The sequence below is a fragment of the Ranitomeya variabilis genome, chromosome 1, assembly GCF_051348905.1.
Source record: "Ranitomeya variabilis isolate aRanVar5 chromosome 1, aRanVar5.hap1, whole genome shotgun sequence".
NCBI lineage: Eukaryota > Metazoa > Chordata > Amphibia > Anura > Dendrobatidae > Ranitomeya > Ranitomeya variabilis.
The window spans coordinates 786,257,101-787,153,774 of NC_135232.1; the positions used below are offsets into that span (position 1 = coordinate 786,257,101).

Consider the following 896,674-nt stretch of genomic DNA (forward strand, 5'->3'; position numbering starts at 1 on the left):
GCAGATATTAATTATGCAAAAAAGTAAAACAAAGATAGAAAAGCAATGCATTAATTATTTTAGTGGGATTATTAGCTCATTATTCATTTCATTTGATACTGAATTTGATTTTGTCTTTAAAATCGTTAAGCTTTTTTTTCCTAACAAAATAATTGAACATTTCATTTTAAATATACAGATGAGTGGTCTCTCCTACCTCAAGTAGTTGGAAACTGGGTCTTCATATGTATCGATTTCTTCTATAGTGAAAACCACACGTGAGCCAGTTTCTGGGTCTGATTTACCAGGGTCTCCAGTCTGACGATGTGTAAGAGGAGGGAGCTGTGGCGTTCCAGAAAATCTTCTTTTGATTGCACTCATTGAAGGTGAAACAGAGTATGAACTGAGATCAAACACTTCCCGTGACCTCTGTAAAAAGAAGAGAATATTTTCAAACTTTATTTGTAAAGATTAGAGCTGTATTTATCTGGGCTGTCATTATGTCTCATACAGAAGCAACCTGTCTTTTCTCGACTACTCCTGTGTGCAGGCTCGGACTGGCCCTCCGGAGAACCGGAGGATTCTCTGGTGGGCCCAGGCACTGACACCTGCTGGCATACTGGCCAGCAGCTGCCTAGGGCCCCCACTGCTCCAGGGGCCCCCAGCCAGTGGCTATGGGGCCCCTGAGTCAAGGGGGCCCACCGTGTGCCAGCGTAGCAGCAGCTGGAGACAGGATCCTGTCCCGCTGCTAAAGCAAAATGAATATTCACGCTTCCCCACGCCCCTGTGGGCATGGAGAGGCGTGAATACCATTTCTCTTTAATAGCGGGAGGTGTTAGCCGCAGGCTGCAGCTAACACTGCCCGCACGTAAAGCCGCACCATCACACACATGCACACACACAGCACCGCACACAGACGCACACATGCAGGCACACAGACTCACACAGAGCAGCTCACCTCCCGGCGTCCTGCTTCCTGTCTGAGACAGCCCAGCTGGATGACGTCATCATCCAGCGTACTGCTGTCTCAGTCAGAAAGCTTCCAGCGAGGAAGAGGCTGCTGGTATGATCTGCTGCTGCGGGGAGGTGAGCTGTGCTGTGTGCCTGCATGTGTGTGTATGTGAGAGTGTGTCTGTGCATGCGTGTGTGTGTGTGCCTGCGCGTGTGAGAGTGTGTCTGTGCGTCTGTGTCTGTGCCTGCGTGTGTGTGTGTGTTGAGCTGCAGTGAGGTGTGTGTGTGTGGTGGTGAAGGACAATGATATTGGTGGGGGGAGATGATGGAGGTGATGGGCAGTGATGTTGGGGAGACAATGATGGAGGTGATGGGCAATGATGGTGGTGGGGGAGGCAATGATGGAGGTGATGGGCAATGATAGAGGTGATAGGCAATGATGGTGGGGAGGCAATGATGGAGGTGATGGGCAATGGTGGTGGTCTTGTATCTATTTCTATGTAGCTACATAGTGGGCCCCAAGAATGATTTTCTCTGATGGGCCCAACGTGCTCCAGTCCGACGCTGCCTGTGTGAGATAAAAAAACTGCCTGTTCTGATATCACTTCCAAGAGATTTGAGCCCAACAGTGTAATACTGACACTTTTGAGCTTTCATCTGGGCAGAAAGTGTGGGGAAAGGGCAGAACAGCAGAAGTTACAGTGATATGAAAAGAGAAGAGCTGATAAAAGGGTTTACACTATGACACAGCTAAACTCAGCTGCATTGACCCTCCCCCACACTGTCTCATGCAGGAGTTATGACCAGGAGATCAGTGCTGTACCAGTACCTCTCACATACTGAGAAACCTGCTCTGAGTTATGGTGGGGCGTGTTCTTCTTTCTCCTAAATGTTGCTGCCAGGTTATGATTGGTCAGCATCATACAGGGGAAGAACATTCCCCCAGTGAAAACTGTCTGATAATACCCACTTAGACTTAACAAAAATTAAGTCATTAAGGGCCAAATACTTTGACTGCTAATATCTTCCGGCAAGCCTCCAACCTGTAGTAATCACCGATCGACCAAACCACTGCACGACCAGCTCTATCCTTACCGACTGTATCCTCACCCATCCCTTGTAGATTGTGAGCCCTCGCGGGCAGGGTCCTCTCTCCTCCTGTACCAGGTGTGACTTGTATTGTTCAAGATTATTGTACCTGTTTTTATTATGTATACCCCTCCTCACATGTAAAGCTCCATGGAATAAATGGCGCTATAATAATAAATAATAATATCTCTGCAATGGTGAGGCCAAAAAAATAAGGTTTTATTCTGCTCTGTAGCTACTATTATATGTTGTCTCCAGTTCAACATGAAAAATTTGGTGAAAGTTCCTTTTTAACAACAATTAAGCGCATAGATGATTAAAGGCTGGGGGTAAAAAGAAATAGTAACAAGGCAATCATGTTTAAAAGTTTATTGTTTTACTACTATTTTCGGATTATACAAGGCATTTTTAGGAAAGACATCCTTTGAATATTAATACTTTAACAACGTTTCAATTTCAATCAACATAGAAAGTTGAGCAACTTTGCAAGTAACCCAACCTTACTGCCTTTTCAGACTTTATTACACTTTTTTCTCACATATTTTTCTGCAGACCATGGACAACTGAAACCCTTGTGAAATAACAACTTGTGGGCATCAATCGTTCACACTATAGTAACTGCAATTTGCATCTTCTCATACTTAAAATAAATAACAAAGTCTTTATTTTCCCTGCAGAGATGGGTAAAACTACTAATTAGGGTAGTGAAAGAGTTAGTGTACCACCACTTATTCAGAAAAACGATTACAGTGCATGAGCTATTAGTTTTTCAAGGATTATGGAGCAACTCCATCGACCCCTATGTCTCCATCCTACTTTACATTCTACTGTGTTGTAGACAGAAATCTAGGTACGTAAAAATTAATTGTAGTCCATGCTACTTTTTAGAGCAAAATTAAAAGTGATTTACGTGTAGTTAACAGTATAGTACAGGCTCCTACACAATAATTTTTTTTTCTTTCTGTATAACTCAAGGTACACTTATTGTTAACATCACTGGTTGATTAGGGCGGTTATAACTTGACTTTCCGCAAAGAGTTTAATGGATTATTCACAAAATCAAAACATGGCCTAAATTTTCTGTACACACAGAATTAATTATGTGTGCCAATACAACCTATTTTCAAATATGTATCAATTTGCAGCTAACATTCCCCTAATGATGATCCCTCCAAAATTGACTTCCTGTTACTACATAGAGCTTGGAAGGATTCAGCTAGTCAGCTTTTAATCACGTGATGTCATAGACCTAATTGAAAAAAGAAGAATTAGCTGGGTAGAAGGGCAAAATGAGCAAATGCAAGTACACAGTGCTATATAATATGATGATTGAAATAAATAAATAAACCACATTTTTACCACATATTTTGGAGTGCTACCTTCATATGCTACCGCTTATCTGGACTGTTTGTTACTCGCCAGGGAGGCTTTGCACCTTCAGTGGCATGTAAAAGTTTGGACACCTCTGGTCAAAATTACTGTTATTGTGAACAGCTAAGCAATTTGAAGTTGAAATGATCTCTAAAAGGGCTAAAGTTAAACACGAAACATTACCATTGTATTTTAGGCAAGAAAAAATAAAAATCATTTTTTACATTTTAAAAATTACAAAAGGGAAAATGGGCACCCTGCATGGTTAGTACCTAGTAGCACCCCCTTTTGCAAGTATTACAACATGTAAACGCTATTTGTAGCCAGTAAAGAGGCTTTCAATTCATGTTTGAGGGCTTTTTATCCATTCTTCCTTTGATGTTCAGATCAGGGGACTGTGAGGACCATTGTAAAACCTTCAGCTTGAGCCTTTTGACATAGTCTAATGTGGATTTTGACTTGTGCTTAGGATCACTATACATTTGTAGAAGACATCCACTTTTCAACTTCAGCTTTTTAACATATGACATTATGTTTGCATCAATAATTTCTTGAAATTTCATTTCAATCCATTTTTCCCTAGTGAAATGTTTCCCGTGCTATTGACTGCAACAGCTTGATTGATCCAACCCTTGCTTAACCCCTTCATGACTCAGCCTATTTTGACCTTAATGACCTGGCTGTCTTTTGCAATTCTGACCAGTGTCCCTTTATGAGGAATGCTCAGGAATGCTTCAACGGATCCTAGCAGTACTGAGAGTGTTCTTTTGTGACATATTGGGCTTCATGTTAGTGGTAAATTTAGGTCGATAATTTTTGCGTTTATTTGTGAAAAAAAAGGGAAATTTGGCTAAAATTTTGAAAATTTCGCAATTTTCAAATTTTGAATTTTTATTCTGTTAAACCAGAGAGTTATGTGACACAAAATAGTTAATAAATAAAATTTCCCACATGTCTACTTTACATCAGCACAATTTTGGAAACAAAATTTTTTTTTGCTAGGAAGTTATAAGGGTTAAAATTTGACCAGCGATTTCTCATTTTCACAACAAAATTTACAAAACCATTTTTTTTAGGGACCACCTCACATTTGAAGTCAGTTTGAGGGGTCTATATGGCTGAAAATACCCAAAAGTTACACCATTCTAAAAACTGCACCCCTCAAGGTGCTCAAAACCACATTCAAGAAGTTTATTAACCCTTCAGGTGCTTCACAGCAGCAGAAGCAACATGGAAGAAAAAAATGAACATTTAACTTTTTATTCACAAAAATGATATTTTAGCAACAATTTTTTTTATTTTCCCAAGGGTAAAAAGAGAAACTGGACCCCAATTGTTATTGCACAATTTGTCATGAGTACGCCGATACCCCATATTGACTTTTTCAATGAAAAATTGGCTCTAATCTTTAGCGGACACCATGTCGCATTTGGAGAGCCCCTGTGTGCCTAAACATTGGAGCTCCCCCACAAGTGACCCCATTTTGGAAACTAGACCCCCCAAGGAGAATATCTAGATGCATAGTGAGCACTTTGAGGCCCCATGTGCTTCACAAATTGATCCATTAAAATGAAAAAGTACTTTTTCACAAAAAAGTTCTTTTAGCCTCAATTTTTTCATTTTCACATGGGCAACAGGATAAAATGGATCCTAAAATGTGTTTGGCAATTTCTCCTGAGTACACCGATACCTCATATGTGGTCACAAACCACTGTTTGTGCACACGGCAAGGCTCGGAAGGGAAGGAGCACCATTTGACTTTTTCAATGAAAAATTGGCTCCAATCTTTAGCGAACACCATGTCACATTTGGAAACTAGACCCCCCAAGGAACTTATCTAGATGCATAGTGAGCACTTTGAACTCCCAGGTGCTTCACAAATTGATCCGTAAAAATGAAAAAGTACTTTTTTTCACAAAAAATTTATTTTAGCCTCAATTAGTTCATTTCCACATGGGCAACAGCATAAAATGGATCCTAACATTTATTGGGCAATTTCTCCTGAGTACACTGATACCTCACATGTGGGGGTAAACCACTGTTTGGGCACACGGCAGGGCTTGGAAGGGAAGGAGCGCCATTTGACTTTTTGAATGAAAAATTAGCTCCAATCGTTAGCGGACACCATTTTGCGTTTGGAGAGCCCCTGTGTGCCTAAACATTGGAGCTCCCCCACATGTGACCCCATTTTGGAAACTAGACCTCTGATGGAACTAATCTAAATGTGTGGTGACCACTTTAAACCCCAAAGTGCTTCACAGAAGTTTATACCGCAGAGCCGTGAAAATAAAAAATGATTTTTATTTCCTCAAAAATTGTTTTATAGCCCGCAATTTTTATATTTTCACAAGAGTAACCGGGAGAAATTGGACCCCAAAAGTTGTTGTCCAGTTTGTCGTGAGAACGCTGATACCCCATATTTGGGGGTAAACCACTGTTTGGGCACACGTCGGGGCTCGGAAGGGAAGTAGTCTGCGGGCATCATGTTACGTTTGCAGAGCCCCTGATGTGCCTAAACAGTAGAAAATCCTGACAAGTGACTCCATTTTGGAAACTAGACCCCCCAAGGAACTTTTCTAGATGTGTATTGAGCACTTTGAACCCCCAAGTGCTTCACAGAAGTTTATAACGCAGAGCTGTGAAAATAAAAAATCATTTTTCTTTCCTCAAAAATTATGTTTTAGCAAGCAATTTTTTTTCACAAGGGTAACAGGAGAAATTGAACCCCAATATTTGTTGCCCAGTTTGTCCTGAGTAAGCTGATACCCCATATGTGGGGGTTAACCACTGTTTGGGCACACGTCGGGGCTTGGAATGGAAGTAGTGATGTTTTGAAATGCAGACTTTGATGGAATGGTCTGCGAGCGTCACGTTGCGTTTGCAGAGCCCCTGATGTGCCTAAACAGTAGAAACCCCCCACAATAGACCCCATTTTGGAAACTAGACCCCCCAAGGAACTTATCTAGATGTGTGGTGAGCACTTTGAACCCCCAAGTGCTTCACAGAAGTTTATAACGCAGAGCCGTGAAAATAAAAAATAATTTTTCTTTCCTCAAAAATTGTTTTAGCAAGCAATTTTTTATTTTCACAAGAGTAACAGGAGAAATTGGACCCCAATAGTTGTTGCCCAGTTTGTCCTGAGTATGCTGGTAACCCATATGTGGGGGTAAACCACTGTTTGGGCACACGTCGGGGCTCGGGAGGGAGCACCATTTGACTTTTTGAACGCAAGATTAGCTGGAATCAATGGTGGCGCCATGTTGCGTTTGAAAACCCCCGATGTGCCTAAACAGTGGAAATTCCTCAATTCTAACTACAACACTAACCCCAACACACCCCTAACCTTAATCCCAACTCTATCAATAACCCTAATCACAACCCTAACCCCAACACACCCCTAACCACAACCCTAACCCCAACACACTCCTAACCCTAACCTTAACCACAAGCCTAATCTTAACCCTATTTCCAACCCTTGCCCTAATTCCAACCCTAACTCTATGTGCCCACGTTGCGGATTCATGTGAGATTTTTCCGCACCATTTTTTCAAAATCCACAAGTAAAGGGCACTGCATTTTACCTGCGGATTTATCGTGGATTTCCAGTGTTTTTTGTGCAGATTTCACCTTTGGATTCCTATTGAGGAACAGGTTTAAAACGCTGTGGAATCCGCACAAAGAATTGACATGCTGCGGAAAATACAACACAGCGTTTCCACATGATATTTTCCGCACCATGGGCACAGCGGATTTGGTTTTCCATAGGTTTACATGGCATTGTAAACCTGATGGAAAACTGCTACGAATCCGCAGCGGCCAATCCGCTGCAGATCCGCAGCCAAATCCGCACCGTGTGCACATAGCTTGATTCTAACCCTAACCCTAGTTCTAACCCTAATTCTAACCCTAACCCTAGCCCTAACCCTAACCCTAGTTTTAATCCTAACCCTAGTGGAAAAATAAAAGTAAATATATTTTATTTATTTTATTATTGTCCCACTCCCTACCTATGGGGGTGATAAAGGGGGGTTCATTTACTATTTTTTTTATTTTGATCACTGTGATAGGTTTTATCACAGTGACCAAATTATATCTGGAATGAATCTGCCAGCCGGCAGTTTCGGCGGGTGCACTGCGCATGCGCCCGCCATTTTGGAAGATGGCGGCGCCCATGGAGAAGACGGACGGACACCGGGAGGCTCAGTAAGTATGAGGGGGGAGATCGGAGCATGGGGGAGATCGGAGCATGGGGGGCATCGGAGCACGGGGGGTGGGATCAGAGCATGGGGGCAGTGGACAGAAGGACGGGGGTAGCAGACAGGAGGACGGAGGGGAGTGGACAGGAGGATGGAGGGGAGCAGACAGGAGGACGGAGGACTGGGGAGGAGATCAATGGCGGTGGCGGGGGCAGGGTTTCCAGCCTTGGCTGATGATATTGCAGCATTGGCCATGGCTGGATTGTAATATTTCACCACTTTTCAAAGGTGAAATATTACAAATCGCTCTGATTGGCTGTTTCACTTTCAACAGCCAATCAGAGTGATCGTAGCCATGGGGGGGTGAAGCCACCCCCGCTGGGCTGAAGTACCACTCCCCCAGTCCCTGCAGATCAGGTGAAATTGGAGTTAACCCTTTCACCCAATCTGCAGGGACGCGATCTCTCCATGACGCCACATAGGCGTCACAGGTCGGATAGGCACCAACTTTCATGATGCCTACGTGGCGTCACAGGTCAGGAAGGGGTTAATGGTTGATGAGATGTTCTTTTCCTGAAATGCTGTGCCCCTTTTTCATCATACATACCTTTGATCATTGTGGACAAAGAATTCCATTTTAACCTCATGGGTCCACAGGACCTGTTTCCCCAAGTCCATCGGGCTTGCTTAGATGTTCTTTGGCATACTTCTGATGCTGACTTTTATGGTGAGGATGCAGGAGAGGCTTTTTTCTGATGACTCTTACATGAAGGCCATATTTGTGCAGGTGTCCCTGAACATTAGAAGAATGTACCACAACTCCAGAGTCTGCTAAATCTTTCCGAAGGTATTTTGCAATCAAGCGGGGATTCTCTATCAATCCTATGAGCAGCGCTCACTAAAATTTTGCTTGTACTTCCAGACCTTATCTTGCCCTCCACTGTTCCTGTTAACTGTCATTTCTTAATTAATTAATTAGGCTAGAGGCAGGGTTTTTATAAAGTTGGGAAATTTGTATCACCTGGCCTTTCCCAGCGATGATAGTGAACAAGCCATAACCCTAACAGGCTAATTAAGGTCTGAAATCTTGGTCAAAGTTATCTGAGCACACAAATGTCCAAGGGTGTCCAAACTTTTGCATCGATCCATTTTCCTTTTTGCAATTTTTCAAATGTAAAAAATGACTATATATATATATTTTGCCTACAATAAAAATAAAAGATGTCATCTTCAACATCAGGCACTTTAGAGATCATTTCATCTTCAATTTCTCAATAGCAGTAGTTTTGACCAGCGGTGCCCAAACTTTTTCTCTGCCTCCAGAGCTTATTTTACATGAAGGGGAAGTTACCAGTGTGATGTGTAATGACCGCTCTCTGTTCTCCTGATCTCACTGCAGAGCTGTGTGTGATCATACCTGACACATCTGCATGTTCTCCTCAGCTTCAGCTTTCAGCTCTCAGGCAGACAGGGCTGCAATATTGTTACAATACAGCAGAGCTCAGAGAGCTGCAAAAAATGTGTTTGCAAGAAGACAAATTTAATTTCTCCTGTTCTGTGTTAGTGACCTGTCTCACACTGGTACCTTCCCCTTTATGTAAAATAAGCTCTGGAGGCAGAGTTATCTCCATCCTCCCCAGAGCCTGGACGAGGTCTGTTAGGGTTGGCGGAACACACCGAGTATATATATATATATTGAGTAGTAGGTGCGTTCACAACCCAGGGTCCACCGTGCAGGAGAGAAACCTGCTGCTAGTAAAAGACAGTACTATATGGCGAACTCTGTTACATCACAGATTCGCTTGAGAAAGAGAATGCTGTGCCCTGTTAACCTCACAGGGGAACAGCTACCTAATAGAACTGACAGTGGTCATGCAGTCAGCATAGCACACACAAAACTCCTCACCGGAGGTGCCGGTATTCTAGGGGCTTATTTCAGCTGAACCCTGACCACATGCAAGCATGACCACACTGGCGCTGAGCTCATAACTTAGGTTAATACTACCGTGCGGCCATGCGAAGCTTTTATAGCTGCAGCAACTTCAGGACCTTCCTAGAGGACCAATGGGAGCTGCTGCAGTACCTGAGCATGTGACCCTCGACCTCCAATGAGAGGTCTTACCTGGGCATGCTCAGAAGGGAAAAAGCAGGACTTAGTCCCAGAGACGTCTGCTCACCTCTGACCAGTACTGGCTACAATGGCTGAGACTGGAAAGGCTGCAGTAATCATCCGCACCATATCAGGCTGAGCCAGACGCTGGGACCGACGTCTCCGCTGAGCCGGCTCCAGTGCCGCTTGAGAAGAATGGGAGACTGCAGCGGAGATGGTTTGAGATTCCATCTGTGCAGAGGCGGGAACTCGACCCCTAACATTACCCCCCCTCCTAGGGCCCCCTCCTTGGACCTCGCTACGCTCGAAGGCCGCAATGAGCTGCGGAGCTCGAATGTGCTCAGCAGGTTCCCAAGACCTGTCCTCTGGGCCATAACCCTTCCAGTCCACCAAATAAAATTTCTTGCCACGTACCACCTTGCACCCCAAAATAGCATGCACCTCGTAATCGTCAGTAGACGAACCCGATGTCCCGACAGATGACTCGGAAAACCGGGACATGTATATGGGCTTCAAGAGGTACACATGAAAGGTGTCGGTGATACCTAGGCATCGAGGAAGGGCCAGACGATAGACCACAGGGTTAACCTGTTCAAGGACCTTGAAGGGACTCAAGTAGCGAGGTGCAAACTTAGTAGACTCAACACGCAGCCTGATGTTACAGGCGGAGAGCCACACTAAGTCACCAGGTGCAAAGGTTGGAGCGGGGCACCGATGAGCATCGGCGGAGAACCTTTTTCTCTCCTTGGAGGCCCGAATGGCATCCTGAGTGGTGTCCCAAATGTCCCGTGCCTCCACAGCCCAGTCTGCCACCCTGGAGTAAGCAGAAGACATGGGAATGGGCACAGTAACACGCGGATGCTGGCCGTAATTAAGGAGGAATGGAGTCTGACCGGTGGAGTCGGCTACGGCGTTATTAAGCACAAACTCCACCCACGGTAGCAAGGATGCCCAGTCATCTTGCCTGGCAGAAACAAAATGATGTAGATATGTGACCAGAGTCTGGTTGGCCCTCTCTACCAACCCATTCATCTCGGGATGATATGCCGAGGAGAGATTCAACTCAATGCTGAGTAGACGACAAAGCTCTCTCCAGAATCAAGACACAAACTGGGGACCCAGGTCACTGACAATTTTGTCCAGCATACCGTGTAGGCGAAAGATATGTTTGATAAACAATGCTGTCAGTGCCCGTGCAGAAGGTAGCCGTGGAAGGGGCACCAAGTGCACCATTTTGGAAAAATGGTCGGTGATCACCCAAATAATGGAGCAGCTACGAGACTTGGGTAAGCCCACCACAAAATCCATCCCAACTATTTCCCAGGGTCTGTCCGCCACCGGCAGGGGGTAAAGCAACCCAGCTGGCCATTGACAAGGAGACTTGTTCTTGGCGCAGGAGAAACACACCCGAACATAGTCTGCGACGTCTCGGGCCATATGCGGCCACCAGTATGTCCTCGCCAGTAGCTCAGATGTCCTTTTTGATCTGAAATGTCCACCCACCCTGGACGAGTGAGCCCAAGAGAGAACCTCCAGACGCAGACTGGATGGTACAAAAGTCTTGCCTGGAGGCACAGACTCTAGCGAAACTGTAGCCACAGTTCTCAGACTCTCGGTAGGGACAATAAGCCGAGGCTCCTCTTCCTCCTCATCAGATGACACAACGGAGCGAGAGAGAGCGTCGGCACGAGTGTTCTCCTCCTTCGGAAAGGAAATGGAGGGTGAAATGGAACAGGGAGAAGAACAAGGACCATTTGGCCTGGCGAGAATTTAACCGCTGGGCTGTCTGTAGGTAAACCAAATCTTGTGGTCTGTGAATACTTGGAAAGGAAAGCGAGCCCCCTCCAAAAGATGTCTCCACTCAGAGAAGGCAAACTTCATTGCTAGCAACTCCCTGTCCCCGATGGAATAATTCCTCTCTGCTGGTGTGAAGGTCTTGGAAAAGAGGAAGCAAGGATGCTTCCGACCTTGAGCATCCTTTTGAAAGAGGACTGCTCCAGCACCAACGGAAGAGGCATCCACCTCCATTACAAACAGCTTATCTACATCGGGGCGATGTAGGATGGGAGCGCTAGCAAAATGGGACTTAATGGAAGTGAAGGCCTTGGAGACCTCCTCAGACCACAATTTGGGATTTGCTCCCTTCTTGGTGAGGGCTACCAAGGGAGCTACCAAAGTGGAAAAAAGGAATGAACTGGCGATAATAGTTAATGAACCCCATAAAGCGCTGCACCGCTTTAAGAGAATGGGGTTCTTGCCATTCCATCACAGCCTGTAGTTTGGCAGGATCCATAGCCAATCCCTGGGCGGAGATGATGTAGCCCAGAAAAGGTACAGATTCCTGCTCAAACACACATTTCTCCAACTTGGCGTAGAATGAATTAGCTCGTAAGAGGTCGAAGACTTTGCAAACATCTCTCCAGTGGGAGTCAATATCTGGAGAGTAGATGAGAATATCATCCAGATAGACTACGACCGAGGTGGAGAGCATATCCCGGAAAATATCGTTTACAAAGTCTTGGAAAACGGCTGGGGCATTACAGAGCCCAAAGGGCGTCTTCCATTTGTCCCCCTCACGGATGCGAATCAGGTTGTAAGCACCCCGCAGATCTAATTTAGTAAATACCCATGCTCCCCGAAGCCTATCAAAGAGCTCAGATATCAGGGGCAGGGGATATTTATTCTTAATGGTGATGGTGTTAAGACCCCTGTAGTCTATACATGGACGTAGTTCCCCATTCTTCTTCTGCACAAAGAAGAACCCGGCCCCTGCAGGTGACACTGACTTTCTAATGAAACCCCTTGCCAGATTTTCCTGGATGTACTGTGACATTGCCTCCGTCTCCGGGAGAGATAACGGATAGACTCGACCCTGGGGAGGCTCAGCACCAGGCAAGAGGTCTATAGGACAGTAATAGGGGCGGTGAGGCGGAAGGGTCTCTCCAGCCCTTTTGGAGAACCTGTCCGAATAGGGCTAATATTGCTTGGGGAGAGAGGATAGATCTGCGGGTACCTCGGTAGTAGCAACCTGAACACATTCCCTCTGACATCTACCCCCACAAGATTCACCCCATCCCAAAATTCTGCCTGTGGACCACTCAATATGAGGAGAGTGGTATGGTAGCCAAGGTATCCCTAACAGGACCTCATCAATTCCCTCAGGAATGACGAGCAGAGATATAATCTCCTGATGAGATGGCGACATGGACAGAGTGAAAGGGATGGTCTGGTGTGTTATCTGAGAGGGTAGTGTTGACCCATTCACCACTGGTACGGTAACTGGTTGAGCTAGCATTACCAGGGGAATTGCGTGATGTTGGGCGAAGGCTGAAGACATAAAATTGCCCTCTGCCCAAGAATCCACGCAGAGCTCTACCGAGTAAGAGAATAAGCCTATAGTAATTGTCCCCTTAAAGGACAGTTTGGAGGCAAACAACGCCATGTCTAGTGTACCCCCACCTACTACCACTAGATGCTGACGTTTCCTCGACCGCTGGGGACATCTGGTGGCAAGATGTCCTGACTGCTGGCAAACATGACAGACTTTGAGTGTACGAGTGTTCCGGGACTTAGATCTCACTCGTGACACCTCCATGGCCTCATGTGACTCAGAGACCAGGACCGGAGATTCCAAAGGTTTGGCGAAGGTGGGAGCCAGCTGAAACCTCTGCCTACACTGGGCTCGCTCTAACCTCCACTCATAAAAATGGAGGTCAATACGAGTGGACACAGCTATTAACTCCTCCAGTGTGATGGGATTCTCCCTACTGGCCAGAGCATCCTTCACGTGGTGAGCCAGCCCACTCCAAAATATTGGGTTAAGGACTTTATCCGACCACTCCAACTCAGATGCTAGGGTACGGAAGTGGACGGCAAAATGGCTGACCAAGGACGAGCCCTGAGTCAATGCCAACAGTTGGAGCGCCGTATCATGGGTGACTCGAGGTCCTAAAAAGACCTGTTTTAGAGCGCTCAGGAACAGCGGAGCACTCTGCACCACATGATCGCCACGCTCCCACAGCGGCATAGCCCACTCCAACGCCCTGTCCGACAAGAGAGACACAATAAATCCCACCTTTGCCTGCTCTGTGGGGAAACGTGTGGCCAGAAGCTCGAGGTGTATAGAGCACTGGCTCACAAAACCCCTACAAGATTCACTATCATCAGAAAAATTTTCTTGCAGGGGGAGGCGAGATAGAGTCGGAACAGGGGTGGAGGTGGAGAAGGTTTCTGCAGCCACGCTAGCAGCCTGAACAGCAACTGCGGTAACATCCACAGCTGAGGTTGTGCACTCGAGACCCGCCAACCTACCCTCCAGCTGCTGGATGTAGCGCAAGGATTGCTGTTTTTCTGCCATTTACTAGCCAGACCCTGTCGCTAGTATTCTGTTAGGGTTGGTGGAACGCACCGAGTAAATACACTCACCGGCCACTTTATTAGGTACACCTGTCCAACTTCTTGTTAACACTTAATTTCTAATCAGCCAATCACATGGCGGCAACTCAGTGCATTTAGGCATGTAGACATGGTCAAGACAATCTCCTGCAGTTCAAACCGAGCATCAGTATGGGGAAGAAAGGTGATTTGAGTGCCTTTGAACGTGGCATGGTTGTTGGTGCCAGAAGGGCTGGTCTGAGTATTTCAGAAACTGCTGATCTACTGGGATTTTCACGCACAACCATCTCTAGAGTTTACAGAGAATGGTCCGAAAAAGAAAAAAAATCCAGTGAGCGGCAGTTCTGTGGGCGGAAATGCCTTGTTGATGCCAGAGGTCAGAGGAGAATGGGCAGACTGGTTGGAGCTGATAGAAAGGCAACAGTGACTCAAATCGCCACCCGTTACAACCAAGGTAGGCCTAAGAGCATCTCTGAACGCACAGTGCGTCGAACTTTGAGGCAGATGGGCTACAGCAGCAGAAGACCACACCGGGTACCACTCCTTTCAGCTAAGAACAGGAAACTGAGGCTACAATTTGTACAAGCTCATCGAAATTGGACAGTAGAAGATTGGAAAAACGTTGCTTGGTCTGATGAGTCTCGATTTCTGCTGCGACATTCGGATGGTAGGGTCAGAATTTGGCGTAAACAACATGAAAGCATGGATCCATCCTGCCTTGTATGGAGCATCTTTGGGATGTGCAGCCGACAAATCTGCGGCAACTGTGTGATGCCATCATGTCAATATGGACCAAAATCTCTGAGGAATGCTTCCAGCACCTTGTTGAATCTATGCCACGAAGAATTGAGGCAGTTCTGAAGGCAAAAGGGGGTCCAACCCGTTACTAGCATGGTGTACCTAATAAAGTGGCCGGTGAGTGTATATATATTGAGTAGTAGGTGCGTTCGCAACCCGGGGTCCACCGTGCAGGAAAGAAAACTGCTGCTAGTAAAAGACAGTACTATATGGTGGTATAAGCGAACTGTTACTTCACAGATTCGATTGAGAAAGAGAACGCTGTGCCCTGTTAACCTCACATGGGAACAGCTACCTAATAGAGCCGACAGTGGTCATGCAGTCAGAATAGCACACGCAAAACTCCTCACCGGAGGTGCCGGTATTCTAGGGGCTTTTTACAGCCAAACCCTGAATCCACATACACAAACTCCTCACTGGAGTTGCCGGTATTCTAGGGGCTTATTTCGGCCGAACCCTGACCCCATGCAAGCATGGCCACACTGGCGCTGAGCTCATAACTTAGATTAACCCCTTCATGACCCAGCCTATTTTGGCCTTAATGACCTGGCCGTTTTTTGCAATTCTGACCAGTGTCCCTTTATGAGGTAATAACTCCGGAACGCTTCAACGTATCCTAGCGGTTCTGAGATTGTTTTTTCGTGACATATTGGGCTTCATGTTAGTGGTAAATTTAGGTCGATAATTTCTGCATTTATTTGTGAAAAAAATGGAAATTTGGCGAAAATTTTGAAAATTTTGCAATTTTCACATTTTTAATTTTTATTCTGTTAAACCAGAGAGTTATGTGACACAAAATAGTTAATAAATAACATTTCCCACATGTCTACTTTACATCAGCACAATTTGGGAAACACATTTTTTTTTTGCTAGTTATAAGGGTTAAAATTTGACCAGTGATTTCTCATTTTTACAACAAAATTTACAAAACCATTTTTTTTAGGGACCACCTCACATTTGAAGTCTTTTTGAGGGTTCTATATGGCTGAAAATACCCCAAAGTGACACCATTCTAAAAACTGCACCCCTCAAGGTGCTCAAAACCACATTCAAGAAGTTTATTAACCCTTCAGGTGTTTCACAGCAGCAGAAGCAACATGGAAGTAAAAAATGAACATTTAACTTTTTAGTCACAAAAATGATCTTTTAGCAACAATTTTTTTATTTTCCCAAGGGTAAAAGGAGAAACTGGACCATGAAAGATGTTGTCCAATTTGTCCTGAGTACGCTGATACCTCATATGTGGGGGTAAACCACTGTTTGGGCGCACGGCAGGGCTCGGAAGGGAAGGAGTGCCATTTGACTTTTTGAATGAAAAATTGGCTCCAATCTTTAGCAGACACCATGTCGCGTTTGGAGAGCCCCCGTGTGCCTAAACATTGGAGCTCCCCCACAAGTGACCCCATTTTGGAAACTAGACCACCCAAGGAACTTATCTAGAAGCATAGTGAGCACTTTAAACCCCAAGGTGCTTCACAAATTGATCCGTAAAAATGAAAAAGTACTTTTTTTTCACAAAAAAATTATTTTAGCCTCAATTTTTTCATTTTCACATGGGCAACAGGATAAAATGGATCCTAAAATTTGTTGGGCAATTTCTCCTGAGTACGCCGACATTTAATATGTGGGGGTAAACCACTGTTTGGGTGCACGGCAAGGCTCGGAAGGGGAGGCGCGCCATTTGACTTTTTGAATGGAAAATTAGCTCCAATCGTTAACGGACACCATGTCGCGTTTGGAGAGCCCCTGTGTGCCTAAACATTGGAGCTCCCCTACAATTGACCCCATTTTGGAAACTAGACCCCCCAAGGAACTTATCTAGATGAATAGTGAGCACTTAAAACCCCCAGGTGCTTCACAGAAGTTTATAACGCAGAGCCATGAAAATCAAAAATAATTTTTCTTTCCTCAGAAATGATTTTTTAGCCCGGAATTTTTTATTTTTCCAAGGGTAATAGGAGAAATTGGACCCCAAATTTTGTTGTCCAGTTTGTCCTGAGTACGATGATACCCCATATGTGGGGGTAAACCACTGTTTGAGCGCACGGCAGGGCTTGGAAGGGAAGGCATGTCATTTGGCTTTTTGAATGGAAAATTAGCTCCAATCATTAGCGGACACCATGTCGCGTTTGGAGAGCCCCTGTGTGCCTAAACATTGGAGCTCCCCCACAAGTGACCCCATTTTGGAAACTAGACCTCCCACGGAACTAATCTAGATGTGTGGTGAGCACTTTGAACCCCAAGTGCTTCACAGAAGTTTATAACGCAGAGCCATGAAAATAAAAAATAATTTTTCTTTTCTCAAAAATGATTTTTTAGCCCACAATTTTTTATTTTCCCAAGGGCAACAGGAGAAATTGGACCCCAAAAGTTGTTGTCCTGTTTCTCCTGAGTACATGGATACCTCATATGTGGGGGTAAACCACTGTTTTGGCACACGTCGGGGTTCGGAAGGGAAGTAGTGACGTTTTGAAATGCAGACTTTGATGGAATGCTCTGCGGGCGTCAGGTTGCGTTTGCAGAGCCCCTGATGTGCCTAAACAGTAGGAACTCCCCACAAGTGACCCCATTTTGGAAACTAGATCCCCAAGGAACTTATCTAGATGTGTGATGAGCACTTTGAACCCCCAAGTGCTTCACAGAAGTTTATAACGCAGAGCCGTGAAAATAATAAATGTGTTTCCTTTCCTCAAAAATATTTTTTTAGCCCAGAATTTTTTAATTTTCCCAAGGGTAACAGGAGAATTTTGACCCCAAAAGTTGTTGTCCAGTTTCTCCTGAGTACGCTGATACCCCATATGTAGGGGTAAACCACTGTTTGGGCACATGCCGGGGCTTGGAAGGGAAGTAGTGACGTTTTGGAATGCAGACTTTGATGGAATGGTCTGCGGGTATCATGTTATGTTTGCAGAGCCCCTGATGTGCCTAAACAGTAGAAACCCCCCCACAAGTGACCCCATTTTGGAGACTAGACCCCCCAAGGAACTAATCTAGATGTGTGGTGAGCACGTTCAACCCCCAAGTGCTTCACAGAAGTTTACAACACAGAGCCGTGAAAATAAAAAATAATTTTTCTTTCCTCAAAAAAGATGTTTTAGCAAGCAATTTTTTATTTTCACAAGGGTAACAGGAGAAATTGGACCCCAATATTTGCTGCCCAGTTTGTTGTAAATACACTGATACCCCATATGTGGGGGTAAACCACTGTTTGGGCGCACGTCAGGGCTCGGAAGGGAAGTAGTGACATTTGAAATGCAGACTTTGATGGAATGGTCTGCGGGCGTCACGTTGCATTTGCAGAGCCCCTGATGTACCTAAACAGTAGAAACACCCCACAAGTGACCCCATTTTGGAAACTAGACCCCCCAAGGAACTTATCTAGATGTGTGGTGAGCACTTTCAACCCCCAAGTGCTTCACAGAAGTTTATAACGCAGAGCCGTGAAAATAAAAAATAATTGTTCCTTCCTCAAAAATTATGTTTTAGCAAGTAATTTTTTATTTTTGCAAGGGTAACAGGAGAAATTGGACCCCAACAGTTGTTGCCCAGTTTGTCCTGAGTACGCTGGTACCCCATATGTGGGGGTAAACCACTGTTTGGGTGCACGTCGGGGCTTGGAAGGGAGGGAGCATCATTTGACTTTTTGAACGCCAGATTGGCTGGAATCAATGGTGGCGCCATGTTGCGTTTGGAGACCCCTGATGTGCCTAAACAGTGGAAACCCCTCAATTTTAACTTCAACAATAACCCCAACACACCCCTAACCCTAATCCCAACTGTAGCCATAACCCTAATCACAACCCTAACCCTAACACACCCCTAACCACAACCCTAACCCCAACACACCCGTAACCCTAATCCCAACCCTAACCCTAATCCTAACCCTAATCCCAACCCTAACCCTAATCCCAACCCTAACCACAACTGTAACCCCAACACACCCCTAACCCTATCCGTAACCCTAACCACAAGCCTAATCTTAACCCTATTTCCAACCCTAGCCCTAATTCCAACCCTAACCATAAGGCTATGTGCCCACGTTGCGGATTTGTGTGAGATTTTTCAGCACCATTTCTGAAAAATACGCAGGTAAAAGGCACTGCATTTTACCTGCGGATTTGCAGCGGATTTCCAGTGTTTTTTGTGTGGATTTCATCTGTGGATTCCTATTGAGGAACAGGTGTAAAACACTGCGGAATCCGCACAAAAAATTGACATGCTGCGGAAAATACAACACAGCGTTTCCGCGCGGTATTTTCCGCACCATGGGTACAGATAATTTGGTTTTCCATAGGTTTACATGGTACTGTAAACCTGATGGAACACTGCTATGAATTTGCAGCGGCCAATCCGCTGTGGATCCGCAGCCAAATCCACTGCAGATCCGCAGCCAAATCCGCTGCGGATCCGCAGCCAAATCCGCTGCGGATCCGCAGCCAAATCCGCTGCGGATCCGCAGCCAAATCCGCTGCAGATCCGCAGCCAAATCCGCACCGTGTGCACATAGCCTAATTCTAACCCTAACCCTAGTTCTAACCCTAATTCTAGCCGAAACCCTAACCCTAAGGCCAGGTTCACACTGCGCTAGCAGCAGCCCGTTCAGCACATACGTTAACGGGCTGCTGCTAGCGCAAGTGGCGACGTTTGCATCGCGCTAGCGCAGATAGAGCATCTGCTAGCTCTATCTGCGCTAGCAGTGACGGACCCGGAAACGCTGCAGTCCGCCTCTCTGGGTCCGTCACTCAATGACGGCACATCCCTAGAGCACAGCCATTGTGGGCGTGCGCTTGTGATGCGTCCGACATTGCTGTCAATGGTGGCTGTAACGGACTACGTTATACCGTGTTTATGCTGCGGTGTAACGTAGTCTGTCAAACGGACTGCTTAGACGCAGTGTGAACTAACCCTAACCCAACCCTAACCCTAACCCTAACCCTAGTGGGGCAAAGAAAAAAAAATTATTTATTTTATTATTGTCCCTTCCTATGGGGGTGATAAAGGGGGGGGGGGGGGTTATTTATTTATTTTTTATTTTGATCGCTGTGATAGAACCTATTACAGCGATCAAAATGTATCTGTAACGAATCTGCCGGCTGGCATTTTGGAAGATGGCAGCGCCCATCGAACAGACGGACCGACACCGGGAGGGACACAGGTCGGTAAGAATGAAGGAAGGGGGTGATCGGAAAGCGGGGGGGGGGGGGGAGCGGACAGCGTGGGGAGCGCACAGGAGGACGGAGGGGAGCGGGGGGCGCTATATGACAGGACGGAGGACCGGAGGGGAGGAGATCGGTGGCGGTGGGGGGGCTGATCACGATCTCCAGCCATGGCTGATGCTATTGCAGCATCGGCCATGGCTGGATTGTAATATTTCACCAATTTTCATTGGTGAAATATTACTATCGCTCTGATTGAAAGTGAAAGTGAAACATCACTTTCAACAGCCAATCAGAGCGATCGTAGCCACGGGGGGGCAAAGCCACCCTCCCTGGGCTAAAGTACCACTCCCCCTGTCCCTGCAGGCCGGGTGAAATTACAGTTAACCCTTTCACCCGGCCTGCAGGAGCGCGATTCGGCCATGACGCATATGCTGCTTCACAGGTCGGATTGGCACAGGTTTTCATGACGCATACGCTGCGTCAAAGGTCGGGAAGGGGTTAATACTAGTGCATGGCTGTGCGGCCATGCAAACCTCTTATAGCTGCAGCAATTTCAGGACCTTCCTAGAGGACCAATGGGAGCTGCTACAGTACCTGAGCAACTTCAGGACCTTCCTAGAAGACCAATGGGAGCTGCTGCAGTACCTGAGCATGTGACCCTCGACCTCCAATGAGAGGTCTTACCCTGGGCATGCTCAGAAGGGGAAAAGCAGGACTTAGTCCCAGAGACATCTGCTCACCTCTGACCAGTACTGGCTACAATGGCTGAGCCTGGAAAGGCAGCAGTAATCATCCGCACCGTATCAGGCTGAGCCAGACGCTGGGACCGACGTCTCCGCTGAGCAGGCTCCACTGCGGCTGGTGAAGAATGGGAGACTGCAGCGGAGATGGTTCGAGATTCACCCTGTGCAGAGGCGGGAACTCAACCCCTAACAGAGGTCATTTACATAAAGTGATAAAAGATGATTTATCAATAACAAGGCATCTGATATGAGGTATCAGTATTTTCAGCTGTCCATAACCTGTATGCCCATATTAATAGTTAAGGTAGGTCAAATGTGGTGACAGATTCCCTTTAATGAATAAGGCCCTCAGTCTTTCATGAAAGTCAAAGGTCATTCACCAACCCGGCTTCACAAGGGGAGAAGCTAAAAAGATAAATCCTGGTAATCCTGTATATAGTTTTCCAACTGATTACAATAGCATCCTTTCCTTGAATTGCATACTTTCATCTCTCAACCGCATTTAGCAGTATTTAGCAAAAATTATGAAGATCATACAGATTAGTTTTTTAAAAAGTCAAAGCAATACCAACTTCTTTTGCACAGTACTAGCATCACGTGGCATGGAGCATAAAACTATGATGATACTGGCTCCTTATTCATAAGAAGAAATGGTTCTCCATTACTAAAAAACTGTCCTGTGATATACAGGTGCTTCTTATAAAATTAGAATATCATCAAAAAGTTAATTTATTTCAGTTCTTTAATACATATAAAAATATATATGTCTGCATATTGTGGCACAATCTCATGCTATGATTAGTGGCTGTTTTCAGACTCTATGCTATAATTTTAATACAGGAAATGAATAGTAAAGCTATTATTTTGGTGGAAGTGTGATAATAAGGGACATTACATGTTTATGGACAATTCTATCTGTTTTTATACTTTGTGGAAATGTATTTTATGAATACCGTGTATGATGTGCGATACTGCTATTTTAATTTGATTTATGATCAACCTTCCCAAGCTGTCTATACGGGCATGTAGGTCATATGAAGCTGAATAAAATGACATCTGTGATCTGATGTCTTATTACAGAAAAATCCATGTTTTTCTTATATGTAAATGAGCTGGTAAGATCTCTGGGACAAACAATGATCTGTATGAGAGTCTGTCTCCAGATATTATTTTAAATTAAAGGGGGTGTTACCCGTATGAGACTTGTAATGACTGACAGTCTGCTCTCCCGATTTACATGATACACTAGTAAAGCCCCCTTTAATTACATGATCAGTGTGGTTCTTCTAGAAGGATTTTTTTTATTGAGTTTTTTTTTACTTCTATGTAATGTGAGTATATTAAATACAGGAAGATGTTTTTAACCTTAAGCTTTATGTTTCTTTTATACTGATATGTGAAAAAGGTGCACAACTGACCATTCACTACGAAATTTGGAAAGGAAGCATCTGTAATCAGTTGGAGAAGTGCGTACAGGTTTTCTAGGATTTATCTTTGGTGAGTGACCATTGGCTTCCATAAAAGACTGAGTTTTTTTCAACAGATTTTGAGACTTTCTGTTTTATCAGTGCTGTTGGGTCTTACCCATTTCATTTATATAGGCTGCAGAGATGTGGGGATTGATGCCATTCATTCATTTTTTTAACAGAATCCAGCTAGTGTCCCCAATGATAATTGTGCAAAGCAGGTTGTGCCCCACCAGGAGGCGCGACACGGGATAGCAATACAGATATCCGTGATCTAATTTACATTTCACTATATACCTAGTCATCTTTGCATTATTTGTAAGCATATATACAGTTTAAATAAATTAGTTTCACATAACCTGTATAACCATTGTTTCTGTTCAGGGGTCAAAGGAATCGTAACGTCAATGAACAGATGTCTTCCCATAGAGAAGGAGCAGCTGCATGCTACAATACCAGTGTGCACACTCTCTAGTAACCTGCTTATTTCTTCAGTAAACAATTTAAAGTTGCCCAAGGGATCTTTTTTTATTGGATTATGAGGTGTTTAAACACATTTCAATGTAATCAAGTTTCAATCAACCAAGAACGTGAGTTACTTTACCCACATAAATTATATATAAAGGTATAAATTAAATATGTTGTTGCAACCAAAATCACATATCTTAACTTGTAACCAATGGAAAACATATATAGACGTTTTAGCCTACTGATACTTGTAGCGAAGATAATAATCATATTCATGGGTTATATCTTGTTTTCTCTAATTATAGTGCCCGTACCCTATAGTGCATAATATCCTATTTTCAAATGCCACACCATGATAAAATAATTTAAATATATTTAGAAAAGGTAAAAAAAAAAATCCATGAAAAAATACTAATACACTGGAAAATTTAAGAGAAAATAAAATTTTTACCAATATGGATATATTAAGAAATGATTGTGTGTAAATAACAAAGTGACCTATTGGCTAATTGACACCCCCAATAGCCAGACCAAAACATTTTGTTTTATAGTTTTAAGGTTAGCAAAAGACACAAGTGCATCGAAGTTAATTTATTTTACTCACGAACTCGAAATTATACATTGGGCAAACATAGTTACATGGGCTTTAAGGTTAATGATAGATTTAAGTCCATCAAGTTCAATCTATAGCCTAGCCTATTAATCCAGAGGAAGGCAAAAACCCCATGGGGCAGACACTAAAGCTCCATATTAGAGGAAAAATAACTTCCCAACTCCACATACAGCAATCAGACTAGTTCACTGAATCAATGTTCCATTACAGAATCTAGTGTCCATAACGTGTAATATTTTATTTTTCCTCAAAGGCATCCAGGATCTTTTGAAACTTTGTAGTGAGCCAGCCATTACAATATCATGTGGCAGTTCCATATTCTTACTGTTCTTACAATAAAGAATCTGTGTCTGTGATTATGATTAACCTTCTTTTCTCTAGATTTAGAGGACCTCCCCTTGTCCCTGTCCCAGGCTTAGATGTGAAAATATCATGAGAAAGATGTCTGTACTGCCCCTCATTTATTTGTACATTGTAATAGGTTTGTTTTTTCAATTGGAATAACCCCAAGTTGGATAACCTGTCTTGGTGTCATGTTTCTGGATTCGAAACCCTTGATTCTGAGTTCTGTGATCAGTGTCTCTTTCCACTGAGCCACAACAGATACACCTTTTCTTTGGGTGTTTTAGTTCTGTTATATTTGTTTCCGTCGGTTTTGGGTAATATTTACTCTGTTTTTTGTGTCACCTTTTGGCTGCAGCTTTAAAGGCCTTCCCCTACTGGTTGTTTCCTGCTGGTGATAGATTTAGTTGGATTAATTCACTGTGCTGTAGTTTGTGTTGGTTGTAGTACTTATGTGATTGGTTTCTTTATTCCTTAAGGAACTGCCAATCTAGTGATCCTAGCAGCTGCTAAGGACATTCAGAGTAAGGCCCCTTTCACACATTAGTTTTTTGCCGTCAGTCACAATCCGTTGGCTCGACGGATCGATGATCTGTCGCAGATTGTGAAAAACTGATGCGACGGATTCGTTTTTTCGATGGATCCGACTAGTGGATTTGGCTAATTGGATCCTAAATAAATTGGAGCTTGCTCAGTTAAAAAAAAAATGGAATCTTTTGCCAAATTCCGTCATTTGACGGATCTGGCGCCCATAGGCTTCCATTTGAGCAAATGATGGATGGCGACGGATCCGTCACTGTCCGATTTTTCGATGTACACAAAAAAAGTTACTTTGTCCGTTGTTTCTTGTGTTTCTTGCAGCCGTACAAACAATTTTCGACGGATCCGGCGAACAATGGATGAAACGTGAGGCCATCCGTCACAATCTGTCGCTAATACACGTCTATGAGAAAAAAATGATCCGGTGGCATCAGTTGCCGGATTCTTTTTTTTCAAAATTCGACGTATTGCGACTGATAGCAAAAAACTGATGTGTGAAAGGGGACTTAGCAGCCATCGAGTTGCAAGGAGAGACCAAGTTCAAAGACGGGTCTTTCCTAGTCTGAACAGAAACCTGTCATATTCAGGTATTTGTCTTTCCTGTCTGTACATTACCTGCGTGAATGTGCTTTGGCAGTTATAAGATTTATATGACATGTGAGTGCATAGACCCACCTTCTCATGAGGGTAATTTAATCCTGAGTTCTTTGGAAGCCCATTTCTCATCCAGAACCTCAGGAAATAACATTTATATTAGGAAAAAAAATGATTATGCGTGTTAAAATGCTGGACAAACACAAGTTAGGGTTAGGGTAGGAGTAGGGTTAGGGTTGGGCTAGGGTTGGGCTAAAGTTAGGGGTGGGCTAAAGTTAGGGTTGGGCTAAAGATAGAGTTAGGGTTGGGCAAGGGTTAGGGTTGGGTTTAAGTTAGGGTTGGGCTAAAGTTAGTGCAGCTCCCCAGGGTCCTGGTCGTCGCAGTGATATTGCTTTCCTCTCGGGGAGAGTGAATCTACGTTTGGAGGCAAAGAAGGATAACTGCATCCTGGTATTACAAACATGCAACACATTTCACACTCCAGGCCACCAGGGGGAGCTCCTGTCCCTATTTATTAGGTCACTCCCCATATATATATAACTGGTAGTCTGTAGGGAAGGTTAGTCAGTTCCAGACAGGAGTCAGTTCCTGGCAGAGCTCCAGATAGGAGTTCTGTTAGTTCCAGACCAGAGTCTGAGGAGGATGGAAGGTTAAAGGAGCTGTGCATGCCCTCAGAGCCAACTGCAGCTCCCAGAAAGAGACATTGAAAGGCAGAACTGTATTGCAGTGAGCGTGAAGGAAGTCGAAGCAAAGGAGAGGATACCAGAAGAAGCTGTCCCCCTCTGAAGGCGCAAAATCCCGGTAGCCGGACACCGAGGGAGTAAGGACTTTTACGCCTTATTTCAGAGACCGGCAGGACAGTTAATTGCAGGTTACCTGTCCGCTTACACCCAGGAGGCACGGTGACATCTACAGAGCCGGGTTATCTAAGAGACCCTATAAACAGGCTCAGGTCACCAGTCATACGGGTTTTGTCCTATCCTATATGGGGGACAGAGAGAGCGAAACATCACATCTGTGAGGCCCTTATGTGAAGCCATAGGCAGTAAGGGACTACACCACTGCAGCGCAAAGGAAGGCTATTGATTTCCACCTGGACAAGGGAACTCTGGACTTGCCTCCAAACCGGCTGGACTCTGCCTACCCTGGTGCTCTGGACTGTGAATGCTGAAGTCTTCAGTAAAGGTAAAGAGACTGCAACCTTGTGTCCTCATTCTTCACTGCACCTCTCACCATTCTACCATCTACATACTTGGAAGCCCTGGGGATATACTTCACCTGTGGGAAGGTATACCATCTAGCTGCCATAACATCACCCCAGCGGACCCCTTAAAGCAGCGTCGGTCACCCTGACTGAATACCACATGTGGTGTCACGAACATAAACTCTATCACTTTAAAGACCTTTCCCTTTTATATGGACGTCCCATGGCCATGGACCGGGTCAGCCATCGTGACATCCCCCCTGTGAACTGCAGGACCCGATACCGAGAACCCCCTTGCCCTGACGGGGCGCTCCATTAGGATTGGGCTAAAGTTAGGGTTAGGCTACGTTTAGGGTTGTGGTTATGGTTGAGATTACGGATAGGGTTGGGATTAGGGTTAGGGATGTGTTAGGGTTATGTTTGTGGTTAGGGTTGGTTTAAGGGTTAGGAGTGTGCTGGGGTTAGGGTTATGGCTAGGGTCGGGATTATGGATAGGGGTGTGTTGGGGTTAGGGTTGGAGTTATAATTGGAGGGTTCCACTATTAAGGTACATCAGGGGGTCTCCAAACGCGATATGGCACCTCCATTGATTCCAGCCAATTTTGCGTTCAAAAAGTCAACCGGTGCTCCCTCTCTTCTGAGCCCTGCCATGCACCCAATTAGTGGCTTTACCCCACATATAGGGTATTGGCGTACCCAGGAGAAATTGCACAACAAATTTTGTGGTCCATTTTCTCCTGATACCCTTGTGAAAATAAAAAAAATTGGTTCCAAAGTAATTTTTTTGTGAAAAAAGTAAAATGTTCATTTTTTCCTTCCACGTTGCTTTAATTCTCGTGAAGCACCTGAAGGATTAATAAACTTCTTAAATGTGGTTTTGCGCACCTTGAGAGGTGCAGTTTTTAGAATCGTGTCATTTTTGGGTATTTTCTGTTATATTGATCCCCCAAACTCACTTCAAATGTGAGCTCCCTAAAAAAAATGGTTTTGTAAATTTTGTTGGAAAAATAAGAAATCGCTGGTCAACTTTTAACCCTTATGACGTCCTAACAAAAAAAATTGTTTCCAAAATTGTGCTGATGTAAAGTAGACATGTGGGAAATGATATATATTAACTATTTTGTGTGACACCACTCTGATTTAACCCCTTCACCCCCAAGGGTGGTTTGCACGTTAATGACCGGGCCAATTTTTACAATTCTGACCACTGTCCCTTTATGAGGCTATAACTCTGGAACGCTTTGACGGATCTTGGCGATTCTGACATTGTTTTCTCGTGACATATTGTACTTCATGTTAGTGGTAAAATTTATTCGATATAACTTGCGTTTATTTGTGAAAAAAATGGAAATTTGGCGAAAATTATGAAAATTTTGCAATTTTCCAACTTTGAATTTTTATGCCCTTAAATCACAGACATATGTCACGCAAAATACTTAATAAGTAACATTTCCCACATGTCTACTTTACATCAGTACAATTTTGGAACCAATGAACATTTAACTTTTTTTCACACAAAATTTATTTCAGCTCCAATTTGTTTTATTTTACCAAGGGTAACAGGAGAAAATGGACCCCCAAAGTTGTTGTATAATTTGTCTTGAGTACGCTGATACCCCATATGTGGGGGTAAACCATTGTTTGGGCGCATGGCAGAGCTTGGAAGGGAAGGAGCGCCATTTGACTTTTCAATGCAAAATTGACTGGAATTGAGATGGGACGCCATGTTGCGTTTGGAGAGCCCCTGATGTGCCTAAACATTGAAACTCCCTACAAGTGACACCATTTTGGAAAGTAGACCCCCTAAGGAACTTATCTAGATGTGTGGTGAGCACTTTGACCCACCAAGTGCTTCACAGAAGTTTATAATGCAGAGCCGTAAAAATAAAAAATCATATTTTTTCACAAAAATGATCTTTTCGCCCCCAATTTTTTATTTTCCCAAGGGTAAGAGAAGAAATTGGACCCCAAAAAATGTTGTGCAATTTGTCCTGAGTACGCTGATACCCCATATGTGGGGGTAAACCATTGTTTGGGCGCATGGCAGAGCTTGGAAGGGAAGGAGCGCCATTTGACTTTTCAATGCAAAATTGACTGGAATTGAGATGGGACGCCATGTTGCGTTTGGAGAGCCCCTGATGTGCCTAAACATTGAAACTCCCTACAAGTGACACCATTTTGGAAAGTAGACCCCCTAAGGAACTTATCTAGATGTGTTTTGAGAGCTTTGAACCCCCAAGTGTTTCACTACAGATTATAACGCAGAGCCGTGAAAATAATTTTTTTTTTTTTTCTCAAAAATGATTTTTTAGCCCCCAGCTTTGTATTTTTACAAGGGTAACAGAATAAATTGGACCCCAAAATTTGTTTTCCAATTTGTCCTGAGTACGCTGATACCCCATATGTGGGGGGGAACCACTGTTTGGGCGCATGACAGAGCTCGGAAGGGAAGGAGCGCCATTTGGAATGCAGACTTAAATGGATTGGTCAGCAGCCGTCACGTTGCATTTGCAGAGCCCCTGATGTACCCAAACAGTACAAACCCCCCACAAGTGACCCCATATTGGAAACTAGACCTCCCAAGGAACTTATCTAGATGTGTTTTGAGAACTTTGAACCCCCAAGTGTTTCACTAAAGTTTATAGCGCAAATCCGTGAAAATAAAAATTCTTTTTTTTTTCACAAAAATGATTTTTTAGCCCCCAGTTTTGTATTTTCACAAGGGTAACAGGATAAATTGGACCCCAAAAGTTGTTGTACAATTTGTCCTGAGTACGCTGATACCCCATATGTGGGGGGGAACCACTGTTTGGGTGCATGACAGAGCTCGGAAGGGAAGGAGCACCATTTGGAATGCAGCCTTAAATGGATTGGTCTGCAGGCGTCACGTTGCATTTGCAGAGCCCCTGATGTACCCAAACAGTACAAACCCCCCACAAGTGACCCCATATTGGAAACTAGACCTCCCAAGGAACTTATCTAGATGTGTTTTGAGAACTTTGAACCCCCAAGTGTTTCACTAAAGTTTATAGCGCAAATCCGTGAAAATAAAAATTCTTTTTTTTTTTCACAAAAATGATTTTTTAGCCCCCAGTTTTGTATTTTCACAAGGGTAACAGGATAAATTGGACCCCAAAAGTTGTTGTCCAATTTGTCCTGAGTACGCTGATACCCCATATGTGGGGGGGAACCACTGTTTGGGTGCATGACAGAGCTCAGAAGGGAAGGAGCACCATTTGGAATGCAGCCTTAAATGGATTGGTCTGCAGGCGTCACGTTGCATTTGCAGAGCCCCTGATGTACCCAAACAGTACAAACCCCCCACAAGTGACCCCATATTGGAAACTAGACCTCCCAAGGAACTTATCTAGATGTGTTGTGAGAACTTTGAACCCCCAAGTGTTTCACTACAGTTTATAACGCAGAGCCGTGAAAATAAAACATCTTTTTTTCCCCACAAAAATGATTTTTAGCCCCCCAAATTTTTATTTTCCTAAGGATAACAAGAGAGCTTGGACCCCAGAAGTTGTTGTTCAATTTGTCCCGAGTACGCTGATAACACATATGTTGGGGTAAACCCCTTTTTGGGCGCACGGGAGAGCTCGGAAGGGAAGGAGCACTGTTTTACTTTTTCAACGCAGAATTGGCTGGAATTGAGATTGGACGCCATGTCGCGCTTGGAGAGCCCCTGATGTGCCTGGACAGTGGAAACTCCCCAATTCTACCTGAAACCCTAATCCAAACACACCCCTAACCCTAATCCCAACGGTAACCCTAACCACACCCCTAGCCCTGACACACCCATAATTCTAATCCCAACCCTAATCCAAACGTAAATGTAATCCAAACCCTAACCCTAACTTTAGCCCCAACCTTAACTTTAGCCCCAACCCTAACTTTAGCCCCAACCCTAACTTTAGCCCCAACCCTAACTTTACCTCCAACCCTAGCCCTAACCCTAACCCTACCCCTACCCCTAACCCTTAACGTGACCGAAATACGTGGCACTGAAATACGTGGCACTGAAATACGTGGCACTGAAATACGTGGCACTGAAATACGTGGCACTGAAATACGTGGCACTGAAATACGTGGCACTTAAATACGTGGCACTGAAATATGTGATACGTGGCACTTAAATACGTGGCACTGAAACACGTGGCACTGAAACACGTGGCACTGAAATACGTGATACGTGGCACTGAAATACGTGGCACTGAAATACGTGGCACTGAAATACGTGGCACTGAAATATGTGATACGTGGCACTTAAATACGTGGCACTGAAATACGTGGCACTGAAATACGTGGCACTGAAATACGTGGCACTGAAATACGTGGCACTGAAATATGTGATACGTGGCACTTAAATACGTGGCACTGAAACACGTGGCACTGAAATACGTGATACATGGCACTGAAATACGTGGCACTGAAATACGTGGCACTGAAATACGTGGCACTGAAATACGTGGCACTGAAACACGTGCAACTGAAATACGTGGTACTAAAATATGTGGCACTGAAATACGTGATACGTGGCACTGAAATACGTGGCACTGAAATACGTGGCACTGAAACACGTGGCACTGAAATATGTGATACGTTGCCCTGAAATACATGGCACTGAAATACATGGCACTGAAATACGTGGCACTGAAATACGTGGCACTGAAATACGTGGCACTGAAATACGTGGCACTGAAATACGTGGCACTGAAATACGTGGCACTATGACCGTCAGAAAATGTTCATTAAACGGTTAGGGGTGAGGTTAGGGGTAGAGTTAGGGTTAGGGTTTGGATCCCTTTATCACAATGATGGTGGTGGGTGGCTTTTCAGTGTGTTTTCTGTTTTTTTTTCGATAAAAATGCATGCGTTTTTAACGCAAACAAACGCATGTGCTTAAAAACGCAAGAAAATACTGCAGGTTGTATTTCTGAAAATTAACGCATGCAGAAAAAAACCGCATGCGTTTGAAAACGCGACCAAACGTGTACAAAAAAAACGCATGCGTTTTCAATGTTAAATATAGGGAAAAAACGCATGCGTTTTTTTGTGCAAAAAACGCTGCAGACAAAAACGCAAGTGTGAAACCAGCGACGCTTTTTATAGCAAAAAAGTTTTTGCGTCTCCACATTTTGAGAGCTATAATTTTTCCACATTTTGCTCCACAGAGTCATGTGAGGTCTTGTTTTTTGCGGGACGAGTTGACGTTTTTATTGGTAACATTTTCGGACACGTGACCATTTTTGATCGCTTTTTATTCCGATTTTTGTGAGGCAGAATGACCAAAAACCAGCAATTCCTGAATTTCTTTTGGGGGAGGCGTTTATACCGTTCCGCGTTTGGTAAAATTGATAAAGCAGTTTTATTCTTTGGGTCAGTACGATTACAGCGATATCTCATTTATATCATTTTTTTATGTTTTGGCGCTTTTATACGATAAAAACTATTTTATAGAAAAAATAATTATTTTGGTATCGCTTTATTCTCAGGACTATAACTTTTTTATTTTTTTGCTGATGATGCTGTGTGGCGGCTTGTTTTTTGCAGGACAAGATGACGTTTTCAGTGGTACCATGGTTATTTATATATGTCTTTTTGATCGCGTGTTATTCCACTTTTTGTTCGGCAGTATGGTAATAAAGCGTTGTTTTTTGCCTCGTTTTTTTTTTTTTTTTTCTTACGGTGTTTACTGAAGGGGTTAACTAGTGGGGCAGTTTTATAGGTGGGGTCGTTACAGACGCGGCGATACTAAACATGTGTACTTTTATTGTTTTTTTTTTTTATTTAGATAAAGAAATGTATTTATGGGAATAATATTTTTTTTTTTTTTTTCATTATTTTGGAATATTTTTTTTTATTTTTTTTTACACATTTGGAAAATTTTTTTTTTACTTTTTTACTTTGCCCCAGGGGGGGACAATACAGATCGGTGATCTGTCAGTTTGCATAGCACTCTGACAGATCACCGATCTGCGAGAGGTGCAGGCTGCTTCACAGTGCCTGCTCTGAGCAGGCTTCTGTGAAGCCACCTCCCTCCCTGCAGGACCCGGATCCGCGGCCATCTTGGATCCGGGTCTGGAGCAGGCAGGGAGGGAGGTAAGACCCTCGCAGCAACGCGATCACATCGCGTTGCTGCGGGGGGCTCAGGGAAGCCCGCAGGGAGCCCCCTCCCTGCGCGATGCTTCCCTGCACCGCCGGCACATCGCGATCATGTTTGATCGCGGTGTGCCGGGGGTTAATGTGCCGGGAGCGGTCCGTGACCGCTCCTGGCACATAGTGCCGGATGTCAGCTGCGATATGCAGCCGACACCCGGCCGCGATCGGCCGCGCTCCCCCCGTGAGCGCGGCCGATCGGCTATGACGTACTATCCCGTCGGCGGTCATGGGGGCCCACCCCACCTCGACGGGATAGTACGTCGGATGTCAGGAAGGGGTTAAGTGTACAAAAATTAAAAGTTTGAAAATTTTCTAAATTTTTGCCAAATATCCGTTTTTTTCTCATAAATAAACGCAAGTTATATCGAATAAATTTTACCACTAACATAAAGTACAATATGTCATGAAAAAACAGTCTCAGAATCAGTTCCAGAGCTGTAATGTCATAAAATGACAGTGGTCAGAATTGTAAAAATTGGCTTGGTCATGAAGTACCAAATTGGCTCTATCACTAAGAGGCTAAAGAGCAATGCAGTTTATTAAATGAATAAGTGATAGATTTTTTTTTAAAAGCTATTCAAAAATTATTGCTATAATTAGGGAGACCAAACAGATGCTTGCTTTACTGTTTTGAATGTGAAGCAGTAAGGAATTCTCAATTGAAAATGAAAAAACAATTGGGGGGGGGGGGGTCCACAACTGGTTTGCTAATCACAAAATGATTAGACAACTGAAAAGGCTTTTTATCAAGCTACTGAAAAATTATCCCTATTTTTTAAGACAAAACAGGAGTACTGTTTTGAATGGGAATAAGTTATAGCTTGATGTCACCAACATCTTTAAAAAATGTAGCCCTCTTTGAAGAGCTGTTTCCTGAGGATACAAAAACATGAGAGTATGTTTGTCCAGTATAGGTGGTACTGTCTGGCAATTTTAAACAAATGGGCAAACAGGAGATGGTTAACTGGAGTGGCTATGCAGATACTGAGGCAGGAGTAGCATGGAAGAGAGTTATGATGGGGGTAGGCAAGGAGGTGCCTGGCAGTTTAGAACCAGCAATGGCATCCTCGGCCCCAGCAGCAGTGGTATAGTCTAGCGCTATGAAACAAAGTTGGCAGGCAGGAGATGTGTGGTTTGCATGGCTGCCCAGTGGCTGTGGCAGGAGTAGAATGGTAGAGAGTTAGACTGGGACCAGCAAGAAGATGCTTTGCTGTTCAGAGCTAGCGACAGCTGCTCCAGCAGCAGCAGTATTGCAATATAGATGGCAATATAGATGGCAAGATGGACAGGGAGCAAATTCTCTGCAGAGTCTTGTTCATTGACAATGGCGACAGCAAACTGGTGTAAGGACAACCTAGTCATTGGCATCAGCCATTGACGCCCGAAAATCTACACTGATCCATGCCTGATTCATTTTGACAATTTTTAAGTTTTCAAAGATTTTGGCAGATAAGCTGGTCAGCTTTTTTGAGACAAATCCACCGCCTGCACTGAATGCCCTCTGGAGGCTAGACACAGCAGTACTCCCATTTAAATTTGGACTAGTTCTTGCCACTGATCCAATTTGTTGACCCAGAAATCTATGGGATTGGGGCTAAGGGTATCTGCCAGAGGAAGGACAAAGTCTAGATACAACTGAACTTACCTTTTCAGTCTGTACATCTGTGTTTGCTGAAGTGCGTCAGCTTGTCGTAATGGCAGAACAAAAAGTCTAGTCCACCAATTCACTAACGGCATTTGACTCGATCTTGACCATGGTGACTTGATGGATGATTTATCTGTAGGAAGATCGATCTTGTGCAAGCCTAGATAGTTCCACCAGGGTCTTCTCCACCGTGTTTTTGATTGCATAAAGCCACTACTGATTTTCCTCTTTGCATTGTACCTCCTATTCTTGCGACCATGAAATCCTTCTCCAGTGATTGCTCTGTTCGTATGATGTGTCCAAAGTAGGCAAGACATAGCTTTGTGATCCTTGCTTCCTGTGACATTTTTGGCTTGATTTGTTCCAAGATTGATTTATTCTTCTTGCCACTCATGGTATTGATAACGTCCTTCTCCAACTTCAACATTTTGAAGTTGTCAAATCTTCATCTGTCTTGTTTCTATACTGTCCAGGTTTCGCATCCATATGTTACTACAGAAAAGACCAGACTATGTACGATCTGGTCCACTATGCCAAATATGCTATAGGTGATGCTGCTGCTTTGGCTACTTCTTAATGGCACAGATGGGGGAATTTTGTGTTTGTGTGGATCACAAAATGGTCTGCTGTTAAGTCACATGGGCAGCAGGTGTTTGCTCGGTGAAAGCTTCACTGAGCAGATAACAGTGCCTACCATGCCAGTTTGGACCCTCTTTTGGAAGCTGTCAAAAATTCACACTTGTTGCTTTTATAGCAAGGGTTTAAAAGCGTGGCTATCCAATATTCATCAATTTGATTCATGTTATCAATACTCCGGTCCTCCCTCAAAAATTGCAGCATACAGCTTGCCATGCCCACCAGCACAATCATAGCATCGTTGTTTCATTGTAGTCCCCTGCCTGCACCAAGTCTGTGTTCTCTTCCACTTCCACTGTTGAGGCTCCTCCCCAAATACTGAAGCATGTGACATGCACCTTGAGGGTCCTCAACAGACAAAAGGCTTCAGTAAGCATCATTTAAACTCTCTGGTAGGGGCTTTTTGTAAAAAATGCCTAAAGGATGTGCCTTGCCACATAAGACCTATTGAAATGGTGAGAGAAATCGTAGCAAGTCTCCACCATCTAGTTCAGAGACATCTGAATATTACAGATACTGACTGGGGAAAGCTATTATGTAGGATACAGGTCATATTATCCTTGGTAAAAAATAAAGAAAATTAACTATTTTATTTAGCACTAGCTGAAGAGCCCAGCATTGCCCGGGCATAGTAACTAACTGTGATTAGTTATAACAAATTATAATGATTATATTTCACATAAAAACATTTTACATCATGTATTCAACACTACAGATTTGCAACACAAATTAACTAAATGATTACCCAAGTATTGATTGTATTTTATTTTCAACTCATTCAAGAGCCTTTTGATAAACAAGATGAACAGATTTTTGGCAGTTCCAGCTCTTGAACAGGCCACTTAAAGTTGACCATAAGAAAAGCATGGTCTCAATCTGCACATGCGTAGCCCACTGTGTTCTGAGGACCAGTGTGGGAATGCGCACAAGAAAAAAAATTGTTGCTGTTGAACATAGCAACGCTCCCTCACTGGTACAAGGAACACAACCGGTGACATTTTGTTGAAGCAAAAGTTTTTTTTTAACACAATATTAACACCTTAATGACTGCTGATATGACTTTTAACGGCAGCAGTTAAGGGGCCTTATTCCTCCTGCACCTCATGCTCCTTCTTTTTACATAGTCTCTTCTTGCACCTAACGCTCCTTCTTTATAAACAGCATTTTTCTGCAGCTGTCATGGTTTAGGGTAAACACAACGCACCAGCCCATTACCTTTATGCCAAGGATGAGCAACACTCCAAAATTAATATTAATCCCTTCATGACCCAGCCTATTTTGGCCTCAATGACCTGGCCGTTTTTTGCAATTCTGACCAGTGTCCCTTTATGAGGTAATAACTCAGGAACGCTTCAACGGATCCTAGCAATTCTGAGTTTGTTTTTTCGTGACATATTGGGCTTCATGTTAGAGGTAAATTTAGGTCGATAATTTCTGAGTTTATTTGTGAAAAAAATTGAAATTTGGCGAAAATTTTGAAAATTTCGCAATTTTCACATTTTGAATTTTTATTCTGTTAAACCAGAGAGTTATGTGACACAAAATAGTTAATAAATAACATTTCCCACATGTCTACTTTACATCAGCACAATTTTGGAAACAAATTTTTTTTTTCGCTAGGAAGTTATAAGGGTTAAAATTTGACCAGTGATTTCTCATTTTTACAACAAAATTTACAAAACCATTTTTTTTAGGGACCACCTCACATTTGAAGTCATTTTGAGGGTTCTATATGGCTGAAAATACCAAAAAGTGACACCATTCTAAAAACTGCACCCCTCAAGGTGCTCAAAACCACATTCAAGAAGTTTATTAACCCTTCAGGTGTTTCACAGCAGCAGAAGCAACATGGAAGTAAAAAATGAACATTTAACTTTTTAGTCACAAAAATGATCTTTTAGCAACAATTTTTTTATTTTCCCAAGGGTAAAAGGAGAAACTGGACCACGAACGTTGTTGTCCAATTTGTCCTGAGTACGCTGATACCTCATATGTGGAGGTAAACCACTGTTTGGTTGCACGGCAGGGCTCGGAAGGGAAGGAGAGCCATTTGACTTTTTGAATGAAAAATTGGCTCCAATCTTTAGCGGACACCATGTCGCGTTTGGAGAGCCCCCGTGTGCCTAAACATTGGAGCTCCCCCACAAGTGACCCCATTTTGGAAACTAGACCCCCCAAGGAACTTATCTAGATGCATAGTGTGCACTTTAAACCCCCAGGTGCTTCACAAATTATCCGTAAATATGAAAAAGTACTTTTTTTTCCCCAAAAAATTATGTTAGCCTCAATTTTTTCATTTTCACATGGGCAACAGGATAAAATGGATCCTAAAATTTGTTGGGCAATTTCTCCTGAGTACGCCGATACCTAATATGTGGGGGTAAACCACTGTTTGGGTGCACGGCAAGGCTCGGAAGGGGAGGCGCGCCATTTGACTTTTTGAATGGAAAATTAGCTCCAATCGTTAGCGGACACCATGTCGCGTTTGGAGAGCCCCTGTGTGCCTAAACATTGGAGCTCCCCTACAAGTGACCCCATTTTGGAAACTAGACCCCCCAATGAACTTAACTAGATGCATAGTGAGCACTTAAAACCCCCAGGTGCTTCACAGAAGTTTACAACGCCGAGCCGTGAAAATAAAAAATAATTTTTCTTTCCTCAAAAATGATTTTTGGCCCGGAATTTTTTTATTTTCCCAAGGGTAATAGGAGAAATTGGACCCCAAATTTTGTTGTCCAGTTTGTCCTGAGTACGATGATACCCCATATGTGGGGGTAAACCACTGTTTGGGCGCACGGCAGGGGTCGGAAGGGAAGGCACGCCATTTGACTTTTTGAATGGAAAATTAGCTCCAATCATTAGCGGACACCATGTCGCGTTTGGAGAGCCCCTGTGTGCCTAAACATTGGAGCTCCCCCACAAGTGACCCCATTTTGGAAACTAGACCTCCCAAGGAACTAATCTAGATGTGTGGTGAGCACTTTGAACCCCCAAGTGCTTCACAGAAGTTTAGAACGCAGAGCCATGAAAATTAAAAATAATTTTTCTTTTCTCAAAAAAGATTTTTTAGCCCACAATTTTTTATTTTTCCAAGGGTAACAGGAGAAATTGTACCCCAAAAGTTGTTGTCCAGTTTCTCCTGAGTACACGGATACCTCATATGTGGGGGTAAACCACTGTTTTGGCACACGTCGGGGGTTCGGAAGGGAAGTAGTGACGTTTTGAAATGCAGACTTTGATGGAATGCTCTGCGGGTGTCAGGTTGCATTTGCAGAGCCCCTGATGTGCGTAAACAGTAGGAACTCCCCACAAGTGACCCCATTTTGGAAACTAGACCCCCAAGGGAACTTATCTAGTTGTGTGGTGAGCACTTTGAACCCCCAAGTGCTTCACAGAAGTTTATAACGCAGAGCCGTGAAAATAATAAATGTGTTTCCTTTCCTCAAAAATATTTTTTTAGCCCAGAATTTTTTAATTTTCCCAAGGGTAACAGGAGAAATTTGACCCCAAAAGTTGTTGACCAGTTTCTCCTGAGTATGCTGATACCCCATTTGTGGGGGTAAAACACTGTTTGGGCAGATGCCGGGGCTCAGAAGGGAAGTAGTGACGTTTTGGAATGCAGACTTTGATGGATTGGTCTGCAGGCATCATGTTACGTTTGCAGAGCCCCTGATGTGCCTAAACAGTAGAAACCCCCCACAATTGACCCCATTTTGGAAACTAGACCCCCCAAGGAACTTATCTAGATGTGTGGTGAGCACGTTCAACCCCCAAGTGCTTCACAGAAGTTTACAACGCAGAGCCGTGAAAATAAAAAATAATTTTTCTTTCCTCAAAAAAGATGTTTTAGCAAGCAATTTTTTTTATTTTCACAAGGGTAACAGGAGAAATTGGACCCCAATATTTGTTGCCCAGTTTGTTGTGAGTACGCTGATACCCCATACGTGGGGGTAAACCACTGTTTGGGCGCACGTCAGGGCTCGGAAGGGAAGTAGTGACATTTGAAATGCAGACTTTGATGGAATGGTCTGCGGGCGTCACGTTGCATTTGCAGAGCCCCTGATGTGCCTAAACAGTAGAAACACCCCACAAGTGACCGCATTTTGGAAACTAGATGCCCCAAGGAACTTATCTAGATGTGTGGTGAGCATGTTCAACCCCCAAGTGCTTCACAGAAGTTTACAATGCAGAGCCGTGAAAATAAAAAATCATTTTTCTTTCCTCAAAAAAGATGTTTTAGCAAGCAATTTTTTATTTTCACAAGAATAACAGGAGAAATTGGACCCCAATATTTGTTGCCCAGTTTGTTGTGAGTATGCTGGTACCTCATATGTGGGGGTAAACCACTGTTTGGGTGCACGTCAGGGCTCAGAAGGGAAGTAGTGACATTTGAAATGCAGACTTTGATGGAATGGTCTGCGGGCATCACGTTGCATTTGCAGAGCCCCTGATGTGCCTAAACAGTAGAAACACCCCACAAGTGACCCCATTTTGGAAACTAGACCCCCGATGGAACTTATCTAGATGTGTGGTGAGCACTTTCAACCCCCAAGTGCTTCACAGAAGTTTATAACGCAGAGCCGTGAAAATAATAAATAATTGTTCTTTCCTCAAAAATTATGTTTTAGCAAGTAATTTTTTATTTTTGCAAGGGTAACAGGGGAAATTGGACCCCAACAGTTGTTGCCCAGTTAGTCCTGAGTATGCTGGTACCCCATATGTGGGGGTAAACCACTGTTTGGGCGCACGATGGGGCTTGAAAGGGAGGGAGCACCATTTGACTTTTTGAACGCAAGATTGGCTGGAATCAATGGTGGTGCCATGTTGCGTTTGGAGACCCCTGATGTGCCCAAACAGTGGAAACCCCTCAATTCTAACTTCAACACTAACCCCAACACACCCCTAACCCTAATCCCAACTGTAGCCCTAACCCTAATCACAACCCTAACCCCAACACACCCCTAACCACAACCCTAACCCCAACACACCCGTAACCCTAATCCCAACCCTAACCCTAATCCTAACCCTAATCCCAACCCTAACCCTAATCCCAACCCTAACCACAACTGTAACCCCAACACACTCCTAACCCTATCCGTAACCCTAACCACAAGCCTAATCTTAACCCTATTTCCAACCCTAGCCCTAATTCCAACCCTAACTCTATGTGCCCACGTTGCGGATTCGTGTGAGATTTTTCCGCACGATTTTTGAAAAATCTGCAGGTAAAAGGCACTGCGTTTTACCTGCAGATTTACAGTGGATTTCCAGTGTTTTTTTGTGCGGATTTCACCTGCGGATTCCTATTGAGGAACAGGTGTAAAACGCTGCGGAATCCGCAGAAAGAATTGACATGCTGCGGAAAATACAACACAGTATTTCTGCACAGAATCCGCTGCGGATCCGTGGCCAATCCGCTGCGGATCTGCGGCCAATCCGCTGCGGATCCGTGGCCAATCCGCTGCGGATCCACAGCCAAATCCCGACTGTGTGCACATGCCCTAACCCTAACCCTACCCCTAACCCTACCCGTACCCCTAGTTCTAACCCTAGTTATAACCCTAACCCTAGTGGAAAAAGAAAAAAAAATATTTTCTTTTTTATATTATTGTCCCTACCTATGGGGGTGATAAAGGGGGGGGTCATTTACTATTTTTTTTATTTTGATCACTGTGATAGGTTTTATCACAGTGACCAAATTATATCTGGAACGAATCTGCCGGCCGGCAGATTCGGCGGGCGCACTGCGCATGCGTCCGCCATTTTGGAAGATGGCGGCGCCCATGGAGAAGACGGATGGACACCGGGAGCCTCGGTAAGTATAAGGGGGTGGAGATCGGGGCACGGGGGGGGCGTCGGAGCACGGGGGGTGGCATAGGAGCACGGGGGGAGCGGACAGGAGGACGGGGGAGCGGAGCACAAGACGGAGGGGAGCAGACCACAGATCGGTGGTTTGGGGGGGCGATCGGTGGGGTGGGGTGGGGTGGGGTCACATCAGTGTTTCCAGCCATGGCCGATGATATTGCAGCATAGGCCATGGCTGGATTGTAATATTTCACCAGTTTTTTAGGTGAAATATTACAAATCGCTGATTGGCAGTTTCACTTTCAACAGCCAATCAGAGCGATCGTAGCCACGGGGGGGTGAAGCCACCCCCCCTGGGCTGAAGTACCACTCCCCCTGTCCCTGCAGATCGGGTGAAATTGGAGTTAACCCTTTCACCCGATCTGCAGGGACGCGATCATTCCATGACGCCACATAGGCGTCATGGGTCGGATTGGCACGGGTTTTCATGACGCCTACATGGCATCAAAGGTCGGGAAGGGGTTAACATACAATCCATCCACCTATTGCACCTCCCGTTCGGCCATATCGCAAGTCACAATGGAGAGTGACAAAATCCTATATGCAGTCTTGTGTAATACATATTACCTGGATATGCCTGCCGGTTCACCCGCCTCGTGGCATGCTAGACCTCAACTACCCCGACGCGCGTTTCGCATCTGCTTCCTCCTGGGGCATATCCAGGTAATATGTATTACACAAGACTGCATATAGGATTTTGTCACTCTCCATTGTGACTTGCGATATGGCCGAACAGGAGGTGCAATAGGTGGATGGATTGTACTGTAGTTTTGGCTGATTTCTCATGTGTTTGGGTGGATTCGCCCATATATATAGCGGAGGAATATACTCTCCTCGGGACCTGGTTCCTGGTATAGGGAATAAACATTATGCATTGGCACCTTTGTATGCCTTTGTCTTAAGGCCAGTAGTCTGCATTGTCACTTTAAAAATAGGATATCGGCTGTAGTATTGAGGGGGAAGATATGGAATGAGAATAATTGTGTCTGGAAAGTAAGTATTATGCATTGGCACCTTCATGTGATGTGGCCTTTAGGCTATTAGTCTGCACTGTCACTTTACAAATAAGGTTTTTACTGCAGTACAGAGGGTGACAGGTAAAGGATTGCCTTGGATTATTGTACTATACAAACCATTTTGGGTTTAGATTGATGTATATGCAATGAAATAAGACTTATTTTGTCTGGATGTGCGCCTCCCTTCTTTCGCTGACCTCTGGCATGTTATTACTATTTCTGATTTTGAGGCACTAATTTTAACTGTGTGTTCTGTTTGTGTGTTAATAAAGGCATTTTTCGGATTTAAAAAGCTTCATGACTATGTGGAGTTTAATAACTCTAGTGTCAGTATGTTAATAGCTGTCATGGTTTGCCTAGCTTGTGGGAAAAGGTAGGTTTAGGGCTAATCTGGATGGCCTCATTCTGGGATTCTGGGAGGCTTCTTATAGCCTCATTGTGGGTCCGTTCCTTGTCGCTTATACTCTGACCCTTGGCTGAGTGTGTCTGACCCTGTTGCACCTTTGCCAGTGCCTGTGTTACGCTTCGTCTGTCTGGTTCTGATTTGGCTGTGTCCCTGTTACGAGTTTTGCCTGCCTCTTTTGTACTGCGCTGACCTCTCTGTGTATGACCTCTTGGATACGTCCTGACTACCCTCTGCCTGCTTCTCTTGTACTGTGCTGCCCTCTCTGTGTGTGATTCCTTGGCTACGTTCTGACTATCCGTTCTGTTTTTGCCCCTTGATAACTTTGTCCCGTAGTTATCCATCTAGGAGTTTTCCTTCTTCTAGCTCTCCAGAGTTAGGCCACACCCCAGAAGTCACGTGCTTCAGGTCCTGTTTGTCTGAATCACACATCTTCATCGCTGCTGCCCTGCCCCACAGGTATCTTTGGGCACAGTTTCTTTACTCAGAACACGCACATTGGCTCAGTTAGCAAGTGCAGTGCGGTGTTCCTGACAGCAGCACAGCTTTTATCCTTTATAGTCGCCTCATCTGGCAGCACCTCACACTCCTCCTCCATATACAATCGGAAACAATTGATCCCGAGAGACATTGCACTAATTGCAATAAAGCATATCGTATACACAGCCTACTTTTTCCGCAACACCACACTTTTCTCCTTTAGACCTCGTTCACACATTATTTGGTCAGTATTTTTACCTCAGTATTTGTAAGCTAAAACTTTAAATACTGAGGTAAAATACTGACCAAATACTGAACGTGTGAATGTGGCCTTATACACAGCCTCCACCTGCAGTGCCTCACTCTTCTCTATACACAGCCTCATACTGCAGCACCTCACTTCCCTTATTTTCCCATCACCCCTCTCATTTTCCCCCTCTCATCTCTCATTTTCCCCTTACTCCTCTCATTTTCCCCCTCACGCCTCTTTTTCCCCCCTCACATCCGTCATTTTGACCTCACACCTGTCATTTTCCGATTACTTCACTATTTTCCCCTCACTCCTCTCATTTTCCACTCACACCTCTTCATTTTCACCTCACACCTCTCATTTTCCCCTCAATTAACTATTTTCCCTACACTCCACTATTTCCCCTCACTCCTCTCATTTTCACCTCACTCTTCTCTTCCCCTCACACGTGCACAGCAACTTCCTGTTATGAGCACAGCGGTGTAATCCATGAGGCTCCTCCCTTTCCCTTGATGTCATGCCTCACAGGAGCAACTCCATTCTAGACACAGCGGAGCTAGATGTGGCCTGTGCCTGTCGCGCACTGATACACTGATAAAGGTGGTGGCCCTGATTTTAGCTCACAGTGGCTGGTGTTGTGAACTCTATTTTTGGGCTCCCTCTAGTGGTCACAAGCGGTACTGTGTAGTGTTGTCTTTCTGCAGGTTGGCAGCATCAGCTGGTTCGTTATCCTTGGTTGGTTTCCTATTTAGCTCACCTGGATACTCAGTTCCTTGCCTGCTCTCAATGTATTCAGTGCTCTTCAGATTCCTTGTGACTACCTTGCTCCCAGTCTCTCCAAGACAAGCTAAGTTTTTGTTTGTTTATTTTTTGATTATCAGCATTCATCATGTTTCTTGTCCAGCTTGCTAAAATGTGATTTCCTCGCTTGCTGGTTGCTCTAGGGGACTGAGTTTCTCCCCCCACACCGTTAGTTGGTGCGGGGGTTCTTGAAATCTCAGTGTGGATATTTTGTAAGGGTTTTTTACTGACCGCACAGACCCCTTTTCTATTTTCTGCTATCTAGTATTAGTGGGCCTCATTTGCTGAATCTGCTTTCACCCCTGTGTATGTGCCTTCCTCTTACCTCACCGTTATTATTTGTTGGGGGCTTCTATATCTTTGGGGATTATTTCTCTGGAGGCAAGTGAGGTCTTTCTTTCTCTCTAGGGGTAGTTAGTTCCTCAGGCTGGCTCGAGACGTCTAGGATTTTAGACACGTTCACCGGCTACCTTTAGTGTGTTGGATAGGTTCAGATTTGCAGTCAGTCCAGTGTGCCAACTCTCTAGAGCTTGTCCTATGTTTTGTTACTTAGCTGGAGTATTTTGTGATCCTCAACCACTAAGGATCATAACAGTAGAGCAGGCCAAAAAGTGTTTAATGCATCGCAGAAGTGGGATAAAAAGAAGACCTGAGTACATTTTTTTTTTTTCCTCCCGCTTTTCCTTTGCTGCAGTCTGTTTAGCTTCTTTCATCCCCTTGAACTCTGGGTGGTTTTGAGCTCAGCTGCAGACATGAATGTTCAGACTCTGGCTTCTAGTGTGGATCATCTTGCTGCACGGGTGCAAAGTATTCAGGATTTTGTTATTCATAGCCCTATGTCTGAACCAAAAATACCCATCCCTGAGTTGTTTTCTGGAGATAGATCTAGGTTTCTACATTTTAAGAATAATTGTAAGTTATTTCTATCTCTGAGACCTCGTTCCTCTGGTGATTCCCCTCAGCAAGTTAAAATTGTTATCTCCTTGTTACGTGGTGACCCTCAAGATTGGGCTTTCTCTCTGGCGCCAGGAGTGTTATGATCCCTAGTGGCTGAGGATCACAAATAGATCAGCAAGTGATTAAACTAAGGACGAGCTCTAGGGAGATGGTAACTGGACTGATCGCAAATCTGAACCTATCCAAAACAACTAGAGGTAGCCGGTGAACGTGCCTAAATAATTCCTAGACGTCTCGAGCCAGCCTGAGGAACTAGCTACCCCTAAAGAGAAAGAAAGACCTCGCTTGCCTCCAGAGAAATAATCCCCAAAGATATAGAAGCCCCCAACAAATATTAACGGTGAAGTAAGAAGAAGGCACATACATAGGGATGAAATCAGATTCAGCAAAAGAGGCCCACTAGTACTAGAAAGCAGAAAATAGAGCAGGGGTCTATGCGATCAATAAAAAACCCTTACAAAATATCCATCCTGAGATTTCAAGAACCCACATACCAACTAACGGTGTGTGGGGAGAAACTCAGCCCACTAGAGCAACCAGCAAGCGAGGGAATTACATTTTAGCAAGCTGGAACAGAAAACATGATAAACACTGCTGATCAAAAAATGAGCAAACAAAACTTAGCTTATCCTGGATGGACTGGGAGCAAGGTAGTCAGAAGGAATCTGAGTAGCACTGATTACATCGACAGCCGGCAACAAGTGGAAGTAAAACAGAGCTATATAGGAACCTCCCAGAGGATAACGAACCAGCTGATAGCCAGAGACCAGCAGGATAACAGGCAAAGCCACCAGGGGGAGCCCAAAGCAAAAGTCACACCATACCACCAGTGACCACAAGAGGGAGCCTGAACACAGAGTTCACAACACAGGAGATCCTGCATTGCTTAATGTAGATGCATTTTTTCTGGCTCTTGGACTGCTTTATGAGGAGCCTAATCTTGAGAATTAGGCAGAAAAAGCGTTGCTGGCTATCTCTCAAGGTCAGGATGAAGCAGAGGTGTATTGTCAAAAATTTCGGAAATGGTCGGTGCTTACTCAATGGAATGAGTGTGCCCTGGCTGCAAATTTCAGAGAAGGTCTTTCTGAGGCCGTTAAGAATGTTATGGTGGGGTTTCCCACCCCTACAAGTCTGAGTGATTCTATGGCTTTAGCCATTCAGGTTGATCGGCGTTTGCGGGAGCGCAAATCTGCTCATCCTTTGGCGGTATTTTCTGAACAGAGACCTGAGTCTATGCAATGCGACCGAACTATGACCAGAATTGAGCGACAAAGTCATAGACGTTAAAATGGGTTGTGCTTTTACTGTGGTGATTCTACTCATGTTATCTCAGCATGCTCTAAACGCTTAAAAAAAATCGCTAAACCTGTCACCATTGGTACTATGCAGCCTAAATTTATTTTGTCTGTTACTTTGATTTGTTCTTTGTCGTCCTACCCGGTTATGGCTTTTGTGGATTCGGGTGCTGCCCTGAATCTGATGGATTTGTCGTTTGCCAGGCGCTGTGGTTTTGTCCTGGAGCCTTTAGAATTTCCCATTCCTCTGAGGGGAATTGATGCTATGCCATTGGCTGAGAATAAGCCTCAGTATTGGACGCAAATGACCATGTGCATGACTCCCGTACATCAGGAGGTGATTCGCTTTCTTGTTCTGCATAATTTGCATGATGTTGTCGTTTTGGGTCTGCCATGGCTGCAGGCTCATAATCCAGTTTTAGATTGGAAAGCAGCTATGTCTGTGTCAAGTTGGGGTTGTCAGGGAATTCATGGCGATGCTCCGTTGGTGTCTATTGCTTCTTCCACTCCTTCTGAGGTCCCTGAGTTTTTGTCTGACTACCAGGATGTATTTGATGAGCCCAGGTCCAGTGCCCTGCCCCCTCATAGGGATTGTGACTGTGCTATAAATTTAATTCCTGGTAGTAAATTCTCTAAGGGACGACTTTTTAATCTGTCTATACCAGAGCATGCCGCGATGCGGAGTTATATAAAGGAGTCTTTGGAGAAGGGACATATTCGCCCATCCTCTTCCCCTCTTGGTGCAGGATTTTTTTTTGTGGCCAAGAAGGACGGTTCTTTGAGACCTTGTATAGATTATCGTTTTCTGAATAAAATCACAGTCAAATTTCAGTATCCTTTACCACTATTGTCTGATTTGTTTGCTCGGATTAAGGGTGCCTGTTGGTTCACCAAGATAGATCTCCGTGGTGCGTATAATCTTGTGCGTATTAAGCAGGGAGATGAATGGAAAACAGCATTTAATATGCCTGAATGCCATTTTGAGTACTTGGTGATGCCTTTTGGACTCTCTAATGCTCCTTCTGTGTTTCAGTCCTTCATGCATGACATCTTCCGAGAATATCTGGATAAATTTATGATTGTTTATCTGGATGACATTTTGGTCTTTTCTGATGATTGGGAGTCCCATGTGAAGCAGGTCAGGATGGTGTTTCAGGTCCTGCGTGCTAATGCTTTATTTGTGAAGGGCTCAAAATGCCTCTTCGGAGTACAGAAGGTCTCCTTTTTGGGTTTTATTTTTTCTCCTTCTACTGTGGAGATGGACCCAGTCAAGGTCCAGGCTATTCATGACTGGACTCAGCCCACGTCTGTTAAGAGTCTTCAGAAGTTCTTGGGTTTTGCTAATTTTTACCGTCGTTTCATCGCTAATTTTTCTAGCGTGGTTAAACCTTTGACGGATTTGACCAAGAAGGGTCCTGATGTTACTAATTGGTCTCCTGCGGCCGTGGAGGCCTTTCGGGAGCTGAAGCACCGGTTTTCTTCAGCTCCAGTCTTATGTCAGCCAGATGTCTCTCTCCCCTTCCAGGTCAAGGTTGATGCGTCTGAGATTGGAGCAGGGGCTGTTTTGTCGCAGAGAAGCTCTGATGGCTCTGTGATGAAGCCATGTGCTTTCTTTTCAAGAAAGTTTTCGCCTGCCGAGCGGAATTATGATGTTGGTAATCGGGAGTTGTTGGCTATGAAGTGGGCATTTGAGGAGTGGCGACATTGGCTCGAAGGTGCTAAACATCGCGTGGTGGTCTTGACTGATCACAAAAATCTGATTTACCTTGAATCTGCCAAGCGCCTGAATCCTAGACAGGCTCGTTGGTCGTTGTTTTTCTCCCGTTTCAACTTTGTGGTCTCATACCTGCCTGGTTCGAAGAACGTGAAAGCTGATGCACTTTCTAGGAGTTTTGTGCCTGACTCTCCGGGAGTTTCTGAGCTGGCTGGTATTCTCAGAGAGGGAGTGATTTTGTCTGCCATTTCCCCATATTTGCGACGAGTGCTGCAGAAATTTCAGGCGGATAGACCTGACCGTTGTCCACCAGAGAGACTGTTTGTCCCGGAGAGATGGACCAGCAGAGTTATTTCCGAGGTTCATTCTTCGGTGTTGGCGGGTCATCCTGGGATTTTTGGTACCAGAGATTTGGTTCCTCTATTTTTTCAGAATGTGGTTCGCTTGCACGGCATTCCTGAAAATATTGTGTCTGATAGAGGATCCCAGTTTGTGTCCAGGTTTTGGCGGACTTTTTGTGCTAAGATGGGCATTGATTTGTCTTTTTCATCAGCCTTCCATCCTCAGACTAATGGCCAAACCGAGCGAACTAATCAGACGTTGGAAACTTATTTGAGATGTTTTGTTTCTGCTGATCAGGATGATTGGGTGACTTTTTTGCCATTGGCCGAGTTTGCCCTTAATAATCGGGCTAGTTCTGCTACTTTGGTTTCGCCTTTTTTCTGCAATTCTGGTTTCCATCCTCATTTTTCCTCGGGTCAGGTTGAGCCTTCTGACTGTCCTGGGGTGGATTCTGTGGTGGATAGGTTGCAGCAGATTTGGAACCATGTGGTGGACAATTTGAGGTTGTCACAGGAGAAGGCTCAGCGCTTTGCCAACCGCCGCCGCGGTGTGGGTCCCCGACTTCGTGTTGGGGATTTGGTGTGGCTGTCTTCTCGGTATGTTCCTATGAAGGTCTCCTCTCCTAAATTCAAGCCTCGCTTCATCGGTCCTTATAAGATCTTGGAAATCCTTAACCTGGTGTCTTTTCATTTGGATCTCCCAGCATCGTTTGCCATTCATAATGTGTTCCATAGGTCTTTGTTGCGGAGGTATGTGGTACCTGTGGTTCCTTCTGTTGAGCCTCCTGCTCCGGTGCTGGTCGAGGTTGAATTGGAGTACGTGGTGGAGAAGATTTTGGATTCTCGTATCTCTAGACGGAGGCTTCAGTATTTGGTTAAGTGGAAGGGCTATGGTCAGGAGGATAATTCCTGGGTTGTCGCCTCTGATGTTCATGCGGCCGATTTGGTTCATGCCTTCCACGCGGCTCATCCTGATCGCCCTGGGGGTCTTGATGAGGGTTCGGTGACCCCTCCTCAAGGGGGGGGTACTGTTGTGAACTCTATTTTTGGGCTCCCTCTAGTGGTCACAAGCGGTACTGTGTAGTGTTGTCTTTCTGCAGGTTGGCAGCATCAGCTGGTTCGTTATCCTTGGTTGGTTTCCTATTTAGCTCACCTGGATACTCAGTTCCTTGCCTGCTCTCAATGTATTCAGTGCTCTTCAGATTCCTTGTGACTACCTTGCTCCCAGTCTCTCCAAGACAAGCTAAGTTTTTGTTTGTTTATTTTTTGATTATCAGCATTCATCATGTTTCTTGTCCAGCTTGCTAAAATGTGATTTCCTCGCTTGCTGGTTGCTCTAGGGGGACTGAGTTTCTCCCCCCACACCGTTAGTTGGTGCGGGGGTTCTTGAAATCTCAGTGTGGATATTTTGTAAGGGTTTTTTACTGACCGCACAGACCCCTTTTCTATTTTCTGCTATCTAGTATTAGTGGGCTGTCATGATTCTCAATGGCGAGAGAACATAGCCCAGCATATATGAGAACTAGCTCTTGGAAGATGGAAACTATACTGACCATGAACTAAACCTGCCGCACAACTAGAAGTGGCCGGGTAGCATGCCTACGTTTTTTTATCCCTAGATGCCCAGCGCCAGCCGGAGAACTACCTAATCCTAGCAGAGGAAAAGACAGTCCTGGCTCACCTCTAGAGAAATTTTCCCAAAAGGCAGACAGAGGCCCCCACATATATTGGCGGTGATTTAAGATGAAATGACAAACGTAGTATGAAAATAGGTTTAGCAAAATCGAGGTCCGCTTACTAGATAGCATGAAGACAGAAAGGGCACTTTCATGGTCAGCAGAAAACCCTATCAAAACACCATCCAGAAATTACTTTAAGACTCTAGCATTAACTCATAACACCAGAGTGGCAATTTCCGCTCACAAGAGCTTTCCAGACACAGTAACGAAACAGCAGCTGTGAACAGGAACAAAATGCAAAAACACACAAGGACAAAAGTACAACTTAGCTGGGAGTTGTCTAGTAGCAGGAACATGCACAGAAAGGCTACTGATTACATTGTTGACCGGCATGAAACTGACAGAGGAGCAAGGTTATATAGCGACTCCCACATCCTGATAGGAGCAGGTGAACAGAGGGGATGATGCACACAAGTTAAATTCCACAAGTGGCCACAGGGGGAGCCCAGAATCCAATTTCACAACAGTACCCCCCCCTCAAGGAGGGGGCACCGAACCCTCACCAGAACCACCAGGGCGATCAGGATGAGCCCTATGAAAGGCACGGACAAGATCGGAGGCATGAACATCAGAGGCAGTGACCCAAGAATTATCCTCCTGACCGTATCCCTTCCATTTGACCAGATACTGGAGTTTCCGTCTGGAAACACGAGAGTCCAAGATCTTTTCCACAACGTACTCCAACTCACCCTCAACCAACACCGGAGCAGGAGGCTCAACGGAAGGCACAGCTGGTACCTCATACCTGCGCAACAATGACCGATGAAAAACATTATGAATCGAAAAGGATGCAGGGAGGTCCAAACGGAAGGACACAGGGTTAAGAATCTCCAATATCTTGTACGGGCCGATGAACCGAGGCTTAAACTTAGGAGAAGAAACCCTCATAGGGACAAAATGAGAAGACAACCACACCAACTCCCCAACACAAAGCCGAGGACCAACACGACGACAGCGGTTGGCAAAAAGCTGAGTCTTCTCCTGGGACAACTTCAAATTGTCCACCACCTGCCCCCAAATCTGATGCAACCTCTCCACCACAGCATCCACTCCAGGACAATCCGAAGATTCCACTTGACCGGAGGAAAATCGAGGATGAAACCCCGAATTACAGAAAAACGGGGACACCAAGGTGGCAGAGCTGGCCCGATTATTGAGGGCGAACTCCACCAAAGGCAAAAAAGCAACCCAATCATCCTGATCCGCAGACACAAAACACCTCAAATATGTCTCCAAGGTCTGATTAGTCCGCTCGGTCTGGCCATTAGTCTGAGGATGGAAAGCAGATGAAAAAGACAAATCTATGCCCATCCTAGCACACAATGCCCGCCAAAATCTAGACACGAATTGGGTCCCTCTGTCAGAAACGATATTCTCCGGAATACCATGCAAACGAACAACATTTTGAAAAAACAGAGGAACCAACTCGGAAGAAGAAGGCAACTTAGGCAAGGGAACCAGATGGACCATCTTAGAGAAACGGTCACACACCACCCAGATGACAGACATCTTCTGAGAAACAGGCAGATCCGAAATAAAATCCATCGAGATGTGCGTCCAAGGCCTCTTCGGGATAGGCAAGGGTAACAACAATCCACTAGCCCGAGAACAACAAGGCTTGGCCCGAGCACAAACGTCACAAGACTGCACAAAGCCTCGCACATCTCGTGACAGGGAAGGCCACCAGAAGGACCTTGCCACCAAATCCCTGGTACCAAAGATTCCAGGATGACCTGCCAACGCAGAAGAATGAACCTCAGAGATGACTCTACTGGTCCAATCATCAGGAACAAACAGTCTACCAGGTGGGCAACGATCAGGTCTATCCGCCTGAAACTCCTGCAAGGCCCGCCGCAGGTCTGGAGAAACGGCAGACAATATCACTCCATCTTTAAGGATACCTGTGGGCTCAGAATTACCAGGGGAGTCAGGCTCAAAACTCCTAGAAAGGGCATCCGCCTTAACATTCTTAGAACCCGGTAGGTAAGACACCACAAAATTAAACCGAGAGAAAAACAACGACCAGCGCGCTTGTCTAGGATTCAGGCGCCTGGCAGACTCAAGGTAAATTAAATTTTTGTGGTCAGTCAATACCACCACCTGATGTCTGGCCCCCTCAAGCCAGTGACGCCACTCCTCAAAAGCCCACTTCATGGCCAAAAGCTCCCGATTCCCAATATCATAATTCCGCTCGGCGGGCGAAAATTTACGGGAAAAAAAAGCACAAGGTCTCATCACGGAGCAGTCGGAACTTCTCTGCGACAACACCGCCCCAGCTCCGATTTCAGAAGCGTCGACCTCAACCTGAAAAGGAAGAGCAACATCAGGCTGACGCAACACTGGGGCGGAAGAAAAGCGGCGCTTGAGCTCCCGAAAGGCCTCCACAGCATCAGGGGACCAATCAGCAACATCAGCACCCTTCTTAGTCAAATCAGTCAATGGTTTTACAACATCAGAAAAACCAGCAATAAATCGACGATAAAAGTTAGCAAAGCCCAAAAATTTCTGAAGACTCTTAAGAGAAGAGGGTTGCGTCCAATCACCAATAGCCTGAACCTTGACAGGATCCATCTCGATGGAAGAGGGGGAAAAAATGTATCCCAAGAAGGAAATCTTCTGAACCCCAAAAACACACTTAAAACCCTTCACACACAAGGAATTAGACCGCAAAACCTGAAAAACCCTCCTGACCTGCTGGACATGAGAGTCCCAGTCATCCGAAAAAATCAGAATATCATCCAGATACACAATCATAAATTTATCCAAATAATCGCGGAAAATGTCATGCATAAAGGACTGGAAGACTGAAGGGGCATTTGAAAGACCAAAAGGCATCACCAAATACTCAAAATGGCCCTCGGGCGTATTAAATGCGGTTTTCCACTCATCCCCCTGCTTGATTCGCACCAAATTATACGCCCCACGGAGATCAATCTTAGAGAACCACTTGGCCCCCTTTATACGAGCAAACAAATCAGTAAGCAGTGGTAACGGATATTGATATTTAACAGTGATTTTATTCAAAAGTCGATAATCAATACACGGCCTCAAAGAGCCATCTTTCTTAGACACAAAGAAAAAACCGGCTCCTAAGGGAGATGACGAAGGACGAATATGTCCCTTTTCCAAGGACTCCTTTATATATTCTCGCATAGCAGCGTGTTCAGGCACAGACAGATTAAATAAACGACCCTTAGGGTATTTACTACCCGGGATCAAGTCTATGGCACAATCACACTCCCGGTGCGGAGGTAGTGAACCAACCTTGGGTTCTTCAAAAACGTCACGAAAGTCAGACAAGAATTCAGGAATCTCAGAGGGAATAGATGATGAAATGGAAACCAAAGGTACGCCCCCATGAGTTCCTTTACATCCCCAGCTTAACACAGACATAGCTCTCCAGTCGAGGACTGGGTTATGAGATTGCAGCCATGGCAATCCCAGCACCAAAACATCATGTAGATTATACAGCACCAGAAAGCGAATAACCTCCTGGTGATCCGGATTAACACGCATAGTCACTTGTGTCCAGTATTGTGGTTTATTACTAGCCAATGGGGTGGAGTCAATCCCTTTCAGAGGTATCGGAGCCTCCAATGGCTCCAAATCATACCCACAGCGTTTGGCAAAGGACCAATCCATAAGACTCAAAGCAGCGCCAGAGTCGACATAGGCGTCCGCGGTAATAGATGACAAAGAACAAATCAGGGTCACAGATAGAATAAACTTAGACTGTAAAGTGCTAATTGAAACAGACTTGTCAGGCTTCTTAGTACGCTTAAAGCATGCTGATATAACATGAGTTGAATCACCACAATAGAAGCACAACCCATTTTTTCGTCTAAAATTCTGCCGCTCGCTTCTGGACAGAATTCTATCACATTGCATATTTTCTGGCGTTTTCTCAGTAGACACCGCCAAATGGTGCACAGGTTTGCGCTCCCGCAGACGCCTATCGATCTGAATAGCCATCGTCATGGACTCATTCAGACTCGCAGGCACAGGGAACCCCACCATAACATCCTTAATGGCATCAGAGAGACCTTCTCTGAAAATCGCCGCCAGGGCGCACTCATTCCACTGAGTAAGCACAGACCATTTGCGGAATTTTTGGCAGTATATTTCAGCTTCATCTTGCCCCTGAGACAAGGACATCAAGGCCTTTTCCGCCTGAAGCTCTAAATGAGGTTCCTCATAAAGCAACCCCAAGGCCAGAAAAAACGCATCCACATTGAGCAACGCAGGATCCCCTGGTGCCAATGCAAAAGCCCAGTCTTGAGGGTCGCCCCGGAGCAAGGAAATTACAATCCTGACCTGCTGTGCAGGGTCTCCGGCAGAGCGAGACTTCAGGGACAAAAACAATTTGCAATTATTTTTAAAATTTTGAAAGTGAGATCTATTCCCCGAGAAGAATTCAGGCAAAGGAATTCTAGGCTCAGACATAGGTGCATGAACAACAAAATCTTGCAAATTTTGTACCTTTGTGGCGAGATTATTCAAACCTGTAGCTACACTCTGAAGATCCATTTGAAACAGGTGAACACAGAGCCATTCAAGGATTAGAAGGAGAGGAAGAGAGGAAGGCTGCAGTATAGGCAGACTAGCAAGTGATTCAATTAAGAGCACACTCAGAACTAGAGGGGAAAAAAAAATAAAAAAATTGTAGCAGACTTCTCTTTTCTCTCCTTTCTCAGCCAGTAATTTAACCCTTTTTTGGGCCGGTCAAACTGTCATGATTCTCAATGGCGAGAGAACATAGCCCAGCATATATGAGAACTAGCTCTTGGAAGATGGAAACTATACTGACCATGAACTAAACCTGCCGCACAACTAGAAGTGGCCGGGTAGCATGCCTACGTTTTTTTATCCCTAGATGCCCAGCGCCAGCCGGAGAACTACCTAATCCTAGCAGAGGAAAAGACAGTCCTGGCTCACCTCTAGAGAAATTTTCCCAAAAGGCAGACAGAGGCCCCCACATATATTGGCGGTGATTTAAGATGAAATGACAAACGTAGTATGAAAATAGGTTTAGCAAAATCGAGGTCCGCTTACTAGATAGCATGAAGACAGAAAGGGCACTTTCATGGTCAGCAGAAAACCCTATCAAAACACCATCCAGAAATTACTTTAAGACTCTAGCATTAACTCATAACACCAGAGTGGCAATTTCCGCTCACAAGAGCTTTCCAGACACAGTAACGAAACAGCAGCTGTGAACAGGAACAAAATGCAAAAACACACAAGGACAAAAGTACAACTTAGCTGGGAGTTGTCTAGTAGCAGGAACATGCACAGAAAGGCTACTGATTACATTGTTGACCGGCATGAAACTGACAGAGGAGCAAGGTTATATAGCGACTCCCACATCCTGATAGGAGCAGGTGAACAGAGGGGATGATGCACACAAGTTAAATTCCACAAGTGGCCACAGGGGGAGCCCAGAATCCAATTTCACAACAGTGGGCCTCATTTGCTGAATCTGCTTTCACCCCTGTGTATGTGCCTTCCTCTTACCTCACCGTTATTATTTGTTGGGGGCTTCTATATCTTTGGGGATTATTTCTCTGGAGGCAAGTGAGGTCTTTCTTTCTCTCTAGGGGTAGTTAGTTCCTCAGGCTGGCTCGAGACGTCTAGGATTTTAGACTCGTTCACCGGCTACCTTTAGTGTGTTGGATAGGTTCAGATTTGCGGTCAGTCCAGTTTGCCACCTCTCTAGAGCTTGTCCTATGTTTTGTTACTTAGCTGGAGTATTTTGTGATCCTCAACCACTAAGGATCATAACAGGCTGGCATGTCGCAGCCGGTGAGTTTTGCAGGGTGGCTTTCGAGGTGAATGTGTCTCTGCCCATGTGCGCTAACAATGTGGGCCGTGTGGACGGGGCTTTGCATGTGGAGTGAATGTGGCTATGAGGAGTGTGTGGGGCTATGTGGAGAGGCTTGATATATACACAAACACACACATACATACACTCAGATTTATATATATATAGATGGGATTATAGATAATTTTTTTCAACTCACTCCCTTGACTAAAAGGGGGTAGGTTGGATTCAAGACTGGAGGACAGAGAGCAAGGGTGGCATGCAGAGAGCACAAAGCAGATGAGCAATGCTCCAGTCTCCCCACTTATCTGCGGTGTGGGTGCTGATTGGTATGGTAGCAGATTTTCTCTAATCTGCTGCTTCAATAATCTGAACTGCAGCCTGCACACTGATGCAATGCGCTGAGGAAGGTTTGTACAAGGATGATTGATAGTATGCATTTTATCTAAATAATATATTATCTATATAGTTAAAATATTGACATGGACATCAATTATAAATATAATGTTTCAGAAATTTTGTTACTAATCCTGTGATGTAATGAGGTATTTTTTAACAGATTTTCAGAGTTGTCTTATGTGATTCTAGAGCAAAATATGCTACTTTTGCTATTTTATACAAATCTTTGCCACTGACAGAAGCCTTCTTTACTATGGGTATTTAGCTTTTTAATTTAATAAGCATGTTTTCATTCATTGTTTGTAAGCAGAAAAATGCTGAGGGATTTAAATAAAAGTGAAAAAATAATGTAGAAAATTGCTAATTTGTTACATTGTACTTACTCTTTAATTACAGTAAGAGCACACTGGGTGTATACATAGTAGATTTTTTTGCACCGATTTACATTTTGGAAACCTACACATATTGCAACAGAAATGTTGTATAATACAAAATCGCTAAGACAGAAACCATAATATAAGGCACAGTCCCAAGCCCATATATAAAAGGACCGCTATAGGCAATAGCCAAGGATTACTCCCAACAGAGCATACATACTAGAATGGAGTAGATAGATCCAAAGTAAAGTGAAAACAGATAGCTTATTTAGAATTGAGAGGCTTACAAGCCAACTTCATGGCGAATGCTCGTATAAAGTGATTCGATATCAGCTACAACGAGGAGCATATCTGACTAGAGAGACAGGTTGTCCAACCGCCGCAGGATGTCCATAGTGTCCCTGACATAGGAAGGCAGAGTTTCCACCTATGGTCTTAAATAGTGTTCAATAAATTTATATGTGGTGTGGTGTCACGTATCCCTCCAATGCCAGAGACAATGGGACGCTCTGGGGGGGGGGGGGGTACAGGTGGGATCTTTGTGGACCTTGGGCAAAAGATAGAACGTGGGGATAACAGGAAACTTCACTACCAAACCATCAAGTACTTTTTTAGAGATAATCCCTCTCTCAAATGCAATTTCCAAAATATACATTACTGTAGTTTGTCCTTAAAGGACATAAGGGGACTACACGTCAATTGGACATATGTCTCCCTATTTTTCAGGTGTTTTAACAGCTTCCCGCTCATACTTCTCCACCGGCCAGATCACCACGTTCCCCACTTATCTGTTGGTTTAATAACAACATCATCAAGACGTTTTAATTCCTACAATGCTACACATTGTTGGGGGGTACAATTATTCCTTTTCCTGCTGTTCCTAATCAATTTGAAGTCATACGCCATCAACTTTGTAAAGATATCCACCTGTGGGCATATAGATAAGGGGGAAACGTGGTAGATTTGGAAAAAATGAGGGCCGGAGAAGTACCTGTAGATCCAAAGGTGGATTCATTCTCCAAATCCTCCAGTGCATCAATAGTCTTTTATTTTGTCATTTCCCCCACCATATTATAATACAAGCTACTGAATCCGTTCTACGCCCAGGTGGTAAGGATTTATATTGGTATATGGTCTCCATCCTGGCATGTGCTGCTTCCATGCTGCGCACTAATCTTGTCATGTGCTGCTACCATCTTGTGCCCCCTTTGTGTCCTGTGCAGCCCCCATCCTGCGCCCCCTTCCTGTCATGTGCAGCCCCCATCCTACGCCCTCATCCTGTTTTGTGCACCTCCATTTTGCCATGTGCTACTCTCTTCCTGTGCCCTCATCATGTCATCCTATCATGTGCTCCAATCCTGTGCCCCAATTCTGGTATGTGCTGCCCCCTTCATGGTATGTGCTATTCCAATTCTGCGCCTCCATCCTGTCATATGGTGCTCTCATCCTGCGTCCCCATTCTCTCATGTGTTGCTCTCATCCTGCTTCCCCATCCTGTCATGTGGTGCTCTCATCCTTCGTCCCCATCCTGTCATGCTGCTCCCATCCTGCGCCTGCATTCAGTCATGTGCTGCTCCCATCCTGCACCCCCATTCTGTAATGTGCTGCTCCCATCCAGCGCCCCCATTCTGTCATGTGCTGCTCCCATCCTGTGCTCCCATTCTGTTATGTGCTGCACTTATTCTGCGACCCCATTCTGTCATGTGCTGCTCCCATCCTGCGCCCCCATTCTGTCATGTGCAGTAAAAAGTCACTGGCTTGGTGCGCTGATGTATTTTCTATATATATTCAGTAAAAAGTGGCTGGATTGCTTTGCTGAAGTATTTTATACATAGATTCAGTATAAAAATGGCGCCGGAAAGCGCAGACTGCACAGGCGCCACAACCCTCCTGGGCCACAATCCTCATCCCCGGATGAGCAACTTACAAAATTGCGCCTCAAGTGCGCTATACTCATGCGTCATTTCCGACGGAAGATTCAAGTCCAGGCCTCTGGCCCAAAAGAGACCCCGCGGCATTACCGGATAGGTAAGTTGTTGTGCCGGAGATCGAGGTATGCGTTTAGTGCTTACGCATACCGCGATCTCCAGGGCCACAATCCTCATCCCCGGATGCCAGAGGCGTAGCTAGGGTTTTGGTTCAGGGGGGGGCGAAGCTTCTGAGTGGGCCCCTAACCAGGTAACCTTGATTACAACTGGGTGATGCACCCTAATAGTGGAGGAGGTCATCAGCTGATGACAGCGATTTTACTGAAAATAATCTCTATATAAAGACCAATATTGATACTACCGCCATATGGTCAGTGGTAGATACCAGTCCTACAGAACATATAAGTGATCACAGCACAGTTACAGATAATGTCTTACTGCTCACGTTCTTTCAGATGGAGTCGTTCACTTTTCACGTATTTTCCATCTGGCCCAGACCGACACGACAACTTCTTCCAGACACGACTCGGCTGCAGAGAAAACAACAAAGACACATTTTGTGCCTCATATTTTCAGCCATCACCACCACACTGTAGGATGGCCCCCTAGATAGCCTCCATATAGTATAATGCACCAGATAGTCCTCAATATAGTATAATGCACCCCCCATAGGACTCCATATAGTATAATGCACTCCCCATAGGTCTACTCTATATTGTATAATGCACCCCCATAGGCAGACTCTATAGCATAAGGCAGCCCCCATAGGCAGACTCTGTAGTATAAGGCAGCCCCCATAGGCAGACTCTATAGTATAAGGCAGCACCCCATAGGCAGACCTTGTAGTATAAGGCAGCACCCCATAGGCAGACTCTGTAGTATAAGACAGCACCCCATAGGCAGACTCTGTAGTATAAGGCAGCACCCCATAGGCAGACTCTGTAGTATAAGGCAGCACAACATAGGCAAACTCTGTAGTATAATGCAGCACCCCCCACAGGCAGACTCTGTAGTATAAGGCAACACCCCCCTCACAGGCAGCCTCTGTAGTATAAGGCAGCACCCCCCACAGGCAGACCCTGTAGTATAAGGCAGCACCCCCCACAGTCAGACTCTGTATTATAAGGCAGCAACCTGTTGTGAACTCTGTGTTCAGGCTCCCTCTTGTGGTCACTGGTGGTATGGTGTGACTTTTGCTTTGGGCTCCCCCTGGTGGCTTTGCCTGTTATCCTGCTGGTCTCTGGCTATCAGCTGGTTCGTTATCCTCTGGGAGGTTCCTATATAGCTCTGTTTTACTTCCACTTGTTGCCGGCTGTCGATGTAATCAGTGCTACTCAGATTCCTTCTGACTACCTTGCTCCCAGTCCATCCAGGATAAGCTAAGTTTTGTTTGCTCATTTTTTGATCAGCAGTGTTTATCATGTTTTCTGTTCCAGCTTGCTAAAATGTAATTCCCTCGCTTGCTGGTTGCTCTAGTGGGCTGAGTTTCTCCCCACACACCGTTAGTTGGTGTGTGGGTTCTTGAAATCTCAGGATGGATATTTTGTAAGGGTTTTTTATTGATCGCATAGACCCCTGCTCTATTTTCTGCTTTCTAGTACTAGTGGGCCTCTTTTGCTGAATCTGATTTCATCCCTATGTATGTGCCTTCTTCTTACTTCACCGTTAATATTTGTTGGGGGCTTCTATATCTTTGGGGATTATTTCTCTGGAGGCAAGCGAGGTCTTTCTTTCTCTTTAGGGGTAGCTAGTTCCTCAGGCTGGCTCGAGACGTCTAGGAATTTTTTAGGCACGTTCACCGGCTACCTCTAGTTGTTTTGGATAGGTTCAGATTTGCGATCAGTCCAGTTACCATCTCCCTAGAGCTCGTCCTTAGTTTAATCACTTGCTGATCTATTTGTGATCCTCAGCCACTAGGGATCATAACTAGTGTTGAGCATTCCGATACTGCAAGTATCGGGTATCGGCCGATACTTGCTGTATCGGAATTTCCGATACCGAGATCCGATACTTTTGTGGTATCGGGTATCGGGTATCGCAACAACATTAATGTAATAATGTGTAAAAAAGAGAATTAAAATAAAAAATATCGCTATACTCACCTGTCCGACGCAGCCGGGACCTCAGCGAGGGAACCGGCAGCGTTGTTTGTTTAAATTTCGCGCTTTTACTTGGTTACGTGAAGTCCCGGCTTGTGATTGGTCAGGGCGGCCATGTTGCCGGGACGCGGACCAATCACAGCAAGCCGTGACGAAATTACGTCACGGCTTGCTGTGATTGGTCCGCGTCCCGGCAACATGGCCGCCATTAACCAATCACAAGCCGTGACGTCACGGGAGGCTGGACATGCGCGTATTTTGAAAAGCGCGCGTGTCCAGCCTCCAGTGACGTCCCGGCAACATGGCCACCATTAACCAATCACAAGCCGGGACGTCACTGGAGGCTGGACACGCGCGCTTTTCAAAATACGCGCATGTCCAGCCTCCCGTGACGTCACGGCTTGTGATTGGTTAATGGCGGCCATGTTGCCGGGACGCGGACCAATCACAGCAAGCCGTGACGTAATTTCGTCACGGCTTGCTGTGATTGGTCCGCGTCCCGGCAACATGGCCGCCCTGACCAATCACAAGCCGGGACCTCACGTAACCAAGTAAAAGCGCGAATTTTAAACAAACAACGCTGCCGGTTCCCTCGCTGAGGTCCCGGCTGCGTCGGACAGGTGAGTATAGCGATATTTTTTATTTTAATTCTTTCTTTTACACATTAATATGGTTCCCAGGGTCTGAAGGAGAGTTTCCTCTCCTTCAGACCCTGGGAACCATCAGGAATACCGTCCGATACCTGAGTCCCATTGACTTGTATTGGTATCGGGTATCGGTATCGGATTGGATCCGATACTTTGCCGGTATCGGCCGATACTTTCCGATACCGATACTTTCAAGTATCGGACGGTATCGCTCAACACTAATCATAACAGTACAGCCGGCCCGCAAAGTGTTAATTGCATGGCAGAAGCAGGAGAAAAGAAGCCTTGAGAATTTTTTTTTTTTTCTTGTTGTTGCCGTGTGTCTAGCTGCTGTGCTAGCTTCTCTCCTCCTCTTAATCTTGGTGTGGCTCTGAGTTCAGCTGCTGACATGGATGTCCAGAGCTTGGCTTCCAGTCTGGATCATCTTGCTGCTAGAGTTCAGAGTATTCAGGATTTTGTTGTTCACAGTCCTATGTCTGAGCCTAGGATACCTATTCCGGAGTTGTTTTCTGGAGATAGATCTAGGTTCCTAAATTTTAAGAACAATTGTAAGTTGTTTCTTTTTTTGAAACCTCGTTCCTCTGGTGATGCCGTTCAGCAAGTTAGGATTATTATTTCCTTTTTGCGTGGTGACCCTCAAGATTGGGCCTTCGCATTGGCGCCAGGGGATCCTGCATTGCTCAGTGTGGATGCGTTTTTTCTGGCCCTTGGATTGCTCTATGAGGAACCTAATCTTGAGAACCAGGCTGAAAAAGCGTTATTGGCCCTCTCGCAGGGGCAAGATGAAGCAGAGGTGTACTGCCAGAAATTTCGGAAATGGTCGGTGCTTACTCAGTGGAATGAGTGTGCCCTGGCTGCAAATTTCAGAGAAGGTCTTTCTGAAGCCATTAAGAATGTCATGGTGGGGTTCCCTACGCCTGCAGGTCTGAATGAGTCAATGACTCTGGCCATTCAGATTGATCGGCGGTTGCGGGAGCGCAAACCTGTGCACCATTTGGCGGTGTCTTCTGAACAGACACCTGAATCTATGCAATGTGACAGAATTCTGACCAGAAGTGAACGGCAAAATTATAGACGGCAAAATGGGTTGTGCTTTTACTGTGGTGACTCAGCTCATGTTATCTCAGCATGCTCTAAGCGCAAAAAAAAGGTTGATAAATCTGTCACCATTGGTACTTTACAGCCTAAGTTCATTTTGTCTGTTACCCTGATTTGTTCCCTGTCATCTTACCCGGTTAATGCCTTTGTAGATTCAGGTGCCGCCCTGAGTCTGATGGATTGGTCATTTGCCAGGCGCTGTGGTTTTGATTTGGAGCCTTTAAAATTCCCTATTCCACTAAGGGGAATTGACTCTACACCATTGGCTACGAATAGACCTCAGTACTGGACACAAGTGACCATGTGCATGACTCCTGTTCATCAGGAGGTGATTCGCTTTCTTGTATTGCATAACTTGCATGATGTTGTCGTGTTGGGTCTACCATGGTTGCAGACTCATAATCCAGTCCTGGATTGGAAAGCTATGTCTGTGTCAAGTTGGGGTTGTCAGGGAATTCATGGTGACACTCCTGTGGTGTCAATTGCTTCGTCCACTCCTTCTGAAGTCCCTACGTTTTTGTCAGACTACCAGGATGTATTTGAGGAGCCCAAACTCAATTCTCTACCTCCTCATAGGGACTGTGATTGTGCTATAAATTTGATTCCTGGTAGTAAGTTTCCTAAGGGACGACTTTTCAATTTATCTGTGCCGGAGCATGCTGCCATGCGGAGTTATATAAAGGAGTCTTTGGAGAAGGGACATATTCGCCCGTCCTCTTCCCCTCTTGGTGCGGGATTCTTTTTTGTGGCTAAGAAGGATGGTTCCCTGAGACCTTGTATTGATTATCGCCTTTTGAATAAAATCACGGTCAAATTTCAGTATCCTTTGCCATTGTTAACTGATTTGTTTGCTCGCATTAGGGGGTCTAGTTGGTTCACCAAGATAGATCTTCGTGGTGCGTATAACCTTGTGCGTATAAAACAGGGTGATGAATGGAAAACTGCATTTAATACGCCTGAAGGCCATTTTGAGTACCTGGTGATGCCTTTTGGACATTCTAATGCTCCTTCAGTCTTTCAGTCCTTTATGCATGACATCTTCCGTGAATATCTGGATAAGTTTATGATTGTGTATCTGGATGATATTGTTTTTTTCGGATGATTGGGAGTCTCATATTAAGCAGGTGAGGATGGTCTTTCAGGTCCTGCGTGACAATGCTTTATTTGTGAAGGGCTCAAAATGTCTTTTTGGAGTCCAGAAGATTTCTTTTTTGGGTTTCATTTTTTCTCCTTCTACTATTGAGATGGACCCAGTCAAGGTTCAGGCTATTCATGACTGGACGCAGCCTACATCGGTTAAGAGTCTTCAGAAGTTCTTGGGTTTTGCTAATTTTTACCGTCGCTTCATAGCTAATTTTTCTGGTGTTGTTAAGCCTTTGACGGATTTGACCAAGAAAGGTTCTGATGTGACTAATTGGTCCTCTGCGGCTGTGGAGGCCTTTCGGGAGCTGAAGCGCCGGTTTTCTTCGGCTCCGGTCTTATGTCAGCCAGATGTCTCACTTCCCTTCCAGGTGGAGGTTGATGCTTCCGAGATTGGAGCGGGGGCTGTTTTGTCGCAGAGAAGCTCCGATGACTCTGTGATGAAGCCATGTGCTTTCTTTTCAAGAAAGTTTTCGCCTGCCGAGCGGAATTATGATGTCGGTAATCGGGAGTTGTTGGCTATGAAGTGGGCATTTGAGGAGTGGCGACATTGGCTCGAGGGAGCTAAGCATCGTGTGGTGGTCTTGACTGATCACAAGAATTTGATTTATCTCGAGTCGGCCAAGCGGCTGAATCCCAGACAGGCTCGTTGGTCGTTGTTTTTCTCTCGTTTTGATTTCGTGGTTTCGTACCTGCCTGGTTCGAAGAATGTGAAGGCTGATGTTCTTTCTAGGAGTTTTGTGCCTGACTCTCCTGGAGATTCAGAGCCGGCTGGTATTCTTAGAGAAGGGGTGATTTTGTCTGCCATTTCCCCAGATTTGCGACGTGTGCTGCAAGAGTTTCAGGCGGATAGACCTGATCGCTGTCCATCGGAGAGACTGTTTGTCCCGGATAGATGGACCAACAGAGTCATCTCCGAGGTTCATTCTTCGGTGTCGGCGGGCCATCCTGGAATATTTGGTACCAGAGACTTGGTAGCCAGGTCTTTTTGGTGGCCTTCCTTGTCACGGGATGTGCGTTCCTTTGTGCAGTCTTGTGGAATTTGTGCTCGGGCTAAGCCTTGCTGTTCTCGAGCCAGTGGTTTGCTGTTACCTTTGCCTGTCCCGAAGAGGCCTTGGACGCACATTTCCATGGATTTTATTTCAGATCTCCCTGTCTCTCAGAGAATGTCTGTCATCTGGGTGGTGTGTGATCGTTTTTCTAAGATGGTCCATTTGGTGCCCTTGCCTAAGTTGCCTTCCTCCTCCGAGTTGGTTCCACTGTTTTTTCAAAATGTGGTTCGTTTGCACGGGATTCCTGAGAACATTGTTTCTGACAGAGGATCCCAGTTTGTGTCTAGATTTTGGCGGACCTTTTGTGCTAAATTGGGCATTGATTTGTCTTTTTCGTCGGCCTTCCATCCTCAGACGAATGGCCAAACCGAGCGAACTAATCAGACCTTGGAGACTTATTTAAGATGTTTTGTTTCTGCTGATCAGGACGACTGGGTTACTTTTTTGCCGTTGGCCGAGTTTGCCCTTAATAATCGGGCTAGTTCTGCTACTTTGGTTTCTCCTTTCTTTTGTAATTCGGGGTTTCATCCTCGTTTTTCCTCGGGTCAGGTGGAGCCTTCTGACTGTCCTGGAGTGGATGTTGTGGTTGATAGGTTGTATCAGATTTGGAATCATGTGGTGGACAATTTGAAGCTGTCTCAAGAGAAGGCTCAGCTCTTTGCCAACCGCCGTCGCTGTGTGGGTCCCCGACTTTGCGTTGGGGACTTGGTGTGGTTGTCTTCTCGCTTCGTTCCTATGAAGGTCTCTCCTAAGTTCAAGCCTCGGTTTATCGGTCCCTATAAGATTCTGGAAGTCCTTGGCCCTGTGTCATTTCGTCTGGACCTCCCAGCATCATTTGCTATTCATAATGTGTTCCATCGCTCGTTGTTGCAGAGGTATGTGGTGCCTGTGGGTCCTCCGGTTGAGCCTCCTGCCCCGGTGCTGGTTGAGGGAGAATTGGAATACGTGGTGGAGAAGATCTTGGATTCTCATATTTCTAGACGGAGGCTCCAGTATTTGGTTAAATGGAAGGGCTATGGTCAGGAGGATAATTCTTGGGTTGTCGCCTCTGATGTTCATGCAGCCGATTTGGTTCGTGCCTTCCATGTGGCTCATCCTGATCGCCCTGGTGGTTTTCATGAGGGTTCGGTGACCCCTCCTCAAGGGGGGGGTACTGTTGTGAACTCTGTGTTCAGGCTCCCTCTTGTGGTCACTGGTGGTATGGTGTGACTTTTGCTTTGGGCTCCCCCTGGTGGCTTTGCCTGTTATCCTGCTGGTCTCTGGCTATCAGCTGGTTCGTTATCCTCTGGGAGGTTCCTATATAGCTCTGTTTTACTTCCACTTGTTGCCGGCTGTCGATGTAATCAGTGCTACTCAGATTCCTTCTGACTACCTTGCTCCCAGTCCATCCAGGATAAGCTAAGTTTTGTTTGCTCATTTTTTGATCAGCAGTGTTTATCATGTTTTCTGTTCCAGCTTGCTAAAATGTAATTCCCTCGCTTGCTGGTTGCTCTAGTGGGCTGAGTTTCTCCCCACACACCGTTAGTTGGTGTGTGGGTTCTTGAAATCTCAGGATGGATATTTTGTAAAGGTTTTTTATTGATCGCATAGACCCCTGCTCTATTTTCTGCTTTCTAGTACTAGTGGGCCTCTTTTGCTGAATCTGATTTCATCCCTATGTATGTGCCTTCTTCTTACTTCACCGTTAATATTTGTTGGGGGCTTCTATATCTTTGAGGATTATTTCTCTGGAGGCAAGCGAGGTCTTTCTTTCTCTTTAGGGGTAGCTAGTTCCTCAGGCTGGCTCGAGACGTCTAGGAATTTTTTAGGCACGTTCATCGGCTACCTCTAGTTGTTTTGGATAGGTTCAGATTTGCGATCAGTCCAGTTACCATCTCCCTAGAGCTCGTCCTTAGTTTAATCACTTGCTGATCTATTTGTGATCCTCAGCCACTAGGGATCATAACAGCACCCCTCACAGGCAGACTCTGTAGTATAAGGCAGCACCCCACCACAGGTAGACACTGTAGTATAAGGCAGCACCTCCACAGGCAGACCCTGTAGTGTAAGGCAGCACCCCCCACAGGCAGACACTGTAGTATAAGGCAGCAACCCCCTCCAGGCATACTCTGTAGTATAAAGCAGCACCACACACAAGCAAACCCTGTAGTACAAGGCAGCACCCCCCACAGGCAGACTCTGTAGTATAAGGCAGCCCCTATAAAGAAACAATAAATACTCACCTCTCTTCTTCCTGGTTCCTGCACTGCTCCCTGCTCCTGCTCACCTCCGGCCCGCAGGCGCTGGGCAGTGATGTAATCGCACTCCCTGTCAGTGTTGGCATTGGTGACGTCAGACGCTGGCATAGCGCTCCTTCCCCCATCAATGCGGTCAGCTGCATCGGCTAGATGCCGATACCGCAGACCCTGCAATGACAGGCGGGGGGCCCACTGCTGGCACCGGCCCATCTGCTCAGGGGCCCATGGTGGCAGGGCAGCAGAGCAGGGATATTGATTCTCCCTGCTCTGCCGCAGAATGTAACTGTATCAGCGCGCTGTGCACGCCAATACAGTTACAGTAGCGTAGCTCCGGGTGGCCCCCCTCTGAGCACGGCCCCCTCTGCCCCCCGGTAGCTACACTACTGCCGGATGCGTAACTCTGTGGGGTCAAGACTGCGCAGGCGTGTCGCGCTTGCGCAGTCTATAAAGGCTTCGAACAGAGTGACGCTCCTAGCATTATATTATAGATATCACCTTATTTCTGAAAATGACCTGGAATGGAGTTTCCTAAGAACCAATTTTCGAGAAAACAGCTGAAGGTCCTTTACTGCTGTGAACATTTTAAATTATTGCATGGAGAGAAGGATAAGCTAAGTCCTAATACCTCTTTTTGTATTTCGGATCTGATATGTGAAGATAGGTTAATTACCTCGAGCATATTAGTTTTTGCTTTTTTGTCACTATGAAGTGAAGATGGTGTCTTACTTTTCTGGTTGTTTCTTGCCCCTGTAGGCCTAGAGTCTTTTAAATAGTCTCTTCCATCCCATAAAGAGTGAAAATTATCAGAACTTTGTGCTTTCTCCTCAGCAGAAGAGACAGATGAGAACGAAACGTGAGCGTGATCTATAGCCAGAGTTGTTCCTTTTCCATCTATAGACACGATTACCTTGCCAGTCCGATATGTCGCATTGATATTTTTTGGTCATACTTTGTACAATTTTCTTCTCCCACTTTTGTAATTCTAGATGCAGATCATTTTTAAAACTAGCCACCATGTCAGGAGTCAGCTGTTTATTGATCTCATCCTGAATGTTTTTTAGTTCTGTTTCAAGTTCATTCATTTTAGTGTTGTTAGATTTAGTAAAAAGTTCCATACATGTTTTGGAACAAAAAGATGCAGCTTCTTCCCATGATCTAATAAAAGCATCTTCGCTAATGGGAAAGGAGGGAAAGACTACATCTGCGGTGTCACACCATACTATCTGTGCTGCTCCTGACTCTTGTTTAGGCCGGTGTTACACTTGCAACTGCAATGCGAGAAACTGGCGCTAGTCTTTCACCTCAATATCGGCACTCGGGACTGGAGTGTGCGGCTGCATGTATTTCTATACAGTTGAACGCTCCGGTCTGAACCACCAGTGGCAGTGCCAGGTATTGAGGCGAGAGACTCGCGCAAGTTTTTCGCATTGCAGTTGCAGGTGTGACACCGGCCTTAAAATAGTTCTGTCATTGATATCTTCTATCTTGTAATGCCTTATATGTATTGATTTAAATAGAAATATTGTGATGAGGTTTTTGAAAACTCTCACCTCCACGCTGCAGAGATCATCCACAGAGTAAATCAACTAATATTGCAGAGTATACATTTATGATGGTGATCTCACCAGGGATTTCACACTTTCCAGCTCAAAGGTTGAAATGTGTGGCAATTAGAGATGGGCAGACCTATGGATTTTCAGGTCCGGCGAGTTCTGTTGAACAATGTCACAGCATAGTTGCCGAGTGACCTGGGACCAGGGCTCCTTTTCTAGCCCTATCACTAGGAGGTGCCCTAGCTAGCCCTGTTCTTCGGGATACTTCAGATGGTGAAGAAACCGGGGCCGTCTTTGTGAGGAGAACTGAGCTGAGCACTGTGACAGCAGCACTGCTGTTGCCTCTCCTACCCACTATTTCCAATGACCTGCCTGCACAGCCAGCACTGACCCAGCAGTGCAATACAAGATCACATTTTACATGAGATCTTAGATTTTTACTCTTTCCTCCCTCATTTTTCCACCATTACACAGCACCTATTTTTCTACATTTTCTTACAATCATGGTGCTGGGGAAGGTGAAGAGTTTAACTATAAGCTTTGACTGTCTTAATGGCAGCCATGTCCCTGTGTATTCCAGTGGGGACACAGTCTCAGGGAAGGTAAACCTGGAAGTTACAGGGGGATCAGAATCAAATCCCTGAAGATCCATGCAAGAGGACATGCCAAAGAGAGATGGACTGAATCTAGGAATGCTGGATCTAACACTGCCTATACCCAGAATTATACCGAGGAAGCGAAGTATTTCAACCATAAAGACATCCTGATTGGCCATGAAAGAGATGACGATAATTCTGAAGAAGGACTGACCACTATTCTTTCAGGATGCCATGAATATGCTTTTAGTTTTGAGCTTCCACAGACACCACTCGAGTCGCTACCTCATTTAAAGGCAGACACGGCAGTGCACGTTATTGGGTGAAAGCAGAGTTGCACAGAGCCTGGCTGCTACCAGTCAAATTAAAGAAGGAATTCACCGTGTTTGAGCATATAGATATTAGCACTCCTTCATTACTGTCACCACAGGCGGGCCCAAAAGATAAAACTCTGTGTTGCTGGTTTTGTACCTCAGGTCCAATTTCCCTATGTGACAAAATTGAAAGGAAGGGCTATACACCAGGTGAATCAATTCAAATCTTGGCTGAGATTGAGAATTGTTCTTCCAGAATTGTTGTGCCTAAGGTGGCCATTTATCAAACAGACTTTCTATGCCAAAGGGAAAATGAAAGAGGTGAAGCAGCTCGTTGCCAACTTGAGGTGATTAACCCCTTAGTGACAGAGCCAATTTGGTACTTAATGACCGAGCCAATTTTTACAATTCTGACCAGTGTCACTTTAAGAGGTTATAACTCTGGAACGCTTTATCGGATCCCGCTGATTCTGAGATTGTTTTTTCGTGTTGTACTTCAAGTTAGTGGTAACATTTCTTCGATATTACTTGCGATTATTTATGAAAAAAATGGAAATATGGTGAAAATTTTTAAAATTTTGCAATTTTCAAACTTTGTATTTTTATGCCCTTAAATCAGAGAGATATGTCACAAAAAATAGTTAATAAATAACATTTCTCACATGTCTACTTTACATCAGCACAATTTTGGAAACAATTTTTTTTTTTTGTTAGGGAGTTATAAGGGTTAAAAGTTGACCAGCAATTTCTCATTTTTACAACACCATGTTTTTTTTAGGGACCACATCACCTTTGAAGTGATTTTGAGGGGTCTATATGATAGAAAATAACCAAGTGTGACACCATTTTAAAAACTGCACCCCTCAAGCTGCTCAAAACCACATTCAAGAAGTTTATTAACCCTTTACGTACTTCACAGGAACTAAAACAATATGGAAAAAAAAAATGAACATTTAACTTTTTTTTGCAAACATTTTACTTCAGAACCATTTTTTTTAATTTTCCCAAGTGTAAAAACAGAAATTTAACCACAAATTTTGTTGTGCAATTTTTCCTGAGTACGCCGATACCCCATATGTGGAGGTAAACCACTGTTTGTGCGCACCGCAGAGCTTGGAAGTGAAGGAGCACCGTTTGACTGTTTCAATGCAGAATTGGCTGGAATTGAGATCGGACGCCATGTCGCGTTTGGAGAGGCCCTAATGTGCCTAAACAGTGGAAACCCCCCACAAGTGACACCATTTTGGAAACTAGACCCCCCAAGGAACTTATCTAGATGTGTGGTGAGCACTTTGAACCCCCAAGTGCTTCACAGAAGTTTATAACGTAGAGCCGTGAAAATAAAAAATCGCATTTGTTTTCACAAAAATGATTTTTTCGCCCACAAATTCTTATTTTCACAAGGGTAACAGGAGAAATTAGACCACAAAAGTTGTTGTGCAATTTCTCCTGAGTACGTCGATACCCCATATGTGGAGGTAAACCACTGTTTGGGCGCACCGCAGAGCTTGGAAGTGAAGGAGCACCGTTTGACTTTTTCAATGCATAATTGGCTGGAATTGAGATCGGATGCCATGTCGCGTTTGGAGAGTCCCTGATGTGCCTAAACAGTGGAAACCCCCCACAAGTGATACCATTTTGGAAACTAGACCCCTTAAGGAACTTATCTAGATGTGTGGTGAGCACTTTGAACCCCCAAGTGCTTCACAGAAGTTTATAACGTAGAGCCGTGAAAATAAAAAATCTCATTTTTTCTACAAAAATGATCTTTTTGCCCCAAAATTTTTATTTTCACAAGGGTAACAGGAGAAATTAGACCACAAAAGTTGTTGTGCAATTTCTCCTGAGTACGTCGATACCCCATATATGGGGGTAAACCACTGTTTGGGCGCACCGCAGAGCTTGGAAGAGAAGGAGTGTCGTTTTACTTTTTCAATGTAGGATTGGCTGGAATTGAGATCGGACGCCATGTCACGTTTGGAGAGCCGCTGATGTGCCTAAACAGTGGAGACCCCCCACATATGACACCATTTTGGAAACTAGACCCCTTAAGGAACTTATCTAGATGTGTGGTGAGCACTTTAAACCCCCAGGTGCTTCACAGAAGTTTATAATGTAGAGCCGTGAAAATAAAAAAAATCGCATTTTTTCTACAAAAATGATCTTTTTGCCTCCAAATTTTTATTTTACCAAGGGTAACAGGAGAAAATGGACCCCAGAAGTTGTTGTACAATTTGTCTTGAGTACGCCGACACCCCATATGTGGGGGTAAACCACTGTTTGGGCGCATGGCTGAGCTCGGAAGCAAAGGAGCGCCATTTGACTTTTCAATGCAAAATTGACTGGAATTGAGATCGGACGCCATGTCGCGTTTGGAGAGCCCCTGATGTGCCTAAACAGTAGAAACCCCCCAAAAGTGACCCCATTTTGGAAACTAGACCCCCCATGGAACTTATCTAGATGTGTAGTGAGAACTTTGAATGCCCAAGTGCATCACAGAAGTTTATAATGCAGAGTCGTGAAAATAAAAAATATATATTTTTTGACAATAAAGATTTTTTAGCCCCCAAGTTTTTATTTTCACAAGGGTAACAAGAGAAATTGGACCCCAAAAGTTGGTGTCCAATTTGTCCTGAGTATGCTGGTACCCCATATGTGGGGGTAAACCACTGTTTGGGCGCACGGCAGAGCTCGGAAGGGAAGGAGCGCCATTTTGGAATGCAGACTTTGATAGAATTGTCTGCGGGCGTTATGTTGCGTTTGCAGACCCCTAATGTACCTAAACAGTAGAAACCCCCAACAAGTGACCCCATTTTGGAAAATAGACCCCCCAAGGAACTTATCTAGATATGTGGTGAGAACTTTGAATGCCCAAGTGCTTCACAGAAGTTTATAATGCAGAGTAGTGAAAATAAAAAATATTTTTTTCCCACAAAAAAGATTTTTTTAGCCTCCAAATTTTTATTTTCACAAAGGTAACAAGAGAAATTGGATGCCAATATTTGTTCTCCAATTTGTCCTGAGTATTCTGGTACCCCATATGTGGGGGTAAACCACTGTTTTGGCACACGGCAGAGCTCGGAAGAGAAGGAGCGCCATTTTGGAATTCAGACTTTGATAGAATTGTCTGTGGGTGTTATGTTGCGTTTGCAGAACCCCTGATGTACCTAAACAGTAGAAACCCCCACAAGTGACCAAATTTTGGAAACTAGACCCCCTAAGGAACTTATCTAGATATGTGGTGAGAACTTTGAAAGCTCAAGTGCTTCACAGAAGTTTATAATGCAGAGTAGTGAAAATAAAAAAATATTTTTTTTCCAAAAAAAAAGATTTTTAGCCCCCAAGTTTTTATTTTCACAAGGGTAACAGGAGAAATTGGACCCCAAAAGTTGTTGTCCAATTTATCCCGAGTACGCTGATGCCCCATATGTGGGGGTAAACCACTGTTTGGGCGCACGGCAGAGCTCAGAAGGGAGGGAGTACCATTTGACTTTTTTAGCGCAAAATTGGCTGTCGTGTTTGGAGACCCCCTGATGTACCTAAACAGTGGAAACCCCCAAATTATAACTCCAACCCTAACTCCAACACACCCCTAACCCTAATCTCAACCCGATCCATAATCCTAATCACAACCCTAACGATAATCACAACCCTAACCCCAAAACAGCCCTAATCTCAACCCTAACCATAACCCTAATCAAAACCCTAAATCCAACACACCCCTAACCCTAATCCCAACCCTAACCCTAATCCCAACCCTATTCCCAAACGTAACACTAATCCCAACCCTAATCCAAACCCTAACCCTAATCCCAACTCTAACCCTAACTTTAGCCCCAACCCTAACCCTAACTTTAGCCCCAACCCTAACCATAACTTTAGCCCCCGTCGTCACAAAAAAAGTTCAATGTAACCTTTTTTTTGTACGTCGCGTCCGCCATTTCCGCGCATGCGTGGCCGTAACTCTGCCCCCTCCACCCCAGGACATAGACTGGGCAGCGGATGCGTTGAAAAACTGCATCCGCTGCCCACGTTGTGCACAATTTTCACAACGTGCATCGGTACGTCGGGCCGACGCATTGCGACCGCCCCGTACCGACGCAAGTGTGAAAGAAGCCTAAGGCTACTTTCACACTAGCGTCGTACTCGGCCCATCGCAGTGTGTCGGGCCGACGTACCGACGCTAGCATTGGAAGCGCCGCACAACGGGTGCAGCGGATGCCGTTTTTTCAACGCATCCGCTGCCCCATTGTGAGGTGCGGGGAGGCGGGGGCGGAGTTCCGGCCACGCATGCGCGGTCGGAAATGGCGGACACGTCGCACAAAAAAGTTACATGTAGCTTTTTTTGTGCCGACGGTCCGCCAAAGCACGACGCATCCGTCGCACGACGGATGCGACATGTGGCAATCCGTCGCAATGCGTCGCTAATGCAAGCCAATGGAGAAAAAACGCATCCTGCAAGCACTTTTGCAGGATGCGTTTTTTCTCCAACGATGCATTGCGACGGAAGCCAAAAAACGCTAGTGTGAAAGTAGCCTAACCCTAACCCTAACCCTAGCCCTAACCCTAACCCTAAATTTAGCCCCAACCCTAACCCTAACCCTAACTCTAACCCTAACTCTAACCCTAACCCTAACTCTAACCCTAACTCTAACCCTAACCCTAATTTTAGCCCCAACTTGTCTTCTCCTCCCAGGGACACCGGGTGAGTATGTTAGGGTCCCCGAATCCCCCTATTTCTCTGTCCTCTGATGTGCAATCACATCAGAGGACAGAGAATTACAGATCGATCGCTCTTTTTTTTTTTTTTTTTGCGGTCGCCGGTAAACTGTTAATTACCGGCGATCGCAAAACAGGGGTCGGTGCAAACCGACCCCGATCATGTTCTTTGGGTTCTCGGCTACCCCCGGCAGCCGAGACCCCAAAGATCTTCCGGGTGCCGGGCGGCGGGCGTACTGCGCGTGCGCCCGCCATTTTTTCCCGGAAAAAAGATGGCGGCGCCCATCGGGAGCCACGAGGAGCACCGGGGGAGATAGGTGAGTATTGGGGGGCTATCGGGGGCCATCGGGGACCCTATTTCTCTGTCCTCCGATGTGCGATCACATCGGAGGACAGAGAAATTAAAAGGCAAATTGCGTTTGTTTTTTTTTGTTGCGACCGCCGGTAAACGGTTAATTACCGGCGATCGCAACTCGGGGGTCGGTAAAAACCCCCCGAATCATGTTCTCTGGGGTCTCGGCTACCCTCGGCAACCGAGACCCCAGAGAAAATCCGACTCTGGGGGGCACTATTCACTTTTTCCACAGCGCCGTTAACGGCGCTGTGGTTTAAGTACCCTTAGCGGCCGCCGTTAAAAGGCGTATCGGCGGTCGTTAAGGGGTTAAATCCCTTTCTTCCAGGGCTGCCACTAGGAATTTTGGGACCCATACTGGCAAAATTTTCGGGGCCCCCTTGAGACTCCACCCAGGTTCCACCCCAAAATAACGGAAATATATGATATACCATTAAAAATAATAAAAACATGTAAAAAAGAAAGATGATCAAAAATAATGGCATCACTGAAAACATCATATTCTCCCTCAAAGAATGTGGCCCTTCATATTCAAATTTTTTCTAAGTGCTGCCCATTTACCCGTCTGAGTCTGAGACCCCTGCTATAGTAATATTGTCACAAGTCCTCTATGTATAACAAAAAAGAACCCTTTAATGCATTTCATTTGATATTACAGGGTGTTTAGCCTTATTTAACATATTACATAATAAATAAAAAAATGACATGAGGTCCCCCCTATTTTTGATAATAAGCCAAGGTAATGCAGACAGCTGCAGGCTTATATTATCAGGCTGAGATGGTCCCTGGTTATTGGGCCCTTCCTAGCCTGAACCGAATATCGGTTGCAGGCTGGCAATCACTCAATGCACAAGCAAAATGTTTGATTATTATTAATTTATTTTTATAATTATTAAATTATTGTTATGCTTGCTTAAATATCATCATTCTCTGCAGTACATCATCCTGTGTAAACATATGCTGCAGAGAACAATACTATTCTTTTTATGCGCACAGGAAGATCATGATTCTATATTGCCAATCATTCTGCGCACATGAAAGAGTGATCTCATCCTGTCTAAACAGGCTATTAAAGCCCCACAAGCAGAACTCCAGGGTTCTGTTTTTATTTTCATTGCTGGAGTCGTGCTTTTACTGTAAGGTCCCTGCCCCTGGTCTTATTATCCTCTTTCGGCATCTTCATCTTTTTTTTTGGTGCTGCTCCAGTCTCGCTCGCTGTGACCGCAACTTCTGGCTTGCCCGAAGTCAGAAGCTACGTCACAAGTTCTCAATGCAAGTTTAAGAGAGCCACAGTAAGGCTCTCATAAACTTGTATTGAGTTGTGACCTTCAGCTCGCTCCATGAAACACTGGAGCAATCCGGTAGGTCACAAACTGCCAGAGACCAATGGGAGTGGCGGTGAAAGACGGTGGAGGGCGAGTATAAGCGTAGGGTCAAGGAACTTAGATTTAAAGCACCACTCCGGCAATAAAATAAAAAAAATGCTGCAGTGATGCTTTAAACAATTGGCTTCTTATAGCAGATAGGCAGTTGTTTAAAGGTGGAAATTGACTAATGTAAATGCTCCCTTACATCCAGGGACCTTATAAGTGACATTTTCTTTGATCACAGTTCTAATTCTTCTTCTTCAACTGGTGCTGATGCCATGATGACTTTTCACAGCCAGAGCTCACCTCTGCAGACTTCCCTCTTATCTGGACTTCTGTAGTACATCCCAACACAGTGCCCTTAAAAATAACTGTCTTTATAATTCTTCTGAATAAAATGACCACCTATGCTGTGCCCTAATAAGCCCTACACTGTTTTCCCTAATAAATAATTGCCCCTCACTGTGCTCCCTGCACAAAAAATTACCCAATATTGTCTCTCTTATGTTACACAGTATCCGCACTGTCCCCTCCTATAAAATATTTCCCTTTTATTTACTATGCCTAACACCATACTGTAAGCCAAATTGTACTACAACACAGTGTTGTTCATTATGAGTTCTACCCAAAATAATATCATCCCTTATGAACTAAAACTACCACATTGTTTCCCCCACTATGCCTCCACTCCATATTGAGCCCCCTCTTCACACTGTCCTTCTAATGCTTCCCCTTCTTTACACTGATCTCCATACTGCTCCTCCTTCATAGAGAGCCCCCTATACTGCCCCATCTCCAGTTACAGACACCCAATTCTGACTTATCTGCACACGGAGTCACCCCACTATACTTCTCAATTTCCACACCGAGTTCCCATATACTGCCAATACTCCATACAGAGCCCCAACCCCATTTTTCCCCTTCTCCACACTCATCCAGCTTTATTCTGTTCCATTTCTACACAGTGACCCCAACATTGCTCCATCTTAATATAGAGCTCCTCTATACTACCCCTTCTCCATACTCAGCAACCTATGCTGACACATCTCTATATAGAACCCTCTATATTGCCACATTGCTATATTAAGCCCTCTAAACTGCCCCATCTTCACACAAGAGCACCGTAAGCTGCCCTATCTCTGTACAGAGTCCCCCTATCTGCCCCATCTCCATATTGAGTCCCTTATACTGCAGTTTATAAAATTAAATCTGGCACTCTTGTATTCAGAATATAGAATATCAGTTTTTTTCATTCAGTAAAGCAATCCCAGTAAAGTAACGTTTCGGTGGTCACTAGCATCGACCTTCATCAGATGGGTTGCTGTGGTGCAAAAAGGACAAAGGAAAAGAGCGCCATAGGAATGTGGGTAATGGTAATAGCCCAGTGGAAGTTGTGCAACTATACTGCAGCATCCCCTTAAACACCCAGCTGTACTGTTGCATCCCTACACAGGCCCCTCTGTATATAAAGCCCCTCTGTGACTACACATATGTCCATATCTTCATCTCTGCGAGCGCTAACCATCCCACAGGCAGCCGTTCATGTACCATCCAGTCTTCTTTGGTTCTCTGATGAGGTCTCAGTGAAGCATAATGAAGTGAGCAGGGTGAAGATCCCGGAAGAGCCGCGGCTCGCATCTTCCAATACAAAGAATGCTGACACAATGTGCCTAGTGTGAAATATTGCCCTGGTGAGGGGGTTATACAGAGCTCCACATTTATAGAACTGGTAGAGCTGCAGCAGATAACATAGTGATTTTATCAAAACTACATAAAGCAGTCCAGTAATTAACACATTGCTGGAATCAGGGTTTCGGTATCAACAATATAGTACGTCAATGTGCTGCAACATGAAATGAACAGTCCAATAAAAAGTTCATTGGTTCATCCAATACTGATCATTTGAGGCACAAATAAATAGCAGTGAATGCAAGAAAACCTACCCAGCTATTGATGTCAGCATGCATAATGGGTTAATGCTTGTTAAAGAGCTGTTCTATGTATAAAATTTGTTTTATAAATTAATTTTGATTATTCACATTATTAACAGAGGCTGATGTACAACTAATTAAAAGTATCTCACAGAGTTCCTTCTAAAGATTTTATGTTTCACATTATGCTATTATCTCAAGAAAGTCCCAAGACAACAGTCATAAACTATGCATCTCCGAATAAGAATGACAAGCCAAACAGTGGAACCCATGAGATCATTCTTCTGGAAGGAACACACACTGTGAGGCTAGACCTCTATGGATTGGAGATTGCTTGTCATTAAAGTTCATTTATAGAGAGGACAAAATAATGATGATTTCCTATTAATCTGATTATTTATTGCTCTAGGGAGAACTGTAAGAAACCTCATCATGAAAATAATTATTCAAGCTTCTTTTAAAGGTTCTTTTATTATAAACTGTATATTTATTGAGTTTTCGGTATATAAAGAGGAAAAGGAATCCCAATTAATGATTGTCATTCTAAAGTATATAGTGGTACAATCAGTGATATAGTATAGAAATTTACAAGCAACAATAACTTATTCAATCAAAGTCACAAAGGACCTTTCCATTACACAAAAGAAGCCGTAAAGATGAAAATTATAGTCAGCATATTGGTGATGCCAAGAAATTATATAGAAAAAAAAAATATGATAAAAAAAGGCACATGAAGAACAAAACCAAGAGACGAGGTGGGGGGAATGTGATCAGAATGCCCGTCAAATTAGACTTAAGAGCCTAGCATTTAGTGACCCCACCAACAGGAATCAGACGGATTCCACTCCATTACAAAATATGGTAATGAGGTAAGATATTCTACACATCTACCTCCTGGCCTGACTTTTCAGCAGGAGGGTTATCCTGTCTCCATTTATGGGACTTTAAGCATCATGCTTCTGTAACCACATGTAAAAGTAACTGTTGACATTTGCAACCCAATAGGAATATTAAGCAAATACAATTTGGAATTAAATGGTGTATGTATGCCTATTATATTGTAGATTAAAGGTTTTCACCTCTTTCGAGAAACCGTGTATTTTGGTACATGTCTAAAACAGGTGAAGCATATCTCCTCCCACAAGACCACATCTCCAACAACAATTAGGAATATTGGGTTTTAGCCTGTGAAGGAGGGCCAGAGTATGATACCAAAATAACGATTATATTAGTTTTCCTTATATACTTAGGCCGTAAATGTTTTCTCAGCCCTTCTACAGACCCCTCCAAAAAATCTGGACACAAAGTATCCCCTGAACAAAACTCCCATTTACTCATGCATGGGTGTCTCAGGTGCTCATTTGAGCTAGGATCTATTTATACTGTATATGTCAGAGCTCCTTGGTGGAGACTCCTGTCCTACAATTTTTTAAACTGCATAAGCGGTAAAACTGCAGTTTTAGGAAATAGAGAATATATACCTGATGTGCAGACAATATTAATACAATGTTAATGGCAGATCAAAGAAGATCTCAAAGTATTAAAAGGTAGCACAGCTTGAGCTAGGAAATAAACGCTTTTGAAGCAGAAGAATCATAGAATGGTAGAGTTGGAAGGGAGCTCCTGGGTCATTGTGTCCAACCCCCTGCTCAAATCAGGATTCACTAAACCATCTCAGACAGATGTCTGTGCAGCCTGTGTTTGAAGACCTCCATTAGAGGAGAACTCACCACCTCTTGTGGCAGCTGTCATGGTTTACTGGGCTCTCGGGTCAGGTAGTTGCAGGGTTAACTCGGATGGCCTCTTTCTGGGTCCTGGGAGGCTTTTTATAGCCTCACTGTGAGGTCAATCCTTGTCGTTTATATTCTGACCCTTGGCTGAGTGTGTCTGACTCTGGTGTGCCTCTGCTTTGTGCATGTACTATTGTTTGTCTGTTTGGTTTCTGATCTGGTCCCGTCCCTGTTGTGATTCCTGCCTGCCGTTTCTGTACCGTCTATTGCCCGTTCTGGTTTTCTGATCTCTTGCTACATCCTGACCATTCTTCTCACTGCCCCTGTGTACTGCGTCGACCTCTCTGTGTATGACCTTGGCTTGTGTGACTACGTTTTTTCCTGTCATCCCTTTTAACATCCTTGGGGGTTTCCTCTCCTTCTTACACTTTTTCCCAGAGCCACTGCAGGCTCAAACAGCGACGCTAAGCTCCGCCCACCCCCTCTGACACGCGGTCACGTGACTGCAGGTCCTGTCTGCCTGCTCTGGAGAATGGCTAGCCTATGCAGCACCACTGCTACCACTCATTCACAGCTCCTCGGTGCCACAGGCTGTCCCTGGCACCAGATGTCCAGGCTAAACCTCCTGTGCTGTTGCCGGTGAGTGGCCATCAGGTAGTTGGTTCTGACAGCAGCCTGTCCCACTCTTTGATCAACCTCACTGTCAAAAAGTTTTTTCTAATATCTACCACATATCTATCCACCAAATAAATATTGGACATATCCTTGCAATTTTGCATGGACAACTCCATCCTCAAAAAGCCACATACATGTGAACAGCGCACCATAGACTGCCATAGGTACGAGAGCTACCTGTAAAAAAATGGATAGCGCTTGTATTAGAAAAACTGATGTGTGAATGAGCCCAACGACTACATGAATATTTAAAGGTTTAATTAACTTGAGCATAAAATTATACATGTTCTCACTTGATTCACAATATTTTTAACCCCTTCACTATACAGTATATGATGTACATTTACCTGATATGTCATGTCCCTGCATTTGATGTAGATTCGCATGTCAAGAACCCATGTTTCTAGTCAGATGGCCTTTAACAACTGCGGGGAGCCGAAGGGTTGCCATGACAGCCGAGGGTCTACTCAACACCCCCGTGCTTGTCATGACGATTCTGATGATGAGATGATCATGACTTCAAGTCTCCATAAGGGACTATTAAATACAGTCAAAGGTTAAAAAAAGTTTTTAAAACTATGAAAAAAATAAAACACACAAAAGTTCAAATACCTCCCATTTGCACATCAAAAATAAAATAACAAAAAAAATATAAAGTTAATTCATCATAGACAGCACAATGAGAAAAAGATCGAAACGCTAGAATTACTTTTTTTTTTACTCTGGCAATATTGTAATAAAATGCAATAACAGGCGACCAAAACATTGTATCTATCCCAAAATTGTATCAGTAAAAACATCAGTTCAGAGAGCAAAAAATAAGCCCTAACCCAGCCCCATTTCCCAAAGATTGAAAGAGTTACGGGTCTCGAAAAATGGTGACACAAGCAAAATTTTAGTTTTTTTTACAAATTTCTGAACTTTTTTCCACCACTTAAATATAAATAAAAACATGCATGTTTGGTATTTGTGCAATTGTGGATCTGAATAATTACACCACCAGGTCAGTTTTATAGAATAGTATACATAGTAAATAAAAAAAAAAAACACGATTGTTCAATTGTACTTTTTTTGCAGTTTCAAGTGACTTGGAATTTAGTTCCCACTTTCCCGTGCATCACATGATAAAATGAATGGTGTCATTCAAAAGTACAACTCGTCCCACAAAAAACAAGCCCTCATACAGTTATGTGGATGGAAAAATAAAAAAGCTATGGCTCTTGGAAGAAGGGAAGGAAAAGAGGGGTTAAAAGTTCACAGGTCTACCAGGGCCGCCATCAGGGCATTACAGCCGTTACTACTGTATGGGGCCCGGTGATGAGGAGCAAAAAGGGGGGCCTGAACACGCTGGCAGCTCGGGCCCCCCTCCTATTTGCTTCTCCTCATTGGGCCCCTGGACGTTTTGTTCAAGGATTCCAACCCCCTATGCATAACAGCACTGTAGTGTTTTAAAGAAACACCTACACTGCTGTTAATGCATCCGGCGAAAGGAAAATGGCACTGTACCTTTAAAAGCTGCAGCCAGCCCAGGTGCATCATGGTCCTGCCTGACGTCACACGCTGCTCCACTTCCTCAACCCAGAGCAGAGAGAGCAGCGTGCTGTGTGTCACGCGGAGGCGGACTGCAGATGACGGATGAGCAGGGTGAGTCTCTCCGGTGATCCCATCTGCTGAGCTGTGTATCTAATCCTCTCCTGTGTGATACTGTCTGCTGAGCTGTATCTAATCCTATCCTATGTGATACTGTCTGCTGAGCTGTGTATCTAATCCTATCCTATGTGATACTGTCAGCTGAGCTGTATCTAATCCTCTCCTGTGTGATACTGTCTGCTGAGCCGTGTATCTAATCCTCTCCTGTGTGATACTGTCTGCTGAGCCGTGTATCTAATCCTCTCCTGTGTGATACTGTCTGCTAGGCTGTGTATCTAATCCTCTCCTGTGTGATACTGACTGCTGAGCCATGTACCTAATCCTATCCTATGTGATACCATCTGCTGATCTGTGTATCTAATCCTATCCTGTGTGATACTGACTGCTGAGCCGTGTATCTAATCTTATAAGGTGTGATACTGACTACTAAGCCGTGTATCTAATCCTATGTGTTTCTGTCTGCTGAGCCGTGTATCTAATCTTCTCTTGTGTGATACTGTCTGCTGAGCAGTGTATCTAATCCTATCCTGTATGATCCCATAGCTGAGCTGTGTATCTAATCCTCTCCTGTGTTACACTGTCTGCTGAGCTGTGTATCTAATCCTATCCTGTGTGATACTGTCTGCTGAGCTGTGTATCTAATCCTATCCTGTGTGATACTGACTGCTGAGCAGTGCATCTAATCTTATACTGTGTGATACTGTCTGCTGAGCCGTGTATCTAATCCTCTCCTGTGTGATACTGACTACTGAGCTGTATATCTAATCCTATCCTGTGTGATACTGTCTGCTGAGCCATGTATCTAATCCTATCCTGTGTGATACTGTCTGCTGAGCCGTGTATCTAATCCTATCCTGTGTGATACTGTCTGCTGAGCCGTGTTTCTAATCCTATCCTGTGTGATACTGTCTGCTGAGCCGTGTATCTAATCCTATCCTGTGTGATACTTACTGCTGAGCTGTGTATCTAATCCTATCCTGTGTGATACTGACTACTGAGCCGTGTATCTAATCCTATCCTGTGTGATACTTACTGCTGAGCTGTGTATCTAATCCTATCCTGTGTGATACTTACTGCTGAGCTGTGTATCTAATCCTATCCTGTGTGATACTGACTACTGAGCCGTGTATCTAATCCTATCCTGTGTGATCCCGTCTGCTGAGATGTATCTAATCCTATCCTGTGTGATAGTGTCTGCTGAGCTGTGCATCAAATCCTCTCCTGTGCAATCCCATGTGCTTAGCTGTATCTCATTCTCCCCTATGTGACCCCATAAGGTGGGCACTGTGGTATAACCCCTTCTCGCTGTTTCAGGTTGGGTGGTCTTGGAGTTCTTTACTTCTGCCATTCTGTTCTTCTGACTGGGGGCGGATGATGGACGAGCAGGTGGAGGTGGAGGGCAGATCAGGCGGAGGGCGGGCGAGCAGGGTGAGTCTCTCTAGTGAAAAGAGGCTTCAGGTGGCTCACAGTGGCTGTGTCTGTACTGGTATCATGTGGCTGATGAGGGAAGGCGAGTGGTGACTGGGAGCCTGCATCCAACAGGGTCTAGGGGGAGACTAGTGGGGACTGGGGGCTGCATCCAACAGGGTCTAGGGGGAGACTAGTGGGGACTGGGGCCGCATCCAACAGGGTTCAGGGGGAGGCTAGTGCGGACTGGGGCTGCATCCAACAGGGTCCAGGGGGAGGCTAGTGGGGACTGGGGCCGCATCGAACAGGGTTCAGGGGGAGGCTAGTGGGGACTGGGGGCCGCATCCAACAAGGTCCAGGGGGAGGCTAGTGGGGACTGGGGTCGCATCCAACAGGGTTCAGGGGGAGGCTAGTGGGGACTGGGGGTCGCATCCAACAGGGCTCAGGGGAAGGCTAGTGGGGACTGGGGCCACATCCAACAGGGTTCAGGGGGAGGCTAATGGGGACTGGGGCTGCATTCAACAGGGTCCAGGGGGAGACTAGTGGGGACTGGGGGCCGCATCCAACAGGGTCCAGGGGGAGGCTAGTAGGGACTGGGGCCGCATCCAACAGGGTCCAGAGGGAGGCTAGTGGGGACTGGGGTTCGCATCCAACAGAGTCCAGAGGGAGGCTAGTGGGGACTGGGGCCGCATTCAACAGGGTCCAGAGGGAGGCTAGTGGGGACTGAGGCTGCATCCAACAGGGTCCAGAGGGAGGCTAGTAGGGACTGGGACGGCATCCAACAGGGTCCAGGGGGAGGCTAGAGGGGACTGGGGGTCGCATCCAACAGGGTCCAAGGGAGACTAGTAGGGACTGGGACCGCATCCAACAGGGTCCAGGGGGAGGCTAGTTGGGACTGGGGGTCGCATCCAACAGAGTCCAGGGGGAGGCTAGTGGAATGTATAAGATGCTGGATGATCCTGAGCTGCTACAAAACCAAATGCCCAACTGTAACATCAGGCAGCAGCTCGGGATCATCCAGTAACTTATAAGTTTTGGTTAGGGTTTGGAAGGGGGGTGGGGAATTACTGAAGCAAGTTGGTATATATGATTGGAAACATCTTTATTATTATGACAATGTAATTTTTGAAAGGGGGCTGTCGGTCTGTGCACCCACAGCTGTGCACGGACTGGGCGCCGATCTCCTGACCAGCATCCTCATACAGGCTGTGAGGCTGCAAATTTCAGATCTGGAGACCCGCGGCCGATCCATACACCGCGGTCCAAGTGCAGACCGATATTCACCAGAAGTGGAGCTTTTCCAAGAGAGGGTGGAGGAACTGTGGAAGGTTCGAGGGGTGGAGGTGGAATTGGGGGTGGAGCCTGGGTGGAGTTTCAAGGGGGCCCCAAAATATTGACAGTATGGGGCCCTGAAATTCCTAGTGGCAGCCCTGGGTCTACAAATGTTTGGATAGTGGCACAAGTTTCAATATTTTAGGCATTTACCAAAACATATTCAATCTACTGTTATATAATCAGTATACGCTTAAAGAGCAAACTCTCAGCATTTAAGCTGCCGTCACACTAGCAGTATTTGGTCAGTTTTTTACATCAATATTTGTAAGCCAAAACCAGGAGTGGGTGATAAATGCAGAAGTGGTGCATATGTTTCTATTATACTTTTCCTCTAATTGCTCCACTCCTGGTTTTGGCTTACACATGCTGATGTAAAATACTGACCAAATACTGCTAATGTGATGGAAGCCTTAATTTGAGGGTATTCACTCGTAATTGGAGTAAGGGCTTAGGAATTACAGCTCTTAAATATGTAGCTGCCTCTTTTTAGACCTTGTCGACATACAGTACACCGTATATACACGGCGCTGAGGGAGCTGTATTCTTTCAAAGTGCTGGCAAGCTCCATCAAAGTACACTGTGTTCCAAATTATTATGCACAAAGAGTTTAGGAGTGATAAGGTTAGAATTTTTGTGTTTGTCATTTAAACTCATTGATGGTGATGTGTGTCAGGGCTCTTTATATCACTGAAAGCAATTGCAGATACCTGTGCAAATTAGTTTGGCAGGTGTGTCCAAATAAAGGCAAGACTACTTAAGAAGGCTGTTCCACATTATTAAGCAGCCTACATTTTTTGCCAAAATGGGAAAGAAAAAGGATATGTCGGCTGCTGAGAAGCAACAAATTGTGGAGTATTTAGGTCAAGGCATGACTACAATCAACATTGCCAAGACACTTCATCGTGATCATCGCACAATCAAGAAGTATGTAGCTGATTCCCAGCACACACATGTGCGTGCTGATAAGGAAAAATTGAGGACTCTTTCCAACAGGCAATTGTGTAAGGTTAAAAGAGCAGCTGGAAAAATGCCTTGTCATAGCAGCAGACAAGTTTTTGAAGCTGCTGGTGTCTCCAACGTCCCCAGAACAACAAGATGCAGGGTCCTTCAGAGGTGCGTAAGCCATCCTGTCGACCACCTCTATCCACTGCACACAAGCAGAAATGGCTCCTGTGGGCCAAACGATACATGAAGACTGATGTAATAATTATAGGGGATAATTCAGGAGACTCTTTGCGTGAAACAAGACAAAAGGACACAGTTTTATAAGTGGTAAAGTTTATATTATCACACGGGGATTCAAGCAGGTGCAGAGAGAAACTCAAGTCCACAACACTTGGTGCAAATAATAAACGCAGCTTAGCAGTCAATAGGAAACTTCAGAGGTAGATGCAAACAAACCGAAAGTCTATAAAGCACAGTTATTCTTGAGGAAACTTGACACGAATAGATCCTTGACTTAGTCCAGACACAGATAGATATGCTATTAGGCAGTTCAAATCATATCTTAGCTCAACCAGGGAGGCCTGGTTAATAGTCTCAGGTTTTGCAGAGCAGAAACAGCTTACATGTCCAGCAAATGCAGATGGAAGTAACACGAGCAGCAGATGAAGGAGGATTACTGAACACTGGTGTATGCAGCAGGAACTCAGAGCAGAGTGGCAGGATCTCCAACACAGGTTCACAGGAGCAGGTGCAGGTGCAAGGCCAGGGAATAATCAGGAGCTGGATGCAAAGCAGAATAATCTAGCACAGACTGAAGGCTGGGGTGGAGTTTTATAGCAGGAAGACAAGTGCACATGAGACCAAGGACGCCATGTTGGAAAAGGGCAGTAATGCACAAAAGGTAAAAAATGTTCAGAGTCCTGACAACTGACTTCCAAACTGTTTTGTTCACCGATGAGTGCCGTGCAACGCTCGATGGTCCAGATGGATGGAGTGGAGGATGGCTGGTTGATGGAGGACACCCCATGAAAACACGGCTAAGGCTCCAACAAGGAGGTGGAGTAATGTTTTGGGCTGGAATCATGGGGAGAGAGATTGTCGGCCCCTTTATGATCCCTGAAGGGGTAAAGATGAACTCCATAATCTATGTGGAGTTTCTAAAACAACACTTCCTGCCATGGTTCAAGAGGAAGAACCGTGCTTTCCGCAGCTGAATCATTGTCATGCATGATAATGAACCGTCTCATGCTGCAAAAAACACATCTGCATCTCTGGCTGCTATGGGCATAAAAGAGGACAAACTTATGGTGTGGCCACCATCTTCCCCTGACCTCAACCCCATTGAGAACCTCTGGAGCATCATCAAAAGGAGTGTCTTTGATGGCGGGAGGCAGTTCACATTTAAGCAACAGCTCTGGGAGGGTATTCTGTCCACATGCAAAACAATTGAAGCAGAAACCATCCAAAAACTGACAAATTCAATGGACGAGAGAATTCAGAAGCTTCTTTCGAACAAGGAGTCCTATGTGCAAAGGTAACATCACCTAGAATAAAGTTTTCAAGTGAAAACTGTTTGATTTCATTTTGTAATAAGCTGCTAATGCTTAAAACTTCGCAATTGACTATTTTTTGGTTCAAAATAAAAAAAAAAGGTTGAAAACTCTGCTGTGCATAATAATTTGGAACATGCATTTTGAGTGTTTTTTTTTTTTTTTTTTAAAGATACTGTTTTCATAGGCAGTTTGTTCCAAAACATTGCAATTATACTAGAATAGTAGATGACTGGAAAATAACAATGACTGCAATTCAGATAGGTAATTTAGAGAAAATATGAAGAAATATTATTTGCATAATAATTTGGAACACAGTGTATATATACGGCAATGCTATTTTCGGTCACCATGTAGTGTGGTGAATGAGTCAAGATGGCTGCCTCCCCACCATGTCGGTGATCACTGTGAATGCTGATCAACATTGCCAGCCAATCACAGCAATGCGACAATAAAGTTGTAAAAAAACAAACATTTGACCTGTCTGACACAGCACAAATCACACTAGTCACAATGGGTGGGGTGATTGCGATGTCATCTCCCCTGATTATACCCTTTTTGCACTGATTGGCTGAAAAATGGTTCTTCAACTATCAGTGCCAAAGGGTTTAATCTAAAAGAGTGATCCCCACCCTGTGTTACACTCAGGCCAGTGTCACACTTGCAATTGCAATGTGAGAAACTCGCACAAGTCTCTCACCTCAATACCCGGCACTGCCGACGGCACTCGGGACTGTAGCATGCGGCTGCATGGATTTCTATATCGCGCACGTTTCTCACATTGCACTTGCAAATGTTACACCAGCCCCATTAGTGGCCAGTGTGACCCTTCTGCAATCTGTGTCCTCCTGTGCCTTCCCACGGCTGCAGCGTTTTGATCAGTATTGAGACTTTTTCTTTTTTAAGCCAGTTAGAGCAGCGGAAGTCACAGTGTAAGTGGCATCTGATCTGCTTTTAAAAAAAAAAAAAAAAAAGTAGTTAGTACAGAGTAGTTTCATAGGTAAGGAGGTAGCACATTAGAGTAGCGGACGTCACAGTGTATGTGACGTCCGATTTTGTTTAAAAAAAATAGTAGTTAGTACAGAGTAGCTTTATAGGTGGGGAGGTAGCATTTTTCTTTTTCACAAAAAAAGAATTGTTATCGCGGGGTAATTTCTTAGTTAGTGCATTAGGAGAGCCAATGTTGCATTATTAGTGATGTTCATTTTTCTTTACCAAAAAGCATTATTTGTGCCAAGTAAATTTTTAGCTAGTGCATTAGGGGAGCGTACGTCGCATTGTTAGTGACGTCCATTTTTCTTTTGCGAAAAAAAAAAAATGTTTGCGCCAAGTTAATTTTTAGCTATTGCATTGGGGGAGCATATGTCGCATTGTTAGTGACATCCGTTATTCTTTTGCAAATAAAAAAAAAAATGTTTGCTCTGAGTAAATTTTCAGCTAGTGCATTAGGGGAGCGTACGTTGCATTGTTAGTGACGTCCGTTTTTCTTTTGCAAAAAAAAAAAGTACTGTTTATGCCAAGTTAGTTTTTAACTATTGCATTAGGGGAGCAAACGTTGCATTGTTAGTGACACAAATTTTTTTTTTGCAAACAAGAATTGTTTGCGCCTAATAAATTTGTAGCTTGCGAATTAGGGGAACGTATGTCGAATTGTTAGTGACCATAGTTAGTGCCGAGTAACTTTATAGGTAGGGAGCTATTGTGGTGTAATTTTTTTGCATACAAACTTTTTTTTTACTGATTTTTCTTTTCATTTTTTTCTTCAGTTTCTTTTACATTTTTACTTTTTACTTTTTTTTTACGACTTACACACACATCCCGTGTTTTGACGGAAAAAAAATTACCAATTCGTTGACGCTATTCACCAGAGGAGGCATATGCTTTCCTTGCCTTTGATACGGATTCAGCCAGTGAGGGAGATCCCACATTCCTCTTCCTCCTCCACTGGTGAGGAACGACCCCAAGCAAGGAGCCCTAGAACGTAGTCAACTCCTAGAGTAATTGACTCCCCCCCAAATATTATCAGCCAGTTATTACAAATTTCATCTGCAGCTCAGGAATTCAATTTGATGTTTCAGGCCTCATGGAAAAAGATTTTTTCAAATTATTTTTCAGCAAGGAAATAATAAATCTTATGGTGGCACAGACAAATTTGTATGCCAATCAATTTTTCACCCCAAATCCAACATTATATGGGTTATCGGTGTACTTAGGGGAAACTGAACAACAATTTTTGGGGTCCACATCAGGGGCTCTCCAAACATGACATGACACAGGCAAACCATTCCATCAAAGTCTGTGAAGCATCTCTGTGAAGCACTTAGGGGTTCAAAGTGCTCACCACACATATAGATAAGTTCCTTGATGGGTGTAGTTTCTAAAATGGGGGCACTTGTTGGGGGTTTCTACTGTTTAGGCACATTAGGGGCTCTCCAAATGTGACATGGCGTCCACTATTGATTTCAGCCTATTTTGCATTCAAAAAGTCAAACGGTGTCACTTTTGGGTATTTTCTGTTATATAGACACCTCAAAGTCGCTTCATATGTGACGTGACTAGTGTTGAGCGATACCGTCCGATACTTGAAAGTATCGGTATCGGAAAGTATCGGCCGATACCGGCAAAGTATCGGATCCAATCCGATACCGATACCCGATACCAATACAAGTCAATGGGACTCAAGTATCGGACGGTATTCCTGATGGTTCCCAGGGTCTGAAGGAGAGGAAACTCTCCTTCAGGCCCTGGGAACCATATTAATGTGTAAAAGAAAGAATTAAAATAAAAAATATTGCTATACTCACCTCTCCGAGGGAACCGGCAGCGTTGTTTGCTTAAAATTCGCGCTTTTCTTTCCTTACGTGAAGTCCCGGCTTTGTGATTGGTTGTGTCGCAGTCACATGGGCGACGCAACCAATCACAGCAAGCCGTGACGTAATTTCAGGTCCTTAAGGATTTTAAAATTACGTCCCGGCTTTGTGATTGGTTGCGTCGCAGTCACATGGGCGACGCAACCAATCACAGCAAGCCGTGACGTAATTTCAGGCCCTTAAGGATTTTAAAATTACGTCCCGGCTTTGTGATTGGTTGCGTCGCAGTCACATGGGCGACGCAACCAATCACAAGCCGTGACGTCACGGGAGGCTGGACACGCGCGCATTTTAAAATGAGCGCTTGTCCAGCCTCCTGTGACGTCCCGGCTTGTGATTGGTTGCATCGCGGTCAACCAATCACAAGCCGGGAGGCTGGACACGCGCGCATTTTAAAATGAGCGCTTGTCCAGCCTCCCGTGACGTCCCGGATTGTGATTGGTTGCATCGCGGTCAACCAATCACAAGCCGGGAGGCTGGACACGCGCGCATTTTAAAATGAGCGCTTGTCCAGCCTCCCGTGACGTCCCGGCTTGTGATTGGTTGCATCGCGGTCAACCAATCACAAGCCGGGAGGCTGGACACGCGCGCATTTTAAAATGAGCGCTTGTCCAGCCTCCCGTGACGTCCCGGCTTGTGATTGGTTGCATCGCGGTCAACCAATCACAAGCCGGGAGGCTGGACACGCGCGCATTTTAAAATGCGCGCTTGTCCAGCCTCCCGTGACGTCCCGGCTTGTGATTGGTTGCGTCGCGGTCAACCAATCACAAGCCGGGAGGCTGGACACGCGCGCATTTTAAAATGCGCGCGTGTCCAGCCTCCCGGCTTGTGATTGGTTGACCGCGATGCAACCAATCACAAGCCGGGACGTCACGGGAGGCTGGACAAGCGCGCATTTTAAAATGCGCGCGTGTCCAGCCTCCCGGCTTGTGATTGGTTGACCGCGATGCAACCAATCACAAGCCGGGACGTCACGGGAGGCTGGACAAGCGCGCATTTTAAAATGCGCGCGTGTCCAGCCTCCCGTGATGTCACGGCTTGTGATTGGTTGCGTCGCCGATGTGACTGCGACGCAACCAATCACAAAGCCGGGACGTAATTTTAAAATCCTTAAGGGCCTGAAATTACGTCACGGCTTGCTGTGATTGGTTGCGTCGCCCATGTGACTGCGACGCAACCAATCACAAAGCCGGGACGTAATTTTAAAATCCTTAAGGACCTGAAATTACGTCACGGCTTGCTGTGATTGGTTGCGTCGCCCATGTGACTGCGACGCAACCAATCACAAGCCGGGACTTCACGTAAAGGAAAGAAAAGCGCAAATTTTAAACAAAGAACGCTGCCGCTTCCCTCGGTAAGGTGCAGGCTGCGTCGGAGAGGTGAGTATAGCAATATTTTTTATTTTAATTCTCTCTTTTACACATTTTTACATTAATGTTGTTTCGATACCGATACCCGATACCACAAAAGTATCGGATCTCGGTATCGGAATTCCGATACCCGCAAGTATCGGCCGATACCCGATACTTGCGGTATCGGAATGCTCAACACTAGACGTGACCCCCCAAAAAAACTTGGTTTTGTCCTTTTTTTTAAATGAGAAATCACTGGTCAAATTCAAACCTTTATAACTTTCTAATAAAAAATGGTGCTTCAAAATGTAAAGTAGACATGTAGGAAATGTTATTTATTAACTATTTTGTGTGACATAACTCTCTTGTTTAAGGGCATAAAAATGAAAAGTTTGAAAATTGTAAAATTTTCACTAAATTTCCAATATTTTCACGGATAAACACAAATTGTATTGAACAAATTTTACTACTAATATGAAGTACAGTGGAAAATAGCTTCAGAATCAGTCAGATCTATTAAAGTATTCCAGAGTTATTACCTCATAAAGTGACACTCGTCAGAATTGAAAATACTACCCTGATCAGGAAGGTGAAAACAGGCTTCTGGGTAAAGGAGCTTAAAGAACCAAAAGTAATTGGACATTTATCTCAAAATGGCCTGCAAGCGCTATTCCCTCAATAATCTACCATCTATTAGGCAGGTAAAAGGTCTGGAGCTGATTCCAAGTGTGACATTTGCATTTAGAAGCTGTTGCTGTGAACCCACAATATGTGATCATGTAACTCTAAATGGGGACATCATTAGACTGAAAAAAAAAATCCATTAGAGGGAAAGCAGAAATGTTAGGAATGGCCAATTCACAGTTTGGTTTGGTACATTCTGCAAAAATAAAATATGCTCAGTGATGAGCTTGGGAACTTAATATTTTGTTCCTGATATGTTTTCTTTTGGTAGAATCATAGAATCTCAGAATGTTAGAGTTGGAGGTAGCAATGACACTGTAACAGCTTTTAAACAAGTGCCTGGATGATATCCTCAGTACACACAACATTGTGGGTTATAGATAATTTAGTAACAAAAAATGTAGCATTGGTGCAGAAAAGTTGAACTTGATGGACCTAGGTCTTTTTTCAACCTATGCAACTATACTTATCAATATAATTCTGCGAAGCACCTGTGAACTCAAGATTCTCACCACATGTCTAGATAAATTCCTTGATGGATGTAGCATCCAAAATGGGCTCACTTGGGAAGGTTTCCACTGTTTAGGCACATCAGGGGCTCTACCTGTAAACGCCACATGGCATCTGCTATCTATTCCAGTCAATCACACCACAGGAGAAATTGCATAATAAATTATATGGTCCATTTTCTCCTGTTCTACAGTCAAATTGGTTCAGAGATGAAAACAGAGGAACTTAATTAATTTTGTGGTGTTGAAAATGAATACGATGCTTACATTTGCTGATTGACTCTAATCTTCAAGATATAGAGGAGGTTTCAATTTCTTATGATGCCTTTCATGCAGACTTAAAGAAAAATTCTATCATTATTATTCCATCATCAATTTTGTTAGTATCTAGTTTATTACATCATCTAATTAGTCTATTCAGTCTTCAGTATTCTATCATATTAGGCTGACCAAACAAAATATGCCAACTCAACTCAGCTCCGAAGATGTAATCACCTACTTTCATAAACATTTTTTGTGTAAGGTATACAATTTTAAAATTTCTTAGATCAGTTTCTTAGCAATGTTTCTATATGCTTTTTCAGATATGCCTCTTTCTTGCATTAACAAAGCAGATAGTTTTTGCTTAATATGCGGAGAAATCACTTTTTTGCGTCACAAAGGTGAAACTTGACTACTATGATAAGGAAAGCCTACAACCTGTAATTTGGCTGCAGAATAGGAGATCAGAACAAGAGTTGGGCTCCACACATATGCTGCAATAGTTGTGCATCATATCTTATCCAGTGATTGCATGGGATGAAGCAATCCATGCCTTTTGCAGTCCCTTTGATCTGGAGCGAACCAACCGATTACACTACAAATTGCTTTTTCTGCATGGAGCACCCCATTAAGAAAGGAATTTGAAGGAAGAATTGAACAATACAGTTTCCAAACATTCCATCTTCCATAAGTCCAGTAAAACATACAGAAGAACTGTTGGTTTCAAAGGCACCAGAGACATTTTCAGTCGTGTCAAGTGAGGAAGAAGAGAGCGCTTGATGTCATGTAGCATCTTGATGCACCTCTCATGACCCAGACTTTCTTTAAGCAACCTCAACTGAACCACAACTTGTAACACAAAGTGAACTGTTTTTCGTGATAAAAACGCTATAAAAACTCATTAAAAACGCATGCATTATGCATTCTATCATTTAGAATGCATTCTGCATGTTTTGTGCACATGGATGCGTTTTTTTCCGCGAAAAAAACGCATCGCGGTAAAAAAATGAGCATGTTCATTAATTTTGCGGTTTTTCTGCATTTTTCCCGCATTTCTATGCATCTGAGAAAAAACGCACAAAAAACGCATCAGAAACGCGTCAAAAATGCATGCGGATTTCTGGCAGAAATTTCCGTTTTTTTGTCAGGAAAATTTCTGCAAGAAATCCTGACGTGTGCACATACCCTAAAGCTGAGCTCTTAGGTTTCAGGATTCTACAGTGGAATCTGTTAGCTGTCGATGTTTGACTTTCTTTGTTCCCCATCGTGATAAAGATCTTGTAAAATTCTTCTTCATGGAGTGCATTCTTGTGGCATGCGACAACATCAAAACTTTAAGGGTATGTGCACACGTCCGGATTTCTTGCAGAAATTTCCTGAAGAAAACCGGAAATTTTCTGCAAGAAATCCGCATTTTTTTTTTTGCGTTTTTTTTCCGTTTTTTTCGCGGTTTTTTAGCATTCTGCAAGCGTAATTAGCTTTCAGAATGCTAAAGTTTTCCAAGCGATCTGTAGCATCGCTTGGAAAACTGACTGACAGGTTGGTCACACTTGTCAAACATAGTGTTTGACAAGTGTGACCAACTTTTTACTATAGATGCAGCCTATGCAGCATCTATAGTAAAAGATAGAATGTTTAAAAATAATAAAAAAAAATAAAAAAAATGGTTATACTCACCTGCAGGCGTCCGTTCCTATAGATGCCGGTGTGGTTCAGGACCTTCCATGACGTCGCGGTCACGTGAGCGGTCACATGACCGGTCTCGACCAATCACAAGACCGCGACGTCATCGCAGGTCCTTCACCGCACACCAGCTATAGAAACCGAAGCGGCAGCATGCAGCAGAGAGGCGGGAAGTGTCATGATCTCAATGGCAAGAGATCATAGCATCAGCATATATAGGAACTAGCTCTTGGAAGATGGAAACTGAGCTGACCATGAACTAAACCTAACGCACAACTAGCAGTGGCCGGGTAGCATGCCTACGTTGATTCTAGATGCCCAGCACCAGCCGGAGGACTAAATAAAGCTAGCAGAGGAAAATATTAGTCCTAGCTCACCTCTAGAGAAATACCCCGAAAGGAGACAGAGGCCCCCCACATGTATTGGCGGTGAATCAAGATGAAATAACAAACGTAGTATGAAAATAGGTTTAGCAAATTTGAGGTCCACTTACTACATAGCAGAAGACAGAAAGGACACTTTCATGGTCAGCTGAAAACCCTATCAAAACACCATCCAGAAATTACTTTAAAACTCTGGCATTAACTCATAACACCAGAGTGGCAATTCCTGTTCACAAGAGCTTTCCAGACACAGTAACGAAACTACAGCTGTGAACTGGAACAAAAATGCAAAAACAAACATGGACAAGAGTCCAACTTATCTAGTAGTTGTCTAGGAGCAGGAACAAGCACAGAGAGGCTTCTGATAACATTGTTGACCGGCAAGCAACTAACAGAGCAGCAAGGTTATATAGCGACTCCCACATCTTGATGGGAACAGGTGAACAGAGAAGATGAAGACACCAGTTCAATTCCACCAGTAGCCACCGGGGGAGCCCAGAATCCAAATTCACAACAGTACCCCCCCCTCAAGGAGGGGGCACCGAACCCTCACCAGAACCACCAGGGCGATCAGGATGGGCCCTATGAAAGGCACGAACCAGATCAGAGGCATGAACATCAGATGCATTCACCCAAGAATTATCCTCCTGGCCGTATCCCTTCCACTTGACCAGATACTGGAGTCTCCGTCTGGAAACACGAGAGTCTAAGATTTTCTCCACAACGTACTCCAACTCACCCTCAACCAACACCGGAGCAGGAGGCTCAACGGAAGGCACAACCGGTACCTCATACCTGCGCAATAATGACCGATGAAAAACGTTATGAATAGAAAAGGATGCAGGGAGGTCCAAACGGAAGGAAACAGGGTTAAGAATCTCCAATATCTTATATGGGCCGATGAACCGAGGCTTAAACTTAGGAGAAGAGACCCTCATAGGGACAAAACGAGAAGACAACCACACCAAATCCCCAACACAAAGCCGAGGACCAACACGACGGTGGCGGTTGGCAAAAAGCTGAGTCTTCTCCTGGGACAACCTCAAATTGTCCACCACCTGCCCCCAGATCTGATGCAATCTCTCCACCACAGCATCCACTCCAGGACAATCTGAAGATTCCACCTGACCAGAGGAAAATCGAGGATGAAACCCCGAATTACAGAAAAACGGGGACACCAAAGTGGCAGAGCTGGCCCGATTATTGAGAGCAAACTCCGCCAATGGCAAAAAAGCAACCCAATCATCCTGGTCAGCAGACACAAAACACCTCAGATATGTCTCCAGGGTCCGATTAATCCGCTCGGTCTGGCCATTCGTCTGAGGATGGAAAGCGGACGAAAAAGATAAATCTATGCCCATCCTAGCACAGAATGCCCGCCAAAATCTAGACACGAATTGGGTCCCTCTGTCAGAAACGATATTCTCAGGAATACCATGCAAACGAACAACATTTTGAAAAAACAGAGGAACCAACTCGGAAGAAGAAGGCAACTTGGGCAGAGGAACCAAATGGACCATCTTAGAGAAACGGTCACACACCACCCAGATGACAGACATCTTCTGAGAAACAGGCAGATCTGAAATAAAATCCATCGAGATGTGCATCCAAGGCCTCTTAGGAATAGGCAAGGGCAACAACAATCCACTAGCCCGAGAACAACAAGGCTTGGCCCGAGCACAAATGTCACAAGACTGCACAAAGCCTCGCACATCTCGTGACAGGGAAGGCCACCAGAAGGACCTTGCCACCAAATCCCTGGTACCAAAAATGCCAGGATGACCTGCCAACGCAGAAGAATGAACCTCAGAGATGACTCTACTGGTCCAATCATCAGGAACAAACAGTTTATCAGGTGGGCAACGATCGGGTCTATCCGCCTGAAACTCCTGCAAGGCCCGCCGCAGGTCTGGAGAAACGGCTGACAATACCACTCCATCCTTAAGGATACCTGTGGGCTCAGAGTTACCAGGCGAGTCAGGCTCAAAACTCCTAGAAAGGGCATCCGCCTTAACATTCTTAGAACCCGGTAGGTATGACACCACAAAATTAAACCGTGAGAAAAATAATGACCAGCGCGCCTGTCTAGGATTCAGGCGCCTGGCGGTCTCAAGATAAATCAAATTTTTGTGGTCAGTCAATACCACCACCTGATGTCTGGCCCCCTCAAGCCAATGGCGCCACTCCTCAAAAGCCCACTTCATGGCCAAAAGCTCCCGATTCCCAACATCATAATTCCGCTCAGCGGGCGAAAATTTACGGGAAAAGAAGGCACAAGGCCTCATCACGGAGCAGTCAGAACTTTTCTGCGACAACACTGCCCCAGCTCCGATCTCAGAAGCGTCGACCTCAACCTGAAAAGGTAGAGCAACATCAGGCTGCCGCAACACAGGGGCAGAGGAAAAACGGCGCTTAAGCTCCCGAAAGGCCTCCACAGCATCAGGGGACCAATCAGCAACATCAGCACCCTTCTTAGTCAAATCGGTCAATGGCTTAGCAATATCCGAAAAACCAGCAATAAATCGACGATAAAAGTTAGCAAAGCCCAAAAATTTCTGAAGACTCTTAAGAGAAGAGGGCTGCGTCCAATCACAAATAGCTTGAACCTTGACAGGATCCATTTCAATGGAAGAGGGGGAAAAAATATATCCCAAAAAGGAAATCCTCTGTACCCCAAAAACACACTTAGAACCCTTCACACACAAAGAATTAGACCGCAAAACCTGAAAAACCCTCCTGACTTGCTGGACATGAGAGTCCCAGTCATCCGAAAAAATCAGAATATCATCCAGATACACAATCATAAATTTATCCAAATAATCGCGAAAAATATCATGCATAAAGGACTGGAAAACTGACGGAGCATTTGAAAGACCAAAAGGCATCACTAAATACTCAAAGTGGCCCTCGGGCGTATTAAATGCGGTTTTCCACTCATCCCCCTGCCTGATTCGCACCAAATTATACGCCCCACGAAGGTCAATCTTAGAGAACCACTTGGCCCCCTTTATGCGAGCAAACAAATCAGTCAGCAACGGCAATGGGTATTGATATTTAACAGTGATTTTATTCAAAAGCCGATAATCAATACATGGTCTCAAAGAGCCGTCTTTTTTTGACACAAAGAAAAAACCGGCTCCTAAGGGAGATGACGATGGACGAATATGTCCCTTTTCCAAGGACTCCTTTATATATTCACGCATAGCAGCATGTTCAGGCACAGACAGATTAAATAAACGACCCCTTGGGTATTTACTACCCGGGATTAAATCTATGGCACAATCGCACTCTCGGTGCGGAGGTAAAGAACCAAGCTTGGATTCTTCAAAGACGTCACGATAGTCAGACAGGAACTCAGGAATTTCAGAGGGAATAGATGATGAAATGGAAACCACAGGTACATCCCCATGAGCCCCCTTACATCCCCAGCTCAACACAGACATAGCTTTCCAGTCGAGGACTGGGTTGTGAGATTGCAGCCAAGGCAATCCTAGCACCAAATCATCATGTAGATTATACAGCACCAGAAAGCGAATAATCTCCTGGTGATCCGGATTAATACGCATAGTTACTTGTGTCCAGTATTGTGGTTTATTATTAGCCAATGGGGTGGAGTCAATCCCCTTCAGAGGAATAGGAGTCTCCAAAGGCTCTAAATCATACCCACAGCGTTTGGCAAAGGACCAATCCATAAGACTCAAAGCGGCGCCAGAGTCGACATAGGCGTCCGTGGTAATAGATGACAAAGAGCAAATCAGGGTCACAGATAGAATAAACTTAGACGGTAAGGTGCAAATGGAAACAGATTTATCAAGCTTTTTAGTGCGCTTAGAGCATGCTGATATAACATGAGTAGAATCACCACAATAGAAACACAACCCATTTTTCCGTCTAAAATTCTGCCGCTCGCTTCGGGACAGAATTCTATCACACTGCATACTCTCTGGCAATTTCTCAGTAGACACCGCCAAATGGTGCACTGGTTTGCGCTCCCGCAAACGCCTATCGATCTGAATAGCCATTGTCATGGACTCATTCAGACCCGCAGGCACAGGGAACCCCACCATAACGTCCTTAATGGCATCAGAGAGACCCTCTCTGAAAGTCGCCGCCAGGGCGCACTCATTCCACTGAGTAAGCACAGACCATTTACGGAATCTTTGGCAGTAAATTTCCGCTTCATCTTGCCCCTGAGATAGGGACATCAAAGTTTTTTCTGCCTGAAGCTCTAAATGAGGTTCGTCATAAAGCAACCCCAAGGCCAGAAAAAACGCATCCACATTGAGCAACGCAGGATCCCCTGGTGTCAATGAAAAAGCCCAGTCTTGAGGGTCGCCCCGGAGCAAGGAAATCACAATCCTGACCTGCTGTGCAGGATCTCCGGCAGAGCGAGATTTCAGGGACAAAAATAATTTGCAATTATTTCGAAAATTCTGAAACCCAGATCTATTCCCCGAGAAAAATTCCGGCAAAGGAATTCTCGGCTCAGATACAGGTGCATGACAAACAAAATCTTGCAAATTTTGTACCTTCGTGGCGAGATTATTCAAACCTGCAGTTACACTCTGAAGATCCATTGCAAACAGGTGGACACAGAGCCATTCAAAGGAGAGAAAAAAAAAAAAAAAAATTTCAGCAGACTACTTATTACTCTCCTTTCTCAGCCAAGGATTTTAACCCTTTAGTGGGCCGGTCAAACTGTCATGATCTCAATGGCAAGAGATCATAGCATCAGCATATATAGGAACTAGCTCTTGGAAGATGGAAACTGAGCTGACCATGAACTAAACCTAACGCACAACTAGCAGTGGCCGGGTAGCATGCCTACGTTGATTCTAGATGCCCAGCACCAGCCGGAGGACTAAATAAAGCTAGCAGAGGAAAATATTAGTCCTAGCTCACCTCTAGAGAAATACCCCGAAAGGAGACAGAGGCCCCCCACATGTATTGGCGGTGAATCAAGATGAAATAACAAACGTAGTATGAAAATAGGTTTAGCAAATTTGAGGTCCACTTACTACATAGCAGAAGACAGAAAGGACACTTTCATGGTCAGCTGAAAACCCTATCAAAACACCATCCAGAAATTACTTTAAAACTCTGGCATTAACTCATAACACCAGAGTGGCAATTCCTGTTCACAAGAGCTTTCCAGACACAGTAACGAAACTACAGCTGTGAACTGGAACAAAAATGCAAAAACAAACATGGACAAGAGTCCAACTTATCTAGTAGTTGTCTAGGAGCAGGAACAAGCACAGAGAGGCTTCTGATAACATTGTTGACCGGCAAGCAACTAACAGAGCAGCAAGGTTATATAGCGACTCCCACATCTTGATGGGAACAGGTGAACAGAGAAGATAAAGACACCAGTTCAATTCCACCAGTAGCCACCGGGGGAGCCCAGAATCCAAATTCACAACAGGGAAGACATCGAAGGTGAGTATATGACTATTTTTTGTTTTAATTCTTTTTTTTTGACCAATTATATGGTGCCCAGTCCGTGGAGGAGAGTCTCCTCTCCTCCACCCTGGGTACCAACCGCACATAATCTGCTTACTTCCCGCATGGTGTGCACAGCCCCGTGCGGGAAGTAAGCAGATCAATGCACTCCTAGGTGTGCGGAATCCCCTGCAATTCCGCATTTTAATGAACATGTTGCTTTTTTTTCTGCGATGCGATTTTTTCGCGGAAAAAAAGGCTACATTTGCACAAAAAATGCGGAATACACTGAAAATAATGGGAGGCATATGTTAGCGTTTTTTTCGCGTTTTTATCACGTTTTTATAGTGAAAAAACGCGAAAAAAATGCGAAAAATACTGAACGTGTGCACATGGCCTAATGGAAGCTTTGAAGATAAGTCATAATCAAGATGAATGGAGGTTCTTCATTGATTCATCCAAAACAAGCCTATAAGTTGTCTTGCTGTATAATGACAATGTTCTACCTTCAATTCCTGTTGGTTACCGTATATACTCGAGTATAAGCCGACCCGAGTATAAGCCGACCCCCCTAATTTTGCCACAAAAAACTGGGAAAACTTAATGACTCGAGTATAAGCCTAGGGTGGGAAATGCAGCAGCTACCGGTAAATGTCAAAAGTAAAAATAGATACCAATAAAAGTAAAATTAATTGAGACATCTGTAGGTTAAGTGTTTTTGAATATCCATATTGAATCAGGAGCCCCATATAATGCTCCATACAGTTCATGATGGCCCCATAAGATGCTCCATATTAAAATATGCCCCATATAATCCTGCATAAAGGTTAATAAAGGCCCCATAAGATGCACCATAGACACATTTGCCCAATATAATGCTGCACAAATGCTGATTATGGCCCCATAAGATGCTCTATAAAGATATTTGCCCCATATAGTGCTGCACAAACCTTGATTATGGCCCTATAAGATGCTACATACAGACACTTGCCCCATATACTGTAGTGCCCTACAAATGTTAATTATGGCCCCATACAGACACTTGCCCCATATAGTGCTGCACAAATGTTATGGCCCCATAAAGTGCTGCACAAACATTATGGCCCCATAAAGTGCTGCACAAATGTTATGGCCCCATATAGTGCTGCACAAATGTTATGGCCCCATATAGTGCTGCACAAACATTATGGCCCCATATAGTGCTGCACAAACATTATGGCCCCATATAGTGCTGCACAAATGTTATGGCCCCATATAGTGCTGCACAAACATTATGGCCCCCATATAGTGCTGCACAAATGTTATGGCCCCATATAGTGCAGCAAAAACGTTATGGCCCCATATAGTGCTGCCCAAACTTTATTGCCCCATATAGTGCTGCACAAACGTTATGGCCTAATATAGTGCTGCAAAAACGTTATGGCCCCATATAGTGCTGCACAAACGTTATGGCCCCATATAGTGCTGCAAAAACGTTATGGCCCCATATAGTGCTGCACAAACGTTATGGCCCCATATAGTGCTGCACAAACGTTATGGCCCCATATAGTGCTGCACAAACGTTATGGCCCCATATAGTGCTGCACAAACATTATGGCCCCATAGATGCCCCATACAGATATTTGCCCCATTTGCTGCAATAAAAAAAAAATCACATACTCACCTCTCCGTCGGTCGGGCCCCCGGCACTTTCAATAGTCACCCGCACCTCGTTCCGGCGCCGCTCCATGTTCAGCACCGGCGTTCAGCAGAGGGCGCACACTAACTACGTCACCGCGCCCTCTGACCTGAGCATCACTGCAGAAGACAGAGCGGCGCCTCAAACGAGGAAAGGTGACTATCGTGCAGCGCTGCGCTCCCCTCCCCGTATACTCACCTGGTCCTGGCGCTGTGCAGTCCCTGCTTCCCCGGCGCCTCAGCTTCTAACTGTACTGAGCGGTCACTGTTATCGCTCAATACAGTAATGAATATGCGGCTCCACCTCTATGGGAGGTGGAGCCGCATATTCATTTACTGTAATGAGCGGTACCATGTGACCACTCAGTACAGGAAGAAGCTGAAGCTGCTGCTGCCGGCGCCGGGGAAGCCAGGGACCTGCAGGGACCGCGCCTGGACTAGGTGAGTATTTTTAGACAGCCCCCGCTCCCCCTCCCGACCCTGGGTATGACTCGAGTATAAGCCGAGAGGGGGACTTTCAGCCCAAAAAAGTGGGCTGAAAATCTCGGCTTATACTCGAGTATATACGGTATGTAATCCGCATGAAAGATACCTATGACAATATGAAACAGCTGTTGGGGTGCCTGAACTATGACCAGCGTTTGTGGTCCCTCTGTGGTGACTTAAATGGGGTTGCCCTCTTACTTGGTCTCCAGGGGAGATACACAGAGTATTGCTGTTTTCTGTGTGAGTGTGCAAGTCATGCAAGAGAATATCACTACAATAAAAGATACTGGCCTCTCTGACATTCACTACAGCCACTTGAACCACATAATATTTTGTTACCATTATTGCATATGAAGTGGAGACAAATGAAAAACTTTGCAAAGGCAATGGATAAAAATTAAAAAGCCCTCAAGTATCTCATTGATACATTTACAAGGTTGAGTAAAGCAAGGATAGGAAATGAGTCTATATCGGACCTCAGATTCATAAGCTTCAAGATGAGGAATTTCTCCATTTCTTGCAGGACATGGAAAAGGATGCATGTCTGTGACACTGAGGCACTTCTCACAGACAAGCCGTGAGTTGGGATAGTGAAGGAGTCTAAGGTCAAAAGCCAGGAGAGTACATCATAAATAGAAGGAAAAGACAAAGGCATAGTCAGGTAACTGTCTGAGGTCAAAATACCTGGAAGATAGCGAATCAGGAGAAAGAGGTTAAACAAAAGGATTGTCAGAACAAGGTCCAATGTCCAGAAATGAAAGATAAACAAACAGAACACAAGGCACAAAGAGACAAACCAATTTTCACGGCTGCGGCCGCTGACGAGGCCAAGCTGACGCCACGTCGCCTGACCATGACGACGTGGGCGAGCGTCCAAGAAGGAACGCAATGTGGACCCACTTGGCCACATAGAGTAACCTGGACCTACCCAGACTAGGGAAGGGTAGCGAGCAGGGTCTGTGGCAGCTGAGCATGTGAACAAGATGTCGATATGCAGAAGATTACACCACACAACTTCAGGTATGAAGAAACAAAGTTTACTCAAATGAAAGCACAGTACATAACAAAACATAATGATGTCAGGATCTCGATTCCACACGTCTAGGAAGGGTACACGTCTCAGTATAACAGACAAAGGCAGGAAGACATCACGGGTTGATGCAGTCCCGGGCTATCTGGCACAGGCATACTAGGATGGCCTCTCTCTCAGGCCTCAGGTGCAGCACAGGCTCAGCAGGAGAACATCAGTCACCGAAGCACAGGCTCAGCAGGAGAACATCAGTCACCGACCTCGGACAGACGTCAGACGATGGCAGGAGTCATCACGGGTTGATGCAGTCCAGGATCATCTGGCACGGGTATACTAGGACAGCCTCTCTCTCAGGCCTCAGGCGTAGCACAGGCTCAGCAGGAGAACATCAGACACCGATCCTAGAAGGATGTCGTCACTGGTTGGACCCCGGGGAAAAGGTGGAACATCAGGTCACAGGCTAGACATCAGGACATCGGAGACAGGCTGGACATCATGACACAGGCAGGACATCAGAACATCAGGACACAGGCAGGACATCAGGACACAGGCAGGACATCAGGGGTCATTAGGATACAGACTGGACACCTTGGACAGATGTCAGAAGTCATCACGGGTTGATGTAGTCCAGGGTCATCTGGCACAGGCATACTAGGACTGCCTCTCTCTCAGGCCTCAGGCGTAGCACAGGCTCAGCAGGAGAACATCAGACACCGATCCCGGAAAGTCATCATCACAGGGTGGACCCCAGAGAACCAGTAAAACATCGGGTCAAAGGCAAGACATCAGGACATCGGATGCAGGCTGGACATCAGGACGTCAGACACAGGAAGGACATCAGAACATCAGGAATACCAGATAGACATCTGGGACACTGGCGAGGCAGCCCAGGTCATCGGCTGGGACACTGGCATGGCAGACGAGGGCATCAGGACATCGGACACAGGAAGGACATCAGGACATAGGCTGGACATCAGGACTTCAGAGACAGGCTGGGACTCAGATAGCACAGGACCAGGTAGCGGTGATCTTCAGGTTCCTAGCTATGGCCGTCAGGCTCCGGGCATCAGACCTAGGAAGGAACTCAAGCGCGATGGTGCAAGCACTGCCGTACTGGACCTGGGCCAGACAGGGTTAGCCCGCATAGCAGGCTGAGCACAGCATGGTAAGAGCTCAGCAAGAACTCCTGACTCCATCTTTAAAAGATGAGCCCCAGAAGTACTGTCACTGGGTACGAGGTGTCAGACACAAAAGGACTTCAGGAACATAACACAAAGGACACAGTTCAGACAGGATCAGGTACTGGATATGCAGCCTCCAGGACAGGCGAATCTGGGTACTCTGCCCCCAGAACAGGCGGAAAAACAAGATACAAATGGATCTGGGTATTCTGCCCCCAGAGTAGGTGGGAAAAATAAGATACAAACAGATCTGGGTATTCTGCCCCCAGAGTAGGTGGGATCTGGGTATTCTGCCCCCAGAACAGGCAGAAGACAGGTATCAGATCTCCCAGAACAGACTGCAGACAGAACGAAAGCTAGATACCTAACTTATTAGGCAAGACACAAAAACACAACGCAATGCTCTGGCGACACCCAAAAGGAAAGAGAGAGTTTATATAAGAGCTGCCCCTCAGCAATAGGCTGAGGGAGCAATACAGGTGCACACTCAAACCCTAATAAAAGCAGGGTAGGTGTGGCCGCTCACACCCTAAGCACAAACAGAAACCATTCCAGCACAGAGAGCACAGGAACTGTGGCTTAGGGCACCAGGCAGCGACTGCTAGCCTGAACACACGTGGAAAGTCATGCACCAGCTTCAGAGGACCTCGCAACCCACAGATAACTTCCACAGCGACAGCCAGGGACCACACATGAGGGTGGTCATGCAGCAAGGCAAATACATCATAACACATGTACAGCTACGCAGCGGCACAGGGAACTGAGCAGCATCCATACAGGTAACAGACAACAGTATCCCTGCACATTAGGGGGAGAGGAGAAAGGGTTAAAGCAGAGACATGCAGAGTAACGCCAAAGTATCAAGGTATAAACCCACCGGAGTTACACCAATTAAAACTTGGACAGCTCTGCACACTCCTGCACCAGACTGGACACTGAGCTGTCAGTCAAAGTACGGACAGCTTCAGCACGCCCCTGTACCAAATTGAATGGCTGAGCCATGAGTAACTGCTTCCCAGACACACTGAGAGGTGGAGTCATGACAATGGGTAGCATTCGCATGAGTGGTAACTGATTTTTTGTGAAACTCAAGAGCAAATAATTTTGAAGAGTTGGTGGAAAATCTCCTCAAAACATATGAAGATCTTGTCTGTTCTTAAATATTCATTTATTACATTCTCATCCAGATTTTTTTCCACCAAACTGTGGAGCAGTGGGTGATAAGCATGAGCATGAGATATTTCACAAAGATACTACAGCTATGGAGAAAAATATCAAGGAAAATTGAATGCCGATAAATGTTGGACAATTGTAAGAAATGATTCAATGCAGGAGTACAATAGACAAGCAAAAAAGAGTTGTCACTGAATGAGGACCAGGTTTTTAGTGCAATTTCTCTAACTGTATAATTTGCAATAGTGTGTAGATATGTTTAGTTATTTAAATTGTTGCTAAGTTTCCTCTAAATAAATATCAGAAAACTGGCATGACAAAATATTCTGTATCAGTAAATTTACAAAAATAATATTATCATAGAAACAAGAGCCAACTAAAATTTTTCTTTGTTTGAATTCAGGAGGTCACTAAGAAATCACTAAGAAAAGGATCAATTCATAACTGAACCTCACAACCTTAGGGTTTCACTTTCATTAGAAGCGGTAAAACCGCATTATTTTCCTAGTCACATGTGTATTAAGTGCAGAAATGCAGCTTATTACGCATGTGTACTAATTTAAATAATGGTGAATCTTGTGACAAAGCCGGACGTACATGACACATGAAGTAGAGGAAAGCACAGAGAGGTCCCCTCCTTTTTAATAAATAATAATTTAAAAACAATAGCGTGGGGTCCCCCTATATTTGTTAACCAGCCAGAGTGAACCAGACTACTAGGACTGGTATTTCAGGCTAGTAAGGATCCAATATCCATGAACCTTACCAGTCTGATAATACCAGGCCACAACAGCCTGCTTACCCTCATCCAAATATGCGCCAATTGTGGCACTTTACACGGCTCTTCCCACTTGCCCTGTAGTGGTGGCAAGTGGCGAAATATTTATGGGGTTGATGTCACCTTTGTATTGTCAGGTGACATCAAACCCAAAGCTTAGTAATGGAGAGGCGTCTATAAGATACCTATCCATTATTAATCGTACATCGTAAATACACAGCCAGAATAAAGTATTTTATTAGAAATAATGACACAGACTCTTTTATTAGATCTTAATTAAATCATACTTACTGCATTGCCTTTTCCACCAATGCCCTTGTGCTCCTGTAAGATAATTAAAATAAAAAAGCAACAACATCCTTATCTGTCCGCCGAAAAGATATACATACAGTCCCACGACGAGTCCAGCTCTGCTACATCTGGATGCCTTTGGCTGAACATTGGCATTATGCCACTATTCAGCCTGACATCCAGACACAGGGGAGCTTGAAGATGATCACCGGAGATGTCCCTGGCGGTCACGTGCACTGCAGTTTTTGCGGTCAGCTGATCGTGAGAACTGGACTAGTGACAGGAGATAACCCCGTGGTAGGGCTGGCGGAATGCACCAAATAATATTAAGGAAGATATAAGGTGCATTCGCAGCCATGCGGTGCGCAGCACCGTTCTGGCGGACGCCACTAACCACCCTAACTAGGGCTTGGAAAGCGCACTAGTTTCGCACGGCACCGCACTGGCGAACGCTGCTGAAATGATGCAGTATTTTGTGCTCTTGTGCAGGATTGCTAGTCAGCTCCAAACACCCAAACACATACAACACTGGGGAAGGGGATAATTACGAGCTTTCACCAGATAACATACAAGAATACACACACACACACGATATTAGGTTTATACTAGCGCATGGCTGAGCGGCTATGCAAACCTTTTAGGCTGGTTTCACATTTGCGTTTAAAAACGCAGCGTTTTTAAAAAAAACGCAGGTGGTGAAAAAACGCATGTAAACGCGTGCAAACGCTGCGTTTTTTAGACGCATGCGTTTTTGCATGTGGAAAAAAAAAACGCGGTGTTTTGACGCATTTACATGCGTTTTTTCTTGCATTTGCATTTTTGAAATGCATGCTGAGAAGTGTGTGACAGCTGCCTGTTATGACCCCAATGGCAGAGGGTCTCAGAAATAGTTACCAAGTCTGCAAACACAAAAACCAGCTCATAGGGCAGTGGTAACTGAGCTGACCATATATCTAATCCTAGCACCACAACTAACAGCAGCCGGGGAACGTGCCTACGTTGATTCTAGACGTCTCGCGCCAGCCGGAGAACTAACTAACCCTAGAAGGGAAAAGAAAGACCTTTCTTGCCTCCAGAGATAAAGACCCCAAAAGTTGGATACAAGCCCCCAACAAATAATAACGGTGAGGTAAGAGGAAAAGACAAACGTAAGAATGAGCTAGGTATTTAGCAAAGAGAGGCCCACTAGCTAATAGCAGACTATAGTAAGATAACTTATATGGTCAGCAAAAACCCTATCAAAAATATCCACGCTGGAAATTCAAGAACCCCCGAACCGTCTAACGGCCCGGGGGGAGAACACCAGCCCCCTAGAGCTTCCAGCAAGGTCAGGAATCACATTTAGTACAAGCTGGACAAAAATGAGAGCAAGCAAATAACTGAAAAAACAAAGAAGCAAGACTTAGCTTAATTTTGCACGAACCAGGACCAGCAGATAGGAGCAAACAAAAAGGATCTGATTACAACGATGCCAGGCACTGGACTAAGGATCCATGAGGTTTATATAGCAACACCCCTGGACTAACGACCCAGGTGGGTGCAAACTGAGGGAAGAAAATCCCAGAGTCATATCACTAGTAACCACCAGAGGGAGCCAAAAAGTCTAATTCACAACAGTACCCCCCCCTTAAGGAGGGGTCACCGAACCCTCACTACGACCACCAGGGCGATCAGGATGAGCAGCGTGAAAGGCACGAACTAGATCGGCCGCATGCACATCAGAGGCAACCACCCAGGAATTATTCTCCTGACCATAGCCCTTCTACTTGACCAGATACTGAAGCCTCCGTCTGGAGAGATGAGAATCCAAGATCTTCTCCACCACGTACTCCAACTCGCCCTCAACCAACACCGGAGCAGGAGGCTCAACAGAAGGAACCACAGGCACAACGTAGCGCCGCAACAAAGACCTATGGAACACGTTGTGAATGGCAAACGACACCGGAAGATCCAAGTGAAAGGAAACAGGATTAAGGATTTCCAATATCTTGTAAGGACCGATGAAGCGAGGCTTAAATTTAGGAGAGGAGACCTTCATAGGAACAAATCGAGAAGACAGCCATACCAAATCCCCAACACGAAGTCGGGGACCCACACCGCGGCGGCGGTTGGCAAAACGCTGAGCCTTCTCCTGTGACAACTTCAAGTTGTCAGTCATGTTCCCAATGGCAGGGAATTAAACACATAACACGGGCAAAAACAGGACGAGCTCTAGGGTAATGGAACCTGAGCTGACCGCGATCCTGAACCTCAACACTCAACTAACAGCAGCCGGGGAACGTTCCTGGGGGGACTCTAGACGTCTCGCGCCAGCCGGAGATCTAGCTACCCCTATCAGAAGAATCACAGACCTATCTTGCCTCCAGAGAAATATTCCCACAGAAATAGCAGCCCCCCACATATAATGACGGTGAAATGAGAGGAAGGCACAAATGTAGTTATGAAAACAGATTCAGCAAAATGAGGCCCGCTTAAGCTAGATAGCAGAGGATACAAAAGGTGAACTGCGCGGTCAGCTTAAAACCCTACAAAATACCATCCTGAAATTACTTGAACTCATGTGCCAACTCATGGTACATGAGTGGTAATTTCAGCCCACTAGAGCAACCAGCAGCAGAGAATTACATATCTGCAAGCTGGACTAAAAACATAAAAGCAAACATAAAACAGGGAAATCCAGACTTAGCTTGTCTTGAAGGCCTAGGAGCAGGTAGCAAAGGTAACAGAGACACACTGATACATTGATAGCCGGCAAGGGAATGACAGGAAAGCCAAGTTAAATAGGAAACACCCAGCCTCTGATGGACAGGTGGAAACCAGAGACCGCAACCCACCAAAGTCACCCAGTACCAGCTGTAACCACCAGAGGGAGCCCAAAAACAGAATCCACAACAGTACCCCCCCTTGAGGAGGGGTCACCGAACCCTCACGAGAACCCCCAGGGCGATCAGGATGAGCTCTATGGAAGGCGCGGACCAAATCAGTCGCATGAACATCAGAGGCGACCACCCAGGAATTATCCTCCTGACCATAACCCTTCCACTTAACCAAATACTGGAGTTTACGTCTGGAAACACGAGAATCCAAGATCTTCTCAACAACATACTCCAATTCTCCCTCCACCAGCACCGGAGCAGGAGGCTCAACCGAAGGAACAACGGGCACCTCATACCTCCGCAATAACGACCGATGGAACACATTATGAATAGCAAACGATGCTGGGAGATCCAAACGAAAAGATACAGGGTTAAGAATCTCCAAGATCTTATAAGGACCGATGAACCGAGGCTTGAACTTAGGAGAAGAGACCTTCATAGGGACAAAACGAGAAGACAACCACACCAAGTCCCCAACAAGAAGTCGGGGACCCACGCGGCGACGGCGATTAGCAAACTGCTGAGTCTTCTCCTGAGACAACTTCAAATTGTCCACCACCTGATTCCAAATCTGATGTAGCCTGTCCACCACCACGTCCACTCGAGGACAATCCGAAGGCTCCACCTGACCAGAGGAAAAACGAGGATGAAACCCCGAATTACAAAAGAAAGGAGAAACCAAAGTAGCAGAACTAGCCCGATTATTAAGGGCAAATTCGGCCATTGGCAAAAAGGCAACCCAGTCATCTTGATCAGCAGAAACAAAACACCTTAAATAAGTTTCCAAGGTCTGATTAGTTCGCTCCGTCTGGCCATTCGTCTGAGGATGGAATGCAGACGAGAAAGACAAATCAATGCCCATCTTAGCACAAAACGTCCGCCAAAATCTGGACACAAACTGGGATCCCCTGTCAGAAACGATATTCTCCGGAATCCCATGCAAACGAACCACGTTCTGAAAAAATAAAGGGACCAACTCAGAGGAGGAAGGCAACTTAGGCAAGGGTACCAAATGAACCATCTTAGAAAAGCGGTCACACACAACCCAGATAACGGACATTTTCTGTGAGACAGGGAGATCTGAAATAAAATCCATGGAAATGTGCGTCCAAGGCCTCTTCGGGATAGGCAAGGATAACAACAACCCACTGGCCCGAGAACAGCAAGGCTTAGCCCGAGCACACACTTCACAAGACTGCACAAAGGTGCGCACATCCCTTGACAAGGAAGGCCACCAAAAAGACCTGGCCACCAAGTCTCTAGTACCAAATATTCCAGGATGACCAGCCAACACAGAAGAATGGACCTCGGAGATGACTCTACTGGTCCAATCATCCGGAACAAACAGTCTTTCTGGTGGACAACGATCAGGTTTATCCGCCTGAAACTCCTGCAATGCACGTCGCAAGTCTGGGGAGACGGCGGACAATATTACCCCATCCCTAAGGATACCAGTAGGCCCAGAGTCTCCAGGAGAGTCAGGCACAAAACTCCTGGAAAGAGCATCTGCCTTCACATTCTTTGAACCTGGCAGGTATGAAACCACAAAATTGAAACGAGAAAAAAACAACGACCAACGAGCCTTTCTAGGATTCAGACGCCTGGCAGACTCAAGGTAAATCAGATTTTTGTGATCAGTCAAGACCACCACACGATGTCTAGCACCCTCAAGCCAATGATGCCACTCCTCAAATGCCCACTTCATGGCCAAAAGCTCCCGATTACCCACATCATAATTGCGCTCGGCGGGCGAGAATTTTCTAGAAAAGAACGCACATGGCTTCATCACCGAGCCATCGGAACTTCTCTGTGACAAAACCGCCCCCGCTCCAATCTCGGAAGCATCAACCTCAACCTGAAAAGGAAGTGAAACATCTGGTTGACATAACACAGGAGGAGAAGAAAACCGGCGCTTAAGTTCCTGAAAGGCCTCCACAGCCGTAGGAGACCAATTAGCAACATCAGCACCCTTTTTAGTCAAATCAGTCAAAGGTTTAACAACACTGGAAAAATTAGTAATGAACCGACGATAAAAATTAGCAAAACCCAAGAACTTCTGAAGACTCTTAACAGATGTAGGTTGTGTCCAGTCACAAATCGCCTGAACCTTGACGGGATCCATCTCAATAGTAGACGGAGAAAAAATGTACCCCAAAAAAGAAATCTTCTGGACTCCGAAGAGACATTTTGAGCCCTTCACAAACAGAGAATTGGCCCGCAGGACTTGAAACACCTTCCTGACCTGTAGAACATGAGACTCCCAGTCATCAGAAAACACCAAAATATCATCCAAATACACAATCATAAACTTATCCAGATATTCACGGAAAATATTGTGCATAAAGGACTGAAAGACTGAAGGAGCATTAGAAAGTCCAAAAGGCGTTATCAAAATACTCAAAATGGCCCTCAGGCGTATTAAATGCGGTTTTCCACTCATCACCCTGCTTTATCCGCACAAGATTATACGCACCGCGAAGATCTATCTTAGTGAACCACCTAGCCCCCTTAATGCGAGCAAACAAATCAGTCAATAATGGCAATGGATACTGATATTTGACTGTAATCTTATTCAGAAGGCGATAATCTATACAAGGCCTCAGGGAACCATTTTTTTTGCCACGAAAAAAAAACCTGCTCCCAGAGGGGACGAAGATGGACGAATATGTCCCTTTTCCAAGGACTCCTTAATATAATTCCGCATAGCAGTATGCTCTGGCACTGACAGATTAAATAAACGACCCTTAGGGAACTTACTGCCAGGAATTAATTCTATAGCACAGTCACAATCCCTATGAGGAGGGAGCGAATTGAGCTTAGGCTCCTCAAAAACATCCCGATAGTCAGACAAAAACGCAGGGACCTCAGAAGGAGTAGATGAAGCGATTGAAATCAGAGGTGCATCATCATGAACCCCCTGACATCCCCAGCTTAACACAGACATTGTTTTCCAATCCAGGACTGGATTATGAGTTTGTAACCATGGCAGACCAAGCACTAGTACATCATGTAAATTATACAGTACAAGGAAGCGAATCACCTCCTGATGAACGGGAGTCATGCGCATGGTCACTTGTGTCCAGTACTGCGGTTTATTCATAGCCAATGGTGTAGAGTCAATTCCCTTCAAAAGGAATAGGAACTTCCAGAGGCTCCAGACTAAAACCGCAGCGTTTGGCAAATGACCAATCCATAAGACTCAGGGCAGCGCCCGAATCCACATAGGCATCGACGGAAATGGATGACAGTGAACAAATCAGAGTTACAGACAAAATGAACTTAGACTGCAGAGTACTAATAGCAAAAGATTTATCAACCTTTTTTGTGCGTTTAGAGCATGCTGATATAACATGAGCTGAATCACCACAATAAAAACACAATCCATTTTTCCGCCTATAATTTTGCTGTTCACTTCTGGACTGAATTCTATCACATTGCATAGTCTCAGGTGCCTGTTCAGAAGACACCGCCAACTGGTGCACAGGTTTGCGCTCCCGTAAACGCCGATCAATCTGAATGGCCATAGCCATAGACTCATTCAGACCTGTAGGCGCAGGGAACCCCACCATAATATCCTTAATGGCCTCAGAAAGACCATCTCTGAAGTTTGCAGCCAGGGCGCACTCATTCCACTGAGTAAGCACCGACCATTTCCGAAATTTTTGACAATATACTTCCGCTTCATCATGCCCCTGAGAGAGGGCTAATAAAGCCTTTTCAGCCTGAATCTCCAGGTTAGGTTCCTCATAGAGCAATCCCAGTGCCAGGAAAAACGCATCCACACTGAGCAATGCAGGATCCCCTGGTGCCAATGCAAATGCCCAATTCTGAGGGTCGCCCCGCAGGAAAGATATTACAATCTTGACCTGCTGAGCAGGGTCTCCAGAGGAGCGAGATTTCAAAGAAAGAAACAATTTGCAATTGTTCCTGAAATTCAGAAAGGTAGATCTATCTCCAGAAAAAAACTCTGGAATAGGAATTCTAGGTTCAGACATAGGAGTGTGAACAACAAAATCCTGTATGTTTTGAACTTTTGCAGCAAGATTATTCAGGCTGGAAGCCAAACTCTGGACATCCATGTTAAACAGCTAAGGTCAGAGCCATTCAAGGGTTAAGAGGAGGTAAGAAGCAGCTAGACAGCAATTAAGGGCTAGGCAGCAAAACTCTGAGGGAAAAAAAAAAAAAAAATTTCCCTTCAACACTTCTTTTTCTCCTGCTTCAGCCCAAACAATTAACACTTTGTGGGCCGGCTATACTGTCATGTTCCCAATGGCAGGGAATTAAACACATAACACGGGCAAAAACAGGACGAGCTCTAGGGTGATGGAACCTGAGCTGACCGCGATCCTAAACCTCAACACTCAACTAACAGCAGCCGGGGAACGTTCCTGGGGGGACTCTAGACGTCTCGCGCCGGCCGGAGATCTAGCTACCCCTATCAGAAGAATCACAGACCTATCTTGCCTCCAGAGAAATATTCCCACAGAAATAGCAGCCCCCCACATATAATGACGGTGAAATGAGAGGAAGGCACAAACGTAGTTATGAAAACAGATTCAGCAAAATGAGGCCCGCTTAAGCTAGATAGCAGAGGATACAAAAGGTGAACTGCGCGGTCAGCTTAAAACAATTCAAAATACCATCCTGAAATTACTTGAACTCATGTGCCAACTCATGGTACATGAGTGGTAATTTCAGCCCACTAGAGCAACCAGCAGCAGAGAATTACATATCTGCAAGCTGGACTAAAAACATGAAAGCAAACATAAAACAGGGAAATCCAGACTTAGCTTGTCTTGAAGGCCTAGGAGCAGGTAGCAAAGGTAACAGAGACACACTGATACATTGATAGCCGGCAAGGGAATGACAGGAAAGCCAGGTTAAATAGGAAACACCCAGCCTCTGATGGACAGGTGGAAACCAGAGACCGCAACCCACCAAAGTCACCCAGTACCAGCTGTAACCACCAGAGGGAGCCCAAAAACAGAATCCACAACAGTTGTCCACCACATGATTCCAGATCTGCTGCAACCTATCCACCACAGAATCCACCCCAGGACAGTCAGAAGGTTCCACATGTCCCGAGGAAAAACGAGGATGGAAACCAGAGTTGCAGAAAAATGGCGAAACCAAAGTAGCGGAACTAGCCCGATTATTAAGGGCAAACTCAGCCAACGGCAAGAAGGTCACCCAATCATCCTGATCTGCCGAAACAAAACACCTCAAATAAGCCTCCAGAGTCTGATTAGTTCGCTCCGTTTGTCCATTAGTCTGAGGATGAAAGGCAGACGAGAACGACAAATCAATGCCCATCCTAGCACAAAAGGATCGCCAGAACCTGGAAACAAACTGGGATCCTCTGTCAGACACAATATTCTCAGGAATGCCGTGTAAACGAACCACATTCTGAAAGAACACAGGAACCAGATCGGAAGAGGAAGGCAGCTTAGGCAAAGGCACCAAATGGACCATTTTAGAAAAGCGATCACATACCACCCAGATGACAGACATGCCCTGAGACACCGGGAGATCAGAAATGAAATCCATGGAAATGTGTGTCCAAGGCCTCTTCGGGACAGGCAAGGGCAAGAGCAACCCGCTGGCACGAGAACAGCAAGGCTTAGCTCGAGCACAAGTCCCACAGGACTGCACAAATGACCGCACATCCCGTGACAAGGAAGGCCACCAAAAGGACCTAGCCACCAGATCTCTGGTGCCAAAAATTCCCGGATGACCTGCCAACACCGAGGAATGAACCTCGGAAATGACTCTGCTGGTCCACTTATCAGGAACAAACAGTCTGTCAGGTGGACAAGAGTCAGGTCTACCAGCCTGAAATCTCTGCAACACGCGTCGCAAATCAGGAGAAATGGCTGACAAGATAACTCCTTCTTTAAGAATACCAACAGGTTCTGCGACTCCAGGAGAGTCAGGCACAAAGCTCCTTGAAAGAGCATCAGCCTTCACATTCTTTGAACCAGGTAAATACGAGACCACAAAGACAAAACGGGAGAAAAACAATGACCAGCGGGCCTGTCTAGGATTCAGGCGTTTAGCAGACTCGAGATACATCAAATTTTTGTGATCAGTCAAGACCACCACACGATGCTTAGCACCTTCGAGCCAATGACGCCACTCCTCAAATGCCCACTTCATGGCCAGCAACTCCCGATTGCCAACATCATAATTCCGCTCAGCAGGCGAAAACTTCCTGGAGAAAAAGGCACAAGGTCTCATAGTAGAGCAACCAGGGCCTCTCTGTGACAAAACGGCCCCTGCCCCAATCTCCGAAGCATCCACCTCCACCTGAAAGGGAAGTGAGGTGTCAGGTTGGCACAAAACAGGCGCCGAAGTAAACCGGCGTTTCAACTCCTGGAAAGCCTCCACGGCAGCAGGAGCCCAGTTAGCTACATCAGAGCCTTTCTTGGTCATATCCGTCAATGGTTTAACAACGCTAGAAAAATTTGCGATAAAACGACGGTAGAAGTTAGCAAAACCCAAGAACTTCTGAAGACTCTTAACTGACGAGGGTTGAGTCCAATCATGAATAGCTCGGACCTTGACTGGGTCCATCTCCACAGCAGAAGGGGAAAAAATGAACCCCAAAAAGGGAACCCTCTGTACACCAAAGAGACACTTTGAGCCTTTAACAAACAAAGAATTTTCACGCAAAATCTTAAAAACCATCCTGACCTGCTCCACATGCGAGTCCCAATCATCAGAAAAAACCAGAATATCATCCAGATAAACAATCAAAAATTTATCCAGATACTTCCGGAAAATGTCATGCATGAAGGACTGAAAAACTGAAGGTGCATTAGAGAGCCCAAATGGCATCACCAAGTACTCAAAATGACCTTCGGGCGTATTGAATGCGGTTTTCCATTCATCGCATTGCTTAATGCGCACAAGGTTGTACGCACCACGAAGGTCTATCTTGGTGAACCACTTGGCACCTTTAATCCGGGCAAACAAGTCTGACAACAGCGGCAAAGGATACTGAAATTTGACAGTGATCTTGTTTAAAAGCCGATAGTCAATACAAGGCCTCAAAGATCCGTCCTTTTTGGCCACAAAAAAGAATCCCGCACCAAGAGGGGAAGAAGAAGGACGGATATGCCCCTTCTCAAGAGACTCCTTGATATATGAACGCATCGCGGTATGTTCAGGTACCGACAAATTAAACAGTCTCCCCTTAGGAAACTTACTGCCAGGAATCAAATCTATTGCACAGTCACATTCCCTATGAGGAGGCAGTGCACTGGACTTAGACTCGCTGAAGACATCCTGATAATCAGACAAATACGCCGGAACTTCCGAGGGCGTAGAAGAAGCAATAGACAAGGGCAGGGAATCTCCATGAATTCCATGGCAGCCCCAACTTGACACCGACATTGCCTTCCAGTCCAAGACTGGATTATGGGTCTGTAACCATGGCAAACCCAAAACAACCAAATCATGCATCTTATGCAGAACAAGAAAACGTATCACCTCCCGATGTTCGGGAGTCATGCACATGGTAACCTGTGTCCAAAACTGCGGTTTATTTTTTGCCAAAGGCGTAGCATCAATACCCCTAAGAGGGATAGGATTTTCTAATGGCTCCAGAACAAAACCGCAGCGCTTGGCAAATGACAGATCCATCAGACTCAGGGCAGCACCTGAGTCTACAAACGCCATGACAGGATACGATGACAGTGAGCAAATCAAAGTTACAGATAGAATAAATTTAGGTTGCAAATTACCAATGGCGACAGGACTAACAACCCTAGTAAGACGTTTAGAGCATGCTGAGATAACATGTGTAGAATCACCACAGTAGTAACACAAGCCATTCTGGCGTCTATGAATTTTCCGCTCATTTCTAGTCAGGATTCTATCACATTGCATTAAATCAGGTGCCTGTTCAGACAACACCATGAGGGAATTTGCGGTTTTGCGCTCCCGCAACCGCCGGTCGATTTGAATTGCCAGGGCCATGGAATCATTCAGACCTGTGGGAATGGGAAAACCCACCATCACATTCTTAATGGCTTCAGAAAGGCCATTTCTGAAATTTGCAGCCAATGCACACTCGTTCCACTGGGTCAGCACGGACCATTTCCGAAATTTTTGGCAATACACTTCAGCCTCGTCCTGGCCCTGAGACATAGCCAGCAAGGCTTTTTCTGCCTGAATCTCAAGATTGGGTTCCTCATAAAGCAAACCGAGCGCCAGAAAAAACGCATCAATATCAGCCAATGCCGGATCTCCCGGCGCCAGCGAGAAGGCCCAATCCTGAGGGTCGCCCCGTAAAAAAGAAATAATAATTTTCACTTGCTGAGCGGAGTCTCCAGATGAACAGGGTCTCAGGGACAAAAACAATTTACAATTATTCCTGAAATTTCTAAATTTAAATCGGTCTCCGGAAAACAGTTCAGGAATCGGTATCTTAGGTTCTGACATAGGATTTCTGATAACATAATCTTGTATGCCCTGCACACGAGCAGTAAGCTGGTCCACACCTGTAATCAAGGTCTGGACATTCATGTCTGCAGCAAACACAAGCCACTCAGAGGTAAAGGGGAAAAGAAAAAAAAAAAAATGAGAAAGAGAAAAAAAAACTCAGAATTTTCTTTCTTATAATCCCGCTTCTGCAATGCATTTAACATTTAATACTGGCCTGGCAAACTGTTATGACCCCAATGGCGAGGGTCTCAGAGGAACAAGTAAGTCTGCGAAGTACAAAAATCCAGCTCATAGGGCAGTGGTAACTGGGTTGACCATATATCTACTCCTAACGCCAACACTAGAAGTAGCCGGGGCACATGCCTACGTTGGTGCTAGATGTCTCGCGCCAGCCGGAGGACTAACTACCCCTAGAAGAGGAAAACAAAGACCTCTCTTGCCTCCAGAGAATAGACCCCAAAAGTTGGATACAAGCCCCCCACAAATAATAACGGTGAGGTAAGAGGAAATGACAAACACAGAGATGAACTAGGTTTAGCAAAGAGAGGCCCACTTACTAATAGCAGAATGAGTAAGATAACTTATATGGTCAACAAAAACCCTATCAAAAATCCACACTGGAAATTCAAGAACCCCCGAACCGTCTAACGGCCCGGGGGGAGAACTCCAGCCTCCCTAGAGCTTCCAGCAAGGAAGGATACAGATTATGTACAAGCTGGACAAAAATGCAAACAAAAACAAATAGCAAAAAGCAAGAAAGCAGACTTAGCTTAATCTAGCAGGAACCAGGATCAGTAGACAAGAGCACAACAGATTAGCTCTGATTACAACGTTGCCAGGCATTGAACTGAAGGTCCAGGGAGCTTATATAGCAACACCCCTGACCTAACGACCCAGGTGAGCATACAAGGGATGGCAGACATTCCCAGAGTCAAATCACTAGTAACCACTAGAGGGAGCCAAAAAGGTAAATTCACAACAGGCATGATCCCCGGCTACTTCTAGTGTTGGCGTTAGGAGTAGCTATTTGGTCAACCCAGTTACCACAGCCCTATGAGCTGGATTTTTGTATCTTGCAGACTTACACGTTCCTCTGAGACCCTGTCCACTGGGGTCATAACACAGAGGGTCTCAGAAATAGTTACCAAGTCTGCAAACACAAAAACCAGCTCATAGGGCAGTGGTAACTGAGCTGACCATATATCTAATCCTAGCACCACAACTAACAGCAGCCGGGGAACGTGCCTACGTTGATTCTAGACGTCTCGCGCCAGCCGGAGAACTAACCCTAGAAGGGAAAAGAAAGACCTTTCTTGCCTCCAGAGATAAAGACCCCAAAAGTTGGATACAAGCCCCCAACAAATAATAACGGTGAGGTAAGAGGAAAAGACAAACGTAAGAATGAGCTAGGTATTTAGCAAAGAGAGGCCCACTAGCTAATAGCAGAATATAGTAAGATAACTTATATGGTCAGCAAAAACCCTATCAAAAATATCCACGCTGGAAATTCAAGAACCCCCGAACCGTCTAACGGCCCGGGGGGAGAACACCAGCCCCCTAGAGCTTCCAGCAAGGTCAGGAATCACATTTAGTACAAGCTGGACAAAAATGAGAGCAAGCAAATAACTGAAAAAACAAAGAAGCAAGACTTAGCTTAATTTTGCACGAACCAGGACCAGCAGATAGGAGCAAACAAAAAGGATCTGATTACAACGATGCCAGGCACTGGACTAAGGATCCATGAGGTTTATATAGCAACACCCCTGGACTAACGACCCAGGTGGGTGCAAACTGAGGGAAGAAAATCCCAGAGTCATATCACTAGTAACCACCAGAGGGAGCCAAAAAGTCTAATTCACAACAGCTGCCAATCATCAAAATCAACTAGAAAACCCACTAGAAATAGAAATAGCTAGGGTTAGGGATAGGGTTAGGGTTAGGATTCCCAAGGGTTAGGGTTAGGGTTAGGGGTAGCTTTTTATTAGAAGAATGTCCTGGTCACCAGGTCACTGATAAGCCACCCCCCACCATCAAGGTGATAAAGGGATCCAAACCCTAACCCTAACCCTACCAATAACCCTAACCCTAACCCTAGGGATCCAAACTCTAACCCTAACCCTAACCCTACCCCTAACCCTAGGGATCCAAACCCTAACCCTAACCCTACCAATAACCCTAACCTTAACCCTAGGGATCCAAACTCTAACTCTAACCCTACCCCTAACCCTAACCCTAGGGATCCAAACCCTAATCCTAACCCTACCCCTACCCCTAACCCTAGGGATCCTAGGGATCCATAGGGATTAGCTATTATGTTGACCTGGTGACCAGGACATTCTTGTAATAAAAAGCTTTGTTCAATGTGGACACCCCAAGATATACGGTATTGCTATAGAGTACTAAAAATATAAACTCGTAGAGTATTCACTGTCATATTGTTAGGGTTAGGGATAGGGGTTGGGTTAGGGTTTGGATCCCTAGGGTTAGGGTTAGGGGTAGGGTTAGGATCCCTTTATCACCTTGATGGTGGGGGGTGGCTTATCAGGGTGTATTCTTGATCTTTTCTATAAAAACGCATGCGTTTAAAACGCAAGCAAATGCATGTGCTTAAAAACGCATGCGTTTACATAGACAGCAATACGTTTTTTTTGCGGCAAAAAAACGCCTGCGGTTTTTTTGCGGCAAAAAAACGCCTCTAGAAATTACTACATGTTGCATTTCTGCAAAAAAACGCAAGCATATAAAAAACGCATGCGTCGTCAAACGCGGCAAAACGCATGCAAAAAAAATGCATGCGTTTTTAATGTTAAACATAGGAAAAAAACGCATGCGTTTCTTTGCGCAAAAACACAGCGGCAAAAAACGCAAATGTGAAACCAGCCTTATAGATGCAGCCTTCCGGAACCTTCCCAGTGGTCCAATCAGAGCCGCTACAGGACCTGAGCATGTGACCTTAAATGAGAGGTCATCCCACGGGCATGCTCAGTAGATGAAAAGCAGGACTTAGTCCCTGGATAGTCTGCTCACCGCTGATCAATGCTGGTTACAATGGCTGAACCTGGGACGGCAGCAGTAACCAGACGCTCAGTATCAGCTTGAGCCATACGCTGGGACCGATGACTCTGCTGAGCAGACTCCTCTGTGGCTGGGGAAGAATGGGAGACTGCAGAGTACATGGTTCGACATTCCCCCTGTACAGCGGTGGGAACTCGACATCAAAAGTCACGTGCACGGCAGTTCTCGTGATCAGCTCAGCTCTTTGCGAGAACTGCAGTGTACTGGAACTTCCGGCTGTGTCACAAGGTACACTTTTATTTAAATCAGTACACATGCGCAGTAAGCTGTGTTTCCACACTTAATACGAATGTGACTAGAAAGATAATGCGGTTTTACCGCATCTAATGATAGTGAATGGGTAATTTATGCAGTGGAGATGGAGCGTCTCCGCTACATAAATAGACATGCTGTGGCCTGGAAAGACGCGCCGCATTTGAGTCTCCGCAGGTGAGCCGGAGGTGTCAGCGTTAACTGACCGTGTGAACTTACCCTAACACTTCAGATATGGCGTCACACACTGATAGGGAATTTAGATTGTGCTTTCCAATGGGGACAGTGATGTTGATGTCTGTATGGTGCTGCGGAATAAGATGGCGCAATATAAGCAAGCAAAATAAGTAAATAATCAATAAATGAGTAAATGATAACACTATGTATGTAGCGTATATTGTGTATATCATAGTTGTTTCCATTTCTCATCTTTGACTTTGCAACAAGAGCTGTGTTGTATCTCATGACAAAGCAGTAGTAACAGCATGAAATCCCTATAGACTTCGTCCTCAATTAAACGAATTAAGAATACAGTGAAGAAAATCAATAAGTGACATGCTATTGATGGGATTACAACTAGACTTCACCAGTTACACGATAATGAGTCAGCTTCTATCTGTTTCCGCAGCCATAACTCTCAAGGGCAAAGTAGTGATCTGTCTTAATGCCAACTATTAATTTTACATATAGCAAGAAAAGATTTTAAGGCACGATATTATTCACAAAGGCCAAGATGACACTACAGGGACACATCAATTTGTGTGGAGAGAGTCATAAAAGGCAGAAAGTATTTTATAATTGAGTAAATGGCTATGGATTATATTGACTCTTATCAGGCATAATAGGGTGGTCATTATCAGAAATTATATTGGATAGCATAGCACATAATAAGCTCTGTCTCAGAATGAAAATAACACTTTCTATAGTGCAACCTATGAAGCTGTCTATACATTTAGTAAACACTACCTAGGCAAAGCCTAGAGAATTTCACTAAAAAATAAATTGTAGGCTTTTTGTTACCTCTTTTGAATAATGGGTTTGAGAAAGTGGTGATGACAGCGTCAGACTTGGGTAGGATCCTTTCTGGGGATATGAGAGATATTGCCCCAGATGGGAGCCAAGCTGGATTGTGTGATCTGAGATTCAACTAAGTAAAAGGCTGCAACTGGGGCTGTTGAAGCTGTGTGAGACTAGGACATGTGAGGAGACAAGTTCCATATCTGATTGTGAAACTATGTTTTTGGGGTCTTTGTGGTATCAACATTGCTTTATCATCAATTGGGGTCTGTGTGGCATCCACAGTTGGGTTAAATTTAGCTTTTAAGGTTCTATCAAAGAAATATCACTTTGCTGTGGCTGGTGAATTCTCATGAATTGGTCAATTTGTACCCTGAGAAGCTTTGTCTTATAAGTATATTCTTTATAGCAGTAATAATATAGGTTACATTTTATATACCGCAAGAAATTAGGACTAACCACAACTTAGACAGTTTTAGGCACTTCCTAAAAACACATCTGTTTAGGGCAGCCTATCACGTTCTTTAATCAAAGTCCATGTGTGTTTATATAGCCCTATCTGAGAATAACCTTCCATCAAACTCCACCACATCCAATAGCACCACAAATACTGGCTGTTGATTAGCTCATGCATCCTTTATCTATCCCCCACTCCCTCAAGATGGCTGGACCATCATTGTAAATCACGCCCCCTGAGGAAGGAAAATCACCGAAACGTACGTCGGGGACTGAGCTTCCTGGCACACACTAAGCAAGATGCTGGGTAATTATTAGCTTACTAGCTCTGTGCTACCCACTTTCTTCTTCCCCCCTCTTTTGTATACCTGATCATTCTTGGTCATTGGATTTTGGAGTGCTTTTATATCATGGTTACTGTGTGAATATATGTGTCAGGTTTCAGACATCCCTGGATGTATATACATGAGACTTAAGCCAGGGGGAACCTAGACACATTCTTTCTCATTATTTTCCTGATCTTTTGACCAGGACAAAGTGGGGTTTTTAGACATCTATATCACTATACTATTTATGGCTGGCACTATAAGTTACTGATAATCTTTACATTTTACCTGCTATTAGCTGTGTGCTTGGCGCTTGTTTATTAGCTTTGGGTTTACCTGTATTTGTATTTAGCCCTACACGTCTTTTTTGCTCAAATATTTAGCTACTCTCTTTTTAATCTTCTATGTGTGTTTACTATTTTTGAAATAAAAATTACAAAGTTGATCTGTAGCTTTGACTCAGGTTCCCTCTTTATACAATTGTAAATAAGCCCCTGTACTTTGTCTTCCCCCACCTCATTGTAGATTGTAAGTGGAGCGCCCTCAGATGCAGGGCAGTGGGGTACTCGGTACCGGGTCCCTTCTGTCTCGGTTCTGGGGATGTCACGGTGGCTCGACCCGGTCCGTGGCCCTGCTAAGGGGCGCCCAATCAAAGGATTAAGTTTGTCAAGTGTTCGTGACGCCACCTGTGGTATTCGGTCAGGATGACCGACGCTGCTAGGGGTCCACTGGGGTCATGGAATGGCAGCTAGATGGTATACCTTCCCACAGGTGAAGTATGTCCCCAGGGCTTCCCAGTAAGGTAGCTGATGATGGTGTAGGTCGCAGTAAATGACGAGGACACATGGTTGCAGTCTCTTTACCTTTTACTGTAGACTTCAGCATCCACAATCCAGAGCACTGCTAACAGGGCTGGCTGAATCCGGCTGGTCCGAAGGCACATCCAGAGTTCCCTTTGCAGGTGGAAATCAGTAGCCTTCCTACTTGCACCTGTGTGTTGTAGTACCTCCCTGCTGAGCACCACGGGATAGTCCTCACAACTGTCGTGTATGTTTCTGATATTCTCTCTCTACATCCCCCAGATGATATGGATAGGACGACCTGTATGACGGGGTAGGCCTGGAGCTATTTTATAGGGACCCTAGAGACGCCCCTCTCCCACAATTTGCCTCCATTGTCTTCATTAGGTTAAAGGTTGGGCAGCCAACTTGGAATTAACTGTCCTGCCGTAGTTAGAAGTAATGCGTAGAGCCTATTACTCCCTCGGTGTTCCGGCCACCGGCTTCGCGCCTCAGAAGGATGTTGCGGATCTTAAGGCAGAACTCCTCCCGGTATTATCTCCTTGTGCTGTGATCTCGTTTCTCACTTCTCCACAATATACTCCGCTTCTTGTCCTTTCTTAGGATGCTGCCGCAATGAGGTGCAGGCGCAGCTCCGTAACATTCTATCTCTCGCTCAGTCTCTGCCAGGATCCCACCCCTGACAGGGACCTCTGTCTGCAGCTCAGATGTTCCTCCTTCTCCCCCTGTCTGCCTGACAGGTCTTTCCTGGGTCTCACCCAGTAGCGTTCTCTCTAACTTCCTATCCAACCCCCAGTTTTACCCGAGTGTGAGGAGTGGCCTAATAGATAGGACCTTTTGCTCCCCCTGGTGGCCGGAGTGTGAAGTGTAGTGTGTGACTGTGATACCTGGTCAGGTGAACTCCTTTAGTGCCATCAGACATGCCATCACTCCCCCTGGTGGAAGAGCGACAATACTGCAACGACCAGGACTCTGGGGCGGTGCACAAGCTCTCATGAGCAGGGTCGTCTTATTTTGCCTTAATTATTGTATTACTTTTAACATTGTTACTTATGACTGTTTTGTTTGAAACTGTTAAACTGTAAAGTGCTGCGGAATATGTTAGCGCAATATAAATAAAGGTTATTATTATTATATATTTAATGTTTGCAAACATTTTATGTGTATACCGAGTGCTTCTGTATTCTTCTGTTTGTTTGTAGCATTGTTACAGATATATTCTAGAGCATTGAAGTATTTTGCATCACCAGAAGTGATCGATTAAGAATCAAGCGATGAATCCAATGAAGATACTAAGCAAAAATTACTAACACACATGTATAATCTCCCATAAAACTATACGGTTACTAATATCACTAGAAATTCCGTTAAAAAAAAGAAAAAAACATGACATACTATATGAGAATTAGTGTCTACAATAAGAGAGAAATTGGACTAAACAATCCCTAGTATTCCCTGGACATGAAACTTAGAGCCCAAAACGGACTGTCGTCTAAAATTTCCTCTGTCAGAAGGTATGATTCACACACTTGGCTCACAAGAATGGTTTTAGATATCAAATCCTATGTCTGTTAGTTGCCACAAGCACTACCAGACTGGCTCTTAACAGGTGGTTGACTCACCCTGATCAAAAAAGATGGATATTCAAACAATTATTTTTATTCGTCAATATCTAAAAGCACTGTAATGTATACCTCCAACAAATGCCAAATACTCGTTATTAAACATACATTCGGGAGGCTGGCAATGAACGCAAAATATATAGACATATATATGAGTATAAACACATACATAAATATATATACACAAATATACATATATATATATATATATATATATATATATATATATATATATATATATATATATACACAGTATATATACACTCACCGGCCACTTTATTAGGTACACCTGTCCAACTTCTTGTTAACACTTAATTTCTAATCAGCCAATCACATGGCGGCAACTCAGTGCATTTAGGCATGTAGACATGGTCAAGACAATCTCCTGCAGTTCAAACCGAGCATCAGTATGGGGAAGAAAGGTGATTTGAGTGCCTTTGAACGTGGCATGGTTGTTGGTGCCAGAAGGGCTGGTCTGAGTATTTCAGAAACTGCTGATCTACTGGGATTTTCACGCACAACCATCTCTAGGGTTTACAGAGAATGGTCCGAAAAAGAAAAAAAATCCAGTGAGCGGCAGTTCTGTGGGCGGAAATGCCTTGTTGATGCCAGAGGTCAGAGGAGAATGGGCAGACTGGTTCGAGCTGATAGAAAGGCAACAGTGACTCAAATCGCCACCCGTTACAACCAAGGTAGGCCTAAGAGCATCTCTGAACGCACAGTGCGTCGAACTTTGAGGCAGATGGGCTACAGCAGCAGAAGACCACACCGGGTACCACTCCTTTCAGCTAAGAACAGGAAACTGAGGCTACAATTTGTACAAGCTCATCGAAATTGGACAGTAGAAGATTGGAAAAACGTTGCTTGGTCTGATGAGTCTCGATTTCTGCTGCGACATTCGGATGGTAGGGTCAGAATTTGGCGTAAACAACATGAAAGCATGGATCCATCCTGCCTTGTACGGAGCATCTTTGGGATGTGCAGCCGACAAATCTGCGGCAACTGTGTGATGCCATCATGTCAATATGGACCAAAATCTCTGAGGAATGCTTCCAGCACCTTGTTGAATCTATGCCACGAAGAATTGAGGCAGTTCTGAAGGCAAAAGGGGGTCCAACCCGCTACTAGCATGGTGTACCTAATAAAGTGGCCGGTGAGTGTATATATATATATATATCTCTATAATTTAACGCTGGGAGCGTCACTCTGTCCGAAGCCTTTATAGACTGCGCAAGCGCCGGCGCAGTCTGGACCCCACAGAGTGACGCTCCCAGGAGATCGCGGTATGCGTAAGCACTGAACGCACACCGCGATCTCCAACGGAAAAGCAGGTACCAGCCAGGAGGGTGTGAGTATGCAATATTTACCTGACTGTCCCGTTCCACCGATGCGTGCTGCTCCATCCTCTGCCTGTGACGTTCAGTTTAGAGGGCACGATGACGTGCTTAATGCGCGCCGCCCTCTGACTGAACAGTCACAGCCAGAGGATGTGGAGGATGAAGCGGCGCACAGCAGTGGAACGGGACAGTCAGGTAAATATAGCAAGTGCCGGGGGCCTGAGCTAGCGGCGGCTCCGGCACCTGACCCCCACAGCGCGCCGGTGTCCCCGCCTGCTCAGGCCCCCGGCACTCGTCGCACAGCACAGCCACGCACAGCCACCCGCACTCACCACAGCCGCCCGCACTCACCACAGCCACGCACAGCCGCCCGCACTCACCACAGCCACGCACAGCTGCCCGCACTCACCACAGCCACGCACAGCTGCCCGCACTCACCACAGCCACGCACAGCCGCCCGCACTCACCATAGCCGCCCGCACTCACCACAGCCGCCCGCACTCACCACAGCCACGCACAGCCGCCGGCACTCAGCACAGCCGCCGGCACTCAGCACAGCCGCCCGCGGGCAATAGAGCCGGAGAGAAAAAGATGGGAGCAACATATGGCAGAATGGAAACAGGAACAGGCAGAATGGGTGCAGCACATTACAACAGAATGGGGGCGCGGGATGGGAGCAGCACATCACAGAATGCGCACGATGGGAGCAGCACATGACAGAATGGGGGCGCACACATGACAGGATGGGGGTGTAGGATGGGAGCACATGACAGGATGGGGCGCAGGATGGGAGTACATGACAGGATGGGGCGCAAGATGGAGCAGCACATGACAGGATGGGAGAGCAAGATGGGAGCAGCACATACCAGGATGGAGACCATATACCAATATAAATGCTCGCCACCCGGGCTTAGAACGGGTTCAATAGCTAGTATATATATATATATATATATATATATATGTGTGTGTGTCACTGACATCTATATATATATGTATGCTATGTGTATATATCTATTCTGTCTATTCTAACCTGTCACACTGATTTTACTGTATGCGACACATGAATTTGCCAGCTTTTCAAAGGACAACGGTGCATAAAAATCGAACAGCACTCGTATAGTTCGAGCACTGTGCAATTTTTTTCTTGCACCTATAAGCTTGCATTTACGAGTCTTGGACAAGTCTCGGTGCCCCGCATGCTGCATACGCCTGAGAAAATAAATGCTGATGTAAGCTGCCCCATATATTAACACTGGCCTGAGTGCTCTGCGATGTTTTCTTGCATAGCACTCGGCTGTATTCTACGGTCGTGTGACTCCGGCCTTAGAAAAGATCTCTAGTGTTCTGTAATTGTTGGAAGCAAAATCTAGCCAAAGGCACACTTTATGTAGAGGAACTTATTTTTGGGGAGTGTGCCCCCTGGCAACTACATAAGGTAGCAATTTGTCTCGGATGTGGTTGTAGAACTGTGAAGGAACAAATTATGAAAGGTTCTCCATTTTGTGCTAGATTCTCCATTTTGTGTTTTTGACTCCATTTTCTTGTTGCTTAAAGATAAATTCTGTTATTTAATTAGGTAAAAGGTTACAGCTGCCATGAAGTAACTTTATCTTGTTGTTCACAAGCCTGGTATGCAACTAGGCTATTGTTCATAATTGGTATAAAGACCTTGAGTCTTCTGTCTCGAGCCAGATAAGAGATTCGGGGGTGTATCACTATACAAGACTGAGGCATCTGTTAGAAAAACACATACTGTGCCAAAAAGACATGACCATATCTGTAGTTTCCATTTTTCCTGTATCCTCATGGGTTAAGTTTTTCCTGCATTCTTATAGGTTAAGAACTGTGAGCGTGTTCTTATGCTGATTGGTTGAAGTATAATTTCTGTGACAATGAAAACTGATATACAAAATAAACGGGGGCCAGAGATCAGCTCGATCCCCCATACAGAGACACACGTCTCCGTCTGGTCATTTTCAGTTGCCGGCAACACCTTGTATATTAATTTGGAAATCACTGGGTTAACCGTGAAGGATAAATTTAAATCCTCCCTCTACAGTTGGCGCTTAACGTGGGGCTCCAAGCAGGAACGCCTCTGCCGCCCGGAGGACAACAAGACAAAGGACCCTCGGACCGGACGCAGGCACTGGAAAATTGGGACTGATCATCCCCCACAACAACCACGGTAAGTTGGCAGTTATACTGTCCAGACTGACCGTTTGGTGTGGTTTTCCTGTGTTTGTTGCTGCAAAGAGGATCTGAGGTTTGTCCCCGGAGGTGGGATGATTTTTGGGTGGAATCATATAGAGGTGTAGTTCCGTTGGAAGCCCAGTGCTCGAACCGTACCTCATAAGGGACGGACACCCCGGATTGACCAGTGATGTAATTCTCTTTATAGTCAAAATATCATGAATTCCTGATCACTGTTAGAATCAGGCGCGGTGAGGTGATCGAAGATTGGGTAGGATGCATAACTCAGGAATCATATATTTATGTATTTCCAGGGGTGTCCGGAGGGTTAAGTCTAAGACGCCCTCCTCCTTTCACTGAGTACCGCGTTTTTGGGTTGTCCCAGCGGGGGACAGAGAGAGACCCAGTGGAATAAAACCGTAAGGCCGTCGGTATTATGCACAACTAAGAAGGATATTTAGCTTTAAAGGAGAATCCGTTTTTGTGGAAGGAAAAGAAGTCTTTGAAGTTGTATTATGAATCTGATATTGTTAGCCCAAAAAATGGGGAAAATATTCTCAATTATAGGTTTTTCTAAGGTGTTCTGGTATGTGAATTGTGTGATGAAGGTTTCGTAGAAATTAATTAAGTCTAAGAACTGCTATATTTTGTGTCTGTGTTTGTCTTTGGAATATCCGATGGGAGGGGTCGCGTAGCTGCGCTATTGCTTGTCTCTTTTCTCTGTGTAGAGGAATGCTGTGATCTCTCTTATCTCTGTGTCCTTGGAATGGAGAGAGCACATACTGTAACGGTGTTCTCTGTATTTTCTCTGGTAGATCTGTGTCTTGTTTAAAGCGACAACATTGTTTTTAAGTATAAAGAAATATTATAATCTGGAATTTGAAAGTGAAATATAGTGCCTGGTTTTATAAGGAAATTTGTATCAGTGATTGAAAGATTGGTAAAAGCAAGTTGAGTGGTTGATATATAGCAAATTGAGGATCAACAGAGGAAGTGAATTCTGATGAATAATGTGTCAGAAAGACAAACAATTAAAAATGATGATCTGGAACAGGGGGTCTCCCTGCTTGATGATAAGGTCCCTCCCCAGGAAATCAAGCCTCTTCTCCCGACTGTAAGCTCTGTGCCCCTCAATCCCAAAGCACCAATATATACTGGGGGCAGATTTATTATCACAGTTCCGCTCCAGAATACAATTCCAAGATGATGGTCAGATGGTCCTTACGTTATATAACCCCTATGCAGATGAATATAATGAGATCTGTATCCTACATGCCCTTCCCACAGTTATGATGGTCCTGATAGACCCAGATTCTCCCCCAATAATGCCTGTAGAACCAGTAAAAGTGTTTCTCAAACCTGGTGCCCCTTTTCCCAAAGTCCATCAGTACCCTTTGAAACATGATCAGGAGCAGTGCCTCAAGGGGCAAATACAAACGTTACTCGATAATGGTGTCCTGATACCCTGTGTTTCCCCATGGAACACGCCCTTGTTTCCCATTAAGAAAAAGACTCCACCCGACCAACCCCCTGTGTACCGGCTGGTACAAGGTCTACGGGCAGTTAATGCAGTTACTGTTCCAGAAACTCCGGTGCCTAATCCACATACTCTATTGTCCCAGATATCTCAGGATGCTGCTTGGTTCACAGTTATTGACCTTGCCAATGTCTTCTTCAGCATTCCATTACACCCTGATTGCCAGTTTCTGTTTGCATTCACTTATCAGGGATGACAATTGACGCGGACAGTTATGCCACAGGGGGCCCAAAAAAACAAAGAAGTCCCAATCAGTTTGCAAAAAATATGGGAGAGTGTCTTTTACCCTGGCAGTTAGAACACCCCTATGTCACGCTGCTTCAGTATGTGGATGATCTTTTGTTGTGTGAACGGACAGAGCAGGAAACCATTGTTGCCACTGTTAGTTTTCTCAAGTATCTGGCAGATCTGAACTGTCGGGTTTCGGCCTCGAAATTTCAGTTCTGCCTTGGTCAAGTGATATTTTTGGGTCACTGTCTCCTTCAGGGTGCCAGACACCTCACAAAAGAAAGAAAAATAGCCGTCAGCTCCCTTCCTTTACCAAAAGATGAGACTGAACTCCAGCGTTTTCTTGGATTATGTACTTATTGTTGTCAGTGGATACCGGACGCATCCCGTATAATGCAACCTTTCTACAATGCCCTGAAAGACGGTTCAAGATATGCTGATGATTTGGCAGATTCCACACCAGATACGCTGTTACTACGGAAGATACTGTAGTGCACGGAGCTGCACTCCCTCCCTCACTGTCAGCACAAGAAGTAGAACTTCAGGCTCTGCCTACTGCATGTGTTCTGGCCAAAGACAGGCGGGCTAATATATACACGGACTCACAGTATGCATTTGGTATTGCTCATGATTTAGGAGCCCTATGGGCCAATCGAGGGTTTATTACCACCGCCGGGACTCCAGTGAAGAATGCTGAAGCTGTTAAAACCCTCATGGACTCAATCAAATTACCCACTGATGGTCCATACCCCACACGATGTATATAGTATCCCTAACCAAGTATAATCTAGCCACATGTCCATGACCAGACAGCTGCGACTTCGGTGTGCTATTCTCATGCCTACTAATGTGACTTTGAAAAGGTGCACTGTCCTAAACCCCGCTACTCTTCTCCTAGTTCCTATGGATCCAAAGGGGGGAGGAGTAGGTGACATGAAAAAGGACACTCTTTTTCTTTCTAAAATGGATCCAGAGGAACAAGATTAGGTTTCCAAACCATATGATGTCTAGAATTGATGTCTCAGGAAACGGCTGGTCTCTAGTGTGCCCATTCTAATGCTGATTTTGAGCTTTTTGTAGATGGATCCTGTCACCAAGATGACCAAGGACGCTACTGTACCAGATATGCTGTGGTCTCAGAACATGAGGTAATCAAGGCAGAGTCAATGCCAGCTCATATGTCTGCACAAGAAGCAGAGCAAACTAGCAGAAGGTAAGACTGTAAATATCTACACTGATTCCAGGTATGCTTTTGGCATTGCACACGATTATGGGCCTATCTGGAGAGCCAGGGCTTTCCTGACAGCAAATGGCCACCCCATTAAACGTGCTGAGGCAGTCCAGCAACTTATGAATGCACTACAGCTTCCCACCCAAGCAGGCATCATAAAGGTAAAGGCACATACCAAAGGCACTGATGGACGGACAAAAGGGTAACGCACTGGCAGACCAGGCTGCCAAGAAAGCAGCAAGCACTCCTGTAGCCTCTCAAGTACATCACCTAGACACCCCACCATCTCCATTTGTGTTGAAAGACATCTTAGCCCGGTTACAAGAACAGGCAACTAAGGAGGAGAAAAATAGGTGGCAAAGGATAGAGGCTTGCTCTGATACCGTCACTGGGCTATGGGGGAGGGGTGAAAAGGTCTGCCTACCACAGGTACTGTACCCAATGATGGCACAGGTTCTGCACGGGAATGTGCACCACTCGAAGACGGCCATGTGTGACACCCTACAGAAACAATGGATTGCCCCCGGGTTTTCCACCTGCGCAGAAAGGCAGGTACAGAGCTGCATGATATGTGCCACACATAATCAGGGTAGGACAGTGAAAACCCCATCCAAACACACTCCCCGGCCCTTTAACCAATTCCAGAGACTGCAGAATGATTATATTCAGTTACCCAGGGTAGGGACGTATGAGTATGTGTTGGTCTGCATTGATTTATTTTCAGGTTGGCCAGAAGCCTACCCAGTTGCCAAAGCTACGGCTAAGACAACGGCGAAGAAACTGATGGCTGAGATCATATGCAGGTATGGAATTCCTGAAGTCATTGAAAGCGATCAGGGTTCCCATTTTACTGGAGAGATCATGTCAGAGGTAATGGCAGCACTGGGGGTAAGTCAAGCATTGCATACTCCATCCGCAGAGTAGTGGAAGAGTGGAGAGACTAAATGGAATTTTTAAGCTTAAAATCCAGAAGGCAATGACAGAGACTGGTAAACCACGGACAGAATGCCTTCCTCTAGCTTTGTTTCCAGTAAGATATACCCCAAACAGGAAGACAGGACTGTCACCGTATAAGATTCTGTTTGGCAGGAGCCCCAATCTTGAATGTTTCTTTCCACAACAGTTGCAGCTCAAGTACCAGGACTTGACTAGCTATGTGCAGGCCTTACATGGACACCTTGCCAAATTGCATTTAACTGTCTTCAGTTCTCTTCCAGACCCAGACAAGGTTCCTGGACACCATCCCTTTGTGCCAGGAGACCTGGTGTATGTGAAAAAGTTTGTGTGCAGAGATTGTCTCCAGCCGAGATTTGAAGGACTTCACACGGTGATCCTGGTTACCCCCACTGCAGTAAAATTTGAAGGAAAGAGCACCTGGATCCACGCCTCACACTGTAAAAGAGACCGAACCAGTGTTTAGTCACAGTAGTGACTGAAGGGAAATGTTGCTGTTGTTTTTGATCCTGGAACTGAGGGCCATCCTTGCCCCTACCTCTTCGGCCCCTATTGTAAATAAGAATGCTGGCCCCACTATTCTCTGGGTAAACCTGACAGCCCCGGGGAATATCTGGCGATTTGATTTCTGTGATGTAGTCAAGTGCCTCGAGACTGAACGGGTGGTAGAGGGGATCATCCAGTTTTATATATTTGTTACCAGAAATGACAACAATAACTGTTATTATTAGACAGATGCTGCCTGGAATACGGGAGATGATTGGGGATATAAATCTAGTGAAGCCATGTTCCCAAGGATTAGTGTTGAGCGATACTTTCCGATATCGGAAAGTATCGGTATCGGAAAGTATCGGCCGATACCGTCAAAATATCGGATCTAATCCGATACCGATACCCGATCCCAATGCAAGTCAATGGGACGAAAATATCGGAATTAAAATAAACCCTTTATAAACTTGTAGGTTCATTCTACATGAAGGAAAACAACTAAGAATAATGTAGGATGTATTGGGGGACGTGGCGGAGACATTAAAGGCACAGAGGTTTAGCCCAATGTAATAGAATAGCAGGTTTTTTTTTTTTTTTATGACGTTCGGCGGTAGAAAGATTTAGACTATGTTAATTTTTTTTTATTTTGTCAGATATTGATGTTTCACTACTTCCACGCCCTTCACCTTCTTTTTTACTTCTCCCACACTTTCTTCTTCATTATCCTCATCATCAGCTTCTTTGACATCAACTTCTTCACCTTATTCATCTTCTTCTTCATCTTCTACCTATTATTTTTTTTCTTACATTGTTCATATTCTTTTTATTTTACTATTATCTTCATCATATTCTACTTCTTCATCATATTCTTATTTGTGACAGGCATTCCCGTAGTTGTTATCTATAAAAGTTTGAAGATTACACCTTCCGTTCTGCCTGTCACAAAAGAGTTACATTTGTCCGCGTTCAGTTTGGCCTGCAGCATCAGGCTTTATCCAGGGGCACCACGAGGAGGAACGGACTCACCCCCATACACTGCTTAGTCTTCTTCTGCTTATAATTTAGATAATATTTTTTGCTCTGATATTTAGTGTTATGCTTAATGTTCTTCTGCTCTTTGTTCTGCAGCCTCTTGTTCTTCTGCTTCTCGGTCTTCCAGGTCGTCGTCGTCTCCAGGGTCGTCGTCTCCGGGGTCGTCGTCATCGGGGTGGTCTTCAGGGTCGTCGTCTCCGGGGTCGTCGTCATCGGGGTGGTCTTCGGGGTCATCGTCTCCAGGGTCGTCGTCATCACGGTGGTTGTCGTCTCTGGTGTCGTCGTCATCTTAGGGGTGGTCTTCCGGGTCATCGTGTTTAGTCTCTTGAACTTGGAAATGTAGCAGAAGGTACAAGAAGGCTGAGAAAATGCCGAGAACCAGCTGATGGAACTGGAACTCGGATGGCTACCCGAAGGTCCAAGAGCCAATGGAATTACCGAGGACCAGCTGACGTTACTGGAACCCGGTTACTAAGCAGGAGGTACCCGTGCCTGAAAGCACTACCAAGGACCACCTGACGTTGGTGGAACTCGGATACCCAGAGGGAGGCACCTAAGCCAAAGGCTCTGCCCGGAACCAGCTGACGGTACTGGAACCAGGATGGGGAGCAGAAGGTACAAGAGCAAAAGACACTGCCGAGAACCAGCTGACGGTGCTGGAACCCGGATGGGTAGCCGAAGGTCCAAGAGCCAATGGAACTACCGAAGACCAGCTGACGTTACTGGAACCCGGTTACTAAGCAGGAGGTACCCGTGCCTGAAAGCACTACCAAGGACCACCTGACGTTGGTGGAACTCGGATACCCAGAGGGAGGCACCTAAGCCAAAGGCTCTGCCCGGAACCAGCTGACGGTACTGGAACCAGGATGGGGAGCAGAAGGTACAAGAGCAAGTGTCTGCGTGGCTTTTGCAGGACACGATGCCGGCTGCACAGCAGGGGAACAGCTGGCGGTGCTGAACCCCACTGACACATTGGCTGGTGTTTTTCTCTGTGCAGCTAGCAGTACCGGGCCCCAACTGGCGGTGTTAGAGCCCGGGGTCAGCAGGAGGAGGAGATGGAGCAGAGTGTAGGCCGAAGCCTGCACTGGCGGCAGCTTTGGGTCTGTTGTGCCTGCGTGGCTGTTGCAGGACACGTTGCCGGCTGCACAGCAGGGGAACAGCTGGCGGTGCTGAACCCCACTGACACATTGGCTGGTGTTTGGCTCTGTGCAGCTAGCAGTACCGGGCCCCAACTGGCGGTGTTGGAGCCCGGGCTCTGCAGGGGGAGCAGAGTGTAGGCCGAAGCCTACTTGAACCAATTTCAAAGGTAACCTTTAACCCCCCCTCAGGGGTTACAAAGTAGAAGAGCCACAGCTTATGCAGCAGTAGTGCTGCACAAGTCAAAGGTTGCTCTTTTAATTTTGCTCCTTGCACACGCTGAATGAAACACGTATAACATTTAGCCCTTTATACAGTCAAACTGTGTTGGAGGCGCGAGTTCCCTTTGTAATGAGACGCAGCACAGATGTCAAGAATCCCACCTTGGTGCTGGGTGCAGCCTCCTGAGCGTTGTTATTTGCTGTACAGGAGTCTGCGCTGTCGTGTTATCCCCTGGCCTAGCGCTGTTAGCGCTGCCCATCTTCTGACCTCATTTAATGTCGGCCGCTGCGGTTCGCGATGACCATGAATCCCAGCCCCGCGGTGTCTTAACATTGTTAAAACACTGCGGGGCTGGGATTCATGGCCTGGCGCAGCACATATGTTCGCCTCTCGCACTCGGGTCCTTACACCCGCTGCAGACTGTGCGGCGTCAGCTGATCCCTTATCGCATGCCACGGCCATGAAGCCGCACAGTCTGAAGAAGGTGGAAGGAGATGAGGGACAGGCGAACTGATGCACTGCTCATGCCCATCAATCACACCCTCGCAGTCCCAAGAAATAAGACACCGAGGGGCGTTGTGTGGGTCAGGGCGGCCGCAGAGGCGCAGGCAGCCAAACAATGATGCCAGAAGACGGGCAGCGCTACCAAGGGGGTTGCAGCGTGTCATTACAAAGGAAAGTCACACCCCCGGGACGGTTAAATGGTCACACAGAGGACACATTTCAGACGTGTTTTCAGTTCCACATGTGCGAGGAGAATACGTTTCTGAGCCACCTTGCACACATGCAGCATTACCGCTGTACAAGGTGGCCTTAAAAACATACAAACGCCTGGGGGAGGGGGGACAGGTTCCCTTCAATTTCAGTTCTTGTGTCTGCGTGGCTTTTGCAGGACACGATGCCGGCTGCACAGCAGGGGAACAGCTGGCGGTGCTGAACCCCACTGACACATTGGCTGGTGTTTTTCTCTGTGCAGCTAGCAGTACCGGGCCCCAACTGGCGGTGTTAGAGCCCGGGGTCAGCAGGAGGAGGAGATGGAGCAGAGTGTAGGCCGAAGCCTGCACTGGCGGCAGCTTTGGGTCTGTTGTGCCTGCGTGGCTGTTGCAGGACACGTTGCCGGCTGCACAGCAGGGGAACAGCTGGCGGTGCTGAACCCCACTGACACATTGGCTGGTGTTTGGCTCTGTGCAGCTAGCAGTACCGGGCCCCAACTGGCGGTGTTGGAGCCCGGGCTCTGCAGGGGGAGCAGAGTGTAGGCCGAAGCCTACTTGAACCAATTTCAAAGGTAACCTTTAACCCCCCCTCAGGGGTTACAAAGTAGAAGAGCCACAGCTTATGCAGCAGTAGTGCTGCACAAGTCAAAGGTTGCTCTTTTAATTTTGCTCCTTGCACACGCTGAATGAAACACGTATAACATTTAGCCCTTTATACAGTCAAACTGTGTTGGAGGCGCGAGTTCCCTTTGTAATGAGACGCAGCACAGATGTCAAGAATCCCACCTTGGTGCTGGGTGCAGCCTCCTGAGCGTTGTTATTTGCTGTACAGGAGTCTGCGCTGTCGTGTTATCCCCTGGCCTAGCGCTGTTAGCGCTGCCCATCTTCTGACCTCATTTAATGTCGGCCGCTGCGGTTCGCGATGACCATGAATCCCAGCCCCGCGGTGTCTTAACATTGTTAAAACACTGCGGGGCTGGGATTCATGGCCTGGCGCAGCACATATGTTCGCCTCTCGCACTCGGGTCCTTACACCCGCTGCAGACTGTGCGGCGTCAGCTGATCCCTTATCGCATGCCACGGCCATGAAGCCGCACAGTCTGAAGAAGGCGGAAGGAGATGAGGGACAGGCGAACTGATGCACTGCTCATGCCCATCAATCACACCCTCGCAGTCCCAAGAAATAAGACACCGAGGGGCGTTGTGTGGGTCAGGGCGGCCGCAGAGGCGCAGGCAGCCAAACAATGATGCTAGAAGACGGGCAGCGCTACCAAGGGGGTTGCAGCGTGTCATTACAAAGGAAAGTCACACCCCCGGGACGGTTAAATGGTCACACAGAGGACACATTTCAGACGTGTTTTCAGTTCCACATGTGCGAGGAGAATACGTTTATGAGCCACCTTGCACACATGCAGCATTACCGCTGTACAAGGTGGCCTTAAAAACGTACAAACGCCTGGGGGAGGGGGGACAGGTTCCCTTCAATTTCAGTTCTTGTGTCTGCGTGGCTTTTGCAGGACACGATGCCGGCTGCACAGCAGGGGAACAGCTGGCGGTGCTGAACCCCACTGACACATTGGCTGGTGTTTTTCTCTGTGCAGCTAGCAGTACCGGGCCTCAACTGGCGGTGTTAGAGCCCTGGGTCAGCAGGAGGAGGAGATGGAGCAGAGTGTAGGCCGAAGCCTGCACTGGCGGCAGCTTTGGGTCTGTTGTGCCTGCGTGGCTGTTGCAGGACACGTTGCCGGCTGCACAGCAGGGGAACAGCTGGCGGTGCTGAACCCCACTGACACATTGGCTGGTGTTTGGCTCTGTGCAGCTAGCACATCTGGGCCCCAACTGGCGGTGTTAGAGCCCAGGGTCAGCAGGAGGAGGAGAGGGAGCAGAGTGTAGGCCGAAGCCTGCACTGGAGCAAGTTGAAAGGGAAACTTTAACCCCCCCCCCAGGCGTTTGTAGCTGAAAGAGCCATCGTGTACAGCACTAATGCTGGAAAAGGTAAACTTAGCTCTTTTAATTATGGTCCTTGCACATGCTGAACCTAACACTTATAAAAAGTGTCCCCTCCTACCGTGATACCGTCCGGTAGGTGGAACTTTCCTTTGTGATGTGACGCAGCACAGCCGTCATTCTTACCCCCTTGGCGCCGTGCGCCGCCTCCTCAGCGTTGTTTGAATCAGTCCCGGAGCCTGCGCTGTTAGGTTAGCCCTTGGCCATGCACACATTTTGCGCTGCCCGTCTTCTGACATCATTTGGTGTCAGGCTGGCTGCGCCTGTGCGGCCGCGCTGGCCGAGAGCCCGCCTCGTACTGTCTTCTGATTTAATCCCACTGGGGGCCAGAGATCCATGGACATGCGCAGTGCATATCTGAACCTCCATCTCTCACTCATCTCCCTACGGCTTCTTCTGACTGTGCGGTGTCACGGCCGTGGCATGCTATTAGGGACCAGCTGACACCGCACAGTTTGAATAAGCCGTAGGGAGATGAGTGAGAGGTGGAGGTTCAGATATGCACTGCGCATGTCCATGGATCTCTGGCCCCCAGTGGGATTAAATCAGAAGACAGTACGAGGCGGGCTCTCGGCCAGCGCGGCCGCACAGGCGCAGCCAGCCTGACACCAAATGATGTCAGAAGACGGGCAGCGCAAAATGTGTGCATGGCCAAGGGCTAACCTAACAGCGCAGGCTCCGGGACTGATTCAAACAACGCTGAGGAGGCGGCGCACGGCGCCAAGGGGGTAAGAATGACGGCTGTGCTGCGTCACATCACAAAGGAAAGTTCCACCAACCGGACGGTATCACGGTAGGAGGGGACACTTTTCATAAGTGTTAGGATCAGCATGTGCAAGGAGCACCACGAAAAGAGGCACTTTTTCCCTTTGCATCATTACTGCTGCACAAGGTGGCTCCTTCAGTAACAAACGCCTGGGGGGGGGGGGGGACAGGTTCCCTTAAATTTAACTTGTTGTGCCTGCGTGGCGGTCGCAGTACACGTTGCCGGCTGCACAGCAGGGGAACAGCTGGCGGTGCTGAACCCCACTAACACATTGGCGAGGTGTTTGGCTCTGTGCGGACAGCACTTCTGGACGGCAACTGGCGGTGTTGGAGCCCAGGGACAGGTGGAGGAGGAGGAGGTAGGAGGGATTGCCACACACACAGCAGGGGAACAGCTGACGTTACTGAACCCCAATAACAGAGGAGGGACTGTTGACTGTGCGTACAGCACTTCTGGATGGCAACTGGCGGTGTTGGAGCCCAGGAACAGGTGGAGGAGGAGGAGGTAGGAGGGATTGCCACACACACAGCAGGGGAACAGCTGACGTTACTGAACCCCAATAACAGAGGAGGGACTGTTGACTGTGCGTACAGCACTTCTGGACGGCAACTGGCGGTGTTGGAGCCCAGGGACAGGTGGAGGAGGAGGAGGTAGGAGGGATTGCCACACACACAGCAGGGGAACAGCTGACGTTACTGAACCCCAATAACAGAGGAGGGACTGTTGACTGTGCGTACAGCACTTCTGGACGGCAACTGGTGGTGTTGGAGCCCAGGGACAGGTGGAGGAGGAGGAGGTAGGAGGGATTGCCACACACACAGCAGGGGAACAGCTGACGTTACTGAACCCCAATAACAGAGGAGGGACTGTTGACTGTGCGTACAGCACTTCTGGACGGCAACTGGCGGTGTTGGAGCCCAGGGACAGGTGGAGGAGGAGGAGGTAGGAGGGATTGCCACACACACAGCAGGGGAACAGCTGACGTTACTGAACCCCAATAACAGAGGAGGGACTGTTGACTGTGTGTACAGCACTTCTGGACGGCAACTGGCGGTGTTGGAGCCCAGGGACAGGTGGAGGAGGAGGAGGTAGGAGGGATTGCCACACACACAGCAGGGGAACAGCTGACGTTACTGAACCCCAATAACAGAGGAGGGACTGTTGACTGTGCGTACAGCACTTCTGGACGGCAACTGGCGGTGTTGGAGCCCAGGGACAGGTGGAGGAGGAGGAGGTAGGAGGGATTGCCACACACACAGCAGGGGAACAGCTGACGTTACTGAACCCCAATAACAGAGGAGGGACTGTTGACTGTGCGTACAGCACTTCTGGACGGCAACTGGCGGTGTTGGAGCCCAGGGACAGGTGGAGGAGGAGGAGGTAGGAGGAGGTAGGAGGGATTGCCACACACACAGCAGGGGAACAGCTGACATTACTGAACCCCAATAACAGAGGAGGGACTGTTGACTGTGCGTACAGCACTTCTGGACGGCAACTGGCGGTGTTGGAGCCCAGGGACAGGTGGAGGAGGAGGAGGTAGGAGGGATTGCCACACACACAGCAGGGGAACAGCTGACGTTACTGAACCCCAATAACAGAGGAGGGACTGTTGACTGTGCGTACAGCACTTCTGGACGGCAACTGGCGGTGTTGGAGCCCAGGGACAGGTGGAGGAGGAGGAGGTAGGAGGGATTGCCACACACACAGCAGGGGAACAGCTGACGTTACTGAACCCCAATAACAGAGGAGGGACTGTTGACTGTGCGTACAGCACTTCTGGACGGCAACTGGCGGTGTTGGAGCCCAGGGACAGGTGGAGGAGGAGGAGGTAGGAGGGATTGCCACACACACAGCAGGGGAACAGCTGACGTTACTGAACCCCAATAACAGAGGAGGGACTGTTGACTGTGCGTACAGCACTTCTGGATGGCAACTGGCGGTGTTGGAGCCCAGGGACAGGTGGAGGAGGAGGAGGTAGGAGGGATTGCCACACACACAGCAGGGGAACAGCTGACGTTACTGAACCCCAATAACAGAGGAGGGACTGTTGACTGTGCGTACAGCACTTCTGGACGGCAACTGGCGGTGTTGGAGCCCAGGGACAGGTGGAAAAGCAGAGGAACACAATGTAGGCCGAAGCCTGAGAAAGTCGAAAGGGAACCTTTAATCCTCCCCCAAGGCGTTTGTAGCTGAAAGAGCCAGCTTGTGCAGCACAAAAGATGCAAAAGGAAAAGGTGGCTCTTTTCATCACGCTCCTTGCAAACACAGAACTAAACACTTATAAAATGTGTCCCCTGAAACCGTGAAACCGTCCCGGAGGTGGGACTTTCCTTCGTAATATGACGCAGCACAGCCGTCATTCCTACCCCCCCGGCGCCGCGCCCCGGCTCCTCAGCGTTGTTTGATTCTGTCCCGGAGCCTGCGCTGTTAAGTTATCCCTTGGCCAGGCACACTTAGCGCTGCCCTTCTTCTGACATCATTTGGTGTCAGGCTGGCTGCGCCTGTGCGGCCGCGCTGGACGAGAGCCCGCCTCGCAGTGTCTTCTGATTTTATCCCACTGGGGGCCTGGGATCCATGGCCATGCGCAGTGCATATCCTCGCCTCTCACTCCCCTCCCTACGGCTTCTTAAGACTGTGCGGTGTCACGACCGTGGCATGCTATTAGGGACCAGCTGACACCGAACAGTCTGAAGAAGCCATAGGGAGATGAGTGAGAGGTGGAGGTTCAGATATGCAATGCGCATGTCCATGGATCCCAGGCCCCCAGTGGGATTAAATCAGAAGACACTGCGAGGCGGGCTCTCGGCCAGCGCGGCCGCACAGGCACAGCCATCCTGACACCAAATGATGCCAGAAGACGGGCAGCGCTAAGTGTGCCTGGCCACGGGATAACATAACAGCGCAGGCTCCGGGACGGAATCAAACAACGCTGAGGAGCCGGGGCGCAGCGCCGGGGGGGTAGGAATGACGGCTGTGCTGCGTCATATTACGAAGGAAAGTCCCACCTCCGGGACGGTTTTACGGTATCAGTGGACACATTTTATAAGTGTTAAGTTCTGCGTGTGCAAGGAGCTAAACCAAAATAGCTACCTTTTCCTTGTGCAGCATTACTGCTGCACAAGGTGGCTCTTTCAGTAACAAACGCCTTGGGGGGGGGGGGACAGATTCCCTTACATTTCAGTTGTTGTGTCAGCGTGGCGGTCGCATGACACATTGCCGGCTACACAGCTGGGGATCAGCTGACGTTACTGAAACCCAATAACACTGGGTCGTATGTTTTGACTGTGCAGACGGCACTTCTGAGCCTCAACTGGCAGTGTTGGAGCCCAGGAATTTAAGTTCAGGTGGTAGAAAGATGAACACAACAGGAGACCTGGATAACGTATACAGTGACCTAATTATTTAATCAGGAGGAGGAGTGGCAAATTCCTGCGAGATCCAGGCCTTGTTCATTTTCAGGAAAGTAAGCCGGTCAACGTTATCGGAGGATAGTCGCATGCGACGGTCAGTTAGTACACCACCTGCAGCACTAAAGACACGTTCCGATAATACACTGGCCGCAGGGCAAGACAGCACCTCCAATGCATACTGGCTTAGCTCTGGCCATGTATCCAGCTTTGAGACCCAAAACTTGAAAGGGGAAGAGCCGTCTGGGAGTACAGCAAGAGGGCAAGACATGTAGTCTGTCACCATCTGACGGAACCGTTGCCTCCTGCTGACTGGAGCCGTCTGTGATGGTGTAGACTTTTGTGGGGGGCACAGAAAACTGTGCCACAGTTGGGCCATACTGGTCTTGCCTTGGGCAGAGGCACTGCTTCTGCTCCCTCTTTGTGCAGAGCCTCCACCACTGCCTGGACACACTGAGCTGCTTTGGAATGTACTAGCAGCACTTCTCTCAGTTGGAATGGAGAAGATGATGGAATTGACCAGTGTGTCTTGGTACTCCCGCATTTTTCGCTCCCGGTTCAATGGTGTGATGAGGCTTTCTACGTTGTCCCGGTAGCGAGGATCGAGGAGGGTGAACACCCAATAATCAGACATGTTGAGAGTGTGGGCGATGCGGCGGTCGTTTCTCAGGCACTGCAGCATGTAATCCACCATGTGCTGCAGACTGCCAACTGCCCAAGAAACGCTGTCCCCTGCTGGAGGCGTGGTCTCTGCCCGCTCGTCATCACCCCACCCTCGCTGTACACACTGAGTACTGGACAATTCGGTAACTCCGTCCTCTGGACGGATGTCTTCCTCCTCCATTGACTCCTCCTCATCCTCCTCACAAACTGTCCCCTGCCTACGCGTTTGTGAGGAACCACGTGGCGCTGACTGTCCAGAAGATGATGGAAATGGTGAATCCTCATCCTCCACCTCTTCCACAACATCATCCCTTAGCGCTTGCAGTGATTTTTCAAGCAGGCAGATAAGGGGGACAGTCATGCTGACTAGTGCATCATCTGCACTCGCCATCCGCGTGGAATAATCAAAGGGACGCAAAACCTGGCAGACGTCATTCATAGTGGCCCACTCTGTGGTTGTGAAGTCTGTACGGCGCTGACTGCGACTTCTTTGCGCCTGAAGCAGCTGGTACTCCATTACAGCTTGCTGCTGCTCACACAACCGCTCCAACATATGTAACGTGGAAATCCACCTGGTAGGTAGGTCACATATGATGCGATGTTCCGGCAGGCGGTGTCGGCGCTGCAGAGCCGCAATGCGCGCTTTTGCCGTGCTGGAACGCCGCAAGTGAGCACACTCTAGGCGGACCTTGTGCAGCAGTGCATCAAGATCCGGATAGTCCCTCAAAAAGCTCTGCACGACCAAATTGAGCACATGCGCCAGACATGGGATGTGAGTGAGGTTGCCGAGGCCCAGAGCTGCCACCAGATTTCGGCCATTATCACACACTACCATGCCTGGCTGGAGATTCGCTGGCACAAACCACACATCGCTCTCCTGCTTGATGGCATTCCAGAGCTCCTGCGCTGTGTGGCTACGATTCCCCAAAAAAATTAATTTCAACACGGCCTGTTGACGTTTGGCCAAGGCTGTGCTCATGTCGGTCGTAACAGGTACACGTTCATCACGGGTCCATGTGGAGGTGGACTGTGACGGCTCCTGCAGCGATGATTCTGAGGAACTGGTGTAAGAGGAGGAGTCAATGCGTACAGAATGGATTCCTGCAATCCTTGGAGTGGGCAGGACACGTCCTGCGCCACTCGCACGGTCTGTACCCGGCTCAACGACATTAACCCAATGGGCAGTGAGGGACAGGTATCGCCCCTGTCCATGTTGACTGGTCCACGCATCGGTGGTGAGGTGGACCTTGCTACTGACGGCGTTCAGTAGCGCGTGTTTTATGTGTCCCTCCACATGCTTGTGCAGGGCAGGGACGGCTTGCCTGCTGAAGTAAAAGCGGCTGGGCACATTGTACTGTGGGACTGCCAATGACATCAAGTCACGGAAGCTGTCAGTCTCCACCAGCCTGAATGACAGCATTTCCAGTGAAAGAAGTTTGGCAATGCCTGCAGTCAGAGCCTGTGCTCGTGGGTGGTTTGACGAGAAAGGCCGCCTTTTCTCCCATGCCTGTACTACCGATGGCTGTAGACTGGGCTGGGAGTGTGTGGATGACTGGGAAAGTGGTGCTGCGGGTGGAATTACAGCGGGTCTCTGGACAACAGGGCCAGAGGTTCTTCCACGGCGATCCTGGGAGGAAGCCGAACCAGCTGCGTGTGAGCTAGAGGAAGAGGCAACACGAGCTGAAGAGGTGGTAGCTGCCGCTGTTGGTTGGCCTAGCTCTTCAGTGTGTTTTTCTAACTCCGCCGGGTGCCTGTTGCGCACATGTTTCCACATGTTGGAGGTATTGAGGTTGCTGACATTTTTCCCTCTTTTGACTTTTTGATGACACACCTTGCATCTGACATAGCAAATGTCATCTGCAACTGTGTCAAAAAAGGACCAGGCACTGCAAGTCTTGGGAGCGCCCTTTTTGGCTTTTGGAAGAGACATGCTCCTAACGGGTGCCAAAGCGGAGGCTGCAGGATCCGCAGTCTTCCCCCTCCCTCTCCCTCTTTGGGCCGTACGGGGAATCTCTTCCTCAGAGCTGCTCCCACCACCTTCCTGTCCCTCACGCCAAGATGGGTCGAGGACCTCATCATCTACACTACCCTCTGCCCCCAACTGCTCCTCCTGGGTAGTCTCAGCAGCAGAGCACGCACCAGTAAGTGGCACCTGAGTGTCATCATCAGCTGATGCGGCCTGCGATGTGGTGACCGGAGCCACTGGCCCACCCGCCTCTTCAGAGGAAGAGAGAAAAAGCTGTTGGGCATCACTGCACCCTGCCTCTTCTTCCATTTCTCCAATGCTGCTTGGCTGGCCCCCTGTTTCCAAGCCAAGAGATTCAGAGAACAGAAGTAGAGACGGCTCCTGTCCTGGGCTCTCTGTCTGCCTGGGCAATTTGGCAGGTGGTGAAGAGACAGATGGCTGCTCTCCAGTGCTCTGTGTCTGAGAGGATGTGGCACTAATTGAAGTTGATGCATTAGCTGCCATCCATCCGACAACGGCTTCAATTTGTTCTTCACGCAGCAGCGGTGTACGGCGCTCTGACACAAAGCTGCGCATGAACGACTGTTGCCTGGTGAATGTGGGTGCTGATGAGTCACCGGTGCCCGCAGCAGGCACAGAATCCCCACGTCCCCTCCCTGCTCCGCGCCCATGCCCACGTGCCTTACTCACTGCCTTCTTCATCTTGGTTGACTGATAAAGATAAGCAGAAAAGTACTAACGGCTTTGTGTGCTTATTCCTGAGCAACTCCTCCTAACAGGTATAAGAAACACTAATTTTCTAAAGTGTGGACTAGACTTTAATATGAGCTAATGTGGCCTACACAAATGTAAAGTGGTGTAACTGGTGTGTTTGGTGAACTTTATTATTTATTTATTTTTTGGGGGCTGAACTGACAACGGATAGAGCTGCAGTCACACGGAGACCGTGCAGACAGCCGTAAACGGCGCTGCAAGGCCCAAAAACCCTCCTCTACGTTATCCTATGTAGTGTTTTTCCACAAGTTAGCTGGAGACGGGTGGAAAGACACTAATAGGAATTTTTTGAAAAAATGTGCAGCAGCCTGCACTACTTAAAACAAAATGAAAATTGATTTGGCGGTATGACGCAGTGAACAACCCTGAGCTGGAGACAACCAGGCTACGGCTGCTCACAGACTACAGGGCGAGCTGCAGTCACACGGAGACCGTGCAGACAGCCGTAAACGGCGCTGCAAGGCCCAAAAACCCTCCTCTACGTTATCCTATGTAGTGTTTTTCCACAAATTAGCTGGAGACGGGTGGAAAGACACTAATAGGAATTTTTTGAAAAAATGTGCAGCAGCCTGCACTACTTAAAACAAAATGAAAATTGATTTGGCGGTATGACGCAGTGAACAACCCTGAGCTGGAGACAACCAGGCTACGGCTGCTCACAGACTACAGGGCGAGCTGCAGTCACACGGAGACCGTGCAGACAGCCGTAAACAGCGCTGCAAGGCCCAAAAACCCTCCTCTACGTTATCCTATGTAGTGTTTTTCCACAAATTAGCTGGAGACGGGTGGAAAGACACTAATAGGATTTTTTTGAATAAATTAGCAGCAGACTACACTACTTGAAAAAAAAAAAAAAAAAGAACAGTATGAGGCAATGAACCACCCTCCCTGAACTGAATACAACCAGCTATGGATGGCTTATGTGGCTGCACTCAGACTAGAGAGTGGGCTGCACTCACACACACACACACACACAGACCTTGCAGATCGCTGTGAAAACAGCGCTACAAGGCAAAAGCAAGGTGAATAGTAGGTGAACACAGTGGTTGCTAAATTAGCCTTTGGAAAGCACAAAGAAGCAAATCGCTATCTCTAAACTGTCCCTCAGTCAGCAAACAGCGTCCTGTCACTAACTGAATTCACAGCAGAGTGATCGCAAAATGGCGCCAGCGACTTTTAAACTGCATCATGACATCATTTCAGCAGCCAATCACAGCCTTGCCAGTAGTTTCATGCCCTCCATGCTAAACAGGATGTGCCCACACTTGGAATCATTCTCATTGGCTGAATTTCTGCATTTTGAATCTTGGAACTTCCGATTCCGGTATCCGATACGCGGCAAGTATCGGAATCCCGGTATCGGAATTCCGATACCGCAAGTATCGGCCGATACCCGATACTTGCGGTATCGGAATGCTCAACACTACCAAGGATGGGACGGGTAGCAGTCTTTGTGAGAGAATGCATCTAACAGCCCTTCTGCAACCACTTAGGGGCTGTAAATGGGGTAGAAGCTGTCACCCCCTCCTCCTAAATCTTGAAAGCCCCCAATCTGCTGACCTGCAGACATTTGTACTGGGAAGGCATTATAATTATGTATTTAGTAGTGGATACCATGGGAATTTAGGCCATATACAGCTCTGGGATATTAGCTTCAGACCAACCATGACCCCTGTTACCAGTACAGCTAAAACAGGCCCAGGTGAGCGTTTGCAAAATGTAGTTAATGAAGTGATACCCATTCCAGGTCTCAGTTGGCAAGAAGTTTTCTCCATAGAAACACAAACAGCCCCAAGGAAAAACCTATGGTTAGAATGGGTGAGATACAATGTAAGAGTCCAGAATATCTCTGTAGGATGTATTGCTTGTGCTGCTGCGAATACACACCTATACACACATGCATTGCTTTTCCCTGATGACAACACCACTGCCTGTGTCATGAATCGTTTGAAAGGTCTGAAGTCCACTGATTGTCCAGATTATGTCCTACTAATTCATGAGAAACCCAAACTAAAGGTTCCAGGAGGAGTAACCGTATTAGCTGACAATTACACCTGCTATAATTCTCACGACACCACAGGTACACCAGTAGGGATCTTCGAGACAAGTTTCTGCAAAGAGAACAGTTCTCTAGATACTGATTTGCTAATTAAATATACACAATATATGTACACCAAAGATACCTGATGAACCTACCAGAAAAGAGGAGAAGTTTTGATCAGCTCCACATGAGTTATGAAGAAGATCCACTAGTATATATTGATGCCATTGGAGTGCCAAGGGGGGTGCCTGACCAGTTTAAAGCCCAGAACCAGATTTATGCCGGCATTGCTTCTATAATCCCACAGGTGCAGATTAATAAAAATGTTGAATGGATCAAATATATATATATTACAGTGAACAAAGATTTGTCAATTATAGCTGTGATGCCTTCCAGGGTATAGTTGAGGATTTGGGCCCTAACACTTGTATGACCCGTGCTGCAACCCGACCTAAGAGAATTACACTGAATCCTGTCCAGACAAGATCACATGCAGTGATATAAGAAGCTGACACAGGATTGTGGTTGGTGGATAGTGGGGACATTAACTTTTGGGAGTAGGCTGACAGTAATCCTTTTGGGAAGGAGCTGTAGACCAGTATGTCATGTCGCTCCCACCACCAGGGAACCAACCACATCAGGTAGGGTAAGACAGATACAGGAATATTATCCCTGGAGGCCCTCTGACTAGCTAGCTATGCAAAAACAATTGGCTGACCCTGAGAACCAACCTTTCTCATTTTACAAACAAATAATGACAATATGATAGATGTATAAGTACACCTGGGCAGGCCTAGGTAGTTAGTGAAAGCAATCTCGACTGGCACCTTCCTCAATCAAGAAGTAGACCCACCAGAGTACGATGGTACTGATCCAAGGGAGATCCCTAAGTATGTCCCCCTCAAGAGAGTAGACAAAACCCCCCATTCTCAAATGATGCTAAGAGATTTAGTTTAGGGACAGTGGGAGAACTCCATGTGAGGTTAGTGAAGGGTTCAGCTGCCTGGAGGCCTCTCGCTAGGGGAGAGTTTCTGAGGTGTCTGGATGAAGAAATCCACCTCCCATTTTCCCATCACATGGACAGTCTCGAAGGATCTTTCTTTAAGGAAAAAAAAAAAAACTTAGTGTTTAGGGGGATTGTCAAGATGAAAATATATTTTCTTATATACTTTTTGTACTGCTATATCTTAGACTGTGAAATAATAAGATTTTTCCCTCGCTTGTAGATATTAATGAAACTGTATTTAAAATGGCTGGTAACATGGCACCAGTCATGTGAAGACCAGTACCCCTCGAGCTTAGAGCTTGGAATAGTATCTCTGATGCTGGATATTGATTAACAAAATTTATCTAGGGGGGAATGTGAAGGAACAAATTATGAAAGGTTCTCCATTTTGTGCTAGATTCTCCATTTTGTGTTTTTGACTCCATTTTCTTGTTGCTTAAAGATAAATTCTGTTATTTAATTAGGTAAAAGGTTACAGCTGCCATGAAGTAACTTTATCTTGTTGTTCACAAGCCTGGTATGCAACTAGGCTATTGTTCATAATTGGTATAAAGACCTTGAGTCTTCTGTCTCGAGCCAGATAAGAGATTCGGGGGTGTATCACTATACAAGACTGAGGCATCTGTTAGAAAAACACATACTGTGCCAAAAAGACATGACCATATCTGTAGTTTCCATTTTTCCTGTATCCTCATGGGTTAAGTTTTTCCTGCATTCTTATAGGTTAAGAACTGTGAGCGTGTTCTTATGCTGATTGGTTGAAGTATAATTTCTGTGACAATGAAAACTGATATACAAAATAAACGGGGGCCAGAGATCAGCTCGATCCCCCATACAGAGACACACGTCTCCGTCTGGTCATTTTCAGTTGCCGGCAACACCTTGTATATTAATTTGGAAATCACTGGGTTAACCGTGAAGGATAAATTTAAATCCTCCCTCTACAGAACTACTGTGCCACGGACTGCGGAGAGCCTGGAGGGGCGTGACTTAGCGAGCACCTGACTGTTCACTAGAGCCTCTGATGGTGAGGTTAGACTTGGCTCCCGATGCATGCCAGGTGCCACTCCAGGACAGACCAACGGATGCTCAGCAGCTGGACCCAGAAGGACAGATGGATGGTGCGGCAGGCAGAGTTCGTATCAGAGTGCAGTAGACAGAGTTTGTATCAGAGTGCAGCAAGCAGGATCTGCACCAGCGTGCAGCAGGCAGGATCTGCACCAGAATGCAGCAGGCAGGATCTGCACCAGAATGCAGCAAGGCCTGGTACGCAACCTTACGCAACTTAGACTGCAGAAGAGGAAGGTTGCTCAGGCACCTCCCCAATGGGGGGGAAGCAATATATACATACTGCCCCACAGCCATTGGCTGGGTAGTAAATAGCAAGTGCACGCACTGGCCCTTTAACCCCTTAAGCCCCGAGGGTGGTTTGCACGTTAATGACCAGGCCAATTTTTACAATTCTGACCACTGTCCCTTTATGAGGTTATAACTCTGGAACGCTTCAACGGATCTTGGCGATTCTGACATTGTTTTCTCGTGACATATTGTACTTCATGTTAGTGGTAAAATTTGTTCGATATAACTTGCGTTTATTTGTGAAAAAAACGAATATTTGGCGAAAATTTGGAAAATTTCGCAATTTTCCAACTTTGAATTTTTATGCCCTTAAATCACAGACATATGTCACACAAAATACTTAATAAATAACATTTTCCACATGTCTACTTTACATCAGCACAATTTTGGAACCAAAATTTTTTTTTGTGACGGAGTTATAAGGGTTAAAAGTTGACCAGCAATTTCTCATTTTTACAACACCATTTTTTTTTAGGGACCACATCTCATTTGAAGTCATTTTGAGGGGTCTATATGATAGAAAATACCCAAGTGTGACACCATTCTAAAAACTGCACCCCTCAAGGTACTCAAAACCACTTTCAAGAAGTTTATTAACCCTTCAGGTGTTTCACAGGAATTTTTGGAATGTTTAAATAAAAATGAACATTTAACTTTTTTTCACACAAAATTTATTTCAGCTCCAATTTGTTTTATTTTACCAAGGGTAACAGGAGAAAATAGACCCCAAAAGTTGTTGTACAATTTGTCCTGAGTACGCTGATACCCCATATGTGGGGGTAAACCACAGTTTGGGCGCATGGCAGAGCTTGGAAGCAAAGGAGCGCCATTTGACTTTTCAATGCAAAATTGACTGGAATTGAGATGGGACGCCATGTTGCATTTGGAGAGCCCCTGATGTGCCTAAACATTGAAACCCCTAACAAGTGACACCATTTTGGAAAGTAGACCCCCTAAGGAACTTATCTAGATGTGTGGTGAGCACTTTGACCCAACAAGTGCTTTACAGAAGTTTATAATGCAAAGCCGTAAAAATAAAAAATCATATTTTTTCGCAAAAATGATCTTTTCACCCCCAATTTTTTATTTTCCCAAGGGTGAGAGAAGAAATTGGACCCCAAAAATTGTTGTGCAATTTGTCCTGAGTACGCTGATACCCCATATGTGGGTGTAAACCATTGTTTGGGCGCAGGGCAGAGCTCGGAAGGGAAGGAGCGCCATTTGACTTTTCAATGCAAAATTGACTGGAATTGAGATGGGACGCCATGTTGCATTTAGAGAGCCCTTGATGTGCCTAAACATTGAAACCCCTAACAAGTGACACCATTTTGGAAAGTAGACCCCCTAAGGAACTTATCTAGATGTGTGGTGAGCACTTTGACCCAACAAGTGCTTTACAGAAGTTTATAATGCAGAGCCGTAAAAATAAAAAATCATATTTTTTCACAAAAATGATCTTTTCACCCCCAATTTTTTATTTTCCCAAGGGTAAGAGAAGAAATTGGACCCCAAAAATTGTTGTGCAATTTGTCCTGAGTACACTGATACCCCATATGTGGGTGTAAACCATTGTTTGGGCGCAGGGCAGAGCTCAGAAGGGAAGGAGCGCCATTTGACTTTTCAATGCAAAATTGACTGGAATTGAGATGGGACGCCATGTTGCGTTTGGAGAGCCCCTAATGTGCCTAAACATTGAAACCCCCCACGAGTGACACCATTTTGGAAAGTAGACCCCTTAAGGAACTTATCTAGATGTGTGTTGAGCACTTTGACCCAACAAGTGCTTCACAGAAGTTTATAATGCAGAGCCGTAAAAATAAAAAATCATATTTTTTCACAAAAATGATCTTTTCACCCCCATTTTTTTATTTCCCCAAGGGTAAGAGAAGAAATTAGACCACAAAAGTTGTTGTACAATTTGTCCTGAGTACGCTGATACCCAATATGTGGGTGTAAACCATTGTTTGGGTGCATAGCAGAGCTCAGAAGGGAAGAAGCGCTATTTTACTTTTCAATGCAAAATTGACTGGAATTAAGATGGGATGCCATGTTGCGTTTGGAGAGCCCCTGATGTGCCTAAACATTAAACCCCCCCACAAGTGACACCATTTTGGAAAGTAGACCCCCTAAGGAACTTATCTAGATGTGTTTTGAGAGCTTTGAACCCCCAAGTGTTTCACTACAGTTTATAACGCAGAGCCGTGAAAATAAAAATATTTTTTTTTTTCACAAAAATGATTTTTTAGCCCCCAAGTTTTGTATTTTCACAAGGGTATCAGGATAAATTGGACCCCAAAAGTTGTTGTCCAATTTGTCTGGAGTACGCTGATACCCCATTTGTGGGGGGGGACCACTGTTTGGGCGCATGACAGAGCTCGGAAGTGAAGGAGCGCCATTTGGAATGCAGACTTAAATGGATTGGTCTGCAGGCGTCACGTTGCATTTGCAGAGCCCCTGATGTACCCAAACAGTACAAACCCCCCACAAGTGACCCCATATTGGAAACTAGACCCCCCAAGGAACTTATCTAGATGTGTTGTGAGAACTTTGAACCCCCAAGTGTTTCACTACAGTTTATAACGCAGAGCCGTGAAAATAATATTTTTTTTTTTCACAAAAATGAAATTTAGCCCCCAGTTTTGTATTTTCACAAGGGTATCAGGATAAATTGGACCCTAAAAGTTGTTGTCCAATTTGTCCTGAGTACGCTGATACCCCCTATGTGGGGGGGAACCACTGTTTGGGCGCATGACAGAGCTCGGAAGGGAAGGAGCGCCATTTGGAATGCAGACTTAAATGGATTGGTCTGCAGGCATCACGTTGCATTTGCAGAGCCCCTGATGTACCCAAACAGTACAAACCCCCCACAAGTGACCCCATATTGGAAACTAGACCCCCCAAGGAACTTATCTAGATGTGTTGTGAGAACTTTGAACCCCCAAGTGTTTCACTACAGTTTATAACGCAGAGCCGTGAAAATATTATTTTTTTTTTTTTTTCACAAAAATGAAATTTAGCCCCCAGTTTTGTATTTTCACAAGGGTATCAGGATAAATTGGACCCTAAAAGTTGTTGTCCAATTTGTCCTGAGTACGCTGATACCCCCTATGTGGGGGGGAACCACTGTTTGGGCGCATGACAGAGCTCGGAAGGGAAGGAGCGCCATTTGGAATGCAGAGTTAAATGGATTGGTCTGCAGGCGTCACGTTGCATTTGCAGAGCCCCTGATGTACCCAAACAGTACAAACCCCCCACAAGTGACCCCATATTGGAAAGTAGACCTCCCAAGGAACTTATCTAGATGTGTTGTGAGAACTTTGAACCCCCAAGTGTTTCACTACAGTTTACAACGCAGAGCCGTGAAAATAAAACATATTTTTTTCCCACAAAAATGATTTTTAGCCCCCCAAATTTTTATTTTCCCAAGGATAACAAGAGAACTTGGACCCCAGAAGTTGTTGTTCAATTTGTCCCTAGTACGCTGATACCCCATATGTTGGGGTAAACCCCTTTTTGGACGCACGGGAGAGCTCGGAAGGGAAGGAGCACTGTTTTACTTTTTCAACGCAGAATTGGCTGGAATTGAGATTGGACGCCATGTCGCGTTTGGAGAGCCCCTGATGTGCCTGAACAGTGGAAGCTCCCCAATTCTACCTGAAACCCTACCCCTAACCTCACCCCTAACCGTTTACTGAACATTTTCTGACAGTCATAAGTGCCACGTATATAAGTGCCACGTATTTAAGAGCCACGTATTTAAGTGCCACGTATTTCAGTGCCACGTATTTCAGTGCCACGTATTTCAGTGCCACGTATTTCAGTGCCACGATATTTCAGTGCCACGTATTTCAGTGCCACGTATTTCAGTGCCACGTATTTCAGGCACTGAAAAATACGTGGCACGTAAATACTTCAGTGCCACGATATTTCAGTGCCACGATATTTCAGTGCCACGAATTTCAGTGCCACGAATTTCAGTGCCACGTATTTCAGGCACTGAAAAATACGTGGCACGTAAATACGTGGCACGTAAATACGTGGCACGTAAATACGTGGCACGTAAATACGTGGCACGTAAATACGTGGCACTGAAATACGTGGCACTGAAATACGTGGCACTGAAATACGTGGCACTGAAATACGTGGCACTGAAATACGTGGCACTTATATACGTGGCCACTGAAATATCGTGGCACTTATATACGTATATACGTATATAAACGTATATTTCAGTGCCACGTATTTCAGTGCCACGTATTTCAGGTTAGGGGTAGGGTTAGGGGTAGGGTTAGGGTTTTTTGTTTTTTTCTTGTTTTCTTGTGTTTTTCTATAAAAACGCATGCGTTTTACCGCGTTTACATGCATTTTTTCACACATGCGGTTTTTTTAAAAAACGCATGCAGATAAAAACGCAAGTGTGAAACCAGACTAAAAGACGCTTTTTATAGCAAAAAAGTTTTTGCGTCTCCACATTTTGAGACCTATAATTTTTCCACATTTTGGTCCACAGAGTCATGTGAGGTCTTGTTTTTTGCGGGACGAGTTGACGTTTTTATTGGTAACATTTTCGGACACGTGACAGTTTTTGATCGCTTTTTATTCCGATTTTTGTGAGGCAGAAAGACCAAAAACCAGCTATTCATGAATTTCTTTTGGGGGAGGCGTTTATACCGTTCCGCGTTTGGTAAAATTGATAAAGCAGTTTTATTCTTCGGGTCAGTACGATTACAGCGATATCTCATTTATATCATTTTTTTATGTTTTGACGCTTTTATACGATAAAAACTATTTTATAGAAAAAATAATTATTTTGGCATCGCTTTATTCTGAGGACTATAACTTTTTAATTTTTTTGCTGATGATGCTGTATGGCGGCTCGTTTTTTGCGGGACAAGATGACGTTTTCAGTGGTACCATGGTTATTTATATCCGTCTTTTTGATCGCGTGTTATTCCACTTTTTGTTCGGCGGTATGGTAATAAAGCGTTGTTTTTTGCCTCGTTTTTTTTTTTTTTTTCTTACGGTGTTTACTGAAGGGGTTAACTAGTGGGCCAGTTTTATAGGTTGGGTCGTTACGGACGCGGCGATACTAAATATGTGTACTTTTATTGTTTTTGTTTGTTTTTTTTAGATAAAGAAATGTATTTATGGGAATAATATTTTTTTTTTTATTATTATTTATTTAGGAATTTTTTTTTTTTTTTTTTTACACATGTGGAAATTTTTTTTTTTACTTTTTTACTTTGTCCCAGGGGGGGACATCACAGATCGCAGATCTGATAGTGTGCACAGCACTCTATCAGATCCGCGATCATACTTTCATCGGAGCAGGCTGCAGCTTTCATCTGCAGCCTGCTCCGACCCGGAAGTGCTCCCTGCAGGACCCGGATACAGCCCCTCGGCCATTTTGGATCCGGGGCCTGCAGGGAGAAGACGTTCGGTACGAGGTGAGTACATCACCTTGTACCGATCGTCTCAGGGAAGCACGCAGGGAGCCCACTCCCTGCGCGATGCTTCCCTGTACCGCCGGTACACCGCGATCATGTTTGATCGCGGTGTGCCGGGGGTTAATGTGCCGGGGGCGGTCCGTGACCGCTCCTGGCACATAGTGCCGGATGTCAGCTGCGATATGCAGCCGACACCCGGCCGCGATCGGCCGCGCTCCCCCCGTGAGCGCGGCCGATCGCGTATGACGTACTATCCCGTCACCGGGAATTAAGGCCCACCCCACCTCGACGGGATAGTACGTCATACGGGCTTAAGGGGTTAAGAGGGCGGGAGCGCACGTGCACGCATGCTCTAAGGACATGGCTAGAGGCCCAGCTGGAAGCATGCAGAGCACGAGAAAGCTGATAACCGACCGCAGTACGGGTCCGGCGTGGTGCTAACACAATTGCTGCGTATCGGAAACACACTGCCTTGCAATGTGTATGTTGAATCAATGGCAAGGCTGTGGAGTATACTCTTTGATAAGCATTCATTTTGGGGCATACTCTGGACAGCACTCTTTATGGTGGAACTTGTATGGTACTGTTTCATGGGACAGAGTGGCTGGCATTCTAATGCCAATAATGTATATATAATGCATTACAGATGGCTCATTAACATATCATCTGAAACATTAGCGTGTAAATGTCCTACGTCAAAACCAGAAATCTATTGACAAAGAGGGTTGCTGAAAAATTCAGAAGCCAACGATGTCCATCAAGCAAACTCTTTAGTTAAAAAAGACTTCATGACAGTCGAGCAAGATGGTGAATAGGGGGAAATGAATGACTTAAATTAGAGATGTGAGTCATTGGATTTAATTATTGTTTATTGTGTCATTATAGTGTCTGTTTCTGATCAGAACAGCATTTATCTGCTCAGCAGGAAGATGATGCCCTGCGGGTCATCTTTAGAGCACTGCGGATATTGTGTGATCAGATTATTTGCTCCCTGAACAAAAGTATTATTTGATGACAGGGCTATTATTTAGAGCTATAATAAACACCTTAGACTAGTATCTATAGGTCAAAATGTATGTGATAGGGGGGAAAATGACTTAAGAAATTATTTAAAAATATCATATAAAGCATCATTTGGTGCAGGTGGGTGACCTGAACATGTTGAGATTAATTTATAATTTATTCTACATAAAAATGTAATTTTTTTCTTAGAATTTTAACAAAAGGATGGAAACATTTGGCTCTAACCTGATGACTGACTGGGGAAATTATACTTAAACATAAAAAAAACCTAATAAAAAATACAAGTGTCTAATTAATTTTCAACAAGTGTGGTACTAATACACGCAGCTGCTGAAAAAGCACACACATTAGTGAAGCAGATAAGACCCCTGGGATCAACAACCAGATTGCCTTGAAATTTATATTGATTATTCCTTGCAAAAGATGGGGGGTAGGTTTTCGTTCCCAGAAGGAAAGATGTAAGAGCAATATATAAAAGGCTTATTAACTATTTACTTGCTTTAATAAAATAAAAAGCACCAACAAAACAAGGAGTGGAAACAGGAAAGTGAAAGAGACAACTGGAAAATGTAACATGTTAAAGATAGAAAGGGGAAACGCAATGAGACAAAACATTACTATGTCAAAAGTGTTAGTGGGGCTTATGTTTGGTAGCTTTATGTGTGGAAAATTAGATTCATAGGAAGGAAAAAATATGAAGACATTTATTGAACAGATGCCGATTCCTGATGTCCCATACATCTGCATTATTTAAAAAAGAAAATTGGATCTTGGAAAAAAAAGAGGGAGACGTGAAAAATTCTATTCACTGGGAAATAATTTTGACCATAATATTTGTTGAGTTTGATTTTTCTGCTGATTTAGCCTAAAATAGGCATGCTGATTTCAAAACTGCGATTAGTTTTCTTCTATCACTTCAGGCTGTTTTTGAACCGCCATCAAGTGGGAAGGGGTGGTGGACGACCTTGGCGACTGGCAACAGGTTGTTATTTGTCAAGCTATTCAGTTACATGAAAGGTTGTGTGCCGTTTTATACAGTGAAGCGTATTTTGAAAGTTTGTATACAAACATAACTATTGTTATATCTGTGGCAGTTTCACCATTACCACAGGACGAACATCAGCACATTTGTTAAAGGGACTCTGTCACCTGAATTTGGAGGGAACAATTTTCAGCCATAGAGGCGGGGTTTTCGGGTGTTTGATTCACCCTTTCCTTACCCGCTGGCTGCATGCTGGCTGCAATATTGGATTTAAGTTCATTCTCTGTCCTCCATAGTACATGCCTGCACAAGGCAATCTTGCCTTGCGCAGGCGTGTACTATGGAGGACAGAGAATGAACTTCAATCCAATATTGCAGCCAGCATGCAGCCAGCGGGTAAGGAAAGGGTGAATCAAACACCCGAAAACCCCGCCTCTATGACTGAAAATTGTTCCCTCCAAATTCAGGTGACAGTCCCTTTAAGCAAGCCTATTTTACATATTGCAAAGTAAAACTTGGGGATCAAGATAAAGGCCCCTCATAAAGGTGTGCCAGCAGTGTGTCAAGAGTTTACAGAAGTTGACGAAAGGAACTCGTGATATGATATCGTTTGCCATATCAATGGTTGGCAAGAGCCAAAAGATCATTCCAGTGACTTACTTTTGCAAAGTGAAAACTTCAGGATAGAACAAGAAAAATAAATTAAAAATAGCATATTCTATTCTACAATCAGTGCCTGATTCAGCTGCAATCCGAGTACTGGTTTTCCTTGAACTACCCTCTTATCAAGAACAGCGTTATGGTGAAGAAAGGGGTTGTCCGGCCTTAGGGTACAAGTCTGCAGTCACTCTATGTGACTGCAGACTTGTGAACCCTTACATCGTGTTCATTGCCACTACCAGCACAGTGAGCAGTGAGCGTGTGAACGCAAGTACGCAATAAGTCTGCAGTTAGATAGAGTGACAGCAAACTTATACCCCAAACCGGTAATTTCCTTTAAAGAAAAAGTAAACAATACAAGAAGACCATCTCTTATTTATTTTAGTGGAGACTGATAACACATGTCACCCCACCTGTCTGCTGCAAATGGAAGCAAATTGACATTGAGTATACCATGTAGATCAAAGATCGAGTCATGTACTGAATCTCATCATATGATGGGTTAAACAGCACTTCCAACAGAAACAATAAATTATATTTTTTATGTCACCAGAAAGCTAGATCTTGCTTTCTATAAAAACTTACAATTAAAAACACATTTCTAATTTTTGTTGTTTTCGGTCTATTTCCATTTAATATAACTACCGTATTTTTGGGTGTATAAGACAACTGGGTGTATAAGACGACCCACAACTTTTCCATATAAAATATGGAGTTTGGGATATACTCGCAGTATAAGAGGGGGGTCATCTTATACGCCTGGTGTCGTCTTATACGGCGTGTGCGGTCCGGATGGTTCCCAGGGTCTGGAGGAGAGGAGACTCTCCTTCAGGCCCTGGGATCCATATTCATGTAAAAAAAAGAATAAAAATAAAAAATATGGCTATACTTACCTTCCGACGGCCCCCGGCTCTCAGCGGTGCAAGCAGCGGCCTCCATTCCCAAGGATGCATTGCGCGAAGGACCGGAGATGACGTCGCGGTCACGTGACTGCGACGTCATCTCCGGTCCGTCGCGCAATGCATCCTTGGGAACGGAAGCTGCCGCTTGCACCACTGAGAGACGGGGGCCGTCGGAAGGTAAGTATAGCTATATTTTTTATTTGTATTCTTTTTTTACATGAATATGGATCCCAGGGCCTGAAGGAGAGTCTCCTTTCCTCCAGACCATTGGAACCATCCAGGACCGCTCCCTGCACATGCTGTACCCGGCGTATAAGAAGGCCCCGCGACTTTTGAGAAGATTTTCAGGGGTTAAAAAGTCGTCTTATATGCCGGAAAATACAGTATATGTTTTTGTGATTTATATGAATCATATGCTATATAGAGTTGTGCGGAATGAGTTTATCAAGATTGGCATACGTTAAAACAAAGTAGAATCATATGCCCATTGGAGTAAGATCACAGAACCATCGGAAATTTGGTTGCAAACAGACTACAGGGTTGGAGAAAACATGTTGAGAATAAAAGATGAACATTATTCGCTAAAGATTTGCGAAAAATCAAATGTGAAGCAACCAGGAAGCCATTATCCTCCAGTGCTGTCATATTCCAGAACTGCAACCTTGATGGAATTCCCAGAAGTATAAGGTGCTTAGCACTCAGAGACATGGCCAAGGTAAGGAAGGCTGAAACCCGACAACCACTGAAAAAGACACAAGAGGTGAAACATCAAGACTGGGTCAAGAAATATCTGAAGACAGATTATTCAAAAATTTTATGAACTGATGAGGTGAGAGATACTCTTGATGGACCAGATAAATGGGCCTGTGGCTGGATCAGTAAAGGGTACAGACCTCCACTTTGACTCAGATGCCATCAAGGTTGAGGTGAGGTACTGCTATGGGCTGGAATAATTGGTGAGCTAGTTGGACCTTTTCAGGTTGAAAATGGATTCAAAATCAACTTCCAAACCTACTGCCAGTTTTTAGAAGACACTTTCTTCAGGCAGTGGTACAGGAAAAGTCTGCATCTTTCAACAAAACCATGATTTTTTTGCAGAACAAAGTGCCCACTGCCTGGCTAGGAAGTAAACGCGTAAAGGCCTTAAAGATGAAGAGCACAGACAGGTACGAGCAGACGGGTACAAGGTAGACAAGCAGACGGGCGGACCTGGGGAACCTGACAACTAGCAAGCAGGCAAGGCAAACAAATAACATTACTCAGGCACCTCCATATTGGAGGAGGAGACTTAAATAGAAGGTGTCACCCAGCTATTAGCTGGGAACACCTTAGGATGACACGTGCGGTCCCTTTCAGAGGGAGGGAGCGATCATGCACCCTAACCATAGTGCCCGGGCCTACAACTAAACCTTGGAGGACACCAACACATAGGGGCGAGATGAAGAGATGGTGTGTGAGTGGGAGACACTGAATGTCCTGTCTGTTAGGTACGAGGAGATCCAACAAAGGGCCAAGTCTGTAATGCTTTAAGATCAGAAAGTCTGTAGTAAGAGGGAATGGTTCACTGTGTCAAAGGCAGATGCCAGGTTCAGGAGAAGGAGGACAAACTAGCGTCGCTTTTATTTGGTGGTTAGTAGGTTGTTGGTGACTTTAGTCAGGGCTGTTTCAGTGGAATGGTGCGGTCGGAAGCCATATTGTAAGTGGTGAAAGAGGGAGCAAGAGGAGAAGTGGGAGGATAGTTCAAATTGGACGTGTTGTTCCAGTAGTTTGGAGGCACAGGGGAGAAGTGAGATGGGGCGATAGCTAGACACAGAGGATGGGTCAAGGGAGGGCTTTTGAGGATGAGTGTGATCGAGGTATGTTTCAATCTGGAGGGGAAGACACCAGTTGTTAGAGATAGGTTGAAGAGGTGGGTTAGGCTTGGGATGAAGACTTTGGTAAGGTTTGGAATGAGGTTGGACTTATTGGGTCAAGTTCGCAGCTGGCAAGTTCACAGCTGAGATGGGAGGAGAGGGAGGGGGAGCTGGTGAATGTACAAGAGAATTGAAAGTACTGAATAGCTGTTTAGGGTTGTGAGAAAGGTATGATATGAGAGATAATAAATAGGTTTGTTTTGCTGCAGTGAGCAATTGTGCAGCATTTTTACAACTTCTGTTACTGGATGGGCTACTCCACGCTCTCTTTCTTTGGCAGCCGCACAATGGTACACTTTGTAGATGAGGGCCAGAAAGAGCATGTTCTCCAGTAGATGGCAAGCATTGCATCAAGTGGCCTCTGCTTCTCTTCCTCCAACTTAACTTCACACACAGTACAGTCCACAGAGGTGGCACTCCAACTACCCTTGTGTTCCCCCACATCACAACTCTTCAACCGCCCAACTTAATGTAGGGAACCACAGATGGCTGAGTCTGTAGATCTGTTCACACATTCTATGCAATGGGCATTGGATGTGTACTCCAAAGATTCACAGAGTCAAGAGGAGGAAATCATCTGCACCAATACCCAAATTGTTTTTCAGTTTGATCCAGGGCCAGACGAAGTAGGGTGGAGATGATCCTGATGAGACTCAGATACTTGAGGCGCACGCGGTCTATATTGTGCTGTCAGGGCAGTAAGAGGAAAAGGGGGACTTTCAGGGTGAGGATTGGGAGAACAGAGAGGATGACAATGAGGTAGTAGATCCCACTTGGTGTAAACCCAGAGGCATGCAGCTGAGTAGGTCAGAAGAGGAGGAAGACGAGAAAGTTACGTTGCGGATTTCCACAGACGCAGAGTTATGCAACCATGACAAGCAATGCATCCTCAGACCCAACTCTGTCAGTGGCCAGCAGCATTCGCAGGTCTGCAGTTACCTAGCCTGGGTCTTTTTTTTAGATCAACAAAAATACATAAATTATGTTATCTGCCAACTTTGTTAAAAATGGAGAGTTAAAAAATGCGATAATTTGACTACTACATGCAAGAACTGGCACATGCATGTGTTAATATGGGAATCTCACTGTGTTAAAATGCAGACTAGCGGGCCTTGCCAACCACCGCACCGTTGGGGCGTTATACCGACAGCTAAGTGTCTCCTCTGGGGAGAGTATTCTTTTCACTGGCTGCCTGTGCTAGCACTTTAATGAACTTTTAGGTCTAGCACATTATGCATTTGCACAAACACTATTACTGGCTACCAATTACTATTAGCACCTGCATGGGATCCTGTATGCAGTGGTGTCACCACACTGATGTTTCTAAAAGACATTAATTATATACTATTTGTCCACCATATGGACTTCATCCTATGTATAGTGGTGGTAAATTGAAATATCTCTTGCCAGGCAGTGGTGCTATGCAAAGTCCTATATTCGGACTGAATTAGGTCATTTATATTTATGTCTACCTCCCTATTGAGGTCCAATTATTGATGTATATTAGTACATTTTTTGCAAGGATATACAAGGACAATTGTACTTAAAATTTATGAGCTATTTTTGATATATGCCTCTGGTACATTGTCCCCACTGGAACCACAAATAGGGAGTTGGTTAACTTTTATATAGTGTGCACCTTAGTTATTTCCTACTTGTCCTTCCTTCATTTCTTTTTGTTGCTCATTGTTTTCTCCCCTTTTAGTTGACAGGGCATTAATAAGGCCAGCAGGGGATAGCCGTCGCGGAGTGGGGGCGCCAAATTTACTATCAGGGTGCCAACCTCCACTGTCAGGTAGGGGCAGTAGGCTATTGTAGGGATTATTCATTAGGGCAGGTGCACCTATATTGGTATTCCCTTTTGTATTTATACATTTTGTCTGTTTTCACTGGGAAGTGGTATTTTTAATATATCTAACTAATAAAATTATATTTTTAAGGGGATTTATATATGTTCTTCACTTGATATCCCTTTCTGTACAATATTTCTTTTTTCTATGTTTCAACCACCGTCCACCTCATCATCCGCATCTATTGATTCTTCCTCCTCCCCTCACCGTGGCAAGTGTTGTCACACAGGTCTCCAGCCGCAGGACCTCCACTTGTTTACCCACTACAGTCGGGGTGAATGACAGATCCTCAGCTCATACTAAAATGGACATGCCTGCTGAATTGACTGATCTTAGATACCAAGCACACCCCATCTTTCTCAATCCACTGTAACATCTCCGCCTGCACCTCTCTCACAGTCCAGCAGCTTGTCGTGTTCACCCTACTCCACCCTCTGTCATCACAGCAACCAGACCTCATTTGTGCAGTTGTGCTCATGTAAAAGATTATTTCCTCCTACACATGGCAAAGCTAAGAGCTTGAATTTCACCATTTTCAATCTACTAATAATATCCACCTTTATTTATATATCCCAAACATATTCCGCAGAGCTTTACAATTCAGCAGATCATATAAAACAGTCAAAGGTTATAAAATTTACGATAATCAAACAATTAAAGCAAACATATTGATGACCCTGCTCTTCAGAGCTTACAATCTTTAATGAGGTGGGGGTGACACAAAATACAGGTGCTTATTTACAATGCTGGTCCAGCCGTCTTGAGGAAATGGGGGGTAGATAAAGGCTGCATGAGGCTTTTGGGTACGGTTGAGTTTGATGGTGAATTATGTTCAGAGAAGTAGAGAATAAGCTATATATAAAAAGGACTTTGTGTAAGTTGTGGTTATACTCCTAATTTCATGGGGGAGAAAGGGTAAGAGGTGAGTTATCTAGGTAGGAGATTGAACTGAGCCGGACAAAGACCAGATCAGTGGTGTTACCGTCTTTGCGTTTCTCAGAGATTGAAAGTTGGGAGAGGCCAAGAGAAGAGGCTACAGATAGAAGCTGTGATGCAGTTGGATAGGTGGGGCTGTTGAAGTCTCCCAGGATAATGGATGGAAAAATATTTAGAATTGAGAGTCCTCAGTGGTTGATAGAATTGCCATCCATTATCCTACATTAAAAGGTATCAACTGAGGCAAAGTCTGGAGGCAAGGCAGAAAAGTGGTCAAGAAAGTGGGTGGGTGAGCATGGGGGATGGTATACGATTGCAAAGTTATCAATGATCGTACGGCGGTATATACACATATTCCATGCATTGTAATCTGGATGTGGATATGCCATATGCTCACTATTAATTTTATTGTCATCAGCCTATGTCCTCCTCAATTGACCGTCACCCAATTGTGCAATTGTCTAGATGATAGGGGCTCTTCGCTCCAAAGATCACAGCAGATGGTTCTGCATGACTCACGGCCTGTGATCTCTGTGATTATGAGATGGTCAATCCAATCTGTTGGCCATGGAAATGCAGCATTTATGCCTTGTGGATACAGATGGTTTCCGAAAGCTGATGGCCATCGCAGTCCACCAGTACCAGTTGCCCAGTCACCGTTACTTCTCGTAGAAAGATGTGCCTGCTCCACACCAGCATGTTGGAGACAACATCACTAGTTCCCCCCAAAATTCTATGTCTGCCAGGGTGCATTTCGACACTGACACCTGGACGAGCAAGCATGGACAGTTGCGTTACATCTCGCTGCCTGGGCACTGGGTGACTCTGGTGGCTGTGAGGGCAGTATGGAAGGGACTGCTCCACAAGTCTTGGAATCCCCAATGCTAGCAGGGCAAATGGGGATGGAGAACTAAACCACTACACACCATAAGAAGGAGAACTAAACTACTAGACAACAGGGCTTGGCGAAATAAACTACTAAACACCTAAATTTGGCTAACTAAAGCACTACACATCATAAGATGGAGAACTAAACTTTTAGACAACAGGGGTTGGAGAACTAAACAGCTAGGGTTGGAGAATGAACAAATAAACACCAGAACATGGAGAACTAAAGTAATAGACAACAGTGGTTGGAGAACTAAACTACTAAACAGCTTGAGTTGGAGAACTAAACTACTACACACCAGGGGATGGAGAACTAAAGCACTAGACAGTGGTATCACTAGACACCAAGTCATGGAATCCTAAGGGCTTGCGGGAGAAACCTCTGTATCTAATAATAATAATAACAATAATAATCTTTAGTTATATAGTGCCAACATATTCCGCAGAGCTTTACAATTCAACAGTTCATATACAACAGTCATAGCAAAGTTGATGATAATGCAATAATTAATGCAAAGAAAATGATGACCCCGCCCTTAACAGCTTACAATCTGCAATAAGGTGGGGGTGACAAAGTACAAGTGCTTATTTACAAAGATGGTCCGGTCATCATGAGGAAATGGGGAGTAGAAAAAGGCTGCATCAGCTGGTTACCAGCCAATATTTGTAATGCTTCTGGCAGCCATGGAGTTTGATGGATGATTATGATCAGAGAAATAGAGTATGGACTATATATAAAAGGACTTCTTGTTAGGGCTAGCAGAACGCACCGAGTAAATATAGAGGTTTTATTATAATTGATGCGTTTGCAGCCCGGGGTCCACCGTGCAGGAGAACCTGTTGCTAGCAAACGGCGGAACTATATGGCGGTATGAGCTAACCCTGTTACTTCACAGAGTAGCCGAAACTCAAAGCACTGCGCCCTGTTTGACTTCACAGTGGCACAGGCTAACTACTCAACTGAGAGCAGTCAGTGGTCATGCATGCACACAAACTCCTCGCCGGAGGTGCCAGCATTCTAGGGGCTTATTTCAGCCGGGTCCCTAAACACAAACTCACATGACCACACTGGCGCAAAAAACATAACATAGAACAATACTAGCGTGCGGCCATGCGAGCCTTAAATAGTTGCAGCACGTACAGGACCTTCCTAGAAGGACCAATGAGAGTCTGCCACAGAGCGTGAGCACCTACAGGACCTTCCTGAAGGACCAATGGCCTTAGCTGCAGTATCTGATCATTTGACCCTTGATCTCCACTGAGAGATCTTACTCTGGGCATGCTCAGAACGAGAAAAGCAGGACTTAGTCCCAGAAGCGTCTGCTCGCCACTGCCCAGCACTGACTTCCATGGCAGAAGCAGGAAAAGCAGCAGTAACTCTTTGTACAGAGTCAGACTGAGTGAGACGCTGGGACCGACGTCTCCGCTGAGCAGGCTTTACTGCGGCAGAAGAAGAATGGGAGACCGCAGCAGAGATGGCCCGAGATTCCCCCTGTGCAGAGGCGGGAACTCGACCCCTAACACTTCTATTAGGGAATGTGATAGGCTGCCCTAAACAGATGTGTTTTAAGGAGCGCCAAAACTGTGTAAGTTTTGATTAGTCCTGATTTGTTGGGGTAGAGCATTCCAGAAGAATGGTGCAACTCATTAGAAGTCTTGTAGCCAGGAGTGGGGGTTACGGATTAGTGTGCATGTTAGTCAAAAGTCGCTTGCGGAGCGTAGCGAGAGGGTAGGGTGATAAACAGAAATGAGGGATGAGATGTAGGGGGGTTCCACACTGTGGAGAGCTTTGTGGGTAAGAACAAACAAGTTAAATTGGATCCCGTAATGTATGGGCAGCCAGTGCAAAGACTCGCACACAGAGGAGGCGTTCGAGTAGCCATTAACCAGATAGATGACCCTGGCTGCTGCATTAAGGATGGACTGGAGAGGGGAAAGTCAAGTGAGGGCAAGGCCCTCTAACACTTTCTCCAGTATTTCTGCCTCCTCCACCTCCTCTAGGGCCTCTCCCTGCACCCTCAACCTCTGTCTTCATAAGACATGTCCTCCAACAATGCAAAGAGAATTCCCCACCTCTGTACTGCGCAGCCAGGGCTCGCCGCAATCAGGCAGTGTTTAAATTATTATGCCTTGGAGATCGCAGTCATATAGATCAAGAGTTGTAGACAGCTATCCATGCCAAGTTTGAGCAATGGCTGTCTTCACTGAACCTGGAGCCAAGGAAGGCTGTGTGCGATAACGGTGCAAACCTGGTGGTGACCCTACGCCAGGGCAACATCACACACGTGCCTGGCGTGGCTCAAATCCTCAATCTGGTGGTACTCCGCCACTGTCACAGCCTGGATGTACTGTTGTAGAAACCACTGTTGTTGTGTGCTCACTGCCACCATTCTACTTAAGTTGGTATAGAGATCTTTTGGCCTACCAGTTAACCGGTTGATATGCGATGTGACGACATCGTGGAATTCAACTCTGCACATGTTGCAGCGACTGTGGCAGCAGTGTCGAGACCTGGTGCAGTATGACATTTTACATAGCCTGGCCCAACGCAGTATGGACGTTGTGCAATTCACACTTGTGGAGTAGACACAGATGAAGGGCCTCTGCATCGTTCTGCACATTTTTGAAATGGCTACAAATATGGTTAGCGCTGACAATGCCATCATCAGCATCACTATTGCTGTCATCTACATGCTGGAGCACACTTTGAATAGTCTGCGGAAGGAGCTGGTGCTGGTCCTGGGGGAAGAGGGGGAAGCAGAGGAGGGTGCGGAAGAGTTAACAATATCTCAAAGTTCCGGTCTGTCGTCTCACAGGCGGTTGCCATGGGAAGAACAAATGGAGAAGGATGAAGAGTAGGACGAGAAGGAAGAGGTGATGGACGTGCAACAGTTAAGAGATGAAGAGGATAATGTTTCCCTCTCTGATGTCCATGGTTGCCAGGAGGGGATGGAGGAAGCAAGCTTGAGACAACATGTTGTAAGACAATTTTGACAGTGGTTTTCCCCAAGACAGCAGTGAAGCACACAGTGTACAACACAGTGATAGGCTTCCAACCCCCGGAATGTTGAGTCGTCAAGGCAAAAACATTAGCAGCCTTGCAGCGCTGGAATCCTGGGTTCCAAACCCACCATGGACAGCATCTGCAAAGAGTTTGTATGTTCTTCTCGTGTTTGCGAGGTTTTCCTCTGAGTACGTATTTTTCTTCTCACACTCCAAAGACATACCGATAGGAAATATAGATTGTGAGTCCCAATGGGGATGGTGCCACTAACGTAAATGTCTGTGGAATTATTGGCGCTATATAAGTGAGTGAAAAAAAATAAATAAATAGAAATTAATTCGACTTTTTAGTGGTACCTGCCCATAATTTTTGGAAATATTTGGTCTCCAAGTTGGGTCTCCTTCATTTGTGTTGCCTGAATTTTGCACAGCACTCAGAGCATCAGGCCTACACCTGTCACTCTTCGACCAGTTACTGATCAAACTTTAGGTGAGAAATACTGCTCCAAACCCTTTCCAATACTTAAATGTTACATGGCTTAAGGACCACACTATTTGCACAAAGAATTTATATTGTGAAATGTGGATTCCTGGCTGGACCAGAATACCAGCACAAAACCACAATAGGGCAGCATGGTGGCTCAGTGGTTAGCACTGCAGCCTTGCAGCACTGGGATCTTGGGTTCTATGCTTTCCTTGTGTTTGTATGGGTTTCCTCCAGGTACTCCAGTTTCCTCCCACACTCCAAAGACATACTGATAGGGAATTTAGATTGTGAACCCCATTCGGACAGTGAAGATATTGTATGTACATTTTTGTGGAATAAGATAGCGCTATATAAGTAAAGCATAATAAATAAATACCAGCCCAAAATAATTAAAAGATAAAATGTGGCCTGCTTTATGTAGAAGAGTAGTAACAGTAAAAAAATGAGATTTTTTACTGTGGACGAGCCTTGGATACAACAGAATTTGAGCATAAAAGAATTACAACCTCGGATGTGGCAACATTTTTGAAGCACGTTAGTAACAGAACAAATTAATATTTCATCATGTGTACCCCTGTATGGAGAAAAATATCTGCACCAAAGTAAGAATAGCTGAAATATAGTAAGAAAGATAGTAAGAAAGCCAATTTTGATTTTATCATGTGTACTACTGTATGAAAAACAATATCAGCACCCAAAAATTTCAGACATATAGCCTGCTGTATAACATTACTATCAGAAGAAAGTATTTATTAACAGTGGATGAGGCCTGTATACAATCAAATATATGCTCAAAACAATTTCAAACTCAGATCTAACCTGCTGTATCACATTAGGAACAGATTTTTTTTCTTAATCTGCACGAGTTCTGCAGACAGCTGAATTTCATTACCACTAAATGACAAGATGGGATATGGTGTGCTGTATCACATTTGTAACAGAATAAAATTGTTTTCTTTAATCTGCATGATCTCTGCAGACAGCTGAATTTCACTGCCACTAAATGACAAGGTGGGATATGGCGTGTTGTATCACATTTGTAACAGAAAAAATTAATATACATGAGCTCAGCAGACAGCGGAATTTCACCGCCACTAAATCACGTTAGCAACTGCCCAAAAACATTTTTTTACTGTAAAACAGCTCTGCACACAGAACCATTTTGCTGCCACTAAATGACAAGGTGGGATATGGTGCTTCACGTTTAGCAACAGATTTTTTTTACTGTGCAACAGCTGTACAGAAAGATGAATTTCAGCACCACTAAATGACAGGGTGAGATATGGCATGCTGAATCACGCTTGTAACATAAAAAATAGTTTTTTTAATCTGCATGAGCTCTGCAAACAGCTGATATTCCCTGTTATGACCCCAATGGCGAGGGTCTCAGAGGTACGTGGAAGTCTGCAGAATACAAAAATCCAGCTCATAGGGCAGTGGTAACTGGGTTGACCATATATCTACTCCTAACGCCAACACTAGAAGTAGCCGGGGATCATTCCTACGTTGATTCTAGATGACACGCTCCAGCCGGAGAATCTAGCTACCCCTAGTAGAGGAAAACAAAAAACCTTTCTTGCCTCCAGAGAAGGGGACCCCAAAGCTGGATAGAAGCCCCCCACAAATAATAACGGTGAGGTAAGAGGAAATGACAAACACAGAAATGAACCAGGTTTAGCACAGAGAGGCCCGCTTACTGATAGCAGAATAAAGAAAGGTAACTTATATGGTCAACAAAAACCCTATCAAAATCCACACTGGAAATTCAAGAACCCCCGAACCGTCTAACGGTCCGGGGGGAGAACACCAACCCCCTAGAGCTTCCAGCAAAGGTCAGGATATAGATTTGGAACAAGCTGGACAAAAATACAAAACCAAAACAAATAGCAAAAAGCAAAAGGCAGACTTAGCTGATATAACTGGAACCAGGATCAGTAGACAAGAGCACAGCAGACTAGCTCTGATAACTACGTTGCCAGGCATTGAACTGAAGGTCTAGGGAGCTTATATAGCAACACCCCTAACTAACGACCCAGGTGCGGATAAAAGGAATGACAGAAAAACCAGAGTCAAAAAACTAGTAACCACTAGAGGGAGCAAAAAGCAAATTCACAACAGTACCCCCCCCTTAGTGAGGGGTCACCGAACCCTCACCACGACCACCAGGGCGATCAGGATGAGCGGCATGAAAGGCACGAACTAAATCGGCCGCATGAACATCAGAGGCGACCACCCAGGAATTATCCTCCTGACCATAGCCCTTCCACTTGACCAGGTACTGAAGCCTCCGCCTGGAGAGGCGAGAATCCAAGATCTTCTCCACCACGTACTCCAACTCGCCCTCAACCAACACCGGAGCAGGAGGCTCAGCAGAAGGAACTACAGGCACAATGTACCGCCGCAACAAGGACCTATGAAATACATTGTGAATAGCAAACGACACAGGAAGATCCAGACGAAAAGATACAGGATTAAGGATTTCCAATATCTTGTAAGGCCCAATAAAACGAGGTTTAAATTTGGGAGAGGAGACCTTCATAGGAACAAAGCGGGAAGAAAGCCATACCAAATCCCCAACGCGTAGTCGGGGACCCACACCGCGGCGGCGGTTGGCAAAGCGCTGAGCCCTCTCCTGTGACAACTTCAAGTTGTCCACCACATGATTCCAGATCCGCTGCAACCTATCTACCACAGAATCCACCCCAGGACAGTCAGAAGGCTCCACATGACCCGAAGAAAAGCGAGGATGGAAACCAGAGTTGCAGAAAAAAGGCGAAACCAAGGTGGCGGAACTAGCCCGATTATTAAGGGCAAACTCAGCCAACGGCAAGAATGTCACCCAATCGTCCTGATCAGCAGAGACAAAACACCTCAAATAAGCCTCCAAAGTCTGATTGGTTCGCTCCGTCTGTCCATTAGTCTGAGGATGGAAAGCAGACGAAAACGACAAATCAATGCCCATCCTACTACAAAAGGATCGCCAGAACCTCGAAACGAACTGGGATCCTCTGTCTGACACAATATTCTCAGGGATGCCGTGCAAACGAACCACGTTCTGGAAAAACACAGGAACCAGATCGGAAGAGGAAGGCAGCTTAGGCAAAGGAACCAAATGGACCATCTTGGAGAAGCGATCACATATCACCCAGATAACGGACATGCCCTGAGATAGCGGAAGATCAGAAATGAAATCCATGGAGATATGTGTCCAAGGTCTCTTCGGGACAGGCAAGGGCAAGAGCAAACCGCCGGCACGAGAACAGCAAGGCTTAGCTCGAGCACAAGTCCCACAGGACTGCACAAATGACCGCACATCCCTTGACAAGGAAGGCCACCAAAAGGACCTGGCCACCAGATCTCTGGTGCCAAAAATTCCCGGGTGACCTGCCAACACCGAGGAATGAACCTCGGAAATGACTCTGCTGGTCCATTTATCCGGGACAAACAGTCTGTCAGGTGGACAAGACTCAGGCCTATCAGCCTGAAATCTCTGCAACACACGTCGCAGATCCGGAGAAATAGCTGACAAGTAGTGTTGAGCGATACCGTCCGATACTTGAAAGTATCGGTATCGGAAAGTATCGGCCGATACCGGCAAAATATCGGATCCAATCCGATACCGATACCCGATACCAATACAAGTCAATGGGACTCATGTATCGGACGGTATTCCTGATGGTTCCCAGGGTCTGAAGGAGTGGAAACTCTCCTTCAGGCCCTGGGAACCATATAAATGTGTAAAAGAATGAATTAAAATAAAAAATATCGCTATACTCACCTGTCCGACGCAGCCGGGACTTCAGCGAGGGAACCGGCAGCGTTGTTTGTTTAAAATTCGCGCTATTACTTGGTTACGTGAATTCCCGGCTTGTGATTGGTCAGGTCGGCCATGTTGCCGGGACGCGGACCAATCACAGCAAGCCGTGACGAAATTACGTCACGGCTTGCTGTGATTGGTCCGCGTCCCGGCAATATGGCCGCCCTGACCAATCACAAGCCGTGACGTCACGGGAGGCTGGACACGCGCTCATTTTAAAATGGGCGCGTGTCCAGCCTCCCGTGACGTCACGGCTTGTGATTGGTTGCGCCGCGGTCAACCAATCACAAGCCGGGAGGCTGGACGCGCTCATTTTAAAATGGGCGCGTGTCCAGCCTCCCGTGACGTCACGGCTTGTGATTGGTTGCGCCGCGGTCAACCAATCACAAGCCGGGAGGCTGGACGCGCTCATTTTAAAATGGGCGCGTGTCCAGCCTCCCGTGACGTCACGGCTTGTGATTGGTTGCGCCGCGGTCAACCAATCACAAGCCGGGAGGCTGGACGCGCTCATTTTAAAATGGGCGCGTGTCCAGCCTCCCGTGACGTCACGGCTTGTGATTGGTCAGGGCGGCCATATTGCCGGGACGCGGACCAATCACAGCAAGCCGTGACGTAATTTCGTCACGGCTTGCTGTGATTGGTCCGCGTCCCGGCAACGTGGCCGACCTGACCAATCACAAGCCGGGAATTCACGTAACCAAGTAATAGCGCGAATTTTAAACAAACAACGCTGCCGGTTCCCTCGCTGAAGTCCCGGCTGCGTCGGAGAGGTGAGTATAGCGATATTTTTTATTTTAATTCTCTCTTTTACACATTTTAACATTAATGTTGTTGCGATACCCGATACCCGATACCACAAGAGTATCGGAATCCCGGTATCGGAATTCCGATACAGCAAGTATCGGCCGATACCCGATACTTGCAGCATCGGAATGCTCAACACTACTGACAAGATAACTCCATCTCTAAGAATACCAACAGGATCAGCGACTCCAGGAGCATCAGGCACAAAGCTCCTAGAAAGAGCATCGGCCTTCACATTCTTTGAACCTGGTAAATACGAGACAACAAAATCAAAGCGGGAGAAAAACAATGACCAGCGGGCCTGTCTCGGATTAAGGCGTTTAGCAGACTCGAGATACATCAGATTTTTGTGATCAGTCAAGACCACCACACGATGCTTAGCACCCTCGAGCCAATGACGCCACTCCTCAAATGCCCATTTCATGGCCAACAACTCCCGATTGCCCACATCATAATTTCGCTCGGCAGGCGAAAACTTCCTGGAGAAAAAGGCACAAGGTTTCATAACAGAGCAACCAGGGCCTCTCTGCGACAAAACGGCCCCTGCTCCAATCTCTGAAGCATCCACCTCAACCTGAAAGGGAAGTGAGACATCGGGCTGGCACAAAACAGGCGCCGAAGTAAACCGGCGCTTCAACTCCTGGAAAGCCTCCACGGCAGCAGGAGCCCAGTTAGCTACATCGGAGCCCTTCTTGGTCATATCCGTCAACGGTTTCACAATGCTAGAAAAATTAGCGATAAAACGACGGTAGAAGTTAGCGAAACCCAAGAACTTCTGAAGACTCTTAACCGACGAGGGCTGAGTCCAATCAAGAATAGCTCGGACCTTGACTGGGTCCATCTCCACAGCAGAAGGGGAAAAAATGAACCCCAAAAAGGGAACCTTCTGTACACCAAAGAGACACTTTGAGCCCTTGACAAACAAAGAATTTTCACGCAAAATTTTAAAGACCAACCTGACCTGCTCCACATGCGAATCCCAATCATCAGAAAAAACCAAAATATCATCCAGATAAACAATCAAAAATTTATCCAGATACTTCCGGAAAATGTCATGCATAAAGGACTGAAAAACTGAAGGCGCATTGGAGAGCCCAAAAGGCATCACCAAGTACTCAAAATGACCTTCGGGCGTATTGAATGCGGTTTTCCATTCATCACCTTGCTTAATGCGCACAAGGTTGTACGCACCACGAAGGTCTATCTTGGTGAACCACTTGGCACCTTTAATCCGGGCAAACAAGTCAGACAACAGCGGTAAAGGATACTGAAATTTGACAGTGATCTTATTTAAAAGCCGATAATCAATACAAGGTCTCAAAGATCCGTCCTTTTTTGCCACAAAAAAGAATCCCGCACCAAGGGGGGAAGAAGACGGACGAATATGTCCTTTCTCCAGAGACTCCTTGATATATGAACGCATAGCGGTATGTTCAGGTACCGACAGATTAAACAGTCTTCCCTTAGGAAACTTACTGCCTGGGATCAAATCTATAGCACAGTCACAGTCCCTATGAGGAGGCAGTGCACTGGACTCAGACTCACTGAAGACATCCTGATAATCAGACAAATACTCCGGAACTTCCGAAGGCGTAGAAGAAGCAATAGACACAGGCAGGGAATCCCCATGAATACCACGACAGCCCCAACTTGAGACTGACATAGCCTTCCAGTCCAGGACTGGATTATGGGTCTGTAACCATGGCAGCCCTAAAACAACCAAATCATGCATTTTATGTAAAACCAGGAAACGTATCACCTCGCGGTGTTCAGGAGTCATGCACATGATAACCTGTGTCCAATACTGCGGTTTATTTGCTGCCAATGGCGTAGCATCAATACCCCTAAGAGGAATAGGATTTTCTAATGGTTCAAGAGTAAAACCACAGTGCTTAGCAAATGACAGATCCATAAGACTCAGGGCAGCACCTGAATCTACAAACGCCATGACAGGATAAGACGACAGTGAGCAAATCAAAGTTACAGACAGAATAAATTTAGGTTGCAAATTACCAACGGTGACAGGACTAACAACCTTAGCTATACGTTTAGAGCATGCTGAGATAACATGTGTAGAATCACCACAGTAGTAGCACAAGCCATTCCGGCGTCTATGAATTTTCCGCTCATTTCTAGTCAGGATTCTATCACATTGCATTAAATCAGGTGTCTGTTCAGACAACACCATGAGGGAATTTGCGGTTTTTCTATCACATTGCACCGAATTAGGTGTCTGTTCAGACAACACCATGAGGGAATTTGCGGTTTTGCGCTCCCGCAACCGCCGGTCAATTTGAATAGCCAGTGCCATAGTATCATTGAGACCTGTGGGAATGGGAAAACCCACCATAACATTCTTAATGGCTTCAGATAGGCCATTTCTAAAATTAGCGGCCAGTGCACACTCGTTCCAATGTGTCAGCACGGACCATTTCCGAAATTTTTGGCAATACACTTCAGCCTCGTCCTGCCCCTGAGACATAGCCAGCAAGGCCTTTTCTGCCTGAATCTCAAGATTGGGTTCCTCATAAAGTAAACCGAGCGCCAGAAAAAACGCATCAATATCAGCCAATGCCGGATCTCCTGGCGCCAGCGAAAAAGCCCAATCCTGAGGGTCGCCCCGTAAGAACGAAATAACTATTTTTACTTGCTGAGCAGAGTCTCCAGATGAACAGGGTCTCAGGGACAAAAACAATTTACAATTATTCACAAAATTCCTAAACTTAAACCTGTCTCCGGAAAACAGTTCAGGAATCGGTATTTTAGGTTCTGACCTAGGATTTCTGATAACATAGTCTTGTATGCCCTGCACACGAGTAGCCAGCTGGTCCACACTTGTAATCAAGGTCTGGACATTCATGTCTGCAGCAAGCATAGCCACTCTGAGGTAAAGGGGAAGAAGAAAGAAAAAAAAACAAAAACTCAGAATCTTCTTTCTTATAATCCCTCTTCTGCAACGCATTAAACATTTAATACGGGCCTGGCAAACTGTTATGACCCCAATGGCGAGGGTCTCAGAGGTACGTGGAAGTCTGCAGAATACAAAAATCCAGCTCATAGGGCAGTGGTAACTGGGTTGACCATATATCTACTCCTAACGCCAACACTAGAAGTAGCCGGGGATCATTCCTACGTTGATTCTAGATGACACGCTCCAGCCGGAGAATCTAGCTACCCCTAGTAGAGGAAAACAAAAGACCTTTCTTGCCTCCAGAGAAGGGGACCCCAAAGCTGGATAGAAGCCCCCCACAAATAATAACGGTGAGGTAAGAGGAAATGACAAACACAGAAATGAACCAGGTTTAGCACAGAGAGGCCCGCTTACTGATAGCAGAATAAAGAAAGGTAACTTATATGGTCAACAAAAACCCTATCAAAATCCACACTGGAAATTCAAGAACCCCCGAACCGTCTAACGGTCCGGGGGGAGAACACCAACCCCCTAGAGCTTCCAGCAAAGGTCAGGATATAGATTTGGAACAAGCTGGACAAAAATACAAAACCAAAACAAATAGCAAAAAGCAAAAGGCAGACTTAGCTGATATAACTGAAACCAGGATCAGTAGACAAGAGCACAGCAGACTAGCTCTGATAACTACGTTGCCAGGCATTGAACTGAAGGTCTAGGGAGCTTATATAGCAACACCCCTAACTAACGACCCAGGTGCGGATAAAAGGAATGACAGAAAAACCAGAGTCAAAAAACTAGTAACCACTAGAGGGAGCAAAAAGCAAATTCACAACAGTACCCCCCCCTTAGTGAGGGGTCACCGAACCCTCACCACGACCACCAGGGCGATCAGGATGAGCGGCATGAAAGGCACGAACTAAATCGGCCGCATGAACATCAGAGGCGACCACCCAGGAATTATCCTCCTGACCATAGCCCTTCCACTTGACCAGGTACTGAAGCCTCCGCCTGGAGAGGCGAGAATCCAAGATCTTCTCCACCACGTACTCCAACTCGCCCTCAACCAACACCGGAGCAGGAGGCTCAGCAGAAGGAACTACAGGCACAATGTACCGCCGCAACAAGGACCTATGAAATACATTGTGAATAGCAAACGACACAGGAAGATCCAGACGAAAAGATACAGGATTAAGGATTTCCAATATCTTGTAAGGCCCAATAAAACGAGGTTTAAATTTGGGAGAGGAGACCTTCATAGGAACAAAGCGGGAAGAAAGCCATACCAAATCCCCAACGCGTAGTCGGGGACCCACACCGCGGCGGCGGTTGGCAAAGCGCTGAGCCCTCTCCTGTGACAACTTCAAGTTGTCCACCACATGATTCCAGATCCGCTGCAACCTATCTACCACAGAATCCACCCCAGGACAGTCAGAAGGCTCCACATGACCCGAAGAAAAGCGAGGATGGAAACCAGAGTTGCAGAAAAAAGGCGAAACCAAGGTGGCGGAACTAGCCCGATTATTAAGGGCAAACTCAGCCAACGGCAAGAATGTCACCCAATCGTCCTGATCAGCAGAGACAAAACACCTCAAATAAGCCTCCAAAGTCTGATTGGTTCGCTCCGTCTGTCCATTAGTCTGAGGATGGAAAGCAGACGAAAACGACAAATCAATGCCCATCCTACTACAAAAGGATCGCCAGAACCTCGAAACGAACTGGGATCCTCTGTCTGACACAATATTCTCAGGGATGCCGTGCAAACGAACCACGTTCTGGAAAAACACAGGAACCAGATCGGAAGAGGAAGGCAGCTTAGGCAAAGGAACCAAATGGACCATCTTGGAGAAGCGATCACATATCACCCAGATAACGGACATGCCCTGAGATAGCGGAAGATCAGAAATGAAATCCATGGAGATATGTGTCCAAGGTCTCTTCGGGACAGGCAAGGGCAAGAGCAAACCGCTGGCACGAGAACAGCAAGGCTTAGCTCGAGCACAAGTCCCACAGGACTGCACAAATGACCGCACATCCCTTGACAAGGAAGGCCACCAAAAGGACCTGGCCACCAGATCTCTGGTGCCAAAAATTCCCGGGTGACCTGCCAACACCGAGGAATGAACCTCGGAAATGACTCTGCTGGTCCATTTATCCGGGACAAACAGTCTGTCAGGTGGACAAGACTCAGGCCTATCAGCCTGAAATCTCTGCAACACACGTCGCAGATCCGGAGAAATAGCTGACAAGTAGTGTTGAGCGATACCGTCCGATACTTGAAAGTATTGGTATCGGAAAGTATCGGCCGATACCGGCAAAATATCGGATCCAATCCGATACCGATACCCGATACCAATACAAGTCAATGGGACTCATGTATCGGACGGTATTCCTGATGGTTCCCAGGGACTGAAGGAGAGGAAACTCTCCTTCAGGCCCTGGGAACCATATAAATGTGTAAAAGAAAGAATTAAAATAAAAAATATCGCTATACTCACCTGTCCGACGCAGCCGGGACTTCAGCGAGGGAACCGGCAGCGTTGTTTGTTTAAAATTCGCGCTATTACTTGGTTACGTGAATTCCCGGCTTGTGATTGGTCAGGTCGGCCATGTTGCCGGGACGCGGACCAATCACAGCAAGCCGTGACGAAATTACGTCACGGCTTGCTGTGATTGGTCCGCGTCCCGGCAATATGGCCGCCCTGACCAATCACAAGCCGTGACGTCACGGGAGGCTGGACACGCGCTCATTTTAAAATGGGCGCGTGTCCAGCCTCCCGTGACGTCACGGCTTGTGATTGGTTGCGCCGCGGTCAACCAATCACAAGCCGGGAGGCTGGACGCGCTCATTTTAAAATGGGCGCGTGTCCAGCCTCCCGTGACGTCACGGCTTGTGATTGGTTGCGCCGCGGTCAACCAATCACAAGCCGGGAGGCTGGACGCGCTCATTTTAAAATGGGCGCGTGTCCAGCCTCCCGTGACGTCACGGCTTGTGATTGGTTGCGCCGCGGTCAACCAATCACAAGCCGGGAGGCTGGACGCGCTCATTTTAAAATGGGCGCGTGTCCAGCCTCCCGTGACGTCACGGCTTGTGATTGGTCAGGGCGGCCATATTGCCGGGACGCGGACCAATCACAGCAAGCCGTGACGTAATTTCGTCACGGCTTGCTGTGATTGGTCCGCGTCCCGGCAACGTGGCCGACCTGACCAATCACAAGCCGGGAATTCACGTAACCAAGTAATAGCGCGAATTTTAAACAAACAACGCTGCCGGTTCCCTCGCTGAAGTCCCGGCTGCGTCGGAGAGGTGAGTATAGCGATATTTTTTATTTTAATTCTCTCTTTTACACATTTTAACATTAATGTTGTTGCGATACCCGATACCCGATACCACAAGAGTATCGGAATCCCGGTATCGGAATTCCGATACAGCAAGTATCGGCCGATACCCGATACTTGCAGCATCGGAATGCTCAACACTACTGACAAGATAACTCCATCTCTAAGAATACCAACAGGATCAGCGACTCCAGGAGCATCAGGCACAAAGCTCCTAGAAAGAGCATCGGCCTTCACATTCTTTGAACCTGGTAAATACGAGACAACAAAATCAAAGCGGGAGAAAAACAATGACCAGCGGGCCTGTCTCGGATTAAGGCGTTTAGCAGACTCGAGATACATCAGATTTTTGTGATCAGTCAAGACCACCACACGATGCTTAGCACCCTCGAGCCAATGACGCCACTCCTCAAATGCCCATTTCATGGCCAACAACTCCCGATTGCCCACATCATAATTTCGCTCGGCAGGCGAAAACTTCCTGGAGAAAAAGGCACAAGGTTTCATAACAGAGCAACCAGGGCCTCTCTGCGACAAAACGGCCCCTGCTCCAATCTCTGAAGCATCCACCTCAACCTGAAAGGGAAGTGAGACATCGGGCTGGCACAAAACAGGCGCCGAAGTAAACCGGCGCTTCAACTCCTGGAAAGCCTCCACGGCAGCAGGAGCCCAGTTAGCTACATCGGAGCCCTTCTTGGTCATATCCGTCAACGGTTTCACAATGCTAGAAAAATTAGCGATAAAACGACGGTAGAAGTTAGCGAAACCCAAGAACTTCTGAAGACTCTTAACCGACGAGGGCTGAGTCCAATCAAGAATAGCTCGGACCTTGACTGGGTCCATCTCCACAGCAGAAGGGGAAAAAATGAACCCCAAAAAGGGAACCTTCTGTACACCAAAGAGACACTTTGAGCCCTTGACAAACAAAGAATTTTCACGCAAAATTTTAAAGACCAACCTGACCTGCTCCACATGCGAATCCCAATCATCAGAAAAAACCAAAATATCATCCAGATAAACAATCAAAAATTTATCCAGATACTTCCGGAAAATGTCATGCATAAAGGACTGAAAAACTGAAGGCGCATTGGAGAGCCCAAAAGGCATCACCAAGTACTCAAAATGACCTTCGGGCGTATTGAATGCGGTTTTCCATTCATCACCTTGCTTAATGCGCACAAGGTTGTACGCACCACGAAGGTCTATCTTGGTGAACCACTTGGCACCTTTAATCCGGGCAAACAAGTCAGACAACAGCGGTAAAGGATACTGAAATTTGACAGTGATCTTATTTAAAAGCCGATAATCAATACAAGGTCTCAAAGATCCGTCCTTTTTTGCCACAAAAAAGAATCCCGCACCAAGGGGGGAAGAAGACGGACGAATATGTCCTTTCTCCAGAGACTCCTTGATATATGAACGCATAGCGGTATGTTCAGGTACCGACAGATTAAACAGTCTTCCCTTAGGAAACTTACTGCCTGGGATCAAATCTATAGCACAGTCACAGTCCCTATGAGGAGGCAGTGCACTGGACTCAGACTCACTGAAGACATCCTGATAATCAGACAAATACTCCGGAACTTCCGAAGGCGTAGAAGAAGCAATAGACACAGGCAGGGAATCCCCATGAATACCACGACAGCCCCAACTTGAGACTGACATAGCCTTCCAGTCCAGGACTGGATTATGGGTCTGTAACCATGGCAGCCCTAAAACAACCAAATCATGCATTTTATGTAAAACCAGGAAACGTATCACCTCGCGGTGTTCAGGAGTCATGCACATGATAACCTGTGTCCAATACTGCGGTTTATTTGCTGCCAATGGCGTAGCATCAATACCCCTAAGAGGAATAGGATTTTCTAATGGTTCAAGAGTAAAACCACAGTGCTTAGCAAATGACAGATCCATAAGACTCAGGGCAGCACCTGAATCTACAAACGCCATGACAGGATAAGACGACAGTGAGCAAATCAAAGTTACAGACAGAATAAATTTAGGTTGCAAATTACCAACGGTGACAGGACTAACAACCTTAGCTATACGTTTAGAGCATGCTGAGATAACATGTGTAGAATCACCACAGTAGTAGCACAAGCCATTCCGGCGTCTATGAATTTTCCGCTCATTTCTAGTCAGGATTCTATCACATTGCATTAAATCAGGTGTCTGTTCAGACAACACCATGAGGGAATTTGCGGTTTTTCTATCACATTGCACCGAATTAGGTGTCTGTTCAGACAACACCATGAGGGAATTTGCGGTTTTGCGCTCCCGCAACCGCCGGTCAATTTGAATAGCCAGTGCCATAGTATCATTGAGACCTGTGGGAATGGGAAAACCCACCATAACATTCTTAATGGCTTCAGATAGGCCATTTCTAAAATTAGCGGCCAGTGCACACTCGTTCCAATGTGTCAGCACGGACCATTTCCGAAATTTTTGGCAATACACTTCAGCCTCGTCCTGCCCCTGAGACATAGCCAGCAAGGCCTTTTCTGCCTGAATCTCAAGATTGGGTTCCTCATAAAGTAAACCGAGCGCCAGAAAAAACGCATCAATATCAGCCAATGCCGGATCTCCTGGCGCCAGCGAAAAAGCCCAATCCTGAGGGTCGCCCCGTAAGAACGAAATAACTATTTTTACTTGCTGAGCAGAGTCTCCAGATGAACAGGGTCTCAGGGACAAAAACAATTTACAATTATTCACAAAATTCCTAAACTTAAACCTGTCTCCGGAAAACAGTTCAGGAATCGGTATTTTAGGTTCTGACCTAGGATTTCTGATAACATAGTCTTGTATGCCCTGCACACGAGTAGCCAGCTGGTCCACACTTGTAATCAAGGTCTGGACATTCATGTCTGCAGCAAGCATAGCCACTCTGAGGTAAAGGGGAAGAAGAAAGAAAAAAAAACAAAAACTCAGAATCTTCTTTCTTATAATCCCTCTTCTGCAACGCATTAAACATTTAATACGGGCCTGGCAAACTGTTATGACCCCAATGGCGAGGGTCTCAGAGGTACGTGGAAGTCTGCAGAATACAAAAATCCAGCTCATAGGGCAGTGGTAACTGGGTTGACCATATATCTACTCCTAACGCCAACACTAGAAGTAGCCGGGGATCATTCCTACGTTGATTCTAGATGACACGCTCCAGCCGGAGAATCTAGCTACCCCTAGTAGAGGAAAACAAAAGACCTTTCTTGCCTCCAGAGAAGGGGACCCCAAAGCTGGATAGAAGCCCCCCACAAATAATAACGGTGAGGTAAGAGGAAATGACAAACACAGAAATGAACCAGGTTTAGCACAGAGAGGCCCGCTTACTGATAGCAGAATAAAGAAAGGTAACTTATATGGTCAACAAAAACCCTATCAAAATCCACACTGGAAATTCAAGAACCCCCGAACCGTCTAACGGTCCGGGGGGAGAACACCAGCCCCCTAGAGCTTCCAGCAAAGGTCAGGATATAGATTTGGAACAAGCTGGACAAAAATACAAAACCAAAACAAATAGCAAAAAGCAAAAGGCAGACTTAGCTGATATAACTGGAACCAGGATCAGTAGACAAGAGCACAGCAGACTAGCTCTGATAACTACGTTGCCAGGCATTGAACTGAAGGTCTAGGGAGCTTATATAGCAACACCCCTAACTAACGACCCAGGTGCGGATAAAAGGAATGACAGAAAAACCAGAGTCAAAAAACTAGTAACCACTAGAGGGAGCAAAAAGCAAATTCACAACAATTCCCCTCCACTAAATGACAAGGTATGACATGCTGAATCATGTTAGCAACTGCCCAAAACATTTTTTCTACTGGCCAGCAGCCCAAATCACAGAACAATGTCACTGCCACTAAATGACAAGGTGACATATGCCTTGCTTTATCACATTTAGTAACTTAAAAAATAAGATTTAGAAACGTCTACTCATGCATGGAGCACAATAGAAGCAGTGCACAACACATTTCTATGAAATGTACCCTGCTGTCTTTGTGGACCTCAGTAATGGCACACAAAAAAAACTGCTGCAAGGTCAATTTCATAGCCACACATGACACTAGCTAGCTAAACTATCTGACTTAAAAACAACTGACTTGCTAACTAGCTAAAATCTATCAGCATTACCTCATCAGAGGTTATAAAAGGACCGGCGCACCAAGGTCGGCACAATGACCCAATTACACAGCTCAGGGACAGTTTTGATTAGAGGGAGAGAGCAGTTGTCCAGGCCTGTATGCAGTTTCAGGAACTGTTGTTGAACCACCATACTAAAAGTTATTTTAAGGGCTAACCTTGTGCTTTGTTGTTTCTATGCCATACATCCTGCATTTAGCCTAGGGGCAGCTGCTGGAGCAGAGAGAGTGGCTGAATACAGCATCTAGGCAGGGCTTAAGCCTTTGCAGTCCATTGCTAAATATGTAGCTGTGGCAGGGGACCAAATATTTACTTTTTTGTGAAAACATCGACTACATTGTCATCCATACAGTTTAACCTGCCCTGGAGCATTAAAAATAAAATAATAAAAAAACACTTTGCCTGTTGGAAGTGATCACATTTTTTTTTTTTTGTGTGAAAAAATTGAATGAATTGTCATCCATACAGTTTATTATGCTTTGTATTAAATTACAGTGGTATTGAACAAAAGAAAAAACTTCAAAAAATTGACTGGATTGTCATCCATACAGTTTAACCTGGTTTGTGTTAAATCATGGTGGTTTTATCCCCTTTGCGACATACGCCATACTAGTACTGCTCTGCGGGAGGTGCATTTGTGGTCAAAGCAGTACTAGTATGGCGCGGCGATCACCGCGACCTCATGCTGAGCGCCGCAGCGATTGCATGCTGGTGTCAGCTGGATGTGACAGCTGACACCCCGCAGCAATGCTCATGATTGGTGCTAGCACCAATCGTGGTCATTTAACCCCTCTGATGCTGCTGTGAGTAGTGACAGCGGCATAGTGAGGCATAGTGCAGGGAGGAGGCTCCATGCACGCTTACCTTAGAACAACACAGTACGATCGCGTTGGTCTGATGGTCTCCATGGAGACCCCCAGCACCAAGATGGCCATGGGGTCCTTCCGGGTCCTGCAGGGAGGAGGCTTGTGAGCGCCTGCTGAGAGCAGGCGGCATGCCTCCTTTCCTGCCTGTCAGATACTGATCTGACACTCTGCTGTGCAAAGTGTCAGATCAGTGATCTGCTGTAATATAGTAATGTCCCATACTGGAACAATGTAATAAAGTTAAAAAAAAATTATAATGTGTAAAAATATATATATATTTTAAATCCCCAAATAAAGAAGATAAGATAAAATAAATATTTTACCAATAAATACATTTATTTATGTAAATTAAAGAAAACAATAAAAGTACACATTTGTTATCGCCGCTTCCGTAACGACCCGCTCTATAAAACTGTCCCACTAGTTAACCCTTTCAGTGAACACCTTAAAAAAATAAATAAAAAACGAGGCAAAAAAACAATGCATTATCATCATACCGCCGAACAAAAAGTGCGATAAAATGCAATAAAAAAGACAGGTGTAAATAAAAATGGTACAAATGAAAACGTCATCTTGTCCGGCAAAAAACAAGCCAACATACAGCTCAATCAGCAGAAAAATAAAAAAGTTATAGCTCTCAGAATAAAGCGATGCAAAAATAATTATTTTTCCTATAAAATAGTTTTTATTTTGTGAAAGCGTCAAAACAACAACAAAAAAAAGATATAAATAAGGTATCGCTGTAATCGTACTGATCCGAAGAATAAAGCTGTCTTACCAATTTAACCACATGCAGAACGGTATAAAAAAAATGCAATTCCTGAATTGCTGGTTTTTGTTTATTCTGTCTCCCAAAAATCGGAATAGAAACAGATCAAAAAATGTCATGTTCCCGAAAATGGTACCAATAAAAACGTCAGCTCGTCCCAAAAAAACAAGCCCTCACATGACTCTGTGGGCCGAAATATGAAAAATTATAGCATTCAAATTATGGTGATGCAAAAACTAGTTTTCGCAATAAAAAGTGTCTTTTAGTGTGTGACAGCAGCCAAACATAAAAACCCGATATAAATCTGGTATCACTGTAAGTGTCAAAGTCACCTATGCACTTATACCACATGAGGAACGGCATAAAAAATAAATAAAACCAATTCTTCACATGCTGTTGATTTTTTTCATTCTGCCTCCCAAAGATCACACTAAGGCTCGGTGCACATTTATCCTGCGCCTAGCGCTGAGTGATTACATCAGGGTTTCCGTGTAAATCTCTGAAATACGCGATTCAGACAGAACCTCTGGTGGAAGATTCCCTATAATGAGGCAGATGGAGGCATTGTGGGTGCAATAGGATCTGTGGTCCGGTAGTGTCCATCTTTTTAGGATTGCACAAAAGTGCCGTCGGCCACAGTTTTGTGCACATCTGAAAAAAAGGAAACCGCAGAACAGAGGCCAGACAGAGTAACTCTGCTGCCTCATTATAGTGAATGGATCAACCAGGGGTTTCATCTGAATCACGTCACGCCGAGATTTAGATGGAAACCGCAATATAAGTGGTCAGATTAGAGCGCCAGATAACTGTGATCCCAAACATTATGTAAAATGTTCCCAATAAAATCTTCCACTCATTCCACAAAAAAAGCAAGTCCCCAGTCAGATCTGTCATCTGTTATATAGGGGGCTTCCACATTACTGGTAGCACTAGGGCTCTGGAAAAGCGAAATGGTTCCTCACCGCCAAAAGAAATTCAGCAAATTCTCCGCTCCCAAATCCAAATGCCCCCTTTCCCTTCTGAGCCCCAGTGTGCCTAAACAACATTTAGTGCTCACATGTTTGGCATTTATGTAGTGATGAGAGCCCACCTAATTTACAGGTGCTTGTCTTCAGAAGCATGAGCTTGGCATAATGTACTGGTCACTACAGCGTAATGGTCACTACAACGGCAGTTTGCAATTTTCACTCAGCAACATCCACTGCTGTCTGTTTCTGGAAAACACCTGTCATGGGGTTACCGCAACAGAGCAGAGCCAGAAGACCACAGGGTCTGGTGGCTCTTGCTCCACCGCTGTGAAGCACTTCTCCAGTGTATTAAACGTGTTTGTTTCTTTTTAGCAGAACAGGGGTTAATCGGCCATGTAATAGATTCATGCATTCAGCTGCGCTCGGTTAACCACTCCTCTTCCCTATAAAAGCTGGGCTCGATTGCTAGGTCCTTGTCTCAGTAAGCATTAGCTACATAGACCTGGAGTGGGAGGAGCTGGTGTGGAAAAGGAGAGCTGGAAGAGTTTATTAGCGACTGTTGCTTGGTTTGTACGCTTGGAAATTCCTTATCCTTTCCCGTCTTACTTTCTTCCTCCTCCCTACACACCCTGGTGAATACCTCTGTTATATGTGAGTGTATATTTTGTGTGTGTGTAGTTTTCTTTATATCCTTGTCTTTGTTCCCCCTGTCTGTAGGGTTGGTGTACTGCAGTACACAGTAGTGCCTCTCTTCCCCAGGTGGGGAAAGTGGACAGACATAAGGCTGTTGCAGGAGATAAGGCAAGGGCAGAGCCACATATGGGGTATTTCTTCATTCAGTAGAAATTGTGGGTGCCATTTTTACCCATTTCCCAGTGTGATAATGTAAAACTTGGGGCTAACACACAATCGTGATGGTAAAAATGTAAATTATTTTTTCTTCACTTCCCAATGGTATAAAAGTTTGCGACACATCTGCGGTATCAATATAATCACTGCACCCCTAGATGAATTCATTGAGAGGTTTAAGTGGTAAAATTGGGTCACTTATGGGGGGGGGGGGGTTGCTGTTCTGGCACCTCAGGGGCTCTGTCAATGCAACATGACACCCTCAAACAAGAGCAGCAAAATCTGAAAAATAAACTTCTTGAATGTGGTTTTGAGTACCTTGAGGGGTGCAGTTTTTAGAATTATGTCATTTTGGGGCATTTTCTGTCATATAGGCCCCTAATAGTCACTTCAAGTGGGAGGTGGTCCCTAAATAAAATGGTTTTGCAAATTTTGTTGTAAAAATAAGATATCGCTGGTCAACTTTTAACCCTTATAACTTCCTAACATAAAAAAATCATGCTTCCAAAATTGTGCTGATCTAATGTAGACATGTGGGAAATGTTATTTATTAACTATGTTGTGTGATATGACTCATTTAAGGGCATAAAAACTAAAATTAGAAAATTGCGAAATTTTCTAAATTTTTGCAAATTTTTCATTTTTTTCACAAATAAACGCAAGTCATATTGAAGAAATTTTAACTAGGGTTGAGCGAAATGGATCGGACATTTTCAAAAGTCGCTGACTTTCAGCAAAGTCAGGTTTCATGAAACCCGACCCGATCCCACTGTGGGATCGGCCATGCGGTTGGCGATCTTCGCGCCAAAGTCGCGTTTCATATGACGCTTTCCCCGCCATTTTTTCAGCCAATGGAGTGTGGGCAGCGTGATGACATAGGTTCCGGCTTGCTTTGTGTGGCGTCACAGGGGGGAAAACCGCCATCTCAACGTTTTCAACGTTTGGGATATAGCGATTTGCACAGTGAAACACAAACTTTGCAGGGACGGAGGGGAGAGAGAGAGAGAGAGAGAGAGAGAGAGAGAGAGAGAGGAAAAAAAAAAAATCCCCATTGACCTGCATTGGGTTTCGTGTTTCGGTTGGCCCCCGACTTTTCACAATAATCGGCTGATTTCACATGATCCGACTTTCGAGACAGTCGGGTTTCACGAGACCCGACTCGATCCTAAAAAAGCAAAAGTCGCTCAACCCTAATTTTAACACTAATATAAAGTACAATATGTCACGAGAAAACATTCTCAGAATCACCAGGATATGTTGAAGCGTTCCAGAGTTATTACCTCATAAAGGAACAGTGGTCAGAATTGTAAAAATTGGCCTGGTCATTAAGGTGAAAACAGGCCTCATCTCAAAGGGGTTGAACTTAAAAAAAAAATATTCAATAAAATTTACTGTATTGTCATCCACACAGTTTAACCTGCGTTGTGTTAAATTACAGTGGTTTCAAACTAAAAGAAAACAAAAATACTTTTGTTGTTAGAGGTAACCATATTTTTTTATTAAAAAAAATATACTTTCAGTTTCATATCAAGGAAACATGGTTTTCAGAGACATAGCAATTAGAAAATGCATAAGGCGTGCAGTCAGGGACAGGGAAGTGAAAGTGCTGATCATGGTGCATGCACATGCCGAGGATGTGGGGCAGTGCAACAGTGGAGTACTAGAAACATGTCCATCCACAATACATCGCTTCCTGACCCAGTTTGCAGGGAGACATGGGACACCACTTCTGCTATCCAACATACCACCTGGTCTGGCTTTAGATTATGCTTCCAGCATGCTTGCCAGCACCACTCAGTCTTCCACACAATCCAGTCTCAACACCCAAGAGTTTGGATCACTTAATCCTCACCATGATCGTTTTTCCTCCCACCATGTCGAGTCCCAGAAGACCAGTGATCCCACAGTAGGACACTCCAAGGAATGCTTTATATCATCATTTCTTGATTGTGGCATCTTGCCATGCATGTTCCAAAAGGGACAAGAGAACATGCTGTTTAGTGATGCATAAAACTTTGTACAGCCACGGTCACAAAAAGATGACGGTGGAGAATGGAAAAGCTTGTCGAAGTAGGTAAATCTTGATGAGACACAGCTGTGGTATGTCATGTTGTTGTTAAGTCACCAAGTCACGAGTACTAGGGTGCCGCGGTGGAAGATGAGGTGGTGGGTGATGAAGTCATTGACCCAACCTGGGAAGCTGGTGTAGGGTGTATGATATATTATAAATATGATGAGTGTTGGTCTATTTGTTAACGTATTTTGGTACTGCTACATGATTTTGTGTATTACCACTTTTATACACTGGTAATACCACTCTTAGTACACTGGTACTCCTACACTGTTAGGTGTATTACCGTGTCTTGTTAAATATATATGTTATACTGTTGTATTGTTGCTATGTATAGAGTAGTGTCCAATTATGGCCACTAGATGGGGGCTCTATAGTATTCATAGTGTATACAGAAACATAGTGTAAGTAGATGGTTAATTGTAGGAGGGGCTGCTGTGTGGTAAGCTAGGTACGTTCCCTTAGAGGTAGAGAAGGGCTTAGGCGCCCAAAGCATCCACGTGGGCATTAAGCCCAGGACACCACAGCAGCCACGCAACATTTTACAAGAGAACCCAGGCATTTAGAGTCCTATAGGGACAGAAGGACAGTGTACAGCAGCAGAGTTCCAGCAGCTTGGAGTGAAGGAAAGGAAGCTATATGGGAAAGTATAGGGCGCAGATGGTTCAAGATGTGGCAGATCATTGCATGGGCAGATGCTCTCAGATATGGGGCGAAACGGATGGGGGAAACCTCAGAAATAGTGAGTTTGGACAAAGAGAACGCTGCGGTACCGCCTAAGGCGTTATTACCCCATAATGTACTCAAGGACACGGAACTGAGTACAGGGAAGATGCAGGATGTGTACTGTATGAAGCCTGATGCTCATTCTGATTCTGACAAGATTGTGCTGCAAAGTGTATCAAGTAAAGTTCTTCGTTTTGCATTTGAACCAGATTGTGTCTCAATTCTTGTGAAGTTGATTATAGAAAGTCCCCAGCACCGCAGAGGAGTCCCTGACAGTGTGGTGAGAGAAGACACAGGTATGCTGATGGAAGAATGTTATTTTTCTGTGAGGGGAGGCCAGGACACAAAGGCCCCGATGTCCTCGGCCATGACTACGGTCCTGGCTGAACCTTACACTGGCATGCAGAGCGAGGACAGCAGCGCTGAGGTAGAGGAATTGGCAGCACTGAAACAGGCAGAGACAATGGGGTGACCAGAAGGAAAAGGCGGGTAATCATTCCATAGAGCACCGACACTCGTGAATTTCTCCATCAAAGAGTTAGATGGTCCTCAGTCTGGGATTTTTTAAAGAAAGTTCTGAGACAAAAAAAATAGTAATTTGCAACCTGTGCCATGTCAAGATCAGCAGGGCTTGACCACTAAGAGCCTAAACACCACCAGCATGATCAGGCACGTCATCTAAGCACCTGACTCGGTGGGCCAAATGCCTGTGTCCACAATTGGTGCCAGTGGGTGATACCACTGCCTCTTCCCCTGTGCTAGGTCTTGCCAATCCCCTATCCATGACATTAGTGCAGATGCCTCCTGCCCTGCACATTCTGAGGCACGATCATCAGGCACTTCAAAATCCTTGTCCTAGCACAGTGTTCAGCTGTCTCTATTGCAAGCCACAGGCACAAACATTAAATTGGCACATTTCCAGGCTGCTGGCCATGTAAATGTTGCCATTTAGGCTTGTGGACATGAAGGATTTCTGCTGACTCATGGCGGCCCCATCCCTTGGTACTTGGTCCCCAGCCACCACTATTTCTCCCAGTGTGGCGTCCCCACCTTGTACCAGCATGTGTCCAGGAACATAACCCATGCCCTTACCAATGCAGTTACTGGGATAGTTGTTATGATCCGGTGACTTTGGAGCCGCATGAACTTTCTCTGGAGTAGGTGGAAACTGTACTGACCGCAAAACCTGAACTAACACCGCAACTAGAAGTAGCCGTGGGGTGTGCCTAACAAACCCTAGACACGTCAACACAGCCGGAGGACTAAATACCCCTATAGATGGAAATAGGAATACTACCTTGCCTCAGAGCAGAACCCCAAAGGATAGGCAGCCCCCCACGAATATTGGCTGTGAGTAGGAGAGGAAAGACACAAGCAGGCAGAAAACAGGATTCAGCAAAAGAGGCCACTTTAGCTAAATAGGGAAAGATAGGACAGAATACTAAGCGGTCAGTATTAAAACCTTTCCAAAAATATCCACAGCAGATAATACAAAAAGTTCCACAATCTAACTAAAGACATGGAATGTATATCTGCCACTCCAGAGAATCCAACAAGACTGAGAAAATACTGACAATCTAAGCTGGACAAAAAACAAACAAACACTGAATAGCACAGAATTATTAAGCACACAGCATGTGTGCCACAGAAACCAAAACCAGACACTTATCTTTGCTGATTTGGCAGAAGGCAGAAGGAACCAAACCAGGACCAAAACCTCCCAACAACCATGGCCAACTGGCAAGGACTAATGAATCCTGCACGCCTAAATACCCCAGTCAGAACTGCAATCAGCACATACACCTGACCAGGACTGCAACTCAGGGACAACTGCATTACCACCTACAACCACCGGAGGGAGCCCAAAAGCAGAATTCACAACAGATAGTCCACTTAACAACTGACACGTGGACAAGCGCTTGTGGCCTTTTACGCTACATTTCACTGACGGCACACTGGGTGAACCCTGTGATGGCAGGGTCTGAGTCCCACCCTGGTACAGCACATGTGCTATGGACACAGAGTATTGCTGGCCCTACTTCTATCAGGGTTTCCTCCATCTCCAACACCAGTTCCTGCATCTGCTCCTGCTCCTCCTCATCCTCCATCTCCGAATTGTCATCTCAGAGCACATTGTTACAATAGCCGGAAGCTGGAAGCTCTGCAGCACTGCTTCAGTGAAGCTGCAACAAGCTAATCTGTTTAGGAGACAAACAGCACATCACCGCAGAGTCCTTGAAAGAAATAACAGATCAGGGAAATCTTTGGCTTTCACCAGTGAGCCAAAAACCAGGTTTGGGTTAATAATGCTTGTAAACTGATAGCGGCTGTCGCAAACTCACACATGCACCATGCTTTGCCTATGCGCTCAACTAAGTGATTCAGCGGTTTCTGAAAACCTACCCATATTTGCCAGAAGTACTTGTCAAGGTTTGACGCGTGAGCACCCATTTTCACATGTCGGCTACAGCTGCCGCTGCTCTGGCAGTACCCAGCAGCACATGCATATGCCAGCTCACCAACTGGTGTACAACATTACCACGCTCTGGACCTCCATACTCCACATGCTGGCAAGGCTTTTTGAGCAGCAGAGGCCTGTTGTTGAATACCACCTCCAACACACCCGTTGGTATTTTGGTCAGCCTCCACACATAACTGAAGTTTGGGCATGGATGTCTTACATTTGTGTTGTTCTCCAAGACTCTCAGGACTCCACAAAGATAGTGAGTGATGATGCCATAATCAGCACAATGATCCCACTTCTGTGCCTACTTAAACAGCCGCTGCTCACAAATAAAGATGAAGCTTTGAATGCGGACCAAGTGGAGACAGAGGAAAATATGAGACAGGGAGATACTACCAGCCTAGCCTCATCTCATCTGTTCAGTGTGGATTGGGTAACAATGAGGAAGAGTAGGAACAGGTGCTGGTTGTTAGTGCAACACAGTCTAGTACCCACACAAGCTTCATCACGTCTCTCCTACATGGATGGGCTGAGGAGGGAATGAGAAGAGAGGGAGGAGGAGGAGATCCAGAGTCGCCATCATGGTGGAAACAGGGAAGCGTTGGCTGTAGGGAGTTTAGCACATATAGCCTACTTTATGTACTGCTGCCTTTCTCATGACCCTCGTGTTATTTTAATCTTGGCCAAAAAAGAATACTGGTTGTTCACTCTGCTAGACCCACACTACAAGGAGAAATTTTGATCTCTCCTTCCTGAGGTGGAGAGGTCTACTAAAATGGTGCTATAACAGAAGGCCATTGTGGAAAATGTTGAAAAAAATTCCCATCAGACATTGCTAGCGGCAGGGGGCAAGCTTCCTTGCCCAACCATGAAGGAGAGACTAGAGAGACACACACCAGGTACAGCAGAGGAAGGGGTATACTGCCAAAGGCCTGAGACAATTTCAAGAGTACATAACTGTTGGCACTTCTTGCTTCCTTCATAAATTACACTGAAATTTCCAATTTTTTTATTAAAAAAAAAAAACAATTTTGGTTTACCGTATTTTCCGGCGTACAAGACGACTTTTTAACCCCTGAAAATCTTCTTAAAAGTCGGGGGTCGTCTTGTACGCCGGGAATCGCCTTGTACGCCGGGTGTATATGGTGGGTGGGGGGGGGAGTGATCCTGATGACGACGAGGGGGCGTCTCACAGGAAAGTGAGTATCCCCCATTACCTTATCATAGCGCTGCAGCGTGGGGTCTCTGTGCTGGGAGCGGCGGCTGCTGTGCTGTGCTGTGCTGTGGCGGCTCCTCTTCTGCAGTGTGGGGCCTCTGGTGCTGTGGGGCGGTGGCAGCGGTGGCGTATCTTCATGCAGTCGGGGCTCCTCCGGCATCTCAAAGCCTAGAAGCCCCGCCGGCAACTCCATCGGTGTAATGCGCTGGCCTCCGGGAAAATGGCCGCTGCTTAGATTCAGATCTCGTGTCCCGAGATTTCGGGACGAGATCTGAATCTGAGCATGCACAGCCCCCAGCGGCCGGGCCACCGCATCGCACCTATTGAGCTGCCTCCGGGAAAATGGCCGCTGCTCAGATTCAGATCTCGTCTCCCGAGATCTCGGGACGAGATCTGAATCTGAGCAGCGGCCATTTTCCTGGAGGCCACCTGACCGCATTGTACCGATGGAGTTGCCGGCGGGGCTTCCAGGCTGAGATGCCGGAGGAGCCCCGACTGCATGAAGATACGCCGCCGCCACTGCCCCACAGCACCAGAGGCCCCACACTGCAGAAGAGGAGCCGCCACAGCACAGCAGCCGCCGCTCCCAGCACAGAGACCCCACGCTGCAGCGCTATGATAAGGTAATGGGGGATACTCACTTTCCTGTGAGACGCCCCCTCGTCCTCATCAGGATCACTCCCCCCCCCCCCAAAAGGCACATATTCACCGGCCCTATAAGACGACATACGGTGTATAAGAAGACCCCCAACTTTTAAGAAGATTTTATTTTTTAACTGGTAAAGTTGGGGGGTCGTCTTATACGCCCAGTCGTCTTATACGCCGGAAAATACGGTACTTAAATATTTTTTTTAATGTTACCTTATATACAAGTAATTATATTGGAAAAAAATGTTTCTTAACATTATATTTCATATAAACTCCAATTTCTCTTCGATTATGAATGTTTTATTGTGTCAGTCCTTAAAGTGGAGTAAAAGTGTGACACCATTGTTCTCAGCAGTGATCTGGGAGTCAGAGATGCTTCCAGGGGTCTTCTCCATGATGTTGTCCTTCCATTCAGCACTTTTTCCATCCATTTTAACATTTTCACTGCCCCCCCAGACCTCCTTGTAGGGTCTGCTGGAAAAAGTTCAGTTTTTCCATTGACTCCCATTATACTCGTTATTCGCTACATTTGAGCAGTAGGAATTCCTTGGATCAAGTAACGAGCATACGAGTATTTTACTGCTTTCTCATCTCTATTCTGAAACAAGCAACAGAGCTTGTACTGAGACATTCTATCAGTTATCATAATGAAAGTCTATACGTTTTATCATATTTTCAAACACAACAAAACACTTTTCTTGCTGGACACCCACATTAAATATTAATGGGCATAGTCTAAAATAATGTTTGTCATTATCAAATGCCTCTTTTGTACATTAAAGATATGATTAAATATGAATACGGTATATAAAAAATACATAAATATACAGCAGGTGCAATAAGTATTTTACACGTCACCAATTTTCTAAGTAAATATGTTTCTTAATGTGCTATTGACATGAATTTCTCACTAGATGATGGCAAAATATTTAGAATTGAGAGTCCTCAGTGGTTGATACCTTTTAATGGCTAACTGAAAAGATGGTGACAAATTGCAAGCTTTTGAGACTACTCAGGTCTCTTCAATAGGCATAAAATACACAAAATCTGAAGAATCACATATTTATACACAACACAGCACAGAAATAATGTCATAGATAAGACAGGTGACGTGAAACAGAACTACCATTATGTAAGAGTGATAAACAATTGTGTCCATAAATATTGAAACAGTTCATAGATAAGGAGTGTGAATGTTTTATTGTTCTCTGATTGGGTTCTGGTTCTATGTTATGGTGACCCCACACGGTCTGAGGAGTAAATTCCTTAATTGATGTAAAAATACATAATTCCATGCAACACATTCATTCCTGCACTGAGTGTGTCAAAGGTCGTCATCAGTTTATGTTCCCAAACTCTTCTGTCTCTGAGAGTTGAAATTACCCTTTAATACAAGTAATCTCATGTCCATGGTGCTGTCATCAGGGAGACAAAAATGTTTAGCCATAGGTAGATCTATTATTTTTTCTCTTATTGCATGGCGATGAGAACAAGGATTTGGCCAAAATATCAACTAATATCTCACATTTTATTATGTGTTTTTGCACTTTATTTTTCAGGGTGCACTTGGGCCCATTCGGTCTTATAAACTGTGGTGTCTGTTCACATGGGATGCATAGGGATAGTTCTGGGCAGCCCGCCAGATCTAATAAAAGGGAGTAACTAATAGGCTGTTAACCTGGATGCTGTGCATTACCATAGTGTGAACAGTGCTGCATACAAGTCTTCATTGTGCATTAATATACCAAGCAACCGCCCCCTCCATGGATTTGTAGGCTGTGAGCGGTTGTCTCATCGGTATTCTTGCACCTGTGTTGCCGCCATCTTAACTATATGGTCCACTGCAAAATGATAGTGCATTTGTTTGGAGGCCTGGGCAAGTAAGCATCTCTGCGTTTTTGCTGTGTTTTTGAATTTTTGGAGGATTTTTAAGTCCTCTTTTTGTGCTATTGCTGTTTAGTAATCCCCAGACATGGATTACGGCGTGGGGCAAAATGTCTGACAGGTGAGGGATTTTGTTGTTTTTTTGTTTTAGTTTTATTACTGGAGATGAGGGATTCAATGGAAAGGGCGTTAGGTGCATATAACTGTGTTTGTTATTTTCAAATAAAAAAGAAAAAGTGTTGCTTGCTTTTATTTCAAATAAAAGACTTTACTCTTGCTGTGTCTTTATTTACAATATAACTATAGGATTAGTAATGGATAGGTGTCTTATAGACGCCTCTCCATTACTAAGCAATGGGCTTGATGTCACCGGAAAATACAAAGTGACATAAACCCCACAAATATTGCCCCACTTGCCAACAATACAGGGCAGCTGGGAGGAGCTGGACAAAGTGCCAGAATTGGCACATTTAATAGATGCGCCTTTTCTGGGAGGCTGGGGGTTGCTATTTTTAGGATGGGGGGGGGGGGCTATATCCATGGCCCCTTATCAGCCTGAGAATACCAGCCCCTAGCTGTCTGCTTTAGCAATGCTGGTTGTCAGAAATGTGGGGGTCCCCATGCCATTTTCTATGATTTATTTAAATAATTAATAAAACAGCGTGGGTCCCCCCTATTCTTGATAACCAGCCTTGCGGACAGTGACAATTGAGGGTTGCAGCACACAGCTGTCAGTTTTCCCTGTCTGGTTATCAAAAATACAGGGGAACCGACACAGTTTTTTTTTTTTAATTATTTATTTAGAGTGCAGGCGCTGGCTGAAGAATACTCCCATCAGCCACTGCCTGCTGTTGATGTCATTAGCGGCAGCATGCATTGGCTAATTGGAGCAGTAGTCCCATAAGCCAACGCTAGTGACCAGTGGTAAACTTTTTACCTCCGATTACAGGTGCGGGCTCATGCTGTCATTTGACAGTGTGGGAACCGCAGCTGTCTTACCGACAGTAATAAATTTACTGCTGATCAGAAGCAGTGTTTGCCACTCTGTCATGCACATGACAACGTGACAAACACCCGGTGTTCGGTGTAAGTGCCTGAACAGTAAGTGTTTGGTACGGACGCTGAACTTAACTGTTCTTGTTCGCTCATCTCTATTCCTATGTGTAGTCATGATGCATGGGTTTATATCTGCCATATGCATTGGTGTTATATTCTTACATTAGTCCTATTTCCTTTTTGGACTTTAAAAAATCTCTATGGTATCATCTATACCACTGTTGCATGATTGAATTTTCAAGGTCTATGCGAGTGCATTATTTATTTTATTGGCTTGGCTATATACCTCAACTCTATGGTCCATTGCACATTATATAAATATAAAAATTTGCTAAACTGGTATTATGCCTGGTCATTTTAGAACATCTATTTTTGGAATTTGACATATATTATCTGTGGAGTACTTTGTTTGACTTATGTAAGCTATACCAGGTGTTAGCAAGGTATGCGGTTTTTAAATGTTTTTTAATGATTGTCCATTTTGTCCTAATAAAAATGTATTAGATTTTTTAGATATCTCAGTTGTGCACATTGTCATGTAGTTCTTTTTTCTTCTTTAAATATCGTTACAATGGTTCACTACAATATGTAACACGTTCAGTAATGGTATTACTTATATATTGGTAGTGCACTCTGCTCATATATCTATATTAGAGAAAGATAACACAAGTATACACAAAATGCAGCTTTTAAGTTCTTTATTATTAAGGGAAAAAAAAATTCAGACCTACAGGGCCCTGTGTGAAAAAGTGATTGCCCCCTAAACCTTATAACTGGTTGGGCTACCTTTAGTAGCAACAACTGCAACCAAGCATTTGCGATAGAATGAGTCTTAGGCCAGCGTCACACTGGCGAGTTTTACGGACGTATGAGCGCAGAAAATACATCCGTAAAATACGCATAACACACGGCCCAATGATTCCCTATGTCCCAGCTCCTATCAGCCGTATTTTACTGATCAGTATTATACGGCTTTCTACGGCCGTACAAAATCGCAGCATGCTGCGTTTGTCAGCGTATTGCGCAAATAATATGCCAATGAAAGTCTATGGGGGCGAGAAAAATACGGATTCCACACGGACCAGCAGTGTGACTTGCGAGAAATACGCAGCGGTGTTAGTGAAAAGTCGGTAATTCAATTGCCGGCTTTTCATTTCTCCTGCACAAACCCGACATGATATGAGACATGGTTTTCATACAGTAAACCATCTCATATCCCCATTTTTTTTGCATATTCCACACTACTAATGTTAGTAGTGTGTATGTGCAAAATTTGTGCGCTGTAGCTGCTAAAATAAAGGGTTAAATCGCGGAAAAATTTGGCGTGGGCTCCCGCGCAATTATCTCCGCCAGAGTGGTAAAGCCAGTGACTGAGGGCAGATATAAATAGCCTAGAGAGGGTCCACGGTTATTGGCCCCCCCTGGCTACAAACATCTGCCCCCAGCCACCCCAGAAAAGGCACATCTGGAAGATGGGCCAATTCTGGCACTTGGCCACTCTCTTCCCACTCCCCTGTAGCGGTGGGATATGGGGTATTGAAGGGTTAATGTCACCTTGCTATTGTAAGGTGACATTAAGCCAGATTAATAATGGAGAGGCGTCAATTATGACACCTATCCATTATTAATCCAATTGTCTGAAAGGGTTAAAAAACACACACACGTTATAAAAAGTATTTTAATGAAATAAACACACAGGTTGTTTTAGTATTTTATTGCTCTCTCAATCCATCCGGAACACCCTCGCTTGGCAAAATAATAAACACACAATATACATACCATCCGAGGATCTGTCAGGTCCCACGAGGTAATCCATCTGAAGGGGTTAATTATTTTACAGGCAGGAGCTGCGCTAAAGCACTCGCTCGTGTCTGTAATCCCCGGGTGATGAAATGAAAGCTGGGTGATCTGTACTTACATTGAGTTGCGGTGAGGCGCCCTCTGGTGGATGAACCGTGGGATTTTCCGTTTTTCCGTATTCGTTTTTCACTCCCCTCCTTCCCAGAGCCATAACTTTTTTATATTTCCGTCAATTTGGCCATATGAGGGCTTATTTTTTGCGGGACGAGTTGTACTTTTGAACGACATCCTTGGTTTTACCATGTTGTGTACTAGAAAACGGGAAAAAAATTCCAAGTGCGGTGAAATTGCAAAAAAAGTGCAATCCCACACTTGTTTTTTGCTTGGCTTTTTTGCTAGGTTCACTAAATGCTAAAACTGACCTGCCATTATGATTCATTATGAGTTCATAGACACCTAACATGACTAGGTTATTTTTTACCTAAGTGGTGAAAAAAAATTCCAAACTTTGCTAAAAAAAAAAAAAAAAAAATGCGCCATTTTCCGATACTCGTAGCGTCTCCATTTTTCATGATCTGGGGTCGGTTGAGGGCTTATTTTTTGCGCGCTGAGCTGGCGTTTTTAATTATACCATTTTGGTGCAGATACGTTCTTTTTATCGCCCGTTATTGCATTTTAATGCAATGTCACGGCGACCAAAAAAACGTAATTCTGGCGTTTCGGATTTTTTTCTCATTACGCCGTTTAGCGATCAGGTTAATGCTTTTTTTTTATTGATAGATCGGGCGATTCTGAACGCAGCGATACCAAATATGTGTAGGTTTGATTTTTTTTTTATTGATTTATTTTGATTGGGGCGAAAGGGGGGTGATTTAAACTTTTATGTTTTTTTTATTTTTTTCACATTTTTTTAACTTTTTTTTTAACTTTTGCCATGCTTCAATAGCCTTCATGGGAGGCTAGAAGCAGGCACAGCACGATCGCCTCTGCTACATAACAGCGATCATCAGATCGCTGCTATGCAGCAGAAAATCAGGTGTGCTGTGAGCGCCGCCCACAGGGTGGCGCTCACAGCTACCTGCGATGAGTAACCATAGAGGTCTCAAGGACCTCTATGGTTACAATACTGAAGCATCGCCGACCCCCGATCATGTGACGGGGGTCAGCGATGATGTCATTTCCGGCCGCCCGGCCGGATGCGGTAGTTAAATGCCGCTGTCTGCGTTTGACAGCGGCATTTAACTAGTTAATAGCGGCGGGTGAATCGCGATTTCACCCGCCGCTATTGCGGGCACATGTCAGCTGTTCAAAACAGCCGACATGTCCCGGCTTTGATGCGGGCTCACCGCGGAGCCCTGCATCAAAGCAGGGGACCTGACGTCGGACGTACTATCCCGTTCGACGTCAGGAAGGGGTTAAGGTCATGCCACAACATCTCAATTGGATTAAGGTCAGGACTTTGACTAGGTCACTCCAAAGTCTTAATTTTGTTTTTCTTAAGCCATTCAAAGGTGAACTTGCTGGTGTGTTTTGGATTATTGTCCTTCTTCATAACCCAACTGAGTTTCAGCATGAGGTCATGAACAGATGGCTGGGCATTCTCCTTCAGGATTTTTTGGTAGACCGCAGAATTCATGGTTCCATTTACCACAACGAGACTTCCAAGTCCTGAAGCAGCAAAAACAGCCCCAGACCAACACACTACCACCATCACATTTACAGTCGGCATGATGTTCCTTTTCTGACATGCTGTGATACTTCTACGCCAAATGTAATGGGACATACACCTTCCAAAAAGATAAACTTTTGTCTCGCTTGACCACAGAATATTCTCCCAAAAGTCTTCGGGATCATCAAGATGTTTTCTGGAAAAACTGGGATGAGCCTTTGTGTTCTTATTGCTCAGCAGTGGTTTTCATCTTGGAACTCTGCCATGCAGGTTTTTTTTGTCCAGTCTCTTTCATATGGTGGAGTCATGAACACTGACTTTAACTGAGGCCTGTAGTTCTTTGGATGTTGTTGTGTGGTCTTTTAGGACCTCTTGGATGAGTCATTGCTGCGCTCTTGGAGAAATTTTGGTCAGTTGGACATTCCGTGTGTAGGTTCACCCATTATATGTTTTTGCCATTTGTGGATAATGGATCTCACTGTGGTTTGCTGGAGTCCCAAAGCTTTAGGAATGGATTTATAACTTTTTCCAGACTGATAGATTACTTTTTTCTCATTTGCTCCAGAAATTTTTTGAATTGAAGCATTATATCTAGCTTTTGTGGAGCTTTTGGTCTACTTCACTTTGTCAGGCAGGTCCTATTTAAGTGATATCTTGATTGCAAACAGGTGTAGCAGCAATCAGGCCTGGGTGTGGCTAGGGAATTTGTACTCAGCTTCACAACGATGTGATAAACCACAGTTAATTTATGTTTTGAGGGGGTGGGCAATCACTTTTTCACACAGGGCACTGTACGTTTGGATTTCTTTTTCCCTTAATAATAAAGATTTGTATTTAAAAATTGCATTTTGTGTTTACTTGTGTTATCTGTGACTAATATTTAAATTTGTATGGTGATCTGAAACATTTAAGTGTGACAGACATGGAAAAAATAGGGAATCACTAGGCGGGGCAAACAATTTTTCACACAACTGCATATATACAGTATATATATATATATATATATATATATATATATATATATATACATACATACACACACACACTGCATATATTTTATACCATAAAAATACTTTAGAATTAGTTCGAACCGGAACCCAGTGCGAGGAGACTGTCATTGTGGCATATTTACGCCAGCTTCTCCTCATCTACTCTCCTTGATTGACAGGCCTATCTCTATACACACAGGTCTAACCCTATTAACCCCTTCATGATCGCTCTATTTTAAGTTTTTTAGCTTTCTGTCTCTCCTTCCCTTCTTCCAAGAGCCATAACTTTTCTGTGCAATTCCACAATTGTGTTTTGGGTTTTTTGTTTATATTGCTCGCTATACAGTCAAACTGACCCTATAATATTATTCCCCAGGTCAACACAATTGCGCAGATACCAAACATGTATCTTTTTTTTTTTTTTTTTTTAAAGTGTTGAAAAAAATTCAGAAATTTGTAAAAAATGTCATTAGAGTGTGGTCCGAGTGTCATCCATTTATCTCGTATGTGACAGCATCCGATTTTTTCATGGACCCATAGACTTGCATTGCAGATTTTGATCCAACTCTTGGATCAAAATTAGACAAGTCTCCACGATTTTCTGACCCGTGAAAAATAACGGACATGTGAAAACCAGAGACAGCACTTGTACGCGAAACTCTGACATCTGAGACAACCCTAAGGTGGACAGGAAGCATTGTAACACTATTTACAAGCAAATTAACCTTATATTTGCATTTTCTGAGGTGACAAGTTTCCTTTAAGAAGCCATGCTTGTTATATTTGAAACTTTATATGTTGTAAGTGTGCATTTTGTCACAGCTTTAGGACACAATAACCTTTTATGCCTTATTCCACTATATTTGTAATATATTTTGTAAATACCAGTAACACTAAAACATGATTATTACCTCATTTGTGAGAAAGGACATTGTCCGACTTCGTCTCATTTTTACTCTTGGTTACACGCAGACTGATCCTTCAAAGAGAAAAGAGAGAACAGAGTAATTGGGATATGAAGCAATATTATTTGGAGCCAAAGGAGGGCAGCAGATGACTTTTAAAATGATGTGCTCTGTAATAATACATTCTCACGCTTCTCAAGGTTTTCATAGTGTTATTTATAACTAGATGGCAGCCCGATTCTAAAGAATCGGGAGTCTAGAATCCATATATACTTTATTTATTCAAATGTAAGAATAATACAATTAATAAATAATAGTAAGAAAGAACAAAAAATGGCTGCACTCACCAGCTCTTGACAATTCTTGACAGTACGGCACATTTCTGATTGGTCGCTCGCGGCAGGCGGCAACCAATCAGAAAAGTGCCGCGCACCACGAAGGCATATATCTTTGTCCACCCTGAGCGGGTGTAGGACGCTGGTGACGTCACTTATCTCCGGACATTATCTCCGGACAAAGCCACGGAAGTTGGCACAAATTGCCGGAAGTAGTATTCTAGGCAATTATATATTAGATTTTAATGTTATCAGTGTTTACCTTTGAACGTTTATATTGTATTGTCCTGTCACCAGCCATGTGTACGATTATCGGCCGAAAGCCTCTCTGGAACCAATAATCACCCCATGTAAAGGTATCTTTATAAGTTAAAGATTCAGAATACTATGACTTTTATCATATCCTGAACAGTCAAGTTTTTTATGAACCGTTAAGGTTTTCTGGTTGAAGTAAAAAAAACTCTGAGTGTTTACAGTTTGAAACCATAAAATGTTGAAAAATTATGTCATTCTTGAGTACATCACTCAATGGTGCTCATAAACGTGTCAAATTTGATCTATAATATACTTTAATATACGTTACTTTAATCTTTAATATACTTAAGAACAGGGCCCCAGACATCACACAGGGGGTCTGAAACACCGCACAGTGGTCCAAAATATCGCTGTGCTCTGCCTGGGGCCCCATATGCTGCCTGGGGCCCCTGTGCTCTGCCTGGGGCCCCATGTTCTGCCTGGGGCCCCTGTGCTCTGCCTGGGGCCACTGTGCTCTGCCTGGGGCCCCATATGCTGCCTGGGGCCCCTGTGCTCTGCCTGGGGCCCCATATGCTGCCTGGGGCCCCTGTGCTCTGCCTGGGGCCCCTGTGCTCTGCCTGGGGCCCCATGTTCTGCCTGGGGCCCCTGGCTCTGCCTGGGGCCACTGTGCTCTGCCTGGGGCCCCATATGCTGCCTGGGGCCCCTGTGCTCTGCCTGGGGCCCCATATGCTGCCTGGGGCCCCTGTGCTCTGCCTGGGGCCCCTGTGCTCTGCCTGGGGCCCCTGTGCTCTGCCTGGGGCCCCATGTTCTGCCTGGGGCCCCTGCGCTCTGCCTGGGGCCACTGTGCTCTGCCTGGGGCCCCATATGCTGCCTGGGGCCCCTGTGCTCTGCCTGGGGCCCCATATGCTGCCTGGGGCCCCTGTGCTCTGCCTGGGGCCCCTGTGCTCTGCCTGGGGCCCCATGTTCTGCCTGGGGCCCCTGTGCTCTGCCTGGGGCCACTGTGCTCTGCCTGGGGCCCCATATGCTGCCTGGGGCCCCTGTGCTCTGCCTGGGGCCCCATAGGCTGCCTGGGGCCACTGTGCTCTGCCTGGGACCACTGTGCTCTGCCTGGGGCCCCATATGCTGCCTGGGGCCCCTGTGCTCTGCCTGGGGCCACTGTGCTCTGCCTGGGGCCCCTGTGCTCTGCCTGGGGCCACTTTGCTCTGCCTGGGTGTAGGACACTGGTGACGTCACTTATCTCCGGACATTAGCTCCGGACATTAGCTCCGGACATTAGCTCCGGACAAAGCCTCGGAAGTTGGCACAAATTGCAGGAAGTAGTATTCTAAGCAATTATATATTAGATGGGCATTTCCTGAAGGAAATACATGGTGCTTGAACAGCGCTACCAGCTTTACAGCAGCACTTTTCACACACGGGACTGGGGGGCGCGCTTACTTTTGCACACGGGGCCGGGGGCACGCTTACTTTTGCACCCGGGGGCGCACTTACTTTTGTACCTGGAGGCGCACTTACTTTTGCACCCGGGGGCGCACTTACTTTTGCACCCGGGGCGCACTTACTTTTGCACCCGGGGGCGCACTTACTTTTGCACCCGGGGGCGCACTTACTTTTGCACCCGGGGGCGCACTTACTTTTGCACCCGGGGGCACACTTACTTTTTCACCCGGGGGCGCACTTACTTTTGGGGCCGCACTTACTTTTGGTGGGCGGGGCTCCTCGGCCTCCGATTTGGTTGGTGGGGCCCCTCGTCCTCCGATTTGGTGGGTGGGGACCCTCGGCCTCCGATTTGGTGGGCGGGGACCGGCCTCCGATTTGGTGGGCGGGGACCCTCGGCCTCCGATTTGGTGGGCGGGGACCCTCGACCTCCAATTTGGTGGGCGGGGACCCTCGGCCTCCGATTCGGTGGGTGGGGTCCCTCTGCCTCCGATTTGGTGGGCGGGGACCCTCAGCCTCCGCTTTGGTTGGCGGGGCCCCATGGCCTCCGATTTGGTGGGCGGGGTCCCTCTGCCTCCGCTTTTGTGGGCAGGGCCGCTCGGCCTTCGATTTGGTGGGCGGGGCTCCTCGGCCTCCGATTTGGTTGGTGGGGCCCCTCGGCCTCCGATTTGGTGGGCGGGGCCCCTTATCCTCCGATTTGGTGGGCGGGGACCCTCGGCCTCCGATTTGGTGGGCGGGGCCCCTCGGCCTCCGATTTGGTGGGCGGGCCCCTCGGCCTCCGATTTGGTTGGCGGGGCCCCTTGGCCTCCGATTTGGTGGGCAGGGACCCTCGGCCTCCGATTTGGTGGGCGGGGCCCCTCGGCCTCCGATTTGGTTGGTGGGGCCCCTCGGCCTCCGATTTGGTGGGCGGGGACCCTCGGCCTCCGATTTGGTGGGCGGGGCCCCTCGGCCTCCGATTTGGTTGGTGGGGCCCCTCGGCCTCCGATTTGGTGGGCGGGGACCCTCGGCCTCCGATTTGGTGGGCGGGGACCCTCGGCCTCCGCTTTGGTGGGTGGGGCCCGTCGGCCTCCGATTTGGTGGGCGGGGCCCCTCGGCCTCCGATTTGGATGGTGTGGACCCTCGGCCTCCGATTTGGTGGGCGGGGACCCTCGGCCTCCGATTTGGTGGGCGGGGACCCTCGGCCTCCGATTTGATGGGCGGGGCCCCTCGGCCTCCGATTTGGAGGGCGGGGACCCCCGGCCTCCGATTTGGTGGGCGGGGCCCCTCGGCCTCCAATTTGGTGGGCGGGGACCCTCGGCCTCCGATTTGGTGGGTGGGGACCCTCGGCCTCCGATTTGGTAGGCGGGGCCCCTCGGCCTCCGATTTGGTGGCTATTGAGTGTCTTTCCAGGTTAAAATGCCTGAATGCCTAGGCGTCGTGTGAAAGCCTCTTTAACCCCTTCACCCCCAAGGGTGGTTTGCACGTTAATGACCGGGCCAATTTTTACAATTCTGACCACTGTCCCTTTATGAGGTTATAACTCTGGAACGCTTCAACGGATCTTGGCGATTCTGACATTGTTTTCTCGTGACATATTGTACTTCATGATAGTGGTAAAATTTCTTTGATATTACCTGCGTTTATTTGCAGAAAAAATGGAAATTTGGCGAAAATTTTGAAAATTTTGCAATTTTCCAACTTTGAATTTTTATGCCCTTAAATCACAGAGATATGTCATGCAAAATACTTAATAAGTAACATTTCCCACATGCCTACTTTACATCAGCACAATTTTGGAACCAAAATTTTTTTTTGTTAGGGAGTTATAAGGGTTAAAAGTTGACCAGCAATTTCTCATTTTTACAACACCATTTTTTTTTAGGGACCACATCTCATTTGAAGTCATTTTGAGGGGTCTATATGATAGAAAATACCCATGTGTGACACAATTCTAAAAACTGCACCCCTCAAGGTGCTCAAAACCATATTCAAGAAGTTTATTAACCCTTCTGGTGCTTCACAGGAATTTTTGGAATGTTTAAATAAAAATGAACATTTAACTTTTTTTTCACAAAAAATTTACTTCAGCTCCAATTTGTTTTATTTTACCAAGGGTAACAGGAGAAAATGGACCCCAAAATTTGTTGTACAATTTGTCCTGAGTACGCCGATACCCCATATGTGGGGGTAAACCACTGTTTGGGCGCATGACAGAGCTCGGAAGCGAAGGAGCGCCATTTGACTTTTCAATGCAAAATTGACTGGAATTGAGATGGGACGCCATGTTGCGTTTGGGGAGCCCCTGATGTGCCTAAACATTGAAACCCCCAACAAGTGATACCATTTTGGAAAGTAGACCCCATAAGGAACTTATCTAGAGGTGTGGTGAGCACTTTGACCCACCAAGTACTTCACAGAAGTTTATAATGCAGAACCGTAAAAATAAAAAATCATATTTTTCACAAAAATTATTTTTCGCCCCCAATTTTTTATTTTCCCAAGGGTAAGAGAAGAAATTGGACCCCAAAAGTTGTTGTACAATTTGTCCTGAGTACGCTGATACCCCATATGTGGCGATAAACCACTGTTTGGGCGCATGGGAGAGCTCGGAAGGGAAGTAGCACCGTTTGACTTTTCAATGCAAAATTGACTGGAATTGAGATGGGACGCCATGTTGTGTTTGGGGAGCCCCTGATGTGCCTAAACATTGAAACCCCCCACAAGTGACACCATTTTGGAAAGTAGACCCCCTAAGGAACTTATCTAGAGGTGTGGTGAGCACTTTGACCCACCAAGTACTTCACAGAAGTTTATAATGCAGAACCGTAAAAATAAAAAATCATATTTTTTCACAAAAATTATTTTTCGCCCCCAATTTTTTATTTTCCCAAGGGTAAGAGAAGAAATTGGACCCCAACAGTTGTTGCACAATTTGTCCTGAGTACGCTGATACCCCATATGTGGCGATAAACCACTGTTTGGGCGCATGGGAGAGCTCGGAAGGGAAGTAGCACCGTTTGACTTTTCAATGCAAAATTGACAGGAATTGAGATGGGACGCCATGTTGCGTTTGGAGAGCCACTGATGTGCCTAAACATTGAAACCCCCCACAAGTGACACCATTTTGGAAAGTAGACCCCCTAAGGAACTTATCTAGATGTGTTTTGAGCGCTTTGACCCACCAAGGGCTTCACAGAAGTTAATAATGCAGAGCCGTAAAAATAAAACAAAAATTTTTTCCCACAAAAATTATTTTTTTAGCCCCCAGTTTTGTATTTTCCCGAGGGTAGCAGGAGAAATTGGACCCCAAAATCTGTTGTCCAAGTTGTCCTGAATGCGATGATATACCATATGTGGGGAGAACCACTGTTTGGGCGCATGGGAGGGCTCGGAAAGGAAGGAGCGCCATTTGGAATGCAGACTTAGATGGAATGGTCTGCAGGCGTCACATTGCGTTTGCAGAGCCCCTAATGTACCTAAACAGTAGAAACCCCCCACAAGTGACACCATGTTGGAAAGTAGACCCCCTAAGGAACTTATCTAGATGTGTGATGAGCGCTTTGACCCACCAAGGTCTTCACAGAAGTTTATAATGCAGAGCCGTAAAAATAAAACAAAAATTTTTTCCCACAAAAATTATTTTTCAGCCCCCAGTTTTGTATTTTCCCGAGGGTAACAGGAGAAATTGGACCCCAAAAGTTGTTGTCCAATTTGTCCTGAGTGCGCTGATACCCCATATGTGGGGGGAAACCACCGTTTGGACGCATGGAAGGGCTCGGAAGTGAAGGAGCGCCATTTGGAATGCAGACTTAGATGGAATGGTCTGCAGGCGTCACATTGCGTTTGCAGAGCCCCTAATGTACCTAAACAGTAGAAACCCCCCACAAGTGACACCATGTTGGAAAGTAGACCCCCTAAGGAACTTATCTAGATGTGTGGTGAGCGCTTTGACCCACCAAGGGCTTCACAGAAGTTTATAATGCAGAGCCGTAAAAATAAAACAAAAATTTTTTCCCACAAAAATTATTTTTCAGCCCCCAGTTTTGTATTTTTCCGAGGGTAACAAGAGAAATTGGACCCCAAAAGTTGTTGTCCAATTTGTCCTGAGTGCGCTGATACCCCATATGTGGGGGGAAACCACCGTTTGGACGCATGGAAGGGCTCGGAAGTGAAGGAGCGCCATTTGGAATGCAGACTTAGATGGAATGGTCTGCAGGCGTCACATTGCGTTTGCAGAGCCCCTAATGTACTTAAACAGTAGAAATCCCCCACAAGTGACACCATGTTGGAAAGTAGACCCCCTAAGGAACTTATCTAGATGTGTGGTGAGCGCTTTGACCCACCAAGGGCTTCACAGAAGTTTATAATGGAGCCGTAAAAATAAAACAAAAATTTTTTCCCACAAAAATTATTTTTCAGCCCCCAGTTTTGTATTTTCCCGAGGGTAACAGGAGAAATTGGACCCTAAAAGTTGTTGTCCAATTTGTCCTGAGTGCGCTGATACCCCATATGTGGGGGGAACCACCGTTTGGATGCATGGGAGGGCTCGGAAGGGAAGGAGCGCCATTTGGAATGCAGACTTAGATGGAATGGTCTGCAGGCGTCACATTGCGTTTGCAGAGCCCCTAATGTACCTAAACAGTAGAAGCCCCGCACAAGTGACCCCATTTTGGAAACTAGACCCCCCAAGGAACTTATCTAGATGTGTTGTAAGAACTTTGAACCCCCAAGTGTTTCACTACAGTTTATAACGCAGAGCCGTGAAAATAAAAAATCCTTTTTTTTCCCACAAAAATTATTTTTCAGCCCCCAGTTTTGTATTTTTCCAAGGGTAACAAGAGAAATTGGACCCCAAAAGTTGTTGTCCAATTTGTCCTGAGTGCGCTGATACCCCATATGTGGGGGGAAACCACCGTTTGGACGCATGGAAGGGCTCGGAAGTGAATTAGCGCCATTTGGAATGCAGACTTAGATGGAATGGTCTGCAGGCGTCACATTGCGTTTGCAGAGCCCCTAATGTACTTAAACAGTAGAAATCCCCCACAAGTGACACCATGTTGGAAAGTAGACCCCCTAAGGAACTTATCTAGATGTGTGGTGAGCGCTTTGACCCACCAAGGGCTTCACAGAAGTTTATAATGCAGAGCCGTAAAAATAAAACAAAAATTTTTTCCCACAAAAATTATTTTTCAGCCCCCAGTTTTGTATTTTCCCGAGGGTAACAGGAGAAATTGGACCCTAAAAGTTGTTGTCCAATTTGTCCTGAGTGCGCTGATACCCCATATGTGGGGGGAACCACCGTTTGGATGCATGGGAGGGCTCGGAAGGGAAGGAGCGCCATTTGGAATGCAGACTTAGATGGAATGGTCTGCAGGCGTCACATTGCGTTTGCAGAGCCCCTAATGTACCTAAACAGTAGAAGCCCCGCACAAGTGACCCCATTTTGGAAACTAGACCCCCCAAGGAACTTATCTAGATGTGTTGTAAGAACTTTGAACCCCCAAGTGTTTCACTACAGTTTATAACGCAGAGCCGTGAAAATAAAAAATCCTTTTTTTTCCCACAAAAATTATTTTTTAGCCCCCAGTTTTGTATTTTCCTAGGGGTAACAGGAGAAATTGGACCCCAAAGGTTGTTGTTCTATTTGTCCTGAGTACGCTGATACCCCATATGTTGGGGTAAACCCCTGTTTGGGCACACGGGAGAGCTCGGAAGGGAAGGAGCACTGTTTTACTTTTTCAACGCAGAATTGGCTGGAATTGAGATCGGACGCCATGTCGCGTTTGGAGAGCCCCTGATGTGCCGAAACAGTGGAAACCCCCCAATTATAACTGAAACCCTAATCCAAACACACCCCTAACCCTAATCCCAACAGTAACCCTAACCACACCTCTAACCCTGACACACCCCTAACCCTAATCCCAACCCTATTCCCAACCGTAAATGTAATCTAAACCCTAACCGTAACTTTAGCCCCAACCCTAACCCTAACTTTAGCCCCAACCCTAACTGTAGCCTTAACCCTAGCCCCAACCCTAGCCCTAACCCTAGCCCTAATGGGAAAATGGAAATAAATACTTTTTTTTTATTTTTCCCTAACTAAGGGGGTGATGAAGGGGGGTTTGATTTACTTTTATAGCGGGTTTTTTAGCGGATTTTTATGATTGGCAGCCGTCACACACTGAAAGACGCTTTTTATTGCAAAAAATATTTTTTGCGTTACCACATTTTGAGAGCTATAAATTTTCCATATTTTGGTCCACAGAGTCATGTGAGGTCTTGTTTTTTGCGGGACGAGTTGACGTTTTTATTGGTAACATTTTTGGGCACGTCAGATTTTTTGATCGCTTTTTATTCCGATTTTTGTGAGGCAGAATGACCAAAAACCAGCTATTCATGAATTTCTTTTGGGGGAGGCGTTTATACCGTTCCGCGTTTGGTAAAATTGATAAAGCAGTTTTATTCTTCGGGTCAGTACGATTACAGCGATATCTCATTTATATTATTTTTTTTATGTTTTGGCGCTTTTATACGATAAAAACTATTTTATGGAAAAAATTATTATTTTTGCATCGCTTTATTCTCAGGACTATAACTTTTTTATTTTTCTGCTGATGATGCTGTATGGTGGCTCGTTATTTGCGGGACAAGATGACGCTTTCAGCGGTACCATGGTTATTTATATCTGTCTTTTTGATCGCGTGTTATTCCACTTTTTGTTCGGCGGTATGATAATAAAGCGTTGTTTTTTGCCTCGTTTTTTTTTTTTTTTCTTACGGTGTTTACTGAAGGGGTTAACGAGTGGGCCAGTTTTATAGGTCGGGTCGTTACGGACGCGGAGATACTAAATATGTGTACTTTTATTGTTTTGTTTTTTTTATATTTAGGTAAAGAAATGTATTTATGGGAATAATATATTTTTTTTTTTTCATTATTTTGGAATATTTTTTTTAATTTTTTTTTACACATTTGGAAATTTTTTTTTTTACTTTTTTACTTTGCCCCAGGGGGGGACAATACAGATCGGTGATCTGCCAGTTTGCATAGCACTCTGACAGATCACCGATCTGATTGAAGTGCAGGCTGCTTCACAGTGCCTGCTCTGAGCAGGCTTCTGTGAAGCCACCTCCCTCCCTGCAGGACCCGGATCCGCGGCCATCTTGGATCCGGGTCTGGAGCAGGCAGGGAGGGAGGTAAGACCCTCGCAGCAACGCGATCACATCGCGTTGCTGCGGGGGGCTCAGGGAAGCCCGCAGGGAGCCCTCTCCCTGCGCGATGCTTCCCTGCATCGCCGGCACATCGCGATCATGTTTGATCGCGGTGTGCCGGGGGTTAATGTGCCGGGGGCGGTCCGTGACCGCTCCTGGCACATAGTGCCGGATGTCAGCTGCGATATGCAGCTGACACCCGGCCGCGATCGGCCGCGCTCCCCCCGTGAGCGCGGCCGATCGGCTATGACGTACTATCCCGTCAAGGGTCAGATAGGCCCAGGTCACCTCGACGGGATAGTACGTCAAAGGTCACAGAGGGGTTAAAGAAGCTGTAAAACCTAAATATATGAACGGCAGGTCATATTTACACAGAAATTAGAAACATTCTTTTGAGTGTGTTGTCAGCACTTTTTGCAGTGTTTCCTGTTAAAAAGAACAGCGGAAAAAACACAGTGTTAAACCCCAGTGCTGTAACAATCAGCAAAACATAAAATGGCTGCAACAGACATAATTGAAACATGATTTAGACTGACTGTGTGGCTCCTGAGCTAAACTCAACCAGCCCATTGGCGTATATGAGGCTGTATAGTTAAGGTTAGGAGACCATGGTCAGCCTTGAAATCACAGTATGTACTTGGACCATTATACATGGACTTCTCAATTTGGGCTAAATAAAACTTTCATATATCTCTAATGTCCAGCAACCACTTCTCTATGAGAAAAGTAGACAGAATTGAGTGTGACACATTACACGAATCCCTGCCAATTATACATTTATTATAAGTAGAGATGAGGGAACCTTTCAAGGTTCGGTTCGGTTTGGCAAACTTCCCGATGTTCGTTGTACGCATCCAAACCCCATTAAATTTAATGGGAGGCAAAACCAAACGCATAGACAACATCTGGGGGAAGGGGGGGTGGAAGGCAAAAAAAAGCTTAAATTAGGGGCAGACACCAGGAAAAGTGGCATCAATTGACCCAGACTACAAACAGTATAATTGCGCAGAATGGATGCATGGGAAAGGCTTGTGACAGAGCTTGAATCTGCATTTCTAGCTGAAACATTGATCAGTAACAAGCATGAAGGACACCCAACTTGGAGTCCAAATATTTCCAAAAATTAGTGGCATTAATTGACCCACAGTAGAAATTTGAAAATGGTACAGCAGCAGTCAGCCATGGGCCATGCACAAGTTATCAGGGTCTGGGCCAGCATTTAGAGATTTGAATTTAAGTTTAAATTAAGGTGAGGTGGGTGAGGGACCCGTATAGGTCTGCTGTGCTGGGAGCCCTGATACCTTATGCAACAGACTAAACTGCTTTTCTGATCAGCCACACTCACATGCCACAAACATCAGTTTCATAGGCTATTACTGATAGAAAAAAATTAAGGATAGTAACACAGGTAGTTGACTGATGAATTGACCCACAGTAGAAATTTGATAATGGCACAGCAGCAGTCAGCCATGGGCCATGCATGATGTATCAGTCTCTGGGTCAGCTTTACAGTTTTGAATTAAAGTTTAAATTAAGACAAAGCGGGTGGGAGACTGGAGTAAGCCTACTGTGCTGGGAGCCCTGATACCTCATGCAACAGCTCAAACTGTTTTTCTGCTCAGCCACACTCAAGTAGCACAGATATCAGCTTCACAAACTACTACTGTTAGAAACCTTTAAGGATAGTAACACAGGTAGTTGACTGAAAGTGAGTGCAGGCCTGCCAGTCTAGGATCCCTACTGCTACAGGCAACATGCATAAAGGATACCCAACTTGGAGTTCTATCTCAGCAATCTCCACACATTAAGTTAATTAAAAAAATACAGTCAGCCACTACTGTGACCACTCTCCACCTTCTTCCCTCAAACATGTCCCCCTCACTCATCATGCAGCGCCACTATCCTAGACAGACTCCTAACAAAAGGATTAGTGGAAACTCAATCATTTACTGAGCTTTGGCCAAATTTTGCAGATTTTGAAGAAAAATTCTTGGGAATCCGAACACAAATTCGAATCTAATTGTTCTTGCCGAATTTGAGATTGACGAACGTTTTCCTCATTTCTAATTACAAGTCCAATCAACAGTACATCTGAAATGTCAGACAATCTTCAACAAAAATAGCCTTCAATGCCAACCCATATGAAACAGGTAATTTAAATCATGTGCTTTTTTTGTAGAAAAACATCAACAGCAACAACAACAAAATTATGATTTTACCTTATGTACTGGGTTTAGGGATGTGAACTGACAGAGGTTCTAAAAACTTTCTTCAATAAAATATGGCAAAGTGGTTATTCATGGCTATGCTGCGATGTGGTGTCACTTTACACCTGCATACCGCATACCTTAGCCATGGAAGCATTACAGTTCCATTTAGAAAATTATAGTTCATGCACCCAAGATCTTATCAATTTTGTCCTTCAGGTCACCTTTTTTCTCCTCAAACACATTTTTTCCTTTGAGAGTGCAATATATGAACAAAAAAACGGAGTTCCATTGTAAAACATTGCTGGCATCGTTGCTTTTGCTGTCAAACACGACGATACACGCCGATCTGACGACCAAATAAAGTTCTGAACTTTCAGCAACGACCAGCGATATCACAGCAGGATCCAGATCGCTGCTGCGTGTCAAACACAATGATATCGCTATCCAGGATGCTGCAACGTCACGGATCGCTATCGTTATCGTTGTTAAGTCGCTCAGTGTGAAGGTACCTTAAGTCACCAGCTGCACTGCTGTGTATGAGAGTTTTATATAGTATTCTTGTTTACATATAATGTATACTGCTACATCTATACATAACAAAACAATATGGTATATTTTTTCAAAATTATTTATTAAAGTAATGCCCAAAAAAACCCCGTAAATGATTTAAACATACAGTGTTTTGCATCCTTGTAATCGTAATAACTCAAACAAGTTAATAAATTATTTATGGTGATCAGAAAATGAGCAAATAAAAAAGGCAGAACTGTTTTTTTTACTGCATTTACATAGTAACATAGTAACTAGTAAATCAGACTAGTTCCCTGGATCAATGCCCTATCAAGGAATCTAGTGTATATAACCTGTAACATTATACTTTTCAAGAAAGGCATCCAGTCCCCTCTTAAATTTAAGTAATGAATCACTCACTACAACATCAAAATCCATAAAAAAAGTTTTTATAAATGGAACACTTTCTATATTTATGGTAAAAAAAACCCTTGCTTCTAAAATAATCAACACCACACGTACAGTGGCTTCCAAAAGTATTCACCCCCTTGACTTTATACTTGTCTTGATACATTACAACCTGTGTGTAAATATTTTTGTAATCTGATTTGTGTGTGTCAGCACTAAATAGTCTATTTTGATGAAGTGAGAAAAATATAAATTAAATTTATGTGATCAAATTACTAAAAATTGTCATGTGCATATGTATTCATCCCTTTTGCTATGAAGCCCCTAAAATGTCTGGTGCAAGCAGTTACCTTCATAAGTCATACACTTAGCAAAAAGGAAGTCCACTTGTGTGCAATCCAAGTATCAAATGGTCTGTCAGTATATACACGCCTTTTCTGAAAGCCCACAGAGGCTGCAACACTATTAATCAGGAGGAACCACTAAACAAACAACACCATGAAGACCAAGGAGATCTCCAAACAAGGTACAAAGGTGCCGAGAAGTACAATTCAAGGTTAGGTTATAGAAAAAATATCCCAATCTCTAAGGATCCCCTGGAGCACCATCAAATCCATTATCATCGAACGGAAAGAACATGCCAAAAGAAGGCTGCTCACCAAAACTCTCAGCCTGGGAAATGGGTGAATTATCAGAGACCAAAGGTAACCCTGAAGGAGCTGCAGCATTCCCAAGCAGAGACTGGAGTATCTGTTCATACAACCACAATAAAGCATATACTTTGTAGAGGTGGCCTTTATGAACAGTGGGCAGAAAAAAGCCTTTACTTGCACACAAAAATTGTAAAGCTTGCTTTGAGTTTGCCAAAAGACATTTTGGAGACTCCCCAAATGTATGGAGGAAGGTGCTGTGGTCAGATTAGACCAAATTGAACTTTTTGACCACTAAGGTAAACAATATGTCTGGCGCCAAACCAACACTGCTCATTGTTAGGGTTGGCGGATTGTGCTGAATAAAATAAACAAAAAAGTGCAATTGCAACCCAGGGTTCACAGTGCAGAGATGGAAAACTGCTGCTAGTGAATAATGACGGAATACCTGGCGAGCGATCACCCGCTCACAGAAACAAAAGAGATGCTCTGCAACTTAGCTGTGTCACTCGCACATAGAAACGAAAGAGATGCTCTGCAACTGAGCTGTGTCACTCGCACACAGAAATGAAAGAGATGCTCTGCAACTGAACTGTGTCAGTCGCACACAGAAACGAAAGATGCTGAGAATAATATCCTGACTAGGGTAGTGCTTGCTCTAGAGCTCTACTTTGCTAACCGCACACATGAAGGAACCAGATGCTAAGCCAAACGGCTAATTGCCCCCACTGATGCTAGCTTCCTGCCTACATGTACAGTCCCAAGGCTAGACAGACACAAAACACGTGCAGACAGAGTGGTAGAGTATCCACTGGCAACAACCACACAAATGATACTAGCGCACCGGCGTGCGCCTCTGAGAGCCTTTTATACACTAGACTCAAGTCCAGACGGACAGGACCTTGCCCGTGGACCAATGCGGAGCTGCCACATCACCAGAGCAGCATGGACTACTGGTGGATTCCGTGTCCCACACAGGCACGGCACTTATGTTCTGATATTTAAAGGTATATCACTTCATTTGGGGCTATACTGCCCACATACAGGCAGCACTCACACACAAGTGTGATTTCATTCCACAATCAGCAATTCTGTGGGTCCACTCGCTCTCTCACATTTATCAACTGTGACTGATGAAGGTCCAGATGTAGGACTGAAACGTTTCTATTATTTTGTGGACACCATTAAATCACCTGTCTTACGTTAAGTTGAGTGCCGAATTTTTGCTATATACTATGGTGTGGGAACCTACTCTGGCACTTATTTATGGCTGTGCACATGTCTACTTTTTCATATTGAATCAGTAGCTATATCTAAATTTGCCATGTCTGAATCAGTAGCTATCTCTAAACCTGCTATATCTAAATCAGTAGCTATCTCTAAACCTTCAGTGTCTGAATCAGAACCTATCCTCAATACCAGCTGTGTCTGAATCAGTACCTGTCTCTAACCCTGCTATGCTTGAATCAGTAGCTATCACTAAACCTGTAATGCGAATCATTAGCCATCTCTAAACTGCAGTGTCTGAATCAGTACCTATCTCCATACCAGCTGTGCCAGAATCAATACCTATCTCTAAACCTGCCATATCTAACTCAACACCCCTTCTAGACCTGCTGAGTCTGTGGCACGCCCCCTGACGAAGCAACAGTAACGCTCACAAAACGCACATCGGGGTAAGTGGCCACAGCTCGGACAGGAGTCACCGCATAACTTTTTATGTCATTACATAATGAACACTGGATTTTTGGTATCATTTTATTGTATGGGAATTATAGTAGCATGGCCTGATCTGGGTTGATTCACCATTCCTTCTCCTTTATGTGGGTGGTCTGTTTTTGATTTATCCCAGTCCCTTACCATGTGGCCATCTATATATATGATTATTATATGTTGCACACTGTGTTCTGATATGTTTTCCTGCCCACAGTCTATGGCCACTACATCTTGTGGATCACAATTTCTCATATCCATAAATACTTATGTATTGTACTTTTATTCTAAAATCTATTTTTGTATTCATAAATATTGTATTTCATAATATATGGTGACTCAGGTCCCCATTTTCAATGCACTGCTGAGTCTGTTGTGTCTAAACAAGTACGTTTAACTTTGGTCCTTTGAGTTCTCCCTGTCAGATCCTGAACCTTTTTTCATTCCGGTCTAGTCTTAACTAGAACCTGTTTCTAGAACCTTGTGACCACATCTGCAGTTCTGTGTCTGTTTGCACCTGTGATTCCATGTCTGTTAGCACCTGTGGTGCTCTGACTGTCCGTACCTGCACTTCCATTCTTGTCTGCACCTGTGGTTCCATGCTTGTCCACTCCTACGATTCACTGTTTGTCCGCACCTGCGGTTCCCTGCCTGTCTGCACCAGCAGTCCAGTACCTCTCCTGCCAGTGACCTAGTTTTTCCTGAATCTGTTCGGATTTGTCCTGTCTGAATGTGCTACTCTTCATTCTGCTGTACCTGTTCCTAAACTGTCCTGCCCATATCTAGCCTCGATCCACCTAGTCTGCATGTGTACCGCTACCCTCACCTGTCCAGTCTGAACCTGAACCTGTTATCCTGCACGAGTCCGCCCAGTATTCCTGGACCTATCCTGTCCGTGCCTGATCCAGCATCTGTTCTGCCTAACCAGCCACATGTCCTAGTGTTAACCAGTTCCTGTCCGGCCAGTTACTCTGGCTCCGAGCCTCCATGACTTCCTTTGGGATCAGCAGCTGCCTCTTCAGGGTCTGACCTGGAGTAGCGCCTGACATCCACCTGGATTCAAGTTTAACCACACCATCAGGGTTTCTAGTGAAGAACTAGATGATCACTTGGTTAAGCCCCTCCAGGCTCTCCCTGGACTGTGGCAATGTTGGTCCACAATCCACATGCGAGCATGACAGAAGTGCCCTAATCAAAGCCCAAACTTTTATCTTATTGCGAATCTGTGGTGAATAGTTATGCACTCTGAAGTTTTCAGTTATTTTGCCATATTTGGTGTTTGCTTCACATTAAAAAAAAAATGTTCAAAATTGTAGGCATGTTCTTTACATGAACTCGTGCAAACTATCAAAAACAACAGTCAAATTCCAAGTTGTTGAGGGTGGAATACTTTTGCAAGCCACTGTGCAGATGTTTACATAAAAAAGTGCATGTGTCTTAATGTGTATATGTGTTTGTAATATATATGCATGTGTGTATACTATAAATGTGTGTATGTTAATATGCATGTGTATGTGAATATTGCATATGTTTGTGAATGTGTAATCTCGGGTGGGTCATAACTGGATGGTCCAGACACAAATTCTGCATTAGGCCCCTTCACTATCAGTGTCTGCCCTGGTAAGTGGCAATCTCTTGCAGAGTGAGCACACAGCATTTTGTGAGTGCCTTTCATATACGGCTAAAATTGCGAGATAGATGTGTTTCTTCCCCCAAAAAAAAGACCTACCCCCAAAAAATAAGTCCTAGATTAATTATACAGGAATTTTGGAGCGTGCTTGAAAAATAAGCCCAACTCCAAAAATAAGCCCCAATTACAATCAGGGCCAGTATTTTGGTATAAAACTGGGCAATTGCCCAGGGCCCCCACTTTCTTAGGGGTATTTCTATTCTAAAGTTAAAACTGCGTAAGTACCCTTGGTTACATCACAGTCTTGTAACCATGTCACTAAAGGTCCTTTAACTGCAGGAGTCTTGAGGAACTAGGCTAGTATGCACAGTGTTTTTATATACACGTGTTTTTATAGGTGTGTGTTATGACATGATTATATTTGAATAAATGTTGATTTTTTGTTCGAGAATAAATGGGGATTGTTGTTCATGGAAAAAAATAAGAAATCAGTTGAAAATAAGCCTTAATCCATCTTTCTTAGCAAAAAAATAATATAAGTCCCAGTTTACTACTACAATGACATATATTTACTGGAAAGCAAGGCATTTAGCATTTACTATGGCCCCAATTCATCAGTGCTTTTACCCGTTTTGTGTTCAGTTTTGTACCTTGTTTTGTTTGCACTCAATTCATTATTCTACCTACATCTGTTTTGAAGTCTATTTTATTCGTTCTCAACTGTTTTTTTCTCCTTTTTGTGGGAGGAGTTTAGCAATTCCAGATGTTTTAGCCTGATTCATCAATTGCAACTTTCTAAAAAAAAATGCTAAATGTGGTGCAACTTCACATTTGTTCCTCAATGGTGTGTTTTTGAGCACGCCAAAATTTAGATGCAATTTTTCCAATTTTTTTGGTGCCAAAAGTAGCAAAAGCAGCTCAAGACAGGAATAAAGGTTTTTTTTTTACTTCATGCCAAATTAACGAAATTTGTGCACTATTTTGATGAATTTGGCACCAAAAACAGCAACTAATACTGCAAGACAAAAAGGAAAATGACTTAAAAAAACTCAAATGATGAATCGAGGCCCTCATGTTTTAGCAAAGAATGACAATCTAGTTTATTCCTGGAATAGGAAAAAGTACCAATTATGTCATTTAATAAAGATTTGCAGATGTGGTAATTTCTTCATTAGGAAAGTCAGAAAGATAAATTTTAACTAATGTTTAAAACTTTGTTAAAATTTGACATATAATGGCTGCAACATATAAAAGATTTGAGTTTTGAAATAAGTGGTGATCCACTGTCAAAACGATATTAGAAAGTGGTGTAAATAATAAGTGCACTAAAGAATGCAAGTACTAATAGTACTTTAGTATAATGTTTAACTGCTTTTGCTCTCCTAGTCATTCTCCATACATTCTTTAGCAAGACCAGGTTAATTACTCATATGTTCTGACAGAAGCACAAAGATTAACTTTATTTTCCTACAGTTGTAAAATGTCATTTATTATGAAATGCCAATACAAATCCAATTTCATTTAATTAACGTACCCAGCCTAAAACTGGTTGAATAAAAACAGGCAGCATGCTTGAAATACTATTTGCAATTTGTAAAAGTAGAAAAGAGGCAACATTATGAAAAAACAGAATTGTATATATATAAATCCCAATATATATTCAATAACAAATATGATATTTTGGAGAGGATTAAAAAAATATAGGTGTGGCCCTAGCTCGAAATATTAAAAAATTACACATATCAAGAGGTGCAATATATAAGACAGCAAATGAACTTTCTATTCTAGAAAGTGATGTGTTGAAAGCAGAAAAAATGGGTAAGTGTAAAGATCTGTGCAACTTTAATATTTGGCATTCAATGTATATTGCTTCCAGAGCTTGCACGTATTACAATACAAACTGCTTCACGTCAATTTTTTTGTTCAGTACAGTCTGCAGTCAATTTATCTCCTTCCCTGAAAATAAAATAAAACTAAATTAAATGAATTCAAATGAAAAAAAAAAAAAAAAAGATTTCATCTTTGATTACAGTTCACAAGTAGTGTTGAGCATTCCGATACTGCAAGTATCGGGTATCGGCCGATACTTGCTGTATCGGAATTTCCGATACCGAGATCCGATACTTTTGTGGTATCGGGTATCGGGTATCGCAACAACATTAATGTAATAATGTGTAAAAAAGAGAATTAAAATAAAAAATATCGCTATACTCACCTGTCCGACGCAGCCGGGATCTCAGCGAGGGAACCGGCAGCGTTGTTTGTTTAAATTTCGCGCTTTTACTTGGTTACGTGAAGTCCCGGCTTGTGATTGGTCAGGGCGGCCATGTTGCCGGGACGCGGACCAATCACAGCAAGCCGTGACGAAATTACGTCACGGCTTGCTGTGATTGGTCCGCGTCCCGGCAACATGGCCGCCATTAACCAATCACAAGCCGTGACGTCACGGGAGGCTGGACATGCGCGTATTTTGAAAAGCGCGCGTGTCCAGCCTCCAGTGACGTCCCGGCAACATGGCCGCCATTAACCAATCACAAGCCGGGACGTCACGGGAGGCTGGACATGCGCGTATTTTGAAAAGCGCGCGTGTCCAGCCTCCAGTGACGTCCCGGCAACATGGCCGCCATTAACCAATCACAAGCCGGGACGTCACGGGAGGCTGGACATGCGCGTATTTTGAAAAGCGCGCGTGTCCAGCCTCCCGTGACGTCACGGCTTGTGATTGGTTAATGGCGGCCATGTTGCCGGGACGCGGACCAATCACAGCAAGCCGTGACGAAATTACGTCACGGCTTGCTGTGATTGGTCCGCGTCCCGGCAACATGGCCGCCATTAACCAATCACAAGCCGTGACGTCACGGGAGGCTGGACATGCGCGTATTTTGAAAAGCGCGCGTGTCCAGCCTCCAGTGACGTCCCGGCAACATGGCCGCCATTAACCAATCACAAGCCGGGACGTCACGGGAGGCTGGACATGCGCGTATTTTGAAAAGCGCGCGTGTCCAGCCTCCCGTGACGTCACGGCTTGTGATTGGTTAATGGCGGCCATGTTGCCGGGACGCGGACCAATCACAGCAAGCCGTGACGTAATTTCGTCACGGCTTGCTGTGATTGGTCCGCGTCCCGGCAACATGGCGCCGTGACCAATCATAAGCCGGGACGTCACTGGAGGCTGGACACGCGCGCTTTTCAAAATACGCGCATGTCCAGCCTCCCGTGACGTCACGGCTTGTGATTGGTTAATGGCGGCCATGTTGCCGGGACGCGGACCAATCACAGCAAGCCGTGACGTAATTTCGTCACGGCTTGCTGTGATTGGTCCGCGTCCCGGCAACATGGCCGCCCTGACCAATCACAAGCCGGGACCTCACGTAACCAAGTAAAAGCGCGAATTTTAAACAAACAACGCTGCCGGTTCCCTCGCTGAGGTCCCGGCTGCGTCGGACAAGGTGAGTATAGCAATATTTTTTATTTTAATTCTTTCTTTTACACATTAATATGGTTCCCAGGGCCTGAAGGAGAGTTTCCTCTCCTTCAGACCCTGGGAACCATCAGGAATACCGTCCGATACCTGAGTCCCATTGACTTGTATTGGTATCGGGTATCGGTATCGGATTGGATCCGATACTTTGCCGGTATCGGCCGATACTTTCCGATACCGATACTTTCAAGTATCGGACGGTATCGCTCAACACTATTCACAAGAAGTGAGTCCAAAAGGATACAGGCTGACAGAATGAACACAGAACATAACCAAGAAGATTGCACTGTGCTAAAAAAACAATGTAATTTTTATTTAAAAACCATGTCAAATTTGTTTAATATCTGAAAAAAAATATGTAATGTAAAAAAAAAACCATACATGTCCATTGTCTTTAAAAAAAACTTTTCAAGGGGATCTACAGATATAATGTATTGGAAATGCTTTTCAACCTTCTAATTAGAGATGGGCGAACCCAAACAATAAAGTTTAGCGTCCATACCGAACACCTACTGTCCGAATACAGACTTCACCAGAAAGTCTGTATTACTGGATTCGGCTGCACAAACACCGGGGGCATAGGTAAGGGGAAAAAGGTAGCACTCACTGTGTAGAACCACGAACCACAGTGCAAAGTGCAGAGCGCCACTAGGAGGCGGCAGAGAAGTCAGACGCTGGTCAGCAACACTCAAAAATACTTGGCACTCAGAAGAATATTTTGCAAGTTGATTATTCCATTTATTTGTACATCCAGTTTAGAAAATGAACGTTTTCGGTCCATACATCAGACCTTCATCAGAAATTCCTTTTTTAACAAACGTGGCGGCTGGAGAAAATCCGGGTTGGTGGTCCGTGAGTGGTCAGTGCTTTCAATTATCGAGAGCTAGATAACAGGAGATAAAAGGATTGTACAGTAGGTGAAGCATAAATCCGGGTGCTAGCACGATGTGTTGTGCTCTACAGCGTGCTGGTGATAGCCTGGTAGATATAATGTGGAAGGGTATATCAAGGCCTTAATAGGCCAGAGCTGGGTGACCCGGGATAAGGCAGGGAGGCTAAACAGCCAGGTTGCCTCACTATGCCTGGAGAGATGGTCCCACGGTGCCCGGGACTTCCAGTCTTCACGCCACGTAGCTGGCGTTTCAAGCGCCACCTGGAGCAGCGGATCGGCGCCTTCTCTCAGCACCATCTCTCCAGGCATAGTGAGGCAACCTGGCTGTTTAGCCTCCCTGCCTTATCCCGGGTCACCCAGCTCTGGCCTATTGAGGCCTTGATATACCCTTCCACATTATATCTACCAGGCTATCACCAGCACGCTGTAGAGCACAACACATCGTGCTAGCACCCGGATTTATGCTTCACCTACTGTACAATCCTTTTATCTCCTGTTATCTAGCTCTCGATAATTGAAAGCACTGACCACTCACGGACCACCAACCCGGATTTTCTCCAGCCGCCACGTTTGTTAAAAAAGGAATTTCTGATGAAGGTCTGATGTATGGACCGAAAACGTTCATTTTCTAAACTGGATGTACAAATAAATGGAATAATCAACTTGCAAAATATTCTTCTGAGTGCCAAGTATTTTTGAGTATTGGATTGAGGGGCTGGAAACCCGACTTGAGCACCACACAAGAACCTTGAGTGCCGTGTGCATCTTTCATTAGCTGGTCAGCAACAAACGGGAAAACGAAGTACCAGAGGTCCCAGCAATGAACATGGTCAGAGACAAGACAGAAATCAGAACCAGATGGGAGCGCAGGATCCAAAATGTGAGACAGAAGATGTAGTCGGGGAATGAGGTAAAGAATCAAAGCCAGACGAGAAACATAGTATCAGAGATGAAAAGTTGGAAGCAGTGTTCTGAATTCAAGCCGAGTCATACACTGTAGGAAACCACCAAACACACACTAAGTGAGAGATAGGGAACGGGTCAGGCACAAATACAGGTAGTCAGAGGTACAATGATCACTAGGGTATACGGGTCAGCTGCTCAAGCCAGAGACTGGAACTATCACTGACAAATGCTACCAGAAATGGCACCAATAAATAGCCACCCACGAACCAAAGAGAGGCAGGAAAGGTTAACCCCACCATAACCAGGCCAGGGAAAGAAAAGCAAGAAACAAAGCCCAACCTGGATCATGACAGTACCCTCCTCTCAAGGGGCACACCAGACCCCCAGGTTTCCCAGGATACTGAGCATAAAAGGCCCAGATCAACGGATCCACATGGACTGATCGCGCCAGAACCCAGGACCGATCCTCAGGACTGTAACCCTTCCAATGAATCAGATATTGATTGACGAACCATGCAAGAGTCCACGATCTATTCTACCTCATACTCACTCTGACCATCCACCGAAATATGTGGTGGCAGAGATGGAGATCCCCTAAGGAAGACCCTAACTGTTTCAAAAGAGCTTTATTTAACATGTTGGGGATCTGTAGTGATGGGGAAAGGTGCAAACGTAAGCCCACAGGATTGACTACCTTCATAATCTCATAAGGGACAATGAACTTGGGCCCCAACTTAGCCGAATGAACTTTATTTTCGGCTTAGACCCAGGTCTTCAGGGTCTGAATTGCAGCATGTGGGGATTATTATGTCATTATTGCGAGGTGAGCTGCAAGTTTGGACATTTTCATTGCGTCCGGATGACCCTTGTTTGATGTCAGTAGGAATGTTTTTTTCTGCTGTGGGGGTATTATATGATGATCCTGATCGGGTCACTACAGCCAAGCCAGAACTCAGGCGGCTGAAACAGGGTTCTGTCGACGCTGAGAGATATTGTACCCAGTTCAGACTATGGTCTGCAGAGGTCAGCTGGAATGATCCAGCACTCAAGAGTCAGTTTTTAGCAAGTTTGAATGAGAGGGTTAAGGATTTGCTCATTGCATATCCTGCACCTGCTACACTTGAGGCTGCTATGCAAAAAGCTATCCAGGTGGACAGAAGATTGAGAGGTAGACAGAATGAGGAGAAGCTTTCAATTTTGCTGGAGAGCCCTGTTGACTGTGGGGAGCCAATGCAACTTGGGGCGATGTCCTCTCATTCCCAGGAAAGGCAGAGAAGATTTTCTGAGGGGCAATGCCTTTATTGTGGTAAGGCTGACCATTTTATTAAGCAATGTGAAGGACGCATAAACAAGGAAAAGAAAAAAAAGGTCAATCAGAATAACCCTCCCTTTCGCATTGCATTTTTACGGTCGGCAGGAGTTTCTTTTTCTGGTAGTTCTACCTGTCGTGGTCATTCGATTGATTTTCAAGTGATGGTGGACTGTGATTCTGCATTTAATTCGATTGTTCAACAATTTCTAGACAAGTATAAGATTGATTCTGTACCTTTACCATGCCCTTTTCCTGTCTTGGCGATTGATAACACTCCTCTAGAGCATGGGTGCATTTCTCGAAAGGTCACTGGGTTTCCACTCACTGCGAATATGGAACACCAGGAATCTTTAGATTTGTTTGTACTTGATAAATTGCATTTTTCCAGTTGTCCTGGGGTCACCCTGGTTAAAAATGCACAATCCTGTACTGGACTGGTCGTCAAGTACGATAAGATCCTGGGGTCAGGAGTGTTATGGGAAATGTTGTGATGTACACATTGGTGCTGTTGTGAAAAATGAGCTACCTGAAGCTATTCAGGAATTCTGGAAAGTATTTTCAGAAGTGGAGTCACAAGCTCTACCACCTCATAGAGATTATGATTGAGTTCGTCCCAGGTGCTACTCTCCCTAAGAGTCGTTTATTTCATCTGACGATTCCCGAGAGGCAGGCCTTAATGGAATACCTGAAGACTAGTCTTGCTGCAGGTCATATAAGACCCTCTAAGTCCCCTGTGGCTGTGGGGTTCTTTTTTGTAAAAAAAAAAGATGGGGGTTTTAGGCCGTGTCTCTCTCAGGGAGATTAATAAGATCACTGTGCGCAATCCTTACCCCTTGCCGCTAATTCCGGATTTGTTTAACCAATTAGTTGGAGCCAAGTGGTTCTCTAAGATCGATCTCCGTGGGGCATGTCATTTGCTGCGGGTTAAAGAAGGCAATGAATGGAAGACAGCCTTTAATACCCCGGAAGGTCATTTTGAGTGTCTAGTTATGCCTTTCGGCCTTACTAGTGCTCCGGCATTCTTTCAAAATTTCTTTAACGACATCCTGAGGCCGTTGATCGGTAGGAGTGTGATTGCTTATTTGGATGATATTTTGATCTAAAAGCCCTTCTGATGTACGAGACTCCTGCGTCTCTAGATTCCGCCATGAGTCTGGTTGTCCGCATAGATCATCGTTTGCGTCAGGGGGAGCATGAGACGCCGCCTGTGGGGGAAGGTTTAGGTTCACGTGAGGTTGCTGCAGGTGAACCCGCGGAACCTATGCAAATCGCAGGGGTGTCACATGTCAAGCGTCAAGCTCCTGAGCTCAGGAAGCAGGGAGCCTGTTTTTACTGTGGTAAAACTGGTCATTTTATTAACATTTGTCCTCTGCTGTCTAAGAAAAACGCAACGGCAGAAAACTGCTAGGCTCAGAGGGTGTGGAGGAGTCCAATCTGAGCTTATGTATATCCTCCATGGTGGTTTCTCAATGCATGCTCCCTGCTAAGGTTTTTATTGCTGGCAGTTAGCTGCCAATTACTGTTTTTGTGGATAGTGGTTCAGCCACAAATCTCATTGATGAGGAGTTTGCGCGCACAGCAGGTTTTAGGATTGAAAAACTGTCTCATCCTATCCGCGTGGTCACCATCAATGCTGCTCCTCTCTCTCAGGGGGAGATAACTGAATTTGTGGCTGAGGTGAAACTCCACATAGGAGTTCTACATTCCGAGCGGGTTACATGTAAGGTGCTCAGGAATCTTCCTGCTCAGGTGGTTTTGGGTTTTCCTTGGTTGTCTATGCACAACCCGGTAATTGACTGGAAAACTCAGGACATAATTCGGTGGAGCGAGTTCTGCCAGGAGAATTGCCTGGCCACATGTGTGGCTGCGGTGACTTCAAGCGTTCCGGAGTCACTTCTGGATTTTGTGGATGTGTTCTCTGAGAAGGGTTGTTCAGAGTTGCCACCACATCGTCCTTATGACTGTTCTATCAGGTTTAAACCAGGGGCCAAATTGCCTAAAGCAAGGATGTTTAACATCTCCGGTCCGGAGAGACAAGTGTTAAAAGATTACATTGCTGAAAGCTTGAGCAAAGGGCACATCAGGCCGTCATCCTCGCCGGTGGCAGCAGGGTTCTTCTTCGTGAAGATGGCGGATTACGCCCGTGTTTGGATTTCAGGGAGTTGAACCAGATTACGGTTCGTGATCCATACCCTATGCCTCTGATACCAGATTTGTTCAACCAGGTGGCAGGTGCAAAGTGGTTTACCAAGCTTGACCTCAAGGGGGCGTACAACCTCATAAGAGTCCGTCAAGGTGATGAGTGGAAGACGGCTTTTAATACCCCTGAGGGTCATTTTGAAAATTTGGTGATGCCATTTGGGTTGACTTACGCACCTGCAGTGTTCCAACATTTCATCAATGATGTGTTCTCGCATGTTTTGGGGAAATTCGTTATCGTGTATCTAGATGACATTCTCATATATTCTTGCGACCGTGATGCTCATTTAGGGCATGTCAGGCAGGTGTTACAGCTTCTCAGAGAGAATAAGCTGTATGCTAAGCTTGAGAAATGTGTATTTTCTGTTCAAGAGTTGCCTTTCTTGGGTTATATTGTGTCTGCTTCTGGGTTTAAAATGGACGCCGCTAAGGTGCAGGCGGTGTTGCATTGGGAACGTCCTGATAACCTGAAAGCACATCAGCGGTTCCTTGGGTTTTCTAATTACTATAGGAAATTTATCAAGGATTTTTCCATCATTGCTAAACCGCTAACTGACATGAATAAAAAGGTACCAATTTCTCCGTTTGGCCTGAGGTTGCTGTGCGCGCATTTGAATTTCTTAAGAACAGTTTTGTTTTAGCCCCCATTCTTGTGCAGCCAGACATATCTAAATCCTTTGTTGTGGAAGGCGATGCGTCTGAGGTTGGTGTGGGGGCAGTACTATCTCAAGGCTCATCTTTGAGTGGTTTACGTCCGTGCGCCTATTTCTCCAAGAAATTGTCGTCCGCCGAACGTAACTACGATATCGGCAACAGGGAGTTGTTGGCAATTAAGTTGGCCTTTGAGGAATGGCGACACTTCTTGGAGGGGTCGGTACATCAGGTTACTGTTATTACCGATCGTAAGAATTTGCTGTATTTGGAGTCAGCCAAGCGTCTGTCCCCCAGGCAGGCTCGCTGGGCATTGTTTTCCACACGGTTCAATTTTGTGGTCACCTACAGACCGGGGTCTAAAAATACTAAGGTGGATGCTCTGTCCAGGTGTTTTCCGGGGGGAGAACCTCGGGAGGATCCAGTACCCATCCTCCAAAAGGGTGTTGTGGTTTCGGCTCTCACTACCGAGGTTGAGGCTGAGATTGCCGAGGCTCAGGAGGAGGTACCATCTGAGCTTCCCGTCAACAAATCTTTTGTACCGCTTCATCTCCGCCTAAAGGTTTTGGGGGAGCATCATGATGCTGTCCTGGCTGGCCACCCAGGGGTTAGAGGTACCTTGGAGTTGGTGTCACGTCGGTTTTGGTGGCCCAAGATCCGACAGGACGTGGTCTCATACGTGTCAGCTTGTACCACGTGCGCTAGGGCTAAGACGCCTCGCTCCCGTCCTGTTGGCACACTACTTCCTCTTGAGGTACCTAGTAAGCCTTGGATGGAAATCTCCATGGATTTCATCACTGATTTGCCCTCATCAGCTGGGAACACGGTCATCTTGGTGATTGTTGATCGGTTTTCTAAAATGTCGCACTTTGTGTCTTTGCCTTCGTTGCCTAACGCTAAGACTCTGGCTCAGGTATTTGTGCAGGAGGTGGTTAGACTTCATGGGGTTCCGTCTGACATCGTGTCTGATAGGGGGTCTCAGTTTGTGGCAAAATTTTGGAGAGCATTTTGCGCACATCTGGGGATCAAGTTATCTCATTCTTCGGCGTTTCAACCTCAGTCAAATGGTCAGACTGAGCATATGAACCAAAATATCTAACAGTACTTACGCTGTTTTGTCTCTGATAACCAGGAGGCGTGGTCTACCTTTCTTCCTTTGGCTCAGTTTGCCATCAATAATCACCGCCAGGAGTCGTCTGGGGAGTCTCCTTTTTTTGTGTTTACGGGCTACATCCTCAATTTTGTACCTTGAGTCAGAGGGGCTCTTCCGGCGTTCCGGAGGAGGACCAGTTGGGGACACAATTGTCATCAGTCTGGAGGAGAGTTAAGCAGCGCCTGTTGAGTGTGGGTGCTAGGTACAAGCGTGTGGCTGACAGTAGGCATGTGCCAGGTCCGGACCTGAGTGTGGATGACTGGGTGTGGTTATCCACAAAAAACATAAGACTCAAAATACCGTCCCTTAAATTGGGTCCACGGTTTATTGGTCCATTTAGGGTTACTGCCGTCATTAACCCAGTAGCGTACCGATTGGAGCTCCCTACAGTGTATAAGATACACAACGTGTTCCACAGGTCTCTTCTAAAGAAGGTGGTGGGTTCTGTGGACGCCTATGCCACCTCCAGTCTTGGTGGATGGTAATTTGGAGTTTGAAGTCTCCAAGGTGGTTGACTCTCGTGTAGTGCGTCGCACTTTACAGTACTTGGTACACTGGCATGGTTATGGGCCTGAGGAGAGGTCCTGGGTACCAGCCTCAGACATTCATGCGGATTGGCTGGTCAGGTTTTTTCAACGTCGGCATCCAGACAAGCCGGGTCCTATAAGCCCTGGGGTCCCTCGTAGAAGGCGGGGTACTGTCATGTCGGACGCTGTTCAGACTAGGTCGTCCGACAGACAGCGGTAATTCCGCTGTTGACCCCTATTTGCTCATTGGCCTCTGCTAGATTTTGTCTAGCTGTTCCGGGGTTAATTTACCTGATCCTCGGATTGGAAGCTGGGCCATTCCCATGGCCTTTAAATAGTTCTCCTGTTCATTGGGCGTCGCCGATTATAGCTTCTCTCTTGTGCGTTGTTATCTCGGTCTGGAGTGGAGAGCTGGTTTGGAGATTCGTTGCTGGTGGTGTATTTTCCTCTGTCTTATTTACTCCTTCCTATATTTGTATTTATTTTGCCCTGCACACTTATAGTGTATTCCTGAGTGACTGCGGCGTGGTGTATATTTTCCTTTATCCTTGTCTGTTCTATCTGTGGGTATTGGAATATTACCTTTTCACTGGGTGGAGGGCGGAGTGTTGTGAATTCTGCTCTTGGGCTCCCTCCGGTGGTTGTAAGTGGTAGTGCTGCTGTCTCTGAATCGCAGCATTTATCAGGTGTGTTCACTTTGTGCAATTTTGACTGGGCTATTTAGCTTGCTTCACCCTTTAGTCAGTGCCAGTTGTCCATTGTTCCTGGAGGATTCACATCTCTGCCTGGTCTCTCCTGCTTTGCAGTTCTTTTCAACAAAGATAAGTTCTGGCCTTGATTTTTTTGCTGTCCACATGCTGTGGCCTTATTGTTCAGTTCTTTTCCATGTTTTTGTCTTGTCCAGCTTGGTCTGTATAAGGATTTGTTTAGCCAAGCTGGTATCTCTAGAGATGCAGATATACCCTCCATATCTTTAGTTAGCTGTGGAGTTTTGGTATTTTCTGTGGTGGATATTTTCTAGTGTTTTAATACTGACCGCATAGTACTCTGTCCTATCCTTGCTATTTAGCTAGAAGTGGCCACCTTTGCTAAATTCTGATTTCAGTCTGTGTATGTTTTTTCCCTCTCCTCTCAGTCAATATTTGTGGGGGGCTGCCTATCCTTTGGGGATTTTCTCTGAGGCAAGATAGTTTTCCCTTTTCTATCTCTAGGGGTAATTAGTCCTCCGGCTGTGTCGAGATGTCTAGGGAGCGCTAGGTACATTCCATGGCTACTTCTAGTTGCGCTGTTAGGTTCAGGGTCTGCGGTCAGTACAGGTACCACCTTCTCCAGAGTACGTCTCATGCTGCTCCTAGGCCACCAGATCATAACAGTACAACTGGCCAACAATGAGTTAACCGCATCTCAGAAGACGGGAAGGAAAGTGCTGAGCCATTTTTTTTTCTGTAGTCTGTTGTGTTTTTTTTTTCTTCCCTCTTTACCTCTGGGTGGCTCAGGAGTTCGGCGCTGGTATGGATGTTCAGGGATTGGCTTCTCGTGTGGAACAACTTGCTGCTATAGTACAGGGTATTTCTGATTATATCGTTCAGACTCCAGTTTTAGAGCCCAGAATTCCAACTCCTGATTTGTTTTTTGGGGATAGGTCCAAATTTCTGAGCTTTAAAAATAGCTGTAAACTATTTTTTGCTCTGAAACCCCGTTCCTCTGGTGATCCCATCCAGCAGGTTAAAAATATTATATCTCTGCTGCGTGGTGACCCCCAGGATTGGGCATTTGCCCTGGAACCTGGGAATCCGGCGTTGTTTAATGTAGACACCTTTTTTCAGGCACTTGGGTTATTGTATGACGAACCTAATTCAGTGGATCATGTTGAGAAGACCTTGTTGGCCCTGTCTCAGGGTCAAGAAGCGGCAGAATCATATTGCCAGAAGTTTAGAAAATGGTCTGTACTGACTACATGGAATGAGGATGCCTTGGCGGCAATCTTCAGAAAGGGTCTTTCTGAATCCGTTAAAGATGTTATGGTGGGATTCCCCACGCCTGCTGGTCTGAGTGATTCTATGTCTCTGGCCATTCAGATTGATCGGCGCTTGCACGAGCGCAGAGTTGTGCACACTATGGCATTGTCTTCCGAGCGGAGTCCTGAGCCTATGCAGTGTGATAGGATTGTGTCTAGAGCTGAACGACAAGGATTCAGACATCAGGATAGGTTGTGTTTTTACTGTGGCGATTCTGCTCATGTTATTTCTGATTGCCCTAAGCGAACCAAGAGAATCGCTAGTTCTGTTACCATCAGTACTGTACAACCTAAATTTCTGTTATCTGTGACCCTGATCTGCTCATTAACGTCATTTTCGGTCATGGCATTTGTGGATTCAGGTGCCGCTCTAAACTTAATGGACTTAGAATTTGCCAGACGTTGTGGTTTCCCCTTGCAGCCTTTGCAGAGTCCTATTCCTTTGAGGGGCATTGATGCTACACCGTTGGCTAAAAATAAACCTGTCATGCAGCGCTCGCCCCCGGCTTCTGCAGCTCGCCGGGTGCGCGCGCGCGGCGCATTCAGCTCTGCGCGTGCGCACATCTGATTCCTCTGTTGGCACTCCTTCCTGTCCTCTCCGTCATCCTGGAGGACTGTAGCCCGGAAGTAGCTCTCACGCTGGTATATAAGCTGCTTCCTGCTGCTCCTCTGTGCCTGATGATCATTTGTGTTTACAAGTGCTTCTGGTCACCTGTGGTCTCTGTGCGTTCCTAGCTTTCTGACCTTGGGACTCCTCCTTCCTCTGCAGTACCTGCCTGATTTTCCTGTGTTCCTGCTTTGTTCCTTCAGTTCCTGTTTCTCTGCGGTACCTGCCCGGCTCCTTTACCATTTCCTTGCTCCCGTCAGCCTCTGTGTCTCCATATTGTCTCGTCAGCCTCCGTGTCTCTGTAGTATTCCCATCTTCTCCCTCGTCTCAGTAGTTCCTTGCCATTCCCTCTGTTTCCTCCGCTGTTTCCTTCGGTCCCTGTGTTCCTGCAGTGTACCCTTCTTATCTCAGTCGACCCTCCAGCTTCCGTGGCGATAGTCCCTCACGGGCCTGCCCCTAACTCTCCCTGTATAGGGGGCGGTCCACCTGGTCAGCTCGTCCGAGGGGGGTTCGTCGTCACGGTCCAGTGGGTCCACTCTCCGTTGTCCCTGTTTGAATCCACTCTCTCAAATGGGACTGCACTCGGATGACATCTGAGTGCAGCCTGATTCTTACAGCATCACAGTATCATCAGGCCATGGACCCCGCTGGAGCTTCCGCTACTCAAAAAGACTTACTCTTTTTGCGTGAAAACCAGACTAGGATCATGTCGTTTTTAAAAAATATGGAGTCTCGCCTAGCGGCTTTACAGCCTTCTGATCCTGGTATTGCTCCGCAGTTGGTTGCCCTTCAGCTGGAGCTAGGTCTACAATGGAGTCCCATATTTCGAATTTTTTGGCCTCTATTAATGATCGGCTTCTCGCCCTCCAGAATGTGGCCTCTGTCTCCACTCCTGTGTCTGCGCCACAACCCTCGCCCCGACTTGCTAGACCTCCTCGGTATGGTGGGGATCCTAAAGCGTGCCACGGCTTTCTTATTCAATGCCAGTTGCATTTTGAATTGTCTACGCTACTTTATCCCACCGATCGAGCTAAGGTTGTTTTTATAGTATCCCATTTGGAGGGTGAGGCTTTGGCGTGGGTTAATCCCCTCTGGGAGCGTAATGATCCTTTGGTCTCCCAACTCAATCCGTTCCTGGATACCTTCCGCAAGGTTTTTGATGAACCTGGACTTCTGGTCTCTACCACAGAGTCCCTCTTTAACCTTAGCCAGGCCACTCTCTCTGTAGCTCAGTACGCCATCCGTTTCCGGACTCTGTCTTCAGACCTTGGGTGGAATAATGAGGCTTTGGTTGGAGCGTTTTGGCGTGGTTTGTCTTCACGGATTAAGGATGAGCTGGCAGGACGGGACACTCCCACCTCTTTGGATGATCTTATCTCCTTGGCCATACGCATTGATCTGCGCTTTCAGGAGCGCACTCGCGAGCTTGCCAGAGAAAAGAGATCTCTTCGCCAGACCACTATTGCTCGAGGGACTTCTTTTTCTCAAACAGCCCCGGTGGTTTCTTCATCTTCTCCTGAACCCATGCAGGTCGATCGCTTTGAGTCTTCCGAGCAGCGCCGCAAGGAGAGACTCGCACAAGGTCTCTGTTTTTACTGCGGTAGTGCCTCTCATCTCTTACGCGCCTGTCCTCAGAGGTCGGGAAACGCATCCGCCTAGGACAGGTAAGAGAGGCCTTCCTAGGTGGTTATGACTCCTCTCCACCTCTGGTTTTGTCTGTTATTCTACATTTAGGTTCCTGTCACTTTTCTCTGGAGGCTTATGTTGATTCAGGAGCGGCTGGGAACTTTGTTCAGCTCGAGGTTGTTAACAGGCTTGGGATACCTGTTAGACCCTTGGAGACTCCTAGACAAATAGCTTCCGTCGATGGTCAGCCTTTGCGGGAGACCGTCAACTTAGTTACGGAGGAAGTTGAACTTCAGATTGGAGCTCTTCATCGTGAGAAACTGGCCTTTTATGTTTTACCTTCATTGTCTCATTCTTTCCTTTTGGGTCTTCCTTGGCTGAGAGATCACGAACCCACTCTGGACTGGCGCACTGGAGATGTTCTACGGTAGGGACAGTCTTGTCTGAACAGGTGCCTGCTTCCTGTCAAGCCTGCGTCCTCCTTTCGGTCTGCTTCGGAATCCACGGGAATTCCTCCAGCCTATTGCGCCTTCTCGGATGTCTTTAACAAGAAGGAGGCGGAGATCTTGCCGCCGCACCGCTCTTATGACTGCCCGATAGACCTTGTTCCTGGTTCTACTCCACCTCGAGGACGTATTTACCCATTGTCTCCTACCGAAACTCAAGCCATGTCCGAATATATCCAAGAGAATCTGGCCAGAGGCTTCATTCGAAAGTCCTCCTCACCTGCAGGAGCTGGGTTCTTCTTCGTCAAGAAGAAGGACGGTTCTCTTCGCCCATGTATAGACTATCGGGGTCTCAACACTATCACGATCAAGAACAAGTACCCACTTCCTCTCATACCAGAACTCTTTGATCGTCTACGTGGAGCACAAATTTTTACCAAATTGGATCTCAGAGGAGCTTATAATTTGGTCCGTATCCGTTCCGGTGATGAGTGGAAGACGGCGTTTAATACCAGAGATGGTCATTATGAATATTTGGTTATGCCATTCGGTTTATGCAACGCACCCGCAGTCTTCCAGGAGTTTGTAAATGATGTTTTTCGGGATCTACTTTACACCTGTGTTGTAGTGTACTTGGACGATATCCTTGTGTTCTCTCCAGATCTGTCTACTCACAGAAGAGATGTACGGCAAGTACTTCAGCGTTTGAGAGAGAATCGGCTGTACGCAAAACTGGAAAAATGTGTCTTCGAACAGTCATCTCTTCCCTTCTTGGGTTTCATCATTTCCGACACTGGTTTGTGTATGGATCCAGGAAAAGTTTCTGCCGTGCTCAACTGGCCACGTCCTCTTGGAGTGAAAGCAATTCAGCGATTTCTTGGATTTGCTAACTACTATCGGCAGTTTATCCCTCACTTTTCCTCTCTTTCTGCTCCAATCTCCTCCATGATTCGGAAGGGTGCCAATCCTCATCTATGGTCGTCTGAGGCCGAAGAGGCTTTCCGGTCCATCAAGCAGGCCTTCGCCTCCGCTCCTATTCTTCATCGTCCTGTGGCCAATAAACCCTTCATCCTTGAAGTAGATGCTTCTGCAATTGGAGCTGGAGCTGTGCTCTCGCAGAAATCCTCTTCTGGTCGTCTTGTGCCCTGTGGTTTTTTCTCTAAGATCTTCTCCTCCTCTGAAAAGAATTATTCTATCGGTGATAAAGAACTTTTGGCAATCAGGTTGGCATTGGAGGAGTTAAAGAAAAGTTTTGGCGTGCACTCAGTCAATAGAGGATTGAGGTGCCGGTGTAAAGGGACAGTCAGTCCCAGACAGTAAATAAATATCTAATTCACCGCACACTCGAAATGAATTATGCGTAATGTGCAAATAACATGTGGATTTATTCTAAATCTGAGAGCATAACAGAATAAAGCAGCTCATGCGATCATGTACAACGTTTCGGCTCCACCGGAGCCTTTATCACGTAATCGCTGTGAAACAAAGCAAACATATATACAGTCAATTATATACAACATTATAGAAACAAAACACAAAAATAAAAGGTAAAATATCGTCCTGGTGTTAACATAGTTCACAGTAGCGTCTAACGGACACTAGTTATACATAACGGTAATTGGGGTATTAGAACCATTGCAGAGATAAATCGAAGGGAGAATGTAGATGGACATTGAACCAGATATGGACCACTCCATGTAGGTGCCATCTGCGGTATATGACAGTTAGGAGAAAAATAGTCTTGATAACAACAATGGTATTGGTAATAGAAGCAAGAGGGGGGGACCACATCAAACTACTCAGAGCACGTGAAACATTCTGGATACACAAATTAGATACCCTTACTCCCAAAGGACTCAATAGGGAGATTGATTGGCTATCATGAGCATTGGTTAATCATTTTCTTTTTTCTCCTCTCTTTTCCTTACAGACTCGCTAATTCTCTGTGTCATTAGGTGAGTTTGCCCTCCTCTCTTCCCCCCCCCCCCCCCCCCCCCTAAATGTTCTCTCCCTTATATTGTATGACTTTGGTTATGACCATAACCTCCAACGTAAACATATACACTCTGTTAGGGCCATTGCCACAATGCCTCAGACTCTTGACAGTACCCCCTTCCCTTTATATGCCTCTAACACAGCCTCTCCTTACACACAGTACTTCCCCACTGTCTGGCGCCGCTAGCGCCTGCGCATTACGCCCATATCACCCAGCGCATTGTAATACAACACTAGCGTTACCATAGGGATACCGGCGCATGCGCAGTATAGACATATCGACAGCGATACGTCATATCCGGTTTCGCACACGCACTTCCGGTGCGGCGATGCGATCCGGTACTTAACAGCAAACACTACCAAGCCACTGCACACGCCAACCATAAGCAAGGCGCAGGAGCGCCGCTTCTCCCAGCTACACCGGCAGGTAAACCTCTATTAGACTAGCTACCGCCCTCTCACTAGTAGGACCGCGACGCTGCCATCCCCTGCTTTCTACTTCATATACATATGCTTATATCCCCATCTCTATTTTCAGAGTGACCTCACCTGGCCACTATCAGCAGCATATAGACGGATATATCACGACTAGGTACTTTTTCTTCATTTATGGAGCACGTCTACCTTTACCAACCATATACTAACTATGTCTTACTGCTAATTCACAGTGTCACTGGAATTTTTTCCTCTCACTCCTCCACATGCTTTCTACTTATTGAGATAAGGTAATTACCGGTTATACATTGTCTTCTTGAGATTGTTTGCACTGTTGTGTCATTGGAGGCTTGCTTCTATTACCAATACCATTGTTGTTATCAAGACTATTTTTCTCCTAACTGTCATATACCGCAGATGGCACCTACATGGAGTGGTCCATATCTGGTTCAATGTCCATCTACATTCTCCCTTCGATTTATCTCTGCAATGGTTCTAATACCCCAATTACCGTTATGTATAACTAGTGTCCGTTAGACGCTACTGTGAACTATGTTAACACCAGGACGATATTTTACCTTTTATTTTTGTGTTTTGTTTCTATAATGTTGTATATAATTGACTGTATATATGTTTGCTTTGTTTCACAGCGATTACGTGATAAAGGCTCCGGTGGAGCCGAAACGTTGTACATGATCGCATGAGCTGCTTTATTCTGTTATGCTCTCAGATTTAGAATAAATCCACATGTTATTTGCACATTACGCATAATTCATTTCGAGTGTGCGGTGAATTAGATATTTATTTACTGTCTGGGACTGACTGTCCCTTTACACCGGCACCTCAATCCTCTATTGACTGAGTGCACGCCAAAACTTTTCTTTAACTTATCTATATTGACGGAAGCACCAGTCCTGTCCTTCCCAACGCAAAAACTAATGTCTACCGACACGTTTGCATACGACCTAACCACTAGCTCCAACATATTGTCCCAAGTGACAAGCTCTAATGAATTCCTTAAAACCCCAGTGCATGAACTAAGGACCAGGGATTTTGAGAAGGAGAGACGTAGACTTATCTCTTATGATCTCCATTGCACTACCCTAGCGGAATACTATAGACAGAACAAAATTCCCAGGGGGCTTAGGTGCAACCTCCAGCCTACCATATTCTCGGATAATCCAGAATATTGCGAGAAATTTAAAAAGATCCTTAACAAATGCTCTCTTGACATCATAGTACTTACCATAGAACACCTCCAGAAAGCTATTACTGAGACCAAACAGAGTATCCAGTCCATAGAGGTACAACTATCAACCACTCTTTCCTCGGCCGAGTGGACTGCCTTAAAAACTAAAACTGACAAGGCCCTTGCCGAACACCAGAAGGTCCTGCAAGAACGCAAGCGACAAAAATTTCAGAGGGACTCCGACGACTACACGAATAACCAAGTCTACAAATGGACCGGCTCCTCTACAACAACCTGGCGCCGACCAAGATTCCAACGCAGGAACGGCTCATACAGCTCGGAGAGCGACTCCTCAACACAGTCCGGACGACAGCGTTTTTTATCCAAAAACCGCAGAGGGGGACACCAACAAGGAGACCGACAAGGCGATCCCGGCGAACGAATGACCACGAGATCACAGGTGAGGTGCCAAACCTAGTGATCAATATCTCAGATCATTTACTTTCCCCTGCAGAACTTATGGTACTGCAAAAAGGACTGTCCTTTTGCCCGACACCCTCCTGGGACTCTTGTCAATTGAAAAAGGATCTCGAACGATTTTATCGGACGGTTAGACTTAAAACCCATTTTGGACTTAATACCGGTGTCACCCGTTACGATACACCCCCATTGGGTGATGATATGATACCTGAATTGTCTATTACCACTCTCGGCCTGCACAACCGTAGTAACTTCTGTCCACCTCGCACCCACCATGCTACCGAAACCTTTATCTCTTTGGTAGACCGGGAAGTGGACTCTCTTTCACACCAACAACGACTTGGTCTGTTTCCTATCCACTCAAATCTATCTCTCACTGAGAAACAAGCTCTTTCCTCTTTACATACTAATAAGTCGATTATTTTCAAACCTGCAGACAAAGGGGGAGCCATTGTGGTGATGAACCGTACCCAATACATGCAGGAAGTAACCCGTCAACTATCTAACAGTGACACCTATGGTGTTATATCGAGAGATCCGGTTGCTACGATTAGCAACAAAATCCGTAGAGTCGTTGACACATACCTGATACGTCACATTATTGACAAAAAAACAGCGACCTTTCTGGTCAATCCACACCCGGTTACACCAGTCTTCTACATTTTACCAAAAATCCACAAATCACTGCAAAATCCCCCTGGCAGACCTATAGTTGCCTCCACGGACTCGATCTTATCCCCCCTCTCTCTATTTCTGGAGAAGATTATGACACCACTAGTCAAACTGACGCAATCCTTCCTCCTTGACACAGGCCATTTCCTCAAAGTCATCAAACAACTGGGCAGGGTACCACCGGATAGCATCCTTGTCACTATGGATGTCAATAGCCTTTACACCTCAATTCAGCACACCAAAGGCATTGAGGCCACTAAATATCTGTTGCACCAATCCTCCCTTTCAGGGGAAGCCATTCAATTTTGCCTTGACCTGCTCCATCTGGTTCTCTATGAGAACTATTTTCTATTTGAAGACGCATTTTACATCCAGAAGTGCGGGACTGCGATGGGCTCGAACGTTGCGCCGGCTTACGCTAATGCTTTTATGAATTTCTTCGAGATCACCTACATATTCAACAACCACTGGTTCCTGGAACAGGTTTCGGGATATCATCGCTACATTGATGACGTGTTCTTTATCTGGACAGGTACCCACGACGACCTTGGTTCCTTTCACTCCTACCTAAATTCCATCTTTTCAGAACTCCAGTTTACCATCCATCATAGTACTGGGTCCGTACCATTCCTGGACACCATGGTTCTCAAGGATAGAGAGGGACGCCTCTCGACGGATATTTACTGTAAACCTACAGACTGTAACAGTCTCCTCCATTACACTAGCTGCCATCCACGAAATATGAAAGATGGGTTACCACGATCCCAATTTAACAGAGTGACACGCATTGTCTCAGACTTCAGCACCCTGAATGATAGATTGGACAACATGGCACAGAAATTCCGATCAAGAGGCTACCCCTCGGGACTCCTCCACCAGGAAAAAGCACGCTCCATAGCACCTCCATCCCCCCCTCCTCAAGTGAATAAAAAGGAGAGGATCCCTTTTGTACATACATTTCACCCGCTCATGCCAAAAGTATACTCGATCATTAAGAAACATTGGCCTTTACTTGAGAAAGCCTATCCCGGGATCCCCCCTTTCAGTGAACCAGCACTGATGTGTAGGAAGAGGCCCTCCAACATTAAAGACAAGTTGGTCAGAGCGGATGTGGGCAGCGCACGCCCCACCACCACGCAAAGACTTCTGGCAACACGACGTAATGGCACTTTTCCATGCTTAAACTGCGCAGCTTGCTCGAATATTATCAAGTCCGACAATATAACCCATCCCAGAACTGGCAGAACCTACCCGATACGTGGTTTTTTCACGTGTAACTCGAATTTTGTTGTCTACTTGGTGAAATGCCCATGTGGACTCCTCTATGTGGGAGAGACCACACAACACATCAAAGATCGTATTGCCAGCCACAAGTCTACAATCAGGTGTGGCAAGACATGGCTTCCCCTACCAGACCACTTCGCTAGACTTAGACATACGGTGGCCCAACTCAAATTCCAGGTTATTGAGCATGTCCCCCGCCCAAGGAGAGGGGGGGACCACATCAAACTACTCAGAGCACGTGAAACATTCTGGATACACAAATTAGATACCCTTACTCCCAAAGGACTCAATAGGGAGATTGATTGGCTATCATGAGCATTGGTTAATCATTTTCTTTTTTCTCCTCTCTTTTCCTTACAGACTCGCTAATTCTCTGTGTCATTAGGTGAGTTTGCCCTCCTCTCTTCCCCCCCCCCCCCCCCCCCCTAAATGTTCTCTCCCTTATATTGTATGACTTTGGTTATGACCATAACCTCCAACGTAAACATATACACTCTGTTAGGGCCATTGCCACAATGCCTCAGACTCTTGACAGTACCCCCTTCCCTTTATATGCCTCTAACACAGCCTCTCCTTACACACAGTACTTCCCCACTGTCTGGCGCCGCTAGCGCCTGCGCATTACGCCCATATCACCCAGCGCATTGTAATACAACACTAGCGTTACCATAGGGATACCGGCGCATGCGCAGTATAGACATATCGACAGCGATACGTCATATCCGGTTTCGCACACGCACTTCCGGTGCGGCGATGCGATCCGGTACTTAACAGCAAACACTACCAAGCCACTGCACACGCCAACCATAAGCAAGGCGCAGGAGCGCCGCTTCTCCCAGCTACACCGGCAGGTAAACCTCTATTAGACTAGCTACCGCCCTCTCACTAGTAGGACCGCGACGCTGCCATCCCCTGCTTTCTACTTCATATACATATGCTTATATCCCCATCTCTATTTTCAGAGTGACCTCACCTGGCCACTATCAGCAGCATATAGACGGATATATCACGACTAGGTACTTTTTCTTCATTTATGGAGCACGTCTACCTTTACCAACCATATACTAACTATGTCTTACTGCTAATTCACAGTGTCACTGGAATTTTTTCCTCTCACTCCTCCACATGCTTTCTACTTATTGAGATAAGGTAATTACCGGTTATACATTGTCTTCTTGAGATTGTTTGCACTGTTGTGTCATTGGAGGCTTGCTTCTATTACCAATACCATTGTTGTTATCAAGACTATTTTTCTCCTAACTGTCATATACCGCAGATGGCACCTACATGGAGTGGTCCATATCTGGTTCAATGTCCATCTACATTCTCCCTTCGATTTATCTCTGCAATGGTTCTAATACCCCAATTACCGTTATGTATAACTAGTGTCCGTTAGACGCTACTGTGAACTATGTTAACACCAGGACGATATTTTACCTTTTATTTTTGTGTTTTGTTTCTATAATGTTGTATATAATTGACTGTATATATGTTTGCTTTGTTTCACAGCGATTACGTGATAAAGGCTCCGGTGGAGCCGAAACGTTGTACATGATCGCATGAGCTGCTTTATTCTGTTATGCTCTCAGATTTAGAATAAATCCACATGTTATTTGCACATTACGCATAATTCATTTCGAGTGTGCGGTGAATTAGATATTTATTTATTGGCATTGGAGGAGTGGCGGTACCTCTTGGAGGGGGCTTTACATCGTTTTGTAATTTACACAGATCACAAGAATCTGGCATATATCCGCTCTGCGCAAAGACTAAATCCTCGGCAGGCCAGGTGGGCCTTGTTTTTCGCCAGGTTTGACTTCGAACTTCGTTTCCTGCCAGGAGATAAAAACTCCAGAGCCGACGCTCTGTCTAGGTCATTCCAGGCAGTGGATATGGAGGAAGAACCTGCGCACATCATCGATCCTGCTAGAGTCATCACAGTTGCTCCTCTCTCTCTTTCCTCGTTGCCTCCGGGTAAGACCTTAGTTGCTGAAGAGAACAGAGAATGCGTCTTACTTTGGGGTCATGCCTCCAAATTAGCTGGACATGTTGGTCTCAAAAAAACCCTCCGTCTGATCTCTCGCTATTACTGGTGGCCTACGTTGTCCAAGGACGTCCAAAGTTTTGTCGCCTCTTGTCCCTCCTGTGCCAAGAATAAAATTCCCAGGCAACTACCTTCCGGGCTTTTGCATCCTTTACCGGTACCCTCCACTCCGTGGCAACATTTATCGATGGACTTCATCACTGACCTGCCTTCTTCATCTGGTTGTACCGTCATCTTCGTGGTCATGGATCGTTTCTCCAAGATGGCTCATTTCATTGCACTACCTGGTTTGCCTTCTGCTCCCGAATTGGCAAAGATTTTTGTTCACCATATTTTTCGTCTTCATGGTCTTCCTTTACATATTGTTTCTGACCGAGGTGTTCAATTCACCGCCCGCTTCTGGAAATCCCTCTGCAAATCTATGAACATTTCGCTTGACTTTTCTTCGGCCTACCATCCGCAGTCCAATGGCCAGGTGGAACGTACTAATCAGACCTTGGTAACTTATCTCCGTCATTTTTCCAATTCCCATCAGAATGATTGGTCTGACTTGCTGCCATGGGCTGAGTTTTCTTACAATAACCATTCCAGCGAAGCTACTAACAAATCTCCATTTTTTATCGTCTACGGTCAACATCCTGGTCTTCCTCTTCCGGTTCCTCCTGTCTCTACTGTACCAGCGGCTGATCTTCTGTCTAGAGAGTTCTCCAGGGTCTGGCAGGAGACCAAGTCTGCCCTTGAGTTGGCTCAAGTCAGGATGAAGAGACATGCGGACAAAAGACGCCTCGATTCTCCTATATTCCATCCTGGGGACAAGGTTTGGGTTTCTTCTAAATTTATCCGTCTCAAAATTCCTTCACATAAGCTGGGTCCTCGCTATATCGGTCCATTCGAAGTTTTGTCTCGTATTAATGACGTTTCTTACAAACTTAAGTGGCCTGCCACTCTGCGTATTTCTAATTCTTTTCATGTGTCTCTCCTTAAACCCGTAGTTTTTAATCAGTTTCATTCTTCTAACCTTTGTTCTCCTTCGCCTGTTTCCGAGGATGATGTCTTTGAAGTTAGGGACATTTTAGCCATGAAAAAACTTAGAGGGAGAACTTTGTTTTTGGTTGACTGGAAAGGTTTTGGTCCTGAGGAGAGGTCCTGGGAGCCTCGTGAGAACATTCAGGCCCCTCGCATTTTGTCCCGGTTTCTTTCAAGTCTTAAAAAGGAGGGGCGTAAAGACGGGAGTACTGTCATGCAGCGCTCGCCCCCGGCTTCTGCAGCTCGCCGGGTGCGCGCGCGCGGCGCATTCAGCTCTGCGCGTGCGCACATCTGATTCCTCTGTTGGCACTCCTTCCTGTCCTCTCTGTCATCCTGGAGGACTGTAACCCGGAAGTAGCTCTCACGCTGGTATATAAGCTGCTTCCTGCTGCTCCTCTGTGCCTGATGATCATTTGTGTTTACAAGTGCTTCTGGTCACCTGTGGTCTCTGTGCGTTCCTAGCTTTCTGACCTTGGGACTCCTCCTTCCTCTGCAGTACCTGCCTGATTTTCCTGTGTTCCTGCTTTGTTCCTTCAGTTCCTGTTTCTCTGCGGTACCTGCCCGGCTCCTTTACCATTTCCTTGCTCCCGTCAGCCTCTGTGTCTCCATATTGTCTCGTCAGCCTCCGTGTCTCTGTAGTATTCCCATCTTCTCCCTCGTCTCAGTAGTTCCTTGCCATTCCCTCTGTTTCCTCCGCTGTTTCCTTCGGTCCCTGTGTTCCTGCAGTGTACCCTTCTTATCTCAGTCGACCCTCCAGCTTCCGTGGCGATAGTCCCTCACGGGCCTGCCCCTAACTCTCCCTGTATAGGGGGCGGTCCACCTGGTCAGCTCGTCCGAGGGGGGTTCGTCGTCACGGTCCAGTGGGTCCACTATCCGTTGTCCCTGTTTGAATCCACTCTCTCAAATGGGACTGCACTCGGATGACATATGAGTGCAGCCTGATTCTTACAGCATCACAAAACCTCAGTTTTGGACACAGCTGACCATATGCATGGCGCCAGCCCATCAGGAAGATTGTCGTTTTCTGGTGTTGCATAATTTGCATGATGCTATTGTGCTGGGTTTCCCATGGTTACAGGTGCATAATCCGGTATTAGATTGGAAATCTATGTCTGTGACTAGTTGGGGTTGTCAAGGGGTTCATGGTGACGTTCCTGTGATGTCAATTGTCTCCTCCCCCTTTTCTGAAATTCCTGAGTTTTTGACAGATTTCCAGGATGTATTCGATGAGCCCAAGTCCAGTTCCCTTCCACCGCATAGGGACTGTGATTGTGCTATTGACTTGATTCCAGGCTGTAAGTTCCCTAAGGGCCGACTTTTCAACCTGTCTGTGCCAGAACATACCGCCATGCGGAGCTATGTTAAGGAGTCCTTGGAGAAGGGGTATATTCGGCCATCTTCTTCACCATTGGGAGCAGGTTTTATTTTTGTTGCCAAAAAAGATGGCTCCTTGAGACCCTGTATTAATTATCGCCTCTTGAATAAGATCACGGTCAAATTCCAATACCCTTTGCCTTTGCTTTCTGATCTGTTTGCTAGGATTAAGGGGGATAGTTGGTTTACTAAGATTGACCTTCGAGGGGCATATAATCTTGTTCGTATTAAGCAGGGTGACGAATGGAAAACTGCGTTTAATACGCCCGAAGGCCATTTTGAATACCTTGTGATGCCATTCGGACTCTCTAATGCTCCATCTGTGTTTCAGTCCTTCATGCATGATATATTTCGGAATTATCTTGATAAATTCATGATTGTATATTTGGATGATATTTTGATTTTTTCAGATGATTGGGAGTCTCATGTGAAACAAGTCAGGATGGTATTTCAGATCCTTCGTGATAATGCCTTGTTTGTGAAGGGGTCTCAGTGCCTCTTTGGAGTACAGAAGATTTATTTTTTGAGTTTAATTTTTTCTCCCTCATCTATAGAAATGGATCCGGTTAAGGTTCAGGCCATTCATGATTGGATCCAGCCCACATCCGTGAAGAGCCTTCAGAAATTTTTGGGCTTTGCTAATTTTTATCGCCGTTTCATTGCCAACTTCTCCAGTGTGGTTAAACCCCTGACCGATTTGATGAAGAAAGGCGCTGATGTGACGAATTGGTCCTCTGCGGCTGTTTCTGCCTTTCAGGAGCTTAAACGCCGATTTACTTCTGCCCCTGTGTTGCGTCAGCCGGATGTTTCTCTTCCTTTTCAGGTTGAGGTTGACGCTTCTGAGATTGGGGCAGGGGCTGTTTTGTCTCAGAGGAATTCTGATGGTTCCTTGATGAAACCGTGTGCCTTCTTTTCTCGAAAGTTTTCGCCTGCGGAACGCAATTATGATGTCGGCAATCGTGAGTTGTTGGCTATGAAGTGGGCATTTGAGGAGTGGCGACATTGGCTTGAGGGGGCCAAGCACCGTATTGTGGTCTTGACCGATCATAAGAATCTGATTTATCTCGAGTCTGCCAAACGGCTGAATCCTAGACAGGCCCGATGGTCCCTGTTTTTCTCCCGTTTTGATTTTGTGGTCTCGTATCTTCCGGGTTCTTAGAATGTTAAGGCTGATGCCCTCTCTAGGAGCTTTTTGCCTGATTCTCCTGGGGTCCTTGAGCCGGTCGGTATTCTGAAGGAAGGGGTGATTCTTTCTGCCATCTACCCTGATTTACGACGGGTTCTTCAGAAATTTCAGGCTGATAAACCTGACCGCTGTCCAGTGGGGAAATTGTTTGTTCCTGACAGATGGACTAGTAAAGTGATTTCGGAGGTTCACTGTTCTGTGTTAGCCGGTCATCCTGGGATTTTTGGTACCAGAGATTTGGTTGGTAGGTCCTTTTGGTGGCCTTCTTTGTCACGGGATGTGCGTTCTTTTGTGCAGTCCTGTGAGACTTGTGCGCGGGCCAAGCCTTGCTGTTCCCGCGCTAGTGGGTTGCTTTTGCCTTTGCCGGTCCCTGAGAGGCCTTGGACGCATATTTCTATGGATTTTATTTCGGATCTTCCGGTTTCCCAGAGGATGTCAGTTATCTGGGTGGTTTGTGACCAGTTTTCTAAGATGGTTCATTTAGTATTTTTGCCTAAGTTGACTTCCTCTTCTGATTTGGTTCCGTTGTGTTTTCAGCATGTGGTTCGTTTGCATGGCATTCCGGAGAACATTGTGTCCAATAGAGGTTCCCAGTTTGTTTCTAGGTTTTGGCGGGCATTTTGTGCTAGGCGGGGCATTGATTTGTCTTTTTCTTCCGCATTTCATCCTCAGACAAATGGCCAAACCGAGCGAACTAATCAGACTTTGGAAACTTATTTGAGATGCTTTGTGTCTGCTGATCAGGATGATTGGGTGGCTTTCTTGCCATTGGCCGAGTTTGTCCTTAATAATCGGGCTAGTTCTGCTACCTTGGTTTCACCCTTCTTTTGTAACTCTGGGTTTCATCCTCGTTTTTCTTCAGGGCAGGTTGAGCCTTCTGATTGTCCTGGGGTGGACTCTGTTGTTGAGAGGTTGCAGCAAATTTGGGCTCATGTAGTTGACAATTTGGTGTTGTCTCAGGAGGGGGCTCAGCGTTTTGCTAACCGTCGTCGGTGTGTTGGTTCCCGGCTTCGGGTTGGGGATTTGGTCTGGTTGTCTTCCCGTCATGTCCCTATGAAGGTTTCTTCCCCTAAGTTTAAGCCTCGGTTTATTGGCCCTTATAGGATTTCTGAGATTATCAATCCAGTGTCTTTTTGTTTGGCCCTTCCAGCCTCTTTTTCCATCCATAATGTTTTTCATAGATCTTTGTTGCGGAAATATGTGGTGCCCGTTGTTCCCTCTGTTGATCCTCCTGCCCCGGTGTTGATTGATGGTGAGTTGGAGTATGTGGTTGAGAAGATTTTGGATTTTCGTTTTTCGAGGCGGAGGCTTCAGTATCTTGTCAAATGGAAGGGTTATGGCCAGGAGGATAATTCTTGGGTTGTTGCCTCCGATGTTCATGCTGATGATTTGGTTCGTGCCTTTCATTTGGCTCATCCGGATCGGCCTGGGGGCTCTGGTGAGGGTTCGGTGACCCCTCCTCAAGGGGGGGGTACTGTTGTGAATTCTGCTCTTGGGCTCCCTCCGGTGGTTGTAAGTGGTAGCGCTGCTGTCTCTGAATCGCAGCATTTATCAGGTGTGTTCACTTTGTGCAATTTTGACTGGGCTATTTAGTCTTGCTTCACCCTTTAGTCAGTGCCAGTTGTCCATTGTTCCTGGAGTATTCACATCTCTGCCTGGTCTCTCCTGCTTTGCAGTTCTTTTCAACAAAGATAAGTTCTGGCCTTGATTTTTTTGCTGTCCACATGCTGTGGCCTTATTGTTCAGTTCTTTTCCATGTTTTTGTCTTGTCCAGCTTGGTCTGTATAAGGATTTGTTTAGCCAAGCTGGTATCTCTGGAGATGCAGATATACCCTCCATATCTTTAGTTAGCTGTGGAGTTTTTGTATTTTCTGTGGTGGATATTTTCTAGTGTTTTAATACTGACCGCATAGTACTCTGTCCTATCCTTTCTATTTAGCTAGAAGTGGCCTCCTTTGCTAAATTCTGATTTCAGTCTGTGTATGTTTTTTCCCTCTCCTCTCACAGTCAATATTTGTGGGGGGCTGCCTATCCTTTGGGGATTTTCTCTGAGGCAAGATAGTTTTCCCTTTTCTATCTCTAGGGGTAATTAGTCCTCCGGCTGTGTCGAGATGTCTAGGGAGCGCTAGGTACATTCCACGGCTAATTCTAGTTGCGGTTTTAGGTTCAGGGTCTGCGGTCAGTACAGGTACCACCTTCTCCAGAGTACGTCTCATGCTGCTCCTAGGCCACCAGATCATAACAGCGGAGGTATCAGCCTAGGGTTATTACAGGAGTTAGGGTGAGGTTCGAGGCCTGGACATGCACACCATCAGTGTAAACTCCAGGTAGAGAGTCAGTCAGGATTTCCCTAGTCTGAGGGAAACTGCAGGGGCCCGGGTATTTAGCTCTCGCTCACCTAGTTTCCCCGTGACACATATCATGCAACTGCACCACATGTTCAACAAACAATTTATCTAATGTCTCTGCATTAAGCAGACCTGTTAAAGGTTCAAAATGTGCCTGCTTGCTAAATCTGTCCACCACCACCCAAATGACCTTTTTAACACTAGAAGCAGGAAGATCGGTGATAAAATCCATGGACAAATAAGTCCATGGTCTATCAGGAATTGGAAATGGCACTAATTCCCCGGCCGGCTATGGGAGTTCTTAGCACTAGCATATACTGTAGATCACAGGATGACACAAACTTCACCACATCTGAGGCCAATGTGGACCATGAAAACAACCTAGAGACGGCTTCACGGGTAGCCAAGATTGCAGGATGCCCACTCAGGGCTGAATCATGAAACTCTCAGAGTATCCTGAGATGAAACTGAATGGGCCTCATGAATCTCCTGCTCCACTACCAAAGATACCCCAGCTACCACTACACCATGCTGAAAAATGGAGGAAGGAGGTTCAGGAGGTGATATCAGGTCCAGACTACGAGACAAGACATCAGCCTTGACTTTTTTTGAACTGGGTCGAAAGTTAGTAGAGAATTGAAACCATGAGAAGAAAAGTGACCATCTCGCCTGTCTCAGTGTCAACCTTTTAGCAGACTCGATGTACGCCAGATTCTAATGATCTGTAATTACAGTGATTCGATGGACCGCCCCCTCCAAAAAAAATGACTCCATTCTTCAAAAGCCAGTTTAATGGCTAGTAACTCTCTGTTACCTACATCATAATTCTTTTCTGCAGAAGAGAATTTCTTCAAGAAGAAGGCACAAGGTCTTAAATTGGTCAAAGTCGTAGGTCTCTGGGACAATACCACCTTCACCTCCACCTCCCAGGTGTCCACCTCCACAATAAACGGTTCAGATGGATCTGGTCGAATCAATACGGGGCAGACATAAAACATTTCTTTTAATGCCAAAAATGCCGTTGTGGCTGGAGCAGGCCAATTCTTCATATCAGACCCCTTTCGGGTCAAATCAGTGAGTGGATTGACAATTGGAGAAAACCCCCTCATAAATTTCCTATAATAATTAGCGAACCCCAAAGAACCGCTGAATGTCTTAAAGATCTCTGGGTTACACCCAGTCCACAATGGCTTGACACTTTCTGGGGTCCATACAGAACCCCTCAGCAGACAAGATGAAACCCAGAAAGGACAATTCTTGAATTAAAAACAAACATTTCTCTGGTTTAGCAAAAACAGTTCTCCCGGAGCCTCTGGAGAACAGCACACAGATGACTTATTTGGGCCTGCTTCTTTGCAGAGTACACCAGAATTTCATCTAGATAAACTACCATAAAGCGCTCAAGGAAGTCTGAAAAAGCATGGTTGATAAAATTCTGGAAAACTGCTGGTGAATTAGTCCGATCAAAAGGCATAACAACATTTTCAAACAACCTTTCAGAGGTGAGGAATGCGGTTTCCACTCATCCCCACCCGTATACGGATAAGATTGTATGCCCCTCGGAGATCCAATTTGGAAAATCACTTAGCCCCAGACATTTGGTAATATAAATCAGGAATAAGTGGGAGGGGGTAAGTATTCCTCACAGTAATTTTATTTAACTATTGGAAATAGAGGCATGGACGCAAACCACCATCTTTTTTTTTCTTTACAAAAAAGAACCAAGCCGCCACGGGAGACACCAAGGGACGAATATGCCCTTTATTGAGACTCTCAGAGATGTATTCTTTCAAGGTGGCTCGCTCAGGATCAGACAGATTATGCAAATTAGCATCGGAATAAGGTCAACAGTACAATCAAATGGGTGGTGTGGTGGTAAAATCTTAGTCTCTTTTTCGGAGAACATATCTTCAAAGTCCTTGGAGTAGGAGGGCAGGAGGGACGGTCCTTCTTCCAATGACCTGGAGCACCGCAGTAAAAACAAAGTTTACCCTCCTGTCGACGTCTCCATTCCTTCTCCTTGATGGTGATGGCCCCTACTTCCATGGGCTCAGAGGGTTGTGAGGGTTCTGGCTTAACTGGAAGGAAAGGAGCCTCCCCATGGACGACTCCTCTCTCCCATAACCTCCGATCCATGCGAACGGCTTGAGTCATGGCCTCTTGCAGAGAGCTGGGAAGAGGATGGAGAGCCAGAGCATCCTTTAAATGATCGGAGAGTCCTCTCCAAAACTGACACCTGAGTGCTGAGTCATTCCAGGACACCTCTGCGGACCATCGCCGAAACTCTGAACAGTACCATTCGTCAGAGAGCTTTCCTAGAGATAGTCCCATAATAGTGTCCTTTGCCAATCTGACTCAGTCTGGTTCATCATAGATGAGGCCCAGAGCCTCAAAGAACCTGTCCACAGACATTCTCTCAGGGGCGGTCGGGGGTAAGGAAAAAGCCCAAGACTGTGGACCCTCCCTCAGTAAAGATATAATTATCCCCACCTGCTGACTCTCATCACGTGAAGATCGGGGTCTAAGGGAAAATAGTAGTTTGCAACCCTCCCTGAACATGCGGAACTTATCCTTCTCACCAGAGAAGGTGTCAGGGAGTTTCACCGATGCTTCAGGACAGTGCAGAGACACGTCAGTCACCTCACCAGACTTACTGATGGAGGGAGTCACCTGGGCTATCTTAACAGTCTCAGCCATTTCCCTCTGCACCTGCTTCTGGGAAGTGACCAAAGCCCTGTGCTCCACAGATAACTCCTGCATTATCTGAGTAAGTTTAGCCACTTGGTCTGCAAAAGTACAGAGCGGATCCATACAAGTGAAAGGAAAAAAAAGTGCAAAATCCCCTTAAAATGCTTGGGTCAGTGATAATGTAATGCAACTGCAAGGCTGTTGCACGCATCCTCAACCAGGGGGCGTAGGTGAGGGGAAAAGGTAGCACTCACCGTGTAGCACCACAGTGCAAAGTGCAGAGCGCCACTAGGAGGCGGCAGAGAAGTCAGACAGGCCAGTCAACAACAAATGGGAAGACGGAGTACCAGAGGTCACAGCAATACACGTGGTAAGAGACAAGCCAGAAATCGGAACATGACAGGAGCATAGGATCCAAAACATGAGAAAGAAGACGTAGTTGGGGTAAGAGCCTAATCCAGACAGGAAACGTAGTAACAGAGATGGAAAGCTGGAAGCAGGGTTCAGAATTCAAACTGAGTCATACACTGTAGGAAACCACCAAACACACTAAGTCAGGGATAAGGAACTGGTCAGGCACAAATACGGGTAGTCAGAGGCAGAAGGATCACTATGGTATACGGGTCAGCTGCTCAAGCCAGAGACTGGAACTATCACTGACAAATGCTACCAGAAATGGCACCAATAAATAGCCACCCACGAACCAAAGAGAGGCAGGAAAGGTTAACCCCACCATAACCAGGCCGGGGAAAGAAAAGCAAGAAGAAAACCCAGACCCGGATCATGACACTGCAAAGGCTATGCAGACAGCTGCGGGCTGATATTAATAGCCTAGGAAGGGGCCATGGATACTGCCCCCAGGCTAAAAACATCAGCTCTCAGAAAAGGCATTGCAAAGATGCGCCGATTCTGGCACTTAGCCTCGCTCTTCCCACTTGCCCTGTAGCAGTGGCAAGTGGGGTGATAGTTGGGGGGGTTGATGTCACCTTTGTATTGTCAGATGACATCAAGCCCTGAGGTTAGTAATGGAGAGGCTTCAATAAAACGACTCCATTACTAACTCCATAATCACAATGTCAGAAAATACAGACACCCAGAGAAAAGTCCTTTAATTGAAAGAATGACAGACTCCTTTAATAATCTTAATTACACCATACTTACGACCTCGCCCATTCCCCCGATGCCCTCGTCATCTGCAAAGCAGTTAAAAAAAACAAACAACAATATTCCTCACCTTTCTGTAGAGATGCCGCTAATCCATTTATCCCATGACGGGTCTAGCTCTGCTACATCTAGATGGCAGGCTGCATGATGCAACCATGTAGTCTGTCATCCAGCAGACACACTGAGCACCGTGTGCTCAGTGTCTCTCTGTGAACTCCTAATACCTATCTGATGGTACCGCAAGCATGAGAAAGTTCTCCTGCTCGCAGTGCCATCTGACAGGTCCTGCGAGTTCACCGCCAATGAACTCACTTCACCTTTCTGACGTCAGTGCTCGCGCCATGACAAACTTACCCACGGTGCTCACGCCGATATCACATAGGTGATGTGAGTTCATTGGCGGTGAACTCGCAGGATCTGTCAGATGGCACCACGAGCAGAACTTTCTCATGTTCGCGGTTCCGCCAGATAGTTGGAATGTGTGGATTTATATTTTGTTCCTTCATTCACAATCGGAGCTGCCTGAACTTTCTGATCTTTATGTAGCTTCACTATGCGACATTTGGCTTTTTGGCATCTGTAAGGGCTCATTCCCACTTCCGATTAAATCGGACGGATGCAATCCGATTGAATTCGGACCAATGTTATTCTATGATTGTGTCTTCATCTGTGTTTTTTTTTCCAGTTCGGATCGGATCACAAACCAATGCCAGGGGGACTCAAAGAAAAAATAATGTTTTTGTAATTGCTTTTTATTATTTTTAGTAGTTTTATAGGAACAAAACAATCAGACTTTTTCTTCACCTCGGTATACAAGTACAAAGAAATACATTGCTCTGTACAATGTACATGTATAATCTTATTCTGGGTTCAATGACTGCAATACAGCTCAAGATTCTTCCACAGTTATTATGGGCTGTGGTTCCTAGCAGGAACTGCTGCCTGAAAACATGATGTGAGCTTGAGTCCTGATCACAGGAGAAGTGAGAATACTATAACTTAGTTTGTCAGCGTAGAGAGGCGGAGAGAGGGCGAGTAATAACAACCAGGACAAATTCAGAATGGTGTCACTGAGCGCTCAAATCGGGACAATCCCGCTGAATCTGGGACATTTGGCAACTACGTTGTTGGGCAAGCAATAAGGTTAATAAGTGAACAAACTAATTGTATTCAGTGGTGAATCCTCTGAAATATGCAATGGCTTATAATATAAACCAAATAGACAATGACACTTGAATACAGCAGAACCTTTGATCAGGAAAGGCAGAGAAGTTTGTTACAAGACACAGTTCTCCAATTTGGCATGTTGTTATTTTCTCTGAAATCATTACACGTAGGAAGGCAGGTGGCTTAGTGGATAGCATCATTGTTTTGCAGTGTTGGGGTCCTTGGTTTAAATTCCTCAAAGGACAACATCTGCAAGGAGTTTTTATATTCTCCTTGTGTTTGTGTACAATTGTGCTCAAAAGTTTACATACACTGAATTTTTGCTTTCTTTGCTTTTTTCTAAGAATGAAAACACCAAAACTTTTTCTCCATTCATGGTTAGTGGTTGGGTGAAGCCATTTATTGCCAAACTACTGTGTTTTCTCTTTTTAAATCATAATGACAACCCAAAACATCCAAATGACCCTGATCAAAAGTTCACATACCCTGGTGATTTGGCCCTGATAACATGCACAGAAGTTGACACAAATGGGTTTGAATGGCTACTAAAGGTAACATCCTCACCTGCGACCTATTTGCTTATAATCAGTGTGTGCATAAAAGCTGAGTGAGTTTCTGGGATCCAGACAAACTTTTGCATCTTTCATCCAGTCACTGACATTTCTGGATTGTGAGTCATGGGGAAAGCAAAATTGTCAACGGATCTACGGGAAAAGTTAGTTGAACTGTATAAAACAGGAAAGGGATACAAAAAGATATCCAAGGAATTGATGATTCCTGTCAGCAGCGTTCAAACCATGATTAATAAATGGAAAATCAGGGGCTCTGTAAAAACAAAACCACGGTCAGGTAGACCAACAAAAATGTCATCCACAACTTCCAGGAAAATTGTTCGGGATGCAAAGAAAAACCCACAAATAACATCAACTGAAATACAACACTCTCTAAAAACTAGCGGTGTGGCTGTTTCAAGATGCACAATAAGGAGGCACTTGAGTAAAATTGGGCTGCATGGTCAAGTCGCCAGAAGAAAGATATTACTGTGGAAATGCATCAAAGTATCTCGCCTACAATACGCAAAACAGAACAGAGACAAGCCTCAAAACGTCTGGAACAAGGTAATTGGAGTGATGAGACCAAAATTGAACTTTTTGTCCACAACCACAAATGTTACATTTGCAGAGAGGTCAACAAGGCCTATGATGAAAGGAACACCATTCCTACTGTAAAGCATGGAGGTAAATCGCTGATGTTTTGGGAATGCGTGAGCTCTAAAGGCACAAAAAACTTGATAAAAGTTGAAGGAAAGATGAATGCAGCACGTTATCAGCAAATACTGGAGGCAAATTTGCACTCATTGGAAACTGCGCATGGGACATACTTGCAGGTTCCAACATAACAACGATCCAAAATACAAGGCCAAGTCGACCTTTCATTGGCTACAGCAGAACAAAGTGAAGGTTCTGGTGTGGCCATCTCAGTGTCCTGACCTCAATATCATTGAGTCACTCTGGAGAGATCTCAAGCACACAGTTCATGCTAGAAAGCCCAGGAAATTACAGGAACTGGAGGCTTTTTGCCAAGAAGAGTGGGCAGCTTTACCATCTGAGAAAATAAAGAACCTTATCTACAACTACCACAAAAGGCTTCAAGCTGTCATTGATGTTAGAGGGGGCAATACACATTGTAAAGAAATGGGGTATGTGAACTTTGATGAGTGTCATTATAATTTAAAAAGAGAAAACACAATAGTTTGACAATAAATGGCTTCACCCAACCACTAGCCATGGGTGCAGAAAAAGTTTTGGTGTCAACATTCATATTCTCTGAAAAAAGGCCAAGAAAGCAAAAATTCTGCCGGGGTATGTAAACTTTTGAACACAACCGTACGTTTCCTCCAGGTGCTCTTTTTTTCCCCACACTTTAAGGACATACTGATAGGGAATCTAGATTGTGAGCCCCAATGGGGACAGTGGTGATAATATCTATAAAGTGCTGTGGAAAACGATGATGTACTGCTAGTAAATAAATGCATTTCTCATGTTTCTGAGGTGTATCTGAATAGTTTCTGCGGCTGCATGACTCGCGACTGTTAAGACGCAACACATGCGTTATCAAACAGGCAATCCCTGCATGTCTAAGAGACATGCAACTGCGGGGACTCGAACATATTTTTTGAGCACAGCAAAGTCACTCAGTTAGCACACAGGAATTCCCATATAATACCTTATCCAATCAAGTTCGCTCATCACAATTCAGAAAATCGTCAGAAACTATTCAGATACTCGTCAGAAATGTGAGAAATGTACTTATTTACTACCATAGCATCATCGTACTCCACAGCACTTTACATACATTATCATCATTGTCCCCATTGGGGCCCACAATCTAGATTTCCTATCAGTATGTCCTTAGAGTGTGGGAAAAAAACAAGAGTACCTGGAGGAAACGTACACAAACACAATATAAAAACTGCTTGCAGATGTTGTCTTTGGAGGAATTTGAACCTAGGACCCCAACTCTGCAAAGCAACAATGCTATCCACTAAGCTACCTGCCACACCTTATCCAAGCATGTCCGTTCATCACTAATGGTGAATCAACAAGCTTGGCCAAACCCAAATAAAACTAGAAGGACAAACCTTTGCACGGTACATGATTCAAATAGACCCTATTGCTCAGGTACTGGGTGATGGGCATTTGATAAACACAGAGTGCTTTTATGCCATGTGATGCAGTGACCCATTACAGCTAGGGGACACTGTAGGTGCTCCTCGGGATGCTCATGGAGGCGTATCTGTGATTATGATGGTGAAACAGTGACCGGCAGGATGTAAGCCTGAAGTAAGGTTGTTCTGGGATCTGTAGTCCCGCAAGTATTTGTGCTTGTTTACTTAAGGGGAGGCTTTCAGGGTTAATCGGAGAGCTGGGCGTGACTGGCTAACCACACACACCACTCATCTATGGGAGTGGTTACAGGTACATAATGTGACTATGGTGTGGTCACATGGTCTCTGTAGTAGAGAGTGTATGAACCTGGAAGTTCTGTGTGTTGGGAGATCCTGGGAGTAGGATCAGATCCCTGAAGAGCAAATGGTGAGGCCTTGGATCTGAAGTCCTGTGTTGGAAGCTCCTGGGAGTAGGACTTCCTGAATAGCACATCCTGTTTTGGAAGATCCTGGGAGTAGGACTTCCTGAATAGCACATCCTGTTTTGGAAGATCCTGGCAGTAGGACTTCCTGAATAGCGCATGAAGTGGCCATGTATGCAGAGTTTGTGATGGCACTGCATTGGGGGAGCTACAGCCCGTCTGAGGATCTTGACTGTCAGGTTGGCCTGGTGAGCAAGGCATTTTTCCGGGACGGTGATGGGTGTGAGCCCTTAGTGGCATATGGAGCGCCCCCACACCGCCGCAGGGCCGAGGGGTACCCGGAGCCGGGCCTCTGGGATCTCAGTCCTGGGGTTGTCACGGTGGCTAGACCCGGTCCGTGGCCCTGTCTGTCAGTGGGGGACGTCCGTTGCAAATAGGTGCTGTTAACGGTGGTGTAGCGGTGCAGTTGTGGGGTGCAAGTCGCGGTAAATAACGAGGACACCAGGTTGCAGTCTCTTTACCTCTTTACTGGAGATCTCTCGGTCCTCAGTCCGGAATCCGGTCCACCAGGCTGCGCAAGTCCGGCCGGTCCAATGGCACTTCCAGAGTTCTCCTCACAGGTGGAAATCAGTGCCTTCCTTCTTAGCGCTTTGTGTTGTAGTCCTTCCCTGCTGTGCTTACGGAAAGTACCCCACAACTGTTGTGTCTGTTTCTTAAGTTCCCTCACAACTCGATTAACTGATCTTCTGCTAATCTTCCGTCCCTTCCTGATGTTACAGTAAGAACGGCACCCGTTTGTCAGGTAGGCCTGGAGTTCTTCCGGGACCCTAGAGACGCCCCTCTCCCGCAATTGCCCCCCAAGACTTCATAGGTGATATGTGGTAGACAGCCCGCCTGAGACTGACTGTCCTGCCGCTGTTTGGAGTATGGCTTAAAGCTGTATATTATTCCACTCCCTCGGCGTTCCGGCCACCGGTAATGCGCCTCAGCAAGGTGCTGCCTCTTTCAACAAAACCCCTGCTGGTATTCTCCTTCTGCTTGATTTCGTTTCTCACTCAGCACAATCTATCTCGCTTCTAATCCTTTCTTAGGGCACCGCCGCTATTCTGAGCAGGCACGGTCCCGTCACGTTCTTTCAATGCCAAGCCTCTGCCAGGATCCCACCCCTGGCAGAGACCCTTCTGTCTCTTCCTCCACAACACCCTCTCTCACTAGGTGTTGCTTCGTTCGATCCAGTCAGCTTTCTCTACTAACTTCCTGCCTGACCCCCAGTTTACCCACTATGGTGGGGAGTGGCCTAATGAATAGCACCCTTAGCTCCCCCCGGAGGCCCAGCTGTGAAACATATTGGTGTCTGTGATACCTGATTGGAGGAACTCCTTCAGTGCCATCGAACGCACCATGGCTCCCCTTAGTGGCGGAGCCACAGTACTGCAACGACCAGGACTCTGGGGCGCTGCACTCCCCCCTGGTTAAACACAGTACTCCGGGACTGGGAAGAAAACAACAATACAGGTTAGCAAAAAGACATACAAATTTGTTGAGTGCAAAACAATAAGCATACTTGAACAGGCTTCCCTTTATGGGAGGTGAGGACACTTTAACGTTACAAAACATAATCAAATATCATAGCAACAGGCTACAATTAACTCTCATTACCCAACCGGGTATTCTACTAAGTGCAAATGCTGGAACAATAAATTAACATTGCCTTTAAGAAACATACACTCTTAGTTTATCAAAGGCCTTCCTATAATCACATTACAGGGCAAGGTAACTTCACATTCTCCTACTTTGAACCTGCAGGACCGCCTGTCCCTATGGCACCAGACCTACTGCCTCTCCTTTCTTTTACAGGACCGCCCCGTTCAGCCAGGGCCTACTGCCTTTCTCTACTATACATAGTATAGACATAACATTCCTTTCAGTTTGAGAGCATGGAGCACACTCTGCTTGGCTCCTATAAGGACTCACTCACTAACCCCTACGGGTCTACTTTCTGTCCTTAGTAACGAACTAACTTTCTATGGGGACGCAGGGTTTACCTTCTATCCTCACATTCATTATTACTTCTTTACTTTCAGTTAAATGGAACTCTACATCTACCCCTACGGGCTTTCTGCATCTTTCTCTTCAAAGAACATTATCTAGGTTTCACATTTTAAACAAATTAAACACACATAACTTTTCCATGAAAAACAGTTACATTTCCTTCAAAGCATTATCTCGACATTACTGTTCTAAAACAGTATCACTTTCAAGTTCAATTCTAACCTCCCCTTTAAGAGGAGATCAAGTCTTTCTGAGGTAGCTCTTCTTCTCAGCCTACCAGTCCATGCAAAGGCTCCGGAATGGTATCTTCGCAAAATGTCTTTAAACAAAACCAGTAGGAAGCACCTTTAAGAAGGTGCAAACTATTTACAAGAAAGTTCAAATCATGCACAGTCCATGATTTCGCAGTTTGTGTAACTTTGTGCAAAACTTCAAGAAAACAACAATAGTGACCCCGGGTCAACAAAGGGGTCACCTTTTTAAAGTTTACCCTGGACGGGTTTAGCAGCAACTTAAAGAACAAACAATAACTATTTACATTTTCAGGTTTCCGAGGTTTACTCTTGCTCAGGTGGCTTGGGCTCCTGCCCCCCGGCCACTGTGGTGCCAGTGTCCGCGGTTCGAACGTGCAGATGAACTCGACTGGCCAACTCGGTGGCCGCTACCAGGCGCACTGTCGCGATGGTGACAAGGTCGGGTGCTCCTGGGACCAGGTCCGAGGTGGTAAGGGTCGCGGCTCCAAACATACACCGCCGAACATTCCGTGCATACCACCCGAGCGGGTTCTGGTGGCGGCTGTAGGTCACCTGATCCCCCTTTTGCAATGGTTCTCCACTTCGGCCACAGCAGGGAGCCCTCACGTTACAGTGCGCAACAAAAACGTCAGTATCCAATCCCGGCTCGTGTATGAGGCCCCACCCCCTTCTTGCATGGTAGGCCAACACAGTGCCCCGCCTTATCACGTCTCTGTCATCCCATGCCGGAGGGGATTGTTGTATTTTCGATGGACCCATCGGCTCGGCCTCTTTCCGGCCTTTCCACTGTAGAATCAAGCACTGTCTATATTGTTCCCACGTAAGCACCGCAAGAGTGGACCCGTTCTCCTGGGATCCATCTGTCCCAACCCAGGGGCTGTCCCACCGAAGAACTACTCCATCTAGACTCACATCCACGGGCTCTCCCACTCTAGTCGACAGCGGTGGCACCATCCTCCCCAGGTCACCAGGGGATAACACCATTAACCCTGCCGAGAAGGGTAGACCTTTACTGAGATGGAGGTGGGTCGTGGAAGCGGACTCGTGAGGGGGAGCAGGGGCGTCTTCCGTACCTACGCCTGATGTGGTTCCACCGATGTCGATCCGGTCCGCTGACAAGAACGCTGGAGTCGGCTGCTGCTCGGACCGCGGCTCTTCCGATGCGGCCCCCGAACGCTGCTCCGCTCGCTGTGGTTCCTCCTCCACGGACTCCAAGGTCAGGGTTGGTGGACTCAGCTCTGCCATCTGTTCCAGGAGTTTCAGGTCCTCCGGCTGCAGGGGACATAAGTCCGTCTCCGGTGAAGAGGGGCAAGCCGGAGTCGCATCTTCCTCGCTCAGGCACTTGCTGTTCATCATCGCTGCCTGATAGTCGGTGGCAGTGCATGCACCTGACTCCGCCATTTCTCCGAGGTCGGGCTTCTCCATCTCCTGCTTCCCGCCGTTGCAAATCAGGAGGTTGTCTTCTGCTTTGGGGCAGGTCATCTCCTTGCAGCCCGAAGCGCAGAGGGCGGTATCCATTTCTCGCGCCATTCTGGTAGTCTCCTCCCATAGCACGCCCTCCTTCTTCTCCAAAGTAGCAATGGCGGCGGCTTTTGGCGGGAACTTCTATTGGTCAGTGGTAGCACACAGTCTCTCAATAAAGCTACAGTTCATGCACAACAAATCACAGTCTCTAGGCACACATGACCTGATTCTTCAGGCTTAAGTAGATCCTGTTCGTGACGCCAAGATTTGGAGCGCCCCCACACCGCCGCAGGGCCGAGGGGTACCCGGAGCCGGGCCTCTGGGATCTCAGTCCTGGGGTTGTCACGGTGGCTAGACCCGGTCCGTGGCCCTGTCTGTCAGTGGGGGACGTCCGTTGCAAATAGGTGCTGTTAACGGTGGTGTAGCGGTGCAGTTGTGGGGTGCAAGTCGCGGTAAATAACGAGGACACCAGGTTGCAGTCTCTTTACCTCTTTACTGGAGATCTCTCGGTCCTCAGTCCGGAATCCGGTCCACCAGGCTGCGCAAGTCCGGCCGGTCCAATGGCACTTCCAGAGTTCTCCTCACAGGTGGAAATCAGTGCCTTCCTTCTTAGCGCTTTGTGTTGTAGTCCTTCCCTGCTGTGCTTACGGAAAGTACCCCACAACTGTTGTGTCTGTTTCTTAAGTTCCCTCACAACTCGATTAACTGATCTTCTGCTAATCTTCCGTCCCTTCCTGATGTTACAGTAAGAACGGCACCCGTTTGTCAGGTAGGCCTGGAGTTCTTCCGGGACCCTAGAGACGCCCCTCTCCCGCAATTGCCCCCCAAGACTTCATAGGTGATATGTGGTAGACAGCCCGCCTGAGACTGACTGTCCTGCCGCTGTTTGGAGTATGGCTTAAAGCTGTATATTATTCCACTCCCTCGGCGTTCCGGCCACCGGTAATGCGCCTCAGCAAGGTGCTGCCTCTTTCAACAAAACCCCTGCTGGTATTCTCCTTCTGCTTGATTTCGTTTCTCACTCAGCACAATCTATCTCGCTTCTAATCCTTTCTTAGGGCACCGCCGCTATTCTGAGCAGGCACGGTCCCGTCACGTTCTTTCAATGCCAAGCCTCTGCCAGGATCCCACCCCTGGCAGAGACCCTTCTGTCTCTTCCTCCACAACACCCTCTCTCACTAGGTGTTGCTTCGTTCGATCCAGTCAGCTTTCTCTACTAACTTCCTGCCTGACCCCCAGTTTACCCACTATGGTGGGGAGTGGCCTAATGAATAGCACCCTTAGCTCCCCCCGGAGGCCCAGCTGTGAAACATATTGGTGTCTGTGATACCTGATTGGAGGAACTCCTTCAGTGCCATCGAACGCACCATGGCTCCCCTTAGTGGCGGAGCCACAGTACTGCAACGACCAGGACTCTGGGGCGCTGCACTTACACATGAGGTTTTTTCTTCTTCCTCTATCGATGCATTCCTCATGGTATAGTTTACCTTGACAGGTTTTGTTCTTTATATCAGCAGACTTGGATAATATTTTTTGGTTGTGCTGGTAAATGATTTAATGTGGATTCTGTTTCTTTACATTTATTATTGTACATTCTTTAGTCAGTTGATATGCTTATGTGGATTGGGTAACTTTTTATTTCACACACTAACCCTCATTTGATACTTATTGTTCCTTATTCGTTTGTATTCTGCGTAGTTTAAAACATAATAAATGTTAAAAACATGAACAAAATTGCAGTTTTTTGTTCATTCTGTGCTTGAAAAATCTGAATAAAAAGCGATCAAAAAATATTCTGTACCCAAAATGGTAATTTTTACTGTGTGATAGCAGCAAAACCTAAAAGAAAACTATTAGTGATGAATGATTTCTCGAGCATGCTCCGGTGTCCTACGAGTATTTTTTTAGTGCTCGGAGATTTTTTTTTATTGCTGCAGCTTAATGATTTACATCTGTTAGCCAGCACAAGTACATGTGGGGATTCCCTAGCAACCAGGCAACCCCCACATGTACTTATGCTGGCTAACAGATATAAATCATTCAGCTGCAGCAATAAAAACTAAATCTCCGAACACTAAAAAATACTCGGAGGACACCCGAGCGTGCTCAAGTAACGATTATATTCGCTCATCACTAAAAAATCTATAAATCTGGAATAGCTGTAATCACACCAACTCATAGAATACATGCGCTTAATCACTTATACAACAAGGTGAACATTGCAAAAATAGTAATAAGAACTATTCTTGTACTGCTGTCTGTGTGTTCATTTTACCTCCAAAAAATTGGAATAAGTCTCAGCTCACATTTATCCTGCGCTCTTCACTGAGCGCTTATGTCAGGATTTCTGTTTTAAATTCTCCAAAATCGCGATTCTGAAAAAAACCTGATGGAACTACTCATTTATGAGGCAGATAGAGTCATTTCGGACTGGTCTCTGTTCCAGCGGTATCCCATCATTTTCGGTGTCTTTTTATCGCACAAGTGTGGAAGACTACAGATCTGTGCACACCTATAAAGATGGAAACCACCGGAGCAGACGTCAAATGGAGTATGAAGTGTCTCCATCTGCCTCATGGTGTGTGGTTCTGATGGGGGTTTCTCCATAATCACATTTTTGTTGGATTTACACCGAAACCGTGATGAAAATGCTCAGCGTAGAATGCAAGAATGAGATACCAGCCTTATACCGAAAGCGATCGAAAAATATTATGCACCCCAAAATGTTACTAATGAAACCCTAATTTATGCTGCACAAAAGCAGCCCCCACTCAGGTCCATCATCTGTGACTGGAACTATAGGAAGTTCCCACGTTACTTGTAGAATAAAGACTCTGGAAAAGCAACATGGCTCCCGTCCCCTCAAATAAAATCCAGTGAATTCAGTGCTCACAAATCCAAATGCCCTCCTCCTTCTGAGCCCCACTGCACCTAAACCACAGTAAGCAACCACCAGTGGCTTAACTTGAAACTCATGGGCCCCGTCTCGAAAGCTCCAATGGGGCTCCCAAATATTTTACATCTTTAATAGCAATTGTCTTTTTCTATAGGCCAAAGGGACTTTTAGGGCCCCCTAGGCTCCAGGGCCCAGGTGCGATTGCAACCCCTGCACCTGTTGTAGTTACACCCCTGGCAACCACATTTTCAGCATTATTGTAATGGAGAGAAGACACTTAACAATTTATGGTTGCGTATTGCCATAAGTACAAGCTGGGCGCAATGTATGGGGGCGCTACAATATATGGGCATTCTACACTGTATAGGGACACAACATATGGGTACTAGACTGGCAGATTTGCAATTCTCCCAAAACAAAAAGCCTGGTGTGAATGTTACACAATAGTCACTGCAGCAATAGATGAATTCATTGAGAGGTGCAGTTTCTATAATGTTTTTTTTTCCGCTGTTCTAGCACGTTCGGAGCTCTGCAAATGTTTCCTGCAAACTATTGTAGCACAATCGGTGCTCCAAAAGCCAAATAGGGCTCCTTCCTTCTCAGTCCTGAAGTGTGGCCAAACAGTAGTTTCTGACAACATTTGGGGCACCGCTTGAATTAAGAGAAACTGCGCAATAAATTTTGTGGTCTAGTTTCACCTATTAACCCTTGTGTACCTGACAAATTTGCAGGAAATACAATAGATACGTTTTTACCACTAAAATCTCATGTTTACATGTCTCAATGTTAGAAAATTCTGTGAGGCACCTATGAGTTCAAAATACTAATTACACCTGTAGATGAATAGTTTTTAAAATGGGGTCACTTGTGTGAGGTTTCCACCATTTAGGCACATCAGGAGCTACAAACGCAACATGACGTCCGCTCTCGATTCCAGACATTTATGCATAGAAAAAGTAAAACGGTGCTCCTTCGCTTTCCGAGACCTGCGGTGCTGCATTCTAGATCTAAGGCAACATTCACATGTTCAGTATTTGGTCAGTATTTTACATCAGTATTTGTAAGCCAAAGCCAGGAGTGGGTGATAAATACAGAAGTGGTGACGTGTTTCTATTATACTTTCCTCTAGTTGTTTCTCTCCATGTTTTGGCTTACACATAATAAAATACTGACCAAATACTGAACATACGAACATGGCCTTAGTGTGCGTGTCCACGGTCCGGATTGTCGGTGCTTTGGACGGAAAGGAAAACCGGCTCCGCCCACTTCTGTACTCACGGTGATTCCGGATGTGTTCATTGCACATATCTGAAATCTCCACACCCCATACACAGGACCCTGTTATTTACCTTGCGGTGACAGAGCGTCGCATGTCAATAAACGCAGGGCAGCCGGATGAGTGTTTGCATGCATAGCGCAGAGGGGATTTAATAAAATCCCCTCCACTACGCTGTAACATCTGGACACTGCGGGTTGAACGCTGCGGCTGTACGCAGCGTTCAATCTGCAGCTAATCCGGATGTAATCTGGCCCATGGGCACATACCCTTAGCACTCCAATTGTGTCACAACTGCTGCACCCAGTAAACTAAGTGATACATTGTTGGAATCAGGGTCTCTTTTCCTACATTATACTGATCTCAGATGAGAAAAAAAAAAACTGGTGACAGATTCTTTTTAAGGGCTCATTTTCACTTGAGAGAAAAAAAACGGTCCGATTTACGGACCGAAAAAACCGAGGTAAAACATGCGATTGCCATGCGAGTGTCATGCGATTTTAATGTGTTTTTTTATCGCAACATCCATATGACATCCGTATTACATCCGTATTGCTGTCCGATTTTTAGTGACCGGTGTCCTTTGACAATCAGTGTACAGTAAAATCACACTGACAGATTAGAATAGAAAAGATAGAATATATATATATATATATATATATATATATATATATATATACATAAAATAGGTATATATACATATATATGTCAGTGAGACACACACACACACATATATATATATATATACAGTTAGGTCCATATATATTTGGACAGAGACAACATTATTCTAATTTTGGTTCTAGACATTACCACAATAAATTTTAAACAAAACGATTCAGATGCAGTTGAAGTTCAGACTTTCAGCTTTCATTTGAGGGTATCCACATTAAAATTGGATGAAGGGTTTAGGAGTTTCAGCTCCTTAATATGTGCCACCCTGTTTTTAAAGGGACCAAAAGTAATTGGACAGATTAAATAATTGTAAATAAAATGTTCATTTCTAGTACCTGGTTGAAAATCCTTTGTTGGCAATGACTGCCTGAAGTCTTGAACTCATGGACATCACCAGACGCTGTGTTTCCTCCTTTTTGATGCTCTGCCAGGCCTTCACTGCGGTGGTTTTCAGTTGCTGTTTGTTTATGGGCCTTTCTGTCTGAAGTTTAGTCTATAACAAGTGAAATGCATGCTCAATTGGGTTCAGATCAGGTGAGTGACTTGGCCATTCAAGAATATTCCACTTCTGTGCTTTAATAAACTCCTGAGTTGCTTTGGCTTTATGTTTTGGGTCATTGTCCATCTGTAGTATGAAACGACAACCAACCAGTTTGGCTGCATTTGGCTGGATCTGAGCACACAGTATGGCTCTGAATACCTCAGAATTCATTCGGCTGCTTCTGTCCTGTGTCACATCATCAATAAACACTAGTGACCCAGTGCCACTGGCAGCCATGCATGCCCAAGCCATCACATTGCCTCTGCAGTGTTTTACAGATGATGTGGTATGCTTTGGATCATGAGCTGTACCACGCCTTCGCCATACTTTTCTCTTTCCATCATTCTGGTAGAGGTTGATCTTGGTTTCATCTGTCCAAAGAATGTTCTTCCAGAACTGTGCTGGCTTTTTTAGATGTTTTTTAGCAAAGTCCAGTCTAGCCTTTTTATTCTTGATGCTTATGAGTGGCTTGCACCGTGCAGTGAACCCTCTGTATTTACTTTCATGCAGTCTTCTCTTTATGGTAGATTTGGATATTGATACACCTACCTCCTGGAGAGTGTTGGTCACTTGGTTGGCTGTTGTGAAGAGGTTTCTCTTCACCATGGAGATTATTCTGCGATCATCCACTGCTGTTGTCTTCCGTGGGCACCCAGATCTTTTTGCATTGATGAGTTCACCAGTGCTTTCTTTCTTTCTCAGGATGTACCAAACTGTAGATTTTGCCACTCCTAATATTGTAGCAATTTTTCAGATGGGTTTTTTTCTGTTTTCGCAGCTTAAGGATGGCTTGTTTAACCTGCATGGAGAGCTCCTTTGACCGCATGTTTACTTCACAGCAAAACCTTCCAAATGCAAACACCACACCTCAAATCAACTCCAGGCATTTTATCTGCTTAATTCAGAATGACATAATGAAGGGATTGCCCAAAACTGTCCATGAAATGGCCTTGGAGTCAATTGTCCAATTACTTTTGGTCCCTTTAAAAACAGGGTGGCACATGTTAAGGAGCGGAAGCTCCTAAACCCTTCATCCAATTTTAATGTGGATACCCTCAAATGAAAGGTGAAAGTCTGAACTTCAACTGCATCTGAATTGTTTTGTTTAAAATTCATTGTGGTAATGTCTATAACCAAAATTAGAAAAATGTTGTCTCTGTCCAAATATATATGGACCTAACTGTATATATATATATATATATATATATATATATATATATATATATATTTAATGCAGCACTAGATAGCAGAAAGGCCAGTGATTCAATTGCCTGCTTTTGCTATCTCCTTCTCAAACCCGACAGGATATGAGACATGGTTTACATACGGTAAACTATTTCATATCCTTTATTTTATCACATATTCCTGACTACTAATGTAAGAAGTGTCTTTGTGTAATATTTGGTGGCTCTAGCTGTTAAAATAAAGGGTTAAATCACGTAAAAAATTGGCGTGGGCTCCCGCGCAATTTTCTCCGCCAGAGTGGTAAAGCCAGTGACTGAGGGCAGATATTAATAGACTAGATTGGGACCATGGATATTGGCTCCCCCTGGCTAAAAACATCTGCCCCCAGCCACCCCAGAAAAGGTGCATCTGTAAGATGCGCCTATTCTGCCACTTGGCCACTCTCTTCCCACTCCCCTGTAGTGGTGGGATATGGGGTAATAAAGGGTTAATGCCACCTTGCTATTGTAAGGTGACATTAAGCCTGGTTAATAATGAAGAGGTGTCAATAAAACACCTATCCATTATTAATCCAATACTAGTAAATGGTTAATAAAACACACACACATTAGGAAAAAAGTATTTTAATGAAATAAAGACACAGGGTGTTGTAATAGTTTATTATACTCTCAATCCATTTGAAGACCCTTGTCACCTGAAACCAAGTTAAAATAAAAAATCAACAATATCCCATACCTTCCATTGTTCAGTCTTGTCCCATGCTGTAAATCCATCTGAAGAGGTTAAATAATTTTACAGCCAGGAGCATGCTAATGCAGCTGTGCTCCTGACTGTAAAATCTGGGGAATGAATGGAATGCAGGGGAATGTAGCTACCTAGACTTGTGCCCCCGGCTGGCATAAACTCATATGAACTCCAGAGTGGGAATTTTTCTGAATATTTTCTCACGCTAGAGTTCATATGAGTGTATACCAGCAGGGGGTGCAGGACCGCAAGTCTAGGTAGCTACATTCCCCTGCATTCCATTCATTCCCCAGTTTTTACAGGCAGAAGCACAGCTGCATGCTGTAAAATTATTTAACCCCTTCAGATGGATTTACAGCATGGGACAAGACTGAACGACGGAAGGTATGGGATATTGTTGTTTTTTTATTTTAACTTTGTTACAGGTGACAAGGGTCTTCAATTGGATTGAGAGTATAATAAACTATTACAACACCCTGTGTCTTTATTTCCTTAAAATACTTTTTTCCTAATGTATGTGTTTTATTAACCATTTACTAGTATTGGATTAATAATGGATAGGTGTCTTATTGACACCTCTCCATTATTAACCAGGCTTAATGTCACCTTACAATAGCAAGGTGATATTAACCCTTTATTACCCCATATCCCACCGCTCCACGGGAGTGCGAACCAGAATAGGCGCATCTTACAGATGTGCCTTTTCTGGGGTGGCTGGGGGCAGATGTTTTTAGCCAGGGGAGGGCCAATATACATGGTCCCTCTCTAGGCTATTAATATCTGCCCTCAGTCAATGGCTTTACCACTCTGGCGGAGAAAATTGCGCGGGAGCCCACGCCAATTTTTTCCATGATTTATCCCTTTATTTTAACAGCTAGAGCCACCAAATTTTACACAAAGACACTTCTTACATTAGTAGTCAGGAATATGTAATAAAATAAGGGATATGAAATGGTTTACTGTATGTAAACCATGTCTCATATCCTATCGGGTTTGGGAAGGAGATAGCAAAAGCCTGCAATTGAATTACCGGCTTTTCTGCTATCTAGCGCTGCATTAAATATAAATATATATATAGGTGTCTCACTGACATATATATATGTATATATACCTATTCTATGTGTATATATCTATTGTATTCTAACCTGTCAGTGTGATTTTATTGATCACCGCGCTGAATTGCAGGCTTTTCAAAGGACACCGGTGCGTAAAAATCGGACAGAACTCGCATGGTGCGAGTGCTGTGCGTTTTTTTTTTCTCGCACCCATTGACTTACATTGGCGAGTCTCATCCAAGAATCGCAGCAATACGCAGCATGCTGCGATTTGTTTCTCAGTCCGATTTCGTCTGACAAAAAAATGGCAAATGAGATGACACCTATTGAATAACATTGGTCCGAGTGCAATCCGATTTTTTATCGGATTGCACTCGTCCATTTTCCTCGCAAGTGGAAATGAGCCCTAAGAGTATCATTCAAAACTACAACTTATCCACAAAAAAAGAAATCTGCCATATGAAATGTTATGGCTCTTGGAAGAAGAAATCCAAAAACAAAAACAAAAAAAATGTAAATTTGCCAGTCATGAGGAAGGTAAGGTATATAATAATAATATAAAAAACAATAATTATAAATCTATAGTGTTAAAGAAGAATCGTCAGATATCTATGCTTTTAATAGGGGAGAGGAGATGCTAAGCTTATAAATATAACATTTTTTATGGATTGACTCTGCAATTTTATGTAAAAATCAACAGAGAAAGTGTCTATATGACTGTGTGGGAAATAAGCGACCTTTCCTTGCCGTATACGGAGAGTGTGGCAGCCTGTAATCGGTAAATGAAACGAGTTCAAAGTTAACTCTTTGCGATATTCACCTGTCCCCGTTCCACCGCCGGGCTGTGTCTTCCGTGTCCTCTGGTTGTGATGTTCAGGTCAGAGGGCGCGATGACGTGTTTAGTGTGCACGCCGCCCTCTGCCTGAACAGTCACTGCAGAGACCCAGAAGACACAGCGGCGCGTGGCGGTGGAATGGGCACAGGTAAATATCGCAAGTGCTGGGGGCCTGAGCCAGCGTGCCGGTGTCCCTGCCTGCTCAGGACACCGGCACCAGACCCCCAGTGATGAGAGGCGAGAATTTCATTTTTTTTAATCGCAGCAGCATATGGGGCATAATATTCTATTGAGCATCTTATGGGGCCATCAACCTTTGTGCAGCATTAAATGAGGCATAGTATTCTATGGAGCCTCTTATGGGGCCATCAACCTTTGTGCAGTATTATATGGGGCATAATAGTCTATGGAGCATCTTATGGGGCCATCAATCTTTGTGCAGCATTATATGGGGCATAATATTCTATGGAGCATCTTATGGGGCCATCAACCTTTGTGCCTCATTATATGGGGCATAATCATATATTGAGCATCTTATGGGGCCATCATTAACCTTTTATGCAGCATTACTGTATATGGGGCATATTTTAATATGGAGCATCTTATGGGGCCCATCATGACCTTTATGGAGCATTATATGGGACGTATTTTGCATGGAGCATCTTATGGGGCCCATCATGAACTGTATGGAGTATTATATGGGGCTCCTGATTCAATATAGATATTCAAAAACACTTAACCTACTGTTGTCTCAATCAATTTTACTTTTATTGGTATCTATTTTTATTTTTGAAATTTACCATTTGCTGCTGCATTTCCCACCCTAGGCTTATACTCAAGTCAATAAGTTTTCCCAGTTTTTTGTGGCTAAATTAGGGGTCTCGGCTTATACTCGGGTCGGCTTATACTCGAGTATATATGGAATAATATAAAAAAGATCTATGAAAATGAACAAATGAAATTCAGACATTGCTTTTCAACCATGCTTCCACAGAATGTTTTAAAAATAAAACTCATGAAATAGGCCTGGACAGAAATGATGGTGCCCCTGAAAATAATGTGACAAAAGGGACATGTTAAATCAAGGTGTGTCCACTAACCAGCATCACAGGTGTCTGCAATCTTGGAATCAGTGAGTGGGCCTGTATTAAGGGCTACAGATACTCACTGTGCTGTTTGGTCACATGGTGTGTATCACACTCAACATGGACCAGAGGAAGTAAAGGAAAGAGTTGTCTGAGGAGATTAGAAAGAAAATTATAGACAAACATGTTAAAGGTAAAAGTTATAAGACAATTTTCAAGCAGCTTGATGTTGCTGTGACTACAGTTGCACATATTATTCAGAAATTTAAGACCCATGGGACTGTAGCCGACCTCCCTGGACGTGGACGCAGGAGGAAAATTGATGACAAATCAAAGAGACGGATAATACGAATGGTAACAAAAGAGCCCAGAAAAACTTCTAAACAGATTAAAGGTGAACTTCAAGCTCAAGGAACATCAGTGTCAGATCGCACCATCCATCGTTGTATGAGCGAAAGTGGACTTCATGGAAGACGACCAAGGAGAACACAATTGTTGAAAAAAAAAAATCATAAAAAGCCAGACTGGAATTTGCCAAACTACATGTTGACAATCCACAAAGCTTCTGGAGAATGTCCTATGGACAGATGAGAAAAAATTGAACTTTTTGGCAAGGCACATCAGCTCTATGTTCACAGATGGAAAAATGAAGCACATCAAGAAAAGAAAACTGTCCCTACTGTGAAACATGGAGGAGGCTCTGTTATGTTCTGGGGCTGCTTTGCTACATCTGTCACAGGGTGTCAAGAATCTGTGCAGAGTACAATGAAATCTAAAGACTATTAAAGGATTCTAGAGAGAAATGTGCTGCCCAGTGTCAGAAAGCTTGGTCTCAGTTGCATGTCATAGGTCTTGAAATGTGATAATGACCCAAAGCACAGCTAAAAACACCCAAGAATGGCTAAGAGGAAAACATTGGACTACTCTGAAGTGGCTTTCTATGGGCCCTGACCTAAATCCTATTGAGCATCTTTGGAAAGAGCTGAAAAATGCCATCTGGAAAGGGCAACCTTCAAACATGAGACAACAGGAACAGGTTGCTCTTGAGGAGTGGGCCAAAATACCTGTCAAGAGATGCAGAAGTCTCATTGACAGTTACAGGAATTGTTTGATTGCAGTGATTGCCTCAATAGGTTGTGCAACAAAATATTACGTTAAGGGTACCATCATTTCTGTCGCAGGCCTATTTCATGAGTTTTATTTTTTTTTAATTCTGTGGAAGCATGGTTGAAAAGCAATGTCTGACTTTCATTTGCTCATTTTCATAGATTTTGTAATTATTAATTTTGTCTGATTCAAGTTATTTCTGTGACCATTGTGGGTTTTTCTGTCATTAATCAAGGGGTACACACAATTTTTACCATGTGTTAGGGTTTTCGGATCCCACTAAATATAAAATATAATAAAGTGTGATCGCAACCCGGGGTCCACCGTGCAGTGATGGAAAACTGCAGCTAGTGAACAATGGCAGAGCAAAGCTGCAAAATAGCACTGTAAGCACACCGAGTTAAAGGTCACTCAGTGTGAACAAAGTGTAAAGTACCTAGCTCCGTTACACCACAGAGCGTTACAGGAGTGGATTAAGGGTAGCCAGGGCCCCGGGCTGTTCAGACAATGTGGGCCCCCCCAGGCATGTGACGGGGTCATGTGACGGGGTCATGCGACGGGGTCATGTGTGTCATGTTACAAAGATTTTGTAAGCCGCCACCATAACACGGTAGACACTTTTGGCCAGGCCCTACTCTACTGTAACCTATTAAATATTTGTTAAAATATGCAATAAAATGTAGGTATATTTTGATTTATTTTTCAATTTTTAAAATGACCAATATCACATACAAGGAACAAATACCACCACACCATGACCAGACCACATATTACAACCACAGTGATCGAATAATATCACATACAAGGAACAAATGCCGCTACACCATGTCAAGACCACATATTACCACCACTTGGTGACCAAATAGCACATACAAGGGACAAATACCGCAACACCATTTCCAGACCACATATTACCACCACATAGTGTCTGAATACTACAATACTGATCATTAATAATAATAAAAAAAAACCACAATACTATCACCATAAGTGCCAGTATTCACAGGAGATCTGTACTTAGTATGCAGTGTCTGTGTAGAGGTTATACAGCGATCACCGGTGACATTATACACAGGACCTCTGTATATAGTATACAGTGTATAGTGTCAGTGTATAGGTAACACTGACTCACCAGTCTCTAGGTGAAGTCCTTCATCTTTCATCCAGCACAGACTGCCATCATTTCTTCCAGCCAGGACTCGTTTCTGCAGGAAATAACAGTTATCTCAAGCTCCACTTGCAGAACACATTACTTAATTTTTCACAAGTTCTACATTACACCACATGAAGAAAAAAAGGCGATATAGTGTCACTCTGCACCGTAACAGGACCGCCCCCCATTTAAAACAGTGTCCTCAAAAAATAAAATAAATACATCACTGCAGTAATAATATCCCTTAATTAGCCCCTATGGTAATAATATTCCCCATCCTGGCCCCGTGTATCTCATTCCTGGCTCCAGCCATATGTTCTCACATCCTGCCTTCATGAATATCCATTCTACCCCATATGATCTCCCCATCCTGCCCCATCTGTCTCCATCGTATCCCTCCTGCCCCATGATCCAATCTCCATGTCTTTCATTCTGCCCCGTGTCTCCAATCATGCCCTGTATCTACATTCTGCCCATGCCTCCAGTCATGCCCCCAGTGTGTCCAGCAATCTGCCCCAGTGTTTCCAGCATATTACGCCCAGTGTGTCCAGCAATCTGCCCCAGTTTGTCCAGCATATTGCCCCAGTGTGTCCAGCAATCTGCCCCAGTGTGTCCAGCATATTACCCCCAGTGTGTCTAGCAATCTGCCCCAGTGTGTCCAGCATTGCCCCCAGACAGTGTGTCCAGTAATCTGCCCCAGTGTGTCCAGCATTGCCCCCAGTGTGTCCAGCAATCTGCCCCAGTGTGTCCAGCATTGCCCCCAGACAGTGTGTCCAGCAATCTGCCCCAGTGTGTCCAGCATTGCCCCCAGTGTGTCCAGCAATCTGCCCCAGTGTGTCCAGAATTGCCCCCAGACAGTGTGTCCAGCAATCTGCCCCAGTGTGTCCAGCATTGCCCCCCAGACAGTGTGTCCTGCAATCTGCCCCAGTGTGTCCAGCATTGCCCCCAGACAGTGTGTCCAGCAATCTGCCTGTGTGTCCAGCACTTCCCCTAGACAGTGTGTCCAGCAATCTGCCCCAGTGTCTCCAGCATTGCCCCCAGTGTGTCCAACAGCAATCTGCCCCAGTGTGTCCAGAATTGCCCCAGTGTCTCCAGCATTCTGCCCCAGTGTGTCCACCAGCAATCTGCCCCAGTGTGTCCAGCATTGCCCCCAGACAGTGTGTCCAGCAATCTGCCCCAGTGTCTCCAGCATTGCCTCCAGACAGTGTGTCCACCAGCATTCTGCCCCAGTGTCTCCAGCATTGCCCCCAGTGTGTCCGACTCCAGCAATCTGCCCCATTGTCTTCAGCAATCTGCCCCAGTGTCTCCAGCTTTGCACCCAGTGTGTCCAGCATATTGCCCACAGACAGTGTCCAGCATTCTGGCCTGCCCGGGCCCCCCGGATTGCCGTTACCAAAAACCCCCCCAAAAAAATCCGAGTTTTCCTCTCCTGACCTGTGCGCTCCAGCGGTGAGCTCCCTCCAGCAGCGCACACTCGCCAGCGACTGACAATGACGTCAGACACCGGCGACGTGTGCGCTGCGCCTGCGGCCGACTTCAGCTGCCAGCCTCCAATTGGCTGGCGGCTGCTGTTAACTATTGACGTGCCCGCACGTCAATAGGTGAAACTGCCGCAGCGCCGGTAGGGACCCGGTGAGCAGATGAGACGGGGCCCGATGCGGGCCCCCTCTCTGCCCACCGGCCCATATGCCAGTCAGGGCAGTAATGCCCTGATGGCGGCGGGCAATCTGAGCGGTAGCCCAGGTCCCCCCACACCGCTGGGCCCTGGGCTACCGCCCAGATTGACCCTATTATAATCCGCCCCTGAGCGTTACTAAGAAAGAAAGACTCAGAGCTTTACCCTGTTAGACGTCACAGTAGTAATGATGCTAGTTGGAGTCCCTATTAGTGATGATAATGCCAAGAGTGTGCAAAGCAGTCATCAAAGCAAAAGGTGGCTACTTTGAAGAACCTAGAATATAAGACATATTTTCAGTTATTTCACACTTTTTTTTGTTAAGTATATAACTCCACATGTGTTAATTCATAGTTTTGATGCCTTCAGTGTGAATGTACAATTTTCACAGTCATGGAAATACAGAAAAATCTTTAAAGGAGAAGATCAATTATAAGTTTAAACACTGCTTGGTGGTAGACAAAAACAAAGAAGGGGGACAAAGGGATAAAACTCCGATAACAGATGAAGCAGTCAATAAGCATGGTAAGGAAATAGGTAGAGATTAAAAAAACCTTACGAGGCTTATATGTGAACGTGCACTAGGCTTTTGCCTTTCTGTTGTGCTATTTATAAGTAATTGTTGGAAACAATGTTTGATTAAAATACTCTTTTACTTTAAGTAAATGTTTGATGACAAGTTTGACTGCTTTTAGCAGATAAAAGATAACAAATTCCCTGTAGAAATGGCCACTGTGAGTGGAGATTAATATTTTTTATCAGCTTTGACAATTTACACACTTGTGCACAATCCGATAAGACCCATGACAAGAAGCAGGACATGATTAAACGGTTTGGGCACCAGAAATAGATCTATTATTATCCTATGATAATAGGAAGTTTGTGGCCAGTCATTCAGTTGTAATTGCCATAAAAGGATGAGAACTGATCTGGACACAAAAGACATATAATGGCCTCCTTGTCAAGAGGATTAGCTTCCTGCAGTATGTGCTATAAACGCTCAAGGACCTGGATTATACACTCATTTTAGTTTTCACACTGTATGGCAAACAGTCTGAGGCTACAGCATATCAAATAATAGGAACAGTATGTAGGCTTTAAAGTTTCTGCAAATATTTGCTCCTGCTAATAACTATGCTTAACAGCAACTAACTACCTAATATATTATCAACACTTACATATTTATTTGCTAATAAATTTGTATCTGCTTTTGAGATATCTATCTATATACACAAAGTAATGGCAGTAAGTGTTGGCACTAGGGTTGAGCGACTTTTGTTTTGATAGGATCGGGTCGGGTTTCACGAAACCCGACTTTCTCAAAAGTCGGGTCGAGTGAAATCGGCCGATCCTATAAAAAAGTCGGGGTCGGGGTCGGCCGAAACACGAAACCCAATGCAGTGCAATGGGATACTATGGTTCCCAGGGTCTGAAGGAGAGGAAACTCTCCTTCAGGCCCTGGGATCCATATTTAAGTGTAAAATAAAGAATTAAAATAAAAAATATTGATATACTCACCTCTCCGACGCAGCCTGGACATCGCCGCTGGTAACCGGCATCTTCCTTTCCTAAGAATGGCACTTGAAAGACCTTTCGATGACGTCACGGCTTGTGATTGGTCGCGGCGGCCCACGTGACCGCTCAGCGACCAATCACAAAGCCGTGACGTAATTTTCAGGTCCCAAATTCCTCATTCTAGGAATTTAGGACATGAGAATTACGTCACGGCTTTTGATTGGTCGCTGAGCGGTCATGTGGGCCGCCGCGACCAATCACAAGCCGTGACGTCATCGAAAGGTCCTTCAGGCGCTCATTCTTAAGAAGGAAGGCTGCCGGAAAGAAGCCGAGGGTAAGTATATTCCTATTAGGTATATACTCACCCTCGGACGCGCCCTGCTTCTTTCCGGCAGCCTTCCTTCTTAAGAATGAGCGCGTGAAGGACCTTTCGATGACGTCACGGCTTGTGATTGGTCGCGGCGGCCCACGTGACCGCTCAGCGACCAATCAAAAGCCGTGACGTAATTCTCATGTCCTAAATTCCTAGAATGAGGAATTTAGGACCTGAAAATTACGTCACGGCTTTGTGATTGGTCGCTGAGCGGTCACGTGGGCGGCCGCGACCAATCACAAGCCGTGACGTCATCAAAAGGCCTTTCAAGCGCCATTCTTAGGAACGGAAAATGCCGGTTACCAGCGGCGATGTCCAGGCTGCATCGGAGAGGTGAGTATATCAATATTTTTTATTTTAATTCTGTATTTTACACTTAAATGTGGATTCCGATACCGATTTCCGATATCGCAAACATATCGGAACTCGGTATCGGAATTCCGATACCAGATTCAGAAGATCGCCGACCTCATGGCCGACCCCACACAGGGGTCGGGTCGGGTTTCATGAAACCCGACTTTGCCAAAAGTCGGCGACTTCTGAAAATGGCCGACCCGTTTCGCTCAACCCTAGTTGGCACCTCTGAAATTGTTCCAGAAAATGAATTAATTTCTCTCATAAAATTATTGCATTTGCACATATTTTGTTATACACATGTTTATTTCCTTTGTATGTAAAAACAGAGAAAAAAAAGGTAAATTGGACATAATTTCTCACAAAACCATACAAATTGATGTGGACAAAACTGTTGAACCCCTCAAGTTAATATTAGGGTGCACACGATTTTGAATAAATAACTGCAATCAATTGCTTCCTATAACCATCAACAAGCTTCTTACTCCTCTCAACTGGAATTTTAGACTACTCATCTGTTGCACACTGCTCCAGGTCTCCCATTGCTGGCCACTTCAGAACTCTCCAGGGCTTTGCTTCTATCCATTTCTGGGTGCTTCTTGAAGTATGATTGGGGTCAATGTCCTACTGGAAGACCGATGACCTAGGACACAAAACCATCTTTCTGACACTGAGCACTACATTGCAACCCAAAATCTATCGGTAACCTAAATATTTCATGATGCCTTGCACACAGTCAAGGCACCAGGTGCCAAAAGTAGCAAAACAACCCCAAAACATCTTTGAGCCTCCACTATATTTCACTGTACATATTGCGTTCTTTTTTTTTGCAGGCTTTATTCCATTTTTATTCCATTTTCAGTAAATAGTAGAATGATGTGCTTTACCAAAAAACTCTATCTTGGTCTCATGTGACTAAAAGACGATTTCCCAAAAGGACTTTGGCTTACTCGCATAAATTTTGTCAAACTGCAGTCTAGTTTTTTAATCTCTCTGTTTATTTTGTGCTGTACACAAAGGAAATAAACTGTGAGAAATATTTCATGTTCTGGAACAATTTCAAAGGTGCCAACACTTTTGGTCATGACTGTGTATCTATCTATCTATCTATCTATCTATCTATCTATCTATCTATCTATCTATCTATATAGCAAAAAAAATAAAGGGAACACTTAAACAACAGAATATAACTCCAAGTAAATCAAACTTCTGTGAAATCAAACTGTTCACTTAGGAAGTAACATTGTTTGACAATCAATTTCACATGCTGTTGTGCAAATGGAATAGACAACAGAAATTATTGGCAATTATCAAGACACACTCAATAAAGGAGCGGTTCTGCAGGTGGGGACCACAGACCACATCTCAGTTCCGATGCTTTCTGGCTGATGTTTGGGTCACTTTTGAATGTTGGTTGTGCTTTCACACTCGATGTAGCATGAGACGGACTCTGCAATCCACACAAGTGGCTCAGGTAATTCAGCTCATCCAGGATAGCACATCAATGTGAGCTGTGGCAAGAAGGTTTGCTGTGTCTGGAGGCTGGAGGCGCTACCAGGAGACAGGCCAAAAACATACAAAAAAGCCACGCATGTCAGAACAATAATAGAATATTTTATTAAACATAAAAAATCAGATTAAAATCTTATAGCCAATAGTGCTTTTAGTGAGCCAAATAATAACAACAGAAGGCGTCACCATTAGGTGGGCAAAATAATCACAAAAAATGATCACAAGGCATACTACAATGGGATTAGTAAGGACAATAGATCATAGACAGTGGGGATACATAGAATGAACAAATACAAAATAGTGCTTACTTAAATCCAAAACGGATCCCCCAATGCTAGGTCTATAAATCCTCAATATGAAAAGAGTAACAGGTACAGACTCTGGGCCATAGATTTGGAGTTAGAAAACATAGTAAAAAGGCTAAGGGCAGAAGTGCCTGGAACTAGGCCCCAGCTACCAAAGTCCACAAATCCCCAATGTACAGCTAAATCAATCCATGTAGTCAGTGCAAATAAATATAAATAGATCTTACCAACACCTATATGGAGACGCCACAACCCCTATGCGCATTTCGGCGAGGTGCCTTCCTCAGGGGACAGGCCAGTACACCAGGTGATGTGGAGGGGGCCATAGGAGGGCAACAAACCAGCAGCAGGGCTGCTACCTCAGCCTTTATGCAAGGAGGGACAGGAGGAGCACTGCCAGAGCCCTGCAAAATGTCCTCCAGCAGGCCACAAATGTGCATGTGTCTGCACAAACGGTTGGAAACTGACTCCATGAGGATGGTCTGAGTGCCCGAAGCCCAAGGATGGGTGTTGTGTTCACAGCCCAACACCGTGCAGGACGCTTGGCATTTGCCACAGAACACCAGGATTGCCAAATTCGCCACTGGCGCCCTGTGCTCTTCATAGATAAAAGCAGGTTCACACTGAGCACATGTGACAGATGTTACAGAGTCTGGAGATATCATGGAGAGCGATCTGCTGCCTGCAACATCCTTCAGCATGACTGGTTTGGCAGTGGGTCAGTAATAGTGTGGGGTGGCATTTCTTTGGAGGGCCTCACATCCCTCTATGTGCTCACCAGAGGTAGCCTGACTGCCATTAGGTACTGAGATGAGATCCTCAGACCCCTTGTGAGACCATATGCTGGTGCGGTTGTCTCTAGGTTCCTCCTAATGCAGGAAAATTCCAGACCTCATGTGGCTGGAGTGTGTCAGCAGTTCCTGCAAGATGAAGGCATTGAAGCTATGGACTGGCCCGCCCATTCCCCAGACCTGAATCTGATTGAACACATCTGGGACATCATGTCTCGCACCATCCACCAACGTCACGTTGCACCACAGAATGTCCAGGAGTTGGCGGATGCTTTAGTCCAGGTCTGGGAGGAGATCCCTCATGAGACCATCCACCGCCTCATCAGAAGCATGCCCAGGCATTGTAGGGAGGTCATACAGGCACATGGAGGCCACACACACACACTACTGAGCATCATTTCCTTGTTTTGAGGCATCTCCACTGAAGTTGGATCAGCCTGTAATTTGATTTTCCACTTTGATTTTGAGTATCGTTCCAAATTCAGGCCTCCATGAGATATCAGTTTTGATTTACATTGATAATTTTTATGTTTTATTGTTCTCAATGCTTTCCACTATGTAGTGATTAAAGATTTACAACTTGAATATTTTATTCAATGATATCTAGGATGTGGTATTTTAGTGTTCCCTTGATATGTTGAGCAGTGAATGTGGGTATATATATATATATATATATATATATATATATATATATATATATATATATATATATATATATATATATATATATATATATATACAGTATATATATATACATATACACACATATATATATTCACTGCTTAAAAATAATAAAGGCAACTCTTAAACAACACAATGAAACTCCAAATCAATCACACTTCTGTGAAATCAACCTAATCAACCTATCCAAGTATGAGCAACACCAATTGTTAATCAATTTATCGTGTTGTGCAAATGGAATAAACAACAGGTAGAAATGCTTGGAAATAGCAAGACAACCCCTATAAAGGAGTGGTTCTGCAGGGGGTGACCACAGACCATTTCTCTGTTCTCATTCTTTTTGGCAATTGTTTTGGTCATTTTTGCATTTTATCATTGCTCTCACCCCTAGAGGTACTGTACATTACCATGAGGCGGTGTCTACAATCCACAGAATTTGTTCAGTTAGTGCAGCTCATCCAGGCACATCAGTGCGTGCTGTGTCTGCCAGCACAGTGTCCAGAGCATGGAGCAGATATCAGGAGACAGGCCAGTATACCAGTAGACGTGGAGGGGGCCGTATGAACGCAACAACCAACCAGCAATACCACTACCTCCTCCTTTGTGCAAGAATGAGCAGTGGGTGCCATATTACACATACTAGGGTGTCAACCTCCACTGTCAGGTAGGGTGACTAACAGGGTTTCTTTAGGGAACCAATAGTCCTCACAACCATATACATATATTTGTTGATAATGCATTTGTGTCTTTGATTGAACCCTGGATGGTCCGGATTAATTATACATTTGTACTACTTTTAGAAGATTGTTCGGAGTGTTGTAAATATATTAATAAAAGTAATATTTTAGGGGTCTATTAGCTTGTTTGGTTTTCACAATCTACTACTGTCCACTTATTGCAAACTCGAGCCAACGCTTCTTATGATGATTATCACATCTCCACCAAAACCTACTCCTGCGACTTCTGCTTCTGTCACCAGGCGCCACCTTATTCATTCTGCACGTTGCACTGGTGGTAGAAAATGTCAGAACCAGAAGGTCTGGATATCGGGCTTTGTCCTGCCATTAAGTTTAGAGTGGCTGGGACCTGTAGTGCCGTCAGTCTGGCAGTATGGGTGTGTGCTTGTAGCTAAAGTTATCAACTCCCTGCTCCAGCCAACTGGAAAGCACCACACCCTATTAAGGCTTCCAACTTGCTGCTAGAACTACAAGGTATAGCTTAGTGTTTCACTGTCTTGGTGTGTGTCTTCTACACCTGTTTCATTTAGTGCATTCCTGTTTTGACCCCGGCTTGTTTCTATTCTTATGGATCCTGATTTTGTCCTTGATATGACCACTTGGCTATGACCCTGCTTGGTGACCATTCCTACCTCTGAACAACAGCCCTTCTAAGGTAGCATGCCACAGGGTCCTATAGGAAAACCACATCCCTGTACAGGATTGTGCATTGGGATGGCTCTTGAGTGTGCCAGACAGACTGGCTTGGGCCAGGTCCCTCCAAGACGGCCTTTGGAGCCTATGGCCTCAGGCAGACATTACAACGATATTTAAGTTGAGGCTTCTTCACCTTTTTTGGAGCCACCATTTCAGACTTGTGTAATGTGCATGCAGTGCTTGCATTGACATCTGTGATCTCACTATTACAAAGCTTACAAAGCACCTCGACTGCCATGTTTGTCGCAACAAAACTGATAGACCTTGTGAAGAGCCAACTTGTTGACTCTTAATATTTTTTCTGGATGTCCACTTGTTGGCTTCTGAATGGATGGACAGACCTCATTTCTTATTCTTCCAACTGTCATGGCACTCACATGATGCAGTTCAGGTTGGTTTCACATTTGCGTTTTTTTCCGCTGCGTTTTAGCGCAAAAAAACGCATGCGTTTTTTTCCCTATATTTAACATTAAAAACGCATGCATTTTTTTGTATGCGTTTTGCCGCGTTTGACGACGCATGCGTCTTTTCTATGCTTGCGTTTTGTTGCAGAAATGCGACATGTAGTAATTTCTAGAGGCGTTTTTTTGCCGCAAAAAAACGCATGTGTTTTTTTGCGGCAAAAAAACGTATTGCTGTCTATGTAAACGCATGCGTTTTTTAGCACATGCGTTTTGTTGCGTTTTTGAACGCATGCGTTTCAATTAAGATAACAATGTCTAGACACTGATAAGCCACCCCCCACCATCAAGGTGATAAAAGGGAGGGTGTGGACAGTTGCAGGTCACTTGTCACCAGACTCTGAAGCCGAAGACACCCTGACAGGTCACATCTTGGAGGAAAAGACTCTGAACAATGTGAGTATATCGTAGCCAATGCCTTTATTTTTTATTTTCTGTCTCTACATGTCCTAATTTCTGCCATTTTTTGTAGCAAGAAAAAAAGAAAAAAAGAAGGTTCGCACATACAGCTTATATGATCAGGATGACTGGGTTTCAACGCTGCTTTTTGCGTAGGTGCCGCTCGGGCTGCAGGACGGGGTGCTCCTCAGCTGAAAAACAGTCCATAAATTGTAAAAAGAAAAAGAAATGAGGGCACTCACCGTCCACAGCCTTTTCAGTCCTTTATTGTGGCTTAAAACATGTTTGTAGCAAGGTCTTACAGGAAAACGACAGGTGTCATGAGACGACGGACCGTATCGCACGGTCCGTCGTCTCATGACACCTGTCGTTTTCCTGTAAGACCTTGCTACAAACATGTTTTAAGCCACAATAAAGGACTGAAAAGGCTGTGGACGGTGAGTGCCCTCATTTCTTTTTCTTTCTGCCATTTTTTTCTTTCTACATGCATCAGAATGTCATCTTCGGATTCTTCGTCTGGTGAGGAGTTTCAGCCACGACAGTCGGAAGTGGAGCATGTCAGTGAGGTGAGTATTTGCCTCGTCAGATTGGTAAGTATTCACTGTCACATCCAGGGCCGGACTGGCCATCGGGCAGTTCTGGCAAATGCCAGAAGGGCCGATGGCAGTAGTGGGCCGCTCGAGTGTGCCGCTGTCGGCACACTCCCCCCGCTGTCGCGGCACACTCCCGGCCCCGTATTCAACTATACCGGCGTCATAGACGCCGGTACAGTTGAATGCATTGATGGAGGAGAGTGCGTCTGCTGACGCCCCCTCTCCCATCATTCCCCGCTCTGCCTGCCGCTGACACTGCGGGTGCGCGATGACGTCATATCATCGCGCACCTGCTGTGTGACCGGGCGGGCAGACTGCAGCTGCCGAGACCAGAGCCAGGAGCAGCGCGGGGCACAAGGAGAGAGGTGAGTAGAGTGGTTTTTTTTTTTTTTTTTATCAATGAGTGATGACTGGATTGTGGAGCTATTGAGGGGGGGGGGGCTGCCTGCCTGCATTACATTCTATGGGGGCTGCCTGCATTACATTCTATGGGGGCTGCCTGCATTACATTCTATGGGGGCTGCCTGCATTACATTCTATGGGGGCTGCCTGCATTACATTCTATGGGGGCTGTGCTGCATTATATTGTATGGTGGCTGCCTGCATTACATTCTATGGGGGCTGTGCTGAATTATATTGTATGGTGGCTGCCTGCATTACATTCTATGGGGGCTGGCTGCATTCCATTCCATGGGCCTGTGCTGCATTATATTCTATGGAGCTGGCTGCATTCCATTCCATGGGCCTGTGCTGCATTATATTCTATGGGGCTGGCTGCATTCTATTCCATGGGCCTGTGCTGCATTATATTCTATGGAGCTGGCTGCATTCCATTCCATGGGCCTGTGCTGCATTATATTCTATGGGGCTGGCTGCATTCCATTCCATGGGCCTGGACTGCATTATATTCTATGGGGCTGGCTGCATTCCATTCCATGGGCCTGTGCTGCATTATATTCTATGGGGCTGGCTGCATTCCATTCTATGGGCCTGTGCTGCATTCCATTCTATGGGCCTGTGCTGCATTACATTCTATGGGCCTGTGCTGCATTATATTCTATGGGGCTGGCTGCATTCCATTCCATGGGCCTGTGCTGCATTATATTCTATGGGGCTGGCTGCATTCCATTCCATGGGCCTGTGCTGCATTATATTCTATGGGGCTGTGCTGCATTATATTCTATGGGCCTGTGCTGCATTATATTCTATGGGGCTGTGCTGCATTATATTCTATGGGGCTGTGCTGCATTATATTCTATGGGGCTGTGCTGCATTATATTCTATGGGGCTGTGCTGCATTATATTCTATGGGGCTGTGCTGCATTATATTCTATGGGGCTGTGCTGCATTATATTATATGGGGCTGTGCTGCATTACATTCTATGGGGCTGTGCTGCATTATATTCTATGGGGCTTTGCTGCATTATATTCTATGGGCCTGTGCTGCATTATATTCTATGGGCCTGTGCTGCATTATATTCTATGGGGCTGTGCTGCATTATATTCTATGGGGCTGTGCTGCATTACATTCTATGGGGCTGTGCTGCATTACATTCTATGGGGGCTGTGCTGCATTACATTCTATGGGGGCTGTGCTGCATTACATTCTATGGGGGCTGTGCTGCATTACATTCTATGGGGGCTGTGCTGCATTACATTCTATGGGGGCTGTGCTGCATTACATTCTATGGCGGCTGTGCTGCATTACATTCTATGGGGGCTGTGCTGCATTACATTCTATGGGGGCTGTGCTGCATTACATCCTATGGGGGCTGTGTGTTATGGACCTGGTGGTTAGGAGCACCCGGAATGACCTGATGAGCAAACTAGAAATCGGAACAAGCTCTGGGAAAGTGGGAACTCTGCTGACCGCAAACACTACTCCTATCACACACACTAGAAATAGCCGTGGAGCGTACCTAACTCTCCCTAGACGCCTCTTCACAGCCTAAGAGCTAACAGAGATAACCTTAGTCAGAGGATAGAAAAGGGAATTATGCGGTCAGCACAAAAGACTACAAAAAACCACGCAGAGTAAGCAAAAAGACTCCCCACACCGACTCACGGTGTGGAGGTGCCACTCTGCACCCCAGAGCTTCCAGCTAGCAAGGGAATATCATGATAGCAAGCTGGGCTAGAAATAGCAGTACTAAGAAATATATTCAGGAAGCAGTAACAAAAAATGAACTAGCAAAGACTTAGCTTCTGCTGGAGTAGACAGGTCCTCAGAGAAGTCCAAGAGAGTTCTGAACCAATACTGAACCATTGACAGCTGGCATGAAGTAACGATCTGAGTGGAGTTAAATAGGGAAGCCAGCAGCAATAAACGAGAGCAGCTGACAAAGCCAACCTCAGTGACCAGCAGTTCCGCTCAAAGCCACCAGAGGGAGTCCAAGAGCAGAACTAACCAAAGTACCATTCATGACCACAGGAGGGAGTCCGAGAACGGAATTCACAACAGTACCAGACCCTTGAGGAGGGGTCACCGAACCCTCACCAGGACCCCCAGGCCGATCAGGACGAGCCAAATGAAAGGCACGAACTAAATCGGCAGCGTGGACATCGGAGGCAACAACCCAGGAATTATCCTCCTGACCATAGCACTTCCACTTAACCAGGTACTGAAGCTTCCGTCTCGAAATACGAGAATCCAAAATTTTTTCCACCACATACTCCAACTCCCCCTCAACCAACATCGGGGCAGGAGGATCAACGGAGGGAACCATAGGCGCCACGTACCTCCGCAACAACGACCTATGGAACACATTATGGATGGCAAAAGAAGCTGGAAGGACCAAACGAAATGACACAGGGTTGAGAATTTCAGAAATCTTATAAGGACCAATGAAACGAGGCTTAAACTTAGGAGAAGAAACCTTCATAGGAACATAACGAGAAGACAACCAAACCAAATCCCCAACACGAAGTCGGGGACCAACACAACGACGGCGGTTAGCGAAACGTTGAGCCTTCTCCTGGGACAACATCAGATTGTCCACTACGTGAGTCCAAATTTGCTGCAACCTGTCCACCACAGAATCCACACCAGGACAGTCAGAAGGCTCAACCTGCCCCGAAGAAAAACGAGGATGAAAACCAGAATTGCAAAAAAAAGGAGAAACCAACGTAGCCGAACTAGCCCGATTATTAAGGGTGAACTCAACCAATGGCAAGAAGGTCACCCAATCATCCTGATCAGCAGAAACAAAGCATCTCAGATAGGTTTCCAAAGTCTGGTTGGTTTGTTCGGTTTGGCCATTTGTTTGAAGATGGAAAGCCGAAGAAAAAGACAAATCAATGCCCATCTTAGCACAAAAGGACCGCCAAAACCTAGAGACAAACTGGGAACCTCTGTCCGACACAATGTTCTCCGGAATGCCATGCAAACGAACCACATGTTGAAAAAATAATGGCACCAAATCAGAGGAGGAAGGTAATTTAGGCAAGGGTACCAAATGGACCATCTTAGAAAAGCGATCACAAACCACCCAGATGACAGACATCCTCTGAGAGACAGGAAGATCTGAAATAAAATCCATGGAAACATGCGTCCAAGGCCTTTTCGGGACTGGCAAGGGCAAAAGCAACCCACTGGCACGAGAACAGCAGGGCTTAGCCCGAGCACAAGTCCCACAGGACTGCACAAAAGAAGACAAGGAAGGCCACCAAAAGGACCTAGCCACCAAATCTCTGGTCCCAAAAATCCCAGGATGACCAGCCAACACTGAGCAATGAACCTCAGAAATAACTCTGCTAGTCCATCTATCAGGGACAAATAGTTTCTCCGCTGGACAACGGTCAGGTCTATCAGCCTGAAACTCCTGCAGCACCCGCCGCAAATCAGGGGAGATGGCAGACAGAATTACCCCCTCTTTGAGAATACCAGCCGGCTCAGGGACTCCCGGAGAATCAGGCACAAAACTCCTAGAAAGGGCATCCGCCTTCACATTCTTAGAACCTGGAAGGTATGAGACCACAAAATCGAAACGGGAGAAAAACAGCGACCATCGAGCCTGTCTAGGATTCAACCGCTTGGCAGACTTGAGATAAGTCAGATTTTTGTGATCCGTCAAGACCACCACGCGGTGCTTGGCTCCCTCAAGCCAATGTCGCCACTCCTCGAATGCCCACTTCATAGCTAGCAGCTCCCGATTGCCAACATCATAATTACACTCAGCAGGCGAAAACTTTCTAGAAAAGAAAGCACATGGCTTCATCACAGAGCCATCAGAACTTCTTTGAGACAAAACAGCCCCTGCTTCAATCTCAGAAGCATCAACCTTGACCTGAAAAGGGAGCGAAACATCTGGCTGACGCAACACAGGGGCCGAAGAAAAACGACGTTTCAGCTCCTGAAAAGCCTCAACGGCCGCAGAGGACCAATTCACCACATCAGCACCTTTCTTTGTCAAATCAGTCAAAGGTTTAACCACACTAGAAAAATTAGCGATGAAGCGACGGTAAAAATTAGCAAAGCCCAGGAATTTCTGGAGGCTCTTCACAGATGTAGGTTGAGTCCAATCATAAATGACCTGAACTTTAACAGGGTCCATCTCGATAGTAGAAGGGGAAAAAATGAAGCCCAAAAAGGAAACCTTCTGAACTCCGAAGAGACATTTAGACCCCTTCACAAACAAGGAATTAGCACGAAGGACCTGGAATACCATTCTGACCTGTTTCACATGAGACTCCCAATCATCCGAAAAGACCAAAATATCATCCAAATATACAATCATGAATCTATCCAGATACTTTCGGAAGATGTCATGCATAAAGTACTGAAACACAGATGGAGCATTTGAAAGCCCGAATGGCATGACTAGGTACTCAAAATGGCCCTCGGGCGTATTAAATGCTGTTTTCCATTCATCGCCTTGTTTAATACGCACAAGGTTATACGCCCCTCGAAGATCTATCTTGGTGAACCAACTAGCCCCCTTAATCCGAGCAAACAAATCAGAAAGCAGAGGCAAAGGGTAATGAAATTTGACCGTCATCTTATTGAGAAGGCGGTAATCTATACAGGGTCTCAGAGAACTGTTGTGAATTTGCTTTTTGCTCCCTCTAGTGGTTACTAGTTTTTTGACTCTGGTTTTTCTGTCTTTCCTTTTATCCGCACCTGGGTCGTTAGTTAGGGGTGTTGCTATATAAGCTCCCTGGACCTTCAGTTCAATGCCTGGCAACGTAGTTATCAGAGCTAGTCTGCTGTGCTCTTGTCTACTGATCCTGGTTCCAGTTATATCAGCTAAGTCTGCCTTTTGCTTTTTGCTATTTGTTTTGGTTTTGTATTTTTGTCCAGCTTGTTCCAAATCTATATCCTGACCTTTGCTGGAAGCTTTAGGGGGCTGGTGTTCTCCCCCCGGACCGTTAGACGGTTCGGGGGTTCTTGAATTTCCAGTGTGGATTTTGATAGGGTTTTTGTTGACCATATAAGTTACCTTTCTTTATTCTGCTATCAGTAAGCGGGCCTCTCTGTGCTAAACCTGGTTCATTTCTGTGTTTGTCATTTCCTCTTACCTCACCGTCATTATTTGTGGGGGGCTTCTATCCAGCTTTGGGGTCCCCTTCTCTGGAGGCAAGAAAGGTCTTTGTTTTCCTCTACTAGGGGTAGCTAGATTCTCCGGCTGGCGCGTGTCATCTAGAATCAACGTAGGAATGATCCCCGGCTACTTCTAGTGTTGGCGTTAGGAGTAGATATATGGTCAACCCAGTTACCACTGCCCTATGAGCTGGATTTTTGTATTCTGCAGACTTCCACGTTCCTCTGAGACCCTCGCCATTGGGGTCATAACAGAGAACCATCCTTCTTGGCCACAAAAAAGAACCCTGCTCCCAACGGTGATGAAGTCGGGCGAATATGCCCTTTCTCCAAGGACTCCTTTATATAACTCCGCATAGCGGTGTGCTCTGGCACAGATAAATTGAAAAGTCGGCCCTTAGGATACTTACTACCAGGAATCAAATTTATAGCACAATCACAATCCCTATGAGGGGGTAGGACACTGGATTTGGGCTCATCAAATACATTCTGGCAATCCGACAGAAACTCAGGGACTTCAGAAGGAGTGGAAGCAGAAATTGACACCAACGGAACATCGCCATGTACCCCTTGACAACCCCAACTAGACACAGACATTGATTTCCAATCCAATACTGGATTATGAACCTGTAGCCAAGGAAAACCCAACACGACCACATCATGCAAATTATGCAACACCAAAAAGCGAATATCTTCCTGATGTGCAGGAGCCATGCACATGGTCAACTGAGTTCAGTACTGAGGTTTATTCTTAGCCAACAGCGTGGCATCAATTCCCCTTAATGGAATAGGATACTGCAAAGGCTCCAAAAAAACCCCACAGCGCCTGGCAAACTCCAAGTCCATCAAATTCAGGGCAGCGCCTGAATCCACAAATGCCATAACCGAGTAGGATGACAAAGAGCAAATCAGAGTAACAGCCAAAAGAAATTTAGGCTATACAGTACCAATGGTGACAGACCTAGCGAACCGCTTAGTGCGCTTAGGACAATCAGAGATAGCATGAGTGGGGTCATCACAGTAAAAACACAGCCTATTCTGACGTCTGTGTTCTTGCCGTTCAGTTCTGGTCAAAGTTCTATCACATTGCATAAGCTCAGGCCTCTGCTCAGAGGACACCGCCAAATGGTGCACAATTTTGCGCTCACGCAAACACCGATCAATTTGGATGGCCAAGGACATTGATTCATTCAGACTAGCAGGCGTGGGGAATCCCACCATAACATCCCTAAGGGCTTCAGAAAGACCCTTTCTAAAAATTGCTGCCAGGGCACACTCATTCCATTGAGTAAGCACAGACCATTTTCTAAACTTCTGACAATATATCTCCGCTTCATCCTGACCCTGACACAAAGCTAGCAAGATTTTCTCTGCCTGATCCACTGAATTCAGTTCGTCATAAAGCAATCCAAGCGCCAGAAAAAAAACGCATCTACATTAAGCAATGCAGGATCTCCTGGCGCAAGGGAGAATGCCCAGTCTTGAGGGTCGCCACGCAACAAAGAAATAATAATTTTTACTTGCTGAATGGGGTCACCAGAGGAGCGGGGTTTCAAAGCAAGAAACAGTTTACAATTATTTTTGAAATTCAGAAACTTAGATCTATCCCCAGAAAACAAATCAGGAATTGGAATTCTAGGCTCTAACATCGGATTCTGAACTACATAATCTTGAATGCTTTGTACTCTTGCAGTGAGATGATCCACACAAGAGGACAGACCTTGAATATCCAAAAAATACACCTGAGTCCTGAACCACCCAGAGATTAAGGGGAAAAGATAGACAAAACACACTGCAAAGAAAAAAAAATGGGTTCAGAACTTCTCTTATCCCTCTTTTGAGATGCATTAACACTTTGAAGGCCAGCTGTACTGTTATGGACCTGGTGGTTAGGAGCACCCGGAATGACCTGATGAGCAAACTAGAAATCGGAACAAGCTCTGGGAAAGTGGGAACTCTGCTGACCGCAAACACTACTCCTATCACACACACTAGAAATAGCCGTGGAGCGTACCTAACTCTCCCTAGACGCCTCTTCACAGCCTAAGAGCTAACTACCCTTAAAGATAGAAATAGAAGCCTAACCTTGCCTCAGAGAAATTTCCCAAAGGTAAAGGCAGCCCCCCACATATATTGACTGTGAGTTAAGAGGAAAGTCACAAACACAGGAAAGAAACAGGTTTTAGCAAAGGAGGCCAGACTTCACTAATTTAGTCAGAGGATAGAAAAGGGAATTATGCGGTCAGCACAAAAGACTACAAAAAATCACGCAGAGTAAGCAAAAAGACTCCCCACACCGACTCACGGTGTGGAGGTGCCACTCTGCACCCCAGAGCTTCCAGCTAGCAAGGGAATATCATGATAGCAAGCTGGGCTAGAAATAGCAGTACTAAGAAATATAATCAGGAAGCAGTAACAAAAAATGAACTAGCAAAGACTTAGCTTCTGTTGGAGTAGACAGGTCCTCAGAGAAGTCCAAGAGAGATCTGAACCAATACTGAACCATTGACAGCTGGCATGAAGTAACGATCTGAGTGGAGTTAAATAGGGAAGCCAGCAGCAATAAACGAGAGCAGCTGACAAAGCCAACCTCAGTGACCAGCAGTTCCGTTCAAAGCCACCAGAGGGAGTCCAAGAGCAGAACTAACCAAAGTACCATTCATGACCACAGGAGGGAGTCCGAGAACGGAATTCACAACAGCTGTGCTGCATTACATTCTATGGGGCTGGCTGCATTACATTCTATGGGGGCTGTGCTGCATTACATTCTATGGGGCTGGCTGCATTACATTCTATGGGGGCTGTGCTGCATTACATTCTATGGGGGCTGTGCTGTATTACATTCTATGGGGGCTGTGCTGTATTACATTCTATGGGGGCTGTGCTGTATTACATTCTATGGGGGCTGTGCTGTATTACATTCTATGGGGGCTGTGCTGTATTATAGTCTATGGGGGCTGTGCAGCATTACATTCTATGGGGCTGTGCTGCATTACATTCTATGGGGGCTGTGCTGCATTACATTCTATGGGGGCTGTGCTGCATTACATTCTATGGGGGCTGTGCTGTATTATAGTCTATGGGGGCTGTGCAGCATTACATTCTATGGGGCTGTGCTGTATTATAGTCTATGGGGGCTGTGCTGTATTACATTCTATGGGGACTGAGCTGTAATGCTGGATACAGCTGTAATTATATGTTATATAGTCGTGTTACACTCCCCTCACTTCTTGTAGCCTACAAGTGTACAAAGATATTATACAGTCACCATGTGACAAGTGGGCCTGTGTGACTTCAAATGCCAGGGCTGAATTTTAGTCCCAGTCCGGCCCTGGTCACATCGACACATGTGACAATTTGATTTTTCCTTTTTTTTAGAGCTCTTCTACTGCGGCAGAGACAGGGCCGGAGCAGCGGAGTCAAGGTCCGGTGGAAAGGCGGCAGCGGGTACGTATACAAGGCTGACTGTCCTCAGTGCAATATTCTTGAATCTTCCTTTCTTTCCACTTGTATTTCTAAACTTTTTCCTTCTGGAATCCTTTTGTATCTTGACTGTCCTATTCATGCCATTTCTCAGCATCTTTTTTTCTTTCTTTTCCCTATGTAATTGAGCAAACTTTAATGACTTTCTTTATCTTTTAGGTTTCACAACGGGACCATAACCTGATAGACAATGACCTACAGTACTCTGTTATGATCTGGTGGCCTAAGAGCAGCATGGGACGTACTCTGGAGAAGGTGGTACCTGTACTGACCGCAGACCCTGAACCTAACACCGCAACTAGAAATAGCCGTGGAATGTACCTAGCGCTCCCTAGACATCTCGACACAGCCGGAGGACTAATTACCCCTAGAGATAGAAAAGGGAAAACTATCTTGCCTCAGAGAAAATCCCCAAAGAACAGGCAGCCCCCCACAAATATTGACTGTGAGAGGAGAGGGAAAAAACATACACAGACTGAAATGAGAATTTAGCAAAGGAGGCCACATCTAGCTAAATAGAAAGGACAGGACAGAGTACTATGCGGTCAGTATTAAAACACTAGAAAATATCCACCACAGAAAATACAAAAACTCCACAGCTAACTAAGACATGGAGGGTATATCTGCATCTCCAGAGATACCAGCTTGGCTAAACAAATCCTTATACAGACCAAGCTGGACAAGACAAAACATGGAAAATAACTGAACAATAAGACCACAGCATGTGGACAGCAAAATCAAGGCCAGAACTTATCTTTGTTGAAAAGAACTGCAAAGCAGAAGAGACCAGGTAGGGATGTGAATCCTCCAGGAACAATGGACAACTGGCACTGACTAAAGGGTGAAGCAAGACTAAACAGCCCTGTCCAAATTGCAAAAAGTGAAAACACCTGTTAAATGCTGTGATTCAGAGACAGCAGCGCTACCACTTACAACCACCGGAGGGAGCCCAAGAGCAGAATTCACAACAGTACCCCCCCTTGAGGAGGGGTCACCGAACCCTCACCAGAGCCCCCAGGCCGATCCGGACGAGCCAAATGAAAGGCACGAACCAAATCATCAGCATGAACATCGGAGGCAACAACCCAAGAATTATCCTCCTGGCCATAACCCTTCCATTTGACAAGATACTGAAGCCTCTGCCTCGAAAAACGAGAATCCAAAATCTTCTCAACCACATACTCCAACTCCCCATCAATCAACACCGGGGCAGGAGGGTCAACAGAGGGAACAACGGGCACCACATATTTCCGCAACAAAGATCTATGAAAAACATTATGGATGGTAAAAGAGGCTGGAAGGGCCAAACGAAAAGACACTGGATTGATAATCTCAGAAATCCTATAAGGGCCAATAAACCGAGGCTTAAACTTAGGGGAAGAAACCTTCATAGGGACATGACGGGAAGACAACCAGACCAAATCCCCAACCCGAAGCCGGGAACCAACACAGCGACGACGGTTAGCAAAACGCTCAGCCCCTTCCTGAGACAACACCAAATTGTCAACATGAGCCCAAGTTTGCTGCAACCTGTCAACCACAGAGTCCACCCCAGGACAATCAGAAGGCTCAACCTGCCCTGAAGAAAAACGAGGATGAAACCCAGAGTTACAAAAGAAGGGTGAAACCAAGGTAGCAGAACTAGCCCGATTATTAAGGGCAAACTCGGCCAATGGCAAGAAAGCCACCCAATCTGTTGTGAATTTGCTTTTTGCTCCCTCTAGTGGTTACTAGTTTTTTGACTCTGGTTTTTCTGTCATTCCTTTTATCCGCACCTGGGTCGTTAGTTAGGGGTGTTGCTATATAAGCTCCCTGGACCTTCAGTTCTATGCCTGGCAACGTAGTTATCAGAGCTAGTCTGCTGTGCTCTTGTCTACTGATCCTGGTTCCAGTTATATCAGCTAAGTCTGCCTTTTGCTTTTTGCTATTTGTTTTGGTTTTGTATTTTTGTCCAGCTTGTTCCAAATCTATATCCTGACCTTTGCTGGAAGCTCTAGGGGGGCTGGTGTTCTCCCCCCGGACCGTTAGACGGTTCGGGGGTTCTTGAATTTCCAGTGTGGATTTTGATAGGGTTTTTGTTGACCATATAGGTTACCTTTCTTTATTCTGCTATCAGTGAGCGGGCCTCTCTGTGCTAAACCTGGTTCATTTCTGTGTTTGTCATTTCCTCTTACCTAACCGTCATTATTTGTGGGGGGCTTCTATCCAGCTTTGGGGTCCCCTTCTCTGGAGGCAAGAAAGGTCTTTGTTTTCCTCTACTAGGGGTAGCTAGATTCTCCGGCTGGCGCGTGTCATCTAGAATCAACGTAGGAATGATCCCCGGCTACTTCTAGTGTTGGCGTTAGGAGTAGATATATGGTCAACCCAGTTACCACTGCCCTATGAGCTGGATTTTTGTACTCTGCAGACTTCCACGTTCCTCTGAGACCCTCGCCATTGGGGTCACAACAGTTTGCCAGGCCAGTATTAAATGTTTAATGCATTGCAGAAGAGGGATTATAAGAAAGAAGATTCTGAGTTTTTTTTTTTTTTTCTTCTTCCCCTTTACCTCAGAGTGGCTATGCTTGCTGCAGACATGAATGTCCAGACCTTGATTACAAGTGTGGACCAGCTGGCTACTCGTGTGCAGGGCATACAAGACTATGTTATCAGAAATCCTAGGTCAGAACCTAAAATACCGATTCCTGAACTGTTTTCCGGAGACAGGTTTAAGTTTAGGAATTTCGTGAATAATTGTAAATTGTTTTTGTCCCTGAGACCCTGTTCATCTGGAGATTCTGCTCAGCAAGTAAAAATTGTTATTTCGTTCTTACGGGGCGACCCTCAGGATTGGGCTTTTTCGCTGGCGCCAGGAGATCCGGCATTGGCTGATCTTGATGCGTTTTTTCTGGCGCTCGGTTTACTTTATGAGGAACCCAATCTTGAGATTCAGGCAGAAAAGGCCTTGCTGGCTATGTCTCAGGGGCAGGACGAGGCTGAAGTGTATTGCCAAAAATTTCGGAAATGGTCCGTGCTGACACATTGGAACGAGTGTGCACTGGCCGCTAATTTTAGAAATGGCCTTTCTGAAGCCATTAAGAATGTTATGGTGGGTTTTCCCATTCCCACAGGTCTGAATGATACTATGGCACTGGCTATTCAAATTGACCGGCGGTTGCGGGAGCGCAAAACCGCAAATTCCCTCATGGTGTTGTCTGAACAGACACCTAATTCGGTGCAATGTGATAGAAAAACCGCAAATTCCCTCATGGTGTTGTCTGAACAGACACCTGATTTAATGCAATGTGATAGAATCCTGACTAGAAATGAGCGGAAAATTCATAGACGCCGGAATGGCTTGTGCTACTACTGTGGTGATTCTACACATGTTATCTCAGCATGCTCTAAACGTATAGCTAAGGTTGTTAGTCCTGTCACCGTTGGTAATTTGCAACCTAAATTTATTCTGTCTGTAACTTTGATTTGCTCACTGTCATCTTATCCTGTCATGGCGTTTGTAGATTCAGGTGCTGCCCTGAGTCTCATGGATCTCTCATTTGCTAAGCGCTGTGGTTTTACTCTTGAACCATTAGAAAATCCTATTCCTCTTAGGGGTATTGATGCTACACCATTGGCAGCAAATAAACCGCAGTATTGGACACAGGTTACCATGTGCATGACTCCTGAACACCGCGAGGTGATACGTTTCCTGGTTTTACATAAAATGCATGATTTGGTTGTTTTAGGGCTGCCATGGTTACAGACCCATAATCCAGTCCTGGACTGGAAGGCTATGTCAGTCTCAAGTTGGGGCTGTTGTGGTATTCATGGGGATTCCCTGCCTGTGTCTATTGCTTCTTCTACGCCTTCGGAAGTTCCGGAGTATTTGTCTGATTATCAGGATGTCTTCAGTGAGTCTGAGTCCAGTGCACTGCCTCCTCATAGGGACTGTGACTGTGCTATAGATTTGATCCCAGGCAGTAAATTTCCTAAGGGAAGACTGTTTAATCTGTCGGTACCTGAACATACCGCTATGCGTTCATATATCAAGGAGTCTCTGGAGAAAGGACATATTCGTCCGTCTTCTTCCCCTCTTGGTGCGGGATTCTTTTTTGTGGCAAAAAAGGACGGATCTTTGAGACCTTGTATTGATTATCGGCTTTTAAATAAGATCACTGTCAAATTTCAGTATCCTTTACCGCTGTTGTCTGACTTGTTTGCCCGGATTAAGGGTGCCAAGTGGTTCACCAAGATAGACCTTCGTGGTGCGTACAACCTTGTGCGCATTAAGCAAGGTGATGAATGGAAAACCGCATTCAATACGCCCGAAGGTCATTTTGAGTACTTGGTGATGCCTTTTGGGCTCTCCAATGCGCCTTCAGTTTTTCAGTCCTTTATGCATGACATTTTCCGGAAGTATCTGGATAAATTTTTGATTGTTTATCTGGATGATATTTTGGTTTTTTCTGATAATTGGGATTCGCATGTGGAGCAGGTCAGGTTGGTCTTTAAAATTTTGCGTGAAAATTCTTTGTTTGTCAAGGGCTCAAAGTGTCTCTTTGGTGTACAGAAGGTTCCCTTTTTGGGGTTCATTTTTTCGCCTTCTGCTGTGGAGATGGACCCAGTCAAGGTCCGAGCTATTCTTGATTGGACTCAGCCCTCGTCAGTTAAGAGTCTTCAGAAGTTCTTGGGCTTCGCTAACTTCTACCGTCGTTTTATCGCTAATTTTTCTAGCATTGTGAAACCTTTGACGGATATGACCAAGAAGGGCTCCGATGTAGCTAACTGGGCTCCTGCTGCCGTGGAGGCTTTCCAGGAGTTGAAACGCCGGTTTACTTCGGCGCCTGTTTTGTGCCAGCCTGACGTCTCACTTCCCTTTCAGGTTGAGGTGGATGCTTCGGAGATTGGGGCAGGGGCCGTTTTGTCGCAGAGAGGCCCTGGTTGCTCTGTTATGAAACCTTGTGCCTTTTTCTCTAGGAAGTTTTCGCCTGCCGAGCGAAATTATGATGTGGGCAATCGGGAGTTGTTGGCCATGAAATGGGCATTTGAGGAGTGGCGTCATTGGCTCGAGGGTGCTAAGCATCGTGTGGTGGTCTTGACTGATCACAAAAATCTGATGTATCTCGAGTCTGCTAAACGCCTTAATCCGAGACAGGCCCGCTGGTCATTGTTTTTCTCCCGCTTTGATTTTGTTGTCTCGTATTTACCAGGTTCAAAGAATGTGAAGGCCGATGCTCTTTCTAGGAGCTTTGTGCCTGATGCTCCTGGAGTCGCTGATCCTGTTGGTATTCTTAAAGATGGAGTTATCTTGTCAGCTATTTCTCCGGATCTGCGACGTGTGTTGCAGAGATTTCAGGCTGATAGGCCTGAGTCTTGTCCACCTGACAGACTGTTTGTCCCGGATAAGTGGACCAGCAGAGTCATTTCCGAGGTTCATTCCTCGGTGTTGGCAGGTCACCCGGGAATTTTTGGCACCAGAGATCTGGTGGCCAGGTCCTTTTGGTGGCCTTCCTTGTCAAGGGATGTGCGGTCATTTGTGCAGTCCTGTGGGACTTGTGCTCGAGCTAAGCCTTGTTGTTCTCGTGCCAGCGGTTTGCTCTTGCCCTTGCCTGTCCCGAAGAGACCTTGGACACATATCTCCATGGATTTCATTTCTGATCTTCCGCTATCTCAGGGCATGTCCGTTATCTGGGTGATATGTGATCGCTTCTCCAAGATGGTCCATTTGGTTCCTTTGCCTAAGCTGCCTTCCTCTTCCGATCTGGTTCCTGTGTTTTTCCAGAACGTGGTTCGTTTGCACGGCATCCCTGAGAATATTGTGTCAGACAGAGGATCCCAGTTCGTTTCCAGGTTATGGCGATCCTTTTGTAGTAGGATGGGCATTGATTTGTTGTTTTCGTCTGCTTTCCATCCTCAGACTAATGGACAGACGGAGCGAACCAATCAGACTTTGGAGGCTTATTTGAGGTGTTTTGTCTCTGCTGATCAGGACGATTGGGTGACATTCTTGCCGTTGGCTGAGTTTGCCCTTAATAATCGGGCTAGTTCCGCCACCTTGGTTTCGCCTTTTTTCTGCAACTCTGGTTTCCATCCTCGCTTTTCTTCGGGTCATGTGGAGCCTTCTGACTGTCCTGGGGTGGATTCTGTGGTGGATAGGTTGCAGCAGATCTGGAATCATGTGGTGGACAACTTGAAGTTGTCACAGGAGAAGGCTCAGCGCTTTGCCAACCGCCGCCGCGGTGTGGGTCCCCGACTACGCGTTGGGGATTTGGTATGGCTTTCTTCCCGCTTTGTTCCTATGAAGGTCTCCTCTCCCAAATTTAAACCTCGTTTTATTGGGCCTTACAAGATATTGGAAATCCTTAATCCTGTATCTTTTCGTCTGGATCTTCCTGTGTCGTTTGCTATTCACAATGTATTTCATAGGTCCTTGTTGCGGCGGTACATTGTGCCTGTAGTTCCTTCTGCTGAGCCTCCTGCTCCGGTGTTGGTTGAGGGCGAGTTGGAGTACGTGGTGGAGAAGATCTTGGATTCTCGCCTCTCCAGGCGGAGGCTTCAGTACCTGGTCAAGTGGAAGGGCTATGGTCAGGAGGATAATTCCTGGGTGGTCGCCTCTGATGTTCATGCGGCCGATTTAGTTCGTGCCTTTCATGCCGCTCATCCTGATCGCCCTGGTGGTCGTGGTGAGGGTTCGGTGACCCCTCACTAAGGGGGGGGTACTGTTGTGAATTTGCTTTTTGCTCCCTCTAGTGGTTACTAGTTTTTTGACTCTGGTTTTTCTGTCATTCCTTTTATCCGCACCTGGGTCGTTAGTTAGGGGTGTTGCTATATAAGCTTCCTGGACCTTCAGTTCTATGCCTGGCAACGTAGTTATCAGAGCTAGTCTGCTGTGCTCTTGTCTACTGATCCTGGTTCCAGTTATATCAGCTAAGTCTGCCTTTTGCTTTTTGCTATTTGTTTTGGTTTTGTATTTTTGTCCAGCTTGTTCCAAATCTATATCCTGACCTTTGCTGGAAGCTCTAGGGGGGCTGGTGTTCTCCCCCCGGACCGTTAGACGGTTCGGGGGTTCTTGAATTTCCAGTGTGGATTTTGATAGGGTTTTTGTTGACCATATAGGTTACCTTTCTTTATTCTGCTATCAGTGAGCGGGCCTCTCTGTGCTAAACCTGGTTCATTTCTGTGTTTGTCATTTCCTCTTACCTAACCGTCATTATTTGTGGGGGGCTTCTATCCAGCTTTGGGGTCCCCTTCTCTGGAGGCAAGAAAGGTCTTTGTTTTCCTCTACTAGGGGTAGCTAGATTCTCCGGCTGGCGCGTGTCATCTAGAATCAACGTAGGAATGATCCCCGGCTACTTCTAGTGTTGGCGTTAGGAGTAGATATATGGTCAACCCAGTTACCACTGCCCTATGAGCTGGATTTTTGTACTCTGCAGACTTCCACGTTCCTCTGAGACCCTCGCCATTGGGGTCACAACACCAATCATCCTGATCAGCAGACACAAAGCATCTCAAATAAGTTTCCAAAGTCTGATTAGTTCGCTCGGTTTGGCCATTTGTCTGAGGATGAAATGCGGAAGAAAAAGACAAATCAATGCCCAGCCTAGCACAAAAGGCCCGCCAAAACCTAGAAACAAACTGGGAACCTCTATCGGACACAATGTTCTCCGGAATGCCATGCAAACGAACCACATGCTGAAAAAACAACGGAATCAAATCAGAAGTGGAAGGCAACTTAGGCAAAGGTACCAAATGAACCATCTTAGAAAACCGGTCACAAACCACCCAGATAACTGACATCCTCTGGGAAACCGGAAGATCCGAAATAAAATCCATAGAAATATGCGTCCAAGGCCTCTCAGGGACCGGCAAAGGCAAAAGCAACCCACTAGCGCGGGAACAGCAAGGCTTGGCCCGCGCACAAGTCTCACAGGACTGCACAAAAGAACGCACATCCCGTGACAAAGAAGGCCACCAAAAGGACCTACCAACCAAATCTCTGGTACCAAAAATCCCAGGATGACCGGCTAACACAGAACAGTGAACCTCCGAAATCACTTTACTAGTCCATCTGTCAGGAACAAACAATTTCCCCACTGGACAGCGGTCAGGTTTATCAGCCTGAAATTTCTGAAGAACCCGTCGTAAATCAGGGTAGATGGCAGAAAGAATCACCCCTTCCTTCAGAATACCGACCGGCTCAAGGACCCCAGGAGAATCAGGCAAAAAGCTCCTAGAGAGGGCATCAGCCTTAACATTCTTAGAACCCGGAAGATACGAGACCACAAAATCAAAACGGGAGAAAAACAGGGACCATCGGGCCTGTCTAGGATTCAGCCGTTTGGCAGACTCGAGATAAATCAGATTCTTATGATCGCTCAAGACCACAATACGGTGCTTGGCCCCCTCAAGCCAATGTCGCCACTCCTCAAATGCCCACTTCATAGCCAACAACTCACGATTGCCGACATCATAATTGCGTTCCGCAGGCGAAAACTTTCGAGAAAAGAAGGCACACGGTTTCATCAAGGAACCATCAGAATTCCTCTGAGACAAAATGGCCCATGCCCCAATCTCAGAAGCGTCAACCTCAACCTGAAAAGGAAGAGAAACATCCAGTTGACGCAACACAGGGGCAGAAGTAAATCGGCATTTAAGCTCCTGAAAGGCAGAAACAGCTGCAGAGGACCAATTCGTAACATCAGCGCCTTTCTTCGTCAAATCGGTCAGGGGTTTAACCACACTGGAGAAGTTGGCAATGAAACGGTGATAAAAATTAGCAAAGCCCAAAAATTTCTGAAGGCTCTTCACGGATGTGGGCTGGATCCAATCATGAATGGCCTGAACCTTAACCGGATCCATTTCTATAGATGAGGGAGAAAAAATGAAGCCCAAAAAAGAAATCTTCTGTACTCCAAAGAGGCACTTAGACCCCTTTACAAACAAGGCATTATCACGAAGGATCTGAAATACCATCCTGACTTGTTTCACATGAGACTCCCAATCATCTGAAAAAATCAAAATATCATCCAAATATACAATCATGAATTTATCAAGATAATTCCGAAATATATCATGCATGAAGGACTGAAACACAGATGGAGCATTAGAGAGTCCGAATGGCATCACAAGGTATTCAAAATGGCCTTCGGGCGTATTAAACGCAGTTTTCCATTCGTCCCCCTGCTTAATACGAACCAGATTATATGCCCCTCGAAGGTCAATCTTAGTAAACCAACTAGCCCCCTTAATCATAGCAAACAGATCAGAAAGCAAAGGCAAAGGGTATTGGAATTTGACCGTGATCTCATTCAAGAGGCGATAATCAATACAGGGTCTCAAGGGGCCATCCTTCTTTGCAACAAAAAAAAAACCTGCTCCCAATGGTGAAGAAGATGGCCGAATATGCTCCTTCTCCAAGGACTCCTTCACATAGCTCCGCATGGCGGTATGTTCTGGCACAGACAGGTTGAAAAGTCGGCCTTTAGGGAACTTACAGCCTGGAATCAAGTCAATAGCACAATCACAGTCCCTATGCGGTGGAAGGGAACTGGACTTGGGCTCATTGAATACATCCTGGAAATCTGACAAAAACTCAGGAATTTCAGAAGAGGGGGAGGAGGCAATTGACCAATTGACATCACAGGAACGTCACCATGAACCCCCTGACAAAACCAACTAGTCACAGACATAGATTTCCAATCTAATACCGGATTATGCACCTGTAACCATGGAAAACCCAGCACAATAGCATCATGCAAATTATGCAACACCAGAAAACGACAATCTTCCTGATGGGCTGGCGCCATGCACATGGTCAGCTGTGTCCAAAACTGAGGTTTATTTTTAGCCAACAGTGTAGCATCAATGCCCCTCAAAGGAATATGACTCTGCAAAGGCTGCAAGGGGAAACCACAACGTCTGGCACATTCCAAGTCCATTAAATTTAGAGCGGCGCCTGAATCCACAAACGCCATGACAGAAAATGACGATAATGAGCAGAACAGGGTCACAGATAACAGAAATTTAGGTTGTACAGTACTGATGGTAACAGAACCAGCGATTCTCTTGGTACGCATAGGGCAATCAGAAATAACATGAGCAGAATCGCCGCAGTAAAAACACAACCTATTCTGACGTCTGAATCCTTGTCGTTCAGCTCTAGACACAATCCTATCACACTGCATAGGCTCAGGACTCCGCTCGGAAGACAATGCTATAGTGTGCACAACTCTGCGCTCGCGCAAGCTCCGATCAAACTGAATGGCCAGAGACAAAGAATCACTCAGATCAGCAGGCGTGGGGAACCCCACCATAACATCTTTAACGGATTCAGAAAGACCCTTTCTGAAGATTGCCGCCAAGGCATCCTCATTCTATTTAGTCAGTACAGACCATTTTCTAAACTTCTGGCAATATGATTCTGCCACTTCTTGACCCTGAGACAGGGCCAACAAGGTCTTCTCAGCATGATCCACTGAATTAGGTCCGTCATACAATAACCCAAGCGCCTGAAAAAAGGTGTCTACATTAAGCAACGCCGGATTCCCAGGTTCCAGGGCAAATGCCCAATCCTGGGGGTCACCACGCAGCAGAGATATAATAATTTTTACCTGCTGGATGGGATCACCAGAGGAACGGGGTTTCAGAGAAAAAAACAGTTTACAGTTATTTTTAAAGCTCAGAAATTTGGACCTATCCCCAAAAAACAAATAAGGAGTTGGAATTCTAGGCTCTAAAACTGGAGTCTGAACGATATAATCGGAAATACCCTGTACTCTAGCAGCAAGTTGTTCCACACGAGAAGCCAATCCCTGAACATCCATACCAGCGCCGAACTCCTGAGCCACCCAGAGGCAAAGAGGGAAGAGAAGAAAAAAACACAACAGACTACAGAAAAAAAAATGGCTCAGCACTTTCCTTCCCTTCTTCTGAGAGGCGGTTAACTCATTGTGGGCCAGTTGTACTGTTATGATCTGGTGGCCTAAGAGCAGCATGGGACGTACTCTGGAGAAGGTGGTACCTGTACTGACCGCAGACCCTGAACCTAACACCGCAACTAGAAGTAGCCGTGGAATGTACCTAGCGCTCCCTAGACATCTCGACACAGCCGGAGGACTAATTACCCCTAGAGATAGAAAAGGGAAAACTATCTTGCCTTAGAGAAATCCCCAAAGAACAGGCAGCCCCCCACAAATATTGACTGTGAGAGGAGAGGGAAAAAACATACACAGACTGAAATGAGAATTTAGCAAAGGAGGCCACTTCTAGCTAAATAGAAAGGACAGGACAGAGTACTATGCGGTCAGTATAAAAACACTAGAAAATATCCACCACAGAAAATACAAAAACTCCACAGCTAACTAAGACATGGAGGGTATATCTGCATCTCCAGAGATACCAGCTTGGCTAAACAAATCCTTATACAGACCAAGCTGGACAAGACAAAACATGGAAAATAACTGAACAATAAGACCACAGCATGTGGACAGCAAAATCAAGGCCATAACTTATCTTTGTTGAAAAGAACTGCAAAGCAGAAGAGACCAGGCAGGGATGTGAATCATCCAGGAACAATGGACAACTGGCACTGACTAAAGGGTGAAGCAAGACTAAATAGCCCTGTCCAAATTGCAAAAAGTGAAAACACCTGATAAATGCTGTGATTCAGAGACAGCAGCGCTACCACTTACAACCACCGGAGGGAGCCCAAGAGCAGAATTCACAACACTACTCATCACCCTGGTCCAGGAGCGAGTCCTGTTGTGGGACAGCCGGGATCCACTGCACTCGAACAACACCACGATCTGGCAGTTGTGGATTGAGGTGGCCCAAGCGATGTGGGATGGCTGGGACAACGCCATGACACGGGTCCGAAATGCATTTGGTAAGTATTGCACTGCAGTGTGAAGCAGCAGAGACCTTGGCCATGCTCACTCAACTCTGTGTGATGAAAGAAACTCTACGGAGTTTCTCTCATCACACACAGTTGGATGAGCACGGCAAAAAGTCCATTTTCTGACCATAAGGGGTTTTTTTTAACAGTGGACAAAGTAAAAACACGTTGGCGTTCGATGAAAGACAGCTTCAACAAGGACCTGCGTGAAGAGAGTCATGTTCCCAGTGGTTCAGGAGCAAGGATCAGACGATACAAATACCATCAAGTATTGGCATTTCTAAGACCGGTCCTTGCCCAGAGAACGTAAGTATTTATCACGTGCATTAGGTTGTGTTGTATTGCCATAATCTGTATTTTTAAATTCCACAGGATTTTGCGTCTGGTTAATTTTTGGTATTGATTTTCTTTTTCCTTTTTTCACAGCACATACAGCACGACTGTCGGCCTAGGTTCTGGAGCGGTCCTTCATCGGACAGCCACGGACCCGTCCCAGCCATCCAGCAGCGCAGCAGCAGGTGGGCCTTCCACACTAACTGGAGACCAGGGAGCTGGTCCATCAGGTCTTCCCCTTTCGCAGTCCTCTTCCACTGCCCCCTTTTTTTGGGCACATCCCGGCTGCGGCAGAGGGCTTCGGACAGGTCACTCATGCCCGAGTTTTTGCACTTGAGCTCGGTTTTACACAAAGCAATCAAGGCTTTAGGTGACCGAATGGATGTTTCACATAACCTCTTGAATGCCCGTATCCAGGAGGTCACCAAAAGCATTGATCAAGTGAAAGCCGACCTCCAGAGGCCAGCTCATCATTTTTTTAACCAAATTGAGCAGGGCATGTCGGAAAACCTTACTCCTGATCTCCAGCTGAGTGTCATGCAGGCCTGCAATGCTGCTTACGTGCAGGCTGTGCAGCAGAGTCGGTATTTCCAGCAGACAGTGGCGGCATATCCAACTGTGCCTTCACTGTCACGATTAACCTCAATGCCGACCTCTGCTGCATACCACTGCACGGCCACCTCTATTCCTTCCACAGGCGGACTCCACTACAGCGCCAGCACCATGACGAGTGCAGTTGGACATCCCACCGCCACCACCGTGACAACCGCTGCTCCTGCTTGGACCTCCTCCACTGACACCACGATGCAGCAGGATCCTGGCATGGCTTTCCGGACCACCCCCACCACGATGCAGCAGGACCGTGTCATGGCTTTCCAGGTCACCCCCACCACGATGCAGCAGGACCCTGGCATGGCTTTCCGGACCGCCCCCACCACGATGCAGCAGGACCCTGGCATGGCTTTCCAGACCGCCCCCACCACGATGCAGCAGGACCCTGGCATGGCTTTCCGGACCGCCCCCACCACGATGCAGCAGGACCCTGGCATGGCTTTCCGGACCGCCCCACCACGATGCAGCAGGACCCTGGCATGCCTTTACGTACCGCCCCCACCACGATGCAGCAGGACCCTGGTATGCCTTTACGTACCGCCCCCACCACGATGCAGCAGGACCCTGGCATGGCCGTCCGCTCGCCAATCACTATGGACTGTGACACAGTGCAGCCAGACCCTGACAGGTCACCCGCCACCACGCCAGGTGTCAGGATGTCCTCATATGACCTCGAGCCTGGCAACTTTTCTGAATATTTTCCCACGTTCGAGGGACATCCAGCAGGGGGCGCATCACCGCGAATGAAGGTAACTACAGGTCATTGACCTACATTACCTTCATTCGCGGTGATGCGCCCTCTGCTGGATGTCCTCATATGACCTCGAGCCTGGTAACTTTTCTGAATATTTTCCCACGTTCGAGGGACATCCAGCAGGGGGCGCATCACCGCGAATGAAGGTAACTACAGGTCATTGACCTACATTACCTTTATTCACTGGGGTTTGACAGGCAAGAGCACAGCTGCATTAGCAGAGCTCCTGCCTATAAAATATTTTAACCCCTTCAGATGGATTTACATCGTGGGATGTGACAAATCATCGGAAGGTATGTATATTGTTGGTTTATTATTTTTCCTTTGTTACAGAGCGAGGGTCTTCAGGTGGATTGAGAGAGCAATAAAATATTAAAACAACCTGTGTGTTTATTTCATTAAAATACTTTTTAATAATGTGTGTGTGTTTTTTTAACCCTTTCATTCAATTGGATTAATAATGGATAGGTGTCATAATTGACGCCTCTCCATTATTAATCTGGCTTAATGTCACCTTACAATAGCAAGGTGACATTAACCCTTCATTACCCCATATCCCACCGCTACACGGGAATGGGAAGAGAGTGGCCAAGTGCCAGAATTGGCCCATCTTACAGATGTGCCTTTTCTGGGGTGGCTGGGGGCAGATGTTTTTAGCCGGGGGGGGGGGGGCAATAACCATGGACCTTCTCCTGGCTATTAATATCTGCCCTCAGTCACTGGCTTTACTACTCTGGCGGAGAAAATTGCGTGGGAGCCAATTTTTTCCGCAATTTAACCCTTTAATTTATTAGCTACAGCGCCCAAATGTTGCACATACACACTACTAACATTAGTAGTGTGGAATATGCAAAAAAAAGGGGGATATGACATGGTTTACTGTATGTAAACCATGTCTCATATCATGTCGGGTTATGATATTAACATAATAACTAGCACCTCTGCCTTTATCACCCACTCCTGGTTTTGGATTACAAAAAATGATATTAAATATAGATCAAATACTGCCAGTTTTAGGACAACCTTGGTTTGGAGAGGAAAAAGATAGGAGAGATGGTCAACACAAACAAAACTAAAGTTTATTAATGAGAAATATTATTATCATTGTAGAAAATTACTGGTACAGATATAATTACAACAGGACATTTACACAACATTGTCCTGCCATGACACACATCCAATATCTGAATCAAAAAAGGCAGCAAATTGGTCCCGCATGTGACCAATGGCTGCAGTTGACCGCAGCGGGTGATGCTGGAAATCGGGCAGTGGGTGTGCAACTGGTTCATCCAGTTCAATGTTGTGTCACTCCTTAGTCATTATGTAATTGTGGAGAACCACACAGGCTTTGACCACCTCGTCGTCTGTTTCCACTTTTAGATTTATGGCTGATGCAAGAATGCGCCATTTAGCGACCAGAATGCCAAAGGTACACTCTACTGTTCTTCGGGCCCTGGTCAGTCTGTAGTTAAAGATCCTTCTAGTGTGGTTCAAGTCCCGACTGGAATAGGGCTTCAGTAGGTTTTCACACATCTGGAAGGCCTCATCCCCAACCATAACGAATGGCATCGGTGGACCTTGAGTGTTGGGGAGAGGTTGTGGCGGGGGAAAATTGAAATTTTGGCCATACACACACCGGCCAATATCTGAGTTCTTGAAAGTCTGGGAATCGTTGCCACGGCCAAAAGCTCCAATGTCCACGGTGATGAAGCGACATTCCACATCAGCTATTGCCATGAGCACAACAGAAAAATATTTTTTATAGTTGAAGTACTCCGATCCTGTTCTGGCAGGTTTGATAATGCGGATGTGCTTTCCATCCACCGCTCCTAAACAGTTGGGAAAATCACACACACTCCAGAATTTTTCAGCTATTTCAAGCCACATGTCCGCGGTGGGTACGGGTATAAACTCATCCCGGAGTACATTTCACATAGCCCGGCAGGTGTCCGCAACTATTCCGGAAAGGGTGGATATTCCAAGCCGGTATTGGAAGTGGAGGGATGATAAACTCTCTCCAGTTGCCAGAAATCTGTAAGAAAAACAGAAACAAAAAACATTACAATCTATTCTATTTTTGGTGTGTTTACGCTAAAGAAAGATAGGTAAATAGCCAAAACATACATGTGTGAAAACAAAAAATTTGGACTGTTATTGGGTTTAGATTTGTAACGTACCTTAATGTAACCAGCAGACGTTCCTCCGGTGGAATCGCTCTACGGAGCTGGGTGTCCTGTCTCCGTATGGTTCCTTGGACACGAGCAAGCAAATCCCGGAACGAGTCTTGCGACATCCTTGTATATTCGTGGAATTTCTCCGGGTTGGCATTAAGCTCGGCATAGAGCGTGTGATAGGCTCCACGGCTCTCACGTACTTCGATAATGGGGTGCCTCCAAAAACGCCTACGTTGTCTCCTTCTCCATCTTTCGCGATTTCTGTCTTGCTCCCAAGCAAAAGCACAGGCAAGAAACAGCTTGAAGCGGAAATCCAGGTTGAAATAAAAGCTCTCCATGCGAAGATCCATCATGACACAGGATACAGTAGCAAACTGTTAAAATTTCAGTAGCCCTAGGGTCTATATATAGAGATCCCAACATATACGCCCTCTTTAGTCCCATTGGCGGTGTCTGGTTATCTTGATTTTTCTCTTGTGAAATTTGTCTTCATGGGAAAAAAAATGCAAACGCAGGAAAAAACGCATGTAAACGCGTAAAAACGCAGCGTTTTTTTACCGCATGCGAAAACGCATGCGTCTAAAAAACGCAGCATTTGTACGCATTTACATGCGTTTTTTACACCACCTTCGTTTGCGTTTTAAATGCTGCATTTTTAAACGCAAATGTGAAACTAGCCTTAGCAGTTTTCTTGGCCAAGAGACTGCTATCGATAAGCTCGATGATGCTGTTTCTCTTTTCTTTGGGAAATCGTTTTCATTAGAGATGGGCGAACCCAAATAGTAAAGTTCAACGTCCGTACCGACACTGCTCGGGCACAGACACCAAACACGAAATTCACTAGGAAGTCCATGTTACTGTTCGGTTTTGGACCCCTGAACAACTGGTGTTTGTCACGCTGTCATGTATATGACAACATGGCAAACACTAATGATTTAACCACCGGTCAGGAAGCCGTGGTTTCCACACTGTCAAATGACAGCGTGAGCCTGCAGCTGTGATCTGAGGTAAAAAGAGCAGGAGCAGATAATGGGAGTATTCATCAGCTGGCACCTGCACTCTAAATAAATAATTTTAAAAACTCCTGGCATAAGTTCCCCTGTATTTTTGACTAGCCAGGCAAAACTGACAGCTGAGGGCTGCAACCCTTAGCTATCAGCATTAGCAAGGCAGGTTATCAAGAATAGAGGGGTCCTCATGCTGTTTTTTTCTAATTCTAACCAGCCTTGCTAAAGCAGGTAGCTGGGTGCTGGCATTCCAGGCTGGTAAGGGGCCATGGATATTGGCCCCCCATAGTAAAAAAATAGCAGCTCGCAGCAACCCCAGAAAATGAATAACTATTAGATGCACCAAATCTTGTGATTTGCCTGGCTTTTCCCATTTACCCTGTAGCGTTGGTAAGTGGGGTTCATATTTGTGGGGTTGATGTCACCTTTGTATTTTTTGGTGACATCAAGCCCATGGCTAAATAATGTAGAGGTGTCTATCAGACGCATATCCTTTACTAATCCTACAGTTATATTGTAATTAAACATACAGCAAGAATAAAGTATTTTATTTGAAACAAAAAACACACTATTCTATTTATTTAAAAATAACAAACACAGTTATACTCAGCTAACCCCCATTCCATTGAATTCTCATTTTCCGTAGTAAAACAAAAATAAAAAACAACACTATCCCTCACCTGTCCGACATTCTGTTCCACGCAGCCATTCATGTCTGGGGATAAATAGTTTTTAACCTAGACGGTGCCAAGATGAGACTGTCCAGGCTGAGAAACACTGATGAATGAGCTGCTGTGAGTGCAGCATCAGTGTGCAGCGGTGACCTCATTGAGGTCACTGAGGCTGTGTTCCTGGGAGAATTTCATTGCTGTGAATTTGAACTGCGGTCAACTCACCTCTGCATTTTGAGACTTTTTCTCACTGTGCTAGCGGCGATCTCACTGGAGGGAGGTCACTGCAGTTCATTGGCCCAGCTGGGAACACAGCTTCAATGATCTGCGGTAACTTTGACGAGGTCACCGCTGCTCACTGATGCTGCACTCGCAGCAGCTCATTCATCAATGTTCATCAGCCTGGACAATCGCATCTTGACACCATCCAGGTAGAAAACTATTAATCCCCAGACATGGATTACAGTGTGGAACAGAATGTTGGACAGGTGAGGGATATTGTTGTATTTTATTTTATTACAGGAGACGAGAAATTCAATGGAATGGGTATTAGGTGAGTATAACAATGTTTGATATTTTTAAATAAAAAATGGAAAAGTGTTTTGTTTTTATTTCAAATAAAATACTTTATTCTTGCTGTGTGCTTATTTACAATATAACTATAGGATTAGTAATCGATAGGTTTATTATAGATGCCTTTCCATTACTAATCCGCTGGTTTGATGTCACCTGCCTGACAATACAAAGGTGACATCAACCCCACAAATATTACCACATTTGCCACCACTACAAGTGGGAAGAGCGGGGAAAAGTGCTAGAATCGGCACATCTAATAGACGCGCCTTTGGGCTGCTATTTTTAGGCTGGGAGTGCCATATCCATGGCCCCTTACCAACCTGAGGATACCAGCTCCCAGCTGTCTGTTTTAGCAAGGCTGGTAGTCAAAAATGGGAGGGACCTCATGCCATATTTTTAAATGATTTATTTAAATTATTAACAAAACAGCGTGGTGACCTCTGTATTCTTGATAACCAACCTTGCTAAAGCTGACAGCTGAAGGGTGCAACCCCAGCTGTCAGTTTTGCCTGGCTGGTTATCAAAAATACATGGGAACGCACACTGTTTTTCTTTTTAATTATTTATTTAGAGTGCAGGCACCAGCTGATGAATACTCCCATCAGCCGTCACCTGCACTCCCTGTTATTAATGGCAGCAGGAGTGGGCTGATGGGAGCAGTAGTCCCTCATGTTGTACTTAGTCTTCCCACACTGTGTGTGACATTTAGTCCCATCAGCTGACGCCAGTGACCAGAGGTAAACTTTTTAACTTGGATCACAGCTGCAGGCTCACACTGTCAGTTAACAGCGTGGGAACCACGGCTGTCTGACCAGCGGTAATGATTTTACCGCCGATCAGAAGCAGTGTTTGCCGTGCTGTCATGTACATGACAGCATGGCAAACACTGGATGTTTGGGCTCCCCATTCAAGTGAATGGGTTCTGAGTTTGGGTCCAGGTACTGCTCTGGAACCAGAACCCGAACTTTTTTTTAGCTGTTCATCCGAACTCGCCAGACCCAAACATCCAGGGGTCTGCCCATGTCTAGTCTTCATGGCTGCTCCTCCATCCGAACCAATTACCTTTCATGTGGGAATCAACCTAATAACACATTGAGGTATTAGGGAATGTGAGAAAAGGTTGTATTTTATAGTATTCAGGAAGAAAAATATTTTTCCACCACCAGGAGCAAAACAGCAACAATGCAGTGACATGACAAGAATCTGCATAACTAGTCATATGCTAAATAGTTGTACGTCAAATTTATGTATGAGATAGCCAAGATGATTGTCTATAAAATGATGGTATGCTAACGATCAAAGCAGTAGTGGATGGTGAGATATGGAGCCTGTCAACAGTTCAAAACATTGTTACCCTTTCGCTCTTCACTATATATGCATGTGTAATGCATGTTGATGGACTAAGAGCAGCACAGTTCTTTCTACAAATGAATAGTCTGGGCAGGTCCACCGGATAGCGACAATTTTGGAACTACTTGATTTTATTTTGAATTATAATTTTTTGTATTTAAGGACCATTTTTATTTACAGAGGCAGGGCACTGGCATGGGCATTGCTTGTACCCTATTATATGATAATCTTTTTCTCGGTATTTGAGAGAGGCATGATTTTTATAGCAACAGGGCTCACGCCGCTGACCATGTGCAGTGCTTGTTCCGTTATATTAATGATTTACTCATAATCTGACAAGGTTCTGAGGTGGAACTTGGGATATTTGTTAGTGAGTTAAATAATAATCCATTCAATATAAATCTTGCTCACAAGTGGCACAAGAAAAAGATGGAATTTCAATTTTTGTTGGCGAAGATGGTCAGATTCATACGGATATTTACCAAAAGTAAACCTCAGCAAATTCATTCCACCTCTCACCACATACATTCCATAATAAGGACCATTACTATTGGCCAGTTTCCTAGGACAAGACACACTTGCTCAACCAATGACAGGTTTGAAGAACAAGTTACAGACTTAAAAGACAGGTTCGTAGAGAGAGGATACAGCAATAGGACAATTAGCATTAATTAATTAGGGATAGCAGAGACCTTGTGCAACACCATGTGAAAAACTTTTAAACCCTCTCAGAAAGGCGACTTAATCTGGTTTTAAAATTCAGTTTATCCCAACCTTTAACCCCTTCGCGACATGCGCCGTACTAGTACTGCTCTGCGGGATGTGCGTTTGTGCCCAGATCAGTACTAGAACTGCGCTATGATTGCGCGGCCTCACGCTGAGCGCCGTGGTGATCGCGTGCGGGTGTCAGCTGTATGTGACAGCTGACACCCTGCAGCAACGCCCGCGATCGGTGCTAGCACCGATCATGGGCATTTAACCCCTCTGATTCCTCTGTCAGTAGTGACAGCGGTATAGAGAAGCATCGCGCAGGGAGGGGGCTCCCTGCACCCTTCCCTCAGAACAACGCAATGCAATCACATTGTGTTGATGGTCTAAATGGAGACCTCCAGCACCCAGATGGCCGTGGGGTCCTTCTGGGTCCTGCAGGGAGGTGGCTTGTGAGCGCCTGCTGAGAGCAGGCACTGGCATACCTCCTTCCCTGCCTGTCAGATCGCTAACCTGATACTCTGCAGCTCAGAGTGTCAGATCACCGATCTGCTGTAAAATAGTAAAGTCCCATACTGGGACAATGTAATAATGTTTTAAAAAAATATATTATAATGTGTAAAAATATTTTTTTCAAAAAAAGAAAAAAAGAAAAGAAAAAAAAAAAGTAAATAAATATTTTACCAATAAATACATTTATTTATATAAATATAAAAAAACAATGAAAGTACACATATTTGGTATTGCCGCGTCCGTAAAACTGTCCCACTAGTTAACCCCTTCAGTGAACACCCTAAAAAAAATAAAAAAAATAAAAAAAGAGGCAAAAACCAATACTTTATTATCATACCGCCGAACAAAAAGTACAATAAAACGCGATAAAAAACGGATGTAAATAAAAATGGTACCACTAAAAACGTCATCTTGTCCCGCAAAAAACAAGCAGCCACACAGCTCCATCAGCAGAAACGTAAAAAAAGTTATGTCTCAGAATAAAGCGATGCAAACATTTTTTTTAATTTTCTCTCTAAAATAGTTATTGTATAAAAGCTCCAAATCATAAAAAAATACAAATGAGGTATCGCTGTAATCGTACTGACCCGAAGAATAAAGCTGTCTTACCAATTTTACTATATGCTGAACAGTATAAATAAAGAAAAAAAAGCAATTCCTGAATGGCTGTTTTTTGTTCATTCTGTCTCCCCAAATTTGGAATAGAAAGCGATCAAAAAATGTCATGTGCCCAAAAATGGTACCAATAAAAATGTCAGCTCGTCCCGCAAAAAACAAGCCCTCAAATGACACTGAAATATGAAAAAATTATAGCTCTCAAAATATGGTGATGCAAAAAAACTAGTTGCAATAAAATGTGTCTTTTAGTATGTGACAGCAGCCAAACATAAAAACCCGCTATAAATCTGGTATTGCTGTAATCGCACCGACACGAAGAATAAAGTCGCCTAATCACTTATACCACACGAGGAACGGCATAAAAAATAAATAAAACCAAGTCTTCAGAAGCTGCTGATTTTTTCATTCTGCCTCCCAAAGATCGCAGTAAGGCTCGGTGCACATTTATTCTGTGCTCTGCACTTAGTGCTTACATTGGGGTTTCCATGAAAATCTCTTATATACTTGATTCAGACAGAACCCCTGGTGGAAAATTCCCTATAATGAGGCAGATGGAGTCACTGTGGGCGCCATAGGACCTGTGATGTGTTTTTTTAGGAATGCATAAAAATGCTGTCGGCAACAGTTTTGTGCACTTCTGAAAAAAAAGACACAGTGTAACAGAAGCCAGAGAGAGCCCAGAGTAACTCTGCTGCCTCACTATAGTGAATGGATCCATCAGGGGTTTCATCTGGATCACGTCACTTGGAAATTTACATGGAAACCCCATAGTAAGTGCTCAGCATAGAGCACTGGATAAGGCTGCCGTCACACTAGCAATATTTGGTCAGTACTTTACATCAGTATTTGTAATCCAAAACCAGGAGTGGAGCAAATAGAGGAAAAGTATAACAGAAACATATGCACCACTTCTGCATTTATCACCCACTCCTGGTTTTGGCTTACAAATACTGAGGTGTAGTGTAATGTTCCCAATAAAAGCTTCATCTCAATCCACACAAAAAAACAAGTCCCCACTCAGATCTGTTATCTGTTAATGGAAATATAGGGGCTTCCATGTTACTGGTAGCACAAAAAGTCTCTGGAAAAGCAAAATGGCTCCTCACCCGCCAAAAGAAATTCAGCACATTATCCCCTCCCAAATCCAAATGCCCCCTCCCTTTTGAGCCCCAGTGTGCCTAAGCCACATGTAGAGCCCGCACGTTTGGCATTTCTGTAGTGAAGAGAGCCAGCCTAATTTACAGGTGCGTGTCTACAGAAGCACGGGCTGGGCATAATGTACTGGTCACTGCAATGGCAGTTTGCAATTTTCACTCAGCAACATCCACTGCTGCCTGTTTTTGGAAAACACCCATGGAGTAAAAATCGTCACTACATCTGTAGATAAATTCCCAAAGGGTTATAATTTCCAAAAAGGGGTCACTTATGTTTTTTTTTTGCTGCTCTGGCACCTCAGGGGCTCTGCAATGTAACATGGCACCCTCAAACAAGCGCAGGAAAATCTGCACTGTAATATGGCTCTTACTTCCCTTCTGAACTTTGCACTGTGCCTCAAAAGTAGTTTTCAACCACATATTGGGTATCAGTGAACTCAGGAGAAATTGCACAACAATCTTTGTGGTCCATTTTCTCCTGTTACCCTTGTAAAAATACTAAATTTGTAGCTAAAAAAGATATTTGTGGGAAAAATTAGATTTTTTTAATTTTTTTATTTTCACAGCTTAACGTTATAAACTTCTGTGAAACACCTGTAGGTTCAAGGTGCTCAATACAGATCTAGATAAGTTCCCAAAGGGGTCTAGTTTACAAAATGGGGTCACTTGTGGGGGGTTTCCACTGTTTAGACACATCAGGGGCTTTTCAAACGCGACATGGTGTCTGCTAATTATTCCATCAAATTTTGCATTCAAAATGTCAAATAGTGCTCCTTGCCTTCCGAGCCATGAGCTCAAGCAGTAGATTTTCCCCACATATGGGGTATCGGCATGCTCAATAGAAATTGCACAACAAATTGTATGGTACATTTTCTCCTGTTACCCTTGCGAAAGTGAAAAAAAAAATAGGTCTAAAGGAAAATTTTTGTGAAAGGAAAGTAAATTCCAAAAGAGATAGGGAATTTAGATTGTGAGCCCCATTGAGGACAGGGATGATAATGTATGTAAAGGGCTGTGGAATATGTTAGCGCTATATAAAAATAAAGATTATTTATTTATTAAATGTTTATTTTTTACTTCCACATTCCAAAAATTCCTGTAAATCACCTGAAGGGTTAATAAACTTTTTGATTGTGGTTTTGAGTACATTGAGGGGTGCTGTTTTAAGAATGGTGTCACTTTTGGGTATTTTCTGTCATTTAGGCCCTTCACGGTCACTCCAAGTGTGAGGTGGCCCATAAAAAAATGATTTTGCAAATTTTGTTGTAAAAATGTGAAATCGCTGGTCAACTTTTAACCCTTATAACTTCCTAACAAAAAAAATATGTTTCCAAAATTGTGCTGATGTAAAGTAGACATTTGCAAAATGTTATTTATTAACTATTTTGTGTGATATGACTCTGATTTAAGGGCATAAAAATTAATAGTATGAAAATTGCAAAATGTAAAAAATTGTCGCCAAATTTTTGTTTTTTCACAAATAAATGCAAGTCATATCGAAGACATTTTTACCACTATCATAATGTACAATATGTCTGGAGAAAGCAATCTCAGAATCAGCGGGATCTGTTGAAGTACTCCAGAGTTATGACCTCATAAAATGACACTGGTCAGAATTGTAAACATTGGCCCGGTCACGTGGGTGAAAACAGGCTTAGTCTCAAAGGGGATAATTGTGAATGGAATGTGATTCAAAGTATCTTGACCTAGCATTAGTCAGTTTTGAAAACTGATACTATTTTGGCTGCTGACTTCTCTGAGATGCTACTCATGACAACAAGTAGGTGTGAAAATCTTACAGATCACTTTGAAAAGAGCTGCTATGTTGTTAAACATAGGGATTTCTTTGGAAAAAAGTGGGGATGTTATCTTTGTGGTAGTTGCCTTACTTGTAACAATATTAGAAGAGCAACTTCCTTTTCATCAACTGATGGAACAAAGGAATTTTAAATTACAAGCTACCTATCATGCAATACAATGCATGTTATTTATTATACGACTTGTCCTTGTTCAATGATTTATATATGTTTATCCACAAGTGAATTGCGTGTCCATACAGGAGAAGATGCAAGGAACATTATTGCAGCAAAAGAGGACCCTACCCAATACTTTTTAAAATATTCCATGATTCTAAGCCTCGACATTTAAAGGTTCAGGGAATAGACAGAGTTAATTGGGAAATGGCTAGAAGGTTGGAGGAGTGTTTAAACTAGGGAATTGGGGGGAGGGTATTCATTTTATAGGAGGGGAAATGGTGCAGATAGAGACCTGGGCACAAATAAGGAAGTTGGGGGTGGTGGTGGCATGGGGGGTGGGGTTAGAACAATTAATAATTTAAGAAAGAATAGAGGTGCAGAGAGATACATAAAGTGCATGTATACTAATGCCAGAAGCCTCGCCAACAAAATGGATGAATTAGAATTAATGTTGTTGGAGCATAATTATGACATGGTGGGGATATCTGAGACATGGCTGGATGAGAGCCATGACTGGGCTGTTAACTTGCAGGGCTATAGTCTGTTCAGAAATGACCATACAGATAAGCGAGGGGGAGGGGTGTGTCTGTATGTAAAATCATCCTTAAAGGGAACCTGTCACCCCCAAAATGGTTGGTGAGGTAAGCTCACCGGCATCAGGGGCTTATCTACAGCATTCTGTAATGCTGTAGATAAGCCCCCGATGTTACCTGAAAGAGGAGAAAAAGACATTAGATTATACTCACCCAGGGGCGATCCCGGTGCGGTCTGGTCAAATGGGTGTCTCTGGTCCGCTCCGGCGCCTCCCATCTTCATTCCATGACGTCCTCTTCGGGTCTTTACGCCGTGGCTCCAGCGCAGGCGTACTTTGTCTGCCCTGTTCAGGGCAGAGCAAAGTACTGCAGTGCGCAGGCGCCGGGCCTCTCTGACCTTTCCGGCGCCTGCGCACTGCAGTACTTTGCTCTGCCCTCAACAGGGCAAAGTACGCCTGCGCCAGAGCCGCGGCGTAAAGACCCGAAGAGGACATCATGGAATGAAGATGGGAGGCGCCGGAGCGGACCGGAGACACCCATCCGACCTGACCGCACCGGGACCGCCCCTGGGTGAGTATAATCTAACGTCTTTTTCTCCTCTTTCAGGTAACATCGGCGGCTTATCTACAGCATTACAGAATGCTGTAGATAAGCCCCTGATGCCGGTGAGCTTACCTCACCAGCCATTTTGGGGGTGACAGGTTCCCTTTAAAACCCATCCGGCGTGATAACATATGTGAATCTAATGAAAATGTAGAGTCCCTGTGGGTGGAGATAAGGGGAGGGGGAAAAAATAATAAATTACTGATAGGGGTTTGTTATAAGTCTCCAAAAATAATGGAAGCAACGAAGAATATCCTCAAAAAGCAAATAGATGAAGCTGCGCTCAAGGAGAAGTCCTTATTATGGGGGACTTCAACTACCCTGAAATAGATTGGGGAGCGGAAACCTGCAGTTCCAGCAAAGGTAATCGGTTTTTGACAACTATGAGAGACCATTACCTTTCACAACTGGTTCAGGACCCAACAAGAAGGGGGGCACTGCTAGACCTAATATTAACCAACAGGCCAGACCGCATAGCAAATATAAGGGTTGGGGGTCACTTGGGGAATAGTGATCACAAAATAATAAGATTTCATGTATCCTTTAATAAGATGTGTAATAGAGGGGTTACAAGGACACTAAACTTCAGGAGGGCAAATTTCCAACGGATGAGAGATGATCTTGGTGCAATTAACTGGGACGATATCCTGAGACATAAAAATACACAAAGAAAATGGGAGACGTTTATTAGCATCCTGGATAGGACCTGTGCACAGTATATACCGTATGGGAATAAACATACTAGAAATAGAAGGAAACCAATATGGCTAAATAGAGCTGTAAGGGGCGCAATAAGGGACAAAAAGAAAGCATTTAGAGAATTAAAGGAAGTAGGTAGTGATGAGGCATTAAATAAATACAGAAAATTAAATAAATTCTGTAAAAAGCAAATCAAGGCAGCAAAGATTGAGACAGAGAGACTCATTGCCAGAGAGAGTAAAAATAATCCCAAAATATTCTTTAACTACGTAAATAGTAAGAAACTAAAAAATGATAGTGTTGGCCCCCTTAAAAATAGTCTGGGTGAAATGGTGGATGAGGATGAGGAAAAAGCCAATATGCTAAATGACTTTTTTTCATCAGTATTTACACAAGAAAATCCCATGGCAGACAATATGATCAGTGATAACAAAAATTCCCCATTAAGTGTCACCTGCTTAACCCAGCAGGAAATACGGCGGCGTCTAAAAATCACTAAAATTGACAAATCTCCGGGCCCGGATGGGATACACCCCCGAGTACAGCAGAAATTAAGTACAGTCATTGATAGACCATTATTTTTAATCTTTAAAGTCCATAATAACAAGGTCTGTACCACAGGACTGGCGTATAGCAAATGTGGTGCCAATATTCAAAAAGCTATGCTATGCTGGAGTATCTGAAGAGGAATAACCTCATGACCCAAAATCAACATAGGTTTACTAGGGATCGTTCCTGTCAGACAAATCTGATCAATTTCTATTAAGAGGTAAGTTCCAGACTGGACCAAGGGAACCCAGTGGACGTAGTGTATATGGACTTTTCAAAAGCGTTTGATACGGTGCCACACAAAGGTTGATACATAAAATGAGAATAATGGGTGATAGGGGAAAATATGTGTAAGTGGGTTAAGAGCTGGCTCAGGGATAGGAAACAAAGGGTGGTTATTAATGGAGCAACCTCGGACTGCGTCTCGGTTAGCAGTGGGGTACCACAGGGGTCAGTATTGGGCCTTCTTTTTAACATATTTATTAATGACCTTGTAGGGGGCATACAGAGCAGAATTTCAATATTTGCAGATGACACTAAACTCTGCAGGGTAATCAATACAGAGGAGGACAATTTTATATTACAGGATGATTTATGTAAACTAGAAGCTTGGGCTGATAAATGGCAAATGAGCTTTAATGGGGATATATGTAAGGTCATGCACTTGGGTAGAAGTAATAAGATGTATAACTATGTGCTTAATTCTAAAACTCTGGGCAAAACAGTCAATGAAAAACACCGGGGTGCATGGGTGGATGACAAACTCACATTTAATGGCCAGTGTCAGGCAGCTGCTACAAAGGCAAATAAAATAATGGGATGCATTAAAAGAGGCATAGATGCTCATGAGGAGAACATAATTTTACCTCTATACAAGTCACTAGTTCGACCACACTTAGAATACTGTGCACAGTTCTGGTCTCCGGAGTATAAGAAAGACATAGCTGAACTGGAGCGGGTGCAGAGAAGAGCGACCAAGGTTATTAGAGGACTGGGGAGTCTGCAATACCAAGATAGGTTATTACACTTGGGGCTATTTAGTTTGGAAAAACGAAGGCTAAGGGGTGATCTTATGTTAATGTATAAATATATGAGGGGACAGTACAAAGACCTTTCTGATGATCTTTTTAATCATAGACCTGAGACAGGGACAAGGGGGCAACCTCTACGTCTGGAGGAAAGAAGGTTTAAGCATAATAACAGACGCGGATTCTTTACTGTAAGAGCAGTGAGACTATGGAACTCTCTGCCGTATGATGTTGTAAGGAGTGATTCATTGCTATAATTTAAGAGGGGACTGGATACCTTTCTTGAAAAGTATAATGTTACAGGGTATATACACTAGATTCCTTGATAGGGCGTTGATCCAGGGAACTAGTCTGATTGCCGTATGTGGGGTCGGGAAGGAATTTTTTCCCCAATGTGGAGCTTACTCTTTGCCACATGGTTTTTTTTGCCTTCCTCTGGATCAACATGTTAGGGCATGTTAGGTTAGGCTATGGGTTGAACTAGATGGACTTAAAGTCTTCCTTCAACCTTAATAACTATGTTACTATATGAAGCAAGTTCTGGCTCAACTTGAGTCAAAGTGCATAATTTAGTTAAGGACCATTTCACCTGGAGGGTTAATTGAAAAATTGAGCTTTGTTCCTTTCATTTTTTGTAGTTTTTAGTTTTAGTGTGGAAATTACTGCATTATTTGCTTACCGTAGTCACTGGAGAGTTGTCGGCATAAGAAGATCTCTGTGTATTATAGTAAATGTTTTTTGAGCCAATTAATTTAATTTATGGATATGACAATGGTGAACTGTCACTTTAATATATTTATGAATTGCACCTTCATAATATTATTATTATAATTATTTGATTGTTTATATATATATATATATATATATATATATATATATATATATATATTTATTTATTTTTCATTTTTTCAATATATTTACTCTTATTTTTTCATCAACTATATATTTTTATCATCAACTATACATTTTTTATTATTTTTTATTATCATTTTCTATACACTATTTGTGATCATACATTGATGATTCCTCATAGTAAGATTATTGATAGATTATGGAACATTATTGTTATTATTATCATGTTGTCTTATATTTGTTCACTATAGCACTTTTTACGTCATTAGCATTTGCACTAGCACATCCCACTTTCATATTCTTTCCAGTAGATGTCTCCACTGTTCAAATTCTATGACATTCTTGTTCTAATAGAACATGTCTCCCTTGTATGGACTTCAGAAAAATAGCCGCTGATGTGTGCATATGCACTGGTCCCAGTGTCTTATTGAACCTGTGAAGGCCTCAAATAATTGGTAGTTACTGAAGTAATGGAGACACTTTTTCCCGATATACGCTGACGTTGAGTGCTGGAACCAGATGCACCTGTCACGTTGGACTGGAGAACAATACTCCAATCGACAGGCACCATAGTATATCCAATAGACTATAAAAGATTATGCAGGAGAGGACATTTGAGTATTTTTCCTTAGAGAAAGCAACATTGCAAAACACATGTTGTGGGTATTTGGAGTGGGCCTTATACCACACATAACATGGGTAATCAATGAACATATCTTCCGCAAATATTGTCTTACACTCATTTGCTCTTTTCATTTGCACTGGCACTCTGCTTGGATATATTTTGGCATGTTACCTTATTATATATATGTGCAGACCATTTACTTGATCTACTGTAAAATACCCTATTTTAATATATGTATTGTGTTTAATAAAACTACATTTTAATTTTATATTTTTGGGTGGTTTGTGAGCACCTCAAGTGTTCATTTGTAAATTTAATCTTGGACAGAGGTCAAACATTCTAAGGTTCATTTTATGTAAAATTTTAGGTGTTCTGTATGCTCTATGTTTAACCCCTTCACCCCCAAGGGTGGTTTGCACGTTAATGACCGGGCCAATTTTTACAATTCTGACCACTGTCCCTTTAGGAGGTTATAACTCTGGAACGCTTCAACGGATCTTGGCGATTCTGACATTGTTTTCTTGTGACATATTGTACTTCATGATAGTGGTAAAATTTCTTCGATATAACTTGCGTTTATTTGTGAAAAAAACGGAAATTTGGCGAAAATTTTGAAAATTTTGCAATTTTCCAACTTTGAATTTTTATGCCCTTAAATCACAGACATATGTCACGCAAAATACTTAATAAGTAACATTTCCCACATGTCTACTTTACATCAGCACAATTTTGGAACCAAAATTTTTTTTTGTTAGGGAGTTATAAGGGTTAAAAGTTGACCAGAAATTTCTCATTTTTACAACACCATTTTTTTTTAGGGACCACATCTCATTTGAAGTCATTTTGAGGGGTCTGTATGATAGAAAATACCCAAGTGTGACACCATTCTAAAAACTGCACCCCTCAAGGTGCTCAAAACCACACTCAAGAAGTTTATTAACCCTTCAGGTGTTTCACAGGAATTTTTGGAATGTTTAAATAAAAATGAACATTTAATTTTTTTTCACACAAAATTTATTTCAGCTCCAATTTGTTTTATTTTACCAAGGGTAACAGGAGAAAATAGACTGCAAAAGTTGTTGTACAATTTGTCCTGAGTACGCTGATACCCCATATGTGGGTGTAAACCATTGTTTGGGCGCATGGCAGAGCTTGGAAGGGAAGGAGCGCCATTTGACTTTTCAATGCAAAATTGACTGGAATTGAGATGGGACGCCATGTTGCGTTTGGAGAGCCCCTGATGTGCCTAAACATTGAAACCCCCTACAAGTGACACCATTTTGGAAAGTAGACCCCCTAAGGAACTTATCTAGATGTGTGGTGAGCACTTTGACCCACCAAGTGCTTCACAGAAGTTTATAATGCAGAGCCGTAAAAATAAAAAATCATATTTTTTCACAAAAATGATCTTTTCGCCCCCAATTTTTTATTTTCCCAATGGTAAGAGAAGAAATTGGTCCCCAAAAAATGTTGTGCAATTTGTCCTGAGTACGCAGATACCCCATATGTTGGGGTAAACCACTGTTTGGGCGCATGGCAGAGCTTGGAAGGGAAGGAGCGCCATTTGACTTTTCAATGCAAAATTGACTGGAATTGAGATGGGACGCCATGTTGCGTTTGGAGAGCCCCTGATGTGCCTAAACATTGAAACCCCCTACAAGTGACACCATTTTGGAAAGTAGACCCCCTAAGGAACTTATCTAGATGTGTGGTGAGCACTTTGACCCACCAAGTGCTTCACAGAAGTTTATAATGCAGAGCCGTAAAAATAAAAAATCATATTTTTTCACAAAAATGATCTTTTCGCCCCCAATTTTTTATTTTCCCAAGGGTAAGAGAAGAAATTGGTCCCCAAAAAATGTTGTGCAATTTGTCCTGAGTACGCAGATACCCCATATGTTGGGGTAAACCACTGTTTGGGCGCATGGCAGAGCTCGGAAGTGAAGGAGCGCCATTTGACTTATCAATGCAAAATTGACTGGAATTGAGATGGGACGCCATGTTGCGTTTGGAGAGCCCCTGATGTGCCTAAACATTGAAACCTCCTACAAGTGACACCATTTTGGAAAGTAGACCCCCTAAGGAACTTATCTAGATGTGTGGTGAGCACTTTGACCCACCAAGTGCTTCACAGAAGTTTATAATGCAGAGCCGTAAAAATAAAAAATCATATTTTTTCACAAAAATGATCTTTTCGCCCCCAATTTTTTATTTTCCCAAGGGTAAGAGAAGAAATTGGTCCCCAAAAAATGTTGTGCAATTTGTCCTGAGTACGCAGATACCCCATATGTTGGGGTAAACCACTGTTTGGGCGCATGGCAGAGCTCGGAAGTGAAGGAGCGCCATTTGACTTTTCAATGCAAAATTGACTGGAATTGAGATGGGACGCCATGTTGCGTTTGGAGAGCCCCTGATGTGCCTAAACATTGAAACCTCCTACAAGTGACACCATTTTGGAAAGTAGACCCCCTAAGGAACTTATCTAGATGTGTGGTGAGCACTTTGACCCACCAAGTGCTTCACAGAAGTTTATAATGCAGAGCCGTAAAAATAAAAAATCATATTTTTTCACAAAAATGATCTTTTCGCCCCCAATTTTTTATTTTCCCAAGGGTAAGAGAAGAAATTGGTCCCCAAAAAACGTTGTGCAATTTGTCCTGAGTACGCAGATACCCCATATGTTGGGGTAAACCACTGTTTGGGCGCATGGCAGAGCTTGGAAGGGAAGGAGCGCCATTTGACTTTTCAATGCAAAATTGACTGGAATTGAGATGGGACGCCATGTTGCGTTTGGAGAGCCCCTGATGTGCCTAAACATTGAAACCCCCCACAAATGACACCATTTTGGAAATTAGACCCCCTAAGGAACTTATCTAGATGTGTTTTGAGAGCTTTGCACCCCCAAGTGTTTCACTACAGATTATAACGCAGAGCCGTGAAAATAAAAATTCTTTTTTTTTTTTCACAAAAATGATTTTTTAGCCCCCAGCTTTTGTATTTTTACAAGAGTAACAGAATAAACTGGACCCCAAAAGTTGTTGTCCAATTTGTCCTGAGTACGCTGATACCCCATATATGGAGGGTAACCACTGTTTGGGCGCATGACAGAGCTCGGAAGGGAAGGAGCGCCATTTGGAATGCAGACTTAAATGGATTGGTCTGCAGGCGTCACGTTGCATTTGCAGAGCCCCTGATGTACCCAAACAGTACAAACCCCCCACAAGTGACCCCATATTGGAAACTAGACCTCCCAAGGAACTTATCTAGATGTGTTGTGAGAACTTTGAACCCCCAAGTGTTTCACTACAGTTTGTAACGCAAAGCCGTGAAAATAAAAATTCTTTTTTTTTTCACAAAAATGATTTTTTAGCCCCCAGCTTTGTATTTTTACAAGGGTAACAGAATAAATTGGACCCTAAAAGTTGTTTTCCAATTTGTCCTGAGTACGCTGATACCCCCTATGTGGGGGGTAACCACTGTTTGGGCACATGACAGAGCTCGGAAGGGAAGGAGCGCCATTTGGAATGCAGACTTAAATGGATTGGTCTGCAGGCGTCACGTTGCATTTGCAGAGCCCCTGATGTACCCAAACAGTACAAACCCCCCACAAGTGACCCCATATTGGAAACTAGACCTCCCAAGGAACTTATCTAGATGTGTTGTGAGAACTTTGAACCCCCAAGTGTTTCACTACAGTTTGTAACGCAAAGCCGTGAAAATAAAAATTCTTTTTTTTTTTCACAAAAATGATTTTTTAGCCCCCAGCTTTGTATTTTTACAAGGGTAACAGAATAAATTGGACCCTAAAAGTTGTTTTCCAATTTGTCCTGAGTACGCTGATACCTCCTATGTGGGGGGTAACCACTGTTTGGGCACATGACAGAGCTCGGAAGGGAAGGAGCGCCATTTGGAATGCAGACTTAAATGGATTGGTCTGCAGGCGTCACGTTGCATTTGCAGAGCCCCTGATGTACCCAAACAGTACAAACCCCCCACAAGTGACCCCATATTGGAAACTAGACCTCCCAAGGAACTTATCTAGATGTGTTGTGAGAACTTTGAACCCCCAAGTGTTTCACTACAGTTTGTAACGCAAAGCCGTGAAAATAAAAATTCTTTTTTTTTTTCACAAAAATGATTTTTTAGCCCCCAGCTTTGTATTTTTACAAGGGTAACAGAATAAATTGGACCCTAAAAGTTGTTTTCCAATTTGTCCTGAGTACGCTGATACCCCCTATGTGGGGGGTAACCACTGTTTGGGCACATGACAGAGCTCGGAAGGGAAGGAGCGCCATTTGGAATGCAGACTTAAATGGATTGGTCTGCAGGCGTCACGTTGCATTTGCAGAGCCCCTGATGTACCCAAACAGTACAAACCCCCCACAAGTGACCCCATATTGGAAACTAGACCTCCCAAGGAACTTATCTAGATGTGTTGTGAGAACTTTGAACCCCCAAGTGTTTCACTACAGTTTACAACGCAGAGCCGTGAAAATAAAACATATTTTTTTCCCACAAAAATGATTTTTAGCCCCCCAAATTTTTATTTTCCCAAGGATAACAAGAGAACTTGGACCCCAGAAGTTGTTGTTCAATTTGTCCCGAGTACGCTGATAACCCATATGTTGGGATAAACCCCTTTTTGGACGCACGGGAGAGCTCGGAAGGGAAGGAGCACTGTTTTACTTTTTCAACGCAGAATTGGCTGGAATTGAGATCGGACGCCATGTCGCGTTTGGAGAGCCCCTGATGTGCCTGAACAGTGGAAACTCCCCAATTCTACCTGAAACCCTAACCCAAACACACCCCTAACCCTAATCCCAACGGTAACCCTAACCCTACCCCTAACCTCACCTCTAACCGTTTAATGAACATTTTCTGACAGTCATAAGTGCCACGTATTTAAGTGCCACGTATTTAAGTGCCACGTATTTAAGTGCCACATATTTAAGTGCCACATATTTAAGTGCCACGTGTTTCAGTGCCACGTGTTTCAGTGCCACGTGTTTCAGTGCCACGATATTTCAGTGCCACGTATTTCAGTGCCACGTACTATAAATACTATAACTATGTGGTTATACGTGTGTCATGATCTCCATGGCCAGAGAACTAGCATAAGCCTCTATAGGAACAAGCTCTTGGAAGATGTAACTGTACTGACCATGAACTAAACCTACCGCATCATCTAGAAGTAGCCAGGTAGCATGTCCTACTTTTTATCCCTATATGCCCAGCGCCGGCCGGAGAACTAAATAATGCTAGCAGAGGGAAATATAAGACCTGACTCACCTCTAGAGAAATGCCCAAAAAGGAGACAGAAGCCCCCCACATATATTGGCGGTGATATGAGATGAAACAACAAACGCAGCAGGAAAATAGTTTTAGCAAATTTGAGGTCCGCTTTCTAGATAGCAGAAGACAGAAAGCATACTTTCATGGTCAGTAGAAAACCCTAACAAAACACATCCAGAAATTACTTTAGGACTCTGGCATTAACTCATAATACCAGAGTGGCAATTCCTGATCAACAAGAGCTTTCCAGACACAGTAACGAAACTGCAGCTGTGAACTGGAACCAAAATACAAAAACAAAACATGGACGAATGTCCAACTTATCTAGTAGATGTCTGGGAGCAGGAACAAGCACAGAGAGGCTTCTGATAACATTGTTGACCGGCAAGCATCTAACAGAGAAGCCAGGTTATATAGCGACACCCAGATCTAATCAGAACAGGTGAACAAGGAAGATGATGTCACAAGTTCAATTCCACCAGTAGCCACCGGGGGAGCCCAGAATCCAAATTCACAACAGTACCCCCCCCTCAAGGAGGGGGCACCGAACCCTCACCAGAACCACCAGGGCGATCAGGATGGGCCCTATGAAAGGCACGAACCAGATCAGAGGCATGAACATCAGATGCAGTGACCCAAGAATTATCCTCCTGGCCGTATCCCTTCCACTTGACCAGATACTGGAGTCTCCGTCTGGAAACACGGGAGTCTAGGATTTTTTCCACAACGTACTCCAACTCACCCTCAACCAACACCGGAGCAGGAGGCTCAACGGAAGGCACAACCGGTGCCTCATACCTGCGCAATAACGACCGATGAAAAACGTTATGAATAGAAAAGGATGCAGGGAGGTCCAAACGGAAGGAAACAGGGTTAAGAATCTCCAATATTTTATACGGACCGATGAACCGAGGCTTAAACTTAGGAGATGAGACCTTCATAGGGACAAAACGAGAGGACAACCACACCAAATCTCCAACACAAAGCCGAGGACCAACACGACGGTGACGGTTGGCAAAAAGCTGAGTCTTCTCCTGGGACAACTTTAAATTGTCCATCACCTGCCCCCAGATATGATGCAATCTCTCCACCACCGCATCCACTCCAGGACAATCCGAGGATTCCATCTGACCGGAGGAAAATCGAGGGTGGAACCCCGAATTACAGAAAAACGGGGACACCAAAGTGGCAGAGCTGGCCCGATTATTGAGGGCGAACTCCGCCAATGGCAAAAAAGCAACCCAATCATCCTGGTCAGCAGACACAAAACACCTCAGATATGTCTCCAGGGTCTGATTAGTCCGCTCGGTCTGGCCATTAGTCTGAGGGTGAAAAGCAGACGAAAAAGACAAATCTATGCCCATCCTAGCACAGAATGCCCGCCAAAATCTAGACACGAATTGGGTTCCTCTGTCAGAAACGATATTCTCAGGAATACCATGCAAACGAACAACATTTTGAAAAAACAGGGGAACCAACTCGGAAGAAGAAGGCAATTTGGGCAGGGGAACCAAATGGACCATCTTAGAAAAACGGTCACACACCACCCAGATGACAGACATCTTCTGAGAAACAGGCAGATCTGAAATAAAATCCATCGAGATGTGTGTCCAAGGCCTCTTAGGAATAGGCAAGGGCAACAATAATCCACTAGCCCGAGAACAACAAGGCTTGGCCCGAGCACAAACGTCACAAGACTGCACAAAGCCTCGCACATCTCGTGACAGGGAAGGCCACCAGAAGGATCTTGCCACCAAATCCCTGGTACCAAAAATTCCAGGATGACCTGCCAATGCAGAAGAATGTACCTCAGAGATGACTCTACTGGTCCAATCATCAGGAACAAACAACCTATCAGGCGGACAACGATCCGGTCTATCCGCCTGAAACTCCTGCAAGGCCCGCCGCAGGTCTGGAGAAACGGCTGACAAGATAACTCCCTCCTTAAGAATACCTGTGGGGTCAGAGTTGCCGGGTGAATCAGGCTCAAAACTCCTAGAAAGGGCATCCGCCTTAACATTCTTAGAACCCGGTAGGTACGATACCACAAAATTAAACCGAGAGAAAAATAATGACCAGCGCGCCTGTCTAGGATTCAGGCGCCTGGCGGTCTCAAGATAGATCAAATTTTTGTGGTCAGTCAATACCACCACCTGATGTCTGGCCCCCTCGAGCCAATGGCGCCACTCCTCAAACGCCCACTTCATGGCCAAAAGCTCCCGATTCCCAACATCATAATTCCGCTCAGCGGGCGAAAATTTACGGGAAAAGAAGGCACAAGGCCTCATCACGGCGCAGTCAGAACTTTTCTGCGACAACACTGCCCCAGCCCCGATCTCAGAAGCGTCGACCTCAACCTGAAAAGGAAGAGTCACATCAGGCTGACGCAACACAGGGGCAGAAGAAAAACGGCGCTTAAGCTCCTGAAAGGCCTCCACAGCATCAGGGGACCAATTAGCAACATCAGCACCCTGTCTAGTCAAATCGGTCAATGGCTTAACGACATCCGAAAAACCAGAAATAAATCGACGATAAAAGTTGGCAAAGCCCAAAAATTTCTGAAGACTTTTAAGAGAAGAGGACTGCGTCCAATCACAAATAGCTTGAACCTTGACAGGATCCATCTCAATGGAAGAGGGAGAAAAAATATATCCCAAAAAGGAAATTCTCTGAACCCCAAAAACGCACTTAGAACCCTTGACACACAGAGAATTAGACCGCAAAACCTGAAAAACCCTCTTAACTTGCCGGACATGAGAGTCCCAATCATCCGAAAAAATCAGAATATCATCCAGATACACTATCATAAATTTATCCAAAAAATCGCGGAAAATATCATGCATAAAGGACTGGAAGACTGAAGGGGCATTAGAAAGACCAAAAGGCATCACCAAATACTCAAAGTGGCCCTCGGGCGTATTAAATGCGGTTTTCCACTCATCCCCCTGCCTGATCCGCACCAAATTATACGCCCCACGGAGATCAATCTTAGAGAACCACTTGGCCCCCTTTATGCGAGCAAACAAATCAGTCAGCAACGGCAATGGGTATTGATATTTAACCGTGATTTTATTCAAAAGCCGATAATCAATACATGGTCTCAAAGAGCCGTCTTTTTTTGACACAAAGAAAAAACCGGCTCCTAAGGGAGATGACGATGGACGAATATGTCCCTTTTCCAAGGACTCCTTTATATATTCTCGCATAGCAGTATGTTCAGGCACAGACAGATTAAATAAACGACCCTTTGGGTATTTACTACCCGGAATTAAATCTATAGCACAATCGCACTCACGGTGCGGAGGTAGTGAACCCAGCTTGGGTTCTTCAAAGACGTCACGATAATCAGACAGGAACTCAGGGATTTCAGAGGGGATAGATGATGAAATGGACACCAAAGGTACGTCCCCATGAGTCCCCTTACATCCCCAGCTCAACACAGACATAGCTCTCCAGTCAAGGACTGGGTTGTGAGACTGCAGCCATGGCAATCCCAGCACCAAATCATCATGTAGATTATACAGCACCAGAAAACGAATAGTCTCCTGGTGATCCGGATTAATACACATAGTCACTTGTGTCCAGTATTGTGGTTTATTATTAGCCAATGGGGTGGAGTCAATCCCCTTCAGAGGAATAAGAGTCTCCAAAGGCTCTAAATCATACCCACAACGATTGGCAAAGGACCAATCCATAAGACTCAAAGCGGCGCCAGAGTCGATATAGGCGTCCGTAGTAATAGATGACAAAGAGCAAATCAGGGTCACAGACAAAATAAATTTAGACTGTAAAGTGCCAATGGAAACGGATTTATCAAGCTTTTTAGTACGCTTAGAGCATGCTGATATAACATGAGTAGAATCCCCACAATAGAAACACAACCCATTTTTCCGTCTAAAATTCTGCCGCTCGCTTCTGGACAGAATTCTATCACACTGCATGTTTTCTGGCGTCTTCTCAGTGGACACCGCCAGATGGTGCACTGGTTTGCGCTCCCGCAGACGCCTATCGATCTGAATGGCCATTGTCATGGACTCATTCAGACCTGCAGGCACAGGGAACCCCACCATAACATCCTTAATGGCATCAGAAAGACCCTCTCTGAAAGTAGCCGCCAAGGCACACTCATTCCACTGAGTAAGCACAGACCATTTACGGAATTTTTGGCAGTAAATTTCAGCTTCATCTTGCCCCTGCGATAGGGACATCAAAGTTTTTTCTGCCTGAAGTTCCAAATGAGGTTCCTCATAAAGCAAGCCCAAGGCCAGAAAAAACGCATCCACATTGCGCAACGCAGGATCCCCTGGTGCCAATGCAAAAGCCCAATCTTGAGGGTCGCCGCGGAGCAAGGAAATCACAATCCCAACCTGCTGTGCAGGGTCTCCAGCAGAACGAGATTTCAGGGACAAAAATAACTTACAATTATTTCTAAAATTCTGAAAGCTAGATCTATTCCCTGAGAAGAATTCCGGCAAAGGAATTCTCGGCTCTGATACCGGAGCATGAACAACAAAATCTTGCAAACTTTGTACTTTCGTGGCGAGATTATTCAAACCTGCAGTTACACTCTGTAGATCCATTATAGACAGGTGAACATAGAGCCATTCAAAGATTAGAAGGAGAGAGAAAAAAAAAGAAAGACTGCAGCATAGACAGACTGGCAAGTGATCCAATTAAGAGCACACTAACTACTAGAGAAAAAAAAAAAAAAAAAATTTTCAGCAGACTTCTTATTTCTCTCCTTTCTCAGCCAAGGATTTTAACCCTTTAGTGGTCCGGTCAAACTGTCATGATCTCCATGGCCAGAGAACTAGCATAAGCCTCTATAGGAACAAGCTCTTGGAAGATGTAACTGTACTGACCATGAACTAAACCTACCGCATCATCTAGAAGTAGCCAGGTAGCATGTCCTACTTTTTATCCCTATATGCCCAGCGCCGGCCGGAGAACTAAATAATGCTAGCAGAGGGAAATATAAGACCTGACTCACCTCTAGAGAAATGCCCAAAAAGGAGACAGAAGCCCCCCACATATATTGGCGGTGATATGAGATGAAACAACAAACGCAGCAGGAAAATAGTTTTAGCAAATTTGAGGTCCGCTTTCTAGATAGCAGAAGACAGAAAGCATACTTTCATGGTCAGTAGAAAACCCTAACAAAACACATCCAGAAATTACTTTAGGACTCTGGCATTAACTCATAATACCAGAGTGGCAATTCCTGATCAACAAGAGCTTTCCAGACACAGTAACGAAACTGCAGCTGTGAACTGGAACCAAAATACAAAAACAAAACATGGACGAATGTCCAACTTATCTAGTAGATGTCTGGGAGCAGGAACAAGCACAGAGAGGCTTCTGATAACATTGTTGACCGGCAAGCATCTAACAGAGAAGCCAGGTTATATAGCGACACCCAGATCTAATCAGAACAGGTGAACAAGGAAGATGATGTCACAAGTTCAATTCCACCAGTAGCCACCGGGGGAGCCCAGAATCCAAATTCACAACAACGTGGCACTGAAATATCGTGGCACGTAAATACGTGGCACTTAAGTACGTGGCACTTAAATACGTGGCACGTAAATACGTGGCACGTACATACGTGGCACGTAAATACGTGGCACTTAAGTACGTGGCACTTAAGTACGTGGCACTTAAGTACGTGGCACTTAAGTACGTGGCACTTATATACGTGGCACTTATATACGTGGCACTTATATACGTGGCCACTGAAATATCGTGGCACTTATATACGTATATAAACGTATATTTTAGTGCCACGTATTTCAGGTTAGGGGTAGGGTTAGGGGTAGGGTTTTTTTTTTTTGTTTGTTTTCTTGTGTTTTTCTATAAAAACGCATGCGTCTAAAAACGCATGCGTTTTACCACGTTTACATGCGTTTTTTCACACATGCGTTTTTTTAAAAAACGCATGCAGATAAAAACGCAAGTGTGAAACCAGCCTAAAAGACGCTTTTTATAGCAAAAAAGTTTTTGCGTCTCCACATTTTGAGACCTATAATTTTTCCACATTTTGGTCCACAGAGTCATGTGAGGTCTTGTTTTTTGTGGGACGAGTTGACGTTTTTATTGGTAACATTTTCGGACACGTGACCATTTTTGATCACTTTTTATTCCGATTTTTGTGAGGCAGAAGGACCAAAAACCAGCTATTCATGAATTTCTTTTGGGAGAGGCGTTTATACCGTTCCGCGTTTGGTAAAATTGATAAAGCAGTTTTATTCGTCGGGTCAGTACGATTACAGCGATATCTCATTTATATAATTTTTTTATGTTTTGGCGCTTTTATACGATAAAAACTATTTTATAGAAAAAATAATTATTTTGGTATCGCTTTATTCTCAGGACTATAACTTTTTTATTTTTTTGCTGATGATGCTGTATGGCGGCTCGTTTTTTGCGGGACAAGATGACGTTTTCAGCGGTACCATGGTTATTTATATCCGTCTTTTTGATCGCGTGTTATTCCACTTTTTGTTCGGCGGTATGGTAATAAAGCGTTGTTTTTTGCCTCGTTTTTTTTTTTTTTTTTCTTACGGTGTTTACTGAAGGGGTTAACTAGTGGGGCAGTTTTATAGGTTGGGTCGTTACGGACGCGGCGATACTAAATATGTGTACTTTTATTGTTTTTTTTATTTTATTTAGATAAAGAAATGTATTTATGGGAATAATATTTTATTTTTTTTTTCATTATTTTGGAATATTTTTTTATTTTTTTTTACACATTTGGAAAAAAATTTTTTTAACTTTTTTACTTTGCCCCAGGGGGGGACAATACAGATCGGTGATCTGCCAGTTTGCATAGCACTCTGACAGATCACCGATCTGAGGAAAGTGCAGGCTGCTTCACAGTGCCTGCTCTGAGCAGGCATCTGTGAAGCCACCTCCCTCCCTGCAGGACCCGGATCCGCGGCCATCTTGGATCCGGGTCTGGGAGCTGCAGGGAGGGAGGTAAGACCCTCGCAGCAACGCGATCACATCGCGTTGCTGCGGGGGGCTCAGGGAAGCCCGCAGGGAGCCCCCTCCCTGCGCGATGCTTCCCTGCACCGCCGGCACATCGCGATCATGTTTGATCGCGGTGTGCCGGGGGTTAATGTGCCGGGGGCGGTCCGTGACCGCTCCTGGCACATAGTGCCGGATGTCAGCTGTGATAATCAGCTGACACCCGGCCGCGATCGGCGGCGCTCCCCCCGTGAGCGCCGCTGATCGCGTATGACGTACTATCCCGTCGGCGGTCATACGGGCCCACCCCACCTCGACGGGATAGTACGTCAGATGTCAGGAAGGGGTTAAGGCTATGTGCACACATTGCAGTTTTCCTGCAGATCTGCAGCTTTTTTTTACGTGCAGAAACGCTGCAGTTCCGCAAGTGATTTACAGTACAATGTAAATCCATGGCAAAATAAAATGCTGTGCTGATGGTGCGGAAAAATCTGCAAGGAAAACGCAGCAGATTCAAAAAAGGAGCATGTCAATTCTATTCCATAATAGAAATCTGCAGGGGTGAAAAAAGGAAGAAATCTGCACAAAAATCTGCAACGTGTGCACATACCAAAAAAAGGCGCAGATTCTGACCTGCGTTTTCTGCCAAGAAATTCAGAATCTGCACAGAAAATTCCACAGTCAAATCTGCAACGTGTGCACATAGTCTAAGAAATAATTCGGATCTTCTTTGGGCCATGTTGATTGAAACCTTTAGTGAAGATTCCAAGATATCCTCCCTTTCTTCTGAAGAGATATGACCTACATCCATCTCCCACCTAGATCTGACCAAAAACCATAGGGTTCCCCGAAACACTGGTTAGCAGAGATTTGTACATTAAAGACATTAAAGATGTCAGGCCCTTACTAACTTGAACTACATAATCCAGTAGTCCGTTGGATGAAATAGACTGGTCAGATATCCTTTACTGGGCCCTTATTGCATGTCTTATTTGTAAAAACTTATAAAAGTCAGAGTTTTGTAAATGAAATGTCTGCTTAAAGTGGTTGAACATACAGATATTCCCAAAACCACTCTATATAATGGAGTTCCCTCGAGCCAGGGTTGTTCCATATGTGAGTATTTTGAGAGCACTCCTGCATACCCCACAACTTCTTGCAGCTCTACCAGATTTTGTTTATGAAAACAAAGATCGGGTCAATTCTTGATTTAGCTTAGTGCTCACCTCCTAAAATGTTGGGACCGAGAGGCTACAAAGTATCCTCAAGTATGCAGTAAGGCTAGTCCTGGTCTTTAGGTAACTGTAATTTTTAACATTTTATTCTAGGGATACTTTTTTTCCAAACCTGATTTCTAAAGATATTATGCATTTTTTTTAAAAATGGGATCCAAATGGGAGCGTTATGAAGGATATAAAGAATGTAGGGCATTAAGCAAATTTTTATAAGATCCATTGTTGCAAGGGCAGAAAGGTTAGTTTTCCTCATGCACCGACTTTATTTCTCGACACCAGAGAGCTCAGATTTAAGAGGATATAATCATTAACCTCCCTTGTAACATACTGTAAATGCCTAGGTATTTAAATTTGTGTATAACCAGGATTTCCAAATTTCCATTTCGTCGTGACTAGTGATGAGCGAGTATACTCGTTGCTCGGGTTTTCCCGAGCACGCTCGGGTGACCTCTGAGTATTTGTTAGTGTTCGGAGATTTAGTTTTCGTCACCTCAGCTGAATGATTTACGGCTACTAGCCAGTCTGAGTACATATGGGGGTTGCCTGGTTGCTAGGGAATTCCCACATGTGTTCAGCCTGTCTAGCAGCCGTAAATCATTCAGCTGAGGTGACAAAAACTCAATCTCTGAGCACTTACAAATACTCGGAGATCATCCGAGCGTGCTCGGGAAAACCCGAGCAACGAGTATACTCGCTTATCACTAGTCGTGACGAATCACTATTATGCAAAGTTGATATTTAAGCAAGAGAAGACCCCAAACTTTCCTATGGTTTTCATAATAACTCATATTATTTACAAATAGAAAACAAGTTATCGGCATACAGGGCAGTCTGCTCCTCCTTACCTCCATAATTAAAGCCCTTAATCCCTGGGTGGCTTCTAATAATGCGGGATAAGAAATCTTTTGCAAAAGCAATAAGTAATCGTGATAGCGGGCAGCATTGCCTTATTCCCCTACAGAGCTCAAGACTCTCCAAGATATCGCTGTTAGCTCTTTTTCTAGTAGTCAAGGCCTTATACAGAAGCATTACTCACTGTCTCTCAGCCCTATTCTCTAATTTCATGCCTCTTTTTTGAGAATTGCCTTTTACTATCTTTATCTCACTGATCAGTACACCTCTCAAGAAGGCTTTCATGTCATCCCAAGCCATATTAATAACCCAGAATGAGTTGGGTTTCCAGCCCATTGAATATATATCTTAGCAGGTCTACTTGCACCTGGAGACAGAGAAGAGATAAAGATCTGATACAGATCCAATAAATATCTTATACTCAATTTTGGTAACTAATGGAATCATATGAGCGTTACATAAAGCCAGATCTATTGTTGATAAGGACTGATATGTGGAAGAGGCACAAGAGAAAATCCTCCAAATGTCAGATATCCCCAACCTCCCCAATAAGGCGACCGCAAGGGGACAAAGTGTGATCACTCCCAGGAAACCTATCTCTGTGAGGACTGCAAATATTATTAAAATCTCACATAACCAACAAGACAACATCCTGCTATACCGCAAGCTTCTGGACATTTTTTTAAGTGGGACACTTCAGTATTTTGAAGGAATATAAACCATGGCAATAATCATGGTCACAGAGGTTAGGGGACCGCAAAACGCCAGCGCAAAATTCAACTGGATGTGCATCCTCAGTCCAATTCTTGCATCGGGGCTCATTGAACACTGACAATAATGCATTTAAAATGGGAGATTTTGCATCTAACCCCCATAGCCTTCATTATCTTAAGAGTCAATGCTTCTATGCACAGTATAGAAATAGTCTCTTGTATACAGCCCACTTGGCTCGTCAGTGTAGTGAGCATGGAGTCGCATTTATTAGCTGTATTTAGAACATCTTGCAGGGATTGGGAACCCTCAGGGAAATCTCTCCAGGGTTTCCACCATTCCCTATGGGTATCACATCAGCTCTATTTTGGCCCCGAGATGAAAAATCCACAGCAAATGATCCACTCAGCCCTTGTGCAGTGGATACTGACCTTGTTTGGGGTAAACTGTTCTAGTCACCCAGCCACTTTCCCGCATATCTCTCTCTGTCTCTGCCCACCAGCCGTGCAGACATCATCTTGGATTTTGGCAGGTGCTGCCACCTCCTCTGCCCTGCTTTTTGGAGTGCATCATGTCACCACAGCTGCCTCTATTGAACATTAGCCAATGTTGATAATGATGAGTCCAACATCAGGAAAAGATTGAACAAAGGTGTGCATGACAAGATTACAGGGAAAAAGCCACTACTCTCCAAATTGAACATTGCTGCCCATGAGCAGTTTAATAAACATCACATGGACAAAAAAAGGTACCTATTTGAACACATTTTTCTGGATAGATGAGATCAAAATAGAACTTTTTGGTTAACCCCTTAAAGGGAACCTGTCACCTGAATTTGGCGGGACCAGTTTTGGGTCATATGGGCGGAGTTTTTGGGTGTTTGATTCACCCTTTCCTTACCTGCTGGCTGCATGCTGGCCGCAATATTGGATTGAAGTTCATTCTCTGTCCTCCAGAGTACACGCCAGCGCAAGGCAATATTCAGGTGACAGGTTCCCTTTAAGGACTGAGCCACTTTGTAGGTTAATGACTGGACCTCATTTTTTAAATCTGATCAGTGTCACTTTATGATGTAATAAATCTGGAACACTTTAACGGATCCCAGTAATTTTGAGATTGTTTTCTCGAGACATATTGTACTTCATGATAGTGGTAAAATTTGTTCATTATATTCATTTTTCACAAGCTTGCAACAACTTTGGTCTTGTTTTCAATACTAAAAAGACCAAAGTTATGCACTAACCTGCTTCAGGAAAACCATACCAGCAGTAGAAAACTTCACCTACCTGGACATCATGCTCTCTCGTGTCATGAAAATAGACGCTGAGGTCAACAGAACTGTCAAAGTCAGCTTCGCCTTCGGGATACTGTGTCAGAATGTCTGAGGACTCTGAGTCTTACCACTATGCTGAAGGTCCTGCCACACTTCTCTATGCCAGCTGGACTGTCTACAGCCGGTATGTCAAGCTGCTCAATCGCTTTCACCTGAGCTGTCTCCGCTGTCTTCTCCACATCAGGTGGCAAGATAATATCACCGACACAGCAATCCTGGAACAATCTGGGCTCTGCAGCATTTACATTCTTCTGCTGAAAGCCCAAGCCAGGTTGGCTGGACATGTGGACAGGATGCCAGACAGCCGATTGCCTAAACAACTGCTGCACGGGGGGCAGAAGAAACATTATAAAGACTGCCTTAAAGTGTCTCTCAAAAACCTTGAAGTCAACATCAACGAATGAGAGAAGCTGCCCTGGTCCGTCCAGCTTGGCGAGGCAGGATCACCACAGAAGCATGTGATATTTCAGCACCTCCTGCGCAATCATGCTGTGATCAGTCAATCAGATTGAATGACCGATCACAGCACCTTGAGTCCTTAGACCTATGACATCGGTCCCCGCACCTCTTTCCGCACCGCACAGCTGTCAGTGATCACTGCATGGTTCTTTCTCTGATGGAATCACTGACTGGGTGGATCTGGGAAATGCGATAGATATATATATGGTATTTGGTGAGGAACATCATATCGCAGATCATTCACCTCCACAGACAGACAGCATAGGTGCTCTGTAAGCCCTGCGACTGGATCCATACCAAGGGAGAAATGGAAAAAAAAACATAACCCAAAAAACATACACAAAAAAATGTCAGTTTTTTCCTTAAATATGCATGGCCAGTGATGATGTCTCACACAGTGTAGGAAAGACTAAGTGCAACATGAAGGGATGAGAGGGAGTAGAGACCCCTAGGCAGATCTAAAGTCACCCTGTCTGCCTTAAACATCCCTATATAGATTCTGCACCTATTGCCGAGCAGGAACCTAATCCCTGCCTGACCCTGGCGATAAGCCCTACTTACGGAATGATAGGGTGAGCACTAGTCGATCCCCACTACCAATATAGACAGCTGGGTTAGACGAACAAGGGGAACACTTATCTTGAGTAGACTCAGAGATGTAACACAGACATCTTCCAGCAACATCAAAGAGGAAGATGGCCAACTGCTATAGCTCCAAGCTTCAACAGTGGGAAATGGAAATATCACTGGCAACTCCCAGCAGCAGGCTGGGAGTCTATAAACGGCCAGGTCCAGGTGTGTCAATTAGAGCCAGAGAAAGATTGCCACACCCACACAAGTTCAGAGAAGAGCTACCAGGATGATGAATGGACTGCAGACTGTCCAACAAGGAATGGCTAGAGGATCTGCGAATGTGTAGCTTGCAAAATAAAGGCTAAAAGGAGACTTAATACCTGTCTACTACCTGTCTTAATATCTGAAGGGATGTCACAGTGTAGAAGGATCAGCATTATTCCATTTTCATATCTACTATATAAGTGTCTAAGGGTCACTTCCATCTTTCTGTCTGTCCTTCTGTCTGTCTGTCTTTCTGTCACGGATATTCATTGGTCGCGGCCTCTGTCTATCATGGAATCCAAGTCGCTGATTGGTCGTGGCAAAACAGCCACGACCAATCAGCGACGGCCACAGTCTGGCAGAAAAATGGCCGCTCCTTCCTCCCTGCAGTCAGCGCCTGCTCCGTACTCCCCTCCAGTCTGCCCTCACACAGGGTTAATGGCAGTGGTAACAGACCGCGTTATGCCGCGGTGTAATGCACTCCGTTACTGCTGCTATTAACCCTGTGTGACCAACTTTTTACTATTCATGCAGCCTATGCAGCATGAATAGTAAAACGATCTAATGTTAAAAATAATAAAAAAAATAAATCGTTATATATACTCACCGTCCGTCGGCCCCTCGGATCCAGAACCGGCCATTCCCGCTCGCGACGCTCCGGTAACCTGTCCATGCTGCAATCTCACGAGATGATGATGTAGCGGTCTCGCGAGACCGCTACGTCATCATCTCGCGAGACCGCAATGCACTCTTGGGACCGGAGCGCGTGAGGAGCATTGGTACAGGCTTCGCTTGGATCCGGGGGCTCCGGAAGGTGAGTATATAACTATTTTTTATTTTATTTCTTTTTTTTTAACAGGGATATGATGCCCACATTGCTATATACTACGTGGGCTGGGCAATATACTACATGGGCTGGGCAATATACTACGTGGCTGGGCAATATACTACATGGGCTGGGCAATATTCTACATGGGCTGTGCTATATACTACGTGGCTGGGCAATATACTACGTGACTATACAACGTGGGCTGCACAATATACTACGTGGGCTGCACAATATACTATGTGGACTGCGCAATATACAACGTGGGCTGCGCAATATACAGCGTGGGCTGTGCAATATACAGCGTGGGCTGCGCAATATACAACGTGAGCTGCGCAATATGCAACGTGGGCTGCGAAATATACAACGTGGGCTGCGCAATTAACAACGTGGGCTGCGCAATATACTACGTGGACTGTGCAATATACTATGTGGGCTGCGCAATATACGTGGGCTATGCAATATACAACGTGGGCTGCGCAATATACAACTTGGGCTGTGCAACATACAATGTGGGCTGTGCAATATACAACGTGGGCTGCACAATATACAACGTGGGCTGCACAATATACAATGTGAGCTGCGCAATATACAACGTGGGCTGCGCAATATACTACGTGGGCTGTGCAATTTACTATGTGGGCTGCGCAATATACAATGTGGGCTGCGCAATGTACTGCGTGGACTGCGCAATATATTAAGAGGGCTGCGCAATATACTACGTGGGCTGCGCAATGTACAATGTGGGCTGCGCAATGTACTACGTGGGCTGCACAATATACAACGTGGGCTGCACAATATACTACGTGGGCTGCGCAATTTACTACGTGGGCTGCGCAATATACCACATGGGCTGCGCAATGTACAACGTGGGCTGCGCAATGTACAATGTGGGCTGCGCAATGTACTACGTGGGCTGTGCAATGTACTATGTGGGCTGTGCAATATACAACGTGGGATGCGCAATGTACTACGTGGGCTGCACAATATACTACATGGGCTGCGCAATGTACGTGGGCTGCGCAATGTACAACGTGGGCTGCGCAATGTACTATGTGGGCTGCACAATATACAACGTGGGCTGCGCAATGTACTGCGTGGGCTGTGCAATATACTACGTGGGCTTCGCAATATACTACGTGGGCTGCGCAATGTACAACATGGGCTGCGCAATGTACAACGTGGGCAGCGCAATATACTACGTGGGCTGTGCCATGTACAACGTGGGCTGTGCCATGTACAACGTGGGCTGCGCAATGTACTACGTGGGCTGCACAATATACTATGTGGGCTGCGCAATATACAACGTGGGCTGCGCAATATACTACGTGGGCTGTGCAATTTACTACGTGGGCTGCGCAATATACAATGTGGGCTGCGCAATGTACTGTGTGGGCTGCGCAATATATTAAGAGGGCTGCGCAATATACTACGTGGGCTGCGCAATGTACAATGTGGGCTGCGCAATGTACTACGTGGGCTGCACAATATACAACGTGGGCTGCGCAATATACCACGTGGGCTGCGCAATGTACAACGTGGGCTGCGCAATGTACAACGTGGGCTGCGCAATGTACAATGTGGGCTGCGCAATGTACTACGTGGGCTGCGCAATGTACTATGTGGGCTGTGCAATATACAACGTGGGCTGCGCAATGTACTACGTGGGCTGCACAATATACTACGTGGGCTGCGCAATATACTACGTGGGCTGCGCAATGTACAACGTGGGCTGCGCAATGTACTATGTGGGCTGCACAATATACAACGTGGGCTGCGCAATGTACTGCGTGGGCTGCGCAATATACTACGTGGGCTGTGCCATGTACAATGTGGGCTGTGCCATGTACAACGTGGGCTGCGCAATGTACTACGTGGGCTGCGCAATATACTATGTGGGCTGCGCAATATACTACGTGGGCTGTCAATGTATAACGTGGGCTGTGAAATGTACAATGTGGGCTGCACAATGTACTACGTGGGCTGCGCAATGTGCAACGTGGGCTGCGCAATGTACTGCATGGGCTGCGCAATATACTACGTGGGCTGCGCAATATACTACGTGGGCTGCGCAATGTACAACGTGGGCTGCGCAATGTACTACATGGGCTGCGCAATATACAACGTGGGCTGCGCAATGTACTACGTGGGCTGCGCAATGTACTGGGTGGGCTGCGCAATGTACTGCGTGGGCTGCACAGTGTACTGCGTGGGCTGCGCAATGTACTGTGTGGGCTGCGCAATGAACTGCGTGGGCTGCGCAATGAACTGCGTGGGCTGCTCAATGTAATGCGTGGGCTGCTCAATTTAATGCGTGGGCTGCGCAATGTACTGCGTGGGCTGCGCAATACACTACGCATACATATTCTAGAATACCCGATGCGCTAGAATCGGGCCACCATCTAGTGGAAATATAAGAAGCAATGGAATGAAACTGAAAGGGAGAAGATAAAGATTAGACATTAGAAAAACTTTTTGACAGTGGAGGTGATCAATGAGAGGAACAGGCTGCCATGAAAGCAGGAGTTCTCCTTTAATGGAAGTCTTCAAACAGAGGCTGGACAGACATCTGTCTGAGATGGTTTAGTGACTCCTGCATTATGATTCTATGAATTTATATTAAATTGATGCAGAAATATAAAGACAAACTCATAAACTTTCAAGCTCCACTTTATATTTTATTACTTGTGTTCAATAAACACTGTCTTTAGAAAACAGTCACAGCTTTCCAAGATCCATAACATTTATTTTTCCTCTGATAGTTTTCTGAAGCTTTGATGTTAGCAGGAGGAGCTGTACTTTCCATTGGTATCATATTGAAGTACATACCTTTTCCTTACTTTCTGTTCCATTTTAATATTTAATATGGAAACTATTAACTTGTGTACCTTCAGACTTAAAGGGCCACTGTCACCCCCCTCCAGCCGTTATAAACTAAAAGAGCCACCTTGTGCAGCAGTAATGCTGCATTCTAACAAGGTGGCTCTTTTAGTTTTTGGTTCAAGTATTCCCAAAATAAAGTGTTTTGAAACGTATCCAAAATACCTGTCTTTACACAGGGAGGCGGGTCCTCACTCCCCAGCTTGAACCGCTACTCTGCCGTCACTCCAATCTCCAGGGGCTTTCGTCGCCGCCCCCTCAGCGCTGTTTATGCTTCAAAACCGGGGCCTGCGCTGTGTACTAAGGCGGGGGACCTGGGTGACAGGCTGACACACGCAGTGCGCATGCACAGGAATCCTAGCCCCGCACTGTGCATAATGCATAACATACTGTGGGGCTGGGATTCCCAAGGTGGGTGGCCGCAATGCCCGCACAGGCGCAGTCTGCAAGCCTGGCCGGGACGTCACACGGCCAGAGCTTAAACACAGCGCAGGCACCGGTTTTGAAGAGAAAAAAGCGCGGAGGGGTGGCGCCGAAAGCCCCTGAAGATTTGAGTGACGGCAGAGTAGCGGTTCAAGCTGGGGAGTGAGGACCCGCCTCCCTGGCTAAAGACAGGTATTTTGGCTAAGTTTCAAAACGCTTTATTTTGGGAATACTTGAACCAAAAACTAAAAGAGCCACCTTGTTAGAAAGAGGGGGGGCTGTATGGGGCGCAGCTAAAAGGAAGCCCCCACATGACTGCGTTGCCATGGGGAGCAGGGTAGTAATTTTCTTTTAAAAGTTAGAATGGGAGGCTCAGGATTGGTGGATAGCAACTGGGGCGGGGAATTCTATGGGATTGGGAGGGGGGGACCTGGGAAAAGTGCGGGAAAGGGGGTCAGTCAGTTAGATACAGCCGAAGTGAGTGGACCAGCTGCCGCAGCGTTACTCACCATGGCCTCGGTGGACAGCTTGGTCGCTCAGCTTCGCAGGGAGGCGAGATCCAGGAGGGCCGGATGGCTTGTAGAGCAGCTCACCGGGCTGCTAGGAGGCAGTGACAGCCAGGACAGCGGGAGCCGGGGCCGGAGTTCCAGGAGGTCGAGGCCGCCCGAGAGGTTGTCCCCGGATAACACACCGCGCGGCAGGCGCAGGCCGCGGAGCCCCTCACGGGACCCTGCGGGGGCTGGGAGACGCGGCGCAGCCATACCGCCCGCCCCCTCCTCCGGCAGGAATCCACTCGGCGGCCCTGCCGGCGCGAGACGACGAGGCGCTGCGGGAGCTGAGCAGGCGCGGCAGGATGCCGGCGCTTCACCGGATGTTATGGCCGCACTTCCGGTTCGGCCTGGAAGGGGGCGCGGGAGCGCTGCAGCGCCGACTTCTGCACTCCAGACCCGCCGGGGAGCTGCTCCAGCGGCGGTGACACCGGGGACGGTGCGCGGTAGGAGCGCAGCAGCGGCAGCAGCTGACAGGAGCCGGGACCCGGGAAGTACTGCGGCGGGTGCACCTAGACCTTTGCCGCACGGTGCACCTGGCTCTGGGACAGGACGGCGCAGCAGGATGGCGGCCAGGCCAGTGGCATCACCGCGGCAAGGAGCACGTGGTCGAGGCAGCGCAGGAGCGGCGCACAGAGCGGATGGTCCGGCTGCGGCACCCAGGGGACTTGTGCAAGCTGCCAGATCCAGGTCCAGCAGGAGGTCGAGGGAACGGTCGCCTTCGCCAGTCTCGGTCCCCCCTGGTGACGTGGAGGCCAGGGGCGCGGGCCTGGGGCAGAGAAGCAACAGCGACGACTCGGGGAGCGAGCATCGTGACGACAGCGAGCGGCAGGCTTCAGGAAGCACGGCTGGTGGGGACACAGCACCTGCGCAGCCCCGTGAGTATATGTCCAGTCCTTTTCCGGTGGCGGGTGTTTCGGGGTCTGTTGAGCGGAGTGGGGGTGGTAGTGAGGTTCCGGGTATTAGAGAACTTTTGGCGGGTATGTCACAGATCTTGAGTAGATTGGATGGCGGGGTTGCGGATAGTGCCCGAGCGTCGCCCGCTGGGGCTTGGGTGTCGGTTGCCGGTCGTGGAGTTGGGGGTTCGAGCGAGATTGCAAGTTCCGTTAGTGGGCCGCTGTCTTCAGCGGCCGGTGTGTCGGTGTCGGTACAAACCGAAACGGGGAGGGGCGATACCGTCAAGTTAGATGATAGGGCAAAAGGTGAGGTTTTCGTGTGCTTTGAGGGCCCGCTGGGGGCCCATTTGAAGAAGGAGGTGAAGGAAAAGATTTGGAAAGACGAATACCTTGAGATTTTCTCTCTCCTTCCTTTAGAAAAATTTAATTTGGATAAAGGAAAGAAAGATGATAGTAAAAAGGAGGAGGAGGAAAAGAGGCGTTGGCGCCTTATTCCTCAGACATTTGTTAACTGGCAGCAGGCATTTAACATTCTGGCGAGCGTGATAGGGGAAAAGGCCCCAGAGAATTGCTCGGGCCTTTTTTGTTATTTGGAGTCTATTGGCGAAGCGCATCGTACCTATGGGGGCCAGGCTTGGCTGCGATACGATGAACAGTTCAGGCAGCGCAAGGCGGTGAGGCCCGAGATAAGATGGGATCAAAAGGACATTGGATTGTGGTTGAAGGTTATGGCACCGGTGCGTTACGGGCAGTCCTTTCAAGGGGGCGGAGGGGGTAGCGGTCAGCAGTCAGGACACGATGGGGGAGGTCAGGGGTCACAGGCTAAGGAAAAGACGGGGACATGCTGGCAGTTTAACGACGGCCAGTGTAAGTTTGGCGCAACCTGTAAGTTTAAACATGTGTGCTCCCACTGTAGCGGGGCCTCACATGGGGCCGCTAAATGTTTTAAGAAATCACGGGGCAAGCCATCCGTGGGTGGCGGTCAAGGGGGAGACTCCGGTGAGGCTTCAAAAGATGGCCCCTTATCTAAATAGATACCCGGATTCTCTCAAGGCAGAGGTTATTAGAGAAGGTTTTCTTGAGGGGTTTAAGATCCCTCACCCGACGCATGTTGTCCCTTTTTCTACGAAAAACTTGAGATCGGCTAGTTTGCATTCGGAGATTGTTTCGGCTAAGCTGGCAAAAGAGGTTGAATTGGGAAGAATGGCGGGGCCGTTTAGTTCGCTGCCTATGGCTGACGTAATTGTCTCCCCGCTTGGGGTGGTGCCTAAGAAGGAGCCGAATAAGTTCCGGCTGATTCAGCACCTGTCTTATCCCAAGGGTGCGTCGGTTAATGACGGGATTGCGGACGAGTTGTGTTCTGTTGTTTACACCTCTTTCGATGCGGCGGTAAAGTGGGTGCGCAGGTACGGGCCCGGGGCCTTGTTGGCAAAAACAGACATTGAGTCGGCCTTTCGGCTTCTGCCGGTGCATCCACAGAGCATTCCTTTGTTAGGTTGTTGTTGGGAAGGGGGTTTTTACTTGGATAGGTGTTTGCCCATGGGATGCTCGATTTCGTGTGCATTGCTTGAGACTTTCAGTACCTTTTTGGAATGGGTAGTGAGAGACGTTTCAGCCGTTCCTTCTGTCATCCACTACTTGGATGATTTTTTGTTTGTTGGTCCACCGGATTCTGCGGTGTGTGGTCATCTACTTGCCACCATGGAATGGGTGGCCGGACAGTTCGGCGTTCCTTTGGCGCAGGATAAAACGGAGGGCCCCTGCAAGGTTTTGAGTTTTCTCGGGATTCTCATTGATTCCGAAAAAATGGAATGTAGGTTGCCTGACGATAAATTGCTGTTGCTTAAGCAGGAAGTGGACAGGATCAGTAAAATGCGGAAGGCTACCTTGAAGGAGTTGCAGTCGTTGCTGGGCCGCCTGAATTTTGCTTGCCGTATTATGCCGATGGGCAGGATTTTTTGCCGCAGACTGTCCAGGGCGACTGCTGGTGTTCGGTCAGCCCACCATTTTATCCGTTTGGGTAGAGAGCATAAGGATGACCTGCTTGTTTGGCAACGTTTTTTGGTTAGCTATAACGGCAGGTCGCTTATTCAGTGGGAAGATGTCAATGCATTTGACTGTGAGATCTACACGGACGCAGCAGGTGGAGTTGGTTATGGTGCCTATTGTGGAGGAAAATGGAGTATGGGTGTGTGGCCTGAAGATTGGAAAAAGACGGGGCTTACCAAGAATTTGACGTTGTTAGAACTGTTTCCAATTGTGGTGTCGGTGTTTATTTGGGGCGACAATTTTAGAGACCGGCGCGTCCGTTTTCATTGCGATAACTCAAGCGTGGTGTCTGTGATTAACAGCTTATCTTCTTCTTCCCTCCCTGTAATCAGGCTGGTCAGGGAATTGGTGTTAAAATGCTTGGAGTTGAATGCATGGATTTCGGCGGTGCACGTGCCAGGCGTTCAGAACAACATAGCTGACGCGTTGTCTCGTTTGCAGTGGGACCGTTTCCGGGAATTGGCTCCAGATTCGGAGGCGACAGGAGCGGCATGTCCTTTGCAGCTGTGGCAGGTTGTTACGGAACGGGAGGCCGACTGATTCGAGCTTCAGTGTCAAATAGGACTTGGTTGGATTACACGGCATCCTGGGCTATGTGGGAAGGTTGGTTGGCTCAATGTGGCCCGACTGAGTCTGATGGCGATAGGACAATGGCGTTATTGGCCCTGATAGGTAAGGTGGTGGAATGGGGTTGGTCTGTGTCTAGGTTGAATAAGTTCATTGCAGGTTTGGTTTTCGGTTTTCAGCTTCAAGGGTTAAGGGACGTTACGAAAGACTTTGTGATACGGCAGGCGTTGAAGGGTTTTCGTAAGGGTAATGTAACTTTTGATAAGCGTAGGCCCATTTCTTTTGTAACGTTGCAGCGTTTAGGCGAGGCCTTGGTTTTCATTTGTTCTTCTCAGTTTGAGGTGGTACTGTTTCGTTTGGCTTTTTCTTTAGCGTTTTTTGGTGCCTTGCGGTTGGGGGAATTGGTTTCCCCGAGCAGGGACAAGTCAGGTGGTCTTTTGGCGGAAGATATGGGTTTTTGGGATGGTGGTATTACTTTTTGGATAAGGCAATCGAAGACGGACCAGCTGGGCAGGGGAAAGAAGGTAGTTTTAGGAAGGGTGGATGGTAGCGGTATGTGCCCGCAACACTGTTTGGAGGCTTATTGGAATGTGTGCCTGGTCAGGTCTGGTCCTTTGTTACAACACCAAGGAGGGGATTTTCTGTCGCGTTTCCAGTTTGTAGCTATTTTGAAGAGAGGCTTGGAATATTTGGGTGTTAATCCGGAGAATTTCGGTTCGCACTCTTTTCGGATTGGGGCTGCGTCCGAGGCCGATGGTTTGGGCCTGGGGCCGGAGGTGATTAAGAAGATAGGCAGGTGGAGTTCTAATCGTTACCTGTCTTATGTGCGACATTGATTCGGAAAAGTTGAGGTGTGTTTTTTGGTGTTTTTGTTAATTGTGGTTGTGTTTTACAGGTCGGCCCCCCTCCTTGGCTTGGATTGTTGGACACTCTTTCGTTTACTGGGGTGCCCTCCGGGCTGACGCTAGGTTGAATGGTAGGCAACTGGGTTTTGGTCGGGAGGCAGTGGTTATTCGTTGGATGGGTCGTCGTGGTATGTTGTGGCGTAGTTTTTTGTCGGAATTCTCCCGTGCCACACGCCTGGATCGCCCCCCGGACATCTTGGTGGTTCACTTGGGAGGTAACGATTTTGGGGCTAAACCAGAGAGGGAATTGATTCGGGATATCCGTTTCGATTTTATGAGACTGTGGGTTTCTTTCCCTGGTATTCTGACGGTGTGGTCGGACATTGTGCCACGTCGGACGTGGCGGGAGGCCCGTTCCCAAAAAGGGATTAACAGGGCCAGGGTAATATTGAACAGGTCGGTGGCGAGTTTTGTGTCGCGGAACGGTGGTATTGCCGTTAGACACTTTGAGCTGGAGGCCGGGGTTGGGAATTTCTGGCGAGATGATGGAGTGCACCTTAACGAGATAGGTATGGATTTATGGGCGCTCGGTCTGCAGGAAGGTGTAGAAAGAGCTTTGGCGATGGTGGGGCACTCACGAGCCTGAGGTGGTCAGGGCTGTTCGTGTGTGGCGGGGGGTGGGGTTCTTGGAGTTGGTGATGATGCTTAGAGGGTTGATCTGGCTTTTGTTACAGGCTCTGGACGGGGTGTTTACCTCGGGAGCTTTGGGGTTGGTTTTTGCCCGAAACGGGTTACATGGTGCCCTCGAGCTGGTGGTTACGGCTGAGGGTAAATACGTGTTTTTCGGTTAAATTTTGTGGTAGGCTTTCGGCCTATTATGAGCCAGATTTTTTGCTCCAAGAACCCTCCCCTCGAGGTTTTTATATTTACAATGTTTACATTTGTTATTAATGTATTTGTTTGTTAATAAAATGGCCGCTGTGGCCAAATTATCCAAAAGAAATTTATGTCTTTGTGTCAATTCATTGGGTAGGTAAAAGGGTATGGTTTTAATAGGGAGCAAGGTAGTTGGGGTTGAGGATTCATGACTAACAGGATCCTGCATTGGCGATACGCGGTCAAGAGGGGGGGCTGTATGGGGCGCAGCTAAAAGGAAGCCCCCACATGACTGCGTTGCCATGGGGAGCAGGGTAGTAATTTTCTTTTAAAAGTTAGAATGGGAGGCTCAGGATTGGTGGATAGCAACTGGGGCGGGGAATTCTATGGGATGATCGGGAGGGGGGGACCTGGGAAAAGTGCGGGAAAGGGGGTCAGTCAGTTAGATACAGCCGAAGTGAGTCCCGCCCACCCTCCCTTTGTTTGGTGGCAATCCGAGGGAACATATTTTTGGTGGGGGTCTTCGTGTTTTTGTTATTTTTAATTTTGTTTGCAATTTTTTATGTTCTATTTATCAGGTGAACGAATTTTTTGTTATTATCGTCACAGTGGCGGTTTGGTGGGGGGTGGGGTTCTTGGAGTTGGTGATGATGCTTAGAGGGTTGATCTGGCTTTTGTTACAGGCTCTGGACGGGGTGTTTACCTCGGGAGCTTTGGGGTTGGTTTTTGCCCGAAACGGGTTACATGGTGCCCTCGAGCTGGTGGTTACGGCTGAGGGTAAATACGTGTTTTTCGGTTAAATTTTGTGGTAGGCTTTCGGCCTATTATGAGCCAGATTTTTTGCTCCAAGAACCCTCCCCTCGAGGTTTTTATATTTACAATGTTTACATTTGTTATTAATGTATTTGTTTGTTAATAAAATGGCCGCTGTGGCCAAATTATCCAAAAGAAATTTATGTCTTTGTGTCAATTCATTGGGTAGGTAAAAGGGTATGGTTTTAATAGGGAGCAAGGTAGTTGGGGTTGAGGATTCATGACTAACAGGATCCTGCATTGGCGATACGCGGTCATGCAGAATTACTGCTGCACAAGGTGGCTCTTTTAGTTTATAATGGCTGGAGGGGGGTGACAGTGGCCCTTTAAGTTACTGAAGGTTATGTGACAAATTAATCCTTTGTTTTAGCCATTTATATCTTAAGGTTTTTCCTCATGCTTTTGCCACCTAATCTGAGAGCAAAACAATATAGAGAATATAGAGACAGAAACCCCAACTTTAACTATGCATCCATTACTAGGCTGCTTGCTGTAGTTTTGATAAAATCACGTTTTTTTTCAGCAGGAGATGTTCACTAGAGGATTAGTAAACCTGCTGTCATGTAATCCAACTCCTTGCCCCTACCACTGATTGGCAGCTTTCTGTGTATACTATGCAAATGCAAAAAATTGACAATCAGTGTTGTTGGCTAGATGATTCAGAATCCAGATAACTGGTAGATCTGCAGCAGAAAAAACTGTTATTTTATCGAAACTGCAGCACACAGCCCATAAGTGATACATCGCTTTCATCAGGGATCTGGTGGGGTAGCGAAAACCTGGTGACAGATTCCCTGTACATCACACATGTTGAACTCTGGCCAGTAGCTTGATTACATTTGGCCAGGATGCCGGCACCCCAACTTTCCCCCCACCTGGCATCACACTGGATGCTTAAACAGTTGAAAGCAATGATGAAGGAGGCAGCAAGCAGCTGATGCTCCATCTGTCATCATTCTCCCTCTGCAACTAGTGTCTCAGCGCAGCAGGCGTGATGACATCACTATTTCACCCCTGCGGTGTCGGTCTGTGCAGAGCTTCAGAAGACATGCTACAGAGACCGGAGCAGAGGGGAATGAGGAGAGGTAGTAATTTTTTTTAATATGGGGCTCAATATACTATATGGAGGCTTACATAGTTACATGTAACTACATAGGCCTCCATACAGGGCCATTATACTGTATGGAAGACTATGTTGGGCCATTATACTGTATTGAGGATTATGTGGGGCCCATTATTCTGTATGAAGAACTACAGTATGTAGCACAATTATACTGTATGAAAGGCAATGTGGGTCTGTTATCCAGTATGGCGGACTATGAGAGGCCATAATATTTCGTTTGGAGAACTATGTGGGGCCCTTAAAATAGCATGGAGGAATATGTGGGACCATTACATTGTATGTAAGGCAATGTGGGGCCCGTTATACTGTATAGAAGGCAATGTGGGGCCATTATATTGTATGGAGGAATATGTGGGGCCATTATACTGTAAGGAAGACTATGTAGGCTCATTATACTGTATATTCTGTATTAAGGACTATGTGGAGCCATTATATTGTTGTTAGGACTATGTGGGGCCATGATACTGTATGCAGGACTATGTGAGACCATTATACTGCATGGAAGGCAATGTGGGACTGTTGTACTGTATGGAGAACTATTTGGGGCCATTATACCATATGGAGGACTATGTGAGGCCCATTTTTTCGTATAGAGGACTATGTGGGGCAATTATACTGTATGGAGGACTATGTGGGGCCCAACATTCTGTATTAAGGACTATATGGGGCCATTATACTGTACAGAGAACTATGTGGGACCATTATACTGTACGCAGGACTATGTAAGACCATTATACTACATGGAAGGCAATGTAACATAGTAACATAGTTATTAAGGTTGAAGGAAGACTTTAAGTCCATCTAGTTCAACCCATAGCCTAACCTAACATTCCCTAACATGTTGATCCAGAGGAAGGCAAAAAAAAAACATGTGGCAAAGAGTAAGCTCCACATTGAAGAAAAAAATTCCTTCCAGATTCCACATACGGCAATCAGACTGGTTCACTGGATCAACACTCTATCAAGGAATCTAATATATATAACATGTAACATTATACTTTTCAAGAAAGGCATCCAGTCCCCTCTTAAATTTAAGTAATGAATCACTCATTACAACATCATACGGCAGAGAGTTCCATTGTCTCACTGCTCTTACAGTAAAGAACCCACTTCTGTTGTTATGCTTAAACATTCTTTCCTCCAGACGTAGAGGATGCCCCCTTGTCCCTGTCTCAGGTCTATGATTAAAAAGCTCATGGGGCCCATTATACCGCGTGGAAGGCAATGTGGGGCCGTTATACCGTATGGAGGACGATGTGGGTCGTTATAATATATGGAGAACTATGTGGGGCCCACTGTTCTGTATTAAGGACTATATGGGGCCATTATACTGTACAGAGGACTATGTGGGGCCATTATACTGTATGCAGGACTATGTAAGTCCATTATACTGCATGGAAGGCAATGTGGGGCCCATTGTACTGTGTGGAAGACAATGTGGGGCTGTTACACTGTCTGGAGAACTATATGGGGCCATTATACTGTATGGAGGATTATGTGGGACCCATCATACTGTATGGGGAACTTTGTGAGGACTATGTGGAGTATGTCCAACTTTGTGTGGACTATGTGGGACCATTATACTGTGTGGAGTAAAGTGACACAAAGAGGGGAATTGACTTGGCACTATCATATAATAGAAATGGTAAATTCTTGTGTATATTCGGTCTGACATCCAAAGAACAAATGAAGGTTTTTAGCTAACCAGTCTCACGTAGGGAAAAAAGCATAATTGTGTGTTGAATGAAAAAGAAAGTTAGTGACACTCATCAAAATACAAAAAATGATTTTTTTTATTTCAAATCTTTCTTAAACCATCTCTATGGCATAGGGAGTGGGGAGAGACGGGGAACGGCAGGTGCAACAGAGCAGACAACAGCTTTGTTCCGCTAGTGTGCGCGTCAATGGATCTGATCCATTGAACTGCACACTATTTTATATTACTTTTGTACAATTACATTTGTTTTTGAGTCACAGTCTGCAGCAGAATGTTTTTGGGTCACCAACATGAAACTTTTTGATAACTCTTTAATATTGTAAAGCGCTGCAAAATATGTTAGCGCTATATAAAAATAAAGATTATTATTATTATTATATACTTTGGGGGCAAAGTGGCAAAAAAATGAAATTCTATACTTTATTTATTTTATTTCTAAACACTTTTCACTGTTTGGTATAATTGTCCTCTTATCTTTATTCTCTAGGTTGATACAATCACAACAATACCAAATATAGATCTCTTTTGTTTTGAAACTTTAGCACTAAAAATAATTATAAAGAAACAGTTTTTAGGTCTCTGTATTCTGATATGCATAACTTCCTTATTTCTCCATTCACGGAGCTTTATAAAAGCTTGTTTATTATGGGAAAGCTGTGCATTTTACTTGACTTTTAGATAATTTTTTTTGTGTGTGTTCACAGGCATTAACAAAAAAGAACCAATCTGGAATTTTTTTTTATTTCATTTTTTACTAAGATCACTGTGCAGCAGAATTGACATGTTAACTTTATTTAGAAGGTTGTTACAATTTAATTGATACCAATTTATACTTTTCTTATGTTTTACTACTTTTTCCAAAACAGAAAACCACGTAAATGTGTTGCATCTAATTGTCATATTGTAAGAGTCCTAACTTTTTTATGTTTCTGTCCACAAAGTTTTTTTTTTTTGTGAAGCGATCTGTAATTTTTATTGGTGCCATTTTGGAATACATACAACTTTTAGATCACTTTTTATCTATTTGTTTTAGGTGAGATTGACAAAAACAGCAACAGTAGTGAAGTGTGCGATGAATAATAATATAGTTTTATAATGCGAGTCGTTATGAACGTGGTGGTACTAAAAGCTTATATATGCTTTTGCTAAAGACAATCAAGCTACATTCTTCCACATACCATATGTAATCATGCATTTAAAAAAATAAAGCAAATTAGCATTTGCTGTTTATATGATCTTTGCACATCACAATTTTTGAAAGGTCATTTGTGGACAAATATCCAGCTGGGGCCATGGTTTCAGTCAAACACGTGAAATTTTGCACTGTCTGAAAGTTGCATGAAGATGTACACTTTTGAAGACAACTGCTTTCAAGAAATACAAAGGGCCCAGTTCATTCACATCGGCGTTGAATTAGGAGCAACTTACAACTGGCATGCACCTCTGCCAGAAATGTTATTCCAGTCAGTGACTGGAGTACATTTTTGAAGTAATTTAAGCCATCAAAGTGGTGGAAATTTTGATTAATTTACCAGATAGATTTTGCCACACCTCATCCCACCCAAGATCCTTTCACTTTGATGAATCTGGTTCAGACTGGAGTAAAAACACCAAACGTGGGAAAATATCTGTGCCACATTAAGTTGAGCAAACATTTTGTGACAGTTCAATGTGTATTGTACCAGAAAACTGATCCATAGTTTTTCACGGTATATTCGAGGTATTATATGCCATAAGTTTCGGTAATTTTCTGAAGATGTCTCCACGTAAACATAGCACTAAGTAGCATTAAGCAATCATGCATGTCATAAACTTACAATATTCCTTGAGCTGTTGGGATTAATTGTAAAGAGGGACAGCATATGGCTTATGAACAGAAGCCATGACGCTACAGTGAAATGGCCATTGCTCTTTCAGACCCTCATACAGAGTTGCACAATCATTTTTTTTCTTAATTCTTTATTTTAAATTTTAAACATACAAAGAAGGTAAACTCACAAAGCAACAGATCGCGGAGAATGTAGTCTCCTGAAGTAGCATAGTTCTACACATGAGTTTGTGGAAACAACAAGGGGAATATAAACAGTGAACAATGATAAACAAAATAAAAGGACAAGACAGATGTATCCAAAAAATTACGGATGGCGTAGATTCGTCAAGTAAACAATTATTTGTGATTAATAGGTTAATAGAAGCAAGCCTATAATCCTAGAAGAAATGTTGTGGCTAAATTCTAGAATCGAGTAAACTATAGAGGGGGCATTCAGAACACCGGGTCACCCGAGGGGCTCCTCCCTCTTGGGAGCTCGACCACCGTGGCATCCAGGAGGAGACAAATGATTTTAATCCTTTCCGGCAGTCCAGTTTAAGGAGCCCAGATCTAAGAAATCGGTCTCCCAACTCGAGAGTTCCTCCAATTTATAGATATCTTTGATTTTATCTAACCATTTCCTCTAGAGTTGGGGGGATTTGCTGTTTCCATTTTAAGGCAATTAGGTGTTTTGCCACTCCCAACATCAAAGGGACAAGGTTATATTTTTGGGGTTTGAAGTTAGGTGTGGGGAGGGACAGAAGTACTTCTGGGGCTTTAAGATCCGTTTCCATCACACCCTGAGCTTTCAAGGTATCATTAACTTTGGACCAGAAATATCGAAGTTTCTGACAGTACCAAAATATGTGGGTTAAGGTGCCTCTCGACGTCCCACATCTCCAACATAAAGGCGACTCAGTTAAGCCCAGGTGAAAGAGCTTCTACGGAGTACAATACCACCTTGAAATAATTTTATAGGCGGTCTCCTGAAGCAAGATGCATCTAGAGAAGCTGTGTGAGTTGGAGCAAACCATCTGTTTTTCTTGTGGTGACAGGGTGGTGTTAAGTTCAACTTCCCAAGAGTGGCGAAATAAGGGGGTGGTAGTTGATTTAGAGTTAATGAGATGAATGTACATTTTTGAGATGAGTCTTTTGATAGGAGGACATACTTTCGGTAGTATTTCCGAACAAAGCCACTGGGGAGGTGGAGTGGTGACTTTTTTTGATCTGCATCATAAAGTGTGACACATGCAATTGTTTCAGATAATTAATTGGGCGTTTTGTTTGCACAATCATTTTAAAAGGCAGACAAAGGTCTCATAAATGAAACAGTTAAACAAAAATTATTCTACAAACAACATGTTGTTGTACTTTGTCACAGCGGCAGATGCTTTTTTTCTGCCTCACTGACTCCTACAAAGCCAATATGTACTCATTAGAGGAATGCTGAGAGGATCAGTCATGGGATACAAGTTTATTCAATGATGTTGCTTGTATCTCCATAACTTGGGAACGCGTGCTACTCATAGGAAATATGTGATGAAAGAAACAAAACATAATCTGTAATCAAATCTTAAATTTGATCAAAAATTGATCACTTCCCCCCAAAACATATTTATAAATTAAAACCCACGTGAGTGTGCCCCTAAAATATCTCTACCTAAGACGAATAACCACTCTGAGGCATACACTCTTTTCGCTGACTTTTTGGTACGAAAACTGAGCAGAAAGTTTTGAGTTTTTTGGGAAGAATTTGTCATAATTTCTCTTATCCAAGAAGTATCGTTTCTCCTTGCAGAGATTGACATGCTAGGCATGCCGAGGTGAGGAGACTTAAAGCCGCAATGCTCCTCTGGGAAATATGCTAATAATTTGGCTCCAAAATCTCAGCAAAAAGACTGAACACACCCTAACAAGTGTAACTCCTTCCTCCAAACATTCCACATTCAGACCCAATAGTGTTCTAGACGAAAAAAAAAAGTTTAGGGACCAAATAAAAATGTTTGTGGCATAAGTATGTGTATAACAATAATGATTTGACTAGCTGTCATAATTACTGTAATACTACTCCATTCAAAAATCTTGCTACCACAATAATGTCCTCCATAAACAGGAGTATTGCTACTATAATGTCATCTGCTATGGACAATAAAATAGCTTATAATGGCCCTAATGCCAATGGGATAGTATTTAAGTAGCTATGTCCTAATTTTTTATTAGTTGATATTATAGTAGTTCTATTCTTGTCATAATCAAATTCAGAACGCTTACTGTTATGATCTGGTGGCCTAAGAGCAGCATGAGACGTACTCTGGAGAAGGTGGTACCTGTACCGACCGCAGACCCTGAACTTAACACCACAACTAGAAGTAGCCGTGGAATGTAGCTAGCGCTCCCTAGACATCACGACACAGCCGGAGGACTAATTACCCCTGAAGATAGAAAAGGGAAAACTATCTTGCCTCAGAGAAAATCCCCAAAGGATAGACAGCCCCCCACAAATATTGACTGTGAGAGGAGAGGGAAAAAACATACACAGACTGAAATGAGAATTTAGCAAAGGAGGCCACTTCTAGCTAAATAGAAAGGATAGGACAGAGTACTATGCGGTCAGTATTAAAACACTAGAAAATATCCACCACAGAAAATACAAAATCTCCACAGCTAACTAAAGATATGGAGGGTATATCTGCATCTCCAGAGATACCAGCTTGGCTAAACAAATCCTTATTCAGACCAAGCTGGACAAGACAAAAACATGGAAAAGAACTGAACAATAAGGCCACAGCATGTGGACAGCAAAAATCAAGGCCAGAACTTATCTTTGTTGAAATGAACTGCAAAGCAGAAGAGACCAGGCAGGGATGTGAATCCTCCAGGAACAATGGACAACTGGCACTGACTAAAGGGTGAAGCAAGACTAAATAGCCCAGTCAAAATTGCAAAAAGTGAACACACCTGATAAATGCTGCGATTCAGAGACAGCAGCGCTACCACTTACAACCACCGGAGGGAGCCCAAGAGCAGAATTCACAACAGCTTACTACTGCCTAGCACATTGCCCAATGTTTAGTCAGAAATAATTGGTTTCTAATCAATTAAGGGTAAACATTCGCCAGCACGACATTGCCACTTTCTTTATGTTGTTCCTCTCTGGTGGGCAGTGGTGGGCTTTCCGGTATGAAATGTGCATTAGAGGTGAATATAGAAAATTCTCCATGATAAAGCTCAATATGAATAAGAACTAGCTGTTTCCAGCCAGCTAACGCTCGGCATGCTCATTGCTATCTAATTAACGCTGCTAGTGATTAAACTAAAGTAAATAATGACAACATTCAATAGCGCTTACGCAGGTGGTAAATTAACTTAAAATGAAGTTAATAATAATAATAATTAAAAATCAGAATAATACTAATATATTTTATTCACAGTGTAAAATCAAAAGCAAACTGGATTCGTGTGGTAATGTGTGGGGACAGAGCCTCGTGTGGTAATGTGTGGGAACGCAGCCTCATGTGGTAATGTGTGGGGACAGAGCCTCGTGTGGTAATGTGTGAGGACGGAGCCTTGTGTGGTAATGTGTGGGGACAGAGCGTCGTGTGGTAATGTGAGGACGCAGCCTTGTGTGGTAATGTGTGGGGACAGAGCCTTGTGTGGTAATGTGTGAGGACAGAGCCTCGTGTGGTAATGTGAGGACGCAGCCTCGTGTGGTAATGTGTGAGGACGGAGCCTCATGTGGTAATGTGAGGACTCAGCCTCGTGTGGTAATGTGTGAGGGCGGAGCCTCATGTGGTAATGTGTGGGGACAGAGCCTCATGTGGTAATGTGAGGACGCAGCCTCGTGTGGTAATGTGTGGGGACAGAGCCTCGTGTGGTAATGTGTGGGGACAGAGCCTCGTGTGGTAATGTGTGAGGACAGAGCCTCCTGTGGTAATGTGTGAGGACGCAGCCTCGTGTGGTAATGTGTGGGGATGGAGCCTCATGTGGTAATGTGTGAGGACGGAGCCTCATGTGGTAATATGTGGGGACAGAGCCTCGTGTGGTAATGTGTGAGGACAGAGCCTCGTGTGGTAATGTGTGAGGATGCAGCCTCGTGTGGTAATGTGTGAGGACAGAGCCTCGTGTGGTAATGTGTGAGGACGCAGCCTCGTGTGGTAATATGTGGGGACAGAGCCTCATGTGGTAATGTGTGAGGACAGAGCCTCATGTGGTAATGTGTGAGGATGCAGCCTCGTGTGGTAATGTGTGGGGACAGAGCCTCGTGTGGTAATGTGTGAGGACAGAGCCTCGTGTGGTAATGTGTGAGGACGCAGCCTCGTGTGGTAATGTGGTGGGCGGGATTATGTGTGGTAATGTGGTGGGGTGGCGGGATTATGTGTGGTGATGGTCGGGGGGTGGGATTATGTGTGGTAATGTGGTGGGGGGGCAGGATTATGTGTGGTGATGTGGGGGGGCGGGATTATGTGTGGTAATGTGGTGGGGGGCAGGATTGTGTGGTGATGTGGTGGAGGGGCAGGATTATGTGTGGTAATGTGGTCGAAGGGGCGGGATTATATGTGGTAATGTGGTGGGAGGCAGGATTATGTGTGGTAATGTGGTGGGGGGGTGTTATTATGTGTGGTAATGTGGTGGGGGGCAGGATTATGTGTGGTAATGTGGTGGGGGGCAGGATTATGTGTGGTAATGTGGTGGGGGGCGGGATTGTGTGTGGTAATGTGGTGGGGGGACAGGATTATGTGTGGTAATGTGGTGGGTGGCGGGATTATGTGTGGTGATGGTCGGGGGGCGGGATTATGTGTGGTAATGTGGTGGGGGGGCAGGATTATGTGTGGTGATGTGGGGGGGCGGGATTATGTGTGGTAATGTGGTGGGGGGCAGGATTGTGTGGTGATGTGGTGGAGGGGCAGGATTATGTGTGGTAATGTGGTCGAAGGGGCGGGATTATATGTGGTAATGTGGTGGGAGGCGGGATTATGTGTGGTAATGTGGTGGTGGGCGGTATTATGTGTGGTAATGTGGTGGGGGGCAGGATTATGTGTGGTAATGTGGTGGGGGGCAGGATTATGTGTGGTAATGTGGTGGGGGGCGGAATTATGTGTGGTAATGTGGTGGGGGGTGGGATTATGTGTGCTAATGTGGTGGGGGGGCGGGATTGTGTGGTAATGTGGTGGGGGGCGGGATTATGTGTGGTAATGTGGTGGGGGGCGGGATTATGTGTGGCAATGTGGTGGAGGGCGGGATTATGTGTGGCAATGTGGTGGGGGGCGGGATTATGTGTGGTAATGTGGGGGGGGGCAGGATTGTGTGGTGATGTGGTGGAGGGGCAGGATTATGTGTGATGTTGTCGAAGGGGCGGGATTATGTGTGGTAATGTGGTGGGGGGCAGGATTATGTGTGGTAATGTGGTGGGGGGAAGGATTATGTGTGGTAATGTGGTGGGGGGCGGGATTATGTGTGTAATGTGGTGGGGGGCGGGATTATGTGTGGTAATGTGGTGGGGGGTGGGATTATGTGTGGTAATGTGGTGGGGGGGCGGGATTGTGTGGTAATGTGGTGGGGGGGCGGGATTATGTGTGGTAATGTGGTGGGGGGCGGGATTATGTGTGGCAATGTGGTGGGGGGCAGGATTATGTGTGGTAATGTGGTGGTGGGGGGCGGGATTATGTGTGGTAATGTGGTGGGGGGTGGGATTATGTGTGGTAATGTGGTGGGGGGGCGGGATTGTGTGGTAATGTGGTGGGGGGGCGGGATTGTGTGGGGTAATGTGGTGGGGGAGGGATTATGTGTGGCAATGTGGTGGGGGGCAGGATTATGTGTGGTAATGTGGTGGGGGGCGGGATTATGTGTGGTAATGTGGTGGGGGGACAGGATTATGTGTGGTAATGTGGTGGGGGGCGGGATTATGTGTGGTGATGTGGTGGAGGGCGGGATTATGTGTGGTTATGTGGTGGGGGGCGGGATTATGTGTGGTAATGTGGTGGGGGGTGGGATTATGTGTGGTAATGTGGTGGGGGGTGGGATTATGTGTGGTAATGTGGTTGGGGCGGGATTATGTGTGGTAATGTGGTGGGGGCGGAATTATGTGTGGTAATGTGGTGGGGGGTGGGATTGTGTGGTACTGTGGTGGGGGGTGGGATTATGTGTGGTAATGTGGGGGGGATTATGTGTGGTAATGTGGTGGGGGGCGGGATTATGTGTGGCAATGTGGTGGGGTTCGGGATTATGTGTGGTAATGTGGCGGGGGGACAGGATTATGTGTGGTAATGTGGTGGGGGGCGGGATTATGTGTGGTGATGTGGTGGAGGGCGGGATTATGTGTGGTTATGTAGTGGGGGGCGGGATTATCTGTGGTAATGTGGTGGGGGGCGGGATTATGTGTGGTAATGTGGTGGGGGGCGGGATTATGTGTGGTAATGTGGTTGGGGCGGGATTATGTGTGGTAATGTGGTGGGGGGCGGGATTGTGTGGTACTGTGGTAGGGGGGTGGGATTATGTGTGGTAATGTGGGGGGGATTATGTGTAGTAATGTGGTGGGGGCAGGATTATGTGTGGTAATGTGGTGGGGGCGGGATTATGTGCGGTAATGTGGTGGGGGGCAGGATTGTGTGGTGATGTGGTGGAGGGGCAGGATTGTGTGTGGTAATGTGGTCGAAGGGGCGGGATTATGTGTGGTAATGTGGTGGGAGGCGGGATTATGTGTGGTAATGTGGTGGGCGGCGGGATTATGTGTGGCAATGTGGTGGGGGGCAGGATTATGTGTGGCAATGTGGTGGGGGGCGGGATTATGTGTGGTAATGTGGTGGGGGCGGAATTATGTGTGGTAATGTGGCGGGGGGCGGGATTGTGTGGTACTTTTTTATGTGTGGTAATGTGGGGGGGATTATGTGTGGTAATGTGGTGGGGGGCGGGATTATGTGTGGTAATGTGGTGGGGGCGGGATTATGTGTGGTAATGTGGCTGGGGCGGGATTATGTGTGGTAATGTGGTGGGGGGCGGGATTATGTGTGGTAATGTGGTGGGGGGCGGGATTGTGTGGTACTGTGGTGGGGGGTGGGATTGTGTGTGGTAATGTGGGGGGGATTATGTGTGGTAATGTGGTGGGGGCGGGATTATGTGTGGTAATGTGGTGGGGGCGGGATTATGTGTGGTAATGTGGTTGGGGCGGGATTATGTGTGGTAATGTGGTTGGGGAGGGATTATGTGTGGTAATGTGGTGGGGGGCGGGATTATGTGTGGTAATGTGGTGGGGGTGGGATTGTGTGGTACTATGGTGGGGGGGTGGGATCATGTGTGGTAATGTGGGGGGGATTTTGTGTGGTAATGTGGTGGGGGCGGGATTATGTGTGGTAATGTGGGGGGATTATGTGTGGTAATGTGGTGGGGGGGCGGGATTGTGTGTGGTAATGTGGTGGGGGGCGGGATTGTGTGTGGTAATGTGGTGGGTGTTATGATCCTTAGTGGTTGAGAATTGCAAATTACTCCAGCTAAGTAACAAACATAGGACAAGCTCTAGGGAGGTGGCAAACTGGACTGACCGCAAATCTGAACCTATCCAAACACACTAGAAGTAGCCGGTGAACGTGCCTAAAAATCCTAGACGTCTCGAGCCAGCCTGAGGAACTAACTACCCCTAGAGAGAAAGAAAGACCTCTCTTGCCTCCAGAGAAATAATCCCCAAAGATATAGAAGCCCCCAACAGATAATAACGGTGAGGTAAGAGGAAGGCACATACACAGGGGTGAAAGCAGATTCAGCAAATGAGGCCCACTAATACTAGATAGCAAAAAATAGAAAAGGGAATCTATGCGGTCAGTAAAAAACCCTTACAAAATATCCACTCTGAGATTTCAAGAACCCCCACACCAACTCACGGTGTGGGGGGAGAAACTCAGTCCCCTAGAGCAACCAGCAAGCGAGGAAATCACATTTTAGCGAGCTGGACTAAAAACATAATGAACACTGATAATCAAAAAATGATCAAACAAAAACTTAGCTTGTCTTGGAGAGACTGGGAGCAAGGTAGACACAAGGAATCTGAAGAGCACTGAATACATTGATAGCAGGCAAGGAACTGAGTCTCCAGGTGAGCTAAATAGGAAACCAACCAAGGATAACGAACCAGCTGATGCAGCCAACCTGCAGAAAGACAACACTACACAGTACCGCTTGTGACCACTAGAGGGAGCCCAAAAATAGAATTCACAACAGTACCCCCCCTTGAGGAGGGGTCACCGAACCCTCATCAAGACCCCCAGGGCGATCAGGATGAGCCGCGTGGAAGGCACGAACCAAATCAGCAGCATGAACATCAGAGGCGACAACCCAGGAATTATCCTCCTGACCATAGCCCTTCCACTTAACCAAATACTGAAGCCTCCGTCTAGAGATACGAGAATCCAAAATCTTCTCCACCACGTACTCCAATTCGCCCTCGACCAGCACCGGAGCAGGAGGCTCAACAGAAGGAACCACAGGTACCACATACCTCCGCAACAAAGACCTATGGAACACATTATGAATGGCAAACGATGCTGGGAGATCCAAACGAAAAGACACCGGGTTAAGGATTTCCAAGATCTTATAAGGACCGATGAAGCGAGGCTTGAATTTAGGAGAGGAGACCTTCATAGGAACATACCGAGAAGACAGCCACACCAAATCCCCAACACGAAGTCGGGGACCCACACCGCGTCGGCGGTTGGCAAAGCGCTGAGCCTTCTCCTGTGACAACCTCAAATTGTCCATCACATGGTTCCAAATCTGCTGCAACCTATCCACCACAGAATCCACCCCAGGACAGTCAGAAGGCTCAACCTGACCCGAAAAAAACGAGGATGGAAACCAGAATTGCAGAAAAAAGGCGAAACCAAAGTAGCAGAACTAGCCCGATTATTAAGGGCAAACTCGGCCAATGGCAAAAAAGTCACCCAATCATCCTGATCAGCAGAAACAAAACATCTCAAATAAGTTTCCAACGTCTGATTAGTTCGCTCGGTTTGGCCATTAGTCTGAGGATGGAAGGCCGACGAAAAAGACAAATCAATGCCCATCTTAGCACAAAAAGTCCGCCAAAACCTGGACACAAACTGGGATCCTCTATCAGACACAATATTTTCAGGAATGCCGTGCAAGCGAACCACATTCTGAAAAAATAGAGGAACCAAATCGGAGGAAGAAGGCAACTTAGGCAAGGGCACCAAATGGACCTTCTTGGAAATACGATCACACACCACCCAGATGACAGACATTTTCTGAGATACTGGAAGATCCGAAATAAAATCCATGGAAATGTGCGTCCAAGGCCTTTTCGGAACAGGCAAGGGCAAAAGCAAACCGCTGGCACGAGAACAGCAAGGCTTAGCCCGAGCACAAATCCCACAAGACTGCACAAAGGAACGCCATCCCGCGACAAGGAAGGCCACCAGAAGGACCTAGCCACCAAATCTCTGGTACCAAAAATCCCAGGATGACCCGCCAACACCGAAGAATGAACCTCGGAAATAACTCTGCTGGTCCATCTATCCGGGACAAACAGTCTCTCTGGTGGACAACGGTCAGGTCTATCCGCCTGAAATTTCTGCTGCACTCGTCGCAAATCTGGGGAAATGGCAGACAAAATCACTCCCTCTCTGAGAATACCAGCCGGCTCAGAAACTCCCGGAGAGTCAGGCACAAAACTCCTAGAAAGTGCATCAGCTTTCACGTTCTTCGAACCAGGCAGGTATGAGACCACGAAGTTGAAACGGGAGAAAAACATCGACCAACGAGCCTGTCTAGGATTCAGGCGCTTGGCAGATTCAAGGTAAATCAGATTTTTGTGATCAGTCAAGACCACCACACGATGCTTAGCTCCTTCGAGCCAATGTCGCCACTCCTCAAATGCCCACTTCATAGCCAACAATTCCCGATTACCAACATCATAATTCCGCTCGGCAGGCGAAAACTTTCTTGAAAAGAAAGCACATGGCTTCATCACAGAGCCATCAGAGCTTCTCTGCGACAAAACAGCCCCTGCTCCAATCTCAGAAGCATCAACCTCGACCTGGAAGGGGAGAGAGACATCTGGCTGACATCAGACTGGAGCTGAAGAAAACCGGTGCTTCAGCTCCCGAAAGGCCTCCACGGCCGCAGGAGACCAATTAGTCACATCAGAACCCTTCTTGGTCAAATCCGTCAAAGGTTTAACCACGCTAGAAAAATTGGCGATGAAACGACGGTAAAAATTAGCCAAACCCAAGAACTTCTGAAGACTCTTAACAGACGTGGGCTGAGTCCAGTCATGAATAGCCTGGACCTTGACTGGGTCCATCTCCACAGTAGAAGGAGAAAAAATAAAACCCAAAAAGGAGACCTTCTGTACTCCGAAGAGGCATTTTGAGCCCTTCACAAATAAAGCATTAGCACGCAGGACCTGAAACACCATCTTGACCTGCTTCACATGGGACTCCCAATCATCAGAAAAGACCAAAATGTCATCCAGATAAACAATCATAAATTTATCCAGATATTCTCGGAAGATGTCATGCATGAAGGACTGAAACACAGAAGGAGCATTAGAGAGTCCAAAAGGCATCACTAAGTACTCAAAATGGCCTTCGGGCGTATTAAATGCTGTTTTCCATTCATCTCCCTGCTTAATACGCACAAGGTTATACGCACCACGGAGATCTATCTTGGTGAACCAACTGGCACCCTTAATCCGAGCAAACAAATCAGACAATAGTGGCAAAGGATACTGAAATTTGACTGTGATCTTATTCAGAAGACGATAATCTATACAAGGTCTCAAAGAACCGTCCTTCTTGGCCACAAAAAAAAATCCTGCACCAAGAGGGGAAGAGGATGGGCGAATATGTCCCTTCTCCAAAGACTCCTTTATATAACTCCGCATCGCGGCATGCTCTGGTATAGACAAATTAAAAAGTCGTCCCTTAGGGAATTTACTACCAGGAATTAAATTTATAGCACAGTCACAATCCCTATGAGGAGGCAGGGCACAAGACCTGGGCTCATCAAATACATCCTGGTAGTCAGACAAAAACTCAGGGACCTCAGAAGGAGTGAAAGAAGCAATAGACACCAACGGAGTATCGCCATGAATTCCCTGACAACCCCAACTTGACACAGACATAGCTTTCCAATCTAAAACTGGATTATGAGCTTGCAGCCATGGCAGACCCAAAACGACAACATCATGCAAATTGTGCAGAACGAGAAAGCGAATCACCTCCTGATGTACGGGAGTCATGCACATGGTCATTTGCGTCCAATACTGAGGCTTATTCTCAGCCAATGGCGTAGCATCAATTCCCCTCAGAGGAATAGGAAATTCCAAAGGCTACAGGACAAAACCACAGCGCCTGGCAAACGACAAATCCATCAGATTCAGGGCAGCACCCGAATCCACAAAAGCCATAACCGGGTAGGACGATAAAGAACAAATCAAAGTAACAGACAAAATAAATTTAGGCTGTATAGTACCAATGGTGACAGGTTTAGCGATTTTTTTTAAGCGTTTAGAGCATGCTGAGATAACATGAGTAGAATCACCACAGTAAAAGCACAACCCATTTTGACGTCTATGACTTTGATGCTCAATTCTGGTCAGAGTTCGGTCACATTGCATAGACTCAGGTCTCTGTTCGGAAAGTACCGCCAAAGGATGAGCAGATTTGCGCTCCCGCAAACGCCGATCAACCTGAATGGCTAAAGCCATAGAATCACTCAGACTTGCAGGGGTGGGAAACCCCACCATAACATTCTTAACGGCCTCAGAAAGACCTTCTCTGAAATTTGCAGCCAGGGCACACTCATTCCATTGAGTAAGCACCGACCATTTCCGAAATTTTTGACAATACACCTCTGCTTCATCCTGACCCTGAGAGATAGCCAGCAAGGCTTTTTCTGCCTGATTCTCAAGATTAGGCTCCTCATAAAGCAGTTCAAGAGCCAAAAAAAAGCATCCACATTAAGCAATGCAGGATCTCCTGGCACCAGAGAGAAAGCCCAATCTTGAGGGTCGCCGCGCAACAAGGAGATAACAATTTTAACTTGCTGAGTGGAATCACCAGAGGAACGAGGTCTCAGAGATAGAAATAAATTACAATTATTCTTAAAATTTAGAAACCTAGATCTATCTCCAGAAAACAACTCAGGAATGGGTATCTTTGGTTCTGACATAGGGCTATGAATAACAAAATCCTGAATACTTTGCACCCGTGCAGTAAGATGATCCACACTAGAAGTCAGAGTCTGAACATTCATGTCTGCAGCTGAGCTCAAAACCACCCAGAGTTCAAGGGGATGAAAGAAGCTAAACAGACTGCAGCAAAGGAAAAGCGGGAGGAAAAAAAAAAAAAAAATGTACTCCGGTCTTCTTTTTATCCCACTTCTGCGATGCATTAAACACTTTTTGGCCTGCTATACTGTTATGATCCTTAGTGGTTGAGGATCACAAATTACTCCAGCTAAGTAACAAACATAGGACAAGCTCTAGGGAGGTGGCAAACTGGACTGACCGCAAATCTGAACCTATCCAAACACACTAGAAGTAGCCGGTGAACGTGCCTAAAAATCCTAGACGTCTCGAGCCAGCCTGAGGAACTAACTACCCCTAGAGAGAAAGAAAGACCTCTCTTGCCTCCAGAGAAATAATCCCCAAAGATATAGAAGCCCCCAACAGATAATAACGGTGAGGTAAGAGGAAGGCACATACACAGGGGTGAAAGCAGATTCAGCAAATGAGGCCCACTAATACTAGATAGCAGAAAATAGAAAAGGGAATCTATGCGGTCAGTAAAAAACCCTTACAAAATATCCACTCTGAGATTTCAAGAACCCCCACACCAACTCACGGTGTGGGGGGAGAAACTCAGTCCCCTAGAGCAACCAGCAAGTGAGGAAATCACATTTTAGCGAGCTGGACTAAAAACATAATGAACACTGATAATCAAAAAATGATCAAACAAAAACTTAGCTTGTCTTGGAGAGACTGGGAGCAAGGTAGACACAAGGAATCTGAAGAGCACTGAATACATTGATAGCAGGCAAGGAACTGAGTCTCCAGGTGAGCTAAATAGGAAACCAACCAAGGATAACGAACCAGCTGATGCAGCCAACCTGCAGAAAGACAACACTACACAGTACCGCTTGTGACCACTAGAGGGAGCCCAAAAATAGAATTCACAACAGGTGGGGGGGCGGGATTGTGTGTGGTAATGTGGTGGGGGGGCGGGATTGTGTGTGGTAATGTGGTGGGGGGCGGGATTGTGTGGTAATGTAGTGGGGGTGGAGCTACTGTGCAGGGGGCGGGATTAGCGAGTAATCACGATGCCTTTTATATATATAGATAACACTATGTACCGTGTCTTATGTTTAAGATAATAGCTGCTATAATACTGGTCTTATGTACAGAAACACAACTACAAATATACTGTCCATGTGGCAAGAATATTGCTACTATAACTAAATGTACATAAATATAACTTACATACTGACGCTGACCCCTATGGACAATAACACAAAATACTGCTCTATGCAAAAGAATATATCTCTGTAATCGGTCACATCAAAGCCATCTCTATTAGTATAAAGCATTTGGGGTGTCTCCTCTCCCTCACTCATCCAAAAAGATCATCCAAAGCAGTGTTCACCTCAAAGTATACTCGTTTACACATTCTGGGTTAGACACAGATTTTCCCCTAATAATATATTCATATCCAAAGCTCCTTTCTTGCATTATAATCACACTCAAAGCCACTCTTAAGTAATATCCTGAAACACTCCTTTCAATAACACCTAGAGCCACCTCTTTCAGTAACATCCAAAGCCACCCATTTCAGTAACATACAGAGCCACCTCTTTCATTAACATCCAGAGCCACACCTTTCAGTAACATCCAGAGCCACCTCTTTTAGTAGCATCCAGAGTCACCTCTTTCAGTAACATATAGAGCCACCTCTTTCAGTAACATCCAAAGCCACCCATTTCAGTAACATACAGAGCCATCTATTTCAGTGACATCCAGATCCACCTCTTTCAGTAACATCCAGATCCACCTCTTTAAGTAACATCCAGAGCCACCTCTTTAAGTAACATCCAGAGCCACCTCTTTCAGTGACATCCAGAGCCATCTCTTTCAGTACTATCCAGAGCCATCTCTTTCAGTAACATCCAGAGCCACCTCTTTCAGTGACATCCAGAGTCATCTCCTTCAGTGACATCCAGGAGCCACCTCCTTCAGGAACATCCAGAGCCACCTCCTTCAGTAACATCCAGAGCCACCTCCTTCAGTAACATCCAGAGCCACCTCCTTCAGTAACATCCAAAGTCACCTCTTTCGGTAACATCCAAAGCCACCTCCTTCAGTAACATCCAGAGCCACCTCCTTCAGTAACATCCAGAGTCACCTCTTTCGGTAACATCCAAAGCCACCACTTCCAGTAACATCCAGAGCCACCTCCTTCAGCAACATCCAGAACCACCTCCTTCAGTAACATCCAGAGACACCTCTTTCAGTAACATCCAGAGCCGCTCCTTTTAGTAGAACCTCCAGAGCCATCTCTTTCAGTAACATCCAGAGCTGCTCCTTTTAGTAGAATATCCGGAGCCACCTCTTACAGTAACATCCAGAACAGCTCCTTTCAGCTGAACATCCAGTGCCCATCCACAATATATCACATTCAGAAACTCTCTTGAAATATACACACACCCAGAGGTCCCTCACAATATAATATGTTTAGAGCCCCCTAAGCAGCAAGCAAAATCAGACACCCTTGCAGAATAATCACAACCAAAGCCAATACATTTAAAATATAAAAGTGCCCCCTCTACCTATACAAATTATGTACAGTAAACACATGTTCTGAGCCCCCAGTGTAATGTACACTGATAATCCAAAGATAATCCACAAATTCGGAGTACAGAACTGCTCCCTAGCTGTATAATAATTATATTCACATCCCCTCTCTCCCAGCTCCCTTTTGCAGAGAAGAAACACATCCAGAGAACATTTTGGGATGATTACATCCACCATCCTCCGTGCAGTATAATGGCATCCGGATCCACTCTCACTATACTATTACATCCAGAGCCCAATTTCATAGTTTAAAAACATCTGGAACTTTCTCTTGCAGTATAATCACAATTAAAGCCATTGTCACAGCATAATAATAATCAGAACTACTCTTGGCAAAATAATCACATATATAGCCCATCCACCTTAACCCCTTTACCCTCCAAGGCGGTCTGCACGTTAATGACAGGCCAATTTTTACAAATCTGATCAGTGTCACTTTATGAGGTAATAACTCTGGAACGCTTCCACGTATCCCATCAATTCTGAGAATGTTTTTTCGTGACATATTGTACTTCATGTTAGTGTAAAATTTATTTGATATAACTTGCATTTATTTATGAAAAAACTGAAATTTGGCGAAAATATAGAAAATTTTGCAATATTCAAACTTTTAATTCTTATGCCCTTAAATCAGAGAGATATGTCACACAATATAATTAATAAATAACATTTCCCACATGTCTACTGTACATCAGGGCAAGTTTTGAAAAAAAATTTTGTTAATAAGATATAAGGGTTAAAAGTTGACCAGCGATTTCTCATTTTTCCAACAAAATTTACAAAACATTTTTTTTTTATGGACCACCTCACATTTGAAGCAACTTTTAGGGGCCTATATGACAGAAAATACCCAAAAGTGAAACCTTGAAGGTGCTCAAAACTAGAGATGAGTGAATATGTTTGTAAAGGGATAGCCAAAAAATTCAGCACGAATATGACACATTCAGATTCATGATCGGAAACACAAGCATTTCTTAAAATCGGGAAAAAAAACAATAAAAGCGCATGAAAATAATTGCGTTGCCACTAAAGTATTAGCACTTTGGCTATATAAAGAGTGAACATCTTGTTTTTGCGCCATTTTGTAAGTATAACAGTGCAGAGAGGCTGCTCATGACGCTGCTTATGTCCTGGATGCTGAGAGATTTTAAATACTGTATTTTTCGGACTATAAGACGCAGTTTTTTCCTCCAAAAATGTGGAGAAAAATGAGGGGTGCGTCTTATAGTCCGGATGTACGATGGGGTACGGTGTGTAGTCTGGCTATGGTGGGGAGGTGGGGGAATGGCATCGGCGGAGCAGCGGGTCACAGGAACTCCTGTTTCCGCTGCTAAAGAGAAATGAATACTCACTGCATTCCACGCCCATGGGCGTGGAAAACAATGAATATTCATTTCTCTTTAATAATAGTATCTTGGTATGATTTTCCCCCAAAACCCCAGTCCTGGTATGCATGGCCCCATCCTTATAAATGACCCCTACCCCATCCCCAGCTTAGTATGGATGGCCTTATCAGAAACAAATTGAAAAAAACAAACCATTAAATTTACCTACCCGGCGTTCCCTCGCAGCGTCCTGCTCCGGTGCTAGAAACTGCTTTATGCTTGTAAGCAGCGCATGACAAGGACGTCATGCGCTGCTCGCAAGCAGAGCACAGCTGCCGGAATACTTGCTGGGACTCTGCGAACAAAGAGCAGTGAGTATTCATTGCTTTTCTGTAGCGTAAAGTGTCAGCCACCGGCTTCTGCTGCTGCCAGTGGTCACATGTGCCGCTACTTAAGAGAAATTAATATTCATGGGGCCATGCATACCAGGATAGGGATAAGGCCATGCATACCAGGATAAGGATGGGGCAATGCATACTAGTATAGGGATGAGGGTGATCATTCCTGCCAGGATACGGATGAGGGATCCATGCATACAAGGAAAGAGATGAGGAATCAATGCACACCAGGATAGGGATGAGGGGGCCATGCATACCAGGGTAGGGATGAGGGGGCCATATGTATCAGGATGGGGATGAGGTGACTATATATACCAGGACAGGGGATATTAAGTACAGAATTGACCACATTTTTTGCTTCATGATTCATGATGATAACATGATTCAGCACGCCATATCTCACCTTGTCATCTAGTGATGGTAAAATTCATCTATGTGCAGAGCTGTTGCAGAGTAAACAAAACAATTTTTCTGTTACAAACGTGATACAGCACATCATATCCCACCTTCTCATTTTGTGGTGGTGAAATTAAGCTGTGTGCAGAGCTCATGCAGAGTAGAAAAAAAGATATTTTTTTATCTGACAAACGTCATACAGCATTCTAGATCTGAGTTTGAAATTGTTTGGAGCATATATTCTATTGTATACAGGCCCCATTCACAGTAAAAAAAAAAAAAACACTTTCTTCTGTTAGTAACATCATACAGCAGGATAGATTCCAGTTTGAAATTGCTTGGAGCCCATCTTTTTTTTTTTTGTAAATTCTTTATTTTCAAGTTTACATAACATAGGTTAAACACAACACATCCTTTCAGTCAAATCTGATAAGCTACAGATTAAGAATTGGTTTGGGATGAAGGGGAAATGGGGGGAGGGGGGAAAGGTAGTGGGTGGGGGTGAGGGAATGGAGGAAAGGGGTACACAACAATTAAATTAGTAACAGCATACTGTAACCAATGGCATGGACTCGCACACTCAATGTTTGTAGATATGAAATAATATGAGTAATCTTTCAGAAGAGGAAAGTAGAGCTAAATGGACATGTATAAAGGCTTTCAGATAATGATTGGCTTGGAGGAACAATGAACCCTTTTCAAGAAGTGTTGTCTTCCAGATATTGTTTCCATGGGGCCCAGACTGTCACATAAGAGTTGTGATTGAAATTCTCCCAACTGGACAACTCCTCAAGATGAGAAATTTGATTTATCTTGGTGTAAAATTCCGCTATAGTGGGGGGAGCTTCATCCTTCCAATGCGTAACAATTAGGTGTTTCGCGGCACTTAGCATCAGTGGGAGGAGGCCATGTTTTTTTGACAAGAAGTTTTTAGACGGGCATGAAAGGAGAACTTCTGTTGCTCTAACATTTGTTTTCATTAGGTGTAGTTTTTTGAGAACACACCCAATATCAATCCTAGTAATTTCTTAATTTTAGGCAATCCCAGAATATATGTGAGTGATGACCCCCGGGATTAAAGCATCTCTAACAAATATCATTATCAGCAAGACCCAGTTGAAAGAGCTTTGAATGAGTCAGATGCCACCTGGATAATATTTTGTAGGAATTTTCCTGTAGGAGTACGCACCTAGAGAAGCCACGGGCATAGGACAACATTCTCGATATTTGGTCCTCTGTAAATGAAGTATTAAGCTCCAATTCCCAGGAATAGATAAATGAGGGTTTAAATTGTGTGCTTGGGGTAATAAGATGAGAATAGTTGCGGGATAAAATTTTTAGCCGTGGGAGTGGAAATTTGGTCATGATGTCCAACCAGGACCAGTTGGACCTAGTCGGAAATTATTGTTTGAATTGTGAGATTATGCGTCGAATGTGGTGTCTTTGAAGGAAATTTTTCGGTTGAATTAATGCATTTGGTGGCCAAACCCCTCTTTGTAATATTTTATTGCCATAAAAACTATTCAACGTTTCTCTAGGTAAGGTAGACCATAAATTATATGGATCTTGAAAATCTGAGTCTATCAGAAATGATATCGAGCATATCGGTGTCAGTGTAGAGGGAAAAGTGTCCATCGGGAGGTCATCGATCAGTAACCTTTTAATACGCAATGTAGTTAAAGTTATCTCATCTGGCCTGAGAGTGGTTGGTGGTCTAGATCTAGACCAGAGATAAGGCAAACCGCCAGAACCCAATAAAGCCAGGTCAATACTATCTCCCTCCTCACCATCACAACAAGATACCACATTCAACCAACTGCTGAGGTGTATAGCTTTGTAATAAAGAAGGGGGTCTGGGACCCCCAGTCCCCCAGAGGAGACAGGGTAGGAAAGGAGTCTGTACGGCAATCTTTGATTTCCAGATGAATTTACCTATTAATGATTTTAATGATCTGAAAAAGGTCTGGGGTACCTGTATCAGAACCATGTTCATGGTATATAATATGACAGGCATTATGTAGGCTTTGAACCCATTGATGCGTCCCATCCAGGATAGCGTGGGTAAATTATATTTTTTCATCAAAGTTTCGACCTTTTTGATTAAAAGAGAGAAGTTACTTTGAAATAGATTATTAGGATCACTAGTTATTAATATTCCCAAATACTTTATAGAATTGGTAGCCCACGAAAAGGGGGTCTGAGTGCGGATGAAGGAAGTTTGAGAGTGCAGTAGAGTAATGTTTAAAGCTTCAGATTTTGTTGTGTTAATTTTAAAGTTAGAGAGGAGGCCAAATTGATAAAAAATCTGAAGAATGACTGGGAAGGCCTGAGATGGATTGGAAATAAGGAAGAGCAAGTCGTCTGCGAAAGCTAGTGTTTTAAATGACCCCCGACCTACCCCCAACCCTTTTATGCGCTGTTCCTGCCTGATGCTCTGTATCAAAGTTTCTATAACTAATATGAACAAAGATGGCGACAGAAGGCATCCCTGCCTAGTCCCGTTGTTAATATTAAAGCTGTCTGACAAGGTGCCATTAATCCTAACTTTGGCTGTGGGTTGAGAGTAGAGGGAGAGATCTGCTGATATGTATTGAGGGGGGAAAGCCAAATTTAATCATTACCTGTTCCATATACCTTCAGCTCAATCTGTCGAAAGCATTCTTGGCGTCTGTTGACAAGAGTACCAAAGGAACATTTCGGCTCTTGGCAAACATTATAGACTGTATGGCCTTAGTAGAATTGTCCTTCCCCTCCCTACCCCTTACAAAGCCCGCCTGAGCAGCATGGATTACCTTAGGTAAAAAGTTGCTCATTCTGCCCGCCAGGATTTTAGCCCACATTTTAGCCCACATTTTAGCCCACATTTGGTGTCTGAATTAAGCAATGATATTGGTCTGTAGCTGGCGCACAAGTTGGGATCTTTACCTTCTTTCGGTAGAACTGTAATGAAGGCTTCCAAGGATTGCCTAGGGGGGAGCTGACCCTCTAAGTAAGAATTGAATAGGGAAACCAAGTGGGGTAGTAGTGATTTTATTAATTTTTTATAATATATAATGGGGAGGCCATCTGGGCTTGGGGCCTTGCCGTTTGGAATGGTGGAGAGAGTGTCTAGAATTTCTTTAGGGGTAACAGGAGCAATTAACAGAGAGTGTCCTTCTAAGGAAATGTTAGGGAGTTTTAATGGAATCAGGAACTCTTTAATTTTATCTATAGCTGCTGTTGGGTCTTGAATGCTATCATTTGGAGCCTATCTTCTATGTTAGACAGGCCTCATCCACACTAAAAAAATACTTTATTCTGTTACTAACGTGATACAGATAGGGGAGATTTCAGTTTTAAATTGTATGGAGCATATATTCTTTGTTATACAGGCCTTAACCACACTATAAAAATTCTTTATTCCGTTACTACTGTGACTTCTATGTTGTACAGGCCTCGTCCAAACTAAAAAAAACTTTCTTCTGTTAGTATCGTGATACAGTAGGGGAGATCTCACTTTGAAATTGTATAGAGCATATCTTCTATGTTATATAGGCCTCATCCACACTTAAAAAATACTTTCTTCTGTTTATAGCGTGATTCAGCATGCCATATTTCACCTTGTCATTTAGTGCCACTGAAATTCAGCTGTGAGCAGAGCTGTTGCAGAGTAAAAGACCTACTTTTTTCAGTTGCTAACCTGATTCAGCACGCCATATTTCACGTTGTTAGGGCTAGCGGAACGCACCTAATGAATGTATATATTTTATTAGGATAGATGCGTTCGCAGCCCGGGGTCCACCGTGCAGGAGAACCTGCTGCTAGCAAATAGCAGAACTAAATGGCGGTGTAAGCTAACTCTGTTACTTCACAGAGCAGCCGTGAACTCAAAGCTCTGTGCCCTGTTAGACACCACAGAGGCACAGGCTAACTGTCTAAACAAGAACAGTCAGTGGTCTTGCATGCACACGAAACTCCTCGCCGGAGGTGCCAGCATTCTAGGGTCTTATTTCAGCCAGGTCCCTGAACACACAAGCATACAAACTCCTTGCCGGGGGTGCCAGCATTCTAGGGGCTTATTTCAGCCGGGTCCCTGAACACACTCATAAAAGACCACACTGGCGCAAAGTACATAAATGAAAGCAATACTAGCGCATGGCCGTGCGGCCATGCGATCCTTACATAGTTGCAGCACGTACAGGACCTACCAAGAAGGACCAATGAGAGGCTGCCACAGAGCGTGAGCACCTACAGGACCTTAGCTGCAGTGTCTGATCATGTGACCCTCGATCTCCACTGAGAGATCTTACTCTGGGCATGCTCAGAACAAGAAAAGCAGGACTTAGTCCCAGAAGCGTCTGCTCGCTGCTGCCCACCACTGACTTCAATGGCAGAAGCAGGAAAAGCAGCAGCAACTCTCTGTACAGAGTCAGACTGAGCAAGACGCTGGGACCGACGTCTCCGCTGAGCAGACTCCACTGCGGCAGGAGAAAAATGGGAGACCGCAGCGGAGATGGCCCGAGATTCCCCCTGTGCAGAGACGAGAACTCGACCCCTAACATGGCCCCCCTCCTTGGGCCTCGCTACGCTCGAAGGCAGCAATGAGCTGCGGAGCCCAAATGCGCTCAGCAGGCTCCCAGGACCTATCCTCAGGACCGTAACCCTTCCAGTCCACCAAATAAATTTTTTTGCCACGAACCACCTTGTACCCCAAAATAGCGTTCACCTCGTAATCGTCCGTAGATGAACCCGATGTCCCGGCAGATGACTCGGAAAACCGGGACATGTATACAGGTTTCAAGAGGGACACATGAAAGGTGTCGGTGATACCAAGGCGTGGAGGAAGGGCTAAACGATAGACCACAGGGTTAACCTGTTCGAGGACCTTGAAAGGACCCAAGTAGCGAGGTGCAAACTTAGTGGACTCAAGACGCAGCCTGATGTTACGAGCGGAGAGCCACACTAAGTCGCCAGGAGCAAAGGTCGGGGCAGGGCGCCGATGTGCATCGGCGGAGGACCTCGATCTCTCCTTGGAGGCCTGAATGGCATCCTGAGTGCGGTCCCAAATATCCCGTGCTTCCACAGCCCAGTCTGCCACCCTGGATTCGGCAGAAGACAAAGGCATAGGCACAGGTACCCGCGGATGCTGACCATAGTTGAGGAGGAATGGGGTTTGTCCAGTGGAGTCGGCAACCGCATTGTTTAGCGCAATCTCTGCCCACGGTAGCAAGGATGCCCAGTCATCCTGCCTGGCTGAGACAAAATGTTGCAGATATGTGACCAAGGTCTGATTGGTCCTCTCTACCAATCCATTCGTCTCGGGATGATATGCGGAAGAGAGATTTAACTCAATGCTGAGAAGACGACAAAGCTCTCTCCAGAACCAAGACGCAAACTGGGGACCCCGGTCACTGACAATCTTGTCTGGCATACCGTGTAGGCGAAAGATGTGCTTTATGAACAACGCTGCCAAGGCCAGTGCCGAAGGTAACCGCGGAAGCGGCACCAAATGCACCATTTTGGAGAAGTGATCGGTGATAACCTAAATGATGGTACAGCCACGAGACTTGGGCAAACCCACCACAAAGTCCATCCCGACCATCTCCCAGGGCCTGTCTGCCACCGGCAATGGATAGAGTAACCCAGCTGGCCATTGTCGAGGAGACTTATTTTTGGCGCAGGAGACACACGCCTGAATATAATCCCTGACATCAAGGACCATATGTGGCCACCAATACATCCTCGCCAACAGCTCAGATGTCCTTTTTGTCCCAAAATGTCCACCCACCCTGGACGAATGAGCCCACGAGAGAACCTCCGTTCGCAAATTGGATGGTACAAAAGTCTTGCCTGGAGGCACAGACTCTAGCGAAACCGGAGCTACGGTTCTCAGGCTCTCAGTGGGGACAATAAGCCGAGGCTCCTCTTCCTCCTCCACAGATGACACAATGGAGCGAGAGAGGGCGTCGGCACGAATGTTCTTCTCCCCAGAAAGAAAATGGAGGGTGAAATGGAACCGGGAGAAGAACAAGGACCATCTAGCCTGGCGAGAATTTAACCGCTGGGCTGTCTGTAGGTACACCAAATTTTTATGGTCTGTGAAGACTTGGAAAGGAAAACGAGCTCCCTCCAAGAGATGTCTCCACTCCGAGAAGGCCAACTTCATGGCCAGCAACTCCCTGTCCCCGATGGAATAATTCCTCTCTGCTGGTGAGAAGGTCTTTGAAAAGAAGAAGCAAGGATGCTTCCGACCTTGAGCATCCTTTTGGAAGAGGACTGCTCCAGCACCAACAGATGAGGCATCCACCTCCATGATAAATGGTTTGTCTACATCGGGGCGATGTAGGATGGGAGCGCTGGCGAAGTGTGACTTTATGGAATTAAAGGCCTTGGAGACCTCCTCAGACCACAATTTGGGATTTGCTCCCTTTTTGGTAAGGGCAACCAAGGGAGCTACCAATGTTGAGAAGTGTGGAATGAACTGTCGATAGTAGTTAATGAACCCCATAAAGAGAATGGGGTTCCTGCCAGTCCATCACAGCCTGTAGCTTGGCAGGATCCATGGCCAAACCCTGGGCAGAGATGATATAACCAAGAAATGGCAAGGACTCCTGCTCAAACACACACTTCTCCAACTTGGCGTAGAGGGAGTTTGCCCGTAAGAGGTCAAAGACTTTGCGAACATCTCTCCGATGGGAGTCGATATCTGGAGAGTAGATGAGAATATCATCCAGATAGACTACGACCGAGGTGGTGAGCATATCTCGGAAGATGTCGTTCACAAAGTCTTGGAAAACGGCTGGGGCATTACAGAGCCCGAAGGGCATCTGTTGTGAATTCTGCTCTTGGGCTCCCTCCGGTGGTTGTTGGTGGTAGTGCAGTTGTCTTGGGGTTGTAATCCGGGCAGGTGTTTCTGCTGATTGCAGCTCTATTAGGTATTTAGGTGTGCAGGATCCATGAGTCTGTGCCAGTTGTCCATTGTACTTGGAGGGATTGCATCTCTCTCTGGCTCCTCATGCCCTGCTGCCGATTCGGCTAAGATAAGTGTCTGTTTTTTTGTCTCTGTGCACACATGCAGTGTGCTTTGCAATTCAGTGCAATTTATTGTGTTTTTGTCCAGCTTAGACTTTGTTTGGATTTTTCAGTCATGCTGGATTCTCAGGAGATGCAGATATACTTTCTATGTCTTTAGTTAGATGTGGAATATTTGTATTATCTGCTGTGGATATTTTTAGGATTTTAATACTGACCGCTTAGAATTCTGTCTTATCCTTTTCTATTTAGCTAGAAGTGCCTCTTTTGCTAAATCCTGTTTTTCTGCCTGCGTGTGTCTTTCCTCTTATACTCACAGTCAATATTTGTGGGGGGCTGCCTATCCTTTGGGGTTCTGCTCTGAGGCAAGATAGAATTCCCATTTCCATCTATAGGGGTATTTAGTCCTCCGGCTGTGTCGAGATGTCTAGGACGTGTTAGGAACATCCCACGGCTACTTCTAGTTGCGGTGTTAGTTTAGGGTTTGCGGTCAGTACAGGTACCACCTACTCCTGAGAAAGTCTCTCATGCGGCTCCAAGGTCACCAGATCATAACAGGCATCACCAGATACTCATAGTGCCCATCTCTGGTGTTAAACGCCGTCTTCCATTCGTCCCCCTCACGGATGCAAATCAGGTTGTAAGCACCCCGCAGATCTAATTTTGTAAATACCCTTGCTCCCCGTAGCCTATCAAAAAGCTCAGATATCAGGGGTAATGGGTATTTGTTCTTAACGGTGATGGCGTTAATACCCCTGTAGTCTATACATGGACGCAGTTCCCCATTCTTCTTCTGAACAAAGAAGAATCCAGCCCCAGCAGGCGACACTGACTTCCTGATGAACCCTCTTGCCAGATTTTCTTGGATGTACTGAGACATAGCCTCCGTCTCCAGGAGAGATAACGGATAAACTTGACCCCGGGGAGGCTCAGCACCAGGAAAGAGATCAATAGGTCAGTCATAGGGGCGGTGAGGCAGAAGGGTCTCCGCCGCCTTTTTGGAGAACACGTCCACATGAGACCAGTATTGCTTGGGGAGAGAGGATAGATCTGCGGGTACCTCTGTAGTAGCAACCTGAACGCACTCCCTTTGACACCTACCCTCACAAGACTCACCCCATCCCAAAATTCTGCCTGAAGACCACTCGATATGTGGAGAGTGGTAACGTAACCAAGGTATCCCCAACAGGACCTCATCAATACCCTCAGGTATGACGAGCAGAGATATTGTCTCCTGATGGGATGGCGACATGGACAGAGAAAAAGGAGTGGTCTGGTGAGTTATCTGTGAAGGCAGTGTCGACCCATTCACCACTCGTACCGTAACTGGTTGCGCTAGCATAACCAGGGGTATTGCGTGACGTTGGGCAAAGGCGGAAGACATGAAATTGCCCTCTGCCCCAGAATCCACGCAGAGCTCTACTGAGTGGGAAGATGAGCCAATAATAATTGTCCCCTTAAAGGACAATTTTGAGGCAAACGTCGCCGTATCTAGAGTACCTCCACCGACTACCACTAGAGGCTGACGTCTCCTCGACCGCTGGGAACATCTGGTGGCAAGATGTCCAGACTGCTGGCAAACATGACAGACCTTGGATGCCCAAGCGGTCCGGGACTTAGAATCCGCTCGTGACACCTCCCTGGCCTCATGTGACTCAGGAACCAGGACCGGAGATTCCAGAGGTCTGGCGAAGGTAGGAGCCAGCCGAAACCTCTGCCTACACTGGGCTCGCTCTAACCTCCGCTCGTAAAAACGGAGGTCAATACGTGTAGAGACAGTTATTAACTCCTCCAGTGTGGCTGGAATCTCCCTAGTGGCCAGAGCGTCCTTAACGTGATCAGCCAGCCCCCTCCAAAATATGGGGATAAGGGCTTTATCCGACCACTCCAGCTCTGAAGCTAAAGTTCGGAAACGGATGGCAAATTGGCTGACCAAGGACTCACCCTGAGTTAATGCCAGCAGTTGGAGCGCCGTATCATGGGTGACTTGAGGTCCTAGGAAGACCTGTTTCAGAGTGCTCAGAAACAATGGAGCACTCTGCACCACATGATCGCCACGCTCCCACAGCGGCGTAGCCCATTGCAACGCCCTGTCCGACAAGAGGGACACAATAAATCCCACCTTAGCTCGCTCTGTGGGAAAACGTGCAGCCAGAAGCTCAAGGTGAATAGAGCACTGACTGACGAATCCCCTACAAGATCTGCTTTTTCTAGAAAATTTTTCTGGGAGCGGGAGGCGCGAAAATGTCGGAACAGGGGTGGTAGTGGACAAGGTTGCTGCAGCCACGCTAGCAGCCTGTACAGCAACTGCGGAAATATCCACAGCTGAGGTTGAGCTCTCGAGAGCCTACCTTCCAGCTGCTGGATATACCGCAAAGATTGCTGTATGTCCACCATTTACTAGCCAGACCCTGGCGCTAGTATTATGTTAGGGCTAGCGGAACGCACCTAATGAATATATATATTTTATTAGGATAGATGCGTTCGCAGTCCGGGGTCCACCGTGCAGGAGAACCTGCTGCTAGCAAATAGCAGAACTAAATGGCGGTGTAAGCTAACTCTGTTACTTCACAGAGCAGCCGTGAACTCAAAGCTCGGCGCCCTGTTAGACACCACAGAGGCACAGGCTAACTGTCTAAACAAGAACAGTCAGTGGTCTTGCATGCACACGAAACTCCTCGCCGGAGGTGCCAGCATTCTAAGGGCTTATTTCAGCCAGGTCCCTGAACACACAAGCATACAAACTCCTCGCCGGAGGTGCCAGCATTCTAGGGGCTTATTTCAGCCGGGTCCGTGAACACACTCATAAAAGACCACACTGGCGCAAAGTACATAAATGAAAGCAATACTAGCGCATGGCCGTGTGGCCATGCGATCCTTACATAGTTGCAGCACGTACAGGACCTACCAAGAAGGACCAATGAGAGGCTGCCACAGAGCATGAGCACCAACAGGACCTTAGCTGCAGTGTCTGATCATGTGACCCTCGATCTCCACTGAGAGATCTTACTCTGGGCATGCTCAGAACGAGAAAAGCAGGACTTAGTCTCAGAAGCGTCTGCTCGCTGCCGCCCACCACTGACTTCAATGGCAGAAGCAGGAAAAGCAGCAGCAACTCTCTGTACAGAGTCAGACTGAGCAAGACACTGGGACCGACGTCTCCGCTGAGCAGACTCCACTGCGGCAGGAGAAGAATGGGAGACCGCAGCGGAGATGGCCCGAGATTCCCCCTGTGCAGAGACAGGAACTCGACCCCTAACACACGTTGTCATTTAGTGCTGCTGAAATTCAGTTGTGTGCAGAGTAAAAAATCTAATTTTTTTGTTTCTAATAATGTGCTCCTACCACACTATCTGAGCAACATGAGTGGGTAAAAGCAAGATCATAGTGGAAGAGGGAATAGGCATGGTGTTCAAGGTGTTTGTGGGGTAGGTGGTAATGTTACTAAAAACACTAGTGAACCAACACCGTCACATCCTATCTAAACACAACTGACAACTTATGTTACTGGACAGGCTACTCCATTCCTTTTCTTTGGCAGCCACACAACAGTACGCCTTGTTGATGAGGGCCAGAAAAAGCATGTGCTCGGGTGGATGGCAAGCGCAGCTTCAAGTGGACTCTCCTTCTCTTCCTCCACCTCCACATCACACACAGTACAGTCCACAGAGGTGGCACCCCAATTACCCTTGCTTTTCCCCATGTGACAACTCTCCAAATGCCCAACTGACTGTAGGAAACCACAGATGGGTGAGAGCTGTTCACACATTCTCAGCCATGGGCATCAGAAGTGTACTCCAAAGATTTACAGTCAAGAGGAGGAAATTATCTGCACTGATGCCCAAAGATGTTTTAGCTTGGATCCCGTACAGGGTAAAATAGGATGCAAGCAGCATCCTGACCCTCGTCACCAGACATTAAGCCCTGGAGGAAAGGTGATCCTGATAAGACTCAGATATCTGATGCTCACGCAAACCTGTACTGTGCTGTCAGGGCAGGAAGAGGAGGAGGGTGACTGTCAGGGTGAGGAATGGGATAACTCAGAGGATGATGATCATGTTGTGGATCCCACTTAGTGTGAACCCAGAGGCATGCAGCTGAGAAGGTCATTTGAGGTGGAGGAGGAAGACGAGGAGTTAGCATTGCACACTACCGCGCAGACATGGAGTGATGCAACCACGATGAGCACTGCATCCTCAGCCACAACTGTTGCCAGCAATGTTCGTAGGTCTGCAGCTCGTAGGGCTGGAAAGGGTTGCCTAGCCTGGGCCTCTTTTGACACAGCAAAGGATGAGCCAAATCATGTAATCTGCCAACTTTGCAAGAAAAAACTCAGTAAAGGGAAAAAGTATAATAATTTGACTACCACATGAATGAACCTTCACATGCGCAATAAACATGTGTTACTCTAGCAAGCCCACTGTAATAAAATGCGGACTAGCAGATCTCAACAACCAACAGCCGCTCCATCAAATGCATCTGCTGCTTCTTCCTCCTCCTTTGTTACCGTGCCAAGTATTGTCATAAGACCACTACCTAGAAGAGAAAGACTGCACCGACACAGAGACTTGGACCAATAAGAAAGTGACAGGGAATAATTATCATAAAATTAATTTTTATAAAGCGGCTTAATCTGTGCACAGTATTGCATTGTACTATATCATTAGATAATATATACATTTTTAATATTTAGTTTTGATGTTTGTCACTATTGTTATCAAATAAAAATTAATTTTATGATAATTATTCCCTGTCACTTTCTTATTGGTCCAAGTCTCTGTGTCGGTGCAGTCTTTCTCTTCTAGGTAGTGGTCTTACACTATGAATTTGACACACGGGGTGACCTAGTGATTATAATCTTTTGATATTATATTCCATTCTTATTTTGATAATATATATTTATAAAGGTGTCATCTCTGTGTCTGCTACTACTACAAGTATTGTCATGCAGGTTTCCGACCGCAGAACCTCTGGTCCTTTACCCACTCCAGTCAGGCTGAGTGAGAGCCTGTCAGCTGTAATGGAAACGGAGATGCCTGCTGTTTTTGACCGATCGCAGAGAACGAGCACACCTCAACATTATCAATTCACAGTAACATCTCCACCTGCACCTCTCTCACGGTCCAGCAGTTTTTCTGGTTCACAGTACTTGGCCCTCTCTCAGTACTGCAGCCAGCACTCAGTCCCGCAGTTGTGGTCATGTAAAAGATTGTTTCCCCCTACACATGACAAAGCTAAGAGGTTGAACTCCACCATCTCAAATCTGTTGGCCACGGAAATGCTGCCTTTCTGCCTGGTAGATACAGATGGTTTCCAAAAGCTGATCAACATCACCCTATCCTTGACTAAATCTATGTCTGCCAGGGTGCATTTCACAACAGACACTTGGATGAGTATGCATGGCCAAGGGCATTACATCTTTCTGACTGGGCACTGAGTAACTCTGGTGGCTGTGGGGGCAGGCGGGGAAGGGGCTGCTCCACAAGTCTTGGAATCCCCAAGGCTTGCAGGACAAACCTCTGTATTTCACACTTCCTCCACTGCTTCTGCCTCCTCCATCTCCTCTAGGGCTTTTACCTGTGCCCTCAACCTCTGCCTTAATGAGACACCCATTCCAACAGTGCAGAGCGAACCACCACCACTTACGTACTGCGCAATCAGGGCCCACCACAATCAGGCAATGTTAAAATTGATATGCCTTGGAGATTGCAGTCATACAGCTGAAGTGTCGTGGACAGCTGTTCAGGCTGAGTTTGAGCAATGTCCGTCTCTGCTGAACCTGGATCCAGGGATGGCTGTGTCACATAACGGTGCGAACCCGGTGGCGGCCCTACGCTGTGGGAAGCTCACACATGTGCCTTGCATGGCTCACATCCTTAACCTGGTGGTACAGCCACTATCCTGGTCTGAGTGAGTTGCTGCAGAAAGCATGGCAGCTGTGTGCTCACTTACCATTCGCACCCCTCAGGTCATTGACTTGCATAGATACAGAAGTCTTTGTCCATGCCAGTTAATAGGTTGATATGTGATGTGCTGACAGTGCAAGTCCACTCTGCACATGTTGCAGGGACTGTGTCAGCAAAGAGCCTTGGGGCATAACAAGTTTAAGGAGTAGCCACAGATTAAGGACCTCTGCACCCTTCTGCAGTTTCAAAAAGGCTACTAAGATGGTTAGCGCTGACAATGCATCTATTTAGCCATACAGAGAGACTCGGGAGGGACGGAGCACTATTTGCCTCCTGGAGCACAGATTTTCCTAGAAAATTCGGACTCCATATACAGAGCCCCTATTTGCTAGAACAGCAGAATCCCCCTCAAGTGACCCCATTTTGGAAATTATACCCCTTTGGGAATTTATCTACAGGTGTAGTGACGATTTTGATTCCATAGGTGTTTTCAAGAAACAAGCAGCAATGAATGTTGCCTAGTGAAAATTGCAAACTGTCGTTGCAGTGACCAGTAAGCTTTAGTGACCAGTAGATTGTAGTGACCAGGACCTTATAGTGTCCAGTACGTTATGCCCAGCTCATGGTTCTGGAGACATGCACCCCTAAGTTAGGAGTGCTCTCATCGCTTCTGAATTGACAAACATGTGGATGCTAAATTTAGGCTTTAGACACACTGGGGCTCAGAAGGGAGGGGCATCTGGATTTGGGAGCGGATAATGTGCTGAATTTCTTTTGGTGGGTGAGGAGCCATTTTGCTTTTCTAGAGCCTCTGTGCTACCAGTAACATGGAAGCCTCCTATATGTCAGTTAACAGACAACAGACCAAAGTGGGGACTTTTTTTTGGGTGGATTGAGTTGAAGCTTTCGTTAGGAACATTTTACATAATGTTTTGAATCACAGTTATCTACACTTAGCACTTACATCGGGCTTTCCATCAAAATCTGAGTGACCTCATTCAGATAAAACCCAATATAATGAGGCAGCAGAGTTACTCTGGACTCCATCTGGCCTCTGTTCAGTGGTGTCCTTTTTTCAGAAGTGGACAAAACTGTGGCCAACACCACTTGTATGCAATCCTAAAAAGATGGACACCGCCGGATCACAGGTCCTATGGCGTCCACAGTTCCTCCATCTGCCTCATGATAGTGAATCTTCCGATGGGGGTTCCATCTGAATCACATATTTCATAGATTTTTATAGATGTAAGCACTCAACACAGAGCACAGGATAAATGTGAGCCGAGCCTTACTGCGATCTTTGGGAGGCAGAATGAACAAATCAACAGCAGGTGAATAATCGTTTTTTTTTTACGCTGTTCCTTGTGTGGCAAAAGTGAATTGGCAACTTTATTCTTTGGGTTGGTGCTATTACAGCTATACCAGATTTATATCTTTTTTATGTTTGGCTGCTATCACATACTAAAAAACGCTTTTTAATGCAAAAAATAGTTTTCCATCACCATATTTTGAGAGGTATAATTTTTCCAGATTTTGGCCCACAGAGTCATGTGTGGGCTTGCTTTTTGTGGTTCGAGTTGAAGTTTTTATTTATATCATTTTCAGACACATAACATTTCTTGATCACTTTCTATTCCGATTTTTGTGAGGCACAATGAACTAAAAACAGTAATTCAGGAATTTTCTTTTTTTGTTATTCCACGTGTGATAAAATTGATAAGGCAGTTTGTTTCGGTCTGTACGATTATATTTTTTTAATGTTTTTGCGCTTTTACACAATAAAAACTTTTACAGAAAAAATAATTATTTTTGCATCGCTTTATTCTGAGAGATATAACTTTTTTTATTTTTCCGCTGATGGAGCTGTATGATGTTCTGTTTTTTTGCGTGACGAGCAGTATTACGACAAAGCATTGTTTTTTGCCTTGTTTCTTTTTTTATGATGTTCACTAAAGGGGTTAACTAGTGGGACAGTTTTATAGGTTGGGTCATTCCGGATGCAGTGATACAAAATATGTGTACTTTAGTGTTTGTATAATTTTTTTCATAAAAATATTTACTCATGGATACAATATATTTTTATTTTTTTATTATTATTTTTTAAAAATATTTTTACAATTTTCTTAAAACTTTTTATACTTTTGTACTATGTCCCACTATGACACTTTCATTTTTTTCAGGATGATCGCTTGTATAGCATGAGGATGCAGCAGTATCCTTATGCTATGCAAACTGTCAGCATTGCACTGACAGACTCTGCGCATGATAAAGCAACTTTGCTAGCTCTGGTTACCCAAATGTTGTGACTCGGTGTTCGGGATGCTGAATCCAAACAGTAAAACAAACTTCCTAGTTAAGTCCATGTTCAGGGTCCTTGCCCGAACAGTAGGTGTTCAGTTCGGACTCCAAACTTTACTGCTCAGGTTCACCCATCTCTAGATGAGGCCAAAATTGAACTCTTTGGAGGCCATAATACACACTATGTTTGGTGATCAAAAGGCACTTCACAAGACCCCAAAAACACTATACCAAGGTGGAAAAATCATGGTGTGGGGCTGTTTTTCAGCATACGGCACTGGAAAACTTATTATTGAAGGAAGGATGGATGGACAAATGTACCAAGACATTTTTGATATAAAATCTACTGCCATCTATTAGGATAATGAAGATGAAACGAGGGTGGTCATTTCAGCAAGACAATAAATCCTAAACACACAGCCGAGGAAACTCTCAATTGTTTCAGAGAAAGAAAATAAAGCTGCTAGAATGGCCCAGTCAAAATCACCTGACCTGAATCCAAGAGAAAATTTATGGAAGGGACTAAAGCTCAGTGTTCATAGAAGGAGCCCATGGAGCCTTCAGAATTTGATGTGTGTATGCTTGGAAGACTGGGCCAAAATATAACACCTGAGCAATGCATGCAACTAGTTTCTCTATGCAGGAGTCATCTTGAAGTTGTCATCATAAACAAAGGCTTTTGTATGAAGTATTAAATAAATTTTGGTAAGTGTGTTCAATAGTTTTTTCCTGTGTCATTTCTCATTATTACACATAACTAATTTATAAACATTCTATGGTTTTATTTCTTTGCCTGTGCGGATGGCTTGTTGCCATCATCTGATGAGAACTTCATGTCAACTGCACCTTTAGAAATATATTTACTTAGAAAATTGGTGCTGTGTTAAATATTTATTACACCTGCTATATATACAATCAAAAACTTGTAACATGGATGTGGTTAATAGCATATACAGTAGACCGTATGTTTGCAGTCTGGAACTTCCTAACACCGAGGCTGATAATATCAGACATAATATCAGACATAATATCAACATAAGCAATCAGAAACTTGTAGCAGAGATTTAGTTAATCAGGTTCATTGATAGCATACATAATCATACATAAAATAGTTACTAGTTTTAGTCATCAGAGCTGATAGAGAAGTGGATTCATTGGTCTGAGACAGGGTATAGAAGTTAAATGATTAAAAGTTGGTAGGAACATCTGAGAAGACAATCAATCAGCTAGCTGGAGCAGTCTTGAGGTAGATGAGACTAACTCCTGCAAAAGCTCAATGTAGTTCGGAGCTATGCTTTCCTGAATACTCAGTAAAGTAAATGTTTCAGCACAGCCTAAGATGGAGGTGCTTAGAAGTAGGTGCCCAGACCTTAAATAGCAGTATAGAATATACTTAGCACACTCCAGTGAGTCTGATGCAAAAGGGTGTTTAATACAATACATACAGTATCACAAACGTTTCGGCCAGCAAGGCCTTCATCAGTGTACTATGCTATGAGCCAAGGGTATGTGGCATGGACCCTTATTAGTTATAAATTAGCATCAGGGATGGATGTGAACAGGGAATCCTGTTAAAGTAGAGGGCTAACATAGGCCAGTCAGAGCCAGAGGAGAAATGAAGTGTGGGACGAGACGCGGTGTCCACCGCAAGTCGGTGAATACTCAGGCACACATGATTGCCTGATAAAACCTTAAAATGCATTGGATGATGATATAAAAAATGATTGCTGGCTTATCAGAGTAACCTGGCTTGGACTATTTCACTGGGAGTTGGCCATAGAAGGGAATAAGGCCCGACGCTGGAGCCACTACAGATGAGTAATAGCTGCAGACTTGCCTCCCGGAGAGTGACTGATTTTACCTGTCCTATGAACATCCTCTGCTCACCTTGTCTTTGCTGCCTGACTGAGAAGATGTTAAACGTGCAGCGACTGCCAATCATATCCAGGTAGGCATAATTGCACCTGCTGAGGTACAACTAGTTGGGGTGAGTAAAATACACGAAATACCAGTCTAGGTTCATTCTCATAAAGAAACCAGCAGCATCTAACTTAATTTTACAAAAATATGTGCATTTGTATTTAACATCACACTCATTACTGTAATACTGTAATGCCTGAATAAAGGTCTAAATGCTCATTTGGGCAGTCTAAAGATATTTTGGTACCAGAAAGGCTCCCTTTAACTATACCTTATGTTCTTAAAAGGCTTGGTTGAAGCCCATAAAGACATATTACTGCCATTTTTAAACACAGACCCCCAAAAGAATATACCATCATCAAAACGGTCATGTTTTCTTTTATTGCTGCTTTCTTATGTAAGGAGGATAGCATGTTTCATATACATGAAATAGGATCCTCTTGCTGCAAGTCCTGACAAAACTACCCCCATTTTTGCCAGATTCTTCATCTGGTAGGTCAAGAGCATGGTACTAGTGAGCTTTCCATATGGCAACTTAAAATTATGTCAATACTTGTCCAATAGCATTAGGCCTCAGCTCTTTCTGCATATGGCAGTAGCTGAAAACAAACACACGGTGCGCCTGCAAGTGAATTAGCAGCACACAAACTCATCTGTCCTTCACCTTCTCTTTCCAAAGCTCCACTGCAAGAACAATCAGAAACAATTGAAGCAAGGTCAAATTTCACAGCAGTTAAGGTACCTTCACACTGAACAACTTAACAACGATAACGATAGCGATCCGTGACGTTGCAGCGTCCTGGATAGCGACATCGTTGTGTTTGACACGCAGCAGCGATCTGGATCCTGCTGTGATATCGCTGGTCGGAGCTAGAAGGCCAGAACTTTATTTGGTCGTCAGATCGGCGTGTATCGTTGTGTTTGACAGCAAAAGCAACGATGCCAGCAATGTTTTACAATGGTAACCAGGGTAAATATCGGGTTACTAAGCGCAGGGCCGCGCTTAGTAACCCAATATTTACCCTGGTTACCATTGTAAAAGTAAAAAAAAAAACAGTACATACTCACCTTCTGATGTCTGTCACGTCTCCCGGCGTCCGCGCTGCTGCTCAGAGCTTCCTGCACTGAATGTGTCAGTGCCGGCCGTAAAGCAGAGCACAGCGGTGACGTCACCACTCTGCTTTAGGGCCGGCGCTTACACAGTGCAGGGAAGCGGACGCCGGGGGACGCGACAGACACCGGAATGTAAGTATGTAGTGTTTTTTTTTTTTTACATTTACACTGGTAACCAGGGTAAACATCGGGTTACTAAGCGCGGCCCTGCGCTTAGTAACCCGATGTTTACCCTGGTTACCCGGGGACTTCGGCATCGTTGGTCGCTGGAGAGCTGTCTGTGTGACAGCTCTCCAGCGACCACACAACGACGAAACAGCGACGCTGCAGCGATCGGCATCGTTGTCTATATCGCTGCAGCGTCGCTTAATGTGACGGTACCTTTACTTGTCTACTCATTGTGGATGCCAAGAGCCAGCACACCACCTGCTGTTAAAGAATGCACCAAAACCAAGCCTGCCCTGTTTGTAAGTTGTCTCAAAATCTGATTTAAACTACATTCATTAAATGGGTATTCCCATCACATACATTTACGGCATATACACAGAATATGTCGTATATGTACAGTTGTGGATTTACCCAACTGTACCTGCATTTATCTGGAAAACAGTACTCTGCCTGCACTGCTGTCGATGGAGAGGTGGTCATAATATCCATACAAATTAATGAGAATTCCAACCACTTCTCTAGTCGCAGTAGAACACCTCAGGGTCTAATTCTCTAGACAGAATGCATGACCATTGGTTGGACTTACATGTACTATACATTAATGGAATATCCTGTGGCTATGCCATACATTTATGAGATTAGTCTACCCATTTAAGCCACATCTAAACATCATTAAAGAAAACCTATCATTAGATTCTTACTACCTGAACGATAAAACCAGATATGTCTTTCTCTGAAATGAAAGTTTTAAAATCCGGCGGGGACAATAGGCAAAGACCTGACTAGTCACGTAACATCCAGCTTCAACCTGCCCCTTAAATGAGAGACTTCTTAATCAAATGGAGTAGAGTGGGTAGAATCCAGCCAGGGACATCATCCGACTAGTCAGGCCTCTCATCTTACAAACACCAGCCAGCTTTTCAAACTCTTTTTTTCTGAAATTTCACAGCATTTCAGATAAAGGCATACCTGACTGCAATTAATGAAACCATCAGGCTCTGATTAATTATACCGATGACTTGTGCAGCATGAAACTAATCACAGATCTTTAAACTTGCAGATCCTCTCTCAGTTCTCTAGATATAATCTTGAGATGTGCCTGCTTTAGATAGGTCTCTAAAGTGTCTCTTCTTTTAAAAACCCCTGACATTAGGATAACTCTGCACACAAAGCACTCTCTCCTCTCTGTTAGAGCTGTATGCTACAGTATTACATCCAAATGTGTGATGGAATGGTTTCAGACAGAGAAAGAGAGGGCTGCTTGCATGCACAAACCGGCACTTCTCCAGTGACCACCTGCCTTAGCATTCTATTCTGATCAGGGCATGTCAAATCTGTCAATTAACGTTGAGGGAGGCTGAGGCAGGGGCGGACATACCACCAATGCAGCTGCACTGGAGCCTGGAAGTGCAGGGGGACATTTGCAGGGCAGCTAAAACTGGGGACAATCTGACCTGTTTCTCAGAGCCAAGGCTCCGTGGAGCCCATGGCTAGATTGCCCTCATGTGTGGCAGGCAGGGAGCTGCAGGGATCCGTCCTCTGCTTTCTGCCTGGCGCTTTCTGTCTGACACAGGCACGCACGACTGGATGATGTCAGCAAGCAGCAGTGTGAGCCTGTGTCAGAGAGAAAGATGCTGTGGGGAAACAGAAGAACAGATGAATGCTGGTGTTTGGTTTTTTTAACATTACACTAGGGAGAGTTCCAGGACAATCAGGGGAGGTGGTGGAGAGAACAATGAAGGAGGTGGGGGTGAACAATTATGGAGGTGGTGGAGAGGACAATGATGGAGGTGGGGGTGAACAATGATGGAGGTGGTGGAGAAGACAATGATGGAGGTGGGGGTGAACAATGATGGGGTTGGTGGAAAGGACAATGATGGGGTGGTGGAGAGGACAATGATGGAGCTGGGGGAGAGGACAATGATGGAGGTGAGGGGGAACAATGATAGTATGGGGGAGAACAATGATGGTCGTGGAGAGGACAATTATGGAGGTGAGGGAGCAAACAATGATGGGAGTGGGAGAGAACAATCATTGGGGTGGTGGAGAAGACAATGATGGAGGTGGGAAAAGGTAATGATGGAAATGGAGAGAGGGCAATCTTGGAGGTGGGGGAGGACAATGATGGAGATGGGGGAGGGGACAATTATGGAGGTGGGGTAGATTACAATGAGGGAGTGGAGATGACAGTGATGGAGGTAGAGGGGAGGACAATGATGGAGGTGGGGTCCTACATCTATTATTATGCCACTATGGCTTGCTCCTATTTATGGTCCCCTGATGAGCCCTTACATTAGGAGGGGGTGAAATGCATAGGGACAAGGACACTGGGACAAATAACGTTACGTCATTCAGATAAGTGACCTATTATGGCTTTTGTAGCATGCTACTGTCGATTCATGACAATGTATATATGATATCTGAATTGCAGCATTGTGCTGGACTGTGGTCATAATATAAAGGAACAAGATCCTTTTGAGCATGCTATGCAAAATGATTTTGATCGCTGAGAAATACTATTGGCAGTAATTAAATATGTGTAGAATTTAAGCACAGGTGCTGTGCAAAAAATCTGTAACTACTTTGTCTAAATATATATTCTAACCTATATCATTGTATCCTAGGGTATAGCCAATAGGCGTTTTTGTGTAAGGCAATCCTGTTATGTATATTTAGCTCCAACTGAGCACAGACCTATACATCTATAGTATACATGTTTTCTAATACTGTCATTTGTGATCGATCAATGTGGTTGTTTCTATATCATAACCCAGACCATTTTTATTCTAGGGTGGAGCTAATAGGTGCTGTGCAAAATGTGTGATTATTTTGGCTAAAATATATACCCTAACCTAGATTATTGTATCCTAGTTATAGCCAATAGGTATTATTGTTTAAAGGAATCTTGTCAAGTATATTTAGCTCCATTTGAATGTGAAGCTCTTTGGCTGAATTATTTCCTCAAAACACTACCTAAGGTTAGATTGCTCAGCTAGATCAATTTTTTATTTGTGTGCATGGTGTGGGATTTTTTTGGGCCTGGGTAGTGGATAGGGCAATTCAGGGTCATAAGGGATAGTCGACGCTGAGTGGGAGCACCAACCTCCACTGCTAGGAAGGGTACAGTTCATTAGGATCCAACTAGGGCCAAACTAGGAATTTGACACCTTAACAACGTCCTTCCCCCATAGTGAATACCTTTGCCCACCAATACCCAGCCTTCTTTTTATTTGGTGTTGGTCAATAATTTTTTAGTAATTAATCAATTTTAAATTATGAAATAAAGGTGGGGAAGAGGACAATGATGTAGGTGGAGAGGGCAATGATGGGATGCGAGAAAGAGGACAATGATGTAAGTGGGGAGAGCACAATGAGGGAGGTGTGGGATTGGTGGATGAAGGATAAGGGACTTATAAACAGAGGGAGAGGGAGGACGTTAGACATGGATGTAAAATGAATTGGGTGGTGGAAAGGTTGCCAAGTCCCTGATAGCATCCTCCCCATCGCACAATTCATTGTGAGGCTATTGGGGACTTAAAATTGGCGAGAGGAGGGATTAAGGTGCATAGGACACTTTATAATGAATTGAAAGGTGGGAGAAGACGCAATCAGGGAGTTGAAATGATTTGGGAGGTGGTGGAGGATGCTCAGTACCTACAATGTCTTCTCCCATCCCCAACCATCAAGGACTTATAATATAATGAGGGGACACAGGACATGTGCTAAGGCTATGTTCAGGATTTTGCAGGAGAAAATTCTGCTGCATATCCTAATGTGTTGGCAGGAAGAATGCTGCGTAAAATTCATTTTTTTGCCACATTTATGACATGCTTTTGTTATGAATTTTCCCTCAATCATTAGTATGGGTGAAATATGCTGCAAGAATTGACATTATACAGATGATAACCTGCTGCAAATCTGCAAGGAAAAAATAAGCAATGTGTGCATGAGACTTTAGGGATTTTAGTCACTTTGCTAGTACTGTAAAACCTTGCTTACTTTCCGTGTGCACAAAGCCTTAAAGTTAATTGGGGAGAGTCACAGAGACTGAATAATCCTTCTATAATAATAATAATCTTTATTTTTATATAGCGCTAACATATTCCGCAGTGCTTTACAGTTTGCACACATTATCATCGCTGTCCCTGATGTGGCTCACAATCTAAATTCCCTATCAGTATGTCTTTGGAATGTGGGAGGACACCGGAGTACCCAGAGGAAACCCACGCAAACACGGAGAGAACATACAAACTCTTTGCAGATGTTGCCCTTGGTGGGGTTTGAACCCAGGACTCCAGCACTGCAAGGCTGCTGTGCTAACCACTGCGCCACCGTGCTGCTGTGCTATTATTTCACCCACACACACACAAATGATACACCATTTAAAAGTTAAACTTGCCCCCTTCAGCAACAAAATAGCCAAACAAACCACACATCCACGATGTTATCAAAAAATACACTTTAAACATTAATTTTCATAAAACTGCAGTAAGGAAAAATGACCTACAGGTGGCACCACACTACCCCAAAGCACAATACCACAAGGCTGAAATAAATCCTAACATTTGCCTTGGTGGCTTTCCACCTTGCCGAACGCCTGGCCCAGCCGATTTCAGGCAGGTACATATAAAAATATTTGCTACATATGTGGAAGTAGAATAAAAGTAAAACTTTACCTGTTTAAGACTTCAGCTTTGAAACTGAAGATATAAATGAATGCAGCCTAAAAGGCACCGGGCATGTTCTGAACCATCAGATTTTCCGTATTATTGGACAGTCTTTGAAAAGTCTACCTTCGTTCTAAGGTTGCAGCTTATTGATGATCTGGAATCACCTCTGGTTCCAAGTAAAAAACTGCTGCGTTGACATAACTCAGACTGTACATTGTTTCCCGATGGGAGAGATTGGTGGAAACAACCTTGCAAAAATTGAAATTATTATATATTGTGGAGTAGGAATCTGGCTATTAGGAGCAGTGCCCGAAACAGCTGTCTGTGGATGGATACCATGCTTGGCATAGGTGGTTTTCCTGTATTGGATGTTTCCTTTATTGGATGCTGCCCTTCCCGTGGTTGTTCCTTCCCGGGTAAAGGCCTGGCTATTCACTGCTTGCATTGAGAAACATGTGATGGTGTCTCCGCAGATATCCTACATGCATTTGCATATTTCCCATAAGGGATGGGGGCAGTGTTCTGGATCACTGCGTTGAGAAACACGTGATGGTGTCTCCGCGGTGTTGGATGTTTTGGTCTCCCCGAGGCCAATCATCTGTGCCTTTACAGCCTTTTACTAGGCACTGCTCCTAATAGCCAGATTCCTACTCCACACTGATGAGGGGCAAACACCCCGAAACAGCTGTCTGTGGATGGATACCATGCTTGGCATAGGTGGTTTTCCTGTATTGGATGTTTCCTTTATTGGATGCTGCCCTTCCCGTGGTTGTTCCTTCCCGGGGAAAGGCCTGGCTATTCACTGCTTGCGTTGAGAAACACGTGATGGTGTCTCCGCAGATATCCTACATGCATTTGCATATTTCCCATAAGGGATGGGGGCAGTGTTCTGGATCACTGCGTTGAAAAACAAGTGATGGTGTCTCCGCGGTGTTGGATGTTTTGGTCTCCCCGAGGCCAATCATCTGTGCCTTTTCAAACAGGAGAACAACTTGCAAGTGGCCACTTTAAGTAGCTTTTCTCATGATTGCATACACCTGGCTATGAAGTTCAAATCTCAATGAGGTTACAAAACCAAAAAAATTGCTTTAGTAAGTCAGTAAAAAGTAGGTAGGAGTAAGTATTTAAAACAAGAAAATGATAAGGGTGCACCTGTCAAATTTTGTTTGAATGCAGATTGCACATTTTCTGTTAGTACAATAAACCTCATTTCAAGGCAGAAACATTACTGTGTCCAACAGTTATTAGATATATGAAACTGAAATAGCTGTTGCAAAAAAAAACTATTTTTATAAAACATTAAGCTTAAGATTAATAGGGGTGCCCAAACTTTTTCATATAACTGTAGGAATAGCACAGTTCTTTAGTATATAGTGTACTCACTTTTTATGTATAGCACTAGATGGCAGCCCGATTCTAAAGAATCGGGAGTCTAGAATCCATATATACTTTATTTATTCAAATGTAAGAATAATACAATTAATAAATAATAGTAAGAACAAAAAATGGCTGCACTCACCAGCTCTTGACAATTCTTGACAGTACGGCACATTTCTGATTGGTCGCTCGCGGCAGGCGGCAACCAATCAGAAAAGTGCCGCGCACCACGAAGGCATATATCTTTGTCCACCCTGAGCGGGTGTAGGACGCTGGTGACGTCACTTATCTCCGGACATTATCTCCGGACAAAGCACAAATTGCCGGAAATTGGCACAAATTGCGGGAAGTAGTATTCTAGGCAATTATATATTAGATTTTAATGTTATCAGTGTTTACCTTTGAACGTTTATATTGTATTGTCCTGTCACCAGCCATGTGTACGATTATCGGCCGAAAGCCTCTCTGGAACCAATAATCACCCCATGTAAAGGTATCTTTATAAGTTAAAGATTCAGAATACTATGACTTTTATCATATCCTGAACAGTCAAGTTTATTATGAACCGTTAAGGTTTTCTGGTTGAAGTAAAAAAAACTCTGAGTGTTTACAGTTTGAAACCATAAAATGTTGAAAAATTATGTCATTCTTGAGTATATCACTCAATGGTGCTCATAAACGTGTCAAATTTGATCTATAATATACTTTAATATACGTTACTTTAATCTTTAATATACTTAAGAACAGGGCCCCAGACATCACACAGGGGGTCTGAAACACCGCACAGTGGTCCAAAATATCGCTGTGCTCTGCCTGGGGCCCCATATGCTGCCTGGGGCACCTGTGCTTTGCCTGGGGCCCCATATGCTGCCCGGGGCCCCTGTGCTCTGATTGGGGCCCCTGTGCTCTGCCTGGGGCCCCATGTTCTGCCTGGGGCCCCTGTGCTCTGCCTGGGGCCACTGTGCTCTGCCTGGGGGCCCATATGCTGCCTGGGGCCCCTGTGCTCTGCCTGGGGCCCCATATGCTGCCTGGGGCACCTGTGCTCTGCCTGGGGCCCCATAGGCTGCCTGGGGCCCCTGTGCTCTACCTGAGACCACTGTGCTCTGCCTGGGGCCCCATATGCTGCCTGGGGCCCCTGTGCTCTGCCTGGGGCCCCATGTTCTGCCTGGGGCCACTGTGCTCTGCCTGGGGCCCCATAGGCTGCCTGGGGCCCCTGTGCTCTGCCTGGGACCACTGTGCTCTGCCTGGGGCCCCATATGCTGCCTGGGGCCCCTGTGCTCTGCCTGGGGCCACTGTGCTCTGCCTGGGGCCCCATGTTCTGCCTGGGGCCCCTGTGCTCTGCCTGGGGCCACTGTGCTCTGCCTGGGTGTAGGACACTGGTGACGTCACTTATCTCCGGACATTAGCTCCGGACGGGCGGGGACCCTCGGCCTCCGATTTGGTGGGCGGGGACCCTCGGCCTCCGATTTGGTGGGCGGGGACCCTCGGCCTCCGATTTGGTGGGCGGGGCCCATCGGCCTCTGATGTGGTGGGCGGGGCCCCTCGGCCTCCGATTTGGTGGGTGGGGATCCCTGGCCTCCGATTTGGTGGGCGGGGCCCCTCGGCCTCCGATTTGGTTGGCGGGGCCCCTCGGCCTCCGATTTGGTGGGCGGGGACCCTCGGCCTCCGATTTTGTGGGCGGGGCCCCTCGGCCTCCGATTTGGTTGGCGGGGCCCCTCGGCCTCCAATTTGGTGGGCAGGGACCCTCGGCCTCCGATTTGGTGGGCGGGGCCCCTCGGCCTCCAATTTGGTTGGTGGGGCCCCTCGGCCTCCGATTTGGTGGGCAGGGACCCTCGGCCTCCAATTTGGTGGGCGGGGACCCTCGGCCTCCAATTTGGTGGGCGGGGACCCTCGGCCTCCAATTTGGTGGGCGGGGACCCTCGGCCTCCGGTTTGGTGGGCGGGGACCCTCGGCCTCCGGTTTGGTGGGCGGGGACCCTCGGCCTCCGATTTGGTGGGCGGGGACCCTCGGCCTCCGATTTGGTGGGCGGGGACCCTCGGCCTCCGATTTGGTGGGCGGGGACCCTCGGCCTCCGATGTGGTGGTCGGGGCCCCTCGGCCTCCGATTTGGTGGGCGGGGCCGGGCCCCTCGGCCTCCGCTTTGGTGGGTGGGGCCGCTCGGCCTTCGATTTGGTGGGCGGGGCTCCTCGGCCTCCGATTTGGTTGGCGGGGCCCCTCGGCCTCCGATTTGGTGTGTGCTCTGCCTGGGGCCACTGTGCTCTGCCTGGGGCCCCATATGCTGCCTGGGGCCCCTGTGCACTGCCTGGGGCCCCATATGCTGCCTGGGGCCCCTGTGCTCTGCCTGGGTGTAGGACACTGGTGACGTCACTTATCTCCGGACATTAGCTCCGGACATTATCTCCGGACATTAGCTCCGGACAAAGCCACGGAAGTTGGCACAAATTGCAGGAAGTAGTATTCTAGTATTATATATTAGATGGGCATTTCCTGAAGGAAATACATGGTGCTTGAACAGCGCTACCAGCTTTACAGCAGCACTTTTCACACACGGGACTGGGGGGCGCGCTTACTTTTGCACCCGGAGCCGCGCTTACTTTTGCACCCGGGGGCGCACTTACTTTTGCACCCGGGGGCGCACTTACTTTTGCACCCGGGGGCGCACTTACTTTTGCACCCGGGGGCGCACTTACTTTTGCACCCGGGGGCGCACTTACTTTTGGGGCCGCACTTACTTTTGGTGGGCGGGGCTCCTCGGCCTCCGATTTGGTTGGTGGGGCCCCTCGTCCTCCGATTTGGTGGGTGGGGACCCTCGGCCTCCGATTTGGTGGGCGGGAACTGGCCTCCGATTTGGTGGGCGGGGACCCTCGGCCTCCGATTTGGTGGGCGGGGACCCTCGACCTACGATTTGGTGGGCGGGGACCCTCGGCCTCTGCTTTGGTGGGCGGGGCCCCTCAGCCTCCGATTTGGTGGGCGGGGTCCCTCGGCCTCCGATTTGGTGGGCGGGGACCCTCGGCCTCCGCTTTGGTTGGCGGGGCCCCACGGCCTCCGATTTGGTGGGCGGGGTCCCTCTGCCTCCGCTTTGGTGGGCGGGGCCGCTCGGCCTTCGAATTGGTGGGCGGGGCTCCTCGGCCTCCGATTTGGTTGGTGGGGCCCCTCGGCCTCCGATTTGGTGGGCGGGGCCCCTTATCCTCCGATTTGGTGGGTGGGGCCCCTCGGCCTCCGATTTGGTGGGCGGGGCCCCTCGGCCTCCGATTTGGTGGGCGGGGCCCCTCGGCCTCCGATTTGGTTGGCGGGGCCCCTTGGCCTCCGATTTGGTGGGCGGGGACCCTCGGCCTCCGATTTGGTGGGCGGGGCCCCTCGGCCTCCGATTTGGTGGGCGGGGACCCTCGGCCTCCAATTTGGTGGGCGGGGACCCTCGGCCTCCAATTTGGTGGGCGGGGACCCTCGGCCTCCGATTTGGTGGGCGGGGACCCTCGGCCTCCGATTTGGTGGGTGGGGACCCTCGGCCTCCGATTTGGTGGGCGGGGCCCCTCGGCCTCCGATGTGGTGGGCGGGGCCCCTAGGCCTCCGCTTTGGTGGGCGGGGCCCCTCGGCCTCCGCTTTGGTGGGCGGGGCCGCTCGGCCTTCGATTTGGTGGGCGGGGCTCCTCGGCCTCCGATTTGGTTGGTGTGGACCCTCGGCCTCCGATTTGGTGGGCGGGGACCCTCGGCCTCCGATTTGGTGGGTGGGGACCCTCGGCCTCCGATTTAGTGGGCGGGGCCCATCGGCCTCCGATGTGGTGGGCGGGGCCCCTCGGCCTCCGATTTGGTGGGCGGGGACCCCTGGCCTCCGATTTGGTGGGCGGGGCCCCTCGGCCTCCGATTTGGTGGGCGGGGACCCTCGGCCTCCGATTTGGTGGGCGGGGACCCTCGGCCTCCGATTTGGTGGGCGGGGACCCTCGGCCTCCGATTTGGTGGGCGGGGACCCTCGGCCTCCGATTTGGTGGGCGGGGACCCTCGGCCTCCGATTTGGTGGGCGGGGACCCTCGGCCTCCGATTTGGTGGGCGGGGACCCTCGGCCTCCGATTTGGTGGGCGGGGCCCCTCGGCCTCCGATGTGGTGGTCGGGGCCCCTCGGCCTCCGCTTTGGTGGGCGGGGCCGGGCCCCTCGGCCTCCGCTTTGGTGGGCGGGGCCGCTCGGCCTTCGTTTTGTTGGGCGGGGCTCCTCGGCCTTCGATTTGGTTGGTGGGGCCCCTCGGCCTCCGATTTGGTTGGCGGGGCCTCTTATCCTCCGATTTGGTGGGCGGGGACTCTCGGCCTCCGATTCGGTGGGCGGGGACCCTCGGCCTCCGATTTGGTGGGCGGGGCCCCTCGGCCTCCGATTTGGTTGGCGGGGCCCCTCAGCCTCCGATTTGGTGGGTGGGGACCCTCGGCCTCTGATTTGGTGGGCGGGGCCCCTCGGCCTCCGATTTGGTGGGCGGGGCCCCTCGGCCTCCGATTTTGTTGGCGGGGCCCCTCGGCCTCCGATTTGGTGGGCAGGGACCCTCGGCCTCCGATTTGGTGGGCGGGGCCCCTCGGCCTCCAATTTGGTTGGTGGGGCCCCACGGCCTCCGATTTGGTTGGTGTGGACCCTCGGCCTCCGATTTGGTGGGCGGGGACCCTCGGCCTCCGATTTGGTGGGCGGGGCCCCTCGGCCTCCGCTTTGGTGGGCGGGGCCGGGTCCCTCGGCCTCCGCTTTGGTGGGCGGGGCCGCTCGGCCTTCGATTTGGTGGGCGGGGCTCCTCGGCCTCCGATTTGGTTGTTGGGGCCCCTCGGCCTCCGATTTGGTTGGCGGGGCCCCTCGGCCTCCGATTTGGTGGGCGGGGACTCTCGGCCACCGATTTGGTGGGTGGGGACCCTCGGCCTCCGATTTGGTGGGCGGGGACCCTCGGCCTCCGATTTGGTGGGCAGGGACCCTCGGCCTCCGATTTGGTGGGCGGGGCCCCTCGGCCTCCGATGTGGTGGTCGGGGCCCCTCGGCCTCCGATGTGGTGGGCGGGGCCGGGCCCCTCGGCCTCTGCTTTGGTGGGCGGGGCCGCTCGGCCTTCGATTTGTTGGGCGGGGCTCCTCGGCCTTCGATTTGGTTGGCGGGGCCCCTCGGCCTCCGATTTGGTTGGCGGGGCCCCTTATCCTCCGATTTGGTGGGCGGGGACTCTCGGCCTCCGATTTGGTGGGCGGGGACCCTCGGCCTCCGATTTGGTGGGCGGGGACCCTCGGCCTCCGATTTGGTGGGCGGGGACCCTCGGCCTCCGATTTGGTGGGCGGGGACCCTCGGCCTCCGAATTGGTGGGCGGGGACCCTCGGCCTCCGATTTGGTGGGCGGGGCCCCTCGGCCTCCGATTTGGTGGGCGGGGCCCCTCGGCCTCCGATTTCGTGGGCGGGGCCCCTCGGCCTCCGATGTGGTGGTCGGGGCCCCTCGGCCTCCGCTTTGGTGGGCGGGGCCGGGCCCCTCGGCCTCTGCTTTGGTGGGCGGGGCCGCTCGGCCTTCGATTTGTTGGGCGGGGCTCCTCGGCCTTCGATTTGGTTGGCGGGGCCCCTCGGCCTCCGATTTGGTTGGCGGGGCCCCTTATCCTCCGATTTGGTGGGCGGGGACTCTCGGCCTCCGATTTGGTGGGCGGGGACCCTCGGCCTCCGATTTGGTGGGCGGGGCCCCTCGGCCTCCGATTTGGTTGGCGGGGCCCCTCGGCCTCCGATTTGGTGGGCGGGGACCCTCGGCCTCCGATTTCGTGGGCGGGGCCCCTCGGCCTCCGATTTGGTGGGCGGGGCCCCTCGGCCTCCGATTTGGTTGGCGGGGCCCCTCGGCCTCCGATTTGGTGGGCAGGGACCCTCGGCCTCCGATTTGGTGGGCGGGGCCCCTCGGCCTCCGATTTGGTTGGTGGGGCCCCTCGGCCTCCGATTTGGTGGGCGGGTACCCTCGGCCTCCAATTTGGTGGGCGGGGACCCTCGGCCTCCAATTTGGTGGGCGGGGACCCTCGGCCTCCAATTTGGTGGGCGGGGACCCTCGGCCTCCAATTTGGTGGGCGGGGACCCTCAGCCTCCGATTTGGTGGGCGGGGACCCTCGGCCTCCGATTTGGTGGGCGGGGACCCTCGGCCTCCGATTTGGTGGGCGGGGACCCTCGGCCTCCGATTTGGTGGGCGGGGACCCTCGGCCTCTGATTTGGTGGGCGGGGACCCTCGGCCTCCGATTTGGTGGGCGGGGCCCCTCGGCCTCCGATGTGGTGGGCGGGGCCCCTCGGCCTCTGCTTTGGTGGGCGGGGCCGCTCGGCCTTCGATTTGTTGGGCGGGGCTCCTCGGCCTTCGATTTGGTTGGCGGGGCCCCTCGGCCTCCGATTTGGTTGGCGGGGCCCCTTATCCTCCGATTTGGTGGGCGGGGACTCTCGGCCTCCGATTTGGTGGGCGGGGACCCTCGGCCTCCGATTTGGTGTGCGGGGCCCCTCGGCCTCCGATTTGGTTGGCGGGGCCCCTCGGCCTCCGATTTGGTGGGCGGGGACCCTCGGCCTCCGATTTCGTGGGCGGGGCCCCTCGGCCTCCGATTTGGTGGGCGGGGCCCCTCGGCCTCCGATTTGGTGGTCGGGGACCCTCGGCCTCCGCTTTGGTGGGCGGGGCCCCTCGGCCTCCGATTTGGTGGGCGGGGACCCTCGGCCTCCGATTTGGTTGGTGTGGACCCTCGGCCTCCGATTTGGTGGGCGGGGACCCTCGGCCTCCGATTTGGTGGGCGGGGACCCTTGGCCTCCGATTTGGTGGGCGGGGACCCTCAGGCTCCGATTTGGTGGGCGGGGCCCATCGGCCTCTGATGTGGTGGGTGGGGCCCCTCGGCCTCCGATTTGGTGGGCGGGGCCGCTCGGCCTTCGATTTGTTGGGCGGGGCTCCTCGGCCTTCGATTTGGTTGGCGGGGCCCCTCGGCCTCCGATTTGGTTGGCGGGGCCCCTTATCCTCCGATTTGGTGGGCGGGGACTCTCGGCCTCCGATTTGGTGGGCGGGGACCCTCGGCCTCCGATTTGGTGGGCAGGGCCCCTCGGCCTCCGATTTGGTTGGCGGGGCCCCTCGGCCTCCGATTTGGTGGGCGGGGACCCTCGGCCTCCGATTTTGTGGGTGGGGCCCCTCGGCCTCCGATTTGGTTGGCGGGGCCCCTCGGCCTCCAATTTGGTGGGCAGGGACCCTCGGCCTCCGATTTGGTGGGCGGGGCCCCTCGGCCTCCAATTTGGTTGGTGGGGCCCTTCGGCCTCCGATTTGGTGGGCGGGGACCCTCGGCCTCCAATTTGGTGGGCGGGGACCCTCGGCCTCCGGTTTGGTGGGCGGGGACCCTCGGCCTCCGATTTGGTGGGCGGGGACCCTCGGCCTCCGATTTGGTGGGCGGGGACCCTCGGCCTCCGATTTGGTGGGCGGGGACCCTCGGCCTCCGATTTGGTGGGCGGGGACCCTCGGCCTCCGATTTGGTGGGCGGGGACCCTCGGCCTCCGATTTGGTGGGCGGGGACCCTCGGCCTTTGATTTGGTGGGCGGGGACCCTCGGCCTCCGATTTGGTGGGCGGGGACCCTCGGCCTCCGATTTGGTGGGCGGGGACCCTCGGCCTATGATGTGGTGGTCGGGGCCCCTCGGCCTCCGCTTTGGTGGGCGGGGCCGGGCCCCTCGGCCTCCGCTTTGGTGGGTGGGGCCGCTCGGCCTTCGATTTGGTGGGCGGGGCTCCTCGGCCTCCGATTTGGTTGGCGGGGCCCCTCGGCCTCCGATTTGGTGTGTGCTCTGCCTGGGGCCACTGTGCTCTGCCTGGGGCCCCATATGCTGCCTGGGGCCCCATATGCTGCCTGGGGCCCCTGTGCTCTGCCTTGGGCCCCTGTGCTCTGCCTGGGGCCCCATGTTCTGCCTGGGGCCCCTGTGCTCTGCCTGGGGCCACTGTGCTCTGCCTGGGTGTAGGACACTGGTGACGTCACTTATCTCCGGACATTAGCTCCGGACGGGCGGGGACCCTCGGCCTCCGATTTGGTGGGCGGGGACCCTCGGCCTCCGATTTGGTGGGCGGGGACCCTCGGCCTCCGATTTGGTGGGCGGGGACCCTCGGCCTCTGATGTGGTGGGCGGGGCCCCTCGGCCTCCGATTTGGTGGGTGGGGCCCCTCGGCCTCCGATTTCGTGGGCGGGGCCCCTCGGCCTCCGATTTGGTGGGCGGGGCCCCTCGGCCTCCGATTTGGTTGGCGGGGCCCCTCGGCCTCCAATTTGGTGGGCAGGGACCCTCGGCCTCCGATTTGGTGGGCGGGGCCCCTCGGCCTCCGATTTGGTTGGTGGGGCCCCTCGGCCTCCGATTTGGTGGGCGGGGACCCTCGGCCTCCAATTTGGTGGGCGGGGACCCTCGGCCTCCGATTTGGTGGGCGGGGACCCTCGGCCTCCGATTTGGTGGGCGGGGACCCTCGGCCTCCGATTTGGTGGGCGGGGACCCTCGGCCTCCGATTTGGTGGGCGGGGACCCTCGGCCTCCGATTTGGTGGGCGGGGACCCTCGGCCTCCGATTTGGTGGGCGGGGACCCTCGGCCTCCGATTTGGTGGGCGGGGACCCTCGGCCTCTGATTTGGTGGGCGGGGACCCTCGGCCTCCGATTTGGTGGGCGGGGCCCCTCGGCCTCCGATGTGGTGGGCGGGGCCCCTCGGCCTCTGCTTTGGTGGGCGGGGCCGCTCGGCCTTCGATTTGTTGGGCGGGGCTCCTCGGCCTTCGATTTGGTTGGCGGGGCCCCTCGGCCTCCGATTTGGTTGGCGGGGCCCCTTATCCTCCGATTTGGTGGGCGGGGACTCTCGGCCTCCGATTTGGTGGGCGGGGACCCTCGGCCTCCGATTTGGTGTGCGGGGCCCCTCGGCCTCCGATTTGGTTGGCGGGGCCCCTCGGCCTCCGATTTGGTGGGCGGGGACCCTCGGCCTCCGATTTGGTTGGTGTGGACCCTCGGCCTCCGATTTGGTGGGCGGGGACCCTCGGCCTCCGATTTGGTGGGCGGGGACCCTCGGCCTCCGATTTAGTGGGCGGGGCCCATCGGCCTCCGATGTGGTGGGCGGGGCCCCTCGGCCTCCGATTTGGTGGGCGGGGACCCCTGGCCTCCGATTTGGTGGGCGGGGCCCCTCGGCCTCCGATTTGGTGGGCGGGGACCCTCGGCCTCCGATTTGGTGGGCGGGGACCCTCGGCCTCCGATTTGGTGGGCGGGGACCCTCGGCCTCCGATTTGGTGGGCGGGGACCCTCAGCCTCCGATTTGGTGGGCGGGGACCCTCGGCCTCCGATTTGGTGGGCGGGGACCCTCGGCCTCCGATTTGGTGGGCGGGGACCCTCGGCCTCCGATTTGGTGGGCGGGGCCCCTCGGCCTCCGATGTGGTGGTCGGGGCCCCTCGGCCTCCGCTTTGGTGGGCGGGGCCGGGCCCCTCGGCCTCCGCTTTGGTGGGCGGGGCCGCTCGGCCTTCGTTTTGTTGGGCGGGGCTCCTCGGCCTTCGATTTGGTTGGTGGGGCCCCTCGGCCTCCGATTTGGTTGGCGGGGCCTCTTATCCTCCGATTTGGTGGGCGGGGACTCTCGGCCTCCGATTCGGTGGGCGGGGACCCTCGGCCTCCGATTTGGTGGGCGGGGCCCCTCGGCCTCCGATTTGGTTGGCGGGGCCCCTCAGCCTCCGATTTGGTGGGTGGGGACCCTCGGCCTCTGATTTGGTGGGCGGGGCCCCTCGGCCTCCGATTTGGTGGGCGGGGCCCCTCGGCCTCCGATTTTGTTGGCGGGGCCCCTCGGCCTCCGATTTGGTGGGCAGGGACCCTCGGCCTCCGATTTGGTGGGCGGGGCCCCTCGGCCTCCAATTTGGTTGGTGGGGCCCCACGGCCTCCGATTTGGTTGGTGTGGACCCTCGGCCTCCGATTTGGTGGGCGGGGACCCTCGGCCTCCGATTTGGTGGGCGGGGCCCCTCGGCCTCCGCTTTGGTGGGCGGGGCCGGGTCCCTCGGCCTCCGCTTTGGTGGGCGGGGCCGCTCGGCCTTCGATTTGGTGGGCGGGGCTCCTCGGCCTCCGATTTGGTTGTTGGGGCCCCTCGGCCTCCGATTTGGTTGGCGGGGCCCCTCGGCCTCCGATTTGGTGGGCGGGGACTCTCGGCCACCGATTTGGTGGGCGGGGACCCTCGGCCTCCGATTTGGTGGGCGGGGACCCTCGGCCTCCGATTTGGTGGGCGGGGACCCTCGGCCTCCGATTTGGTGGGCGGGGCCCCTCGGCCTCCGATGTGGTGGTCGGGGCCCCTCGGCCTCCGATGTGGTGGGCGGGGTCGGGCCCCTCGGCCTCTGCTTTGGTGGGCGGGGCCGCTCGGCCTTCGATTTGTTGGGCGGGGCTCCTCGGCCTTCGATTTGGTTGGCGGGGCCCCTCGGCCTCCGATTTGGTTGGCGGGGCCCCTTATCCTCCGATTTGGTGGGCGGGGACTCTCGGCCTCCGATTTGGTGGGCGGGGACCCTCGGCCTCCGATTTGGTGGGCGGGGACCCTCGGCCTCCGATTTGGTGGGCGGGGACCCTCGGCCTCCGATTTGGTGGGCGGGGACCCTCGGCCTCCGAATTGGTGGGCGGGGACCCTCGGCCTCCGATTTGGTGGGCGGGGCCCCTCGGCCTCCGATTTGGTGGGCGGGGCCCCTCGGCCTCCGATTTCGTGGGCGGGGCCCCTCGGCCTCCGATGTGGTGGTCGGGGCCCCTCGGCCTCCGCTTTGGTGGGCGGGGCCGGGCCCCTCGGCCTCTGCTTTGGTGGGCGGGGCCGCTCGGCCTTCGATTTGTTGGGCGGGGCCCCTTGGCCTCCGATTTGGTTGGCGGGGCCCCTCGGCCTCCAATTTGGTGGGCAGGGACCCTCGGCCTCCGATTTGGTGGGCGGGGCCCCTCGGCCTCCAATTTGGATGGTGGGGCCCTTCGGCCTCCGATGTGGTGGGCGGGGCCCCTCGGCCTCCGATTTGGTGGGCGGGGCCGCTCGGCCTTCGATTTGTTGGGCGGGGCTCCTCGGCCTTCGATTTGGTTGGCGGGGCCCCTCGGCCTCCGATTTGGTTGGCGGGGCCCCTTATCCTCCGATTTGGTGGGCGGGGACTCTCGGCCTCCGATTTGGTGGGCGGGGACCCTCGGCCTCCGATTTGGTGGGCAGGGCCCCTCGGCCTCCGATTTGGTTGGCGGGGCCCCTCGGCCTCCGATTTGGTGGGCGGGGACCCTCGGCCTCCGATTTTGTGGGCGGGGCCCCTCGGCCTCCGATTTGGTTGGCGGGGCCCCTCGGCCTCCAATTTGGTGGGCAGGGACCCTCGGCCTCCGATTTGGTGGGCGGGGCCCCTCGGCCTCCAATTTGGTTGGTGGGGCCCTTCGGCCTCCGATTTGGTGGGCGGGGACCCTCGGCCTCCAATTTGGTGGGCGGGGACCCTCGGCCTCCGGTTTGGTGGGAGGGGACCCTCGGCCTCCGATTTGGTGGGCGGGGACCCTCGGCCTCCGATTTGGTGGGCGGGGACCCTCGGCCTCCGATTTGGTGGGCGGGGACCCTTGGCCTCCGATTTGGTGGGCGGGGACCCTCGGCCTCCGATTTGGTGGGCGGGGACCCTCGGCCTCCGATTTGGTGGGCGGGGACCCTCGGCCTCCGATTTGGTGGGCGGGGACCCTCGGCCTCCGATTTGGTGGGCGGGGCCCCTCGGCCTATGATGTGGTGGTCGGGGCCCCTCGGCCTCCGCTTTGGTGGGCGGGGCCGGGCCCCTCGGCCTCCGCTTCGGTGGGTGGGGCCGCTCGGCCTTCGATTTGGTGGGCGGGGCTCCTCGGCCTCCGATTTGGTTGGCGGGGCCCCTCGGCCTCCGATTTGGTGTGTGCTCTGCCTGGGGCCACTGTGCTCTGCCTGGGGCCCCATATGCTGCCTGGGGCCCCATATGCTGCCTGGGGCCCCTGTGCTCTGCCTTGGGCCCCTGTGCTCTGCCTGGGGCCCCATGTTCTGCCTGGGGCCCCTGTGCTCTGCCTGGGGCCACTGTGCTCTGCCTGGGTGTAGGACACTGGTGACGTCACTTATCTCCGGACATTAGCTCCGGACGGGCGGGGACCCTCGGCCTCCGATTTGGTGGGCGGGGACCCTCGGCCTCCGAATTGGTGGGCGGGGACCCTCGGCCTCCGATTTGGTGGGCGGGGCCCATCGGCCTCTGATGTGGTGGGCGGGGCCCCTCGGCCTCCGATTTGGTGGGTGGGGCCCCTCGGCCTCCGATTTGGTGGGCGGGGACCCTCGGCCTCCGATTTCGTGGGCGGGGCCCCTCGGCCTCCGATTTGGTGGGCGGGGCCCCTCGGCCTCCGATTTGGTTGGCGGGGCCCCTCGGCCTCCGATTTGGTTGGCGGGGCCCCTCGGCCTCCAATTTGGTGGGCAGGGACCCTCGGCCTCCGATTTGGTGGGCGGGGCCCCTCGGCCTCCGATTTGGTGGGCGGGGACCCTCGGCCTCCGATTTTGTGGGCGGGGCCCCTCGGCCTCCGATTTGGTGGGCGGGGACCCTCGGCCTCCGATTTGGTGGGCGGGGACCCTCGGCCTCCGATTTGGTGGGCGGGGACCCTCGGCCTCCGATTTGGTGGGCGGGGACCCTCGGCCTCCGATTTGGTGGGCGGGGACCCTCGGCCTCCGATTTGGTGGGCGGGGACCCTCGGCCTCCGATTTGGTGGGCGGGGACCCTCGGCCTCCGATTTGGTGGGCGGGGACCCTCGGCCTCCGATTTGGTGGGCGGGGACCCTCGGCCTCCGATTTGGTGGGCGGGGACCCTCGGCCTCCGATTTGGTGGGCGGGGACCCTCGGCCTCCGATTTGGTGGGCGGGGACCCTCGGCCTCCGATTTGGTGGGCGGGGACCCTCGGCCTCCGATTTGGTGGGCGGGGACCCTCGGCCTCCGATTTGGTGGGCGGGGACCCTCGGCCTCCGATTTGGTGGGCGGGGCCCCTCGGCCTCCGATGTGGTGGGCGGGGCCCCTCGGCCTCTGCTTTGGTGGGCGGGGCCGCTCGGCCTTCGATTTGTTGGGCGGGGCTCCTCGGCCTTCGATTTGGTTGGCGGGGCCCCTCGGCCTCCGATTTGGTTGGCGGGGCCCCTTATCCTCCGATTTGGTGGGCGGGGACTCTCGGCCTCCGATTTGGTGGGCGGGGACCCTCAGCCTCCGATTTGGTGTGCGGGGCCCCTCGGCCTCCGATTTGGTTGGCGGGGCCCCTCGGCCTCCGATTTGGTGGGCGGGGACCCTCGGCCTCCGATTTCGTGGGCGGGGCCCCTCGGCCTCCGATTTGGTGGGCGGGGCCCCTCGGCCTCCGATTTGGTGGTCGGGGACCCTCGGCCTCCGCTTTGGTGGGCGGGGCCCCTCGGCCTCTGATTTGGTGGGCGGGGACCCTCGGCCTCCGATTTGGTTGGTGTGGACCCTCGGCCTCCGATTTGGTGGGCGGGGACCCTCGGCCTCCGATTTGGTGGGCGGGGACCCTCAGGCTCCGATTTGGTGGGCGGGGCCCATCGGCCTCTGATGTGGTGGGCGGGGCCCCTCGGCCTCCGATTTGGTGGGCGGGGCCGCTCGGCCTTCGATTTGTTGGGCGGGGCTCCTCGGCCTTCGATTTGGTTGGCGGGGCCCCTCGGCCTCCGATTTGGTTGGCGGGGCCCCTTATCCTCCGATTTGGTGGGCGGGGACTCTCGGCCTCCGATTTGGTGGGCGGGGACCCTCGGCCTCCGATTTGGTGGGCAGGGCCCCTCGGCCTCCGATTTGGTTGGCGGGGCCCCTCGGCCTCCGATTTGGTGGGCGGGGACCCTCGGCCTCCGATTTTGTGGGCGGGGCCCCTCGGCCTCCGATTTGGTTGGCGGGGCCCCTCGGCCTCCAATTTGGTGGGCAGGGACCCTCGGCCTCCGATTTGGTGGGCGGGGCCCCTCGGCCTCCAATTTGGTTGGTGGGGCCCTTCGGCCTCCGATTTGGTGGGCGGAGACCCTCGGCCTCCAATTTGGTGGGCGGGGACCCTCGGCCTCCGGTTTGGTGGGCGGGGACCCTCGGCCTCCGATTTGGTGGGCGGGGACCCTCGGCCTCCGATTTGGTGGGCGGGGACCCTCGGCCTCCGATTTGGTGGGCGGGGACCCTCGGCCTCCGATTTGGTGGGCGGGGACCCTCGGCCTCCGATTTGGTGGGCGGGGACCCTCGGCCTCCGATTTGGTGGGCGGGGACCCTCGGCCTCCGATTTGGTGGGCGGGGACCCTCGGCCTCCGATTTGGTGGGCGGGGCCCCTCGGCCTATGATGTGGTGGTCGGGGCCCCTCGGCCTCCGCTTTGGTGGGCGGGGCCGGGCCCCTCGGCCTCCGCTTTGGTGGGTGGGGCCGCTCGGCCTTCGATTTGGTGGGCGGGGCTCCTCGGCCTCCGATTTGGTTGGCGGGGCCCCTCGGCCTCCGATTTGGTGTGTGCTCTGCCTGGGGCCACTGTGCTCTGCCTGGGGCCCCATATGCTGCCTGGGGCCCTATATGCTGCCTGGGGCCCCTGTGCTCTGCCTTGGGCCCCTGTGCTCTGCCTGGGGCCCCATGTTCTGCCTGGGGCCCCTGTGCTCTGCCTGGGGCCACTGTGCTCTGCCTGGGTGTAGGACACTGGTGACGTCACTTATCTCCGCACATTAGCTCCGGACGGGCGGGGACCCTCGGCCTCCGATTTGGTGGGCGGGGACCCTCGGCCTCCGATTTGGTGGGCGGGGACCCTCGGCCTCCGATTTGGTGGGCGGGGCCCATCGGCCTCTGATGTGGTGGGCGGGGCCCCTCGGCCTCCGATTTGGTGGGTGGGGACCCCTGGCCTCCGATTTGGTGGGCGGGGCCCCTCGGCCTCCGATTTGTTGGGCGGGGACCCTCGGCCTCCGATTTGGTGGGCGGGGCCCCTCGGCCTCCGATTTGGTTGGCGGGGCCCCTCGGCCTCCGATTTGGTGGGCGGGGACCCTCGGCCTCCGATTTTGTGGGCGGGGCCCCTCGGCCTCCGATTTGGTTGGCGGGGCCCCTCGGCCTCCAATTTGGTGGGCAGGGACCCTCGGCCTCCGATTTGGTGGGCGGGGCCCCTCGGCCTCCAATTTGGTTGGTGGGGCCCCTCGGCCTCCGATTTGGTGGGCGGGGACCCTCGGCCTCCAATTTGGTGGGCGGGGACCCTCGGCCTCCGGTTTGGTGGGCGGGGACCCTCGGCCTCCGATTTGGTGGGCGGGGCCCCTCGGCCTCTGATTTGGTGGGCGGGGACCCTCGGCCTCCGATTTGGTGGGCGGGGACCCTCGGCCTCCGATTTGGTGGGCGGGGACCCTCGGCCTCCGATTTGGTGGGCGGGGACCCTCGGCCTCCGATTTGGTGGGCGGGGACCCTCGGCCTCCGATTTGGTGGGCGGGGACCCTCGGCCTCCGATTTGGTGGGCGGGGACCCTCGGCCTCCGATGTGGTGGTCGGGGCCCCTCGGCCTCCGCTTTGGTGGGCGGGGCCGGGCCCCTCGGCCTCTGCTTTGGTGGGTGGGGCCGCTCGGCCTTCGATTTGGTGGGCGGGGCTCCTCGGCCTCCGATTTGGTTGGCGGGCCCCTCGGCCTCCGATTTGGTGTGTGCTCTGCCTGGGGCCACTGTGCTCTGCCTGGGGCCCCATATGCTGCCTGGGGCCCCTGTGCTCTGCCTGGGGCCCCTGTGCTCTGCCTTGGGCCCCTGTGCTCTGCCTGGGGCCCCATGTTCTGCCTGGGGCCCCTGTGCTCTGCCTGGGGCCACTGTGCTCTGCCTGGGTGTAGGACACTGGTGACGTCACTTATCTCCGGACATTAGCTCCGGACATTAGCTACGGACATTAGCTCCGGACATTAGCTACGGACATTAGCTCCGGACATTAGCTCCGGACAAAGCCACGGAAGTTGGCACAAATTGCAGGAAGTAGTATTCTAGGTAATTATATATTAGATAGTCCCTTAGTATATAGTGTACTCACTTACTATGTATAACACAGTGCCTTTATATATAGTGTACTCACTTATTATGTATAGTGCCATACTTAGTTATATAGTTTCCTCTTTCATCATTTATAACACCATCCCTTATTACATATCATCCTCTCTAGTTATATGTGGTGCTATCCCTTATTATATAGCTTCCTCTGCTGTTATGTACAGAGATATCCCATTATTACATAGTATTATGTCTTTTTATATATAGCAACAAAATGTATTCTTGTTATTTTTGTTATTCACAGCACCTTCTTTTATTACATAGAATTACTTATTCACAGTGCCTCCATCTGCCGTATTATAGGGAATCTTCCACCGGGATTCTGTCTGAATCATGTATTTCAGAGATTTACATGGAGACCCCGGAGTAAACGCTCAGCGTAGAGCACAGGATAAATGTGCGCCTTACTGCAATCTTTGGAAGGCAGAATGAAAAAAACAATTTTTACGCCGTTCCTTGTGTGGTATAAATTATATGGCGACTTTATTTTTCGGGTCGATGCGATTACAGCAATACTAGATTTATATTGGGCTTTTATGTTTGGCTGCTGTCACACACTAAAATACGCTTTTTATTGCGAAAACTAGTTTTTGCATCACCATATTTTGAGAGCTATAATTTTTTCCGTATTTCAGCTGACAGAGTCGTGTTATGGCTTTTTTTTTTGTTAGACAAGTTGATGTTTTTATTGGTACCATTTTCGGGCACATGACATTTTTTGATCACTTTCTATTCTGATTTTTGGGAAACAGAATTAACAAAAACCAGCAATTCAGGAATTGCTTTTTGGGTTTTTTTTGTACCGTTCAGCTTTATTCTTCAGGTTAGTACGATTACAGCGATACCCAATTTATATACCGTAGCTTTTTTTATGTTTTGGCATTTTTGCACAATAAAAACAATTTTAAATAAAAAATATTTATTTTTGCATCACTTTATTCTGAGAGCTGTAACTTTTTAATTTTTCTGCTGATGGAGCAGTATTATCGTTTGTTTTTTGACTGGCAAGATGACGTTTACAGCTGCCATTTTTATTCACATTCTTCTTTTTGATCGTGTTTTATTGCACTTTTTGTTTGGCAGTATGATGATAAAGCATTGTTTTTTGCCTCCTTTTTTTACGATGTTCACTGAAGGGGTTAACTAGAGGGACAGATTTATAGAGTGGGTCGTTATAGATGAGGTGATACAAAATAAATGTGTGCTTTTATTGCTTATTTTTTTACATAAATAAATTTTATTGGAAAAATATTTGTTTCTTTTTTTGCACTGCAGAGCATCGGAGCAGTGTCTGACAGGCAGGAAGGAGAAATCTCAGGTCCTGCTCTGTGCAGGCACTGCAAAGCCACCTTCCGTGAAGGAACCAGCAGCCATCTTGCGGCCGGAGGTCTCCATAGACCCATTCCCTGCATGATGCCCCTCTATGTCGCTGTCACTACTGTCAGCAGCATCAGAGGGCTTAAATGCCAGCAATGGGTGCTAGCATCGATCATTGCCGTTGCTGCGGGGTGTCAGCTCTAACACAAACCCAGACCCCATTCACTTGAAGTGACCATGAGAACTCTCCATTGCACAGTGAAACTTTATCTTACTGTGCTAGCGGTGATCTCACTAAGGTCTCCGCAGTTCAGGGGCCCGCTGGGAATGCAGCCTCAGTGACCTGCAGTAACCTCGATGACATCACTGTTAGTCACTGAGGCTGAGCTCGCAGCAGCTCATTCCACAGTGGTTCTTAGCTTGGACGATCGCATCTTGGCACCATCCAGATTGAAAACTGTTTTTATTTTTGTTTTGTTTTTTACAGGGGACATGGAATTGAGCATTAGGTGAATATAACTGTGTTTGTTATTTTTAAATAAAAAAGTAAAAGTGTGTTTTTTTATTTCAAATAAAAGACTTTATTCAGGCTGTGTCATTATTTACAATATAACTTTAGGATTAGTAATGGAGAGACGTCTTATACATGCCTCTCCATTACTAAGCTATGGGCTTGATGTCACCGGACAATACAAAGGTGACATCAACCAAACAAATATGAACCCCACTTGCCACTGCCACAGGACAAGTGGAAAGAGCCAGACAAAGCAATAGAATTGGTGCATCTAATAGATGCGCCTTTTCTGGGTGGCTGCAGGCTGCTATTTTTAGGCTGTGGGGGCAAAATCCATGGCCCCTTGCCAGCCTGAGAATGCAAGCCTTCAGCTGTCTGCTTTAGCAAATCTGGTTGTGAAAAATGGGAGAACCCCACTCCGTTTTTTTAAATTATTTATTTTAAATAACTAAAAAAATGGAGTGGCGACCACTCTATTCTTGATAACCAGCCTTGTTAATGCTTTCACTTTCAGCTGAGGGTTGCAGCCTGCAGCTGTCACTTTTGCCTGGCTGGTTATCAAAATTACAGGAGAACCCACACCATTTAAAAAAAAATTATTTATTTAAAACGCAGGTGCCAGATGATGAACACTCCCATCAGCTGCTGCCTGCTCTCACTGCTATTAGAAGGCATAGGCTGAAGGGATTAGTAGTCCCATCAGCCGACACCAGTGACCTGAGGTAAGGCCCCGTCTCACATAGCGAGATCGCTAGCGAGATCGCTGCTGAGTCACAAGTTTTGTGACGCAACAGCGACCTCCATAGCGATCTCGCTATGTGTGACACGTACCAGCGATCAGGCCCCTGCTGCGAGATCGCTGGTCGTGTCGGAATGGCCTGGACCTTTTTTTGGTCGTTGAGGCCCCGCTGACATTGCTGAATCGGTGTGTGTGACACCGATCCAGCGATGTCTTCACTGGTAACCAGGGTAAACATCGGGTTACTAAGCGCAGGGCCGCGCTTAGTAACCCGATGTTTACCCTGGTTACCAAAAAAAACAAACAGTACATACTCGCCTTTCGGTGTCCAGGTCCCTTGCCGTCTGCTTCCTGCTCTCACTGACTGCCGGCCGTACAGTGAGAAGTGAGAGCACAGCAGTGACGTCACCGCTGCGCTCTGCTCTCAGTGTACGGCGGCACTCAGTCAGAGCAGGAAGCAGACGGCAAGGGACCTGGACACCGAAAGGCGAGTATGTACTGTTTGTTTTTTTTGGTAACCAGGGTAAACATCGGGTTACTAAGCGCGGCCCTGCGCTTAGTAACCCGATGTTTACCCTGGTTACCCGGGTGCTGCAGGGGGACTTCGGCATCGTTGAAGACAGTTTCAACGATGCCGAAGTCGTTCCCCTGATCGTTGGTCGCTGGGGAGAGCGGTCTGTGTGACAGCTCCCCAGCGACCACACAGCGACTTACCAACGATCACGGCCAGGTCGTATCGCTGGTCGTGATCGTTGGTAAATCGCTTAGTGAGACGGGGCCTGTAAACTTTTTACCTCCAATCACATCTTCGAGCTCACGCTGTCATTTCTCAGCATGGGAACTGCGGCTCTCTGACCGGCGGTAATGATTTTACTGCTGATCAGAGGCATTGTTTGCTGCGCTGTCATGTGCATGACAGCATGGCTAACACAGGATGTTCGGGCACCATTCAAGTGAATGGGGTTTGGGTTTGGGATGACAGATGCGAGAAACATCCGATGTTCGGTATGCCGAACCCGAACAGAAACATGGACTTCCTGGTGAAGTCCGTGTTCGGGGTCCATGCTCAAACAGTAATTGTTCGGTACGGACCCCGAACTTTATTGTTTGGGTTCGCGCATCTCTATTTACAATGCTTTTGGACATATGATGAAACAATAAACCAGATTTTATGGTCAAGTGCAAAGATGACAACAGGGTTTCCATCTAAATCTCTGAGCGACATGACAGATAAACCCCCCGATGAATCTATTCACTATAATGAGGCAGCAGAGTTACTCTGGACTCCCTATGGTCTTTATTCAGTGGTGGCCTTCTTTTCAGAAGTGCACAAAACTGTGGCTGATGACATTGTTATGCAATCCTAAAAAGATGGACACCACCGGATCACAGGTCCTAAGGCATCCACAGTGCCTCCATCTGCCGCATTATAGGGAATCTTCCGCCGGGGATTCTGTCTGAATCATGTATTTCAGAGATGGTTCGCCCATCTCTATTCACGATGCTTTTGGACATATGATGAAACAATAAACCAGATTTTATGGTCAAGTGCAAAGATGTTATAGAAAATGTTTTTTGTTTCTGCTTTTCTTTCATCACTACGAACACTGACAGCTCAGTCCAGCTTATGACAATGCAACGCCATCAATAAAGGAAAAAAAACATATTATTTCTCTCCTCGCTACTTCTCCTCTTCTGCCCTCTGCAAATCTCATCACTGGCTCCCATTCCCTCAGCGGGTCCAGTTCAAATTACTAATACTGACCTACAAGACCATCTATAACTTGTTTCCTCCATAAGTATCTGAACTAGTCTCCCGATATCTTCCCTCACGTAATCTCCGGTCCTCCGAAGACCTCCTTCTCTCCTCCACACCTATTCACTCCTCACTCAACTGCCTCCAAGACTTCTCCCAAATATCCCCCATCCTCTGGAATTCTTTGCCCCAACACGTCCGACTATCACCCACATTTGGATCCTTCAGATGGAACCTGAAAACCCACCTCTTCAGGAAAGCCTACAGCCTGCAATAACCATTCTGCCGCCTCACCACCACCTGAGCTGCCACCTCATCAACACCGGAGCTGTTGCAACTCCCCAACCTACTGTCTTCTTTTCCCCCATCCTGTAGAATGTAAGCCTGCAAAGGCAGGGTCCTCTCCCCTCTGTATCAGTCTGTAATTGTTAGTTTGCTTACTGTAAGTGACATCTGTAAACTGTATGTAACCCCTTCTCATGTACAGCACCAATGGTATCAATGGTGCTATAAAAATAAATAATAATAATAATAATAATGATGCTAATAGTGCAGATCTGTTATGTAGAATAATAGGGATAACATTTTTAGCTGTTATCTAAGGTTACATTCACATCTGTGCTATCAATTCTATTTTTCTGTTACATCATAGGAGCATAAAAACACATTTCGGTTGTTTCTCATCCATCCCATAAAGGAAACCAACAATGCCCAAGGAACACCATTAACTATAAAGGAGGTAGAATCATTGTGCCCTTTATTTTACCAGAAAATAAATTAATTTTTATGCATTTTATTCACAGAATCTGTGGTAGAGGCTTTTAACGGTGCCTCCAACAAAGATGTGAAGAAAGTCTAAAATGCTAGATCCTATAACTCAGCAGCAGGTAGAATACTAAAATAGAAAAATACTACAAGACAACAGGACAGGGTGTAAATATTATCTTTGGAATGTTTAGATGAAGTGCAGAAGACGGTCATAAACATAACACAAGTTTAGCTTCAAATATTTATCTCTATGACGTCAGACATGTATGCTGTAGCTGGAAGAAGGCTAAATAGATTTAAGAGTGGAAATAAAGGAATGAGGCACATGCCGAGCAGTACAATGTGTTTATAACACAAGAGGTACAGCTTATGGTTTGATATAAACAGATAATGGGCAACAACTGGGTTAAAATGATTGTTTTTTGGGCTTGTTCACACCACTGTATTTTCGGTTTGAGTGCTGTATGCACACGGACATCACTAGGACCATTGTTATTCAATGAGGAAGTGCAGACGGGTGATTTTTCTCTGTCTGAATCTGCACTTTTTTTTAAATTTCAACATACACTAGTTTCTTCGATGTGTTGGATGAGACTCACCCATTGCAATTTATGGGTGCGCCAAAAAATCAGATCCCATACGGAGCCACATTATGACTAGAGTTGAGCGAAACAGATCGGACAAATTAAAAAATCGCCGACTTTCTGCAAAGTCGGGTTTCATGAAACCCGACCCGATCCTAGTGTGGGATCGGCCATGAGGTCGCCGATCTGGGCGCAAAAGTCGCGTTTCATATGACGCTTTCAGCGCCATTTTTCAGCCAATGAAGGAGGACGCAGAGTGTGGGCAGCGTGATGACATAGGTCTCGGTCCCCACCATCTTAGAGAAGGGCATGACAGTGATTGGCTTGCTGTCTGCGGCATCACAGGGGCTATAAAGGGACGTGCACGCCGACCGCCATCTTACTTCTGCCGATCTTAGCATAGGGAGAGGTTGCTGCAGCTTCATCAGAAGAAGGGATACAGTTAGGGAGGGAAGATTAACCCCCAAACTGCTTGTGCTGTAGCGATTTCCACTGTCCAACACCACATTTTTTTTGCAGGGACAGTGGAGGCTATATTTTTGTGCATCAGCTCTGTAGCTTATTAGACTGCCTTATAAGGCTCCCTGATAGCTGCATTGCTGTTTGTACGCTGCTGTGCAAACCAACTGCTTTTTTAAAAGCAAAAATCCTGTTGCTCCTTTCTGCACAGTTATCTTGTTTATTTGTCCACACTTTTATGTGCAGCAGTCCTTTTAATTGCTGCCATACTTGTCCTGAGATCATTGTAGGGAGATTGAAATTGTACTACAGTCCTTGTATCTTTTCATATATCTTCCAGCCACTTTCTGCCACTTACATTGTGTTGTTTTATACACTGGGCCTGAGTTTTGGTTCAGTCTCCAAAAAAAAAGTGAGATTCAAATTCTCACAAAGTGGATATACTTCTGTCCTGTTAGTTTGTCGTATGTCAGCCAGCCACTTTCTGCCACTTAGATTTCATTGTTATATACACTGGGCCTGAGTTTTGGTTCAGTCTCCCCAAAAAAAGGGAGATTTAAATTCTCAACAAGTTTATATACACCTTCTACCTTGCTTTACACTACCATATAACGGTTATTATTTTGGTTAGATTTTCCAAAAAATGAGGAAGTCTGGTGGAAGAGCCCATGGGCGGTGGTTGCCAGCTGGTACTGATGGTGGTGGTGGTGGTGGTGCATCTGATGGTAGTGGGAAAAGCACAATAGCACCTAAGGCTGGAGGTGTTGAGCCAGCGTCATCATCTGGCTACACAAGGCCTAGAAGGCTCCCTTATCTGGGAGTAGGAAAACAGCTTTTAAAGCCGGAGCAGCAGGAAAGTCTTAGTTACTCACCGGTTAACGGTGTTTTTCGGAGTCCATGACAGCACTACGGAGAGAGGGGATCCGCCCTTCAGGAACAGGAAACCTACAGATACATAAGGGCGGCACCTCTCCCACGCATCAGTTGGTTTACAGAGCACAAGAGGACCACCAAGGTTAATAGCATACATAATAAACAATGATACAAATAACTAACTATTCACTACCCGTGAATTATATAAATAAAGGAAGAGGTGTACACCCAGAACTTAAGAAGACGGGAGGGTATGTACAGGTGCTGTCATGGACTCCGAAAAACACCGTTAACCGGTGAGTAACTAAGACTTTATCGGTCGTCCATGACAGCACTACGGAGAGAATTACAGAGAGTAACTAACTAGGGAGGGACTACAGCTTGCAGCACCCTTACACCAAACGAAAGGTCAGAAGAGGCACCCAAGTTCAATCTATAATGGTTATAGAATGTGTGTGGAGAAGACCAAGTAGCAGCCTTACAAATTTGGTCGATCGACACCTCCAATCTTTCCGCCCACGAAGCCGCCATAGCTCTAGTGGAATGCGCTTTCAGACCTTCAGGCGCCGGCTTGCCCTTTGAGATGTATGCCAGCGAGATAGCCTCCCTGATCCATCTAGCTAAAGTAGATTTTGATGCCCTGTGACCCTTCCTACTACCCTGATAGGACACGAATAGGGCGTTATCTATCTTCCAGGGATCAGTTACTGCCAGATATTCCAGGATACATCTTTTTACATCTAAAGTGTGTAGCTTCCTTTCCTTATCGTTAGTAGGATTGGGGAGGAAGGATGGAAGAACTATTTCCTGTGTTCTGTGGAACCTGGACACTACTTTAGGAAGATATGCTGGATCAGGGGATAGTATCACTCTATCATCCCTAAGCTGCATGTAAGGGGGAACCCTGGATAATGCTTGGATGTCGCCTATCCTACGCGCCGATGTTAGGGCCACCAGGAAGGCTACTTTAAGTGATACATTTTTAATAGAGGCTGATGCAATTGGCTCAAATGGGGCCTCTGTCATGGCTGAGAGGACTAGGTTCAGGTCCCATGGCATGACCCTATTCTTCACCATTGGCCTGGACCGTTTTGTCGCTCTGATGAATCTGCTGACCCAGTGATTCTCAGCAATGTTGCAGCCAAAGAGGGCCCCTAAGGCTGATACCTGCACTTTAAGTGTATTTGGGGATAACCCCATATCTAACCCTTTCTGTAAGAATTCTAAAATCTGGTCTATTGGTATTGACTGACCAGCTATTACCCCCGAGTTTTGAAGGAACCTCTTCCAGATCCTAACATAAATCTTTGTGGTGATTATTTTCCTGCTCTTCAGTAGAGTGTTAATGAGGCCCGGAGAGAACCCCCTATCCTTTAACAGCGCCCGCTCAAAATCCACGCCGTCAGATGAAGGCCAACCGCCCGAGGATGGTAGACTGGGCCCTGGGACAGGAGATCCGGGATGTCTGGCAAGACCCATGGGTCGGATATCGACATAGCCCTCAGGCATGGAAACCACGTCCTTCTGGGCCAGAAGGGGGCAATTATTATCACTGTGGCTTTGTCCTTCCTGATTTTCCTCACCACCAGAGGAAGTAGAGACAGGGGAGGAAAGGCGTAGGCTAGCCTGAAGTTCCAGTCTATGAGGAGGGCGTCTACTGACAGAGGATTTTCTCTGGGGTTGAGAGAGCAGAATTGTGCCACTTTCCTGTTTTCTTTTGTGGCAAACAGGTCTATTTCTGGCTGACCCCATCTTTCCACGATGAGGTTGAAGATGGAGTCGTTCAGGGACCACTCCCCCTGCCTCAATGTGTTGCGGCTTAAGAAATCCGCTGTAGTGTTTTCTGCCCCTCTTATGTGAAGAGCCGTCAATGAGAGAAGATGTTGCTCTGCTAGATGGAATAGACGATCTGCTACGCACATTAGGGATTTGGAACGAGTCCCGCCTTGGTGATTTATGTATGCCACGGCGACCCGATTGTCCGAGAATACCCGCACGTGGTGGCCCTGTAGATAGACAAGGAGTGATTTAACTGCCTGTTCCACAGCCGTTAACTCCTTTAGGTTGGAAGACATTTCTATCTGATCCTGATCCCAAAGCCCCTGGATCAATGTATCCCCCATGTGAGCCCCCCATCCAGAAGGGCTAGCGTCCGAGGTGACTATACGAGTTACATTATATTCCCAGGGGACCCCTGTGGACAGGTTCTCTTGGACTAGCCACCATCCGAGGGATATAATAGCGTCTTGGGATAGGGTCATCAGGCTCTCCAGACATCCCCCCAACCTTTTTTGTTGTAACAGCACCTCGCCCTGAAGTATCCTCGTATGATACTGGGCCCATCGGACCGCTGGAATACAGGACGAGAGAGAGCCCAACAGAGACATGGCTCTTCTAAGGGACATGGTGGGGTTTTTAGAGGCATTCAGCACCTGAAGGTGCAGGCGATCAATTTTCTCTTGAGGCAAACGGCATTCCTGAACCTGGGAATCCAGGGTCAGGCCTAAAAATCGCTGCACCGTCATGGGCTGTAAGCGTGATTTTTTGACATTTAGCATCCACCCCAGACGCTCCAGAGCAGACATCACTTTATGTAACTGTTCCAGACAGTGATCCGCCGTTTTACCTACGATAAGGAGATCGTCCAGGTAGGGGATTATTAGAATGTTGGACTCATGCAAGTGAGCCATAACCTCCGCCATAACTTTAGTAAACACTCGAGGGGCGACCGATATACCAAAGGGGAGGGCCCTATACTGGAAGTGTCTGATTACCCCATCCAACCTTACCGCCACCCTCAGGTATCGTTGGTGACCTGCATAAATGGGGATATGGTAATAGGCGTCCTTCAAATCCAATACTACCATAAAGCAGTTTTTAAACAGCAGCTTTATTGCGGTGTTAATAGTTTCCATCTTAAATGATTGGACGGTCAGGAAATTATTAAGAGCCCTAAGGTTAATAATTGTTCTGAAGGAGCCATCAGGTTTACTTATTAGAAATAGAGGAGAGTAGAATCCTCTACCCTGTTCTCCTTCCGGAACCTCTGACAGGACATTCTTACTGAGCAGGTCGTGAACTTCTGCTTCCAGGGCCGCCTGTTCTGCTGGAGAGGACCTGAGTGGGGTAACTCTGAAGAAGTTCTGAGGGATGGAGGAGAACTCTAGCCGCAGACCCGTGGCTATTAACCCCAAAATCCAATCACTACTGGAGATTTTGGACCAGGCCGGGTAGAAGGCAGATAGTCTACCTCCCACCGGGGCGACTAGTCATTGGGGTGGTTTTTTGACCTCACGGGATGGCTCCTGACGTCCTCCACCTCCAAACATAAATCCAGTACCTTTCTTCTTTTTCTCATCCCATCTGCTCTGGTCTCTGGCTGGTCTCCTCCGAAAGAATCTTTTCCCTGTGAAGGGACGCCTGTAAGAGGTAGCTGGTAGATTGGGAAACTTTTTCTTCTCGTCTCCAGCTTTCTCCAGCAGTTCGTCTAGGACTGGACCAAACAGGTATTCCCCTTCGCATGGGATAGAGCACAGACGGGATCTGGATTGAAGGTCACCTGGCCAACATTTCAGCCATAGGGCCCTGCGTGCTGCGTTTGATAGTCCGGCCGCCCTAGCCGCCATTCTTGCCGAATCCGCAGATGCGTCCGCGAGAAAGGCAGCGGCATTCTGAATTGTTGGCAGGAATTTCAACATAGAGTCTCTGGAAACACCGCCTTCCAACTTAGACCCTAGCTGATCCAGCCAGACCATCATCGATCTGGCTGCACATGTCGCAGCTACAGCAGGTCTCAGGGCACCCGCCGACATCTCCCATGTCCCTTTAAGGAATGAGTCAGCCTTCTTATCGAGAGGGTCCTTTAGGGAAGCCATGTCGTCGAAGGGGATAGATGATTTTTTAGACGCCTTAGACACCGCTGCGTCCAATTTCGGCGCCTTATCCCATGTATTCACCATGGGGTCCTCAAAGGGATATCTGCGTTTAAAGGCAGATGGAAAAGAGCCTTTCTTCTCCGTTTTTTTCCATTCCCTTTTGATGAGGTTCTGGACCTTGTCATTGAGCGGAAAAGACCTACGTTTTTTAGGGTCTAGACCGCCAAACATTAGGTCCTGTGTAGAGAGTTCTGGCCTTTCATCAGCCACCCCCATGGTGGATCTAACTGACTTAATAAGTTTGTCCATTTGGTCCAATGGGAAACAGAACCGGTTAGACTCCTCTTCCGAAGAGGACGCTGAGGAGACAGAGGCGTCTGACTCATTCTCCCTACTAGGGCCAGCGGACAACTCCAACTCTGAGGCGCTAGGCTCCCTTCTTCTTTTTGAAGACTCCCCCCGGGACAGGGATTTCAGGGAATCTTTCACCTCCTTCCTGATAATCTCCCTAAGGCTTGATGTGAAATCAGGAGACTCTTCCGCCACCTATGGGAGCGGAGAAAAAGGCTATGTAATTTATCTGGCGCTACCGCTATCAGAGTCCCCATCAATTTATTTCCTACCGTCTGCCGTACACACGACTGACAAAGTCTCTTAGGGTAGGCGTCTGGCAAAGGGCAAGCGCATAGCGCGCACTCCTTGTTTTTTGATTTACCAGCGCTTTTTTTCCCCTACGGAAATAAACATAGGAAAAGACTGCATCAGGGTACATTCACGAAGATCTCTTACCCAGGCAGTAGCGGTAGGTACCGGATTACTGGGGGGTCGGTCCAGATCCTTCTGCTTAGATCTGCGACTGGTCTGGTTACTGCGTCCGCGGGTCTTCAGCTGGGGGTTCGCATGGGACTTTTCCGAGGATCCATCCTGCTCCTGCTCCAGCAGACCGACGGCAGCTTCCGGCTCATCCATAGCTGCAGATGGGCTCACAAGCAGTGCTGCAGCATTCTGTTTGGCTATAAATAGCCCTCCCCCGGATCCGGAATCAGTGCAGGTGTGTGGCCAAATCCACCCCCCCGACTTGCAGGTGACTGCTCCACCCCCCCCTGCACCCAAACGCCCCCCCCCCCCCGCCCCCGCCGCATGCAGGACAGCGGCGTTTTTAGAAAAAAACCGGCCGGCGTTTGACTTCCGGTTTTGGCCCCGCCCCCCTGCGCGTCACTTCCGGTTTCGGGCAGAACGCTCAGAAACGTGCCCGGAAGCCGGGGAACGGTGCCGCCGGACCATCCAGCCGCCTCCCCGCTACGCCACCGCCGCTTCCACGGCCGCAGCCCAGCGGTGACCGCGGCAGAGGCCGGCGTCCGACCCCCAGCTCCGGTCCCGAATCGAAAGGAGCACACAGGACGCCGCGCTGCACCGCACCGACGGGGATCAGAGTGGGGAAGACCGAGGCCCAGGGGGGAGAGCGGACCCCGGGGGGGGACATACTCACCTGCTGACCACTGGGGATGGACCTCCTCCGGACGTCGCTCCACACTGCATCGCTCACTGTCGTGGAGCCCTACCCGGACCCACCGTGGCGCTTCCAGGGACCCGCACTGCCCGAGGTAGGAGACCCCCTCGCTACCTGGGTCGGACAGCCGGCCTGGGTATTGATAGGAGAAACGAAGTCGTATCTGCAGGGAATCCTGTCCTCCAGGAACAGGAAACCAACTGATGCGTGGGAGAGGTGCCGCCCTTATGTATCTGTAGGTTTCCTGTTCCTGAAGGGCGGATCCCCTCTCTCCGTAGTGCTGTCATGGACGACCGATAAAAAGTTTTGGCTTTCCTTGCTGACTCAGTCTCTAGCTCGTTCGACCTCCTCTTAAGAAAGTTACAAATATAAAAGCAGCGAGTCGTCAGTGGATGCTCCCGGTCAGGAACAAGACGTTTCCTTGTGTCCTTCACCCAAACCAAAAGTGAAGGATGCGTCAGGCGACACTACAGGTTACTCCATGGAGCTCTTTACACATACCGTGCCTGGGTTAGAAAGGGAAATTGTTAACTGCCCATTACAAGACGAATCGGACATGGAGCGCACTGATGCACAGCCACAGCTAGATTATTATGCTGTTCCATTGACTCAGATCACTACATTGCCCTCGCAGTGTACTGAGCCAGAATCTGACCCTGATCAGACTATGGTGCCCCGTCCCGAACGCTATAGCACCTTACACGGTGACAAAGAGGAAGGTGCACATGACATTGAACAGGAGGTGATAGATGACCCAGTTGTTGACCCAGATTGGCAGCCATTGGGGGAAGAGGGTGCCGCTGCCAGTAGCTCAGAAGCGGAGGAGGATGATCCGCAGTAGCCATCTACATCGCAACAGCTGTCATCTGGCAGGCCCGTATCAGGCCAAAAACGATTATCAAAAACAAAAACAGTTTTAGGACAGCGTGGCCATCCGGTGAAAGTAGCACAGCGTGTAATGCCTGAAAAGGTATTCCATAGTAGGAAGAGTGTAGTGTGGCAATTTTTTAACCAAGATCAGTCAAAAGTTATCTGTAAGAAATGCTCAAAGACCTTTAGCAGAGGGAAGAATCTTCAAAATTTAAATACAACGTGCATGCTTAGACATTTAACCAGCATGCACTTGCAAGCCTGGACTAACTACCAAATGTCCCGTACCGTTGGTGCACCTTCTCAGAATGAAGGTAGTCAGCAATGCTACATTGCTTCCCTCACTGTAAGCCCACCGGTTAGGACACCACCTGTAGCAAATGTGGAGGTATCGTCGCAAGGCCAAAGCAGTCAGGGAATCACAAGGTTATTGGTAGGAAACACTGTATGTAGGCCAACATCAAGAATACCATCACCAACCCTCTCTCAATCCGCCATGTCCACCACCACCACCGTTAGTTCCACCATATGCAGCTCTCCAGTCCAGCTCACCCTACAAGAGACTCTTGTTAGGAAAAGAAAGTACTCATCCTCTCATCCGCGTACACAGGGTTTGAACGCCCACATTGCTATACTAATCTCGTTAGAGATGATGCTCTACTGGTTGGTTGAAAGCAAAGCTTGCAAAGACCTGATGGCCTACGCAGTACCACGCTATGACCTACCCAGTCGTCACTTCTTTGCGAGAAAAGCCATCCCAGCCCTCCACCAGCATGTCAAAGACCGCACTGTCCATGCACTGAGGCAATCAGTCAGTGGAAAGGTGCACCTCACAACAGATGCATGGACCAGTAGGCATGGCCAGGGACGTTACGTGTCCATCACGGCGCACTGGGTTAATGTGGTGGATGCACGGTCCACAGGGGACAGCCATAGTGGGACAGTTCTGCCTAGCCCACAGTCTAGGAAACAGTTGGCTGTAGGCGTTCGCCACCCCTCCTCCTCCTCTTCCAGAAGCGAAAGCTCGTCCACAGATCTCAGTCGCACGACCACTCCATCTGCAGCTGCCAGTGTTGCACACGAGGTGTCCCATTATTGAACAGCTAGTGGTAAGCATCAGCAGGCTGTGTTACAAATTAAGTGTTTGGGCGACAACAGACACACCGCGGTAGTACTGGCCGAGTGCTTGCAGCAAGAAACTCAGTCATGGCTGGGCAGTGTACATCTTGAGGCAGGCAAGGTAGTCAGTGATAACGGAAGGAATTTTATGGCTGCCATAGCCCTTTCAGAACTGAAACACATACCTTGCCTGGCTCACACCTTGAACCTCGTGGTGCAGTGCTTCCTCAAAAATTATCCAGAGTTACCAGCCCTGCTCCTGAAGGTGCGAAGACTTTGCTCGCACATCCGCCGGTCGCCCGTACACTCCAGCCGTATGCTGAACCATCAGCGATTGCTGAATCTTCCCCAGCACCGCCTAATAATCGACATTGCAACAAGGTGGAACTCCACACTGCACATGGTTCAGAGGCTGTGCGAACAGAGGCATGTTGTAATTAATTTGTGGGAGGATACACATACACGGGCAGGCACTTGGATGGCAGTTGTCTGGTGTGCAGTGGTCGAAGCTACAAGACCTCTGTCAAGTCCTTCAGTGTTTTGAGGAATGCACACGGCTGGTAAGTGCAGACGACACCATCATAAGCATGAGGATCCCACTAATGGGTCTGCTGATGCAAAGTTTGACGCACATTAAGGAGCAGGCGTCTGCAGCCGAGGAGGAGGGAAGCCTTGATGACAGTAAGCCATTGTCTGCTCAGGTAACTCTCCTGGATGAGGTGGCGGACGAAGAAGAGGAGAAGGATGATGGGGATGAATATTTATGGGAGGAGGATGCTTCTCAGGGGGCAATAGAAACTGGTGGCTTTGCAAGGTCAGGTACAGGTTTTTTGCGGGACACAAGTGATGTTGATTTGCAAGAAAGTGCTCCTTAACCCAGCACAAGCAGAGAATTGACACCTGGAACATTGGCCCACATGGCTGAGTATGCCTTGTGTATCCTAAAAAGGGACCCCCGCATTATCAAAATGATGACCGATGACGATTACTGGTTGGCCTGCCTCCTTGATCCACGATATAAAGGAAAATTACAAAATATCATGCCACATGAGAACCTTGAGCAAATATTGGCTACCAAACAAGCAACTCTTGTAGACCGTTTGGATCACGCATTCCCAGCACACAGCGGCGGTGATGGTTCTCACACGAGCCGTAGGGGGCAACATGGCAGAGGTGTTAGAGGTGCACAAATCCGAAGTGGCATTGGACAGAGGGGTTTTATGACCAGTTTGTGGAGTGATTTCGCAATGACCGCTGACACGACAGGTACTGCTGCATTGATTCAAAGTGACAGGAGACAGCATTTGTCCAGTATGGTTACAAACTACTTTTCCGCCCTTATCTATGTTCTCCCTCACAGGTCATTCCCCTTTGATTACTGGGCATCTAAAAAAGTCACCTGGCCTGAATTGGCAGAATATGCATTACAGGAGCTCCCTTGCCCTGCTGCTAGTGTGCTATCAGAAAGAGTCTTCAGTGCTGCTGGTTCAATACTGACCGAAAAAAGGACACGTCTGGCTACCCAAAATGTTGATGATCTAACCTTCATTAAAATGAACCAATCATGGATTTCAAATTATTTTGCCCCACCTTCCCCTACTGATACGTAGCTTGCCTGAAAAATGTCTTGCTTTTGGCCTCCTCTTACTGACTTCTCCAATTCCTCCATTTGCAGCTGCTGAATGTCCACCATGGGCCATTTTTATACCTCCCTAAATCGGCTGACTCCCCCCCACAGGGACGTGGTCAACACCTAGCGCAAGCACCCGTGCGAGTGCAGTTTGCCTGGACAGGTGGGTGGGCCCACTCTTGGGAGATGGCACTGGCACAGGGTCCCTCATAGTACAATGAAGTGTCTCTGACGGTGGTGGTGCACAACCAACGTCAGACACACCGTCGTAATATGAGGGGCCCTGTGCCAGTAACCGCCGCCCACGAGAGAGTGTTCCCCCCCAACTCAAACGGTGCTCTACCACTTGCAATACTTACCTCTCCCTGCTCCACCACTGTGTAGTCTGTGCTGTTAAATCCTTCAATGGCACTGCCAATACAAATTTGTTGAAATGATAGATGATAGTTAAAATATACAGGGGCCCTGGCCTCCATTTAGACCAGTTAATACTTTGCACCTACTACCACTGTCTGCTACTCAGCAGAGGAGCCCACCCCTGTACCTAGCTATGCCACCTGTTTATTTATGAACAATTTTTTGGCAGACATTTAGCCCACTTTATTATTTGGGCCTACTAACTGTGCCTGCCACTCATTACAGTTTTCCTCCACTGAACAAAGCAATGCCGCCTGTTTAGTCCTGTTACCACATTTGAACTGCATTTAGCCTACCGTATTTTCTGGTGTATAAGACGACTGGGCGTATAAGACGACCCCCAACTTTTCCATATAAAATATGGAATTTGGGATATACCCGACGCATAAGACGGGGGTCATCTTATACGCCCAGTCATCTTATACGGCGTGTGGTTCCCAGGGTCTGGAGGAGAGGAGACTCTCCTTCAGGCCCTGGGATCCATATTCATGTAAAAAATAAAGAATAAAAATAAAAAATATCGATATACTCACCCCTCCGGCGGACCCTGGACCTCAGCGGTGCAAGCGTCTGCCTCCGTTCCTAAGAATGCAGTGAGTGAACAGGACCTGCGATGACGTTGCGGTCACGCGACCACTCACGTGACCGCTCATGTGACTGCGACGTCATCGAAGGTCCTTCACTCACTGCATTCTTAGGAACGGAGGCAGACGCTTGCACCGCTGAGGTCCAAGGTCCGTCGGAGGGGTGAGTATATCGATATTTTTTATTTTTATTCTTTATTTTTTACATGAATATGGATCCCAGGGCCTGAAGGAGAGTCTCCTCTCCTTCAGACCCTGGGAACCATCCAGGATCGCTCTGTGCACCCGTACCCGGCGTATAAGACGACCCCCGACTTTTGGGACAATCTTTAGGGGTTAAAAAGTCGTCTAATACGCCGGAAAATACGGTACTTTATTATTTGGGCCTACTAACTGTGTCTGCCACTCATTACAGTTTTCCTCCACTGAACAAAGCGATGCCGCCTGTTTAGTCCTGTTACCAATTTTGAACTGCATTTAGCCTACTTTATTATTTGGGCCTATATCTGTGTTTCCTCCTCATCCTGCCCATTGCCCAGCCACTGCTAGATGAAACATTCGGTACATTGACCGAGACCACTACATTCCCCTTGCACTCTACACAGCCAGAATCTGACCCTGCTGAAAGTCAGGTTCCCCTTCCCGCATACTATACCACCTTACACAGGGACAAAGAGGAATGTGCAGATGAAAGTGCAGGTTCCTTCATCAGGTGGGGGGGCATACTCGTTGGCGACGTCACTGGCACAGGGCCCCTCATAGTACGCAAAAGTGTCTCTGCCAGTGGGAGGTGCCACCCGCCGTCAAACACACCGCCGTACTATGAGGGGCCCTGTGCCAGTGCCAACGAGTGGGCCCCCCTGCTTGCTCAGGATCACAGCACTTGCAAAGTTGAAATACTTACCTCTCCCTGCTCCACCGCCGTGACGTATTCCGCGTTTCCTGGGCCCACGAAAATCTTGAGCTAGCCCTACCCCCCCACAACTTTAGCCAAATGACCCCCAGTTTTCAATGCCTAACTATTATTATAAAGTAAATAAAGTAAATTAAGATTGACAAGCTTAAGTAATAAGAATTGATGTTTTTGGCATTAAAATGGGCACTGTAGGTGTTTTCCTGTCCTCCACTCAATGCCGACATTGATTCCCCATTGACTTGCATTGGGTTTCGTGTTTCAGTCGGCCCCCGACTTTTCGCAATAATCGGCCGATTTTACCCGACCCGACTTTTGACAAAGTCGGGATTTCGCGAAACCCGACTCGATCCGAAAAAAGTAAAAGTCGCTCAACTCTAATTATGACATCTGTGTTCTATGGATACATTTTAATTCTGTTACAAAGGAAGACGTAAATAGTCTGGGAAATGAATAGCAGCTGTAAAAAATTGATTGCATACATACTACACATGGATGACAAGTCAGAAAACAATCGCCCAAGTTTTTTGTATGAAGCTGACATAATGAAATTATTTTTTATACTGTCATGTGAACCTAGCCTTTCAGTCAGGGTGCTATCCATGTGGTCAACACACAGCACACCGATCCAATTATTGCACATGTGCCTGTGCACAGCTACATTTTCTTACATGGACCTATGGTCTGATTGAAAAAAGTCGGACCAGGCAAAGGCGTGCCAATAGAAGGAAGTATCTACACCGGGCAATGAGCACATAGCGCTAGTCACTTCCACAATTTGGAAGGAAAGTCCGAGTTTTAGTATTAGGCTGAAGTCACACTACCATACAACACGGCCAAGTGCTATGTGGTAAAACATCGCATAGCACTCGGCCCAGTGTTAATCTATGGGGCAGCTCACATCTGCGATTATTTTCTCATCAGCATGCGAGAACAACTGCGGCATGCTGTGATTGGCACCAAGACTCGGCTCACTTGCACCCATACAAGTCTATGGGTGCAAGTGACACAACACACAGCACTCGGATATCACCTGAGTGCGGAGCGCTATACGCCGATGCCAGCAGCAGGAAAAATGGAAAAATTACTTTCTCTGCCTCCTCCACAGCTGTGCTCCAATCTTCTCTGTGCCAGAGGCTCAGAGCACAGTAGCATGACACTCGGCTCACACTCGCAGCAGAGCAGGAGCTGAGGGTGATTAGCATTAACCCCTTAATCCCATATGATGTACTATCTGTTATGAACTGGTGGCCTAGGAGCAGCATGGACGAGCTCTGGAGTAGGTGGCCTCTATACTGACCGCAGACCCTGAACTTAACACATCAACTAGAAGTAGCCGTGGGATGTTCCTGTCACTCCCTAGACACCTCGTCGCGGCCGGAGGACTAATTACCCCTAAAGAAAGAAACAGGAATACTATCTTGCCTCAGAGAAAATTCGCAAAGGAAAGGCAGCCCCCCACAAATATTGACTGTGAGAGGAGAAATTACAAACGCAGACTGAAAACAGAATTTAGCAAAGGAGGCCACGCTACCTAGAAAGAAAAGACAGGACAGAGTACTGTGCGGTCAGTATAAAAAATACTACAAAATCCACCACAGAGAATACAAAAATCTTCACACCTAACTAAAGGCATGGAGGGTATCTCTGTGACTCCAGAGCTACCAACTTGGCTGAATAAATCCTTACACAGACAAAGCTGGACAAGAAAAAACATAGCAATTCACAGAACTATTAAGTCCACCGCATGTGGACTGCAAAAACAGAGCCAGGACTTATCTTTGATGATTTGGACAATCCAGAAGGAGAAACCAAGCAGAGATGTGGATCCCTAGAAAACAATGGACAACTGGCACTCACTAAAGGAAGGAGCCAGACTAAATAGCCCCGTCCAAAGTGGAAGCAGCTGATGACTGTTGTGAAGGACAAACAGCAGCACTACCACTTATAACCACCGGAGGGAGCCCAAGAGCAGAACCCACAACAGAATTCACAACAACTAACCTGACGAGGTGACCTGGGACTTAATTCCCAGTTACGGGACAGTATGTCATAGTGGATCGGCCGCGCCGCCGGGTGTCATCTGATTATTACAGCTGACATTCGGCACTATGTGCCAGGAGCGGTCACGGACAAGATGATCGCAGTGTTCCGGCAGCACAGGGAAGCATCGCGCAGCGAGGGGGCTCCCTGCGTGCTTCCCTGAGACCCTCGGAGCAACGCGATCTGATCGCGTTGCTCCGAGGGTCTCCTACCTCCTCCTCCCTGCACGCCCCGGATCCAAAATGGCCGTGGAGGGCCTTCAGGGAGGTGGCAGAGCAGGTGTCGGGATGCCTCCCTGCAGTGCCTGTCAGATCGCTGATCTGACACAGTGCATTGCAAAGTGTCAGATCAGCGATCTGTCACCATACAGTGATGTTTCCCCCTGGGGCAATGTAAAAAAGTTAAAAAAAAAAATTACATCTGTTAAAAAAAAAATCCTAAATAAAGAAAAAAAAATATTGTTCCAATAAATACATTTCTTTATCTAAATAATAAAAAAAAACAATAAAAGTACACATATTTAGTATTGCAGCGTCTGTAATGACACGGCCTATAAAACTGTCCAAACGCTTTATTATCATACCACCGAACAAAAAGTAGAATAACACGCGATCAAAAAGACGGATATAAACAACCATGGTACCATTGAAAACGTCATCTTGTCCCGCAAAAAACTAGCTGCCATACAGCATCATCAGTGAAAAAATAAAAAGTTATAGTCCTCAGAATGAAGCGATGCAAAAATAATTATTTTTTATATAAAATAGTTTTTATCGTATAAAAGCGCCAAAACATAAAAAAATGATATAAATGAGGTATCGCTGTAATTGTACTGACCCGAAGAATAAAACTGCTTTATCAATTTTACCAAACGTGGAACGGTATAAACACCCCCCCCCCAAAAAAAGAAATTCATGAATAGCTGGTTTTTGGTCATTCTGCCTCACAAAAATCGGAATAAGAAGCGATCAAAAAATGTCACGTGCCCGAAAATGATACCAATAAAAATGTCAACTCGTCCCGCAAAAAACAACACCTCACATGACTCTGTGGACCAAAATATGGAAAAATTATAGCTCCCAAAATGTGGAGTCACAAAAACTATTTTTTGCAATAAAAAGCGTCTTTTAGTGTGTGACGGCTGCCAATCATAAAAATCCGCTAAAAAGCCCGCTATAAAAGTAAATCAAACCCCCCTTCATCACCCCCTTAGTTAGGGAAAAATAATAAATTTTTTAAAAATGTATTTATTTCTATTTTCCCATTATTGTTAGGGTTAGGGTTGGGGCTAAAATTAGGGTTAGGGTTGGGGCTACAGTTAGGGTTAGGGTTGGGGCTAAAGTTAGGGTTGGGGCTAAAGTTAGGGTTAGGACTACAGTTAGGGTTGGGCTACAGTTAGGGTTGGGGCTACAGTTAGGGTTGGGGCTACAGTTAGGGTTAGGCTTAAAGTTAGGGTTAGGGTTGGGGCAAAAGTTAGGGTTAGGGTTGGGGCTAAAGTTAGGGTAGAGTTGTGGCTAAAGTTAGGGTTGGGCTAAAGTTAGGGTTTGTTAGGGTTGGCGGAACGCACAGAGTATATATATATATATATGTATTATTAGGTGCGTTCGCAACCCGAGGTCCACCGTGCAGGAGAGGAACCTGCTGCTGGCAAATGGCGGTGCTATATGGCGGTATAAGCGAACTCTGTTAACTCCACAGAGTTACTAGGAACAAGATGCTGTGCCCTGTTAACCTCACAGAGGAACACAGCTACCAACCAGAGCAAACTGTGGTCATGCAGTCAGAGAAAACAGACAAACAACTCCTCACCAGAGGTGCCGGTATTCTAGAGGCTTATTTCAGCCAAGGCCCTGAATACACTCATGCAAACTCCTCACCAGAGGTGCCAGTATTCTAGGGGCTTATTTCAGCCAAACCCTAACTGCATCCAGACATGACCACACTGGCGCTGAGCTCATAGACATTGGTTTGATACTAGCGCATGGCAGTGCGGCCATGTGAACCTTTTATAGCTGCAGCAACTTCAGGACCTTCCTAGAGGACCAATAGGAGCTGCTGCAGTATCTGAGCATGTGACCCCCGACCTCCGATGAGAGGTCTTACCCTGGGCATGCTCAGAAGGGGAAAAGCAGGACTTAGTTAGTCCCAGAGACGTCTGCTCGCCACTGACCAGTACTGGCTACAAAGGCAGAGACTGGAAGAACAGTAGTAACCAGTCGCCCAGTATCAGCCTGAGCCAGACACTAGGACTGACGTCTCCGCTGAGCATGCTCCACTGTGGCTGGAGAAGAATGGGAGACCGCAGCGGAGGTGGTTCGAGATTGCCTCTGTGCAGAGGCGGGAACTCGACACCTAACAGGTTTGGGCTAAAGTTAAGGTTGGGGCTAAAGTTAGGGTTAAGGCTGGGGCTAAAGTTAGGGTTAGGGCTGGGGCTAAAGTTAGGGTTTGGATTACATTTACAGTTGGGATTAGGGTTATGAGTGTGTTGGGTTTAAAAGTGTTTTGGGGTTAGGGGTGTGGTTGAGATTAGGGCTAGGGCATGTTTGGGTTAGGGTTTCAGTTAGAATTCGGAGGTTTCCACTGTTTAGGCACATCAAAACAAAGTTCTGACAACACATCTAGATAAGTTCCTTGGGGAGTTTAGTTTCCAAAATGGGGTCACTTGTTGGGGGTTTCTACTGTTTAGGTACATCAGGGGTTCTGCAAATGCAACATGACACCTGCAGACCAATCCATCTAAGTCTGCATTCCAAACGGCGCTCCTTCCCTTCCGAGCTCTGCCATGCGACCAAACAGTGGTTCCCTTTCCACATATGGAGTATCAGCATACTCAAGACAAATTGGACAACAGCTTTTGGGGTCCAATTTCTCCTGATACCCTTGGGAAAATACAAAACTGGGGCTAAAAAATAATTTTTGTGGAAAAAAAAGATTTTTTATTTTCATGGCTCTGCGTTATAAACTGTAGTGAAACACTTGGGGGTTCACAGTTCTCACAACACATCTAGATAAGTTCCTTAGGGGGTCTACTTTCCATAATGGTGTCACTTGTGGGGGGTTTCAATGTTTAGGCACATCAGGGGCTCTCCAAACACAACATGGGGTCCCATCTCAATTCCAGTCAATTTTGCATTGAAAAGTCAAATGGCGCTTCTTCCCTTCCGAGCTCAGCCATGTGCCCTCACAGTGGTTTACCCCCACATATGGGGTATCGGCGTACTCAGGACAAATTGCATAACAACTTTAAGGGTCCAATTTCTTCTGGTACCCTTGGGAAAATAAAAAATTGGGGGCAAAAATTTTATTTTTGTGAAAAAATATGATTTTTTACTTTTTGCGGCTCTACATTATAAACTTCTGTGAAGCACTTGGTGGGTCAAAGTGCTCACCACACAACTAGATTAGTTCCTTAGGGGGTCTACTTTCCACAGTGGTGTCACTTGTGGGGGATTTCAATGTTTAGGCACATCAGGGGCTCTCCAAACGCGACATGGCATCCGATCTCAATTCCAGTCAATTTTTGCATTGAAAAGTCAAATGGCGCTCCTTCCCTTCCAAGCTCTGCCATGCGCCCAAACGGTGGTTTACACCCACATATGGGGTATCGGCGTACTCAGGACAAATTGTACAACAACTTTTGCAGTCCAATTTCTCCTGTTACCTTTGGTAAAATAAAACAAATTGGAGCTGAATTAAATTTTTTGTGAAAAAAAGTTAAATGTTAATTTTTTTTAAACATTCCAAAAATTCTAGTGAAACACCTGAAGGGTTAATAAACTTCTTGAATGTGGTTTTGAGCACCTTGAGATGTGCAGTTTTTAGAATGGTGTCACACGTGGGTATTTTCTATCATATAGACCCTTCAAATGTGATGTGGTCCCTAAAAAAAATGGTGTTGTAAAAATGAGAAATTGCTGGTCAACTTTTAACCCTTATAACTACCTAACAAAAAAAAAATTTTGGTTCCAAAATTGTGCTGATGTAAAGTAGACATGTGGGAAATGTTACTTATTAAGTATTTTGTGCGACATATCTCTGTGATTTAAGGGCATAAAAATTCAAAGTTGGAAAATTGCTAAATTTTCAAAATTTTCGCCAAATTTCCGTTTTTCTCACAAATAAACAAAAATAATATCAAAGAAATTTTACCACTATCATGAAGTACAATATGTCACGAGAAAACAATTTCAGAATCATCAGGATCCGTTGAAGAGTTCCAGAGTTACAACCTCATAAAGGGACAGTGGTCAGAATTGTAAAAAGTGGCCCGGTCATTAACGTGCAAACCACCCTTGAGGGTTAATGCTCTCATGCTGGTGTGACTCCAGCCTTACCGTGTGTACCCGGCTTTAGACATAAAACTTACTGGTTCAATATCGACATACAAGGAAAGTTCAAAGATGCTTTATCTACATTTTTTACTTTTTCAGTTATAGTCCCCATTTTCAGTCATCCCACAGAAAATAGAAAATCCGGCTTCATAGGCTTCTGATAAAATCTAGACATAATGGAAAAGTCTAATGAGCATGCTCAACTGTTTTTGTTGTATTTCCTCTTCACTATCAATGGAGAAAGCCATTTGAGACCAAGTCCATGAAAATAACCCTTGAGGGCACATCCTAATGGACGTCGCACCCAATTGTTGGAACTGTGAAAAAAAAATACTACTACCGTACTTATATTAAAGGGTTTGTCCGATATAAAAAATTTTTTTAAGGCAAGGATCCTCTTAAAATAAAAAATTGTGACATACTCAGCTTCCAACGCGCTCTACTATTCATGTGACAGCAGCAGTCAGTAATAGGCTACAGCCGTCATCCAGCTTTCAGAGCTGGCGCAGACTTCCGAAGCTACAATTTTTCATCTTAAGCACATCCATGCTTAAAAAAGATTTTGTTTCTATATCTGAAGACCCCCTATAAGAGCACAAACCCTTTGGCGCTGCAGCCAGTTTTCATCTTCCGGACCATGCCCCATTTTTAAAATCTGACATGCGTTTCTCTACATATCCTCGCGATTCTGAAAATGCACTTTTCTTCACATATTGTACTTTATGTCATTGATAAATTTGGTTTGATATGCCTTAATTTATGAAAATATCTTCAATGAAAATTTTGAAACAGCAGAAATTTTTCTGGTGATAGGTTCCTCCGAGGGTGGTTTGCTTGTCAGTGACCAGGCCATTTTTAGTAATTCTGACCACTGTCCCTTTATGAGGTAACTCTGGAACGCCTCAATGGATCCAAGTGATTCTGACATTTTTTTCTTGTGACATATTGTACTTTATGTTAGCGGTAAAATTTCATTGAGATGACTTGTGATTATTTGTGAAAAAATGGAAAATTGGCGGAAATTTTGAAAATTTCGCAATTTTCCAACTTTTAATTTTCATGCCCTTAAATTACAGAGATATGTCACATTAAATACTTAATAATTAACATTTCCCACATATCTACTTTACATCAGCACAATTTTGGAACCAATTTATTTATTTTTGTTAGGAAATTATAAAGGTTAAAAGTTAAACAGCAATTTCTCATTTTTACAACACCATTTTTTTTAAGTGACCACCTCACATTAGAAGACAATTTCAGGGGTCTATATGATAGAAAATACCCCAAATTTACACCATTCTAAAAACTGCACACCTCAAGGTGCTCAAAACCACACTCAAGATGTTTATTAACCCTTCAGGTTTTTCACAGGAATTTTTGGAATGTTTAAAAAAAAAAAAAAGAACATTTAACATTTTTTCACAATAAATTTATTTCAGACCAATTTTTTTTATTTTACCAAGGGTAACAGGAGAAATTGGACCCCAAAAGTTGTAGCGCAATTTGTACTGAGTACGCTGATACCCAATATGTGCAGGTAAACTACTTGGGGGTTCACAGTTCTCACAACACATCTAGATAAGTTCCTTAGGGGGTCTACTTTCCAAAATGGTGTCACTTGTGGTGGGTTTCTACTGTTTAGGCACATCAGGGTCTCCAAACATGACATGGCATCCGATCTCAATTCCAGCCAATTTTGCATTGAAAAGTTAAACGGCGCTCCTTCCCGTCTGAGACCTGCAGCTATCTCCAGAATAAATATCCCATATCCAGGCACGGAATGAAGAGGCTATTGAACAGGTCTCTATTTGTCTTCTTTTATGTTTTATTGGAGTCATGGAAAGAGACAACATTCTATATCTACAATACTTTTTCCCTGTGTCATTACATATAACATTATTTATGGACATCTACAGTGGGTACGGAAAGTATTCAGACCCCTTTAAATTTTTCACTCTTTGTTTCATTGCAGCCATTTGGTAAATTCAAAAAAGTTCATTTTTTTCTCATTAATGTACACTCTGCTCCCCATCTTAACTGAAAAAAAAACAGAAATGTAGAAATGTTTGCAAATTTAATAAAAAAGAAAAACTGAAATATAACATGGTCAAAAGTTTTCAGAACCTTTGCTCAGACACTCACATTTAAGTCAATGCTGTCCATTTCCTTGCGATCCTCGAGATTGTTCTACTCCTTCATTGGAGTCCAGCTGTTTTTAATCAAATTGATAGGACTTGATTTGGAAAGGCACACACCTGTCTATTTAAGACCTCACAGCTCACAGTACATGTCAGACCAAATGAGAATCATGAGGTCAAAGGAACTGGCCAAGGAGCTCAGAGACAGAATTGTGGCAAGGCACAGATCTGGCCAACGTTACAACAGAATATCTGCAGTTCTCAGTTCATAAAAGCACAGTGGCCTCCATAATCCTTAAATGGAAGAAGTTTGGGACCACCAGAAGTCCTCTTAGACCTGGCCGTGGGAGAAGAGCCTTGGTGAGAGAGGTAAAGAACCCCAAGATCACTGTGGCTGAGCTACAGAGGTGCAGTAGGAAGATGGGAGAAAGTTCCACAAAGTCAACTATCACTGCAGCACTCCACCACTCGGGCCTTTATGGCAGAGTGGCCCGTCGGAAGCCTCTCCTCAGTGCAAGACATATTAAAGCCCACATAGAGTTTGCTAAAAAACACACAAAGGACTTCCAAACTGTGAGACATAAGATTCTCTGGTCTGAGGAGACGACGATAGACCTTTTTGGTGATAATTCTAAGCAGTATGTGTGGGGAAAACCAGGCACTGCTCATCACCTGCCAAATACAATCCCAACAATGAAACATAGTGGTGGCAGTATCATAGGGTGTTTTTCAGCTGCAGGGACAGAACGACTGGCTGTCAGTGAAACATGAATGCGGCCAAGTACAGAGATATCCTGGATGAAAACCTCTTCCAGTGTGCTCTGGACCTCAGACTTGGCAGAAGGTTCACCTTCCAACAAGAAAATGACCCTAAGCACACAGCTAAATTAACAAAGGTTTCAAACAACTCTGTGACCATTCTTGACTGGCCCAGCCAGAGTCCTGACCTAAACCCAATTGAGCATCTCTGAAGAGACCTGAAAATGGCTGTCCACCAACATTCACCATCCAAACTGACGGAACTGGAGAGGATCTGCAAGGAAGAATGACAGAGGATCCCTAAATCCAGGTGTGAAAAACTTGTTGCATCATTCCCAAGAAGACTCATGGCTAGACTAGCTCAAAAGGGTGCTTCTAATCAATACTGAGCAAAGGGTCTGAATACTTATGACTAGTGTTGAGCGATACCGTCCGATACTTGAAAGTATCGGTATCGGAAAGTATCGGCCGATACCGGCAAAGTATCGGATCCAATCCGATACCCGATACCAATACAAGTCAATGGGACTCAAGTATCGGACGGTATTCCTGATGGTTCCCAGGGTCTGAAGGAGAGGAAACTCTCCTTCAGGCCCTGGGATCCATATAAATGTGTAAAAGAAAGAATTAAAATAAAAAATATCGCTATACTCACCTCTCCGACGCAGCCTGGACCTCAGCGAGGGAACCGGCAGCGTTGTTTGTTTAAAATTCGCGCTTTTACTTGGTTACGTGAAGTCCCGGCTTGTGATTGGTCAGGGCGGCCATGTTGCCGGGACGCGGACCAATCACAGCAAGCCGTGACGAAATTACGTCACGGCTTGCTGTGATTGGTCCGCGTCCCGGCAACATGGCCGCCATTAACCAATCACAAGCCGGGACGTCACGGGAGGCTGGACACGCGCCCATTTTAAAAAGCGCGCGTGTCCAGCCTCCAGTGACGTCCCGGCTTATGATTGGTCACGGCGCCATGTTGCCGGGACGCGGACCAATCACAGCAAGCCGTGACGAAATTACGTCACGGCTTGCTGTGATTGGTCCGCGTCCCGGCAACATGGCCGCCATTAACCAATCACAAGCCGTGACGTCACGGGAGGCTGGACACGCGCGCTTTTTAAAATGGGCGCGTGTCCAGCCTCCCGTGACGTCCCGGCTTGTGATTGGTTGCGCCGCGGTCAACCAATCACAAGCCGGGAGGCTGGACACGCGCGCATTTTAAAATTTTAAAATGCGCGCGTGTCCAGCCTCCCGGCTTGTGATTGGTTGATCGCGGCGCAACCAATCACAAGCCGGGACGTCACGGGAGGCTGGACACGCGCCCATTTTAAAATGCGCGCGTGTCCAGCCTCCCGTGACGTCACGGCTTGTGATTGGTTGCGTCTCCCATGTGACTGCGACGCAACCAATCACAAAGCCGGGACGTAATTTTAAAATCCTTAAGGACCTGAAATTACGTCACGGCTTGCTGTGATTGGTTGCGTCGCCCATGTGACTGCGACGCAACCAATCACAACGCCGGAACGTAATTTTAAAATCCTGAAGGACCTGAAATTACGTCACGGCTTGCTGTGATTGGTTGCGTCCCGGTCACATGGGCGGCACGCAACCAATCACAAGCCGGGACTCACGTAAAGGAAAAAAAAGCGCAAATTTTAAACAAAGAACGCTGCCGCTTCCCTCGGTAAGGTGCAGGCTGCGTCGGAGAGGTGAGTATAGCAATATTTTTTATTTTAATTCTCTTTTACACATTTTTACATTAATGTTGTTTCGATACCGATACCCGATATCACAAAAATATCGGATCTCGGTATCGGAATTCCGATACAGCAAGTATCGGCCGATACCCGATACTTGCAGTATCGGAATGCTCAACACTACTTATGACCATGTGATATTTCAGTTTTTCTTTTTTAATAAATTTGCAAAAATTACTACATTTCTGTTTCTTCCAGTCAAGATGGCGTGCAGAGTGTACATTAACCCCTTCATGACCCAAGCTTTTTTTGGTTTTGCGTTTTCGTTTTCGTTCCCCCTCTTTCCCAGAGCCATAACTTTTTTATTTTTCTGTCAAAATGGCCATTTGAGGGCTTATTTTTTTGAGGGACAAGTTGTACTATTGAACTACATCATTGGTTTTAGCATGTCATGTACTAGAAAACGGGAAAAAAATTCCAAGTGCGGTGAAATTGTAAAAAAAGTGCAATACCACACTTCTTTTTTGTTTGGCTTTTTTGCTTGGTTCACTAAATGCTAAAACTGACCTGCCATTTTGATTCTCCAGGTCATTACGAGTTCATAGACACCGAACATGTCTAGGTTATGTTTTATCTAAGTGGTAAAAAAAATTTCCAAACTTTGCTTAAAAAAGATAAAAATATATAGCGCAATTTTCCGAGACCCATAGCGTCTCCACTTTTCGTGATCTGGGGTTGTGTGAGGGCTTATTTTTTGCATGCCGAGCTGATGATTTTAATCATACTATTTTGGTGCAGATAGGTTATTTTGATCGCCCGTTATTGCATTTTAATGCAATGTGGCGGTGACCAAAAGAACGTAATTCTGGCGTTTCAAATTTTTTTCTCGCTACACCGTTTAGCGATGAGGTCAATCCTTTTTTTATTGATAGATCGGGCAATTCCGAACGCGGCAATACCAAATATGTGTATATTTGATTTTTGTTATTGTATTATTTTATTATTTTGAATGGGGTGAAAGGGGGTGATTTAAACTCTTTTTTTTCATATTTTTTAAAACATTTTTTTTTTACTTTTGCCATGCTTCAATAGCCTCCATGGGAGGCTAGAAGCTGGCATAGCCTGATCGTCTCTGCTACATAGGAGCGATGCTCAGATCGCTCCTATGTAGTAGAATTGTTGCATTGCTATGAGCGTAGACCACAGGGTGGAGATCACAGCAATCTGGCATCAACAACCATAGAGGTCTTCAATATACCTCTGGTTGACAAAACAGCTGACATGTCCCGGCTTTGATGCGGGCTCACCGCCAGAGCCCACATCAAAGCGGGGGTTCTGACCTCGGACGTACTATCCTATCCGAGGTCAGAAATGGGTTAATGAGAAAAAGATGAACTTTTTTGAATTTACCAAATGGCTGCAATGAAACAAAGAGTAAAAAAATGTAAAGGAGTCTGAATTACTTTCTGTACCCCCTGTATGATTTGATTTATTTGCCTATGTAGATTTGATGGATTGTTACTGACATCTGGTGATAATTTCATGTCAACAGCACCTTTAGAAATATATTTACTTAGAAAATTGGTGACGTGTTCAATACTTATTTTACCCACTGTATATCAATCTCAAAATTTTTTGCAGCAAATCAGACATGTGAATTTTTCAGTAAGAAAATAGAGGTAATACAAGCACTTAAAATAAAGCTTCTTTATATAGAAATCCTGACTCTCAATGTGAGGTACAGACTCTGCTTTATTTGAGGTTCAAGGTCTGATATCACAGCTGTAGTTTATTTTCTCAGCTATCTTGCCTAAAGTGCTGTTAATAGCATTCAGAGATTTGCTTCGCAGTAGCCACACTCGGTGACTTGTGCTTAAACCAATGGTCACTGTACAGACAGAGGGAAGTTATTGTAAAGCTGGCCATACACATTAGTTGACTGTCAGCCTAACAATTCTTCAGGCGGCCGTTCAGCTGAGAGTCATCTCAAACCACCCTTCCATATACAAGAGCATTCGTTTGGTTGAGCACTCCTCTGTTCTCTATGAGAAAAAAGGGAAAACAATATGATCTGTAGCCTGAAATCAAACATGTGTGATTACCCTCTCTCCGTGTGATCAGTCGGACAGCACTACCAAATACAAAAGTCAGCCAAACCAGTCTGTACCATTCTGCATGTACCTATGAATTTAAAACCAAAAATTGGTTATGTTTATTAAAGTCTATAAACAAATTAAACATACTTTTATACAAAAAGTCTGCTAAACCCAAACATGGCACGGGTGACGGATGTGGCACGCCGTTAAAAAAGTCTAATATCCTGGATAAGAATGTGCTTGCTTTAAGAATCAGCTTTAATACCAAATGGTACTGCTAGCAGCTACTGTCCCAGAAGTAGTAGTACCAAATGCAAGCGCATTAGCGGAGAGAAAGTAGAGGGCATAATGGAGAATATGACCCATCTGAATCACAGAAATTTCATGTAATCTCAATGTATCTCTGCCTTTAAATCCCCTCACACCCAGAGCACTATGGGGGCTAAGGAACATACTACACCAGAAAATCTTCTTCCAGTTGATATTTTGGAAGACGGGAACAATCAACCTTTGTTCTTGGAAAAGAGGATGGACAACATGATTCTAATGCATGCCAATTTGTGTTGCAGGCTCTATGTAGCAGTAGCACTGTGAACCGTGGAAAACCAAGAATTGAAGCTTGATGGAGATAATTTTCATATTCCTGATGCATTCTGGGAAGAGTGAAGTGTCGCCGTGAGTCTGAAGATCTTTGGGTATAGCTGGATCGAGATGCTTGAAGGAAATCGTCAAACCGCACCCCTGACAGAGCGCAAATCTTTTCAACAATTCAACAGCAATTAATTTTGCTCAACATGTAGAAGGAGATTACCGATATGGTGTTCTGTAGTGATGAGAAAGTGTACTCATTACTCGAGCATCTCCGAGCATGCATAAAATATACTTTTATGCTGCAGAAGTACAGTACCAGTTAAAAGTTTTTGCCACAATTTTCCTTGTTCTTATTGGAATGTGCACATTGTAGATTCAAAAACCATCAAAGAAAATAGGCACACAATATTAATGGACTGCAGGATGCAGCAGGCCCCCATGATGATACAACCAATCACACATCTATCGTTCATAGAGGAAATGGTTACCTATCATTATAAAAGCACACATTATGTTAACACCTTAATGTTTTAGTGTCATGAGGTTATCGCAAGATCTTACACTTTTTACAAAAGCAAGACTATTTCCAATTTACTAAAACAAAACTTGATCGTATAATGGGAATGTAAAAATAGCTAAAATGTATATGAGCAATTTTGCAACAAGATTACATAAAAGAATCAGGAAGTAAATGCCATTAAAAAATGGCATGGTGGGAACAGTACCTCCACTACATGAAGAGGATGTTGCTATAATTTATGTGACTAAGATGGCCAATAGCCCGTTATCTTCTTTCAAAAAGGCCCTGATTCATCAAAACTTTTACCCATAAAAAGCTCTGAAAACTCACTAAATTTTGTTGCAATATAAGACTGAGCCAAGATTTTGTGACTTTTCACTTTCTCATGCCATTATTGTCAGACAGTGGGCAGAGCTAGTGCTGGACATGCCTGGCAACGCCTGTTCATCAAATTCATGACAAGCGGCAGCATTCCTTACACCACAACTCTTCCATTAGTCCCCAACTGCAGTAAGATTTCTGGTAATGTGCACTTGGAGGTGCACACCACTTTTCAGTCATACCAGATTCATTAAGAAGTATGCCTCTTAATGAATCGAGTATATCAAAAGAAGAATCTGGCACTTCAATGAATATATGTACAGTGGGGGAAAAAAGTATTTAGTCAGCTACCAATTGTGCAAGTTATCCCACTTAACCCTAATGTTCTGTTCGGGTCATAGTGACCCGAACAGACTTTTTGCGGCCCTGTAGATTTTTTTCTGTAAGTCTATAAAACTTGAGACTCCTTGACTTTTCCTCATTTGGGGGGACCTACCTATGAGTATTTTATTTATTTATTTTTTTCGTTTACTTTTTGCTACACGCAAAAAGTTACACTTGTTCTGTTCGGGTCATAGTGACCCGAACAGACTTTTTGCGGCCCTGTAGATTTTTTTCTGTAAGTCTATAAAACTTGAGACTCCTTGACTTTTCCTCATTTGGGGGGACCTACCTATGAGTATTTTTTTTTTTTCGTTTACTTTTTGCTACACGCAAAAAGTTACACTTGTTGTGTTCGGGTCATAGTGACCCGACATTGTTTTTTACAGCTGTGAGGCCATATTTTCAGTGAAATAAAGGAGTTATAACCTCAGTTGGGTCTATTTATTGCATCTACTATTGTATATCAATTGATTTATTTCCTAAATTATTTCAATGGGGTCGTACACGCGCTCTACCGGGGGTATGCATTGAGATCTGCTCTGCTCAGCTCTCAGCTCTGCTTCAGGAAAATGGCCGCCGCGATCTCCATCTGCGCACGCGCGGCATCCCGCGGCCATTTTCCTGAAGCCGCGGCCAGCAGAGCGCCGCTTCTGCGCACGCGCGGCCAAAGGAAGATGGCCGCCCCCACCGAGCACCAATGAAATAGTGCACATCGCGCTCTTTTAACTCCCCTGTGCAGTGCATTCGGGACCTTGGGCATGCGCAAACCACTACGCCACCAACGGAAAACTAAGCAAGATCTGGGGGAAGACACCACGCCCTTTTGACCAGACCAGCCTGACTGACAGGCGAAAACGGCTACTTTGGTAACGTATTTTGGCAGCATAGGTGGGGAATCGGGGTCCACAAAATACACTGTTGTAATGCACAGCTCAGGCCCTATTTAACAGTATTTTTATCTCATACTGAAAAAACGAGGTGACAGGTGCCCTTTAACTAGATACGGCTGGTAGCTGTTTTACTTTGCATATTTAGCTTGCTATTGTGCACAGTTTAACATGACATTGGCTTTCTATTTGTTATATTGAACATTATTGTTATAGTTAAATTATTGATTAGGCATCATTCAAAGTTATATATTCATTAGGTGACCATTATAAGGATTAGAGCGGCAAACCATTTGATTTTAAGATTTAATTTGCAAATTATGTTGGAAAATACCGTATATACTCGAGTATAAGCCGACCCGAGTATAAGCCGACCCCCTTAATTTGCCACAAAAAACTGGGAAAACTTATTGACTCGAGTATAAGCCTAAGGTGGAAAATACAGCAGCTATCGGTGAATTTCAAAAATAAAAATAGATGCTCCATACCATTCATTATTGCCCCAAAGGAGGTTCCATATAAAACTGTGCCATATATAATGCTCCATACCGTTGATTATTGCCCCATAGATGCTCCATATATAGCTGTGCCATACATAATGTTCTGCACCATTCATTATGGCCACATAGATGCCCCATATACAATGCTCTGCACCGTTCATTATAGCCCCATAGATGCTCCATATAAAGCAGTGCCATATATGCTCTGCACTGTTCATTGTTGCCCCATAGATGTGCCATATAAATCTGTGCCATATATAATGCTCTGCACCGTTGCCCCATAGATGTGCCATATAAATCTGTGCCCCATATATAGTGCTCTGCACCGTTGCCCCATAGATGCGCCATATAAAGCTGTGCCATATATAGTGCTCTGCACCGTTGCCCCATAGATGTGCCATATAAATCTGTGCCATATATAGTGCTCTGCACCGTTGCCCCATAGATGTGCCATATAAATCTGTGCCCCATATATAATTCTCTGCACCGTTGCCCCATAGATGTGCCATATAAAGCTGTGCCATATATAGTGCTCTGCACTGTTGCCCCATAGATGCTCCACATAAATCTGTGCCATATATAACGCTGCTGCTGCAATAAAAAAAAACAAACACATACTCACCTCTCTTGCTTGCAGCTCCTCAGCGTCCCGTCCCGGCGTCTCTCCACACTGACTGATCAGGCAGAGGGCGGCGCGCACACTATATGCGTCATCGCGCCCTCTGACCTGAACAGTCAGAGCCAGAGGACGGGAAGACAGAGCGGCGCCCGGCGGGTGGATCGTGGACAGGTGAATATAAAATACTTACCTGCTCCCGGCGTCCCGCTCCTTATCCCGGACAGCTGGTCTCCGGGTGCCGCAGCTCTTCCTCTGTCAGCGGTCACCGGCACCACTGATTAGAGAAATGAATATGCGGCTCCACCCCTATGGGAATGGAGTCCATAATCATTTCTCTAATGAGCGGTCCCACGTGACCGCTGAACAGGGGAAGAGCTGCGGCACCCGAAGACAGTGTGACAGGCAGGCAGGGGGAGCGTCAGGATCGCCGGGACTAGGTAAGTATACCTCAGCGCCCTCTCCCCCTCACCCGCCGACCCCACCGCCGACCGTGACTCGAGTATAAGCCGAGAGGGGCACTTTCAGCCCAAAAATTTGGGCTGAAAATCTCGGCTTATACTCGAGTATATACGGTAAGTATTCGGTCATTAACCCCTTTACCCCGAAGGGTGGTTTGCACGTTAATGACCAGGCCAATTTTTACAATTCTGACCACTGTCCCTTTATGAGGTTATAACTCTGGAACGCTTCAACGGACCCCGGTGATTCTGACATTATTTTCTCGTTACATATTGTACTTCATGTAATGGTAAAATTTCTTTGATATTATCTGCGTTTATTTGTGAAAAAAATGGAAATTTGGAGAAAATTTTGAAAATTTCGCAATTTTCCAACTTTGAATTTTTATGCAATTAAATCACAGAGATATGTCACACAATATACTTAATAAGTAACATTTCCCACATGCCTACTTTACATCAGCACAATTTTGGAACCAACATTTTTTTTTTGTTAGGGAGTTATAAGGGTTAAAAGTTGACCTGAAATTTCTCATTTTTACAACACCATTTTTTTTTAGGGACCACATCTCATTTGAAGTAATTTTGAGGGGTTTATATGATAGAAAATAACCAAGTGTGACACCATTCTAAAAACTGTACCCCCAAGATGCTCAAAACCACATTCAAGAAGTTTATTAACCAGGTGTTTCACAGGAATTTTTGGAATGTTTAAATATAAATGAACATTTAACTTTTTTTCACAAAAAATTTACTTCAGCTCCAATTTGTTTTATTTTACCAATGGTAACATGAGAAAATGGACCACAAAAGTTGTTGAACAATTTGTCCTGAGAACGCCGATACCCCATATGTGGGGGTAAACCACTGATTGGGCGCATGGCAGAGCTCGGACGCGAAGGAGCGTCATTTGACTTTTCAATGCAAAATTGACTGGAATTGAGATGGGACGCCATGTTGCGTTTGGAGAGCCACTGATGTGCCTAAACATTGAAACCCCCACAAGTGACACCATTTTGGAAATTAGACCCCCTAAGGAACATATCTAGATGTGTGGTGAGCACTTTGACCCACCAAGTGCTTCACAGAAGTTTTATAATGCAGAGCCGTTAAAATAAAAAATCATATTTTCTCACAAAAATGATTTTTTGCCCCCAATTTTTAATTTTCCCAAGGGAAAGAGAAGAAATTGGACCCCGAAAGTTGTTGTACAATTTGTCCTGAGTACGCTGATACCCAATATGTGGGGGTAAACCACTGTTTGGGCGCATTTGCAGAGCTCGGAAGGAAAGGAGCTCCATTTGACTTTTCAATGCAAAATTGACTGGAATTGAGATGGGACGCCATGTTGCGTTTAGAGAGCCACTGATGTGCCTAAACATTGAAACCCCCCACAAGTGACACTATTTTGGAAAGTATACCCCTTAAGGAACTCATCTAGATGTGTTGTGAGAGCTTTGAACCACCAAGTGTTTCACTACAGTTTATAACGCAGTCGTGAAAATAAAAATTATTTTTTTTCCCACAAAAATTATTTTTAGCCCCCAGTTTTGTATTTTTCCAAGGGTAACAGGAGAAATTGGACCTGTTGTGATCCTTAGTGGTTGAGGATCACAAATTACTCTAGCTAAGTAACAAACATAGGACAAGCTCTAGGGAGGTGGCAAATTGGACTGACCGCAAATCTGAACCTATCCAAACACACTAGAAGTAGCCGGTGAACGTGCCTAAAAATCCTAGACGTCTCGAGCCAGCCTGAGGAACTAACTACCCCTAGAGAGAAAGAAAGACCTCTCTTGCCTCCAGAGAAATAATCCCCAAAGATATAGAAGCCCCAACAGATAATAACGGTGAGGTAAGAGGAAGGCACATACACAGGGGTGAAAACAGATTCAGCAAATGAGGCCCACTAATACTAGATAGCAGAAAATAGAAAAGGGAATCTATGCGGTCAGTAAAAAACCCTTACAAAATATCCACTCTGAGATTTCAAGAACCCCCACACCAACTAACGGTGTGGGGGGAGAAACTCAGTCCCCTAGAGCAACCAGCAAGCGAGGAAATCACATTTTAGCGAGCTGGACTAAAAACATAATGAACACTGATAATCAAAAAATGATCAAACAAAAACTTAGCTTGTCTTAGAGAGACTGGGAGCAAGGTAGCCACAAGGAATCTGAAGAGCACTGAATACATTGGTAGCAGGCAAGGAACTGAGTCTCCAGGTGAGCTAAATAGGAAACCAACCAAGGAAAACGAACCAGCTGATGCAGCCAACCTGCAGAAAGACAACACTACACAGTACCGCTTGTGACCACTAGAGGGAGCCCAAAAATAGAATTCACAACAGCACCCCCCCCCTTGAGGAGGGGTCACCGAACCCTCATCAAGACCCCCAGGGCGATCAGGATGAGCCGCGTGGAAGGCACGAACCAAATCGGCCGCATGAACATCAGAGGCGACAACCCAGGAATTATCCTCCTGACCATAGCCCTTCCACTTAACCACATACTGAAGCCTCCGTCTAGAGATACGAGAATCCAAAATCTTCTCCACCACGTACTCCAATTCGCCCTCGACCAGCACCGGAGCAGGAGACTCAACAGAAGGAACCACAGGTACCACATACCTCCGCAACAAAGACCTATGGAACACATTATGAATGGTGTTGTGAATTTGCTTTTTGCTCCCTCTAGTGGTTACTAGTTTTTTGACTCTGGTTTTTCTGTCATTCCTTTTATCCGCACCTGGGTCGTTAGTTAGGGGTGTTGCTATATAAGCTCCCTGGACCTTCAGTTCAATGCCTGGCAACGTAGTTATCAGAGCTAGTCTGCTGTGCTCTTGTCTACTGATCCTGGTTCCAGTTATATCAGCTAAGTCTGCCTTTTGCTTTTTGCTATTTGTTTTGGTTTTGTATTTTTGTCCAGCTTGTTCCTAATCTATATCCTGACCTTTGCTGGAAGCTCTAGGGGGGCTGGTGTTCTCCCCCCGGACCGTTAGACGGTTCGGGGGTTCTTGAATTTCCAGTGTGGATTTTGATAGGGTTTTTGTTGACCATATAAGTTACCTTTCTTTATTCTGCTATCAGTAAGCGGGCCTCTCTGTGCTAAACCTGGTTCATTTCTGTGTTTGTCATTTCCTCTTACCTCACCGTCATTATTTGTGGGGGGCTTCTATCCAGCTTTGGGGTCCCCTTCTCTGGAGGCAAGAAAGGTCTTTGTTTTCCTCTACTAGGGGTAGCTAGATTCTCCGGCTGGCGCGTGTCATCTAGAATCAACGTAGGAATGATCCCCGGCTACTTCTAGTGTTGGCGTTAGGAGTAGATATATGGTCAACCCAGTTACCACTGCCCTATGAGCTGGATTTTTGTATTCTGCAGACTTCCACGTTCCTCTGAGACCCTCGCCATTGGGGTCATAACAGTTTGCCAGGCCAGTATTAAATGTTTAATGCATTGCAGAAGAGGGATTATAAGAAAGAAGATTCTGAGTTTTTTTTTTTTTTCTCCTTCCCCTTTACCTCAGAGTGGCTATGCTTGCTGCAGACATGAATGTCCAGACCTTGATTACAAGTGTGGACCAGCTGGCTACTCGTGTGCAGGGCATACAAGACTATGTTATCAGAAATCCTAGGTCAGAACCTAAAATACCGATTCCTGAACTGTTTTCCGGAGACAGGTTTAAGTTTAGGAATTTCGTGAATAATTGTAAATTGTTTTTGTCCCTGAGACCCTGTTCATCAGGAGATTCTGCTCAGCAAGTAAAAATTGTTATTTCGTTCTTACGGGGCGACCCTCAGGATTGGGCTTTTTCGCTGGCGCCAGGAGATCCGGCATTGGCTGATCTTGATGCGTTTTTTCTGGCGCTCGGTTTACTTTATGAGGAACCCAATCTTGAGATTCAGGCAGAAAAGGCCTTGCTGTCTATGTCTCAGGGGCAGGACGAGGCTGAAGTGTATTGCCAAAAATTTCGGAAATGGTCCGTGCTGACACATTGGAACGAGTGTGCACTGGCCGCTAATTTTAGAAATGGCCTTTCTGAAGCCATTAAGAATGTTATGGTGGGTTTTCCCATTCCCACAGGTCTGAATGATACTATGGCACTGGCTATTCAAATTGACCGGCGGTTGCGGGAGCGCAAAACCGCAAATTCCCTCATGGTGTTGTCTGAACAGACACCTGATTTAATGCAATGTGATAGAATCCTGACTAGAAATGAGCGGAAAATTCATAGACGCCGGAATGGCTTGTGCTACTACTGTGGTGATTCTACACATGTTATCTCAGCATGCTCTAAACGTATAGCTAAGGTTGTTAGTCCTGTCACCGTTGGTAATTTGCAACCTAAATTTATTCTGTCTGTAACTTTGATTTGCTCACTGTCATCTTATCCTGTCATGGCGTTTGTAGATTCAGGTGCTGCCCTGAGTCTCATGGATCTCTCATTTGCTAAGCGCTGTGGATTTACTCTTGAACCATTAGAAAATCCTATTCCTCTTAGGGGTATTGATGCCACACCATTGGCAGCAAATAAACCGCAGTATTGGACTCAGGTTACCATGTGCATGACTCCTGAACACCGCGAGGTGATACGTTTCCTGGTTTTACATAAAATGCATGATTTGGTTGTTTTAGGGCTGCCATGGTTACAGACCCATAATCCAGTCCTGGACTGGAAGGCTATGTCAGTCTCTAGTTGGGGCTGTCGTGGTATTCATGAGGATTCCCTGCCTGTGTCTATTGCTTCTTCTACGCCTTCGGAAGTTCCGGAGTATTTGTCTGATTATCAGGATGTCTTCAGTGAGTCTGAGTCCAGTGCACTGCCTCCTCATAGGGACTGTGACTGTGCTATAGATTTGATCCCAGGCAGTAAATTTCCTAAGGGAAGACTGTTTAATCTGTCGGTACCTGAACATACCGCTATGCGTTCATATATCAAGGAGTCTCTGGAAAAAGGACATATTCGTCCGTCTTCTTCCCCTCTTGGTGCGGGATTCTTTTTTGTGGCAAAAAAGGACGGATCTTTGAGACCTTGTATTGATTATCGGCTTTTAAATAAGATCACTGTCAAATTTCAGTATCCTTTACCGCTGTTGTCTGACTTGTTTGCCCGGATTAAGGGTGCCAAGTGGTTCACCAAGATAGACCTTCGTGGTGCGTACAACCTTGTGCGCATTAAGCAAGGTGATGAATGGAAAACCGCATTCAATACGCCCGAAGGTCATTTTGAGTACTTGGTGATGCCTTTTGGGCTCTCCAATGCGCCTTCAGTTTTTCAGTCCTTTATGCATGACATTTTCCGGAAGTATCTGGATAAATTTTTGATTGTTTATCTGGATGATATTTTGTTTTTTTCTGATAATTGGGATTCGCATGTGGAGCAGGTCAGGTTGGTCTTTAAAATTTTGCGTGAAAATTCTTTGTTTGTCAAGGGCTCAAAGTGTCTCTTTGGTGTACAGAAGGTTCCCTTTTTGGGGTTCATTTTTTCCCCTTCTGCTGTGGAGATGGACCCAGTCAAGGTCCGAGCTATTCTTGATTGGACTCAGCCCTCGTCAGTTAAGAGTCTTCAGAAGTTCTTGGGCTTCGCTAACTTCTACCGTCGTTTTATCGCTAATTTTTCTAGCATTGTGAAACCTTTGACGGATATGACCAAGAAGGGCTCCGATGTAGCTAACTGGGCTCCTGCTGCCATGGAGGCTTTCCAGGAGTTGAAACACCGGTTTACTTCGGCGCCTGTTTTGTGCCAGCCTGACGTCTCACTTCCCTTTCAGGTTGAGGTGGATGCTTCGGAGATTGGGGCAGGGGCCGTTTTGTCGCAGAGAGGCCCTGGTTGCTCTGTTATGAAACCTTGTGCCTTTTTCTCTAGGAAGTTTTCGCCTGCCGAGCGAAATTATGATGTGGGCAATCGGGAGTTGTTGGCCATGAAATGGGCATTTGAGGAGTGGCGTCATTGGCTCGAGGGTGCTAAGCATCGTGTGGTGGTCTTGACTGATCACAAAAATCTGATGTATCTCGAGTCTGCTAAACGCCTTAATCCGAGACAGGCCCGCTGGTCATTGTTTTTCTCCCGCTTTGATTTTGTTGTCTCGTATTTACCAGGTTCAAAGAATGTGAAGGCCGATGCTCTTTCTAGGAGCTTTGTGCCTGATGCTCCTGGAGTCGCTGATCCTGTTGGTATTCTTAAAGATGGAGTTATCTTGTCAGCTATTTCTCCGGATCTGCGACGTGTGTTGCAGAGATTTCAGGCTGATAGGCCTGAGTCTTGTCCACCTGACAGACTGTTTGTCCCGGATAAGTGGACCAGCAGAGTCATTTCCGAGGTTCATTCCTCGGTGTTGGCAGGTCACCCGGGAATTTTTGGCACCAGAGATCTGGTGGCCAGGTCCTTTTGGTGGCCTTCCTTGTCAAGGGATGTGCGGTCATTTGTGCAGTCCTGTGGGACTTGTGCTCGAGCTAAGCCTTGCTGTTCTCGTGCCAGCGGTTTGCTCTTGCCCTTGCCTGTCCCGAAGAGACCTTGGACACATATCTCCATGGATTTCATTTCTGATCTTCCGCTATCTCAGGGCATGTCCGTTATCTGGGTGATATGTGATCGCTTCTCCAAGATGGTCCATTTGGTTCCTTTGCCTAAGCTGCCTTCCTCTTCCGATCTGGTTCCTGTGTTTTTCCAGAACGTGGTTCGTTTGCACGGCATCCCTGAGAATATTGTGTCAGACAGAGGATCCCAGTTCGTTTCCAGGTTCTGGCGATCCTTTTGTAGTAGGATGGGCATTGATTTGTCGTTTTCGTCTGCTTTCCATCCTCAGACTAATGGACAGACGGAGCGAACCAATCAGACTTTGGAGGCTTATTTGAGGTGTTTTGTCTCTGCTGATCAGGACGATTGGGTGACATTCTTGCCGTTGGCTGAGTTTGCCCTTAATAATCGGGCTAGTTCCGCCACCTTGGTTTCGCCTTTTTTCTGCAACTCTGGTTTCCATCCTCGCTTTTCTTCGGGTCATGTGGAGCCTTCTGACTGTCCTGGGGTGGATTCTGTGGTGGATAGGTTGCAGCAGATCTGGAATCATGTGGTGGACAACTTGAAGTTGTCACAGGAGAAGGCTCAGCGCTTTGCCAACCGCCGCCGCGGTGTGGGTCCCCGACTACGCGTTGGGGATTTGGTATGGCTTTCTTCCCGCTTTGTTCCTATGAAGGTCTCCTCTCCCAAATTTAAACCTCGTTTTATTGGGCCTTACAAGATATTGGAAATCCTTAATCCTGTATCTTTTCGTCTGGATCTTCCTGTGTCGTTTGCTATTCACAATGTATTTCATAGGTCCTTGTTGCGGCGGTACTTTGTGCCTGTAGTTCCTTCTGCTGAGCCTCCTGCTCCGGTGTTGGTTGAGGGCGAGTTGGAGTACGTGGTGGAGAAGATCTTGGATTCTCGCCTCTCCAGGCGGAGGCTTCAGTACCTGGTCAAGTGGAAGGGCTATGGTCAGGAGGATAATTCCTGGGTGGTCGCCTCTGATGTTCATGCGGCCGATTTAGTTCGTGCCTTTCATGCCGCTCATCCTGATCGCCCTGGTGGTCGTGGTGAGGGTTCGGTGACCCCTCACTAAGGGGGGGGTACTGTTGTGAATTTGCTTTTTGCTCCCTCTAGTGGTTACTAGTTTTTTGACTCTGGTTTTTCTGTCATTCCTTTTATCCGCACCTGGGTCGTTAGTTAGGGGTGTTGCTATATAAGCTCCCTGGACCTTCAGTTCAATGCCTGGCAACGTAGTTATCAGAGCTAGTCTGCTGTGCTCTTGTCTACTGATCCTGGTTCCAGTTATATCAGCTAAGTCTGCCTTTTGCTTTTTGCTATTTGTTTTGGTTTTGTATTTTTGTCCAGCTTGTTCCTAATCTATATCCTGACCTTTGCTGGAAGCTCTAGGGGGGCTGGTGTTCTCCCCCCGGACCGTTAGACGGTTCGGGGGTTCTTGAATTTCCAGTGTGGATTTTGATAGGGTTTTTGTTGACCATATAAGTTACCTTTCTTTATTCTGCTATCAGTAAGCGGGCCTCTCTGTGCTAAACCTGGTTCATTTCTGTGTTTGTCATTTCCTCTTACCTCACCGTCATTATTTGTGGGGGGCTTCTATCCAGCTTTGGGGTCCCCTTCTCTGGAGGCAAGAAAGGTCTTTGTTTTCCTCTACTAGGGGTAGCTAGATTCTCCGGCTGGCGCGTGTCATCTAGAATCAACGTAGGAATGATCCCCGGCTACTTCTAGTGTTGGCGTTAGGAGTAGATATATGGTCAACCCAGTTACCACTGCCCTATGAGCTGGATTTTTGTATTCTGCAGACTTCCACGTTCCTCTGAGACCCTCGCCATTGGGGTCATAACAGTATGGCAAACGATGCTGGGAGATCCAAACGAAAAGACACCGGGTTAAGGATTTCCAAGATCTTATAAGGACCGATGAAGCGAGGCTTGAATTTAGGAGAGGAGACCTTCATAGGAACATACCGAGAAGACAGCCACACCAAATCCCCAACACGAAGTCGGGGACCCACACCGCGGCGGCGGTTGGCAAAGCGCTGAGCCTTCTCCTGTGACAACCTCAAATTGTCCACCACATGGTTCCAAATCAGCTGCAACCTATCCACCACAGAATCCACCCCAGGACAGTCAGAAGGCTCAACCTGACCCGAGGAAAAACGAGGATGGAAACCAGAATTGCAGAAAAAAGGTGAAACCAAAGTAGCAGAACTAGCCCGATTATTAAGGGCAAACTCGGCCAAAGGCAAAAAAGTCACCCAATCATCCTGATCAGCAGAAACAAAACATCTCAAATAAGTTTCCAACGTCTGATTAGTTCGTTCGGTTTGGCCATTAGTCTGAGGATGGAAGGCCGACGAAAAAGACAAATCAATGCCCATCTTAGCACAAAAAGTCCGCCAAAACCTGGACACAAACTGGGATCCTCTATCAGACACAATATTTTCAGGAATGCCGTGCAAGCGAACCACATTCTGAAAAAATAGAGGAACCAAATCGGAGGAAGAAGGCAACTTAGGCAAGGGCACCAAATGAACCATCTTGGAAAAACGATCACACACCACCCAGATGACAGACATTTTCTGAGATACTGGAAGATCCGAAATAAAATCCATGGAAATGTGTGTCTAAGGCCTTTTCGGAACAGGCAAAGGCAAAAGCAAACCGCTGGCACGAGAACAGCAAGGCTTAGCCCGAGCACAAATCCCACAAGACTGCACAAAGGAACGCACATCCCGCGACAAGGAAGGCCACCAGAAGGACCTAGCCACCAAATCTCTGGTACCAAAAATCCCAGGATGACCCGCCAACACCGAAGAATGAACCTCGGAAATAACTCTGCTGGTCCATCTATCCGGGACAAACAGTCTCTCTGGTGGACAACGGTCAGGTCCATCCGCCTGAAATTTCTGCAGCACTCGTCGCAAATCTGGGGAAATGGCAGACAAAATCACTCCCACTCTGAGAATACCAGCCGGCTCAGAAACTCCCGGAGAGTCAGGCACAAAACTCCTAGAAAGTGCATCAGCTTTCACGTTCTTCGGACCAGACAGGTATGAGACCACAAAGTTGAAACGGGAGAAAAACAACGACCAACGAGCCTGTCTAGGATTCAGGCGCTTGGCAGATTCAAGGTAAATCAGATTTTTGTGATCAGTCAAGATCACCACACGATGTTTAGCTCCTTCGAGCCAATGTCGCCACTCCTCAAATGCCCACTTCATAGCCAACAACTCCCGATTACCAACATCATAATTCCGCTCGGCAGGCGAAAACTTTCTTGAAAAGAAAGCACATGGCTTCATCACAGAGCCATCAGAGCTTCTCTGCGACAAAACAGCCCCTGCTCCAATCTCAGAAGCATCAACCTCGACCTGGAAGGGGAGAGAGACATCTGGCTGACATAAGACTGGAGCTGAAGAAAACCGGTGCTTCAGCTCCCGAAAGGCCTCCACGGCCGCAGGAGACCAATTAGTCACATCAGAACCCTTCTTGGTCAAATCCGTCAAAGGTTTAACCACGCTAGAAAAATTAGCGATGAAACGACGGTAAAAATTAGCAAACCCCAAGAACTTCTGAAGACTCTTAACAGACGTGGGCTGAGTCCAGTCATGAATAGCCTGGACCTTGACTGGGTCCATCTCCACAGTAGAAGGAGAAAAAATAAAACCCAAAAAGGAGACCTTCTGTACTCCGAAGAGGCATTTTGAGCCCTTCACAAATAAAGCATTAGCACGCAGGACCTGAAACACCATCCTGACCTGCTTCACATGGGACTCCCAATCATCAGAAAAGACCAAAATGTCATCCAAATAAACAATCATAAATTTATCCAGATATTCTCGGAAGATGTCATGCATGAAGGACTGAAACACAGAAGGAGCATTAGAGAGTCCAAAAGGCATCACTAAGTACTCAAAATGGCCTTCGGGCGTATTAAATGCTGTTTTCCATTCATCTCCCTGCTTAATGCGCACAAGGTTATACGCACCACGGAGATCTATCTTGGTGAACCAACTGGCACCCTTAATCCGAGCAAACAAATCAGACAATAGTGGCAAAGGATACTGAAATTTGACTGTAATTTTATTCAGAAGACGATAATCTATACAAGGTCTCAAAGAACCGTCCTTCTTGGCCACAAAAAAAAATCCTGCACCAAGAGGGGAAGAGGATGGGCGAATATGTCCCTTCTCCAAAGACTCCTTTATATAACTCCGCATCGCGGCATGCTCTGGTATAGACAGATTAAAAAGTCGTCCCTTAGGGAATTTACTACCAGGAATTAAATTTATAGCACAGTCACAATCCCTATGAGGGGGCAGGGCACTGGACCTGGGCTCATCAAATACATCCTGGTAGTCAGACAAAAACTCAGGGACCTCAGAAGGAGTGGAAGAAGCAATAGACACCAACGGAGTATCGCCATGAATTCCCTGACAACCCCAACTTGACACAGACATAGCTTTCCAATCTAAAGCTGGATTATGAGCTTGCAGCCATAGCAGACCCAAAACAACAACATCATGCAAATTATGCAGAACAAGAAAGCGAATCACCTCCTGATGTACGGGAGTCATGCACATGGTCATTTGCGTCCAATACTGAGGCTTATTCTCAGCCAATGGCGTAGCATCAATTCCCCTCAGAGGAATAGGAAATTCCAAAGGCTCCAGGACAAAACCACAGTGCCTGGCAAACGACAAATCCATCAGATTCAGGGCAGCACCCGAATCCACAAAAGCCATAACCGGGTAGGATGACAAAGAACAAATCAAAGTAACAGACAAAATATATTTAGGCTGTATAGTACCAATGGTGACAGGTTTAGCGATTTTTTTTAAGCGTTTAGAGCATGCTGAGATAACATGAGTAGAATCACCACAGTAGAAGCACAACCCATTTTGACGTCTATGACTTTGTCGCTCAATTCTGGTCAGAGTTCGGTCACATTGCATAGACTCAGGTCTCTGTCCAGAAAATACCGCCAAAGGATGAGCAGATTTGCGCTCCCGCAAACGCCGATCAACCTGAATGGCTAAAGCCATAGAATCACTCAGACTTGTAGGGGTGGGAAACCCCACCATAACATTCTTAACGGCCTCAGAAAGACCTTCTCTGAAATTTGCAGCCAGGGCACACTCATTCCACTGAGTAAGCACCGACCATTTCCGAAATTTTTGACAATACACCTCTGCTTCATCCTGACCTTGAGAGATAGCCAGCAACGCTTTTTCTGCCTGATTCTCAAGATTAGGCTCCTCATAAAGCAGTCCAAGAGCCAGAAAAAATGCATCTACATTAAGCAAAGCAGGATCTCCTGGCGCCAGAGAGAAAGCCCAATCTTGAGGGTCGCCACGCAACAAGGAGATAACAATTTTAACTTGCTGAGCGGAATCACCAGAGGAACGAGGTCTCAGAGATAGAAATAACTTACAATTATTCTCAAAATTTTGAAACCTAGATCTATCTCCAGAAAACAACTCAGGAATGGGTATCTTTGGTTCTGACATAGGGCTACGAATAACAAAATCCTGAATACTTTGCACCCGTGCAGTAAGATGATCCACACTAGAAGTCAGAGTCTGAACATTCATGTCTGCAGCTGAGCTCAAAACCACCCAGAGTTCAAGGGGATGAAAGAAGCTAAACAGACTGCAGCAAAGGAAAAGCGGGAGAGAAAAAAAAAATGTACTCAGGTCTTCTTTTTATCCCACTTCTGCGATGCATTAAACACTTTTTGGCCTGCTATACTGTTATGATCCTTAGTGGTTGAGGATCACAAATTACTCTAGCTAAGTAACAAACATAGGACAAGCTCTAGGGAGGTGGCAAACTGGACTGACTGCAAATCTGAACCTATCCAAACACACTAGAAGTAGCCGGTGAACGTGCCTAAAAATCCTAGACGTCTCGAGCCAGCCTGAGGAACTAACTACCCCTAGAGAGAAAGAAAGACCTCTCTTGCCTCCAGAGAAATAATCCCCAAAGATATAGAAGCCCCCAACAGATAATAACGGTGAGGTAAGAGGAAGGCACATACACAGGGGTGAAAACAGATTCAGCAAATGAGGCCCACTAATACTAGATAGCAGAAAATAGAAAAGGGAATCTATGCGGTCAGTAAAAAACCCTTACAAAATATCCACTCTGAGATTTCAAGAACCCCACACCAACTAACGGTGTGGGGGGAGAAACTCAGTCCCCTAGAGCAACCAGCAAGCAAGGAAATCACATTTTAGCAAGCTGGACTAAAAACATAATGAACACTGATAATCAAAAAATGATCAAACAAAAACTTGCTTGTCTTAGAGAGACTGGGAGCAAGGTAGCCACAAGGAATCTGAAGAGCACTGAATACATTGGTAGCAGGCAAGGAACTGAGTCTCCAGGTGAGCTAAATAGGAAACCAACCAAGGATAACGAACCAGCTGATGCAGCCAACCTGCAGAAAGACAACACTACACAGTACCGCTTGTGACCACTAGAGGGAGCCCAAAAATAGAATTCACAACATGGACCCAAAAGTTGTTGTCCAATTTGTCCCGAGTACGCTGATACCCCATATGTGGGTGGGAACCACTGTTTGGGCGCATGGGAGAGCTCGGAAGGGAAGGAGCGCCATTTGGAATGCAGACATAGATGGAATGGTCTGCAGGCATCACATTGCGTTTGCAGAGCCTCTAATGTACCTAAATAAACAGTAGAAACCCCCCACAAGTGACCACATATTGGAACTAGACCCCCCAAGGAACTTATCTAGATGTATTATGAGAACTTTGAACCCCCAAGTGTTTTTATAACGCAGAGCCGTGAAAATAAAAATGTTTTTTTTCCACAAAAATTATTTTTAGCCCCCAGTTTTGTATTTTTCCAAGGGTAACAGTTGAAATTGGACACCAAAAGTTGTTGTCCAATTTGTCCTGAGTACGCTGATACCCCATATGTGGGGGGGGACCACCGTTTGAGCGCATGGCAGAGCTCAGAAGGGAAGGAGCGTCATTTGGAATGCAGACTTAGATGGATTGGTCTGCAGGAATCACATTGCGTTTGCAGAGCCCCTAATGTACCTAAACAGTAGAAACCCCCCACAAGTGACCCCATATTGGAAACTAGACCCCCCAAGGAACTTATCTAGATGTGTTGTGAGAACTTGGAACCCCCAAGTGTTTCACTACAGTTTATAATGCAGAGCCGTGAAAATAAAAAATCTTTTTTTTCCACAAAAATTATTTTTTAGCCCCCAGTTTTGTATTTTCCTAAGGGTAACAGGAGAAATTGGACCCCAAAAGTTGTTGTCCAATGTGTCCTGAGTATGCTGATATGTTGGGGTAAACCCCTGTTTGGGCGCACGGGAGAGCTCGGAAGGGAAGGAGCACTGTTTTACTTTTTCAACGCAGAATTGGCTGGAATTGAGGTCAGACGCCATGTCCCGTTTGGAGAGCCCCTGATGTGCCTAAACAGTGGAAACCCGCCAATTATAACTGAAACCCTAATCCAAACACATCCCTAACCCTAATCGCAATGGTAACCCTAACCACACCCCTAACACTGACACACCCCTAACCCTAATCCCAACCCTATTTCCAACTGTAAATGTAATCCAAACCCTAACCCTAACTTTAGCCCCAACCCTAACTGTAGCCTTAACACTAGCCCTAACCCTAACCCTAGCCCTAACCCTAGCCCTAACCCTAGCCCTAACCCTACCCCTAACCCTAGCCCTAACCCTAATGGGAAAATGGAAATAAATAATTTTTTTTAATTTTTTTATTTTTCCCTAACTAAGGGGGTGATGAAGGGGGGTTTGATTTACTTTTATAGCGGGTTTTTTAGCGGATTTTTATTATTGGCAGTCGTCACACACTGAAAGACGCTTTTTATTGCAAAAAATATTTTTTGCGTTGCCACATTTTGAGAGCTATAGTTTTTCCATATTTTAGTCCACAGAGTCATGTGAGGCCTTATTTTTTGCGGGACGAGTTGACGTTTTTAATGGTAACATTATCGGGCACGTGACATTTTTTGATCGCTTTTTATTCCGATTTTTGTGAGGCAGAATTACCAAAAAGCAGGTATTCATGAATTTCTTTTTTTTTTTTTATTTTATATTTGGGGGCGTTTATACCATTGCGCGTTTGGTAAAATGGATAAAGCAGTTTTATTGTTCAGGTCAGTACGATTACAGCAGTACCTCATGTATATCATTTTTTTATGTTTTGGCGCTTTTATACGATAAAAACCATTTTACAGAAAAAATAATTATTTTTGTATCGCTTTATTCTGAGGACTATAACTTTTTTATTTTTTCGCTGATGATCCTGTATCGCGTGTTATTCCACTGTTTGTTTGGCGGTATGATACTAAAGCGTTTTTTGCCTCTTTTTTTTTTTTATTTACGGTGTTCACGGAATTGGTTAACTAGTGGCAGTTTTATAGGTCGGGTCATTATGGATGCGGCGATACTAAATATGTGTACTTTTATTGTTTTTTCTTTTATTTAGATAAAGAAATGTATTTATAGGAACAATATATATATATATATATATATATATATATATATATATATATATATATATTATTATTTTTTTTTATTTTTTTTTCACACATGTGATTTTTTTTTTTTACACTATAACATTGCCCCAAGGGGGGGCATCATGTTATAGTGTAAGATCGCTGATCTGACACTTTGCTGTGCACTGTGTCAGATCAGCGATCTGATGTGCACTGCTGCAGGCTTACCAGCGTCTGCTTTGAGCAGGCGCTGGTAAGCCACCTCCCTGCAGGACCCGGATACAGCGGCCATATTGGATCCGGGCCTGCTGCAGGATGGAGGAGGTAAGAGACCCTTGGAGCAACGTGATCACATCCTGTTGCTCTGGGGGTCTCAGGGAAGCACGCAGGGAGCCCCCTCCCTGCGCGATGCTTCCCTATACCGCCGGAACACTGCGATCATGTTTGATCGCAGTGTGTCGGGGGATAATGTGCCGGGGTGGTCTGTGACAGCTCCTGGCACATAGTGCCAGATGTCAGCTGCGATAGTCAGCTGACACCCGGCCGTGATCGGCCACGCTCCGCCCGTGAGCGCGGCCGATCGCATATGACGTACTATCCCGTCGGTGGTCATATGGGCCCACCCCACCTCGACGGGATAGTACGTCAGAAAGGGGTTAACAAAAGTTCATCTCAATATTTTGTTATATATCCTTTGTTGGCAATGACAGAGGTCAAACTTTTTTTGTAAGTCTTCACAAGGTTGGCACACACTGCTGGTGGTATGTTGGCCCATTCCTCCATACAGATCTCCCCCAGAGCAGTGATGTTTTGGGCCTGTCACTGGGCAACACGAACTTTCAACTTACTCCAAAGGTTTTCTATGGCGTTGAGATCTGGAGACTGGCTAGGCCACTCCAGGACCTTCATATGCTTCTTATGAAGCCACTCCTTGCCCTGGCGGTGTTCTTGGGATCATTATCATGCTGAAAGACCCATCCACGTTTCATCTTTAATGCCTTTGCTAATGGAAGGAGGTTTTCACTCAAAATCCCATGTGGCTCCATTCATCCTTTCATGTACATGGATCAGTCGTCATGGTACCTTTGCAGAGAAACAGCACCAAAGCATGATGTTGCTACCCCCATGCTTCACAGTAGGTATGGTGTTCTTTGAATGCAACTCAGCATTCTGTCTCCTCCAAACATGACGAGTTTTGTTTCTACCAAACAGTTCTACTTCGGTTTTATCAGACCATAAGACATTCTCCCCATACTCTTTTGGATAATCTAAATGCTCTCTTGCAAACTTCAGAGGGGTCCAGACATCTACTGGCTTAAGCAGGGGGACAGATCTGGCACTGCAGGATTTAAGTCCCTGGCAGCGTAGTGTGTTACTGATGGTAGCCTTTGTTACTGTGGTCCCAGCTCTATGCAGGTCATTCACTAGATCCCCCGTGTGGTTCTGGGATTGTTGCTCACTGTTCTTGTGATCATTTTGACACCATGGGGTGAGATCTTGCATGGAGTCCTAGATCGAGAGAGATCATCAGCGGTCTTGTATGTCTTCCATTTTCTTATTATTGCTCCCACACTTGATTTCAAACTAAGCTGCTTGCCTATTGCAGATTCAGTATTCCCAGCCTGAAGCAATGCTACAATTTTGTTTCTGGTGTCCTTCGACGGTTCTTTGGTCTTCACCATAGTGGAGTTTGGATGTAACTGTTTGAGGTTGTGGATAGGTGTCTTTTATACTGATAAGAAGTTCATACAGGTGCCATTATTACAGGTAATGAGTGGAGGACAGAGGAGCCTCTTAAAGAAGAAGTTACATGTCTGTGAGAGCCAGAAATTCTTGCATGTTTTTAGGTGACCAAATACTTATTTTCCACCATAATTTGCAAAATAAATCTTGCCAAATCAGACAAGGTGATTTTCTGGATTTGTTTTCTCATTTTGACTCTGATAGTTGTGGTCTACATATGATGTCAATTACAGGCCTCTCTCATCTTTTTAAGTGGGAGAACTTGCACAATTGGTGGTTGACTAAATACATTTTTCCCCACTGTAGGATAATGATTTTATTTATGGTGCAATTCAAAATTAAGTAACTTTTAGGTCTTTAAAATTCAGACCTTCATGAGACAGATTGCTTTATATACAATATAATATACAAGAACAAAAGATAAGGCATCATATTTAATAATGGGAATATTACCCAGGTGATTCCTCTTTTGATATGGGACTGTCAAAATGTGTTTCAGACAGACTGATGCATATTCTTACTGAAAAAACACCATATGCCCAGAAGCAGAGGCGTAGCTAGGGTTTCAACTTAGGGGGGGCAAAACATCTGAGTGGGCCCCTAACCAGCTAACCCTGATTACAGCTACGGTTGCGCACTCTAATTGTGAGTATAGTGGAACCTCAGAATATGACCGTTCTGTTATTGAAAATAAATCTATATACAAAAACGAACATTGATTTTACCGCCATATTGTGACGATATGCAACTTTGATGGTCGCAATACTCTGAGTGCCCCTATAACAATACAGTAATGTTTAAGTGCCCACTTTACATTTAATAATGTCCCCTAAGTTCCCTCATGTACTCCTCCATTATACACAGTATGATGAGCTCAAAGCTTCAATATACACAGTCTAAGGCCCCCACGGCTCCCCTATACACAGTATGGTGAGCTCAAAGCTTCCCTATACATAGTATAAGGCCCCCACAGCTCCCCTATACACAGTATGATGATTCTATAACTCCCCGATGCACCGTATGATGTTCCCACTGATCCCCTTTACACAGTATAATGCTGACAGAGCTCCACTATAGAAAGTATAATGCCCCCCCAGAGCCCTTATATACAGTGTAATGGGCCAACAGCTCCTATATGCACAATATGCCTTCACAGTTCCTTATACACAGTTTGGTGGGTCCACAGCTCCCTTATAAACGGTATGATATCCCACACAGTTCCCCTGTACACAGTATGATAGCCCACGGCTCCCTTATACACATTATGATGAGCCCGCAGCTCCCTTATACACAGTATGATGGGCCCGCAGCTCCCGTATACACAGTATGATGGGCCCGCAGCTCCCGTATACACAGTATGATGGGCCCGCAGCTCCCGTATACACAGTATGATGGGCTCGCAGCTCCCTTATACACAGTATGATGGGCTCGCAGCTCCCTTATACACAGTATGATGGGCCCGCAGCTCTCTTATACACAGTATGATGGGCCCGCAGCTCCTGTATACACAGTATGATGGGCCCGCAGCTCCCGTATACACAGTATGATGGGCCCGCAGCTCCCTTATACACAGTATGATGGGCCCGCAGCTCCCTTATACACAGTATGATGGGCCCGCAGCTCCCTTATACACAGTACGATGGGCCCGCAGCTCCCTTATACACATTATGATGGGCCCGCAGCTCCCGTATACACAGTATGATGGGCCCGCAGCTCCCTTATACACAGTATGATGAGCCCGCAACTCCCTTATACACAGTATGATGGGCCCGCAGCTCCCGTATACACAGAATGATGGGCCCGCAGCTCCCTTATACGCAGTATGATGGGCCCGCAGCTCCCTTATACTCAGTATGATGGGCTCGCTGCTTCCTTATACACAGTATAATGCCCCCACAGCTCCCTTATACACAGTATGATGAGCCCGCAGCTCCCTTATACACATTATGATGAGCCTGCAGCTCCCGTATACACAGTATGATGGGCCCGCAGCTCCCGTATAGACAGTATCATGGGCCCGCAGCTCCCGTACACACAGTATTATGGGCCCGCAGCTCCCGTATACACAGTATGATGGGCCCGCAGCTCCCTTAAGTGACTGCAGACATTTATTCCAAGCCTTTATCAACTTTATAGCAATAAATTGCTTATTATTAAAGCACCACTCTAGCAGGTTTTTTTTCCACCACTGGAGTGGTGTTTTAAGAGCAAGTCCCCTGTCCCTGTCATTTACTCATCCTCCGGTGTATTCACTATTTTGTGGCACTGCTGCAGTCCCGCGGCTTAAACTTGTTAGCGCAGCTTCTGACTGGCCAGAAGTGAGAAACTATGTCACAAGCGCTCAATGTAAGACTATGAGGCTATGTGCCCACTTTGCGGATTTGTGTGCGGATTTTTCCACACCGTTCTTGAAAAATCCACAGGTAAAACGTGCTGCATTTTACCTGCAGATTTACCGCGGATTTCCTGCTTTTTTTGTGAGGATTTCGCCTGCGTTTTTACACCTGCGGATTCCTATAAAGGAACAGGTGTAAAACGCTGCGGAATCCGCACAAAGAACTGACATGCTGCGGAAAATACAACGCAGCATTTCCGCGTGGTATTTTCCGCATCATGTGCACTGTGGATTTGGTTTTCCATAGGTTTACATGGTACTGTACACCGCATGAAAAACTGCTGTGAATCCGCAGAGGCCAATCCACTGGCTTTTATTGGGTAAGCACCAGTTATATATTCTACATATGGGCTTTATTTGAGATATATGCTAAACACTGCGGGCAGTTGTGCACTGGCACTTTGCTACTTATGCTTCTATATTACAGAATGCAGTTTGACTACTTATACTATGGTAATGCACTTTATATTTAGTATGTGATGCTCGATTGCTACTGCCTGCAGTTTTGAATTGATATACTATATATAAATTATTTATGATGTGTATAATTATGTGGTGAGTTAATTATCCAGTCCTGATATGGATTTGACATAAATTATGCCATTTTGTAGCCATACCCGCCGGTCTTTTCCTGTACTTGATTCCTTTTTATTCATTTGTGTTTTTATTACACTGTCATATATTTGATAATAATAAAATTTATATTATCTAAACCAACGTTGTGGGCGGTAGTTTTGGTGAATACTTAACCATTATCAGCTAAAATCACTGTAGTCAATGCTAAAAATTATTTTTTTTGTCATAAAATGTATTTTCACGTTACTAAATAAGTTCCTAAAAAGGGAACATCTTACTTTTCATAGTAACTATGTCCTTTAATTCAGAGCAAAGAATGAAGAGGTCACATATTTTAGATAACAATCCCATGCCTTTAAAACTTGAAAGGAAGCCAAAGTTCATTTGGGGTTATGGAAATAAAAGCAGAAGAAAGAGGCCTAAATGCTTTTGTAAACCTAAATAGAAACATTTGGAGCTGTATGATTGCTTATACATGGTCCAAATTATACTGTAAGCCAACAGAAAGGCATATATTTACAATTATCCACTTCATTTACTCTTGTTTGGAATTAAAGGCATTTTCCCAAATGTAAAACTTATCCTTTATCCACAGAACTATACTCAGTCTTTTTTCTGACAGTACTATAAGCAATGAATGGAGAAGAGGTCAAGCATGTACACCTCCATCTAGTCAAGATGGGTCTCTGTAAGTTTGAACTTTTAAAAGGAATCTTGCATCAAGTTTTCTTGCTGCCTCGTCATCCCTTTTTGTACGTTTTTTCTACATTTTCCTTTTTGTAATTTTTCAATTGTAAAAAGTGACAATATTTTTTTTTGCCTAAAATACAAAGAAAATGTGTCATCTTTAACTTTAGACTTTTTAAAGATCACTTCATCTTCAACTTGCGTAACTGTTCTCAATAACAGTAATTTTGACCAAGGGGACCCAAACTTTATATGCCACCGTGTGTATATATTTACTAGCTATTGAACCCTTTCTACGCCCGGGTGGCGAGCATTTATATTGGTATATGGTCTCCATCTTGGTATGTGCTGCTCCCATCTTGCTCTCCCATCCTGTCATGTGCTGCTCCATCCTGCGCCCCCATCCTATCATGTGCTGCTGCATCCTGCGTCCCCATCCTGTCATGTGCTCCCATCCTGTCATATGCTGCTGCATCCTACACCCCCATCCTGTCATGTGTGTGCCCCCATTGTGTCATGTGCTGCTCCCATACTGTGCCCCCATTCTGTCATGTGCTGCTCCCATCCTGTCATGTGCTCCCATCCTGCGCCCCATCCTGTCATGTGCTCCCATCCTGCACCCCCATCCTGTTATGTGTGAGCCCCCATTCTGTCATGTGCTGCTCCCATCGTGCGCAATCATTCTGTCATGTGCTGCTCCCATCCTGCGCCCCCATTCTGTCATGTGCTGCTCCCATCCTGCGCCCCCATTCTATCATGTGCTGCTCCCATCCTGTGCCCCCATTCTGTTGTAATGTGCTGCACCCATTCTGCCTGTTCCTGTTTCCATTCTGCCATATGTTGCTCCCATCTTTCGCTCTCCGGCTCTACTGCCCGAGTGCGGCTGTGCTGAGTGCGGGCGGCTGTGCCGAGTGCGGGCGGCTGTGCTAAGTGCGTGGCGGTGCTGAATGCGGGCGGCTGTGCGTGGCGGTGCTGAATGCGGGCGGCTGTGCGTGGCGGTGCTGAGTGCGGGCGGCTGTGCGTGGCTGTGCTGAGTGCGGGCGGCTGTGCGTGGCTGTGCTGAGTGCGGGCGGCTGTGCGTGGCGGTGCTGAGTCCCCTGCTCCCGGAATCGGCGCCTGCGCAGTCCGCGCTTTCCGGCGCCATTTTCTTGAAGATGCAGTCTTCCAGAAAATGGCGTTGGAAAGCGCGGACTGCGCAGGCGCCGATTCCGGGAGCAGAGGGACATTCATGGCCCGGAATCAGGTGGCGTAAGTAAGAAATTGCTGTGGCATGAACTGCCACAGCATAATGAGGGCGGGAACAAGTCCACCGTGTCCCCACGTCCCCTGTTTACGGTTCCTAAATGTCCCCCTGCTCCCGGAATCGGCGCCTGCGCAGTCCGCGCTTTCCGGCGCCTTTTTTTTTCTAGAATACGGACACTGGCTATAATCTAACGCTAGGAGCGTCGCGCTTGCGCAGTCCATAAAGGCTTCAGACAGAGTGACGCTCCTACCGTTATATTATAGATATTTATATATTTATATATAGTACAGACCAAAAGTTTGGACACACCTTCTCATTTAAAGATTTTTCTGTATTTTCATGACTATGAAAATTGTAAATTCACACTGAAGGCATAAAAATTAACACATGTGGAATTATATACTTAACAAAAAAGTGTGAAACAACTGAAAATATGTCTTATATTCTAGGTTCTTCAAAGTAGCCACTTTTTGCTTTGATGACTGCTTAGCACACTCTTGGCATTCTCTTGATGAGCTTCAAGAGGTAGTCACCGGGAATGGTCTTCCAACAAACTTGAAGAAGTTCCCAGAGATCTCACTTATTAAACCTGACAGGGCACACATGTGAAGTGAAAACCATTCCCGGTGACTACCTCTTGAAGCTCATCAAGAGAATGCCAAGAGTGTGCAAAGCAGTCATCAAAACAAAAGGTGGCTACTTTGAAGAAGCTAGAATATAAGACATATTTTCAGTTGTTTCACACTTTTTTGAGTTGGACCATCATTTATTTTTCAACAGGACAATGACCCCAAACACACCTCCAGGCTGTGTAAGGGCTATTTGACCAAGAAGGAGAGTGATGGGGTGCTACGCCAGATGACCGGGCCTCCACAGTCACCAGACCTGAACCCAATCGAGATAGTTTGGGGTGAGCTGGACGGCAGAGTGAAGGCAAAAGTGCTAAGCATCTCTGGGACTGGATCTCCTTCAAGATTGTTGGAAGACTACTTTCACTATTTTCACAACCCCTTTAAAGATGGTCCCTTTTATTTGGGTGCCCAGGGCCACAGAACGGGTGGCTGCCACTGTGACCAACCCTTTATTTGTGAACGGTATACCGAGTACCCCACTGCCCTGACGGGCAACTCAGGGTGATTGCCTGAATTTAAATATATGTATGCTGATTTGGTTGCAGTGCGTGTGTACCCGCTTGCCTCCCGCCCCTTCCCCTCTTGATCCGGCCACACCGTGTCCTCGGCACAGGACTTGGAGCCATGGCAACCGCTGTACTCCGACTCTTGTGTGCTTGAGGACACGTGGGTACAGGGCGGTCAGCCATGGGCACATGCGCCATAGATATACAACCAATGAGTCCCTGGTCACATGATTGACACGTGACCGGTTATAAGTGTTACAAAAAGGTCCTGTCTGGGAAGCAATACAAACCTCCCGTTGAGAAAGCATGGTGTAATTGCCGCAAAACGCTTATCAGAGTTGTGCACTGATTTATTTGGAGTGTTTCTCAGTACTTGGTAAGATGGCTCTTGTTGTCCTTTTATATCTAAATGCATTTACAGTATATGTTGGCTGTACATATTAACATGCTGTGATTGTCTTTGGAACCTGAATTTCTAACCCCATCTTTGCAACATTACTTAACTTGTAATAGGAAAGAAAAAACATTGTTAAAGGACATTTACAATTAATATTAAATTTGCTGCAATATCTATTTTCTCTGAGATGGGGATTTAAAGGGGTGGTTGCCAAAGAAACAGGGCATCTCTTTCCAGCTTCTATACTGTAATATGATACCTATAAGTGATACAGTCCTGAGTGCCTCTTGCTGGTGTCCTTAATTGCACTTTGTATGTATGTCTTTTTATACTGTGTATGTGTTTAACCCCTTCATGACCCAGCCTATTTTGGCCTTAATGACCTTGCCGTTTTTTGCAATTCTGACCAGTGTCCCTTTATGAGGTAATAACTCCGGAACGCTTCAACGGATCCTAGCGATTCTGAGATTGTTTTTTCGTGACATATTGGGCTTCATGTTAGTGGTAAATTTAGGTCGATAATTTCTCAGTTTATTTGTGAAAAAAATGGAAATTTGGCAAAAAATTTGAAAATTTCGCAATTTTCACATTTTGAATTTTTATTCTGTTAAACCAGAGAGTTATGTGACACAAAATAGTTAATAAATAACGTTTCCCACATGTCTACTTTACATCAGCACAATTTTGGAAACAATTTTTTTTTTTGCTAGGAAGTTATAAGGGTTAAAATTTGACCAGTGATTTCTCATTTTTACAACAAAATTTACAAAACCATTTTTTTTAGGGACCACCTCACATTTGAAGTCATTTTGAGGGTTCTATATGGCTGAAAATACCCAAAAGTGACAACATTCTAAAAACTGCACCCCTCAAGGTGCTCAAAACCACATTCAAGAAGTTTATTAACCCTTCAGGTGTTTCACAGCAGCAGAAGCAACATGGAAGTAAAAAATGAACATTTAACTTTTTAGTCACAAAAATGATCTTTTAGCAACAATTTTTTATTTTCCCAAGGGTAAAAGGAGAAACTGGACCACGGACGTTGTTGTCCAATTTGTCCTGAGTACGCTGATACCTCATATGTGGGGGTAAACCACTGTTTGGGCGCACGGCAGGGCTCGGAAGGGAAGGAGCGCCATTTGACTTTTTGAATGAAAAATTATCTCCATCGTTAGCGGACACCATGTCGCGTTTGGAAAGCCCCTGTGTGCCTAAACATTGGAGCTCCTCCACAAGTGACCCCATTTTGGAAACTAGACCCCCCAAGGAACTCATCTAGAGGCATAGTGAGCACTTTAAACCCCCAGGTGCTTCACAAATTGATCCGCAAAAATGAAAAAGTACTTTTTTTTCACACAAAATTTCTTTTAGCCTCAATTCTTTCATTTTCACATGGGCAACAGGATAAAATGGATCCTAAAATTTGTTGGGCAATTTCTCCTGAGTATGCCGATACCTCATATGTGGGGGTAAACCACTGTTTGGGTGCACGGCAAGGCTCGGAAGGGGAGGCGTGCCATTTGACTTTTTGAATGGAAAATTAGCTCCAATCGTTAGCGGACACCATGTCGCGTTTGGAGAGCCCCTGTGTGCCTAAACATTGGAGCTCCCCTACAAGTGACCCCATTTTGGAAACTAGACCCCCCAAGGAACTTATCTAGATGCATAGTGAGCACTTACAACCCCCAGGTGCTTCACAGAAGTTTATAACGCAGAGCCGTGAAAATAAAAAAATAATTTTTCTTTCCTCAAAAATTATTTTTAGCCCAGAATTTTTTATTTTCCCAAGGATAATAGGAGAAATTGGACCCCAAATGTTGTTGTCCAGTTTGTCCTGAGTACGATGATACCCCATATGTGGGGGTAAACCACTGTTTGGGTGCACGGCAGGGCTCGGAAGGGAAGGCACGCCATTTGGTTTTTTGAATGGAAAATTAGCTCCAATCATTAGCGGACACCATGTCGCGTTTGGAGAGCCCCTGTGTGCCTAAACATTGGAGCTCCAGCACATGTGACCCCATTTTGGAAACTAGACCTCCAAAGGAACTAATCTAGATGTGTGGTGAGCACTTTGAACCCCCAAGTGCTTCACAGAAGTTTATAACGCAGAGCCATGAAAATAAAAAATAATTTTTCTTTTCTCAAAAATGATTTTTTAGCCCACAATTTTTTATTTTCCCAAGGGTAACAGGAGAAATTGGACCACAAAAGTTGTTGTCCAGTTTCTCCTGAGTACGCTGATACCCCATATGTGGGGGTAAACCATTGTTTTGGCACACGTCGGGGTTCGGAAGGGAAGTAGTGACGTTTTGAAATGCAGACTTTGATGGAATGCTCTGCGGGCGTCAGGTTGCGTTTGCAGAGCCCCTGATGTGCCTAAACAGTAGGAACTCCCCACAAGTGACTCCATTTTGGAAACTAGACCCCCAAGGGAACTTATCTAGATGTGTGGTGAGCACTTTGAACCCCCAAGTGCTTCACAGAAGTTTATAACGCAGAGCCGTGAAAATAATAAACGTGTTTCCTTTCCTCAAAAATATTTTTTTAGCCCAGAATTTTTTATTTTTGCAAGAGTAACAGGAGAAATTGGACCCCAAAAGTTGTTGTCCAGTTTCTCCTGAGTACGCTGATACCCCATATTTGGGGGTAAACCACTGTTTGGGCACATGCCGGGGCTCGGAAGGGAAGTAGTGACGTTTTGGAATGCAGACTTTGATGGAATGGTCTGCGGGCATCATGTTACGTTTGCAGAGCCCCTGATATGCCTAAACAGTAGAAACCCCCCACAAGTGACCCCATTTTGGAAACTAGACCCCCCAAGGAACTAATCTAGGTGTGTGGTGAGCACTTTCAATCCCCAAGTGCTTCACAGAAGTTTACAACGCAGAGCCGTGAAAATAAAAAATCATTTTTCTTTCCTCAGAAAAGATGTTTTAGCAAGCAATTTTTTATTTTCACAAGGGTAACAGGAGAATTTGGACCCCAATATTTGTTGCCCAGTTTGTTGTGAGTACGCTGATACCCCATATGTGGGGGTAAACCAGTGTTTGGGCACACGTCAGGGCTCGGAAGGGAAGTAGTGACGTTTTGAAATGCAGACTTTGATGGAATGGTCTGCGGGCGTCACATTGCATTTGCAGAGCCCCTGATGTGCCTAAACAGTAGAAACACCACACAAGTGACCCCATTTTGGAAACTAGACCCCCAAGGAACTAATCTAGATGTGTGGTGAGCACTTTCAACCCCCAAGTGCTTCACAGAAGTTTATAACGCAGAGCCGTGAAAATAAAAAATAATTGTTCTTTCCTCAAAAATTATGTTTTAGCAAGTAATTTTTTATTTTTGCAAGGGTAACAGGAGAAATTGGACCCCAACAGTTGTTGCCCAGTTTGTCCTGAGTACGCTGGTACCCCAAATGTGGGGGTAAACCACTGTTTGGGCGCACGTCGGGGCTTGGAAGGGCGGGAGCGCCATTTGACTTTTTGAACGCAAGATTGGCTGGAATCAATGGTGGCGCCATGTTGCGTTTGGAGACCCCTGATGTGCCTAAACAGTGGAAACCCCTCAATTCTAACTTCAACACTAACCCCAACACACCCCTAATCCTAATCCCAACTGTAGCCATAACCCTAATCACAACCCTAACCCCAACACACCCCTAACCGCAACACACCCGTAACCCTAATTCCAACCCTAATCCTAACCCTAATCCCAACCGTAACCCTAATCCCAACCCTAACCACAACTGTAACCCCAACACACCCCTAACCCTATCCGTAACCCTAACCACAAGCCTAATCTTAACCCTATTTCAAACCCTAGCCCTAATACCAACCCTAACTCTAATTCCAACCCTAACCCTAAGGCTATGTGCCCACGTTGCGGATTCGTGTGAGATTTTTCCGCACGATTTTTGAAAAATCTGCAGGTAAAAGGCACTGCGTTTTACCTGCGGATTTACAGCAGATTTCCAGTGTTTTTTTGTGCGGATTTCACCTGCGGATTCCTATTGAGGAACAGGTGTAAAACGCTGCGGAATCCGCACAAAGAATTGACATGCTGCGGAAAATACAACGCAGCGTTTCTGCACGGAATTTTCCGCACCATGGGCACAGCGGATTTGGTTTTCCTTAGGTGTACATCGTACTGTAAACCTGATGGAAAACTGCTTCGAATTCGCAGCGGCCAATCCGCTGCGGATCCGTGGCCAATCCGCTGCGGATCCGCGGCCAATCCGCTGCGGATCCGCGGCCGATCCGCTGCCGATCCGCCGCCGATCCGCCGCCGATCCGCTGCGGATCCGCGGCCGATCCGCTGCCGATCCGCCGCCGATCCGCTGCGTATCCGCTGCGGATCCGCGGCCAATCCGCTCTGTGTGCACATGCCATAACCCTAACCCTACCCGTAACCCTAACCCTACCCCTAGTTCTAACCCTAGTTCTAACCCTAACCCTAGTGGAAAAAGAAAAAAAAAAATTTCTTTATTTTATTATTGTCCCTATGGGGGTGATAAAGGGGGGGGGCTATTTATTATTTTTTTTATTTTGATCGCTGTGATAGAACCTACCACAGCGATCAAAATGTACTTGTAAGGAATCTGCCGACTGGCAGATTCGGCGGGCGCACTGAGCATGCGCCCGCCATTTTCCAAGATGGCGGCGCCCAGCGAGGAGACGGCCGGACACCGGGAGGATCGGTAAGTATGAAGGGGTGGTGGGGGGGTGGATCGGAGCACAGGGGGGGTGATCGGAGCACAGGGGGGGGGATCTGAGCAAGGAGGGAGCGGACAGGAGGACGGGGGAGCCGGCAGGCGGACGGAGGGGACCGGACCCCATAACGGAGGAATGGGGGGGCGATCGTTGGGTGTGGGGGGGGGGGCACTTGAGTATTTCCAGCCATGGCCGATGATATTGCAGCATCGGCCATGGCTGGATTGTAATATTTCACCAGTTTTTTAGGTGAAATATTACAAATCGCTCTGATTGGCAGTTTCACTTTCAACAGCCAATCAGAGCGATCGTAGCCACGGGGGGGTGAAGCCACCCCCCCTGGGCTGAAGCACCACTCCCCCTGTCTCTGCAGATCGGGTAAAATCGGAGTTAACCCTTTCACCCGATCTGCAGGGACGCGATCATTCCATGACGCATACGCTGCGTCATAGGTCGCATTGGCACCGACTTTCATGACGCAGCGTATGCGTCAAAGGTCGTGAAGGGGTTAATAAAGATTTTTTGTGTGACTTTTTTGAAAAACACTCCTATGCTTCTCCTTTTTTTGAATATGTTATCTTGGAAGTGGTTTAGGAGGGGTTAATGTAAACCCACCCGGCCAACAAATCAATATGAGTCGGAGTATTTGTGTATTGACTCTTTGTTTCATTGCAGCCATTTGGTAAATTCAAAAAAGTTACTTTTTTCACATTAATGTACACTCTGCATTCCATCTTAACTGAAAAAAGCAGAAATGTAGTAATTTTTCCAAATTTATTAAAAAAGAAAAACTGAAATATCACATGGTCATAAGTATTCAGACCCTTTGCTCAGACCCTCATATTTAAAGGGCACCTGTCACCTCGTTTTTTTCAGTATGAGATAAAAATACTGTTAAATAGGGCCTGAGCTGTGCATTACAACAGTGTATTTTGTGAACCCCGATTCCCCACCTATGCTGCCAAAATACGTTACCAAAGTAGCCGTTTTCGCCTGTCAATCAGGCTGGTCTGGTCAAAAGGGCGTGGTGTCTTCCCCCAGATCTTGCTTAGTTTTCCGTTGGTGGCGTAGTGGTTTGCGCATGCCCAAGGTCCCGAATGCACTGCACAGGGGAGTTAAAAGAGCGCGATGTGCACTATTTCATTGGTGCTCGGTGGGGGCGGCCATCTTCCTTTGGCCGCGCGTGCGCAAAAGCGGCGCTCTGCTGGCCGCGGCTTCAGGAAAATGGCCGCGGGATGCAGCGCGTGCGCAGATGGAGATCGCGGCGGCCATTTTCCTGAAGCAGAGATGCGAACTCTGCTTCAGGAAAATGGCCGCCGCGATCTCCATCTGCGCACGCGCGGCATCCCGCGACCATTTTCCTGAAGCCGCGGCCAGCAGAGCGCCGCTTCTGCGCACGCGTGGCCAAAGGAAGATGGCCGCCCCCACCGAGCACCAATGAAATAGTGCACATCGCGCTCTTTTAACTCCCCTGTGCAGTGCATTCGGGACCTTGGGCATGCGCAAACCACTACGCCACCAACGGAAAACTAAGCAAGATCTGGGGGAAGACACCACGCCCTTTTGACCAGACCAGCCTGATTGACAGGCGAAAACGGCTACTTTGGTAACGTATTTCGGCAGCATAGGTGGGGAATCGGGGTCCACAAAATACACTGTTGTAATGCACAGCTCAGGCCCTATTTAACAGTATTTTTATCTCATACTGAAAAAACGAGGTGACAGGTGCCCTTTAAGTCACACGTTGTCCATTTCCTTGTGATCCTCCTTGAGATGGTTCTACTCCTTCATAGGAGTCCAGCTGTGTTTAATTAAACTGATAGGACTTGATTTGATAAGGCACACACCTGTCTATAGAAGACCTCACAGTATACCCATAAATCCTCCTATATACAGTATGAGTCTGCACATATCCGGCTATATAGTATGAACCCGAACATAGCATCCTGTATACAGTATAAGGCACACATAGCCTCCTATATACAGTATGATCCCCCACATAGCCTCCTGCATACAGAATGAGCCCCCACATACTCCCGTATACAGTGTGTGCCCCATATAACATCCTGTATACAGTATGAGCCAGCATATAGCCTCCTATATACAGTATGAGCCTCCATATAGCCTCCTATACAGGTGGGGAAAGTATTTGATCCCTTGCTGATTTTGTAAGTTTGCCCACTGACAAAGACTTTTTCTTACTATTGCACCAACAGTTGTCTCCTTCTAACCCAGCATCTTACTTATGGTTTTGTAGCCCATTCCAGCTTTTCATCTTGTCCCTGACATCCTTATAAAGCTCATTGGTCTTGTCCATGTTGTAGAGTCTGACTGATTAACTGAGTATGTGGACAGGAGTCTTTTATAAAGGTGAATATGTAAGACAGCTGTCTTTAATGCAGGTAACGAGTTGATTAGTGCAGAGCGAAAGCAGAGCCGCAGGACACGGAGAGAAGAGCAAAATCGCAGTACGTGGAGAGCAAAGCAGAACCACAGGACACGGAGAGCAGAGCAAGCCCCTGGATGCAGAGAGCAGAGCAGAGCAGAACCGCAGTATGCGAAGAGCAGAGCAGCTGGATGCAGTGGGCAGAGCAGACCAACTGGATGCGGAGACCATGCCCCTGTGGCTGGAGATGCCTTAAGTACCTGATGCCCCTTGGCAATTGGCCAGGGACACCTTAGGAAGCTGCACACAGTCTCTATAAGAATCAGGGAGTGCAGGGGCCACCACCCTAAGCATACAGCCAGGAAGTATTCAGCAAGCAAGGACATGAGGCCCAGAGCATGGAGCCAGCAGAGAACAGAGCTCACAGCATGGCCCAGAGAGGTGAATAAGATGGGAGATGGGAAGCCATGCAGTGATGCCAGCAGGGATGTTACAGTGAGCCCCTGTATAGCCTACTGCATACAGTGTGATCCTCTATTTAGCCTCCTCTATACAGTGTGAGCCCCTATATAACCTCATATATACAGTATGAGCCCTTATATAGCCTCCGGTATACAGTGTGAGCTCCTATATAGCAGCTTGTATACATTGTAGGCCCATATATAGACTCCTGTATACAGTGTGAGCCCCTATATAGCCTCCTGTATACAGTGTGAGCCCCTGTATAGCATCATGTATCCAGTGTAAGCCCCATATATAGACTCATAAAAACAGTGTGAGCCCCTTATAACCTCCTGTATACAGTTACATTAGAAGAAGTAATCAGGTTCCTTGCATCTTCTCGCCCGACCACTTGCACCAGTGACCCCATTCTGTCACATCTCTTCCAGTCCCTTTCCCCGGCTGTCACCTCTCACCTAACAAAAATGTTCAACCTTTCGCTCTCTTCCGGTATATTTCCCTCCTCGTTTAAGCATGCCATCATACATCCATTACTTCAAAAATCATCCCTCGATCAAAACTGTGCCGCTAATTATAGACCTGTCTCTAATCTTCCCTTCATCTCTAAACTCCTCGAACGCCTGGCCAACTCCCATCTTATCCGCTATCTCTCAGACAACTCTCTTCTCGACCCTGTACTATCCGGTTTCTGCTCTTTACACTCTACTGAAACTGCCCCCACTAAAGTCTCTAATGATCTACTTACAGTTAAAACTAATGGTCACAACTCCATGCTAATTCTCTTGGATCTCTCCGCAGCATTCGATACTGTGGATCATCAGCTCCTCCTCACTATGCTCTGCTCCATTGGCCTCAAGGACATCGTTCTCTCCTGGTTCTCTGTTATGATCTGGTGACCTTGGAGCCGCATGAAACTTTCTCTGGAGTTGGTGGTACCTGTACTGACCGCAATCCTGAACTAACACCGCAACTAGAAGTAGCCGTGGGGTGTGCCTAACACTTCCTAGACACCTCGACACAGCCGGAGGACTAAATACCCCTATAGATGGAAATGGGAATGCTATCTTGCCTCAGAGCAGACCCCCAAAGGATAGGCAGCCCCCCACGAATAATGACTGTGAGTAGAAGAAGAATAGACACACGCAGGTAGAAAACAGGATTTAGCAAAAGAGGCCACTCTAGCTAAATAGGAAAGAATAGGACAGATAACTAGGCAGTCAGTATTAAAACCTTTCCAAAAATATCCACAGCAATTAATACAAAAAGCTCCACAATGTAACTAAAGACATGGAATGTATATCTGCCACTCCAGAGAATCCAGCAAGACTGAGAAAATACTGACACAATCTAGCTGGACAAGAAAACACAAAGAATAGCACTGAATTGTGAAGCACACAACATGTGTGCCACAGGGAAAAAGAACCAGACACTTATCTTTGCTGATTTGGCAGAAAGGCAGGAGGAACCCGGCAGAGGTCCTACATCTCCCAACAACAATTGACAACTGGCAAGGACTAATGAATCCTGCACGCCTAAATACCCCAGTCAGATCTGCAATCAGCAGATACACCTGACCAGGACTGCAACTCAGGGGCAACTGCATTACCACCTACAACCACCGGAGGGAGCCCAAAAGCAGAATTCACAACAGTTCTCCTCCTATCTCTCTGACCACTCCTTCACTGTATCTTTTTCTGGCTCCTCCTCCTCTCACCTTCCCCTTATGGTTGGGGTTCCTCAAGGATCAGTCCTAGGTCCCCTCCTCTTCTCTTTGTATACTGCCCCTATTGGACAAACAATTAGTAGATTTGGCTTCCAGTACCATCTCTATGCTGATGACACCCAGTTATACACTTCTTCTCCTGATATCATACCTGCCTTTTAAGAAAACACCAGTGATTGTCTTACCGCTGTCTCTAACATCATGTCCTCCCTCTATCGGAAACTGAAACCGTCAAAACCTGAACTCCTCGTGTTCTCTGTTATGACCCCAATGGCGAGGGTCTCAGAGGAACGTGGAAGTCTGCAGAATACAAAAATCCAGCTCATAGGGCAGTGGTAACTGGGTTGATCATATATCTACTCCTAACGCCAACACTAGAAGTAGCCGGGGATCATTCCTACGTTGATTCTAGATGACACGCGCCAGCCGGAGAATCTAGCTACCCCTAGTAGAGGAAAACAAAGACCTTTCTTGCCTCCAGAGAAGGGGACCCCAAAGCTGGATAGAAGCCCCCCACAAATAATGACGGTGAGGTAAGAGGAAATGACAAACACAGAAATGAACCAGGTTTAGCACAGAGAGGCCCGCTTACTGATAGCAGAATAAAGAAAGGTAACTTATATGGTCAACAAAAACCCTATCAAAATCCACACTGGAAATTCAAGAACCCCCGAACCGTCTAACGGTCCGGGGGGAGAACACCAGCCCCCTAGAGCTTCCAGCAAAGGTCAGGATATAGATTTGGAACAAGCTGGACAAAAATACAAAACCAAAACAAATAGCAAAAAGCAAAAGGCAGACTTAGCTGATATAACTGGAACCAGGATCAGTAGACAAGAGCACAGCAGACTAGCTCTGATAACTACGTTGCCAGGCATTGAACTGAAGGTCCAGGGAGCTTATATAGCAACACCCCTAACTAACGACCCAGGTGCGGATAAAAGGAATGACAGAAAAACCAGAGTCAAAAAACTAGTAACCACTAGAGGGAGCAAAAAGCAAATTCACAACAGTACCCCCCCCTTAGTGAGGGGTCACCGAACCCTCACCACGACCACCAGGGCGATCAGGATGAGCGGCATGAAAGGCACGAACTAAATCGGCCGCATGAACATCAGAGGCGACCACCCAGGAATTATCCTCCTGACCATAGCCCTTCCACTTGACCAGGTACTGAAGCCTCCGCCTGGAGAGGCGAGAATCCAAGATCTTCTCCACCACGTACTCCAACTCGCCCTCAACCAACACCGGAGCAGGAGGCTCAGCAGAAGGAACCACAGGCACAATGTACCGCCGCAACAAGGACCTATGAAATACATTGTGAATAGCAAACGACACAGGAAGATCCAGACGAAAAGATACAGGATTAAGGATTTCCAATATCTTGTAAGGCCCAATAAAACGAGGTTTAAACTTGGGAGAGGAGACCTTCATAGGAACAAAGCGGGAAGAAAGCCACACCAAATCCCCAACGCGTAGTCGGGGACCCACACCGCGGCGGCGGTTGGCAAAGCGCTGAGCCTTCTCCTGTGACAACTTCAAGTTGTCCACCACATGATTCCAGATCTGCTGCAACCTATCCACCACAGAATCCACCCCAGGACAGTCAGAAGGCTCCACATGACCCGAAGAAAAGCGAGGATGGAAACCAGAGTTGCAGAAAAAAGGCGAAACCAAGGTGGCGGAACTAGCCCGATTATTAAGGGCAAACTCAGCCAACGGCAAGAATGTCACCCAATCGTCCTGATCAGCAGAGACAAAACACCTCAAATAAGCCTCCAAAGTCTGATTGGTTCGCTCCGTCTGTCCATTAGTCTGAGGATGGAAAGCAGACGAAAACGACAAATCAATGCCCATCCTACTACAAAAGGATCGCCAGAACCTGGAAACGAACTGGGATCCTCTGTCTGACACAATATTCTCAGGGATGCCGTGCAAACGAACCACGTTCTGGAAAAACACAGGAACCAGATCGGAAGAGGAAGGCAGCTTAGGCAAAGGAACCAAATGGACCATCTTGGAGAAGCGATCACATATCACCCAGATAACGGACATGCCCTGAGATAGCGGAAGATCAGAAATGAAATCCATGGAGATATGTGTCCAAGGTCTCTTCGGGACAGGCAAGGGCAAGAGCAAACCGCTGGCACGAGAACAGCAAGGCTTAGCTCGAGCACAAGTCCCACAGGACTGCACAAATGACCGCACATCCCTTGACAAGGAAGGCCACCAAAAGGACCTGGCCACCAGATCTCTGGTGCCAAAAATTCCCGGGTGACCTGCCAACACCGAGGAATGAACCTCGGAAATGACTCTGCTGGTCCACTTATCCGGGACAAACAGTCTGTCAGGTGGACAAGACTCAGGCCTATCAGCCTGAAATCTCTGCAACACACGTCGCAGATCCGGAGAAATAGCTGACAAGATAACTCCATCTTTAAGAATACCAACAGGATCAGCGACTCCAGGAGCATCAGGCACAAAGCTCCTAGAAAGAGCATCGGCCTTCACATTCTTTGAACCTGGTAAATACGAGACAACAAAATCAAAGCGGGAGAAAAACAATGACCAGCGGGCCTGTCTCGGATTAAGGCGTTTAGCAGACTCGAGATACATCAGATTTTTGTGATCAGTCAAGACCACCACACGATGCTTAGCACCCTCGAGCCAATGACGCCACTCCTCAAATGCCCATTTCATGGCCAACAACTCCCGATTGCCCACATCATAATTTCGCTCGGCAGGCGAAAACTTCCTAGAGAAAAAGGCACAAGGTTTCATAACAGAGCAACCAGGGCCTCTCTGCGACAAAACGGCCCCTGCCCCAATCTCCGAAGCATCCACCTCAACCTGAAAGGGAAGTGAGACGTCAGGCTGGCACAAAACAGGCGCCGAAGTAAACCGGTGTTTCAACTCCTGGAAAGCCTCCATGGCAGCAGGAGCCCAGTTAGCTACATCGGAGCCCTTCTTGGTCATATCCGTCAAAGGTTTCACAATGCTAGAAAAATTAGCGATAAAACGACGGTAGAAGTTAGCGAAGCCCAAGAACTTCTGAAGACTCTTAACTGACGAGGGCTGAGTCCAATCAAGAATAGCTCGGACCTTGACTGGGTCCATCTCCACAGCAGAAGGGGAAAAAATGAACCCCAAAAAGGGAACCTTCTGTACACCAAAGAGACACTTTGAGCCCTTGACAAACAAAGAATTTTCACGCAAAATTTTAAAGACCAACCTGACCTGCTCCACATGCGAATCCCAATTATCAGAAAAAACCAAAATATCATCCAGATAAACAATCAAAAATTTATCCAGATACTTCCGGAAAATGTCATGCATAAAGGACTGAAAAACTGAAGGTGCATTGGAGAGCCCAAAAGGCATCACCAAGTACTCAAAATGACCTTCGGGCGTATTGAATGCGGTTTTCCATTCATCACCTTGCTTAATGCGCACAAGGTTGTACGCACCACGAAGGTCTATCTTGGTGAACCACTTGGCACCCTTAATCCGGGCAAACAAGTCAGACAACAGCGGTAAAGGATACTGAAATTTGACAGTGATCTTATTTAAAAGCCGATAATCAATACAAGGTCTCAAAGATCCGTCCTTTTTTGCCACAAAAAAGAATCCCGCACCAAGAGGGGAAGAAGACGGACGAATATGTCCTTTCTCCAGAGACTTCTTGATATATGAACGCATAGCGGTATGTTCAGGTACCGACAGATTAAACAGTCTTCCCTTAGGAAATTTACTGCCTGGGATCAAATCTATAGCACAGTCACAGTCCCTATGAGGAGGCAGTGCACTGGACTCAGACTCACTGAAGACATCCTGATAATCAGACAAATACTCCGGAACTTCCGAAGGCGTAGAAGAAGCAATAGACACAGGCAGGGAATCCCCATGAATACCACGACAGCCCCAACTTGAGACTGACATAGCCTTCCAGTCCAGGACTGGATTATGGGTCTGTAACCATGGCAGCCCTAAAACAACCAAATCATGCATTTTATGTAAAACCAGGAAACGTATCACCTCGCGGTGTTCAGGAGTCATGCACATGGTAACCTGTGTCCAATACTGCGGTTTATTTGCTGCCAATGGTGTAGCATCAATACCCCTAAGAGGAATAGGATTTTCTAATGGTTCAAGAGTAAAACCACAGCGCTTAGCAAATGAGAGATCCATGAGACTCAGGGCAGCACCTGAATCTACAAACGCCATGACAGGATAAGATGACAGTGAGCAAATCAAAGTTACAGACAGAATAAATTTAGGTTGCAAATTACCAACGGTGACAGGACTAACAACCTTAGCTATACGTTTAGAGCATGCTGAGATAACATGTGTAGAATCACCACAGTAGTAGCACAAGCCATTCTGGCGTCTATGAATTTTCCGCTCATTTCTAGTCAGGATTCTATCACATTGCATTAAATCAGGTGTCTGTTCAGACAACACCATGAGGGAATTTGCGGTTTTGCGCTCCCGCAACCGCCGGTCAATTTGAATAGCCAGTGCCATAGTATCATTCAGACCTGTGGGAATGGGAAAACCCACCATAACATTCTTAATGGCTTCAGAAAGGCCATTTCTAAAATTAGCGGCCAGTGCACACTCGTTCCAATGTGTCAGCACGGACCATTTCCGAAATTTTTGGCAATACACTTCAGCCTCGTCCTGCCCCTGAGACATAGCCAGCAAGGCCTTTTCTGCCTGAATCTCAAGATTGGGTTCCTCATAAAGTAAACCGAGCGCCAGAAAAAACGCATCAAGATTAGCCAATGCCGGATCTCCTGGCGCCAGCGAAAAAGCCCAATCCTGAGGGTCGCCCCGTAAGAACGAAATAACAATTTTTACTTGCTGAGCAGAATCTCCAGATGAACAGGGTCTCAGGGACAAAAACAATTTACAATTATTCACGAAATTCCTAAACTTAAACCTGTCTCCGGAAAACAGTTCAGGAATCGGTATTTTAGGTTCTGACCTAGGATTTCTGATAACATAGTCTTGTATGCCCTGCACACGAGTAGCCAGCTGGTCCACACTTGTAATCAAGGTCTGGACATTCATGTCTGCAGCAAGCATAGCCACTCTGAGGTAAAGGGGAAAAAGAAAAAAAAAAAAAACTCAGAATCTTCTTTCTTATAATCCCTCTTCTGCAATGCATTAAACATTTAATACTGGCCTGGCAAACTGTTATGACCCCAATGGCGAGGGTCTCAGAGGAACGTGGAAGTCTGCAGAATACAAAAATCCAGCTCATAGGGCAGTGGTAACTGGGTTGACCATATATCTACTCCTAACGCCAACACTAGAAGTAGCCGGGGATCATTCCTACGTTGATTCTAGATGACACGCGCCAGCCGGAGAATCTAGCTACCCCTAGTAGAGGAAAACAAAGACCTTTCTTGCCTCCAGAGAAGGGGACCCCAAAGCTGGATAGAAGCCCCCCACAAATAATGACGGTGAGGTAAGAGGAAATGACAAACACAGAAATGAACCAGGTTTAGCACAGAGAGGCCCGCTTACTGATAGCAGAATAAAGAAAGGTAACTTATATGGTCAACAAAAACCCTATCAAAATCCACACTGGAAATTCAAGAACCCCCGAACCGTCTAACGGTCCGGGGGGAGAACACCAGCCCCCTAGAGCTTCCAGCAAAGGTCAGGATATAGATTTGGAACAAGCTGGACAAAAATACAAAACCAAAACAAATAGCAAAAAGCAAAAGGCAGACTTAGCTGATATAACTGGAACCAGGATCAGTAGACAAGAGCACAGCAGACTAGCTCTGATAACTACGTTGCCAGGCATTGAACTGAAGGTCCAGGGAGCTTATATAGCAACACCCCTAACTAACGACCCAGGTGCGGATAAAAGGAATGACAGAAAAACCAGAGTCAAAAAACTAGTAACCACTAGAGGGAGCAAAAAGCAAATTCACAACAGTTCTCGCCCTCTACTAACCTACCTTTGTGTTGTGGATTCTGTTTGTGGGCTCCCTCTGGTGGTTACTGCTGGTACTGGGTGACTTTGGTGGGTTGCGGCCTTTGGTTTCCACCTGTCCATCAGAGGCTGGGTGTTTCCTATTTTACCTGGCCTTTCTGTCATTCCCTTGCCGGCTATCAATGTATTCAGATGTGCTCTGTTTGGTTCCTGCCTACCTGCTCCCAGATCTTTCAGGATAAGCTAAGTGCTGATTTTCAGTTGTTTGGTTTTTTGTCCAGCTTGCTTATTATGTCTCTATGCTAGCTGGTAGCTCTAGTGGACTGAGGTTCTCCCCATGTGCCATGAGTTGGCACATGGGTTCTTGTAATCTCAGGATGGTTTTTTTGATTAGGGTTTTTTGCTGACCGCTCAGTCCCCTTTTGTATCTTTCTGCTTTCTAGTTTACAGCGGGCCTCAATTTGCTAAAGCTATATATATCATCTCTATGTGTGTGCCTTCCTCTCATTTCACCGTCAATACATGTGAGGGGGCAACTATATCTTTTGGGGTTCATTCCTCTGGAGGCAAGTGAGGTCTTATTTTCTCTGCAGTACTAGTTAGCTCTTAGGCTGGTGCGTGGCGTCTAGAACCAACGTAGGCACGCTCCCTGGCTATCTCTAGTTGCGTTTGTCAGGCGTAGGGCAGCGGTCAGCCCAGGTTCCATCACCCTAGAGCTCGTCCGTTATTTCTTTGTACTTTGCTTGTCCTGTGCTATCCCTAGCCATTGGGGATTCATGACAGTATAGCCGGCCCACAAGGTGTTAATTGTTTGGGCTGAAGCAGGAGAAAAAGAAGTGTTTAAGGGAAATATTTTTTTTTTTTTTTCCCTTCAGAGTTTTGCTGCCTAGCCCTTAATTGCTGTCTAGCTGCTTCTTACCTCCTCTTAACCCTTGAATGGCTCTGATCTTAGCTGTTTAACATGGATGTCCAGAGTTTGGCTTCCAGCCTGAGTAATCTCGCGGCAAAAGTTCAAAACATACAGGATTTTGTTGTTCACACTCCCATGTCTGAACCTAGAATTCCTATTCCAGAGTTCTTTTCTGGAGATAGATCTACCTTCCTGAATTTCAGGAACAATTGTAAATTGTTTCTTTCTTTAAAATCTCGCTCCTCTGGAGACCCTGCTCAACAGGTCAAGATTGTAATATCTTTCCTGCGGGGCGACCCTCAGAATTGGGCATTTGCATTGGCACCAGGGGATCCTGCATTGCTCAGTGTGGATGCGTTTTTTCTGGCATTGGGATTGCTCTATGAGGAACCTAACCTGGAGATTCAGGCTGAAAAGGCTTTATTAGCCCTCTCTCAGGGGCATGATGAAGCGGAAATATATTGTCAAAATTTTCGGAAATGGTTGGTGCTTACTCAGTGGAATGAGTGCGCCCTGGCTGCAAACTTCAGAAATGGTCTTTCTGAGGCCATTAAGGATATTATGGTGGGGTTCCCTACGCCTACAGGTCTGAATGAGTCTATGGCTATGGCCATTCAGATTGATCGGCGTTTACGGGAGCGCAGACCCGTGCACCAGTTGGCGGTGTCTTCTGAACGGGCACCTGAGACTATGCAATGTGATAGAATTCAGTCCAGAAGTGAACGGCAAAATTATAGGCGGAAAAATGGATTGTGTTTTTATTGTGGTGATTCAGCTCATGTTATATCAGCATGCTCTAAACGCACAAAAAGGGTTGATAAATCTTTTGCCATTGGTACTCTGCAGCCTAAGTTCATTTTGTCTGTGACTCTGATTTTTTCACTGTCTTCCATTTCCGTCGATGCCTATGTGGATTCGGGCGCTGCCCTGAGTCTTATGGATTGGTCATTTGCTAAACGCTGCGGTTTTAGTCTGGAGCCTCTGGAAGTTCCTATTCCTCTGAAGGGAATTGACTCTACACCATTGGCTATGAATAAACCGCAGTACTGGACACAAGTGACCATGCGCATGACTCCCGTTCATCAGGAGGTGATTCGCTTCCTTGTACTGTATAATTTACATGATGTACTAGTGCTTGGTCTGCCATGGTTACAAACTCATAATCCTGTCCTGGACTGGAAAACAATGTCTGTGTTAAGCTGGGGATGTCAGGGGGTTCATGGTGATGCACCTCCGATTTCAATCGCTTCATCTACTCCTTCTGAGATCCCTGCGTTTTTGTCTGACTATAGGGATGTTTTTGAGGAGCCTAAGCTCAATTCGCTCCCTCCTCATAGAGAGTGTGACTGTGCTATAGAATTGATTCCTGGCAGTAAGTTCCCTAAGGGTCATTTATTTAATCTGTCACTGCCAGAGCATACTGCTATGCGGAATTATATTAAGGAGTCCTTGGAAAAGGGACATATTCGTCCATCTTCGTCCCCTCTGGGAGCAGGTTTTTTTTTCGTGGCAAAAAAAGATGGTTCCCTGAGGCCTTGTATAGATTATCGCCTTCTGAATAAGATTACAGTCAAATATCAGTATCCATTGCCATTATTAACTGATTTGTTTGCTCGCATTAAGGGGGCTAGGTGGTTCACTAAGATAGATCTTCGCGGTGCGTATAATCTGGTGCGGATAAAACAGGGTGATGAGTGGAAAACCGCATTTAATACGCCTGAGGGCCATTTTGAGTATTTGGTAATGCCTTTTGGACTCTCCAATGCTCCGTCAGTCTTTCAGTCCTTTATGCACAATATTTTCCGTGAATATCTGGATAAGTTTATGATTGTGTATTTGGATGATATTTTGGTGTTTTCTGATGACTGGGAGTCTCATGTTCTACAGGTCAGGAAGGTGTTTCAGGTTCTGCGGGCCAATTCTCTGTTTGTGAAGGGCTCAAAGTGTCTCTTCGGAGTCCAGAAGATTTCTTTTTTGGGGTACATTTTTTCTCCTTCTACTATTGAGATGGATCCCGTCAAGGTTCAGGCTATTTGTGACTGGACACAACCTACATCTGTTAAGAGCCTTCAGAAGTTCTTAGGGTTTGCTAATTTTTATCGTCGGTTCATTGCTAATTTTTCCAGTATTGTTAAACCTTTGACTGATTTGACTAAAAAGGGTGCTGATGTTGCTGATTGGTCTCCTGCGGCTGTGGAGGCCTTTCAGGAACTTAAGCGCCGGTTTTCTTCTGCTCCTGTGTTGTGTCAACCAGATGTTTCACTTCCTTTTCAGGTTGAGGTTGATGCTTCCGAGATTGGAGCGGGGGCGGTTTTGTCACAGAGAAGTTCTAATGGTTCGGTGATGAAGCCATGTGCATTCTTCTCTAGAAAATTCTCGCCCGCCGAGCGCAATTATGATGTGGGTAATCGGGAGCTTTTGGCCATGAAGTGGGCATTTGAGGAGTGGCGTCATTGGCTTGAGGGTGCTAAACATCGTGTGGTGGTCTTGACTGATCACAAGAATCTCATTTACCTTGAGTCTGCCAGGCATTTGAATCCTAGACAGGCTCGTTGGTCGTTGTTTTTTTCTCGTTTCAATTTCGTGGTTTCATACCTGCCAGGTTCAAAGAATGTGAAGGCAGATGCTCTTTCCAGGAGTTTTGTGCCTGACTCTCCTGGAGACTCTGGGCCTACTGGTATCCTTAGGGATGGGGTAATATTGTCCGCCGTATCCCCAGACTTGCGACGTGCATTGCAGGAGTTTCAGGTGGATAAACCAGATCGTTGTCCCCCAGAAAGACTGTTTGTCCCGGATGATTGGACCAGTAGAGTCATCTCCGAGGTCCATTCTTCTGTGTTGGCTGGTCATCCTGGAATATTTGGTACTAGAGACTTGGTGGCCAGGTCTTTTTGGTGGCCTTCCTTGTCTAGGGATGTGCGTACCTTTGTGCAGTCTTGTGAAGTGTGTGCTCGAGCTAAGCCTTGCTGTTCTCGGGCCAGTGGGTTGTTGTTATCCTTGCCCATCCCGAAGAGGCCTTGGACGCACATTTCCATGGATTTTATTTCTGATCTCCCGGTTTCACAGAAAATGTCCGTTATCTGGGTTGTGTGTGACCGCTTTTCTAAGATGGTTCATTTGGTGCCCTTGCCTAAGTTGCCCTCCTCCTCTGAGTTGGTCCCTTTATTTTTTCAGAACGTGGTTCGTTTGCATGGGATTCCGGAGAATATCGTTTCTGACAGGGGATCCCAGTTTGTGTCTAGATTTTGGCGGACGTTTTGTGCCAAGATGGGCATTGATTTCTCTTTCTCGTCTGCATTCCATCCTCAGACGAATGGCCAGACGGAGCGAACTAATCAGACCTTGGAAACTTATTTGAGGTGTTTTGTTTCTGCTGATCAAGATGACTGGGTTGCTTTTTTGCCACTGGCCGAATTTGCTCTTAATAATCGGGCTAGTTCTGCCACGTTGGTCTCTCCTTTTTTTTGTAATTCGGGGTTTCATCCTCGTTTTTCCTCTGGTCAGGTGGAGTCTTCGGATTGTCCTGGAGTGGACATGGTGGTGGACAGGCTACATCAGATTTGGAAGCAGGTGGTGGACAATTTGAAGTTATCTCAGGAGAAGACTCAGCAGTTTGCTAATCGCCGTCGCCGCGTGGGTCCCTGACTTCTTGTTGGGGATTTGGTGTGGTTGTCTTCTCGTTTTGTCCCTATGAAGGTCTCTTCTCCTAAGTTCAAGCCTCGGTTCATCGGTCCTTATAGGATTTCGGAGATTCTTAACCCTGTATCTTTTCGTTTGGATCTCCCAGCATCGTTTGCTATTCATAATGTGTTCCATCGGTCGTTGTTGCGGAGGTATGAGGTGCCCGTTGTTCCTTCGGTTGAGCCTCCTGCTCCGGTGCTGGTGGAGGGAGAATTGGAGTATGTTGTTGAGAAGATCTTGGATTCTCGTGTTTCCAGACGCAAACTCCAGTATTTGGTTAAGTGGAAGGGTTATGGTCAGGAGGATAATTCCTGGGTGGTCGCCTCCGATGTTCATGCGACTGATTTGGTCCGCGCCTTCCATAGAGCTCACCCTGATCGCCCTGGGGGTTCTCGTGAGGGTTCGGTGATCCCTCCTCAAGGGGGGGGTACTGTTGTGGATTCTGTTTGTGGGCTCCCTCTGGTGGTTACTGCTGGTACTGGGTGACTTTGGTGGGTTGCGGCCTTTGGTTTCCACCTGTCCATCAGAGGCTGGGTGTTTCCTATTTTACCTGGCCTTTCTGTCATTCCCTTGCCGGCTATCAATGTATTCAGATGTGCTCTGTTTGGTTCCTGCCTACCTGCTCCCAGATCTTTCAGGATAAGCTAAGTGCTGATTTTCAGTTGTTTGGTTTTTTGTCCAGCTTGCTTATTATGTCTCTATGCTAGCTGGTAGCTCTAGTGGACTGAGGTTCTCCCCATGTGCCATGAGTTGGCACATGGGTTCTTGTAATCTCAGGATGGTTTTTTTGATTAGGGTTTTTTGCTGACCGCTCAGTCCCCTTTTGTATCTTTCTGCTTTCTAGTTTACAGCGGGCCTCAATTTGCTAAAGCTATATATATCATCTCTATGTGTGTGCCTTCCTCTCATTTCACCGTCAATACATGTGAGGGGGCAACTATATCTTTTGGGGTTCATTCCTCTGGAGGCAAGTGAGGTCTTATTTTCTCTGCAGTACTAGTTAGCTCTTAGGCTGGTGCGTGGTGTCTAGAACCAACGTAGGCACGCTCCCTGGCTATCTCTAGTTGCGTTTGTCAGGCGTAGGGCAGCGGTCAGCCCAGGTTCCATCACCCTAGAGCTCGTCCGTTATTTCTTTGTACTTTGCTTGTCCTGTGCTATCCCTAGCCATTGGGGATTCATGACACCTTTGCCTGACATTGCCATCTCCGTGTGTGGTTCCACCATTACTCCCAAGCAACATGCCCGCTGCCTTGGGGTCATTCTTGATTCGGAGCTTTCATTCACCCCCCACGTCCGATCACTGGCTCGCTCTTCTTATGTGCATCTTAAAAACATTTCTAGAATTCGCCTTCTTCTTACTTTCAACTCTGCAGAAACACTTACTCTTTCACTCATTCATTCTCATCTGGACTATTGTAACTCTCTACTAATCGGCCTCCCTCTTACCAAACTCTCCCCTCTCCAATCTGTCCTGAATGCTGCAGCCAGGATCATATTCCTCACCAACCATTACGCCGATGCCTCTACCTTGTGCCAGTCATGACACTGGTTACCCATCCACTCCAGAATCCAGTACAAAACTATTACCCTCATCCACAAAGCACTCCATGGCTCAGCACCACCCTACATCTCCTCCCTGGTCTCAGTCTACCACCCTACCCGTGCTCTCCGTTCTGCTAATGACCTGAGGTTAACATCCTCAATAATCAGAACCTCCCACTCCCGTCTCCAAGACTTTTCATGTTCTGCGCCAATTCTTTGGAATACACTACCCAGGTTAATACGATTAATCCCCAATCCCCACAGTTTTAAGCGTGCGCTAAAAACACATTGGTTCAGACTGGCCTACCGCCTCAACACATTAACCTAACTATACCTGTGTTGCCCATTCAAAAAACTTAAACCATAATCAGATTCCTCGCATCATGTTCTCATACACTTTATGCAGTTAATAGCCCTCTGTGTCTGTACTGTTACATATTTAGGCTGTTAACTGGTTCATGCAGCTTTACAGGAACACCCGTTTCTTACACTATGGCTGGTCCGAACAACGAAAGCAATTGTTACCATCCACCTCTCGTGTCTCCCCTTTTTCCTCATAGTCTGTAAGCTTGCGAGCAGGGCCCTCACTCCTGTCGTTATCTGTATTGAACTGTGATTATTGTTATGCTGTAATGTCTATTGTCTGTACAAATCCCCTCTATAATTTGTAAAGCACTGTGGAATATGTTGGTGCTGTATAAATAAGATTATTATTATTACAGTGTGAGCCCCTAGTCTCCTATATACAGTGTGAGCACCTATATAGCTTCCTGTATACAGTGTAGGCCCCTATATAGCCTCCTGTGTACAATTTGAGCCCCTATATAGCTTTCTGCATACAGTGTGCCTCCTGTGTACAGATCGCGCCTATGTAGAACCACTGCATTGCTATGTGTGCTGACCACAAAGTGGCGCTCACAGCAATCTGGCATCAACAACCATAGAGGTCTTCAGGAGACCTCTGGTTGTTATGCCGATGCACCGATGACCCCCGATCATGTGAAGGGGGTCAGGGGCACATGCATTTCATGGTCGGAAGCGCTTGTTAAATGCCGCTGTCAGAGTTTGACAGGGGCATTTAACTAGTTAATAGGAGCGGACGGATCACGATTTTGCCCGCGCCTATTGCGGGCACATGTCAGCTGTTCAGAACAGCATGTCCCGGCTTTGATGCGGGATCACCGTCGGAGCTGACATCAAAGTTCTGCCCTCGGCCGTACTATTCCATCCGATGGCAGAAAGGGGTTAAACCATATAGTGCCATGCAAAAAGCTTGAATATGGTACAAAAAATTGGCTATGCACATTGTACAGATGGCACTGTACAATGTTTTGTGCTTTTTCAATCTACAGGCAATAAGGGGACCTTCCATCAGTTTTAGGAGGTAGCACCATTGTGAAACCTGCCCTGAAACACCTGACCTTTGCCAGGATTGCTTCAAAGCATAACACATGTCCACAAATTAATAATTGCAGTAAAACCAAATGCATTACAATCATTGCTATAAAATCATGCCTCCAAGTAAATTCTTTGAGGGGTTTCCAAAATGGGGTCACTTGTGCAGGATTTAAACTATATAGGCACATCAGGAACGGTCCAAATGCAACATGGTGTGCGCAGACCATTCCATCAAAGTCTGTGCTCCAAACCGTCACTCCTTCCCTTCTGAGCCCTGCTATGCACCAAAACTGTAGTTTTCCACCACATATCAGATATTGGCGTACTCAGGAGAAATCACACAACAAGTTTTGGGGTTCATTTTCTCGTGTTATCCTTGTGAAAATACACTATGTTCCAAATTATTAAGCAAATGACATTTTTCTCGGATTTTCCTAAATGGTCGGTGCAAATGACAGTCAGTCTAATAAAAGTTATCATCCGTTAGAGTATACATTGAATTTTATTGAAGAAACCTCCCAATGATAACAATATAATCTCCAAAATGAATAAAAACTCAAAATGCACTGTTCCAAATTATTAGGCACAGTAGTATTTCTAAACATTTGATATGTTTTAAAGAACTGAAAATGCTCATTTGTGGAATTTGCAGCATTAGGAGGTCACATTCACTGAACAAAAAAAGCTATTTAACTCCAAAACATCCTAACAGGCCAAGTTACATGTTAACATAAGAACCTTTCATTGTTATCACCTTCACAATTCTTGCATCCATTGAACTTGTAAGTTTCTGGAGAGTTTCTGCTTGTATTTCTTTGCATGAAGTCAGAATAGCCTCCCGGAGCTGCTGTTTTGATGTGAACTGCCTCCCACCCTCATAGATCTTTTGTTTGATGATACTCCAAAGGTTCTCTATAGGGTTGAGGTCAGGGGAAGATGGTGGCCCCACCATGAGTTTATCTCCTTTTATGTCCATAGCAGCCAATTACTCAGAGGTATTCATTGTCATTCATTAAGATGATTTTGTTCCTGAAGGCACGTTTCTGCTTTTTAGACCATGGAAGAAAGTTGTCAGTCAGAAACTCTATTTACTTTGCTGAGGTCATTTTCACACCTTCAGGAACCTTAAAGAGCCCTACCAGCTGGTTCCCTATGATTCCAGCCCAAAACATGAATCCTCCACCTCCTTGCTGACGTCGCAGCCTTGTTGGGACATGGTGGCCATCCACCAACCATCCACTACTCCATCCATCTGGACCATCCAGAGTTGCTCGACACTCATCAGTAAACAAGACTATTTGAAAATTAGTCTTCATGTATGTCTAGGCCCACTACAACCGATTCTGCTTGTGAACACTGTTTAGGAGTGGCCGAATAGTAGGTTTATGCACCACAGCAAGCCTCTGAAGGATCCTACACCTTGAGGTTCGAGGGACTCCAGACGCACCAGCAGCTTCAAATAACTGTTTGCTGCTTTGTAATGGTATTTTGGCAGCTGCTCTCTTAATCTAATGAATTTGTCTGCCAGAAAACTTCCTCATTATGCCTTTATTTGCATGAACTCTGTGTGTGCTCTGTTTCAGTCACAAATCTCATCAGAGTATGATGATCACTCTTAAGTTTTCGTGAAATATCTAATTTTTTCATACCTTGTCCAAGGCATTGCACTATTTAACGCTTTTCAGCAGCAGATAGATCCTTTTTATTTCCCATATTGCTTGAAACCTGTGACCTGCATAATAATGTGGAGCATCATTTTTGAGTAGTTTTCCTTTAATTAGAATCACCTGGAAAACTATTTATCACGTGTTTAAGATTGATTTCAGTGATTCATCGAGCCCTGAGACACAATACCATCCACGAGATTATTTGAAAAACAAAACAATTAAATCTTTAAGACACATAAATCCAATTTGCATAATAATTTGGAACACAGTGTAAAAAAAATAGGGCCAACAGAATATTTTTGTGGAAAAAATATGGACCTGGGGGTTCAAAGTGCTCACCACACATCTAGATAAGTTTAGCTTCTAAAATGGAGTCACTTGTGGGAAGTTTCAACTGTTTAGGCACATCAGGGGCCTCCAAACATGACAAGGAGTCTAATCTTGATTCCAGACAACTTTGCATTGCAAAAGTCAGATGGTGCTCTTTCCCTTCAGAAACCCTGTCGTGCGCCCAAACAGTAGTCATATGGGGTATTGTCATACTCCGGAGAAATTGCACAACAATTTTTCTCCTGTTACCATTTTTAAAATAAAAAAAATTGGGAATAAAAATAAGTTTTGTGGAAAAAAATTAGATTTTTTATTTTCACAGCTCTACATTATCAACTTCTGTGAAGCACCTGGGGTTCAAGGTGCTCACCAAGCATCTAGGTAAGTTCCTTCAGAGGAATAGTTTCCAAAATGTGATCACTTATGGGGGTTTTCTTATTATTATGCTTTGTTTATATAGTGCTACCTTATTCCGCAGCGCTTTACATACATTATCATCACTGTCCCCAATGGGGTTCACAGTCTAAATTTCCTATCAATATGTCTTTGGAGTGTGGGAGGAAACCGGAGTACCTGGAGCAAACCCACGCAAATAAGGGGAGAGCAAACAAACTCTTTGCAAATGTTTACCACTGTTTAGGCACATCAGGGGCTCTCTACATGCAACAAGGCATCCATTCTCGATTCCAGCCAATTTTGCATTCAAAAAGTCAAAAGGTGATTTAGTAAAAAGGATCCCCCAGCCTGCTGACCCTATGCACGTTTCGTCATAGTTTCGTCGGGAGGCATGACTAGCTCCTGACGAAGTTATGGCAAAACTCGCGTAGAACTGGCATGCTGGGGGATGCACTTTACTAAATCACACCAGTAAGTACTAGCCCATTACAAGCACCTTACTATATTGTAACACTGTCATACTTATGCACTCTATGCACTTCATTCTGTTATTAATGTTTGCACTTTATGAAGTTCTAGCATCCTCTCCCTCACATGAGGACATTTCACTGAATTGGGTTAATGGAGCGGTTGGCCAGAGACCATTTTGTGTTTTAGGCTACTTTCAGACATAGCGCATTTTTGAGCGCTATTTTGCGGGCGCTTTTCAAAAATGCGCAATGTCATTTTCGTCTGCCGGCAAAGTGAATGAGAAATTCACTTTGCCGTTCAGACACACCGCAAAAAAACGCGGCGCTTTTGTCTGCAAACACGCCGGCGTAAAAAGAATTGACATGTCAATTCTTTACGCAGCGGCGTGTCTGCGTATCCCCCTAGGGCCCCATATTACCGTGCACACACAGCGCCTTTGTCCTGGGTGTCGGCGTCTTTGTACGGAGGGGTTGACACCCAGGACCGGACGTGACGTCGGACAGGAAGAGGGAAGCCCCGCCCCCCAGTGAAGCAGCATGGAGTGTGTGAGTGTGTGAGTGTGTGTGTGTGTAGCGTGTGTAGCGACGCTGCAACGATAGAGACAACGATGCCGATCGCTGCAGCGTCGCTGTTTGATCGCTGGAGAGCTGTCACACAGACCGCTCTCCAGCGACCAACGATGCCGAGGCCCCCGGGTAACCAGGGTAAACATCGGGTTGCTAAGCGCAGGGCCGCGCTTAGTAACCCGATGTTTACCCTGGTTACCAGCGTAAAAGTAAAAAAAACAAACAGTACATACTCACCTGCGCGTCCCCCAGCCTCTGCTTCCTGACACTGACTGAGCTCCGGCCCTAACAGCACAGCGGTGACGTCACCGCTCTGCTTTCACTTTCAGTTTAGGGCCGGCGCTCAGTCACTTTGATACGTGGCACTTTGATACGTGGCACGTGGCACTGAAATATGTGGCACTGAAATATGTGGCACGTGGCACTTTGATACGTGGCACTTTGATACGTGGCACTTTGATACGTGGCACGTGGCACTTTGATACGTGGCACTGAAATATGTGGCACGTGGCACTTTGATACGTGGCACGTGGCACTTTGATACGTGGCACTGAAATACGTGGCACTGAAATACGTGATACGTGGCACTTAAATACGTGGCACGTGGCACTTAAATACGTGGCACGTGGCACTGAAATACGTGGCATGTGGCACTGAAATACGTGGCACTGAAATACGTGGCACTGAAATACGTGAAACGTGGCACTTAAATACGTGGCACGTGGCACTTAAATACGTGGCACGTGGCACTGAAATACGTGGCACGTGGCACTGAAATACGTGGCACTGAAATACGTGGCACTGAAATACGTGGCACTTAAATACGTGGCACGTGACACTTAAATACGTGGCACGTGGCACTGAAATACGTGGCACGTGGCACTGAAATACGTGGCACGTGGCACTGAAATACGTGGCACTGAAATACGTGGCACTTAAATACGTGGCACGTGACACTTAAATACGTGGCACGTGGCACTGAAATACGTGGCACGTGGCACTGAAATACGTGGCACGTGGCACTGAAATACGTGGCACGTGGCACTGAAATACGTGGCACTTAAATACGTGGCACTTAAATACGTGGCACTTAAATACGTGGCACTTAAATACGTGGCACTTAAATACGTGGCACTTAGGCTATGTTCACATTTGCGTTGTGCGCCGCATGCGTCCTTTTTTTGATTGATTTTGGACGCAGCAAAAATGCAACTTGCTGCATCCTCTGCGGCCGGATGCGTGCGCTGCAGTGACGCATGCGGCGCAAAACGCAAGTGCGACGCATGTCCATGCGCCCCCATGTTAAATATAGGGGCACATGACGCATGTGGCGACGCTGCGGCGCCCGACGCTGCGGCGCAGACCGCAAATGTGAACGTAGACTTAAATAGCTGGATAGAGCTGGATCCGCGGGCTGTGATCTGGCCTACGCTCAGCACTCTGCGGAGCGCTGTCATTCAAAACACGTCCACTCATTTTGGTGTTTAGTCCCAAAATGAAGGATGGAAGAAGAAAAGGGTTGGACAAGGAAATGACATCATTTCTTTTTTTTTTCCCCCACTGCAGTTAAAGCTTTATTTGTGTCAAACACAGACAATCTGCAGAGAAAACTGCATAAAAAAACGCACTAAAAACCGCATCAAAAACGCACCAAAAACGCACCTGCGTTTTCTGCCAAGAGCTGCGGTTTTTGTCCTGAAAAAAAAGGATTGAAATCAGGATCGTGTGAACATACCCTTACCGTACAGGGTTACGAGGGGGGGCGTCTGACTGACGCCTGCCCTAGTAACCTGGGGTTAGTGACAGTGAGGTTAGTAAACCCCAGCTGATGTCTGTTCCGCTTGCTGAGGCGTCTTTGGCTCAAGGCCATTGCAGCTGGCAGAATCGACATGATGTTAACTCCAGTGTGTATTGTATTCTGAGTCATAAAGACAGGAAATGACCTCAATGACTCTTTTTTTTTTTTCCCCTTTTTTTTTTTTCAAACAAACTTTATTTTCAGTACACAATGCTGAAAAAAACGCAGCTGCAAAAAACGCAGCAAAAAACGCTGTGTGTGAAAGCAGCTGCGTTTTTTGCCTGCGTAAAAAAACGCAGGTAAAGCAGCAGCAAAATACGCGCGCGTAAAAATACGCAGCAAATATGCTGTGTGTGAAAGTAGCCTTAGTCTGCATAATTTTTTTATGATATTGTGCTGTTATATATTTATTACTTAAATTCTAGCCTAGATTTATATGTGCGCTAGGGCAGTACATCTGTTCACATGGATCCCCAATCAAATCCTGCTTAGTTAGTGATACTCTGTTTGCTTTTTATATATATGTCATTGTATGTTAATAAAAATGATTTACTTAGCTTAATATACTCTATGATCCACTTCTTGCTCTAATCAGCCAGTTGGGGTTTTTGGTGTTAATTATGCAATAGGTCAGCTAGATAGTTTGGTGACTTTGAAAACAGAGGAGGGAAATCTATCGAAATAGATTAAATAATCAAGTAATGTGACTTGATCTCATGTCCATTCTTACCCTTTAAGTTAATACAGAATGAAGGACACTTGTCCTGAACCATGAATACATTTGGAGAAGCCAGGTTGTGACTGGCTTCAACAGGCCTTGTACCTAAATGGACTGTCATTTTCCTACGCTTGTTGTTACCTCCTCTGTGTGCATGCCACAGGTGGGGCAGTTGATACTGGTAGCTCTGAAGCACCAGCTGACATTATCACAGTGAGTTAGCAGAAGGGTGAGACCCTGTATTGTGCAACATCTTGGGGTACTCTTCTGGGACTGTTCTACGTGTTATCTGCCTGTTTTGTGGTTCAATAAAGCACTGCCACATTGTTTTACCCTCACCCTTTGTTGTCTGAGTAGCGTTATGCCCATGTTACAGTGAGAGCGGGAATTCGGAAAGACGATTCCTGGTCTATGCGGTTTCGATTAGCGAGCTGGGTAACTCCTTGTGCCTCTACACACCACATATGGGGAATCGGCATACTCAGGAGAAATTGCACAGCAATTTTTAGGCCCATTTTCTCCTGTTACCCTTGTAAAAATAAAACATTTCGGGCTAAAAGATTATTGTTTTCTTTTCACAGCTCAATGTTATAAACTTCTGTGTAGCATCTCAAGTGAATGCAGACTTTCATCCCATGCTTGGAAAATTCTTTATTAATTTATAGTTATCATGTGTCTACTAGTGATGAGCGAGCATGCTCGCCACTACTCGGTGCACGCCCGAGCATCGCAGTGCTCGCGATGCTCGGAGCTCGCCGAGTATTTTAGGCTTTGCCTGGCAGAAGCTCGTATCTCCACTCTGCATGTTTGGCGCTCTTTAGAGAGCCAATGAACATTCAGGGACTGTCTGCCGCACACACAGTAATGCCACAGCCATGCTGATTGTGGCATTACAGTGATTGGCTGGCCACACAGTGTCATCAGGTCTATATCAGACCTGACACCGCCCTGCTCGTCCAAGTCAGCCCTGGACTTACGCAGTGTAGGGAGAGTTGCTGCAGAGATAGGGACAGGTTTGGTAGTGTATAAGTTAGTGTGGGTATACCATATAGAATACACAAATCCAGCTAAACCAACAGTAATTTTGAGGACTAAATATGGTGTATATAAAATAGATATCAGTGCTAAGCAGGCAGCGTATCTGGCATACTTCATTTCATGCAGCAAGAGGGTCCATTCCATTACTGTATGCTGCTGCTGCCCATTACAGACATTTACCGTATAAACGTATTCCCTGGTATCAGTGGCCAGGAAAAAAATTTTTGCATCTTAATCCTGATTATTTTCAATCCGGGGGCTGCTCGGTGGGAGTTCGGGTCTCCGCCCTGCATGTTTTGCGCTCTTTAGAGCCAATCAACATGCAGGGATTGTCTGCCACACACTGTAATGCCGCAGCCATGTTGGTTGTGGCATTACAGTGATTGGCTGGCTGCACAGCGTCATCAGGTCTATATCAGACCTGGTGCCACCATGCTCGTCACAGTCAGCTCTGGAATCAGAAAATAGAGTAATGCATCCAAATTGAATTTATCCCAAATATTTTTATTACAATACACCAAATACAAAAAATGCGCAATACATATTACTGGCAAATTTGCCCAGTGACAGAATTTGAAAAAAGGGAAAAACAGGTGCAGCAAAAGTGCAACACCACTAGGCAAGAGTAAGAGGAAAAAGTATACATTTTTCTATGTCCATACAGGTCAGACTAAAGTGACAGTGCAATGATAGATCCAATCTATATATCAATAAAGTGACAGTGCAAAAATGGATCAAAAATATCCAGTGTAGTCATGTCAGCATAAATGTTGTATAGCCTCCAGTGAGTATTTTTTTAAAAATAAACCATAGCTGAACATCAGACCACAGTCAATAATTACAACAAGTGAATCCTCTTACCCATGACTATAGAAGGTGCCACATGCTCTGCCCCGACTCGCGTTTTGCGTGGGCTTGTTCCGGGGGCCTACTGCTACTGCTTATTACTGCCAGGCCAGCATCAGCAGGCTGGTCGCAAAACTACCAGCCTGACCACCACAAGCATGATCAGGCACATGGCAGCAAAGCACGCGACTTTGTGGGCTGAACCCCAGGGTCCAGGAACAGTGTCTGCGAGTGACATCACTGTTTCTTCTGCTGTTGTGAGTGCAAGCCAATCTCCTGTCCATGGTGCATGCGAAGATGCCTCCTGCCCTGCACCTGTAATTGCACACACTCAACTAGTACATCAGCAAGCACATCCACGTTTTTGTTGCAGTGCAGCGCTGAGTTGTCCATACCCCAGTCCTTCCAACGCAAGCACAAATATGCAGCCAATGCCCCACAGGCCACACTACTAAATTCACACACTTCGCAACTGCCTGCGCTCAAAATTTTGCCTTTTAGGCTTGTGGAGATGGAGGCTTTCCACAACCTCATGGCAATGGCTATCCCTTGGTACTTGGTCCCCAGCCGCCAACATTTCTCCCGGTCTGCCGTCCCCACATTACACCAGCACATGTCCCACATTAGCTGTGCCCTCAACAATGTTACTGGGAAAGTCCACCTAACCATGGACACATGGACAAGTGCTTGTGGGCACAGTACATCTCACTGACGGTACACTGGGTTAACATAGTGGAAGCCGGGACCCAGTCGGACCTTGGGATGGAACACGTCCTTCCAACAATGAGGATTGCAGGCCCTATGTCAATCAGGATTGCCCCCACAGTCTGCAGCTCCTGCACCTCCTCCTCTTCAGCCTCCATCTCCGAAATGACCACATCAGTCACAAGCTGGAAGCACTGCAGTACTGCCTCAGCCAAGCAGCAACAGGCTGTGCCGAAGCTAAAATGCTTAGGTGACAAACAGCACAATACTGAAGAGTTGTGGACAGCTCTGAAAAAGCAGGCCGATGCCGCTGAACCTATAGCCAGGCATGGTTGTGTGTGACAATGGCCGGAACCTGATGGTGGCTCTGAGGCGAGGCAAGCTCACACAAGTACCATGCCTGGCCCATGTGCTTAACCTCGTGGTTCATCGGTTTCTCAAAACCTACCCAGGACAGCCGGATTTGCTTGTCAAAGTACGCCGCCTGTGTGCCCATTTTAGAAAGTCAGCTACAGCTTCCGCCGCCCTTGCTGTGCTTCAGCAGTGTTTGCAACTTCTGGCTCACCGACTGTTGTGTGATGTCCTCATGCGTTGGAACTCTACACTGCAGATGTTGGAAAGGATTTGTGAGCAGAAGAAGGCAGTTGATGACTACCAGCTCAGACTCCACACAAAAGACCTGAGGAGTGGGCATGGATGTCAGACATATGTACCATCCTCCAAAACTTTGAGGACTCCACCAACATGGTGAGCGGGCGATGATGCCATAATTAGCATCACCATCCCATTTCTGTGTGCTTCTCACAATCAAAGAAGATGCATTGCAGGCGGAGCACAATGAGATATAGCAAGGAACCATACAGGGTGATTACACACATCTCATCCCAACGTGGATTGGGTGACAATGAGGAAGAGGAGGACGAGGAAGAAGAGGAGCTACTTTCATGCACTATAGATGGTACTACACACACAACTATCATACCGTCTGTTCAGTATGGATGGCCTGAGGACAGGGAGGAGGAGGAGGAGAGCATGGTCAGTCATCCTCTTGGTGAGGACATGGAAATCTTGCCTGATAGCAGTCTGGCACGTATGGTTGAGCCTATGTTACACTGCTTTTCCTGTGACCCTTGCGTTCTCAAAATTTTGGGTGACAGTTATTACTGGTTGGTGACATTTTTAGACCCATGCTACAAAGGATAACTTTCTATCTCTTATTCCAGAGACAGACAGGTCTACTAAAATGGGGCAGTACAAGAGGGCCCTTGTTGCAGAATTATTTAAAAAATTCCCATCTGAAAACGCTGGCGGCAGAGGTCACAGTTCATTAAACAACCAAGGAGTACAGGCGAGAGAGACACAACTCCAATCCAGCAAAGGCAGGGAAACACTGGCAAAGTTCTGGGAGAGTTTTCTCAGCCCCTACCATCGCACTGACTCTGAGATGCGGGGTACTCTCACATGGAGAGCAAAGTTTTGGAAGATGCTGAGGGAGTACCTTGCTGACCGTACCAAAATCCTCCGCGATTCCTCTGTGCCTTATAATTATTGGGTATCCAAGCTGGACACGTGGCATGAACTGGTTCTCTATGCCTTGGAGGTCCTTGCCTGCTCTGCCGCTAGCGTTTTGTCAAGAGTGGGTTTTTAGTGCCGCTGGTGGAATTATAATTGATAAGCACATCCGCCTGACAACTGAAAATGCTGACAGGCTAACTCTTATAAAAATGAACAAGAGCTGGATTGGGCAAGACTTCTCAACATCACCGAATGATAGCAGCGTAACAAACTCAAATCCAGTGTCTTTTTTTGGGAGGTCTATTCCCATGCACCTCTTCACACCCAGACATGGGTATATACTTCCTAATTTTGGCTATTTGCTGTTGTCCTCCTCCTTCTCCTCATCCTTTACCACCAGATCATCAGGGTGACCATGGTCCGTGATGCAACACCCGCATAATTTTTTTAAAGGGTGTTAATGATGCTCATATAAAAAACAATGGTTATACCGTATGTTCATGTATACCACCCAGGGGTAAATGTTTGTCAGCCCATACACTTAGTGCATGGGCATTACAAGTATAGGAGACCATCTCCTTTCTAATGGGAACATTTTTTATGAGGCCCTCCCCTACGTCTCGTCAAAGAGGTATTGGGGTGTGCCCAAATTTTTGGCAGCCCTTGCATTCTCTGCATAGACAAACACTATGGGAGACACACTTCCTAATAATGGTAACATTGTTTTCATTAGGCCCTCCTCTACATCTCATCAAAGGGATATTGGGGTGTGTCCAAATTATTGGCAGCCATTGCATTCACTGCATAGGCAAGCAGTATAGGAGACTCACTTCCTAATAATGGGAAAATTGTTTTATGAGGCCCTCCTCCACATCTCTTCCAAGGGGTATTGCGGTGCGTTCAAATTTGTGGCAGCTCTTGCATTCACTGCATAGGCAAACTGTACGGGAGACCCACTTCCCAATAATTGGAAAATTGTTTTATGAGGCCCTCCTCCATGTCTCTTCCAAGGTGTATAGGGGTGCATCCAAATTTGTGGCAGCTCTTGCATTCACTGCTTAGGAAAACAGTATGGGCGCCCCAACCTCTTTTGGGCCTCTGCCCCCTGTTGAGACCCCCAGTATGGAGTGGGCTGCTTTCCCACAGAACCTTCCATCCCCTGGTATCTCTCGACCAGTCTGACCAGTTCATTGGCATTCTGGGGATCACCCTGGGCTACCCAAGTCTGTACAGACCATGGCAGCGAGTTCACAAACCGGTCAATCCCCTCCATTCTACCATCTGCGCAGGCATAGAGGACTCTGGCTGCAGCCACTTCTGGCCCAGGTGCAACAGGTCAATCATTTGGGAGTGAGGTGATTTGTCCCGGTGATGCGCCCAACGGTGAACCCGATGTGCCCTGAGAGTCATTGTTACCCCAAAGCATGCAAGAATCTCCGTTTTTAGCTTACCATACTTTTTAGCATCCTGCAAAGCTAAATCATTGTATGCTTTCTAGGGTTCCAACGTCAAGTATGGTGCCAGTACCTGTGCCCACTGCTCTGGCAGGAGTTTCTCCCTCTCGGCGACCCTTTCAAACACCATCAGGAAAGTATCAAAATTGAAATTCTCCATTGTAGATTCTTCAGCCTTAACAATGATATTCTCCACTGCAGGTTCTTCAGCCTCAACACTGCAATTCTCCAATGCCGGTACTTCAACCTCAACACTGCAATTCACTGCAGCTTCTTCAGCTTCAATATTGAAGTTCTCCACTGCAGGTTCTTCAGCTTCAATATTGCAATTCTCCACTGCAAGTTCTTCAGCCTCAACACTGCAATTTTTCACTGTTGGTTCTTCAGCCTCAAATCTGCAATTCATTGCAGGCTCTTCATCTTCAATATTGCAATTCTCCACTGCAGGTTCTTCAGCCTCAACACTGCAATTCTCCACTGCCGGTTCTTCAGTCTCAACACTGCAATTCAATGCATAGGAAAATAGTATGGGAGACCCACTTCCTAATAAAGGGAACATTCTTTCAGGAGGCCCTCTTGTACGTCTCTTCAAAGGGGTATTGGGGTGCGTCTAAATTTGGTACAGGGCAGGGCTTGCATTAAATGCATAAGCAAACAGTATGGGAGGACCAAATTCCTAATAAAGGCAACATTGTTTTCAGGAGGCCCTCCTGTACGTGTCTTCAAAGGGTTATTGGGGTGCATCCAAATTTGGGGCAGGTGTTGCATTCACTGCATAGGCAAACAGTATGGGAGGACAAACTTCCTAATAATGAGAACATTGCTTTCAGGTGGCCCTCCTGTACGTCTCTTCAAATGGTTATTGGGGTGCATCCAAACTTGGTGCAGGGCAGGCCTTGCATTCAATGCATAGTTAAACAGTATGGGAGTACCAACTTCCTAATAATGGGAACATTGCTTTCAGGTGGCCCTCCTGTACGTCTTTTCAAAGGGTTATTGGGGTGCCTCTAAATTTGGTGCAGGGCAGGCCTTGCATTCAATGCACAGGCAAACAGTATGGGAGTACCAACTTCCTAATAATGGGAACATTGCTTTCAGGTGGCTCTCTTGTACATCTCTTCAAATGGTTATTGGGGTGCATCCAAACTTGGTGCAGGTGTTACATTCACTGGCCCTCCAGTACATCTCTTCGAAAGGGGTATTGGGGTCCGTCCAAATTTTGGCCAGGCCTTACATTCACTACATAGGCAAACAATATGGGAGTACCACTTCATAACAATGGGAACATTGTTTTTAGGAGGCCCTCCTGTGCATCCCTTCAAAGGGGTACTTGGGTGCATCCTAATTTTTGGCAGCCCTGCCACTCACTGCATAGGCAACAACAGTGTAGGATACCTACTGTTTAATAATAGAAACAACAAAGCATAGGCAGCTGATGGATGAATAGTAAAGGCCACCTGATGGTCCTATAAAAATAGGCTTTGTGACTTTCAGGGTACCTCCTTCATAAATGAAACAGGATGTGTCTGATGATATGTCACACACCACATGGACACCTAAGGTTGTAAAATGTTAAAATGACATTTCCCAGTGAATGCATTTGTCTTGGTTGAAAGCAATGCTAAAGTTCAAAAACACATAATAAATGCTACGTGTGAACAAAGCCCAAGGTGTTAAGGAGGATTTTTGCTTTTGGTTATTTTGCCTTACATAAAAGTCATTACCCTGCAAAGGATATTCCTTAACATATTTACCAGGAAAATCCCTTTTGGTTTCATTTTTGCATGTTTTATTGTGAGTCTGTAAAAGTGTCTTAAGACTCTGACAACATTGTTCACAGCTGTGACCTGGGAGTCAGAAATGCTTTGAGGGATCTTCCCCATGCTGTTCCCATGTCATTTTATCACTGTTCCTATTGATTTCCTCAATTTCTTGTCCCTCTTAAGACCGCCGGGGGGGTGCGGTAAAAATGCTCGAGCTTCTCATAAACTTACATTGGGCTTGTTGCTCGGGTTGAGCACCAAAGCATTCCTATATGCTCGACCTGAGCAACGAGCACCCAAGCATTTTAGTGCTCGCCCATCACTAGTGTCTACCATTAATTTATTTTTGGGGAGACTTCAGACAGCTTACAAATTTGGCATCAATTTTTAAATCTTTGAATTTACTTTAAGAAAACTAGTTTATAGGAACCAACTCAGTTCTCAAGTACCCTTGAGGGGCTTATGTATTAAGCCAAACAAAAAATTACACCTGTCAAGTATATATTTCTCAGCACGTGAGGTATGGTGTGACTACAAGGGTTAATTAATCTCCACTCACTCAATCTTGCCCTTACTCACTATAGGCTGCAAAGTGAGCATAAATCACACCTCAACATAGTCCACACACCCTGGATACGCAACATGCTCAACCACATCAAGCACACGGGGTCATGAGTCCGTGAAATACAGTTGAAACCAGAAGTTTACATACACTATATAAAAAGACACGTATGCATGGTTTTCTCAATATCTGATATGAAATCAGAATAAAACTTTCCCATTTTAGGTCCAATAGGACTACCATCATTATTAATATTTGTCAAATGCCACAATAAAGAGAGAGAGAGAATGTTTTAAGTCATTTTTATTACTTACGTCAAAAGTTTACATACACTAAGATTACTACGCCTTTAAACAATTCTTGACTGCCCATATGATGATGTCATGTGTTTGTAAGCTTCTGTTTTTTGGCAACATATGAGTTAATTAGAGACACACCTGTGGATGTATTTTAATGCACACCTGAAACACACTGCTTCTTTGTGTAGCATCATGGGAAAGTCTAAAGAAATCAGTCAAGATATCAGGAAGAGAATTGTGGACTTGCACAAGTCTGGCTCATTCTTGCGTACAATTTCCAGATACCTGAAAGTGCCTCGTTCATCTGTACAAACAATTAAACACAAGTACAAACAAGATGGGAATGTCCAGCCATCATACCGCTCAGGAAGGAGAGGGGTTCTGTGTCCCAGAGATTGGTCCAACGTGCATATCAACTGTTGTGGATTCTGTTTGTGGGCTCCCTCTGGTGGTTACTGCTGGTACTGGGTGACTTTGGTGGGTTGCGGCCTTTGGTTTCCACCTGTCCATCAGAGGCTGGGTGTTTCCTATTTTACCTGGCCTTTCTGTCATTCCCTTGCCGGCTATCAATGTATTCAGATGTGCTCTGTTTGGTTCCTGCCTACCTGCTCCCAGATCTTTCAGGATAAGCTAAGTGCTGATTTTCAGTTGTTTGTTTTTTTTGTCCAGCTTGCTTATTATGTCTCTATGCTAGCTGGTAGCTCTAGTGGACTGAGGTTCTCCCCATGTGCCATGAGTTGGCACATGGGTTCTTGTAATCTCAGGATGGTTTTTTTGACTAGGGTTTTTTGCTGACCGCTCAGTCCCCTTTTGTATCGTTCTGCTTTCTAGTTTACAGCGGGCCTCAATTTGCTAAAGCTATATATATCATCTCTATGTGTGTGCCTTCCTCTCATTTCACCGTCAATACATGTGGGGGGCAACTATATCTTTTTGGGGTTCATTCCTCTGGAGGCAAGTGAGGTCTTTATTTTCTCTGCAGTACTAGTTAGCTCTTAGGCTGGTGCGTGGCGTCTAGAACCAACGTAGGCACGCTCCCTGGCTATCTCTAGTTGCGTTTGTCAGGCGTAGGGCAGTGGTCAGCCCAGGTTCCATCACCCTAGAGCTCGTCCGTTATTTATTTGTACTTTGCTTGTCCTGTGCTATCCCTAGCCATTGGGGATTCATGACAATCAACCCAAAGACAAGAGCAAAAGACCTTGTGAAGATGATGGCAGATGCTGGTAAGTTCGTGTCAATATTCATAGAGAAATGAGTACTGTATCAACATGGGCTGAAAGGCCACTCTGCCAGGAAGAAGCCATTGTTACCGCTGCTACCACTGTTGCTCAAAGCGGTTCTGCGCGTCTCCTCCTCCACTGTTACTGCTGTTGTTCATTGTCCTGCCTTCCTCCCGTGCTGCGGTGTTGTGAACTCTATTTTTGGGCTCCCTCTAGTGGTCACAAGCGGTACTGTGTAGTGTTGTCTTTCTGCAGGTTGGCAGCATCAGCTGGTTCGTTATCCTTGGTTGGTTTCCTATTTAGCTCACCTGGATACTCAGTTCCTTGCCTGCTCTCAATGTATTCAGTGCTCTTCAGATTCCTTGTGACTACCTTGCTCCCAGTCTCTCCAAGACAAGCTAAGTTTTTGTTTATTTTTTGATTATCAGCATTCATCATGTTTCTTGTCCAGCTTGCTAAAATGTGATTTCCTCGCTTGCTGGTTGCTCTAGGGGACTGAGTTTCTCCCCCCACACCGTTAGTTGGTGCGGGGGTTCTTGAAATCTCAGTGTGGATATTTGTAAGGGTTTTTTACTGACCGCACAGACCCCTTTTCTATTTTCTGCTATCTAGTATTAGTGGGCCTCATTTGCTGAATCTGCTTTCACCCCTGTGTATGTGCCTTCCTATTACCTCACCGTTATTATTTGTTGGGGGCTTCTATATCTTTGGGGATTATTTCTCTGGAGGCAAGTGAGGTCTTTCTTTCTCTCTAGGGGTAGTTAGTTCCTCAGGCTCGCTTGAGACGTCTAGGATTTTAGACACGTTCACCGGCTACCTTTAGTGTGTTGGATAGGTTCAGATTTGCGGTCAGTCCAGTTTGCCACCTCTCTAGAGCTTTTCCTATGTTTTGTTACTTAGCTGGAGTATTTTGTGATCCTCAACCACTAAGGATCATAACAGTAGAGCAGGCCAAAAAGTGTTTAATGCATCGCAGAAGTGGGATAAAAAGAAGACCTGAGTACATTTTTTTTTTTTTCCTCCCGCTTTTCCTTTGCTGCAGTCTGTTTAGCTTCTTTCATCCCCTTGAACTCTGGGTGGTTTTGAGCTCAGCTGCAGACATGAATGTTCAGACTCTGGCTTCTAGTGTGGATCATCTTGCTGCACGGGTGCAAAGTATTCAGGATTTTGTTATTCATAGCCCTATGTCTGAACCAAAAATACCCATCCCTGAGTTGTTTTCTGGAGATAGATCTAGGTTTCTAAATTTTAAGAATAATTGTAAGTTATTTCTATCTCTGAGACCTCGTTCCTCTGGTGATTCCGCTCAGCAAGTTAAAATTGTTATCTCCTTGTTACGTTGCGACCCTCAAGATTGGGCTTTCTCTCTGGCGCCAGGAGATCCTGCATTGCTTAATGTAGATGCATTTTTTCTGGCTCTTGGACTGCTTTATGAGGAGCCTAATCTTGAGAATCAGGCAGAAAAAGCGTTGCTGGCTATCTCTCAAGGTCAGGATGAAGCAGAGGTGTATTGTCAAAAATTTCGGAAATGGTCGGTGCTTACTCAATGGAATGAGTGTGCCCTGGCTGCAAATTTCAGAGAAGGTCTTTCTGAGGCCGTTAAGAATGTTATGGTGGGGTTTCCCACCCCTACAAGTCTGAGTGATTCTATGGCTTTAGCCATTCAGGTTGATCGGCGTTTGCGGGAGCGCAAATCTGCTCATCCTTTGGCGGTATTTTCTGAACAGAGACCTGAGTCTATGCAATGTGACCGAACTCTGACCAGAATTGAGCGACAAAGTCATAGACGTCAAAATGGGTTGTGCTTTTACTGTGGTGATTCTACTCATGTTATCTCAGCATGCTCTAAACGCTTAAAAAAAAATCACTAAACCTGTCACCTTTGGTACTATGCAGCCTAAATTTATTTTGTCTGTTACTTTGATTTGTTCTTTGTCGTCCTACCCGGTTATGGCTTTTGTGGATTCGGGTGTTGCCCTGAATCTGATGGATTTGTCATTTGCCAGGCGCTGTGGTTTTGTCCTGGAGCCTTTGGAATTTCCCATTCCTCTGAGGGGAATTGATGCTACGCCATTGGCTGAGAATAAGCCTCAGTATTGGACGCAAATGACCATGTGCATGACTCCCGTACATCAGGAGGTGATTCGCTTTCTTGTTCTGCATAATTTGCATGATGTTGTCGTTTTGGGTCTGCCATGGCTGCAGGCTCATAATCCAGTTTTAGATTGGAAAGCTATGTCTGTGTCAAGTTGGGTTTGTCAGGGAATTCATGGCGATGCTCCGTTGGTGTCTATTGCTTCTTCCATTCCTTCTGAGGTCCCTGAGTTTTTGTCTGACTACCAGGATGTATTTGATGAGTCCAGGTCCAGTGCCCTGCCCCCTCATAGGGATTGTGACTGTGCTATAAATTTAATTCCTGGTAGTAAATTCCCTAAGGGACGACTTTTTAATCTGTCTATAACAGAGCATGCCGCGATGCCGAGTTATATAAAGGAGTCTTTGGAGAAGGGACATATTCGCCCATCCTCTTCCCCTCTTGGTGCAGGATTTTTTTTTGTGGCCAAGAAGGACGGTTCTTTGAGACCTTGTATAGATTATCGTCTTCTGAATAAAATCACAGTCAAATTTCAGTATCCTTTACCACTATTGTCTGATTTGTTTGCTCGGATTAAGGGTGCCAGTTGGTTCACCAAGATAGATCTCCGTGGTGCGTATAACCTTGTGCGCATTAAGCAGGGAGATGAATGGAAAACAGCATTTAATATGCCTGAAGGCCATTTTGAGTACTTGGTGATGCCTTTTGGACTCTCTAATGCTCCTTCTGTGTTTCAGTCCTTCATGCATGACATCTTCCGAGAATATCTGGATAAATTTATGATTGTTTATCTGGATGACATTTTGGTCTTTTCTGATGATTGGGAGTCCCATGTGAAGCAGGTCAGGATGGTGTTTCAGGTCCTGCGTGCTAATGCTTTATTTGTGAAGGGCTCAAAATGCCTCTACGGAGTACAGAAGGTCTCCTTTTTGGGTTTTATTTTTTCTCCTTCTACTGTGGAGATGGACCCAGTCAAGGTCCAGGCTATTCATGACTGGACTCAGCCCACGTCTGTTAAGAGTCTTCAGAAGTTCTTGGGTTTTGCTAATTTTTACCGTCGTTTCATCGCTAATTTTTCTAGCGTGGTTAAACCTTTGACGGATATGACCAAGAAGGGTTCTGATGTTACTAATTGGTCTCCTGCGGCCATGGAGGCCTTTCGGGAGCTGAAGCACCGGTTTTCTTCAGCTCCAGTCTTATGTCAGCTAGATGTCTCTCTCCCCTTCCAGGTCGAGGTTGATGCTTCTGAGATTGGAGCAGGGGCTGTTTTGTGGCAGAGAAGCTCTGATGGCTCTGTGATGAAGCCATGTGCTTTCTTTTCAAGAAAGTTTTCGCCTGCCGAGCGGAATTATGATGTTGGTAATCGGGAGTTGTTGGCTATGAAGTGAGCATTTGAGGAGTGGCGACATTGGCTCGAAGGAGCTAAACATCGCGTGGTGGTCTTGACTGATCACAAAAATCTGATTTACCTTGAATCTGCCAAGCGCCTGAATCCTAGACAGGCTCGTTGGTCTTGTTTTTCTCCCGTTTCAACTTCGTGGTCTCATACCTGCCTGGTTCGAAGAACGTGAAAGCTGATGCACTTTCTAGGAGTTTTGTGCCTGACTCTCCGGGAGTTTCTGAGCCGGCTGTTATTCTCAGAGAGGGAGTGATTTTGTCTGCCATTTCCCCAGATTTGCGACGAGTGCTGCAGAAATTTCAGGCGGATAGACCTGACCGTTGTCCACCAGAAAGACTGTTTGTCCCGGAGAGATGGACCAGCAGAGTTATTTCCGAGGTTCATTCTTCGGTGTTGGCGGGTCATCCTGGGATTTTTGGTACCAGAGATTTGGTGGCTAGGTCCTTCTGGTGGCCTTCCTTGTCGCGGGATGTGCGTTCCTTTGTGCAGTCTTGTGGGATTTGTGCTCGGGCTAAGCCTTGCTGTTCTCGTGCCAGCGGTTTGCTTTTGCCTTTGCCTGTTCCGAAAAGGCCTTGGACGCACATTTCCATGGATTTTATTTCGGATCTTCCAGTATCTCAGAAAATGTCTGTCATCTGGGTGGTGTGTGATCGTTTTTCCAAGATGGTCCATTTGGTGCCCTTGCCTAAGTTGCCTTCTTCCTCCGATTTGGTTCCTCTATTTTTTTAGAATGTGGTTCGCTTGCACGGCATTCCTGAAAATATTGTGTCTGATAGAGGATCCCAGTTTGTGTCCAGGTTTTGGCGGACTTTTTGTGCTAAGATGGGCATTGATTTGTCTTTTTCGTCGGCCTTCCATCCTCAGACTAATGGCCAAACCGAGCGAACTAATCAGACGTTGGAAACTTATTTGAGATGTTTTGTTTCTGCTGATCAGGATGATTGGGTGACTTTTTTGCCATTGGCCGAGTTTGCCCTTAATAATCGGGCTAGTTCTGCTACTTTGGTTTCGCCTTTTTTCTGCAATTCTGGTTTCCATCCTCATTTTTCCTCGGGTCAGGTTCAGCCTTCTGACTGTCCTGGGGTGGATTCTGTGGTGGATAGGTTGCAGCAGATTTGGAACCATGTGGTGGACAATTTGAGGTTGTCACAGGAGAAGGCTCAGCGCTTTGCCAACCGCCGCCGCGGTGTGGGTCCCCGACTTCGTGTTGGGGATTTGGTGTGGCTGTCTTCTCGGTATGTTCCTATGAAGGTCTCCTCTCCTAAATTCAAGCCTCGCTTCATCGGTCCTTATAAGATCTTGGAAATCCTTAACCCGGTGTCTTTTCGTTTGGATCTCCCAGCATCCTTTGCCATTCATAATGTGTTCCATAGGTCTTTGTTGCAGAGGTATGTGGTACCTGTGGTTCCTTCTGTTGAGCCTCCTGCTCCGGTGCTGGTCGAGGGCGAATTGGAGTACGTGGTGGAGAAGATTTTGGATTCTCGTATCCCTAGATGGAGGCTTCAGTATTTGGTTAAGTGGAAGGGCTATGGTCAGGAGGATAATTCCTGGGTTGTCGCCTCTGATGTTCATGCGGCCGATTTGGTTCATGCCTTCCACGCGGCTCATCCTGATCACCCTGGGGGTCTTGATGAGGGTTCGTTGACCCCTCCTCAAGGGGGGTACTGTTGTGAACTCTATTTTTGGGCTCCCTCTAGTGGTCACAAGCGGTACTGTGTAGTGTTGTCTTTCTGCAGGTTGGCAGCATCAGCTGGTTCGTTATCCTTGGTTGGTTTCCTATTTAGCTCACCTGGATACTCAGTTCCTTGCCTGCTCTCAATGTATTCAGTGCTCTTCAGATTCCTTGTGACTACCTTGCTCCCAGTCTCTCCAAGACAAGCTAAGTTTTTGTTTATTTTTTGATTATCAGCATTCATCATGTTTCTTGTCCAGCTTGCTAAAATGTGATTTCCTCGCTTGCTGGTTGCTCTAGGGGACTGAGTTTCTCCCCCCACACCGTTAGTTGGTGCGGGGGTTCTTGAAATCTCAGTGTGGATATTTTGTAAGGGTTTTTTACTGACCGCACAGACCCCTTTTCTATTTTCTGCTATCTAGTATTAGTGGGCCTCATTTGCTGAATCTGCTTTCACCCCTGTGTATGTGCCTTCCTCTTACCTCACCGTTATTATTTGTTGGGGGCTTCTATATCTTTGGGGATTATTTCTCTGGAGGCAAGTGAGGTCTTTCTTTCTCTCTAGGGGTAGTTAGTTCCTCAGGCTGGCTCGAGACGTCTAGGATTTTAGACACGTTCACCGGCTACCTTTAGTGTGTTGGATAGGTTCAGATTTGCGGTCAGTCCAGTTTGCCACCTCTCTAGAGCTTGTCCTATGTTTTGTTACTTAGCTGGAGTATTTTGTGATCCTCAACCACTAAGGATCATAACACTGCGGTGTCTGCTTCAGCGGCTGCGCGCTCCCGCCGCTCCGTTGCTGGATCTGGGTGCATCACTCTCTCCTTCCCTGCAGCAGTGCGTTCCCGGCTCACTACTTCCGGGTCCAGGCGCGCCAGTGATTCCACTACACGTTCGGTGTCTTCTTCCTCTGGGGGAATGCTGACTTTGCGTAGGCGCTCTGGATTCTCCAGTAGGCGCAGGCGCATTGCACCCATCTCTACTTCCTGGGGTCACCATTGTCAGTAATTCCCGCAGCCAAACCCGCTCCTGCCTCTGCTATAAGAGGCGGTCTCCCTTGCTGCTAGGTGCCTGATTGACATAGCTTTGAATGTGCTTCTGGCCCTACCTTCCTGTGCTTTCGCCTCGTACTCAGTACCGCCTGGTTCTGTTCTTGGCTTCGCTTTCTCTGTTGTTTTTCCATTTATTCCCTTCAGGTTTCCCTTTCCTCCCCTTGTCTAGTTTCTAACATTACCTTTTGTTTTTTTCCGCAGCCTTGCTCCGTTCCAGTTTCCTGCTCTCTGGTCTGTTCACAGTCTTCCTTGGTTCCCCGTTCGAGCCTTCTTCTCTCCTACTTGAGCCGTCCTTCTTGTTACTTTCACCGTGGGTAAGTGACCTCTGGGTCTGCCCCTGATGGTCCCTGTATAGGAATCGGTTCTTCACTAGGTCCGCTCGCCCAGGGGTAGGTCTTCCCATGGTCCAGAGGGTCCACTCTCACTCTCCCTTGCTCAGACCGTTATAGCCATTACTCCAAAAGAAACATAAAAAACAAGACTAATGTTTGCAAATGCACGGAGGGAGGAACAAAAACCTTAAATTTTGGAGACATGTCCTGTGGTCTGATGAAACTAAAATAGAACCTTTTGGCCATAATGATCATCGTTATGTTTGGATTACGGTTGGCAGATTGCGCTAAATAAAATAGAGTGCAATCGCAACCCCGGGTCCACCGTGCAGAGATGGAAAACTGCTTCAAGTGAATAATGACGGAATACATGGCGAGCGATTACCCGTACACACTGGGTTGAACGCCAACCAGTGTGAACAGCACATGAACTGAATTCGCACAGAGAAACAAGACAGATGCTCTTCAACTGAACAGGTAAATCAAAAGAAAAAAATAGAATGGCACTAAGAAACAGTCTACTTACTGGCAGAGTAGGTGGACTCTGAGTCAGCGACACCTTACTGGGTTATATCACGGTGATGAAGGTACTTGCTTGAAGAAACACATATGTAGTAATCCAATGGATTGCTCTGCAACTGAGCTGTGTCACTCGTACACAGAAATGAAAGAGATGCTCTGCAACTGAGCTGTGTCAATCTCACACAGAAATGGAACAAATGCTCTGCAACTGAGCTGTGTCAATCTCACACAGAAATGGAACAGATGCTCTGCAACTGAGCTGTGTCACTCGCACACAGAAATGAAGGAGATCCTCTGCAACTGAGCTGTGTCACTCGCACATAGAAACTGAAGAGATGCTCTGCACCTGAGCTGTGCCACTCGCACACAGAAATGGAACAGATGCTCTGAGCTTAATACCCTGACTAGGGTTTGTGCTTGCTCTGGAACTCTACTGTGCTAACAGCACACATGTAGGAACCAGATGCTAAGCCAACAGCTAACTGCCCCCACTGACACTAGCTGCCTGCCTACGTGTATAGTCCCAAGCTAGACAGACACTCAACACTTGCAGACAGAGTGGTAGAGACTCCAATCGCATAGCCATACATAAATTGATACTAGCGCAACAGTGTGCGCCTCTGAGAACCTTTTATACGCTAGGCTCATGTCCAGTCAGACAGGACCTTGCCGTGGACCAATCCGGAGCTGCCTCATCCCCAGAGCAGCTGACGTCCGTCCACAAATGAGAAAACGCCACCTCACGGACATGCTCAGTAAGGTGATTTCTGGACTTAGACTCCAGAGCTTCAGGCTTCAGCTGCCTATCGCTGATTGCCATAGACTTGGCTGGAGAACCAGCTGTAACTAACCGAACACAGACAGACATCTATGTTGAGGAGCACCGGCCCCAGCCGAGTTCGAATGGGAGACCGCAGAGGCAGATAAGGCTTGGGATCTATCCCATGCAGTGGGAAGATCCCAATGCCTAACAGTGAGAAAAATATAGGCATAAATTAAATTTATGGGATCAAATAACTAAAAATTGACATGTGCATATGTATTCACCCCTTTTGCTACGAAGCTCCTAAATGTCTGGTGAAAGCAATTACTTTCATAAGTCACATGTTTAGTGAAAGGAAGTCCACCTGTGTGCGATCTAAGTGTCACATGGCATGTTAGAATATACAAACCTTTTCTAAAAGGCTACAGAGGATGCAACACCATTAAGCAAGAGGTATCACTATCCAAACAACACCATGGAGACCAAAGGGATCTCTAAACAAGTCAGGGACATAGTTGTTGAGAAGTACAATTCAGGGTTAGATTATAAAAAACAACAACAATCTCTGATGATCCCCTGGAGCACCATCAAATCCACTATTATCAAACTGAAAAAACATGGTACCACAACAAACCTGCCAAAAGAGGGCAGCCCACCAAAACTCTCAGCCTGACATTAATCAGAGAGGCAGCACAGAGACCATAGGTAACCCTGAAGGAGATGCAAAGTTCCCAAGCCAAGACTGGTGTATCTATTCACTATCTATCTATCTATCTATCTATCTATCTATCTATCTATCTATCTATCTATCTATCTAGAAAATCAGAAAAAAACAGGCAGCACTCCAAAAATCAAAGTGAAAAACCGTGGCTTTACTGATCCATTAACAGCAACGTTTCGGCAGATTTCTCTGCCTTTCTCAAGCAGAGAAGTCTGCCGAAATGTTGCTGCTAATGGATCAGTAAAGTCAAGGTTTCTCACTTTGATTTTTGGAGTGCTGCCTGTTTTTTTCTGATATTCTATTTTGAAGGTTTGGACATCACCTTAACAGGTTTTATTGCACCCTCTTTTTGGTCGTGCTGCCAAATTGTCTTTAATTATATATCTATCTAGCTACATTCCTATCTAGCTATTATACCACAATGAACTATACACTCCATAAAGGTGGCCTTACTTACACACCAAAACTGTAAGACTCGATTTGAGTTAGCCAAAATACATGTGGGAGACTCCCCAAATATGGGGAGAAAGGTTCTGTGATCAGATGAGACCAAAATTAAACTTTTTGGCCATCAAGGTTAACACTATGTCTGACGTAAAATCAACACAGCTCATCATCCCATAAACACCATCTCCACATGGTGGTGGCTGCATCATCCTGTTAGGATTTTTTTAGGCAGCAGGGACAGGGAAAATGGCCCGAGTCGAGTGGAAGATGGATGGTGCGAAATACAGAGATATTCTTGAGCAAAACCTGATTCAATCTTTCAGTGATTTTAGACTGGGACAGAGATTCACCTGCCAACAAGACAATGACAAAAAGCATACTGCTAAAACAACACTCAAGTGGTTTAAGGGAAAACGTGTAAATGTTTTGAAGTGGCATAGTCAAAGCCGAGACCTTAATTCAATTCAGAATCTGTGGTCAGACTTGAAGATTGCTATTCAACAGAATAAACCATCTAACTTGAATGAGTTGGGACAGTTTTGCCTTGAAGAATGGACAAAAATCCTAGAAGCAAGATATGGAAAGCTCATAGAAACTTATCCAAAAGTGGCTTGCACCCGTAATTTCTGAAAAAGGAGGCTCTACAAAGTACTGACTTTAGTGCGGTGAAAAGATGTGCACTGATGTTTTCAGTTATTTTGTCCTATTTATTATTTGTTTACAATAAAAAGAAAACCAAATGTTCACAGTTGTAGGAAAGTTCTTGATATGTACTGATGCAAACCCTTAAAAAACAGAGAAATTTCAAGTTGTGAACATGAAAAATGTTAAAGGGAAAGGGTGAATACTTTCGCAAGCTACAGTACTATTGATTAGGTGCAAGGCTCGGGTCAGAAGGGAAGCAAACCAAGGCTCAAATGGAAAAAGTGCTATTTTAGGACCTACATTTTGCTGGAATGGTTTTCTGATGCAACATAGCTTTTGCTGAGCCACTGAGGTTTTAGAACAGATAAGAGAACATCCAGAAATGACTCAATTTTTAGGAACTGTGTTCCTCAAGGTATTTATCAAAGGGTGGTATTGACTATTTTGTACCTGTATTGTCTTCAAGAAATTAACGTCAACATTTTTTTTCTCCCAATTTGGGCTTATTCAGACATCAGTTATTTTTCGTCAGTATTTATATGCCAAAAACCACGAGTGTCTCCAAAACACAAAACAGGTATCAGTATTTCAATAATGAAAAATCACTGACGTCTCAATGAGCCCTTAGGGATCATTATTATTTTGACAGTGTCATATAAGTGATAACATATTCTGCTGGTCAGTACGATTAACAAGACGCAAAACTTTTATGTTTACTTACTGTATGTTTGCAATATTTTTTTTTCTATTTATGGTGTTTACTAGATGGGATAACTAGCATATAACTTGGGTTGTTATGGACACGGTGATACCAAATATTTATATTTTATAAATGTATTACAATCAGATTTCAGTTTTCCAAAAGGTTTATTTTTTTCTCTGTCAGAACTACACCTTTAATTTTTTCATTGACAGATGTGTGAGGGCTCACTAACTGAAGTATTTATATGTGATATTTTGGAGTTTAAGTACCGTAACTTTTTATTCATTCATTTTTTAAGTGAATTGTTCATAAAACAATTATGGTTTTGTGCTCATTTTATAGTTTGATTCATCTAGGACACAGATATGCATTTTTTCTGCTTTCTCAGAATAAAATCCCCCCCACCCAAAAAAAGAAAAAGATTATTGACAGGGTGTAAGAAGCATGTTTTTTTGTGGGAAAAAGTGAAATTTTACTTGGTATTATTTTTGGGCTTGCGACTTTTTTGATTGATTTTTATTCAATTTTTTCATGGCAAAGTGACCAGAAAATAAGAAATGATGGCTACTGATGGGAGCACCTGAACATTAAAGTTTGGGCTTTGTACTGAAGACCTACTGGTCGGGCATGGACCCGGAACATCAACTGTTCCAGGAACACAGTGCCACTGTTTAGGTTCCACACTCCAAACATCAGATGTTTCCTGTGCTGTCATTTACATGACAGCATGAGAAACACCAGCGGCTCTGATTGGCGGTAAGATCATTACCACCAGTCAGAGAGTTGTGTTAGCCAGCAGCTGTGATCGGAGGTAAAAAGTTTACCGCCAGTCATAGAGGTGTACTACTCCCATGAGCCTACACCTGCTCTCACTGATAACAGCAAGAGCAGATGCTGCTGATTGTTGCATTCATCAGCCGATGCCTGCACTATAAATAGATAAATAAAAAAAATGACATGGGGTCTCTTCTATTTTTGATAACCAGCATGGCAAATCTGACAGATGCAGGCTGCAACCCTCAGCTGTCAGCTTTATCATGGCCGGTTATCAAGAATAGAGGTGTCCTCACGCCGTTTTCTTTTAAATAAATAATTTAAAAAAACGGCTTGTAGTCCCCCCCATTTTTGACAACTAGCCAAGCTAAATCAGGCAGCTGGGGGCTGGTATTTTCAGGATGGTAAGGAGCCATGGATATGAAAGGGGCCCCCTCCCAGACTCAAAATAGCATTCGGCACCTTACGCCTATTCCATTTAAGTCCTTGTCACCTGTAAAAACAGAACATAATAAAGAACCATGATACTCACCTTACGCCCATTCCATTAAAGCCCATGTCCCCTGTAAAAGAAAGAAAAATAATAGAAAACCATATCCCTCATCTGTCTGAAGTGAAGGTGGCCCACACCGTAATCCATGTCTGCGATATGTGGTTTAAAACCTAGACGGTGCCATGATACCATCCAAGCTGAAAACCACGGGAGAATGAGTGCAGCCTCAGTGACTAGTGCTGACATCATCGAGGATACCACAGGTCACTGAGGCTGTGTTCCTGCATTTCACTGTGAGCTGCGCAAATCAACTGTGGTTACCTGAGAAAAAGTCTCACATTGCAGCACTGAGCTCAGTAAGTTCACTGCAGTTCACCGTAAAAAAAATTTCATGGTGAACTCACTGAGCTCAGCGCAGCACAATGAGACTTTTGCTGAATGTGTTAGCGAACATTGAGAACTGCATTGAAGTCACTGAGTTTACCATGAGACTTTTTCTCAAGGTGCTAGCGGTGATCTCACGTAGGTAACCGCAGTTTATTGTCCCAGCTCACAGTGAAGTGAGCTGGGAATGCGGCCTCAGTGACCTGCGGTAACCTCCATGACGTCACCACTAGTCACTGATGCTACACTCACAGCATCTCATTCTGTCTGGGTTTTAAGCCTGGACAGTCGCATCTTGGCATTGTTCAGGTTGAAAACCACTTATGGCAAACATGGATTAGGGTGTGGGACAGTATGTCAGACAGGTGAGTTAAATGGTTATTTTATATTTTGCTTTTTTACAGGGGACCAGGGCTTCAATGGAATGAGTGTAAGGTGAGCATAACTTTGTCTTTTATTTTTAAAAAAATGTGCAAAATGGTTTGTATTTTATTTCAAATGAACTTTATTCAGGGTGTTTTGTATTTATAATATTACTATGGGGTTAGTAATGGAGAGGCATCTTGATGTGGGCTTGATGTCACCGGACAAAGCAAAGGTGACATAAACTCCACAAATATTACACCACGGTGTGGGGAACCCTGTAATTTTAATAAGCTACAGTTGAAAAACCGATGACTGAGGGCTTATGTTAATAGTCTGGGAAGGAGAGTAATACCCCTAAAGGTTCCCAGGCTATTAATATCAGCTCACATCTTGTTTGTTTAGCCTTTACTTGTTATTTCTTTTATGGGGATCCCAGAAAAAATTATGTAGGGTCCCCCTATAATTTCAAACAGCAAAGACAGCTGAGGGTTGATATTAATAGCCAGGGAAGAGGAAAGGGAAATTGGCCCTCCTCCCAGGCTAAGAACACCAGCCCTCAGCTGCCCCAGAAATGGCAAACCAATAAGATGCCGCAAATCTGGCGCTTACCATCGCTCTTCCCACATGCCCTGTAATGTAGTGTCAGGTGACATCAAGCCCAGGGGTTAGTAATGGAGAGTTACCCCACTAAAATTTAACATTTATTTATTTTATTTAAAAAGATCCAGATTAGAGTTTAGCAAGCGCAGGTACCAGCTGATGAATACTCCTATCAGCGGCACCTGCTCTTGCTGCTATCAGTGACAGCAGGCATAGTCTGATTGGCGTAGTACTCTCTTATCAATTGATGCATGTGACCGCAGGTAAACTTTTTACCTCGGGTCACAACTGCTGGCTCACGCTGTCATCTGAGAGAGTGGGAACTGCAGCTTTCTGACTGGTGGTAATGATCTCACCGGCGATAAGAGGCAGTGTTTACCACGCTGTCATGCAGATCTGAATGAGGTTCAGATTTTGGTACTGTTCTGGTACTGTTCTGGTATCTGAACCAAACTTTTTTTTACATGTTCGGACGAAGCCGCCGGACCCGAACATGCAGGGGTTTACCCATCACTAATTATGACTATTTTATATGACGTTCACCAGTAGAATTGAATTGAAGCGACAAGCTAGTTTTATATTTCGGGTTGTTTCACACAAAACGCTGTCAAATGCGTGGTTTCTTTTGTTTAATAATAAAAGACTTAAAAGAAAAAAAATGATATTTACATTTTTTACATGACTTTTTCAATTTTTCTAGACATTTATTTTAACTTTGCAGGTGTCAGACATAAAATGTATAATCTATCTTGTGTCCCTGCAGCTTCACTACAGCTCCCCCTTCTTCACACTGTCAGAGGTTGAAGGACATAGTAGGGTATTTTAACAAGCTGTATAGCAGTATGGAAGCTACTGTATGGAGACTCTCAACATTTGGTTACTTTCACATAGCTCAGACTGAGTGTTGTCTGTGAAAAAAACTGACAACTATTGGGTCAATGTTATTCAATAGAGCAATTTTGTTTTCACAGACCAAATGTCAGCGTGAAAAAAACTGCAATATACACTAATCTTCTCTGCATTTCCACCTATTCAAATCTATGTGTGCACAAATAAAATTAGATCCAATACAGATCAACTGTATAGCATCTGATTTTTATGGCTAGGCTATGTGCACAAGTCGCATCTGATTTTTATGGCTAGGCTATGTGCACAAGTCATCTTCAGACGCTGACACAGCCGCAAAATTTTCTCAGGCCAATCTGCTTCAGGAAAGTGCCAGTAATCAATGTTCCGTGCACAGCAATGTCGTTGTGATATTACTTTGCATTATGTTCATTTTATGGGGCACTTATTCAGAATCCACCTAAAAAAGACATGAGCATAGCCTTACATTGCAATTCTTTAACAATGGAAACTGTATTTGGTCTTGTAAGTTTTAATAACTATGGATCCTATTTGTATTGCATATGGATGACAATACACATGAAAAAACATCATTTTTTTCTGAATGGAAATTGTTCTATCCAAGCAGTGAATTCAGCTATCCAGTTTAGTCACTTTGTGTCTATCGCAGTTATGACACTGTATTTTTCTATATGGAATCCTGTCTATTCCATATTGTTTGGATAACAGCAACATCTGCTGGTGATTTAATGTATTCACTTTAGTTTTTGGTTGTTTTCATTATGCACCAGTTCAGACTAGCTCTCTGTTCAGTCAGTTTACCATTACTTACTATGTACTATTTTTTCTGACTTGAACACCCCGACCTTCACCATGCTGTGATTTTAATTACATCCAAACACATTTGGTTCCGACCTTCCTATAAATACAGGCTTTACCATGACATTAGTCATGACATTAGTCTCTGTGGGTGGAGATAAGGGGAGGGGGAAAAAATAATAAATTACTGATAGGGGTTTGTTATAAATCTCCAAAACTAATGGAAGCAATGGAGAATATCCTCGTAAAGCAAATAGATGAAGCTGCGACTCAAGGAGAAGTCATTATTATGGGGGACTTCAACTACCCTGAAATAGATTGGGGAACAGAAACCTGCAGTTCCAGCAAAGGTAATCGGTTTTTGACAACTATGAGAGACAATTACCTTTCACAACTGGTTCAGGACCCAACAAGGAGGGGGGCACTGCTAGACCTAATATTAACCAACAGGCCAGACCGCATATCAAATATAAGTGTTGGGGGTCACTTGGGGAATAGTGATCACAAAATAATAAGTTTTCATGTAACCTTTAATAAGATGGGTAGTAGGGGGGTGACAAGGACACTAAACTTCAGGAGGGCAAATTTCCAACGGATGAGAGAGGATCTTGGTGCAATTAACTGGGACGATATCCTGAGACACAAAAATACACAAAGAAAATGGGAGACATTTATTAGCATCCTGGATAGGACCTGTGCACAGTATATACCGTATGGGAATAAACATACTAGAAATAGGAGGAAACCAATATGGCTAAATAGAGCTGTAAGGGGCGCAATAAGGGACAAAAAGAAAGCATTTAGAGAATTAAAGGAAGTAGGTAGTGAGGAGGCATTAAATAAATACAGAAAATTAAATACATTCTGTAAAAAGCAAATCAAGGCAGCAAAGATTGAGACAGAGAGACTCATTGCCAGAGAGAGTAAAAATAATCCCAAAATATTCTTTAACTATATAAATAGTAAGAAACTAAAAAATGACAGTGTTGGCCCCCTTAAAAATAGTCTGGGTGAAATGGTGGATGAGGATGAGGAAAAAGCCAATATGCTAAATGACTTTTTTTCATCAGTATTTACAAAAGAAAATCCCATGGCAGACAAAATGACTAGTGATAAAAATTCCCCATTAAATGTCACCTGCTTAACCCAGCAGGAAGTACAGCGGCGTCTAAAAATAACTAAAATTGACAAATCTCCGGGCCCGGATGGGATACACCCCCGAGTACTGCAGGAACTAAGTACAGTCATTGATAGACCATTATTTTTAATCTTTAAAGACTCCATAATAACAGGGTCTGTACCACAGGACTGGCGTATAGCAAATGTGGTGCCAATATTCAAAAAAGGGGCAAAAACTGAACTCGGTAATTATAGGCCAGTAAGTTTAACCTCTACTGTGGGTAAAATCCTGGAGGGCATTCTAAGGGATGCTATGCTGGAGTATCTGAAGAGGAATAACCTCATGACCCAGTATCAGCACGGGTTTACTAGGGAACGTTCATGTCAGACTAATTTGATCAGCTTCTATGAAGAGGTAAGTTCAGGACTGGACCAAGGGAACCCAGTGGACGTAGTATATATGGACTTTTCCAAAGCTTTTGATACGGTGCCACACAAAAGGTTGTTACATAAAATGAGAGTAATGGGGATAGGGGAAAATATGTGTAAGTGGGTTGAGAGCTGGCTCAGGGATAGGAAACAAAGGGTGGTTATTAATGGAGCACACTCGGACTGGGTCGCGGTTAGCAGTGGGGTACCACAGGGGTCAGTATTGGGCCCTCTTCTTTTTAACATATTTATTAATGACCTTGTAGGGGGCATTCAGAGTAGAATTTCAATATTTGCAGATGACACTAAACTCTGCAGGGTAATCAATACAGGGGAGGACAATTTTATATTACAGGATGATTTATGTAAACTAGAAGCTTGGGCTGATAAATGGCAAATGAGCTTTAATGGGGATAAATGTAAGGTCATGCACTTGGGTAGAAGTAATAAGATGTATAACTATGTGCTTAATTCTAAAACTCTGGGCAAAACCGTCAATGAAAAAGACCTGGGTGTATGGGTGGATGACAAACTCATATTCAGTGGCCAGTGTCAGGCAGCTGCTACAAAGGCAAATAAAATAATGGGATGTATTAAAAGAGGCATAGATGCTCATGAGGAGAACATAATTTTACCTCTATACAAGTCACTAGTTCGACCACACTTAGAATACTGTGCACAGTTCTGGTCTCCGGTGTATAAGAAAGACATAGCTGAACTAGAGCGGGTGCAGAGAAGAGCGACCAAGGTTATTAGAGGACTGAGGGGTCTGCAATACCAAGATAGGTTATTACACTTGGGGCTATTTAGTTTGGAAAAACGAAGACTAAGGGGTGATCTTATGTTAATGTATAAATATATGAGGGGACAGTACAAAGACCTTTCTGATGATCTTTTTAATCATAGACCTGAGACAGGGACAAGGGGGCATCCTCTACGTCTGGAGGAAAGAAGGTTTAAGCATAATAACAGACGTGGATTCTTTACTGTAAGAGCAGTGAGACTATGGAACTCTCTGCCGTATGATGTTGTAATGAGTGATTCATTAATTAAATTTAAGAGGGGACTGGATACCTTTCTGGAAAAGTATAATGTTACAGGGTATATACACTAGATTCCTTGATAAGGCGTTGATCCAGGGAACTAGTCTGATTGCCGTATGTGGAGTCGGGAAGGAATTTTTTTCCCCATGGTGGAGTTACTCTTTGCCACATGGGGTTTTTTTGCCTTCCCCTGGATCAACATGTTAGGGCATGTTAGGTTAGGCTATGGGTTGAACTAGATGGACTTACAGTCTTCTTTCAACCTTAATAACTATGTAACTATGTAACTATGTAATTAGCCAAAGGTAAGTGTTCACACTAGGCAGTCAGGTCAGGGACCCATCCGATTCATGAGATTACCTTGACATTGGTGGATGGGCTCACACTTTTTGGCCAAATTTTGTGCTAAGCATCTCATGTGTTTTTTCATGGATTTCACAAGCCATTATGCTATTCACATTTCATGTATCGCACATTCATTTGCTTTAGTACAATTGAGTGCAACCATTTATCTATTTGCTATGTAAGTTGTTTTTGGTTATGCACGAGTTCAGACTAGTTCTGTGCCAAGTCAGTTTACCATTACTTCACTTTAGTTTTGGCTTTCTATTTATTATGGGAAGTTCCCAGAGCATGGTGGCATAGTCTTGTTGCATTGTGGTCTTGTTCTTGTCGCAGCAAAAGACAGTAGACATTTTCCTGCACACTTCTGATGTGAAACCACCTTACCACACGTTTTGTACCTTGTCTTTCTTGCAAATAACCTGCTCCAAGCATAGTTGGTAAACCACTACCTACAGTGGGGTGAAAAAATGTTTGCCCCCAGTTGATTTAAATGTTTCAGATCACCAAACAAATTTAAATATTAGACAAAGATAATACATAAACACAAAATGCAGTTTTTAAATGAAGGTCTTTATTATTAAGGCAAAAAAATTAATCCAAACCTACAGGGCCCTGCATGAAAAAGTGATTGCTCCCTAAATCGAATAACTGGTTGGGCCACCCATAGCCGCAACAACTGCAATCAAGTCTTTCACAACGTTCTAGAGGAATTTTGACCCGCTCATCTTTGTTGAATTGTTGTACTTCAGCCACATTGGAGGGTTTCCTAGTGTGAAACGCTTTTTAAAGGGAACCTGTCACCCCCAAAATCGAAGGTGAGCTAAGCCCACCGGCATCAGGGGCTTATCTACAGCATTCTGGAATACTGTAGATAAGCCCCCGATGTATCCTGAAAGATGAGAAAAAGGTTAGATTATACTCACCCAGGGGGGTTCCCGCTGCGGTCCGGTCCAATGGGTGTCCCAGTTCGGTCCAGCGCCTCCCATCTTCTTACAATGACGTCCTCTTCTTGTCTTCACGCTGCGGCTCCGGCGCAGGCATACTTTGTCTGCCCTGTTGAGGGCAGAGCAAAATACTACAGTGCGCAGGCGCCGGGAAAGGTCAGAGAGGCCCGGCGCCCTGCAGTACTTTGCTCTGCCCTCAACAGGGCAGACAAAGTACGCCTGCGCCGGAGCCGCAGCATGAAGACTAGAGGAGGACGTCATCATAAGAAGATGGGAGGCCCCGAACCGGACCGCGACGCCCATTGGATCAGACCGCCCGCCCAGGTGAGTATAATCTAACCTCTTTTTCTCATCTTTCAGGATACATCAGGGGCTTATCTACAGCATTACAGAATGCTGAAGATAAGCCCCTGATGCTGGTGGGCTCACCTTCGATTTTGGGGGTGACAGGTTCCCTTTAAGGTCATGCTACAGCATCTCAATCGGATTAAGGTCAAGACTCTGACTAGACCACTCCAAAGTCTTAATTTTGTTTTTCTTAGGCCACTCAGAGGTGGACTTGCTGGTGTGTTTTGGATCATTGTCCTGCTGAAAAACCCAAGTGCACTTCAGATTAAGGTTAGGAACAGATGACTGGGAATTCTCCTTCAGCATTTTTTGGTAGAGAGCAGAATTCATGGTTCCATTTACCACAGCAAGACTTCCAGGTCCGAAGCAGCAAAAACAGCCCCAGACCAACACACTACCACCATCACATTTTACTGTTGGCATGATGTTCCTTTTCTGAAATGCTGTGTTACTTCTACACCAGATGTAATGGGACATACACCTTCCAAAAACTTCAACTTTTGTCTCGTCAGTCCACAAAGTATTCTCCCAAAAGTCATGGGAATCATCAAGATGTTTTCTGGCAAAATTTAGATGAGCCTTTATGTTCTTATTGCTCAGCAGTGGTTTCCATCTTGGAACTCTGCCATGCAGGACATTTTTACCCAGTCTCTCTCTTATGGTGGAGTCATGTACATTAACTTATAACTGAGGCAAGTGTGGCCCGCAGTTCTTTGCATGTTGTTCTGGGGTCTTTTGTGACCTCTTGAATGAGTCATCATCTTGGTGTAATTTTGGTGGGCTGGCAACTCCTATGAAGGTTCACCACTGTTCCATGTTTTCGCCATTTGTGGATAATGGCTCTCACTGTGGTTCTCTGTAGTGTTGAGCATTCCGATGCTGCAAGTATCGGGTATCGGCCGATACTTGCTGTATCGGAATTCCGATACCGGGATTCCGATACTCTTGTGGTATCGGGTATCGGGTATCGGAACAACATTTTATTTTAATTCTCTCTTTTACACATTTTAACATTGTTAAAATGTGTAAAAGAGAGAATTAAAATAAAAAATATCGCTATACTCACCTGTCCGACGCAGCCGGGACCTCAGCGCAGGAACCGGCAGCGTTGTTTGTTTAAAATTCCCGCTTTTACATGGTTACGCGAACTCCCGGCTTGTGATTGGTCAGGGCGCCCATGTTGCCGGGCCGCGGACCAATCACAGCAAGCCGTGACGAAAATACGTCACGGCTTGCTGTGATTGGTCCGCGTCCCGGCAACATGGCCGCCATTAACCAATCACAAGCCGTGACGTCACGGGAGGCTGGACTTGCGCGCTTTTGAAAAAGCGCGCGTGTCCAGCCTCCAGTGACGTCCCGGCTTATGATTGGTTGCGCCGCGATCAACCAATCACAAGCCGGGAGGCTGGACACGCGCGCAATTTTAAAATGCGCGCTTGTCCTGCCTCCCGTGACGTCACGGCTTGTGATTGGTTAATGGCGGCCATGTTGCCGGGCCGCGGACCAATCACAGCAAGCCGTGACGTATTTTCGTCACGGCTTGCTGTGATTGGTCCGCGTCCCGGCAACATGGCGCCGTGACCAATCATAAGCCGGGACGTCACTGGAGGCTGGACACGCGCGCTTTTTCAAAAGCGCGCAAGTCCAGCCTCCCGTGACGTCACGGCTTGTGATTGGTTAATGGCGGCCATGTTGCCGGGACGCGGACCAATCACAGCAAGCCGTGACGTATTTTCGTCACGGCTTGCTGTGATTGGTCCGCGGCCCGGCAACATGGGCGCCCTGACCAATCACAAGCCGGGAGTTCGCGTAACCATGTAAAAGCGGGAATTTTAAACAAACAACGCTGCCGGTTCCTGCGCTGAGGTCCCGGCTGCGTCGGAGAGGTAAAGTATAGCGATATTTTTTATTTTAATTCTTTCTTTTACACATTTATATGGTTCCCAGGGCCTGAAGGAGAGTTTCCTCTCCTTCAGACCCTGGGAACCATCAGGAATACCGTCCGATACTTGAGTCCCATTGACTTGTATTGGTATCGGGTATCGGTATCGGATTGGATCCGATACTTTGCCGGTATCGGCCGATACTTTCCGATACCGATACTTTCAAGTATCGGACGGTATCGCTCAACACTAGTTCTCTGGACTAACAAAGCTTTAGAAATGGATTTGTAACCTTTTCCAGACTTAGCTCAATTACTTTGTTTCTCATTTGTTCCAGAATTTCTTTGGATTGTGGCTAGCTTTTGAGGATTTTTTGGTCTACTTCACTTTGTCAGGCAGGTCCTAATTAAGTGATTTCTTGATTGAGAACAGGTGTGGCAGTGATCAGGCCTGGGCATTTGAACTCAGCTTCACAAAGATGTGATAAACCACAGTTAATTTATGTATTAAGGGAGAAGGGGGGCAATCAATTTTTCACACAGGGCCCTGTAGTTTTGAATTTATTTTTCCCTTAATAATAAAGACCTTGGTGCTGTTATACTGCTTAAAAAGATACCTTGGTTGATTAAATCTGTCTTGTGGCTGTTGTTTAATCTTTATTTGGGGTTTTCAATTAATGAGATTCTGATGCTTTGGGGCAGGCCTGTGGGTGTGGCTTTATGTGGTGCTCTTCTTACATATTCATGTTTCTGGGATTATGACAGGTCACTGATCCTTCAGTGATCTGCCCCCTATTTTACATACTGCATAATATATTGACCTGTTATAAGCAATATGTAAGCAGAGCACCACATGAAGACCCCCTTCCACAGGCCACCCGGAAGCACAAGAATCTCATTACCTGACTACAAATAAAGATTAAACAACAACCACAAGATGGATTTCATCAACCAAGGTATCATTGTAATCAGTCTAACGACACCAACCTGACACTGTCTGTAGGTTACTGTGCACAGTCATGCTGACAGGTTCCCTTTAAGTGTGACAAACATGCAAAAGAATAGGAAATTAGGAAGGGGCAAACACTTTTTTCACATCAGTGTATGCTACAATGCTGTGTTTTGTAAGTATGTTTGCTGAATTAGCTAGATAATTGTCAACTTGTATTATTACATCATGCTATATTGTGTATTGCAGACTATCTGTATCTATGCACTGTATGGCTATATATTCTGAAATACTGCTGTTATTACATTTTATAATTTTATAGTTTCACCTTTCCTGTCACAATCTACTATCAATAAAAAGGTGACAACTTCACAGCTTTTTCTCAAGAAGACAGGAAGTTTAGCTACACGTCTCACTGCACACCGTGCTAATGTGTATGACAACAGTGTATACAGTGGAGAAAAAAAGTATTTAGTCAGCCACCAATTGTGCAAGTTCTCCCACTTAAAAAGATGAGTGTTAGGGCTAGCGGAACGCACCAAGCAAATAGATGAAGTTATTGGTGCATTCGAAGCCCAGGGTCCACCGTGCAGGAGGAACCTGCTGATAGCAAATGGCACTATATGGCGGTATAAGCGAACTCTGTTACTTCACAGAGTCGCCGACAAAAGAAAGCACTGTGCCCTGTTAGACTCACAGGAGTACACAGCTAACTGCTGAGCTGATAGCAGTCAGTGGTCTTGCACACACACAAACTCCTCACCGGAGGTCCTGGTATACTAGGGGCTTATTTCAGCCGGGACCCTGAATACATACACACAAAACTCCTCAACGGAGGTGTCGGTATTCTACAGGCTTATTTCAGCCGGGGCCCTAAATACGTAAACACAAGACCACACTGGCGCAAAGCACATAACATAGAGTGATACTAGCACATGGCCGTGCGGTCATGCGAACCTTTTATAGCTGCAGCAACTTCAGGACCTTCCCAGAAGGACCAATGGGAGGATGCCACAGAACTTGAGCAACTTCAGGACCTTCCTAGAGGACCAATGGGAGTTGCTGCAGTACCTGAGCATGTGACCCTTGATCTCCAATGAGAGATCTTACCCTGGAAATGCTCAGAAGGGGAAAAGTAGGACTTAGTCCCAAAGACGTCTGCTCGCCGCTGACCAGTACTGGCTACAATGGCAGAAGCTGGAAAGGCAGCAGTAACCCTTTCCACAGTATCAGACTGAGCGAGACGATAGGACTGACGCCTCCGCTGAGCAGGCTCCACTGCGGCAGGAGAAGAATGGGAGACCGCAGCGGAGATGGCTCGAGATTCACCCTGTGCAGAGGTGGGGACCTGACCCCTAATAATGAGAGAGACCTGTAATTGACATCATAGGTAGACCACAACTATGAGAGTCAAAATGAGAAAACAGATCCAGAAAATCACCTTGTCTGATTTGGCAAGATTTATTGTGCAAATTATGGTGGAAAATACGTATTTGGTCATTAACAATCGTTCATCTCAATATTTTGTTATATATCCTTTGTTGGCAACAACAGTAGTCAAATGTTTTCTGTAAGTATTCACAAGGTTGGCACACACTGTTGGTATGTTGGCCCATTCCTCCATGCAGGTCTCCTCCACGGCAGTGATGTTTTGGGCCTGTCGCTGGGCAATACGGACTTTCAACTCCCTCCAAAGGTTTTCTATGGGGTTGAGATCTGGAGACTGGCTAGGCCACTCCAGGACCTTCATATGCTTCTGACGAAGCCACTCCTTCGTTGCCCTGGCGGTGTGCTTGGGATCATTATCATGCTGAAAGACCCATACTCGTTTCATCTCCAATGCCTTTCCTGATGGAAGGTTTGCACTTAAAATTTCATGATACTTGGCCCCATTCATTCTTTCATGTACACGGATCAGTCGTCCTGGTCCCTTTGCAGAGAAACAGCCCCAAAGCATGATGTTGCCACCACAATGCTTCACAGTAGGTATGGTGTTCTTTGGATGCAACTCAGCATTCTGTCTCCTCCAAACAAGATGAGTTTTGTTTCTACCAAACAGTTCTACTTTAGTTTCATCAGACCATATGACATTCTCCCAATGCTCTGGATAATTCAAATGCTCTCTACCAAACTTCAGATGGGCCCGGACATGTACTGGCTAAAGCATGGCGACACATCTGTCACGGCAGGATCTGAGTCCCTGGCCACGTACTATGTTACTGATGGTAGCCTTTGTTACAGTGCTCCCAGCTCTATGCAGGTCATTCACTAGATTCCCCAGTGTGGTTCTGGGATTTTTGTTCACCGTTCTTGTGATCATTTTGACCCCACGAGGTGAGATCTTCTATTTTATTATTATTGCTCCCACTGTTGATTTCTTCACTCCAAGCTGCTTGCCTATTGCAGATTCAGTCTTCCCAGTCTGGTGCAGGGCTACAGTTTTGTTTCTGTTGTCCTTTGACAGCTCTTTGGTCTTCACCATAGTGGAGTTTGGAGTGTGACTGTTTGAGGTTGTGGACAGGTATCTTTTTATACTGATAACAAGTTCAAACAGGTGCCATTACTACAGGTAATGAGTGGAAGACAGAGGAGCCTTTTAAAGAAGAAATTACAGGTCTGTGAGAGCCAGAAATCTTGTATGTTTTTAGGTGATCAAATACTTATTTTCCACCATAATTTGCAAAATAAATCTTGCCAAATCAGACATGGTGATTTTCTGGCTTTTTCTCATTTTGATTCTCATAGTTGTGGTCTACCTATGATATTAATTACAGGCCTCTTTCATCTTTTTAAGTGGGAGAACTTGCACAATTGGTGACTGACTAAATATTTTTTTCCCCACTGTAAACAGTACATTTTTTTTAAATGTTTGAGTGAACTTAGCCTTCAAATGAGACCAAAATTGCCACTGTAGTCATGACCCAGCCTGCGATATAATGGGTTAAAGTGGGAGCCCGGAGTGTGAGTTAGCACACACATGCAGCTCTCATTTTAAACCCGATATCTCAGGATGAGTTGCAATTACAGTGACGATTATGATCTGCTGTAATATTTGTCTTCCAAATGTTCCTGTGCTGAGATAATCTTATAAATGTGCCCCTACTGTGTACTGTGTGATTGCCGTGTCTGACCATACAGGAATATGGTCTGATCATACCACATCTCTTGGGCAGGGGAGGAATAAAAAGAGATTATACTAATGACATAGCAGTGTCTTGCAGCTGCTGCTTTTCGTACGGTAAAACATTACTATGCCTGTTTTATTACGAGTGAGTGCTTCTGCCAAATCTCTTGTCCCCTAAGCTCATCATAAATTAGGACAGTGAAACAGGAGCTTCAGCGCCTGGTGCTCATATGTCATTGATGTGATTTATGATGAGCTAAGAGTGCTGGAGACACCTTAGAAGCTCATGTGATTAAAAAAGGCAGGATAATGTTTTGCCTCACAGAAAGAATCACCCATTTGCGATCCCATACTGTAGTGTCTGTATACTCTCTCTTGCTTTCTCCCTCGCCCAGATGCTGTGGTATAATCAGGTATGATCAGAACATGTTTCTGCACGGTCAGACACAGTCATTACATTGGACAGAGCAGGGGCACATTTATAAGATTATCTCAGCACAAGAACATTTTTAAATAAATGTGGAAATTATTTTTATTCCAAAATCTATTAATTGAAATGTACTTTGTTCGTGGTACAACCACTTTAAGACTGGCATTGTGCTTGTGCATGCCAGTTTTAATTAATTGAACCACTATAGTAAGGTGCACGTCACTCACTTAGAGTTGTAAGCCAATTAATTTTGTGCACCTTACAACTGCAGTGCACCTGCACCAGAAATGCACATTCTATCGGAACATACATTCTAGGGAAATTTACAGTGGTGTAACTCATGATGGATTAGATGGGCAGGCTTAGCCACACCACACTCCACCCATGATCTGCCCGTCTTGGTGAAGTTAGCTGACATTGACATAGAAACACCAACATTTTTGAAACATTCGAAAGTGTTTTACACAAGAAAACTTGTGAAATCCCTTCATTAATCAGGGCAAAAGTTTCTATCTGTACCTTTGTGTCTTTTTTCATTTCCCTGTGTCCATCGAGTTTTATAGAGCTGCCAAAACTACATCTCCCAGCAGCAACCTGCTTCTAATCCTTGTTGTAGGACCTTCCCTTTGCTCTTCTTGGTGCCTCCTGATAATAAATCTTAATCTTAACATGATTTTTTTATAGATGAATCTTTTATATTTTACAATTTTTTTTCAATTTTTTTCACAAAATTTTGCAGCTTATTGATTCTCCACAAATTGAAAAACTGAAAAGCCTTTAATTTCAGTAAAAAGTCTCCAAGGACTGTATCCAACCTATTTCAAGCTCTTTAACATACATTCATAGCATTAGTATTGTCAACGTGATCTTACCAAAAGAATGGTAACTTAGTAGTAGCCATTAGCCTATGTAATAACACAGTGCACTGTCAGACTTTTCATGTTTTTCAAAATTAAAAACAGTCTAAAAATTAACCATCTTCTTCAATTGTGGTCCTTTTGTGGCTGGCTTTCTGTCAGGTTATAGTGACACTAAGAGATGGATGGATGGATGGATGATGTTAGGGAGTTTTTTCTGGAGTTGAGTCCGATAATACTTTTGCAGCTGGCCCCAACATTAAATATATTTTTGTAGATCTCTTTGGTGCTTTGAAGGACAATTTGAAATCGTGGTGGGAAGTACAACTACTTGATAATTATATTAAACGTAGGGCTGTGCCCTGAGGTCTGAGAATTCACATTGCTCCAGCCCCTAGGTGTAGATCACCCACTTTTCTGGCTAAGTGGGAAGAATAATCAATAGCGTCCTCAATAGGATTGATGCAATTACTATTGGATGAGGAAAAGGATACACTGGAGAAAACTTCTATTAGATTCAAAGAACTAACCAAAGAAGCCTATAAACACAAGACCATCCCAGAATTCTCTAGTGAGGAGGAGACCCTTAAAACAGCGGTGGAACGCTATCAACTTAATATCAAGGACAGGAAACAAACGTTTTGCGATTGACTGTTAAGAGTTTAAAGAGAAACGGGCATACCCTTCCTTTGTCCCAGAAGGGATAATCCAGCGAGCTGACGCTTCCTCATCTGACACAGAGTCATCGGACATTGAGTCCGGATCAAGATACTCTGGTGCAAGAACATATCAAAAGGCTATTGGACGTGGGAAGAGGGGAGGCTAAAGGAAATGACAGAGCCAAGGGGGGTACCAAATGACACAAAAATGTCAACAATTTTCATCACTTGGCTCTCCCTTGCCACCTGTCTTATCTTTTTTAGAAACAAAGGGGATAGCCAAATACAATTTATGGAATTGTACCACATTACAAACTCACAGACAATAAGCAACCATCTTCTGAGGGACTCCACGGCAAAGAGTGGCAACCAGATTATTAATCTATCATTGTATGTGCTATGAGAGTTGGAACGCCAGGTACTATCAAACGGTCTCACATACCACTATATTTTATCTTTTCTTGTGGATTAAAGATCTTAATTTATTCCCAAGAAAAAAACTCAAATGGAAATTTTTTTTGTAAACAACTATAGATCAAACTGTCAACTGGGTATTTTCTATGGAGGACCTCCTGATGAGAGATTACTTGCAGAACTGTCTAAAGAGGAACAGAGGGGGATTGGTAAAGGGCCTTTCTCAGATCTCAAGCCAAGAATTGTGAGGATGCCACCCTCTAGTGACATGGGAAGCATCAAGAATTTCTCAAATTGGTCACTGTAGAGATTAGCCAGATTAGCCCTGATATGAAACAACTCGATCCAACCTCTTGCTCACGGAGAAAAGGGCCCTGGAGTACCTCAATAGGTATAGGGACATAGTTTTGAAGCCTTAGGATAAAGGTGGAAATACGGTGGTACTGGACAATAGTGATTAAGTTGATATGTGTCTAAGAATCTTGTTGGACCAATTTGCCTATGAGACCCTAGGTAAAGATCCTACGCACTGTATATTTCTGAGTTGACCAGTATTCTCCTTGGAAGACTGGAAATGGGTTTGCTATCAAAAAATGAATATGACTATCTTCTTCCCAAATGTCCTGTCATAGCTATTTTTCTGCGCTCTTCCCAAAATTCATAAGGGCATCAGCTCCTTCAAGGGACAACCAATCATCTCGGGTAGTTGATGCCCCCTGTCAAACTGGTGTATATTTGGACAACCTCCCGAGACCCTTTGTGATGGCCCTCCCCTCATACCTGAAGGATACAATGGACCTTCTGAACAAATTAGAAGGTATAATGCTGGAGCCTGGTAAAATTTTGGCCTCGATAGATGTGGAGGCATTATACAATAGCATCAGGAATGATGTGGGCTTAGAGGCAATGGGTCATTATCTCAGTAGTAGAGGGATACATTTTGGACCACACAATAAGCTCCTTTTGGAACTAATGGAGTTTGTCCTACAGCATAATTATGTCCTTTTTAATGGCAAGTATTACCACTGACTCAGGGGCACGGTAAAGGGTAGCCCTTGTACTCCCACTTATGCCAATTTGCTCCTGCGTTGGTGGGAGGATACACTTGTCTTTAGGGTCGATAATGTTGTCTAGTGCCCCGGGATATTATGCTGGGGCAGATATATTGACAACATCCTCGTCCTCTGGTCAGGGACAGAGATTCCTTTGAGTCCTTCATAAGCCATCTTAATAACAACAATATTGGCTTGTTCTTTACTTATGAGGTAGGTGGAGATAACATATTATATCTGGATGTGAATATATCCAGATATGTTGATGGCTCTCTGAGTAAATCTCTTTTCTGCAAACCAATGGCTACCAATAGCCTTTTAAAATGGGAGATCCATCACCTGCCACAACTCAAAAGGGGAATCCCCAAAGGGCAGTTCCTTAGGCTAAAGGTACCTTCACACTAAACGATATCGCTAGCGATCCGTGACGTTGCAGCATCCTGGCTAGTGATATCGTTGTGTTTGACACGCAGCAGCGATCAGGATCCCGCTGTGAGATCGCTGGTCGTTGCTGAAAGTCCAGAACTTTATTTCGTCGCTGGATCTCCCGCTGACATCGCTGGATCGGTGTGTGTGACACGGATCCAGCGATGTCTTCACTGGTAACCAGGGTAAACATCGGGTTACTAAGCGCAGGGCCGCGCTTAGTAACCCGATGTTTACCCTGGTTACCATTGTAAAAGTAAAAAAAAAAAACACATACTCACATTCCGGTGCCCGGCGTCCGCTTCCCTGCACTCCTCCTGCATCCTGTGTAAGTGCCGGCTGTAAAGCAGAGCGGTGACGTCACCGCTGTGCTCTGTGGGAGATGCCGGAGATGTTCGGCGCTGACACAGGATGCAGGAGGAGTGCGGCCCTGCGCTTAGTAACCCGATGTTTACCCTGGTTACCAGGGGACTTCGGCATCGTTGGTCGCTGGAGAGCCGTCTGTGTGACAGCTCTTCAGCGACCACACAACGACTAAACAGCGACGCTGCAGCGATCGGCATCGTTGTCTGTATCGCTGCAGCGTCGCTTAGTGTGAAGGTACCTTTGGAACTGCTCATCACTGGCTGGCTTTCATTAACAGTCCAGAGATCTCAGATGGAGATATAGGGACAGGGGGTACCTGGAAGAGGTCATTAATTCTGCATACCAGCAAGCAAAAGTGATTAACAGATAATCCCTTCTGGCCCCCAATATAAAGTCTGACTCAGATCCCCTGACCAGACTGACTGCAACCTTTGACGATCAGTCATATAGAGTTATGGACATCACTAAAAAATACTGGAGAAGTACTAAGAGTAGGCCAGGACTTTTCGGAATTTGTCTCCCAAAACCATCAATTATGTATAGAAGGGGGAAGTCAGTGAAGGATTTTGTGGTCCATACTCATTTTTTCACAGCCTGAAAAGGAGAGCATGTGGTTACAAAACAGTTCACGGGGTACATTCAAGTGTGGTCATTTTAGTTTTGCCAGTATAAACTTTAAAAGCACAGTAACTAAGAGGACCTATGACTTGACATGCTTTGCAAACTGCAAAACCTTGGTAGTAGTGTATCTCTGCACATGCACCTGTCCCAGGGACTAAGTGGGAAAGACCAAGCGTGAATTGCGGGTCTGTATCAGTAAACACCGGTGGGACATCAGACACGGCAGGAATACACCACTCACATGTCATGATAATACCATACATGCGGGTGCTTCAGTCCAAAAGGGAGATTGTGATAAAAGGATATTCCAAAGGGATACACGATGGATCTTCTGGCTGGAGTCCCTGAGTCCGGGAGAACTCAATGAACAGTTAAACTTCTCTAGTTTCATATGAATCCACTCTAATATAGTATGGCACTTTGAAACCAGCCGATTTATATATGACTGACGGAGTGATTGTAATCTCCTGATGGGGACCTGCCTAATTTGGAGGGTCTCATATAAGGACTTTTTCTATTCCCTTGTTCAGCTGGGGAATGGCATTATTTATTGACTCTTGTCATATATACAACTGTTTTATATTTAAATTGTTCCTCCAGTTCAATTTTTGCTGTCTGATTATTTGAGTGTTATTTTAAAATATTGGACACATAGTGATCCCCTTTTCATCCTTCTTCATATATTGGGGGACATTCCATATTTCTGTGTCTCGGCCCCCATTTTCTTTAGAGCGTATATATGCTCTGTTATGCACGGTGGGACGCATTTTGCTTTCACTGATGTGCAAGCGGTGGGTCGCACTAAGTGTTACACTGACTCACGTGTATACATCACTTCCGGTATAGGTGGAACACATGTGCGCTCCACTTGCACACTTCTGGTTCCGGCAGTGGACATCACGGGGGTACCGTTTCTGGTGGAGTGCATTTGCTCTGGAGGTGAATGACCTCTGCTATGAAGTTCAGCAGCAGAGACAGCAGGTCGCTGAGGTTGAGGTTTGTGCAGGTAGGCCGATCCAGACCCAAGATCACTCTCCCGGATTTTATGGAGGAAAAGTTTTTTGTGTTTAAGGAAGCTTACAAACTTTATTTTAAGCTTCGCCCTTACTCCTCCGCAAATAAAGAGCAACAAGTGGGTATTGTGATGTCTCTGCTACAGGGAGATCCACAATCCTGGGTGTTCTCTTTGCCACAAGATTCCGTTTGTCTCCAGTCTGTAGATGGATTTTTGGGGGCTCTTGCCCTTATGTATGATGACCCTCACCGAGTTGCCTTGGCTTAGTCCAGGTTGCGTCGCCTTTGGCAGGGGGATCGGTCAGTGGAGACATATAGCTCTGAATTCCGCAGGTGGGTAACTGATATGAAGTGGAATGACTCAGCTCTCAGAAGCCAATTTCTTTAGGGTCTCACTAAGAGGTTGAAGGATGTTTTGGCAGTGTACGAAACCCCAGAGTTCATGGAAGCCGCTCTGTCTTCGTCTTTGTGTACACTGTAGATGTCTTCGGAATAGGTGGGTAAGACCACCTTCTTTGCAGCCTCTTTTTTGGGGTATTGCCCCTTTGCCAGGGGAGCAGTCTAGCAGTAAACCAGTACTTAGCAGGGCGGAAGAACCCATGTAGTTAGGGGGTGACTCTGCATTGGACATTTCACAGGAGGTTAGCAAGAAAAGGGGGGGTGTATTTTGGCAAAAAAGGATATTTTACTGGGGCCTGTCCTTCAATGTCTAAGGTTAACACTTGGTAGTCTGAAGTTAAATAACCAAGCGGTGCATTTTTCATTAACCTGCAGTAACCTGGTTGGTCCTGCCAGCAGAGGTGGTGATGGAGAGCAAAACCAAGGACATTTCTGTGTTTGTTGACAGTGGAACTGGAATCAGCATGGTTGATGCTGAGTTTGCCAGAATTCACGGACGGGTTTGCTGTGCTTTAGCTAAGCACCATGTCATCACGGGGCAGATAGCCTTGCCTCATTATAATAAATAGTAGAATTCTACATTGGTTCGCGCCTCGTTTCAACATTTAAACACAATTAAAATGGAATTGGTTTTGGCAGCAAGACCGTTTTAGAGTTTTATTACACGTCCGTGGATATACTGTATTACTTTAAGTTTTCTGAGACTGGGTCTATATACCAAGATATGTGCTGATATGACTTGTGCTATACATTTGTACTGGCTTGGTTGCAAGCAACATGTATGTCTTATAGTTCTTTGTTCTTTTGATGTTTAATATACAAATTTAAAAAAAAAAAGTTGCTCCTCATGCTCTGAGCATGATCTAGCAATTTACTAGCTCTGATGACCCGGATGTCGTCATCACATAGCATCACAATGGCAACGATCGGGACCTGGTGATGACGCTTTGGGGTCTCCGATCCAACGGCAGAGCGGCTATTTTCCCTCTGCCGGCTCCCGGAATGCTGCGATCGAGTTCAATACCAGCATTTAGGAGGTTAAAGTGCCGGGAGTGGCGTGAGGCCGTTCCTGGCACTTAGTGCCGGGTATCAGCTATCAGAATCAGCTGATATCCAGCGGCATTGGATTCCACATTAGTATTAACAAAGACACTCTTGTGACATATTTATTGAAAGCCTATATTGTTATGAATTAAATTGTGCTTTTCCCATTTCTCTTGATGTTTTTTGCCTGAGTGATGAGGAGAAACGTAAAGGCAGGCAACATAGGAATGTGCATTTTTTCACAACTTTGAAAATTAATTTAAAAAAATTTTACACAATTTTTTCTCCGTCACATTTTTCATTCTCTAACACACTATTACCAAAGAACACATTCTGAAAAGAATAAAAAATAGTGGTAATATTCACTGGCTCACTTGACATGGAATGACCCGGCATCAGCTAGCACCGATCGTGGGTGTTGTGCAGGGTATCAGCTCTCATATAGAACTGACACCCACATTTGAGCTAGGCAAGACTTTTTCAAGGGAAATGGCTGACTATGTATATCATTGGGCCCAATCGGGCACAGCAGAAAACCACTTCTTTAGCAGTTCCAGCATTTTCAAACAGGGCTTTTGGCTTAGGATAGGGACAGTAAAAGTCAGAAAAAAATAAATATTGCTATCTCATTTAAACACTGATATGCATTTTATGGTTCTACTGGAATACTCATCTGCTTTTTTTTTACATGAATCATAAAGTCGAGAGCAATACATTGCCATTTCTACAATATACATTCTAATATACAGTATGCAAACCACAAAATTGTCAATTCCAAGGCAAGGTTGGGGACACTAAATTGCAACATGTTATGAATGCTGGCATTAGAGACCATTGGTATATTCATGATCACACTATGAATTACAGACCATTATGTCTGACAGCAATAGCATGGAATGTTTGGATGAGTTGCATAGTGACAGCAGGCGCTGACACTGTATGTAGCTGACAACATGATTAAATGCAGCATTGTTTTAGCATTAACAAGTGACTGATGACAGTCTCGGCATGGCAAATTTAGCTAGCAGGTACATAGCAGGTACATATGGCAACAGTTTTCTATTACTTTTTTTTTCAACAGTAAAAATACAACATAAAATATTTAGTGCAAGAAATGACACTCAGTATTTTCAACCAGATCAGCAACAACACAATGTGACAGTCAGGGGCCGAGAAGCAAGATTACAGTGTGTATAAATATAGAATTTGATGGAAAATATTATACTGTTTTTTTTTCCTGGCAGCAATAAGTTGTGCCCACTCTTTAAATATGAGATTGATTTATACAAAGCCCCAAATTACAAAACAGAGAATTAGAACTTCTAGTTTGAAGCTGCTTATTTAAGTACATTTGACAAAATAAAGTACTCTACTGCCTGCAGATGTCGAGGAAGGAATTTAGAAGTACATTATTTGGAAATAATGGAGGCAAAGATCATAGACAGTGAGCATTCTAGGAAATTGGATATAGAAACAAAGGAAGTGGGTGGGACAATGTTCTGAAAAGTCTGGCCGCGACAAGGGTGCACCAAGTGTTTGCGCTTGGTTTGAACAGTTGTGTAGCACAGACTGATTACATTAGGCACCGCTCCAGTGTTTTTATCTACTGCACAGCTGGAGTGGTGCTTTAAATGTAAATCCCCTCCCCTTCTCTCATACTCACCTGCCGCCTTCATCATTTTCCAGCGTCGCTTCCGTCGGTCTCAGGCAAAAAGTGACCTTCTCGCAGCTCTAGTGTTTCATGGTGCTGAGCGGAGGTCACTTTTCAGTACATCTCTATGAAAGCTTTGTCCTGGCCTGGTTCTCATATACTTGTATTAAGAGCGTGTGACGTAGCTTCTCACTTCCGGCCAATCAGAAGCTGCGCTCACAAGATAGAGCAGGCCAGGGCGACCGGACTGGCTTTGGGAAAACACCAGAGGGTGAGTGTATGATCGGGGGCAGGGGGCTTTTATTTAAAGTGCCACTCCAGCACTGAAAAAACAACAAAAGATGTAGTGGTGCCACCGATGACAAACTTTTGACAGGTTTAGGGCTCATTTTGATGTAATAGGCTTTTTGTACGATCACCCTCCCACCCCCTACACTAGATATATAGTCATACATGTCTTTGAAATGTACATTAATTAAAACCTTTGCATTAAGGGCTTTGGACCAAGCACCTTAACAAGTCCCTTGAGTTCTGTGAATACATTGGTATTTATATGTAGGTATTTATATTGGAGTAACTGACTGCTCTAAGGCTATGTTCCCACGATCAGGAAGTAGCAGAGCTTTGGACGCAACATCACATGACACAACACCGCATCACAGCCCCGGGGGGAGCGAGTGCCGACACTGTAGGAACAGCGCCGGAACGGGTGGTGAGTATAGGCTGGAATGGGTGGTGAGTATAGGCTTTATTATTTTATTGGGGCATAACATTTGGTTTAAGAAGGAGTTGTCCTAGTAGTGTACAACCCCTTTAAGGCTATGTGCCCACGATCAGGAATAGTAGCATTTTGGATGCTGTGTATTTTGGCTGCGTTCTATTTATCGCACTTGTGTTTAGGTACATGCGGATTCACCAAATGCATTGGCATTCTATTGTTGAAAATACGCAGCAGAAAGTAGCGTCTCCGCTACAGAAATTCATATGCTGTGGCTCGTAAACCTGCACAGCGGGTGAGTTTATACAGTGTTAGGAGCACAGTGGGCATAGGATTGCTTGTAATGTAGAATGCAGCGTATTGGAAGCAGTAAAAATACGCTTCAATCCAAAATGCTGCTATTCCTGGTCGTGGGCACGCAGCCTTATAGGACATTTCATAGCATTCCCAAATTCTTATGAAAACACTTACGGCACATCCTGCACTGAAATACTGAACCCAATTTATTATATATTTTAGGAGATGGAGTTGGTCCGTTTTATACCGACTCCAACTCTGACTCCACCATAATGGACCTCAACTCCACACTCCACAACTCCGCAGCCTGGATACCACATTTGTGATTTTTGTTTTATCATTAGCTTTTTTCTTTTATATAAAGTATATATAGCAATCTCACAGTATTGCTTCATATAGTAAAAAACACATTCTCGTTTGAAGCTCAGCCACAGGCTGGATTTCAGGGGAGCTCCATAATGACAGACACGGAGGTCTTCAACAGACCCTGGGCGGTCATTACAACCCATCGGCGCCCCGATCGATCGTGACAGGGATAGAATTATGCCCCCATGCCGATGCACATTTAATGCTTCTGGCAGAGTTCCACTGCTGCATATAGCAGGTTAACAGTCATGGGCGGACCTTCACTCTATCTGCGGCTGTCAGAGACAGGTCCTGGAAGTAACACACAGCCATTATCTGCCAGGTATGGGGCAGGCTCAACCCGTGAGCCAGCTCCACACACCCGCTACTGACTTGTGCGGTACATCTACAATGGATATCGATACGGGGTTAATGTCTCCCTCACTTTGCTGTTACTTTATCATGCTGTGGCTTTTCCACATTGAAATCTGTGTGAAAAAGCCACACCAAATCCACATTCTACGTTTTTCTTTAGGCTTGATGCACCCATGCCTTTTTGCTGTGTATTCAAAGATGTATTGATTGTTATGTGATAGCCGTCCCCATTATGTATAGTATAATCCCCCTGAGGACGCTGCATAACAGTGAAATATATTGGGAGGACATTTTTGGAGCATGTAATACATGTTAGTTGCCATGTGGTGCTATAGGGACATAGAGAGCAGATATTATGAGCTACCAATCTGTGATAAAGATATAAATATAGTACCAATAATGCTAGTCGCAATATAAAACAGTCTATATAAAACACAAGACAAGGCAATCTTAATTGACTACTGTAGTCTGACCCACTTCACTGTTAAAATTGTAAGGAAATAAAATGCTAGGGTGTTTTCACATTGCATCTGGGCACCCGTTCAGTGGCCCCGTTGGGGCTTACGTCTGAACCCCCAGCAAAATGAGATTCGGATGTATGCAACGACGGGCCATAGACTATAATGGTGACAACAGACAGAACATGCGCTATGATGTGAATCATTTTTGGATGTATATACCTAGTGGAGGTGGACACTCAGATGTAGTAAACTGCGTCTACATCTACAATTATACGGTTTCCCTTTCTGTTTAAATTATTACGTCAACTTTTTATGTTTGTGTTGATCTACATTTATACGCTGTTAGGGTTGGCGGAACACACCGAGTATATATATATGTATAAATAGGTGCGTTCGCAACCCGCGGTCCACCGTGCAGGAGAGGAACCTGCTGCTGGCAAATGGCGGCGCTATATGGCGGTATAAGCGAACTCTGTTAACTCCACAGATTCGCTAGAAACAAGATACTGTGCCCTGTTAGCGTCACAGGGGAACACAGCTAACTGCTGAGCTGATGGCAGTCAGTGGTCACGCACCAGAAAAGCACACAAACACTCCTCACCGGAGGTGCCGTATTCTAGAGGCTTATTTCAGCCGGGTCCCTGAATACATACATTCAAAACTCCTCACCGGAGGTGCCGGTATTTAAGGGTCCCTGAATACATACATACGGGCGCGACCACAAATAACAAGCTCATGACATGAGGCGATACTAGCGCATGGCCGTGCGGCCATGCAAACCTTTTATAGCTGCAGCAGCTTCAGGACCTTCTTAGGGAACCAATGGAAGTTGCTGCAATACCAGAGCAACTTCAGGACCTTCCTAGAGGACCAATGGGAGCTGCAGCAGTACTTGAGCATGTGACCCCTGACCTCCAATGAGAGGTCTTACCTTGGGCATGCTCAGTGTGTGCAAAGCAGGACTTAGTCCCAGAAAAGCCTGCTCGCTGCTGACCAGTGCAGGCTACAACAGCAGAGCCTGGAAAGGCAGCAGTAACCCTTTGCACAGTATCAGACTGAGTGAGACGCTGGGACCGACGTCACCGCTGAGCAGGCTCCACTGTGGCTGATGTAGAATGGGAGACCGCAGCAGACATGGTTCGTGATTCCCCCTGTGCAGGGGTGGGTACTCAACTCCTATTGTACGCCCACCTCCAGTAGGCATATACGCCCAAAAATGATCCACTTCGCTCTATCGGCACCATTATAGTCTATGGCCCCGTTGATGCATAAGGATCACATTTTGCGGGCTGTTTGGCCCAAAGCCCAGACAGGCCCAATGAATGGGTGACAAAACGTAATGTGAAAGCAGCCTTGATCAGGTTACAGATGAGAGCTTTTTGTTATATTTTGCTGCATTTGAATTAATTCCCTTCCAGTGTCCTATGTCACCTTGCTCAATTGTGATTTATGCACTATGTTTACTGCATGGACTACTCATGGTAAATTGTTTTCACAGGCAAAATTTTCAGGCCTCCTTGAGACTTCGCCCAGGCTCCACCCCAGCTCCGCCTTTACCCCTCAAATTTTCCACAGTCCCACCGCCCGCTCTTGGAAAAACTCCACTTCTGCACCAATCCTCACCAATCACATATTCACAGTTCCCATCGAACACTATATGACATACATAGATATTTCAGCTTTTGATTTGATCAAAAGATTTTTTTAAGCCGCCATCATGACAAGCTAGAATCTTTTGGCAGGGCCCTTCTCTACTATAACAAATTAAACATTTCTTAAAATATTCAATACTCTTTTTAGGTATATGTTTCTTTTTCTTTAAGGGAATGTGTCTCATACATTTTTTTAAAATGACTAACAATACCACATACAAGGGACAAATACCGTTACAACATGGTCAGATAACATATTACCATAACATAGTGACCGAATAATACCACATACAAGGCACAAATACCACCAAACCATGACCAAACCACATAGCTACCGAATAATACCACATACAAGAGAGAAATATTGGCACACCATGACCAGATCGAATATTGCCACCGCATAGTGACGGAATACTACCAAATACACAGAACAAATACCGTCATACCATGTCCAACCACATATTACCACCACACAGTGACCAAATACAACAATACTGATCATTAATTAAAAAAACCCACAATACTAATATCACCATTGCCATTATACACAGGAGCTCTGTACATAGCATACAGTGTATAGTGGAAGTACAGGTAATACACTAACTCACCAATGACATTATAAAGGAGATCTCTGTCTATAGTGTCACTGTACAGGTAATAGAGGGATCACTGGTGACATTATAAACAGGAGCTCTGTATTTAGTGTCAGTGTACAGGTAATACAGGGATCACCAGTGACATTATAGACAGGCGTTCTGTATTTAGTGTCAGTGTACAGATAATAAAGTGATCACTGCAGACATTATACACAGAAGCTCTGTATATAGTGTCAGTGTACAGGTAATACAGTGATCACCGGTGACATTATACACAGTAGCTCTGTATATAATTTCAGAGTACAGGTAATACAGTGATCACCAGTGAGATTATACACAGGAGATCGGTATATAGTGTCAGTGTACAAGTAATACAGGGATCACCGGTGACATTATAAACAGGAGCTCCGTATTGTCAGTGTACAGGTAATACAGGGATCATCAGTGACATTATACGCAGGACCTCTGTATATAGTGTCAGTGTACAGGTAATACAGTGATCACCAGTGACATTATACACAGGAGATCTGTATATAGTGTCACTGTACAGGTAATGTCTGGATCACCAATGACATTATAAACAGGAGCTCTATATTTATTGTCAGTGTTCAAGTAATGCAGTGATCACCGGTGATATACATCAGAACTCTGTATATAGTCTCACTGTACAAGTAATACAGTGATCACTAGGGACATTATACACAGGACCATTATATATAGTGTCAGTGTACAGGTAATACAGTGATCACCAGTGACATTATACGCAGGACCTCTGTATATAGTGTCAGTGTACAGGTAATACAGTGATCACCAGTGACATTATACACAGGAGCTCTGTATATAGTGTACAGGTAATACAGTGATCACCAGTTACATTATACACAGGAGTTCTGTATATAATGTCAGTGTACAGGTAATCTAGTGATCACCAGTGACATTATACACAGTAGCTCTGTATATAGTGTCAGTGTACAGGTAATATAGTGATCACCAGTGACACCATCCAGGCCCCCCTCTGCTCACCGGATCCAATATGCCAGTAATAACCTGATAGCGGCCCTGAACACAAGTGCATTACCATTTCTACAAACCAGCTTTTTGTGTACACTGTTGACTTCCTTGCAATCATCTATATACAATGCTGCTCACAATACACCTGTCATTCTGTTATTGACCTGTCACCTAGCAGTGAGAATGAAGTATTTACATTTAGCTTGATAGGAGGCTGTAAAACAAGATAGGTTTGCAGTGTAGCCTCTTTGTTTGACATTATATATCATGATCCGAACAGTGGCTTTTCAACTACCTGAATTCCCACTGCAATACATACAAAAATATTTCACTGCACAGCAACGCACCGTCATCAGCTATGAGGTGTAGTGCAGCACAGCCTCATTAACTTGGATAAAGAAGTGAACCCTGACAATTATGGGTTGTCCACTACTCTGACAACCCCTTTTCAAACCTCCAGTGCTGGTGCCATTCCAGCAGTGTGAGAACTGTCTCTCCAGGCGATCTTGTAACAGCGTGACATCACACGAACCCTGCGGCCAATCAGCGTTTCAATCTCTCCACCTTTGGACAAATTGCTTACATCAGGAGGAAATGAGTGCTGCTGCTCTCTTTCTCTAGATGTATGGAATATGTCCAAAGTCGGGGAGAGTAAAGCGGCCCAGAGACCGGCGTTCATGGCAGATGATCATTTCTGCTACACATAGCAGAGCTTGTAGCACAACTGATCAGAAGATCGGGGCTTCGGAACTCCTATCTAGACTACTGAAGCAAGTAAAAAGTGTGACACAAATGTTTACTTTTTTTTAACAATGTAAATAAATAAATAATAATAAAAAATAATAATAATAATAACAGGTCAAATCACCCCTCTTTTGCCCCATTCAAAATGAAACAATAATAAAAAAATTAAAAATACACATATTTGGTATTTCTGCCGTCAGAAATGCCCGATCTATTAAAATATAAAAATAATTAATCAGATCGTTAAATGGCGTAATGAGAAACAAAATCAAAACACCAGAATTACGTTTTTTTGGCTGCTGCAACATTTCAATAAAATGTAATAACGGGCGATCAAAAGATCTTATCTACCCCAAAATAGTATAATTAAAAACATCAGCTCAGTGTGCAAAAAATAAGCCCTCACCCGACCCGAGAATGGAGACACTACGGGTATCGGAAAATGGCATTTATTTATTTATTTTTTAACAAATTTTGGATTTTTTTTCACCACTTAAATAAAAAAGAACCCAGACATGTTTGGTGTCCATGAACTTGTAATGACCTGGAGAATCATAATGGCAGGTCGGTTTAAGCATTTAATGAACATGGTAAAAAAAAATACCCCAAAAAATTGTGGAATTGCACTTTTTTTGCAATTTCACAGCACTTGGAATTTTTTTCCCATTTTCCAGTACACGACATGGTAAAACCAATGGTGTTGTTCAAAAGTACAACTCGTCCCGCAAAAAACAAGCCCTCACATGGCCATATTGACTGAAATATATAAGAAAAAAAAAGTTATGGGAAGGGCAGCAAAAAAAAAAAAAAAAAAAAAACCTGAAAATTCCAAGGTGGTGAAAGGGTTATGGAGAAAAAAAACTAAAAAGAACTCCTGACATGGACAGCAAAGTGGATGTCCCATAGAAATGGATTGGAAGAGTTTTCCAACAGTTTTCTTATGCAGTCTTTGAGGAGGAATCCTTTCCTAAGAACTCTGTTTTACCATAGCCTATGGGTTTCTTCACACCAAATCTTTTTTTCTGAATGTTTGGAGCTCAAAAAGTCAAACCCCCCCCCCCCCATAAAGGGTACGTGCACACCAAGTCCTTCAAGCTGCCAAAGATTTTCCTGTGCATAAATGCCATCCACTTGCTGGAAATGCGATGCTGCACTTTAGCTCCCAAAATTAATCATGGAAACGTAATAATAGCGCTGAAACTGCCCCACAGACCCCATGTGTTTCTTCCCTGCAGCCGCTGTAATGTATAGGAAGACCCTCACTCAGGACGTGGACTTGGGCTACTGCCCCACCACCGACACCTGCCTCAGCCTGGGTTTGCAGTGCTGTAGTATGGGGCAGTCCGGTATCATAGCCCTGTGGACGCGCTCCTGAGCCCCCAGCACTGGCTGTACACGGTGTAGCCGCGGCAGCACAGACCGGGGCGGCTCACACTGGAAACTTACTCACAGTGTCGGCGGGACGTTGTTCCTGGACGGGTCCTGTGTACGATGCAGCCGCTAGATCCGGGACACCATAACCGGCTGCTCCCGCTCCGTGTAGTGACACTCACCAGTGACTCCCGCAGTCACCTCCCTGTAGTGCACAGCGCGCAGTGCTGCGGAGTGTGGCGCTGAGGGACGGTGGCGCTGAGGGACGGTGGCGCTGAGGGACGGTGGCGCTGAGGGACGGTGGCCCTGCGCCCGGTGCTGTCCCGGTGCAGCTCTGCCGTCCTCAGTCACAGCTACCCATCACTCCCTGGCATAGGACATGTCTCCACAAAGTAGCCACCAACTTCCAAAAAAGTGGGAAAAACTTGAAGAAATTAGTGGTAATGGTCTCCAGTTGGAAACGCACTATATTATTACCCCACAAATCTGTTTCTTTTGGGGTAATGTTGTTGGATACATCATAAACACGACATAATAATGAATTATGGGGCCCAACTCAGCTTCCTCCATCCCAAAAAGTGAGTTTTCCAAATAATACGATGATGTTTTGTGATTTATTACTGGTGTTGTCTTTTTCGTTTCATCCCTAAACTCCAATATTTTTAATAATTCTGTTAATATCGTTGTATGAGGTTTGTATTTTATTTTTTTCTGGAACTCCATTTAATGTACAATGTGATATACTGAAACTGTTTTTATTCTCTGCGGTGCAGAATGGAAAAAAAAGCTATTTTGAGGGATAGTTTTTCGATTGCTATTTATCCTCTAGAAATGACATTTTACATTTATTCTGCGCGCCAGTACGTTTAGGGTGCTGCCAAATTTGTATATGGTTTTTGTGTTGTTTTATTATTTTTTTTACATAATTAAAACTTTATAAATACACACTCTTACCTCCATGATGGGTCCTTTTTAAAGGGAACCTGTCATTAGATTCATACTGCCAGAGCTAGAGGCCGCATGACTCAGAGCCTGGGTGCAGGATTACAGCCAGGTATGCTTCACACCGCAGCATTTCAGAGCAAACACAGTTTAAAAAGCTACAGACCCCTGACTAGTCCAATGACGCCCCCCTGGCTTCTCCTTGCCCAGCTTCAGTTGATTCACAGGTCTCTCCCTTGTGGGCACATAATGAGAGACCCATCTAAGGCCCCCTTCACACATCCATATTTCCAGTACGTGTATCGTCCGTTTTCACACATACCGGACACATGTACACACACGACGCACTCATTATAATCTATGGGGTTACACATATGTAGAGTCCTGGCGACTGTAAATAGCAGTAACTACTGATGGGCGAACCAGAACGGTAAAGTTCGGGTCCGTACCAGACACATAGTGTCTGTGTACGGACCTAGAACACGGACTTCTCCCGGAAGTCAATGTTACTATTCGGGTTCGGCGGCCTGAACAAAGCTTGTTGAAAGGCTGCAGTGCAGCCAATCAACAAGCTTTTACTATGTGGGTACTCCCAACTCCATCACAGCGATGTCAAATATTGGTATGGCTGTGATTGGCCGACAGCACACTGTATAAAATAAAAATAAATACATTTTAAAAAGGTGCGATCCCCTCTTCTTTTGATAACCAGTGCAGGTAAAGCTTACAGCTGCAGGCTGCAACCCTCAGTTGTCAGTTTTTTCTTGGCTGGTTATCAAAAATAGAGGGGTACCACACCTTTTTTTTTAAAGGGAATATGTCATCTACTTTTTCGTATATGAGCTTCGGCCACCGCCATCAGGGGCTTATCTACAGCATTCTCATCGGAGGTCCGGGTCCTCCCATCTTCATGCAATGACGTCCTCTTCCTTGCTTCCTGTCGCGGCTACTGCGCAGGTGTACTTTATCTGCCCTGTTGAGGGCAGAGCAAAGTACTGCAGCGCGCAGGCACTGGGCTTCTTTGACTTTTCCCGGCACCTGTGCTACTGCTGTAGATAAGCCCCTGATGGCAGTGGCCAAAGCTCATACACGAAAAAGTAGGTGACAGATTCCCTTTAAATTATTTAAATAAAAAATTTGAAAAAACATGGTGGGGTCACCCCCATTCTTAACCCCTTAGTGACAGAGCCACTTAATGACCAAGCCAATTTTTACAATTCTGACCACTGTCACTTTATGAGGTTATAACTCTGGAACGCTTCAATGGATCCCACTGATTCTGAGATAGTTTTTTGTTACATATTGTACTTCATGATGGTGGTAAAATTTATTTGATATGACTTATGTTTATTTGTGAAAAAAAAAACGGAAATTTAATGAAAAGTTTGCAATTTTCAAACTTTTAATTTTTGTGCCCTTAAATCAGAGGGTCATAATGCACAAAATAGTTAATAATAAATAACATTTCCCACTTGTCTACTTTACATCAGCACAATTTTTGAAACACAATTTTTTTTTATTAGGAAGTTATAAGGCTTAAAAGTTGACCAAGAAAAGCAAAATGTTCCAGCTCCTTCTTAATAAAATGATTCATTTAATCCATATATATTAAAATACAAAGAGCTCCTCGGACTTCACCATATCACACGTGAGGAAAGCGACTGCAGTCTTTATCAAAGCTTTGTCTCTTCGAGACAGAGTTCCGTGCGCCTTCTGAAGATCGGTGAGCTGGCATTTCTTCCCTTTTTTTCTTTGTATTAAAAGTTGGCCAGCTATTTCTCATTTTTAAAACAAAATTTACAAAACCATTCTTTTTAGGGACCACCTCACATTTGAAGTGACTTTGGGGGCTTATATGACAGAAAATACCCAAAAGTGACACCTTTCTAAAAACTGCACCCCTCAAGGTACTCAAAACCACATTCAAGAAGTTTATTAAACCTTCAGGTGCTTCACAGGAATTAATGGAATGTGGAAGGAAAAAATAAACATTTTCCTTTAGACTTATTTTTTTGATAAGGTTAATTGGAGAAATTGCACAATAAAATTTGTTGTGCAGTTTCTCCAGAGCATGTCAATACCCCATATGTGGGGAAAACCTGTATGGGCGCATGACAAGGCTCGGAAGGGAAGGAGCGCCATTTGACTTTTTGAATGTAAAATTTGCTGGAATAATTAGTGGACACCATGTCACGTTTGGAGAGCCCCTGATGTAATCCCATTTTGGAAACTAGACCCCACATGGAACTTATCTTGATGTGTGGTGAGCACCTTGGACCCCCAGGTGTTTCACAAACATTTATAACGTTGAGCTGTGAAAATAAAAAAATCTGATTTTACCACAAAAATGTTTTTAGCCCCATATTCTGTATTTTCACAAGGTTAACAAGAGAAAATGGACCCCAAAATTTGATGTGCAATTTCTCCTGAGTTCACTGATACCCCATATGTGGTCAAAAACTACTTTTGAGGCACAGTGCAAAGCTCAGAAGGGAAGTATTGCCATATTACAGTGCAGATTTTTCTGCACTTCTTTGAGGGTGCCATTTTACATTGGCAGAGCCCCTAAGGTTCCAGAACAGAGAACCCCCCATAAGTGACCGCATTTTACAAACTACACCTCTCATTCATCTAGGGGTGCAGTGATCATCTTCACGCCACAGGTGTGTCACAAAATTTTATACCATTGGGCAGTGAAGAAAAAATAATTTTTACCACCAAAATTGTGTGTTAGCCACACATTTTACATTTTCCATTTTCATACCGGGAAAACAGTAAAAATTGCACCAAAATTTGTCCCACAATTTCTGCTGAATGCAGAAATACCCCACACGTAGCTGTACAGTACTGCTTAGCCATATGGAGAGACTCGGAAGGGAAAAAGTGCTATTTGCCTCCTGGAGCACAGATTTTCCTATAGTAGTTTGCGGACTCCATATACAGAGCCCCTAAGTGCTAGAAAAGAAGAATCACCCTGAGGTGACCCAAATTTGGAAAATATACCCCTTTGGTAATTTATCTACAGGTGTAGTAACAATTTTGACTTAATAGGTATTTTCCAGAAACAAGCAGTGTTGCTGACTGAAAATTGCAAACTGCCGTTGTAGTGACCACTACGCTGTAGTGACCAGTACTTTGCAGTCACCAGTACATTATGCCCAGCCCGTGCTTCTGGAGACATGCACCCGTAAGTTTGGCGGGTTCTCATTGCTTCAGAAATGCCAAAAACATGGACAATATATGTGGTTTAGGTACACTGTGGAGCTCAGAAGGAAGGAGGGCATTTGCATTTGGGAGCGGAGAATTTGCTGTATTTCTTTTTGTGGGTGAGGAGCTATTTCACATTTCCAGAGCCTTTGTGCTACCAGTAACATGGAAGGCCCTATATTTCTATTAACAGATGACAGACCTGAGTGAGGGCTTGCTTTTTTTGTGGATTAAGTTGAAGCTTTTATTGGGAACATTTTACGTTTGGGATCACATTTATTTGGCACGCTACGCTGAGCACTTACCTTGTGATTTCCATCTAAATCTCTGAGTGTCGTGATTCAGATAAAACCCCAAGGGATCCATTCACTATAATGAGACAGCAGAGTTACTCTGAGCTCCATCAGGCCTCTATTCAGTGTTGTCCTTTCAGAAGTGCACAAAACTGTGGCCGATGGCACTTTTATTCAATACTAAATCACTGCCGAATCACAGGTCCTATAGCGTATACAGTGCCTTCATCTGCCTCATTATAGGGAATCTTCTGCTGGGGGTTCCGTTTGAATCACGTATTTCAGAGATTTTCACGGAAACCCCGGTGCAATTGCTCAGCGCAGAGCGCAGGGTAAATGTGTGCCAAGCCATACTGCGATCTTTGGGATGCAGAATGAACAGATCAACAGCAGAAAAAGAATTGGTTTTATTTATTTTTTATGCCGTTCCTCAGACCACATGTTACCACCTCATTGTGGCCGAATAATACCACTTACGAGGAACAAATACCACCACACCATGACCAGACCACATGTTACCACCAAATAGTGACCGAATAATACCACATACAAGGAGCAATGTTATGATCTGGTGACCTTGGAGCCGCATGAGAGACTTTCTAAGGAGTAGGTGGTACCTGTACTGACCGCAAACCCTAAACTAACACCGCAACTAGAAGTAGCCGTGGGATGTACCTAACACGTCCTAGACATCTCGACACAGCCGAAGGACTAAATACCCCTATAGATGGAAATGGGAATTCAATCTTGCCTCAGAGCAGAACCCCAAAGGATAGGCAGCCCCCCACAAATATTGACTGTGAGTATAAGAGGAAAGACACACGCAGGCAGAAAAACAGGATTTAGCAAAAGAGGCACTTCTAGCTAAATAGAAAAGGATAGGACAGAATTCTAAGCGGTCAGTATTAAAATCCTAAAAATATCCACAGCAGATAATACAAATATTCCACATCTAACTAAAGACATAGAAAGTATATCTGCATCTCCTGAGAATCCAGCATGACTGAAAAATCCAAACAAAGTCTAAGCTGGACAAAAACACAATAAATTGCACTGAATTGCAAAGCACACTGCATGTATGCACAGAGACAAAAAAACAGACACTTATCTTAGATGAATTGGCAGCAGGGCATGAGAAGCCAGAGAGAGATGCAATCCCTCCAAGTACAATGGACAACTGGCACAGACTCATGGATCCTGCACACCTAAATACCTAATAGAGCTGCAATCAGCAGAAACACCTGCCCAGATTACAACCCCAAGACAACTGCACTACCACCAACAACCACCGGAGGGAGCCCAAGAGCAGAATTCACAACAGTACACCCCCCCCCCTTGAAGAGGGGTCACCGAACCCTCACCAGAGCCCCCAGGCCGATCAGGACGAGCCAGATGAAAGGCACGGACCAAATCAGCAGCATGGACATCAGAGGCAAAAACACAAGAATTATCCTCCTGGCCATAACCCTTCCATTTGACAAGGTACTGAAGCCTCCGCCTCGAAAAGCGAGAATCCAAAATCTTCTCAACCACATACTCCAACTCCCCATCAACCAACACAGGAGCAGGAGGATCAACAGAGGGAACAACGGGCACCACATATTTCCGCAATAAAGATCTATGGAAAACATTATGGATGGCAAAAGGGGCCGGAAGGGCCAAACGAAAAGACACCGGATTGATAATCTCAGAAATCCTATAAGGACCAATAAACCGAGGCTTAAACTTAGGGGAAGAAACCTTCATAGGAACGTGATGGGAAGACAACCAGACCAAATCCCCAACCCGAAGCCGGGAACCAACACACCACGACGGTTAGCAAAACGCTGAGCCTCCTCCTGAGACAACACCAAATTGTCCACCACATGAGCCCAAATCTGCTGCAACCTGTCAACCACAGAATCCACACCAGGACAATCAGAAGGTTCAACTTGTCCCGAAGAAAAACGAGGATGAAAACCAAAATTACAAAAGAAGGGCGAAACCAAGGTAGCCGAACTAGCCCGATTATTAAGGGCAAACTCGGCCAATGGCAAGAAAGCCACCCAATCATCCTGATCAGCAGACACAAAGCATCTCAAATAAGTTTCCAAAGTCTGATTAGTTCGCTCGGTCTGGCCATTTGTCTGAGGATGAAATGCGGAAGAAAAAGACAAATCAATGCCCAGCCTAGCACAAAAGGCCCGCCAAAACCTAGAAACAAACTGGGAACCTCTGTCAGACACAATATTCTCCGGAATACCATGCAAACGGACCACATGCTGAAAAAACAACGGAACCAAATCAGAAGAGGAAGGCAATTTAGGCAAAGGCACCAAATGAACCATCTTAGAAAACCGGTCACAAACCACCCAGATAACCGACATCCTCTGGGAAACCGGAAGATCTGAAATAAAATCCATAGAAATATGCGTCCAGGGCCTCTCAGGGACCGGCAAAGGCAAAAGCCACCCACTAGCATGGGAACAACAAGGCTTGGCCTGCGCACAAGTCCCACAGGACTGCACAAAAGAACGCACATCACGCGACAAAGAAGGCCACCAAAAGGACCTACCAACCAAATCTCTGGTACCAAAAATACCAGGATGGCCAGCCAACACAGAACAATGAACCTCAGAAATCACTCTACTAGTCCATCTATCAGGAACAAACAGTTTCCCCACTGGACAGCGGTCAGGTTTGTCAGCCTGAAATTCCTGCAGAACCCGTCGCAAATCAGGGGAAATGGCAGAAAGGACCACCCCTTCCTTCAGAATGCCGACCGGCTCAAGTACCTCAGGAGAATCAGGCAAAAAACTCCTAGAGCGGGCATCAGCCTTAATATTCTTAGAACCCGGAAGATACGAAACTTCGAAATCAAAATGGGAGAAAAACAGGGACCATCGAGCCTGTCTAGGATTCAGCCGTTTGGCAGATTCGAGGTAAATCAGGATTTTTATGATCGGTCAAGACAACAATACGGTGCTTGGCTCCCTCAAGCCAATGTCGCCATTCCTCAAACGCCCACTTCATAGCCAACAACTCCCGATTGCCGACATCATAATTGCGTTCAGCAGGCGAAAACTTACGGGAAAAGAAGGCACACGGTTTCATCAAGGAACCATCAGAATTCCTCTGAGACAAAACGGCCCCTGCCCCAATCTCAGAAGCGTCAACCTCAACCTGAAACGGAAGAGAAACATCTGGCTGACGCAACACCGGGGCAGAAGTAAATCGGCGTTTGAGCTCCTGAAAGGCAGAGACAGCCACAGAGGACCAATTCGTTACATCAGCGCCTTTCTTCATCAAATCGGTCAGGGGTTTAACCACACTGGAGAAGTTAGCAATGAAACGGCGATAAAAATTAGCAAAGCCCAAAAATTTCTGAAGGCTCTTCACGGATGTGGGCTGAATCCAATCATGAATGGCCTGAACCTTAACCGGATCCATCTCTATAGATGAGGGAGAAAAAATGAAGCCCAAAAAAGAAACCTTCTGCACTCCAAAGAGACACTTAGACCCCTTCACAAACAAAAGCATTATCACGAAGGATCTGAAATACCATCCTGACCTGTTTCACATGAGACTCCCAATCATCGGAAAAAATTAAGATGTCATCCAAATATACAATCATGAATTTATCAAGATAATTCCGGAAGATATCATGCATGAAGGACTGAAAAACAGATGGAGCATTAGAGAGCCCGAATGGCATCACAAGGTATTCAAAATGGCCTTCGGGCGTATTAAACGCAGTTTTCCATTCGTCACCCTGCTTAATACGAACAAGATTATATGCCCCCCGAAGGTCAATCTTAGTAAACCAACTAGCCCCCTTAATCCTGGCAAACAAATCGGAAAGCAAAGGTAAAGGGTATTGAAACTTGACCGTGATCTTATTCAAGAGGCGATAATCAATACAGGGTCTCAAGGAGCCATCCTTCTTGGCAACAAAAAAAAATCCCGCTCCCTACGGTGAAGAAGATGGCCGAATATGCTCTTTCTCCAAAGACTCCTTAACATAACTCCGCATGGCGGTATGTTCCGGCACAGACAGGTTGAAAAGTCAGCCCTTAGGAAACTTACAGCCTGGAATCAAGTCAATAGCACAATCACAGTCCCTATGCGGTGGAAGGGAACTCTACTTGGGCTCATCGAATACATCCTGAAAATCCGACAAAAACTCTGGAACTTCAGAAGAGGAGGAAGAGAAGATTGACATCACAGGAACGTCATTATGAACCCCGTGACAACCCCAACTAGTCACAGACATAGACTTCCAATCCAACACAGGATTATGTATCTGCAACCATGGAAAACCCAGCACAATAGCATCATGCAAATTATGCAACACCAGAAAACGACAATCTTCCTGATGGGCTGGCGCCATGCACATGGTCACCTGTGTCCAAAACTGGGGTTTATTTTTAGCCAAAGGTGTAGCATCAATGCCCCTTAAAGGAATAGGGTTCTGCAAAGACTGCAAGGGGAAACCACAACGCCTGGCAAATTCAAAGTCCATTAAGTTCAAAGCGGCGCCTGAATCCACAAATGCCATGACAGAAAATGACGACAATGAGCAGATCAAGGTCACAGATAACAGAAATTTAGGTTGTACAGTTCCGATGGTAACTGAACTAACGATTCTCTTTGTACGCTTCGGGCAGACTGAAATGACATGAGAAGCATCGCCACAATAAAAACACAACCTATTCTGACGTCTGAATCCTTGTTGTTCTGTTCTAGACAGAATCCTATCACACTGCATAGGCTCAGGCATCTGCTCTGAGGACAACGCCACAGCGCGCACAGTTCTGCGCTCCCGCAAGCGCCGATCGATCTGAATGGCCAGAGACATAGAATCACTCAGACCAACAGGCGTGGGAAACCCCACCATAACATCTTTAACAGATTCAGAAAGACCCTTTCTGAAAATTGCCGCCAAAGCATCATCATTCCATTTTGTCAACACAGACCATTTTCTGAATTTCTGACAATACAATTCTGCCGCTTCTTGACCCTGAGACAGGGCCAACAAGGTCTTCTCCGCTTGTTCCACAGAATTTGGTTCATCATGTAATAATCCTAGAGCCTGAAAAAAAATCTACATTAAGCAAGGCCGGATTCCCAGATTCCAGGGAAAATGCCCAATCCTGAGGATCGCCACGCAGCAGGGAGATGACAATTTTAATCTGCTGAATGGGATCACCAGAGGAACGAGGCTTCAGAGCAAAAAACAGTTTACAGTTGTTTTTAAAACTCAAAAATTTGGACCTGTCCCCAAAAAACAAATCAGGAGTAGGAATCCTAGGCTCTAAAAGCGGAGTCTGAGCAATATAATCAGAAATATCCTGTACCCTAGCAGCAAGCTGGTCTACACGAGAAACTAATCCCTGAACATCCATGCTAGCACAAGACTCCTCAGTCACCCAGAGGAAAAGAGGGAAGAAAAGACACAGCAGGCTACAGATAAAAAAATGGCTCTTTCTTCCCTTCTTCTGAGATGCATTTAACTCATTGTTGGCCAGTTGTACTGTTATGATCTGGTGACCTTGGAGCCGCATGAGAGACTTTCTCAGGAGTAGGTGGTACCTGTACTGACCGCAAACCCTAAACTAACACCGCAACTAGAAGTAGCCGTGGGATGTGTCATGAATCCCCAATGGCTAGGGATAGCACAGGACAAGCAGAGTACAAATAAATAACGGACGAGCTCTAGGGTGATGGAACCTGGGCTGACCGCTGCCCTACGCCTGACAAACGCAACTAGAGATAGCCAGGGAGCGTGCCTACGTTGGTTCTAGACGCCACGCACCAGCCTAAGAGCTAACTAGTACTGCAGAGAAAATAAAGACCTCACTTGCCTCCAGAGGAATGAACCCCAAAAGATATAGTTGCCCCCTCACATGTATTGACGGTGAAATGAGAGGAAGGCACACACATAGAGATGATATATATAGTTTTAGCAAATTGAGGCCCGCTGTAAACTAGAAAGCAGAGCGATACAAAAGGGGACTGAGCGGTCAGCAAAAAACCCTAATCAAAAAACCATCCTGAGATTACAAGAACCCATGTGCCAACTCATGGCACATGGGGAGAACCTCAGTCCACTAGAGCTACCAGCTAGCATAGAGACATAATAAGCAAGCTGGACAAAAAACCAAACAACTGAAAATCAGCACTTAGCTTATCCTGAAAGATCTGGGAGCAGGTAGGCAGGAACCAAACAGAGCACATCTGAATACATTGATAGCCGGCAAGGGAATGACAGAAAGGCCAGGTAAAATAGGAAACACCCAGCCTCTGATGGACAGGTGGAAACCAAAGGCCGCAACCCACCAAAGTCACCCAGTACCAGCAGTAACCACCAGAGGGAGCCCACAAACAGAATCCACAACAGGGATGTACCTAACACGTCCTAGACATCTCGACACAGCCGGAGGACTAAATACCCCTATAGATAGAAATGGGAATTCAATCTTGCCTCAGAGCAGAACCCCAAAGGATAGGCAGCCCCCCACAAATATTGACTGTGAGTATAAGAGGAAAGACACACGCAGGCAGAAAAACAGGATTTAGCAAAAGAGGCACTTCTAGCTAAATAGAAAAGGATAGGACAGAATTCTAAGCGGTCAGTATTAAAATCCTAAAAATATCCACAGCAGATAATACAAATATTCCACATCTAACTAAAGACATAGAAAGTATATCTGCATCTCCTGAGAATCCAGCATGACTGAAAAATCCAAACAAAGTCTAAGCTGGACAAAAACACAATAAATTGCACTGAATTGCAAAGCACACTGCATGTATGCACAGAGACAAAAAAACAGACACTTATCTTAGATGAATTGGCAGCAGGGCATGAGGAGCCAGAGAGAGATGCAATCCCTCCAAGTACAATGGACAACTGGCACAGACTCATGGATCCTGCACACCTAAATACCTAATAGAGCTGCAATCAGCAGAAACACCTGCCCAGATTACAACCCCTAGACAACTGCACTACCACCAACAACCATCGGAGGGAGCCCAAGAGCAGAATTCACAACATAGCAAATACCACCAGATCATGACCAGACTATATATTACCACCACATAGTGGGATCATCAGTGACATTATACACAGGAGCTCTTTAAATAGTGTTAGTGTACAGGTAATTCAGTCATCACCAGTGACTTTATTCACAGGAGCTCTTTATATAGTGTACAGTGTATAGTGTAAATGTACAGGTAACACACTGACTCACCGGTGATATCTCAAGTTTAAGTCCTTCATCTTTGCTTTTCTTCTACATGCAGGACATACCACCATCACTTCTTCCAGCCATGACTCATCTCCCATAAAATAACATACAGTTATCTAGAGCACCACTTCAAGAGCACATTGCCAAATTTTTCCCCAACTTCTATACTACACAGCTGAATACAGATGTGCACCCACTATTAATATATAATTAGTTATTATGCAACCCTTTATTCCAAGTATAAACTGTAATATACCCCAGTGCCACCACTAACTATACATTGCCACTTTTTCCACCCGATAAATATATAAATTAATTAGCACCTGTACTTTTTCCCCCAAATCAATACTAGTCACAATCCTGCATCCTCAATGCCCCCCACTCTACCGCTTCCCAAATTCATTATATTTACATGCCCCTTCCACCTCAATTCATTGTCATGCCTTGTCTCTCTCCAACCCCCCAACCTCAATTCATCATTATTTGCTGTCCCCACGTTCACTTAATAATTTTCTGTCCTCCATTCCCCACCCTCAATTCATCATTTGCTGTACCCCAGCTTAAATTCATCATTATTGCACTCCCCCACCTCAATACATCATAATTCACTGTCTCCCGTACCCCACCCTCAATTCATCATAACTGCGCTCCCCCATCTCAAAATGCAAATAAATTTATATAATTCATACAATGTGATTTTCTGGATTTTATTTTAGATATTCTATCTCTTTAATGTTAAGATTAACCTACCCTTAAATTTATAGACTGTCCATATCTTTGCCAGTGGGCAAACTTACAAAATGTGCAAGGGGTCAAATACTTATTTCCCCCACAGTATATATATATATATATATATATATATATATATATCTATATATATAATTGTCTAAGGGTTTTTCCGTCTGTCTGTCTGTCTGTCTGTCTGTCTGTCTGTCTTTCTGTCTGTCTGTCTGTCTGTCTGTCTGTCTGTCCTGGAAATCACTCCATATAAGGTATGGTCTACAAACAGGATACCTTATATGGAATGGTCGGCGGTTTGTAGACCATACCTTATATGGAGTGGTCGGCGGTTTGTAGACCATACCTTATATGGAGTGGTCGGCGGTTTGTAGACCATACCTTATATGGAGTGGTTGGCGGTTTGTAGACCATACCTTATATGGAGTGGTCGACGGTTTGTCGGGCGGCCTCGACCAATCAGAGATGGGCACAGCATGGCGACGATGATGTCATAATGGTTGCCATGGCAACGATGATGTCATAAAGGTTGCCTCGACCAATCAGCGACGGGCACAGTCTGCCGCGAATCACATACTACGGGGACATGCATATTCTAGAATACCCGATGCATTAGAATCGGGCCACAGTCTAGTATATATATATATATATACAGTGCTCCTCCTGTTATGATCCCAATGGCAGGGGACCTCAAAGATTACAGCAAAGTCTGCAAAACATAAATACCAGCTCATAGGGAAGTGGTAACTAGGCTGACCATATACCTGATCCTAGCGCAAACACTAACAGCAGCCGGGGAACGTGCCTACGTTGATTCTAGACGTCTCGCGCCAGTCGGAGAACTAACTACTCCTATCAGGGAAAATAAGACCTCTCTTGCCTCCAGAGAAAAGACCCCAAAGTAATACAAGCCCCCAACAAATAATAACGGTGAGGTAAGAAGAAAAGACAAACGTAAGAATGAACTAGATTTAGCAAAGAGAGGCCCACTGACTAATAGCAGAATATAGTAAGAAGACTTATATGGTCAGCAAAAAACCCTGCAAAATATCCACGCTGAATATCCAAGAACCCCCAAACCAACTGACGGTGTGGGGGGAGAATATCAGCCCCCCCAGAGCTTCCAGCGAAAACAGGAATCACATTTTGTACAAGCTGGACAAAAAATATGAACAATGCAAATGATCAAGAGTACGAAAGCAGGACTTAGCTTATCTTGCAAAGAACCAAGACCTGAAGACAGGAGCAAACAGAAGAGTACTGATTACAACGATGCCAGGCACTGGACTGAGAATCCAGGAAGTTTAAATAGCAACACCCCAGGCCTAACGAAGCAGGTGAGCACCAACCTGGTAAAAGACAATCCAAGTGCCAAATCACTAGTGACCACAAGAGGGAGCCAAAAAGTATAGTTCACAACAGTACCCCCCCTTTAAGGAGGGGTCACCGAACCCTCACCAAGACCACCAGGGCGACCAGGATGAGCAGCATGAACATCAGAGGCGGCCACCCAGGAATTATCCTCCTGACCATAGCCCTTCCATTTGACCAAATACTGGAGCCTCCGTCTAGAGAGACGAGAATCCAAGATCTTCTCCACCACGTACTCCAACTCGCCCTCAACCAACACCGGAGCAGGAGGCTCAACAGCAGGAACCACAGGCACAACGTACCGCCGTAACAAAGACCTATGGAACACGTTGTGAATGGCAAACGACACCGGAAGATCCAAACGAAAAGAAACCGGGTTAAGAACTTCCAAAATTTTATAAGGACCAATAAAGCGAGGCTTAAACTTAGGAGAGGAAACCTTCAGAGGGACATACCGAGAAGACAACCAAACCAAATCCCCAACACGAAGTCGGGGGCCCACACCGCGGCGGCGGTTGGCAAAACGCTGAGCCTTCTCCTGTGACAACTTCAAGTTGTCCACCACATGATTCCAAATCCGCTGCAACCTATCCACCACGGAATCCACCCCAGGACAGTCAGAAGACTCAACATGACCCGAGGAGAAACGAGGATGAAAACCAGAGTTGCAGAAGAATGGCAAAACCAAAGTAGCGGAACTAGCCCGATTATTAAGGGCAAACTCCGCCAATGGCAAGAAGGTCACCCAATCATCCTGGTCCGCAGAAACAAAACATCTCAAATAAGCCTCCAGTGTCTGATTAGTTCGCTCCGTTTGACCATTAGTCTGAGGATGGAAGGCAGATGAAAACGACAAATCAATGCCCATCTTAGCACAAAAAGATCGCCAGAATCTGGACACAAACTGGGATCCTCTGTCGGACACGATATTCTCCGGAATGCCGTGTAAACGAACCACATTCTGAAAAAACAAAGGAACCAGATCGGAAGAGGAAGGCAACTTAGGCAAGGGTACCAAATGGACCATCTTGGAAAAATGATCACACACCACCCAGATGACAGACATTCCCCGAGACACCGGAAGATCAGAAATGAAATCCATGGAAATGTGCGTCCAAGGCCTCTTCGGGTCGGGCAAGGGCAAAAGCAACCCGCTAGCACGAGAACAACAAGGCTTAGCCCGAGCACAAGTCCCACAGGACTGCACAAATGACCGCACATCCCGTGACAAGGAAGGCCACCAAAAGGACCTAGCCACCAAATCTCGGGTACCAAAAATTCCCGGATGCCCTGCCAACACCGAGGAATGAACCTCGGAAATGACTCTGCTGGTCCATTTATCAGGAACAAACAGTCTGTCGGGTGGACACGAGTCAGGTCTACCAGCCTGAAATCTCTGCAACACACGTCGCAAATCCGGAGATATGGCCGACACGATCTCTCCTTCTTTAAGAATACCAGCTGGCTCCGAGACTCCAGGAGAGTCAGGCACAAAGCTCCTAGAGAGAGCATCAGCCTTAATATTCTTCGAACCAGGCAGGTATGAGACCACAAAGTCAAAACGAGAGAAAAACAATGACCAACGAGCCTGTCTAGGATTCAGGCGCTTAGCAGACTCGAGATACATCAGATTTTTGTGATCAGTCAAGACCACCACACGATGCTTAGCACCCTCGAGCCAATGACGCCACTCCTCAAATGCCCACTTCATGGCCAACAACTCCCGATTACCAACATCATAGTTCCGCTCAGCAGGCGAAAACTTCCTAGAGAAAAAGGCACATGGTCTCATCACAGAACAACCAGAGCCTCTCTGCGACAAAACAGCCCCAGCACCGATCTCAGAAGCATCCACTTCAACCTGAAAGGGAAGTGAGACATCAGGCTGGCACAAAACAGGCGCCGAAGTAAACCGGCGCTTCAGCTCCTGGAAGGCCTCCACGGCTGCAGGAGCCCAATTAGCCACATCAGAACCTTTCTTGGTCATATCCGTCAAAGGTTTAACAACGCTAGAAAAATTAGCGATAAAGCGACGGTAGAAATTAGCGAACCCCAAGAACTTCTGAAGACTCTTTACAGACGTGGGCTGAGTCCAATCATGAATAGCTCGGACCTTGACTGGGTCCATCTCCACAGCAGAAGGGGAGAAAATAAAACCCAAAAAGGAAACCTTCTGCACTCCAAAGAGACACTTTGAGCCCTTCACAAACAAAGCGTTATCACGCAAAACCTGAAACACCATCCTGACCTGCTCCACATGAGAATCCCAATCATCCGAGAAAACTAGAATATCATCAAGATACACAATCAAAAATTTATCCAGATACTTCCGGAAGATATCATGCATAAAGGACTGAAACACTGAAGGGGCATTAGAGAGCCCAAAGGGCATCACCAAGTATTCAAAATGACCTTCGGGCGTATTGAATGCAGTTTTCCATTCATCTCCCTGCCTAATGCGCACAAGGTTGTACGCACCACGAAGATCTATCTTGGTGAACCACTTGGCGCCCTTAATCCGAGCAAACAAGTCTGACAATAGCGGCAACGGATACTGAAACTTAACAGTGATTTTATTCAGAAGCCGATAGTCTATACAAGGTCTCAAAGACCCGTCTTTCTTGGCCACAAAAAAGAATCCCGCACCGAGAGGGGAAGAGGATGGACGAATATGCCCCTTCTCCAAAGACTCCTTGACATAAGAACGCATCGCGGCATGCTCGGGTACAGACAAATTAAATAATCGTCCCTTAGGAAATTTACTGCCAGGAATCAAATCTATAGCGCAGTCACAGTCCCTATGAGGTGGAAGAGCACTGGACCTGGACTCACTGAATACATCCTGATAGTCACACAAATACTCAGGAACTTCTGAAGGAGCAGAAGTAGCAATAGACACCGGCGGAGAATCGCAATGAATTCCCTGACAACCCCAACTTGAGACAGACATAGCCTTCCAATCCAAAACAGGATTATGGGTCTGTAACCATGGCAGACCTAAAACGACCAAATCATTCATTTTACGCAGAACAAGAAAACGAATCACCTCCCGATGTTCAGGAGTCATGCACATGGTCACTTGTGTCCAATACTGCGGTTTATTTTCTGCCAGTGGCGTAGCATCAATTCCTCTGAGAGGAATCGGAACCTTTAAAGGCTCCAGGACAAAACCGCAGCGCTTGGCAAACGACAAGTCCATAAGACTCAGGGCAGCACCTGAATCCACAAATGCCATAACAGGGTAGGAAGACAATGAACAAATTAAAGTCACAGACAAAATAAATTTAGGCTGCAAATTACCAATGGTGACAGGACTGACAACCTTGGTTAGGCGTTTAGAGCATGCTGATATAATATGTGTAGAATCACCACAGTAAAAACACAGCCCATTCTGACGTCTATGATTTTGTCGTTCGGTTCTAGTCAGGATTCTATCGCATTCCATTGAGACAGGTGTCTGTTCAGACAACACCGCCAGAGGTTTAGCGGATTTGCGCTCCCGCCAACGCCGATCAATCTGAATAGCCAGCGCCATAGAATCATTCAGACTTGTAGGAATTGTAAAACCCACCATCACATTCTTAATGGCTTCAGAAAGGCCATTTCTGAAATTTGCGGCCAGAGCACATTCATTCCATCGAGTAAGCACGGACCATTTCCGAAATTTTTGGCAGTACACCTCAGCTTCATCCTGGCCCTGAGAGATGGCCAGTAGAGCTTTTTCTGCCTGAATTTCAAGATTAGGCTCCTCATAAAGCAATCCGAGTGCCAGAAAAAACGCATCAACATCCGCCAATGCAGGATCTCCTGGCGCTAACGAGAAAGCCCAATCCTGAGGGTCGCCACGCAAGAAGGAGATAACAATTTTAACTTGCTGAGCTGAATCTCCAGACGAACGAGGTTTCAAAGATAGAAACAATTTACAATTATTCCTAAAATTCCTAAATTTAAATCGATCTCCAGAGAACAGCTCAGGAATAGGTATCTTAGGCTCTGACATAGGACTGCTAACAACAAAATCCTGAATGCCCTGCACACGTGCAGCAAGCTGATCCACACTAGTAATCAAGGTCTGAACATTCATGTCTGCAGCAAAGCTTCAAGCCACTCAGAGATAAAGGGGAGGAAGAAAAAAAAAAAACTCAGAACTTCTTTTCTTTTAATCCCACTTCAGCAATGCATAACTATTTATTGGCCTGGCATACTGTTATGATCCCAATGGCAGGGGACCTCAAAGATTACAGAAAAGTCTGCAACATAAATACCAGCTCATAGGGAAGTGGTAACTAGGCTGACCATATACCTGATCCTAGCGCAAACACTAACAGCAGCCGGGGAACGTGCCTACGTTGATTCTAGACGTCTCGCGCCAGCCGGAGAACTAACTACCCCTATCAGGGAAAATAAGACCTCTCTTGCCTCCAGAGAAAAGACCCCAAAGTAATACAAGCCCCCAACAAATAATAACGGTGAGGTAAGAAGAAAAGACAAACGTAAGAATGAACTAGATTTAGCAAAGAGAGGCCCACTGACTAATAGCAGAATATAGTAAGAAGACTTATATGGTCAGCAAAAAACCCTGCAAAATATCCACGCTGAATATCCAAGAACCCCCAAACCGACTGACGGTGTGGGGGGAGAATATCAGCCCCCCCAGAGCTTCCAGCGAAAACAGGAATCACATTTTGTACAAGCTGGACAAAAAATATGAACAATGCAAATGATCAAGAGTACGAAAGCAGGACTTAGCTTATCTTGCAAAGAACCAGGACCTGAAGACAGGAGCAAACAGAAGAGTACTGATTACAACGATGCCAGGCACTGGACTGAGAATCCAGGAAGTTTAAATAGCAACACCCCAGGCCTAACGAAGCAGGTGAGCACCAACCTGGTAAAAGACAATCCAAGTGCCAAATCACTAGTGACCACAAGAGGGAGCCAAAAAGTATAGTTCACAATATCCTCCTGTTCCTCTATGCACAAAGGCTGAGGTATCAGTCCTGCTGCTGGGTTGTTGCCCTCCTACCGCCCCCTCCACATCTCTTGGTGTACTGGCTTGTCTCCTGGTAGTGCCTCCAGCCTCTGGACACTACACTGATAGACACAGCAAACCTTCTTGCCACAGTTCGCATTAATGTGCCATCCTGGATGAGCTGCACTACCTGAGCCATTTGTGTGGGTTGTAGAGTCCGTCTCATGCTACCACGAGTGTGAAAGCACAACCAACATTCAAAAGTGACCAAAACATGAGCCAGAAAGGATTGGTACTGAGATGTGGTCTGTGGTCCCTACCAGCAGAACCACTCCTTTATTGAGTGTGTCTTGATAATTGCCAATAATTTCCATCTGTTGTCTATTCCATTTGCACAACAGCATGTGAAATTGATTGTCAAACAGTGTTGCTTCCTAAGTGGACAGTTTGATTTTACAGAAGTTTGATTTACTTGGAGTTATATTCTGTTGTGTAAGTGTTCCCTTTATTTTTTTGAGCAGTGTGTATATATATATATATATATATATATATATATGTATATATATATATATATATATATATATATATATATATATATATATATACATATACAGTATATATACATGGGGTATCTAGACAGAAGTAGCACCTCTGGTGGAGGGCTTGCCGTGTCCTTTCTAGACAGCTGTTCCATCTTTTGTCCTGATCTGATGCTCAACTCTCACCTGTACCTCCAAGTAGCTGCTAGCATGCGGCAGCGGGTACACCCCGGAGCACTGTTGGGTTTCTTTGAGACCTACGGTGATTTTCAACGGTTTGCCTACCCTTGCATGTGAAGACTGGATATGGCAGACTGTGCGGAAGAAACCATTCAAGATTCAACGGACAGACAAGCATTTCCCAGTAGGGTTGAGCGAAACGGATCGGACAAATTAAAAAATCACCGACTTTCGGCAAAGTCAGGTTTCGTGAAACCCGACCCGATCCCACTGTGGGATCGGCCATGCGGTCGGCGATCTTCCCGCCAAAGTCGTGTTTCATATGACGCTTTCAGCACCATTTTTCAGCCAATGAAGGAGGACGCAGAGTGTGGGCAGCGTGATGACATAGGTCTCGGTCCCCACCATCTTAGAGAAGGGCATGACAGTGATTGGCTTGCTTTCTGCGGCGTCACAGGGGCTATAAAGGGGCGTGCAGGCCGACCGCCATCTTACTTCTGCCGATCTCAGCATAGGGAGAGGTTGCTGCAGCTTCGTCAGAAGCAGGGATATAGTTAGGGAGGGAAGATTAACCCCCAAACTGCTTGTGCTGTAGCGATTTCCACTGTCCAACACCACCTTTGTTTTGCAAGGACAGTGGAGGCTATATCTTTGTGCATCAGCTCTGTAGCTTATTAGGCTGCCTTATAAGGCTCCCTGATAGCTGCATTGCTGTTTGCACGCTGCTGTGCAAACCAACTGCTTTTTTAAAAGCACAAATCCTGTTGCTCCTTTCTGCACAGTTATCTTGTTTATTTGTCCACACTTTTGTGTGCAGCAGTCCTTTTTATTGCTGCCACACTTGTCCTGAGATCATTGTAGGGAGATTGAAATTGTACTACAGTCCTTGGATTTTTCAGATATCTTCCAGCCACTTGCTGCCACTTACATTGCGTTGTGTTACACACTGGGTCTGAGTTGTGGTGCTGTCTCCCCCCCAAAAAAGTGAGATTGAAATTCTCACAAAGTGGATATACCTCAGTCCTCTTAGTTTGTGGTGTATCAGCCAGCCACTTGCTGCCACTCACATTGCATTGTAAAATACACTGGGCCTGAGTTTGGGTTCAGTCTCCCCCCAAAAAAAGTGAGATTCAAATTCTCACAAAGTGGATATACCTCAGTCCTCTTAGTTTGTGATGTATCAGCCAGCCACTTGCTGCCACTCACATTGCGTTGTAAAATACACTGGGCCTGAGTTTGGGTTCTGTGTCCAAAAAAAAAGTGAGATTGAAATTCTCACAAAGTGGATATACCTCAGTCTTCTTAGTTTGTGGTGTATCAGCCAGCCACTTGCTGCCACTCACATTGCGTTGTAAAATACACTGGGCCTGAGTTGTGGTGCAGTCCCCCCCCCAAAAAAAGGGAGAATTAACTGATGGTGGTGGTGGTGGTGGGCATCTGGTGGTAGTGGGAAAAGCAAAATAGCAGCTAAGGCTGGAGGTGTTGACCCAGCGTCATCGTCTGGCTACACAAGGCCTCGAAGGCTCCCTTATCTGGGAGTAGGAAAACCGCTTTTAAAGCCGCAGTAGCAGGAAAAAGTTTTGGCTTTCCTTGCTGATTCAGCCTCTAGCTCTTTCGCCTCCTCTTCAGAAAGTTCCAAATTTAAAAGCAGCGAGTCGTCAGTGGATGCTCCCGGTCAGGAACAAGTCGCTTCCTTGTGTCCTTCACCCAAACCAACAGTGAAGGATGCGTCAGGAGACACAACATGTTATTCCATGGAGCTCTTTACACATACCTTGCCTGGGTTAGAAAGGGAAATTGTTAACAGCCCATTACAAGATGAATCGGACATGGAGTGCACTGATGCACAGCCACAGCTAGATTATTATGCTGTTCCATTGACTCAGATATACCTCAGTCCTCTTAGTTTGTGGTGTATCAGCCAGCCACTTGCTGCCACTCACATTGCGTTGTAAAATACACTGGGCCTGAGTTGTGGTGCAGTCTCCCCCCAAAAAAAGGGAGAATTAAATTCTCAGCAAGTTCATATACACCTTCTACCTTGTTTTACAGTACCATATAACGGTTGTTATTTTGGTTAAATTTTCCCAAAAATGAGAAAGTCTGGTGGAAGAGGCCGTGGGCGGTCGTTGCCAGCTGGTACTGATGGTGGTGGTGGTGGGGCATCTGGTGGTAGTGGGAAAAGCAAAATAGCAGCTAAGGCTGGAGGTGTTGAGCCAGCGTCATCGTCTGGCTACACAAGGCCTCGAAGGCTCCCTTATCTGGGAGTAGGAAAACCGCTTTTAAAGCCAGAGCAGCAGAAAAAGTTTTGGCTTTCCTTGCTGACTCAGCCTCTAGCTCTTTCACCTCCTCTTCAGAAAGTTCCAAATTTAAAAGCAGCGAGTCATCAGTGGATGCTCCCGGTCAGGAACAAGTCGCTTCCTTGTGTCCTTCACCCAAACCAACAGTGAAGGATGCGTCAGGCGACACAACATGTTATTCCATGGAGCTCTTTACACATACCTTGCCTGGGTTAGAAAGGGAAATTGTTAACAGCCCATTACAAGATGAATCGGACATGGAGTGCACTGATGCACAGCCACAGCTAGATTATTATGCTGTTCCATTGACTCAGATCACTACATTGCCCTCGCAGTGTACTGAGCCAGAAACTGACCCTGATGAGACTATGGTGCCCCGTCCCGAACGCTATAGCACCTTACACGGTGACACAGAGAAAGGTGCATATGACATTGAAGAGGAGGTGATAGATGACCCAGTTGTTGACCCAGATTGGCAGCCATTGGGGGAAGAGGGTGCCGCTGACAGTAGCTCAGAAGTGGAGGAGGATTATCCACAGCAGCCATCAACATCACAACAGATTTCATTTGGCAGGCCCGTCTCAGGCCAAAAACGTTTGTCAACCAAAAAACAGTTTTAGGACAGCGTGGCCATTCAGTGAAAGTAGCACAGTGTGCAATGCCTGAAAAGGTATTGCATAGTAGGAAGAGTGGTGTGGCAATTTTTTAACCAAGATCTGAATGATCAGTGCAAAGTTATCTGTAAGAAATGCTCAAAGACCTTTAGCAGAGGGAAGAATCCCCTAAATTTAAATACAACGTGCATGCGTAGACATTTAACCAGCATGCACTTGCAATCCTGGAATAACTACCAAACGTCCCGTACCATTGGTGCACCTGCTCAGAATGAAGGTAGTCAGCAACGCTACATTGCTTCCCTCACTGTAAGCCCACCAGTTAGGACACGACCAGCAGCACATGTGGAGGTATCGTCGCGACTCGCAAGGCCAAAGCAGTCAGGGAATCGCAAGGTTTTTGGTAGGAAACACTGTATGTAGGTCAACATCAAGAATAGCATCACCAACCCTCTTTCAATCCGCCATGTCCACCACCACCACTGCTAGTTCCACCATATGCACCTCTCCAGTCCAACTCACCCTACAAGAGACTCTCATTAGGAAAAGAAACTACTCATCCTCTCATCCGCGTACACAGGGTTTGAACACCTACATTGCTAGACTAATCTCGTTAGAGATGATGCCCTACCGGTTGGTTGAAAGTGAAGCTTTCAAAGCCCTGATGGCCTATGCAGTACCACGCTATGACCTATCCAGTCGACACTTCTTTGCGAGAAAAGCCATCCCAGCCCTCCACCAGCATGTCAAAGACCGCATTGTCTATGCACTGAGGCAATCAGTCAGTAGAAAGGTGCACCTCACAACAGATGCATGGACCAGTAGGTATGGCCAGGGACGTTACATGTCCATCATGGCATACTGGGTTAATGTGGTGGATGCAGGGTCCACAGGGGACAGCCATAGTGGGACAGTTCTGCCTAGCGCATGGTCTAGGAAACAGTTGGCTGTAGATGTTCGCCACCCCTCCTCCTCCACCAGAAGCGAAAGCTCGTCCACAGAGCGCAGTCGCACGACCACTCCATCCGCAGCTGCCAGTGTTGCACACGAGGTGTCCCATTATGGAACAGCTACTGGTAAGCGTCAGCAGGCTGTGTTGGAAATGAAGTGTTTGGGCGACAACAGACACACCGCGGAAGTTCTGGCCGAGTATTTGCAGCAAGAAACTCAGTCATGGCTGGGCAGTGTACATCTTGAGGCAGGCAAGGTAGTCAGTGATAACGGAAGAAATTTTATGGCTGCCATAGCCCTTTCAGAACTGAAACACATACCTTGCCTGGCTCACACCTTGAACCTGGTGGTGCAGTGCTTCCTGAAAAATTATCCGGGGTTACCAGCCCTGCTCCTGAAGGTGTGAAGACTTTGCTCGCACATCCGCCGGTCACCCGTACACTCCAGCCGTATGCTGAACCATCAGCGATCTCTGAATCTTCCCCAGCACCGACTAATAATCGACGTTGCAACAAGGTGGAACTCCACACTGCACATGCTTCAGAGGCTTTGCGAACAGAGGCGTGCTGTAATGTATTTGTGGGAGGATACACATACACGGGCAGGCAGTTGGATGGCAGACATGGAGTTGTCAGGTGTGCAGTGGTCGAAGCTACAAGACCTCTGTCAAGTCCTTCAGTGTTTTGAGGAATGCACACGGTTGGTAAGTGCAGACGACGCCATCATAATCATGAGCATCCCACTAATGCGTCTGATGATGCAAAGTTTGACGCACATTAAGGAGTAGGCGTCTGCGGCCGAGGAGGAGGGAAGCCTTGATGACAGTCAGCCATTGTCTGCTTAGGAAACTCTCCTGGACGAGGTGGTGGACGAAGAGGAGGAGGAGGAGGATGATGGGGATGAATATTTATGGGAGGAGGATGCTTCTCAGGGGGCAATAGAAACTGGTGGCATTGCAAGGTCAGGTACAGGGTTTTTGCGGGAGACAAGTGATGTTGATTTGCAAGACAGTGCTCCTTAACCCAGCACAAGCAGTGAATTGACACCTGGAACATTGGCCCACATGGCTGAGTATGCCTTGCGTATCCTAAAAAGGGACCCCCGCATTATCAAAATGATGACCGATGACGATTACTGGTTGGCCTGCCTCCTGGATACACGATATAAAGGAAAATTATAAAATATCATGCCACATGAGAACCTTGAGCAAATTTTGGCTACCAAACAAGCAACTCTTGTAGACCGTTTGGTTCAGGCATTCCCAGCACACAGCGGCGGTGATGGTTCTCACTAGTGTTGAGCATTCCGATACCGCAAGTATCGGGTATCGGCCGATACTTGCGGTATCGGAATTCCGATACCGGGATTCCGATACTTGCCGCGTATCGGATACCGGAATCGGAAGTTCCAAGATTCAAAATGCAGAAATTCAGCCAATGAGAATGATTCCAAGTGTGGGCACATCCTGTTTAGCATGGAGGGCATGAAACTACTGGCAAGGCTGTGATTGGCTGCTGAAATGATGTCATGATGCAGTTTAAAAGTCGCTGGCGCCATTTTGCGATCACTCTGCTGTGAATTCAGTTAGTGACAGGACGCTGTTTGCTGACTGAGGGCCAGTTTAGAGATAGCGATTTGCTTCTTTGTGCTTTCCAAAGGCTAATTTAGCAACCGCTGTGTTCACCTACTATTCACCTTGCTTTTGCCTTGTAGCGCTGTTTTCACAGCGATATGCAAGGTCTGTGTGTGTGTGTGTGTGAGTGCAGCCCACTCTCTAGTCTGAGTGCAGCCACATAGGCCATCCATAGCTGGTTGTATTCAGTTCAGGGAGGGTGGTTCATTGCCTCATACTGTTTTTTTTTTTTTTTTTTTCAAGTAGTGTAGTCTGCTGCTAATTTATTCAAAAAAATCCTATTAGTGTCTTTCCACCCGTCTCCAGCTAATTTGTGGAAAAACACTACATAGGATAACGTAGAGGAGGGTTTTTGGGCCTTGCAGCGCCGTTTACGGCTGTCTGCACGGTCTCCGTGTGACTGCAGCTTGCCCTGTTGTCTGTGAGCAGCCGTAGCCTGGTTGTCTCCAGCTCAGGGTTGTTCACTGCGTCATACCGCCAAATCAATTTTCATTTTGTTTTAAGTAGTGCAGGCTGCTGCACATTTTTTCAAAAAATTCCTATTAGTGTCTTTCCACCCGTCTCCAGCTAATTTGTGGAAAAACACTACATAGGATAACGTAGAGGAGGGTTTTTGGGCCTTGCAGCGCCGTTTACGGCTGTCTGCACGGTCTCCGTGTGACTGCAGCTCGCCCTGTAGTCTGTGAGCAGCCGTAGCCTGGTTGTCTCCAGCTCAGGGTTGTTCACTGCGTCATACCGCCAAATCAATTTTCATTTTGTTTTAAGTAGTGCAGGCTGCTGCACATTTTTTCAAAAAATTCCTATTAGTGTCTTTCCACCCGTCTCCAGCTAACTTGTGGAAAAACACTACATAGGATAACGTAGAGGAGGGTTTTTGGGCCTTGCAGCGCCGTTTACGTCTGTCTGCACGGTCTCCGTGTGACTGCAGCTCTATCCGTTGTCAGTTCAGCCCCCAAAAAATAAATAAATAATAAAGTTCACCAAACACACCAGTTACACCACTTTACATTTGTGTAGGCCACATTAGCTCATATTAAAGTCTAGTCCACACTTTAGAAAATTAGTGTTTCTTATACCTGTTAGGAGGAGTTGCTCAGGAATAAGCACACAAAGCCGTTAGTACTTTTCTGCTTATCTTTATCAGTCAACCAAGATGAAGAAGGCAGTGAGTAAGGCACGTGGGCGTGGGCGCGGAGCAGGGAGGGGACGTGGGGATTCTGTGCCTGCTGCGGGCACCGGTGACTCATCAGCACCCACATTCACCAGGCAACAGTCGTTCATGCGCAGCTTTGTGTCAGAGCGCCGTACACCGCTGCTGCGTGAAGAACAAATTGAAGCCGTTGTCGGATGGATGGCAGCTAATGCATCAACTTCAATTAGTGCCACATCCTCTCAGACACAGAGCACTGGAGAGCAGCCATCTGTCTCTTCACCACCTGCCAAATTGCCCAGGCAGACAGAGAGCCCAGGACAGGAGCCGTCTCTACTTCTGTTCTCTGAATCTCTTGGCTCGGAAACAGGGGGCCAGCCAAGCAGCATTGGAGAAATGGAAGAAGAGGCAGGGTGCAGTGATGCCCAACAGCTTTTTCTCTCTTCCTCTGAAGAGGCGGGTGGGCCAGTGGCTCCGGTCACCACATCGCAGGCCGCATCAGCTGATGATGACACTCAGGTGCCACTTACTGGTGCGTGCTCTGCTGCTGAGACTACCCAGGAGGAGCAGTTGGGGGCAGAGGGTAGTGTAGATGATGAGGTCCTTGACCCATCTTGGCGTGAGGGACAGGAAGGTGGTGGGAGCAGCTCTGAGGAAGAGATTCCCCGTACGGCCCAAAGAGGGAGAGGGAGGGGGAAGACTGCGTATCCTGCAGCCTCCGCTTTGGCACCCGTTAGGAGCATGTCTCTTCCAAAAGCCAAAAAGGGCGCTCCCAAGACTTGCAGTGCCTGGTCCTTTTTTGACACAGTTGCAGATGACATTTGCTATGTCAGATGCAAGGTGTGTCATCAAAAAGTCAAAAGAGGTCGAAATGTCAGCAACCTCAATACCTCCAACATGTGGAAACATGTGCGCAACAGGCACCCGGCGGAGTTAGAAAAACACACTGAAGAGCTAGGCCAACCAACAGCGGCAGCTACCACCTCTTCAGCTCGTGTTGCCTCTTCCTCTAGCTCACACGCAGCTGGTTCGGCTTCCTCCCAGGATCGCCGTGGAAGAACCTCTGGCCCTGTTGTCCAGAGACCCGCTGTAATTCCACCCGCAGCACCACTTTCCCAGTCATCCACACACTCCCAGCCCACTCTACAGCCATCGGTAGTACAGGCATGGGAGAAAAGGCGGCCTTTCTCGTCAAACCACCCACGAGCACAGGCTCTGACTGCAGGCATTGCCAAACTTCTTTCACTGGAAATGCTGTCATTCAGGCTGGTGGAGACTGACAGCTTCCGTGACTTGATGTCATTGGCAGTCCCACAGTACAATGTGCCCAGCCGCTTTTACTTCAGCAGGCAAGCCGTCCCTGCCCTGCACAAGCATGTGGAGGGACACATAAAACACGCGCTACTGAACGCCGTCAGTAGCAAGGTCCACCTCACCACCGATGTGTGGACCAGTCAACATGGACAGGGGCGATACCTTTCCCTCACTGCCCATTGGGTTAATGTCGTTGAGCCAGGTACAGACCGTGCGAGTGGCGCAGGACGTGTCCTGCCCACTCCAAGGATTGCAGGAATCCATTCTGTACGCATTGACTCCTCCTCTTACACCAGTTCCTCAGAATCATCGCTGCAGGAGCCGTCACAGTCCACCCCCACATGGACCCGTGATGAACGTGTACCTGTTACGACCGACATGAGCACAGCCGTGGCCAAACGTCAACAGGCCGTCTTGAAATTAATTTTTTTGGGGAATCGTAGCCACACAGCGCAGGAGCTCTGGAATGCCATCAAGCAGGAGAGCGATGTGTGGTTTGTGCCAGCGAATCTCCAGCCAGGCATGGTAGTGTGTGATAATGGCCGAAATCTGGTGGCAGCTCTGGGCCTCGGCAACCTCACTCACATCCCATGTCTGGCACATGTGCTCAATTTGGTCGTGCAGAGCTTTTTGAGGGACTATCCGGATCTTGATGCACTGCTGCACAAGGTCCGCCTAGAGTGTGCTCACTTGCGGCGTTCCAGCATGGCAAAAGCGCGCATTGCGGCTCTGCAGCGCCGACACCGCCTGCCGGAACATCGCATCATATGTGACCTACCTACCAGGTGGAATTCCACGTTACATATGTTGGAGCGGTTGTGTGAGCAGCAGCAAGCTGTAATGGAGTACCAGCTGCTTCAGGCGCAAAGAAGTCGCAGTCAGCGCCGTACAGACTTCACAACCACAGAGTGGGCCACTATGAATGACGTCTGCCAGGTTTTGCGTCCCTTTGATTATTCCACGCGGATGGCGAGTGCAGATGATGCACTAGTCAGCATGACTGTCCCCCTTATCTGCCTGCTTGAAAAATCACTGCAAGCGCTAAGGGATGATGTTGTGGAAGAGGTGGAGGATGAGGATTCACCATTTCCATCATCTTCTGGACAGTCAGCGCCACGTGGTTCCTCACAAACGCGTAGGCAGGGGACAGTTTGTGAGGAGGATGAGGAGGAGTCAATGGAGGAGGAAGACATCTGTCCAGAGGAGGGAGTTACCGAATTGTCCAGTACTCAGTGTGTACAGCGAGGGTGGGGTGATGACGAGCGGGCAGAGACCACGCCTCCAGCAGGGGACAGCGTTTCTTGGGCAGTTGGCAGTCTGCAGCACATGGTGGATTACATGCTGCAGTGCCTGAGAAACGACCGCCGCATCGCCCACATTCTCAACATGTCTGATTATTGGGTGTTCACCCTCCTCGATCCTCGCTACCGGGACAACGTAGAAAGCCTCATCACACCGTTGAACCGGGAGCGAAAAATGCGGGAGTACCAAGACACACTGGTCAATTCCATCATCTTCTCCATTCCAACTGAGAGAAGTGCTGCTAGTGCATTCCAAAGCAGCTCAGTGCGTCCAGGCAGTGGTGGAGGCTCTGCACAAAGAGGGAGCAGAAGCAGTGCCTCTGCCCAAGGCAAGACCAGTATGGCCCAACTGTGGCACAGTTTTCTGTGCCCCCCACAAAAGTGTACACCATCACAGACGGCTCCAGTCAGCAGGAGGCAACGGTTCCGTCAGATGGTGACAGACTACATGTCTTGCCCTCTTGCTGTACTCCCAGACGGCTCTTCCCCTTTCAAGTTTTGGGTCTCAAAGCTGGATACATGGCCAGAGCTAAGCCAGTATGCATTGGAGGTGCTGTCTTGCCCTGCGGCCAGTGTATTATCGGAACGTGTCTTTAGTGCTGCAGGTGGTGTACTAACTGACCGTCGCATGCGACTATTCTCCGATAACGTTGACCGGCTTACTTTCCTGAAAATGAACAAGGCCTGGATCTCGCAGGAATTTGCCACTCCTCCTCCTGATTAAATAATTAGGTCACTGTATACGTTATCCAGGTCTCCTGTTGTGTTCATCTTTCTACCACCTGAACTTAAATTCCTGGGCTCCAACACCGCCAGTTGAGGCTCAGAAGTGCCGTCTGCACAGTCAAAACATACGACCCAGTGTTATTGGGTTTCAGTAACATCAGCTGATCCACAGCTGTGTAGCCGGCAATGTGTCATGCGACCGCCACGCTGACACAACAACTGAAATGTAAGGGAATCTGTCCCCCCCCCCCCAAGGCGTTTGTTACTGAAAGAGCCACCTTGTGCAGCAGTAATGCTGCACAAGGAAAAGGTAGCTATTTTGGTTTAGCTCCTTGCGCACGCAGAACTTAACACTTATAAAATGTGTCCACTGATACCGTAAAACCGTCCCGGAGGTGGGACTTTCCTTCGTAATATGACGCAGCACAGCCGTCATTCCTACCCCCCCCGCGCCGCGCCCCGGCTCCTCAGCGTTGTTTGATTCCGTCCCGGAGCCTGCGCTGTTATGTTATCCCGTGGCCAGGCACACTTAGCGCTGCCCGTCTTCTGGCATCATTTGGTGTCAGGATGGCTGCGCCTGTGCGGCCGCGCTGGCCGAGAGCCCGCCTCGCAGTGTCTTCTGATTTAATCCCACTGGGGGCCTGGGATCCATGGACATGCGCAGTGCATATCTGAACCTCCACCTCTCACTCATCTCCCTATGGCTTCTTCAGACTGTTCGGTGTCAGCTGGTCCCTAATAGCATGCCACGGCCGTGACACCGCACAGTCTTAAGAAGCCGTAGGGAGGGGAGTGAGAGGCGAGGATATGCACTGTGCATGGCCATGGATCCCAGGCCCCCAGTGGGATAAAATCAGAAGACACTGCGAGGCGGGCTCTCGGCCAGCCCGGCCGCACAGGCACAGCCAGCCTGACACCAAATGATGTCAGAAGATGGGCAGCGCTAAGTGTGCCTGGCCAAGGGATAACATAACAGCGCAGGCTCCGGGACGGAATCAAACAACGCTGAGGAGCCGGGGCGCGGCGCCGGGGGGGGTAGGAATGACGGCTGTGCTGCATCATATTACGAAGGAAAGTCCCACCTCCGGGACGGTTTCACGGTTTCAGGGGACACATTTTATAAGTGTTTAGTTCTGTGTTTGCAAGGAGCGTGATGAAAAGAGCCACCTTTTCCTTTTGCATCTTTTGTGCTGCACAAGCTGGCTCTTTCAGCTACAAACGCCTTGGGGGGGGTTAAAGGTTCCCTTTCGACTTTCTCAGGCTTCGGCCTACATTGTGTTCCTCTGCTTTTCCACCTGTCCCTGGGCTCCAACACCGCTAGTTGCCGTCCAGAAGTGCTGTCCGCACAGTCCCAACAGTCGCTCCTCTGTTATTGGGGTTCAGTAACGTCAGCTGTTCCCCAGCTGTGTGTGTGGCAATCCCTCCTACCTCCTCCTACCTCCTCCTCCTCCACCTGTCCCTGGGCTCCAACACCGCCAGTTGCTGTCCAGAAGTGCTGTACGCACAGTCAACAGTCCCTCCTCTGTTATTGGGGTTCAGTAACGTCAGCTGTTCCCCTGCTGTGTGTGTGGAAATCCCTCCTACCTCCTCCTCCTCCACCTGTCCCTGGGCTCCAACACCGCCAGTTGCCGTCCAGAAGTGCTGTACGCACAGTCAACAGTCCCTCCTCTGTTATTGGGGTTCAGTAACGTCAGCTGTTCCCCTGCTGTGTGTGTGGCAATCCCTCCTACCTCCTCCTACCTCCTCCTCCTCCACCTGTCCCTGGGCTCCAACACCGCCAGTTGCCATCCAGAAGTGCTGTACGCACAGTCAACAGTCCCTCCTCTGTTATTGGGGTTCAGTAACGTCAGCTGTTCCCCTGCTGTGTGTGTGGCAATCCCTCCTACCTCCTCCTACCTCCTCCTCCTCCACCTGTCCCTGGGCTCCAACACCGCCAGTTGCCGTCCAGAAGTGCTGTACGCACAGTCAACAGTCCCTCCTCTGTTATTGGGGTTCAGTAACGTCAGCTGTTCCCCTGCTGTGTGTGTGGCAATCCCTCCTACCTCCTCCTCCTCCACCTGTCCCTGGGCTCCAACACCGCCAGTTGCCGTCCAGAAGTGCTGTACGCACAGTCAACAGTCCCTCCTCTGTTATTGGGGTTCAGTAACGTCAGCTGTTCCCCTGCTGTGTGTGTGGCAATCCCTCCTACCTCCTCCTCCTCCACCTGTCCCTGGGCTCCAACACCGCCAGTTGCCGTCCAGAAGTGCTGTACGCACAGTCAACAGTCCCTCCTCTGTTATTGGGGTTCAGTAACGTCAGCTGTTCCCCTGCTGTGTGTGTGGCAATCCCTCCTACCTCCTCCTACCTCCTCCTCCTCCACCTGTCCCTGGGCTCCAACACCGCCAGTTGCCGTCCAGAAGTGCTGTACGCACAGTCAACAGTCCCTCCTCTGTTATTGGGGTTCAGTAACGTCAGCTGTTCCCCTGCTGTATGTGTGGCAATCCCTCCTACCTCCTCCTCCTCCACCTGTCCCTGGGCTCCAACACCGCCAGTTGCCGTCCAGAAGTGCTGTCCGCACAGAGCCAAACACCTCGCCAATGTGTTAGTGGGGTTCAGCACCGCCAGCTGTTCCCCTGCTGTGCAGCCGGCAACGTGTACTGCGACCGCCACGCAGGCACAACAAGTTAAATTTAAGGGAACCTGTCTCCCCCCCCAGGCGTTTGTTACTGAAGGAGCCACCTTGTGCAGCAGTAATGATGCAAAGGGAAAAAGTGCCTCTTTTCGTGGTGCTTCTTGCACATGCTGATCCTAACACTTATGAAAAGTGTCCCCTCCTACCGTGATACCGTCCGGTTGGTGGAACTTTCCTTTGTGATGTGACGCAGCACAGCCGTCATTCTTACCCCCTTGGCGCCGTGCGCCGCCTCCTCAGCGTTGTTTGAATCAGTCCCGGAGCCTGCGCTGTTAGGTTAGCCCTTGGCCATGCACACATTTTGCGCTGCCCGTCTTCTGACATCATTTGGTGTCAGGCTGGCTGCGCCTGTGCGGCCGCGCTGGCCGAGAGCCCGCCTCGTACTGTCTTCTGATTTAATCCCACTGGGGGCCAGAGATCCATGGACATGCGCAGTGCATATCTGAACCTCCACCTCTCACTCATCTCCCTACGGCTTATTCAAACTGTGCGGTGTCAGCTGGTCCCTAATAGCATGCCACGGCCGTGACACCGCACAGTCAGAAGAAGCCGTAGGGAGATGAGTGAGAGGTGGAGGTTCAGATATGCACTGCGCATGTCCATGGATCTCAGGCCCCCAGTGGGATTAAATCAGAAGACAGTACGAGGCGGGCTCTCGGCCAGCGCGGCCGCACAGGCGCAGCCAGCCTGACACCAAATGATGTCAGAAGACGGGCAGCGCAAAATGTGTGCATGGCCAAGGGCTAACCTAACAGCGCAGGCTCCAGGACTGATTCAAACAACGCTGAGGAGGCGGCGCACGGCGCCAAGGGGGTAAGAATGACGGCTGTGCTGCGTCACATCACAAAGGAAAGTTCCACCTACCGGACGGTATCACGGTAGGAGGGGACACTTTTTATAAGTGTTAGGTTCAGCATGTGCAAGGACCATAATTAAAAGAGCTAAGTTTACCTTTTCCAGCATTAGTGCTGTACACGATGGCTCTTTCAGCTACAAACGCCTGGGGGGGGGGGGTTAAAGTTTCCCTTTCAACTTGCTCCAGTGCAGGCTTCGGCCTACACTCTGCTCCCTCTCCTCCTCCTGCTGACACTGGGCTCTAACACCGCCAGTTGGGGCCCAGATGTGCTAGCTGCACAGAGCCAAACACCAGCCAATGTGTCAGTGGGGTTCAGCACCGCCAGCTGTTCCCCTGCTGTGCAGCCGGCAACGTGTCCTGCAACAGCCACGCAGGCACAACAGACCCAAAGCTGCCGCCAGTGCAGGCTTCGGCCTACACTCTGCTCCATCTCCTCCTCCTGCTGACCCCGGGCTCTAACACCGCCAGTTGGGGCCCGGTACTGCCAGCTGCACAGAGAAAAACACCAGCCAATGTGTCAGTGGGGTTCAGCACCGCCAGCTTTTCCCCTGCTGTGTAGCCGGCAACGTGTCCTGCGACCGCCACGCAGACACAAGAACTGAAATTGAAGGGAACCTGTCCACCCTCCCCCAGGTGTTTCTATGTTTTACAGCCACCTTGTACAGCAGTAATGCTGCATGTGTGCAAGGTGGCTCAGAAACGTATTCTCCTTGCACTCGTGGAACTGAACACGTCTAAAATGTGTCCTCTGTGACCATTAAAACGTCCCTCAGGTGTGATTTTCCTTTGTATTGACACGCAACAAGCTCCTTGGTAACGCTGCCCGTCTTCTGGCATCATTGTTTGGCTGGGTGCGCCTCTGCGGCCGCCCTGCCCGACACAACGCCCCTCGGTGTCTTATTTATTTTGACTGCGAGGGTGTGATTAACGGGCATGAGCAGTGCATATCTTCGCCAGGCTGTCACTCAGCTCCTTCCGCCTTCTTCAGACTGTGCGGCTTCATGGCCGCGGCATGCGATAAGGGATCAGCTGACGCCACATAGTCTGAAGCAGGTGTAAGAACCCAAGCGAGAGGCGAACATATGTACTGCGCCAGGCCATGAATCCCAGCCCCGCAGTGTTTTAACTATGTCAAGACACTGCGGGGCTGGGATTCATGGGCATCGCGAACCGCACCGGCCGACATCAAATGATGTCAGAGGACGGGCAGCACTAACAGCGCAAGGCCAGGGGATAACACGACATTGCAGACTCCTGTACAGCAAATAACAACGCTCAGGAGGCTGCACCCAGCACCAAGGTGGGATTCTTGACATCTGTGCTGCGTCTCATTACAAAGGGAACTCGCGCCTCCAACACAGTTTGACTGTATAAAGGGCTAAATGTTATACGTGTTTCATTCAGCGTGTGCAAGGAGCAAAATTAAAAGAGCAACCTTTGACTTGTGCAGCACTACTGCTGCATAAGCTGTGGCTCTTCTACTTTGTAACCCCTGAGGGGGGGTTAAAGGTTACCTTTGAAATTGGTTCAAGTAGGCTTCGGCCTACACTCTGCTCCCCCTGCAGAGCCCGGGCTCCAACACCCCCAGTTGGGGCCCGGTACTGCTAGCTGCACAGAGCCAAACACCAGCCAATGTGTCAGTGGGGTTCAGCACCGCCAGCTGTTCCCCTGCTGTGCAGCCGGCAACGTGTCCTGCAACAGCCACGCAGGCACAACAGACCCAAAGCTGCCGCCAGTGCAGGCTTCGGCCTACACTCTGCTCCATCTCCTCCTCCTGCTGACCCCGGGCTCTAACACCGCCAGTTGGGGCCCGGTACTGCTAGCTGCACAGAGAAAAACACCAGCCAATGTGTCAGTGGGGTTCAGCACCGCCAGCTGTTCCCCTGCTGTGCAGCCGGCATCGTGTCCTGCAAAAGCCACGCAGACACAAGAACTGAAATTGAAGGGAACCTGTCCCCCCTCCCCCAGGCGTTTGTACGTTTTTAAGGCCACCTTGTACAGCGGTAATGCTGCATGTGTGCAAGGTGGCTCATAAACGTATTCTCCTCGCACATGTGGAACTGAAAACACGTCTGAAATGTGTCCTCTGTGTGACCATTTAACCGTCCCGGGGGTGTGACTTTCCTTTGTAATGACACGCTGCAACCCCCTTGGTAGCGCTGCCCGTCTTCTGGCATCATTGTTTGGCTGCCTGCGCCTCTGCGGCCGCCCTGACCCACACAACGCCCCTCGGTGTCTTATTTCTTGGGACTGCGAGGGTGTGATTGATGGGCATGAGCAGTGCATCAGTTCGCCTGTCCCTCATCTCCTTCCGCCTTCTTCAGACTGTGCGGCTTCATGGCCGTGGCATGCGATAAGGGATCAGCTGACGCCGCACAGTCTGCAGCGGGTGTAAGGACCCGAGTGCGAGAGGCGAACATATGTGCTGCGCCAGGCCATGAATCACAGCCCCGCAGTGTTTTAACAATGTTAAGACACCGCGGGGCTGGGATTCATGGTCATCGCGAACCGCAGCGGCCGACATTAAATGAGGTCAGAAGATGGGCAGCGCTAACAGCGCTAGGCCAGGGGATAACACGACAGCGCAGACTCCTGTACAGCAAATAACAACGCTCAGGAGGCTGCACCCAGCACCAAGGTGGGATTCTTGACATCTGTGCTGCGTCTCATTACAAAGGGAACTCGCGCCTCCAACACAGTTTGACTGTATAAAGGGCTAAATGTTATACGTGTTTCATTCAGCGTGTGCAAGGAGCAAAATTAAAAGAGCAACCTTTGACTTGTGCAGCAGTACTGCTGCATAAGCTGTGGCTCTTCTACTTTGTAACCCCTGAGGGGGGGTTAAAGGTTACCTTTGAAATTGGTTCAAGTAGGCTTCGGCCTACACTCTGCTCCCCCTGCAGAGCCCGGGCTCCAACACCGCCAGTTGGGGCCCGGTACTGCTAGCTGCACAGAGCCAAACACCAGCCAATGTGTCAGTGGGGTTCAGCACCGCCAGCTGTTCCCCTGCTGTGCAGCCGGCAACGTGTCCTGCAACAGCCACGCAGGCACAACAGACCCAAAGCTGCCGCCAGTGCAGGCTTCGGCCTACACTCTGCTCCATCTCCTCCTCCTGCTGACCCCGGGCTCTAACACCGCCAGTTGGGGCCCGGTACTGCTAGCTGCACAGAGAAAAACACCAGCCAATGTGTCAGTGGGGTTCAGCACCGCCAGCTGTTCCCCTGCTGTGCAGCCGGCATCGTGTCCTGCAAAAGCCACGCAGACACTTGCTCTTGTACCTTCTGCTCCCCATCCTGGTTCCAGTACCGTCAGCTGGTTCCGGGCAGAGCCTTTGGCTTAGGTGCCTCCCTCTGGGTATCCGAGTTCCACCAACGTCAGGTGGTCCTTGGTAGTGCTTTCAGGCACGGGTACCTCCTGCTTAGTAACCGGGTTCCAGTAACGTCAGCTGGTCCTCGGTAGTTCCATTGGCTCTTGGACCTTCGGGTAGCCATCCGAGTTCCAGTTCCATCAGCTGGTTCTCGGCATTTTCTCAGCCTTCTTGTACCTTCTGCTACATTTCCAAGTTCAAGAGACTAAACACGATGACCCGGAAGACCACCCCTAAGATGACGACGACACCAGAGACGACAACCACCGTGATGACGACGACCCTGGAGACGATGACCCCGAAGACCACCCCGATGACGACGACCCCGGAGACGACGACCCTGAAGACCACCCCGATGACGACGACCCCGGAGACGACGACCCTGGAGACGACGACGACCTGGAAGACCGAGAAGCAGAAGAACAAGAGGCTGCAGAACAAAGAGCAGAAGAACATTAAGCATAACACTAAATATCAGAGCAAAAATATTATCTAAATTATAAGCAGAAGAAGACTAAGCAGTGTATGGGGGTGAGTCCGTTCCTCCTCGTGGTGCCTCTGGATAAAGCCTGATGCTGCAGGCCAAACTGAACGCGGACAAATGTAACTCTTTTGTGACAGGCAGAACGGAAGGTGTAATCTTCAAACTTTTATAGATAACAACTACGGGAATGCCTGTCACAAATAAGAATATGATGAAGAAGTAGAATATGATGAAGATAATAGTAAAATAAAAAGAATATGAACAATGTAAGAAAAAAAATAATAGGTAGAAGATGAAGAAGAAGATGAATAAGGTGAAGAAGTTGATGTCAAAGAAGCTGATGATGAGGATAATGAAGAAGAAAGTGTGGGAGAAGTAAAAAAGAAGGTGAAGGGCGTGGAAGTAGTGAAACATCAATATCTGACAAAATAAAAAAAAATTAACATAGTCAAAATCTTTCTACCGCCGAACGTCATAAAAAAAAAAAAAAACCTGCTATTCTATTACATTGGGCTAAACCTCTGTGCCTTTAATGTCTCCGCCACGTCCCCCGATACATCCTACATTATTCTTAGTTGTTTTCCTTCATGTAGAATGAACCTACAAGTTTATAAAGGGTTTATTTTAATTCCGATATTTTCGTCCCATTGACTTGCATTGGGATAGGGTATCGGTATCGGATTAGATCCGATATTTTGACGGTATCGGCCGATACTTTCCGATACCGATACTTTCCGATATCGGAAAGTATCGCTCAACACTAGTTCTCACACAAGGCGTAGGGGGCAACATGGCAGAGGTGTTAGAGGTGCACAAATCCGAAGTGACATTGGACAGAGGGGTTTTATAACCAGGTTGTGGAGTGATTTCGCAATGACCGCAGACACGACAGGTATTGCTGCATCAATTCAAAGCGACAGGAGACTGCATTTGTCCAGTATGGTTGCGAACTATTTTTCCTCCCTTATCGATGTTCTACCTCACAGGTCATTCCCCTTTGATTACTGGGCATCTAAAATAGACACCTGGCCTGAATTGGCTGAATATGCATTACAGGAGCTTGCTTGCCCTGCTGCTAGTGTGCTATCAGAAAGAGTCTTCAGTGCTGCTGGTTCAATACTGACCAAAAAAAGGACTCGTCTGGCTACCCAAAATGTTGATGATCTAACCTTCATTAAAATTAACCAATCATGGATTTCAAATTATTTTGCCCCACCTACCCCTGCTGACACGTAGCTTGCCTGAAAAATGTCTTGCTTTTGTCCTCCTCTTACTGACTGCTCCAATTCCTCCATTTGCAGCTGCTGAATGTCCACCATAGGCCATTTTTATACCTCCCTAAATGGGCTGACTCCCCCCACAGGGCAGTGGTCACCACTTGGCGCAAGCAGCCGTTCGAGTGCCGTTTGTCTGGACAGGTGGGTGTGCCCACTCTTGGGCGACGGCACTGGCACAGGGTCCCTCATGGTACAAAGAAGTGTCTCTGACGGTGGTGGTGCACAACCAACGTCAGACACACTGTCGTAATATGAGGGGCCCTGTGCCAGTACCGCAGCCCACGAGAGAGTGTTCCCCCCAGCTCAAACAGTGCTCTACTACTTGCAAGACTTACCTCTCCCTGCTCCACAACTGTGTAGTTTGTGCTGTAAAATCCTTCAATGGCACTGCCAATACAAATTTGTTGAAATGATAGATGAAAGTTAAAATACACAGGGGCCCTGGCCTCCATTTAATACTTTGCACCTACTACCACTGTCTTTATTACTTGGGCCTACTAACGGTGTCTGCCACTGCTTGTTGTTCTCCTCCACTGAACAAAGCTGAGCCGCCACTTTACTCCTGTTTCGAATATTAAACTGCATTTGGCCTACTTGTTAGGTTGGGCCTACTAACGGTGTCTGCTGCTCCTTGCTTTTCTCCTCCACTGAACAAAGCTGAGCCACCACTTTACTCCTGTTTCGAATATTAAACTGCATTTGGCCTACTTGTTTGGTTGGGCCTACTAACTGTGTCTGCCGCTCCTTGCTTTTCTCCTCCACTGAACAAAGCTGAGCCGCCACTTTACTCCTGTTTCGAATATTAAACTGCATTTGGCCTACTTGTTTGGTTGGGCCTACTAACGGTGTCTGCCGCTGCTTGTTGTTCTCCACTGAACAAAGCTGAGCCGCCACTTTACTCCTGTTTCAAATATTAAACTGCATTTGGCCTACTTGTTAGGTTGGGCCTACTAACGGTGTCTGCCGCTCCTTGCTTTTCTCCTCCACTAAGCAAAGCTGACCCGCCACTTTACTCCTGTTTCGAATATTAAACTGCATTTGGCCTACTTGTTTGGTTGGGCCTACTAACGGTGTCTGCCGCTCCTTGCTTTTCTCCTCCACTGAACAAAGCTGAGCTGCCTCTTTACTCCTGTTTCGAATATTAAACTGCATTTGGCCTACTTGTTTGGTTGGGCCTACTAACTGTGTCTGCCACTCCTTGCTTTTCTCCTCCACTGAGCAAAGCTGACCCGCCACTTTACTCCTGTTTCGAATATTAAACTGCATTTGGCCTACTTGTTTGGTTGGGCCTACTAACGGTGTCTGCCGCTCCTTGCTTTTCTCCTCCACTGAACAAAGCTGAGCTGCCTCTTTACTCCTGTTTCGAATATTAAACTGCATTTGGCCTACTTGTTTGGTTGGGCCTACTAACTGTGTCTGCCACTCATTACAGTTTTCCTCCACTGAACAAAGCTGAGCCGCCACTTTACTCCTGTTTTGAACATTAAACTGCATTTGGCCTACTTGTTTGGTTGGGCCTACTAAATGTGTCTGCCACTCATTACAGTTTTCCTCCACTGAACAAAGCAATGCCGCCTGTGTACTCCTGTAACCAAATTTAAACTGCATTGAGCCTACTTTTATATTTTAGGCCTACTACCTGTGTCTGTCTGCGCTACTCCTTACAATTGTCCTCCGCTGAACAAAGCTATGCCGCCTGTGTACTCCTGTAACCAATTTTGAACTGCATTGAGCCTACTTTTTTATTTTAGGCCTACTACCTGTGTCTGTCTGCGCCACTCCTTACAGTTGTCCTCCGCTGAACAAAGCTATGCCGCCTGTTTAGTCCTGTTACCAGTTTTGAACTGCATTTAGCCTACTTTATTATTTTGGCCTATATCTGTGTTTCCTCGTCATCCTGCCCATTGCCCAGCCACTGCTAGATGAGTCTGCTGGTACATTGACCCAGACCACTACATTCACCTTGCACTACACAGCCAGAATCTGACTCTGTTGAAAGTCAGGTTCCCCTTCCCGCATACTATACCACCTTACACGGGGACAAAGAGGAAGGTGCAGATGAAAATGCAGGTTCCTTCATCAGGTGAGGGGGCATACTCGTTGGCGACGTCACTGGCACAGGGCCCCTCATAGTACGCAAAAGTGTCTCTGCCGGTGGGAGGTGCCCCCGCCATCAAACACACCGCCATACTTTGAGGGGCCCTGTGCCAGTGCCAATGCGAACGAGTGGGCCCCCCCTGCTTGCTCAGGATCACAGCACTTGCAAAGTTTAAATACTTCCTCTCCCTGCTCCACCACCATGACGTAGTCTGCATTTCCTGGGCCCACGAAAAATTTGAGCCAGCCTTACCCCCCCACAACTTTAGCCAAATGACCCTCAATTTTTAATGCCTAACTATTATTATAAGGTAAATTAAGATTGACAATCTTAAGTAACAAGAATTGATGTTTTTGGCATTAAAATGGGCACTGTAGGTGTTTTACTGTCCTCCACTCACTGCCGACTTTGATTCCCCATTGACTTGCATTGAGTTTCGGGTTTCGGTCAGCCCCCGACTTTTTGCAATAATCGGCCGATTTCACCCAACCCGACTTTTGAGAAAGTCGGGTTTCGCGAAACCTGACTCGATCCTAAAAAAGTAAAAGTCGCTCAACTCTATTTCCCAGCACAGCGTTGTGGAGCATTGAAAACGCGCAGCAAGGCACATATAGGACACTGCTGGCCATCCACTGCACCCAGAGCTATCTCCAGTTGTCTCGCCTAGTTCTTGCCACTAGGCAAGTAGCCACCAGTGACTAGATAGGTACAGGCGAGAGAGTGAGGTTGACGACTGTGCAACTCTTCCTCACTTTAATCCAAGTCAAGCGCAAGTCATGACTTCAACCACTGCGTATCTAAAGTCCTGTGGCGATGGGAGAGCAGCAAAGCAGCAGGTGTGGAATCACTGGAAGCTGTAGTCACGAACCTGCATGCAGGGGGCCCAGGCCATATGGCCACTCCCCACTGGACCGAAGCAGCAGTGGAGTTCGGCAGCCTCCTGGGTGTCTGAGCAGTCCTGTTCACTCTGCTCACCTCAATCGAGGACGGGGCTAGAAATGTTGCCTCAAACATAGTCTGCTTCATTTCACCTGGCCAGTCCACCGCAGCTGGTGGGTATCCCATACAGCAGTCAACGCACATTAAAGAAAAAGAAAATGATGGTACTCAACCTTGGCACATGGAATGTGAGAACTCTGCTGGATAATACTAAGGCAGACAGACTAGAGAGAAGCGCAGCTATGGTTGCTAGGGAGCTAGCTCGTTACAATGTTGATATAGCAGCTCTCAGCGAAACACACCTGGCAGACAAGGGTCAATTGACAGAGCATAGTGATGGATATACGTTTTTCTGGAGTGATCGAGGCAGCACTTAAAAAAGAGAAGCAGGCGTGGGATTTGCTATCAAAACTCATCTTGTTTGTAAACTTTCCAGGCTTCCGGAGGGCATCAACGACCGTCTGATGACATTTCAGCTCCCAGTTACAAACAAGAAACATGTAACTCTGATCAGTGCCTATGCTCCCAGTATAACTAACCCGGATGATATTAAAGATGAGTTTTATGATGAACTTGACACACTTCTTTCAGCAATCCCACATGCAGACAAGCTCATTATATTTGGAGACTTTAATGCCAGAGTGGGAACACACCATCAAAACTGGGAAGGGGTCATTGGGAGACATGGCACTGGCAAGTGTAACAGTAATGGCCTGCTGCTCCTCAAGATGTGTGCCACACATGACCTTGTCATCACCCACACCCTATTCCGCTTACCCACACGCAAGAAGACGCACCCACGCTCGAGGCATTGGCATCTTATTGATTATATCATTGCTAGGAAAAGGGATGAGATGGACTTTAGAGTGAACAGGTCCATGTGCGGTGCAGACTGCTGGACTGACCACCGCCTCATTGTGTCTAAATGCAGGCTCCGCATCTTGCCTGCGCGGAGACCCCAAGGACAGAAAACGACAAAGACGCTGAATGTCTATAAGCTGCAAATTAGAAGAATTGCATAGGAATTTGCCAATGACCTTGATGGCAGACTGTTAAATATACTGCAGGCAGAGGAGACCGACATTGAGGAACAGTGGACGATCCTGAGAGATGCTGTTTATAATACTGCTCTGGATCATCTCGGATCAGTAGCCAGAAATAATCAAGATTGGTTTGATGAAAATGACGGTTAAATAAAGACACTCCTAGAAGAGAAACATCAGCGGTACAAGGTGTATCAAAATGACCCCACGTCGTTAGCTAAGAAAGATGCCTTTACCAACATAAAAAGAAAGGTACAGGTCAAGCTACGCGAGATGCAGGATAACTGGTTTAGCAAGAAGGCTGATGAAATTCAGGGCTATGCAGATACCCATGACCAGAAACGCTTCTATGATGCGCTCAAAGCTGTATATGGACCCCAGTCATCAAGCTCTTCATCTCTGCTTAACGCAGATGGAACTAAGCTGCTGACAGAAAAGAAACAAATTCTGGAACGGTGGGCTGAGCACTTTAATAATATTCTTAATCGCCCTGCCAATATCAATGATGAGGCTATTGCTCGCCTGCCCCAGGTAGAAATCAACAAGGACCTTGATGTTCTTCCAAGTGGAGATGAAGTCAGGAAAGCAGTAAAACAACTTTCTTGTGGAAAAGCACCCGGAAATGATGCTATACCTGCTGAGGTATATAAAGCTGGCCGCCCTGCTGTGATGCAAATGGTGACCAAATTATTCCAGTATATGTGGAAAAAGGAACAGGTTCCACAACAGATGAAAGATGCCAGCATAATTCACATTTACAAGAGGAAAGGTAATCGCCAATCTTGTGACAAGCATCGAGGCATCTCCCTTCTGTCCACTGCAGGAAAGATATTGGCTCGTCTCTTGCTCAACCGCCTTTTACATCACCTTGAGCAAGGCCTATTACCTGAAAGCCAGTACGGTTTCCATGCTAAACATGGAACAGTAGATATGGTCTTTTCAGCACGTCAACTTCAGGAAAAGTGCCAGGAGCAATACCGTGACCTTTATGTAACTTTTGTTGATTTGACCAAGGCTTTCGACACAGTCAGTATAGACAGCCTGTGGAAGATCATGGCAAAATGTGGCTGCCCGAGCAAGTTCATCTCAATGGTTCGGCAGTTCCATGATGGCATGATGGTGAAGGTTCTGAATGATGGAGACGAATCTGAGGCTTTCCCAGTAACAAACGGCGTAAAACACGCCTGTGTTCTTGCTCCAACCCTGTTCAGTATGCTATTCTCTGCAATGTTAAGTGATGCCTTTACCAACTGTGAAGATGGAATCCAGGTTAGGTACAGGACTGACGGCAAGCTATTCAACCCAAAACGCCTGAAGGATGTTATGAAAGTGCATGAGACTTATCTGTGAATTATTTGCTGATGACTGTGCACTTAACGCTAGCACTGAACAGCAGATGCAGCATGAAATGGACTGTTTTTCGCAAGCCTGCGACAGTTTTGGTCTTGAGATCAACATTACAAAAACCAAAGTCATGTATCAACCTGTTCCAGGGAAACTATAGAAGGAGCCACGTATCACAGTGAAGGAGCAAAACCTCAAAGCAGTCGATAACTTCACCTACTTAGGCAGCACACTTTCCCGAGAAGTAACCATAGATACTGAGGTTAATAACAGAATTGCCAAAGCCAGTGCCACCTTTGGGAGACTGTGTAAGAACATCTGGGAACGAAGGGGACTCAGAATTACCACCAAGCTGAAGGTCTACTGCGTGGTGGTCCTCACCACATTTCTCTATGCTAGCGAGACCTGGATAGTCTACAGTTGGCATGCTAAACAGCTTAATCATTTTCACATAAGTTGCCTCCGCAGACTCCTCCACATCACGTGGCAAGACAATGTCCCGGACACGGCAATTCTGGAACAAACTGGACTTTGCAGCATTTACACTCTCCTGCTGAAAGTCCCAGCCAGGTGGGCTGGACATGTGGTCAGAATGCCTGACAGCTGACTACCGAAACAACTGCTGTATGGAGAACTGTGCAAAGGAAAGCGAGCACTTGGGGGGCAGAAGAAGCGCTATAGAGACTGCCTTAAGGTGTCTCTCAAAAACGTGGAAGTCAACACCAATGAATGGGAAGAGCTTGCCCTTGATCATCCAGGTTGGCAGGGCAGGTTCACCTTAGGAGCACGTGCAGCTGAAGATAGGAAAATCTTTGACGCAAAAAGGAAGCGTCCTATCCGCAAGGCACAAGTAGAATCTGGTGTACTGACTACATCTGCTTCCTTATGTCAAGTATGTGGGCGAACCTTCAGGGCCCGGATTGGACTCATCAGCCACTTCCGGACCCATAGCTACTAATTATTTTCTAACCCTGAAGTCATGGTCATCTTCGACTATGAAGGACGAACATTATATATATATATATATATATATATATATACAAAATCTTCTCATCCCCACTGGGGGTGGTCTTTGTTGTCCTTTCTCATTGTCGGGTCCTCTACCAGAGACCTGGGAGTTTGAGGGTTTCTCCGATGTTGCTCCTGGGATCTGTTTTAGCCATTCTTCCAACTTAGGTGTCGCTGCTCCAAGTACTCCTATCACCACTGGAATCACTGTTGCCTTCACCTTCCACATCTTCTCCAGTTCTCTATTGAGGCTCTGGTATTTCTCCAGCTTCTCATAATCCATCTTTCTGATGTTGCTGTCACTTGGCACTGCCACATTTATTATCATTGCTGTCTTCTGATCCTTGTCTACTATCACAATGTCTGGTTTGTTAGCCAACACCTGCTTATCTGTCTGGATCTTGAAGTCCCACAATATTTTAGCACTTTCATTCTCCACCGCTTTTTTAGGGGTCTCCCACTTGGACTTAGGCGGATTTAGGCCATATGCTGTGCAGATGTTCCTGTATACAATTACCGCTACTTGGTTGTGGTGTTCAGTATACGCTGTTCATGCTTGCATTCTGCATCCTGTCACTATGTGTTGAACTGTTTCTGAGGTTTCTTTGCATAGTCTGCACCTTGGGTCTTGTCTTGTGTGGTAGATTCCTGCTTCTATGCATCTGGTACTTAGTGCTTGCTCTTGTGCCCCTATGATTAGTTCCTCTGTGCTATCTCAGAGTCCCGCTTTCTCCAGCCATTGGTAGGATTTATCCATGTCAGCCACCTCCAGTACCTGTCAATGGTACATCCCATGCAGCGGCTTGTCTTGACATGGCGCTTCATGTTCCCATTCTTCCTTCCAGATCTGTTGTTGTTGCTGCCTTAGGCTTTCTCTCAGCATCTCATCTTTTGGTGCCATTTTCCTGATATATTCCTGGATACTCCTTTTTCACCGTGATGGTGGCTTGGATGCTTATCAAGCCTCTCCCACCCTCCTTTCTGTTGGTATACAATCTTTGTATGTTAGACTTAGGGTGGAGACCTCTATGAATTGTGAGGGGCTTTCGTGTCTTCACATCTGCAGCTTCCATCTCTTCTTTTGGCAAGCACACTATGCCAGCAGGGTATCTGATAACTGGCAGGGCAAATGTATTGATGGCGCTGATTTTATTTTTCCCATTGAGCTGACTCTTTAGGACCTGTCTTACCCTTTGATGGTATTTGGATGTTATATATGTAGCGCCCCCACCGCCGCAGGGCCGAGGGGTACCCGGTACCGGGCCTCTGAGTCTCTGCTTCTGGGGTTGTCACGGCGGCTAGGCCCCGGTCCGTGACCCTGCCGTGGGGCGCACAGTGAATGCTAGGTGTGGATGTTGGTGGTGCAGTTGTGGGGTGCAGGTCGCGGTAAATAATGAGGACACCAGGTTGCAGTCTCTTTACCTCTTTACTGGAGATCTCTGAGTTCTCAGTCCAGAATATGGTTCACCAGGCTGCGCAAGTCCGGCCGGTCCAATGGCACCTCCAGAGTTCACTTCACAGGTGGAAATCGGTGCCTTCCTTCTTAGCGCTATGTGTTGTAGTCCTTCCCTGCTGTGCTTACGGAAAGTACCCCAAAACTGTTGTGTCTGTTTCTCGTGTTCCCTCACAACTCGATTAAATGATGTTCTTCTAATCTTCCGTCCCTTCCTGATATTACAGTTAGAACGGCACCCGTTTGTCGGATAGGCCTGGAGTTCTTCCGGGACCCTAGAGACGCCCCTCTCCCGCAATTGCCTCCCAAGACTTCATAGGTGATTTAGGTGAGACAGCCCGCCTGAGACTGACTGTCCTGCCGCTGTTTAGAGTATTGCTTGAAGCTGGTTATTGTAATACTCCCTCGGCGTTCCGGCCACCGGTAGTGCGCCTCAGTAGGATGTTGCTCCGGTCTTACAGCACGACCCCTACTGGTATTCTCCTATTGCTTGATCTCGTTTCTCACTCAGCACAATCTATCTCGCTTCTAATCCTTTCTTGGGTCCCGCCGCTTCCCGGAGCTGGCGCGGACCCGTTACGTTCCTTTCAATGCCAAGCCTCTGTCAGGATCCCACCCCTGACCGAGACCCTACTGTCTCTTCCTCCACAACACCCTCTGCCACTAGGTGTTGCTTCGTCCAATCCAGTCAGCTTTCTCCTCTAACTTCCTGCCTGACCCCCAGTTTACCCACTATGGTGTGGAGTGGTCTAATGAATAGAACCCTTAGCTCCCCCCGGAGGCCCAGCTGTGAAATGTATTGGTGTCTGTGATACCTGATCAGATGAACTCCTTCAGTGCCATCGGACGCACCTTGGCTCCCCATAGTGGCGGAGCCACAGTACTGCAACGACCAGGACTCTGGGGCGCTGCATATACACTGGGTACGGAAAGTATTCAGACCCCTTTAAATTTTTCACTCTTTGTTTCATTGCAGCCATTTGGTAAATTCAAAAAGTTCAATTTTTCGATTAATGTACACTCTGCACCCCATCTTGAAAAAAAAAACAAAAACACAAAATGTAGACATTTTTGCAGATTTTTAAAAAAAGAAAAACTGAAATATCACATGGTCTTAAGTATTCAGACCCTTTGCTAGTATTGACTAGAGAGTTAGTACAACCATGAGTCTTCTTGGGAATGATGCAACACGATTTTCACACCTGGATTTGGGAATCCTTTACCATTCTTCCTTGCAGATCAAGTTCCTTCAGGTTGGATAGTGAACGTTGGTGGACAGCCATTTTCAGGTCCCTCCAGAGATGCTCAATTGGGTTTAGGTTAGGGCTCTGGCTGAGCCAGTCAAGAATGGTCACAGAGTTGTTTGAAGCCACTCCTTTGTTATTTTAGCTGCGTGCTTAGGGTCAATGTCTTATTGGAAGGTGAACCTTCGGCCAAGCCTGAGGTCCAGAGCACTCTGGAAGAGGTTTTCATGCAGGATATCTCTGTACTTGGCTGCATTTATGCAGCTGAAAAACACCCCCCATAGCATGATGCTGCCACCACCATGTTTCACTTTTGGGATTGTGTTGGGCAGGTGATGAGCAGTGCCTGGTTTTCTCCACACATACTGCTTAGAATTATCACCAAAAAGTTCTACCTTCGTCTCATCAGACCAGAGAATCTGATTTTTCATAGTCTGGGAGTCCTTCATGTGTTTTTAAGCGAACTCAATATGGGCTTTCATATGTCTTACACTGAGGAGAGGCTTCTTTCGGGCCACTCTGCCATAAAGGCCCAACTGGTGGAGGGCTGCAGTGATAGTTGACTTTGTGAAACTTTCTCCCATCTCCCTACTGCATCTCTGGAGCTCAGCCACAGTGATCTTGGGGTTCTTCTTTTCCTCACTCCTCAAGGCTCTTCTCCCACGATTGCTCAGTTTTGCTGGACGGCCAGGTCTAGGAAGACTTCTGATGGTCCCAAACTTATTCCATTTTAGAATTATGGTGGCCACTGTGCTTTTAGGAAACTTGAGTACTACAGAAATTCTTTTGTAACCTTTGCCAGATCTGTGCCTTCCCACAATTCTGTCTCTGAGCTCCTTGGGCAGTTCCTTTGACCTCATGATTCTTATTTGGTCTGACATTCACTGTGAGCTGTGATGCCTTATATAGACAGGTGTGTGACTTTCCAAATCAAGTCCTATCAGTTTACTGTAATTAAACACAGTAGGACTCCAATGAAGGAGTAGAACCATCTCAATTAGGATCACCAGGAAATGGACAACATGTGACTTAAACATGCGTGTTTGAGCAAAGGGTCTAAATACTTATTATCATGTGATATTTTGTTTTTTCTTTTTTAATAAATTTGTAAAAATGTCTACATTTCTGTTTTTTTCAGTGAACATGGGGAGCAGAGTGTACATTATAATGTGAAAAAAAATAAACTTTTTTGAATTTACCAAATGGCTGCAATGAACCAAAGAGTGAAAAATTTAAAGGGGCCTGAATACTTTCCATACCCACTGTAATATGCAAAAGTATCTTCTATATGCAAAGTGAGTAAAGTTGAAGAAGTATAAAAATTGATGAAATGTGATATATGGTGTCATGTATAAAAAGGTTGACAAAATGTGTGGCACCACAAAAATGTGTAGAAAACTAAAGTTTTAGGTTGATCCCATATATTTGGTGGTGTCCTCTTTCTTTCCTTTGTCACAGTATATATTTTTTTGATGATTTTTGTTTTCATCAGTTTCTTAGAGTGTTGACACACCATCGACTAGAATCGATATATCAGCTAGAGAAGCTGCCTGGAATAACAAGGCCATTGAGATGTTTTTGACGTTGAAAATGTGGGTCATTTGGATGCACTTGGTAGAGATAATGATTTTCAAAAATTGTCTATGAACTAGCTTGCATAAATTGCTGACTAAAACTTGATGCAATAAGTTCTTATGTTAATCCTGTTTAATTTTATGTAACTGTATATGCTGTATTGTCTTGTCCCCTTTGTAAAATCTTTTGTATATTTTATAAAAACACTGCCTATTGTTTTGGATTAAATATAAAATGTAATATTTCTGTTCCTTTTGTTCTGTAACCCACACCCTAAGCCATACCCTACCAGAACCATGCCTCCAGTCAGCCTGGTGGTGGCAGCGAGTAGTCTTGAGTAGAGATGAGCAAAATTGATCAGGTCAGGCCTTATTCGGCAAGCTATAGCGCTTACCAAATAAGCTGCAGAAGGAACCCGGCTTCCTAGATCGCTCCGGCTGATCAACTGTTCGGCTCCGCAGGTGAATGTATCGCGGTTGTGTGACAGTCACAACACATGCATGGAGAGCCTGTTTGTTGGGCTCTCCATGCATGTTTCGTGACTGTCACACAGCCGCAACACATGCAGCTGCAGAGCCGAACAGCTGATAAGCCGGAGCGATCCAGGAAGCCAGGTTCCCTTTCCAGCTTATTTGGTAAGCACTATAGCTTGCTGAATAAGCCCTGACCCGATTAAATTCACTCATCTCTAATCTTGGGTTATCATCGAGTTCCGAGTGACTGTATCAGGTGTATATACATATATTACATGCATTGAAATTGGAGGTATACAGTGGGGAAAAAATATTGAGTCAGCCACCAATTGTGCAAGTTCTCCCACTTAAAAATATGAGAGAGGCCTGTAATTGACATCATAGGTAGACCACAACTTTGAGAGTCAAATCCAGAAAATCACCTTGTCATCTTGGCTGCTATTTTTAGGCTGGGTGGGGCAATATTCATTGCACCTTACCAGCCTGGGTGTTACACCCGGTCTGGTCCCTTTACCTTCGCGGGGTCCCCGTCAGGACTCCCGTTCTGTGCCGGCTCCACGCTGTCCTGGCAGGCCCTCTGCTTCCCCTTTCTCCTCTGCTTCCTTGCATGCATCCAGCAGGTCCTCGTACTGTGTGCTTAGGTCGCGCACCCATGCGCGCTCTCTCCCGGTCTCTTAAAGAGACATCGCGCATTTTCCAAAAAGTGCTTCTGACTAGTGTTGAGCGATACCGTCTGATACTTGAAAGTATCGGTACCGGAAAGTATCGGCCGATACCGGCAAAGTATCGGATCCAATCCGATACCGATACCCGATACCAATACAAGTCAATGGGACTCATGTATCGGACGGTATTCCTGATGGTTCCCAGGGTCTGAAGGAGAGGAAACTCTCCTTCAGGCCCTGGGAACCATATTAATGTGTAAAAGAAAGAATTAAAATAAAAAATATTGCTATACTCACCTCTCCGACGCAGCCTGCACCTTACCGAGGGAAGCGGCAGCGTTCTTTGTTTAAAATTCGCGCTTTTCTTTCCTTTACTGAAGTCCCGGCTTGTGATTGGTCGCGTGCCGACCATGTGGCCGGGACGCAACCAATCACAGCAAGCCGTGACGTAATTTCAGGTCCTTCAGGATTTTAAAATTACGTTCCGGCGTTGTGATTGGTTGCGTCGCAGTCACATGGGCAACGCAATCAATCACAGCAAGCCGTGACGTAATTTCAGGTCCTTAAGGATTTTAAAATTACGTCCCGGCTTTGTGATTGGTTGCGTCGCAGTCACATGGGAGACGCAACCAATCACAAGCCGTGACGTCACGGGAGGCTGGACATGCGCGCATTTTAAAATGAGCGCGTGTCCAGCCTCCCGTGACGTCCCGGCTTGTGATTGGTTGCCTCGCGGTCAACCAATCACAAGCCGGGAGGCTGGATACGCGCGCATTTTAAATTGCTGGTTTCGAATTTCCCTCTCAATCTCTGTTCTTTCTCTGTCGGATTATTACCGGCCCCTCTGCTGTAGCGGCGGTCGCTGTGTATACCGGTGGGGGCAGCTCTACCCCGTTGATAATACCGGGTCCTGTCCTTCCAGCTGTCTGCCCCCAAACACGGCCTCCCGTGACGTCCCGGCTTGTGATTGGTTGCGTCGCGGTCAACCAATCACAAGCCGGGAGGCTGGACACGCGCGCATTTTAAAACTTTTAAAATGCGCGCGTGTCCAGCCTCCCGGCTTGTGATTGGTTGACCGCGAGGCAACCAATCACAAGCCGGGACGTCACGGGAGGCTGGACACGCGCTCATTTTAAAATGCGCGCGTGTCCAGCCTCCCGGCTTGTGATTGGTTGATCGCGATGCAACCAATCACAAGCCTGGACGTCACGGGAGGCTGGACACGCGCCCATTTTAAAATGCGCGCGTGTCCAGCCTCCCGTGACGTCACGGCTTGTGATTGGTTGCGTCTCCCATGTGACTGCGACGCAACCAATCACAAAGCCGGGACGTAATTTTAAAATCCTTAAGGACCTGAAATTACGTCACGGCTTGCTGTGATTGGTTGCGTTGCCCATGTGACTGCGACGCAACCAATCACAACGCCGGAACGTAATTTTAAAATCCTGAAGGACCTGAAATTACGTCACGGCTTGCTGTGATTGGTTGCGTCCCGGCCACATGGTCGGCACGCGACCAATCACAAGCCGGGACTTCAGTAAAGGAAAGAAAAGCGCGAATTTTAAACAAAGAACGCTGCCGCTTCCCTCGGTAAGGTGCAGGCTGCGTCGGAGAGGTGAGTATAGCAATATTTTTTATTTTAATTCTTTCTTTTACACATTTTTACATTAATGTTGTTTCGATACCGATACCCGATACCACAAAAATATCGGATCTCGGTATCGGAATTCCAATACAGCAAGTATCGGCCGATACCCGATACTTGCAGTATCGGAATGCTCAACACTACTTCTGACCTATGGCGTGTTAATGATCATTATTTCTAGCCCCTCCACCATAGGGAGGGTGCCAGAGCAACAAGTATCCACAGTTGCTAACTTTCGGTTCCTTCTAGCATGTGCTTCTGTTTCTGAAGTTCTCTGCCAGTGCTCCGCTTACACTGTTTGTCTCCACAGACTATCTGTGTCACGATATGACCAAAGCGGTGAGACACGACCTAACCGTAGGTCAGCCACCAACAGAACAACAAACAAGGGAACACCGGGGACACAATTGCAACAGTGGGCCCTGCGATAGGGAATGGGGAGATGGACACCTCCTGCACTCTCCTAAGGATGTACTCTGAGCTCCCTGATGTCCCTATACATGTTGTTTCAACCTGTCGCCGAGCACGATAGCTAAGCCCTTGCTTGCCCTGCACCTATCCCTGGGTAAGGATTTGGCAAGCGAGAACACTGGTCCCACCGCTGCACTAATAAAACAACAAGGGAAGGCAAGACAGACAAGGTATAGGAAAACAACACTTAGCTTATTGCTGCAAAGCACAGCACAGCGGGAAGGAAACACCAGATACACAGCTGAAGAACTACTGCTCCCAGCAAGTTCCTTCTCCCAGCTTGGTCGCTGCAGAATGAACTAACACCGACAGTCACCTGATGCACCAGGTGACCTCTTTAAGGATGGTGGGAGTGGTCAGCACCAACATCAGTTGATCCAGCAGCAATGCAGTACACCAGCAGGCCACCGGGGAAACTGCATTAACCCCTGATGACCTGAAAGGAAAAAGGTTTTAAACTCAGGGAAACCAGATCTGCCACAAATCCAAAAATGGATTGTGACAATCTGTTACCCGTTACCTGGCTTTCCTGGATGATCTCCAATCTGCCTACTCCAGTTCCATCTCATCCCGCCATTCAGTTACCTGAACCTCTGGACAACGGTACTCACCTGTTAGCTCTACGTCACCCACTAACCCTGCTTGTCCGTCTGTCCCACTGGACGTTAAATTACAATCAAAACAAATGTGAACTTCACCATCTGTGCCTCCGTTTCCATTCGTTACAGATTGCTCCGGCCATGGAACTGTCTCTCATAGCTGACGTGTGCCTTCGATAAAAATTACAGACCTCTCCATTCTTTGTAGGTGGGAAAATTTGAAAAATCGGCAATGTATCAAATACTTGTTTTCCTCATTGTATATTATATATACACTACAGGTCAGCTTGACTTCTATATTGTTTTAAACTGGGTGCTACTTGCTCAGTAGCTACAATTGGATTTTTTTTCTGTTACGTGCTTGAATGAGTATGAGACTACAGATTGTAAAACCTAATCTATTATAGGTAACCAATTTCTTGTTTGGACATAAATCTGAAACCCTTAGAATTTATTTTGATTCATAGCATATATGGCAATGTGATTTTTTTTAATTACGGTAAATATGGTGTTCTAATTAAGCAAGAAGCTGCCAACAATACTGCTAAAATAATGAAATGCCCTCCATTTCAGCACCATGTCCTGATTCTACCCCACTAGAATTTTGTTTTCATTGGACACAGAAATCACATACATATACTTTACATGACATTAGCAGCCAATCAATGGCTCCAGCAGTCTCTGGCCAATGATTGTCACATGTATGCGAATATAAAGTCACCAGCAAAGAGCATTGGAGACGCAGCAAAGGAGTGGAGGGCAAATTATATGTGTTTTTATATATATGTATATATATATATGTATATACATATATATATATATATATATATATATATATATATATATATATATATATATATATATATATATATACACTCACCGGCCACTTTATTAGGTACACCTGTCCAACTTCTTGTTAACACTTAATTTCTAATCAGCCAATCACATGGCGGCAACTCAGTGCATTTAGGCATGTAGACATGGTCAAGACAATCTCCTGCAGTTCAAACCGAGCATCAGTATGGGGAAGAAAGGTGATTTGAGTGCCTTTGAACGTGGCATGGTTGTTGGTGCCAGAAGGGCTGGTCTGAGTATTTCAGAAACTGCTGATCTACTGGGATTTTCACGCACAACCATCTCTAGGGTTTACAGAGAATGGTCCGAAAAAGAAAAAAAATCCAGTGAGCGGCAGTTCTGTGGGCGGAAATGCCTTGTTGATGCCAGAGGTCAGAGGAGAATGGGCAGACTGGTTCGAGCTGATAGAAAGGCAACAGTGACTCAAATCGCCACCCGTTACAACCAAGGTAGGCCTAAGAGCATCTCTGAACGCACAGTGTGTCGAACTTTGAGGCAGATGGGCTACAGCAGCAGAAGACCACACCGGGTACCACTCCTTTCAGCTAAGAACAGGAAACTGAGGCTACAATTTGTACAAGCTCATCGAAATTGGACAGTAGAAGATTGGAAAAACGTTACTTGGTCTGATGAGTCTCGATTTCTGCTGCGACATTCGGATGTAGGGTCAGAATTTGGCGTAAACAACATGAAAGCATGGATCCATCCTGCCTTGTATGGAGCATCTTTGGGATGTGCAGCCGACAAATCTGCGGCAACTGTGTGATGCCATCATGTCAATACGGACCAAAATCTCTGAGGAATGCTTCCAGCACCTTGTTGAATCTATGCCACGAAGAATTGAGGCAGTTCTGAAGGCAAAAGGGGGTCCAACCCGTTACTAGCATGGTGTACCTAATAAAGTGGCCGGTGAGTGTATATATATATATATATATATATATATATATATATATATATATATATATATATATATATATATACATATATATATATATATACACACTACTGTTCAAAAGTTTAGGGTCACTTAGAAATGTCCTTATTTTTTAAAGAAAAGTTCCGTTTTTTCCAATGAAGCTAACATTATATGATTCAGAAATACACTCTATGCATTGTTAATGTGTTAACTGACTATTCTAGCTGCAAATGCGTGGTTTGTAATGCAATATCTTCATAGGTGCATAGAGGCCCATTTCCAACAACCATCACTCCAGTGTTCTTATGGTACTTTGTGTTTGCTAACTGTGTAAGAAGGCTAGTGGATGGTTAGAATACCTTTGAAAACCCTTGTGCAAGTATGTTAGCACAGCTGAAAACAGTTTGGCTGATTAGAGAACCCATAAACCTGACCTTCCTTTGAACTAGTTGAGAATCTGGAGCATTACATTTGTTGGTTCCATTAAACTCCCAAAATGGCCAGAAAAAAACCCTTTCATGTGAAACTCGACAGTCTATTCTTGTTCTTAGAAATGAAGGCTATTCCGTGTGAGAAACTGCGAAGAAACTGAAGATTTCCTGCAATGGTGTGTACTACTCCCTTCAGAGGAGAGCACAAACAGGCTCTAACCAGAGTAGAAAGAGAAGTGGGAGGCCCCACTGCACAACTGAGCAACAAGACGAGTACATTAGAGACTGTAGTTTGAGAAATCGATGCCTCACAGGTCCTCAACTGGCAGCTTCATTAAATAGTACACGCAAAATGCCAGTGTCAATGTCTACAGTGAAGAGGTGACTCCGGGATGCTGGCCTTCAGGGCAGAGTGGCAAAGAAAAAGCCATATCTGAGACTGGCTAATAAAAGGAAAAGATTAATATGGGCAAAAGAACACACACATTGGACAAAGAAAGATTGGAAAAAAGTGTTATGGTAAGACGAATCCACGTTTGAGGTTTTTGGATCACACAGAAGAACATTGTGAGACGCAGAACTGAAAAGATGCTGGAAGAGTGCCTGACGCCATCTGTCAAGCATGGTGGAGGTAATGTGATGGTTCTGGGTTGCTTTGGTGCTGGTAAAATGGGAGATTTGTACAAGGTAAAAAGGATTTGGAATAAGGAAGGCTATCACTCCATTTTTCAACGCCATGCCATAACCTGTGGACACCGCTTGATTGCTGCCAATTTCATCCTACAACAGGAGAATGACCCAAAGTACACCTCCAAATTATGCAAGAACTATTTAGGGAAGAAGCAGGCAGCTGGTATTTTATCTGTAATGGAGTGGCCAGCGCATTCACCAGATCTCAACCCCATTGAGCTGGGAGCAGCTTGACGTATGGTACGCAAAAAGTGCCCATCAAGCCAAACCAACTTATGGGAGGGGCTTCTGGAAGAATGGGGTGAAATTTCTCCAGATAACCTCAGCAAATTAACTGCTAGAATGCCAAAGGTCTGCAATGCTGTAATTGCTGCAAAGGGTGCATTCTTTGACAAAAGTAAAGTTTGAAGGAGAAAATTATTACTCAAATAAAAATCTTTTTTTTCGAATCTTGTCAATGTCTGGACTAGATTTTAAATTCATTTGGCAGCTCATTTGATTAATAGAAGTATGAGTTTCCATGGAAAACACAAAATTGTCTGGGTGACCCTAAACTTTTGAACGGTAGTGTGTGTGTTGAAACAATAATCAAAAAACACCTTTGAAATAATGGGGTGAAAAGCATAGTGCAGTCAAACTCTCCCCGCCAAGTATATGAGAAATATTAATGTGGAATACTCCAAAATACAATACTTAGAAGTACAAAAAAACGGAGTAACTACAAGCCACAATATGGATCAAAAGGTACCAAAAACATCTTTATTAAGACAAATACAAATATAAAAACAGTTCAAACTAAATCCATATAAATACAGTAGTCTAAACCAAGGAGGACAAAGAGGTATACTGTACATGGGGTGAGTTAATGGTCAAACAAAGTAAAAAGACTAGGGTAAGAAAGCTGCTGTAAGTAGTGCTGCAGCCACTCCATAAGTAATAAGAGGATCAGCAATCAAAGGACCAAAGTCCATATATAGTGACCGCTTCAAGAATATAACATCCATTCATCAGCTAGCTTACCCATAATAAGTCCGGACCAAACCTGCACCCCAGATGGCCCCTGACGCACGTTTCGCGGATAGCTTTATCAAAGAGGATAAGTGTAATGTCCCGTCTCCCAGCTACTTATTTATATCAGAAACATCAAATGGCACCGCTGATTGCAGCGCATGCGCCCCAGGATTCCGCTGGCCGCTACGTCACTTCCTCCGCTGCCGTCACGTCGCACTGCGGGCACAAAGAAGCCCAGTGACATCAAAGGACATGTGCAGTACGAAGTATTGACGGCAGCCGAGCAAGCAAAATGCCGGGGAAGTCCCGGTGCTCATGTGCACCATCGGCAGCACGATCACCGCCAGGTGTCAGCTAATTCTGACAGCTGACACCCTGCACTGCTCCTGTAACCCCCTAAATGCTTTGAACGAACACAATCGCAGTATTTCCGGAGCTGGCAGAGGTATGACAGCCTCTCTGCCCTTGGATCGGAGACCCCGCGTCGTCACATGTGGTCCCGATCGTTGCCATGGTGACCCGATGTCGTCATGACAATATCCGGGTAAACAGAGGTATGAAAGTTGCTTGACCATGCTCAGAGCATGATCAAGCAACTTACCCTGTTAGTGCAGCGCTCACAGTTTGCATAACATAGAGATGCGGCTGCATCCCCATGCTATACAAGCAATCAGCCTGGAAAAATGCTAGTCCCATAGTGGAACAAAAAAAAAAAAAGTTAAAAAAAGTTGAAAAAAAAGTTTTTTAATTTTTTAAAAAATATATAAAATAAAAAATAATCAAAAAAATAAAAATATATTGTACCCATAAATAATTATTTTTATGAAAAGAAAATATATAAACAATAAAAATATACATATTTGGTATTGCTGCGTCCACAATGGCCAGACCTATGAATCTGTCCCACTAGTTAACCGCTTTAGTGAAGACTATATAAAAAATGAAAAACAAGGCAAAAAATGAACATAAATAAACATGGTACCACTGAAAACGCCATCTTGTCTGGCAAAAACAAGTCATCGCACAGCTCCATCAGTGGAAAAATAAAAAATGTATGCCTCTCAGAAAAAAGCAATGCAAAAATAAAATTTTTTTTCTTACTGACCAGAAGAATAAAACTGCCTTATCAATTTTACCACGCACGGAACAACATAAAAATAATCCTGAACTGCTGGTTTATGTTCATTCTGCCTCACAAAAATTGGAATAGAAAGCAATCAAAAAAATGTTGTGTCTGAAAAAGGTACTAATAAAAACATCATCTTGTCCTGCAAAAAACAAGCTCTCACAAGACTGTTAGTCGAAATATGAAAAAATTATAACTCTCAAAATATGGTGATTAAAAAAAAAAGTTTTTGCAATAAAAGATATCCCTGCAGGCCCCGGATCCAAAATGGCCGCGGGGCTGCATCCGGGTCCTGCAGGGATTACTTCCGGGTGCCGTGCAGGCTGCAGATGAAAGCTGCAGCCTGCACGGCTGTAAGTGAGATCGGTGATCTGACAGAGTGCTGTGCACACTGTCAGATCACCGATCTGTAATTTCCCCCACTGGGACAAAGTAAAAAAGTAAAAAAAAAATTTCCACATGTGTAAAAAAAAAAAAAGAAAAAAAAAATCCTAAATAAAGAAAAAAAATATATATATTATTCCCATAAATACATTCCTTTATCTAAATAAAAAAATCAAACAATAAAAGTACACATATTTAGTATCGCCGCGTCCGTAACGACCCCACCTATAAAACCATATCACTAGTTAACCCCTTCAGTGAACACCGTAAAAAAAAAAAAAAAAAAAACGAGGCTAAAAGCAACGCTTTATTCTCATACCGCCAAACAAAAAGTAGAATAACACGCGATCAAAAAGACAGATATAAATAACCATGGTACCGCTGCAAACGTCATCTTGTCCCGCAAAAAACGAGCCACCATACAGCATCATCAGCGAAAAAATAAAAAGTTATAGTCCTCAGAATAAAGCGATGCCAAAATAATTATTTTTTCTATAAAATAGTTTTTATCGTATAAAAGCGCCAAAACATTAAAAAAATGATAGAAATGAGGTATCGCTGTAATCGTACTGACCCGAAGAATAAAACTGCTTTATCAATTTTACCAAACGCGGAACGGTATAAACGCCTCCCCCAAAAGAAATTCATGAATAGCTGGTTTTTGGTAATTCTGCCTCACAAAAATCGGAATAAAAAGCGATCAAAAAATCTCCCGTGCCGAGCATGTTACCAATAAAAACGTCAACTCGTTCCGCAAAAAACAAGACCTCACATGACTCTGTGGACTCAAATATGGAAAAATTATAGCTCTCAAAATGTGGTAACGCAAAAAATATTTTTTGCAATAAAAAGCTTCTTTCAGTGTGTGACGGCTGCCAATCATAAAAATCCGCTAAAAAACCCGCTATAAAAGTAAATCAAACCCCCCTTCATCACCCCCTTAGTTAGGGAAAAATAAAAAAATTTAAAAAATGTATTTATTTCCATTTTACCATTAGGGTTAGGGCTAGGGTTAGGGTTAGGGCTAGGGTTAGGGCTAGGGTTAGGTTTGGGGCTAGGGCTAGGGTTAGGGTTAGGGTTGGGGCTAGGGTTAGGGTTGGGGCTAGGGTTAGGTTGGGGCTAGGATTAGGGTTGGGGCTAGGGTTAGGGCTAAGGTTAGGGTTAAGGCTACAGTTAGGGTTGGGGCTAAAGTTAGGGTTAGGGTTGGGGCTAAAGTTAGGGCTAGGGTTTGGATTACATCTACGGTTGGGAATAGGGTTGGGATTAGGGTTAGGGGTGTGTCTGGGTTAGAGGTGTGGTTAGGGTTACCGTTGGGATTAGGGTTAGGGGTGTGTTTGGATTAGGGTTTCAGTTATAATTGGGGGGTTTCCACTGTTTAGGCACATCAGGGGCTCTCCAAACGCGACATGGCGTCCGATCTCAATTTCAGCCAATTCTGCGTTGAAAAAGTAAAACAGTGCTCCTTCCCTTCCGAGCTCTCCCGTGCGCCCAAACGGGTTTACTCCAACATATCGTGTATCAGCGTACTCAGAACACATTGGAGAACAACTTTTGGGGTCCAATTTCTTCTGTTACCCTTGGGAAAATACAAAACTGGGGGCTAAAAATAATTTTTGTGGAAAATTTTTTTTTTTTATTTGCATGGCTCTGCGTTATAAACTGTAGTGAAACAATTGGGGGTTCAAAGCTCTCACAGCACATCTAGATGAGTTCCTTAGGGGGTCTACTTTCCAAAATGGTGTCACTTGTGGGGGGTTTCTACTGTTTAGGTACATTAGGGCCTCTGCAAACGCAATGTGACGCCTGCAGACCATTCCATCTAAGTCTGCATTCCAAATGGCGCTCCTTCCCTTCTGAGCCCTCCCATGCGCCCAAACGGTGGTTCCCCTCCACATATGGGGTATCAGCGTACTCAAGACAAATTGGACAACAACTTTTGAGGTCCAATTTCTCCTGTTACCCTTGGGAAAATACAAAACTGGGGGCTAAAAAATAATTTTGGGGGGAAAAATTTTTTTTTTTATTTTCCCAGCTATGCGTTATAAACTGTAGTGAAACACTTGAGGGTTCAAAACTCTCACAACACATCTAGATGAGTTGCTTAGGGGGTCTACTTTCCAAAATGGTGTCACTTGTGTTTTTTTTTTTACTGTTTAGGTACATTAGGGCTCTGCAAACGCAATGTGACGCCTGCAGAATATTCCATCTAAGTCTGCATTCAAAATGGCGCTCCTTCCCTTCCGAGCCCTCCCATGCGCCCAAACGGTGGTTCCCCTCCACATGTGGGGTATCAGCATACTCAAGACAAATTGTACAACAATTTTTGGGGTCCAATTTCTCCTATTACCCTTGGGAAAATACAAAACTGGGGGCTAAAAAATAATTTTTGTGGGAAAAAAATGTTTGTTTTATTTTTACGGCTCTGCATTATAAACTTCTGTGAAGCACTTGGTGAGTCAAAGTGCTCACCACACCTCTAGATAAGTTCCTTAGGGGGTCTACTTTCCAAAATGGTGTCACTTGTGGGGGGTTTCAATGTTTAGGCACATTAGTGGCTCTCCAAGCGCAACATGGCGTCCCACCTCAATTCCAGTCAATTTTGCAGTGAAAAGTCAAATGGCGCTCCTTCGCTTCCGAGCTCTGTCATGCGCCCAAACAGTGGTTTACCCCCACATATTGGGTATCGGCGTACTCAGGATAAATTGTACAACATCTTTTGGGGTCCATTTTCTCCTGTTACCCTTGGTAAAATAAAACAAATTGGAGCTGAAGTAAATTTTGTGTGAAAAAAAAGTTAAATGCTCATTTTTATTTAAACATTCCAAAAATTCCTGTGAAACACCTTAAGGGTTAATAAACTTCTTGAATATGGTTTTGAGCACCTTGAGGGGTGCAGTTTTTAGAATGGTGTCACACTTGGGTATTTTCTATCATATAGACCCTTCAAAATGACTTCAAATGAGATGTGGTCCCTAAAAAAAAAATGGTGTTGTGAAAATGAGAAATTGCTGGTCAAATTTTAACCCTTATAACTCTCTAACACAAAAAAAAATTTGGTTCCAAAATTGTGCTGATGTAAAGTAGACATGTGGGAAATGTTACTTATTAAGTATTTTGTGTGACATATTACTGTGATTTAATTGCATAAAAATTCAAAGTTGGAAAATTGCAAAATTTTTAAATTTTTGCCAAATTTCCATTTTTTTCACAAATAAACGCAGGTAATATCAAAGAAATTTTACCACTATCATGAAGTACAATATGTCACAAGAAAACAGAATCACCGGGATCTGTTGAAGCGCTCCAGAGTTATAACCTCATAAAGGGACAGTGGTCAGAATTGTAAAAATTGGCCCGGTCCATAACGTGCAAACCACCCTTGGGGGTGAAGGGGTTAATGACCGCCAATACATCTTTTTACTGACCTGAGATATAAGAGAATAGCATCCCCATACAGGTGACAATCAGATGCAGATGTCGGCTGTACACCATAGCTGCCAACTTGCTGCATTAGCCACGATCAGCGATGACACTGTCCATATCCGTTTAACCCTTTAGATGCTGCTGTAAAAATTGATTACATCATATAAATGGTTAGCAGAGTGTGGGGGCTTCCTATTTAACCTCATGGGCACCCAGAGATCATCATTGTTTGGTCCTGATGTTTGTCATGGCAATTCACAGCCAAATAGTGGCCTTTTAGAGTCTCTTGGCTACAGAGGCCTGTTCAGACGTTAGTGACATTTAGGTGGTAAAAATACAATTTTTCATTTCTGTTATGCCACTTTACATTAATTCCTGAAAAATCACCTGAAGGGTTAATAAACTACCCGACAGCAGTTTTCAATATGTCGACGGGTGCTGTTTTTAAAATGGTGTCACTTTTTGGGATTTTCCAATATATAGGATCCTCAAAGTCACTTCAAACCTGGATAGGTCCCTCAAAAAATACATTTTGTACATTGCCTTGAAAAAATGAAAAATTACAGCTACATTTTCAAACCTCCTGAAATGCAAACAAAACATATTACAAATGGTGCTAATGTAAAGCAAACATGTGGGAAATGTTATTTATTAATGTTTTTCTGTGGTTTGACTATCTGGATTAAAGGGATAATCATTCAAAGTTTGAAAATTGCTATTTGTTTTATATTTTTGTAAAATTTTTGATTTTTTTTTTTTTACAAATAAACACAAACAGATTGACCTAAATTTACCATTATCATAAATTATAATTTGCCATAAAAAATATCTCAAAATCACTGGGATTTGTTGAAGAATTCCTGAGTTATTACCTCATAAAGTGACTGGTCGGATTTCAAAAATTTGGCACAGTCACAAAGGGGATAAATCTGGTATGACTGTAATCTCACCGACCGGAAGAATAAAGTCACCTAATCACTTATACCATATTTTATGGCGTAAAATAAATAAAACCAGTTCTTCACCTGCTGTTGATTTTTTTTCATTCTGCCTCCTAAAGATCACAGTAAGGCCGGCCTCACACTCAGCGTATGTAAATACGGTCCGTTTTTTACGGCCGTAATACGCATAAAAGTCCCCAAAATAGTGGTCCGTATGTCATCCGTAGGCAGGGTGTGTCAGCGTATTTTGCGCATGGCATCCTCCGTATGTAATCCGTATGGCATCCGTACTGCGATATTTTCTCGCAGGCTTGCAAAACCGACATCTAATGGATTTATGTGCTCAAATGTTCGTTAAAACATATATACAGTATATATATATATATATGTCATTGAGACACATATATATATATTCTGTATTTATATTTAATTCAGCGCGATATATGTGAAAAGCCGGTAATTCAATTGCCGGCTTCTCATTTCTCCTTCCCAAACCCGACAGGATATGAGACATGGTTTACATACAGTAAACCATCTCATATCCCCTTTTTTTTGCATATTCCACACTACTAATGTTAGTAGTGTGTATGTGCAAAATTTGGGTGCTGTAGCTGCTAAAATAAAGGGTTAAATGGCGGAAAAAGTTGGCGTGGGCTCCCGCGCAATTTTCTCCGCCAGATTGGTAAAGCCAGTGACTGAGGGCAGATATTAATAGCCAGGAGAGGGTCCATGGTTATTGGCCCCCCCGGCTACAAACATCTGCCCCCAGCCACCCCAGAAAAGGCACATCTGGAAGATGCGCCTATTCTGGCACTTGGCCACTCTCATCCCACTCCCGTGTAGTGGTGGGATATGGGGTAATGAAGGGTTAATGTCACCTTGCTATTGTTAGGTGACATTAAGCCAGATTAATAATGGAGAGGCGTCAATTATGTCACCTATCCATTATTAATCCAATTGTATGAAATGGTTAATAAAACACACACACATTATTAAAAATTATTTTAATGAAATAAACACACAGGTTGTTTTAATATTTTATTGCTCTCTCAATCCACCTGAAGACCCTCGCTCTGCAAAATAATAAACCAACAATATACATACCTTCTGATGAACTGTCATGTCCCACGAAGTAAATCCATCTGAAGGGGTTAAATCATTTTACAGGCAGGAGCTGTGCTAAAGCGCTCGCTCGTGCCTGTAAACCCCGGGTACTGAAAGGAAAGCTGGGTGATCTGTACTTACATTGAGTCGCGGTGAGGCGCCCTCTGCTGGATGTCCTCATGAACTGGAGCCTTAGAAAAGTTCCCACGCTCGAGTTCAGATGAGTTCATCCAGCAGAGGGCGCCTCACCGCGACTCAGTGTAAGTAAAGATCACCCAGCTTTCCTTTCAGCACCCGGGGTTTACAGGCACGAGCGAGTGCTTTAGCACAGCTCCTGCCTGTAAATTGATTTAACCCCTTCAGATGGATTTACTTCGTGGGACGTGACAGTTCATCAGAAGGTATGTATATTGTTTTGCAGAGCGAGGGTCTTCAGGTGGATTGAGAGAGCAATAAAATATTAAAACAACCTGTGTGTTTATTTCATTAAAATAATTTCTAATAATGTGTGTGTGTGTGTGTGTGTTTTTTAACCCTTTCATACAATTGGATTAATAATGGATAGGTGACATAATTGACGCCTCTCCATTATTAATCTGGCTTAATGTCACCTTACAATAGCAAGGTGACATTAACCCTTCATTACCCCATATCCCACCACTACACGGGAGTGGGAAGAGAGTTGCCAAGTGCCAGAATAGGCGCATCTTCCAGATGTGCCTTTTCTGGGGTGGCTGGGGGCAGATGTTTGTAGCCAGGGGGGGCCAATAACCATGGACCCTCTCTAGGCTATTAATATCTGCCCTCAGTCACTGGCTTTACCACTCTGGCGAAGAAAATTGTGCGGGAGCCCACGCCAATTTTTTCCGCCATTTAACCCTTTATTTTAGCAGCTACAGCACCCAAATTTTGCACATACACACTACTAACATTAGTAGTGTGGAATATGCAAAAAAAAAGGGGATATGAGATGGTTTACTGTATGTAAACCATGTCTCATATCCTGTCGGGTTTGTGAAGGAGAAATGAAAAGCCGGCAATTGAATTACCGGCTATTCACTAACACCGCTGCGTATTTCTCGCAAGTCAGACTGCTGGTCCGTGTGGAATCCGTATTTTTCTCGCCCCCATAGACTTTCATTGGCGATTTTTTTGCGCAATACGGTGACAAACGCAGCATGCTGCAATTTTCTACGGCCGTACAAGACCGTATATTACGGATGTGTAATATACGGCAGATATGAGCTGGGCCATAGAGATTCATTGGGCCGTGTGTAATGCAAATTTTACGGACGTAGTTTATGCGCTCATACATCCGTAAAACTCGCTAGTGTGAGGCCGGCCTAAGGCTCGGCGCACATTTATCCTGTGCTCTGCACTGAGCGCTTACACCGGGACTTCAGTGTAAATCTATGAAATACATGATTCAGACAGAACCTCCGGTGGAAGATTCCCTGTACTAAGGCAGATGGATGCACTGTGAACACCATAGGACCTGTGATCCGGGGGTAGCTGTCTTTTTAGGATTGCATAAAAATGCCGTCGGCCACAGTTTTCTGGAAAAGTGAAATGGCTCCTTGCCCCTCAAAAGAAATTCAGCAAATTCTGTGCTCCCAAATCCAAATGCTCCCCTCCCTTCTGAGCCCCACAGCGTACCTAAACCACATATAGCTTCCAAGTTTGGCATTTCTGTAGGGGTGAGAGCCCGCCTACCTTGCGGGTGCATGACTCCAGAAGCATGAGCTGGGAGTAATGTTATTGGTCACTAAAACATATTGGTCACTACAGCGTACTGGTCCCTACAATTTTCACTCGGCATCATCCACTGCTGCTTGTTTCTGGAAAACACCCATGGAGTCAAAATCATCACTACACTTGTAGATAAATTCCAAAAGGAGCATAATTTCCCAAATGGGGTCACTTGAGGTGGGATTTTGATCTAGCAATTAGGGGCTCTGTATATGGAGTCAGCAAACTATTCTAGGAAAATCTTTATTCACCTCTCAATGGTACAAAATTCTGTGAGGCACATGTGGAGTCAATATGATCACTGCACCCCTACCTGAATTCATTAGGGAGTGCAGTTTGTAAAATGAATTCACATATAGGTGGTTTTCTGTTGTTCAGGGGCTCTGCCAATGTGACATGGCACCCTTAAACCATTCTAGCAAAATCTGAGTTGTAGTATTCCCCACATATGGGGTATTGGCGTACTCAGGATAAATTGTACAACAAATTGTATGGAACAAATTCTCCTATTTCCCTTATGGAAATGCAAAATTTGGGGCTAAAATAACATTTTTGTTGGGAAAATGTGTGTTTTTTTTTTAATTTTCACGGCTCAACGTTATAAACTTCTGTGAAGCACCTGGGGTTTCAAGGTGCTGACTGTTACAGATCTGCAACACAGGACTAAGGTAGAAGGGGGAAAACTGACCCTGCACTATGACTAGGCTGAAACCCTACGATTGAGTGGGTGACCCATTCCTTGCGAATAGACCCACCGACGATCCTAGGTTAATCTCAAGCGAAGACCTATAGATAAGGGGAAGGGGTTCCCTAAAAGAACTAAGGACTGGGTACAAAAATGGGTAACTTCCTAATAGAAAATAAAGAGAAGGCTGCAGAAACCAATGGAAAACAGAAACTAAGGCTAGCAGAACCAGAGGTACCAGCACTGCACAAATAACACACACAGAAGACAAAGCAAAGCACCAAGCTAGAGCTCAAGCAGATAAACACTGTTGACCAGCAAGGACTGGGAGGCAGGTGCTGGTTAATAAAGAGTGAAACAAACACCTGACCCAAGACAAACTCAGCACCAGAGGAAAACGACCAGCAACCAGAACTCCACAAGAAAATGGTGGATAGTCACAAACTAAACTGATTCTAACGGTACCACCCTTTTAACGAGGATTCCCTGGATCCTCTAGGCCAGGCCTTATTCGGAAATCTCCTGTGAAAAGCCTTAATTAACCTTGAGGCTGAGACGTCCACAGCTTTCACCCAGGAATTGTCCTTTGGACCGAAACCCTTCCACGACACAAGATACTGTAACCCTCCTCTATGCCACCTGGAATCAAGAATGCGTGAAATCTCAAACTCGCAGTCCTCATCAATTGGAGGAACAGCCGGCATAGCCACCTTATCTGGCGTGTCAACCTTCTTAAGCAAAGATACATGAAAAACTGAATTAATTTTCCAGGACGAAGGAATGTCTAATCTCACCACTGCCGAGTTGACAATGTGAGCCACTTTGAAAGGTCCTACAAACTTTGGCCCCAACTTTTTAGAAGGGATCTTCAAATGCAGATTCCTAGAGGACAACCAAACCATATCCTCAACAACAAACATCACCTCCCTTCTTCTCTTGTCAAAAAATGTCTTAGACCTCCTATTAGCCTGTTTAAGATTATGGCGCACACTGGTCCAAACCCTTTCCAAATTTCCAGAAAAATTCCTCCTCAGGCACCGCCGCCCCAATCCTAGAAAAAGGACCAAAAGATGGATTCTTCTCAGTACAACAAAAGAAAGGAGAACACCCAGCTGAAGAAGACGTATGATTATTGAGAGCAAACTCAGCTAATGGTAGATATTCCGTCCACATCTTGTGATTGTCCGCTACAAAACATCTCAAAAACTGCTCAACGTCCTGGTTCTTCCTCTTGATCTGTCCTTTGGACTGCAGATGATAGCCCGACGAAAATGACAAATGAACCTTAAGTCTGTCATAAAAGGCATGCCAAAAGCGAGCCACAAACTGTGGTCCCCTATCGGAGACAATGTCCATGGGAACACCATGGAGTCTGACAATCTCTTTCACAAATGCCTTGGCAAGTGTCTTAGCGCAGGGTAATTTATTGAACGGGACGAGATGACACATCTTACTAAACCGGTCCACAACAACCCAGATAACAGAAAAACCCTCAGAGACCAGCAGGTCAGTGATAAAATTAATTGCAAGATGCATCCATGGAGAACTAGGAACCTCTAACGGGCAAAGCAACCCTGCCATCGGAGCATGAGAAGCCTTAGACCTAGCGCACACGGTATACTGACTCACCCACTTGACAATTTCTCTTTGCCACCCTGGCCACCGGAAACTCCGACTGATTGACTTTCTTGTTTCGGCAATCCCTGGATGACTCACCAAACAAGACTGATGACATTCCATAAGCAAAGCTCTCCTCAGGGCTTTAAGCACAAATAATTTCCCATACGGAGTGTTAGTTGGTGCCGCATCCTGGGCTTTAAGAATGCTATTTTCCATCTCAGAACCTAATGCTGCCACCACCACCCCTCTCTGCAGAATAGATTCTTCCTTTTCAGTATTAACCGCTGGGGAGAAACTTCGAGACAAAGCATCAGCTTTAACATTTTTTGTCCCAGTGTTATATGTCACAGAGAAATGGAACCGGACAAAAAACAACGCCCACCTAGCTTGACGGGCATTCAAAAGTTTAGCAGCATCCAGATAGATCAGGTTCTTATGATCAGTAAAGACTTGTATAGGATGTCTAGCGCCCTCCAAAAAATGTTGCCAATGCTCAAACGCAAGCTTAATAGCCAGCAATTCTCGGTTCTCAACATCGTAGTTAGGCTCCGCCTCTGAAAATTTCTTAGAAAAGAAAGCACAGGGATGCACCCCATCGTCTCCCTCCGGGGACAGAAGAGCCCCCACTCCTACTGATGAGGCATCCACCTCTACCAGAAAGGGCTTAGTCTCATATGTCTGGATCAAAACAGGAACAGAGCTAAACCTCTCCTTGAGATGCTCAAAAGCCTTAACATCCTCAGGGGACCATTGGACTGTATTGGAACTCTTGTTAGTAAGTTCAGTAAGGGTTTTTTTACCCTTTGCCATGACAGCACCCACTTTGAGAGAGGGACCCGCCCATAGGAACAGGAAACCTACAGAGATAAAAAGGGCAGTCCTCCTCTCCTCCTCAGCACCCACTTTGAGCATCAACAATACCTCAGAGTGGTAGTCAACCTGGGAGGCCGGATCCGTAACTTCCAGTTTACAGCAATGCCATTCGGCCTTTCAATGGCTCCTCGTGTTTTCACAAAGGCTATGCTCGAGGTGATGGCCTATCTACGACAACAGGATACACTAATTGTGCCCTACCTGGATGATTTTTTAATAATTGGAAAGTCTGCCTCACAATGTAAAGAGTGCTTGGCTAATACCATTTCATCTTTACAGGCTTTAGGGTGGATTGTGAACTTCGAGAAATGCAGACTTCATCCAGAAACCCTCCAGTCCTTCCTGGGGCTACACTTGGACTCTGTAAGTCAGAGATGTCTCTTACCAGAATCCAAGAAGTTGACCATAATCTCGAAAGTTAGTATGGCAAGATCTAATTCTCAGATGTCACTAAGAGACACCATGTCTCTCTTAGGCTCACTCACCTCCTGCATCCCTGCAGTACAATGGTGTTATGATCCGGTGACCTTGGAGCCGCATGAAACTTTCTCTGGAGTAGGTGGAAACTATACTGACCGCAGATCCTGAACTAACACCGCAACTAGAAGAAGTAGCCGTGGGGTGTGCCTAACAAACCCTAGACACCTCGACACAGCCGGAGGACTAAATACCCCTATAGATGGAAATAGGAATACTATCTTGCCTCAGAGCAGAACCCTAAAGGATAGGCAGCCCCCACGAATATTGACTGTGAGTAGGAGAAGAAAAGACTCACGCAGGCAGAAAACAAGATTTAGCAAAAGAGGCCATTCTAGCTAAATAGGAAAGGATAGGACAGAATACTAGGCGGTCAGTATTAAAACCCTTCAAAAAATATCCACAGCAGATAATACAAAAAATTCCACAATCTAACTAAAGACGTGGAAAGAATATCTGCAACCCCAGAGAATCCAACAAGACTGAGAAAATACTGACACAATCTAAGCTGGACAAGAAAACACAAAAGAATAGCACTGAATCATGAAGCACACAGCATGTGTGCCACAGAAAAAAAAAACAGACAATTATCTTTGCTGATTTGGCAGAAAGGCAGGAGGAACCAGGCAGAGGTCCAACACCTCCCAACAACAATTGACAACTGGCAAGGACTAATGAATCCTGCACACCTAAATACCTCAGTCATAACTGCAATCAGCAGAAACATCTGACCAGGACTGCAACTCAGGGACAACTGCATTACCACCTACCACCACCGGAGGGAACCCAAAAGCAGAATTCACAACAGTACCCCCCCTTGAGGAGGGGTCACCGAACCCTCACCAGCGCCCCCAGGCCGATCAGGACGAGCCAGATGAAAGGCACGGACCAAATCAGCAGCATGGACATCAGAAGCAAAAACCCAAGAATTATCCTCCTGGCCATAACCCTTTCATTTGACAAGGTACTGAAGCCTCTGCCTCGAAAAACGAGAATCCAAAATCTTCTCAACCACATACTCCAACTCCCCATCAACCAACACAGGGGCCGGAGGATCAACAGAGGGAACAACGGGCACCACATATTTCCGCAATAAAGATCTATGGAAGACATTATGGATAGCAAAAGAGGCCGGAAGCGCCAATCGAAAAGACACCGGATTAATAATCCCAGAAATCCTATAAGGACCAATAAACCGAGGCTTAAACTTAGGGGAAGAAACCTTCATAGGAACATGACGGGAAGACAACCAAACCAGATCCCCAACCTGAAGCCGGGAACCAACACACCGACGACGGTTAGCAAAACGTTGAGCCTCCTCCTGAGACAACACCAAATTGTCCACCACATGAGCCCAAATCTGCTGCAACCTGTCAACCACAGAATCCACACCAGGACAGTCAGAAGGCTCAACCTGCCTAGAAGAAAAACGAGGATGAAAACCAAAATTACAAAAGAAAGGCGAAACCAAAGTAGCTGAACTAGCCCGATTATTAAGGGCAAACTCGGCCAATGGCAAAAAGGCCACCCAATTATCCTGATCAGCAGACACAAAGTATCTCAAATAGGTCTCCAAGGTCTGATTAGTTCGCTTGGTCTGGCCATTTGTCTGAGGATGAAATGCAGAAGAAAAAGACAAATCAATGCCCAGCCTAGCACAAAAGGCCTGCCAAAACCTAGAAACAAACTGGGAACCTCTGTCGGACACAATATTCTCCGGAATACCATGCAAACGAACCACAGGCCGAAAAAACAATGGAACCAAATCTGAAGAGGAAGGCAATTTAGGCAAAGGCACCAAATGAACCATCTTAGAAAACCAGTCACAAACAACCCAGATAACCGACATCCTCTGGGAAACCAGAAGATCTGAAATAAAATCCATAGAAATATGCGTCCAGGGCCTCTCAGGGACCGGCAATGGCAAAAGTAACCCACTAGCACGGGAACAACAAGGCTTGGCCCGCGCACAAGTCCCACAGGACTGAACAAAAGAATGCACATCACGCGACAAGGAAGGCCACCAAAAGGACCTACCAACCAAATCTCTGGTACCAAAAATACCAGGATGACCAGCCAACACGGAACAGTGAACCTCAGAAATCACTCTACTAGTCCATCTGTCAGGAACAAACAATTTCCCCACAGGACAACGGTCAGGTCTGTCAGCCTGAAATTCCTGAAGAACCCGCCGTAAATCAGGGGAAATGGCAGAAAGGACCATCCCTTCTTTCAGAATGCCGACCGGTTCAAGGACCTCAGGAGAATCAGGCAAAAAACTCCTAGAGAGGGCATCAGCCTTAATATTCTTAGAACCCGGAAGATATGAAACCACGAAATCAAAACGGGAAAAAAACAAGGACCATCGAGCCTGTCTAGGACTCAGCCGTTTGGCAGACTCGAGGTAAATAAAATTTTTATGATCAGTCAGGACCACAATACGATGCTTAGCTCCCTCAAGCCAATGTCGCCACTCCTCAAACGCCCACTTCATAGCCAACAACTCCCGATTGCCGACATCATAATTGCGTTCAGCAGGCGAAAACTTGCGGGAGAAGAAGGCACACGGTTTCATCAAGGAACCCACAGAATCCCTCTGAGACAAAATGGCCCCTGCCCCAATCTCAGAGGCTTCAATCTCAACCTGAAATGGAAGGGAAACATCTGGTTGGCGCAACACCGGAGCAGAAGTAAATCGGCATTTAAGCTCCTGAAAGGCAGAGGACCAATTCGCCACATCGGCGCCTTTCTTCGTCAAATCGGTCAAGGGTTTAACCACGCTGGAGAAATTAGCAATGAAACGACGATAAAAATTTGCAAAACCCAAAAATTTCTGAAGGCTCTTCACGGATGTGGGTTGAATCCAATCATAAATGGCCTGAACCTTAACCGGATCCATCTCCATAGATGAGGGAGAAAAAATGAAGCCCAAAAAAGAAACCTTCTGCACCCCAAAGAGGCACTTACACCCCTTCACAAACAAAGCATTGTCATGAAGGATCTGAAATACCATCCTGACCTGTTCCACATGAGACTCCCAATCATCGGAAAAAATCAAAATATCGTCCAAATATACAATCAAGAATTTATCAATATAAGTCCGGAAGATATCATGCATGAAGGATTGAAAAACCGATGGAGCATTAGTGAGCCCGAATGGCATCACAAGGTATTCAAAATGGCCTTCGGGCGTATTAAACGCAGTTTTCCATTCATCACCCTGTTTAATACGAACAAGATTATATGGCCCCCGAAGGTCAATCTTAGTAAACCAACTAGCCCCCTTAATCCTAGCAAACAAAACAGAAAGCAAAGGTAAAGGGTATTGAAACTTGACCGTGATCTTATTCAAGAGGCGATAATTAATACAAGGTCTCAAGGAGCCATCCTTCTTAGCAACAAAAAAAAATCCCGCTCCCAACGGTGAAGAAGATGGCCGAATATGCCCTTTCTCCAAAGACCCTTAACATAACTCCGCATGGCGGTATGTTCAGGCACAGACAGGTTGAAAAGTCGGCCCTTAGGAAACTTACTGCCTGGAATCAAGTCAATCGCACAATCACAGTCCCTTGAGTCTTGGGCTCATCGAATGCATCCTGAAAATCAGACAAAAACTCTGGAATTTCAGAAGAGGAAGAAGAGGAGATTGACATCAAAGGAACATCATTATGAACCCCCTGACAACCCCAACTAGTCACAGACATAGACTTCCAATCCAACACAGGATTATGTACCTGCAACCACAGGAAAACCCAGCACGATAACATCATGCAAATTATGCAACACCAGAAATCGACAATCTTCCTGATGGGCTGGCGCCATGTGCATGGTCACCTGTGTCCAAAACTGAGGCTTATTTTTAGCCAAAGGTGTAGCATCAATCCCCCTTAAAGGAATAGGGTTCTGCAAAGGCTGCAAGGGAAAACCACAACGCCTGGGAAACTCAAAATCCATTAAGTTCAAGGCGGCGCCTGAATCCACAAACACCATGACAGAAAATGATGACAATGAGCAGATCAAGGACACCGATAACAGAAATTTAGGTTGTACAGTACTGATGGTAAATGAACTAGCGATCCTTTTTGTCCGCTTAGGGCAGACTGAAATGACATGAGAAGCGTCGCCACAATAATAACACAACCTATTCTGACGTCTGAGTCCTTGTCGTTCTGTCGTAGACAGAATCCTATCACACTGCATTGGCTCAGGAATTGGCTCTGAGGACGACGCCACAGCGCGCACAGTTCTACGCTCCCGCAAGCGCCGATCAATCTGAATGGCTAGAGACCTAGAATCACTCAGACCGGAAGGCGTGGGAAACCCCACCATAACATCTTTAACGGATTCAGAAAGACCCTTTCTGAAAATTGCCGCCAAAGCATCATCATTCCATTTAGTCAACACAGACCATTTTCTGAATTTCTGACAATACAATTCTGCCGCCTCTTGACCCTGAGACAGGGCCAACAAGGTCTTCTCCGCTTGATCCACAGAATTCGGTTCATCATATAATAATCCTAAAGCCTGAAAAAAGGAGTCTACATTAAGCAAAGCAGGATTCCCAGATTCCAGGGAAAATGCCCAATCCTGTGGATCACCACGCAGCAGGGAGATGACGATTTTAACCTGCTGAATGGAATCACCGGAGGATCGAGGTCTCAAAGCAAAAAACAGTTTACAATTGTTTTTAAAACTCAAAAATTTGGACCTGTCACCAAAAAACAAATCAGGAGTAGGAATCTTTGGTTCTAAAACAGGAGTCTGAACAATATAATCAGAAATACCCTGTACCCTAGCAGCAAGCTGGTCTACACGAGAAGCTAATTCCTGAACATCCATGCTAGCACAAGACTCCTCAGCCACCCATAGATAAAGAGGGAAAAAAAGACAAAACAGACTGCAGAAAAAAAAATGGCTCAACACCTTTCTTCCCTTCTTCTGAGATGCATTTAACTCATTATGGGCCAGTTGTACTGTTATGATCCGGTGACCTTGGAGCCGCATGAAACTTTCTCTGGAGTAGGTGGAAACTATACTGACCGCAGATCCTGAACTAACACCGCAACTAGAAGTAGCCGTGGGTTGTGCCTAACAAACCCTAGACACCTCGACACAGCCAGAGACTAAATACCCCTATAGATGGAAATAGGAATACTACCTTGCCTCAGAGCAGAACCCCAAAGGATAGGCAGCCCCCACGAATATTGACTGTGAGTAGGAGAAGAAAAGACACACGCAGGCAGAAAACAAGATTTAGCAAAAGAGGCCACTCTAGCTAAATAGGAAAGGATGGGACAGAATACTAGGCGGCCAGTATTAAAACCCTTCAAAAAATATCCACAGCAGATAATACAAAAAATTCCACAATCTAAATAAAGACGTGGAAAGAATATCTGCAACCCCAGAGAATCCAACAAGACTGAGAAAATACTGACACAATCTAAGCTGGACAAGAAAACACAAAAGAATAGCACTGAATCATGAAGCACACAGCATGTGTGCCACAGAAAAAAAAACAGACACTTATCTTTGCTGATTTGGCAGAAAGGCAGGAGGAACCAGGCAGAGGTCCAACACCTCCCAACAACAATTGACAACTGGCAAGGACTAATGAATCCTGCACACCTAAATACCCCAGTCAGAACTGCAATCAGCAGAAACACCTGACCAGGACTGCAACTCAGGGACAACTGCATTACCACCTACCACCACCGGAGGGAACCCAAAAGCAAAATTCACAACACAATGGGCCCAATACCACACTAGGACCTTACAACATGAGATCCTATTTGCGCAATTCCATTGTCAGGGATGTTTAAATACAAAGATTACCCTTTCTAAAGAGGTGCTTAATTCTATGTCCTGGTGGTTAGATAAAAACCATTTGTCCAGGGATGTCCCATGGATGATAAAACCCTCTAAAATAATTACCACTGATGCAAGCCCAGAAGGGTGGGGGGCCCATTTAGGGCAGGATGTAGCTCAAGGCCGCTGGAACACTGTGGAATTACAACAGTCCTCCAATTGGAAGGAACTGAATGCAGTTAATCATGCTTTGAATTGTTTCCTTCCCCAGCTCTGAGGATCTCATGTCAGAATCCCGTCGGACAATATGACAGTCGTCGCATATTTAAATCGTTAAGGCAGAACGCGATCGGGAAGTCTAATGTCTTCAACAACAAATATCTTCGATCTATCGGAAGTCAACCTCTTATCCTTCACGGCTCTTCATATCAGAGGAGTGAAAACTCAAAAGCCAACTTCCTCAGTTGCCACAAGCTTCGTCAAGGGGAATGGACTCTCAATGCTCAGGTATTCAGGAAGATAGTCAAGATATGGGGACTTCCACAAATGGATTTATTTGCGACCAAGGAAAACAGACGAGTGCAAATATTCGCCTCCATAAACGCAGCGGATCATCCAGACATAATAGACTCACTCCAGTATCCTTGGAAATTCGACCTAGCTTATGCCTTCCCACCAATGATGTAAATTTCATTAGCGATCAAAAAGATAAGGGAAGAAGAATCAAGGGTGATTCTAATAGCACCCTTCTGGCCAAGAAGACCTTGGTTCTCATGCCTTCGAGCGATGTCAGTTTGCGATCCCTGGATACTGCCAATGATCCCAGACCTACTGTCTCAAGGTCCATTAGTAGTGTATCATAACCACCATTTGTCAAACTCAATCTGACAGGTGGCCCGCCCCTATCAAGATGTATCAAAAGGGTGTATCCCCTCCTCCCCGCCCTGTCAGCAGCTGTCTCTCCTTGTCTGGCTGCCAGCTTGTGTTATAGTTAGTGTTGAGCGATACCGTCCGATACTTGAAAGTATCGGTATCGGAAAGTATCGGCCGATACCGGCAAAGTATCGGATCCAATCCGATACCGATACCCGATCCCAATACAAGTCAATGGGACTCAAGTATCGGACGGTATTCCTGATGGTTCTCATGGTCTGAAGGAGAGGAAACTCTCCTTCAGGCCCTGGGATCCATATTAATTTGTAAAAGAAAGAATTAAAATAAAAAATATTGCTATACTCACCTCTCCGACGCAGCCTGCACCTTACCGAGGGAAGCGGCAGCGTTCTTTGTTTAAAATTCGCGCTTTTCTTTCCTTACGTGAAGTCCCGGCTTGTGATTGGTCGCATGCCGCCCATGTGGCGGCGACGCAACCAATCACAGCAAGCCGTGACGTAATTTCAGGTCCTTCAGGATTTTAAAATTACGCTCCGGCTTTGTGATTGGTTGCGTCGCAGTCACATGGGCGACGCAACCAATCACAGCAAGCCGTGATGTAATTTCAGGTCCTTAAGGATTTTAAAATTACGTCCCGGCTTTGTGATTGGTTGCGTTGCAGTCACATGGGCGCCGCAACCAATCACAAGCCGTGACATCACGGGAGGCTGGACATGCGCGCATTTTAAAATGGGCGCGTGTCCAGCCTCCCGTGACGTCCCGGCTTGTGATTGGTTGCGGCGCGGTCAACCAATCACAAGCCGGGAGGCTGGACACGCGCGCATTTTAAAATGGGCGCGTGTCCAGCCTCCCGTGACGTCACGGCTTGTGATTGGTTGCGGCGCCCATGTGACTGCGACGCAACCAATCACAAAGACGGGACGTAATTTTAAAATCCTTAAGGATCTGAAATTACATCACGGCTTGCTGTGATTGGTTGCGTCGCCCATGTGACTGCGACGCAACCAATCACAAAGCCGGAGCATAATTTTAAAATACTGAATGACCTGAAATTATGTCACGGCTTGCTGTGATTGGTTGCGTCGCCGCCACATGGGCGGCATGCGACCAATCACAAGCCGGGACTTCACGTAAGGAAAGAAAAGCGCGAATTTTAAACAAAGAACGCTGCCGCTTCCCTCGGTAAGGTGCAGGCTGCGTCGGAGAGGTGAGTATAGCAATATTTTTTATTTTAATTCTCTCTTTTACACATTTTTACATTAATGTTGTTTCGATACCGATACCCGATACCACAAAAGTATCGGATCTCGGTATCGGAATTCCGATACCCGCAAGTATCGGCCGATACCCGATACTTGCGGTATCGGAATGCTCAACACTAGTTATAGTATGATATTGTTTGATCCCTGGATTATTATCCTAGTATTTGTTTTAATTAGATTTTGGTATTAATAGTTTGATACAGCGCATGCATTCAGTAATGAGGGCCTGTGCCCATGGTGTGTCGTATTTCTTTTATATCAACAGCCTCATTATATGGAGCTGCGATATTAAAACATTTGTTTTGGGGCATCTGTATTAAGTTTACGCTTATTTGCATGTGTTGCAGGTTTGCCGTGTTTATTTTATATCCTATGAGATTAGCTGTCAATGGAGCTGACCGCTACACAATTAGAATGAAAGCACCGCCAGCACAATGGGCACATTATGTATGTGGCCATATTACATCACCCGCAAGTATGAAGCGATGTGTTTTATACGCTTATAAAACAAGCAAAGACACGATATCATAAAAATTTAAAAAAAGATTTTATTGTTGTAAAATAAATACATCTCAAAGACATTTCAATACTGTAAAAATTCTTACAGAGTATAAAAGCAAAAACATTAAATAGTAGAATGACCATACATCAACTCACGACTTACAAAATAAATAAATAGTATCACAAGTACAGTGAGCATACATCATTACACTTTTTACAAAATAAATAATATTGTGTTACAAGCCATGTAGTATTTATCCAGTACATTCTTTACATCGTGAGCCACATGGTTTGTAGCATCGGTAGAGACCTTTTTTTAGGTAGCAGAGTTCCACGTGTGGTGCCTAATGACGGTGAATGTAAAGATTGAATTGTACGTGGTGTGGGAGCTAGCTTCCGCGGCGTAGATACAGCGTGTGTCTCACTGCTGGAAATTTTTAATTCATCTAAAAGCTTCCTAGTAGTGGGATTACCCACAACTGTAGACGGTATATTTAGCTCGGCCATAGCCTGCATAAATGAATCCCAATCCGGCGGTAAATTCCGGCCGGGGAGAGCATGACTCTGCGTTGTACTACGCACCAAGTCCAGCAAGTTAGACCCCGGTATCACGGTTCCTCTGAAAATAAATTCGGCTTTATTATTCCAGGCTGTAACATTTTCATTATGCAATAACTTGTTTAGTAAAAATTCAGCATTCTTTTTATATCTTTGGTTTATATGGCTGACAATTTCAGCGACCTCTTGATTTTTATCAGAGTCGGAATTTGGCAATTGTTGCTGACCAGGAACAGGCGTGCTAACGAGATTTAAAGCTGCTACTTCTTTTGAGCTGTGCCTCGTATGTACCAAGTAGCGTTGTAGCACGGAGCTATACATTTTAATTTTCACATCATCGGGAATGTCACGGCGTTGTAAAATGGTGCTGATTTCACCATCAAGGCGACGAATAACACTGTCGCGTATGTTATCTGTAGTACTGGGCCTTAGTTTGTCTAGATCCTGTTTGGGCACTAGATACATTTTCTCTGTATGCTCCATTATCTTCCTGCGATCAGGCTTGTTATTATTGGTATTGCAAAAGCTAAAAGAGGACCGATAAACCCGCCGGCCTGCTTTAGTAGCCGCTTCTTTTTCTTTATGGGCTGAGATCTGTCGCTCAGGGTTCTTATAGCTTTACGCCACTTCTTTAATATGCCTTTTTGGCGCTCTTTCAGAGGAATCCTGCCTTTTAAGATGTTTAAAGCAATCTCGCCTATGGCTGTAATTAAATCATTGCTTGCATTGCGCAAAATAGACTTTTGGACAGCGGGTGTTGCTTTCACCAGAGTTTTTAAGAGAGCCCAGTTACGCCGGAGTCTCTCAGACATCTTTACATCACAACGCACACAGTGTAGAATGTCTGATACCTGGTGAAATTCACTTTTTAGGCGTGCTTTTCTTTTGAACATAGACAGCGGGCAACGCTGGTGGAAACAATCCGGTCCTTAAGCGCAGATCCTCAGGGGTGTTAGCTCTCAAATCTACAAGCAAATACCCATAAGGCGCCCGCGTGGCATCCTCAAAAGCTTCTAGAAAAAAACGTGTTTTTCCGGGATACATCTGACGAGCTAGAGTTAAAATCTGTAATTTATCTCGGGGGTTATTAAAAAGCACCATGTACTTGGTGTTTAAATTTATCGTGCGGCTTTTCTTACCCTGACAAAATATGTTTTGTACCAAGTAGAAAATGCTGAGATTTCTGTGATGCACATACTTGGTAAAGGCTTTTTCTATCTCACAATTTTCACTAGCACTCTCCATGAGATCATCAACAATAGCCAAATTCACCTTCTCCGGCGGGAATAATTCGTCATCTACGAATGTATTCGGCAGACCCTCCACAAATCTGGCGTTGGGAAAAGAGAGAGAGATTTCATCATATAGTTTTTGCCAACACGAATAAAACCAAACAATATTATCAGGTTTCTGAGAAAAATTAGTTTCAATATTATACAGCAGTTGTTTTACAAAATAGCTCTTTCCAGAATTAGACGGTCCTGCTAGAATGCATGAGAATGGGTGTTGCAGTCGCGTATCCATCACCACAATACTCGATTAATACCCAAAAGGTAAGGTTGTGAAATCGTCTAATAGTCGTCGCTTTGTATAAACACACTTTTGTGTTTTGCGTAATGGCCTTGTTTCAATATCCCAGTACTTTTTATTTCTCACAATGGACGGCTGTTGTACGACAATACGTTTCTGAGTTTCTGTGGCAGAATTGCGTGGGTAGTCCAGAACTAGATCTTTTAAACTGTTGAAATTAATAGATTGAGAGTTACCGACATTTAGTGTTATTCCCTTAACTTTTAAGACAGTTTTACCGGTGTTGAGTTTGTATCCGTAAGTTTTGGGGCCCGTGGATACAAATTCTGTGATGTGTGTACCATCGGGTATTTCACTGGTCAGCTCCCCCAGGTAATCGCCTAAAGGCGGCTGCCACTCACCATCTCTCTGTACAAAAATAACAGAATCTGTGTCGTGATAAAGGCACCTCTCCTGCAGGCGGTCCAGAAGCGAATAGAGCTCTAGCCGGGCATACGCTGTTGTAAAACACGCTATAAAAATGTTTGTGTTTTTGTTGAGTGTGTGGTAGCCTTTTGCATATTTCCAGTTAATGGTTGCAGTGTCATCATCAAGGAAATGTAACATCGAAATGTCGTAGTAAGGCAGGAACAAATACTTAAAAAGCTCATCTGGATCCCTAACAATGCTGGTACATGATAGATTAGATCTCTGAGCAAACTTTCCCCATAAAGAATTTAAGAAAAGCTTGGAGATCTGTCTCTTAGCAGGATTGACAGCTATATTTTCAGGCCGTAATTGGACACCTTCTTTTTCAAGAAAAGAGTCAATGTACTGCCTTTTCTTGGCGTCATCAGTGCACCAGCTAGGGTAACCAGAGGCTTCCTGCTTATCCCTAAGGTGTAATTTAATGTAGGGAGCGAACAGTTCATCAGTGGTTTTAGGAAAATGCCATATTTCATAGATGTGGGCGATCCGATACCCTTTTTCTATCGCCATCTCGAGCTCTATAGTGCACCAGGTGCCTGTCAGGGCACGTTCCTCATCACTATGAGCACAAACATCTGTCTGGGAATTTACAGCGCAAGTGTAGCAAAGGGGAAACATTAATTTTTTGTTGAGTTTTACAGGCAGAACTGGAAAAAATAAATCTCTCGGCGGGTAGACCTTGACTTTAGCAATGCCAAAGTATTTTTTAATGAATCCCAAATTGTCATAGATGATGTCTGGATGGCCTACAGGGTATGTTTTAGTTTTGTTTACAAAGGGGTACAGACTGGTGAAATCATAGTAATGTAAAGTCTCCCCTTCTTCCAGATGGTGATAGAGCTTAATGGCATTAGTTCGGCCGCCATAAAGCGCATCACGGGGTTCTAAAGGAACGGGGAATTCCATCTGGTGGAGAAATGTTTGAAGGTTAGAATCATTTTCAACCATTTCATGCCACTCATGCTCCCACATCAGGGCCGGACTGGGACTAAAATTCAGCCCTGGCATTTGAAGTTACACAGGCCCACTTGTCACATGGTGACTGTATAATATCTTTGTACACTTGTAGGCAGGGCCGGTTTTAGGCAAAGTGGGGCCCTAGGCAAAGTTTAAAATGGGTCCCCAAATGCTAACATATTGCACATCACACAGAAGCCTTTCTGTTGTATTTACGTGCGCTGAGTTCAGGCCGCTAAACGAGTTTGATCGACAATACTGAAGTTGTTCAACGCTTGTTTCCCGGCCTCTTTCCACCAGCTGAGGAATAATGATGAGACAGAACGATCACTAATAGATCACTAACAGATCACCATACAGTATCATGTTTTCAGCAGCACATCTACAGTTTACACTGGCAATGTGCTGCTGACAACAAGGCTTTTTGTTCCAGCAAAAACAATCCGAATATGTAGCATTTTACTTGTTTAGTAAAATACACCCCATAGTCCTCCATATATTATAATGTGCTCCATAGTCCTCCATATAGTATAATACACTCCCTATAGTCCTCCATATATTAAAATACACTGCTCAGTCCTCCACATAGTATAATACACTCCTCATAGTCCTCCATATAGCATAATACAATCCTCATAGTCCTCCATATAGCATAATACAATCCTCATAGTGCTCCATATAGTATAATGCACCGCCACAGTCATCCATGTAGTACAATTCACTTCCCATAGTATAATGCACCCCATAGTTCTTCATATAGTATAACGTATTCCCCATAGTCCTCGATACAGTATAATGCAGCCCACATATAGTATAATGCAGCCACCCCAGAGTATAATGCAGCCACCCCAGAGTATAATGCAGCCACCCCAGAGTATAATGCAGCCACCCCACAGAGTATAATGCAGCCACCCCAGAGTATGTAACCCCCATAGAATATAATACAGCCCCCATCCCCATAATATATAATGTAGCCCCCCATAGAATATAATGCAGCCCCCCATAGTATATAACGCAGCCTCCCCCATAGAATATAATATACCCCCACAATAGTATATAACACAGCCACATAGTACATAACATGGCCTCCCCCATAGAATATAATATACTCCCCATAGTATATAGCAAAGCCCGCATATTATATAGCACAAACCGCATAGTATACAGCACAGCCTGCATACTATAGCACAGCTCGCGTAGTAGATAACACAGCCCACACAGCAGTATTCAGCACAGACCACACAGTAGTATACAGCACAGACCACACAGTAGTATACAGCACAGCCCACGTAGAAGTATACAGCACAGTCCACACAGTAGTATACAGCACAGCCCACAGAGTAATATATACAGCACAGCCCACAAAGTAATATATACAGCACAGCCCACAAAGTAATATATACAGCACAGCCCACAGAGAACTATATACAGCACAGCCCACAGAGAACTATATACAGCACAGCCCACAGAGAACTATATAAAGCACAGCCCAGAGTACTATATACAGCACAGCCCAGAGTACTATATAAAGCACAGCCCAGAGAGTACTATATACAGCACAGCCCAGAGAGTACTATATACAGCACAGCCCAGAGAGTACTATATACAGCACAGCCCACAGAGTACTATATACAGCACAGCCCACAGAGTACTATATACAGCACAGCCCACAGAGAACTATATACAGCACACAGTAGTATACAGCACAGAGCACAGCCCACAGAGAACTATATACAGCCCACAGTAGTATACAGCACAGAGCACAGCCCACAGAGAACTATATACAGCCCACAGTAGTATACAGCACAGAGCACAGCCCACAGAGAACTATATACAGCACAGAGCACAGCCCACAGATAACTATATACAGCCCACAGTAGTATACAGCACAGAGCACAGCCCAGAGTACTATATACAGCCCACAGTAGTATACAGCACAGAGCACAGCCCACAGAGTACTATATACAGCCCACAGTAGTATACAGCACAGAGCACAGCCCAGAGAACTATATATAGCACACAGTAGTATACAGCACAGAGCACAGCCCACAGAGTACTATATATAGCACAGAGCACACAGTAGTATACAGCACAGAGCACAGCCCACAGAGAGCTATGTACAGCCCACAGTAGTATACAGCACAGAGCACAGCCCACAGAGAGCTATATACAGCCCACAGCAGTATACAGCACAGAGCACAGCCCACAGAGTACTATATACAGCCCACAGTAGTATACAGCACAGAGCACAGCCCACAGAGTACTATATACAGCCCACAGTAGTATACAGCACAGAGCACAGCCCACAGAGTACTATATACAGCCCACAGTAGTATACAGCACAGAGCACAGCCCACAGAGTACTATATACAGCCCACAGTAGTATACAGCACAGAGCACAGCCCACAGAGTACTATATATAGCACACAGCCCACGGTAGTATACAGCACAGAGCACAGCCCACAGAGTACTATATATAGCACAGAGCACACAGTAGTATACAGCACAGAGCACAGCCCACAGAGAGCTATATACAGCCCACAGTAGTATACAGCACAGAGCACAGCCCACAGAGAACTATATACAGCCCACAGCAGTATACAGCACAGAGCACAGCCCACAGAGAACTATATACAGCCCACAGTAGTATACAGCACAGAGCACAGCCCACAGAGAACTATATACAGCCCACAGCAGTATACAGCACAGAGCACAGCCCACAGAGAACTATATACAGCCCACAGCAGTATACAGCACAGAGAACAGCCCACAGAGTACTATATACAGCCCACAGTAGTATACAGCACAGAGCACAGCCCACAGAGTACTATATATAGCACACAGCAGTATACAGCACAGAGCACAGCCCACAGAGAACTATATACAGCCCACAGCAGTATACAGCACAGAGCACAGCCCACAGAGAACTATATACAGCCCACAGCAGTATACAGCACAGAGCACAGCCCACAGAGAACTATATACAGCCCACAGTAGTATACAGCACAGAGAACAGCCCACAGAGTACTATATACAGCCCACAGTAGTATACAGCACAGAGCACAGCCCACAGAGTACTATATAAAGCCCACAGTAGTATACAGCACAGAGCACAGCCCACAGAGTACTATATATAGCACACAGCAGTATACAGCACAGAGCACAGCCCACAGAGAACTATATACAGCCCACAGTAGTATACAGCACAGAGCACAGCCACAGAGTACTATATACAGCCCACAGTAGTATACAGCACAGAGCACAGCCCACAGAGAACTATATACAGCCCACAGCAGTATACAGCACAGAGCACAGCCCACAGAGTACTATATACAGCCCACAGTAGTATACAGCACAGAGCACAGCCCACAGAGAACTATATACAGCCCACAGTAGTATACAGCAGAGCACAGCCCACAGAGAACTATATACAGCCCACAGCAGTATACAGCACAGAGCACAGCCCACAGAGAACTATATACAGCCCACAGTAGTATACAGCACAGAGCACAGCCACAGAGTACTATATACAGCCCACAGTAGTATACAGCACAGAGCACAGCCCACAGAGAACTATATACAGCCCACAGCAGTATACAGCACAGAGCACAGCCCAGAGTACTATATACAGCCCACAGTAGTATACAGCACAGAGCACAGCCCACAGAGTACTATATACAGCCCACAGTAGTATACAGCACAGAGCACAGCCCACAGAGAACTATATACAGCCCACAGTAGTATACAGCAGAGCACAGCCCACAGAGAACTATATACAGCCCACAGCAGTATACAGCACAGAGCACAGCCCAGAGTACTATATACAGCCCACAGTAGTATACAGCACAGAGCACAGCCACAGAGTAGTATATACAGCCCACAGTAGTATACAGCACAGAGCACAGCCCAGAGTACTATATACAGCCCACAGCAGTATACAGCACAGAGCACAGCCCACAGAGTACTATATATAGCACACAGTAGTATACAGCACAGAGCACAGCCCAGAGTACTATATACAGCCCACAGTAGTATACAGCACAGAGCACAGCCCACAGAGTACTATATACAGCCCACAGCAGTATACAGCACAGAGAACAGCCCACAGAGAACTATATACAGCCCACAGCAGTATACAGCACAGAGCACAGCCCACAGAGAACTATATACAGCCCACAGCAGTATACAGCACAGAGCACAGCCCACAGAGAACTATATACAGCCCACAGCAGTATACAGCACAGAGAACAGCCCACAGAGAACTATATACAGCCCACAGTAGTATACAGCACAGAGCACAGCCCACAGAGTACTATATACAGCCCACAGTAGTATACAGCACAGAGCACAGCCCACAGAGAACTATATACAGCCCACAGTAGTATACAGCAGAGCACAGCCCACAGAGAACTATATACAGCCCACAGCAGTATACAGCACAGAGCACAGCCCACAGAGAACTATATACAGCCCACAGCAGTATACAGCACAGAGCACAGCCCACAGAGAACTATATACAGCCCACATCTCTTCTCTTCCTCCCCTCCCCTCCTCCGAGAATGGCCCCACAGTCCAGAAAAAAAAAAAAACTCTCCTCACCTCTCCTCGTGCCCAGCGTTGCTTCCTGGTTCCTGCTCCTGTCTCAGCAGCTGCAGTCTGCCCGGGACACAGCAGGTGCGCGATGATATGACGTCATCGCGCACCCGCAGTGTCAGAGGCAGAGCGGGGAATGATGGGAGAGGAGCGTCTGTAGACGCTCTCTCCTCCATCATTGCATTCAACTGTACCGGCGTCTATACGCCGGTATAGTTGAATGCGACGGCGGGGGCGGCGGATTGAGCGGCCCACCACTGGCACCGGCCCTTCTGGCATTTGCCAGAAGTGCCCTATGGCCAGTCCGGCCCTGTCCCACATCACTCTTACTGTGTACCCACAGCACTGTAAGTAACGCCTTTTAGCTAAAAAGGTATAATATAACTGACCGTAGGAGGTGTTTGTGACCTTATTCGTGTCATTTTCATTATAGCACACGGGACATCCGTGGTAAAAACACCCCTGAAATTCAAAGGCTATGTGTTGGCCGTTAACATAGGCATAGCCATCTAGAAAATATTTCCCGACTTGTTTTTCACCGCCTCTCAAAGCGTGCTGTATGTCGATGTTCTCGGAGTGGGCTACATACATGAGCCACTGTATAGCGGGTGACGAGTAGCGCTTTTTTGCCTTGTGATAATTATCACCGGGTACAATGGCGATTGTCTTTTTTGGAAGAAATTTAAACCTGTACATCGTCATACACACCGAGGCCAGGGTGATGAGCTGAAAAGGATCAACACATCTGCTCACTACAATCGTTTGCTTTTGACGCTTACAGTATTTTTTGACATTTTTCTGTGTCATTTGCATAATACGCTCTCTATAGATCACGCAGGCATGTCTCAGAATTTCAACATCTTGTTTGCAATAAGATTTTAGCTCAGCCTTGAAGTCAAAAGTTGTATTAACCTGTGTCTCATACCACTCCAGGAACTCTACCTTCTCACCAGGTGACATGTACTCCACCCCATAATATTTTACATCAGGTATGGGGCCCACATAGTTTTGGTTTTCTCTGGTATTAAAAAAGTGTGGAAAATGGCCCTTGCCTCCTGAAAAGCCCATGGCCTGTGGTAATTTACTGAGTTTCATGGGGATAAAATTTAGAGAGTCTATGAACCTTATAGCCAGATCGGGTAGCGTCACACACAAGAGGCGGCCACCTTGGGTTATCAACTGTACTTGTAGTTTTTCAGAAATCAGTTCCTTAACAATAAAGTATGAGTCGTATCTTCCACCATTGTGGGCAATAAATGTGTGATCTGAAAATTTACCGCTTGTAAAGAACTGTACAAAGTCATGTGTACAGGTATCCCCCTCAAACTCCCAGGAGGGGTGACCACACAGCGTCGTAGCATAAATGTAATTCGGTATGTGTGTGCCTGTCTCCTGCATACATTCAAAATCATAAAAGATATAACAATCTGACTCATCCTGTGCTACATACTTTCGCATGTAACAAAGATGGGCATCGAATTTATTTATATGTCGGCGACATACAGGACAGCGCAAACCATTACATCTATGCTCTGTTTCGCTATTTCTGAGAACAAAACGATTGCATTTATCACAAAATGTTTTAAGCCTGCAGAATGCTGGGTCACCTACAGCCAATTGTTTGTGATAATCTAAGCACTCGCTCGAGCGACAATAAACTCTGCAAACAGGGCACCTGGGTTGCTGGTCGGCACTGCTTTCTACACATCCATCTCTCTGACAGGCTTTACAAAAATACTGACAGGAATGATTGTTCTTGTGATGAAACACTGAATTGCAGAGCTCACAAAAGTGCTTAGCACCGATAAAACCCTTCATATTTTTGATACCGTAGTAGTGATTATCATGGAACAATATGAATACGGTTTTACCATTAGCTGTATTGCTGCTCTGAAAGTAGCGCCAATCACCCTGACTATAGTACAGTACTTTAATGGTAATCCCCAAATATTTTTCAAATGCCGGGATGTCGCTAAAACTCACTAGCTGATCATCAGGGATGCCCAGTGCTGTGTGTATGTTTTTAGAGCGGCTCAGTAAAACGGCATCAGCGACACCCGTGTCGTCCATCAGGGCGCACACACTAGCAGCCAAACACAGATTTGTCATGTAATTGTTAAAATCATACAACCATTGCCTCTTTTGTTTAATGATCTGACTGCTCGCTATAGCTTTCAAGCGCCTTTTTACACCACCGCGGTGGTTTTTAATGATGGTGACGACTAGCTTTAGCGTATTGGATGATATGCATTCCGCGTTACTTTGAAGTGTGTTGGCAACGGCATTTAAAAAAGATTCAGAATTAAAATTTTCCCTGGTTTGTTTTGTAGTGAAAATAGGGTCTAAAGTATCGCTACCTTCAAACCTTAACTGCACAAAGTCACCAGGTTCAATGTCCCTGATGATTCTATCCAGTAATGCTTGAATACCGGCATGAACAATATTCACACCCTCCTCAAATGATCGCACACGCTCCAAATTTACAAATCTAAAATGATTTGTATGTATATGACCGTTGAAATTGCGGAGGGCCCTTTGATGATGATGGATGCGCTACAAAAATACTGCATGATCAGGGTACGCCACATCACCATCAGCGACAAAGTCAGCGTCTGAGGCTTGTGAATTTTGTGTAGATGCATGCATGACATCTGCAGAGTTGTCTCGGGTATGTGAATGCTGTTCTGACTCTTGTGACGACAGCTGGGGTGTCTGTAGAGGCATTGCAGGACACATGCCACCACGACGCCTCCTAGCGCATAGCGAGCGTCTAGCGCTGACCAACAATTTTAGAGTCCTCTTTATAACTCTAGCCCTAATATGCCTGGGTAGTGCTGGTTTAGGTGGTTTGTGCAGCCCGTAGCCGACCATATCCAGTCATAATGGGTTAGCTGCAGATGTTGTCTCCCCATCCAGCTGCAGATTCCGGAGTGCATATAGTTCGACCTTATTAGCATGTATTGGGATTAGTGTTGATAATAATTTTTCAAAAGTATCACAAAAAAACATTATTTTGGGGACCCGGAGTTTGTAGCGTAAGTAGCGGCTGAACTGTTCCTGAAACACCGCCATTTCAGCGGTGCCCCAGCCGATGGAAGCATGCCGCAGATTTGTAGATGCTGCCTGAATCCTAGGCTTTTTACACACCTTAAGCTTTTTACACACCTTAACATCCGCTGCTAAAGACCTCTTTAACCCTTTCTTAACATTAACAGAGTTAGATACACAGACATGAGATGTACCGCCCAAATTAGAGGCTCCTGAGGGGCTGGCCCCAGAGGTATTAGCAGGTACAGTTAGACAGGCCGCTGACGGTTGCATACGTATAATGAGCGGTTCTACGGATGATTGCTTACCATCAGCGAGCTGATCAATCTCGCGATCAAGCTCTTCACGAGTCATCGTGGCTGTGGTACCCACGGCGCTGGCTGTGGTCGGTGGCTCTGTAATATGCTTTGTTTTTTGCTTATGTTTTCGGGGTGCCACTACCACTTCTGGATATAGTACCGCGGGGTCATTCACACGGGTGGTCGATGGCTGTCCAGTACTTGAATGGAGTATTTCACGCTGGTCCGCCGGTACAGGGTTTCCTGCGCCCTGCACAGCACAGTTTGGCGATACCAGGGGTGTTCCAACAGGTCCATTAGCCGACTGTATTGCAGGCCACACTGGTACTGCGCCATTCTCGGAGAGTTGTAGCGGCTGTAGAGGGGCCGGAGGTGTTTTTCTCATGACTTTGCTTCTAGCTGCAGGAAAGATTATACATGTGCCAGATATGTGCGAGGCCGCCGCATGTCGCTGCGCTTAGCTGCAGAAAAGATTATACATGTGTCAGATATGTGTAGGATCAGGACCTCATTGGAGAAGCCCGTGTATCAGTGATTGTACAGAGATTGTGCACGTATATCAAAATATACACTTACGGGCTAGCGATGTGGGGTGGATAATTGCCGTGGCGGCTTCTGGAGCTTCTGTGGGGTTCTCCATTAGCAGATGTATATTCTCTTTTGTGAAAATTCTTCTAGGCTTCAGTTTACAAGCTATAAATAAAGACATAGGACTTAGTAGAGATGCTTGGGGATTTTCTCAGAGCGGTTGTGCAAAAACACATTTTCATACGCTTGCTACCTTTCCCTTTCTTGCTCGCAGTCCCTCGCGGTTTTTTAGGAGCTCTACAAACAGGGCTGTTTCTCGGTGTGGGGGCCTGGTACGACAGCTCGTCAGCGGACACCTGATTGTGTTCCGAGGTAACGGGTTCTGGAATCATGTCCATATCTGTAAAGAATTAATATATATTTATACGTCTAAATACTTAAAAGATATATATATATATATATATATATATATATATATATATACACAGAGACACACAACCCACCTATGATGTCTTGCGCAAAATCCCACACAGCGGCGTCAGTGTCACTAGTGTTAGTATACACAGCTCCGGCTGTATCACAATCCAGAGCAGACACGCTGAAGCTGTTTAAAAAATCAGCGGGCATTGTCCTGATAAATTCATCTTAAACAAGAAAGAATAAAACAATATAAAAAATAAATAAATAAATAAATAATAATAAACAAAACAGCCCCTACCTAGAATGGCTCCCTAACAGATGCATTTATATAAAGCTTGAAACATACCTAATACCGCATCCTCAACTTGATCGGGAAAATCCAAAAAATTTTGGGAATCCATCTAAAATAAATTATCTGTGTAAATTTTTGTGCTATCTATATTAATTTTACAACACAGACAAACTCATTTATATACCCCAACAAATAAAATTGCGCCTAGTGTATAAATATGTCTGTCATGCAAAACATAGGTAATGAGTGAGTACGCTAGTTACGCTGTATTAACAGCTATTAACTAGTGTATTACACAAATTATGTCATAATAAATATACGGTTAAATTAATAAAGCATATAATGCCGCTAACTATCAGTGTAATACTAGCTTATTAAACAAATAACAGCCTTAATTATGGTTTTAGAGATGCAAAGTTAAATATAATTAGCCAGTTGCTAATAATAAGACATGTATATACTTACAATTAGAATAGCGTAGAGATTAGTCTAGGCTGATCTGCCTTTGTGGCTGTGAGTGCTGCACTACCGGACAGTTGTATTTATCCTGTGTGTCATAAACCCAGCCCTTCTGTTATCAGACAGAAACACACCCGGTTACACCCTCAGCCACACGTCTTCTGTTATCAGACAGAAACACACCCGGTTACACCCTCAGCCACACGTCTTCTGTTATCAGTCAGAAACACACCCGGTTACACCCCAGCCACACGCCTTCTGTTAGCATCCAGAACACACCCATACAGGCAATTATTGCTTGTATCAACTCAAGCATGATATAGGATTAAAACAGGAAATTTTATACAGCTGAATTTCTGAAAGAAGCAGGCTGTTCTTCATAGGCACACAATCATTTATTCAATCATGACGGCTAATACCAGGGATCACATATTAGAAAAACACTATTTTACCCCTGAAGAGCCCGGATCATTTTGCGGAATAGACAAATTATTTAGAGAGACGAGAGATCGCGGAATAAAGAAATCTGATGTGTCTGAGTGGCTGAATATGCAGGATACCTACACTCTACACAAACCAGTTAGAAAACGGTTTTTGACAAATAAAATTTACGTATCGGATATTGATTCGCAGTGGCAAGCGGATCTCGTAAGTTTAATTGACTATTCAAGGGAAAATGATAATGTCAAATACATCCTGACGGTGATTGATACTCTATCGAGATACGCATGGTGCGTGGCCTTGTCAAACAAGACCGGCGCATGTGTCGCGAGATCGTTCGAATTAATATTTCAAAATGATAAGCGCATACCGAAGAAATTGCAGACGGATCGTGGCAAAGAATTTATAAATTCACAACTCAAGCAACTATGTAATATGCATAATATTCACCACTTTTTTACCAACAATGCTGTGAAAGCAGCTATCGTAGAGCGCTTTAATCGCACATTAAAAACTCGTATGTGGCACTATCTCACGAAGCATAATACCTTTAGGTATATTGATATTTTACCGGATTTGGTGCATAGCTACAATCATACTTATCATTCTACCATACGCTGTAGTCCCGCTGAAGTGACAGAGAAAAACGCTATGCAAATCTGGCGCAATATTTACAGTTCTACTATTACTAATAAACCAATGAAGCCGGCGTTAAAGGTTGGAGATCATGTCAGAATATCGCGCTATAAAGGTACATTCTGTAAGGCCTATGAGAAAACGTACAGCGAAGAGATTTTTTTAATTACCGCAGTCTCCAATAAATTTCATAAACCTCTGTATAAAATTGCTGATTTAGCCGGTGACGTTGTAGAGGGGTCATTTTATAAGGAAGAGCTGCAAAAAATACCTATGGATGAGAATCGTGTGTACAGAGTAGAAAAGATTTTGAGAAAAAAACGTGTCGGGGGTGTAAGTCACTGCCTCGTCAAATGGCTGGGGTACCCTGAAAAATTCAATAGTTGGATCCCGGCTTCGGAGTTGACAGATATATAACCATGGAAGCGCGCTCCTTTTTCGTCACCCTGCCCAGTAATTCATCAATTAATATCTACCCCGATAACACCATATCGAATTACAACACCAAGTTAGCTAGGGCCGTTCATCTTTCAGATGCTTATGAAGTGGCATTAACGGAAATACAGTACCCCCATACGTGGAACACGTTTGAGGCTTTTGAAGGGAACTTCTACGCTGCCAAACACGGCGAACCGTTAGAACATTATCACGTAAAATCAGGATTTTACTCGAACATTCATAAGCTGGTTACCGCGGTCAATGCCCGAATAGAAGCGCTGAATTTATCCGCGCCTGCCTACAGAATACGGTATGATGAGCTACGCCGAGAGGTGATCCTGCCCGACCAGGCCCCTATACAGTTTGCTCTGGGTACTAAGCTAAAATTTATCTTCGGGCTACAGACCATCGATGACTCCCCCGTTGCTTTAATGCCATGGAATCGGCGCTTTTACCCCGATTCAAAGGCTGGTTTTTATTCGCTTTTTGTATACACTGATATAATTCAACACCAACTTGTAGGCGACAGTTACGTTCAGCTGTTACGAACCGTAGAAGTTAGCGGCGATGATAATGATATTGTCACTGTGCGCTACACGCGCCCCGATTACATACCGCTGTGCAAACAGCACTTTGACTCCATAAACATTACAGTCATGTCGGACCAGGCTACGCCGGTTAAATTCAGATACGGCAAGTGTATCGTGCGATTACATTTTAGACCGCGACAGTATTGACACGATAAAATGGTGTCTCAAAGGGTGTATGGAGATCCCGCTGTTTATGCCCGCTACTATGCAGCCCAGTCGGGGCACGGGCTAGAGGGGTTCCGCGGGAGCGAGTACATGTATGGCTCTGGCCTGGCCGGGATATTTAAAGGCTTATTTCGCCGCGCGGTGCCGCTTTTCAGAAAAGGCTTAGAATTAGTAAAACCGCACATAAAGACGGCGGTCCGGAACATCGCGACGGACGCCGTCACGACCGCTTCAACGGCCCTTATGAAACGGATAAATACACAACCGCAGCAAGATGGATCTGGGATAATTTATGTCGCTAAAAAAGCACAAAAAAGAAAGAGGCGCTCTTGCCCGCCTTTACCGCCGATGCTCATGAATAAAACTACCACCAAGAGACGTCACCGGCAGAAACGAGTAAGACGTTCTGCGGACGACATCTTCTAATCAGTTATCATGGCTTTCCTGCATGACGCTTCTGTAGAGTGCGCAAAATCTGAACTGGATATTTTTGACATACCCCCGACGCAAACAAGTATAGAGAAATCTCTATTTGTAGAAGTACAACCGGTTGCGGCTCTGTCAGACAGTGGGCCGTTGGAATTTTTCATATCTGGGAGCGGCGATTATTATTATGATCTGAACAACACGTTGCTGTATGTAAGCTGTCGCATTGTGAAGCAAGATAATACGGCTATTGCCGATGGTGCCCGTGTGGCCCTCATAAATTATCCTCTAGCAACCCTTTTTAACCATGTCGATATTACTCTGGGAGATCGACTTATCTCACAATCGGACAATCTCTACAGCTATAGAGCGTACATAGAGACTCTTTTAAATTACAGCTCGCAGACGCTGGCATCACAATTTACAGCCGGTTTGTTCTATAAAGACACTGCGGGCCATCATAATGACCGGAGCCTGGATGGGCCAAATGCAGGGTTTATCAAAAGAGCCAATGCCGCCTCTCGCTCAAGGCCCATCGACCTTTTGGGCCCCATTTTTGGGGATATATTTAATCAGCCAAAGTTAATATTGAACGGTCTTGACCTTAAGGTTAAGTTAACAAGAAATAAGGATGCTTTCTGCCTCATGTCCGCAGAAGCCGAGCCGCTGAAGGTGCAAATCTCGCAGGCGGCTCTCTATGTGAAAAGAGTGCAGGTGTCTCCGGCTGTCCGAATCGGCCACAGCCAGGCCCTCCTATCCGCAACCGCCAAGTACGCTATTGACCGAACATGCCTGAAAGTGTACAGCATCGCCGCAGGGACACGGATCACGAACCACGAGAACCTCTTCCTAGGCCAGATACCAAAAACTGTTATATTGGGGTTTGTAGATAATGAGGGGTTCAGTGGTTCATATTCGAAAAATCCCCTTCAATTCCACCACTACAACATCAACCACGCCGCTTTATATCTGGACGGCCAGCAGATACCCGCGAGACCTTATAATCCTAATTTTAATGATGATTTAGCCATCAGAGAGTATATGGCGCTTGCCCATATATCTGGTAAGCAAAAGGCTGATTGCGCCATGGCGATAGACCGTGAAGAATTTATGGACGGGTTCACTCTATTTGCTTTTGATTTATCGCCTGATCAAGAGCCTGGAGGCCATTTCTCGCTCATTAAAACAGGCAACCTACGTGCTGAAGTTCGCTTTGCGCTAGCGACACCCCACATGATAAATATGATTGTTTTTGCAGTCAACCACACCATTCTGGAAATTAATAATAGGCGTGAGATCTTGTACGATTTTAATTAAGTAACGATGGACAGTCTGCAGCTTACAACGATACTGAAGGCCGATAATTATACAGACCGCATATTCGCCGGTGTGTTTCCGTGTGATTTGCTTCCGGAAGAAAGAGTGACTCAGAGACCCGCGGCATATATCGTGAATACAGACCCGGCGAATCAAGCTGGACGTCACTGGGTATTAATCGTACTCTGCGATGATAAGACGGGCATATTTTTTGATAGTTATGGGCTTCGTGCGGACAACATTATCTTCCCACGCGATTTTGGGGCATTCCTGAACAAGAATTGTGACTCGTATTGCTACCAGAATGACCAAATCCAAGATGTGTATAGTCGTGTATGTGGACATTATTGCATATATGTACTGCAGCATTTAGCGCTCGGGGTATCATTCAAGAAACTTTTACAGCATTTCACCCCTGACTTGCAAAGAAATGATAGAATCGTATCAGAGTTTGTCGAATCAAAATTAGCAACTTTAAAGAACCGCTATAACACGCGTCATCTTTTTCATCAAAAATGTATGTGTCTTTGTGCGCAGTTGTATTGAGATTTAGCTAACATTATCATGCTGTGTATATCACGTTGTAATCCACATACAGTGTATTGTGTCTGATACATACTTTAATAAAGCCTTTTAAACTCATACAGTGGCTGTCATTTTTCATAATATTGAGAATTATGCCAACATGCAGAGAATTAGCTGTCATTGCAAAGTGTGCAGGGTGGGGCGTCTCTGTGCTTGTGGCTTCTAAATGTGCTTATTTTATCTTATCTGTTAACCACTCCGAGCATGTAGCCCCCTTATCACACATAACATGACCTCTTAAAACTCATGAAAATGAGAAACTGCGTTATAAGCTGAAAAATATGCTGTTTCATTCTAAATGTGCAGTGTCCAGCTGTCTCTAAAATACAGCTTACAGAAGACCACAAAACAACTAGGATATAATTGTATAACGGGGCACCGTGTGTTATAAAAACACAATTTTACACATATGTGCCACAAACAACTGTTTGTGTTAATGTAACCAATTAGCAATATGTAAAAAATCTAATATAAAAAACAATACTGGGATAATAATCCAGGGATCAAACAATACCATACTATAACACAAGCTGACAGCCAGACAAGGAGAGACAGCTGCTGACAGGGCGGGGAGGAGGGGTTACACCCTTTTGATACATCTTGATAGGGGCGGGCCACCTGTCAGATTGAGTTTGACGAATGGTGGTTATGATACACTACTTCCATTCCATCACCTACAGGTGAAGGGACTCCACTTGACGGCGTGGAACTTGAAAGGCAAATACTAACTTCAAGAGGCTTTTTCCAATATGTGATTAATACACTACAACTAAGTTTGAAAAAATCTACAACTATAATATATAGTAGAGTATGGAGGAAGTTTTTGAGCTATTATGCAAAACCCCTCTCTAATACAGTCCCAATTGAGACCATCCTAGAGTTCTTACAAAGGGGTCATGAACTAGGACTCTCAGTAAATACATTAAGAGTTCAGGTTTCTGCTTTAGGAGCCCTTTATGGTGCTAAAATAGCTGGTGACAGATGGAAAGCAAGATTCATTAAGGCATGTGAAAGGAGTACCCCAGTACATATTCCACGCCTACCACCTTGGGACTTGAATCTAGTCCTTGAGGCTTTAACTGAACCCCCCTTTGAGCCATTACAGTCTATTCCTCTAAAGATTATCTCATATAAGGTAGCCTTAAGGTACCGTCACATTAAGCGACGCTGCAGCGATATAGACAACGAGCTGATTGCTGCAGCGTCACTGTTTAGGTTGCTAGGAGATGTCAGACACCGGCAACAGCAGAACGATGCAGGAGCGATCCAGTGACGTACTTATCGTTCTCGCTGGTTGTTCGCTCCAGTTCGCTCCATGAAGAAACATTGCAGGCATCGTTGCTTTTGCTGTCAAACACGATGATACACGCCGATCTGACGACCAAATAAAGTTCTGGATTTCTAGCTCCGACCAGCGATATCACAGTGGGATCCAGATCGCTGCTGCGTGTCAAACACAATGAGATCGCTATCCAGGACTCTGCAACGTCACGGATCGTTGTCGTTCTCGTTGGAAAGTTGTTTAGTGTGAAGGTACCTTTATTGATAGCCTTAACATCTGCCAGAAGAGTTGGAGACATCCAGGCACTTTCTGTAGACCCTCCCTTCCTATTGACATACCAGGATAGGATAGTTCTCAACCCAGATCCATCATACCTCCCTAAAGTAGCAACGAATTATCATAGATCTCAAGAGATTTTCCTTCCTTCCTTTTATGACAATCCATCAAGTCTAGAGGAAGAGAAGCTACACATGTTGGATGTGAAAAGAGCAGTCTTGACTTATATAGAGAGAACCCAGTCCCGGAGACAGAGTAGGGCTCTGTTTATATCTTTTCAGGGTCACAGAAAAGGTCACGGGGTCACAAAGGCTACCTTGTCCCGATGGATTAGAGATGCCATCTGTCTAGCCTACTCAGCAAAAGGCAAGGCTCCTCCAGAAGGTGTGAAGGCACATTCGACTTGCGCTGTATCAGCCTCTTGGGCGAAGAAAGCAGACATCTCCATTGAGCTCATATGTAAGGCCACAACTTGGTCGACACCCTCAACCTTTTATAAACATTATAGGCTTGACCTATTCTCTTCATCTGACTTAGCTTTTGGGAGGGCTGTCCTTAGCATGGTGATCCCACCCAGGTGAAGGTTCTCTGTAAATCTCTCAAAGTGGGTGCTGTCGTGGCGAAGGCTAAAAAGCCGGATTACTTACCGGTAATGCTCTTTTAATGAGTCGACGACAGCACCCTCTCAGTTCCCACCCTAGTTAGTTATGTATAGTTATTTATACAGTAATATTTTTTCATGGGTGAATATAAATAAGACAGAACGTGTAACATATTACGCACCTTTATTGATTTAACAACGGCGGTTCCTCTCGTACTCTGAAAAACAACTGAGGAGGAAAGGGGGACCGCCCTTTTTATCTCTGTAGGTTTCCTGTTCCTATGGGCGGGTCCCTCTCTCAAAGTGGGTGCTGTCGTGGACTCATTAAAAGAGCATTACCAGTAAGTAATCCGGCTTTTTTGCGATAACAGAAAAATTCTTTATGAATTTTCTATAACTAGCAAACCCCCAAAATCTCTGAATCGACTTCAAGCATTCAGGTCTAGGCCACTCCAATACTGCCTTCACCTTCACCGGGTCCATCTCAAAACCATCACTTGAAGCAAAGTACCCCAAAAAACTAATTTTCTATACCACAAATGTGCATTTCTCCAGTTTAGCAAAGAGTGTGCTTTCTCTCAGAATATGCAGAACCTCACGGACTCTCTGCCAATGCGACTCCAGATCGGGCGAATAGATCAAAATATCATCCGAAGGCCGAAAAGCATAACTAGACTCTCAAAATGACCTTCCAGGGTATTAAAGGCTGTCTTCCATTCATCGCCTTCTTTAACCAGCAGCAAATTATATGCTCCACAGAGATCGATCTTAGAGAACCACTTGGCTCCAACTAATTGATTAAACAAATCTGGAATTAGCGACAAGGGGTAAGGAATTGCTCACAGTGATCTTATTAATCTCCCTGAAATCCAGGCACGGCCTAAGACTCCCATAATTTTTTTTTTTTTTACAAAAAAAGAACCCCACAGCCACAGGGGACATAGAGGGTCTTATATGACCTGCAGCAAGACTAGTCTGCAGGTATTCCTTTAAGGCCTCCCTCTCGGGAATCGTAAGATTAAATAAATTACTCTTAGGGAGAGCAGCACCTGGGACGAACTCAATATCGCAATCGTAATCTCTATGCGGTGGTAGAGCTTGTAACTCCACTTCTGAAAATACTTTCCAGAATTCCTGAATGGCTTCAGGTAGCTCATTTTTCACAACAGCAGCAATGTGTACATCACAACATTTCCCATAACACTCCTGACCCCAGGATCTTATCATACTTGATGACGAGTCTAGTACAGGATTGTGCATTTTTAACCAGCGTAACCCCAGGACAACTGGAAAAGGCAATTTATCAAGTACAAACAAATCGAAAGATTCCTAGTGCTCCATATTCACAGTGAGTGGAAACCCAGTGACCTTTCGAGAAACGCACCCATGCTCTAGAGGAGTGTTATCAATCGCCACTACAGGAAAAGGGCATGATAAAGGTACAGAATCAATCTTATACTTGTTTAGAAACTGTTGATCAATCAAATTAAGTGCAGAACCACAGTCCACCATCACTTGAAAATCAATCGAATGACCACGACAGGTAGAACTACCAAAAAAAGAAACTCCTGCCGACGCTAAAAATGCAATGCGAAAGGGAGGGTTATTTTGATTGACCTTTTTTTCTCTTTTCCTTGTTTATGCGTCCTTCACATTGCTTAATAAAATGGTCAGCCTTACCACAATAAAGGCATAGCCCCTCAGAGAATCTTCTCTGCCTTTCCTGGGAACGAGAGGACATCACCCCAAGTTGCATCGGCTCCCCACAGTCAACGAGGCTCTCGAGCAAAATTGAAACCTTTTCCTCATTCTGTCTACCTCTCAATCTTCTATCTGCCCGGATAGCTAATTGCATAGCAGCGTCAAGCGTAGCAGGTGCAGGACATGCAATAAGCAAATCTTTAACCCTCTCATTCAAACCTGCTAAAAACTGACTCTTGAGTGCTGGATCATTCCAGCTCACCTCTGCAGATATCGTCTGAACTGGGTACAATATGTCTCGGCATCGCCAGAACCTTGTTTCAGCCACCTGAGTTCTGCCTCGGCTGTAGTGACCCGATCAGGATCATCATATAATACCCCCATAGCAGAAAAAAACGCTTCTACTGACATCAAATAAGGGTCATCCGGACGCAATGAAAATGCCCAAATTTGCGGCTCACCTCGCAATAACGACATAATAATCCCCACACGCTGTAATTCAGCCCTAGAAGACCTGGGTCTAAGCCGAAAATAAAGTAAACATGCATTTTTAAATGAAAAAAATTCCTGTCATTTACCAGAAAAACATTCAGGCAAACCCACCTTAGGTTCTTCAGAGCAGATTCCAGGGCAATTACTCACGTGCTGTTGTAAGCTGGCAACTTCCAACGTTAACCCTTGCAGACACTGAGCAAGATCTTGAACGCTGTTCGTATTGCAGAAATCTGGGAGGGGTGTTTTTTTTTTAATACTTCTTTCTGGCTGGACAAACTGTTATGGATCTGCAACACAGGACTAAGGTAGAAGGAGGAAAACTGACCCTGCACTATGACTAGGCTGAAGCCCTATGATGAAGTGGGCGACCCATTCCTTGAGAATAGACCCACCGACGATAAAGGGTTAATCTCAAGCGAAGACCTTTAGATAAGGGGAAGGGGTTCCCTAAAAAACTAAGGACTGGGTACAAAAAAGGGTCACCTCCTAATAGAAAACAAAGAGAAGGCTGCAGAAACCAATAGAAAACAGAAACTAAGGCTAGCAGAAACAGAGGTCCCAGCACTGCAAAAATAACACACAGAAGACAAAGCAAAGCACCAAGCTAGAGCTCAAGCAGATAAACACTGTTGACCAGCAAGGACTGGGAGGCAGGTGCTGGTTAATAAAGAGTGAAACAAACACCTGGCCCAAGACAAACCCTGCACCAGAGGAAAAAGACCAGCAGCCAGAACTCCACAAAAAAAATGGCGGATAGTCACAAACTAAACAAATTCTAACACTGACCACACATCTAAATATATTCCCTGAAGGGTTTAGTTTCCAAAATGGGGGGTTTCCACTGTTTAGGCACATCAGGGGCTCTCCAAACGGGACATGGCGTCCGCTAATGAGTCCAGCAACTTTAACATTCAAAAGGTCAAATGATGCTCCTTCCCTTCCAAGCCCTGCCATGTGCCCAATCTGTAATTTTCTCCCACATATAAGGTATCGGCATACTTAGGTCAGATTGCACAACAAAGTGTATGGAGCAGTTTCTCCTGTTAACCTTATGAAAATGCTAAATTTGGGGCTAAAATAACATTTTAATTTACACGGCTCAATGTTATAAACTTCTGTGAAACAAATAGGGGTTCAAGGTGTTCACCATGCATATAAATACATTCCCTGAGGGGTCTAGTTTCCAAAATGGTGTCACTTGTATGGATTTTCCACTGTTTAGGCACATCAGGGGCTCTCCAAATGGGATATGGCGTCCACTAAAGTCCAGCAAATTTTACATTCAAAAAGTCAAATAAAGCTTCTTCCCTTCCAATCCCTGCCGTGTGCCCAAACAGTAGCTTTTCTCCCACATATGAGGAGGTATACATATACATACATTCCTAAGATTCTCAAATCCATCATTTCCCCTCCGGGGAGGCCCATCGTGTCTGTCCCAGTACATCGATTGGCTCTTTCGTCCACTATTGAAAGACATGCCGTCTTATTTGAGAGATACCAACGAGTTTCTAGATAACGTGCAGCGGTTTACATGGCAACCCAATTTTGCCTTGGCATCTATCAATGTCGAAAGCCTGTATACTAAGATTCCCCAAATTACGGGGGTTCATGTTGTGAATTTGGATTCTGGGCTCCCCCGGTGGCTACTGGTGGAATTGAACTTGTGTCATCATCTTCCCTGTTCACCTGTTCTCATCAGATCTGGGTGTCGCTATATAACCTGGCTTCTCTGTTAGTTGCTTGCCGGTCAACAATGTTATCAGAAGCCTCTCTGTGCTTGTTCCTGCTCCCAGACATCTACTAGATAAGTTGGACTTTCGTCCTTGTTTGTTTTTGTTTTTTGGTTCCAGTTCACAGCTGCAGTTTCGTTACTGTGTCTGGAAAGCTCTTGTTGATCAGGAATTGCCACTCTGGTATTATGAGTTAATGCCAGAGTCCTAAAGTAATTTCTGGATGGTGTTTTGTTAGGGTTTTCTACTGACCATGAAAGTGTGCTTTCTGTCTTCTGCTATCTAGAAAGCGGACCTCAAATTTGCTAAAACTATTTTCCTGCTGCGTTTGTTATTTCATCTAAAATCACCGCCAATATATGTGGGGGGCCTCTGTCTCCTTTTTGGGCATTTCTCTAGAGGTGAGTCAGGTCTTATATTTCCCTCTGCTAGCATTATTTAGTTCTCCGGCCGGCGCTGGGCATATAGGGATAAAAAGTAGGACATGCTACCTGGCTACTTCTAGTTGTGCGGTAGGTTTAGTTCATGGTCAGTACAGTTACCATCTTCCAAGAGCTTGTTCCTATATAGGCTTATGCTAGTTCTCTGGCCATGGAGATCATGACAGTTTGACCGGCCCGCTAAAGGGTTAAAATCCTTGGCTGAGAAAGGAGAGAAATAAGAAGTCTGCTGAGAGTTTTTTTTTTTTTTTTTTTGTGCTCTTAATTGGATCACTTGCCAGTCTGTCTATGCTGCAGTCTTTCTTTTTTTTCTCTCTCCTTCTAATCTTTGAATGGCTCTGTGTTCACCTGTCTATAATGGATCTTCAGAGTGTAACTGCAGGTTTGAATAATCTCGCCACGAAAGTACAAAGTTTGCAAGATTTTGTTGTTCATGCTCCGGTATCAGAGCCGAGAATTCCTTTGCCGGAATTCTTCTCAGGGAATAGATCTGGCTTTCAGAATTTTAGAAATAATTGCAAGTTATTTTTGTCCCTGAAATCTCGTTCTGCTGGAGACCCTGCACAGCAGGTTGGGATTGTGATTTCCTTGCTCCGCGGCGACCCTCAAGACTGGGCTTTTTCATTGGCACCAGGGGATCCTGCGTTGCGCAATGTGGATGCGTTTTTTCTGGCCTTGGGGTTGCTATATGAGGAACCTCATTTGGAACTTCAGGCAGAAAAAACTTTGATGTCCCTATCGCAGGGGCAAGATGAAGCTGAAATTTACTGCCAAAGATTCCGTAAATGGTCTGTGCTTACTCAGTGGAATGAGTGTGCCTTGGCGGCTACTTTCAGAGAGGGTCTCTCTGATGCCATTAAGGATGTTATGGTGGGGTTCCCTGTGCCTGCGGGTCTGAATGAGTCCATGACAATGGCCATTCAGATCGATAGGCGTCTGCGGGAGCGCAAACCAGTGCACCATCTGGCGGTGTCCACTGAGAAGACGCCAGAAAGCATGCAGTGTGATAGAATTCTGTCCAGAAGCGAGCGGCAGAATTTTAGACGGAAAAATGGGTTGTGTTTCTATTGTGGGGATTCTACTCATGTTATATCAGCATGCCCTAAGCGTACTAAAAAGCTTGATAAATCCGTTTCCATTGGCACTTTACAGTCTAAATTTATTTTGTCTGTGACCCTGATTTGCTCTTTGTCATCTATTACCACGGACGCCTATATCGACTCTGGCGCCGCTTTGAGTCTTATGGATTGGTCCTTTGCCAATCGTTGTGGGTATGATTTAGAGCCTTTGGAGACTCTTATTCCTCTGAAGGGGATTGACTCCACCCCATTGGCTAATAATAAACCACAATACTGGACACAAGTAACTATGCGTATTAATCCGGATCACCAGGAGACTATTCGTTTTCTGGTGCTGTATAATCTACATGATGATTTGGTGCTAGGATTGCCATGGCTGCAGTCTCACAACCCAGTCCTTGACTGGAGAGCTATGTCTGTGTTGAGCTGGGGATGTAGGGGGACTCATGGGGACGTACCTTTGGTTTCCATTTCATCATCTATTCCCTCTGAAATCCCTGAGTTCCTGTCTGATTATCGTGACGTCTTTGAAGAACCCAAGCTGGGTTCACTACCTCCGCACCGTGAGTGCGATTGTGCTATAGATTTAATTCCGGGTAGTAAATACCCAAAGGGTCGTTTATTTAATCTGTCTGTGCCTGAACATGCTGCTATGCGAGAATATATAAAGGAGTCCTTGGAAAAGGGACATATTCGTCCATCGTTATCTCCCTTAGGAGCCGGTTTTTTCTTTGTGTCAAAAAAAGACGGCTCTTTGAGACCATGTATTGATTATCGGCTTTTGAATAAAATCACGGTTAAATATCAATACCCATTGCCGTTGCTGACTGATTTGTTTGCTCGCATAAAGGGGGCCAAGTGGTTCTCTAAGATAGATCTCCGTGGGGCGTATAATTTGGTGCGGATCAGGCAGGGGGATGAGTGGAAAACCGCATTTAATACGCCCGAGGGCCACTTTGAGTATTTGGTGATGCCTTTTGGTCTTTCTAATGCCCCTTCAGTCTTCCAGTCCTTTATGCATGATATTTTCCGCGATTTTTTGGATAAATTTATGATAGTGTATCTGGATGATATTCTGATTTTTTCGGATGACTGGGACTCTCATGTCCAGCAAGTTAAGAGGGTTTTTCAGGTTTTGCGGTCTAATTCTCTGTGTGTCAAGGGTTCTAAGTGCGTATTTGGGGTTCAGAGAATTTCCTTTTTGGGATATATTTTTTCTCCCTCTTCCATTGAGATGGATCCTGTCAAGGTTCAAGCTATTTGTGATTGGACGCAGCCCTCTTCTCTTAAAAGTCTTCAGAAATTTTTGGGCTTTGCCAACTTTTATCGTCGATTTATTTCTGGTTTTTCGGATGTCGTTAAGCCATTGACCGATTTGACTAGACAGGGTGCTGATGTTGCTAATTGGTCCCCTGATGCTGTGGAGGCCTTTCAGGAGCTTAAGCGCCGTTTTTCTTCTGCCCCTGTGTTGCGTCAGCCTGATGTGGCTCTTCCTTTTCAGGTTGAGGTCGACGCTTCTGAGATCGGAGCTGGGGCAGTGTTGTCGCAGAAAAGTTCTGACTGCTCCGTGATGAGGCCTTGTGCCTTCTTTTCCCGTAAATTTTCGCCCGCTGAGCGGAATTATGATGTTGGGAATCGGGAGCTTTTGGCCATGAAGTGGGCGTTTGAGGAGTGGCGCCATTGGCTTGAGGGGGCCAGACATCAGGTGGTGGTATTGACTGACCACAAAAATTTGATTTATCTTGAGACCGCCAGGCGCCTGAATCCTAGACAGGCGCGCTGGTCATTATTTTTTTCTCGGTTTAATTTTGTGGTGTCATACCTACCGGGTTCTAAGAATGTTAAGGCGGATGCCCTTTCTAGGAGTTTTGAGCCTGATTCACCCGGCAACTCTGAGCCCACAGGTATCCTTAAGGATGGAGTTATTTTGTCAGCCGTTTCTCCAGACCTGCGGCGGGCCTTGCAGGAGTTTCAGGCGGATAGACCGGATCGTTGTCCGCCTGATAGGCTGTTTGTTCCTGATGATTGGACCAGTAGAGTCATCTCTGAGGTGCATTCTTCTGCATTGGCAGGTCATCCTGGAATTTTTGGTACCAGGGATTTGGTGGCAAGATCCTTCTGGTGGCCTTCCCTGTCACGAGATGTGCGAGGCTTTGTGCAGTCTTGTGACGTTTGTGCTCGGGCCAAGCCTTGTTGTTCTCGGGCTAGTGGATTATTGTTGCCCTTGCCTATTCCTAAGAGGCCTTGGACGCACATCTCGATGGATTTTATTTCAGATCTGCCTGTTTCCCAGAAGATGTCTGTCATCTGGGTGGTGTGTGACCGTTTTTCTAAGATGGTCCATTTGGTTCCCCTGCCCAAATTGCCTTCTTCTTCCGAGTTGGTTCCCCTGTTTTTTCAAAATGTTGTTCGTTTGCATGGTATTCCTGAGAATATCGTTTCTGACAGAGGAACCCAATTTGTGTCTAGATTTTGGCGGGCATTCTGTGCTAGGATGGGCATAGATTTGTCTTTTTCGTCTGCTTTTCACCCTCAGACTAATGGCCAGACCGAGCGGACTAATCAGACCCTGGAGACATATCTGAGGTGTTTTGTGTCTGCTGACCAGGATGATTGGGTTGCTTTTTTGCCATTGGCGGAGTTCGCCCTCAATAATCGGGCCAGCTCTGCCACCTTGGTGTCCCCGTTTTTCTGTAATTCGGGGTTCCATCCTCGATTTTCCTCCGGTCAGGTGGAATCCTCGGATTGTCCTGGAGTGGATGCGGTGGTGGAGAGATTGCATCATATCTGGGGGCAGGTGATGGACAATTTGAAGTTGTCCCAGGAGAAGACTCAGCTTTTTGCCAACCGTCACCGTCGTGTTGGTCCTCGGCTTTGTGTTGGAGATTTGGTGTGGTTGTCTTCTCGTTTTGTCCCTATGAGGGTCTCATCTCCTAAGTTTAAGCCTCGGTTCATCGGTCCGTATAAAATATTGGAGATTCTTAACCCTGTTTCCTTCCGTTTAGACCTCCCTGCATCCTTTTCTATTCATAACGTTTTTCATCGGTCGTTATTGCGCAGGTATGAGGCACCGGTTGTGCCTTCCGTTGAGCCTCCTGCTCCGGTGTTGGTTGAGGGTGAGTTGGAGTACGTTGTGGAGAAAATCCTAGACTCCCGTGTTTCCAGACGGAGACTCCAGTATCTGGTCAAGTGGAAGGGATACGGCCAGGAGGATAATTCTTGGGTCACTGCATCTGATGTTCATGCCTCCGATCTGGTTCGTGCCTTTCATAGGGCCCATCCTGATCGCCCTGGTGGTTCTGGTGAGGGTTCGGTGCCCCCTCCTTGAGGGGGGGGTACTGTTGTGAATTTGGATTCTGGGCTCCCCCGGTGGCTACTGGTGGAATTGAACTTGTGTCATCATCTTCCCTGTTCACCTGTTCTCATCAGATCTGGGTGTCGCTATATAACCTGGCTTCTCTGTTAGTTGCTTGCCGGTCAACAATGTTATCAGAAGCCTCTCTGTGCTTGTTCCTGCTCCCAGACATCTACTAGATAAGTTGGACTTTCGTCCTTGTTTGTTTTTGTTTTTTGGTTCCAGTTCACAGCTGCAGTTTCGTTACTGTGTCTGGAAAGCTCTTGTTGATCAGGAATTGCCACTCTGGTAATATGAGTTAATGCCAGAGTCCTAAAGTAATTTCTGGATGGTGTTTTGTTAGGGTTTTCTACTGACCATGAAAGTGTGCTTTCTGTCTTCTGCTATCTAGAAAGCGGACCTCAAATTTGCTAAAACTATTTTCCTGCTGCGTTTGTTATTTCATCTAAAATCACCGCCAATATATGTGGGGGGCCTCTGTCTCCTTTTTGGGCATTTCTCTAGAGGTGAGTCAGGTCTTATATTTCCCTCTGCTAGCATTATTTAGTTCTCCGGCCGGCGCTGGGCATATAGGGATAAAAAGTAGGACATGCTACCTGGCTACTTCTAGTTGTGCGGTAGGTTTAGTTCATGGTCAGTACAGTTACCATCTTCCAAGAGCTTGTTCCTATATAGGCTTATGCTAGTTCTCTGGCCATGGAGATCATGACAGGTTCAAGCCGTCCGCCAGATACTCAGCACAGTAGGGAAGAATTGCCAATTCGTGGATTTCGTATGTGAGGGATTATCATTTGTTTTGTCCCACAAAGCATTTACTTTCATGGACAGGTGGTACCGTCAAGAGGTCGGGACAGCAATGGGGACTCCGGCAGCGTGTACATTCGCTAATTTATATCTAGGACTCTTTGAAGAGAGGTACATATACTCCGCAGAAAATATGTATTTGAGACACCTCAAATTATATTTAAGATATGTTGACGACATATTCATCGTGTGGGATGGGTCTGTGGATATTTTCCATGAATTTGTAACCCACCTTAACACACAAAACACGATGAATATGACATTCACTGCCATGTTCGGAGGACAGCGGTTGGAATTTTTAGATGTACTAGTAGAAATCAAGGAGGGATCACTGTGCACATCGGTCCATCGGAAACCGACAGCGACGAACATGATGATGCACCATGATAGTTTTCACCCCGCACACGTGAAACGCTCACTACCATATAGCCAGTTTTTGAGGATTAGGAGGGTCAACAATACGGAGGAAGGTTTTTTGAGACAGTCAGGGGAGTTATATGATAGATTCTGACAAAGAGGTTACCCAGAGGATTTATTGAATACAGCATTCGAGCAGGTAAGAGATGGTGCAGCGAAAAGCATAAAAACTCAGGAGAGTAGCATGTCAGTTGATAACAGGAAGAAAAAAAGAGAAAAAAGATTCAATTTTTGTTTCAGGTACAGCGTTATGGACCAGCAAATTCGGGCTTCTATAAGAAAAAATTGGCACATCTTAAAGAGAGATAAGGATTTAGCAGAGGTGGTAGCCAGGGGCCCTTTAATAGCGAACAGACGTAGTACCAGACTGGGGGATAAATTGGTGAGGAATCGCATTGAGAAAGAAGAAGATAAAAATTGGCTGGAAAAGAGGGGGGCCCCCAAGGGCAACCACAGATGTGGACATTGCTCCTTCTGTGAATTCCATGTCACCAGTCGATTTATGCACATAGGGCCAATTGAGCACCCGGTGATGGATTTCATTACCTGTAAAACAGACCATGTTGTATATGTCCTTTTCTGCCCATGTAGATTCTATTACGTAGGAAAAACCATATGTCCCATGTATGTGCGTTTCCGGGAACATTACAGGTCCATTATAACAGGCAAAGGAGTACCGAGATTGATTACTCACACAAGAGAGGCACATGGGGGGAATCCGGGAGTTCTCTCCTTTGCAGGTATTGAGAGGGTCCGCTTACCAGCGTGGGGCGGGGATTGGAATAAGCTCCTCCTCAGACGCGAGTCAAAATGGATAATGTGTACTAACGCAATGGGACCGACAGGGTTCAACGACAAGTTGGACATGTCGGTCTATTTGTAGTTACCAAAGGGAGTTCAGTTGCGTTTCATCGGACATTGTTAGCCAAGGAGCATTTTTTATTAATGATTCACTTGTAGGATTGAAGATTGCTAATGGGGCAGATATGAGATGAATAATTGTTGTTCTCGCTCTTCGTGTTAGTTAAATTGTTCAATGTATGAGATATATGTGTGCTTTATATAGTTTTAATTATGTTTTAAATGTTTTGTTGAGATTTGTATCTCATGGCTAGGTGGGAGGAATCGGGAATGGGAGGAGTATGGTGCGGCTGGAGCATATGATCTTCCTTCCCGGCGTCTTTCCACATACAGACCCGTGTAAGCGCAGTGAGAGCGCGAAAGGGACGTCGTCTTCATACTGCTCACATGAGCTCCTTGTTTACTCTCCCTGCCATGATGTTTTAATGGACATTCAATAAAGTCAAGTCTAGCTACAGATCGGTGAGTGCCCTCCTTCTTTTCTTATGCAACGAGTTGATACATATACATACTGTAATGCAGTGACCCCTGTGGCAGCTAGGGGGCGGTGTGTGTGCTCCTTGGGATATGCATGGAGGCATATCTGTTGTTATAATGGTGGTGAAACAGTGACTGGCAGAATTGTGAGTGGCTGATATGTGTCGCAGAGGGAGTCTGCGTGGTAAGTCTGATGCAATGTTGTTGTTTTGGGACCTATAGTCCCACAAGTATTTGTGTAGTTGTAAGAGAGACTTACTAGGCTAGTTATGAGAGATGCGTGGGTCAAACTAGCCACACCCACACACTCCCACCTGTGGGAGTGGTTACAGGTGTATAATGCGACCAGGGTGTGGGTCACATGGTTCCTGTATGTTCGCTGAGTGTGGACCTGAATGGTCTATGCTGCAAGGTCCTGGAGAGCCTATGTGTTGGGAGTGTCATCTCCCTGAAGAGCACATCGTGGGGCTTTGGACCTGGTGGCCTGGGGTGTTGGACAGATGTCCTGAATAGCACCCGGACAGGTCACATGCCTGTGTGTTGGACGGTCCCATGTGGGATGGACGTCCTGAATAGCACACTGAGCAACCTGTGTTGGAAGACCTGGGAGTAGGCTTCCTGAAGAGCACAACCTGTGTGGGATCTCCTGGGAGTAGGAATCCTGAAGAGCACATGCCAGTGTGTTGGATGGTCCCCTGTGGGATGGACGTCCTGAATAGCACACTGAGCAAACTGTGTTGGAAGACCTGGGAGTAGGCTTCCTGAAGAGCACAACATGTGTTGGATGTCCTGGGAGTAGGAGTCCTGAAGAGCACATGCCAGTGTGTTGGACGGTCCCATGTGGGATGGACGTCCTGAATAGCGCACAGTAAGACTATGGTTCTGGACAGTCTGTGTTGGAAGCTCCTGTGAGTGGAGTCTTCCTGGAGCACCTGAGAGGCTGTGGACCTGGATGGTCTGTGTTGGGGAAGCTACCATCCTTCGGTGGCTCTGGACTGACTGATGTGTGCCGGCCAGGCAAGTTGGTGAACCCCGTAAGGCAGTTTTCCCAGGAGAGAGGACTGACAAGGAGTCGGCAGGTGGAGCAGGAGCTCCCATAAGGTACCATTGACTGTTGGTGCTTGTGATAGTCTATGAACTGTGTGGTCTCCCATGGTAACTGAAAGAAGTGAGGTTCAGCGTGTTTAGAGACCGCGACCCAATGTCATGTGCACTATATGACTAGGGACATTGGTGAACTGTTCGGTGTATGGACACCCATGGTAACTGGATGAAGTGAGAGGTCCATTATGTTTAGTGTCTGGGAGACTGTTGTGAACTCTATTTCTGGGCTCCCTCTTGTGGTCAGAAGTGGTACTGTGTGAGTGCTGTCTTTCTGCAGGTTTGTGACTGGCATCAGCTGTCTCGTTATCTGTGGGCTGGTTTTCTATTTAAGCTCACTTGGACTCTCAGTCTATGCCTGCTGTAAATGTATCCAGTGCTATTCTGATTCCTTCTGACTACCTTGCTCCCAGTCTCTTCAAGAGAAGCTAAGTTTCTGTTTTGTTCATTTTTTGATCATCAGTGTTCTATTTGTTTCTTGTCCAGCTTGCTAATATGTGATTTCCCAGCTTGCTGGTAGCTCTAGGGGGCTGAGTTTCTCCCCCCACACCGTTAGTTGGTGTGGGGGTTCTTGAATTCTCAGCGTGGATCTTTTGGTAGGGTTTTTTGCTGACCGCACAGTTCGCTATCTGTCTTCTGCTATCTAGTGTTAGCGGGCCTCATTTGCTGAATCTGTTTTCATTCCTACGTGTGTCTTTTCTCCTTACCTCACCGTTATTATTTGTTGGGGGCTTCCTATATCTTTGGGGTTATTTCTCTTGAGGCAAGTGAGGTCTTGCTTTCTCTTTAGGGGTAGACAGTTTCTCAGGCTGCGTCGAGACGTCCAGGATTTTAGGCACGTTCACCGGCTACCTTTAGTGTGTTTGGATAGGATCAGGTTTTGCGGTCAGTCCAGTTACCATCTCCCTAGAGCTCGTGTCTATGTTTAGTTACTTAGCTAGTATTCCCTGTGATCCCCAGCCACTGGGATCATAACAGGAGACAAAGCCATATATGAAGTGTCTAAGATAAAGCTGCAAGTTAATATCACCAGTTGGTGCCTATTGTGTTCTATGAAATGTATATAGTGAACTGTGCATAACCCGGTTTATGACACTTTAATAAACCGCATGGACTGTTTTGTGTGAAAAAACCGTGCTCGTGTGCTCAAATCCCGTGCCAAGTGAGTGTCCCCCAATACACTTAGTAAGTGTAATCTTACATATGGTGCTAGACTGCGGGCAACGGTCCAGAAAGCACGTGTGGAGTTAATGCCTGTAACCCGGCGGGGTTACGAAGGTGACAAGCGTCTTGCTGTGGATTGGCGGGTCCACGAAGGTGACAAGCGTCTTGCTGTGGATCGGTGGGTCCACGAAGGTGAAAAGCGGCTTGCTGTGGATCAGCAGGTCCACGAAGTTTGTGGTGGAGCTGTGCAGAGCCTTGTGGAGCATAGCTGAAGTTGCAGCAAGAGGTTCCGCAGCAGCCGGAGCTGCAGTGGCAGCAGCAGCGGCTTCTGGTCGGCAGCCGGAGGTGCCGGTTGTATGTGACTGCAGCGGGAGCTGTGGCGGTACCAGCAGGAGCTGGTGAAGTGACATATGCAAAAAAAAAATTTTTTCCAGGTTGTGCAGACTCTTAAAGGGCCAGTACAAGCCCAGAGACATAGTGGTATACTGTGCGAACTGGGACCTGAGTGCCGTGGGGGAGTTCACGGGGTGTACCCCGGGGAAAGGGTGGTATCCCTAAAAGGGTGGGGTCCTTAAAAGTAGGCGGTGACCTAAACAGGGATGGTTGCCCAAAAGGGGGCGGAGTCCCAAAAGGGGGCTGTAACCCGAACAGGGGTGGTGTAAAAAAAGGGGGCAGAGCTAAAAAAAGGGGCGGCAATCAGTGAGGAGTCACGACTGTGTCCTTTTTGGCTGGAGTGGTGAGGTTGAGAATACTTGGTGTCCACGAAGACCAGTTACCACGGGAAAAGGGTATGGTTCCCTTCTTCGTTGTGGGAAGAGTGGAGAGTCTTAGCAAAATACGGACTCTGCTAGAACATCTTTCTATCTCAGCCTCCTGATGAGCTATTTTGGAGAAACGCGTTGAGGCGTGTATATACATCAGAAATGATAAGTACCCGGTTTCTATAACTGCTATATATATGATTACTATTGAATTGGATTACGGTTATACGTCAACACTGTACCCATATCTCCTGCCTGTTACTTTAGTACCTTGACCATAGTAAATGGATGAGATAACATTATATACATAACTAGGGTTGAGCGAAACGGATCGTTCATTTTCATAAGTCGCCGACTTTTGGCAAAGTCGGCGTCTCATGAAACCGAACCGATCCCTGTGTGGGGTCTGCCATGCGGTACGCGACTTTCGCGCCAAAGTCGTGTTTCAATGACGCTAAAAGCGCCATTTCTCAGCCAATGAAGGTGGACGCAGAGTGTGGGCAGCGTGATGACATAGTTCTCAGTCCCCACCATCTTAGAGAAGGGCATTGCAGTGATTGGCTTGCTTTCTGCGGCGTCACAGGGGCTATAAAGGGGCGTTCCTGCTGACCGCCATCTTACTGCTGCTGATCTGAGCGTAGGGAGAGGTTGCTGCAGCTTCTTCGGAAGCAGGGATAGTGATAGGCAGGGTACGTAAAGCTACAAACCGCTTGTGCTGTAGCGATTTCCACTGTCCAACACCACCTTTTGATTGCAGGGACAGTGGAAGCTACATTTTTTTCCCTCAGCGCTGTAGCTCATTGGGCTGCACTAGAAGCCTCCCTGACCCTGATAGCTGCGTTGCTGTGCCTGTGTGTACGCCGCTGTGCAAACCAACTGCTTTTTTCAAAGCACAAATCCTGTTTTTCCTTCCTTTCTGCACAGCTATCTTGTGTGTTTGTCCACACTTTTGTGTGCAGCAGTCCTTTTTATAGCTGCCTGCCATACTTTTCTGAGATAACTGCAGGGAGATAAATATTGGCAAGTCTGCCTCCGTGCCATTGCTGTGTGTGGTATCTGTCTCTCATTGTGTGCCACCGAAAACACTGTGTAATACTTGGCCATTTTTTTTTTTTTTGGGGTACATTCTCCCTTTTCCCAAAAAAAAATTAGTGGGAGATAAATATTGGCAAGTCTGCCTCCGTGCCATTGCTGTGTGTAGTATCTGTCTCTCATTGTGTGCCACCGAAAACACTGTGTAATACTTGGCCCTTTTTTTTTTTTGCTAAATTCTCACTTTTCCAAAAAAAAAATTAGTGGGAGATAAATATTGGCAAGTCTGCCTCCGTGCCATTGCTGTGTGTGGTATCTGTCTCTCATTGTGTGGCACCGAAAACACTGTGTAATACTTGGCCATTTTTTTTTTGGGGGGTACATTCTCCCTTTTCCAAAAAAAATATTAGTGGGAGATAAATATTGGCAAGTCTGCCTCCATGCCATTGCTGTGTGTGGCATCTGTCTCTCATTGTGTGGCACCGAAAACACTGTGTAATACTTGGCCATTTTTTTTTTTTTTTTGGGTACATTCTCCCTTTTCCAAAAATAAAATTAGTGGGAGATAAATATTGGCAAGTCTGCCTCCGTGCCATTGCTGTGTGTGGCATCTGTTTGTCATTGTGTGGCACCGAAAACACTGTGTAATACTTGGCCATTTTTTTTTTTTAGGGTAAATTCTCCCAGAAAAAAAAAACAAATAGTGGGAGATTAAGATTGGCATTTCTGCTTGAGTGCTGGTCCTGTGTGTGCCATCTGTCTCAAATTATTGGGGCGCAGAAAACCTAGTGTGTAACATTGGGCCTGATTTTCCTTTCAGTGTCAGGCACCTATAAAGGTATATATAAATCCTACAGAAGTTTGAGTTCACCTGATAAGTTGTTTTACAGTAACAAATAGCGTTACTTTAGTTACGTTTTGCAAACAATGAGGAAGTCTAGTGGAAGAGGTCGTGGCCGTGGGCGGTCATTGTCAGCTGGTAATGATGGTAGTGGTGGTGGAGCATCAGGTGGTCGTGGTAAAAGCAGTACAGCACCTAAGTCTCGAGTTGTTGAGCCAGGTTCATTGTCTGGCTACACAAGGCCTCGAACGCTCTCTTTTCTGGGAGTAGGAAAACCACTTTTGAAGCCGGAGCAGGAGGAACAAGTATTTGCTTTCATTGCTGACTCTGCCCCTAACTCTTTCGCCTCCTCCTCGGAAAGTGCCAAATGTCAGAGCAGTGCATCGTCAGTGGATGCTCCCGGTCAGGAACAAGTCGCTTCCTTGTGTCCTTCACTAAAAACAACAGTGAAGGATGCGTCAGTCGACACAACAGGTTACTCCATGGAGCTCTTTACACATACCGTTCCTGGGTTACACAGTGAAACAGTTAACAGGCTATGCCCATTAGAAGTTGAATCGGACATGGAGTGCACAGATGCACAGCCACAGCCAGATTACTATGCTGTTCCTTTGACTCAGACCAGAACATTGCCCTCGCAGTGTACTGAGGCAGAATCAAAACCAGCGGAGACTATGGTGCTCCGTCACGAACGCAATACCACCGGCTTACACGGTGACACAGACGAAGTTGCACACAACATAGAAGAGGAGGTCATAGATGACCCAGTTGTGGACCCCGATTGGCAGCCATTGGGGGAACAGGGTGCAGGCGGCAGTAGTTCTGAAGCGGAGGAGGAGGATCCGCAGCAGGCATCAACATCACAACAGGTTCCATCTACCGGGCCCTTATCTGGCCAAAAACGCGTGGCAAAACCTAAACCAGTTGGAGGACAGCGTGGCCATCCGGTTAAAGAAGCTCAGTCTGCAATGCCTGAAAAGGTATCCGATAGTAGAAAGAGTGCAGTCTGGCATTTTTTTAAACAACATCCAAATGATCAGCGCAAAGTCATCTGTCAAAAATGTTCAACTACCTTAAGCAGAGGTCAGAATCTTAAAAGTCTAAATACAAGTTGCATGCATAGACATTTATCCACCATGCATTTGCAAGCCTGGACTAACTACCAAACATCCCTAAAGGTTGCAGTACCCTCGGCCAATGAAGCTAGTCAGCAACGCTACATCCCTTCCCTCCCTGTAAGCTGACCATTTCCCACACCACCTGCAGTATCTGTGCAGCTTTCGTCGCCAGGCCAAAGCAGTCAGGGAATCACCAGGTTAGTAGTAGGAAACACTGCATGTAGGGCACCGGCAAGAATACCATCTCCAACCCTCTCTCACTCACCCATGTCCACCGGCACCACCGCTAGTTCCACGATCTCCAGCTCTCCAGTCCAGCTCACCCTACATGAGACTCTTGTTAGGAAAAGGAAGTACTCATCCTCGCATCCGTGTACACAGGGTTTGAACGCCCACATTGCTAGACTAATCTCATTAGAGATGATGCCCTACCGGTTAGTTGAAAGCGAAGCTTTCAAACCGCTGATGGACTACGCTGTACCACGCTACGAGCTACCCAGTCGGCACTTCTTTTCTAGAAAAGCCATCCCAGCCCTCCAACAGCATGTTAAAGACCGCATCGTCCATGCACTCAGGCAGTCTGTGACTACAAAGGTGCACCTGACAACAGATGCATGGACCAGTAGGCATGGCCAGGGACGCTACGTGTCCATCATGGCGCACTGGGTTAATGTGGTATATGTAGGGTCCACAGGGGACAGAAATAGTGCGACAGTTCTGCCTAGCCCACGGTCTAGGAAACAGTTGGCAGTAGGCGTTCAACACGCCTCCTCCTCCTCCTCCAGAAGCGACAGCTCGTCCACAGAGCGCAGTCGCCTGGCAACTCCTTCCGCAGCTGCCACTGTTGCACACCAGGTGTGCCATTATGGGACAGCTAGTGGCAAGCGTCAGCAGGCTGTATTGGCAATGAAGTGTTTGGGCGACAACAGACACACCGCGGAAGTTCTGTCCGAGTTCTTGCAGAAAGAAACTCAGTCATGGCTGGGCACTGTACATCTTGAGGCAGGCAAGGTAGTGAGTGATAACGGAAGGAATTTCATGGCTGCCATAGCCCTTTCCCAACTGAAACACATTCCTTGCCTGGCTCACACCTTAAACCTGGTGGTGCAGTGCTTCCTGAAAAGTTATCCGGGGTTACCCGACCTGCTCCTCAAAGTGAGCAGACTTTGCTCGCATATCTGCCGTTCGCCTGTATACTCCAGCCGTATGCAGAACTATCAGCGTTCTTTGAACCTTCCTCAGCATCGCCTAATCATCGACGTTGCAACAAGGTGGAACTCCACACTGAACATGCTTCAGAGAGTGTGCGAACAGAGGCGTGCTGTTATGTATTTGTGGGAGGATACACGGGCAGGCAGTTGGATGGCAGACATGGAGTTGTCAGGTGTGCAGTGGTCGAAGCTACAAGACCTGTGTCAAGTCCTTCAGTGTTTTGAGGAATACACACGGCTGGTTAGTGCAGACAACGCAATAATAAGCATGAGCATCCCCCTAATGCGTCTGCTGATGCAAAGTTTGACGCACATAAAGGAGCAGGCGTCTGCAGCCGAGGAAGAGGAAAGCCTTGATGACAGTCAGCCATTGTCTGGTCAGGGCCGTGTAGAGGACGCGGTAGCGGGCAAAGAGGAGGTGGAGGACGAGGAGGATGATGGGGATGAGTACTTATTTACTGAGGAAGCTTCTCCTGGGCCAACAGAAATTAGTGGCGTTGCAAGGCCGGGTTCTGTTTTTGTAAGGGAGACAAGTGACGTAGATATGCCTGTAACTGCCCCTCAAACCAGCACAACCGCAGATTTGCCAACTGGAACTTTGGCCCACATGGCGGATTATGCCTTACGTATCCTCAAAAAGGACCCACGCATTATTAAAATGATGAACGATGACGATTACTGGTTGGCCTGCATCCTTGACCCTCGCTATAAAGGCAAATTGCAAAATATTATGCCACATGAGAACCTCGAACAAATATTAGCAACCAAACAAGCTACTCTTGTAGACCATTTGATTCAGGCATTCCCAGCACACAGCGCCGGTGATGGTTCTCACACGAGCTGCAGGCGGCTACAGGGCAGAGGTGTTAGAGGTGCACAGATCAGAAGTGGCGTTGGACAGAGGGGTTTTCTGACCAGGTTGTGGAGTGATTTCGCAATGACCGCAGACAGGACAGGTACTGCAGCATCTATTCAAAGTGACAGGAGACAACATTTGTCCAGTACGGTTACTAACTATTTTTCAGCCCTTATTGATGTTCTCCCTCAAGCGTCATTCCCATTTGATTACTGGGCATCCAAATTAGACACCTGGCCTGAATTGGCAGAATATGCGTTGCAGGAGCTTGCTTGCCCAGCAGCTAGTGTGCTATCAGAAAGAGTATTCAGTGCTGCTGGTTCAATATTAACCGAAAAAAGGACTCGTCTGGCTACCCAAAATGTGGATGATCTCACCTTCATTAAAATGAACCACTCCTGGATTTCAAATTATTTTGCCCCACCTTGCCCGGCTGACACCTAGCTTTCCTATAAAAAGGTCTTGCTTGTGGACTGATCTTACTGAGTGTTAAAATCTCTTAATTTGCAGCAGCTGTTTGACCAGCATACGACATGTTTACACCTCCCCCAATGGGAAAACTCCCCCCACGGGGCCGTTGTCTCACTCTCAATAATAAAGAAAAAACCTAGCACTCAACTGATGCTTATGTGCAAATTTTATTGTAGTACCCAAAAACGTTTCGGTCCCTCAAGCAGACCTTCATCAGTTATGTACTAAACTGAAGCTCGGGCATAAGAGACAATATAGTCTTGGCAGAACGCTGTACTGGATAGAATGCTGTGGAGGATCAGGCGTGATGTGCTGCTGTCAGACACGGTGTCCCCCGCTGGTCCACAGCATTCTATCCAGTACAGCGTTCTGCCAAGACACTGCAGGTACAAGTGCCCTGAGACAATATTGTCTCTTATGCCCGAGCTTCAGTTTAGTACGTAACTGATGAAGGTCCGCTTGAGGGACCGAAACGTTTTTGGGTGCTACAATAAAATTTGCACATAAGCATCAGTTGAGTGCTAGGTTTTTTCTTTATTTGGATTAAGGTGTGGGAGCCTACCTTAGCACCATTTGACCAGTAGTGCACACGCTATTTTCTACTAGCGTTGTCTCACTCTCGACACTTGGCGCAAGCACCCATTAGTTACAGTGCTATTTGTCAGAAGAGGTGGGTGTGCTCGCTTTTGGTCGACGGCACTGCCACTGGGTCCCTCATAGTACAATGTAGTGTCTCTCGCGGTGGTGGTGCGCACCCAACGTCAGACACACCGTTGTAACATGAGGGGCCCTGGGCGGTACCGCCGGCCACAAGAGAGTTCCCCCCCAGCTCAAACTGTGCTCTACCACGTGCCAAATTATCTCGCACAGCTCCACCAATGTTTAGTCTATGCGCTGACATCATTCAATGCCTGGCACTGACAATCAATACCAATTTGTTGACATCTATGATGATAGTTACAGTAGTCTGGGTCAGTGTCCTATATTGACACCAGTAAATACTAATTTACTGCCAAATTACTTTGTCATAAACTCTGCAGATGAGCCCACCCCTGTACCTAAGCATGCCACCCTTTTTTTATTTATAGTTGTTTTGCGAGACATTAACATCTATTTATTTTTTGGGAGTACTAACTGTGTCAGACACTTCTTGCAATACTCCTCCACTGACCACAATGCTGCCTGCCTGTATCCATGTAACCGATTTTAAACTGCCATGCCTGCCTATTGTTTGTTATTTTATGCCTTTGATAGCCTGTCTGCGGCCCCTACCTGCAATACTCCTCCACTGACCACAATGCTGCCTGCCTGTGTATCCATGTAACCGATTTTAAACTGCCATGCCTGCCTATTGTTTGTTATTTTAGGCCTTTGATAGCCTGTCTGCGGCCCCTACTTGCAATACTCCTCCACTGACCACAATGCTGCCTGGAGTGCCTGCCTGTGTATCCATGTAACCGATTTTAAACTGCCATGCCTGCCTATTGTTTGTTATTTTAGGCCTTTGAAAGCCTGTCTGCGGCCCCTACTTGCAATACTCCTCCACTGACCACAATGCTGCCTGGAGTGCCTGCCTGTGTATCCATGTAACCGATTTAAAACTGCCATGCCTGCCTATTGTTTGTTATTTTAGGCCTTTGATAGCCTGTCTGCGGCCCCTACTTGCAATACTCCTCCACTGACCACAATGCTGCCTGGAGTGCCTGCCTGTGTATCCATGTAACCGATTTTAAACTGCCATGCCTGCCTATTGTTTGTTATTTTAGGCCTTTGATAGCCTGTCTGCGGCCCCTACCAGCAATACTCCTCCACTGACCACAATGCTGCCTGGAGTGCCTGCCTGTGTATCCATGTAACCGATTTAAAACTGCCATGCCTGCCTATTGTTTGTTATTTTAGGCCTTTGATAGCCTGTCTGCGGCCCCTACTTTCAATACTCCTCCACTGACCACAATGCTGCCTGGAGTGCCTGCCTGTGTATCCATGTAACCGATTTAAAACTGCCATGCCTGCCTATTGTTTGTTATTTTAGGCCTTTGATAGCCTGTCTGCGGCCCCTGCTTGCAATACTCCTCCACTGACCACAATGCTGCCTGCCTGTGTATCCATGTAACCGATTTAAAACTGCCATGCCTGCCTATTGTTTGTTATTTTAGGCCTTTGATAGCCTGTATGCGGCCCCTACTTGCAATACTCCTCCACTAACCACAATGCTGCCTGGAGTGCCTGCCTGTGTATCCATGTAACCGATTTTAAACTGCCATGCCTGCCTATTGTTTGTTATTTTAGGCCTTTGATAGCCTGTCTGCGGCCCCTACTTTCAATACTCCTCCACTGACCACAATGCTGCCTGGAGTGCCTGCCTGTGTATCCATGTAACCGATTTAAAACTGCCATGCCTGCCTATTGTTTGTTATTTTAGGCCTTTGATAGCCTGTCTGCGGCCCCTACTTGCAATACTCCTCCACTGACCACAATGCTGCCTGGAGTGCCTGCCTGTGTATCCATGTAACCGATTTTAAACTGCCATGCCTGCCTATTGTTTGTTATTTTAGGCCTTTGATAGCCTGTCTGCGGCCCCTACTTGCAATACTCCTCCACTGACCACAATGCTGCCTGGAGTGCCTGCCTGTGTATCCATGTAACCGATTTAAAACTGCCATGCCTGCCTATTGTTTGTTATTTTAGGCCTTTGATAGCCTGTCTGCGGCCCCTACTTTCAATACTCCTCCACTGACCACAATGCTGCCTGGAGTGCCTGCCTGTGTATCCATGTAACTGATTTAAAACTGCCATGCCTGCCTATTGTTTGTTATTTTAGGCCTTTGATAGCCTGTCTGCGGCCCCTACTTTCAATACTCCTCCACTGACCACAATGCTGCCTGGAGTGCCGGCCTGTGTATCCATGTAACCGATTTAAAACTGCCATGCCTGCCTATTGTTTGTTATTTTAGGCCTTTGATAGCCTGTCTGCGGCCCCTACTTGCAATACTCCTCCACTGACCACAATGCTGCCTGCCTGTGTATCCATGTAACCGATTTAAAACTGCCATGCCTGCCTATTGTTTGTTATTTTAGGCCTTTGATAGCCTGTCTGCGGCCCCTACTTGCAATACTCCTCCACTGACCACAATGCTGCCTGGAGTGCCTGCCTGTGTATCCATGTAACCGATTTTAAACTGCCATGCCTGCCTATTGTTTGTTATTTTAGGCCTTTGATAGCCTGTCTGCGGCCCCTACCTGCAATACTCCTCCACTGACCACAATGCTGCCTGGAGTGCCTGCCTGTGTATCCATGTAACCGATTTAAAACTGCCATGCCTGCCTATTGTTTGTTATTTTAGGCCTTTGATAGCCTGTCTGCGGCCCCTACTTGCAATACTCCTCCACTGACCACACCAATGCTGCCCGTGTACCCCTGGAACCTATTTAAAAGTTCATAGAGCCTAGTTATATATTTTATTTACTATTAATAAGGCCATGATGGACTACGCTGTACCACGCTACAAGCTAACCAGTCGACACTTCTTTTGCGAGAAAAGCCATCCCAACCCTCCACCAGCATGTAATAGACCGCATTGTCCATGCACTCTGGCAATCTGTGAGTACAAAGGTGCACCTGACAACAGACGCATGGACCTGTAGGCATGGCCACGGAAGATTACGTGTCCATTAAGGCGCAATGGGTTAATGTGGTGGATGCATGGTCCACAGGGGACAGCCTACTAAGTCTGTCTGCAGTCCCTAATTCAAATTGTCCTCCACTGTCTAAATCGGAGCTTCCACCTTCTGGCTTTCGGCCTATAGTATCAGAAATTAAACTGCATTTGGCCTTCAACTTTGGTTACGGCCTACTAACGGTGTCTGCCCCTGCCTGGTGTTTGTCCTCAACTGAATAAAGCTGAGCTTCAACCTTCTGGCTCTCATTAAGTGTTGTGTTTTTAAAAATTGGTGGTTAGGCCCTCTAACGGTGTCTGCCCCTCCCTGGTGTTTGCCCTCAACTGAATAAAGCTGAGCTTCAGTCTTAGGCTTTTGGCCTAAAGTATCAGATATTAAACTGCATTTGGCCTATTAGTGTGTTTGGGCCCTTAAAACAGTGTCTGCTGCTCCTGGGTTTGCTACTCCACTGAACAAAGCAATGCCGCCTGTTTAGTCCTGTTACCAATTTTGAACTGCATGTAGCCTACTTTATTCTTTGGCCCTATATCTGTTTCCTCCTCATCCTGCCCATTGCCCAGCCACTGCTAGATGAGTCTGCTGGTACCTTGATCTAGACCACTACATTCCCCTTGCACTCTACACAGCCAGAATCTGACCCTGCTGAAAGTAAGGTTCCCCTTCCCGCATGTTATACCACCTTACACAGGGACAAAGAGGAAGGTGCAGATGAAAGTGCAGGTTCCTTCATCAGGTGGGGGGGGGCATACTCGTTGGCGACGTCACTGGCACAGGGCCCCTCAGAGTACGCAAAAGTGTCGCTGCTGGTGGGAGGCGCCCCCGCCGTGCAAACACACCGCTGTACTTTGAGGGGCCCTGTGCCAGTGCCAATGCGAACAAGTGTGCCCCCCTGCTTGCTCAGGATCACAGCACTTGCAACGTTGAAATACTTACCTCTCCCTGCTCCACCGCAGTGACGTAGTCCACGATTCCTGGGCCCACTAAAACCTTGAACCAGCCCTACCCCCCACAAATTTGCCAAATGACCCCCAAGTTCCATTGAACAACTATTATTATAAAGTTAATTAAGATTGACAAGCTTCAGAAACAAGAATGGATGTTTTTGGCATTAAAATGGGCACTGTAGGTGTTTTCCTGGCCTCCACTCACTGCCGACTATGCTTCCCCATTGACTTGCATTGGGTTTCGTGTTTCAGTCGATCCCCGACTTTTAGCGATAATCGGCCGACTGCACTCGACTCGACTCTGGACAAAGTCGGGTTTCACAAAACCCGACTCGATCTTTAAAAAATGAAAGTCGCTCAACCCTATACATAACATCTTTGTAGTGTCAAGTAGTACACGTAGGGCTAGCTCTTAGGGCCAGCTGACGTGGAGTGGGGGCGCCATATCCGCTTCACAGTAGGGTGCCAACCTCCACTGACAGGCAGGAGTGAGTTTGGCAGGGAGCAGTTGGAGTGAGGTACTTGGTGTATGTTCAGCACTGTTTTTTGCACTTTTTGCACTTTAGGGTATGGTGTCTTGCACCTTTTATCACATGGGTGGCTTACTGCCATTATTGCCCTGATATATTAATCGTCAAGACCCTCCTCTGTCTATCTTTGTCAGCATGTTGGCATAAATGCATCACATTGTATAGTTGGTAGACAGGAGAAATAGGGTATAGTCGACGCTGAGCGGGGGCGCCTATCTCGATATTGTGTTTAGGGTGCCAACCTCCGCTGCAAGGCAGGGCAATTCAGGACATATATAGTGCAAGGGCAGTCTAGTCTGGCACGGTTGTTTGTATGTTGATTGTTGTTGTTCTAGGTTTTTAGAGATTTAATAAATAAAAATTGGTTTTATCGAGTATCTATACATACAAGGTTTTTTGGATTTTTGTTTAGTTTTTTGGACCTTGGTTTAATATTCTATTTCGTTTTTCTAGAATATCGTATGGTATATCTGAAGGGAATGGAGCAGTTAGGGGTTGAAGGACGGAGCCTTACAGGACTGCTGCGCCCAATTGATGGAAGATAACTGCCACGTTTGACCCAAAATGTGGACAAACAAAGGGGTGGTAGTACCCAGCCTAATGAAAGAAGTAGTGTCACCTCAGTTAACTCAGGGCTGAGTGACATAGGTGGGAGACCTTGTAGGAAAAAATGTGACAAAGGGTCAAACTCTGACGCGACAGTAGCCTCGACTGGACGGAGGACTCATGACCGCAATAACCGTGGGTGGCGGCCATGGAGAGAAAGGCCGGGTAATGGGGCGCTCTTGGAAAGTGTGGTGACTAAAGGTTTGGTGACACAGACAGACTGAGACTAAAGGGCCAAAGCTCAAGGCCTACATGTTGACCGCTGGGGGCGGGGTAAACCCAGCAAGGGTATGATTATGTGTGATGCTCAAAACCGACTGAGACGGTTCTCTCAACTGGTAGAGCAAGGTAACATGTGTGACCTGTCTCGAGACCCCGGGTGTATCACAGGTGTTCAACCCCACAAGTTTGAACAGAGGGGGGTATGTGATGCAGTGACCCCTGTGACAGCTAGGGGGCGGTGTGTGTGCTCCTTGGGATATGCATGGAGGCATATCTGTTGTTATAATGGTGGTGAAACAGTGACTGGCAGAATTGTGAGTGGCCGATATGTGTCGCAGAGGGTGTCTGCGTGGTAAGTCTGATGCAATGTTGTTTTTAGGCTTCCTGAAGAGCACAACCTGTGTTGGATGTCCTGGGAGTAGGAGTCCTAAAGAGCACATGCCAGTGTGTTGGACGGTCCCATGTGGGATGGACGTCCTGAATAGCGCACAGTAAGACTATGGTTCTGGACAGTCCGTGTTGGAAGCTCCTGTGAGTGGGGTCTTCCTGGAGCACCTGAGAGGCTGTGGACCTGGATGGTCTGTGTTGGGGAAGCTACCGTCCTTCGGTGGCTCTGGACTGACAGATGTGTGCCAGCCAGGCAAGTTCGTGAACCCCGTAAGGCAGTTTCCCCAGGAGAGAGGACTGACGAGGAGTCAGCAGGTGGAGCAGGAGCTCCCATAAGGTACCATTGACTGTTGGTGCTTGTGATAGTCTATGAACTGTGTGGTCTCCCACGGTAACTGAACGAAGTGAGGTTCAGCATGTTTAGAGACCGCGACCCAATGTCATGTGCGCTATATGACTAGGGACATTGGTGAACTGTTCGGCGTACGGACACCCATGGTAACTGGACGAAGTGAGAGGTCCAGCATGTTTAGTGACTGTGAGACAAAGCCGTATATGAAGTGTCTAAGATAAAGCTGCAAGTTAATATCACCAGTTGGTGCCTATTGTGTTCTATGAAATGTATATAATGAACTGTGCATAACCCGGTTTATGACACTTTAATAAACCGCATGGACTGTTTTGTGTGAAAAAAACGTGCCCGTGTGCTCGAATCCCGTGTCAAGTCAGTGTCCCCCAATACACTTAGTAAGTGCAATCTTACAATACATACACATATGAGGTATACTGAGGAGAGATTGCACAACTAATTGTATGGAGCAATTTCTCCTGTTTGCCTTATGAAAATGTAAAATTTGGGGCTAAAATAAAATTTTTGTGTGCAAAATGTGATTTTTTTTTTTATATTTCACGGCTGAATGTTATAAACGTTTATGAAGCACCTGAGGGTTCAATGTGCTCACCACACATCCAGATCAATTCCCTGATGGATCTAGTTTCCAAAATGGTGTAACTTGGGGATTTTCAGTTTTTAAGCACATCAGAGGCTCTCCAAATGCGACGTGGTGTCCACTAATTGTTCCAGCAAATGGTGCATTCAAAACGTCACATGGCGCTCCTTCCCTCCCAAGCTCTGCTGTGCACCCAAACAGTGGTTTTCCCCCAGCATGGATAGGAGAAATTGCACAACAAATTTGGGATTCATATTTTCCTGTTACCCCTCTGAAATTAATAAAAATTTGGATCTAAAATAATTTTTTTGTGAAAAAAAAGTTAAATATTCATTTTTTTTCACTTTCCAAAAATGCATGTGATGCACCTGAAGAGTTAATAAACTTCAGGAATCTGATTTTGAGAAGCTTTATACTGAAGACCCTCTTAAGAGAATATGTACTTAGCCACAATAGTGCACTCCTGACTCCAACAATCATTCCTGACAGCACAGATATTTTTTTAAGGGTATGTTTCCACGCTCAGGAAACCCAGCGCTTTGGATGCAGCGGATACCCCGCTCCGCCCAAAGTGCCGCCCCCTATTGTACGCGCAATGATTCTGGATGTGTTCATTGAGCACATGCGGAATCACCACACCGTATTCATTGACTGTGGTATTTATTTAGACGGATTTAGAAGGAGCGTTTCCACATGATAAATAGGCATGCTGCGGTCTAAAACGACGCCACATGTCCGGATACACAGGACTTCTGGATGCAGCCGTGCGCACATAGTAGAGACGAGATTTCATAAAATCCCCTCCACTATGCTGTAACATCTAGACGCTGCGGATTTGAAGCTGCGGCTGTAAGCAGCGTCCAATCCGCAGCAAATCCTGATGTAATCCAGCACATGGAAACATACCCTAAGACAACAGGACTCAGATCCTCCATCACTATCCTGCATTGAAGGTCTGTATATAACGTACTGCCAACCCTTCATCCTAAACCTCCTTCATGCACCATAATGTACCAGACCTCTGGATCTCGAACTCTATACACAGAAGTGCATGTGCAAGCCAATAAGCCGGAAATTCATCGCATTCTGGACAACCACACAGTTCCAGTTCCATATGGCAAGGATTATGCATGTTAAACCAGTTACTTGATTAAATGTCTATGCTCCACCATACTTTCCTGCGTTTCTAGGTCCAGATGGTACTGACAATATAGGCAACACCACTCAGCCAGCAATTATCTTTCCAAAATCAGAGAAAATAGACATGTTTGACTTTGCAAGGTAAATGGTTCACTGCCAAATAATTATCGGTCAATGATCAACCTTAAAACTACAGAGGTTGGAAATGCGCCTTTGGAACCATAATTAGTGACCTTGGCATCACTGCTGCTGAAGAGCTGGATCTACTGATCAGGTGGCTCTGGCCACAGTCCACAGAGCTGGTCAAGAGTCTTAGATCTGTTCACATCAGTAATCCAGCGACTGGTCTAATGGCTGCGTGGGAGAGACGAGAACGAAGCTATGATAGGCCTGAAGCTGTAGAATATGCACTCTTCAACCGACTATAAGATTTTCAAAAAATATCCAGTAAGAACAGTTCAAAATTCCAAGAGCTTTTGTTTTCGCCTTTTGTGAATAATGGCTCTCACTGTGGTTCGCTCGAGTCCCAAAGCTTGAGAAATGCCTTTATAACCTTTTCCAGATTGATGCGGCATTATTTCTAGCACATTAATTCAAGCTTTTGAGGATCTTTTGGTCTAATTCACTTTGTCAGGCATGTCCTATTTAAGTGCTTTCCTAAGTCCTCTCCAGTCATTCACTATGTGTCAGACTTATACACTGTTCTGCTAGTACACAGGCTGGTCTAAAAAATGTGTGAAATAACTCACAGAAATTGCTTCTGCCAATTACACTGCTGCTGCTGCTAATGCTTTTGCATTGGTGACTCGACGTTCCCAGGGTTGGAAGTTTATAACTATGATGCAAACTGTGTGCCTCACTGCTGTCTTCTGGAAAACCACTATTAAGATTGTCTAAAAGTGTGTTTCAATACTCCAGCATGTGCACATCCCTTTCCAGGGAGGAGAAAGCATCTGGCAAAATTTACTTTTGTAAAGTGGATCTACCACAGTGGCAGCCCAGTAGTCAGCACTATTTCGATTCATAACTATACGGGTATCATGCTGCAGATAGTGCAGCAAGAAGGCGTTCATGTGTCTGGCACTTCCATGTTAGTGTTACATGGGGTAACACTCAAACTTGCTTCCTCCATCCCCTCCCGCCAACCACAGACAACAGAGAGCGGATCATTATCCTCTTCATCTCCTGACTGTTGTGTGCCCATCACCTCTTCCTCCTCATCCTCTTCCATTTGTTCCTCGGCTCCTACACCTCAACTAAAAGTTTGTCTGGTACCATGAGCACCCCTCAATCACTGTAATCCAACCTCCCATGGCATCCAATTTTACGACAACAGTCCAAAACATAGAGATATTGTTATCCCTTCCGCATCCTCCTCTTTCTCTGGGACCACAACCTCCTCCCGCAGACTATTCAAGTGTGTTCCAGCATGTAGATGGCCGGAATAGTGATGCTGAAAAATGTCCTTCGTTAGCACTAACCATCTTAGTAGCCATTTTGAAACTGCGCAGAAAAATGCAGATATCCTTTATCTGCAACCACTCCTCAAGTGTGATTTGCACCACGTCCATACTGCATTGGCCCAGGCTATGTAATATGACATATTACACCAGGGCTCGTCGCTGCTGCCACAGTTGCTGCAACATGTGCATCGAGGAATTCCACCGTGTCGGCACATCACATATCAATTGGTTAGCCGGTGGCCCAAAAGACCTCTGTAGCGATGCTCGTCGAAGACCCACGGGTGCTAACAGAGGAAGTGAGCACACAGCAACCGCAATTTTAGCAGAAGTGCATCCCGGCCGTAATAGTGGCAGAGTAATTGTTGAACCACTAGGTTGAGGACGTGAGCCATGCAAGGCATATGTGTGAGGTTGCCCCGATGTAGGGCCACCATCAGGTTTGCACCATTGTCACACTTGGCTTTCCCTGCCTCCAGGTTCATTGGAGGGCGGACCATTGCTCAAACTCAGCCTGGATAGCCATCCACAATTCTTGAGCTGTGTTACTGCCATCTCTAAGGCATATTAATTTAAATACCGCCTGATTGCGATGAGCACTGGCTGCGCAGTACAGTGGTGGCAGGGATTCTCTCTGCACTGTTAGAATGCATGTCTCATTAAGGGAGATGTTAAGAGTGCAGGTAGAGACCCTAGAGAAGTGTAGGAGGCAGAAGCAGTGAAGGAAACGTTAGATACAGAGGTTTGTCCCACAAGTTATCCATTCCTTTGTGTCTAGTGGTTTAGTTCACCATCTCTTGGTGTCTAGTGGTTTAGTTATCCAACCCCTAGGTGTTTAGTATTTTAGTTCTCCAACTCCTGTTGTCTAGTAGTTTAGTTCTCCATCCTCTGGTGTGTAGTGGTTTAGTGTTTCATCCCCAAGCAGCCTACAAGCCTCGAGGATTCCAAGACTTGCGGAGCAGACCCATCCCCACCTGCCCACATAGCCACAGCCACCAGAGTCACTCAGTGCACAGTCACCATGATGTAACACCCCTGGCCATGCTTGCTCTTGAAATACACCCTGGCAGGCATAGATTAATTCAAGGAATGGGTGATGTTGTCTGTGACATGCTGGTGTAGTGCAGGCACATCTTTCTTAGAGAAGTAAAGGCGACTGGGCAACTGGTACTGAGGGACTGTGACGGCCATCAGCTTTTGAAAACCATCTGTTTATACCAGTGTAAAGACAGCATTTCCCTGTCCAATAGACTGGAGATGGTGAAGTTCAAGCTCTTAGTTTTGGTACGTATAGGAGGAAATAATCTTTTATGTGACCAGACCTGCGGGACCAAGGGCTGGCTGTGGTGCTGAGAGAGGGTGCAGTAGGATGAACGCGACAAACTGATGGACTGTGAGTGAGGTGCAGGCAGAGATGTTATGGTGTATTGTGAAAGATGTGATGTGCCTGGTGAGATCGGTCTAAAACAGCATGTCCACTTCCGTCACAGCTGATGGACTCTCATTCACCCTGACTGTAGTGGGTAAATAAGTCCTGTGTGAGAACACTTGCCAAGGTGACTGAGGAGGAAGAAGCAGCAGATGCGGTTGATGGGGGGCTTGTGGCTGACAAGGCTTGCTAAGCCACATTTTAGCTCAGTGAGATTCCCATACTAATGCATGTTGATAGTGCATGCGCCGGTTCATTCATATAGTAGTCAAATTATTAGAATTTTTTCTTCTACTGAGTCTTTCTTTCCAAAGTTGGCAAATAACAACATGAGTTGGGTCATCCTTTTCAGTCTCAAAAAAGGCCTGGCTAGGCAACCCTTGCCACCAATGCAAAATGCAGACCCATGACAGCTGTTGGCCACAGTCAGAGTTGTGGCTGAGAATGCAGTGCTTGTCGTGGTTGCTTCACTCCATGTCTGTGCTGGAAGCCACAAAGTAATCTTCGTGTGTTGTCTGAATTTGGCAGGGCTCTCAGAGCACCAGGCATATACCCAGCACTCATCCGTCTGTTACTGATCATTTTTTTTAATATTATTATTTATTTACAGTATATAGCACTAGGGTTGAGCGAAACGGATCGTTCATTTTCATAAGTCGCCGACTTTTGGCAAAGTCAGGGTCTCATGAAACCGAGCCGATCCCTGTGTGGGGTCTGCCATGCGGTACGCGACTTTCGCGCCAAAGTCGCATTTCAATGACGCTAAAAGCGCCATTTCTCAGCCAATGAAGGTGGACGCAGAGTGTGGGCAGCGTGATGACATAGATCTCAGTCCCCACTATCTTAGAGAAGGGCATTGCAGTGATTGGCTTGCTTTCTGCGGCGTCACAGGGGCTATAAAGGGGCGTTCCCGCCGACCGCCATCTTACTGCTGCTGATCTGAGCGTAGGGAGAGGTTGCTGCCGCTTCTTCAGAAGCAGGGGTAGTGATAGGCAGGGTACATAAAGCCACAAACCGCTTGTGCTGTAGCGATTTCCACTGTCCAACACCACCTTTTGTTTGCAGGGACAGTGGAAGCTACATTTTTTTTTCCTCAGCGCTGTAGCTCATTGGGCTGCCCTAGAAGGCTCCCTGATAGCTGCTTTGCTTTGTGTGTATGCCGCTGTGCAAACCAACTGCTTTTTTCAAAGCACAAATCCTGTTTTTCCTTCCTTTCTGCACAGCTATCTTGTGTGTTTGTCCACACTTTTGTGTGCAGCAGTCCTTTTTATAGCTGCCTGCCATACTTTCCTGACATTACTGCAGGGAGATAAATATTGGCAAGTCTGCCTCTGTGCCATTGCTGTGTGTGGCATCTGTCTCTCATTGTGTGCCACCGAAAACCACTGTGTAATACATGGCCATTTTTTATTTTTTTTTACAAATTCTCCCTTTTCAAAAAAAAAAAAATTAGTGGGAGATAAATATTGGCAAGTCTGCCTCTGTGCCATTGCTGTGTGTGGCATCTGTCTCTCATTGTGTGCCACCGAAAACCACTGTGTAATACTTGGCCATTTTTTTTTTTTTTTTACAAATTCTCCCTTTTCCAAAAAAAAGAATTAGTGGGAGATAAATATTGGCAAGTCTGCCTCTGTGCCATTGCTGTGTGTGGCATTTGTCTCTCATTGTGTGCCACCGAAAACCACTGTGTAATACTTGGCCATTTTTTTTTGGGGGGGGTAAATTCTCCCTTTTCAAAAAAAAAATAATTAGTGGGAGATAAATATTGGCAAGTCTGCCTCTGTGCCATTGCTGTGTGTGGCATCTGTCTCTCATTGTGTGCCACCGAAAACCACTGTGTAATACTTGGCCATTTTTTTTTTTTTTACAAATTCTCCCTTTTCCAAAAAAAATAATTAGTGGGAGATAAATATTGGCAAGTCTGCCTCTGTGCCATTGCTGTGTGTGGCATCTGTTTCTCATTGTGTGCCACCAAAAACCACTGTGTAATACTTGGCCATTTTTTTGGGGGGGGGTAAATTCTCCCTTTTCAAAAAAAAATAATTAGTGGGAGATAAATATTGGCAAGTCTGCCTCTGTGCCATTGCTGTGTGTGGCATCTGTCTCTCATTGTGTGCCACCGAAAACCACTGTGTAATACTTGGCCATTTTTTTTTGGGGGGGGTAAATTCTCCCTTTTCAAAAAAAAATAATTAGTGGGAGATAAATATTGGCAAGTCTGCCTCTGTGCCATTGCTGTGTGTGGCATCTGTCTCTCATTGTGTGCCACCAAAAACCACTGTGTAATACTTGGCCATTTTTTTGGGGGGGGTAAATTCTCCCTTTTCAAAAAAAAATAATTAGTGGGAGATAAATATTGGCACGTCTGCCTCTGTGCCATTGCTGTGTGTGGCATCTGTCTCTCATTGTGTGCCACCGAAAACCACTGTGTAATACTTGGCCATTTTTTTTGGGGGGGGGTAAATTCTCCCTTTTCAAAAAAAAAATAATTAGTGGGAGATAAATATTGGCAAGTCTGCCTCTGTGCCATTGCTGTGTGTGGCATCTGTCTCTCATTGTGTGCCACCGAAAACCACTGTGTAATACTTGGCCATTTTTTTTTGGGGGGGGTAAATTCTCCCTTTTCCAAAAAAAATAATTAGTGGGAGATAAATATTGGCAAGTCTGCCTCTGTGCCATTGCTGTGTGTGGCATCTGTCTCTCATTGTGTGCCACCAAAAACCACTGTGTAATACTTGGCCATTTTTTTGGGGGGGGTAAATTCTCCCTTTTCAAAAAAAAATAATTAGTGGGAGATAAATATTGGCACGTCTGCCTCTGTGCCATTGCTGTGTGTGGCATCTGTCTCTCATTGTGTGCCACCGAAAACCACTGTGTAATACTTGGCCATTTTTTTTTGGGGGGGGGTAAATTCTCCCTTTTCAAAAAAAAAATAATTAGTGGGAGATAAATATTGGCAAGTCTGCCTCTGTGCCATTGCTGTGTGTGGCATCTGTCTCTCATTGTGTGCCACCGAAAACCACTGTGTAATACTTGGCCATTTTTTTTTTTTTTTACAAATTCTCCCTTTTCCAAAAAAAATAATTAGTGGGAGATAAATATTGGCAAGTCTGCCTCTGTGCCATTGCTGTGTGTGGCATCTGTCTCTCATTGTGTGCCACCAAAAACCACTGTGTAATACTTGGCCATTTTTTTTGGGGGGGTAAATTCTCCCTTTTCAAAAAAAAATAATTAGTGGGAGATAAATATTGGCACGTCTGCCTCTGTGCCATTGCTGTGTGTGGCATCTGTCTCTCATTGTGTGCCACCGAAAACCACTGTGTAATACTTGGCCTTTTTTTTGGGGGGGGTAAATTCTCCCTGTAAAAAAAAAAATTAAGAGTGGGAGTCTGGGAGATAAAGATTGGCAAGTCTGCCTCTGTGCCAGTCCTGTGTGTGGCATCTGTCTCTCATTGTGTGCCACAGAAAACCTAGTGTGTAATATTTATTTATTTATTTATTTATTTATTTTTTCAATTCTCCCTGAAAAAAAAAAATAGTGGGAGATTAAGATTGGCATTTCTGCTTGAGTGCCGGTCCTGTGTGTGCCATCTGTCTCAAATTATTGGGGCACAGAAAACCAAGTGTGTAACATTGGGCCTGATTTTCCTTTCAGTGTCAGGCACCTGTAAAGGTATATATAAATCCTACAGAAGTTTGAGTTCACCTTATAAGTTGTTTTACAGTAACAAATACCGTTACTTTGGTTACGTTTTGCAAACAATGAGGAAGTCTAGTGGAAGAGGTCGTGGCCGTGGGCGGTCATTGTCAGCTGGTAATGATGGTAGTGGTGGTGGTGCATCAGGTGGTCGTGGTAAAAGCAGTACAGCACCTAAGTCTCGAGTTGTTGAGCCAGGTTCATTGTCTGGCTACACAAGGCCTCGAACGCTCTCTTTTCTGGGAGTAGGAAAACCACTTTTGAAGCCGGAGCAGGAGGAACAAGTATTGGCTTTCATAGCTGACTCTGCCTCTAGCTCTTTCGCCTCCTCCTCGGAAAGTGCCAAATGTCAGAGCAGTGCATTGTCAGTGGATGCTCCCGGTCGGTAACAAGTCGCTTCCTTGTGTCCTTCACCCAGAACAACAGTGAAGGATGCGTCAGTCGACACAACAGGTTACTCCATGGAGCTCTTTACACATACCATTCCTGGGTTAGACAGTGAAACAGTTAACAGGTCATGCCCATTAGAAGTTGAATCGGACATGGAGTGCACAGATGCACAGCCACAGCCAGATTACTATGCTGTTCCTTTGACTCAGACCAGAACATTGCCCTCGCAGTGTACTGAGGCAGAATCAAACCCAGCGGAGACTATGGTGCCCCGTCACGAACGCTATACCACCGGCTTACACGGTGACACAGACGAAGTTGCACACGACATAGAAGAGGAGGTCATAGATGACCCAGTTGTTGACCCCGATTGGCAGCCATTGGGGGAACAGGGTGCAGGCGGCAGTAGTTCTGAAGCGGAGGAGGAGGAGCCGCAGCAGGCATCAACATCACAACAGGTTCCACCTACGGGGCTCGTATCTGGCCAAAAACGCGTGGCAAAACCAAAACCTGTTGGAGGACAGCGTGGCCATCCGGTTAAAGAAGCTCAGTCTGCAATGCCTGAAAAGGTATCTGATAGTAGAAAGAGTGCAGTCTGGCATTTTTTTAAACAACATCCAAATGATCAGCGCAAAGTCATCTGTCAAAAATGTTCAACTACCTTAAGCAGAGGTCAGAATCTTAAAAGTCTAAATACAAGTTGCATGCATAGACATTTATCCACCATGCATTTGCAAGCCTGGACTAACTACCACACGTCCCTAAAGGTTGCAGCACCCTCGGCCAATGAAGCTAGTCAGCAACGCTACATCCCTTCCCTCACTGTAAACCCACTATTTCCCACACCACCTGCAGTATGTGTGCAGCTTTCGTCGCCAGGCCAAAGCAGTCAGGGAATCACCAGGTTTGCAGTAGGAAACACTGCATGTAGGGCACCGGCAAGAATAACATCTCCAACCCTCTGTCACTCACCCATGTCCACCGGCACCACCGCTAGTTCCACGATCTCCAGCTCTCCAGTCCAGCTCACCCTACATGAGACTCTTGTTAGGAAAAGGAAGTACTCATCCGCGCATCCGCGTACACAGGGTTTGAACGCCCACATTGCTAGACTAATTTCATTAGAGATGATGCCCTACCGGTTAGTTGAAAGCGAAGCTTTCAAAGCGCTGATGGACTATGCTGTACCACGCTACGAGCTACCCAGTCGGCACTTCTTTTCTAGAAAAGCCATCCCAGCCCTCCAACAGCATGTTAAAGACCGCATCGTCCATGCACTCAGGCAGTCTGTGACTGCAAAGGTGCACCTGACAACAGATGCATGGACCAGTAGGCATGGCCAGTGACGTTACGTGTCCATCACGGCACACTGGGTGAATGTGGTGGATGCAGGGTCCACAGGGGACAGCAATATTGGGACAGTTCTGCCTAGCCCACGGTCAAGGAAAGAGTTGGCTGTAGGCGTTCGCCCCCCTCCTCCTCTTCCTCCTACTCCTGCAGAAGCGAGAGCTCGTCCACAGACCGCAGTCGCACATCCACTCCATCCGCAGCTGCCACTGTTGCACACCAGGTGTGCCATTATGGGACAGCTAGTGGCAAGCGTCAGCAGGCTGTATTGGCAATGAAGTGTTTGGGCGACAACAGACACACCGCGGAAGTTCTGTCCGAGTTCTTGCACCAAGAAACTCAGTCATGGCTGGGCACTGTACATCTTGAGGCAGGCAAGGTAGTGAGTGATAACAGAAGGAATTTCATGGCTGCCATAGCCCTTTCCCAACTGAAACACATTCCTTGTCTGGCTCACACCTTAAACCTGGTGGTGCAGTGCTTCCTGAAAAGTTATCCGGGGTTACCCGACCTGCTCCTCAAAGTGCGCAGACTTTGCTCGCATATCCGCCGTTCGCCCGTACACTCCAGCCGTATGCAGAACTATCAGCGTTCTTTGAACCTTCCTCAGCATCGCCTAATCATCGACGTTGCAACAAGGTGGAACTCCACACTGCACATGCTTCAGAGAGTGTGCGAACAGAGGCGTGCTGTTATGTATTTGTGGGAGGATACACGGGCAGGCAGTTGGATGGCAGACATGGAGTTGTCAGGTGTGCAGTGGTCGAAGTTACAAGACCTGTGTCAAGTCCTTCAGTGTTTTGAGGAATGCACACGGCTGGTTAGTGCAGATAACGGCATAATAAGCATGAGCATCCCCCTAATGCGTCTGCTGATGCAAAGTTTGACGCACATAAAGGAGCAGGCGTCTGCAGCCGAGGAAGAGGAAAGCCTTGATGACAGTCAGCCATTGTCTGGTCAGGGCCGTGTAGAGGACGCGGTAGCGGGCGAAGAGGAGGAGGAGGAAGAGGAGGATGATGGGGATGAGTACTTTTTTAATGAGGAAGCTTCTCCTGGGCCAACAGAAATTAGTGGCGTTGCAAGGCCGGGTTCTGTTTTTTTAAGGGAGACAAGTGACGTAGATTTGCCTGTAACTGCCCCTCAAACCAGCACAACCGCAGATTTGACAATTGGAAATTTGGCCCACATGGCGGATTACGCCTTACGTATCCTCAAAAAGGACCCACGCATTATTAAAATGATGAGCGATGACGATTACTGGTTGGCCTGCATCCTTGACCCTCGCTATAAAGGCAAATTGCGAAATATTATGCCACATGAGAACCTCGAACAAATATTAGCAACCAAACAAGCTACTCTTGTAGACCATTTGATTCAGGCATTCCCAGCACACAGCGCCGGTGATGGTTCTCACACAAGCTGCAGGGGGCTACAGGGCAGAGGTGTTAGAGGTGCACAGATCAGAAGTGGCGTTGGACAGAGGGGTTTTCTGACCAGGTTGTGGAGTGATTTCGCAATGACCGCAGACAGGACAGGTACTGCAGCATCTATTCAAAGTGACAGGAGACAACATTTGTCCAGTATGGTTACTAACTATTTTTCATCCCTTATCGATGTTCTCCCTCAAGCGTCATTCCCATTTGATTACTGGGCATCCAAATTAGACACCTGGCCTGAATTAGCAGAATATGCATTGCAGGAGCTTGCTTGCCCAGCAGCTAGTGTGCTATCAGAAAGAGTATTCAGTGCTGCTGGTTCAATATTAACCGAAAAAAGGACTCGTCTGGCTACCCAAAATGTGGATGATCTCACCTTCATTAAAATTAACCACTCCTGGATTTCAAATTATTTTGCCCCACCTTTCCCGGCTGACACCTAGCTTTCCTATAAAATGGTCTTGCTTGTGGACTGGTCTTACTGAGTGTTCCAATCTCTTAATTTGCAGCAGCTGTTTGTCCAGCATACGACATGTTTACACCTCCCCCAATGGGAAAACTCCCCCCACGGGGCCGTGGTCTCGCCACTTATCGCAAGCACCCGTTACAGTGCTGTTTGTCTGAAGAGGTGGGTGTGCCCGCTTTTGGTCAACGGCACTGCCACTGGGTCCCTCATAGTACAATGTAGTGTCTCTGGCGGTGGTGGTGCGCACCCAACGTCAGACACACCGTTGTAACATGAGGGGCCCTGGGACGGTACCGCCGGCCACAAGAGAGTTCCCCCACCCCCCAGCTCAAACATGTGCTCTACCACGTTCAAAATTATCTCGCACAGCTCCACCAATGTTTAGTCTATGCGCTGACATCATTCAATGCCTGGCACTGACAATACCAATTTGTTGACATCTATGATGCTAGTTAAAGTAGTCTGGGTCAGTGTCCTATATTGACACCAGTAAATACCAAGTTACTGCCAAATTACTTTGTCAGAAACTCAGCAGATGAGCCCACCCCTGTACCTAAGTATGCCACCTTTTTTTTTTGTTGTCGTTGTTTTGCGAGACATTAACATCTATTTATTTTTTATGAGTACTAACTGTGTCAGACACTCCTTGCAATCCTCCTCCGCTGACCACAATGCTGCCTGTGTATCCATGTAACCTATTTAAAACTGCCATGAGCCTATTTTTTTTTATTTTAGGCCTTCGTTAGCCTGTCTGCGGTCACTCCTTGCAATACTCCTCCGCTGACCACAATGCTGCCTGTGTATCCATGTAACCTATTTAAAAATGCCATGAGCCTATTTTTTGTTATTTTAGGCCTTCGTTAGCCTGTCTGCGGCCGGTCACTCCTTGCAATACTCCTCCGCTGACCACAATGCTGCCTGTGTATCCATGTAACCTATTTAAAAATGCCATGAGCCTATTTTTTGTTATTTTAGGCCTTCGTTAGCCTGTCTGCGGTCACTCCTTGCAATACTCCTCCGCTGACCACAATGCTGCCTGTGTATCCATGTAACCTATTTAAAAATGCCATGAGCCTATTTTTTGTTATTTTAGGCCTTCGTTAGCCTGTCTGCGGCCGGTCACTCCTTGCAATACTCCTCCGCTGACCACAATGCTGCCTGTGTATCCATGTAACCTATTTAAAAATGCCATGAGCCTATTTTTTTTTATTTTAGGCCTTCGTTAGCCTGTCTGCGGTCACTCCTTGCAATACTCCTCCACTGACCACACCAATGCTGTACCCCTGGAACCTATTTAAAAGTTCATAGAGCCTATTTATATATTTTATTTAATATTAATAAAGCCATGATGGACTACGCTGTACCACGCTACGAGCTACCCAGTCGGCACTTCTTTTCTAGAAAAGCCATCCCAACCCTCCACCAGCATGTAAAAGACCACATTGTCCATGCCCTCTGGCAATCTGTGAGTACAAAGGTGCACCTGACAACAGATGCATGGACCTGTAGGCATGGCCACGGAAGGTTACGTGTCCATTACGGCGCAATGGGTTAATGTGGTGGATGCATGGTCCATAGAGGACAGCCTACTAAGTCTGTCTGCAGTCCCTAATTCAAATTGTCCTCCACTGTCTAAATCTGAGCTTCAACCTTCAGGCTCTCATTAAGTGCTTTTTTAACCAAAAAATGGTGGTTGGGGCCTACTAACGGTGTCTGCCCCTCCCTGGTGTTTTCCCTCAACTGAATAAAGCTGAGCTTCAACCTTCTGGCTCTCATTAAGTGCTGTTTTTTTAAAAATTGGTGGTTACGGCCTACTAACGGTGTCTGCCCCTCCCTGGTGTTTTTCCTCAACTGAATAAAGCTGAGCTTCAACCTTCTGGCTTTCGGCCTATAGTATCAGATATTAAACTGCATTTGGCCTTCAACTTTGGTTACGGCCTACTAACGGGGTCTGCCCCTCCCTGGTGTTTTCCCTCAACTGAATAAAGCTGAGCTTCAACCTTCTGGCTCTCATTAAGTGCTGTTTTTTAAAAAATTGGTGGTTAGGGCCTACTAAAGGTGTCTGCCTCTCCCTGGTGTTTTTCCTCAACTGAATAAAGCTGAGCTTCAACCTTCTGGCTTTCGGCCTATAGTATCAGATATTAAACTGCATTTGCCCTTCAACTTTGGTTACGGCCTACTAACGGTGTCTGCCCCTCCCTGGTGTTTTCTCTCAACTGAATAAAGCTGAGCTTCAACCTTCTGGCTCTCATTAAGTGCTGTTTTTAAAAAAATTGGTGGTTAGGGCCTACTAACGGTGTCTGCCCCTCCCTGGTGTTTTTCCTCAACTGAATAAAGCTGAGCTTCAACCTTCTGGCTTTCGGCCTATAGTATCAGATATTAAACTGCATTTGGCCTTCAACTTTGGTTACGGCCTACTAACGGTGTCTGCCCCTCCCTGGTTTTTTTCCTCAACTGAATAAAGCTGAGCTTCAACCTTCTGGCTCTCATTAAGTGCTGTTTTTTAAAAAAATTGGTGGTTAGGGCCTACTAACGGTGTCAGCCCCTCCCTGGTGTTTGTCCTCAACTGAATAAAGCTGAGCTTCAACCTTCTGGCTTTTGGCCTACAGTAGCAGATATTAAACTGCATTTGGCCTACTAGTGTGGTTGGGCCCTTAAAACAGTGTCTGCTGCTCCTGGGTTTACTACTCCACTGAACAAAGCAATGCCGCCTGTTTAGTCCTGTTACCAATTTTGAACTGCATTTAGCCTACTTTATTCTTTGGCCCTATATCTGTTTCCTCCTCATCCTGCCCATTGCCCAGCCACTGCTAGATGAGTCTGCTGGTACATTGACCTAGACCACTACATTCCCCTTGCACTCTACACAGCCAGAATCTGACCCTGCTGAAAGTAAGGTTCCCCTTCCCGCATGTTATACCACCTTACACAGGGACAAAGAGGAAGGTGCAGATGAAAGTGCAGGTTCCTTCATCAGGTGGGGGGGAGCATACTCGTTGGCGACGTCACTGGCACAGGGCCCCTCAGAGTACGCAAAAGTGTCGCTGCTGGTGGGAGGCGCCCCCGCCGTGCAAACACACCGCTGTACTTTGAGGAGCCCTGTGCCAGTGCCAATGCGAACGAGTGGGCCCCCCCTGCTTGCTCAGGATCACAGCACTTGCAACATTGAAATACTTACCTCTCCCTGCTCCACCGCCGTGACGTAGTCCACGTTTCCTGGGCCCACTAAAACCTTGAACCAGCCCTACCCCCCACAACTTTTGCCAAATGACCCCCAAGTTCCAATGCCCAACTATTATTATAAAGTTAATTAAGATTGACAAGCTTCAGAAACAAGAATGGATGTTTTTGGCATTAAAATGGGCACTGTAGGTGTTTTCCTGGCCTCCACTCACTGCCGACTATGCTTCCCCATTAACTTGCATTGGGTTTCGTGTTTCGGTCGATCCCCGACTTTTAGCGATAATCGGCCGACTGCACTCGACTCGACTCTGGACAAAGTCGGGTTTCACAAAACCCGACTCGATCTTACTAAAATGAAAGTCGCTCAACCTTATATAGCACCATTTATTCCATGGTGCTGAACATGAGAAAGGGGTTACTTACAGATTTACAGATATCACTTACAGTAAACAAATTTACAATGACAGACTGGTACAGAGGGGAGAGGACCCTGTCCTTGCGGACTTACATCCAGGTCGCTACGTGCTTTCCAACCTATGTATACGTCATGGTGATTTTGTGTGCAGTCAGACTGATAGCTGACACCTGGCACTAAGTGCAGGAGTGCTGCCCACACCACTCCCGACACTTTAACCCCCTAAATCTGCGATTGCTTATGATGGCAGTATTTAGCAGGCATGCAGAGGAAGTGAGTCCCCTCTGCACTCCAATTGGCGCCCTGCTGATGTCATTATAGGGGCACGAACGTTGCCATGGTAACCCGATGTCACTAGCAAGTTAGTGATCTAACTAACTTGTGTCAGTGCAGCACTGACTGTTCTAATGCTTTGCAATGCATTAGAACTGCGATCAAACTGCACAAAGTGAAAGTCCCATGGAGCGACTTAGTAGAAAAGTAAAAAAAAAGTATAAAAAAAATTGTTACATTATTTTTAAAATAATTGTTAAAATATTTTTTTAACCCCTTAATCCCATATGATGTACTATCCCGTCGAGGTGACCTGGGACTTAATTCCCAGTGACGGGATAGTAAGTCATAGTCGATCGGCTGTGCTCACGTGGGGGAGTGTGGCTGATCGCCGCCGGGTGTCAGCTGATTATTACAGCCGACATCCAGCACTATGTGCCAGGAGCGGTCACGGACCGCTCCCGGCACATTAACCCCTGGAACACTGCGATCAAACATGATCGCAGCATTCCGTCGGCATAGGGAAGCATCGTGTAGGAAGGGGGCTCCCTGTGTGCTTCCCTGAGACCCTCGGAACAATGTGATGTGATCGCTTTGTTCAGAGGGTCTCCTTCGTCCTCCTTCCTGCAGGCCCCGGATCCAAAATGGCCACGGGGCTCCTTCCGGGTCCTGCGGGGAGGTGGCTTAGGAGTGTGTTGGGGTTAGGGTGTGGTTGGGATTAAGGTTAGGGGCATGTTAGGGTTAGGGTTATGGTAAGGGTTGGGATTAGGGTTAGGGGTGTGTTTGGGTTAGGGTTTCAGTTAGAATTGGGGGGTTTCCACTGTTTTGGCACATCAGGGGCTCTCCAAACGCGACATTGCGTCCGATCTCAATTCCAGCCAATTCTGCGTTGAAAAAGTAAAACATTGCTCCTTCCCTTCCGAGCCCTCCCGTGCGCCCAAACATGGGTTTACCCCAACAACTTTTGAGGTCCAATTTCGCCTGTTATCCTTGGGAAAATACAAAACCGAGGGCTAAAAAATAATTTTTGTTGAAAAAAAAAGATTTTTTATTTTCACAGCGTTATAAACTGTAGTGAAACACTTGGGGGTTCAAAGTTCTCACAACACATCTAGATAAGTTCCTTGGGGGTCTAGTTTCCAATATGGGGTCATTTGTGGGGGGTTTCAATGTTTAGGCACATCAGGGGCTCTCCAAATGCGACAATTCCAGTCAATTTTGCTTTGAAAAGTTAAACGGCGCACCTTCGCTTCCAAGCTCTGCCATGCGCCCAAAAAGTGGTTTACCCCCACATATGGGTAACAGCCAGTGGCGTAACTACAAAGTTATGGGCCCCGGTGCGAACTTCCAAATGGGGCCCCCCCCTACCCCCCCCCTACCCCCCCCTACACCACCCCCTACCCCCCCTACCCCCCCCCCCACCTTCCCCCGCCCCCACAACCCCCCCACCTTCCCCCGCCCCGCTTCCCCTAGATACGCCTCGGACTGTTGCAGGAATCTCCTGCACTGCAACATGGTGTTGGGTGCCAGCACAGCCCACACAGTGGTATATCCAGCACAGCCCGCACAGTGGTATATCCAGCACAGCCCGCACAGTGGTATATCCAGCACAGACCGCACAGTGGTATATCCAGCACAGACCGCACAGTGGTATATCCAGCACAGACCGCACAGTGGTATATCCAGCACAGACCGCACAGTGGTATATCCAGCACAGACCGCACAGTGGTATATCCAGCACAGCCCGCACAGGGGTATATACAGCACAGCCCGCACAGGGGTATATACAGCACAGCCCGCACAGGGGTATATACAGCACAGCCAGCACAGGGGGTATATAGAGCACAGCCCTCACAGTGGTATATCCAGCACAGACCGCACAGTGGTATATCCAGCACAGACCGCACAGTGGTATATCCAGCACAGACCGCACAGTGGTATATCCAGCACAGCCCTCACAGTGGTATATCCAGCACAGACCGCACAGTGGTATATCCAGCACAGACCGCACAGTGGTATATCCAGCACAGCCCGCACAGTGGTATATACAGCACAGCCCGCACAGGGGTATATACAGCACAGCCCGCACAGGGGTATATACAGCACAGCCCGCACAGGGGTATATACAGCACAGCCAGCACAGGGGGTATATACAGCACAGCCCTCACAGTGGTATATCCAGCACAGCCCGCACAGTGGTATATACAGCAGAGCCCGCACAGTGGTATATACAGCACAGCCCGCACAGTGGTATATACAGCACAGCCCGCACAGTGGTATATACAGCACAGCCCGCACAGTGGTATATACAGCAGAGCCCGCACAGTGGTATATACAGCAGAGCCCGCACAGGGATATATACAGCAGAGCCTGCACAGTGGTATATAGAGCACAGCCCGCACAGTGGTATATACAGCAGAGCCCGCACAGGGATATATAGAGCACAGCCCGCACAGTGGTATATCCAGCAGAGCCCGCACAGTGGTATATACAGCACAGCCCGCACAGTGGTATATACAGCACAGCCCGCACAGTGGTATATACAGCACAGCCCGCACAGTGGTATATACAGCAGAGCCCGCACAGTGGTATATACAGCACAGACCGCACAGTGGTATATAGAGCACAGCCCGCAGTGGTATATAGAGCACAGCCCGCACAGTGGTATATAGAGCACAGCCCGCACAGTGGTATATACAGCAGAGCCCGCACAGGGATATATACAGCAGAGCCTGCACAGTGGTATATAGAGCACAGCCCGCACAGTGGTATATACAGCAGAGCCCGCACAGGGATATATAGAGCACAGCCCGCACAGTGGTATATCCAGCAGAGCCCGCACAGTGGTATATACAGCACAGCCCGCACAGTGGTATATACAGCACAGCCCTCACAGTGGTATATACAGCAGAGCCCGCACAGTGGTATATACAGCACAGACCGCACAGTGGTATATACAGCACAGCCCGCACAGTGTTATATACAGCAGAGCCCGCACAGTGGTATATAGAGCACAGCCCGCACAGTGTTATATACAGCAGAGCCCGCACAGTGGTATATACAGCAGAGCCCGCACAGTGGTATATACAGCAGAGCCCGCACAGGGATATATACAGCAGAGCCCGCACAGGGATATATAGAGCACAGCCCACATCTCATCTCATCCCCCCCCCCCCCCGATAAGTGGTATATACAGCACAGCCCGCACAGTGGTATATACAGCACAGCCCGCACAGTGGTATATACAGCACAGCCCGCACAGTGGTATATACAGCAGAGCCCGCACAGTGGTATATACAGCACAGACCGCACAGTGGTATATAGAGCACAGCCCGCAGTGGTATATAGAGCACAGCCCGCACAGTGGTATATAGAGCACAGCCCGCACAGTGGTATATACAGCAGAGCCCGCACAGGGATATATACAGCAGAGCCTGCACAGTGGTATATAGAGCACAGCCCGCACAGTGGTATATACAGCAGAGCCCGCACAGGGATATATAGAGCACAGCCCGCACAGTGGTATATCCAGCAGAGCCCGCACAGTGGTATATACAGCACAGCCCGCACAGTGGTATATACAGCACAGCCCTCACAGTGGTATATACAGCAGAGCCCGCACAGTGGTATATACAGCACAGACCGCACAGTGGTATATAGAGCACAGCCCGCAGTGGTATATAGAGCACAGCCCGCACAGTGGTATATAGAGCACAGCCCGCACAGTGGTATATAGAGCACAGCCCGCACAGTGTTATATACAGCAGAGCCTGCACAGTGGTATATAGAGCACAGCCCGCACAGTGGTATATACAGCACAGCCCGCACAGTGTTATATACAGCAGAGCCCGCACAGTGGTATATAGAGCACAGCCCGCACAGTGTTATATACAGCAGAGCCCGCACAGTGGTATATACAGCACAGCCCGCACAGTGTTATATACAGCAGAGCCCGCACAGTGGTATATACAGCACAGCCCGCACAGTGTTATATACAGCAGAGCCCGCACAGTGGTATATACAGCACAGCCCGCACAGTGTTATATACAGCAGAGCCCGCACAGTGGTATATAGAGCACAGCCCGCACAGTGTTATATACAGCAGAGCCCGCACAGTGGTATATACAGCAGAGCCCGCACAGTGGTATATACAGCAGAGCCCGCACAGGGATATATACAGCAGAGCCCGCACAGGGATATATAGAGCACAGCCCACATCTCATCTCATCCCCCCCCCCCCCCGATAATGGCCCCACAGTCCGGTTAAAAAGAAAAAAAAAAAAAAAACTCTCCTCACCTTTCCTTTTGCCCGCGCTGCTCCTGGCGGCTGAAGTCTGCCCAGGACACTGCAGGTGCGCGATGATATGACGTCATCACGCACCCGCAGTGTACTGTCAGAGGCAGAGCGGGGAATGATGGGAGAGGAAGCGTCAGGTGACGCTCTCTCCTCCCATCATTGCATTGAACTATACCGGTGTCATAGACGCCGGTATAGTTAAATGCGGCGGCGGCGGCGGCACTGGGGGGGGTTCCGGGGGAGGAACAGTGCAGCGGCCCACTACTGGCATCGGCTCTTCTGGCATTTGCCAGAAGTGCCCGATGGCCAGCCTGGCCCTGCTCAGACCTGCCGGCCCGGGGCCCCTGACCTGCGGGGCCCGGTCGCAATGGCGACCGCTGCGACCGCGGTAGTTACGCCCCTGGTAACAGCCTACTCAGGACAAATTGGAAAATAACTTTTGGGGTCCAATTTCTCATGTTACCTTTGGGAAAATACAAAACTGGGGGCTAAAAAATAATTTTTGTGAAAAAAAAAGACTATCCAGATAATGGAGGGAAGACAGTGATAAATGAAAATACCAACCATGCAAAATACACACACCAAAATTCAAGGTTTACTGAGTTTATTCCCACAAAATTATTTATATTAATCTGTTCAGCTCCTCCTGCTCTATATATTACCTCTATCAAATTGCACTGTATGTCCAAGCTGACAGGTGCTCTTTAATATTTACCTTGAATGCATGCTGATAAGAGCTTTTCCAGATCATACACAAAATGTAGTGCTAAAACGTAGTGTGAACAAAGCCTAAAATGTGGTATGTTTAATAATCAAATCTAGCATACTTATTGGATGCATTCCTGGAACAGCTTTTATTGAAATCTTTGAAAATATACTTGCAATGTACAATCACGTCTTAAAAAAGGGTTAAGTGCACCTTCATGCATGACTAACACAATCCCTCCTGCTAAGCAGAACTGAGATGCTCAAGGGAATTAATGATCCAAATTCATTTCCTTCCTCATAGATAGCAGTAACAGAGAGAGGACTATCACGTCAATCCATGAACGTATTTGAATGCCGTGAACCAGAATAAATAGCTAATATCAAGTATAACAGTCTACATTTTCAGCGCTTGTTTGCTTGTGTTGGTCCAATAAAGATTAATGTTTAACTTCTTGCTGGAGTGGTTTTTAAAACAGATGACTTGATGGTCATAAGCGTTAAGCTACTGGATGGCAACACAAAGATGTCTGAGGACCAACAAACCTAATGTCTCCTGCAGTGGATAACACTTGTTTATTACATCACGTTTACAGTAGGGGAAATAAGTATTTGATCCCTTGTTGATTTCGTAAGTTTGTCTACTGACAAAGGCATGAACAGTCTATCATTTTAAGGGTAGGTTAATTTTAACATTGAGAGATAGAATGTCAAATAAAATGCAGAAAATCACATTGTATAAATTATATAAAATTATTTACATTTTGCAGTGAGAAATAAGTATTTGATCCCTCTGGCAAACAAGACTTAATACTTGGCGGCAAAACCCTTGTTGGCAAGCACAGCAGTCAGACGTTTTTTGTAGTTGATTATGAGGATTCTGCACATGTCAGGAAAAAAGTGGGCCCACTCCTCTTTGCAGATCATCTCTAAATCATAAAGATTTTGAGGCTTTGGATTGGCAACTCGGAGCTTCAACTCAATCCATAAGTTTTCTATGGGATTTAGATCTGGAGACTGGCTAGGCCACTTCATGACCTTAATGTGCTGCCTTGAGATCATTGACAAGTTCTCCCAATTAAGTTTTAGTCTGATCTCTCACTTTTCTCATGATCAAGGATACCTCACGAGGTGAGATTTTGCATGGTGCCCCAGATCAATGTCGATTAACAGTCATTTTGTAATTCTTCCATTTTCTTACTATTGCACCAACAGTTGTCTCCTTCTCGCCCAGCATCTTACTTATGGTTTTTGTAGCCCATTCCAGGTTTGTGCAGGTCTATGATCTTGTCCCTGACATCCGTAGAAAGCTCTTTGGTCTTGCCCATATTGTAGTGGTTAGTGTCTGACTGATTGTGTGGACAGGAGTCTTTTATAAAGGTGACTATGCAGCCTTAGTGTTGCAGAAGGTGGCTCTTTTACCTTAATATTCCCTGGGAGGGGGGGGTGACAGGTTCCCTTTAAGAGGATAAACATTTTGATGGGAGGTCTTTTTAAAGTCTACTGTGCTTCAATTGCTCTGCAGTGAGAGCAGAGCAGAGTCTAGCTACACACGAGTAGTCAAGAACAGGCATGTTACTCTTATGAGTGATTTAAAAGGAATTTATAGAATTATAGCATCATATAGAGTGTTAGAGTTGGAAGGGACCTCAATGCAGGATTCACTAAACCATCTCAGACAGGTGTCTGTCCAGCCTCTCTGTTTGAAGATTTCCATTGAAGGAAAACTCACCACCTCTAGTGGCAGCCTGTTCCATAATTTGATCACCCTCTCTATCAAAAAGTTTTTCCTAATATCTAATCTGTATCTTCTCCCTTTCAGTTTCATTCCAATGCTTCACGTGTTTCCATCTGCAAATGAGAATAATGATGATCCCTCTGTACTGTGACATCCCTTCAGATATTTGTAGACAGCTATTAAATCTCCTCTTAGCCTTCTTTTTTGCAAGATAAACATTCCCAGATCCTATAACCTTTCCTTGTAGGACATACTTGTACTGGAGATGGTATTCCAGATTAGGTTTGACCAAGGAAGAGTAGAGGGAGATAATTACTTCACGTAATCTAGACTCTATACTTCCATTAATGCATTCCAGAATTGTGTTTGCCTTTTTTTGCTGCTGCATCACACTGTTTACTCATGTGCAGTCTGTGATCTATTAGTATACCCAAGTCTTTTTCACATGTGCTGTTGCTTAGCTCTATTCCTCCCCTCTTGTAGATGTAATGTATGTTTTTTCCCAGATTTAGCATCTTGCATTTCTGTTTTCTCTAGTGTTTGCTATCTTTCCTAGCTTTGTATTGTCTGCATATTTGATTAGTTTGCTTTCAGTTCCCTTATCTAGATGATTTATAAAAAATGTTGAACTGCACTGGGACCAGGACAGAGCCTTGAGGTACTCCACTTGAAACACTCTTCCAATTGAATGTGCAACCATTTATTACCACTCTTTGAGTACGATCACTGAGTTAGTTATGAATCCACCTAATCTAAGTCTTGTGAATCCCATTTGACCTATCTAAACTATTAATATGGGCATACAGGTTATAGACTGCTGAAAAAAGTGATACCTGTATGCCTCATATCAGATGCCTTGTTGATAAATCTTTTATCATTTTATGTAAATGACCTCTTCCAGACTATGGGGAGGACATTAGTGTAAACACTAAGCACGGACGAGCGGTGCATACCGCGTCCCTACGCCATCCAGGCAGGCGCACACTACCCGGGCTTTCTGGAGACCGGCTAGACCTCATACAGGTCATTCCCCCTCTATATGCAGGCAGCACTCTACTATATGGTCTGACTACCTCTAGCAATAAGTGATCTCATGGATCCACCAATATCTCTACATATACTACATATACTATAACGGTGACTGATGAAGGTCCATTATCAGGACTGAAACGTTTCTGTTACCTTGTGGACACCATTAAAACCTCACTTGATCACGTTAAGTTGAGTGCCGACTTTTTTTTCTATATGGGGAGGACATTGTCTGGTAGATATTTCCGCCTACAGAGCTTATTTTAAATAAAAGGAGGAGTTACTATTATGAGTAGTGTTGAGCGATACTTTCCGATATCGGAAAGTATCGGTATCGGAAAGTATCGGCCGATACCGTCAAAATATCGGATCCAATCCGATACCGATACCCGATCCCAATGCAAGTCAATGGGACGAAAATATCGGAATTAAAATAAACCCTTTATACACTTGTAGGTTCATTCTACATGAAGGAAAACAACTAAGAACAATGTAGGATGTATTGGGGGACGTGGCGGAGACATTAAAGGCACAGAGGTTTAGCCCAATGTAATAGAATAGCAGGTTTTTGTTTTTTTTTGGATGACGTTCGGCGTTAGAAAGATTTTGACTATGTTAATTTTTTTTTTTTTATGCCACATATTGATGTTTCACTACTTCAACGCCCTTCACCTTCTTTTTTTCTTCTCCCACGCTTTCTTCTTCATTATCCTCATCATCAGCTTCTTTGACATCAACTTCTTCACCTTATTCATCTTCTTCTTCATCTTCTACCTATTATTTTTTGGGTTACATTGTTCAAATTCTTTTTATTTTACGCAGGAATATCACAATATGGATATAAGGGACCGCGCTCGGGGGTGCGTGTTCAGTAATAGTGGGCAGTAGGGGTTAACACCAATATGTAATAGGAAGTGTCCAGGTCACTATCCACTATAGACCTGCTGTGTGTAACATGCGGGCTTGATACCTTGCATATATATGTCTATACGGGCTGTATAGACGGTGCTTACCTAATTGTACTTGCTAAGCCGCTCCAGCGTCCTGACTGGCGTCCGCTGTGGAGTGTACTACTACTACGGTACAGAGCGGCGTTGGAGCCAAAAAGGCGGCCACCCCCTTTTTGGCTCCAACGCCGCTCTGTACCGTAGTGACGTCACTGTTCAGGCACCCACGAGCCGGCGTTAGCGGCCATTTTTTCTTCTCCTCGCGGTTACCAGGGACGCCTTCGGCCGGGGCTCCCAGGTACCGCTTCTGCTGCAATACCCGCTGCTATCATCCCCCGTCCTTCATGAACGCCGCACCTCACTCCACAGCGGACGCCAGTCAGGACGCTGGAGCGGCTTAGCAAGTACAATTAGGTAAGCACCGTCTATACAGCCCGTATAGACATATATATGCAAGGTATCAAGCCCGCATGTTACACACAGCAGGTCTATAGTGGATAGTGACCTGGACACTTCCTATTACATATTGGTGTTAACCCCTACTGCCCACTATTACTGAACACGCACCCCCGAGCGCGGTCCCTTATATCCATATTGTGATATTCCTGCGTACATATTTCCTCCCAGGATAGGCATAGATCCTGTGTGGTCCAGCAGCTAGGGGTGCTCATTCCTCTCATCATCCCACCGCCCATTCCCCCTGCCATCTACTGCCATTTCCTTCCCCCTTTCCTCCTTGCGGCGAGCGCCATAGTGTGTGTAATTACTCTTCTTTTTATTTTACTATTATCTTCATCATATTCTACTTCTTCATCATATTCTTATTTGTGACAGGCATTCCTGTAGTTGTTATCTATAAAAGTTTGAAGATTACACCTTCCGTTCTGCCTGTCACAAAACAGTTACATTTGTCCGCGTTCAGTTTGGCCTGCAGCATCAGGCTTTATCCAGGGGCACCACGAGGAGGAACGGACTCACCCCCATACACTGCTTAGTCTTCTTCTGCTTATAATTTAGATAATATTTTTTGCTCTGATATTTAGTGTTATGCTTAATGTTCTTCTGCTCTTTGTTCTGCAGCCTCTTGTTCTTCTGCTTCTCGGTCTTCCAGGTCGTCGTCGTCTCCAGGGTCGTCGTCTCCAGGGTTGTCGTCTCCCGGGTCGTCGTCATCGGGGTGGTCTTCAGGGTCGTCGTCTCCGGGGTCGTCGTCATCACGGTGGTCTTCAGGGTCATCGTCTCCAGGGTCGTCGTCATCACGGTGGTTGTCGTCTCTGGTGTCGTCGTCATCTTAGGGGTGTTCTTCCGGGTCATCGTGTTTAGTCTCTTGAACTTGGAAATGTAGCAGAAGGTACAAGAAGGCTGAGAAAATGCCGAGAACCAGCTGATGGAACTGGAACTCGGATGGCTACCCGAAGGTCCAAGAGCCAATGGAACTACCGAGGACCAGCTGACGTTACTGGAACCCGGTTACTAAGCAGGAGGTACCCGTGCCTGAAAGCACTACCAAGGACCACCTGACGTTGGTGGAACTCGGATACCCAGAGGGAGGCACCTAAGCCAAAGGCTCTGCCCGGAACCAGCTGACGGTACTGGAACCAGGATGGGGAGCAGAAGGTACAAGAGCAAAAGACAGTGCCGAGAACCAGCTGACGGTGCTGGAACCCGGATGGGTAGCCGAAGGTCCAAGAGCCAATGGAACTACCGAGGACCAGCTGACGTTACTGGAACCCGGTTACTAAGCAGGAGGTACCCGTGCCTGAAAGCACTACCAAGGACCACCTGACGTTGGTGGAACTCGGATACCCAGAGGGAGGCACCTAAGCCAAAGGCTCTGCCCGGAACCAGCTGACGGTACTGGAACCAGGATGGGGAGCAGAAGGTACAAGAGCAAGTGTCTGCGTGGCTTTAGCAGGACACGATGCCGGCTGCACAGCAGGGGAACAGCTGGCGGTGCTGAACCCCACTGACACATTGGCGAGGTGTTTTTCTCTGTGCAGCTAGCAGTACCGGGCCCCAACTGGCGGTGTTGGAGCCCGGGGTCAGCAGGAGGAGGAGAGGGAGCAGAGTGTAGGCCGAAGCCTGCACTGGCGGCAGCTTTGGGTCTGTTGTGCCTGCGTGGCTGTTGCAGGACACGTTGCCGGCTGCACAGCAGGGGAACAGCTGGCGGTGCTGAACCCCACTGACACATTGGCGAGGTGTTTTTCTCTGTGCAGCTAGCAGTACCGGGCCCCAACTGGCGGTGTTGGAGCCCGGGCTCTGCAGGGGGAGCAGAGTGTAGGCCGAAGCCTAATCGAACCAATTTCAAAGGTAACCTTTAACCCCCCCTCAGGGGTTACAAAGTAGAAGAGCCACAGCTTATGCAGCAGTAGTGGTGCACAAGTCAAAGGTTGCTCTTTTAATTTGGCTCCTTGCACACGCTGAATGGAACACGTATAACATTTAGCCCTTTATACAGTCAAACTGTGTTGGAGGCGCGAGTTCCCTTTGTAATGAGACGCAGCACAGATGTCAAGAATCCCACCTTGGTGCTGGGTGCAGCCTCCTGAGCGTTGTTATTTGCTGTACAGGAGTCTGCGCTGTCGTGTTATCCCCTGGCCTAGCGCTGTTAGCGCTGCCCATCTTCTGACCTCATTTAATGTTGGCTGGTGCGGTTCGCGATGCCCATGAATCACAGCCCCGCAGTGTATTGACATAGTTAAAACACTGCGGGGCTGGGATTCATGGCCTGGCGCAGTACATATGTTCGCCTCTCGCTTGGGTTCTTACACCTGCTTCAGACTATGTGGCGTCAGCTGATCCCTTATCGCATGCCACGGCCATGAAGCCGCACAGTCCGAAGAAGGCGGAAGGAGATGAGGGACAGGCGAACTGATGCACTGCTCATGCCCATCAAACACACCCTCGCAGTCCCAAGAAATAAGACACCGAGGGGCGTTGTGTGGGTCAGGGCGGCCGCAGAGGCGCAGGCAGCCAAACAATGATGCCAGAAGACGGGCAGCGCTACCAAGGGGGTTGCAGCGTGTCATTACAAAGGAAAGTCACACCACCGGGACGGTTAAATGGTCACACAGAGGACACATTTTAGACGTGTTTTCCGTTCCACATGTGCGAGGAGAATACGTTTATGAGCCACCTTGCACACATGCAGCATTACCGCTGTACAAGGTGGCCTTAAAAACGTACAAACGCCTGGGGGAGGGGGGACAGGTTCCCTTCAATTTCAGTTCTGGTGTCTGCGTGGCTTTTGCAGGACACGATGCCGGCTGCACAGCAGGGGAACAGCTGGCGGTGCTGAACCCCACTGACACATTGGCGAGGTGTTTTTCTCTGTGCAGCTAGCAGTACCGGGCCCCAACTGGCGGTGTTGGAGCCCGGGGTCAGCAGGAGGAGGAGAGGGAGCAGAGTGTAGGCCGAAGCCTGCACTGGCGGCAGCTTTGGGTCTGTTGTGCCTGCGTGGCTGTTGCAGGACACGTTGCCGGCTGCACAGCAGGGGAACAGCTGGCGGTGCTGAACCCCACTGACACATTGGCGAGGTGTTTTTCTCTGTGCAGCTAGCAGTACCGGGCCCCAACTGGCGGTGTTGGAGCCCGGGCTCTGCAGGGGGAGCAGAGTGTAGGCCGAAGCCTAATCGAACCAATTTCAAAGGTAACCTTTAACCCCCCCTCAGGGGTTACAAAGTAGAAGAGCCACAGCTTATGCAGCAGTAGTGGTGCACAAGTCAAAGGTTGCTCTTTTAATTTGGCTCCTTGCACACGCTGAATGGAACACGTATAACATTTAGCCCTTTATACAGTCAAACTGTGTTGGAGGCGCGAGTTCCCTTTGTAATGAGACGCAGCACAGATGTCAAGAATCCCACCTTGGTGCTGGGTGCAGCCTCCTGAGCGTTGTTATTTGCTGTACAGGAGTCTGCGCTGTCGTGTTATCCCCTGGCCTAGCGCTGTTAGCGCTGCCCATCTTCTGACCTCATTTAATGTTGGCTGGTGCGGTTCGCGATGCCCATGAATCACAGCCCCGCAGTGTATTGACATAGTTAAAACACTGCGGGGCTGGGATTCATGGCCTGGCGCAGTACATATGTTCGCCTCTCGCTTGGGTTCTTACACCTGCTTCAGACTATGTGGCGTCAGCTGATCCCTTATCGCATGCCACGGCCATGAAGCCGCACAGTCCGAAGAAGGCGGAAGGAGATGAGGGACAGGCGAACTGATGCACTGCTCATGCCCATCAAACACACCCTCGCAGTCCCAAGAAATAAGACACCGAGGGGCGTTGTGTGGGTCAGGGCGGCCGCAGAGGCGCAGGCAGCCAAACAATGATGCCAGAAGATGGGCAGCGCTACCAAGGGGGTTGCAGCGTGTCATTACAAAGGAAAGTCACACCACCGGGACGGTTAAATGGTCACACAGAGGACACATTTTAGACGTGTTTTCCGTTCCACATGTGCGAGGAGAATACGTTTATGAGCCACCTTGCACACATGCAGCATTACCGCTGTACAAGGTGGCCTTAAAAACGTACAAATGCCTGGGGGAGGGGGGACAGGTTCCCTTCAATTTCAGTTCTGGTGTCTGCGTGGCTTTTGCAGGACACGATGCCGGCTGCACAGCAGGGGAACAGCTGGCGGTGCTGAACCCCACTGACACATTGGCGAGGTGTTTTTCTCTGTGCAGCTAGCAGTACCGGGCCCCAACTGGCGGTGTTGGAGCCCGGGGTCAGCAGGAGGAGGAGAGGGAGCAGAGTGTAGGCCGAAGCCTGCACTGGCGGCAGCTTTGGGTCTGTTGTGCCTGCGTGGCTGTTGCAGGACACGTTGCCGGCTGCACAGCAGGGGAACAGCTGGCGGTGCTGAACCCCACTGACACATTGGCGAGGTGTTTTTCTCTGTGCAGCTAGCAGTACCGGGCCCCAACTGGCGGTGTTGGAGCCCGGGCTCTGCAGGGGGAGCAGAGTGTAGGCCGAAGCCTAATCGAACCAATTTCAAAGGTAACCTTTAACCCCCCCTCAGGGGTTACAAAGTAGAAGAGCCACAGCTTATGCAGCAGTAGTGGTGCACAAGTCAAAGGTTGCTCTTTTAATTTGGCTCCTTGCACACGCTGAATGGAACACGTATAACATTTAGCCCTTTATACAGTCAAACTGTGTTGGAGGCGCGAGTTCCCTTTGTAATGAGACGCAGCACAGATGTCAAGAATCCCACCTTGGTGCTGGGTGCAGCCTCCTGAGCGTTGTTATTTGCTGTACAGGAGTCTGCGCTGTCGTGTTATCCCCTGGCCTAGCGCTGTTAGCGCTGCCCATCTTCTGACCTCATTTAATGTTGGCTGGTGCGGTTCGCGATGCCCATGAATCACAGCCCCGCAGTGTATTGACATAGTTAAAACACTGCGGGGCTGGGATTCATGGCCTGGCGCAGTACATATGTTCGCCTCTCGCTTGGGTTCTTACACCTGCTTCAGACTATGTGGCGTCAGCTGATCCCTTATCGCATGCCACGGCCATGAAGCCGCACAGTCCGAAGAAGGCGGAAGGAGATGAGGGACAGGCGAACTGATGCACTGCTCATGCCCATCAAACACACCCTCGCAGTCCCAAGAAATAAGACACCGAGGGGCGTTGTGTGGGTCAGGGCGGCCGCAGAGGCGCAGGCAGCCAAACAATGATGCCAGAAGACGGGCAGCGCTACCAAGGGGGTTGCAGCGTGTCATTACAAAGGAAAGTCACACCACCGGGACGGTTAAATGGTCACACAGAGGACACATTTTAGACGTGTTTTCCGTTCCACATGTGCGAGGAGAATACGTTTATGAGCCACCTTGCACACATGCAGCATTACCGCTGTACAAGGTGGCCTTAAAAACGTACAAACGCCTGGGGGAGGGGGGACAGGTTCCCTTCAATTTCAGTTCTGGTGTCTGCGTGGCTTTTGCAGGACACGATGCCGGCTGCACAGCAGGGGAACAGCTGGCGGTGCTGAACCCCACTGACACATTGGCGAGGTGTTTTTCTCTGTGCAGCTAGCAGTACCGGGCCCCAACTGGCGGTGTTGGAGCCCGGGGTCAGCAGGAGGAGGAGAGGGAGCAGAGTGTAGGCCGAAGCCTGCACTGGCGGCAGCTTTGGGTCTGTTGTGCCTGCGTGGCTGTTGCAGGACACGTTGCCGGCTGCACAGCAGGGGAACAGCTGGCGGTGCTGAACCCCACTGACACATTGGCGAGGTGTTTTTCTCTGTGCAGCTAGCAGTACCGGGCCCCAACTGGCGGTGTTGGAGCCCGGGCTCTGCAGGGGGAGCAGAGTGTAGGCCGAAGCCTAATCGAACCAATTTCAAAGGTAACCTTTAACCCCCCCTCAGGGGTTACAAAGTAGAAGAGCCACAGCTTATGCAGCAGTAGTGGTGCACAAGTCAAAGGTTGCTCTTTTAATTTGGCTCCTTGCACACGCTGAATGGAACACGTATAACATTTAGCCCTTTATACAGTCAAACTGTGTTGGAGGCGCGAGTTCCCTTTGTAATGAGACGCAGCACAGATGTCAAGAATCCCACCTTGGTGCTGGGTGCAGCCTCCTGAGCGTTGTTATTTGCTGTACAGGAGTCTGCGCTGTCGTGTTATCCCCTGGCCTAGCGCTGTTAGCGCTGCCCATCTTCTGACCTCATTTAATGTTGGCTGGTGCGGTTCGCGATGCCCATGAATCACAGCCCCGCAGTGTATTGACATAGTTAAAACACTGCGGGGCTGGGATTCATGGCCTGGCGCAGTACATATGTTCGCCTCTCGCTTGGGTTCTTACACCTGCTTCAGACTATGTGGCATCAGCTGATCCCTTATCGCATGCCACGGCCATGAAGCCGCACAGTCCGAAGAAGGCAGAAGGAGATGAGGGACAGGCGAACTGATGCACTGCTCATGCCCATCAAACACACCCTCGCAGTCCCAAGAAATAAGACACCGAGGGGCGTTGTGTGGGTCAGGGCGGCCGCAGAGGCGCAGGCAGCCAAACAATGATGCCAGAAGACGGGCAGCGCTACCAAGGGGGTTGCAGCGTGTCATTACAAAGGAAAGTCACACCACCGGGACGGTTAAATGGTCACACAGAGGACACATTTTAGACGTGTTTTCCGTTCCACATGTGCGAGGAGAATACGTTTATGAGCCACCTTGCACACATGCAGCATTACCGCTGTACAAGGTGGCCTTAAAAACGTACAAACGCCTGGGGGAGGGGGGACAGGTTCCCTTCAATTTCAGTTCTGGTGTCTGCGTGGCTTTTGCAGGACACGATGCCGGCTGCACAGCAGGGGAACAGCTGGCGGTGCTGAACCCCACTGACACATTGGCGAGGTGTTTTTCTCTGTGCAGCTAGCAGTACCGGGCCCCAACTGGCGGTGTTGGAGCCCGGGGTCAGCAGGAGGAGGAGAGGGAGCAGAGTGTAGGCCGAAGCCTGCACTGGTGGCAGCTTTGGGTCTGTTGTGCCTGCGTGGCTGTTGCAGGACACGTTGCCGGCTGCACAGCAGGGGAACAGCTGGCGGTGCTGAACCCCACTGACACATTGGCGAGGTGTTTTTCTCTGTGCAGCTAGCAGTACCGGGCCCCAACTGGCGGTGTTGGAGCCCGGGCTCTGCAGGGGGAGCAGAGTGTAGGCCGAAGCTTAATCGAACCAATTTCAAAGGTAACCTTTAACCCCCCCTCAGGGGTTACAAAGTAGAAGAGCCACAGCTTATGCAGCAGTAGTGGTGCACAAGTCAAAGGTTGCTCTTTTAATTTGGCTCCTTGCACACGCTGAATGGAACACGTATAACATTTAGCCCTTTATACAGTCAAACTGTGTTGGAGGCGCGAGTTCCCTTTGTAATGAGACGCAGCACAGATGTCAAGAATCCCACCTTGGTGCTGGGTGCAGCCTCCTGAGCGTTGTTATTTGCTGTACAGGAGTCTGCGCTGTCGTGTTATCCCCTGGCCTAGCGCTGTTAGCGCTGCCCATCTTCTGACCTCATTTAATGTTGGCTGGTGCGGTTCGCGATGCCCATGAATCACAGCCCCGCAGTGTATTGACATAGTTAAAACACTGCGGGGCTGGGATTCATGGCCTGGCGCAGTACATATGTTCGCCTCTCGCTTGGGTTCTTACACCTGCTTCAGACTATGTGGCGTCAGCTGATCCCTTATCGCATGCCACGGCCATGAAGCCGCACAGTCCGAAGAAGGCGGAAGGAGATGAGGGACAGGCGAACTGATGCACTGCTCATGCCCATCAAACACACCCTCGCAGTCCCAAGAAATAAGACACCGAGGGGCGTTGTGTGGGTCAGGGCGGCCGCAGAGGCGCAGGCAGCCAAACAATGATGCCAGAAGACGGGCAGCGCTACCAAGGGGGTTGCAGCGTGTCATTACAAAGGAAAGTCACACCACCGGGACGGTGAAATGGTCACACAGAGGACACATTTTAGACGTGTTTTCCGTTCCACATGTGCGAGGAGAATACGTTTATGAGCCACCTTGCACACATGCAGCATTACCGCTGTACAAGGTGGCCTTAAAAACGTACAAACGCCTGGGGGAGGGGGGACAGGTTCCCTTCAATTTCAGTTCTGGTGTCTGCGTGGCTTTTGCAGGACACGATGCCGGCTGCACAGCAGGGGAACAGCTGGCGGTGCTGAACCCCACTGACACATTGGCGAGGTGTTTTTCTCTGTGCAGCTAGCACATCTGGGCCCCAACTGGCGGTGTTAGAGCCCAGGGTCAGCAGGAGGAGCAGGGGGAGCGGAGTGTAGGCCGAAGCCTGCACTGGAGCAAGTTGAAAGGAAACCTTTAACCCCCCCCCCAGGCGTTTGTAGCTGGAAGAGCCATCGTGTACAGCACTAATGCTGGAAAAGGTAAACTTAGCTCTTTTAATTATGGTCCTTGCAGATGCTGAACCTAACACTTATGAAATGTGTCCCCTCACAGCGTTCAACCGTCCGGTAGGTGGAACTTTCCTTTGTCATGTGACGCAGCACAGCCGTCATTTTTACCCCCTTGTCGCCGTGCGCCGCCTCCTCAGCGTTGTTTGAATCTGTCCCGGAGCCTGCGCTGTTAGGTTACCCCTTGGCCATGCACACATTTTGCGCTGCCCGTCTTCTGACATCATTTGCTGTCAGGCTGGCTGCGCCTGTGCGGGTGCGCTGTCCGAGATTCAGCCTCGCGGTGTCGTCTAATGTAATCCCACCACGGGCCTGGGATCCGTGTCCATGCGCAGTGCATATCCTCGCCTCTCACTCCCCTCCCTACGGCTTCTTAAGACTGTGCGGTGTCACGGCCGTGGCATGCTATTAGGGATCAGCTGACACCGAACAGTCTTTAGAAGCCGTAGGGAGGGGAGTGAGAGGCGAGGATATGCACTGCGCATGGACACGGATCCCAGGCCCGCGGTGGGATTACATTAGACGACACCGCGAGGCTGAATCTCGGACAGCGCACCCGCACAGGCGCAGCCAGCCTGACAGCAAATGATGTCAGAAGACGGGCAGCGCAAAATGTGTGCATGGCCAAGGGGTAACCTAACAGCGCAGGCTCCGGGACAGATTCAAACAACGCTGAGGAGGCGGCGCACGGCGACAAGGGGGTAAAAATGACGGCTGTGCTGCGTCACATGACAAAGGAAAGTTCCACCTACCGGACGGTTGAACGCTGTGAGGGGACACATTTCATAAGTGTTAGGTTCAGCATCTGCAAGGAGCACCACGAAAAGAGGCACTTTTTCCCTTTGCATCATTACTGCTGCACAAGGTGGCTCCTTCAGTAACAAACGCCTGGGGGGGGGGGACAGGTTCCCTTAAATTTAACTTGTTGTGCCTGCGTGGCGGTCGCAGTACACGTTGCCGTATACACAGCAGGGGAACAGCTGGCGGTGCTGAACCCCACTAACACATTGGCGAGGTGTTTGGCTCTGTGCGTACAGCACTTCTGGACGGCAACTGGCGGTGTTGGAGCCCAGGGACAGGTGGAGGAGGAGGAGGTTGGAGGAGGTTGGAGGAGGGATTGCCACACACACAGCAGGGGAACAGCTGACGTTACTGAACCCCAATAACAGAGGAGGGACTGTTGACTGTGCGTACAGCACTTCTGGACGGCAACTGGCGGTGTTGGAGCCCAGGGACAGGTGGAGGAGGAGGAGGTTGGAGGAGGTTGGAGGAGGTAGGAGGGATTGCCACACACACAGCAGGGGAACAGCTGACATTACTGAACCCCAATAACAGAGGAGGGACTGTTGACTGTGCGTACAGCACTTCTGGACGGCAACTGGCGGTGTTGGAGCCCAGGGACAGGTGGAGGAGGAGGAGGTTGGAGGAGGTTGGAGGAGGTAGGAGGGATTGCCACACACACAGCAGGGGAACAGCTGACGTTACTGAACCCCAATAACAGAGGAGGGACTGTTGACTGTGCGTACAGCACTTCTGGACGGCAACTGGCGGTGTTGGAGCCCAGGGACAGGTGGAGGAGGAGGAGGTTGGAGGAGGTTGGAGGAGGTAGGAGGGATTGCCACACACACAGCAGGGGAACAGCTGACGTTACTGAACCCCAATAACAGAGGAGGGACTGTTGACTGTGCGTACAGCACTTCTGGACGGCAACTGGCGGTGTTGGAGCCCAGGGACAGGTGGAGGAGGAGGAGGTTGGAGGAGGTTGGAGGAGGTAGGAGGGATTGCCACACACACAGCAGGGGAACAGCTGACGTTACTGAACCCCAATAACAGAGGAGGGACTGTTGACTGTGCGTACAGCACTTCTGGACGGCAACTGGCGGTGTTGGAGCCCAGGGACAGGTGGAGGAGGAGGAGGTTGGAGGAGGTTGGAGGAGGGATTGCCACACACACAGCAGGGGAACAGCTGACGTTACTGAACCCCAATAACAGAGGAGGGACTGTTGACTGTGCGTACAGCACTTCTGGACGGCAACTGGCGGTGTTGGAGCCCAGGGACAGGTGGAGGAGGAGGAGGTTGGAGGAGGTTGGAGGAGGGATTGCCACACACACAGCAGGGGAACAGCTGACGTTACTGAACCCCAATAACAGAGGAGGGACTGTTGACTGTGCGTACAGCACTTCTGGACGGCAACTGGCGGTGTTGGAGCCCAGGGACAGGTGGAGGAGGAGGAGGTTGGAGGAGGTTGGAGGAGGTAGGAGGGATTGCCACACACACAGCAGGGGAACAGCTGACGTTACTGAACCCCAATAACAGAGGAGGGACTGTTGACTGTGCGTACAGCACTTCTGGACGGCAACTGGCGGTGTTGGAGCCCAGGGACAGGTGGAGGAGGAGGAGGTTGGAGGAGGTTGGAGGAGGGATTGCCACACACACAGCAGGGGAACAGCTGACGTTACTGAACCCCAATAACAGAGGAGGGACTGTTGACTGTGCGTACAGCACTTCTGGACGGCAACTGGCGGTGTTGGAGCCCAGGGACAGGTGGAGGAGGAGGAGGTTGGAGGAGGTTGGAGGAGGTAGGAGGGATTGCCACACACACAGCAGGGGAACAGCTGACGTTACTGAACCCCAATAACAGAGGAGGGACTGTTGACTGTGCGTACAGCACTTCTGGACGGCAACTGGCGGTGTTGGAGCCCAGGGACAGGTGGAGGAGGAGGAGGTTGGAGGAGGTTGGAGGAGGTAGGAGGGATTGCCACACACACAGCAGGGGAACAGCTGACGTTACTGAACCCCAATAACAGAGGAGGGACTGTTGACTGTGCGTACAGCACTTCTGGACGGCAACTGGCGGTGTTGGAGCCCAGGGACAGGTGGAGGAGGAGGAGGTTGGAGGAGGTTGGAGGAGGGATTGCCACACACACAGCAGGGGAACAGCTGACGTTACTGAACCCCAATAACAGAGGAGGGACTGTTGACTGTGCGTACAGCACTTCTGGACGGCAACTGGCGGTGTTGGAGCCCAGGGACAGGTGGAGGAGGAGGAGGTTGGAGGAGGTTGGAGGAGGTAGGAGAAATTGCCACACACACAGCAGGGGAACAGCTGACGTTACTGAACCCCAATAACAGAGGAGGGACTGTTGACTGTGCGTACAGCACTTCTGGACGGCAACTGGCGGTGTTGGAGCCCAGGGACAGGTGGAAAAGCAGAGGAACACAATGTAGGCCGAAGCCTGAGAAAGTCGAAAGGGAACCTTTAACCCCCCCCCAAGGCGTTTGTAGCTGAAAGAGCCAGCTTGTGCAGCACAAAAGATGCAAAAGGAAAAGGTGGCTCTTTTCATCATGCTCCTTGCAAACACAGAACTAAACACTTATAAAATGTGTCCCCTGCAACCGTAAAACCGTCCCGGAGGTGGGACTTTCCTTCGTAATGTGACGCAGCACAGCCGTCATTCCTACCCCCCCGGCGCCGCGCATCGGCTCCTCAGCGTTGGTTTATTCCGTCCCGGAGCCTGCGCTGTTATGTTATCCCGTGGCCAGGCACACTTAGCGCTGCCCGTCTTCTGGCATCATTTGGTGTCAGGATGGCTGCGCCTGTGCGGCCGCGCTGGCAGAGAGCCCGCCTCGCAGTGTCTTCTGATTTAATCCCACTGGGGGCCTGGGATCCATGGACATGCGCAGTGCATATCCTCGCCTCTCACTCCCCTCCCTACGGCTTCTTAAGACTGTGCGGTGTCACGGCCGTGGCATGCTATTAGGGACCAGCTGACACCGAACAGTCTGAAGAAGCCATAGGGAAATGAGTGAGAGGTGGAGGTTCAGATATGCACTGCGCATGTCCATGGATCCCAGGCCCCCAGTGGGATTAAATCAGAAGACACTGCGAGGCGGGCTCTCTGCCAGCGCGGCCGCACAGGCGCAGCCATCCTGACACCAAATGATGCCAGAAGACGGGCAGCGCTAAGTGTGCCTGGCCACGGGATAACATAACAGCGCAGGCTCCGGGACGGAATAAAACAACGCTGAGGAGCCGGTGCGCGGCGCCGTGGGGGTAGGAATGACGGCTGTGCTGCGTCACATTACGAAGGAAAGTCCCACCTCCGGGACGGTTTTACGGTATCAGTGGACACATTTTATAAGTGTTAAGTTCTGCGTGTGCAAGGAGCTAAACAAAAATAGCTACCTTTTCCTTGTGCAGAGGATAACCTGCACCAAGTATGGACCATGCCAGTGGAAAGAATAGCAGAGAAATATTTATGATATATATGTATTTTATTCAATGGTAAGAGTAGAGGTACAATATAAAAACAATATTAAAAAATTACAATGTTATGTATATATATATGTATACTTCTTTTATATATACATTTTTTTCACGGGCACATATCAAAAGAAAGACGTTTTATATATGCATATTTTATGTGTAATACAATATATCATTGCATAGGGCTGGTTTATATATATATATATACTGGATATCCCTATAATAATAATAATAAATAAAGTACAAATTTGAGAAAATTGAATAAAAAGTGAAATATATAAAAAATTTAATTAAAAATATATATGCAACCATGCACGTATAGCATGTAAAGAGAAAAAGTGCAAATAGTGCCAACTAGTGCAAATATAATGTGCAAAGACAAAAGATTCCACAAAGAAAGTGCTAATTGTGCATATGATCCAATACTACTTACTTATAAAGCTAGGGAAATTATCTCCAGAACCGCCACAATTTGATAATGTGCTCCCCTTCGGAACCAACAAGTTCCTTCGTCAGGGGGTGTACTATGGTATGACCGATGTGTTTATATATACTAAGGCTAATTACCAATGTCAGCGTTCATAGAATGTACGGCGCAGGCGCCGCTCAGGTAACCCGGAAGTCCAGGAACCGGCACCACGTGACCGGACGCACATGTTAGTTCATGGCGTTACCAAGGACACTGTGACGCCGTGTTCCCGACATCAGAGCGCTGGGCACGCCTGCGCACTTCCAGAAACCCGACATGGGTAAGTGAAGCAAGGTATGAAGTCCGCCATATGCCTGAAGCCATAACTATGGCAACAGGACGCTGGACCTCAGAGGAGAAGGCATAAGGTGCGATACTTAGATAGAATAAAAATAATGAAATATATAGACTCCACTATGCGCAATCATAAGCGTCAGGTACCAAGGGCACAGTGCCCTGCCTTGCAACCGACAGGACACTGAATCCAAAGCCTAGATACGCAATAATAAATATTGAAGTGTAAAAAACATTAATAAAGAGCAACTTCCAAGTGCCCAAAGAAATTACGTTACGCTATATGACATATAAATTTCCTGACATATCTACCAAAGTAAACTATATAACAAAAATAGTAGTATATAGCCTTCTCCTCTGAGGTCCAGCGTCCTGTTGCCATAGTTATGGCTTCAGGCATATGGCGGACTTCATACCTTGCTTCACTTACCCATGTCGGGTTTCTGGAAGTGCGCAGGCGTGCCCAGCGCTCTGATGTCGGGAACACGGCGTCACAGTGTCCTTGGTAACGCCATGAACTAACATGTGCGTCCGGTCACGTGGTGCCGGTTCCTGGACTTCCGGGTTACCTGAGCGGCGCCTGCGCCGTACATTCTATGAACGCTGACATTGGTAATTAGCCTTAGTATATATAAACACATCGGTCATACCATAGTACACCCCCTGACGAAGGAACTTGTTGGGTCCGAAGGGGAGCACATTATCAAATTGTGGCGGTTCTGGAGATAATTTCCCTAGCTTTATAAGTAAGTAGTATTGGATCATATGCACAATTAGCACTTTCTTTGTGGAATCTTTTGTCTTTGCACATTATATTTGCACTAGTTGGCACTATTTGCACTTTTTCTCTTTACATGCTATACGTGCATGGTTGCATATATATTTTTAATTAATTTTTTATATATTTCACTTTTTATTCAATTTTCTCAAATTTGTATGTTGCATGTGATCCCTACTTTATTTATTATTATTATTATAGGGATATCCAGTATATATATATATAAACCAGCCCTATGCAATGATATATTGTATTACACATAAAATATGCATATATAAAACGTCTTTCTTTTGATATGTGCCCGTGAAAAAAATGTATATATAAAAGAAGTATACATATATATATACATAACATTGTAATTTTTTAATATTGTTTTTATATTGTACCTCTACTCTTACCATTGAATAAAATACATATATATCATAAATATTTCTCTGCTATTCTTTCCACTGGCATGGTCCATACTTGGTGCAGGTTATCCTCTGTATCTTTAGTGGGTTCACTATAATCTTCTACACAGGTGGTGACCAGTCTTTATTTTATTTATATTGAAGTGATATCAGGTTATACGATAGTTCATTGTATAGACTGGTTTTCTTCTCCTGTGTTGTTCTTGTTTCTCTTTTCCTTGTGCAGCATTACTGCTGCACAAGGTGGCTCTTTCAGTAACAAACGCCTTGGGGGGGGGGGGGACAGATTCCCTTACATTTCAGTTGTTGTGTCAGCGTGGCGGTCGCATGACACATTGCCGGCTACACAGCTGGGGATCAGCTGACGTTACTGAAACCCAATAACACTGGGTCGTATGTTTTGACTGTGCAGACGGCACTTCTGAGCCTCAACTGGCGGTGTTGGAGCACAGGAATTTAAGTTCAGGTGGTAGAAAGATGAACACAACAGGAGACCTGGATAACGTATACAGTGACCTAATTATTTAATCAGGAGGAGGAGTGGCAAATTCCTGCGAGATCCAGGCCTTGTTCATTTTCAGGAAAGTAAGCCGGTCAACGTTATCGGAGGATAGTCGCATGCGACGGTCAGTTAGTACACCACCTGCAGCACTAAAGACACGTTCCGATAATACACTGGCCGCAGGGCAAGACAGCACCTCCAATGCATACTGGCTTAGCTCTGGCCATGTATCCAGCTTTGAGACCCAAAACTTGAAAGGGGAAGAGCCGTCTGGGAGTACAGCAAGAGGGCAAGACATGTAGTCTGTCACCATCTGACGGAACCGTTGCCTCCTGCTGACTGGAGCCGTCTGTGATGGTGTAGACTTTTGTGGGGGGCACAGAAAACTGTGCCACAGTTGGGCCATACTGGTCTTGCCTTCCGCAGAGGCACTGCTTCTGCTCCCTCTTTGTGCAGAGCCTCCTCCACTGCCTGGACGCACTGAGCTGCTTTGTAATGCACTAGCAGCACTTCTCTCAGTTGGAATGGAGAAGATGATGGAATTGACCAGTGTGTCTTGGTACTCCCGCATTTTTCGCTCCCGGTTCAACGGTGTGATGAGGCTTTCTACGTTGTCCCGGTAGCGAGGATCGAGGAGGGTGAACACCCAATAATCAGACATGTTGAGAATGTGGGCGATGCGGCGGTCGTTTCTCAGGCACTGCAGCATGTAATCCACCATGTGCTGCAGACTGCCAACTGCCCAAGAAACGCTGTCCCCTGCTGGAGGCGTGATCTCTGCCTGCTCGTCATCACCCCACCCTCGCTGTACACACTGAGTACTGGACAATTCGGTAACTCCCTCCTCTGGACGGACGTCTTCCTCCTCCATTGACTCCTCCTCATCCTCCTCACAAACTGTCCCCTGCCTACGCGTTTGTGAGGAACCACGTGGCGCTGACTGTCCAGAAGATGATGGAAATGGTGAATCCTCATCCTCCACCTCTTCCACAACATCATCCCTTAGCGCTTGCAGTGATTTTTCAAGCAGGCAGATAAGGGGGACAGTCATGCTGACTAGTGCATCATCTGCACTCGCCATCCGCGTGGAATAATCAAAGGGACGCAAAACCTGGCAGACGTCATTCATAGTGGCCCACTCTGTGGTTGTGAAGTCTGTACGGCGCTGACTGCGACTTTTTTGCGCCTGAAGCAGCTGGTACTCCATTACAGCTTGCTGCTGCTCACACAACCGCTCCAACATATGTAACGTGGAATTCCACCTGGTAGGTAGGTCACATATGATGCGATGTTCCGGCAGGCGGTGTCGGCGCTGCAGAGCCGCAATGCGCGCTTTTGCCGTGCTGGAACGCCGCAAGTGAGCACACTCTAGGCGGACCTTGTGCAGCAGTGCATCAAGATCCGGATAGTCCCTCAAAAAGCTCTGCACAACCAAATTGAGCACATGTGCCAGACTTGGGATGTGAGTGAGGTTGCCGAGGCCCAGAGCTGCCACCAGATTTCGGCCATTATCACACACTACCATGCCTGGCTGGAGATTCGCTGGCACAAACCACACATCGCTCTCCTGCTTGATGGCATTCCAGAGCTCCTGCGCTGTGTGGCTACGATTCCCCCCAAAAATTAATTTCAACACGGCCTGTTGACGTTTGGCCATGGCTGTGCTCATGTCGGTCGTAACAGGTACACGTTCATCACGGGTCCATGTGGAGGTGGACTGTGACGGCTCCTGCAGCGATGATTCTGATGAACTGTTGTAAGAGGAGGAGTCAATGCGTACAGAATGGATTCCTGCAATCCTTGGAGTGGGCAGGACACGTCCTGCGCCACTCGCACGGTCTGTACCTGGCTCAACGACATTAACCCAATGGGCAGTGAGGGAAAGGTATCGCCCCTGTCCATGTTGACTGGTCCACGCATCGGTGGTGAGGTGGACCTTGCTACTGACGGCGTTCAGAAGCGCGTGTTTTATGTGTCCCTCCACATGCTTGTGCAGGGCAGGGACGGCTTGCCTGCTGAAGTAAAAGCGGCTGGGCACATTGTACTGTGGGACTGCCAATGACATCAAGTCACGGAAGCTGTCAGTCTCCACCAGCCTGAATGACAGCATTTCCAGTGACAGCAGTTTGGCAATGCCTGCAGTCAGAGCCTGTGCTCGTGGGTGGTTTGACGAGAAAGGCCGCCTTTTCTCCCATGCCTGTACTACCGATGGCTGTAGACTGGGCTGGGAGTGTGTGGATGACTGGGAAAGTGGTGCTGCGGGTGGAATTACAGCGGGTCTCTGGACAACAGGGCCAGAGGTTCTTCCACGGCGATCCTGGGAGGAAGCCGAACCAGCTGCGTGTGAGCTAGAGGAAGAGGCAACACGAGCTGAAGAGGTGGTAGCTGCCGCTGTTGGTTGGCCTACCTCTTCAGTGTGTTTTTCTAACTCCGCCGGGTGCCTGTTGCGCACATGTTTCCACATGTTGGAGGTATTGAGGTTGCTGACATTTCGACCTCTTTTGACTTTTTGATGACACACGTTGCATCTGACATAGCAAATGTCATCTGCAACTGTGTCAAAAAAGGACCAGGCACTGCAAGTCTTGGGAGCGCCCTTTTTGGCTTTTGGAAGAGACATGCTCCTAACGGGTGCCAAAGCGGAGGCTGCAGGATCCGCGGTCTTCCCCCTCCCTCTCCCTCTTTGGGCCGTACGGGGAATCTCTTCCTCAGAGCTGCTCCCACCACCTTCCTGTCCCTCACGCCAAGATGGGTCGAGGACCTCATCATCTACACTACCCTCTGCCCCCAACTGCTCCTCCTGGGTAGTCTCAGCAGCAGAGCACGCACCAGTAAGTGGCACCTGAGTGTCATCATCAGCTGATGCGGCCTGCGATGTGGTGACCGGAGCCACTGGCCCACCCGCCTCTTCAGAGGAAGACAGAAAAAGCTGTTGGGCATCACTGCACCCTGCCTCTTCTTCCATTTCTCCAATGCTGCTTGGCTGGCCCCCTGTTTCCAAGCCAAGAGATTCAGAGAACAGAAGTAGAGACGGCTCCTGTCCTGGGCTCTCTGTCTGCCTGGGCAATTTGGCAGGTGGTGAAGAGACAGATGGCTGCTCTCCAGTGCTCTGTGTCTGAGAGGATGTGGCACTAATGGAAGTTGATGCATTAGCTGCCATCCATCCGACAACAGCTTCAATTTGGTCTTGACGCAGCAGCGGTGTACGGCGCTCTGACACAAAGCTGCGCATGAACGACTGTTGCCTGGTGAAAGTGGGTGCTGATGAGTCACCGGTGCCCGCAGCAGGCACAGAATCCCCACATCCCCTCCCTGCTCCGCGCCCACGCCCACGCCCACGTGCCTTACTCACTGCCTTCTTCATCTTGGTTGACTGATAAAGATAAGCAGAAAAGTACTAACGGATTTGTGTGCTTATTCCTGAGCAACTCCTCCTAACAGGTATAAGAAACACTAATTTTCTAAAGTGTGGACTAGACTTTAATATGAGCTAATGTGGCCTACAGAAATGTAAAGTGGTGTAACTGGTGTGTTTGGTGAACTTTATTATTTATTTCTTTTTTGGGGGCTTGTTGTGAATTTGGATTCTGGGCTCCCCCGGTGGCTACTGGTGGAATTGAACTTGTGTCATCATCTTCCCTGTTCACCTGTTCTCATCAGATCTGGGTGTCGCTATATAACCTGGCTTCTCTGTTAGTTGCTTGCCGGTCAACAATGTTATCAGAAGCCTCTCTGTGCTTGTTCCTGCTCCCAGACATCAACTAGATAAGTTGGACTTTTGTCCATGTTTGTTTTTGTTTTTTGGTTCCAGTTCACAGCTGCAGTTTCGTTACTGTGTCTGGAAAGCTCTTGTTGATCAGGAATTGCCACTCTGGTATTATGAGTTAATGCCAGAGTTCTAAAGTAATTTCTGGATGGTGTTTTGTTAGGGTTTTCTGCTGACCATGAAAGTGTTCTTTCTGTCTTCTGCTATCTAGAAAGCGGACCTCAAATTTGCTAAAACTATTTTCCTGCTGCGTTTGTTATTTCTTCTAAAATCACCGCCAATATATGTGGGGGGCCTCTGTCTCCTTTTTGGGTATTTCTCTAGAGGTGAGCCAGGTCTTATATTTCCCTCTGCTAGCATTATTTAGTTCTCCGGCCGGCGCTGGGCATATAGGGATAAAAAGTAGGACATGCTACCTGGCTACTTCTAGTTGTGCGGTAGGTTTAGTTCATGGTCAGTACAGTTCCCATCTTCCAAGAGCTTGTTCATATGTAGGCTTATGCAATGTTCTCTGGCCATGGAGATCATGACAGTTTGACCGGCCCACTAAAGGGTTAAAATCCTTGGCTGAGAAAGGAGAGAAATAAGAAGTCTGCTGAGTTTTTTTTTTTTTTTTTTTTTTGTGCTCTTAATTGGATCACTTGCCAGTCTGTCTATGCTGCAGTCTTTCTTTTTTTTCTCTCTCCTTCTAATCTTTGAATGGCTCTGTGTTCACCTGTTTATAATGGATCTTCAGAGTGTAACTGCAGGTTTGAATAATCTCACCACGAAAGTACAAAATTTGCAAGATTTTATTGTTCATGCTCCGGTATCTGAGCCGAGAATTCCTTTGCCGGAATTTTTCTCGGGGAATAGATCTGGTTTTCAGAATTTTAGAAATAATTGCAAGTTATTTTTGTCCCTGAAATCTCGTTCTGCCGGAGACCCTGCACAGCAGGTTGGGATTGTGATTTCCTTGCTCCGCGGCGACCCTCAAGACTGGGCTTTTTCATTGGCACCAGGGGATCCTGCGTTGCGCAATGTGGATGCGTTTTTTCTGGCCTTGGGGTTGCTTTATGAGGAGCCTCATTTGGAACTTCAGGCAGAAAAAACTTTGATGTCCCTATCTCAGGGGCAAGATGAAGCTGAAATTTACTGCCAAAGATTCCGTAAATGGTCTGTGCTTACTCAGTGGAATGAGTGTGCCCTGGCGGCTACTTTCAGAGAGGGTCTCTCTGATGCCATTAAGGATGTTATGGTGGGGTTTCCTGTGCCTGCGGGTCTGAATGAGTCCATGACAATGGCTATTCAGATCGATAGACGTTTGCGGGAGCGCAAACCAGTGCACCATCTGGCGGTGTCCACTGAGAAGACGCCAGACAGTATGCAGTGTGATAGAATTCTGTCCAGAAGCGAGCGGCAGAATTTTAGACGGAAAAATGGGTTGTGTTTCTATTGTGGGGATTCTACTCATGTTATATCAGCATGCTCTAAGCGTACTAAAAAGCTTGATAAATCTGTTTCCATTGGCACTTTACAGTCTAAATTTATTTTGTCTGTGACCCTGATTTGCTCTTTGTCATCTATTACCACGGACGCCTATATCGACTCTGGCGCCGCTTTGAGTCTTATGGATTGGTCCTTTGCCAATCGTTGTGGGTATGATTTAGAGCCTTTGGAGACTCTTATTCCTCTGAAGGGGATTGACTCCACCCCATTGGCTAATAATAAACCACAATACTGGACACAAGTAACTATGCGTATTAATCCGGATCACCAGGAGATTATTCGTTTTCTGGTGCTGTATAATCTACATGATGATTTGGTGCTAGGATTGCCATGGCTGCAGTCTCACAACCCAGTCCTTGACTGGAGAGCTATGTCTGTGTTGAGCTGGGGATGTAAGGGGACTCATGGGGACGTACCTTTGGTTTCCATTTCATCATCTATTCCCTCTGAAATCCCTGAGTTCCTGTCTGATTATCGTGACGTCTTTGAAGAACCCAAGCTGGGTTCACTACCTCCGCACCGCGAGTGCGATTGTGCTATAGATTTAATCCCGGGTAGTAAATACCCAAAGGGTCGTTTATTTAACCTGTCTGTGCCTGAACATGCTGCTATGCGTGAATATATAAAGGAGTCCTTGGAAAAGGGACATATTCGTCCATCGTCATCTCCCTTAGGAGCCGGTTTTTTCTTTGTGTCAAAAAAGGACGGATCTTTGAGACCATGTATTGATTATCGGCTTTTGAATAAAATCACGGTTAAATATCAATACCCATTGCCGTTGCTGACTGATTTGTTTGCTCGCATAAAGGGGGCCAAGTGGTTCTCTAAGATTGATCTCCGTGGGGCGTATAATTTGGTGCGGATCAGGCAGGGGGATGAGTGGAAAACCGCATTTAATACGCCCGAGGGCCACTTTGAGTATTTGGTGATGCCTTTTGGTCTTTCTAATGCCCCTTCAGTCTTCCAGTCCTTTATGCATGATATTTTCCGCGAGTATTTGGATAAATTTATGATAGTGTATCTGGATGACATTCTGATTTTTTCGGATGACTGGGACTCTCATGTCCAGCAAGTCAGGAGGGTTTTTCAGGTTTTGCGGTCTAATTCTTTGTGTGTGAAGGGTTCTAAGTGCGTTTTTGGGGTTCAGAAAATTTCCTTTTTGGGATATATTTTTTCTCCCTCTTCCATTGAGATGGATCCTGTCAAGGTTCAAGCTATTTGTGATTGGACGCAGCCCTCTTCTCTTAAAAGTCTTCAGAAATTTTTGGGCTTTGCCAACTTTTATCGTCGATTTATTGCTGGTTTTTCGGATGTCGTTAAGCCATTGACCGATTTGACTAGACAGGGTGCTGATGTTGCTAATTGGTCCCCTGATGCTGTGGAGGCCTTTCAGGAGCTTAAGCGCCGTTTTTCTTCTGCCCCTGTGTTGCGTCAGCCTGATGTGGCTCTTCCTTTTCAGGTGGAGGTCGACGCTTCTGAGATCGGAGCTGGGGCAGTGTTGTCGCAGAAAAGTTCTGACTGCTCCGTGATGAGGCCTTGTGCCTTCTTTTCCCGTAAATTTTCGCCCGCTGAGCGGAATTATGATGTTGGGAATCGGGAGCTTTTGGCCATGAAGTGGGCGTTTGAGGAGTGGCGCCATTGGCTTGAGGGGGCCAGACATCAGGTGGTGGTATTGACTGACCACAAAAATTTGATTTATCTTGAGACCGCCAGGCGCCTGAATCCTAGACAGGCGCGCTGGTCATTATTTTTTTCTCGGTTTAATTTTGTGGTGTCATACCTACCGGGTTCTAAGAATGTTAAGGCGGATGCCCTTTCTAGGAGTTTTGAGCCTGACTCACCCGGCAACTCTGAGCCCACAGGTATCCTTAAGGATGGAGTTATTTTGTCAGCCGTTTCTCCAGACCTGCGGCGGGCCTTGCAGGAGTTTCAGGCGGATAGACCGGATCGTTGTCCGCCTGATAGACTGTTTGTTCCTGATGATTGGACCAGCAGAGTCATCTCTGAGGTGCATTCTTCTGCATTGGCAGGTCATCCTGGAATTTTTGGTACCAGGGATTTGGTGGCTAGATCCTTCTGGTGGCCTTCCCTGTCACGAGATGTGCGAGGCTTTGTGCAGTCTTGTGACGTTTGTGCTCGGGCCAAGTCTTGTTGTTCTCGGGCTAGTGGATTATTGTTGCCCTTGCCTATTCCTAAGAGGCCTTGGACGCACATCTCGATGGATTTTATTTCAGATCTGCCTGTTTCCCAGAAGATGTCTGTCATCTGGGTGGTGTGTGACCGTTTTTCTAAGATGGTCCATTTGGTTCCCCTGCCCAAATTGCCTTCTTCTTCCGAGTTGGTTCCCCTGTTTTTTCAAAATGTTGTTCGTTTGCATGGTATTCCTGAGAATATCGTTTCTGACAGAGGAACCCAATTTGTGTCTAGATTTTGGCGGGCATTCTGTGCTAGGATGGGCATAGATTTGTCTTTTTCGTCTGCTTTTCACCCTCAGACTAATGGTCTGACCGAGCGGACTAATCAGACCCTGGAGACATATCTGAGGTGTTTTGTGTCTGCTGACCAGGATGATTGGGTTGCTTTTTTGCCATTGGCGGAGTTCGCCCTCAATAATCGGGCCAGCTCTGCCACTTTGGTGTCCCCGTTTTTCTGTAATTCGGGGTTCCATCCTCGATTTTCCTCCGGTCAGGTGGAATCCTCGGATTGTCCTGGAGTGGATGCTGTGGTGGAGAGATTGCATCATATCTGGGGGCAGGTGATGGACAATTTGAAGTTGTCCCAGGAGAAGACTCAGCTTTTTGCCAACCGTCACCGTCGTGTTGGTCCTCGGCTTTGTGTTGGAGATTTGGTGTGGTTGTCTTCTCGTTTTGTCCCTATGAGGGTCTCTTCTCCTAAGTTTAAGCCTCGGTTCATCGGTCCGTATAAAATATTGGAGATTCTTAACCCTGTTTCCTTCCGTTTAGACCTCCCTGCATCCTTTTCTATTCATAACGTTTTTCATCGGTCGTTATTGCGCAGGTATGAGGCACCGGTTGTGCCTTCCGTTGAGCCTCCTGCTCCGGTGTTGGTTGAGGGTGAGTTGGAGTACGTTGTGGAGAAAATCCTAGACTCCCGTGTTTCCAGACGGAGACTCCAGTATCTGGTCAAGTGGAAGGGATACGGCCAGGAGGATAATTCTTGGGTCACTGCATCTGATGTTCATGCCTCCGATCTGGTGCGTGCCTTTCATAGGGCCCATCCTGATCGCCCTGGTGGTTCTGGTGAGGGTTCGGTGCCCCCTCCTTGAGGGGGGGGTACTGTTGTGAATTTGGATTCTGGGCTCCCCCGGTGGCTACTGGTGGAATTGAACTTGTGTCATCATCTTCCCTGTTCACCTGTTCTCATCAGATCTGGGTGTCGCTATATAACCTGGCTTCTCTGTTAGTTGCTTGCCGGTCAACAATGTTATCAGAAGCCTCTCTGTGCTTGTTCCTGCTCCCAGACATCAACTAGATAAGTTGGACTTTTGTCCATGTTTGTTTTTGTTTTTTGGTTCCAGTTCACAGCTGCAGTTTCGTTACTGTGTCTGGAAAGCTCTTGTTGATCAGGAATTGCCACTCTGGTATTATGAGTTAATGCCAGAGTTCTAAAGTAATTTCTGGATGGTGTTTTGTTAGGGTTTTCTGCTGACCATGAAAGTGTTCTTTCTGTCTTCTGCTATCTAGAAAGCGGACCTCAAATTTGCTAAAACTATTTTCCTGCTGCGTTTGTTATTTCTTCTAAAATCACCGCCAATATATGTGGGGGGCCTCTGTCTCCTTTTTGGGTATTTCTCTAGAGGTGAGCCAGGTCTTATATTTCCCTCTGCTAGCATTATTTAGTTCTCCGGCCGGCGCTGGGCATATAGGGATAAAAAGTAGGACATGCTACCTGGCTACTTCTAGTTGTGCGGTAGGTTTAGTTCATGGTCAGTACAGTTCCCATCTTCCAAGAGCTTGTTCATATGTAGGCTTATGCAATGTTCTCTGGCCATGGAGATCATGACAGGGGCTGAACTGACAACAGATAGAGCTGCAGTCACACAGAGACCGTGCAGACAGACGTAAACGGCGCTGCAAGGCTCAAAAACCCTCCTCTACTTTATCCTATGTAGTGTTTTTCCACAAATTAGCTGGAGACGGGTGGAAAGACACTAATAGGATTTTTTTAAATTAATTAGCAGCAGACTACACTACTTGAAAAAAAATTAAAATTGATTTGGCGGTATGACGCAGTGAACAACCATGAGCTGGAGACAACCAGGCTACGGCTGCTCACAGACTACAGGGCGAGCTGCAGTCACACGGAGACCGTGCAGACAGCCGTAAACGGCGCTGCAAGGCCCAAAAACCCTCCTCTACTTTATCCTATGTAGTGTTTTTCCACAAATTAGCTGGAGACGGGTGGAAAGACACTAATAGGATTTTTTTAAATTAATTAGCAGCAGACTACACTACTTGAAAAAAAATTAAAATTGATTTGGCGGTATGACGCAGTGAACAACCCTGAGCTGGAGACAACCAGGCTACGGCTGCTCACAGACTACAGGGCGAGCTGCAGTCACACGGAGACCGTGCAGACAGCCGTAAACGGCGCTGCAAGGCCCAAAAACCCTCCTCTACTTTATCCTATGTAGTGTTTTTCCACAAATTAGCTGGAGACGGGTGGAAAGACACTAATAGGATTTTTTTAAATTAATTAGCAGCAGACTACACTACTTGAAAAAAAATTAAAATTGATTTGGCGGTATGACGCAGTGAACAACCCTGAGCTGGAGACAACCAGGCTACGGCTGCTCACAGACTACAGGGCGAGCTGCAGTCACACGGAGACCGTGCAGACAGCCGTAAACGGCGCTGCAAGGCCCAAAAACCCTCCTCTACTTTATCCTATGTAGTGTTTTTCCACAAATTAGCTGGAGACGGGTGGAAAGACACTAATAGGATTTTTTTAAATTAATTAGCAGCAGACTACACTACTTGAAAAAAAATTAAAATTGATTTGGCGGTATGACGCAGTGAACAACCATGAGCTGGAGACAACCAGGCTACGGCTGCTCACAGACTACAGGGCGAGCTGCAGTCACACGGAGACCGTGCAGACAGCCGTAAACGGCGCTGCAAGGCCCAAAAACCCTCCTCTACTTTATCCTATGTAGTGTTTTTCCACAAATTAGCTGGAGACGGGTGGAAAGACACTAATAGGATTTTTTAAAATTAATTAGCAGCAGACTACACTACTTGAAAAAAAATTAAAATTGATTTGGCGGTATGACGCAGTGAACAACCCTGAGCTGGAGACAACCAGGCTACGGCTGCTCACAGACTACAGGGCGAGCTGCAGTCACACGGAGACCGTGCAGACAGCCGTAAACGGCGCTGCAAGGCCCAAAAACCCTCCTCTACTTTATCCTATGTAGTGTTTTTCCACAAATTAGCTGGAGACGGGTGGAAAGACACTAATAGGATTTTTTTAAATTAATTAGCAGCAGACTACACTACTTGAAAAAAAATTAAAATTGATTTGGCGGTATGACGCAGTGAACAACCCTGAGCTGGAGACAACCAGGCTACGGCTGCTCACAGACTACAGGGCGAGCTGCAGTCACACGGAGACCGTGCAGACAGCCGTAAACGGCGCTGCAAGGCCCAAAAACCCTCCTCTACTTTATCCTATGTAGTGTTTTTCCACAAATTAGCTGGAGACGGGTGGAAAGACACTAATAGGATTTTTTTAAATTAATTAGCAGCAGACTACACTACTTGAAAAAAAATTAAAATTGATTTGGCGGTATGACGCAGTGAACAACCCTGAGCTGGAGACAACCAGGCTACGGCTGCTCACAGACTACAGGGCGAGCTGCAGTCACACGGAGACCGTGCAGACAGCCGTAAACGGCGCTGCAAGGCCCAAAAACCCTCCTCTACTTTATCCTATGTAGTGTTTTTCCACAAATTAGCTGGAGACGGGTGGAAAGACACTAATAGGATTTTTTTGAATAAATTAGCAGCAGACTACACTACTTGAAAAAAAAAAAAAAAAAAGAACAGTATGAGGCAATGAACCACCCTCCCTGAACTGAATACAACCAGCTATGGATGGCCTATGTGGCTGCACTCAGACTAGAGAGTGGGCTGCACTCACACACACACACACACACAGACCTTGCAGATCGCTGTGAAAACAGCGCTACAAGGCAAAAGCAAGGTGAATAGTAGGTGAACACAGCGGTTGCTAAATTAGCCTTTGGAAAGCACAAAGAAGCAAATCGCTATCTCTAAACTGTCCCTCAGTCAGCAAACAGCGTCCTGTCACTAACTGAATTCACTGCAGAGTGATCGCAAAATGGCGCCAGCGACTTTTAAACTGCATCATGACATCATTTCAGCAGCCAATCACAGCCTTGCCAGTAGTTTCATGCCCTCCATGCTAAACAGGATGTGCCCACACTTGGAATCATTCTCATTGGCTGAATTTCGGAATTTTGAATCTGGGAACTTCCGATTCCGGTATCCGATACGCGGCAAGTATCGGAATCCCGGTATCGGAATTCCGATACCGCAAGTATCGGCCGATACCCGATACTTGCGGTATCGGAATGCTCAACACTAATTATGAGACAAGTAACTAACACAGAACAGGAGAACTGAAATTTGTCTTCTTACAAACACATTTTTTGCAGCTTTCTGAACTCTGCTGTATTGCAGCAATATTTGCCTGGAAGCTGGAGCTGAGAGGAACCTGCAGGTATGTCAGGTATAATCACACACAGCTCTGCAGTGAGATAAGGAGAACAGAAAGAGGCCATTACACATCACACTGCTAACTCCCCTTCATGTATAATAAGCTCTGGGGACAGGGTTATCTTCCAGGCAGCATCCTCCCCATAGCCTGGAAGAGGTCATTTATATAAAGATGATTTCTCAAAAACAAGGCATCTGATATGAGACATACAGAGACCACTAATCAGCAGTCTTTAACCTATATGCCAATATTAATAGGTTAGATAGGACAAATGTGGTGACAGATTTCCTTTAATGATAGATTTGATATAACTGCAGAGTGAGTAAAAGTCTGAACATGGCAGATGTAAGTGTGGTACCGACTTGCTCAGTAATCAAGAGAGTTGATAGAATGGTTGGTATTGTCCTTTCTTCCACACTGACCCATGTAGGAGGTTAGACTAGGATATTAAGGCTGTATCATACATCCCACAAAACAAGAAATCTACTCTAACCTTTTGTGGAGGCGTATTCTTATTTACTTTGAAGGTTGCTGCCTGCTCATGACACACGTCCCTAATAAAAATTTGAGTGATAACACCCACTTGTACTTAAAAAAAATTAACTCATAAGGTTCAAAGTACTTTGATTGCTAATATCTCTCATAAAAAACAAGTTGAAAAAAAAATGTTTTTTTCGCTTTTAGACATTTTTATATTCTGTGTCCATTTCGAAAAGATTAATTAATGGTGGTCTTTAAACTTTTCTGTCAAAAATTGCTAGAGCATTAAAATATCTGTCTAGTGGGAACATTCCAAGAATATACAGAGAACATTCCCAGAACATTTCTGGACAGATTGTTCATACTTTGCAAGGTGACATTTTGCTTGAAAAACTTTAACGGAAAACATGAGTAAAGTGTGCATAAATGAATCAGCATAATGGTTATTTACTAGATGATAACTCACTCAACATGGATTTTTCACGCATAAACCAACTTCCATATGATGAGTATGGCCACGTTAGTAGGTGTGCTCTGTATTAAGCCTCATTTAGACATAAGTAATTTTTCATGTACGCAGAAAAATGGTCTCAGTGTCATCTGTGTTATGGATCCCAGTTTCATCAAAGTTTTGTCAGTGTCAATTTTTGCTGTCATCATTATTACTATTATAACGTATGGAGAAATATGAATATGAATAAATTACAAAGCTTCTACTATCTAATACGATGTTAATCACGGAAAGGTCACGGACTGCACACAGATGCCATCCATGTGCTGTTAGTGATTTTTTTCACAAAACCGTAGACTTGTATATGCGATTTTCTTCCATAATGTTGATAAAAAACACATCTCTCCATGATTTTTTTGAAGACACAACAGAAAAAAGCTATGACCATATGCCTGAACACATGCCCAGTCATATATAGGGTCAGTAGAAAGTCCATTGGCCCAATTCATTATTGCCTTTGCACCCGTTTTTATATAGTTTTTTCTTGTCTCTTTATCTGCGCACGATTCTTCTAATTTGCATATTTTTCTAAAGTCTATTTTATATGCTTCCATCTGTTTTATCTTAGGTTTGTCATTGTGGGCAGAGTTTTGGTGTATCCAGATGTTTTTGGTCGATTCATGAATTATGATTTTTTTAAAAGTTATAAAATATGTTGCACAAGTGTTTCAGTTCCACTTGGACTGATTTCATATTCACCAGTTATATTCGTGTAAATTTTGTGCCATTTTGCAAAAACAAATGTTGCAAAACAACACAAAGATAAACATCATTTAGTCATCATCAAAATTCATGAACAGTATGCGCAACTTTCAAACATTTTTATGTAAAGACCGACATAACTCGAAAACAATGAACTGGTGCGTATGAGCCCATACTCCACTCTAAGTAGAACCTCCTAGGGGCCGACTCCAGTCTTAATGAATGGGCTCACCAGAGTACAATGTGCCTCATTTATTAAGAGAAACATGCCCCTTAATGAATTAGGTGCAGGGGTGGGATTCAGCCGGTACGACCCGGTACGGGGCAGCCGTTTACTAAAATTTCTATCTGCCAGCGTTCCGGTAATTGAAAAATGGTTACCACGCCCCCGGACCGCCTCTGGTAAGTTGCTGTGTGGTCGCTGGGGAGCTGTCACACAGACAGCTCTCTCCAGCGACCAAGCGACTTCGGCATCGCTGAAACTGTCTTCAGCGATGCCGAAGTCCCCATGTAAAAAAAAAAAAAACACTACATACGCACCTTCTGTCGTCCTTCATGTCCCTCGGCGCTTGCCGCACTGACTGTGTCTCAGCGCCGGCCGGCCGTAACAGCGGTGCCCAGCGGTGAACCGCTGTTACTGCAGGTTCACCGCTGGGCTCTGCTTTACGGCCGGACGGCGCTGACACAGTCAGTACGGCAAGCTCCAGGGGACATGAAGGACGACAGAAGGTGCGTATGTAGTGTTTTTTTTTTAACTTTTAGGAGGGGGCAGAACGCTGGACACAGGAGGGGGCAGAACGCTGGACACAGGAGGGGGCAGAACGCTGGACACAGGAGGGGGCAGAACGCTGGACACAGGAGGGGGCAGAACGCTGGACACAGGAGGGGGCAGAACGCTGGACACAGGAGGGGGCAGAACGCTGGACACAGGAGGGGGCAGAACGCTGGACACAGGAGGGGGCAGAACCCTGGACACAGGAGGGGCAGAACGCTGGACACAGGAGGGGGCAGAACGCTGGACACAGGAGGGGGCAGAACGCTGGACACAGGAGGGGGCAGAACGCTGGACACAGGAGGGGGCAGAACGCTGGACACAGGGGGGGCAGAACGCTGGACACAGGAGGGGGCAGAACGCTGGACACAGGAGGGGGCAGAACGCTGGACACAGGAGGGGGCAGAACGCTGGACACAGGAGGGGGCAGAGCGCTGGACACAGGGGGGGCAGAACGCTGGACACAGGGGGGGCAGAACGCTGGACACAGGAGGGGGCAGAACGCTGGACACAGGAGGGGGCAGAACGCTGGACACAGGAGGGGGCAGAACGCTGGACACAGGAGGGGGCAGAACGCTGGACACAGGAGGGGGCAGAACGCTGGACACAGGAGGGGGCAGAACGCTGGACACAGGAGGGGGCAGAACGCTGGACACAGGAGGGGGCAGAATGCTGGACACAGGAGGGGGCAGAACGCTGGACACAGGAGGGGGCAGAACGCTGGACACAGGAGGGGGCAGAGCGCTGGACACGAGGGCAGAGCGCTGGACATGGGGGCAGAGCGCTGGACACGGGGGCAGAGCGCTGGACACGGGGGCAGAAAGCTGGACACGGGGGCAGAAAGCTGGACACGGGGGCAGAAAGGAGAAACGGCATGATTGGAGACAAGGGGCAGGATGACAGACATGGCGGCATGACTGGAGACACTGGGGCATGACTGGAGACACTGGGGCAGGAATGGAAACAGATGGGGCAGAATTGAGACACAGGGGGCATGATTGCAGAAATGGGGGCCTGATTGGAGATGGGGCAGAATGGTGATACGGGCATGATTGGAGACACTGGAGGCAGGATTGGAGACAGATGGGGCAGGATCATGGGGCAGGATGGATACGATGGAGACAGATGGGGCAGGATGGGGAGATCATATGGTGCAGAAAGGATACTCATGAGGGCAGGATGGGAGAACATATGGCTGACGCCAGGAATGAGACACACGGGGGCCAGGATGGGGAATATTATTACCATAGGGACTAATTAAGGGATATTATTACTGCAGTGATGTATTTATTTTTTGAGGACACTGTTTTAAATGAGGGGGCGGTCCTGTTACTGTGCAGAGTGACACTATGTCGCCTCTTTTTCTTTATGCGGTGTAATGTAGAAGTTCGGAAAAATTAAGTAATGTGTTCTACAAGCGGAGCGCGAGATAACTCTGTTATTTCCTGCAGAGACGAGTCCTGGCTGGAAGACATGATGGCGGTCTGTGCTGGATGAAAGATGAAGGACTTAACCTAGAGACGTCACTGGTAAGTCAGTGTTACCTATACACTGACACTATACACTGTATACTATATACAGAGCTCCTGTGTATAATCTCACTAGTGATCACTGTATTACCTCTACACAGACACTGCATACTAAGTACAGATCTCCTGTGTATAATGGCACTTATGGTGATAGTGTGGTGCTTTTTTTTTATTACTGATCAGAATTGTAGTATTCAGTCACTATGTGGTGGTAATATGTGGTCTGGACATGGTGTTGCGGTATTTGTCCCTTGTATGTGATATTATTCGATCACTGTGGTGGTAATATGTCATCTGGTCATGGTGTAGCGGTATTTGTTCTTTGTATGTGATATTATTCGATCACTGTGGTGGTAATATGTCATCTGGTCATGGTGTAGCGGTATTTGTTCTTTTTATGTGATATTATTGGTCATTTTAAAAATTGAAAAATAAATAAAAATATACCTAAATTGTATTGCATATTTTAACAAATATTTAATAGGTTACAGCAGAGTAGGGCCTCACCAAAAGAGTCTACCGTGTTATGGTGGCGGCTTACAAAATCTTTTGGCCAAAACAAAAGCTGCCGGCTAGATGTGTGATCTGGTGATGGGAACGGTTAGGGTATGTGTCCACGTTAAGTAAACGCTGCGTGTTTGACGCTGCGTGGGGCCACAGCGTCAAACACGCAGTGTCCAGATGTTCCAGCATAGTGAAGGGGATTTTATGAAATCCCGTCTCCGCTATGCGTGGTAACACGCACCCGGCGGCCCTGCGACTCCGGACATGTGGCGCTTCTTTTAAGATCGCAGCATGTCCGTGTTCCTTGCGGCAGTCTTTGAATGACTTTAATACCGTATGTCACAACGTATTCTTGTCATTAAGGGAGACAAACTGCTTCCAAAAATATGAATCGTGCCACTGGGCGTGGCTTATTAGTATGGGCGGGGTTATTGAAAATGGGCGTGGCCAAAATTCCGGCCGCCGCGACTTAGAGGACCTGTTGTTAAAAATTTGAATCCCACCCCTGATTAGGTGCACCTGTTAACTGGTGTGCACTGCCATCAGAAATATACTCCAGACTGGGACTGGAGTATGCTATAGCATTAAAGTAACATAAGGCCAGGTGCACATATTGAGTATTTGGTGAGTTTATTAACTCAGTATTTGTAAGCCAAAACCAGGGGTGGAACAGTCAGAGGAAACATATAATAGAAACATGTCACCACTTCTGGATTTATCACCCACTCCTGGTTTTGTCTTACAAATACTGGGTTAAAAAAAATCACCAAATATTCAACGTGTGCACGTGGCCAAAGTTTTCATGTATTTGATCAGCATGCACAGCCAACCATGTGATACCCATACTGGTATAGCTGGCCAAGACTGGTGTGTAAATGCCAAATCTCACAATATTTTTTTTGCAACTTCTGAATTGTGCTTACATATTACATCTCATTAAGGCCTTTTTCTGGCTTAAACACTTTAATGAATAACATCATTGAACATAGTGTCGTGTGATAACTTAACCAACATTGCCATCAGTTAATATGTTCTCTTATTGCGATCTGTTTATTTCTCACTTATTTGTTGCATGTGCAGTCTAACTTTTGCTCCTTAGGCCTCCTTAGGCCTCTGAAGTTTCTCATCAGTCTCTTTTCTAGTGTCTAGGGTTAGGACATTTATTAATTTATGCAACTATTCTTTTGTATTAATTATATTTGGATTATAAATTTTGTGGGTGTTCATAATGATTGATTTATTTATTAATAATTTTTTTACTGACATAATTATGTTACTAAATTTATATGGGTATATGCACACTTAGAGGTAATGGGGATATGAGGATATGATAATTATGCAATTATGTGGACATATTTTATTGTATTATTTTTATTAATATTAGTGTTATAAATTTTATGCGGGCACATATTGAATTACTTTATTATTAATTATTCATTTATTTTTATATCAACATATATGTTACTAGATCTATATAGTTGAATATACTGTTATATTGATATTGTATATTTATTGAATTAATTTGTTACTTTCATCATAGTATGAATTAATATTGCCCTTCTATTTTCCCTCAATAAATATGGCATTTATATTTGTAAGTGCCTTGCCATGCATCCGCCGTTTCGGTCCTTTGGTGGGTGTTCTGTGGGGTGCGCTGACGATTGTATCCATTTGGTACACGCGGTGGCGTACTTTCCGGATCCCTATCTTTTGATGGTGGTGGCGCATGGTGACTGTGATGCCATATTTTATGGCGTTCCCTCAATCAACATGGCTGCGGTGATGTAGAGCACCGTGACACGCATGCGCTGTCTCCGTCCTCTGCTGGGGATTCTGGGAGGTGTGCCGCCGACTGTGTCCTGGAGACGCACTCGGTGACGTACTTCCGGGTCCCTGTCGTTGTGATGGCGGCTGTGTGGTGATTGCGGCGCCATATACTTATGGCGTCTCCTTAATTTATATCTATTCAGGCTGTGTTTTTGCCATTTAATGTTTCTGCACCCTGCCCACATCACTCCCTGACGAAGCGGAAAGCGAAATGTGCGTTGGAGTGGTGTGTGCGGGGGCAGTGGCGTCCTGACACTGGTTGGTATTTGGGCATTTTATTACCTTATTTACCATATTTACTTTTCTTGCACCTGGATTTTATTGGTTTATAGTGCATTTATTTTGCTGTCACTATAAATTATGGGTATATATATTTGTTATGCACTGTGATTAACTGATTTTGAAATAGTTGAGTGTCCATATTTATTTTTCCACTTTGCACTTTCACTTTTGGCCATTTATATTATTTTTGTTGCATAAATAGTAATTTTTACACTTGTTTTCCTCTTATATATATATACATCATTTTGGGTCTATAGATTAATTGTAATTTTATTTTATATATATATTTTTTTGGTGCCAATCAGTTTCAGTATGCCCTACCCTGCGCATACATAGTTTCTGAATCAAATTATTGATCTCTGCATTTTTTGTACACTTTCTACAGAAATAAATTGTTTTTAAAAAAAATTATCAGCTTCAATAAAAATGTTTATTATATGAATTTTATATGATTTTTTAATGGAGATGTATTGTGTGATTAATACGTGGAAATAAAATATTATCATGAATGGTGGTCTTATGAATATTTTTTAAGGGTTATATCTTTTCTTTTGTCGCCCCTTTTTACTTTTGCTGCTTTCATCTGGCCCCTTGGAAGCTGACATGCTGATTGTCTCTTTAGATGTTCAGACCATCTGGTTGCTTACCTCAGAATAGCACAGTTGCTGAGTTATTATGTTCCCTTGTTAGCACTCACCGTATTGATGCAGCTATTCTGTTCTTCATGAAGTTGTATTGAATAGTCTTTTCTGCCTATAAGGATATCTCCGCCATTCTCCATGTAATTACATTGTGTGTCCTGTACAGGGGTGGATTAAGGGTAGCCAGGGCCCCGGGCTGTTCAGACACTGTGGGCCCCCCCGTCATGTGACGGGGGTCATGTGACGGGGGGTCATGTGACGGGGGTCATGTGATACCTGAACCAGATTATTCCAGAAAAATGGCCGGGCCCTACTCTACTGTAACCTATTAAATATTTGTTAAAATATGCAATACAATTTAGGTATATTTTGACCAATATCACAAACAAGGAACAAATACCACCGAACCATGACCAGACCACAAATTACAACCACAGTGATCGAATAATATCACATACAAGGAACACCGCACCATGTCAAGAACACATATTACCACCACTTGGTGACCAAACAGCACATACAAGAGACAAATACCACAACACCATTTGCAGACCACATATTACCACCACATAGTGACTGAATACTACAATACTGATCAGTAAAAAAACTCACAATACTATCACCATAAGTGCCAGTATTCACAGGAGATCTGTACTTAGTATGCAGTGTCTGTGTAGAGGTAATACAGAGATCACGTGGTATTATACACAGGAGCTCTGTATATAATGTATAGGTAATAGTGATCACTGGTGACATTATACACAGGAGCTCTGTATATAGTATACAGTGTATAGTGTCAGTGTATAGGTAACACTGAATCACCAGTGACGTCTCTAGGTAAAGTCCTTCATCTTTCATCCAGCACAGACCGCCATCACTTCATCCAGCCAGGACTCGTTTCTGCAGGAAATAACACAGTTATTTCAAGCTCCGCTTGCAGAACACATTACTTAATTTTTCACAACTTCTACATTACACCACATGAAGAAAAAAAGGCGACATAGTGTCAATCTGCACAGTAACGGACCCCCCCCCATTTAAAACAGTATACTCAAAAAATAAAATAAATACATCACTGCAGTAATAATATCCCTTAATTAGCCCCTATGGTAATAATATTCCCCATCCTGGCCCAGTTTATTTAATTCCTGGCTCCAGCCATATGTTCTCCCATCCTGCCCTCATGAGTATCCATTCTACCCCATATGATCTCCCCATCCTGCCCCATCTGTCTCCATCGTATCCATCCTGCCCCATGTCTTTCATTCTGCCCCGTCTCTCCAATTATGCCCCGTATCTACATTCTGCCCATGCCTCCAGTCCTGCCCCCAGTGTGTCCAGCAATCTGCCCCAGTATGTCCACCATATTGCCCCAGTGTCCAGCAATCTACCCGTGTCCAGCATTGCCCCCAGTGTGTCCAGCAATCTGCCCCAGTGTCTGACTCCAGAATATTGCCCCCAGTGTGTCAAGCAATCTGCCCCAGTGTGTCCAGCATTGCACCCGACAGTGTGTCCAGCAATCTGCCCCAGTGTCTCCAGCATTGCCTCAGTGTCTCCAGCAATCATCTGCCTCAGTGTGTCCTCCAGCATTGCCCCCAGTTTGTCCAGCAATCTGCCCCAGTGTGTCCTCCAGCATTGCCCCCAGTTTGTCCAGCAATCTGCCCCAGTGTGTCCTCCAGCATTGCCCCGTTTGTCCAGCAATCTGCCTCAGTGTCATCTCCAGCATTGCCCCCAGTGTGTCCAGCAATCTGCCCCAGTGTCTCCTCCAGCATTGCCACCAGTGTGTCCAGCAATCTGCCCCAGTGTCTCCAGCATTGCCCCAGTGTGTCCAGCAATCATCTGCCCCAGTGTGTCCTCCAGCATTGCCCCCAGTATGTCCATAGTATATACATCACATAGCACTCAGCCGTATTCTAGGCTAGTGTGAGCGCCGACCAATCTGCAGCATCCAGCATAGTGTGTACAGATGCCCACGGGTTCCCTGCGTATACGCACGTGCGGTGCACCTTTATAGACATCAGTATGTCTATTTATCTTGTGGAGACGATCAGTCTCAGCAAGATAAATATCACAGTCTAATTTATAGGGTACAGTGATTCCACACGGTTCAGTGAACACATCTGGAATCACCGCGTGTACAAAAGTCGGCAGCGTGGACATGTGCTGTGTCCAAAGCGCTGCCTAAGGCCATGTGCACACGCTGCCGATTCCGTTGCGGAATTTTCCACAGCGGATTTGATTAAATCCGCAGTGCAAAAAGTACTGCAGATTTATCGCGTTTTTTTGTGCGGTTTTAGACACCTGCGGATTTTTAATATGGAGCAGGTGCCAAACCGCTGCGGATTCCGCACAAAGAATTGACATGCTGCGGAAAATAAACCGCAGCGTTTCCGCGCGTTTTTTTCCACAGCATGTGCACAGCGGTTTTTGTTTTCCATAGGTTTACATTGTACTGTAAACGCATGGAAAACTGCTGCGGATCCGCGTCAAAAACCGCAACGTGTGCACATACCCTAATCCTGAACGTGGAAACATACCCCAAGAGCCTTTATTCCCCCTACAATATACAGTGCGTGTGATACGTATGATAGATATCTATACATAGTGTGTGGTGATGTGACATATCTCTGGAAGGTGAGCCTATTCTTCAGCTATAAAGCCTGATGCACAGTGTCCTACTGACCCCCTGCAGAGAAGGATGAGGCTGCGGTGTCCCATCTGCCCCCTGACAGGACTCAGCAGCTCCAGTCTGAACGTTTTTCAGAGCAGTTTGGAGAGACACCTGTGGGAATCTTCAGAGAGCGCTGCTGTGTCCTGAGGGGCAGCGTGGGCTCAGCACTTAGGCTTCTCTGCAGGAGGTGGGGGAGGGGGTCACCAGCACAGACTGCGCTGTGCTCTTATCTCCATCTATAGACCGGGGTCAGGACATAGTAATCCTCAGTGAGCGGCTCCTGTGCTGATAGTATGGACAGCAGCCAGCTCACTGATGATGCGTCTGCTGCAGGGACTGGACTACTGCAGCCTGTCCTCACACCGTCCATACACCTCACCAGTGTCACCAGTGTCACCAGCACACGCATTGCTCACACACTCACCGGGGGCGGCGCTGCTCACTGACTGTGGAGAGAGAATGCTGCACTGAGCCCGCGCTCAGCAGGGATTGGACGGTGGAGTCCCGCCCTCCTGTGGCTCAGCACTGGCTGCTTCAGCACAGCCATCTGTCACAGTGACGCTCCTCCTCCTCACATCGCTGCGGCTTATGAAACTGACGGGGGGGGGGGGGGCATAAACCAGTAAGGGACGGTAATGCCCTGATGGCGGCGGCCGGCGGGCAATCTGTGCGATAGCCCAGGGCCCCCCCACACCACTGGGCCCTGGGCTACCGCCCAGATTGACCCTCTTATAATCCACCCCTGGTCCTGTACCATATGTAATGCTATGTACTTCAGATACGCTGTATGGTTTGTACTTTCTTTTTTCTTGCAGTTTTACACTGATCCGATCAATAAAAGTTGTAAAAGACCCCCTGCGTCTCTCTCAATGCCGCAATAGGAAAGAGTTTAGCTGTCTGTCAACTGATTCGCCCTGAACAGAGTGGGGGTGTCGGAACAACACATGTAAGGTAGTACTTATGCAGCGACCCAGAGTCCTGATCCTTGCAGTAACGTCGCTCTGCCACTAAGGGGAGTGTTGCTACGTCTGATGGCACTAAAGGAGTTCACCTGACCAGGTATCACAGTCACACATTACACTTCACACTCCAGCCACCAGGGGGAGCAAAAGGTCCTATTAGGCCACTCCTCACACTCTGGTAAAACTGGGGGTTGGATAGGAAGTTAGGCAGAAAGCTGCTGGGTGAGATTCAGGAAAGACCTGTCAGGCAGACAGAGAGAGACTTAGCAAGAGATAGAACGTTACAGAGAGATCAGCAACATCCTTCTGAGGCGCGTAGCCGGTGGCCGGAACGACGAGCGAGTGATTGGCTCCATGCATCACTCCGGGCAGTTAATTCCAAGTTGGCTGTCCAATCTTTACACCTAACGAAGACAACGGAGGCAAACTGTGGGAGAGGGGCGTCTGTAGGGTCTCTATAAAATAGCTCCAGGCCTACCCCGCCATACGGGTGCGTCCTATCCATATCATCTGGGGGATGTAGAGAGAGAGAAACAGAAACATACACAACAGTTGTGAGGACTATCCCGTGGTGCTCAGCAGGGAGGTACTACAACACACAGGCGCTAGTAGGAAGGCTACTGATTTCCACCTGCAAAGGGAACACTGGATGTGCCTTCGGACCGGCCGGTCTCAGCCAGCCCTGTTAGCAGTGCTCTGGAGTGTGGATGCCGCAGCCTTCAGTAAAAAGGTAAAGAGACTGCAACCCTGTGTCCTCGTCTTTTACTGCGACCTACACCATCACCATCTACTCATCAAGGGAAGCCCTGGGGACATACTTCACCTGTGGGAAGTTACACCATCTAGCTGCCATTCCATCACCCCAGCAGACCCCTAGCAGCGTCGGTCACCCTGACCGAATACCACAGGTGGCATCACGAACACTTGACAAACTTTCATCACCTTTAATTGGGCGCCCCTTAGCAGGGTCACGGACCGGGTCGGGCCACCGTGACATCCCCAGAACCGAGACCGAGGGCCCCGGTACCGAGTATCCCGCTGCCCTGCATTTGGGGGCCGCTCCAAACTTGGCATCATGAACAGGATCTACTTAAGCCTGAAAATCAGGTCATGTGTGCCTTGGAACTGTGACTGAATTGTGCTTGAAACTGTGTGTTGCCAATTGCCGCCAAAAGTCTGCCATTGCCGTGCCATGTGGGGCACGAGGGGAGGAGCCATTGCTTAGTGGGCGGAGCCAGCCGAAAAAGAGCGCGAATCAGAAAGGACGGGTGCCGCGCTGCTGTCTGGGAAAGCCGGAAGTGGAGACGCTGTGCAGCAGAGCCGCCAGAAGGGACGCTGAAAAGCACCAACCCCGGAGAGGAGCCCCGACTTCCACCAGGTTAGCGGAGGGGAGGAGCGGCCATGTCCGACCCGGGAGGAGAAGCAGCGGCGGCCGCAGCCGCCCACCAGGCAGCGCTGCCAGACCTCGCAATAGGCGTAGCTGCGGGTCTTGTACCACCGCCGGGTCCCCTGGGGCCTGCCGCCCCCATCAGCCAGCCGGACACTGTCCCGGCTACAGCGGCTATAATGCCCTTCTCCATGCCGTATATACCTGGAGCAGCCTGGCTCCCCAGATACTCCGGAGAATCGCATACATTAACAGACTTTAAAGAAGGGATCGGCAGCCTGCTTGAGTTTTATACCTTGACAGAGCCTCAGAAAGTTCTCATGGTAATGGGTCAACTGTTTGGAGCGGCTCTGAGAGAAGTAAAGTTCTGGCCCGCTGCAGATAAGAAAACTGTGCAGCAGGTCTTTGCAAAGCTTAAAACCACCTTTGATACCCGCACCGCCACGGAAATCAAATTGACGTTCTATGGGTGCAAGCAGAGACCGCAGGATAGCTTACGGGACTATGCCCTTAATCTACAGGAGGCACTGCGGGCAATCAAGCAGAATAATCCGAACAGTATGCAAGATGAGGATAAACTCTTAAAGGAACGGTTCATCGAAGGACTCTTGTGCAGTCACCAAAGGGCCCAACTGGACCTTCTGGCCATGCAGAACCCTGACCTGACCTTTGCGCAGTTTAAAGACAAGGCCATCCAAGTGCTACAGGAGTGACAGCCCAGCCGTGCAGTACTTCCTAGGCGTCAAGCCCTCACGTACCACCAGGAGGTGGTGCCTGATGCTCAAGTTTCCGCCGAGGCTGATGCTCAGATTCTGGAAGACGATTCCCCCGCAGGACAACGCCTCCAGATGCAGGAACTGACCAAGAGCGTTGCTGCCCTCGCTCGGACCGTGCAATCCCTACAGGAGGCCCCCAAGAAGAAAATCGAGTTGGCTTCCAGACCAGAGGATGTTCCCTGGCGACGACAGAGGAAGGCTCCGCCGATCAGAAGCCGGGACAACGATCGTTTCCATTGGGACGGACGACCCATCTGTCGCCACTGCAACCAGGTGAGCCACGTTGCAAGGTACTGTCATTTAAACGAGCAACCCCTGGGGCAGAGGGCCAACCCCCAGGAGTAGGACGACCAGGCCCACAAAACTGGAGAGCCAAGTACATTGGAGGACGACCTGTTCTCCCCATTGTGATCGACGTTATTCCCATGAACGCTCTGTTGGACACTGGTTCTCAGGTGACAACTATGCCGTACATCCTTTATAAACGCTATTGGGAAGATACCGACATCACTCGTGGCCCTGATGATGATTTCACCATAATAGCTAGTAATGGTCAGCCGTTGCCACAAGTGGGGTACAAAGAGGTCACCATTAAAGTGAGGCGGGTAGAATTGAAGGCCCATGGAATTGTAATTGTTGATATTGACCAACATGAATGTAACCCCATGATGACCATTGGTATTAATGTCATAGAAAATTGTCTTGCAGAGGTTATTGTCTTGTTGCAGCAGGTGGCAGAAACAGCTGGTTATGGTGAACAACGTGCACTGCAGAAAGAAATCAGAGCACTGATGCAGAGACAGCAGGTAGGACTGACTGGTGGAGAAATTTGTCGTGTTACAGTGAGTGACTCAATCCCCATTGCAGTACCCCCCAGGAGTGAAATGTTAATCTGGTGCCAAGCAGCCATAGGCCTCAGCGGTAAGGACTACCAGGCCCTGGTAGAACCTGTGTATTCTGTTATGATCCTTAGTGGCTGAGGATCACAGATAGGACTAGCTAAGTTACTGAACATAGAACAAGCTCTAGGGAGGTGGTAACTGGACTGACCGCAAAACCTGATCCTAACCAAACACACTAAAGGTAGCCGGTGAACGTGCCTAAATTCCTGGACGTCTCGACGCAGCCTGAGAAACTTGCTACCCCTATACAGAAAGTAAGACCTCACTTGCCTCAGAGAAATGACCCCAAAGATATAGGAAGCCCCCAACAAATAATAACGGTGAGGTAAGGGGAAAATACAAAACGTAGAAATGAAAACAGATTCAGCAAATGAGGCCCACTAATACTAGATAGCAGAAGACAGGCAGGGAACTGTGCGGTCAGTAAAAAACCCTATACAAAATATCCACACTGAGAGTTCAAGAACCCCCACACCAACTAATGGTGTGAGGGGAGAAACTCAGCCCCCTAGAGCTACCAGCAAGCAAGGAAATCACATATTAGCAAGCTGGACAAGGACAAATAAATAACCAAGAAACATATTGAACACTGATGAGCAAAAAATAACCAAACAGAAAACTTAGCTTCTCTTGGAGAGACTGATAGCGAAGGAATTCAGGAGAGGTCAAAATAGCACTGAATACATCGACAGCAGGCAACAACTGATAGTCCAGGTGAGCTAAATAGGGAACCAGCTAACAGATAACGAGACAGCTGATCCAGCCTCAGACCTGCAGAATGACACAAAGAGCCACCAGAGGGAGCCCAAAGACAGCACTCACACAGTACCACTTGTGACCACAAGAGGGAGCCCAAAAACAGAGTTCACAACAGTACCCCCCCTTGAGGAGGGGTCACCAAACCCTCATCAAAACCCCCAGGGCGATCAGGATGAGCCACATGGAAGGCATGAACCAAATCGGCCGCATGAACATCAGAGGCGACAACCCAGGAATTATCCTCCTGACCATAGCCCTTCCACTTAACCAAATACTGAAGCCTCCGTCTAGAAATACGAGAATCCAAGATCTTCTCCACCACGTACTCCAATTCGCTCTCAACCAGCACCGGGGCAGGGGGCTCAACAGAAGGAACCACAGGCACCACATACCTCCGCAACAAAGACCTATGGAACACGTTATGAATGGCAAACGACGCTGGGAGGTCCAGACGAAATGACACCGGGTTAAGAATTTCCAAAATCTTATAAGGACCGATGAAGCGAGGCTTGAATTTAGGAGAGGAGACCTTCATAGGAACAAACCGAGAAGACAGCCATACCAAATCCCCAACATGAAGTCGGGGACCCACACCGCGACGGCGGTTGGCAAAGCGCTGAGCCTTCTCCTGTGACAACTTCAAATTGTCCACCACATGGTTCCAAATCTGCTGCAACCTATCCACCACCCAGATGACAGACATTCTCTGAGAGACTGGAAGATCCAAAATAAAATCCATGGAAATGTGCGTCCAAGGCCTCTTCGGGACAGGCAAAGGCAAAGCAAACCGCTGACACTTGAACAGCAAGGCTTAGCCTGAGCACAAATCCCACAGGACTGCACAAAGGAACGCACATCCCGCGACAAGGAAGGCCACCAGAAGGACCTAGCCACCAAATCTCTGGTACCAAAAATCCCAGGATGGCCTGCCAACACCGAAGAATGAACCTCGGAAATAACTTTGCTGGTCCATCTATCTGGGACAAACAGTCTCTCTGGTGGGCAACGGTCAGGTCTATCCGCCTGAAATTTCTGCAGCACTCGTCGCAAATCTGGGGAAATGGCAGACAAAATCACTCCCTCTCTGAGGATTCCAGCCGGCTCTGAAACTCCCGGAGAGTCAGGCACAAAACTCCTAGAAAGCGCATCAGCCTTCACGTTCTTCGAACCAGGCAGGTACGAGACCACGAAATCGAAACGGGAGAAAAACAACGACCAACAAGCCTGTCTAGGATTCAGCCGCATGGCAGACTCAAGATAAATCAGATTTTTGTGATCAGTCAAGACCACCACACGATGCTTAGCTCCCTCGAGCCAATGTCGCCACTCCTCAAATGCCCACTTCATAGCCAACAACTCCCGATTACCAACATCATAATTCCGCTCGGCAGGCGAAAACTTTCTCGAAAAGAAAGCACAAGGCTTCATCACAGAGCAATCAGAGCTTCTCTGCGACAAAACAGCCCCTGCTCCAATCTCAGAAGCATCAACCTCGACCTGAAAAGGAAGAGAGACATCAGGCTGACACAAAACTGGAGCCGAAGAAAACCGGCGCTTCAGCTCCCGGAAGGCCTCCACGGCCGCAGGAGACCAATTAGTCATATCAGAACCCTTCTTGGTCAAATCCGTCAAGGGTTTAACCACGCCAGAAAAATTAGCAATGAAGCGACGGTAAAAATTAGCAAAACCCAAGAACTTCTGAAGACTCTTAACAGATGTAGGCTGAGTCCAGTCATGAATAGCCTGGACCTTGACTGGGTCCATCTCAATAGTAGAAGGAGAAAAAATAAAACCCAAAAAGGAAACCTTCTGTACTCCGAAGAGACATTTTGAGCCCTTCACAAATAAGGCATTAGCACGTAGGACCTGAAATACCATCCTGACCTGCTTCACATGGGACTCCCAGTCCTCAGAAAAGACCAAAACGTCATCCAGATACACAATCATAAATTTATCCAGATATTCTCGGAAGATGTCATGCATGAAGGACTGGAACACAGAAGGAGCATTAGAGAGTCCAAAAAATATCACCAAGTACTCAAAATGGCCTTCGGGCATATTAAATGCTGTTTTCCATTCATCCCCCTGCTTAATACGCACAAGGTTATACGCACCACGAAGATCTATCTTGGTGAACCAACTGGACCCCTTAATCTGAGCAAACAGATCAGATAATAATGGCAAAGGATACTGAAATTTCACCGTGATTTTATTTAGAAGACGATAATCAATACAAGGTCTCAGAGAACCATCCTTCTTGGCCACAAAAAAGAATCCTGCACCAAGAGGGGAGGAGGACGGGCGAATATGTCCCTTCTCTAAAGACTCCTTTATATAGCTCCGCATCACGGCATGTTCTGGTACAGACAAATTAAAAAGTCGTCCCTTTGGGAACTTACTACCAGGAATCAAATTTATAGCACAATCACAATCCCTATGAGGAGGTAGGGCACCGGATCTGGGCTCATCAAATACATCCTGGTAGTCCGACAAAAACTCAGGGACCTCAGAAGGAGTGGAAGAAGCAATTGACACCAAAGGAGCATCGCCATGAATCCCTTGGCAACCCCAACTTGAAACAGACATAGCTTTCCAATCCAGTACTGGATTATGGGCCTGCAACCATGGCAGACCCAAAACGACAACATCATGCAAATTATGCAGCACAAGAAAGTGAATCACCTCCTGATGTACAGGAGTTATGCACATGGTCACTTGAGTCCAATACTGAGGCTTATTCTCAGCCAATGGTGTAGCATCAATTCCCCTCAATGGAATAGGGAATTCAAAAGGCTCCAGGACAAAACCACAGCGCCTGGCAAACGACAAATCCATCAGGTTCAGGGCAACACCTGAATCCACAAAAGCCATAACCGAGTAGGATGACAGAGAACAAATTAAAGTAACAGACAAAATGAATTTAGGCTGTATAGTACCAACGGTGACAGTTTTAGCGATTTTTTTTAAGCGCTTAGAGCATGCTGAGATAACATGAGTTGAATCACCACAGTAAAAGCACAACCCATTTTGACGTCTATGATTTTGCCGCTCAATTTTGGTCAGAATTCGGTCACATTGCATAGACTCAGGTCTCTGTTCAGAAAACACCACCAGATGGTGCGCAGATTTGCGCTCCCGCAAACGCCGATCAATCTGAATGGCCAAAGCCATTGAGTCATTCAGACTTGCAGGCGTGGGGAACCCCACCATAACATTCTTAATGGCTTCAGAAAGACCTTCTCTGAAATTTGCAGCCAGGGCACACTCATTCCATTGAGTAAGCACCGACCATTTCCGAAATTTTTGACAATACACCTCAGCTTCATCCTGGCCCTGAGAGAGAGCCAGCAAGGCCTTTTCTGCCTGGTTCTCAAGATTAGGTTCCTCATAAAGCAAACCAAGCACCAGAAAAAATGCATCCACATTCAGCAATGCAGGATCTCCTGGCGCCAGGGAGAAAGCCCAATCTTGAGGGTCGCCATGTAACAGGGAGATAACAATTCTAACTTGCTGAGCGGAATCACCAGAGGAACGAGGTCTCAAAGAAAGAAATAATTTACAATTATTCTTAAAATTCAGAAACCTAGATCTATCTCCAGAAAACAACTCAGGAATAGGTACTTTTGGCTCAGACATAAGACTGCGAACAACAAAATCCTGAATGCTGGCCCGCTGCAGATAAGAAAACTGTGCAGCAGGTCTTTGCAAAGCTTAAAACCACCTTTGATACCCGCACCGCCACGGAAATCAAATTGACGTTCTATGGGTGCAAGCAGAGACCTCAGGATAGCTTACGGGACTATGCCCTTAATCTACAGGAGGCACTGCGGGCAATCAAGCAGAATAATCTGAACAGTATGCAAGATGAGGATAAACTCTTAAAGGAACGGTTCATCGAAGGACTCTTGTGCAGTTACCAAAGGGCCCAACTGGACCTTCTGGCCATGCAGAACCCTGACCTTTGCGCAGTTTAAAGACAAGGCCATCCAAGTGCTACAGGAGCGACAGCCCAGCCGTGCAGTACTTCCTAGGCGTCAAGCCCTCACGTACCACCAGGAGGTGGTGCCTGATGCTCAAGTTTCCGCCGAGGCTGATGCTCAGATTCTGGAAGACGATTCCCCCGCAGGACAACGCCTCCAGATGCAGGAACTGACCAAGAGCGTTGCTGCCCTCGCTCGGACCGTGCAATCCCTACAGGAGGCCCCCAAGAAGAAAATCGAGTTGGCTTCCAGACCAGAGGATGTTCCCTGGCGACGACAGAGGAAGGCTCCGCCGATCAGAAGCCGGGACAACGATCGTTTCCATTGGGACGGACGACCCATCTGTCGCCACTGCAACCAGGTGAGCCACGTTGCAAGGTACTGTCATTTAAACGAGCAACCCCTGGGGCAGAGGGCCAACCCCCAGGAGTAGGACGACCAGGCCCACAAAACTGGAGAGCCAAGTACATTGGAGGACGACCTGTTCTCCCCATTGTGATCGACGGTATTCCCATGAACGCTCTGTTGGACACTGGTTCTCAGGTGACAACTATGCCGTACATCCTTTATAAACGCTATTGGGAAGATACCGACATCACTCGTGGCCCTGATGATGATTTCACCATAATAGCTAGTAATGGTCAGCCGTTGCCACAAGTGGGGTACAAAGAGGTCACCATTAAAGTGGGGCGGGTAGAATTGAAGGCCCATGGAATTGTAATTGTTGATATTGACCAACATGAATGTAACCCCATGATGACCATTGGTACTAATGTCATAGAAAATTGTCTTGCAGAGGTTATTGTCTTGTTGCAGCAGGTGGCAGAAACAGCTGGTTATGGTGAACAACGTGCACTGCAGAAAGAAATCAGAGCACTGATGCAGAGACAGCAGGTAGGACTGACTGGTGGAGAAATTTGTCGTGTTACAGTGAGTGACTCAATCCCCATTGCAGTACCCCCCAGGAGTGAAATGTTAATCTGGTGCCAAGCAGCCATAGGCCTCAGCGGTAAGGACTACCAGGCCCTGGTAGAACCTGTGTATTCTGTTATGATCCTTAGTGGCTGAGGATCACAGATAGGACTAGCTAAGTTACTGAACATAGAACAAGCTCTAGGGAGGTGGTAACTGGACTGACCGCAAAACCTGATCCTAACCAAACACACTAAAGGTAGCCGGTGAACGTGCCTAAATTCCTGGACGTCTCGACGCAGCCTGAGAAACTTGCTACCCCTATACAGAAAGTAAGACCTCACTTGTCTCAGAGAAATGACCCCAAAGATATAGGAAGCCCCCAACAAATAATAACGGTGAGGTAAGGGGAAAATACAAAACGTAGAAATGAAAACAGATTCAGCAAATGAGGCCCACTAATACTAGATAGCAGAAGACAGGCAGGGAACTGTGCGGTCAGTAAAAAACCCTATACAAAATATCCACGCTGAGAGTTCAAGAACCCCCACACCAACTAACGGTGTGAGGGGAGAAACTCAGCCCCCTAGAGCTACCAGCAAGCAAGGAAATCACATATTAGCAAGCTGGACAAGGACAAATAAATAACCAAGAAACATATTGAACACTGATGAGCAAAAAATAACCAAACAGAAAACTTAGCTTCTCTTGGAGAGACTGATAGCGAAGGAATTCAGGAGAGGTCAAAATAGCACTGAATACATTGACAGCAGGCAACAACTGATAGTCCAGGTGAGCTAAATAGGGAACCAGCTAACAGATAACGAGACAGCTGATCCAGCCTCAGACCTGCAGAATGACACAAAGAGCCACCAGAGGGAGCCCAAAGACAGCACTCACACAGTACCACTTGTGACCACAAGAGGGAGCCCAAAAACAGAGTTCAAAACAGTATTCGGATAATAGGGCCACCCTCCTAACAGCCAGAGGGGTGGTTGAGGTCCGCAAAGGGAGGGTGCCAATACATGTCCTTAACTGTGGGGAGGAAGAGGTCCGCCTAACCAAGTATGTCACACTCGCCAAACTGTTCACTGTTGATAATAACGTGATACGGGCACAGAACCCTTGGTCCCGTCCAATCAGGCGGAGGACAATGGTTCCGCAGGGAAGGTGGAAGATTGGTGTCAGAAATTGCATGTGGGCACTGACTCTACCCCATCACACCAGAAACAGGGGGCTTACAGAGTAGTTCATGAGTATGAGCGGGTATTCAGCAAACACCCCCTAGATTTCGGGCAGGTAAAAGGGATTCAACATCACATCCCCACGGGAGATCATCCACCCATTAAAGAAAGATACCGTCCAGTACCCCCAGCTCATTATCAGTGTGCCAAGGACATGTTGCGAGAGATGAAGGAGGCTGGGGTAGTGAGAGACAGTTGTAGCCCCTGGGCAGCTCAATTAGTCCTATCTATTAGGCCACTCCTCACACTCGGGTAAAACTGGGGGTTGGATAGGAAGTTAGGCAGAAAGCTGCTGGGTGAGATCCAGGAAAGACCTATCAGGCAGACAGAGAGAGACTTAGCAAGAGATAGAACGTTACGGAGAGATCGGCAACATCCTTCTGAGGCGCGTAGCCGGTGGCCGGAACGCCGAGCGAGTGATTGGCTCCACGCATCACTCCGAACTACGGCAGGGCAGTTAATTCCAAGTTGGCTGTCCAACCTTTACACCTAACGAAGACAACGGAGGCAAACTGTGGGAGAGGGGCGTCTCTAGGGTCCCTATAAAATAGCTCCAGGCCTACCCCGTCATACGGGTGCGTCCTATCCATATCATCTGGGGGACGTAGAGAGAGAGAGAAACAGAAACATACACGACAGTTGTGAGAACTATCCCGTGGTGCTCAGCAGGGAGGTTTTACAACACACAGGCGCTAGTAGGAAGGCTACTGATTTCCACCTGCAAAGGGAACTCTGGATGTGCCTTCGGACCGGCTGGTCTCAGCCAGTCCTGTTAGCAGTGCTCTGGAATGTGGATGCTGAAGCCTTCAGTAAAAAGGTAAAGAGACTGCAACCCTGTGTCCTCGTCTTTTACTGCGACCTACACCATCACCATCTACTCATCAAGGGAAGCCCTGGGGACATACTTCACCTGTGGGAAGTTACACCATCTAGCTGCCATTCCATCACCCCAGCGGACCCCTAGCAGCGTCGGTCACCCTGACTGAATACCACAGGTGGCGTCACGAACACTTGACAAACTTTCATCACCTTTAATTGGGCGCCCCTTAGCAGGGCCACGGACCGGGTCGGGCCACCGTGACATCCCCAGAACCGAGACCGAGGGACCCGGTACCGAGTACCCCGCTGCCCTGCATTTGGGGGCCGCTCCACTTACATTAAAACATTTTAAATAATAGATACATTTTTTAAAAGTATTTTCTTTTTATATTTTATAAAAAAAAGGTTTCTCTAAAAAAGGGAGATATCTGCATTTGAGCCTCAATTTGAAAGCTGTGTTGGAAAATCCACAATTTAAAAAATCTACACCTGCCCAACCAATTAGGTCTGTGCCTTGAATCCCATTATATATACTGTATATATTTTTTTTACTACAAAAAAATGACAGCATTCATAGCCTAAATTATTTCTAAGAGGGGTAAGCATGAAAAGCGGTAAATAAGTTGTCTAAAAAGGTGTCTGATAAAAAAATAAATAAAATAAAATAAATTGTTTCTTATAGTAGAAGAAAGCAAAACTTTTACAAATCCCATCAATCAATGCACCAGCAGTGCCATTACATTACATTTTCTTGTATAAACTATGATGTGACAGATGTTAAAGTGAGATAACACTGTTTTTTTCCTCTGATTTGCCTGTATTTCAATCATCTTTCAAATATAGAAACTTCCTCTAAGAGGAAGGGAGGTGAAGGTTCAGATTTCACTAAGATGAAAGGGTTTTTATAAAAAGAATCCAGTTTGGGTTTGTCTATAACTGCTAGAAATGCTTTGACTTGAAAAACTGTTTCTAACATGTTCTCATCTGCCTTGTAATAACTAGAACCCAAAGTAGAAATGGAATCTACAAAACAGTTTACATTAAACTCGTAAGTACTCCGAAGAGGAGCATTCTATGCCAAATACAGTCAAAACATTTTCAATAGCTGTTATTTCTTTAAAATTAACATTCTCTTGATAATTATCAAAGAGTAATAATAATTTCCACAGACCTAATTTGGTGATCCTATAAATTAATGGCTGATTCATCAAGACTGACATTTAGCACTGGGAAGAGCCAAAAGGTGGCAGAGCCAGACACTTTTCGTTTCTGGCTAGATCCTTTTAGTAATAATAATAATAATTTTATTTATATAGCGCCAACATATTCCGCAGAGCTTTACAATTATAGAGGGGATTTGTACAGACAATAGACATTACAGCGTAACAAAATCACAGTTCAAAACAGATATCAAGAGGAGTGAGGGCCCTGCTCTCAAGCTTACAATCTACAGGAAAAAGGGGAGACAGGAGAGGTGGATGGTAACAATTTCGTTTTTCGGACCAGCCATAGTGTAAAGATTAGGTGTTCATGTAAAGCTGCATTAACCAGTTAACAGCCTAAATATGTAACAGTACGGACATAGAGGGCTATTAACTGCATAAAGTGTATGAGAACATGATGCGAGGAACCTGATTATGGTTTAAGGTTTTTAAATGGGCCACACAGGGATAGTTAGGTTAATGTGTTGAGGCGGTAGGGCAGTCTGAACAAATCCATTTTTAGGGTACGCTTAAAACTGTGGGGATTGGGGATTAATTGTATTAACCTGGGTAGTGCATTCCAAAGAATTGGCGCAGCACGTGAAAAGTCTTGGAGACGGGAGTGGGAGGTTCTGATTTTTTAGGATGTTAACCTCAGGTCATTAGCAGAACGGAGAGCATGGGTAGGGTGGAGGGGTAGAGTTTTTAAACTTTGAGGGGTAGAGTTTTGTGTCACGCCTGGGTATTTTCCTCAAAGTCACTTCAAACGTGATGTGGTCCCTAAAACCATTGGTTTTATACATTTTGTTTGTAAACTGAGAAATTGTTGATAAACTTTTAAGTCTTCTAACTTCCTATCCCCCCAAAAATTGTTTAAACATGATGTTGATATAAAGTATAGATATGAGAAATATTATTTATTATCTATTTTGTGAGATACAACTATCTGGTTTAAGGTCTGTAAGGCAGCAGCTTTCACGATAGTGCAGTAATGTGGCAGTAACCCAAGATATTCTAATGTAAAAGTCTTTATTTTGTCAGATTAAAAACAAACGTTATCCTCCAGATCACAGCCGGATTGTCCATAACAGTCCGTAACACCGCATATAGCTCATGGGTGCATCAGCATCTTCTCTGCGCTGGCTCTGGCCTGTGTTCACACTCACACAGATCTATGAAACGCAGAGCTCCTGCTCTGTGCCTACAAACCAAAAACTGACCCACCCAAACCTCAACTGAAAGTTTAAATGGATTTTGTGAACATGGGCCATTCTTAAACCCAGAGTGAAGTGAGAGATCAGCCCCACTACCATCCTGTAGATCTCTCTAAAAATAAAAGCCCATGTCGGATTTTCCTAAATCTGACTTGGTCAAATAGTTTGACCAAATCCACTCTCTTTTATTTTGCATTGTAACCACAGCTGCTGCTGTGATTACAATGCACTCCAGCGGGTTCAGTATGCCTTTATGTGCTTTCTGGGGGGACACATAATGACTCTCGTATATGATTCCCCTCACTGCCTCACAGGGCATAAAAATTTAATTATGAAAACTGCAAAATTTTCAACATTTTTGCCAATATTCCAATATATTCACAAATAAACACGAAAATATCCACCTATATTTACCACTATCATGAAGTACAATTTGTCATGAAATAACAGTCTCAGAATCAGTGGGATACGTTGAAGCATTTCAGAGTTATTACCTCATAAAGTGACACTGCTCAGAATTGTAAAATTTGGCCTGGTCAAGAAGGAGAAAACAGGCTGAAGGGGTTAAGATTGTGGGTGTAATTTGAAAAAATATTAACAAGTTCCCACGGTATGAATAATTTTTCAAAGCACTATAAGTTCACTTTGTTACACTTAGTGTTTAGGCTAAATTTAATTCAAATCTCATGACCCCTTTAATTTTTAAAGAAGTTTTTACCATATCATGAGGCTTATCCTTTGCTTGGATGCATAATACAATCCAGCAACATCAAACTTTAACATTCAATTAATGGTTAAGTTATTATAACCACCTACCGTATTTTGCGGTTTATAAGACGCACCAGATTATAAGACACACCGCAAATTTTGAGGAGAAAAATAGGAAAAAAAACTTGTGTTAATAAAATGGTGGCCCTTCTTACAATCCATGCATCTTATTGCTTACCGGGGGTGGTGGCTGCAGTGAAGTAGGGTCCCAGGGTCGCTGCTGGCGGAGACAGGAGTGGGGCGATGCTGTGGACTCCAGACTGGGAGAAAGAGGTATTCGGATGTGCGACGCTGTGGGTGTGCGGGAAGCTCCTCCGACATTTTATGAAAGCCCAAAGCCCCCGTACTTCCATGGTTTACTTTGCGGTGGACTCCAGGAAAATGTCTGCCGGGGGTGGCACATGCGCAGATGGAGATCTTTGCGTTGAGATCTCATCTCCCGAGATCTTGGTAGAGAGATCTCCATCTGTGGCCTGCAGCAACACTCCACTCTTGACTCCTCCAGCAGCGACCCTGGGACCCTGCTCCACCGCGGCCGGTAAGGTATATTCGAATTATAAGATGCACCCCCATTTTCCCCCCAAATTTTTTGGGAAAAAAGTGCATCTTCTAATCTAGATAAGATACGTTACATGTATTGTCTGTTGAGCCACCGTTTGCCTACAACATATACATGTTGATGTCAAGCTTTTTCCTGTATTCTGAGAGGTTAAAATCTGACTTTACAGCTGCTCTTTTGTTTAATGGTAGTTTGCTGTGTGAATTTAGCCCTTCAGCGAAAACAAAAAAACAGATGAGAAAAAAATAGATGCAATATGGATGACATCTGAGAAAAAAATCTCACCATATCTCTTGAATGGTAACATTCACAGGCTACATTCACACAACCATATTTCTGGTCCTGGTGCTATCCATGAAAAACACTCTGACCAATGTTATTCAATGTAACTGTTAAGATGACAATGTTTTTTCTAGTGCAATTGTAGAAATCCCAGGAAAGTGAGATGTCGTCACGGACAGGAGGCAGATCAATAGTTAACAGGTTTATTAACAGCACATATAATCCTCGCAGGGAGTGTAAGGATTCGGGAGGTGTGTAAGAGAGAAGGGCAGAACTGGGAGCTAGGAAGGGACAGGGCAGGGACGAACAGTAGTAGGAAGAAACAAAGGCAAATAAACTTATCAGTCTGTAGTTTTCTTGATTGCAGCGTCTCGGTTCTCCAACAGTGGCAGTGCCGTGTGTAGTCTCTCTTGGGCAGCACATGTGCGGTACTCACGGTCATGTAGTGTACAGTACCTGGTTCTCTCTGGCGGACAATGGAAACACACATTCCAGTTTCCCTGTTCCCCGCTGTTGGTGGCGGGTGACGGTGATTTGTTTGGTGCTGGTGCTCCTGGCCGGAGCACTACTCTCTGTGGCTTCTGCAACACCCAGCTCAGCTCTGCTCTGTGTGCATGACTCTGCATGGCTCTGCTCTGTACGGCTCTGCTCTGCACAGCTCTGTATGGGTCTGCTCTGTACGGCTCTGCTCTGCACTACTGCTGGGCACACTGCTTCCCTCAGCACAGCAGTCTCTGCCCTTCTGATTGACTGCAGCCCGCCCTGTTGCAATGCCGGTACTCTGTGTTGGGATGGGGAGCGGAGCTAACCTGACTGTGCTCTGCTCTGCCCTGGCACCAGACTGCCTTCATTTGTGCGCTTTCTCTTTCTCCTCTTCCACTCCCCTCCGACAGCAGGAAGTCCCTCCTCTCTAGAGCTTCTACCAGGCAATAGGGGGAGGTCCGCCTCACTCAGGCTTACCCCCAGGAACAGTGGAGGCAGCCTCTCTAGTTCCGGACTCAGCATGCAGGTACCCACTGCCTCATTGACCTCCTTACATTCCCCCTCTCTTTTAGCTCGCCATTCAACCAGCGAGAACTCTTCATACTCCACTACGCTCTTCTGGGGGGCCGATAGATGCCCACAATTTTTGCAACCACTCCTGCCTTTCTGGCTCCAGGTTCTGCCAATGAGGCTCGCCACCACTACTCCAAACTTCGGGTAGAGTGGCAGATAACGGGAGTTCATGCTAGTTCCACCGAGCAGCAATCTCCGGTTTCTGTTCCTCTTCTGAGTCAACATATGGCAGATCGGGAGATTCATCATCCATAGCTGCCGGTGGTAATGTCTCAGGACCTTCTTCCTCTTCACAGTTCACTACTTCTGGCGATGGTACTTCAGGGGCATCTTGCATTTCTTCCAATGGATCAGGGTCCCTTGAGCTGGTGGGCAGTGAACTTTCCACTTCAGAGGACGAGATTAGTGACTCTTCCTTCTCATAAATGGGAACTGTAGGAGCGGGCGTCTCAGGAACACGTGTCACCTTCTCTCCACTGTCAGGAGCTTGTGGTGGACAAGGTAGCGATTTACTATGGTGGACCACTTGGGCAGATGTCCCCTCTTCTCCTTCGGGTTGAATCACACAGACGGGACCTTCGGATCCAGGTTGGAGTTCCACCAGACTTGCCTCCATGCGCCTGGACAGCGCAGACATCTCACCTTGGACAGTCGACACCTTCTCCATCTCTTCTCAGCGTCCGTTGTCGTGGCTCTGTCTGGCTTTAGGTGCGGCTCCTCTCCTCTCACCATACCATTTCTCCCAGGGGCGATGTTCTCTCCAATTATCGGTACCTTTGAAGGGGTGAGCAGTTCTCCGCCGTCATCGGTCTCGTGTAGGGCAACTTCTGGATAGGTGTCCCACTCTTCCGCATGTCCAGCACTCACTTCTGCGCCTGTCTGGTGGACACTTCCTTCTGGATTGTCAGACTCTGCGGGAAGCGTATCCCATCTGTGAATGCTTTTCACTCCATGACCTGGAAGCAAATTTCGGGATGACTGCTGGGGTAATTCAGATGCTCCACACCTCTCCTCTAATTTGTTTCACCTGTCGCTGTAAGTTGCCTTGAGGTATGACACAGGACTCAAAAACGGCAGCGAGAGCTTCCTTCAGGCTTTCTATTTTTTCCCATATTTTTTCCATTCCCCGCCGTAAGTCGCGGGACCACTTTGGCTCTTCCTCGCTGAGGGGGATACCTCGCAGCTCCGGAACATCCCTATTGAGGCTGCAATCCCCCACTGCTGCTTGCCTATGCGCGCTTTTCTCCCCACTTCAGTAAACGTTATGTGCGGGTTTGTCCGCAAGTGCTCCCGCAAAGCCCTCTTTAACAGCATGTCTCGCAGACTCATCACTAATTGGTCTCGCAGCACTACGTCAATAGACCCTATGCCTACGCCATCTTTGCGAGCAATGGCAGTATGAAGTTCCTGCAGTGCATTCATAAACTAGGTGACCGTCTCCTCCTCCCTTTGAACTCGGCCGAACAGGCGCATACATAACTACCCTACGTCCATAGGGTCCCTATGCGTCTCCTCAAGTATGAGCAAAACTTTATCCAGGGTATCTGTCACCTGTGGGGGCTGAAGCATGACAGAGTCGCTGGCCTCCCCATTTAGTGCCATCATAGCCACCTCAGCTTCTAGGGCCGTAGTCATGGGATGCATCCTCATCATCCCTCTTATACGTTCAGTCCAACTCCAAAGCATTGTGTTATTCCCAATGAACTTCAGAAGGTTATTTAACATGGCCCCCAAGGAGATTCTGGATCTAGGGCCCCCTCCATCTGCTTGATCTGCTGCCTCCTTGCCATTGAACGACATCCTGAAGACTACACCATGTGTAGAAATTGCAGGAATGTTTTCTTGATTGCAGCGTCTTGGTTCTCCAATGGTGTCACCAACAACGGCATGTGAAGTCGCAGAGGTGTCTGTAGAGGACGGGGCTCCAATCCACGAAGAGGGTGACGGATCTTTGAAGGATGCGAAGTGCTCCTGCACGCCAAACGCTGTGCTCAGTCCAGTACAAAGTACCACCAGAATGAAGCCTTGCTCCGCGGTGTACACAGGTACCTGACTAAGGGGCTCTGGCCTAGTCACCTGATTCTCACTGCTCTGCGCATACATTTCAGTCACTGGTCTGTCTTCTGGCAGCAGTGGTCGGTCTCCGGTACCTCCCACTGCCCCTTGCCCATATAATAATGTGGCTAACAAAAGCACGGGCCACAGTCCTGTGCGAGCCCAATGTGGTTCCATAAGTATCTTAGCTGGGGTAGTCAGGTAACAAGGGTCAGGACAACTATTCTCTGCCCACGTCAGGGCGCAAGTGTCAGTCCTGTGTGTGGTCTCTCTTGGGCAGCGCATGTACGGTACTCACAGTCACGTAGTGTACGGTGCCCGGTTCTCTCTTGCGGTCACTGGACACACTCCGCACGTTCCGCTCTCCCTGGTCCCCACTGTTGGCGGCTCTGCTCTGCACGGCTCTTCTCTGTATGGCTCTGCTTTGAATGTCTCTGCTCTGTTCAGCTCTGCTCTGCACTACTGCTGGGCACACTGATTCCCTCAGCACAGCAGTCTCTGCCCTTCTGATTGACTGCAGCCTGCCCTGTCGCAGCTCCGGTACTCTGTGTCGAAATGGGGAGCGGAGCACACGGCACACTTGACTGCGCCCTGCTCTACCCTGGCACCAGACTGCTTTCCTTTGCATGCTTTTTCTTTCTCCTCTTCCACCCCCCCTCCGACAGCAGGAAGCCACTTCTCTCTAAAGCTTCTCCCAGGCAACAGTGGGAGGTCCACCTCACTCAGGCTTCCCCCCGGGAACAGTGGATGCAGCCTCTCTAGTTCCGGACCAGCATGTAGGTACCCATTGCCTCGTCGACCTCTTTACACAATATGCTCTATTATCTTCTGTAAATTGGATCCCATACAGATCAGCTGTATAACATCCAATTTTTATAGATATTATTAACATTGGAAATTGTTTCTTGTCTTGCAAATTTTAATGTCTAATGATGTATGAAAATGAATGCAACAGGGACATCATATAGATGACAATAAAGGTGAAAAATCATCTTTTTTGGGGGGGATGAAAATTGGACAATTTTTTATACACTCATGTGAACTTAGCCACATGAAAGAGTGAATGTAGCTTTACCATCCAAGAGAAACAGACTGATTTTTTCTCAGATATCATCCTAATTGCATCCTAATAGCTTCCATTTTTTTACTAAAGGATTGTCTTTGTTGAGATGTTCGTGGGCTTTTTCAATTTTGTGTGATTTGTTGCATTGTGTATTGTTGTTTTGTTGCCAAGTTAACATCTTCTCCAAACATAGGGATTATCTTCTCTTGGCCAGGCTATTATCTCATTCATTCGGGCAGCAATGTTAGAAACTGGTGGAAGAAATGTGGATGAAGTGGAGAAGTTTTTTGCTTCATTCTATTGTCTCACAACGTGCCCACAAAGAGCACTTTAATACCCAATAGCAGAACATATTCTAAAAAAATTAGAAATTACATTATTTCTGAATCATGTATATCCTGACTTTTGATTTTCCTCTAAAGAAGCAATGTCCTGGAATAAACTTCAAGGAAACACACATGTGATAATGTATTTCTTCATAGAAACACCTCATTGTAGCCTTAATGTCAGTACATGTGATCTCTTGACTCAATACTGCCATGTCACCCTGTTACTGCTTGTGCTAATGTTAATGTACTCATATTTCATTATAAGGGGTTTTCAATAACAATTGTTATGTTATGTAGCTACATGATCCCAAATGATAAAACTACAAAAAGAGCTGCTACTCTCATTCCCCGGATGCTGAGCTCCACAACATCCAGTTTGCCTGAGAGTATGCATATCAAATGAAGTATGATGACGGTGGTAGGCAAAATTGTATATATTTTTTTCATTTAAGTGATGAAGAAAATACGTAAAATTGTAAAAAAAATAGCTCGTTTTGCCATATTCCAAGATCTGTAACATTTTTAGTTTTTTGTAGATGCAGCTATGGGACTACTTCTTTTTTGCAGCGTTACCTGACATTTTTATTGATACCATTTTGGGTTAGATATGATATCTTTACAGCTTCTTGTTGCATTGTTTTGTGACCAAAAAAAACTGCAATTCTGGCTTTTTCATTATTTTTCTTTATAATTTTTTACCAATCGGGTTAATTAATTTTAGATTTAAGGAGATGAGAATTTTCTGAATCCAGCAATACCACATACTGTATGTGTATGCTGTTATTAAAGTATTGATGATAGGAGACAATAATATGTTGCCATGGAAAGAGATAGTGGAGGGAGAATGATATGTATCAAAACAATCAGTTTTGTCATACCCCTTGTACAAGCAGTGACGAAACGCGTGTTGGGGCAGACGACATGCAAGCACTATTCTTTCATTATTGTGGGTAAGCATTGCAGCAATCAACCCTTTTTCCCATATGCTGTGCACCCTACCCATGATGATATACATACAGTATACATTGTGAATACCAAATTACAATATCACAAACTGCACCTGCACTTTATTTGACTGAATACATAAATGTTATTTCACTGAATATAGGATTTGTTGTCCTTCTTGATATATATAAAGCCATATTTAAGTTTGTTTAATTGAACTTCTGTTATAAACTTAGTGCTAAGTGCAGTGGAGATCAGTATGATGGGTCAGAAAAGAGACAACAGGTTAAGAGTTCAAGAATATTTATGATGGTATGGAGGTAAACAGCTATGACACAGCAGGTTAGTAGCAGACAGAGTTGGATAAGCAGTAAGCACGTGTACAGACCGTGGAAGTCCAAGTATGTCAGGTCCAGAGACCTGGAGGCCAGGCCTCCTAGCAGGGAACAGTCCCGCAGCAGAGACGAGTGCAGAGCAGATCCAGGGAAACAAGTCTTAAGATGAATAGACGTAGATCCGGAGACAGACGGGGTATCCCAAGGTAACGAAGAAACCAGCAAGATAGCAGTTCTTCCAGCTTGATCACAAGTCCAGGAACAAGATACTCAAGCAATGAGTAATATACAGAGCTCCCTTATATACACCACAGATAGGAACAGGGAAAGTCTGACAGGAAGCAAGATGGCCCCCGTGAGGCCAGTGACTCCATCTTAGGTAAGGGCAAAAGTAACCGAACTAAGGGCAACAGCAGACAGAAACAGATGTACAGTCCAAATCCTTACATTACTCCCTTCTTAAAAGACGTCCTCTGGACAATCTTAAGTCTGGCTTATTGGGGTATCTGCTGTGAAACAGTCTGATCAGATGGGGAGCATGGATGTTCTCCAGAGGTTCCCAAGAATTTTCTTCAACCGAGTATCCCTGCCATTTCACCAGATACTGAAGACGTCTCCTATGAATCCGTGAATCCAAGATTTTCTCCACGACGAATTCCTCTTGCCCGTCAAGGACTGGATCAGGAGGAGCAGAGGTGGGTCCGGGAAAAGAATTAGGCACTGCTGGTTTAAGCAGGGAAACATGGAAAACAGGATGAATTTTTAAAGAGTTAAGCAACTTGAGTCGACAGGCTACAGGATTCACAATACCGCTGATCTTATATGGGCCAACATATTTTTGCCCCAGCTTGGAAGTCGGAATTCTGAGTGTTAAGTTTTTTGTTGAGAGCCAGACCATGTCTCCTACCTTGTATGTTAGTGCTGGCTTACGGAATCTGTCTGCTGCCTTCTTGAATCTTTCCTGTGCTGAAACTAAGGTGTTTTTTAGAACGTCCAAATTTTGCTGTAAAGATGCAATGCGGTCAGCAACCGCAGGCACAGACATGTCTATGGGGAGTCGAGGGAGAATACTGGGATGATATCCCTTGTTAGCAAAGAACGGAGATAATTTGGTGGAAGCATTCTAAGAGTTGTTATACGTGAACACAACCAACGGAAGTAGACTCACCCAATCGTCTTGTAGATGACACACGTAGCAACGCAGTTACTGCTCCAAGGTTTGATTGGTTCGCTCTGTTTGGCCATTAGATTGTGGATGAAAGGCAGATGATAATTTTACTTTGATGTCCAGAGCAGCACAGAAGCTTTGCCAGAACTGTGAGGTGAATTGAACTCCACGATCAGATATTACTTCATCCTGAGCTCCATGTAAACGAAAAACATTTTGTACAAAAAGATCTGCTGTTTGCTTAGCTGTTGGGACACTAGCACAGGGAATAAAATGAGCAGCTTTAGTCAACCGGTCAACTACTATAAGAATCGTGTTTTTTCCCTGTGACAAAGGCAACTCCACAATAAAATCCATTGAAATAGACCCCCAGGGACGAGATGGAACAGGCAGAGGTTGCAACAGTCCTGTAGGTGAAGAACAAGGGACTTTTGACCTGGCACATACCTCACACGATGACACGTACCGAAGAACATCTTTCCGAAAAGTCGGCCACCAGAAAAAACGAGACAGAAATTCCTGAGTCTTCTGAACTCCCCTATGACCAGCAAACTTAGAGTCATGCATTAATTTCAACACACTCAGTTTTACTGTTTCTGGGATATACAGACGCTGTCCTTGAAACCAAAGTCCATTCTTGAAAGTCAGATTTACCTGAGTGGGTGGTTGACTCAAAAGTGAATCCGCAGCATAAGCCTCCTTAATCTCAGTTAGAAGATCCTCATTATGCAAGATGCTTACAAAGTTTTTCTCAGATAGAATGGTCCTTGAAGACGAAGCCGAAGTTGCTAATTGAATGAATCCTGGATAGTGCATCAGCCTTCTTATTACAAGAGCCCGGCCTATAGGAAACGACAAAATCAAATTGATTAAGAAAAAGATTCCACCGAGCCTGTCTAGGTTTCAGACATCTTGCCGACCTCATGAATTCGAGATTCCGATGATCCGTGAGTATAACAATCTGTTGGGATGCTCCTTGTAACAGATGTCTCCATTCCTTAAATGCGGTTATGATGGCTAACAGTTCCTTGTTGCCAATGTCGTAATTCCTTTCTGCGGGTGACAATTTTTGTGAGAGAAAGGCACACGGATGCAAAAGATCTTTCTCACCTGTTCTTTGCGAGAGTATGGCCCCTACAGCACAGTCCGAGGCATCCACTTCCACTATGAAGGCCTTGTCTGGATCAGGGTGGACAAAAATGGGAGCTGTCATAAATTTAGATTTCAACGTAGAAAATGCTGCTTGAGCTTGGGGAGACCAGACAAATGGCGTCTTCTTCTGGGTTAACTGAGTGATGGGTGCAACAATCACTGAAAAATTCTTAATAAAGCGTCTGTAAAAATTGGTGAATCCGATGAATCGCTGTACTTCCTTCACTGACTGGGAGTTGGCCATTCCTGAATGGCTTGTGTCTTGCTTGCATCCATGCTGAGACCCTGGGGAGAAATAACATATCCCAAGAATTGAATTTCTGTTTTGTGAAACTCACATTTCTCCAGTTTGATGTATAAATGATTCTGCCGTAGACGATCCAAAACCATTTTCACGTGTCGCTGATAGTCCTCGATACTGCTGGAAAAAATCAAAATGTCATCCAAATAAATGACAACAAAAATATCGAGTATATCCCTGAAAACATCATTTGCCAAGTGCTGGAATGTAGCCGGTGCGTTACGGAGACCGAAAGACATAACGAGGTACTCGAAATGTCCATAACGTGGCCGAAAAGCCGTTTTCCACTCATCGCCAGGACGAATCCGTACTAGATTGTACACTCCACGAAGATCCAATTTTGTGAAGATTTTGGCATGTCGCACTCTCTCAAGTAATTCGGGAATTAGTGGGAGTGGATAAGAGTTCCTGATTGTGACTTTGTTGAGCTCCCGGTAGTCAATGCATGGTCGGAGTGAGCCATCTTTTTTTTTTGACAAAGAAGATTGGAGCACCTGCTGGGGAGGAAGATGGTCGTATAAACCCCTTAGCTAGGTTTTCATTTATGTACTCCTTGAGAGCTTTTAATTCTGACCCAGACAATGGATAAATACTCCCGAAAGGAATCGCGGCACCAGGCAATAATTCCACGGGACAGTCATATGGCCGATGTGGCGGTAATTTATCTGCATTTTTTTTGTCACACACATCACTAAAGTCCCGATACTCTACCGGCAATGTCGAGTCGACCGTGACTGCTATCTTCACTGGAGCCAGCTCTCCGGACAACGCTGATTCATTTGGAAACTGTAATTCCTTAGTTGTCCAATTGATAGTCAGATTTCGCAGCCGCAACCAGGGCAAACCTAAAATAATAGGAAAATTAGGAGAAGAAATCAACAAAAAGGACATATTTTCAGAATGATCCACGCCCATACGGATCTTTAATGGGACTATTTCGAGTTTCACAGGCCCAGATATTAGTGGAGACCCGTCCATGGTCTCCATAAACACCGGAGAGTCTCTTTTTTGTGAGCGTATGCCATGTTTTTCAGCAAAGGAGATGTCCATGAGATTGCTGCAAGCTCCAGAGTCTATCATGGCGGAGCAGGTGATCCAGCAGGAACACACCCAAATTTTGATGGAAACGCAGCAGAGCGAATCCCTCCTCGCCGTGGTAGAACTTACGGAAAGTAAGGCTATGTCCACAGGTGATGATGTTACCGATGAATCATCAGGAAAATCAAAGTTTTCAGCAGATATTTCCTGTCTGTGCGGAAGAGAACACACTGAAGATACATCCGAAAAGTCAAGTCCAGTTACCGCAGCTGCAGACTTGCGATTTTTCCCAGGGTACTCTGAAATATAGTGACCCGATTTACCGCAGTAAAAACATAGATTCTCCTTGAAACGATATTCCTTACGTGCATCGATGGGTTTCCTCCGTATTGCGTCAACCTGCATAGGTTCCAGCTTGTCTGAGATGAAGTCTTAGTCAGCGCCTCCTTGGTGGGGAATGGAAAAGGCATAAAGTTATTACGATTAGCATCGGCCCATTTTTCTTGACGACGTTCGGTGAGACGAATATCAATCCGAATACAATGATGTATAAAGTCAGCCAAGTTAGGCGATTCACCTCGAGCTAGTTCATCTTTGATGGAAGCAGATAAACCTCTCCTGAACACTGCATATTTCACTGAATCGCACCATGTAGTATCCAGTACCCATTTCCGAAACTCCATTGAGTATTCCACAACAGGACGCTTCCCTTGACGTAGTGTCAGTAGTGTGGTTTCAGCTGTGATACTCCGATTAGGGTAATCAAACATTTGACACATTGCTGCAGTAAAGTCTTTCAGGGAATTCAAGCACACATCATTAAGGCCCCGTCTCACTAAGCGATTTACCAACGATCACGACCAGCGATACGACCTGGCCGTGATCGTTGGTAAGTCGCTGTGTGGTCGCTGGGGAGCTGTCACACAGACAGCTCTCTCCAGCGACCAACGATCAGGGGAACGACTTCGGCATCGTTGAAACTGTCTTCAACGATGCCGAAGTCCCCCTGCAGCACCCGGGTAACCAGGGTAAACATCGGGTTACTAAGCGCAGGGCCGCGCTTAGTAACCCGATGTTTACCCTGGTTACCAAAAAAAACAAACAGTACATACTCGCCTTTCGGTGTCCAGGTCCCTTGCCGTCTGCTTCCTGCTCTGACTGAGATCCGGCCGTACAGTGAGAGCAGAGCGCAGCAGTGACGTCACCGCTGTGCTCTCACTTCTCACTGTACGGCGGCACTCAGTGAGAGCAGGAAGCAGACGGCAAGGGACCTGGACACCGAAAGGCGAGTATGTACTGTTTGTTTTTTTTGGTAACCAGGGTAAACATCGGGTTACTAAGCGCGGCCCTGCGCTTAGTAACCCGATGTTTACCCTGGTTACCAGTGAAGACATGCTGGATCGGTGTCACACACACCGATTCAGCGATGTCAGCGGGGCCTCAACGACCAAAAAAAGGTCCAGGCCATTCCGACACGACCAGCGATCTCGCAGCAGGGGCCTGATCGCTGGTACGTGTCACACATAGCGAGATCGCTATGGAGGTCGCTGTTGCGTCACAAAACTTGTGACTCAGCAGCGATCTCGCTAGCGATCTCGCTATGTGAGACGGGGCCTTTAGTCTCAATCAGAGGATTAGCCCAGGCTAATGCTTTGTTTGTTAGCAAGATAATTATAGTCAACACTGTATCCTAATCAGTTGCAAACTGGGCCGCACGTGCAGAGAAATACAGCTGACATTGATTCAAAAACCCCCGAAATTTCTCTCTTTCACCACCAAACCTGAATGGTGGGAGTTTAGGAAAAGCTGGACCAGGAGCTGGGATTGGAGCAGATACCATGGTTGCAGCTGTAGTCTCCACATTTGAAAGTCGAGACGCTAAGGCCTGAATAGACGTATAGGCCACATTCGTATTATGATTAGTTTGCGATTCTAATGTCCCCAGTTTTGTTTTTATAGCCTGCAGCTCCCCATGAAGTCCAGAGACAAAAGAGCAAAGTTTTTTCATTCGCATCTCCATAGAATCTGACCTAGGGATCTCCATTTTTGGGGGGCTTGAGTATTCTGTTATAAACTTAGTGCTAAGTGCAGTGGAGATCAGTATCATGGGTCAGAACAGAAAAGAGGCCGAGAGACAACAGGCTAAAGGTACCTTCACACTAAACGACTTTGCAGCGAGAACGACGACAATCCGTGACGTTGCAGCATCCTGGATAGCGATCTCGTTGTGTTTGACACGCAGCAGCGATCTGGATCCCGCTGTGATATCGTTGGTTGGAGCTAGAAGTCCAGAACTTTATTTCATCGCTGATCACCCGCTGTCATCACTGGATCGGTGTGTGTGACACCGATCCAGCAATGTGTTCACTTGTAACCAGGGTAAATATCGGGTTACTAAGCGCAGGGCCGCGCTTAGTAACCTGATATTTACCCTGGTTACTATTGTAAAAGTAAAAAAAAAACACTACATACTCACCTTCTGATGTCTGTCACGTCCCCCGCCGGCGGCTAACCTGCACTGAATGTGTCAGCGCTAGTGTTGAGCATTCCGATGCTGCAAGTATCGGGTATCGGCCGATACTTGCTGTATCGGAATTTCCGATACCGAGATCCGATATTTTTGTAATATCGGATATCGGTATCGAAACAACATTAATGTAAAAAGGTGTAAAAGAAAGAATTAAAATAAAAAAAATCGCTATACTCACCTGTCCGACGCAGCCGGGACCTCGGCGATTGTAAGCGGCAGCGTTGTTTCTTTAAAATTCGCGCTTTTACTTGCTTACGTGAATTCCCGGCTTCTGATTGGTCAGGGCGGCCATGTTGCCGGGACTCGGACCAATCACAGCAAGCCGTGACGAAATTACGTCACGGCTTGCTGTGATTGGTCCGCGTCCCGGCAACATGGCCGCCATTAACCAATCACAAGCCGTGACGTCACGGGAGGCTGGACACGCGCTTATTTTGAAAAGCGCGCGTGTCCAGCCTCCCGTGACGTCACGGCTTGTGATTGGTCACGGCGCCATATTGCCGGGATGCGGACCAATCACAGCAAGCCGTGACGAAATTACGTCACGGCTTGCTGTGATTGGTCCGCGTCCCAGGAACATGGCCGCCATTAACCAATCACAAGCCGTGACGTCACGGGAGGCTGGACACGCGCTTATTTTGAAAAGCGCGCGTGTCCAGCCTCCCGTGACGTCACGGCTTGTGATTGGTCACGGCGCCATATTGCCGGGACGCGGACCAATCACAGCAAGCCGTGACGTAATTTCGTCACGGCTTGCTGTGATTGGTCCGAGTCCCGGCAACATGGCCGCCCTGACCAATCAGAAGCCGGGAATTCACGTAAGCAAGTAAAAGCGCGAATTTTAAAGAAACAACGCTGCCGCTTACAATCGCCGAGGTCCCGGCTGCGTCGGACAGGTGAGTATAGCGATATTTTTTATTTTAATTCTTTATTTTACACATTTATATGGTTCCCAGGGCCTGAAGGAGAGTTTCCTCTCCTTCAGACCCTGGGAACCATCAGGAATACCGTCCGATACCTGAGTCCCATTGACTTGTATTGGTATCGGGTATCGGTATCGGATTGGATCCGATATTTTGCCGGTATCGGCCGATACTTTCCGATACCGATACTTTCAAGTATCGGACGGTATCGCTCAACACTAGTCAGCGCCGGCCGGCCGTAAAGCAGACAGCTCCCCAGCGACCACACAACGACTTACCAACGATCGCATCGCTGGTCATGATCATTGGTAAGTCGTTTAGTGTAAAGGTACCTTAAGAGTTCAAGAATATTTATGATGGTATGCAGGTAAACAGCTATGACACAGCAGGTTAGTAGCAGACAGAGCTGGATAAGCAGTAAGCACGTGTACAGACCGTGGAAGTCCAAGTATGTCAGGTCCAGAGACCTGGAGGCCAGGCCAGGCCTCCTAGCAGGGAACAGTCCAGCAGCAGAGACGAGTGCAGAGCAGATCCAGGGAAACAAGTCTTAAGATGAAGAGACGTAGATCCGGAGACAGACGGGGTATCCCAAGGTAACGAAGAAACCAGCAAGATAGCAGTTCTTCCAGCTTGATCACAAGTCCAGGAACAAGATACTCAAGCAATGAGAAATATACAGAGCTCCCTTATATACACTACAGACAGGAACAGGGAAAGTCTGACAGGAAGCAAGATGGCCCCCGTGAGGCCAGTGACTCCATCTTAGGTAAGGGCAAAAGTAACCGAACTGAGGGCAACAGCAGACAGAAACAGATGTACAGTCCAAATCCTTACAACTTCATTGTTGGCATATATATTGATTGTATTCACACATATACTGAAAACTGATTGTTTTGATATATATCATTCTCCCCCACTTTCTATGGTCACATATAGTTGTTTCCTATCATCAATACTTTGATTTTTTGTGTTATCATCTAATCTATTGGACTTGTGTTGCTCATTTGAACATCTATATTTATTTTAATATGTTTTTAATAAAATATTATCAATAAATAATATATATATAAATAATATCAATAAATATATTGTTTTAGGTACACTTGTAGAGTTTAGTTTACTCCATCTATTTGTGTCTCATAGAAGATGACGTATTGTGTCACACAGGATATGCAATCAGACCCCTCAGGCAGGGGGGTTGGGAAGGAGTTAGGGGCAGGGCACGTGTCAAATCTTTTACCTGGTTTCCTATTTGTACAGACATGTCATATTTCTAAGGATACCTTTATATCCCTGGGGGCCAGGATAGGAGGCTTGATGAGGGCAGGAAACAGAACTGTAGGCATACTTGCACCAAGCCAGTGTCTAGCTCTCCTTTTTCTTTTTCAGACAGCAATTGAAGTGGGTCACCATCATTGCTATCACAGTCTTAGTCGCCTAAGGTCTACACCAAGAGGTCATAAATATAGACCACCACTGGAACCATCAGTAATAAATGGCTACATAGACAAAACACCCTGTGGTGAGGTCTAGAGCACATTTACATAGGACACTCCTTTTTAGAACAATAATACAGAAAAAATTGAGTAATGTCCGCAACATGTATTTCAGTAAAAATGTATAAATTTATTAAATATACATCAAAATTACATAAATCAATAATACCAATAAATAACATCAAGCTTTAGAATCAGGTAGACACGTGGCAGCAGTGTCCGCAACAATTAGATCATCAATATCGATATAGTATCATCATTTAAATATGTGTCAGAGTAAGTGGGGGAAGAATCTCCTATAAAATAATATTCACACAAAAGTGCGCATAAGAATTCTTCAATCCTCAAACAAGCCCCCAAAGCCCGTAGCTGTCTATAAGCGCTTACCCATGATAGATAGATAGATAGATAGATAGATAGATAGATAGAGCAGGACTCGAGTCACGCCGAGGTCATAGCAGCATCTGCAGAAGGCTTTCACCATGTACCACCCATTTTTCCTCAGAAGATTTGTCACACCCTCGTCAGCTTAAATGGCGGCAGCAAAGTAGGAGCTATCAGGATGCTTGCCACTGCAATCCAGGGTACAGACAGATTTCTACCGAGTTCAGTCCTATCCTGTCGCCTGCTGCATTAGAACCCATGACACCTACAACACCATCACAGGATGGGGCTTTCTATGATACATTCCCAATGCCTGCTGGTGATCAGTTGATCTGCAGTAGTGTTTGGGCCACCGCAGCCTGCGAAAATGTGTTTAGTGCAAACAATGATTTTACTAAAGCTTTAAAAGTGTATTTAGCAATATTGGAGCAAAAGCCTCTGGCTACACCTGGGTGGTTTGAATTTAGCACCAATTTTGTTTTTATAGATTTAATGCTTTGTGGAGTTGTGACTCTTGGCACACACGTGTCTACAGAGATGACAGAAATAATTATCCAACATGAGTTTGTGGATATTTGGTCTCTTGCTCCAGTGGATCATGTGCACGTTGATAGAGAAACAATTTTTGAACATAATACTGAAAGGAAAACAAAAGCAGAGAAAGGGTTCAGGAATTGTACCCAGGGTTTTTCTACGCTGGCTTTTATCCTGTGTCAGCGTTTTCCCAAAAAGGGTTCACAGCTTTTCGTACACTGTCATGTCATATACATCCTTTGATGTAGCTGTCCAATGGGTCTGCCATCATGATAAAGGAGCATTGTTTGCCAAATCAGATATTGAATCAACGTTTCATTTTTTGCCCATTAATCTTGTGTGTTATCATTTATTAGGTTGCAGGTTAGATGGTTTCTTCTTTGTGGACATGTGTCTGCCAATGGGCTGTTCCATTTCATGTTATTATTTTGAAGTTTTTGAGTCCTTTCTTGAGTGGATGGTGAGGTTCGAGTAGGGGGTTCCATCCATTGTACATTATTTAGATGAGCAAACGAAAAAAGATGTAGGAGAAGAGCACTCACCATCCGTTAAAACATCCAATCTTTATTATGACATCAAGTCAACAGCAGGACAAATGGGGAGAACGTGTATATCCACAGACGACGGCCGTTTCGCGCTGCCGAGCTTCCATGGGTCTTGATGGTGAAAGCGGAAGAGAGGGCCCCTTAAAGGAAACCAAAGTAACAATACCGCCCATCCTCTAACGTCATCAGCATGATGTACCTACTAATCAGATAAAACTTTAAAAACAATGCTTAATAAAAGTTACATGTGAACAAAAAGAAAAAACAAAACATAGCCCCAATAAAACAGAGGAAAATCACAAGAACATGGACATATCAGTCCTTTCATTCAGACCTGTTGGTCCTGTGGCGTTAGTACGCAGAATCCACCTGCCTTCTCTTCTAAGCAGGAGTCTGTTATGATCACCCCCTTGTTCTGGCAAGGCAACTTTCTCTAAACTGGCAAAACGCACTAATGCCGCATTACCCCCATGGCATGACCACATATGATTAACAAGTCAAGGAATCCCATTGCCAAGAGCCAATGGAATTAAAATGTTCCCTAAACCTTACAAAAAGGGGTCGGATAGTCTTACCAATGTAATAAAAATCACAAGGACATAACAGTACGTATACCACATGTATGGTTCTACAAGATATAAAATCCCTCACCTTGTGTTGGATAGAACCGATCTTAATGGTTTCATCAGTTATGTGATAAATGCAAAAATTCCAGTGGCCACATCTAAAGTTTCCTTTTGGGATGCCTGCTTTTAACCAATTCTTAATAGTGTCAGTGTTCAACACTGACACTATTGCATACCAATAAGTCTTTTAGGTAATTACCACGACGGCAGGCAAACAAAGGACCCCTACTACTTAACTCCAACAAATCGCGATCCTTTTCCAAGATGTGCCAATATGGGACGCGGATATCCCCAATCAACAAATCTATTATAAAGCTCTTGAGATTGTCTGTTGAAACCATCTTGGCTACTATCCCGTATTGGATGACGCCCTAGCTAGCGCTGAAGTGTTCAGTGATGGACATCAGGATAGAATAAGGGTTAATAAGAAAATTTTGGAGAAGATGTTTACATTCTGTTTTAAATATGGTCCCCTGGACAGTTATATTAGAGCAGCAATCAGGAAAAGTTGGAACATCTTGGAAAAGGATCCCTATTTGTTGGAGTTAAGTAGTAGGGGTCCTTTGTTTGCCTGCCGTCGCGGTAATAATCTAAAATACTTATTGGTATGCAACAGTGTCAGTGTTGAACAGGAGAATTGGTTAAAAGCAGGCATCCCAAAAGGAAACTTTAGATGTGGCCACTGCAATTTTTGCATTTATCACATAACTGATAAAACCATTAAGATCGGTTCTATCCAACACAAGGTGAGGGATTTTATATCTTGTAGAACCACAGATGTGGCATACGTACTGTTATGTCCTTGTGATTTTTATTACTTTGGTAAGACTATCCGACCCGTTTTCGTAAAGTTTAGGGAACATTTTATTTCCATTGGCTCTGGCAAAGGGGTTCCTCAACTTGTTAATCATATGTGGTCGTGCCACGGGGGTAATGCGGCATTACTGCATTTTGCCAGTTTAGAGAAAGTTGCCTTGCCAGAACAAGGGGGTGATCATAACAGACTCCTGCTTAGAAGAGAAGGCAAGTGAATTCTGCGTACTAACGCCACGGGACCAACAGGTCTGAATGAAAGGACTGATATGTCCATGTTCTTGTGATTTTCCTCTGTTTTATTGGGGCTATGTTTTGTTTATTCTTTTTGTTCACATGTAACTTTTATTAAGCATTGTTTTTAAAGTTTTACCTGATTAGTAGGTACATCATGCCGATGACGTTAGTGGATGGGCGGTATTGTTACTTTGGTTTCCTTTAAGGGGCCCTCCCTTCCTCTTTCACCATCAAGACCCGTGGAAGCTCGGTAGCGCGAAACGGCCGTCGTCTGTGGATATACACGTTCTTCCCATTTGTCCTGCTGTTGACTTGATGTCGTAATAAAGATTGTATGTTTTAACGAATGGTGAAAACATTTTCTGAATGAGCACCTGAATTCCGCCAAGGCTTAACACTAACAGAACTCCTGCTGTGTTGCATTGTGTGTGCTAGTGGTTTAAACGTGCAGCTTTGTGCAGACTTCTTTCTCCTTTAAGTGACCATTATGTAGATGACTTCTTACTTCTCAGTTCTATTAGCGATAACCCGTGTTCTTACTTGTATGATTTCAGGTGGCTGATGGGGCACATTGGCATTCCTATTGCCATTAGTAAAATGGAAGGTCCAACATTGAAGCTCTCTTTCTTGGATATCGAGCTTGACACGCTCTTTATGGTTTTTAGCCTACCAGACTAAAAATTGCAGAGACTAGTGTCACTTTTTGATCAAGTAGTTGCCACCAGGAAGGTAAAACTGAGGCAGGTTCAGTTGTTGTTAGGGCTATTGGTTTTCTCTTGTCAGATATTTCCTATTGGACAAGGTTTTTCATTGGCTACCTGTGGTATTCAAATACAGAACCATATTATTAGAATCACAAAAGCTATAAGGGAAGATTTGTTTAGCATGAAATTCTTAAGGACATTCAACGGCAGATTGATGTGTGTCAGGAGATTGAGGTGTCCAACATTGACTTGCAGCTTCTGACTGACACTACTAGCAGTGTTGGTTTGGGGGCCGTGTGGCGTGACCACCAGGTTAGCATGATTTTAGCTTAATTACTAACCTGACTAAAGTTTTATCCCATAGTAGTTAACGTTGAAATTTGGGGCTCAGAGTTGGCTAACAGGTGACTTTGATTTTGGACGATGACATTGCTGTGGGACACGTGATTAATCCTTTATCCAGTTCTTTTAGGCCGGTTTTAGCATTATTATGGTATTTGGTATTGTGTTGCCTTTAGTTGAACATATGGTTCAGGGCCCACCAGGTTCAATAACAGTATTGTGAATGCTTTGTCTTGTTCACAGATGGATTATTTCAGAGTGCTACATTCCAGTGTGTCAGAGGTCAGTTTACACCACCTGGATCACCTGTGGGCCCTGATAGAGCCGAGCTGTTGTTTTTAGTGGAATTGTCAGTGGCACAGTCTACGTTGCAGAGCCATGGTGCATCCTTTGATTTATGGTTGAGTATTGCAGGTCGTACATTTCCCTCCACTGCTCATCAACATGTAGAAATAGCATTATCCATACTCGATTATTGGAGAGAATTAGGCCTTTCTGACACTAGCGTACAGAGAGGACTTACAGGTATTGCGATTATGCTAAAATGATGGAGCATGCACGATGTGACAAAAGATTATGTAGTAAAACAGATGGTTAAGAGAAAGATGGTTGGAGAAAGCAGAAACAGAGGCGGGATCATAGGCATCCTGTATCTTTGGCAATGTTGACCCATATTTTTGGAATGTTGGCATCAGTCACAAATAGTCTTTTTGAGGTGTGTCTTTTTGTGGTACCTTTTTCCCTAGCTTATTTTGCAATTTTATGTGTGCGTGAGATAGTTGCGCCTAGCACTAGACTCAAGGTTGGCTTGCAGGCCAGCGATGTCATCGCTTTCAATGAAGGCTTAAAAATTTGTGTGCATAATTCAAGAACGGACTAAGGTAGGTTGAGTTCTTGGTTAAATATATAGTATTTGATGGTTAGCACTCGACAATGTAGTGTGACTATATGGTGTTAGTGAAAAGGGACCAATAGTCCCGTAAATACAAGTTCAATTATAGAGTGACTACACACATGCTATGGAAAGATTTTTGCTTTAGGTGAATGTTTATTGATTAAACGGTGAAGTGTATAGCGACAGCTGACGTTTCGGCCATTTATCACATAGTCGCCTTTTTCCTTTATTTCAATGGGGGAACACCGATTGGGTAATATCACTGCTTATGCAAAGAAAAAGCGCAAAGTCCCGTTTAGCTTCAGCTGGCTGTTCACACTGACACACTGCTCAGACGCCGCTGTGCCTGCATCCTACATTGAGCCACCAATGACTCTTGGACAAAACACAAGTACAAGAATTCCCTAAGAAACCAATGCACACATTGAACAGCCAGCTGAAGCTAAACGGGACATTGCGCTATCTTTTTCTTTGCATAAGCAGTGATATTACCAAATCGGTGATCCCCCATTGAAATAAAGGAAAGAGGCGACTATGTGATAAAGGCCATGTTCTGGCCGAAACGTCAGCTGTCGCTATACACTTCACCATTTAATCAATAAACATTCACCTAAAGCAAAAAACTTTCCATAGTATGTGTGAACTTGAGTTCTTGGTTAAGGCTGGGGTCACAATTGCGTGTGCAATGCGAGAAACTCGCACATCAATACCCAGCAGTCCTGCCGGCACTCGGTCCTGAGTGCTGGCAGCAGTGCCAGTGTCAGAACTCTGAACATTTTTTTTTACCTTTTGTGCATTACTGCCCTTTTCCAAGATGGCGTCTTTGGTCTCATGTGCACTGTGTCTTCCTGCTATAAAACTCCACCCCAGCCTTCAGTCTGTGCTAGAGTATTCTGCCTTGCATCCAGCTCCTGACCTCTGGTGACTCCCTGGCTATATACCTGCTCCTGTGAACCTGTGGGGTTATCCTGCTACTCTGCTCTGAGTTCCTGCTGCATACACCAGTTCCGGTAATCCTCCTTCATCTGCTGCTCGTGTTTACTTCCATCTGCATTTGCTGGACATGTAAGCTGTTGCTGCTCTGCAAGAACCTGAGACTATTACCCAGGCCTCCCTGGTTGAGCTAAGATATTATTTGAACTGCCTTATAAGCATATCTATCTGTGTTTTGGACTAAGCAAGGACTTATTCGTGTCAAGTATCCTCAAGAATAATTGTGCTTCATAGACTTTCTGCGTGATTGCATTTTCCTCTGAAGTTTCCTATAGACTGCTAAGCTGCATTTAATAGTTACTCCAAGTGTTGTGGACTTGAGTTTCTCTCTGCACCTGTTTGAATCACCATGTGATAATATAGACTTTACCACTTATAAAACTGTGTCCTGTAGTTGTCTTGTTCCACGCAAAGAGTCTCCTGAGTTATCCCCTATAATTATTACAGCCAGGTATTGATGCAAGAGATTTGCGTGAGTTTCTCGTATTGCACACACAAGTCTGAACCTGGCCTAACAGAAAAACATGCCGATCCATTTTGTCAATTGGTTAAGGAGTTTAACCCCTTCATGACCCAGCCTATTTTGGCCTTAATGACCTTGCCGTTTTTTGCAATTCTGACCAGTGTCCCTTTATGAGGTAATAACTCGGGAACGCTTCAACGGATCCTAGCAATTCTGAGATTGTTTTTTCGTGACATATTGGGCTTCATGATAGTGGTAAATTTAGGTCGATAATTTCTGCGTTTATTTGTGAAAAAAATGGAAACTTGGCGAAAATTTTGAAAATTTCGCAATTTTCACATTTTTAATATTTATTCTGTTAAACCAGAGAGTTATGTGACACAAAGTAGTTAATAAATAACATTTCCCACATGTCTACTTTACATCAGCACAATTTTGGAAACAACATTTTTTTTTGCTAGGAAGTTATAAGGGTTAAAATTTGACCAGTGATTTCTCATTTTTACAACAAAATTTACAAAACCATTTTTTTTAGGGACCACCTCACATTTGAAGTCAATTTGAGGGTTCTATATGGCTGAAAATACCCAAAAGTGACACCATTCTAAAAACTGCACCCCTCAAGGTGCTCAAAACCACATTCAAGAAGTTTATTAACCCTTCAGGTGTTTCACAGCAGCAGAAGCAACATGGAAGGAAAAAATGAACATTTAACTTTTTAGTCACAAAAATGATCTTTTAGCAACAATTTTTTTATTTTCCCAAGGGTAAAAGGAGAAACTGGACCACGAAAGTTGTTGTCCAATTTGTTCTGAGTACGCTGATACCTCATATGTGGGGGTAAACCACTGTTTGGGCGCACGGCAGAACTCGGAAGGGAAGGAGCGCCATTTGACTTTTTGAATGAAAAATTGGCTCCAATCTTTAGCGGACACCATGTCGCGTTTGGAGAGCCCCCGTGTGCCTAAACATTGGAGCTCCCCCACAATTGACCCCATTTTGGAAACTAGATGCCCCAAGGAACTTATCTAGATGCATAGTGAGCACTTTAAACCCCCAGGTGCTTCACAAATTGATCCGTAAAAATGAAAAAGTACTTTTTTTTCACAAAAAAAATATTTTAGCCTCAATTTTTTAATTTTCACATGGGCAACAGGATAAAATGGATCCTAAAATTTGTTGGGCAATTTCTCCTGAGTACACTGATACCTCACATGTGGGGGTAAACCACTGTTTGGGCACATGGTAAGTCTCGGAATGGAAGGAGCGCCATTTGACTTTTTGAATGAAAAATTATCTCCATCGTTAGCGGACACCATGTCGCGTTTGGAGAGCCCCTGTGTGCCTAAACATTGGAGCTTCCCCACAAGTGACCCCATTTTGGAAAGGAGACCCCCCAAGGAACTTATCTAAATGCATAGTGGGCACTTTAAACCCCCAGGTGCTTCACAAATTGATCCGTAAAAATGAAAAAGTACTTTTTTTTCACAAAAAAATTATTTTAGCCTCAATTTTTTTATTTTCACATGGGCAACAGGATAAAATGGATCCTAAAATTTGTTGGGCAATTTCTCCTGAGTACGCCGATACCTCATATGTGGGGGTAAACCACTGTTTGGGCGCATGGCAAGGCTCGGAAGGGAAGGCGCGCCATTTGACTTTTTGAATGGAAAAGTAGCTCCAATCGTTAGCGGACACCATGTCGCGTTTGGAGAGCCCCTGTGTGCCTAAACATTGGAGCTCCCCCACAAGTGACCCCATTTTGGAAACTAGACCCCCCAAGGAACTTATCTAGATGCATAGTGAGCACTTTAAACCAACAAGTGCTTCACAGAAGTTTATAACGCAGAGCCGTGAAAATAAAAAATAATTTTTCTTTCCTCAAAAATGATTTTTAGCCCAGAATTTTTTATTTTCCCAAGGGTAACAGGAGAAATTGGACCCCAAATGTTGTTGTCCAGTTTGTCCTGAGTACGATGATACCCCATATGTGGGGGTAAACCACTGTTTGGGTGCACGGCAGGGCTTGGAAGGGAAGGCACGCCATTTGTCTTTTTGAATGGAAAATTAGCTCCAATCATTAGCGGACACCATGTCGCGTTTGGAGAGCCCCTGTGTGCCTAAACATTGGAGCTTCCCCATAAGTGACCCCATTTTGGAAACTAGACCTCCAAAGGAACTAATCTAGATGTGTGGTGAGCACTTTGAACCCCCAAGTGCTTCACAGAAGTTTATAACGCAGAGCCATGAAAATAAAAAATAATTTTTCTTTTCTCAAAAATTTTTTTTTAGCCCTGAATTTTTTATTTTCCCAAGGGTAACAGGGGAAATTTTACCCCAATAGTTGTTGTCCAGTTTCTCCTGAGTACGCTGATACCCCATATGTGGGGGTAAACCACTGTTTGGGCACACGTCGGGGTTCGGAAGGGAAGTAGTGACGTTTTGAAATGCAGACTTTGATGGAATGCTCTGCGGGCGTCACGTTGCGTTTGCAGAGCCCCTGATGTGCCTAAACAGTAGAAACCCCCCACAAGTGACCCCATTTTGGAAACTAAACCCCCAAGGGAACTTATCTAGATGTGTGGTGAGCACTTTGAACCCCTAAGTGCTTCACAGAAGTTTATAACGCAGAGCCGTGAAAATAATAAATACGTTTTCTTTCCTCCCAAAAAATTTTTTAGCCCTGATTTTTTTATTTTCCCAAGGGTAACAGGAGAAATTTGACCCCAAGAGTTGTTGTCCAGTTTCTCCTGAGTACGGTGATACCCCATATGTGGGGGTAAACCACTGTTTGGGCACATGCCAGAGCTCGGAAGTGAAGTAGTGACGTTTTGAAATGCAGACTTTGATGGAATGCTCTGCGGGCATCACGTTGCGTTTGCAGAGCCCCTGATGTGCCTAAACAGTAGAAACTCCCCACAAGTGATCCCATTTTGGAAACTAAACCCCCAAGGGAACTTATCTAGATGTGTGGTGAGCACTTTGAACCCCCAAGTGCTTCACAGAAGTTTATAACGCAGAGCCGTGAAAATAAAAAATCATTTTTCTTTCCTCAAAAATAATTTTTTAGCCTGCAATTTTTTATTTTCCCAAGGGTTACAGGAGAAATTGGACCCCAAAAGTTGTTGATCAGTTTCTCCTGAGTACGCTGGTACCCCATATGTGGGGGTAAAGCACTGTTTGGGCACACGTCGGGGCTCGGAAGGGAGAGAGCACCATTTTACTTTTTCAACGCAAGATTGGCTGGAATCAATGGTGGCGCCGTGTCGCGTTTGGAGACCCCCTGATGTGCCTAAAAAGTGGAAACCCCTCAATTCTAACTCCAACACTAACCCCAACACACCCCTAACTCTAATCCCAACCCTAACCACAACCGTAACCCCAACACACCCCTAACCCTAGTCTTACCCCTAATTCCAACCCTAAGGCTATGTGCTCACGTTGCGGATTTGTGTGGATTTTTCCGCAGTTTTTGAAAAATCTGCAGGTAAAACGCACTGCGCTTTAGCTGCGGATTTACCGCGGATTTCCAGTGTTTTTTGTGTGGATTTCACTTGCGGATTCCTATTATGGAGCAGGTGTAAAACACTGCGGAATTGCACAAAGAATTGACATGCTGCGGAAAATACAACGCAGCGTTTCCGCGCTGTATTTTCCGCACCATGGGCACAGCGGATTTGGTTTTCCATAGGTTTACGTGGTACTGTAAACGTGATGGAAAACTGATACGAATCCGCAGCGACCAATCCGCTGCGGATCCGCAGCCAAATCCGCACCGTGTGCACATAGCCTAATTCTAACCCTAATTCCAACCCTAACCCTAATTCTAACCCTAATTCTAACCCTAGCCCTAAGTGCAACCCTAGCCCTAAGTGCAACCCTAGCCCTAAGTGCAACCCTAAGTGCAACCCTAAGTACAACCCTAAGTGCAACCCTAAGTGCAACCATAGCCCTAAGTGCAACCCTAAGTGCAACCCTAAGTGCAACCCTAAGTGCAACCCTAGCCCTAAGTGCAACCCTAAGTGCAACCCTAAGTGCAACCCTAGCCCTAAGTGCAACCCTAAGTGCAACCCTAGCCCTAAGTGCAACCCTAAGTGCAACCCTAAGTGCAACCCTAAGTGCAACCCTAGCCCTAAGTGCAACCCTAAGTGCAACCCTAAGTGCAACCCTAAGTGCAACCCTAAGTGCAACCCTAGCCCTAAGTGCAACCCTAAGTGCAACCCTAGCCCTAAGTGCACCCCTAAGTGCACCCCTAAGTGCACCCCTAAGTGCAACCCTAAGTGCAACCCTAGCCCTAAGTGCAACCCTAAGTGCAACCCTAAGTGCAACCCTACCCCTACCCCTAACCCTACCCCTAACCCTACCCCTAACCCTACCCCTAACCCTAACCCTAATAGAAAAACAAAAATAATTATATTTTCTGTATTTTATTATTATCCCTACCTATGGGGGTGATAAAGGGGGTGATTTATTTACTATTTTTTTTATTTTGATCGCTGTGATAGAACTTATCACAGTGATCAAAATGTGCAGGAACGAATCTGCCGGCTGGCAGATCCGGCGGGCGCACTGCGCATGCGCCCGCCATTTTCCAAGATGGCGGCGCCCATGAAGCAGACGGCCGGACACCGGGAGGGACATCGGAGCTAGGTAAGTATGGGGGGGTGGGACCGGAACACGGGGGGGGGATCGGAGGACCTGGGGAGCGGACAGGAGGACCGGGGGAGCCGACAGGAGGGAGGAGGGGAGCGGAACGGAGATCGGGGCAAAAAGGACGACTGGGGGGGCGATCGGTGGGGTGGGGTGGGGGCAGATCGGGGTCTCCAGCCATGGCAGATGCTATTGCAGCATCGGCCATGGCTGGATTGTAATATTTCACCATTTTCATAGGTGAAATATTACAAATCGCTCTGATTGGCAGTTTCACTTTCAACAGCCAATCAGAGTGATCGTAGCCACGGGGGGGTGAAGCCACCCCCCCTGGGCTGAAGTACAACTCCCCCTCTCCCTGCAGATCGGGTGAAATAGGAGTTAACCCCTTCACCCGGTCTGCAGGGACGCAATCATTCTGTGACACAGCATATGCGTCACAGGTCGGGAAGGCACCGACTTTCATGACGCATACGCTGTGTCACAGGTCGGGAAGGGGTTAATTATATTCGTCTGTCAGTTTCTCAGTTTTTGGTACATGACTCGAGCACTCATTGAATGTGCTACTAATTTAAAGCTGTTTTTATGACTGGTTTGCATTATATCTAGGAGGAAACATCACAATTCGGTATGCATTCCTTCAGGATTAGCATGGCAACTGAGGCAAACATACTTGGACTGGGTGACGAGATGATAAAACAGTTGGGGAGATGGAAGTCATCCTGCTTTCGTACATACATTAGACCAGGTACGTTGTAAAGCATCTATGTTTTTGGATTCTTTTCCTTTAAATTTACTGGTGCACCTGATTATGTTTCTTTTCAGATCTGTCTATTCTGCATATCTGGATCCTTGGTCATTCGTACTTATTTTGGTCTAAATAAAGAGTGGAGGTCCAGCCGTTGGATTACACTTGGGCATTCAGCATGCGGAAGTGCACTGACAAGATTTCAGAGGTTTGCATTGGGTGCAGGTGTTACCTCAGGTAGCAGCAATTAGTGAGTCACTGGTGCAGCCTGTTTTGGTCATACACAGTGGGGGCAACGAACTGCGTAAGATTAAGTTGACAGATTTCATTGCTTTTATTAAATCGGATTTGGCTAGGTGTAAAAATTTGTTCCAGAAAAACTGTGTTTTGGTGTGGTCGGAAATCGTTCTAAGAAAACTTTGAAAGGGAGCTAGGAAGGTGGCAGCTTTGGAAAAGGCTGGCAGGCTACAGAAAATGAGAGTGTCCAGTTTTGTTAGATCAAATGGTGGGTGGCTGTACACATAGTAACATAGTAACATAGTTAGCAAGGCCGAAAAAATACATTTGTCCATAAAGTTCAGCCTATATTTCATCAGAATAAATCCCCAGATCTACATCCTTCTAAAGAACCTAATAACTGTAAGATACAATATTGTTACGCTCCAGGAAGACATCCAAGCCTCTCTTGAACCCCTCGACTGAGTTTGCCATCACCATCTCCACAGGTAAGGAATTCCAGATTCTCACTACTCTAACAGTAAAAAATCCTCTTCTATGTTGGTGGAAAAACATTCTCTCCTCCAGACGCAGAGAATGCACCCTTGTGACTGTCACCTTCCTTGGTATAAACAGATCCACGGAGAGATATTTGTATTGTCCCCTTACATACTTATACATGGTTATTAGATCGCCCCTTAGTCGTCTTTTTTCTAGACTAAATAATCCTAATTTTGCTAATCTCTCTGGGTATTGTAGCTCCCCCATCCCCTTTATTAATTTTGTTGCTCTCATTTGTACTCGCTCTAGTTCCATTATATCGTTCCTGAGCACTGGTGCCCAAAACTGTTCACAGTACTCCATGTGCAGTCTAAACAGGGATTTGTACAGAGGCAGTATAATGTTCTCATAATGTGTATCCAGGCCTCTTTTAATGCGCCCCATGATCCTGTTTGCCTTGGCAGCTGCTGCCTGGCACTGGCTGCTCCAGGTAAGTTTATCATTAACTAGGATCCCCAAGTCCTTCTCCATGTCTGATTTACCCAGTGGTTTCCCATTCAGTGTGTAATGGTTATATTGATTCCTTCTTCCAATGTGTATAACCTAACATTTATCATTGTTAAACCGCATCTGTCACCTTTCGGCCCAAGTTTCCAACTTTTCCAGATCCGTCTGTAGCAGAATACGATCTTCTCTTGTATTGACTGCTTTACATTGATTTGTATCATCTGCAAATATCAATATTTTACTGTGTAAACTGTTATGATCTGGTGGCCTAAGAGCAGCATGAGACGTACTCTGGAGAAGGTGGTACCTGTACTGACCGCAGACCCCGAACCTAACACCGCAACTAGAAGTAGCCGTGGAATGTACCTAGCGCTCCCTGGACATCTTGACACAGCCGGAGGACTAATTACCCCTAAAGATAGAAAAGGGAAAACTATCTTGCCTCAGAGAAAATTCCCAAAGGATAGGCATCCCCCCACAAATATTGACTGTGAGAGGAGAGGGAAAAAACATACACAGACTGAAATTAGAATTTAGCAAAGGAGGCCACTACTAGCTAAATAGAAAGGATAGGACAGAGTACTATGCGGTCAGTATTAAAACACTAGAAAATATCCACCACAGAAAATACAAAAACTCCACAGCTAACTAAAGATATGGAGGGTATATCTGCATCTCCAGAGATACCAGCTTGGCTAAACAAATCCTTATACAGACCAAGCTGGACAAGACAAAAAAAACATGGAAAAGAACTGAACAATAAGGCCACAGCATGTGGACAGCAAAAAATCAAGGCCAGAACTTATCTTTGTTGAAAAGAACTGCAAAGCAGGAGAAACCAGGCAGAGATGTGAATCCTCCAGGAACAATGGAAAACTGGCACTGACTAAAGGGTGAAGCAAGACTAAATAGCCCAGTCAGATTTGCAAAAAGTGAACACACCTGACAAATGCTGCGACTCAGAGACAGCAGCGCTACCACTTACAACCACCGGAGGGAGCCCAAGAGCAGAATTCACAACAGTACCCCCCCTTGAGGAGGGGTCACCGAACCCTCACCAGAGCCCCCAGGCCGATCCGGACGAGCCAAATGAAAGGCACGAACCAAATCATCAGCATGAACATCGGAGGCAACAACCCAAGAATTATCCTCCCTTCCATTTGACAAGATACTGAAGCTTCCGCCTCGAAAAACGAGAAACCAAAATCTTCTCAACCACATAAAGAGTGGTTTCCGGCAGCCTTCCTTCTTAAGAATGAGCGCGTGAAGGACCTTTCGATGACGTCACAGCTTGTGATTGGTCGCGGCGGCCCACGTGACCGCTCAGCGACCAATCAAAAGCCGTGACGTAATTCTCATGTCCTAAATTCCTAGAATGAGGAATTTAGGACCTGAAAATTACGTCACGGCTTTGTGATTGGTCGATGAGCGGTCACGTGGGCCGCCGCGACCAATCACAAGCCGTGACGTCATCGAAAGGTCTTTCAAGTGCCATTCTTAGGAATGGAAGATGCCGGTTACCAGCGGCGATGTCCAGGCTGCGTCGGAGAGGTGAGTATATCAATATTTTTTATTTTAATTCTTTATTTTACACTTAAATATGGATCCCAGGGCCTGAAGGAGAGTTTCCTCTCCTTCAGACCCTGGGAACCATAGTATCCCATTGCACTGCATTGGGTTTCGTGTTTCGGCCGACCCCGACCCCGACTTTTTTATAGGATTGGCCGATTTCACTCGACCCGACTTTTGAGAAAGTCGGGTTTCGTGAAACCCGACCTGATCCTATAAAAATAAAAGTCGCTCAACCCTAGTACTGATGGTAACAGAACTAGCGATTCTCTTGGTACGCTTAGGGCAATCAGAAATAACATGAGCAGAATCGCCGCAGTAAAAACACAACCTATTCTGACGTCTAAATCCTTGTCGTTCAGCTCTAGACACAATCCTAACACACTGCATAGGCTCAGGACTCCGCTCGGAAGACAATGCCATAGTGTGCACAACTCTGCGCTCGCGCAAGCGCCGATCAATCTGAATGGCCAGAGACATAGAATCCCTCAGACAAGCAGGCATGGGGAACCCCACCATAACATCTTTAACGGATTCAGAAAGACCCTTTCTGAAGATTGCCGCCAAGGCATCCTCATTCCATTTAGTCAGTACAGACCATTTTCTAAACTTCTGGCAATATGATTCTGCCGCTTCTTGACCCTGAGACAGGGCCAACAAGGTCTTCTCAGCATGATCCACTGAATTAGGTTCGTCATACAATAACCCAAGCGCCTGAAAAAAGGTGTCTACATTAAGCAACGCCGGATTCCCAGGTTCCAGGGCAAATGCCCAATCCTGGGGGTCACCACGCAGCAGAGATATAACAATTTTAACCTGCTGGATAGGATCACCAGAGGAACGGGGTTTAAGAGCAAAAAACAGTTTACAGTTATTTTTAAAGCTCAGAAATTTAAATGGACCTATTCCCAAAAAACAAATCAGGAGTTGGAATTCTAGCCTCTAAAACCGGAGTCTGAACAATATAATTGGAAATACCCTGTACTCTAGCAGAAAGTTGATCCACACAAGAAGCCAATCCCTGAACATCCATACCAGCGCTGAACTCCTGAGCCACCCAGAGGTAAAGAGGGAAGAAAAAAAAACACAACAGACTACAGAAAAAAAAAATGGCTCAGCACTTTCCTTCCCTTCTTCTGAGATGCAGTTAACTCATTGTGGGCCAGTTGTACTGTTATGATCTGGTGGCCTAAGAGCAGCATGAGACGTACTCTGGAGAAGGTGGTACCTGTACTGACCGCAGACCCTGAACCTAACACCGCAACTAGAAGTAGCCGTGGAATGTACCTAGCGCTCCCTGGACATCTCGACACAGCCGGAGGACTAATTACCCCTAAAGATAGAAAAGGGAAAACTATCTTGCCTCAGAGAAAATTCCCAAACGATAGGCAGCCCCCCACAAATATTGACTGTGAGAGGAGAGGGAAAAAACATACACAGACTGAAATCAGAATTTAGTAAAGGAGGCCACTACTAGCTAAATAGAAAGGATAGGACAGAGTACTATGCGGTCAGTATTAAAACACTAGAAAATATCCACCACAGAAAATACAAAAACTCCACAGCTAACTAAAGATATGGAGGGTATATCTGCATCTCCAGAGATACCAGCTTGGCTAAACAAATCCTTATACAAACCAAGCTGGACAAGACAAAAAAACATGGAAAAGAACTGAACAATAAGGCCACAGCATGTGGACAGCAAAAAATCAAGGCCAGAACTTATCTTTGTTGAAAAGAACTGCAAAGCAGGAGAAACCAGGCAGAGATGTGAATCCTCCAGGAACAATGGAAAACTGGCACTGACTAAAGGGTGAAGCAAGACTAAATAGCCCAGTCAGATTTGCAAAAAGTGAACACACCTGACAAATGCTGCGACTCAGAGACAGCAGCGCTACCACTTACAACCACCGGAGGGAGCCCAAGAGCAGAATTCACAACAGTAAACCTTCTACCAGATCGTTAATAAATATGTTGAAGAGAATAGGTCCCAACACCGACCCTTGTGGTACCCCACTGGTCACAGCAACCCAGTTAGAGAATACACCATTTATAACCACCCTCTGCTTTCTGTCACTAAGCCAGTTACTTACCCATTTACACACATTTTCCCCCAGACCCAGCATTCTCATTTTGTGTACCAACCTCGTGTGCCACGGTATCAAACGCTTTGCAAAAATCAAGATATACTACGTCCAATGACTCACCTTGGTCCAGTCTATAGCGTACGCCTTCATAATAACTGATTAGATTGGTTTGACAGAAGCGATTCCTTATAAACCTATGCTGATACGGAGTTAAACAGTTATTCTCATTGAGGTAATCCAGAATAACATCCCTCAGAAATTCTTCAAATAGTTTACCAACAATAGAGGTTAGACTTACTGGCCTATAATTTCCAGGTTCACTTTTAGAGCCCTTTTTGAATATTGGTACCACATTTGCTATGCGCCAGTCCTGTGGAACAGACGCCGTCGCTATAGAGTCCCTAAATATGAGAAATAATGGCTTGTCTATTACATTCCTTAGTTCTTTTAGTACTTGTGGGTGTATGCCATCCGGACCTGGAGATTTATCTATTTTAATCTTATTTCGCACCTCTTCTTGGGTTACACCATCACATGCTGGAAGTAGACAGCAAGGATTTGCTTTTAGCGGATGGTGTTGATTTAAATTCTATTGATAATGGCAATTCCCTGACCGGTTTACAGGATTGGATTGAGGGTGCATTGATTTGGGTGGATGGGGATGGTTGGATGGTTGAATAGGTGGTTTCCACCTCTTTCCGTGGTGGTTTTGACCCTGATATTTTCACATGCTTACTGCCTCGTGCAGTGGGGTGGAGTTATCGTTTGGAGCTATACAGGGTCCAAAATAAAATTAAGATTGTGTTGTTTATATTATTATAATTAACAAAACTGTGGCCATTTGTACACCCAACATCTGTCTTTTGTGTCAATTTATTATTAACATATAAGGCTTTGTTATTTGTTAAAGGTAAATGGAAGAAGTCTGCTGTACTCAATTTTGAGAAATATAGGCAGATAAGTATTTATTGTGCAATACCAGGAAGGTGTCTGATTGGCTCAAAATTTAGTGTGCAGAGGGACAAAAACCCCAATCATACAGTCAATGTTATTAAGAATTATCTTTTCAGAGTCCTGAACTCAACATCATGGTGTCTACCTGTAAACACGTTACTTGGATGCAATAGCGCAGACAATAAGAAGACAGTAGTACTTAGCAAACACTATTTATTTAACTAACACAGAAAATAAAATCTGTCTATAAGTACATATATTTATATACAAGTAAGCACTATATTAAGGGTAACAGTAGCAAGGTCAATACAGTATGTTATGACATTATCAAAACACAGCAATGCGACAAAATATAATAGTGATGCAATGTTCTATTACATACACTGTTCTTAATGTTCTTATTATCTAGCAGTTAAATTACTATTAATGCCTCAACTTAACTGGCATCATTCTCAGTACTAGGTCCGTTAATGTCCTAGTGAAGATGAGCACTGCATTTCCCGATAGGCCGCAAGTCCTAGTTATTTGAGTCACTGGGTATTCAGTGTGCTCGTTGTGCTGGCTGTCTCCATTCCCTGAAGCACTGTCCCAGCCCACACCCTATACCGTATGTCTGCACTGGAAGTAATAGCCCACAGAAATGGTCCTCTGTTACAGCTGGATTGTCTCCAGAGCCTATTTTGGGACCATCTGGTGACAGATCAATCACCCTTGGTCTGGATGAGAAATGCCAAGGAGAGAAATGCTTGGGTCACCAGATGGCTCCTGTCTCTGCAAAATTACAATTTCACCATGGAACATTGTGCAGGGAAGGTGCATGCGAAAGCGGATGCTGTTATGGACTGGTGATTTAGGAACGACATGCGACTAGCTCTGAGCAGGTGGTAACTATACGGACCGCAGTTCCTGATCTTAACACAACACTAGAAGTAGCCGTGGGATGTTCCTGTCACTCCCTGGACACCTCGTCACAGCCGGAGAACTAGCTACCCCTAAAGGTAGAAACAGGAAAGCTATCTTGCCTCAGAGAGAATCCCCGAAGGATAGACAGCCCCCCACAAATAATGACTGTGAGTGGAGAAGGAAATGACATACATAGAATGAAACAAGATTTAGCAAAGGAGGCCACTTCTAGCTAGATAGATAGTACAGGATAGAACACTGTGCGGTCAGTAATAAAAACTAGAAAAAGTCCACCGCAGAGAAATGCAAAAATCTCCACACCTGACTAAAGGTGTGGAGGGCAAAATCTGCTGCCCAGAGCTTCCAGCTTAGCTGAATAGATCCATACTGATAAGCTGGACAAATGAGCAAAACATAGAATGTGCTGAACAATAAAGTCCACAACAAGAGGACTGCAAAAGGACAAGCAAGGACTTATCTTTGCTGAACAGGTCAGAGTGTCAGGGAAATCCAAAAGAGCCGTGACTCCAAGCAGGAACAATTGACAACTGGCATTGATTGAGGGATAAGGCCAGACTAAAATAGCCGAGCCAGAAAGACGATCAGTGGAAGCAGCTGCTTCCAGCAGCAGAACTCACAAAAGTGCTACTTACAACCACCGGAGGGAGCCCAAGAGCGAAATTCACAACAGTACCCCCCCTTGAGGAGGGGTCACCGAACCCTCACCAGAGCCCCCAGGCCGATCAGGATGAGCCAAGTGAAAAGCACGAACCAAACCGGCGGCATGAACATCGGAGGCAACCACCCAAGAATTATCCTCCTGGCCATAACCCTTCCACTTGACAAGATACTGAAGCCTCCGCCTCGAAAAACGAGAATCCAATATTTTCTCAATCACATATTCCAACTCCCACTCAACCAACAACGGGGCAGGAGGATCAACAGAGGGAACAACGGGTACCACATATCTCCGCAACAAAGATCTATGGAAAACATTGTGGATGGCAAAAGAGGCTGGAAGGGCCAAACAAAAAGACACTGGATTGATAATCTCAGAAATCTTATAAGGACCAATAAACCGAGGCTTGAACTTAGGGGAAGAAACCTTCATAGGAACATGACGAGAAGATAACCAAACTAAATCCCCCACCCGAAGCCGAGGACCAACACACCGACGGCGGTTAGCAAAACGCTGAGCCTTTTCCTGAGGCAACGTCAAATTGTCTACCACATGAGTCCAAATCTGCTGTAACCTGTCCATCACAGAATCTACACCAGGACAATCAGAAGGCTCAACCTGCCCTGAAGAAAAACGAGGATGGAAACCAAAATTACAAAAAAAAGGCGAAACCAAAGTAGCCGAACTGGCCCGATTATTAAGGGCAAACTCGGCCAACGGCAAGAAAGCCACCCAATCATTCTGATCAGCAGACACGAAGCATCTCAAATAGGTTTCCAAGGTTTGATTAGTTCGCTCAGTTTGGCCATTTGTCTGAGGATGGAACGCCGAAGAAAAAGACAAATTAATGCCCATCCTAGCACAAAAGGCCCGCCAAAATCTGGAAACAAACTGGGAACCTCTGTCAGACACAATATTTTCCGGAATGCCATGCAAACGAACCACATGCTGAAAGAACAATGGAACCAAATGAGAGGAGGAAGGCAATTTAGGCAAAGGTACCAAATGGACCATTTTAGAGAACCGGTCATAAACCACCCCGATAACAGACATCCTCTGGGACACAGGAAGATCCGAAATAAAATCCATGGAAATATGCGTCTAGGACCTCTCAGGGACAGGCAAAGGCAAAAGCAACCCACTAGCGCGGGAACAGCAAGGCTTAGCCCGGGCACAAGTCCCACAGGACTGCACAAAAGAACGCACATCCCGCGACAAGGAAGGCCACCAAAAGGACCTAGCAACCAAATCTCTGGTACCAAAAATCCCAGGATGACCGGCCAACACCGAACAATGGACCTCAGAAATTACCTTACTTGTCCATCTATCAGGAACAAACAGCTTTCCCATAGGACAGCGATCAGGTTTATCAGCCTGAAATTCCTGAAGCACCCGCTGTAAATCAGGGGAGATGGCAGAAAGAACCACCCCTTCCCTAAGAATGCCTACCGGCTCAAGAACTCCAGGAGAATCAGGCAAAAAACTCCTAGAGAGGGCATCTGCCTTAACATTCTTAGATCCTGGAAGATATGAGACCACAAAATCGAAACGGGAGAAAAACAGGGACCATCGAGCCTGTCTAGGGTTCAGCCGCTTGGCCGACTCGAGGTAAATCAGATTCTTATGATCGGTCAAGACCACAACGCGGTGCCTGGCTCCCTCAAGCCAATGTCGCCACTCCTCAAATGCCCACTTCATAGCCAGCAACTCCCGATTACCGATATCATAATTGCGTTCCACAGGCGAAAACTTTCGGGAAAAGAAGGCACATGGTTTCATCAAGGAACCATCAGAATTCCTCTGTAACAAAACGGCCCCTGCCCCAATCTCAGAAGCGTCAACCTCAACCTGAAAAGGAAGAGAAACATCCGGCTGACGCAACACAGGGGCAGAAGTAAATCGGCGTTTAAGCTCCTGAAAGGCCTCAACAGCTGCAGAGGACCAATTCGTCACCTCAGCGCCTTTCTTCGTCAAATCAGTCAGGGGTTTAACCACACTGGAGAAGTTGGCAATGAAACGGCGATAAAAATTAGCAAAGCCCAGAAATTTCTGAAGGCACTTCACAGATGTGGGCTGAATCCAGTCATGAATGGCTTGGACCTTAACAGGATCCATTTCTATAGACGAAGGAGAAAAAATAAACCCCAAAAAAGAGACCTTCTGCACTCCAAATAGGCACTTAGACCCTTTCACAAATAGAGCATTATCACGAAGGATCTGGAATACCATCCTGACCTGCTTCACATGAGACTCCCAATCATCAGAAAAGATCAAAATATCATCCAAATACACAATCAAGAATTTATCAAGATAATTGCGGAAAATATCATGCATGAAGGACTGAAATACAGATGGAGCATTAGAAAGCCCGAAAGGCATCACAAGGTATTCAAAATGGCCTTCGGGCGTCTTAAATGCAGTTTTCCATTCGTCACCCTGTTTAATACGAACAAGATTATATGCCCCTCGAAGGTCAATCTTGGTAAACCAACTAGCCCCCTTAATCCAAGCAAACAAATCTGAAAGCAAAGGTAAAGGGTATTGGAATTTGACCGTGATCTTATTAAGAAGGCGATAATCAATACAGGGTCTCAAGGAGCCATCCTTCTTGGCAACAAAAAAGAATCCCGCTCCCAATGGTGACGAAGACGGCCGAATATGCCCCCTCTCCAAAGACTCCTTCACATAGCTCCGCATGGCAGCATGCTCTGGCACAGATAGATTGAAAAGTCGTCCCTTAGGGAACTTACAGCCAGGAATCAATTCAATAGCACAATCACAGTCCCTATGTAGAGGAAGGAAACTGGACTTGGGCTCATCGAATACATCCTGGAAATCTGACAAAAATTCAGGAACATCAGAAGAGGGGGAAGAGGAAATTGACATCAAAGGAACGTCACTATGTACCCCTTGACAACCCCAACTAGTCACAGACATAGATTTCCAATCCAGCACTGGATTGTGTACTTGTAACCATGGAAAACCCAATACAACAACATCATGTAAATTATGCAACACCAGAAAACGGCAATCTTCCTGATGTGCTGGAGTCATGCACATAGTCAGCTGAGTCCAATACTGAGGTTTATTCTTGGCCAACGGTGTAGCATCAATACTCCTCAAAGGAATAGGGCTCTGCAAAGGCTGCAAAGAAAAACCACAGCGCCTGGCGAATTCTAAGTCCATTAAGTTCAGGGCAGCACCTGAATCCACAAATGCCATGACAGAAAAGGATGACAATGAGCAAATCAGGGTCACAGACAGGAGAAATTTAGGCTGTACAGTACTGATGGTAACAGATCTAGCTACCCTCTTAATACGCTTAGGGCAAACAGAAATAGCATGAGCAGAATCACCACAGTAAAAACACAGCCCATTCTGAAGTCTGTATCCCCTCTGTTCTGCTCTAGTCAAAATCCTATCACATTGCATAGGCTCAGGACTCTGTTCAGAGGACGCTGCTATATGGTGCACCACTTTGCGCTCGCGCAGGCGCCGATCAATCTGAATGGCTAGAGACATAGATTCGCTCAAACCAACCGGCGTGGGGAACCCCACCATAACATCTTTAAGGGCTTCAGAAAGACCCTTTCTGAAAATTGCTGCCAGAGCGTCCTCATTCCATTTAGTGAGCACAGACCATTTTCTAAATTTCTGGCAGTATAATTCTGCCGCTTCCTGACCCTGACACAGGGCCAACAAGGTTTTTTCCGCATGATCCACAGAGTTAGGTTCATCATACAATAATCCGAGCGATTGAAAAAAATGTATCTACATTAAGCAATGCCGGATCCCCTGACTCAAGGGAGAATGCCCAGTCCTGAGGGTCACCACGCAGCAAAGAAATAACCATTTTAACTTGCTGAATGGGATCACCAGAGGAACGGGGTTTCAGAGCAAAAAACAATTTGCAGTTATTTTTAAAGTTCAAAAACTTGGATCTATCCCCATAAAACAAATCTGGAGTAGGAATTCTAGGCTCTAAAACCGGAGTCTGAACAACATAATCTTGGATACTCTGTTCTCTTGCAGCAAGCTGATCCACACGAGAAAACAAACCCTGAACATCCATGCCCGCGCCCAAATCCTGAACCACCCAGAGATTAAGAGGAAGGAAAAAGACAAAACAGACTAAAGAAAAAAAAATGGTTCAGAACTCTTTTTCTTTTCCTTCTTTTGAGATGCATTCAACTCATTTTTGGCCAGTTGTACTGTTATGGACTGGTGATTTAGGAACAACATGCGACTAGCTCTGAGCAAGTGGTAACTATACGGACCGCAGTTCCTGATCTTAACACAACACTAGAAGTAGCCGTGGGATGTTCCTGTCACTCCCTGGACACCTCATCACAGCCGGAGAACTAGCTACCCCTAAAGGTAGAAACAGGAAAGCTATCTTGCCTCAGAGAGAATCCCCAAAGGATAGACAGCCCCCCACAAATAATGACTGTGAGTGGAGAAGGAAATGACATACATAGAATGAAACAAGATTTAGCAAAGGAGGCCACTTCTAGCTAGATAGATAGTACAGGATAGAACACTGTGCGGTCAGTAATAAAAACTAGAAAAAGTCCACCGCAGAGAAATGCAAAAATCTCCACACCTGACTAAAGGTGTGGAGGGCAAAATCTGCTGCCCAGAGCTTCCAGCTTAGCTGAATAGATCCATACTGATAAGCTGGACAAATGAGCAAAACATAGAATGTGCTGAACAATAAAGTCCACAACAAGAGGACTGCAAAAGGACAAGCAAGGACTTATCTTTGCTGAACAGGTCAGAGTGTCAGGGAAATCCAAAAGAGCCGTGACTCCAAGCAGGAACAATTGACAACTGGCATTGATTGAGGGATAAGGCCAGACTAAAATAGCCGAGCCAGAAAGACGATCAGTGGAAGCAGCTGCTGATGCTAAATCCAAGAAGCAGCCATACCACTCAAAACCACCGGAGGGAGCCCAAGAGCAGAACTCACAAAAGTGCTACTTACAACCACCGGAGGGAGCCCAAGAGCGGAATTCACAACAGGATGCCCTGTCACGGGCACCCTGTATGGTGACAAGTGTTCAACCTCACAAGTTTGAACAGAGGGGAGGATATGTGAGGAGTGCGGAGAGTCAAATGCAACAGTCGATATGTGTCCCTCAGGATGCGGACGGAGTCCTATTAAACCCGCTGGAGTTCCTTGTGTTCACAGTAGGATGCCTGTGAGTCACAAGGCAAAATAAAGAAAGAGTGGATTGGGTCCAAGTAGTGACTCAGTCAGTTTGTTAGGAAAATCTGTTAAGAGCTTTTATTTTTAGAGGGATTTGCAGGTTTGGCAGTGAGGTGAATCCTTCTCTCTACACCAGGTTTTGGAAGTGGCTCTATGGCCACGATTCCATTTAAATCTGTCAGTTTTTGCTTTTGGTGTGTCAGTTTGGAGTTTGCAAGTTGTAGAGCAGGTGGCTCCGTGCAACCAAGAACTGTGTGGAACTAAAACAGAGCCAGGGACTTCCAGGCGGCTAACGCACCCAAAAGACATGTCAGTGCCATTGTCCATTGCAACGGGTTCTGAGTTTTGGACTGTGTTTACGGAAACCCAGCTGCGATCTGGAGCACATCACTCCTATGTGTGAGTTTTTTTGGATATTAAAGACATTTGCTGTGAACTTTCCTGTGGTCCCTGCCTTTTTGTTGCACTGCACCTACCCCGCTGCACTACATATTGTCAATGGCACCAGGGATTCCAAGTCAGTCTCCCATGCCTGTAGTTGCCTGGCCTCAAGCTGCTGCGATCTGATGACGGCAGGCACCTTCAGCTTAGAATGGCCATTGACGCGCACCTGGCACAGATGCAGTTCACCCGCTGGGACGCATGATTCTGCGATGAAAATGACCTGGGTGTACATCGACTTACAGCGAGTATACCCGCAGTCCATAGGTTCAGCTGTCAGGGGGCAGTTGGCAGCAACATGTCCTGGCCCTTGGCACCGTCAACACTTAATAGCTGTGGCACGACTGGACCTCGGGGCCAATTTAGGGGAACCGGGTTCCTTGACACTCCCATTATGGTGTCCCCTCAGTGTGGGCTCGGTCCTTATTGGCCCCAGCAGAGGGTCGTGGACCAGGCTCCTGGGCTGGCAGGGCCCGATGTGATAAATGTAGTGGAGCAGAGTCCCGTATAAAGTCCTGAGTGGCTGTATACCACTCAATCAGGCTTAACACCTGATCTATGGTGCCAGAATCCACTTGGCCCACCCAAAGCTGAATAGCAGCTGGCAGAGTTTTTACTAGCCAGTCGACCACCACCCTCTCTACCATCTGGTAAGGGGTTAAGGTCTTAGGCTGAAACCATTTTTTTTACCAGCTGCAGCAAGTCATATGCCTGAGACCTGGCAGGACGAGACTCCACAAAGGACCACTGAAACACCTGTTGGGCCCGCACATATGTATTAACCCCTAGTCGGGCGAGAATCTCAACTCTAAATGTCCCATAGTCCAGGGCATCGTCCCAACTGTGGTCAAAGTAGGCCTTCTGGGCATCTTGCACCGGGAAGGGGGCCACCACTTTAGCCCACTGGGAAAATGGAAAGCTCTCCCGCTTTGCAGTTTGCTCAAATACAGTGAGGAAAGCCTCCATATCGTCCTCAGGACCCATCTTCCTCAGCGCTGAACCAACGGATTGGGGGTCCGCCTCTCGCAAAGCTGCAATCTGCTGCATCAACAGATTATTTGTCTGCTGCTGTTGCTGATTATGCTCCTGCTGCCATTGCTACTGCTCCTGCTGCAGATGAGTGAGGACCAAATGCCTCAAAAGCTCCTCCATCTTGTCGTCAGGCTTGGGCTGCTGTAGCATTGCAGGTCTAATAACTGACATGCAGCGGGCTTTGGGTATGCCTCAGTTCACACTGCCCACATTCTCCAACCATAAGTTGTGCAGCGGAGTAGGTGCAGTGCGACAGATAGGCAGGGACCACTGGAAAGTTCAAAGAAAAATGTCTTTAATGTCCAAAAAAACTCTCATATAGGAGTGATGTCCTCTGAATCGCAGCTGGGTTTCCATAAACACAGTAAAGAACTCAGAACTCATTGCCGTCTACAATGGCACTGCCGTGTCTTTTGGGTGCATCAGCCGCCTGGAAGTTCCTTACTCTATGTTAGCTCCACACAGTCCTGTGATGCACAGAGCCACCTGCTCTGCAACTTGCAAACTCCAAACTGACACACCGAAAGCAAAATCTAACAGATTTAAATGGAATTGTGGCAATAGAGCCACTTTCAAAACCCGGCATGGAGAGAGGGATTTTCCCCACTACCAAACCTGCAAATCCCTCTAAAAATAAAAGCCCTTAATGGGTTTTCTTAACACTGACTGAGTCACTACTTGGACCTAATCCACTCTTTCTTTCATTTTGCCTTGTGACTCACAGGCATCCTGCTGTGAACACAAGTATCTCAAGCGGGTTTAATAGGACTCCGTCCGCATTCTGTGGGACACATATCAACCCTCACATATGACCAGAGGCGTATCTAGGGTTTCCTGCACCCGGGGCAAGAATTAATTTTGGCGCCCCACCAGGACATATGCGATTTGCACACTTAGTCATGTACCACGAGCCGCTCTCCTTAATGCTCTCAATATTCAGTGAAAAACTGAGAGAAGCAGGAAGAGAAGCTCGTTGTCACAGGACCATAAGTATGAAAATCACATATGAGTGAAGTGTCCATGTGACGACTACTGGAACCTGCAGAGCTGAATCCTAAAAAATCGCAGCTTCTGAATTCTCACAAGGCATGCACTGCACACTTTTAGGATTCTCCCTTGCCGGTGGACAGTCATGTCAGCACAAGCATGTGATTTGTATACTTCTGACCACATTCCGACCAGACGTGCCTGGCCTCACTCAGTTCATTTTCATAGAGTGAGGCCACGTATGTCTAGTCAGCACGTGACCGCATGTATGTAAATCGCCGGCACGAGAGAATCCTGACAGCGTGCAGGGCGCACTGTGAGAACTCAGAAGTCTGCAGTCACATAGAATGACTGCAGACTCATTACAAACCTGGACATCCCCTTTAATGCTCCTAACATAAATAAAAACATGAGAATTAGTCAGTATCACAAATAACATTTACATCCAGGTACCTTATAGATGACGTCGTCTCTGGAGCCGATCTCCTTCTTTTCTTCATCTTGTCCAGATCCCATGATGAGTTTTCTCATCTACAGCCGTCTCTGCAGACTTCCATCTTCTCCGTTCTTTTGCAGAAAATCTCCACATGATGCCCTTAAAGATACAAGTGTCATTATAATGCTCCTGAATAAAAAATTGCCCCTCACTATATTGTCTGCATAAAATATGACCCCCACACTGTCCCTCTTATGGTACATGCTCTTCACACTGTCCTCTCACACTGTGTCCCCCCTATAGGGCCCAGTATTTATACTGTACTCTCTCATCACACTCCCCCTCCTTGGTATACTGTCCCCTCCTGGCTACGCCCTTACACTGTCCCTCCATGCTATGCCCCCACTACTCAGTTTCTATTCTATGCCCAATCACTTTTCTCCCCCCCATACTGTCTCCTCACACTATACCCCTCCCTCCTCATACTATCTCCTCTCACACCCCTCCTGTTCACCATACTGTCTCCTCATATATTTACCCCCTCACTTTCTATACTGCCTGCTCACCTGACTCCCCATTGTGTCTGCACACATCCCATCACCCTCACTCCCCATACTCTGTAAACATGCATTTTTCACATCGCTACTCATACTGTGCCCGCATACATTCCCCCATTCGCTCCCCATACTGTCTGCACCCATCTCCCATACTGTTTCCTCATACATGCCCCCCATTGCCCATACATGCCCCCCATTCTCCTGTACTGTTTCCTCATATATGCCTATTATTTTCCTCTACCCCACCCCATCATTGCTCTCTTCACCACCTCCATCTTCGCCTTCTCCACCACCACTATCATTGCTTTCTCCCCCACCACCCCATAATTTCCCATTCCACCACCTCAATCATTTCCTCCTTTGTCTTTTCCACCATATCCATCATTTTCTCTTCCCCCACCATCCCCATCATTGCCCTTTCCACCACGATCATCATTGTCCTTTCCGCCGCCATCACCATACTTGCCCATTCCACCACCTCCATCATTTTCTCCCCCTCCAATATCATCAGTGTGCTTTCCACCACCACCATCCTTGTCCATTCTACCACATCCAGAATTTCTTCCCCCCCTCATTATTGCCCTTTCCACCACCTCCATGATTTCCTCCTCCCCACCATCATTGCATTCTCCCCCCACCACCATCGACCATTCCAATTTCCACCTCCATCATTGCCCATTCCACACCTCCATCATTTCCTCCCCCCATCATTGCCTATTCCACCTCCATCATTGCCCATTCCACCACCTCCATCATTTCCTCAACCCATCATTGCCTATTCCACCTCCATCATTGCCCATTCCACCACATCCATCATTTCCTCCTCTCCCTCCATCCCAATTATTGCACTCTCCCCGTCAGCCCCATCATTGCCCTCGCCTCTCCTCCCCGTACACACTCACACAAAACCATTTACCTCTCTGCACATTCACCCGCAGTGCTACGCATGCACGCACAAACACACACACACATATTGCGTACAGTATAATGGCCACACCTAGTTACTCCTACACACGCAGCTGAGCTCCATACACCTTGCACACACGACTCCGCTCCGTACACCTCGTACACACCCAGCTCCGCTCCATACACCTTGCACACACGGCTTCCGCTCTGTACACCTCTTACACACCCAGCTCCGCCCCATACACCTTGCACACACGGCTTCTGCTCTGTACACCTCGTACACACCCAGCTCCGCTCCATACACCTTGCACACACGGCTCTGCTCTGTACACCTTGTACACACCCAGCTCTGCTCCATACACCTTGCACACACGGCTCCGCTCTGTACACCTTGTACACACATGGCTCCGCTCCGTACACACATGGCTCTGCTCCATACATTTTGCACACACGGCTCCGCTCTGTACACCTCATACACACACGGCTCTGCTACATCCACACAAACCACTCCTGACCCCACACAAAACTTTACCCTCGTCCAGCACCATAAAAACCAGCAGAGTCCTGCACTACACAGAGGTCCTCCAGTCCCGATCATGTGACTCTGACTCCTCCCCTCCTGTGACCTATCCTAGGTCCTGTGCGCACAGAGCAGCAGAAGCCATAGTTGTGGTGTGCGGCTCTCTGCGGTGGAGGGGCTCTGCTTCGGGACAAGTGCAGTCCCACCTGCGACCGTGGTAGTTACGCTGCTGACACTTGGGATTCCACGCGCAGCACTTTCTCTGAGCCGGCTGTCAATTTGACAGCCGACTCAGAGAACGGGACTATAATCTCAGTGTGGGGGCGGCAGAATGCCGCCGACGAGGAGCCTCCTTGGACAGCCGCATCATCAGGCAGCCTGCTGGCACCCCCCTGTCGGCTGCGCCCGGGGCACATGCCCCAGCTGCCCCCCCTGGATACGCCACTGCATATGACCCCCCTTAATGCCACACAGGACATACACAAAACCAAAGAAAAGACAATGTGTTAATATACCCAAATGAAAATAAATAAGTACAAAAGCAAGTGCATTAAATAATTAACATAGGGTATTTAGTAAACACTGTTTTCCATAAAAAAAAGCATGAAGCTGTCCCACCGCAACAAGGTATACCCAATTGGTACAGTACCTACACTCTCTAATGTTAAAACCTACCTAGTGTGTACAGTGGCAGAGAGTTACCGGGTCCCAACCGGACACTCAGCTTTGGAGGGACTATATATATATGAACTGCCCAGCTCAGTGAAAAGGGGGCCACAACCTATTTGTACTGAATATAAAAATACTGAGGAAAAACAGAAAACTGAGCTGGAGTATGACTTGAAAACATGCATGATGTAAAGGCATGTTCATACTGGCCATGGAAACAAACAAAACCAAAGAAAAGACAATGTGTGCATATACCCAAATGAAAATAAATAAGTAAAAAAGCAAGTGCATTAAATACTTAACATAGGGTATTTAGTAAACACTGTTTTTGATGAAAAAAAAAAAAGCATAAAGTTGTCCCACCGCGACAAGGTATATCCAATTGGGACAGTACCTACACTCTCTAATGTTAAAACTTATCTAGTGTGAACAGTGGCAGAGAGTTACCGGGTCCCAAACGGACACCCTGCTTTGGAGGAACTATATATCAACTGCCCAGCTCAGGGAAAAGGGGGTCACACCTATCCAATTTTGCTTTAGTTTAATGCAGTTGTGGTTTTTACACGTGAAACGCATTTCGTCCGTAAAATCTGAAACCTTATGAAAAACTGAGACAATGCATGTTTTTTAGATGCAGTTTTACGACACCATAACTGTACTATGTGAATATAACGCTATAAAATGTTTACTAGCAGAGATAGAAGGGGGCACTAAATATTCTAATATTGCAAATATAAAATATAATGGGTACCCGTTTTTAGAATAAAAACTAGAAGGTAAAGAAAGTTGAGATGCTACAGAAACAAAAGAGAGAACTTTATCAAGTAAATATTACAATAAATTGCAGCCTTATCCTCAGGGCAGTGAACATTATGACATTTTCCACCTCATTAGTCTCAAGCCTGTGCTACCTTTTGACCTTTTGCCAACAGCTAAATAATTGTTTGGAGAGGAGACTCTACCTTGATACTTTACCTCTATCCTGGAGACAGATTTACTGCAGGGAAAGCTGCTCTTTATACATCCAACCATTGCTTCTTTCATATGGCATTCAGTAACAAATAATACACCATACAATTTCACCATTAACAATTTGTATCTAGATTCAGCAGCAAATATCCTAGTTCTGGTACCTAGCTAAATATGGATTTGTTATAGCATGTTGCTTCAGACGTTTAATTTCTAACCACACCATGGTTAATAAATTTCTACGTTAGGCATCACTAATCAGCCATTTCAAGCATAACTATTACTTTTTTTTTTCCATAAAGCAACTGTACAATTAAAAAAAAAAAAGTCAATTTTTTTGCCTCATGAACTGTTTGTAAAGGGGTTGCTTCCTTTCACTGTTGTCTACAGGGCAAACCCTTTTACAAAGAGTTGAAGGATTTGTAGAGTTGTTCTCAATTCTGGGTTGTTGCAAGGATTCACTTCCCATAAGTATCAATTCCATTTCTTTACTGAAAGGCAGGTAAAAATGTCGAAGTTACACAGTCTAATATGAGGTAAGTTCTTGTTGATTTTGAAGAGCCGCACAAGAAGCAATGAGTTTTCTTGAATAGAAGTAGACACTAAGTACTAACAATAGGTTACACCTAGGTAATTTTACTGAAATCTGCTCAAATTTGCTGACCAATGCTACAATTTGCTGATATTTGAAGCGGTCTTTTGGCAGTAGCTCATTCGCTCCAAAGTCTGTGTGTTACATTCTCAGCAGTTTAGCTATCACAACTCTAGCTTTCCCTGTTCCTTGGGTTACTTCTGAAGGTGAAGAAGCTGGGGCTACATACCTTACCTTAGCTGCTGAATGGCTTTCAGTCTGTACCTTTCACCCACTCAGGGGAGTGGGGAGTAGTAGTGCCGTAGTACACCAACCAGACTCACAAGGTAATGCAAACAAGGGGTAACGGAAAATACCAAACATACAAATATAGACTCACATAGAGCTCTAGCAAAATTTAAGAGACCACTGCAAGATGTTCAGTTTGTCTGATTTTTCTATTTATAGGTATATTTTTGAGGTCTATAAACTTCTGACAACATGTCTCCGAATTTCCAAGCAATAAATTCTGTATTTTTTTCTGACAAAGAAAAATTGTCAAAATTTTTTAAAAAACCCAGTGCTTTCAGATCTCAAATAATGCAAAGAAAACAAGTTCATAATCATTTAGAAACAACAATACTAACGTTGAGCGAAACTGATCGGTCATTTTCATAAATTGCCGACTTTTAGGCAAAGTCGGGTTTCATGAAACCCGAACCGATCCTAGTGTGGGATCGGCCATGCGGTCGGCGATCAGAGCGCCAAAGTCGCGTTTCGTATGACGCTGTTACCGCCGTTTTTCATCCAATGAAGGAGGACGCAGAGTGTGGGCAGCGTGATGACATAGGTCTCTGTCCCCACCATCTTAGACAAGGGCATGGCAGTGATTGGCTTGCTGTCTGCAGCGTCACAGGGGCTATAAAGGGGCGTGCACGCCGACCGCCATCTTACTTCTGCCGATCTGAGCATAGGGAGAGTTTGCTGCAGTTAGTCAGAAGCAGGGACAGAGTTAGGGAGGAAATATAAACCCCCAAACCGCTTGTGCTGGAGCGATTTTCACTGTCCCACACCACCTTTTTGTGCAGGGACAGTGGAGGTCGTATTTTAGTGCAGCAGCTGCATAGCTATGTGCACGGTGCTGTGCAAACCAACTGCTTTTTTCAAAGCAAAAATCCTGTTGCTCCTTTCTGCACAGTTACCTGTCTTGTTTATTTGTCTACCAATTTTTTTGTTCAGCAGTCCTTTTTATTGCTGCCATACTTGTCCTGAGATCATTGTAGGAAGCTTGTTATTGCAGTAATTTTTTTTTCTTTTATAATAATTACAGCCACTTTCTGCCACGTTCATAGTGTTGTGTTATACCACTGGGCCAGAGTTGTGGTTCAGTTTCTCCCCCCAAAAGTGAGATAGTAATTCTCACACAGTTTATATTCTGCAGTACTGCTAGTGTGTCATATATCAGGCAGCCACTTTCTGCCACGTTCATAGTGTTGTGTTATACCACTGGGCCAGAGTTGTGGTTCAGTGTCTCCCCCCAAAAGTGAGATAGTATTTCTCACACAGTTTATATTCTGCTGTACTGCTAGTGTGTCATATATCAGGCAGCCACTTTCTGCCACGTTCATAGTGTTGTGTTATACCACTGGGCCAGAGTTGTGGTTCAGTGTCTCCCCCCAAAAGTGAGATAGTAATTCTCACACAGTTTATATTCTGCAGTACTGCTAGTGTGTCATATATCAGGCAGCAACTTTCTGCCACGTTCATAGTGTTGTGTTCTACCACTGGGCCAGAGTTGTGGTTCAGTGCCTCCCCCCAAAAGTGAGATAGTATTTCTCACACAGTTTATATTCTGCTGTACTGCTAGTGTGTCGTATATCAGGCAGCCACTTTCTGCCACGTTCATAGTGTTGTGTTATACCACTGGGCCAGAGTTGTGGTTCAGTGTCTCCCCCCAAAAGTGAGATACTATTTCTCACACAGTTTATATTCTGCTGTACTGCTAGTGTGTCATATATCAGGCAGCCACTTTCTGCCACGTTCATAGTGTTGTGTTATACCACTGGGCCAGAGTTGTGGTTCAGTGTCTCCCCCCAAAAGTGAGATAGTAATTCTCACACAGTTTATATTCTACAGTACTGCTAGTGTGTCATATATCAGGCAGCCACTTTCTGCCATGTTCATAGTGTTGTGTTATACCACTGGGCCAGAGTTGTGGTTCAGTGTCTCCCCCCAAAAGTGAGATAGTATTTCTCACACAGTTTATATTCTGCTGTACTGCTAGTGTGTCGTATATCAGGCAGCCACTTTCTGCCATGTTCATAGTGTTGTGTTATACCACTGGGCCAGAGTTGTGGTTCAGCGTCTCCCCCCAAAAGTGAGAGAGTATTTCTCACACAGTTTATATTCTGCCATACTGCTAGTGTGTCGTATATCAGGCAGCCACTTTCTGCCACGTTCATAGTGTTGTGTTATACCACTGGGACAGAGTTGTGGTTCAGTGTCTCCCCCCAAAAAATGAGGAAGTCTGGTGGAAGAAGCCGTGGGCGGGGGCTGCCAGCTAGTACTGATGGTGGCGGTGGTGCTGCATCTGGTGGTAGTGGCAAAAGCACAGTAGCACCTAAGGCTGGAGGTGTTGAGCCTGCGTCATCGTCTGGCTACACAAGGCCTCGAAGGCTCCCTTACCTGGGAGTAGGAAAACAGCTTTTAAAGCCGGAGCAGCAGGAAAAAGTTTTGTCTTTCCTTGCTGAATCAGCCTCTAGCTCTTTCGCCTCCTCTTCCCAAAGTTCAAAATCTAAGAGCAGCCAGTTGTCAGTGGATGCTTCCGGTCTGGAAAAAGACGTTTCCTTGTGTCCTTCTCCCAAACCAAAAGTGAAGGATGCGTCAGGCGACACTACAGGTTACTCCATGGAGCTCTTTACCCATGCAGTGCCAGGGTTAGGGCTCATTTCCACTGGCGAGGAAAACGGACACGTGCAATCCGATAAAAAATCGGATTGCACTCGGACCAATGTTATTCAATAGTTGTCTTTTCATTTTTTTCTCGTCCTAAATCAGACTGAGAAAAAAATCGCAGCATGCTGCAATTTGCTGCGAGTCTCGGACGAGACTCGCCAATGCAAGTCAATGGGTGCGAGAAAAAAATTGCACAGCACTCGCACCATGCGAGTTCTGTCCGATTTTTACGCACCGGTGTCCTTTGAAAAGCCGGCAATTCAGCGCGGTGTACAGTAAAATCACACTGACAGGTTAGAAAAGAGTAGATATATGCACATAGAATGTGTGTATATACATATATATATGTCAGTGAGACACCTATATATGTATATTTATATTTAATGCAGCGCTAGATAGCATAAAAGCCGCTAATTCAATTGCCGGCTTTTGCTCTCTCCTTCACAAACCCGACATGATATGAGACATGGTTTACATACAGTAAACCATCTCATATCCCCTTTTTTTTTGCATATTCCACACTACTAATGTTAGTAGTGTGTATGTGCAAAATTTGGCCGCTGTAGCTGCTCAAATAAAGGGTTAAATGGCGGAAAAAATTGGCGTGGGCTCCCGCGCAATTTTCTCCGCCAGAGTGGTAAAGCCAGTGACTGAGGGCAGATATTAATAGCCAGGAGAGGGTCCATGGAAATTGGCCCCCCCGTGGCTAAAAACATCTGCCCCCAGCCACCCCAGAAAAGGCACATCTGGAAGATGCGCCTATTCTGGCACTTGGCCACTCTCTTCCCACTCCCGTGTAGCGGTGGGATATGGGGTAATGAAGGGTTAATGCCACCTTGCTATTGTAAGGTGACATTAAGCCAGATTAATAATGGAGAGGCGTCAATTATGACACCTATCCATTATTAATCCAATTGTTTGAAAGGGTTAAAAAACACACACACACATGATTTAAAAGTATTTTAATGAAATAAACACAGCGGTTGTTTTAATATTTTATTGCTCTCTCAATCCATTTGCAGACCCTCGCTTGGCAAAACAATAAACACACAATATACATACCTTCTGCTGACCCGTCACGTCCCAAGAAGTAATCCATCTGAAGGGGTTAAAATAATTTACAAGCAGGAGCCCTGCAAATGCAGCTGTGCTCGTGCTTGTAATTCCCCGGCGAATGAAGGAAATGTAGGTCATTGACCTACATTTCCTTCAGTCGCGGTGATGCGTGTTGTGAACTCTGTTTTCGGGCTCCCTCTTGTGGTCACTGGTGGTATTGTGTGACTTTTGCTTTGGGCTCCCCCTGGTGGCTTTGTTTGTTATCCTGCTGGTCTCTGGCTATCAGCTGGTTCGTTATCCTCTGGGAGGTTCCTATATAGCTCTGTTTTACTTCCACTTGTGGCCGGCTGTCGATGTAATCAGTGCTACTCAGATTCCTTCTGACTACCTTGCTCCCAGTTCATCCAGGATAAGCTAAGTTTTGTTTGCTCATTTTTTGATCAGCAGTGTTTATCATGTTTTCTGTTCCAGCTTGCTAAAATGTAATTCCCTCACTTGCTGGTTGCTCTAGTGGGCTGAGTTTCTCCCCACACACCGTTAGTTGGTGTGTGGGTTCTTGAAATCTCAGGATGGATATTTTGTAAGGGTTTTTTATTGATCGCATAGACCCCTGCTCTATTTTCTGCTTTCTAGTACTAGTGGGCCTCTTTTGCTGAATCTGATTTCATCCCTATGTATGTGCCTTCTTCTTACTTCACCGTTAATATTTGTTGGGGGCTTCTATATCTTTGGGGATTATTTCTCTGGAGGCAAGCGAGGTCTTTCTTTCTCTTTAGGGGTAGCTAGTTCCTCAGGCTGGCTCGAGACGTCTAAGAATTTTTTAAGCACGTTCACCGGCTACCTCTAGTTGTTTTGGATAGGTTCAGATTTGCGATCAGTCCAGTTACCATCTCCCTAGAGCTCATCCTTAGTTTAATCACTTGCTGATCTATTTGTGATCCTCCGCCACTAGGGATCATAACAGTACAGCCGGCCGATAAAGCAGGAGAAAAGAAGCCTTGAGAAATTTTTTTTTTTTTTTTGTTGCCGTGTGTCTAGCTGCTGTGGCTAGCTTCTCTCCTCCTCTTAATCTTGGTGTGGCTCTGAGTTCAGCTGCTGACATGGATGTCCAGAGCTTGGCTTCCAGTCTGGATCATCTTGCTGCTAGGGTTCAAAGTATTCAGGATTTTGTTGTTCACAGTCCTGTGTCAGAGCCTAGAATACCTATTCCGGAGTTGTTTTCTGGAGATAGATCTAGATTCCTGAATTTTAGGAACAATTGTAAGTTGTTTCTTTCTTTGAAACCTCGTTCCTCTGGTGATGCCGTTCAGCAAGTTAAGATTATCATTTCCTTTTTGCGTGGTGACCCCCAAGATTGGGCCTTCGCATTGGCGCCAGGGGATCCTGCATTGCTTAGTGTAGATGCGTTTTTTCTAGCCCTTGGATTGCTCTATGAGGAACCTAATCTTGAGAACCAGGCTGAAAAAACGTTATTGGCCCTCTCGCAGGGGCAAGATGAAGCAGAGGTGTACTGCCAGAAATTTCGGAAATGGTCGGTGCTTACTCAGTGGAATGAGTGTGCCCTGGCTGCAAATTTCAGAGAAGGTCTTTCTGAAGCCATTAAGAATGCCATGGTGGGGTTCCCTACGCCTGCAGGTCTGAATGAGTCAATGACTCTGGCCATTCAGATTGATCGGCGTTTGCGGGAGCGCAAACCTGTGCACCATTTGGCGGTGTCTTCTGAACAGACACCTGAATCTATGCAATGTGACAGAATTCTGACCAGAAGTGAACGGCAAAGTTATAGACGGCAAAATGGGTTGTGCTTTTACTGTGGTGACTCAGCTCATGTTATCTCAGCATGCTCTAAGCGCAAAAAAAAGGTTGATAAATCTGTCATCATTGGTACTTTACAGCCTAAGTTCATTTTGTCTGTTACCCTGATTTGTTCCCTGTCATCTTACCCGGTTAATGCCTTTGTAGATTCAGGTGCTGCCCTGAGTCTAATGGATTGGTCATTTGCCAGGCGCTGTGGTTTTGATTTGGAGCCTTTAAAATTCCCTATTCCACTAAGGGGAATTGATTCTACACCATTGGCTACGAATAGACCTCAGTACTGGACACAAGTGACCATGTGCATGACTCCTGTTCATCGGGAGGTGATTCGCTTTCTTGTACTGCATAATTTGCATGATGTCGTCGTGTTGGGTCTACCATGGTTGCAGACTCATAATCCAGTCCTGGATTGGAAAGCTATGTCGGTGTCAAGTTGGGGTTGTCAGGGAATTCATGGTGACGCTCCTGTGGTGTCAATTGCTTCGTCCACTCCTTCTGAAGTCCCTACGTTTTTGTCAGACTACCAGGATGTATTTGAGGAGCCCAAACTCAATTCTCTACCTCCTCATAGGGACTGTGATTTTGCTATAAATTTGATTCCTGGTAGTAAGTTTCCTAAGGGACGACTTTTCAATTTATCTGTGCCGGAGCATGCTGCCATGCGGAGTTATATAAAGGAGTCTTTAGAGAAGGGACATATTTGCCCGTCCTCATCCCCTCTTGGTGCAGGATTCTTTTTTGTGGCTAAAAAGGATGGTTCCCTGAGACCCTGTATTGATTATCGCCTTTTGAATAAAATCACGGTCAAATTTCAGTATCCTTTGCCATTGTTAACTGATTTGTTTGCTCGCATTAGGGGGTCTAGTTGGTTCACCAAGATAGATCTTCGTGGTGCGTATAACCTTGTGCGTATAAATCAGGGTGATGAATGGAAAACTGCATTTAATGCGCCTGAAGGCCATTTTGAGTACTTGGTGATGCCTTTTGGACTTTCTAATGCTCCTTCAGTCTTTCAGTCCTTTATGCATGACATCTTCCGTGAATATCTGGATAAGTTTATGATTGTGTATCTGGATGATATTCTGGTTTTTTCGGATGATTGGGAGTCTCATGTTAAGCAGGTCAGGATGGTCTTTCAGGTCCTACCGACAATGCTTTATTTGTGAAGGGCTCAAAATGTCTTTTTGGAGTCCAGAAGATTTCTTTTTTGGGTTTCATTTTTTCTCCTTCTACTATTGAGATGGACCCAGTCAAGGTTCAGGCTATTCATGACTGGACGCAGCCTACATCTGTTAAGAGTCTTCAGAAGTTCTTGGGTTTTGCTAATTTTTACCGTCGCTTCATAGCTAATTTTTCTGGCGTTGTTAAGCCTTTGACGGATTTGACCAAGAAGGGTTCTGATGTGACTAATTGGTCTTCTGCGGCTGTGGAGGCCTTTCGGGAGCTGAAGCGTCGGTTTTCTTCGGCTCCGGTCTTATGTCAGCCAGATGTCTCACTTCCCTTCCAGGTGGAGGTTGATGCTTCCGAGATTGGAGCGGGGGCTGTTTTGTCGCAGAGAAGCCCCGATGGCTCTGTGATGAAGCCATGTGCTTTCTTTTCAAGAAAGTTTTCGCCTGCCGAGCGGAATTATGATGTCGGTAATCGGGAGCTGTTGGCTATGAAGTGGGCATTTGAGGCGTGGCGACATTGGCTCGAGGGAGCTAAACATCGTGTGGTGGTCTTGACTGACCACAAGAATTTGATTTATCTCGAGTCGGCCAAGCGGCTGAATCCCAGACAGGCTCGTTGGTCGTTGTTTTTCTCTCTTTTTGATTTCATGGTCTCGTACCTGCCGGGTTCGAAGAATGTGAAAGCTGATGCTCTTTCTAGGAGTTTTGTGCCTGACTCTCCTGGAGATTCAGAGCCGGCTGGTATCCTTAGAGAAGGGGTGATTTTGTCTGCCATCTCCCCAGATTTGCGACGTGTGCTGCAAGAGTTTCAGGCGGATAGACCTGACCGCTGTCCACCGGAGAGACTGCTTGTCCCGGATAGATGGACCAACAGAGTCATCTCCAAGGTTCATTCTTCGGTGTTGGCGGGCCATCCTGGAATATTTGGTACCAGAGACTTGGTGGCCAGGTCTTTTTGGTGGCCTTCCTTGTCGCGGGATGTGCGTTCCTTTGTGCAGTCTTGTGGAATTTGTGCTCGGGCGAAGCCTTGCTGTTCTCGTGCCAGTGGTTTGCTGTTACCTTTGCCTGTCCCGAAGAGGCCTTGGATGCACATTTCCATGGATTTTATTTCAGATCTCCCTGTCTCTCAGAGAATGTCTGTCATCTGGGTGGTGTGTGATCGTTTTTCTAAGATGGTCCATTTGGTGCCCTTGCCTAAGTTGCCTTCCTCCTCCGAGTTGGTTCCACTGTTTTTTCAAAATGTGGTTCGCTTGCACGGGATTCCTAGGAACATTGTTTCTGACAGAGGATCCCAGTTTGTGTCTAGATTTTGGCGGACCTTTTGTGCTAAGTTGGGCATTGAATTGTCTTTTTCGTCGGCCTTCCATCCTGGCCGACGAATGGCCAAACCGAGCGAACTAATCAGACCTTGGAGACTTATTTAAGATGTTTTGTTTCTGCTGACCAGGACGACTGGGTTACTTTTTTACCATTGGCTGAGTTTGCCCTTAATAATCGGGCTAGTTCTGCTACTTTGGTTTCTCCTTTTTTTTTGTAATTCGGGGTTTCATCCTCGCTTTTCCTCAGGTCAGGTGGAGCCTTCTGACTGTCCTGGAGTGGATGTTGTGGTGGATAGGTTGCATCAGATTTGGAATCATGTGGTGGACAATTTGAAGTTGTCACAAGAGAAGGCTCAGCTCTTTGCCAACCGCCGTCGCTGTGTGGGTCCCCGACTTCGCGTTGGGGACTTGGTGTGGTTGTCTTCTCACTTCGTTCCTATGAAGGTCTCCTCTCCTAAGTTCAAGCCTCGGTTTATCGGTCCTTATAAGATTCTGGAAGTCCTTGGCCCTGTGTCATTCCGTCTGGACCTCCCGGCATAATTTGCTATTCATAATGTGTTCCAGCGCTCGTTGTTGCGGAGGTATGTGGTACCTGTGGTTCCTCCGGTTGAGCCTCCTGCCCCGGTGCTGGTTGAGGGAGAATTGGAATACGTGGTGGAGAAGATCTTGGATTCTCTTGTTTCTAGACGGAGGCTCCAGTATTTGGTCAAGTGGAAGGGCTATGGTCAGGAGGATAATTCTTGGGTTGTCGCCTCTGATGTTCATGCGGCCGATTTGGTTCGTGCCTTCCATGTGGCTCATCCTGATCGCCCTGGGGGGTTTCATGAGGGTTCGGTGACCCCTCCTTAAGGGGGGGGTACTGTTGTGAACTCTGTTTTCGGGCTCCCTCTTGTGGTCACTGGTGGTATTGTGTGACTTTTGCTTTGGGCTCCCCCTGGTGGCTTTGTTTGTTATCCTGCTGGTCTCTGGCTATCAGCTGGTTCGTTATCCTCTGGGAGGTTCCTATATAGCTCTGTTTTACTTCCACTTGTGGCCGGCTGTCGATGTAATCAGTGCTACTCAGATTCCTTCTGACTACCTTGCTCCCAGTCCATCCAGGATAAGCTAAGTTTTATTTGCTCATTTTTTGATCAGCAGTGTTTATCATGTTTTCTGTTCCAGCTTGCTAAAATGTAATTCCCTCGCTTGCTGGTTGCTCTAGTGGGCTGAGTTTCTCTCCACACACCGTTAGTTGGTGTGTGGGTTCTTGAAATCTCAGGATGGATATTTTGTAAGGGTTTTTTATTGATCGCATAGACCCCTGCTCTATTTTCTGCTTTCTAGTACTAGTGGGCCTCTTTTGCTGAATCTGATTTCATCCCTATGTATGTGCCTTCTTCTTACTTCACCGTTAATATTTGTTGGGGGCTTCTATATCTTTGGGGATTATTTCTCTGGAGGCAAGCGAGGTATTTCTTTCTCTTTAGGGGTAGCTAGTTCCTCAGGCTGGCTCGAGACGTCTAAGAATTTTTTAGGCACGTTCACCGGCTACCTCTAGTTGTTTTGGATAGGTTCAAATTTGCGATCAGTCCAGTTACCATCTCCCTAGAGCTCGTCCTTAGTTTAATCACGTGCTGATCTATTTGTGATCCTCCGCCACTAGGGATCATAACAGATGCGCCCCCTCGTGGATGTCCTCATATGACCTGGAGCGTAGGAAAAAGTTCCCAGGCTGCAGTTCATGAGAACATCCAGCAGGGGCGCATCACCGCGACTGAATGTAAGTATAGATCATTCTGCTTTCCTTTCAGCACCCGGGGATTACAGGCACGAGCGAGTGGTTTATCGCAGCTCCTGCCTGTAATATTAGTTAACCCCTTCAGATGGATTACCTCGTGGGACCTGACAGTTCATCAGAGAGGGTATGTATATTGTGTGTTTATTGTTTTGCCAAGCGAGGGTGTTGCTGATGGATTGAGAGAGCAATAAAATACTAAAACAACCTGTTTGTTTCTTTCATTAAAATACTTTTAAATCATGTGTGTGTGTGTTTGTTAACCCTTTCAGACAATTGGATTAATAATGGATAGGTGTCATAATTGACGCCTCTCCATTATTAATCTGGCTTAATGTCACCTTACAATAGCAAGGTGACATTAACCCTTCATTACCCCATATCCCACCGCTACACGGGAGTGGGAAGAGAGTGGCCAAGTGCCAGAATAGGCGCATCTTCCAGATGTGCCTTTTCTGGGGTGGCTGGGGGCAGATGTTTTTAGCCACGGGGGGGGCCAATAACCATGGACCCTCTCCTGGCTATTAATATCTGCCCTCAGTCACTGGCTTTACCACTCTGGCGGAGAAAATTGCGCGGGAGCCCACGCCAATTTTTTCCGCCATTTAACCCTTTATTTGAGCAGCTACAGCGGCCAAATTTTGCACATACACACTACTAACATTAGTAGTGTGGAATATGCAAAAAAAAGGGATATGAGATGGTTTACTGTATGTAAACCATGTCTCATATCATGTCGGGTTTGTGAAGGAGAGAGCAAAAGCCTGCAATTGAATTAGCGGCTTTTATGCTATCTAGCGCTGCATTAAATATAAATATACATATATTAGGTGTCTCACTGACATATATATATGTATATACACACATTCTATGTGCATATATCTACTCTTTTCTAACCTGTCAGTGTGATTTTACTGTACACGGCGCTGATTTGACGGCTTATCAAAGGACACTGGTGCGTAAAAATCGGACAGCAATACGGATGTCATACTGATGTCATACGGATGATGCGATTAAAAATCGCATTGCACTCGCATTGCACTCGCATGACACTCGCATGACAATCGCATACGTTACATCCGTTTTTTCGGTCCAGATTACGGACCGATTTGTCTCTCGCCAGTGGAAATGAGCCCTTAGAAAGGGAAATTGTACACTGCCCATTACAAGAAGAATCGGACATGGAGTGCAGTGATGCACAGCCACAGCTAGATTATGATGCTGTTCCATTGACTCAGATCACTACATTGACCTCGCAGTTTCCTGAGCCAGAATCTGACCCTGATGAGACTATGGTGCCCTGTCCCAAACGCTATAGCACCGGCTTACACGGTGACACTGAGGAAGGTGCACATGACATTCTGGAGGAGGAGGTGATAGATGACCCAGTTCTTGACCCAGATTGGCAGCTATTGGGGAAAGAGGGTGCCGCTGGCACTAGCTCACAAGCGGAGGAGGGTTATCCACAGCAAGACCAGTCTACATCGCAACAGCTGTCATCAGCCAGGCCCGTATCAGGCCCAAAACGTGTGACAAAAACAGTTTTAGGACAGCGTGGCCAACCGCTGAAAGTTGCACAGCGTGCAATGCCTGAAAAGGAATTCCATAGTAGGAAGAGTGCAGTGTGGCATTTTTTTGACCAAGATCCCAATGATCAGTCTAAAGTGATCTGTAAGAAATGCTCAAAGACCTTTAGCAGAGGGAAGATTCTTCAAAATTTAAATACAACGTGCATGCGTAGACATTTAACCAGCATGCACTTGCAAGCCTGGACTAATTACCAAACGTCCTGTACCGTTGGTGCACCTGGTCAGAATGAAGGTAGTCAGCAACACTACATTGCTTCCCTCACTGTAAGCCCACCGGTTCGGACACCACCAGCAGCAAATGTGGAGGGATCGTCGCAAGGCCAAAGCAGGCAGGGAATCAGAAGGTTATTGGTAGGAAGCACTGTATGTAGGCCAACATCACCAACTGTCTCTCAATCCCCCATGTCCACCACCACCACCACCGCTAGTTCCACCATCTGCAGGTCTCCTGTCCAGCTCACCCTACAAGAGACTCTCGTGAGGAAAAGAAAGTATTCATCCTCTCATCCGCGTACACAGGGTTTGAACGCCCACATTGCCAGATTAATCTCGTTAGAGATGATGCCCTACCGGTTGGTCGAAAGCAAAGCTTTCAAAGACCTGATGGCCTATGCAGTACCACGCTATGACCTACCCAGTCGCCACTTCTTTGCGAGAAAAGCCATCCCAGCCCTCCACCAGCATGTCAAAGACTGCATTGTCCATGCACTGAGGCAGTCTGTCAGTGGAAAGGTGCACCTCACCACAGATGCATGGACCAGTAGGCATGGCCAGGGACGTTACGTGTCCATCACGGCGCACTGGGTTAATGTGGTGAATGTAGGGTCCACAGGGGACAGAAATAGTGGGACAGTTCTGCCTAGCCCACGGTCTAGGAAACAGTTGGCAGTAGGCGTTCAACACGCCTCCTCCTCCTCCAGAAGCGACAGCTCATCCACAGAGCGCAGTCGCCTGGCAACTCCTTCCGCAGCTGCCAGTGTTGCACACGAGGTGTCTCATTATGGAACAGCTAGTGGTAAGCGTCAGCAGGCTGTGTTGGAAATGAAGTGTTTGGGCGACAACAGACACACCGCGGAAGTACTGGCCGAGTTCTTGCAGCAAGAAAGTGACTCATGGCTGGGCAGTGTACATCTTGAGGCAGGCAAGGTAGTCAGTGATAACGGAAGGAATTTTATGGCTGCCATAGCCCTTTCACAACTTAAACACATACCTTGCTTGGCTCACACTTTCAACCTGGTGGTGCAGTGCTTCCTGAAAAATTATCCGGAGTTACCAGCCCTGCTCCTGAAGGTGCGAAAACTTTGTTCGCACATCCGCCGGTCGCCCGTACACTCCAGCCGTATGCTGAACCATCAGCGATCACTAAATCTTCCACAGCAATGCCTAATTATAGATGTTGCAACAAGGTGGAACTCCACACTACACATGGTTCAGAGGCTGTGTGAACAGAGGCGTGCTGTCATTTATTTGTGGGAGGATACGCATACACGGGCAGGCAGTTGGATGGCAAACATGGAGTTGTCTGGTGTGCAGTGGTCGAAGCTACAAGACCTCTGTCAAGTCCTTCAGTGTTTTGAGGAATGCACACGGCTGGTAAGTGCAGACGACGCCATCATAAGCATGAGCATCCCACTTATGCGTCTGCTGATGCAAAGTTTGACGCACATTAAGGAGCAGGCGTCTGCAGCCGAGGAGGAGGGAAGCCTTAATGACAGTCAGCCATTGTCTGGTCAGGGAACTGTCCAGGACGAGGTGGCGGACGAAGAGGATGAGGAGGAGGATGATGGGGCTGAATATGTATGGGAGAAGGGAGCTTCTCAGGGGGCAATAGAAACTGGTGCCGTTGCAAGGTCTGGTAAAGGTTTCTTGCGGGACACTTGTGATGTAGATTTGCAAGAAAGTGCTCCTCAACCCAGCAGAAGCAGTGAATTGACACCTGGAACATTGGCCCACATGGCTGAGTATGCCTTGCGTATCCTAAAAAGGGACCCCCGCATTGTCAAAATGATGACCGATGACGATTACTGGTTGGCCTGCCTACTGGATCCACGCTACAAAGGGAAATTGCTAAATATCATGCCACATGAGAACCTAGAGCAAATATTGGCTACCAAACAAGCAACTCTTGTACACCGTTTGGTTCTGGCATTCCCAGCACACAGCGGCGGTGATAGTTCTCACACGAGCCGTAGGGGGCAACATGGCAGAGGTGGTAGCGGTGCAGAAATCCAAAGTGGCGTTGGACAGAGGGGTTTTATGACAAGGTTGTGGAGTGATTTTTCAATGACCGCTGACACGACAGGGACAGCTGCATCGATTCAAAGTGACAGGAGACAGCATTTGTCCAGTATGGTTACAAACTACTTTTCCTCCCTTATCGATGTTCTCCCTCACAGGTCATTCCCCTTTGATTCCTGGGCATCCAAACTAGACACCTGGCCTGAATTGGCAGAATATGCATTACAGGAGCTCGCTTGCCCTGCTGCCAGTGTGCTATCAGAAAGAGTCTTCAGTGCTGCTGGTTCAATACTGACCGAAAAAAGGACACGTCTGGCTACCCAAAATGTTGATGATCTAACCTTCATTAAAATGAACCAATCATGGATTTCACATTCTTTTGCCCCACCTTCCCCTGCTGACACGTAGCTTTCCTTTAAAAAGGTCTTGCTTTTGGACTCCTCTTACTGACTGCTCCAATTCCTCCATTTGCTGCTGCTGAATGTCCACCATAGGCCATTTTTAACACCTCCCTAAATGGACTGACTCCCCCCACGGGCGCGTGGTCACCACTTGGCGCAAGCACCCGTGCGAGTGCCTTTTGCCTGGACAGGTGGGTGTGCCCACTTTTGGCCGACGGCACTGGCACAGGGTCCCTCATCGTACAATTAAGTGTCTCTGGTGGTGGGGGTGTACACCCAACGTCAGACACACCATCGTAATATGAGGGGCCCTGGGCCAGTACCGCCGCCCACGAGAGAGTGTTCCCCCCCCAGCTCAAACAGTGCTCCACCGCTGTTTAGTCGGTGCTGTTAAATCCTTCAATGGCACTGCCAATACAAATTGAGAGATGATAGTAAATATATACAGGGACCATGCCCTCCATTTTGACCTGTGAATACTGTGCGCGAACTACCACTATCTGGTACTCAGCAGAGGAACCCACCCCTGTACGTTGCTTTGCCACCTGTTTATTTACGAACATTTTTTTTGCAGACATTTAGCCCGCTTTACTATTTAGGCCAACGTACTGTGTCAGCCACTTATTCCAGTTGTCCTCCACCGAACAAAGCAGTGCCACCAGTTTACTCCTGTTACCAGTTTAGTACTGCATTGAGCCAACTTTTTTATTTTAGACCTAGTAAGTCTGTCTGCGCCACTCCTAGCAATCGTCCTCCACTGACCAAACCAGTGCTGCCTGTGTACCCCTGTTACCCATTTTAAACTGCATTGAGCCAACTTTTTTATTTTAGGCCTAGTAAGTCTGTCTGCACCAGTCCTACTAATCGTCCTCCGCTGACCAAAACAATGCTGCCTGTGTACCTGTTACCAATTTTGAACTGCATTAAGCCTACTTTTTTATTTTAGGCCTAGTAAGTCTGTCTGCGCCACTCCTAGTAATCGTCCTTCGCTGACCAAACCAGTGCTGCCTGTGTACCCCTGTTACCCATTTTAAACTGCATTGAGCCAACTTTTTTACTTTAGGCCTAGTAAGTCTGTCTGCGCCAGTCCTACTAATCGTCCTCTGCTGACCAAAACAATGCTGCCTGTGTACCCGTTACCCATTTTGAACTGCATTGAGCCAACTTTTTTATTTTAGGCCTAGTAAGTCTGTCTGCGCCACTCCTACTAATCGTCCTCCGCTGACCAAAACAATGCTGCCTGTGTACCCGTTACCCATTTTGAACTGCATTGAGCCTACTTTTTTATTTTAGGCCCAGTAAGTCTGTCTGCGCCACCCCTAGCAATCGTCCTCCGCCTAACAAAACAATGCTGCCTGTGTACCCCTGTTACCCATTTTTAACTGCATTGCGCCTACTTTTTTTTATTTTAGGCCTACTAAGTCTGTCTGGGCCACTCCAGTCCTGACAATCGTCCTCCGCTTAACAACGCTCTGCCGCCTGTGTACCCCTGTAACCAATTTTAAACTGCATTGAGCCAACTTTTTTAATTTAGACCTACTACCTGTGTCTGTCTGCGCCACTCGATACAGCTGTCCTTCACTGCACAAAGCAGAGCCTCAATTTGCAGCCGATATCACATATTAAAGTGCATTTGGCCTACTAGTTTGTTTGGGCCTCCTAACGGTGTCTGCCGCTCCTTGGTATTCTCCTGTGTTTTTCTCCTAAGCTTCAATCTTCAGGCTTTCGGCCTATAGGAATTTTAAAACTGCATTTGGCCTACTGGTTTGGTTGGGCCTACTAACGGTGTCTGCCGCTCCTTGCTGTTCTCCTCCACTAAAAATGGCAGACACGGTACTGAATAAGGTGCGCGTCTCTGACTGGGGAGCACCCATAGAGAGCAGCACAAAAAGGTTGTCAGTGCCAGTTCCCCCCTAGCATCACTCCCCCTTAGTGATGCACTAATTGGAAGACCTCCAGCCGGTGAGTGGTCACTAGAGGGGAGGGGTACTACGGCCACTCCTACAGGGGTTAAATCCAGGTGTCCGGCCGGGAACTTCCTCTTTTCCTCCCGGCGGACACCTGGAAGCTTTTGTCCCTGGAAGCTGCCCTGGATCTCCCTGCAACCATGTCTGGCCCCCTGATTGAGGTCCTATGGCGGGGCACTGCACAGGAAGGTGAGCAATGGTTATGATCCCTGATTTCTGGCCTAGGTGCTCACCTTCCTGTGTCCCCTCACGTCTCCTTGGCCTCCCTTTTGGCTCCCTTTTCGGGTCTCTCCACGGTCGGCGTCTCCCGGGCTCCTGCTGCACCCCCCCCTTGGGGCCACTGGACCCCCTCCTTTGTCCGTGGACTCGCCTCCATCCGCTGCAGCGCTGACGGGAGATCCGGTCTCCCGGGTTCGGCATGCAGCCCCGTCCTCGGCCGTCTGTGCTCCCACGTCCGTCGATGCGGTGCTGCCGCCGGGTGGACGCTCGGTGAGCTCCGGTCAGTGCGCTCCGGCCACCCTCCCAAGCATCTGCATGTCAGCGGAGGGACGGCGTTTGGAAGTCGCCGGACCCATGCTGCGGTTTTGTGCATGGCTGCGGGGCCCACGGCGGGCATCTCGGTGCTGTTACCAGACGCTGCTGCTTGCGGCGGAAGGCCCGGTCACTAGGCGCGTTTGCACCGCGCTTGTTCCTTGGCAGGCGAACAGGCCCGTGTGGCTTCCGGTCTACTGTCCCCATCTTCTGCCCAGGCGCGTCCTGCTTTGGGAACGCTCGCCTCTGCCCGGCAGTGCCACACAGAGCACAGGGGGAAGCCCCGCCAATCACCAGTATCCTCCTCCAGCCCAGCCCCATGTCTGCAGCATGGGCCCCAACAACACTCCCGTTACTTCCTCCATCCCGCCGGTCGGCGCAGCCCGGGCATCACTTCCTATCCCCGCCGTGTGAGGGTGACAGCAGCGCCGGCCTGTCCTCCTTTACCCTCACTGCAGGCACATCGATGCCGCCCGCAGAGGGTAGCCTGGAGGCTGGCAACGGCGCTGTTCATAAACCGACCAGAGTCCGGTTTGACCGATCAGTGCGGTCATTTGCTACCAAGAGGCCTAGCCTCCAGATTGGCCCCGGCAGGTACAGCACCTACACCTGCACGGGGGTACAGATGGCAGAGACAATATGGCAGATGGGGAGCGCAATGTTCGGTCCAACCAGACCGATCAGAGCGCTCCACAGCTGAATAATATAGACCAATGTGACATATCATTAATGGCACCAAACACCAACACATTTTCACCTCCCCCCACAGCCCAAATACCTAATAAAGACGTCCCATTAACCCCTGCCCTGGCATATCCCAGCAATGGCTTTGAGTACAGTTACTGCCTAACACTCCCCCCCCATATCCACAGCTTCCAACCATGACAACAGCAATGCAGTCCCATAGGAGCTGCCGCAGATCCCGGGCCTCAGGATGGCTGTCATCAGCAGCATCCGAGGGGTCCGAAGTATCACAGAGCTCGGATAGAAGTTAATGTGCACATGACAAATCCTTTCAATCACGTGCATATGCTAGGGCTATCAGCCGGGGAGAACAATCCCCCGCGGCTTCCAGCCACAACAACTGCCATGCAGTTGCCGAAGACAGAGCCATTAATCCGCCACTATGTGGTTGTAATCAGGCTCCAACGCGAGATAGTCAGCACATCGGCCAGTCCCTCGCTGTAGCGGGAGCCAGAGTTTCCCCATCCTGCGACATCACCCCGTCAACATCAGCGGGGGTTCCTCCAGGATCGGAGTACACTCGTCCAGAGTCGGAGTACACTCGTCCAGAGTTACACAGCGGTGAGTGTTCCAAGGGTAGCGAGGAAAGGTTACGCTACGGGGTTAACTTAAAGAAAATGGAACTAACCTCCACGATAAAGGAGTTAATCTTACAACTATCACATTCGAGAGAAAAACTGGTGAACAATTCAACACCACAATCCGCTAATCTACACAAAGACGCCTTCTTCTGCGGGATCAGCCCGTTAGGCGCTCATATAGATCAGGAAATTAGACTGAAATCTGGAACGATTATATTGACATATGGTTGCTGTTATCAGGGGACCAACAAACGGGATAAAGCTAACGAGAGGGGTTATGATAGGAGTAGATCGAAAATAGCATTAACCATGAATAACTGGTTCCAGGCCTTCACAGTATTGGGCTGTATTACGGGCCAGAAACATTCGGAACGCTGCTCCGAATTGTTTATATATCAGGACATGATATATAGTTTGTACAAGTCGCATGGCGGTTTGGCCTGGCGTCGGTACGACGAGGAGTTCCGCAGGCGTCTGGCCCTACAGCCCGAGCTAGGCTGGGGAAGTAAAAGCAACAGACGTGTGGTTGTGACTGATGCTGTCCCAAAAACAGCCCCCCCCACCCCTTTTTTTCAGCCATGACCACTAATTACTCCGCAGCCACGCGATGGCCCCCTGGCTACCCCAAGGAGAAAGCGGCCCTGCAGCTGCAAGCGGGATTCTCCGACATGTTTTTTCTTATCCCCTTCAGGTTAAGAAAGCTCCAACCCTATCCGATAACCTAAAATCTGCTCGCGAATTCCCTGAAATACTTAAACAAAAAATAGAAAAGAAGGTAGAATTGGAATAGCAGGCCCCTTTCAGTCGCTCCCCTTCAAAACCATTAAAATATCACCGTTAGGCATTATACCAAAATAGAAACCTGGTAAATACCGCCTAATCCATCATTTATCTCACCCAAAGGGCGATTCGGTTAACGACGCAATTTCCCCAGAGGAAGCTTCTGTCTCATACGTAGAATTAGTCTGGGTAGCGGGACCTGGCGCCCTGCTAGCCAAATCCGACATAGAATTGGCATTCCGTTACTACCCGCGCACCCCGATTGTTTCCACCTGCTGGGCTGCAAAGAGGACCAGCTCTATTACTTCGACATGTCCCTTCCGATGGGATGTTCCATCTCATGTCACTATTTCCAGCTATTCAGCACCTTCCTAGATTGGGTAGTTCGGTACGAGACAGGCAGCAAATCCCTAATTCACTACCTCGACGATTTCCTGTTCGTCGGCCCCAGAAATTCTAAACTCTGCTCCGTTCTCCTAAAAAATTCAAATCTATCTCCCACAAATTCGGCATACCATTGTCACCGGAGAAAACGGAGGGACCATGTAATGTATTGCCTTTCCTGGGCATTGAAATAGATACCAATTCGATGGTTTTCCGCTTACCAAAGGATAAAATACTAAAACCCGGCAAATGTTGAAAGGCTTCCGCGAAGTTAACAAGGTAACCCTACAGCAAATGCAGGCATTATTGGGCCTACTGACGTTCGCCTGCCGCGTCATTATTGGGCCTACTGATGTTCGCCTGCCGTGTAATGCCGGTCGGCAGAGCATTCTCGCGCAGACTATCTTTGGCAACAAAAGACGCTTCGCAGCCCGGCCATAGAATTAGGCTCACTCGTTCACTAAAAGCAGATCTGCTAGTATGGCTGACGTTCCTACAATCGTACAATGGTCACACGTGCGTCATGGCTAGAGAGATCACGAGCAAGGAATTAGGGCTGACAATAGGGTGGATCAAAAAAGTGGGTTTTGCAGCAATCTATAAAAACCAATGGTGCAAATCTGGTTGGCCAGAGAAATGGACGACAACAAAGTGGGGGCAAGACCCGGCCCTATGGGAATTATTTGCGGTAGTAGCAGCGATGGAGATATGGGCCGATCAGTTGAGAAACATGAACATTCGTTTCCCAACAAAAAATGCGAAAACAGCGAAGAGTTTAAATCACGTCTTCTTCATCCCTGCCCATACTCGCTCTCTTGCGCCGGCTAGCGCTGATATGCCTAGAAAACAATATTTGGTGTAGAGCCACCGTGGTGGCGGAAGTTGATGATAATATCATTAACCCACTGTTATTTTCCAATTGGCAGGCTTTCAGAATCCAGCAGCCCGATGCGCAACCTCGGGGTATTCTGTGTCCACTGTCCCTGTGGGACACAGTGGCCAATCATTGATGCCCTTAATCCGGACCTCCGTTTTGCCAGCTACCTGGCAGGTGTATGGTAAGGCTTGGGAGGAGTGGTGCTCACTAATTCAGGGTAGGCCAGTCGACGAATGTGACCGAGCACGAAGCGCGGTGACAACTGATTTTCTACTACGGTTGAGGGAAGGTGGTGCATCGGGCACCTCGGCACAACGGAAATTATCGGGGCTAGCTTTTTTCTTTCAATTATTGGGATGGGTAGACGTAACTAAGTCCTTCTGCATAAGACAAGCCATAAAAGGTTGGAAAAGGCTTCAGCCAAGCCAAGAATGTCGCCGCCCCATTTCTCTGAGACTATTGCAGGGCCTGATTGCGATATCCCCGTCAGTCTGCTCATCGCAATATGAGGCAGCCCTCATATCGGCAGCTTTTGCGACCGTCTTTTTCGGAGCACTGCGTATTAGTGAATTGCTACCGCAGTCAAAGAACGCGTCAGAAGGAGGTCTAATTAATGAGGACATAGTTATATGCAGCAAGCCCTGCGCATCAGGGTTAGAAAATCCACCGGTAGGGGCACATGGGTCCTGGTTAACTCTACAGATGGCCCAGCTTGCCCGCTAAAAATGGTTAAAAGATACGCCGTAATAAGACACGCTGGTAGATTTTCCTTCACTCATACAGACGGGTCCCCTCTAACCAAGTACCAATTCCAGGCAATGTTCAAGCTATGCTTGGAAAAAAAACGGCGCAAATCCAAAAGAGTACGGAACACATTCGTTCCGAATAGGGGCGGCCACAGAGGCAGCAAAGGCAGGAGTGTCAGAGGCCGAAGTGCAGAGAATGGGTCGTTGGAAGTCCGCATGCTTCGCCAGATACATAAGACCCGACTTGCTTAATTAACATATGTTGTCTCTTACAGGGATTGAAGTTTGGGTTGTAGGAGATTCCTACGTATACTGGGCCGAAGAGAGGGCCAAACTGCGGCCAGGAGGAACAAATCTTCACCTCCCGGGCATAAAAGTTAACTGGAGGGGTGTCAGAGGCCTCCAGTGGAAACAGGTGTTCAAGGAGATGGTTGGGATAGTAAGGATGGCGGAACGCCCTGTGATAATGGTGGTACACGCGGGTGGCAATGACCTTGGCAAACAAAAGGTGGCCGAGCTGTACAAATGGGTGACAACGGATATGGAACGGATCAACTGTCTGTTCAGGAACATAATACTGGTGTGGTCGGATATAACACAACGGGCCGTATGGCGTGGAGCAAGAGATAAAAAAGCCATAGAGTGGACAAGGAGTAAATTCAATGCTCGGATCGGAAAATATGTGACAGGAAGAGGTGGTGTCTTGATTCGTCACCACCCGCTACAAGGGGATAACACGCCACAATTGAGACCGGACGGAGTTCACCTAATGGACATTGGCCTCGATATTTTTTTGTTGGGTTTACAGGATGGGGTTGAACAGGCCCTAACATTGATGGGTGGGGTCGGAGTCCCGCATAGGTAATACACGGGATCCTCCGTGGCGGAAGAAGCGGAGGAGGGCAAAGGTCATAACCGCTCGTTGGGCCAATTCCCCTGTCAATCACGGACAGGAGCTCGGCGCGAGCGCCCGTTACGATATGTAATTGCCTTTCTCTGCTTATTTAATTAATAAACTGTGACCGACCTGTTCAACCCACCTAGGACTGTGTGTGTTTCATTACGGGATTGATGGGAGGGGGGAAGGCACTGGTTACGACACCCAGGTCTCCACAGTCTGGCAGACGCGGTACTGAATAAGGTGCGCGTCTCTGACTGGGGAGCACCCATAGAGAGCAGCACGAAAAGGTTGTCAGTGCCAGTTCCGCCCTAGCATCACTCCCTCTTAGTGATGCACTAATTGGAAGACGTCCAGCCGGCCAGTGGTCACTAGAGGGGAGGGGTACTACGGCCACTCCTACAGGGGTTAAATCCTGGTGTCCGGCTGGGAACTTCCTCTTTTCCTCCCGGCGGACACCTGGAAGCTTTTGTCCCACCCTCCCTCCCTTTTTAAGGGCTAATGACGATACTAACCTGCGGGATAAGGTAAATTTGTAAATGCCTTTGTAATATTTAAAAAATAAAAAAAAATGTGTATATACGTAAGTGATATAACTAACCCTAGTAACCTTTATTAAGTCACAGCGGAAGAAGCGGAGGAGGGCAAAGGTCGTAACCGCTCGTTGGGCCAATTCCCCTGTCAATCACGGACAGGAGCTCGGCGCGAGCGCCCGTTACGATATGTAATTGCCTTTCTCTGCTTATTTAATTAATAAACTGTGACCGACCTATTCAACCCACCTAGGACTGTGTGTGTTTCATTACGGGATTGATGGGAGGGGGGAAGGCACTGGTTACGACACCCAGGTCTCCACAGTCAAGCAGTGCTGCCTGTTTACTCCTGTTACCAATTTTGAACTGCATTTAGCCTACTTTATTCTTTGGGCCTATATCTGTGTTTCCTCCTCATCCTGCCCATTGCCCAGCCACTGCTGGATGAGTCTGCCGGTACATTGACCCAGACCACTACATTCCCCTTGCACTCTACATAGCCAGTATCTGACCCTGCAGAAAGTCTGGTTCCCCTTCCCGCATACTATACCACCTTATACGGGGACAAAGAGGAAGGTGCAGATGAAAGTGCAGGTTCCTTCAACAGGTGGGGGGGGGCATACTCGTTGGCGACGTCACTGGCACAGGGCCCCTCATAGTACGCAAAAGTGTCTCTGCCGGTGGGAGGCGCCCCCGCCATCAATCACAACGCCATACTTTGAGGGGCCCTGTGCCAGTGGCAATACGAACGAGTGTGCCCCCCCTGCTTGCTCAGGATCACAGCACTTGCAAAGTTGAAATACTTACCTCTCCCTGCTCCACCGCCGTGACGTAGTCCGCATTTCCTGGGCCCACGAAAAACTTGAGCCAGCCCTACTCCCCCCACAACTGTTGCCAAATGACCCCCAAATTTTCAATGGCTAACTATTATTATAAGGTAAATTAAGATTGACAAGCTTAAGTAACAAGAATTGATGTTTTTGGCATTAAAATGGGCTCTGTTGGTGTTTTCCTGTCCTCCACTCACTGCCAACTTTGATTCTCCATTGACTTGCATCGTGTTTCGGTCGGATCCCCGACTTTTCGCAATAATCGGCCGATTTCACCCGACCCGACTTTTGACAAAGTCGGGTTTCGCGAAACCCGACTCGATCCTGAAAAAGTAAAAGTCACTCAACCCTAAACAATACTAATGTTTTAACTCAGGAAGAGTTCAGAAATCAATATTTTGTGGAATAACCATGATTTTTAATCACTGCTTTCATGCGTCTTGGCTTACTTTCCACCAGTCTTTCACACTGCTTCTGATGCCAAAATTTAAGCAGTTCTTCTTTGTTTGATGGCTTGTGACTATCCATCATCCTCTTGATTATATTCCAGAAATTTTCAATGGGGTTCAGGTCTGGAGATTGGGCTGCCCATGACAGGGTTTTGATGTGGTGGTCTCTTAATTTTTGCCGAAGCTGTATAACATAGGCATGCACCGGGGAGTGAAGTATGTGAGGGTAAACCAAAGTAGGAGAAGGAAAGGAATTATCTCACTCACAAAAACCAAGCAACAATCATAGATAAATCCACCAACCGCCTTCTTAAATAAGCACTAATAACTTCCCTCCAAGCCATGCAGCATAAGCTATCTCTGACAATGTGTATTAGTCAGGACCCAGGTTATATAAGGGATGGGAGTGGCTAACAGTGCTCAGCTAAGAACCTTAGTTCCCGGAGCTCTCAATATGGCAGATTAACCCCTGCACTGCCAAAAGAAATTAACACAGTTTAATAAGAAGGTGAAGTGCTTCTATTCAGCGTAGGAGTAGGAGAACTCAGACGCTGCAGTCTTCTGGCTCCTCTCTGTCACAGTAACCCTGTGACATTAGCACTCACAGAGCTACTCCTCTGTTGGTCAGTTATTTACTGTAGCAATGTCCTTTAGTAACTTGTCTAAGAGTATTCACTTACTTGCAGCCTACCCTTCAAGATATTATGATGATTTAAAAGGAGACGTATTACACTCAGTTCTGACAGGTTTATATTGATTGAAGTACAGAGTAAAAGCAATTGCATATGTAATTAGAAGCAGTGAAATTCCTGAAGAGCCTTTGCAGGATGTGCCATTAATGATGAGAGACTGCCATCTATCTGCTGGCCAGATAAAATCAAGTGGAACCAAGTTGTGCTGGAAGATTTCCAGGGGTAGCGACTTTGTGTGCTGGACCTGATCAGGTGACCCACAGGAAGGACTTCCTTGATGTAAAAGCCCTGCAGTTTGTTTGGCATCAGAGAACTGAGTGAAGCAGATGCACTCCAGGAATGTCGCTGAGGCCAGCGGAACAGACCTCAGTGGAAAGTCTACGCCATCAAAGTGTCGGCAATTACCTGACAAGGCCTGGATTCCGCACAGGAGGACTCCGTGTTGCGCCTTTGCTAGTTGGGACCAGGATTCATGCCCCATGCCATTAAAGCTCAAGAGATTAGACGTCACTAGTGTTGAGCGATACCGTCCGATACTTGAAAGTATCGGTATCGGAAAGTATCGGCCGATACCGGCAAAGTATTGGATCTAATCCGATACCGATACCCGATACCAATACAAGTCAATGGGACACCAAGTATCGGACGGTATCCTGTATGGTTCCCAGGGTCTGAAGGAGAGGAAACTCTCCTTCAGGCCCTGGGATCCATATCAATGTGTAAAAGAAAGAATTAAAATAAAAAATAGGGATATACTCACCTCTCCGACGCAGCCTGGACTTTACCGCCGTAACCGGGAGCCGTTGTATCTAAAAATGCGCGCTTGAAGGGCCTTAGATGACGTCACGGCGCTCTGATTGGTCCGTAGCAGTCGCGTGACCGCTACGCGACCAATCACAAAGCAGTGACGTCACCTAAGGTCTTTCAAGCGCTTGAAATACCTTAGAAGACGTCCGCAGCTTCTGATTGGTCGCGTAGCGGTCGCGTGACCGCTACGCGACCAATCACAAAGCAGTGACGTCACCTAAGGTCTTTCAAGCGCTTGAAAGACCTTAGGTGACGTCACTTCTTTGTGATTGGTCGCGTAGCGGTCACGCGACCCCTATGGACCAATCAGAGCGCCGTGACGTCATCTAAGGCCCTTCAAGCGCGCATTTTTAGGTACAACGGCTCCCGGTTATGGCGATAAAGTCCAGGCTGCGTCGGAGAGGTGAGTATATCCCTATTTTTTATTTTAATTCTTTCTTTTACACATTGATATTAATCCCGATACCGATTCCCGATACCACAAAAGTATCGGATCTCGGTATCGGAATTCCGATACCCGCAAGTATCGGCCGATACCCGATACTTGCGGTATCGGAATGCTCAACACTAGACGTCACCCTTCAAGAGCCCAAACTTAGTCCACTCCGCTCCAATCCTAAGAGACTTCCGTCGACGGTCAAGCCGAGAAGATTCGTGAAGAAGCTGCAAAGGTGGGACATGCCTGCGACTGCAGAAGAACAGTGCATGTGAACATGGCCATCACTCCCAGCTATCCTCTGCGGTGTTGGGGTCGGCTGGGATTAGGTTCTCTGCTTGGGAGGAGGCCAGTTGGTGCATAGGAGGCTCCAGAGGCTTTGATAGACTACGTCAAAGACAGACTTGTGGCCTAGCAAGAAAACCCTGTGACCCCTTCTAGGGCTAGATATGCAGAGAGAGAACTTACGCGGTGGCTCCCACAACTGGGCGCACCACTGTTGTGAAAAGAACATTAACGTTAGATAGAGAAAGACTTCCTTTGCTTTTCTAAGTTGATTGTTATTTTTGTTTGAATGTTATTCTGCCTAAGTACTATCAGTAATTGCTTAGAGTTTACCGACATCGGACGTACTATACCGTCCGATGTCGGCTCCCCTGCTTTGATGCAGGGCTCCGCGGTGAGCCCGCATCAAAGCCGGGACATGTCAGCTGTTTTGAACAGCTGACATGTGCCCGCAATAGTGGCGGGTGAAATCGCGATTCACTCGCCGCTATTAACTAGTTAAATGCCGCTGTCAAACGCAGACAGCGGCATTTAACTACCGCATCCGGCTGGGCGGCCGGAAATGACGTCATCGACGACCCCCGTCACATGATCGGGGGTCGGCGATGCATCAGGAAGGTAACCATAGAGGTCCTTGAGACCTCTATGGTTACTGATCCTTGGCAGCTGTGAGCGCCACCCTGTGGTCGGCGCTCACAGCACACCTGCAATTCTGCTGTGTAGCAGCGATCTGATGATCGCTGCTACATAGCAGAGCCGATCGCGTTGTGCCTGCTTCTAGCCTCCCATGGAGGCTATTGAAGCATGGCAAAAGTAAAAAAAAAAAGTTTTAAAAAATGTGAAAAAAATAAAAAAAACATAAAAGTTTAAATCACCCCCCTTTCGCCCCAATCAAAATAAATCAATAAAAAAATCAAATCTACACATATTTGGTATCGCCGCGTTCAGAATCGCCCGATCTATCAATAAAAAAAAAGCATTAACCTGATCGCTAAACGGCGTAATGAGAAAAAAAATCGAAACACCAGAATTAAGTTTTTTTGGTCGCCGCGACATTGCATTAAAATGCAATAACGGGCGATCAAAAGAACGTATCTGCACCAAAATGCTATCATTAAAAATGCCGGCTCGGCACGCTAAAAATAAGCCCTAAACCGACCCCAGATCATGAAAAATGGAGACGCTACGAGTATCGGAAAATGGCGCAATTTTTTTTTTTTGTTTTTAGCAAAGTTTGGATTTTTTTTTCACCACTTAGGTAAAAAATAACCTAGTCATGTTAGGTGTCTATGAACTCGAAATGACCTGGCGAATCATAATGGCAGGTTAGTTTTAGCATTTGGTGAACCTAGCAAAAAAGCCAAGCAAAAAACAAGTGTGGGATTGCAGTTTTTTTGCAATTTCATCGCACTTGGAATTTTTTTCCTGTTTTCTAGTACATGACATGGTAAAACCAATGATGTCTTTCAAAATTACAACTCGTCCCGCAAAAAATAAGCCCTCACATGGCCAAATTGACAGAAAAATAAAAAAGTTATGGCTCTGGGAAGGAGGGGAGCGAAAAACGAAAACGAAAAAGCTCCGGGGGTGAAGGGGTTAAATCACTGTATATAAATAGGACTATAATCATCCCTGACTGTTTCCGCCCCGTGCCTCTGTACGTTGCATCCAGATACCACCATACATAGAAGGAGCCGTTGAAAAAGGTTAAAGCTGCACTTCTGTCTTGATTGAGTGCAGGTGTTGTAGGTCTGAATTGTGGTCTAATTATCCCATAGTGAGATACTATACTGGATGGTATTGCTAAAGGAGACTAATAAATGGACAGAACCCTTGAGAATCAGGGTCTAGATCAATTTAAATAGTTATTCCCATCTTAATAAATAGCTATTGTCTGATAGTGCTTGTATATACCAGCAATTTTGCAATTTACAGCCTATTAAAATTTGCAGCCTTCTCGAGATAACACTTTCTTTTGTTTACAGTTCATTGACTTGGAGACCAACCAAAAGCAGTACATGCACAGTGCTTTGGAGCTCATTTCTATTAAGCTTGCAAGCACTGTTTTGAAGCTGGCCAGGATTGTTGGAGCATGCTATTACCTAGTAATTTGTGGGAGCTACAGCTCAGTGCTTACAAGCAGGCCAGCAGCAATGATCGATCTTCAAGGCAATGAGATGTAAACAAGAGAAAAGTGTTAATATGCCAGTAAATTGCAAATGTGACCAAAGTAAGTAGGAAGCGGAAAAAAATGAAAAATACTTTACTATAAAAAGGGTAAATATAAAACTCTCTATAGCATCACCCTTCCAAATATTATTAATAGTCAAAAAATATTCTAGAGTGACCCCCATACGTCTACGCACTTCCACAGGTGTCACAACCAACCTGCAACAAATTGTCCATTTATTTCAACAAAAACTCAAACAGCTGTACAGTGCCCCAACTGCCACAAACATAGATACCCTAGAGAACTTTTTAGACTCTGTTCCCTTTCCAGCCCTTAGCCCTGACATGATCGAACTCCTTGACCAAGCTGTAACTCCCAATGAAATTGAACTAGCCATTAAAAATTTGAAAACTAACAAAAAACCAAGCCCCGACAGGTTCACGGCCCTTTACTATAAGAAATACGCCCCGGCACTGACCCCCCACCTCACCAACTACTTCAACTCCCTGGGAGACGGTAACAAACCTGGCACAGCCTCATTAATGGCTGCAATATCTATGATACCTAAGCCCAACATAGATCTCTTATTCTGGTCCAATTATAGACCGATATCTCTTGTTAATATAGACCTTAAAATATTAGCTAAAATCCTATCCCAAAGATTGAATTCAGGCTTAGGTGCATTAATCCATAAAGACCAAGTAGGCTTCGTCCCGCGTCGACAAGCTTCAGATAACATACGGAGGGTCTCCCACCTACTACACCTCTGCAAACACCGCAATATATCAAGTATGTTACTGTCATTAGACATTAAAAAAGCCTTCGACTCTGTATCATGGCCTTATCTGTTTGCGGTGCTGCGAAGATGGAAGTTTCCCGACCACTTTCTCTCCTGGATCCACGCTCTCTTCACCTTCCGCCTACGTGCGCTATAACGGCTTTTCTTCTACACTTTTCCCAATCAACAGAGGTACCCGACAAGGTTGCCCTCTCTCACCCCTATTATTTCTCCTGGTGCTCGAACCACTAGCCATCCAGCTACGCCTCAACTCCAATATACAGGGGGTAGAGGTAGCGGCGGTCCCACACAAACTATTCATGTTTGCAGACAACATCCTGCTCCTTCTATCGTCCCCTCAGAAATCTCTGCTGGCCCTTCTCCAAACCTTACAAGACTTTGGAGCAATATCCGGTCTGCGAATAAACACCGCCAAATCTTACGCTATGAATGTATCCCTCCCACAATCAACTATAACAAATCTCCAAAACGATTTTCCTTTCCAGTGGGTTACTAAACACTTGGACTATTTAGGAGTGAAACTGATGGCTAATCTAGACTCCCTCTACACGGCCAACTATCCTCCCATGTTTCGAAAACTTCGCCTTTTACTACAGTCTTGGGAGAAATTGCACCTCTCATGGTTAGGCCGTGTGCGTGCCCTAAAGATGTCTATCCTTCCCAAGCTACTTTACTTATTCCGTGTCCTGCCAATCCCCATCCCCTCGCACTTCCTTAAAATGGCTCAAAGATCAATAGACGCCTTTGTTTGGAGGGGAGGCCTCCTCAGAGTTAACAAAGCCACTCTTTACCGACACCGCCTAAAAGGAGGATTGGGAGTTCCCAACCTTTCTAAATACTACCGCGCAGCCCAATTAGGACAACTGACCCTATATCATGCCTACATTGAACCCCCATTATGGCTATCTCTAGAAGCCGCCGAGCTACAACCCGATACCCTAGATACAATATTATAGATTCTCCCAACCCAATGCAAACATATTTCAAACCCCATAATAAAACATTCTCTCGCAATCTGGGATTCTCACAAGTACTCCTCAGTCCTCACAATTAATCTCACCTTTTTTACCCCTTGCCCCAATTTGGGGCAACACTCTATTTCCCCCAGGTATGGGTCCCCTTAGATACTTCCATAAGTGGGTTGAAGCGGGGATAACTAAAGTCCACCATCTCTTTAATGTTGACGGGATTATCCCATTCCCAGCACTTAGAGAAAAATATGGTTTCCCCTCCAGAGAGATGTTTCGATATTTGCAACTTAAGAACTTTGTCAGCTCTTTACTGAAAAATTCTATTCCTCCATACTCCTTTACCCCATTTGAACAAAGATGTCGTCAAAACCCCCATGCCTCAGGTACTATATCACTCCTCTACTCACAAATCAACTCCCCCTCACATAGGAATTGTCTAAAATACATTTCTCGCTGGGAGTCCGATATTGGGTCTACTCTGACTGACTCTGAATGGTCCCAAATCTGGTCCTCCTCAACTGGAGGAATCCTGAATACCCTTATGCTAGAAACTAATTATAAAGTGTTAACCCGTTGGTACCTGACCCCAGCGAGAGTTGCTAAGGCAGTGGCCAACTATTCCCTGAACTGCTTCAGAGGATGTAACTCCACTGGAGACATGTTTCATATCTGGTGGCTATGCCCAACTGTTAGGAGACTATGGATTAGAATTTACCACTTAGTTTTTTCTGTCACAAATGTAAACCTCAGAAAGAATCCTTGGGAGGCTGTTGTGAACTCTGTGTTCAGGCTCCCTCTTGTGGTCACTGGTGGTATGGTGTGACTTTTGCTTTGGGCTCCCCCTGGTGGCTTTGCCTGTTATCCTGCTGGTCTCTGGCTATCAGCTGGTTCGTTATCCTCTGAAAGGTTCCTATATAGCTCTGTTTTACTTCCACTTGTTGCCGGCTGTCGATGTAATCAGTGCTACTCAGATTCCTTCTGACTACCTTGCTCCCAGTCCATCCAGGATAAGCTAAGTTTTGTTTGCTCATTTTTTGATCAGCAGTGTTTATCATGTTTTCTGTTCCAGCTTGCTAAAATGTAATTCCCTCGCTTGCTGGTTGCTCTAGTGGGCTGAGTTTCTCCCCACACACCGTTAGTTGGTGTGTGGGTTCTTGAAATCTCAGGATGGATATTTTGTAAGGGTTTTTTATTGATTGCATAGACCCCTGCTCTATTTTCTGCTTTCTAGTACTAGTGGGCCACTTTTGCTGAATCTGATTTCATCCCTATGTATGTGCCTTCTTCTTACTTCACCGTTAATATTTGTTGGGGGCTTCTATATCTTTGGGGATTATTTCTCTGGAGGCAAGCGAGGTCTTTCTCTCTCTTTAGGGGTAGCTAGTTCCTCAGGCTGGCTCGAGACGTCTAGGAATTTTTTAGGCACGTTCACCGGCTACCTCTAGTTGTTTTGGATAGGTTCAGATTTGCGATCAGTCCAGTTACCATCTCCCTAGAGCTCGTCCTTAGTTTAATCACTTGCTGATCTATTTGTGATCCTCAGCCACTAGGGATCATAACAGGAGGCCCTACTTAACAAACGCATCCCCAACATTCCCAAACACACCCAGGCTCTTATATCTTTTATATTTTTAGCAACTAAGCAAACAATAGCTTTGGCCTGGAAGAAAACAACTATAGATTTCTCCGCAGTCAAATCTCACCTCTCCTGGTACATGATAAATGAAAAACTGTCGGCTATTCTCATGGACAAAGTTGGTAAATTTGAAAGAGTATGGCTTCCCTGGGCGGAATATACTAATCACACTCCCTTTGCGGTACCTACACTTCACCTAACTAACCCTGAACTATCTGATTCAGATTGACTCTTTGCAATTAGCGTATACAATGCTATTTCACCCTCGGGCCCCCCTTCCCCCTCCCCCCCTCTCCCCCTTTTTTCCTTTTTTCTCCCCTTTTTGCCTTACTCTGTCTCCCCCCTATCCCCTATAGTTGTTAGATCAAAGTACTGCGCGCTATTCGTTTACCGTATATGTTTTTGTACACATATTGTATTTACAGTTTGTAACGATACCTTTGTTATCGCATCATATGTAAAATTGAAAATATTTCAATAAAAATTTATTGTTGAGAAAAAAAAAAAAATTCTAGAGTGCATAAAATGATAGAAAAAAAGCTTAGATATATGGCAGGATAAATATAGGACACATCCTAAGAAGAGATAAATACCTAAATGGTAAAAAAAACTGTACATCTCAGTAAACAGATCAAAATCTCCATGGCACAATTACCATGTCTTAGGTACCAGATCCGTGATCCCCCTACTTCTGCAGAAAGAAAATGGCGGGTGTATGCGCATTGCACTTGCCAAGATTTGCCTCTCTGCACCTGGCAACTGCTGGGATTTTCTTATTGGCTGATGGCTGTTGATTACTGTGATAGACCATATTATAGTGATCAAAAGCCCCCAATATTTGTACATATGGCAGCACTTGGGCTGTGCCTCTCTCTTCTCCTCTTGTAGTTGTTATGAGAGAGAAGAGAGATGCAGTATGTCCGAGTGAAGAAAAAATAAAAAACATAACATTTCTACCTCCATGTCTGTAAATCCCCTAAACCTCATTGATTACACCCACCTTCTATGTCATCCCACTTGTCAGATTACTTTTTTTAATTATTTTTATTTTTTTCATTCTGTGCAGTTAGGGTTAGGGTTACTAGGGCGATGGTTAGGCTTAGGCTTAGTTGGGTTAATGTTAGGGTTAGGCTTGTTAGAGCTAGGCTTACAGTTTTTTAAAGTAAAAAAAAATACCGTATATGTATACTAGTGTTAGACTAGGTTTAGGTTCTATTAATGTTAGATTAGGTTTAGGACTAGTAATGTTAAATTAGTTTTAGTTTTTTTGTATAAAATAAAGCAATGGCTCGCAGCACATTCAACAAGGAGGAAGTGTACAGCCTGCTTTGTTCCGGCAACTCTGGCAGTGAAACTGAATCTGCCTCTGAAGCAGAGCAATTTTCAGTGAATGACAACTCCTTTTACTCCACAGAATCCCATAGCCTGATGGTCACTGCTAAAGCTTCAGAGGCAGGACCAAGTACTGCCGTCCCCCCCCCCCATCGCTATGGTATCACAACAGTTAATTTTCCCCTAAAATTCCCCCTTTTCTAACAGCCCCTGGAATAAAACTAGATGTCAAAAATTTTACCCCGTTTGATTTTTTCCAAATGTTCCTTACCCCAGAAGTCCCATAATTAATTGCCCACCAAACCAATTTATATGCCTGCCAATATATTTCCCAAAAACCCTTTGCCTTTCATTTCCATTCCTGGATCCCCACAAATGTCCCTAAAATAAAACAATTTAGGCCTTTATCTTGAACATGGGTTAAGTAAAAAAAACTCACTCTTTGCTCCTACTGGGCAAAAAAATCTGTAAACAGTAACTCTGTATTTGAAGCTGTGTTGTCCCAAGCCTGTTATGGAGCCCTAATGAGATTCCTCCATTTTAGTGACAATTCCAACCCCCCCCAAGAAATGAACAACAACTATGATTGCCTAAACAAATTGAGACCCCTAATTTCCCTATTACAACATTAATTTCTAAATTCATATACCCAGAGTAAAATGTGGTAGTCGATGAGTCCTTGATGAGTTTCAAGGGCCGTCTGTCATTCCACCAATTCGTCCCTTTCAAGCGAGCCAAATACGTTGTCAGGCCGGCCTCACACTCAGCGTATGTAAATACGGTCCGTTTTTTACGGCCGTAATACGCAGAAAAGTCCCCAAAATAGTGGTCCGTATGTCATCCGTAGGCAAATAAAATGATAAAAAAAACAGACAATGTGATTTTCTGGATTTTTTTTTCTCAGTTTGTCTCCCATAGTTGAGGTCTACCTATGATGTAAATTACAGACGCCTCTCATCTTTTTAAGTGGTGGAACTTGCACTATTGCTGAATGACTAAATACTTTTTTGCCCCACTGTATATATTCTGTATTTATATTTAATTCAGCGCGATATATGTGAAAAGCCGGTAATTCAATTGCCGGCTTTTAATTTCTCCTTCCCAAACCCGACATGATATGAGACATGGTTTACATACAGTAAACCATCTCATATCCCTTTTTTTTTTGCATATTCCACACTACTAATGTTAGTAGTGTGTATGTGCAAAATTTGGGTGCTGAATCTGTTAAAACAAAGGGTTAAATGGCGGAAAAAAATGGCGTGGGCTCCCGCGCAATTTTCTCCGCCAGAGTGGTAAAGCCAGTGACTGAGGGCAGGTATTAATAGCCAGGAGAGGGTCCATGGTTATTGCCCCCCCCCCCAGCTACAAACATCTGCCCCCAGCCACCCCAGAAAAGGCACATCTGGAAGATGCGCCTATTCTGGCACTTGGCCACTCTCTTCCCACTCCCGTGTAGCGGTGGGATATGGGGTAATGAAGGGTTAATGTCACCTTGCTATTGTAAGGTGACATTAAGCCAGATTAATAATGGAGAGGCGTCAATTATGTCACCTATCCATTATTAATCCAATTGTATGAAAGGGTTAAAAAAACACGCACACATTATTAAAAAGTATTTTAATGAAATAAACACACAGGTTGCTGTAATATTTTATTGCTCTCTCAATCCACCTGAAGACCCTCGCTCTGCAAAATAATAAACCAACAATATACATGCCTTCTGTTGATCTGTCACGTCCCACGAAGTAAATCCATCTGAAGGGGTTAAATCATTTTACAGGCAGGAGCTGTGCTAAAGCACTCGCTCGTGCCTGTAAACCCCGGGTGCTGAAAGGAAAGCTGGGTGATCTGTACTTACATTGAGTCGCGGTGAGGCGCCCTCTGCTGGATGAACTCATATGAACTCGAGCGTGGGAACTTTTCCAAGGCTCCAGTTCATGAGGACATCCAGCAGAGGCCGTACAAGACCGTATATTACGGATGCGTAATATACGGTAGATAGGAGCTGGGCCATAGAGATTCATTGGGCCGTGTGTAATGCGACTTTTACGGACGTCCGTAAAACTCGCTATTGTGAGGCCGGCCTCAAACTGTACAAAATGTGCAAGAGCACATCAGGATACACATCCAATTTCCAAATAAATGAAGGTAGGGACCCCAAATTAGCACCTAAACTGTCCCCAGACAACTGGCATCCCAGGTAAAATTGTCTGGGAGCTAATTGCACATTTTCCTCATTAAGGGTAGAACGTGTGTACTGGCAACTATTACACGATTATCCCCCTATACCAATCCCTCCACGCTGCAAATACAGGGACCTGTGGGACAGTCAAGAAAAAACGAGCAGGGTTTCCTCACAGTTGGTGTCCAGACTTTTGATGGTGTCCAGAGAAGGGACGCCATCCTCACCATCTTCTTGCAGTGAAGTGGAATGACAGGAAAGACGTGTACATGCTGATAACACTGCATGCAGACACCACTGTGACAGTCAGAGACAGGGTGACACCAGGGACAAACAGACACCAATCTGATGACAGATTATGAATTCATGGATGACATTAACCTGTCAGACCAGGTGCTTCATCCATAAATGGTGAAGTGTAAGACCAGGGCCTGGTAAAAAAAAAGTTAGCAATCTACCTAATCCAAAATGCTACATACAACAGTTTTGTCCTGTACAAAAAAAAATCCCAAGGAGTGCTCACTTTCATCCATTTCCAGAAGAAAATTATTGAATGCCTCATATTTGATAGCACAGGAGGAAGCCTTCGAGTCAGAGGATCTCCGGAGACTTACAGAGTGCCATTTTCTTTGCCCTGTCCCTGCCATTCCTGCCCAAAAGTATCCCCCAAAAGGTTTGTAGGAAGCACAGTAGAAGGATTGATTCCTGGGACTATTGCCCCATGTGCCTATGAAGAGAATATGATAAAGAGAATATTTTCATCAGTAAGGCTGTGTGCACACGTTCCGGATTTTTCGCGTTTTTTCGCTATAAAAACACGATAAAACCGTGAAAAAACGCTCACATTAAGCATCCTATTAAAAGAATGCGATCCGCATTTTGTAATTAATTACATATTTATATTGTTGATACAAGCATGATCATTTTATTGGAGGATTTCTAATAATTACACTGTTCCATACTTATACACTGTGGGCTTTACTGTATGGTTCTTGCTGAACCTCCTGTACCAGACAATACTTTCAGGATTCTGTAGGGAATTGGTTGTTTTGTGCTCATAGCGGTTCATAACTTGGTGGGCATGAGCCTGCTATGGTCTACCACATCTATTGTCACATTCTTCTCTCATGTAGGGATTGATGAAGCTAAACGGACCTTGTACAACCAGTTTCTGAAAGTATCTGTCAGTCTAGCCCTGCTGGTGTTCTTTCATCTTTGGAACAAACTCTGGTTTGCCACATAGTTGGCTGCATTTTCCTCAACATTTGCCCTTCATTCCAGTACAGTTTATTCTTCCTGCTACAATATACACAATTGCGGGACAACTGCTCTGTTGGCAAGACCAGGTTTTTACTCTGTGAGTAATAATTCCTAGAAGGATTTTCTTGTTCAGTAGCTCAATGTCTCTGTAAATTTTGAATGGGTCCTGGAATTTAGTCAACTTTACCCTAAAAACCAAAAGGTGTGACATCTTTTATTACAGGCACAGCGATGTGTCCAGTACTCACATTGGTGCCATATTGGATGTATTTTTGAACTCTGAAAAACTAGTGCAATAAAATTTCAGGTGTGTTCCTCAGAACGTAGAAAAAAGATTCATAATAGAGATAGTGAAAAAGATGCAAATTGTAAATTTTCAAAATTGTATTGCATCAACTGCATTTAAAATGGTGGTATCAAACTACTCATTACCTCTCTAGATAAATACATTACAGGGTATAATTTACAAAAAATACATTTCTGGGGGATGTATGTTGCTCTTGAACCACACAGGCTCTGCAAATATGACAATCTATCCCAAATAGAGCCAAATTTGTTACAAAATTCACATTGTTATCTCTGGCAAAAGTGAGAAATTTGGGGACAAAGCAAGATTTTGGTGAAAAAAATGAACTTTTTCAGTATGACGACCTAATGTTATCAAATTCTGTGTCATACCTGTGGGTTTAAATGCTCAATATACCCCTGGATAAAATCTTTGAGGGGTGCAGTTTCCAAAATCGGGACAGTTGTGAGGGGGTTTCTGTTGATGAGGCACCTTAGGGCCCTTCAAATGCGACATGTTGCCCTCTGTCTCTTTCAGCCAAATTTGTGTTCCAAAATTCAAATATTGCTCCATCCGCACCGAGCTCTGCTGTTTGTCCAAACAGAACCTTTTGACTACATGTGAGGTATTACCGTGCTCGTACTAAAGTGAATAACAAATTGTTGTGTCCACTTTTTGGTGTTATCTCTGGAAAAAGTGAGAAATTTGGGGCTAAAGCAAAATGTTTGTGAAAAAAATAAACTGTTTCAATATGACGACCTAAATTTATCAAATTCTGTGTCCCATCTGTAGGTTGAAAATACTCATTATACTCCTGGATAAAATCCTTGAAGAGGGTAGTTTCCAAAATTGGGTCATCTGTGGGGGTTTCTGCTTTTTAGGCACATCAGGGGCTCTCCAAACCCGACATGGCGTCCACTCTCAATTCCAGCCCATTTTGTGTTCAAAAAGTCAAACAGTGCTCCATCCCTTCCGTGCGCCAAATAGTGGTTTTCCCCCACACACATGCTCAGGAGAAATTGCACAACACATTTTGTTGTGCATTTTCTCTTGTTACCCTTGGGAAAACAAAAAAGTCTGAGGTAAAATGTTTGTGAAAAAAGTTCAATGTTCATTTTTTCCTTCCACGTTGCATCAATTCCTGTGAAGCATGTGAAGGGTTAATAAACTTCTTGAATGTGGTTTTGAACACCTTGGGGGTGCAGTATTTAGAATGGTGTCACCTTTGGGAATTTTATGTCATATAGACCCCTCAAAGTCACTTCAAATGTGCTGTGGTACCTAAAAAAATGGTTTTGTAAATTATGAGAAATCGATGGTCAACTTTTAACCCTTATAACTTCCCAGAAAAATCTCAGAATAAGTGGAATCTGTTGAAGCGTTCCAGATTTATTTCCTCATAAAATGACACTTGTCAGAATTGTAAAATTTGGCTTGGTCATTAAAGTAAAAAATTGGATCGGTCACTAAGGGGTTAGTAAAGATTGCTACATTTTTATTTTTTGGCTATTGTAGGTTAGATATTATCTATCCCATTAGATATTGTAATTATGAAAATAATACAATATGTATACCCCTTTAACTAGGACTGGCACACAGGGGAACAGGTGAATCACCCGATGGCTTCCTGTGCAGGAGTGAGCTCCTCATACATCTAAATGAGGAGGGTTTGGCAAAGGAGACTTGGTAGTTTGTTAAATGAATGATGATGAGATGCTGCCCTTGTCTGAACATGTTGCCAAGTTTGTAACTATGCACAGTGGTTTGCAAAAGTATTCACCCCTTGGCATTTTTCATGCTTTGCTGTCTTACAACCTGGAATTTCACAATTTTTTTTTGAGGGTTTGCATCAGTTCATGCAAAAAACGTGCCTACAACTGTGAACATTTGGGTTTCTATTTATTGTGAAGCAAGCAACAAATAATACAAAATATCTGAAAACTTCAGTGTACCTAACTATTCACCCCCCTAAAGTCAGTACTTTTGTGGCAAATCACTTTGGATAAGTCTCTGAGGTTTCCACATCTTGCTACTGGGATTTTTGCCCATTCCTCAAGGGAAAACTGCTTCAGCTCATTCAAGTTAGATGGTTTGTGGTTTCCTCAGAACAGCAATCTTCAAGTCTGATCACAGACTCTCACATGATGAAAAACAGGTGAGCGGCACAGCTGCACAACTCCGGGAAATCAAGGCGACATCAGCTCCAGGGACATGGGTGCCAAACATGTGAAATAATGCTGAATCAATGTCCAAATTCACCATTCAATGAAGAAAATGGCAGGACCCGTAGCTCGAAACGGCCGTTGTCTAGTACGTTTCCACAGGCAAACTTCCCTGTTTTTGTTAATGTAAATCCACAATAAAGGATATATGTTTGGGACGGTGAGTGCCATTTTCTTCATTGAATGGTGAATTTGATCACAGACTCTCATTTGCATTGAAGTCTTGTCTTTGACTAAGTCACTCCAGAACAATTAAACGTTTCATCTTAAACCACTCAAGTGTTGCTTCAGCAGCATGCTTTGGGTGATTGTCTTGTTGGAAGAGGAACAGCCATCCCTGTCTCCATTGGCTGACAGACTGAAACAGGTTTTGTTCCAAAATATTCCTGTATTTTTGGAGCACCCCCACTGCCGCAGGGTCGAGGGGTACCCGGTACCGGGCCTCTGCGTCTCAGTCCTGGGGTTGTCACGGTGGCTAGGCCCGGTCCGTGACCCTGCTGAGGGGCGTCCAGTGAAAGTTGAGAATGAGATGATGTTGTGGTGTGGTGTAGGTCGCGGTAAATAACGAGGACACCAGGTTGCAGTCTCTTTACCTCTTTACTGAAGGCTTCAGGATCCTCAGTCCGGAATATGGTTAACCAGGCTACCTGAGTCCGGCCGGTCCGATGGCACCTCCAGAGTTCCCTTTGCAGGTGGAAATCTGTGCCTACCTTCTAGCGCTTGTGTGTTGTAGTCCTTCCCTGCTGTGCTTACGGGATAGTCCTCACAATTGTTGTGTCTGTTTCTGAAGTTCCCTCACAACTCGATTATGATGTTCTTCTTCGTCCCCCCAGATGATATGGCTAGGACGCTCCCGTATGACGGGTAGGCTCGGAGGTCTTCCGGGACCCTAGAGTCGCCCCTCTCCAAATGTTGCCCCCTGTGTCTGCTTAGGTGATTTTGGGTGAGACAGCCCGCCTAGAACTGACTGTCCTGCCGTAGGTTTGAAGTAAGGCCTGGAGCTCAATACTTCCTCGGCGTTTCCGGCCACCGGCTGCGCGCCTCAGTAGGATGTTGCCTCGTCTTACAGCACGACTCCTACTGGTATTTCTTTTTGTTGTGTTGATCTCGTTTCTCACTCAGCACAATAAACCTCGCTTCTTGTCCTTTCTTGAGATACCGTCGCAATGAAGTGCAGGCGTGGTCCCGTAACGTTCTTTCTGTTCGCTAGGCCTCTGCCAGGATCCCACCCCTGACAGGGACGCCCCTGAATCTTCCCCTGCAACACCCTCTGCCACAGGATGTTGCCTGGTTCCAACCCAGTCAGCTTCTGTCTAACTTCCTATCTAACCCCCAGTTTTACCAGATTGTGAGGAGTGGCCTAATACATAGCACCCTTAGCTCCCCCTGGAGGCCAGACTGTGAAGTGTATTGGTGTCTGTGATACCTGGTCAGGTGCACTCCTTCAGTGCCATCAGACGTACCATAGCCCCCCTTAGCGGCGGAGCATCAGTACTGCAACGACCAGGACTCTGGGGCGCTGCATTTTACACTATCTTCTCGTCGACATGGACTGTTTTCTTTGTCCCTGCTGCCGAAAAACATTCCCACAGCATGATGCTGCCACCACCTTGTTTATCTGAAGGGATGGTGTTCTTGTGGTGATGAGCTGTGTTGGCTTGATGCAAGAAATAGCGTTGACCTTGGAGGCCAAAAAGTTCAATTTGGTCTCATCTGATCACAGCACCTTCCTCCATACATTTCATGAGTCTCCCACTTGTCTTTTGGCAAACTCGAAACAAGTCTTACAATTTTTGTGTGTAAGTAAAGGCTTTTTTTCTGCCCACTCTTAATAATAATAATAATAATAATAATAATAATAATCCTTATTTTTATATAGCGCTAACATATTCTGCAGTGCTTTACAGTTTGCACACATTAACATCACTGTCCCCGATGGGGCTCACAATCTAAATTCCCTACCAGTATATCTTTGGTATGTGGGAGGAAACCGGAGTGCCTGGAGGAAACCCACACAAACACGGGGAGAACATACAAACTCCTTGCAGATGTTGTCCAAGGTGGGATTAGAACCCAGGACCCCAGCGCTGCAATGCTATCCACTGAGCCACCGTGCTGCCTGCTACCTTTATGGAGTGTATTGCTTATTGTGTTTGTATGAACAGGTACTCCAGTCTTGGTTTGGGAACTCTGCAGCTCCTTCAGGGTTACCTTTGGTCTCTGTGCTGCCTCTCTGATTAATTCCCTGCTTTCCCGGGCTGAGAGTTTTACTGGCAGGTTTGTTGTAGTACCATGTTCTTTCCATTTGATGATAATGGATTTGATGGTGCTCCGGGGATCATCAGAGATTGGGATATTTTTTATAACCCAAATCTGACTTGTACTTCTCAACAACTTAGGGTACCGTTACACTAAACGATTTACCAACGATCACGACCAGCGATACGACCTGGCCGTGATCGTTGGTAAGTCGTTGTGTGGTCGCTGGGGAGCTGTCACACAGACAGCTCTCCAGCGACCAACGATGCCGAAGTCCCCAGGTAATTAGGGTAAACATCGGGTTACTAAGCGCAGGGCCACGCTTAGTAACCCGATGTTTACCCTGGTTACCATTGTAAATGTCAAAACAAAAAACACTACATACTTACATTCCGGTGTCTGCCACGTCCCTCGCCGTCAGCTTCCCGCACTGACTGTGTCAGTGCCGGCCGTAAAGCACAGCACAGCGGTGATGTCATCGCTGTGCTCTGCTTTTACTTTACGGCCGGCGCTCACAGTCAGTGCGGGAAGCTGATGGCGAGGGACGTGGCAGACACCGGAATGTAAGTATGTAGAGTTTTGTTTTTTTTACATTTAGGCCATGTGCACACGTTAAGTATTTTTCGCGTTTTTTTCACGTTTTTTCGCTATAAAAACGTGATAAAAACGCGAAAAAAACGCTAACATATGCCTCCTATTATTTTAAGTGTATTCCGCATTTTTTGTGCAAATGTAGCCTTTTTTTCCGCGAAAAAATCGCATCGCGGAAAAAAAAGCAACATGTTCATTAAAATGCGGAATTGCGAGGATTCCGCACACCTGGGAGTCCATTGATCTGCTTACTTCCCGCACGGGGCTGTGCACACCATGCGGGAAGTAAGCAGATAATGTGCGGTTGGTACCCAGGGTGGAGGAGAGGACACTCTCCTCCACGGACTGGGCACCATATAAGTGGTCAAAAAATAAGAATTAAAATAAAAAATAGTCCTATACTCACCCTCGATGTCTTCCCGCCTCCACTGCATGCTGTCGCTTCGGTTCCTGTAGCTGATGTGCGGTGAAGGACCTTGCCGATGACGTCACTGTCCTGTGATTGGTCGTGAGCGGTCATGTGACCGCTCACGTGACCGTGACATCACGGAAGGTCCTGTGCGCACAGACCAGCTATAGAAAGAGGAACGGACGCCGCTGAGGAGATGTCTGGGTGAGTATAAGCATTTTTTTATTTTTTTTATTATTTTTAAACATTCTATCTTTTACTATAGATGCTGCATAAGCTGCATCTATAGTAAAAAGTTGGTCACACTTGTCAAACGCTATGTTTGACAAGTGTGACCAACCTGTCAGTCAGTTTTCCAAGCGATGCTACAGATCGCTTGGAAAACTTTAGCATTCTGCAAGCTAATTACGCTTGCAGAATGCTAAAAAAACGCGAAAAAAACGGAAAAAAAACGCAAAAAAAAAAATGCGGATTTCTTGCAGAAAATTTCCGGTTTTCTTCAGGAAATTTCTGCAAGAAATCCGCAACGTGTGCACATGGCCTAACAATGGTAACCAGGGGAAACATCGGGTTACTAAGCGCGGCCCTGCGCTTAGTAACCCGATATTTACCCTGGCTACAAGTGAACACATCGCTGGATCGGCGTCACACACACCGATCCAGCGATGACAGTGGGTGATCCAGCGACGAAATAAAGTTTCAAACGATCTGCTACGACGTACGATTCTCAGCGGGGTCCCTGATCGCAGTAGCGTGTCAGACACAGCGAGATCGTATGTATATCGCTGGAACGTCACGGATCGTGCCGTCATAGCGACCAAAGTGCCACTGTGAGACGGTACCCTTAGTCCCTAATTTGTTTGGAGATCTCCTTGGCCTTCATGGTGTTGTTTGTTTAGTGGTGTCTCTTGATCAATAGTGTTGCAGCCTCTGTAGCCTTTCAGAAAAGGTGTGTATATATACTTACAGACCATGTGACATTTAGATTGCACACAAGTGGACTTACAGTACTTTCACTAAGTATGTGACTTTAGAAGGTAATTGCTTGCACAGGAAATTGTAGGGGCTTCATATCAAAAGGGATGAATACATATGCACATGCCAATTTTTAGTTATTTGTTCCCATAAATGTAATTTATGCCTATATTTTTCTCACTTCACTTCACCAACTTAGACCATTTAGTGCTGATACATCACACACAAATCGGATCACAAAGCACAAGTTGTAATGTAACAAAGTAGGTAAAAAGTCAAGGGTGGTGAATACTTTCGCATGTCACCGTAGAAGTATTAGCAAAATTGTAAGGGCTGGTAATAATTGTATGTAGCTGAGGCGAAGACCCCAAGAATCAAAGTCACTGGTGGGATCTTAGCATCTATAACACTTATGTCAGCGCCCTTGCCTGGTTCCCCTTACCCCCTAAGCAGTGACACCGAGGTACTCACTGCAGCGGCTACGTTGTTACCTCCCCATCTCTCAGTGTGCTTCCTGGTCCACTTCCCAGCGGAGTGCTGAGTGCGTGTGCTGTCCTGTTCTTAAAGGGCCAGCACACGCACCTGCTAAGATGCCCCAGCCAGTAGCTGGGAGGCATCTTGTATAAAGGGCATCCTGCCCCATAGGGAGGTGTACAAGCAACAAGATTCATTAGTGTGTTAGTGGTGCAACTAGTGAGTTGTTAGGTTTCCTGGTCCTGGTGTAGCCAGTGACCAGAAAATGAAGTCACTGGTCCTTATGTGGCCAGTCCTGATCCCGTAGTTCCTTGTCCTTGCATGGCCAATTCGGAACCTGTAGTCCTTGGTCCCAGTGCAGCCAGTGCCTGAACCTCATCTCCTGGTCCATTTGTGGCCAGTACCTGAATCATTATCCTAGACCCATGTGCCTATTCGAGAATTCTGTGTATCCAAGCTGTCCTATCAGTCTCCGAATCAACCCTGTCTGAGACTCTGTGTCAGTAACCGTTCTACCCATAAATCGTGAACCTAATAGTCCGAACAGAGCCCGAGTCCTATCCGTGTCTGTGTACTTGACCCCTGGGATTAGCAGCTGCACTACTAGGGACTGCCAAGGAGTTGTACCTGGAGGCTATTTGCAGCTAAAGCGTAACTTCGGTATCAGGAGCTCCAGTGAACACCAGGTAGCTGCTTAGCTACGCGCTTCCTATGTGAGCCAGGCTCCGTGGCACAGTGGATCCATGAACCATGTGCGCCAACTGTGTGCATAACAGCATGCCACAACAACACAGCTGCCTTTTCCATGTCTAGCATTGGGCGCATCAGTTTAACCCCTTAACCCCCGGAGCTTTTTCGGATTTGCATTTTCGTTTTTCGCTCCCCTTCTTCCCAGAGCCATAGCTTTTCTATTTTTCCATCAATATGGCCATGTGAGGCCTTTTTTTTGTGGGACGAGTTGTACGTTTGAACAACACCATTGGTTTTACCATGTCGTGTACTAGAAAATGGGAAAAAAATTCCAAGTGCGGTGAAATTGCAAAAAAAAGTGCAATCCCACACTTGTTTTTTGGTTTGGATTTTTTACTAGGTTCACTAAATGGCAAAACTGACCTGTAATTATGATCCTCCAGGTCATTATGAGTTCTAGGTTCTTTTTTATCTAGGTTCTTTTTTATCTAAGTGGTGAAAAAAAATTCCAAACTTTGTTAAAAAAATTTTTTTAAATTGCGCCATTTTCCGATACCCGTAGCATCTCCATTTTTCGTGATCTGGGGTTGGGTGAGGGCTTATGTTTGTGTGTGCCGAGCTGACGTTTTGAATGATACCATTTTGGTGCATATCCGATTTTTTGATCGCCTGTTATTGCATTTTAATGCAATTTAGCGGCGACCAAAAAAATGTAATTTTGGCGTTTTTGCTTTTTTCTTGCTATGACATTTAGCGATCAGGTTAAATCCTTTTCTTTATAGATCGGGCAATTCTGAACGTGAAAATACCAAATATGTGTATGTTTGATTTTATTTTTATTGTTTTATTTTGAATGGGGCGAAAGGGGGGTGATTTGAACTTTTATATTTCTTTAATTTTTTTTATATTTTTAAAAACTTTTTTTTTTTACTTTTGGTATGCTTCAGTAGTCTCCATAGGAGACTAGAAGATGCCATAGCCCAATCGGCTCTGCTACATAGAGGCGATGTTCATATTTCCTCTATATAGCAGATTTACTGACTTGCTATGAGCGCTGATCACAGGGTGGTGTTCACAGCAAGCCGGCACTGACAACCATAGAGATCTCAAGGAGACCTCAGGTTGTCATGCTAAAACACCGGTGACCCGCGATCAGGTGACACGGGTCACCGGTGTGCGTGTTTCTGGCCTGGGAGGATCGCGATTCCACCTGCAGCTATTACCGGCACAAATCAGCTGTTCAAAACAGCTGACATGTCCCCAGAAAAATGTGGGCTTACCGCCGGAGCCCACATCAAAGAAGACCGACAACAGCGTAAGTGTACACCCGATGTTGGTAAGGGGTTAAAAGTATATTTGAAACTATAATTTGTACTTCAGTGAATAAATGTTTTATTCCCATCTTATTGGAAAAACTCAGGGCTCTTTGATGTAATGCAGCAGAGGCTGATGTATGTGCATGTTATGTAACTGCTTGTAAAATGTTTATTTAACTTTTTCTTCTTGCTTTTTGTCAGCTTGTGATCTTGAAAGCCATGAGACTTGCTGCAAAGTTAAACACAGACAAGTCACGTTCCCACGCTCAGTATAGCTGCAAGCCATGTTAATTTTATAATTATACAAGTTAAATCTATTTTGATTTATTTAGCCATGACAAAATGGTATTGTAATTTCATGCCGTCTACCATGATAACGATATTGTACTAGTTAAAATGTATATCATGTTTCCAATTTTACATAGTACTTCTTACTACAAGTAAAATAACTGTTAGTGATTAATATATTTAAAGTAAATTAATTATCTGTATGTAAGGAATACATAAGGTAGATACAGTAGTAGATACAGAAGATAGTATAGTCTTTAGTTGTATGTACATAAAAAGATGGTCATTGACCTACATTTCCTTCAGTCGCGGTGATGCGCCCCCTGGTGGATGTCCTCATATGACCTGGAGCGTGGGAAAAAGTTCCCAGGCTGCAGTTCATGAGAACATCCAGCAGGGGCGCATCACCGCGACTGAATGTAAGTATAGATCACTGCTTTCCTTTCAGCACCCGGGGATTACAGGCACGAGCGAGTGGTTTATCGCAGCTCATGCCTGTAATATTAGTTAACCCCTTCAGATGGATTACTTCGTGGGACGTGACAGTTCATCAGAGAAGGTATGTATCTTGTGTGTTTATTGTTTTGCCAAGCGAGGGTCTGAAAATGGAATGAGAGAGCAATAAAATATTAAAACAACCGCTGTGTTTATTTCATTAAAATACTTTTTAATCGTGTGTGTGTGTTTTTTAACCCTTTCAACCAACTGGATTAATAATGGATAGGTGACATAATTGACGCCTCTCCATTATTAATCTGGCTTAATGTCACCTTCCAATAGCAAGGTGGCATTAACCCTTCATTACCCCATAGCCCACCGCTACAGGGAGTGGGAAGAGAGTGGCCAAGTGCCAGAATAGGCGCATCTTCCAGATGTGCCTTTTCTGGGGTGGCTGGGGGCAGATGTTTTTAGCCACGGGGGGGGGGGCAATAACCATGGACCCTCTCCTGGCTATTAATATCTGCCCTCAGTCACTGGCTTTACCATTCTGGCGGAGAAAATTGCGCGGGAGCCCACGCCAATTTTTTCCGCCATTTAACCCTTTATTTTAGCAGCTACAGCGGCCAAATTTTGCACATACACACTACTAACATTAGTAGTGTGGAATATGCAAAAAAAAGGGGGATATGAGATGGTTTACTGTATGTAAACCATGTCTCATATCCTGTCGGGTTTGTGCAGGAGAAAAGCAAAGCCGGCAATTGAATTACCGGCTTTTCTATAGAACACCGCTGCGTATTTCTCGCAATGCACACGCATGGTCCGTGTGTAATCCGATTTTTTCTCGCACCCATAGACTTGCATTGGCGAGTCTCGGCCGAGATACGCTGACAATCGCAGCATGCTGCGAGTTCCCTCAGATCCGAAATACGGTGGAGAAAATATCGGATGATGGGAGCTGAACCATAGATTAACATTGGGCCGAGTGCTATGCGATTTTTTATCGCCTAGCACTCGTCCGTATTACGGTCTAGTGTGACCCCGGCCTTAGGCTTACAGTTTTTTCAAAAGTTACAAAACAAAAATAAAAAAAAATAATTTAAAAAAATATACTGGTGTTAGGTCCAGTAGTGTTTGATTAGGTTTTAGGTCTAGTAGTGTTAGAACGTTTACTGCGGAGCAAGCTTACAGCCTGCTTTGCTCTGGCAATTCCGAGAGTTAAAAGAAATCTACCACTGAAGCAAAGCAGTTTTTAGCCAGTGACGACAACTCTTCCTCCATGAGATCCCCAGTTCCCCCTTTCAAGGCTGTCCCACACATCCAGATAATTCCGGTACCGGAATAAATCGGTACCGGAGTTATCCGTGTCCGTGTGCCTGGGAACTCACGGAGGCCATACGTGCGGCACACGTGTGCCGCCCGTATGGCGAGTGGGTACCACACGGAGCGTGTGGTACCCACTCTGCATGGTGCTGAAGCTGCTGAAGCTGCGATTCATATCCTCTCTGCAGTAGCGTTTGCTGCAGAGAAAATATGAAGAATAGTGTTAAAAATAAAGATTTAGGTGTCCGCCGCCCCCCCACCCCCTGTGCGCCCCCCCGCTGGTCAGAAAATACTTACCCGGGTCCCCCGTCGGCTGTCGCTCCTTCCTGGTCTGGCCGCGGCTTCTCCTGCATGCGGTCACGTGGGCCCGATCATTTACAGTCATGAATATGTGGCTCCACCTCCCATAGGGGCGGAGCCGACTATTCATGATTGTAAATGATCGGCCCCACGTGACCGCATACAGTAGGAGGTGCGGCCAGACCAGGAAGGAGCGAGGGAGCGGGTAAGTATTTTCTGACCAGCGGGGGGGCGCACAGGGGGTGGGGGGGCGGCGGACACATGGATCTTTATTTTTAACACTATTCTTCATATTTTCTCTATAGCAAACGCTGCTACAGGGAAGATATGAATCGCGGCTTCAGCACCATGTGGGGGGGACAGCGCTTACTGTAGCGCTGTCTCCGGCACGCCACACGGACCCCAGACGGAGAATGTCCGTGTGAGGTCCGTGTTTTACGCGGACCCATTGACTCTATTGGGTCCGTGTAATACGTGCGCTCCCACGAACACTGACATGTCTCCGTGTTTGGCACACGGAGACACGGTCCGCAAAAAATCAATGACATCTGAACAGATGCATTGATTTTTATGGGTCTACGTGTGTCAGTGTCTCCGGTACGTGAGGAAACTGTCACCTCACGTACCGGAGCCACTGACGTGTGAAACCGGCCTCACTGTGATATCCTGAGAATTCAATTTTTCTGCTAATTCCCCTTTTATATTTTCAAAAAGGAGAACCATAGGAGTGTTTTTGTAAAAACATTTACAAAATCTATATTGAATACTCAGGGCTGTCCCACACGTCCAGATAATTCCGGTACCGGAAAAAATCGGTACCGGAGTTATCCGTGTCCGTGTGCCCGTGAGCTCACGTAGGCCATACGTGCGGCACACGTGTGCCGCCCGTGTGCCGAGTGGGTACCACACGGAGCGTGTGGTACCCACGCGTGTGGTACACTGCATCGTGCTGAAGCCGCGATTCATATCTTCTGTGCAGCAGCGTTTGCATAATAGTGATGAATAATAGTGTTTAAAAGAAAGATCTATCTGTCCGCCGCCCTCCCACCCCCTGTGCGCCCCCCCACTGTTCTGAAAGTACTCACCCGCGTCCCTCGTTGTGCGTGCGCAAACCTTCTTCATGGAGACGCTGTACACTTCCGCTTTACCCTCTTTGATTGGCGGCTACCCGTTCTTCCGGTACACGCCTCCTTCTCCTACGGCAGCACAACGGTATGCACTCTAGATAATTACAGCTTGTATTTAAACTTGGTTTATTCACCATATCGCCACTTCCCCTGACGAAGCTGCTGCGGCAACGATACGCGTGGGGTTTCTGCCTACACCCCATTATCTCTCTATACTGGCCATTTATGGCATTTGGGTCTGCCTGGCTATTTTAGCCAAGAAAGTTCCTGGCTCCAACGGATTTTAGCCCAGATTCAGCTGAGTATCTCTGGTATTATGTTGCGTTTATTATTCTCATAGGAGCCTTACTTCTCTATCGTACAAGCGGGTCTCTTAATCAGCCCTGTATATTTATTCATACTTTACGACATGGTTCCACATGGTTTCACATTGTTAATGTGCAGGTATCTATATACAGGGGATCCAATGAACAACTTTATTTCATCAGTGATGCTTTTCATCTTTTAGATCTCATTATACCATCTTTCATTGGGTCTGATCGTGCTATGATACATCTGCAGATATGTGGTAGTATGTATATGTGAAAGCCTGCTTGTATATGTATATATCTAATATATAATTGCCTAGAATACTACTTCCTGCAATTTGTGCCAACTTCCGTGGCTTTGTCCGGAGCTAATGTCCGGAGATAATGTTCGGAGCTAATGTCCGGAGCTAATGTCCGGAGCTAATGTCCGGAGCTAATGTCCGGAGATTAATTGCCTAGAATACTACTTCCTGCAATTTGTGCCAACTTCCGTGGCTTTGTCCGGAGCTAATGTCCGGAGCTAATGTCCGGAGCTAATGTCCGGAGATAAGTGACGTCACCAGTGTCCTACACCCAGGCAGAGCACAGGGGCCCCAGGCAGCATATGGGGCCCCAGGCAGAGCACAGTGGCCCCAGGCAGAGCACAGGGGCCCCAGGCAGCATATGGGGCCCAAGGCAGAGCACAGTGGTCCCAGGTAGAGCACAGGGGACCCAGGCAGCCTATGGGGCCCCAGGCAGAGCACAGGGGCCCCAGGCAGCATATGGGGCCCAAGGCAGAGCACAGGGGCCCCAGGCAGCATATGGGGCCCCAGGCAGAGCACAGTGGCCCCATGCAGAGCACAGGGGCCCCAGGCAGCATATGGGGCCCCAGGCAGAGCACAGTGGTCCCAGGCAGAGCACAGGGGTCTCAGGCAGCCTATGGGGCCCCAGGCAGAGCACAGTGGCCCCAGGCAGACCATGGGGCCCCAGGCAGAGCACAGGGGCCCCAGGCAGAGCACAGGGGCCCCAGGCAGCATATGGGGCCCCAGGCAGAGCACAGGGGTCCCAGGCAGCATATGGGGCCCCAGGCAGAGCACAGTGGCCCCAGGCAGAGCACAGGGGCCCCAGGCAGCTTATGGGGCCCCAGGCAGAGCACAGTGGCCCCAGGCAGAACATGGGGCCCCAGGCAGAGCACAGGGGCCCCAGGCAGAGCACAGGGGCCCCAGGCAGAGCACAGGGGCCCCAGGCAGCATATGGGGCCCCAGGCAGAGCACAGTGGCCCCAGGCAGAGCACAGGGGCGCCAGGCAAAACATGGGGCCCCAGGCAGAGCACAGGGGCCCCAGGCAGAGCACAGGGGCCCCAGGCAGCATATGGGGCCCCAGGCAGAGCACAGGGGCCCCAGGCAGCATATGGGGCCCCAGGCAGAGCACAGTGGCCCCAGGCAGAGCACAGGGGCGCCAGGCAAAACATGGGGCCCCAGGCAGAGCACAGGGGCCAGCACAGGGGCCCCAGGCAGCATATGGGGCCCCAGGCAGAGCACAGGGGCCCCAGGCAGCATATGGGGCCCCAGGCAGAACACAGTGGCCCCAGGCAGAGCACAGGGGCCCCAGGCAGCATATGGGGCCCCAGGCAGAGCACAGTGGTCCCAGGCAGAGCACTGGGGCCCCAGGCAGCCTATGGGGCCCCAGGCAGCATATGGGGTCCCAGGCAGAGCACAGTGGCCCCAGGCAGAGCACAGGGGCCCCAGGCAGAACATGGGGCCCCAGGCATAGCACAGGGGCCCCAGGCAGAGCACAGGGGCCCCAGGCAGCATATGGGGCCCCAGGCAGAGCACAGGGGCCCCAGGCAGCATATGGGGCCCCAGGCAGAGCACAGCGATATTTTGGACCACTGGGCGGTGTTTCAGACCCCCTGTGTGATGTCTGGGGCCCTGTTCTTAAGTATATTAAAGATTAAAGTAACGTATATTAAAGTATATTATAGATCAAATTTGACACGTTTATGAGCACCATTGAGTGATATACTCAAGAATGACATAATTTTTCAACATTTTATGGTTTCAAACTGTAAACACTCAGAGTTTTTTTTACTTCAACCAGAAAACCTTAACTGTTCATAAAAAACTTGACTGTTCAGGATATGATAAAAGTCATAGTATTCTGAATCTTTAACTTATAAAGATACCTTTACATGGGGTGATTATTGGTTCCAGAGAGGCTTTCGGCCGATAATCGTACACATGGCTGGTGACAGGGCAATACAATATAAACGTTCAAAGGTAAACACTGATAACATTAAAATCTAATATATAATTGCCTAGAATACTACTTCCGGCAATTTGTGCCAACTTCCGTGGCTTTGTCCGGAGATAATGTCCGGAGATAAGTGACGTCACCAGCGTCCTACACCCGCTCAGGGTGGACAAAGATATATGCCTTCGTGGTGCGCGGCACTTTTCTGATTGGTTGCCGCCTGCCGCGAGCGACCAATCAGAAATGTGCCATACTGTGACACACTCCGCCCGCCATTTTGGTGTGATTTTTGAATTTTTACCTCACAGCAAGTTTCTACTGCGTGGAGGCGGTCCCAGTGACGTCGCTCTTCAAGCTCCTGCCGAATTTCGTCAAAAAAATGATAATACCATTTACCAAAACTATATATATTTAGTTGTGAAGTGGTTCAGTGACATTTTCACACCAATTTTGAACTTTTGTTTGGTGTTTTCTCCATATACTGCCTATTATTCACTGACTGTTATACTGAGAGACTGCCATTTATTAACCTCTTCTTTGCCACACTGGGTATATTGCTCTATTATTTGCCACATAAGGACATTGTCCATTATTGCCCAGCAATTTCTCTGCAATATAAACTGCCTATTTATTAATATCTGTATTCCTGCAAAGAACTATTGCCTATTATTAACTGGCTATTTTCCTACTACCTGACACTGCCTCTTATTAACCTGTTGTTTGCCACCACCACGCTTAAAGCTGTTTAGCTTAGCCAACATGAGCTCTAATAGTAAGGATACTAATGACACAGAGCCCAAAGCTGCTGATGGCGCACGAAAGATTAGGTCTGATATAAAGTATACTAATAATGCTGAGCAAAAAGACGCCGATGCTGCACGTAAGCGTAAACAGCGTGCTAACAAGAGTACAGAGGATAGATGCAAGCGCCTGGACACTGTTAAGTATAGTAATGACACAGAGTCCAAAGCTGCTGATGGCGCACGTAAGATCAGGTCTGATATAAAGTATGGTAATGATGCAGAGCGAAAAGCCGCCGCTGCTGCACGTAAGCGCAAACAGCGTGCTAACAAGAGTACAGAGGAGAGATGCAAGCGCCTGGACACTGTTAAGTATACTAATGACACAGAGCCCAAAGCTGCTGATGGCGCACGTAACATCAGGTCTGATAATAAGTATACCAATGACGCAGAGCGAAAAGCCGCCGATGCTGCACGTAAGCGTAAACAGCGTGCTAACAAGAGTACAGAGGATAGATGCAAGCGCCTGGACACTGTTAAGTATACTAATGACACAGAGCCCAAAGCTGCTGATGGCGCACGTAACATCAGGTCTGATAATAAGTATACCAATGACGCACAGCGAAAAGACACCGATGCTGCACGTAAGCGCAAACAGCGTGCTAACAAGAGTACAGAGGATAAATGCAAGCGCCTGGACACTGTTAAGTATACTAATGACACAGAGCCCAAAGCTGCTGATGGCGCACGTAACATCAGGTCTGATAATAAGTATACCAATGACGCAGAGCGAAAAGCCGCCGATGCCGCACGTAAGCGCAAACAGCATGCTAACGAGACTACAGAGGACAGACAGAAGCGCCTGGACACTGTTAATGCTGCTTGCAATAAACGCATTACTAATGAGTCTTTTGAGGACAAAACTAATTGATTAAGTAATAAAGCTGCTGCTGCACGCTCTCAACGTTGCAAACATAATATTTCCACGTCCTCAGTCATAGATTCTGCCCACAATACAGCTTCTTTGTCTCCATTCATAGAATGTGTGCAGCCTCAAGCTCCTTTAACCGTTGGTAAATCTGCATGTAAGCGCAAACACTGTCCTACTTACACTCCAAATGATAAACGCCGTCGCCTGTACACCGTTAAGTCTGCTTATAAGACATGCTTCACACCTGACTCTTCTAAGGCAACAAACAAACCATTACCAAATGCAGCTGGTGCACGCCGTGAACGGCGCAAAAAAACCGCTTGCACCTCCATAATAATAAACCCTGACCACGATACACCTTCCAACTCCTCAGTGATTGAATCTGTGGACAGTGAAGATCCTCTACCAGGTCCACGCTTTATATATGTTGGCTTAAAGAAACATTCCAATGCTCCGTTACCACAACCTGTACGTCAACATCCTACAGGTTTTACTAATGATGACAGTACCATAGTAGAACACTCCTGTGGTCCTATGAACTATTTATGTGAACATTGTCAAGCATTACATTTTAATGCTGAGATACCAGCAGATAAAAATTTTACTCTGTGTTGTCACAAGAGTAAAGTGCATATACCTATACCCCAATATCCCGAGGTCTTTAAACGATTGCTGACAGGGGAGAGTGAGTTCAGTAAGAATCTCATGGAAAATATTCGTAGTATTAACAGCTCATTTGCTTTCGCCTCCATGGGTGCCAATATATCCCCTCCACCTGGACATGGCCCTTACTGTTTCCGTATACATGGACAAATATATCATCGTACTGGAACCCTACATCCCAGTGATGATCAAGTTCCAGCTTATGCCCAACTGTATATTTTGGATACCGCTACCGCGAATGAACAACGTTTAAACTGTGAACAAAATCAAAAATGTCATCCCACTTTGATGAGTATAATTGCTCTTCAGTTAGACAATGTGAATCCCTTTGTTGCTGCCTACAAAATGTTACGAGATGTGGAACATGAAGAACATCTTAAAGCTGAAGCTAATGGCACACTCATGCCAAATGTCATCATGGCCCTTAAACAAGATCGGAATCAAGACCCTCGCCGATATAATAATCCAACTGTCAATTAAGTTGCTGTCGTATTTGAAAATGACAATGGAGAGCCACCATTTAATCGTGATATTTTAATACATTTACAACCGGACCCCAAAAATCCTTTGGCGCCAAGAACACAACAGGTCAGCATTCTACACAGTAATTTAGATGCTTTACTCTATCCTTTATTTTTCCCTTATGGAGACCAGGGCTGGCATGATGGCCTCAAGGGCAAAGTCCACGCAGAGTTACACAACTGCAATATTACTGCTATGTGCTGTCTGTCCGTAATCAGTTTAATCCACTCCTGAATGGTGGCAAACTCACTCAGCAGTACTTAGTGGATGCTTATGTGAAAATCGAGGCAAATCGCCTAAATTATATCCGTCAACACCAAAAGGATTTGAAAGTAGAGGATTATTGTGTACTCCAGGAACATCTCCAGAAAAAATCCATTGAGAAGGGCATCCCCATTGGAAAAACGGTCATTTTACCATCTTCGTTAGAAGGCAGTCCCAGGAATATGCAGCAGCGGTACCAGGATGCCATGGCTATTGTGACTAAATATGGTCGTCCTGATCTATTCATCACCATGACCTGTAATCCGAAATGGAATGAGATTACTGAGAATTTGGAACCTTGGCAGCGTGTGGAACATAGACCTGATTTGGTGGCACGTGTTTTCAAAATAAAACTGGAAGCACTCTTAAAAGACATTAACAACGGATTATTTGGGAAAGTTTGCGCTATGGTTCATGTAATTGAATTTCAAAAACGTGGCCTTCCACACGCTCACATTTTGATTATTCTGGACAGCAACTCCAAATTAAGGACTGAGGAGGACATAGACAATACAGTTTGGGCTGAAATTCCCAATCCTACCCACTACCCTCAGCTCCATAAAATTGTTCTCCTACATATGATTCATGGTCCGTGTGGAGAACACAACCCAAATTCTCCCTGTATGGATCTGGGGAAGTGTACAAAAGGTTTCCCTAAAGATTTGCAACCAAGAACCATCATAGCTAAGGACGCCTATCCTACTTATCGCAGACACTTTGGCCCATCTTTTCAACACCATTCTAACATGATTGACAATTCGTGGGTGGTTCCATATAATCCGTTCCTGCTATTAAAATACAAGTGCCATATAAATGTCGAAGTTTGTGGTTCCATTCAGGCTGTGAAATATTTATTTAAATACGTCTACAAAGGACATGATAAAGCCAATCTTGAAATCTGCCAGACTAACATCCAACATGATGAAACACACCAATTCATGGATTCAAGATATGTCAGTGCACCAGAGGCAGCTTGGCGAATATTCTCATATCCAATGCATAAACAATCTCATAGCATCATTCGCCTTGCTGTACATCTACCGCATTCTCAGCCACTCTATTTTCATGAGGATGACTCTATTGGAAACATCAAACAAAAGCTCCATCAAAATTCTACACTTATGGCCTACTTCAAGCTTAATCAGAACGACCATCATGCTCATATTTATTTATACCGTGAAATTCCCGAAAACTATGTTTGGAAAGAAGGTTCTTGGGAAGTTAGAAAGCGAGCAGGTGGTTCTGTGATTGGACGAATGTATACTGTCAGTGTGAAAGACCAAGAACGCTACTATTTAAGATTGTTATTGTTACATGTCAAAGGTGCAACCAGTTTTGACAGCATAAAAACTGTACACGGAGTCACACATGAAACCTTCAAAGATGCGGCATTAGCTCTTGGCTTACTATTTGATGATAGTCTGTGGAGAAATACATTACTTGATGCCAGTATTCTCAACATGCCAGCACAGCTACGTGACATGTTTGCCTACATTTGTATTTTTGGTCCTCCAGCTAAACCTCGGGACTTATGGGATGAATTTAAGGAACACTTTGTAGAAGACTACTGCTATGCATACCACTCCGACACTGGAGTGTGTCAATTGTGAAGGCTATGCTATGACAGATGTCCAACATGTTCTTAAAGCTCATGGCAAAACTTATACTGATTTTAATTTGCCACGTCCAGTCAAGAAACAACACCTCCTCCCACAGTATGATAAAGATGTTATCAGCAGCTGCTGAAATGAAAGCTACTCTAAATGAGGACCAACTTTTTGCTTTTGATGCTATCACTCAAGCTTTAGAAGACACTAATTCTACAGCAAAGTGTTTTTTCCTTGATGGTCCTGGTGGCAGCGGAAAAACGTACCTATATCATCTACTCCTACATCAGCTAAGAGGACAAGGAGACATTGTGTCACCTGCTGCCACTACTGGAATTGCCGCCAACTTGCTACAAGGTGGACGAACCATTCATTCTCTTTATGGGATTCCAATTCCTGTGAATGAAACATCTGTTTCCAGGATTAAGAATGATTCCGATGCAGCAAAAGATTTGCACAGCACTAAACTTTTTATTATTGATGAGTGCACAATGCTATCCAAATATGCATTGCATGTCATTGATAGAGTTTTACGTGATGTCATGACAACAAATGTAGCTCACAAAGAAAAAACACCGTTTGGAGGTAAAGTGATTGTTTTTGGAGGCGACTTTAGACAATGTCTTCCTGTCATCCCTCATGGGACAAGAACTGATGTTGTAGAGAGCTGTATAAAATATTCACAACACTGGCAACATTTTACTCGCCTGCCACTTATTAACAACATGCGCTCCATTGATCCTCACTACAGCAGTTGGTTGCTTCAACTGGGAAATGGTGAACTATCTAATGAACATAACCTTGGAGATGATGTAATTGAAATTCCTCCAGACATGGTATGCACTGGCTCTTTAATAATTGAAATTTTTGGAGATAATCTTTGTATTGATGTGAATGACACCGAAAGCATAAATACAGCTGCATCTCATGCAATTTTATGTCCAAAAAATGAGGACGTTGAGAAAGTCAATTCCCAAGTCATGGATTTATTGATAGGTGACTATACTGAATATATCAGTGATGATTCCATCGATCCTGATGAAGCTGATGACCTCGATCAATACCCACTTGAGTTTTTGAATTCACTAACACCAACTGGAATGCCTTCACATCGGCTGAAACTTAAAATTGGCACCATTGTCATGTTATTACATAATCTGAACACGAACAAAGGTCTCTGCAATGGTACGCGGCTCATTGTCACTGCCTTACATGCCAATATCATACTGGCTAAAGTAATTAGTGGGTCAGCAGCAGGAAATGTGGTATTCATTCCACGAATTGATTTGTGTCCATCAGAGACTGGATTACCTTTTAAATTAAGACGGAGACAATTTCCCATCAAGCCCGCATTTGCAATGACCATAAATAAATCTCAAAGCCAGACCCTCCATCGAGTTGGTATTTATCTACCAGAACCTGCTTTTGCCCATGGTCAATTGTATGTTGCTTTTTCCAGGGTGAAGCAATGTTGCAATGTGAGGGTTAAAGTGGTTAATACACCACTTCAAGGACAATTATTGGCTGATAGTACTAAAGTGTTCACACGTAATATTATCTACAAAAATATTTTAGTTTAAAGTTACTTTTCTTTTTTTTCATTATTCAGTTTTTCTAATAACATAGACAGCAATAGGCAAATTCTATGTATAGAGATAAGGAAAAAAAACAAAAACAAAAAAAAATTTGTGTAGCCATAGACATATAGATTTTAAGTACTTATGTAGGAAATACGTATATAACATACGTACTCATTAGCATATAGGGTTAATAACTCTATATCATATCTACATAAATTTAGAAATATGATATATCAATACATATTTTTATAGGTAAGTAGAACACACATTAAGTACAAGATGTAAGATGTGTATCATCCAAATGCCTGTATTTGGTGATAGGAACCTGTATTTGAAGCTCCAGCAGTATAGCTGCTGAGAGATTTCATTTTGTTTTTAAAAAGGGTGAGGTTTTTGTGAACAGGTAAGAGATGGGTGGGATGGCTGTTCACACACATCTCTATCTCCAGGTGTGTTCTGTACATAGAAATAGATATATAGATAGGTACATATTTAGATAGATAGGGAAAGAATAGAGATTTTGCTTTCACATCAACATTTTTCTGCTATTTGGAGAATTTATGGTGGAAAAAAGGCTATTTCTGCACTTCCTGCCTAAGGGCTGACCCACGCCACTCTTGCTGTAAGTTGCATGCAATGTATACGGAATTTGTACTTCACTTGCGGCAGGTGCGGCACATGTGGTTTCTGCAGTTTTCGCCACAAAATCTCCACTTACCAGTGTTTTTGTTGTGGCTGCATTTAATGCAATTGTCGAAGCCGCGTTTGCCGCATTTACTGCAAGTTAACTCCAAGCTTCATCTACATTGCATGGCACTTGCTGAAAGTGTGTTGTAGGTCAGTTCTTTGGTGCCAAGTGTGGAAGTTGTATTGTTTTTAACATTACTTCTGCAAATATCAGAAACATGCAGATGTGAAAGAAGTTTGAGTATTAAGAAATAGGAATCAGTTAGTTAGGACCCATCAGTTCAAAGGCTACCGTGACGTGGTTGATGGGCATGCTTATATTAGCCCATCGGTGTACTATGAACGTTGATTTCTTAAATTTTACACTTCTGTAAAAATAAACTCAAAAAATTTGGATACACAAAAAGGCTTTTATTTCTGTTGTACTTATTAGAATTATTTAAAATGAAGGCTTAGCTAAGCCCAAGAGATGATTAAAAACGTTTCATACCAACCCATCAGATGTAAAATTACTGTGAAAATACCTGATGGGCACACAAGTATGCGCCAGTATGGGTACTAAGAGCTTTTCCACATAATAATGAAATATTTTAAAATGTCATAGAACATACCAATATACATAGTTATTGATACATATTATTTATTATTTACATTATTGTTCTTAAGCAAAGAACCGTTGTTGTGGCATTTGCCACAACACGCAAAGTTGTTGTCTGATGTCTTTCATTCCTCCCCTCATAAGCATGTTCTGGATCCTGTGTAACTGTACCTTAAATAACAAGAATTGTCAAGAGCTGGTGAGTGCAGCCATTTTTTGTTCTTTCTTACTATTATTTATTAATTGTATTATTCTTACATTTGAATAAATAAAGTATATATGGATTCTAGACTCCGATTCTTTAGAATCGGGCTGCCATCTAGTACTGTATATATTTGTATATCTTTTGGCAGACATATCATGATTGCATAGGGGTGTTGTACACATGATTGTGGTATTTTAAGTGTTTTTATGTCTGTTGTGGTGTTTAATAAAGTTTGTTGCTTTTCTATACTTTGTGGTTGTGCTAGCCTACATTAGTCCAATCTTTTTTCTTCTTTTCTTTGGTTACATATATTATTGGACTAGGCACTGCACCCCTATATTTAATTAGTTTACAGCCGGAGTGCACCCCTTGTTCTATTATTTTGTGACACCTCATTAGACACATCCTCCTGTTTCATTTATGAAGGAGGGACTCTGAAATTCACAAAGCCTATTTTTATAGGGCTATCAGGCAGCCTTTACTATTCATCCATCAGTCGGATATGCTTTGTTGTTCCCATTATTAAACAGCGTTTTCCAATACTGTTATAGCCTAGTGATTGGCAGGGCTGCCAAAAATTTGAACGCACCCCTATAACCCTTTGAAAAGACGTATAGGATGGCCACCTGAAAGCAATGTTCCCATTATTATGAAGTTGGTACTCCCATACTGTTTGCCCATTAAGTGAATGCAAGGCCTGCCCTGCCTCGAAAGTGGATGCACCCCAATAACCCTTTGAACAGACGTACAGGATTGCCACCTGAAAGCAATGTTCCCATTATTAGGAAGTTGGTACTCCCATACTGTTTGCCCATTAAGTTAATGCAAGGCCTGCCCTGCCCCCAAAATTAGATGCACCCCAATAACCCTTTGGTACTCCCATACTGTTTGACTATGCATTAAATTGCAGTGTTGAGTCTGAAGAACCAGCAGTGGAGAATTTGCAGTGCTGAGGCTGAAGAACCGGCTGTGTAGATTTGCAGTGTTGAGGCTGAAGAACCGGCAGTGTAGAATTGCAATATTGAAGCTGAAGAACCTGCAGTCAATTGCAGTGTTGAGACTGAAAACCTGGCAGTGGAGAATTGCAATATTGAAGCTGAAGAACCTGCAGTCAATTGCAGTGTTGAAGCTGAGTTACCGGCAGTGGATAATTACAATATTGAAGCTGAAGAACCTGCAGTCAATTGCTGTGTTGAGGTTGAAGACCCAACAGTGGAGAATTGCTATATTGAAGCGGAAGAACCTGCAGTCAATTGCAGTGTTGAGTTAGAAGACCCAGCAGTGGAGAAATGCAATATTCAAGATGAAGAACCTGCAGTCAATTGCAGTGTTGAGTGTTGTGAATTCTGCTCTTGGGCTCCCTCCGGTGGTTGTTAGTGGTAGTGCAGTGGTCTCTGGATTAGAGGCCAGGGCAGGTGTTTCTGCTTATTGCAGCTCTATTAGGTATTTAGGTTTGTAGGATCCATCAATCCCTGCCAGTTGTCCATTGTATCTTGTAGGGATTGCATCTCTGTCTGGCTCCACTGCCCTGCTATCATTTCAGCTAAGATAAGTGCCTTGTTTTGGTTCTCTGTAGCACGCATGCAGTGTGCTTTTATGTGCAGTGCAATCTATTGTATTTTTGTCCAGCTTGACTTGTTTGGATTTTTCTGTCATGCTGGTTTCTCTGGAGATGCAGATATACATCCTATGTCTTTAGTTAGATGTAGTATATAGTATTTTCTGCTGTGGAATTTTCTAGTGTTTTAATACTGACCGCTTAGAACTCTGTCCTATCCTTTCTATCTAGCTAGAAGGGCCTCTTTTGCTAAACTCAGTTTTTTCTGCCTGTGTACGTATTTCCTCTTAAACTCACAGTCAATATTTGTGGGGGGCTGCCTATCCTTTGGGGCTCTGCTCTGAGGCAAGATAGGATTTCCCATTTCCATCTTTACGGGTATTTAGTCCTCCGGCTGTGTCGAGGTGTCTAGGCCTTGTTAGGTGTTGTGAATTCTGTTGTGGGTTCTGCTCTTGGGCTCCCTCCGGTGGTTATAAGTGGTAGTGCTGCTGTTTGTCCTTCACAACAGTCATCAGCTGCTTCCACTTTGGACGGGGCTATTTAGTCTGGCTCCTTCCTTTAGTGAGTGCCAGTTGTCCATTGTTTTCTAGGGATCCACATCTCTGCTTGGTTTCTCCTTCTGGATTGTCCAAATCATCAAAGATAAGTCCTGGCTCTGTTTTTGCAGTCCACATGCGGTGGACTTAATAGTTCTGTGAATTGCTATGTTTTTTCTTGTCCAGCTTTGTCTGTGTTAAGATTTACTCAGCCAAGTTGGAAGCTCTGGAGTCACAGAGTTACCCTCCATGCCTTTAGTTAGGTGTGGAGATTTTTGTATTCTCTGTGGTGGATTTTGTAGTATTTTTTATACTGACCGCACAGTACTCTTTCCTGTCTTTTCTTTCTAGGTAGTGTGGCCTCCTTTGCTAAATTCTGTTTTCAGTCTGCGTTTGTAATTTCCCTCTCCTCTCACAGTCAATATTTGTGGGGGGCTGCCTTTCCTTTGGGAATTTTCTCTGAGGCAAGATAGTATTCCTGTTTCTTTCTTTAGGTGTAATTAGTCCTCCGGCCGTGACGAGGTGTCTAGGGAGTGACAGGAACATCCCACGGCTACTTCTAGTTGATGTGTTAAGTTCAGGGTCTGCGGTCAGTATAGAGGCCACCTACTCCAGAGCTCGTCCATGCTGCTCATAGGCCACCAGTTCATAACAGTTAGGTACATCCCACGGCTACTTCTAGTTGCGGTTTCAGTATTAGGATTCCGGTAAGTACAGGTACCACCTACTCCAGAGATAGTCTCATGCGGCTCCAGGGTCATCGGATCATAACAGTACAACTGGCCAACAATGAGTTAAATGCATCTCAGAAGAAGGGAAGAAAAGTCCTGAGCCATTTTTTTTTCTGCAGTCTGTTTTGTCTTTCCTTCCCTCTTTTCCTCTGGGTGACTGAGGAGCTGTGTGCTAGCATGGATGTTCAGGGATTAGTTTCTCGTGTAGACCAACTAGCTGCTAGGGTACAGGGTATTTTCGATTATATTGTTCAGACTCCGGTTTTAGAGCCTAAGATTCCTACTCCTGAGTTATTTTTTGGGGACAGGTCTAAATTTTTGAGTTTTAAAAATAACTGTAAACTGTTTTTTGCTCTGAAACCTCGTTCTTCTGGTGATTCCATTCAGCAGGTTAAAATAGTCATCTCCCTGCTGCGTGGTGATCCTCAGGATTGGGCATTTTCCCTGGAATCTGGGAATCCTGCATTGCTTAATGTAGAAGCCTTCTTTCAGGCTCTAGGGTTATTATATGATGAACCAAATTCTGTGGATCATGCTGAGAAGACCTTGTTGACCCTGTTTCAGGGTCAAGAAGTGGCAGAATTGTATTGTCAGAAATTTAGAAAATGGTCTGTGCTGACTAAATGGAATGAGGATGCTTTGGCGGCAATTTTCAGAAAGGATCTTTCTGAATCTGTTAAAGATGTTATGGTGGGGTTTCCCACGCCTATTGGTCTGAGCGATTCTATGTCTCTGGCCATTCAGATTGATCGGCGCCTGCGTGAGCACAGAGTTGTGCGCGCTGTGGCGTTGTCCTCAGAGCAGATACCTGAGCCTATGCAGTGCGATAGGATTCTGTCTGGAGCTGAACGACGGGGATTCAGACATCAGAATGGGTTGTGTTTTTACTGTGGCGATGCTTCTCATGTCATTTTGGTCTGCCCTAAGCGTATTAAGAGAATCGCTAGTTCAGTTACCATTGGTACCGTACAACCTAAATTTCTGTTATCTGTGACATTGATCTGCTCATTGTCGTTATTTTCTGTCATGGCGTTTGTAGATTCTGGCGCCGCTTTGAATTTAATGGACTTTGAATTCGCTAGACATTGTGGTTTCCCCTTGCAGTCTTTGGAGAACCCTATTCCTTTAAGGGGCATTGATGCTACACCTTTGGCTAAAAATAAACCCCAGTTTTGGACACAGGTGACCATGTGCATGGCGCCAGCCCATCGGGAGGATTGTCGCTTTTTGGTGTTGCATAATTTGCATGATGCTATTGTGCTGGGTTTTCCATGGTTGCAGGTACATAATCCGGTGTTGGATTGGAAATCTATGTCTGTGACTAGTTGGGGTTGTCAGGGAGTTCATGGTGACGTTCCTTTGATGTCAATCTCCTCTTCCCCCCCTTCTGAAACTCCAGAGTTCTTGTCTGATTTTCAGGATGTGTTCAATGAGCCCAAGTCCAGTTCCCTTCCACCGCATAGGGACTGTGATTGTGCTATTGACTTGATTCCAGGTTGTAAGTTTCCTAAGGGCCGACTTTTCAACCTGTCGGTGCCTGAACATACCGCTATCCGGAGTTATATTAAGGAGTCTTTGGAGAAAGGGCATATTCGGCCATCTTCTTCATCATTGGGAGCGGGATTTCTTTTTGTTGCCAAGAAGGATGGCTCCTTGAGACCTTGTATTGATTATCGCCTCTTGAATAAGATCACGGTCTAATTTCAATACCCTTTGCCTTTGCTTTCTGATTTGTTTGCTAGGATTAAGGGGGCTAGTTGGTTTACTAAGATTGACCTTCGAGGGGCATATAATCTTATTCGTATTAAGCAGGGTGACGAATGGAAAACTGCGTTTAATACGCCCGAGGGCCATTTTGAATACCTTGTGATGCCCTTCGGGCTCTCTAATGCTCCATCTGTTTTTCAGTCCTTCATGCATGATATCTTCCGGAATTATCTTGATAAATTCATGATTGTATATTTGGATGACATTTTGATTTTTTCCGATGATTGGGAGTCTCATGTGAAACAGGTCAGGATGGTTTTTCAGATCCTTCGTGACAATGCTTTGTTTGTGAAGGGGTCTAAGTGTCTTTTTGGAGTGCAGAAGGTTTCTTTTTTGGGCTTTATTTTTTCTCCCTCATCTATAGAGATGGATCCGGTTAAGGTTCAGGCCATTCATGATTGGATTCAGCCCACATCCGTGAAGAGTCTTCAGAAATTTTTGGGCTTTGCTAATTTTTATCGCCGTTTCATTGCTAACTTCTCCAGTGTGGTTAAACCCCTGACCGATTTGACGAAAAAGGGCGCTGATGTGACGAATTGGTCCTCTGCGGCTGTCTCTGCCTTTCAGGAGCTTAAAGGCCGATTTACTTCTGCTCCGGTGTTGCGTCAGCCAGATGTTTCTCTTCCATTTCAGGTTGAGGTTGACGCTTCCGAGATTGGGGCAGGGGCCGTTTTGTCTCAGAGGAATTCTGATGGTTCCGTGATGAAACCATGTGCCTTCTTTTCCCGAACGTTTTCGCCTGCCGAACGTAATTATGATGTCGGCAATCGTGAATTGTTGGCTATGAAGTGGGTGTTCGAGGAATGGCGACATTGGCTTGAGGGAGCCAAGCATCGCATTGTGGTTTTGACTGATCATAAAAATCTGATTTACCTCGAGTCTGCCAAGTGGCTGAATCCTAGACAGGCTCGATGGTCTTTGTTTTTCTCCCGTTTTGATTTTGTGGTCTCGTATCTTCCGGGTTCTAAGAATATTAAAGCTGATGCCCTCTCTAGGAGCTTTTTGCCTGATTCTCCGGAGGTCCTTGAACCGGTCGGCATTCTAAAGGAAGGGGTGGTTCTTCCTGCCATCTCCCCTGATCTACGATGGGTCCTTCAGGAATTTCAGGCTGACAAACCTGACCGCTGTCCAGTGGGGAAACTGTTCTTTCCTGATAAATGGACTAGTAGGGTGATTTCGGAGGTTCATTGTTCTGTGTTGGCTGGTCATCCTGGTATTTTTGGTACCAGAGATTTGGTTGGTAGGTCTTTTTGGTGGCCTTCTTTGTCACGGGATGTGCGTTCTTTTGTGCAGTCCTGTGGGACTTGTGCGCGGGCTAAGCCTTGTTGTTCCCGCGCTAGTGGGTTGTTTTTGCCTTTGCCGGTCCCTGAGAGGCCTTGGACGCATATTTCTATGGATTTTATTTCAGACCTTCCGGTTTCCCAGAGGATGTCAGTTATCTGGGTGGTTTGTGACCGGTTTTCTAAGATGGTTCATTTGGTGCCTTTGCCTAAGTTGCCTTCCTCTTCCGATTTGGTTCCATTGTTTTTTCAGCATGTGGTTCGTTTGCATGGTATTCCGGAGAATATTGCGTCCGACAGAGGTTCCCAGTTTGTTTCTAGGTTTTGGCGAGCCTTTTGTGCTAGGCTGGGCATTGATTTGTCTTTTTCTTCCGCATTTCATCCTCAGACAAATGGCCAAACCAAGCGAACCAACCAGACTTTGGAAACTTATTTGAGATGCTTCGTGTCTGCTGATCAGGATGATTGGGTGGCTTTCTTGCCATTGGCCGAGTTTGCCCTTAATAATCGGGCTAGTTCGGCTACCTTGGTTTCGCCTTTTTTTTGTAATTTTGGTTTTCATCCTCATTTTTCTTCAGGGCAGGTTGAGCCTTCTGATTGTCCTGGTGTGGATTCTGTGGTGGACAGGTTGCAGCAAATTTGGGCTCATGTGGTGGACAATTTGGTGATGTCTCAGGAGGAGGCGCAACGTTTTGCTAATCGTCGTCGGTGTGTTGGTTCCCGGCTTCGGGTTGGGGATTTGGTCTGGTTGTCTTCCCGTCATGTTCCTATGAAGGTTTCTTCCCCTAAGTTTAAGCCTCGGTTTATTGGTCCTTATAGGATTTCTGAGATTATCAATCCGGTGTCTTTTCGTTTGGCCCTTCCAGCATCTTTTGCTATCCATAATGTTTTCCATAGATCTTTATTGCGGAAATATGTGGTGCCCGTTCTTCCCTCTGTTGATCCTCCGGCTCCTGTGTTGGTTGATGGGGAGTTGGAGTATGTGGTTGAGAAGATTTTGGATTCTCGTTTTTCGAGACGGAAGCTTCAGTACCTTGTCAAATGGAAAGGTTACGGCCAGGAGGATAATTCTTGGGTTTTTGCCTCTGATGTCCATGCTGCTGATTTGGTTCGGGCCTTTCATCTGGCTCGTCCTGATCGGCCTGGGGGCTCTGGTGAGGGTTCGGTGACCCCTCTTCAAGGGGGGGTACTGTTGTAAATTCTGCTCTTGGGCTCCCTCCGGTGGTTGTTAGTGGTAGTGCAGTGGTCTCTGGATTATAGGCCAGGGCAGGTGTTTCTGCTTATTGCAGCTCTATTAGGTATTTAGGTTTGTAGGATCCATCAATCCCTGCCAGTTGTCCATTGTATCTTGGAGGGATTGCATCTCTGTCTGGCTCCACTGCCCTGCTGTCATTTCAGCTAAGATAAGTGCCTTGTTTTGGTTCTCTGTAGCACGCATGCAGTGTGCTTTTATGTGCAGTGCAATCTATTGTATTTTTGTCCAGCTTGACTTGTTTGGATTTTTCTGTCATGCTGGTTTCTCTGGAGATGCAGATATACATCCTATGTCTTTAGTTAGATGTAGTATATAGTATTTTCTGCTGTGGAATTTTCTAGTGTTTTAATACTGACCGCTTAGAACTCTGTCTTATCCTTTCTATCTAACTAGAAGGGCCTCTTTTGCTAAACTCAGTTTTTTCTGCCTGTGTACGTATTTCCTCTTAAACTCACAGTCAATATTTGTGGGGGGCTGCCTATCCTTTGGGGCTCTGCTCTGAGGCAAGATAGGATTTCCCATTTCCATCTTTACGGGTATTTAGTCCTCCGGCTGTGTCGAGGTGTCTAGGACTGGTTAGGTACATCCCACGGCTACTTCTAGTTGCGGTGTCAGTATTAGAATTGCTGTCAGTACAGGTACCACCTACTCCAGAGATAGTCTCATGCGGCTCCAGGGTCACCGGATCATAACAGTTGAGGCTGAAGACCCAACAGTGGAGAATTACTGTATTGAATCGGAAGAACCTGCCGTCAATTGCAGTGTTGAGGTTGAAGACCCGGCAGTGGAGAATTGCAATGTTGAAGCTGAAGAACCTGCAGTCAATTGCAGTGTTGAGGCTGAAGACCCAGCAGTCGAGATTTGTAATATTGAAGCTGATGAACCTGCAGTCAATTGCAGTGTTGAGGCTGAAGACCCGGCAGTCGAGATTTGTAATATTGAAGCTGATGAACCTGCAGTCAATTGCAGTGTTGAGGCTGAAGACCCGGCAGCAGAGAATTACTATATTGAAGTGGAAGAAGAACCTGCAGTCAATTGCAGTTTTGAGGCTGATGACCCGGCAGCGTAGAATTGCAATATTGAAGCTGAAGAACCTGCAGTCAATTGCAGTGTTGAGGCTGAAGACCCGGCAGTCGAGATTTGTAATATTGAAGCTGATGAACCTGCAGTCAATTGCAGTGTTGAGGCTAAAGACGCAGTAGTGGAGAATTGCAATATTGAAGCTGAAGAACCTGCAGTCAATTGCAGTGTTGAGGCTGAAGACCCTACAGTGGAGAATTGCAATATTGAAGCTGAAGAACTGCAGTCAATTGCAGTGTTGAGGCTGAAGACCCAGCAGTGGAGAATTGCAATATTGAAGAGGAAGAACCTGCAGTCAATTGCAGTGTTGAGGCTGAAGACTCGGCAGTGGAGAATTGCAATATTGAAGCTGAAGAACCTGCAGTCAATTGCAGTGTTGAGGCTGAAGACCCGACAGTGGAGAATTGCAATATTGAAGCTGAAGAATCTGCAGTCAATTGCAGTGTTGAGGCTGAAGACCCGGCAGTGGAGAATTGCAATATTGAAGAGGAAGAACCTGCAGTGGAGAATTTTAATGTTGAAGCTGAAGAAACTGCAGTGGAGAATTGCATTGTTGAAGCTGAACAACGTACAGTCGAGAACTGCATTGTTGAGGCTGAAGAATCTACAATGGAGAATTGCTATGTTGATGCTTTCCTGACAGTGTTTGAAAGGTTTGCCGAAAGGGAGAAACTCCTGCCAGAGCAGTGGGCACAGGTAGTGGTGCCATACTTGACGGGGGACCCCAGAAAGTATACTATGATTTAGCATTGCAGGATGCCATAGTGAGTACGGCAAGCTAAAAACTGAGATTCTTGCATGCTTGGGCGTAACAAAGACTCTCATGGCCTAGCTGGTTCACCGTTGGGCGTATCACCGGGACACCTTCATGCTCCCAAATGTTTGACCTGTTGCACCTGGTCCAGAAGTGGCTGCAGCCAGATGGTGGTGATGGACCGGTTTGTACACTCCCGGCCAAGGTCCATACAGACTTGGGTTGCCCAGGGTGATCCTCAGAATGCCGATGAACTGATCAGACTGGTCGAGAGATTCCAGGGGAGGGAAGGTTCCATTGGAAAGCAGCCCACTCCATACTGGGGGTCCCAACAGGGGGCGGAGGCCCAAAAGGCTGTGGGTCTCCCATACTGTTTGCTTATGCAGTGAATGCTTGAACTGACCCAAATTTGGATGCACCCCAATACCGCTTGGAAGAGATGTGAAGGAGGGCCTCATAAAACCATTTTCCCATTATTATGAAGTTGGTCTCCCATACTGTTTGCCTATTCAGTGAATGAAAGGGCTGCCAAAAATTTGGACGCACCCCAATACCCCTTTGACGAAATGTGAGGAGGGCCTCATAAAATATGTTCCAATTACAAAGGAGCGGGTCTCTTATACTTGTAATGCCCATGCACTAAGTGTATGGGCTGACAAACATTTACCCCTGGGTGGTATACACTGTGTGCAGAATTATTAGGCAAGTTGTATTTTAGAGGATTATTTTTATTATTGATCAACAACTATGTTCTCAATCAACCCAAAAGACTCATAAATATCAAAGCTTAACCCCTTTCTGACATTAGATGTACTATCCCGTCGAGGTGGTATGGGCCCGTTTGACCACTGAAGGGATAGTACATCTAACGCGATCAGCCACGCTCACGGGGGGAGTGTGACTGGTTGCAGCCGGGTGTCAGCTGACTAACGCAGCTGACATCTGGCACTATGTGCCAGGAGCAGTCACAGACCGCTCCTGGCACAGTAACCCCCGGCACACTGTGATCAAATATGATCGCAGCGTTCTGGCGGCACAGGGAAGCATCCCGCAGGGAGGGGCTCCCTGCGTGCTTCCCTGAGACCCTCGGAGCATTGCTCTGAGGGTCTCCTACCTCTTCCTCCCTGCAGTCCTGGATCCAAAATGGCCATGGGGGGCCTTCCGGATCCTGCAGGGGGGTGGCTTTCAAGCCCCTGCTCAGAGCAGGCGCTGGGAAGCCTCCCTGCACTGCCTGTGTGATTGCTGATCTGACACAGTGCACTGCAAAGTGTCAGATCAGCGATCTGTCACTTTACAGTGATGTCCCCCCTAGGGGCAATGTAAAAAAATAAAAAAATATATATTTGCATGTGTAAAAAAAAATAAAAAATTCCTAAATAAAGAAAAAAAAAATATTGTTCCAATAAACACATTTCTTTGTCTAAATAAAAAAACAATAAAAGTACACATATTTAGTATCGCCAGGTCCTTAACGACCCAACCTATAAAACTGTCCCACTAGTTAACCCCTTCAGTGAACACCGTAAAAAAAAAATTGATGCAAGAAACAACACTTTATTATCATACCGCCAAACAAAAAGTGGAATAACACGCGATCAAAAAGACGGATATAAATAACAATGGTACCGCTGAAAACGTCATCTTGTCCCGCAAAAAACGAGCTGCCATACAGTGTCATCAACGAAAAAATAAAAAAGTTATAGTTCTCAGAATAAAGCGATGCAAAAATAATTATTTTTTATATAAAATAGTTTTAGTTTGTATAAAAGTGCCAAAACATAAAAAATGATATAAATGAGGTATCGCTGTAATTGTTCTCGCCCAAAGAATAAAACTGCTTTATCAATTTTACCAAATGTGGAACGGTATAAGCGCCTCCTCCAAAAGAAATTCATGAATAGCTGGTTTTTGGTAATTCTGCCTCACAAAAATCGGATTAAAAAGCGATCAAAAAATGTCACGTGCCGGAACATGGTACCAATAAAAATATCAACTCGTCCCGCAAAAAACAAGACCTCACATGACTCTGTGTACCAAAATATGGAAAAATTATAGCTCTCAAAATGTGGAGAAGCAAAAACTATTTTTTGCAATAAAGAGCGTGTTTTAGTGTGTGACGGCTGCCAATCATAGAAATCCGCTAAAAACCCCGCTATAAAAGTAAATCAAACCCCCCTTCATCACCCCCTTAGTTAGGAAAAAATAATAAAATTTTTAAAAATGTATTTTTTTCCATTTTCCCATTAGGGTCAGGGTTAGGGTAGGGGCTAAAGTTAGGGTTGGGGCTAAAGTTAGGTTTGGGGCTAAAGTTTGGGTTTGGATTACATTTACGGTTGGGATTAGGGTTAGGGGTGTGGTTATGGTTATGGTTGGGATTAGGGTTAGGGGTGTGATTGGGTTAGGGTTTCAGTTAGAATTGGAGGGTTTCCACTGTTTAGGCACATCAGGGGCTCTCCAAACGCGACATGGCGTCCCATCTCAATTCCAGTCAATTTTGCATTGAAAAGTCAAATGGCGCTCCTTCCCTTCCAAACTCTTCCATGCACCCAAACAGTGGTTTACCCCCACATATGGGGTATCAGCGTACTCAGGACAAATTTTATAACATCTTTTGGGGTCCAATTTCTCCTGTTACCCTTGGTAAAATAAAACAAATTGGAGCTGAATTAAATATTTTGTGAAAAAAAGTTAAATGTTCATTTTTTTTAAAACATTCCAAAAATTCCTGTGAAACATCTGAAGGGTTAATAAACTTCTTGAATGTGGTTTTGAGCACCTTGAGATGTGCAGTTTTTAGAATGGTGTCACACTTTGGAATTTTCTATCATATAGACTCCTCAAAGAGACTTCAAAAGTGATGTGGTCCATAATAAAAAAAGATGTTGTAAAAGTAAGAAATTGCTGGTCAACTTTTAACCCTGATATCTGCCTAACAAAAAAAAATTTGGTTCCAAAATTATGCTGATGTAAGGTAGACATGTGTAAAATGCTACTTATTAAGTATTTTGTGTGACATATCTCTGTAATTTAAGGGCATAAAAATTAAAAGCTGGAAAATTGTGAAATTTTCAAAATTTTCGCCAAATTTCCGTTTCTTTTTCACAAATATACGCAGGTAATATCAAAGAAATTTTACCACTCATGAAGTACAATATGTCATGAGAAAACATTGTTAGAATCATCAGGATCTGTTGAAGCATTCCAGAGTTATAACCTCATAAAGGGACAGTCGTCAGAATTGTAAAACTTGGCCCGGTCATTAACGTGAAAACCACCCTTGGGAGTAAAGGGGTTAATATTTTTGGAAGTTGGAGGGGTTTTTTTAGATTTGGCTATCTTAGGAGGATATTTGTTTGCGAAGGTAACTATTACTGTGCGGAATTATTAGGCAACTTAATAAAAAACAAATATATTCCCATCTTATTTGTTTATTTTCACCAGGTAAACCAATATCACTGCACAAAATTTAGAAATAAACATTTCTGACATGCAAAAAATAAAACGCAAAAATTAGTGACTAATTTAGCCAACTTTCTTTATGATGACACTCAACAGCCTTCCAGCCATAGATTCTGTCAGTTGCTTGATCTGTTTACTGTCAACATTGCGTGCAGCAGCCACCACAGCCTCCCAGACACTGTTCCGAGAGGTGTACTGTTTTTCCTCCCTGTAGATCTCACATTTTATGAAGGACCACAGGTTCTCTATGGGGTTCAGATCAGGTGAACAGGGGGGCCATGTCATTATTTTTTCTTTTTTGAGACCTTCACTGGCCAGCCACGCTGTGGAGTAGTTGGAGGTATGTGATGTAGCATTGTCCTGCATGAAAATCATGTTTTTCTTGAACGATACCGACTTCTTCCTGTATCATTGCTTGAAGAAGTTGTCTTCCAGAAACTGGCAGTAAGTCTGAGAGTTGAGCTTCACTCCATCCTCAACCCGAAATGGTCCCACAAGTTCATCTTTGATGATACCAGCCCATACCAGTACCCCACCTCCACCTTGCTGGCATCTGAGTCAGAGTGGAGCTCTCTGCCCTTTACTGATCCAGCCTCTGGCCCATCCATCTTGCCCATCAAGAGTCTCTCTCATTTCATCAGTCCATAAAACCTTTGAAAAGTCAGTCTTAAGATATTTCTTGGTCCAGTTTTGACATTTTATCTTATGTTTCTTGTTCAAAGGTGGTCGTTTTTGAGCATTCCTAACCTTGGCCATGTCCCTGAGTATTGCACACCTTGTGCTTTTAGTTACTCCAGTAACGTTGTAGCTCTGATATATGTCAAAACTTGTGGCAAATGGCATCTTGGCAGCTTCATGCTTGATTTTCCTCAATTCATGGGCAGTTATTTTGTGCCCTTTTTGCCCAACACGCTTCTTGCGACCCTGTTGGCTATTTGCTATGAAATGCTTGACTGTTCGGTGATCACGCTTCAAAGGTTTGGCAATATCAAGACTGCTGCATCCCTCTGCAAGACATCTGACATATTTGGACCTTTCAGAGCCAGTCAAATCTCTCTTCTGACCCATTTTGCTAAAGGAAAGGAAGTTGCCTAATAATTAAGCACACCTTATATAGGGTTTTGATGTCAATAGGCAACACCCCTCTCAAGCCTGAACACCTTGGAGTAGGACAACATGTATAAAAAGTATCATGTGATCAAAATACAACTTGCCTAATAATTCTGCACACAGTGTACATGAACATACTGTATAACCATTTCTTTGGTACGTGCATCATAAACACCCTTAAAAAAGTTAGGTGGGTGTTGCATTATGGACCATGGTCACCCTGGTGATCTGGTGGTGTAGGATGAGGATGAGGAGAAGCAGGTGGGCAACAGCAAATAGCCAAAATCAAGAAGCGCATACCCATGTGTGGGTGTGAAGAGGTGCATGGGAATAGACCTCCCAAAAAAAGACACTGGATTTCAGTTTATTTTACACTGCTATCATTCGGTGGTGTAGAGAAGTCTGGCCCAATCCAGCCCTTGTTCATTTTTATAAGAGTCAGCCTGTCAACATTTTCAGTAGTCAGGCAGATGTGCTTATCAGTTATAATTCCACCAGCGGCACTAGAAACCCACTCTGACAAAATGCTTATGGCAGGGCAGGCCAGGACCTCCAAGGTGTAGAGAACCAGTTCATGCCACATGTCCAGCTTGGATACCCAATAATTATAAGGCACACAGGAATCACAAAGGACATTGGTACAGTCAGCAAGGTACTCCTTCAGCATCTTCTAAAAATTTGCACTTCTTGTGAGAGTGTCTCAGACTTGTGTCTCGTGTCTCAGAGCCAGTGCGATGGTTGGATCTGAGAAAACTCTCCCAGAACTTTGCCAGTGTTCCCCTGCCTCTGCTGAATAGGAGTTGTGTCTCTCTTGCCTCTACTCCTTGGTTGTTTAAAGAACTGTGACCTCTGCCGCCAGCGTTTTCAGATGGGAATTTTTTTAATAATTCCGCAACAAGGACCCTCTGGTACTGCCCCATTTTAGTAGACCTGTCTGCCTCTGGAATAAGAGATAGAAAGTTCTCCTTGTAGCGTGGGTCTAGAAGTGTCACCAACCAGTAATGGCTGTCAACCAAAATTTTGAGAATGCGAGGGTAATGGGAAAGGCAGCATGCGTGCCAGACTGCTAACAGGCAAGACTTCCATGTCCTCACCAAGAGGATGACTGACCATGCTCTCCTCCTCCTCCCCCTCCCTGTCCTTAGGCCATCCATGCTGAACAGACGGTATGACAGTTGTGCTTGTAGTACCATCTACAGCGCATGAAACTAGCTCCTGTTCTTCTGTTCATCCTCCTCCTCTTCCTCATTGGACTGTGTGTAATCACCCTGTATGGTTCCTTGGTCCATCTTATTGTGCTCCACCTGCAATGCATCCTCTTTGATTGTGAGCAGAGAGCATTTCAGATCACAGAAAAGCGGGATGTTGATGCAAATTATGGGTTCATTTCCGCTCACCATCTTGCTGGAGTCCTCAAGGTTTTTGAGGATGGCACATGTGTCTGACATGCATGTCCACTCCTGAGGTCTTATGTGCAGAGTCTGAACTGATTACCGATGGCCTTGTTGATGCAGGTAGTCAACAACTGCCCTCTTTTGCTCACAAATCCTTTCCAATATCTGCAGTATAGAGTTCCAACGCTTGGGGACATCACACAAAAGTCGGTGAGCCGGAAGCTGCAAATGCTGCTAAAGTACGGCAAGAGTGGCAGAAGTTGTTGCTGACTTTCTAAAATGGGCACACAGGCAGTGTTGGTGAGGCTCCTGGCATTAGTATTCATGTACTTTATGTATCTCTCTGTACCTCTATTCTTTCTTAAATTATTAACTGTTCTAACCCCACCCCGTGCCACCCTCAGTTTCTTTCTTTTGAAAGAAGTGGTTAATTTCTATTCTGAATAAAATAGAAGAAAATAGTATTATGCAATAATGGCCTAGGTTCCAGTTATCATCTGTCTACATGCCGATATTCTTATGGCTAATGGTCAGTTCCTACAATTCCAAGAAATTGTCAAATACATGTTGTTGTTTTCAATGTGGTCTGTAATCACCTAAAGATTCTATTTTCTCTCTTGAGAACTTTAACTTTTGAACCAGAACACATTGACATGCGGGAAGTACCCCCACATTTTCCTATGTAATTTATCTCATATCCTAGGATGTGTTTGAAAACCCATTGTATAACTCATATTTCTGCCAGATTATTGTGTAATGCCTCATTTCTATTTGATCTTATACTATAAAAGAACACCCTAACCCCCCATTAAACAGAGACTATTTGGAAAGACAAAGAGCAGTCTGTCTCTCTGATTATTGCTTCATAGCTTGGGTACCTAAGAAAGAGAAATCCCTCCTCTAACGACTTGGAGGCCCCAGCGAGATATAACATTCCCATTCAACTTTCATGTCAGACTGAACAATTGACTTTCTCCCTCCTGAACAGAAAATCAGATCCCGGGTAAGTGAGTAGATTTATTTCTCACACAGTTTTCTCTCCAGGAAAGGAGGCCTTCTAGAGTCAGTCTTTGGGGATTTCTAGTGGGAAAACCCTCAGATAAAAGAAAGTATCTGTTATTTGTTGTCTCTTGTTTGTCTGTTGTTTGTTTAAGTGCTGTTAACAATTGTTTTTGTTTCATTATGAAGTGCGATGATTTTCCATCATTTGTTTTGTCTGTATCTATAACAAGGGCTCCTGTCTGTCTGTTTGTAATGATGTCAATGTTTGTTAATACTGTAAATATTGCAATTACATTGTCTTGATCCTGCTCTGCTATGCCCTGCTATACTTGTCCTATGTTTGTTCTATGTGTCTTTCCTTCTTTATTACTTTTATTCTGCTTTTGGTTAGCTTATTATATTAGTTCAGTTTATTTGTGCCTTGTCAGTTGTTAATTGATAATTAGTACTGATAGTGCTGTGCTGAACTGTTCTGATTATCCTGTGGTCCTGATATATTGCTGAATCTGTGTTGTGGGGTGCTAAGCAGTGCTGCTGATGTATGAAGACTAAAGGTACCATCACACTCAGCGACGCTGCAGCGATATAGACAGCGAGCCAATCGCTGCAGCATCACTGTTTAGGTTGCTGGGGAGCTGTCACACAGACAGCTCTCTCCAGCGACCATCGATCAGGGGAACGACTTCGGCATCGTTAAAACTGTCTTCAACGATGCCGAAGTCCCCCTGCAGCACCTGGGTAACCAGGGTAAAATCGGGTTACTAAGTGCAGGGCCGCGCTTAGTAACCCGATATTTACCCTGGTTACCAATGTAAAAGTAAAAAAAAAACCAGTACATACTCACCTTCTCATGTCTGTCACGTCCCCCGGCATCCGCGCTGCTGCTCAGAACTTCCTTCACTGAATGTGTCAGGGCCGGCAGAGCACAGCGGTGACGTCACCGCTGTGCTCGGCTTTACGGCCGGCACTGACACATTCAGTGCAGGAAGCTCTGAGCAGCAGCGCGGACGCCGGGGGACATGACAGACATCAGAAGGTGAGTATGTACTGTTTTTTTTTAACTTTTACAATGGTAACCAGGGTAAATATCGGGTTACTAAGCGCGGCCCTTTTGTCCCCTTTTTGAATATTGGCACCACATTTGCTATACCCTAATCCTGTGGTACAGACTCTGTTATAATGGAGTCTTTAAAGATTAAAAATAATGGTCTATCAATGACTGTACTTAATTTCTGTAGTACTCGGGATATATCCCATCCAGGCCCGGAGATTTGTAAATTTTAGTGATTTTTGGACGCCGCCATACTTCCTGCTGGGTTAAGCTTGTGGTTCGAACTGAGTTGTTCATAGTGATCTTCTTTTTCAGCAGAGTGTGCAACAGCATCAGGACAGAACAGAGTTGCGGTTTAGATTATTGCTTTGGAAGCAGGATTGCTGGCTATCGTAGTAGACCAGTGGGATCCAGCTTATACATAACAGGGCTGAAGATAGGGGTCCCTACCTTTGACAGCTGTTATGGGTGCTAGGCACACCAGGTCTGGACAGATTGCGGATCTGAGATATAAGATGAAGGACCTGGTGCGTCTTGAGCAGGGTCATATAGCAGATAAGAATATCGCTAATAATTCTAGACAAGGCAGGAATGCCAAGGAATGGATGTTTGGATGCTGAGAGATTGAAGCGTTTAAGTAAGGAGCATGCCGCATGGATTGATAAAGATGACTATGCGGTGCAAGTTGCAGCATGGCTCAGAACCTCTGAACAAAATGGTCCATTTTTAAATACTGAGAATGAGGAATATGATGAAGTTAGAATGAGAGAGTGTATGGGAGGCAATCTGCAGCATCTCCACACACACAGGCAGCTGCCTCCCTCACAAAGTCAGTCTGTGTCTCCACAGCTCCCTCCACCCCTGTAAGAGCAGGGGATGAGATCAGCCCCCCTTCTGAAAGCAGCCCAAACAAGGACGAAGCTGCGCAGACAGGAGATTTCTTCTGTGTCTGCAGCCTCGACACCAGTACAACACCCTACTTGCCTAACTTGTATAGCCTCATCTCCACCCCATCACTGTCATCCTCAATGGGACTTCCAGCACTTGCACTCTGCTATGTGCAGACCCCAGTGATATACCAACAGCCAGAGTCCCCATGGGTGCCGGTCACAGAGGAGGGCTGATCCCCATGTTTTCACAGATGTAAACTAGCTGACTTACATGATGCTTCTCCTCTTCTATACTCATCATTACCTGGGTTGCCACAGGGGTCCACAAACAGTTTCTCCACTCTGGTAAGGAACAGCCCCAACAACAAAATTTAATTTCTACGGTGGGGAGAAATGAGGAAACATTTAAACATTTCACTTGCAGACAACCCTTACCCCTCATAACTATGATTTGAAAAACCCCAAAGAAGCTAGATTTCTAAAAAAAAGTGTTTCTGACATGATTGAAAGAAGATCTAAGAACAAAAGTGATGAGGGTACAGGCACAATGTATATACAATCCTTTCCCATGTTTAGGGAGATAGAGGACCAGATTAATAGTTGGAAAGCAAAGAAGCAGCAAAAGCCAACTCCTGTTATGGTGAATATACCTCCGGATAATAATGCTCTGAAAACTGCGGTGCAGGGGGCAGGTATATATCACAGGGGAACAGGGGGGAGAGAAGAAAAGGAAAGATGGGATAGTTCACCCAGAGAATTGTAAACAAAAATAGCGGTTCCCCCACGGGATGGATATCACTTTCACACAAATAAAACTTCCTAATGGGAAATAATTAAAATGCCTGATTGATACAGTGGCGATCCGTACTATTATAAGAAAATGTATATGCCACAACGATTCATGACAGGGAAAACCATCCAGGGTTTGGAGCAGAGGAACAGTCCATCCCTTGCAGGAAACAGAACCCAAGAAAGCGTGAGTAGCACATACTACATGCCTGTGTGCCCAATTGATCGTCTCAGATAAATGTTCTCTAATAGGTTCTGATATCCTGAATGCTATTAATGCAGTTATTTATTAAGTATGGAAGAAAAGTATTACTGTTACAGGCCCGTTTTCTGAAGCAACCCTCTTCACTATGATGCCGCTAATTCAGCTAGATGACGAAAAACCGCAAATTGATAAAGATAAGGACATTCAGCAAATATCAGCTGCAGTATGGGTAAAGGATAAGTGAGACCTTGGTTTGTTAATGATAACACCAGTATCCATCAAATTGAAGCCAGGAACTGTACCGGTGTGTATTAAACAATATCCCCTAAACAGAGAGCAAACACATACAGTATGTCTTAGGCTTCTTTCACACATCAGTTTTTTGCCATCAGTCACAATCCGTTGGATCGATGGATCCGTCACAGATTGTGAAAATCTGATACGATGGATCCGTTTTTTCGACAGATCCGACTAGGGGGGCTGGGTAAAGGATCCTAAAAAAATCGGAGCATGCTCAGTTAAAAAACACGGAATCCGTCGCCGGATTCTGTCATTTGACGGATCCGGCGCCCATAAGCTTCCATTCTAACAAACGATGGATGGCGACGGATTTTCACTGTCCGTTTTTGCGACGGAGACAAAAAACTTTACTTTGTCCATCATCTCCGGCCACCGGATCATCAATTAGTGATGGATCCAGCGAACAACGGATGAAACGTGAGGCCATCCATCGCAATCTGTCGCTAATACAAGTCTATGAGAAAAAAACAGATCCGGCGGCATCAGTCACCAGATCCGTTTTTTTTTTAAATTTTACGGATTGTGACTGATAGCAAAAAACTGATGTGTGAAAGGGGCCTAAAAGAAACAGATTTCTTGCTAATCTTTTTGTACCACGAATGATGGAAGGTTTCAAGAGTTAATGGCAGGCACGGTACTAACTAAGGAACGTGCTTCTGACTGCGGAGCCCCTATGTGAAAGCTGGAAGGAGAATCTGTGCAGTGCCCAATTCCCCCCTCCCTCTACTCCCCAGGCGATGCAGTAGTCTGAGTCGCCCAGCTGACCAACAGGAAGAGAGAGGAAGGGGCGTCCGGCCACACCCACAAGGGTTAAATTCAGGTGCCGGGGTCAGTACCTTCCTCTTTCTCCCCGGCCGACCCCTGGAAGCTGTTGTTGGCTGCCTGCCTGTCGGTTGCAGACTGGGCCCTCGGCTGTTAGCCAATTTGCAAAATGTAATTGCCCCTCTCTGCCTGCTAAATTAATAAACTGTGACCGACCTGTTCAACCCATTCAGGCCTGTTTGCGCTGTCTTTACGGGATTGGTGGGAGGGGGGAAGGCACTATTTATGACACACGGGTCTCTGCAGTCACTGCAAATAAAGGAAAAGGTTATTTTCTTAGATCACTGCATTTCACCTAAGCTGAAATACATAACACCAGAATGGGAAAAAAGCCATAAGCCAAGCACTTGAGCCCAATTCCATCAGTACACTGAGAACATTTCTAGGGCTGATCGGCTACTGTAGAGAATGGGTTCCCTCTGCATCACAGATCATGTAGCATCTTTTTAATGTGTTGTCAATGTGTAACAAGGGTCAGCCATACCAACTGACCACAGAAGCAAAAGAGTGATTGACGTACCTGAAGGAAGCCATTCTCTCAGCCCCAGCACTAGGAATCCCAAATTATTACCTCCCTTTCCTTTTCTACTGTCATGAATTGGGGGGGCATGCTAAGGGTGTACTGTTTTTAACACAACTATTTGCCAATATGCAAGAGACACCAATCCCTAATGCAGATCTAGAGCTTTATGTAGGTGTGTCACGGTTTTTCCAAGAAAAAGTACCTGATACAGGTTGTGCAATAGTTGATCAACATGAGGTGGTAAAAAGTGAAACATTACCTTCTAGGATGTCTGATCAGGAAGCAGCTGAATTGAAAGCACTCGCTGTGGCATGTATAATGGCAGAGTATTTACCAATAGTGCCACACATTTGGCATTTTCCATGATTACGGTCCCATATGAAAGAGCAAAAAGTTTATTAGTTCTTTTGGTAAACCCATTAAAAATGCAAACTTGGTGGCTCAACTTCAAGTTGCTATAGTCAAGGTGCAAGCTCACACTAAAGAGCGCATTAGAGAAGCTAAAGGTAATAACCAAGCTGACATTGCAGCAAAAGCTGCTGCTCTGCTTCCTCTCCCCACAGAAATGTACACTGTGCAAGTGTCCGAGGAGATGGATCTACAACTACTCCAGAGCCTGCAAGATCAGGCCTCTGCACCGGAAAAGAGGAATGGCAAAAGCATTCAGGTGCTATAGAAGAGGATGGACAGAGGAGAGCAGACAGTAAGTACTGCCTGCTTAGGGCACTATTCTTCATTATGAATCTTCCTCTTCTTGTCTTCCTGCCACGGCTCCGGCGCAGGCGAACTTTGAGGGCAGAGCAAAGTACTGCAGTGCGCAGGCACCGGGAAAGGTCAGAGAGACCCGGTGCCTCTGCACTGAAGTACTTTGGTCTGTCAGGAGCCGCGGCAAGAAGACAAGAAGAGGATGTCATAGTATGAAGATAGGAGGCACCGGACCCGGACCGCGATGCCCATCGTACCGGACTGCAGCAGGACCGCCCCTGGGTGAGTATAATATAACCTGTTTTTCTTACCTTTCAGGTTACATCAGGGACTTATCTACAGCATTACAGAATGCTGTAGATAAGCCCCTGATGCCGGTGGCCTTAGCTCATATATGATTTTTGGGGTGACAGAACCCCTTTAAATTCATACAGCTTCCAAAGTTAGGCATCTATGAGTATGTGTTGGTATGCATCGACTAGCTGGCATTTTTTATAGTATAACTGATTATTAATTTGATGCTCTAAATGTTGAATCAGCCTACATGAAAGAGCTTATAGTTGTTATTAATCAGCATTCCATAGTATATAATTATCTCACAGCCTCTAAAGGAGGATTCTGTCAGGTGGTAGGACCTACCTACTGCCACCACATAGATTCTTCAGGTCTAATGAGAGTTATCCATGATATAGAGCAAGCTGAAATGATAAAGGAAGGGGTGCGAAAAGCAAATTCAGTCAATGATTTACCCCTCCCTGAATGGCTCTCTGTCAGGACTCTGAACATTTTGATTACCTTTTGTGCATTACTGCTCTTTTCCACGATGGCGTCTTTGGTCTCATGTGCACTGTGTCTTCCTGCTATATAACTCCACCCCAGCCTTTAGTCTGTGCTAGAGTATTCTGCCTTGCATCCAGCTCCTGATGACTCCCTGGCTTTGTACCTGCACCTGCTCCTGTGAACCTGTGTGGAGATCCTGCTACTCAGCTCTGAGTTTCTGCTGCATACATCGGTTTCCAGTAATCCTCCATCTGGCTGCTTGTGTTTGTTTCCATCTGCATTTGCTGGACATGTAAGCTGTTGCTGCTCTGCTTAAACCTGAGACTTTTACCCAGGTCTCCCTGGTTGTGCTAAGATATTATTTGAACTGCCTTATAAGCATATCTATCTGTGTTTGGACTACCAAGGACTTATTCGTGTCAAGTATTCTCAAGAATAATTGTGCTTCATAGACTTTCTGCGTGATTGCATTTTCCTCTGAAGCTTCCTATAGACTGTTAAGCTGTGTTTAATATTTACACCAAGTGTTGTGGATTTGAGTTTCTCTCTGCACGTGTTTGAATCACCGTGTGATAATATAGACTTTACCACTTATAAAACTGTGTCCTGTAGTTCTCTTGTTCCATGCAAAGAGTCTCCTGAGTTATCCCTTATAATCATTACAGGATACTCTAGCCTCAAAAGAGGAGACTGCTGGAACAATGACTGCAGAAAGCAGACTAGAGCAGGTGTTCTCCATAATTAGATCACTGCAGAAAGATGTGGAAGGTCTGCAAAAGAAGTTTGGAAGCTTTGAACACAATCAACAAGTGTTTGGACAGACTTTGCAGGACTTAAGCACCCGCATGGCAGCCCAGGAAAACAAACTTGCTGGCATAGAGCCCCAGTATGGATGGGCTTTTCAGGACATAAGTACGCAAATGGCTGCACAAGCGACTTTACCATCTGGGCAATCGCCAACCGCAACCGCAACCGCCACCAGCTAGCCCACCTAAGTTGCCCCCATTCAGATTTAATGGTGATCGCGACAAATTTCGTGGCTTTGTGACCGTTTTCCTAATGATAGAGTATTGTGTGTAATAATGCTGCTGACCACACGAGCGCTCGCCTGGGCGAATCCGATGATTGAGTCTCGTGACCCGCGGTTAAATAATTTGGACGATTTTTTGGCCACTATGGCATTAATGTTTGATGACCCTAATTGCCGTGCAACCGCTGAATCTGCTTTATTGTCTTTACTCCAGGCTAAACGTTCTGTTTTTGAGTATGCTACTGCATTCAGGAGATTAGCGGTAGATACTAATTGGGACAGTTATGCACAATTACCTATTTTTAAAAGGGGTCTGTCTAGCATTGTAAAGGATGAATTAGCTCGCTCTGAATCACCACAAGAGCTAGAAACATTTATACAGCATTGTGTGCGCATTGACATTCGCCTTACTGAGCGTAAGCAGGAGAAGTTTGCTGCATATAACCGTATTTCTAACTTTTCCCTTCCTTCCAAAGAGCCTGCAGGTAAAACATCTCGAGAGGTAGAGGAGGTGCCCATGCAAATTGATTCTGTTCAGAGGCGCGAGAGTAATGAGCACCAGGAGCATCGCCTTCGAGAAAGTCTATGTTTCTACTGCGGCCAGTCTGACCACTTTCTAATCAACTGTCTCAAGTGTCCCAAGAGGCCTAACACGGTGCTAGCAGCAGTAGGGGAGTATGACAACTATGATGATGAATCTGACATTTCTGAATGTAGCCTGCCTTTAAACGCTGTATTCCATTCACTTTCTATGACTTCACCAGCCAAGGAGCTAAATGAAAAGAACTCTCACTGTTCTCTCCCAATTAAGATCCTGTGTACAGGACAGTGGATTTCCAGTGCAGCTATGATTGACTCTGGCGCAGGTGGCAATTTTATGGATATATCAATTTGCGAAGGAACATGGTATTGAAATTCAGCAAAGAGCCTCTCCAATTACCATGGAGACAGTGGATGGGTCACCTTTAATCTCTGGGCCTGTGGATCAGGAGACCGCACCCCTTGAGATTTTGTTGGAGCCTAATCATCAAGAGCAACTCTCTTTCTTGTTAATTTCTTCTCCTCATTTTCCTGTGATTTTAGGCATCCCTTGGCTGCGTTCTCAGAATCCAACTATCAACTAGGAGACCAAGGAGATTATCTTTCCAACAAGGAGCAACTCAGCATTAATGCTTATAATTTGGTACGTATTCGTCCAGGAGATGAGTGGAAGACAGCATTCCGATGCCAGTATGGACACTTTGAATATCTCGTGATGCCCTTCGGGCTTTGTAATGCCCCTGCAACGTTTCAACACCTTGCTAATGACATTTTCAGAGATTTGTTGGACCAGTTTGTGGTGATCTATTTGGACGATATTCTAATCTTTTCTGACTCTCTACAGGAACATGAAGAACATGTCAAAGCTGTTTTAAGACGTCTGAAAGAGAACCATCTGTATATCAAGCCGGAGAAATGCAAGTTCCATCATTCTGAGATACAGTTCTTAGGTTATATCATCTCTCCCCAGAGGCTGAACATGGAATCTGGAAAGATTCAGGCTATCCTTGACTGGCCGGTACCCAAGAACGTTAACGAGGTCCAACGTTTTATTGGTTTTGCAAATTTCTACAGATGCTTCATTCGAAATTTTTCTGATATTGTCTGTCCCATTACTTCCTTGACAAAGAAGGAAAAGCCCTTTAAGTGGTCATCACAGGCTCAAGAAGCTTTTGATCAGCTTAAGATCTGTTTCACCTCAGCACCGCTGTTGATACACCCAGATCCAACACTTTCTTTCATTGTGGAGGTGGACGCTTCTGATAATGCCTTGGGGGCTATTCTCTCCCAAAGAACTGGAGAGAAGGGTCTGCTACATCCTTGTGCTTTCTTTTCCCTTAGACTAACCTCAGCAGAGAAGAATTACGATGTGGGAGACAAGGAATTGCTGGCTATTATTGCGGCTTTCAAGGAATAGAGGCATCATCTGCAAGGAGCTGCAAAACAGATCATAGTGCTAACTGACCATCGCAATTTAGAGTTCCTCAGATCCGCTAGATGTCTTTCTCCTCATCAGGCTCGTTGGAATTTATTTTTAAATCAATTTAACTTTGTTATCTCGTACCGTCCAGGTTCTAGTAATGGGCAGGCTGATGCTTTATCCTGAATCCATGCTGCGGATTCCGTACCTGGAGCCCTGTCCAAGACCATTCTATCTGATGCCAATTTCATCGGAGTTATCCACGATCAGGACTTGTGGAAGAAGTGCAGGGAGGCTTACCAAGGTGATGTATTTCTGGCCAACCCACCTGTTGATATTATTCTTGTCTTTAAGGATGGCATGTGGTTCAGAGATCGTCGTATCTACGTCCCTGAGGTCGTCCGTCTGCTGATCCTCAAGTTGGTACATGACTCCAAGTTGGCTGGTCACAGAGGGGTAGAGAAGACACAAGAGTTCCTAAGCTGATTTTTCTAGTGGCCAACTTGCCTGAAGGATACTAAGAACTATGTTCTCTCTTGCGAGGTACAGTATGTGCTCGTTACAAGACTCCTCGTGTGGCACCTACGAGTCTCCTGCAACCATTACCTGTTCCGTCCCGACCTTGGGGGTCTATATCAATGGACTTTATTGTGGAGCTGTCTACATCAGGGGGCATGAATACGATCATGGTAGTAGTTGATCGCCTGACTAAAGCCGCTCATTTTGTTCCATGCACCGGCCTCCCCTCAGCTAAGGATACAGTGAACTTGGTTATTCAGAATGTCTTCCGGCTGCATGGGGTCCCGGATGAGATCATCTCTGACCATGGCGTACAGTTCACTTCAAGATTCTGGAAGGGGTTTTGCTCTGCACTCAATATTAATGTCTGTCTCTCTTCCGCTTACCATCCCCAGACAAATGGTCAGACTGAGCATACCAACAGACGGAACAATATCTAAGATGCTATGTTAGCCATCTCCAAGATGATTGGTTGGAATTACTGCCATTAGCTGAATTTTCATACAATTCTCAGAGCGCCTCCACTAAGTTCACTCCTTTCTTTGCCAATCTGGGTTATCATCCATGTATCTTACCTAGGTCTCCGATTAATTCTCCAGTTCCAGCAGTTGAGGAAAGGCTGACTGAGATGAGGCAAAATCTGGAGGTTCTGAAGGAATCCCTGACCACGGCTCAAGAACGTTATAAGAGATCGGCTGATAGATTCCGTAAACGTGCACCCATGTTCAAGGTAGGAGATTCCGTCTGGTTATCAACTAAGAATCTGAAGTTAAACGTTTCTTAACAAAAACTTGGACAGAAATTCATTGGCCCTTTCAAGATCAACGGTATTGTGAGCTCTAAGCCTGCCTGTTCCTCTTGGGAACCTGTGGAAAACATCAATGCCCAACAGAAGATCTTTCGTTTTCATCAAAGATTCCCTGAGAAACCAGGTCCAGGATCGTCCTGAGGCCGCTTCTAAGGAGGGAGTAATGTTAGGACTCTGAATATTTTGATTACCTTTTGTGCATTACTGCCCTTTTCCAAGATGGCGTCTTTGGTCTCATGTGCACTGTGTCTTCCTGCTATATAACTCCACCCCAGCCTTTAGTCTTTGCTAGACTATTCTGCCTTGCATCCAGCTCCTGATGACTCCCTGGCTTTGCACCTGCACCTGCACCTGCTCCTGTGAACCTGTGTGGAGATCCTGCTACTCAGCTCTGAGTTTCTGCTGCATACATTGGTTTCCAGTAATCCTCCATCCGGCTGCTTGTGTTTGTTTCCATCTGCATTTGCTGGACATGTAAGCTGTTGCTGCTCTGCTTAAACCTGAGACTTTTACCCAGGCCTCCCTGGTTGTGCTAAGATATTATTTGAACTGCCTTATAAGCATATCTATCTGTGTTTGGACTACCAAGGACTTATTCGTGTCAAGTATTCTCAAGAATAATTGTGCTTCATAGACTTTCTGCGTGATTGCATTTTCCTCTGAAGCTTCCTATAGACTGTTAAGCTGTGTTTAATATTTACACCAAGTGTTGTGGATTTGAGTTTCTCTCTGCACGTGTTTGAATCACCGTGTGATAATATAGACTTTACCACTTATAAAACTGTGTCCTGTAGTTCTCTTGTTCCATGCAAAGAGTCTCCTGAGTTATCCCTTATAATCATTACAGGATACTCTAGCCTCAAAAGAGGAGACTGCTGGAACAATGACTGCAGAAAGCAGACTAGAGCAGGTGTTCTCCATAATTAGATCACTGCAGAAAGATGTGGAAGGTCTGCAAAAGAAGTTTGGAAGCTTTGAACACAATCAACAAGTGTTTGGACAGACTTTGCAGGACTTAAGCACCCGCATGGCAGCCCAGGAAAACAAACTTGCTGGCATAGAGCCCCAGTATGGATGGGCTTTTCAGGACATAAGTACGCAAATGGCTGCACAAGCGACTTTACCATCTGGGCAATCGCCAACCGCAACCGCAACCGCCACCAGCTAGCCCACCTAAGTTGCCCCCATTCAGATTTAATGGTGATCGCGACAAATTTCGTGGCTTTGTGACCGTTTTCCTAATGATAGAGTATTGTGTGTAATAATGCTGCTGACCACACGAGCGCTCGCCTGGGCGAATCCGATGATTGAGTCTCGTGACCCGCGGTTAAATAATTTGGACGATTTTTTGGCCACTATGGCATTAATGTTTGATGACCCTAATTGCCGTGCAACCGCTGAATCTGCTTTATTGTCTTTACTCCAGGCTAAACGTTCTGTTTTTGAGTATGCTACTGCATTCAGGAGATTAGCGGTAGATACTAATTGGGACAGTTATGCACAATTACCTATTTTTAAAAGGGGTCTGTCTAGCATTGTAAAGGATGAATTAGCTCGCTCTGAATCACCACAAGAGCTAGAAACATTTATACAGCATTGTGTGCGCATTGACATTCGCCTTACTGAGCGTAAGCAGGAGAAGTTTGCTGCATATAACCGTATTTCTAACTTTTCCCTTCCTTCCAAAGAGCCTGCAGGTAAAACATCTCGAGAGGTAGAGGAGGTGCCCATGCAAATTGATTCTGTTCAGAGGCGCGAGAGTAATGAGCACCAGGAGCATCGCCTTCGAGAAAGTCTATGTTTCTACTGCGGCCAGTCTGACCACTTTCTAATCAACTGTCTCAAGTGTCCCAAGAGGCCTAACACGGTGCTAGCAGCAGTAGGGGAGTATGACAACTATGATGATGAATCTGACATTTCTGAATGTAGCCTGCCTTTAAACGCTGTATTCCATTCACTTTCTATGACTTCACCAGCCAAGGAGCTAAATGAAAAGAACTCTCACTGTTCTCTCCCAATTAAGATCCTGTGTACAGGACAGTGGATTTCCAGTGCAGCTATGATTGACTCTGGCGCAGGTGGCAATTTTATGGATATATCAATTTGCGAAGGAACATGGTATTGAAATTCAGCAAAGAGCCTCTCCAATTACCATGGAGACAGTGGATGGGTCACCTTTAATCTCTGGGCCTGTGGATCAGGAGACCGCACCCCTTGAGATTTTGTTGGAGCCTAATCATCAAGAGCAACTCTCTTTCTTGTTAATTTCTTCTCCTCATTTTCCTGTGATTTTAGGCATCCCTTGGCTGCGTTCTCAGAATCCAACTATCAACTAGGAGACCAAGGAGATTATCTTTCCAACAAGGAGCAACTCAGCATTAATGCTTATAATTTGGTACGTATTCGTCCAGGAGATGAGTGGAAGACAGCATTCCGATGCCAGTATGGACACTTTGAATATCTCGTGATGCCCTTCGGGCTTTGTAATGCCCCTGCAACGTTTCAACACCTTGCTAATGACATTTTCAGAGATTTGTTGGACCAGTTTGTGGTGATCTATTTGGACGATATTCTAATCTTTTCTGACTCTCTACAGGAACATGAAGAACATGTCAAAGCTGTTTTAAGACGTCTGAAAGAGAACCATCTGTATATCAAGCCGGAGAAATGCAAGTTCCATCATTCTGAGATACAGTTCTTAGGTTATATCATCTCTCCCCAGAGGCTGAACATGGAATCTGGAAAGATTCAGGCTATCCTTGACTGGCCGGTACCCAAGAACGTTAACGAGGTCCAACGTTTTATTGGTTTTGCAAATTTCTACAGATGCTTCATTCGAAATTTTTCTGATATTGTCTGTCCCATTACTTCCTTGACAAAGAAGGAAAAGCCCTTTAAGTGGTCATCACAGGCTCAAGAAGCTTTTGATCAGCTTAAGATCTGTTTCACCTCAGCACCGCTGTTGATACACCCAGATCCAACACTTTCTTTCATTGTGGAGGTGGACGCTTCTGATAATGCCTTGGGGGCTATTCTCTCCCAAAGAACTGGAGAGAAGGGTCTGCTACATCCTTGTGCTTTCTTTTCCCTTAGACTAACCTCAGCAGAGAAGAATTACGATGTGGGAGACAAGGAATTGCTGGCTATTATTGCGGCTTTCAAGGAATAGAGGCATCATCTGCAAGGAGCTGCAAAACAGATCATAGTGCTAACTGACCATCGCAATTTAGAGTTCCTCAGATCCGCTAGATGTCTTTCTCCTCATCAGGCTCGTTGGAATTTATTTTTAAATCAATTTAACTTTGTTATCTCGTACCGTCCAGGTTCTAGTAATGGGCAGGCTGATGCTTTATCCTGAATCCATGCTGCGGATTCCGTACCTGGAGCCCTGTCCAAGACCATTCTATCTGATGCCAATTTCATCGGAGTTATCCACGATCAGGACTTGTGGAAGAAGTGCAGGGAGGCTTACCAAGGTGATGTATTTCTGGCCAACCCACCTGTTGATATTATTCTTGTCTTTAAGGATGGCATGTGGTTCAGAGATCGTCGTATCTACGTCCCTGAGGTCGTCCGTCTGCTGATCCTCAAGTTGGTACATGACTCCAAGTTGGCTGGTCACAGAGGGGTAGAGAAGACACAAGAGTTCCTAAGCTGATTTTTCTAGTGGCCAACTTGCCTGAAGGATACTAAGAACTATGTTCTCTCTTGCGAGGTACAGTATGTGCTCGTTACAAGACTCCTCGTGTGGCACCTACGAGTCTCCTGCAACCATTACCTGTTCCGTCCCGACCTTGGGGGTCTATATCAATGGACTTTATTGTGGAGCTGTCTACATCAGGGGGCATGAATACGATCATGGTAGTAGTTGATCGCCTGACTAAAGCCGCTCATTTTGTTCCATGCACCGGCCTCCCCTCAGCTAAGGATACAGTGAACTTGGTTATTCAGAATGTCTTCCGGCTGCATGGGGTCCCGGATGAGATCATCTCTGACCATGGCGTACAGTTCACTTCAAGATTCTGGAAGGGGTTTTGCTCTGCACTCAATATTAATGTCTGTCTCTCTTCCGCTTACCATCCCCAGACAAATGGTCAGACTGAGCATACCAACAGACGGAACAATATCTAAGATGCTATGTTAGCCATCTCCAAGATGATTGGTTGGAATTACTGCCATTAGCTGAATTTTCATACAATTCTCAGAGCGCCTCCACTAAGTTCACTCCTTTCTTTGCCAATCTGGGTTATCATCCATGTATCTTACCTAGGTCTCCGATTAATTCTCCAGTTCCAGCAGTTGAGGAAAGGCTGACTGAGATGAGGCAAAATCTGGAGGTTCTGAAGGAATCCCTGACCACGGCTCAAGAACGTTATAAGAGATCGGCTGATAGATTCCGTAAACGTGCACCCATGTTCAAGGTAGGAGATTCCGTCTGGTTATCAACTAAGAATCTGAAGTTAAACGTTTCTTAACAAAAACTTGGACAGAAATTCATTGGCCCTTTCAAGATCAACGGTATTGTGAGCTCTAAGCCTGCCTGTTCCTCTTGGGAACCTGTGGAAAACATCAATGCCCAACAGAAGATCTTTCGTTTTCATCAAAGATTCCCTGAGAAACCAGGTCCAGGATCGTCCTGAGGCCGCTTCTAAGGAGGGAGTAATGTTAGGACTCTGAATATTTTGATTACCTTTTGTGCATTACTGCCCTTTTCCAAGATGGCGTCTTTGGTCTCATGTGCACTGTGTCTTCCTGCTATATAACTCCACCCCAGCCTTTAGTCTTTGCTAGACTATTCTGCCTTGCATCCAGCTCCTGATGACTCCCTGGCTTTGCACCTGCACCTGCACCTGCTCCTGTGAACCTGTGTGGAGATCCTGCTACTCAGCTCTGAGTTTCTGCTGCATACATTGGTTTCCAGTAATCCTCCATCCGGCTGCTTGTGTTTGTTTCCATCTGCATTTGCTGGACATGTAAGCTGTTGCTGCTCTGCTTAAACCTGAGACTTTTACCCAGGCCTCCCTGGTTGTGCTAAGATATTATTTGAACTGCCTTATAAGCATATCTATCTGTGTTTGGACTACCAAGGACTTATTCGTGTCAAGTATCCTCAAGAATAATTGTGCTTCATAGACTTTCTGCGTGATTGCATTTTCCTCTGAAGTTTCCTATAGACTGTTAAGCTGCGTTTAATATTTACACCAAGTGTTGTGGACTTGAGTTTCTCTCTGCACCTGTTTGAATCACCGTGTGATAATATAGACTTTACCACTTATAAAACTGTGTCCTGTAGTTGTCTTGTTCCATGCAAAGAGTCTCCTGAGTTATCCCTTATAATCATTACACTCTCATGGTTAAATCCCTTGAACCTGTTTAAAGGAATAGGTGGATGGATATCGGGTGTAATTCATTTCCTAATTCTAGCAGTTTTAGTGATACTGATCATTGCAGTGATGATAAAGTTATTTGTTATGCTTTTAAGAAAATTCTCAGCTCTAATTGCAAGTGTAAAAGTAAAGCTAAAATCAATACTGACTCTGAGATAAAGCAAACTCAAGTGATGACTACCTCGATAACTGCACTCCAACGTGAATACATATTCTGCAACAAGCAAACTTCAGTAGATTTGGCTGATTGTATGTATTATGGAAGACCAATGGTCTGATAAAAGACAAAGAACCCACAGAGAACTTACAAAGACTTGGACAATATGGACTCTATGAATTATACTAACAAATGAAAACTATATTCTATTTTCTAAGACATATTTTAATATATTAATAAAAAGATCTATTATATTATGTCATAAAAACATATCTATATCATCTCCTATTAATCCCTTGACAGAAATAGGGTTAGAAGGAACAGAAGGTCTGACCCACAAGTATAATCTGAATGGATACACAGCAAGACTGGTATCCCATGATATACTGTACATAGGATAAGCCGTGTATTTTGTGAAGTAGGGTTATCTTGCAGACCTGTGTAACAGGGTTTAGCTAGGGCAAGGTAGACCAGATGATAAAAAGAGGGGAGTTATGAAAGAAGTGATTAATTTCTATTCTGAATAAAATAGAAGAAAATAGTATTATGCAATAATGGCCTATGTTCCAGTTATCATCTGTCTACAGTTATCATCTGTCAATATGGTCTGTATTATGGTCACCTAAAAATTCTATTTCTTCAGCCAGATTCTCTTCAGAAATTTAACCTTTGCACCAGAACACATTGACATGTGGGAAGTACCCCCACATTTTCTTATGTAATTTATCTCATATTCCAGGATGTCTTTGACAACCCATTGTATAACTCATATTTCTGCCAGATTATTGTGTAATGCACCATTTCCCTTTGATCTTGTACTATAAAAGAACACCCTCACCCCCCCATTAAACAGAGACTATTTGGAAAGATAACAAGCAGTCTATCTGTCTGATTATTGCTTCATAGCTTGGATAACCTAAGAAAGAGAATGCCTGAGTAGGATAAAAATGCCTCCTCTAATACTGACATCCATGTTCACTCCTGAGGTCTTATGTGTGGAGTCTGAACTGAATACCGACGGCCTTGTTGATGCTGGTAGTCAACAACTGCCCTCTTTTGCTCACAAATCCTTTTCAACATCTGCAGTGTAGAGTTCCAACGCGTGGGGACATCGCACAAAAGTCAGTGAGCCGGTAGTAGCAAACTAGCGGCAAGGGAGGCTGACTTTCTAAAATGGGCACACATGCGGCGTGCTTTGACAAGCAGATCTGGCAGCTCCGGGTAGGTTTTGAGAAAATGCTGAACCACGAGTTTAAGTACATGGGCCAGGCATGGTATGTGTGTGAGCTCGCCTCATCTCAGAGCCGCCACTAGGTTCCGGCCATTGTCACACATGACCATGCCTGGCTGTAGGTTCAGCGGTGTCAGCCACAGATCTACCTGCTCTTTCAGAGCTGTCCACAACTCTTTTAGCTTCATTACAGCTTCTTGCTGCTTGGCTGAGGCAGTGCTGCAGTGCTTCCAGCTTGCGACTGATGTGGTCATTTTAGAGATGGAGGCTGAAGAGGAGGAGGAGGTGCAGGAGCTGTAGACTGTGGGGGCAACCCTGATTGATGTAGGGCCCACAATCCTCGGCAACGGGAGGATGTGTTCCATCCCAAGGTCTGACTGGGTCCCGGCTTCCACTATGTTAACCCAGTGCGCCGTCAGCAAGATGTACTGTCCCTGCCCACAAGCACATGTCCACATGTCTGTGGTTAGGTGGACTTTCCCACTAACTGAATTGTTGATGGCATGGCTAATGTTGTGGGACACGTGCTTGTGTAATGTGGGGATGCCACACCGGGAGAAATAGTGGCTGCTGGGGACCGAGTACCGAGGGATGGTCGCCGCCATCAGGTTGCGGAAGCTTCCATTTCCACGAGCCTAAAAGGCAACATTTCGAGCACAAGCAGTCGAATTTAGTAGTTTGGCCTGTGGGGCTTTGGCTGCTTATTTGCCCTTGCCTTCCTATTTGCCCTTGCCTTCCAAGGACTGTGGTATGGACAACTGAATGCTGTGCTGGGAAAAGGATGTGGACGTGCTTGCTACTTGTGATAGCTGAGTGGTTGCATCGACAGGTGCAGGGCTTTCTCACACAACAGCAGTAGAAGCAGTGGTGTCACGCTCAGACACTTTTCCTGGATCCTGGGGTTCAGCCCACAAATTCGGGTGCTTTGCTGCCATGTGCCTGATCATGCTGGTGGTGGTCAGGCTAGTAGTTTTGCTACCCCTGCTGATGCTGGCCTGGCAGGTGGTGCAAATGGCCTTTTTGGGGTTATCGGCAGAGTCTTTAAAAAAAAAAACAGACTCAGGAAGACCTAACAGTTGTACTGGCAACTTCCATCGTGTTGGTGTTACAGGGAATGGTTTCCCGCCTACTGTCTGTGGCCACGACACTGCTTTTTCCTGCCTGTTGGGACGCTACGCCTCCCTCCCCCTTTGTGCTGCTGTCCTTGCTCTGCATGTCCTCCTGCCAGCTTGGATCACTTACTATATCATCCACCACCTCGTCCTCCACTTCTGCACCCTGGACCTCCTCCTGACTTTCTGGAAATTGTGTCTCATCATCATCCACCTCTTGTGACACTCCCACCGTCACCTTCGCGTGACTGTTCAAATATTTGGGCATCGCTACATGTAATCTCATCTTGCCCACTTCAAGTGGACCAGGCGAGAGGCCCAAATCTATAAATGGAAAAGTGAACAGCTCTTCAGAGTGTCCAGGTGTGGGATCAGTTGACTCCGGGCACTCGGCATGGTGGGAAGAAGGAGGATCAGGGAGAGGAATATGCAGTCCAGACTCACGGCTACTCAGACTTGACCGTGTGGAAGACACGATGGTAGATGTGGTGACAGCAAAGTGACTGGAAGCATTATCCGCTATCCAATCAACAACCTTTTGACACTGCTCTGGGTTCAATAATGGTGTGCTGCTGCGGTCCCCTAGTAATTGGGACAGGAAGGTCAGGCGAGAAGATGTGGGTGTTTGTTGTGGCACAATTTCAGCTTGCCCACGGCCTCGTCCTCTGCATGCACCATCACATAACATCCACTTCCCTGCCCCTTGCCACGCTCCTTGCCCATTTTAACTGGTGTACAATATTTTCAACGTTCAAGCTCATTTGTGCTCTGTGTGGCGGACAAATCCCAGTATAAAATATGTGGCCTGTAGGTAAATATTTTTTTCTTCAGCAAACTGGTGTCAATAATTTGCCTAAGACACTGCAACAAAATGTAAATTGAGGCCTGAAATGGCACAATTTTGACCGCACTGATAGGCAATCCGTGTGACGGCCAAACCCCTGTTTAAAATAGCTGTTCTGATGGTAACTATTTTTTTTTCAGCAAACTTGTGTCAAGGTATATTTGATTACTAGAACCAGCTGTATGCAATTAAGTACAGTACAAGACTCACCCCATCTGTTTAATAGTACATTGCACCGAAAACCGGTGTCCTATAATTTACAATGCGCATGTCAGGAAGGATAACTTCAAAGCAGCGTTTTAGTTCCGGTATTGCGCAATCGCAAACGGAATTCTTTCAGCGCCATCTTGGTAAAGGAAACACGCATGCGCCAAAGACCGCTCGTAATGATAGTATTATAACATCGTCCACGCATGCTCATTAGTAAAAAAAAGATATATTCAGCGCCATCTTCTTTCAGGGAAATCAAGTCTGGATATGGACTCCGTATTTAAGAAGAAATCCTGGTAAGGTGTAAAATAATAAACAACCAAAACCACCATAGAGGTGTTTCCTTGCTCCTCTTCTGTTTCTTTGTTGTCTTTGTCCAATTCTTTTGTTGATCCTACTAGAATAATTGCCATAACATGAGGATTCATCATGCACATTATCAATGTTCACAGGATAAAGATAACCATCTGTTTTCAAAAATGATTTTTTTTTTTTGTCTCTCAATCTTACTCAGCTCCTTCTGCCAATTATATACCGTATTTTCCGGCGTATAAGATGACTGGGCGTATAAGACGACCCCCCAACTTTTCCAGTTAAAATATAAAATCTTCTTAAAAGTCGGGGGTCTTCTTATACGCCGTATGTCGTCTTATAGGGCCGGTGACTAATGTGCCTTTTGGGTGGGAGTGGTCCCGATGACGATGAGGGGGCGTCTCACAGTAAAGTGTGAGTGGACTATCCCCCATTACCTCATCGTAGCGCTGAAGCGTGGGGTCTCTGCTGGGAGCGGCGGCTCCTCTTTGTGCCGCGTGGGTGCTGTGGGGCGGCGGCTCCTCTTCTGCAGTGTGGGGCCTCTGTGCTGTGGGGCGGCGGCGGCGTATTTTCATGCAGTCAGTCGGGGCTCCTCGGCATCTTCTTAAAGCCCGGAGGCCCAGCCGGCAGCTCCATTGCTATGATGCGGTGGCCTCCGGGAAAATGGCCGCTAGGGGCGGCGCATGCTCAGATTCAGATCTCGTCCCGAGATCTCGGGAGACGAGATCTGAATCTGAGCAGCGGCCATTTTCCCGGAGGCCACCGCATCATAGCAATGGAGCTGCCAGCGGGGCCTCCGGGCTTTAAGGAAATGCCGGAGGAGCCCCGACTGACTGCATGAAGATACGCCGCCGCCGCCCCACAGCACAGAGGCCCCACACTGCAGAAGAGGAGCCGCCGCCCCACAGCACAGCACCCACGTGGCACAAAGAGGAGCAGCAGCCGCCGCTCCCAGCACAGACACGCCACGCTGCAGCGCTATGATGAGGTAATGGGGGATACTCCACGCACTTTCCTGTGAGATGCCCCCTCGTCGTCATCAGGACCACTCCCCCCCCTCACCCACCATATACACCCGGCGTACAAGATGATACCCGACTTTTAAGAAGATTTTCAGGGGTTAAAAAGTCGTCTTATACACCGAAAAATACGGTACATTTCCCAGGCGATAGTCATCCCCATCTCTATTCCATTTACGCCTTTTCGTTTCGTCAAGTTCATCTTTATTTTTTTTTTCAGATGATTCATATTAGTCTTTTGAAATTTATAAAAGTCATCTGAGCCAAAAGCATTGTTCAATTTACCCTCAATATCAGGAACAGTCTCATTTAAAGTCAGGATTTATTTTTGCAAAAACTCCATGCTCAATAGTAATACAGTATATCCATTGCATATTTATTTGATAAAGAAAAAAATCGCTCACAGAATGCAGCATCATTAGAAAAAAAATTTGGACGCATATTAGACCGCAGTCCTCTAGGTATCTGTTTATTTATATAATACTCCTTAAGTGTCATTAGATGTATTTGTAGAGTCGTAGTCCGTTTGGTTACAAAACCATACTTCCGTTTAAGATCAATAGGCGACAAGATATTCAGAAATGTAGCCTCTCCCTCTATACCTCCAAGGATTTTGTCTTCATCCTCTGCAGTGGAAAGGTCAGAGGCCCGGTGCCTGCGCCCTGCAGTACTTTACGCTGCCCTCAACAGGGCAGATAAAGTATGCCTGCACAGGAAGCAAAGAAGAGGACATCATTGTATAAAGATGGGAGGTGCCGGACCCGGACCGCGACGCCCATCGGACCAGACCACACCGGGACCGCCCCTGAGTGAGTATAATCTAACTTGTTTTTCTTATCTTACAGGTTACATCGGGGGCTTATCTACAGCATTACAGAATGCTGTAGATAAGCCCCTGATGTTGGTAGTGTGACGCCCCAGGGTCCCAGTCATCACAGTAGCATTACTTTCCTCACGGGGAGAGTGATGTTATGTTTGGAAACGATGAAGGATATCTTTTATCAGGTAACCACAATGCATACAACATGTTCACACTCCAGGCCAGAAGGGGGTGCTCTAAGCCTAGTTTAGGTGAACTCCCCTATAAATACATTCTGATTTGGAGGGAATGGAGTTCAGTTCAGAAAGTGACAGACAGAGGAGAGAGCAGACCGACATGGAGTGTCAGAAGGTCTGAAGGGGCCGTGTAGTCTGAAGTACTACAGCTCCTGGAAAGAGACATACAGAAAGCCGAACATTGTTCAGTGAGCGTGCAGGAGAGTGAAGCACAGGAGAGTAACATCAGGGGAGACCAGCTAAGAGCAGGCTGCCTCCTTCTGAAGCGCAGATAACCGGTTGCCGGACCACCGAGGTTGTAAGGGACTCTACAACTTACATCAGAGACAAACAGGACAGCTGAACTGCAAGTTACCTGTCCACCACACACACTTGAGACACATTAACACATAGAGCCAGGGGTGTGCTAGAATCCCTGTAAAAAAGATCGAGTTACCTGTCATGCAGGTATTGTCCTATCCTTTAAGGGGGACAGAGAAAAGAACTGTGAGGACCTTATCTGAAGCCATAGGCAGTAAGGGACTACAACACCACCGCGCTAGAGAAAGGCTTTTAACTCCACCTGGTAAAGGGGACTCTGGATTCGCTTCCAAGCTGGCCGGACCCTGCCTGCCCTGTGATCTGGTACCCTGGACTGTGGCTGCCTGAAGTCTTCAGTAAACCAGGTAAAGAGACTGCAAACCTGTGTCCTCGTTGTTTACTGCGCCATTCACCATCTTTCATCTACACACCGGGAGCCCTGGGGATACACTTCACCTGTGGGAAGTTATACCACCTAGCTGCCATAACATCACCCCAGAGGACCCCTTATAGCAGCGTTGGTCCCCATTTACCGAATACCACAGGTGGCGTCATGAACATCATCTCTAATCACTAAACCCCTTTAAAGACTTTACCCTTTTACATGGGTGCCCAGGGCCACGGACCGGGTCACCACCGTTACATCCCCCTGTGAATACCGGACCCGGTACTGGGTTCCCCACGACCCTGGCGGGCGACTCAGTAGCCTTTGCTTATAGGCCTTAAATTAGACAGATTCCCTTTAAGTCCAGAAATCACCTTACTGAGCATGTTCGTGATGTGGCGCCTTATCATTGGTGCTCGGATGCTTTCTGCTTTGGTGATGTGGCAGCACCGGATTGGCCCACGGGCGACACCCCGTCCGACTGGGCATAAGTGTTTGGGGTGGATCCTGGAGCATAAAGGGCTTTCAACAAAGCATGCGGGTATACTAGCGTCACGTGTGTGTGTATATGTATGTGGTGTATATATACAGTATATATGCTACCGCTCTGTCTGTGAATTTTGTGTGTTTTGCACCATATCAGCTACTAGTGGGACGTCAGTGATCTGTGTCAGCAAGTGTTCAGGGCTTGCTGCATGTTCTCGCTGAACTGTTAGCTGAACTGGTACTTATCTCCCTGTATCCCTCTGTGGTTAGCTGAGCTGGCACTAACCTTCCCTGTACCCCTTGGTACCCCTCCCTGTACCCCTCGGTGGTTAGCTGAGGTGATACTCACTGTCCCTGTACCTCTCAGTGGTTAGCTGAGTAGGCACTCCTCTTCCTGTGCACCTCTGAGTTGTATTTGGGTTTGGTTTTCTGCATTCCATTCACACTGTGTGGAGTTAACTTAGTGTGGAACGTTCGCTAGTTTTTTATCTGTCTTTATTTTTACTAACAGCAGTTTACTGCACGGTGGACCCCAGGTTGTGATTGCACCTTATTTGTTAATTATTTTTATTTGGTGCAATCCTCCAACCCTAACACCAAGTGTTGACCTTTCTCAGGCAGTTACAAAAGTGCATGTGCAGAGTATCACATGCACTGTTATCACGTCACACTGTATATGATTTTTTTTGCACTGTATCACTTATAATCATGCTATGATATACCACTATGTGAATCATGATCATATTATTGTTACACTGCTGTATTTTTACATATTGATGTTAAATGCCTTGCAAATCAAGTTACGTTAAATACTCTGCACATGCACTATTGTAACTGCTTGAGAAAGGTCCACACTTGGGCCCAAAACGTCGCCGCATGGGCTATTAAAAGAGCACTTTACTACAGTTGGTGTGCTGCCTCAACTCTATTTTTTTAATATATATATATATATGTATATATATATATATATATATATATATATATATATATATATATATACAGCTCTGACAAAAATTAAGAGACCACTGGGAAATGTTCAATTTGTCTGATTTTTCTATTTATAGGTATATTTTTGAGTAAAATGTAAATTGTTCTTTTATTCTATAAACTTCTGTCAAAAATTAAGAGACCACCACATCAAAACCCTATCATGGGCAGCCCAATCTCCAGGCCGGAACCCCATTGAAAACCTCTGGAACGTAATCAAGAGGATGATGGATAGTCACAAGCCATCAAACAAAGAAGAACTGTTTAAATTTTTGAGCGAGAAGCAGTGTGTAAGGGTATGGCTCCACGGTATGGCTTGCCGGCGGGTTCGCCGCAGCGGCGAAGCCGCTCGGTGCTAAGCCCCGCCCCCTTTCTGGGACGCGATGGTGCCGGATGTGTACAGTACACATCCGGGATCATCGCACCCCTCGCCATAGGGCCCTGTGATATGCCTTGCGGGGACGCTGCGTCCCCGCAAGGTGTACGGACATGCTGCGTTCTGAAAAGACGCGCAGCATGTCCGGAGTCGCAGGGCCGCCGCGTGCGGG

General features: G+C 46.0%; 1 long non-coding RNA gene and 1 pseudogene across 1 annotated transcript; one reads left to right on the top strand and one right to left on the bottom strand.

The window, feature by feature from the left end:
- Positions 1 to 277: 277 nt before the first annotated feature.
- Positions 278 to 549,386, bottom strand: LOC143784541 (uncharacterized). The gene is made up of 3 exons (XR_013217810.1): positions 549,307 to 549,386; positions 201,959 to 202,026; positions 278 to 408 (listed from the first exon to the last, which is right to left on the bottom strand). It is a non-coding gene; the product is annotated as an uncharacterized LOC143784541 (long non-coding RNA).
- LOC143762867 (arrestin domain-containing protein 3 pseudogene) lies at positions 68,180 to 68,937 on the top strand (annotated as a pseudogene).
- Positions 549,387 to 896,674: the final 347,288 nt, after the last annotated feature.